General features: G+C 37.7%; 3 protein-coding genes, 1 long non-coding RNA gene and 1 other non-coding gene across 12 annotated transcripts in view; 1 reads left to right on the forward strand and 4 right to left on the reverse strand.

Annotated features, from left to right (window-relative positions):
• The window catches only part of USH2A (usherin), an 809,712-nt gene extending 623,090 nt beyond the window's left edge, over positions 1-186,622 (reverse strand). The window contains exons 1-12 of the mRNA XM_033195653.1: positions 186,141-186,622; positions 182,818-182,983; positions 122,971-123,103; positions 84,658-84,721; positions 82,366-82,660; positions 81,225-81,409; positions 80,531-80,752; positions 78,988-79,081; positions 48,019-48,214; positions 44,826-44,956; positions 5,966-6,161; positions 1,640-2,281 (exon numbers count right to left, since the gene is read on the reverse strand). Coding sequence (XP_033051544.1) covers positions 1,640-2,281; positions 5,966-6,161; positions 44,826-44,956; positions 48,019-48,214; positions 78,988-79,081; positions 80,531-80,752; positions 81,225-81,409; positions 82,366-82,660; positions 84,658-84,721; positions 122,971-123,103; positions 182,818-182,983; positions 186,141-186,622 — 2,806 coding nt within the window. The remainder of the gene's footprint in view (positions 1-1,639; positions 2,282-5,965; positions 6,162-44,825; positions 44,957-48,018; positions 48,215-78,987; positions 79,082-80,530; positions 80,753-81,224; positions 81,410-82,365; positions 82,661-84,657; positions 84,722-122,970; positions 123,104-182,817; positions 182,984-186,140) is intronic.
• A 72,423-nt stretch (positions 186,623-259,045) lies between these two features.
• On the reverse strand, positions 259,046-916,735 carry ESRRG (estrogen related receptor gamma). 8 transcript variants are annotated; one of them, XM_033200764.1, is made up of 8 exons: positions 870,291-870,407; positions 714,788-714,879; positions 439,557-439,972; positions 413,126-413,242; positions 323,722-323,832; positions 319,654-319,815; positions 275,013-275,282; positions 259,046-262,991 (listed from the first exon to the last, which is right to left on the reverse strand). In XM_033200764.1, exons 3-8 carry the CDS (start codon positions 439,957-439,959, stop codon positions 262,747-262,749), a joined length of 1,308 nt encoding a protein of 435 aa, XP_033056655.1. In that variant the 5' UTR covers positions 439,960-439,972; positions 714,788-714,879; positions 870,291-870,407; the 3' UTR covers positions 259,046-262,746. The 8 variants fall into 8 exon arrangements, with proteins under 8 accessions (XP_033056655.1, XP_033056652.1, XP_033056653.1 ...); XM_033200761.1 differs by having other exon boundaries at positions 319,654-319,836; XM_033200762.1 differs by lacking the exon at positions 870,291-870,407 and adding an exon at positions 857,564-857,681 and having other exon boundaries at positions 319,654-319,836.
• On the reverse strand, positions 635,041-636,723 carry LOC117076842 (L-lactate dehydrogenase A chain-like). The gene is given in 2 exon segments (XM_033200766.1): positions 635,041-636,409; positions 636,412-636,723. Coding segments are annotated over 2 exon segments (996 nt in total). The 5' UTR covers positions 636,629-636,723; the 3' UTR covers positions 635,041-635,630.
• LOC117076843 lies at positions 858,855-862,134 on the forward strand. Its single transcript, XR_004434491.1, has 3 exons — positions 858,855-859,277; positions 860,650-860,791; positions 862,086-862,134. It is a non-coding gene; the product is annotated as an uncharacterized LOC117076843 (long non-coding RNA).
• A 174,455-nt stretch (positions 916,736-1,091,190) lies between the features above and the next one.
• LOC117077043 lies at positions 1,091,191-1,091,277 on the reverse strand. Its single transcript, XR_004434633.1, has one exon. It is a non-coding gene; the product is annotated as a small nucleolar RNA SNORD45 (small nucleolar RNA).
• Positions 1,091,278-1,153,433: the final 62,156 nt, after the last annotated feature.

The raw sequence follows: 1,153,433 nt of genomic DNA on the forward strand, positions 1-1,153,433 counted from the left end.
TAGCTTTTTTTGGTTTACGTAGAAAGAAGGATGTATAAATCATGGTTATTTGACTATGCAGGAGACAGAGTACCTACCTTGTTTCCAAAATTAGAGATATTGATAAACAGTGAAAGAGAAAAAAATATCATCTTAGGATACCAAAAAGTTAATTGCAAATTTGGAAGGATTAATTCGAAGGTAAAAAGAGTGAATGTGCTGTATCTGTCATTTAGGCTGTCTGCCCAGGTCTCTATAATCTTCCTGTTTTCTAGGATACTTACCACCTTGCTCCTACCTGATGAAAAGGTCCCTAAAAGCCATGCTCCTTTTATAAGTATGTGACACCCCTGGCCACAGTGAATTGGCTCAGCGGTAACCAACCAAACAAAAGTGAGTCAATTCCAATTTTCCTCTAGAAATTATAACTAAGAAGTAGCTAATAAATCTCTCTGTTGTAGCTGGTGGTAGAATTATAAACAATTTCAGGGGACATAGGGTGGCCATATACCCATATAGACAAGGAGAGAAGTAAAGTCCCCTTCTGCAAAAGGCAGACAGAGAGAGAGAGAGAGAGAGATGAATGAATATGTATCAATGGAACCATTCTAATTCCTGAGTCCTGACTGCAGTGGTCCTTCTTAGGTTTTTACGGAATATCTAGTTATAATATAGTCTCCATTTACGTTTAAACCAGTTCAAATTGTTTTCTAATACTTACATGTCAAAAAGAATGAACACTTCATCAATTCCTTCCTGTCTCTTTGATCTTACTTGTCACACTGACCAATGCCAAAGGAAAAGAAAGCGTGGCCCAGTTATCCTAGGCCGAGTTCTTTGCTATGTAAACAGAATTTTTGTTCTACTCCTTCTCTGACAAGCAAATCACACTTTTAAGTTTGTATCATGCTCATTTTTATAGACCCATATAACTCAGAGCTAATATTGGCTGACAGAACAACAATTAGCACAACTGTTAAACAACTGATAAATACTTATATTTATCATGATATCATGATGAGTTTATTGTAAAGAAGGTATAGTATTTTAGTTAAAATCTTAACTGCAAGGAGAGCCATAGATGGGGTCTATCCCTCTTTCAATTGGGAAAGAGATGGAAAGATAAGTTTGTACACAATAAGATTAAACAGTAGCCTATTTTATTAATTTGATAGCACGTAGAAACAATTCTAAGTATTTCTATACAAAGCTAGAACATATAGCCTCTTCAGTAAAAACATTTAGCCAGCTTTATTTGAGATTTAGTCCATCACTTGAATATTTGGCATTGTATGGATATTCAACTCAAATTTTCCTTTCTCTGGAAAATAAAATGGACTCTTCTTAATCTAATTTTTTTAAAAAAACTGTTTAAAAGGAGATTTACTTCAAGTGAAGAAATTAAGTCTCAATTATGAAATAAATCTGATCGGCTGAGTTTTATCTAAAGTATCCTCCCAAAAGAGTAACATAAATAAGCCTGATAATTTTGAACAAGTTAAATAGTTGTATCTGTGTTGGATAATGACCTAAATACAACAATGATTTTGGAAATAAAATTTGTAGAAGCCACAAACCAGAAACAGGGAGAAGTCACCTGTTATGAGTTAACAAAAGGAATGTCATTGTGCACTGAAAACGTAACACATTTCTTTCTTACCTGGTTGACACTGATTACACCTTCTTCCTTGACGATTAGGCACACATAGGCACTGGCCACTGATTGGGTCACAAATGCTCCCAGGTAATGTCCCCAAGGAGTCACACTCACACATCTGGCAGCCTTGAAAATTGTCAATGGTCAAATTGTACCTGTGAGGCTCACACTGATTACAGCGAAGACCTGTTACCCCTAATTTGCAAGGACATTGTCCTGTTGATTTGTCACACAGCAGAGAGCCATTTATTGTCCCAGCCTTATCACAGTTGCAAGGCAGGCAGAGGAAAGAATTATTTTGCCGTAGGTAGAAATGTCCCTGCAAACATTTATTGCACTGTCTCCCTTCAACATTGGGCTTACAGATGCACTGCCCTGTCTTAGCATTACAGACAGTCCCAGGTAGGGATCCGGCTATGTCACAGTCACAGGCCTTACAATTGGTGACATCTAACCCATAAAAGTTTTCTCTGCAGGTGTCACACTGAAGTCCTTTAGCTTCTTTTTTGCACTCACACTGCCCAGACAGAGGATTGCAGAATTTGTTCACTGAGCCATGGAGGTTACACTGGCAGGGCTCACATCCATCATCATTAAAGCTTCGGAGAAATTTAAATCCAAAATTACAGCGATCACACCTAAGCCCTAAAGATAAAATATATTTAAAAGGTGAGGATGGAAAAATGATTTCATTCAAGATAGATGAGGCACAAACAATGCTACTGCAGACAATACGAACACAAAATATTGAGTGTTTTCTCATAAGTAGTGCCATAGAGGGCTAATCATACCCTCAAAATACAATGGCAATATTTAATTTAGCTTTAATATACAACTGTTTGCAATGAACTTCATAAATGTTTAATTATTACTTAATGCAAAGAAAACGCTTAATGCAAATGTTGTTTCTGTTACATATGCTGGAGCTCTTTTTCTCTTTAACAAATCTTAAAAACTATTTTAACAAATGTGTTCATTTAAAATTATAGTAGAATTACATAGGACAAATTAGTTGTTTTCCTGAAGATAAGAAATCTCTAAAGATGTTTAATAAAATGTTAACCTGAGTACAAAGTTTCAGCTAGACAGAATGAATAAGTTCTGGGCCTCTATTGTACAGCATGGTGACTATACTTAGTAATAATGTATTGTATACTTGAAAATTGCTAAGAGATTAGATCTTAAATGTTCTCACCCCAAAAACATGATGAGTACATGAGGTGATGGATATGTTAATTAGCTGGAATTAATCATTTTATGATGTGTACATATATCAAAACATCATGTTGTCTGCCATAAATATATGCAATTTTTATTTAATTACACCTTAGTGAAGCTGGGAAAAAAGAAAAAAAAAAGTAAGCTGATAACTATTTTTGCGAAAACAGCATATGCACTTATTTCTGAATCCAGACATTTAAGTAATTAATATAAATAAAACTTATCCAGGGCAATTCTTAGTTTAATCCTTTTGTATGCTCCTCTATTTTATCATTTTCAATTAATATAAATTACGCTCTCCTTGGCTCATAAAGCAATCACATTGCTTGTCATCTTGTATGACTCAGAACATACCTCTTTAAACACTAAGTAAATTCTGTTTTTTATATTACTTCTATTTAAAGTAGTACACATATACATTTTACGAATGAAGGAAAATGTTTTATCACCTATACTTAAATCTCTGACAAGTAAGGTTATTCTAAAAAAAGGGTCTTACAAGGCAAAGAAATAAAAAAAATTAGAATAGTAAATGTTTAGATGCAAAATATTTCCTTTAGATAGTCTCCAAATATCTATGAATTTAAATAACTGACTGCATGGGTTGAATCAATTGAAACATTTACTTCAAGCTATAATTGCAATTTAAAAATTAGTCTTAAAATAAGAGTCAAAAACACACTCAGGAACTCATATGTAGAAAAACATTCCCTAAACTGGAAGGAAATGCATAATATATACGAATATATATGGATAAAAATTCAAGAACTCCAATGGAAGGCAAGTTCTTTAACAGTGATGAATGACTCACCTAAGGCATATCATTTAATTTCAATAAGGAAAATAAAAAAGGACCACTATTGCTGCAAATTTTAAAAATAACTGTATTGTTAACAAGAATTATGACTCATTTTGAACTATTAAAATTGGTCTACATGGATTCATATCATATCAGTTTTAAAAATATGCGCAGTGCTTATTTGAATATGCCATACATATTCCTGACAGGTAATCTATTCCTAACGATACTCAGGAAGGCCTACAGGGCATCACATTCGGTGTTAACAAGTACAGGCGAGTTAGCACACTTGGCATTTAATTCACATTCTTCTCCCTTTTTATTCTAGATGAATGACCTACTTTAATAAAATTATTGGTGCTAATGTATTTTACTGGTGATAGAATCATTAGTAAGATTTAACAGTTTTGTTAACTCTAACAGTTTGCTTTCTGAAGCGTATACAACATACACTTGTATTTTCTGGGTTTCTTTTTTTTTCATATTAACAAGGTGAAATTGAATAAAGTTACTTGCTCATCCCATTAGGAAAGTAAATATATATGCATATCAAGTTTTTGTTTTTATAAAAGGTGCCACATTTGCAGAAATAACACTAGAAATAACAATTATTTATAATACTGAAGTAATTTAGAATTTGGTCTTCACAAAATGTATATTTCTGTTTCCTGCAGAAAACCATCTGGATCAATCAACAAAATAGGCACATAGTAGGGATAGCATAACACATTCTAAATTAATTTTGATTTTTGCCTTCCTCAAGCTCTGGAATCTAACCATCACAAGAAAGATTCTGTTGATACAAAGAAGTAATTATTTCACTGTCTTTAAAGGCCTTGCTTTAACTTCTGTTTTCACATCTTGAGTTTAAAATATATCTCACATTAAAGAACAAAGGATGCCATACAAATTGAATTCAAGGTCTTAGAATTCCTTCAGCATCATAGATAACACATACAAATACGTACTTCTCTTTACACATTAGTTATTATTTCTTTCTAAAATATTAGTTTTTGTATGCTTGAGATGCATAAAGGCAAATTATATTATAGATTTTCATGTAATGTTTCTTTAAACCAGAGAAATCTCATGTAATGCCATTGAACACACCTACATTCTCTTTATTAAATTGAAACTCTTGTCTAGCTGAATTGTGTAGCATGATGTATACTTACATAAATAAAAGATAAATAATTAGTTTAGAGGTATATCATAGAAATGAAAATAGTATTCAGAATGATATGTACATATGCATGTGTACATGTAAGCATTTCTGTGTGTATGTGTGTGAAAGAGACAGAGAGAGAGAGTGTGATCACTGCCAGGCATATTTTTATTATTGTAAAGTTCAGGTCAGTGTTAGACAAACCATGGATGACTTGGTGTCTTGAATGACAATAGAAAGGCAAAGGTCTTTTTTAAACTTCCTATATGAACCAAGACATATTCAGTTACAATACAGGGCTCACTTCATCAGGAAACTTTCCTCTCATAATATTCTCATATATCAAAATTTCAAAGTGCATTATGTACATAGTGCATTTTGGGCACATGATAAATTTTGTCCTTATGTGGCAGTGGTTCCCCTCAAAAATGTTGGATGTAATAAATTGCTATAATCAAATCTAATTTCTGAAAAATACCTGTGGGAGTAACAAACAAAAAAAGCACGTCTTGTATAAAAAAATGATAAATAACAGCGAAGGTAGCTGTTTATTATAATCAACTTGGTGCTGAATTACAAAATTAAAATTATGTAGCCCTTTATAAGTAACCCGAGCAATATACATGATCTGTAGAATTATGTTGACTTATTTTGCATTTCATAGGAACAGTTCAAAGAAATATAATAGAAAAAAAAATGGAAAGATTTATCACAAAGGACCCTGTAGCACAGAATATTTTGAAAAAATCCATTTATTTTGATCTATTAAGAAAACTAGCATGAAAATGATTTGCTTAGAACTCATTAAGTGTAAAACATTTTGAAAAAGTGCTAATTTTCTAAAAGAAACATCTATGCAGTAAGCAAATTATATTTTTCTATGACTTATTAGTATGGGATCATGTGAACTAATGCATCTACAGAATAAAGAAACTTCTAAAGGGTTGATTAAACTAAGCTTCAAGCTGCAGTTTGATAGAATTATTAATTTAATCATTTTAAACAGTTAATTTCATCCAAATTTTTTTTTCCAGCCTTCCTTGAGCAAAGAAATTTGCTTTACTCTTCAGTTAAGAAATCAAATAGAGAATTTTATTCCAGATGATAATAGAGATGTGACTGTAAACTTTTGCATTACACGTACCAATAACGTTTGCTTTGCACTTGCACTGGCCTGAATTTTGGTGACAGGTAATATCTCCATCCACTGTCCCAGAGGTATTGCAGTTACAGGGACTGCAGCCATCAGGATCCAACTCTTGTAGATTGTAGAATCCATTCTGGCACTGATTGCACTGTCTGCCAGACACATGTCTCTTACAATTACACTGGCCTCCAATCTAGAGAAGATACAACATTTTGTAGAATGATGAACGTATCTATTTTTAGATAATTTGCTCATTAGGTACAAGACAGGGAGGGAGGGAGAAGAAAACTAAATGTTCAACAGACAAGAAGGTAATAAGATATTTTTCCTCTTGACACACAGCATGGGAGGCTTCAGCAGGGGGAATATATAGAACTGAATGAAAATAAAACCCATAGAAGTTAGTTGCATAAGAATAAAAGGGAAATGGGGAATTAACCATTAAATACTAATATAGAAATCAAAATATAAATATGTAGAGACTGAAAATAGAAAACAGTCAGCACTTAATTTAGTCTTTAGGACACGACTTCTCTGTTTTTTTTTTTTTTTTTTTTTTTTTTGAGATGGAGTCTCGTACTGTCACCAGGCTGGAGTGCAGTGGGGCAATCTTGGCTCACTACATCCTCTGCCTCCTGGGTTCAAGCGATTCTCCTGCCTCAGCCTTCCGAATATCTGGGACTACAGGCGCCTGTCACCACGCTCAGCTAATTTTTGTAATTTTAGTAGAGGCGGGGTTTCGCCATATTGGCCAGGATGGTCTCGATCTCTTGACCTCGTGATCCACCCACCTCAACCTCCCAAAGTGCTGGGATTACAGGCGTGAATCACCACACCCAGCCCACCTCTCTGTTTGATTCCTCTTGTTTACCGTCTCATTGATTTAAACTTGTTTTGTAAATGCTAGGTATTTAAATTAAGGGAGAATCTTTCTATAATGATATCATCCCATAAACAATATAACAATATTTAATGTTATTTGTTAATAGAATTACGTATGCCTATTGATACTGACCCTAATACAGTTTTTCTTACCCAACTCCCCTTTTCGGACTATTTCAGCATATGTATGATTCATTTTACCACATTAAATATATTTAGCTGATTTATATTGAGGTAAGAAATTCCAAAAATGTTTCTTGTTTTAAAGCGTTTTCAAGCAAAATAACAACTAAAACACTGTGCCATTTTACTCTTCAAGCATCTGATTTGAGAAGAATGAAAATACATAAAATATAGTGTTCATCTACTTTATGCATAGATAATACTATGTTGATTAAAGAAAGATAAGAACTAAACTCTTCATAAGCAGACATATGTATATAAAATGTCAAATAAATATGAAAAATTTAATATCTCTTTGAGAGTCCCTGCCATTTTCCCCCCTGACTTTCTTTCACTTGGATTAAATCCAGCTCTTCACATTTGGAGGCAGAGTTACCATAGAAGGAAGTAACCTACTTGTGAAAAGATATTATTTGATTTCTATTTAATTTCAAGGATATTTAAAAATGTCTAGGTTGGGATTCAGTTACAAGATATAGGGAAGGACTTAGAAATTAAATAATTTTTAAAGACCTATCACTGCCTCAATTTTCCTCATCCAAGAAATAGAGACTCACTGGAAGCTTTATTAAGGATAAATTAAGACAATTGATATGAAAATATCTAAGACTAAAAGATAAATGATTATATGCAAACCAAATGTAGTTGTAGATAATAATGAACTTCAATATCAAAGATGCATATAGTTTTAGAAAGATGAGTAAGAACGATGAATTGCCTTCTCGTGCCTGGCTGTTTCTCGGTCTTACTCATATCTAGTCCAAAAGATACAAAATCATTACTCAAGACAGAGATTTGATTCAGCCTACAAAACTAAATGGCATTTATTGGTGGATATGTGTAACATACAGGCACATCATGAAAATCCAATAGGCCTGTCAGTACATACTTGTAACACTTCAAGTACATCAACCCATAACTCAGGCCTGAGTATTTGCTGGTACTTTACAGGTACCAGTCCTGTTCTCCAAACGGATGGTAAACACCTTAAGGCATTGGACATACATTATGTTTCCGTCAAATAATAATCTTAAACATTACCCACATGTAAACAATATGTTTTCAAATAGCAAGGAAGCGTGCAAAAGGTAAAGAGAAATAAAAGTGCAAAAACTTTTTCTTTTATATGTTTTATTATATTATTATTATTATTATTATTATTATTATTGAGACGGCTTAACTCTTGTTGCCCAGGCTGGAGTACAATGGCGCGATCTCGGCTCACTGCAACCTCCGCCTCCCAAGTTCAAGAGATTCTCCTGTTTCAGCCTCCCCAGTAGCTGGGCCACCATGCATGGCTAATTTTTTGTCTTTTTATTAGAGACACGGTTTCACCATGTTGGTCAGGCTGGTCTTGAACTCCTGTCCTCAGATGATCTGCCCGCCTTGGCCTCCCAAATATTTGGGATTACAGGCATGAGCCACGGCCCCTGGTCTTGTTGTATTCTTATTTACATGTAATGCATGTATCAGCTGGAGCGTCCTTACCTTTTGAAATCTAGATAAGGCTGCCTATGACCCTAATTCCATTCCTGAATGACAGAAGTGCTCCTTAAGTTTATAAGAATTCTATGCGTATTGATCATTTCATAGTCGCCCTGACCCTACACTTCTGCTTCTTCCATTTTGAAGTCTTTCTGGCTCCTACCAGCACTGCCCTGTGTCACCCAGAGGTGAAACTCAGCTAATGCCTCAATTTCAAGAACTCTTGTTCAAAACAAACAAAGAAACAAAATGTAGTTGTTAATCTTTATTAAAGATTTGGGGTAAAAGAGGAATTAAATCATTACTTTGCAATTCATAATATCCCTTTAGTTTCCCCTACAGCTAGAAATTTTCATTGGCACTCCAATTATCTACCATCTCTGTGGCTTCTCTGTTCTTCCTCCTTGCTCTGCCATAAAGCATATCCACTTTTTTCTGTACACCTGACTTTGCATGGTCACTTTCTCACATACATCTCAAAAGTGTATATTATCGCCTTGATTCTTGCAAAAACCTAAGTCTTATCCAGATATTTTTGTCAATAAAAACAATTATTTCTATATGAACAATTCTGTCACAAATTAATAAAATGACAAGTTTATTCCCATTTCATTAATCTAAGTTTCTGTAACACATGTAGACTATAATTTCTGTATATTAACTATATCTTAAAATATAGTTTAAAACTAAAGTAAGGCACTATTACTTTTAAAATTGTTAACTTTAGTCAGTTTCCCAAAATTCAACTGAAAATACCAAGTTTACTTCTGTAGATTCTATAGCTGTAGATTCTCCCTTTTTAATGTGAGAAAATAAAAATCTACTCATACTCTAAAACCAATTCCTGTCCACCAAGAAGTAGAAAGAGAGAAAGGCATTCCTCTTTCTTTTAAAAATATACTTCCAAATCATAAGACACTCTTTGGTACGATCCTTCCAGGACAACTGTAGATTGACCTATTGGTTTTCTTTGGTCAAATACTAGCACATATAATGCTTGCATATTTGATTCAAACAGACATTTAAAAATGCCTGCAAAAGCATACCAGCATGGCGCATGTATACATATATAACAAACCTGCACTTTGCGCACATGTACCCTAGAACATAAAGTATAAATAAATAAATAAATAAATAAGTAAATAAGTAAATAAATGCCTGCAAATTTAGAGTTCATTCTCGCTTGCTAGACTTGGAACTCTGAGATCACCTTGTGAACAAGCTTATGCTATCCTGCTAGAATATTAGAGGTTGTATGGCAGAAAACTGAGGTGCCCCAGTGAACAGCCAGCTTGTCAACCACCACATATGTGAGTGAGGTCTTCCTATCTAACTGCTACTTGACCAGCTAGCTAATCACAGACAAATGAGAGAGCCCAGAAGAGGTTGGACAAGTCAGTGCACACCAGCACTGAGCCAAACCATAGAATCCTAAATAAATAAACAATTTTTATTGTTTTTAGCCACTAACTTAAGCAGCAAAAATTAATAGATACAATATCATTGACCAGAACTTAAACCACATTTCTACACCTAGCTGCCAAGGAGGCTGAGAAATGTAGATTATTCTCTATGATCATGTGATCAACTACTATTGAGCTTTCTTTTACTAGCATGGAAGGAAAGACAGATAAAGCAGTACAATTACTATCTCTGGTAACAAACAAATATCTATTCACAGTTCAAGTCATGGAGATTCTCCTACTCTTTACGGCTTAAAATGCAATTTGGTCTTAGAAATTTTGGTCTTGCCTGAATCACAGTTTTGGCCTTAACATGCTTTCAGCCACAAGAGCAGAGGAAAGAAATGATCATCCCCATGAGATGCAGTTAGAAACTCAGAAATAGCTTTCCTTAGTCTGGCTTAGGTCTTCTCTTCTTTTGCTTATTTTGTAAAGTAGAAGATATTTCTTTGCAGTCTTCACCCTTTCCTAACATAGGCATTAGTGCTATTAATATACTACTAAGTCCTGCTGTATTGGGCATCTCACAATTTTCTTATGCTGTGTTTTCATTTTCATTCAGTTCAGAATACTTTTTAATTCCTCTTTGGGTTTCCTCTTTGAATCTTGGGTTATTTGGAATTGTGTGAGTTACTTTCCAAATATTTAGTGCAATTCCAGGTTATTTTGTTATTGATTTCTAATTTAATTTAACTGCAGCCAGATAATGTACTTTATATGACTTGAATTCTTTTAAATCTTTTGAGGTTTGTGTTATGCTTCAGAATTTGATCCATTTTGGTAGATATTTTGTATAGGCCTGAAAAATAGGTGCAGTTTGCTGCTCTGTTGGGTTGAATGTTCCATAACTGGAGATTAGGTCAAGTTGGTTGACAGTGTTGTTCTAATCTATGGATTTACTGATTTCCTGTCAGTTTATTCTACTAATTATTGAGAGAAGGGTATTGAAATTTTTGCCCACAAATGTGGATTTTACTTTCTCCTTCAGTTACATGAGTTTTTGCTCTGTGCATTTTGAAGCTCTGTTGCTGGTACAGAAATATTAAGAATTGTTATGTCCTATTGATAAAACGACTCCTTTCACAAAATGAAATTACCTTCTTCATCCTGGGCAATATTTTATCTTAGACAAAATTTCTAAAAATTCATGCTTTCTCATATTAATAAAGTCACCCTAGATTTCTTATGATTAGTGCTCACAGGATTTATCTTTTCCAACATTTGCTTTTAACCTATTTGTGTCTTGTACTTAAATATGTTTTCTGCAAGCAGCATATAGTTAAGTTGTACTTTTTCCTTTTTTTAACCAATCTTCCAGTCTCTGACTTTTAACTGGATTATTTAGAACATGTAAATTTAGCATTATTATTGATATGATTAGGTTTAAATCTATTATCTTGATATTTTCTTTCTATTTGTCCCATCTGTTTGGGATTTCTTTTTTCTTCTTCTTTTTTTTTTTTTTGCCTGTTTTGTGTTATTTTATATTTCTTTATGATTCAAATTATCTCCATGTTGGTTTATTAGCTATAACTCTTTTTTTTATGATTTTAGTGGTTTTTATTCTACATCTTTATCACAACCTAGCTTTAAGTAACATACTACTTCAAATAGAGTATAAAGATCTTACAATAGTGTACAATTGTCCCTTGAACAACATGAGCTATCATTGCATGAGTATACTTATAAAAGAATTTTCTCGCACCTCTGCCAGCCCTGAGGCAACAAGACCAATCTCTCCTCTTCCTCTTATTCCTCCTCCTCATCTTACTCAAAGTGAAGATGAAGAGGACAAAGATCTTTATGATCCAGTTTCACCTAGCAAATAGTAAATACATTTTCCCTTTCTTATGATTTTCCTAAAGATTCTCTTTTCTCTAGATTACTTTATTATAATAATACAGTAAATAATATACACAAAATAAATGTTAACTGACTGTTCATGTTATCAGTAAGGTTTTTGGTCAACGGTAGGCCATTAGTAGTTAAGGTTTTGGAGAGTCAAAGTTAAACATGAATTTTTGACTGTGTGGGAAATTAGTACCCCTAACTCCCATGTTGTTCAAGGGTCAAGGGTACTTCCTTTTCCCCTCCTAGTTACTGTGTTATTACTGCCAAATGTTTTACTTATACATGTTATAAAACCTTTACTATATTATTATTTTTTTTAAAAACTGTCAACTGTATTTAAAGAAAATTAAATCATTAGAAAAATACCCTCCATATTTGCCAATGCAGTTGCCATTTTGGGTGTTCTTTGTTTCTTTGTGCAGATCCATATTTCCATATGATACCGTTTTATTTCCAATGGAAGGAATTCTTTTTAATGTTCCTTATAGTATAGGTTTGTGTGTGATGAACTCTTTCATTATATGTATTGCAAATACTTTTTATTTGACCTTCATCTATCTTAGATCTCTTTCCTAGATATAGAATCATAAGTGCACTATTTGTTTTCTTTCATGGTTATAAGAATGTTGCCCCACTGTCTTCTTCTTTGCATTATTTTGGATAGGAAATCTGTTGTCATTCTTACTGTTTTGCCTATGTATTTAACATGTCTTTTTCCTCTGGCTGCTTTAGTATTTTATTTTATCATTAAAAATTTATCACTAGCTTTGAGCAATTCAATTATAATATGCCTTTTGTGATTTCCTTCGTGTTACTTATTTTTTAGTTTTCTTGAGATTCATGAGTGTGGCTTTATGGTTTTCAGTCCTTACTGTACTTGGAATTTTTCAGCCATAAATTCTTTGAATATTTTTTATATTCCCAGCTCCACTCCACCATTCCTGTAGGGACTCAAATTACACATACACCAAGCCTCTAAAAGTTGTCCCACAGCTCACAAATGCTGTTTTCATTTTTACAAATGCTCTTTCAACTCTGTTTCATTTTGGATAGGTTATATTACTATGACTTCAAGTTCACTAACTTTTTAAATATAACATAAATGTTTTATGTTTAATGCATAACCAATTATATCCACTGTATTTTTATTCCATACACTGTAGGTTTTTCTCTGGGATTTTGATCTGTAGGGTTATTTAGTACCTTCCCTATTTTTATGTAACTTTTAAACTATGTAAAGTTATAATATCTGTTTCAATATACTGGCCTGATAATTCTAACGTCTCTCACAATTCTGGATCCATTTTGACTGATGTATTTACATCCTCATTATGAGTTGTACTTTCCTGTTTCTTTGCATGCCTGGTAATCTTTGATTTGGTGTCAGAGACTGTGAATTTTTTCTTGTTGGGTGCTACGTATTTAAGTGCTCTTACAAATATATTTGAGTTTTGTTCTTGGATACAGTTAAATAACTTGGAAACAATTCCTTTTGAGTCTTACTCTTAAGATTTATTAGGTGGTATTGAAGTAGTTATCAGCCTAGGGCTATTCTCCACTATTGAATCTAGACCCTTTTGTGTACACTTATCCAATGCCCCATGAATCATACGTTTTCTCTCCAGTTCAGCTAGTGGAAACAGACACATTTCCCAGAATTACATGAGTGTCAACTATTGTTACTTTTAGTAATTGAAAGGTGTGCTTTCTGCAGCCTCATGCATGCAGTGATCAGTACTCAAGTGAATTCTTAAGGAAGATGCTCTGTAGATATGTGAAATTATCTCTGTGTTCCTCTCTCTCCTCTCTGCAAACTAACTACTTTGAATTCCTGAAACACTTGGCTATATCTCTTCAATTTGGAGAACGCTCTGAGCTCCATCTGGGTTTTCGCTCCCTAAGTCATGGACTGGAAATACTCTGAAAGCAGCAATCTGGGTCGATTGTAAGATTCACATAACTTATTTCCTATTTCTCAGCAAATATTGTCCTCATTGCCTGATGTCCAACATCTAGCAAACAATTATTTAATACATTCTGTCCTTATTTTTATCATTTCAAGTAGGAGGATCAATTCTATCACTCTCTTCAGTCAGAAGTAATGTCTCAAAAAGACATTTGGACATGGCAAAACAACTATAAACTCAACTTAAGAGGAAACTAGTTAACACCACTCAGAGAGAATTTTCAGGAGCTGCATCATAGATAGAGTTCCATTGGGAAACATTTATTCAGCTGTTTAACGTAGCTCCAAGCTCTAAACCCAAATAACATAGAGCTCCAAAGAAGTTTGGCAGTGATACCTATGCTTACTATACCAGGAAAATGGAAAACCATGGATCAAAAACCTCATGCCATCTTTCAACTGTTCCTGTTAAGCAGCCAAAATTGGAATCCTGAAACTTCAATCCCCTCATCAGCACTACACTGTCTCACAGACAAACTCCAAAACATAGCAGAATTTGGATGGAGATTAGCAGAGGTGCAATGCACACTGTAATGTTCAGAAGCTTAAGAAATAGCATTATAAACAGGAGTAAAATTTGGAAATATACTGGTTGCTGTGCTTGTGGTTGGGAGCAAAGGAAGGGAAGAAAAAGATGTGTTTTAACATAGTAACTACTCAAATAATTTAAATCTATAGTCTGTTGCTTTATAACTGTCAATTGAAATGGAAGATTTCATCTCAGTCTAGGTTACCACTATAAGATGTTGCTGCCAAATACAGTAAATTAAATTACAATCAAACTGATCTGTAGGTATACATCCTATTGTGATAAGAGAGCCAGTGCCCAGGAAGACGGAACTAAAGGATAAGTATATTATACACATTCTGCTTTCTGATAAAGGATCCAACTTGTTAGAAATGGTGCATTCAAAGATTAATAAAATTAAGACATGATTTGCCCATGAGGAATACTAGGGCAGGATAAGTAAAAGTTATAATAAATTTATTTTCTTGCTTAAGAAAAAGGATATAGGCGTTAACTAAGAATGCCCATTGTTAGAAAAATATGCATCTAAATACATTTACTAAAATATAAAATTTTGAGAAAATTTAGATGAAGCACATGTCTTTTCCTCTTTTTCTCACTACTTCAAAATAACAGCAATTTAAAAAGTAAAACTCATAATTTTGATGAGACCAGCAGAGAAAACAACATGGGAGAAATATATTTTTCAAAAATTTCACAGTCAAAAAAATGAAATGAAGAAATATAAATAAATATTGGCAACGTTCTTGACTAATCAGAGAAACTACAGTATGAGTGCAGGCTGATTTGGATTCCTAAAGCAAGAGGATCGATCTAGAAAACAGTTAATAGTAAGAGATTAAAACAATTACCAATTTTTGATAAAGTTCAGATCAAGCATGTGCCTTTTCCTCTTGATACTTCAATAACAAAATAGGAATCTTTAAAAATATAACCTATAATTTTAATGAGGCCAGCAGAGAAAACAATAGGGAAGAAATACATTTTACAAAAATTTTGAAAACAGAAAATGAAATTAAGAAATAGAAATAAATATTGACAATATTCTTAAATAATCAGAGAAGTTTCAGCTTGAGTGTTGGCTGAATTGGATTCCTAAAATATGAAAACTGATTTTTTACTACAGAATCTTTGAGAGCCTTAAGACTTGAAGATAATGAAACATTGAAAGAAGTAAGAGGATACACACAGGTCTAAAGTTAAAACAATGGTTCTCAACTGAGGACGATTTTGTCCCCAGGGGAACTTTCTAGTAGTCAAGGTTGGGGGGGAGGAGTTCTACTGGCATGTAGTATACTGGCATGTAGCCAGGGATTCTGCTATACATCCTGCAATGCACATATCAATCCCTCACAACAAATTACCCAGCCCAAAATAGCCATAGTGCCAAGGCTGAGAATCATGAATTAGAGTTATTCTACATAGAAAGTATTTAGATTTTCAGGTCCCCTTTCAACCCCACTCAGCCAGCCAAACTAATCCTACTCCATAGTGACATCAGTCTTATTGTCAAGAATAATTGAAATTAACCAACTCCATAATGTTGGAACATCAACAATTTGTTATTGGGAGAGGCACAAGGTAGACATGAAAGGATTAAGTAAAAGTCTGTATAAACCACCTCTTCCTTTTACCACCACAATTCCCCTTCTACAGGGTTTATGGAAATCCAGAAAGCTGGGAGCCAGAGTTATTTTCCATAAAGAGAAAACTGGCAGAAAGAAACTATAAAGATAAGAACTCTAGAACTAATATTTGAGCTTTTAACCAATGCAAAGAAAAACTGTATTGCTGCTCATAAACATGAGTAAAGGCCATTTTGGAAAGATTTTTACCATTTCTCTACAGAATGAAGCAGATTGCAAAATTCATCAAACTTATATGCAAAATATACAACATGAATGACAGAAACAAAAATAAAGGACGAGGACGAAAAACGATAATCCAGATGAGGAAACAAACAATGCAGGGAATAGAGATAGAAGAAATCATCAACTAATAACAATTTAATAAAATACCTCTGTTATCCTCTGAAGATAAAAGTTGCATTCATTAAAAAATATAGAAACAACAAAAAAGCCTAAAGGAATAAACAATCAGTGGAAGAAAGAATTCTTAAATATTAAAAATATAGAGCCAGGCATAGTGGCATGTGCTTATAGTCCCAGCTACTCAGGAGGCTAAGGTAGAAGTATTGTTAGAGCCCAGGAGTTTGAGTCCAGCCTAGACAATATACCAAGATTCTGTATCCAAAAAAAAAGCTGGAAAAAAATCTCAACTAAAAGATTAGAAGAGAAAGTTAAGAATACACTTCAGAAAGTCCAATATTAATAATGAGATGATTATTATTTTATGTCTAGTAGATGCTCAGCAAAAGTTATTTTGAGTAATTGTAACTTTGATGTTTTTCTAGCATTCCTTAGCTTACAACAACAATAATATCAACAACCTTTGGAACACTTACAATATTGCAGGCAGATTGCTATGATATTTTATACATGTTTTCCTATTTGTGAATAAATTACCCTGTGAAGTATTATACTTCCCGTAGACAAACTAACAGACGTCTCTAACATAAAAGGGAAAGTAAGTGACATAACTTGAAGTAAAATTGAGAGTTCTGTGGCTGCAGTCCTGCCTGCTTATGCACCATGCTATTGTGCCTTAGAATTTCAATTACTCCTGTACCCTGAGACAGTAGTTGAGGAGTATCTCAACTAAATGGTATAAATTCCTGAAATATTAGGATTATGTGCCATAATTACTGGCTACAGTATTAACTCTGCTCTGAACAACCTAAATCTACCTAAGTCTTCACTTATTTATCAATAAAATGAGCATAATAATATCTACCTCATAGGTCTGTTGTCAGGATTAACTGAGATTATTAATGTAAAAATATTTAGCATCATCTCTGGAACATAGTAAGTGCTTGGTAAAGATGAAGCAGAAGCATTACTCTGTATATTTCACACTGGTACAGAACAAATAGTGGGCAGGAAAATTCATCAAATGATTGATAGTCAAACTTCTTTCAATCCTTCTAAAGTACTTGATGGATGTGGGGCAGTACTTGCAGAGTGAAAGGGCCAATTATTTGCAGCTTGCACAAAGATCCCATAAGCTTGGGACATTCCTACTCTCTCTTCTGCTCACTTCAGCTATACAGCCCCTCTTCTGAATACATAAGGGGTGCTCCCACCTTATGGTGTTTGCATAGGCTGCTCCCTCTGCCTGGGTCTCTTCCTCCAGATTTCCACATGACTAACTACCTTATCTCCTTCAGGTCTCAAGTGAAATGCCATCTTTTTAATTAAAAGTCCTTTGGCTGCATTTCCAAAATTGCAATTCCCTTCCTTAAAATGGCACTCTCAAAGCCTTTTACTTTGTCTAGTTTTCTCCTATAGCACTTAACTTAGTAAATATGTTTACTTATTTTTATATTTATTGATTGTTCTTTCTCTTCCGACTCCCCAAATCACTTTACAATGTAAGCTCCAAAGTGGCAGGAATTTCATCATTTTATTATTTGTGAAAATACATGAATCTTCATTTTACAGAAGAATTTAAACCTTAGAAAGATCAAACTACTTATTAAAAGTGGTGCAGTTACTGATAAGGTTTGGCTGTGTCCCCACCCAAATCTCATCTTGAATTCCTACGTGTTGTTGCGGGGGGTGGGGGGGGGGCAGTGGGAAATAACTGAATCACGGGGCCAGGTCTTTCCTGTGCTGTTCTCGTGACAGTGAATAAGTCTCACAAGATCTGATGGTTTTAAAAACAAGAGTTTCCCTGCACAAGCTCTCTCTTTGCCTGCTGCTATCCATATAAGATGTGACTTGTTCCTCCTTGCCTTCTGCCATGATTGTGAGGCCTCCCCAGCCATGTGGAACTGTAAGTCTACTAAACCCTTTTTCCTGTATAAATTACCCAGTCTCAGGCATGTCTTTATCAGCAGTGTGAAAATGGACTAATATAGTTACTAAGTGGCCCAACTCTGAAATCCATGTTCATAACCCCTATGTTAAATTAACTCTGCTTATCATAAGCTACAAATATAATAATAGCAACAGGAACAGTGCTAGACTCAATGAAGTTTAAGGCATGGCCTATACCTGTAAAGAGCTGAAAGCACAGTGGAAGAATCAGCCAAGCATTCTAATTGTTATTTTGTGAATTTCTTTGCTAGCACTGATGTTCACTAATGTTTGCTTCATATTGTCTTGTAATCACACCCAGGACATCATCATTTTGGACCGTGAAGCAAAAGTCTGCTGGCCCAGGCTCTGGAGCAATGGTTGATATGGACAGTCAATTGGGTGACAAATGTCACAATGAATTTGGTAGGAAGGTTACTGACAACAGGAAAGAGTACAATCCTGCAATAATTACCCTAGTCAGTTTTCTTTACATTAGGAGATGAAATTCTATGAGGGCGAATTCAAGGCATCAAATATGATTTCTGGCACATGTGTGAAAATAATTATTTTGTGCTTAAAGGAAATATGAAGCATGATTTCAATATTGATAAATTATATAAACACAGTTTTTATTAGTGGTTCTCTATATAATGGTTGCCATATTTTAGGTAATTTGAAGCAACACTTTTAAAACAGTAGCAATATAAATATATGTCTTTATATGCACTCATCTGTCTGTGGGAGAGAAGAACTAATGTTCTAAAGATTACGCATTCTCTCGAAACTCACTAAAACCCAATGAGGCAATGTTGATATTGCTAAACAAAGTAAAAATTGAGAAAGCAAACTGAAGAATGTAGGAAGGAAGTCTGTCCCAGAAATTGAGTGGTAGTTCAAGTGTTTCATTTGAGCAGAAAATAAATATAAATGAGGTCAAAAAGGAATCACTTCATCAATGCATACATTCTTCTGAAAATTCTTTTCTTTCCTAGATAACATCATAGACTTCTCTTTTATAAAAGTCTCTAACTCCTCTTCTTACTTTCTGGAGAATTTATTATTTCACATTGTTTTATACATCCACAAGGTATGCACCCTGTGAGTTTTTTTGTTTGTTTGTTTTTGTTTTTCTTTTGAGACGGAGTCTCGCTCTGTCGCCCAGGCTGGAGTGCAGTGGCCGGATCTCAGCTCACTGCAAGCTCCGCCTCCTGGGTTCACGCCATTCTCCTGCCTCAGCCTCCCACGTAGCTGGGACTACAGGCATCCGCCACCTCGCCTGGCTAGTTTTTTGCATTTTTTAGTAGAGACGGGGTTTCACCGTGTTAGCCAGGATGGACTCGATCTCCTGACCTCGTGATCCGCCCGTCTCGGCCTCCCAAAGTGCTGGGATTACAGGCTTGAGCCACTGCGCCCGGCCCCCTGTGAGTTTTAAAAGGTCATACTACACTAGCAATACCTCCCAGTTTCTACACTTTTTCTTTCAGAATTGCCATCACTAACCAGCTATTGTATACTGAATGGTATCTGCCAGTCTGTTCCTCTCCCCAATCTGTTTAAAAAACTGCTATCAAATTAATTTTCATTCATTCCAATTTTTTTTTTTTTTTTTTTTTTTTTTTTTTTTTAAGAGACGGGGTCTCACTCTGCTGCCTAGGCTGGAGTGCAGTGGCAGAAACATAGCTTACCATAACCTCAAACTCTTGGCCTCAAGCAGTCCTCTTGCCTCAGCCTCCCAAACTGCTAGGATTATAGGCATGAGCCACAGTGACTTGCCTCATCTACTCTAATTCCGATGATAATACTCCTATGGTAAGATGGTGAGAATGAAACACCTGGGTACACAAAAGAGGATGCATTTTCTGTAAGTAAAATTAAAATAACAAAATTCAGTTAAAGTTGCTTTGCTTTTAATTATCACCAAGTACTAGCAATTCTAAACAACGTTTGTGATACAATACTCTTCCCCACTGAGGTAGATTGCTTACACTGCCTCCCACCTACTTGGTACACCTCTGTGTCACTCCTGTGCTCAGAAATATTCAATAGCTTCCTGTTGCCTAACTAGTGAAGCCCAAATACCATGAGGTGGTTTCCACATGTCTCTCCAGTCTCACATACCATTACTAACCCTACCTCAGTGACAGCCCCAGAGTTTCTATAGGAAGGGCAGAGTGGCCAAAAATATTGCTCAGGGATTTATCTTACAGTTGCATTTGCACATCAAACATCCCGTCCTTACTTAGAATATAGAGCAATTTTGCATGACTTTATGAAGGACAGTAGTGTGAGGAGGGGAGTGGATGTGGGGGATTTGATGCTTGCCAAGAAAATTTTATAGTCCTACTGTCTATACAGTGGCATATTTTCTGCAAATAACAATAGTCTTACTTCTTTCTTGATATTCATGGCTTTTTGTTTTTTCACTTTGTCCTACATTAACTTCGGTTACAATTTTGAATAGAAGTTATAAGAGCAAACCTCCTTGCTTTGTTCCTGATGTAGTGGTAAAATATTTAACATTTATTGTTAACATAATATAAGCTGTAGGGTTTTTGCAGATGCCGTTTTCAGTTTGAGGAAGTCTCTTCTATTTCTGGTGGGCAGAGGGTATTTATCAAGAAAGTGTTTCGACTTTTTTTTTTCAAAGTTTTTTTATCTACTGAGATGATTACATGGGAATTGTTTTGTATTCTGTTTATGTGGCGTACTACATTAATTGATTTTCAGATGTTAAACTAACTTTGCATTCCTGGGAGAAATCCAATCAGCCATGATGCATTACCCTATTATATATTGCAGGATTCCATTTGCTAATATGCTGTTAAGGTATTTTATATCTATGTTCATATGGAATATTCTAATGGGCTTTTCTTTTAGTGCTTTGTTATGTTATGGGATTAAAGTTAGGTAGCCCTCAAAAATGAGCTAGAAATATATGCTCCTCCTTGGTTTTCTGAAATAGTTTTTGTAGAACTAATATTATTTATTCCTTTATGTTAGTGGCGAATTCACCAGCGAAGCCATTTGGGACTGAGATTTTCCTTGTTGAAAGGTTTTTAGATATGAATTAAATGTCTTTAATATATGTGGGGACATTTCTATTTTTGTTGTTCGTTTTGTGTTAATTTGTTCATTTCATTCAGGACATCAGATTTATTGGCAGAGTTGTTCATAAAACTATATTTTTTAATGTTTATAAAATGTACAGTGACACTGATGCCTCTTTTTAACATTTCTGATGTTGGTAGTTTGTGTTTTTGATGTTGGTAATTTGTGTTTTCTGCTCAAATTTATTAACCTTTTCAAAGAACAAACTACTGAGTTTCTTCATTTTCACCATTTTTTGTCCAATTTCTATTTGATTAATATCCATTCATGTTTTATTAATTGTTTCTTTTCTTCTACTAATTTTGCATTGTTCTTTTTTTCTTTCCCATCGGCAGTCTTCTGGGTAAGAAAACAGCTTCACTCTAATGTCCTGCCTGCTACTTGTTGACCCGCACATTTTACTATTCATCCCTGCTCATTTTTAGTTCCTTTCTTCCCAGATTCATAAGAGACTTAAACTCCCAGAAAAATGCTGGGGCTAGGGTAGGTAGAGGAAAAGTTATGTTTGTGTAATTGAATATTGTAATGAGTAGGCAAAAAGTGAAGGAAGGATAGACATTGATGGGCAAAATAGGTTGAGAAAGAGGGAGAAATGGAAACCATAACCTACAAAGACAAACAACAAAAGAGCTTGGGCTTTCAGTTTTTTTTCATGTATTTCATATGTTCAGCTTAAATTAGGCAGTAAAAGTCAAAAGAGACTCCAGGGGAATCAAGATCAATGGTTATGTGACCACAGAACTCTTGGATCTCTCTAAATCCCAGGATAAAAGCCGACAGAACTAAATAGCAATATAACAACAGCAAAGCCATTAAAAATGTTTATAACAAAACTAAGTGACCAGCTGTGCCCAGAACCCTCCCAAAGAAAAGAAGGTAGGCACGCACCACCAACAGTCACAAAACCTGCATGGCATTAGCCCCTGTATATGAGAAAGCAGATGACAGTAAAGGGGTGTTGGACTTTTGAAAGACCTGAATACGAGAGAACCCAAAGTTCAGTGAGCCAGTTTGAAAATAGGCACCTGAAAATAGGAGAGGTTCTGCTGATCCAAAAGCCAATGACTGCAAGAGTTCTGCAGTGGGAACTGAAGAGCCGAGGGGGCAATCTAGCTTTCATGGACTCTCAAAACTCACTGACCAGGGCACACTTCCACAGCAAGGACCCACGCTGAGGAGAAATCATTGAGAGTGGATGGGTAAGGGTGGTTAAAATAGGATATACTTAAAGATAAAAATTCTGAAGTTAGGATGGGTTTCTCATTGACAATGAAAAAAAAAAAACCTCACATAGTTCATTTAAACGTAGTAATAATAAATAATACATTTCAAGGTTAAATTCAATTGAACACTTCCTGAGTGTTTCTGTTATTCACTGTAATACACATCTTGATACGCACAGTGCGTGGCATATAGGAACATCCCTATATGTGTTTGGTGACTAGATGAATTATTTACAATTAAATGCTATATCACTGAAATATTTTTAGGAGATATTATCAAATACAGGAGTTATAGAAATTACAATTTCTACTTAGTTTTGGCAGAGAGTTAATTATGACTTCTTAAAAAGAGAATGCTTACCCCAAATTGTCCTCCAATCCAAAAAAAAGAAACAGTACACATTCATAGTTTTTAAAATATTTGACTCAATAAAGCATACATGCTATTGTTAAATACCAAGAAATTTTGAATATACAAATCTATAGTCAACATGTGTTCCATGTATTCCAAAGTTGAGTCTTTTGATTGCCCACAACCAAATACACCAGACCTAAAGAATTAAAAGTCCCTAAAGTTAAAGCCTAAGAATCTTCATTTTAAAAAGTTCTGTTGATGACTTTTATGAACACTAACATTTAAGAACTATTGCTTTAATACTTGCTACCTACTCTGCCACTGCACCAAGTTAATCAGTTCACAGGGATTCAGTCGTACTCTCGTTTTCTTCTTAGTCATGCATCTCATCAAATTGTTGGTAGGTCCATCACTGAGCCTCAGAGAAACATAGCCTTTCTAAACTTAGCCAGTATTGAAGCAGTTATACCTCTAAGCATCTGAATATAAGTTATAGAAATAGACTGATTTCAGCAACACAATTTTAGAAAAAGCATTTATGAAATATCTAATCATTTGCAACACTGCTGGTGCTTACACAAAAAATCTTTATCTATATTTATTTGTCTATATTTATACAGTATATTTTACTTGCTAGGAGACTTCTCAGCCCTAAGATGTGGATTCTGAGACTTACTACCTATTTCTAGTACAGATACGATAACTTTTTTCCTTAAGCTTCTGCCTCTCTAGAGAAGAAAAGTCCACATTAATGTAACAGGCTACCTTTGTAAGGTACTCATTCCACTTCAAAAATAAATAAATGAATCTGCAGTAGGTTCTGCCACATATAAATGTCATGAATTGGAGAATGCCAGGTGAATAATGTACATCATAATCTTGTTTCCATTTAAGTGTTTTGTGATCCTGCTGTTTATCATCTTGTTCAGCTGTCGAAAATATTCATTTGAGAAGAAAAGCTTCTAAACTGGTGTAAAACCAAGATGTCTTTTCTTTTCCATTCTACAATGCCTGTCATTTGTCAGGCTGGTATATTTTTATAGCTCCCTTCCCCCTCCAAAAGGCATTTCCAAGAAACTGCTTTCTAAACTTCCCCACGATAATCTCTAAGGAGTGTACAAAAAGGTAAAATTCTGAAACATGCTCAAATAAAACTATAGTAGGAAAGGAATATATTTTTTCTCAATCTTTTGAGTGTTCAAGACAGAAGGAGTGTAAAGAGGTGCCCCACATACTGCTGTTCCCAGCAATGGTTACATACTTGAGTGGTTTTAAGAGGAAGCAATGTAATTATAGTCCTTCTAGTTCTCAAAGGGGTATAATTTCACATTGCATTATTCTCTCTCTCTCTCTCTCTCTCTCTTTTTTTTTTTTTTTGGCTGGTTTAGGTCTATTTCGCTCAGAGGATATAAGCTCTAACGTGTAAAAGATTCAGGTAATATATGTCACCATGTTAAATTAGAGCATTTCATAAATGTCATCTGAATGGCACAACTATACAGTGTGGTCTTACTGTAATTTGCTGCAAAATTAATATAGTAGTTATTAACAAGATGGTGTTTTGACTTTATCAAAATGAAAGATCTCACAGTAGCATTTATTTCTAACATGAATAAATGTATTTTCCATGTCTATACTTAATGTTGTATAAAGATACATTTTCAGAAACTTAACTCATTTGGCTTAACTATCTTTTTTATTTCAGTACAAGTGGTAAAAGTTGCTAGGAACTTACATAGGATAATGCCTGCTTAATATGTTAGTTAATTGAATACTTGAAAATATAAATTCCAAATATATTTTGAGCAGAAGGTATCCATCTGAGATGGTAAGGAAAACAAATAAATCAGGTTTTCTAAAAAGCAACTTTACAAAATATTCAAATTTCTAGGTTATATATGTAAGATAAGTGGAATCTCTATTATACATTAAGCACTAAGGGAGGTACATTAAATCTCTAATATTAACCAAATCTCTATTTGAGGAATGTGTTGGTTCCAATAAATTAATTTGTTGCTCCTTTATATGAACATTGCTATTTCCTATTTAGGAATTTTGTTTACTATTTAGGATGAAATTAATAGGATTTGATACAATAATTCACAAACAAATGGGTATGTTTCCTTCCTACTTTTGGATAGTGTAAGTAAATACCCAGTTTAGCAATCAGCTGTAGGGTTCCTCTTAAGTGTTAAACACTATGCTGAGTGCTAGGAACACATTTTTAGATAGGAACCCTATGTCTCTAACATCCAGCTGGGCGTGAGCTTTGGAAATACACAAGTTTTCAATTTCTGCACAACCTCCTTATTACTTGTGTGATATTGGAGGAGTTACTTAATTTCCAAAAGGCTAAATGTCCTCAACTTTACAGTGGATAAATTAATAACTGCTTTACCAGCTTTGGTAAGGACTGAATTAATGAACTAGAATGCTTGGCATATTTTTGTACATGATGAGCGCAAGACAAGTGGAACCTATGAGAATCTTACAGACTAGTTTCTGCCCTCACACATTTTTAGCAATATGCTAATCTGTCTTGTATACCCCAAAATGCAGCACTTCATACGTGGCACCAAAACAATATGTGGATAAGTCGAGGTAGAGGCCAGGTTCTTTGGCCCAACAGAAGCTGAGACAGCATCCAGTCCAGGAGAATATTAGGAAGGCTCATCATTGACTCTTTCTTGAGTTTTGGAGTGTCCTTGCCTCTAGAAATGATCAGCACATTGGTTTAGTAGATGAGGAATGAAGGAGGCTGATTATATTCTGTTCCTCAATAAGCCAGTGTACTAATCTGTTTTCACACTGCTGATAAAGACATACCTGAGACTGGGCAATTTACAAAAGAAGAGGGTTTACTGGACTTACAGTTCCATATGGCTGGGGAGGCCTTACAATCATGGCAGAAGGCAAGGAGGAGCCAGTAATGTCTTACATGGATAGCAGCATGCAGAGAGAGCTTGTGCAGTGAAATTCCCATTTTTAAAACCATCAGATCTCATGAGACTCATTCATTATCACAAGAACAGTACAGGAAAGACCTGCCCCCATGGTTCATCCATTTCCCACCAGGACACTCCCACAACATGTGGGAATTATGGGAGCTATAAGATGAGATTTGAGTGGGGACACAGTCAAACCATATCAGCCAGTATCATCAAAAAGCACAAAGAGTCACTATGATGTAATGAATCATTTGTTTAAACAAACTTATTATTCTCATATCTATATCTAGCTACTTATCTACCTACATATCTAAACAAAAGTTGTTTTACCCTTTAATCACAACTCCAGGAAACTATATACAGCCTATGGTGTCTGTTCTTGCTAAAAGTCTTAAAATACCCATATTTTGATATTGCTTTCAAGTCTATGATCCCTCAGCATCTTCTATGCAATTAATGCTCTTTATGCTTAATTTCTCTCCCAGCCCCTCCTCTGGGAACATGTAGGGGGCAGTAACTGTTTTCTCATTTCCTTGTTCCCGGGGCTTCTCTGTCACATGTGTTCATGAGCAAATCTTTTCACCTTGCACACAAGCTGTTTCACCTCCCACATCCAATTCTCTCTTGCTGATACATGCTGCTATATGTGCTTTCACAGGTGCATCTACAGCTGTTACAGGGTCCACCTCCAAGCAGGTACTTCCACCAATATTAATGGCTTGGCACCCCTGAGATTCTGATGAGGTACTCTTTTCTCAGAGGTCCTCATTAAAGAGATGCTATCCCGTTCTGTGTGTAGCAAGGAAGAGAATTCCCTTTCACTCTTGGGCTACCTTCTGTTGCATGTGTATTGAGCAGAGATGGCATACTCCCCACCAACACTCATTCTCCATAGTCTTCCATACACTACTGTAGCTGCAAAGTGGCTACCCAGCTAGAGACTACATGTCTTCAGCCTTTTATGTAACTAGTTAGCAATGTGACTAGCTATTATCAATGGCATGATAGCAGAAGGGATGCACACCTCTTTTGGACAAAAGCTTTTTAAAAGTGGAAGTTGTTTTCCACATTGTCTTTTCCTTCCCTAGTTAAAGGCAGATCCAGACAATGAAAGGAGCATGTGTCTGAGTTGTCATACAGAGAAGATCCAACAAGGACGTAGGAACAGCTGTCTTGGAGAGGTTATATGAGCAACAAATGAGCCTGTATATTGTTTGGGTCACTAGATATGTGGGGGTTTGTTACATCTGTCTAGCCTATTCTAACTACATTGCTATTGGTAGCAATGCAATGGGTCCTGTATCACTTTATCTTGCACTTACTGGTTAAATCAGTTCTTCCAACATCCAGTCACTACCTAATGCTTCTGCTAGTGCTATTATGGCTATTTAAGGCTATTGAATCTAGTCTTAAATGCCTGAGGTATTAGTATTTGACCAATTTTGTATACCCAGGCCCTTGCAATGAGCTTGTTCCCAAGAAAATGTCAGATGTGTCCAAACATGTGGAACTCAACATAAACTGGAGGCTAAGACCTCATCTCAGTTACACCTCCATCTATTTTATTTTCAGGCAGTTTGTCACAACCTTGATTCTTGGATAACTCCCTCAATACTAACCTTTCTATCCAGCTAAGATTAATTTTTCCCTTCTTTTGCCATTTATACCCCAGGACCTTTGTTCCTGTCTTTGTAAGTCTCATCCTCTACAATCTCAGAATAAGCAGATATTAGTCAATTTACCAGCTCTATGAGAAATATTACTACTAAACTTCCCTAATTCTCTGAAAGAGAGATCATGTGGCTTGTGCCAAGACCTTTATGTCTCTATTGAAGCTCTGGGAAAACTCCCCTGTTTTCACATCCTTCACCACCTCAGTGTATACATCCGATCATGGTCAGGTTTCACATAAGCTAAGGAAACTTATGCATTAGTTATTTTTTTCTATTTGTACACTTTAATATTTGAGTCATATAAAATACAAGAATATACTTCAGGAAAGTTCACACAATGACTTTTGGACATGTTATGGTAATTAATGACAAATACCTATTTTTGAACAGAAGAGACACCATTAATGAACTGCAGAAAAATGGTACATTATGCAGAGAAGGTATATTCTGTTCAAACTTTAAATGTATTTTTTTAAATGATCACTTCAGCAGAACAATCAATTTTCATGAGTAGGGTCTCTGTTCCTTATTATTCCATCTTCCATAGGTCAGACCTAGAAACGCTTCCTTCACTGATGCCTTTCCATTTCATCTAATTCATTTCAACCTCAGTCTCCTTTCTTATTAATCTATTTTTAAATATCTCTTCATCATTTCTTTCTGTTCTGGTGCTATTGCAGTAACATATTGATGCTTTGCCGAGCAGTACAATCTGCTATTCTTCTCTGTTTTTATATAATTACAACTATATTTTTGGTTTTCAGACAACTTTTTAATTCCCTTATTTGTTGTTTTTATTTCCTTTTAAAAATGGCTATTAGGCCATATACTCTAATTTTAAAGATAGAGCCTAGGGCACAATTCAAGCTTAACTTAGTTTGGACAACTTGGAAAACCACTTGCTTTTAAAATGAGATTCAGAGGATGGAGCAAAGTAAACCCATAACTGACCAAGTGTATACATGTGCTCGTGAGTACACACTCACACCTCTCCCACCCCCATCTACATTCAGCTTCTTTGGTCTACACGTCTTTGATAGACAGTATTCTGACTCCTTGGTTATCAAAAAGTGGTTCACAGACTGGCAGCAATTGCATCACCTGGGAACTTTCACAAACATAAAATCTGAGCCCCAACCCCAAACTTCCTGAATCAGAATCTGTCTTTTAAGAAGATACCTAGGGGCGGAGCAAGATGGCCGAATAGGAACAGCTCCAGTCTCCAACTCCCGGTGCAAGCGACACAGAAGACCGGTGATTTCTGCATTTTCAACTGAGGTACTGGGGTCATCTCACTGGGCAGTGCCAGACAATCAGTGCTGGTCAGCTGCTGCAGCCTGACCAGCGAGAGCTGAAGCCGGACGAGGCATTGCCTCACCTGGGAAGCACAAGGGGGAAGGGAATCCCGTTTCCTAGCCAGGCGAACTGAGACACACAACACCTGGAAAGTCGGGTAATTCCCACCCCAATACTGCGCTTTAAGCAAACGGGCACACCAGGAGATTATACCCACACCTGGCTGGGAGGGTCCCACGGCCATGGAGCCTCCCTCATTGCTAGCACAGCAGTCTGTGATCTAACCGCAAGGCAGCAGCTAGGCTGGGGGAGGGGCGCCCGCCATTGCTGAGGCTTAAGTAGGTAAACAAAGCCGCTGGGAAGCTCAAACTGGGTGGAGCTCACAGCAGCTCAAGGAAACCTGCCTGTCTCTGTAGACTCCACCTCTGGGGACAGAGCACAGCTAAAAAACAACAGGGGAAGCAGCAGAGGCCTGTGCAGACCCGAACGACTCTGTCTGACAGCTTTGAAGAGAGCAGTGGATCTCCCAACATGGAGGTTGAGATCTGAGAACGGACAGACTGTTCAAGTGGGTCCCTGATCCCTGAGTAGCCTAACTGGGAGACATCCCCCACTAGGGGCAGTCTGACACCCCACACCTCACAGGGTGGAGTACACCCCTGAGAGGAAGCTTCCAAAGTAAGAATCAGACAGGTACACTCGCTGTTCAGCAATATTCTATCTTCTGCAACCTCTGATGCTGATACCCAGGCAAACAGGGTCTGGAGTGGACCTCAAGCAATCTCCAACAGACCTACAGCTGAGGGTCCTGACTCTTAGAAGGAAAACTATCAAACAGGAAGAACACCTATACCAAAACCCCATCAGTATGTCACCATCATCAAAGACCAGAGGCAGATAAAACCACAAAGATGGGGAAGAAGCAGGGCAGAAAAGCTGGAAATTCAAAAAATAAGAGCACATCTCCCCCTGCAAAGGAGCGCAGCTCATCACCAGCAACGGATCAAAGCTGGTCAGAGAATGACTTTGACGAGATGAGAGAAGAAGGCTTCAGTCCATCAAACTTCTCAGAGCTAAAGGAGGAATTACGTACCCAGCGCAAAGAAACTAAAAATCTTGAAAAAAAAGTGGAAGAATTGATAGCTAGAATAATTAATGCAGAGAAGGTCATAAATGAAATGACAGAGATGAAAACCATGACACGAGAAATACGTGACAAATCCTCAAGTTTCAGTAACCGACTTGATCAACTGGAAGAAAGAGTATCAGCGATTGAGGATCAAATGAATGAAATGAAGCGAGAAGAGAAACCAAAAGAAAAAAGAAGAAAAAGAAATGAACAAAGCCTGCAAGAAGTATGGGATTATGTAAAAAGACCAAATCTACGTCTGATTGGGGTGCCTGAAAGTGAGGGGGAAAATGGAAACAAGTTGGAAAACACTTCAGGATATCATCCAGGAGAACTTCCCCAACCTAGTAGGGCAGGCCAACATTCAAATTCAGGAAATACAGAGAACACCCAAAGATACTCCTCCAGAAGAGAGCAACTCCAAGACACATAATTGCCAGATTCACCAAAGTTGAAATGAAGGAAAAAATCTTAAGGGCAGCCAGAGAGAAAGGTTGGGTTACCCACAAAGGGAAGCCCATCAGACTAACAGCAGACTTCTCGGCAGAAACTCTACAAGCCAGAAGAGAGTGAGGGCCAATATTCAACATTCTTAAAGGAAAGAATTTTAAACCCAGAATTTCATATCCAGCCAAACTACGTTTCATAAGTGAAGGAGAAATAAAATCCTTTACAGATAAGCAAATGCTCAGAGATTTTGTCACTACCAGGCCTGCCTTACAAGAGACCCTGAAGGAAGCCCTAAACATGGAAAGGAAAAACCAGTACCAGCCATTGCAAAAACATGCCAAAATGTAAAGACCATCGAGGCTAGGAAGAAACTGCATCAACTAACAAGCAAAAAAACCAGTTAATATCATAATGGCAGAATCAAGTTCACACATAACAATACTAACCTTAAATGTTAATGGACTAAGTGCTCCAATTAAAAGACACAGACTGGCAAACCGGATAAAGAGTCAAGACCCATCAGTCTGCTATATTCAGGAGACCCATCTCACATGCAGAGACATACATAGGCTCAAAATAAAGGGATGGAGGAAGATCTACCAAGCAAATGGAGAACAAAAAAAAGCAGGGGTTGCAATCCTAGTCTCTGATAAAATAGACTTTAACCATCAAAGATCAAAAGAGACAAAGAAGGCCATTACATAATGGTAAAGGGATCAATTCAACAGGAAGACCTAACTATCCTAAATATATATGCACCCAATACAGGAGCACCCAGATTCATAAAGCAAGTCCTTAGAGATTTACAAAGAGACTTAGACTCCCATACAATAATAATGGGAGACTTCAACACCCCACTGTCAACATTAGACAGATCAACGAGACAGAAAGTTAATAAGGATATCCAGGAATTGAACTCATCTCTGCACCAAGCGGACCTAATAGACATCTATAGAACTCTCCACCCCAAATCAACAGAATATACATTCTTCTCAGCACCACATCGCACTTATTCCAAAACTGACCACATCATTGGAAGTAAAGCACTCCTTAGCAAATGTAAAAGAACAGAAATTATAACAAACTGTCTCTCAGACCACAGTGCAATCAAACTAGAATTCAGGACTAAGAAACTCAATCAAAACCGCTCAACTACATGGAAACTGAACAACCTGCTTCTGAATGACTACTGGGTACATAACGAAATGAAGGCAGAAATAAAGATGTTCTTTGAAACCAATGAGAACAAAGATACAACATACCAGAATCTCTGGGACACATTTAAAGCAGTGTGTAGAGGGAAATTTATAGCACTAAATGCCCACAAGAGAAAGCTGGAAAGATCTAAAATTGACACTTTAACATCACAATTAAAAGAACTGGAGAAGCAAGAGCAAACACATTCAAAAGCTAGCAGAAGGCAAGAAATAACTAAGATCAGAGCAGAACTGAAGGAGATAGAGACACAAAAAACCCTCCAAAAAATCAATGAATCCAGGAGTTGGTTTTTTGAAAAAATCAACAAAATTGACAGACCGCTAGCAAGACTAAAAAGAAGAAAAGATAGAAGAATCAAATAGATGCAATAAAAAATGATAAAGGGGATATCACCACCGACCCCACAGAAATACAGACTACCATCAGAGAATACTATAAACGCCTCTACGCAAATCAACTAGAAAATCTAGAAGAAATGGATAATTTCCTGGACACTTACACTCTTCCAAGACTAAACCGGGAAGAAGTTGAATCCCTGAATAGACCAATAGCAGGCTCTGAAATTGAGGCAATAATTAATAGCCTACCAACCAAAAAAAGTCCGGGACCAGATGGATTCACAGCTGAATTCTACCAGAGGTACAAAGAGGAGCTGGTACCATTCCTTCTGAAACTATTCCAATCAATTGAAAAAGAGAAGAATCCTCCCTAACTCATTTTATGAGGCCAACATCATCCTGATACCAAAGCCTGGCAGAGACACAACAAAAAAAGAAAATTTTAGACCAATATCCCTGATGAACATCGATGCAAAATCCTCAATAAAATACTGGCAAACCGGATTCAGAAGCACATCAAAAAGCTTATCCACCATGATCAAGTGGGCTTCATCCCTGGGATGCAAGGCTGGTTCAGCATTTGCAAATCAATAAACGTAATCCAGCATATAAACAGAACCAAAGACAAGAACCACATGATTATCTCAAGAGATGCAGAAAAGGCTTTTGACAAAATTCAACAGCCCTTCATGCTAAAAACGCTCAATAAATTCGGTATTGATGGAACGTACCTCAAAATAATAAGAGCTATTTATGACACACCCACAGCCAATATCATACTGAATGGGCAAAAACTGGAAAAATTCCTTTTGAAAACTGGCACAAGACAGGGATGCCCTCTCTCACCACTCCTATTCAACATAGTGTTGGAAGTTCTGGCTAGGGCAATCAGGCAAGAGAAAGAAATAAAGTGTATCCAGTTAAGAAAAGAAGAAGTCAAATTGTCCCTGTTTGCAGATGACATGATTGTATATTTAGAAAACCCCATTGTCTCAGCCCAAAATCTCCTTAAGCTGATAAGCAACTTCAGCAAAGTCTCAGGATACAAAATCAATGTGCAAAAATCACAAGCATTCTTATACACCAGTAACAGACAAACAGAGAGCCAAATCATGAATGAACTTCCATTCACAATTGCTTCAAAGAGAATAAAATACCTAGGAATCCAACTTACAAGGGATGTAAAGGACCTCTTCAAGGAGAACTACAAACCACTGCTCAGTGAAATGAAAGAGGACACTAACAAATGAAAGAACATACCATGCTCATGGATAGGAAGAATCAATATCGTGAAAATGGCCATACTGCCCAAGGTGATTTATAGATTCAATGCCATCCCCATCAAGCTACCAATGAGTTTCTTCACAGAACTGGAAAAAACGGCTTTAAAGTTCATATGGAACCAAAAACAGCCCGCATTGCCAAGACAATCCTAAGTCAAAAGGACAAAGCTGGAGGCATCACACTACCTGACTTCAAACTATACTACAAGGCTACAGTAACCAAAACAGCATGGTACTGGTACAAAAACAGAGATATAGACCAATGGAACAGAACAGAGTCCTCAGAAATAATATCACACATCTACAGCCATCTGATGTTTGACAAACCTGAGAGAAACAAGAAATGGGGAAAGGACTCCCTATTTAATAAATGGTGCTGGGAAAACTGGCTAGCCATAAGTAGCAAGCTGAAACTGGATCCTTTCCTTACTCCTTATACGAAAATTAATTCAAGATGGATTAGAGACTTAAATGTTAAACCTAATACCATAAAAACCCTAGAAGAAAATCTAGGTAGTACCATTCAGGACATAGGCATGGGCAAGGACTTCATGTCTAAAACACCAAAAGCAACGGCAGCAAAAGCCAAAATTGACAAATGGGATGTGATTAAGCTAAAGAGCTTCTGCACAGCAAAAGAAACTACCATCAGAGTGAACAGGCAACCTACAGAATGGGAGAAAATTTTTGCAATCTACTCATCTGACAAAGGGCTAATATCCAGAATCTACAAAGAACTCAAACAAATTTACAAGAAAAAAACAAACAACCCCATCAAAAAGTGGGCAAAGGATATGAACAGACATTTCTCAAAAGAAGACATTCATACAGCCAATAAACACATGAAAAAATGCTCATCATCACTGGCCATCAGAGAAATGCTAATCAAAACCACAATGAGATACCATCTCACACCAGTTAGAATGGCAATCATTAAAAAGTCAGGAAACAACAGGTGCTGGAGAGGATGTGGAGAAATAGGGACACTTTTACACTGTTGGTGGGATTGTAAACTAGTTCAACCATTATGGAAAACAGTATGGCGATTCCTCAAGGATCTAGAACTAGATGAACCATATGACCCAGCCATCCCACTACTGGGTATATACCCAAAGGATTATAAATTACTCTACTACAAAGACACATGCACACGTATGTTTATTGCAGCACTATTCACAATAGCAAAGACTTGGAATCAACCCAAATGTCCATCTGTGACAGACTGGATTAAGAAAATGTGGCACATATACACCATGGAATATTATGCAGCCATAAAAAAAGGATGAGTTTGTGTCCTTTGTAGGCACATGGATGCAGCTGGAAACCATCATTCTTAGCAAACTATCACAAGAAGAGAAAACCAAACACCGCATGTTCTCACTCATAGGTGGGAACTGAACAATGAGATCACTTGGACTCGGAAGGGGAACATCACACATCGGGGCCTATCATGGGGACGGGGGAGTGGGGAGGGATTGCATTGGGAGTTATACCTGATATAAATGATGAATTGATGGGTGCTGATGAGTTGATGGGTGCAGCACACCAACATGGCACAAGTATACATATGTAACAAACCTGCACATTATTTACATGTACCCTAGAACTTAAATTATAATAAAAAAAATAAAATAAAAGATACCTAGGATACTCACATGTGCATTAAAAGTTTGAGGACTACTCTAGCTGATGGCCACCATCTTGACTATGGTGGCTGAACCCCCATGGCTTCCTCAGCTCAACCCAATAATAAGCAAAGTGAAAGGGAGAGAAGGTAGCAGGGATGAAAAAAGGAAGTCTCAAACAAGAAAGCACTCAGACAATATTTATTGAATGCATTCTATATGAGTCAGGCCATATGCTGGGGACTTTGACTTGTCTCCCTACCTTATCACCATCACCTGTGGAGGTGGCTATAGCAGGAACTCTGGGAATACCAGCAAATATGTGGAGGAGTGGGGTCAGTGAAGGGAAAGGATAGAGACAAACAGCTCACTCCCACCTTGGGTCAGGAGCAGACTGAGATCTCTAGATGTATGCACTTTAGGTGTGGATCCACAGACCCTTCTCCAGACACTTCAAAGTACAGAAGAGGCATCATCTAGGCCTGGGACTCTATTTGATTGATCTGAACTTAAGTCACACTAGATGAGGAAATGAAAAAGGACAGTTAACCTCCAACTCAGGATGCATGTCAAGTAACTCATGCATTAAGTTGAAGCAAACAAGAGGGAAGTGCAGTGGCATCCTGGAAAACTCACATTATATGTACCTGAACTAATAACCAAGCCTATTTATAAGACAGACTTCTTTTCCATGGTGAAGTAATTATCATCTTTTTTGGTTCATGTATCCCTTTTGGATCTGATGAAAATACTGAAAGCTCTCACTCTCCAAAATAGAGACAAAAGAAAAAAATAGAGAAAAATACACAGACTTAACAATTTTATGACACAGACATAAATTGTATCCTACTCAATTTATACAGACATCAACTGTACACTCACATAGTAACCCAAGGGATCCAAGGATTCCATGTTAGTTACTCCTCAATAATCATTATTACTCTTCATTTTCCTCTCTCCTGTTAATAGTAGTACTGTGTCTTAGATGTTCTCTGTGTCTTGACTTTGGCATTAGTATTTTTAGGATTCAGTGATGCAGAGCATTACTTTATGCCCCTCTCAAGATTTTGGCACTCACATAAGGAAGAAATACATTTCTTATGGAAGAATAAGGCAAACATGCCATATCTTATGAGACTGGATAGAGTTTCAAATGACAAGTGCCAGAGGGAAAGTTCCCTTCCAGAACACAGAGCGCATGACACAGTCACTCAGGCCATTTGGGGCTGGCTTCATTCCTGAGTTATTATAACAAAATGAAACTTGAACTACTGCCTAATTTCCTTTTGTGCTCCCTAATATTATTAAGGATTGAAATTGCATGAATTTTTTAAAATGTCCTTGAATTCAATTTTGCAGCTTATAATTTTGACACTGTTGACAATTTCTTTAGTGTGTGTTCTGTTATCCTACTGGCAATGTCTGGAAACATTTTTAGAAATCTTTTATAACATTATTTAGACAAGGTAGACTTGACACAATATCTCCACATGTAATGATAATCCATAAACTTTGTCTCTGTATTTGGAGCATGAGAAAATAATAAAAATTAAGGTAATATATGAATGTGATTTAAAGATAAACAATGTGGGATTTTAAAGTCAGAAAACAGTTCTTTCTTATTTACATTCCTATTCTTATGTGTAATTCTCTCCGGCTATATATCAGGTTGAATGAAAATTCTCCTTTTTTTCTGACTATAAAAGTTATAAATAAAGCAGATTTGGAAAGATAAAAAAAGTTTATATAAAAGAAAAAATGTTTTTAAAACCAAAAAAGTTAACATTTTAAAGCATGTCTTTCCTTCCATATATATTTAAAATAGATTTTTGCACTTGGAAACAAAACAAAACAAGCTTTCTCTCTTCTTCATCCCTCTTCCTTCCCCTACTCTAATTTCTGAGATTTGAGTCAATTTTGTAGGAGGTACCAGTACTTTCTTTCTTTTTAATGTAAAATAATATTCCATTGTGTGATTATACTACATTTTATTTATTCATTCAAAAGTTGATGAACATTCTGACTGTTATAAATAATGTGGCATTAACATTTACCAATAAGATTTTACGAGGATATATGGTATACACAGAGGAGTGAAACTTCTGGGTCATATGGTAATCCATCTTTAATATTTTGAGAAACACCAAGCCATTTTCCAAAGTCGGTGCACATTTTACATTCTCATAAGCAGTCTGTGAGAAGACTCCAATTTCTCCATATCCTCACCAACTTTTGTTTTTGTCTGTTTTTTTTTTTTTTTTTTTTTTTTTTTAAGTTGTAATCATCCCACTGGTTGCGAAGTGGGCATGTACAGTGGTTTTGATGTGCATTTCTCTGATGACTAATAATGTCAAAAATCTTTTTATGTGCTTGCTGGCCATTTTATATCTTCTTTAGAGAAATAACTATTCAGATTATTTGCCCATTTTAAAATTGAGTTATTTGTCTTTTGCTTATTCACTTCATGTTCTTCGTATATACTAGAAAAGCCTCTTATCAGATATGTGTTTTGCAAATATTTTCTTCATTATAACATATTTATTATATGCTTTGCGACTAATTCTTTGAGTTGTTTATTTCACTTTCTTGTGGGTGTCCTCTGAAATATTAATTCTAATGAAGCCCAATTTACACATTTTTTCTTCTGTTTCTTAGGCGTTTGGTGTCACATCTAAAAAGCCACTGGCTAATCCAAGGACATGAAGATTTTCGTCTATATTTTCTTCTCAAGATTTTATAGTTTTAGCTTTTATATTCAATATTTTGTTTAATTTGAATTACTTTGTTTACATGTGAGGTGAGGTAGGAGTCCAATTTCATTCTTCTGCATATAAAAACATAGTTGTCCCAGGACCATTTGTTAAAACGACTCCATTAAACTGTCTTGGCACTGTTGTCAAAAATCAATTGACTATAAACATGAGGGCTTATTTCTAGACTCTCAATTCTATTTCAGTGAATATGTGTATATGTCTATCTTTATCCCAGTACCATACTGTCTTGATTATAGTAAATTTTGAAATTGGGAAGGGTGAGTTTTCCAACTCTTCTTTTACAAGGTTATCTTGGACGTTTTTGAGTCCCATGAATTTCATATAAACTTTAGGATCCTCTGGTCAATGTGTGCAAAGAAGTAAGGTGGGCATTTAACAAAGATTACAATAAATCTATAGATCAAGTGGAGAGTGTTGTTAATTTAATAATACTAAATCTTCTGATACATGAGCATTGAGTGTCATTCTATTTATTTAGTGCTTCTTTAATTTATTTCAGTGATGTTTTATGGTTTTCAGAATATAATTTTGCACTTCTTTTACTAAATGTTTTTCTAAATATTTTAATCTTTTGGTGATATTTTAAAAGAATTTTTCTTAATTTTCTTTTCAGATTGTTCAGTGGAAATATATAGAAATATAATTGATCTTTGTGTATTGATATTGTACTCTGCAACCTTGCTGAATTTATTAGTTTTCTTTCTTTCTTTCTTTCTTTCTTTCTTTTTAATGGAGTCTTGCTCTGTCACCCAGGCTGGAGTGCAGTGATGTGGTCTCGGCTCACTGCAAGCTCCACCTCCCGGGTCCACGCCATTCTCTTGCCTCAGCCTCCCGAGTAACTGGGACTACAGGCACCCAATACCATGCCTGGCTAATTTTTTGTATTTTTAGTAGAGATGGGGTTTTCACCATGTTAGCCAGGATGGTCTTGATCTCCTGACCTCCTGATCCACCTGCCTCGGCCTCCCAAAGTGCTGAGATTACAGGCATGAGCCACTGCGCCCAGCCTGAATTTATTAGTTTTAATACTTTTGAATTAATTCCTTAGGATTTTCTATCTATAAGATAATGCCATATGCAAATCCAAATAACTTCTCTTTTTCCAATCTGAATGTTTTTTATTTCATTTTCTTGGCTAGAACTTTCAGTATATTGTTAGGTGGAAGTGGTAGCAGGTGATATTGTGATCTTGCTTTTGATCCTAGGAAAAAAGCATCTAGTTTCTCACTGAAATATTTGGATACATTAGTATTTTCAGCCCTCTACTTGTTATTTGTATATCTCTAAATAACATACCTAATTAATAGCTAATGATTTTCTACTTGAAAGTTAGAGAAATTAATGCGTCTTTACCGTTTCCTATTTCTCTTTTTTATTCATAATTTCTAAATTTATATCTATCCATCCATCTATAGAGAATCAATTTTATAGCATTTCTCTTTCATTTTACAGCCATTATGTCATATATCCTTTGACTATGGATTGAACCTTATACTTAATATAAACTCACTATATTATGTTCACATGAAAATTATTCAGTACAAAACACAAAATTGTGATTTGATCTTAAATAAAATTGAATTATTAAACACCTATGTAAGGAAACTATCCTTGAAGACCATAAAGACCAATGGATACTTTGAAAATATATTTTGACTTATGTATTTATTTCTTTGGATCATAACTATTTGTCATTTCCTTTGTTTGATGTTGTCCCCAGTCTTACATTCCTTTTTCACTTTGCATACTAAATATTTTAATAGGGAGTTATGAATGGTAATATTTTGACCACCTATCAGTACAAAAAGAAACTTAACCTCATGTTGGTGCCATAGCTTGGACAGAACTGAGTAACTAGTTTTTCTTCAAAATGTCTTCTTTTGGAATTTTAAGGTAATTCTGAACTGCCTTCTAGTAACATTAAATTCCTAACGATGTTAATGTGGCTCTCATTTCCTTGTATCTCTCTCTCTCTTTCTCTCTCTCTCTCTCTCTCTCTCTATATATATATATATACACACACACACATATATATGTACCTATATATGTAGTATTTTATTTTGAATTAATAACATATTATTTCTGTTTCCAAAGAAATCTGAGATAGTTTTACCGGAGCAATATGTGTCCACTGTGTCTCCACCCAAATCTCATATTGAATTGTAGCTCCCATAATCCCCATATGTCGTGGGAGGGACCAGGTGGAGATAATTGAATCATGGGGGCGGTTTCTCCCATCCTGTTCTCCTGATAGTGAATTCTCATATTATCTGATGGTTTTATAAGGAACTTTCCCCCACCCTCACTTGGCACTTCTCCTTGCTGCCACCATGTGAAGAATGATGTGTTTGTTTCCCTTTCTGCCATGATCGTAAGTTTACTGAGGCCTCCCCAGCCCTGAGGAACTATAAGTCAATTAAACCTCCTTTCTTTATAAATTACCCAGTCTCAGATTTGTTCTTATAGCAGGGTGAGAATGGATTAATACAGTAAATCAGTACCAGGTAGTGGGGCACTGCTGTAAAGACACCCAAAAAAGTAGAAGCAACTTTGGGACTGGGTAACAGGCAGAGTCTGGAACAGTTCAGAGGGCTCAGAGGAAGGTAGTGAAATATGGGAAAGTTTGAAAGAGATTGGAGGGCTCAGAAGACAGAAAGATGTGGGAAAGTTTGGAACTTCCTAGAGACTTGTTGAATGGCTTTGACCAAAATGCTGATAGCAATATGGACAATAAAGGCCAGGCTGAGGTGGTCCCAGCTGGAGATAAGGAACTTGTGGGGAACTGGAGTAAAGATCTCTCTTGCTATGCAAAGAGGCTGGCAACATTTTGCCCCTCCCCTAGAGATCTGCAGAGCTTTGAACTTGAAAGAGATGATTTAGGGTATCTAGTGGAAGAAATGTCTAAGTAGTAAGTGTTAAAGAGGAAGTGGAGCAAAAAAGTTTGAAAAATTTGCAGCCTGACAATGCAGTAGAAAAGAAAAACACATTTTCTGGAGATAAATTCAAGTTGGCTGCAGAAATTTGCATAAGTAACAAGAAGTCAAATGTTAATCACCAAGACAATGGAGAAAGTGTCTCCAGGGCATGTCTCATCAGCCCCTCCCATCACAGGCCTGGAGACCTAGGAGGAAAAAATGGTTTCATTGGCCCAGGGGCCCCCCTGCTGTGTGCAGTCTAAGGACTTTGTGCCATGTCCCCACTCCTCCAGCCATGGCTAAAAGGGGTCAACATACAGCTCAGACCATTGCTTCAGAGAATGGCAGCTCCAAGCCTTGGCAGCTTCCACATGATGTTGAGCCTGCAGGTGCGCAGAAGACAAGAATTGAGGTTTGGGAACCTCCACCTAGATTTCAGAGGATGTATGGAAACACTGGATGTCCAGGCAGAGGATGTGCTGCAGGGGCAGAGCCCTTATGAAGTACCTCTGCTAAGGTAATGTGGAAGGGAAATGTGGGGTCAGATACCCCACCCACAGTCCCCACTGGGATACTGCCTAGTGAAGCTGTGAGAAGGGGGCCACCATCCTTCAGATCTCAGAGTGGTAGATTCACTGATCCCTTGCACTGTGTGCCTGGAAAAGCCACAGACACTCAATGCCAGCCTGTGAAAGCAGCCAGGAGGAAGGCTGTACCCAGCAAAGCCACAGAGGCTGAACTGCCCAAGGCCATGGAGCCACCTCTTGCATCAGCATGCCCTGGATGTAAGACATGGAGTCAAAGGAGATCATTTGGTAACTCTGAGGTTTAATGACTGCCCCATTGGGTTTCAGACTTGCATGGGGCCTGTAGGCCCTTCGTTTTGGCCAATTTCTCCCATTTGCAATGTGTGTATTTACCCAATGCCTGTACCCCTATTGTATCTAGGAAATAACCAACTTGCTTTTGATTTTAGAGGCCAGTAGGCAGAAGGGACGTAGCTTGTGTCAAATGAGACTTTGAACTTGAACTTTTGAGTTAATGCCAGAATGAGTTAACACTTTGGGGGACTGTTGGAAGGGCATGATTTTGTTTTGAATGGTGAGGATGTGAGATTTAGGAGGGGCCAAGGTGGGTTTGGCTGTGTCCCAACCCAAATCTCATCTTGAATTGTAGTTCCCATAATCCCCATGTGTTGCGGTAGGGACCAGGTGGAGATAATTGAATCATGGGAGCAGTTTCCCCCATCCTGTTCTCATGCTAGTGAGTTAGTCCTCATGAAATCTGATGGTTTCAAAAGGGGCTTTGCCTGTTCCTTGCTCGGCACTTCTCTCTTGTGTGCTGCCATGTGAGACATACCTTTGCTCTTCCTATGCTTTCTGCCATGATTGTGAGGCCTTCCAAGCCATGTGGAATTGTAAGTCTATTAAACCTATTTTTCTGGCCAGGTGTGGTGGCTCATGCCTGTAATCTTAGCACTTTGGGAAGCCGAGGTGGGTGGGAGTTTGAGACTAGTCTGGCCAACATGGTGAAACTCCATTTCCACTAAAAATACAAAAAAAAAAAAAAAGTTAGCCAGGTGTGGGTGGTGAGCATCTGCAATTACAGCTACTCAGGAGCCTGAGGCAGAAGAATAGCTTGAACCCCAGAGGTGGAGGTTCCAGTGAGCCAAGATCATGACACAGCACTCCAGCCTGGGTGACAGAGCGAGATTCTGTCTCTAAATAAATAAATACATAAAAATTTATTTTTCTTTACCACTTACTCTGTCTCAGGTATTTCTTCACAGCAGTATAAAAATGGACTAATACATGGAGTATTCTAGTAAAACTTTAAAGAGTAATTAACACCAGTTCTGCATTTCTTATAGGAAAACAACAGGAAGGAAGATTTTGTAATTCATTTTATGAGAGTATTATCCTGATAACAAAATGAAACAAACACAATATATAAAAACAAAACCATAGTAGAGCAATATTTCTTGTGAATACAGATGTAAAATCCTTAGCAAAATTTTAGCAAATAGAATTTAACAATGTACGAAAAGAATTACACATAAAGATACACACAAAGGTGGTTAGGTTGCAGGGATGTAATGCTGGTTCAACATTTGAAAATCAAGCAATGTATTCCACTTTATTAACAAACTAAAGAAAAAATGATCACATGATCATAATAATTGATGCAGAAATAGCAGCTGACAAAATTCAACGCCTTTCATAAAAACCACTCTCAGAAAAACTAGGAATAGAGAAAAACTTCTCCAATTTAAAAAATAACACTATCTACAGCTAATATTCTGCTTATAAATGATACAATCTTTCAAAATTCCATCCAATAATTTGATCTACTTTATAAGACGTTAAAGAAAGAAATCTAGAGTCAGTGGTATGCTGAAGTACTGTGCACTGGTTCATTAAGAGCAGATTAAGTACATCTCTTCTGAATTCCATGTTCAGTGACATCTCACTGGTAGATTGAAATTGATTGTGGTGGGCTTTTTTTTCTTAGTCAGTTGTTAATTATTTACAAGCACAGAACTACCCAAAGTTGTCTAGCATCCCTATAAAATGGACTTGAAAGAGAAGTTTGAATTCAGAAAAATCAGGTTTTAATTTCTTGTAGATCTGAATGGTGAAATGGAAAGACAAATCTGATGCACTGTAACTCAAATAGGTTAGACACGTAACTGAGATTCTGGGAGGTAAAACTATAGTTTACAGTCTTCCTATACTATATAACAAAGCTCTTGACCTTAGATTTTCAGGGAGAAAAACTGTTCTGCAAGTGAAAATTTACATAATGCTCAGATTATTGTAATGACCATCTTAAATGGCAATCTAACTATAAGATCAGTGCTTAGATAATCTCTCTTTATTCATTCAACATTTATGTGACAAATACATATTGGGGGCTTTTTATATGACAAAAACTGTTCTGTTTATGTTGGACAGAGAGAAAAAAAGTAAACAAATAAATTAATTTTACAAAGCCTGTAATGAGAATAACATGGGATGATATAAAAGACTTGAGAATGTTTTGTAATTGGGTGGTCAGCAAAGATATCTCAAAATATAATATATCAATATTTGAATGATAAACAAAAGATAGCCATGCTGAAAACTCAGGGTAGATGTGTAAAAATGAGATATGATTTAAAGATATAGTCAGAGTTTACTAATTAATATATGTAAAATTGTAGTATGACTTTCTGAGAAAATAGTCCCTCAATATTATAAAATAAAAATAGTAGAAATTGTCTTTATTAATAATTTTTCTACTCTTCAGCTTTCTAATGAAGCATATAATGCCCCCTTATTAACACATGATGGTTACTCTGAAGGTCTTTGAATCCATATTTTGTCTTGGTTTGTATTTGTCTTTTATTTGCGAAAGCAATTTTTAAGGAATTCTCAAAATTATATGAGAAAGATATTTTGTCTTGTATGTATTTTGTTCACAATATAACCTTTTAACAAATGTTCTACAACTGGATTATGGTTTATGCTCCTAGCCTTATTTATTTATAACAGAATATATAATTGTTAAAAATTAATACAGTCATGGAATTGATTCTTCAAAGTAAATTTCTCCTTTACCAATTTTCACAGTTTTAACTTGCTGGTATTATCAGAACAGGTAAAAATTGCAACTTAAATAAGAAGCTTGTTTTTCTGCTTGAGGTAGGATTCATGAACCGAGGTTAGTTAGAATCTGTGCGCATGTAGGCTAGACATCAATATTTGTGATGTAAGTAATAAAAATGTTTTAAAATTATAAAAAGTCCATTGTACTTTTAAGAGGGAAAGTTAGACTAAGAAATTTAGAAGCGAGGCTATCATAATTTCCATTTGACTCTAAGTGTAAGTGACTTTTGCTATACGATCTTCTATGGAATTTTTGGAGAAACTATTCCTGTTTATTTATATTGTGTATTAATATTAATTCACCAATAATTCTAAGACATATACCCAATTTACTTGGAACCTCTACCCTTCGATGTTTTGACATTTGTAAAATTAAAACTAAAATAAGCCTTTTTATATGCAAAGGACCACCAAAGTAGTGCTATATTTCATGTCCATACTAAAAGTTGCACAGGAACAACCATCTCTTTGAAATGCAAATGCACATAGAGGATTTCCTGGTAAATGCAGTCTTCAATTCTACCAGTGAAATAACACCCAAATAAGTTTCTGGCAGACAGAGTAATCCTTTACCTTAAATACTCAGAAAAACTCACCTGATCGCAAAGAATGCTACCATTTCTAGCACCAACTTTATCACAGTCACAGGGTTTGCAAACATCTATGGCTGAAGGATCTGCACCAACTTGTCGGAAAAAGTAATCCTTGCACAGCTCACAGTTCCTTCCTGCATCAAGGAAAGGTTATGCATTATGACTTCTAATTCATTAAAATCAGCTGCATAATTCAAAATTAAAGACTGTATTCCTTTGAGGGAATTCTATAATTTTTGGGACGTCCATTTTAATGCACCTTTCATCTCTACCTGCCAATTTAGTGATCCAGAGCATATGAAACAATGAACCTGTTACAAACTGTGCTTTACTTCATTAAACTCCCATCTGTTATATAATACCACACTTCTAAAAAGCTGTGCTTTATAGGGGCCCAGACATTTGGAAAGAGTTTGTTCCTAAACTTAAAACTTTATGTCTAGGACCAGGCACTTTATCTAAATTCAATACAGTATGAGAAATTTCTACATATGTGGTAGATGATACTTATATAATAAGAAGCAAGTAGGTATGTAGTATTGGAAATATTTTTCTGGAACTCAATCATGTAAAATGGGAGACTTCTCTTAATATAATTTATTATTCTGTAGTTAACACAGTTAAAAACAAATGATTAAGTTAGTGGCCATTATTTTTCATTTCAAAGATTGAAAAAGAAATTCATTATATTTAGATATACCAAGTACTTTTCATATTAAATACTAGAATAACCTAGCATATTAGATATATCAGTTAATTCCTATAGTTTATAATTTATAAATGCAAATTTCCCTTGCTATATTATGTAATAAAAAAACCTAAACTACCAGGAGTTTCTAAAGTTAACATGAGTAGTATATAAGATAATTGAAATAAGCTGAAATAAAACTTAAGACTATCAATTTCCCCTTTAAACATGATGTAATTTGCTCAAAAAAACGTTGAAATTGGCCCAATATTAGAAGACTACAGAAATAATCAAGTGAAAACTCATATTCTGATAGATATTGACTATTGGGCTAATTAAAAATTAAACTGATTTATAATATTTCTAGACTATTTCCATTTACATATGCTGTTGACTCCCAAATCTATATCTCCAATTTAGAAATTCTCTTTTATTTATCAATTAATGAATATTTATTGTGTGATTACGATGTACCAAATACTGTGCTAAGTGCTGTGCAACATAGTAGTGAACTAAATACACAATACCCATTGCATCTCTTTCACAAAGCTCTCTTACAGTCTAGGAGGTAAGAGGAATGTTAACTAACTAATACCAGGAGTAATACACATTTATAAACCATGATAAGCATAGTTGTTACTAACATGTATAAATGATTCTGATCTTCTCTAAAGCATCATGAGAGGATTTCCTTAAAGAAAAGTGCTTCAGAACTGTGTTTCCAACTGCCCCCAGGAGTTTCTCCCATGTCTCTTGGAAACAGAGTGAACCTATCCACAACAGAACTTGCCATCTTCTCCCTCATCTCAATCCTCCTGTATTTTCTATCTCAATGGCTGGCACCAACGTTGAGCCTACTGCTCAAGCTAGAATGTAATGCTAGGTATCAGTCTTGGCTCTCCTTCCTGCCCTTGCCTACACTCTGCTCACAAAACACTCACTTTTTTATCCTAAATATCTTTTGGATCTATTTCTCTCTATCCACACCATCGAAATGTATTCTGACATTATTCCTCACCCGGACTATTGCAGCACCTCACTAACTGGTTTTCACCAACCACTCTAACCCTCTGCAATCCATTTTTCACTTTATAACTTGGTGTATCTTTTAAAAACAAGTAACTGATTATGCCCCTTTCCTATATACAACCCTTAAGTGTCTTCTTGACCTTAGATAAAAGCCAAATGCTTTATCATGGCTCCAGAGTTCTCTATGATCTTGCCCTGCTTTTCTTCCTAGTATCTCTTCTTACCACCAGCCATTTGCCCATCTTTCAGTTTTTCAAAGGCGTCACATTTCTCTCTCCTCTAGGCCGCTGCACAAAATGTTTCCCTAATTGTAAGCCTTAGTTCACCATCCTAATCCTTCAACTGGTTAACTCCAACTATATTTGCCCTATCTTAGCAATCATCAGATAACTTTGTAATAATTCCTTTCAGTAGTCTGTCTTTCCCACTGTACAATAACCCAAAGACAGACAATTCATTGTCTTATTCATCTTCATGTCCCCAGCACCTACCCAAGATCCTGTAATATTTAAGTTATCAATAATCAGCTAATAAATGGATTCATGCTTAGGAGTACCACTTTGAAACCCATCAGATATATGCTATTATATTTTACGAATTCAGATGTTGGCCATTTCTTGCCTTTCAAAAAAAAGGATGGTATTTTTCAATGACTAGTCAAATGCTTTGTAGTTTTAGAACAGGACTTTGATTATCATGATCTCTATTTAATCAGTGTTTTCAAAAAGAGTATTCTCAGATTACCAGTGTCCATGCCAAATCTGAATGAATGTAATCTCCACATGAGAATCCAGACATAAAGGACAATAAAGGGAACAAAAGAATATTTATTTTAAGGATATGTGTTCAAACTAAGCATTCCTGAGTTATTCTAAATATGGTTGTGGTGTAGTCAAATGGTGTGAACTCTTTAAAAAACAAAACAAAATAACAGCAACAACAAAATACTTTTCCTGAGACGATATAGTTTAAGACTAGAGTGTTGGCCGGGCGCGGTGGCTCAAGCCTGTAATCCCAGCACTTTGGGAGGCCGAGACGGGCGGATCACAAGGTCAGTAGATCGAGACCATCCTGGCTAATACGGTGAAACCCTGTCTCTACTTAAAAATACAAAAAACTAGCCGGGCGACGAGGCGGGCGCCTGTAGTCCCAGCTACTCGGGAGGCTGAGGCAGGAGAATGGCGTGAACCCGGGAGGCGGAGCTTGCAGTGAGCTGAGATCCGGCCACTGCACTCCAGCCTGGGTGGAAGAGCGAGACTCCGTCTCAAAAGAAAAAAAAAAGACTAGAGTGTTATTTCTGAAAACTACCTAGTGATTTGGAAATAGAAAGATTTGGTGAACCAGCTTTGGTTTTCAAACTTAACAGTATGAAAGTACATTCTTAAATAAGATAGCAATAACATAATTTAAAATAATATCCATTGTAGGTAGAAGCACACAGTCCTCCAAGACCAACTCAGGAATTTATTTGCTACTTACCTGTAGTGTTATGCTCACAGTCATTACAAACTCCGCCTCCCCCTCTGAAGTGCTCAAAAGGAAATGGGTCTACAGAGATGTTGTAATAGCAGCTTTTGGAATGGCTGTTGCACTGACAACGTTTACAATTGAAAGCGTGAACTTGATCACCTTGGCGGAAAGGCTTGTCGTTATAAAGAGGCAAGCAGCGATCACACTAGAACAAAAAGTATCAGAATAGTAAAGAAATTTAAAGCTAAGATTTCCTTTCATTTTATTGATAGGCTAGGCCTTTCACCAGATGTAAAGCACATATCAGTGAGTTAAAAGTCAGCAATTATTTTGTTTGAAAAATATTTTGAAAGTCAGAAATAGCATATTTCTGGGCATGGTAGGGTAGAATTGTAAAAGTGATCATGCAAGCTTGAACCATGCAAAATGATCTTTTTTTTCTTAATTTTAAATTTTTGTGGGTACATAGTAGGTGTATGTATTTATGGGCTATATGGGATGTTTTGAAAAAGACATACAATGCGTAATCATCACATCTTGGAAAATGGGGTATCTATCCCCTCAAGTGTTTATCCTTTGTGTTACAAACATGCAACGTAATCTTAACAATCAACAGGAAAGGTTATGATAGTTCTAAGACTTTGTAAAACTTCAACATGTTAAAAACTCCCCACTGTCGGTTATAAATGTAAGTAAATAAACCAGTAAAAAAAAAACATTTATTTAGTACTCTGTAATTTAAAACTTTAAAAACCCAGAGAAGTTGTTTTACTCCTTTGTAAAATACTCACTAAAAGTACTTTGAACAGTGCTTGCCTTCATCTTACCTACAACTTACCACACTGAACACAAGCATCTTTTTTAAAATTTTTTTAAATTTTGATTTATTTATTTATTTATTTATTTATTTATTTATTTATTTATTTTCTGAGACGGAGTCTCACTGCGTCCCCCAGGCTGGAGTGCAGTGGCGCGATCTCGGCTCACCGCAAGCTTCGCCTCCCGGGTTCACGCCATTCTCCTGCCTCATAGTCCCAGCTACAGGTGCCCACCAACCCGCCTGCCTGGCTAATTTTTTGTATTTTTAGTAGAGACGGGGTTTCACCGTGTTAGCCAGGATGGTCTGGATCTCCTGACCTCGTGATCCACCCGCCTCGGCCTCCCAAAGTGTTGGGATTACAGGCGTGAGCCACTGCGCCCGGCCACATCTTTTCTATGCCTTGGTGAATTGCCACGCTCCTTTCTAAGTTTGAATCAGCTTCCAACATTTTAACTTTTATATAAAGTGTTGTGAAGTACCTGTGAGAATTCCTCTAACGTGAAGTGTTTGGGGTGTCACTTCCTCCAGGACATCTTCACCCTATTCGTGGCAAGCACTTTCCTCACTTACGTTAAGTTCACCTTTACTAAGAAGCTCTGGTTACATATTCAGAATCCCTCAAACCTCAGTAGTGAGTATTTCTTCTATGACTCCACTTAGGTCCAATTTGAATTTTACTTCAAGTATTTTCTTTGTTTGCAGTGCTTTCCTCTTTGCTGTCCTATTCCTCTTCTTTTTTGAATATCTGTGTTTGTAAAGTGTCACTCGGGTTTATCACTCACAAGGAGGCAACACGACCACACGCTTCTCTGTCTATGAATAAACTGAATAATAAATGTGTAGTGCGCAATCACCAACAGATTTTGAAAAAAATAAACATGATTGGTCACTGACCACAATGTGCATCTCTTATTTTATGTGGTAATTTGTGGATTGCAGAGCCAGCAGCAATGTTTGTTTATGTAATTACTCACAGTAATATTCAATGTTACCTGACACTTGAGCTACATTGTTGGAGGACTGGTAGCATTTAACTAAACTATGGTAACTGATATTCATGCATATCAGAATTGTGTAAGGAGAGAACTGCCTGTAAAACCGTAAGAAAAAAATTTACTCAAATTACATAATAGATCTGTCACGTACTGAAACAAATAAAAAAATCTGGATATATGTTTTATAATTATTTCAACTTTCTAATATAAATACAATTTATGGACAAAGCACAATTTTTTCCATACATTTAAATAACAGTTCCACTGAACTGAGTTTAGTATAGCTATAGACACGAAAAAAGTATTCTTTATAAAATAAAGGCAGGAAGTAGAAAATTAAAAGCACTGTAATTTAACTAGCAACTGGTAAGTCAAAATGTCAATACGAGTCAATTTCTTTCAAATTTGTGTATGCATATATTTTTTCTTTACAAAATTATGAATATATGTGGGTATTGTGTTATTAAACATCATATATTTTGTATCACTACATACTTTTGTATTATTAAACATCATGTATTTTGCTGCATTATTTCTTATATTTCTAAGGTAACATTCAACCATTCTGCAATCATTACACATTTAGTTTTTTTTCCATTTTCTTTTGGGGATGGGGAGTGGATATATATCTAAGTATTACCTTAAGAAAATTATGAGATGAAATTACATTATCAAAGCATATAGACATTTTAAACATTTTGTTAAATATGGTCAAATTCCTTCTAGAAAACTTAAACTCATACTCACACCAGCAATATCTGAGAATGTCCATTTTCTTGTGTTCTGCCCATAATTATTATATTTTCACTATTTTGATTTTAGATAATATGTCAATTACTGTTTTAGTATGTATGTCTTTGGATGCTAGTAATGCCAAGCAATCTTCACCTAGTTCTTAGTTAGATATAGTCCTTTTTGAGAAAATTGTTCGTTTTTCTTTAGTATACTCTTTTTTAATTAACTTTAAAGATTTTATCAGGTATTAGAATTTTCCTTTGCCTGTAAAATAGTGAAGACTTAGTTCATAATTTTAAATATACATTTATATTTACTTCCTTCCCCTACTTTATTAGCCAGAATTTTCAGCATAATCATTAATTTATATAGTATAGTAGTGTGATAGGCATAATTATCTTTTTACTCATTTTAATGAAAATATCTATAATGTTATAGCTTTTATAGTATTGGCTATTGATTTTGCATAGACAATTTTTATCATTTTAAAGAAGAAATTGCTACTTCAAAACAACCAATATGGATTTTATGTAAAAATATATATATAGTCAGTTTTATTAAATGTTCTGACTTAATTGTTTGACCTATTGAATTGATAAATTATATAATAGGTTAGTAGGTTAATTGGAGTCTGTGCTTGCATTTTTTAATAAACCCAACATCATTAATAGTAAATAATGCCAAGTAAAAAAAAAATTTAGGAGTTTTACATTTATAATCATAAATAAGATCTAACTAGGTTTTTATAAAGACTTGTATTAAAATAAATACATCTTAGAATTTTAATAGGTAATTATATGTATTTGTATTCATAATGCTAATTTTAATATCTGAATGATCAGAAAATTCTCATTTTGCACACACACTAAAACTATTACATTTTGTCAAATTATATTTAATGTAAAGTACAATGAATTCAAGATAAGATTTATAAGAACTAAATAGCAAGATTTCTGAAAATCATTTTTCTCACTCTCCATTTGCTGTGAAATACTTAATGTGACTTCCCTAAGTGCCCAGCGTATGCCAGAGTTACATGTTAAATTATGAATCAGGAGAGTCAAACCATGTAAAGTAATGTCTCTCTGTTTATCCATAATAATGGTCCTTTGTTCTTTGTTTTATATTAACATTGTTAAAAACTATTTTCACATTGGGACAGCAAAGGTTATTCTATTGCTCTATTTTAATATAGAATAAATAGTAATAAATATTTAGTATTTTAGAACAGTTTGACATATTTCATAATTATTATTGGAACATACACTTGTCAAAAGCATTTTTTTTTTTTTTGCCTGTATTTACTTTTCCCTGCTAGTTCAATTTCTTCCTTGAACAATCTTTTTTTTTTTTTTTTTATACTTTAAGTTCTAGGGTACATGTGCATAACGTGCAGGTTTGTTACATATGTATACTTGTGGCATGTTGGTGTGCTGCACCCATCAACTCGTCAGCACCCATCAATTCATCATTTATATCATAGTTTGCGTCCTTTGTAGGGACATGGATGCAGCTGGAAGCCATCATTCTTAGCAAACTATCACAAGAACAGAAAACCAAACACCGCATGCTCTCACTCACAGGTGGGAACTGAACAATGAGATCACTTGGACTCGGAAAGGGGAACATCACACACTGGGGCCTATCATGGGGAGGGGGGAGGGATTGCATTGGGGAGTTATACATGATATAAACCTTGAACAATCTTAAAGGGAGAAGATAAAAAATAAGAATTTAGTTGTCTAGTGTGTTGCTGTTTAATGGCATTCCAAAATTTTAGCATGAAAACAAAATGAGTTTTTTCTACTTAGCTGGGGAGAGAGAAAAGACAAAAAGGAGAAAAATAATACGAATGTAAACATTAGGTCACAATGTTTACATCAGGTAGTGCTACATTTTAATAATTGGCAAAAAATAATTCACCATTTTGGCCATTTTACAATGATCAAGTTAAACTCTGCGGTCAATTAAAATATCACTGTAATATTGTTTTTGGAGTGATAAAGATTCTTCCCACAGCCATTTGCAACACTTTAGGCTAAGGTAGTTGTCCTTCTTCTCATCTCTCCGAGTACTCTTTTTTTTGTTTGTTTTTTTTGAGATGGGTCTCGCTCTGTTGCCCGGGCTGGAGTGCAGTGGCCGGATCTCAGCTCACTGCAAGCTCCGCCTCACCGCTTTACCCCATTCTCCTGCCTCAGCCTCCAGAGTAGCTGGGACTACAGGCGCCCGCCACCTCGCCCGGCTAGTTTTTTGTATTTTTTAGTAGAGACGGGGTTTCACCATGTTAGCCAGGATGGTCTGGATCTCCTGACCTCATGATCCGCCCTTCTCGGCCTCCCAAAGTGAGCCACCGCGCCAGGCCCGAGTACTCTATTAATATCTCAATCTTGTTCCTGTCAGTCTAGTGAAATGATTGTCTTTTGTATATGTGTCTTTCAGGAAACACAAGTTATTGACTTTATATTCTCTGTGTCATCCACGCATTAGGACCATGATAGACAATTGTTAAGCTGTTAACTGACAATTCACAATTAATAATGATATTACTGTCCAAAGAAAGTTGTTCTTGAGGGAATTTAGAGAGGAGACAGAATGGGGACAATTCACAAACAAGGGGACATTTATGTAAAGTCTTCAGAATTGACTGTTATGTGATGATTTGCAATAAAAGCTACTTACAAATATAAAATGAAACTCACTTTATAAAAGAAGAATATGTGGCAACCATTAAAATATTGTCAGCTGGCCGGGCGCGGTGGCTCAAGCCTGTAATCCCAGCACTTTGGGAGGCCGAGACGGGCGGATCACGAGGTCAGGAGATGGAGACCATCCTGGCTAACACGGTGAAACTCCGTCTCTACTAAAAATACAAAAACTAGCCGGGTGAGGTGGCGGGCGCCTGTAGTCCCAGCTACTCGGGAGGCTGAGGCAGGAGAATGGCGTAAACCCGGGAGGCGGAGCTTGCAGTGAGCTGAGATACGGCCACTGCACTCCAGTCCGGGCGACAGAGCGAGACTCCGCCTCAAAAAAATAAAAACAAAACAAAACAAAACAAAAAAAAAATATTGTCAGCTATGGGTCTCTAGCCAATAAAATTTAAAGTGGGGAAATTGACCTCTTGACATTTCCCTCACCAGCAATACCCATATGCAAATCAAATGTATTTCATAAAATCAAAAGTTAGAGATTTAGGTACAGGCTGGGAGTCAGACAGCTTAGTTCTATTATTGGTGCTGCTGTTTACTAACCACAAAAAGGCCACTGTGAAAAGTAACATCAAACGCATACTCTCATATGATGAGTATACTCTCATTTGATGAGTGTATACTCTGGTTATTATATTAAGCATTTAAAATGGGTTGTTTCATTGAATCCTTTAGGCCTAGGTGATACAATATCTCACATCTAATTTCTGTTTCTTGATTTGCTAGCCCTGTGTTCTTGTGTAATTGCCTGTACCTCTTTAAATCTTATTTTTCTCACTCATAACATGACAGTAATAATACTCCTCTCATAAGGTTACTGTAAAGACCAATCAATTATCAAAGTGCTTGTCACACAGTTGGCCCTCAGCAAACTTGCCTACTACTTTGATTGTTATTGGATTCACAACAGAGGATTAAAGAGGTTAAGTAACACGAATAATGACAATGGACAGTTAGTCCTAGAGTCCTCTTTACTTCTATGAATATCAGTTTCATCATCTCCAAAACGAAGATAACTTAATGGAATGTCTTACTTATATCTGACTCAAAATAATCTTTGGATAAGTGGTAATATATAAATAATGCCCAAAACAAAGCCTGGAAGTTATTACACACTCAAACCTGAAAGTCAGAAGATGGAAGAGTAGGAAAAAGAAGGAAGAGAAGGGTAAAAACTCAACAGAATTATTGATCTCAAGTTTGACTAGCACCAGCAGTACGTGACTATCACTATGCTATATATAGTCTATAATCATTAAAAGGTGATTCTGTGATTATAAATGCACTGGTCTATGATCTGCTTTGGAGGAGGTAGCCTACAGAGTGGAACAAGAAGAAATTTATGACCAAAATTTATTTCTGGTTAATTTGATCACCTGTATCTACAACTACAGAAGAGGTCCTATCTATCGACAATACTTCCTAGAAGCCATCAGACATAACTATTACTTCTTCTAGTAGCCCTATGTATGGGGAAGATACGTTCTAATTGGATAAATGAAAGAATAGATGAAAATTTGCCTTCTGACTTCTTGGATTTGAAGGAGAGAAATAAACTCATTAAGCTGTCTTCCCCAGTTCAATTAGCCATACAACTAACCTGATTCCCAATATTTTAAAAACCGTATTCCATTGTAAAACTTTTGCCAAAGGCAAAATTTTGTTGTAACAAAATGCCCTGAGCCTATTTTTCTCTTGACTTCAAAGCATTCTCATTGAATAATTTGTTTACTCTATGGTGGCTTTTAATATTCAAGTTGTGCTTTCTTAAATATAAGGTGGTAGAAGTGATGAGATGGAAACTGTGGTCCTGTCATACTGATTTCAGATGCAGTTTGTCTTTTACACAACAATTGCTGGCTGTTTGAGTTTGGGATATTGCCTACATGAGTTAGTGAAGCAAATTCAGCAAAAGTATTCCTTTGCTATTTCTAGGAGGACATTTTTGCTTTTTGATTATAATCTTTAAGAAATACGACTTCAGATTTTATACTTAACATCAGTCCAAAAGCCATTATCAAAAAGCGTAATTGTAAATAAGACTGGACTAAATGTGTGTCAATGTTCCAAAGACACCATCATGGCTGCCTTAGTGTTTGAAGCCAAAGACAAATTTTACCACTGACCCATTGGAATGGTTCTGGTCCTACCAAGCTACTTGTTATTGAAAATGGCTGGCCTTTCTTTTGTGGAGAATAAAAACCCTGCAGGTATATGGGTAACCTGTTCGGTTTTCCTTGAGAAAACAAGCATAGCTGTTATTTTTTGATTCTCAAATTAATATTTTTTAGATTATGATGATACCAGGATGACAAGAATTTGTAGAAAGGGCCACTTCGGAACACTGCTTATAGAAGAGGAGTTTATCCATTCCTTTTAGGAGGAGCAACATATGTATACATTCCATGGGACCCAGAAATTCCACTGAGAATTTAGGAGAACACGTTTTTAAAGCCGCTTGATAAAGATTTTCTGTTTTAATAATGGGGTGTTGATAATACTGAAGAAAAGGAAAACTTAAATGCCCAAAAGCAAGAGAGTGGTTTAAGATGTCCTAATTCTTAAAAAAAAAATAAGGCTAACATTTATCAACATAAATAGAGAAAGATATTCGTAATACAGTTTGAATTTAAAATCAAGTTAAAAATAATATATGGAGTATAATCCTCTATTCTAGATAAAGGTAGATTTAGCTATAGATATAAATATACAATTTTAAGAAGATAGAGACAGATGAGACAGGTTTACTTATAATAACAATAATATAATGACTGAAAGTATATAAACTAAAAGTATTAGCTGGGGTTATCAATGGGTGGAAGGTTTACAGATAAAGTTTATAACTTTATTTTTTCCACAGTGTACATTTATTACTAATGTATTAAAAAATAAGGGCATATCAAATGTAACTGTATGAATGGTTACAAGATAAGTACACATCATTTGCATATAACATTTCACTAAGGAAAGCTAAGAAAATTAACATGTCTCAGTTTTAAATTACACACAGATGAGCAAAAAACTGCAGACAAAATGATTCTCTTTTCAAGTAGTATGTAGACTAAAAAGTTTTTGAGCCACCAATAAACAGAGTATGATTTGTAAAAGATATACATTTTTTCTAAACAATGGGATTAAATACAGAAGCAAAGATTTTGAGAGATGATGCCTAAATTTGTTTTAAAATTTGACTTAAAACATACACAACTAAATGACACACCAACCCCTATTTGGGTCTTTGATCCTAAAGATGATACTGTTCTATTATCATTTTGTGTGGTTTACAAAGACAGATAGAAGGAATACTTTGTAGTGTACTCTTTGATTATAAAGTTTCATAAAGTGTTAAATTCTTGGTCCCATAATTGTTTCTTAACAACTCCTTTCAGATAATACAAGGATAACCATGACAAAATGGAAGAAATAATAATTGGTAAGTGCATTATAAGTAAATTTTTGAATTCTCATAATTTTCATGTACCTTTTCTACCAGTGATTTTAAAGTTTGATTTAAAATCAAGAACACTGTATCTTATATTTTATGCAGCTCCCGAAGCAAATGGTTTTCTATTTCATGTTTTCCCAATCTCCAGTTGATCATTTGTCACTTTCAATTATGTTTCGGTTTCTTCTGTAACAACTGGATTCCCCCGATATGTCCCTGAATGCTCAAATTATGAGATTAGACAATGGCTATATCAGGGTCAAGGACCTTTATCACTGATTCATTTAACTGCTTTCATTTTGATAGCTTCTTAAAGGCTACTAATCAACTCCGCTAAGTTGCAGCCAAATACTTTGACATGTTCAGGTACAAAAATCATTGAATAATCATTGAATCTAGAAGACACTGATGAAATTTATTTTTTTACATTATCTTCTAATAATACACAATGACAGTTCTTTCTTCTGGATCATTAAACTGAAGTATAGTGTTCCTTTGTTACTATTACAGAGCAGCAGCAAAGACAATCTTTCAAAGATAACCCATAGTCTCCAAAGCATTTTTATCAACTCCACTCCCAACAGACTGAGTTTTCTTTTTGGTTTTTTTTTTGGGGGGGGGACAAAGAACAGAGTCCTGCTCTGTTGCCCAGGCTGGAGTCCAGGCACTATATGGGTTCACTGAAACCTCTGCCACCCGCATACGAGAGATTCTCATGCCTCAGCCTCCTGAGTAGCTGGGACTACAGGTGCACACCACCATATCCAGCTAATTTTTGTATTTTTTAGTAGAGATACCTTGTTGCCCAGGCTTGTCTCAAACTCCTGATCTCAAGCAATCCGCCCACCTCGGCCTACCAAAGTTCTGGGATTGCAGGCATGAGCCACCGTGACAAGCTACACACTCAATTTTATTTATTTCTTAACACCTTCAAATTTACAGAGATAGTAGAAACTTGTGTAAAGTATAAGTTAAAGTAATTTAACTACAAGAGCAATTTATTTATTCAGTAACTTATCCAACAATCTTAAATGCCTACTATGTATCTTTGAAAAAAGAAGGAAGAAAAATGTCCTCTTAGACAAAGATACATAAAGTCCTTGCTAAAGGTTGGGGGCTAGGGAGAAAATTTCCTCTCCAGGTCCTGAGAGTTCCCAGTGTCAATGACCTTTGGAAGCTTAAGTTTATAATGATCACAACGAGTCATCGAAAACAACTTGTGTTCAATGTGTTGAAGAAGTGCCTAGAAGGAGCCCTAGAACATAGTAGGTACTCAATTTATGTATCTGGATGTTCTCCTTCAGAGACCTCACTTCTAATCTGCATGTTTATACTGACTTCAGGGACAGAAAATAGTATTCCAGGGAGAGAGGGGTTGACTGGAGTCACATGGTTCAGTCCATCTTTTCTTTCTGCTGAGTCTAAACTGGATAGCAAAGCCCTAGAAACCAAGAGATGTAGTTATTCTACTCCTGGCTATAAAATTTAGAGATATGGATGCAGCACTGCCTATGTGAGAAGGAGAGAAAGACAATCTGCTTCAAAGTGAGAGATCATAAAATGATCACTTTTTAGTACTGTTACAGTACTGCTCACTGAATAAAAGAAGTAATTTTAAAAACTATTCCCAGAGGGCCTGAATGAATTGGAGACCCTCTAAAACTCTGTACATTTTCCCTTTCTCATCAGTAGAAACCAGCCCCCTATGTTGGAAATGTTAAGAGACTAAATCTCTAATAATAGTAATTGTCCTCCAGCTCTATTCAAGGCTTCCCCTTTCCTTTGGCTGGAGCAATTCAATTGTAATTCAAAGGATCCAGTTTCACTGTGATTTGTCTACTAGGTAGAGAAATCATCTTTATAAACATAAAAACTTTAGTGTGCTCAGGTATCTTTTTGCCAATAGAAGTGTCCCTAGGTAACTCTAATGTTCCCATGGCAAACGTAATGTTAGACATACTTGTTAATTTATTATCAGTGATAGATTTCAGAGGGGGACACAGATAAAGTGCCCAACTACATAGAGAATCTAGACAGAAAATAGCTCAGTGCTTTGCACGTGGGAGGCGATCAATATATATTTGATGAACGTGTGAGTGAATGTCCTAACAGACTCTTTGCATTTATGACACATTATAGGACTGTACTTTAATGTGACTATCATTTAATTGAATAGTAACATTAAAGGCTTAAAGGCAAATGCAATAATACTTTACCTGTGAATTTCTATCTATGGATTATGTAATTTCAATTAGAAAAGCCAAAACAAATACTATCCTTTATCACTGAGAAGACAGAAATACCATGTGTTTATCCTTCAATGACATATTCCTTTCTCAATAATTATCTTTCCCTTGGCTAGAAATTCTTACACAATTGAAGTGTTCACAGATACAATGTACTTACTCTTTAGATACTAAAATTAATAGCATAAAATAAATAACTACTAATACTGTTGGACAATACTGATCAAATATAGGTGACAATACAATGATCACAAACACATCATACATAGTTACTTCAATATTTCAATTATTAACATAACTGGCTATTTTTAGAAACATTCTAATTCAAGTAATGCCTAGTCTAATTCTATGGGCAAAGTGAAATGAAAGATTGGAAAATTATCCAATAAAACAAATGGTAATAATGTGACATAAAACCTGCATTTGGAAAAACAGAAACTGTAGGCAGGATTGTTCGGATAATCCTTCAGTCTACATGTTGTCTATATATAAATATAACTGATAGCCTATTTATTTTTAAGCAGAATTTCCTTACTGTAGGCCTTGTGAATATAGACCTAATTATGTCTAGTGGTTGAATGAGATGGAATCATTTTCATGAGAGGCCTTGCATTCTTATTTGTTAATTTTCAATACTGTATGTTGTTAGGTATGTCATTCCTCCTTTGAAATGCCTGTCCTTCTTCATTCCTTCCTCCTCTTGTTTATGGATTGTTGAGCGCACTAAATAAAAAAGACATGCGGACATACCACATTCCCTTAAGAGAACATAAGGAAGATTATAAAGTTTGTTCAAGATTTTTGATAATGGATGAGATAAAGCAATTCTATTTTATTGCAACCATAATAATTTAACCCTATTGATATTCCAGGAAATATGGCCTTGAATAGAGACCATATTTATTCAGGATAACCTGCATTATTTTACAAAGGAATTCAATGAAGAAAAGCTGGATTCATTATATTAATATATTGTTTACAGGCAACTCTCCAAAATAATATACATCATACAAATATGAATTCACATACTAAGAAGCATAAGGCATTATTGATGTTTTTTAATATTTAAGATTCCTCTAAACTTAGTCAACTGATATAAAAGTATTTGATTATTTAAATATAAAGGATATTTTATACTGGAAATTTTTTCTAGTATTAGACTTGATTACTACATTAGTAAATTAAAAAACCCTTTCTTAAGTATTGCTGCATTTGAATTTTTCTTTAAGATTTAAAATGTCTATACTATTCATATTATTTGTTAATTACTAATTGTTAGCCAGAATCATTTGCTTGCACTGAAATCATCTCTATTTATTATAGTAATTAGTGTCTACCAGGGAATCTTTTTTGAATTTCACAAATGAAGGTCCTTCAATATTTTCAAATACTTGCATCTGTAATCAAGACATAATGACTGTACTCTAGCATAATGCTCTACACATAGAAGAGATTTATAAATATTTGTTGAGTGACTAAAACTAGCAAATGATCAATATTCACAGTAAAACTATAAATGTACACAGTAATCATTAATTTAGTAATGGTTATTCCATTGTGAGTAGAGTCACTTCCACTCTGTCTTTAGTAGTAGCATGAGTATTTACATAGATGATATATTTCTGATAGATTAATCAATCGTATTATTGTATTTGAGGGAAATTATACTGAAATATTAAAAATAAATTTATGAATAATTAAAAAAAAAGAATTGTACTATTTTATGTACCACTCAACTTAGAAACAGGACACTGCCATATATATTCCACGGCACTAATAATATCTGAATTTAGTAATACAGTAAGTAGTCCTGTTTTCCATAAGGAATACATTTTAAGAGCTCCAGTAGATGCCAGATCTCTATGTTCCAAGTGACAGCAACTGGGTTTGGTACTATATGTACTATGTAGTACATATTTTGTTTCTATGTAGTACATATTTTCTGTTCATGTCTTCCAGTCACAAATTTAATGCTTTTTCTTTTTTCTTTTCTTTTTTTAAACTAAACACTTATCTAGCACTGTGGCCATAACTTTTGCAGTTTGTGGTGTGACAGCAAATCTAGCACTAATTTCTTTTTTTTCTTCACTATTTCACAGATAGAAGATTCATTATTATTATAGATCTTAACAATCTCAGCATACATTTTTTTACTTCCTTATTAAGTCAATAACAGTGGGTTTGGTTTGTTTTTGTTTCTCTAGTTCCTTGAGGTGTGACCTTAGATTGTCTATTTGTGCTCTTTCAGACTTTTTGATATCGGCATTTAGTGCTATGAACTTTCCTTTTAGCACTACCTTTGCTGTATCATGGAGGTTTTGACAGGTTATGTCACTATAACAAACAATTCAGTAAAAGGATTTTTTAAATTTCCATCTGGATTTCATTGTTGACCCAATAATCATTGAAAAGCAGGTTATTTAATTTCCATGTATTTGCATGGTTTTGAGGTTTCCTTTTTGAGCTGATTTCCAATTTTATGTCACAATGGCCTGAGAGAGTACTTGATATAATTTCAATTTTCTTAAATGTATTGAGACTTGTTTTGTGGCCTATCACATGGTGTATCTAGGAGGATGTTTCATGTGCTGATGAATAGAATGTATATTCTGCAGTTGTTGGGTAGAATCTTCTGTAAATATCTGTTAAGTCCATTTGTTCTAAGGTATAGTTTAAGTCCACTGTTTCTTTGTTGACCTTCAGTCTTGATAATATGTCTAGTGCTGTCAGTGGAGTACTGAAGTCGCCTACCATTATTGTGTTGCTGTCTATCTCATTTCTTAGATCTATTAGTAATTGTTTTATAAATCTGGGAGCTCTGGAGTTAGGTGCATATATATTTAGAATTGTGATGTTTCCCTGTTGGACTAGTCCTTTTACCATTACATAATGTCCCTCTTTTTCTTTTTTAAGTGCTGTTGCTTTAAAGTTTGTTTTGTCTGATATAAGAATAGCTACTCTTGTTTGCTTTTGGTGTCCATTTTCGTGAAATACCTTTTTCCACCTCTTTACCTTAAGTTTATGTGAGTCCTTATGTGTTAGCTGAGTCTCTTGAGGACAGCAGATACTCGGTTGGGGAGTTCTTGTCCTTTCTGCCATTCTGTATCTTTTAAGCAGCACATTTAGGCCATTTACATTCAATGCTAGTATTAGGATGTGAGATACCATTCTATTCATCACGGTATTTGTTGCCTGAATACTTTTATTTAAATTGTGTTTTTTTTTAATAGGTCCTATGAGATTTATGCTTTAAGGAGGCTGTATTCTGGTGTATTTCAAGGATTTCTTCCAAAATTTAGAGCTGCTTTTAGCAGTTCTTGTAGTGCTAGCTTGGTGGTGATAAGTTCTCTCAGTATTTCTTTGTCTGGGAAAGACTGTATTTTTCCTTCATTTATGAAGCTTAATTTCACTGGATACAAAATTCTTGGCCAATAACTGTTTTGTTTAAGGAGGATAAGGATAGGACACCAATCCCTTCTAGCTTGCAGGGTTTCTGCTGAGAAATCTGCTGTTAATCTGACAGGTTTTCCTTCATAGGTTACCTGATGCTTTTGCTTCACAGCTCTTAAGATTCCTTCCTTCATCTTGACATTAGATAACCTGATGACTATGTGCCTAGGCAATGACCTTTTTGTGATAAATTTCCCAGGTGTTCTTTCAGCTTCTCGTGTTTGGATGTCTAGATCTCTAGCAAGGGTGGGAACGTTTTCCTTGATTATTCCCTCAAATAGATTTCTAAATGTTTAGATTTCTCTTCTTCCTTGGGAACACCAAGTATTCTTAGATTTGGTTGTTTAACATAATACCAAGCTTCTTGGAGGCCTTGTTCATTTTTAAAAAATTTTCTTTGTCTTTGTTTGATTGGATTAATTCAAAAGCCTTGTCTTCAAGCTCTGGTGTTCTTTCTTCTACTGGTTGGATTCTATTGCTGAGACTTTCCAGTGTATTTTGCATTTCTCTAAGTGTGTCCTTAATTTCCAGAAATTATGATTGCTTCTTATTTATGCTATCTATTTCTCTGGAGATTTTTCTGTTCATATCCTGTAACATTTTTGAAATTCCTTTGGTGCCTCCTTGAGTCACTTAATAATCAACCTTCTGAGTTCTTTTTCTGGCAATTCAGAGTTTTCTTCTTGGTTTAGATCCATTGCTGGTAAACTAGTGTGATCTTTTGGGGGTATTAAAGAACTTTGTTTTGTCATATTACTAGAACTGTTTTTCTGGTTCCTTCTCATTTGATTAGACTATGTCAGAGGGAAGATCTGGGGCTCAAGTGCTGTTGTTCAGATTCTCTCTTCCCACAGGGTGTTACTTAGATGTGGGTGCTCAGAGATGTGCCTTCCTGAGAGCTGAACTGCCGTGATTGTTGTTTCTCCTCTGGATCTAGCTGTTCAGTGGAGCTACCAGGCTCCAGACTGGTAGTGGGGAGTGTCTGCAAAGAGCCCTGTGATGTGATCAGGCTTCAGGTCTCTCAGCCCTGGATACCAGCACCTGCTCTGGTGGAGATAGCAGGGGAGTGAAGTAGACTCTGGAGGGTCCTTTGTTATATTTTTGTTTATTGCACTAGTTTTGTGTTGGTTGGCCTCCAGACAGGAGGTGACACTTTCAAGACAGCATCAGTTGCAGTAGTATAGGGAGGATACAAGCTTGCTCTAGAGTCTCCTGCATAAGTTTCTCAGGAAGTGGTCAGGGCCATAGAGCTCTCAAGAGATTATGTCCTTTGTCTTTGGCTACCAGGGCAGGTAAAGAAAGGCCATCAGGTAGGGGCAGAGTTAGGTGTGTCTGAGCCTAGACTCTTCTTGGGCAGGGCTTGCTGAAGCTGCTCTGGTGTTGGGGGTGTGGTTCTCAGTGAGATGGAGTTATGTTTCTAGGGAATTATGACTTCCTTTACTACATCATACAGGTCACAGGGAAAGCTGGCAGTGAAAGGCCTCACCCAGCTCCCATGCAACCCAAAAGGCCAGTCTCACTCCCACAATACCCTCCACAACAGCACCGAGTTTATTTCCAGGCAATGGGTGAATAGGGCTGAAGTCTTGTCCCTGCTCCAGGTCTCCCCACTGGGAAAGCAAGCAGGACTTTCAGGTTTCACACCTCCCTGCCTGCTGCAACTTCTGTGCTGTGTCTGCACTCCTGGTTCACCCTCTCCCCCAGATTCTGCTAAGAAAGTTCGCATTCAGTCGAAATTGTTACAAAGTTCATCTGGAAGTTTCCTTCTCCGTGTGGTCTTTCCCCAATTCCACTGGTAGTCTTCCCCAAGGACCCTACCAGACAAAGTCAGCAATGGCTTTCCTTGGGGCTGAGAGAGTCCACAGGGCTCCTCCCCTTGCTTCCTTTACCCCTATATTTTGCTCAACTCTCTAAGTTTGTCTCAGCTCCAGGTGAGGCCAAATCCATCACCTGTGATCTGGACCTTCAGGTTCCCCAGGAAAGGTGCATGTTCAGGGGTGGACGATCCCCCTTTCACACCTTGGGTACTCACAGTTTTTCAGCTGTCTCCTGGATGCAGCAGCAGCAATCTATTTCCTTCAAAGGATATGTGGATTCTCTCGGCTTTCCTGGTATGTTGCTGCAGTAGTTCTTGGAGCAAAAGTTCATGATGTGTGTCTCCATATGCTGCTCTGTTTGTCTGAGTGGGAGCTGCAAGTTAGACCTGCCTCCTATCCTTTTATCAGTTTCTTCCTCCTATTTGTATGATTTTAAAATTTATATAAATGGCATACGGTGTATGTATTATTCTAAAACAAGCTTTTTGTAGTCATGATTGTTTGAGAAGTCTGGTCATGTTGATGTGATAGCTATATTCCTTCACATCCACTACTGTAAAATGTTCCTTGTAGATATTTGCAAATTGTTTTCCATAGTGCAGCAGCACCTTCCCATAAGTGGTGTATGAGTCCCCACTTGCTAGTTTCTGAAATTTCCAGATTTTGCGATCTTTGCCAACTTGATGGGTATAAAATATTATCACATTCCTTTTTCTTTTTTTAGTTTACTGATAACCAGTAAAGTTACACATGTATTTATATGTATATTGACCATTTCAGTTGCCACTTCTGGCTTCTTCTGTGAATTATTTGTTCATTCACCTCTTTTGTCTGTTTTTCAAATAGTTTGCTTAATTTAAATGTTACCTTTGTCAGTTACATATGTGTTATCTTGCTAATGTCAACTGCTAGTATGTAGCTTTTATTTCTTTTTATAAAAAGACATTTTAAATAAGAGATGTATTAAATTCTTCTATGCTGATGGTAGAACTTGACAATTTCTCTTTCTGTTCTATACATTTTTGCTTTATACTTTTGAAACTAAGATAAGATGCATGTAAGCTTAAAATTTTACATTTTATAATTATATAATAGGCCTCTTTTTTCTTAATGAAACAGTAAAGTCTATTTTGCCTAATATTTTCGTAGCTCATGCCAGCTTTCTTAAATTTTCAAACTTAAAGTGTACTTGTTTTTTAGGTACATCTCTCACAGCCTCAGCACAAGTACCATGCTGTACTGCATTGCGGCATGAGGGCAAAGGAAAAATATGATCCTGTGTATACAACTAGACAATATATACCAACATTTGGAGCCAAATGGAAAAAGTTAATAAACACTCTACAATTTTTTAAAAAATAGTTATGGATAATGTCCCATCATGCCTAGTCTGTTTTTAGGCCATTGTAAAACCTTATATGAGACAGGGACATGCCAACCTTATAAAACTGGTAGGCAGGAATTATGAACTGATTAGAAACAACAGTTCTCATTACAAAATAACGCAGGACCATTAAACAAGCAACACTAATGTGTCTTTACTTAAAATTTTGATTTTTAATTATAGGTTTTAAAATCATTTGACTTTTTGAAATATTACATAAAAGTATTTTAAATCTTGCTTAATAGGGTGTTTTTTTTTTTGGTGCTTTTGTAACGTTTGCAACTAAGACATTCTCTCGCCCTAATTCAGCCTCTGGTCAGACAATAGGTGGATGTTGTTTTCTCTTTCAGCCAGTCTTATAATTCTAATACATTCAGCACATTTAGATTTCTTATGATTGTTTATTTATTTGGAATTTCTATTTTCTATACATCCTTTTTCTTTCCCTCTCCTTTATTGCCTTATTTTGAAATGAGATTATTGTTTTTATTCCTTCCTAATACATTGCCGAAAAGGAGTGGTGAGAGGAAACATTCTTGCCTTGTTCCTGATCTTAGCAGAAAATATTCTGGTTTCATATCATTAAGTATGATGTTCACTGTAGATTTTCATACATATTTTCTCTTAAGTTGAGTACGTTCTCCTCTACTCCTTATTTGCTGAGAGTTTTGATCATGAACGGATGTTTGATTTTGTCAAATACTTTTTCTACATCTATTGATATAATATTGTAATTTTTAACCTTCAGCCTGTTGATAAAAGGAATTACTTTAGCTGATTTTTGAATGTCGAACCAGTCTGGCAAACCTGAGATAAATCCTTCTTGGTTCTGGTATATAATTATTTTTACACATTCCTCAGTACAGTTTTATTTTGAATATTTCGTTGAGAATTTTTGCATTTATTTTTATGAGAGATATTGGTCTGTGGTTTTCTTTTCTTGTAATTTCTTTGTCTAGTGTTGGTATAGGGTAATGTTGGCATTATAAAATGAGTTGGTTTTATTCTTGAATTCATTCTAACAATCTCTCTCTTTTAATTGGTGTATTTAGACCATTGACACTCAGTTACTGGCATAGTTGGATTAATATCTACTACTTTTTATTCATTGTTTTTGTTTTCTATATACTTTTTACCTTTTGTGGTTTTAATTGAACATTTTTACATGGTTCCATTTTCTTTCTTTTCTAAGTATTAAATATAACAACTATACCTTTTTACACTTTTTGGGGGGCTGCCCTATAAAGTTTGTAATATACATTTACAACTAATCCAAGTAGACTTTTAAATTTTGGAATTTTCTGTCATTATTTTGTTGAATAAGATTTCTAATCCTTCCTCTTGTTCAACTCCCTCTTGAATACCACTAATTCTTATATTTGGCCATTTGAGGTATTAATAATTTTCTATATCTTATAGGCTATCTTCATTTCTTTGTGTCCTTTTTTCTCCTCTGACCGTATATTTTCAAATATTCTGTCTTCAAGCTCATTGATTCTTTCCTCTGTGCAATCCATTCTGCTTGTGAGAGCTACTAGTGAATTTTTCAGTTCAGCAAATTTATATCTCAGTTCCAAGGTTTCTGGTTGATTTTTTAAAAATTCAATCTCTTTGTTAAATTTCTCTAATAAATTTCTGAATCATTTTTCTGTGTTGTACTCTGGAGATCACCGAGTTTTCTTTTTTTTTTTTTTCGCTCTGTCGCCCGGACTGGAGTGCAGTGGCCGGATCTCAGCTCACTGCAAGCTCCGCCTCCTGGGTTTACGCCATTCTCCTGCCTCAGCCTCCCGAGTAGCTGGGACTACAGGCGCCCGCCACCTCGCCCGGCTAGTTTTTGTATTTTTAGTAGAGACGGGGTTTCACCGTGTTAGCCAGGATGGTCTCGATCTCCTGACCTCGTGATCCGCCCGTCTCGGCCTCCCAAAGTGCTGGGATTACAGGCTTGAGCCACCGCGCCCGGCCTCACCGAGTTTTCTTAAAACTGCATTTTAAAATTCTTGATCAGAGAGCTCACATATTACTCTCTTTGTAGGGCCAGTCCCTGGTTCCCTGCTTTGTCTGTTTGAAGACATCATAGTTTCCTATTGCTGTTTTTCTTGTGGACATAAATCTACGTCTTTGCTGCTAAATTGCTTCCTCTAGGGAGCTATAGGGGGCGCTTTAAGCCCAGGTTCGCCTTGGCTTCAGTAAACAATCCAGTTGTGCCCTTCTTAATAAGAGAGGTCCCAAAGGGAATATCCTGACAGTATGGGAAGGCTGCCTAAGGGTTTGGGCTGAGGAGAACTGTGAAACAATCCTCCTGCATCGTAGTGCTGCCAAGCAGCCACTCTGACCTTGTGTCTCCATTGGCCAAGATACAAAGCAGACTTTCCAGGGCTGAGGATGATAGACCTACATCCCGCTTTGTCTCTGCCCATCTTCAGCAATATCTCCCTTTAGGCACTCCTGATGCTTCCAGTGGGTTGAGGCATGGATAGGACAGGTCTCTTTCCGGTAACCCAGGATGGTTGGGGAAGCTGGTTGTTTACCTCAATCTCAGTTTTTCCGGTGTAGAAAAAAAGTGAGTTGGAGGAAAATCTTCTGCATACTTGGTGTCAGGGAGAATGGGGTAAGGAGTGCCACAAATGTGAAAGTCAGGTTCTCTTATCATCCACTTGGTGTTTCTCACTTCCTTATGACCCTGGGAACAGTTATATCTTCCTATTTCAGTTCCGGACTATTGTGACAATTTCTGGTGATAATCTCAGCACTGTATATTCATTAATTTCTTTTTTTTTTTTTGCGTAGGTGGGCGCGGTGGGGTTGTGAGGTGGCAGCTTGTTTCTGTGCCGCCATTTTGGAACTGGGAGTCATGGGGCGGAAGAGTTAACATCCAGGGCAGTCTCTGACACCTACCTGGCATGGAGGACGGGAGAACCGCAGACAGAGCTTGAACTATCAAGACAAAATAATGTCATGCGAGAGTTCCAAGTTGACTTTTAAATAACACGATACCACTTAAAGGGTGGCATGAGTACCTAATAATAATAAAGTGTTCCTAGTTGCTCCCTCTGGTGTCTTGTATTGTTGCTATCATTCATTTCACTTACACACATGCTATAATAATCAAATACATTGTTCTTATTATAATTTTGAACAAACTGGTATCTACTAGATCAATTAAAGATAAGAAAAATAGGCCGGGCGCGGTGGCTCAAGCCTGTAATCCCAGCACTTTGGGAGGCCGAGACGGGCAGATCACGAGGTCAGGAGATCGAGACCGTCCTGGCTAACACGGTGAAACCCCGTCTCTACTAAAAAATACAAAAAAATTAGCCGGGCATGGTGGCGGGCGCCTGTAGTCCCAGCTACTGGGGAGGCTGAGGCAGGAGAATGGCGTAAAACCCGGGAGGCGGAGCTTGCAGTGAGCTGAGATCCGGCCACTGCACTCCAGCCCGGGCGAAAGAGCAAGACTCCGTCTCAAAAAAAAAAAAAAAAAAAGAAAAAGAAAAGTTATTTTATTTTTTCTTTCTCTAATATTCTTCCTTTCTTTACATCAATCTGAGTTTTCTGACCTGTATCCTTTTTTCTCTCTCTCTGAAGAACTTCCTTTAACATTCTTGCAAGGCAAGAAAAGTCTACTGGTCTTTTGCTTGTCTGAGAAAGTATTTATCCTTTACTTTTAAAGGATAATTTTGCAAGATACAGAATTCTAGGTGTTTTTTTTTTTTTTTTCCTGTCAACACCTAAGTAACCACTTTTCTTGCTTGCATGCTTTCTGAGGAGAAGTAGAATGTAATTCTTCTCTTTACTTTTTCATAGGCTAGATGTTCCCCTTTCCACCAGGCTCCTTTTAAAATATTTTCCTGTAACTTTGATTTTTCTGCATTTGGAATACGAAAAATTCTTAGTCATTATTCTTTCAAATATTTCTTCTGTTTCTTTCTCTTCCTCTTCTTCTTCTTCCCCATTATATGTATTTACATTTTTGGTAGTTGTCCCACAGTTCTTAGATATTCTGCTGTGTTTGTTCAGTCATTTTTCTTTTTACCTTTCTATTTTGGTGGTCTCTATTGACACATCTTCAAACTCAGATTCTTTCCTCAGCTGTCCCCAACTATTAATGATTCAATTAAAGGCATTCTTTATTTCTATGAAAGTGTTTCTGATCACTAGCTTTCCTTTTTGCTTCTTTGTCAGAATTTTTATCTTTCTGTTTATATTACCATCTATTTTTGCATGTTGTCTACTTTTTCTATTCGAGTCTTTACTGTATTCATCAGAGCTGCTTTAAGATCCTCGTCCGATAATTTCCATATCCCTTCCATATCTGAGTCTCATTCTCATTCTTGCTCTACCTCTTCAAACTGTGAGGTTGTTTGTTTGTTTGTTTTTGGTCTTTTAGTGTGCTTTGTAACTTTTTGTTGAAATCCAGACATGATGAACTGGGTAAAGAGAACTCTAGTGAACAGGCCTTTCATGGTGTGGTGGTAAGATGAGAGGGGAGGGAAAGCTTTCTATGGCAGTTGTCCCCAATATTTTTGGCACCAGGGATAGGTTTTGTGAAGACAATTTTTCCACAAACTAGGTGTGAAAGCAGGACATGGAGAATGGTTTTAGATGGAGTTATTCCACCTGAAAGCATCAGGAATTCTCATAAGGAGTGCACAACCTAAATCCCTCACATGTGCACTTCACAATGGGGTTCATGCTCCTATGAGAATTTCATGTCACTGCCGATCTGACAGGAGGCGGAGCTCAGGCAGTAATGATAGCTCACCAGCTGCTCATGTCCTGCTGTGCACTCCAGTTTCTAATAGCCCACAGACCACTACTGGCCAGTGGTCCAGGGGTTGGGGACCGCTATTCTATGATTCTGGGATTAGTTTTCAGTTTTTAATGATCCTTGTGCTCATTGGCTGTGAATTTTACAAGTATTTCTCAGTAACTGCTGTTCTTACCCCAAGGTACAACAGAATGGCTGGAGGGAGCTGAAGTTGGAGTTTATCCCTTCCTCTTAAATGCTATTTTTAATGACCCCTTAATGGTATCCTGCTACTTTTTATACTTCTTCTTACATACAATATTATTTTTATTTAATGCAGTAAAATTTCCTCTATATTTATCCACATATTTGCTGGTTTACTTACTCACAATTCCTTCCTTCACACCAGGCCTATTTTCTAGAAGCATTGTATCTCCTTATGAAAAGTGTTCTCTAAAAATTCTTTTATTGAGAGTCTACTGGTGATAATATTGATATATATTTGTAAACTAAAAATGTATTCTTTCTTTCTTGATTCTAACTGATAGTACTACTACAAATACAATTCCATATATCTTGTTTGCTTTCTCTTTGCATAGGCACTACTCTGCTGTCTCTGGTTTTCATTGTGGCTGTTGAGAAACATATCAGTAGTGTCTTACAAATTAATTTCTTACACTTTGTATTTTTCTCTCTGGCTGCTTTTAGGATCCTGCTCTGTCTTTGGCTTTCTGGCTGCTTGCTCTTTGGTGATGATTGGATTTATTATATTATATCTATGTATGTATTTACTTTACTTAGCCTACTCAGGATTCAGAAAAATCATGTCATTCCTCAACTTTAGATAATTCTTTACTCTTATCCCTTCAAATATCATCTTTTACTATGTTTATATTTTCATTATCTCTATTTGTTTCTTCTGTAAAGCTGTCTTAATTTATCTCCATGCTCATAACCTCTTCTTCATGCTTTCAACTTATATTTTAAAAGCATTTATGCACATACCTATCTCAGGGAAAGAACTAGTACAAGTGTTTTTCAAAGATTAATAGTATCATCATGTCAGAGAGGAAAGAAAATTCTTTACCTTGACTTACTGAACGTACATCAGATGTTGGTCTTATAATATGAACTGTCTGAATGCTAGTTATATAAAAATGAATTAGTTCACTAGCATTACAAAAATTAAAATATAAATGAAATATATTTAGGGTAAAATCTGTGAACAAACAGAGAAAATATAAGCAGTGGTAAAGCCTGATATATAATATAAATATGACACAAATTAGTCATGATGATTCATACTTTTGGACTTTGGTGCTCTAAAGGAACATACTTTCAAAAATAACAGAAATATTCATTTATATAATAAGCATTCTAGAATGTGATGTTGGCACCATTCAAATTATTGAGTGGTAGGAAGGCTTATTATATAAAATGTTTCAAGCTGGCTGTGCTATTTATAAAGCTAACAAAAATTTATACTGATAGTTTGATTGTAGTTAATTCATAAGGTCTATGATTAATGTTTTAAAAGGGTCACAAGTTAGAGCCAAAGAATAAGAAGTGTTCATGGTTACTAATAAATTGCTCTGTGAAGGCTTGGCTACCCTTGCAGGTAGTGATGTCACAAAATGATGAAAGAATAGCTAAGTAGCCAATGAAGTGCCAGTGCCTGGCTGAGACTCTGACCATTGCGTCACTCTTGGCCAGAGCCCCGAAAGGTAAATGCAGCTATTAAAGGAAAAAGACAACTCATAAGGATTCAAGTTTCCACTGACAACACTTTTCTTAAAACTAGATTCTATTCAACACTTGAACTCTTAGTTCAAGTAAAGAAAGTACTAGATAAGAAAAAGAAGTAATAAATATGTTATAGCTTTGCAAATATGTTAGTTTGCAGATAAACCCAGGCTTCCAATTCCTAGCTTGTATTCTGTACCTATGAGCTTAATATATATGCTTTGATACTTATAATGGATTTCTGATTAAGTGGACCAGAGATACTATGTTGTGGTAAAGCTAACAGCACAGATAATTAGGGAATGATCTAAAAGTGGGAGTGAGGTGGGATTTAAAAATCTATGTACCAAAATATTACACACCAAATAATTCTATGCTATGAAATTTTGGCTAATCTGTATTGATAGAAAGAAGATTGGCAGTTTCCTGGGATTGGGGGTTCAGGAACAGCACTGACTAAAGAAGCATAAGAGAATGTTTGGGAGAGAGAAACATTCCATATCTTGACAGAGATGGTGACTATACAGGGTACACATATGCCAAAACTCACCAAAATATATATTTTTAAGTAGGTATATTTCATTGTACACAAATCACACTTTTGATTTAAAAAGAAATAAACACTAGTTTTGACAGATGTTACCATGGGTCAAATTGGTAGAGTACAAAAAATGTCTTTATATTGTTTCTTACAACTGTATATAAATCTACAATTATCTCAAAATTAAAAGTTGACTTAAAAATGAAGTAACAGTGACTATTTTTTATTCAAATAAAATTAAACATTTATAAATAACATATGTGTTTGTAACTTGTGAGATATATAGTGATTCATGCAAGTTCAATACCATGTATTTCTAAATTCTACTTTGAAATGTTTAACTCTGTATGAAAGTTAATGAATAGCATCTAGACTTTGGATTTATTTCACCCTAAATCAGTTCTAAAGTGGGTCTAGTAAATTAAGCATTTACTGCTTTTTTTCATTCTTGGGAAGAAATGTGACAAATATTCTAAAAGTATTCTCAATGAGTTAAATATGCCATTATTATTTATGGTATGTAAGATACATTAAAGTCAAGCCCTTAAAATTGCCAATACAATACCAAAATGTATCGGCGTTCCTAGTCAAAGAGTATAGAGGAGAATCAGTGACGCTCCCCAAGGTAAATGTTTTTAGACGTCAAAAATGTAATTTAAAAAAAAAGTAAGCATGGCTTTAATTTCATCTCAGAGTCAACAGTGTCTTTGCAAATAGATTTTCTTGAGTTGTGAGTTTTTATTTTTATAAATGGGTAAAAGAAATAGGAGTTAACAATGAATATAGCAATGAACAGCTGGTCGTGCTATACTAAAAATAATTAATGATGTATTCTAGCTTCCAGTGTCTCAATCTATCAATCAGTTTTGCTTTACGAGGTTCAGAAGTTCAAAGTCTTTGAAGGCCAGGTAGTTCACCAAAGTGAGGTCGCCCAGATATAGTAGTGAATGTTGTAGCAAACGGAAGAGTGATATTGTTGTAAGTGGGGTAAATGCCATCCTGAGTCAGCGAGTTGTTGACAGGGGAGGAAATGGATACAGTGTTAGACTATGTTCTGATTAAGAGAAGTGAGGAATTAAAAATTTGTAAGTGTCATTTTTTGACTTTTAATAATCGCCATTCTGATTGACATGAGATGGTATCTCATTGTGGTTTTCATATGCATTTCTCTAATGATCAGTGATGTTAAGCTTTTTTTCATATGTTTGTTGGCCGCACGTAGGTCTTCTTTTGAGAACTGTTCTCAAACAAACAACCCCATTAAAAATTGGGCAAAGAACATGAACAGACAGTTCTCAAAAGAAGACATTCATGTCCTCCCCTGGCAACAACTCGCTGACTCAGGGTTCCTTCCCAATTTTTAATGTTTTTTTTTTTTTTCTTGTAAATTTGTTTAAGTTCCTTCTAGACTCTGGATATTATGCCTTTGTCAGATGGATAGATTGCAAAAATTTTCTCCCCTTCTATAGGTTGTCTGTTCACTCTGACGATAGTTTCTTTTTCTGTGCAGAAGCTCCAAGGTTGCAGAGAAAAAGGAACACCTTTACACTGTTGGTGGGAGTATAAATTAGTTCAACCATTGTGGAAGACAGTGTGGCAATTCCTCAAAGACCTGGAGACAGAAATACCATTTGACCCAGCAATTCCATTACTGTATATTACCAGGAATATAAATCACTTGCAGGGACATGAACAGAGTTGGAAGTCATTATCCTCAGCAAAACAATGCCGGAACAGAAAACCAAACCCTACGTATTCTCACTTATAAGTGGGATCTGAATGATGAGAACACATGGACACATGGTGGGGAACAACACACATAGGGGCCTCTTAGGGATGGTCGGGGGTTGAGGGAAGAGCATCAGCATGGATAGCTAATGGTTGCTGGACTTAATACCTAGGTGAGGGGATGATCTATGCAAGAAGCCACCATGGCACACCTTTACCTAAGTAACAAACCTGCACATCCTACACATGTTCCTCTGAATTTAAAATAAAAGTTGAGGGCCAGGAGTGGTGGCTCATGCCTGTAATCCCAGCACTTTGGGAGGCCAAGGCAGGTGGAGCACTTGAGGTCAGTTCAAGACCTGCCTGACCAACAAGGTGAAAGCCATCTCTACAAAAAAAAAAAAAAAAAAATACAAAAAGTTAGCCAAGTGTGCTGGTGTGCACCTGTAGTCCCAGCTACTTGGGAGGCTGAGACAGGATAATCACTTGAAGCTGAGAGGCCAAGGTTGCAGTGAGCCAGTATTATGCCACTGCACTCCAGCCTCAGTGACAGAGTGAGACTACCTCTCAAAAAAAAAAAAAAAAAAGTTGAAGAATAATATTTTAAAGTGAAAACTCCTGCAGAAAATTAAATTAAAACTGTTTAAACACTGTTTCTACCTGTGAGCCATCAATTTGTGACACTGAAGCCTTATAAACAAATGAAGAATGTTTTGTATGGAAAATTCCTTAGGATGGCTAAGTATGTGAACCTGCCCCTGAATTCACCATTCCACTTTTTCTCAACTTCATTCATTTTCGCTTCTACTAAAAATACTTTCTCATAGGAAAGACAGTTGCCAAGAACTGGCATATTTTCAGTGCTTACATTTTCATCTGTTTGCCAAATGTCTGTAATATAATTCACAAAAGCCCTGTTTATTGAGTAATATTATTAATGGATAGCATAATACTGTGGAATTGAAGACATTCTTTTTGGATTATGTCCAGGTCTTTAAAAAGAACATGGATTCCAATAGGAAATGAATGGCTTATATTAAAACGTATTATTTTTAAAAAGTAGAACAACATGAAAAGCATTAGAATAGGTATATTTTCAAATTACTGTAAGACAACTTTTCTCAGATACGTAAGTCCCTGCATGTATTAAAATACTTTGAATGATAACAGAGGAGAATGTCATGCCTATTAATGCTTCTATAACATCATTTTTCATTTTCAATACATTGTTGAAAATATCACAGGACTGAGAAATCATTCAACTTAACAGTCTATTGACTTTTTCCCTGCAGCTGCATTTGCCAAACTTTGCTAAGTAAATTATATTTGTTGCTTTTTAAAATTTATGGCTAAATTCATAAATTATCAAAATATGTCAAGGAGGAAAATAACAAAAAGTTTACTTTTTCATTTTTGTTTTCAAAAGGTACTTAATGTCTAAATAAGAAGCATTAAAATGTATTCTCAATCCAAATTATAGTTAATTATTTCACTAGTTCATAATCCAACAGTCACCACCTGAGACCAAGTCTGAAAATCCCAACTTGACTTCTGAAACCAATCATGAGCCTTCATTCATTTAATGGCTCTATTTTTAAGGGGAAGCATGAAATCATCCAAGAATCAGAAAATATCAAACACTTAACTGTGAGCAATTAAAGAGAGAGAAAGAAAAAACAAGACAGGACATCAAAAGCAAATGAGAGAGACTAACACCAACTGACCAGTCAACAGAAAGCAAGAGAAGTTCAGAAGAGAACATATCATATGAAGGTATTAGCCAAACTGTAGCTTGCAAATAGTAGATATATTCAGTTCAAGGTGCCCTACTGAATTCATCCCAAAGTGTTTTTTAATTGGGGTATTAGTGGCTTTGTGGAGGAGAGGACAAGGTTAATGAAACAAATCACTGATTATAAGGAAGTAAGTGTCCATCTTAAGGGACCAAAAGGAGACAGTAGAAAAATATAATAAATGTTACTTTAACTTTAAAATAGAACAAATAAAATTCGCAAAAATTTAAACACATAATTATGGCCCAGTAAAGAGTGAATCAATCAAGTTAATCCAATTAATTTCATTTCTGTGACAATATGATAAGCCATACAATGAAGCATATTAAAATCAGTTCTTCTAAAAGATTTTTTCTCATAATATATTAATCAAATCAAATGCAAAGACTCTAGACATTGGAAATCCAAAAGAAAACCATAAAATATTTCTTCTTTTAAAACAAGTATTGACTAATGGTGAGGACTACATGTATATAAAGCAGTGATCTAGAAAATTAATTCAAAAGGATATGTAAATTAGACCATGGAAGTTTTGGTCTGAGCACATAGAAAGAAAGAAAGTAGGCCGTAACTAAATCAAAGACTCTGAGTTGAAACTGAGGAGTGGGACTACATTTTAAATGTGCCAGAGAAAGTCTGCATTATAGATAATATTCTTGCCATTGAACTATTCTCACTAATGTTACAGTCAAAAGTAAATTAGATCAGAGTAAGAATCAGAAGACAGAAATGGAGTTTGCCAAAACCTTTACAGATGGTTTTTTAAAAAGCAAGATGCTCTATAATATCCTAAAATAACTGCACAGAGAAGTGAAGTAACTAACTAAAACACAAGTGTAGGGCAAGGTCCAAGAGGCAGAGATGTTTACAAGTCATACATGAGTGTATGAGACAGTGCTACCATCTGAAAAGCTAAAATGCACTAACATTTAAGCCAATATTTATGTAACAAAAATGACAGAAATATAAGCATTTGATATAGTTTGCATGTTTGTCCCCTCCAAATTTCATGTTGAAATGTGATCCCCAGTGTTGGAGGTGAGCCTGGTGGGAAGTGTTTGCGTCATGCAGGTGAATCCTTCATGAAGTGCCCTCCCTTCAGCAGTGAGATCTCACTCTGTTAGTTCATGACTGTTTAGACATGGCTGTTTAAAAGAGCCTGGCTTCTGGCTTTGCCTTCTGTCATGATTGTAAGCTTTCTGAGGCCTCACCAGAAACCAAGCAGATGCTGGCACCATGCTTGTATAGCCAGGAGTACCATGAGCCAAATTAATATCTTTTCTTTACTATTTACCCAGTCTCAGGTCTTCCTGTATAGAAATGCAAACAGACTAATACACCATTCCATACACTTGTCATTGAAGAACTGCTTTTTAGAATGACAACAATTATATAATGTAGTTCACTATATTTGAAAATTTAATTTTAGCAGAGGTGGACAAATTGTCCCCAAAACTATTGCATCAATTGGCAATCATATCAGTGATGTGTTAAAGGTTATATTCTCACAAGTACTAAGTGTTACCAATATTTATATTTTCTGCTAATTTGAAATATTAAAAACAATTGTTAAATTTTATTAAAACTGAGGTTGGGTAACCTTTTATATGTTTATTAAAAGTATAATTTGTTTATTTGTAAATTGCTTGTTCATCTATTTGCTCATTTTTATCAGACTGTTATAGTATTTTATATACTCATTTTTATCAGACTTCTTAGTATTTTGTAAATGCTTGTGTATTAGGAATCTTAACTCTTTACCTGTTAATATGATATAAATATTTCCTATCAAGCCATCATTTATCATGACATTACATTTATGCTAACCCTTGCACTGTGTAGAATTTTAAATATTTATATAACAGAATGTGTCATTAATTTCCTTCATAGCTCCAGATGTTTGTTTCTGTTTGTATTTCATTTGCTTATCTAATAAAAGCCCTCAACTTAAGATGTGTAAGTATTCTTCTAATTTTTATTTTAATATATTTATAGTTATTTTTCACTAAAAGTTTAAGCCACATATATTTTTGTACATACAATCAGGTAGAACTCTAACTTTATTTTCTTGCAAATTAGCAGCCAGTTGTCTCAAACATATTTACTGAAGAGTCTATATTATCTACTGTCATTATTGGTATAATTGTTACTGCCGCTGAACCCTTTTTCATATCAGCTATATCTGATGTTGTTGCTAGATATTCCTACCAACAAATGTTTCTTGATTTTATTTGCACTTACCTCTTTCCCCTAAAGATGAAGCTAAAATTCCATGTCAACTATGGAATTCCCCTGACCATCACAGAAAACTACAGTAACATAACTCATAAATCATTTTACTACCTATTTTCAATTAATTAAAATGCCTGGTATTAGCAATAAATGAATCTTGATTCACATAAATACATAAAAATTGTTCTGCATCTAAAGATGCTTTTCTTGTTTATTGATACGTTTGTATAAATACCCTTTAGTAAGAATCAAACTATTTTTTTGTTTAGTGCCATGCTATCCAGATACATTAAAAATTGTTTTATAAAATATGATAACGCTGATGAAACAAAGAAAGAAAAACAAAAGATAAAGAAGAAACCTTAGCATTTGGTTTCAGTTGTAATTTCTCTGGTTGAAATTATTTTTAAAAAATACAATTTCAACTTAATTGATGGCTGTTATTTGTCTTTACAAAAACTCTGCAATAATTGACATCTTGAGTTCATATCAGTTTTTAAATTTATTTTCATTTGTTAGGCCAAAATTAACTTCATAGAATTTATAGTCGCCATCTCTACTATTTTTTTTTAAGATTTCCATGCATAAAATAGAACTCACATGAAGTCCTTCAGTGAAGCTCTCCTGGGAGCAGAGACATCTATATGGCTGGCTTGTTGTGTCGCAGTTATCGGCATGACCATGGCACTGACATCTGCAAACATGAGCATCACACACTCCTAAGGAACACCAACTCAACTGTGAATGTATTTAAGATACTAGGCCTATACACATTGTGTGAATTCAATGGGGAAGATTTTTGCATATTTAATTGATACAAAATCAGTTTCTCCTTAATCGTGTGGATATCTATACAGGTTTTTAATTTATCTGGAAATATCAGAAGAACTGTCACCAATATCCAAACCACTGTATTGTAAAGATAACGTTCAAGCCAACCTTTAAAGGGGAATGGAATTTTTTGTATCTATACCAACCATGTACCAAGGGAAGGCATTTACTAAACTATTTAAAATACAGTTAAGAATATAAAGTTCAGGCTGGGCATGGTGGCTCACGCCTGTAGTCTTAGCACGTTGGGAGACTGAGGCGGGTAGATCACTTGAGGTCGGGAGTTTGAGGCCAGCCTGAGCAACATGGCAAAACCACGTCTCTACAAAAAGTGAAAAAAAAAATCAATTGGGCATTGTGGCACATGCCTGTAGTCCCAGTTACTTGGAAGGCTAAGATGAGAGGATCACTTGAGGCCCAGAAGTTGAGGTTGCAGTGAGCCATGAATATGCCATTGCATGCCAGCCTGGGTGACAGAGCAAAACCCTGTCAAAAAAAAAAAAATAAAACAAAGGAATATAAAGTCGACAAACTGCAGAATGCAGTTAACATATTTCAAATTTTTTGTTCTTTTTTTCAGAAGTTAGATGATGAATATTTAATAGTATTGCTTTTTCATTATGCTATATCTTAGCAAACAAACAATGCTTCTATACTGGTATTTTGGTCTGCTTTTAAAGACATATTTTATTCACAAGGCCTATCATTCCTCTAGAACAATCCATTCTAAATATAGTCTATATGTACATTTCTATATTAGACAGTATGCTGCCTAGGTTTAAAGCTATCATTTCTTTTTAAATATCATGAGTCATGTTCTCAATTATGATCAGACATTTATAAACTACTTAGGGCACATCAGCTCTTTCCACTAAAGAAAAACAAGTATTCCCCGTGGAACTGTGCACTATGAATTCAGGTAGACCAAGATCTGTACTTAAAAACTCTCTGGTAATATAGTTAAAACCCCAAATCCAGCTCCATCTCTTTGCTTTCGAGAATATTTGAAAATTATATTCCAGAACAAATCAAGTAAAATATTGGATAAATCATTTCTAAGTCAGATTCGGAGTGTCATAGCTTCTAAAAGCAACAGCTTTTGAAAATCAATTCACACACACACACCACACACACACACAAAACTGTTATATAGAGAAAAAGACTCACATACAGATCTTCTTCTAAAATCGTAGAGTATGAAATCATTTCAAAATGTAAAGCTTGAAATCTGGCTTGCTCTGAAATCTTAATGTGCTGTTAAGACAATAAGTATGACAAAAAACCTTGTTGAAAACAAAATTCATAATAATACCTCCCACTAATGGTGATTTCGTCCACTGCATAATATCTGTGTCTGAAGTTGACAGCAGTCTCAGTTGTATAGTACTGCCCATGAAAATGAAACCTTATTTGCGTGGCTTTTACGAACTCTTGAAGAGATGGGGTATTATAGAAGTCATTGTATCCAGGACGATAATTTGGTCCAGGTGTCAGGATGCTAAATGTGACATTGCCACGGGAATATGGAGTAAAACTGTTAACGAAAGAAATTCGATGTCATGAAAATCTATTCACATTTTTGGCAAAACAGGAATCAAAATGTTGAGAAATTACTACACAGTATCAATAAAAGCTTAAATTCTTCAATCTAGTAAAAGTATATTCCATACATTTCACATGCAAACAATACAGGATTATAATTGAAAGCCACACTAAGACAGTTCCTTGAAAACATAATGAAAATTCCATTAATATAGATAACTTGCTAAACAATCTGAAAATCAGATTGTGAAACACCAGTGAGATTGAAATAAGAGTCACTCTAATGTATTTTACAAGAACTTTAAAGATAGTTTCAAACCCAATTTAGGGATAAGACTTAGGAGAATCTGCCTCAAGGAAGCTGGTGATGAAGGGAAGTCTCTACTAGTCTAGCGAGCTAGCTTACTTGTACATTATGACTAACCAATCAATCTATTAAATTAATTGTTTAAAAATATTCATACTTGGAAAGCTGAAGACAGTTGACAGAATCAGGTTTCTCCAAATCTCCATTGTTTTTCATTCCAAAAACACCACAATTTCTAGCAAAATATTGCCAGTCCTCCCAATCTAAGCTGTTTTCCTTCTTCCTTTGAATCCTTATTTCCGTTGGTTGTGGACTAAAGAACTGAATGATAATATAAAACACCTGAAAATGGCAAGTTAATTAATGTAATTAAAGTTTTAAGTGTAACTCATCAGTATGTATCAAACCATGGAAATGTTAGATTCAAATATATTGGCTCACTTTGTCATTATTATAATTATCAAATATGTATTAGACATTCAGAAACTTCATAGCCCCCTGGTAAAAGCAGCACATTGTATAATTGTATATCTGTTCATTTGCTCAAGGATTTTATAAATCAACATGCAAATAAAGACATAAACAAAGAACATTACATCTATGAAATAAATGTCATATAAAGTCTTCTTAAGTAATTTAGAAAAAACACCTTAGTTTGTATTACTTTTTGCTACTTAATAAAAATAACTTAGTTTCAATATTTCATAAATATCATTTTGATGCAAATCTCAAACATAAGGCCCTATATGTTGTCTTTTAGGTATTTTTATTGTATACATTATAATACACTACTTTATTGAGGTAATGTTCAATTGCCTAGTTCAATTTTCATCTTTTAGTGGGTTGAATTGTGTTCCCAAATAGATATGTTCAAGTACTACTGTCCAAACCAGTAAATGTGACTTTATTTGTAAATAGGGTCTTTGCAGTATAATTAAGGACGTCAATATTAGATCATCCTGGGTTTAATAGGGTGGGCCTTATATAAGATAAAGAAAAGGGATAATTGTTGCTCACAGAGAAACAAGGAAGGACACCATGTGAAAATGGAGGCAGAGATTGAAGTTGTGGTGCCACAAGTCAAGTAACACCAAGGGCCACCGGGAGCTGCAAATGGCAAGGAGAGATCCTTTTCTGGAAGTTTGAAGGGAGTGTAGCCCTGCCAACATGTTGATTTCATATTTCTGATGTCCAGAACTGTTAGGGAATACATTTCTGTTGTTTTAAGACATGAAGTTTGTGGGCATTTGTTGCAACAACCACAGAAAATTAATGTACACCTTATTATTTCTAATTACCTGATACTGTCCATTTTCCAAGTCAACTGAAATAGTCACTCCTTGATTAAGTTGTGTAACGTTTGTAAACACATTTGAAACCCATGAAGTACCAACATCATTATCATTGACAAAAGAGAGAGGATGGGCTTCAGGATTCAACCGTGACACTCTATTATCAGCTGTGTCTCCTGCATCATTAGGAATGCAGTACCGCTGTGCCAAAGGGTGGACCCGCGGGTGGCTGCCAGGACAACGGCAATGTGATTGGGCATGCAATCTGAGAAGATCTCCAGAAAAAACTTCCAGAATCTCTCTGTGGGAGTCAAGAGGGAGACTGTAAGGACAAAGAGCTTAACAGTAATAGAACTTCTAAGAGGTGTTACAAATGAATGTCACTCATTTAGTGCTTTCATGAGTATCCATTTAGCTTTAATAATTCTGTGCATGAAACATAAAATACAGCTTATCTTTGGTCAAATAAACAAATTCATTATCATAAATGTATATCAAAACCAGCACATTTTAATATTAACTTTTTATTTATATCAAGAAGCATGCATATGCCCTTGTCTGATTATTAAGATACTTAAATAAATACCACAATATTTTACTGTGTCTATTTGTGATAAAATAGAAAGGTCATATTTACTTAGGTTGCTAAACTAACTACTGAGAGTGAACAATAATATATGGAAAATAATGAGAGTTATAGATAATGTTTTCAGTTCATCCATGGGAAAGAAGTACGAAAGCAAGTATTATTTTATCTGTTTCTGTTTTAAGTGAAGGACTGAGGCCAAGGCCATTTGTCAGTGGTTTCCTGTGACTCATCAGTACAGATCCTGACATCCTGTAATGCTTCAATGGCTTCAGATCATATGGCGGCTGCCAACAGTCAAAGAAGAATGCCAATTCCAGGTAAATATATTTAATTTTTCCATTAAGGGCAATATACTTGCTCTAGACCAGAATTAGTCATTCTATTTATAGGCATTCTTCCACACAGCACCTTCCCAGACATTTCAGGTAGGCCAAAATTAGTAACCAAGGTCTTACCAGAGAAACCAGGCTCTTCCTCTCAGACCCCAGTGGAGCAATGAAGGAGTCAGGCGGCTTTTCCATTCATTAAATCACATGAAGTCATACCTTCTTTAAATCTCATCAATACTTTTCAACTGATATCAAGTTTTGAGTGGGACCAAAAGCCACCAGTATAGAATCCAGTATAAAATCTTTCACTCCCAAGGAAAAACTTTATTCCCAAAGAATTACGACAACCTTGGCCTTCAGCATTTTAGACAAAGGTGATCTAAAATATAGTAAAGCTGTTGGCAGTAAATACACCTAACACTGTGTTCCAGGGCTATGTCACCCTTTATTGAGGCATACCTTGATTATATAGACTGGTAAGAAAGAATGTTTATATTGTTTATGATCTGCCATGGACTAAGAGCCACAGCAAAAGCAATGCTTCTAAATTTACAAGGGCTAGTCTTCTCATTTGGAAACCCACCACACTAATTTACATCTGCCTTGAAGAAATACGAATGAACATTCTTCTTTTTGATTTTTAATAGAAATAAATAAGGTCAACTCATCCATACAACGATATACTATTATACCATGATATCATAAGCTGAAGAAGAAAGTTCAAAGGCATCCTAAGAAGAATTTCACTTAAATTTTTTAAAATTCTGTGTGTCTTTAAGAGGCCCTAAGAAAGATTTCCCATCTACTCCCTACTCTCAAGATAAGGAAATAACATTAAAGCTAGCCTGAGTCTATATAATTATTTGTTCACTGAAAATAGAAAAATATATCACAATACTTCAAATGCTCATTCTTCTTGTCTCCAAGTCTAATAGACCAGTCTCTTGAGAATTTCCCATATATCAAAATAATTAATCATGTTTACTGTTCTACATTCTCTAGTAGGTATAAAGTCAACAAACCAATTTTAAAAAGGCAGATATAGAAGTTTCTCAATTATTATTAATAGAAACTACTTCATGTAGAAAATTTAAACAATGTATCACAAATTTTATAAAATGTTCAAATATCAAGTTTTCTTACAGAAAATCCTTAGGAAAAAATGTGATCAATTTCATATTACAAGGAGTTCCCCAAGAGTAGCACTAGTGAATAACAACCATAGACTAAGCCAAAGCAAACACTATAAACATTAATTAGGTGAAGTTTGCCAAATGCTATAAAGATAAAAAATAGTGTAATCTACATGGTATTCTTATTTAAGTGAATTCAGCATTTATCCTTACGGTTCTTGAAGTTTACAATGCAACATCTGCTTACCTGTTTGTAAGTGCCACTTGGTACAATCGAAAATCTTGCATTCTTCCGACAAACTGCTCTAAACCTGCAAATACATACATGTAGATAATATGAGAAGTCTCTGTTTACCAAGCAATACCTGACAAGTATTTGAGTGATATTCCTTTGAAGATGTTAAGGTTAGAAAGATATTTATGTCACTGCCCTTAGAAACATTTACAGATCTATCTCTAGTTTGCTAATTCCACATGAATAACAAAAATAATCATAGTTATCTCCATGGACATTGTAGGACTTAAGTCCAAGTGAATACTTTGGTCAACTTATCTATTGATCGAACTCATGGCTTTCACCAGAAGTCCCTTCCCAAGTCAGATTTCTCTCTAGTTTACAAATCCATAAATATATTATCTCATCAGCCCTGAATTTGATTGTCATCTGCTTCTAATTGCGATTTCCAGAGTACTTGCAGTGCCAAAAGGAAGATTTCTAACTCTCACATCCCACCTGTTCTAGGTCCAAGCTCCAGGCTATCTGTTTGGGTCCTCTCTAAAGTTCAATTAATGTCTGTTCTAGAAAATCTCCAAATGAGGACTCATCGAAGACTTCCTACTTGTGGATTCTGTGTCATTCACATATATCAATAGTATCACAGTTCACTCTCAGAATTTTATTGCCTCAGGAAAATTCTTCTAAGAAAACCAAGTTCAAAGACCAATCTACTTAGAATTAGGTGACGTTTCAAGGCAAATGTAGCTATCAACCTTAATCCACATGGTATTATTTTATTTGTTTGGCAAATATTTATTCAGAACTTACTAAGACAAATAAGCCCAAGAGAGTAGGGACAGAATGAAATAGAAAAACTACCAACTCTCAGTTTTTTGTTATATATTTTTTTTTTTTTTTTTTTTTTTTTTTTTTTTGAGGCGGAGTCTCGCTCTGTCGCCCGGACTGGAGTGCAGTGGCCAGATCTCAGCTCACTGCAAGCTCCGCCTCCTGGGTTTCCGCCATTCTCCTGCCTCAGCCTCCCAAGTAGCTGGGACTACAGGCGCCCGCCACTCGCCCGGCTAGTTTTTGTATTTTTAGTAGAGACGGGGTTTCACCGTATTAGCCAGGATGGTCTCGATCTCCTGACCTCGTGATCCGCCCGTCTCGGCCTCCCAAAGTGCTGGGATTACAGGCTTGAGCCACCGCGCCCGGCCGGTTTTTTGTTATATTTTTAATAACAAAATTTATTTCAATAATTGTTTATTTCAATAGTTTTTTTAAAAATTGGAGCAATTTTAATTCATCAAATGACCATTTTCCCAATGTGTTTTTTATTTTAACTATTCAGTTTTTGCTCTGTCTTGATGAAGTTTTAAAGAATGTTTGATTTATGTTTTCTGCTGCTCCTTGGTGGTTGCTTGGAGGAAACTGGGACAGAGTGAGGATATGGCTGATGAATAAAACATGGAGAGGAGAATTAGCACACAAAATAGTCTGAGATAGTGATCTTAGAATCAGAAAGAAACTCACAAGCAAAGTGTGAGACTCAGGAGCCTAAAAAGAGTATGTGTCTGTGTGTGAGTGTGTGTATGCATATATTTGTGTATATTCATATATTTACATGTTATATTTATTTATTTATTTTTATTATACTTCAAGTTCTAGGGTACATGTGCATAATGTGCAGGTTTGTTACATATGTATACTTGTGCCATGTTGGTGTGCTGCACCCATCAACTCGTCAGCACCCATCAATTCATCATTTATATCATGTATAACTCCCCAATTCAATCCCTCCCCCCTCCCCCCTCCCCCGATAGGCCCCAGTGTGTGATGTTCCCCTTCCCAAGTCCAAGTGATCTCATTGTTCAGTTCCCACCTATGAGTGAGAACATGCGGTGTTTGGTTTTCTGTTCTTGTAATAGTTTGCTAAGAATGATGGTTTCCAGCTGCATCCATGTCCCTACAAAGGACGCAAACTCATCCTTTTTGATGGCTGCATAGTATTCCATGGTGTATATGTGCCACATTTTCTTAATCCACTCTGTCACAGATGGACATTTGGGTTGATTCCAAGTCTTTGCTATTGTGAATAGTGCCGCAATAAACATACATGTGCATGTGTCTTTGTAGTAGAATAATTATAATCCTTTGGGTATATACCCAGTAGTGGGATGGCTGGGTCATATGGTACATCTAGTTCTAGATCCTTGAGGAATTGCCATACTGTTTTCCATAATGGTTGAACTAGTTTACAATCCCACCAACAGTGTAAAAGTATTCCTATTTCTCCACATCCTCTCCAACATCTATTGTTTCCTGATTTTTTAATGATTGCCGTTCTAACTGGTGTGAGATGGGCCTCAGCTCATGGGGTGTGTGGAAGACTGAGACTAACGGGTAGAAAGGGAGAGCCTATAAGTGTATTTTTCTTAGAATATATTAATAGAGAATATGCTAATGAAAAAATATTTTTATATATGTAATATTTTGGTTCTCATCTCACACCAGTTAGTACATGTTATATTTATATTAAATAATATATTTGAGAAAATAACCAAAATATTACATATATAAAAATATTTTTTCATTAGCATATTCTCTATTAATATATTCTAAGAAAAATACACTTATAGGCTCTCCCTTTCTACCCGTTAGTCTCAGTCTTCCAGACAGCCCATGAGCTGAGGCCCATAAGAAGATGTGCTCTAGGCAGCTTCCTGCTGTGACTTTCCCATAGGGAGAGTTTCTCTACTTTATCGGTCCTAAAACAGGCAACTGGCACAAGCGCAAAGAATTGTTCTTCCAAGTGGTGTTACAAAGACAAAACAAAATCTACTAAAACTTTGCAGAAATCTTTACAAGATTTCCAAAACAGATTGTTCTAAAAATTATAATTAGTTACAAGAAATAAGAAAACATGGTAAAATATTCTTTCAGTTATTGGCCATTCAGGCAACATGATTTATGATCAATTGACCTAGATCCAGGATCTGAAGTTAAACAAAGTAGGGAATGGTAGAAGAATGGACATGTCATTCTTAGAGGAAAGATGAGAAGAATAAATGCAAATACAGCAAAGCCATTATGTGCCTATGCTTTTGTTTGGGGAGTAGGAAAGACAAATAGGAAAGCCACTCCTTATAGCATAAATTTTCTTTGTGAGGTAAGAGATAGTATTGTCTGCCAAGAATAAAGGAAGCTGGGCCCGTGTTCTGTTTGTTCTTTACCTTCACCTATCCCTAACCATGCTCAGTTCTTCCTCTCCTAGTATCCTTTATACGCCACACTCCTAATCTACAGCATGAATTTTTAATGCCCCACAACCTTCAAGCTCTCTTAGTCCTAAGGTCGCAATTTTACCTCTGCTTCCAATTTTTCTGCCTCATACAGCCCTTAATGTCTCAGCTTTGAAATACTCCCTGTAGGGAACTTTCTGTGTCCCGCTATAGTCCTAGGCATTCTCTTTCTGGGAGAAGTCACCCAGTTGGCGGTACTTTTGCATGGCAGTCCTAGAAAACTGACAGTCTTCATTTCTATTTTTGTCAACATAATGAGCTATCAAGGAGAAAAAAAATTACCTATATTTTCTGTTATCCAATTTGCTTTCTCAGGATAAAATATTGTCTAAAATGTTTTATATAGAACCTTTAGGGAAATGTTTTATCTCGAAGAACCCAGATCATAACAAACAGGAGCTAGCCATTCATAATTTTGAAAGACTTACTATGACTGAAAGAGAGCAAAACTGATGAACACTGTGATATTGCTAAAGCCTGAACCATGGCTTTAAATGCCAGGGTAGCTTCATTCTTTTATGTATTGATTCATTCACAAATATTTATTGGAAGCCTATTATGTGCCAGCACTTTCACGAGTGCCAAAGGTACAATCAGTTAACAACAACAACAAAATACCGTTGCTTTTATGGAACTTGCATTCACGTAGATAAACATAATGAATGAGTAATTCATATAGTATATTGGAATGCTATATATTTTATGAAAAACAGAAGGATTAGAGCAGGTTGGAGTGCATGGCTGGATTTTAGTGGGGATATTATGTTCAAGAGAGGCCTCACTGAGAATGTGGCATTGACAGGGGAATGGGAATGAGTCATACGTATATCTAGGGGTAAAATGTTCCAGGCAGGCATTAATAAGCACATAGACCTCTAAATCAGCATGCTTGGCATGTTAGAGGAGGTGCAAGGAGCTAGCATCCTGGAGCAGAATAAAAGAGGGGAGGTTATTAGAAGGTTAGATCAGACAAGTAGTTGGCTGGGGAAGAGGGAGGATGGAGGTACAAATTGTTATACATACAAAGTCTTATAGCCTATTGTAAGAAATTTGATTTCTAGTCTGAGTAAAATAGGAAGCCATTGGAGGGTTTCAAGAAGAGGAGTGATGTGATCTCAGGATTATTCAAAAGTTCTGAGGCTAGAGTATAGGAAGACAAGAGCAGAAGCCAAGAGGCCAGTTAGGTGGATATTACAGTCATATGTGTGAAAAATGTTGGCAGTCAGACCAGGGTATTAGAAGTGGAGGTGTACCTTTCAATGCTGATAAATCAGAATTCACTCCCTATATTTTAATAATAGCTAAAGGGAAGCTCTGCTGCAGAGGAATAATGAAATCTATTTTATTATCTATAAAATAAAGGGGCTGGGTTTTATAACCTTTAAAAACCATTTTAGTTTTAAATTTTGGAGTTTGCAATCATATCCATTGCTAAAGAATTCATATTTGAAGGAATTCTTCTTAAATAAGAGTTACAGCAAGTTTTCTAAAGACCTGGAGTTAATGTGAATCATCCATCCCAAATAAGAGAATTATGATTTGAAGTGAGAATGTTATCAAATATTTCAAGGACAGTCATAGAAATAAATTTTACTTATTCCTTTGCTACTTGCCAATTTTTTAACAACAGATATTCATTGGAATAAACATTCCATAAAAATTCTTCTTTGAAGAATATTCATATAGCAAAGATATGTCTAAATTATATAAATTGATCAAGGAAATAGACATGACTCATACAAGAAAGACCTCATAGTTGTCTAGTCAGAAAATAGACAGGTGATGACTGGAGAGAAGTTGTTATGCATTACAACTGGGTGGCACAACAAAATTAGTAAAATGGAAAAACTGACTAAGTAATCCAACATTTAATCAGGGTAAAAACAGACAATAAGGCTAAGTAAACAAATGTCACAACAATCAGAAGGAAAGAAATAAATTCTCTATTTGCAGATAGCATAATTGTCTACTCAGAAATTTTCCATGAATGTACATAAAAGCTGTTAGAAATAACAAGTGAATTGGTTAATTTTGTTTGATAGAAGTTAAATACATAATAATTTAATTTCTATATACTAGTGAGTAACCAATGGAAATTAAAACTTTTAAATACTATTTTTATTTGCACTGAAAATGTGAAACATTAGTTATAAATCTAATAAGTTACGGCAATGTATGTAGGTAAAAACTATTTAAAAAACTATTTAAAAAAGACATTGAGGAAGTGAATAAAAGGACATCAGAAATGGCAGAGTGAAAACAGTGGCAGATTCTGTCTGCCATAAAAGCAATGGGAACACTGGCAAAGAATATCATATCAACTTATTGAGAATTCTGGAAATAAACCAAAGACTTGCGACAACGTGGAGAGTTTTTATTTTTTAAATGGCTGAATATTGACAAGAACAACATGTTCTATAGCATCTTAGCTTTTCTATTCCCATACTCCTCTCTGCCACTCACTGGGAGCCTTGAAAATGAACAGTTTGCAATCAGGGTAAAAACCAGCAACCTAGTTACCACTAGAGGATCAGAATGGGAGTAGAGTTGTTTCAAAGCTCTATCCTCAGATGATTGTCATTATTCGATCTGCCTGGAAGTACCATGGAAAGCCCCACTAGTAAGGCTTGAATTGACTCAGAGTTCATCCACTGGAAACAGCATTTACTCTATTTGTTTAAAACAATTATTTGTTAAAAATAATCAGTGGCAACTGCTTAACATTGCAGTTGACCCAGGCAGCATCAACAGTCAGAAGAAACAACAAACAATCCAAAATAATTAAAAGGAGAAGACACAAAACATCATGTCCATAGGGGCTTTGCAAATCCTTAAAAGAGAAAAAAGAAATAGAAAACTTTTAAATGAAAAATTCACTAGAGGAGCTCACTAGCAGATCTAAATGATCAGAAGGAAGAATTAGGAAACTTGAATACAGGTCAATTGAGATTATTCAGTGTGAGCAATAGAAAGAGAAAGAACGTTGAGAAATTAACAGAGCCCCAGAAAGCTGTGGGACACCATCAAGAGTGCCAACATAGGCATAATGGGAGTTTCAGAAAAGAGGTAAAAGGACAGAAAGAATATTTAGAGAAATAATTACTAAAAACTTCCCAAATTTGAAGAAAACTATAATCTACACATCCAAGAAGCTCAATGATCTGCAAGTGGGATAAATTCAAAGAGATCCACACCTTAAGCACATTAAAAATCAAACTGTTGAAAGACAAAGACAAAGAGAAAATCTTGAAAGCAGCAAGTGAGAAAAGACCATCTCCTACATGGGATGTTCAATAATATTAACCACAGATTTCTTGTGAAGAAACCATGGGATCCAGAAGGGAGTGAAATGACATTTAAAGTCCTGAAAAAACCGTGCACCAAAAACTATTTTTTTCCAGCAAAACTCTCCTTCAAAAATGCAGGATAAATTGACATTCCCAGATAAAGAAATAGTGTGAGGTTTTATCACTATCAGACTTGCTCTACAAGAAATACCAAAAGAAGTCCTTCTGGCTGATATGATAGGATATTAGAGAGTAATGGAATCTGAATGAAGAAATAAAGAGTACCTGTAAAGGTAATAAAATAGGTAAATATTTAAAAAGAATATAAATGAATTTTTACTGTAATTCTTTTTCTCTCTCACATTTGTTTTAAAAGATAACTCTAATTTATAAAGCAATAATTATATATCTGTATTGGTGGGCATCCAATATAAAAATCTCCATAGGCAATAACAGCACAAAAGAAAGCAGAGGGAAAAAAAATTATATAGATGTAAAATTGTGTATACTTTTAAAATTATGTTGGTATTAATTTGAATTAGATTTTTATGAATTAAGATGCTAATGATAACATCCTGGGCAACAAACATAGTAGAATAAATGACAAGGGTATTAAATTATACACTAGAAAGTAACTTTTTAACTCAAAGAAGACAGTGATAGAAGAATAGAGAAACTTAGAAGACATAAATCATATTTTAAAAAACCAACACCAAAGTGACATTGTAACTACCTTATCAGTCACTGTGCTAAATGTACATGGCTTAAGCACTTCAATCAAAAAGTAGATATTTACAAAATGGAAAAACAAACAAACATGACCCCCTATAGGAGTTCTGTAAGAGACAAACTCTACATTTGAGGAAACAAATAAATTGAATGTTACAGAATGAAAGGAAAGATACACCACGCAAACAATAACCAAAAAAGAGCTTGAGCTCCTATGCTAACATCAGACAAAATAGACTTTAGACAAAATTGTTAGTAGAAACAAGGATGTTTTAAGATATCAATCTATCAGGAAAGTAGAACAATTATAATCGCGTATGTGTCTAACAACAGTAAAAATGACAAATTTAAAGATTTAAAGAGAAAAATTCACAATTAACAACAATAGTGGAGACTTCAATATCCTACTTTCAGTCATGGAGAGAGCAACTACACAGAATATAAACAGAAATGGAAGAACTGAATGACTTTATAAACCAATTGGATTTAACAGACATCCACAGAACACTCCACCCAACAAAAACAGAATAAAAATTCTTCTCAAGTTCATGCGGTACATTCTCCAGGATAGATTATTTATTAAACCATGAAACAAGTCTCAACAAATTTAAAATAACTGAGATTATGCAAAGCATATTCTTGGATCACAATAGAAAAAATGAGAATCACTAACAGAAGGAAATTTGTAAAATTAAAAAATGTGTGAAAATTAACCCATTCCTAATAATTAATGATAAGAGAAGAAATTACAAAAAGATTTAAAAATCCTTTGAGATTATTGGAAGTGAACATGCAATGTATCACATTTTATGGGATTTAAGTAGTGTTTAAAGCGATATTTAGAGCTGTAAACATTTATATTTAAAGATAAATTTATTAAATCAATAACCTAACCTTCTACCTTAAGAAACTAGAAAAAGAAAAGCAAACTCATCCTAAAGCTAGCAGAAGAAAGGAAATTATAAAATTGGAGGAGGCAAATAAAATAGAGAATAGAAAAACAAGAAGAAAATCAACAAAAGTTGATAGTTAGAAATTATCAACAAATTTGACAAACATTCAACTAAAGTAGCCAAGAAAAGAGAAGACTCAAATGATTAAAATCTTCAATAAAAAAAGGGAAATTAGAACTGACTTTGCAGACACAAAAAAAAGGATCATAAGAGATCCTATGAACAACTGTATGACAAAAATTAGACAGCCTAGATAAAATAGACAAATTCCAAGAAACACATAAACTATATAAACTGTCTTAAGAAGAAATTAGCAACCTGAATAGATCTATACGACGTAAAGAGATCAAATTAGTAATTTTTAAAAATGTTCCACAAAGAAAAGCCTAGGACCAGATGCCTTCATTGGCAAATTCTACCAAACATTTAAAGAAGTAGCACCATTACTTCATAAGCCCTTCCAAAAAATATAAGAGGAAGAAACACTCTCCAAATTATTATATGAAACCAGTATTACCCTAATACCAAAAATATCAAAGACATCAAAAGAAAACTATAGGCCAATATGCCTTATGAATACAGATGTAAAAGTCTTCAACAAAATTCTAGTGAACCAAATACAGTACTAACAAAAAGGATTATACATCATGTGGAAGTGGAATTATCACAAGGATGCAAGGCTGGTTCAATGTACAAAAATTAAGTAATACACAAACTTGGAAAAATAAAGGGCAAAAACCACCTGATCATCTCAATAGATACATTGTCAAACTTCAACACTTCATAATAAAATTTTTAAAAAGCAACCAACTAAAAAAGAAGGCTGCTTCCTTGTCTAATAAAGGGTATCTGTGAAAAACCAACAGCTAACATCATATTTAATGGTGAAAAAATGCTTTTTCCCTCAGATCATGAACAAGATAACAATGTCCACTTTTGCCACTTCTAGTCAACATCTTTCTGTAGTTACCAGACAGGGCAAATAGGCAAGCGAAAGAAATAAATATTTCCATATTGAAAAAGTAGAAGTAAAACTATCTCTTGTACGTAGAAAACTCTAAGAAATCTACTAAAATCTATTCGGAATTATAAATGAGTTCAGCAAAGTTGCAAGGTACAATATCAATATATAAAAATCAATTGCACACCTACTATAGTAGCAATGAAAAAGCTGATAATAAAATCATATATGGTCTGCTGTATTTTAACAAAGTAGCAAAGAAAATTAAATGGAAAAAGAATACTCTTCTTTCCAAGAATGGTCCTGAAATATTAGATACCTTATTTTTTTAAGTACTTCAATCCATATCATATACCTTATGTAAAAGTTTAACCCAATATGGATGATAGAACTAACCTAAAACTATAATACAGCTAGAAAAAATTATGGGAAACTTTATGACCTTGACTTGTGCAAAAATTTCTTTGACAAACAACAAAAACAATATCATACAAGAAGAAATACAATTGTTGTGGCATTGGATTGGATAACCTTGACAAATTTCTTTAGGAAAGACCTTGATGAACTGATTCAGATTTCCTTAGGAACAAGGTAGAAGTTGAAAGAACTGAATAGTCTGTGGGCATCAAATGTCTACAATTCACAGTCACAAGTAAGAGCTACCAGAAATATTAGAACAAAGAAATGCCCAGAAATAGCAGCCAGAGACAGATCTTAGGATATACATCTAAGTACTCTTCACCCTTATGTATTTTAGGGGAAAAGTGTTTTCAAATATCTTGATATTAATGATGACAATGACAGCTCAGAACTATTGCATACTGAGTAGCAGGCCCTGTTTCAAGTTCTTTATGTATATTATTTTATTTAATCCTCATAAAAACACTATGGAAAGATATTCTTTTGACCCTAATTTTAAAGATGAGGCAACTGAAACACATAGATATTAAGAAATTTCCCAAGATAAAGCAGGTCATAAATGGGAGAGTCAAAACATATTCTCAAGGACAGTAAGAGAAAGGAAAACCACAGGACCAATCTCACTTGGTACCATAGGCATGAAAAGTATATCTCAACAAATTAAATCTGCCACGTCTTGAAAAATACAGCATACACAAATAGAAAACCCTAAACAATTAGGAATAGGTGGGAAACGTTTTAACATGATACGGCAAACATCTTATGTAAAGGAAAAAAATGTAAAGCCATTTCCATCAAAGTAATGACAAGTTGAGGATGCTTGCTCTCTCGGCTTTTTTCAACATTGTTAACGGAATGTCTAGACCTCACAATCAGACAAAGAAAAGAAGTAAAATCCATAAGAATTAGAATGACATAAATATATTATTTGCAAATTACATGGTTTTCTACCTCAAAAATTCAAATAAATCTATAGTCAAATATTTGAATTAATGTGTTCCAAAATGGTGTTGGAAATAAGAATGATATATAACAATTTATAATATTTCTTTATATCAGCAATAAATATAAAATGCAATTTGATAAAAGATACTATTTACAATAGCACCAAACCTTGAGATACCTAGAAATAAATTTTATATTTATCCCTTTTATTATAAGTTATGAGTAGTTTGTTTATAGAAATTTATTAAAAGACATAAAAGAATATCTAAATAAATAGAATGATATATTATGATCATGGATGAAAATAAATCAGCATAACAATATAAATTCTCCCTAAGCTGTTGTATAAACTTAATTCAATTCCAATAAAACATCCCAATAAAGATTTTTATATAAACTGATCCTAAAATTCATTTGCAGGAGTAAGACTTGAGAACAGCTGAAGAAGGCTACTAAGAAGCAATCCACCGCAAGATATCAAAAGTTAATCAAATGCTATAGCTTTTGGCAAGAAGTTAATCAAATTGACCTCTGACACAAGATGTTAAACACACTACCATCAAATTGGAGCTTGAGATACAATAGAGGCGGCTTTAAAAATCAGTGAGGAAATAATGTGTGTTCAATAAAAATCAGTGGGACACGAATGTGCCAATAAAGATAAGTTAAAATTAAATCTCTACCTAACACATTATACAAAAATTAATTTCAGGAAAAACAGAAGGCTATATCTATTATTTCAACATAAAAAAGAATTTCTTAAGATATAAAACTATATGAACCATAAAAAGTAACTGATATATTTGCCAATGTTAAAATTTAAAACTCTTGTGTGACAGACCAAAAGTACAAAAAATTTTAAAAGTCAAACCACTGAAGGAAATATTTTCACAATCAATATAATTAAAACATGTAAAATGCAGATTATAAGCATAACTTTTACTGACAAGGAAAAGATAATGCAATAGAAAATTTAACAAAAGATATAGCAGAACAAGCAATTCACAGAGGTGAAAACTCAAATGCCAAATAAGCACGTTTCAATATTTTATTTTATTTATTTTATTTTATTTTTTTATTTATTTTTATTTATTTATTTATTTTTTATTTTTTGAGACGGAGTCTTGCTCTGTCACCCAGGTTGGAGTGCTGTGGCCAGATCTCAGCTCACTGCAAGCTCCGCCTCCCAGGTTCACGCCATTCTCCTGCCTCAGCCTCCCGGGTAGCTGGGACTACAGGCGCCACCACCTCGCCCGGCTAGTTTTTTTTTTTTTTGTAGTTTTTAGTAGAGACGGGCTTTCACGGTGTTAGCCAGGATGGTCTCGATCTCCTGACCTCGTGATCCGCCCGTCTCGGCCTCCCAAAGTGCTGGGATTACAGGCTTGAGCCACCGCGCCCGGCCATGTTTCAATATTTTAACAATTACTAAAGAAATTAAAATTAAAACAAAAATAAGGGAGTATTTTATACTCATAATTTTGGCAAAAGTGTTGGAAAACAAAACATGTTGCTAACACAGGCAAATGGGTCTTTTACCTGTTGCCATGGGAAAGCAAATTGGTTCAACCACTTTAGATAACAGTTTGGCAGTATATCAAAGTGGAAGATAAGAATATGTAAGAAGCCTACAATACCTTTCATTGTGCTTTTTCTATGGAAATTCTCACTAATGCACACAAGGAGACAGATGAAATATTAATTGCAAACTTCTATAAGTTATATAAAGAGAAAAGCTAACTCTCCACTTGGAAACAAATACATAATCCACACTTTTTTTTAATAAAGTGGAATACTAATAGAGAAACTAAAGCGAATGAACAAAATATCAAAATGAGTAATTCTCAAAAGAAATTTTTATGAAAAAGGCAAGTTAAGATATACTATATATTTTTATATACGTGTGTATACATATATGAGCACTTACATAAATACTAACATCATAAAGATAATAGCATATATTATATTATTTTGAGATACTTACATATTGAACTATTTGAAATAGCTAGTTTGATCATTTTTAATCTATAAGAATGGCAACTGTATATTTTTCAATCTAATAATAAAAGTATAAGAATATACATGATAATGATAAATGTATATGCAGAATGTGGGAGGAGACTGTTAATGAATTCTTTAAAATTGTTTAAACATACTTTGAAATTTCAAAGCCATATCACTGATATTTTAAAAAGTTATTAGTAAACACTCCTCAGCAAATGCAAAAGAACTGAAATCATAACAGTTTCTCAGACCACAATGCAATCAAACTAGAATTAAGATTAAAAAACTCACTCAAAACCACACAACTACATGGAAATTGAACAACCTGCTCCTGAACGACTCCTTGGTAAATAATGAAATTAAAGCAGACATTAAGAAATTCTTTGAAACTAATGAGAACAAAGAAACAACATACAAGAATCTCTGGAACACAGCTAAAGCAGTGTTAAGAGGGAAATTTATAGCACTAAATGCCCACATTAGAAAGCTAGAAAGATCTCAAATTGACACTCTAGCATCACAATTAAAAGAACTAGAGAAGCAAGAGCAAACAAATAAAAAAAATCTAGGAAAAGACAGGAAACAACTAAGATCAGAGCAGAACTGAAGGGGAGAGAAACACAAAAAACCCTTCAAATAGTCAATGAATCCAGGAGCTGTTTTTTTTTTTTTTTTTTTTTTTTAATTTGATAGACTGCTAGCTAGACTAATAAAGAAAAAAAGAGAAAGGAATCAAATAGACACAATAAAAAAACGATTAAGTGGATAACACCACCGACCCCACAGAAATACAAACTATCATCAGAGAATAGTATAAATACCTCTACGCAAATAAACTAGAAAATCTAGAAGAAATGGATAAATTCCTGCACACATAAACCCTCCCAAGACTAAACCGGGAAAAAGTCAAATCCCTGAATAGACCAATAACGAGTTCTGAAATTGAGGCAATAGTTAATAGCCTACCAACCAAAAAAGGCACTGGACTAGACAGATTCACAGCTGAATTCTACCAGAGGTACAAAGAAAGAGGAGCTGGTACCATTCCTTTCAAAACTATTCCAAAGAATTGAAAGGAGGAATTCCTCCCTAACTCATTTTATGAGGCCAGCATCCTCCTGATACCAAAAACCTGGCAGAAACATGACAAGAAAAGAAAACTTCAGGCCAATATCCCTGATGAACATCGATGAGAAAATCCTCAATAAAATACTGACAAACCGAATCCAGCAGCCATCAAAAATTTTATCCACCACGACAAAGTTGGCTTCATCCCTGGGATGCAAGGGTGGTTCAACATACACAAATCAATAAACATAATCTATCACATAAACAGAACCAATGACAAAAATTACAAGATTATCTCAATAGATGTAGAAAAGGGCTTCAATGAAATTCAACACCCCCTCTTGTTAAAAACTCTCAATAATCTAGGTATTGATGGAACATATCTCAAAATAATAAGAGCTATTTATGACAAACCCACAGACAGTATCATACTGAATGGGCAAAAGCTGGAAGCATTCCCTTTGAAAACTGGCACAAGACAAGGATCCCCTCTTTCATCATTACTATTCAACATAGTATCGGAAGTTCTGGCCAGGGCAGTCAGGCAAGAGAAAGAAATAAAGGGTATTCAAACAGGAAGAGAGGAAGTCAAACTGCCTCTGTTTGCAGGTGCCATGATTCTATACTTAGAAAATACTATCGTTTCAGCCCCCAAATTCCTTAAGCTGATAAACAACTTCAGCAAAGTCTCAGGATACAAAATCAGTGTGCAAAGATCACAAGCATTTCTATACACCAAAAATAGACAAACAAAGAGCCAAATCATGAATGAACTCCCATTTACAATTGCTACAAAGAGAGTAAAATACCTAGGAATCCAGCTAACAAGGGACTTGAAGGAGCTCTTCAAGGAGAACTACAAACCCTTGCTCAAGGAAATAAGACAGGACATAAACAAATGGAAAAAATTCCATCGTCATGGATAGGAAGAATCAATAACATGAAAATGGCCATACTGCCAAAGTAATTTGTAGATTCAGTGCTATTCCCATCAAACTATCATTGACTTTCTTCACAGAATTAGAAAAAAACTAATTTAAATTTCATATGGAAATAAAAAAGAGTCCATATAGCCAAAACAATCCTAAGCAAAAAGAACATAGCTGGAGGCATCATGCTACCTGTCTTCAAACCATACCACAAGGCTACAGTAACCACAACAGCATGGTACTGTTCCAAAACAGACATATAAAACAATGGAACAGGTTGGAGACCTCAGAAATAATACCACACTCTACAACCATCTGATAGTTGACAAGCCGGACAAAAACAAGCAATGGGGAAAATATTCCCTATTTAATAAGTGATGCTGGGAAAACTGACTAGCCTTATGCAGAAAACTGAAACTGGACCCTTTCCTTACACCTTACACAAGAATTAACTCAAGATGGATTAAAGACTTAATTGTAAAATCTAAAACCATAAAAACCCTAGAAGAAAACCTAGGCGATACCATTCAGGACATAGGCATAGGTAAAGATTTCATGTCAAAAATGCCAAAAGCAATTGCAACAAAAGCAAAAATTGCCAAATGGGATCTAATTAAACTAAAGAGCTTCTGTATAACAGAAGAAACTATCATCAGGGTGAGCAGGCAACGTACAGAATGGGAGAAAATTTTCACAACCTATCCACCTGACAAAGGTCTAATATCCAGAATCTACAAGGAACTTAAACAAATGTGCAAGAAAAAAACAAACCACCCCATCAAAAAGTGGGCCAAGGATGTGAAGAGACTCTTCTCAAAAGAAGACATTAACGCAGCCAACAAACATTTTTTTAAAAAGCTTAACATCACTGATCATTAGGGAAATGCAAATCAAAACCAGGAGATACTATCTCATTTCAGTCAGAGTGGCGATTTTTAAAAAGTCAAGAAACAACAGATGCTAGTGAGGCTGTGGAGAAATAGGAACACTTTTACACTGTTGGTGGGAATGTAAATTAGTTCAACCATTATGGAAGACAGTGTGGTCATTCCTCAAAGACCCAGAACCAGAAATACTATTTGACCTAGCAATTTATATACCCAAAGGAATATAAATTATTCACTAGAAAGATACACACATATGTAGGTTTACTGCAGCACTATTTACAATAGCAAAGACATAGAACCAACCCAAATTCTCATCAATGATAGACTGGATAAAGAGAATATGGTATATATACACCATGGAATACTATGCAGCCATAAAAAGGAGTGAGATCATGTCCTTTGCAGAAACTTTGATGAAGCTGGAAGCCATCATCCTTGGCAAACTTACACAGAAACAGAAAACCAAACACCACTTGTTCTCACTCATAAATGGGAGCTGAACAAAGAGAACACACGGATGAAGGGAGGGGAAAAATACACACCAGGACCTGTCAGGCGTGGGGAGGGGAGGGAGGGCATCAGTATAAATAGTTAATGCATGTGGGGCTTAAAACCTAGAGACAGGTTGATAGGTGCAGCAAACCACCATGGCACACATATACTTATGTAACAAAATTGTAAATTCTGCACAAGTATCCCAGAACTTCAAGTGAAATAATCTTTTTGGAGTTATTATAAATGCTAAACTCAATAAATGGAAATAGAAACAAATCAAGTTATTAAGACTAGCTGTGTCCTTGAAAACTAAAAAAAAAAAATTAAATTACAACTAGAAGTAAAGTAATAATTGGCATAGATGCTTATAAATAGATATAGCCACCCATATATTATAAAGAACTAAAGATAATTTCTTGCTGAATTTTTAGAAAAAATTCTAATATGACATCAAAATGATAATCCTCATTATTTTCAATACAATAAAACTTAAAAGACTAGCTGGGCATGGTGGATCATTCCTGTGCTTTGGCTGGCTGAGATAGGAGGATTGCTTGAAACTGGACAACATAGGAAGAACCCTCTCTACAAAATAAATAATAATATAATAATTGGCCAGGTATGGTGGTATGCACCTGTAGTGCCAGCTACTCAGGAGGCTATGACAGGAGGATTACTGGAGTGGAGTGCTACTGCACTCCAGCCTGGGCAACAGAGCAAGATCATATCTAAAAAAAAAAAAAAAAAAAAGACTGAGTATTTTGACAATGCCATTAATAGATTCATATATATAAAAAAAATTCTCAATGTGGTAGGTACAATAAAAACTATCAAAACTTAGGTAACAGCTTTTCATCATTTCTATTAAGAACTCAAATTGAAATTAAAATTAAAATTATGTATCCTGGGGTCAGGTTAATTATCTGATCTCTATTTACTTTAGTGTGACACAAAGAAGATTTTATTTTGAAACAAAATGAAAATCAAATAATAAAAATCTACGTTTTAAAATATGATGTGTCTAGAATGAAGAGCCAAAGCAGTTTATTTATTTTTTAATGCTCATTACAGTAAGGGTTTTATGCCAAAAAGTTACCGTATGTTTTCTACTTATATTATCTTTGTTGTTAAGATTTTTAGACATTGGGGGTACTGCTCTCCATGGAGTAGCCATTCTTTTTTTTTTTTTTTAATACTTTAAGTTCTAGGGTACATATGCACAACGTGCAGGTTTGTTACATATGTATACATGTGCCATGTTGGTGTGCTGCACCCATTAACTCACCATTTACATTAGGTATATCTCCTAATGCTATCCCTCTCCCCTCCCCCTTCCCCACAATAGGCCCCAGTGTGTGATGTCCCCCTTCCTGTGTCCAAGCGATCTCATTGTTCAATTCCCACCTATGAGTGAGAACATGTGGTGTTTGGTTTTCTGTTCTTGTGATAGTTTGCTAAGAATGATGGTTTCCAGCTGCATCCATGTCCCTACAAAGGACGCAAACTCATCCTTTTTGATGGCTGCATAATATTCCATGGTGTATATGTGCCACATTTTCTTAATCCAGTCTGTCACAGATGGACATTTGGGTTGATTCCAAGTCTTTGCTATTGTGAATAGTGCTGCAATAAACATACGTGTGCATGTGTCTTTATAGCAGCATGATTTATAATCCTTTGGGTATATACCCAGTAATGGGATGGCTGGGTCAAATGGTATTTCTAGTTCTAGATCCTTGAGGAATCGCCACACTGTTTTCCACAATGGTTGAACTAGTTTACAGTCCCAGCAACAGTGTAAAAGTGTTCCTATTTCTCCACATCCTCTCCAGCATCTGTTTTTTCCTGATTTTTTAATGATTGCATTCTAACTGGTGTGAGATGGTATCTCATTGTGGTTTTGATTTGCATTTCTCTGATGACAAGTGATGATGAGCAATTTTTCATGTGTCTGTTGGCTGTATGAATGTCTTTTGGGAAGTGTCTGTTCATATCCTTTGGCCACTTTTTGACGGGGTTGTTTGTTTTTTTCTTGTAAATTTGTTTGAGTTCTTTGTAGGTTCTGGATATTGCCCTTTGTCCCTGAGTAGATTGCAAAATTTTTCTCCCATTCTGTAGGTTGCCTGTTCACTCTGATAGTAGTTTCTTTTGCTATGCAGAAGCTCTTTAGTTTAATTAGATCCCATTTGTCAATTTTGGCTTTTGTTGCCATTGCTTTTGGTGTTTTAGACATTAAGTCCTTGCCCATGCCTATGTCCTGAATGGTATTACCTAGGTTTTCTTCTAGGATTTTTATGGTTTTAGGTCTAACACTTAAGTCTCTAATCCATCTTGAATTAATTTTCATATAAGGAGTAAGGAAAGATCCAGTTTCAGCTTTCTACTTACGGTAGCCATTCTTTATTCCTTTACTTCCTTAATAAATTTGCTTTCACCTTGCTCTGTGGACTCACCTTGAATTTTTTCTTGAGTGAGAAAGAATTTTTTAAAGATGTTCTTAGATACATATTTTAGGATTTTTATTGCTGATTACAGATTTAAAACTATGAAATGTGCATTGCTTGGCAAGTAACACAAGGAATTCTTTAGTTATTCACATTTCCAATAAAAGCTTAAAGAAACAGACAAAAAATATAAAGGGCAAGAGAAATACAAACGGCAATCGCTTCAAAACAAAAGGATTTAGTAACAGAAAGAGTCTCCATAGCCAGTGTCCGTCACAATTTAAGATTATCCAAACTGTGCAAATGCTCGACTCAAATCAACATCACACACCGAACTATTAATACTTGTTCCTTGAAGCTGCAAACTAGAAGCCACAACATAGATGTATGATCACACAAACCACCTAATTTGCTCAAGGTTCAGCTTAAAGCAACATTTAATATCCTTAACAAGATGGAATTTTTGACAAGTTCAAAAGGAAAACTTGCTTTGTTTTAATGTATCTCTTGGGTTCTGGATCTGGACCTCTTTCTGGTAACATCTTTCTGGTGAACCATGGAAGGGACAACACTGAGGAGGCTCCCCTGACCCAAAGGAAATAAACTTCAGCACTGATTGGCTGACTCTGGGTAAGTGGGGTACATTTGCTCAGGTAAAGGATGGGAATGGGTTAGAGACCTAATTTAGGGGTGTTAGAGTCTCTCTTAAGAGAGAGGGGGTTAAAGACCCCTCTTAATAAAAGACAAGGACACTTGACAGAACATGGATTCAAGGCCCAACTTAGGAAGGTTAGAGTTCTTCCTGAGATTTAGGGAGTTTCAGGCCCCTCCCAGTAAAGTCCCTCTCAGCTAATAATGGGTTTGGCACTACGACATATTAACTGCTATTCTCATTGGCTTAATCTACTTTGCCCTCTTTGCTGATGGCTGTGGGTGACGTAATTAGGCATGCATGTGGATTGTGGGACTTGGGGAGCTATTTCCTCCCAAAAGGGGGATGCTTGAGAGCTGATGGGACTACTGGAAAAGATCCCTTCGTGACTGACAAGCGGCAGCCTGAACTTTTGAGCAATGGGAGGGTCTTTCTCTGGCATCCCTGAGTATTTTGCCTTCCCCACCCTGCAGTGTGCAGTCAATGTTTTTCTTCCTTTCTCTCCATTTCGTTTGTTACCATTTCTGTTACTCAGGGTGACCATCTTGCCCAGAGACCACATGTTGAAACTTCTTGTCAGAGGTTGGATTAATGATGACAGGGTCCAATCAGGGGCAAATTTGAGCCCTGCTAGTTTGATATTGGGTGCTAAGCAGAGTGCCTAATGTCTGTGTCACACATATTTTGCTCTGACCAGGACAGAAAAAAAGACAATTTTCCTTTGTGTTGCAGCTTGGCCCCCAGGGCTGTGGTGTGGCAAGCTGGGCCACTAGGGCTGCTCAGGGAAATGGAACCCAGAAGCCTGATGCCAGCAAAGGGGTAAGAATTGCTCACCAGTGAGACTTCTGTCCTCCCTCTCTCTGCAAGCTAGTTGAAAGAGCGGTAAAAATCACTGTTTATCTCCTCTGTAAAATTCTGATTAATGTGAAAAAGGATTTGTGAGGCTAGTCTTAAGCTGTAGTGAATCTGCTGTACTTTGCACTATAAATTTGTCTTTCTGTATCTTTCTTTAGAAAGAGGGATACTTTAGGATAGAACACAAGCTTAGAACCCCATAAGCCTATTGTTCAAGACGGCCCAGCAAATTGGCCAGTTATGTCCTTGGGAGCTTGACCTTGTGACCACACAGCAGTGCTTTCTCTAGGTCTCTACCATCCAGAAAATAGGAATTTGGGGGTTTGTGTCATAGTTTGCTTTACAAAATTATCTTGAGCATTTAAAACCTTTGCAAGCTCAAAATTCGTTGCTCTAGACTCCTGGAAAGAGCAACGGAAACGCCCAGCATGTAGCTCAGTAGCTAAGGCTTTCTTTTCACAATGGTGACCCAGGTTCAGGGTTCAATTCCCAGCTTAGAGAATGAGTCCTTTCTGGTTTGATACCTGCCTGAACATTTGTTGATTCTCTTCCCCTCCATGGTCTGTCTTGAATTTCCCTTTCTCTGAACACCTGGGAGGTTACCTTTGGTAAAGTTCAAAAGCCAGAAATATTGACAGTTTGGCCTGGCTAAAGTCAGGTAGCAAGACATTTAAAAGGACTTTTTAAAAAGAGTAGTACATTAAAAGTCAGCTTAATTAAAAGCAGATATTTAAGTTCTAACAGCCTGGGACTCCTTGGGAAAAACAGGAGTGCCACAGACCCCATTTTGAGAAAAAATATCGGTTTTCCTCATGAAACCCCAGGAACTGGAAATGGATAGATCCCTCTCAAAATCTAAGGCTGTGTTGTGTTTTGCATTGCATTATCTGATGCTTTTCACTTTTTGGGGTATCAGAAATCACTTCACATTATGAAAGAGCTTTGGTGTGCAATAACTCTGTAGGAAATAAACGTTTGACAATGGCTAATGGCAGTTATGGAATAGTTGGCTCTGTGCACATTTGGATAAGAGAAGCATGCTCTTGGTCACTTAGAAGTTATGGAAATGTCCCCACTCCCCACTGAGAGGTATGGCTCCCATGGGAGATGCGCTAATTCCCTCTTTTGGGGATCCAGAATCTAGTATTAAAATGGAACCCTTAATTTCTGAAGATCTAGTGTGTCTTCCAGCTGTGCCTGCTTAATAGGCTGTAGAAACTGCATATATTCCTGGCTCTGTTCCTCTAAGGTCTCCACCCTGAAGCCAGTAATCAGGTTAAGAAACTGGAAAATGAAAAATCTTACTGGATCTTTTTCTGTCTGTGTATTTATATGTGTTTTGTATGTGATATAAAAAAGCTTTGATTAATTGGTTTAAAAATAATAAGTGTCTAAACCAAATATTTTGTCAGAAAAGTAAAAAATGTAATCCTTTTTGGTTCACGTGACTTTAGTAATATTTGGGAAATAAAAACAGCTTTAAAAATTATTGATAAAATAAAGACATTTGGTCTAAATTAAGCAGGTCACATATTAAGTTTACTAAATGCTTTAAGGTCATAAACTGCTTCTTTGACTTTTGAAAATTGTTCAATTTACCTACTTTGGAGACATTAGATTCTAGATAAGGCCTGGAGACGTGGAATTAGCCATACCCCCAACTATGCAAAGATGTTGTTTTTAAAAAAGAAATTTTATATAAGAAAGGAAAGAAAAGAGACAGATGGTTTGGAGAGGTAAGTCTTCCCTCTGTTAATGTGTAAAGGCTTTTCCTTTTAAAAATTTTTTGAGTTATTATTTTAGCTGGATGAATGACTTATGATGCTGTAGAATCATATTTCATGATGTCCAGTGTTTTAAACCTTTAATATTTGACAAGCTTCCCAAAATAAAATTATAAACCATGTCTTCTTCTGACCTAATTAACCTCTTAGACAGTAGGTTGCCTAAAGTCCAAAATGGCATATTCAGGTTATTTGGTATAAATATAATACAGGAAGCATTGTCAAATATGAAATGGTCTTTGCTTTCTTTGGACTGTATTTGTCTAAATATGTTATTGGTTTGTGTTCCAAAGTTATGAGAAAGTCCTATAATTCTGATATGACTTAGTGTACATTATCAGTAATAGCTACAATTGTCAGTAAAATTATTGTATGCCACAGAACTAACCAAAATTTCTTTATCAATTGTGCCTTTAAAAATTGCTGTTCTAAAACTCTTTTTATCCATAGCAAATTGTCCTGTTTTAATCCTCTTTAAAAAATAAGTTTATAGTCAGCTATAGGATTTTGACAGGTGCTCTCGAAGGCAGGTTTCTAATGACTTTGGAGATTGTGACATTAGAAAAAAGAATAAAACTTTCAGTACTGATGGAGAGCTGAAATGTTCATGAATATCAAGCAGAACAAAAGTTAATTGCATGGGTTGAATAATAGATAGCTGAAGTAATCTTTTTTAACTTTTTGCTTAAAATCTTGCTGATCCTTTGTTTTGCTATCAGAGCCAAGGCAATTTTTCTTTTAAGCTATTTACAGCTTTTAACAATTGAGTAAATTATAATCCTGTGAACAAAGTTTGGAGCATATTTGTTTCTCTCTACATAACTTCTTCAGAATTTGGAAACTATTTGTGAGTATTCTTAACTTATGACAATAAATATTTGCATAAGTGCAATACAAATCTGTTTTATTTTGTAAGAGGCCACAATTGGAAAAATTCATTATTTTACCAAGACTTTGACTGGAATGGTGTGCTTTTCTTTAAGGAATCAATCTTGACTTCTAAAGCCAATAAAAACCCCTTGGGAAAACTGGTCCCATTCTTTGTCTACACATTCCCTGCACAGGGTTCCTGAGCTGTGATAAGGAAAGAATGTCACTTTCTGACAGACTCAGGAGCCCCAGGATATCGTGGGACCTCAAGAGTAAAGGAATTTACCCAACTCAATAGGTATTTCATTGTACAAACCCATGGCTGGGCTCAGCTTTAACAAGGTCTTATCTGAGATTCCTTTTTATGGAACAAAGTTCCATCAAAGCCAATTTGAACATCTTATGTGAAAAACAATTATTTTTGTGCATTTTATACAAGTAATCAGGCCAAGTATAAGATTAAAGCTCATTTTTGCACACAAATCTATTCCATTATAATTTGTCTTTAGTAAAAATGGGAGACTGGAAAGAAAAAAGAATTGCTTCAAAAACTATGGTATATCTGTTATTAGATTCTAGTCTCATTAGTTGTGTTTAAGGTTTTTTCTGCAGTTTAGACAGACTCTGCTTATTTCTGTGAACCATCCAGTGATCTCTGACTACTATTCAAAAGAAACAAAATGAATGGGTAATGTAAAAATCTGGATCAATATTCTAATTCTGGGCACATACTGGGATTGTCTAGCAACCCCATATCAGCTTGGTTCCAACAGTTGCCCAGTTCATGGAAAGTCTTCTAATTTAGTTTAGTTGTGATAATTTTATTTATTTTGCTTTACTGTTGTGGAATATATTGCTGTTATACTCTTTGTGTAGGATAAGCTTACTGAATGTTTTCTTAAATTTAATGAATTAATTAAATTAAATTAAGTTAATCTTCCAGATATCATCTTTTGTCAGAAGTCAAGCATTCTGAATGGACTTTGACATACCGATGCCTTCTGATTGAGTTCCTCTCTACCCCAAAGACAAAAGACCCTAATTGTTAGGCAGGAATATCATCACCCCTATTTAGGCTGAAGAAGTTAGCGAAGATGGATCTTCATCCCTCTACAACCCTTAAGGTTAACAGCTTTCTTGTAAAAAGGAGGGGGGAATTGTTGGAGGCTTTTGAAGCAGAGTAACTCCATCTTGAACAGGGGCTCCATAAAATAAAGCTGAGGCCTACTGTGCTGCATTCTCAAGAGGGTAAGGCATCCTAAGTCACAGGATGAGATAGGAGGTTGGCACAAGACACAGGTCATAAATATCTTGCTGATAAAACAGATTGCAGTAAAGAAGTCAGCTAAAACCCATGAAAACCAAGAAGGCAGTATGAGTGACCTCTGGTTATCCTCACTGCTACCCTCCCATCAGTACCATGACAGTTTACAAATGCCATGTCAACATCAGGAAGTTACCCTATATGGTCTAAAACGGGGAGAAAACTCACAAATAATCCACCCCTTGTTCAGCATATAATCAAGAAATAACCATAAAAAAAAAGGGCAACCAGCAGTCCTTGGAGCTGCTCTGCCTGTGGAATAGCCATTCTTTATTCCTTTACTGTCTTAATAAACTTGCTTTTAATTAAAAAAAATTTTTTTTTAGACATCAGTAACAAAACATAATGCATTAGTCTGTTCTTGCATTGCTATAAAGAAATATCTGAGACTGGGTAATTTATAAAGAAAAGAGTTTTAGTTGACTCATGGTTCTGCAGGCTTTACAGGAAGGATGGTGCTAATATCTGCTTGGCTTCTGGAGAGGCCTCAGGAAGCTCACAATCATGGCAGAAGGTGAAGGCGAAGCAGGTACGTCACATGTGGAAAGCAGGAGCAAAGTGGGAGGAGGTGCCACACACCTTTAAATAACGAGATCTTGTGAGAACGCATTCACTATCATGAGGACAGCACCAAGGAGATGGTACTAAATCATTCACGAAAAATCCACCTCCAGAATCCAATCATCTCCCACCAGGCACCACCTCCACCCTGGGGATTACAACTGAACATGCATGGGGACACAGATCCAAACCATGTCATTCTGCCTCTGGCCTCTCCAAAATTTCATGTCCTTTTCATGCTGCAAAATACAATTATCCCTTCCCAACAGTCTCCCAAAGTCTTAACTCATTCCAGCATTAACTTCAATGTCCAAAGTCTCTTCTGATACAAGGCAATTCCCTTCTACCTATGAGTCTATAAAATAAAAACCCAGTTATTTACCTCCAAAGTATAAATCAGGTACAAGCATTGGATAAATATTTCTGTTCCAAATGGGATAAATCAGCCAAGCAAAAGAGGCTACAGCCCCTCTGCAAGTCTGAAGCTCAAAAGGGCAGTCATCAAATTTTAATGACTCCAAAACAATCTCCTTTTACTCCACGTCTCATAGCCAGGGCACATTGGTGGGAGGAGTGGACTCCCAAGGCCTTGGGAAGCTCTACCTTATGGCTTTGCAGGGTTCAGCTCCAGTGGCTGCTCCCATAGGCTGGCACTGAGTGCCTGCAGTTTTTCCTTGCTGAGGGTCAAAGCTGCCAGTGGCTACCATGCTGGGTTCTGGAATATGGTGGCCCTCTTCTCACAGTTCCACAAGGCAATGCCCTAGAGGGGACTCTGTGGGGACTCCAACACCACATTTCCCCTTTTCACTGCCCTAATAGAGGTTCTAGGGCCATGAGGGCTACGCCCCTGCAGCAGGCCACTGCCTGGACACCCAGGCTTTTCTGTACATCCTTTGAAATCTAGGCAGAGGCTCCCAAGCTTCAACTCTTGCATTCTGCACACCCACAGGCTTAATGCTGCATGGAAATTGCCCATCCATTCATTTACTTGGAAAATGTGTATTGAGTAGCTACCATGTGATAGGCAATCTTCTGGCTCCTGGGATATATCAGTGAGTAATGCAAATTTAAAAAATCTTGCTTTCTCTTTTATATTATAGAGGGAAAAATAGATACATTCAACAAAATAAGTCAACCGTATAATACATTAAAGATGCTAAGTGATATGGAAAAGAATAGAGCAACATAATGAGACCCAAAGTGGGTAGTTGGTGTTTGCAGATGTAAAAGGTACCTGGGGTACCTTAAGATGTCAAGCAGATGAAGAGGAACCAGTAAATCATACTGAAACACAGCAACTAGAAACTCAGAGAGATGATGGAGTGTTAGATGCCAAGTGAAGAACGTACACCAAGGAGGAAGGAGTGATCAACTCCGTTAAATGATGTTAATAGGTCAAAAAGATAAAAGTTTGAAATTAACTATTAGATTTATAATGTGAAGGTGAGTAGAGATTTGACAAGTGTAGCTTAAGTGCAGTGGCGAACTAAAGTCTGACTATAGACGTTGGAATTTGAAAATAGGAATTAAAGGCTCCTATGGTTGAATATACTTTGGTGAAGTTTTGCTAAAAGGGGAGCAAATAAATAAAAATGGCTAGTGGAAGAAATGGGGGAGGGTCAATAATAATTTTTAATGGAAAAATAACAATGTGCCTTTATTCCCTTGAAAATGTTCCATTAATACAAGAAAATTTTACAACACAGGAGTAAATTGGAGAAAATGAGGCAAGAATATTCTTGGTCAGATCTATTAATAGATTGCTTGCCAGTGGTGGATAAATATAGAAGTGGAAATCTATAGAAGTTCTTTTATTCTATTTGTTAATTTTTGTAGTGAAGTTGGAGGTCGTATAATCACTGACGATCAGGATAAGGAGAAAGGAAAATGTATAAATAGCTGGCATAAGACAGGAAAGTGAATGAATGAGGGAAATATGGAATGATTACAGGGCAGCCTCAGGAAACATAGGAAGCTCATGGTCATGAGTTTAAGGTGGGAAGAGTCATCCTGTTTGGGTATATTTAACCTGTGCTGTGGTAGTGCCAAGATCATAGGAGAAGTGAAGAAAAAAGGCAGGGAAGTCCAGTTCCATGAAAAGAAGTGGTTATAATAACCGACCATGAAACTTAAGCTAAGTAAGGAGAGAAGAGAACACATCAAAAAGTGAGAGATAGTGCAAAGTTGTTAAATCATTTGAAGATCCCAGGAGGGCTGAGGAATTTCTGGACTCAGGGTATAAGGGGTATACACTGATCAATATGATTATGTATCCGAGAGAAAAAGAAACACAAGAAATGCATGTGCTATACAAACTAAACAAACAGAGCTGCTGGGTGCACTGAGATTCAATGATACCACATGATCATTAGCAAAACAAGATCCAATTGCTAGATTTATTTTTTAAAAGTTTTAGTTTTAAATATTAGCAGTAAACAGATTTCAGGTAAATCAAATAAACAGATATAAAAGTTAAAAGTCAGAGATAAAATTAGGGCCCACAAAAGCTGACAATCCCCATGAAAAATTAGAGGAGGTAATTAAAACGTCAGTGCCTCAATTCTACCAAAATAATCTTTGGGGCCAAGTAATATGCACCTTTTTTGTTCAGTCAGTGACCAGCCATAGCTGAAACAATCTAGAGGGTTGGAGAGTTAAGTACAGACAGAGTTGTGCCAAAGAAAAAAAGGGGTATAAATTCGATGTTGTTATAATAGTTCAACATCTGCTTTAAATGTAAACAGTTGCAAGGGACCATCACTTTGCTGTCAATCTAACAACCAAAACAAGCCAGATAAGCCCTAAAGTCATCATTTGTTAATCCATCAAAATGTAGAGTGCACACAAAAAAATAAATGAATTAAATTCTAGAAAGTAATAAGCCTTTCACAAGGAACACAAGCATTTATCGGATATATAACTCATTGGATAAGACCCAGGATTGCTCCCATACTTAGCTGAGAGGTGAGAAATAGAGGATTCAGGCATAGAAGGAGTAAGAAGGGAGCAGCCATATAGAGGCCAGAATGACAGACTAGAATTCTAAGGAGGCCCCACCACACATGTGTCTAACTATTTTCAATTCTATCCACAGATACCTGAAACCAATATTAAAACTGTAGTAAAGCCCACATACAGATCAACTTCAAATCAGTTTGATATTTTTTTCTTTTCTACTGCCCACCCCATTCAAGAGGTCTCATAGAACCAGCAGTGCTCTTCTTTGTAAAGGGAAAAACACAAAAATATAATTTACTGCAACCTCTTTCATTCTTTTACGCAAAGTGTTTATCATACAATAAAAACATTTAAGACACATCAGAAATCAATATAATGTGGCCCTTTGTAAAGAGAGGAAAGAGTCAATAGAAGGAGATGCAGACATGGCCCAGATTTTGGAATCATCAAATAGGGATTTGAAAATACCCATGATATAAAAGCTAAAAGATCTAGGGGTGATAGCGAATAATATATGTGAATAGATGAGTGAATTTGAGCCAATAGATGAAGTCTACAAAACGTAGTCAAATGAAAATACTTAAAATGAAAAGTATAATTTAGAAATCAACAATTTTCTAGATGGGCTTAGCAGCAGCCTAGACAGAAAACAGAAAATGATCAGTGAAATCAAGACAAGTCAAATAGAAAATATCCAAACTGAAACACAAAAAAGAGTGGGGAAAATGAAAACAAAGGAACAAACACAAGTGTATCCAATACCTATGGGACACTTTCTAGTGCTCTAACATAAATCTAACTAGAGTCTTATTATCGTAGAATGAAGAAAGAAAATGAAGCAAAAAAAGGAAAAAAAGAAAGAAAAGTTTGAAGATACAACTATCAGAACTTCCAAATGTAATGAAAACACCAACTTACAGATCTAAGAATTCAAGCAAACCTCAAGCAGGACAAATATATGAAAACCATGCCTAGGCATGTCATAGTCAAACTGATAACATGAAAGATAAAAAGAAAATCTTAACAGCATGAAGTGGAAAACAATATATAGGCCAGGTGTGGTGGCTCACACTTGTAATCCCAGCACTTTGGGAGGCTGAGGAGGGTGGATCATCTGACGTCAGGAGTTCGAGACCAGTCTGGCCAACATGGTGAAACACGGTCTCTACTAAAAATACAAAAATTATCTGGGCATGGTGGCATACACCTGTAATCTCCACTACTCGGGAGGCTGAGGCATGAGAATCACTTGGACCCAGGAGGCAGAGGTTGCAGTGAACCAAGATCACACCACTCTCATCCAGCCTGGGTTGACAGAGTGAAAGACTGCCTCAAAAACAAACAAGAAAATAAGCAAACAAACAAACAAACAAACATATAGTATACAAGAAAACATTTATATAAATAGTGACTGATATCTCACCAGAAACAATGAAGGCAAGAAGACAATGAAACATTTTTGAAGTTCTAAAAGAAATAAAAGTAATCAATGTAGAATTCTATATTAAATGAAAATATCCTGCAAAAGTAAAGACATTGTTACAAAAACTGAGAGAATTTGCTTCAGCAGCCTGAGCTACAAGCAATGAAAAGGGAGGTTCTTCAGGTTAAGAAGAAATAACATCAGGTGAAAGTGAGGATAAACAGGAAACAATGAAGAACACTAGAAAGGGCAGATCTTTAAAAAGACAGAGAAACTGTTTTGTGGGGTTTACATAGACAAAACACAGAATTTTAAAATATCTGCTATGTAATGAATCTAAACCGGACTTTTTTTCTCCCTGATCCTAAGTGAATTTTGATTTTCAGCCAAAAAAAAAAATAAATAAATATGTTCATGGCCATTATTTTAAAATACTTAAGTATCACAGTCACTAAACTTAAACAATAACTAAATTAACAATAATATTTATGATAGCAAAATTTTATTGAATACCTAACATGAATCAAACATGTATTATTTATAAGCTCTCTGATCACCCTGAAAAGTATGTAATAATAAAACACATTTTATAAATGAGAAAACGTATTAGGAAATTGGATTGAGAAGTTAAATTCTTTGCCAAAGTCACTTGGCTGTTAAGAAGCAGAACTAGAATTCAAACCCAAATCTGTCTGATTCTAAATCTCATGCTTTGCTTATCAGGCACTAATTCTTATAGTAATAATAATTTGTATGTACAATGAGTTAAACGTCCAAGGAATGCTTGTGTTTCCTGAATCCATGTGACAAGTACAGAATTTAAATGACTAACATTTTCAAGAGCGCCCTCTATAGTATACATATTAGGCATCTCTGGTTGTACTTGTTACATTCATAGACTAAATCTATTCTGAAAATGCTTCCATTTATTATTTTGTCCAAAATTGGAAAATATTTTTAATTCTTATTATAAAATTGTAGTCTACTGAAAAAAAATTGCACAAAAAGAAATTTAAAAGGCAATTATTTGCAATCCCACTCATAGAGATTAACATTACTAACATTCTGAACAACATTTTGGCATATTTCCTTCCAGACCTTTAAATAATATATATATATATATATATATATATATATATATATAATAACACATACATTAAATTTATAGAATTTTGTACTATGCAATCTTGTTTGTTTCATGTAATAACACATCATGAACCCATTGCCATGTACATAGAGACATATTTCATTTCTCTTGATGGTGTATACTATTCCATAGTAGGCATAAATTATTATTTATTAAGTCAATTCCTTTTTGAAGTTTTAACTGATTCCAGTTATTTGTTACTTTAAATAATTCTACAATGAACATTTTGAATATGTGTTTAAGACTTCATCTAATAATATTCTTGAGATAATGTCCTGGAAGTAGAAATCTTGGATTAAGTAGCTTTCACATTTTTACTTTTGATAGTTTTCCAGGTTACCCCAAACTCTTTTCAACATGGGCATAATCTCTTTTTTAGTTCTTTCCAAACTATCAAGTACAAAATGATAATCATTGTTTGAATTTTAAATTTCCAGTTTATTAGTCAGATGATTCAATATTTTCCTTTAGCATTTCTGAACATGGTATCATGCTAATAAGGGTCCTTAATATGCTAGAATTATAGAAACATTTGCCTCCATTTTCCTCTACTACCTTATGATTGCATATTTTGCATTCAAATTTTAACTAATCAGCAATTTTTACTTAGTATGGTTGTGAGAGCTACATTAGCCTCTTTTTAAATATACAACATAACTTGTTTGATAATATTGCTAGATATCTTGTCTACAATGTTCTGAAACTAACTTTAAGTAAACTCCTCTCTATCTATATACTGTATTCCTGTACCTTTCTTCCATTCCCTTCTCTTAATCAATTTCAATAATTTTTAAGTTTCTTTTCTTTTTATCTAATTCCCAAAATAATTCTCTCTGAAAAAAATCAGCATGATTTCAGCTGAACTAAAATGGAGTTTGTATATCTAGCAGAGGTTAGAAATGTGAACCCATGGGAAACTGGTAGAAATTAGAAGTAGCATTACAATTTTAGAATCAAGTACAAGCATGGGGCTAAGACACACAACACTGAAAACACGGAAAGGAAGACAAGTAGGAGTTAGCTTTAGACTATGATCCTTTTCTTCCCTGCATATTCACTTTAACAGACACTCAACAAATATTTATTGATTCCTTAATGACCAAAGATCTTTTTAAGAAAGTGCTATGCACATTTGAATGTATAATGTAGTTTCTCACCTTTAATCGACAACTAGAACTCTGTTGATAAATGAGTTCAGAAATAACTCGGAAAAGTTTTGATTCACATAGTTCTGTAATTTGAAATCCAAAATTTGGAGAGCTAGTATGGTTTATTACCACGATGACATTGGTGACCCCTCATAACTACGTATCTGCTAACACAAGTGCTCTAGGTTATATATCCAACTGGAAGCACTAAAATAAATCTACAACTAAAAGAAAATGTTCTAAAAAGGAGTCATCACACTTTGGTTGATAAAGATGGTCTAAGGTATTTCTATTTGTATGTATAAAAATCAACCTGATCAAATCAGATTATACCACTAATAAGGATAGATGAGGGTTCATTAAAAAGCATGCATTTGGTCCATTGATTAATTTTCCAGGGAAAGCAATGACAAGTCCTGCAGTAACAGAAAGTGTCACTGGCAACACATTTTTCTAGGCAGTTATGCTAGAGATAAGACCCAAAGAAAAAGCTCTGTAGTAGCCAACATTCATGTGGAAGGTTGTTACTTTCTGAGTGCAGAAACACAAAACCAAGTCAAACCTAATCAGAGAAAGACAGAAAAGATCCATCTTGTTCTGCTGTAGGCCTTCATTTGATGTGCTTGTGTTTGAGGCAGTGTCTGTTCCAAAGCAGAGACAGCCGGCCTGGCACTGCATGAGCTCCTTTAACTCAGTTCTGTAATCGCTTGCACAATTACCTCTTTTGAATGAAACCATCTTGGATATGGACAAAAGTATGGAGGACAGTGACTTAATTTTTTGATTAAAAAAAGGAGCAAGCAACAGAAAGAAAATGATTTATATTAAGTCCATAGGAACATTCTGTACCTATCTCTTTTCTGATTAGAGAGGTGGCATGGAGCCTGGCTCATTAGGCAGAAGTAATGAGCCAGTCTATATGCCATCTCTAATTAGAGAAAAGATACAGTAGGCACGACTGTACATATAAATTGATAGAATAAAGATAAAAGTTATTTAAAATATCTTTTTCCTTCTGTAGCTCTTAAATGACCAGAACGTAAAGGAGAAAATTGTAATAAAAACTAAATAATATTTGAAATAAACTGGTTTCCTGTTACATGTTTTCTAATCAGAAGTGAAATTTATTTCTACACAGTTTAAAAATAACATCTTCAGTTCACACTGTCATTTTGAAGCATTAATCCAACATTTAGTATACTGAAGTAGAATAGAAGCAAGCCATTTTAACCCTGTAGGGCATAGTGGACTAATTTATGGCACTATCAAATACTTTGAGCAACATTTGGTGCAATAAAACACTTTTAGAAGTACTAATGGGGATTAAATATTGAAATAAGGCTCACAAGATTTAATGTGTTATTTAAAAATTCTGCACACAGAGTATTTCATAAAATTATACAATATACTAATTACTCAAACCAAGTTCCTAAATATATAAGTTCCTTAAAATATTGCTTCTTCACATATGTTTAGCTTGATCTAAGAGCATACACAAACTAAAGTAATAGAGTCTTCATATTTTCTCTTTTGATTGGTAAAACAATCATATGGAAAGATGGTGTTATCCCTATCTTATTGTTTTACAATAAGAAAATAGATGTTCAAAGAGTTTAAAAATAGTTACCACTTAATGCACATTTACTATACAACAAGCAATATGTTCTAAACATACATCATCTCACGTAATTCTTATAAGATTCCTATGAATTACATATTAAAACACCATTTAATAGATTAGAAACCAGACTTAAAAAGAGAAAATATTTTGATCAAAGAAGCACACCTGGGTGATATTTAAACCAGAGCTTGGCAATTTAACCACAGTGTTTTGAATATCAAAAATATATACCTTCTTTTTTAAAACTAGACATTGGTCTAATAACTCAGGCCATAGAGAAAAACAAAACTAACATTTTATATTATTTTGGAATTAATAAGTGCATCAGATACTATCTATAGGAGGTATTTATGGCATGTCCAATACATACATTTATTACAAACATTCAAAAAGAGTTGAGTTCCTGATATGTGCAAATGATAGGACTGTGTACCTATTAGAATTAATAATGAGTTCGACAAGGTCACTGAACATAGGTAAATATAAAAACTGATTATATTTTAATGTAATAGTAACAAAATTAGAAAATGAAGTTCAAAAACAATACTAAGTATAATTGCATGAAAACCAACAGGCCAAAAAGCCAGAACACTGACAATACCAAATGCTGGTGAGGATGTGGGGCAACAGGAACTCTCTTTCACTGCTGATGGGAATGTAAAATGATATAGTCATTTTGGAAGACAATTTTACAGTTTCTTACAAAACTAAACATATCTTACCATACGATCCAGTAATTGCGCTCTTTGGTATTTATAAGCTGAAAACTTATGTTCACACAAAAACCTACACACTGATGTTTATAGCAACTTTACTCATAATTGCCAAAACTTGGAAGCAACCAAGATGTCCTTCAGTAGGTGAATGAATAAATCAACTATGGTATATCTAACCATTGAATATTATTTAATACTAAGAAGAAATGAACCACCAAGCCATGAAAAGACATGGAGAAATCTTACATGTATATTACTCAGTGAAACAAGCCAATCTGAGGCTACATTATTTTTTATTCCAACTATATGATATTCTGGAAAAGGTGAAAATACAGAGACAGTGAAAAAATCAGTGATTTTTAGGGAGTGAAACTACTCTGGAGGATACTGGAGTAGTGAATACTTGTCATTGTACAACACCAAGAGTGAACTCTAATGTAAACTATGGACTGTGGGTGATAATGATGTGTCAATGTAGGTTCATCAATTGTAACAAATATACCCTATATTGCTCTGGTGAGGGATACTGACAATGGGGAACGCTGTGCATGTGTAGGAGCACAGAGAATACTGGAACTCTCTACACTTTCCACTCAATTTTTCTGTGACTCTAAAATTGTTCTAAACAATACAGTCTATTAAAAAGTAAAACCAATGAATATGTTTGAACAAGTTTAACAAATAGGAGTGAGACCTCTATACAGAAAACTTAAAACATTGCTGGGAGAAATAAAGGAATATATTACATTTACGGGCTGGATACTTGATATTGTTTAGATGGCCATTCTCCCAAATGCAACTTACTAATTTAGATCTCAACAGAATTTTTAAATGAAAATTGAAAAACTGTTTCTAAAATTCATATATAATAGCCAAGACAATCTTAAAATAAAAAAAAGTTGGAGAACTACTAGATATGAAGACATGTATGAAGCTACAGTAATTAAAACTAAATATTTTGATCCAAGTATAGTCAGACAGATGATCATTGGGGCAGAAAAGAAAGTTCAGAAACAAATCCATCTTCACATGTACAGATACCTGATTCATGACGTTATCACTGCAGAATGGTAGAAACAATGATTTGTTTCAAGAAGCAAGGTTTTCTAGGTTAATTATGCATTCAGGTGGGAAAAAATTTGACCCCTACTTTATATAATCTCAGAAAATCTATTCCAGATAGAACATAGACTAAAATTTGAAAAGTAAAATAATAAAGCTTCCTGAATAAACTGTAGGAGAATATCTTCATGATATCAGGGTTTGCAAAAATAGTCTAAACAGAACACAAGAAGTATTAAGTATAGAACGATGACTAAATTAGACTCATCAAAATTAAGAAGCTCTGCTTATCAACAAATACCATCAAGAGAATGAGACTATAAGCCTTAGCCCAGAAGACCATATTTGCTATCATGTACTTGTCAAAGAACTCATATTCAAAATATTGAAGACCTCCAATAAATTATTAAGAAAAACACAAACTGTCCAATTAAATATTGGCAAAAGGCTTCACAAAAAAGCACATACACTTGGCAAATAAGCCCATGAAAAGATCTCAGTATCACTAATGATCAGGAAATGCACTACCTGGCTACCAGAATGACAAAGAATGATAACATCTGGCAATACTAAGAGTTGGTAAGGATGTGGAACAACTGAAATCCTCAAATATTGCTTGTTGCGACACCCACTTTGGAAAACTTTTCAGAAGTATTTCCTAAAGCTAACAATATAACTGCATACACTATGGAAAAATCTCATTGGCATAGTGTTATGCAAAAAGAACACAAAAGAGTACCTACTTCATGATTTTATTTGTATGATAGTTCAAGAATAGGTAACATTAATCTCTAGTTATAGAGGGCTACATTGATGCTATTCTGTTTTTACCTTTACAGTGGATGTTCATTAGGGGACTCTGAGATTCTGGTAATGTTCTACAACTTTTTCTAAATGAGAATTACACAGGTGTACATAAATATTAAAAACTCATCAAGTTATACCTTTAATTATTAGCACTATCTTGCATACATGTTTTGTTTTGCTTAAATCTTAAAAGATTACTTTAAAATGTCTAGACCACAAAGTTCATAAGCCATCTAAAAACTGAAGAAAACACATACAGCATAATATTCTTAACATAAATGAGTTTTTATAAATAAATAAGGAATTATAGAGTATAAATATGGGCACATTGTATGAATAACGAATTCACAAATGAAATGCAAATGATCAAGACATATGTGAAAAGCTACTCAAGCTCATTAATGGCCAAATAATTCTAAGTCAATATTCAACAATATTTTTCACTTAGAGGAATGGCATGGGTGAAAAAAAAAGTGGATAATTTGTAAGGTTAGTTAGTGTTTAAGGAAACAAGTACTTGGCTATATATTTTAATGAAGTTATAAATTTTCACAGCCTTTCTGGAGGTAGCCTGTTGTTATGCATTAGAACGATCTCTGTAATATGTATTAAAATATAAAATGACCATGTACTTCAACCCAGCCATTCAATCTCTATGTAATTATTTCTATTTTAGGGAAATACTTATAATAACGTTAATAATAATAATAGTATTATTTACGCCCAGGTGTGGTGGCTTATGCTGTAATCCCAGCACTTTGGGAGGCCAAAGTGGGTGAATCACCTGAGGCCAGGAGTTCGAGACCAGCCTGGCCAACATGGTGAAACCCCATCTCTACTAAAAATACAAAAGTTAGGTGTGGTGGCACACACCTGTAATCCCAGCTACTCAGGATGCTGAGGCAGGCGAATCGCTTGAACCTGGGAGGCAGAGGTTGCAGTGAGCCCACATTGCACCACTGCACTCCAGCCTGGGGGACGAGCGAAACTCCATCTCAAAATAATAATAATAATAATAGAATAATAATAATATTATTATTTACTAATATAGTTTAGTATACATTCTTGTTTTTTTCAATATATAGCATATATGTTATCTTCTTAAATTACATGGCAAAATTTTAGTGTGAGAAAATATAAACTACATAGTCCAGTTAATTATATGTTAATATTATTTCTCAGTTTTCACCTAATACTGTATAGTCCTACTTTAACAATGCTGTACATTAAAATCCAGCCCTATGCCAGAGAGAGAAAATATAGTTTATATACAGGCATTGTGCTTAGCACTTCATTCATTCAATCATTTAACAAATAAATATTGAGTATCTACTACATGGCAGGTGCTTGAAACACAGTAATGTTTTATATGACGTTGCTTCATTTGATCCTTACATTGGCTCTATGGGGTATCAATATTATCATCATCATCATTTTAAAGTCAGGGTGACTACACTTCAGAGACATTAAAATACCTTGCCAGCCTTATAGCTAGTAAGTGAGGAAATGGGATGTGAACTCACGCAGGTTGGCACCAATGTATAGAATATTAAGGTAACTGCTCAAATACATATGTATGTATGTATATGTCTATGTATATGATTGATAGGTTGATAGTTGATATATATAAATAGAAATGTGGATATAGACACAGATATATACATATATGTAGATATATATAATATTTTCTATAAAATAACTGCTAATTATACTGAAACATTAAAAAACCCTAAATGTTCACTATAGGAACTGAAGAAATATGGATAGCAACTATACAATTGCACACAATGCAGCCATCTTAAATGAGAACATATATCTAAATGAGAAGATACATTGACATGGAATGTTGTTTATAACATTTGAAGGAGAAGTATTTATTTTTAGAGGGCTCAGAGAAAGCATATGTATTGTAATTTTATTTTTGGAAAAATATATTTATAACTATATCTCTAGCTAAAAATGTACTAAAAATCTGGAGGAGTATAAAAAAGTTCAACTATATGTATCTCTGAAGATAGAAATATGAAAAATACTTTTAATTTCACAGAGTTCTGTATTGTTTAGATTTTTTTATAATGAGCATATATTATATAATAATTTAAAATAATATTTTTATTTTAATATGTAGGCATTTTAAAGACCATTGTACTAGGTATTTCAAGATAATTTCTTATTTCAACTTCTGGTTTTATTCAATATATAGTATATGATATCTTCTTAAGCTATATGGCTCATTTTTAATGTAATCAATGTAAACATTAGTCCAGTTAATTACATATTAATACTATTTCTCAGGTTTCATCTAATACTTTGTAGTCCTACTTTAACAATGCTGTACATTAAAATGTAAACCCCTCAAAAAAGAGAGACAGAGAGGAAATATAATTTATTACACATTGAAATTACTTAAAAACTAATCAGAATAAAGAAGTTTCTATTTGAAAGTTTCCCAAATGTAGTAAGTTAAATAGTAGACCCCAAAAGATCTATTATCCACCTGGAACCTGGAACTGTGACCTTAATTTGGAAAAAGAATCTTTGCAAGTATAATTAAGGAACTCAGGGTGAGAGCCTCCTGACTGTGAGTGGGCCCTAAATCCAATGACAAGTGTCCTTATAACAGAGGTAAAGGGGAGAAGTTTCAGAGGAGAGGGCCACATGAAGGCTGAGGCAAAGATTGCAGTTGGGAAGCAGCAAGTAAAGCAACACTAAGGATTGCCAGCAGCCACCACGAAGAGGGAGACATGGAGTGAATTTGCCCTCAGAGCCTCCAGAAGGAACCAACACCGCTGAACCCTTAATTTCTGACTTTCAGCTTCCAAAACTGTGAAAAAAAAAGTTTTACTTTTATTAATCTGCCACCCAGTTGGTGGTAATTTGTTCAGTAGCTTTAGAAGATGAATACATGTAAATATTTTAAAATATTATTTGTTTGACACATTTTTAAGAACAATGTAATTGGATGAAATAAAAAACATTCTGAAGTCGGAAACTTACCATTTAAACTCTGTCCTATTTGCACAGTACCAGATGCAAAATCTGTAATTGAACCACTTAGAATTCTTGCATCGAAAGGTGTGTGATCCTTCTCCACGCCATTGATAAAGAAACTGATTTTTGTCTGATGCACCTGTAAGAAATTACTACCATTATTATTTTAAGTGCATAAACTTTTATTTTATAATAAACACATTTCAGCAGTTTTTCTTAATTAACTTTATTTCTTCTTTACTTTGTTCAGTTGGGAAGACTGAAAACAATATTTTAATAGCTCAATGATATCTCCTTGTGTTTATCTAGATATAAACCTATATAGTGTCATTTTGTGCTGTGATGATATCTCCCAGTGTGCTCACAGGTGTACATAATAGTTGGTCCAATACATATAACAGCTCTGATTGCCATGCTTTTACAGAGTTTTTGAGGATATGTTACTTCTTTATACACAAATTAAATTTGTTATGGCTATATTTGGAAATAAAGCAGAATGAGTACAAGGGGGAGAAATAATTAAAACCACATATAACAACAAAGAATTATATGTGGATATAATTCAAGCTACTAGGATCAAATATTTCTTGAATTTATTGTCTTGGGTATTGGTATCCGGTTGGTGATTTTCAGGTCTACTTTCCCAATGTAGGATAACAAAAATGTGCCAATCATATTCTAGACTAATCAATCAAGCAAGTAGCCTAATAACTGCATATATTAGGGATTAGCATTTTTTTTCCTGTAAATAGCTAGAGAATGTTTTTTTCTCTGCAAGTCAAATGATTTGGTTCTGTGGGCCAAATGGTTGCTGTCACAACTGCCCAACTCTAATGCTGTAATGCAAAAGCATCCTCAGACAATATACAAACAGATGAGCATGGCTGTGTCTAAATAAAACTTTATTTATAAAAATAAGTGGCCAGCCAATTTGCCCCACAGGTTGTAGTTTGGTAACTCTTGGATTACATGATGAAAAAGCTATGGGATTTTTGTTATGTGACAGGAGCCCAGAATAGCCAATTCTATCAAACTTTTATGCAAAACACCCATAGATACCTGCACAAAATCTTTAATTGCATACACTTCTAAATAAACTAATCAGCTGTTTGGACATCAACTTTATCTCTGCAAATAGTCTTTTTGTTCAAATGCTTTTAGCTGAAATGTAAAAGGAATAATTGGTACTCTAGTGAAGAAGCTAAAATGGCAAATAAAAGGGTCTGGAAAGGGGAGGGGTTGAGAGGGAGAGGAGAGAGTGAGATTTAAGGTCATGCAATGGAAAGGTTGGATGCTAACATTTTAATTAAAATGATAGCAAACCATTCAACATGCTATTCTGCTATGGACTTTGAGTGATAATGATGTATCAATGTAGGTCCGGCAATTTTAACAAATATATCGCCACTCTGGTGCAGGGCTTTAATAGAGGGGGAGGCTGTGGGTACGTGGGGGTACAGCATGTTTGGGAGATCTCTGTACTTCCCACTCAATGTTTCTGTGAGCCTGAAACTACTTATACTTTTAATGCTTTTATGTTAAAAAGACTTGCAATAATTAATGAAGATAAATATTTATTCTCAAACATCTTAAAATCATTATGTGAACTATTGCCTTAAAAATCTTTTTCAACATCCCCCTCAACAAACAAAACAAAAGAAAATAAAAAACCAGGAAGTTAATACAATAATTACTTGGTAATATTGATTTTTTCAAAAAGTTACCCAAAATGCCTTTTCTCCATTCTAACTACCCTACTTTCATTTAAACCATGTTCTTTCTTAAATCCATTGATCTAGTGTTGCATTTGATTTCATTTTAAAACAAAGCTTTAATATACCTCAAATCATATGCCAAGTCCTCAAGGGCCTGGATATATTCCGCTTTGTTGGGTAGTGGGGCTGCATTTTTTTTTTTTTTTTTTTTTTTTTTGCATCCCATTTTTTACAGCCTGTTACTGTCATTTGGTGTTTGACTGTTATCATTATAAAAGATACAGGCTTTTCTACTTTGTTATTTGTAGCATTATCTCATGTTTTACAACATCTTTGCACAACATGCAGGCACATGAAATATAACTAGTGAAAAGTTCTCGGTGGTATTAATGCATAAAAAAGAATGTGGTTCCATCTCTACTGTCTTTACCCAGCCAAAAGCTGATGAACAGCCAATTTTCCTTTATCACATTAGCACAGCCATGAGGGAAACACATTTGTTCTAGTCAGCTACACTAAAGATACTATTACCAATCTAACATATACATGTTTTATATCAGCAGTATTCTCAGAGCATGAGAGAGCCAACAATATATTAACACTAGCATGACAGTTTATTTAAGAAAAGAAAATTGTCTCTGTAGAGGGACAGAAGTTAGAAATGTATGGCTAAAGCTCAGTGTCACTGGTCTAATAAAGGTAATAATTCTTAGGCTTTCTTTATAGCAAGTAACACTCCTGTGACAGTTCTGTCATATCATTCAAATAAAAATGTTGTCTTTTACAAGTTTAAGTGCACCTTTATTTTGAGTCAGATAGAAAGCATGTTTTTGATTTTCTGTATTCACCGTATTATATTTGTTGTCAAGAGTTCAGGACCTTCTTTTTTATCAACTCATCACATATTTGCTTAGTAGAAGAATTCTGTGTCACTTGCAGTGAATTCCAGGAGGATATTTTCACTTTGTAGGTACTTAAATAATGATTAATGATGATCCCAAACCACTCTCTGCCATCGCCCCCTCCCCTACCAACCACCTTTCCATGCATAAGATTAAATCTTCTTTGGTTTTTCTGCACCGTGTTTTATGTTCCAAGATTCTCTAAACTACTTTACAATTCTGATCTGGGGCCCCATCACCCTGAAGCTGTAAAGACTGAGGTGGATTTTTGCAATAGCTCATTCTGATGGTCCCCTTGCTAGTTATTTAAGGGAATACATACAATGGAATTTCTGATTTGTGAAAAGAAAGCCTTTTGCTACAATAAACTTCACACCTATCTCATTCTCTAGCTCTATGAGGATAAGAGGAGCTCGTACATGTTTATTGGTGTGTCTTGAATGAATGAACTGACAAAACCAGTAGCAGTTGTAGAAAAGTCTTTCAATCCCCTTCATAAGAGATCAAAAAACACTTTGGAAAGATACGGAGAAGGTCATGCTCAAATCTTCATTCTCTTCAGTTTCATATTTGATTTTAACCACCTTTTTGGTCACATTGTGTCCCTGTGATAGATTATACTCATCCCTTTGAGTGTAAGAGCACACTAGATTTTTTAAAGTAGAATTCTTGACACTATCCTCCCACTCTCATGTTTGATTAGTGAGAACTATAATTCAAAAGTCCAGAAAGTTACATAATAACTCAGTAGCTACCAAGGGGAAAATAGAATCAAGTCCACCTAGACTAGAGTAATTTTCCACAATCATCTGTTCCATTGAAATGCCAGATCTTTGGTGCCATTTTACTCCTGCTGGCCATCAAAACTGAAAGAAACTGCTGACTCAGGCTGAGAAATAGAGAGACAGAGTACCAGTGCTGAATATCTTACCGGATAAATGGTATTCCCATTGCCTACATTCTTCTAAATTAAATTGAATTCATAAAGCATCAACTCAGTACCCACAGTGGCCCTATGACCTACACCAACAAAAGTTAAGTTGTCATCCTTTCTCTCAAGGAGCTTGTATGTATGATAACAACAGAATACATTTTAATATACTAGATAGTGTTTGAATCACAAAAAATGATGATGATTGTTTCTAACTTAAATACTGAATCTTAATGCAGTCAAGTAGGATTATCTTTTCCAAGGAGTTGTTTTGAGAAATTATGTCTTAATTTGTTAATATGTGTGGTGTATAACATATTTTTGGACCTTCTCTCTGTAACTTGCTTTCCCGGAACCAACTTAGAAGCTTCCCAGGAAGAGCAGTTTTATTAATTTGGAGGGCCTCATTTAAAGCAAAACCATTTTGTGCATTCAGAATAACACCTTTCTAATAGAATAACATGAAGTGATTTGACAACATATCTTAAATTTAAATTTACCCTCAAAAGATCATGATGGATGATACGAATACAAGGAAAATAATTTTGAATGCTAAGAAATTCAAACAAAAAAGAAAAACCACTGTGATATGAATCAGAAGAGAAAACTTTATGGAGGAGAAAAGTCTTGGACTTTCTGAAATAGAAATTGCCCTGAAATAGAAAGTTCTATTTCTAAGTGAAAGAAAGATTTGCATAAAAAGATTCCACTATTCCATCCATAATTTTTAAGCTAAAGTAAGGCAATGTATCCTGAAAACTCTATAAGTTTATTTTAAAATATCACATGTATGTTGTATTACCCTACCTAGGAACACGTGGAATCCCCACACGTCCCATCCAATTGGTTACCATCCTAAACCTAAGGCCTTCTGAGTTTTTCCTCACTCATCTCACCCAATTTATTTCTAATCTTCGCCAACAGCCAACCTCCAATCTAATTGGTAAAGTTTCCTCACTGTCTGATGATCACACATCATTTAATCTCATGATGTGTCCAGGCTATTTCCATATAGGCACTTAACTAAATTTTTAGTATTTTTCAAAACACACATCTCAAGTCCTCTATTCTCCAATAATTCTTTGCCACTTACTTTGGCATTGCAAAATTAGTTAACATATTAAAAAGCTAGTATGAGCCAGGCATGGTGGCTCACACCTCTAATCTGAGAACTTTGGGAGGCCGAGGCAGGCAGATCATGAGGTCAGGAGTTTGAGATCAGCCTGGTTAACATAGTGAAACACCATCTCTACTAAAAAAAAAACACAAAATGTAGCCAGGTGTGGTGACACATGCCTGTAGTCCCAGGTACTTGGGAGGCTAAGGCAGGAGAATCTCTTGAACTCGGGAGGTGGCGGTTGCAGTAAGCCAAGATGGTGCCATGGCACTCCAGCCTAGGTGACAGAGTGAGACTCCACCAAAAAAAAAAAAAAAAAAGAAAAGAAAAAAAGCTACTATGTCAGCCATTGTTCTAAAATATGTATGCATATTCATTCTTTTTAACTTTATAGCTACCTAAGACAGGTTTATTTTTTTCTCCATTTTAAATATAATTAAAAAGAAGCACAGACGATTGAAAACAAAAATTTGGCCTGGCACAGTGGTACGCGCCTGTAATCTTAGCACTCTGCGAAGCCGAGGTGTGCGGATCACTTGAGGTGAAACGTTCTAGATCAGCCTGGCAAACATGGCGAAATTCCATCTCTACTAAAAATGCAAAAAAATTAGCCAGGTGTGATGACGCATTCCTGTAATTACAGCTACTTGGCAGGCCGAGGCAGGAGAATTGCTTGAACTGGGGAGGTGGAGCTTGCAGTGAGCGGAGATCGTGCCACTGCACTCCAGCCTGGGCCACAGGGTGAGACTGTCAAAAAAAAAAAAAAAAAAAAAAAAAAAGAAAGAAAAGAAAGAAAGAAAAAAGAGAGAGAGAGAAAAAAAAAGCTTAGCACGGTGGTTCACGCCTGTATTCCCAGTAGTTTGGGAGGCCAAGGTGGGTGGATCACGAGGTAGGTAGAGTCCGAAATTAGCCTGGCCGAGATGGTGAAACCCCGTCTCTAATAAAAATACAAAAATTAGCTGGGTGTGGCACCACCAGCTAGCTGGGGTGGCACGAGATTGTAATTACCAGCTACGTGGGAGGCTGCAGCAGAGAATTGGTTAAACCTGGGAGGCTGAGGTTGTAGTGAGCCGAAATCGAGCCACTGAACTCCAGATTGGACGACAGAGCAAGACTGTCTCAAAAATAAAAATAAAAATAAAAATAAAAATAAAAAATCAGAGTGCTATAGAAGGGTGACTAGTGGTTTCAAAGACAGTTTTAAACAGCTAATTTAATTAACAAGTTATAGCCAGTTAGGGTTTTGAAGTAATAGTCATTTAGTTTGTCAAATCCATCCATTTAGCATCTCTTCTATACCTCTACCCAGTGATGATTCAGGATTGATGTCAACACTTCCCACAATAGGAAAGGTGACATCCCCTGTGTGCTATAATCACTTACTACGTGCCCCTCATTGCGCTGAACATTTTCCCTATATCATCGCACTACCTTCCCAGATCGCTGCTTCACAATGGTGGTGTCCCCACATTACAAAGGAGGACACTCAGGCTAAACTGTTCTAGTATTCCACCTCTGCAGGTTTTGGGAATGCCTTTCTCTTTGAACAGCTTTTACTATTATACATAATTATTTATTATAAATGATTGAACCCAAAGGTATCGCCTTATAACTTCATTCATAAGTTCCAGTTCTAGTTATTGAGACTACACCAAACAAATTTAATCACTTTTCCACGTGAGAGCTTACATAAACATAAAGAAGGTTGTCATTCCTATCCTAAGCTTCTTCAAGATAAATGTGTTTAGTTTCTGTGATGTTCTAAATATGACATAGTTTTTAGTGTCTCTCTTCTTAAAACGTGGCTCCAGAAATACTACAATCTCTAGATGTGGTCTGACCTGTCAAAGTGGCACAGGATTGTCAAATTAATACAATTCAAAATTGCAGGTTAGATTTTTGGCAATGACATCATGCAGCTAAAACTGATAAATTAAGTTGAGCTGACTATTAACTAAAACACTGTCCTTCTTTTTCTTACTTACATCAACTGCTAACTCACATCTACCCCATTCTATACATATACAGTTGGCTTTGTGGACCCAAGGGTTGGCATTTATATTTATCTATGTTATATTTCATCTTATTAGATTCAGCCCATTGCTCTGAGCTGTCAAAATCTTTTTGGATGCTATATCTGTCATGCAGTGCATTTACTATCCCTCTAAGATTTATGTCATTTGCAAATTTGATGAGCATGCTTTACATGCTGGACAGAAGCTTAATAAACACTAACTGATTGATTGGCTAATTGATACTCTGAAAACATCATTAACTACGTGATGTTACAACTCTAAGAAATAAAGAAAAGGCACCGTTTTCTAACAAAATGTGTCATACCATGATTCTTCACATACTTTTCAGAGTGGCCTTGTTTACTGACATGAATTTTTATATAATTATAAATGCTCCAGTTTATTAAATATTCTCTATTGAGTGATGTTTATACAAAAGATATGAATAAGTACCTAAGGACATTATTCAGGGATAGTTGCTTTGGCAGAAATTAACCAGGTGGGTGGCCCACAAACATTTGTAGTGTTTGGAATGTGTATGTGTTCCTGCTACTAGTTTGATTGACTGAGTAACTGCTGGTATACTGCTCAAAGATTTTTTCTTGGTTTTGTTTCGGCTTTGTGTTTTCCATGAGCTCCTGGTGTTTTATTTCAACACTTTTTCCTCTGTCCACTTCTCTCCATTCCCACACCTTCACACACCCCAAGCCAACATATACACTCACCGTCCTTTTTCCGTCTCTGAGTAACTCAGACAAGACAAGCCAGGCTCTTGAAGCGATCTACAGGAAAAGCCTAAGTGTATTACATTTGCACCCTGCGTATGATTCTCCAGATTTGCTGTTCTCCCCTGATCTCTATTAAAGCTCTTCATATACTGCAACCTCCACCAAACAAGTCCCCATTTAGTTGATCTCTAAAAATTTAACATAGGAATGCAAGTAGATTTTTTTTTTTTTTTTGTCCTGTCTTGACTGGATGTGAAACTCTCATGGCCTCTTCTTCCTACACATTTAAATTACTCTCTTCTGTCTACTGCCAAAAAAAAAAAAAAAAAGAAAGCTATTAATTTACACACATACATGATAGAAAAGCTGCAAACAGTCTGATTTATTGAATTCCTAAGGAATAGGGAGAGTTCCAGCCGTTTTTTCTAGATACTGCTTAAAGATGTGTCATGCACAATTCTACATTTAAGAAAGCTTTTGGTGCATACTTGATCACAACATTAGATACCCTTAATTATTTCAATATATCATTGTGTGTTTTTCTATTTTACCCCTGGACAACAGATGATTTTCAAAAGATTATCAAGTTAGCTGTAGAATACCTTAGAAAACTTTTTCAGTATGTTACATCCCAATGATCTAGAAGTTACTTGTTATAACTACAATGTCCTCTCCTTAAAAGTGAGTCAACCTCTTTTGTCTCCCATGTTTGTAAAGAAAACTCCTCTTCATACTCTTACTAAAATCCAATCACTTGTTTGCAAATGATCCTGTTGTTTAAATATCAGACAGGCACATTATGATATACTAAGTGTGATGCTACGTACACATAAGGAGTATATAAAACACAGACCTTTTCTTCAAGGAATTTGCAATCTATAATAGAAATGGGCATATAAAATACTTTCAATGAAAGGAGGCAATATAATAAATAAGTATGAATAAAGTGCTTACGAACAAAGATGAGCATATGAAAATATCTTGGAAGTCTCCTCCACCAAATATTTCCCTATTACTCTTCTTCTCTCTATTGAGGTGTTCCTCAAATGAGTTATTTGTACTTCCTCTGTCCATTTTCTCTTTTCCCATTCCATCTGTAATGCAGCTCAATCTGTAGTTTCTGTTTTTTATTACTTTAAAAAATAACTATCTCAAACTTACAGGAAAGTCACAAGAATAGTACAAAGAATTTTTTTCTGACCCATTTGAAACTAAATTTTTGACTTACTGACACATTCCCCCTGAATACTGCAGTGTGTATTTGCTACAAAAAGACATTATTTTACATAAGCATGATGTAAACATCAAAGTTATTGGCACACTGCTACCATTTTATCTTTAAAGCCCATTCAAGTTTTGTCAATGACCCCAAAAATGTCTTTTATAGAAAAAACACCTGCAGCTCCAAATCACATGTTGTGTTTAGTTGTCATGACTCTAAGGTTTCTTTTGATCTGAAAGAGTTCTTCAATCTTTCTTTGGCTTTTCTGATCTTAATACTGTTAAAGAGGACCACCTAGTTATTTTGTAGATTGCCTCTCAATTTGGGTTTGTCTAATTTTTCCTCGTGATTAAATTCAGGTGATACAGTGATCATATTATATTTTATCATGCCTTACATCATTTCTATTTGTTCCATTATCAATGATGTTAACTTCAATCATTTGCATTAATATATCTGCCAAGCTTCCACACTGTAAAAATACAATTTTCCCCTTTGCAATTAGCAAACATTTTGTGAGCAGATACTTTGAGACTGTATAAATATCCTATTGCTTATTAAAAATTCAATGCATGCATATGCTTATTTTTATCTGTATAGACTCATGAGTCTCTATTTTATTCAGTGGGATATAATTCATTACTCTCAATATGTATTTCAATGTTCAAGTTGTTCCAGGTTTGGACAGTATAGACCCCATACAGCTGCATTCTGGGTCATATTGACGTGTTCTAATAGTTATTTGAGTATCTTCTTACTTTATGACACAAGATGTTCTAGGCTCATTTTGTACTTCCCCACCACAGCCCTGGAATCAGCCATTTCTCCAAGGAATCCTGGTTCCCCTAAGAGGTGAATGGTCTTTAGGAACAAAGATTCAGTGCTAAGTAGATTCATGCTATTTCAGTGTTACTGCTCCCAGGCCCACTCTTTCCCCTCAGTGGTTAGCTGTAGGGAATATGAATATATAGAGAATATGAATATAAATAGATACTACTAGATAGATTAGATTCGATGCACACACTTACTTCTATATTATTTCTATAAACCATTGACCCTTGAACAATATGGGGGTTAGGGCATGTACCACCTGTGCAGTAAAGCCACCAACTGCATTAGCTCCTAACAAGAGACTCAGTCTTATTTTTGGAGCTTTGAAACTAGGCATTGATTTCTCTTCTCTAGCTATGAAAGTCCTAGATAGTGTTTTCTTCCAACAGAAGGCTTTTTCATCCACATTGAAATTATGTTGTTTAGTGTAGCCACCTTCATCAGTGATCTTATCTAGATCTTCTGGATAACCTGCAACTTCTACAACAGCACTTGCTGTTTCAACCTTGCACTTTTATGTTATGGAAACTACTTTTTTCCTTAAACCTTGTGAACCAATCTCTGTTAGCTTCCAGTTTTCTTCTGTAGCTTCCTCACTTCCTTCAGCCTTCACAGAATGGAATAGTTAGGGCCTTGTCTGGATTAGACTTTGACTTAAGAGAATATTGTGGCTGGTCTTGTCTTCTATGCAGACCACTCAAATTTTCTCCACATCAGCAATAAAGCTGTTTCCGTTTTTATCATTTTTGTAGTCATTAGAATAGCACTTTAATTTTCCCTCAAGAACTTTTCCTTTGCATTCAACTTGGCTGTTTGGAGCAAGAGGACTAGCTTTCAGCCAGTCAACTTTCTACATGCCTTCTTCACTAAGCTTAATCATTTCTAGCTTTTGATTTCAAGTGAGAGAAATGTTACTCTTCCTTTCACGTGAACACAGAGAGGCCACTGTAGTGGCCTTGGTCTAATTTAATTGCAATATTGTTGGGTCTGAAGGAACAGGGAGGCCCAAGGGGAAGGAGCGAGTCAGAAGAACATTCTGCTGGTGGAGAAATCATAACACACACAACGTTTATTGATTAACTTTGCCATCATATATTAGTGTGGTTCATGGCACCCCCTGAAATTATAATAACATCATGGATCACCATAACAGCTATAATAACTGGAACAAAGTTTAAATTTTTGGGAGAATTGCCAAAATGTGATGCATACACAAAATAAGCACATGCTGTTGGAAAAATAGCACTGATATATGACATGTTTGCCTGAAGCAAGGTTGCCATAAACCTTCAATTTGTAAAAAATAAAATAGAAATAAAAAACACATTGTCTGTGAAGCATAGTAGAACAAGGTAAGCTTGCCACTAGCAACTGCTGGACACTAATTTAATCTTTATCAAATGAATGAAGCTTCATCCAAACCAACTCTTGAAAGATTAATATGATTTATCAAAGTATGAGAATAGTAGAGGACAGTGAATAAGTTGTAGGAAAACAGAAAAAAAAAAGAAGCAATAAAATTTAAAATGATTAGGTTACTCCAAGCCTTCTATTGATCCTGATAAATCCCTATTCTTTCAAATATTCTTTTCATAAAATGAATATTTAAAGGTGTTAAATTTAAAATCACCATTTTCACTTTTCTTCAAGACATTTAGTTTTTAAAAAATCTCTTAAATCACAGTAATACAGTTACATATCATTAGGTCAGATTATGCCTGAAGGAAAATAATGAAAATAGTGAACACAGGATTTCTGTTTATACTTCCAGGGAATAAACCAAAATATTCCAAGAGATGTGAACTCACTGCTGACCCCAAGTCAGAAGGGCATCAGTCAAGCCCTCAATATGTAGACAGATATATAGAAAATCATTTATTTGTACAGTTCAAAAACTAAACTTCATGCAAGCACTCAATAGATATCATGAAGATCCTAAACAGTAATTTCTAAAATTTGTAGAAATGGTCCTGCCACATAAACAAAACAGGCCTGAATGCTCACTTATACAGTGCATGAGTTACATCGGCTAAAATCTTCAACAAGGGTAGAACATCCCATTATATAATAAATAAATTATGTATTAATTTTATATTCTTAAAAGAAAGGCATGCTTTTCTGTAAGTACCTATGCTTCAGCCATTTTGTGTCTTCTTAGATTTTTTCAGCTCCAGTAGACAGTACTGGGCAAAATTTATTAAAAATATGTCTCAAAAACTAAATGAAGAGCCATTTTAAGCAAAAGAAAAAATCTGAATCTCTTTAACCTCCTTCAGAGAACTCTATTATGAAATATGATTTGGATTATTATTTTTTAAAAATTCTAGAATTGAGAATAATACCTTTATTGTGGCCATTGTTTAAAGGTAGTCCTTTCTGATCAAACGCTGGAGAGCCAGTAATTGTCTAAGCAGTTTTTGCACAATCAGTCATGGAGAAGTGCACACACTTAATTTGTTTGCACCAAAAAAGAACGGTAGAAAACAATCATTAATTTAAGGTAAGAATATATCATCCCTAAATACAAAAGTAGGTATTTACGGGTCAAAAGCAGAATATTCAGTGAACAGTTTCCTTGATTCCCTTCAGAATCACAAAAATAAGATTGTGGCATCAATTTAGACATAAGTCAATAGTTTTTGTTATCATCTGAAGAACCTCATACTGGCAATTACTATTGAAAATAATATTCATTTTGTCTTTTTATCATTTATATTTATTCAGTCCAATTCTAACATGTTTCTTCCCAGACCATGTTACCCCAGGTAAGCAGCAGCTGAAAGAAAGGTAAGGGAAGGCAAAGGAAGGGAAGGGGAGAAGGGGAGGGGAGGGGAGGGGAAAAGAGAAGAAAGAGAAAGAAAGAAAAAAGAAAGAAAGAGAGAGAAAGAAAGAAAAAAGAAAGAGAGAAAGAAAGAGAAAAAGAGAAATACAGAAAGAGGAAGGAAGGAAAGAAGGAAAGAAGGAAGAAAGGAAGAGCAAGAAAGAAGAAAGAAAGAAAGAAAGAAAGAAAGAAAGAAAGAAAGAAAGAAAGAAAGAAAGAAAGAAAGGGAGGGAGGAAAGGAGGGAGGAAAGGAGGAAGGAGGGAGAGAAATTTGGTGGGGCTGTGTGCTTCAGATAGTTATCTCTTTGCAAAGCCTGGTTTAGCTTCCCTCAAAAGTGGACATGCCTCAGAAGGTGAAGTCCAGGAAAAAAATTTCTTGGTGGGAGAAACATTTGCCCGCTGATTTTACTCCTTAAGAAGAAAAATAATGAGCCTAAACTATTTTCAGCATTATCTTTAGAAATAAATAAATAACAAAGGTCAATATTAAATGGTGAAATACTTAAAAGGTAAAGGTGAGAATGACTAAAGTTATAACATCTAATATTTTGTTCAAAGCGTAATATTCATTTTCTGTCACGTAATACTGTTTAGGATCTTTCTATGATACTTTATACCTCCTAAGGCTTATAGCAATGGACATTTCTAAATTAGTATCACTTCCGTTCTATGTAAATATGATCAAGGTAGTTTACCTCTACCCTCCGCAAATCCACCTTTGAATGACTATTTACGAGTTTTCATCTTAAGCTGAGATCACAGGACTTCTAATGTTTTCTTAGAACAAAATGTAGGGATGAAGAGATATAAGGTAGCTGAGTCTTTACTGTCAGATCTCAGTTTACATATTGACACCTCAGAGAACCCCCAAATACCCACACAAGCCTTAATAATCACTCAAAAACTTTGTTATATTGTACTATTTTATTTCTCTGGGTATTACTTTTCTCTCAATATATTTCTTATTTATTTGGGTTTTTTTTCTTCCCTCACCCACCCCTCAACATGCACACATGTATGCACACAAACAACTAACATCAGCTGTAATCAATTCACTACATTAGTCTCAACATCTACTAATAAAACAAAGCCCATTTGACTAGAAGATGCATTTCTTTTGGCAACTTTACCAGAATTCTTTATATATTTTTTATAACTTTTTTCTCCATCTCTGTTTTCATCTTCTGAAACTTTTTGTAGGTGGGCATTGGATCTGTCTGCAGATGTGTTTCTGTTCACCCTAGATTGGATTTGATAATTGTGGGGCAAAGGCAGGTACGCAATACAACTTATTTTTTTGCCATGGGGACTCCACTACATCCTAGTGCCATCCACCTGCCTTCTTGTGGCCTGAGAGCCCACACTCTGTGCTCCAAATTAAGGTCAAATCTTTCCACTCGCTGATGCCTGGTGATGGGAAAGAGCATGAGAAGCTGACCCAGACTGTCACTCCAAATGCTGTTTGCAATTCACGTCCCTGGCAGTCACACCCACATGTCCCCTGCCCATGGAGGCTGTCAGCTCTCTGTGTGCAGCACCAACTCAGTACTCTCCTCTACTGCATTTCTCTCCTGTGTGTACTTTGAACCGTGATTTCCTTTGCCAACCTAATTTCATCTGCTTTCTTCTTCTAAGGATTCCTTTAGAAAGTTTTCATCATCATTGTGTTCTTTTCTATACTTCACAGTAATAACATCTTCAGTCAGCTGCTAATGTCTAATCAGATTAGAACTGTAAATCTCCTTCTCCAGCAAAAAAAAAAAAAGAAGCAGAAACCCAGTAAACAAATTGTAAGAAGCACATACAAGTGCTGTTTAAGTGCTTTATTCATGATGCACTTGAGATCTTCTCAAGATTTCACTGTTCCATTAGACTTTTACACTACCAGGAATCAGTGTCTTAGTCATTTATACCATCAGACCAGCTGGATGACAGCGAGTTGTCAACAGATTTCCCAAGGATTTCTCTGAGGAGCTAGAGACTTACAACGGGCAGAAAGTGTCATTCCATCTGAATCGAAACATTACATCAATTGACCTGAAAGCTAGAAAGGTTCTATTTCTCTAAGGAAAAGAAAACAATTGAAAAGCTTGAGTATCCAATCAAACAAATTACATTTGCGACCCTCCCCAGAGGGCTACACCATTTAGGCTCTAGGCAGAGTTTAGTTGGAATATATATTTTAAAGGACAAGCTTATCAAAGAATACTACAAAGGAACAGAAAACAAAACTAAATAAGACAAATATAATTGAACCAAAGAGCCATATATGTACATAAAATTCCAAACTTACTTGAAGTAACATTTTATATGAACTTGAATTCAAGCACCATCATGTAAAACTGGATATTTATTGACTTAAGGAGAGAATTGATAAGGAATTTAGTTTTATTTCACCTTTTCTTTAATGATCAGCAAGTAGCAATCTTAATGAAAACAGTAGATGACAGTAAATTGATAGGTACTGCAAAAGACATTAGAAACAACATAAAAGAAGATACAAGAAGGTAGATATTGGGAAGGTACTAAGAATAAAATTCACTGTAGTTAAATTGAAGGTCATTCAAAACACACCGTCTAAATAATATCTCTTTCCAAGTAGCTTAAAATATTTATGAGTATTATTACTATCAGTATTGCCTATTTATTTGGAAGCAACACTGTTCCAGGCACCAGAATACAGAGCCAGAATCACAAAAAATTAAATACATCAGAAATGCCAGTACAGGAAAAACAAAAAGTTCTAGGGAATGTGAAAGGAGGCCAGTGTTTGTGTGTTTTTCACTTAATATGAAAAGTTAAGAAAATATGTATTATTTTAAAGGAAATTCCAGTTATTTTCCAGGCTGTAATAGAGCTCAGGGAAGGCTAAGGCTGAATATATCTGTGAAGAGAAAAAATATCATTGACTTCAGTGTGAGACAAAATACGGGAGAAAAAAACAGAACCTCAAGTTTAGCCACAGTTTTTCTAAAACTAATTAGAATACTGAGCTTATAACCTGGAAGAGACTGTAAAGTAATTACTAATCATGGAAAAGATAATGTTTTCAGGATAAAGATAAGATTTGTTATATAATTTAGCAAAGTTGTAAATATCCACCCATCATTTAGAAAATACATTTAGCTTTTCATTCTATCACATATCACTTTTTCTCAATATCATCTTTTGCCAAACTCAATATTTGTTTGTTTATATATTTACTTATATTAAACATACACTACATAAGATATATTTTGCTGTTCTGAGCACATATGAATGAATAAAGTATCTGCCTTCAGTAAATTCAAAAATATACCTAACGCAAATCATACTTAATATCTAATAAAATATACCTATGTATTGTATGTCATACAGCCAATAAGAAAAAAAGTGCTATAGGAGCAGAGAAGAGAAAAGGAAAGAGGAAATTACTGTGTTTTATGGAGGAAGTTGTATTTGTGCTGGTCATTGAGATATGTACACAAAGAAATGGAGTCGAAGAGGGAAAGGGAAAAGTGTACAAGGCAGAAGAAACTGAAGAAGGAAAACAGGAAGAGCTTGCATGAAGACCACAAAGTACGTGATTTTGGGAGCCCTTAAAGCTCAAAGTACATACAAGGCCAATGAAGCTATAGAGGCACCATCTAACAGATTTTGAAGGATCTTGAACATCTTGCTAAGGGAAGGAAATTTCATTCTCTGGAGTGTGAGCAATGGTGAGCATAGTGTTTATTTAAGGAGAGGAAGGACGTAATAACATTTACATTTTAGAAAGAAATTTTCACAATGAAGTTTTTTACAAAGACAAAGTAATCAACAATACTAGGGGGAAAAGCGGAAAAGGAACAATCAGAAATGTATTGCATTATACAAAGCAAAGGTAACAAAGCCTCCTCTTTCTAGCTACCACTTGTAAGCCATGTTATAAAGAAGTTTGTTCAAATTTTAAAGTCACCGTTATCGTTCTTCTAATCTCCAAAGTAGTAATGAAAGTCAGTGTTCTCATTAATTTACCTCATACATTTCTTTTCTTTTTTCAGTTTTCTCCTGCTACATATTTGATCAACTAATATCTCTCATCTGTACAGTCTTCAAGGGATTGGTTCCAGGATCCAGGTATAAATAGCCAAAATCTAATCATACTCAAGTCCCACAGTTGGCCTTGTGGAACCAAGTTGGCCCTGTGCATAGTCAGATTTTACGTCCTGCAAGTACTATATTTTCAATCTGTGTTTAGTTTGAAAAAATTCACATAAAAGCAGACCTGAGCAATTCAATTCCTTGTAGTTCATGAGTCAACTGCATTCTTGCAAGAGCTTCTAAACAAACTATCCTATCACCTTTGTTCTAATACTGGATGATGACATCACTCATTCAATCAAACTTTGTTTATTGAAAATGGATCACATTCAAACATGATGCCTATCTCTGAAGGGAACAACACTAAATAAGGTAAAATTCTTGATCTAAAAATTCCGGAGTCTAGTGATAGACACAAGTAAAGCACATTGAGTAAATCGTGATAATTTCATAGAAAGGCTGAGTGCATGTCTACTCAGATTTTGAGATAAGAAAAGCCTTCCTGAAAACGTTGATGCCAAATGAATGAAAGGAAAAAGTAGGATTAAGTGGAATAAATAGTAAGGGAGAGTATTCTTGGTAAAGAACATGTGCAGTTGTAGCAGCATAAGAAAGACAGATACAATTAAAGACTAGACAGCTCAGTGTTTCTAGAATGCAAGATCCTAGAGGAGACCTTACAGAACATGAGGCCAAGCAGTTGTCAGAGTGAAGTCATTAAGAGTCTCCATTCCAACCAAAAAAATCTTAAAACTGAGAAAAGTCATACTTGAATTTGAATTTTGAAAGCTCACTGACAGCACTGTGGCAATATAAATTTAGAAATTAACAGGTTTTATAATTATGCCTATAAAAATAGTACGAGAAGTCATGGTTGTGAGTAAGAATTCCCAGGAAAAGTGTGTGCCGTGAAAAGTGCGTGCCATGAAAAGTGCATAGTGTTAAGCAAGGAACCATGAAAAGACCCAAATAAAGAGTCTGAACAGAAGAAGCAAAGCCCTTGGAAAAAGGGGTTTGGGGTAATTAGAATAAGTTGATGAATGAATGGACATTATAGTATATACAACTTCTTATGTATCTTGGATATAAAAGGAATAAAACTATATTGGTCACTAAATTTCACAGGATGAAAGCCTGAAGAAAACGAATAATTAAAATATAAACTCAAAGACATAATAGAAACCAACATCAAGTGATTAAAAATATGACCTGAATATTCAGCTAAGAAAAGCTTACCATATTCTCAAGAAAACAAAGATTAATTAACACCAAGATATAGGCTGGTAGTCCTGGGATTTTAAGGATAAAGAAAGAAACCTATAAGAATCTCACTCACACACACAAAAACGGGTCACCCACAGTGAAAAATAATCCCCAAGCTTGTCTCAGATTTCTCTTCAGAAACACGATGCAATGTATTAAAAGCTCACAAATGAAAGGGTATAAGAAAAAAATTCCATCATCATGCAAACATTGTTCATGAGTACAGGCATTAGAAAGATAGGCTCAACTATGCAAGGATTCAGAAGGTACATCACTGGCCATGTTCCTTTTCAGAAAATAGAAATAGTCTCACCAAATAGAAAGCTCAATTCAAATTAAGAAATTAGAGATGTATGTTATAAAAGGATACTCATTGAGTATTGAATCCTTTTACACATCATATAAATTTTTAAATAAGTTATAAAGTGCTATTATAATGCTTGAAATAGAAATATCATTTTACTGTAATTATTTTGCCATAAGAAGCTGGGATAAGAAGCCCTGCTTATTTCAACAAAAACTGGAATGTGGGAAGAGAAATAATTGTTAAAAGCAAAGGTGTGATAGCTCCCTTAATTTTCTATGGGAGTTAACATAGGATTTTATGTCTGAAATTTATTATCTCCACATATAATTCTTTTCACATATAATTTGTTTTTTTGTTTGTTTTGTGACAGGATCTGGCTCTGTTGCCTAGGCTGGAGTGCAGTGGCACGATCATGGCTCACAGCCTTGACCTCCCAGGCTCAAGTGATCCTCCCATCTTAGCCTTTTGAATAGCTGGGACTACAGGCATGCACCACCATGCCTGGCCGATTCTTTCTTTCTTTCTTTCTTTCTTTCTTTCTTTCTTTCTTTCTTTCTTTCTTTCTTTCTTTCTTCTTTCTTTCTGTCTGTCTCTCTCTCTCTCTCTCTCTCTCTTTCTTTCTTTTTTTTTTTTTTTTGACATCTTGCTCTGTTGCCCAACCTGACCTTGAAATCTTGGACTCAAACGATCCTCCGGCGTAGGCCTCCCAAAGTGCTGGGACTATCGGCATGAGGCACCACACTCAGCCTACATATAAATTTTTAAATTGTCATTTTAAAATTTATTATTTTTACATACAAATTTTATTCTTCAATATTTTGACAAATTATTGTTTTCTATCCAGAGTGATTTTCCTTCTCTGCCTATGCTTTCTTTCTTTATTATACATATGTAATAAACCTGCATGTTCTACACATGTATCCCATAACTCAAAGTATAATAAAAAAATTAAAATTATTTTTTACATATAATTTCTAAATATATCAAGATTTCTTAGTCATCAATAAAAATGCAGACCCCTGTATTTAAAAAACAAGAGAACAATGCACAGCTATTACCCAGAAGCAAAAAATACATGTGGCAAGCTAATAAGCCTATGTAAGGTAAGATAAGTGTAAGGTAGGGGAAGAAATGCTAAATGAAATAAGAATACACTCATACTATTTTGCCCATCAAATTAGAAAAAATGAAAAAAGATAATTCCTTATATTAACAATAATTTGAGGAATAGGCACTCTGATTCTCTTTTGGTAAGAGTCTGCATTATTCAAACATTTTCTGAATACAGTATGTCAATATATACCCCCGAAATTGTGCATACTCTTTGAATCAGCTGCACCTCTGAAATCTACCCTAAGGCTGCACTACGGGTCCAGTTCTAGTTGGAAATCATTAATTTTTAGTGATCACAATCCACACACCTTTTTTTTGTTTTTTTGTTTTGTTTTGTTTTGTTTTCAGTAATATTCTGCAATCTACACACAGGAATTAAGAAGGCAGTCAGGTGAATGATTTGAGAATACGTGTCTGGTGGCAACAGAATGAAAAAAATGAAATAAAAGAAAATGGTTAAAAGACTACTAAAGCTATTTTCCTTGTGGGCTAGGCTAGAAGTGAAGAAACTGAACCTAGAAGGGACCCAACAGACTCAAAGACCATATAAGCACCTAAGAGCTTCTGTAGTCAAAAGTTATCAACAGGTGAAAAAGTGAAGCTTCCAATTCTGTGAAGAAAGTCATTGGTAGCTTAATGGGGATGGCACTGAATCTATAAAACCATCATTCTCAGCAAACTATCGCAAGAACAGAAAACCAAACACCACATGTTCTCACTCATTCATGGGAACTGAACAATGAGAACACTTGGACACAGGGTGGGGAACATCACACACTGGGGTCTGTCATGGGGTGGGAATCGGGGAGGGAGGTATAGCATTAGGAGATATACCTAATGTAAATGAGGAGTTAATGTACAGCACACCAACATGGCACATGTATACATATGTAACAAACCTGCACATTGTGCATATGTACCCTAGAACACAAAGTATAATAAAAAATTTAAAAAAAGAAAAAGAAAAGGTGAAGCTTCATGGTCATTAACTGAAAGCTGTTAATGATGCAGAGAAACACTATGAGTCAGAGGTGAAAATTTTCATTGCATCTGGCAGGCAGGTGGCTGGGGTACCCAAGGCGTCAGCAATTGCAAAAAATGATGCAGGTGTTGAAGAAAGGTATACAACTACTTAACGTGAGCTTTAAAGGAAACATCTATTTCCAATATGAGGTAAAAGAAAAAGAAGAATACAATCTCTACATCTCTACTTGCTCCTAGCAATGAGGTGCATGAGGAGTGGATGTATGAGCACTCTTCACTTGGAAGGGCCAGGAAAGGGGTCCCTAAAGGGAAAGAATCAGTGTTTATGTAAGCCAAAAACTTCGTAAAACTGTTGACAAAGAGCTTGAAGGTCTAAAGAACGTGACATGTTTACAAACTACTGTAGAATAAAAATAAAAACTGCTTTAAAGTTCATATGGAACCATAAAAGACCCCGCATTGCCAAGACAATCCTAAGCCAAAAGGACGAAGCTGGAGGCATCACACTACCTGACTTTAAACTATGCTACGAGGCTATAGTAACCAAAACAGCATGGTACTGGTACCAAAACAGAGATATAGACGAATGGAACAGAACAGAACCCTCAGAAATAATACCACACATCTACAGTCATCTGATCTTTGACAAACCTGACAGAAACAAGAAATGGGGAAAGGATTCCCTATTTAATAAATGGTGCTGGGAAAATTGGCTAGCCCTAAGTAGAAAGCTGAAACTGGATCCTTTCCTTACTCCTTATACGAAAATTAATTCAAGATGGATTAGAGACTTAAATGTTAGACCTAAAACCATAAAAACCCTAGAAGAAAACCTAGTCAATACCATTAAGGACATAGGCATGGGCAAGGACTTCATGTCTAAAACACCAAAAGCAATGGCAACAAAAAGTCAAAATTGACAAATGGGATCTAATTAAACTAAAGAGCTTTTGCACAGCAAAAGAAACTACCATCAGAGTGAACAGGCAACCTACAGAATGGGAGAAAATTTTTGCAATCTACTCATCTGACAAAGGGCTAATATCCAGAACCTACAAAGAACTCAATCAAATTTACAAGAGAAAAAACAAACAACCCATCAAAAAGTGGGCAAAGGATATGAACAGACACTTCTCAAAAGAAGACATTCATACAGCCAACAGACACATGGAAAAGTGTTCATCACTGGCCATCAGAGAAATGCAAATCAAAACCACAATGAGATACCATCTCACACCAGTTAGAATGGCGATCACTAAAAAATCAGGAAACAACAGGTGCTGGAGAGGATGTGGAGAAATAGGAACACTTTTACACTGTTGGTGGGACTGTAAACTGGTTCAACCATTGTGAAAAACAGTGTGGCAATTCCTCAAGGATCTAGAACTAGAAATACCATTTGACCCAGCCATCCCATTACTGGGTATATACCCAAAGGATTATAAGTCATGCTGTTATAAAGACATACGCACACATATGTTTATTGAAGCACTATTCACAGTAGCAAAGACTTGGAATCAACCCAAATGTCCATCAGTGACAGACTGGATTAAGAAAATGTGGCACATCCCAGCACTTTGGGAGGCCGAGATGGGCGGATCACGAGGTCAGGAGATCGAGACCATCCTGGCTAACACGGTGAAACCCCGTCTCTACTAAAAATACAAAAACTAGCCAGACGAGGTGGCGGGCGCCTGTAGTCCCAGCTACTCGGGAGGCTGAGGCAGGAGAATGGCGTAAACCCGGGAGGCAGAGCTTGCAGTGAGCTGAGATCTGGCCACTGCACTCCAGTCGGGGCGACAGAGCGAGACTCCGCCTCAAAAAAAAAAAAAAAGAAAAGAAAATGTGGCACATATACACCATGGAATACTATGCAGCCATAAAAAAGGATCCATTTGTAGGGACATGGATGCAGCTGGAAACTATCATTCTCAGCAAACTATGGCAAGAACAGAAAACCTAATACTGTATGTTCTCATTTATAGGTGAGAATTGAACAATAAGATCACTTGGACACAGGAAGGGGAATATCACAAACCAGGTCCTATTGTGGGGAGGGGGTAGCGGGGAGGGATAGCATTAGGAGATATACCTAATGTAAATGATGAGTTAATGGGTACAGCACACCAACATGGCACATATATACATATGTAACAAACCTGCACGTTGTGCACATGTACCCTAGAACTTAAAGTATAATAATAATAAAAAAAAGTCCTGATGTGGAAGATGAAAGTAAAGAAATGAAAGACAGAGAAATAATGGTATGAGAATATGGGAGAAGACACATAACCAAAGGGACACAGATATAGGATGACAACAAAGGGTGACAGAATTATTAGAGCCTGCAAGATTAACTGCTTCATAATCCAACTAGAATTCTGGGGAGAAGGTCGCTCCGAGCTGGCACAGATAGAGCCAAACTACCTCCAGTTTAAAATAAATAATAAAAGCCTGTTTTAATAAGATCCCTTCTTTGTTCAAAACTTTCTTTTGGTTCCCTTTGACTATTGAACTGTATTCTCAGCTTTATTCCGGTTTCTATCATCTGACACTAAAATTCCTTCAGGGTTTCATCTTATTATGCTCTTGCATAAAACCTACTCTTGGCAAATTTGACCAGTCACTGTCTGCCAATCATCATAAAAATATTATCATCTTTCTGCCTTTCTACATCCTAGTCCCAAACCTGGAATTCTTCTCTCCCATCTCTGCCTCTTGAAACCTCATGTTCTAGGTTAAATTCCTTATAATCCAAGAAGCACTACCATAATCAGAAGAAATCACAACTTTCATCAGCTATTTATTATTCCATAAATGTTACAGTCATTAGTGTTTATGTCTTACCTCTTCCACTAAATTCCTTTGGACTAAGATTCTAGTTAATGGTTTTGTCACTTCTAAAACCTCTACACAGTACAGTGTCCTGTATATAGTGTTCTACTAGTGAAATAAATTGCACAGCAATTATGAATAACACAAAACAATAAATAGAAGTTATTAAAAAGAATAGTAAATTCTGGCTGGGCACGGTGGCTCATGCCTGTAATCCCAGCACTTTGGGAGGCCAAGGTGGGTGGATCACGAAGTCAGGAGATGGAGACCATCCTGGCTAACACGGTGAAATCCCCTCTCTACTAAAAATAAAAAAAAATTAGCTGGGTGTGGTGGCGGGCACCTGTAGTCCCAGCTACTCTGGAGGCTGAGGCCTGAACCTGGGAGGCAGAGCTTGTGGTGAGCCGAGATCACACCACTGCACTCTAGCCTGGGCAACAGAGCGAAGACTCCATCTCAGAAAAAAAAAAAAAAAAAAAAAAAAAAAAGGCTGTGCACGCTTACTCACGCCTGTAATCCCAGCACTTTGGGAGGCTGAGGAAGGATGATCATGAGGTCAGGAGATCGAGACCATCCTGGCTAACACGGTGAAACCCCATCTCTACTAAAAATACAAAAAATTAGCCGGGCGTGGTGCTGGGCGCCTGTCGTCCCAGCTAGGCGGGAGGCTGAGGCAGGAGAATGGCGTGAACCCGGGAGGCGGAGCTTGCAGTGAGCTGAGATCGCCCCACTGCACTCCAGCCTGGGTGACACAGTGAGACTCCTTCTCAAAAAAAAAAAAAGAATAGTAATTTCTGACGACTTTATTTATACTATTTCAGCTTTCTGTGAAGAGCTTAAACACCAACTCCACCATTTAGCTTCTCAAACCCTAAGAACTTTATCACAGAACAACTTGAAAACTCTGACAGATCATGAAGGTGATTTTAAGTAAGATAGGAGGAATTACTTCAAGAACATGGTTTAATTACTTTGTTTGAAGGAGAAAACAATAAAAGAGATAAAGAATCCAGAATGTGTGAACTTTATACATCTTTGAAGTAACAGGATATAATGGAAAATAGAAAAATGAAGAAATACTCTGAACACTGGGAATACTTCCGAAACTTACCAACTTGAAAAAGAAATTGGTTACAAGGAAAGCAATCAACTACTTCTCACTTGAAATATCTAAATTTGTTTTTTCTAAGCTACAAAGTGATGGACCTCAAGGACAATGACATTTTGGCAATACAAACAAACAATCAGATGCATTTTTAACAATTTAGTTTCCATTTTCTATTTCCACAATTTACTGTGATATAGCTGATCTGATTAAAAAAAAAAAAGAAACAAGTCTTCAATATAGATCAAATTTTTCTGTGTGAAATATTTTATGCAAGTTAAACCACCCAAGACCAATATTTTCACATTCAGATAATTTTCTTCAGATGCTGAACATTTTGTAATTATTAGCCATGAAAATTTGGGATATAGACTTTGCTTTAATATAGCACATTGTCTCCAGTTGGGCCAAAGTGCTTTACAAATTAATGAGGTATATATCAGCGGTGTAGTGATTTCAGTAGGCAAACACAGAATCTATTAAGTACTTAATAATACCCTTTATAGATTCTCAAACGTTAAAATCTATTTTATAGCAACACTTCCAAAATGTGTCACAGGGTTTTTAATACTCTGTGCCACCAGAGACAGAAATGAAGACCCTTATTTTAACATTTAACCTGAAAGGACACCTCCATCTGCCCTCCCTCTCTCTACGCTTCCCCCATTATTACGCTGTCTGAATTAGGTATGAGGCAAAATTCTGGTGTGGGAATTCTACTCAAATATCTCGTTGAACAGCGTCAGGTTCTCCTGAACCTCTAACCCTCTCTTTTGTCCAAACCTCCTGAGAATCAAGCATGTGTCACACAGTAACTAACTTCCCCTTGAATAGCATTATTGGAGAGGAGAAGAAAGTCCTTGCCCAGGACTTGACTATATTCTGCCATGAACAAGTTACCTGGCTATTTAAACTTATAAAGCAACAGACTTCCATACATTTCATTTCACGAGTTTAAGTATAACCATTATTTTCTCAAATGAATTGAATGTTCATGTAAGACAAGAGTGTCTGTCCAAAATGTGTCTTCAGATTGAGAAGGGAATAAAACAAGTAAATGTCAAGGAATAATACCTTTTCTAAAAATTTAGATTGTTTTAACAGCTGTCATTCAGTGCTCACTTTAAAGCAATACTTAAGAATCTTCTCTTTCCAGATTTCCTCTTTTGCTAGAAACCCATTAATTGAAAGTGTTTTGGTGATGCTGCTTTTCAGTTGTTGCTGCTAGTAACCAACTAACTTTACTGTTTTTGTTGTTTGGTAGGTTTTTTTAAAAGGAAATTTTCCACTCTTCATATATGAATATTATGACTTGGAAGGAAAATTATAAATGCACAAGGGAATTCCAAGACTCAGAAGATGAAGTTTTATTGTGAACACAGTGAACAAGAAAACATATCACTTTTAACGTAAAAGCAGCTTTCTACACATGTCATGAGGCATTTGCACAGGTCCTTGTTCTCAGTCAGACCCAAATGCAAATGCAGTGTTAACAGAGAAAAATCAAAGAGTGACATCGGAGGACAAGCTACAGCCACAATTTATCTGCATAACACTCAACAGTCCAATAGCAACTTCTAAGCTGTTGACACTACTTGCTGAAGCTCTTGCCAAGTAAGCTCCTGCTGCTTTTTCTGTGAGGAAGCCTTGCCTTTTGTAACTTGTCCCACAGGTCTTTCCTTGCCTCTCAATAGGTGTTCTTCAAACAGTTAACAGAAAATGGAAACTACTATATTTAAAGGCAAATCAATTTTGAACTTATATGACAAATTTTCACAAAGTTATATATGATGGCAGTGTAAGAATAAGAATATTAAAAATAGTGACAGAAGCAGAATAAAACCATTAAAGGCACTAAAGGGGCCATTTCTGGAAGAGATACCGTAAGGGAAAAGAGGAAAAGTTTATTGGATGAAAGTGACTAGCTTAGTATCATCGCATCCTTCAGTATAAAAATCTATAAATGCTAAGTTTTCCCACTCTACCAGTTCCCATATGTGTAACAATAATGTGGGAACAAAACAAAAAAAAGAGTTTTAAGGATGAAATAAAACACTGTGAACACTGTCTAAGCAGTAAATAAATAAATGCTACCACTTTTTCAAAATCTCCTGGAGTTTTAAAACTCAGCTGTTATTTACAATGTAGATAAATGACAGATCACTTTTTTTTTTTTTTTTAGTTTATAAAGTTTTCTTTTTTTTTTTATTTTTATTTTTATTATACTTTAAGTTCTAGGGTACATGTGCATAACGTTTATATCATGTATAACTCCCCAATGCAATCCTCCCTCCTCCCCTCTCCCCCTGATAGGCCCCAGTGTGTGATGTTCCCCTTCCCGAGTCCAAGTGATCTCATTGTTCAGTTCCCATCTATGAGTGAGAACATGCGGTGTTTGGTTTTCTGTTCTTGTGATAGTTTGCTAAGAATGATGGCTTCCAGCTGCATCCATGTCCCTACAAAGGATGCAAACTCATCCTTTTTGATGGCTGCATAGTATTCCATGGTGTATATGTGCCACATTTTCTTAATCCAGTCTGTCACAGATGGACATTTGGGTTGATTCCAAGTCTTTGCTATTGTGAATAGTGCCGCAATAACATACGTGTGCATGTGTCTTTGTAGTAGAGTAATTTATCCTTTGGGTATATACCCAGTAGTGGGATGGCTGGGTCGTATGGTACATCTAGTTCTAGATCCTTGAGGAATCGCCATACTGTTTTCCATAATGGTTGAACTAGTTTACAATCCCACCAACAGTAAAAGTGTTCCTATTTCTCCACATCCTCTCCAACATCTATTGTTTCCTGACTTCTTAATGATTGCCATTCTAACTGGTGTGAGATGGTATCTCATTGTGGTTTTGATTTGCATTTCTCCAATGGCGAGTGATGACGAGCATTTTTTCATGTGTCTGTTGGCTGTATGGATGTCTTCTTTTGAGAAATGTCTGTTCATATCCTTTGCCCACATTTTGATGGGGTTGTTTGTTTTTTTCTTGTATATTTGTTTGAGTTCTTTGTAGGTTCTGGATATTAGCCCTTTGTCAGATGAGTAGGTTGCAAAAATTTTCTCCCATTCTGTAGGTTGCCTGTTCACTCTGATGGTAGTTTCTTTTGCTGTGCAAAAGCTCTTTAGTTTAATTAGATCCCATTTGTCAATTTTGGCTTTTGCTGCCGTTGCTTTTGGTGTTTTAGACATGAAGTCCTTGCCCATGCCTATGTCCTGAATGGTACTACCTAGATTTACTTCTAGGGTTTTTATGGTATTAGGTCTAACATTTAAGTCTCTACTCCATCTTGAATTAATTTTCGTATAAGGAGTAAGGAAAGGATCCAGTTTCAGCTTTCTACTTATGGCTAGCCAATTTTCCCAGCACCATTTATTAAATAGGGAATCCTTTCCCCATTTCTTGTTTCTGTCAGGTTTGTCAAAGATCAGATGGCTGTAGATGTGTGGTATTATTTCTGAGGACTCTGTTCTGTTCCATTGGTCTATTTCTCTGTTTTGGTACCAGTACCATGCTGTTTTGGTTACTGTAGCCTTGTAGTATAGTTTGAAGTCAGGTAGCGTGACGCCTCCAGCTTTGTCCTTTTGACCTAGGATTGTCTTGGCAATGCGGGCTCTTTTTTGGTTCCATATGAACTTTAAAGCAGTTTTTTCCAATTCTGTGAAGAAGTCATTGGTAGCTTGATGGGGATGGCATTGAATCTATAAATAACCTTGGGCAGTATGGCCATTTTCACGATATTGATTCTTCCTATCCATGAGCTTGGTATGTTCTTCCATTGTTTTGTGTCCTCTTTGATTTCACTGAGCAGTGGTTTGTAGTTCTCCTTGAAGAGGTCCTTTACATCCCTTGTAAGTTGGATTCCTAGGTATTTTATTCTCTTTGAAGCAATTGTGAATGGAAGTTAATTCCTGATCTGGCTCTCCGCTTGTCTGTTACTGGTGTATAAGATGCTTGGGATTTTTGCACATTATTTTGTATCCTGAGACTTTGCTGAAGTTGCTTATCAGCTTAAGGAGATTTTGGGCTGAGACAATGGGGTTTTCTAAATATACAATCATGTCATCTGCAAACAGGGACAATTTGACTTCTTCTTTTCCTAACTGGATACCCTTGATTTCTTTCTCTTGCCTGATTGCCCTAGCCAGAACTTCCAACACTATGTTGAATAGGAGTGGTGAGAGAGGGCATCCCTGTCTTGTGCCAGTTTTCAAAGGGAATTTTTCCAGTTTTTGCCCATTCAGTATGATATTAGCTGTGGGTTTGTCGTAAATAGCTCTTATTATTTTGAGGTACGTTCCATCAATACCGAATTTATTGAGCGTTTTTAGCATGAAGGGCTGTTGAATTTTGTCAAAAGCCTTTTCTGCATCTATTGAGATAATCATGTGGTTCTTGTCTTTGGTTCTGTTTATATGCTGGATTACGTTTATTGATTTGCGAATGTTGAACCAGCCTTGCATCCCAGGGATGAAGCCCACTTGATCATGGTGGATAAGCTTTTTGATGTGCTGCTGAATCCGGTTTGCCAGTATTTTATTGAGATTTTGCATCGATGTTCATCAGGGATATTGGTCTAAAATTCTCTTTTTTGTTGTGTCTCTGCCAGGCTTTGGTATCAGGATGATGTTGGCCTCATAAAATGAGTTAGGGAGGATTCCCTCTTTTTCTATTGATTGGAATAGTTTCAGAAGGAATGGTACCAGCTCCTCCTTGTACCTCTGGTAGAATTCAGCTGTGAATCCATCTGGTCCTGGACTTTTTTTCGGGGTAGGCTATTAATTGTTGCCTCAATTTCAGAGCCTGCTATTGGTCTATTCAGGGATTCAACTTCTTCCTGGTTCAGTCTTGGGAGAGTGCAAGTGTCCAGGAAATTATCCATTTCTTCTAGATTTTCTAGTTGATTTGCGTAGAGGCATTTATAATATTCTCTGATGGTTGTTTGTATTCTGTGGGGTCGGTGGTGATATCCCCTTATCATTTTTATTGCGTCTATTTGATTCCTCTCTCTTTTCTTCTTTATTAGTCTTGCTAGTGGTCTGTCAATTTTGTTGATCTTTACAAAAAACCAACTCCTGGATTCGTTGATTTTTTGGAGGGTTTTTGTGACTCTATCTCCTTCAGTTCTGCTCTGATCTTAGTTATTTCTTGCCTTCTGCTAGCTTTTGAATGTGTTTGCTCTTGCCTCTCTAGTTCTTTTAATTGTGATGTTAGAGTGTCAATTTTAGATCTTTCCTGCTTTCTCTTGTGGGCATTTAGTGCTATAAATTTCCCTCTACACACTGCTTTAAATGTGTCCCAGAGATTCTGGTATGTTGTATCTTTGTTCTCATTGGTTTCAAAGAACATCTTTATTTCTGCTTTCATTTCGTTATGTACCCAGTAGTCATTCAGGAGCAGGTTGTTCAGTTTCCATGTAGTTGAGCGGTTTGGATTGAGTTTCTTAGTCCTGAGTTCTAGTTTGATTGCACTGTGGTCTGAGAGACAGTTTGTTATAATTTCTGTTCTTGTACATTTGCTGAGGAGTGCTTTACTTCCAATTATGTGGTCAATTTTGGAATAAGTGCGATGTGGTGCTGAGAAGAATGTATATTCTGTTGATTTGGGGTGGAGAGTTCTATAGATGTCTATTAGGTCCGCTTGGTGCAGAGATGAGTTCAATTCCTGGATATCCTTGTTAACTTTCTGTCTCGTTGATCTGTCTAATGTTGACAGTGGAGTGTTGAAATCTCCCATTATTATTGTATGGGAGTCTAAGTCTCTTTGTAGGTCTCTAAGGACTTGCTTTATGAATCTGGGTGCTCCTGTATTGGGTGCATAGATATTTAGGAGAGTTAGCTCTTCCTGTTGAATTGATCCCTTTACCATTATGTAATGGCCTTCTTTGTCTCTTTTGATCTTTGATGGTTTAAAGTCTGTTTTATCAGAGACTAGGATTGCAACCCCTGCTTTTTTTTGTTCTCCATTTGCTTGGTAGATCTTCCTCCATCCCTTTATTTTGAGCCTATGTATGTCTCTGCATGTGAGATGGGTCTCCTGAATACAGTAGACTGATGGGTCTTGACTCTTTATCCAGTTTGCCAGTCTGTGTCTTTTAATTGGAGCATTAATCCATTTACATTTAAGGTTAATATTGTTATGTGTGAACTTGATCCTGTCATTATGATATTAACTGGTTATTTTGCTCATTAGTTGATGCAGTTTCTTCCTAGCCTTGATGGTCTTTACATTTTGGCATGTTTTTGCAATGGCTGGTACCAGTTGTTCCTTTCCATGTTTAGGGCTTCCTTCAGGGTCTCTTGTAAGGCAGGCCTGGTGGTGACAAAATCTCTAAGCATTTGCTTATCTGTAAAGGATTTTATTTCTCCTTCACTGATGAAACTTAGTTTGGCTGGATATGAAATTCTGGGTTGAAAATTCTTTTCTTTAAGAACGTTGAATATTGGCCCCCACTCTCTTCTGGCTTGTAGAGTTTCTGTCGAGAGATCTGCTGTTAGTCTGATGGGCTTCCCTTTGTGGGTAACCCGACCTTTCTCTCTGGCTGCCCTTAAGATTTTTTCCTTCATTTCAACTTTGGTGAATCTGGCAATTATGTGTCTTGGAGTTGCTCTTCTGGAGGAGTATCTTTGTGGCGTTCTCTGTATTTCCTGAATTTGAATGTTGGCCTGCCCTACTAGGTTGGGGAAGTTCTCCTGGATGATATCCTGAAGAGTGTTTTCCAACTTGGTTCCATTTTCCCCCTCACTTTCAGGCACCCCAATCAGACATAGATTTGGTCTTTTTACATAATCCCATACTTCTTGCAGGCTTTGTTCATTTCTTTTTTTCTTCTTTTTCTTTTGGTTTCTCTTCTCGCTTCATTTCATTCATTTGATCCTCAATCGCTGATACTCTTTCTTCCAGTTGATCGAGTCGGTTACTGAAGCTTGTGCATTTGTCACGTATTTCTCGTGTCATGGTTTTCATCTCTGTCATTTCGTTTATGATCTTCTCTGCATTAATTAGTCTAGCTGTCAATTCTTCCACTCTTTTTTCAAGATTTTTAGTTTCTTTGCGCTGGGTACGTAATTCCTCCTTTAGCTCTGAGAAGTTTGATGGGCTGAAGCCTTCTCTCATCTCGTCAAAGTCATTCTCTGACCAGCTTTGATCCGTTGCTGGCGATGGGCTGCGCTCCTTTGCAGGGGGAGATGCGCTCTTATTTTTTGAATTTCCAGCTTTTCTGCCCTGCTTCTTCCCCATCTTTGTGGTTTTATCTGTCTCTGGTCTTTGATGACGGTGACGTACTGATGGGGTTTTGGTGTAGGTGTCCTTCCTGTTTGATAGTTTTCCATCTGACAGTCAGGAGGACTGTCTGTTGGTCTGTTGGAGATTGCTTGAGGTCCACTCCAGACCCTGTTTGCCTGGGTATCAGCAGCAGAGGTTGCCGAAGATAGAATATTGCTGAACAGCGAGTGTACCTGTCTGATTCTTCCTTTGGAAGTTTCCTCTCAGGGATGACTCCACCCTGTGAGGTGTGGGGTGTCAGACTGCCCCTAGTGGGGGATGTCTCCCAGCTAGGCTACTCAGGGGTCAGGGACCCACCTGAGCAGGCAGTCTGTCCGTTCTCGGATCTCAACCTCCGAGTTGGGAGATCCACGGCTCTCCCCAAAACTGTCAGACAGAGTCGTTTGCCTCTGCACGCCCCCCCCGCGCTTTCCCTATTGGACCTCAGCTGTGGGCTGTCCCCAGAGGTGGAGTCTACAGAGACAGGCAGGTTTCCTTGAGCTGCTGTGAGCTCCACCCAGTTCGAGCTTCCCAGCAGCTTTGTTTACCTACTTAAGCCTCAGCAATGGCGGGCGCCCCTCCCCCAGCCTGGCTGCTCCCTTGCGGATAGATCACCGCAGACTGCTGTGTTAGCAGTGAGGGAGGCTCCGTGGGCGTGGGACCCTCCCGGCCAGGTGTGGGATATATTCTCCTGGTGTGCCTGTTTCCTTAAAGCGCAGTATTGGGGTGGGAGTTACCCGATTTTCCAGGTGTTATGTGTCTCAGTTCCCCTGGCTAGGAAAACGGATTTCCTTCCCCCTTGCGCTTCCAGGTGAGGCGATGCCTCGCCCTGCTTCAGCTCACGCTGGTCAGGCTGCAGCAGCTGACCAGCACCGATTGTCCGGCACTCCCTAGAGAGATGACCCCAGTACCTCAGTTGAAAATGCAGAAATCACCGGTCTTCTGTGTCACTCGCGCTGGGAGTTGGAGACTGGAGCTGTTCCTATTCGGCCATCTTGCTCCCTCCCCTCGACAGATCACTTTTTAAAGGAAGTAAGGAATTAGTCCTTCCATGATGTTGTTGGTTCAGTCTGGCCCAACATACTTTTATCAATAGAATATAATTCTCCACATTTAATGATTGCTTATATATTTCTTCCAGAAGAAATTAACTAAGCAAGATTTTTCTAATTAAAATAAAACAATTTTTAATTTTTAATCTTGAACTTTATATTTCAGTAGAAACTAATTTTTTAACATGGTATTTATTAACTTCAGAACCTGCTTTCTTTCCCTCACTTATATACTTCCCATTAATTTCTAAAGGAGATTTATATGCTATAAAGATTTACAGCTAATGAAACAGAAAGTAAATATACATCTTAAATAAGTAGCCTATTTTCTTTAGTGCAAATACCAATCACATCCTAATGAGGAAAGTATGCTATTTCTAGATGTAATGCAATCTTACCTCAAACACATTTTTATTTACAGAGAATGGTTTTTCTATACATCTTCCCTTCAGAACCACTGGTAATAATTTAGTTTTTATTTTAAAATATAGCCAAGCATTTCTACTAATGCTCAGGTATCAGGCAGACAAAATAATAGTGACTTACATTTACATCTTGCTTCTGAACTGCCAGTACATTTACTAGCTGTCAGTAAAAGAGAAAAATAAAAAAAATTGACTGTCAGTTTTAAAAGAGAGTAAGAAAGAGAAAGTATGCCAGTAAATGTAGAGAAAATAATTTTGAAAAATATTTTACCTACTTCAGCATGAGTTTTTGTCCTGTGTGAAATGTATAACTACATAATTTGAATTGTTTGATGTCTTAAAATTATAGATTCTAGGAAATATGGTAATGCATGAGTAAAACGTGCTTGCTTTAAAATCACGATTTCCAAGATAGGTTTAGGCTGATGCAAACACAACTGCCATTCACCTAGTGAAATAAAGGGATTCCAAAGCTTTGCAGTGTTATTTGTATAGAGCAGGAGATTTAGGCTCAAATTATTAGATCTATATGTCCCTTAAGTTTCCAACCTAGCATCTTAACAATGGAACATCATTGAAAAGTTGACAGTACAATACCATAATGATGAATGAATCCATACCATAATTGCACCTCTTCTTGAACATAAAAGCACATCTTAATTATTTTCCCAATCTAAATAATCAAAAATGGCCATGATTTTTAAAATTTTGTAATATGTTGGGTTACATGCATTCTACTGTTCAATTAAAACATTTTAGAATATGTTATTTAAGTTATATTCATCTTAAAAGGCTAAATATTCTTGAAATGGATAGTTTTAAACCTAAACTTTGAAGATAACTGATGGACCTAAATAACTTTAAAAAGATAAAGGAACAATAATTTGGTAAATAAATGTGGATGTATTTCCTCAGTGTTCATAATCACACACCAAATTTTGAAGGTTTTAAGTTTACTATAGACGTAAGAATGTTCCCACCACTTGGGCATTTTCCTGCATTATAGTGTTGCAATTGCTCATCAAGAAAACTCCTTAAAATTAATCAGATCTGTTGAAATTAAAACTGGAGGTGTGCAAGTTATTTTTATTAAAATAATGAAATTGAAACATTACAGCATTCTGTCCAGAGATAACAAGTGGACCGACGAGAACATCAACTGTGAATATATTTAAATATAGATTTACACATGCAGTATTAGGGAAGGTAAAAACAGGATATGAAATAAACATTAGACATCAACTCTAAGCTCACTGTCAAGAGTACGCCCAAGCTTCTAACCACAGAGTTCAGCTGAAGGTAACTATCTGTCAAATGTAATCTGTGCAAGTGAATATGCTTAAGCTGGTGCTATGAATCAACCAAAATTGCTTTGGTCTTATTGACATTCAATTGCGAGAAGTTGCAGCTCATCCAGTCCAATAGACAGTCTGACAACACCAAGAGTGCTTCCAGTGACAGAAAGCTTTAAATATAGATGCAACTATCATCAAAATCCACATGGAACTAAACTTTATGATCCTTCATAGCATCTTTTGAAATTGGTCAGTCAGTCATCAACTGGTCATAGACGTCCCAAGATCTCATTGCACTACTCTACCATCTGCAGCTTACTCAGTTAACAAATCATTATTAATTTAAAAAAAAAATGAATATAGATTTGATTGACAGGTAAAGTCCTCCTGGATTAGTATAAGAGTTTTTGTTGCATTGCGCTTAACCTCACTTCTTCACTTAGCAGATGTGCCTTTTATTCTGTCTTCCATTTGAGACTTGCCCCTAGTACATCTTAATAAATGATAACCAGGCATGCATAAAAAAAATCCGGAGGGTCAATTTTAAACAATGCCTTGCAGATATTTCTTGACATGTATTGAGTTTACATAAGTTCTGCATTTTACCAACAAGAGAACTAAGGTGAGTGAGGTTAAGTGACTTGCCTAGGATTGTTTCCCCTTAGGTGCTGTGAGCTCTCAAGTAGATTCTGCAGTGCCCACATGCTTTTTTTCCAGGTCTTAATCCTATATTGAACCAACTTTCTATCCATCCCTCTTTTGTCTGTGCATATTTTCAAACAAGAAAAATGTGTTGTGTTCCAAAGTGCTTGTGATGCTCTGCTTGCCTGTTAAATAGCCTCAATCTCTCTGTGCCTCAGTAGTCTCATCTGTACCTTCTTCATAAGGCCATTCATTCAATGATACATGTAAAACCCTTGACTCAGTAAAGAGCTAATAGACCTAGCTGGGTAGATTGATACTTGAATTTTTAACATGCTATGTAAGTACTGTCCTTTCCCTTGAAGAGCTTGTAGTCCAAAGACAAATTGCACTTTTAAGGACAAATCTTTACAGGATGCAAGGACAAATCCAAAACATTCTACATTATTTTAAAAAACCAATCCAAAGTGTAGCAGTTCCCTGAACTCTCACACTAGGTCTTTCTTAGGAACATCATTGTCTTCTCTCAGGGAATCTCTGTTACTTCCCTTGTACCTTGAACCATGAAGGTACATGAAGATAAACTGTAATACAATGCTGTTTTTAAAAAAGTGAGCAGACAAAATTATATATGTTTTAAAGATGTACTGTGGTTATTAACATATATAATATGCACACAAAAGCTGCAGGGAGTTACATTAATATTAGAGCAAAATTACTGGAAGGAATTGGTTGGATTTGTCTTTTTCTCCTATTCATTTTCTAAATATTTGAAAATGTCGATTCAAAACTTTTTCTGATTTTTAAAGAAAATCTCATTTTATTCAAAAATTACTTTCCAAAAATGTATACTCAATATCATAGTGATATTTATTTCTTTTCTGTTATGTGTAGCTTCTCGAGTATAGACACCATGGCTTTACTATCTTCTGTAACCTCAAGACCTCTTAAAAAGTGTTGTGTACATAGTAGATATCTATTGTCTTTTACATTAATGAAGTTTAAATGCTTTAAGCAAAAGGATTTGACTTGCTTACTGGGAAAATAACCATAAAGGTTTTTTTCACCTTTTCACATGTATTAATAGAAGAAACATTGACTAAGCCTGGCTTTCACACATGATCTTCCATGAAGTGCACTATGCACTTATTCGAGTGTGCTACTATTGTGCCAATAAAGAATCTTGAACAAAAACAATTCTCCTCCATATGGAAAAAAGTTACTTAATAACCTTATTTAGTTTTAAAATTTGTTATTTTTCAGCAAATGTATAAATTGAAATTTAATCAAGGAAGTTCCTAAAGTACCAAAAAGTATGTAAAACAGACATAATTAAATAAGGTACATAACTAATTTGCATACTAGGGGACTGCAGTCAGAGCACACTAACTAGGATATAATACCTTAAGGTTTTAGTTGTTCCAGGTGATTTAGATCACTGGTTATTTCCATGTGGCTTTTTATTATTTATGAACTTAAACTCTTATGACTCTTGATGTCTTTATTTTCTCATATATAAAATGGCAATCAGTAACATTATTAATGGATCAAAAATGTTTGTAAAATATTGAAAATTTAAAAAAAAATTATGCAATTCTTCTGATGCTTTACTCCACTCAGCCAACTTCAGCCTATCTCTCCCTGCCAATCACAAGTAAAATCTCAGACAAAACACAAAAAGCAACTACCTGAGGATGCTGAAAAGTAAACCAAAGCAAATAGATTATGGAGGGGAGCCAGACCTGAAGAATTGGAAATGCACACAGACACACGCATACACAGGCTGGAGGACATGAAGTGGAACAATGCTCCATGCTCAGTCCTGTGACTTTGTGTATTTCTTGGACTTACTTTGAAATTAAACTAAATGATACCCAAGGTAGAGCATGAAAAAAAAAGAAAAAACAGGCTATGGTGTTTGAAATTATGGTGATGATAATTGTAACATGAAAAAACAACAAGTCTTGAGGATCCACAAGCAGCTTTCCAACATCTAAAGTTGTCTCCGAAAGACATATCTGCCAAAATTAATTGAAACTATGTAAAAAAAAGTACAAATTGTATTATTTCCCCAAGCTCCACCCCATGTTTAATATAAAGCATTAGCAATTTCTCTTCCCCCTGAAGTATTTGTGGTTAGGCAAATTAGCTGAAATGTTGACACACTAATGCCAAGTGAAATGCTGCCCTTGTATCAAATCTGTATTCCTGATTGAGAGTTAATCTTCTATTTGTGCATGTGAGAAGAATGGCTCTCCGCCAGCAGTGGTAGTTGCAACAATCACAGGCAATAAAGTACATACCTTGTTAGTCTATCTAGTTGTTTTATTCACGTCCAGTGTGGTATTTAGTAGAGGAACAATTTCAAACTGCCTTTTAATTTCAATTGTAACAAAATATTTGCTGAAAAGTGTTAAGTGAATCTGCAAATGCTCATGTATAGGTTTCTCATAGGCACTTTACAACTAGCCAATACACTTGACCACTGCTGCAATTTATGCCAAATTTTTAAATTGTGAATAGGACCATGTGATTGTTAATATTAACTTGACTGGATTGAAGGATACCTAGATGGCTGGTAAAGCACTGTTTCTGGGTGTATCTGTTGTGGTGTTTCCAGAGGAGATTGACATATAAGCTAGTGGACTGGGAGAAAGACCTGTCCTCAATGTAGGTGGGTACCATCCAATTAGCTGCAGGTGTGGCTACAGCAAAGCAGACAGAAGAAGGGGGACATTCAGCTTGCAGGCTTTACTTGCTTTGCGAGCTGCCTCTCTCTTTCTCTTCCAGTGCAGAATGCCCTTTCTTCCTCCTGCCTTTAGAAATCAGACTCTAGTTTCTTTAGCCTTTGGACTCTAGGACTTGCAGCAGTGGTCTCTGGGGGATCTGGGGTTTCTCAGGCCTTCAGCCTTAGACTATGGGATGCATTGTCAGCTTCTCTGGTTTTGAGGCTTTGGAACTTGGACTGAGACATGGTACCACTTTCCTTGGGAGACATACTAGTGGCTTTTATCATTCTATACCTTGCTGACAGCCTGTCGTGGGACATTGCCTTTATAATGATGTGAGCCCATTCTCCCTAATACACTCCTTTTCACACACACACACACACACACACACACACACACACACAGAGCTCCTATTGGTCCTTTTCTTCTGGAGAACCCTGACTAATACAGACCGTGTCTAGCTTGATCAGAATAGACTTTGCAATATTTGACAAGCATATCTTCTCTCTCTTTTCACCATGTCAGTTCACTTTGCAAAGAGTTTTCCTTACCTCCCACAATTTTAGCCAATATACTTTAAACATAATAAAGAGCTTATAGCCAACAGCTATTTTTTTTTTTTTTTACAGAATCAAGGATTTTATTTTATTTTATTTTATTTTTTTATTATACTTTAAGTTCTAGGGTACATGTGCATGACTTTTATATCATGTATAACTCCCCAATGCAATCCCTCCCTCCTCCCCCCTCCCCATGATAGGCCCCAGTGTGTGATGTTCCCCTTCCCGAGTCCAAGTGATCTCATTGTTCAGTTCCCACCTATGAGTGAGAACATGCGGTGTTTGGTTTTCTCTTCTTGTGATAGTTTGCTAAGAATGATGGTTTCCAGCTGCATCCATGTCCCTACAAAGGATGCAAACTCATCCTTTTTTATGGCTGCATAGTATTCCATGGTGTATATGTGCCACATTTTCTTAATCCAGTCTGTCACAGATGGACATTTGGGTTGATTCCAAGTCTTTGCTATTGTGAATAGTGCCGCAATAAACATACGTGTGCATGTGTCTTTGTAGTAGAGAAAAATGGTAGACAAAGTCCTTTTTAAAACATTACATGACTTCTGATCCTGACAAAGATGAAGCAGCCTTATTCCTCCCAGTTCCTCTTTCTGTAATTAAAAAGCCCTGAACATAACAAAACAAATAAATGTAGGATGACTTTGCAAAGTAGGTAGAAAAAGAAAAAAATTTAGGAATCTGAGGACTTGAGGAACAACATGGGAAATTCCCGAGTTTTTGTTGTTGTTTTAATATCCAGAAGCGTCTAACCTAGAACCACCAACAAACACAGATAAAATAAGCTCCAAGGAAAGGCTTATTTTCCTAGACAGAGGATCAGGAAAATGTTGGCCTAAAAGAGAAAACATTTTTAGCAAAAAGTACCTGTCCTACTTTAGCCAAACTCCAATGGAAAAACCACACACACACACACATACACACACACACTCTCCCCCCCCACACACACATTCATAGTTCCAGCAGCTGAGCTCATCAGAGAGCTAGTCTTTCACCCCACCCTCTCACCCAACAGAAGTAAGCAGTAGTATTTGATTCCCTTTCACAGTGGTGTTGACAGGGCCAAGAGGCAGCTAATCTTCTATTCCCACTGGCAGAAGTAGCCAGTGTTCCAATTCCCCCTGCCTGGTGGTTCCAACAAACCAAACAGAGAGCTGATCTTCCATTCTCCACTTGTTGAAGCAGGCAGCTGTCTAATTTAACTGTAGGTAGGGGTGGTTTTGATGAGACTGAATAAGGAGCTTATTCTCTGTCCTCTGCTCAGTGGAAGTTGTGACACTCTGATTCTCTTTCCTAAGTAGTATTGGCAGAGTGAGCAAGGGGCTGATCCTTCATCCCCTGTCTGAAAGGAGTCAGCTGTGCTCCAACTCTTTACCAAGTTAGTGTCACCTCAGCCCAGCAAGTAGCTGAACCATCTCCACCACCCCTACCTGGTAGCAGCAAGACTTAGTGAAGTGGTGCAAGGCAGGGTTAGTCAGCACTTTACATTCCCCCAGCTCTGGTATGGCCCCAGTCAGGAGATGAAGCTCAACACTCACCCAACATTAACAAGACAAAACAAGGACATGTGAGTCAGGGGTCATCAGCACTTTACTTTACTCCAACCTCTTGTAGCAGTGGGACCAAGGAGGGAACGAACTTCTCCACTCTCTTCACAGAACAAGACCACATGAAGTGGTGTGTATCAGGGTTAGTCTCCATTCTGTTCCCACCCCACCCTCACTAAGTGAGCAGGGCCTAGTGGGGAGCTGAGTCCCCATTCCCAGTGGTATTAGTGAGACTGAGGGTGTGCCAGGTGTTAGGGCCAATCAATACTCCACATCCTTCTTCCCTTCTTTGTGAATTGGACCCAGTGGAAAGCAGTACCTTCTCTCACACCTAGCATCAGTGAGGCAAAATAAAGTGATAGGAGGAGGGTTACTTGACGTTCCACTCCCCTACCTCCCCTGGTATCACAGGGACCAGCAGGAAGCTCAGCTTCCACCCCTTCCCTGCGGCAGCAAAGTACTGTGAACAAGCAATGAGTTTTTCCCTTCCGTGGCTCAGTGGAAAGTCAGGAATATGTCATCTCAAGGGGCAACAAGGCAGCAGCAATAGGCGGCCCACTTTCACTGGGAAGGGGTCAGCAGGGAAGCTGAAGTTCCACCCTGCCCATCTGCTGCAGTGTGAGTCAGTGCTCCACTTCTGCTGGATGATGTTGGCAGGGACAAAGGGGTGATGAATGAACATACACACCCACCTGGCCTCTGTGCACACCTCAATGTAAGGACAGCTTCTGAATAAAACAAGAAGATGAATTTGAATCCAGAGTCTCACACTATGATACAAAAAACATCCAGGATATAATAAAAATCACTTGTCATACCAAGAACCAGTAAAATCACAACTTGAATGAAAAAAGAAAATCAACAGATGCCATCAGTGATATGAATCAGATGTTGGAATTATCAGGCAAGGATTTTAAACTAGATATCATAAAAATGCATTAACACGCAATTGCAAATTATTTTAAGCAAGAAATAAAAAATGAGAGAAATCCCAGCATAGAAATAGAAGTTATTTTAAAAAATCCAAATCGAAACTAAATAACTGAAACATATAACCATTGAAACAAACTCAAACTTGCTCTATGAGTTCAAGGGTAACATGAAGATGACAGGAATAGAATTCCTGAACATGAAGGAAATCGAAACAATTTACCCAATTTGAACAAATAAGAAAAGAGAGATTAAAAGGAAAAAAAAAAAAAAAAACATGAAGAGAGCTTCGAGAACCAGTGAGTTAAAAACAAAAGAGTTAACATTTGTATAACTGAAATCCTAGAATAAGAGAAGAGAATGGCAGTGAAAATGTAGTCAACAAAAAATGTCTGAAAATACTGAAAATATGGCAAAAGATATTAACAGACACTTGCAAGAAGCTGAGCAAATCTTAAACAATAGGATAAAACTGAGGAAATTCATGCTAGGGCATTCACTATTAAAGTGCTAAATACAAAACAAGCAAAGAGAAAATCTTGAAAGCAGCCAGAGGAATGACGTAAAACTTATAAGTAAGTACCAGTTCAAATGACAACAGATTTCTCATCGGAAACAATGGAAGCCAGGAGGAGTGGCACAACATTTATCAAGTAATGAAAGCAATTAACTGTCAATCATACATTTTATATCCAGCAAAAATATCCTTTCAGAATGAAGGAAAAATCAAGACACTCTCAGATATGTGAAAAATGAGAGTATTTGTTTTCATCAAACCCATTCTTAAAGGATGACTAAAGGAAGTTCTTTAAATAGAAACAAAATCATAATAAAAACTTTAGAACTTATAAAGAAAATAAGAATTTCAGAATGAATACAATTAGGGGTAAATAAGTTAGGCTTTCCCTCTTACTAGTTTGTTAAATAATATTTTGTGGTTGAAGCAAAAATTACAACTGTTTAATGTGGTGTGCTCATTGTATGTAGGGGAAACATTTAAGACAATTATATTGAAAAGATAAAATGAGTAAAGGACCTAAGTGGAAATAAAAGTACACTTTAATGGAAGTAATAATACGTCCATGTCAGTAGATAAGTGACTTATATATACTTAATACCTAGAGCCACTAAAAACACTATACAAAAAAGATATACCCAAAATGCTGTTAAAACATCAAGATAAAATCCTAAAATGTGTTCACGTAACCTACAGCAAGATGAGAAAAGAGAAATGCAGAAACCCAAAATAGACAAGAAACAGAAAATAAAATTGCACACATAGGTTAGCATATCAGTAAGAATCTCAGATGTAAATGGTCAAAATACACAAATAAATGAGAGACTAGCAGAGTGTATTAGAATCTAAACTTAATTTTTAAAAAAAGAATCCAAAAAATATGCTATCTCTACAAAATTCACTTCATGGACATCAACACAGGTCAGTTGAAATTAATAATAAGAAAAATATATCTGCAAACATTGATCAAAAGAAAAAAGGAGGCCGGACGCGGTGGCTCAAGCCTGTAATCTCAGCACTTTGGGAGGCCGAGGCAGGCGGATCACGAGGTCAGGAGATCGAGACCATCCTGGCTAACCTGGTGAAACCCCGTCTCTACTAAAAAATACAAAAAAAAAAACTAGCCTGGCGAGGTGGTGGGCACCTGTAGTCCCAGGTGCTTGGGATGCTGAGGCAGGAGAATGGCGTGAACCGGGAGGCGGAGCTTGCAGTGAGCTGAGATCCAGCCACTGCACTCCAGCCTGGGTGACAGAGCGAGACTCTGTCTCAAAAAAAAAAGAAAAAAAGAAAAAAGGAATAACTATAGTAAGGCTTCCATTCAACAGCAGGCTATTAGTAGTTACATTTTGGGGTGGTCAAAAGTTAAATGCAAATAACATAGACTTTAGAACAAACAAAATATCTAGAGGTTAAGAAGGACATTACATAATGATAAAATGATATCTCCACTAGAAAGACCTAATGATCCTAAACATGTATGCACCCAACAACAGAACTTTAACATACACGAAGCGAGACTGACAGAGTTGAAAGGTGAAATAGATAAGTCCATAGTTAAATCAGGGACGTCAACAGCAAACCCTCAACAATTGATAGAACTAGTAAAAAGGATATCATTACAATACAGAATCACTCAAAAAAAGTATACAAAGTAGACGTACTTAGTTATTTATAAGAGAATTGGTTTTCTTCACACCTACTCTTAAATAATGACTAAAAGAAGTTCTTTAAATAGAAATAAAAAGATAACAGAAGATTTACAAGTGTTTGCATGTGTGTTTGTGTGTATGTGTGTACACACAAAACAAACTATACACATTAATTTCAAATACTCATGACACTTTCACCAAGATAGACTACATTCTGGCCCATTAAAAAATCCTGAACAAATGCTAAAGAACTGAACTCACACTGAATGTGTTCTCTGATTGAAATTGACTCAAATTTGAAATCAATAACAGAATTATAATATTTAAAATCTCCAAATTATTTGAAACTAAGCAATACATCTCTACATAATTCATGAGTGAAAAAGAAAGTTGTAAAAGAAAATTTTTAAAACCTCAAAGGAAATTTTAAAAACATAGAAATGAATGCAAATGAAAATATAGTTGACCTTTGAATAACACAAGTTTGAACTACACAGATTCACTTATAGACAAATTTTCTTCTGTCTTTGCCACCTGAGACAGCAAGGCCAACTCTTCTGTCTCCTCCTCCTCAGCCTACTCAATGTGAAGATAATGAGTATGAAGATTTATATAATGATCCACTCCCACTTAATGAATAGTAAATATATATTTATCTTCCTTATAATTATCTTAACAATGTTTTCTTTCTCTATTTAATTATAAGAATACAGCATGTAAAACATATAACATGCAAAATATGTGTTAATGGACCATTTATCTTATTGGTAAGACTTTCAACAGTAAGCTATTAGTAGTTACATTTTGGGGTGGTCAAAAGTTAAATGTAAATTTTCAACTCCATCGGGATTCAACACCCCAAGCCCTCAGGTTGTTCAAGAGTCAACTATATAACATAATAAAATATGTCAGATGCTGCTAAAGCAGCGTGGAAGGAGAAATGTATTGCACTAAACTAAATTAAATACTAAATTAAATTACACATTAAATTACAACACTGAGCTAAATCTAATACTTATATTAGAAAAGAGGAAGGATCTTAAAACATTAAGCTTCTACCTCAAGAAACTAGAGAAAGAAGAGCAAATCAATTCAGCAACATATAAAAGGAATTGTATACTATATATACTATAACTGCATACTATGACCAAGTAGGATTTATTCCAGGTATGTAAAGTTGGTTCAACAATTGAAAATCAATCAGTGTAATGAACCACATTAATAGACTAAAGAAGAAAAATCATGTAATCATATCAATTGAATCAGAAAATGCCTTGTGACAATATTCAACACTCAAAACTCCAAGAAATTAGGAATAGAGAGAAACTTCATTAACTTGATAAAGAACACTTACCCAAACAATCTACAGCTAACATCATACTTAATCGTGAAAGGTTGAACTCTTTTTTCCCCTAAGATTAGGAACAAGAAGAGCAAGAATCTCTGCTCTTACCTTTCTTATTCAACATACTACTAAAAATTCTAGTCACTGCAATAAAAAGAAATTAAAACTACATATTGGGAAGATTAATAAAACTGCTCCAAATTCAGATGTCATGATTGTCTACACAGAAAATTCCAACAAATGAAGAATTTCCAGAACTACTATAAATGTGAGTTCAGCAGTTTTGAAATACAAGATCAACCCAGGAAATCCATAACATTGCTATGTACCAACAATAATCATGCAGAAGCCAAAATTTAAAACACAAAACCAATTACAATCACTAAAAAGAAAACGAAACACTTAATGGGTAAGCTCAACAAAACAGGTACAGGATGTATGATAGTTTGGCTTTGTCCCCACCCAAATATCATCTTGAACTGTATAATTCCCATAATCCCTACCTGTCTAGGGAGAAACCAGCTTGGAGGTAATTAGACCATGGGGGCAGTTTCCCCCATGCTGTTCTCATGATAGTGAGTGAGTTCTCATGAAATCTGATGGCTTAATGGGGGCTCTTTCCCCTTCAGACTTCACTCTTCTCTCTCCTGATGCCACATGAAGAAGGTCCTTGCTTTCCCTTCACCTTCCGCCATGATTGTAAGTTTCCTGAGGCCTTCCAAGCCATGTGGAACTGAGTCAATTAAATCTCTTTTGTTTGTAAATTACCCAGTCTCTGGTAGAATCTTTATAGCAGGGTGAGAACAGACTATAATGTATGTGCTAAAAATTACAAAATGCCAATAAAAGAAGACCTAAATGGTGATACTGACACCATGTTTATATATTAGAGGACTCAACATAGTAAAAGATTTCAAATCACTCTAAATTCTTCTATAGATATAATGCAATTCCTATCAAAATCTAAACAAGATATATTGAAAACATCAACAAGCTTATTGTGAAATTTATATGGAAAATCATAGGCCCTAAAAGGATTTTTATTTTTTGTAATTGAAATAGCAGGATAAGGTAGAAGGAGTCACTCTACTAGGTAATACAGTTCACAGTATTCAAGAACATGTGGTATTGGTGGAAGGATATACACAGAATTCTGAAATAAATCAACATAAATATATTCTATTAAATTTGACAAATGTGCAAACGCAATTCAGTGAAGGAAGGATATAACCTTTTCAACTAAGGGCTATTGGGACATCCACTGGCCAAAACCAAATCTCACATCTTAAAAAAATATTAACTCAAAGTGAAACATAGGCTTTAAAAAAAAAAAAAAAAAAAAGCCAGGGTCTCACTCTGTCGCCCAGGCTGGAGTGCAGTGGCATGATCTCTGCTCCCAGCAACCTCAACTTCCTGGGGTCAGGTGATCTTCCTACCTCAGCCTCCTGAGCAGTTGGGACTACAGGTGCACACCACTATGCCCAGCTAATTGTTTCTGTATTTTTAGTACAGATGAGGTTTCACCAAGTTGCCCAGGCTGGTCTCAAACTCCAGAGCTCAAGTGATTCTCCCACCTTAGCCTCCCCCATAGCTGGGACTACAGGCACACACCACCATGCCCAGCTAATGTTTTGTAAAGACAAGGTAAGCAGGCTGCTCTCGAAGTCTTGGGCTCAGGCAATTCACCCACCTCGGCATACTCAAGTGTGGGGATTACAGGAATGAGCCACCATGCCTGGCCTGAAACACAGGCTTAAATTTAACAATATAAAATAAAATAACTTTTAGAAAAAATATTCAGGATTTGAGATTAGGCAAAACTTCATAGACTTGACAGGGAGAGCACAATACATAAGAGGAAAGATTGATAAACTGGACCTAATCAATCTCAACAAGACCCTGTAAAAAGAATAAAAACAGCAAGCTACAAATAAGCAATCAAATTAGAAAATGAGTAGAAGACATGGGGAAACATCACTGAATAGGACACATGAATGGTAAATAAGCACAGGAAAATATGCTGAACACCATTAGTCATTAAAGAAATGCAAAATAAAACCACAGTGATATATTGTCTATCGGAATGGCTAAAATTTTATTTTAAATAGTAATAACGCCAAATGCTACAAAGGATGTGCACAATCTGGAGCATTCATATGTCACTGGTAGAATTCTAAAATGGCACAGCCACTCTGGAAATGAGTTTCTTAAAACACTACACATGTAACTGCCATACGCTATTGCACTCTTGAGCATTTATTCCAGAGAAACGAATATGCATATTAACAGAAACATCCACACGAATGCTTTAACTTTGTTACAACTCAAAATTAGAAATAACCTAGATGTCCTTCAATGGGTGAAGGATTAAACAAACCATGGTACCCACATACCATGGAATGCTATGCTCCAATCAGGTAGACTATCAATACCCTTAACAACTTGAATGAATCCCTACAGAATTATGTTGAGTAAAAAAGAAAGAAACAATCCCAAAAGAGTACATATTGTGTGATGCCATGTATACAACATTTTGAAAAGATAAAATTTTAGAAATAGAGTACAAGTGAGTGGTTACCAGAAGTTTGGGACACCTGGGGCAGCAGTAGGGGAAGGGAAACAGTGGGCATGGTTATAAAAAGGCAGCTTGAGGTGTCCTTGTAGTGATGGAACTTTTCTGCAACTCAGCTGTGGTGGATAAAGTTTATTGCGGCACTATTCACAATAGCAAAGACTTGGAATCAACCCAAATGTCCATCTGTGACAGACTGGATTAAGAAAATGTGGCACATATACACCATGGAATACTATGCAACCATAAAAAAGGATGAGTTTGCGTCCTTTGTAGGGACATGGATGCAGCTGGAAACCATCATTCTTAGCAAACTATCACAAGAACAGAAAACCAAACACCGCATGTTCTCACTCATAGGTGGGAACTGAACAATGAGATCATTTGGACTCGGGAAGGGGAACATCACACACTGGGGCCTATCATGGGGAGGGGGGAGGGGGGAAGGATTGCATTGGGGAGTTATACATGATATAAATGATGACTTGATGGGCGCTGATGAGTTGATGGGTGCAGCACACCAACATGGCACAAGTATACATATGTAACAAACCTGCACGTTATGCACATGTACCCTAGAACTTAAAGTATAATAATAAAAAAAAAGCTTTTTAAATCGTATGTATCTAAACATATACACATAGGAATATATGAAAAATGGGAAATGTGAATAATATGGGTTATATCAATGTCTATATCCTGGTTGCAATATTGTACCATAATTATAAAGGATGTTACTGATGAGAACAAAAGAGTGAAGTGGACATGGGATTTCTGTATTATTTCTCACAAGTGCCTGTGAACCTATGATTATCTTAAAAAACGTTTAATTAAAAATAAACCAATAGGTGGATATGTTTATGTCACAGATTATGGTGATACTTTCATGGGCATATATTTATCTTTAGACTCATTAAGTTGCATACATGCAACATGTTCAGACTTTTCTATGTCAATCAGATGTCAGTCAAGTGATTTTAAAAATATGCAAACCAACAAGCACTACCTGTACTAGGCCTCTCCAAGTTCAGTACTCTCCAGTTTTCAAAATGTATGGAGTCCTGTGTTTCTCTAATACTTGTAAGTGTGTCTTGCCACCTACCTTGTTCTCAGATTGTTGCAGGTATTTCAGAGGATTAAATCATAATGGTCACCAGTTTTCTAAATATGTGTTCCCATAGATTTCATCTCATTTGCAGCTAATTCCTTTGATTGTCCTTTTCTACCTACCTTGTATTCAACCCAAACATTGAACACAACCACTTATTATAAATTCCCTAAAGTGCCAGCACTCCAAAATGGTTACATGGAACATTTTGGCCAAATAACTGGAATAACACAATGGGTTTATATCCCAGACAACAAACAACCTAAAATTACCTACTATACATCCATAATCTAAACTTTCTTGGTCACTTCTACCACAGTGAAATTGGCGTGGGTTGACTCTCTTCCTCGGGTTCCTTGGCTTTCCATCAAGGAAAACATGGGACTTGAATTTTGCCCCAAATCCCTAGCTATGTCACATGACTTCCATCTTTCCTTCCTCTCCTTCTTCCTTCCTTTCTTGCTTTCTTCTTTCTTTCCTTCTTTCTTTCCCTTGCTCTCTCCCCAGGTTGAAAACAATTGAACACTAAGCATAAGCAAAAATGAACCAATTTTTTTTTTCCTTCTAGAACATACTGTTTGACTTTTTTCAGAATTATGTCATGTGATCATTAGAGGGCAGAATGAAATTGCTGTCTGACATAAGACATTGTATATAATTATATATGCATATTTATAAATACTAATAATTCTTCACAGTTGTTAAATAACTCTAAAATTAGCTAACCTATTAAAGGTTTTCATTCTTGGAAAAGTTGTCTTAATTTTTTAAATGTTGATTACTCTGTCTTTGGCTCATATGGATATTTAAACATGCTTTGAACATATGCCCTTATTATGCATCCCAGGGCACTACAGCTGCATAGAATACTTTTGAATGTTGCACTTTACAGAGAGAAATGCCAAGGGAAACAGTAAGGAAAAATAAAACTATTCAAGTCCATGTTTAAATAAAGTCATATTCTCCATTCCATTACTGAGTGATACATTCCATAGGCCAAATTCTGCCCTAGGTTATATGCACACTGTTCTTTCTGGCATTAGTGGGAATTGTTCATGTATAACCGAAGGCATCAGTTAGCCCTTTGGGCACAAAAATGACTACCCACAAAAAAGCAAAAATAATTTAAGTCTTTTTGTATTTGGCTTTTAGGTGAAAATGATATAATACAAATGACAATTCCATTAGATAATACAGGTTTTCAAAAGCACTACCATCAAATTCCAACCATTACAAATTTGACAGAATTACTATAGTGGCATTTTCAAGACAAGAGGTTGTTAAAAAAGAAATAAGTGGACATTGGAACATACTCTTATATTTATAGCAATTTTCAATTTTAGTAGTATATGTAATATATGTCCAATATGATATTTGTATATATTTCCTTTTATATGTATTATATACTTTGTAACTATTGGCTGAGAAACCACCATTTTCTAGCAGAAATTATTAATTGCTAAATTCTTCTTCAACTATCAGTTTTCAAGTTTAAATGTTAATTTATTCATGGCTTGCTGTAGATCTTGATTGGAATTGTTTTCATAGGGAAGTTTTCACTGAACTTAAATTTTTGCTATAAAATATTAGACTGATAACATTCAGACTAGCAAAAGGCAAACACTATGGTGTGACTTGTGATAATCTTCTTACACACACTAGCTAAACAAAACTTTTTTTGAGTATTTACATCTATTGTGCATACAGTAGTCCCCTCTTATCCATTGAGGATATGTTACAAGACTCCCAATGGATGCCTGAAACCGTGGATAGTACTGAAGCTTATATATGCTATGTTTTTTCCTATACATACATACCCAAGATAAAGTTTAATTTTTATAAATTAGGTCCAGTAAGAGATTAGCAATAACTATCAAAATAGAACAATTATAACAATATATTTTTTCAGAATTTCAAGGACAGAAGATACATTCTTACACTGTAGTTCTTAGTAACTTCAGCATACGATCTTTTTCTTTTGTTTGTTAAGTTGAGAGTGTTTACCTTTTCATTTAAAAGAGGGACTTTATGGCTTCTTGGCATAGCCAAATTGCCAGCATTATTATTATTGCACTTTGGGGCCATTAAGAAGTAAAATACAGTTTCCCTGAACACAACTGACAACTGTGATACAGCAACAGCTGATCTGATTACTAAGAGGGCTACTATGGACTGAAGGGGTAGGAGCATAGACAATAAGGAGAAGCTGCTGGACAAAGGGATGCTTCACCTCCCAGGCAGGAGGTAGCTGTGACCACCTGACATGTCATCACACTACACAGGACAGCACTCAATTTAAAACTTATGAATTGTTTACTTCTGAAATTTTCCATTTGATATTTTCAGACTGTCGTTGACTGTGGGTAACAAACAACAGAAAACAAAACCAAGGATAATGGAGTTCTACTATATACTAATGGCTACACAGTTTAATAACAGCTACTAAATAGATTTGATTAGAAGCAGGTGAAACAATCACCACAAAAAGAATAAAATACCTAGGAATACAGCTAACCAGGGCAGGGAAAGATCTCTACAATGAGAGCTGCAAAGCACTGCTCAAATAAATAAGAGATGACACAAACAAATGCCATCGGTCTGTGTGACATCTCATGCTCATGGATAGGAAGAAACAATATCGTTATAATGGCCATAATGCCCAAAGCAATTTACAGATTCAATGCTATTTCTATCAAACAAGCAATGACATTCTTTGAACAACAACAACAACAACAACAAAACTGTTTTAAAATTCATATAAAACCAAAAATGAGCCCAAATTGACAGACAATCCTACACAAAACGAACAAAGCTGGAGGCATTGCATTACTTGACTGCAAACTATACTACAGGGCTACAGTAACCAAAACAGCATGAATCTGGTACAAAAACAGACACATAGACAATGAAAAAGAATAGAGAGCCCAAAAATAAGGCCACCACACCTACAACCATCTGATCTTTGAGAAAGCTGACAAAAACAAACAATGGATAAAGGACTCCCTATTCAATAAATATTGGGATAGCTGGCTAGCCATACGCAGAAGACTGAAACTGGAACCCTTCCTTATACCATATATAAAAATCAACTCAAGTTGGAATAAACACTTAAATGTAAAACCCAAAACTAAAAGCCTGAAAGACAATCTAGGCAACAGCATTCTGGACATAGGAAATAGGAACAGCAAAGATTTCATGACAAAGATGCCAAAAGCAATTGCAACAAAAACAAAAATTGACAAATGGGCTCAAATTAAACTAAAGAGTCTGCACAGCAAAAAGAACTATCAACAGAGTGAACAGACAGCCTATAGAATGAGAGAAAAGGTTTGCCAACTATGCATCTGACAAAGGTCAGATAGCTGGCCTCTATAACAAACTTCATCAAATCTACAAGAAAAAAACAAACAACCCTATTAAAAAGTGGGCAAAGGACATAAATAGACCCTTTTCAAAAGAAGACACACATGTGGCCAACAAGCATATGAAAAAAGTTCAACATCACTGTCCGTTGGAGAAATGTAAATCAAAACCACAATGAGAGATACCATATCACATCAGTCAGAATGTCTGTTCTTTAAAAAGTCAAGAAACAACAGTGCTAGTGAGGTTGCAGAGAAAAAGGAATGTTTGATATGCTGATTTTGGGAGTATAAATTACTTCAACCATTAGGGAAAACAGTGTGACAATTCCTCAAACACCAAAAAGCAGAACTACCATTATACCCAGCAATCCCATTACTGGATATATACCCAAAGGAATCCGAGTCATTCTATCATAAAGACTCATGCACAGATGTGTTCATTGCAGCACTGTTCACAATAGCAAAGATATGGAGCCACCCTAAATGCTCATCAATGGTAGACTGACATTTTCTTTTGTTACACCCTTTTTAAATCCATCAGGGCAGGAAGAAAGAAAGAAATAATGCCTGCGCCCCACCTAGACCAAAGGGGTATGGGCATCAGAATATTTTTCACAGTTTCCCAATAATGCTAATAATTTCTATAGTTAAGAATTATTACCCTAAACTGGAATCTAACTCATATGTGCTGCCTATTCAAAATCTGATTCTCTTCCAGTATTTCTATTCGGGAACAAGAAATCACTGCACCTACAATTATATAAGCAAGAAAGCTGGGATTCATCAACTCCCTTTCCCTCAAATTACACATTCCTTCATCAACACACCCTTTAGTTTAATTCTTAAACTTCTCTCAAAGCTGACCACTCGTTTACGTATTCACTATTGTCTTCATGATCTAAGTAAGTAACACTTACGTCTGACTTGGGCCATGAAAATACCAAAACAACCCTTCTCACTTGTCTTCAGGCAAACCATTCTCCCTCACTGCAGCCAAGTAGTCTTTAGGAAAAGATAATCTGTGCATGTCATACGTTTTCCTTCATTACCCTCATCCCTCATCTCCTGTCCTTCACATAAAACATTTCAATAGAGTCCCATTTAAAAAATCTTAAGATATCCAATGATTCTCTTTAACACATAGCCTCTTCCTACTGTTCCGTCCTCATTTCACACCATGTCCCACTTTGCCAGCTACACTCTAACCACATTGGTCTTTTAGTCTATGTAACATATTTCTTTTTACAAAAGGGCATTTACACTATTTGCTATGCATTTATGGAATGTTCTTATCAACTCTCTTTGCCCAGTTGGATCCTATGCATTCTTTTGAATAAATCTTACAATCAGTTGAATTGTGTCCCATCAAAAGTCATACTGAAGCCCTAACCCTATGTGTCTGTGACTCTGACCTTATTTGGGTAGTGTCTTTTTGCCTGTCATTGAGTTAAGATGAGTCCTACTGAATTAGGAAGAACCCTAATCCACTACAACTGATGTCCTTGTAAGAAGGGAAGGCACACACGTTCGGAGGAGAGGACCATACGATAATGGAGGCAGAGGCTGCTACAAGCTAAGGAGCGTCAAGGATTGCCGCCAGCTCTGTTCCTCATGCGGTAGGTGGTGGCTACCCTGGGCACTGCTGCTTCCCTTTCTGGGTTCCCAATCTTGCTGTGGGCAGACAAATCCCAGGAGGTATCACAATCACATACTCAGGTGTCTGTGCAAACACCAGATGCTGGAAGAGGCAGGGAAGGATTCTAGAGGTTTCAGAAAGAGCATGGCCCTTCTAACACCTTGATTTCAGCATTCTAGCCTCCATAACTCTTCAACAATGAATTAACTATTGTTTTAAGTCACCAGTTTGTGATAGTTTTTTAGTACAGGCCTAGAAAACTAATATACATATTCAATAACATTTACTCAAGGAAGTCTTTCTTGACTTCAGTGGTTTGACCAAATCATTCTTCATATGATCATGTAGCACTTACCACAATTATAATTTTGCTTTTATTGGTGTAATTATTTGATTGCTTATCCTCTGAATAGACTGTAAGCTCCATCATAGCAGGAAGTTACAGGCTATAAAGTGTTTTAGCAGACATTATTTTCTTTACATATTCAAATTTATGGTGTAAGCTAAATAGGTCAAGTTTGTTTCCAATTTGTAATGGGTATCCTAACATTTTGAGGAGTTACATAGTTTTCCCAGGGTTACACAATCTTTTACTAAAAGATCAAGAATTAAAGCCTTGCCTTCTGCTTAAATATTGCATTTTAAAATCACATGCCAAAAATGCACAGAGAATAATTACTTTTTTACTTGGATGGTTTTACCTCTTCCATAATCAAGTAGCAGTGCTTCCTTCTTTATATTTTATCATAATAAGGGTTGATTCTATATGGCATGGGTCAGGTGATCAGACTGGCTTAAGGGAAATATTCTTTCTTTAAGCCATTGTAGTCTATCCCAACTGCCATAAAACATGGAAATATTGAGCAGAACTTTATACAAAATTACATTCTGTTGTGCAGTTAAACTGCTTGTATCAATGAAGGGCATAGTTACAAAATATATTTAATTATTTGTATAAATCATGTAAATATCTGAAGCATTACAAATGTTTATATTACAAATATGTATAAATATACAAAATTACATTTACATTACAAATATATGTTTTCAGTTCTTTTGGGTTTCTGTGCCATTTTTTTTTCAGTTTGGAGAATTTTAAAAACTATTGTTTAGATCTGCTCAGTGACTCAGGTTCATGGCAAGTTATTATTTTTAGTTTAAGGTCAGAGAAACTTGAGACTATAAATGTAGGCAGGTAAACTACCTAATTTTAAACTAAATTTAAACTACCTAAATTTAAACTAAATTTCCTAAGGCTAATTTTTTTAAATCTCTATAATGGAGATAATATAAGTCAATGGCAAATAACTATTATGAACACTATATTAAACATGTTACAAGTATGTCCCTATTTCATTGTATAACTGCAAGTATGTAACATGTTTAATATAGTGCACATAAATCAGCGATTAATAGCAGCTACGATAATTTGTAACTGATTGTTTTGAAAAACTTCATTATATTCTATAGATCTTAACTTATTTTGAATAACCCAAAACTATTCAGCTAACTTGAGCTGTTAACTCAGCTGGCTAGAAATAAAGAGAAGGCTTTGCACACAGAAACATTTAGCACACACATACATGCATACTTACACATGCATGCACACACACACACACACAGTTAAATGCAGTGATATATTAAAGAAGTAATATGGATTGAGATTCTCTTGGAGTGGGAGTGGGGCTGGGATGTTATTCTTATGAGAATTCTACACCCTAGAGCTTACTGAACTGAATGAGGAGGCTTCCATAAGGTGACATGGTTGTTTTATGTTCCCTCAATCAATAGGAACACGGAAACACCTTTATAAAGTGTGCACATGGGCATACAGTTCAGAGATTAATTGAGAGACTTGGTTTATCTATTCTAACAAATGTTGGTTAAATTGCATTTTCTTTTCCTCCAGAACCATCAATAGATTTTCTTTCTTAGATTGAATACATAAATCAAAAGAGCATACTTCATGAACAAACTATGATTATGAAACTCCTATCCTTCATCTATTGATTCCTAAAACTTTATTTACCCATGCATTTTTTTCTTCATTGTATCATATTAGAACTGCTCTTTTTCACACTATTGTAGCTAGAGTCATCTATGGCTCTTGAATCGTCAATGTATCAATGAGCCCTCAAAATAGCATAGAAAATGTGAACAAACCCAACGCTAAATCATTTCTTGGTTCCACAGCTGTAGTATTTCATCAGCTTCAAATTGTAGTAATTGTCTTACTGCAATTCTGCATAATTACTAGAAGGATGACTATACTGATGATTCTTTGATGCTATTTGTGCTGTAAAATGTGTGGAACTGCTTAAGGCAAAATATATTTTCAAAGAAAACCATAAAGTTTTACTTTTAAACGAAATGCCACTAACACATCTACTTATATCCAAATTGTTTTATTTACCAATCCATAACAAAATGCTAAAGTAAATTTTTTTACATATTTCAAAACTTTTATAAGAGTAATCAAAGGAAATCTTATAACTACACCATGTGCTGATTCAATATGAAAACTAAGCTTTAAAATTTTTGCTAATATTATCAGTGTTCCCTATATGATAATAAAAAGTATGAATTGATTTTTTTCTAGTTTTAGTATAAAAGATGACATAATGAATTTTAGCTTGATATAATTTGAAATAGCCAATATATTAAACCCCACAGTACAATTTCAATTGGCAATCCTGTCAGATTGAAGCCTCTAAATGAATATTAATTTAAACACTAATCATTTTCCAACAAGTTGAGGCTTTAAAATGCTAGTTGTAGAATGAAAGCTGTGAGATTCATTACCATAGCAATATTGAGCATTTTGTTTGTTTGTTTGTTTAGGAAATTCAATTTCCAATTTTGGTATGTCTGGATTTCCTGGCATCATTTCCCCCAGAGATTTAACTATTTAAAACCATTTTTTTCTGATTTTGGTAAATCAGAATTCTGATTTTACTGATGGGAAGCTGGTACCAAGTGAACTGTCTGAGATAAAGCATAAGTTGAGATCTGCTAATTAATTTTATGTCACCAGGTATAAGCAAACCAGTATAAAATCACTATAAGCAGCAAAGTAAAATTCTGGTTTCTGGGCTATTCCACGAATAGAGTTGTATGTTTTAGTTTTACACATGCACAGAAGCATACACACTGTATAAATTCATCAATTTGTGGCCATTTGGAAGATGGCTGAAAATACACATATACATAAAGTGCAGGTTTGTAGTTTGAAACTTGACTAAACAAGATTATTAATCATTTGTTCTATCCTATGCCTAGCATGATAAAAGTCCCTAATCCCCAAATTAAATGGAGTTTAGATGCATTATATGATCATTTAACAGTAAGTTACATTTTGCATTAAATATTTTTTCTGCAAATGTTCTTACAGTTATACAATGGAATAGTAACAAGCTACGTTTCTCCGTATTTTGTCCATAAAAGCTAGCAAAAACAAATGTTTTTATGTAAATACCAGACAGCATGGGAGAAGACAGAAGAAGAATAGACTGATCATTGATTAATGGGGCTGGCTCTGTCACTTACTATCTAAATAACCCTACACAGCTCAATAGCTTGCCATACTTTAATGACTTGTAATACATTCCACACTCCACTTACTTTTTTTTTTTTTTTTTTTTTTTTTTTTTTTGAGACGGAGTCTCGCTCTGTCACCCAGGCTGGAGTGCAGTGGCGCGATCTCGGCTCACTGCAAGCTCCGCCTCCCGGGTTTACGCCATTCTCCTGCCTCAGCCTCCCGAGTAGCTGGGACTACAGGCGCCCGCCATCTCGCCCGGCTAATTTTTTGTATTTTTTTAGTAGAGACGGGGTTTCACCGTGTTAGCCAGGATGGTCTCGATCTCCTGACCTCGTGATCCACCCGTCTCGGCCTCCCAAAGTGCTGGGATTACAGGCTTGAGCCACCGCGCCCGGCCTCCACTTACTTTTTTATGAAGAATTCAAGAGGCCCTCATTTTGTTCATCTAGTTCAATCTTCTTATGTAACTGGGGAAACTGAGTCAAATGACTCAGTTTGAGACGTTGAGAAGGGCAGGGTATAGGTGTGAGCCACTGTGCCCAGCTTCCATTACTTCTTATAACAATATTTAAGCAATTAGTACATTCTTTATTAGACAGCTATCATATGGATTCCTATAAATTTTATTTTTAAGACTACAGAGGAGCATAACCTAAATCAGATTTCCCAACTCCTAATCTCCTGTCCTTCCTATCGCTTTTTTTTTTTTTTTTTTTTTTTTTTGAGACAGGATCTTGCTCTTTCATCGAGGCTGGAATGCAGTGGCATGATCATGGGTCACTGAAGCCTTGACTTCCGGGTTTAGGTGATCTTTCCACTTTAGCCTCAGCCTCCTGAGTAGCTGGGTCTACAGGCATGCACCATCAAACCTGGCTAATTTTTTTAGGGTGTTTTTTTGTAGAGACGAGGTTTTGCCATGTTGCCCAGGTTGGCCTCGAACTCCTGGTTCAAGCTATACATTCACTTCCACCTCCCAAAATGCTGGGATTACAGGCATGAACCACCACACCTGGCCTCCATTACTTCTTTTAACAACTTTTGAGCAATTAGTACATTCCTTATTTAAAATGTAGGTGGGGCACTGTGGCTCACGCCTGTAATCCCAACACTTTGGGAGGCCAAGGCAGGTGGATCACCTGAGGTGAGGAGTTTGAGACCAGCCTGGCCAACATGGTGAAACCCTCTCTCTACTAAAAATACAAAAAATTTGCCAGTGTGGTGGTGGGCACCTGTAATCCCAGCTATTCGGGAGGCTGAGGCAGGAGAATCTCTTGAACTCTGGAGATGGAGGTTGCAATGAGCCAAGATCATGCCATTGCACTCCAGCCTGGGCAACAAGGGAGAAACTCTGTCTCAAAAAAAAAAAAAACAAAAAACTATAATATAGATTTTTATAAATTTCATAATACCTTAAACATATTCAGACTGGTATCCAATATAAAGGAACCTTATATAGATCTCCATTTTAGAGTAAATAATTGCTCTTCAATTTTCATTTGAGTGTATACAGATTCCCATAATGCTGGGTACCCCTCAAATATTTAATAAGTGCTAGATGATTAAATGACAGATCTGAACGGTTCTAACATTTTGTGACTGTCTAGTTCTGTAGTTTTAATATAAAATTCAGAAGAGTTTAAAACTTATGCAAAAAAATAAATAAAAGAGTGTACAAATCGAAAAGGACAAGTTTTCTCTTGATAGTCAAACAGTTATGAAATAAAGCAGTCTCATTAAATCATAAGTACTTTAACCTTTTCTTGAAAGAAGGGAAAGATTTAAAGATTTATGAAGAAATTTTGCCTAAACTAGGAAATGACTCATATTTGACATGTATTGAAATGATAATGCTGATTTCAATAGGCACTCTAAGAGCATTTTATTCCCAAGAGAGTAATTCAGTCATGGTTACCTCTCTGCATTTAGATTTTAAACTTTCTTTGTAAAGCTTTTAATGTACTACTGCCTGCCAAAACATGGCACAGTTTCACAGATAACACAAAATAAAGGCAAGTAAAGAGAACTTTTTTGTCATTGTTGATACAAAAATATGCAACAAGCATATCTATTTGGCATCTTCTACAAAGATGGCATTGTCTTAACAGTTTCTATTTCTACTTTTTTAATATTAAAACCCAATTCCATAGGACTGGTCAGTGGGAAGAATGGAGATCTCAAGACAATGGAAACTTCAAGACTGGGACAAATCGGTCTCCTATCTGTTAACTACTGAACACATGGAGAATAAGCATTGAGAGTCTGAAACCATCGTGTCCTATGGACAAGGCTTGATGTCAGACATGACGTCCCCTTTGTATATCATTTCAACTCTAGTTGTGTATGAAAACACTGATCCCTGCCAATCACATTTGCTAAACTCATACCTTAGTATCTGAAAGCCACATAACAATTATCAAGACCCTCTGAGGACGCACACTCATTATCTGCTTCACAATTTAAAAAAAAGTGAGAAATCAAAGATAATTTTTATAAAATGAATGAGTGTGTAAGTGTCATTTACTTCAAATGAGGTTCACATGAGCCATTGGATGGATGCTTATATGAGAGCTCACACTGGAAACTGTGGTACCCAGCACCCCGAGTGACATGATTTGGCTCTGTGTCCCTGCCCAAATCTCATGTCCAATTGTAATCCCCAACGTTGGTGGTGGGGCTTGATGGGAGGTGATTGGAACATGGAGGCATAAAGCACTCATCAGTGCTTTAACACCATCCACCTAGTGCTAGTCTCCTGATAGAGTTCTCACAAGATCTGGTTGTTTAAGGTGTGTAGTACCTCCCCTACCTTCTCCTGCTCCTATTCTGGCCACATGAAGTGCTTGCTAAGCCTTTGTCTGCTGCCATGATTGTAAGTTTCCTAAGGTCTCTCCAGAAGCTGAGCAGATGCCAGAATCATGCTTCCTGTATAGCCCACAGAATCATGATCCAATTAAACCTCCTTTCTTTATAAAAATATTACCCAGTCTCAGGTATTTTTTATAGCAGTGCAAGAACAGACTAATACACCTGATTTGAAAGGCAAGTGTGGCTTTAACTGTATTGGGTCATTCCAGTGCCCTGAAAAAGCAAAAGGATGAACCGTGTCTCTCTTCTGGAGACTGTAAATACCAGACATGTCACAGCTCTCTCAGCCTTTAGCAGCTTCTAAGGCTCGTACAAACTGTGGTTGACAACTAAAATAGTAATATAACACCTCTTGAGTGCCTCAAGTGTAAAGTTCATTAGTTCTAAGGTCACCGTTTTAATGCAACAGACACATTTTATTCACGTCATCAGTTGCTATCTGAGAAAGACAGCTGTAAAAATCAAGCTGGGGTATTAATATATCCATGACTAGTAAAATTAGTACCAGACATCAAATGAGCTCTTACACATTTTTAAACAAAAGGGAATATACTAACCCAATAAAACAAAAATTTTCTGAGGATATTATAATTACAGACAGCCTTGTCTTTAAGTTTCTGTGAGAGCTTTTACAACAATTTGGGGGGAGAAAATGCTAATATATCAAGAGATACGTCATTAGGTCATTTAAATATTTTTCTTCTTTAGTTATCATTTATACACACCTGAAATCTAAAAGATACTGCTGGAGATTTTGTGAGTAGATGCCATTTAAAGGAGAGAAAGGAAGACAAATCCTTGTGTTTAACCAAATGTTAAGTATTTTTTATTTTACTCACCTGCACACTAAGATGAATCCATTTCTTCACAAGAATTCTCTCCAGTGTCATTACTTTTATTGGAGGTTGCAAACCATTTACTGTGCGATAATAAAACACGGTCTCTTTCTCAGATATTGTAAGTTTGAACACAATCTGCCCATCTACTGTCTTTTCTATAACACACCTTAGGAAGCAACCAGAAAAGAGAGAAAAGGTCAGTATCCAACCAAAAAGACATGCTAAAGTATTGTGCGGTTACAGTGGTGTTAAAATGACCCCAAACTTTGCTCAAAATGGTATACTATGAATAAGTGCCTGAATGTCATTATATTCAATGCAAGCTTTATGCCAATGAAGAAATCCTTTTATTTCAATAAAAATAGAATTCTTATTTACAATATATTCCCCAAAGCCTCAGAACCCTTCATTAAAGATTCATGATGGAAACTAAAGTGGTTGAATCATTCCACAAAACTAACATTTAGGCTATTGACTCATTAGTTCTCCTGCTATTTCTTTTAGAGGAAGTAGTGCAACACACTATAGGTCGCTTGAGTAGTCAGTCATCAGTGCAAATTTTTCTTTTTTTAATATAAACCAAATTTATTGTCTATGGAAGACTCTAAATTGGTAGTCCTGAAGTCAGAATTGCTCTATTTAATTCCCATGGTGAAATAAAGAATGGACAGCTATAGTCTCTACTCACCCCATCAACTGGCCCAAAGCCAAAGCCAGTGTCTGTAAGATGACTGGCTACCTCTCTATGACCATACAGTCCAACTGAGGCACTGAGATCATGTTAAATATCTGAGGTGAAAGGTCATTCAGCCTTCTAGAACACAGTGAAATACGATTTTGAAAAAGTAGACGAGTTTTCAGAAAACTTCTAGGTCTTGTGTCAGGGCAGTTATCAAATTATTTTAAGTTATCTCTATCCTTATTAGAGTGACACACCTTTCAGACCTTGGGTTCCTTTCTTCACCTGGTTACCTCCTACTTAGCACTGGCATCTGAATGATTATCCTTGGTCCTGGCACCCTTCTTCTGGCTCAGGGTTGGTTGAGGTATATCACTTTGTGCTCCCTGAACACACCTCACTGCCTAGGTAATAGCACTCATCCATCTGTACCCTCCATTAGATCATTTAGATCATGAGTATTCTGAGGATACACACAGACACCTAGTGTACAGTAGTCTCTCAGAAAATGATGAGTTTGTGATAAAATTTGGTAGGAAGTATCAGAGAGGCAAAGGTATAAAATTGAGCCAATCAAGAACTACTGTTCAAGACGGTTTAAAGCTTTCCTTAAAGGGTACGTTTTTCACAGATAATTTCTTCTCACTTGCATCTATCAATTTTTCCTGAGTTGGGAGGTAAGAATAAGATTATAGAACACTAATAGTCCCTCTTTTACTGTCACAATTTTACTATATTTTGTATGTATATTTGGAATAAAGTTATAAGTGCAAGTATATTTTTAATTTAGGCAAATAGATTTAGATGAAATAAAGGTTTTATATAAGTAGAAATAAAAATTTTATATAAATTCTGCAAATTGTATATTAAACCCTTCAGTAGTTGAGTATTTCTAATTTACTGAAGTGAGTTTGTTTTTATCCCTACCCATCAGGTCTTAACCTGAAAAGAGTTTCCCCTATTCATTTTTCTTCAGTTTAAATCTACGAGTGAGAATTCGACCATTACTCAAGAATGTATTTACCAAATGCAGACTTATTTCCCCAAGCTTACTGAAAATGCATTTCTTAATATGTTATTGATTATCTTCCTTGCTATTTTGTTTGCTTGTAAACATACCAGCTTTGGTAGATAATAAATGTGAGAGGAAGGCAGGTAGCAAAATATTTAGGAACTGGATTTATTCTGCTCCTGAATAAACAATAATTGGATAATCCATGTTTTGTTTGTTTTACTTATCTAGTGCAAACACCCTGAAATTCCCCCAATTCCCAAAGGTATTTTAATTTTGAAAATGGAAACGACCTTGATACAAGGAACTCTCAAAACCATTAACCATGTTCTTCCAACCCTGTAAATACTTCTCTCTCTTATTTATACAAAATGATGTAAATAGAAGATGAATTTGGTACAGATATGCCCCTACAAGCTCAGAAGGATATTTTATCTTAGCCCTACTTGTCAAAAGACAATGTTTTAAAACTCTTTGGATACTAATTATATAAACTGAGTAGCTTGAATTTACTAGAATTTCAAACAGTAAGAAAACAAGGTTTTCTTTGAGGAGAGATATAGAAATTGGAATGGTTTGTGATTAATTTTCTGATTAATCCAAATTTAAAACAAAATGAAGACATGCCAACTTTCACTTGGCAAATTGAAACTAAACACCAAAGACATTTAAGTCCTATTTGCTTATGAGATTGTAATACTTTTCTGGTTTGTTTCACAAGTTTTTAGATATCCAGTCAACGCTGTCACACAAAGAAAATGTCATAAGAGAAAGGGCCAAAAGCCCTCTAGGAAGACAAAAGATAAGCAAAAATTCCTCAAAACGGTCCTATATATTAAAATCTCCAAGTTGGCAATAAATATTTAGGAGAAATTCATTAGATATCAGCTTGAGAACAGATTACAGAATGAAAACTGGTGATTAAATAACAAAAAATGGCAGTAATAAGACCCAGACTCATTGAAGGCATTTCTCAGGGATGAACAGCATGAAAGCTTTTGAGAATCTCTCACATTGTCTACATATTTCTTAACTAATTGGAAAATGAAAATACCACAAGATAAATAACTAAAAGCTATATCTTTTTAGAGATGGAGGGTTTTTTATACATTCAATTTATATTACTGAACATCTTCCATGAGTCAAACAAAACAGCTCTTCTTGGGGAAACGAGGATGAAGAAAACAGTCCCAAGGCCTGAGAGAACTACATGGCCAACGAAAATGCTATACCCTAGTAAGGAAATGGTATTTATATAAACCCAGATCAAGACTTTGAAAATATTAATTATTTGCATTATGAGTTTCCAGGCCTTAAAACTCACTCTGAGTCTGGTTTAGGCTTTGGAGGCTAAGACCAAAGGTCAAGCTAAGCTATAGAAAATAAACAATTTCCTGCACAAACACATTTGCCTGCAATAAACTATTTTAACACATTTTTTTTTGTCACGGTCTACTTCAACCATAGAAGAGAAAAAAATTTAAATGGGGAAACAACTAGAAGAGTTAGTCTTCAAAAGCATGAATTCTATATTGTTAGCCTTCACTTCTGGTTTGGAATTCAGACTGCAATGATCTTCACTACTACTGGCTTTTGGAACCTACGAAAGCTTATACCCACACTACTACTTACATTACACCTTGTTGCTCAGGTTTCAACCATACAGCTAAAGTAAATGATGCTATCAGCCTTGGAGAAGGAGAAGAAGAAAAGCAGTTCTTGTGATTTCCAAAAACAAAACTTGTAGAATTGCTATGGGAGTTGGGATGCAGATCATTCTTGTCTGGTGTGATGCAGCTGAGGCCTGCTGAGAAAAGGGCAGTGTAGGTAGGGTGTGAAGATCTGTATGGGCAATCCTGAATACAAAACCGCTGGGTACAGAACTGAATACTTTCAGCAGCAGCAGAGCTATGACAAAAAGTGCTTCGGTCTGGGAGTCCACATACTGCTTGGGTTGGCACGATGGAAACATTCTTGAAAGCTCCCACATTCTCCAGCCTTGGGAAAAGACCTCTTGAGTCAGCCAAGGATATCGAAGCAAAATAGGCAAAGATCAACATGTCAATGACCTGAAACAAGAAGCCAGAGCCCAGTGAAAGAACCGAGCAATTCATGTTTACAAAAAAGCATTCTCCTCCTGAAAAAGCATTTCTAAAGAAATAATCAGGCCCACGCCACTTGCCAGCAGTACTTTAAAGCAGGGTACTTTAAGTGATGTTGTGATGCTCCATTTTCTGGAAACTGCAGACACGTTTTCAGAGTAAGGTAATACCAACGATGTTCTTAGCAATGGCGAAGACATGAGTAGCAGCTGGTATCTGGGAATCAAAAACACAGAGCATCAAGGGAAAGCTGCTGCATCTTCAAAACTGAAGCTCATCTCAGGCATGAAGACTCTGAGCTCCTAGAAGCAACACTATTGAACTCAGAAAACATTTTGAAGCACAGTGCTCAGAGTAAAATACTCATTCTTTTGGTAAATCTCTTGATTGTAGTGGGCAAATCAAGCACTTTATAAGTCCACAGGACAACCAGTAATATGTATAACCAGTTATATATATATAATTATAAATAATATATTACACATACAGTAAGTTTATGTTGTTACTTCACCCCAGGGAATTAGCATTAGCATTACCAGCTCTACTTAACAAGGAAAAGAATCTTGTAGATTTTCTTTACAAAATGCACTGTACATTGTAACCCAGAGCTAACTTGCAGATGCCCAAAATAAAGCTGGCAAAGCACTTTGGGCCTTTCCCCTTATCCCAGCATGTGCAGCAACTTTAAGCTCAGAGTAAAGCTGATTAGAAACCCAACACCATCTGTCTGTCCTATTTTAATATTTAGGAAAATGTTTGTGTTTCCTCTTATGACTATGAATTTGTAGGTTACATATGGATCCCTAATATTGTGCAAGTAATTGTATTGATAAATAAGCTGAGTTACCATTTCTTTATTGCATTTCAACCAGTCCCCTCAGTGTGACAAATGGCTCTTCAACAGGACCGCTGTCCCTTGTTGCCTGGCAACACTGCTGTAACCCCTGGTTACTCTTAGCAAATAGGCTGTAGCAGCAGGAATGCCGGAAGGAAGACTTGGGTGCCCAGGTAAAGTATTCTGCACAGCAAACACTTGGTTACCTGAAACTCAGAGCGTAGTCTGCTTGGTAGCCCTCTTGGAACTGAGCTGCCCAAGCTTTCCGCTGGTACCTCAAGCAGTGGGAGGGACATGGATGGGACCATGCATACATAATTTTAAAGTAGCAGTACACCTTATCCTATAATCCCCTCTCTTGCCCCTCCTCTTTCCTGCCGTCATGCACCTGAATCCATTTAATTCCTTAATCAAAATGATCTACCACTATTAAACACCACACAAGGAGTCATTTCCAGTGTTCTTTCTTTTTGGGGGAGAAGAGGATACAAAATGGAATTCTAAACTTTTATGTATTGATGCTCCCAAAGCTTGCCCATCGATAGAAGTTTCTGTTGACAATTCAGTTGTTGCTGTATCTTTCACCCACGATACCCTCTCCATAATACATGTTTCTTTAGATTATGAGTAGCAAATGATGTGATCTCTAAATGTTGGGTTTGGAAAATCAGTGACTTCGATTAAATTAAAAAAGCAATGGAATTGCTGACTTTTTGGCTGCTTAATTGGATAGGAACGTGTGTGTGTGTATGTACACATTTGCCGTCAATTCTATAGAGTTTCAATTACATCCAAAACTCTCTTCTCTGCCATCTGGGACATCTCATCCTAGATGAGAAATATTCTAAACCAGCTAATACTTGTAGCTTTCCCTTAGTATTGTAAAAATGAAAAATTTGTTTGGGAAATAACTGGTCAATTGTGATTTTGTTCTTTATAAGTTATCTTATTTATAGTAATGTTTAGAAATGTTTTATAGTGTTTCTTTTCAGTAAAGCAGCCAGAGACAAACCAACATTGTTCTTTCTCAGATTCCCTTTTATTTCTCTTCCAGAAGAGAGCTGGAAACCACAATCCATTTATATAACAATTTTATCAATTAGCATCAGTTGCTTCCAGAAGAAACCTTTCTCACCTTTTGTCAAAATGCACTATTACATTCTTACCGGAACAATTTTTATTTAAAACCAATTTTAGGGCAGAGCACAATGGCTCACACTTGTGCCTCCTAGGGATTTGGGAGGCCAAGGCGGGAGGGTTGCTTGAAGCCAGGAGTTCAAGACCATGCTGTGCAACATAGTGAAATCCCACGTCTACAAAAAATATATATAAAAAAAATTAAGCCAGGCATGGTGGCACATACTTGTAGTCCCAGCTACTTGGGATGCTGAGGGAGGGTTGTTGAGCCCAGGAGTTCAAGGCTACAGTAAACTATTATCACACCACTGCACTTTAACCTGGATGACAGAGTGAAACCCTGTCTCTAAAAAAAAAGTTTTTTAACCGAAATTTTAGTATAAAGTCAGCTAATACATAAGGACTTCTCAGAACTTGGGAAACTATCTTTGAAAACAGGTATAGAGAGCACAGTGAATTAGACGAATGGATTATTCAGACCTGCTACACAACATGAGGTCAACCTATTTTTCAAACAAAGTATTCAATGGCTGGCTTCTCTTTATATCTTGTGAATCCAAGAACTAATTCTAAATTTGTCTAAACTTTTAGGTTCAGGGGTGCATTTGGAGGTTTGTTACATAGGTAAATTGTGTGTCATGGGGGGGTCAATGTACAGATTATTTCATCATCTAGGTAACAAGCATAGTACCCGATAGCTAGTTTTTCAACCCTCCCCCTCCTCCCACCGTCCAGCCTCAAGTACGCCCTAGAGTCTGTTGTTGCCTTCTATGTGTCCATGTCTAACTCTAATTTTTTACTGTAGTGCTTCCATTTATCTTTGTCATTCCTGGGATACAAATTCTTCTACCCCATAACAACTCCTGCTTTGTATAGTAGGAAATCATGACTCAAATGGATAATCTAAGATTAGCAACTCTACTCCACGTTAAGAAACTCTGCATCCATGTCCCTACAAAGGACGCAAACTCATCCTTTTTTATGGCTGCATAATATTCCATGGTGTATATGTGCCACCTTTTCTTAATCCAGTCTGTCACAGATGGACATTTGGGTTGATTCCAAGTCTTTGCTATTGTGAATAGTGCTGCAATAAACATACGTGTGCATGTGTCTTTATAGCAGCATGATTTATAATCCTTTGGGTATATACCCAGTAGTGGGATGGCTGGGTCATATGGTACATCTAGTTCTAGATCCTTGAGGAATCGCCATACTGTTTTCCACAATGGCTGAACTAGTTTACAATCCCACCAACAGTGTAAAAGTGTTCCTATTTCTCCACATCCTCTCCAGCACCTGTTGTTTCCTGACTTTTTAATGATTGCCATTCTAACTGGTGTGAGATGGTATCTCATTCTTAGCAAACTATCACAAGAACAGAAAACCAAACACCGCATGTTCTCACTCATAGGTGGGAACTGAACAATGAGATCACTTGGACTCGGGAAGGGGAACATCACACATCGGGGCCTATCATGGGGAGGGGGGAGGGGGGAGGGAGGAGGGATTGCATTGGGAGTTATACCCGATATAAATGATGAATTGATGGGTGCTGACGAGTTGATGGGTGCAGCACACCAACATGGCACAAGTATACATATGTAACAAACCTGCACGTTATGCACATGTACCCTAGAACTTAAAGTATAATAATAAAAAAAAAAGAAAGAAACTCTGCCTATTATTTGCAAAGGCAAACAGTGGGTTGACAGATCCCTCAACCTTTGCAATTCAGGACTATCAATCCTGAGGGTGCACTGATAAATGAATTAGACACTAAGAGTTTCATCACCCCTATAAGTGCCGGGAAATAAGTACAGATTTCTTAAAAGGAAAGTAGATGTATATGGGGGGCACGTCTAGTTAAACATATGTAGCCATGGGCTATTTCCTTTCTTGACATTTCTGTGGATTCACCTGGTAGTTCTGGTCTGCATAAGCTTGTCTGAGGCTGGATGATCTGACTCGTCCTCACTCATTTAGCAGTTGGTTTGACCGGCATTGGAGTCTACTCCAGGATCATTCTGGTAGCAGCAGAAAAATTTCCAGCAGCATAAGGTGGGAGGCCCTAATGTGAAAATATTTTCAAGCCTCTGCTTACATCACATTTGCTAATGTTCCATTGGCCGGAGCAAGTCGTGTGACCTAGCATAGATTCAAGGGTTTTGAAATAAACTCCACTTATCAAAGGCTGAATGGTAAAGTCACACTGCAAAGGGGAACATAACTAACAGGAACGGAAAGAATTTGTGAATATTTTGCAAGCTACCACAGAGTAACTAGCAACTTCTTTTTCCAGTTGTAAAAACACCAAGTCACATTGCATCAGGATTTCCTTGTTTTGAAAAAGTCAAGAAAATGATGTGTTAGTTAGATAACTATAAGCAAGTTCTGCTCATTAGTCTGGAAAAACTTACTATAATAAGCTTATAATCAGCTTAGTTTTTCAAGTGCTTGAGGCTTAGCTCTATTAATGGAGAAAAAACAAGGGGTATCCCCTATTCCTGAGTATTTTGGCACCCATGGATTTACTACTAAAATTGACTAACTCTGGCATAACTAACCAATATAAAAAACAGTGGATGTATAAGTAATATTATATATAAAAATAGAGGCATAAACTACAGATACAATGTGATTACAAATATTAGAAAATATTGTAGATAATTTTATGACAATTAACTTGAATTCTTGAACAAATGAGACAAATTCCTAAAACAATTTCCAACCTAAGCTAATTCTAAGAAGAACAAGTTGGAAATAACCCAAACATCAATCAATCAACTATAGAATGCATGAATAAGTTATAGTATATTCATACATTTAAATAACATAACACAATGGAAGAAAAACAAGCTACTGTTTCAAGCAACAACGTGGATAAATCTCAGACACAGTGTGAGTGAAAGAAGCCAGACGCATCAAGAACATGCTGTTTGATTCCATTTATATGAAGTTCAAACACAGACAAAGTTAGTCTTTGGTGGCAGAAGTCAGAATAATATTCTCTTTAGGGCAGAGGATCAAATGGAAATGGGTTGAAGCTTGCAGGAGCACTGGGAATAGTATTCTGTATCTGAATATGGGTTGCATTTACACAGGTGGACACATTTGAAAAGAATTCTTCAAGTTATGCACTTAAGATGTATGCACTTCATGCCAATTATACTTCAAGAAAATAAATTATCATTAAAAATGAAAATATTAAACATAAATTGTTTTAGTCACTAAATAAGCAGTCTGTTGTTAAATTTGTTCCCTGAAAGAAAACAGTGGGTCCAGATAGTGGTGTAATTAGTTATAACAAACATTCTGGGAAAATGTAATTCCAATTTTTACCCTCTTGTTAAAGCAATAGGAGGGATATTGCCCAATTTATATTGTTTTCTCTTTCTCGCAACTTATTTGATGAGGCTAATATAACCTTGATATTTAGGAAAGACGGAAATATATGAGAAAGAAAAATTACTGGCCACTTCCATTTGTACACATAAATACAAAAAAAATTCTAAATGAAACATAGACAAGCTGAATCAATGAATGTATACAAAGATTAAGTCTCCTGACCAAATCTGGTTTGATTTGCAAAACTGATTTGAATTAGAAAATCTATTGCTATAATTGACCATAAAATACCTTAAAGGGAAAAATTCATAGGATTTATTTAGGACCAAAATCCTGACTAAAGGATTTATTTATTTAGGCCCAAAATACAGAACAAACTAAAAACAGAAAGAAGTTTCTGTAACTTAACATAGGTCATTTGCAAGAAAACAACTAACATCATGAAAAATAAAAACCTTCTTTATAATAATTAGCATTTTTGTTAAAATCAGGAGTGGAACAAAGCCACCACTGCCTCTATTTAACATTTTGGTTGCCAGTGAATTAAAATAAGGAAAATAAATACTAAAGGAAAAGTACTGGACATGAGATCATCAAATGTGTATATCACTTTAGATAACATAGTCTAAAGATAAATATTTGACCTAGGTGTCTGGAGGGGAAGATGTACACATGACAAATACTGTCCATGATTTTTTTACTGTGTACACACACACACACGCACATAAATACACACACACACACACACATATATATATATATACTTTTTTTGAAGGCACATACCATTTTACTCATTGTCAAAGTATCTATATGACTTGCTTTATCTAATGAAATGTGAGAAGTGACATTTGCCATTACCAAGGTGAAGCTACAAGTACCAGTGTGCATTTACTATGTTTTCTCTTTCACTAAATAAAATAGGAATAGTGGGAAAGGCAAAGGCATAGTTGGCAATTTTGAAATTAGGAAATTAATATCCCATAAGGAAGGAGAGAGAGGCAATGGGGATAGGGGAGGGGAGAATAGAGGTAAATTACTGAGCTGTTACTGAAAACAATACAGAAAGGAATATGACTGCGAGCATCAGCAGATTGATCCTAAACAGAGAAGGAAGGTGAGGTAACACCTCTCAGAATCTGAGATAGGTAGACTAAGGGGTACCCATTCCGACCGGTGTGCTTTAAATATATGTCAAGGCACATTTAATGAGGTAAGAAAAATCAGTTTATTTCTTCCTTCACCCTATACATTTTCTTTGTCTTTTAAAATTACACAAGTAATATATGACTACTGTAGAAAAAGATTTCTTTCAAGCTACATGGAGAGACAAAATTGAAGGCTTCACCCACTTCCCACTATCATCTATCCATTATGCCTCTTCTGTTAGAATTGTGCCTTTTTCTATACACATGAAATGCATGCATGCAACACAAAACAGATTCAATGTTCTGAAAAATTTAGTCAGTCTATTTTCAGAAATTCCTATTTTCTTCTGTGATTTGTTTGAACCAATACATTTCATTGCAGTGCTTAGATTTCATACAGCAAATTAAATCAGTTTTTTCTTGAGGAGCAGCAATAATGCACACATCATTATACTGTTTCTGAATTCTTGCTAAGGTTGCTAATACCTACAAGGTAAAATTTAAGAAATGGTATGCAAGCAAATGTGATGTGCCATTGGTAGGTAAAAATTGAAGAACCAGTGCTGAAGATGTCCTCTCCCCTGATGTGTCAATATTGAAATGTAGCAGCCATCATCCAGGTCTGTGAATGACTACAATACCCAGAACACCCTGAGGACCTGTGATGAACAGGTAGCATGAAGACCATGCAGAAACAAACCCATGTGGTTTTCAGCCACTGAGATTTTAAGACTGTAATGACAATGCAGACTATCCTTATGTGACGCACAGGGCCTGCTACATTACACCATCTTGCTCTACCTGCACTAGGAAAATCACTGACACTCCTGTCCACTGGACTTGGGAACAAGGTTTGATACACTCAGTGGACACTAAGCATTACCTAATCTGCATCCATAAAATCATACTTCCTTCAGTCAACTGACAGGCCTGACCTTGCAGATTAGAAGCAGCTACTTGTGGTGCCTGAAAGGAAGTGATTGTATCTTTAATTTCTCAGTTATAGCTGAGGAAGCAGTAGTGATTTGGCCCACAAGTGGCTAGAATTTCTTTAGAAATGTTGGACATGGTTGGAGAATAAATATATTTTTAAAACAAAACTAACCACAATCTTCTCAGATGGGTCTTACATACAGAGATAACTCATTTTACCAAGTACTAGCATATCATTCTATCAAGCAAAACTCTCCAAGAGATAGAGGAACCTCCCAAACAAAGGCCTGTGGGAAAAAGATGACAGGTATGGGCATGGCTGGAACTCAAGCAGCAGAGGTTATGCAAAGTCAAGTCAAAGAAAACAATCAGAAACATTGGCAGGGGGATTGTGTGTGAAACTGTCAGTCAAACACCCCATCTAATAGAGAAGTAGGAAGTTCCCCTTTATACCATCCACATTCATTCATATAAGTCTCAGGCAGAAGCTGCATCATGATTCTAGGAAATCGCCGAATATCCCACATAAGGGAAGCCTCCCTCCTTGGAAGTTACAGATTCACCCAGGCGCTCAGTGGAAGTTGATTTCTTGAAATTGGTTGATCCCCAAAGCCAGGTCTAGAATCCAGATAAGAGAGTGTTTGCCTCCTAGAGAACTTTGTAAATTTCAGAACTTGTCACAGACAAAAATAAAACAAGACATAAGGAGATAAGCCACATGGCACAGCACTAACTGATGGGGTAGCCAGAAACTTGCCTTCTGGACCATTGGGGGCTAGGGAGGCCACAGTGAAGGAATGTTGTACAACCTGAAGAGGCAGTCACTGAAAAGACTAGCAAAGTACCATGTCTTGCTGTTGTTGCTCTGCCTTCTATCTCACAAGATCAGAGAAGACAATGAGGGACATAGTATGTTTAAGGGAGATTTCAAAAAAAAAAAAAAAAATTTAATGGGCCATATACCTTCCATCACCAAGAGAATTTTGAGAGGTAAGAACATGTAGTGGCTAAGAATGCAAACCGGCCTGGATATGGTGGCTCACTCTTGTAATCCCAGAACTTTGGGAGGTCAAGACAGGAGGATCACTTGAGGTCAGGAGATTGACACCAGCCTGGCAAAACTCCATCTCTACTAAAAAAAAAAAAAAATACCCAAAAATTAGTCAGGTGTGGTGGTGCATGCCTGTAATCCCAGCTACTCAGGAGGTTGAGGCAGGAGAATCACTTGAGCCCAGGAGGTGGAGGTTGTGGTGAGCCAAGATTGCGCCATTGCACTCCAGCTTGGGAGACGGAGTAAGACTCTGTCTCAAAAAGAAAAAGAAAAAACAATAACAAAAAAAAAGAAAAGAATGCAAACTGCAGCCTGGGTTAGAATCTTAGATCCACCAACTATTAGCTGTGTGTTCTTGGGCAGGTAAGTTAAGCTCTTTTGGCCTTGACTTCTTTATTTGTAAAGTGGGAATAATATTACCCACTTCCTGGGGTGTTGAGGGGTTCAATGTGAAGAATGTTGCTCCTGATCTATATGTGAAAGAAAATATTTAAAAAACACAAAAAAATGTAAAGAATGTAGAACAATGACCAGGTTCTTGCTGTAGCTCTCTTTGGATATTATTTTTTTCCAATTTAGAGTTACCACATTTTCTATAATTGTACATGAAAGATAATAGAGAGAATAAGGACATTTGGAGGAAAGACTACCCTACATTTCTCTATCATCACAGTATACCAAACACTTTTATAGATTACCTTGTTTGATCTTTATAACAACACTACAAATTGGACAGAGCCTATATCACTCCCAGTGTACACAGGAAGAAAATGAGAACTGGGGGTTAAGTGGCCTAGTTAAAGTCACTTCATTGGCAAGTGGAAAAGCCTGGGAAAAAGTCCAGATTATCTAGATTAAGCCTAGTACACATTTAGGCCCCTGCACTAAGGCTGAACTGATCAGAGGTTTTGTGGACGTGATAAGGTGTTGAACTGTGCCTTGACATCTGAGGATTTTTGTAGACAGAAGAGAAAACAATGAGAATTTCATGTGACATGAACTGAGTTTGGAACAAGATTGTACCACATTCGTGGGACTTTTTCTATAGGAATATGAAGAGTAACAGAATTCAGCTCTCAAACTTAGAATTTACCAGATTTCCAGATTTTTCTGAAAATTTCCAGAGCATTAATAAGTGCATTATAAGTAATTTGAAGGAGCTTCAGTTTTTTATTCAATACCTGGGTCCTAGTAATTCATATTCTATTGGCTTGGTCAAAATTTTTCAACACATGTTTTTATACTTCTTAAATTATGCAAACTCTCAGGTACTCCAAGGTTGTATTTGTTTGAGGCATAAAAGCTTTATGTTGATATTTCAGGTTAGCCTGGGACACGGGGAGAACTTGATACCTTTGATAGCATGTGGCAGGCCATCTAATTCCTGTCCATTCATTCTCCTCAGCCTGGGCAAGGACCCAGACTGAGTCTGGCAGGTGAATTCAAGAGTGGCTTTCGAGGTCTGAGCCTGGCAGTGAGATAACAGCTGCTAAGCAGTATGGGACAGGTAGCGGCAGGCAAGTTAATGGCTGGCGAGCAGGACAAAGAGGCGGGTGTGGATCTGAAAATGAAAATGACACAATGTGGAGGGGGACAGCAGGCAAGCAGAGCACAGAACTGAGCTCAAGCCAAACAGGCAATCAGTAGTAATTAAGGGTCAAGTTTCTACAAAGAGCTATGCTCCTAGCAATGACATGGTCCCCCTTTCACGAAGTGTGAAGGCGCTGGATTGCCTGAAGCCCATGAGTGTGTGGTTTTAAAAAAATGTTTTTCAGAAGGTGACAATACATTGAGGGAGGAAATGTGACAAAAACATCAAGATTCAGGGGACAGTAAACTAAGCAGGAAGGGTGGTATGTTGGGTCTTAGAAACTCAATCCATTTGAATAACACTTAACACAGTCCCGTGGAGTGAAAAATATGTGCGACATTTGGAGTGAAATGGAAGACATAAAAGTCATGATGGTGGGAACAAAAATAGTTTTGTTTGGGAGAAAAAGCAACATCGAGTGTTTGAGAGCTTTTTTTGTTTGTTTTAGTTGGAAGGAAATCATAGGGAGTATGGTCTATCAATAAACTCTTTTGAAAATGTTCTGTAACTTCTTTTCTATGTAATTTACTCACGTGGTTTATTAATTTTTTTTTTTTTTTTTTGGTTCAGGAGATGAAGCCTTCAAAGAAGAGAAAAGCAAGAATTAGAAAAGTGATCAGGACAATAAAAGTTGAGCAAAATGCATTGGCAGTACAGTTTCTAAGACATTTGCAAACACCGTCATTATCAGTATAACTACAACAATGTGAGACATAAGATATTTTACTGAAAGAAAATTAAATATGAGAGAAGTGACATGATACTCAACTCTGATGGGGCTAATTACTGTTAGTGCTTGAACAAAAATCCATGTCCCCTGAGGACCAGATCAGCATTTTTACCTCCTTCCATACCCACAAACATATTAAAGTACTACGTAAAACCAAAATATTCATGAAGAAAGGAATCAAAGAACATGACTATGTAAGAACTCCTTTTGAAACAGTAACAATGCTAATAATAATATTAACTGAGTACCTAGAGTATGTGTCAGGTATCATGTTACAAATACTATGTCATTTGACTGGGCATGCTGGCTCACACCTGGAATCCCAGCACTTTGGAAGGCCAAGGCGGGCAGATCACCTGAGGTCAGGAGTTCAAGACCAGCCTGGCCAATGTGGTGAAACCCCATTTCTACTGAAAATACAAAAATTAGCTGGGAGTGGTGGCATGCACCTGTAATCCCAGCTACTAGGGAGGCTGAGACAGAAGAATTGCTTCAACCCGGGAGGCAGAGGTTGCAGTGAGCTGAGATCGTGCCACTGAACTCCAGCCTTGGCAACAGAGCAAGACTCCATCTCAAAAATAAAAACAAAAACAAACAAGCAAAAAACAAACAACAACAAAAAGCCCAGAAATACTATGTAATTTAATCTATACAAAAAAACCTCAACAATAATATTCCCACTATATGAGAATTTTGAGATTTGAATATATATTTACATATGAATGTTGAGACTCATATATATATGAGAATGCTGAGACTTGGACAGTAAATAATTCACTAAAGTCTGACAATTAATGTTTAGCAAGAAAAAAAAAGATTCAAATCAAACTCCATCCGAACCTTTATCACAATACCAGTTGTCCTTGAAAGCAACAATCTCAAAGGACATTCTAAGATCAGACATTTTCTTATATTCTAAATGTATCCTCTAAAGTAATTTAGGTGATAGTGTAACAGAGTGCCTGGAATACTGTGGATGTTTACTGTCTGGTGAATGGATACTAACCCTAAGACAACTCTTGAAATTAAGCAGTGACCTTTTGCTTTAAAAATAAATAAATAATAAAGGACTTTATTTGAGGACAAAAGGGAAAGCCCTTAGCATAACTGAGATCCACATAGGTGGCCCCGATGGACTGTAGTGTGCTCAGATGCCTCCAGTTCTATTGTTCTAGAACAATAATAGTAGATCACTTTTAGAAGGATCATCTGAGAAAAAGCCATGAGGATGGAAAAAATGAGGAGGAAAACACAGTTTTGAATGAGTACTTGATGTGATTGAAGTTATTGGTAATAAGGGAATCACTTTATGTAGGGGCAAATGAATTGACTATAATTTTAACCTAAAGTACCACTATAAGGGCTGTAAAATTCTTTCTACTTGGATAAATATTCTCTATTTGAATTGCAGCTTGCAGTGAGAATGTAATAAAGAGGAGCCGAACTTGACAAGACGCTATGACCACAGAAAAGCTCTTTGTTAGGCAGTTGCAGGGCTGGTCACCAGAACTGAAATAGAACACCAAATGTAGCTGTAGTTAGAAAGACGCCAGTAGTATGGGCAAAGGCCAAGTGGGACAGATAACAGGGAAGGAAATGGGGCACAAGGAAGAATCACGGGAAGAATGATTGAGGGACTCACTATGTCCTCAGCAGCTCAGTCAAAGAAATGGCCACTCTGCGTGTTGGAATGACCCAGATCTATAATGCAGATGATGGCTGGGGTATCAACCCACAAGCTGAGAGCCATGCTCTGGGCTCCAGATTTAGCATCAGAAGAATCTGTAAAACAAAAATCCATGACAAGGCTCAACAACTTTCAGAATTCCTAAAAACACCAACTTAGGGTGAAGAGGGATGTGGAAGTCTGGCAAGAGAGAATAAAAGAGAAGAAAAGAAAAGAGAAGGAAAGAAAAGAAAAGAAAAAAGAAGAAAGAGAAAACAAGAGAGTCAGAGGGAAAATAAAAATAATTTGGCACAAATCTAACAAATGCAAAATTGCCTTTAAAAGTCAGCATTCTATTACATATTACACCATTGTTAACATGTTGGTTCAGCTTATTCTTATGAGGACAAAATATTGAAAAACAGAGTCTACCGATTTTGCCTCTAGGTGTAAAGAGAGAGTGTGCACCAGCAGCAACTGCTCTGCACCCAGTACTTTGTCACTTTAGCGGGCTTGGGACACTCCTGTTTTAGGCCACTTATAGCATTTTGTTTCTTAATGTTTTCCTCTTCAATTACAAACACAGTAGTTCCCCAACATGATTTAACAAGCCAGGAGGAGAGATTAAATAAGATAAAAATACATGAAAAATACATTTTTACTTAATAATCCTCTTATGAATAAATTATGAAACTAATACATGTCAGTATTCATCCTGCAACACAGAAAACTTGCAAGAAAAATCACCCATAAGTCTAGCACCACGAGTACCACAACTAACACGCTGCTACATTTTCTTCTAGTCTTTATGGTCTGTATATTTTTAACAAAATTTGGTTAATTATTTTTAGTATTTTTGTATTTAACACAATTTTTGCCTATTATAACAATGACATCAGGAACACTTTTGCCTCCATTTAAACGAATTGTCCTAAGTGTAATTCCTAAAAGTGACACAACTTGATCAAAGACTACGGATATTGTAAAGATACAAAACATACTGTCCTAATTGCTTTCTAGAAGTTCCATAACCAACTGACATTCTTACGCAATATGTAAAACTGTTCACGTCACCTCACCAAAATCAGCACCGAATATTACCAATTTTTACTCTTCACCAGCTTGATAGGGGTGAATAAAAATCTCATTCTTGTTTTACAATTATTTGCTGGTAAAGTTGAACATTTTATGATTATTTGCCATCTTTTTTCATCAGTTCATATTCTTTGCTTGTGTTTGTTGAGTTAGATTTCCAAAAAAAGGTTTATATTGTATATTAAGAATGTTAATTTGTCATGCTTGCAGAAAATATTTTCTCTAGATTATTGTGTATCTTTTATTTTTTCAAGGAATGTGAACGTGATTTTATGTTATATACATAGCATAACATTTATCATTTTAACCATTTTTATTGCTTTGTTACATTTATTTATTTATTTATTTATTTATTTATTTATTTATTTATTTATTTTTTGAAACATGGTCTTGCTCTGTCACCCAGGCTGGAATGCAGTGGTGTGACCATGGCTCACTGCAGCCTTGAACTCCCAGACTCAAGTGATTCATCTCAGCCTCCTAAGTAGCTAGGACCATAGGCACACACCACCACAGCCAGCTAATTTTTTATTGTTTGTAAAGACAAGGTCTTGCTATGTTGCCCAGGCTGCTCTTGAACTCCAGGGCTCAGTGATCCTCCTGCCTCAGCCTCCTGTAGTGCTGGGATTACAGGCATGAGCCACCACACCCAGACCATTTTAACCATTTTTGGAGGCATAGTTCGTTGGCACTAAGTACATTCGTGAACTACGTTCATGTTTTGTGTAACTGTCACCATCATTCACCTCAGAACTTTTTCATCTTCCCAAACAGAAAATCTGTGCCCATTAAACAATACACAATTCCCTTTTACTCCAGTTCCAGGTAATCACCATTCCACTTCGTATGATTTGACTGCTAATGGGTACCTCGCCTCATATAAGTGAAATCATACCATATTTTTATTTTTGTGGCTAGTGCATTTTACTTAGCAGAGTTCTCAAAGTTCATCCATGTAGTTGGATATGTCAGAATTTTCTTTCCTTTTTATACACAAATACATTACATACACAAATACCACATTCTGTGTACTCATTCATCTATTGTTGGATGCTTGAGTTGCTTGCACCTTTTAGCTGTTGTAATAATGTTGCCATGAGCATAGATGTCCAAATATCAAGTCCCTACTTTCAATTCTTTTGAGTATATACCTGAAAACTGAACTTCTGGATTACATGGCAATTCTGTTTAATATTTTGAGGAACTACCATACTATTTTTCACAGTGGTAGTGCCATTTGACATTCCCAAAAGTGACACACAGGGCTTCAATTTACCCACATCCTTGCCAACAACTATTACGGTTTTGCTTGCTTGTTTCTCTAATAGTTATATTAATGGGTGTGAAGTTGTATCTCATTGTGATTTTGATTTGCATTTCCCTAATAATTAGTGATTTTCAGCATCTCTATGTATTTATTGACTATGTATTTTAATGTAAGTAATTTCTATCTTAATAGACATTAATTTATCCAAATCAACCTTGTTTTGTGATTGCTTTATTATTTAATGCTTAAAATAATAAATTATCCCATGATCTGCAAGACATTCATCTATATATTCCAATCATTTTTATGTTATAATTTTTAACCCACATGTTATTTTTGAATTTAACTGATTAATAGAGTACCATTTATTAAGGATACTTCAATTTCTACCACAAATGTAACAATGGGGTTTTTATCATACACAAAAATCCTTATATATATGATAAGTTTTGTTTCTGAACTCTCTTATTTGTTATTGTGCTCCGTTGAATCTTATCGATTGACTTAATTAAATATTGAAGAGCTATATTATGTTTTTGTAACAAATAACATGGTACTCCTTTATTTCCCTATTCTTTGAAAAATTCATTGGTCTTCTTACACATGCATTCTTTTAGAATTATTATAAATGCTTTAACCGAAGTTGAATAGAGGAATCTCATTAGACATAGTTGAGATGATACTAAACACGTAATTAATTTATAAAGAATTAACACTGTTCAAAACTTTTATCCTTTTCTTCCAGGAACATGATATTTCTTTCTGTTTATTCAAGACTTCTTGAAAATTTCCAGGAAAGAGTTTTATTACAATTATTCATAAAAGTCTCACATATTTATTATTCTCATGTAATTTACATATTAAGCATATTATGTAAGGATCATTTATTTTCATTATATTGTTAAAATCATCATTGCCATATGTGAAAATCTACTGATATTTTTTGTACATTTATGTAACTGGCTACCTGATTGAACAAAATTATCATATATTAAGCTTTCAGTTAATCAATTTAGGTCTTAATTACAGAATATCGTGATATTGATAATATTATCCTCTATATTCTAACAGTAATTGCTCTTATTTTATACAATATCACATTTACTGAAACATCCAGAACAACACTTAATAATGAAGTGACTGAAGGCATTGTTATCTTATTCCTTTATGTAATATAAATGCTTCTCACACCATTGGAAAACTATAAGGCCAAGACACCCAGAGTTTGACTGTAAAAATCAATTATGCTTTTAAAATGTCAACAATGTGTTTTTTGTATTTCTAGGGTGTTATTCATATTGCCTTTAAGATTTTTCTTTTCTTATTATACTTTAAGTTCTGGGATACATGTGCAGAATATGCAGGTTTTTTACATAGTTATACTCGATTCATGGTGGTTTGCTGCACCCCTCAACCTGTCATCTACATTAGGTATTTCTCCTAACGCTATCCCTCCTAGCACCCCATGCCCTGACAGGCCCTAAGTGTGTGATGTTCCCCTCCCTGTGTCCATGTGCTCTCATTTTTCATATTGTGAACAGATTTCTTTTATTTTGGCATAACAATGAAACACTTTATACATTTATGGAAGGGAAAAACCCTGTTTTTTCCTTCCATAAATGGTGGTGGCTGCTTCTTTTGATAGTGAATTAGATGTGGTAGAGTTTTATTTAGGAGTTGTACACTCATATTCATTGCATCAGATGGTATTTTTTGTAAGATAATTATATCAGAGTTTTGTTAATTAATTGAAATAATTTGAAAGATTTTCTTTCCTTCATCAACTTAGTTCTGAAAAAAATCTATGTAACACAGAAATTAAAAGTTCTTGAAAATCTAGAAGGATTCAAAACAAAATCATTTGGCCCTGGTGCTTTTATTTGGTAAGGGAGTGTAATTACTGGATAACCAAAATGTCACAGTATTATTGACATGTTTTCTCTGGCTTGATTTTACATTTGTATTTTTCTAGAAAATTATGTATATTATCAATGTTTTTAAATGTATTACCATAGAAATGGTCTCATAATTATATTAGTTTCTACCTATTATTAGTTGGTTTTCTACTTTTCTCTATTAGATTTGACAGAAATTTATCTATTTTAAGCATTCATTCTTAAATGTATTTATCAATGTATAAACTGTTTCTTTAATATTCTTAGTCAGTTTTTTGTTTTACCCCCCTATTAACTTCTTCCTTATGCTTTTCTTGGATTTATTTGGCATTGCATATTCAATTACTGTTTTTTTCTCATTAAATAATGTTAATATTACTCAGGCAATTACAATCTCAGTGCCTTTTACTGAGTGCTTACACTCTGATAGGTGATCACTGTGACAGTGCTTACACTGTGATACACTTACTATGCTAAGATATTTCAGACCTTCTCATTTTTCAGAATACTTATCACATGAGAAAACTGTTATTTGAGGAATTCAATAATAGATGACCGATAAATGACAGAGGTCATATTTGAAACCCAATCGGCATAACTGAAAAACCAAAGTTAATCATTATGGAACTGTACTGAAACAAAGGTAAAAAAATAATATAAAGCACATAAAAACAGAGATAAGAAAGTGTAAGTCAAGAAAAAAAACTACTTCAAAGGGCAGTTCACAACGAACATGGAGCTAGCATAGGACTTATGAGAAGAGTCCAAAAATTTTTTAAGCAAAAACAATTAGAAATACAAGTAGAAATATTTAGAAAATTATTATAGAGATTTTAACATATTTATTCCCCCAAAGTTGATAAATTGAGATAGAAATTTTAAATATAAAGAAAAAATGTAACATGTTTATTCTAATGTATTTTAAACATAAAATTTGAAATACATTAGAATGGACAAATTTCAAAATAATTAGAATATATTAATATAGACATACTTTAATATTTGTATCTACTGAGACTAAAATTCCTTTTCAGCATGATAAAACATTTACAATTATTGCATATTACATTCCAAGGAACCTTCTGTAAGTTATGAAAAGAAGATGCTTTGGAGATCACGTTCTCCAACCATAATGACTAAAACTACAAGTTAACAACAAGGTTTAAATAACAAAGCTGAGAGTTGATTTCTCAACAGAAGCGATGGAAACCCAAAGATAACTGAACAGCATCTTTAAATTGTTTATGGATTGTAAATGACAGCCTAGAATTCTACAACTATTACAAATCACCTTCAAAATCAAGGATAAAATAAAGATATTCTCCAATAATTAAATTTGGGAAAATGTGTTGCCTGCAGATCTTCATTTAAAGTAGAACTAAAAGAAGTCCTTCAGTCAGAAGAAAAATGAGCTTGGGAGGGAGAGCCAGGCAGAGTGTATAAAAACATAAAAGCAAATACATCTGTAAACATAAGTATTTACTATATGAAATAATAGATATAATGTTTTTTGGCATTTAAATTGACTTTTTTTTTTTTTTTTGAGACAGAGTCTTGCTCTGTCCCCCAGGCTGGAGTGCAATGTCGCAATCTCAGCTCATTGTAACCTCCGCCTTCTGGGTTCAATAGATTCTCCTGTCTCAGCCTCCTGAATAGCTGGGATTACAGGCACGCACCACCACACCTGGCTAATTTTTTTGTTTGCTTTTTTAGTAGAGATGGGGTTTCACCATGTTGGTCATGCTGGTTTTGAACTCCTGACCTCGTGATCCACCCACCTCAGCCTCCCAAAGTGCTGGGATTACAGGTGTGAGCCAACATGCCTGGCCTGAAAAAAATAATTTAACAACAAAGTAAAACAAAAATTTGGAGGTATTAAATGAAATTAAAGAGTTTATAGTTAAATGTTTAAGACATGGTTGTCAGATTACATGCTGCTTACAAAATGCATACCTTAGAAAGGTTGAAAGAGGACATGATATACCAAGCAAACACTAACTAAAAGAATCAGTGGTAATCATGGTAAAATATTCAGAAAAACAGACAAAGAAAAAGTGTTAGAGACAGAAAGGTACATTGTATAATACTGAAAGGGTCAATCCACAAAAACAGCATAAGAAATTATATATGTTTGTAGTTACAACTTCCAAATATATACTGTGAAAATACATAAAACTAAAGAATAGACAAACTCACAACCATGTGCAAAAGATTTTACCTTATCCATCATAGTAATTAATAAACATCAATAATGATTTTTTTTTTTTAATTTAGGAGCGTTAACAAACTTTACCTACTCAACATGCAGAGAGCACAGTTTCGAATCATGATAGAATTGACTGTTTCCAAGCACACATGGCCTGTTTCCTGAAATTTATCTTATGCTTGGCCACGAAGCAATTCCCAAGAACTTTCAAAAGATTTAAGTCAATCAGAGTATATTTTCAGACCACAGTGAAATTAAGCCAGAAATCAATGACAAAGATACTCAGAAAATCTCAAGAGTTTAGAAATGTAGCAACATATTTTAAGGTAATTCATGGATCAAAGACAAATGAGCAAATAAATATTAAGAAATATTTTGAGCTTACCAATAATCAAAATAAGACGTCAAATATTCCTTAAGAGGAAATGAGAAATCTAAATGCATTTATGATAAAAACAAAAGATTAAAAATCAGTGACTCAAGTATTAATCTCAAATATTTGGAAAGAAATAAATTAAAATTTATAAATGTAGAAGAAAGGAAATTAATAAACAGAAATCAATGCAAAGAAAATTGTATAATAGAAAAATAGAGAAAACCAAAATTATTTCTTTGGAAAAATTAATAAAATGAATAACCAATGAATAAAACAATAAAGGAAGGAAAATTTACCAATATCACAGCAATATTCTACAAAATTTACAGATACTAATAAAAGGTGTGACATTATGAACATGTTTAGGTCAATAAAAGTGAAAATTATATGAACTGAGAAAATGCTTAGAAACATTCAAAAAGCTGAATATTTCTGTATCTATTAAATGAAATAGTTCTATAATTAAAAATATTCCCACAAATAACTGCTGACCCAAATGACTTTGCCAATAAATTTTTCCAAACCTTTAAGATATACCATGATTACAGAAATTTTTCTAGAGACTATATAAAGAAGATATTTTTCAAATAGTTTTATAAGTCTAAAACCTGGAAAAGAGATATATAAAAAAAGATATTTTACATGTCAATCTCTCCTCCAATATGAAAAAATCTGGAAAAATATTAGCATCCATAATACAGTAATGTCTATAAAGTACAAAGCATCACAGTCAAGTTGTTTCTTAAAATGCAAGTTTGATTTACCCTTTAGAAAGCCAATGTAATATGCCACTTTACTAGGGAGAAAGTGCATGTGACCATCTCAATGATTACAGAAAAATCATTATATACAATTTAATGTTCATTCTTGATTAAAAAGAAAACAATTTCTAATAAGCTAGGAATCCAAAAAAATTCCTTCATTTAATAACAATACTGGCCGGGCGCGGTGGCTCAAGCCTGTAATCCCAGCACTTTGGGAGGCCGAGACGGGCGGATCACGAGGTCAGGAGATCGAGACCATCCTGGCTAACATGGTGAAACCCCGTCTCTACTAAAAATACAAAAACTAGCCGGGCGAGGTGGCGGGCGCCTGTAGTCCCAGCTACTCGGGAGGCTGAGGCAGGAGAATGGCGTAAACCCGGGAGGCGGAGCTTGCAGTGAGCTGAGATCCGGCCACTGCACTCCAGTCCGGGCGACAGAGTGAGACTCCGCCTCAAAAAAAAAAAAAAAAAAAAACAATACTAACAAAATAAAAGGATTATAGCAGACATTATGCTTATTGGTCAAGTATACAAACATGTGAAAAATAAGATGAAGTGATTGAGAACAAGATATAGATATCCATTGTCACCATTTTCTTTTATCATGAAACTAAAAATCTGGACCAGTGCAATAAGGTAAGTAAAAGAAATAAATTGTAGAAATACAGGGAAGGAATAAATACACCTGTCAATATTTATAGACAACATTAATGAACATGTAGAAAATCCAAAAAAATCTACAATTAAAATGAATAAGTAAATTTACCAAAGTGGCCTGATAAAAGATCAAAACAAAGAAAAATCGGTTACATTTTTATCTACCAATATGCAATTAAAGCAAATTTTAAAATTTTTATTAGCATAGCTTAGGCAAATCAAAAAAATAACTTTAATGAAAGACACAGTAACTGTTAAAATTTTATTTTAATAAATAAAATAAGTCACAAATAAATTGAAAAAGCTACTTTATATTCATGAATTGAAAGACTTAGTGTTATAAAGAGTTAATTCTCCCCTAATTAAGCAACAACATTTAATTTTAGCCCAAACAAAATCCAAGCAAGGTTTGATGGTGAGGATGTATATAAAACTGAAAGGATGAAGAATAGTCAAGACAACTATGAAGAAGAAAAATATAGTTGGACAAGTGGGAGGCTAGGCATGGTGGCTCACGCTTGTAATCCCAGCACTTTGGGAAGCCAAGGCAGGCAGATCACCTGAGGCCAAGAGTTCAACACCAGCCTGACCAACATGGTGAAAACCTGTCTCCACTAAAAATATAAAAATTAGCCGGGAGTGGTGGTGGGTACCTGTAATCCCAGCTACTTGGGAGGCTGAGGCAGCAGAATCACTTGATCCTAGGAGATAGAGGTTGCAGTGAGCTGACATCTGCCATTGCACTCCAGCCTGGGCAACAAGAGCGAAACTCCAACTCAAAAGAAAAAAAAAAAGAAGAAAAGAAAAAAAAAGAAGGAGGAGGAGGAGGAGAAGGAAGAGGAAGAGCAGGAGGAGGAGGAGGAGGAGAAAAGGGAGTAGGCAAAGAACAAAGAACACTACTGGACACCAAGACATAATAGTTGATTAAGAAAGTGTGATGCTGGTGAAAAGAATAGAAAAATGCACCAAAGAAAACAGAATAGACTGCCCAGAAACATATTCAGACATATATAGACACAATGTGAAAGTGATGCACTTCACAGTAGTAGAAACATTTATTATTGTTTTGGTTTTGCTTTAAAAACAATTAAGTGATTCTGTGTTGATTTACTATATTAAGAAAGAAAAAATAATAATTGTATTATACACTAAAATTAATTCTAGATGAATTATACTTATAAATGTGAATAGTAGGATAGCAAAGCATCTAGAAGACAATATAGGATAATATACCCATGACTTCAGGTTAGGGGGAAATATTTAAAGCAGGACACAGAATGATTATCCAAAAGGAAAAGATTAATCCATTTCTGTATATTAAAATTAGAAATGTCTGCTTATCCAAGACATCTCTAAAAGATTAAAAAGGCAAGCCACAGAATGGGATAAAATATCTGCAATACATACATGTGACAATTATTATCAGAGTATATAAAGAACACCTACAAGTCAATGAGAAAATAGAAACAATCTAGAAAAATGGGTAAAATACTTGAAGCTTTTCACAAAAAAAGATCAACAATAATACAAATAGGTACTCAACTTCTCCGGTGATCAGAGAATTTAAAAACAATACACCTCAACCAAAATAAAGTTAAAAAGATAAGAAATACCAAGTACAGCAAAGATGCAGTGCATCTAGAGATCTCATGCACTGTAGTTCCATTCCTAAGTTTAAACTCAACAGAAATTTGTCCCATATGTTTACCACAAGACATGTACATACATGAATTAGAATGTTTATAACAGTGCTATTTATAATACCAGAAGCTATGCAAATGTTCATCGATAATGGAATGAATAATAAAGTGTTGAATATTGTTACAATAAAACTCTTTGCAGCATTGAGATTGAATAGTCTACAACCATATGCAATGACATGTATGAATCTCACAAATACGATGTTGAGTGACAGAAGCTGGACATGAAAGGTTACATAATGTAGATCGTATTTACATAAAATTCAGAAACAGGAAAGACTAATCTATCATAATAGAAGTCAAAATAGTGCTTTCCCTTGGACAAGGTAATGCCTGAATGGAGGTAGGGTTAAAGAGGTAGATACTAGTGGTGAAGTATGAAGTCAAAGGAGGGAGGATGCTTTTGCAGGTCTGTTAATGTTTCTTGATTTTGATTCTGATTCCAAAGTATGTTCAACTTGTCAACACATACATTCAATTTCTATAATATATACTTATGGTTGGTGCATTTTGTATATATGTTATAATTCAGCAGAACATTTAGAAAGAAGCCAATCAGATATTGTCTGAGTTTTAATGGGTGAGTTGAATCCATGAACATTTGTTTTTTTCTGCTTTCTTGGAATTTATTTATTCTACCTATTATTTTTCTCCTTTCTTCCCTTTATATGGTTTGAACAAGTTTTCTGATTCATTTTATTTTCCTCGTTGGTGAAAAGGTACATATTTTATTCACTTTCTTGTAATAATCATTCCATTTTTTTGCCCACATATTATTTTCCAGAAAAATGCATAGGGTTCATAAGAATCTGTGTCTTTTACATAAAGAAATCAAGAATTTTACCATATTTTTGCTTCTACTTCTGTCCTTCTCTCCTCTCACCTATCATGTAAATGGAAAAGATTGACTGGGAGCCCTACCCTTTACAACTCTCAATACTCCTGCCTACAAACATTTTATGACTGTCTAGGGAGCTCTTTATTTTCTGAAGGGCTTTAGGTTTTTTGATTTATTTTTATTTTTTGAGATGAAGTCTTGCTCTGTGCCCCAGGCTTGAGTGCATTGGAGTGATATTGGCTTGCTGCAACCTCCACCTCCTGGGTTCAAGCGTTTCTCCTGCCTCAGCCTCCTAAGTAGCTGGGATTACAGGCATGTGCAACCATGCCTGGATAACTTTTCTGTATTTTTGGTAGAGGGACATAGATGAAGCTGGAAGCCATCATTCTCAGCAAACTAACACAGGAACAGAAAACCAACGCCACATGTTCTCCCTTATAAGTGGGAGTTGAATGATGAGAACACATGGACACAGGAAGGGGAACATCACACACCAGGGCCTGCCTTATTGGTGGGGGGCAAGGGGAGGAAGAGAATTAGGACAAATACCTAATGCATGCAGGGGATAAAATCTAGATGATGGGTTGATACGTGCAGCAAACCACCATGGTACATGTATACCTATGTAACAAACCTAAATGTTCTGCACATCTATCCCAGAACTTAAAGTAAAATAAAATTAAATTAAATAATAATTTTAAAAAACCTTTCACATAGAATAAAATGTAAATAGTGTCCCATGTCTTAGTACAATACTATAGTCCTGGCAGGTTTATTTTGAGAGAAAAACAAAGGAGTAATATTTTCTCTTCTGAGATTTCTTAAGGTAAAAGAGTGGTCTGCAGTTAGATGACATGAGTTAGGCTAACAGAATGTTTTGAACATTTAAAAGAAAATTGTTATCATTTGTCTTTAAGCACTTTAGGTTTGATTTTTAAAGCCATTTCTGTCTATTGTACTCTATCAGGCTTTTAAAAACAAGAAACCTCTACTCTAAGGTAAATAATGATGAATAATTTTTAAAGTGGGAAATAAGCATTCCTCTGAGATGAGTCAACATCATACAGTGCCCCAGCCTTATTATACAATCTCTCTAAAGGTTTATTTACCATTTGATCAAGTGTAAAAGCCCTGTGTTCTATGTAGAAGCTGAGCCAAATAGGTTACTATTTACTCAGTCTCATTCCAGGGTATCTCTCTTATTCCCTCTTTGGAGTCTCAGCTCCTCAATTACTACAAACCTACAAAATGCCCCATCTCTTGTGTCTGGAATTTTCATCACTTTTTTCTGGCCTGGCTTAGATAAGAGATTTGAGAGTGCATTGACTACAGAGGGACAATTTATTAGAGACATAGATAGATATAGATAGTGGAGTGACCCTTCTGAATTATTTTTTCCACGAAATTTATTTTTTCCCTCACATCCTGTTTTTTCCTGGGTAGCTAATCTGTTTGATTATTGCCTCAAAGGTGAGATAAGATAGGGCAGAAAAAGGGTGAGGGGGCAAAAGAGTTCTGGTAATGACTGGTTTAAGGGCTGGGCACAGTGGCTCACAACTGTAATCCCAGCACTTTGGGAGGCCGAGGCAGGTGGATCACCTGAGGTCAGGAGTTCGAGATCAGCCTGGCCATCATGTTGAAATCCTGTCTCTACCAAAAATACAGAAAAGTTATCCAGGCATGGTTGCACATACCTGTAATCCCAGCTACTTAGGAGGCTGAGGCAGGAGAATCGCTTGAACCCAGGAGGTGGAGGTTGCAGCAAGCCAATATCACTCCAATGCACTCAAGCCTGGGGCACAGAGCAAGACTTCATCTCAAAAAATAAAAATAAATCAAAAAACCTAAAGCCCTTCAGAAAATAAAGAGCTCCCTAGACAGTCATAAAATGTTTGTAGGCAGGAGTATTGAGAATTGTAAAGGGTAGGGCTCCCAGTCAATCTTTTCCAAATCTTCTAACTTACGGTATTTTGGATGGAGGCTGTGGTCGTGGTGGGAAGGGATGGAGAAAAACAAAACAAAACAAAACAGAAAACAAGACACTTGGAGATCAGAAGATGAGAGAGGGGAATGGGTCCTGTGTTCTCAGGTCCTAAGATCATTTTATAGAATCCAAGAGTAGAATCCTGTGCCCTGTTCCTTCAGAAGGCACCATGAACAAGTGACAAGCTCCGTAAAAAGAAAGGTTACAGAGTGAGTTTAGGTTGAACAAGATCAAAACCCTTACAGATACTACTCCTGCCCTTCAATGGACCAGAAGCCACAGGTTGATTCACACACCCCAAAGTTTTTCACTGAAACAGAGGCAAACAGGAATCTCTCCATACAGCATACTCGAATCAAGAGCCTAAGAAAAACCTGAAGGCTGACCATCTATTAGACTACAGGATTCCGTAGTCACTGTCTTCTTATGCTAAGTAAGCTCCAAAAAACTTAGTTGCAATTTGGGAAGAAACTTCCAAGAGCCGAAATTAAACTTAGAAAAAAAAAGTGTAGCTTTTGCATACCTTAATTACAGATTTTCATAGTACATAGCACTCCATAAAGTAAGTATCTACTTGATGGCCTCTCAGGCACAAGAATATGGGAAGGTGGGAGGAGATTCGAGAATTAGTATTTCATGTGCATTTGTAAGCACCAGCATCCGTGCTAAGTGTTTTACGTGTGTTAAGTTACTTATCCTAGAAATAAAATAATTAAAATCCACTAGGAGGTAACTACTGTAATATCTGGTTTTATAAACGAAAAAGTTGAGACTCACAGAAATAACATGGCCAACATTCCCCAGGTGGTGATAGGATTCCAACACAGGACCATCTCTCCTTTTGATGTGCTCAAATCTGGACCACTTCCCACACCTTGTCAAATTTTCATCCTTCATATCTAGCACCCACCAGATTACTACCTAAGTTCATGAAGAACCCAGGCATCTGGTCTCAATGTCTCCCTCTCCTATCCCATTTTACCATTATTCTGCTACAATCAGCAATTCACTGTCCTAACTAAACCAAGGCCATCATAGTTACCAATATCTTTACCCCTTCTGAAATAATAAACTGAGGATCCTACTTACTTTTCATAACCTTCACTCTTTCCACCTTTTTCTCACTCTCCTACTTTTATTAAACCTACATCAGGAGCTCTTAATAACTATTAATCTTTGCATCATCCTTCTTTATTATCCCGGGCTAGTCTCTCCTGCCCACACCACAAACTCGTTATATCAATCACTTTAACAGTGCTCTAACAATGCTGTCACTTCTTCTCCTTCTCTTCTTCCGCCCTACCCCTGCCAGCCCTAACCCATGTATGTATGAACTGCTAAGTGTTGCTAGAGAAAATCACCTGGCTCTATGAATTGCTGCCACTGTAAATCTATGACTTCACATCCCAATGGGACTGTCGAACACTGTCCAGCAGTGTTTATGTCGGTCCTTATTCAACTTCCTCTCACATTCTCCTTGCAAACAATCCATTACTTCTTCAAGTCCTCTTATTACCTCCAATCCCTTCTCTCACAGAGGATTGAACCTCATACAGCACTGGAAAAGTGGGGCCACAAATAGCAAATATTGTCCCATTCCAGCAAACTACCTCTTCTTTTATCCTTACCTCCTATTCTCAGGGAGAGAACTGTGTCTTTTTCCTCTGGTCAGCAAATCCTCAAATAATGTCATTTCATTCAACATCATTTCAGTATAACACTGATGAAGGAAAAAAAAAAAAAAAAAAAAAGCAATTCTGGCCAGGGCCACTGCCTGTGTGGAATTTGCACGTTCTCTCAATGTCTGCTTGGGTTTTCCTCCCACAAACCAAAGCTGTGCCTGTTAGGTTCATTGACATGTCTACCTGGTCCCTATCTGAGTGTGTGTGTGAGTGAGGGCTATGATGGAATAGCATCTTGGTCAAGGCTCACTCCCACCTTGCCCCTAAGCTGTTGAGAGGGGCTCTGGGCATCCAGCAGTCACCCATGACCCAGAACTGGAGTAAGCATATCAGAAAATGAAAATAATGAATAGAAATTATTATAAAATAAAAATTTGTAAAGTAAATGATAATCATACAAATGCACAGAAACTAAAACGGTAGGAAAGCACTCAGCGAGTCACCCTACTTGATAATGGTTTTGAACTACATGGTGGGAGAGGGGTTCTTTACCATTCTCTCTTTACAAACATTTATTCCTTGATTGGAATCACCACTATGACTACAATCACTCATTGACTCACCAAAACTTGGGTAAGTAACTATCTTGTTTTTATTAATCTTTTTTAAATGGATGTATAGACCATATTTACGTCAATGTTTAATATTAGAAGTGTGTGGGCCTTCTAGGTTTATGTGAGCAGAAATATGATGTAAGAACTTAACTCTTATATATATCAGTTAACTGGTGGTAAAATTGGTTTTGTTATGCATCATTTTACTTAAATCACAGTTTCCAAGAACCTTTCAACAATGTTGGCTGAAGACTTACTGCACATCTAAAATTGAAAATTTTTTTTTTTCTAGAGTTTGCTCCATGAAATAAACTATTTAAAATTATATCCTCAACATGTTCTCCTCTAGTGCTTTCTTTATTGCCTACAAAAGCTCTACAAATTTTCATTCAAAAAACATATACAATTGACCCCTGAACAAATTAGTGGTTGGGATACCCACCAGTGCAGTTAAAAATCCTCACATAACTTTTACCTCCTCCAAAGTTTAACTACTAGTGGTCTAATGTTGAAAAGAAGGCTTACCAATAAGAGAAGCAGTCATAACCATGAGGAAATATATTTACTCTTCATCATGAAGGTCTTCATCTTTCTTGCCTTCACATTGAGTAGACTGAGGAAGGGGTGAGATTGGTGTTGCTGTCTCAGAGGTGGCAAAAGTGAAAGAAAATCCATGTATAAGAGGGCTTGCTGGTTCATACCCATATTGTTAAAGGGTCAACCATGCATATGTGTGTACACACACAGAGAAAATATTGTCCTTGTTGTGAGCTGTGTTCCATCTCTTTTCAAGCTTTGTGAAAGCATAGTCTGTGTTTGTTTTCTCCATGCTTTCTCTCTCGTTTCTATATCTATTCCTCTCCGTTGAAAATACCCTCCATAAAATTATCATTGAACTCCTGTTAGTCAAATTCACTAACCTATTTTCAGTTCTACGTCTCTTTCAGCTATTAGCACTGTCAAATTTAGGTAATGTTACCTCTTCCTACTTTTAAAACTATTTTCCTCACCTGACAATCGGATCTCTTCTGATCACCAGGTCATTTCTCCCATCTTCTTAAATATTACATTTTTTCCCTTCTAGTTTCTGGCTGCAAATTAGAATTACCTGGGGTACTTTTTAAACAGCCTGAAGCTGTGACCCCCATTTCATAGCAATTAAATCTGATTATCCTGGAGGTGGAGCCCTGGCATCAGTTTTTGTTTGTTTGTTTGTTTGTTTGTTTTTAAGTTCTCAAGGTGATTCTAATGAACAACTAAGGATTGGAGGCCCACAGGTTTTCCAGAAGCCAATGATTCTTATATACACAAGCATGACTTAGAAGAGTCCTTAAATGCGAATTCTTAAGGCCTGTCTGTCATTCAAATTCAGTATGATTTGAATGGTGACATGGTTAATATTGAGTATCAGCTAGATTGGATTGAAGGATGCAAAATATTTTTGCTGGGTGTGTCTCTGAGAGTATTGCCAAAGGATATTAACATTTGAGTCAGTGGACTGAGAGAAGCAGACCCACGTTTAATCTGGAATGGACACCATGTCATCAGCTACCAGCGTGGCTAGGATAAAAGCAGGCAGTAGCACATGGAAGCACTAGGCTGGCTGTGTCTTCTGGCCTCCATCTTTTTCCTGTGCTGGATGCTTTCTGCCCTCAAACATTGGTCTCTCAGTTCTTCAGCTTATGGACTGTTGGACTTACACCAGTGGTTTGCCAGGGGCTCTCGGGCTTTTGGGTACAGACTGAAGACTGCACTGTTGGCTTCCCTACTTTTGAGGTTTTAGGACTTGGACTGGTTTCCCTGCTCCTCAGCTTGCAGACAGCCTATTGTGGGAATTCACCTTGTGATCGTGCAAGTCAGTACTCCTTAATAAACTGCCTTTCACATATATACATCTATCCTATTAGTCCTGTCCCTCTAGAGAACCTGAATAATACAAATAGGGTTGATGAATTTATGTTTTCAACAAGCGCTCCAGATGATGCTCATAAAGTATTCAAGGGGTCCTCCTTGAGAAACATTAGGAATTTACATCTATTCCCTTCCTTTGAAGATGCCTTCTAACTTGCCTTCTAAGCTTCTCTACCTGGATGTCACAGTCACATTAATCTTAACATCTCTGAAATAAAATGTATTCCCCACTCCTCACCATACCTTCCCCAAATGCCATTGTTTATATTACGATTCTGCTCACTGCTAACGACATCAATATCTACTCTGTCTCAAGGCAGAAATCTTTGAGCCAATGTATTTTCTTTTTTCCAATTCTTCACAGCATATTGACCAGTACAACTCAGACTGTACATAAGAAATAGTCCCAAATCTCTCCTTCCTCCCTACATTGTTCACACATTTGCTTAAATAATTGCTACTATCTCATACACATTTTCTCTGCCTCAATTATCTCCATATTCCTGCCAGGATGAATTTTCCATTAATAAAATGCATGCCAGATAATAATGACTAGCATTCAGTTCAGTGTCTCATATACGCTAGACACTGCTAAGAATTATGCCTGTTTAACTCATTTGCTCCTCACATCAGCACTTTGCCATAGGTGCCATTATTATCTCCATTGTACAGATGAAAGACAGATGATAAGAAACCTGCTCAAGTTTCCATAGTTAATAAGCAGCAGAGCCAGGATTCAGGCCCAGGCACAGGTGCTCTTAATCACTCCCCTATACTGATATCTGATTACATTGTTTTCCATCTTTAAGATCTTGGCTTGTTCTACATTGCCTATAGAATAAAACAGACACTTTAGCATGACATACAAAGCCGTTCAGATTATGTCTACCTCTCAAACTCTTCAACCATATCTGCTGCCCTGTCCCCTCTATGCTCTACTCATAGACACACAATTTTCCTCCCCACCAAGCCCTCTCATGGCTTCACTCTTTGCTATGTCTGCTCTGCCCACCTTGCATCTCTGTTCCTTCCTCCCACCCTACATCTGACCAAGCAATGCCTAATCATCCTTTTAAAAATAATTCAAATATTGCTAATTTTGTAAAAATGTTGCAGATGCCTTCTGTAAATGGCTGCCAGTTTACTTCGTATCAGCTCTCTTTGAACTTCTTAACTGCATCTTATTCATTGTAGTAGCCCCATTTTCCTGGAATATTGACTGTAGTCATTTCCTAGGGGTGTTGGGACAAATTATCATTAACTTGGAACAACGGAAGTTTATCTCTCACAGTTCTGGAAGCAAGAAGTCTGCGGTCAAGGTGTCAGTGGGGACACACTTCCTCCAAAGGTTCTGGGGGAAATCCTTCCATGCCTTTTCCAGTGTCCAGTGGTTCCTGGTGCTCTTGTCTTTTGTCCATCTAACTTCAATCTCTGCCTTTGTCTTCACATAGCCACCTTCTGTATGTTTCACTGTGTCCTCTTCTCTTCTAATAAGGACACCAGTCCTTGGATTTAGGACCCATCATCAATCCAGGATGATGTCATCTTGAACTTCCCAAATGAATTACATCTGCAAAGACCCTATTTTCAACGAAGGTCGCATTTTGAGGTTGCAGATGGACATGAATTCTGGGGCACACACTAATCAACCCACTAAAGTATCTAATAAGAAATAGTTGACAAATGATTATTGATTATTTGGTAGGTAGAATGAATGAATAAATAACAGAATGAACAAAAGGATTTATATCCATCATGTATAAAAGTGGTTTCACTCAATAATAAGACAAAGAATCCAAGTTTTTAAATGGACAAAAGAGCTCAACGAACATTTCAACAGGGGAAATATGCAGAAGGCAAATACAAACATGAAAAGACGTTACAACATTAGCCATTAAGAAAATACAGAATAGGGGCTGGGCGTGTGGTGGCTCATGCCTGTAATCTCAGCACTTTGGGAAGCCAAGGGAGGCAGATTACGAGGTCAGGAGATCGAGACCATCCTGGTTAACACGGTGAAACTTCGTCTCTACTAAAAATACAAATAATTAGCCAGGTGTGGTGGTGGGCGCCTGTAGTCCCAGCTGCTCGGGAGGCCGGAGGCTGAGGCAGGAGAATGGTGTGAACCTGGGAGGTGGAGCTTGCAGTGAGCCTAGGAGATTGGGCCACTGCACTCCAGCCTGGGTGACAGAGTGAGACTCCATCTCAAAAAAAAGAATAAAAGGAAAATACAAAATAAAACTACAACAAGATAACGCTATAAACACACAAGAATGGCTAAATGTGAAAAGATAGATAATAGGAAGCGCTGATGATATGGAGTAACTAAAATGCACACAAAATAGTACAGCCATTTTTGAAAAACAATTTGGCAGCTTCTAATAAAGTTAAGCACACACCACACAACTTAATTCCACTACTAGGTATTTACACAAAAAACATAAAGACGTGTCACACAAAGACCTATGCTCAAATGTTAATGGCAGCTTTAGTCATAGTAATCCAGAATTGGAAATGTCCGTCAAATGGTGAATAGATAAATATATTGTGGCACCTCCATAGAATTGAAAATGACTCAGCAACAGAAAGGTGGAAACTACTAATACATGCAACATGGATGAATCCAAAAAACATAGGCTAAGTGAAAAAATCCAGAAACAAAGAACCAAAACTATTATTTTATTATGGAAAAGGCAAAACCATAAACACAGAAATAAATTTGATTACCAGGGGCTGTGTGTGAGAGGAGGGGACTGACTGCACAAAATATTCCTACAATGCAAAGGGGCATGAGGGAATCTTTTGGAGTTGTAGAAAATTTTCATCGACATCCTGATTGAGATATGATTACATGATTGTGTACATTTGTCAAAATTCATTGAACTGTCCAGTAAATTTACTATATGTAAATTATAACTCAGAAACCTGGCTCAAAACAATAAATAACTATAAGTAAGTATATAAATGAAAAGAAAACTTGGTGGCTAAATGTTGGATTCAAATTCTACCTCTTGCAGTTAATAGCTACATAACCTTGAGCAAAGTTGCCAAGCCTTTGTTTCTTTATGTATAAAACTGGAATAATAGTAATAGCAATATGTACTGCACAGAGTTGCTAGGAAAACAAAAGGAGATAATGCACGTGAAAGTGTTTAGTGTAGTAATTGGCACATAGTAGGTGCTTATTAAATTAGCTATTATTACTAAGCATATGCATCATAAATGAACTATAAAATCATAGAGGAGGAATTGGAATAAAAATGATTTGAAAGAAAAATCAGAGTTTTGCCTCTGGACTACACTGATTATCAGGGTTCTAGCAAAGTAGGTGTTACACTTGCCTTCACTCTTTCTCATTCTGCAATAAAGCAAATCTCTTCTCAGCAACTCACTAACTGTCCGAAATTGATCTTCTACCAACTCTGTGACATAAACATTGCTTCCTCTGAGGCTGTTTCTTGACCTTGTAGCCATCTTGACTGGCCATCTCATCTCTTCCAGCTGAAGCCCCTGCTGTTATTCAATTAAGCCTGGATACCAGACCAGAGGCTCCTGGACAGAGAGTCCCCAGCTCAGATCTCCTGTGGGCACAGCACACAGTTCACACAGGCAGAGCAGAGTGACTAACAGTTGGATTAGAGCTTTCTGGTTCACCCTGCACCGCAGGCAAAAAACAATGTTCCTTTGGGTTTGCACTGTGTCTGGATAGAATGAGTCATTTAGTCCCATGAGGTACATAATATCACATTTTAAATGGAACTCATTAAATACATTCATAAATGCAATTAAGATATTTCAGTAACATCACAAAGCATTTATGCAACTCATAAAAAAATACCATTTTCCTCATTACCAGTGTTCCAACACAGCTCTGAAATAACACATTTGTGCTTGGCCTATTGATTAAAGAAATATGAGAGGTCACTACCAAATTTTGGCCTGTGTCTATCTTCTGAAAGTTGTAGATTATGTTTTAATATGAGATTTGTGAACCAATCTCAATAATTAGCATTCTATCTTCTGGAATCATTGACAAATTTAGGGAGGAGAACAGGAGGATATGTATAGTGGTATGCTCACATGTCTAAAATAAAACAACCAGGAAGGAATCTGAGTGATTGTAAAAACTGTTTTCTAAAAACATACAAATTATTTCTTTTATAAGTGGGTACATGTATGCTAATGTTTGTATACATATACAAGCAGGAGGATTTCCTTCTGTATGTTTCCACGGCATTTCCGAAATTCCTTTAGGATATTATCTTACAGTGAGTCCATGCAAGGCTTCTCCCATGCACCTTGTGAGACAATGAACTTTAGAGGAGAGGACTGTATAGGTTAATTAGAAGTCAGGCTTTGAAGTCCAACAGCCCTGAGTTCTGATCTTAGTTCTACCATTTACTGGATGTGGATCCTCGAGCAAATTACTGAACCTTTCTTCTATCAGAGTTATTGGGAGAATCAACAAAAAATTATAAGTGCCCAATGTAAATGGTCACTACAGATGACATCATTGAAATAGTGGGCATTTAATCTTGTAAATGGCTCTGTTTACTCCTCCTCTTTGCCTTGGTCTCTGGGAAGCTTACAGACCAATTTTTCTGACTGTCTTAGTAACTACAACTGCATAGGTCCAAACGATATACATTTCTGAGTGCAACTTTGCCCCTGGTTTTTATTTATTATTTTACTGCCCATATATTCAACTGTCTTGGTTATTTACTTTTACTCTTGTAAAGGGGTGTGTGTGTGTGTGTGTGCGTGTGTTTCAGTTCAAATATTCTATGGAGTGCAAGTATGTAAGTTAATTAATAATTTAAAAATTAGGGTTGGTATAAATCAATAATTATACATATCTAATTATGCCACATGACTCTTCAAGAAACATCTTATTCACTGTTGTATTCATAGTTCCTATCACAGTTTCTAAAACATAGAAGACACTCAGTGGTCGTTCAATGGAAGAATGTATTTTTCACCATATTAAGTACTCTTGCCTTTATCAGTAAGGAACTTCAATGTTTAGAAAAAGAGGAGAAAAATGGGAGGCATTTTATCTAAAACTATGAATATCTGTAGTGTTCACATTAAGGCTAAGTTAGGGTTAAGTAAGCCAAACTTTCTCAGGGTTCTACAATAAAGGAAACCTTTATTACAACACGACACCCTACCACACAAAGCTCTCTCCCCGTGTATTTTGGTATATTAACTCTAAGTTTATAGATAGGATAAAAAACACCTTGCTTTGAAAGATAACAGTAAAATTATCTTTTTATTTAACCTCAGAAAGTAAATAATGAATGAAAATAGATGATAGTTATACCGAAGGAAACTGGACATTTAGTTCTCGTTTCATAAATGAACTCAAAATTCAACTAACACTTTTAGTAGAATCTAAATGGCTGTCACTTGTCTCGGGAAGGGATAATGAATTAATGGTGTAAGCAGCAACCAGATTTATATATACATTAGTGTCCTAATTTATAAAAACCAATTTGTATGGTAAGAGAAATAAAAGTGCAATACATTTCTTAATTTGTTTCCATGATCTCATTTACCTTATGAGTATTTGTTATTATTTGCTAAATTAGCTGATTTCCCTTTTGCCACACTATCCCTGATTTTCTAGAAGGGGCAGCAGTTGCCTTTTAGGACCTGAAAGACATAGTGGGCCGGTGCTGACTGAAACACTGACTAATGACTTAGTGCCAGTAAGTGCTTGAATTTCCCCTCAAAGATCTGTCAAATGAGCTAGAGAACTGGAAAAAAGCAGCCCCTGCTAGTCTCAGCATAGACTGACAATTTGTGCTAAATTGTTTCGAATTTGGGGATCTGGACAAATGCCCACTTGTGCCTGTGTTTGACTCACCTAGTTACTCTGAGTAGCTGTTAAATCCCAAAAGGGAAATAGTTTTCAAAAAAGGAAGGAAACTTGAAATTTTCTAATCTCTAAGGATTTATGTGGTTTGCCCCCCACCCAACCCCTGAATTCTACTCCTCCTTCCCCCTTTTCTTTGGAAAATAATCTGTGTCCTAACTTAAGTATGTTTACTTTTGTTTCCCCAGGTTTGGGCCTGATTTTACAGAATACCTGTGTCATTACTACTGCTCTGAAATGAGGATGTGGGGCAAAGTTTCCACCTGGTATTACAGATAAAGTACAGATAAAGAAAATGAAGCAGCTTTCTGAAAACTATCACAAAGCACCATTGTATCCTAAATATTCATTAAGCCAAGTTGTATGGCACAATCCCATTAAATGAGCAACCAAAGAAAAATGTTAGAGCATTATAATAAATTAAAATTGGGAAGTGACTGAAAAAAGAGTTTACATTCAGTAACTCCAATAGATAACATTTCTCAGAATGTCCTAATGAACAAACAAGAAATAGCCAGTCCTACTTCTTCCTGGTCCTTTTACCTGGTTGTTGTTTCATAATCTCCCTTTCAGTGCATTTTTTAGTTCCCTTTTAGATCCTTCTGTTTGATGATCCTCTAAATTCCACCCTCACATTTTTTTCTCAGATATCATCTACAGTCTAAGGGTGCCTGAGGCTCTATCCTGAATTCTCAGTTTTCCTGTGACTTCTAGACCTGCGAGTCTAACAACCTATAGGACATCTCTACCTAAAACCTGCTCAGGTTCCTCACAAGCTACTTGTCTGAACCAATTGCTCAACCAGTCATTCTCAACCATCCACCCCCTACATCTAATGAGTCAACAGTATTTATTGATTCTGCTTTATATATAGCTCTCTCAGTACTATATTTACCTTAAACAAAATTCTCCTTAGAAATTCATCAGCAGACAATATATAGCTATTTCAGTGACCTCCCTGAACCCAGCCTCTCCATCAACCAGCCCACAAACCCTTCCATAAACGCTATATATCTTATGTCACTATCCTGCTTAAAAGTCTTCACTGACCTCTCCCTGTCTATAACAATAAATTAGTGGCTTCATTGTCATCATTTCATCCATCTATTTATTCATTTGTTTATCCATTCATTTACTTAACATATAGTCAACCCTTCCTAAAAACCAGGTACTCTTTGTCTTGAACATACAATAGGGAGTAAAATACAAGTCCATGCCTTCTCTGAGCCCTGGCCCTTACCACACCTTCTAGCCTCAACTCCATCCTCTCTCCCTACTGCACGTCCACCCTATGCTTCATTCACACCACACTTCTCAGAGTTTCCTAAATATGCTCTGTGTGTTGTGCTTCCGTGTCGTTCACACACGTTAGGCTGTTTTAATATGAACTGCTCTTTTTTCTCTCTCTGAATTGTGAATTTCTAATCATATATAAATAACAAAATCAGATGTCTCCTCTTCTAAGAAAGATTTCTTGGTTCTCAGAGAGGGTAGACCACTCTGTTATAGCTACCCATAGGGTTTTATTTCTACAGTAGACTTCCTTCAATTAATAAACTTTCATTCAACTTCTACAACATAGCCAACAGCCAAGTGCTAGATGATGAATTGTAGTTTTCTACTTATTTATTCTTTTTTAAATAATTCCTGGCACTTTACACAATAACCACCAAGCATTAAATATATGTCAGGTAACATTTTTTTCTAGGTCCACTTTGTAAATATAAAAAAGTAGTGTGGTCAAAGGAATTGCTTTGTTCTGACAGCAGAGGGAAGACAAATCAATCTAAAATAAACCCTACTCTTATCTCTTCTGGATGAGGGAGGAAGAAACTTTGCCTTTTGACCATTTCAACTATTGTTATTATTATTACCCAGTTAGAAGGTGAATAAATGACCTAAGTGCGAAGCCTGATGTAGGTGGACATATTGATTGGTTTCAGAACTAGAAGGCAGGGCATTTTTCTCATATGTGCAGGCTTGATGTGTTCTAGGAAAATAGTGAGCTTTCACGTAATTTACTCCGAGCAGTTAAGAGTTTTGTGAGCACTTCTCTAATTACACTTTAAGATGTAAGTATACAAAATGACCCCTTTTGACCATATCAGCAGTAGCTGTCTTATTCTCAACCTGCCACTTCTTAAAAGAACATCAATTCCTACCAATGGCTACTTTTCGTATAGTTTAGAATAAATGTCTTCGTGGTCTCCTAGTGTAACTCAGGAAACTAACAGGGTATAGCATCTTCTCCTACCCAGTTTCTCCTTTGCTCCCCACCCCCATCCCCCAAATCCCTTCCCAAGACACCAAGGTAAACACTGACTGATAACATTCTGTGTTCTTCACCAGTACCTGGTCTATTATAATCTGAAACTGGGCTTCTCACTGCCTGTAGAAATCCCATGAGCATCTATTGCCGCATCACTCAAATACCAACAGCCAGGGATTCTGAAGCAGAGGACTAGAGGAGCAGGAAGAGGCTCTCAGGGGACATTTGTTTCATGCAGAGCCATGGAGCCAAAGTCTTCCTGGCTGCTTTTCATATACAGTTTCATTCTTTGTTTAAAAGATATGGCATAAGGCTTAGTGTATATACAAGAACTCCAGCTGTTGGATTGTACAGAAAGGGGGAATGTCAGCATTTGAGATTTCCTTTTAAAATGTGACCAGACATTCATATACATGTGCAGACTTTCATTTTAATCAGCAACGTGCAAATTGCATATTCATCTGGATAGACATAGGGCAGGCACTGTTCATAGAGATATGGCTGCACATTATAGGCACAATTCTGGTGAAAGGAAATCTTTTTTTTTTTTTTTTTAAGTCATGGAGGTAAAAAAGAAACAAGTGTTAAAGAAACAAATACAATTTGTGACGAGGACTCCCAAGGAATGGATTTTGTTTCTGGCTGCCTAGTCCAAGGCCAATCAATCAAATTTCTGGTGATTGTTTCAAAAATATTGGCACAAATGCCACCATGAAATACCATAGAGCTATGTGTCCTAAATATTTCTGTTTGCCGCATTGGGACAGGTTTCCTAACAAAAACTTTCAGTTGATTGCAAATGAGTCATATTTCCATGCTGGCTTATTTTTAACATCAAATTCCAATGTAGTCAGGACCTTTTTTGCAGAAGAATATGTTGCATGTCACTCTAGAATAGTTTTGTCAAACTCATCAGTAGCATGCTATATACCTATAATGTTTAATGATGAAATAAAACGTATTTATTTAAATATATTTTGTACCTCCTTATGTAATAAAAGAAATGGTAATTTCATTATAAGTCTCTCCTAGTCAGTGATTATCTCTTTAATACCCTGGGAAGCATCAAATTTAAACTTAGTCAATTGTAATCCTTTTAAGTAATGTTGACATTACTTAACATTCCAACTCCATTCCTACTTCTGAGTCACAAAGAATGGTGATGGAATAATTTAACTTAGTTTGATCTCAAATACACAAGATAACTCTTCTTCTATTTTTACACCACCTCACATGGCATATTTGGAAAATTATGGCTATAACATAGACATCTTCTTTTTTTTGTACCTTTATATAACGTACCACCTTTTATGGTTGATATCTAGTAATCATCTTCGAAGATAGGCTACACACTCCATAAAAGTGAAGACTGTTTTCTACTTTGTTCACTGTCATATCTCAACTACCCGGAATAATGATGGCATAAGGAATTATATGGGCATTTCAACAAATATTTGAAAAATAAATAAGCCAAAAAGAAGCAACGTGTATAATGTTTGGATATTTGAGCCTTAATTTACAAATTCTTATTTATTAAAATGCTAAAAATTCAGTAAATTATAGAATTCAACATTAAGTTGCTAACAAAAATAAATGAACATAATTAAATAAAAATTTAAATGGAAGGAAATCATATAGCCCAAGTAGAGAGATAGAGATTGAATGCACTGCCACAAGCAGCCAAACAAGATAGCTGAAGCAGGACTTTTATCTGACAGAAAAGCAGAACTCCAAACATTTCTTCAAACAACAGAAACTGCACCACATTTCTCCATCATTTGTCTTTAAAAGGAAAGGAAGGGAAAGAAAAGAAATGCAATTAAATAGATGTGGTTAGATGATCCAGACCGTACACCCCCTGCCCAATCCATTTATCTGTTTACTTTCACCCTCTCCCATTTCAGGAGCACACAGAGTTAGGGATCTAGTTACAGTGGGTTCACTGGACAAAACCATCATCACCTTGACTGTCACATCAAAGTGCTTAGTTCACGTGTAAATACTTTTCCTACGAGGAAAGATTTGTAAGCATGTGGAAGCATACAGAACCAATTTTATATTGTACTCTGCCCATCTCCAAACCCCAAACTGGAAAAAATAAGATCCTCTTCCAGGAAGGGGAGAGGAGCAGAGTTGAAAGGGCTGAATGAATCCCCAGTAAGTTTGATTATCTGCGAATAAGAAGGCTTTAAGGTCAATAGGAACCCAGTCAAGTAAATGAGATCCTATGCTGAAAGGTAACAGCAGCAGAAGTCAAAGGGATTAAATAAGGGCAGGTTTGGGTAGAGAACACATGAGACACAGTCCACCCCGAACTCATCCACGTCCACCCCCACAAGTCTCCAAAAGCCTAGAAAGCACAAGATACTATCTCCAACTTTCCTATGCCCCCAAAAGAATTATGTAAATGCTGATGGTTAGCCAAGGTCAAAAGAAAGGGCCTTGAGTTCAAGACAAGGAAGCTAGAAGACCAGAGATGATGCAGAACTGTGGCTGTCAGCAGATAGCGTCATGACTAGGCTTCTCCGTGAAGACATGAGCCCCAGGTGTTAAACATTACTTGTGGGAGTAGAATAAAGAGAGGAAATTTTTTTAATTAACCAAGTTAAAGTCTAAGATGACTGAGAAAACCCAGAACTGACTACAACACTATCTGCCATTGGGAGGAATGGGAACTCAATATGGCATTAAATAACAAGTTTTACAGTATGACCAGATAGCAGTCACATCTTTTGTAACATTTGGCAAACTACATGCTGGGGATGACAAGCGTAAGTTTAACTAAGCAGTCTTTAAAGTGTCATGAATACCTGAGAAGAGATAAATACAAGTTTAATGCATTTTCTCTAAATTGAAGACAGGTAAAATAAAAGAGGTGGCAGAATACATTGTAGACATAGATGTGACCAATAATTTCCTTGAAAATATAGTTTAAAACCATCATTAATATTTTATATCAAATGAAAATATTCTATTACTATTTAAATTTTGCTGTTCCTAATAATACAGTCACCCAGAGGGGAGATGAGATTGTTGACTCACTGTATTAGGACATGTATTTTAAATTTCTACACACTGAGTCATTCCCTTACTTTACCAAAAAATATTTGCTCAGGAGATGGGCCAATTAAAGAGCACTGGATAGTCAGAGAAAATGTCAAACATACTCACTCATCAGAAGATGTATATATATGCTATGAGTGTAATTACTATTATCATGATCATTACTGTTATTTAAGAGGCAGAATAGTATACTGGTTATGAACATGTACCCTGGAGTCAAATTTCAGATCATTCATTTACTAGCTATGTGACTCAGCAGCAAGTTGCTTAACCTCTCAGTTTACCCTCTTATACAATGAGTATATTCACTGCACCAACTACTGAGGAACATAAGGAGGATTAGATGAGGTATAACATAACAAATCACTTGAAACAGAGTCTGGCATGTAATAGATGCTACTAAGGTGTTTACATACACACATGTTACATGAGTAGCAAGTTTGGTAATATCCAAACTTAACATGGTACCTAAAATTTTAAAAACCATACCTATGTATACTTACCTATTTTAATCTTCATAACAGCCCTGGGAAGGAGGTGATATTGATCGATATTGATCACCATTGTTAAGAAAGAATACTAAAGTTTGGAGAGATTAAGTGATCTCTCTCGTAAATTAGAGAATGGGGATTTGAACCCGGGGCTCCTGGATCCAAATCGAGTGCTCTTGCCACAATGTTTGCATTCTCAACTATACTTGACATGGATCATTCTCCTTTTAGGAAGTTATAACTAAACCACTCTATCCAGAGACAGCTAATATATAAAGAGTCTGATTCACTGATGACGTTGGCTGGGTGCACAGGAAGAAGTGGTGGGTGCCCTGGTTCACCGATAAAATAAACTAGCCTGTAGAACTGATACATCCAAGTCAGCAGGGTCACCAAAGGAGACTACACCTTGGGGAGAGTGTACTGTGCACAGAGCAACCCCATTTCTGTGGATTGAAAGGTTGAACAAAGAGATACTTTGGTAGTCTTGGCATGGAAAGATCTCTCCACTCATTGTAAGTGATGTTGGATAAAATTTACGATGACATATGGTTACTGTGATGTGCATAATTTAGGACACTGTATGTCAATTGACATTTTCCCCTGTTTTGAAAAAGTGTAGTTTGAGTAATTATGTATCAAAAGGTTGGCTACTTAAAAGTGCATGCCTTAACTTGTTTGGTTACTCACCTGCACTCTCTTGGTCTTTCTCTCAGCCTGCAGCTTTTTCTCTGTCTTGTTTCAGAAGACTTAATAGGAAGGTTCACTGAACCTTCTATATTATGAATGTTTCAGGTAACAGCTGGACCAAAACAAGAAGCTAAGCATTTAGGTACTTGTTACAGTTGAAAAAACAAAACACCAAACATAATAAACTGGCCAAGTAAGAGTAAATAACAGCATTTCAAACGTTGTCCTAAGAAATGCCCAAGGTTATAAATCTGTCTGCTTCAAAGCAATATGGAGGCCAATATTTGTAGAGATTATGCTGGGAAGTAATGGAAGTAATCCTCACAATTAGATATTAGAGCCTTTTCATATTAACATAAATGATATTTTAAAATTGAAACATTAAGCCATAGTAAGCATAAGCTCTAATATTAATGGGGCACATAAACAGAAAAAATGGTTTTGTGCTATTTAATCTCAAAAATGGTTTAATGACCCTTATCTGATTATAAAAACAGCACAAGCAACTGTATTAGATAAATAGGACATTAAAAATACTGCTAACTGGTAAGCAGCTTGAAAATATCTAAATTAATGTATTTTTAAATCAAATTTAATAGTCACTGAAGGAATATTAAACAGATGTCCTGGATATGACTATGACATTGGTAAACACAAACGTGTATAAAGAAAGTTAAAGAAACACACAGAAAAAGAAAAAAAAAAAAACAGCTAGGAAAATAATTCACAAGGTGAAAGTTAAGAATTTGGTTAATTTAGTTAAGTCTTCGTTTCAGCAACCTCAGCTGCATCAATCCCCAGACCAATAAAAGTGGTGAATAATATAGTAGGCTTTTAACATGTAATTCCACCATTCTCATACTATGAAATATAGCCAAATGGCTTTTCATTGGAATTTGGTTAATTTTACATTAGAAGTCAACTCTTCCACTGGGCCAGAGAGGGCTTATTCAGTCTTCTGTAACACACATACTTGAAGATACCATCCCTCTTTTCCACCATTCACCTTAACAGTAAGAGTCATGATCACTAATCATGATCATCTTCATTCCTTCAGTATTTGAGTGCTGATGGTAGGTATTTGGGGGATGATTCCTTCTACCCCTTCTAAGTGCTCATTCATCTGTCCTTCTCCCTTCTTGAAGTGGTCATATAATGGAGAAGTGTTTCACTCTGTTGTCAGTTAACTAGGTGTGATCTTCCTAGGCATCAGCTCCCAAACTTGTATAATGGACTCCCTTTTCACAGCTGGTTGTATGATAAGAGACATAATCACGTTCCTGGTAGAGCCATCAAGCTCAATAAATACTACCTGCTGTTATACTTCTCACACCACACCTCTAGTTCCTAGGCTTTACCAACTTCCTCCAAACCAGAGGTTCAATCCATCATGGTGGTCATCTGAGAATCCCCTAATCTGGGTCATAGTTTGTCAAATTGCTCTTCTGGTACTATAATATTGAATTTAAAATTGCATGCTAAACCAATTGTGCTTAAAAATGCAAAAGAGAAACAGAAGTAGTCCCAAAGAATCAAGTATTATAAAACATTTATCTCCATCCAAATTGCAAAATTAGAATCACTAGACAGTCTCATTGCCATAACAGTGATACCTTAGAGTAAAAAGAGAGATCTGACTGACCAACCCCATCAGCCATTACGTTGTTAGGTTTTACAATTTTAGTCCAGTTCTGAGGGAGGATATCACTGGGAAAAGCCGGTCTCAGTTGCAAAGGAATCTGGAGTTAAAATGAGTCAATAATCTCTCTTCCCATCATTCAATGACATGATGTTTAGATATATTTTCCCCTGCTGCTTACCTCACAAAAACACACAGTTTTTTCTCTCCCCATTTATCATGGTCTAACCTTTCGAACTGTAATTTGGAGAAACAGACTGCAAATAACCTCTATTAATAAAATCTTGTTGCTTTGTTGTGTTTTCTTTTCTCCAGGGAACTGAATGTTTTCTTATGGGTTCCCAAATAAGATGGTCATCTTTATGAATCCATTTTCCAACTGGGAAATAGAAATGAAGCCTAAAAGAAGGAGCGAGAGAATTAAAATAGTCTAAAAGCTAATTCATTACTAACACCCAGTTTTGCCATCACTTTTCTGAGTGCTGGAAACTTCTCCACTTTTTCCTGAAATAACTCAAATTAAACGTTGTTGGAGTAGCCTGGGGCATTTATGAAAGCTGGAACTGTTGTGTGTGATTACTCTTCCTTTTCGTTAGGAGCTCCTTAGTACCTAATCATCCACAGGAATGTTTAACAGGTACAATGCCATTGAGCATTTACCGTGTTGCTCGTACAATGCCATTGAGCATTTACCATATTGCACAGTCTTGAAACAATTATGTGTGAAGGTATTGAAAGGGTATAGGATGAAACAGAGAATGCTGTGGGAGGCCAGCCAAAAAATTCAATCGTCTAACTATTCCTACAACTACATCATGAAGTTATTTACCATAAATACCACAGCCTATGATTTCCAACTCGGAATTCTGTCGACCCAGTTTTTATGTTTTACTCATTCTCAGGAAACACTCCATAATGTGAATTTAGCTGTTTCTTTTATTGTTGTTCAAATTATTTTTTAAATATAGCAGGTTATAAAGAAATAGCATTATTTTTCAAATCAACACTGTTCCTTGTATTGGTATACATTGTTCCCTATACTGGCAAAAGAGGAGGGCATCAGACTGTTAAGCAAACAATAATTAGTTGCAGCACTCAGAAAAATAGAAATGACTGTTATATTAAACAGAGAGGGTGATTGGAGTCTTTCTTTCTTAACTGACAATTACAGATACAGTGCATCAAGAGGGTTCATAATAAATATCAGTGCTCACTTGACCTACCAAATATATTTGTTTGGAAAAATATAAATGGCAAATTGTCCTTCAGATTAGTAGCTACCGTATTGGTAAAGTACAAATCACTTTTAACAGCCACATTACTTTAGTAAAGAGAAGCTTGCTAACTGCTCTTTAATTAAGTACACTTAATGACCTTAAGGGGATTAGTAGTCTTGTCTGATAATCAGTAAGCATGGCAAGATTGCTGCCTCATAAACTGGGGTGGAAGAACCAAATTAATCTGTAAAGATTAGTCTTCTCTAGTTTTTTTCTTATAGTTAGATTCCATTCAACACTGAGGAAACTCATAGTCTCAGTCAAGAAGAACATACCAGTAATTCATTTGTTCTGAAGGCATGTTATTTATTTTAACAAACATGGTTTTAAAAAGTGTCAAAAAGCCAAATGACAAATAATAGATATTTTCCTGCAAATCATTGAAAAATGCTCAGATACAATTATCTCCTGCCCCATTGATATGTGATTGGTTAATGGAGTATAACTAGCTGTGCCTCTGTGAGGCTCAGTTTCTTCATTTGTAAAATGAAAGAGGAAACTTCTCAGGTCCTTTGCAGCTTCTACATTTTATATTTTAAATAGAAAGTAATTTAGATTTACTTTGAAATTATCATTTTTTAGTAGCAGGTCAGCCTTGTGCAATCAGACACTGATGGACTATCTCTCATCTTCATTTGTCCCCACACATTCAGCAAAAGCAAGTGTTGTGGGCCAATAAAGAATATTTTAAATGCATTATCAAGGGAAAACAAAACAAATACATTCAAAACATGTGAAGCATTTGAGGCAGCATGGTGCAATGGGAATAGAAGGAAAGGGAGGATGAGGTAAAATTTGGGGATAATGGCTTTGAAGTCACAAATACTTTGTTCAATACAAAAGATGTCAACACAACTTCTATTAACCAGCTGCATAACCTTAAATAAATTGCTCTGTTCTTCTCAACTTCAATATCCTTGTAGAATGAGGATTATCATCAGAATTATAGTAAATAAATGTGCTAAGTAATATAACAATACTTCTCAACAGCAGATTTTTGCCTAGCAGATTGGCAATTGCCTTTTCCCTTCCCATTCTCTGACGTTTCTGGGTGATCAACAGATGTAGACATCACATGAAATTTTACATATATAGTCAATTCTTGAACAACAAGGGGTTTAGGGATGCCAACCCCCTACACAATCAAAAATCCATATACAATTTTGATTTGTCCAAAACTTAACTACTAATCAGCTATACTGATTATAGAAACTGTTTATTAACACATGTTTTGTATATTATATGTATTACATGCTGTATGCTTATAATAAAGTAGGCTAGAGAAAAGAAAATGTTATTAAGAAATCATAAGGAAGTGAAAATATATTTACTATTCACTCAGTGGAAGTGGATCATTATAAAGGTCTTCATCTCACATAGACTAGGCTGACAAGGAGAAGGAAGAGGAGAGGTTAGTCTTGTTGTCTCAGGGGTGGCCGAGGAGGAAGAAAATCCACTTATAAGTGGACCTGTAGAGTTCAAACCCATGTTGTTCAAGGGCCAACTGTACATATAAAATTATATACAGTGTATATGCAATATGCAATATAACTAAATGTGAAATGTAAATTCTACACTTGTGTCTAAGTACCCATCAAAACCTTTGGAAATAGGGCTATATTTTTATCTATGATTTTTCCACTGTAAGTGTAATACCTGGCACATATACGTATCAGTTTGGCTAAATAAGCACATATACTTCATATTAGTTTACTGGGTATATTCAGTCTTCAACCTTTAATATCTAGGTCTTCACTGCTGTATCAAAGCTGCCAGAGCAATAGACCTACTTGCTAAAACTACTGTGTAGTATCTGCTTTTTCTTTAAAAAATTCTGTGTTATGATCAATTGTATAAACTTCAGTTTTACATACACAATAATGAAGTCCTACTATGACCCAAAAATTGTGTGCAGTAGTTTTCTTATTGAATGATGTTAATCACAAATGAAATTATATGCCTCTGTAAGATGTACATTCATCCTAGATTGGCTTTTTCTTAAGATATTTTCCAGTCACATTTAACTTATCTATTATTATAAATAGATGCTGATTATTACCCAAGCAATGCTGGTAAGACTTAGTGACTTGGTGGACTTGGTGGTCAAGAGTGTCAGGAAAAGTCATCTAGCCCACATGGGATAACCTTTTACTATTAGGAATATTAAGATTCCTAGAATAAGAGCTATCTTTGCAGGATAATATTAGAAACTTCAAGACTTAAAAAAATAATAACAAAAACCACTGCTTTTCAGGTAACATTGCTGATATTACAAAGACACTTTATTAAGATTTGGCTATTTAACTTCTTAAGGGTTAATGATATGAGCAACCCTTCTATACGGGAAAATGTAAACAGTTATTGGAAACAAAATATCCGAGCAAGGGAGAGAATCCTTTTCAGATAAGTTGTAAAGAATGTTCACATTTTTCATATTCTGAGAGTAAGACATCTATCCCATTCTGAAATTCTTATGTGGGATACCAAGTTCCTAGCTTTGCCACTGAACATCCACTGTCCATATTTTTAGATCTTATTTTTTTTCCATTTGTGCAAAAGTAGATAAAAAAGGTCAGCTTGCCTCCAGCAGGCTGTTACAGCCAATAAATGCTTACATGCTATTGTATTTTTCTCCCAGCAGCTTGTGTCTAGGCAAATGTTTCTGAAGCCTGCCCTGGGCTTGCACACAGGTGCTGGATTCCTGCTCACCACCTGGGAATGGTTTGGGACTTCTGCACACTTTTCCTGTGGGCACTTTCTGCTGCCCTTGTTCTAATCCGTGAAAAGCTACCACAGCACCCATTGCTGATGCTTGTAGACTGATGGCGTTCCAGGGTGTTGCTCTTGGTGGTCTGAACTAGTAATTGATCTTTAAAATGCTGAAATCTGTGTGCTTAGGAGGTCACTTAGGAGGTCCTGTTCTCAAACCAGAAACTATCAACATCCTTTAGTCATCAATTTACCTGAGAACGTCATTAAAAACTGCAAAATACTGTTTGACAGATCCTCATGAACATCTGACCTCAATAGCAATAACTTGTAGGAGGTCATGACATTTTCTTCATCGATTTCTTCCTGAACAGCCACTGCCTTTGAAACAAACAAACATCAACTATTCACACTTGTAAAATGTTTCCTCTAATTCCCTGGCAATGGGATAAAATAATAATAATTAATATAAAATTACCCTAATTTCCACTGTGCCAAGTTCTGTAAATTCAAGGTGTTCTGAATGTGCTGTTGATACTCCAAACTTTCAAAGAGTGACTAAGAGAAACAAACAATACTGGAACCAAAATCACATCTGGAGAGAGCCAAAACAATATAATGAAGTATTATACAATCATAAGAGAGGATGATAGGGTATTATTATTATTATTATGCTAGTTAGTAATTGCAGCCAGTGAAATAAGGAACAAGGAGGACAGAAAATCTCTGAGTTGATTCACTTGAAGAGAGATGGACCTGCTAGGCATCCCTTCTCTTTCTCACTCTTGCACATGGGTCTGCTTGAAGGCTGAGAAGCCTACAGTTTTACCAATATATCCAATAGCCATGATTAAATATCATGAGGAGGAAATGCAGGAGAGTGGGGAAAGTACAGATTTTACTGCCACCATCTCCTGCTTCGTTTCTGAATGAAGGGCCTTGGGAAAATCCCTTCACCTCTGTAGGCCCACATTCCTCTCCCATAAATATCCATCTCAAAGGGCTTTTGGAAGACTCAAGCTCATCCGTATGTACACCTAGAATGATTTTACTATAGAATAGTGATTTTTAAATAGATACTATATTTTTTCCAAAAACTAAAAAGTCATATAATATAGTGGTGCCCATGTCCATTAATCCATGTTAATTTTGTAGCAGCAAGTCAGGCTCAATGAGATCCAAACAGAAAGCAGAAAAGGTTGAGAGTACAAGACTTATCCCCTGAGGACCACTTGGAATAAGATCTTTAAGATATCAAGGGAGCAGGAGCAAACAGTGAGGAGGAGCAAGCCAGGAGGATACCTAAAAACAGACTTTCCAAGGCATCAAATGTAATTGTTGTATAATTCTGCTCCACACTAGCCATGGATGTGGATGAGGATATTTAATTGGAGAGTAATTAAGTCTTATTAACATCAAATTACAAATTTTTACTTTGCAATGGCCAAGTTTTCACTTCTGTTTCTGCCTTGCAAAAAATATTTTCCTTAGCATTTTCTCAAATTGGCATGGTGCTTCTTTTCTCACAAGAGTATCAGAGGCTCCAGTGATGGAAGAGTTGACCTGAGACACATCAGGATAGTGGCTCTGGTACCTATGTGTCTGTTGGAAGTATTGATAAGCCTCCTTGGAATCAGGTTGTAGATGCCTTCTGCCATAGATTACAAACTGGGGGCAAGGCTTGTGAAACTCTCTGCAAAGAGCATTCTTCTTACATTTTTATTGCCTACAAAATGCCAGGAGAGTTTCCAAGTAAGAGCAATCACTGTTAAAGAAAATAGGACATAAAATAAACTGTTATTACCTGCAAAACAGCTGTATTTCCTTTTCTTCCCAGAGAAGCACATAAACCCTCTGTATACTCTGACATGAAGCAATGTAATAGAACTTTTATTTCAGTAAACACCAGATATTTGTTCCATGATAAGTAATATCTGAAAGGATAAAAAGGTTGTGCTCAAAATTTTGTCAGCTGTTCCATGACTGCAAAATCAAAAAAGGGATCTTACAAATTGATCAGGCCTATTCTTGGTCTAAGATAGGAGGTTATAAAGGCTAAGAGCAAGGGCTTTGCAATAGGACAGACAGAGGTCTAATCCCAGCTCTGCCTCTTAAGTTTATATGTAACCCAAGGGAAGCTATTGTATCTTTGCAAGCTTCAGTTTCTGCATTATCAAAGTGGTGACAATAATAGAACCTACTTCATAGATACTGAGTATTAAATAAGATATGTAAAGTGTTAAATATAGCACTTGACCCTTCAGAAGCACACAAATGGTATTAGCTATTAAGCTAAAACTCTCTCTAGCAACTGGTCGTGTCATAATTTTATAGTATCTGAGGAGACCTAATGAAAATCTAAGGAGATGAGAATGTTCTTAATTTTTTAATTATATAATTTATTTTTCTTTTATTTAAACTTATTGCTTTTCCGAATTGACTTCTTTGAATACTTGGAATGGATTCTCATCAACTTTCTTGCATAAACATCCTTTACATATCTAGAATCATATGATTTCACAGCAGGGAGAAACCATGTATGTAGCACATGCAACTTCCTTGTTTTATAGATGATGGAACTAAATATTGAAACAGTGACATAACTTGTACAAAGTCACAGGTATAATTATAAAGAAAAAAAAAAACTCCACATATTCTGGGACCCCACCCAATGCTCATTCCAGATAAAACTCACTGAATTTGAAAGTAAGTCATTCTCTCCAGCCATTGTCCATTGACATGAATTCTTTTAACTGTTTCTTATGTATCATTCTATCCTTTATATAAGACTTGCTTAACACATTCTTTGTTCTCCCATCATTTTTACAGTTTGAAGACTCCAAACTAGATATATTTAGCCTATTTTGTGTCTATTTTGCCGACGAGGTTTATTAAAGGATTCTTCCCTGATCCTGATCCTTGATTTTCTGTACTATGGTGTCAACTCAAAGGATATTCACTGAGACTTTCCTGAACATCCCTGGTAAAGGTTATTCTTCTCTTTTGAACTCTCATAGCTCCAAATATGTGGATGTGTTTGATTCCCTTCCTAGACTCTACATCCATGGAGGGCCAAGCTCATACATCTACTTACTCATCACTCAACAGGTCTCTGTGGAAGAGTCACCAAATATTTTCCTTTATTTTATTTCATTTCATTTTATATCATTTCTTGTCTACAGAAGAGCAACTTCCAGAACTACATCAAGAACACACTGGAGTTTGTCTCTGACTTTTGAGAAGTAAAGTAAAATGGAGGAGAATTTGAGTTATGATTCTTCCTCCCATTTAATCTCTATCTGGCTCTAACTTGACATAGCACACTGTCCTGTTGTTTTTCTTATTTTTCACAATAGGTTTTTTTCAATGTAAGTGTCTTGACATCCCATGGACACAAATATTCAAGGTTGTTATTTGGTGTAAAGAAAATTATATCGATGTTCTAATTTTTAGAAAGTAGGTAAAAAGAATTTCCAGTATCTATCAATATTATACTCAGAAATTAAATACCGGTTTCTGGGCAAGACGTGGTGGCTTACACCTGTAAAAGTACTGTAATCCCAGTACTTTGGGAGGCCAAGACAGTTGTATCAGTTGAGCCTAGGAGTTCGAGACCAGCCTTGCCAATAGGTGAAACCTTGTCTCCATTAAAAGTACAAAAATTAGTCAGGTGTGGTGGTACATGCCTGTAATCCCAGCTACTCGAGAGGCTGAGGGAAAACAGGGAAGGAAGGAAGGAAGGAAGGTAGGAAGGAAGGAAGGAAGGAAGGAAGGAAGGAAGGAAGGAAGGAAAGGGAAGGAAGGGGAGAGAAAATACTGGTTCCCAAAGAAAACTAGCAAAGAGTAACATCATAGCCAGAAATCCACTTCATTACCTGCAGTTGTTGAATGAAAGCTTAATATGAAGGAAACAAATGATTTCTTTCTCACTTTTCTGGTTTCTCTTATCTTCACCTTGCTTCATTCAGACATTCATTTGTTCTCACAGGCAACTTGGGATGATGGATAAATCATAAACTGTGGAGTCATACAGACCCAGATACCAATCTTAGACTCTTATACCTGCTTTCTGAATGATCTCTTTTTCTGTTTTCTAACCCTAAAATGGAGATAACACAGATCCCACAGTAGTCCTGGAAAAATTCACTGAAATTTTATTATTTCCTTTCCCCTTTTTATTAATTCTCTTTTTTATTGGCCCCATGCTTCCTTCCTGTGATTAAACTTTTGCCCTGCATCCTTTTGATGAAGGCCAAAAAAGTATAGATTTGATGTGAAAAGATCTGTATATCAGCTATGACTCTTTGAAATCAAAGATATTAAATTTTGAAAACTGCTTCCTACATAACTTTATTAAAGTTAGTCTGAAATAAGCAATTAAATTCCTCTTCAATTCCACTGGATAAGTTTACAGGATGCATACAGAAGGCTAGATAGTGACAGAACTACTTTCAAGTAAAATACCTCTTCTCTACTTTTTAATCTGAATTCAATTAATATAACCCTTAAACTGAAGCGAGGGTTGTGGGCAAAAGGATGAGAACAAATTCCCCATCCATAAAAAGCATCTGGCACAAGGAAAACAGTAGCAAGTCCAGATGGTACCGAGCTCTGACACAGGCCAGGGAATGCTCTATGGACAGAAGTGCCATATAGATTTTGTATAAGAAAGCACAAAATGCAATCTTGAAAAATTAAAAATAAGAACTTTTGTGGCTGAATAGCTAGAATTTACTCAATATATTCATAATTAGGACTGTTTTATAGGACATTTAATTTATTACTTTATGTTCATGCTTCCCCTTAGAACATATATTATAAGGTATATGACAGTTTTAGCCTGGGCACTTACATTGGCAAAGCATCGTTGTTACTGGGAGTTGAAAGAACCAATCAGAAAGGCAAACACCCATGGCACCCAAGTGGTTTCCATGCTATCAAATATGGTACAGTTGGGAGATCTGCAATTGACCTCTAATTGTTACCATTCACCATGTATTTGGTGGATAGCTTTGCTTAAGATCTTCTGTACCAATTTATTCCTCTTCCCTTCTACTTTCTCTTCAGGGAATCTAACAGCTAGTTATCCTCAGTTCATCTATTTCTTATTCAGGGATACCTTCTTCAATCTACAGAGGCTGAATTAGTGCTCTCATTTCATACTCCTTAGTGGGCAGTACTTCCTCTGTTTAAGGACTTACTGTGACTTTAATCTTTCACTCAAAGCCTGGCCTCCTTCTAACCCAGAACCACATGAATTCAGGGAATATGCCAATTTCTTCCCATTCTTTCCCAGGTACCACAGTGCCCAGTACATGATGAAATTTCCGGCTATGCTTCATTAATCTGTGTCACAGACATTGTTCTAGGCACAAGTCATATACAGGAATGAGAAAAATTGACAAAAACTCTGCTCATGGAGCTTATGTTCTAGGAGAAAAGTGAGAAAGAGCAAAACAATTAAGTAAGGTATGTTATATAGAAATGTCAGTCGTGCTGACTGCACTGGAGAAAAATAAAGTAGGAAAAGGGGATAGGAAGTCCAGGGCCAAAGCTATTATCCAGGAAATTTCATAGTGTGTATTAGACAAGAGGCAAAGATAAAAACTAATGAGGAAGCATCTAATTTAAGGAGTTTTACAAAAGCAAAATAATCAAAGCAAATAGTAAAGGATAGAGGAAGAATAGAAATTAACATATCAGCCATCATATAAAAGAGGAGAAATGAACCCATCCAGGTTTGCTTTTTGAGAAAAATTTTAAAGTGTATAAATCTTGGGGAGACTGATTAATAAATAAAAGGAGGGTACACAAATAACCAACATTAGAAATAAAAATGGGAGCATCACTGTCTAGTTTGAATTATATTGCCAAAGACATGAGGTCCTAGTCCTGGGAATCTGAAAATGTAACTTTAATTGGGAAAAGGATCTTTGCAGATGTGATCAAATTAAAAATTTTGAGTTAGTAGGGCTGTATTAGACTAGCCTGGTGCCTAAGTGCTATCATAAATATCTTTATAAGAAGGAGGCAGAGGGAGATATCACACACACACCAAGGTGAAGCCATGTGAAGATGGAGCAGAGAGAAAGTTGAAGATACTGGCCTTGAAGATTGAATTAATATGGCCACAATGCAAGGAATGCTGGCAGCCACCATAAGTAGGAAAAGACAAGTTATGGATGATTCTCTAGAGCAGTGGCCCTCAACCTTTTTGGCACCAGAGTTTGGTTTTGTGGAAGACAATTTTTCCACTGATGTGTTGGGCAGGTGGGTGGGAGATGGTTTGGGAATGAGTCCACCTCAGATCATTAGGCATAGTTAGATTATCATAAGGAGCATGCAATCTAATCCCTGCATGTGCAATTCACAATAGGGTTCATACTCCTATCATGTGACAGGAGGTGGAGCTCAGGCAGTAACGCTCACTTGTCCGCCGCTCACTTCCTGCTCACTTCTGTGCTGCCATGGCCTAGGGGTTGGGGACCCCTGCTGTAGAGCCTCCGGAAAGAACACAGTATTGCCAACAGTTTGATTTTAAACTGGTGAAGGTTATTTCAGACTTCTGGCTTCCATCACTGTAAAAAAATAAATTCTTGTTGTTTTAAGCTACCAAGTTTATGGTGATTTGTTTTAGCAGTCACAGAAAACTAAAATAATCACTCTACTATAGATCCTGAAGTCACTAAGACATTAACTAGAGAAAACTATGAACAATTTTATACCAATAAATTTGAAAACATAGATAAAACAGACAAATCCCTACAAAAATATCAACTAATGAACACGATATAATAATAGATTTAAAAAACCCTGATACCAAAGCCAGACATGAACCTTACAAGAAAATTACAAGCCAATATCCCTGATAACCATAGGTGTAATAATCCTCAACAAAATACTGAAAAACAGAATTCAACAGCACATTGAAAGGATCATTTACCACCATCAAGTGGGATTTATCCCAGGGATGTGAGGGTAGTTCAATATACACAAATGTGTAAATGTGATAAATTACATTAACAGAATGAAGGACAAAAACATATGATCTTCTCAGTAGATGAACAAATGCATTTGATAAAATTTAGCATCCTTTCATGACTAAAAACTATAAGACAAATTACTTATGGAAGGAACGTACTGCAACACAATAAAGGCCACATATGACAAAACCACAGCTAACATCATATCCCATGGTGAAAAGTGAAGTTTTTTTCTCTGAGATCGGGAACATAACAAGAATGTCCACTCTTGACACTTCTATCCAACATGGTATTAGAAGTTACAATTCGGCAAGCAGAAAAAATAATAGGTATCCAAATTGGAAAGAAGAAATCAAATTGTCCCTATTTGTAGATGGCATGATCTTACATATAGAAAACCCTAAAGACTCCACTAAAAACAATTAGAACTAATACATGAATTAGTAACGTTGCAGGATATAAAATAAACATACAAAACCAGTAGCACTTCTACGTACCAACCACTAACTATCCACAAAAGATATCAAAACAGGCATGGTGACTCATGCCTGTAATCCCAGTTCTTCGGGAGGCTGAGTTGGGCTGATCACTTGAGCTTAGGATTTTGAGACCAACCTGGGCAATATAGCAAGATCTCATCTTTACAAAGAGTACCAAAATTAACGGGGCATGGTGGCACATGCTTGTAGTCTCAGCTACACAGGAGACCGAGGTGGGAGGATCAATTGAGCCTAGGACACCGAGGCTACAGTGAGCTGTGATCATGCCACTGTACTCCAGCTTGGGTAACAGAGTGAAAACCTGTCTCAAAATAAAATAAAATAAAACAAAACAAAATATCAAGAAAACAATTCCATAGAAAAACGTAGTTCACATAAATTTAACCAAGGAGGTAAAAGACCTATACACTGAAAACCGTAACACATTGATGAAATAAACTGAAGAAGACGGAAAGACATCTGTGTTCTTGGACTGAAAGAATTAATAATTTTTCAAATGTCCGTACTACCCAAATAATCTACAGAGTCAATGTAATCCCTATCAAACTTCCAATGATATTTTTCAAAAAAAAAAAAATCCTAAAATTTGTGTGGAACCACAAAAGACCCTGAATTGCCACAGCAATCTTGAGCAAAAATAGCAAAGGCAAAGGCATTGCACTACCTGACTCTAAAATATACTGAATAACTAAGGTAATAAAAAACAGCATGGTGCTGGCATAAAAACAGCATGGTACTGGCACATAGGCCAATGGAAAGGAATAAAGAGCCCAGAAACAAATATATGTAAATAAGGTCAATTCATTTTTGACAAAGACACTGAGAATACACAATTGGGAAAGAGAGTCTCTTCAATAAATTATGTTGTGTCCAGTAGATATCCACATGCAGGGGAATTAATTTAAACTCTTATCTTATACCATATGCAAAGATCAACTCAAAATGCATTAAAGGCTTTAAACTAAGACCTGATGTTGTAAAACTACAAGAAGAAAACCTAGGTGAAAAACTCCTTGAGGTTCATATGGGCAGTGATTTTTTTGGATATCAACCTAAAACAGAGACAACAAAAGCAAAAATAGACTAACGAGATTACATGAAACTAAAAAGCTTCTGTACAGCCAAGGAAACAATCAACAGAGTGAAGAGATCTACAGGAAGAGAGAAAACATTTGCAAACTGTGTGTTTCATAAGCGATTAGTATCTAAAATATATAAGGAACCCAAAAAACTCAACAGGAAGATACAAATAACTCAATTTAAAAATGGGCAAAGGGGTGACTCTTTCTCTTGAGTACACACACACACACACACACACACTCCACTTTCTTGAGCATGTACTTTTCACTTTGTAATAAATCTCTGTACTTTCACTATTTTCTGACTCATTCTTGACTTCTTTCTTCAGAAGCTGCCAAGAGCCTGGATACTGGCTGGGGTCAAGGTCCCACCCACATTTGGGGAACACCCCCCACAAATCCACGAGCATTATCTTCATGGTGAACCAGCCAGGAGCATCATCACTCCCATTTTAGGACCATCAGCATTTGGTAATGCCAAGGTCAAGTCAAGGCTATGGGTAACTGTAATTTAGAAAATAGAGTGCAATGGCCAGATAACAGGACCCTTAATTTTTAATACCATCTTGCAATTAGATCTTTTTAAAAATGTTGGGAGAAATGGACTGAAATATCATATGTACAGACCTTCATGACTCATCATCAGAGCTCTGACCATCATGGAAATTGCCACCTTTGTTATGCTCATATCCCTTTCGGGGAACTAATTGGGGAAGTAGATATCCTAGATGATCCCCTTTTGAAAAATATACCTCCCCAGAGCCTTCTCACACCTCCTAACCTAGAGTCAGTTCCTGCATCCCTAGCTCCTCCCTCTCACCCAACTCCACTTTTGACTCCCCAGTCTTCTGCTAGTTCCAGCTACACTACTGCTAGTCCACCTGCTTACCAACCTATATGGTCTTCCCTACCAAAGGAACAGAGTCCTGCCGGGGTCACTAGCACTGGCATTTTCTACCTCCCTGACAATTCTAAGTTATGCTCACTTAGGGTGGTGGCCAATGAGGATGCAGGCCATGCAAGTATATGTACTTTTTTCAGTGTCTGATCTAGCACAATGCAGATAGAGGCTAGACTGATTTTCAGATAACCCAACTAAAATTCATGGAGGAATTTTGGGCTCTCACTCTCATTTGAGTTAACTTGGGGAGATATTCATACTATCTTGTTCATGTGTTGTACCCATGAGGTAAAGCAGCGTATTTGGGTAGAGGCCAAGGCTTATGCTGGCAGCTTGTCAGCAGGGGATTCTGAACAATACACTGCAGGGGCCACGTCTGTGCCTAACCATGACCCTATCTGGAACTACCAAGAGTGTCAGGCTTCTCTAAGAATAAGGAACTAATGGTGGCTCCTTTAGTGGAGGGAATGGAAAAACGTACCACTAAGCCTGTGACCTGTGATAAAATAAAAGAAATAAGGAAATTATGAAAATCCAGCTTTGTTCCAGGGATGCTTTGTAGTGACCTGAAAAAATATGCTAACATGGACCCCAGTATTGATACTGGCCAAATTTTACTAGGGAAACACTTTAGTAGCCAGTCAGCACCCAAAATCAGGAGAAAATGACAGAAGTTGGCTTTGGGACCCCAAATGCCTATTAATGAAATGTTCGATGTGGCTTTTGGGGTATTCAATGATAAGCACAGGGTTGAAGAGCCCGAAAAGACCCAGTGTCTCAAACAATGGGATAGACAGCCAGCCCAAATGATAACACTTGCTGTAAGTAGTACCCCGCAACCTCAGGGTCACTCAGGGGGATGCTTCCAGCAAACCTATAGTTGCTGCTTCAAGTGCAGGAAACCAGGACACTGGAGCAAGAACTGCCCCAGCCAGGGGAGCCCACCTGGACCCTGTCCTCACTGAAAGCCAGGAAGGCTATTGGAAAAGGGATTGCTCTCAGCTCCAAAGGGAGAGGAAGACACCTGATGCTATCATGGCCAAAACCGAGGACTGAAGAGGCCTGAGGTTCCTGGCAGCACCCACAAAAGGCATGGCCATCACAACTGAGGAGTCTTGGGTCACTCTTGACCTGGGAGGTAAGAATAGTAATTTCTTAATTTACCTGGGGGCTGGTTACTCTGATTTAAACAGTCTCTCTGGACCCTTATCCCTCCAAAAGTTGCACTATCACAGGTGTCAATTGCACCCCTAGGAATGCTTTACTTTACCCTTGAGCTGCAGGTTCACAAGTGTCTAGTTATGCCAGTGTCCTCCTCTTTTATTGGGACGGAACTTCCTAGCCACCCTCTGAGTCATTTTACATTTATCAGGCCCTTGGGAGCCCCCTTTATTAGCAATGCTTTTTTCTATGTCAACCTCAGAAAAACAGGAGATCTCCCTCAAAATAATGCTCAAGTAGGCCCTCAAGTGTGAGACCAAGAAACCTCTGACAAAGCAATACATTCTCAGCCAGTGATTGTCTCTTTAAAAGACAAAAATAATTTCCCACACAAGCATCAATATCCTCTCAAACAAGAAGTCAGGCAAGGTCTACACTCTCTAACTGAGAAGTTTGTAAAACATGGCCTCCTGGTTCCATGTCACTCTCCTTGTAATACTCCTGTCCACCCTATCCAAAATCCAGATGGGGAATACTGTCTAGTTCAAGACTTAAGAGCCATTAATGAGGCCGTAATTCCCTTACATCCTATAATGCCCAATACTTATGCCATACTTACCCAAATACTGGGAGACAACACTTAGTTCATGATACCAGATTTCAAGGATGCTTTCATTTTGTATCCCTTTGCACCCTAACCCTTAATATTTGTTTGCTGTTGATCAGACTAATCCTGGAACTATATTACCCAGCAGTACACCTAGACAGTACTGCGTCTGGGTTTTAGGGATAGCCCTCACTTGTTCAGAAATGCCTTGGCACAAGAATTAAGGTAGATATAGCTAGAAAGGGGAGCCATACTGCAATACGTGAATGGCATCCCTATAATGCAGATCCATTAAGAAGGACTCAGATAAGAATGCCACTCAAGTCCTAAACTTCCCAGGAAAAAGAGTATCAAGTCTGTCCATCCAAGTCCTAGATTTCTAAACTAGAACTGAAATATCTGGGGTACCTTCTAAGTCCAGGAAACCAGACCTTGTCCATTGAACAGCAACAAAAAAAGGTTACCTCCACAAATGAAGAAGAAACCCGAACTTTTCTGGTTAGGGCAGGATTTTGCAGGATTTGGATCCTAGGATTTGGGATCATTGCTAATCCATTGTATGAGATCCTAACACAGCCAGAGCATGAACCACTCAAATGGTCAGGGAAAGAACAAGAGACTTTAACTTTTAGCTGAACAAAGAGAGGTTTGTGCAATAATAAAACACAACCGTTGTTCTTATATTAATAACTCATGATTGGTTAAACTTGAAGTTGAAAAGACTTAATAGCAGGCTATCTGGCTACATAATTTCAATAACCCCACCACTCAAAACATCTGGGACTCCATCAAAGAATATCTACCAACTGTGACATGGTTCTTACCTTTCCTGAGACCTTTAACAGCTATCTTATTTACTACTAACATTTGATCCTTGCTTGTTTAACCTCCTTGTAAAGTTTGTGTCTTCTAGGTTGCAACTGCTTCATGTCAAAATATTGGTCATGCAAGCATGCCAACCAGTCTCTGCCTCCAATTCACTCTCCTAATGACCCACCCATGGGACTTTTACACTAGGCAACCAGAGAATTCCACATCCTCACTAGGCAGGAGCAACACCCCTAATCAACAGGAATAAGATAAAGAAGACTGACTTCTTCCCTCTTCAACCATTAAGAATAAGGGATGGAAATCTCTGAGGGAGGAAAAGAAGATAGGAATAATACAGGGTGGTGGCAGGAGAATAGAAAAATGCCAGGCAACAGTTGCGCATGACTAGCAAAAGGAAACTTAAAGTAGTTGCATAAGCAAGGGGCCGATAAGACCCCAAAAACTGGGGTGTGGACCAAGCTGACTAAGACAGACTGGATCCCACATGGCAATGGATTTGACCTAAGCTTCACCTATAGCCTCATTATATGCTCATTAACATACTAAATTACACACCCACTAGTGCCATGACAGCTCTGGGAGCATCCATATTTGGTGTAAAAATGGGTGACACCACAGTTCTGAGAAATCTCCACTTTCTCCATTAATCTTCATGGATATTCCACCCCTTGGTTAAACAAACCCGTAAAGATAGAAATCTCAAACCCCCTTGCATGTGACTCTTTCTTGAGGACACCAGCAGCACTCCCCTTTCTTCAGTGTGAACTCACTGTATTTTCACTAAAAAAAAGGCAAACGATCTGAATAGACATTTTTCAAAAGAATATATAAAGATATATGGAAAAATGCTCAAAATCACTGATTATCAGAGATGCAAATTGAAACCACAATGACATGTCAATTCACATCAGTTAAAATGACTACTATTTGAAAAGACAAAAGATAACAAATGTTGGAGAGGATGTAGATACAAAGGAACCTTTGCACAATGTTGGTGGGAATATAAATTAGTACAAACATTATGGGAGTTACTAAAAAGATTAAATATAGAACCTCTGTATGATCCAGCAATGCCACTACCAGGTATATATACAAAGGAAGTGGTGTCAGTATGTCAAAGAGGTATCTGCACCTGCATGTTTATTGCATCATTATTCACAATATCCAAGATATAGAATCAACCAAAGTGTTCATCAGTGGATGAATGGATAAAGAAAACGTCGTATATCTACACAGTAGAACATTATTCAGCCTTAAAAAATGAAACAAATCCTGTCTTTTTGGACAACATGCATGAAGCTGAAGGACATAATGTTAAGTAAAATAAGCCAGGCACAAAAAGACAAATAGCACATGATCTCACTTACATGTAGCATCTTCAAAAGTTGATCTTGGAATTAGAGAGTAGAATAGTGGTTACCTGGGCTGGAAGGGAGATGTGGAAGAAGGTTGGTCAAAGGCTACAAAATTTCAGTTAGGCTGAAGAAATAACTTCAAGAGATCTATTGTGCAACTATAGCTAATTACAATGTATTGTATTCTTGAAAACTGCTAAGAGAATAGACTTTAAGGATTCTCACCACTCACACAGTTAAGTATGTGAGGTAATGCATATTTTAATTGGCTTGTTTTGTTAAAAAAATCAAGAGATACACAATTTGAATTGTGTTATAATTGTTTCAAAAATATAATCTTAAATCAGTACTTTTATCTAGAGAAAATGTCAGGCCCACACCACTTCCCTGACAAATTTTACCACACATTTACCAAAGAAAACCATTTCATATGAATTGATTCAAAGAAAAAAGTTAGAGGTACTGTTCTCCCAAATTGTTTTGTGATAACTTTACAAATATCAAAGCCTGAAATCACCTTATAAAGAGAGAAAATTGTAGTATTCTCTTATCTATACACAGAGATAGAAAAAAATCTTTAAAAAAAAATACAAGCAAGCCAAATCTGGCAATATATAAAGAGATTAATACACCACGTCAAAGTTAGATTATTTTTTAGAATGCAAAATTAATTCTACTTTAAAGTAGCAATCAAAGTAAGTTGTCACATTACCAGATTAAAGAAGAAAAATCAGGGAACAGCTCAACAGATGCAAGAAAAACTATTTTTAATAAAATTCAGTGTCAGGTTGGGCACGGTGGCTTATGCCTATAAACCCAGCACATTGGAAGACTGAGGCAGGCGGATCACCTGAGGTCAGGAGTTCAAGACCAGACTGGCCAACGTGGTGAAACCCTGTCTCTACTAAAAATACAAAAATTAGCTGCACGTGGTGGTGGCACCTGTAATTCCTGCTTCTCAGGAGGCTGAGGCAAGAGAATCACTTGAACCTGGGAAGAGGAGGTTGCAATGAGCCGAGATGGCACCACTGCACTCCAGTCTGGGCTACAAGAGTGAAACTCTGTCTCAACAACAACAACAAAAAATTCAAAGTCCATGCCAATATAAAAATTCTTAGAAATCTGTGGAAAAGAAGGGAAAATCCTTAGTCTATTAAATTATGTGTATAAGGAGCTTATACCAAATGTAATGGTAAAAACCGAAAGCATTTCCTTTTAGGTAGAAAGTAAAGCAAAGTTGCCTCTTGTCACCACTTTTTTTTTTTTTTGAGACAGAGTCTCACTCTGTCGTCAGGCTGTAGTGCAGTGGAGCGATCTCGGCTCACTGCAACCTCCGCTTCCTGGGTTCAAACGATTCTCCTGCCTCACCCTCCCAAGTAGCTGGGACTACAGGCACATGCCACCACACTCAGCTATTTTTTGTAGTTTTAGTAGAGATGGAGTTTCACTATGTTGGCCAGGATGGTCTCGATCTCATGACCTCATGATCCACCTTCCTTGGCCTCCCGAAGTGCTGGGATTACAGGCGTGAGCCACCATGCCCAGCCTTGTCATCACTTCTATTCAACATGAGCAAGTGGTCTTTACCAGTGCAGTAATACAAAAATAAGAACCAAAAGTTAAAGAGTTGAGAGGGAAGACATAAAGCAATGATTATGTGTGAATAATATGTAAAAAAATTCAAAAGAACCCACAGATAAATTATTGGAATTAATAGACGAGTTTATTCAAGTTGGTGGATGCAAAATCAATATATAAAATCAATTTTAATTCTATATATTAGCAAAATGAAGAACATGACAAATTTAAAATTAGCTGAAGATAGTTTCCCTTTATAATAGCAGCAAATTATTTATATTTGTGGTATGTTGTAAAAACTCAAGATAATTTTAAGATGCTATTTTATAAAGGCATCAAAAATTTCAAGAAGACCTAAATAAAGTGTGGGAGATAACATGTTCATTAATAGGAACATCTCAATGTAACATGGATGTAAATCTACACATTGATCTATAGAATCAATGCTATCTTAAATAAATTATTAACGTGTGTGTGTGTGTGTGTGTGTGTGTGTGTGATTGACAAGATGATTCTATATTTTACATAGAAATGCTAAAGCCAACATACTTAGGGGAAAGAAAACAGTAAAGTATAACTGCTTTGTCAGATATCAAGCCTTATAAGTATTTTAGGAAGTAGTTAAGAATGTGTAGCATTGGTACAAAGATTGTTGAATGAATAGAACAGAAAAGGAGAACCAGAAAAAGACCCATATATTGCAAAGGCAACACTTTCGAGCTGTAGAGAAAGGTCAGTCTTTTCAACAAAGGGTGTTTAGACAACTGGATGTCAATATAGAAAAACAAAGAGATATAATACTTAATTAACCTCCATTTTATATCATACACGAGTGAATTCCAGCTCACTTGAATTTTTAAAAGAGAAAAGTAAAACAATGAAACCTTTAGAAAATAATTATTTACGATTTTTTGTTTGGTTGGTATTTTTGGGGGTACAGAGTCTCCCTTTGTCGCCAGGTTGGAATGCAGTGCCGCAATCTCAGCTCACGCAATTTCCGTCTCCTGGCTTCAAGTAATTCCCCTGCTTCAGCCTCCCAAATAGCTGGGACTACAAGCATGCACCACCACGTCCGGCAAAATTGTATTTTTAGTGGAGACAGGGTTTCACCATGCTGGCCAGGATGATCTCAATCATCTGACATCATGATCCACCCACCTCGGCCTCCCAAAGTGCTGAGATAACAGGCGTGAGCCACTGCCCGGCCTTGACAGTATTTTTATAACCTCAAAGAAGGAAAGTACTTCTCAAACAGAATTAAAGCACAAACTATAGAGAAAAGGATTGATAACTTGGATCATGTTAAAATTAAGAACTTCATTAAAAGAGACCATTAAGAGAATAAAAATTCAAGACACATAGTTAGAGAAGTTATTTTCTTATAACTGGATCATACCCAGAATAAATTAAAAACATCTACAAATCAATAAGTACAGACCACCAGAAATTTGAAAGGGCAATTTACTTAAACAGAAACTTCATAAAAAGATATCCAAATGGCTAATAAATGTATAAAAAATTGTTCAATATTATTAGTCCTCAGGAAAATGAAAATGAACACTTTTATGAAATACCACTGCACAGTCATTAGAATAATTAAAAATTTAAAATATGCAATAAAATTCAAACTGTTAGAAAACTCTCCCACACTGTTGTTAGAAAAGTATATTGGTACAACCACTTCGGAAAGCAGTTTAGGTTTATCTGTTGAATCTGAAAACTATACTGACCCTACGACACGGCAATGCTACTCTTAGGAATGTATTAACAAATGCATGTACATTTAGGCCATGTGCTATGTGTGAACAAGCAAATTCACAGAAGCATTATTTGTAAGAGCAAAAATTCTATACAACCCAAATTCCATCATTTGGTAAAACAAACAGTAGAATACAGCAATGAAGATAAGCAAATGACTGCAAAGCACAACATGAGTGAATTTCTCAAAAGTAATATTGATTGAAAAAGCTAGTCACAAAATATTATACACTGTATATCTCAAATTATAGAGGTGTCAAAAGCAGACAAGGTTCTACTATGATGCTTTGGATGTGTGTTTAGAAGGAAAAATGGGTCCCAGTTACCTTTGTTTTGGGGAAAGAATAGATATGCTTTTGAAGCTTACAACATTTTGATTATTGACTTGGATGATGCTGTAATGAGTGTTAACTTTATGATAATTCATTAAGAAATATCTATGTTTTATGCACTTTGCTGTTTCAAAATGTTTTAAAGGGGATATTATATATTCTTAAAGACAATGATATATTAAAATGTCACAATGATAATGATCATATATGTCAATGATAACACAGCCCCCGAATATACAAAGTGTCAACTGACAGAAATAAATCAATAGTTGTAATTAGAGACTGAGACATTTCTCTTAGAAACTAATATCAACTGGACAAAAAGTAAGCAGTTAGGAAATATTTAAATAACATTAACAATGTGTTAAAAGTAGGTACTTCACCTTCCACTCTGAATATTCATGTTTTTTTAAGCTCAAGTGGAACTTTCTCAAAAATTGGGTAGACACTCAACCACAAAGGACATTTTTTAAAAATTACATGACTCAACCACATACAGATTACATTCTCTGAAAATAAACAGCATATAATTATAAATCATTAACAACAAATATTTTTAAATACATCTCTGTGAATATACATGTATACACATACATCAAGTTGCTAAAAAGTCCTCAATTAAAGAGAACAACATAAGAAATACTGTGGAATCCTTAGAACTAAATGCCAGCAAAAGCACTGCATGTCAAATTTTGTGGACTACTGCTAAAGCAATATTTAAAGGGAAATGTATAGCTTTGAGCATATTAATTTAAAAAGTGGAAATTGAATAGAAATTTTCAAAGCAATTGTGATATATTGAATTACTGTTTCCATTTACTTACTTTTCTGTATGTCTGCCATGTAAATGTGCAGTTCATCACACAAAACTGCTTTGGACTTGGCTACACAACTGACTTTGGCCAATGGCAGGTGGGTAGACAGGAGACAAGTAATGGGCTTGAAATGTAGAACCACTCAGTCAAGCCCTGTCTAGCCATAACAACCACCTCGAAGAAATAAGTGCTTATTTTATAACTCATTGAGATTTTGTGGTTGTTACACAGCGAAAACTGACTGATAGAAAAATCAGAAGTTGAGTTGCTGCCATAACATAAAATTAAAATATCTGGAAGTAAGTTTGGGACAAAGGCAGTGGAGAACACATCTATGGAGAACTGAAAAAGAATGTTATCAAAGGTAGGGGAGGGGTGGGGAAGGCAATCTATGCTACATTCTAACAACCCATTTGTAACAGTTTTGGATGCAGTAACTTAGAATAAAAAATGAATCTAACACATTTATGGACTTGGGAAAGATGGCTTATAGTCGAAATGATACATGCATGAGTTGATTGCTCTAACTGCCCATATACATGCATGAGTTGATTGCTCTAACTGCCCATAATAAGATAAATGGATTTATAATAAGGAGAAAGAGATATACTCAGAAGTTAACTGGTCAGTTTGCAAGTTGAATTAGACGGAATATAGATTATTTACTTAGAAAATTCAAGACTATAAACAAACGATTTTAAGGAAATTCAACAAAGTTTCTAAGTACAAGATCAATATACAAAATGATACAGCATTTCTCTGTTGGAAAACAAAACAAAACAAAACAATATACTAACATAAAAAATAACTTGTAATTGGCAAAAGCTACAAATCTATGAAGTATCAAGGAATTGGTTAAAGAAAGAGTTTATGGTGACACAATTGAGATATACATTCAATGAATTTGATTCACAAGAATGTGAATTTTCTCCAAATTAATTTCTACATTAAAAATTCTAACAATATTTATAGAAGAATCAGTTTTGGAATTCAAAATAAGATTTTGGATTTCAAGTGGAAAAATAAAATTTCCTAAGTAACTAGGAATTTGAAACATAAGACAAAGAGTGTTGTCTTATGTTTTGTGGGCATGGGTTCAGGATACTCTCTATCAGATATTTATATGAATTATAACACTATGGTACTAAAATAATATGGTATTATGGCAGTAACATATAAATTGTCCAAAGGACAGAATGAAAAAACAACATAAAATAAACTTCTTTACGTAGGGTAGTTTTGTATGATATCAAAGTGACATCATAAATCCGTGTGGAAAAAAGAGATTGAGATATAAATAGAATCTTATATACATTAAAAACATTCAAATTAGATTAAATAAGACCTAATTTAAATTATAAAAATAATTGCAAAAAAAAGAAAGAAAGAATGTATTTTAAACTCTGAAGCCATAGAATGAAATTGATGAATTTGACTTTATCGAAGTTAATAATTTCTAGTCAACAAAGGCAAAGGTCAATGTTATGAGATACATGACAGACTAGGAGAAGACATTTGCAATAACTGAAAGTGACAGAGATTAATATGTAGAATATACAAACAACTCCTGCAAATGAACAAGAAAACGGTAGGAAGCCCAATATAAAAAAAGCAAAGCTTATAAATACAAAATTCACAGAAAGGAGAGACAGAGTAGGTACAAAAAACAAGAAAAGAAGCTCAGAGAAATAGAAATCTAACCAAAAATACACTATTTTAAAAATAATCAGATTAGAAAAAGTTTAATAGCCGGATAAAATGTATATGCTGCTGAGGGGAAATGAAATAAATACACTGCTAGTGGGAGTTCAAACTAATCTAATTCTGTAGGATAATTTCTGTAATGAAAATAAGCATATAAATGGTCAGTGACCTGGTAAACCCATGCCTGGACATATATTTCAGAAAAACAATTACATTGGTCCATAAGGAAAAGCATCCAAAGATGTTCATTGTAACATTGCATCTTGTGTTAAGGCTTTGAAAGCAACCTTATTGTTCATCACAAAAGGAATAGATAAAATATGATATATGCCTTCAATGGCTTACTATGTGGCAGATTTCCTCCTAAAACACAGATAAGTCTTAAAAATCTAGTGTAGAGTAAAACATAAGAAACGGAATAAGATAGTCAACGCAGCATCATTTCTGTATATTAAAAGTCTTACATAAACCAACATTATATATTTTTCAAGGACTCACAAAGAGACATTGCAGGAATGAAAGAGACATGATGGAATGAAATAGTATTTCTTGATCTAAGCAACGGAATTAATTCACTCTGTGTTCCACTTATTCAAACTTTAAAAAAGAAGTACTATCGTTCAGTGTTCAAGAAATTGCTAAATATAGGGTCAGTGTTTTAAGATATTAGGTTCAGGAGCTAGACAAGCTGCGTTCTAATTTAGTTGATTCGTGTACTCATTATTTGGTCCTTGAGCAAGTTATTTAACTTCTCTGAGACTCCTTTTCTTCATCTATAAAATGAAGATATTAATGGCATTTCCCTCATAAAGAAATTTGAACTGTTAAATGGTATAATGTATTTAAAGAACTCAGCATAGTGTCCAGCACACAGGCCCATGATTGGTTTCTGGCTGAAGCTGCGATGTGCATCCCGGCAATCTTGTTTCTATACTATTTTAATACCCACTCAAGAGAAGCTCCCCAAAGCAACCTCCTATGCATCTGCATTCCAAGCACCTGCATTATTCCCCTGCCCTAAAGGCTTTTCTCCCAATTTGAATTAGATTATTCTGGCGTATCATCTAGCCTTTCTTGGAAAAGACATAAAGAGGAAGAAAGAAATTATATTTTCAACATATTGAACTTTTAAAATAGATACAAAGTATTTCTCTAAACTATCTCAATTAATCTTAATAACAACCCCTCAATAGTATATTCATTCCCATTTATCTAAGCAATTGAATATACTTAACTAGGAATAACATCACACAGCTAGTTAGTGGCAGAGTTGGCTTTGAACCCATACATTAAAAACTCAGTTTATGCATGTAACCCAGTATGGCATACTGTTTCTCTTTATCACTTTCCCCAGTATATTTAAGCACCACCAAATCTTATTAAACCCAAACAAGTAAGTCATGTGTCATAGAATTCCTTGTGTGTAAAAACATAATCATATTAAACATCTATTTACTTAATAACCAGCCCAGAAATTACTCTGAGCTACGTACTTATTTCTGTGGAGAAAGTGGCTTTTTTTCTATATGTGCAATTAAAAAATAGGCCACAAATCTTCTTTTGATTTATAAGCATGAACACATTTGGTACATTAGGGATGGTCAATTCATTCTGATTTCAAAAGGAAGACCCAGGCAAAATAAAAGTCCAGCGGAGATAAAGAATCTCAGAGAGATTATTACAAAAATACCTGCAAAATAGTGTTTAGTATTAATTGCTAGTATTCTTCATTTGTAATGATAAAAAAAAAAAGCCAATATTTTAAGAGAAAAAGTTAACACTTGCATGGCTCTAGACTTCACTTTGGAAATTCCTCTTAAGACTTTAGCTTTCTATGCACTTTTTTTTAAATAGCAGACAGTGCTTCACTTCCCAGTAAAACTGTGAAATTCGACTGAGAATGGCAGATTGAATTGGAGTGTGAATAGTGTGATTTGATGCCCCCGCTGGTCTGAAATGTTTCCGTTAGGCCCTTTTAGCGACCCCTCCCAAAAGTTTGTTTGCGTTTCCTAAAATCAGCTCTCCAAAGTTCAGCCCATTGCAAAACACACAGGCCACTATTATTTTCACAACGCCGAGCACTTTTTTTTTTTCTCACAGTAAAGTCCATTTGTCGTTTGATTGCATGTAACAAAATTTGTAGTCTAAAGCTTAACTGATTCAGAATCCTTCATCAAAGTTGTGATATAGGACTTCTGGCAAAATTATCCAAATAATCCCATATACTCCACTACCTTGTTTTCAATTCTTTTTTTTTTTTTTTTTTAACTTTAGTTTTTTATGGGATGGAGTCTCAAGCTGGTCTTGAACTCCTGGGGTCAAGTAATCCTGCGCTTTCAGGCCACAGACTCAGTATGTAAATCTCTTGTGTTGCTGCAATCATAATATTCCTGCAGCTGTGGTGTCACCTATTGTAATTTTTCTGCTAATAAACAAATTTGAAGTAGCCAGGAATCCTAAATTTTGAGACTAGTTGTTTATCTGAAATATACTCCAGAGAAATAGTAATGCAGTTCTGCTTTGAATTTAATTTAAACAGAAACAAGCAAAACAAATCTCTGTGGAGGATATTTGACAACAATAAAATATTTCTCCCAGCGGGTGAGTTGGTAGCAATTGTATTGTGCAATCCAAGCTCACGTTTCAGTAGGTCATTACCATCATAACAAGCCCTTGGACCAACTGGCATGGACATGCAACATTGAGCCCCTGATGGTCACATTATTTCAGACCTTTAACTTCATGAAGAAACAGATAAATACTCCTGGGAAAGCAGGATTATATTTTGAAATTCCTTTCTTTTCTATTTGTTTCACAATAAGATGCAGTACACAATCCATCTACTGCTACTTGTTTCATTGTGTTTTTTCCACACTACCAGGGGGCATGAGAAGCTAGATTTAGAGATTTGAAAGGCCAGATGCACTGACTTACGACACTTTCTTATCTATTGGTCTATGGTCCTCTCCATTCAGGATGTAAACCATTGTAGATGAAACAAAAGCCTTAAGCATAGCTCTCTTTTCTTTCACAAGTTAATCACAAATCAATTTTATAACAAGCAAAGTGCACCTAAAGTTTTTTGCAGAGGTTCAAGGATGAAGTATTCTATCTCACTTCTACCTCTCACCTAAATCAACAATTTGAAAAATATAGGTAAGAGAAGTCCTTCCAAGAAATCAAAATTTTCTAATTGTATTGCTCTTTTGTTTGCCAATAGGGAAAGACAGGTTTTTTGGATCCCACCTAAATTAATTCTAAGGCACCTACCTAAATCGGCCAAATGAGTAGGATTTAAAAAGTGGTGGTGGGGTGAGGGGGTTGTGAGATATTCTGCAAACAAGTTTTTGAGTCGCCATCCATCTCCATCTTTATACGGAGATATAACAGGAAGATGTGACTTGGGAGTTATCAAATAAAATACATTTTTCTTGTGTTTTGTGGAGGTCAAAACAATCAAAGTGCCTTTCATTGGTTTGGTAAGGAAAAAAAGATTAAGTATTTTTGTCTTGTTATTAAAAAGAAACCCTAACAAAAATGTAGAACCAATATTAAAAAGTTCATTATTTTTGGTTTATTTGAGAAAAGTATAAAAATTTAGAGCAAGTGTTTCTCCATCTCGTTTTCATATTGGAATCACCTGGAGATCTTTTGGAAGCATTCCAAAACCTAGGCCACATCTTGGATCAATGAAACCACAATCTCTGCAGGTGAGACATGAGGATCAGGAATTTTGACACTCCGCCAGGTGATTTCAATATGCAGACAAATTTGGGGACCACTGGCTTAAAAATAAATTGCTTATAAACAACTGATGAAAATAAAACTGATCCCTTAAAACAAATATATAATGCATTTGTCAGAGGTACTTGTTGTTTATATATTGAGAAACAATGTGCTGAAATGTCAAAATCCTACTTCATTTCCTTTTACACCTGAGGCATCCATGATAAATATGTCAGTACCAGAAAAGTTGTCCTGTAAGAATTCTAAATTATAATAACAGCAGGACAGTTCTAATAGGAATTCTTAAAAGTGTGTTTGTGTGTGTGTGTGTGTGTTGTGTGTGTGTGTGCGCGCCTAACATATTTTACAATGAGGACCTCGTTGGAAGATTACAGATACCATTTTTCCTTTTAGGTTTGTATCTTGCATTGTTTCAGTCCCATCCAAGCACTTAAAAAATATCAAAAGTAGGCCGGGCGCGGTGGCTCAAGCCTGTAATCCCAGCACTTTGGGAGGCCGAGACGGGCGGATCACGAGGTCAGGAGATTGAGACCATCCTGGCTAACACGGTGAAACCCCATCTCTACTAAAAAATACAAAAAAAAAACTAGCCGGGCGAGGTGGCGGGCGCCTGTAGTCCCAGCTACTCCGGAGGCTGAGGCAGGAGAATAGCGTGAACCCGGGAGGCGGAGCTTGCAGTGAGCTGAGATCCGGCCACTGCACTCCAGCCTGGGCGACAGAGCAAGACTCCGTCTCAAAAAAAAAAAAAAAAAATCAAAAGTCAAACGTCAGATTGTATGTTGAACTGTTGCCACTCAAAGGACATTAAAATATTAAAAAAAGACAATACTGAGCTATCTTGTTTGCTAGTGCATCTTAGTCATTTAGGTAATCCCGTGCCCCTAAAGCAATTCAGTTTAGTGGCCTTTGTGTCATCAGCTTGTTTCTCTAGAGAACCAACCACCTCTGAAAGGTGAGAAATACGGTGGGCAAACACAATGACAAAATACCCTCAAGATAGGCAGAGAAGCCAAGAAAGCACATATTAGCACTTTGGTGATGGCTCCAGGAGGGTCCAGTGGAAGCTACAACTTGACCCTGAGCAGCAAGGCTATAACCTCTCTGAGTGTAAAAGGCAAGAGGAGGCCATTTCCTGTCAGCAGGGCTGTTTAACCCTCTCGAATTCGAAGACAGCTCCCCCTCCTAATTCACACGAATCTCTAAGCTCTGCTTGTTGACTTCCCATTCAGGAAATCTGGTCAGCAACTCCACTGCTGCTCCACACAGCCTGCAGCTTGCCGATGAGCTCAGAGCAAGCGCATGATTTAATTGTTGATAGAGGGAAATAATGGGTATCTCTAGCAGGTTTTAATATGATCTTAAAATAGGGGGAGAGTTTTCTGTTATGACATTGACATAGAGGCGATGATTTTGAGTAATGCAGGATGATGTGGAGATGCTTTAAGATTAAATAAGAGCTATATAAAGGCTTGTCAGAATAAATTCTAATGTGCCATGAGACACTTTGCATACTCTTAAATATGCAAAATGTCTCTTGGCACCCTAGAATTCATTCTGACAAGACTTTATATAGCACTCATTTAAACTCTGACTTTATTTTTAGGGAACAGGTACTCAGAGATACTCGTTGAATGGAAGCAACAAAGGGCAGTGTTTGTCGATTTGGTTCTTTAGTGGGGAAAAAAAAGAAACACAATACAAAAGAGCAGTCAAAAGTGGAAGCTTGTTTAATATTGCTCTACCATCATCCTGAAAGGCATAATAATTTGAGTTACACATCTGAACTGATTGGAGTTACAGAATCATATCTCCTTTTGCATTTAACAATATATACAATATAAAATAAATACATTTACACAAATGGACATTTGCTGGAGCACACAGTATGGTACACATCACAAAAATATACAATTGATTGCTTTACAGATGTGGAGCCCATCTACAGCTATAGACATGGTTTTATTATTATTATTATTATTTTTACTACTGGCTATAATGCAACTCCTGGATTATTAGAAGCAGTTTAAATTTTTTGTCCTTTTACGATCTTTGCACATAAGACTGCCATAAAATGTTTTCCTAGGCAGGTAAACAGAGACGCTTAAATAATTAAAATACAATCACCAACACCCATTTTCTCTTCTATAAGAAAAATAGCAGTTTTAAATTTTTTATATCTTTTATGTTATCATTTAAATGCAAAATAGTGGAATAAATACAACAATCTGATGTGATTGAAAGACAAGTGTAACTACAAGGAGTCACACAATCATATTGCTTTAAATAAGAACAAACCTAAAAGAAGCAAAATTAAAATTAAAATCATATGGCTAAAACATACACCTTTATAACTTTCCAAAACTTCACATTAAGTAAATGGTCTTGCTTGAAACTTGAAAAGACTTCCCTCTAGTGAGGTTTAAGATGAGCAATTACCCTAAAGCCCGTGCAGTTCTTTTTAAATCTACATTTTAGTTCTATTTCCTATTTGTGAGATACTTACTCTTTTGTAATGCTGCGAGTTAAACTGAAAACTAAAAAATCGTATCTCGTTCTTTGAACATATCTCCATCTCAGGTTTTCAGTTGGTTGGCTCTTACTTCTGAAGCCCAAGTACTTCAATGTGATACAGTGAAAACAATGTATATATTGTATATATTTTATTTATATATAGTGTAGTTGAATAGTAGCAACTTAAACCCTGCACAAACTTTCTGGAAAATAATCTTTTTAAACATTTACATATATAAATAATCTTATAGAATCAGCACCTTTTTTCCCAGGAGTTGTATTTTCTGTTGTTATTTTTAAAGGGATGTGCCAATTTCTGAACTCCTATCACAGCTATAAATTTCAAGTTATTGACCATCTGAATGAATTGCTAATGATGATTTATCTAGAATCACACTACAGTCACTTCTCTACTGAGAAACCACAATCTACAATATAGTCCCATATAGCTAATGATAGATACACAGTATTCCTAGCACTGGGTTGATGTTTCATCAACCCAAGGTATTTTGTTTAAAGCACACAAAGTAGCAATAGTTTTGGAAACGAATCTGCACCAAAAAGTTTTGCAACAACACAGAGCGAGTTAATAACAACATCTGAGAGATGATTGAGCAAAAGCCATATATACAGCATTTAAAAATTAGACTTATCTATATTCTTGAAATATTCAAAGTTTTATTTCTAAGCTATACATTGGTATTCTATAATAAACCATTAGAGAAATTATTCCTTGTTTTGAAAATATTATTATGATTTTGATGTGTATCTGTTCATAATGAATACTTGTTTGGAGTTTCAATCTCTTAATTAATTATTAGGAAGAACCTTATTACTGGTAAGGAAAAGAATATACTACTGTAGTCTCCTGAGGAATTGTACATCCAATATTGTCTCTAATTCTACCCTGTGTCTAAAAGCACACACCACAAGAATCCAAACACCACAAGAACAAGACAACAGTCTTTGAATGCAACATAAAATTCAGAAAAGCACAGCAAACATGAAACATTGAAAAGCTGAACTACATTTCTTTTGTTTGTTAGGATTACAATTTTAATTACATCTGTGTACATAGAATAAGACTGTTCACATAGTACAGGGAGCAGCTACTAACACTGGTCCATTGGTATAGCATTTGATGGAGGTTACTATTTATTGGTTATTCAGCGACTGTAGATTTTGGGGCATCTAATTGATTTCTTCATTAGATTACACCTCTTAACAGTCTGGAACCTGACTGACTTTCATGCTGTGACAATACTGGTTGAAAAGCACATATATTGGCTTAGCTCTTGGTAAAAACTGCAGATTAATTTAAACGAACATTTCTAAATGAATAAACTTATATGGATTAGGTTTTAGAATTTGGTCAGGCGTTTTCCGTCTTTGATGATTTTGTTTTTAATTCTGGCATTTGCCTTATTGCCTCTTAAATGAATATTGGCTCACAGCTCCTTCTGAGACAAGGTCTGTAACTTTGCAAACAGGCAGTATCACATTCCTAACCACCGTGGCAGCTAGAAATCATATGGCAACTGTACCTCCCAAGTAGAGAGGTGCACTCCTGATAATTCTACGGATCTATATCTCATGTGCAGTGTTTATATGTGTGACTACTCAGAGTCACTGTAGGTGTAATCTAATCCTTTGTGTCAGTGAACATTTAGGTAAACTGGAGCTCATGTTAAGAAACTGATGTTTGGGACCAGACTGGCACACAACATAAATTGCATCCGTGATAATATGCACCTTCCCTTCAACTATTGCTTGAGTAAGTTAAATTCCCATATTAATAAATGGCTGAAAAGTGGTAAAGCTGGTACAAAAAAATCTCCATTTGTAAGAAGAAACAAAACATTTTTAAAAATCTTCCTTCAGGATTCATTTGTCCTTCATTATTGTTCATAATTGTTCAAAGCCAGCACAAAATTGCAGTATTCTTATTTCTCTTTAGTATTGCATGAATGAATAAAGCTTAAACTATTCCCTGAAAAAGTTACATAGTAGCTAAACTAACAAATACCTGGAAGACTTGAAAAAACAATTAAGGAATCAAATGGCTGTAACTGATCTAGATGGAAAAGCAATGATAAGAAGCAGCCGATGCAACGTTGCTTAAGTTGTCTAATTAGAGGCTGCTCCCATGAAATCTAATACTGCACTCAGTCAATTCGTATATGTTGCACTGTACTTTTAGGTACGTTGGTTCTCTCTCTTTGATTCCTTAGTCACTGGGGACGGTATGGTTCACAATAAGTTCACTGGCATCCATATTATGGATCTCCATCCTTTGGCAGGGCTGGCTTCCATCTCTTTTCAGTTAGAGACCTCTTTTAAAAGTTCAGCAGCAGAAGGAAGAAAAAGAAAGATGGAAAGAAGATCAGAAGGAAAGGAAAGGGGAAAGGGAAAAAGGAAAAAAGGGAAGAAAGAGAAAGGAGAGGCGGAAGGAAGGATTTTTTTTTTTTTTTTTTTTACAACTAAAGCTATTTAAAATTTAGAAAACAGGAGGAAGATGAGTAAAGAGAGGAACAAGAGTAGCAAAGGAAAGAAAGAAGGCAGGCAGGCAGATGGGAAGAAAATAAAGGAGAATGGGAACTAGGAATGAGAGAAGCAAAGAAATAAGGGAGGGGGAAAGAAGGAAGGGAGAAAAAATAAAGAGGAAGAGAAATGTGGGAAGGAAGAGGAAAGAAGATAGTGGAGAAAGTAGAAAGAAACTCATCAGGAAGCTATGGAGGAATCTGAAAGCTGCTTCATAGTCTTGCTGCTAAATTGTCAGTGCAGTCTGTTGATTTTTGATGTTGTTAACTAAACTCTAAGTTTCTTCGATGTCACTCTTGGGTTTATTTTCCCTTTTTCAACATGAAGGATGGGAAGGCCCAGGGAGCTTTTAGTCAGACCTTGGCCTCCAGCATTTCCAAAAAAAGTTTGTGCATGGGGACTTTGCCTTCTAGTTTGATGTTGTAGAAATGCTGCACGGCCTTGGTAGAGGTCTGCCTCAGGAGCGGCAGTGTCATCAGCATCTTGCCAGCTCGACGAGGGTCTTCCATGTGCTGGCCAGCTTCATAATCCTGCAGCGCCTCATGTAAGACATCCTGAAGCTTCTGAACGGCTTCAACATCTTCTATGTGCATGGAGTCTGTGCAATGAAGCAAAAGATATAAGTAATTACATTAATAATAACAAACCTATGTAGACTAGAGTTACAAAATTAGTTATTAAATTAATTATTTTTGAACTTCTCTAAGCTTGCAACTGTGATTTGTTCAGAGTCTCACATTTCTTCAGTCTCTATTTCTTTCTAAATTTCCCTACATAATGTCTAATACTAGCTTAGAAGATGGGAATTATTAGAAAAGATCTACGATTTAAAATGTGTATTTTTCCTCCTCAGGCTGAGCAAGAGAAGGCTTTCTTTTAACAGATTACAGTCTTGACTATTTTATTCATTGTCTCATCCAGGTATATATTCATACACCCAACAACCAACCACGGAAGGCCATCTATTAAAAGTATTATCTTAGTGTTGTGTAGGGGAAGGTTGTTTAAAATTCCGATCTTGCCTGAAAAAGCCAATATTTCCCAAAGAGGGGATAAAAATTGATGACTAAGTTCCTAAGAACTCCATGTGAATACACTGAATCTAGCACTGTACAGAAATCACAATACAGTATTTATCCTTTTAGGATGTTTAATGTTGTAGTATCAGTTCATTAAAACGTCCTTACATAGTCTACTTCCCTGATGAAAAACAAATGGTGTCTTCAGATCACTGAGTTCTGAAATATTTTTCACATTTGTAAAGGTGAACTTTACCCTTAAATGAATAATTTGAACATCTAATTCCATCAAGCAAGGAAAGGGTTAACAAGGTTGCCAAATTATTCTTGTGAGAAATGTGAGATGTGGGGAAAAAATAAAAGTTACAGCTCCAGCTCTAAAGCAGACACTTAATTATATACAAGTTTGAATCATTTAGCACGTTTTATTGATTCTGATGACAGTTTATCTGTTAATTACACATAATGGAGTCTTTGGGGGATTCTTCATGTTTAATAATTCCAGTTCTCTGAGAATACTGAGCTCTAAGATATATGTAGTTAGCCTAATCTTTCATACAATTCAAACATAGATCACATGAACAAAAAGAGAGAGGGAATGCAATTTAAAAGCAAGTGGCTAAACATATAATAAAAAAGAAATATGGCAAAATAATTAAAAGATAGATATAACCAGTAGCATGTTTTGAAATTTATTCGTATTTTGTTTAGCTTTTTTTTTTTTTATTTACATTGTCATTTTCAATCATTCCACCACATCACTGGTGAACTGATCACTATTAACATTAGGTAGTTTAACGACATCTCTTTAAAAAAATTTGAATAATCTGGAATAAAATTGCTTGTAAGTATTTACTGCTCAAGACTCAATTTCTGCCTGGCAGAGCAAAAACAAGGAATTTTTCCAAAGTGGGAAATAGTGTTGACAGTGTGCCCTGGAGCGGGATTCAAGTCACTCCCCAACATACGCCTGGCCTTTCCCTGTGGATTATTTCTACCCAGCTTCTCTCCAGTCTGGTTCCTCTCAGCATGGCAATCTCATCCACCTCCTATGGTGCTGTCTCTTAGAAACAAACACACATAATTTCTAAAGTTATCTAAGGGTTGGTAATGTTAGGGACAGAAAAACATTCATAGAGATGATGGCAACATGCTCTGATACTCTTTCTCTCTCTATTTTTGCACTTAAGTGCTACCCGAAGGAAAAACGGGAGGTATGGGGAAATACCATGGTGAGTCTCTAGGTATACAAAAGACTGTAATAAGGACCTTGTGCATAAGGGAACAGAGACGAATTGGATTTTCTCAACTTATGCTGGGTCTAATAATTAGCTCTCTACATGAAAACAGAGTAAAAGATGGAAGGAGAAAATGGGAATTACACTCTGCAGTGACAAAACAAACTTGAAATAACTATTTTCCAACTAGACCAAAAACACACCAGAATAAAAATAATACATTTACCATTTATTAAGCACCTATTTTAGGTGAATGTGGCCTCATTTTACCTCCCCAAACCCTAGAAGCCAGGTGGCACTGGTAATATGTGTGAGACTCAGGTTTAAATTCAAGATTCTTCAAATTAATAATGCTGCTAGAATATAGAACACTAAATGTGCACTCCCTTAAAAAATGAGATGAATTGTCCTCTAAACACACCCTGTTCAAACTCCCATCTTCATCAGCCATTCTTTACAACATTCCTAATGAAGACATTGCCAGTCATATGAAAAGTATGTAGAGTATTCTCCTTGATAAAAGGCAAAACTAATTATTATTAATTTATTCTTTAAGTTTTCCTAAATCTGTCTCCAAATTCTATCATTTGGTCCTGTTTCTAACTACTAGAACAATACAGGATAAATTTCCTTTTTCGACATGGCATATCTTTAAATTCTTGAAGTCAGCTACACAGTTACCTCAGCCCTACCCAAAGTCTTGCCTTTCCCACTACTCTTGCCCAGCAGGAGATACATTATAGGATGTCATGGGAAATGAGGCAAGAACAAATAGCAGAGAGATATGCTCACAAACAGCAATTAAGACTTCAAACTATTCTTTAAAGGATGTGATTTAGCATGAGAGATTTTAAAATGATTTAATCAAATTACTATGATAATTTAACTTCCCATTTACAGAAAAGATTCTAACTCATTTTAGCTTTACCCGTTCTGGATCTGCTAACACTTAAAATGCAAACTCACTAAATCTGAACTATTTAATTAGACAATGATTCAGCTGGCAGACTGCTGAAGAAAATATTAATCTCCATTAGGGATCCTAGTTCAAGTTCTGGATCTGTGGTTTTAATCTCTGTTTTGTTCTTTTGGTTAAATTTACACGTTGACGCCAGGCTCAATAGAACTGGCATTAATGTATATAATTATTTCATTTTCATTGTTCGTGCTGGTTTCTTTTTAACTGTGCTTTAAAGGAAATAGTTCCAGTATTTGTGCTAATGGGAACCAGCTAAACTTAATGGATATCATAAGTTTATAAACTAATTAGACAGGACAAGGCTACATATTAAAAACAATGGGTGAGTTCTTAAAAATCTTGGATACTGGGCCCAAGTCTAGATCTATTAAGTCAGTTAACAGAACTAGGATATCAGTGTTGCTAAAAGTCTAGGTAGTTCTATGGCCAAGCCAAGATTGAGAACTACTGAATTAGGCAATAAGACAAACAAATACTATTCCAAAATAATCAATATTTCAAAAGATAATCAGAATGTATATAACACACATACTATTACCTATATATTAAGTCTAACACCTAATAATAAAACAGAACTTTATCATAACTTCCAATATTTTACTCTGTGAAAGAGATCCTAACAAAATGTGTCTAGTTCAGATCATTTACTTTGGGAAGATAGCTAAATATCATCATCCTTACAGCTGCAAATTTAATAAGACTTAGAGCCATTGAAAAAGAAGATTTTATTTTTATATCTTCTCTAGAATAAAATATTTCCCTTCTCTATGACAGAAAATATTAATCATTGTGTGCACAGACATAGTTAATCCAAAATACCTAAGTCCCACTTGGGAACTCTCTTCAGGACTTTTAGACCATTCTTGGCAATACTTTCTCAAGGGTGCCAAATCTCATTTTGAATATGGAATTGAATATTAGATACAGGCACAGTATATTCAGATTTGAGCCTAATATATAACATAAACCAACAGTCAGTGTAAAACTTTTCTGTGAAATGCAGGACTTGATTTTCTTTGATGTTTGTAAACTGCCTACATAAAGATGAGTAGTAAGGGAAGGGTGAATGGGACTCTCTCCAATCATTGAATGAATGAAACAGAATGTGATGGACAGAATAGAGAAGTGGGAAAAGGTCTATTTTCTAAAACAGAATTTGTATCCTTAAATTTCCATATGCAATATATATGGCACCTAACAGTGGTTCTTTGGGTAGCAATTGACTAGGGTACTGAGGAACACTGGTTGATTACCATTTGAAATTGACTCTAAATTAACAGAGATAGTAGAATTTTTTTAGCCTCTCCAAATGTTCACATAAAAACAACAACAACAACAACAACAACAACAACAACAAAAACCAGAGCAACTGCATGGCAAAACTAAAAACTCAGGGACATTTACAGAAAAACTGGGTGACAGGGTATTCCCAAAATATACATAAATTCACACACACACATATACACACACACAATGAGGTCTATGTGTCTCTGCATCCCCAGATCTGTACTTATGTAGACAGATGATGTTGGCCTAGGAAGAACGGCCAACCCTGGAAGGCATCTCAAGTGCCCAGGTTGTAATCTGATTCTAGGCTTCAACCAGAAAATATTTAAAATTAACATAGAATATTTTGTCACACCAAATAGAAAGGATATCATCTAGAACTACTAGGTATTCAAAAAGATTTCAGAAGCCAACCCAAAGAGGTTCCCACTGACAAAAATGGGACAATTTTAACTTCAAAAAGGATTATAATTGAGACTGATTGAAATCCATTAAATATGTCTGAATACTTGTGTTTATAATATTTTTTCAATAGGACACCAATTATTTACTCTGAAAGCTGGTAAAGAAAGAGAAATAAGAAAGCACTTACACTACTTTTCCTAAACAAATTGTATCGCTGGTAACCAAATAAGAGATAAGAGAAAGCATTGCTTTATACATATCCCACCTACTGAATGAAAAAAGAAAATAAAAATGACAAAATTACAAATCACTATTTTTCAACCCCCAGTGATTAATACATTTAGGTAATGAATGTCAACAGTTGCTAACATCACAAAAAGAGAAACAAACATTATGTATCTTGCAATGAACACTACATAACTTGTAGGTGCCACAGGGATATAACCTGAGTCTGATTAAGTCTCCAGATCCAGTTGCCAATTTGCACAAAATGCAACGGGCAGAAAAAACATGATGAACTTCTCCAAGACTATGCAATCTTCAAAATCCAGACAGTGGAAAACCCTGTAGGTCAAATGCCCTGGCATCTTTAACTAATAAATTGTAGGAAAAATAAAATGAAGGAGGAACTTTGGAGTACTGACTTAAAAATTCATCCTTTTTTTTATGGGTAAATGAGCAAGACTAAATTGTAGTAGCTAAGTATACACATTTATTTTTAAAAAGCTATAATAAAAGGAAGTGATGACTATAAAACTTAGGATAGGATAGTGATTACTTTTGTGGGAAGGGAAGGGACTGAGATAGAAACGAGACACTTGAAGGGCTTTCAGGGGTTACATCACAAGTTTTATTTTTGATCTTGCTCATGTACTCATTGTGGTAGTCTGAAAAATGGCCCTGAAGATATTCAGGTCCTAATCTCTAGTACCTGTGAATGTACCTCCTATGGCAAAATGAACTTTGTAGATGTGATTAAGTTAAGGATCTTGATACGGGAGATTATCCTAGATTATTCAGGTGGGCACTCAATGAAAACAGTGTCCTTGGAAGCAAAGGAAGAAGAAGGCAATGTTACCACTGAAGCAAAATGCTACTCCTGGCTTTAAAGACTGAGGAGGGTGCCCTGAGCCAAGGAATTCAGCCCTAGGAGCTGGGAAAGGCCATGGAAACGGATTCTTCCCTAGCGTCTCCAGAGGGAGTGAAACCCTGTCCACACATTGTCTTACACCTAGTGAAACTGATCGACATTTGACATCCAGAACTGTAAGAGAATAAATATGTGTCATTTAAAGCCATCAAGTTATGGTCATTTGTCAATGCAGCCTAAGAAACTCATACACTCATTAAGGTCTATATTTTTGTGTGTTTTCTTTTGCATTAAAATGATATAGATAACAAGAAAGAGAGAGAAATTTCTGATGGAATGGTCTCTTCTAGAAAGTAACGAATCAAGCAGATTTCTATGGCGGCTATAGAAACAGATGGCAGAAATATCAAGGAAGCCTTTCACATATTAAGTAGGGAGCTGAATCAAAAAAAAAAAAAATGTTTAGGTTTCTTCCAACCCAGAAACCTTATGATTTTAATATTGAAAATAGTAATAATAATTCTGATTTTTCTGCTTAACCATGGTGACAATAAATAGAACTTTCCATTTCAGAGCTCTCCATTAAGATACTTTTAGTTTTTTTAGAAGGCCTGTTTTCCTCATTTCTTGCTGTGGCTAAAAAGCTAACTTTCTTTGACATTTACACCAGCCACACAAATCACTCTGACTCTATTTATATAAAATGTTGAACCACAGAAAACCTCCGTGGTCGTGATTGTAGTTTCTTTTCTTCAGGCTCCTTACAAGTCCCAAATTAATGTTTAAATTGTTATGTTTACCTTGCATAATGGGATTTACCTGCTAGATCTTTTCTATTTTTCTGTAATTACTTAAGGCCTTCTGTCTCTCTCTCCATATCTTATACTTTTCCAGGGGGGTTCTAACTCATTTTGCCAAAAGTCATAAGGACAATTTCAGTATACTAGGTAAGTGAATGTTGATATCAATTTGGTTGGTGAAGAGTTCAACATTTCACAACATCATAGATGATCTGCACCATGCTAATGACTTTTTGTAACGGAGCTCATTATCTTAAAATATACAGATGAAAACAATGTTATGTTATAATCATTTCCTGGAAATAAGCAACTGCAGAGTATTTTATGTGCTTATTGCCCAGATAATAAGCACATATTACCCAGGTATTTACTCAGGTAAATATCTTTGGAAGGCCAAAGCTATTTGCAGCAAATATTTCTGATACCATGCCAAGACGCAGTGATCACTGAACATGAAAAGAAACATTTAAGAGTCAGCTTTTATGTTTTTACCTAAAAGTTACAATACTGTAATATGTTTAAAATTTAAGGGTTGTATTAAATTTAAAAAGCCCACTTCCAAAATATATTATTCTAAATAGAATTAAAATAATTCAGTGAAGGCAGACTTGAGTAAAAACCAATGAAAAGTAAACTAGGAGATGGAAGGTTATAATTTTGATTTCTTATTTACCTGATAGTATTACTTATGGTTTGTTCTGGGTAAAAATCAGGAACAAAGTTCTACCTGCCACACAAAGCTTACACATATTCATTTCTCATAAAACGTTCCAATTTCTTAGTAAGCATTTCATGTCCAATTTTGTTTGTCACTTTCTTGGGTAGTTTTATAGTCTTCTAACTCCTAGAAGATGGCAAGATAAAGGAAGTGGGCATGACATTCTCAAATTAAAACTACTAACTTGGGCTCCCAGATGTGAAATTATAATGGGTAAAGTCTTCTGCATTAATCCTTTTAAAAATATGTATATAATTATTTGTGGAATAGAAATAGCTTGTTGATAGCAAAGGACGGAAGGTCCCACCTTCTGCCTCATAATAGCCATGCATGATTTTCAGCTTTCTTCACATACCTGTAAAATGATATTGGACATGCCTACTGCACAGGTATGTTGTGGAAATCAAATAAGATTTCCTAGAAGAAGCTTAAAAAATGAAATGTCTACAGAAAGATTCTGAAAAAGGATAATCTCTTGACCAGCAGCTAAAACTATCTCCAGAATATCAAATCAACTAATTTAGCCACAATTTTGTAAAATTGACTAAGGCCTAATTTTACTTTACACACATACGCCCCCCCCACACACACAACATTCACACACATATGCACCTATATATATATACATGTATGAAACCAAACTGGCCACCTTTACTTAAAAGTAATAAATCTAAAATTTTTAGGCCATTTAAGGTATATTAGACATTATTTAATTCACCTGCCTTCTTTTACAGATGAGAAAACAGTTATGTATTTAAGCAACATATTTTCAAAGGAGGTGAAATTTGTAATTTGAGAGTAGAAAACATTCCTCTTTTTAGGTAAAATGTGTATATATAATATAATATGATATATATATATATATGCATGGATGTGTGTATACATATGTATATATATGTGTGTGTGTATATATATCCTAAACAGAAGGTATTACTATTTAATCGGGGGGCTACTAGGAAAACCATATCTAAAAAGGCTCCCCTAATGGAGTGGTAATGAAAACACACTAAGCCAAACCTATATGAGGGTCCAGATACCCTAATTAAATATAGTGCCCATTCCAGTATCCTACAGCAATCATAAACTTTCTATACCTTGAAATTATACAACACTGCATACATAACCAATTGTCCTTAAGAACAACAGAATGCTGTCATGAGGTCATTCTAGCTATTTATGATTTTAAATTGATAACCAAATCATTACTTGTAGGTTGATATCAATAGGTGCTATTATTCTGGAAATAACATGTAGAAGTTAAAAAGAAAACTCGACTTGAAATATGTTTATTCTTGAATGGATTAGGCTCACCTGGCTTCAGACCGGGGCGGGGCAGGGGTGACCAAAGACTGGGATGTGAGTGGCAGATTTAGGGACTGAAGGGCTTATGACTTGAGCAACAGAGAACGGTCAGACTAAAGTGATTCATTAGCTTAAACTGCTTTTCATCTTACAGTATATAATTTCAAACAAATTCTTAACATAAGAATCAAAAGTGGCCGGGCGCGGTGGCTCAAGCCTGTAATCCCAGCACTTTGGGAGGCAGAGACGGGCGGATCACGAGGTCAGGAGATCGAGACCATCCTGGCTAACACAGTGAAACCCCGTCTCTACTAAAAATACAAAAACTAGCCGGGCGAGGTGGCGGGCGCCTGTAGTCCCAGCTACTCGGGAGGCTGAGGCAGGAGAATGGCGTAAACCCGGGAGGCGGAGCTTGCAGTGAGCTGAGATCCGGCCACTGCACTCCAGTCCGGGCGACAGAGCGAGACTCCGCTTCAAAAAAAAAAGAATCAAAAGATCCAACGAAGACAAATAAATCCCATCATATAATCTTACTGAGGTGCTTACAGAAATATTTTACTATATTTTCTAACACAGAGATGAAATTAATTACAGAATCATAGAATTCCAGAGTTGGAAAGAATTTGATATTAGTCAAACCTCTTGTTACATACATGAAAAAACTGGGGCCTAAGAATTACAATATTAAAATTGTGACCTAGAGTTTTCTTTTAAAATTCAATTGCACATAGATATATCAGGGATGCAATAATTACTCAAGAGATTGTTAATACTCAAAAATAAGATAATGTATAGCTTAAACGAGACTGTAAGTTTCTTATCTTCAAAAGTAATTGAAACTATTATTTAGGGTTTTCAAAGATTTGAATGTGAAAACTGTAGAATTATAACAGTTGATAACATATTGTTGTTTTGGCCATACAGATGAAGATAGAGTTTCCAGTGATGTTCTGGTGTTATAAGTATTCCTGAATTCACTTATGACAGAAACAAAGCTACAAAAAATATGGTAGACATCATCAGGAAGCCTGTTTTCCAAGCACAAGCACAACATTTATAGTTATTGAATAAAGACCGATGTTTAAAATAAGCTAAAATTTAAATAAACAAGACAATGGTTGCTAACACCTACATCCATGCAGGAAAAGCTAAGATATCTACTTAAATTACACTGAAATAGATTTTCATTTTTGCACAAAAAGTTACTTATGTTAATCTGGAATTCCTAAACACACATGCACGTGTGCGCGCACATGCACCCACACACACACACACACACACACACAGAAACAACAACAACAACAACAACAACAACAACAACAAAAATAGAAGCCCTTTAAGGTGTCTAAAGTATTAAAATATTTTTATACTGATATGTGCATGGGCAGTTTAAGAAACCTACGTTGGATTGAAGCAAGTTTGAGTCTACACTCCATCCTGGATCTACAACTTCATTGCTGTGCTCCAAATAACAGTCAAAAATGGAATAAAACAACATCATATTAACAGTATCAAAGAAACCGACTTTCTGAGTTGTTTACCACAAACTAAAATGATGGGGCTTGCAGGTTAGGTGGGTGAAGAAAAGGCCATAGTTACACAACACAGCAGAGGTGGCACAATTTAGAGAGTAAAATAGTCCTTAGAGTACTTAATCAGTTATTCTTTAATACGGACTCTGATTCAATTGATCTTTCTTGGTATTGAGTGACTAAATGAAAGATGGAATCCCCTGCAAGAATATTTTGGGACAGAGACTTTTTTTTAGAAGAAGCAATGGTACTCAACTACCATGATAAGAGAAGAAAGGGGAGCTTATTGACCATTTCTGACTTTAGACGTGAAAAATAAATTAACTAATTCTTTAAATACTTTCTAATCATCAGTCACTGCTATGAGGTAGTCACTTCCTCTCCCAGAAGTAGAATATGTGGATTAGGACATTTATTTATCAGAAATATTAATGTTTATACTTCTAAGCAACAGAGACAGAAAGACTGCTACTAATTCAGGTACTCTAAATTATAATACTTAGTTATAAAGTATACATCCAATATCTAAAATTATATAATTTTAGCAATTTTGTTGATAAAATTTTAGCATTGCTCAGCATTTATGGTTAGTTAATAATTTTAAAAAGCAATTTGAAACATAAAAGATATAGCACAGGCTTAGTATATTTTAAAAACAATTAACCAAGTAAATGTTTTAAATTAGAATTGTTTCATGATTGCCAAATAAAATTTTTTCCCAAAACCACTGTTGTAAAATATTTCATCTAATTATGAGAGATGGTATAATGTGAAGTCCATACAAACCAATAAATCCTCAGAAAATTTCTACCCCATCTCTCACTTTGATCTTCTGGAGAGGAAGGGCAGGGGATTCTTCAGGGTTCATAATCACAACGTCGTTTGTCATAAGAAATCATATTTTATAATTTCACAGGAGAGTAGAAGAAGAGAGGCACACGGTGTCGTGAGGAAGAGGGTTATATTCACAATTAAAACTGTGAAATGCTACACTCCATTATGAAGACAAATAGGAAAGTACAACTTCATTGTTGAAAACAATTTCCCTCCTATCAGTCCAAGGATTCATGCATCAATATTGTAGATGAACTGTTAATTACAAAATCAATTAAAAATTATTTCTAAAAACAGTCACGCGTCCCTGGCTCTCATGGGGGCAATTTGGGCAGAAGGTCTCATCTCACTAGGACCGCGCCAAATCACAAAGTCGTCATCCACAAGTAAGCAAAAGCAATCTGGTTTTTCATTTTTCAGCGCGGCTGAGCCCAGCCTGAGATTGATCGTCACATATGGCCCCAGAAAACAAACTGTCAATACCTTGAATGCTGCAGAATTTGAACAAATAGCCGTCCGCCCATTCAAGCCACTCATTGCATCCCATTTAACAGATTTTATTGACAGTTTCCTTCTTGTAATTAAAGGGAAAACTACTGGCCGGCAACCAAGATAAAGTTCAAAGATAGGGTCAAAACAAAAGCAGATGGAGGGGCACGGTGTGACTGTCAATGGTACATAGCATCAGAGCATGTTATTGACACACAGGTATCTAATGATCGGCACGTCATTAACGAGGGATCTATCCTGAACTTTATGCAAATGCTAAAAGAGACTTAAGACCATAATAAAGCATTAAGAGAGGCACAAAGGGAAAAACAACAAAGCACCAACGATTTTTACTCATTAGAAGTTGCTCTCTGGTTTAGCACGTTTCGGTTCAAATGTAAAGAACAGTTATTCCCATAATTCTTAACCCTTACTGCATAGACAGAATTTGACTTCTAAAGAACTCCAGAATGTAAGAAAACAGTGTTGTTTGATAACCAAAACTCAAAGCAACACTAAATATATTTTCCCAATTGCACAATTTGCATTTTTGAGGGAAAAATGGTTTGTGTGTTTCAACAATTCCCTTGTTTTAACTTATGCATAAAAGACAACGGAACTAATTTTGTCCCAGGAGTGTCCATTTATGCTATTCCCAAGAGCTTTTGCTTTGCTGCAATCCAAATTAGTAAATGTATTAGTTGATAAAAGTTTCAAAGCATTCAATAAGCAAGTCAAATGAAATTAATTCCCTTTAAGTAAATGTTTCTTATTTCTAACTTTTCACTAGAAAGCTATACTGATTACAATTGTGCTGACTCATACAAAACTTACAAACTAGATCTTGCAAATCCCTAAAGAAGTTTAGGAGAGTGGTAAAACTGACATATTAAAAAATGTAACAATGACTATGTCAGTATGCCAACCTGAATTAGCAAGAGCTATAGCTTTGAGGGTGACAAATTCTTCTTTCTCCAGCTTCATGCTCTTGTATTTCTTTACCAGCTGCAGGATAGCATTATTTAGATCAAGAAGGCCTGCTAATTTGGACTGGTCTTCGTCCATTATATAATCGTCTGCATAGACAAGTTCATCCTCAAACGAAAGAGATCGGTATACGACACCAAGGATCAAAATTTCCATCCAAGCACTCTGCAGAAGGCTCATCTGGTCCGCCAGGGACAGCGTGGAGAAGCCTGCATGGAAAGATGGGCAGATCAAGTTACTTTAAAGCCATCATTTCATAATGCAACATTAGTTTCATATGGTAGCTGGCTTCTGCATCAGTGCTCAAAATTATGCTGAGCTTTGATTAGAAGCTCTTAAAATTTCCCCTGGATCACTTTGAGAACAGCAAAGTGAAAGTTACAAACCACTTTCTTCAATTTGTGGGTATTTTCTATAAGTTTTATAGACACAGCTTAGGGGAATATTATAGAGATGTTGTTTGCTTTCATTCAAGAAGAAAATACCATGTAATCTTTAAATATACTTGATTTCTGGTTGAAGTCTTTAGGAACCTCTTATAAGAAGTCAGATTTTCAACTATCTCATCTCTAAAAACTACTATTGGAAAACAACATAAAAGTAAAAAAAAAAAAAAAAAAGAAGAAGAAGAAGGAGAAGCAGCAGCTAAAAATAAAAGGTAAACAAACAATTTAGGCCATAGAGCTCAGCACAACTTGGAAACATTTCTGTATAATATTAATAGTTACAAGCACAATGGATGATGAGTTACAACTAGGTGAGCCTTCTTAATTGGCTATTTCCCCTCACTGATATTTAACATGAATTTCTTTTAAAATTAGTGATAATTGGTATAAAAGAAAGTGGAATACTTAGCAGCCTGGCCTCCTCACCAAATAGAAAAGCCCCATTCACGATTGTTATTAAGATCCAGTTATTTAAAAAGTTAAATATAAATAAAGGTAACAGGGTTTGGTGCAAAGGAGTCAGATTCTGAATGTAAATACTGGCTCCACTCAGCTACTGGCTCTTTCACCTTGAGCAAGAGAAATTAACTTGTATCTTAAATTTTGTATTTGGGAAATATAAAATATCACCTACCTAAACATTAGGTTATAATCTGTAATTCAGTAAGTGTTGCTGTATGATTAATATATATTATTTTTATCTGAATTACCTATGTGATCAATTCTTTTCTGCAAATCTGGGATGCATTCATACATGCATATTTAAAGTTCCTCTGAGCTTGAGAAAACATACGCAAAAAAATTAAAAAGAAAATGCTGTTCAATAGCGAAAGAGGAAGCAGTACAATTAAGCCTACTTAGGAGTGAAGACATATATTTATATATCAGAGGAACTAGATCTGTATTCTAACGTGGGTATCTGATGATCAGAAGCTTTTCCCAAGTCCTAAAAAAGAAATGTTTCTTAAAACTTCACTTTTATTTCCAAGTGTCTGCCTAAGACTTCTAAGGGTAACTACCCACCTCATGGCTTCTGAGGACAGTGGTACCATCATTTAAGCTCCTGCCACCAGTAATTCTACAGAAAGGAAGGGCCGCTTTTAATAATGCAATTTAAGAAATCTATTTTTTGTAATCCCAGCACTTTGGGAGGCCGAGACGGGCGGATCACGAGGTCAGGAGATAGAGACCATCCTGGCTAACACGGTGAAACCCCGTCTCTACTAAAAATACAAAAACTAGCCGGGCGAGGTGGCGGGCGCCTGTAGTCCCAGCTACTCGGGAGGCTGAGGCAGGAGAATGGCGTAAACCCGGGAGGCGGAGCTTGCAGTGAGCTGAGATCCGGCCACTGCACTCCAGCCTGGATGACAGAGCGAGACTCCGTCTCAACAAAAAAAAAAAAAAAAAAAAAGAAATCTATTTTTACTCCCTTTCTAGACATTATTACCCAAATCATAAATAGCCACTGGTGAACAACCTTTTTAGGCTACTGCTTATGGTCACTGTTGCTGTCCTTTTCATTCATATCAAATTGTGCATATCCCATATGATATTAGAAACTACAGCACAGTAAAGAAAAGGAAACGATTTCCTGACCTATTGGTGAAAAATAGTGGTTTGCCATTTGGTACCACTAATTATAAGTGCTTAATAAAATCATCGAAAGGGATGAGTCAAGCTTTTCTTAAGGGAGTCTTTAAGGTATATATAAAAATGCATTTCTTTTTGTTTATCATGGTGCTTACATGTTATTTGACAGGATTTATTTTGGACTGGCTGTGTAAGTCTTTTTCTTACTCTGTTTTTCTCATTGCGTTTGGGGTTAAATTAATAAATATCCTCTTAGAGATATAAAAGCTGATAACATTTTAAACAGCGATTCAACAGAGAAAACTAATTATTTAACCTAAATAGGTTAGGCTCCAGATGCTTTTAATTTCAGCAACGTTATATTCACAACAAACAAACAGAAAACCACATTGCTCTTTTTTCTATCCCCCTCCAAGGAAAAAAGGTGCAATGCAAATCCAAATATCGACCTCAAGAAAACATACTAAGTAAAAATTTCTTGTGTAAATTAAAAGAAAAAATCATCTGGAAAGTTATGAGCAAAAATGAATGGGTCTTTTCAATTTGCCTTAGTTTTCTTGTTCCTTTTCACACTCCCAAGCCGCAGTTTTTCTGCAGCAGCAGATGGACAGAGTGTGTAGCCCGCAGCACCTTCCTGTGACAGCCCTATTCTCCCTCCCAGACACTGCTGTTAGTAAATAGATTTACACATTCTCCAATCTCCACACATCTTTCTGCCGAATAATTAAAAGCAGGATGATTAGTTTATTGAGTGGAAGGAGGAACTTTTTTATTGAGGTCCATCCACGATTTTATCAGGGCCAGCACTTTTACGGTTGTCAGGGGGGTGCAGGCATCCAATTTTTCTTATCTGCCTGATTAATACAAACGCTGTTTCAGGACGCATTAATTAACAGATACAAATCTACGTTCTCATGGAAGGATCAATACGGAGAAGAAAAGAGGCATCAATGTGAATTTAGTGCTGATGATGGAGAAGGCACGCTATCGACATTTACGTGCACGGAAACTTTAAAGTTGTACCGGGCCCCCTTTGTCCCTGTGATTTACAATTAACAATGTTCCAGCCATAACAACATTTCACACATTTCTTTAGGGTTTAATTAAGCAAAAAAAATAAAATTTCATTTTTAAAGCTGATCCTGCAATTTATTTCTTCTATATTGATAGTTGTGTGTGCGTATGTGTGTGCGTGTGTGTGTGTGTGTTTATCCTTCCTGCAACCCTAACTTTTTCCTTTTGCTTCTCTGTGAAATAAAGAGAAGGAAAAAAGGGGAAGGAAAAACTCTCCTTTTTTGGTCAGGGAGCATGGGGAGACGGATATGGCACAAAAGGTTTGACACGTTTGCTTGATTGATATCCTTAAGTATATTTCAGCTGATTAAAGGAAGTATAATTTTTGCAAATCCAAAGGAAAAAGGACAATCTATGCTTACAAAATAAAATAAAAGTCTGAACGTCTATCTTTTCTTGGTCTAGAAATTGCTGGCTCTCATTTTAACCCTTTCCTACCACACCACTGCAATCTGGAAGTTAGTACAAAGAGCTCTCCTGCTCAAATGCCTGAGCAGCAGTTAGACAGCCTTGTTACAAGATAGTCACGTTCATCTGGTCACTAAGGAGGAGGCCAAATACATAATAGAAATTTTATCTTAATTACATAAAATTATTTTACCTTTTCTTCAGGAGTATTAGCTATGTTGCACATACATAAAAACACATGGATAAAATAACATTTTTATCAATAGACCTGAGCAATGTCTAAAATTCTAAATAACCAGGGCCTAAATGAAAATGCACGTTTTAATAAGCTGAGTTGAAGGAATTTTCTTAAAACATAATTGCTCTATTGGCTTACACATGCTTGTATCCAAATGATAATTACTTGTTTGTGTTTTTACCAGGCATTGAACAGTATTTTATAGCTCTTGGGCTATGATTTAGAGGTCTTCATCATCTGTAATATTTAGCTATCTTTGGAGAGAAACCTCTTTCCCAAGTGAAATAAAATATGCTTCGTAGTTGTGTCATTTGAACTTCATGTTTTGTACATCCTGGGACCTTAATCTTTGGTGTGTGACAGGTTATAGTTTTAAATGTTCAGCCGTATTACAGCTTTTTAAAATACACTGATACCATGGCACATTTTTTCTTCCCCAGCTACAGCCCATTCCATGCATATCACTGACAACTCGGATCTCTCTTCATCTCTGTCCTAGAGTCAGTGCCATTTAATATATCTCAGGCATTTTGCTTGCAGAATGACTCTCTACCTTGACCCGCAGTTAAATGGCATGTTTATCTGCAATACAGTGTGCTCCAAATAAACCAGATGACAGTTGGGAATAACATCATTTGGAAGGATTGAAAAGCTTCTCAAGAGGCAGGTACCCCTGAGGTAATAGGCCTGAAGAAAGCATGTTTTGTGCCAACCGTCTTGCCTTCTTCTACTGGAAACTTCGGAGGTTGACAGTGGTGCCATGGGCACTCGTCAAGCACTTTTTTTTTTTTTTTTTTAGCCTGGCAAACTGATGCACTTTGCAGTCAACTTACAAAAAAGGCTAAGCGTTTGAAAGTGTGAAGGGCAAAAAATATCTGACGGCTAGTCTTCAAAAATACACTTTCATTTCAGAAAGCATAAATGTTTATTTCCCGAACAGAGTGTTGACAGAAATAGGCTGCAGTGCAGGCATTTGGGTTTAACCCCTGCTAGGCATTTTCTTCTCGGCTGCTTTCTTGAAATAGAGAGCAAGCATTTTAAATCTTCAGGGCATCCGTTAATATCAGTTAATCATGGCATTGATTTGACTGATCACAGTTTTTGAATTGTAGTTTTCCTGTTCCACAAAAAAAATCAACATTTTTCAACAAATAGCATATCATACTAGAACTATAATTATGCCATAATGACTCACTGAGATCACAAATGAAGTTCATTTTGAGAAGCTGATTGAGCAATGCAATGTAAGCTAGATTCTTTTCTTTCCTGTACAAATAAACCTGATGTTTACAAGACCCAGAGAATAAAAGAACAACAGTGGCACTAACATTTAGTTTTTGCTACCAGTAGACACACAGATGCATAACCCTTGTTAGAGATAAACTTATTTTGTATTTTTAAGCCAGATGTTCTTTTCACATATGGGGCAGACATATCACTTTGTCTTATGATTCACAAAACACACAGCTCAGGGACTTGTAGGAAACTTTATACATATATATACATATATATACATATCTAAGTAGTTGTGAGGAACTTAAGGAGAGGAGAACAGAAACGCGAAGGTAATATCTACCAGTCCAAAACAGAATTATCATTGTTAACTGAATTTACAGGTCCAATTGACCACTGACCACTCATGCCGATTATATAAACAACCAAATGAGTTTACAATTAGCCCAATCATACAAACAGAAATTGAAAACATGCTCCCATAGAAGTGGTGAACTGCTTTCTTTAGCAATTATTCCTGGTTTTCCAGTCAGCTTGCTAGAAAAATTTAAAATATAATAGCAGCTAAGAAAAAATATTTCAAGTGACAATACAGGAAAGACTCAATATGATGACAAGAGGTTTTGTTTTGTTTCATTTTGTTTCTTGTAAGTGGGTGATTTTTTAACAACTGCCAACCTACTTTGAAAAGTACTAGAGACAGGGCCGATGAATGCCTAATAAGAATGTAAAGACCATCTATACAGAGTGTGCAGTTCCTCTTTGGAAGTCCTTACTTACTCCTACTTACCTACTACTTCTGAATGACTGGAGAGGATCTGAAATAATTCCCTTAGCTTTTCCCAAGCTCCCTCTTACCTGACCTCAACTTTACTTCTCTTGTCCTTTCATCTAAGCCAAGAAGAAAGAAAAATTGTTGGAGGGCATGGAGTCAAGTATAGGTTGAGCTGCCTTAAAGAGGGAAATCTAATGGCTTTCTTTTCCTACAACCTTTATTTTTTACTAGTTGAAAATAAGTTCTGCCTGGAAAGCTCTCTTTTTTGATGTGACTGAAATTTGTTTGACCATCAAGAAAAAAAGAAAGCAATGCCATATAATGTAGGACTCTAAAAAATATCTTTAAAAAGGGCATTTTTCAGTTTCACTTTGGAATTAGATGGATACTGAATAGGGAATAATACCATTTGGAAGCCGCACTTCTGATTGGAAAGAAAAAGGATCCATGCTTGAATCTGACTTGCTTTACCAATGCACTGGTAGAACCAGGTCAAGAAATATCATAGAGTGCTTCAGGGAACCGACCAGTGGCCCATAGAAAACCAGTCCCACTTTGGAGTCAGATGTCTAAACACTATCCTCTTCAGGACATTTTCAAGGGGTCCACATCAAATTTGGTCTAATAATTTAAAATTCAAGCCTCCAAAATAAACACATACAGACTCTATGTTGACTCTGGAGAAGGCTGACAGACATTTCAATAAGCCTTTAAAGAGTCTGTGGAAAACATTTAGCAACAAATACCCATAAGATAAAGGTTTATAGTCATGAAGTGATGTCTGAGGGGAGAAGATAGTGAGGGGAACTATAACTTTGAGGTCTAGAGATCTGACTACAACCAATGGTATTAACTTTGCCCCTGTGATGAGCTGACTTGTGTCATCCCGCCCAAAAGATGTTAGAGTCCTAACCTCCAGGACCTGGGAACATGACCTTATTTGGAAATAGGGTCTTTGTAGATGATCACATTAAGATGAGGTCATTAATGTAGGCCCTAATGTAATATGACTATCTTCACAAAAAGGGGATATTTGGACACAGAGATGGACATGTGCAGAGGGATGACGATGTCAGGACTCTACCTGACATCGAGTCCTACAGGGAGAATACTACCTACAGGCCAAGGGATGCTTGAGGCCACCAGAAGCCAGGAGAGACAGGAGAGAAGCATGGACCAGATTCTCCTGAAGAGCCTGCAAAAGGAACCCAAACCTCCTGCCACCTGCTCTTGGGCATCCAACCTCCAGAGCTGTGAGCCAATATATTTCTGTGGTTTAAGCCACCCAGTCTTTGGTACTTTGTTTCAGCAGCCTTAGCAAACTAATACAGACCCACAGGTGACCTTCTTATCTGTCAATTGCAAACTACAGACTACACACTTCTGAGGAATCTTCCAGTTCCAACAGTTTCTAATTCAGAATAACAAACAGAGCTAATTCCATGAAGCACAAGGCTGTCTAGGTAATGGTGAGTACCTCAGACAAAAGTCATGGCCTGGGAGTAAATAGACCTAGAATTGGGTGCCACCTCTGCCACAAGGAACTGTAAAACTCTGAGGAATGACTCTACTTTGCTGGTTCCTGCTTTCTCATCTCTAAAACTAGAAGGTAGAAAAATTATTCTTGAAGGTTTATTTCAGCCCTAAATTATTAGGCTTCCAATGGTTCTACTGTGACAAAATTCAAATCAACTAATATTTACAGCATCTATTATAACTGAAACTCAATGCTCAGTACCATTGGAATATGCATGATGAATATGACATAATCCTTGTCATCTAAGATTGTATAGCACAGTAAAAGTGGATAAGACCATAACAACCAAAAAAGAAAAGTATTGCAAGGATGGATACAAGTACATGTCTATGCAGAAAAGGAGAGTTCGGTGCTTGGTTGTACACATTCTCCTAAATGTATCCATATCCATCACTTTCTCTCCTCCTCTTCCTACCCCAGTTTTGTCTAGGCCTTCATCATCTTTTTGGGGTAAATTTCAACAGCCTCCTTACCAAAATCCTTTTATATCTGATATTGCTTTCTTCCATCCTACCCATGGCTACTCAAGCAATCTTTAAAATATAAAACCTATGCCATCCACTCATCAAAATGCTTTCTTGGTTTCCATATCTCCTACAAGATAAAACTGAAACTCTCTGGTAGAAAATAGAATTTCTTTGACTGTTTGTTACTTTTCCCTTTTCCTGCATATTTCCTAAAAAAATCTTCCCCTAGTAACTCTTCCATGGACATCCTAACATGTTAAGTGAGCTCATTGTCCTAATCCTAATGTCAAAACCCACAGCTCCACTCCTTCCCTAAGCACTGTTATCCACCTGCCACCTCACTCTTGGCCACCTCACTCTTGGCCCTTCATTAATCTATCAACAAGTTTTCTCTTTTATACTTGTGAAATCATTCTCAAATACACACACTTCTTTCCTTTCTCATTGCCACTGGGTAGCATCTAAGAGCACTTGTAAGATATAAAAGTGAAGATGAAGACATAAGCAGGAGACACAGAGTTGGGTGTAAGTGACCCCTGAAGTAAGGGAGTGGATGTGAAGATGTGCTGCTTGATAGATATATCTGTATCCTATGAACAGTGGTTTGCCATGTTCTAGATGAGCTCTTCAGGGTAGAGATCTCTGATTTGTTTCCTGCTATATCTCCAGCTCCTCAAACAGTGCCTGTCACACAGCTGGTGCTCAGTAAATATGTGCTAAATGAATGAACAGATAATTCCTCAGCAGCTCATTGACTGACTTTCAAAAAGATGGGAGGTTAGGGAATGAAAAGACCATTCCAGAAACCAGATCCCTCCCTCACAGAAACCAAATAAACATATAACAAAAAGGGGTGCCTAATGCTTTTTCATTAATACAATGAATGTTTATTAAGGCACTGATTTTGTATAAAACTCTTTGCTTATAAGTGCCTATACAGTATATAGGATTTTTATTTGGAGCCACTTAGACTCTGATAAAGTTCTGCCTAAATTTATTAACCTCAGTCAGTTCTCTTCAATTTATAAGTAAAGTTGATGTTTCAGTCATATGGACTAGCTGCTTCTGCTATATTTATAAGTAACCATACACAACAGACTTCATGATAATGTCACAATTGCTTTTTTGTTATTTATAAGTACTGTCATTAATTTATCTACCTATCCTGGTTGTATAATTATTTTGACTATATACACACACACACACACACACACACACACACACACATATTTATATTCTGTAGCTCAGATTTTAAACCTCTGAAATACTAATCTAGTGAATTCAATGCTCATTGCTTCTTTCTACTTGCAGGAATAAAACATCGTGTGTCTACATTTATTAACGTAAATTTTTTGGCGATCCCAACCTAATTTTTGTTAAGTCTAAGAAGGAGCTTCTCATAAGAACATTTTCCACACTAAAAATTTTGCAAGAAGATTGAGAAATCCTGGGATTTTATCATTATGTGCTGCTTCTCTCTGAATCAAAAACAGCAGAGGAGACAAGGCAACAGAAAAGCATACATAAGGCGTCTCCTTCTCAGTCCAGTTTAGAACAATGAGTCCTCACTAGGTAAACGTTCACTTGTCAGAAGTACTTGCCACACTACAGTCATTGCAGCACTGAGGGAGTAAGGGCCCTTCCTGTTATAAAGCAGCAGATGAGACAGTTACAAACAGCAAAGAGGGTTCTTGTCTGTTATGTCCTTTCACTGTGTCTGTACACATAGGTGTTAATGTAATTTAAATGCCACTTAGACACGTTTCAGGTTTATCAAACCAGTTTGTATATCCATTCTTACATAACAATTTTGAAGAGGAACCATTTCTACCTGCTGCTGGAACCAGCCTAACTATAGATAGCTCTATGCAAATAATCTGGGCAAGTCAAGCAGAATCTATTTAAATCTAAAAGAAATCAGGTAAGACCTTGAGGAAATGAAGCAGGAACCAAAAATATTTTTTAATAGGTCAGAACCAGTATCACATTGTTTTGGTATGAGCTTTGTTTTTACATTTACGGCTAGCTGAGAGTTTGGATTCATGAGAAAATTATTCTGTTAAAGATTATAATTTTTCATTGAAAATAGAGATATGAGGAGAAACACAAGCAGATGAATTTTGTGAATATAAATTTTAGGATCAAAAAGATGCTTTTTAAGTCATGCAAAGTTTTAATAAACTAACCAATAAGTTATTAGTAGAGAATGTCATTTGTCAGGCTTCAAAAAGAGATAGGCGTGCCTCTAAAACTCTTTAAAACTGTCGAAGAGGCAATCCCAGCTGTAATTTTTGGTTAACTTTTTTCAAACAATAACAAATTATTGGAACTTCTGCCTTCCTTTCTATTTTTTAAGATTTGATTTTCACTATTTCTAACTCCAAAATATATTTAAAATATAAAATAAATTTTTATGAATTTTATTTTTCCCACACATGAAGTTTAATAATAATATTTTTAAAGGTGAACTGAACTGCTTTTCTTGGGAATGTGCCACAATTAAAGGAAATTTATAATTAGTGACTTAGCTGGCCAGGTGTGGTGGCTCATGTCTGTAATCCCAGTACTTTGGGAGGCTGAGGAGGGTGGATTACTTGAGGTCAGGAGCTCGAGACCAGCCTGGCCAACATGCGGAAACCCCGTCTCTACTAATTACATAAATATTAGCTGGGCATGGTGGCATGGGTCTGTATTCCCAGCTACTCAGGAGGCTGAGGCAGGAGAATCGCTTGAACACAGGAGGCGGAGGTTGCAGTGAGCTGAGATTGCACCGCTGCACTCCAGCCTGGGTGACAGAGCGAGACTCCATCTAAAAAAAAAAGAAAAAGAAAAAGAAAAAAGGAAAAAAGGATAGTAACTGCTATGGTTGCTTCATTTCTGTTATTTGTAATCCAACATTAGAGTCTAATATAGTAAGAATCTTTTAAAAAGCACATTCCACATACTGAATAAATTAGAAATAAGCTGTAGCAAATCAGATTAAAATATAGATAGATATATTAAGGTCTATCTATCTAGCTATCTTTACTGATGTAGTACAAAAGACAAAACTAGAAGGAAAACAGAAGTGCTCAATGGACCCCAGTCTGATTTTGGATTAAACACTGCCTATTCAAGTAAGGTGAAAGTTCAAAATTTCTCCTAATACTGCTTGCATTAATGAAGGTAGAGTTGCTGGCTTTAAGGCTCAGGTTATCTTGTCAAAAAGATCTTTGTGTAACAGTTTTCCCATTTGTGAAGGCCACACCTGCACACACATTAAGCACAGAATGGCAGGCATTGTGAGAACCTGGGTCATTTCATATGAGTTAATCTAAAAATTTGAAAATTGTATTTAAGCTGCCACGTACAAAAGGGAGTTGTGATTATCTTGTGTACTTTCACTGAAATGACCAAGAATCAATTCTATCTTGGATCTCTAAAAGAAAAATCACTTATAATTTCTGTACTGCCTTTAAAAACATAACTTTAAATACTTTCAGAGTTATCTAATTGGTCCCTTGATATAGAAATACAAATTCCAATAAAAGCACTAATTATTATAGACTCAGTGTTTGTGGAGTTAACACTGTTATCTCTCCTTGTCTTACTATTACTAGTTACAAGTAAAGCAGAAAAAAATGAAAATCCTTCAGGTGTGCTTTTCTCTATTTTCCTAAAATAGAAACTATAACTCAGTGTCTCTAACATATGCCCTAGGAGGAGGAGAGGCAGAAAAAAAAAAAAAAAAAAAATCAGGAGGTCTTCTGCATAAATGGAAGTTAAAGGATTTACAGCATAGGCCATTAAAAACAAAGTGCCATATGTATTCATGAAAGAACATAGAAGAAATATGTTATCCATGAGATGCATGTCACAGATATGAAATTATAGCATGCTGACCCTGAAACTCCACACTCAAATAATATTAGAAATCCTTACTACTGATGCTTAAAGACCTAGGCATAATTTGTGTTCTGGACAGCATGGAAAAACAGCTTCTCTGAATTTCTAGCTCTGAGAGTTCGGTTGAAAGTCAGGCTCCCACACTATTTTTCTCTGTGGTTAATGAAGATCTGTTTGCGAATATTTACTCCCAAGTTCACGGCTGGTGTTTGCTGGCTCAAGCAGAGCTAAGTCATTATGGCTTGGCATACGTTCCACTGGGGAGGCGACCAGTTATCTTCTCATTGACAATAGCGGCAACCCCTTCGATTCCTCTCAGCCCTCCCTTCTTCCTCTCTACACTATCCCCAGCTTGGATGACTAGCCAAGTTAAAATGAAACCAAAACAAAAACATCAAACAACACAGCTCTCAGAATTCCTCAACCACATGAATGCAGAATCGTTATCAGTGGTAAAAGGCTGCCGGTGGTATATCTTTACTACGGATATGTGATATTCAAACCAAACCTGTGCCTCTTATAATAATTCTTTCTGTGAAGATCCTCCATTCAAAAGTAGAACGGAGGAGGCAAATGCAGCTGCAGTTAAAAGCTCTCATGCCATAATTCTTCTCCTCCCCAAATGAACAAGAGCACCCACAGCAGTGCCTCTCAGCTTTCCCACTTTGATCTGTTGGAGAGTGCATTTACCTTTGTATCCACCTCTCTCCTAGGCTGCGGCCATTTCCTTTCATGTCACTGAAACCCTGCAAAAAACCCCGGAAATCCTAGAAGTTTTTATATCAAGTTGATTCAAGGAAACACGTGCAGGAAAATACAAAGGTTACCATATTCAGAAGTTGCCCGTTTCCTAACTAGATTTGAGTAGCATGAACACTACCTCTGGAGGCAGAGACTCTTCTGTCTACAACAGTCCAAAATGAAAGGGGAAAAAAATGGAAGAAAAAAAAAAAAGCTGTCTGATTCTAATACACCTAATTAGCCATCGGCAGACTCTTAATTGCATACATTAGGATGATTCCATAGTGGAGATTAATTCTAAATATACCCAAGCAGCTGGTTAAGATGCCATGGATTACAGTGTGGACTGTACTTTTCCACTTAATTAGATATCAAAATTAAGCAGCAACAAGCATTTTGACATAACGGGGATCAAGTCGCTGCTTGGTATCCCAGAGCTGCACTAAAGTGACCGCTAAACAGAGCCGCACAGATGGAGAGATATTAAATGCCGCACTGGAAAGTAATTTCAAATAATAAAATATCAATATTTACATTTTAATTACCCCTACTGAGAGCTGCTCTGTCATTTTCACTATTGCCGACGCAGCAAGGGGTAGTGGAATGACATTGCGGCTCTGGCTGCAATGACTATTTTGTTTCCATTAAAGAATGACAAGTGTTTTAGAGGCAGTGACACTCGGTGTGTGAACAAGAATGACAGCAGATCAGAAAATTCCTATTAAGGGACTAAATGCCTCAACAAGAGAATTTACTCTGAGCACCAGCTCCTCCTTGAAGCACATAATCCTTTCTAAATTTTCTGTTGAGAGTTTATTATGGGGGAGGCCCAAGGGAAGTTTTAGTCTCCCATGAAATATTTAGATCCATAAAACATTATAAGATGATTGTCAATTTAAAAACAATAATACTTGATGGGAACAAATATCCAGGAGTTATGTGTAAATCACAACAAGTTTGGGGGTTTTCTTTTTTCATATTCTCTCATTTAAATTGACAATACCATTGATTGTTTCCTGGAAGCATATCTATTTCTTACTGAGTACATGGAATAAAGCTTGGGATACAGCTTAGAGTAATTATAACAAAAATATTGGACTTGTTTTCACTATCTTTTCTTTAGCATTTTATTGTATCTGACTAGCTCAATTATAATTTCCTTGACATAGAAAATAAAGTCGAGGGTGGGTTACAATTTGTATGTGTAAATGCACATCCATGTGTATAAATACTAAATACTCTAGTTTCTATTATTATTTAAATGTAGCAAATTCCTAGTGGTTCTTACAGGCCCTCACCAAATTTAATTACTCTTTATGGGGTGTGAAGATGAGATTATGAAAAATAAAATAAAAGGTATATATTAGATGTGACATGCTGCATTCGCAGGATAATAAATGAAAACAGTAAAGTCTTCCTTTGGGGATGCCTGTCAAAACTGTAGAGATCTTGAAAGAATTTTAATGCCTCAAGATATGAGAGAGTGTATACGAAAAAATCCTTGGTCAGTATACTATAGTAGGCAGTTAACTGACCCCCTATCTCAGAGCCTGCATTTATTTAATGTGTAGAGATGAACAACCATAAATGTGATAAATGGCTACAGCAGGAGGCTGAATAGAATTTTTCAAAGTAAAGAATAGGGAAGTTGGGGAGTTCTAGAGATCCTTAGCAGTCTCTTTTACTCCCATTCTTTTAAAAGTATCAGTTTTGAAGTTGAAATAAAAACTTGATAATAGGCATGGTATACTAACGCATGTTCCCTAAATAGGGGATGTTCCTCTTAACGAAAAATAAAAGTGAAATTGGAAAGTATTTCCTAAGCATCCCTAATGCTTTTAGGACAAGACAGATCCCCATTTCTCAGCTACTAGCACCTTTTAATTTCTGAAAGAGCCACGGTTGAAAATCTTAATTAATTGTTCCATACTGCTTCAGGATCATTATGCAATGTAATAAAGGCCGTGTAATTATGAAATTTTACAGCCATTATCAAGGCTGATGGCTCGTATTTCATCCTCAGCTGGACCCAATGGCTTTTAGGCACTCGGCTCCTCTTTGATGAACTACAGACAGATCTATCAGGCCCAAACAATATCCAGGCGAGGCAGCTATAATAGCTACCTACAGATGAAGCCATAGATAAAGATAAACTATAAATCTACACACACAAATGCAGGCACATCGCCTGGGGATGACAGAGGAGAGAGGATGAGACACTTGGGAAAGGCAGTTGCTCCCACGAAGGCCGCCTCCTGCACTTCTCGCTCATTCACTCCAGAATGGGGTGGATTTTATAAAAGACAGCGAAACCCAAGTGAACGTCTCATTTATTCTCCGTATCTCGAAATCAAATGAGAGAAGGAAAGGGTGTCCATGAGCACTATGTTTAGTGCATTATTTAAAGGGTAGAGACTACTCAGATATCCTAACATCTATTTCAGTAGTGAAAGCAAAAGCTAGATTTATGGGATTTTATTCCCAGCACATAGCACTAACACAGCAATCCAAAATAAGTTCTCTGAGACAAATTTGATTATAGCTCATGAGTACCTCTTTCATGGATATTAACATCCTTAAAACAATAATTCAAGAACAACAAAATTCCATGCTGAAATGTAGGCAGGGAAAATAGCATTGTATTTATACATAACTAAAACGTGTGTAGTTCACACGTATTGACTCATTTTGGAATGTAGAACTTCATGTAGCCGAAGAACTGATGCAACTATTCTGCTTAACATATATCTGACATATCTCTTTTGGTGAATTAAGCATTTTCATAAGTTGTTTTACACATAAATGTAAAAAGGTCATCTAGGAGGTTCATTTGACAACCGTTAGGCGTACACTCCAGGGAACACCTAGTTCAACTCTGCCTTTGGGTTGTGGCAACATCATAGAGCTGATGCCCTCGGTCCTTATGATGGCATCAGTCTCATATTGGCTTGTTTCATGAATGCGACCAGATAGCTTGTCTGCAATGTGGCTTATCCCAAAGAAAACGTCCATCAGTGGGTCAATCCAATTCAGCCTGCAAGCTGAAATGATGGACCATGCAGAGAAGGCAAGAAAAGTCCAGGATGCATGGAGGCTGAGTGTGGGGTTGATGACTGACAGAGAGTTAGGGTGTATGTGTGTATGTAAGAGGCAATGGTGTTCATAGACAAAAGGATGTAAGATTGCTTTAAGTGATGTCAAGTCTCCAGAAAGCACAGCTTGAGACTGTTCACTGTAAGTATGGATTAACAGTGAGAGAAACTGACTGCAGTGCAATCTCAGCTACTAACTAGCTGTGTAACCTTCAGCCAGTCACTGAATTGCTCTATTTCCTCATCTGCCAAATAAGGTTGGTAGACTGGATGATGCTCTCTGTGGTCTGTGGTATGCAGACTTAACCTTCCATGGAACATCTTCGATGTTCTTCAATATGGGCAGGGAAAACATGGATCCAAAACAAGTCTTTCCTGCGTGAATGGACAGTTTTTCTGCCCGAACCAAGACTGACTGTATTTTATCCTGCAAATGTGATCTCACCTCCCATATTTTAGATAAATGAAGGATATCAGATATAAATACCCTTGACCTATTTCCCTTCTCATCTGTACCAGGTCTAATTCTTGACACCTTCCCACTTGTCTCTAAGTTAAAGAGATTGCTCCTTCTTCCCAAAGAAGGCATTTCCTATGTTCTCAGTCCTTCTGCTCTGGCCACCTTGAAGATTTTGCTCCACCAATTTTCTGCTCGGCCCCTCTCCATTTCTTATACTTATTAATCTCTCCGTCTTCTCAAGTTCCATTCCTTCATCCCTGTATTCTGATAAAATCTTACTTCCATACTGACTCCTCCTCAATAGCTAGCTCTGTCTGTCTGCCCATCTGTCTATCTGTCCTTTTCCCTCTCTATTCACTGCATCCCTTCACCACTAAAATTCCTGACAAAATGGTGTACATGCACTTTTCCACTAAATTCATCTTCATTCCACTAAAGTCTGGATTGCATCTCAGCTCTACCATACAGTAATCACCAATGACCTAATTGCCCAATCCCATGGCCTGTTCAGATACGATTTGATCTCTCTGGATTATTTTGTCCAGACTGACCCCTCTCTTACTTCCTGAAGCTCTTTCCTCTTTTTACACTGACAAGACATCTTTCTCCTGGTCTTTCTTCTTTTATGCCAATCCTTTTAATGTAATACTTTAAATAATTCTGTGTTCACTTCTTCTCTTCTTCCTTTACCTGCCCATCCATACATTTCTATGGATGTAACAAAAATATATTACCAGTACCCCCTTCTCCCCAAAGAGCTACACTTTATATTTCTGGTTCTCTACAGGTCGTTCCCATCAAAATGTCTCATTGGCAACTCATATCAAAATGTCTAAAATTGAACTCATTTTCCTCCCAGACTTGGAGCATTGTTAAATACTGAACAACACCGAGTTGAAATTTGGGAGTTAGTTATGTTTTGACTTCTATGTCCAATTTTTCCTATGAAATATCTCGTTTCCAAAACTAATTTCTAGTCCCACTGTCTAGTTCAGTTCCTCATTGTCCTCCACCTGAACTAAGTCAATAGTCTCCCAACGTATGATTTCCCTGACTCAAGTCTCTTTCCTTCTAGATCTGTATTAATCAGGGGTCACCTCTTCCCTGTTGTGATGGTTTCTCTCTGTGAAGTCCACAGAATCCTCCATTGTCAGGGACCAATTTACTTTTCTTTCTTCATTTTTTTGGTAAGAGTAATGATGATGATGATGACAATGATTATTGTTACTATAAAAATTTGTAAAATTCACTGAGTGTTTACTAAATTCCAGTCACTATGCTAGCACCTCCATTTATCATGGCCTAGGCATTATGAATGCAACAAAAGAAAAATATGGATGCTTTGGGGCCTTATATTCAAGGGATGGGGTGGAATAAATAAAACTACAGCAGGCAGTGATAAAATACTGCAGTAGAGAAACATGTATGCAAAACTATGAGGGAAAATGGGCCCTGGGATGGGGCATGGGGAAGGAGGAGCTGCTGTTGCAAGCAGTGGGAGAGGGAGTCAAGGGAAGCCTCACTGGTACCTGAGCTTTGAGCAGAGATCTGAAGGAGGTGAGAGAGCAAGTCCTTTGTCTATCAGGGTGCTATAGATAATTTTAGTCAGGTGACTTGGAGTGGGTTTGTACCTCCATTTCCTCAAATGTAAAGTGGCAAAGAGAATAATGTGTTCTCCATAAGGTTTTAGTGAGAATGCTTTTGACTGCCTTATTCCTACCCCATACCCAGTTAGCTTTCAAAATACAAATCAGGTCCTGTCTCCTTTTTGTTCAAAGCCCCCAGTGACTTCCTATCTCACTTAAAGACTGCAAAAGTTTGCACAAAGTAGCAAAGCCTTTGTGACATGCCTGCCCCATTGTCCAGTCAACACCATCTCCTGCTACTCCTCTCCAGTTGCACTGGCCTCTGTAAAATTCAGTAGTGTCAACACAATGCAGTAATAGAAATAGGGCAAATCATTCATACCGATGCCATTTGAGAACTTAGAATTTAACCATCATGCAACACTGTTTATCTTCCTGTGTTCCAACTTTCATTTCTCCTTTCCCAAACAAACGATGCTGTTTTGTGTTTCTGTGCATTGGATATTTCTTTACCTTTGTGTGAGATGCCTTTTCCCTTCCTTTCTGCAGGCAAATACCTCTTAAACGATCCAAACATACCTGAAATATTTTCCTGTAAGTATTTGTTTAATAACCTCAAACAGAGAGGCGCTTCCTTCTCTCCTGCTTTCTCCTCTACTACTTTGCCCTATTTCTATTACTGCATTGTGTTGACACTACTGAAGTCATTATCTCTTCTATGATATCAAAATGTATTCCTCTTTGTAATTCTACTGCTTGGCAAATAGTTGGATTTTTAAAAATTAAATATTTTGTGTCTATGTGTATGCCAAGAACTTGCAAGATCTCAAGGATGTAAATTGTCTTAATCCATGTTTGCAGAATTGAAAAATCAGCAACTGGTGGGAATGGTCACATCTTAATGAGGACAAAAGCATGAGTCTGTAAGAAGCACTTAAGAGCATGGCAGCTAGAGCTCTTTCTGGCACCTATCTCCCCACCCCACTACTGTCTGTCTTTCCGCTCTAAAGGAAATGGAAATCAGAACATGGTGAAGCCTTTCCACTGCTACTGCACAGCTAGAGGTGACTCGGGCAGCTGAGTAATTCCTCCAGGGAAACGCAGGATAAGCCCGAGAAGCTTGAGGAGTTTGAGAGAGAAAATGCAGCAAATGCATCCCCTAATATAAAAAGAACAAGTGAAAACATCTTAAATGAACTCTACTCATCTTCCTATCCCTCAGCTTAACACCAAGTTACTGCTACACATTCTTAGGTTTACCTCCAGAGCGAGCATGCACCCAGTTAATACAAACTGTTTCAAGGTAGCTCTGAAAAGTTAAATGCACCAGTATGATGAAGTTGCAAGATGTTTATTAAATAAAGTCCATAAGATCATAGAAAATACGCTCAGGAAATAATTTTAGAAGTTATCATATGCAAAATATTCATCGAACAGGCTAGGGAGATGATGCCACTTACATAAACAAATTCCACCATTATATTAGGCATGACATGTCAATTAACAACTACTCTAGCAATCATAGGACTTAAATGTTTGTTGTCATGATATATATTTAAAACAGATTTTGAGATACATGATCGTTTCTCAAATCATAATCCTAATATTTCAAACACAATCTAGAAGATGAGGAAGAACATTCTAGTTGCACAAACAAAGTCTAACTTCAAATCTTTTGAGGGATTGCTCCTCAGTTATAAGGAAGGAAAAAGTCAACCTGGATATATATATATATATATATATATATATAAACACGCACACCAATCCACATCTTAGCTAATGGTTAAATATATTTGCTGCCAATTTCTTTATTTAGTGAATTTGAATAATTTTCATATATATACAAGCCCTTAGTGAGAATGGCATGCCCCTGACATCACTTAAAAATAAACAATTTTAGTTTGTTTGTTTAATATGGCTATTAACACATAAGTTATTATGTGAGATAATATACTTGAAATACCAGGACAGTCAGTTCCCCTTCCCCCCTACCTTGTTTTCTGCCAGCCTCCCTGACCTTCAGTTCATTCTACTCCAACCACTTGGGCCTCCTTCCTATTCCCGGAATATCCAAGCACACTCTTGCCTCAGGACCTTTGCATATGCAGTCCTTCCTGTCCATTTTCTGTCTCCTTCACTAGAGTTTACATTCCACAAGAGTGGGGACTTTTTGTTCACATTTGCTCACTGCTGGATCGCTAATGTTTAGCAGAGACTCACACATAGTAGGTGCTCTATAAAATATTTGAAAAAATGAAGAAATGAATGACAATAGGCACAGCATTAGCAGTGTATTGTGAATTTACTAGTTTTATAATGGAATGTGCTCAAAATATATTAGTTTGTTGTCTCACCTTTGATGCAAAAAAACCCAATTAAGTTATTTTAAAAGTAAAAATACACACAAAAATCATTGCTACCAAAATATTTATTAATTCGACCCTCTAAAGAACAGTCAACAAGTTACTTTAAATTTTAATTTTATTAAAAGAATCTTGAAATGAAGTGAAAAATTTTTTAAATCATAATTGAACAAAGACATTTAAAATAGGCCCTATTTCTGCTATCCTAATCATTCTTGGAGATGCTGTCTGGCCACATTGTATGTAGAATTTATGTACTTTAATATTTCCACCTTATTACATACCTACTATAGAGGTAACCTTGTGAACCTTCTCCCTTATTAATATTTCCCATAGAATTCATATATTATTATTCTATTTTCATATTTGGAAGAATCTCAGAAAAGCCAAAAGACTCAGAAATTCATATATGATAAAACAGGTATAAACTTCCATATTCTATGCAGAAAAAGATTCTATAGATCATGTACACAAATTTTTCATTTATTACACATTTTAAATTAGAACTAAAATGTATATCAGACTTATAAATAAAGCCTCTAACTGAGGACAAGACGTGGCCATACACAGGCGACCTTATTTAATTTGTTGAGTATTCTGTCTTTCAAACCATAAAATACATGCTAATATATTCAATAAATGTAGCAACTCACAAGAGCAACTTCTCTGTATCAGTCAGTATTATGTTTAAAGTAATACGTTTTCAAACTTTTCATTTCTAAATTCAATTTTAATATAAATAAAAGTATTTGCAAGTCACATGGCATTTAATAACAGTAAGGATGTAGATGTAATAGTGCTACATGCTAATTTATGTTTTAGTTTCTCTAGGATCAAGGCCTAGAAAGCATCTGAGTAATTGAAATATAGGAGAAACAATGGCTAGAAATAAAGGCTAATTCAAAGTCAATTATATCCCAATGTGAACCTTTCTTTACTGTGGTGCTTTTACCAAGGTACACTCTTTAGATAGAATCATTTCTGTTGCACTTGATTAGGATTTTTCACTGCTTAAAATTTAACAGTAGAATTATTTCTTTAAAAAAAACAAAGAATTTGCTTTTTTACTCCTACTAAAAACAGGCAGTTTTTCAAAATGTTTCTTTATAACTTGGGAAGATGACATTTACTAATGTGTTGAAGAGACAGGGATTCTCTTTTGAGGCAGGCAACATTAATAAGAAAGATATGGTTCAATGTCCTAGGTATTCTTCCAAGTTGTATTAATTAGGTGGAAAGCTTTTCCCACTGGAATAGTACAAGGTATTTATTAACACTTCAACCCACAAATAGAATAAATGTACTGCAAAGGAGGTAATTATTAAATACACCAACCCCTTTATCTACTTGGCAGGAACAACCCAAAAGACAGTTTCTGATTATGATCTTTTTCATGATATTTTAATTGTGCTTCTTAACCTGCTAAATTAAAAACTACAGGGCAATCTCACTTAGATCACAGACAAAAGAGATCATATCAATTTGCAACAAAATGTATGAATGCTTCTATCTGCTTTAATTACACCAAGAACTTAACAGGCAAATTCAATAGGATCACAGAAGGATTGAGAGCTAAATGTTATCTCTTAGTCAATGGCATTATCATTTCCTGTATGTTGTTACACATTATGGAGTGTGAACCTCAATTTAATAACAAGTTTGGGAAATAATGATATTGAAGTAAGGGAGGCTTGCTCAGCTATTTGAGTCTTTTGGTTCTTTTTTTTTTTTTTTTTTTTTTTTGAGACGGAGTCTCGCTCTGTCACCCAAGCTGGAGTGCACTGGCCAGATCTCAGCTCACTGCAAGCTCCGCCTCCCGGGTTCACACCATTCTCCTGCCTCAGCCTCCCGAGTAGCTGGGACTACAGGCACCCGCCACCTCGCCCGGCTAGTTTTTTGTATTTTTTAGTAGAGACGGGGTTTCACCGTGTTAGCCAGGATGGTCTCGATCTCCTGACCTTGTGATCCTCCCGCCTCAGCCTCCCAAAGTGCTGGGATTACAGGCTTGAACCACCGCGCCCGGCCGAGTCTTTTGGTTCTTTTGTGTGTGTGTGTGTGTACGCACGTGTGTGTGTGTGTGTGTGTGTGAGATCAGCTATTTATACCCTGGTCAAGAGCTTAAGATGAGGGACTAAATAAAGAGAATCTATGACGACCAAAGTCTTTGCTTGTTAAACAAAGTCAGGATATAGGGTATGGTTTACAATTTTTTTTTAACTTATATTTTTGTTCTATGTCTGTAATCATTTTTAGCCCAATACTCTGACTGAATTCCTTTCACCTAAACCTTTAGTTTTTCTCAAATAGTCTATTTACCTTTATCCTGAAAATCCTCACATCAAACCTTCTTGTGCATCTCTGAGAGTGATCACACAGAAGATTCCCGGGAGCTTTGACTACTGAGGGTTTGGGATTTTCACTCTGGCCATACTTTGGGAGCCGAACCCAAGCCATTCCCTGGTAATGAACTGATCTAAGATGTATTCTTTGGTAATTCTTCATGAACTGGATATACTACATTCTGTAGGTATAAGGTGTGTATCTGTGACACACAGAGAGAGAGAGAGAGAGAGAATGTTTTCTGATTCTAGTACTAATCCTGGTTGATCAATTCCTACCCTTTTCATCTGGTTTACAAAGGACATCTCTTCTAATGCTCACAGCCTGTTGAATTCCATTTTTTCCCTCTTTCCTGAACTATTTTCTATGTTCCTCCCAGATGTGGGACTTCTTACTTAACCACTTCAGTAGGATTTGGGATTTTTTTCTCTCTTGGAAGAATAAAAAGATGCAATTCTTTTTGATTCCTTATAAAGCAACTCTTTAAAAGTAGCTATAACTGTTTAATACAAACACAAATGAAACATCAACATGTAGTTATGAAACAGAGAGCCACATCTCAGCAATGGCAGATGATGCATCACACATATCCCTAGAATTTCCTATTAGGTCTCAAGGTAACAGGGAGAATTAAAAGATAGACAGCTGCCATATGAAGGCGTAGACTTCAATAATATTCAGAAAATACTAGGTTTTCCACTCTGGGTTAGGATGCCTTGTAGCATTTGTCACACATATATCTCTAATTGTCCTTTAAAACTTTGTTTTTTAAACTTTCACATTTTTATACTCATTTACCTCACAGACTTAAACTTCTTAATGACCCCAACTGCATTTGAAAACATTGAATGCCACACAAAAAATACATCAATAATGTTGTAGGATTGAATTTTTCTTCTATCTACCTATTTATTCATTTATCAATGTAGCTCTTGGTCCACATTTTGTATGGACAATAGAGTCTTGCATGTGTCATGTATGAATAATCCCATTTTGATGGGGACTGGTTTTAATTTAGTGTTTATTTGCCCTCAAATTGTCCTCAATTAAGTCTACTACTTTCTATCTCCCCCTTCCCCTCAAGCAGATGGCATTTAAAAATGTATAGCAGTGTTTTTGAACTGGGGAATTCAGTGGAAGAACCAAAGAATGCTAAAAGTTCCACAAAACACATACATTTCCACTCAAAATAGCCATAGCACTCTATTGACAAACACTGTGAATTAAGGGCTCTGTAGAAATAAAACTGGAAATTGACTACCTAGTTGCCACATGCAACAATGTACATGAGACAATCTTCAAATCACTGACAAGAAATTGTGTGTTCTGATACTGCCAGCAGCACTATGCTATCCATCCATTAAATCCATGGAATGACATTATTTTTTTGGATTGTAGTATTGTTTCCAAACCTGCCTTCAAGACTATCATTTTGTATTCATCTGGAATTTTTTGAAGTTTTCCATCATCATTTAAAAAGTTTAGGGATAAAAATCTGTTTTATTCTTTTGCACAAGCATCCAAGCAATTTCTTCGATGCCTCTCCTAATCCCTGACAGCTCTTGATGAGTAAAGAAATAGCTGCCTTGGGCCGGGCGCGGTGGCTCAAGCCTGTAATCCCAGCACTTTGGGAGGCCGAGACGGGTGGATCACGAGGTCAGGAGATCGAGACCATCCTGGCTAACACGGTGAAACCCCGTCTCTACTAAAAATACAAAAAACTAGCCGGGCGACCTGGCGGGCGCCTGTAGTCCCAGCTACTCGGGAGGCTGAGGCAGGAGAATGGTGTGAACCCGGGAGGCGGAGCTTGCAGTGAGCTGAGATCTGGCCAGTGCACTCCAGCTTGGGTGGCAGAGCGAGACTCCGTCTCAAAAAAAAAAAAAAAAAAAAAAAAAAAAAAAAAATTGCTGCCTTGAACCACAAGGTTTAAAGTTCATCTTGGCAACACGGGTTTACATTACCCCAGGATTCCAGCAAGCTTCTAATTTTGTTTTATTATCTTAATATTCGCGTTTAATTGTTGCCTCTTAGGGGCTTACCACTAAATTTTGGATTACAAATACATGGAATTTCAACATGTATTATCACATTTTTTATGTGTTTCTGGTGCTTCACTATGAAAACTATGATTACATTTGCAGTGTAGTCTCTCAGTCTGTTCATTGGAAAAATAGTATCCACCATCAGATGAACAGGGTCGAAACAGTATTCTACAGTTTGCAGGATTTTATTCATATTTAACATGATAATGACAAGTAGAAGTTACTAACATATCTTTTTAAGAGATACGTCAGTTAAAAAATGAAGAGATTATAAAATATTACTTTTTGCATTTACGTTCAATAATGCTGAAAATGCAAAAAACTTAGAGATTTGTTTCAAATATTGAATAGAAACTTTTGATAACTTGAATTCACATGTGTTGTGACACGTGAATAGCAATTACTTTCGTGATACTGTTCAGGACACAAATGTTCATACAGAGTTAACTATGCGCACTTGGAAATAAACTTTGGGTCTTGGTTCCCTCATCCAGACAAAATAGGAGGATGACTACAACAACTTCACAGGGATGTTGTAGGTATCAAATGCAAGTGAATATTAAATTTATTTGGGGCCAGGCACGGTGGCTCAAGCCTGTAATCCCAGCACTTTGGGAGGCCGAGCCGGGTGGATCACGAGGTCAGGAGATCGAGACCATCCTGGCTAACACGGTGAAACCCCGTCTCTACTAAAAAATACAAAAAACTAGCCGGGCGAGGTGGCGGGTGCCTGTAGTCCCAGCTACTCAGGAGGCTGAGGCAGGAGAATGGCGTGAACCCGGAAGGTGGAGCTTGCAGTGAGCTGAGATCCGGCCACTGCACTCCAGCCTGGGTGACAGCGAGACTCTGTCTCAAAAAAAATAAAATAAAAATAAAGAAAGACAGTGACATGAAACTGACTTTAGTAAAAATTTCTGCATCAAAATATGGTTTTATGGGTGTTTTTCTCTTAAATGATTAGGAAGACAATTTAAGAATTAAAAAATGACAGTAAGAATTGAATTATATAGCCTCATATATATTTTCAAGTAATTGGTATTTATGCAATATAACAATATATTACATATAATGATTTTTCAAAATGTATCCATTAATTTTATTCATTTGGAGGCAGGGGCTCGTTCTGTCACCCAGTCTGGAGTACAGTGGCACAATCATAGCTTACTGTAGACTCATCTTCCAGGGTTCAAGAAATCCTCCTGCTTCACTTTCCCCAATAGGCAGGACTACAAGCATACACCACCACGCCTACCTAATTTTTAAATTTGTATGTTTGTTTTAAAGACAGGGTCTCACTATGTTGTCCAGGCTGGTCTTAAACTCCTGGCTTTACGCGATCCTTCTTCCTCTGCCTCCCAAACTGCTAGAATTACAGGCATGAGCCACTGCACCTGGCCTGTATTAATGATTTCATATAAACTTTAAACAATTCATTGTCAAGCTTGTAACATACCGACATCAATGCATAAGTTCTAAAAATGTCCAGACTAATATTAACATTCAGAATTATTCTGATGTTATTTGTATAAATTCATATAAAAGTTTTATCTATTAAAAATTCAAATGTTTTCAAATATACATAGCTTTGATCTGAGTATCTAGAACATTTATCACTTATTGTTTATAAATTTTTCGAAATTTTATGTATATTCAAATAATAAGACAATGTTTGATGAATACGTACATATTTATATGTTTGTTAAAATGCATACAGTTTACTCAATGCACTACAATGGCCTCTTTCTCCTTTTTATGTGTGAATATGTAATTAACAACGTAATAAATATCTCCCATGAAATTTCCAAGAAAACTCTTAATTCAAATGTTCCCTGGCCACTTTTTATAGTTCACCATTTTTTTCTGTTTTATTTTTAAATGCCAAAGATAAAATGTACTGCTTGGCTACAGAGTGCTCATGCAAATATACCCTGTCCGCCCAAACAATATTTATTGATTTTATTGGAGAAGATGACTTCTTATCAAGTGAGAGACTAGAAATGATAATAAAACCATCCTACTTATGTATTAATTTATAAGATTTGCAAAATTAAATAAGAAACTAAAAAACTCACTTGTAGGATGGTTTAAGATAGATTTCTCAACCTCAGCATTATTGACATAATTCTTTAATGAGGGCAGGAGGTGGGGGGATTGTCCTCTGCAAGGTAGGCTATTTAGCAGCAGCTCTGGCCTCTATCCACTGGATCTCCCTCCCCTGACTCTACTGTAACAATCAAAATATTGTCAGACATTACCAAATGTTCCCTGTGAGGCAAAATTGGCCCATGTGTCAACTACTGACTAGTGATGATGTAAAACATCTTTCCTTCCTAAATGAATTATTCATTGTTGAGAATAATGATATCAAAAAAGCTTGCCTGGGTCTATGTAGCATTTTTGCAAACCTAATCTACAAAAACTTGAACAAGAGGCCCTCCTCTATTTCCTAAACTTGTTCCCAAGCAAGATCTCCATCTCCCATAGCAATACTAGGCTGGCTTCACAGGCGTGCAAACTGTGCAGGAAGCCATGCTTGGTTTAATGCTTTGTTGTAACCACCTTGAAATTAGTAATAAATTTTAACAAGGGGATTGACATTTTCATTTTGCACTGGACTTTGCCAATTATGTAGCCAGTCCTGCAACAATGATCAAATCAACATTATCAGATGTATCAATGAAATCTATATTTTATCAGTCTAAGTTTTGGAGATCCTGTGTGCTTAAAAAAAATCAGGTTGAAAGTTAAAAAGGACTAGTCTATATTAGTAATTTTGTTTAGCATAATGGATAATGATCAGGGTTTGGAATCATAGATTTAAATTTCACCTCTGCTACCTATGTATCTATCTATCTATCTATCTATCTATCTATCTATCTATACACTTTAAGTTCTGGGATACATGTGCAGAATGCGCAGGTTTGTTACCTACGTATACATGTGCCATGGTGTCTTGCTGCACCCACCATCTACATTAGGTATTTCTCCTAATGCCATCCCTCCTCTAGCCCCCCACCCACCGACAGGCCCTGGTGTGTGACGTTCTCCTCCCTATGTCCATGTGTTCTCATTATTCAACTACCACTTGAGTGAGTGAGAACATGCTCACCTCTGCTATCTTACTAGCTCTGGTATCTCAGGCAAGTTGTTTGACTTTGTTAAACTTCAATTTTCACAATTATAAAATGGTAGGAGAGGTCATCTTTAGGTTTAAGATTAATTGAGATAATATATGCAAAATAATCAGTATCAGGCCTGGCACCTAGCAAGAGCTCAATGAATGTAGCTGGATGATGTTGATGTTGATGATGGTGATGATGATGATGATACCAAAATCCATTCTGGATTGGGATGAGAAAGAGTAAAATTCAACCTCAAAACCTTCACACAGTGTTTGAAGGCAGATTTCCAGAGTTCAATGTTAGTCTCTTTGTTTGAATTACTGCCAAATTTTTTCCATCACTGCTAACAAAAAAGTCTCAATTCTAAATTTTACAAACACTATCAAGTGTTTAAAGCTTAGCCCTACATTTACACGCCCAGGTACAATTGTCCAGAGGCACACATTTAATGGGGCTGCACATACACATCTGCTGACATCACCCTGTCGATGGTGCAAGCGTGTGTGTTAATACATTTCATACATTAAAGATGTAAATTTTATTCTTCAAGCTGAAAGCCAGGTGATTAATTCTCATAGCATAGTGATCAATTGGTGCAGATGCTCCACCTGTATTAATGTTTGTTTTTGTACACATTAGTAGCGGGAGTACACCAATAACGCAGGTGTCTGACACAGAGCTATGCAGCATTCCCTTTAGCCGGCAAACATTGAGATCAGTAGTTAGGTTGCACGTAGCACTGCCAATTTTTTCAATTAGACCCATTATTGATTTGATGAAAAAGCAAATTAAACATACCATGGTGGTATGTAAATTGGTTAGAGAGAGCATAAGGTTCTGGTACAAAGCTTCAAAGGCATGAGCTATATGGCTTTCATCGGCAGTAACTCATAGGGGTTCCTGGCAATTGCTGCTATATATGGGGTTCTTGAGCTATGTGGCCTGGCTAGCAAAACAATCACCTGGAAAGACTAGGACTATATTTTTAGAAATTCACAGTGGTTTTGCAGAAAGAAAAAGAATGCTGGAAATTAAACCTTGAGTGGCTATGGAGAAAAGAAAAAGTATGGAAGCAGCATAAAATTGCTTTTGTAAAGTATAGCTCATTTTTATAAGGTTTGGCTCATTTTGCCTGCCCACCTGTATGGCATGCAAGGTGAATCAAACAGGGGTACCTATGTGACATTTTACAAGTTGATTATGTTGATTCAAAAATTTGTGTTGACCTCTCTCTCAAGTGATTGCATGTTCTCATTGTCTAAATTTAAAGCCTCCTGGCTTGGTCTATAACCAGAGTCTAACCCAACTTTTATACTATAATTCCTTAAAATGTAAACGAATGTTCTTTCTTCGATGAATGATGTTCTTCAGTTCTGCTAACAAATGAGGCAGAGGTTTTGAAAATGGATTTGTTTAACCTATACTATAGGTTTAACCAAAAGAAAGAAGCTAATAATTAAACCTTCTCATATATTTATCTTTACTGGATTACTCTATATCATGCAAATCCAGCTGAGATGTCATTTTCTTCAAGAAGTCTAATCTGATTCCAAATGTTAGAATTTCCACCATGGTACACCCATAGTACGCTGTGCTACTCCATCAGTGCACATAGAACACTGCTAAGAATGACTCTTTGCTTGCCTGTCTTCCCCAATAGACTCTAAGCTTTAGGAAAGTGTGCCCCCATTTACCCTACTTACTTTTGTATATTGCCTTGCAGAGTAATTACCATAAAGGTACCAAACACGTTTAAAATAATTAAGGAAATCATGCAGTAAAAATTTTGTCAATTTTAAGTGAAAGTGTTTATTAAGTAAGATTCCAAAGAATTTGCTTTTCTCACTGCAAATAAGGGACCTAGCCGGCCAAAGGATTGGTACTGCCAAATGTTAAGCTCTAAAGTTTAACTATATAGAATATGACAAATCTGTCAAGACAAACTGGAATCTCTCAATGACTATTTCAAGTGCCACCAAAATAAGTAGCAGGTGCACCAAGGTCATATAAATATGTTCTTCACATGTTATTTAGCAACTTACATAGGAGAAGGCAAATAACTTTTACAGAGAAGAAAGAAAAAGAACAAAAGCGATGTCCATAACTAGGTAAGGCTAAGACCAAAAAGAAAAATCAGAGAGTTGCAAATTTTAAATATCATCAGATCAATGATGGAAAAGAACTTTTTATATGAGAGCTCAAAAGAAAGAGAAATAGATAAGAGAAAAATATTGGAAAGGAGGGAAAAGTATGAATACTGATTGCATTGAGATAATCAAATAGAACCAAGAGAGATTGGGGAGGGTCCTCCATTTGTGATAGGACAATTTCTGCAAATAAATAAAGAAATAAAGGGACAAGTGTTACAGGTCATCAGCAAATATTGAGTTGCCAGGCGAGCATAATTAGAAAAAAGACATTCAGATCAGATAGTCCATCCAAACAATTACATTCCTTATCCTTTGAATTATAACATCTTATATTTACCAAGATTTCAGTATGTGCCCCAAATTAACACATTCTTTCTCTTTCCTGGCCATATTGGGGCACTGCATACATGCACATCTTCACAGAGAATGGCTTAGATCAAAAGAATACATTGCCCACACAGAGAAGCTCTAAAATGTGAAACTCAGAAAAATAAAGTTTTTGTTCACTTTTCCTCCTGAAGGAAAAGCATTCCATCCAAACACATGAGGATGGCATAAATCACCTGAAGAGTTCTCGATTGTTTTTGTTTTTCTTTATTTTTACACTTGTAAGTTCATTTTTTTTAAAAAAAGAGAGGAAATATAGAAGATTGGAGCTGGCACTGCCAGCAGTTTCTGATGGGAGACAGCATATGTTTTCTGTCATGTTGGCATCTGACTGCAACAGCCGTGCGGAAGTCAGTTCAAGTCCTTACATCAAAGTTTGCTTGCCATTGTAGGGACGTTGTTAGAAGTTGAAAAAAAGCAATGTCCATTTGAAGCTTGTCTGTGAACTTTGCATGAACCGCTAGGAATAATGTAGTGTGATGACAAGCCAGTTATACCTTCCACTAAATTTGCTGTCTGGAATGAACTGAAATAGTGTTTGGTTTGTGTAATTACGTCCATCTATCTTTATATTCCAGCGGCATATCGCAAATTGAAAATACTAAAAATTGACTGTTGGTTCTGATATTTAATGATTGCCAAAGACAAGACGATGATTTATTGGTTACTTACCGATGTGACACATTTGCATCTTATTAGACGGAGATTACTATTCCTTAAAATGCGGACGAGGCCTGATCATGTCTGATGGATTGATTTGATTTGCAAATGTAATCAAACTAATAAGAGGGAAAAAATGAGCAATAATGCCTTGTTTTTCAACTGGCAATCACTCCGCTGCCAACAAGGCTGATATCCCTGACTAAGCAGCCTTTACACAGTCTTCCTGTCGCCTCAAATAAACAAAGGGATGCTAAGAGCTTGATAAGAGGATAACAAGCCAAGTATGGACGCAACATGGAGCCCACACCTCTGAACTGTGCTGTTGCCGGAGGGAACAAAAGTCAACGGCAGGAGATATAACACAACCTTAACAATCTTGAGAAAAACAATGGCTATAATCAGTTCTATATTCCCATATGAAGTCATGGTCAATGAAGAACCTTTTCTTAAAGTAAAGATACTGCCATCCTCCTTAATGCAGAAAATAGGTCTCTGTTCATAAAGGGACCCCATTTCTGGATTAGTTTAACTATTTAAAATCCAAATGGTTTCAGAACAACCATGTATATAGAGTTTGAGAACAGCATAAAAGCCCTTTCAGGCAGATTCTGGCTTTCAGTTTAGTCCACAGACTATGGCTGATAATCAGAACATGGGAATAGAGAGCCGCAGAACAGTCAATGCTGAAATACTAGGCCAGGAGGCATGGCTGACAGTTGACTTATATCACCCTCAAAACACTTCTTCAAGACTCTTGACTATGTGAGACAGAAGAATTAAAATTATGATCATGAATAGGCTACAGAACAATAGTCTCGAAATAAAATTTCAAAAAATATTTTGATAATGCATAAACCATATATCATAGTCATAAAATACTCACAGAGACTGTCTCCCAAGAATAGCAGTGTTAGTAAAGCTTATCATACAGTAGGCTCTTAATATACACTTTGTTTAGTGCATAAATGAATAGGCATGAGCTTGCTACAAAAATATATTGCACATGGTATTTTTGTTGAGGAACTGAATATTACAAAGTGTTTAGGAAAATGTCAAACTGAATTTATAAAGCTTATTTCCATATTCAGATGTCTCAAAAAATATCCTAGTTGACATTTTGTGATAACCTGGCTACCCATTCTCAGGCCATATAAAATGTACTCAACCATACAATATAGTACAGTTAGATTCAAATTAAATAATAAGTAATTCTATTCTAACTATAAAAAATTGCCTGGGCAATTTGAGTTAAAGTTTCACGGCAAATACACAGATACGTTAAAACTCTCAGAGTGTAAAGGGTCAGACAACCGATTGGGTTAATTAAAACCTGTGGATTATTCGCAAGCTAATTTTAACCAAATGTTATGTACTGATCTGCCAGAAACAGTGTTTGTTCACAGATAGCATCAGTGCTTACATGGTATATTCAAAGATGCTTCTATTTTGTGCAGAGAGATATAGTAGAGAGGCTGACTGAGATTTATTATTGGGGTGTGCCTTTAAAGCATCTTTAAATTCATGTTATTTTATCCTTCTGCTGTCTTTACTATTTAGCTCTGCATCAAGATCCTTGGCAGTTGTTCCAGCAACCAAATTCTCGACCACTTGGGCTGTTGGCCATGTTCCCCAATCACAAATCTCAGTCAGTCTCTCTACTACATCTCTCTGCACAAAATAGAAAGATTCTGAACCATATCTATAAAGTAATAATCCTTCAGAAACGGGTTTGATCTGATATATTCACAGAGTATACCCAGGCTATATCAAATAACATAGGCCTATTGTTTATACTTTGTGATATATAATGTTTCAAATATACCAAAATAACTTTCCCAAAACATACTCATTGCTATTAATCTATCTTCAATATAACATATTGTCCATATAAATACGTGTGTGTGTGTGTGTGTGTATATATATATATATATATATATAAATAATGTGATATAGGAAAAAAGGATAATTTTTAAATATCTAATACTATGCATAAGCAGGTATAGTATACTCTTCTGAAAAACTGTTAGTGATAATGATAAGTATCAATAGTGCACAACTGAGCATTAATAGATCTGAGTTTTAGTCTCAACTCTGTCTCTGACTAGCTTGTGACCTCATGCAGATCATTCAACTTTCTTGATCTTAAGTGTGTTTATCCATAAGCGAATGTGCAAGTAAAGTCATTTAACATTTGTTGAACATTTGAAATTATATGTCAAAGATTGGACTGGGCACTTTGCCTATGTTAGCTCATTGGATTATCTCAGATATCCATACAGTAGGTATTGCTAACCCCAACTTATATATGGGCAAACTGAGTTCATGGGATGTGGCAATACTAAGATTTGAACGAGGGTCTCTAACTACAAAGACAGTACATTGCTGACTTCAATATGGTGCCCCCCCTTAAAATACAAAGGTCTAGCAAATTATCTCTAAAGGCCATTCCAGCTCTATCATTCCAGAACTGACTTTTTGGGGAAAAGGATCTAGCTTTGATATTATTCCATATATTAGAAAAGGGTATTAGAAAGCTTCCTCTAGACATGTTTTTAAATAAACAATCATATTTTGAAAGTTTGGGAACATTTATTATAAAGCTCTCACTTTTAGAATAACAGCAATTCACAGAAACAAAGCTGAGAAATCTGAAGTAATTCTTCTATGTTTTTCCCCAAAAGATGAATCTAGAAAACATTGCACTTGAAGCTCTGAGACTGCATTCCTCTTTTAGGTATACAAATCTGTGCTGAGGACATCCTGCCACTGACTGGGCTTTGCCATGACACAGACAAATCACAAGAGTAAGAGCAGCTTGACTTTTTTTTTTTTTTTTTCCTAAAATGCTGACCATGTCAGGAAGAGTTAGTTTCTCCAGGAACTCACAGCTGCTCCTTCCCCCTCTCTCCCTCTGCAGCCCAGGCCACCATGTGCCCTGGCACAAACGTGCTGACTGGTGAAGGAGGCCCAGCACTTCAGGTAATTAATCCTTTCCTAATGTAGGTTAAGCAGGTGTGAAGCCTCCCTCATATGGAGAGGAGGTGGCTGCTCTTTGGAGACACCCCTAGTGTTACGGTATTTAATTGGGCTCAGATGGTTCTCAGAAACTGGGTAGGTGTGTTGCTGACCTGGACATTCAGTTTTCAACTTGTTTAAGCTAAATCCAGTTGACGAAATTGGTCCTTTCCCCTTCTGGGCTTTCTAATATTAACGATTTGTGGTTGTCAGAATAATGCCCATTCTGGCAATGAAAATATAAGTTCCTCATTGAAGCAAAGTTATGTCATTAATGGAGACTAGCAGAGTTTAAGATTAAGTTGAATTGACTATTGCTCTCTGAATTATCATGGATTGGGTTTATTCATTATATTTCTCTCCTTTCCCAAATACAATGTACTAGTAGTTTTAAATTCATATGAAAATAATATTTTACTGCATCATAAGAGATCCAAGTGTACATAAAAAGCTAAAACAAAACCCCTACTTCGAGTTTATATACTTTGTATATCATTCCTGACACTTGTTATAGGAAAACAAAAAACAAAAAAACCTGGCAAAAATTAACATAAAAGTTGTGGACTACTCCAGAAACCAAAAATTTTAAAAGTGTGTTTTTTTACTGGGGGAATAAAAGTTTTCTTCTTAAGAGTCATAGCAAAGTAGGTATAAACAAATGGAAGTGTTATGACCATTCAGCATACAACATAGGACTGCTTAGACAGTTGCCAATGAGTGATTTTGGCAGGTTAAATTGGTTCTTCTAATTGAATTCTTCTAATTAAGGTTATTTATGATGACTGAATTGGGGTGGAAGCAGCATGATTTTAGTGAAATAATATTTCTATAAGAGTCTAGTGCTGTGGACACACTTGGTATGGTGTTAAGATATTTCATTTGAGGCCAAGTGCAGCGCCTCAGCCTGTAATCCCAGCACTTCGGGAGGCCGAGGTGGGTGGATTGTCTGAAGTCAGGAGTTTGAGACCAGCCTGGCCAACATGGTGAAACCCCTCCTCTACTAAAAATACAAAAATTAGCCAGACTTGGTGATGGGTGCCTGTAATCCCACAGGCTGAGGCAGGAGAATCCTTTGAACCCAGGAGGCAGAGGTTGCAGTGAGCCAAGATTGTGCCACTGCACTCCAGCCTGGGCAACAAGAGTGACTGTCTCACAAAAAAAAAAAAAAAAAAAAAAGAAAAAAAATCTCATTTGAGCTGAGTGCAGTGGCTTATGCCTGTAATCTCAGCTACTTAGGAGGCTGAGGATGGAGGATTCTTAGAGCCCAGTAATTCCAGGTTGCACTGAGCTATGATCACGCCACTGCATTCCAGCCTGGGTGACAGAACAAAACTCCATCTTAAAAAAAAAATAAAAATAAAAATAAAAATAAATAAATAAATAAAATAAACTAATTTGTAAAATGCCATTAATATCAATAGTTTGGGTCACTTTTGATGTCAGTTAGTACAGCTTTCCTGTTAGATTTGTTGAAAATTAAAGAAAAGAGAATAATAAAAATGTATACTTAAAAGGAGAATAGTGCTTCGACTACATCTATGTGGACCCTTACTGGGATTAATAAGGAAAATTCATCGTTCACAAGAAAATGGGAAATGAACAGCAAAGGAATTTGCTGTAGCTTTCGCCTTGCTCTCCTTTCACTGCCCTGATAATCCCTCAACAGAGGTGATGCAACAGTCTATTAGATCTCAATATCAAAAATATTCCCTGATATTCCTCATACCTTTAATTCCTCCCCAAGCGTCCATATTGAGTTCAGTTCAACTCCGTTTCTCTTTTCTTCATCCACACCGGCACCATTGCCTTTTACACATCAAAACCACACTTTGTTTCTTGAACCTGGTGGTTACTTATTCACTGAACCTTGGTCTAACAAGGAGGTAGGCTGACTCAGTCACATAAAAGAACACAGCCAAGGCTGATATTCTTGGGGGAAAAAAAGCAGACAGATGAGCAAAGGTACATGGCTTTTCTCTACTGAGGTTTCTGATCCAAAATTATTTCAAATTCTCCTTCTAGTGGAAAAAGCTCTATCCTTTAAAACACATACTCGCTTCACTATAAATCACTAGCACTTTCAAGATGACAATTCTATTTTGTGTTTAAAGTGACTTGAATAGTTCCCTTCCAAAGTAATTAGGTTACTTTCCAGTTTTCATGAACTAATTTTTATAGGTACAAAGCTGGATTACCCAGCTATTATATGCACAAAATACAGTGTTATCATATCAGAAATTCTAAGTTCAGCTGAGTAATACAGGTGCCCTCTTAAAAAAAAAAAAAGGAAAAAACCTGAATAGTTAAAACAATTTTAAGAAATCACTTCTCTGCCTGTTTAAAAAGTGCTTTAAATGACTATATTCTATAGAAAACTGTTTCTCAGATGCCTGATGTCTCCAGCTGCCACACAATTTATATCTCTTTCTTCTGCTCTTTGTTTTTCAGCCATTTTCCCTGAATGTCAAAGTCAATTTAGTGCATTTCACTTTGCTGAATAAATCAGAGGCGAAATCCTTGCTAAAAGTGAAAATTTGATTTGCTAAAAGGAGCTTAGGGCAACTATTAATCAATATATCCAGAGTGTCAAAGCCAAGGCCAGGATAGACATGCATTCATTTGGAGATTGGCTGAGGCAGATAAAGGGGGACGCAGGGGAAAAAGTGCAACCAGCCCACTGAAGGAAAGTGGGATTAGGGTTGGAGAGAGGGTCAAAAAGGAGCAAAGGGGAAACCAAAACATTCTATGCATCGTATTCTGCATTCCTCCCTCAACTTTTCTCTTAGAGGTGGAAAAAGCTTTTTTAATCAAGCATTTAAGCATATATGAATTACACTAATTATGCCAGCTTTTATATGACAATTTTCTCACAAGACCCACAAGGTTTTCTCCCTTTAACTTATCAAGTAGCTTAAGAATAACTAAAAAGTCAGAGGTAACAGCTCTATTAACAAAAAAGAAGAATGCCAGAAAACAAAATATGCCAGGTCTATAGGATATTGATATTTTGATACTCCTCAGGTAAGTTTCAGGAAATTTCAGGCTTCTAAAAGATTGCAATACATAGTGAACTGAATGACTGAGCTCATCCTGTCACTTTATCGTTCGAAAGAGCTTAGCAATTACCATGAACTTGCCTTAAAATGATAACATATTTTAGGACATAGTACATATAGAAATCCTCAGTACTCAGGAATTGCTTTCAAAAGTATTGGGAAATCTTTCTCTATGTAAAATAATTCAAAAGTTCCAATTTTAATCTTTTCAAAATGCAGTTCAACTCAGGTCATCTTCAGTTAAAACTTTCAATAGCACTTCACTGCCTTCAGAATAAAATTTGTTTTCCTTAGCATGATATTGAAAGTTTTTCACGATGGGATCCTTGCAGATCTCCCCAGCCTCAAGTCACATCTTCTTCCCATGCTCCTCCTTCTAAGTCTCCATGTGACTCTGTAGGAGAGGACTATCATAGCCCTCGCCATTCAGTTACAGTTGTCAAATCATCTCTCACACCACACTGTGAAGAACTTAAAAGCAGAACTTGTGCTGTATTCATGTGTGCATCCTTAGTGCACAGGGTCTGACATAGAGCTCATTAAATGCTTATGCATGGAAGGAAGGAAGGAAAGGGAGGCAAGAAGGAGGGAGGAAGAAACTAAGAAGAGACTGTTAAAGTGGTAGAGCTAACATTTTGCATATGGTTGAAAGTCTTGCACAACTACTCACTTCTGCTCCAATTTACCTATAACTTTCAATCAGATTAATTGCCCGGTGATCTGAAGAGAGTCAGAGAGGGGGAGCATCCAATCTTAGCAACCAATCATTTAAGAACTTTGCCAGCTCTTCATATGAGTGGCTAGTGATTGACTTGTTTTAGTAAAATTTGTAATCAGGAATCTTTAGAATACACTCTAGGACAAACATATTGATTTTTATTGATTTAAAGATGGGTTACACATTTCCTTTTAAATTCATTCTCCTTCTCTTTAATCTTTCATTTTTTAATGTATAGATAAGATTTAATGATAGGGCAAATATGTTACATTTGCCTTAATTTGTTATAAAACGGAGGTAGGTAATCTGGAACAAATGACAATGAACAAGAGAAAAGCAGATAAGGAATGAAAGAAAGATATAAGGAAGCCACTGTTTAAAAACCAAAGCAAACAAAACCAAAACAAAACAAAACAAAAAAACACATTAAGTATACTATGTGTCTAAGTATCATTATCAACCGTTCCTGACTCTCAGGTTTACTCATCTATAAAGTGGGACTAATAAGATTAAAACTTACTTACAGAATTGTTGTGGACATCACATAAAAGTTTATAAGGGTCTTTTGTAAACAATAAATAACTATGGAGATGTTAGTTATTTTTATATTTAAAGTTTAATCCCATGAAAAAAATACAGCTGAATAAATTCTGGAACTAATAAAGTTGTAAACCAAGTAGATGATCACAAATATATGCACACACATGCGTATGTATTTATGCAGACATAGATCCATCATCCAGGGTAGATGTCATGTCATGCACATCTTTTAAATTTCCCATGGTATGAAGTATAGTGTTAGATATACAGCAGACACTCAAATACTTAAATTGCATTCAGTGATTACTATGAAATAATTATTTCACTTTGATCACAGGTATACAAGAGCATGGTTAAGTATGGATGACAAATATGTTCTGGGGAGTCCTGGGAACAAGCAAAAGCAATGCTGGAATGGAGATCACATGAGCACAGCATATTTAGTATGATGACAGAATTGTATATTAGGTCAAAAACAATGGCGTGAGTGGTGACGACAGGCCTCTCTGAGCATTTTTCACAACTTTAGCTTGTCTCTTGAACTAGATCTCTGTCTAGGAAACCTAGCTACTCCTCTGTTGGTCCACATTTTTGTTTCCAGCAAGGGTAGCTGCAGAAATTACAGTCCCTGAGTAATACTTCAGATTATTTTTTTCAAAACTTATTTCTCAACTTACTGGTTCCTGTTTCTATGCCATAGTTGTGACTTCAGAAACTACTAAATTGGTAAACTTTCAGTTGTTTTAGGCTTGACCAAAGAGGCTGGACTAAATCGTTTAGACACTAATGGTCCTGCCCATGAAGAATAAAATTATGACAATATCTACACAATGATTATCTTGGTTAAATAAGCTTTTCTCCTCTCTCTAATAAAATTGATGTTTGTTCTGAATTTTTATAAATTGCTTTTATGAATATGAACTTTTTAGGTCACTTGGTTTTAATTGCAACGACAATCTATGGCAGTACCTTGAAAATAAAAATGAACAGTGAATTCTGTACATTTAGTTCATGCTTTATAATTTAAAAATTATTTATACATATAAATAATTTGCATATGCATTTTTTCCTCATTTGATTTCTATTTTAACTGATAGTGAGAGCAATTAAGTAACTTACAAAAAATTACTCAACTACAGCTCAAGTTTTCTGATTTTACTTTCAGAATTATTTGACCTTTATCAATCACAACTACAGGTATACAGGTATATAACTATCAGGTACATTAAAAATAACCTTTAAATATTTCATAATCGAATACTCTTTCTTTTCTTTTCTTTTCTTTTCTTTTCTTTTTTTTTTTTTTTTTTTGAGGTGGAGGCTTGCTCTTGTTACCCAGGCTGAAGTGCAGCAGCATGATCTTGGCTCACTGCGACCTCTGCCTCCTGGGTTCAAGTGATTCTCCTGCCTCAGCCTCCTGAGTAGCTGGGATTACAGGCACCCACCACCAAATCCGGCTAATTTTTATACTTTTAGTAAAGATGGGGTTTAGCCATGTTGGGCAGGCTGGTCTCAAACTCCTGACCTCAGGTGATCCACCTGCCTCAGTCTCCCAAAGTGCTGGGATTACAGGCGTGAGCCACAGCACCCGGCCCATAATTGAATATTCTCATAATTTAAACAGTTTTATTAAGTGCCAAGGTTTTGGTTTTTATATTTAACTTTCTTCCACTTAACTAAAAGACTTAACTACTTCACAGTTCTAAAATCATTAGGTTACATATACAAAAGAAAAGCTAATCCTAAAAAAGGAGGCTGCAAGTGTTTTAATTCATTCATAGCAAAGTAGAAATATTTTAAGTCCATGTAAATTGAGTTACGGGATGGAGTAGAGGGTGGAAACTTAGAGCCAATTAAGAGTTTCATGCTATGCATATTTTTAGTCAACGAATCAATAAATATTTATCAAGTGCCAATGATACAGATCCAAAACAGAATATAAGGTGTGACTAACATATGGTATAACTAACCTTTAGTCAACCATGTCCTGTGTCCTGCACATCAAACCTTAATCACACACATATACACATGGAAACATAGTTTACATTATAAATGGAAACATAACATTAAATTCTTTCTGCCACATTTTATTGTGCTTTTGCATGTATCCTAATCACTTAATGGTGCTACCATTTTAAGATAGGTATTTTACCCATCAATACCCAGTAATGAGTATTTTAAAAATGAAACCTCCATAATTTTGGTTGGTGGATGATATAATCTTAAAAATTGGACTCTCTAAAATTTATTAGAACAATAAATACATCTTCAAGCAGTATCTTTAGCAATAAATATTTACACATGCTTGGCTATTTTTTTCCAAAGCTTATACCCTAAACATAGAAACAGTTTATCCATGTTCTTTATAGATTCCTTTCATTGCTAGAAAAGTCTAAATGCTTCTGAGAAAACTATAAAAAGCTAAGTCAATGAGCAATTTTTGATATGTTCTCCTAACTGAATGTTTTTATTTAAAAAAATGTTTCAGGGCAAATAGTAAATACTGGTTACTATGGTTTAGATTTCTGTTTCTTATGTGAATACATAAACTTAAAGACTCTTTTATTACATCATCTTCTTTATGTAGTTTTATTTTTTAGAGTTTAATATCTCTTGCCTCCAGTTGATAGGAAGAAAAATTATAGGTATTTTTTCTATTTGATATCATTACAATAGAGATCATTTGAAAAACATAACTGAGGCCCCCAAACTTGAGCAAAGTCCTCCTTCTTCAATGGGTAATTATTTAATTTGTCATGCCAAAAATAAACAAGCAGACCTGAAGATTTGCTATATTAAACAAAGACAATTTTTTCTAAAATACATTCATTCATTTAATTGTTAAAATACCATTTTGTTCTTTTAAACTAAGTTGTCTGGCAAGATCCATAAATATATTTAAGCCACTTATATAGGTCAGCTAATATGGGTTATGCTTTTTAAAGCACCATCTGACTAAGCACATTCTGCATTTTGCTAACAAAGTTACAGTACATAATAATATTTTAATCAACCAAAAAGAACAATAATAGATCTGACTGTTGGGCTGATAATCGTCTTATCACACCCTGTGAAACCTAGCTCTAATATTTGACAGAGCCTCCATTACTTGGCAACCCATTCTAAAAAAGGCCAACAATGGAGAGGGAATGAAGTGGAGTGTGCAGTACCTCCGTATCTACATAAAAGAGATTAGAGGCGACAGCATTCCATTTTACAGCTCAATCATATTGTGTTAGCATGCGCTTATCCGAGCGCGGACGAAATTGAAAGAGAAATAAAAAAGAGTCAGGCAGATAGGAACCAGAAAAGCGAGGCATGAGCAATTTCCAAGGATATAAAAGGATGCTAATGGCTGGGCCCTGTCATTCTTAAAAAGGGCTATTAGGGCACCATCATCTGTTCTTGTGCCCTTATGCTCCTCCAACTAAAGTCAAGCATTTTCTAAAGCCCTTGTGATCTTTTTTCTTCTAGAGATAAAGTATGGTCATGTTTCATAACAACACACTTTCCCATTTATATGATTTATTAATGTAAGTCAACTAATTCTATTTACTGACAAAAAAAAAACATTCCATATGTATTTCCTTCAATATATTCTTTTGTGGTATTCTTCACTTTCTTAAAAAGAAAGTGTGCAAAAGTACATTCGAAGCAGCACAGAAAAACTACTCATTTTAGATGCTAAACTTCATTTTTAAAATATATATGTATGTGTATGGGTGTAATTACACAAACTGAGAACAGCATAAAGATAACAGGGGCTTGAATTTTAGTATATTAAAAAAATGACTTCACTTTAACATAAGCTTTAGAAAAACAAAGAGTTTTAAAGTTAAGACCAAGACAGATGAAATTTCAGCTCTGATTTGGCTTTAATTCCAGCTATGACTCCAGTTATCAGGATTGGTTCATGTTATTAAGAACATGATTTTACTTTTATCGAGGCAGAAATGTGACTTTAATCTTTACTTTCTCCAGCCTTTATACTTCCCTGTCTCTCAGGCCATATAGCTGTAGTGTGGTCCTCTACTGACCAACCTCCTGAAATCGGTAAGGCAGCACACTTTGATATCAGAACACCCTCTCCTTCTACCTCAAGCACTGTATGGCCATAGGTATTGTTAAAAAAAATAATAATAAATTTCTGCTAACTCTTGTTTTGCTAATCCCTTTCTGAAAAGCCAAGATATTCCTTGCAATCATTTAAAACACCCTCAGGGTATCACGAAAATCAGAGCTGTGAATCACCACTCCACAGTGAACTCTTCTGACATTTGCTATAGAGAGAGAATAACGTCAGTCCCCACCAATTCTAAGCCTCAGCTTAAGACTGAATCCATAATCATATAGTACTTGTTTCCACCACTGGAAATGGTGTTACTCCTAGTTATTCAAAGTTGCTATCTTTACAAAAGTCACTAGAGCCCCTTTACTGTGACAAGTCCCTTTGTAAGTTGCCATTTCTACTTGGATGCACAGTCGGACCTGCATATTTATCACTGACTTTCCTTACTAGAAAATTCAAAAGAAATTGTTGACTTTTATTGGTCTTCATTATGTTTTATCTGTATGATATCAAAATATTGGCTTTACAAATCTTTTATTTCAGGTGGAACTCGAGCAGAACTCTCTGAAATAATGGGTGGTATGGAACCATAGCGACACAGTTTTCCACACTGTTATTAATAACAATATTATCATCATTATCATTTTGAAATAGGTTTTTTAAATGCAATCAACTGGAGACTGAAATATCTTGATTCTACTCCAGGAAGCCACTCTGAAGGTACGGGATACGGCTGTGAATTTGCGCTAGTGTTTTTTACCTCTCTCTGCCTCAGATCTCCCTGTCTTTGAATTGAGATACTTGATTCGTGGGTTAGAACAGCGGTTTTCAATTTTGGGGAGAAGCGTCAGGCTGGTGCGATTTTACCTCCTGGAGGACATTTGGCAGTATATGAAGACAGTTTTGTTTCTCACAATTCAGGGGTGCTACTGGCATCTAGTGGGTACAGGCCATGGGTGCTGCTAAACCTCCTTCAACGAACAGGGCAGCTCCTCATGACAAAGAATTATCTAGTCCCAAATATCAATAGTGCCAAGGCTGAGAAATCCTGGGTGAAAATAATGATATTTAAAATGTGTGTATACATATATCATAATGATATATTAATATAAATAATATATTCAATCATCTAAAAAAGTGTCTATGGACAGACACTTCAACGAATGTTAGTCTTGTTTCTTTTGTCTTTAAACCCTTCAAAAATGCTTTCCTTACAAATAAGCTTTCATACACTGTTGAAGTAAATTCTGGCTGTTCCCACTGCCATAGTCGACAATTGTCTTACACCTTGCAGTAAATCCTTTCTTTTGATTTTTCTAACAGTCATACAGATGTGATTACAATCCAACTGCAATATCAAATATCCACACGATCAAATTCTTATTCTTCTTTTAGATGTAGTAATCCTTGTGTAGGTGTCTTCTAAAGAATACACAAGTTCATCTATTTAACTAGTTTTGACTTAATTCGGGGGGCTTTATTAGCAAACAGTGTAAGACAAAGTAGCTGGTATAATACAGAGTGATGTTTAAATTAGTTTACAATTTGCTTGGCCTCATCTAGAACTGCAACGAACAAAGCCATTCAGAAATGTCAGCTGTGTTCCTAACCACTGTAACAAATTGTCGCCTGAACGCTGCACACCTAATGACTTCAAATTAGCTTCACTGCGATATCGCCTGACAGTTCGTTACGACTGTTAGCAACATAGCTGGCGTATCATGACCAATAAATTGGTTTCAGTGTGGGCTGCGAAAGGGACTTCCATCAATTTGATTAAAGAAATTACTGTAGCATTCAAAGCATAAAGACAAACTAGTTTAAGGAGACAGAAATAAGTTAACTGTACCAGAAAAACATTGCTCATCATTTGAAAACTTGTTTACAAACTATTTGAAAATTAAACTCCAAACAAAAAATAATTCAAGTAGAATACTAAAATTTTCAAAACTTACAAGCATGTATACATTTGTTCAAATTACAGGATGGGTCAAGAAAAAAGAAGAGAAATATTTTTAAATGCTAACTTTAAATTACCATATAGGAAAAGTTACCATGTCCAATTAATATTTATTTTCACAATTTGTCTGTAAAGTTAAGATAAATATCTGATTGTAAACCAAAGCAAAGCTTGTGAATATGACTAGCAATAGAATATAACTTGCCACTATGAACAAAACTAGTGATTCTTAGTTGGGAAAATAGTACATTAGGCTAACGCTGACAAAAACATTTTTTAAAGTGAAAAAAAAAAAGTAGTATTTGCTAGGAAAAAGGTAGGAATTTTGACCAAGGATAAAGAAATGTTTTAAATTTATATTCTCATTAGCTTACACTGGCAGTAGTACCTGTACATATGAAAAACTAACAAGAACTCAAGGTGGTACCAATATAAAAAATATAAAGTCTAAGGATTCTATTAGGATATGCAAAGCTCTAAATTATGATTAAAAATAAACGTAAAGATGTTTTTAAGTCCAAATGAGAAAACTCTGAATTTGCCCAAATATGTACACATAACCTAGGGAATTAATTGCAACCTTTTCTTTTCTTTTTTTTTTTTTTTTTTTTCAGAAAATGTACCTGGAATATGCTTCGCCCATCCAATGATAACCACCAACTCTCGGTCAGCCAAGTCACACAGTGTAGTGAGGGCTTTGATGTCACTGTCGGGGACAGTAGGGTCAGGCATGGCATAGATCTTCTCCGGTTCAGCCACCAACAAATGTGAGACAATCTTGTTATCTGCAGGATCAGACCAGAGCACTACAAGATCACTAGTAGTATCATCCCTCTTTTATAAACCCTAGAGCATTTTGTGTTTTGAAAAACAACCCAAATACCCTACAATAAACTCTAAATACTCCAATTATGGCTAAATAGGTATATATTAAACAGTGTTCAGGAAAACTCATAGCAAGACATATGCCACCGCAGTCATGATAGAATGTAGTCTTTCTTTTTTTTTTTTCTTCTTTGCTCTACCTGCTTTTGCTGGAATGAAACGTCTGTCCTGTAGTGAAAATTTTTATAGCAAACAGATAAGACAAGTTAGATGCTTTCTGGGTTTGTGCTTTGATTCTTAAGTGGGATTTGGTGAAATAGATTAAATGGTATACAACAGCTTAAAATAAAACCCCTAGTAAACCATTGAAATATAGATCATAACACAGGAGGTAAAGAACTACTAATGCCCACAGTCATAATGGGCATGAAAGTCATTAATTGTCTTAATTCCTTTAAAGAAGAGCAAAGGTCAGAGCCCTTCTGCCTTGGTGAATTACTGACTCTATAACTCTATCTCCGTGGGATGCATTAAATAGGAATTTCTTTTTTTCTCCCCCTCTCCACACACAGAGCCAATCTTCCAAATACAGCTAATATGTTTCCATAAAAATACTCCTCCTTAAATGTTACAGTCATTTTCTCTTCTGTATTGCAAATTCTTTAATCCTCTATTTTCATCTGTTGTCCTTAGTTCATTCTCTGGTTCAGATTTATCTGTCTGAAATTTGTGACATATGTTTTAAAAATCCTTCAAAAAATAAACACTAGAGACAAATGGAAAGCATCACATCAAATGTGTTTTATTGCTCAGGGGCATGTGAGAGTTTATGGAAGGGGCTGTAAAGTCTTGGTAACAGAATGATTTTTCTTGTTGGCCCTGTTTTCATTTTCTATATGTAGCTAAAGATTTTATACTTTCTCCTAAGTGAGGAGAAACAAATGGGTAAGAACAAACCCACATATTTAAATCTTCTATGTACTATTCTATAGAAATCCAGGACTTTAAATGAGGTTCTTGTGAACACAGCCAAAGTTCCCAATGTGTTTACCAGACTATTTGCCTCTAAGTTTTTAACTTTTTTAACCCAATATAAAAATACTTCACGTAACTTAGAATTAAATATAGCATTCTTAGGCCGGGCGCGGTGGCTCAAGCCTGTAATCCCAGCACTTTGAGAGGCCGAGACGGGTGGATCACGAGGTCAGGAGATCGAGACCATCCTGGCTAACACGGTGAAACCCCGTCTCTACTAAAAAATACAAAAAACTAGCCGGGCGAGGTGGCGGGCGCCTGTAGTCCCAGCTACTCGGGAGGCTGAGGCAGGAGAATGGCGGGAACCTGGGAAGCGGAGCTTGCAGTGAGCCGAGATCCGGCCACTGCACTTCAGCCCGGGCGACAGAGCGAGACTCCGTCTCAAAAAAATAAAAAAATAAAAATAAATATAGCATTCTTTTTATCTCCTTTCATGAAAGATTGAGGTTTGTCCAAGCTATAATTAGCACTTTTTCTAAGAAAATATTTAAACATTTATGAATATGGCTCACATATTAATTAAGCTTATTTCAAATAGACAACAGATAATATTCAATCATCATCAAATTGAGTAGGCAGATTTGGGAGGAAATATTCCCAAATACTATGTAGACTAGAAAAGAATTAAAAATTAAATAGAGATTAATTTTTTTAATTTTTAATTTGGATTTTTGTTTGTATATGCTACAGAAACAACACCCTGTATTTTTAGTTATGCTTGGAAAAGTTTCAACTTTCATTGCTCTGACAATGCAACAAAACCTGTCAGCAACCACTAGATTCTCAGGATTAGAAGAAAACACAATAGTAAAGAGCATAAAAATATATCCAAAGGTAATCATGACTCTAGTTTTTCTCACTCACTTTATCCAAGTCAATGGATACTTGACATGAGAGGTCAGAGATATTTGGTTGAAGCTTAGAAATTCCCATCATTAGAAAATGGAATAGCCGGCAGCACTGTTTCTAGGTAAATCTTATTTAATGTTTCCCTAATTAGAATCAATAGAACCCAATTTTCATTCTCGGGCCTTTGTAGTACACAATCAGTCAGGGTCCAGAAATCTCCCCAGCCACTTTCTCAGCAAAGCTCAGGCACAGTCTCTTGACACTTATCTGACAGGATCTGAAAATTAAGTTTTATAAATGTTTGTTACAAAAACACACTAATTGGATGGACTAAGGAAAATTAACACAGAGGCCTTTAGATAATGAGTAATGATTTATTAGGAGTCCTCTTTATCTCAGACAAATGGAGCTCACTGAAATTGCTGTAATCTTCTTAAAGGTACTTGACAAGCCACTTCCCAATTTCTCAGGTTTACGAAGAAAACCATAGATGTTTCTCTATCACTTCAACTTACACATGGGCTGGTGCTCATTTTTCTTTCAGTAGAGGCAATTATCAATGGTTTCAGTCAATGTTTGTATAAAATAAATGAGAAGCGGGCAGTCTGTATATTAGTGAATTCAGGAAAACTAAACCTCTAATGAAATTAAGCATTAGTGTTTATTGCATTTTATTGTATTATCAGAGAGTTTTTTATTATAATGTGCAAAATCTGCTTAATGCAGTCCTCGATTGTATTTGCAGAATGCCAAACAGCTTATGCAGGCTGAGGAGAAGATGCCAGATTGGACAATTGAAGGTATAATCAACATAATGTTTTTTGGAAAGGCAAAAGGAAACTATGCCATATGTTCACTTAAGCTTTAATTTTATGTAAAACTGGTTGTTTTTCCTTTGACATAGCTAAAATGTCCTTTCATTTACAGTTCAGGGTCTGTTTTATTTATTTAACATATTCCCATATGCTCACGCATGTATGATGCACAGCAGTGACCCCTCCTGGAGAATCTGAATTCGAAGTGGACACCTTCTCTTCCCTTGAAGGCAGATCAGAAATTACCCATGTCTTTCCTAGAACTGCTACAGATGCATTTTCCTCTGGTGAGTACTGGTTGTGTCTTCTTAGACAATGACAGCTAAATTTGAAAACTGTTTCCACCAAAGCACTCCTCCATGCCCAGTAGGATCCCTATTCATAAACATCTGAAAACATTAGTTCTGTTGCACTACAACTACTAACTGATTTTCAGAAAATGGGATACAGTGATTGCCTCAATCTATATTCCAACTCTTTTTAGTTAATGGCAAAAAGAAGGGGGCTTGCATTTCAGCAATGTACTAGTCATCCTTTCAAATTGCAGTTTGGCTCCATAAAACCATGAGCTCTTTAAAAACAATGCATACCGTACATAAGGGCATCTCAGATGGAACCAGCAACCTATGCTTGTTATTAGCAGTGCCCATTCTTGTTTTAATCTATTGCTAGATAGTGTGTTAACCTTCTATAGCTCCAAATTAATGAGGCCCCTAATGTATTTTCATTGGGAGGTTGAGCAGTCAAACTCATTTAGTTAGTGAAAACTACAAAAATCACTTTCTTGTGAAATCTGAATCTAACAGCTCCAATGAACTAATGATCACAGTATGATCCATTTTATGTACCTCTGCAAACAAAGATAACCAGTAAATGTAAAATTCACACTATATAAGCTATGCATTAATATGCTTATGCTTCCACAAAATGACTAGGTAAAAAAAAGGCTGGAGAGAGAAAACCACAGATATCTCTAAAAGAAAAAACAAGATAATAAGTGAGTCCCTGTTGCTCCTCACAGACAATCCTTGGGGATAGAGCCACCGTTCTCCAACAAAGAGAAGTCTCCTTGGAGTCAGTAGGGATGGGCATGCCAAAGCTGATGTATATAGAGCCAACTGGGAGGATTTCATGTTCTGGGAAGCCAGACACATCTACTGTACTTACATGGCTTTTTGGCTGGCTGAACCAGCTGAGGGTTCAGGTATGGGCTGTTCTCCGCATCTATTCTGCGCTTGTACTTCTGCCGACCTCCACGTACTCTGTCAAGACGCACCCCTGCGAGCAAAGACAGGCAGCGGCTTACTATTAAGGTAGCTATGTTTGAGACCAATCAAATACATAGACAGTATCCCCCAAGGGCACATAGGTGACAAACAGTAGAATGCTGAATGAACCAGGAGTACTCAAATAATGTAAATAAGTGGTGGCTAAATCAAAATTGCCAGAGGTGGAAAACCAAATCTACCAGCAGATGACAGATCCAAAAGACATTTATGCAAAGCCATCAAGGTCACTATCTGTACATCAAAGAAAAGACAGATTTCCATGTAGATTAATACAAAGAAGCCATTATTTGGTGCTAGTATAGTTTCTTATATTAAAGACACTGGAATTTAGTATCCTCTTCATCAGTCAGCCCTGAAAGCTTAATGTGTAGGACTGAGTAGACCAAGAGCTATCTAACTTTCCTCCAGTCTGCCAGAGGCCTCAGTGTGGACCTGTGGAATTGAGATGAATAAAGAGCACCTATGTGCTGGGGAGGAGGGAGGCTGGAATTACACTACACAAGATTCAGTCCTGAGAGACACAAGAATTGTTCCATATCAAAATGTCAGTATGTCTCTGAAGGGGAATGTTATTTACAATTTTGGCATAAATTTGTATTTCTTCTCATATGTGAGAAACCTGAGAGCAGGTTTGGGCTGAACATAGGATAGAAAGAGGAGCTTCCCGGCCAGGTGCAGTGGCTCATGCCTGTAATACCAGCACTTTGGGAGGCTGAGGCGGGTGGATTACCTGAGGTCGGGAGTTCAAGACCAGCCTGACCAACATGGAGAAACCCCGTCTGAACTAAAAATACAAAATTAGCCGGGTGTGGTGGCGCATGCCTGTAATCTCAGCTACTCGGGAGTCAGGCAGGAGAGTCGCTTGAATCTGGGAGGCGGAGGTTGCAGTGAGCTGAGATTGTGCCACTGCACTCCAGCCTGGGTGACAGAGTGAAACTCTGTGAAAGGAAGAAAGGAAGAAAGGAAGAAAGGGAAGGGAAGGGAAGGGAAGGGAAGGGAAGGGAAGGGAAGGGAACGGAAGGGAAGAGAAGAGAAGGAAAGGGAAGGGAAGGAGAGGAGAGGAAGAGGGAGGGAGGGAGAAAGGGAGGGAGGAAGGGAGGGAAGGAGGAAGGAAGGAAGGAAGGAAGGAAGGAGGAAGGAAGGAAGGAAGGGAGGAAGGAAGGAAGGAAAAGAAGAGCTTCCCAAAGAATTTGGAATGCTTGGATGTCAAAGGAAGGGTATGTTAATAGGAGAGAGCTAAAGGGTGAAGCTGGAAAGTGGGCAAAAGTAAACTGGGAGGAACAGAACTTTTTCCCAAGAAGTGATGGGTTGGGTCAAGATTCAAAGGGGATTTTCTGGCAGTGGATTTAAAAGATTAAGGAAAAAGCCAAGGGAATGAATGGGATTGCAAATATAGGAAAATTTCAATAATATCAGGAAGTGATAGGGAAGAGCTTGTTAATCTAGGTTCCAGCCTGTAATTATAAAGTTTAGCACAGGACCATATAAATCCCTACCAAATATAGGGATGATTACTTGGGAGCAGAAGTGAGGAGACACTCTTTTGCAGTATTAAGTTATAACTTAATTGATGTAACAATGTAAAATTATCTATTAAGAAATTCAACCATGTAATTAATCGTACATATTTTGACATTTCTCAAACTGTTTAGGAAATAGATCTGTTTTAACAGCATCATCAGTATTACTATTTTATTTAAGCCCTCTCAGAGCCATTAGTAGGTGATGGGCTCTGTAAAACTCTAAGAGGAAGCTACATAGCACATGCAATGTTTTGCAAACCAATTGAATCAGAGCTCCCGTTTTTTTGGAATACTGATTAATGTCATGCAGAATACGTGAGCTGTGGGTTATCTGAGTTACATGAAACAGTTTGGGAAAAGGAGATCTATTTCTACGTGAATATTTAGAGTGAATATATTACTCAAATATTAAAGATTATTAGGAAAACAATTTTTCATATTATCTTAATACTGCTACTTTAAGAGTTGATTATCTTTTAGCAGAACACACAAATAGTTGGTTATAGATAAAGCCTGAACTGTCATATTGAAACCTCAGAATATAGTATAAATAAAATCAGGAGACAACTTTGAGAAAAGTTAAATAGGTTAAACAAACAAATATCAAAAACCAAAGAAGTTAGGTAAGGTTATTAAGCATTCACTGAAAATTGCCATGCATGTTGGTCACAAAGAAGTTATATTTCTTTATTGCTGCTTTTAAAGCACTTCATGCCTATAGCAGATGTATTCCTTTGTTTATCTAATTCCTAATGTTCTATTTTTATTTCATCTATATTTAATAAAGTTTAATGCCTTCTACTTCTCTCCACTTTCATCATGATTTATTTTTTTTTTCATCTCTTTCTCTTCCAACTTTTCTTCAGAATATTTTCCCAGTTGAAGGTGACCATATTTTATCTGGTCATCTAAGATACATTCAAACTTGTTTCATTACAAGAATTTTGAAAATTCAAAATCTTACTAAGAAATCAAAAGCATATGACATGAATTATATCCTCACATGTTTGTCATCCAGTTCCAACCCAATGAGAACATTTAATCTGATATTATTAGAAGTATGAAGAGAAGGCAGGGAGAGAGAGAGAAAAAGAATGACAGGCAAAAGCTAAAGAGAGAGGGAACATTTTGTGGACATCTCTAAAATTGTTAGAGCCAAGAAAGCTGACAGAATAAACCTTGATTGGGTTTGTAGATTCCCTAAATTTGCTTTTCATGCTTGTCAAGGAATGTATTCACCGTTAGCAATATGTCCTCATCTATTGAACAAATCACTACATATTCTCCAACCCAGAAGCCAGAGCTAGTGAGTTTGTGACAATGGAGTTTTGTCCATCATGAAGATCTGTGAGAAAAGACCATGGCTGAGTGACTTGAGTCAAGATCCTGGTGGAAAACAATTCAGACATACAGTTATATCACTTTAAAACTATCAAGTAGTTCAGCCAACGGGGCTAAGACTACAGAGGAATTGCAACAGTGAAAACTAGTTATTACACATTATGAACAAAAAAATACACATCATGGATTGACAGGGTTTTTATTATGTATTATGGATTATTAGGCTGAGGCGGGTGGATCGCCTGAGGTCAGGAGTTTGAGACCAGCCTGGCCAACATGGCGAGACCTCATCTCTACTAAAAATACAAAATTTAGCTGGGTGTGGTGGCGAGCGCCTGCAATCTCAAGTACCCAGGAGACTGAGGTAGGAGAATTGCTTAAACCTGAGAGACAGAGGTTACAGTGAACCAAGATCACACCATTGCACTCCAGCCTGGGCAACAAGAGTGAAATTCCATCTCAAAAAACGAACAAACAAACAAACAAGCAAACATAAAACAAACAAAAAGTATTATCAAATACATTCCATTACTATGCATTTCTCCTTCAACTTCAAAAGGTGACTATAGAAAAATTCATATTACCTATTCCATGCCTCACAAATCTAAGGGAGTGCTCTCTTATGTCCCCCACATCCCTTCCGGTGTGTGTGTAGATCAGTAACTATCCATTCACTCACACATTTGCCTCATCCTTCCCATCTATCCATTCATTCATCCTAGCTATACACCTATCCAGTGAAAAATCTTTCACATAAGTCCTGATTTTACACTTTATTTCCTAAAATAAAGACTAATTAGATAATGCATTCTTTTATGATTTGTAATTTTATTTATATGATACTAGAAACAAGATTAGTTATTGATACTCATAAAAACACATTACATAATTATATAGTAAAAATTGAGAGGGACTCCACATGCAGTATTATTCTCATCAAGTTTAGATAGCGATTAATGGTAAAAATTTCTAGAGTCAATATATTTCAAAGGATCGTAATAACTGATACTTGTGATTTTTCATTCCCTGTCAAAATCAGGCAAATATTTCCAACTTCAATTTTTTCAATTCAAGTAGAAAATATTTATGCTGCTTTTAACTCATTTTCAAAATCTGGAAAAATCTGTCTTTTATGCACTGTCTAGTGGGATGATGATCTTATTATTGGTATCATTTGGTTTACCTGACTTCATGCTTGGTAAATGTTTGAACCAAATCCTAGTAACAGACAGATGCAACTACTTCCACATTATACTGAAAGTAATCATCAATTTATTTAGTTACATTGGAGGGAAAACACTACCCAGTAAAACCAGTTTTTCCCCCCAGGACAATCATATAAAAACCTACACACAAGGGACATAGCTCTAAAAGTTAAAACCGTCCAAAATACGTATTCAAACATGTGGACAAAGCCTCTTTATTTGTGCAACTTTGAAAAAAGGTTTATTCATATAAATCATAATAATACATGCACTGAAACTCAATAATGTTATTTTGAATGGTCAGATAAAACAATACTGTATAGACGTCATGAAGATATCTATATATTTTCAACATAATTTTATCTTTAATGATTTTTCCAGAAAAATGAATTTTTAAAAATTAAAGACACGAATGCAATTAAAGCGCTATGTCATAAATGAGGCAGGATCTTAGAAAATCAAACATTATGGGATCTAATTAGACTAAAGAGCTTCTGCACAGCAAAAGAAACTACCATCAGAGTGAACAGGTAACCTACAGAATGGGAAAAATTTTTGTAATCTACTTATCTGACAAAGGGCTAATATCCAGATCCTACAAAGAGCTCAAACAAATTTACAAGAAAAAGACAAATAACCCCATCAAAAAGTGGGCAAAGGATATGAAGAGACATTTCTCAACAGAAGACATTCATACAGCCAACAGACACATGAAAAAATGCTCAGCATCACTGGCCATCAGAGAAATGCAAATCAAAACCACAATGAGACACCATCTCACACCAGTTAGAATGGCAATCATTAAAAAGTCAGGAAACAACAGGTGCTGGAGAGGATGTGGAGAAATAGGAACACTTTTACACTGTTGGTGGGATTGTAAACTAGTTCAACCATTATGGAAAACAGTATGGCGATTCCTTAAGGATCTAGAACTAGAAGTACCATACGACCCAGCCATCCTATTACTGGGTATATACCCAAAGGATTACAAATCATGCTGCTATAAAGACACATGCACACGTATGTTTATTGCGGCACTATTCACAATAACAAAGACTTGGAATCAACCCAAATGTCCATCTGTGACAGACTGGATTAAGAAAATGTGGCACATATACACCATGGAATACTATGCAGCCATAAAAAAGGATGAGTTTGAGTCGTTTGTAGGGACATGGATGCAGCTGGAAACCATCATTCTCAGGAAACTATCACAAGAACAGAAAACCAAACACCGCATGTTCTCACTCATAGGTGGGAACTGAACAATGAGATCACCTGGACTCGGAAAGGGGAACATCACACACCGGGACCTATCACGGGGAGGGGGGAGGGGAGAGGGATTGCACTGGGAGTTATACCTGATGTAAATGATGAGTTGATGGGTGCTGACGAGTTGATGGGTGTAGCACACCAACATGGCACAAGTATACATATGTAACAAACCTGCACGTTATGCACATGTACCCTAGAACTTAAAGTATAATAAAAAATATATATATCAAAATTAAAAAAAAAGAAAGAAAATCAAACATTAAATTATAAAAAGCACCTCTCATAATTTTTAGAAAAGTCAATGGAAAACAAACTCTGGATAATTAGGATACTGCATTTTTTATTAAAAAGCGAATTTTATAGTGATAAAAGGTACATTGCAAAGGACAGAAATATTTAACCGAAAAGTAATGTTATGAAGTTTAAAATATTCTAAGTCAAAAACATTGAATGACAATTCTATCTCTATCACCATTCCCTGGACATAGACTTAAGCCATGATTTCTCATTAGTAGGAATAAATGCAAATAATACGTTGAGTTAAAAATAAATACAAATTGAATAAAAAATGAGGAGAGGCCAGAGAAAGAGAAATATAATACAAATTACCAAATAAGATTATTTCTATGTAATTGTTTGTAACTATCATTAATTTATAGTAACTTTGTTATATGTTCTGGCCTAAAATGTTTAGCCTGGCATACATCACAATGAAGGATAACTAATAATTAATCGTTAAATCCCTATGAGCTTGGTCCATTGTCTGCAATCATGATTTTGTGAAGATTAAACTTTCCCTTATTAATATTTTCAACTGCAATAACATAATACTTTATCTTAAGTCCTTTATCTTAAATATTATGCAAAGAATATGTCAAAGCAAATAAAGCATAGTTTGCAAGTCAGAATGGTTCAGTTCTTTGTCTGGCTCTTTCCATAACTATTTCTGCAGACTTTGATGAGTCTCTTAACTTATTTGCTTTGCCAAATATAAGACGGATATAAACAGCATATCCTCCATGATGTTTTCCTCTAATAATCCAATAATATTATATTATGGTTATTATACGAATGCACTTAAAAATATTTTATAAATCTTAAAATGCCAAGATCATTTATTGAACATCTATCTGCATAGAGTGTTACAATCTATCTCATCTCAGTTCTGTAGGTAAACAGATTTGAGATATGATGGAATGATAAAATAACTTTAAGGATAACAGCCAAATAATAATACTATTTGATGTCTAAGTGATTCACAGAGATATCTAGTATCACATTTTATTTCCTGCCCACTCCTGTCACTAATAATATCATTTAGATTGTGATTATTTTAGAAGTGACACAGAAACAAATCAAAATTCTATTTTTTAAAAAAGATGCTTTTCCTGAGTTTAGCTGTAAGTACACAATACAAAATTAAACAGAGAACTTATAATTATCTAATTAAATTAATACATTTAAAATACTCAAACTAACCATTTTAGCAGAAACAAACAATAATAATATTTATGATCAGAACCTGGGAAATCCAGATTTGTCAGAAACAAACAACAATGTAATCCAAATATTTCCACTAAAGGTGGCAAAGTCTGTCTCTGTATATCTTTTCAATCTTAAACACAAACAATTTCTGTTTAGACTCCACTTGAAAACCACTTTTGAAGAAGTTTAAAAATAAGATTTCTCCCAAGAAATAAAATACCCACAATATTCGATGTTTGACAGGATTGGAAGTTAATTAAGGCAATTAGATTTTCTATTCATGTGTAGACTGCCATTATCTATTTTTTAAATAAAAGATTTTATTAGTTGGCATTACCTACCTAACGGAATGTTTCACATTGCTGCTTCTTTCAAATACTGCATTTGCCTACATTGCCATAAGGGAATTACAAATCTTATGCATTGTCAGAATTTACAAAATTGAGAAAGCAAGAGTAGGGCAAGGAGGAAAAAAAAAATGCTGTGAGGCAAATAAACACCAATAGAAGTACAACAGTTCAGCCCGAGGTCTTCTTAGGTCAGCTAATTTTGAGACTACATGCTATGGCCAAATGCAAATTTTTATAGTATTCTGTAATCTAAAGTCAAAAGTATTTTTCACATCTTTAATAGCACAAAGTCAGAGGCATTTCACAGGATAATAAAAAATCTTCCCTTCAGAGAATTACACAAGGATACTCTAGCCTACCGGCCCAATTTAACGATAACACATTTATTATGTTGTTCCCAAATAAAAGTTTGCTGAAAAGCATTAATTATATAGACCCCTGGAATACTTAAGAAAGATGCAAATATTCATATGAAAGTAATAATAATTTTGAAAAGATAGCTAATGAATACTACAATAAGTGAACTGTTGTATTAAATAAATGTTATCAAACATAGATTGCAATTGAGTATTGGGAGCAGACTGGAAAGGCAGGACTTCTGAAACAATAAGGTAAAGAGGACAGGGACTTTTTCCTGCACTGTATGTCTTCCTGATACAGTGGTTCACTTTGCTGCCCAAAGCCACCTCCCTCCTTCCCTTGGGAAAGAGAAATATCCAACAGCGCCCTTGAATTCTCCTGAGATTTCTATGAGAGAACCATCATAAACAGAGAAAACACCCCTAGAGGAGTGACAGGAAAAGCAGCAAAGGCAGATTAGCAGTATCAGACACAGCAGTGGCAATTTTAGTGCCAGCCTCTGAGGGGGTTCTCCTTTGGGACAATATCCTGAGAGAGTGTACCAGTTTAACCTAGAGTAGCTGTGCATACTCACAGGCTTCTCAGTCAGAGGAGTAGTGAAAAGTATTTGTATATTCACACGTATACTCCAAGGAGGATCCAAGCATATCAGATTCTTGAGGATCATATAACATAATTAAAGAAATCAACCAGTATATTGCCTCTTCTCAAAACAGGTTATGATTTTGTTAAATATAGTTCATTATTTAGCCTCTTTCTTCCTATTTCAACAGTCTTTAACTCATCATACTTACACCTCCCTATCAAGCAACGCCTTCGTTGTTAAATGAATTAATCAATTTGTGCATGAAGTATCTTGAGATAAACCAAAATAGTGGCCAGTGACTAGCAATCATTGGTTATTGAGAACTTATCATGTGCTAGGTAATGGCTTAATGACCTAATGCATATTAACACATTTAATCCTTATAGCAATCCTATGAGGGAGGTGCTATTATCGTCCCATTTTACAGATGAGGAAATCGGAACTCATAAGAGGCAGAAATAGGAATGGAAGGGGGAGAATGGCTGCAGAACTCACGTTCTTAAGCACTATATTTAAACTGCTTCTCTGCCATCAAAGTCTGCTTTTGGAAAAGAGCATTTGGTATATATTCCAAAAGTAGAAACACAGGCAGATGAAAACCAGTTATGGAGGTAAACAATACCTGCATCATGATATGGGGCACATATAAAAGGTAAGCAGAATGATGAACTAGCAGGAGGAAAAAATAATGAACACTCTTACTCAAAAGGCCTAGTTGATTTTGCATCTATCACTTTATAAGGAAATTTCACCTTTAAAAGTTTACAGCTATGAGACTGTGAACAAACCAAAAGTGGTAAAAAGATTCCATTCCTCTTTTTTTCCACTGAGGCAGGGACTGAGGGATATTAATTTCCCTGCTCCTGGTCTTCACTGCAAATTAGACAAGGTGTGTTTTTCAAGGGCCAGGGAGGCAGAGCCACCTTCCAGTTGAATTTTACAGTTCAGGAGGGAGGCCCACAGAGTCAGTTTTCTACTAAACTACCCCAGCCAATGATTACATTTACTTTTGCTGGAATATCATGACAACAATTCAGAAACTTTGGAAACTGCTTGGCTGCATGTGGAAACATTATAATGTCTGATGATACAAGAGAAAAATCACACAGGGAGAGAAAATGCATATCCATTAGGCGGACCTTTTTTTTTTTTTTTTTTTTAAACAGAGTCCTCAGTCACTAAAAGAGATAAAAGCCATGACTCACATTAAAGCTTCCTTGCTCTACAGATGAATTAACAATTAGCAAGGGGAAGTCTTTCCTTTTGGTCTCCTGATAGCTATCTGGACTATTAAACATGTGAGGCTTGCATAGGAAATTACAAAGGCTTCCCTCCATTTCAGATTCAAGTTGCATCCAAAATACAGTTGTGGATTCCTGTGCATAGGACATAACCCCAAATAAGTCTCTTCTTCTATTTTTTCCCCTCCACAATGTGATTGACTGCTCTTGGCTGGTTCTGGGGATCATGTGCTAAATTTATAATCTGCATTGGAGCTGAGATTGCAGTGACAGAAATCGGAAATAATCATAAACAAAATATTTAACAGAAGAAATGTTGTTCTGCCAGGGGTAAAGTTGCTTCATCTGAAGCATGGAGCCCTAATCTATGACACATACAAGTACAAATTATGTCATCTGCAACAGGTGACAAGTTTTAATTGAATGTCTTCTGTCTGCAATTCTGACAAAAGGTGAATGGAAATAAATGAGTCTGGCAAGACAGCCCTGAGCCTTACAATACCCAATATCTCATTATTTTTAAACAGCTATCTATAAACTGATGCTGACAAGCCTTGAACCTTTTATTTCTGCTCAAGAGGACGTGGCTGTGAAGGGGGAAAAAAGGAAAGAAAGAAATGGGGCATCCAGAACATTACATTAAACATGCAATACCTACCATTATCACTTCCCCAATGTAATTAAATGAAATCTCCTATTCAAAAGGCACTATTTCTTACTTCGCTTGATGTCAGAGGGAGAGAGAGAGAGAACGAGAATGAGAGGATGCTTGGTGTGCATTTGCTAGACATAGGGATTTTCTTTAAAGAAAAAAGGAAAATCTTCCCTTTCCTTCTTTTTGCCTGTTAAAAATTTCAAAATCTATTGAAAAAAGATACTACTATGGATCATGCCTATCTAAACCATATTTTACCTTGTTATTATTTAAGATGGGTAAATCTTCTCTTTATTCTTTTCAATATTGCTTTCTCATATGAATAAAGTTATGAAATCATGGGTAAAGACATGAAATGGGGTTGTATATCAACATCAGGAAAAGTGATTCTACTAATTCACAATTAAATGTGACACTGGCAGCAATAAGTTTAACCCAATAATAATAGTAATAACAGTGCACAGCACCCCATGGGGATGCTCTGTATAAACAGAAGCACAAATATTATTTATGCAAAATTCAATGCCCTGTAAAATGAATTAAATATGAAATCAACCAAGCAGGTTTACAAGTTGCTGGGTTGAGAGCCCACAGTCACTTTGGTTCATTTGATGGAAATGAATATAGTGGAATGTAGTAGAGTCTAACGATCAAAAAAGCAGACATGGATTTAAAATAAAGATTTTTTTTAGAAAAGGAAATAGATGACAGAGAAAGGTGCCATATGAGCCTGGAGGGCATTTGGTTTCAGCATATGTGAATCTAGATCATATGGGCAACCTAGGAAGAGCCTATGAAGCTCAGAGAGGAGCTTATGGAAATTCTAATAGGGGAAAACTTTATCTCCCGGCCAATGTGCTAGTAATTCACTAAAGACAATAAAATGTATTACCAGACTCGAGCAGAAATCCTGAGTGTCAATTATAAGATACCAAAGAGAGGCATGATGTTTGCTAATATTTCTCTGGTGATCATTATAATTTGACAAAGTTGAAATTCAAAATAAAGTAAATCTAGTAAAAAGAATATGCTATATGTTTTCAGATCATGTGTAAAGAGAATTATACCTCTTTAGGAAAAAAATGTTTCCTCTTGGGAAAAGATTAGTTCAATAGAGATTAAATGTAAATACAATACAAGCGAGAGATTTCTTGTTACACTGTGACACTTCTTATTTCTTGTGCATTGGTAGCAGTAAGTTTAACACAGTCATAGAGGTAATAACAGTACATAGCACCCCCATGGGAATGTTCTGTGTAAAAGAAGTCCCAAATATTATTTATTCAAAATGCAATACCCTGTAAAAAATAACTAAATATAAAATTAAACAAGTCACAGTCACTCTGTTTATTCAATAGAGAGAAATAAAGTGGAGTCTAATGACTCCATTGTAAGTCTGAGTAGAATAAACAAGAAGTAATGAAGGAACATGAAAAAGGAGCTAGAAGGGTGCTCTAAAATGGGTTGATTCAGAGTCTGATATGAAATAAAGAGAATAGCGTGGTTTCTATCCCCTTCTCAACCAACTCTGTATACCATTATTGAACCCCATTCATCTACCAACTGTGTTCTTAAATATTCATGAGGAAAGTTAGTAAAGAAAAAGAAAAAACAGCAGAGATTATGAGAGACAAATATAAGCTCTGTAGAAACTCAGAAATTGAGAAGAAAAACACAAAAGATTCAGAGTACATTCTCAGCTGCCTTGAGCCCTGAGTTACCCACAGTTGCACGTAGCCCCCTGAGGGAACATTTTTAAGTCAATTAATGTACAGTTTTTCTCTCCTAGAGTTGACAATTCAACTCTTGAGGAATGTAAGATCTTATGGGAAAAACTGAGGTAACAGAATTATGAATAGTGGTGAAAATAAGAAATCTATGTACATATAAGTGATATATATTCATTAAAATGAAGACAAATATGAAAATACTATAGATGACAGACACACTAAATAAGTAATGTTTCCTGTTCATTTCCATTTAGCATCTTTTGATTTCTTGTATGTTTTCAGAATCTCAATTCTATCTGATTTCAGTAAGATGACTATAAATCCTGTTTGCTTTGATGCACACAATATGCATATAAAAGGCATTATATTTGGACATCTGGATTACAAGCTAAATATTCAATGCTATTTTTATTTTGCTACTCTGAGTAACTAGATCTTAATATGGAGCCACTCCAGATTCATGTTAAATTGCTATATCATGTTAAAGGTTTGGAGGAGTATTACACATATGTATACACATAGTTACATGTCCATCTAAACATACCAAAATTTTTTGTCAAAGAAATTAACAATTGGGAAAGTATATACACTGAGAGCCAATGAGGAAATAGTACAGGTGAAGTATTGTGGTAGGATGAAGTCCATAGCCTGTATTTTTGTTCTTAAATTAGACTGAGTGAAACATGTGTGAAAATATAGAAAACACCAATGATACATCCAGACACCAAACATACAGAGTCTTGGCTGAAAACCGTTTGTATTTGTATCAAGTCATGAATTTCCTAACAGACTTCCCTGTGTATTGTTATTATATGAGGGGTTGTAGGAAGGGCAATTGCCAGTCTAGTCAACATGATCCTCAATACAAGGATGCATCTTTAGGTTTCAGTGGGTGCCAAGAAAAAAAACAAACACACTTTTCCATTCACAAGGCAGCTCAAGGCTAGATGTCGAGAGTGGAGACTCTAAATGTCACTGCCTCATATAGAAGGAGGCACAATTCCCCATGAAAATTTCCTTGTATTTTCCAAACCTAAATTTCTTAGTCTTTTCTGTCAACTGTCTCCCTTTATGTTTTTGGAATATAGACAGGCCTAACTGCAAACATCAAGGTATTTCATTTGTTACATATATTCAGCTTAATTCCATAAAAATTTGAGAGCAGAGTGCAGAGTGAAAATGACATACTAATTGAAAAAGCTTCAAAGGATCAAAACATAATCAAATGATTTTGGTGTATGTTGTCAGCGTCTATACACCACCATTAGCCATGCAGTATGCATCACACACCTGCTACACAGTAGGCACTCAAAAATACTGAGTAAGTGAATAAATAAATGTACAACATGCTTTATAGTCATGTACTAATCAGATTTTTGTTTTTCTTTTGGTAATTCTAAAACTAGAATGTACACACACAAATATGAATCTCTTGACAATTTTTTTCAGTAATTCTTGATTGGCATGTTTTTCTTAAAGAATTAGTGTACAGTAACTTAAGAAAGCAATAGAAAACTTGAAGATAACAACATATCGTGAAGCATTGAAGGAAAAAAAGGAGTTGGCTGAAAGGTAGACTCTCAGAGTTTTATTTTTTAACTATTCATCATGGACAACATAAAACAGCATTTGATTTACTGGGAAAACCTCAGTTAGATATTAAGAAGAACAGACTATGAAAGAATTATATTTAGATACTGAATATTGAACAAGAAAGATCATAGGTTACTATACTTGGGAAATTTGACAAATGAAGAAAACCATTCCCTGCCTGAGACATTTTTATTGCTCTCCTGCCTGGAAGCAGATGAATGAGTTTGATCACATGTTCAGCTCTCTTCCAGTTCTAAAAGTCTATGAATGAAATGGAGTACTTAAAAAAAATGGAATTGACCCACAGATTCAGAGTCCAACAACTGCCTTGGCAGTTGGAAACATCAACATACTTCATATCTTAAATCAGGGAAGACTGGAGCCAAATGGATAGCATTAATGAACCAGAAGAGCAGAAGGCTTTCTGGCACAGGTTTTAGCGTTCCCCTCACACTGACCTTGGCCAAATGCATTTCCTTTTGTTCTTGATGATAATAAAGCAAATAAAGTGCCCATGTTTGAAAAATGCTTCTAGCTTATTATTGCATTAGGAAAAGATCAATGTCTGTTGCACATCACTGTGGAAACTGAAGTATGGGAAATCATATACAGCTTCAGATTTGCAGACATTTACAACAAATAGACTAAAGTAAGCTGAAGAGGATATGACTAAATAACATATTTTGAAAGCAACCAATGAATAGATGACTATACTGTTATTTAGCTGAATTCCATCTAACACCTTAAAAACCAAAAGGCATTTGGCTAAAGATGACCAGATTTAATTAAGTATGCCACAATGGCAAAACCTAATGTTTCATCTCAACATCTACAGTCACCCTTTGGGCAGAAATCACATTATGTATAGATATATATCTCTCTGTATATGTATATATATGCATACATGTACATATATCCATACACATATGGATACATACATAGAGATAAACATAAAAACACAAACACAATCCTAAACCAGTAAAACATTATCAAATTTCTTTATTTTTCTGATAATGATTTGGCCCAACAACATGATTCTGTGAGAATTATTTGTTTTCACAAGTTTCCCTCCCAAAAGAACCCATGTTCTACTAGTTTATGTTAGCATTTACATCAAGTCACAAATTCAGACAACTACAGGGACTACCTACAAAAAGTGAGTGAATGAAATGGACTGTGTTTAAAAATAAAAAAGAGAGAGAGATTGGAAAAAAAAAAAAAAAAAAAACAATGGGCATGAACTATGGTGAACCCAAGAGCATTTACCCCCAAAGGCCACAGCCACTGCTCAATGCCAATCAGATATTTATTGCCTTATGGGAGTGGGGTGGGCAATCTTGAATGTGAGTCCAGTGTTATCAGAGTTTCCACTCTGAAAAGAATCTGGATTTTTCTATAAAATCGTCCGATGCTTAAGTGTTTCCCAAAAATGTTTGCTAATTGTGTGACCCTCAGGCCACCCGTTTCTCATCTTTGGTGTCTATATCAAAGTTACACAGCGGCTAAATGTTAGACGTTTCCTGATAGAAGTCAAGTTTGACAATTGGCTGGTTAAATTAGTCACATTATAAGTTGGTCACTATGTAGAACTTACTCTTCTATTAATTTAGGCCCTCCATTATATTTGCATAGATTAAATTACCTAACTACTTACGTTGTTCTATAGGCTACATCTTGAAATCCTGATTTTAAAATGTCATCTTGTAGGGCTTTAGGTGTAATAATAACATATAAAATACATGTGTTTTCATTAAAAATAATTTCAAACAAGAGTAAAAGTTTAATCATCCACATCCAGACCTAACGCGTGTTACTTAAGAATGCTGACCTGTTTTGGTTCAAAAACCCCTCCTAAAGATTTCTTGCTAAGCTCTGGTCTCCACTGGTAGTTATAGCAAATGGCAGCAAAAGATCTCTTTAAATTAATCCATTTTGTTTACTAAATGTTTTCATGCTCTGAAGGAATGCCTTTTTGTCGAGTGAAATCTGTTGGAAACTGCAAGTCAATTCTTTTTTTTTATTTATTTTTTCTTTTTTTGAGATGGAGTCTCGTTCTGTCACCCAGGCTGGAGTGCAGTGGCATGATTTCAGCTCACTGCAGCCTCTGCTCCCAGGTTCCAGCAATTCTCTTGCCTCAGCTTCCCAGGTAGCTGGGGTTACAGGAATCGTGCCACTATGCCCGGCTAATTTTTGTATTTTTAGTAGAGATGGGGTTTCGCCATGTTGGCCAGGCTGGTCTCGAACTCCTGACCTCAGGTGATCTGCTCGCCTTGACCTCCCAAAGTGGTCAGTTCTTAAAGTACAACTGGTAATCTCCATTTTCACTCAGATTACACCAAGTTCATCATCATTGATAACTAGCTGACAAAAAATTTTTATTCTGTTGGCCTGGACCCTTCTTCTCTAATTTCTTGATTGTATGAAAGAGAAGGTCTTTGAAGTGGCAAAAGATGAAAAGGATCCTAAATGCTTTTCGGAACAATCCTAGGAGGAATTGGTTTTAACAGTGCTTTCTTAGGGTTTGTCAATCCTAGAGTACAAAGGAGTGGAAGAAACTGCTAGAATAAAAAACCTAAAGAGGTGGGAGAATGGAAGAATGGCCAGGAAAAACTTCATGAGAAAGGGGGAAGGGAAGGGAATTAGAAAGACTCTTGAGTGTTTGAAGAAAAAAAAAACTGTAAATGTGAAAGAAGGCAGTAAAAACCATTTTTCTATCAACTTTCAAGAGTATGCAGGCATATTATGAGGAACTGTCCATATGCCAAATAGCATATTACACAGAGTGAAAAAATGAATCTTTAAACAGGACATGACACATACTGGATGGCCAGCAATACAACCTAGACCACCAGAATTAGTATCATTGCAGCTAGAGACAGTAAAAATATGAACTTATTAGCAACAGATGAAAGTCAAATGTGTACACCTACTGAAATTAATGGTTATTCCATAATTCCTGTCAATGCCAAATCACTTCAGCAAGGCCTTTGACAGAGATACCGGCTTCTCCCAATGTATGTATTTCAAAAACTCACTCTACAAAGCCTCTTATCTCTGCTGCCACTGAGAGAACTAGATTCAAATCCCCATGGAAGTTGTCATCGCAGTGTTCTCATCAGTCAAGAAGGTTGCTGTTGGGCAGCATGAGGCATCCCCTCCCTCTACAGGGGCTTCATGGCTGGCCTCTTAGCACTCAGAGTTCCTGCTGGCTGAGGAAATGAAAGACCATGAAACTGAGCTCAAGTTACCATATAGTAGGTAAAGAAAGCACAGAAGCTGAGCCACCAAAGCAGCCCAGGAACATGCTTTAATGTCATAATAAAGACATACCTGAGACTGGGCAATTTACAAAGGAATGAGGTTTAATTGGACTTACAGTTCCATGTGGCTGGAAAAGCCTGACAATCATGGTGGAAGGCAAGGAGGAACAAGTCACATCTTACATGGATGGCAGCAGGCCAAGAGAGAGAGCTTGTGCAGGGGAACTCCTCTTTTTAAAACCATTGGATCTCATGAAATGTATTCACTATCATGAGAACAGCATGGGAAAGACTTGACCCCATGATTAATTACCTCCCACTAGTTGCCTCCACAACACATGGTAATTCAAGATCAGATTTGGATGGGGACACAGCAAAACCATATCACCATATCATCCACATATCATAAAGGAGAGAGCATAGCCAAGAGTTAATATATGCTTTGCCATGAGAGTACATAGAAAAGCTATTCTTCCTCTCATTCTCCTTTCCTTCCCTACTTTGGTCAAACACATTAATTATGTATACACATATAGGGCCTATAAGATCTTTCTAAAATAAATTATCTTTTTTCTAAATCAAGGTACTCTCTGTTTTTTTAACTCTATTTTTTTAAAAAATTACAAGTTATAAATGAGAAAAAAACATGATACATCAGTAAACTCTTCTGAGCATTCCTTGCATAGCCACTACTCAAATTATTTCAGAATTTAAAAAATTTCCCAGCAATAAGAAATTTAAGATCCTTCATAACTTTCCATATTACTTCTACATGTACTTTACTTGATACTTATAAAATCAAGGAGAATAAGAAAGGTACTAGTACCCTGGTGTTACAGATGGAGAAAATAGAGCTCAGCTCTACAATTCCCTATATTTTCCTCCCTAATTTGATTTACCTTTTTATTGTTGAGGATATGACTGGAGAATATCAATGTGTAACAGAGTAGTTTTAAGACCAGCTGTATGCTAAATGCTGGTGAGTATTAAACGTTTCAGATGCCATAGGGCCAAAGTTATTCAATAAAAATTCATTGTTAATAAGAATAAAACAAAAACAGCTGGAATAATTTTAATTATTGGATTTAATAAAGTGCAAGTTCATTCATCTATCAACATGTGTTCAGCCTCAAATTGATAAAAGTTTTAAAAGCTAATTAAGATATAGGGGCCTGGTAGAAAAGTAAAAAATTTTAAAAATCACCTACAGAAAATATTGCTTGACATTTTTCATGTTTCCTTGATGAGTATTATGGATTTTGTTTCTCAAGGACAGGATACACTTAAGAGAAATATGGAAAAATAAAGAATATGGCAGAGCTCTATAGACTTATATTAAGTCACATTTAGTAAACTGCCAACATACTCTTAATTATCATGTAAAATCGTTCATGTGGAATTGCACCAATGTGCTCTCTAAATTTAAGCTGCAGTCTCTAAATTTGAGTCATATCTTGCCTATTTAGAAGAGAACAAGGAGAACAGATTTGAATTTAGAATACATAATTGTAAAATTTCTCTTAAAATCAAAAAGTTAAGTAAAGACTAAAAGAGTAAATAAATCCTAACATATTCACTGAAAAAAATAAATGAGGGAAGAAATCTGATCTAACATCTATGAGGAAAAAAAGACTCTTCAAAAGAAGTCTACTTATTTTTAAAAATGTCAAAATAGATGTTTGTGGACAGTTGTGTATAAGTTTTAAAAATCATTATAACATATTCTATTCAATAAGGCAACACAAACAGAAAAATAGACCCAATCAAATCATATAAATTGTATTGATCCTAATAACTGATTCCAATAAAAAGTACAGAAAAATATATCTACATTTTATATTTAAAAAGTTATTTTTTTCCCAGCACTTTGAGAGGCCGAGGCGGGCAGATCACGAGGTCAGGAGATCGAGACCATCCTGGCTAACATGGTGAAACCCCATCTCTACTAAAAATACAAAAAAATTAGCCAGACATGGTGGTGGGTGCCTGTAGTCCCAGCTACTCAGGAGGCTGAGGCAGGAGAAAGGCGTGAACCTGGGAGGCAGAGCTTGCAGTAAGCTGAGACTGTGCCACTGCACTCCAGCCTGGGCTACAGAGGGAGACTCCATTTCTAAATAAATAAATAAATAAATAAATAAATAAATAAATAAGTAAATAATTTTTTAAAAGTCTTTGTAAAAACAATATATCACTTTTCACATAATAAAATGGAAATTTAAACAAATAATTCACAACCAGAGTAATGATTCTGTAAATTAAACATTCAAATCTTCATAATCTTTTCCACTCTCCTGTTTTGTATAAGCCCAATTTCTGAAGCTACCTGGGTTTCAGCTTCTTTACCAAAACAAATTTTAGCATAACTTTTTTAGGACTCTGGAATACAAGTTACTTTTACAATATTTCAAAATAAAGCCTTCTAAAGAAATTGTTGCCATAGATGAAAGAAGTGCATTTTGTAAAAATAGTAGTTAATGTTTTCTGTTAAATCAGGCTTAAGTTAAATTAAAAGCAAAGTTAAAAGGCTCATTAACTTTGGCCATTAGAAGAATGGGCTAATTATTTCAGGAATATAATATATAGTAATTAAACAACTACTAAGTGAAATCATAGAGCACTCTATGTCAGCTACTTCTCATACAAAGAAAATAGTAACCTAAGTAACTTTCGGGTTTTTTTTTTTTTTTTTTTTTGAGATGGTGTCTCACTCTGTCACCCAGACTGGAGTGCAGTGACACCATCTCGGCTCACTGCAACCTCTGCTTCCCAGGTTCAAGCAATTCTTCTGCCTTAGTCTCCAGAGTAGCTGGGACTACAGGCGCCCACCACCACTCCTGGCTAATTTTTTTGTATTTTTGGTAGAGACAAGGTTTCACCACGTTGGTCAGGCTGGTCTCAAACTCGTGACCTCAAATGATCTGCCCACCTTGTCCTCCCAAAGTGCTGGGATTACAGGCGTGAGCCACCACACCTGGCCAACTTTTAAGCTTTCAACACTTTCTTTTATCAGCACCAACATAATACTTAAGGTGACATTTTATCCTCCTTGCAACTTCAACATATGCCGTTCAACAAATACCTGTATGATGAGTAAGTGTTTAATAAATAATATCATAGGCCGGGCGCGGTGGCTCAAGCCTGTAATCCTCGCACTTTGGGAGGCCGAGACGGGCGGATCACGAGGTCAGGAGATCGAGACCATCCTGGCTAATATGGTGAAACCCCATCTCTACTAAAAAATACAAAAAAACTAGCCGGGCGAGGTGGCGGGCGCCTGTAGTCCCAGCTACTTGGGAGGCTGAGGCAGGAGAATGGTGTAAACCCGGGGGGCGGAGCTTGCAGTGAGCTGAGATCCGGCCATTGCACTCCAGCCTGGGCGACAGAGCGAGACTCCGTCTCAAAAATAAATAAATAAAATAAATAAATAAATAAATAATATCACATTACTGATATTCAATACAAATTAGACATTATAAATCACATATATATATCTGTGATAAAATGACAGTGGAAGTAAAATAGCTGTATATTTCATGTAAAAATGTAGACATACATTCCTTAGCATTCTGAGCAGGAAAATCATTTTTGCACAATTATAACTTGTTTCACAATCCATAATGTTGCTTCAAACTAATGCTTTGGACCAAAATGGAATTACGTCTTAAAAAAACTCTAGTGCATTTAGTAATAGTTGGACAATCTATAGCTTGATTACAATATGTGCCCACTCTGAACTTTAAAAAGAAGGAATAGCAATTTTATAGTACTCTGATAAAGAAGCATTTGGACCTTTGGGGAAAGAGTTAATGAATTATAGATCTGAAACAGGGTTTCATGGATTCACTGTGAACTTTCATTCTAATAGTTAAAGTAGATGTCTATCAAATTGCTTATGAGGACAAATTTATGGAAAATAACCAAGAGTAAAGCTTTGTTCTTATTAAGAAACATGAATATGTATGTAATTTTAGCCAGACTAAATTAACCCAAAAATGAATAAATAAAAAAATAAGGACAATAATTCTTGTCACAAGAGAAGACTTGTCTCCCTTCCCCCTCTTAGAAAAGCATTTATGTTCAGAATTTTTAAAAATTCACATTTTAAAACAAAACCATTTGGAAAGAAACAAAAGGAGAAGAATCTGCAAGGAAAGCATTAAGGAGTATGAAGTATGCATAGTTCACCTCCTTAGTAATAAACCTTCTTAAAACAGGGTGAGCCTGCAGTCTAAATACAGTGCTTGATACAAACATAAGACATGCAACTTAGCATTCATGCAAGCAGTGTGTTATTGCTGAAGTGTATCCATTTCCTAAGCATGACTATTTAGAAAGGTTACATTGAGCCATTAATCCTGATTTTACATTAAACATCTTGTGAAACTGCATATGCTCTGAACAGAGTAAGATCCTATTTTAGCAGCAACAGTATAAATAGGAAACAAATACAAAATGTATCATAGATAGTCCTGTGAATTATTCTATATCTTTGTGGGTATGGTACATTAACATGTATTCCCCCTGGTGGATGGCCAACCAATTATATGAACCAATATCAATAAATAAGTGAAGTATACCTGTGACTTCACCTTTATTTTCAATCTAACGATTTAACTTGATGGATGTCCATTGATCATTAGGGATTTCCCATATGAAATTGGTACTATTTGAGTTTAGCAAACTTACAAATTATATTGCTATTATGTCTCTTGTCCCCTTGGGCTACTGATTCTTCGGCAACCTTTTGATTTGCAAAGATCTGAGGGTTAGGAGTTACTACAACAAGCAGCAACAAAGCCAAGGCAATCTGGACCGTTTTTAGTAATAAATTTAACTCAGGCATTATCAAACACAAAATAGAAATAAATAACTACAATTTTACGGCCTTTATGTTGTAGATATTTCAAATATACTAGTCATCACCATTTCAAAGACTTTGGAATAAAATCAGTTATTACACCCAAGAGATTCGTTAATATTTACAAAGCACTTTCATAGATCATCTTATTTAATTCTTAAAATTCTGTGCTGTAAGTATAGGATTACTATCTCTGCTTTGCAGGCTCAGAAAAGTTAAGCAATTCACGATTAATACTGTGCACCTGTTTTTCTAATTCCAAGTCCTCTTTAAAGAGCATCTATACTATCATATTGATATCTCCATTTTCCAAAACTCTAAACAAATGTTTTAATAAGAAGAAATAGAAAAAGAAGGGAAAAAAGGAAAGTAAATAATTGATTCATTGATTCTCCCCACTCCCAAAACAAGCGCTTTGGGAATTTATTGGGTCCTTCTCTGAGGACTTTCAGTCAATACGAACAAAGTGAAAGGCAAGAAAGTACAAGTCACCAAGTGTGTATCATTAATATTCATGACTGAAGGTACAAGGAAAAAGAAAATGAAGTCAAAGCAAATGCCAAAACTCAGATTTTAAGCGAAAGAAAAACAGTGCACCTGACCAAAATGGAAAAACTGGAAGACGGAACCAGTTTCTAAAGAAAGATAAGAAGTATGGTTTTATACTTGAGATGACTTTGGGAAATCCAAGATATGCCACACAGAACTCAAAACTAAAATTCAGGTAAGAATGCAGGACTAGTCTTGTAAATTTGAGCCACCAACATAGACATATGAAAATATAAGTGCAAATTTGCTTTGCAGGATGTAGAATAAGATCATCCGACCCACATGTGAGCCGCATGTGGGCTACATGTGGCCAAGGATGGCTTTGAATGTGGCCCAATGCAAATTCACAAACTTTCTTAAAAGATTATGAGATTATTTTTGTGATTATTACTTTTTTAGCTTATTAGCTATCATTAGTGTTAGTGTATTTTATATGTGGTCCAAGACAATTCTTCTTCTGATGTGATCCAGGAAAGCCAAAAGATTGGATACCCTTGATGTAGAATGAAAAGACTAGGATTAATCTTGGAAACCAGTCATAAATACGGAGGAGAGGCAATAAGTGTAACCAGAGAAGGAAACTAAGAAAGGGTAAATTTTTAAAGTAGGATGGAGAAAATTGGTGACTACTGTATCATCCAAACTAAGGGAAGATAAAACATTAAGAAGCAAGATTCAAATCCCAGCACTTTGGGAGGCCAAGGCAGTTGGATCACTTGAGGTCAGGAGTTCAAGACCAGCCTGGCCAACATGGTGAAACCCCATCTCCACTAATAGCACAAAAATTAGTTGGGAATGGGTGGTGTGCACCTGTACTCCCAGCCACTTGGGAGGCTGAGGCAGGAGAATTGCTTGAACCTGGGAGGCGGAGGTTGCAGTGAGACGAGATCGTGCCACTGCACTCCACCCTGGGCAACAGGGTGAAACTCTGTCTCAAAAAAAAAAAAAAAAAAAAAAAAAGTGAAGTTCATAGAAATTTAGCCCCAAAAATAGAGAGAATAAAATTGAAAAAATATATATATATAACAGCAATTTAATGAAAATATGATGATATTACTGCAAGGTAATAAAACTTAAAAGTGAGTATCTTAAAAATAGTATAAATGCATATTCTCCAAGATGATCCTTTTTCAAGCAATCCTGATGAAAATACATTCAATATCACAAATACTTATCTATGCCAAAACCCTCTAGCAGTAATGATTGTTGATTACTAATAATATGACTAATATATAATAATTCATCATATCCTAATTAAACTAGAAAATGTTAGTAGTCTAGTATCTTCTAGAAAAACCACAAAGCTACATACTTCCAACAGTTCTAAGATTCATGGTATGGAACTGGATTAGTTTTGGTATTTTGTTGTTAAATTCCAGAAAAAAAAAAATCTCATATGAGATACCACTCTACAGTGCTTTACACTGAACGTTATGAACTTAAACTGTACAATCAATACTGACGTATGTAATAATGTCACATACATTAAGAATAGACAAAATAATGTGGATGAATACATTTTTTAAAAAGTCCAAACTGGGCCGGGCGCGGTGGCTCAAGCTTGTAATCCCAGCACTTTGGGAGGCCGAGACGGGCGGATCACGAGGTCAGGAGATCGAGACCATCCTGGCTAACACAGTGAAACCCCGTCTCTACTAAAAAATACAAAAAAACTATCTGGACGAGGTGGCGGGCGCCTTTAGTCCCAGCTACTCAGGAGGCTGAGGCAGGAGAATGGCGTGAACACGGGAGGCAGAGTTTGCGGTGAGCTGAGATCCGGCCACTGCACTCCAGCCTGGGCGACAGAGCGCGACTCCGTCTCAAAAAAAAAAAAAAAAAAAAAGTCCAAACTGGCTTCTTCCCTCTCTGTCTGGAATTTAAGAAATAAGAAGTCTACTGAAATCTTACACCTTGAAAAATTGTTTCACTTACAAAGGACATTAATATGCTTTCTGTGCTAAAGATTTAGTTACAGAATTTTGGAGAAAATGAAGGCAGAAGGCAATAGAATTGGTTCTATGGGTGAAAACCAAAAAGACTGAGTATTATACAGTAATTTCAAGTCTTTAGACAGTATTGTCTGATACATCATTAGAGAGTATGAAAGAAATGTCATCAACTACAAACTCATTTTTTTTATACAAGAGAGTATAAGCCACAAGACAGTATCATAATTAGACTCCAATTTAATAACTAAAGAAGGGGATGATAACATAAGTTCCTTTTTCTGTTTCCTAAAGCTTACACTTTGTTGGCACACGACTTTCTAAGCTTAAGCTTTACTGACACATGACGACAACCCTGTAAAAAGGTGATGTTCCATTTATACAAACAAACAACAACTGCGGTATCATAGGAAGATGCTTGGTCTCTGTCCCTCGTTTCTGGTACAGTGCTCCTAATGCCCTTGACATTTCCTGAGTGAAAAGGGTGAGAAGAACCTCTTTTTTTCCAATGAATTGACTCCTGGCAGGCCCCCAGCTAGCTTCAGAATTGGGGCTGGTCACCAAAAATATCAAGTCTTGATTAAAAACTTAGAACTTTTAGCCACATTCCCATCAGTCTCCAAAGAGAAGAGGGGGACTGAAGATTGAGTTCTGTCACTGATGACCATGATTTAATCATTTATGCCTACATAATGGAAACTTTGTTACACCACCTAACAGATGGAGCTCGAAGAACTTCTAGGGTGGTGAACACATCAACGTGCTGGGAAGGTCGTGTCCCAGAAAGAGCATGGAAGCTCTGTGCCCCTCCCAGTCAGGCTTATGGGACTGAGCTCTTTACATGTGTGATCTGTTGCTAATAGCATTGTAGATAGCATCTGAATTTAATTGAAGTACTGGATACCCAGTCAGTGTCTAGTGAATCAGAGAACTGTTTGTTGGTGTTGGAAAACATTCAAAAACAGTAACAACAGTATCTAGATCTTGGTTTCTTAATATCATTTTATACCACAAATAAATAAGGCTCCTGGGAGACATGGCTGACACTGGGTTGTGGCATGGAACATACGAAACCAACCTGGAGCATCTTTTTGTGCCAGAAAAGTAAGAAGATGAACCAAGAGTTATGGGGATGTGTCAATAAGTCACAAGAAGGCAGCCTGAAGGGGCTCTCTCTGGAAAAATCTGGGACAATTTGAGGATCAAAATAAATAATGATAGCAATGGATTATAACTCACTAAATAAAATGGGAATCCACGGGTCTACGTTGACATAAATAAATAAATGAAAAAGCTGATGGGGAATGGAATAATTACATAGTCTCAATGTATCACACCACAAAATTCTTATTACTTTCCAAGGGGGAAAGAGCAACTTTATAGTGGAAAAGCCGGGTAGATACCCCCAATGAAGTGACCAAGATAATGTCATCAGTAATGAGACAAAGGGCAATTTGTGCCATCTGATATAACGTGATGAGATCACTGCATCACTTCTGTGATATTCCTGCCAAAGATGCATAACCTGAATCTAATCATGAAGAAACACCATAATAGCCCAAATTGAGGAACACTCTACAAAATAACTGGCCTGCAGTCTTCAAAATTGCTAGTTATGAAAGTCAGGGAAAGAATGTCAATTTAATTAGAAACTCATATTTTGTTTCAAAGAAATTAAATTGGTCTTAGAGTTTCCAGTAATCCTTTGAGTATCTTTATTTTTACTTCCTTCCATGTGGCTCACACTCTCTTTTCCTTTATTTTCTCCTTTTTCCATATTTTTTCCTTTTCTGCAGGCTCCAAAATGTTACTGTTGCCTGGAAGTAATATTACCAAAATGCTCATTTTACCTCCAGTGGATCTTGATTTTCTTTTTCCACAACCTTATATTTTCCATTCATTTTAATGGCACTGGCATTGCTACAATTTCAGGATGGTGCTATAATCTATCATCTTTTTTTTTTTTTTTTGAGACAGAGTCTCGCTGTCACCCAGGCTGGTGTGCAGTGGCACGATCTTGGTTCACTGCAACCTCCACTTCCCAGGTTCAAGAGATTCTCCTGCCTCAGCCTCCCAAGTAGCCGGGATTACAGGCATGCGCCACCACGGCCAGCTAATTTTGTATTTTTAGTAGAGATAGTGCTTCTCCATGTTGGCCTGGCTGCAAACTCCTGACCTCAGGTGATCCACCCACCTCTGCCTCCCAAAGTGCTGGTATTACAGGCGTGAGTCACCGTGCCTGGCCTGGTGCTACCGTCTTGGTATAATCTGGCAGAGGTAAAAATTTGAAGCAAATTTGTGTACTGTTTTTCAGGTTATGAAGCACTTCACCTAGCTTACCTCATCTAATTCGTGTATTTGTTGTATGAGATAGGTATTACTAGGCTTCTCATTTCAAAAATGAGGAGGGTGAGGCAGATTCAATCCATCATAAGGTTTGTGAATTACAGTGAGTACTTCTAACATAAATACCACACAGCTGTCTTCCCTACATACAAGGGACTGTCTGCATTTCAGCATTATCAAAAGGAAGAAGAAATCTACCAGAGAAAGAACAGTCACGGAAATAAGTTGGTATTGTTCAGGTTGCTCAATGTGAATGAATAAGAGTCACTATGCCATCTCAATTAACGAACGGATGACTGTAGTAATCTATCTTCTTTTCCATTGTTGCTTAGCTTTTTAACTAAAATGGACAGTCTTCTATTGTCAATTGTTTTCTTTTTAAAGAAGAGGGGAAAAAAAGAAAATGAATAAAATCAATTATAGTTGTTGGTGAATTCCATATATCTGAGGCTCAACTTTACTGTTTTAATTAACTGGAAGTATAGGCTCATTGTTTTAAAGACAATAAAAAGACAATTCAAACCCTGACATTGGGCCTTCCCCATATCCCGACACCATCTTTTTTAAGTGGAACATCTAGGACAACTAGGCTAACCATGGCTTAGAAGATTAGATTCTGATAACAGCCAATTAGAAATAACTACCTGCATTTTGATTATTCTTCTAAAAATCCAACTAATTACAAGTCCACTGCTTTGTACACTTCTGTAAAGTTTGGATCATTGTCTAGTTTGAAGCAATCTGATAGAGCTGGCAAACGTGAAGTCAAAAGGAACTGCATATAAGTTAGAATGGATTCCCAGTTAACAATTCTAGGATTTATTCCATTCATACTTACTTTCTTTTTTTTTTTTTTTTTTGAGACAGTATCTCCTTCTGTAACTCAGGAGGATGGAGTGCAGTGATACGATCATGGCTCATTGCAGCCTCTGCCTCCAGGGCTCACCCTCCTCAGCCTCTCAAAAAACTGGGACCATGAGCACACAGCATCATGCCTAGCTAATTTTTGTTGTTGTTGTTGTTGTTGTTGTTGTTGAGACAGGAGTCTTGTTGTGCTGCCCAGGCTGGTGTCAAACTTCTGGGCTCAGGTAATCCTCTTGCCTCAGCCTCTCAAAGTGCTGCGATTATAGGCATGAGTGAATTTTAATGGTATGAATTCTGAAACTCAAGAGAAATCTATTATAAGGTATCTTATTGGCATAAGGAAGCAATTGTGACTTCATATTTATGAGAGTTGAGGTCGCTGAGGCGGGAGAATGTCGGGAACCCGGGAGGCGGAGCTTGCAGTGAGCCGAGATCCGCCACTGCACTCCAGCCTGGGCGACACAGCGAGACTCCGCTCTCAAAAAAAAAAAAAAGAGAGAGTTGAGGTCAAATTACTGGTTTGTCTCTTCTCAGATGTGTGCCCTTTACCTCTTTGGGCCTTAGCTTGCTCATCTGTAAAACAGGGGTAAAAACACTATGAATCTATGAGACCCATGATGTCTAAATGAGATGAGGTGTCACTGGTACAAAACATGTTTGTTATTAACATTTACATTTGTATTACAAATAAAAATACTCTCACCTCTGGAAATGAATATAATCTAGGGATAATAATATTATTTAAATTTCTTTGAATACTATTCCAAATTGGAATATTTCAAGGATAGCAAAATGCCTGACAATATCTATTTGCTCAATATTGCTATCAGCCCTATTGCATGGCCAGGGATCTACTCTAGAGGGAAGACCTTAGGCAGACTGTCTTCTATCAATCCTACCTTTTAAAGTGGTCCTCTACCTCCACCTCATCAACTAACCAGAGCACTCAGCATCTAGAACCAGCTAGTGAAATCTGAGCACTCAATTAAAAATAAAGTGAAGTGAAAAAAAATGGTTTGAGTTTGAATCACAGCTCTATCGCTTTCTTGCTATGGGACCTTTGCATACATGGTTCATTGACACCACTATCACCTTCCTCCTCTCCTAAAGACTTAGGATTTAGAAAGACAGCATCACTAAATGGCACATTATGTGGCACACAGCAGACACTCAGTAAATATTAATTATCTATGGTCTTCATTTCACTCCCTTCCAGGAGGATGCAAGTAAGAAGAAAACAATTGCAATGCAAAGAAATTCATCTTTAGTGGTAGAACTTTGGGACTTAGTAGTACCTTGGTAGGGAAGATATTTTGAGGCCTGGAGTATTTCTAGCATCTGTCATATCACAAGAGGCAACCACTTCAACCAACCTGCAGAAAGTAGACTATGGCTAGAGGTGATGTTTCTATAAACTCCCCAAGGAAAAATTCTGCAAGTACTTGTGTGAGAGCAGGAAATCTATCTCTTCTTCTTCTATGAAAGAGGACAGGGACTTTTTTTTTCTAGACAAATGTTTGAAAATTTAAAAACCAGTATGATTAAAACTAAAGATTATATAGCACATTTTAAAAACATTTAATGATAGAAAACATAGTTCATTTTTTCAAAGTTGATATTATTACCTGGGAAGGCTTACTTATGTTTAAAATCATCTAGTGCTCATGGCACTCGGTGCTCATCATGTTAAGAACTCAGGTTAGCTCCAAAATGACAGGGCATGATACATATAGAAGTAGGAAACTCCAACGTGGCACAGCTGCTATATTCTCACAGAATCAATTATGATTGCATTTATTTATTTTTCCACTTGATAAAATATATTCTGGAAATGCATTTGAGAAACATGCACAAAAAGAACCTGTTTAAATTATTTTAAACAATTTAATATCAAATAATTCAAAAAATAAACTGCTGGTATCAAATGTCAAATGCATAAAATGTCAATTTCTCGGAAAGGGTGCAGCACATTTCATTTCTATTATGCTTTTAGCACCTTTTCTCTATTTCTGGAGACAAATAAATTTTGAGGAAGCCTAATTAGCTGTCTATTCAAGTACAACTCAGTGAAAAAGCTAAGGGTATTCTTGGCTGTTTCCTCTCAACTTCTGATTCCTTAGAACGCTGAATTTATGCTTAAACTCCCTCAAAGACCCTGGGATCCACTGCCAATTTTATTTTCTACAATGCTGGATTATGAAAACAATTAAAGCATCAATAGCATTTTTTTTTCACATAATTTTGGCAGAAAAACGATAGGACTTTAAGAATAAAACTCAGTAACAAGTTGGGTGTTTTTAGCAGTGTAGAAGAAAAGACAAGGGTTTATTGCCATGCTTCATATGCATGATTTTGATGCATGCTGCCCCAAAGCCAATTCAAACAGCAGTCAGGGACTGTGGCAACTTCATTTACTCTGGAGAAGAACATACGTTTCTTACATTGCTTCCAACTTGAACAAGTCCCATCCCTGGGGTCAACCGGCTCACTGAGAAAGTCGAATGAGGAACAACATAAAACACGATCACTGCTCTAGTTTTCCCTAAATGCTCTAGGTAGCTGTCACTTTACCCTGTGTACACTGCATTCCATTACTGCCCAAAGTAATAAAGACTTCTGTCACCGTGAGAGCTTTTCATCTTCAGGGCTTCTTTCTCCTCTCCTGATAAGACTGCCAACTCCACTCTCTGTAAATGAGCTCATGTGAACACTTCATTTTCAGTGCGTGAAAACAAAAAGGGCCACTGCCCAGCTTCAGAGATGGAGGGGGTAGTGCTCTCTCTTCAAAGTCAGAGGAGGATGTTTGAAAGGGATTGAGACTGACCTAGGGAGCCTCCCTTGGAATAAGGAAGTTAAAGCCGAGCCATTATACTCCTCCACTGGCTTCACTTTTATTTTACAATGTCTGAAGACCTGGGAGTGCAGGGAGGGAGAGTGGGAGGAGTACAGACCAGCTATCTCTAAACCAATTTCTGTTTGTGAACATTAAACATTTGCATTCTCTTTGGCCAACACCACTAGACAATATCAATGCTCCAAGTATATGTGAGATGAACATTTCACATGTGGGACAGATGGCTAAACCATTACAATGCAGTCAATTTCGAAATAAGTGAATCCCAGCTTAGGCTTCCTCGTCCAAACAGTAACTAAATTTAATTTTTTTGCAATCAGTGGCATATGTTTGCATCTGTCTACAATATGACTTGGGCCAAATCTGATCTGGCCATGGCATCCTGAGTACTAAGGCTATAAAATTCCTAGTGTTAAATGTATTGCAAATACCAGAGGGGGACAGGTTAATTAATTAAAGATATATATTGGGGTTTTTTTTGGCCCTTTGGAGATCTACCATGTTTGTGATAAAGGTAAGAACTGCTGACCAACTACAGAATTTTCTGTTATCTTTTTTAAGTGTTTAAAATTTCCCCATCCAATAATAATAATAACAATAATAGTAATAAATGGAACCCATCTTTACCCACATTTAATTGCCTATTACAGCTAAGAGAAATTGGTTTTACCTGTTGGCCTCATTATAGTCACCCAACTCAATTTATTCAAATGTGTACAAATGTGTTTATTATGCACCAGGCACCGTGCTAGGCATGGGACAATACCAGAGCATTCTTTCCAGGGCTCACGGTCACAGTCAGGCCGGTACGCAGGAAAATAATTACAGCTATATAATGCTTGCATTTTAATAAAAGCATGGGCTAGATCCTAGAAGGAGCATAAGAAAGAAAATTGAACTCTTTCTGGAGAGGTCGAAGAAGGAACTCAGGCATCACTGTGTTGAGCTGCGAAGGTGTCTATGTGCATGAAGAAGATGGCAGGATATTTTAGTCACAGAGAACAGCTGTGGCAGAAAAGCAGGTAAAAACAGGATTTGGAACTGTGTTTTCCAACATGTGTTATATAATTTAATTAAAATAAAATAAAATTTCAAATGCTGCTACTCAGGTACCCTGGCTGTATTTCAAACGCTTCCCAGTCACATGTTGTCAGTGGCTATCATATTGGACAGTGGAGTCATAGAACATTCCCATCACTGCAGAAAGTTCTATTGGACAGTGCTGATTTGGAAATGTAGATTATTGATAACTGAGATGCTACAAAATGTGAAATGTATGAAGGGACTTGGTTCTGTAGATCTTGAGAAATCACTCAATGAAATGGAGATTTCAGCTTACAATGCTTCTAGAGTTACTGATGAATTTAAGCAGTGACATGGTGTGGATAAAAGACGACGATGGAAAATGAGTGACTTGATCATACTCGTATTTTAGAAAGAACCTCATTCAACCTACAGTGTGAAGGGTGACATACACATGTACATCCACATTCACACACAATATTCCACAATATACCTATCAACCCACATAGGCTTTTCCCTTCTTTATTGCTTCAGTGAGTAATAATAATAATTAACATTTATTAAATGTTTATTGTGGAATATATATCGCCTTGAATACTTCATACATATTAACTTATCAAGATCAAGGAATGGAAGGGCATCTTCGAGATACATGTTGACTTCTAAAGACCAATATTTCAATTTAATCCTCCATTTATATTGTTTTATAGGACTAGAAATATAGAACTGTGAATAGAAAAACTATAGAAAAACATATAGACAGGTTGAATCGATGGTGTAATTCATCCTGCCAGCCAAATTTAAGCTCTAAGCAGGTTAGCTTGGAACCTGGTGGCTGAGTGGACTGTGGCTGCTACATGCATCTGCAAATGGATATGGCATTTGTGGGAGTGCCAATAAAAATCTCTTGAACTGCATTAATGGGAACTTCTCTATATAGAATAGTCAACAAAAATCCCTGAAAGAAATTGTTCATATGGAACAACCCACCTTGTGAAACTGCAGGAAATGAAGAAATGGAGGCAACAATTAGAAGCAACAATGAGCAGGGAATTCTCCAGTGACCTGCATCTTACTTAAATGGTAAATTGAGGTGGCTGAATGTCTGGCCAAATCTCAGCTTTCTTTGTTTTCTTGGGAAGGGTATTTTGCTCACCATCCTAATCACTTAAAGTCATGCTGTGCTCCCACAGCAAGTCAGTGAAATATGTTCTCTTCTTTAATGGCTAAAACTTGATCCAGGTTTGGCTGAAGAAAAAAAAGAGGCTTGATATGGCCTGGGGTCTGGGTTTGCTTCTAAGCTACTTGTATACCTCATCAGTTTCCCATAATTCACTGAGTCAATCAGTCAAAAAGAATTCATTGAATGACTACTGTATGCAGAGAACAGCATATGGTATACAATGACACAATTCTGACACTCAAAGCTTTTGAAATCTAGTTAAGCAAGAAAACATATCTATAGAAAGAAATATTAAATAATCAACATTTAAAATAATATGTTATAAATTGAATGCTTGAGTACACGAGGGATCTGGGAATTTAGGTGAAGTCATGTGTATTGTACATGAAGTTAAAAAAGAAGATTATCTGAAGGAGATTGGTTGTAAATCAGATTGCAAAGTGTCAGAAAACAAAAAATATTATAGGTTTACATATTCATAAGGGGTTCCAATAAATTTTTTCTGATTTATTTTATAATCAGCCCACAATTAAAGATCTTGAAAATCTAAACAGAGACACAAAAGATAAACTATACCAAAGCCAGGTTCACAAGTCATTTCAAAAGAAAGGGTAAAACCACATCAGAAACTATATGTCTTAACATCTCACAACAAGAACTTTACACAGTGTACTTTCCTTACAATTTCTTGAAACTTTACTATTTACAATTTCTAATATAATTGATAGGGTGTTTATAATGCTTAATGCTAAAAATCCTCTGATCTAATTTTGAAAATGAATTATTCCACTTAACAAGGAAAAAAAATCTTTTCGATTTTTACCCAAGTGCTACAGTTCTCCAAGTATTCCATATTTTCAGCTATTATCCCTTTCTTACAAAGAGCCCACTTAATAATGTTCACTCTAACAACCTCATTTATTTTCCAGAAAATTAACTCAGTTTCAACCCTGATTAATGATTTCATCTAAATGAATCAAATTAAAAATTGAAAATTATATTTCAAAAGCCAAAGAAAAAAAAATTGACCATTTCCAGTTAACAAATGATCCTTTCAAATATTAAAAGATGACCATGAAGAGTGCGTGATAGTAATGAAATCTGGCTCAGGCCTGCTGCTTATCTGGAGTTCATGGAGGAGGAGAATTAACAGGAAAAAAAAAAGAAAGAAAGAGAAGAAAAAGGTACCCTACGCATTTTTAACACTGAAATCCCTTGGGACACCAAAGTGACTTCCACTTAGGCTTCGCCTATAATCATTGTACCAAAATAATATGAGCATTTCCCTGTTAATTAAAACTGGTTGGGCTGGAGATGCCCCTCAGCAGAAGGGGGATTAAGAAGTCACACACACTAATAGCCCCTGTTAACAAAACCTAAACCATGGAAGAATGCTTCATGCTATGATGTCTTCTCTATGAGCCGGAAGCCGTCCATGAGGAAAACAAGCAACTAATTAGGGAGAAACTTCTGGTCTGATACGATATATATATATATATTTTTTAAATCCATTTTGGCCAGGGGTTGGGGAAGAGAGGGGTGAATAGGCAGAGCAGAGAGGATTTTTAGGGCATTGAAATCATTCTGTGTAATACTATAATGGTAGATACATGTCATTATACATTTGTCAAAACCCACAGAATGTATAACACCAAGAGTGAACTTCAACATAAACTATGGACTTTGGGTATAATGACGTATCCATGTGGATTCATCGATTGTGTTAACAAATGTACCAGTCTACTGGGAAATGTTGATAATGAGGGAGGGTATGGACGAAGGTGGGGGGGTGGTCAGGGGATATCTGGGAACTCTGTACTTTTTGCTCAATTTAGGTGAACGTAAAAGTGCTGGGTTTTTGTTTTGTTTTGTTTTGTTTTTTAAGTTCAGGGGTACATGTGCAGGTTTCTTACATGGGTAAAATTGTGTCATGTGGGTTTGTTGTGCAGATTATTTCATCACCCAGGTATTAAGCCTAGTACCCAGTAGTTATTTTAAAATTAAAGTCTTCAAAAAAATTCCAAATAAATAAATCCACTCGAGGTATATAGATGACTGCACTTATCTGAAGTCCTATGAAAGAACTTTACAATTAGGGACCATGCCGTTTTCATTCCGATTTCCGGATGTAATTCCGTGTTTTGGAATGTACTCACATCAAGATTAAACAATGCAGAATGACCGGCCTCACAGCGGGTCACAGAACACAACTGCGGTGCTCTGGTTGGACGTAGGCTTCATCCTGTTTCCCGGACACATTTATTCAGCCCAATCTTTCCCGTCTGAAGATAGACTGTTAAAGATAAAATAGTATCTCAAATTACGAGGGAGAAAGAGCTGCTTCGGCGTTCCTCCCCGGTTCTCTGCCTGGATTGGGCTCCGGTGGGTTGCTGGTTGCTGGTTGCTGCGGCCCTGGCGGAGGCCTCGGAAGCCCGGCAGCGCGGGAGGCAGCAGCGGGTGGGGGAGCAAGGCCGGCTCGGAGCGCGGGCTCCTGCCCACTGCCACCCGTAGGCTGCCCCGGGCTCCTGAGTGGGCGCCAGGCCAGGGGCTCTGCTCGCTCCATGGACAGCTGGGTGGGAAGGACGCCCCGTGAAGGACACCCGGCCGGCGGCCCGCGCGCACCGCTGGGCCTCCCGGGAGCTCCCTCCGCAGACTCGCAGGGACTTCCTCGGAGCCACTGGGGAGGGCGCTGCGCGCGTCCGTAGCCGACGCCGGGCTTCAAACAGAAACCAAAGTCCGCTCCACCGCCGCGAAGGAGCGGGGTTTCCCAGCATACTAGACAGGAAAGCTGGAGGGAGCGCATCAGAGACACAAGTGCGGATAAGACTTAACACATTTCCTGAAGAGGATGCCTTGTCGAGAGTTGTCTTGGTTATGACCGAGGAAGAAGACTTCAAAGTGAATAAGCAAGGGGGTGCCCTTATTCAGGGCAGAAATGGCGGCCTTGGGATTTACCTATTTGGTGCAAGTTGCGTTCTTTTCAGTGGCGTATTTCCCAGGTCCCTTGTAAGAGCTGTTGGACCCATTCCCCTCTTGCCCACAAGTTAGAAGATTATTTCATTAATCACCACAACAGGAGGCATATGTTACTTAAGATTTATAAGGGGAAATAAAGGCATAGATGAAGGGGCTTGCATCAAGTTCAAAAAAGAGTATTATGTTTATAGCTCCTTAATTATAATTAGTTATCTGCCAGGCTTTCTATAATATACTTTGTAACATTCTGGAAGTTTTAAAAAGTACCCTACTTATCTTTAAAAACTCTACAATTGATAAGGCCTTTGGGAGCATTATGAAAATCCTCTCAATTAACAACAAAATGAAGACTTGAAATGGTTGAATGACTTGCCCAAGATCACACAGCTAGTAAATAAGCATTGGATAAAAATGTATGGAATGTCTGAGTAAATCCTATCCTTTCTATGTTCTGCTTAAATTCTTCAATTTTAAATATAGTTGTTATTTCATACACAGTTAAGGGTATTATCCCCATTAGCAAAGAAAGTGCCGTACTGAAGGCGGCTTTCAACATTTTCAGGGATTTTGTAGAAACACTAGGAGTAACTATGTTGTACATGGTTACTTTTCCATTACATTTACTAGAGGAGGCTAAATGGTCACACACCCTCACTTGTCATGAGCCTGAAAGACTTTGTGACTGTGCTAGGTACATACATGTAATAAGCTTTTGATACAAAACATAATGAAAAACTAAAATTTTGTTTGCGAAGGCAAAGATTCATCAATACCAAGTGTAATCTGTTTCTTTACATTTTTCAAACAATAAGAATGGGATAAGAAAATCAGAACTAGGGCCAACTGTAACAGGTGCTAATAGAATTTTTCCATGAACTACTGTGTCAGTTTAATCCCCAGCCTGACCTGGAACGCTTTGGCCATTTTAACACCAAGCTCCCTGGATTATCTATTCTGGGTTAAATGTTCCCAAGTGGATTGGTGATTTGTGCAGTGGAGAGAAGATCTGCAAGGATTATTCTAAAATTTCACAAGAATTTCCCTGACATACACTATATATTACTATGAACTATGTTTTCAAAAGAATGATTCAATGAATTGCGTAGTCAAGCAATATCTGCACAGTTTAACTGAACACTGAAATGATTTTTCCACAAGCTCAAGGTTCAGAAAATAAATGCAAATTGACTAAATTAATTTAGTCTTTAATACTTGATCAATAATCTGACATTGTTTTCATTGTCTACATGAAGAAACTAAGACAAATAGTTTTTCAGCTGTATTATAACTTAGTGTTAAGCTACATCTGTACAACCCCATCTATATAGATGGAGAGACTCTTTTAATTCAATTGCTATAGATAGCAAAATCTGATAATAGCGATCTTAAAGCGTTATCTTTTTACTTGAATTACTGAATTTAGTTGCTATCTACATTGATCATAATAACACATTCATTTTCTTGATTTTATATTTGATATTACAACAAATCCCAATTTAATAATTAAAGGTGCTGAAATGACATTTTTGAAGGAAATTAATCTATGTAGTTTAAAAATATTTCATTTTCATTAGCATTCTCTCTCATTTTTTAACAGTAAACTCCTTTGCTTATTTTAAAGTATAACTCAAAGTCCGCGTTCTACACAAAAGTTTTCAAAATTATCTTATGCATCCATTCTCCAAAAGACTGACACAATCTGTGAACTGACCCTAACTTTCATTGAAGTAGCATGCAAATATTTGTTATAACTTTACCTATCTGCCTTATCTGGTTTGACTTAGCTAGAGGTAGAGAGATCTGTACTGAATCCTCACCAGAACAAAAGACACCATTGAATGCTAAAGACCCTGTGAATATTCTACAAAAGATCTTTCTTTGCAGATCAGTTTAAGTTGGAGACATAAACAAAAAATAAAAAGCCAAAGACAGTTGTTCACTGACCTCAGTAATTTTCAAGACACTATATAAAACTTGGAGATTCCCAGTAGAGAAGACAGAAAAATCGCTGGGTGTGGTGGCTCACGCCTGTAATCCCAGGACTTTGGGAGGCTGAGGCGGGTGGATCACTTGAGGCCGGGAGTTCAAGATCAGCTTGGCCAACGTGGTAAAACCCCATCTCTACTAAAAATACAAAATTAGCTAGGCATGTTGGTGCATGCTTGTAATCCCAGCTACTCGGCGGGATGAGATGAGACATGAGAATCACTTGAACCCTGGGAGGCGGAGGTTGCAGAGAACCTAGATGGTGCCATTGCACTCCAGCCTGGGTAACAGAGTGAGACTCTGAATCAAAAAAAGAAAAGAAAAGAAAAATTGTTTAACTTAGGCCATCACACCCTAGTCACACATTCTAGCATCCTGTGAGGAAATGAAGATGCGACATTAAAAGAAAGAGTGTAAAATAAAATTAGGAAACTGCAGTTCCACCTTTGTTAGAGTCCAGACAGTGAATCAGAAACCACAATAGGCATTTCAACAGGGAGAATTCAATATGAAAACTTGGTTCAAAGGGTGTTGGAGAATTACAGGAGCGAAAACTGAACAGGGATTGGAACTACAGGAAGCAACTACTGCCTCTGGAAATTGTGGGAATAAAAGGAAGTGTTCGGCACATCAGAATCCAGAAGCTCAGTGAAGAGGCCCTGTTAGACTGAGACAGGTATCAGAGGAGTAAAAGCAGTGGCCAGTGCTTGGCTTTCCCAAGTGCACAATGGGACTTGATCTGAGAGTGCCACAGAAAGCTAGAAACTGTGCCAACTGTCAATGTCAGGGCAATGGGTCTTTGATAGAGTGGCACTGTCAGGAACAAGTTAATGGGAAACAGACACAAGGATAAAATCCTTTCTGTCTCCTAGTGTCCTGAATCCCAGCCCCCATATCACGAAGAAGAGTGGGTTTAGAGCAGAGAGACAATAGCTTAATACGGGGCATATAGGCTTACGAGGGCTTTCATAACTGGATCATCAACCTCATCTCTAAAAAACAGTGACCTTTCCATGAAAGTGCATCCTATGACATTAGAATGGGATTGGGTCACTTTCTTGATCCAATAATCTGTTGCTAATACCTAGCATCCACGCCCTAACCACGCTGCATACATTCCTTTCCTTGGCCTGTATCATCTAAAATATTTACCTGTTGTTCCTTGATCTAAACATGCATTCTTGACCTTTTTGACTTAAAAGCACAAAGTATATCATCATTTTTCAGCCAATACACTGTAACATTTTTGTGTAGGATGAATTATCTTTGGAATATATTGAAACCCTAGTCCTCTGCCTGGCTGTAGGGCTTCTTTGGCTCATTACCAGGTGGACAGGTGGATGGAAGGAGGAGGGGGAGATGCTTATATGAGTGGGAGGTATGAATATATGTGTACAATGAGGTTGTGACTGTAAAGAAATACACAGCGCAGAACTAGGCCAGTAAATGTAACCAAGAAACAGAGCTTAAGTTAGAACTTACTAAAGGAGTCTTCTATTTTCTTCTTTTTTTTCGCATTAATATTGTTGGTCAGATTTGCAATGTTATATGAAAACAGTACTATGGCATGTGAACCAATTTACTAAACAAATAGCAGCTGTAGTAAAACATCTGTTTGGGAAAGAGGAAATATAAACTCATAAAATCAAATGAAGGCAATGTGATCTGTACTTTCACAATATGCTAATACTAGACATATGGAGCAGTTTGCAAAAGATTATCAATCATTCTATTAAAAAAAAAACAAAGTGTGAAACAGGTAACATTATGATCTTCACACAACACGTTAGCCAGTATCTGAGTAAGATTTTAGAAAACGGTATGAGAATGTCTCTCAGGAATGAGAATAGCTATCAACATCTCCCTTGCAAAAGGAAATTTTTAAGGTGTAAAAGAAGATTAAATCGAAAAATAACCATATGTGTCTATGTATACTGTCACCAATAGTAAGATGATTGTTGTACTAGAATTATACAAGATTAAAGTAATAATAACAAAAGGAAAGAAAAGTTTTGTGTGGAACTCGGGAAATATATTTGTTATATTATGCATAGACCTGCCCTCTAGTTCATTAGAGCCAAAATAATTTGCTTTCTGAGGATCAATCATTAGAGGAACTCTAATAAAAATTTCAATGAAACTATGAAAGAGAAAAGTAAACAAAAGACTGGGTTTCATCCTTATGCACCCAGTCTGCAAGAAAAGCAAAAATCAATAGAGAGAGCTTAAATTAAAAAAAAAAAAAAAAAAAAAAAAAGACCCTTCTGAAGAAGATGTTGGCTATCTTCTTAATAACAAGAAAGCTGATTTTGTTTGCAATACTTTGCTGCCCCTGCTCGCCTTCTCTTCGCTTCACAGAGTTTAAGCTAAAACTGAAGAAAGATGTAATACATTCAAAAACAAAATCACATCACTGGTATAAAGCAAATCAGAGAGCAATAATAAATGTCAGAGCTGTAACAGCAAAGGCAGCAGCTAGGTTCCTTCACTCCCCCTACCCAACCCCAACCACCACCCACTTAAAAGTGAAATACCTAGCTGTTATCTTGGTGCCTGCAGAGCCTCCCCATTGTAGATTCAATAATACAAGAGGCTTCTTATCAGCAGCTGGGGTGACTGATTGGAGCTGTGATATGTTTAGACAATGCACTGTATTTAACTGAATTTACAGATGCCCCAACTCAGACGTGGTAGTAAACGCCAGAGACTAATAGGAAATTAAACATGTACAATGGACTAACTCCATTTGCTCTCACACAGTGTAATGTGTTTAGTTAACTTACTCATAGTCACACTTTATCTTTTTCTCTATGGATTCTCTAGGATATGTTTCAAATTGGCCAGAGATTAAATCTTCTTTTCAATTTTTTGTTACCATTTTATTGCCGCTTTCCCTTATTATTGGCCACTCTTTCTCTTGCAGAGATAAGCTAAACAAGATGACCCTCAGCACTCCCCCCACAACCCAATTATCAGATAGTCAGCAAGGAACGCAAGGGTACAGAAGATTCCATAATATTAATATTAATATAACATGAGAGGAACAAAAATCAGTCACTTATTTGAAAGCAATGGTGTATTTAACTCATTTGAAATTTAAATGTGAATTTTAATGTACCTGGTATGTAACACATACATACAGAAAGAGACAGTGTGGGAGCAGCATGCATAGGTCAGGTTGAGAATTATGTTAACTCTTCGTTGTTCATATATTTGCTAGCAAAAATGGCTTCAAGTAGACATGTGTCTACATAACCGCACAGCACCACTGTTGAGGGGTGGAAAGGAGAATATTTTCATCTGGTTAACAGAGAAAGGTAATTTATCATTAGATAAACCCACAGATTGATCTGTAGATATTCTAGGGAATCCTTGAAAGAGGCTGTTCACAGGGAACCCTCTTGTTATATAATAGCAATTGAACCCATAATGGTTTTGTTGTCCTTAGGAACCTGTAAAGAATTTCAACATTCATAAAAGCATGTTACCTAGAAAGTATAAAAGAAACCTTGTCCATTCCAATCACATTCAGACTCCTGAGAGGGTTAAAGACAGTTCCAGCTGAATGCTGACCACAGTCCCTACACCCCCATGACCCTGGCCCGGAGAAAAGTGGATGGAGTTAGATGGGGAAAAATCTGGCCACTAAAACTGACAATAGTATAGGTTTGACCATCATGACCTCTCTGTCACTTATTTACATGTATTATGTAGACAAGCAAGAACACTTTGGCATCAGCCTAACTTACAAAGTAAATGTAAATGAGATCCAGGGTGAGCACAATGGTCAGGAAGACTGGACAGAGTGGGTGTTTGTATGGCAATTTACATGCTTTATATTTGAAAGAAAGAAACTGAATGAAGAGGTGTTCTGGCATCAACTCTGTGTGTGCATATTCATGCCTGTTTCTGAAACACCACTCCCTAGACCTTACTATAGAACAACTCTAATATGATAGACCAGAGCACCCACACCAGTAACCACAATCTTAATATTACATTTCCTTCTTCTATATTCCCTATTTTCCCAGTGGCTATTTTTTACTGAGAACACAACTATTTTATTATGAGAATTTTGCATCTAATGAGAGGTATAAACAAAATAGAAAGGAAGCATATGACTATGATGATCAAATGGTAAGTGTCTGAATATCACAATCCTTGCAATTAATTCTTTGCATGGCTTTTTTAAAAAGCAAGGATGATAACAAATGAAAACACTGAAAGCACATGTAATCACATAAAACCACTAATAAGTTTATATAATTAAACATCCCAAAGCATTATTTCTCCAAGATCACAATTTTACTCTGTTGAAAGAAGAGGGTGGCATGATATCAAGGAGTACTGATGTCATTTGAAAATCAAGTTATAATCAAATAACCATTATTCAGTAAAATGGACTTCATAGTAATCATTTCTTTCTATAACTGAGCAGTCCAATAAATGTTACTTCTCTTAATCAGTTCTGATTGGTATTTGCTATATGAGACACAGACAAATCTTTGACCAATCTTTAATTAGTATCACTGATGAAATATTTATTCTTTTAATTTGAATTTAGAAACCCAATAAAACCATGTTTGCATCTTTTATCAACTTAAATATTATCCTCCTTTATTGCTTTTGTCATGACTGTAGATTCTGAAGATGTGCGCCTGAAACAATGCATATTTCATGTATGCATAGTTGCCCTGGTCTCATTGCTTTTGGGGCAAATATTTAATATAGGCCTTCAGGTCATAAATTCATTTCAGTCTTCTTTCTTAGGGGATCGTGAAGTAAATTTCCTCTAAGTGATGAAAGAAAAAGAGGAAAGCATTCTTAGACATCCTAAGACCTTCTTAGGGAATCACTGATTCACCAAATCCTAACCTAATCCTTCCTGGAGCTCCTGGATTCCAATTCACAGAAATGATAGGACTGGACAACATTACTGGGCCCTTGTGCATGGAATGTGTGGATATTCTAGCACCCAGACCCTAAACTTGAAGCCAGTGTTTCATTTTTGGCTCTGCTACTGGTGAGTGGCCACCTTTAGCTTAATCTGCCTTTTCAACCAGAGGCACTGTTAAACAGTTCCTTAGGTCTGATGGTTCTTGGGGATCTAAGCTCATTTAAAATAGGCAGAAATCACTAACCATATTATTAAAATCTAATGAAGCAATCAGATTGCATCTTGTTATAAAAACCACTTTACCAATTTCCTCTAGTTCACAAAACACCTCCAAAATTAATATATCCAGAGCAATATAGCAAAAAAAAGAGGAGGAATTGTATCTTCTGAAAGATGTACAAATAAATGACATACATGTCTTCTGTGTAGCACAGTGGTCTCCAATACATATGAACATCTTTCTTGGTTACAGGCATTGAATTTTCTTTCACCTTCTCTTTTGTACTCTATAATTTCCAATGAAAGCTAACACTTTGTAACAAATCCATCAAAAATTAGTAGGTTGTAATGTGTAGAACCTTAGATGTTCATACCAGCTGTGCTTGTTAATCTATTACACACACTTATGACATCATATACCTCTGTTACATAGGATTTCCCAGTTACATTTATTCTACATTCACTCATGAGATTATTTGATTCATGTCAGACTTACACATTAGATTATAAGCTTTTCTAGAACATGGATCACACTGGCTTTTGTTTATGATTAAAACTTAAAGCCTAGCACAATATCTGGCATATTAACATTCGTCAAATGAAAAGAACACAGACCATCCCTCAAAGAAGCCAACACTTATTCTGTACTTGTCTCAGGAGAGCCTTTGAGTGGGCCACACCTTTATCCACCCTGGAGAATACATTTCATTGTTGCCACGACTTCTGCAGCAGAGCCCTGAACCCCAGATGAGTATAGTCCCTGGTACTCCTATATTTCCACTTCTTTCTAGAAATAACAAAAGTAATAACTGAAGTTTCATAATTCAGTAATATCCATTTTATGAAAAAATGAAAAGTAGGATCCCTAACTACTTAAGTCAGATTCAATAAAATGGAATACTCTGTGATTCACTAAATAATCTTAGCTAAAAACAACTTTAGAAATAACTAGTCTATTTTTTTCTTAAAATAATCTACCATGAAAAAGACAGGAGACATGAGTATAAAAATAGCAAAATTACTGACACATTAGTTAACATAGATGTTGTATATTCTGGCATTTCCTGTCAAAATCTTCATTAGGGGTTAATTCTGTCAAACAAAATCTTGGCCTACATTTCTATTTGGTGGTAGCTGTCAGCTTGTATTTTGCGTGTTTCAATATTATTTAAAAGTACTTTTCCATATTTAATATATGATGGCTTACTGTACCTTTCCACTGGCATTTATCACCTCTCAAGAGTGATCAGTCTCCACAAAAGTGAAGTTCACTGTCACAGAAGGGCCTAGGCCTCATTTATTTCCCTATATGGTATTTGGTACAGGGGCAGAGTGTACAATAGCAGGTGTGCCTTCAATTTAGTGGGTCGTACATTTAGCAATAGAAATATAAGTTATTAAAATAGACTTGTCATCTTTAAAAAACATAAGTTGCCCTTAAAGTGTAGATAATTACACAAAATTCAGTGCTTTTTTTTTTTTTTTTTTTTTTTTTGCTCCAGTTCCAAAGTGATTCTAAAGATGCTGCCATTGCCCAAACCAGAATTCCCATTGTTGGCAGGATAACACTGAGTTGAGAAAAATATAGGCCTACAATATGCCCATCAACCAACTTAATCCCTGTCTAATTTCCCCATCTCCATAATAGGCTAAGTCAATGCAGCTTGCAGGGCTTGAAGGCATTGGAAGAATATTTAAAGGAACATTTTTTTTTTTTCCATTTGACTTAGCTTTAGCGTGATAAGACCATCTTAAACAGTCTCTGATCGTTAGTGTTTGAGGGGAAGGTGCACTGCAGTATAGGAGAAACAAGCTGTCTAAAATACTTAATCTGATATTCCTCTCCCCCAGTTCTGCCACCTACTAGCTATGTGACTTAGAGAAGGGTACCCAAATACTTCCTCATCTGTAAGGATATGAGGATAGCTAAGTGCTGCCGAGAAAAAAATGTGTGTGTGTGTATAAATAATATATATGTATATATACGTGTGTGTATTTTATTTATTGATAAGGTTGAGCACTAATCATGTGAAAAACATTGTCTTAAGTGCTTTACATGTATTAACTCATTTATTCCTTAGAACAAACCTGTGAGGAAAAAGAAAAGGAAACAGTGGTTAAGTAAGTGCCCAGGTGTACTTACCTTAAAATGGTAGAGGCAGAACTGGGATTTAGCTATTGTACTGCCTCTGAGAGAAATAACTAACATTGCAAGAAGCATCTAAGTTAGGAGGCCAAGGTGGGAGGATCACTTGAGGTCAGGAGTTCGAGACCAGCCTGACCAATATGATGAAACGCAGTCTCTACTAAAAATACAAAAATTAGGTGGGCATGGTGGCAGGCGCCTGTAATCCCAACTACTCGGGAGGCTCAGACAGGAGAATCACTTGAACCCGGGAGGCGGAGGTTGCAGTGAGCCGAGATCATGCCATTGCACTCCAGCCTGGGCAATGAGAGCCAAAAGCAAAACTCCATCTCAAAAAAAAAAAAAAAAAAAAAGGTAATCTCAGACACAGTTTGGTGCACGGCAGGTATTTGATATAAGTGGCAAGTTCTCCCCATTTGTCTGTCTGTTTCTTGTGTTTTCTTTTCATAGAAATCAATAATCAGATTCTCCTAGAGTAGCCTGAAGACGTAATTCAACTGGTATACCAGATCTTAGCAGGGTGTCATTAGATGCAAAATCTCATAAAAGTGTGTGTAAATGTAAAGTCTACTTAATGTAACACACATTTAAAACACACTCATGGACTCATGTGTGCACTCAAACACACATAGGAAATTCAAATAAGCCTTCAAAGAAAGTCCTCTGGAATATCTGCTGCCAATGAGTTTATCATCAGTATTGATGGCACATGGACTCAGGTCACAAAACTATGCTGGGTTTAGGGGCAGTGAGAGGAGGAGGTGAGACAAGAATAAAACTTATTGCCTGCCCTCAAGGGCCCAGAATCCACTGGGGGACCTCTAATAACTCACTGTCATGTGTTTTGTACTGTGCTAGAGGTATGTAAAAAAAAAAAAAATCCTATGGATATATAGAGCAAGAAACAATTAATTCTTCCTGAGGACTGACAAAATAGAAGTGCTTTCTTTTGGATATGTTGAACCCCTCCAGGCAAAGATGAGGGTAAGAAAGGCATCCCAGGTTGAGAGAAAGAACAAGCAGAAATATGGAGGCATGAAAAGCATCCTATGAGCAGGCAAGTGGCTAAAACATCTGGTGCCTAAAGAAGGCTAGCGAGAGAAATTTTTAAGTTTCAATTGTGAATGGCTGCTTATATAACTCCCAGGGATTTTGGACCTTTTCCTCTGCAGTAAAAAAGACAGGTCAGGCACAAGCCACCAAAGATATATAGACTAGTGGAGATTATTTCAGTAACCCAGGTGTAAAAGGGAAATTATCTATACTAAAGTAGTGGGAAACGGGATGAATAGAAAGAGATGGGTTCAAAAGATACTGTGTAGGTAGAATCCACTAGACTTAGTAACTGATGAGATGTAGGGAGTAGGAAAAGGATGAATTCCAGGCTGTGTCTAATGGTAATCTATATATTTAATGATCCTAACACTTACTCTGGCTCAACCAGGAGGGAAGACAAGGGAAGAAGGAGGGAAGAAAAGAAGGGGTGGAAATAGAACTGTTTCAATCCTCAGGTGTCATGAAATTTAAGTAGATTAGCTGATACCTTGGGTTACAGAGAAGTCATCCAAAGAAACTTGTTGGCACTCTTTATCACTTCCCCAAATGTATACATAACACTTTTTATAGTTCCTTCCTTTCCATCCTGCTCCCTTCTTGTTTCCTTCCCCACTTCTCTGGTCTGTGTTAGCCCAAACACATCAGCAGAGCTTAGCCCCACAAGGTGGGAAGAATCCATATAATCTGCTCTACCATTTCACTCATAGTGATGTTAGTACCACAACCACAGTTTATTTTACACTCCTCAAAATCCCACAATAAAAATTCAGGTTCTTCCAAAACTGCTTTGTGGGACTTATTTAACCTAAAAGCTCAGTGATGTTTACCTCTGAGCCTGCAGCAGCGCAGTGGAATAACTTAATAAATGGAACTGGCAGAGACACCTTTATGTTTCCTATGCAAATACTGCTTAGAAGAGCCATTAATGGGAATTATGGAAAGGGAAAACCAAGTAAATACATGGGCCAGAATAAGCAGGATGACTCAACTGGTCTTCCGGGACCTTCCCCTCTGCTGGTAATTTTATTAGAACCATTACCAGTGAAGAAATTTTCAGCTTTTTGAATTGAACTGTAAATTGTTTCTGCTTTCCATAGTATCTTAAAGGGATTTCAGGGGGAATTTTTATTTGGTTTGCGGAGTGATTCCCTGAAGACTACGGGAAGTCTTTTGGAAATTTCTGGGTTACTGTTGGGAATTTTTCCTGAAATGGATTCTTCTTTAGTTGAAATAATATATTGGAAAATTTCTGCATAAAGATTTGTCATGTGCCCCCAATTTTCTGTTTATGGGATTCATAAGAATATTATTGCAATGGTAACATCTGGTAATGGCGACAATGTTTCTATTAATTATATGAAACCCCATACCACTGCTTTAATCTCTGCAGTAAGAAATCATTATTTTTTAAAGTGCCAAATTGTTACAATTCTTTATGACCCGAATTATTTTTGGCAGAGGTGCTATGAAGTTTTCCCTCTTTATTTATAAAAATATATTATTTTTAATTCTGGGAAACTGACTACACAATGACATGGAAATCACCTTAAAATGTTTACATATGAGACCACGTAAAGCCTCATAATAACTACTGTGATAAAACATTGTTGTGTTCCATCATTGTATCATTTGTTTCACTCAAAGTGTATGCCTCTGTACATATACCAATTTTAACAAAATTGTATTTTACTGTTCACATCCTGCTTAGAAAACTTCAGGTTACATTAATAATGCTGACCATTCAGAGTGGCAACATACAAATTCCTTGATCATTCTTCTTTTTCTTCTCTTGCAGCCAGCGTTCGAAAACTAACAACGGAAAATGTATTTGAAAGATGATGGATATGAATGGGAGAACTGGTTTTAGTTTTCTGAGAACAATATCTTATGCACAAAGCTTTTATCTTATTGTTAACCTTTTAGCACAGATAGATTTCCTTCCGCCATTTTCCCCGCTTTGTCCTAAGTTTCATGGGAGAGTCTTTGCTTGGTTTGCAACTTTGGTGTCTTCGGAGGGCCACATTGTCCAAGCTGCACTAAACTGTAAGTCCCTTCTCCCTGACTTCCACACCCCGCTTTACAAAAACACACCATTTTGCAGATCAAAGAGAGACGATTTATGCTTTCATCCAGCTGACGGACGATTAAATTAAAACAGATCAGCAGTGCAGTGCATGGGCAGGTGGCTCCCACCACCACTCTCGGCCTCAGAGCGATTAAATTGTGGCGGAGATGGAGGGCCTTCCGCTCCCATTCCCGCACTTACAGATCAAACGGTGACAAATGAGATGTTACTGCTCTTGTAAAGCAAGGCTACAATCTGTCAAAATCCAACATAATTTGTGACCCTCTGTGACATCCTCTTTCTCTTTTTTTTTGACATTTGAATACAGTGATTGTACTAGAGTCAAGTCCATTTAAGTGAATATAGTCAATTCTATCTAAAGGAATACAGCCTGTTAGCTCCAACGTGGTAGCTGAATATATATCTGGTGAGTACTCCAGCGACCCTTTGTGTTAAGTGCATACCATTAACAATGAATTCTGATTTTTTCCAAGTTATATAATTTGATATCTTGACAGCCCAGACACTTAAAGCACTACTATTTGTTTTAAATGGCTTTATTTTATTGTTTAAATGTCAGTATCAAAATAAAGTAATGCATACAGTCTTGTCAGTTCTAGTGCAAGGGGAAGTGTTCCTGTTGAGAAGAGTCTTGAAAGAGTTGGTTCTAAAAATGGACTCAAAAGTCAATTGCAATGTCTCTTGGCTGAATCCTTAAATGACTCATGAAACATATTTATACCGCATTTTCTGTTTAGCTGGTGCATTTAATAAGGAACTGAAGCACAAATAGTGAAGGGAGCACAGCATCTTAACTTACTGAAGTTGACATTGTTGCCAGGTTTTAAAAAATACTGACTATGGGAAATAATGGAGAAATGCATAACAGAACTCAAGGCCCAGATAAATGAACAGACCTCTCGGTGTCTTGTAATTATATAATCTGCTAGATTATTATAGGCAGCTTGGTCATAAGGAGTAAAATGAAAAATTCAAGAGACTGATTGAAGATAGTTTCTATTATTTTTAACTACTAGAATGGCAGGGAGAGTTGATTCTCTCATGCCTCCACTCTATTCAGACCTGTTTGGGGGTGAAGAGCCTGTCACATTTCAGAACAGGCATTGACTTTCTACTTCAAAGTGACTGAGGAGATTTTTCAAAATAGTTTTGTTGACCACAAACCTTTAGGCAGGTTAACACCAACCTTCAGGGAAATCACTCTGAAATAACTTTGCTTACAAAGAACAAAAGTATATCTAGACTCTTTGAGCACTTCCTTCCTAAAGAAATCGGGTTATACTTTCAAGTTTTTTGGCATATTTTTCTACTGCGGAGCTCGTTCTGTGATCTACATTAAATGGGCATGCTCAGGTTAGTCTACTCACCCTGGCCTATTTCCTTAACTTAGGGCTTGTTTACACATGTTTTAAGGTAACTTTCCCACTTGATGTACAATCTCTGTTAATAACTTGGCATCAGAAGCCCAGCTAGCTACAGGGAAGACTCCAGTTCACGGCATTACAGAGTAGTCAGATGGGACTGAAAAGTTAACTCTATGTTTGGCACATGGCATTGTGATAGATACAGACACTAATCTCCCCCTACCATCATAGACCTTGTTATCCTCTACAGGCTTTAATGCTGCCCTCACCCTAGTGCTACCCATATGTGGAAAGAAGGAATACCGTCCATAAGACCGGCGGGCCTTGCTTATTTCTCTCTCTCTCTTTTTTTTTTTTTGAGACAGAGCCTCACTCTGTTGCCCAGGCTGAAGTGCATTGGCGCGATCTTGGCTCATTGCAACCTCCGCCTCCTGGGTTCAAGAGATTCCCCTGCCTCAGCCTCCTGAGCAGATGGGATTACAGGCCCCCACCACCACGCCCAGCTAATTTTGCATCTTTAGTAGAGATAGGGTTTCTCCATGTTGGTCAGGCTGGTCTCAGACTCCTGACATCAGGAGATCTGCCCGCCTCGGCCTCCCAAAGTGCTGGAATTACAGGCGTGAGCACCACACCCGGCCAACCTTGCCTATTTTTAGGCAGGGTCTTCACCTCAGCCTGATCACATTGTGGGTGTCAGGCATTTGCTTTCCATAGCCAGGATAAAGCATCTCACCCCATATAAGAAGGCTCCAGGGCCTAAGCCCAATGTGTCAGAATTATACTAGGGTCGCTGTGGTGGATGATCATGGAAGAGGGTCCACTGGATCCTGGCTGTCACTAGTGTGTGCCCACAGAGACTTGGAAAGTACCCCTAAGCTCCCCAAACCTGCCGGTGCAGGTGGCTTTTGTTAACAGTGAAAGCCTACCAAGAGGTTGGTAGTAAATTCAAGATACATGTTCTACTCTGAACCATTTGGGGGAATGGGCACAGTGACACAGAAAAATGCAGCTTTAGCTAATGTCCTCTTCACAATCATCTTTCTCAGATCAAAAAGTGCCAGAATAAAAAAAAAAGTGTCTGATAAAAAAATTTTAGAAAGGTTGATTTGTTTCCCTCTTTCTTTCATCAATTTCTCTACGTTTTGTTTACAAATGCAAATGTGTTAGGATTGTGTGTTGATCTGTACCTACTGTGATGACAGAGGGCAGTCATTCAGGCTTGCCAACTGGCTGCATTTGTGAACAGATTACGTCCTTTACTTTTTGTGAGTTCTGTCTAGCTCCTGTTTCTGTAAAGGCCTCTGCTGATTTTATAGAGGCCGCCACAAACCACTGAGCTGATCTCACTTTCCTCCCTCTTCTCTCTATTACCTCTAAAAGCACTTCCTGCTTTTGATGTGGATTCTCCATTAGACACAGGAGATACAGGGCAGGTTTTCACCTTTGCCTGTAAGCACAAGGGGAGGAAAGAGTAAGGTGGCAGAAATATTATTAACTTTAAAATCTTCCTTCTACCACCAAGATGAGAATAAATGTCCCCCAAAGATTCCCTGAGATATGCACAGACAGCTAATCCCCCATAGGAATCTCCTGTCACCTCAGATTTTTTTCTTCTTTTAATTGGAATAGAAGACTCTTAGTGTATGTAGAGATCTTTTCAAATGGAACTACTGTACTGCATCTGTCAGATGACATTTTCATAATACAAAACTCATCCAATCTGTTTCTTTTCAACATTTTCAGTGTTTGTTATATGATGTCAATTATAGCTTAACTTCTTTTACCCTAACAACTTCCCAGAGTTTTAATAGATTGGCCAGCTAAAACTCCCATAGTCCCATTTAACTTCTCAAGCAACAGAACAGAAGGCATGAGTGGCTGATGTTAACCAAACCAAAGGCCACTTGAGAATGCCATTAAAAGAATAGTGACTGAAGGTTATAAATAGGCGACACTATTTATAAAGCATAAACAAAATGTTTCATGATGTGTAACATAAAGCCCAAGCAGTCCTATTGTTAAAAACCTGCTCCTGTGCCTAATGTCTACATAAATAGCAGCAGTAATGCAGTATCATGAGCTGCTTTGTTTGGCCTCAAGCAAATCATAGGCATATTAGATGTAACATTTCCTGCTAATTGCTGCTCCGCCTTTAGAAAAAAAAAAAAAAGTTGGGGATGGGGGCTTACAATGTGAGGAAATGTAGTATCATACAGCAGAGTTCAAAAGAATCTAAATTATTTTAACATTCTGCAGTGATCATATATTGTGGTACTTAAGTCCAACAATAGCATGTTGATAACAGAAATGCTAATCTCTTGGCCTTAACCCCACCCAGCACTTGTTGCTCCTGAAAGATTAATGTTATCTCTCTATTTAAGTAACCCACATATATGTCCAAAATTAGACTGTAAAGCAAGAGCCTGCTTGGCTAGAATAAAATGTTTTTTAACATCAATTTATAAATACTCTGAAAATGCAAGTCACTTTCCCTCAGCTGAATAGCTAATGCTTTACAAGATTTTGTGATACCCAAACCATTGGATGTCAGAAAGATTTAAGTTCAAATCAACATGCATTTATTCTATGGTACAGCAATATGGAAGGCTGATGGCATGAATATTTTACGGTAATGCCTCAATATTAAAATGCCCATATTGAGATTCTAGAGTAACATACAAATTATATTTAACCATCAAAAAATTCATTGAAGTACTTATTAGAGTATCAGTAATAATAGTCATTAAAATTTTATGATCACTTAAAAGAACACTAAATAAAGACAGTTTAGCAAATGCCCTATTTACATATTTTAACAAGACTCACATAGTAATATCAAAATCACACATTGAATTTGAGAGTAAAATTACACTTGCCCTCAAAAGAACAGATACATATGGATGTACCCTGATAGGTTTGCGTGTTTTCCCAATAGTGGGGCGAATTGCACTGATTCATTCATATTGCCTTTTTGGACCAGCTGCAACATTATAAACATTATACAAGATCTGACTAAGAATCAGGGGTTCAATCTATGAATAAAGAACAGAATTACTGAGCAGGCTATACAGGAACTGAATCTGCCACCTTAGCCTCATTTGGTACCATGTCCTATTTTGCTCAGCTAAAAACTTACATATTTATCTACCTAATTTACATATATATAAATAAGTAATACGTATATAATGATTCAGACATCCGTAAGTATAAATTATGTGGCTTACTTTCATTTTCAATATTTGACAGTATTTATGCAAGTTGTAGCCCTTAACAATTTTTATATTTAGCATCTTAGTTGATTTTCACAGCATCTTAGAATGCTAAAGAAAATAATTTTTGAAATTTTCCTAAATCCAGGGGAGACCATAATCCTCAAAACAATGGTGTGATTTGTTTTCTTTGCCTTCTATGTTTAAGGTTAGGAGTGATCACTGTAAATTCAATGAACTTGAGTGAACAGTAGGTCACTGAAATTCTCAAAGAGAGATATATGTAGGCACTCAGGGAAGATGGGTGGCCTGGGGTCAACGACCAAGCCTACTGAGAACAGCCCATGCCATTGACACAGGTCACTGTGGTTTCTTTGGCATGTGTGATTTACTGGCAAACACATCCACTAGAACCCTGTAGGCTTTGTCAGAATTTGAGGCTTATGAGTGGCAAATTAATTTGGCGAGGCATTTGGCTCCACCAGATCCCATGATCTATCCCATGAGGAATACAAAAGTCACACCAATACATGCATTCTTAGCTCTTTTCCTTGTTTAATGCATTTAAAACAATATATAATATTACAAAATCAGAGAAAGGAAAGACTTCCTAATATCATACAGTTCTGGTGGTTGGAATGTGTATGTGAGTTCATGCTTAAGCACATGTGTGCATGCTCACATGTGTGGAAGAGGGAACATTAGTGAAATTATAGAAATTCCTATAATCAGAAATTTATTAAAAAATAGTAAATACGAAACAAAATGTGAAATGATGTTTCCAGAAGTCTATCTAAATAGGCAAAGAAAACACATCATTGGAAATATTGGGGGCCACCTTCATTCTATTGTGGATGACCAATCCATCAAACAGCCCATTACCTTCATTGTTTCTGCTTCCTCTCTTCAAAGAAATGGGAAGTAAGATCTCTTACCTTCATTGGTTTTCAAATAAGTAGGCTTGAGCAACAATTCATATGGCAGCCGTAGGTACTTTCCAGTAAGGGCATTAATTTTTTCTCCGCAAAACTGTATCTAACACTAAGCTAGAAATATTGTTATGTTCTGAAATTTATGCAATAGTGACAGATGACAAAAGACCACAAGTAATATATGAGTCCTTTTCCTGAAGCCTGCTTACCTTCCCAATCATATTTTTTGAGGTTAATATTAAAATCCAATTGTATTTTTCACAACATAGAATGGCTTGTTTAGTTGAAGAGTTAACAGATGCTTAAGGAATTGACTTGATAACTGAATAATCCACGAAGTACACCCAATGCATGTGACCAGGAGAGTCAAATTGAACTAGAAATATCTAGGCAGTAAAATGCCTTAAAATGTTTTCAAACTGAAATGCCTCTTCAATGTGAATTAGAAAAGCTCTAAGTAGACAACACCGAGTCAAGAAGATTGAAAGCACACACTTTCTCTGTCTATGATCTTTCTCAACATTTCAACAAGTCAAACATAATCTTGTTATTAGGTACTAAAAATCTACATAAACATACATAGAGAAAAATTTTTCCTGTAACTTAGGAGCCCTCCACTTTCTAATAGCAAGTAGTGTAGTTTTTTAAAGCCCAGCCTCAGAAGCCAATTTCTGGGTTTCAATCCCAACTGTGTAATTTACCAGCTATGTGATTCCTATCAAATTATCTAATATCTCAGTTCCCCAATTTTCTCATCCACAAAATGGGTTAAAAATAGTACCTAATTCATAGCATTGTTTTGAGGATGAAATTATTTAGTTACATGTAAAGCATTTAGAACATGTGGTCAGCCCTAATTGTAAACCATCAGTATTATCTAATACATTTTAGACCTGTCCACCATTGCAGGATCAACTTGCCAGTGTAAATGTTACACTGCCCTCAGAGAATCCTATTTATCTACCTAATTTTTCTTCCACTCATTTATTCCATTGTTCATTTTCTGAAAAAGAGTTTGGAGAAGGATATACCACTTAAGGACTGGCAAACCTATAAAAAGAATTAATGAGGCCTACTTGTGACAATAAGCATGCATTTTGGTGAGCTGGAGTCATTGACTAGTATAAGCCAATCCTCCCTTCACCTCTAATTCATTCACACTACATTGTGGGAACAAAATGAATAAGGGGTTTAGTCATTTGTATGTGACACAGGAAGATGCTTAAGACATATTTTATTTGACCTAGAGAAAAAATATGTAAGTATTTAGAAGAATGTGCATTGCTGATAGGTGGCAATCTACCCTTATCCACTGTCCTTTGAACTGTGTCTATAGTTACTATTTGGAACATCTCTTCTACTTAAATATTCTCTGTTTTAAGAAAATAGTTGAAGGCACAGCAGTATTTTGAAGGATATAGAAAAAGGAACTAATCTCTAGATATGTTTGGCTTACCAATCTGAAATCTGCTATCCCTTGAGATAATATCAATATTGACATCATGTTTGGACACGAGATGTCAAGATGCAGGGTGTTTTCCAATGAAGATTCCCATCCCATGTTGCTTTTACAACATCCAATGAGTATGGATAAGATCCTAGAAGCAGCCCTGGCTGAATATGTATCCACAGTATAAACTTAATGGAAGTGGCAAATAAGTGATATTTATGTATAAAATTGTGCTTACTTATTCTAGGCTAACACACACGAAGTACTAACCTTGACCTACTCTACCTAAATGGGCAAAAATCCAGTTTATTATCCAATTTAAACAATTTTTTTCTTCATGTTTTATTGGAAAATTATTCCTGTCTAGCTCATGGCATTACTAAAAGAAACATCCCAGTGATCTGTGCTTAAAATAATTTTGACAAAGATGTGCAACATCAAGAGTCACACAGAGTAATTATTTTTGTCAGTTCCACACATTGAATCAAAACATGACTGTTGGTTGCAGCCCATTTGTTGCTAGGTAAGGAAAAAGGAGCTCGAGAAAGATCTTAGCCCACATGTGTTGGGTATGTGATGGTAAAGCCATGCCCCTGAGAAGAAAGGATTTCTTCTGATACTCCCCATCTCTAGCCAACATCTCAAGTTGTCCACAGTCCCATTTCTACATTGTCATCTTGAGGAAACTGAATGCCCCATGATTGATCAGGCCATTTGGGGTAGGCCATCAACCATTGACAACAAAATTTTACTCTCCAAAGTCATCTTGGCTTTGCTGTTCAGAACTGCAGACTGATGGCATATGGGGATTAGTCTATTGCAACAGATGGCTCCACTGATTTTCCTCATGAAGTGATTATTGCTCCTTCCAACAATATTCCCAAATCCAGTCAGGCACTGGGTCAGGTTAATTCTGCCTTAGGAATGTTTCTCAAGTCCATCTTTTCCTTTCTCGTCCCATTGCCGCCAATCTGATGAGGGCCCTCATTGTTTGACACTTTGTGTATCTGCGGTGATGTGCTCACTAGACTGTACCTATCTTCTCCATTCTGCCATCACAGACACATGCACACCTGTGACCTCCCTGCACAAAGACCTCAGCTGGATGACTACTGTCTACAAACTACAGGGCAAATATTTGGTCTGGAATTCAAGCAACACCTTCCATGAACTGGATCTTATCTATTTCTCTATCCTTAGCTCCAAATTCTGCCTTTTACAAAAACTTGACTCTAGCCAAAATGATACTTACTATATCAGGAAAACACCATGAAAGTTGTCCCTGTGAGGCTTCATATGACCACAGGGACTTCAATGGAGAAAGTCCTTTCTCTTGACCTCTGCAGTTCTAAGAACTAACATTTCTTTTTTTTTTTTTTTTTTTTTTTTTTTTTGAGATGGAGTCTCGCTCTGTCACCAGGCTGGAGTGCAGTGGCGCGATCTCGGCTCACTGCAAGCTCCGCCTCCCGGGTTTACGCCATTCTCCTGCCTCAGCCTCCGAGTAGCTGGGACTACAGGCGCCCGCTACCTCGCCCGGCTAATTTTTTTGTATTTTTTTAGTAGAGACGGGGTTTCACCATGTTAGCCAGGATGGTCTCGATCTCCTGACCTCGTGATCCGCCCATCTCGGCCTCCCAAAGTGCTGGGATTACAGGCTTGAGCCACCGCGCCCGGCCCAAGAACTAACATTTCTTTAAGAACAGTAGAAATTTCACTTCTAAAGGACTGCTTAAAACACTCTGGTCATCTTAAATCAGTTCAGGAACCGAACCCTAATAACTGGTGCCTGCCATGTTTATATGGAAACTCATATCTGCTTTCTTGAATTATTTGTTTTCTTTTAGGCATTCTCTGATCCTTCTCAAATGAATCTTCAGCCCTTTAGGAATACAGGTTCCATACTTGAAATTCCCTCACATGTTAGAATGGCCTAAACATTGTTAAAATTTTGTTTACTATGATATTAAGAGAAAGGCATGTTTCTTCTTTTTATTAAATAGCTCCAATGGAAAACAAATAAAAAATACACATATATATTATATGTATATATGTGTGTGTGTATGTATATATTTCCCATAAGAAAATAGTACATCTAATTATTTCATTAGTAGAGCATGCCTTTTATTGGTGTTCTGCTTCTTGTAAACTCAGTTTATAAGCTCAGAATTTTCCTGAGGAAGAAATTTAGATGTGTATCAACCGCTCTGGTTACACATTTCTTTATCAAAATACTCTGCATTAATTTGAGCATATGAAGCCTGAAAATAAATTACTAGTATATTTTGAAAGGAATCTCTCTATTTTTAGATGAGATTAGCATTTATTAGAGATATGGAAATAAAGGAAAAAGGGAGATATAGTCATGTGAAGTAATCTAAACACTTCTTATAGAAGATATTATGTTGAAAATATTCATCCATTTTTTCCTCTGGAAGTACAAATATTTACTTCTATAGTCTCAGTTCAATGCAACTTATGACTAAAATTGGCATCAGTTGAAATCATTAAACTCTTAACTTTTAAGAACAAATATGACATGCAGAACAGGGAGGATACTGCTTGCAGCATTATATAGATTAGCATCACCCATATAGGTGATACCATTTTTATCTAACTAAATTCCTGCATCCTGTAAACAACACACCCACATGTGGAGACCAGTATATACCAACATAAACTATTCCCTGTCCCTGTTCTTCTGGCAAAGAGAAAAGATACCAGTGACAAAACTACACTAAAGAGGGACCAAGGAAATTGAAGAGTTACTTTATCAACTTATGAGGGTGTAAGGAAACATCAAACAAAGCTAGCCAGATGCTTACAAACACTGATAAGAATAACTAGACCATATAGCACTGAAAACTTACCCAATGTCACGTTAAATACTGACCTTTCTAGGAGACATAACCTTCTAAATGGTGTTAAGGTTAATAATAACTAAATATGAGAAATATACTGAGGATTTGCTAGAGTTGTATACAGGCTGGAATGGGCACGAAAGGAAAATGCCCATGTGTGTGACTACATAGTAAAATGCCTAGAAACACAAACAAATATAGAACAAAGGCAGGTCTACACCGAGAGCAGATATTGATTGTGCTCAAGAGCATATATTCAGGTGGTCCAAATATACTATGCCAGTGAGATCATTATTTATGACTCAAACTCTACTAGCCAAGTCCATACCTAAGACCAATAATGTTTGCAAAAGATCTGGAACACTCTCTTTTCCTCTAAATATGCTAAGCCAATATAGTTCCCACTAACACCTAGAAAAAAACCCAGGGAGGCACAAAAGACCCATGAGCAATCACCAAAGGCTGGCCTTGGTCTCTTTCTCCCTAAGCCACAGGCAGGAGAGTGTTAGAGCTCTAAAAGGCTAAAGAGGAATAAATTTCTAGAACGTGAATAGAAACATGGCTTTGCTCATTTCCAGCAATACTGTGAGTTTCTGTTACTGCATTCAATTATCAGTGCAAAGATGAAAAAGCATTCAGATACTTAACGGTGTCTAATAATAGTAGACAGTTTAGGACAGAAATAATTCCAGTCCTCTAAGAAGCCTGTCAAAATTTCCCAGAGGTAAGAAACAATGACCCTACAGTAGACTGTGGCCATGACCCTCAGGTCCAAGTGCTAACTCTAAAAAAGTGCCATGAGATATTTGATGACAGCCGATCAAGACATCATTTTTACGCCCTATCTGGAACAGATAATATCCTTTGAAATGAATATTCAGCATACCTGTCTTCAATACCACATGGAAAGTCACACAGAGACAAAGGGGAAAAAATGACATTCTTTCTCAGTTTAGGCTATTCGTGAGTTAATACATAACCAAACCTTCATCTTTATGCCTCTGTTCTCAAGTTAATATCTCCATCCCCGAAAGTCTCATCCAGATTCAAGCTTCAAATGTTTAATTGTTTCTAAGTCATTTTGATTTGGACACCTCATTATTACCTAAAATCCAGCATACCTTAACTAAACTCATGATGAATTTAAGTTCAGTACTTATCAGAGGGCTTATAAGAAGCAGAGAAAGCACTCTAAATATTCATTAAGTAAATTACTATTTCTTCTAATCTGAGTTTCTACTCTAAATTTCCTCAATTCTGTTACTTGGCTTTTGGTACCCTACTTTGTTTCTCTGAAATAATTGAGTTGTCTTACATTGTTCCCTTCCTTGAACCCTCATTCAAAATACTCACCAAATATCTCAATTCTTTCATAACAGACTGTCAGATTTAACTCTGAATGCTACCACCCTCAGACAGTGGTAGCATCTTATATGTGAGTCAATGAAACTGTCTCCTCTTTTAGCCCAATTATGAACTGTCTCTTTCCCCTTTCATTTAATTCTACTATTTCTACACGATTAGGATTCATGAAATAATAGTAATAACAGCTTTGTTCCTTTCTCAGGAACACATACTGGTTCAAAAGTGTTGTTATATCAACTCTTAACTACCACATCTATTCTAATGCTTCTCTAAACTGGAACCGCCCTGCTTGTCAATCCTTATCACCTACCAAATGTTCCAATAGTACCATTTGATCATTTTTGTCCTCATTATACTTATGAAAACTCTTCACTGATGCTCATTCGGAAAAAAAAAAAAAAATCTATATTAACACTTGTTCTCCATATGAAGTTGATCCTTACAATACTGTCTTGCTTTCCCTATTTTCACCTAGAAACATCAGGCTTCACTACGCAAACACTAAATTCCAGGTGTCTAGAGATGATAATATAGGAAGCAATATACTGTAGTAATTAAGATTCAAACTCTGGAGTAGACTGCCGGCTCCAAATTCCAGCTCAAGCACTTAAAAGTTACAGGACCTCAGGCAAGCCTTTTAACTTCTGTGTCTTCATGCCCATCATTATCTGTAAGATGGGGATAATATCTATTTCTTACAGTTGTCGTAAGAATCAAATGAGCTTCTACATACATATAGAGTGCTTAGAAGTAGGCATGGCATTGTTACTCACTCAATTATTTTCAGTTATTATGTACTTCTTTTAGCCACTATTCACTGTTTCTTTCTGCATCTTTCTGTGTCCCTATATCTCTCCCTGTCTTACTGTCTCTATCTTCGTCTCTGTATGCCTGTCTCTCTCTGACTCCTCCCTCACTCCCTCTGTCTCTGTTTTTCTTCCCCTTCACAGTCCAGATGGAGGAAAGAGTTGTTCATTCTCATTACTTCTACTTCATGACATCCCATGCAATCCTCAAAGCACCTGATTTCTGCCCACACCATTCTAATGAAACTATTCTTGCCAAAATCAGCTTTGACCTCTTTGTTGCCAAATCCAGTGATATTTTCAGTTTTCCTTATTTTCCATTCTGTAGTGTGTCACATTTCTTTTTACCACTTCTTCCTTAAATCTCCATTCTTGAGTTTCTGCAATACCACGTTCTCTTAGGTTTTCCTCCTCCAACTCCAATCTTAATCTCCTTTAAATTCCTCTTCTCCTACCCTCGGCTTATTATCAGCAAACCCAGGATTCTGTACTGAACTCACTTCCCATCTTGTGTTTTAAAGCAATTTCCCTGTGACTTCTATCTTTCATTCCCATCCAAACATTGACAGCTTCCACAGTTTCATCTGCAGTCCAGATCTCTTCTAGCACTCCATCCTGCCTCTGGATACTGTGGCTCCACTATCGCACTTCAAACACAGTGCTTCAAAAGCTACATGCACACCTTCTCCCCTTTCACTCCCCAAATCCTGTTCATCTTGGGTGCCCTGGGGCAGTGAAATGCAGCACCGTTGACAGTCAGACATGCCTGTGCCTGTCCTAGTCCGGCAACCCATCCGCCACATTCGGTGCATTCTGCTGTCTTACTACCTCCCCACTCTGTTCACTTCTTTTTTTTTTTTTTTTTTGAGACGGAGTCTCGCTCTGCCACCCAGGCTGGAGTGCAGTGGCCGGATCTCAGCTCACTGCAAGCTCCGCCTCCCGGGTTTACGCCATTCTCCTGCCTCAGCCTCCCGAGTAGCTGGGACTACAGGCGCCCGCCTCGCCCGGCTAGTTTTTTGTATTTTTAAGTAGAGATGGGGTTTCACCGTGTTAGCCAGGATGGTCTCGATCTCCTGACCTCGTGATCCGCCCGTCTCGGCCTCCCAAAGTGCTGGGATTACAGGCTTGAGCCACCGCGCCCGGCCTCTGTTCACTTCTTTCAAGGCAGGACTAATATTTTATTTCAGTCTGTCATTGTTTCTACCCTAGATTACTGCAGGAGGTTCCTTGCTGGTATCTTTGTAACTGGCCTTGCCAGCTGCCTTATCCCTTGGCCACACTGCGGTCTGACTCACTATTCTAAAAATGAGAATCTAATCACATCAGCCCCCAGGTTAAACCCTTCATTGGCTCTCCCACGACTGTCTGTATGAAATACAAACTCTTTAGGGATGCTCTTCTTCAAGATCTCACTTACCTTGCCAGCCTCATCCCTCGTTCACCTCCTTAGACACTAAACTGCACCAGAATGAACTACCTGTCATTCCCAAAGGTGCCATTCACTCTAGTAGATTCTACTCCCCCTATATGGAATTCTCTTGTGCTCCCCTTCTCTGATTCCCTACTTAACTCCTACTTGCCTTTTAAGGTGAGTTTGGCTGTCACTTTGCAGTAAGCCTTCTCTGATTTCCCAAATTTGAATCAGGTAATCCTTCTTTGTGATTCATTTGCATCTCCTGCATACCCATAATATTGCAATTATTGCTATCTTACAATCACCTTCTGTTCCTCTTAAGGGACAGGATCCATGCCTTATTCATATATATATTCACATATATATTATATTATATTATTCATATAAATTATATATATATATATTTTATGGATATATAAAATATAGTTCTTTAAAAATCCAGAGTGATATGTATGTCATATCGAGAACTATAAAACTGCCCACACAACTTGACTCAGTTTTTCCTTTTACAAATCTACCCTAAAGAAATTATTCAAAAGAAGAAAAATACTATAGAGATATGTAGGGTGGTCTTATTTATAAAAAAGAAAAAAGAGAAACCACAAGTTATCCTGTGAAGCAAATCGTTAGGTTAACTACAACATTAGTTTTTAGTGACATACCATTTTAAAAATACAAAAATATATGTAAAAAATAATTTATACACTAGGATTACAACTACAAAATATATGCGTGAATAAAGAAATCATAAGAAATAAAAATTGTATTTGCTGTAAATTTGCTTTCAATATAGAAAAGTTAAAAATTAAAACACAATGTGTTCAATAGGGAAGTCAGTTTTTAGATATCTAATTATGTTTTTGTAGATCTCTAAAATGAAAACCATTATGTTGTTAACAAAATCTAATGTTTTTAAAACATTAAATTTTATATTTAAAAACATTAGATTTGTTATGTGTTAAATTGCTAAAAATTTCAAAGGGAAGAATATAATCCAGTATCTTCAAAATTCAGTGTGGCTAATGGTAATGTAAAGTGATCATTTACTGAACATCTATTATAGACTAGGTTCTTTAAAATATTTTATCTTTAACCTGCACCCTAGTGTTCATTGCAGCAGTATTCACAATAGCCACGATATGAAGTCAACCTAAATGTTCATCAGTGGATGCATGGATAAAGAAAATGTGGTGTATATATACACAATGGAATACTATTCAGTCACATAAAAAGAATAAAATCCTGTCATTTATTGCAACATAGATGGAACCAGAGGTCATTAAGTAAAATAATTCAAGCACAGAAAGACAAATATTGCTTGTTCTCACTCATATGTGGAGCTAAAAAAGTTGGTCTCATGGTTGTAGTGAGCAAAATGATAGTTATCAGAGGCTGGGAAAGCAGGGGGGACAATGAGAGGTTGGCTAATGGATACAAACATACAGTTAGAAAGAATAAGTTCTAGTGTTTGACAGCACAGTAGGGTGACTATAGTTAACATTAATATATTCTATACTTCAAAATAGCTAGAAAAGAAGATTTGAAATGTTGCCAACACAAATAAATAATCAATATTTGAGGTGATGAATAGGCTAAATACCCTTCTTTGATCATTATACCGTGTATGTATTTATTAAAATATCACACATATCCCATAAATATGTGCAGTTATTACACATCAATAAAAACTTTTTAAGATTAAAAAATATTATGTTTAGCCCTTATAATTACTTTACAATGTAGGTACTGTTCATTCCATTCCATATAGGTGATGACTTTGAGTCTCGACGAGGCTATACGGCTTATCCAAGGCTCAGAGCTACTAAGTGGTACAGTCAAAAGTCAAACTCAACTATGCCTTTGTTCTGGCCTAGAACCTTTCTATGCATCAGCCTATGGCAGGATACTTTTTCACAAATTTAAATTTTAAAAAAACAAACAAAAAGTTTGGAAGTAAAGGGAGGGAACAATGAAAACATTCAAAAGGAAGAAAGGAAATTAAAAACAAGAAATGTATTTTCCCAAATTAGCCAAGGTTTATAAAAGACACCAAAACAACAAATATTTTTTAGTCTGTTTTAATTGTCTTGCTTTTCATTTGCTTAGGAAGGAAGGTTATAGCATGTACTTATGTATCTGTTGATGAGAGTCCCACTTCCCACCACAAGACAACTAAAGCTCAAAACACGTGCTAGCCTCAAACACAGCAGTGAAGGGATAAGTGCTCGCTCAGTCAATCAGAAAACCCTGCCTGATGTCTGAATATGAATCAAAGAGGAGGGGAATGTTGAGAATCCACTCCAGGGCCCACTGCAGCAGCAACAAGCGCCCAGTGAGAGTGTCTCCTGTGGTGGCCACAGCAGTGTCCTTAGGGGGATATTCCTGGGCACTAACTTAACTGTGGTTCAGCCACTCAGCTTCCTGCAGTCCCTGCCTGTTCCTGAGGCAGTTTCTTTAGTATTCCCACCTATTGTTAAGCCTCTGATCCTCCTGTCCATATCTATTCCTTTTCTGTTTAACTAACATCAATTTATATTGATTGCAAGAACCTTGACTGGTAAAACAGTGTAACAGAACATATGGCCAAGTGATAATATACTCTTTTGTCAGAGATTTTTTCCCCCATTTTCTCCATCAAAGAGAACAATCCTCTGACTAGATTACAAATGAATAAGCCACAAAATAAAAAAATAAGTGAGCATCTACACACTTTAATAAGTGTCAAATTTCTTTTATTAAAAAGAATTAAATCACAGAGAAATCACATCCAGACTGCTAGAATGATATGCTCATGAAACTAAAGAAACACTTTTCTTAATCTCAAAGAAAACGTAGGAATAAAAGAATCCCATCTGCAGATGTGATCAAGTCTAGATTCTCTAGAAAAGAGGAAACAGAAAATTTGATAAACTATAGATCCTGATGTGTATCCCTTACCAAATTTTAGAGTGAATTAAGTTCAAAGCCCCATGAGCAAGCATGTGTTCACTCAAGCACACAATAGTTGTCTTTTGGTGGTGAATTTTTCTTCCTCCTTCTACTCTGCATTTTCGACACTCATTTTCTATAACCAATAGTAGTTAATCCTTTAAAACAGAAGAAAAAACTTAAAGGTCAAATCATATCATACCATAAAAAACCTCATCCTTTTTTGATGGAGTTATTGTCCTAGCAGATGAATGGAATACCACAGATATCTTGACAGTGCTTTCTACCAAGAACTTAGCGAAATCCACATGAAAATCCTATAGACAAGACAGAAACATGCGGAGTGGATGATAGTAAATTTAGAAGAATTTAAGGCTAAATGATATTCCAGTTAGGCACTCTCACAGCTGGATGTGCTATGTTACTCAAATGTTGTGTATTAATGAATTGATGTCAATTTGCAAAGGAGGAGAACTCCAGAGGGGGATTAGAAACTTTTATAAAATGAAAATGTCAACATTACTTATAAGTACTTGAAGATAAAGAATGCAAACTGATTATATTTGCAGGTGACTCAAAGAAGAAAATGCTTAGCTTATATAGGATAGCAAAGCTATTCTAAAGGGTATCATTCAAGGAGATTTCTTTAAATGTAATAATGCTACATTTAAAGTTCAAGGTTGGGATGATAAATCAATTAGGGAAATAAAGAATAAGAGAGCGAAAATTAGAAAACAATTCAACAAAAAACACCTAAGGATTGAAGCCAATGAGAAGGTTAATAGCATGAATAATATGGAGAGAGCTGTTGCAGCCGAGGGATCTGGGTAAGCAATATTGAGCATTAAAACACCACCATTTTGTGCAGGTCTGAGAACCATGCTTTAAAGAAGAACACTTACGTAAAAAATAATGAAAGAAAGCAACCAGAATAAGGGTAGTCTGCAATTAGTTTTTGGAAGGAGCCGAAGACAAAAGATAGCTTAACTTGGAAAAGCATGAAGTGGTGGGAAAATGAACAATTTGTGATTTTTAAAGTACTAACATATGCACAGAAGTATAGACACCTGTGTGACCACGAGGCAAAAGTAGGGATGATCAGCTGATGTTCAAAATAGGCAGTAGAGTTATTTATATTTAGAGGCATAGCTAGCCAAATAGATTAGAATCAAAAGTAACAGCACTGTTAAGTTATTCCATGGAGCTAAGGTTTTATTTTTCTCTATCTTTGTGTCCAGGGGCTCTATCAGAACCTAAAAGACTTAAAGTAAAAGGAAAGTAATATTTCTGGAATTTGTGACCTCTAAAGTCTATTAAAAGGCAAGGAAATCCTTCTAAGCAGATTTTCTAACCCATTTTCAAGGAACTTGTTTCCAGAAGGGAAAGAAATGTTACATATGATGTAACATACGATGTAACAAAGAAATGTTACATATGATGTCATGATTTGATATGGAAAGCCTTGTTCTTTGTGGATGTCAATAATAAACATCTGGAATCCATATAGGAACAACTAGTTTGTAGCTACAAATTTTAAGATTGTATCTGCAAACTTGGAAACCTCTTAATTCATGGGTGCCATTTCTTAAAACGTATAAATTTCCTGGTCACTCAATCCTTTCTCTTTCACCAGGTCCCTCTGCCTCTACCTCCCATGCACCCCACCCCTGAATTTCCTTCCCTTTCTTTTTGGACAGATTGTATCTGGTTCTTACTCTCTCAGTTGCCAACTCAGCTTCCTCAACACATCTCAGCCCTGCTTACTTCTACTTCCACTCTGCTCCATCTAGTGGAATGCTGATTTTTACAGTGTGGTGCCAGCTTTTTTTTTTTTTTTTTTTTTAAGTAATACTCTACTTTGCTGGACAGGGTCAAAAAATAAACATTGAAACAAAACCAAACTTTTACTTTTGATAGATAAATTAAGTATCGTTTCCAAATACCCGGATAGAAACCAGAATTCCACAAACACGCTTATGTGAAGAAAGTGGAAAGGTGTTCAGTCCAATAGCAGCATTAGTCTTAACAAGGGCTACTCCATCAAGAAATAAAAGGCAAATGGTTATTTTCTCTGTTATTGCAGCTTTGTTAGCATAGTCTTCTTAATGTAAATTATTTGATAATTGTGAAATATGCTCCAGGGATCATTAAGAAGTTTTTTTGTTTGTTTGTTTTTCTTGTACTGAATGATAAAAGTTAAACTATTAGGAAAATGAAAGTATTCCTATGCTTGTATTTGCATTTACAGTAGGCAAGGTATACTTGGAACCATGGGAAAATTAATTTCATCACAAAGGCATGGGTATGATTCTCTGGAAGACATATATTCCTCTATCTAGATAGTGATTTTTACAATATTCATAGGGTATGAACTACACAATCAACTTAGAGCTTGATGGTGTACTTTCTTCAGATGTATCCTGACGAATCTGAGTATGATATCTTCACGATTGGAATAATGGATTTTTAGAGCTAGAAATTATCTTAGAGTCTAGAACCACAAATGTTAATTCATGTCCTTGCTATACTTCCAGTGTACACTCTGAATACAAATAAGTTGGTTGAACCTGATAGGATCCAATCTTTATTTGTTTATTTATTTATTTGTTCATCCATTCATTCACTTTAGAGACAGGGTCCCATTCTGTTACCCAGGCTGGAGTACAGTGGCACAATTATAGCTCACTGCAGCCTTGCACTCCTGGGCCCAAACCTCCTTTCTCAGTCTCCTGACTAGCTGAGATTAGAGGTGAGATCCACTGTGCTTGGCCAAGGATCAAATCCTAAAGACTCAAGCTAAAACCAATTTGGAATAGATTCCCTTATGATTTTATTTCTGGAGTTGAGAAACATGTGAATAAACATGGGGCCAATTATTATTATCAAATGAATAAAAAGTCTTATTTTTAAATTCGATTGGGGACAGAAAGATCATAGAAATCAACAAGGAAGGAAAGAAATAAAATTCATTCCGAAAATGATAGCAGGCCTAGGCATACCCTACCCTCATGCCAACACCATTGGTTCAGTCATTCATTCCCCCAAGTTGTAGCCATAGTATTCCTCCTAAAACATAAATCTAATCTGATCCCAAACAGAAAAAAGCAAAACCTTCAAAACTTCTCGTTAACCTCAGGCAAAGTCCAAAACCCTTAAATGGATTTCAAGATCCTTCATTATCAAGTCCCTGACTCCATCTTCATCGCTAGTAACCTGCCTCTTCACATCATCCATGACCCTTCAGCCATTTGTAACAACTCTCATTTCCTCAAAAGAGCAAAACTCTCTCTCAGCCTCTGAACTTGTGCAACGACTGACCTCTCCACTTGGAATACCTGCTCTCTTTCCCTACACCCTTCATGAGTTCATGTCTGCTCACTCTTCAGGTCTCACTTTGCACATCACGAGACTAGGACAGATGCCCTTCCTTTGTGCTCCCATGCCACCTTGTCCTGTTCCCCACAGCCAGTTATATGGCAAACTCTTCAAACTCCTGTTCACCTAGAACTCTCTACCACCGAAATTACCACTTGGAAAAAGAGATGGTCAATATGCCTTTGCTGAATAAGTCAACGTTTAAAGGAATGAATGAAACCAAGACATCAGAGAAACATCAGCACACAAACCAATGAGCTGACAGTGGACAACTTCAGGGTTGTTTTATTAAACACAAAAGTGGGAAGGAAACATTTTTTTTCTTAAACATAAATTATAAAAGCCACATAATTTTGCCCATTGGGTGTATATAGATATAAGATACCACTGTGAGAAGCAAATTTAAGACATAGTTAGCAAGTCAAGTCAGAATGGAATAACTACGAAAAATAAGTAAAATTTCCCTACTGGACTTATTATCTCCAATGTCTAAGTCACTCTCTGGGGAGAACTTGGCTCTTATATAGGAATGCTAACTTTTTTTCACCAGAGCAGACTCTAATCAAGTGTGTAAATGCTGCAATACACCAAATGGCAGAGGAGAATTAATGTTCTCTTGTGGGTTCCTGTAGTGTCTTACCACCGGGAAGTAACTTGCACACTGAACATAACAGGGATCATTAGAAACAGTTATGCAAAACTTATGAACAGAAATACCCTTGCTTTATGTGAAGGTTAGAATTTGATGATCTTCTTTTGGTGCCCTTGGCGTGGAGACTTAGGCAAAATACCAAGTCATGCCCACAGTCACAGAGCTCAAAGGAAGCGGGGGAAAAAGCCAGTTTACAATTCCTCTGGTTGTCTATTATTGGCTTCAAACACTGTTTGAATAATGTCCCCAAGTTAATTCTTCACATGTAAAAATTTTAAAAGAAAAAGGACCACACATACACGGTAATTTTTGAGGCCAACTGCTTCCCCACAAATTACCCACAAAAGTGAAAACTTTTGTCACCACCATTTTAAGTAGAACGCTGGTGAAGTCACTGAAAACACTGGGGAAATAACTTGACTTTTAGGCACACAATTGCTTTCCTTATCATGACGTCAGGATTAGATGACAAACAAATACTAGGAGAAGTGCTGTGAAAAACTATTTGCTTCATGACAGCAACATTTATGAATTTACGTTTGTAACTTTCATTCTCTGTGATCAGAGAGACTTCAGTGCTCTAAATCACAATCATAGACTATCTGCCTGAATTATTTTTCCCTTCAACATAGAATGATCACTGAATTACAGTTATACTTTGGAAGTCGTGTCTACCTGCTCATCAAACTCCATTTTGACAATTTTTAAAATTGTTAGTAAGACTAACACATGTGCATGCACATGTGTGTGCGCACACACACACACATACACACGTACACACACAATTATATCTTATAGGAAAAGGCGTCTACCTCTGCCAAATTTCAGCTGGGAACAAATTTTTATGGTTAGCTAATAAACCTGCTGAAAACAGGGGTTGATAATGGAAACCCTCCCGAGCCCTTAACTACAGTGTGCACGGCTATAATAAAAAGAATTAATGCAGTCAATTTGTACTACTGTTCTTGGAACAAAAAACCCTATTTCAACCACAGTCTTTTCAACAGCTGATTGGCAGCCCTGTCCATTTCCCCTCTGCAGTGTTGTCAGGAGTCTTCAACATGATAATGAGCCTGTCACCATATTCAAATAGCCCTGTGACAGCATGTTTTGTGAGTGTGACGTCCACTGCAAAGGGTCTGTCAAAAAGCACCTTTCAGAAAATGAAAAGAGAATGCTGTCCTGATGATAAACCTAATTTCTCCATAGATAAAAGAGTGAGATTTTTCATCAGATTTTGTCAGTGCTGTGTTGCATTTATCTCTTCAAATGTTCCTGTTTTCTTTTTTTAAATATACATAAATTTAGATTTGTCAGTGACGGGGAAAAATGATGATGAAACACATTTTCTGTTCTAGGAAGCTGAGTCCACCAGGTTACAACAGAGGGAAAAGAAAAAAAAAATCCTGATACTTTTCTATCACATTAAAAACGGGCAGAAAAGTAGGAGGCTAACTTGTTAACTTCTCACCTAATAAACTTCCAAGCATGGAACTCGGATTCTGTATGCGTCACTCATAAGGCCAATTGCGTCCCCAAAAATACTCACAGGAAGTTGCTATGTTCAAACTGTGTATCTATACAGTCACTTTTCTCAGTGCAGATGAAAATCTGTAACCATGTTAGTAGCAAGGAGAAAGCTCTTACTTCAAGATTCGCGGGCTACTTATTATCTTGGTAAATAGTGTTTGTTTTATGAATACTTGGAAAATGCATTTACATCATATTTCAACACATTAAAGATTTCCGTGTGTGACTAAGATGTTTAGAAGTACTATTGTCGAGGGAAAAATAATTATTCTTGTGTTATGAGGATTTATAAATAGCCCGGGTTCTCTAGAACATCATTTAATTTTCTTCCTTTGTTCCCTCTCCAATGTAGACCAAATCCACACTGAGTGTTCAGTATTAACGCAAAAATCTAATTTAGATGTTTCCTCAAAAGGGATATATGTACTTGTATAAGTATATACACTATATATAAAATACATACCACACATATGTTTGTTTATTATATATATATAATATACATTCATACATAAGTACACATACATGTACACACACATAGTAGAAAGAATATGGAAGTGTTTATTCTTTGTGAATATTAGTGTCTCAGAATTTAATAAAATTCACACACATGTGCCCAAGGAAAACTGAGAAGCTCTCTGGCTTTGACAGTGGAAGAGGTGGGACAAGGATTGGGATGAGGAAGCAGGGGGGACAGGAAGCCAGCAAGAACTGTCACTCTCTCCCACCTGAGGTGCCCTCCGTATCCCCTTAAGCAAATAAACACATGCAGGAGGTCCTAAAGTCTTCTAAGAAAGAAAACATAGGTAGGAATGTAAATCTAATGCCTACTTTATTTAAAACTCTGTGACAATAAAAGAATCTTATATTTTAGAAAACACATACTCTGCCCAGTGTAGTACTATGTCATTTAATTCACTAATATGCCTATATTAAACTATATCAGAACACATTTTTAAAAAATATTACCAAATATACATAACCTTGTGTCTCCCTACCCTGACTTTAGCTAATGGCTCACTGACTTAAGTCTCATTTTCAAAGTAATATTTTCTTTCACTCATCTGTTCTATGCAATTATGTATCTATAGGTGATGATAGCATTTGTGAAACAATGATAGCATTTTTGCTATTCATAAGCAAGAAAACTGGAATTTTCATTCTTCCAATTTCAAATAAAATAAACACAGTCCTAGTTATATCTCCTTTGAGTTGAAGTCTGACGATGCCAAAAGGACCTATTAATTAAAGAAAATGAAAATCTCATGTTTTTGTATGTATCACAGATATAAAGCTGACATGACTAGAATGTTTTCTTAACGAAAAATGAATATATTTTGGTGGTTGAGGAGGGGGATCTCAATTTTTGCAACAGAGGTTATCCTGGGTATACCAGGAAGAATTAAAATTTAAAACACAAAATAGAGATTTTTGTAAAGGTATGATTTACCTGTACTAGTCAACAGTTAGTGAAGCTAAAATTATTTAAGACATTTTAGGTTTTTTATTTTTTTTTAATTCCAGAGTAAGAAAAGGCAGCAAAGAAAAAAAGGGGGAAGGTTCCCCAATATGTGTAAAGTCAATGCCCGAAAGAAAGTAACTCATTGAGAATCAGCAATAAATTTGACTGATTTTCAGTTTGTCAGCTGGAGGGAACTGTTATAAAGCCAATAAATAGAGCTATAGACAGCCGGCTTTGTATAATATCCTTTTCCTTTGCCTAAATGTTTAAACTACTGGTTCATTTGGGAATTTTTTTTTTTTTTTAAGAGGAAGAGAGAGAGAGGGAGAGAAATCTCAAATTGAGCTATCCTCAACATACAAAGCAAATTTCAGAATCTTGAAGACTTTCATTGTCTCTGAAAGTCATTGTCACCACCCTAATCCCCTCATTAAAGCTAAAGAAATGCTGGGATGGCATTAAAATGAATGCAAACCATTTGCAGCAATCTCCTGCTCACACCACCTCCAAATGAAGGCAGGCACATTGCATAATCCAGGCAGCAAGAGCTCCTGACAGGTGGATGATTTATGCTCATAGTCAGAAGAATTGGAGGGCCTGCGGAGGAGACAGCATGAGCAAGGTGGTGGCGAGACAGATGCTCTCAGTGGGCTTGCAGGGGCTGGCAGGCTCCAACTAGTTCAGGTGCAACCTGGACACTTTAAGTGCTGAACTCCTATTGCCTAGATTCCAATACTCAGATGTGTCATTTGCAATATTATATGCAATGTACATAATGAATAAACTGTCAAATCCAAGCAAGCATTGTACACATGCTGCATATACCTCTTACATACATAGATGTTATGTACACAATGCCCCAGCACATAAGTGAAAGGAAACCTCTTTTTGTCAAATGATGATTATGATACAGATGTAAATATTCTATACCTTCAGAATCCTCAGTTCTGAAAAATATTTAGCCCAGGTATGGTGAGTGGAGAGTGACAAGATTTCCTAATAATTGGATCAATATTAAAGATTGCACAGTGGGATTAGGAGAAACACACCTCAGCAGAAAACCGACATTCCTGTCAATTATATTAATTATTTTCCAGATACATGACATGCTTTCATGACATTTTATTCTGAGAAAGCATTTGAATATTTCAGAAGAAATTTAGTAAGAGATGGATAAAAGGAAGAATCCCTATAGAGTTGAACTGCTTTGAGATCAATCTTTAAAACAGTTTTCCAGAATTTCTCTCAATAGCTCCAAACAATAACAATTTGGTAAAGATTATGGTATTGGTTAAAAGGGTAGATAAACCTAATTACAGTTATTGATGACAAATTACTGTGACTCCAATCTCTAACAGAAGGTATTAGCCAGCATTTTACTGGTCAGCAGTAAACCACCAATGGACAAAGAAATTCACCTCATAGATCTACATAGAACTATACAGATCATTCCTTTTCCACGCTCAGCCCAGTATCTCTGAAGCATAAAGCTCCAGGCATTAGTGAAAGGGATAAGCTTCCAAATGTACAAGCTTTGGGTTATCTTGGATGAATGTGATTTTACTTTCAACTCCTAGATACTGTAGGGTCAAAGGTAGAATTGCCAATGAGAATTAAAGATCCCTTTAATTAGATAACAGTATTCAAAGACTTGTAAATTCCCAAGAAGCCACTTTGCAGAGCAAGAGTTACAGTGTTCTCCTGGGGGAAAAGATGGGCAGTGGGCTTTTTTTTTTTTTTTCTCAGCTATTCACCACTATGAGAGAATTTTTGAAAAGAACAAAATGGAATACATTGTAAGTAATTCAGAATGCCTCTAGACATTACAATTCTCCCTAGAGAAAAAACTCAAACAATTTGAAGTCTTCACAAACTGCATCCAAATCCTTTTTCTAACTTCATTAAGCTCCAGTACTTAAAAATCGTTCATAGCAAGTACTTTAATTAGAGACGAGCCAGTGCAGAATAGCTGGACAGGCAGTGCGTCCACCCAGTGAGCAGACTGCCCAGGGGGGACAGTCTCCACCTCACTGATGCAACTTGTGAAGGGACAGACTGGAGTGCAGATACATTTCTTCCTTCCCCAAAAGAAAACAGGAGGATGCGTGTGGGTTGGTGGGTTACAGAGAAAGATTCAAACATCATTCTGGCCTCATCAGTATTCTGGCAGTTTACCATTACATATACAGAAAAAGAACAGAAAGTGTGTTAAAGAATGCAAGTTTTAAGGGGAACAGAGAACAAAGTCATCTGCACTATGGAAGCCTATTTTTTTCTTTCTTTGTTTCCCCTCCTTTTTCTCTCTCCTCCCTCCTTTTTTCTTTGCTCTCTCTCTGCTCTCTCTCTCCACCAATCCTCCTTCCAAACCCCATACTTTGAGACTGAAACCATGAAACCATTGCCGTGAGAACTGTAGTGCAGGCATAAAATCAGCATCAAAGGATATAAGTGCCACACAGAATCCTGATATGCTGCCATTAATTTGATATTCAGGGGTCAATACAAGGGTGGAAAGTTAGCAGGGGAAGGAGAAAGAGCAGAGAAGAGAAGAGAGGGAAACAATCGCTATGCATGAACAATTTGTACTTGCTGCTTCTCTGGCTAGAATAATGTCTTTCAGGCAGAACTTGAGCAGGCAAGTAAAGAGCTCACAGGTTCTAAGCTACCTGCAGCTTTGAACCCAAGTTGTTTAGAGACTTAAAAACAACAACAATAGCAAATGGTTTTCAAGGGACAATATGGTTGTTAAATATTCTAGGTGGTGGTAGAAGAACTTTCTTCACCTATAATATGTCTTTTTTATCCTGAAATGCTAGAACTGAATGAACAGATTAGCATGTGCAAAAGTAACTGTAGATGCCTTCATAAATTACACCTGAGAAAAAGTTAGCAATGTCCGGATGAGAAGTGATTCCACGGATTCAAGGTCATTTGTTTCTAGTCCATGACAGACTTTCTTGCTGTCGCCCCACAATCCACTGAGGGGTCTCTGTAATTCTGGCAGGTTTTGCTGACCCTGCCTGTCACCTTCAGCTCTCCTGCACACAGGAAAGGGTCTTGGGCCAGAGTCACACAGAGCATTATCGGGGACCTCTGATCCCAGCGAGTCACGGACAGCGAGCAATGTGAAGACAACCTAAGCCTGCTGTGAACATAGCACTTGGTCATTTTGGAGGGAAAAAAATTCCAGCAAGATGACATTTGAGACCAAGCAGAACTGATTCATCTTTGGTGTAGTTATGCAAGGTCCTAAACATTTGAGCAACAAAATAATAGTGATGTTAATAACAATGAATATTTACAGAGGACTTAATTTGTCAGGCACTGTGCTAAGTATTTTGGATACATTATCTTATTTAATCCTCAGAGCAAACTCTGTAGGATAGGCCATTATTATTATCACTATTTTACAGACTAAGAAACTGAGGCTAGAGACATTAAGAATCTTGCCAGGAATTGGTGACTTAATAGCAACCCTGGGCTGTCTATTAGCAAATTCTATGATGTTATTAGTATGCTATGTGGAATAATGTGTTTACAATACAATTCCAAATGTATTCTCTTCATTTTTCAACTATGTTTAACCTGTAACTTTGTAAGATATTATACTACTTACTGAAATTTTGCAATGGGAGAAGAAATTAATGACCATAATTTTTTTCTCCATTTTTCTCAGCCTTGAGTTTCTTTAAAATACACAGCCCTGAAGAAAAATATAAAAACCAAAATAAAGAAAAAGAATAAGGTATGCCTTAGCACTTCATGTTAGAGACTTTTTATCAGTGATCTCTCCCATTGTGATCGAAAAGAGACAGTAGCAAAGGCCCTGCAACTAACCTCTGCTTCTCTGGTCCATTAGCTATTTTCCGATGTGCAAATCACTCCGGTCTCCCAGGACTGTTTAAGAGTTCAGCTGACTACAGCACTGTCTCCTTTTGGGTTTCCAGTTAAAATCAATGCATTAACTGAGGCTGCAAGTTAGATTCTGGAACTGCAAGTTAAGTAAGACAGGTGAGGAAGGGAAGAATTCCTAGCTTTACAAGCTTGGGAACTTTCAAAGAGGCCAGTTCCTGAGTGGCATTAAAATAGAAATAGCATTACTTGTAAAAGCTGGGGGATTTTGTTCTTTCCTATCTTAACAAAACTTTTGATAGATTTTCTCTGCTGGAGCACATAACCAAATAGTTAAAGATTTGTGAGATAACCGGGAGATTCTCTAACATTTCTTAGGCACCCACGGTTTGAATTGAATTTCTGTTCCTTTTACTTTGTCACCATTAGTGAAGCTTTATTTTTCTACACTATCCCCTCAAGATCCTAATTAATGACTACCGGGGAGACCTGCAGATATATACAGAATCGTTGAGAAGTACATTTGTTCACGGACCACAAATTTGGGCCAGTTGTCTACAGAGCATGAAAGTGATGCTACAAATGGAAAATGAAATAATCAGACAACAACCTGGACAGCCTCTCGGGGACAGACGCTGGGCAATGGCAAAACCTCTTCCGCTAAACAATAGGCTATGATAGTCTACACGGAAGGGGTGCCGTTCAGAAATATACATAGCTGAAACATTATTCAAACCACCTCTAAGATAAAGCAGAAATACTCTATACAGACAATTCAGCAATCACATTCTAGTCCTGCAAAGAGCAATATTTACAGAAATCAGATGTTCTTGTTATTGCACAGCCCTCCTGTTTTAGAATGCCTACATTCTAAATGATTCTGGAATTTGTAACAGCTCCAGAACCAAGACTATTCCCTAAAATAAAGGTCTCCTTGCTCACAAAAGGAAGTAATAGCAGCTTCCACGTGACTTAAAGGATATTTCACCTTTTGACACTCTGGTAAGATTAATTAAGAGAAGAACCAAAAGACTTCATTATAAATATCAGTACAGCATATAAGCTTCAGAGTCAGAGAATTTCAGATTGAATCCTGGCTTTACCATTTAATAGATGTCTGATCTTGGGCAAGTTATTTATACAAGTTATTTAGAATAAGTCTTAGTTGTTATCTCATTTATATTCACTAATTTATCACATGTCTATGGAGAAGACAGACTAAAACCAACATTATTCCTCATGTTTTTTTTTCTTTCTCCTTTTTTTGGATACCAATTGCTATATTATCAGTGTAGTCAATATACTTTTGATAAAACAGGACTTCTAAAATATAATTCTGTCATGGTCATATGAATATAAAAGAAAATTTATTCATAATGCATTTATGAAAATTTTCTAAAAATCATTATTTATGAAAAATTATTCCTGCACCCAAATTGTAAAAATGCAATTGAAAAGTATGCTGAAGTATGCTTTAAAAAGAAAAAAAAAGTCATATTTTATTGAGCACCTACTATGTGATCATTATTGTACTAGGTGCCATGAAAGACTAAAATACAAACAGTTCCTGTTCTCAAGTTGTTTATGCTTTGCTCCATGAGACATCCAAAGTGAAGAATGGAATACTAAAAATTAATAATGTCTATTATTTTCCTAATGGTGTTGTTTACCAGATGCTGTACCAAGAATATAACATATATTATCTCATTTAACCCTGAAAGCTATCCTCTGATGTTTGTATAATTACAATCTCCATTACATAGGGAAGGCTTAAAAAGGTAAAGTAACTTGTCTGAGATGGCACAGCTAGTAAGTGGTAAATTTTACAGTGAACCCTGAGTCTATCTCTGTGCTATCCAATACGGTAGCCATCAGTCATGTGGGGGCTATTTAATTTAATTTAATATAAATTAAATAAAATTAAAGCCTGACTTCTTCAGTTGCATTAGACACATTTCAAGGGCTCAATCAATAGTCACAGACTCCATTTGACCCACAGTCCATGCTCTTTATCTTTATGTTCTATTTCCCTCTGTGGAAAACATGAAATTAAATGCTAAACAGTATGAAACTGAATATAAATGCTGGTGAAATTCTGAAAAGGGTAATATCTCTGTTATTTTAAGTCTTTAGGCTTATGAAGGATCATAACCTCCATAAGGATAGAAACTCTTTTTGTCCATGTTCACACATTGAATGATATGCAGCCAGCTCTCAAAATACACTTGTTGAATGGATGAGTCAAGGATGGATGAATAAAAGTTTGGAGATAGACTTATAATGCGTATTATTTGGACTGATAGATAGAAAACAACTCCTGGGCAAAATAACCTCATCCCAACTCTAGATGTTGTAAAGAACAGGATGTACTTCTGCCGTAACAGATAGAAATATTTACACAGTTCAAACCACAAGGCATGAATCCACATTCCTTCCAAATACTTCCAAATTATGTATGAATTGATGATAACTTAAGACTGGCTAAGTTCAGAGTAATTGCCATTCAATTGGCTTCAAATATACTAATGATCATGATAATGTTGATACTGAAGAACCAAATAGGCTGGGAGACAAATGTCTAAGAGAGCAGAGAGGTGAATTAATGGGAGGCAGGAGTAGGGAGGGGACCATTATAGAAGTCACAAGTTTGGAAATCACCAAATGGTAATTCAGTAGAGTTGTGAAGAAATTTGGCTTTTAGAGGAAACTATTAGAACAACAACAACAACAACCCTCCCACCCCCACAAAAAGAACAAACTTAATGGAGTGGAGAGGGTGAAGGGAGAGAAAGTTGCATTTGTTCCAAAACTTCTGTGTGAAGAAACGTGGTTGGGGGATATTAATTGGACAATCCAGGGAGAAGCCACTAAATAAGGGCTCAGGTGGCCCCAAGGAAAACACTTATTATACTTGAGAACTGAGAGGGAGGCCAGGCAAAATGGACGTGACCTCCTATGGGGGCAACATGCTGGCTTGAACTGAGACACAAAACCGGAAATTGGCACAGAAACAAGATCTAAGTAGAAATACATATTAAGTTAAACCAAGTAATGTAAATTACCTCATTTTTACACACTCTATTCCTTAAACTTCCCACATCCCCAAGATAAGTACAAATGCTAGTAAAATAGTACAGACATAATAAAATTATGATTATACAGCCTATGTAGAAAAGATTTAATAGATGAAAATGTAATTCTTGAGAAAAATAGGAAAGGAATTTGGATTCTATATACACACAATCTTTAGAGAAATAGGTTAACCAAAGGGCAATTGCTCAGATACCCTCCCTTTGGGTTTTGCCATAGGTACCATTTCATCTCAGACAGTCATCTATAAAAGAAGAGTATCTTACAATTGGGGCTTTTAAAATAGTAGAAATCCTGACATTCCTGTCAAAGGGCTCTGTAATGCTTCCTGCTCCCACAACCATTTCCATATCACTCTAATGGAATGATTCATATTCATGTCAACTTGAAAAAGCATTGAAGGCAAAGTAAGGTAAAAACAAATTTACGTTGTGGATAATCAGCTGAAATCCATCACACCTGAGGGTCAGTTACGATTGTGCTTGGGCTGTGCAATCTACTTGGGTAAGACTGAGTGGAGTGGCAGGTCCTGATATTTGTTCTGGTAGCCACAAAGCCACACTGGCTCTCAAAAACACAATCTGCCATTCACTTAAGTCTGGTTTGCCAGCAAGCCCAAGGATGGACTCCCCACTAGTACCATCAGGCTCAGGGAATTTGGCTAGCACTAGGCACCTCAGACTTCTGCCAGCTAATTGGCTTTGGGGAAGCCGCTGACCTACTCTCCACTGAGTGGCTTTTGTGGACCTGGAACCTAGCCTGCTTCCCATCATTGATCAACCTTGGCCAAGCCAGCTGGCTTGTTCCTTTGCAGACAGCTTGCCTTAGGGAAGCTGGTTGGTGGCTCCTCAACCTACTAAGTGAGAGAGAGAGAGAGAGAGAGAGAAGGCGAGAAAGGATGAACTACAGAACAATCTCTCAAAAAATGACCAGCGCTCAGTGTCAGATGAGGGGGACTTAGAGATGAACAAAATCATGCCTAATAATTGATATGTTAATAGGTGGAGTAGAACTCTGCGTAGCCTTCACCAGAAAGGTCACTAAGAATTTAGGAATGGGGCCCAAATGAAATAAAACCATGAAATACTTCATTAAATGAGTCTTATTCAAATGTATACCTGAATTCCTTTAGTTACATTCAAGCACAATGTCATCATCATCGATGTCACGTTGATATATGTATGCATTGGTAACAAGGAACAAAAATCTGTTGTTTGGAGGCTGGTGGGAAAAAAAATCCACATTAAACAGAGTCCTATGTGGTTCTGGCCACCCCTCACCACTTACCAGGCTGGCCTTCCAGTGCCTCAGCAAATGTTCAAGCAGGTTTCCCCTGCTTGGGGCTAAATCCATTGGGGATTTTTTTTATAATCCAAAAAGAATAAAAATATGTAACATATTAGATAAATGCTGGCTTCTTATTTCAAGTTCACAAATGGAAATGACAAATGGGGACAATCAAATAAATGATTAACTTTTAACAGTATCGAAGAAAGCTAAAGGAACTGTTTCTTAGGATTTCAGTCTTTCTCTCTGCCCTCTCTAAAACAAATGCAGGGAGAACAGATTTATTCAGCTGAAATAATTTGTAGTGCTGCAACTGGTTAGTTCACATCAAAGATTCTATCTACTTCACTTCTAATGTAATTGTGATTTTAAAATATATACATAAATATAAAAGTTTTGGAGAAGCAGGTATGCAGGGAGTATGTGATAGTTTTCTAAGAGCCCCACGGATTACATGCAGAATCATGGACAAATCGTGAAAACATTAGAACTTCAATCTTCCCCTTTTATATAATAGATGAGATGATAATACTCCAGTGGTATACTATGGCCTTATCCTCAAAACAACTGAGGCAGATGGTGCACAAAGTCAGTGGATCAGATTCATTCCTTTCTACAAAAGCATGACTTATAAGAAATGTGGTTCTGGAGTTCATTTTCTAAAAACTCAGCCAAGGACTAAAGCTATGCCACAAGGCAAAATTTTTCTCTATGTTCCAATTTGGATTCAAATAAGATGTCATGCACTGACAAAAACACACACCAGTAAATAGAGTTCCCAGGAAATGAACAGCTTCAGTATTACTGATGTTTATTTACGTAGTTTGTAACTGTTAAGTTATTCCAAAGTTTATGTTGGGATGTCAGGACTCCCCGAGTGGGAAATCACTGTAAAAGATAGTCTGGTCTAATCCTCACATGATACTTGAACTTGTTCCCTAACAACATCTCTCATAGTGCTGGGAAACTTATTGCCCTCCAACACAGTTCATTCTATTTCTGGACATTAAGTGAAGAACTCAAAGCACTGAAGTGAACCCTAGTTCCAAAAATGAGGGATGGGTTACTTAAGTCATCTTTTAAGAGTTCAGTACCTCATAATACCCATAGCCTCTGAAGAATCCCAAGCCAAATACATACATGAGTATTCCTGAAGTTCCAAAAGAATAACTACATTAAATAAATGTACAGCAGAGGCAGTAGAATCAAAATACCTGCTACAGAACCTAGACTCCTTCATACCCTATGAGAACATTGGAAGGTAACACAATCTCTCAAAGCTTCCCTTTCCTCTGTGAAATGGGGAAATAGCTACCACTGAGGTCATTGTAAAGATTAACAAACCCCAACAAAAGCACATAGCACACAGCCTAATGTAAATTGAACTCTCAAAAATCTGTGCTAGTAGTCTTACCTTCAAAATCTTTAGTATTCATTTTGAGACTGACTAAGTTTCATACCAACAAAACATGAAAAAAATCACCATCTAGTAATACAGTATCCGTACATAAAATAACTTGTTGTGGTACCTTAAGTACATTCCCAAATGGCTTAATGTCAAGATGAAACTCACAAAGAAGGTGCTCTTCGCTATTGCTTATATTATAACTTGGGAGTTTTGTTTAATACTCTGCATTAATGAGGGAGCTTCTTAGGATAATATTACAATAGAGAGTGCAAGAAATACCTGTGAGGTCAATGCAGTTCTATTAACTGTCATCTAACACAGAAATATTTTCCTTGAATACCATTAAAGCTTTCTCCTTTTCTTTGTTCTGCTTTTTGAAGGTAGTAGGAGCCCAAATTTCCCTACCAATAATTTCTGTTTTCGATTTGGCAGTATAATGATACTAGACTTGAGGAAAAAAAAAATCACCTTGGCAATGTCTTCTTCAGAGGTTTTCACAAAAGATGTTTTGTTAGGATAAATTATACTAAGTAGGCTCTTTAACTAAGCAAAAACAAATCCACTTGTAACTAAATGACCTGAGTAGCTTTATGTTTTTTAAAGAGAACCTACCTGGAAAACACTACGCTCTTTAAACGTACATTTTATTAAAATGGAAAATATGAAACAGAAGGGTAATTAGACAAGTAAGTTGCTCTTTGCTACTCCTGCTGATAGGGTAAACTCAGAAGACTCTCAGAGTTCCCACCGCCATATATAAATCAAGGCTCAAGCTGTGGTTGCAACAAAACAGCTCTGGGATAATTTTTCTTTATATCCTGGGGGCTCAGGCCAACTGATTAGAGAGATGTAATGGCAGTTAAATGAATAAATGTATAATTTGTGCTCTCTCATATATGTGTGTATGCGTGGACATGCACAAATTGACTTCTCTAAAAAGGTGGAAACAGAAAATATACCACACGGACTGTGTTGGGATCACTCAGAATAAATAGAGCATCTGGACAACGAATTCCCTAATGTAAAAGAAGATCTCCATACTCCTACCATTTCTTCCACCCAAGGATTTCCTAAACATTAGGTCAGCGCTATTAATCTATGAGTCAGAGCAAAAGATGAAGATCGTTTATTTCATAGAGACTGGCAATTCTTGATGGATTTAAAATAATTCGTCAAGAAGCTGGGCAAAAATGACATGACCCTTTTGACATACAGTGTCCTCAACCTTACTATTTGATCTTCACCACTCCTGATGTACATTGCCTTCTCTAACTCACGATCAGTCCAATACTCTAGCCTGCTCAGTTATTTCATAAAGACATTTTCCCAGACCAATCCCCATCATTATCTCTGACTTCAGCAGTCCCATCAAACTTTAGGTGAGAAGCCTGGTTTCCTCAGAACAGAATCCTAAGGAAAAGTCACCTCCTAAAGGATGTCACTTATTTATATACCTTAAGCTCAAAACCCCTCGTTAGACTAATAAACTCTGTTTGTTATTGGGATCTCCAGGACGTTTTCCCATTTCCTCCAACTGCCAAATAAGTATTCAGGTCACTCTTGGTCTAACAACAGATGCAGAAAATCAACCCAAGTAAGGAGCAGAAAAGACCCCTTACTGGGCCAAGGCTGCAACACAGCTTGGCAGAGATACAGGATGGTTCTGGGCATATGACACACATGGCTTTTAATCCCATTCCCACTTTATCTGCAGTGGGACTGTGGGCAAGTCACTAAAACTCTTTGACCTTAGATTCCTTATCTGACTAATGAGAATCTGATACCCAGGGTCCCACTTTCCTATACTGGGTAGGGTCATAACATGATAATTAAATCTTAATGCCATATATTGTCTCACCACAAATGATGACTTATTCCAAATGCCAATTCTCAACCTCTGCTTTTACTTCATCTGAAACATTGACACTCACAACTCTACTATATTGTTTACACTGCCTGTCTGGAATCTTCATACTGTGTGTATTTTCTAGACTTTCACAAAGTGGGGAAAATATGCATACATAACACTGAGCACCTCTGTAATTAAAAGATACTTTATGTTTTGTCTTTCTTTCTTTCTCTCTCTCTCTCTCTCTCTCTTTCTTTCTTTCTTTATTTTTTTCTTTTTTGAGACAGAATCTCAGTCTTTCTCCCAGGCTGGAGTGCAGTGGCGCGATCTTCACTCATTGCAACTTCTTCTTCCCAGGTTCAAGCCATCCTCCCACCTCAGCCTCTGGAGGAGCTGAGACTACAGGTGTGCACCACGACACCTTGCTAACTTTCTGCTTTTTATTTTATTTTTATTTTTATTTTTTGTAGAAACAAGGGTTTCATCACGTGGCCCAGGCTGGTCTCAAACTCCTGTGCTCAAGTAACTGTCCCACCTCAGCCTCCCAAAGTGCTGGGATTACTGGCATGAGCCACTGTGCCTGGCTGAAAGATACTTTAAAGAGATCAAATCAAGTATGAAAATCAAAAATGGGTATCAATAAAACACATAACTATCCGGTTTGTTTTGCTTGTTTTAATAACTTACCATTTCCTCCACGGGAAATATTTAGAAGCCATTTATAATTATATAAGCCTGATCTTCTCCTTTCCTACTGCTGTCAATATTTTTATTTAAAAAGTAACAATAAAACTTCAAATAAAATCTGACTGGTAGCAATCACAGCAATCTGTGTTGAGATTTCAGATGCCCACAGAAATAAAACCATACTGACTGCACTTCAATATATTGACAAGAGCTGGGAGGAAATGTGAGGAAATAAAGAGCGAAAGTTTTTCAAACACAGGCAAAAATACACTATCAGTACTTCAGTTCCTACTTATTTAAATACCTATTAATTGCTCTACTGTGCCTTCAACTCTCATGTCTGTTAACTTTGAAAAAAATAACATATTTCTTGCTCCTCTAGGAAGATGAAAAGCATCAGAAGAATTTTCAGTTAAGACAAAATTCACAAATAGCACATCTCATTATCCATATCTATCAAATCAGAGCTCCTATGGTAGTTCCAACTTCATTGATATAGTCATCATCATCATCATCATTGTAATTATAAGTCTCTTGGTGTCATGTATTGGAATAATGTTTTTATAGGCATTATATCATTTTTAATACTATATATATATTTTCAGATTAGAAGGGGTAAGAAAGAATATAGTCTAACTGCTGCCCTGAAGATACAGGAATGGAGACTCTTAGAAATGAATGGACTTGCTCCAAATTACATCACAGTATTAGGTAGTTGAGAAATCAGAATTAAAAGCTAAAAGATAGGCCCAGGCGCAGTGGCTTATGCCTGTAATCCTAGTCCTTCGGGAGGCCAAAACTGGAGGATCACTTGAGGCCAGGTGTTTGAGAACAGCCTGAGCAACCTAGTGAGATGCCATTTCTACAGAAAAAATTAAAATAAAAGTAGCATGGTGTTGGCATGCGCCTGTAGTCCCAGCTACTCAGGAAGCTGAGACAAGAGGATCACTTAAGTCCAGGAGGTCAAGGCTACAGTGAGCCAAGATCATGCCACTGCACTCCAGCCTAGGGGACAGAGCCAGACCCCTTCTCAAAAAAAAAAAAAAAAAAAAAAAAAAAAAAAATGCCCACAAAAATTTACTTATGAAGTTAACAGGATTCTTACAATTCTCCTTGTTCATTTTAAAATGTGTGCCACTTGTCCATTTTCTTTGGTGGAACATTAGCTTTCTCCTCCTCCTCTGCTTTCTCTTCTTCCTCCTCTTCTTTTTCCTTTCAAGACAAAGGAGTAAGTTCTCCTTTCTGAAGCTAAACCAGTAATTTTAAAGCTTTCTTCACCTCAAACGTTGTTAGTGAAAACCTCTGCTTGGGTTAAAGCCCCTTTTTTTCCTTTTTACACTGTTGTCTCTCTTCATTTGACCTAAGGTCAGATATTAAAGACTAAATTTCCTCATGAAATTTCTGAGCAAATTTTCATTTATTGATGTGCTTCTATAAAAAGTTTGGAAAGCACCCCCAAGGCCATTGACATTGCCAACGGATAACAAATTACATGACCTTGGGTTGGTCTAGCAAGTCAGGCTCATAGCGTCACCTGCTAAGCATGTACTAGACCCTGTATCTACCTTAAATCTCTTGGTCTTCACAAAAACCTCACAAAGTAAGTTCCACTTTCAGTCTCATAGCTATAAATAAATAGGCTAAAGTGAGTGAGTCTTAGAGAAGTTCTTTAACTTGCTCCAAGTCTCAGAGGTGGTAGAACCAGGACTTGAATCTACGAGCCACCTGGCCCTGAATCTTGACCCTTACTCTCTCTGGCCACAGTAGCTAATGTTGACCCGGTCCTTACACTAGGCCACATGGTATGCTAAGCTCTCAACCTGCAATATCTCATTGGATATTTACAACACTTTGTTTGCAAATACTATTAGTGGTGCCATCATTTTACAGATGACAAAATAGGAGATTAGAAAAGTTAAGTAATATTTTTTTAAGGCAAAAGAAAAAGCACACTTTTCTGGCACAAAATAACAAAACTGGTCCTCTAAGTTGCCTCATTTCATCTACACTTTGGCATGCAGGCTGGCCTGGCTAAAGAATATAATGTGAGTGAATGTGAGATTTTTGCTCACCTGCAAGAGTAAAAGAAAAATATTTGAGCTGCCAGGGTGAAAGCCATCATGCCAATAAACATCAAAACAGCCTTTAATCCTTTGATCAGTGAATTCCATACCTAAATAAAATGATTATTGCTTTCATAAAATGTCTCTGTTTGCTACTGACAGAAAGCAAACTGAGCTAGTATGTCCTGCAATAGCCTTTAAATAACCAAGGAGAGAGATCAAAATAAAAATAAATCTTGACCAGATTTATAGGTGCACCTTGATTAGTTCTTGCTATTTTCCTTCAAATAAGCAATACCTGAAAAAAATGAAAAGGGAATGTTGAGACCAGATATCATGTAATAGATGGGCTTTCTCTGACATACAGTATGGTATAATGATAGAAAAAAATAATGCTGGCCCATCATTTGTGACACTTACCAGCTAAGTAGAGGGGAGAGAAAGACAAACAGGATTTTTCAGGATGCTGAATGGTGCCACCACTTGGATTTCAATAAATTATCATTTGTTTTACTGTACTTCTCAAAGTTTTGTTGTATTGCAGCATTTTGTTGCTTTCTCTAAGACAACACGTTTTCCTTTTCTTCAACTGGTACAATTTTTTTGAAAAATTCTAACATTAAAATCAAATGTAGTGTATTCAAGTATAATTCCATTGCTTGCTAATGAGAAAGCATATCTTATAAGAATTTTAATTATGTAAAATGTGATGAAACTGGAGTTGTTTACCTACTAAGCTATCACTTTCTCCTTCACACTCCCACCAACGCTCAGATATCTTCTCAAAGTGAGATGCCATAATTAATAGAAATGCCAGTCAGTAGACCTAAGGATTATTATTTTAAAAACAGTATAATTCTCATTTTTCTATAAACTATCCTTTTAATGAAAACCTCATTTCCTTCAGGCCACACTTTATCTACAATGGATTTGGCTAGTTGAATAAAAATACCTGTTAAAGGAGAGAAAGTTCCCATCAAAGCTGTTGAAATCTGATTTCATTTCAGATTCTAGAACTAATGTTGTTTTTTGTTTAAATAGATTTTGTCTGTCAATTTCCAGACCTGCTGTGCCATCAGCCTGTATGGACTGCTGTGGTCAACACGGGGGTTGTAGCAGCAAATTTTATTATGGACTGGTAATTGAATTGAACAGGTTTACATTTGAATAGATTTACTACATCATGATCTCTGACATACTGCATGGGACTGAAATCCCTCTCCATCCATAAAGATACATTTAAGACAGTATCATTCTCTCCAGGCTTAGAAAGCAAGTCTTGAACCAAGGAGATGGCCAAACATAATTGTGCATTTATATGCAGGGTACCATGCAATATTTCACTGCATTTTTTAAGTACAGAAGAAAAACAATATTCCATATTTACTCATAACCATCCCATCCTTTTGATTTGGTGGTTGTGGGAGGTGAGGGGAGGTGGTTAAAGAACTGATATTTTGCCATCAAAGTGGGCATTAAGAAGTAAAGGAAAATAAATTATTATTTGAGCATATCAGCAACAGCAGCAATTCCCTAGAAAACAGATACTTGCTTGATAACAGCAATTGAAGAGGTGTGAATTATAGATAAGCACTGTCCCATTCACTTTCATCAACAATGTTTAATTAAACACAGTTCACACCTCTTCATTCACTCTTACCATCCTTCAGGATTGTTCCTGCTAGAAATCACAATGGAAAAAATATTTAAGGAAAAATATCTTCTTTAAACCTGGAAAAGCAAATGGTGTGTAAATTATAGCAGTAAATCAAGCTAATAAAAAATTACATATTCCTAGAATTTGAGAAGTGTCTCCATGTAATTCAGTATTTCAAAATAAAACCTAAATCTAGATCAATACCACATCAATACAAAGCATTCATTCTTGTATTAATTTTAGAACTTCTTAAAAATGGATTTGCTTTTGAAAAATAATCATTCCTCAACTTTCAAGGATTTGAAATCACTCTTAATTAAGTCTTTTTGATTGAGCATAAGTTTAGTTTGAGTCTCTACAATAAAACTAAGTGGCAACATAAATATAATTAAGGCCAGAAATTGACTGTCAATCACTGATCACTAACTCAGAAATATGTTTTGTTTGTTACTCTGCTATAGGGGTTAAAGCAATGGCTAAGATAAAGGACTCCACTTCACAAACGTAAGCTACCACCATCATCCTAACTAAAAGAAAAACTCTGTCATGTGGGTTGGGTGGTGGTTGTTTTAATTATATGTTTTCCTTTATCAAAATAGTCCTTCTGGCAATTTCACGTAAGTTTTCTCTAGCAAGAACCACCTAATCTGTCTTTTTCACTGTCATATCACTGGAGCCTGGAATAGTGCCTGGAATATGGGAAGACCTTAGTACATATTCAGCAAATGGATTACAAATGTAAAACATGTTAACTCTGAAAAATCCTAAAAGGATCAAAGGCTATACTGTAAAAAGTACCCCCATCCTCATTTTCATTCACCAATGTGACACTGTTCGCAATCTTTAGATATCCTTCCTTCCTTCTACTTCTCCATGTATGCACATGTGGATATCCATCACAGTGTGTACAATGTCTGCCAGCCATTCTTCTTTCTATCTCTCTCTACATACATATATATATGTATACACACACACATTCCCATACATATACATACACACACACATATATAATGAATCATACTATTAAAAAACTTGTTCTTATATATTATTTACTTAGTAATGTATCTTGGTCATCTTTTTGTAAAACTTTATCATAACATTATACACTTCTTTGTTTATAGCTCTTTCTCAAGGGAAGAGCAAAGTGGAAGACTAGAAGAATTTAAGAGGGTCTTCTTTGTTCCTATTTGATAAGTAAAAGTCAGAGAAATACTATGTGAATTCCATATATCCAAACATTATCTGATCCACTCATCTTCCTGTAATATTGTTCACAGTAAAAATCTTGAAAGAAGAACAAATCAGGAAAAATTATGACACCACGTGATGGCACTCACTCATTTACACTCTGATTCACTGTTGGTGAATTAATACGTGAGCCTATTTGGATTTAAAAGTTAAAAAATAGGGGATCTCCAGTAAGAACAAAATATAATAATAGGACAAGCCCCAGAAACAAAGCATAGTTCTATGATGCAACAGAAGTTATACATTTAAATATTGAATGAATCTAATTTTCTGTCAAACATTAATTACCAACATTTCATTGTGTTACTTTATAAAACTGTGCTCATTTCAAACCTGGTGAATTTTCTGAAGAAAAGGAAACAAAATTCTAAATGCAGCATGTAAAAATGCACATTTACAAACACACACACAAGTACAGCAATGCATAAAAGAACAAAAACTGAATCACAGGCCTCACAAAGTAAAGAGGACATTTTATCCATCTCCAAGCTAACATGTCAGTTTCACTAGAAATGCTGAAATATACAAATATTTCAGGACCTTTGACATGTGTGGAATAGTTGAGTGGCATCTAGAATCAATGGGCTCAGTTCCTGGCTCCACCAATTATAAACTGTGTGAGCTTAAGCAATTTGTTTAGCACAGAATACATGTCACTGTTACCATTTTATGTTTGTTGTTGTTATCCCCAACTGAAAGCAAATAGAAAGCAATTTTAATATCATATTTCAAGCCATTTGTAATAGAAAATAAACTCTAAAAGATAAGGTTGGGAAAGAATAAAGAGTGCTTTAAACCCAAGATTAATTAAAAAACAAAAACAAAAACAAAAAACAAAAAAAAAAAAAACCCACTCTGCAAACCCAGTAATGAGAAGAAAACCAAACATTCAATGGCAGTAGCCTCTTGGTTTGTCTTCATCTTTTGCTTTCTGCAAACTGTAAAGAAGAAAAAAGCACTACAGTCAAGCATACCTGGTGTGTTTGGCTGTACATCAGCTTCTCCTACCTTGTCCCTTCCTGTCAATGTCAAGTGGTTAGCCATAAGTTATCAGAAAGTCCAGGTATAAAGGAGTATTCTGCCATCAGAGTCAGGGTACTTACTGTTACCTCATCCTTTTCTGGTTTCTCTAAAATTGGTGGAATTTTTTGCCTTCCATCCCCACACCAAAATCGAAAGCTCAGGGGCACTAGCAAAGAGCCTTACCTTCTTTCAGCATGCCCACTTTTAAACACTTCATGAAGCGGCAAGCTTGGCAGGATTTACGTCTGCGCTTTGTGATTTCACATTCATTCGTGGCAGGGCAGCTGTATTCTATGTTGCCTATAACACAAGTTTGAAGAAAAGTTGTCAGATTTGCAAGATCCAGAAAACATTAGCATCCCAAAGGCAATGTCAACTCTATTATTCTTACTCCCCCACTCCAAAAAATGTCACATGAGACTCAACAGAAAAGTTACAAATACCAAGCTAGATGCTCTGCTATAATCACAAAAGATACATGGGGCAAGAAGAACACACATGGCGAAATGCGGGGCTTCAAAAGATGAACTTTAAAATTAGCCTTCAAAATATTATGCTGAGTCCACCCATGCAAAGGAAGAGTCTTCCAGAATCTTGTGATCCAAAAGAAATTTCAAAATAGATTATGTTCATGAAAACACAAATATCAAAACCAGATTCTTGGATTGCCAATCCTGGATTTATTCTGTTTCCTAATACTTTGGTGCATCAGTCTTCTTGTCTTTCGGACATTGAACAATATAAACTTCACTGTGGAAAATGGTATGTAAACAAATCTGGGATGTTATAGTAAGCTCCTAGAGGATAGGGACAGAAATTATATAGTTGTTGCTTTAGCACTTACCAGAGCCTTACAACACAATTCTGTGCTTGGTAAATGCTTACTGATGATGGTGATGATAATGAAGATGATGGTCATCATGATTATCATCATCATCATCATCATCATCATCATGATGTGTGTTACATAATTTGCATAATTAATTCCAAACACTGAAGTTCCCTGATGTTAGACCAAAGAATAAACTGCTATGAAATTATTTATTTTTAATATTAGACTTTGTATCACTTATGGTAGTACCTACGTATTTAAAATGGTAACTAAGAAATCAGAAGAAGATCCAAACTAAATTTTTTTTTTCAATTAGTACAATGGCAGTGTGTGGGATGTGCTCTGGGGCTGCCTACAGCTTTGTAAAGAAGCTGCCTTTAAAGTAAAGCTTTTCTCCCCCATCAGCTCTGTCACATAGTGCTTGAAGGTCTTTCGTTACTTCCTAACCCTTTCCCCTTGTGATTAAGTGCATTAGTATCTTAATGAAAATGCATTCTATATATTGCCCTCTTGGGAAGGGGGAGGTCATCACACCAAATGCATAAATTGTCATCAGAGACGGTCCGAGCATAATTGCAATTTTGCTGCTCCATGTTTGCAATACTCAGGGTCCATCCAAGTCCCCTGAAACATGCGCAGATTCTAGTAATTAGCATAGAGTCTGCCTGGGACCACAGCATTGATGAAATATTTCAGAGTTAATCACACTTTGTAAACACTGATTTATATTGACTACCTTTCTTCAGACTGATGTCTCCTCATTAAATATCACATTAGTGGATTGCAGGGTAGTACAGAGACTCAACTACTCAGCAACTGCTAATTCAACAGGAAGTAATACCTAACCACTTATAACTACTGAAAACTGGTTAAGTATGCATGACTTGAAAGAAACACATTATAATTTGAGATAGCCTATCAAAATTGCCTAAATTAGCAGTCTAATTCAGGGCATTTATAATAATAAAAGCAACTACTTTTTAACAGGAGGTTAAATAATAAGAGTAATATTAATTGCATCAATAGAAAAGTATATACCATCACCTTCCTTGGAGATATTACTGATGCTATACTCTTAGAAAACAAAGGATAAGTCAAAGAAACCAGAGTGGCTGGGTCACAGTTAAGAATAAAAGGATTTATAATCTGAACTTTAGATGAAACATTCTTCACTGCAGAGTTTCTTTAACCATTTCTGAATATTTATTTTGCATCAAAAGAGTTTTGCTAGTACTTTTCTAAGGGTTAATTAGTATTCGACTACTAGATCCTTCCAATCTGTACGGCTCCCCCTATACTTACTTAAAAAGAAACAGGTCTTCGCTGTCTTAGGAAGGACTGAACAGTGACTGGTTAAAAGGATCAGAAAGAAAGAAGAAAACAAAAAGTTTGCCAAACAGCATTCTTTCCCTTTTTTCTGCCTGAAAAGTCAGTATGAAGTAACCCTTTCATCACTTCCCTGATCAAGGCATGAGTGCTAGTCCTACCCACCTTTAACCCAGTGCTAAAAACTTCTACCAGGATGATCCACTGCCACAAGCATAATCATCATTCTTTTCAAACCTGTTCCACTTCCTCTTTGAAAACTGTATCCCCATCCTTCCTATCAACAAACTTCTGACAAGAATGCACATCAGGCATGTGTGAGCTCACACCTGGACTATGGCAGTTATCCTCTCCCTGGGCTTTTTGCCTCCGTCCTGACCCACTCTAATCCACGCAGCATACCGCTGTCATCTTCCTCTCCCCAGGACTGCTTTGATCACGTCATTACGCTGATTTTAAAAAATCAGTAGAACTATTTGCCTTTCTGGATGAAATATAAACTGTAAGGCTTACAAACAGGGTCTTCTCCCAGGCTTTCATTTACTTTTCCAGCAATATTGCTATTGTTACCTGACATGAACTTTTTGAGGCAGCCAATTTGATTTATTCATTTTTTGCTAAGTGTCCTTCAAACTTTCCTCTGAGAATTATCTATCTTTGCCACTTTTTCTAGTTAAAATATTTCCAAGGCTCCTTGTTCAAGTCCAGCTCCATTCCAATCTTTCATGAAAACTTCTCTGACTATCCCAGAATATGATTTCTTGATTTTCATATCTTTTCAGGTACTCTCATCATATCCAGACAGACCATATTTTATTATACCTTTCACACACACATTACCCATTGGATGGTAAGACACTAGAGGACAATGGACATTTTTTATGCAGTATAAAAACCATCCAAGCTGGGCGCAGTGGCTCACGCCTGTAATTCCAACACTTTGGGAGAACAGGTGTGGTGGTGCATGCCTATAATCCCAGCTACGTGGGAGGCTGAGGCAGGTGAATCGCTTGAACCCAGGAGAGAGAGGTTGCAGTAAGCCATTGCACTCCAGCCTGGGCAACAAGAGCGAAACTCTGTCTCAAAAAAAAAAAAAAAAAAAAAGTCTAGTTAATTTTTCAAAATTGTGAAGAGTAGCTTTGACAAAAAATGGAAAAAAGTATAGCAAAAGGGGAAAAATTATGCCAAAAAAATTACAAAAGCTTCTGAGGAGTGAAGTGAGAATAAAAGAGGGAATCATAAAGGAAATTATATTATATGGGAAATAAAAGTCCATACTGATATGAATAGGATAAAAATAAAAGAAAAATAAAATAATACACATAGATGGTGCTAAATGAGTTATATAATTTTTATCTTACTATATAATTCTTACTGGTATTGACAAAATGAGTGCTCTCAGAATTGGAGCTACATTGGAGAACATATTTAGGATTGATTCAATAGTAGTAGCTAAATCTATGAATGACTCATCTAGGAATAATTATGTAAAGATTTTAAATCTCTTCAAAAGGCAGAAGGGAATCTGTCAAATAACGATATGAGAGTTTTAGATCACATTTAAAGGACTCTGTTCTCCTTTTTATCCATTACATTCTATAATTCTTCAATGATAAGGAGAAATGTAAAAGCAGGGGAGGTTTTCCTAGTGTGTTAGAATGAAGTCTTGAAGTAGGACCTCTGCGTTATTCCTTGTTGAATCCTCAGTGATGATCGATGAGCCAGGAGTTTTGTATTACGGCTGGTTTGGGATAGAGAGAGGTGGTTCCTGATATTAAGGAGTCTACCAAGAGGAGACAAGACGTATAAACAAACAATGCAGTTTAGTGGGTGATGTCATGGTTTAGGACGCAGTACTGGCATACTGGTAAGTATATACATTCCCACAAACACAGGGATTATGCTTGGGAAGATCAGCAAATTCTTCACTAGGAGCAAATGCTTGAACTACACCGTGAAAAGTAAAGAAATGACTACGTTGGGGTGAAGGAGGTAAAGGACTCTTCCCAGAGCGACAGCAAATACAACATATGTGTAAAAATTTCACCATGAATGGATGGAAAACATAGCGGTCCTAGTGTCTTCACAAACGATATATTTTCAGCCGAAGTGTATAGAAAGTGTTTCTGATTAACTGGGTATTTTTCACAAATATTTTTTTCAATAAAGTTGCCTTGACACATATGGATAACCTTGATTTCACTAAGTGACTCTGGTTTATATCTTGAAAAACAAGTCAACATCATTGTAAATAACTTATTTGCTGGAGGAAAACCTCTCTAATTTCCAAGCCCTCCCATTGAGTTACTCAGTTCATTGTTGTTGGCTATGATCACCCACCCAACAAAGTCTTTGATCCATGTTAGAGTCCACAGAAATTGTGCCCTTGAAAAACCTTCCCTGGTGCTTTTTCTATTCAATAAAGAAAGGATTTTATCCTAAAAATGTGCTGCCCCAAGCACCTGGGTAACGATGTTACATCTATTTTGGTAATGGTTTAAAGACATTACTCCCAGTAGACCATATGATCTCTACGGGGCACTTGTTTTCCTTCCATTTTCTAAAAGTGGAAACTAGACAAAAATATTTCCAGTAGCAACTATGGGCACCTGGAATATGAACACTGGATATTCACTCAGGAGGATGCAGAAGTTATTGTTCACAGCATAGGATTTTCATTTCAGACACGGGTTTCTTGGATTATAGCTTGCTATTTTCTGGGACACATTTGTTAGATGGCACCAGGGACTGAATTGGGCAGCTACTGATGACACGACTGGAATTTTCCCAGTTTTGTCAATAGCTAAGGAAGTGTGCTCTGCTGCAGAGGGAACCAAATCAACATGGAAGCTCTGGATTTTTAAACCAGGCTGACAAGAATGATAGAGCAATTTATAATATCTCCTGGCGGCTTTTCAGAAAGTCCCGGGCTCTGATTACTTATTTCAGAGTCTTTTGTACAATTAGTTTGCAGGCAATATAATTTTCTCACTTACTGCTTAATAGAATCTTGCAGCTAGCTGGTGGAGAGAATAACAGGGTGTATGTAAAACTCCAGCCTGGAGTGCCAGTGGATAATTTGTATATTCCTTTCAGTCACTTAATGGACTTTTACAGTTTGGCAGTGAAAGGGCTGAATGATGTAAATTAGCATGGCATCTCAAAATAAAAATATATGTCAAATCTTTATTCCTGAATCACATCACTCCCACATGGTAATGATACATTTGGATTTATGTAGTTCCTAAGACATGTCCTCTTTTTCATACATAGACATCACAATTGTAAAGCCGATTGGAAAGCATCTGTATATTTCTCGCAATTGTTTTAATTTTATTAACAGAACCAAATAGCTTGCAATGACCCACAGGGCACTCCAAGTGGGATTTATTCAATTGTTTTTCAACATTAAGTGATTTAAAAATAATGGAATTTGCCTCAGTACACAATTACAGAGCACTGAAATCTTGCAGGCAATAATCTGTAGTATTTTTGTTTTAAATGCCCTAAAACATAAACAAGAAAGAAAGAAAGAAAACTCTGTCTTTATTATATAGTAGCAAAGGTTTTTCCATTTTTACAGTGATCCAACTTTCCTCTTTTTCTTTGTTTTTCTTTCTTGTTTTCAATGCTTTGTTTCTAGCTATTCTGTGCTCATTTCCACCTGAAAAAGAAAATACTATCTATAGCTGAGTTTCATAATATGGAATAGTAATTTATTCTTATATATACATAACTTTTTAAAAGCCATAATTACATCAATGAACACGTAAGTTAAGGGAGTTATATGTTTTTCAAAGAACGCATCAACAGTTCGACTTCAAATAAGTTATGTAGGAATACTACATCTGTTCTCAAGGGATTCCATCAAATGCTTTTTGGTGCTTCCTTTAGAACTGCCACCAGAGCCACTTTACAAGGTATAAACAGGGATTGGGAGGCACTATATTATATCTCATTTTCACCCAAACGTATTGCCCTTTGCATTTTGACATGAAGCCAGATGATTTTTGTTCATTACTAAATTTTAAGTCTACCCTTAAAGGTCAATGATTTGCCATCACTGAAGCTATTGTGAGACTCTGTTTCAGGCTCTAAAAGAGAATTTCCAAAAATACTACAAGAAATGGGTAGTAAGCTACTCGGGAGGCTGAGGCAGGAGAATGGCGTAAACCCGGGAGGCGGAGCTTGCAGTGAGCTGAGATCCGGCCACTGCACTCCAGCCTGGGCGACAGAGCGAGACTCCGTCTCAAAAAAAAAAAAAAAAAAAAAAAAAAAAAAAAGAAATGGGTAGTATCACCCTACTAATGGGACCCCAGACCACCTGCCAGGTGAGGTTGTGGCATACTGAAGCGGGAGGAGAGGAGCATCACAGCAGGTTAATAGTTAGAGCTGACTCTTATCAAAGCAATTTCATACAGAGGAGTGTGCCCAAGTCTCATGCTCTTTGCCTCTGAACTGTCTCTCTACCCCATAAAAAATGAGGTGGGGGACAGGAGGGTATAGACAAGATCTTTTGCTAGTTGATTCTTTAGCATTCTATAGCATTCAATTCTGACAATCATAAATGTAGTATATAAGAGGCATACAGCATAGCGGCACAAATTGCTGCATTTTCAAGGTGAAACTCAAGCCTCACTCCCAAATAGGAATGGACGATGCTTTGCCCTTAAGGGAAAAAGACTGGAAGAAGATTCACAAGCAGGCAATGTCTAGTGACTAGAGATCACACACTCTGGTTTCATCCTACAGTGTCCTGTGTTTGGGAGAGTCACCAAGGCTACAGTCTGTGCCAGTTCTGGCCACTCCCTGTGCAAAATTTCTAACGATAAGATTCTATTCCTCCACTGTATTGAATGAAAAATGCTTAGCATTTAAAAATGCTAAAAAATGAGGACAAATTACTTAGCCTTGATTTTTTTCCAGTTTAAAAAAAAACTACATCTTCCCTCAGGTTCCCCTAAATTTGTAAATATGGGCATTCTTTTATCACTTTAATTCTACAACTATCAACTAAACAGTAGACATTGTGCATGTTCATTTTAGGACAATTTTATTATTATTATACTTTAAGTCATAGGGTACATGTGCACAATGTGCAGGTTTGTTACATATGTAGACATGTGCCATGTTGGTGTGCTGCACCCATTAACTCGTCATTTACATTAGGTATATCTTCTAATGCTATCCCTCCCCCTTCCCCCTACCCCATGACAGGCCCTGGTGTGTGATGTTCTCCTTCCTGTGTCCAAGTGTTCTCATCATTCAATTCCCACCTATGAGTGAGGACACGTGGTGTTTGGTTTGTAGGACAAAATTTTTGTATGTCCATTCTATGTCCATCTTTAGTATGTTACTTTGCGTATAGTTAAGAAAAATGTCTGAGGAGGAATGTGTGACAGGAGGGGAGGAGAAAAGAAAGAAAGATCAGAAGCTGTGGCTCACTCCTGTAATCCCAGCACTTTGGAAGGCCAAGGCAGGTGGATCACCTGAGATCAGGAGTTCAAAACCAGCCTGGCCAACATGGCGAAACTCCATCTCTACTAAAAATACAGAAAAAGAAAAAAAAAAAAAAGCCAAGTATGGTGGTGCATGCCTGTAATTCCAGCTACTCAGGAGGCTAGGGCAGGATAATCACTTGAACTCAGAAGGCAGAGATTGGAGTGAGCTGAAATCATGCCAGTGCACTCCAGCATGGGTGACAGAGCAAGACTCCATCTCAAGAAGAGAAAAGAAAAGAAAAAAAGAAAAGAGAAGAAGGGAAGGGAAAAGAAAAGAGAAGAGAAGAGAAGAGAAGAGAGAGAGAAGAGAAGAGAAGAGGGGGAGGGGAGGGGGAGGGGAGGGGATGGGGAGGGGAGGGAGGGAAGAGAGCAGGGGGAAGGGCGGGGAGGAGAGGAGAGGAGAGACGAGACGAGACGAGACGAGACGAGAAGAGAAGAGAAGAGAAGAGAAGAGAAGAGAAGAGAAGGGAAGATGCAAACCTAGGTTCAAATTCCAGCTCTACCATTTTATTGGCTGTGTGAACTTGAACCAGTTGCCTTTGTTACCCACAGTTTGCTAAAGTACAAAAAGAGGAATAATCATATCTGCTTTATAACTTTGTAAGAATTACATGAAATGAAGGTATTAAGATCATATACATACAGTTTTGATCCCTTTTCTGAGGAAAAAGGAGAGAATTGTCTTAAGATCCCATTTATTGTTATTTATCTTGAATCCTAAGGCTTTAATCTCCAGTTTGCAAATATTATAAAATAAAATAACCTTCCTCAGATTTATGCAAGGGTGTGAAAATGAATATGCCACTCACTCAGAGACACTGAAAGAAGATTTTGTCCTTTCAACACTTCTAGGGAGAGCATTTAGCTATGTTTTACAGGTATTGAGAAGGAAAGGAAGACAGTTGTTCTTGAAAGTACCAAAATGTCTGAGAAGTGAGTTTCTGAGGCATCAACTACATCTCCTCATGAACACTTCCTGTCTCTACCTTGGAGCACACACAGTGCCTATCGCTGGGTATGATCTGATTAGAACAGAGGGCAAAGCAATGGCAAAGCTCTTCAAAAATCTTATTCCTGCCTTATCTCTTGCCACAGTTCCAGGTTGCCTTCTACCCCATCTCAAGCCCACCCGCTTGTCTGAAACCCACATGGCATTACTGGAAGTTCCTAGAAAGCAGCATCCTTTCCTGCTGCTCCTCTCTATGTGCTGCTTCTATCATTTCTTCAGGGAGATGATTCCAGGGCTCCCAAGACTGAGTTAGGGGTCCTTGTGGGTGTAACTAGTTCATCCCACACTTACCTTTCAGATGAGTCCCTCTCTTAGCACTTAACACACTTTATTATATGTGTCTGTGGAATCGCCCCTGTTCTGTCTCAACTGTATATTCTTTGAGGGCAGCATCTTATTCCCTTCACAATCCTCTGTGTACAAGAGAGTGTCAGATCAAGTCAATGACCCATTGGAAACACTCATTTGTCAACTTAATTTTTAGTGAGTCCGTTATTCATTCCCCCATTTTAGTGTTTAGCCCCAAATTATTCATTAAAAATTTAGAATAAAAGTCTTAGCAATCCACCAAGAGTATATTATTTGGCATAAAACAACACAGACTTATAGGATATTTGGTTCAAAGAGATTCTAAATTCCAGTTGCTTCAGCCCCCTTGTTTTATGTAGAAGACCATAAAAGCGGTAATATGTAATGACATATCTATTATCTATGATCTATGATAATATGATCTATTATCATAGATCATAGATAATAGATAAGTGATCTATGATCGCTCCACACTCTTTATAAGAATATGGGTTAGTTAACTGCAGAAATGAGAATAAAACTGAGATATCCCAGCATCTAGTTCAATGGCCTTTAAATGCATCCACAAAAGCTAAGATATCAATACCTAAGAACAGGATAATAACAAACACTAAGACTCTCAGGTACTCTTTGATGTGCTTTACATTGTGAACTCCCATTTTGTGATTAGAGATTTAAGGCAGAGAGAGAATAAGGTAACATACCCAGAATCATATAGCTAACAAGCGCTAGAGCCAGGATTTGAACCCAGGCAACCTGGATCCAAAGTTTGTGCTCTTAAATACGAGGCAATCCTGCCTAACTCTAATCTTTTAAAAGTAATTAATTAAATGTTGTTAAGAATAGAAATAAAAATGAAAATTCCATCTTCTGAAAGAGCCCTCTGTGTAGCTGTTGCTGTTGCTATTGTTACTAGTCAGAAAGGAAATGTTGATGCCCTGACATAGGAGCCTGAGAGTGATAGGTTCAGGGTGTATCTTGGCATTGTCTTTTGCTGTTGTCAGACTTATGGTGTAAGTGCAGCTGTGGGATAGGATAGGGTTGCTTTCAGAGAACAGAATCTCTCAACACCTCAAAAAGAAATCCCTCAACTTGTCTCTGTACCAGTATGGTTGGTGGCCGGTTTAATTCCACAGAAACCAAACAGAGCATATCACCAAAGCAACAGGTGTCAGGGTGTACACAATGCATTTTAACAATCCCAAAATAATGTTCTTGTTCATGATGGAAAAAAAAAGTAATCCATAATCATGAGGGTGTATTCTGAAATACATTTAAAAAGGACTGGTAAGTGTATAATAAAAATACACTAGTGAAAATGATGGAGAATATAAATGTCTCTCGTTCAAGGACTAAAGAAATTCAATGTTTTTAGTTCTGATATAATGATGTCTCCTTGTAAAAGGCAACTGTTTTTTACAGTGTAAAATGTGTATCCTACATGATGTATACAGTCTCTTCTTCTTAGTTTTTACGCTCTTACAGTACACAGATCATGTCACAGAAGTCCTTATAAAAGAGCTCAAAGGTGACCACTGCCACAAGAAATATATAATATCTGAGCTGACCACAACCTCCAAATTTGCTGTGCACTATATCCAACATCAATTTTTACATGTTCTTCTTCTACCTGTGAATTTTAAACAACCTTGATGCAAGTCTGCCTATCTGTCTTTCAGAACATGCAACAACAATAAAAGGCTTGTTAATAAAAGATTCTTGGAAAATAAAGCAATACTAATTACATTTAATGCATTCACTATCTTTGGATAGAAACGGTTTCAATGTGTACATTTTACGGTGACTTTTGCAGACTGGTACAAGCTCATATGACCAGTTAGAGACATTTGGATGATACCCTATATGACAAAAGCAGATTCTTAAATAGAAATTTTACTTCTTGCGATTTTCCTTCTACCTTAAACAAGTATAACCTTTTCTAATACCATCCCGAAGTGCTTCTGTTCTTGGATGCTATCAACGTGCCCAAAGTTTGTCAGAAAAGAAAAAATGGAATTAGAGTTTGCTTTTAAGATCAAGTTCATATATTCAACAAATATCTGCATCCTCTAAAATTAATACTGATTTGGGGAACTCCTTCTTGACATAAGTAATGGTAATTGATCTGTGTGTAAGCTGTAGGAGGCAGTATAACATATGGATTACGAGCTAACATACTGGAGTCAAATTGTGCTGCCTCATTCTACCATTTTCCATTTGACTTTGGAACAGCTCTTAAATTTGGAGTTACCTTCTTTATGAATGACATGTGGATGGGCAATAATAATTGATACATTATGGGATTGCTATTAATATTAAGTAAGATCATGTATTTAAGATGCTTAGCAGAGTTCCTGACAGGGAGTGAGTATTAATATTAGCAATAATTACAGCATCATTACTGTATTCAGGGAAGGAATGCAGGAGAAAGAGCTAAGAGAGACTCAAGAAGTGCCCCAATGCTGGTTCTCAGCACAGAAGTAAGGAAGTGCCAGTCAGAGAATTTCTTCTGGCCTTGTGCTTGTTGCCAAAAAACAAAGAACTGATATCTGAGTCAAAAGGCACTTTGTGAGAAGCAAAAGCGAACCAACCAACCAAAGAGTATGCCATGGACTCAGTCATAAAAGAAGGTAAAACATTCAAAAAACAGTAATTACCCCAAGGGTCAGGAACTCAGACAGGGCTGCTGGCTGGATTAAGAGAAAGATGAGGAAAGCCCAGAAAACAATGGAAGCTCCTGGCATGTAGTCTGTATCTGAAGTTTAAAATAAAATCTGTATACCTGAACTGTCTGCTGTGTTAGAGATTTCAGATAAGTGCCTTGCATCTCCGTACGAAGAGTAGGAAAGAGAAGTATAGAAGATAGCTTAGCAGGGAGAGTGGGGGGGTTCCTGTTTGATGATTGTCAAGGGACATAGGGTAAAAATGCCTCCTTCACTGTGGGATATTTGTTTAACTCTAACTCTTCCACAGAAGAGCAGGGGTTTGGTTGGCAAGCTTTTCTGAAAGGCCCAGATTGTACATATTTTTGTCTTTGCAGGACATTCAATCTCTGCTGTGACTCCTTAACTCAGCTGCTGTAGCACAAAAGCAGTCACAGGCTATACTAGAATAGGTGTGGCTATGTTCCAATAAAACTTTCTTTAGCAAAATGGATTTGGCCCGCAGGCCTTGGTTTAGCCATCTCTTGTCTAAACCATATGGACAAAAGGCTGCAATGACAAAAATACTTTATAGTCTATCATCCATTATTTCCTTTCTTGCTCACGACTCTGTAAGGTAGTTTCCCCCAAGTTAGGCACAGAAACTTTTTAAAGAAATCTTTGTAAATTGATAATAACTGAGAAGAACAAATGGAAGAATCAGTTGGAAAACTTTTGCTTTAAGTATCACAAAATGTGAAATTGTTCTCCATATAAAACATAGGCGAAGCTCTGGGGCACAGTTGAGGTTTTTCCAAAAGCAGGAGGCACTTTGGGAGTAGTGAAGATGTTCTGGAGGCCAAAGCAGGGAGAAAAGGCACACTCGAGGACAACACACAGGGCTACATTCCTTCCTTTGAAGATTTTTGTGCTTATCTCTGATCGTCCTCAAATGGAAACTGTAAATAGTACGCACTGAAAGGAAAATGGATATCAGAATGTAGATTTGGGATATGTATTCAGATTCACGCTAAAGGTACATTCAGATTTTCAGCTCTACATTCTAAATTAACAAAGATGTTCTTGAACTAAATAATCTCTCAGGAATATTCTTTCTAGTATCATTCAGAGATGCCCTTTCTTTAAGTCTGCTCAAATTGAGATAAAATGAGATTTAATTCCAAGTAATATAGCAACTTTTTTTAAAAATAAAGATTAAAAAATTTTTTTCTCCTTCTAACTAGCATTCATCATCATAAGAAGAAAAAAAGACCAAGACCAACAACAACAACAGCAAAAAGGGATTGCTTCTGAGCTGCCTTCTGGAGTGGTCACAAAGTTTATGCAAATGGACAATTATTCTCACATCAAAACAGGAGAGAAATAAGCCTCTTTCTTTCTAAAATAATTAATTAAAGAATACAGAAGTGTCATCAGTGGAGACAGATTTTTGAGATCAGTCTAAGACTAACAAACGAAAATTGGGTGGAGAAATGAATGTCAGATGACAAAAATCCAGAGAACTGACACAGGAAACGGAAATGGTGGTGGCACTCAAGCATTGTGCTCTCAAGTTTCACATTTAAGGGATTTCTAAAAATGAATTACCAAACGTTTAGGTATTTTTAAGACTTAGTTCTGACTGTCTCCTTTCTAAAAACCTTGACTATTATCTAATCATAACATTAAGCATATTCTTAATTCCTCATTTTTATTTTAATAACTTAAACAATTTTGCCCATGGATTCAAATTCTCTCAAGAAAAATACAATCTAAGATCATTCAATCTTTTAAAAGCTTTTAAAATATACAAGGCAGTGTAATGAAAGGGTTAAGAGGACAGGCTATGGGTTTAAGATTTTGGGGACCCAGTTGTTCTTTGGGCAAATACTTCCCTGTGCCTCACGTTCCACATCTATAAAATAAGACAATATAATAATGATAGGACTGCCTACTTCATTGGGATGATTAAAGAAATAAGATAATTAATGTAAAGCACATAGAACAATGTGTGACACTTTGCAAAATCAAATGTATTCATTATTATTATAAATTAAACTAATATATTATTATTACTATTAATATTATTATAAGTCAACAAATTCTTCATCTAAAGGCATTGCATTAAGCTCAGGAATCTTAAAACAACTATGTACTTTATCCATATATATAAGCCTAAGGTGATAAAATATTAGAACTTTGGTATATTTATAAATTTGGTTTATATATAAAATCTCCCAAAAATATTTAAACATTCACCTCTGATCCATTAGGATGGTTGCTACTGAAGGGGAAAAAAAAACAGAAAATAACAAGCACTGAAAAGAATATGAAGAAATTGGAACCCTTGTGCTCTGTTGGTGGTAATATAAAATGATACTGCTGCTCTAGAAAGCAGTATGGGAGTTCCTCTAAGAATTATAAATAGAATTACCACGTGATCCAGTAATTTCACTTCTTGGTGTATGTATGTATCCAAAGGAATTAAAAATAGAATCTCAAACAAGTATTTGTACACCCATGTTCACTGCAGTAGCATTTATAATAGCCAAGAGATGGAAGCAACCTAAATGCCAGCCAAGAGATGAATGCACAAAGTAAACGTGGTCTATCCGTACAGTGGAACATAGCAGTCCTCTGGTATTTGTGATTTCACTTTCAGCAGTTTCAATTACCCAAAGTACAGTAGTACAGTAAAATATTTTGAGAGAGACACTACATTCACATAACTTTTAGTACTGTATATTGTTATAATTGTCCTATTTTAGTATTAGTTATTTTTGTTAATCTCTTACGGGGCCTAATCTATAAATTACACTTTATCATAGATATGTATGTAGAGAAAAAAAAAAAAAAAACCCTCTGTAGGGTTCAGTCCTATCCATAGTTTCAGGTATCCACTGGCAGTCTTGGTACACATCCCTTGCAGATAATGGAGGACTCTTGTATTATTCTGTTTTTAAAAAGAAATCCTGTCATGTACAATGACATGAATGAACTTTGATGATATTATGCTAAGTGAAATAAGCCAGTGACAAAAAGACAAAGACGACATGATTCCACTTACACGAGATATCTAGAGCAGCCAAACTCATAGAAACAGAAAGAAGAATGGTGGCTGGCAGGGACTGGGGGTAGGCAGAAATGAGAAGTTGTTTCATGAGTGCAGAGTTTACATCTAGCATGATGAAATACTAAAGATTCATAAGCTATTGCACAATCATGCACATAGAGTTAACACTAATGTACTATACATTAAAAAATGGTTAAGATGGTAAATTTTATGTTTTTTACCACAATCATTTTTTAAGTTTAAATGTCATTTATTTTAAATATCAGCAGATTAGCTTTTAAGTATGAAAGCTAAAATACTACACCAGCACCCTGTACCTAATTTTGAGCTTATGTGAAACCTTTTAAATTGTATAAATGAGCTCCAATGACTAGACTGTTACATCACTGAAGTCTCATTATCAGCAACTTTAAAAGAAAGTGAATTCATGTGTTTTATAACTTGAGTGAGTTAACGTGTTTTATAACTTCTAAGAAATTGTCTAAGTTTATCCAGTAATATATCAGGAAAACACATCACTGCCCTGGGCTTTACCAAAAAAAGAAAATAAAGTCCTGACCCATGACTTTACTCATGTCAAAATTCTGAACCCCACCCAGTCATACCTCACCAGTTGCCTAACAGCTTCCATAGTTTGACTTTCAACAAGAACTGATGTTCCCTTTCTTATGGATTTAGCAAATCATATTGAGTCATATTCCCCCACAACGAGTTACCAAGCAAAAGTGACCCATATCAGTAGGAACCTCTGACAACACAAGTCTCATCATTCATTTCTGTTTTCTTTCCTACATTTAGAGTGAACATTCTGATATACCCTACCTGGCTTTATCCATAACCAATTCTGAGTTTACTGGAGGAATGGCTTTTATTGTATAATTATTTGAACATATGTACAAAGACATGCATTGTGAAAGCTATAAAGCACAAAGTATCATTCCTATTGTTTTGCTCTCAAGCATTTAACATGGTGTTCGGTAGACTGGGGCTGTTCTAACAGGGTCTGAAGCAACCTTATTTGTCATGACTTGGTTCTGGGTTAAGGGAGCACAAGGAGGAATGAAGGAAAGCTATCAGAGTACTAAGAAAGGCACTGATGTCTTTGTTTGGGAGTTTATCTTGTAATCAAAGAACTGCCTCCAGTACCTTCATCAAAACAAATAGTCATCAGATAATAGAGATTATGGATGGCATGTCCTCTGGGGAGAGTCCAGTGATCTGTAGGCAAAGAGTCAGCCACACCCGCTTCCTGAAAGTTCACTCACAAATGTAAAATTCTACCTTGCAAAAGGTAGAAAAGTCAATGGCGTTTTTATAAGAATTAATTGGAAGTGATCTGTGAGGTCTCTTAGACTGGAACATAAAAACAACACAAACTTCCTTCTCAACAGTTACTTGCTAGGAGAGCTCATAGACTTCACAGGTTGTAGTTTGGGGCAGGTTAAGAGAACTCCCCTCCCCCCCCAAAAAAAAAAATCACTGGAATAAATGGCAATGCAAGGGCTTCTTTTCCATAAGAGAATGATTGAATAGGGAACAGGTACATTTGAGTGGCCCAGACGGGTCTGGATAGGGGATGCTCCCACACTGGAACCAGAGAGGCACTGGGTCTTATGCCAGCTGCACCCATAGTCAGCACCTGGAGGGCAGCTTTGCATCCATGCTGCTTCTTCTGAGGACACTAACTCAGGAGAGCCATGGGGAGTGGATTTTATTTTCTGAGTGCAGAAGGTTTTATTAAAGGAAAAATAAATAAGAGTATAGGCTCTGATTAAGTATGCATGTGTAAAGAGAATTTATTCCAGAATTACATCCATATTTTTTTGGATTCTAATATAGGCCATATCACACAGCAGAATCCATGAAATATGGGTTTATGTAACAGATACATTATACGTTCGATTAAAGTATAAAGATAGAACTAACTTTAGGACAGGTGCAGTGGCTTACCCCTGTAATCCCAGCACGCTGGGAGGCTGAGGCGGGTGTATCATCAGAGGTCAGGAGTGAGAGACCATCCTGGTCAACATGGTGAAACCCTGTCTCTACTAAAAGTACAAAATTAGCCAGGCATGGTGGCATGTGCCTATAATCCCAGCTACTCAGGAGGCTGAGGCAGGAGATTCACTTGAACCCGGGAGGCAGAGGTTGCAGCGAGCCAAGATCACGCCATTGCACTCCAGCCCAGGCGACAGAGTGAGACTCCACCTCAAAAAAAAAAAAAGATAGTACTAAGTTGAAAAACTATGAAAAAGCTTGTCCTTTTATTAAATGTAACTATCATGAATTAGTGATATTGCTACTACAAAATGTATTATTTTAAATAAATAAGACGAGGCGTAGTGGCTTACACCTGTAATCCCAGCACTTTGGGAGGCCAAGGTGGGCGGATCAACTGCGGTCAGGAGTTCGAGACCAGTGTGACTAACATGGTGAAACTCCATCTCGATTAAAAAATACAAAAATTAGCTGGGCATAGTGGCCAGCCCCTGTAATCCCAGCTACTCAGGAGGCTGAGGCAGGAGAATCATTTGAACTCGGGAGGTGGAGTTTACAGTGAGCCAAGATCACACCATTGCACTCCAGCCCAGGCGACAGAGTGAGACTCCGTCTCAAAAAATAAATAAATAAATAAATATTTAATTTCACCACAGGAATATGAAACACTTACTATCACTTCCTCCAAATCATTGTGAAGTAACAGAGACAGTAGGAAAGAAGGTTACCCTTTTGCAAATACATTGCTAGGAAAGTTAATTTTGTTAGCCTAATTTGACATGAGCTATAGTTCGGCATTAAAAGTTTTACTGCAAATTTGTGTCCATCCTGAATGCCACTGGCATATACCTCTTACATGGGATAGGCTCTTATGTAGTGTCACCCAACAGGAAAATACACCCTACAAGTCAAAGCTAAAATGATGTGCCTATTTTAAATGACTTTCGAAATATAGTAGCATAATGCTATGTGTTTAGTAAACATGTAAATGACAGCAGAGATTCTGTTTCCTGCAAACTGGAGTTTCTAATATTTGAAGGACAAAAATCTAGTGAGAATCATTACATTTTATTATGTTTTTCTTTCCTTGATCAAAGTTCAACCATGAAATAAAATCTCTGAAAATAATCACTCTGATTTTACACAACCCAAAGATCTTTTTTCATCAGCCACTCTGTTACTTTGTCTTAATTTACACCGATTCTGTTTTCTAATTAGCTAGCCAACACACACACACACACACACTCACACACACACATATATTCACACATATATATAATAGTGCTCACAGATGTGTAGTTCAAACAGGCTTGAAATATCCAAACAGAGAAAAGAGACTAGAAAATTCTGAAGAAGTAAAAATATTCTGAAAAGGGAAATAATAGACTAAAAAAAAATCATCATGATAGAGACTGGGTTTCAATTTAATAAATGATATGTACACAAAACTGCCTAGGAAATCCTTTGGCGTAGAAATCTTGTTCATCAATGTTGCCTACAAGGAAGATAAATAGGGTGTTTTGGTTTAAAAGTTACCCAAACTATGACCAGCAGGTCAAATCCAGGTCTGGGCTTGTTTTTGAATGCCCTCAAGCTCAGAGTGTTTTTTTATATTTTTAAACAGTTTTAATAAACAAAACAAAGAGTATGGAACAGAGAAGGCATGTGGCCCACAGATCCTAAGATACGTGATAACCTAAGATATTTAAACTATCTAATTTATTATCTGTCTCTGCTGACCAGTAGCTCTTTTTTTTTTGTTTTGTTTTGTTTTTGAGACGGAGTCTCGCTGTGTCGCCCAGGCTGGAGTGCAGTGGCGCGATCTGGGCTCACTGCAAGCTCCGCCTCCCGGGTTCCCGCCATTCTCCCGCCTCAGCCTCCGAGTAGCTGGGACTACAGGCGCCCGCCACTGCGCCCGGCTAGTTTTTTGTATTTTTTAGTAGAGACGGGGTTTCACCGTGTTAGCCAGGAGGGTCTCGATCTCCTGACCTCGTGATCCGCCCGCCTCGGCCTCCCAAAGTGCTGGGATTACAGGCTTGAGCCACCGCGCCCGGCCGACCAGTAGCTCTTTGACAACCTCAGAAGTATAACAATTTAGGTGACTTCCCAAGTCAGAACAAATCATGGAAAAGGAATCTCTACTCATTTGTCCCAATAAGTGGTTCCAGTAAGTCAAAATCAGAAAAAGAAAAACTAAATTATGCTGTTTTAGGACACAAATTCATACAGTACATCTTCACCAAAAAAGAAAGTCTGTAATACTAACTTTTACTATTAAAATAAACACTGAACCTAACAATTAAAATAGCAAGAGTAGAATGATACTTGTAATTTATAATTTGGCAATATTAATGCATTTCAAAAGCTCAGACATAATTGGCATCAAATGCAAGAAGAAGTGGAAAAGTCAAGCTTATAACAAAAGCAAGTTAAGAGTTAAAGCAGGCTGGGCGTGGTGGTTCATGCCTGCAATCCCAGCACTCTGAGAGGCAAAGGAGGGCGGATCACTTGAGGTCAGAAGTTTGAGATAAACCTAGCCAACATAGTGAAACTCTGTCTCTATTAAAAATACAAAAATTAGCCAGGCTTGCTGGTGTGTGCCTGTAATCCCAGCTACTTAGGAAGCTGAGGCAGGAGAATCACTTGAACCCAGGAGGCGGACATTGCATTAAGCCAAGATGGCACCACTGCACTTCATTCAACCTGAGTAACAGAGAGAGACTCTGTCTCAAAAAAGAAAGTTAAAGCAATGAATTATAGACAACATTTCTTTGGAAAATATTACTTCTATATTTAATTTAACACTGCATTCAAACTGATAATTACTGCGCTCCATCAAGTCAATTTAGACATTTCCACATTATTTTGGATTTCAATTTTAGAACATATTAGATTTTTAAAGCTACCATTTACTATAAACTCAGGTAGTTATTTTCTCTAGACACTGTTTGGGTTAAATATATTTTATTAGTTTCCTTTGGAAGGTTCATATCATGTACACTCAATTTGTAAGTTCTTATTTTCTCTATGACTGAAAACATTCTAAGACTGAAATAGCACATGATGGCAAAATAAATGCAACACCAGGAAAGATCCTCTAGGACTACACTGCCTGCTTCAGGAAGGAGTCATACAATTCACAGCGTAGGAAAGCAGTTGGTCGCATCAGATCCAAGGGCTATGTCCGCATGCCTTTAGCATATGGCTTGCAGGAAAATGACTAATCTTAATGCCCCATGTTTAAGGTGAGATTTAGGCTCACATTAATGCCACCTTAGCCTCAGACAAGAAAAGCCCTTGCCTGAAGGCTGTGGGCTTTAGAAGGTACACATAGCACAAGGATCCCATTCAAAGTGCGAAGGGAACGAAGTCCAGCTGGAGCCGTCCCCTAAGTACCCCATGATCCTGAGTACCTGGGACCCTCAAACTCCCTGGCTAGATCACCACAAGCCCATGGAAGTGCCAGGGTCTGAGCGGGACTCTCTCCTGGGTGTGTCCTCTGGAAGCTAGACTGGAACAAACTGCCTTTCTGGTGTGCACATTAGACCTGTGTGTGGTTAAGAAACAGCTGCTGGGAAGGGGTCACTGGGCTTTAGATATGTGGGCAAGGGTGTCCACCCTATGTACAAGATTGGGAGACAGAGGAGTGGGAAAGAAAGGGGATGGGCTGCAGGCTATGAACCAGCTCTCCTTGCACTGCCTCTCACTGACACAAAACTGCTCCTTGGAGTCAAAGTCTGACTAATAAAAAGTCAGTCTCCCAGGTCATTATGAAGGTATAGTTGGTCAAATAAGAGACTAGAACAAATTTCACTTAGGGATTTGATATCTTGATTTATAACTTTAACATATTTACATATACTACGCAGTATTTAGGTGTGTGCTGTACTCTTGTCCTAGGTCCCACAGTGTTCAGAGTGGACTTAGTTCCATCATGGTCACTCCCACACCTCACGCAGGGAAGAAATACTACCTCAGCGCCTAAATTTCACATGTGAAGCTTAACTGAGAATGTAATGTTTTATGCAAGTTCCAAATTCAGGCTTGCTTTTTGATGTATGCAGTTTCCCATCCATATTCACAGGGAAATAAAGTTAATTGAGCACCATAAGCTAAATATAACTAAACAAATTCCCAGACAGTTCACCTAAATGCCTCCAATCATATAAAGGCACCGTCAGTGAGAAATGGCTACAGGGAGAGAGGGTTTGTGATCATAGCTAAGGGCGGAGATAGCTGTGAGCTCAGGAAGGTGACATACCTGTCCTTCTAGTTTAGCATCAAGGATAACTCTGTACTATATGACACGAACCATCCAGTGTCTGCGTATCCCAGTCACATTCCCAATATCAGCCAAAGTTAATAATTTATTGTACATTTACTATGGGTCAAGTACTTTGATACTCATTCTCTCATGTAACCCTCACCACTTGGGAAACAGAGGAACGGAGGGGTTAAGGTCTCACAGCTGGTAAGTGACTGAGACTTTGGCCTGGCTTTTATAAATCCAAAACCCATGCTATAATGAACATCTTTTTAAAATATCATATTTTTAAATATACAATTTCCCACTTTTTAAATGTGGGGGAAAGAAGAATACTCTATAGCACTATAAGGAGCAGTTAGAATGGCTATATTATCTACACAAAGAAAACTATTTATAAAATCATTTTCCTTATGATATGGACAGAAAAACTTCAGGAGGCCAGTGTTTTTTGTCTATTAAAAAATGAAATATGTATTGACCTACTTGGGTATAAGGATGTTTTCCTTCTTTTGCCTCCTTAACAAGAGTCTAGGGGAAACTCTTAATGAGAAGTTCGAAAAGAAAAAAAAGAAAAGAAAAGAAAAGAAAGAAATAGAAGGAAGGAAGGAAGGAAGGGAGGGAGGGACGGAGGGAGGGAGGGAAGGAAAGAAGGCAGCCTCCACTGATTTATGAATTAAGGCCAAAATTGGAATTGGAGAATAAATCAGAATAACAATATCACATCCCCAAAATTACTATGCCTAAAAAATGACATGAAATCACTGCTGCCATTGTAACCCTATTGGATGACAGGGTAGAGCTGTCAAAGTTTTGTAAAAAGAATTTTGGTCAGCTGAAAACAAAAACAAAAAAGCAAAACTTTGGTTTCTACCCAACTAAATGCTGACCTAATTCAATAGTTTTTCAATGATAACTTGAAAATAGTCAATAAGTAAAATATTCCTTTCTATTTACCTTTCATTGAAATCCATGATTAATTGTCTTTCACAACAGAAATAGCACATTCAGCTCTGAAAAGAACAATTTGTATTACTTTTCTCAAGATGTGTTCTGGATAGATGTTCTTTTGGTTTCAAGTTTAAGAAGTATTTTTCCCAACTTTTTAAACTTACATATTTATTACACACTCAATAACCAATCCTAAAAATAAATTGTTAAAATAAGAAATAAGATGGCTCATGCCTGTAATCCCAGCACTTTGGGAGGCTGAAACAGGAGGATCATTTGAGGCCAGGAGTTTGAGACCAACCTGGGCAGCAAAGGGAGATCCCATCTCTACAGAAGAGTGCAGAATTAGGGAGGCCTGGTGGTGCATGCCTGTTATCCAACTACTTGGGAGGCTGAGGGGGAGGGATCACTTGAGCCCAGCAGGTTGAGGCTGCAGTGAGCCAAGATCACATCACTGTACAACCGCCTGGGCAACACAGTGAGACCCTGTCTCAAAAATAAGAAGAAGAAGATATATAAAAAAGGAAAGATCTTAACAGATGATGGCATACATGAAAATGCCTATGGATGCACATGTCCCTTAAGTCAATGAGAGTAGAATCAGGCCCTGGTAAGGCAGGAGTCACATTTATGTAACGGCCTGGCCATTGGGGCTCTAGTCTAGAAAGACTTGTTGTCAAGGGAGTTACATAATCTCTTCTTTTTCCTTCGAGAGCTTTAATGGAGGGGAGGGAGAGACTATGATCTGTGAAGGGTGGTTTGGCTGCAATGCTGTCTGAAGGCAGGAGAATGAAGTCTAAGGCAGCTTCAGCATTGGAATAAGAGTCTGGGCCACACTCAACATCTTTGGAGTTCAACCGCTATCACTACTGTATTTGGCCACAGAAAGGAGGGGCCGTTCCAATCTTCCTTACAATTACTGCTCTAATTATTACATTATACTTTCACAATTTAATCCCTTTATTTGCCTCACTGCCTTTTTGGGGCTAAGTGAGCACCACAGTGTGATGCCTGATGATGTAGCTAGCAGGGTAGCCTCACCAAGTGCTGCGCAGCTGCCAGCTACAAGCACAGCCAGGTGGGCAAGTCCAGAGTGCTAATCTGGACAGTGACATCTCTGTCTTCTGCTCAAAATCCTTGAAACTTGCTCTCTCCAATATGGAGTAAAACTGAGCACATACATCAATGCCAAGAATCACCCTGTGCTTTGCTCTGTTAAGCTTTTGGTAGCATTTCAGCATCATAAAGAATAATCATGCATAGAATTCCAATTGCTCTATTCTAATTATTGCTCAGTAAATAATTATTGCAGAGCTATTAATGTCTAACCTATAAAATGTTTTGAGACATGTATCAGGAAATTTTTTCACATTGTTATTCTATCTTTACAAAACATACCAAAGACTCTAGGGTTTAATCCTCTAAACCCTAAACATTGGTATTTCCTCAAGGCAGGAGACATTTGTTAGAGGAATTCATCTCAATCCACAGCCTTTGGCAACAAAGCTTTAATAAAATGTGCATAAGAGGACACTCCAACCAGCCTGCTGTCTGAATCACAGTAGGTTCTCAGTAAATATTTGTTGAATAAATGGGAGTGGTTTTCACATCGAGAACCTCTTGCTTATATCAGTGCACTCAGTGCTCCTGAATTTATCCCAAAATATTTGCTTATCTTTGTGTAGTTACATGCAGAGCTGTGTAAACTGAGTTAACAAAATCAAATTAATAACAGTTTAAATTTTGTATACTTTGTAACCATAAGGATTACAACACTGTTGAACAATGGCTGGTAAACACCCAAAGATTTGAGGCGTGCTTTCATTCTCAAGTTTTGCAGTGGTACCAAATAGACTGAAGAGATTTCTCAAATGCCCAGAGGTGATAAAAAGCCTTGTGCACAGACCACCATTGTTTTTAGCTTACTTGCTTTCCATGTGATTTTCTATTTCATTTTAAACTTAAGTATTCTGAGGTTAACGCCTTCAACTTATAGATGAGGATAAAGAAAATAAAGATCCAGTAAATGAAAGATTTTTGTAAGAAAATATCAGTAAATATAGCAACGTTGAGCCAGAAATTATAAAGATACAGCTATGAAGATATTTAGGACATTCATATATACTGCATACAACTTGGCTTTGTGCTCTTCATTTACAACTGTGAAAGGCTATGAAAAGATTAGGATTGAGTATCTCATCTAGTATGTAAGAGTATGATGTCTTGAGAAATTGTGCTGTGGGTAAACTTTTTTTTTTTTTTTTTTTGAGACTGTGTCTAGCTCTGTCACCCCAGGCTGAAGTGCAATCATGGCTCACTGTAACTTTCAATTCCTGGGCTCAAGCAATCCTTCTGCCTCAACCTTTCCAGTAACCAGGACTACAGGCACATGCCACCATGCTCAACTAATTTGTAAATTTTTTTATGGAGATAGGATTCTCACTTTGTTGCCCAGATTAATCTTTTAAACTTTTGGCCTTAGGGATCCTCCAGCCTCAGCCTCCCAAAGTGGTGAGATTATAGGCATGAGCCACTGTACCTGACTAAGTAAACATTTTGATTGTGTTCTCATCAGCCACAGATCAAGGAAGTTATGTAACAGACAACAAAAAAGCAAGGGAGAGACAGTATAACCAATTCCACTAGGGATTGTCACTAAAATGCTCAGTGCAACTGATGGAGAAGAGTTGGATTTCCAGATGCTCTTAAAAGGGAAGGTGGGCCGGGCGCGGTGGCTCATGCCTGTAATCCCAGCACTTTGGGAGGCTGAGGCGGGTGGATCACGTGAGGTCAGGAGTTCGAGACCAGTCTGACCAATGTGGTGAAACCTTGTCTCGACTAAAAATATAAAATTAGTGGGGCGTGTTGGTGCATGCCTGTAATCCTAGCTACTTGGGAAGCTGAGGCAAGAGAATCACTTGAACCCAGGAGATGGAGGTTGCAGTGAGTCAAGATCATGCCATTGCACTCTAGCCTGGGCCACAAGAGTAAAAATCTGCCTCAAAAACAAAAAAGAAGAAAAGGGGGAAGGTGGGAGACTGCTCTATGTACACATAAGTGTTTTCAGAATCATGTTTTGTGGAAATATTTAAAAGGATTAGCACTTAACAAATATTACTTCTTTTGTGCTTTGAAAACTAGTACATCACAAAATTAAGAAGGCTCCAAATAAATTGGTTTCAGTTCTGCCCAACAAGGGGCCATTAGATGATGATGGTCTATGGTCAGTGGCAAATCAGCAGTAGCATGGTCTAGAGCAGTGGTTCTAAATTTGAATTAGCATCAGGATTACCCAGAGGGTTGGTAAAATGCAGATGGCTAGGCCCACCCCCAGAGATTCTGTTTGAGTTAATACAGGATGGGGCCTGGGAACTTGCATTTATTACATTTTCTCAGATGATGCTGGTACTGCTGGTATAGCCACTGCACTTTGAGAACTGTTGTCAAATAATACAACACAGTACAGTGCAGTGGTTCTTAACTTTGCCTTTACATTAACCATCACCTAGGAAGCTTTCAAAAATCCTCCCTTTCCCTGGCTGTACCCAAGACCAATTAATTCAGAATTTGGGGACATGAGCCCTGGCATCAGCATGTTTTTTTAAGTCTTCCACTGATTCCAATGAGCTGGCAAGTTTGAGAACCACTGATATGTGGGAAGATAGACTTTGTGTCCATAACTGGTTGTTAGGAAGACACATTTCGTAAACCACTGAACAGAACCATTGGTGTGCTGTGGATCCTCAAAATATATGTTTTTCCTTCCCCTATTTTCTTCAAAAGTGAATCACAAGAGACCTAAAAACGTGAAATTTTTTGCCAGAATACATATATCTATAGCTTTTTAATGAACTGAATTCTAGATCTGTAGATCACCAGTTTAAAAGAGCATAAACAAATTTCAGTCCTATTTTTCTACACTATATGGGAGAAATAATGTCATTTATAAATCTGAAATCTATGAAGTTTGGGGTATATATCATTTATATATGTTGGAGGTACATTCTATCATTCAATGACATTTTATTGGCATAATTTGGAAATTTTTTATATAAATTCATTTAAAAGTTAGAAAAAGTACAGCCAACCACAAGGAAAAAAGAAAGATGGGTAGGTAATTAAATTGGTCTAGAGCAGTGATTCTTAAAATTGGTCCCTGGACTGGCAGCATCATCAGCATTACCTGAAAATTTATTTAAAACATACAATCTCAGGCAGGTCCCCACTCCAGATCTAATGAATCAGAAACTCCAGAGGTAGGACCCAGGAATCTACATTTTAACAAGATTTTCAGATGACCTTAATGCACACTCAAGTTTGAAAATCACTGGTCTAAAGTATTTATTTTCATGCATCTGTAAGAAGATCCAAAGGGGTCAAAAACAGTGTTAGTCCAATGTGCATTTGTACAGTTGCTCTATAGACCCACATGCTCTAACAATAACTATGCACTTATAAACTCTACCCAAAGTTTATTATCCTTGCGCCATTAAAACTTAACAGTAAGAGGAAAATTAATAGATACGGAGTATATCTGGGGGGATTTTAGTCTATAAATCTTCCACTCTCAATTGTAATCTATTTCTATTTTCTACTCGAGAGAGAATTAAAACTATGGTACTTGACTTATGAGAATAAGAATAAGGAAAAACAAAAACCCATCATGTGAGGTTGGAAGTGGGGAGAGTATTCCCAGGTCCGACACTAACCTTGAATTGTCCTCTTGAAGAACGCCTTGCAGGCTTCACATGATGCTACCCCATAGTGGTACCCAGAAGCGATGTCACCACACACTAAACACAGTCTCTTGGGCATCGAGTTGAGCATGTATTCACACTTGGTCTGGGGATCTTCAACGATGGTGCTGGAGCAGTCATCATACAGTTTCCTGACAGGACCACTACCTCCCAGGATAGGAGCAGAAGGATAGAGAGGTGGTGAGTCAAGTCCGTTCTGATGGCCATTCATGGTTGAACTGTAGCTCCCACTGGCGTCTGATGAACCACCAGGGCTGTGGTGGTTGACGCTGTCCGTCAGGGAGGCCGGGCTGGAAGGTTCCGTCTTGATGAAGGACGAACAGCTGGAATCAATGTGTCGATCTTTGTTTGACATTCTGCAGAGAAGCCTGAGATTGAGGGAGATACAAACAGAGAGAGAAAGAGGAGAGAGTGTCAAACACAGACACCAAAAGAGGTAGAAACAAAACAGATGGTGAAAAAATAGAGAAAGGGAAAGGGAAAGGTAAAAGGAGGAAAAAAACCTTCAGATGTTAAAAAAATTCATATGTTAAAGACATTGCTCTTTGAGAGTGTTTCCTAAGGGCTAGGGACTATACATCATTCATTCTCTAGTCAATACTTCTTGTTCTACAAGAAGGTAATCAGCATAAGGGCATGATAGGGTTACAACAAAGGGCCCAGACAGGCCATAAACAAAAGCTCTAAAGGGTCCAATTGCTTTTATTTTACCTTTCTCTTGGAGAACCAGTGTCAATATCTAAATCAACTCTAGATTCTAAATTTATCAATGGAAGAGGTGGTGATTTGCAAAGTCTATACCATTTCTAAAATTGTATTTATCCTCACTCTACCTTTCCTTCCTCATTCTGATGCTGCAATCATTTTATTATGAGTGGAATAAAACTTTTATTTTCCAGACTGAACAGATGATTCTCAGCTCTGTAATTACTGTTTGTCAGCACGCTTCCATAAGCATAACTGTGTCTTTTATTGATCTGACTAAAACACATAGGGAATATATCCTCAATCACTTTGTTTCTTTATTTAAATTGCTCTATTTCATAGCCATTTGGCAATATAGAAAGACATAAAGTATAAAATTAAAGCCAATATTTAAAGATTATTTCCTAGAGCCTGCAAAACTTAGTGACTGATCACTAGCATTGATTAATAAATGTGTGCACGTGTTCTTATGTGTGATATGCCATTATTTAAGAGATGAATCAGTAAAAGCCATTTGAGCCTTCAGTATACCTGTGAGTCCACAAATCTGATATTATATTATCTGATGTTACAAAATCTGATGTTATATTTATATTCAGTAAAGTAGAGATGTATCAAATTTTGTCCTAAAAAAGATATTTGTGATGGTCCTTCCCCCACTTCTTTTTGTCATTTAACATTATACCTCCTAAAAGGAAAAATGATGAAGCATGTAATCTGGCACACTGTTTCTCTTATCTAGAAGAAACACTTCATCCCTCTTTCTTTGTTGGTCTCACAAGCGACCGAATTTCTGGAAAGGTAATTAGACAAAAAGATATAATTGGTCCTATTTTCTTTTTATTTAGCCATTGTGCACAACCTTGTTTAGCAAAATCTCTAAGAAGCTTCCGAGAGCCCACTATAGAAAGAAGAGGTGACAGTCAAGAAAGGGACTTAGATAATTGCTTCCCAGTGGAAAGTTGATTTATGGGAATCCCTCTGGGTAATGGTCATTCACTAGAATTTGGGGGACACGTCACAGGATAACCAAAGGGATGCAGTTATCTCTTTTACTATAAATCTAACGATTTTTGATCATTGCACAAATTTCATGCTCTCCTCCAGGTACTCCATTGTTCGGTTACTTTAAAGTGAAGAAAAATATGGAACTTTTCTGGCAGGAAGTTTCACTTAACTGTTCCAAGAAGGCGGTCTCAGGAGCAAAGCATTGAGGCAAGATTTGCCTCTTACCAAAGATATTTCACTTTGAGAAAATCTTGCACAGCTTTCTAAAGTCAAGCAGTATCAGGATGTGAAGAAAGCAAATAGGAAGGAAAAAGCCACCAAAATATCTTCGTGCTTTCGTCCACCCACTTGTGTTGTCCTTTCCTAAAGAACTAGCAAAAGAAAAAAATATCCCCCTCGCCAGCCTGAACTACGGCGTCCTCTCTCTTCTGCATCTGCTGCCTTGTACCCGTCACTGTTAATGAACGTTGTAATTAATAGATCGCTCTCCTTGTCTCCTTAGCACTCTGGGCTAAGCACTTTCCTCAAGTCAACGTTTGAAAGAAAGCGGGTCGGCACTGACTTACAGCAGCCCTGTGAATTCCTTTTAATTTAGAGCACTTACACCACCACTTCACTTATTACCTTATAATTACTGGACTGCGCGCACATACATTATGATCTTAGACTAGAGTTAGAAGTTATTAGGGTACTAAACCATGCTTGCTCCCCTTTCCTCTCTCCAGCACTGAATTTCTCACAGCTATGACAATTAACTCTTTCACCATCTGCCTACAAGGCACCATTTCTTTCTTTAATTTTTTTTTTTTTCATCCAGAGGAGAGTTGCTTGGGGCTGCTTGATCTTCAGGCCCTCTTTTTAAAAATTCTTTTTCCCTCTCTCTCTTTTCCTGTATCTTCCATGGTCACTTTCACCCCAGTTTTCTTTTATTCAGGCTCTTCCTCATGGACTTGTAAAATTTGCAGAACTCTTGATTTAAAGAACAAGGCCAGAAATTGCCCTCCTATTTACCGATCAGTTATTTGCTAAACCATCAAATATTTATGTGTCAAATGCATGTTGTTAAAGTCCCTGAAAAATAGGGACTCTCCACCAAGTTGTCTCATCCAAAATCTCACACCATAACTTGGCAATAGGCTGGAAAAAAACAAGGAAATTCAGGAGGCACGAGCTGCCAGAGAGGTCCTTGAAACAGAAGAAATACCTTCTCCTAAACAAGGTCTGGCCACTGGAGCCATAAATGAAAGTGAACCAACTGGGTTTGTGCTGCAGGTTGTGCATGTTTTTGCCCTGCCACGAAGTGTTTCCTTAATTAATATCTTTTGCCCCGTGGAAATAATAAAAGTCAGAATTGTCATTTATCCAGTGCTTATTATGTGCCAGGCACTGAGCTGAGCACTTTACAAATATTACCCCTCATTGAATCCCCAAGATAACTTTGTAAGGGAGGCATTTCTCTTTAGGAAACCGAGCCTCAGACCTTTCAAACTTTGCTGAGGGTCATACAGCTAGGAAGCAGTGCAGCCTGAATCCGAACTCAGGCCTGACTCCAAGGTCCAGAGCAGAGATGTCTCGAGGACAACAGAGTTTTTAATGGTGTTTATTTACTCAATTTTAATAAATAAGAAAGCAAGCAAGGTAGAGGTGGCATGCAGAGATCTACTGCTTTTATTTCTCAGCAATTACATCCACAGCCCATGTATAAGTGGAAAAGGGCTGAAGGAGCCACTGCGCTGGCTGCAGGTCTGCCCTATTGCATCACCCACCCAGGGTTTGCAGTGATGCCTAAACAGAATCCCTGAAAGAACACAGTTGTCTCCTAATTACTACTTAGCTCATTACACTGAACACTTCCTAGACACTATTATATTATAACCTAAAACTACAGCGAGTCTTAATTCTCTGCCTCTCTGTCTCTGAAATTCTACAGCTCTATTATTCAAGCCTGAAATATTCACAACTATCTATAAATTCAATTGTCAGCTGGTGGGTTTTATTCTAGACTTCACTTCAATCTAAAATTAGAGGCACTAAAATTCACATTAACTCTAAGAGGAATGTAGTGAATAGGACTTTATTTCAAAAGAACACCTTTTTGTCAGAAAGAGCCATTTTCAAAATGATGGCTTTATCTGTAGCCAAAGAGAATAAGCCCAATTCCACATTGTGCTGTTAATGCAGAAATTTTAAGTCACATTGGATTAATAAAAATCTAAATTTAGTTAAGAATTATGAATAGAAATAACATGTGTCGAAATATGTGGGAAATATTTATTTTAAAGCCTTAGTATGGTTACTATCATTATTTTAAGAGAAATGGTGAGATGAACAGGGAGTAAGACCAGGTAGCTCCCTTCCCAAAACCTCGGAATGAACCCCCTGAGAATAAACTGGAGGGGAAAATAACAATGTCAAGAATAAACTTTAGTTTCTATACGAGACACTAGGTGTGAGGAATTTAACAGCTACCTGAAATTTCAGGGCTTTAAAAAGCATTTCAACACAGTTTGAGATCCAGCATCAAGTAATTCTGATGATCATGCTTCAGCCTAGGAAGTCTTTTCCTAGCCCTGCTTAGGGTCAGCAAGGGTAAAAATTATCTTTGGTGTTAGATACAAATGATCAGCCAAACAAAATGTCTTAGTTGTTTGACTATTTAAAGATGTAATTTTTGAAAGTTCATTAATGGTGTGTATATGTGTGCACTTAGAGTGAGAGAAAGAAAGAATAAGAATCAATTAAAGTTGCTGCTGTAGGGGAAAAAAGGATAATCTGTAAGTTAATGTTCAATTTACATTGTAATTATTTTTGGATTAATAATTGTTTTCGGAGAGTCTACCTACATCCAGGTAAATGTGTGATCGTGAATGAACTGTCAGGAGTTTGAATCTCCACATGCACGTGCTGATGTTCAAAGTGCTCTACATTTCAATGGAAGGTCTGAAGTGCAGCCAGTACTTTCATTTGTTAAACACTGGTATAACAATAATGTTCCATAGGGTTATGCATTATTAACCCTTTCACCAAAATACAAGTTCTTAACAAGCTGCTGTATTTCATCATGTGAATTTTACACAGATCTTGAATTCATTTGCTACTGTATTTCCCCCCTAAAACAAATGGAGAAATAAATGGGAAAATGGGTGCATAAAATTCTCCTAAGGAATGTGTGTACAGATCATCTTAGATCTTCTCGTTTGTTATACTAAGGCAAGATCTTCTGACACTTTTACTATATCTATACCAATAATAAACCCTTTGGTAGGCTAAAGAAATGGCAACTGAAGAACTTAACATATTTTCTTTTCTTCTTTGTCATCCTTAAGGGCCTGGAAAGGTAATCATCATCTTTATAAATTTCAAATGCTTTAAAAATTTATTTCCAATATTTTTGTATAAGGACACAATGCAGCAAACCTCCAAGTTTACATACAAATACAGAGATAAGAAGAGTCCCCAGCTCCTCTGTGTGATTCACTGGAATCACAGAATTTCAGGGACGGAAAAGAAGGTTATCTAAATCACTACTGATTCAAAACAAAAATGAATCTATGGTGATTGGTTGATTTTCTATGTTCTGAAATTACCAGATTAAATATTTACGTATTTGTGTTTAAAAAAATAAAAAGCTCTTAATAGCCTATTGTGTGTGTGTGTGTGTGTGTGTGTGTGTGTGTGTGTGTGTTATGCTTTTCGAAGAAAACCTCTAGACTAATGCTGCAGCTCCCGGAGGTACAGGCTTCAGAGCCCATGACCCCAGCAGCTCCCATGGCAGACTGAGTTACAACTTCAAGCACGCTACTTTACAATGAGCTTTTTTTCCCCCTGCTTCAACTAATTGCACTCTCGTAAAGTGGCAAAATGTGAATCACTTAGTAACAAAATGGGCACCAGCTGCTATTGTCAGAGAATGGTGATGCTGAAGAAAGGGAAAGCAACCGAATGAAGTGTCATGTCAGAAATCAACGGTGCAACGTGTGATTTGAGAAAACATGACTACTTTACAGAGACAGGGTGTCATTATGGCATCACAGTAATACGATGCTTTGACAACTGCTGGGTCTAACATATCATCATTGCATTAAGGTACACTGGCTTAGTTGGAAAAAGAAGAGAAAGGATTTTTTCTTTTAATAGGAAATATCTTAAGGTCTGCCTGGTTAACCTAATGGAAGGAGATCATTAATTGTAAAGGAAGAATTGTGAATCCTGGTCCACACGCTCAGAAAGATAAAAACGCATGGGCAACTTATGCACATATGCTTCTGTACAATTTTAAGGCCTGCTTTAACAAACATTGAGCCCTATCTAATAGAATGGATTTCTGTATATCAGGACCACAATGAGTTAGATTTAGTAATGCTACTTCTTGATTCTTTGAACAAATAACTTGTGCATTTAGTCCAAAAGACTCTCTCTAGCTTACTCCATGAAGAACAAGAATAATAAAACAGCTGCCCTCAAAGCTGGTGCCTGAGTTGCTGACAAGAGATAGAGCTATGTAATGTGGAGATATGGAGCCAGCCCCCTGAAAAGAAAAATCAGAGATGAAAGCTCTCCCAACTCTGTAAAAGGCTCTCTGCTGCAAGCAAAAAGGAAATTCAGTACAAGTAATCAAGACCTTCAACTCATTTCTGGCTGATCATTGAAATAAAAGTGTCCCATGCATTATAATTTCATACCTACTGACCAAACACTTAACAGCAGGACCTCACTGAAACCATATCTGCTTTTAGGGTTGTAGAGTTCAATGGTCCTTTCTTATTTAATTTTTTTCTAATATTAGGTTGGTCAACTATCCTGGTTTTAGCAGTAAAATCCCATGTCCTGGATACCCCTAAATCCCAAGTAAACCAGGATGGTTTGTCACTCAATCTGACATATAAAGATACCGATAGAATCCTATGTCTTCACTCCTGCGAAATCTAAGGGATTTGGAAATGGAGACAATTCATTCCTTGCAATGGAAGTCCAGAAAAATGGCAAGAGAAATGCACTAATAAAATCGACTAAACTAATGGGGACTAGGGGCGTTGTAAGTATGTATGTGGTGTAAGTGTCTGTGGACACAGCAACATCCCATTTTACTATGCTGTGCAAGCTGGAAGTGACTGCTGATTTCCTTAAGTCATCCAGACTATTTTAGATGTAGGAAATTGCAGTTGCTTCAATTTGTATTGCCAGGTGATTTCTTATGCTTCCTGGTTGATAAACTTTATTAATGGGAAAAGAAATGGTCCTGTGATATCACAATGTGTTGCACATTATGATTGTTGACAGTTTCTGCATTTAAGGATTCGATCTGATGCAGAGGCGCTTAGTAGTGCAATTTATCCTTAGCTTGTTTTCTTGGACCTATTTCAATCTGGGGGTGAGCATCTCTTGTTTATGGCTCTAAATACAGTAAGTGAGCCACTGACAAATCAATAAAACTGTTAAATGCATAATAATGCCGAGTAATTGCATACATGATGTTTTGCATAATTAACTGTCTGAGCTTTTCTTTAATATAATGGGCACTCATGTAATATAGAGCAGTTATAAGTCTATAAAATATACACAGTTTATATGAACCATGATTCTGCTTAAAACTCTGGCTAATCATCTACATCGGCTTTGAAGGGAGAGCTCTCCTCCACTGCCAAGTCCAAATCAATTCTTATGACATTACTTTATAACTAACATGATATTTAACTGATGATGGCTATTAGCTATTATACAGATTGCATTCAAAAACTATAACAGTAGGGGGGAAATACCATTTAGTTTAAACAAACTTCTGCCATGTAATCAATATTATTGAGGCAAATTAAGTGTTTTAACAAGTGTGTATATTTGCCCTAATGCAGCTTAATTAACTATATCTTCACAACTGCTCAACTACATAACGCCAATGGATCCGAAGAGAGAATCTCGAAAACCTCCTAGACAGAAACAAAGATGCACAGCAGATGGAAAAACAAGCATTTTGTCTCCGATCTCTGAAAATATTTCTTATTTACACAATTTACTCTTCTGTGAACCAAAAGCCTAAAGACAGCAGGGCTTTTGAACAGTGTGCTACACTGAGCCATTTGCGCAGTAGATGTCCCAATATTGACCAGGTCACTATGCCCAGGGTAGAGTCTAACGGCCCTAGGCAATGGGTGGGGACCACTACTAAAACGAAAGGTTTCTATGAGATTAAAAAAAAAAAAAAGTACCCAAGATAAATCATTAAAATGAAGCTTACAATATATGCTGAATGTAACATTTATTCGGTATTAGAGATTTACTATGCCATGAGCAGACCTCCTCTGCAGTAAGCTTTCTAGGGGAAAGCAATAGTCTCCTACTTCTACAAATCTCTGGTCTTTCAAACAGAAATATGGATCAATAAAGTTTGCTTGTGTTCAGACAATTCTGTTTTCAAGCAGTCAAGGAGCTCACTGAAGAGAACTCAACACAACAGAAGGGGACTGACAGCTAAATGAAGACCTTCCTACAGCACCGCGCTAGAGAAGAAATAAACAGACATTCAACTCATAGAAAGTCTATGCACTGATCTTTACAAATTACAATTGAATATAGATGCTTTACTCACAGACACTCCAGTGATGGAGTTCACAAATCAAATCGAGGTCAATGAAAGCTCAGGCTTCCTGAATGTCCCTTTCCTATTCTCTGCTATACTGAAACAGGAAATGCAAATGCTATCAGAAGTTGATATAAGGATATGGAGATCATAGTATTGATGTCATTCTTTACTCATTAAGAAAATGTTTTGCAAAAGCAATTACAATGACCAATAAACCAGCTGCCTCCACAGACATAGGTCAGTTCACCAAGAGTGGAACTCTAAAAGGTACTCTGCAACTGAGTGAATCACAGTGTTGAGCAAATCTAAATGCTAGGAAATCATTGTTGAAATAAAGGTTGCTTCAAGCACATATGAAAATTTCTGTGTTAGATGGAGATTTGCAGTACAATCAGAGATAATAAACTCCATCTGTTGGGTAGCAGTTAAACTATATTTATATTTTTACCTTAATAGCTTAGTCTGCAGTAGTTAACATCTGGATGTAAATGCAGCTGGTCTTGGGTGATCTATAGCAGAGGTGACATTATATTGTTGGTATCAGGTGTTGTCCAGCTGAAGCAGAAGAGCAGTGGGGAGGCAGGGAGGAGGGGAACTCAGCTAATTATTAAACCTAAAAATTCCTCCTCTATCCTCTTTTTAAATCAACATTTCATTTAGCTAGTTACTTGAAGAGAAAGTAAAGCTAAAACACAAAAGCCACTATTTGCAGGCAAGGGAAAATAACATATATCTATACATATATTTAATTCAAGCCATGGAAATGACTAAGGATTTATTTTGTAGTATGACAGGTTTTTTGTTGTTGTTGTTGTTGTTGCTGTTTTAAAAAAAGGATTATTCAGCAGCAAGATAGCATTCAGTGAAGCCACTGAAAAGCCAAGAGTTCAAATCAGGATCTGCTTGTCATTTGTCACATTCAAAAGTCCAACTACAAACATGCAGAGAAAAATTTCTAAATATAATTTGCCATTCTAAAAAGTCAGCTGAAAAAAAAGAACTATACCAGAGTCTCTGCTGCCTGCTTTTCTTCTCCTCTCCTTTCCTAGGGAGCCCTGACTTCTTGCAGTATTTGACAGAGTACTAGACATGGGTTCTAGCTCTGGATCCAGGCACTGTGTAACTGGAGCCAAGTCATTGTACCACACTGACTCTCAGTTTTCTCATTTATAAAATGAGAGTATTTGCCTACATGCTTCTTAAAGAACTCCGGCCATTTTTAAAAACCATATATTCTACTCAAATAAAAAACACACTGGCTTGTGAGTCTGATTAGACCTTGAGAGCAAGGACTATTGCACCAAGGAGTACTCTTCAAACTCCCAAATTTTCATTTCCTTTGCTGCCACTGCACTGAGTCACCATTCAGGGGCATGCCAGGGCCGGTGTGTGTGTGTGTGTGTGTGTGTGTGTGTGTGTATGTGTGTGTGTGTTGTGTATATGTCTGTGTGTGTGTTGCAAGAGAATAAGTAATGAAACAACTTGCTACATAACAATGAAACTGCAGCAACCACATTCAACTGAACACTCACTCCCAGTGGGCTACAAAAAGACAAACAGAAACGTTATCATTTTAGGAGAGCTGGGGAATGGGACTCTGAGTTTTTTCCTAGAAATGGTTCTCTTTTTGCTCATTACGTTTTTGGTGGGAGGTGTTGGCGGAAGGGCACTTCCCTGCAATCAGTGTCTAAGTGAATGTTTGTCCCAGTGTGTGACACCACGCTGTCAGCAAGCAGCGGGGAGCTGTTGAGTTGTTACTACATTTGATTTGACTGCCAGTAGGAAGCTTCATTTCTACCAACTGTTAGTTGCTCGCTCAAAGAATCTTCTCTTCATTTTTGGAGTGATTTTTTCCCTCTCTTCTATTTCCCATTCCTTGATATGTTGGAAGCCCAAATGTCATGTGGATTTGTAAGAGGCAACCTTAGTACTTGGCCCCTAAGCTTGTCAGATCTGAGAATCTGGATGCAAAGGATCCATGCAGTTTGTTCAGTGTTCCTGGTCTCTCATTTAGCGTCTCCCACATCTGAAGATTGTATTTTAATTCGGAATCCCTAGACCACCCCACGGTCAACACAGGCATGAAGTGGTTCTGCCACATTGTGGCCATGTCCTTTTACGTGATGGGATTTATTTTAGCCAACAGAACAGATATTTCTGCAGCCCTTACTAGGTGAAAACAAGTGTTGTCATTCACCTTTTTGTGAAATTTCGTTGAAATCAGTGCTAGTTTCGGTGATTGCTTCTGGCACTTTAAAAAATGTTTCTGATTTGGTAACTTTACTACATTATCTGAAAGTTTTCTCCCTAAAAAATAATAATTTTGGTAATTAGGAGTCTCAAATAGTGCCTCTGACAACAACTTCTGATAATGAAAAGGATCTTTGGGAAAAAAACGAAAGAATATACATGAGTGAAAAGGGTGAAAAAAAAAGAAAAAATAATCCCTGAGAGATATAATGAAAATTCAGGCTGAATGAAAAAGTAATTAACACTAAAGAGCTAAAACTGTAATTAAGAAAAAATTTCATTAAGAGGAAGCAGGCAAGCCTGCTTTTCTAAATATGACAAGGTGCCGTGTAAAAATAAAATAGAAGCAGGTTTCGGTGAGTGGAGCAGGAAAGCCATGTCTTTAACCAGATCAAATTCTCGAAATTGGCTGTCAAGACAGGATTGTTGTGATTTATACCCGTCTATCAAGTGCACGAACGAGAGACAGAGAGAACAGAGGCAAGCTGCTGTCGCTTCCATTCGCAAAGAACCTTTAATTTCCACAGCACCATCTGTTACCAAATCTAATTCACATTCCCCCTTAATCTGGTTTAGTTCCATAATACTAATTCTTCCCCAACCTTTATGAACACAAACCACACAAAAACAAAACAAAAATAAAACTACAAAAAACAAGGCTTTGGTTCTCAGTGAGTGAGAAATCGAATATTACAGAGTTAAGATGTTAAGGCTCTGGTGACGTATGTGAAGCAGGCTCTCTTCCATTAAAATGTATTCCTGGTAAGGGGATTTGTTTTCAGCCAATGAAGAGATATGAAATTGTTCATATTTGAGGTAAAAAAAAAAAAAAGATGATATAAAAGTAGGCCGGGGACATGAAAGCAGAGGTTGTCATAAAATACAATTGTTGTCAAGTTTAGTCACTTTCAGAACTGGCTGTAAAATCACTTTGTCATCGCTTTCATATAGAGAAAAACTGAAATTGTATTTTAGGTAAGGAAACTCAAGAGAGTGGTGTATATATTCAGAAAGAGTGGAGAAGGGTTGGGGAAAAAACCTAGGAGGAATAGAAATGGAAAACAATTACATATATCTTAAAATACAGAGATGCATATGGGTAAACACACATTAACTTCCCTCAATCTAAGATTCTATTAGCACATCCTTTTGATTCACCATTGCTTCTACTCTTAGTCAATATAATAACTGGCATTTGCAATAATGAGTCTGCAGAGCTATAAAATTAGAAAGTGCTTTCTGTATCAGAGAAAGATTAAACTATGCTCAGTAAAGATTTAGTGTTAAATGTATTTTATTGCTCTCCAAGTCTGTGGAAATTTGTTATCTCTAAAGGCAATAGTACATAAAGATCCACAGGCATCCATTACAAAATCCAAAAAAGGTACCATGTGAATACTGGGGTGAGTTTTGATTACACATTTAGTCAACTGGCTCACCACCTAAGTTTTCTATGACCATTACAGTAATTATCATTTTGTTCTCTAACCCAGTATTATAGAACACTAGCTAGGTTACATAATATCATTCCCTCACTTTCAGAAATAATTGGAGAGACTGTGATGTAAAATTTATATTTATCACAGGTCTGATTATCACCCATAAATATATTTTTATAGAGAAGATTTTAACATGTAAAGTCCATGGCTGGACTTTGAAGTATCTTAACACATTTTTTAAAAATCCAAAATGTTGGGATTTTTTGGATTTTTAAAAATGTGGATTTCAACTATTAGATGTAATAAAAGCCTGATTTTTAAGAGATATGGGAGATTATGAAAGAAGATAAACTGTTTTATAACACTGAAACAAACAAAAAACTTGAGACCTGAATAAATATGCCTACACACACAAACATATTATCTATACAGTCCCTATGAAAACATCAATGGATGTCATAAACAAATGTAACTGATTAAAGATTATACAGATGAAAAAATATAAGGCAACACTCTTAAGATTTTCATTATTCAATAAGGAATATGCTAATTCTTATATCCCTAAATTATAACATGTATTCCATAATTTTTAGAATTTCTATTTCAGTTCCAAATTAAAGAAAATTTTCGGTTCTTCACACACAGAAGAGAGGCTAAAATTCATAAGACTGACAGCAATAAATGCTGAGGAAGATATGCAGCAACTGAAAATCACATATGTTGCTGGGAGGGTATAAAATGACGCAACCTCATCAGAAAAAAAATGTTTGGAAGTTTCTAATAAAGTTAAAAGGACACCATATCACAGCATTTCCACTCCTAGATATTTACTACAAGTGAAAACATATCTCCACAAAAAGAACTGCTTAGGAATGTGTATCACAGCTTTATTTATAATATTAGCCCTAAGCTGAAAACAAATCAAATGTCCATCACTGATGAACAAATAAACAAATTATGAAATATTTACCTGTGTGTGTGTATGTGTGTGTGTGTTTTCATGTGTGTGTGCGCTCAAAGGAATCCCAGTCAAAGACAAAAAGAAATGAACTGTGATAAATGCAATCACATCGTTAGATCTTAAAAACATCCTGGCCAAGTAAAACAAGCTAGATGCAAAAGCATACATACTCTAAAATTCTGTGATGTTCCAGAACAAGGAAAACTAATCATCATAAGAGAAATCACAGTGGTTTTTCTGGAGCAAGGAGTGGGGATTGCCTAGAGAGGAACATAGGGAAGCTGATGGTTTTATGAATTATATGGGTCGTATTTGTCAAACCTCATCACAGAAAATATGTCTGGTTGTAAATTGTATCTAAAAGGTAATCTAAACAAAATTCTAAACCATGGGTTAAACATAATAGCTATGCATTACCAGAAGTTTTCCTTGATTCCTATGCTCTGTACCAGATCATAAATAACCGGATATTCTTTTATCAGTGCCTACTTCCACCTCTCACTTACATGCAATGGACTAGGGAAGTGAGAGGACTTATTGAAGGACTCCCAGAATTATAGGCAAAACCCAATTCAAACTCCAGATTTCCATCTCTTAGGCCAGCTCTTTTCTTAACTAAGGCCTGTGGTGAAAAATATTTCACTGACTTGAATGATAAAATGTTTTTCATATTCTGTTTTTAAAAACTTATAAAATCCTTGCAACTGTAAACATAACATAAATGCATTCATGTGTATATGTTGGAAGAAAAGAAAGCTAACCTGCCTTCATTCGCCATTTTCTTCCCTCAAAATATGTCCAATAATAAAATGGCTTTAGGAAATCTGCAATGTGTGAGTAGTCATAATGTGTCAGTGTAAGTCAGTCAAGGTAGGCTTAAACATTTTCTTTCTTTGGTTTGGTTTGGCTTTTGTAATAAGGAAGTAGATGCTATAGAGTATAGAATAAAGAAAAATGTAGAATTTAGGAAGAAGAAATAAGAAAAAGAGGATAGTCATTTGATTTTTTAAAATACGGTTAAGCTAAAAGTATATACACACAAAGTAGAACGTATTAGGGAGAAAAATACCACATATAAAACTTGAGTAGGTAAAATGACACATTTCAAAAGAAATACATAATTTCTAAGAGGCTACCAGGTAAGAAAACTTGCATAGCAACTGGAATAAATTGAAAAATTATTTCATCACCAATTTGCCAAATGTTTCTGATGTAGTAACACCTAGATGACTTTCCTTAGCAGGAAAGGAAATAAATCATAGGGCTCATTTTTTGCCTTTAACTTTCACACACACAAAGTTTATAGCATTTAGTATTAAGGAGAAACAACATAAGTATACAGCTAATTCATGTTTTCCTGAAAAGGGGTTTCTGTAGAATAATAAAACTGTGTGTATCCCTGAAGACAAATCTGGCCAAGTTCACCATCCGTCCCTTTCAATGGCTCCACACATGCTACAGGATACCAAGTCTCTTAATCTGAGCGTCCAGACCTGGGCCTTCCCTGAGCTGACCCGGCCTTTCCCTTCAACCTCAGCCTTGTATCTTAAACCATCATGCATCGTGTAACAACATGTCAGTCAACAACAGGTCACAAATACGACACTGGTCTTGTAAAATTATAATGGAGCTGAAAAATTCCTATCACCTAGTGACGTCATAGTGCAATGTATTACTCACATGTTATTAGTGATGCTGGTGTAAACAAACACATTGCACTGCCAGTCATATAAAAGTATAGCACATACAGTTATGTACAACATGTTGTACTGATAATGATAATAGATGACTACATTACTGGTTTATGTATTTAGTATACTTTTGAATCATTATTTTAGAGTGTACTCCTTCTACTTACAAAAAAAAAAAAAAACAAAGTTACTTGTAAAACAGCCTCAGGCAGGTCCTTCAGGAGGTATTTCAGGAGAACGCACTGTTGTCATAGGAGATGACAGCTTCATGCATGCCACTGCCCTGAAGACCTTCCAGTGGGACTCGATGTGGAGGTGGGAAACAGTGATATGGATACTCCTGACCCTGTGTAGGCCTAGGCAAGTGAATGTGTGTGTCTATATTTTAACAAAAGAGTTTAACAAGTAAAAAAAAATCTAAAAAATAGAAAAAACCTTACAGAGTAAGAATATAAAGAAAAAAAGGTACAGCTGTACAGCATGTTTGTGTTCAAAGCTAAGTATTATGATGAAAAGAGTCAAAAAGTTGTTTAACATTTGAGCAGTTTATATAAAGTTAAAAAGTTACAGTAAGCTATGGCTAATTTATTATTGAACAAAGAAAATTTTTAAATAAATGTACTGTCACCTAAGTGTAGAGTGTTTATAAAGTCTACAGTAGGATACAGTAATGTCCCAGGCCTTCACATTCACTCACCATTTACTCACTGACTCACCCAGGGCAATTTCCAGCCCTGTAAGTTCCAGTCATGCTCAGTGTCTTCTACAAGTATACCATTTTTTATCCTTTATACTATATTTTTACTGTACCTTATGTTTAGATACACAAATACTTACTATTATGTAACAATTGCCTACATTATTCAGCACAGAAACATGCTGTACACATTTGTAGCCTCTAGGTTATATGACATAGCCCAGGTGTGTAGTGGGCTATACGATCTCGGTTGGCGTAAATACACTCTAGGATGTTCACGTAAGGAAATTGTCTAACAAAAAATTTCCCAGAACATATCCTCGTTGATAAGTAACACATGGTTGTATACATGCAATGCTTAACACTTTGTAAGTCCCCATGCTAATCAGCTTTTCACACTGCTTTTCCTTCTCTCTGGAATTCAACTTTCTTACCCTTGGTTCCACTTTCTGCACAATTTCCATTCATCAGTAAAAGTACAATTGGGTTATTATTTCCTCAGCAAGTCTTTCCTGACACTCCTTCCTTTAGGCTCATAATACTATGAGCCTATTTCTATAATTACAGTTAACATCTTTTTGTGTGTGTGTAATTAAAAAAAACTAGAGATGGCATCTTGTGACGTTGACCAGGTTGGTCTTGAACTCTTGGCCTCAAGCAATCCTCTTGCTTTGGCCTCCCAAAGTGCTAGGATTAGAGGCATGAGTCACCACACCCAACTTTAACATCCTTTTTAATGTGCAGTTATCCCTCAGTATCCATGGGGGATTCATTCCAGGACTTCCCCTCAGATACCAAAGTCTACAGTTGCTCAAGTCCCACATACAAATTGATGTAATATTTGCATATAACCTGTGGACATCGTCCCATATACTTTAAATCATCTGGATTATTTGTAATAGCATATATAATGTAAATGCCATGTAAATAGTCTTTATATTGTATTGTTTAGGGAATAATGACAATAAAAAAAGTCCGTACATGTTCAGTACAGATAAAACCATCCTTTTTTTCTGAAATTTTGTATCTGCAGATGGTCAAATCCACAGATGCAGAACCCACAGACATGGAGAAATGATTGTACATACTTACATTTCCATCCTTCCACTATGAGTTAACTGTTTCACATTTCTATTTAACCCTGTTCCTGGGTTGTTGAGTAAATGAACAAACCATGAATTCACACACACAAAAAGTTGTGGACTTTAAATGTTGGATCATACATTTCCTAAATAAAAGTGTTGTTTATACAATCTCAAGAATCTGTGAAATAAAACATTAAGCATAGAAAAACTATTTTATGAAAGACAAAACAAAACAAAACCCAAAAACCTACTGGGTGAAATAGTATAATGATTATAAGATTTTTAAGTGGAAGGCCTGGTTTTGAGTTCACCAGCATTGTCATTTGCTAAAGGTAAACTCTAACATGGTATCTGCAAGCCTTGGTTGCTAAAGCTGTTAAATGGAAGGTATATCTCATTGTGAATTTTAACAAGAGTAAATAAAAATTATTTGCATTGAATCAGAAGGATATCAGTGAGGAAGGATATCAGTGAGGATATCAATCAGGAAGAAAAATGCCATTTTAGGGTGAAGGAGGATGACCCCAAAAGTGAGAAAGTAGGGAATAGTCTCAGAGAATGTAGGAGGGGGTGGTTCTGAAGTATACTATAGGGGATATGGAATCAGAACTGGGTTCAGAAGCCCATTGGGGCCAGATTGCAGAAGGTTTGAAATATCACACTACCTAGATTAGATGTCACTTTGTAGGTAATGGGAAGCTACTGAAGGTAACTAAGGAGAAAAGAGAAATCAGTCAATTTGTGTTTCTTTTTTTTCTTTTCTTTTCTTTTTTTTTTCTTTGTTTTGTCTTTTATTTCTTTTGACATATAGTCTCACTCTGTCACCCAGGCTGGAGTGCAGTGGCATGATCAGACCTTACAGAAGCCTCTTGACCTTCTGGGCTCAAGTGATTCTCCTGCCTCAGCCCCGAGTAGCAGGGATTACAGGTGCGTACCACCACACTTGGCTAATTTTTTTTGTTGTTAATACAGACAGAATTTCGCCATATTGCTCAGGCTGGTCTTGAACTCCTGGACTCAAGCAACCCACCCGCTCGGTCTCCCAAAGTGTTGGGATTACAGGCGTGAGCCGCTGCACCTGGCCCAATTTTTGTTTCTGTTAAACACTGTTTTGGCTCCAGCATTGTCCATATATTCACTCATTCATTCCTATCATGTTTTAGGCCTATAACTTGGTAAACAAAACAGACCACATCTTTGAACTCAGTGTTTACAGCCCAACTATGAAGCTATTATTATATTATCTTCATTTATCACGAAGATACATCATGAGGAAAAGTCCTGAACTAAGATGGTGGGAAATAGAATGAAAAGAAAGGAGATGAATATTGTGGGAATCATCAGAGGAGGTTTTTGCACTCCTAGTGTTCTACAAATAATATATAATAATTAGTCAAGCTACAATTTCTTTGACAAAGTGCAATTTTTAATATATAATATAAAAACAATGCTTTGTCATGGAACTGATCATTTTCTTGAACTGTGGTAGTGATTACAAAAATCTCTTATGTGATAAAATTATATAGAACTAAACACACACACACACAAATGAATATGAGTAAAACTGGTGCTATCTGAAAAGTCCACAAACTAAACACACATACACACACACACACAAATGAATATGAGCAAAATTGGTGCGATCTGAAAAGTCCACAAACTGCAATTACCTGATTGTAATATTATGCTATAGTGATGCAAATAGTTACAACTGAAGGAAACTGGGTAAACAGGATTCTCCGTATGATTTCATACAACTTCATGTGAGTCCATAATTGTCTCAAAACAAAAAGTTTTTTAAATTAACATTTTCCTTGAGGGCTAGACTATACAACATATTTGACTTTGTATCCCCAGTACTTCATGTTATGCTGAGTTCATGTCAGCTACTTAATAAATGTGTCACTTAAGAGATGTTTGTTGAATAAGTAAATGAATAAATTACAAAGCATCACATCAAGTAAACACATCATTTCTGTTTACTAATGCTATGAATCTGATCTCTTGAGTTTCTATGTCTGAAATATATGTTTATGACATTAATTTAAATAATAGTCATGAGTATCTGATTCTAGATACCATGAAGTCAAGATCATGAAGATTTCACCAGTGTGAAAAGGTGGTTAGCATGGGACTTACACAGCGTTAAACATTGCATGTACACAGCCATGTGTTATTTATCAATGAGGATATGTTCTGGGAAATTTATTGCTAGGCAATTTCCTTATGAGAACATCCTTGAGTGTATTTACACCAACCTAGATCATTGAAGATGCTGGCATAGATGCTTGGATGGTTCTCTCTTCCGCCACCACATCTCACAGTGTATGGTGAATTCTCAAAATAATGTTCTTAAGAAATACTGATATAATTTTATATGTCCCAAAAAGGTATACAGAAAGTTTGTTCGCAGGGGAAAATATTACAACCCTACTGGTTCTCAAGACAACATTGTAAGATGAGTGTTATCTCCATTTTACAGATGAGGAAAGAAGGCTGTGGTAGAACCAGAACCAAACTTGAATTTCTGTTAAAATCCTTCACTCTGCACTACAAAATGCTGTACCACAGCGATTTAATATCAATATTTTATAACAGTCAACTTAATATGTCAACTGTAGACAGACCTATATTTAACACTTTAATCTTCTAAAGACTTTTTTATTCTTTAATTTTCTTAAACAACTGTATACTCAGTAAGTGCCATGATGTATCTGTCTTGACTATTTGACCCCAAAATAACAAAACTGTGACCAAATTAAAATAAAAACAAAAAAGGTAACTTAGTCCTTCTTAAATGCCCAGTAACAAAGAATAATAGTGTTGAAAAGTCAAAATTACAGAGCAACTTAAAAAATACTAAGATTATTTATATCATAGTTACTCCTTAATTGGTACAGAAATAGAGTCTTCTAATAAGGAGAAGCTGACTTATTTCACACCATGGAAAACTGGAGCTAGATATTAGGTAGAACTTCCTGGCCATATATTTGCTGTCATTAACTGTATCAAAATGTATAATTAATATAAATTAATTAACTCACTGTGCCTCAGTCATCTTTTAAATAAAATGGGATACTAACACCTATCTTATCTAATGTACAGGAATGTTGAGACTCACAAGATAAAACAGGTATCAAATCTTTTGAAAAGCTTAAAGCATTATGCAAAAATAAAGTACTACTACAAATTTGTAGAACAAATTATCTCTTTTTTTTTTTTTTTTTTTAAGACAGAGTCTCGCTCTGTTGCCCAGGCCAGAGTGCAGTGGTATGATCCCAGCTCACTGCAACATACACCTCCCGGGTTCAAGCGATTCTCGTGCCTCAGCCTCCCGAGCAGCTGGGACTACAGGCAAGTACCACCACATCTGGCTAATTTTTGTATTTTTAGTAGAGATAGGGTTTCTCCATGTTGGCCAGGCTGATCTCTAACTCCTGATCTCAGGTGATCCACCCGCCTTGGCCTCTCAAAGTGCTGGGATTACAGGTGTGAGCCACTGCACCCAGCCCAACATATCATTTTTAATTTTTGGAATAATCAAGTATTAAAATCTGCATCTGATTTTGTAATATAAATCCAAACTTACCTTGAATACTCACAAAAAGTTATTCAATTTTTGAGATTTGTTGTGATTTGTGTTTGTTTAAGCACTTTTAGTAATGCAATCTAAGTTTTACCAATCTTTCATCAATTTACACAATATTATACCAAATGATTTCCTTAATTCTCAGTACCTGAGATTAAGAGGTTATGCTAGGTGTTTATAGCACAGCTTTAATCTAGTGAATTCACAGATCTTTTGTGAGTATCTTCGAAGCGCAAGGCATGGTGCTAGCTGTGATAATGAGGTCTTTTTCCAAAGGAAAATGTGGTGAATTTCAGGGAAGGTCAAAATAGCCATGCTAAGAATTAAGGTTGTGTGGAAGTTATGCAAGAAACTAATGAGGTTAGAGCCCTCCATCAGATTCCACGTGGATAACAATTTAACACAGGTTGGGGGAAAATGTGGAGGCAACTTCTAAAACTGCTTAGCTACATTCAACCATCTTAGCCGCTAACCACAAGGAAAATAAGACAAGATAGTGTGAAACCTATCTGTCACTACTTCCGGAAATAAAAATGACTCCTGTGAATAAAGGCATAGTCTTAACCAAGAGCCATGGAAACTTCTCTGTGGAGTCACTTTAACAACCCACAGTATTAAGAGTTCTCAGTCTCAGTAGCTGCTGGCCACACCCTAGAGGTTTAAGCCCCTGTCCCCTCCGTTTGCCCCTAAGATGTGGACAGTTCATCTATCAAGTTTCCAGAAGGGAACTAGATATGGCGGGGATATTTATTGTTCTTATCCAAAGCTCAGGAGGAATTATTGAGGGAAAACAGGGAAAGGAAAAACTAGTGCAATCCATCTTATGAAACACTTGGTCAATGTTACATATTAGCTAACTAGTTAGATATATAAGATTGCAAGTTTCGGCCAGGCGCGGTGGCTCAGGCCTGTAATCCCGGCGCTTTGGGAGGCCGAGGCGGGTGGATCACGAGGTCAGGAGATCGAGACCATCCTGGCTAACACGGTGAAACTCCGTCTCTACTAAAAATACAAAAAAAAAAGAAAAAAAAAAATTAGGCAGGCGTGGTGGGGGAACCTGTAGTCCCAGCTACTCGGGAGGCTAAGACAGGAGAATGGCGTGAACCCGGGAGGCGGAGCTTGCAGTGAGCCGAGATCTCACAATTGCACTCCAGCCTGGGCGACTGAGCAAGACTCAGTCTCAAAAAAAAAAAAAAAAAAAATTGCAAGTTTCCTCGTGGAGTACATATGTCCCTGTGCAAACTCTACTCATAACTAAGCCTCTTTTTTAAATGGGAAAAAATCACAAAATAAACAGTAAGTGATGGTCAGTATAGAGGCATTAACCTTACAGATTTAAAAAAATATATGATGGTGGATAGTAAGAAATAAACTTAGGGGGTGTCAGAGAAATAAATGGAAATGAAGTAAGGAGTTTGGTTTCATCACTTCAGAAGCCTCTATTGAAGAGATGCCTCTCTCCAATATCTAAGGAACCAAAGCATCTGTGACTCAGGGAACTGAGTTCAGGAAAAACAATCTCTTGAAAAACGGCAACTTCTATCCTAGCCTAGACCCACATGTACATATTTCTCCTCACTCTCCAAATTTTGGCTGATGGATTAGCCAGTTCAGGTAATAATGCTGACTGATGTTGTGAACTTTATTCATTCATCTATCTTTCTATCCCTGGAATCTCACGAGGCTGAGGGCTGCGTGCCAAGGCCATCGCCAGCACATACATAAGGTCATCTGCTTATTTACTTGCATTGCTGTATCAAATATGCTGTCACATTTAAACTACAGAACTACTAAAATATCTGCCACAAGAAAACAAATAATGATAGCCAAATGATGGTGTGTGATTGGTTGACTGTACTGAATACAGGGGGTTTTTACCTAGTAGTTTTATTAAATATGAAAGCAAAAGATTTATATTATGGGTGATAAGGGAAAGAATGTTGTAAAAGTGAGAAAATATGGCAACAGTGTGCTGTATATCACCAATGGGATAATTATTTATCTAAAAAGTTGGCATTCTTAGACTTCCAACATGCAGTGCATGAAATTCATATATTCAAAGGAGACATCATAATAACCTGCTGGCTGGTGGTGATGGATATGTTTTTAATCCAAATGACCACAATCTTCAGTCTACCTGTCATGGAGGGCCAGAAAAAAATGGAATTTTCCTTTCATAACTCTTGATGTTGAAAGAGGAAAAACCTGGAAGAATGATAAGTGGCTCATTCCAATGGACAAATGGACAAGGAACTGAGAGAATGGGTGTGAATAAAAGTCATTGTTCCTTAACTAATGCCATTTTCACTTGTTACACTGAAAAAAAAAAAAAAAAGTGGAGCGAGGGATGATTTCTGCCCCCTTCATGTCTAAAATGCAGTTCAAACTGCAACAAAAGCTGGAAAACCTTCAACACCATGTGAGTTAATTTACAAATTACCTCTTGCTGAAAAATTCAGGAAGAAGCTGGCATAATATTTGTCTATTAACTAAAACTTACTGTACAAACACAGCAAGAAGAGTGACGCTGTAGAGCTTTATTGACTAGAAAGCCTTGCCTATGGATTTCCTCCTTTGAGGTTTAAAGGAATTCCTATTTCTCATTTACAGTCTATCAGAAAAGGTATATGACCTGCATTTTTAAATTTATATAAATCCACTCAGTCAATCAGTCTGGGCTGAAATTTAATGGATGTATCAGTCATCGTTGGTCTGGGGAGAGAGAACGAAGCACCAACATCTACTACCTCATCTCTGCTGCCTCTATTATACTCCCCGCCCCCGTACCTTTTCTTTAACCTCACTAGCTTAGGTACCTCGTTTAACTATTAAGTGGGGAGTCTTGCAAAGTTGTTGTTTTTAAAGAGAGAAGTCTGAGTAAAAATGAGCTGATGGAAATATAGGAAGACTCTAGCTATTTTCGCTTTTTAAAAACTTCCTTTTTCCACCTGTGTCATGGCAATATTATCACACATTCAGCAAATATACAGTAGCAAGATGTTTCTGTGACAAATTAATTACTTTCTAAGCATTTTATCAGATAAATAAAAAATCACCACAGGATGATAAAATCAGCTCATTCAGTTGATTTAACCTGTCCTTCAAGAAACTCACCTGAAATAGATTAAGGACCACCTCTCAGGCACACACATACACAAACACTCACACTTACACATTCATTTGCTGATTCTTAAACATATAAGCTGGACTCTCATACTACTGGTAACAAGGCTCGTAAAGGCCTCCTAACATCAGAGCCAGATAGTACTGTTTACTGGATTAGTATGAAAGATGGTATTCCCATGCATCTCAAAAGACAGGAGAAACTGAAGATGAGAACCTCTTCAAATATCTTTAATCTCAGTGTAATCTGCTAGAGTCTATACTTTCTCCCTTAGCACCTTAGTAGGTGACTTTTAGTTTTATTTTGACATTTCCTTTAATATCAGAAAATGCTACATTTTTATAGTCCTATTCTTACCCTAACACTCCAGGCAGAGAAGAAACCAGTGAGTGGCTAGGTTTCTGTCTTTACTTTGCTTTCCCCTTTGCTAATTTCAGAAAGTGAATCCAGCAATTATAAGTAGTGCGAGGCTGATAAGGAGTCACACATGCAAGAGAAATAGGTTCAATTCAAGCTTCCCTGACTAATCCTTATTATGACTCATTTCGACTTCAGAATTTGTCGGTTGAGGTAAGAAGCTAATTTGGCTTTGAGAAGTAAAATCTCAGTTTTTTACTTTCCTTCTAGTGCTATTAACAACCCCATTATTAAGAGCAAGTTTGTGGAGTTTGGGGGGGCATGAAATATTTATTGAGTGCCTGCTCTTGCCAAGCATTTTTTGCATACTATTTTATGAGATCGCCAGACTTAACATCCTATAAGCAGTAGCATAAATTTCTCTGGCTTTCCAACTCATAGTCTGCACCATACTATCTTGCTTCCCAAAATAAAGTGCATTATTTTTAAAACCTGCACCCAATATCATCCTTACTCTATGACCCTGAGATTAACAGTCTGACATTCTGTGAGATCCTGTCAGGAAATGGTAGCAGAAAGGACCTGATAGATTTCTCTTAACTGCTTCATTCCTTTATGCACAGATGCTGCTCCTTCTGTTTGCACTCATCAGCAGACCTGTATCCTCTCTTGCCATGGGTTCTCTCCTGCAAATACAACTAGGTTTTAATCTACATGTTTTAAGAAAACAAAGGAATCTGGCATTATGCCTGGACCAGCTGTGACATCCCAAAACAAAAGATCACCAGGCCATGCTGACTGTCTTCAGTGCTTAAGTAAATACCACCCTATTTATTAGCCTTGCTTTTGGGAAACCCCAAATGGTCACCTTACCTCCTGACTTATGAATCCATAAAAATGCCCATGATTTATTATTGCATCCCCCTTCTTCCCTATGAATGGGATAATGAAGTTCTTTATGAGAGGCTATTAAGAAGCAGCATGGATGCTACTATTTGCTACTTATCCCATATAATTAATAACACCATAACTGCTATTAGAGAGCAGTATTTAAAGTAGCCAGACTACCATAAATATGGCTGATTTGACTAAACTGTCAATGGCAAATTTCAGGAAGAACCACTAAAAGGAGATTTACTTTTGAAATAAATATTACAAAAAGGCTTTTATTCACATTTATTTTATTTATGTTTTGGTTCTAATGAAATCACTAGACTCACCAATTTACTAGATAATTATAAAGTCTGAATTCTTAAAAGCAAGTAGTTATCGCTAATTAATTTTCTTCTGGGTGTCTCCTTGACAAATTATAGTATCTCCCTTTTAAAATTTCTTACATATAGGTAGGCCATAGCTTTCTTTAAAAGGTGACATTCGTGCCTTTAAAAACACCTTGGATGAAAATGCTGATCAAATAAAAATAAAACTAACACCCAGATTATAGATTCTCCAGTCTTATAAGAGAGGGTTAAGAAAGAAATCTGTAAAAGGCTAAAAAGAGATGTTCGAAGCCAGTAGGCTGTGCTGATTCATGTTCATTTACTAAGTTTCAGTTCCCATTTCATGAAAATAAACACACTCTAGACTTCCCCTGATGAAACAAATATATTTTCATGTGATCTTAGGATAAAGTAAGTTATTAGATATTATAGGCAAGCTGGATGTGGTGGCTCATGCTTGTAATCCCAGCACTTTGGGAGGCCTAGATGGGTGGATCACTTGAGGTCAGGAGCTCGAGACCAGCCTGGCCAAGATGGCAAAACCCTGTCTTTACTAAAAATACACACACACACAAAAACTAGCCATGCATGGTGGCGCATGCCTGTACAATCCCCACTACTCAGGAGACTGAAGAAGCAGAATTGCTTGAACCCAGGAAGTGGAGGTTGCAGTGAGCTGAGATCATGCCACTGCATTCCAGCCTGGGAAACAGAGCAAGACTCTGCCTCAAAAAAAAAAAAAAAAAAAAAGATATTCCAGGCAAAGTTGACCCAAGCACAGGAGGTGGTGAAATCATGTACATGTGAATTATTCTAGTCCTATCCATATTAGATCAGAGAAGTTCTAATACCCTAACATCAGAATAAAAAAGGAGAGAAAAGAGTGCTCAGGAGGATTCTTGCCGGTATGCCTTAAATTTAAAAAAATAATAATAACTGAGCACCATGAGTTGTGGTGAATACAAACCAATCAAAGCAATAAGAAAACAGCTTACCTATTCTTGTACAGATGCAGTTAAAAGATTTTTTAAACATTTAATTACTTTGTTTATCTAAGGAGCCTCAAGATATCTATAGATGTTCCCTGAAGTTGTCAAATAAATACTGAGCCAACTGCTGTTCTTGCAGTTAACCAACCCACTAACGTGCAGGGGTGTTCAAGCTTTTGGCTTCCCTGGGTCACATAGGAAGAAGAATTGTCTTGGGCCACATATGAAATACACGAATACTATGATAACTGATGAGCTTTAAAAAAAATCACAAGAAAAAACTCATGTCTTAAGAAAGTTTACGCGTTTGTGTTGGGTCGCACTCAAAGTCATCCCGGGCCATATGTTGGAAAAGCTTGATAAAGGTTACCTTTAATTAAGTTTTGTCTCTGTCAACTTTGTCCTTCTTTGCCTGTCTAGAGTAGCAAACAGTGTTCCAGTGACTCTGTGAGAAATAGCCTGCTTTTCAGGAAAAGATAATTTAAGAATAAGTGAAGGTCTTTGTTACTAATTCTGTATAAATGTAATTTATTTTATTTTGTTTATTTATTTATTTTTGCTTTTTGTTTTAACTGCAAAGAAAAAATAGACAATGGCTTTTTTTAATGGTATGTTTTCAAAGCTAGATAGATGTGTGTGTGTGTGTGTGTGTGTGTGTGTGTGTGTGTGCAGGAGCGGGATTGTTGTTGAATGTGGGGGTGGGAAGAGAGAGAGCTGGGATGTCAAAGGAGGAAGTATAGGGCCAAAAAAGAATGGGTGAGTGGGAGATAAACTTCAATCTTGCCTAACTCACCTGAATTTTATTGACGGACCTTAAATTTTACAGAGTTGCTTGATGTATGGAAAATATTTCATTTTATTTGGTGCTGGAAAATGGTTTTAAATGCAGACAAAAAGGAATCAATCACCTCAAAGACTTTTTGGGAAAAAACTGGGTATAAATAAATGTTCTTAAAGTAAAAAGTATTAAAAAAATATAAAAAGGATTACTGGTTACCTTTTGAGTTAGCAGTGTGATTCATTTTGATGTATGTTCTGTTCCCCATATAGACACTGTTTATTTAAATGAAGGCTAGCACTTCACTGACTCAAAAAAAGCAGATCTTTTAAATTTACTTTGGAACTGAATTGAGTCAAGTGGGATGCTGTTAACTAACCCTAAACATCTAGTAAATTTGGCCGGGTGCGGTGGCTCACGCTTGTAATCCCAACACTTTGGAAGGCCGAGGCGGGTGGATCACCTGAGGTCGGGAGTTCAAGACCAACCTGGCCAACATGATGAAACCCTATCTCTACTAAAAATACAAAAAAATTAGCTGGGCATGGTGGTGGGCACCCATAATCCCAGTTAGCTGGGAGACTGAGGCAGGAGAATCGTTTGAACCCAGGAGGCAGAGATTGCAGTGAGCGGAGATTGTGCCATTGCACTCCAGCCTGGGCAACAAGAGCAAACCTCTGTCTCTCTCCAAAATAAACGAAGAAGAAAAAAAGATCTAGTAAATTCTAAAGTGCAAAACATCACATGCCTTTCCGTACATATGGAGCCAGAGGAAATATTAAAAAACAAATTCTCTTTTCATGACTTTATCATAGGTACTCGGTTAACAAATAAGATAAAATAAGATATAATCACAAGATATGATATATAATATTATCCATATGTATATGTCTGTGTTAATCTATAATGTAAAAATGGGAGGAGTAGGTTTTTTTTAAATCGTAATTTAAATAAAACCCCCTACCTACAGCCCCAAATGATACTATGTTCTGAATGATTTTGAGGAAGAAAAATAGGAAAATTTGTTTCAAGTCTGGAAGCTACCAATTCCATTCACAGTTCTAAACTTTGATTTACAATTTATAATCATGTTCATAAAAATTAGCTCGTAATAGACCACAATGACACTACAGCTTTGTAAACTTATCTTGTTAGATACAAAATGATACCAGTAAGTATTTAAAAAACAGTGTGTTTAAACTTTCCTAATTGCAACAGTGTCTATTTCCGTATAAATGACTTGTTTGACTGTAGTTTACAATTGCTTTAAGTATTTCTTTTTTGGGCTAATCAAGTAGGTACCTGTCCATGTGGTTTATTGAGGCACAAAACATACAGTTATATAGAGATTTACATGTTTGAAGACTTTCATTTAATAGTTAATATATATTAATGTTTATGCAAAATTCAAAACAATGCTTTGTACATGGTAGCTAACTAAAATATTCTGAATGGCCACATAAATGAGCATAATTGACATATAAATTATTTTATAATTTTCTGTATCTAGGAAGGAATAAAAGGACACAATCTGCGTAAATTATTCACTAAAAAGTCAAATGTGTTATCCCCATTTTAAAACATCCGTTTCCAAAAGGGCACACTGTTGTTTTATTTCGCTAAATCAATACCCAAAAATACTACTTTTCATCAGTTACACTTACGTTGAAAATCCCAAAGATTCCCTACCTAGAATTGCCCATATTTGAAGTGCAAAACAGGCTGAGCACTATCTAAATCTAGATAAAACTCATTGGTTTGTAATCTGCACAATGATCTATACATCTAAATCTATATGCAAATTGAATGCTTTCATGCATTAAAGCATTCCAAAGCACCCAGGACCAAGGGAGCAGCAGGTTCTTTCAGATCCTTCCCCTGTTACTCTTCTTCTTTCCTTCTATTTATTTATACTAGCTACCTAAATAATTCACACTGCCTGCTTTTCAGCCCGAATGTTCCTCAGAAGAGGCCTACAATGAGCTATTGCAGTCACCAGATGGACTCATGAATGCAGCAGGTGGGGCAGATGGCAAGGCGCCCTGTCTGATGCTGCCTGCCTGGGCATGGACTGCCTTTTCCTTCCAGGTACATTATCATCATCCTAACACTGAGCGGTGTGTAGTTTGGGGTGGGGTGGAAGTGGGACACTGGCAAATCCTTTACATGCAATACTAGAGAAATCATAAATTACCAGCTGCCCTCTTCCTCCTCGTCCCCCACCCCCAGCAACCCCTGATGTTTCATGTTGTTGCTTTGTTAGTGAGTTTGTCTTTTTTAAGACTATGGTGAAGGTTTCTGAAGCATTCTGGCACTATACATGAAGAATGCATCCATTTTAAACATTCCACCTCAGGTTTAAAAAGTGAAGAGAATTCAAAGGGAGTGATATGGGAAAACTCAGAAACATTACGGTGGGTGAGGGGTGGATAAAGCATGTTCACAAATATTTTGCAAAAATTAACCCACAAACAAAGCAAAAACATAGGTGAGGTAACTCAGCTCATGTCTGCAGTGCTTACATAAAGGTCCTTTGCATATATGGAGTGGAAAAGATAAAAACCATATGTTTACAGCCTTTTGATGTTGCAGAAAATGCTGGCTGTGCCCATGTTGCAATAGTTCTTTGTCTCATATTTCTGGTGTCATTTCTAAAACTGTGGCATTTCCCTTCCAAAGTTTGTAATCCTATAATACTACAACACACATACACAAAATGCATTGCATATCACTTGCAATTGGAAACTTACAACAACATGATGCCAAGCTATCCTGAGACAAGCGCTCAGTAACATGTAGTATAAATTTTAATTGAGCATAAACGCTTGACAAAAACTCTCTCGAGATATTTCTGGCATATTCCGATTGGCAATGGTGCCATGATACCATGATTTTAATCCTTCTATAAACTTAACTGATGCCAATATAAATCTTATTACCTAACTTCCCTAATCATCTAATTATAAACATCTAAAAATGTGAAACACAATAATAATTTTAATGACCTGAGGCAAACCAATCTGTATCTTCAAAAATAAATAAATAAATAAAACTCCTAAATAAAATGCATCCACTGAAGAGATGCTGCAAACAGAGAACTGCTTTGAGTTCAATCTTTGAGTCCTCAGGTAAATTGAAATCCCAGGCTTTTGGGAACTACCAGGCAGTGTTGTAGGAATGCTGGACAAAGACAATAGCTGTGAGATTATCTCAAGATTAAGGGCAAGGTTTTCTTATAAAAACTGCTTTTCAATAGTCATTTACTTTGATTGGAATGATTTTACTAATTCAAACCTTTCCCTCAAAGTCAAACAACATACACATTCTAGAGTTCAAACAAATCTTCTTACCTTCTCTGCTACCTGGGAAATATATTGTCTTACATGATCTTTTAAAGCATTTTTTTTTTCCTTTTCTTTAATCAGTCTAAAAAATCATATACAAGTAATGTTCAGCATTTTAAGACTTAATGGCAACTTTGGTGATCAAGTCTTCACAAAGTAAAATAATCAGGCCCACCTTTTAGCTGAAGGAGCACAGGCCAGATCAGACTTGACTGCTCCAAGACCCCAATCACATTCTCGCCACATTCAGGATCTAAATGCACAATTCCTAATTACATTCATGACGTGAATTTCACATCAGTTCTAAAAAGCCAAAATCAGAAAGTCGGGGTGAAAGTTTCAGTTTGCTGAAGTTTTATGTAAAATTACTGCTACTTAAGGTCCTGATTTTATTTTATGAAGACTGACCCCTGTTTACACTGGAGACTTAGGTATGAAAAATCCCATTTTTAAACATTCACATGTTTTTATAACTTATTTCAGGATCTTAGTGCTTAAGTCAGTGTCTCCACACAGCCAAATACTTTTGAATGATCAAGAAAAATGCAGTTTAATGCACTAAATTGATAACTTCAATGATTTTAAAAACTGCAAAAGAACACATGTAATCTTTTTGGATGTACTGTGAGACTATAAACAATTAATTTGACACCAGAGTGTTGGTTATATGAAATACACTTTAAAATTCATTTTAAACTGATATTTTCTGATTTTATTAACTATCATTAAGCTATGTACCCACAACGTAATTACTGTACATAATGGAGGATACTTAAAAATACTAAACAGAAGAGAATAAACATTTCTTAAGAAAAAAATACACTGGAAGGCAAGTGGTGTTAAATTAATTTTTTAAGATAGTGACTGTGGAATGGAAACATAATTTTTAGAATTTATGTAGTTCATAATGATTTGAATATTCTTGGTATATTCAATGTGTGTTAAAGACAGTCATAATTAAATTGGTAGGCAATATTACTTCTAAAATAAAATTAGTAGCAAAGTCTCAGGGGAAAAAAGCCATTTTAAAAATAAGAATAAGTGTAAATAAAGAATGAAGAAATGAGTATATAATTACAATTTAAGCCTGGAATATAAAAGACATTGAAAGTAATATATATTACCGAGATGCTACTGAAAGAGAATTATAAACAAAATTTTAATTTTTTACTTTTCAATAGTATTCTTTTAGTAAAGTTTACATTATATTCTCAAATAGATCCACCTTATATAAATGTCTATATTTGAACACATTTTTGGAGTGTTAGAAATCAGTGTAATTACACTGGTCATTGGAGAAATGAAAATCAAAACCAAAATGAGACCACCCCACACCAGTTAGAATGGCAAACATTAAAAAGTCAGGAAACAACAGATGCTGGAGAGGATGTGGAGAAATAGGAACACTTTTACACTGTTGATGGGAGTGTAAATTAGTTCAATCATTGTGGAAGACAGTGTGGTGATTCCTCAAGGATCTAGAACCAGAAATAGCATTTGACCTAGCAATCCCATTACTGGTATATACTCAAAGGATTATAAATCATTCTGCCATAAAGACACATGCACACATATGTTTATTGCAGCCCTGTTCACAATAGCAAAGACTTGGAAGCAACCCAAATGCCCATCAATGATAGACTGGATAAAGCAAATGTGTCACATATACACCACAGAATGCTATGCAGCCATAAAAAAAAGGATGAGTTCACGTCCTTTGCAGGGACATGGATGAAGCTGGAAACCATCATTCTCATCAGACTAACACAGGAACAGGAAACCAAACACCACATGCTCTCAACTCACAAGTGGGAGTTGAACAATGAGAACACATGGACACAGGGAGGGGAACATCACACACTGGGGCCTGTAGGGGAGTTGGGGGCTAAGGGAGGGACAGCATTAGGAGAAATACCTAATGTAGATGATATGTTGATGGGTGCAGCAAACCACCATGGCTCCTATATACCTATGTAACAAACCTGCATGTTCTGTACATGTATCCCAGAACTTAAGGTATAATAAAAAAGAAAAAAGAAATCAGTGTAATGACAATACATATATATGCAAAAAGCTTACATTTGCATGTGTTCAAAGAAGAGTTATGTGTGTGTGCATGTGTGTACAGATATATATGTATGTGTGTGTGTGTATATATATATACATCTCTCTCTCTATATATACTTTCTCTAATTAATTAAATTATTATTTTCTTATTTCAGACCTCTTCCTGGATATGGCCAAGCCTGGAAGTTTCAAAATACATGTTATTCTGAACCTAATAAACAAAACATATGTCCAACCTTTAACCTAATATATACTAGAATTCGTTTAATTTAAAAAGAGAAACATACTTTTAAATGTCCCTTTCTCTTTGCCAAACAAAATATTCACAAACTGACTCAAATGCCAAGATTCAACACAATGATCCATTTTCTGAATTCATGCAACCCCCTTTATTAACTATGATTTTTTTGCCAGCTTTTTTTCCTATGTAAGTAGTGCTGATTTAAAAAAAAAAAAAAAAATGGAGGTAGTATATATACTCTCTAATGAAATTACTGATTGTACTTATTTGTGGTTTGCCGACCTGGATGAAAACACAAATTAAGTCACATAACTAAACACACAAAAAAAACTTAGAATAAACCAAACAATAAATTTTTTTTTAGAGCTGGAAAATATAACACACCAAACGACAATCAACTTTTAATTTGTCAATAAGGACAGTATCTTTGCAATATTAATCTGAAATCCTGGTTCAGGATTTACCTAATTTTGTTTTATTTTGCTTTTCTCTTCTGAGAGTCTTAGAAGAATTTTCTGCATGTGTTTTGAGTTTATAGTTTTAAAAAAAGAGAAAATGAGTGTATGCTCCCTCGCATGCCTTCTCTACACCTAAACAGAGCCATTTACATAGCCCATTGAACACTGTTTAGTAAACAAGGCGGGTACAAGTCCAGAGTGGCTTCTATCTTCCAGTCCTGCCGTCTTTTTTAAAAACAAGGCAGGGGTTCTGTTTTTAGTACACACTTCGGTTCAGTGTTAATCCTGTTTTATGTTGTTCACACCTGCTGCTGACTAGCAGCCTGCTGATGGGCTGGGGCTCATGCTGCTTGGAGAAATCCCACTAAAACTAACGAAGAAGCTGGACAAAAGCTACTGTACAGAGCTGGAAACAAAGCCTGCCCAGGGTCCAGAAGACAAGAGAAGCAAACCCCACAAAATCTTTCCTGTCATTTGCAAATAAGGCTCCAATGTCCCAAGTTTGCCATTAAACAAAAAAAGGCAACCAATTGCTTTTTTTGAAAAGTCTGACTGCCATTGGGTTATTTATATTCCTGAGCTTTTTATGTCTTTCGGTAAAACTGATGCAAATACAGTTTTAAAAAATGCTGTTGTAATCAGGTGTACATGTGAGTCACTACTTTGAGTCCTTAACAAAAGAATCTGTACTTAATCATTCATTTAAAATACTCTATGGTTAACCTTTCTACTCATAGAATTTTGCATCCAAAGTGAACAGAGAATAAATATATTCTGCCATCAGTGTCCATGGTGTGACCAGGACAGTGACTCGTGTACTAAGACTGCTCTCCTCCCACCGCCCCCACCCCACTGCACTGCATGAGCCTAATAGCAAACATCAAAAGGAATGATTTCTTTTTTGATCTTAGTACCAGTGATAAATCAAATTCAGTGCCACAGACAGGGGGGAAATGCACTACTAAGGGAAAACTCCAAGGCTGACAGTGGGACCAGGCAGAAGCATTCGCTCAATCAAGTTTCAGTAAACGATGCCCACCCTTCTTGTTGAAACAAGATGTAAGCTGTCGTGCATTTACCCAGAGTGAGAAAAACGTACTGAGTCCTGATGTGACCCTAAGTTAAGAAGCACTTTGTACTGACATTTCCAGCAGTGGCATCAGAGCCCCTCCCTCCTACCTATCGACCGACTGAGCCAATTTCCTTCCTATCTGGGAGCCAGGTTCTGCCCTCAGGTGGGCCAAGAAAGCTCCTATTGGCCAGTGCAGGGCAGTTCCAATAGGAGCTGCACATCTGGGGGATCAAATGGTGGCTCTGGGGTCATTTTATTACATCTCCTGAAGCACCTTTCCTGACTGCAATAGCCAATAAAGCATCCTGGGCTCCACTGCCAACTCGAAGTTCTGTAGCTGCCCGCTCTACAGTGGTGCACAGATTTCATGGAGCACAGTTTTAATGCTTCTCTGGGGGAAGCACAAAAAGCACTAACTAGCATATTAAGGTTCTCTTAACGAATGAATGTGAGAATGAAATATTTGAGGTGTTGGTATCTTTTTCCCAACTTGTTTTGAAACTATTTACCCTTAGCAATGTGCTCTTTCTAGGGGGTTACTACTTTTTCTCATAGGCGGTTTCTCTGGCGTTTGTGACATGGTCTTCCTCAGCAGATGCAAATTTTACATGGATTCTCAAAAGCAGCAAAGCAACCACAGAAGACATAGCAGATAAATGCATACTTTTTCAGTGTGTACAATACTTCATACTTGGCAGCTATTTAATGATGCTAGAAAAAAAAAGTTGCTAAAAATGATATTATAAGATACTTGGTATAATTGTATATAGAATTCATCTGTCTCCCATCATCTGTGACAGCCCATCAGAAAAATAATAAAAAAAGTTGTTGCTTTCAATTTGATTATGGAATATGAACAGTAGAGAAATAAATTTAATTATTGTGTTGAATCATATGAAATTACTGATACTTGACCACTGTTTGACCTACAAAAATGGCAACTTCACATGCCTCTGCCTAATATAATTAGAATCCCATTACCTTACTTTCATTCAAAAAAGTCTTGATGTTTCATCAAGGAATTTTATGATTTCAAACTTGACCTTCCTATTGCTTTTTCCCTCAGAAAGCCACATCAATTTTTTTTTTTTAAATTAATATGAAAATGAGAGAACTTATCCAAGTCTATTTTAAGACTGGAACCTATTAAGGGCTTGGGTACACAGGCCCTAGTGGTAAACATTTCATGTGAAATGAAGTTTTTTGCATGTAAGAACATTTACATATTCAATGGAATGTTTACTATATCCTCCCCTTTTGGTGAAGCCACTTAGCAATGCTATGTAACAGAACAGCAAATGCTTCATTCCAAGTGCCAAGACTGCACGATAATGGAATATGATAGAAAAATCTTATCCTTGAGGTCCTTGACTAAAGGATTTGAGACATGAATTTTTTTTTTTTCCAGCGCCTTTGTAAGTTTAGTCAGGACAAAAAGATTTCAGTGTATCAGCAGTAGTGACGGTTTTCAGATCAAATGATATTTAGTGTTTTGCATGTAGTATTGACGACATGATGAATACCCTCGGATAAGAAGGAAAAAAATATAAGCAGCTGTGCGCTTGATCAAGGTGCGCTACCTGCTGCTGCCTCCCAGCACTGCTGCTAAGCTTGCCCACTTCTGAAGAAAGTGAAGACCATCTTATTTTGATTATAGTGCTTTCCTCGGGCAGGAATTTTTATTTCCATTTGAATCTTAAACCATTACATTTCCAGTGATGCATTTTTATGTTTACAATTGACATCTTCATAAAAGAATGAAACCTTTGAGCAACAGCTCAAAAGCATGAAGGTTGCCTGCAGTAAGTACTTAAATTACTTTACACCTAAATGGAGCCCAGTTGTTTTTAGTTAAAATTTAATAAACCTTAAACTGATGACCTTTCTTCCACAGAAAGGTCCCGAGTTGCAAAAACGAACTTTCCAATGAAATATATTTTAAGGAACTAGTGCTGAACAAAGGGCTATTTAAAGCTGAACGCTTTGTCAATTTATCAGCTTGCGAACATTCTGTTCCTGAATTCCCCACTGCTGCTGAATGTATAGAACGGTGGTGCCTTGCTTAATCGAATACTATTGATTCGAGTGTGTCACAGTGATCTCATTGAGAGTAATCAATAGTAATCCAAAATCAATCAATCTGCTCTTGCACTATCATTTATCAAATCTGAATACACCAAATTATTTGTAGGCGTCAAATTACAAAGAAGAGAAAATGGCAGAACTGAGAGAGTTAATGGTTTATATTGAAGAAAAAAACCAATATCTCTTTTTTCAAGGGGAGGTGCTTTAAGATGGACTATTTCTTGGACAAACACATTTATCTTCTCATTAAAGAATCCTAACTTTATAATTAATCTCATTCCTTTCTTGAAAAGAAAAAAAAAAGATTTCTCCTGTAGGAGTTTGCTCATTCAGCACAACTCACAGATGCCCTAACTTATTTAACCAGAGCAGACTAGCATTTTACAAGTCTGATCAGCTAAGTTGCAAATACCTGTAACCCATCTGCTGAAAAAAACAGAGGAGACTGGATTGACATAGGGCATAACTACATCTTCTAACATCAGAAATGATGTTTAATAGAATTGGAGTGGAGAAAGGAGTACTTAATTTCTCCAGAGAACGTACAGCAGAGATGCACCTGCTTATCAAAGAAGCTGCTGTTGATGCTGAAGTTTCTTTTATCAACATATTCACCTGTAATTTCGTCAAGGTAATAAATCCCTCTATTCATTACAGCACACTCAAAAGCACCCCTCCTATTTAACTTGAATGAAAAAAGGCACAGAGTGTCTAAAACATTTACTTTTGCTAATGTAAAAGTGTTGGCATTTTACTTCATTCCCGATAAGCTGGTGCCAGTAGAAGTGATTATTCTTTTCTTATTCAAAGCCTATCAGCATTTCGAAAAGCTTTCTCAATCTTATCAGGTGTATGAACAGCACAGTTAACTGAAAACAGTTTGTACTGCTCCTCTCTCTTTCTGCCAAGCTATCTGATAAACCCCCAACTAACTAACTGTATTTACACACAATCAAACATAAGTTGTATCTTCTATGCACTCTAGCCAGATTCGAGTTTACCATAGGTTTTTCTGCTGTGACATTAACTTAACAAAAATGTCAGCCTCCAGTATCCCAAACTGACAACAATCATGAAAACACTATAAAAGCACTCAACTAGAATGCACAACAAACAGAAACAAAAAGAAAAACAAATATAAAAAGTTGAAGGCAATCTCTTCGGAATTCAGAGGGAAAATGAAGTGTACACTGTATGCAAAATGGGTGAATATCATGCACTTACCTTTTACCAAAGTAAATGACCCTTTAATAAAACAGATGAATAGAAACAGAAATTGTGAAGGAAAATACTGCTGGGATAGAGGAAGGGAAGGTGTTTAGGAAAGTGTTTTAGAACCGAGCAGGCATTCCCCCCACACTTCAGGTTATCTCAATGTGGCAGCAGAGAAGTTCTATAATGTAAGCAAAGGAAGACAATAGACAATATCACCGAACTTACCCCAGAAACTGAAGACAAGATAGAAAGCAAGGCTGTCACATATGGTGACCGCATTCTCAGGATAGATTTTCCAATCATTAAAACCCTCATAAATGCTCTAGACATTAAAGTTTTGTTCACTATAAGAAAATAAAGAAATAAAAAAATACAATTTGAGTTTTTAACCTCATTATTTGTCTTATTCTTCAGACTTAACCAACTGAATAGTTCAATATAAAGGCATGAAAAAAGAATCATCATTCACACTAAAGTAAATAGATGATCTGTTCTCCATTTCTATCTATTAATAAATGCTTAAACTAGTTCATGGCTCATATGAATCGAAAGACACACCTAATCATTTATGGATAGTACTTTGGAGCATGAAAGATAACAATGACATTTCTAGAACATAAGAGAAATCAGAAATCTACTTGAATGACTGAGTAACAACAAATTCCTGACCCTAGGAAAGAATCTCTGCCTGAGCTTCTGTGCATAAATTGTCCATTTGTTCCTCACCTCCCTTTGCTGAATGACTAAGAGAGAACAGAAAAAGGCGGCCACATGCTCCCACCTGAGCCCAACTCCTGATGCTGTCTAGACTCCAAGAACAGAATGAGCCTTCCTTTAGATGTGTAGACCAATAAGATGAATTAGCCAAGTGTGTAGTTCAGTACAATTCAGCTGATGGTTGCTTTTCCATCTGTGACACTATGATCCCATGACTGATGAGGCAGGTCTCATTCAAGTCTATGGATAAAAGGGATGCTTCCGTCATTTCATAGGACCCAGCACCAACTGTATACAGTCACTTTGTCATAGGAAAAAGACATGGTTCTCAGCAACCATATCCATCTTTCCCTTTCTTTGGTCATGAACGGTTGGTTATGGGTATGATATTCCTCCTCAAAATATCTGATCTGTTTTAATGAATTAATGGCTGAAAAGAAATTTAAAATTGTCAGAATATTCTTTTATTTATTGAAAAATGAGTACAATTTAACATGCCCATCTTACATTTTTGGAGAAGTTGATGTACTAGGATACTTTGGAATTATGGAGGGCAAAGGGCAATCAATTGAACAACCTCACAGTTTATTATTTTTTTCTCTTTAATGAATACCTCAGTCTATAATTTTTTATATGACCTGCTATTTTGGTTAATTTTGGATGCAGTTCTGGATATATGATTAATATGCAGTTACTATTATTTTCAAAGCAACGTAAGTTCTTATAAATATTGTTACATAATAACTGCCTTGAAAAGTATCATTTTAAGATATTTTCACTCACATTGTGAGTATGAAAAAAATATATAGTTCTTTAACGAGTCCTTTGTTCAAAATCTCAAAGGCTATGAAGAATGAGTAACATCTTTCTAGAATAGATGAAAAAGGAATTATCATTTACAAAGATACTGTTCTGATCATGGGAAAAAAAGAATTTACTGTGCTTCTGCCTATTTTCTGTGCATAAGTTCTTAATTTACGTTTTAATTTTCTCTTTTTTCCTTTTGCATATTGAATATGTCATACAAAATGAAAGCGTAAGATTTTTTTTCTTTTCCAGAAAATGTATGCAAAGTGCAACAAAAAGAGGTGTTCCCTGATAAAGGTGGATTGTGCATGTTCCTTTGGATTCTCCCCTTCTTTAAGTTTTTATTTACTTCACAAATAAGAGCAACTGAGGTTCACCACTTCAGAGACTTTTGTCTTTCTAATCCTATTTTGCTTTCAGGGTAGTAGAAAAATTTCAACAAGCCTAAGTTATTCTTTTTTTTTTTCTTGGAAACTTATTGTTATCTATGCTATCTGTATTCCTACAGTTCATTTTTAAAGATAAGTAAGCAAGCAAGCTGTTTTTTCATTACATTTATACTAGCCATCAATCTGATATGAGAATTTACTGGTAGGTTCCCTTTTATTTAGTACCATCTTAGCCAACTGTTTGCAGAGAAGGTGTATAATGAAACAAAGTTAAATTGACACGTCTGTGATATACCTGATAGCCCTCAGTATGCCCAATATTAATTTGTTTTCTTTGGCTAGGTAAGTCCCGCCAAAGCATATTACACATAATGTGTACTTCCAACCAAAATGAGGAAAAGTATATATGAAATTTTGTTTCACTCAAAGAAAAATGAGAAGTCACAGACGAATATATATGACAAAGATTATTTTTTATAATTAAAATATAAATGTACTTTTCAGTTCTTTTAGAATTTAATCTAATCTGAAATAGGTTCCCTGTAAGTTTTGGCAATTTAATAAGTATTTAAAAATTTTTAAATGCCAAAACCAAGTGTTTTCCTTTTCTATATTGTTTGAAAGAACTGCATATAGCCATAGGTTGTATTTCTAATTGTTAGTGTTGTGTGTTTTATAGCTACATTGAAATGCACATATAGATCTATGCCAGTATACTGAAATGGACTTTAATTGACCAGAAATAAGCCACTTTCTTTAAAACTGTGCTTTTTCTTTCATTGTTTTGCCTTAGTAAGTTACCTTCCAAGTATACGTGCATTGTCATAAATTAAAATGACACATCATTTGAAGAAATCAAAACATCAAAAACAAGTTTCCCTCAAACATTTAAAAATATTTTTAAACATTATAAGGGGAAATGTGTGTATATACACACATATATACAACACTAACTAAATCTAAACTCTCTCAATTCAATAGTTTTGGATAATTGGTTAGAAGATACATTTGGAAAACCCTGAATAATTGATTAGAAAACACATTCGGAAAATACTGAGAAATATTGTCCAAATCATAGAACAAGAAACATGTTTCACTTCTGGGAAGAAAAAGTAGAGTGGAGAGATGTGTGTGCTAAAACTCTGAATGGGAATTATTTTATTAGCTAAGATTTCCTAGACCTTACAAAGTACAAGTCTAAAAATGAACTTCAAACAAAAATAAAAGGCCAGGTAAATCATTCAAAAGTCTGTCATTCCCTACCCTCAGGTAATAAAGGAGTTAACTTTGATCTGCTAGACTGGCATAAAGAAGCGGTTAGCAGAATTTTTTAAAAAACACAATAGCAGTAAATTTGTTAAAATGTTACGCAAATAAATAAAAGTAGGCAATGAATCTAGGAATTTTAAACAGAATATGAATTAGAACAAGAATTAGAATAGAAAGAGCAATTGCATAAGTGGTTTCTCTCAACACTCATTTACTAAGTAAATTCACAGACTTCTAAACTTACCTCTTAGAATAAAATTAAATAATTCTGAAATCTATAATGTACTTTATAGAAATATAATACTTATTAATTTTATATATTTGCTTTTAGAAAAAGAGCAAATGACATGTTTATGTAGTGCAGATAAATGAAATTCATATTTTGCATTTGTTTGAAAGCTATCATGCTTTATATTAAGATGTATTTGTCAGGTCCAATTGTGTAAGAAAAGAATGTAGCCAAGAGCTAATTCAAATTTGTTTCTTGGATATGGGCCCAAACCATTAAATTATACATTTAATATCAGCAATTTCTTTCCTATTTTACAAATTATTTATGATTTCTAGATACTGAATACATGAATAACAATAATGTGAAAATTCTAAAATCAGAAACAAACTGACTTACTAGGTTACCTGTTAACTGTCTAATACACACTAGTTAAATAAACTCAGTTTAAAATCAGATCTGTAAATAACTGAAATACCAATTCCAGGTTAAAATCACGCCTGGCAAATTTAACTGGCAACTAACTGATTAGAATAATGCTTGAGATCTACTTTATTATATAAATGTACATGAATACTTTTAGCAGCATATCTATAATCTACATAGATTACCTCTTCCCATATACATGCATATTTCACATGCATACTATACATGCACACAAATATACTCCTGTGTATCCTATTGACTGCTTTGAGTTTAAAGTACCATGTGTGTACTTATTTATTAATAATATTATAGATCATGTATACCCACATATACATGGCTATCAAAAAAAATCAATGACAAAACATACAAAATGCAATGGAAAGACTGTCAAGCGGCAGAGATGCTTGGTGTCATCCTTGCACTATCAAATATACACATAAGTATGATTGGAGAAAGAGAGGCTAAATATTTCACTGTCAGAGAATGTAGAGAACTGCAATTCATTTCTATCCCTTGTGCTTTAGGACAATGACAATTTAATACAATGCCAGTGGATGTAAAAGAGATAAAAACTGAACAAACTGGGCCAGTATAATCAAAGATTTTTCTCCAGAGAGCTGGCTAGGGCCGGAGCTCATATGCACTTACAACAGATCAACATTGTATTGTTTCTCTCTTCCATGAATTTGCTGTGAAGCAAAATTCAGAGCAAAGCTTAAGTGCTGCAATGATTCTAAAGTTCTATTGAGATCCCTCAGACCCTCTCCTCTTATTTCTAAAAGCTGGATAGGTGATGCTAAAAAGTTTATTTTATATTAATTGGTTTAATATAAATCATTGCTATTAATTGTCATTTGTATGAAAAAGTATATCTCATCAGCTTATAATTTATTTTATAAAATAATATCAAGCAAAACCTTCAGTGCTTAACATCACTTTACAAGTAAGACAAATAAACATTTTGTTTAGTCATTGGGCTAAAACAAATGTTGAGGAATTTTTCGTAAGTGATACGGACTTGAGATTGGGCATTATGCCTACCTTCCAAAAGAACGGTTTCTTCTTTGTCTGTAATTCTTGCAGGAGTGAGGTATTGTGAAAGTATTATTAAACAGAATCATAGAGAAGTTAGCTGCCCTCTTTGATGAATAGCACCAGGTATCTAAAATTAATTGCAAAAGTATGGCCCGGCTAATGAGATGGTCCTTATCTTTTCTCAGCACAGGAAGCACAAGTATTTTTCTGCTGGCTCAATATTTTAGGAAAATGCCTAGAGTGTTATTAACTAAGTAAGAAAAAAAACTGATTAAAATACCCCAAAGAAATAAATTATTATAAATTGTAAAATCTGAAAAATTTAGAGTTAAAACTCTAATTTTCCTGCATTATTTTTAAACCTTCTTTTCTTTTCTTTTTTCACTTTAAAAAGAACAACAACAAAAAAATCTTTCCTCCTGCTTCTATTAGCATTTTTAAAAGCTGAATTAATTACTATTCTTTATAAAATGGCCAATATATATTATAGGTCAGATTAAATCAAAGAAATATATCAAAGGCCGTCAATTTAGAAAAAAAAAAAAAAAGAACAATGATACCTTGTTTGGGGAAAACACTAGAAAAATGATCATCTATGCAAGAGAATTAATGGATATCCACAAGGGCTTTGCTAATAACATGGGTTAATTACCGCTGCAACACACTAGGCTCAGTAAATAAAGCAGCAGTGCCATAAACACATTAACATGAGAAACCATCACTGTAAGAAGAAATAGCTAACACCATCACCCTTAGCTCTGTCCAGGAAATGGAAAGCTGTTTTTTAGTCCTTTCTATAAAAAAGGGATTTTTAAACTTACCACCAAATGTGTATAGGGTAATACATAAATACCCTGACACAAAGGGCTAGTGGAACATGGGGTACTCATCATTTATCCACCACTCCTATTCAACATATATTTCATTAACTCAGGAACACTTGTTTTTTTGTTGTTTACTTCAAGAAGAAAAAATCATATGTTATATAATACTCGTCCTCTGGCCACTTCAACTATATGTAGTTTGGAACATGTACAACGATTATTTAATTTTCAGGAAAATAGAATTAATCTGCTCACTTTAGTAATGTAATGGGCAAGGTTACAAGACTACAGCTCAAGAATGCTCACAACTAATTGCAGCTGGTTGTCACTTCAAGCAATTTACAGAGAAATCATCTGAAAACCCCACCAACACCACATACCTTTAAGGCTGCAGGTGTTTTCAAGATTTGCAGGGAAAAAATAAAAAACGAAACATGAAGAAAAGTCATGTGGGCTCCAAGTCTAGAGTTTAAGTATTCTTACTCGAAAAAATAAAGTGTCTGTTCAGAGTTCTCAAATAACATCACATCTAAAGTGACTTGGCCAAACTCTTATCATTCCCTATTAAAAAAAAAAAAAAAGGCATCCCCCTCTGATTTTGGCTTTTTTTGTTGTTGTTACTGTTACTGCATAAATTTTTCCTTTCTGCCTATTTTATCACTTATAATTTGACATTATGGAATTACTTTGGGATTGTTGTATTTTTTTTTTAATTAGTATAGATTTAAAAAAGGAGAGATGAGAAAAAGAAAAAACATGAAAACCCTGAAACAGAAAGAGTGAAACATGCAAAATAAAACTTGTGTAGCTCCAAACACGAATCTTAAAACACAAAACTTAAATTTTCAATGTCTGGACTTCAGCGATCAGGCAGGCTGAAATTTACTAAACTGTTCTCTCCTCGCCTTGTCTGTTTTGGAGTGTTTCAGTTGCCTTTCCTTCTTCCAACAGCTGTGACAACTGTTAAAACAGTCAGTAAAATTAAGTCCGCTCTATAATCCTGTAGTCAATGTTACATTTTAATCAGAGGTTGAAAGGGATTCATGTGATGAGCACACTCATTTAGAATGATTAGACTGACACATATGTCAAAATGAGCAGATATATTATTTTCATCTATTTATGCTATCAGCTATTACTGCTATTAAATGTGAAACAAGCTTTCAAGTATTATGTTTTTTAATGTGCTGGCACATTTCCTAAAATAAAAAAATACATAGTTAGAGGTTAACATTTTAAGCTCTCTTAATGGTGGTCAATAAATTGTATGAATCTTTTTAACAACCTCCAAAGCAGAAACTGTCCAATATTTTCCTCTAAAACTGTGTAACTCTGGTTTCATTTCTGTGTATACATACACGTGATGGGGTTTAACCCAGTACAATTACTATGAATATTAATAGCATGTATAAATTCTGTGGTTTATTAATTGAGACAGAGAGGCAGATGCGTTGCTTAGCATTAGATCTTTCTGTCTGTCCAGTGAACCACGTAACCATCAGAACTGCAGGCAGACAATAAATCTGTATTTTTTAAAGATGACTTTTAATTGAGCCCAAAAGAAAGCTAGTTTGAATCTTGCGCCAAAGCCAAAAGGACATGTGCCTTGATTTCATTTAAATGCATCTGCTTTAAGAGGCTTATCTGAACGAATTCTTCAAATTAGCTATAAGAAGTTAAATTCAAGGAAACTACTTCAAAAAGAAGGCTCTGGGGATTTTAAAAGTTTGTTTTCTTTATTTATTTACAAGACAAAGTTCAGAATCTGGGCGTGCTTGGATAAGACATTCTTCCTGACACGAAGACATCTTAAACTCTCCAATTCTACAGCCCGAAGTACACTAACCTTCAAACTACACTTGAGTGGGCAGTCCTACCTTTGTTTATTTTTCATTTTTATTTTTTACACATCTTAAGGTTGTTTCTTCCCTTGAGTGTTTCAAACTGATGCAAGCACAGCCTTATAATCTTTCAGTTCCTCCTAAATCCATCTCTTGGCTAATATTCCCTGTGTGAGCGTGGACGTGGGCGGATGTGCATGTGTGAGCGTGCATATACACACACACTCACACTCACGCTCAAACATACAGGAGCAGCCACTGAGACTGCAAGTCACTTTTCATCTCTTACTTAATTACAAAGCAATGCAATATGCAGTCACTAAGGACAGCTAGTGGACATCTACCTATAATGCACTACCTCATCTTCTAGAGTTTGATATTTTCTTCACAATCTGTAGAGAAAAATGTTTGCCAAGGGCACTCTTTTCAGAATTATAACAGTTGGTATTACTGTAATGTGAAAGTAAAGCAATATAACTGACTCAACAGAAAGGGAGATAAACCAGTGACAGCTCTGGTGATATACTAATATTTTATCTTAACAGTAGGTTGAAATTAAGTTTATGACCTACTCATTTACACAAAAATGCCTAATTTACTTCTCGTACCCCCTATGAACTCCTCCCCTTTAGTAATCTAAATATATTTTTCCATGTGCATAAAGATATTCATAAATACTAATTAAACTGCATGTAAGAACGAAAGTACTTTTCTATATTTTCTGGACACAATAAATGAGACAAATCCACACTCTGAACAGTGTTTATTTAAGGGGAAAAATTTTAAGTCACTATTGTTTCTTCTTTAGTTCCCCCCCCTTAAATATTTATAATGTGTGAAAATCTCATGTTACCTAATGGACTGATCTGTCAGTTAAGTGCTGACTTAACGCTAACCATGCAAATAACATTATTCTAGCTCAGAATTGCATAGGGCTAGTTTTTAAATTGTTCTCTGAAGGAAAATTAGTAAATGTGCAATTTTGCCTCTAACTCTGCGCGGTAAGAAATGACAAGGAGCTGAAAATATCTGTCAAACTGCAAATACATAAGAGGCACTCAATAGTATAAATCATTTTGAATACTGTATTTTAAAACATCTGTCCTTGGGAAAATGGGTCCTAGTAAAAGATGCATTTTAACAGTTCACTAAGCATTTGTGCCAAGTGCCTATTCTTAGCACCTGAATAAGAAGTGACTGTCACACAGCTGTTTTACTGACAGTCACTGAGCTTTGCCTCAAAGGTAACATTGTAGTCAGAGAACAATTCTCGACTTACTGAATTAGGAGATCACCCTCAACACAAAAGACACAGACAGACACAAACAAGCACTCGTGCACACAAAACACCCAGGGCATTACCTGAATCAGTGTGTAAAGATACAGTCTGTCCGCCCCCACCCCCGCACCCCCACGACGAGTTTAAAAAGGAAAGAAAAAAGGTACCTACTCTTCCTCGTAGTGCAGGGAAAAAGATTCAGGAAGGCAAAGTTCTACCGAATCCATGTGCGACCGGCAACCATTATTTGTGCACCCCAGCTATAAATCAAAGTTTCCTTGACAGAGCACAGTGCAATTAACACAAATGTTCTCCTAGTGACAAGCCTATAGGCACAGCCAGTTGGGACCAAAGCTCTCACACTCTCCTAATCAAGGACTTAAAGCCCCGATTGGAGCTTATTAATATGAAGTAGGGCTTTACATATGCAGTCCCACCGGCCCAGCCGCGCAGCCGATTGGGGGGCCTCTGCCCAATCAGGAGGGAGGCGACGGGAGGCTGCACGGAGCGAGAGGAGCCAGGCAGGTAGGCAGGGTGCAGAGAGCCGAAGGGGGCTGGAAACTGAGAGTGGGCAGAGAAAAAGGGAGCGGAGAAGGGAGCGGTTGAAACGCTCCCAATACACACTCTCGGGTTTGATTTTTTTTTTTTTTTCTCCCTTTTCTCTCTCTCTCTCTCTCTCTCTCTCTCTCTCTCTCTCTCTTTTTCTTCTGGGAAGCTACAAAAGAAGCATAACTAACTTAACTCTCTAAGCACTGGAGGGATTTGCCTTTGATTTCTAACCTAAGATCTCTTTTGCCTTGAAAAGGAGAACACACGCAGACTCTCACTTAATTTGGGAAAGGATTCTGCGGAAGGTAGAGAATTAAGTTTGTCCTGCCGTTGTCTGTGTTTTGATTACACCGGGGGCTGCTGTTTATTTGGTGCTGTACTTTCTCATGTATTCCTAATCATGTCTTTTCCTGTTTTCCTGATGTATGCTGGGCATTAAAAATAATAATAATAATAAAGACATTCTTCTAAATTGTTTGAGCATGTGAACTGGGATCGTCATCTCTGAGGTGGAATGCAGGTTTACACAACTACAGAAGAGGAAACAGTGGCAATACAATTTGAGAGAATGCCTAAGTAAATTGTATGTGTAAACCTTTCTATACCTGCGACTGTCTCTTTACATGTAGATACAACGCATAGGTTTTCAAAACAAAGGTAAACAACCGCAGGACAATTTGGCTTCTTCAGTTTTAGGGGTGGGGAGACTGAGGGTTGTGGGGGTAAATAGCGAATTAAATCTCTCTCAATGCATTTTGACAAAATAAAGACAGCATTTTTTTTTTTTTTTTTTTGTAGGGAGCGCATTACTAAACAGTGCACTAAAAGTATTCTTAATTATTTGTATATATTTCAGTACAAGCTTCCAAACTAGGAGGCATATAATTATATATATATGATTTTACCCAAAACATCCTGCTTTCAAATTAAACACAGTGTACATATTTGTTTCTATACATAAGGCACCCTATATGCTTTAAAAAAATAAACCCAGAAACATTTTATAAACCATCACACAGTCTGGTCACTATAAGAACTAGTTTCAAACAGATAATAATTTACAAAACTAAGAATTCTCAATCAAAAGTGTTCAAAAAATAAATAAATAAAAGGAGGATATAAGAGGACAAGTGTGTTTTTTCATCCTTCAATTGTGTATACCATGTCTTTAATTTCCATATAACAAAGAGTTTGCTTAGGTCCTATTTTAATCTACAGGATTTTTTTATACTAGCAAATGTACATTGGAATAGATACCAGCTATTTATGGCGAAGAGATAACTGCTACCTTATGGAGAGTGAAAAACCCACAATTTTGATATAATTCAGCTCTACTGCTTATCAACCTTTTACGTCTTAAGTCCTACATGATAGAAATAGGATAATCTTTGAGATCAAAATAAATTAGTTCAGATATTCATCGTGTGTTAAATTCACTAAATTAGGACTCAACTCCCTCAACCCTCTCAAATTTTCTAGGTCTTAAAAAAACAAAACACTAAAATAGAGCAGCCACATTAAAATTCAGAATATAAAAATGACAGACATGATTTGGTCCCCCCACAGAAGAAAGCAATTTCACTGCCTTGTATTTAGCTATATCTAAGATATAGGCCTGATTCCTTTTATTTGTGTTCTAAATGCATACAAAGTTTCTAGATCAGAACTCACATAGCAAAAACGGTGCCTCAGAATACTGTATAAAAGCAGGTAGTAAAAGCTTAATTACCAGTAGCATTATGCTGTCTATATTGTTAAATGTGAACTCTGCAATTAAGATGTAAATTTGGTTGTGAGCAGTGAATTAAAAGAGCTTTGAGATGTAGAAGAAAATCCAAGCATTCTGCAGACACTGAGAGAGAAAAAAATTGTCTATTCAATCTCAAATAAGACATGTAATCATTTTACAATTAAAATAATAAATAAAACAGGCATTTTGCAAAAGAAACAAGATTTTTCTAAAATACACTCAAAGAAATATGGAAGCTAATACTGCATTACAAAGACAGAAAAACATCCTTTGATTCATATGGTTACTATCATGATTTCTGAATAAACTAAAATTCTCAGGGTAATTAATAGATTCAATTGTACATACTTTAAAAAAGATATGCCAAAAAAAAAAAAGCCAGAAACTTTCCTTCTTGGTTTGACTATGGATATTTCTTTAAAAAATATAAATTATTTAATGTACTCAATGCATCTTAATATACTCAAAGAATGCATTCCGATTTTGCACCTGTGCAGAATCCTGTACTGTGTTCAGTTTCTTTGCATTATCATGCTGTGACAGAACCTGTTTATTACTCCTTTGAAATGCCTTTTTAAAGACAAGATTTGTAGTGTATTTACCAGTGGACCTCAAGTCACCAAATTTCATACAAGTGATCTTTGATTTCCCATAATTTTCTTATTTCCCTTTGGGTACTTATTTGCCCTCATTATGATCCATTTGACTTCACTGGTGTATATTTTTAAAGATATTTAGACTCATACTTATGTGTAAGTCTTTTTGCTGTGCTCACAGAGATACATGTACAAACATACACAGTGTCATCCCCACTGATTTTTCACTAACCATATTTCATCTACGCAAGGTGCAGTGTTCACTGAGCTCACTGCTTTCTGAGTGACCAGACATGTACCAGGTTTGTAGAGTTGGATGTTTTCCCCTTGGGATCAAAGTATCACCTGTACAATTCAAGAACCTAAAGACTATACTTACTGTCTTGAATCCAATTTAACCAATTTAAATTTTTTTAAAAAAATCCTCTTCACTAAACTTGTGAGACAGCTTCGAGAATGTTTTACAAATACACAGCTCAGTCATCTCAAGAAACTTCCCTGGTCCCAGATTTTTCTCACCTTGAAGGAGAAAACAATGGATAATCATGGGAAATAAATGCACCATGAGTAATACCGAACTTAAACCTTCAAGAATCTCAATTACAAAAAATCTGGAAAAAAAAACAAACAAACAGATAAACAGCCTAGGATACACACATATTCCCAGTCTATACACTTCACAATCTTACCACAAGGAGTCTACCCAAATCAAGAAAAACTGAACCAAACAAAAGGATCTCTCATGATTGTTCCACAAAGAATATTAATAAATTAGTTAATATCAGTCTATTATGCATCAGACTCTTAGTGTATGCATAGTTTCAATCTCTTCTTCCTGAAACAATGCAGTCATAAATATCCAAATAAATTCATTTTCAGTCCCAACTAATGCAATCACCAAGCAGAGAATATACTTCATTCCTATTTCAAAGAACAGAATGAAAACAAGCAAAACTCAAGTGGAAACAACAGGAAGATTCCTATAGTCGTATGCACCAGACATTTTACTACATTTAAGTCAGTATCATTTCCTGCAACATTCTAACTAGGAATTCTTATGTTGCTAGAAGGTGATGAGAAATGCTTAGTTTTGCTGTTATTGCATATTCACAGCTATATTTAGCTCCTACCTTTCTTATCTGAAAATTAACAGGACTAACCTGCTTTAAAATGTTCATCACTGTCATTTTTGAAGCAGGTTTTTCTTTTATATTATGCATTCATCATTTGTTAAATATGTAAAACTAAACATGGCATAACAAATTTAGATTTTCAAATTGCATTGTAATCTTTCCTCAGGAGTATAAAATCTTTGAAAAGCTGTTTAACTTTTTGAACTATTTTCCCTGCTGTTTTAAATGTATCATATATAGTATAATATACCATCCTACAAAAAACAAACCAAGACAATTACTAACTACTATCTTTAACTCCAAAAGAAAACCTTGGGAAAAGAATCTGAAATGACAAGCAAGGCACCAGGCTCCCTTCCACTCCTCATGAACTGTGTGGCCATGGGCAGGTCACCTCACTTATCTGTCCCTCATTTCCTCATCTGAGAATTGGGATTTCCTTTGTGCTATAAACCTGCTTAAGAACACACCTTTCCCACTGAGAACACGCAGACTTCTTTCGAAGTCAGGATGACTACTTTACACTATATTACCACCAGCCCTCTATCAATTCATCATTCCTCATTTTCTGTTGCCTTTCATTTCTAGGGCACAGGCTTTGATATTTAAATTATTGTCTCGATTGGCAAGAAGCAATCATTTCTACTGAAAGTGATCGCTTCCACAGAAGCACTAATAAAAACCTTTCCTTTTGACAAACGTCTTGTCCTATAAATCCATCCCATTCCCAAATTATGGAGTCTATATATAAAAAAAGCCCATTCTCTGGGGAGCAACTGTCTCACCTCCATAACACACTAAACTCTTTCCCACTGTGTTTGTGAAAGTTGAAGGGGGGGTGGGGGGGAGAATCAGAGAAAGACAGAGAAACTAATAGAGACAATTCAGTTTCTGTTTAATTAATTCAGGATTATTTCATTTTCATTTTGTCAAACTAATAATACACATGGCGAAATGTCAGTAAAAATTAAATTATAAACTACAGTAGCTCCAATGGGAAAACTGACTTTAGTTAGGTTGTATTTCCATCATACTTGCCCTGGTAAGATACCAAATGCATTTTATAGTATCCTACAAGCTTTCTATAATCTGCATAGCATGTATTTACAGAGCAATAGTTAACGTTTTGAGATTATACATTAATAAATGAGTTGCAGTTATATTCTTTCCTGAATGTTAAGCACCATGAGCTAAATGCAGAAAACATTCAAGGTCAATGTCCCGTTTTAGACCTTTTCAGGCAGCTGTAATATTATGATAATCAAGCTTAAAATATTCCTATAGAAAGAGTAAATTAGCCTTTTCACTTGAAAGATGATTATGATAAACAATAGACCTAAGAGAGGACAAAATCCCTATTTTTAAAAGCCATAAATTGTTGACTCAATCATGTGTGTGATAGTGTTGTCCAAAATAAAGGGTAGCTTAACTCTGAGAGAAGGTGGAGGGAGTACTGGAGACAGAGAAGGAGGGGGAAGTGGAACAAAATGACAGATTCCAGAATAAGCAATCCATGCTTTGATACCAGTAAAATGATCAAATTACCCATCCTAACCACCTCATTCAACATATAATATATTTGAGTCTAAAAATATATGTATCATAAAACATCAAAAAAAGTACAATGTATTTTTTTCCTGACGTATATGGATGTTCAATACAAATTTAAAAACTCGCTTTTCCTGTGGCTTGTGTTAATCCTTTTGTCTGAATTTTCAAAGGACTAGTGGAAAAAAAAATAAGATATTAACATCTGGTATCCATATAAACAGGTTTAAAGAGTTATACTTTTTTTTGATGTTTGAACTCTCTGACACACTTCTAAGATTACTTTTTTTTTTTTTTTTTTTTTGAGACGGAGTCTCGCTCTGTCACCCAGGCTGGAGTGCTGTGGCCGGATCTCAGCTCACTGCAAGCTCCGCCTCCCGGGTTTACGCCATTCTCCTGACTCAGCCTCCCCAGTAGCTGGGACTACAGGCGCCGCCACCTCGCCCGGCTAGTTTTTTGTAGTTTTTAGTAGAGACGGAGTTTCACCGTGTTAGCCAGGATGGTCTCGATCTCCTGACCTCGTGATCCGCCCGTCTCGGCCTCCCAAAGTGCTGGGATTACAGGCTTGAGCCACCGTGCCCGGCCAAGATTACTTTTTATAAATGACTATGTTTGATAAGAGTCTCCTTCCCCCAACCAAGGCAAATTAATCAGAGGTGTGTGTTTGTCATACCTGGAAGAAGGTTTTAGAGCAAGGAATTACAGGTCCTTCTGGAACATGCCTTGGGTTCAGATTCCCATTATGAGGGGTGAGGCTTTGGACTGGAGTCAGCTTCACCCATCTTAATCTCAGTTTCCTCAGCTACTAAATGGGAATAACAATAACAATCTTGTAGAATTCTTATGCGGATTAAGCAGGTTAAACCAATTTAGCACAATATCTGGCCCCAGTTTGGAGACCATATGATCCAGTGGGCTGAGGAAGTTTTGGCTTGTACCAGTTGTCTTAGCATAACAATTTGCAGTAGCACCTTCTTACACCCTCAATAGTGTCCCTGTTTGGAGAATACATTTTATTGTCATCCTACAATTAGTGAGCCTTCCATAAATGTTAGTTATATTATTTTTAAATCTTTAAAAATTATTTTACAAACTTTTAAAACTGAACAGAGAGATGTAAGAGAAAGGCATTGTAATTCATTTGGCCTCCATCTCTGACCAGGAGTGGAAGATACTGAATACAGAAAAGAAAGTGAAGTGCAAGTTCGTTACATTATGAATTGCTTGCCGTACTGCCACATATACATTGGCTGCGTGTAACAAAAGGGAAAACTAAAAGATGTCCCCTTAAAGTTACCATGATGTTTTCTGCATGGGGATGAGGAAGACAGACTTGGGAAAGTTAACTGATTCTGCTGACTCTCCAGAGAATTCAATTGTACATTGTTTACCAGAAAGAAGGGGAGAAATTGCTCATACTCCATTTCTCTTCCTTTAAGACACTTCTTACACATCCCTCTACTCTAGCAGTTCAGTCAATAATGCTGTTGATTTTATTACTATCCCAAGCACAAACTCATTCATCTAGGAGCTCTTTTGATCAGATATCCCAAGAACTCAATTTCTTCACAAGGCTTTGCTCTTGTTACATTGAATGGCCACTAATCTATGGCAGCACATAAAGTTTGGGCAACGGGGAATTACAGGCTGGGAAAGACCATAGGGATTATGAGTCCAGCTTGGTTACTTTACAAGTAAAGAAAACGAGGCTCAGGATGGTTAAGAGCCTTAACCCAGGTTACATACCTAGGTCGTAGGAAAGCTCCTATTAGAAAAGATTACATTTCTCCCCTTTCCAGTGCTTCGTTGGCAACAAGCTACCAATGTTAATGTCACAATTATTGACAGTATACTAGCGCATAGAACTCCGACAGAGATCTGACCCCTCTGAGACAAAGGTCCAGTAAAAACCAAGGGACATCTGAACCCAAGAGATAAATATCCAAGTGTAAACCAAATGGTCCTCCACTTTCTCCAAAAGTTTAGAAAGGTTAAAAAAAAAAAAAGTGACATATTTAAAAAGAAGTGGGAATGTATTGGTAGAAATAAATTCTGTCTTCTCCCCAGCTATTATTGTCCTTTTAGAAGCATATTTTAGCTATCGTTTCTTTCAAGGATTCAGTTTTGTCAAACAGCCACACCTTTCCCTACTCTGAACTCTATCTGACTGTAATCTGTGAGCTGGGCTGGGTCTGACAGTGTCCCCAGGGCCAGTAATGGAACTCAAGAAATATTTTTGTCAATGTTATAGGAACGCAATGAATACATCTTGGATGAGTGAATGAATGAATGAACTAATGACCAAGGCTAATACTCAGCTAATTATTAAATTTAAGAGAGGCTGCCAAATTTAATGACATAATTCAAGCCGGGTAACTAGAGTAATATAAGAAAAATTTAAGAGATAACATGATTGAAAAAAATAGGTAAATGGTGAAGCAGAAAGTTGATAGAAAAACATAAAAAGAGGAAAAAAAGGTTGAGGGCAAGGCTTGCTCCATGCTATACTAAGGCACACCAGCACTTCATCATCATTTATTCTTCTGATAGCTAAGAAGGAGCAATGTAGAATGATTTCTGTCTTCCTCTACTTTCTAATTTTCCATGTTTTGTAAATATTCATATTGACTATTGGATAATGAAAACAATTATTATTAAAACAAAAGCAAACAAACAAAGCTGCCATATCAGTACCTAAAACTGTGATCCTTCCCAGGGTAACATGGACACATTTTCTCATTTAATCTGACAGCAAATGCTTTTAAAAATCATGATCCCAGATATGTCCTGAAACCAAAATTTTTTAAGTGTTCAAAAATGATTCTTGTATGTAACATAAAAATTTCTATGTTAAGGATTCTAAGTACTTTTCATTATCTAAAGATTTCTTTGGTTAAATGTTGACAAGGATCCCATGAAGAATGGTCACAGAGTTCCTATTTCTATGAGATGTTTGACTGGAGTAGAGTGAACACTGAATACTTTCAGTGGGAAGGTGGATTTTTCCTCTTATGGGGGGAGGAAGAAGGGAATTAATCAGCAGAATAAAGCAAAGGTCTTACCTTTAGGCTGCTCTTTACCTCTCTTTACTCCCTGCAGTTTTTAAACAAGACCTGTACATTTTGCTTGATGATTTCATTGAAACAGCAAGACCCTGATGAGAACATATCACATTCTAGAGAGCCAACCATTATTTCTAGAAAACCACATTTTGGATGCAAAAAAGAGTGAGATTCCCTGGTTCAATTATTACACATACATATGCATGTATCTAAATGCAATATGTACCCCCAAAATATGTACAACTCTTACGTATCAATTTTAAAAAGAGTGAGACAAAGAATTCCTTTCCCATTTCTGTTGTAGATTAAATTACAGGAATGGTGGTGGGGGAGGGGCATGAGGACTGTACTCAGGACATTGAAATCCTGGGGTTCTTATCTCACCTACAGTTTGTAACTAAGTGCACAGATATTTGGATCACGAAGGTTTATCCAATCAAACTGTCATCGAAAAGCAAGAGTTCAGTTACCAGTTGAATTAGGAAACTAAATAAATCAAAGACCATTTTCGTTAGTGAGAACAGACATGGATTAATTCATCCTTCGATAAATTAGAACATTAAACAAAGAAGTGAAATTTAACAAAGAAAGATTTTTTAAATTTTTTTATTTTTAAAATATAGACAGAAAAGTTAGCTATTTAGAACATTTAAAAATTCTAATTAAGAAGTGGAATATCCAATATTTTTGCTATAATTTAACATTAACAAAGAAATTTCACACGTGCTCCTTTTGTTCCTCATGACAACTTGCTGTAGCAGGTAGAAACTTCATTATTATTATATTATAATCCCATTTTACAGATGACACTGAGATTCAAAGGGTTTGTTGATTGCCCAATAGCACTCAGTTTTCATGCCGCAAAGTTAACATCTGGATTTATTGATTTTTTTTTTTTTTGAAACGGAGACTTACTCTGTCGCCCAGGCTGGAGTGCAGTGGTGTGATCTCAGCTCCCTGCAAACTCCACCTCCCAGGTTCATGCGATTCTCCTGCCTCAGCCTCCCGAGTAGCTGGGACTACAGGTGCCCACCACCACACCCAGCTAACTTTTGTATTTATAGTAGAAATGGGATTTCACCATGTTGGCCAGGCTGGTCTCGAATACCTGACTTCAGGTGATCTGCCCTACTAGTGAAAATGTACAATACAAAAAGAAAACCACTGGGCTTGGTGGTGTGCACATGTAGTCCTAGCTACTCCAGAGGCTGAGGGAGGAGGATTGCTGGAGTCCAACAGTTCAAGGCATCAGTGACCAATGATCAATGGTCACACCTGTCTATGAATAGCCACTGAACTCCAGCCTGCAAACATAGTGAAACCCCATCTCTAAAATTAAAAAAAGGGTGGAGGAGGGGAGAATCCTGTGGTCTCAAAAATTTCCCTTCTCTATCAAGAATTTTACTCTGGTTGGGTACAGCTCCAAATTGACTGCTTTCCCTTTCCCAAGTTTCCCAGCCATACAACCACAGTAAAATTCGAGGATATCTGAGCTAAGGAACCAAAAGACTTAAAGAGGAGCAAAATCATTCCTCATTAAGACAGAAGCAACAACAATCCAAAAAATATAACTCAACTTTAAAACTACCATATTTGCTTAGAGTTTTTCAAAGATCCCCTTGTTAATAAAATAGAACTATGATCAACCCATACAACATAACAGCTTTCAAACATTCGTGTTTTCTTCAGAATTATTCTGTTTCGTCTGTATAATCTTTCTAGTCTGCAGTATAAGGGCATTTTTTTTTTTTTTTTTTTTTTTTTTTGTCATACTACCAGGTGCTTTGGGGCCTGGGCATGTTACTGCTGAGAAGATCTTGGGAGATCCTAAGTTTTTTAAACTTCATGTTTCAACACGTTGAGTCTTAAAAATCAAATCCTGAAACAAGAAATATCAAATAAATCAATGAATAAAGTGATGCTGGCTGCTATGGCTCAGTCTGCAGACAGCAATATGGTCCTTGAACTTTTAAACACTTTAAATTCAGTTCTTTCTCTGGTTAGTATATGTCTCATGGTTCACTCAGCTGCATCTGCTTCAGAGTTTGAAGCAAAAGCCTTAAAATCAGTGGAGACAGATATGGTGACCAGAAGAGCTGCAGACAGTGGTTCACCCTTGTTTTGAGCCTGGCTTCTGCTATTCTTTAGCTGGTAGACAGGTGGGCTGATGGATTAAAGTCTTGTATGTCTCAGTTTCCTCATTTTAAACATGGTGATGACTCCAATCTCATATTATTGCTAAAGGGGACTAAATGAAATGGTCTACGTATCATTGGTTTAAACCTTTGAAATATTCCAATCCTCAGGCCTCATCCCAGCCAATTAATTTAAAATCTTTGGCATTAGGAGTTTTGAAACATCCCAGGTGACTTCAATACGCTGCCAAAGTAGAGACAGAGACCCACTGGTAAATTACTTAGCCCAGGTTCTGGAATCATTATTTCACCATTATTGAACCGTATAAAGGTAGTGTACATAAAAGCATAAACTTTGATGTCAGATGGCCTCGTTTTAATCCTGGCTGTACAGACTGTTGGCTGTGTGACCTTGGACCTTACTTACCTGAATTACTGGTTTTATCATCTGTTAAGAAAAACAATTAGCAAGAAGGGATTAAAAAAAAAAAACTTATTTGCTTACTCCATAAGATTGTTGTGAAAACAAATAAGATAACATAAATCCAACCTCACTGTGATTGATGCAAGTATAAGAAAATATTCGTCCTTACATACAGCCCACAAAAACTATCAGTGGCTTGTGTTAGATGCCAAGTCACTAAATACAAGTGACTTCCAGAACTTCACCACTTTTGCAGATGAGACATCGTTTGTTTTTTTTTCTTTGAGGCCATGCTAATATCCCAAAGCCCAACTGTCATCATAGGATGAAATAATCTGGCTCCACATTGGAATCACCTGAAGACCTTTTACAACTACAACTGCCTGGGTCTCACCCAAACTCACCCAGTGAAAATCTCTGAGGGTGGGGTCCATACAGTGGTATTTTTGGGATAAGATCTACTGGGGATTCAAACTGCAGCCAACATTAAAAAGAAGGAAAAAGGTGACGTTAACTGCTGAGAAGGGGCTTAGGGTAAAGTGAAAACCATCTGTGGACTTCAGCTTTTGTAGTGACACAATGCTGAGAAACCAAATTTCCAGGGATCTGTCAGTTTATGAAACTTTACTAAAATAAGTCCTGTACTGCCAAGCATCTAAGGAGAAAAAAGTGAACCATAAAATGCTTATCAATGAAGAGCGAGTATAATGTAAAAATCTATTCTAAATACTATGCTTTAGAGTAAAAACAGATGTAAAATGGTTAAACAGAATCTGTGGTATCATAAGGCAATAAAATCTAGTTGCTTTTCATTTTCTTCCTTATATTCTTATGTATTGTTTGGATAATTTTACAATGAATGTAGATTATTAACAGAAAATAATAGTCAAACAGAATGTAGTAAGGGGCAAAAGTAGATTAAGTAGGGGAAAAGTATGAAATGGAGAGACAGTAAAATAAATGCCAGAGCTGAGAAAGATGAAACAGCGTGCACTTATAAGTAAAAAAAAAATTATAGGACTCTCAAAGTGCTAGAAGATTCCTGAGTACACACCCATGTTATTTGTTATTTATTTACTTTTGAGACAGGGTCTCACTCTGTCACGCAGGCCTGTCACCCAAACTGGAGTGCAGTGGTGCAATCATAGCTTTCTGTAGCTTCAAACTTCTGGCTTGAAGTGATCTACCACTTCAGCCTCTCAAAGCACTGGGATTACAGATATGTCCCACTGCAACCAGCCCCTACTTATCCTTAATACTTAGTTTACCTTGGAGTGGAGGTCAGGGGAGGTTCCCAGTAGGATAGAGACCTCAGCATCCCTCTATCATCTCAACTGACCAAATGCTATTAATGTTTTCTTCACATTTTATCTGATTCTCCCGTGACTGTAAGCCTTTTGAGAGTAAAACTGCATCCTGTTCATCTTTATAAATAATCCTGACACGGAGAGGCAAGTGCATAAATGGGATCTCCAAAGATTCACATTAAAGTGAAAAAAAAAAAAAAAAAAAGTTCCCCGTCTGTGGGAAGCAGGCAGAATAAGATGTGATATAAACATAGCTCTACATAAGCTATTTTTAAAAATAAAAACAAAACAAAGACAAGTCCTACACATAAATTATCTTCTGTGATCTTTTGGACTTTCTATTTGAGGTTAACAGTGAAGAGCTGCCAATGCTCATTGCTCAGTGGGTTTGCTCTAAAAATGCAAATCATTTGATCCACTGATGACTGGTATGTGGAGTTTATACCAATAGTTCTAAGAGGAAAATATCAGTATCACCCAGGAACTGTTAATGTAAATTCTTGCCCCTGCCACCTCAGAGAAACCCTGGGGATGGGATTCAGCAATCTGTGCTTTATCAAGTCCTCCAAGTGATTCTTTCTTTCTTTTTTTTTTTTTGAGACGGAGTCTTGCTCTGCCGCCCAGGCTGGAGTGCAGTGGCGCGATCTAGGCTCACTACAAGCTCCGCCTCCCGGGTTCACGCCATTCTCCTGCCTCAGCCTCCCAAGTAGCTGGGACTACAGGCGCCCGCCACTACGCCCGGCTAATTTTTTTGTATTTTTAGTAGAGACGGGGTTTCACTGTGTTAGCCAGCATGGTCTCGATCTCCTGACCTCGTGATCCGCCCGCCTTGACCTCCCAAAGTGCTGGGATTACAGGCGTGAGCCACCGCGCCCGGCCCCTCCAGGTGATTCTGATGCATGTTCAAGTCTGAGACCCACTGGTCTAAATTAAAAGATTTAGAAGAAATGAAAAGCCAGCTCACTGCTAACTCCTTCTCAAAGTCTATTTCGCTAATATGGCTCTCCTATATGTGCCATGGAACCCCAAACTCTGATGAGCAAATGTTTCAAAACAGACCAAGACACATCTTGACTGTTAAAATTCCCACGTCTGACCCCTCAAGAGTATGAGGTTTGAGATGCAAAGGACAAGCCTGTCTCTTTCCTGTGGTTTATCCTGCCAGACTCCTTCATTCCTCATTCTGTTCCCTGCAGATTGTCTTGTAAATGTGGCCACAGACACATCTTCAGCCCTGAGTCTGACTCCTGACCTCGGCTATGTTAGCCCCTTTGCTGCTGAAGAACAGCCCCTTGGATCACTGACTTGCTATTATTCTGTGCTTAATAGCTCCGACCTGTGCAATATTTTTTTATCTGGCTACAGTCCTATCTCTAAATTCTCTGTTTTGAATGAATACCGATTTTGTGACATGAAGTCTGCTATATAATGAAATGCAAACAATGAAAAGGCTAAATCAGTTTACAAAAAATCTATTTGTCAAACAGTGTGGAGATGTTCCCAATTTAGTCTGGGCAGTTCATGCAGCTCTTGATAAGGGAGTTAAAAACCTAGCTGTTCACAGAATGAAAATAAAGGCATCTGCACCACAGATATATTTTCCTTTCAAAAGTCTTTGTTGTAACTTGTAGCTAATTAAATGCCCTTACACAAGAGGTGCACACACACAGCAAAATCAGAGAATAATTTTACAAGGGAGCCCCAGAGAAGAGAAGAGCACAACACAAGCTTCCCACTACCATCTCTTATATTGCATTTACATTTCTATACAGCTTCATCAGCCTGACAAAAAAAGCACAAGGGGAGGCCTTTTTTGTTCAATTTTGGACGAGAGAGATTTCTAAGCCCTGCAAAGGAACGTGCTTAACATTAAAAAAAAAAAGAAGAAAGAAAGAAAAAAAGAAAGAAATTGTAACCCTGCCTTAGATGCTTGTGGAGAAATAATGCTTTCTACACACCTTTCTATATCACCGACAGAGGAACTAAAATTTATCAAGAACTTAAAGTGTTCCATTTTTTAATTTGTAGTGTTTTCCTCACTCCTAGAGATTATTTGCAGGCAGAGGTGCCCCTGTATTAAGCTTGACATTTATTTGAGTGGCTTTGAATTTACCATGTCACATTTATCAAAATGGGATTATATATATATATTGACATTCTTTCAATTTTCCACCCTCTGAATTTAACTATTTCATTGGGCAGATTTTAAAGTGTTAATTCTCAGATGAATTTTTTTAAGTCATATATGAAATTGGTTCTCAAATATAACTGGCATTGAGTTATCACAGTCCCCCTTCTCTCTTCTTTCACGCCCCCGTCCCCATATGGGAAGACTGTCCAACATAATGGGATAGCATTGGATATAAAAACAGAACATTGTCTAAACAGAGGAACCATTACTAGAGAATTGAAAGCTCTTTGGGGTCAGGGTAATTTATATTATAATTATTTCTTTATACCTGTTCACAATCCTGTGTCACTATACGTGTGGACCCCTCAGGCTAAAACACCAACCCCATAACTCCTTTCTAACACTCCACCCCACCCCTACACATACCCCAAAATACCCCCCTACACATACACACACACACATACCTCTTTTCCAGATGGAAACTCAGAAAGATCACCTCCTTTCTGGAGGCATCTCTTATCCTGCCATCCTTTAGCATTTTCATATCTGTATGTGATTTTACTTCTCTTATTAAACTGTAAGCTCCTTGAAGGCAGTAACCCTGTCTCATCTCAGAATGCTTGGAACACAGCTTAGGGCCTGACAGACTGGATGTTATTGAACAGGCTGTTTAATGAATAAGTGAATGAATGCAAACCTACCTGGGCAATTGCTTTCTGAGCTTTGAACTCTTACTATTATGAAACAGATGAATTCATGCAACCTTCTTGATGTCAAAAAATACCACACTTTTGTACATGGGTGCTTGGAATACACTTGTCAGCTTTTAAGTCCTATTGGTTCTGACTCTAAATCATCTCTACATTCTCAAAGTTAAATTCCAACTGCCTGAATTTCCTCACCGGTGGGTTCATTGATCTCCCTGCTTCTGTTTTTCAGCTTCTTTCTAATTCATTCTATGTGCCATTCTCAAGTACTTTTATCCCACATTTTCCACTGTTACAGAACAAAATCAAGATTCTTGTAACCTGAAATTCAAGTCTGTTCAGAACCTGACCCAAACTCTCTCTCCTGGCAAGTTTCCCACAATTCTGCTTCAAAGAGCCTGGGTATCACAGTCTTCACTTAACGTGAACATACCAAATGCACTCCTATTTCCAGGATTTTTGCCTCAGCTATTCCCAACATCTTATATTTAAAGGACACCCATTTGTAATGCTCTGTATACATGTGATATGTCTTTATAAAGTAGGTTAGAGCCTTAAAAAAGGGCATGGCCAATTCGACTTGAAAGAGGAACCAAAGAGGCAGATTTTCTGAACTATGTCTCTAAAGACTGTTGGGGGAAGAAAAATTTGTGGTAAGTGAACAAACTTTAAGATAAAAGAGAATAATTGAATCATATTTATCCAATAGAATGTAAGTTCCTTGAAGACAAGAACTACCTGGTTCATCTTTATATTCCCAGTAATACCTAGTGGAGTGCTTTGTATGCAACAGTTGACTAGTAAACATTTCTTTAATGAGTGTTTATCCATTTCTGTCCTAACTCCATCCAACCCTTTCGTACAGTACCTTGCATATACTAGATACTCAATAAATGACAGCTAAATGAATGAATGATTTCTTAATCTTCCCATTCTTTGTTAAAATGCAAAAGTGGGGAGAGGAACAGAGTAAGTAAAATTGAAGTTACTGAAAAAAAAAAAACTTAAGAAAATGAATCGATATGAACACAAAATATGCTTATTTTGTTTACACAGCAAAAGTAAAGTGTACAAGAAAACAAGTAAAAATGTTGAATTCATATCGCCCTCTTGTGTCGAACTCTCCCAGACAATTAAAAAAACTCTCAAACTTAACAGTTTTAGGGAGATTTTACATCAAAATAGGAGCACTCAACCTTCCCTGATCAAGGCAAAATGAGTATAGCATTGAATGAGAAGGGCAACATCTTTCAAATTTGCTTCAGTTGTTAAAGATGAAATTATTAACTCCAACAAAGTACGGAGCCACCAGTATATTTGCTTAATGGAGTGAATTCCTCCTTCTGTCAAAGTCACTGTGTCTCACCATGATAGTCATTAGAGACCAATGGAAGGAGGCTGCTAGCTGTACTACAGGTTCTCTGCATGAAAGGTGTGCTTTAAAATCTAAGACAATATGACTTTTCAACAATAGCATATAATGGAAATTTATTTATTTACAAAGCATGAGAAAAGCCATTGAGTAGAGAATGAAAGTTACAAAATAGACACAGTCTATTCATTTGCTATTAATGGTGGGGCACTGTGCTGATGCAGCTGAAATAAAACAATACACCCTCCTTAAAGTGAGTCTTAGGATCATGGAGAGAACCCTGGAATAAATATCTCAGTGTGAAATCACTGTTCTGGCTATAGCATAGAATTCAGAAAGTCCCTTACATTAAAAAATATAAAAGCATTCCTCTTCAGGGTAATTTAATTTAGAGAGCTGGTTTAAATTTTCCAAAAACTAAGAGCATGTTTTGAAGGCAGTCTTAGACCCAGAAACATAAATTAGAAAACAGATTGCACCACGATTCGTTTTGAGAGTTTTTCTAGCAAGCTGTTAGCCACTAAGTGCTCTCACCCTTGCCATCATCTTCACTGTTGCCATCATCATCATCATCATCATCACCATTCATGGGTAACACTCATCATCATCACTGTCACTGTCGTTGTGATCACAGTCATTGACGTGATGGTCAGTGTTACTAAGTATCACAGGTTTATGATGTGCTAGGTCTGTGCTCAAAATTTTACATCATTTAGTTCATCTGAACTTCACAATAATCTCAGTAACATTCTAATTTTACTGATTAGGAAGCTGAGACTTAGTAACTTACTATAACCTCCACAGCAGGTAACTTGCAGAAACAATTCCAATCCTGCTTATGGAAACTTTTGCTCTTAATCATTATATTGACTGCCATTAGGTACCAGATTTGACTTGTGATTCCTCTGGACGTGGTGCCACATGGAGTGTGATTCTGTTCATTTGTCTGCTGTATTCCTCTTTTTATCTAAGTGATGAGCAGAAGGGTTTGGTAGGATTTCAAAGGGTTAAGTGCTTTAAGAGAACAAAGCCATCGAGATCCATCTTGGGTGGATAAGGAAACATAAGGGAGTAAGAAATACATTGTCTGTTAGAGTCTCTTCCTCTATGCCTCTGAACAAATGGCAATAAAATAAAGAACATGAAACTTCTGGGTGCTAAATCAATTTATTTATTTATACTATATTTGGCAAGCATTTATTACATTGTTGTTAGCACTGCGCTAGGCGCTAAACAAAATATTTACACACAGGAGAAATGCAAGCCCATATTCTTGCCTTGGGAAGTAAGCATCGACTGTACAACATTCATAGGGTAACTCATTTGATGTTTTAATCAACTCCATCTCATCTGAGTCTAGTACCACACACTTGAATATGTGCACACAGATATGCACACACACACACCTCTGTACACACTTTTAAAAGCAAAAGTCCAACAACACCAAAAACACACAGATTTCAGACAAAAACTTTCAAAATTTGTCCAACAATTAAAAATAAACTGATTTTAAGAAATGCACACACATAGGACTTATAGAGGTTATTTCTACATCTCACCATCTTTATTCCTGGCAATACATGCTGTGTTACCTATGAGTAGTCTCTTTTTGGCTACAAATGTGTCCCATCTTCCATCTGTTCTTCTAGCAATATTGCTGGCCTACTGCCACTGAAGCTACACCAGCCTTCATGATGTCGTTTGACTAGGTTTTCTCAAGTACCTGTTCATTTAGCTCTCCAGGTGAGGGTAGGCATATATATTTCTCTGTAGTTCTCTGAGCAGGGTTTAACTTTGGTTCCATATTAGCAAATGTGTATGTTTCTGCTCTATTTATCAAAGTTTGCAACCTATTTTGCTAGAGTAGAAAACAGAATCTAAAGCTCCTCAAGAAATTGCTGGCTGAGCCATGAGAGAACTCAGCCCAAGGTCTCAATTTTTTTTTGTTATAATGGGATGTCAGTTACCCCCTGGATTTTGCTATATTCTTTCACATTTAGCTTTTCTTTCCTTCTCTTTCTTCCTTCCTTCCTTCCTTCCTTCCTTCCTTCCTTCCTTCCTTCCTTCCTTCCTCTCTCTCTCTCTCTCTTTCTCTCTCTCTTGCTTTCTTTCTTTTTAGTCAAGTCTCACTCTGTCACCCAGGCTGGAGTGGAGTGGCACACCCATGACTCACTGCAGCCTCAAACTCCTGGGCTCCAGCGATCCTCTCACCTCCAGCCTCCTAAGTAGTTGGGACAATAGGCACACACCATCATGCCCAACTATGTTTTTTCTTTTTTTTTTTTTTCATCATTTTTTCCCAAAGACAGGGTCTCGCTATGTTGCCCAAGCTCATCTCCAACTCCTGACCTCAAGCAATCTTCCTGCCTTAGCCACCCAAGTTGCTGGGATTGCAGGCATGAGCCACCATGCCCAACATGTTTTTGCTTCTTTCATTCACTTAAGTAATATTTTTATCTATTCCAGACACTGTGCTATGCATAGGAGTTTTTACCCTCTTGAGTTGAAGGCTGAGGTTCCCCCTGCCCCCTCCTTTCCCTCTGTGCAGTCTCTCACTGCATGTATTCAAGGCAGGGTGGTTAGCCAATTGGTTAGGAGGTTGGGTAAGTTTCCATGTCAGCTCTGTGTATTACTAGGAGTTCGTCCTTGAGAAAGTTACTTAACCTCTCTGTATTTAGTTTACTCATCTGTAAAAGACACACTCAATAAAGAATGGCTATTATCTTTAAATTGTATTATGGTGATGTATATTTATGTTTCAGTCGTGATGTAGAAGGCAATTATCTATGTATCAAACTCATCCTGTAAATTGTAAAAAAGTATACAAATGTAATGTGGTGTCATTATTTAATATAGGGTTTAATGTAGGCTTTAATGTAGAGTTTGTGTCAAAGAGAAGTGAAAAATATTTGTTGAACACCTACTATGCCTTAAGCATTGTTCTGAGAGCTTTACTTATAGTACTTTACTCAACCTCAAAAAAGGTCAATGATGTAAAAATAATAACAGCCTTCTTTTATTGTGCAATTATCTAACCATCTTAATAATGTAAAAAGTAGATATTATGGTGATAATGATTCTGATTTGATGAAGAAATAAAAAGAAGGAAATGAAGCTCAAACATTAACTTATCCAAGGAAACCTGGCCAGTAAGTGAGAGGACCAGGATATGACCCCAGCAATACCTGCTGCCAGGGTCTGAGCTCTTTCTGCTACAAAACATGCTTTTCCTAGATGGAAGCAATGTATAATAGAGAAGGCTCAAGCTAGGCTGATGAAAAGAAAAATGATACCAAACTAATAAAATATTCATACTTACAGGCAAAATGCCCTCATTGGCAAAATATTAATTTAATATGTACAGTGTTTTATATCCCAAATAGTATGGCATCCACATAACTGTAAATAACAGAAGTTACCAAAGCTAACTTTTAAAAGAATTCTTTGCTTAAAGTTCTTAATTTTCACAGTATTTTTGCTTGCCTAATAATAGAATGATGGTGTCTAATTTGAAAATGTAGGCAGATGTATTCATTTTTAAAGGTATCACTTGGGACATTATACCATTTATTTAGATCCTATAGCTGATTAGTGACCTGTTTAAATAGATATAATTGGTAAATGTTTGATGAAATAATAAACATACGCACTGAATCTTCATCTCCTAAATTAAAGATCTTACAGAGTTGTCAAATGCTAAACAAAGAAAGACTGGTCCCTTTTTCCAAAAACTGTCTGCTCATCAAATAAATGAAGCACATAAACCCATGTGCACACACTATTTTGCTTTGTTTTATGCTATACCTGTTTGCAAGGAATTGTGACCATTTTCTTTAAAACGGCTTAATTTAACTTAATTTTTTTCCTTCAACATATTCAAAAGACCTTAGATTATTAACAGTAATTACCAGTATGACTTAGCAAAGGAAACCTCATCAAAGAACTCATAAAACAGGCTTAATAGAATTTGTATTTTGTAGACTCACTTGTTTTATGTTATTAATTTCTAGCACAAACATCTCACTTTAAAGCTTCCAAAAATGCTTACACACCCTTAATCTCACTTTACCTATTTGTGAGAAAAATGATGTTAGTTTTCCAGTTTTTTTGATTATGAAACAAGGATTCTGAGATGCCATTTAAATTGCCTGGGATTATATCAATCCATAAGTGTCAGAGACAAACTGGAGAGTAATTACCCCCCTTCCACCAGGCTTCTTTCTGTCTTAGCCCTATCTTTATTCTTCTGCCTCACTCTGTGGCAACACCATATGATGGGAATAATGTCAGTGTTCATATACCTCTTGGTCTCACGTGCTGGGTCCTCGCAATATCATTCATACAGCTCTATTCCTCTGCACAGGTCCTTTAGAGCATCACAAGGATATAATGATAGATAGGGTGGAATCCCTCTCCCCTACCCCTGCGTCCAGCAACACAGCTTCTCTCTGATTTCTCTGGATATCCCAGACACAGGAAGGTAGGGCAACTGGGTATATGGCCCACAATGATTGCATTTCCTTCCAAAATAGTTATGATAATTTTTGTCAAATAATCCATAAACACTTAATACCAAAATACTTACTGGTATAATTCTGGTTCTGCTGTGAGCAATCTGTGGGCTTTGAGCGAATCGTTCAATCATTTTAGGCCTCAGCCTACCGCCTTTACTGTGAGATAAAAGGACTAATTTATACAAAATCTATTCAAACCTTAAAATATTATTAATGTATGAAAACAGTATGTGGCATAATTCAAAAAACAACAGTGCTCAGGAGGCTAAAGTATCATTAATAAAATCCAGTAGGTTTTCTCCTTCATTTTGCATATAATGTTGCTTATTCTATCAACTTCATTTTGCTTTAGTTTCTTGCAAATGAACTAGAAAGGTGATTGTATAAAGATTGATTCTATGATGTTGGTAACATGAACTTGAATAAAAAATACTATTGAAAGAGAGTTATTACTCTTAAAATGTAGGGGGTTCAGATAGGACTATATTGGGATGTAATTATTGATTTACAAATAAAGTTTAGAAAATAAGAGGCTTTGGAAGCAGAGGGTAAAGCTGGAATCCCTCATAAGCAATGGACTCTCAATTCACTTGTCAATGTACACCCTAGGTCAATGCTTTCTCAGATGCTCAGAACAGGTTACAAGTATCACACTAATGCATGCTACCCAGACAGGACAGAAATGGACACTTTGTGGCACCAGAATACCTAGCTACTCTAATCTGTCTGGGACCCCATTTTTTTTAATGCAGTAGCAGCAGAATAAGAAAAACATACAAGAGAGTCAAATGTTTTCCTAACTGCAGAAGCAAACATTTTGCCAGTAATTCCAAATAATTTAAAATGTGGCCTTTCTCTCTCTCTCTTTCTTTCTCTCTCCACATCTCCCTCTCCCTCTTTTACTATCAGTTCCAAGCCATTAGTCTAAATATTAACAGAACTATGTATACAGGCTGTTGTCCACCATAATGCAGATTTTTCAAATTTCTTCTGCAACTTACTGTATCTGAACACACAGGAACCTCTTTTTTCTCTCGTGTTTGCTCAAGTTACACAAGTAAGTTCATGAACATTTTGCCAATACACAAATTCTGATTTTTTGTGGGGAATATAAGTCGTCCTTGTGTTTATAAAGTGACAGGATCTGGAAGGATGTTGTCAGGCCAGCCAACTTTTTCAAACTCACTTAAATCAAGTGCTATTATTGAGGCAGATGACCCAGAACATGGCACAGAAAGCAAGTCTGCAACTGAGTGCAGTGGCCCTCTCCAACTAGAAATAATCTCAAAACATGGTATGTAAGTGTGGTCTCCTGGGGGGCACCACATACCCTTGTAGACAGGGACAGAGCCGGGGAGTGGCCCATCCATGTGTGTCTATGCCTATGGGGTGGCAATCTTCAGTTGCCTACGGTCGACGTAGAAAGACAACACCTGCTTAAATCAAGTCTCTCATCCATCCCTTTTAATTTGTCATGGCTACATGCTCTTTATTCCAGTCCATTCTCTTTCTAGCACTATAAGGAGCAGGGGGAGCAGGCAAGAGACCCAGCAGCAGCCTGTTTGCCAGGAACTTGTACAGCTAAGGTGTCTATATATATATATATAGGTTTTTTTTGCACTGTTATGTCATCACTTAAGGATCAATTAACTAGCCTCTGTGGCAAACTGCTGTTCAGTGACTGGTGCCATCCTGTGAGCTGGGCAAACCGACACTGATGACCAACGCTCCCCATGGTTTGTCGTGTCTCTCAGGTTCCCTAAGACCATACCGACGGCACCTGTTAAAGCTGCTTCTGCTAAGCTGTTCTGCATTTGTCTGGCTGGATTTGGACTTCCTGGATCTCTGACTGAATACAAAGTGATTAGAGAGCCCAGTGTTTGGCAACAAGCGCGATGGGGAGTACGCTGTGTGTGGGTCCACAGGAGCACAATGTTCTTCATAACCCCATGCAGGGAGCGCCCTGCTAGATTCCCTGTGCTGTGGAGATCAAAATGGTCTCCTTTGTCGTCAGCTGTTTAACAGCAGCTGTTTAATGTAATTCCAAATGATTTGCTTGAATGAAGTTGTCATTCTTGCAGTAATCTTTAATTTGGTAAAACACATAGCTGAGCAATGCTATTTTTAATGTTATTTTAGCTTTAGAAAAGTTTCCAGTCCCTGTATTTTCCATGACGATGACAGATCGAAATCATTACTGGGAAGTATAATTATGCAAAGGAGAAAACTAGATATTAATATCAGCATTTTTCTACCTAAGTTAGTTAAATGCTAATTGGCAAATAAATGTTTATCAAAACAAACAAAAAAGAAGTATAATGAAATTAATAGAAGACATTTTACATCATAAACTTTGTTCTCACCTATCACTAAATGTAAATTGCACCTTTTTTCTGAGGAATGTGTCTTATGTTAATAAACTCAAATAGCTAGTCTAGGAAAAACGTTTTAAAGATATCATGTTTTAAACAGTTGGACAATAGTGCTCAAACAACACAAAGAGGACCGACCACAAATGAATCAACATTCCTTCCTTCCTTCCTTCCTTCCTTCCTTCCTTCCTTCCTTCCTTCCTTCCTTCTTTCCTTCCTCCCTTCCTTCAACTTTATTGATTATCATCCACTGCAGTTTGTAAAGAAGTCTGTTTACAAGGCAAAAAATGCCTAGCCTGTGTTCTCAGGCAATTCTGCAGTTCTCTTGTGAACAATAGAGGGCAGTGATGCTTCTAATCTGGCAGACATCGCCTCGGAGAGAACAAAATTGCTCTTCTACTTGTGACCTGCCTTCCAGCTAACCAACTTCTCTCTCGGCACCACATTCCATTTGTGTAGACTTTCTCTCTCCTAAGAAAGCTACCTCTATTCTTTCTTTATTAGCTGATATTCAATGTCCAGTTTTCAAAGCACTGCCTTGAAAAGCTGTTCTTCAGTAATAGTTTGTGATCTCTTAAAAAAAATCTCCTGGCTTTTCTGATATGAATGGCTGTTCTTAAAGCATTTCTTCTTACCTTACTACTCTTCTTCCTAACCCTATTTAAATACAGTTAATTCAGAGATGATGCTACTTGCCAGCATCTTGGCTTAAAAATGAAAACTCCAGAGGCTAGGACCCTTTATAAATATATGTCCTGACAACCTACTGTCCAGTGGCATGTATTTATCAAATGTCACAAATTAATACATTGATAGGCACAAGGCCACCACCTGAAGAAGAACACATTGTGATACAGTTCTTTACTACAGAGAGCTATTTACCTTTTTTTAAAACTCAAAGTCATAACAATTTAAACTGTTTCACTTGAATCAAATGAGATGCATCATCCATTTCCCTGATGTGCTTTCAGTAAAGAAGAAAAGCCTTCATACGAAATACCTTAGGAGAGTGCTCTATGTTTAACCATTTTCTCACCATAAAAGCTAAAATCACCTAATCAGAAAACACTCTATCATTTTACACTGAATGGTTCATAAGAACATAAAATTCCATTTAGCACTGCTATCCACTCTCATCATCTACCCTTTTAAAATGCTTACCCATCTTTCTCATTGCTATTCAAAGAAACAGATTTATTTCTCACCCTGGAGTTGGGAATTTTGGCATGCCAGATTGAAAATGTACCCAACACCAAGTAGTGGATGGGTTATTCTTAGTCTCCTTACACGCTTAAGAGAAAATGGGGCAGTGTATGTCTCTAAATCAAGTGAAGTTCTTTGGAAACTATGACTTCAGCTATAGCTAGATTAGTGAGGCTGTTGTCATATTAGAAAAAGAACTGGGATCATGAACAATAGAAATGCTAGTCACAGCAAAAGAGATGAAGGGGCAAAATCTTAGGGACTGTGAGAAGAGGTTGCAGAATTATTACCATATTCATCATACTTCTGATTTATTTTAACTTTGGTTATGGAAATTAGAGAAATTCCTCCAATGCCTTTTTGATGTCTCTGAGCAACCACTGACATTTGGTGGGGGGTATTTTGCCTCAGCCCAGCTGTGCAAACCCCTTTCATCATTTCTCTCCTGTCTCTTTCATCTGCCCTTTCACTGTCTGCCCCTCCACTGCCTTTATTCTTTTCCCTTTTTTTCCTCCCCGCTTAGGCATCAGGGCCTGGGAGCCACAAGTAGGTCCAAAGACACAAGGGTGGCTAGAATAGTTCCTGTTTCTTCCCTGATAAAGTCAAGGGAAAAGGCCTCCCTAGACAACCTGTCCTTTTGCTTGTTTCCTTAAGGTTTACAAAATAAAAATCAGAATCGTTGGTGTTAACCTTTCTTGTGTTTTAGACTGTTTATCATATTAGATGGAAGAATATTCAGCTGATATATATTTCTTTTCTTTTTGGAAGAAGCTATCCCCATGCTGTGGCTGAGCTCTCTGGCAGCCAACAGCGCCTTTGATTAGAAGGCTACTTCATAAATTACAAACCACCAGAGTGAGAGTCATTATGTAGAATGGGCTCTGCCATCTGGTCGTCCACTCTCTACATGATAAAGGCCATCATCTTTGCTCTGTGGCTTGGTTACTTCAAGGCATCCTTAGCCACAGAACTGAAAGAAAATTGATGTTTTCATTCTAAGCTCACTTGGCCTTTTAAACCTGGAATATTCAGGCACTTGGAAGGGTTATTATTCCCATTTAACAGATGGGGAAACTGAGATGTAAAAGAGTTAAGTATTTTTGTAAAAAATCCTGTAAAAAAATGTATAATTTGCCCTTTGCTTCAATAGCAAGAGAGCAGAGTCCTCTTTTCTCTGCTTTCTCGCTGTATAAGAAATTTCAGATACATTTCATTTCCATTTTCTGAAAGGTTCTATCAATGGAAATTACGAGTGCATGTGACAGGAAAGAATGAATTTCTTATTGAATAGGTAGGCACTCTGCAACAATTCATCTCAGTTGCCTCTAAAGAAAACAAAAGTTTTTTAGTGAAGTTGATAAAATGCCAGACAGGAACTAATTCTTTACTTTTATGTATGTTTCTTTCCTGAAGCAAACAGGAGAAACATACCTCTCTTTACCTCTGGAAAGCAGTTCAGAACACACTGCTAGAGGTCCTATTCTCTTCAGAAAGAACTTCTGGGCATTTGAACTAAAACTGGCCAAATCAAAGAACTGTTTAGTCAGCATGGATTCAGTATAATGGGAATTACTAATTAGTTGAGTCTGAGACATTTCTTTCTTCCTCTATTAAGGTATTTTACAACAGTAGAGTACAGTGGACATGTATTCTGAAACATTGGCTAGGTCCTATCCATGCCTCTTATTAGCTGTCTGGTCTTGAGCCAGTTAGTTAACTTTACTGTGCTTCAGTTTCTTCCTCTATAAAATGGGCTTAGAATAGTAACTGCTTCATTGGACTGTTGGGAGAATTAAAATAGTAAAATTATTACAGTGATTAGAACAGAATTGTTTCAAGGAGAATCTTTTGCTGCCTTCTCACTAATTTTTTTTCTCTCTCTCAAGATTAAAAGTTATGAAAATTAAAGAAAGTCAGATGCAGAACCACCAGTAAGTTTATATCAGGATGATGAGGATGATGTCTCACCTCTATTAATGGAAATAATATCTTTGGCTTTGCTGTCTTTATAACCTATAAGCATTACCAATTAACATGGGCAAATGATAACTGAAGGCAAAGGACCATACATCTATATATTGATACACACACACACACACACACACACAGTAGTACCTATCATTAGAAGTTCCTGTGCATACATAAACATGTTTCTTGTATTCCTGTATCAAAACTTTCAAACTACACACTAGTGCCTCTGCTTACTTCTTTGCAAAGATATGATAATTCAATTGGATGCTTTCAATTAATGTTCAGAGAGCTTTGCCTGTTCTGTAATATCAGACTTTTCTTATCAAAGAAGGTTGGAATTTATGAGACATGGCAAGATAAAACCATTAAAGGGCATTTTTTAAGTCCATATTAACGATTACTGCCACCCTCCTTTTAAAAAACAGTAAAAGAAAATGTCAGGAAAGGAGTTCAACAAACTAATACTACTACTGCTTACAGTTTCCTTTTAATCTTAAGTCTATGTTCTGATTTAAACAAGTTAATCTCAGAGGTGCATTTGGGCTTTCTGCATATTTTATAATAGCTGTGCAAATACGTAACAGTGTATATATTCTTACAATCCTGTGATATCATCCTTTAACAAAGTGTATAGGTATAGTCCAAATAAACTTAAAGCATACATAATGTCTTAGCTGAAAAGCCAAGACTCTTTGGAAGTATTAAGGATTATGTATTATGATAATATCATCTATCAGAGTGTCAGAAACCCTGGCTTCAGATATAACAGGAGGGAGGAGGTGGGGAGTGGTAAGAAGGACCAGGTGTGCAAGCATTGTCTACATTTTCTTCAGAGCAGGAATAAAATCAGTCACCAGTGATCTTGCACGCAACATAAAGTCGGGCTTCCTGGGCTTGTGCTGCTCAGCTGTGACTCCACTAGTGTTATCAACTCCGTGTGGCATTTGGTTATCCTACCATTGTTGCTTGCAGGCCTTTTGTCAGAAACCATGCTGATTTTACTGCCGTTTTTTTCCTCCCAAGCTATAAGAGCTTTCAAAAGTAACTTAATGGGAAGCAGCTAGACATTTTAAAAGAGATGGAGGAAAAAAAAAAAAACCCAAAACCTTCTTCCTTCCAAATATTCTGAAATATAAGACCAAAAATGAATGTGACCTTGACCCAGCCAATACATTTCACCAAGGGGTCTAAGCCCTGGGGAATCCCAGGCCTTCCCTCCAGAACACTTCCGCACATACTCACATGATGTAGTGTTGTCTTAGGATTAACTTTTACAAAAGAACAGATGTATCTCAAACTTTCACTCTAGAGTCCCGTATCTTTTCAGTATTTCCTAAAATATTTAAATTGTGTTTTCCCCTCTCTATCGCACTGCAAAGGTGACAGTCACTTTTATCATTCAACATCCTTTTGAGAGCATCTTTCCTTTTGCACCCTTAGTTCAGATTTACCAGCAACTGTTAAAAAATACCTGCCTAGGAACTCTATATAAGAACAATGAGTTTGGCCTAAGCCACTGCTGTGATGATTCAGAGATAATCATTCAGCCTCCGGGCTCTAGTTATATATTTATTTCAGTCACTAATTTCAAATTTTATTCCTTAGTATCTAAGTCAGTACAACCAGGCAAAAGAGAAAGAACTTAATTTTTTCTTTTTTTTGGCCACATTTTAATCTAGTTGTGTAAAAGACTTGTTGGGAAACTTTGAAAGTAATGAATCACATGAACTTTCTCAATGATTTGTGGATTTCACTCTCAAACGTTCCTTTTCTATTTCAACTCCATTATAATGGATAATTGAGAACTGACTACACAGATGGGGAATGCATCCATCCATTCATTCAACAAATATTTCAAGATGATGACAGGGACATCAAATTTGCTACATGTAACTAGGCCTTCTTAAAGAGGCAGATTATGATCAACTATGGAAGAAGGGGAGTATAGCTTTCAAGTTTATACATTTTGGGTATTCCATGAACACATTTACAAAGAACAATAAAGAGAAAGGGGCTGCATAGAGGGTATTTTATGGGTTCCAAAACAATTCATGATTTTATCACATCTACTGTTTTCTTTGAATAAGATATTTTAAATAAAAACTGACCTTACTTTTTTCAAAGCAGCAAACTGGTGAATTTTTGATGTTCTGTAATTTCCCGAATTATGGTTTTATATTAAATGCTATTCCTCCCAGAGTGGTAGCAAATTACATGATTTGCCTTTAAAGCAAATATGAATTTGTGAATTTCAAGTCATGATTTGCCCTCATTCCACCTAGACCAGGACTCTAGATCTTAGAGCCCCCCAAACTCAGCTACTATATATTGTAAAAAGGATCATTTGGTTAAATAAATGGCTAAATTGTCAAAGTGACTGTGTCATGCACCTTTTACATAGAATTTCTTATCCCTAATTATCAATTATATACAAACTACATACTATATAGAAAATAGCTTTGTTATATTCAATAGCATATTATACTGTTGTTGGTGAAATAAAATTCCTTTTTACTCCTATTTTCTTATATTTACCTCACATGGTGCCCACATATAAGGAAAGAATGACCTTCTTAACTCCATCCTTGCTGTCAGTCCCCAACACCCAATCTCCAAATTCTGTGGCGTCTCAAGCAGCTGGATCAGAGCAATCAGTAGATGTTTATAGAACTGAATCTTCTTTCTTTAGTGTAGACCAGCAATGGCAGAAACAACAAGAAACAGTATGCACTTTTATGCTATGGATTTACTTTGCAATATATACTGTTTAAAAGCTTTTCAGCTTCTTCTATTGCAGGGGCTATTTGTATTTGTTAATGATTCTAGTCAAATAGTGAATACTTTCCTCCTGGATGAGGGGTCCCTATTAGTAGCAATCCAGACATGTTGCCTGACCCTTGGTCCTCCTGTACATCACAGGGAATCTAAAAAAATTAACTTGCCCCCAGAAACCTGAAATAGTTTGGACCCAAGTAGTGTGCATTCCCAAAATGCTGTTGTACCCCAGATAAATCTAACTTCTTGCTGCCAGATCTTAAGGAAAACTGTGTACTTTAATTTTCTTATGTGAAAAATGTAGATAGCATCTGCTCTATCTAACTTACAGGCATGTGTGGAAATAGATGCAATAAAATGGAAAGCCCTGGCATTCAATAAAATCCATTCTCTTCCCAACCTCATCAAAACCAAACTACTGAAAAAAAGCAATATCTAAATATTACGGTTTTTTCTCTTCTTTCTGTAGTCTAGGATATCAGAATGATATGTTATGGTGGACAAATTCAAAGAGTTTGGGAAATGTGCCATTTCTTGGTCCTGGAATGAGAGAATGATTTGGGGTGGGGGATTGAGAAGATTATTTTAACCAGCCAGGCATTCCTACTCATTTTTCTCTGCATATCGCCACAGCTTGGACAGAACAGGAACTTCAACGAGAGAAATTTGAACCTAAAAGAAACAAGAAAATCAGGGTTTTTTCTCTCTTTGACAGATGTAGTTCTCACAGTGGGTCTCGATAAAGCCTTTTCCCCACTAGGAATTGAGAGATAGCTCATTATAGCTACTTTCAAAGAGAACAAGGGAGAGAAGGGGAGATATGGATAAGATTTCCAAAGCTAGAGAACTTGCAAATATCTAAAGAGGCCAGCATTTACTTCAAGAAATCAAAGAGTGAAATGTTGACAACTGAAATAACAGGAAGCAGAAAATACTCTTAGTACTCTCATTATATTCTATCATGTAATGGAAAAGTTGTACACTTTAAATGTGCACAATTCTCTTTGCAAAGAATGGTCCTCACTGGGTTTGAGAATATCTTTGGGATCCAACAGGAACAGTATGTACTAGAGCAGAGACTGAAAAATATTGTCACAAATAAGCCCATATCTCATAACTGGTAGATGTCTAGGGTATGCATACCCATCTCCCCAAGACCAAGGTGGGAGATGCCAATATACAAGAGCCCTTCTAAACTCATTCCCTCTCCTTATAAAGGCATTTCCACAGCTCCTAGAACTCCTATCTAAGGTTGTCATTGCAACTTTATGCAATGGTTTGCTCTAAACAATTCACTAATTCAGACTGTAAATCTTTATTATAAAGATTTCCTTCTCCTAAGCAGTAATTCTCTCTGCTCTGGTGGGGAGAGGAATGATTTGTTTTTTCGTTACTGGTTATTTATAAGATATCTACTCTAGATTAGTCCTGCTTGAGTGACATCCTAAATGGCTCCATTCCCCAGCAGTACTCTACTTCTGATGGGAGACTGACAACCTCTACTTAAGAGTGTCTTTCATGGTACACAATGAAGTGTAAAACTGCTGTGGAAAAGCCCATGTTTCAAAACAAACCATCTCTATAATAAGCACTTAAAACACTTTTCATTAATATATTTCTTTGTGTATAAAACAAAAGCTTAATGCTGCAACATGGCCTTTGACAATTTTTTTTTTTTTTTTTTTTTTTGCAAAAATAAACACTATTTCAACTTTTAGCTAGACCAAAATAATGAAAATGTAAGTGAGGCTTGTTTGAGATTTTACCCCCATCCACACTCTTCACGCTGATACAAATTGTGTTGTTTTCAACCAAAATATTAAAATTCAACAAAAATCCAAAGGCAAAAAGCTTGAAATAGTAAATTTAGGATCTAACAACCTTTCTATCTCAGGTATTAGCAAATACCTTTGGTCTAGAGAGATATAGCCCTGTCTCATCCTTATCTGAATTTGCAATTAAGACTTCAGAGCCACAGATATCTGTACACAGTTCTGCTCTCTTAATTTTAAATGACTGAACCCAAATCAAATCAGGCTTCAAATACATTGAAAAGTAAATGTCTAATGTCTAATTGAACTAATAGATGGTACTATTTAATACAGTTAATGCTTAGTGCCAGCTTTAGGGGCCCAGGAGATGCAGAAATAAGAGAAATGACCAACTAAACAGCATTTAAAAAGAAGAGGAAGAAAGAAAGAAAATCCTCCTTGGAAAACTTGTCATGAAATTATGATGACTTGATTCCTTAATATAAATATGAAAGCAAGCAAATTCATATTGATTCTTTCCTGCCACACCTCCTCCTCCCGTGATCTAAATGTGCTTTGAATTAGATTCCCATTCACTTCCATTAATTGTCACCTCCAATAGAATATTGTAAGAGCCTCAAAATGAAGCACTTATGAGTTTTCTTTTTCAATCTCTTGTGGGCTTCTCTCAGTTTATCGCAAATGAACAATCATGTTGGAAGGGGCTCCGTCTGTTTAATGTCATTAGCGATTGTTTCATAAAACAAACAGCCGCTCCACCATTCGGCTGCAGTTAATCTTAAATCTAAATGTGGCGGCACTCAGGGAGAGCCTCAGACGTGGTTTGTTCTCACCAATGCAAGTCTCTTAATCTATTGCAAGTCGAGGCGCTTATCTCTCTGCTCAGTTCAGAGCAGGGATTTCTTTGTCCAAATACTAAACCAAGCCCAGTTAACATTTTGAGTCCAGAATTTTTTTTTAACCTCCTGGGCAATTTTTTTTTAAAGCGACTCAAAGTCTACAGTATATTTATTTATTGACTGTAGTATTTTACAAATATTTTCCCAATACTAACAAAGTCAAATTCTTTTTCAGGTTGGCGCCTACAAGCCAGCCTAATCAGTGAGTTTGGGAATCCTGATAAAAGGCTAAACTGAGAACAAAAACACATTTACAGACCTGGGAATGATGGGTACTTGGAAAGTCAAGGAATTCAGAGGGTTATGTACTCCCAAAAGAGTCTGATTACCCCCATAAATTAGGCTCAATCACTATTATCTTAACAATAATATTATTATTTAGCATAGGCATGGTCTTGAGTACTTACTGTATATTTATTTTTTCATGGAAACAGTCAAATCACCCCTAAGAAGGTATTATTATCCCCATTTTCAGATAAAGTAGCTAAGGCAGAGAGAAGTCAAGAAACTTGCAGGAGGTCACACTGCTGGTATCATCATTTCAAACAAGGTCTAACTGGCTTTGAAGCATATGTCCCTAGCCATAAGGCCCTATTAAAACTGGCCATCACACCAATTTGAAAATCCATGTCTATAACAATCATATATTCTGCACTCCCAGGGAGAGTTCTAATTTGCAAGTTTTTGTACCTCTGCCAGATAATGTGCCCCAGATTTTTAGTGGAAAATATTATGGTTCCATGCTATAGTTTCTAGCAGCAGAAACCTGCCTGTGGCTGCTCAGGCTCAGATTGCAAAGGCCGCTTCAACACTACCCAGTTTTGCCACCACAGCTTAATGGAGGGGCTCCGTCCAAGTTCTCTGACTTCGTCTCCCCAGGTGGAAACTTTCAGGTTCCAGCTACAGCCCTGCGTACCCCGGCAAACCTCCTAGGGGTCTCCTCCACCCACCACGTGGTTTTCCCCCATTCACTCAAGGCCTTTAAACCTTTGCCTGCTCTTCTGTTGAGTTCTTTCTTTTTTAATTTTTAAAACCCCTTTGTTGTTTTTAAATTTCCACCTGCTACCAAATAACACCAAAAGACATTGGAAGCCAGAAATCAAAGCTTGAAACTCCTTACAAAGTATTGAATAGCCAGTCAATCAGCCGATAAGCTGGAAAACATTTATTCACTGAGTGCCTGTTAGTCCCAAGCACTCGGTAGGCATCAGGTATACTAATATTTGCTTCTTAATATACCTACTATGCTAATAGAGCATTTTTTCCTTGTTCTAGTAATTTGTTGAAGAGAATCTGAAGGTCACACCTCATTCATATCTCTCCGCTCTGGCCTTTTGGAATTATTTTCAGCTCTTTAGAGGGGATGAGAGGGATAAGCAGTTTTGCCTCCAAGCACTTGCACATATGGTTCCCTTAGCCTAGTACATTATCATCCCTCTCCTTACTTGCCTAGCTGCTGTTCAATCTTCAGCTCTTAGATCACATGTCACTTCCTCAGGGATATGCCCCCATTCACTGCATCCCTAAATGGGTAAGTGTCCCTCTGATTGGTTTCCAAGGCATCTAGGATTTTCCCACATCCTGTGCATGTCTCCCACATGTCAGTAAGCACCATGAGGGATAGGGACTGGTCCATCTTGTTCAACATTGTCTCCCCAGCACAAGGGACCATGCCTGGTACAGAGGTAGTGCCCAATCAATACTGCCTGCATGGATGCATAGACAAAAAGGGTGTGTATCTTAAAATAATTTTTTTCTCATAACCAATCAAAAGCATCTCAAATTCTTTTAAAATGGAGACAGAATATTTATATTCTGAAGAATATATATGAAAAGATATAGAGAAGAATATAAGAATATAAATAAGAATATATATATGTGTGTGTGTATGTGTGTGTGTGTGTGTGCGTGACAGTTAAGTGATGTCCATGGCCTGGAATTTAGCTCTTTTAAAATTCAAATTGAAAGCCCAGTGTGGTGGCATGCATCTGTAGTCCCAGCTACTCAGGAGGCTGAGCTGGGAGGATCACTTGAGCTCAGGAGTTTGAGGCTACAGTGAGCTATGATTACTCTACTGTACTCCAGGCTGGGTGACACAGGTAGGCTTTTCTCTAAAAATAACATAAATTAATTAATTTAAATTGATAGAGAATAAAGGACATTTTGGATGGAGTTAAAAAACATCCCAGAAAGGATAAGGGGAGGCTTCAGCAGAGGAATCAGAAGAAGGAGGACATGTACATTTTTCATGTTTTGCAGTTTTAACCAGGAAAATGTTATTAATATGCACCTAGAATTCAATTCAGTTTAACCAATAGTCATTGATTGTTAGCTGATAGGCTAGACACTCTACTAGACATTATGAGGTGGTGAGAGGTAATAAAACATCCCAGTTGTAAGAAAGTGGAAGCAGAGGAATAGAAAGGCGGACCAAGACAGCAAAGACAGGTGGACATGCCTTTCAAGGCCTACAAGTCTCTTGTTTGCTCAGTCTCCTTTGTTCACATTGACTCCATCTTGCAGTCTCAACCCACTGTTGCCCCTTCCAATGTCCACCTCAACCTCCCCCTGGGGAGAGATATTAATGTTTAGGAGATAAAAAAAAAAGGAGATATAGAAACTGAGATCTAAATTGAGATTTGTTTCCTGATGTTCCTACTACACAAATAAAACACTTTTTTCTTGATCTAGAAAGAAGGTGTGTTTTACTACCTTGTACATACTTCCTTTTTTATCAATACCTGGCATTTCCCTTTTGTAAACTCTGGATCTTCTAGAGTCAGCTCTGAGTAAAACGATTATTTCCTAATTCATACAATTAATACAATAAGTGTACTCGTCTTCAGAATCAAACAAGGTTTTGAAAAGTGGCAAATTTCAGTAATGGAAACCAGAAAACCAAGTAAAACAATCTTACAAGTAATCTTATATCTTGACTCAGAGTAAATATTTGGTGAGTGCATAAATGATCCATAATTTCATTGTCAGCAGAAGCATCTATCTCAACAAATCTCAAATCAGAGTGGTTACAAATAATCAAATAGGCTGACTTGGGTTCATTGTATTCTTCCTGTCCCTGCCAGTGCCTACTATCTAAAGAATGCAACAATTAAAAATGGTAATAATAGCAACAAGGCAATACTTTAAAAGAAGCAAAATTAATATTTTATCTGTATTACCAAGCATTAAAAGGTTGTGCTTTCCGTATTGGGCTTAAACATGACCACAATTTGAAATACTTTAATACTTGTCAAGTAACGGGAAAAGTGATATGGCTCATTTAAAAGTCCTTTCTTCCTTTCCACTAGTTTGTGACTTAAAGTATACAACTTGGAGCTGTCCAGCTCTTCAATCCATTCCCCAGTTTTCAGGCAATCAGTTTCATGCTTTACACCCTGAGGCTGTATATATAGTTCTCCAGTTGTCTGACTCTCAAGTAGTGTGATAATGGTACCTTGTAGTGGCTATTAACAATAACAATAGTCATACCAACACTCTGCCAAGTGCTTTAGACCCACTGCTTTATTAATTCTCACAATAACACTCTAGGATGGTTGTTATATCATTAAATGCCTTTTTTTCCTTCAGTTGGGGAAAATGAAGCTTGGAGGGCTATGTAAATTGCCCAAGGCCGTGGAGCTATTAAGAATGAGCACCCTGGATCGAGGCAAGATGGCCGAATAGGAACAGCTCCAGTCTCCAACTCCCAGCGCGAGCGACACAGAAGACCGGTGATTTCTGCATTTTCAACTGAGGTACTGGGGTCATCTCTCTAGGGAGTGCCGGACAATCGGTGCGGGTCAGCTGCTGCAGCCTGACCAGCGTGAGCTGAAGCAGGGCGAGGCATCGCCTCACCTGGAAGCGCAAGGGGGAAGGAAATCCCTTTTCCTAGCCAGGGGAACTGAGACACACACCACCTGGAAAATCGGGTAACTCCCACCCCAATACTGCGCTTTAAGGAAACAGGCACACCAGGAGAATATATCCCACACCTGCCGGGAGGGTCCCACGCCCACGGAGCCTCCCTCACTGCTAACACAGCCGTCTGCGGCGATCTATCCGCAAGGCAGCAGCGAGGCTGGGGGAGGGGCGCCCGCCATTGCTGAGGCTTAAGTAGGTAAACAAAGGCTGGGAAGCTCGAACTGGGTGGAGCTCACAGCAGCTCAAGGAAGCCTGCCTGTCTCTGTAGACTCTACCGCTGCGGACAGCGCACAGCTGCAGTCCATTAGGGGAAAGAGCGGGCCGCTGCAGACCCGAACGACTCTGTCTGACAGCTTTGGGGAGAGCCGTGGATCTCCTAACGCGGAGGTTGAGATCTGAGAACGGACAGACTGCCTGCTCAGGTGGGTCCCTGACCCCTGAGTAGCCTAGCTGGGAGACATCCCCCACTAGGGGCAGTCTGATACCCCACACCTCACAGGGTGGCGTCACCCCTGAGAGGAAACTTCCAAAGAAAGAATCAGACAGGTACACTCGCTGTTCAGCAATATTCTATCTTCAGCAACCTCTGCTGCTGATACCCAGGCAAACAGGGTCTGGAGTGGACCTCAAGCAATCTCTAACAGACCAACAGACAGTCCTTCTGACTGTCAGACGGAAAACTATCAAACAGGAAGGACACCTATACCAAAACCCCATCAGTACGTCACCATCATCAAAGTCCAGAGACAGATAAAACCACAAAGATGGGGAAGAAGCAGGGCAGAAAAGCTGGAAATTCAAAAAATAAGAGCGCATCTCCCCCTGCAAAGGAGCGCAGCCCATCGCCAGCAACGGATCAAAGCTGGTCAGAGAATGACTTTGACGAGATGAGAGAAGAAGGCTTCAGTCCATCAAACCTCTCAGAGCTAAAGGAGGAATTACGTACCCAGCGCAAAGAAACTAAAAATCTTGAAAAAAAAGTGGAAGAATTGACAGCTAGACTAATTAATGCAGAGAAGATCATAAACGAAATGACAGAGATGAAAACCATGACACGAAAATACGTGACAAATGCACAAGCTTCGGTAACCGACTCGATCAACTGGAGGAAAGAGTATCAGCGATTGAGGATCAAATGAATGAAAAAGCGAGAAGAGAAACCAAAAAAAAAAGAAGAAAAAGAAATGAACAAAGCCTGCAAGAAGTATGGGATTATGTAAAAAGACCAAATCTACGTCTGATTGGGGTGCCTGAAAGTGAGGGGGAAAATGGAACCAAGTTGGAAAACACTCTTCAGGATATCATCCAGGAGAACTTCCCCAACCTAGTAGGGCAGGCCAACATTCAAATTCAGGAAATACAGAGAACGCCACAAAGATACTCCTCCAGAAGAGCAACTCCAAGACACATAATTGCCAGATTCACCAAAGTTGAAATGAAGGAAAAATCTTAAGGGCAGCCAGAGAGAAAGGTCGGGTTACCCACAAAGGGAAGCCCATCAGAATAACAGCAGACCTCTCGGCAGAAACTCTACAAGCCAGAAGAGAGTGGGGGCCAATATTCAACGTTCTTAAAGAAAAGAATTTTCAACCGAGAATTTCATATCCAGCCAAACTAAGCTTCATCAGTGAAGGAGAAATAAAATCCTTTACAGATAAGCAAATGCTTAGAGATTTTGTCACCACCAGGCCTGCCTTACAAGAGACCCTGAAGGAAGCCCTAAACATGGAAAGGAACAACCGGTACCAGCCATTGCAAAAACATGCCAAAATGTAAAGACCATCGAGGCTAGGAAGAAACTGCATCAACTAACGAGCAAAATAACCAGTTAATATCATAACAGGATCAAGTTCACACATAACAATATTAACCTTAATGTCAATGGACTAAATGCTCCAATTAAAAGACACAGACTGGCAAACTGGATCAAGAGTCAAGACCCATCAGTCTGCTGTATTCAGGAGACCCATCTCACATGCAGAGACATACATAGGCTCAAAATAAAGGGATGGAGGAAGATCTACCAAGCAAATGGAGAACAAAAAAAAGCAGGGGTTGCAATCCTAGTCTCTGATAAAACAGACTTTAAACCATCAAAGATCAAAAGAGACAAAGAAGGCCATTACATAATGGTAAAGGATCAATTCAACAGGAAGAGCTAACTCTCCTAAATATATATGCACCCAATACAGGAGCACCCAGATTCATAAAGCAAGTCCTTAGAGACCTACAAGAGAGACTTAGACTCCCATACAATAATAATGGGAGACTTCAACACTCCACTGTCAACATTAGACAGATCAACGAGACAGAAAGTTAACAAGGATATCCAGGAATTGAACTCATCTCTGCACCAAGTGGACCTAATAGACATCTATAGAACTCTCCACCCCAAATCAACAGAATATACATTCTTCTCAGCACCACATCGCACTTATTCCAAAATTGACCACATAATTGGAAGTAAAGCACTCCTCAGCAAATGTACAAGAACTGAATTATAACAAACTGTCTCTCAGACCACAGTGCAATCAAACTAGAACTCAGGACTAAGAAACTCAATCAAACCGCTCAACTCCATGGAAACTGAACAACCTGCTCCTGAATGACTACTGGGTACATAACGAAATGAAAGCAGAAATAAAGATGTTCTTTGAAACCAATGAGAACAAAGATACAACATACCAGAATCTCTGGGACACATTTAAAGCAGTGTGTAGAGGGAAATTATAGCACTAAATGCCCACAAGAGAAAGCAGGAGAGATCTAAAATTGACACTCTAACATCACAATTAAAAGAACTAGAGAGGCAAGAGCAAACACATTCAAAAGCTAGCAGAAGGCAAGAAATAACTAAGATCAGAGCAGAACTGAAGGAGATAGAGACACAAAAACCCTCCAAAAAATCAATGAATCCAGGAGTTGGTTTTTTGAAAAAATCAACAAAATTGACAGACCGCTAGCTAGACTAATAAAGAAGAAAAGAGAGAAGAATCAAATAGACGCAATAAAAAATGATAAAGGGATATCACCACCGACCCCACAGAAATACAAACAACCATCAGAGAATACTATAAATGCCTCTACGCAAATCAACTAGAAAATCTAGAAGAAATGGATAATTTCCTGGACACTTACACTCTCCCAAGACTAAACCAGGAAGAAGTTGAATCCCTGAATAGACCAATAGCAGGCTCTGAAATTGAGGCAACAATTAATAGCCTACCCACCAAAAAAAGTCCAGGACCAGATGGATTCACAGCTGAATTCTACCAGAGGTACAAGGAGGAGCTGGTACCATTCCTTCTGAAACTATTTCAATCAATAGAAAAAGAGGGAATCCTCCCTAACTCTTTTTATGAGGCCAACATCATCCTGATACCAAAGCCTGGCAGAGACACAACAAAAAAAGAGAATTTTAGACCAATATCCCTGATGAACATCGATGCAAAAATCCTCAATAAAATACTGGCAAACCGGATTCAGCAGCACATCAAAAAGCTTATCCACCATGATCAAGTGGGCTTCATCCCTGGGATGCAAGGCTGGTTCAACATTCGCAAATCAATAAACGTAATCCAGCATATAAACAGAACCAAAGACAAGAACCACATAATTATCTCAATAGATGCAGAAAAGGCTTTTGACAAAATTCAACAGCCCTTTATGCTAAAAACGCTCAATAAATTTGGTATTGATGGAACGTACCTCAAAATAATAAGAGCTATTTATGACAAACCCACAGCTAATATCATACTGAATGGGCAAAAACTGGAAAAATTCCCATTGAAAACTGGCACAAGACAGGGATGCCCTCTCTCACCACTCCTATTCAACATAGTGTTGGAAGTTCTGGCTAGGGCAATCAGGCAAGAGAAAGAAATCAAGGGTATCCAGTTAGGAAAAGAAGAAGTCAAATTGTCCCTGTTTGCAGATGACATGATTGTATATTAGAAAACTCCATTGTCTCAGCCCAAAATCTCCTTAAGCTGATAAGCAACTTCAGCAAAGTCTCAGGATACAAAATTAATGTGCAAAAATCACAAGCATTCTTATACACCAGTAACAGACAAGCAGAGAGCCAAATCAGGAATGAACTTCCATTCACAATTGCTTCAAAGAGAATCAAATACCTAGGAATCCAGCTTACAAGGGATGTAAAGGACCTCTTCAATGAGAACTACAAACCACTGCTCAGTGAAATCAAAGAGGACACAAACAAATGGAAGAACATACCATGCTCATGGATAGGAAGAATCAATATCGTGAAAATGGACATACTGCCCAAGGTGATTTATAGATTCAACGCCATCCCCATCAAGCTACCAATGACTTTCTTCACAGAATTGGAAAAAACTGCTTTAAAGTTCATATGGAACCAAAAAAGAGCCCGCATTGCCAAGACAATCCTAAGTCAAAAGGACAAAGCTGGAGGCGTCACGCTACCTGACTTCAAACTATACTACAAGGCTACAGTAACCAAACAGCATGGTACTGGTACCACAACAGAGATATAGACCAATGGAACAGAACAGAGTCCTCAGAAATAATACCACACATCTACAGCCATCTGATCTTTGACAAACCTGAGAGAAACAAGAAATGGGGAAAGGATTCCCTATTTAATAAATGGTGCTGGGAAAATTGGCTAGCCATAAGTAGAAAGCTGAAACTGGATCCTTTCCTTACCCCTTATACGAAAATTAATTCAAGATGGATTAGAGACTTAAATGTTAGACCTAATACCATAAAAACCCTAGAAGAAAATCTAGGTAGTACCATTCAGGACATAGGCATGGGCAAGGACTTCATGTCTAAAACACCAAAAGCAACGGCAGCAAAAGCAAAAATTGACACATGGGATCTAATTAAACTAAAGAGCTTTTGCACAGCTAAAGAAACTACCATCAGAGTGAACAGGCAACCTACAGAATGGAAAAAATTTTGCAACCTACTCATCTGACAAAGGGCTAATATCCAGAATCTACAAAGAACTCAAACAATATACAAGAAAAAAACAAACAACCCCATCAAAAAGTGGGGAAAGGATATGAACAGACATTTCTCAAAAGAAGACATCCATACAGCCAACAGACACATGAAAAAATGCTCATCATCACTCGCCATCAGAGAAATGCAAATCAAAACTACAATGAGATACCATCTCACACCAGTTAGAATGGCAATCATTAAGAAGTCAGGAAACAACAGGTGTTGGAGAGGATGGGAGAAATAGGAACACTTTTACACTGTTGGTGGGATTGTAAACTAGTTCAACCATTATGGAAAACAGTATGGCGATTCCTCAAGGATCTAGAACTAGATGTACCATATGACCCAGCCATCCCACTACTGGGTATATACCCAAAGGATTATAAATTACTCTACTACAAAGACACATGCACACGTATGTTTATTGCGGCACTATTCACAATAGCAAGACTTGGAATCAACCCAAATGTCCATCTGTGACAGACTGGATTAAGAAAATGTGGCACATATACACCATGGAATACTATGCAGCCATAAAAAAGGATGAGTTTGCATCCTTTGTAGGGACATGGATGCAGCTGGAAACCATCATTCTTAGCAAACTATCACAAGAAGAGAAACCAAACACCGCATGTTCTCACTCATAGGTGGGAACTGAACAATGAGATCACTTGGACTCGGGAAGGGGAACATCACACACTGGGGCCTATCATGGCCCCAGGGGAGGGGGGGAGGGATTGCATTGGGGAGTTATACATGATATAAAGTCATGCACATGTACCCTAGAACTTAAAGTATAATAATAAAAAAAAAAAAAAAAAAAAAAAAAAAAAAAAAAAGAATGAGCACCCTGTAGTAATAGATCAGGCTAGGGAGCATTTTTTTTTTTCTGCAACAGTTCTTAGGTCTAAAAACTTGACTTAATTTGTGAGCTCAAAACACTTACCCAAAGGAAAGGGAATGCCAATATAAATGTAGAAGCACCTTAAACAAACAATCCCTGGATTGTTATTCATATGAAATTCTCAAGATTGTAAATTTTTGATAGTCTATGAAACAAGCATTTAACGAATGACTTTTGAAATAAACTCATAAGTTACCTAAGAGTGCTAACTCCTATAGAAATTTTCTTTTGATCAGTTCTTACCATTTATAGGCTAAAAATCAACTTAAAAAATGGGTTAGTACAGGCGAGAAGGGGAGACAATTATATTGGGAAGCTATTTACATTGGGAAATGGCATTGATGTGAGAAAATCAGTTGAGCTCATTTCCTCAATCCTTCATTTTGGGTTTTCCTTCTTAAATGTATTAGATATATTTTCATATAATATTTAATAAAAGTGTCTGGAGTGTGAGTATTTTCAGGCCATAACATGTTGTTGTTGGCTATGAAGGTTCTTTAGGAAGCACCATAATTTTCAATAAATCACTAAGAAAAACAGAACCTTTATATTTAGGGAAAAAAACCACAAAATTCCTTTGCTCTCAACTGCAGTAGTTATACTGATTATGAATTCTTTCGTTTTACAAATCCCATTTGAGTTCACACTACCTAACCAGTAAGGTGTAGCAGAGGATAAGTGGGAGAAGGAGTGTGAGGGACCAAAATGAGAGGAAGGAGAATGAGAGAGAAACCTGAAAATAAATTATCAAAGAGAAAACTGGTCACAATATTAATATATGCTTAACATTTTGAGCTAAAGTCGATTATTACCTCCCTTGATATTGTAAGGTTAAGTCCAGTTCCATTTTTTGATTTTCAGTTGTTCTTCCCAGTTAAATTTACTCCAACATTAAGTTGTTAAAGTTTTCACTGTGCATGGGCAGTCACACACAATGAAGAGAGCAAAGGTTTTGGATTCCAACAGATGTAGAGGTGGATGGATCTCAGATAATTACCAGCTCTGGGTAAACTGCTCAAGGTTTATGATCCTTGATTTTGTCGTCTATCAAATGGAATAATAATGGCCTATGTAGGTTTGTGATTATTATCTATAATAAATATAAAAACTTAAGAGACTATTTAGCACAGAGTAGGTATTCAATGTGTTATAGTCTTGAAGACAAGATTAATCTGGGGAAAAAAGTAAATAAAATTCAGGACAGATTGAAATAAATGCTGAGATAATTCAAAGCAATGTTCTACAAGGCGTGATACTTCTGTGGCTATCAGAATCTCCAGGGGCTCTTGTTAATCACACAAATTTCTGGGTCTCATCTCAGATCTATAGGACAGAGTCTCCAGGGGTTGGATTAAGAAATATGCAAATCTACATTTTCAACAAACTACCTAATTGATTTTTTTTTCTTTCTCTCCCCTACTGCCCCCCTTTCTTTAAATTAGAGATTGGGTCTTGCTAGTCTTGCTAGGTTGCCCAGGCTGGACTCTTTTACTCTTTCCCTTTCTCCTTTCTTTTCTTTCTTTCTTTCTTTCTTTCTTTTTCTTTCTTTCTTTCTTTCTTCTTTCTTCTTCTTCTTTCTTCTTCTTTCTTTCTTTCTTTCTTTCTTTCTTTCTTTCTTTCTTTCTTTCTTTTTTTTTTGGAGACAGTGTCTTGTTTTGTCACCCAGGGTGGAGTGCAGTGGCGCAATCTCGGCTCACTGCAACCTCCACCTCCCAGGTTCGAGCAATTCTCCTGCCTCACCTCCTGAGTAGCTGGGATTATAGGTGTGCACCACCATGCCTGGCTAATTTTTGTATTTTTAGTAGAGATGGGGTTTCACCATGTTGACTAGGCTGGTCTCAAACTCCTGACCTCAAGTGATCCTCCTGCCTAGGCCTCCCAAAGTGCTGGGATTACAGGCATGAGACACCATGCCTTGCCCAGGCTGGACTCTTAACCCCTGGTCTCAAGCGACCCTCCCTCCTCAGCCTGCCAAGTAGCTGGGACTATAGGTGTGCACTGCCTCACTGGGACCTAGTTGATTGTTATGTTCACTAAAATTTGATATTTTCTACTAGAAAGAAAAAAAATTGTATCCCTAAGAGATCCAACAGCAAACAGATGGCTCATTTAACCTCTGATCATTCTAGGAGGGTTGACTTACAAAGGGTCTAATTTAAAAAGGACTAACTACAGTGGTAGGGGAACAACAGATGCTGCAGGAACCAGGGTGAAGAGCAGTGGAACTAGTTCACAAGGCCCAAAGTGAGAGGCCTGGTGGATTTCAGAACTTGGGAGGGGGAGAGTTGTGTGGAGCGGCCTCCCTTTAGGGAAGCGGTGACACTTGACTGAGTGATACATCCAGAACAAGGCTTGGTGGGGGCAAGGAGGCAGTAAGCTGGAGTATAAATATCTAGCTCTTACTTTTCTTCTTCTCTCCAATCTCCTACTGAGTTTCCCCAATGGCCAGAGCCAAGTGGAAGTGAGAAAACCCAGGAACCCCATTACCAATATTTGTCTTATTCATTGATAAGACTCTCTGTTCCACCTGGACCAGAGAGCCAGTGGGAAAGGCTGGAGATTGTCCTGGAGGGGCAGGTGGAAGTTATCTGGCCTGGAAGAGTAGGGAAGGGGTGGAGGCAGGAAGGGGGAAAACATCACAAATAAAACAACTTTTGAGGTTTTGAATGACTAAAACACTATTAACAATAATAATGATGATAATGGCTCTATTTACTGAATTTTTATTGTGTTCGACTGCTATAAGGACTTTCTATGTATTAAGTTGTTTGATGCTCACCACAGACTGATGAGGCGGGTCCTATGATCACCCCTAGTCTTATGGATGATAAACCTGAGGCAGGGAAAGGTTAACTTAGCTGTGCAAGTTTACAGCTAGTTAGCAGGAAGCCAAATGTATCTGGACACGTTTACCTAGTTTATCAAGTTTATCTAGTCCCCTGGGACTGTACTGACAGCTTTCCTGCTCTACTCTCTCCAAAGGCGTTCTCTGAGGGAAAGTGGGTTCCATGCTGAGGGAAGAAGGTGAGCAAACAGAGGACATAAAGGTGCCTGGGGTGTGAGAAAAACATGAAACATGATGGTGCAGTCAGACACTAAGGGATCTAGAGAGAGACAAGAAAGCCTTGAACAGCCTTGGAGTTGCTTTTTTTTCCTACTGGCAGTGGAGCGCTCCACTGCCTGACAAAGCTTTTGAACATGCTGTTCCTATAACGTGGGTACTGAGCTAATCCTCGGACTTTAGCTGAACCCGACATGCTGAGGTTGAAGACAGCTTTATTGTTACTCACAAATGGAGTATTACGGATCCCTGGTTCTTTTTCACCTTTCATTTCTTGCGACTGATATAACTTTTTATATCAGTAGCAATAGAAACAGAAACTCAAAATATCTCAAGGCAGTGGAGGTAAAAATAGAATATAATAGTAAAGCAAAGCAATCTTCGTCACAAATCTTGTAAAGCGAACCTGTCGGGTTTTGATCTCTTCATTCAGCATATTTGTCCTCACGGAGGTGCACTCACATGGAAAAACTGGGACAAAGGAACCCAGTCCTTATTATGTCAGTATTACATCTCTCTCTTTTTCTCTACTTTCTTATGCTTAATCAATTCTCAGCCCACCACAAGGATGAAGATAACTCCCTGCATCGGATATTTGAATTTATAGCTGCTGGGGCACTCTGGAGGGAGGTACAATTATGAGAAGACGTATGTGTGGAGGAGGAGTGAGGAAAATCTAAGGAGAGAGTGGGTGAAAATCAACCCTGACTTTTCCTTGATTCTTACTGATGCCACCACTCCTTCCATCTTTCCCTCTCATTCTCACAGCCCCAGTCCAAATTTGGGGATTACTAAGATAAAAAAGAAATAAGAAAACTGTTCATTCATTTACTGGAACTTTTCCAATACCATATGAACTGCTTTGGGACCGCAGCATACTCGATAGGTTTTAGTGCTAAAAAAAAAAAAAAATCTCAACACTTTGGAATTCTGTACCTGATTTAGTGGGAAACCCAGTGTGATATTTGATGTGATGGCAACAAATGCTTCATTATCTATCAAGCAGATGTCCTTAATTTTTATCAGAAGTTACACTGGAAACACAGAACTATTGCCAGCATTTATATAAAAAGAAACTCAGAGTCTCTTTAGAAGGCTCTGCCTTATCCATCACTGATCTCAATAATTCTGCTCTCTGGGGTCAGACATGACTCAGACCAAATGCCTCTGGCTGTAGATCCAGTGTTCTCTATCCATTATTCAGTTAGCATAGATGTTATATATTTGATTGTGGTTATTACATAATCTTTTTCTGATCTAAAGCATTTTTTTCTTCCCCTACAAATAAAACCTGATGAAGCTCGAGTCATTTATAACCACTGAACTTAAGAACTAGAAGTGATCTTACAATCATATAATCCAACTCCCTGTTTTAATAGGCAAGAAAACTGAGGTACAATAAAGGGAAAGGCACTTGTCCAAGGTCATAATAGGTAGTGAACCTGACTCAAAGTATTCTTTTTGATTTGTCTCATCATGCTGACTCAGCAAACTATCCATAGTTAACAAGGTTTTCCTTTCTTTCCTAGTTCCTCATATTTTTGAAGTTACCTTGGCTTCCAGAAAAAGAAAATAAAGGAAAACACACACACACAGACACACACACACACACACACACACACACACAAAGGGGTGGGTATTGGCCAAAATTTCAAAGACACTATTTCTGAAAAATAAGGGCATACAGAAAGAAAGAGAGGGGGATTTTTGAGCCTACGGTCCCAAATGCCATCTAGATATGTTAACTGCAATCTAATCACCTGTAATGTTTATCACAGGTTATGGTAACAATGAGTTTAAAGTTATTTGGATAACAAGATACTGAGTTTTTGTCAGCTATAGCTCCATGATGTCTGTAATTTTCAATATATCTCATGTTGGAAACATATAAGCAATCTTTAAGCCTTTGATTGCTACTAGTACAGTTTACTTAAACAGATACATAACTTATACAGTGCAAAGCAGATAACTGAGTAACTAGAGAGCAGTCACATGCCTGTGGCTATGCGAATGTAAAATGGCACAAGAGAATCCTTTACATAATTTTCTTCTTCAAATGAATTTTCTCATTACAATAGCTTATATTTCATTTGGGCTTCAAAACTTAAGTATGCATTTGCTCCCAGGACAAGATGTGGGGACAAAATGGGTAGAAAAAGTGTGGCCTATTAAGAAAAGAAGATGATTTAAAAATGTCAGTTGACTTTGTTGTCAACACAACTCTTCTGTAAGAAGACAGTAACCCATTAGGAAGCTATAGCTCAGATTATTAACTAAAATAAAAATTTTGAAGTCAAGGTGAAAAGTCAACAAATTCTTTGCACCTACCCCCATTGTTGGTATGTTTTATTATTGAAAGTGGCTGGCCCATTATATGCTAGGCATTGAACATACATTGTCTCTAACCCCACCAAAATCCTGAAAGGAAGGGGTTATAATTGCATTTTCAGTTGAGGAAATCCAGGTACTGTTCTCTGCGACCAGACTAAGGCCATAGCTAACAAGTACAAATTCTATTCTCAAACTGAGGAATGTGTCTCTCCAAATTCCAAGATATATCCTTGAACTATGCTGCCCTGTTATAGCATGTAAAACACTCATAACCATTGAGAAAGGGTTGGTGTGAAATTTCAGGAGAACAGATGATGCTGTAATATCCTAATATCTATAGTTTCCTCACAGAATCCCTCTTTAAAAACATTTCCTGGAGAAAGAATAAATCATCTGTATTCACTGACTACATATAATTATCCTGTGAGGTAAATAGATTTAGATCGATCAATCAATCTATCTATTTATCTATCTATCTATCTCTATCTATCTATCTATCTATCTATCTATCTATCTATCTATATTTTAGAGGCAGGATCTTACTTTGTCACCCAGGCTAGAATGCAGTAGCACAATCATAGCTCAATGAAGCCTTGAACTCCTGGGCTTAAGTGATCTTCTTGCCTCGGCCTCCTCAGTAGCTAGGACTACTGACATGCGTTACCACACCTGGCTAATTTTTTAAATTTTTTGTACAGATGGGATCTAGCTATGTTGCTCAAGCTGGTCTCAAACTGCTGGCCTCAAGCAATCCTCCCTTCTTGGCATCCCAAAGTGCTGGGATTACAGGTGTAAGCCACTGTGCCCAGCCTCTGTGAGGTAAATATTGTATACATAAATTCAATATACAAGGAAGCTCAACCTCAGAAAAGTTAATATCTTGTCTAGGATTATGCTCTACTAAGAACAAGAGTCAGGAATTAAATTCCCCCCATATAGATGGTTTAGAGTCTATGCTGCACCACTGTATTTTAAGCCTTAAAATGGAACTGACATTAAGTTGCATTTTTATCATGATATACTTCAACAAATGTCTAATGTATGTTATTGACATGAGAAGCATGGAATAGATGCTTTAGTAAAAGGGGGCCAAAAAAATACAATGATTAAAAGATTGCTTCCTGACCTCAGAAGCCAGCTTAAGATTACTTCAGGAAGCAAGCAATTGATTAGAATTTAGCAGGAGAATTGAGGAGAGTGAAGACCATTATGGCAGGGAATGTTTTATTAATGTCCCAAAATAAGAATGAACAGTGCAATTGCATTTCAGACGAAAGAAAGATCAACTACTAACAGAGTGATCAGGGATTGCTTCCCAGGGGTGTCCTATGAAGTAGTCATTGAATAATGGGTTTTCATAAGGTATTCCAGGTAGATGGAATGACATAAGCAACCATGAAGAGAAGGGAAAGAGTAAACGAACCAAATTAGTTTAAGTATGTTAGCAAATAGTTTGAGGTAACATTGGGAAAGATCATTTAAAATCATCAAAGGCCTCAACTTCTAAGCTAAAACTATGGGCATAGGTACAGGTCTTGGTGAGCCATGGAAGATATACTATGTGAGAAGAACAATCTAGTGCATACACGAAGCAGTCACATGTAAGTTGATCAGGAGTGTTTACATAATCAAGAAACAGTTATAAGGTTACCTCAAAAGAGTGAGAAAAAATGTGAATTATCTTCTATTATAGGTAGGCACACTAGCCATAGAGATATGGCGAGAAATGATAAAATCAGGAAGCAAGTTAAGGACAAATTGTCAGGAATTTTCAAGTGACTGATAATGGAAATAGAGGTTTATAAATGTTGAATTTGAAATGTTAAATGGACATCTGAATTGAGTTTGTACTTAGAAATATGGAAATCACACAAAGATATGAGGTGGTATGGAAACTATGATATTAGATTACTCTTGCGTAGAGATGGGTAGATAATATTGTTAAGGAAGAGAATAGAGAAATTATAAAGAGGAATATTAGCTAAGGATAAGTCCACTTTTCAGGAATAGAAACAAAGAGACAGAGCTACCAAACAAGGAAAACTGAGAAGTGAATTAGTGTAGGGCAAAAAGAGCAAGGGAAGTTAGGCAAGTGGGTGAAAGATAGATAGAAAATACCACAGACATTGAGAGAAGGAAGGAGAAGAAATGGGAAACAAAGGTCATCCAATTTGGTAATAGGAAAATCCTGGTGAGTCTTTTGGTGGGTTAATACCTGGAGTTTAAGGGTGCACATCACTTAAGAGATCTGGTGGTCTACAGAAGGAAAAAATAAATAGAACTGATTCAAAAGTACCCTGTGATATAGATGAGTTTCACTTTTTATAAACACATAGGAGACTTAAACATGTAAGAAAAGGAAGAGAACAGAGAGCTAGTTCCGTAGTCCTGGATTCTTCTGCATTAATTAGCATTTATTAATAGTTTACTCTATAAACGTTTGCATCTTTTCACCAGTACATATTTTCAGCATGAGCCAAGGCCTTTTAGCATTGGGAGATAGATCAGATAATTCTTTTTGCTGTCCACCTAACGTCAAATCAGAGTAGAAGATCAATATTTTTCTTTCATTGAACAATATTTCTGCATATATATATTTCTCAGACATTCAATTTTGAATTGAAAGAAAAAAGGAGTAAATAATAATGATTATAACAATAAATAACAGCTTAAAATATTAAGCATAATACACATGACACTTTACATGAATTATCTCATCTCTTTAAAAAACCACATCTTTCATCTCTTTAAAAAACCACATCTTAAGCCACAACAAAAAATACTTGATTCATCTTTGGATTATATTTTGTACGTAACTATTCAACAATTCCTGCCCTTTTTTTAAAAGCTGATAGTAGATTCACTGTGAAGTCCCTACCACAATGACCTGTCCATTTATCTTTCCATCTATCCAACCATGCATCCACTCGCCCACCCGTTCACCCATCCTTCCCTTCATTCATTTATTCATTCATTCACTCACTCACTAATTCATCAAATATTCATACTTTATGTTAGGTATTGGGTGAGAAAAAGCATCAGCCTTGATTTACCAATTCCATTTTTTGTCTTATTTTTAATGACATTTTTGTCTTTATTTTAATTTGCTATGTTGCCCAGGCTGTTCTCAAACTCCTGGGCTCAAAGGATCCTCCTGCTCCAGCATCCCAAGTAGCTAGGAGGCCACCATGCACTTCAATTCCACTTTTTAACAAATAATCTCAAAGGTACATTTCTTTGCCAAATGAACAAAAGTATCATATTTCAATTAACGGAAATTTTTTAAATAAATAACAGAAGAAAATGATATTTGCTTTTTATATTAATTTTACTCATCTACTAAAGATGCTCAATAATGCTTTAGCACAAATACACATATGCTTAAAACAGTATGTAAAAAATTCAATTGGAAAATTAAAATTAGGCACATGTCTAATTTAATGTCTTATAATCTTTGCCATAGCATGTGCATACAGTTATCTAATAAGTAAAATATGTAGAACAAGGAAGACGAATCCTGCCCTAAGGGAATTTATAATATATTCTAATGTATTCTAATGGTGTGTGAAGTATACATCTAAACTCAGAATTTGTCAAAATTTTGTAACTGGAGATGCTAACAACTATGTCCAAGTATGCATCTAAAAGATTCCTGCCATAGGAAAAAACTCTTTATTTGATGATGCTCATATATTGTATTTAAAAGCTTCCTTATTGGCCGGCGCGGTGGCTCAAGCCTGTAATCCCAGCACTTTGGGAGGCCGAGACGGGCGGATCACGAGGTCAGGAGATCGAGACCATCCTGGCTAACACGGTGAAACCCCGTCTCTACTAAAAAATCAAAAAAAAAAAATCTAGCCAGGCGAGGTGGCGGGCGCCTGTAGTCCCAGCTACTCGGGAGGCTGAGGCAGGAGAATGGCATAAAAACCCGGGAGGCAGAGCTTGCAGTGAGCTGAGATCCAGTCACTGCACTCCAGCCTGGGCGACAGAGCGAAACTCCGTCTCAAAAAAAATAAAAATAAAAAGATAAAATAAATAAAAAAAAAATAAAAGCTTCCTTATCTACTGCAAGAACAATTAATAGGCCTCCACTTAGAAATATTTTGAGGAAGTAATGTGGAACAGCACTGCTATGTTTATTTACTGTACTGTGATATTATTTTTCCTGTAATATCATTAGATATACAGGTGGTAAATTTATTTATAGTATTTTTATTTTTAAGTTTGTGGTGTTTCTTTTTTTCTTTTTGAAAGACATAGCTAATAAGGTAAACATTTAAATATCAAACCCCAAATTGTGTGGTGAAAATGACACTGCTGTAGTATTATTCAGGGGCCTGAGTTCTGGTCCTAGCTATCTGTGACCTGAGGTGAACATTTAACTTCTCATAGCCTCTGAGACAATCTCTTTATGAAGAGGAGATGACATCAGCATAAACTGATGGGAGTTCTATAAAGGGGGCAGCTTCACACACTCAAATACCTACAGGGTCCAGAGAGGTACCAGGCAGATTTAAGCAATAAGGAGTAGTGGGATTCATGGTGAGGTGAAGAATGGAGGCCCCATCTAAATGCATTCACATTCAGATCTAATAAAACCACAGCCATACATTGTTCAGAGCAACAGTCAAAGAAACAAGCAAAGCATACCTGCAGTCCTCATATAGCCAGCTGCAAAATCTGCATGGACTGTAAATTTCCAGTCCTAAAACGGTGGGTCCATGACGTTCAGCTCCCAAAAGAACTCTGCTCTCTCTTTCTCTACTCTAACATCCCAGAATTCAGCAGCTCAAGTAGGAGCTGCCCACGACTAGTTTGGGAAGATTCCTCAATTCCACAGCCTTTTACAAACCTCTAGATGTACTCTACCTTTATCCGATAGCTAGAGCACAATGTGAGAAAAACAATTGTGACACTAACATATGAACCCTGAAGTACCTAAGCTTCTTCTCTCTAACCTAAGTTTTCAAGCTGTCAAAATGTCCTTTTTGTCATTCCCCAATACATAAGAACAGCATCATTAGCTCGAAAGGTATTTGTTATTTACCAGTGACCTACCTCACCGAGAGAGTTAGTGTTAGAAAACAATGGCATATTCAGTTTTTGTTTTGTTTTATTTTGTTTTTTGATTGTTTGTTTGTTTTTTCACTTATCAACCTCTCTGGCTTTGGAACTAGATTCCCAAATAGCTTAGTGGATCTGACCTACTGTCAGATTACCCAAAGAGAGGCTAAGAAATGTACTTGGGCAGCTGCAAGTCAGGGGCACTAACACATTTTTTTAAATAAGCTCACATTTGGTGTTTCCAAAAGGAGAAAAAAAAATATTTGGGGGAAAATCAGGACTTTATTGATTTCTTCAACTACCATTTAGTTTGTTATTGGTTTTATTTGTAATTACCTCTAGATAGGAGATTAGGAGATGGGCATCCCTTTTAACGCTCAACATGGCTTCTAAAGATCTTAGTCTGCCCTTGATCTGACCATTCAGGCAGGCAGAGAAGTCAAACAAACAAATCAGGGCATGAAAAAAATCTTAACCAAGGAATCTCAATCAAGTAAAGGAAAAAACTGAACTTAAAATATGTATGCCTTTCTGTAATATTCATAGTGAAAGATAGTGTAAACTGTTTTTGTTTTCAAGATATTGGAATTAGAAAATTGGATAGCTTACCAAGCAGATAAGGGATTCACCATGGAATTCATGCATTTTGCACACAGATATAGCTTGTTTTTGACTTAAAACTTCCACCAGAAAAGCAACAATCCAATATAAGCAACATATAGTTTTATTTACTCCATGGACTGCCTTGATATAGATATGGTATCTTACTTAGGGAACTTATTTCTGCACCACTGATCCCACTAAAGATTACCGAACACCTTTGGGATCTTCCCACTTTTGAAAAAATTGTCAATTGTAGTCAATTTTGAAAATGCTTTTGTATAAATGGTATTACACAGACTTAATAAGAGGGACAAAAAGGAAAATAAGAAGGTCTCAGGGCTTCAATAAATATCCAAAAGATAGAAAAACATTTACAAATCCCCTACACGTGGTCTCTAAGGTCTTTCATGAAGAAAAAGGATACAGCTATCTTTTATATAAGGGAAAATAGTCAGACTTGAATCTTTTGAGAAAGCAGCTGCAGATCAGCTTGTTTTGAGGCTACAACAGATAAGATGAACAGTGGGGAGTAAAAGGTATTAACAGGATCATGCACTTTTAGAAACGAGAAGGCCTTTATAAATCAAGCAGTACAGCCCCGATAGGCTCCTTGTCATAGATAACATTCTAGTCACAATATGCCAAGGACTGAATGGATTTTATACATAAGTACTAGATGATTATACTTTTATTATTAAAAATAGTAAAGTGGTTACTAACATCTTAGAGTATGATCTTTTGTTTATATACCACTGCATTTAGTCTTCATAACAGTTCTATAAAAAGAGCGTTAACCACCATTGAAAGATGAATGCATTCACAGCCATAAAGGCCACATAGCTCAGGAGTGGAAGAGCCAAGATTTGAACCCAAACACAGACTTCTTGATATCAAGACCACTGCACCTAGCCTCAGTGCTTGCTTAGAGAGCTTGGTTGGAACTTGTTGTCAGTGGCAAAAGAACCAGTATTTTGGTAGGTCTCCCTGCCTCCTTACCTTCTGTGTAGGGAAGCCTGAGAAATCATTTAGGCTCTTTTCAAGGTGATGATCTAGCCCATGTCACAAGTCTGCAGCAGGGGCCACAGGTTAGCCTGTATTAGAGTGCTACTCATGTCACGGATGTGAAAGCACATGATGTTCTATTATGCAGTGTGGTGGGAGGTTATGAATTGCAAAAGCAACATGAAATTCTAAACTTCAGTCTCTTCTGTACATCAGTCATGCTGTGCTATCATCATGTTACTCTCTCACTTTATCAATGAAAATCTTTCTTGCTAGACCCTCCAAAACTGTCTCTTCTTCTCCCCCTTCAAATATACTACTGCGTACTTTCCTAAAGGCACTGTCATGTTTCAAAGCCATTGTTCATAAAAAGAAAGACTTTGAAGTAAACAAAAAATCCTTATGACATATTAACGAAAAGGCTCAAATGCAGCACTAAATCCACACTCTGATTAAAAGCGTGTGAAAACTGTGACTGTGCAAACAGAATCTGAAAAGGAATATAGAAACAGTTATTTAAGGTAATAAGACAGTAAAACAGTGGATAATTTCTTCTCTTCGTTTTTTTTTTTTTTTTTTAAGACAGAATCTTGTTCTGTCACCCAGGCTGGAGTGCTGGAGTGCAGTGGTGTGAGCACAGCTCACTGAAGCTTTGGATTCCAGGGCTTAAGCAATCCTCCCACCTCAGCCTCTTGATAAGCTGGGACTACAGGCACACAACAACATGCTCGGCTATTTTTTTTTTTTTTTTTAATTTTTAGTAGAAACAAGGTCTCACTATGTTGCCCAAGCTGATCTAAAACTCCTGCACTCAAGCGATCCTCCCATCTCAGCCTCCCCAAGTGCTGGGATTATAGGCGTGAGCCACCCAGCCTCTTTTCTTAGTTTTAAATTGTTGAATATGATATGTGTATTGTAGTAAAAATGTGAACATAGCGATATCACCCTATTTCCAGTTTGCCATTTGCCTCTGTCATCTGTTGTTCTTCTATTTATTGTATAACAAGAGGGTTTCCTGGGTTCTAAGATCAGCTTCTCCTTGGTTTTCCCATGCTTCTTATGGGAATTCATTCATTTCTTCACTTTAATTTTCTCCATAACCTTTATCTCTAGCTCTTGAGCTCTTCCAACATATAACCAGTGGCCTAATGTATGACATGACTTGACTGTTCAATAAGCACCTCAAAAGTCATCACTCCCTCCCCACAACCATTCCTCTTGCTGTGTTTCTCATGTTGATGAACCACACCACTCTCTTCCCAGTTGCTCAACCCTGACAGCATGGAGTCTTTCCTACCTAAATAAAATGTCGTATCTTTTACTTTTTGGACAGGGTCTCACTCTGTCATACAGGCTACTCATTGCAGCCTTGACTTTCCAGACTCAAGTAATTCTCCCACTTCAGCCTCCCAAGTAGCTGGGACTATAGGTATGCACCATCATGCCCAGCTTTTTTTTTTTTTTTTTTTTTTTTTTTGTAGAGACAATGTTTCGCTATGTTGCCCAGACTAGTCTCGCACTCCTGGGCTCAAGCAATCCGCCTTCCTTGGCCTCCCAAAGTGCTGGGGTTACAGATGTGAGCTACCATGCCAAACTATTTTTTTATACAATGTCACCCCCAATTTATCACTCTTTTTTCTTTACCCATTGCCATTGTCTTAATTGAAGCTACTCTTGCCTCTCACCAATACCATTGCAAAAGGCTCCTATAAGTGATTTCCAGTTTGTAATCTCACCTTGATTCTCTCCAACAAAACCAGAGTGATCACTTTAAAATGGAGAGCTCTTCTTATCACTCCTTTATGTAAATCCCTATAATAGCTCCCTGTTACTTTTAGATTAAGGGCACAGTGCTTAACATGTTATACAAGGTACTTTTTGGCCTGGCCTGAGCCTACATTTAGAATCCTTTCTAACTATCACCACTGCCTTCCCTACCAAGCATATTAATAACAAACCATAATAACCATAATCTGTGGCCTGCAGTTCTCCCATAATACCCGGTCCTTTGCACAATATGGCAACCACTCCCCACTCTACTCCTAACACAAATTTCTCTGACTTAACTTAGTGTCCTTCAGGACTTTTCCTTGCCTCAAAGGCTGACTTAGAGGCACCTGAGTTGCATCCCAAGGTGATCCCAAGGATCCCGACCCTAGCCCTGTTCTAACACTTACCACACTCTATTATAATCGCCTGTTCGTGGGTCTGTATTCCTTCACTGGACTTCATACTCTCAGAGAATTGGAACTATGTCTTATTCACCATTGTGTCCCTGGAATAGTCCCTAGTGCAGTTAATTATGGAATAAATAAATGCTAAATGGCTACATCTAAAGGTCAAGATCTATTCAAATATTCTAATATGATGGCATGGACACCACTCCATAGAACCACTTTCAGATACACTGGTAGTAAAGGATTTTATGGAGTTCAGGAGGTAAAAGAATATTCCATGGCTTCCAGGACAATATCACAAGAGACAAGGACTAATCTCAAGACTCCCCAGTCTTGATCACATTAAAGAAGAAAGTAGTGATGGCATGGAAGCCAGTGAAGGGCAGCACTGAGGCAACACTAGAAGTGTGGCCAGATGGGGACAGGGACAGAAAGGAGCCACACACCTTCACAACCATTGGGTATAGCATGTGCTAAGGAGAGGACCCAAAAGTTTGGAAGACAAACAAGGGCATCTTTAGGCATTTTTAAGTGTACGTTGGCCTCCACACCTAGTCTTAAGCTTTTGAAGTGTATCCATCAGTGTTTCGGATTTATCCTTCTCTCTTCCTAGCGAGATACTACTGGCATGATCCATAGGAAAGGGTGTAATTCACAGGTGTGGCTTGCCTACCCAGGCTGTAGTCAGCACGACGTATTTTGTGACAGTTCTGTATAAAAGATGACTAACAGGCCAGACGTGGTGGCTCACACTGTAATCCCAGCACTTTGGAAGGCTGAGGTGGGCAGATCACGAGGTCAGGAGATCGAGACACGGTCAAACCCCGCCTCTATTAAAAAAGACAGACTGGATTAAGAAAATGTGGCACATATACACCATGGAATATTATGCAGCCATAAAAAAGAATGGGTTTGTGTCCTTTGTAGGGACATGGATGCAGCTGGAAACCATCATTCTTAGCAAACTATCACAAGAATAGAAAACCAAACACTGCATGTTCTCACTCATAGGTTGGAACTGAACAATGAGATCACTTGGACTCGGGAAGGGGAACATCACACACCAGGGCCTATCATGGGGAGGAGGGAGGGGGGAGGGATTGCATTGGGAGTTATACCTGATATAAATGACGAGTTGATGGGTGCTGACGAGTTGATGGGTGCAACACACCAACATGGCACAAGTATACATATGTAACAAACCTGCACATTATGCACATGTACCCTAGAACTTAAAGTATAATAATAATAATTTTAAAAAAAGGAAGAAAAAAAAATTAGCTGGGCGTGGTGGCAGGTGCCTGTAGTCCCAGCTACTTGGAGAGGCTGAGGCAGTAGAATGGCGTGAACTCGGGAGACGGAGCTTGCAGTGAGCCAAGATCGCACCAATGCACTCCAGCCTGGGTGACAGAGAGAGACTCCATCTCAAAAAACAAACAAACAAACAAACAAAACAAAGATGACTAACACAAATAAAATGCACTGTATATTATGGAGTAACAAAATTTAAAAGCACTGCAGATCTACTCCTCCAGCAACAAGAAGTCAAGATTTCAGTCTATGAGAGATGGTGTTCCGAGGCAATGCTAAGAGTCTGCCTAGCAGCTCCTCCCATCCCCAACAGTGTCCCCACAGTTGAGCTGTCAGCCAGTGCAACACGAAAACCCTCTCAACAAGAGCTAATGAAGAACTGCCACAGACATTTATGATTTCATATCACACATCCAGACTGCTGTTTCACTTTTTATTCCACTCATTTTGTTGAAGAGATTTTCCTTTGTAATCTGTTACAAATCACTGAAAATGATGGATAAGAATCAGCAAGGGGTTGTGTAAAGAACCACAGTGCTAGACTTAAATCTAAGTCTGAATTTTGACCCAATCACTGAATAATTATATTCCTATCGAATACTCAGGGGGACTCAGTTTCCTAATCTTTAAAATGGGCATCTTGTCTTTTTCATCTCTATGGTCCTAACATCTAAGACAATGTAATAGTCCTATTGTGACTCACATTCTCTCTCTCTCTTTCTTATACACATACACATACACACACACACACACACACACACACACAACCCACACATATAAATTTGGCATTTACTTTTCTGAATGCAGGAGTGTTTTCTTAAAAAGCTGATAAATTGCTTAACTTACATGTCTTATTGTGGAATGATACAAGTACTCTCTATTCCATTATCTCTTCCATGTTGACTTATCAAGACAACCAGGCCTGCTATCAACAGTCAAGCCTAACATTGCCACCTGCCTTCACCTACCTGGTACCTATCATTGCAAACTAATTATCAGAAAAGCAACATGCTCAGATTAATTAAAGAGTAAGAATCTAGGAGTCATTTGGGGCACCTGGTCTCAGATCGATAGAAATTATAAAACGGACCAAACAGAGAACTCGTTGAAGCGTGTATAGGTGAGCTTTCTTGAGAAGCAAATTCTGAGATTTGTGTGCTGGGGGTGGGATGTTATTAGAGAGTGCTCCTGAGAACTGAGTGGGGAGGGAAGTAGAAAAGGGCAGAGGGAGGAGTTTAGGTGCAATGCTGTGGGTCCCACCAAGAGCTCCAAAGTTCAAATGCCTCTTCAGAGTTGCCCTTACTTGATAAAAGAGAGCTGGTCCTTTGTACCTCTACTTAGATCAGTCATTAGAGCCTTGGGAGAGGCATGAATAATTCTTGGGGAAGGATTCAACTGTGAACCATCACTTTTGGTAGTAGAGGGAATGAATTTCTTGGTACTGGAAGAAGGTTTGAGCAGCGCATCATAGTGTCCACCACAAAAGTGTTGTGTCGGGCCCTGACAGTCAGGGTATATAGATTCCTGGGTCACTTGGCATTCAAGCAGCAGTCTCTAATTCCTTTCTTAGCCCATCCCTGAGGTCAGAAGTGGGCTCCCTGTGACCCTGAAATACTTCCTGACCCAGGGAGCGGTCAACAGGCCCCAACAGACTATAGACACACAGGAGGAGCCATACCTTTGCCTGAAATGTATAGTACACCCATTGCAAAGTTGTCCTACTTGATTAGAAATAATAAGCCTTCCTCTACTTTAGAGAGTCATCCAGTTGGGATTAAACCTATGTGGAAGAAGTATCTAACTTCATTGTTCTGAAAGGAGGAAATACTAAGAAATGAGGCTCATTACTAACACCCGAGTTGAGAGACAAAGTAAGTTTTTGAAAAGAAACCTATCTATGCAATGGGTTCTCAGGGAAACACAGCGAATCAGCAACGTTACCCTGAATCCATGCACCTCTTCCTCCATATATATATATATATATAATTTGTAAACAGCTAGGGCAATATCCTAATACAGTCTGCCTTAGAAAAACTTGCACTGTTTTTAAAAAGTACTGGTTATAGTCTTACTTTTTGAGTTGTAATGGATTTAAAAGTATTTTAGCACTTCTTGCTAACAATTTAGTCATAAATATTGAGGTAATGAGAAGTATCCTGGAGATCACAAAAGGGAAGATGTGAGTCATGTAGGCAGATGTTAGAAGAATATAATAAAAGATTAGGATTTGGTATTTGGGGAATGACCTTGGAAAACTGGCTTATCTCTCTGAGACTTAGGACTTTCATCTGTACAAAGGGCATCATAATGCACCATTAAATTCACATTAAAAATCAAACAAGATGCTACGTGTAAAGTGACTAGCAGCCAGCATGTTCTATACACCTAAGATAGAAGGATGTTTTTTAGTTTCTTCTGCCTTGTCTTCTTCTATATAAACTCACTCAGGAAATTTTTGTAAAAGACTATGTGCACATTTCTATGGCTGAGATCTAAAAAAATAAATAAATGAAAAGTATGTCAAGAGGGCTCATGCAAAGAAATTGTGGCTCATGTGCCACAGTCAATGATTAAACCTTAATACAACTTGACAGTTTTAATTTTTATATAAATACCGCGAGGGCCTATCATTCACATTATGGATTCCAAGCTTAACAAATGTAATTTAAAAACAACAAAGCTGCTTTTAAAGGAGTACTGTCAAAGAGCTGACATTTTCAAAATTGAAAATGCTCCGTGTATAAGATTTGAAATGGAAAACCCAGCAATTCTTCTCTTTCCTTGACAGAAGTTATCAGGATGGACCCTGGGAATGCCTGGATATTTTTTAAGTTGAGTTATTGATAGATTGGAACAATTTCTCATGGAATCATACATATTTAGATATAGAATAGGAGCTGGAAATTGCTGAAATGTACTGAACTCTTACTAAATCAGATAATGTGTGTACATTATCTCTTTAATTGTCACAGAAATTCTGTGGCTCTGTTACTATCACTATCTTCATGTTATCAAACAGAAAACAAGAGTGGAGGGAGATCTGAGGCTCTGTGCCTTTGGTTCCAGATGATTCTCCTTTAATCTATATTATCTCTATAACAAATCACATAGAGGGAGTGGGTTCCTACAGATGAGAAAACAGATTCCAGGGAGGAGAAGAGATTTTCGAGGACCTACAGCAAGTTAGTGCCAAGGCAATGAACAGAACCAAGTTCCCAGACCCGTGTGCATTTTCACGTGCTTTATGTCCTCTCTGATTGTAGCCCTAGCATGAGAGGTTAGAATGTGAAACAAAGCTTCATATGTTCATGACACAGAACTAAGTATTGTGACTCTATTTAAAGATCATTTGTTTATCAATATGGATCCTGTACCTTTCTACTTCAGCACTAAATTCAACCAGTATAATTTCAAAATAAATAATTTTGTGATATCATTTAATATAGTTAACTAAGCACTTATTTTTAACCCAAGTTAAAATTAATAAGCAATGTCAATCTCTTATCCAAAACAAATAAGAAATACACCTGGTTTGTGAGTAATAAGTATATAGAAGATGATAGCGTATATTACTATTTTAACATCTTCACTATTGGCACAACATATTCATGCTTTCACTCAACAAACATTTATTGAGTACTTACTATGTGACAGGCACTGTGTGCAGTGCTAGAATGCATCCCTGAACAACCCAAAAAAAATCGCTTGCCTCAATCTTTGCTAGAAAATAAGGCCACAGAGAAATCAGGTAAATGTATTTAGTTTTTTTTTTTTTTCTTCTTTTTAAGAGCAGTGTTAAAAGTAGCAGACAATAAATAACCACATTTGCAAGTATCTCTAAATGGCCTTCAAATTCTTCCCATTTCTCAACATCCAACAGTTGATTTACCTGTGTGAGCATATGCAGAACGGGTCCATCAACAAGCCAGTCAACATTTACGTAATGTCTTCTGCACTCCAATCACAACACCAAGCATACCGTCACAGTTCAAGAGAGCTTATATCTTAGTAGACTAATTAGAGCAAGTCAGAAGAAGTCAGCCAGCACACACACCACCCCTGGTACCTAATGCAGAAGAGAACGCCTTTACACATGCAAATAGTCCTCTCTCACTTCTGTCTCCTTTTGTGGTTACCTCAGAAAGTCAAGCATCAGGTAAGACAAAAATCACAGGGGAGTGGCAAACCTAACTCTTTAACTCATTTCCAGACAATTCCTAAGAATTATTAATGTGCAAAGTAGGAGGCAGATTGGCCAATTTCATATTTATGTCCTGCACAGTGGTAGAGAGACATGGCGTGTGCAAATGCTGGCGATTTCAAGGTGACAAGCCTCTGATTGAAAAATCTGAAGGTTGATAAGTCTCATTTGGGGTTACCTGGCCTTACAGTCACCTCAGCTGAAAAAGAGGAGATTTTCAGAGAATAAACCCTAATAAGCTTTTTAAAAGCTAGAACTCCCTTTCCAAAATAATTATGATACACCATTTCTTCTAGCTTCAAAAAAGAAACTGATTTCACATTTCTTTCTGTTATTTGTAAGTCTTATGTGAGTAACTAGTTAGAAACCAATTACAAAGGCCTTGGCTTTCAAGCAAAACACAAGAGCTCTTACATACGATAGGGCTGGCATACCTGCCCTTTAAATCCTTTTTCTTTTTGGTCCAGGGACAGATTTGCACTTGTTACAGGATGACTGAGTAAGTCTCTCATGGCATTGCCACCTGTGAGTAATGGCATGATTCCTTCCTTCTTAGGGTGATAAGTATTTTCTCTCTGTCTCTGTCTTTCCTTGTATATATTAATATCTAATTTCCATATTGGTTATCAAAATGCAGGCAAACATTTTCTGGTGTTACACAGAGAAGATAGAGGACATTTTAGAAACTCTAAAGAAATTCAAGCCTCAATCATCTTCTAACTTACTGATTTTTGTGAAACAATATGCATTTTTGTAAACTATCTTTTAGCTTTCTTTTCTTTTTTAAGGTTAGCACTTAACAGCAGAATTGAGTCATTTTCATTAGAAAGAACCTTTAATGAACTAGTTCTTTATTTAAAAGAATACAAGTTCTGCTCTCAAGAATGCTATAACATTTTGTCAATAGTTCAGAACAGGACTAATGATCGTCATTAATGAAAGCCCACTGTGAATTTGAAACCTCCATTTGATTTCTTTTACCAAACTGTGGGATCTAGACAAAAATAGCTTTACAGTAAACATTTTCCACCTTACAAATAAATAAAACAAGCATGCCAGAGAAGGTGACAGGAAATGTGTGGCTGAAAATAAAAAATATCCCTTGTCAGTTTTAGCAGGTATTCAATCTTTTGAATCAATGAGAAATTTGGGGAGATACTGTTCTCCTTCTCTTAAAAGAAAATCCTACTTGGATGCCATCTGTTCATTATAAATTCCCTCATGTGTAAGTACCCAGAAGATGAAATAGAGAATAAATGAAATAACTACAACATTATATTCCCACTCAGAAGAGTTAGGGGGTATATCGGAATCTCCCGGTGGCTAGGATTCCATGGGGCAGGGGGATGAGCCATATAATTTGAAAATGCTTTTCAGATGAATATGTCCTGGTTGAGAACTTAGAAATTATTTCCTTGGTTTACCTGATCATAGGTCTCAATTACATTATAAATGGTTCCAATATCTATTCCCTTAGAACAACACATTTACCAGGAGGGACCCTCTGCAGAGTGACCATGTCTGAGAAATAGGACTAATTACAACTACCACACATATGAGATGTTTGTGAGAGCTATGCTACTTTATTAGCTGCACAATTACTAGTATTAATGTACATAGCAACAGTGCAATCTGCCTTATAACACTGTTCTTTCAGAAATTGTCTTTTATAGCTTCAATTTTTTTATCTTTATTCTTTAATTAAAATAAAAATAGCTTAAATTACTTTACCTTATAGGAAATCACATTTTCTGATTCCACCTTTAGTTTCTGTTTTGTGTCTATAAATATATCTTCTCATGCTAAAAGACTAGTTGCTTATGTATTCAGTTTCCCAACCTCACTTGGGAATTGAGGTTCCCAGTTAAGGTTAAACTACTCCCTCCTCAATTGGTCACAAATTCCTAATGGAACTCAAGTCCTCCTAAGACCCTTGGACCTTGACAGTACTGCCATAATATCTAGAATGACAAAACTACATTTGAAGGTACCTCCCAAAGTTCTTCCCATAGGACGCATACTTAAGCTTTGTCCTGACTCTTCTGACATTTCCAAGGCTGGATTCAGTCTGAAATATTTCCCATTATTGGTTTACAAAATGTCTTGCACCCTCTCCCAAAGAATTAGAATAAAAAGAATACTGTTGGGGTTTCAAAATCATATTAGCTTGCACTTTTCTGCAATATCAGATGGTTTCCCCATCATTTTGGGTACCATGTACTTGCTTTGCACCATGCCTCTTGCTTTTCTTTCTTGATCTCCTAGCTAAGGCAGTTCCTCCTAAGCAAATTACATTTCATTCAATTAAACAAGGTCATTAAAAACAGTGTTTGGTCATTCACTATACCAGCTAAAATTTCCTACTACCCCATAATATTCTTCTGAGAGTTTCTTTTTTTAATATGTCTTATTTTTTCCTATATCCAATGTTTAGTGTTTTCTCAATATTTTAACATCTTTTTCTCATTTTCCACTTCTCTCCTAACGTGTTTAAAATATCCACGATGTTATAGTTAATTGTAGTCAAGATTTTTCTCTTTTTAGATAAGAATACTTTTGCTTGGATTAAAATAAGTTATATGCAGAGGCCTTCATTCTACTCCATATACTTCTCATGAGTCATAGTAAAAGAATGAAATCCTATATGCCTTATTTCTATCAATACAACAACATACACAACCTAGAATATATGGGTAAAAAATACATATGAAGCACTAGATCAAGATTCTGAGTTTCAATAGAGAAGGGAATTCATAAAACATGACAATTTACTCCAGATTATCTATAAACAAATATGTACTATCGAGTTTCTCTGTGGTTTCATTTACTTATCTTCAATAGAGTTAAGGAATTAAAAAAACAGATGATCGTATCAGTGTTTTACTGAGCACACTTCATTTTTCAAAAATGACTACTTGGCCCTAGTTTCCTTTTTTCCTTCCTCCTCCCTTTTGCCCCATATCCCCAACAAAAAGCTTACCAGTTGGTTAGTCTCTGTGTTATTAGTTCATGGAAATGCTAGTATTATTTAACAATAAAAATAAAAATCACACTCAAGCGAGCACTGAATTATTCATGCACTCCGATTTTACATAATTTGGCCATCCCTCTTTATATTGCTATTTCAGTTTCTATCACTAAACAATTCTCCACTAGGTCTACCTTGGATTCCTGTGAACAAGGAGATAACACTTGCAAAATGTTCCCTCCGAGACGATGGTCTGAGCTGATGTCCAAACATTTGCAGCCAAAGCCTAAACTATGAAAACAGCAAGGAATACCCTCAGTGCCCAGAATAAAAAGTAGAGTATTAACAAGACTGTTTTCAAAAAGAAAAAATCAAATTTCTTTAAAATTTAAAAATCTTTAGTGACACAAAAGCTAGCAATATTGAACCATCACGGGAACAGACTTTGAACTTTCATTGTCACCCTGTATTTTCATTACAAGTGTACACAGACCCAAGACATCATTTAAAACACAATTAAGGCACTTAATGTGGTTTTGGCATTAAAAGTTACTATTGGGCAATGTCAATCTCTCTCTTTAGGAGGAGAGGAGGGAAAGCAGCTGAGCAGGGTATAGGAATAGAAATGCAACTTGCACGATCAGCAAAATGTCAAGCACTGCGAGGTGAGCCCTTATGGTGGTCAATATTCTAGACACCACAGTGTTAGCGCACAATCTACACTGGCCTGTACCTCATACAGCAAGCCCCTAACTCTGAGCAGTAGCAATTTTGCTCAGAATCAGAGCGAAAAGCTATTTTCAGTGGCAACATCAAGACAGAAACTGAAGAAAGCAAAAAGAGAAAGAAGACTGTTATGCAATAAAAACCAAACAACCAAAAATGGTTGTGAGAACTGCATTCTCCTCAAGAGAAGGGTCTCCTTAAAAAAAAAAAAAATCACTGTTTGTTTTTTTGCTCATTTCCAAAATATAATTTTTAGCAAGTCATTAACCTAAGTGACGGAAGTGTAAACTAAACCTTTATAGCAACATTCTTCAAATGTTCAGTGTTAAGTGTGGGAAAGGAAAAAAAAACACAGATGGAAAATACTATAATGAACTGACATGTTCTATTTAAAAACTGTTTGTCAGCCGTAGTTAAGTTGACACTGTCAGCATGGCAACAAATCATAACATTTTGCATGTTTTGCTGCATGCTTGAAGTAAGGATAGCACATCGCACGCCTAGATCATAGTGGTGGGAGTTTAGGAACAGTACAATCAATGGAATGGAACAGAACATGTCTGATCCGCTGCTCCCTAAAGGTCAGCCACCAGGGAAGTGCAGAATGTCTGGTGTGCTATTTCTTTGTGTCTATCAAAGAAAACTGCTGTTCACAGTTTTTAAAATGGGATATGAGAGGCCCAGGAGTACTAAGGGATTCTCTCCTCTATATTGTTTAATTGTTGCAATTCACTTAGAGATTCACGTGCTGCAAGGATGAAGATGTGCAATAGACTTCCTTCCCTTCAGGCTTTATCACAAGAGGAAAACAAAAGCCAATGATATTTAACAGAAATTGGGAACAAACTAAATATAATGGAATATGATCTCAAAAGTTGAATTCATATAGAAATAAAGTAAGTACATGCAATGGCAAATAATTTGATTTTTAAAATGTGTATTGAGTGACCTACGATGTGTTAAGCTCTGGACTAGTAAATGTGGGGTTGACACCAAATAAATAATTTTAAAATGTTTGCTGCCCTCATGGAACAAACAAATATACTGAGAAAGTAAGAATAACAGAAACACACACACAAACTCCTACATAAGATAATATAGGAAATAAGCATCAATAAAGCCACATATAGTCCAAAAACATAATTTTAGCTAATACTAAAGGAAGCTCTGGATAATCCGTAAAGCAAATAACAGAAAGCTGACTACATGACAATGAGTACATATGTGCTTTGCACCAATATCATCAAATTCAAGTCTGATTTCTTTACAGAGGCATTGGAGTTAGCTAGGTAATATTTATTGACACACACTATCTACGCAAAAATACAATTATACAATAGAGGAAATACACACTAAGTGTCTAAGACTCCACTTTGTACATTTAGGACACCTAAAAACCATCTGTGAATGAACTTATTATAAGTAACAAGCATAACATTTTAGTACAGGCATATCTTGTTTTATTGCACTTCACTTTATAGTGCTTTGCAAATATTGCACTGTTTACAAATGGAAGGTTGTGGCAACCTTTCATCAGCAAGTCCACCAGTGCCATTTCTCCAACGGTGTGTGTTCACTTTCTGTCTCTGCGTCATATTTTTGTAATTCTCATAACATTTCAAACTTTAAGGTTATCTATGATTGGTGATCATTAATGTTACTGTTGTAATTGTTTTGGGGCACTACGAACTGTGCCCAGGAACTCAATTGATAAGTATTGTGTGTGTTCGAACTGCTGCACCAACTGGCCATTCCCCATTCTCTCTCTCTGTCCTTGGCCATCCCTATTCTCTGAGACACAACAATATTGAAATAAAGCCATTAAAAAACCCCCAAAAAGGCTGGATACAGTGGCTCCCGCCTGAAATCCCAGCAGTTTGGGAGACTGAGGTGGGAGGATCACGAGGTCAGGAGTTTGAGACCAGCCTGACCAACATGGTGAAACCTTGTCTCTACTAAAAATACAAAACTTAGCCGGGCATGGTGGCACACACCTGTAGTCCCAGTTACTTGGGAGGCGGAGGCAGGAGAATCACTTGAACCTGGAAGGCAGAGGTTGCAGTGAGCAAGATTGTGCCACTGCACTCCAGCCTGGGCAACAGAGCAAGACTCCATCAAAAAAAAAAAAAATCCCAAAATGGCCTCCAAGTGTTCAAGTGAAAGGAAGAATTGCATGTCTTTCACTTGAAATCAAAAGCTAGAAATGCTTAAGCTTAGTGAGAAAGGCATGTTGAAAGCCAAGATAGGCCATAAGCTAGGCTTCTTGCACCAAATGGTTAGCCAAGTTGTGAATGTAAAGCAAAAGTTCTTGAAGAAAATTAAAAGTGCTATTCCAGTGAACATATGAATAATAAGAATGTGAAGCAGCCTTACTGCTCATATGGAGAAAGCTTGAGTGTCTAGATAGAAGATCAAATCAGCCACAACATTCCTATAAGCCAAATTCTAATCCATAGCAAGGTCTTAACTCTCTTCAATTTCCAGAAGGCTGAGAGAATTGAGGAAGCTGCCAAAGAAAAATTGGAGCTATCATGCATTGGTTCATGAGGTTTAAAAAGAAAGAAGTCATCACCATAATATAAAAGTGCAAGGTGAAGCATCAAGTGCTGATGTAGGAGTTGCAGTGAGTTATCCAGAAGATCTAGCTAAGATCATTGATGAAAGTGGCTTTAAACAACAGAGTTTCAATGTAAATGAAGCAGCCTTCTATTGGAAGAACATGTTATCTAGGACTTTCATAGCCAGAAAGGAGAAGTCAATTCCTGGCTTCAAAGCTCCAAAGAACAGGCCTACTCTCTTGTTAGGGGTTAATGCAGTTGGTGGTTTTAAGTTGAAGCCAGTGCTCATGTACCACTCTGAAAATCTTAGGACCCTTAAGAATGATCCTAAATCTACTCTGCCAATATTCTGTCAGTGGAACAACAAAGCCTGGATGATAGCACATCTGCCTACAGCATGATTTACTGAGTACTTTAAGCCCACTGTTGAGACCTTCTTAGAAAAAAGCAGAAGCAAAATATTACTGCTAATTGACTATATACTGGTCACCCAGGAGGTCTGATGGAGATGGACAAGGAGATGAATGTTGTCTTCACGCCTGCCAACACAACATCTATTCTGTAGCCTATGGATCACGGATTAATTTCACCTTTCAGGTCATTATTTAAGAAATACATTTTGTAGGGCTATAGCTGCCATAGACAGTGGTTCCTCTCATGAATATGACCAAAGTCCATAAAATAACCTTTCTGTAGAGGATTCACCATTCTAGATGCCATTAAGAACATTTGCAATTTATAGGAAGAGGTCAAAATGTCAACATTAACAGGAATTTGGAAGAACTTGATTCCAATTCTCATGAATGACTTTGAGGAAGTCAAGACTTCAGTGGAGGGAGGAGCTGTAGTTGTGGTAGAAATAGCAAGAGAATTAGAAGTAGAGCCTGAAAGTGGGACTGAATTGCTGGAATCTCAGGATAAAACTTGAATGGAGGAGGAGTTGCTTCATATGGATGAGTGGTTTCTTGAGATGGAATCTACTTCTTGTGAAAAGGCTGTGAACATTGTTGACATGACAATAAAGGATTTAGAATATTCCTTAGATGATAAAACAGCAGCAGGGTTGGAGAGGATTGACTCTCATTTTGGCAGAAGTTCTGTGGGTAAAATGCTATCAAGAAGCATTGCATGCAACAGAGAACTTATTCATGAAAGTAAGAGTCAATCAATGTGGCAAACTTCATTGTTGTCTTATTTTAAGAAATTGTCATAGCCATCCCAACCTTCAGCAACTGCCATGCTGATCAATCAGTGGCCATCAACATCAGGGCAAGACCCTCTACCAGCAAAACGTTTATGACTTGGTGAAGGCTCAGATGATCATTAGCATTTTTAGCAATAAAATATTTAAAAATTAAGGCATGGATGTTATTTTTGGTATTAATGCTATTGCACATTTAATAGACCACAGCATAGTATAAACATAACATTTTTGACCAGTTTATGCATAAACATAACTGGTAAATGAAAAAATTGACGTGACTTGCTTTACTTTGGTAACTGCTTGACTGACGTGGTCTGGAACAGAACTGGCACTATCTCTGAGGTCTGGCTGTATCTGATTAGATTTTGGAATCTAATATTTTCATTTCACAAAGGAGAAAGCTAAGGTCTGGAGATTAAGTGCCTTTTCTGGATCTGTAGCAAGGCTGAACTAGATAAACTTTTAAATGCAGTATTCTTCACAATCCCACATTTTCTTTCACTGGTAGAAATATACAAGATAAAGTCTTACACAGGAGAAAGGCCACCAGACTTGGAAGTGTAAGAATCATATTCCAGGTCTTTGGCAGACACTGCTACTTGTCCATCCAAATCTGTTCCACTTTGTTTCCTGGACCTGAGGCGAGGATGCATTTCCCACTGTACCAGCCAGGTGGGCAACGTGGCTAAGCTCCTACCAATGAATCATGAGCAAAAGTGCAATTTCCACTTCACTTACTCAGGAGAAAATATCCTGACCCGGACTTTGCTCTCTGCCCCTTTCCTTGGCTAGGATGACCAAGGTCAATGAGACCTTCAAAGTCATGGGCTGAAGATGACAAAACTACCATGAGGCTGGATCTCCTAAATAACTAAGAGCTGCCTGACAACCTGCTGTGGTCACTTTGGTCTGTAACATGACAGAGAAATAGGCATTTATATTATTTACTCCACGCTATTTTAGAGACTGTCACAGAAACATCTTACCCCCAGCTTGTTCAAGTCCTGAATCTAACATTTGGTAATATGATGCTGTGGGAAACTCATTCACTTCTTTTGAGCCCATTCCCCATCTGTAAAATGGACACAATTATATTTGCTTTTTTAACATAATGGAATAAGGACATAAGTCACTCTATAAAATGCTTTCATACAAACATAAAATATAAACTAATATAGTTCAAAGGAAAGAATAATTCCTTCTAGATGGAGTGACCAGAGAAGACCAAAGGGAAGAAGTTGAGATGAATCTTAGTAAGGTTTGGATAGGATTTTTTTTTTTTTTTTTTTTTTTTTTTTTGAGACAGAATCTCGCTCTGTCACCCAGGCTGGAGTGCGGTGGTGCGATCTCGGCTCACTGCAAGCTCCACCTCCCGGGTTCACACCATTCTCCTGCCTCAGCCTCCCGAGTAGCTGGGACTACAGGTGCCCACCACCACGTCTGGCTAATTTTTTTGTGTGTATTTTTAATAGAGATGGGGTTTCACCATGTTAGCCAGGATGGTCTCGATCTCCTGACCTCGTGATTTGCCCGTCTCAGCCTCCCAAAGTGCTGGGATTACAGGCATGAGCCACCATGCCCAGCCAGGATTTTCAACTTGGAAAGAGGATATGCAAAGATGGAAAAAATCTTGGTGCAAGATTAAAAATATACAGTACATATTTTAGAGAATAGCAGAAGAGAATTTGGCTATAGTAGTGGAATCTGGCAGAAGGGTAATAGGAAATAAGGCTGGCAAAATAAATTTCAGGGCCAGATTGTAGGGAGTAAAAAAGACTTGAAAACAAGAATAATGAATCATGATCAGTTGTGGTAATTTCATCCTCTTTATCCATGTTTGGTAGAGGATAGACATTTGCCTGAGACATTGTTGTATAGAGGTACATTGCCTGGATCTGGGACAGCCGTCTTGTGTTCTTAATGCAAAGGCCAAGAGCATCAGAGAGATGCCAGAACTTCAACATTGTGAAACAGCTGAACAAAAATGGAAATATTTATCTCAAAGATTTTTGTGATGGGGAAAATGAAATGCTTATTTCAACATTAATTGGTATTTCTGTTACTTGTAGTCGAAAGCATTCTTCACTTAGAGTAAGAAGTGTAAGCAGTGAACTCTGTATCACAGAGAACAACATAGTAGGGTGATAGAATCTGGATATTTTCCCCACCTAAATCTCATGTTGAATTGTAATCCCCAGTGCTGGAAGGGGAGCCTGGTGGGAGGTGTTTGTATCATGGGGGAAGATACCTCATGGCTTGGTACTGTCTTCAAGACAGTCACTGAGTTCTTGCAAGATATGGTCATTTAAAAGTGTGTGGCACCTCCTTCCCCCACTCTCTCTCCCTCTTGCTCCTGCTTGCCCCACCTGATAGGCCTGCTTCCCCTTTGCCTTCTGCCATGATTGGAAACATCCTGAGGACTCCCCAGAAGCAGATGCCACTATGCTTCCTGGACAGCCTACAGAAACACGAGCCATTAAACCTCTCTTCTTATAAATTACCCAGTCTCAGGTATTTCTTTATAGCAGTGTAAGAATGTCTAATACACAGAGGAAAGATGTGATCTCTGAAAAGATTCCTTGGAAACCATCACTTTAATTTCTCAGACACATGCCCTTCATCATCAATACATTGGAGCCATAGACCCGCCCATACTTACAATCACATTCTAAGATATATTCCAAGTAATCTTGGAATTCACTTTACAAGCAAGAACATTTTTTCATTATTCATAATTGGTACTTACTTTATAAGCACTATCATTTTTATCATACCGCTTGGTGAATAAAATTTACATATTCACACGAAAGTCGACCAGTGCAAATTTTTGGATAAAACTTTAGAGTTAGGAAAAAACAGAAAAATCACATAGATCTTCTGCATAGTTTTGCAGATAAGGAAATTCAGACCTAGATGCTGTACTAAATGCCTTGCTAAAATCCTAGAACCAACCCTTCCTTTTTATTTTTCTTTTCCACAAAAGTTATAATCAGTCCCATTGCCATCAAGTTGATTTTCTCTTTGTTCTCAGAACAAGAAATATGAAAAAAAATTATTTTAAATCTCTAAGAGGAAGGGTTAAGTTTTCCTGACATTCCCTACAATTAGTATATCTTATCAATAACATATGCATCTAAAATATCAAATTTAAAGTGGAATGTTTTAATAAAACATAACCAAAAGGACCTACCTAAGTGTATACACAATGACAAGAAGCAAGAAGCACTTGGTCAGCCTCATTCATTGTCTCTTTGACATTCATGCATATTTGCTAAATATCTCATTTTATATCATGTCCTCTATCAGGCCTTTTTCTCCAGACCTAGTCCTGTATTACACAAGAACTAGAAGAAGTCAGTCTGAGCATAAGTACAGTACTAGAAAATAATACTAATATAATTTATTCTTCCTGTCCCTGTAGCTATTACTCTCTATGTATTTCCAGGTTTTTTTGTTTGTTTGTTTGTTTTTTTGCCAGGTTAAAGCAGGGGAAGGCCAGGGGAGACAAGATGCTTAGATACATACAGCCATCAACAATTGCTTCAAAAACAACTATTCAGGGAAAAAGGGGAGGTAAAAGTCAAATCTGCCTAGGCATTGTTTACATATTGAAAGTAAAAATGAGGCAGTGGCATTAGGAAGAATACATAGAGGCTCTGGCATATTTCCTCAAATTGAATAAATGCTTTTTATAGACTCCTTTACATGAAATAATTTAGTCATTAAAAAGAGAACTATGCAGTAGAATATGCCACTTCAGCCCAGATTAGCAATAATTTTGCAAATGCACTCACAAAAATTTTTCTTAGATTATTTTACAACAAACTCTGCATGAAATGTAGTGGCACATGAAGAAAAATTGCTTAGCTACAGTTGGTTTTGATGCCATACCATAGGAGCCATGGAGGGGACTCATTCAATATAGCTTTTCATGCTGTTCCCATTTCCATTTTCATAAGGCACCATGATCCCTTAGTGAAAAGAATTGCTCCTAGTCTGCTGCAGATAGGAATATGATCAGTAACCTTAAATCCCTTTCTTTGTAAAATCAGAAACATGCAATGCAGTTAGAATTCAGAATTTCTATAAAACAAATTTCCCAGACAAGTATCTGAGGTTCCTGCTCCTTTTAGAAAATCCATATTTATCCTCTATGTCCACCACTCAGTCTCTAAATTTTACTGCCCTTCTGGTCCCACAGTGTTGGCTAAAATCTGGATATTTCTGATCATGCTTCTTTGGTGCTAATCGTGGACACTGAGCACGCCAGTATTTTAATGGATGACTGGGGTAGGAAGCCTCCACGATTGCCCCCAATGATTCCCCCATCCTGTATTTATATATTTGCATAGGCCCCTCCAATGTTGTACCAGGGTTGGTCTGAGTGACCAACAGAATACAGCAGAGGCGAAGGTATGTCACTTCTGAGATTAGGTCATAAAAGACATTGCAGCTTCTGTTTTGGCCTCTCTTTCTCTCTCTCTCTGTCAGATAATTTGCTTTGGGGGAAGCCAGCTGCCATGTTGTAAGCAGCCATATGGAGAGATCCATATGGTGAGAACTGAGACCTCCAGCCTACAGTCACGTGAGGGATCCTGGAAGCGGATTCCCCTGCCCTGTCATATCTTCAGATGACTGCAGCCCTGTCCAACACCTTGAGTGCAACCTCATGAGAGACCTTGAGACAGAACCACCCAAATAAGTTACTCCCAGGTTCCTGACTCTCAAATCTGTGTAAGATTATAGATATTTGTTGTTTTAAGTGGTTAAAGTTTTCAAGTAATTTGTTATGTGGCCTAATACAAAGCAAAAGGTATATAGGTTTTTGTTTTGTTTTGCTTTTCTTCTAATTTTTAAGTGGCTTGAGGATAAGGGCCACATCTTATTCATCTACAGGTTTAGCAGAGTGCTTAAGGACATAGCAGATCCAATAACCATTTTCTGAATGAATGATCCTCTCCTTCCTGTTTTTATCATGAAAGTAAATTCAATGACAATTACACTTCCAGACTTCTGGCTTAACTAAGGAATTTTTTTTTTTTTTTTTTAATACTGTGGTTTAGTCCAGAGAATACAGAAGAGAAAAAAATTCTGAAATGAGATCACTTTTTAGAAGGTCCAAGTTTTTAAATGCTCCTACCATTAAGAGTTCAATATAAATTTACAATGAGGCTCACTGAGCAATTTAGGAAGCCTTGGCCTTCTGCCTTACAAGCATTCATGATTACAAACTAAAACTTGGCCTCACCAGCTAAGACATGACAGCATGATGGGAAAGACTAAAGGCTGACGTAAGTGTAAAAGAAATAAACTCCTGTAGGTCTTGGGTTTAGGGAGCAGTATTTATACTCAATATGACTTGGGGAAAAAAATTCCTAAAGGTAAGTCTCTCTTGGTAACTTAGATCACTCGGGGGGAATCCGGGAGTAAATACTTTCTCTGTTTCCGTAAGTAGGAACTATATTCTGCAGTAGCAGGAGTTAGTTCTGATAGATACTTCATAGTATATCCATCGCTCCAGATCCACCATCCCCCATAGTCTGATAAGTTCCTACTGGGAAAACATAGGTTACATAAAGGGGTAAAATAATCCCATTACCATGTAGAGCAATAAAGATGCATCCATTTGGAAACCTCTTAGGAGATGTGCTTGTTTGAGCTGACATTTACTAACAGAGCAACATTTCTCTTTTTTCCCACTGACTAAGCCCCTTTCCTAGACAATGATCTCCTCTGGGAGAGAGTTATTAGAATTGTTACTCCAGAGTGTTAGTGAAAAGGGTTCACTGAGTAGAAAGAAGAAAAGCAAAGGTTTTGCTCAGCACAGTTAAAGTTTTACCAAAGGGGAGTTCAAGTTGCATGAATGAAAAGGACAGCCTTTCACTGGGAAATAATTTCCCTGGATTGCACAGGCTATACCTTCAGGGTACATGAACCAGGATAATCTCTAACCTTCTTCTCTTCAGGGAAAGAAACGACTCAGGAAATGTTATCTTTCTTGTCTCCACCCTAAACTAGGTGACAACTAAATACAGCTCAGGAAGCCAACAGTCAGAATCATTATTTATTTTTGTTGTCTAAGAAATTCACTAAAATATTAAAAGAGAAAATAACTGAATGGAGTGGTACAAAAAAGGGCCTCGGGTTCAGTTAATTTCCATTCCAGAAAACAAGCTTTGATTCTTGCATCACTTGACAAGGACTGCTTACTTCTCAAAAATGTGAGTACTGACCCAAAGACATGAAATAACATGTTCTAAAGACTAAACCTTAAACTAACCAGACTCACTGGAAAAATAAATGAACAGCTATGTTCTTTAATGTACATCTATTTTGAATAAATGAACAACTATGTTCTTTAATGTACATCTATTTTTGCATTAAAATAAACAAATAGATTAAAAATACATTAAATTTTATTTTATTGTATTTATTTTATTTTATGTATTTTTTTTTTTTTTGAGCCAGAGTCTCACTTTGTTGCCCCGACTGGAGTGCAGTGGTGAGATCTTGGCTCACTGTAACAGCTCCCTGGATTCAAGCGATTCTCCTGCCTCAGCCTCCCGAGTAACCGGGATTACAGGCGCGTGCCACCGCACCTGTTCTCTAAATTGTAATATATATGTTTAAAACATGAATACAATTCTAGGAAAACAAAGGCAATTTATATTTTGAATCTTGGAATTTTGATGTTAAGAAGTTAAAGATTGTGATGTCTCCTTCCTCTCAGGAATCATCTGTAAAACAAGGAGACAAAACCAGAAATACATTCTCCATCTTTGATGGAAATAGGAGTTACAGGTGAACCTGAACCATGGTATATGAAGTTACAAAGCAGAGTGCAGAGTAGTAACTGATCAAGAGGTATACAGGAAGTGAACCATAAACACAGGCCGAAAGGGATATCAACAAGAAGCAGGACTCTTCTCCCCAAAATCTCAGGCAACATGGGGCATTGTATACCAGATATTGGTGTAGGTCATGGGTCAGGCCTGTGAGGCCTGGGGCTGAAAACAAGTGGGGCTGGCTGAAGTCGGCCTCAACATCCTCCACCTACTTCCTAAAAGTCAGAGCAACCATTCTTCCTCCCTACTCTTTGTAAAAAATTAGCTAGAGAAGTTCTGATAACAGAAATAGAAGGAGCAGTGGGGTGAGGAAGAAGCAGAGGGGTGTTGTGGGACACTCTGCTGAAAATGAGAGCATTACAGGAAAGCATGCATACCCTTACCCCACTTCCCCACTGGGCTCCCAGATGCCCTCGGGCAATTGTATATCTCCAAGGCAGAACACTGCAGGACCCTGCTCTGGAGAAAATGAATGTTCTAGCGAAAAGGCCCAGAGACACCAATATTTTGGGATGCCCTCAATAGCAACAACAACAATAGCAAAACTGGCTCCCTAGAAGATCACCCTAAAGTAGAAAGAACCCATTCACAGTTCCTATCATTGCATCTAAGGATCACTATTGTAGTGCCTCACTCTTAAATATGAAAGAAACTAGCATTTGAGTGGTTTCTTCTCCTGTGTTATTAATAAATACACAGTCTTCCAAATCTTAAAAAAAAAAAAAAAATCATTCACTGGCCTCTACTGTCTCTTCTAGCTTTAATCTAATTTCCTTCCTTCTTCTCCCTGTCTCACTTCCTGAGGAACCTCATCTTCTACCTTCCCGAGCTCCTGGCATCTCTTTAACCCTGAGGTCTGATTTTAGCACCAGCCCTCTCCACACTTTTTAATGCTCAAAGCCAGAAATTTCTTGGTGGATTTTCCTGCTTCTATGACACTCATTCCCAGACACCCAAGCTCAAAATGTCAGCATCACCTTTTTAAAAATTAAACTTCCTTAATTTTATTTATTTATTTTTGTTTTTTTTTTTAGACGTAGTCTCGCCCTGTCACCCAGGCTGGAGTGCAGTGGCATGATCTCGGCTCACTATAAATTCTGCCTCCCAGGTTCAAGCGATTCTCCTCCCTCAGCCTCCCGAGTAGCTGGGATTATAGGCGCATGCCACCACTCATGGCTAATTTTTGTATTTTTAGTAGAGACAGGGTTTCACCATGTTGGTCAGCCTGGTCTCGAACTCCTGACCTCATGATCCTCCTGCCTCAGCCTTTCAAAGTTCTGGGATTATAGGCGTGAGCCACCACGTGTGGCCTCCTATTGTTCACATCTCGCATTAGGATATTACATTTGTCACAAATAACAAAACAATATTGATACATTATTGTTAACAAAACTCCATACTGTATTCAGATTTTCTTAATGTTTACCTATTCTTCTTCTGTTTCAGGATCCCACCGAGGATGAGGATGTCATATTACACTGAGCTGCCATAACTCCTTAGGCTTCTCCTGAATGTCACCAAATACCTTCTCAGTTTCCATAAGTGGGAACTATGTTATGTTAACATAGTTAACTAAGCAGGAGTTAGTTCTGATAGATACTTCACAGTATACCCATCCCTCCAGATCCACCAACTCACGTAGTCTGATAAATCCCTATTGGGAAAACAAAGGTTCCATAAAGAGGAAAAAAAGTAAATCCCATTACCTTAGGATTTTCCTTGTTTTTGATGACCTTGATAGTTCTGATCAGGTCTTTTGTAGAATTCCTCAACTGAGATTTGTCTGAGGTTTTTGGGGGGATCAGACAGGGGTTGTGGGTTTAGGGGAGGGAGACCACAGACATAGAGTGTTGTTTTCATCACATCGTATCAAGGGTGTGTACTACCAACATGACTTAATACTGTTGATGCTGACCTTGATTACCTGCTTAAGGTAGTGTTTGTCTAGCTTCTCCACTGTAAATTATTCTCTTCTACCCCTTATTTTGTACTGTACTTTTAGAAGGAAGTGCAGCTCACACTTAGGGACTGGGGAGTCATGTTCTACTTCCTATAGGGCAGAGTATCTATAGTGATTATTTGGAATTTTTCTCAGCATCACTTTTGACCCCTCTTTTGTCCTTCCTCCACAATTTGTGCATTTTCCCAAAAATAAGCAGTATGGTTTTGCCTGGAATCAGATCCTGTAATGCAAAACCCTGATTCTTTTCATTGAACCAAGAGAGAAAATTAATTATTCCTGGGACCTTAGAGCTTCCATCTTTCCTTCTTCTTTCTCTTTTCTTTTCTTTCTCTTCCTCAACACATACTTCTTGTCTGCAACCTCCCAGGCATTGTATTAACTTTGGAAACATAGCAGTAAGCCAGAAAGACATAGTCCCCGAGGGTCCAAAGGCTCGTAATAGTGCCATCCAATTTAGCTAGGGAGTCACAGAAGACTTCCCTGAGGAGGTGACCTTTAAGATATGAATGGTAAGTCTATGAACAAATTCCTCCATAAGTAAGAGAGCACTCACGATAGAGGTCCTGCATGTGCAAAGTTCTGGCATGTGAGGGAGTTTGGAGGAAGCATTGTAGTACAGTTAACAAGGGAAAGAGGATGAAAAAGGCCTCCAGAAAGCCAGGAAGGGCTGTCTCCTGAAAATCCTGCAAGCTACTTGTGGTCATCAACAGCAGGGCAGTGTCATGACCAGATTGGAATTTTAAATAGATTGTTACAAGGGAAGAATCCTTTTAAGTAGTAAGAGTGGATGTAGGATGACTGGTTAGGAGACCTTTGCAGAAGTCCAGATTGAAGTAATGGTAGCTTGGCTTAGAGTAGGAATTGTGGTGATAGAGAAAATTGAACAGATTTGACAAATAGACTGAAATATGGGATGTTAGCTGAGTGAACTACACTCTCTTACCTTAGTTTCTTCATCTTTACAAGCGGGATAATAATATACCTATCTATGGAGCTGTTGTGGAATAATGGGTTAATATATGCAAAGCATTTAAAGAAGTGCTTGACTCATATTAATTGCCATTAATAATACCAGTTAAATTATCATGAAAAGGTGTCTAAATCATCACAGTTTTAGACCTAAATCAGCTGGAGAATCAATCCCCTCACTGACAAAATGAAGAGACTTGGCTATATAATTTCCAAGACCTTCTCTAGTCCTAAACGGTTAATTTTCATAACCATTATTCTTTGCTAGTCCAAGAAGACTATATACTCTGATGTATGCTGTCCCCAAAGAGCCCACTCAGTAAATGTAATCTTATCTTACTTAAGCTATACCTTTGCAATTTCTATCAGACCCTTTCAAAAACACCAACAAAGGGGGAAAAATATTCTCTTGACTAAAGAATTCCGATGAACATGAAATTGATTTTTCATTCCTAAGCATTTCACATTCAGGACCAGCAGAATTTGGTCTACCATTTCTGTTGCTTTCAGAATGGTCCTGTCTTGCTTTTTCTTCCATATTCTCAAAGTATTTCCCCAGCAATACACCACCCACACAACCACAATTTAAACGATGATTTTGATTCCTCAGGATAGGAGGTGACGATTATAATCACTCAAGCAGGGAGGCACAATGAAGAGGGGCCCTTGACCTCCAGGGGCTCACAATTTACCTACCAAGGTAAGGTTAATCCATACAAAAGAAGACTGAATATAAGAACGTAGAAGTTATGAATGGTTTCTCAATTCAGACTCTAGATGGACTGGAAAGAATGCACAGGAAAGAAAATGAGGAATATGCAATGACAGAAAGAGCCAAGAACACTGGCATATATGATCACAACTACGTTTTCATATCAGTAAAAGGTTTGCAAAATCTTACAAACCAAGGGGACAAAATTTTGTTTCTACCAATCCCAGGCACATCATACATTCATAAACACAAACTAGAAAAAGCAAAACAGAAACATTCCGGGCACTTCCACGGGACTGGGTGAATTTATCTGGAATGATAGCTGCACATGTTTCATTAGTCAGTAATTTGGGATTATCACTTATGTAGCCCTAGAACTGTGTAATGTTCTTGAGGAAGGGGAGTCTCCCCCACCCCCCCAAAAAACCCCACATTTATTTGCAAATAAAAATATCCTTACTTATTGCCATGAGGGGGAGAGGAATCTCAGCTCTCAAATGAAATTATGCTAAAACAAAGAAAAGAAACAGAAGGTGCTAAATTAAGAAATGTAGATTAAAAATTCAGTTGTAAATAAGCTAACATTGCAGGTAAATTTGAACTGATAAAACAGATGATTTTACTGAAAACTTAACACCTCTCAACACAGCTGTCTGCCCAGTCAGGAAACCATTAGCATACTGTCACCAGTACCCCCAGCACATTGATGATATGAATTCTAAAAACAATCCAGAACAACAAAAGGAATGAACCACCAAGGAACCAATGACACACGAGCTTTCTCAATTGCCTTTTCATGGTGCACCACCGTACACTGAAAAATTTGCAAAAGCAGCAAGAACACAGGCTGGACAGAAAAGGGAGGGAAGTGGTAGACAACTTTGAAAAGCAAGTACAAATATTTCAACCAACACATAAGACTGCTTAAGCAACATCTATCCAAAATACACAGTTAATAAACAGGGATATACATAGGGGGTTGTTAAAAGCCATGAAAGCACCCCTTTAATAATGATAAGTCATTATATACAGTACTGTAGTTTAATAAGAAAGAAACATCATTTTCTCAAATTGAAATACCAAGGCAGGGGTCCTTAATTACTTTTGTGCCAGAAGCTCCTTTGAGGATCTGATGAAAGCTGGGGACTATCTCTGCAGAAAACTGCATATGCTCATAAAGTTTAGTATTCCATTTGACAGAGTTTACTAACTCCCACCTCTGCCCATTGTCAAACTGATTCCCACATGAGTCCTCTGTTATCTTGTGGGTTCATACGTTAAAGGCTTATAAACCCATGAGTTTATAAAGCCCTGTGCTAAAGAAACATGCTTCAGACCTTAGGACAAGAGTTTGAAGGCGTTAATGTATTAACAAACTGAATAGGAATTATAAGAAACATTTCATTTAATTGATTGTGTGATATACAATGATATCCATTTAATTTCACACCAATTCTTTTTAAAAAATGTTATTGTATATTTTTAAAGCATGCAATATATTTTGATATACACATAGTGTAATGGTTACTATAATCGAGCAAATTAACATATCCATCATCTCACAGTTGCCCATTTTTTATTTATTGCAAGAGCACCTAAAATCTACATTTTTAGCAAAAATTCCAAATACAATATTATTAACTGTAGTCCTCATGTTGTACATTAGATCTCTAGACTTGTTCATTCAACATATTTGCTATTTCAGAAGAAAATTAATTGAATTTTTTTGAGATGGGATCTTGCTATGTTGTCTAGGCTGGACTTAAACTCTTGTCTTCAAGTAATCCTCCTGCCTTGGCCTCCAGAGTAGCTATGGCTACAGGCATGCCAGCACTCCTAGTTCTATATCAGCTATTTTGTATCCTGTGACCTACCACTACCTACCCCATTTCTGACAACTCCCTGCCCCTTGCCCTTGTTAACCACTGTATTTTTCTTTATCACTCTGTATTCAACTTTTCTTTTTCGAAGATTCCACATATAAGTGAGATCATCCAGTATTTATTCTTCTGTGTCTGACTTATTTCACTTAATGTACTGTCTTTCAGGTTCATTCATGTTGCGGCAAATGAAAAGATAACCTTTTCATTTAAAAATGAAAGGCTGAATAATATTACATTGTAAAAATATACCACAGTTTCTTTATCCACTCATCCACTGATGGACACTTAGGTTGTTTTCATATCTTGGATGTTGGGAATAATGCTGCAATGAACATGGGTGTGCAGATAGTAGATATCTTTACAAGGTAGTGATTTCATTTCCTTCGGTTATAAACTCAGAAGAGAGATTGTGGGGTCACATTGTAGTTCTATTTTTTAATTTCTTTAGGAATGTCCATACTGTTTTTTACAATGGGGGCACTGATCTACATGTTCACCAAGAGTGTACAGCGTTTCCTTTTCTGCAAACCTTTGCCAACATTTCTTATCTCTTGTCTTTAAGAATAGCCATCCTAACAGGTGTAAGATGATATGTCATTGTGGTTTTGATTTGCATTTCCCTAATGATTAATGATGTTGAGCACCTTTTCATAGACCTGTGGGTCATTTTTCTGTCTTCTTTGGGAAAATGTATATTCAGGCCCTTTACCCATTCTTTTAAAAATTGGATGGTTTTCCTGCTATTAAGTTGTGTGAGTTACCGATTCTTGATAATGAGGAGTTGATTTCTACTTCAGAGTGAATCCTGCTTATCTGTTTTTCCGTCTGGTCCCTATTGCATACATTTGAGGCAACCCATTACTCAAAAATATGCTGCAAGTGGAAAGCAGAAAACATTTTTTTATAAAAAGGAGAGACAAAAATGAGCTAGTTGTACACTTGTTAGATCTGGTAATCAGTTTGTTTGCTTACTTATTCAATCAACAAACCCTGAATACTGACTATGTGTCAGAATAAAGGTTAAAAAGGCCGGGCGCGGTGGCTCAAGCCTGTAATCCCAGCACTTTGGGAGGCCGAGACGGGCGGATCACGAGGTCAGGAGATCGAGACCATCCTGGCTAACATGGTGAAACCCCGTCTCTACTAAAAAATACAAAAAACTAGCCGGGCGACATGGCGGGCGCCTGTAGTCCCAGCTGCTTGGGAGGCTGAGGCAGGAGAATGGCGTAAACCCAGGAGGCGGAGCTTGCAGTGAGCTGAGACCCGGCCACTGCACTCCAGCCTGGGCGGCAGAGCGAGACTCCGTCTCAAAAAAAAAAAAAAAAAAAAAAAAAAAAATGATTAAAAAAAGACAATGTCCCTTCCCTCAAAGAGCAAACCATGCAGTGCAGTGACTGGAGAAGCATCAAACTAGGCTGTGATGCCGTGTCAGCAGCCTGAGGTGTGCTTTTTTCTGCTTGGGGAAGTGTGGAAATTGAGCCTTATGGAGGCCAAGCAAGTTTTACCCAGGGAAGAAGGAATAGCAATGCACGTCTTCCCAAGAAAATGGAGCACTGGGACAAAGGAAGTGGGAGGATTGCAGTTTGGTTGGGTCAAACTGGGCATTTTTAGAAGAAGCATGGCAGTAAGAAAAGTCAAAAAAGAGAAAACTCACTGAGCAGTGTCTGATGTTGCCAAAAGCTGGCTGAAAATATCCAATAAAAGTTGTAGTTGGAAAAGAAATAGAAATGCATGAACAAAATCAAATAACTATATTCAGGACCAGCTGCATAATTTGTGGGGCCCAGTGCAAAGTGAAAATATCAGGCACCTCGTTGAAATATTAGTAAGAATTTCAAGATGGCAACAGCAGAGTAGTAAACCAAGCACAGGGCACTTCTGAGCATGGGGCCCTGTGTGACTGCACAGGTGACACATCTATGAATTCTGATTGTATTAGACAGAAAATATCAGATGTTTATGCCCATCCTTTACTACCCCAGTTAAATATCCCCCATTTCTCAAAATGATGACCGAGAAGCACTTAATATGTGCTAAGCACCAGGCTGGGAATGTTATTCACTTAATTTTCTCAGCAAACCTATGAGATAGATATTACTATCCCCACTTATAGATTATAAAATCAAAGTTAAGAGAGGAAAAGCAATACTAAAAGGAAAAGTGAATTTACATATCTTGAAGACATTCCCTCAATTTCTCATGCCATGCCATTTTAGTGAGTGCTCTATCGTCTTTCGTGTGTGCGTATTTTCATTTCTTTCTGTGGGTTCGTGTTTGCCTGGGCCATGAAAGTCCAGATTCTGTGACATCAGCCAGGGAGTTTGTGTTCATATGAGTAAAAACTGGAGTGAGAAGGGCCACAGTTCACCACTCCAATGACATTACCCCACAGTGTCCCCCAACAGCTTTCTCTGGTAAGAATGTTGGGTGGATGCGGAGGGAACGGAATGCTGGCACACTCAGAAACGTCCCTTTTCAATACAGGCACAGTTCTAAGGATAAGTTATACATTGAAATAGCACATCCACACTACACGAGTACAAAATCTATTTTAAAAGAAGTTATCAAATCTTCAGAACCTACAGTAATTTCTGATTTCTTCCTGCAAACCTCCAATTAATAGTTTCTTGAAACAAAGGCCCAGTAGAGTGTTCAGATTCTTGAGTGTCCCCCGCCCCATCACCAAACGCTGCTGAATAACCAACCTATGACAATCCATAAAATCCACTTTTTCCACTTACAGATGAGAATAAGAACTGCCACAATCACAACAGAATATTAATTCAACAGTAAGCACCAAAGAATCTAAATATTTACTAAAATCCCTTAGATTTCTGTCTAGACTTTTTTTTTTTAGCTTATTTGAACAGGACATTCCTATTACATTTTGAGGGGGGGGATTGGTGGTGTATTCAGGGCTCTCTGTCAAGCCTCTGCCTTTGGTCTTAGCTGTACTCACACAATCCCTGCAGCTCTGAGCCCTTAGTGTGATTGATAGCTCTGCCAGCCATTCCTATTTAAAAACTATTCCTACTTTATGTCTTTTTTTCTACCCGTCCCTCATTTTCTCTGATCCCTATTTTGCCCCCAAGTAAAAATTACCCACTGTTAAGAGTTTTATTCCCACTCCAAAGCCTTGTAACTTTATTCCACATCTTTTTGTTTTGGGGAGCTTTTGTTGAATAGATAATAGAGCAAAGCCTACTCACATTAAACAAGTAACTGACCAAAAGGTTCTAACACAGGTTAATAATCTGCCAGTACCTCTCTCCCTCCATCTGCCCTCCCTTTCCAAATCCACAGTTTTAAGGCAGGAGAAAAAAAAAATATTCATACCACCAAATGGTATATACCCTCTCACACCAAGCAAGCAGCACTTCCCTTGTTCTGCTTCTGCACTGGAAGTGTAAGTTGCATTTTCAAAACTATTCTGTCAGCCCTGTGACAATTTAATTTATTTATTTATTTATCCAGCTTCTCAACTCTGTTTGGGTAGCAATGTCTCGTCAATATCTCATTCAGGTGTAGCATGGAAAAGCCTAACAACCCCAGGCCGGCAGCCAAGCTTACCAGTGACTGACGCTCGCTTAACTGAGCAAAGATTTGCTCTGCACAGAGTGGGGCTTGACTATACAAGAACCAGTAGTGACAGCAAGGATGCCGGCTAGAATCCTAACAAAGCTACTTCCAACTTGTGCTCAGGCAAGTGGAACCAACACTTAAACTGAATGTTAAGGGGCTTCCATCTTGGTACTTTTTTTTTTTTCCATCATTTACCTTCTGAATAAACCCTGGGATTTTAGAGGGAAAACAGCACATTAGCACACTTAAATCACAAATCCTTGTACCTTTTTAAAAGGCTGTTGAAGATTTATTAACTTGTAGGAGCAATCATTTAATTGCTTGCTTCTGCTACACCACACAGTTTTTTTTTTTTTTTTTAAATGACCAAATTAAAACTGCTGCACAAATTTGTGCTTTGAAGTTCATGCAAAAGGATCATTCCTTTGAGGGAGTGATAAAAAGAAGAATTAAAATGCTCTCCTTTGGTACAAATGTCCACACATACCCCCCTTCCCCACCCAAGATACCTTCATATTACAGAAGCAAATCTTTCTCATTTAAATGTTTCTAATTCATTTTCTAAGCCAGGTCAGAATTTCATTGTCACATTTCCCTCTGCAATTTCAATGAAAGCCCACAGCATTTACAAATGGAGGAACATTGTACTTACAATTTTGGGATGTGTAATGCAGCTGTGTATCTTATGAAAAAACTGTTATGTTTATTTTTGCTGTCCTTTCTGTTCAAAGACAACACCACGCTTGGTATAGCTGAAGAAACTAGTAAGAAACAGAAAGTCCTTTCCACACCACGAACATGTGAAAACTACTCTTTGAATCAAGATGCGGTGGCAGTAAGCAGTCTGTTGTTTGAGACTTTTGTCTCTTAGATCAAATTCAGCCCAAAGCCAACAAGATGATTTAACATCTAACCTCACTGAATTTGGTGACATGCAACTGCAGAATCAAATATTTAGACTAATTTCCCACTTCACCAATAAAAACTGTATAGACATGAATCGGTACACACACAACAGTCCCCTGATTTGCACATCTGTTGTTAGCTAGCAGTATTCCAATGCTGTGTGCGGATAACTAGACAGTGTCAGAGTGACAGAGGCAGTGCATCTCGGTTTTAAAGTGCTGGGTGCCTCTTACTTGGAAAAGAGCTCTGTTCCATTGCATCAGACACCCAGTAACACGATACCATGAACCTATGTGAGCATCACAAGTCCAGGCGGGTCACAAGTGAAATTCCCTTCGTTGCCAATTGAGATTGACATGTGCTGTTGTCATAAATATCACACTGTCCAATTTGGTCAAATTGGTGGTCCTGAGAATAAACAAAGGTACAGTCTGTCAAACTGAAAGGCATTTGCCGTGCTCAAGCATTAGACTTCCGCAATGCCAATTTGCTGAATCTCTGTTAAAATACTGTTTTGTAATTGAAAAAAAAATAAAAAAGAATATTTTTTTTAACTTTTGTGTATTTGATTTTGTTTTGGCTTTGTTTATTTGTTTTTGTTTCAGTCTGCTTGTCAAGGCATTTAAGCCCAGAATACTACAAAGGGAAATAAATACAGCCTCCCTGCCAGGGACATAAGAGTGTATGGATTTTGAAGGAGAGAGGATGACTGGAAGGCTGTTATAACTCCCTCAGAACCCAAACCTGGTTAGCTGGGAAACAGCATTTCTTCAGAGCCATCCTTTCTTTTCTCTATGGGACTTGGAACCTGGATGCTATAATTGAAAGCCAGTGTATTAAGCATAACACATCAAACTACTGTTAACACTCAGCCTCCTGCAAGGCTGCCTCCTAACAGCTCTGTTTTCTGCCTACTGTATGTGCAAGCAAGTGGAACCATCACATGCCCTGCATGCTAAAGGCCGCAGCCTTTGTCTTCTCCAAGTTCTGTCTATTTCAGAGGCTAACACGCAGCAATTAGTCTAATTAATGTGAAACAATGAGCTGTGTTACCACTTATCAAATTGATTGTTCCCCTATCAAAACAAAACAGGCTGGCTTTTTGATGTAATTTCAAGAGATGATTTGAAATGTCATGTTGCTGCAAGCCAATTACCTTATGACTAGAGTCACGGTCAACAGAATACATAATTAGCATGAGTTTGGGAAGGCTGCTTACTGCTAGTATGTTAATTAACTGTCTTTTGTCATAAAACAAAAAGGTTGTACGAAAGGTTTTGAAATAGGTCTTTTTTATTTACATTTCTTTGTGCTTATCAATGTGAGGCATGACAATGCAAAAGAATAGAAAATTTTAATTCCACTACTTCAAATTAATACCCAGCTGCAAGGTCAGGCATAATGTGCAGGCTGCAATACCATTCACCTCACTCTAGTCCTGCCCCAGTGTATTATATTACTCGTGGAGTTAAATTAAGTATCGGGTAAAACTCGAATGTAAGAAATACTGAGCTTGGGAAACAAATCCCCTAATAGACTTCTTTGGGGTCTCACATGTTTTTGTGCATCTTGCCAGGGCTGGACAGTGCTCGGTTGCCCTGGGGATTACATTCAGGTGTCAGCTTTCTACTTCAATCTTGAAATTTGGAGAGAATAAACCCATCATCAAATGATGTTATTGCCTTTACCTCACTGCGGTAGAGATAGAACGCATAATGGGCACCTGTGGGCTTGTAAAGGAATCCTATCTGTGAGGCCAGGGCTCCGTAACTCATCTGTAGCTTCCTCTCGTATGTGATAGCTTGGCAATTCCACATTCTTGATTAAGGAACCAATTCTGAATTTCTTGAGCTTTAATGCATTCAGGGAGTAGCTATCATCAGTAACTGACAATTAACAATCAAGTTCATGGCAGACTTATGCCATGGTTTGACATGAATACTAGCAAACTAGCTTCTGGTTTGGAGAACAAGTTGGAAGTCCCTCGAATTCTAATATAATTGTTCCACCGTCTAATGGCATTGTTTCACCTGCAAAGACAGTTGGGAGAGGTTCTCTTGGGGACCTCATAATTTTCTATGAGAAATGTGTTACCATTTTGTGGGTGCTTAAAAACCCTTCAATTTTTCTCTGGATGTGGTTCAGGTCTGATAGTCATATTAGAAAGCTGCTCAGGGGTCTGAGAAAAATGTATTACATTGCTATTTTCAGATCAGTTTAATTTACAAAGTAGACTTTCTGTTCTAACTTGTTTCTATCTTTCTACATAGTTTCTTTTATTTCTGATATCATTAAAATCCTTAAAATATGATATGGAAAATATTAAATAAAGGGGGCAATGCTTTTTCTTTTGGAGTATGGGTTTCTCATTTTGGTGATGCAGGGCAAAGAACCTTGGGGTACAGATATTTGACAGAAAGGAGGCAGATCTCAGCTGTGTTAGACGAGAGAGGAGAGTAAGTTTCTGGTATTCTCTTAATCTCTTTGTAGCAGATTCTCTTCCCTTCGCCCATAAAAAAATTCATCATGAATTGTAATTATGGTCTTTACAGGGAGTAGATGGATGAAAGAGAACCAAGATGAGCATGGCTACCTGAGAAGCCTGGCTCATTAAATAGTATTAATAGCTAACAATTGCTGAGTGCTTTCTCAGTGCCAAGTATAGTACTAGTCCCTTGCTACATTTCAGACAAACCACAAAGCCCAACAGAGGCATGGGCTTAGTACGTGAGGTAGCTAACAACAACAAAATATGTGCTATTTTCACAGCTCGGCATGGAGACTCTAGAGTGTCTGACACACTCCTGTTTTGGAATCAAAAGGTCTGAGAACCCTATAGTTGAGTGAAATCTTAGAAACATACTTAACCTCCCTTCCGGTGTGGAATTCTTTCTATACTGGCCCTGACAGATTGAAATGAGACTCCTTGCAGGGAGGAGTTTCTTTGATGGAATTTGGAGAAACATACAAATATGTTCCAAAAGTTTTTGGATTGGTGCTGATAAGAAAATTGAGAATTCTGGATGCTTGGTTGCTACTATATTACTCTAAAGCTAAGGCAGAGCTCATACATAATGTGAGGTGCTATACTTCCGAACCTGGGTCACTTAGAAGGACAAGCAAAATCCATGTAAAAAGGCTTGGCTGAATAAAACTCCTGTCTGAACGAGTCTTGGGTGAGTTTCAATGAGAGAGCATCAATGAATCTAAAATTTATTTATTTATGTATTTCTTTATTGAGACAAGCTCTGTTGTCCAGGCTGCAGTACAGTGGCATGCTCATGTCTCACTGCAGCCTCGACCTCCCAGGCTCAAGCAGTCCTCTCACTTCAGCCTCCTAAGCAGCTGAGACTACAGGCAGGTGCCACTCCACTGGCTAATTTTTGTATTTTTTGTAGATGGGGTTTTACCATGTTGCCCAGGCTACTCTTGAACTCCTGGGCTCGAGCTATCTGCCTGCCTCAGCCTCCTAACGTGCTGAGATTACAGATGTGAACCATGGTGCCAGGCCTGAATATACAATTTTAAATGTGGAGACTATAACATCAGGTTTGATCATAAACAAGTGCAAAGGTTTACTTGTAATATTATTTGCTCCCAGCTCAGGTCCTAATTTGACCATTCCTCAGTTGATAAAAATCATTAAGCAGAACATCAGGTTTCATATGATATAATTCTGTCAAAGAATTTACCTCCTTTTTTTTTTTTTTCTCAAATGGGAAAGAAAGAAGAAAAGAGTTAAAAGGGAAGGAAATAAAAGAGGGAGAGAAGAAACTGTTAAGTCACTATTAGTTGCCAGGCACAGTGCTAGCTTACATGTTTACATACTTTCGTACAGGGCACTATGCTAAATTTTTGTACTACCTCATCAAGTTCTCACAGCAACCCTGCAAGGTGTGTACTACTTTTCCAACTATATATTTTTGCCAATGTTAGTGATAAGTCAAGAAGCCTTAGAAAGGATGATTAAGCCAAGGCTCTGAAACTGATTTTGACTCTAAAATTCTAGTCCTTCCAACTACACAAGGCTGTTTGGTATTTTTATTGTTGTTTTTAAATTTTATTGTAAAAGCTGAACTGAACAAGGGTCTGACTGTTTTTTACAGTAAAAAAATAAAAAAAGAACATGAGAACACCTCCAATTGTCATCATTAAAAATGGAATAAAATGAATTGGGGACAGTAACTAGCTCCATCCTATTAAGCAGTATGATGAGTTACATTTCCATCATTTGGCGTCCTGAGGATGAGGGATTTAAGGAATGCTGAGTGATAGCAACATTTTTATTCTGAATTCCAAATGTTTTCCTGAAATTGAAGAACATTTTAAGACAAATCAGTGTATTTAAAAAACAAGGTATTTTGGTATGTTGTTCTCCTTAAACCCTAAAATTCCTCAGAAATGTTTTCTTCAGTTTTAAGTAAACCTTGAACGTGTGCAGAAAACAAGTACTCAACGGAAAGCAATGTCTTCACCAGCCCATCTAACAGGTGGGCCCTCAAGCCAACAGGACTGTTGCTCTTACCACAGAGGTAAGGGTAGAGGAGGGCTCTCTGGAAGGACCAGGGTGTGGCACAGCAAAGGGGCATGAAATGAGCTGTCCTCACAGACACATTCTTGAAATGGCAGTCAGGCACTTGGCTTGCCTCCAGCACCTTGCACAGAGCCAAACATCTCTTTACGTCAGAACAAATTGGGCAAGCCTCAAATCTTTCTTCTTTTCTCTGACTTCAATGAGATGAGTGTATAAGCTCAGGGGATGAATGAGGAAGAGAGAGACAGAAAGGGGGAGGAAAAGAGAAGGACAGTTCACTTCACATGAAAGCACTATGACACAGCTACACACCTGCAAATTGTTCCTGGGAGCTCTTAGAATCCTTTACGAGTGGTGGTGGTGGTGAAAACAGAGAAGCAGCAGGGCCAAGTCACCACTTTCCTGCACTCAGATCACCAGGACTCAAGTTTCTTCCCCATAACTGCAACAGACACTTCAAGACATGCCTCCGTGCCTTTGTGCAAATGGCAGGAACACTTGGCCCTTTTTTCTATGCTATCTATTCCTTTTGCTCTTGCTTACAACCTGCTTATCTACGTTCAGAGCATGCACCATTACAAATTAATCCTTACATGATTTCACAGTGGCATATATGCCAGTGTTTCTGTATGTTAAGTCTCAAAGAAAATGTAAAAGTCCAGAAAGTATCCAGCTGGGAAGCTGGCAAGACAGTACACAAGGGGAGGAGACACAATGTGAGAGAACAGTTGGAAAGCCTCAAAATATATTTGATAAAAAGACAGTGGTATACAGAATGTGGTGGTCAGCAGTAGAGGGCAGAATATATATATAAATATATAAAATATATCATGGATACATATACATATTCATTCCCTGGGCTTATACATATATGAATACATATATATGTATCCATGATATACTATATGGTATATAGTTTATATATAAAATCTGCCTTCCAAGTGTTGCTTTTTGGAAAGTAGAGCTAATTCTTAAAGAAAAATGGATGTGTGAGTGTGTGTGTGAGTGTGTGTGTGTGTGTGTGTGTGTGATATATACATATATAATATAACTCTATGATATATATAACTATGATATATATACATGTATATATAACTTATATATAACTATGATATATATACACATATATAACTCTATGATATGTATGTGTGTGTATATATACATATACATAACGTTATGATATATATACACATATCCATTTTTAAGTAGCCTCACTTTCCAAAAAGTAATATATTTAGGAACAGACCAATAGAAGAGGCATAGAGAAACTAAAATGTAACCTGGCTTTATGCACAGCCCTGATCATACCAGATCACTGGGCCCTGTTTTGAGAGGCAAAAATAAATTTCAGAAACTAAAGAGAATAACAATGAGTAAAATACTGGATTACTGGATTTAGCACAAATATGAAGAACGTGAATTTGACAAAGATTATTTTTTAAATATGAGATGATGGTTGCTCTTGAGGAAATGTTTGGTATGGGAGAAGATGGGACCTATCAAATAAGATGAGATAATATAAATATTTCATTTAGTCGTTATCATCTCTTTATGATGATGAGAAGACATTATTATCATATTTTTTATTCTAACTCATACAAAATGGTCAATCTTCCACATTTGTAATGGGCTACAGCACACTAATCTTAGTTTGGCATAAAGCTCATACAAACCACTCAATATTTTCAATATAAATGTAATGACTTCTGATTTTAGGGAAACATAACAATGCTCAAAAAAAAAATCACGAGTTAACTCTAACCTCTCCTATTGGTCATTTATGTAAGTATGTGCACTTGCAAAAAATAAAATAAACTTTCTGCATATTCATTATGAAGAAGACAGATGACAATCAGTAGGAGAGAGAGCAAATTTCTTCTTGAGGATTAGGCTCCAATTGGTTGAATTTCAACATCAACCTGGCAATTTTACTACTAAGTCAGCAGAAGTGAATTCTTATACACTATGCCACTTACTACCGGAGAACATCAGGCAAGGGGAAAAGAACACGCTAGAATAAATCGTGCATTATTTCTGGCATTAGTTAAAGGAACAGAGCATTATAAGAAAAAAAATACAGTACCATTGATTTTTACAGGTGTTTAATACAGATAAGCTGAAAAAAGGGTTTCCATTTTAAGCCTAGTGATGGCTAAAGATGCATTCAAATATGTTCAAAAGCAATCTAAAGTCTTCTAAAATGGTGTTTAAGCTATTCAGGCAAAACGTAAATAGTTTTTGTCATAGTACTGAGGAATGTAGAACAAAAACAGTGTCCAAGGAGCTGACTCTGGCACACTGCTGGCCACTGTCTAATCAGGGGGGTCATTAAAACAGAGGTAATACTGTTTATCCATTACATGATCACAGGTTATTTAGGGAAAACAGTAACAGACTGTCCTTAGAAAGGTAGGAGGCATAATTACCCTGGAAATCTCCAAGTCCCACTCTCCAGAGAAGATACCAAAAGAAACAATTATGTTAAAGAGTCAAACGTATGCTTAAAGAGTTACTATATAAAATAACTAAATCCTTGATTTTTTTAACTTTGTCTGTTTTTAACATATTTCTTTAAAATTCAATTTGAAAGAATAGGGAAATTTTTGCTTTTATTGAACAACCGTAAGTAGATATACATTGAACTGCTTTGCAAGAACCAAATTTAAAAATAAGGTTACATGTACACAACCATTCAATGGGTAATTTTTCTATTTACTTATTTTGGGGAGTCCCTTGGTCTCCAATTTCTGCAGAGCTGTGTGTTCATATAGTAGGTTGCATAATGAATAAAGCAAAAAAAAAAAAAAAAAAAAAGAACAACTATTTTTGACCACAAAGACATAGCATTCATAGATGCTGTAAGAACATAGGTTTGTTTTTGGCATTCTTCACTATGTACTAGGTTTTGTCTTCCTCTCTTTAGCAACCAGTCTTTCTTTCTTAGAAATAAATTTGGTAACTCTGGCTCAAATATAAATTCAATTTCTATGATGTCCAGCTCTTGTATGTCTTTTTAATTCACCCTCTTTTCTCCATGACCTTGGCCAGATACTCACTTCTCTTTCCTATTACTACTGTGATCATATCCTTACTGATGGTATAGTACATGCTCTTGCATAAGCATCTAAGAAGAATTCATTGTTGACCAAAGTCCCTCAGGTCAGTTGACCAACAAACATGAATTTAGGGTCTATTTTCTATGCCATATAGCAGTGAGGACAGGGCTGATATAAATGAGGACGGAAGGGGTTCCATATACAAAAATATCAGCCTCCATAACAAGTATTGGAATCATTGCAAAACATGATGTTAACTGAGACAAAAGAATGCTGCGCAGCTGAACAGCTGAATGTTGTGGAGTACAAGCTAGAGGAGTAACTAGAGTTAAGCTGGATGGGGTTGTTACACAGATGCCCAGTCACTAACAGATCTCGTGAGCTGTGATGGCTGATTCATGTTCTGGAAATGCTAGAGTAGAAAACCCACGACTCAGATACTTTTGTCTGTTAAACACGTGATAGGATCAGCTACAAGCCAGAGCACCTCAAGTAGTAACCTTGCCAAGCCTGGTTAGTGATAATTCTGGACACTAAGTGGCTCAGCTGTGACCCTCTGTGTGTCTCAGAGTTTCCGTACGGGAAATGTCATGGGACTCTTTTGAGTTATAAAGGACATGTTAAGGAAGACTTTGTGGTATCAGTAACTTAATCATATTCTGGAATCCTGTTATACTTGTAATATTATGGAACTTAGTTATAATGGGTCATGGAGTATGTCCCAACTCAGAGGATATCAGAATCTGTATAATACAGAGCTATAACTAGTATCTATTTCAATTCTACATAGGTTGGATGATAGGGTGGCAAGAACATACATTTTTTTGAAGCCAGAAAATTAAGGTTCAAATCTTTGCTTGAACAATGGTGAGCAATGTTTGGTAAGTCATTTAAGTCCATTGGTGACTTGTCTGTAAAATGGTGAAATAGTAAAACCTACCTTTTTCTGGGATGTCATAGTGAAGCTCAGGCAGGTGGATATGCATGAAAGTGATCATAAGTGTTTACACACTATACATGCATAATTGTTATTCTTCTTTCCCTAGATTTGTACTACAAAGCCCTGCTTATGTGGGGGAAAATCATTCAGAAAACACACTCATTCCCCTAGGAAAGAATTCTTACCACTCTTGTGAATTTGAGGAATAGTATCTCAGTTGCATTAACTGGTGTTTATTAATGTATTATGAACCTCTGCTGTGGCATCTGATTCACAATAAAGAGATTAAGCATACTAATTTGTCATTTATTTTCCAATGCCTGCTTTCCTGCCTGCAGCACCACTAATATCCCAGGAGCTCCTCAACCCAATTATTTCCCATTTTGCATTACTGCTGAAAGTAGTGCTAATGTGCCCAAAAGGCTTTAGTCCTTGGTCATGAAAAGAAAAAAAAAAAAAAGAGCTGTTTCTCTCCCAACCACAATGCTATTATTGTCATTTGCTGAGAAGAAACACCCCTGGACCACGGGGCCATATCTAGTAATCAAACCAAATTAGCAGCCTGACTGCACTGTGGACATGAGCAGCAGACCTGTGCTTATTTAGTATTTATTTTGGGGGTGGAAGAGAATTCCATCTGTAGAATGAAATTCACAACCTAGAGGGAGTTGAATTATATGATGGCTATATACACAAACTGTTTTGTTTGCTTGTTTGGGGAACTGCTGGTCAAAATCACTCAAATAACTAGTGAACTCAACTTTTTCACCTCAAAAAATTAATAAGCAGGTGTTTAGCCAAATCCAAATATTAACTTGCAAACTAATTTGTGAATATAGACACAACTCATTATTAATAGAAGCAGCATAAAGATTTCTCATTTTCTATGCTTTTAAATCCAACCTTATAAATGGTTTTTAACCTAACCATGTAACATTTCTACCACCTTCCTCAGTCTTTCACTTTGAAATGTGCTTTTTGCTCATCCCAGGAGTTTCTGTATTGCTTAAGGCAAAATACTCCAGCATACCTTCACAACTATAAACTGTAAACATTTCTCTGCCTTTTTCTGTCCAAGGCTCAGAGCCCGTTTAAATGTCAGTGGATAGTTTCAGAGACATACAAGACTCCACAGTCACCAAAAATAATTATTGTCAAAACTTGCCAATTGCCCCAAGAACGTAAAACTTATATTTTTAAAATTTGATAAATTTAGCTATGAGGAGAAACTAACTGAAAACAGATTGTTATTTATTTCAAAGATGTTCAGCACCAAAGATGAGATGCAGCAGATTAAGTTAATCTCTATAAGGTTATTTCTTACCATTATTTTCTTAAATCCTCCCCTCGCTTTAATCAAGAATAGGAATGTTAAGGGCTTGACGCAGGGAAGAAGCATAGATTAGTGGTTAGCATAATATTGTGAAAGCCAGGAAACGTGAAATCCATTCTGGTCCAAGTGGTCTTAGGTGAGCACATTATTTACAGCCTCAGTTTCTCCATCTATAAAACCAAAAGCATTGCACACACGGAAAATGAGAGCTTCACTGTGCTGACATTGTTCAGTGCTGACTATGTGCCCAGCACAATGCTCAGGGCTTTAAAAGGATTACCTTGTACAATATTATTATCTACTGCTTAGTAGATAATATTATCATCCAAAGTTTACAAATAAGGTAACTGAGGTACAGAGATGTTAAGTGAATGGCCACACAGCTGGGAACCAACTGCGGAGGCTGAGTGCTAACCCACAGACAACACTGCTCTCTACATTGTTGGTTTAGCATTATCTGGAAGGGCTTTGAGGAGTGGGATATGCTACACACCTAATCCAGAAAATTTCCAGAATAGTGGCCCAGATTTTTCCCTCTCCTTTTGGGGCTCTGTGCCACCTGCCCTGGGAAAAAGACCACCCGGGCTCAGGCCTCCCTGGCTTGGCTGCACCTGGTAGCCCCCACATACTGCAGTTGCAACACAGCAGTGTTTTATCTGCCAACTGAACCCGAGACATTTGTGCTCGGTTCAGCGCAGCTGGTGGAGGGAGGCTCAGATTTCCGCCGCACTGAACACAATGAAGCAGCCCTGTCACAGGACCATTACGAAAGCACATGCTCCCTAGCTAATTTTTGTAGCATAAGAGTGTAGACTATTTAAAACTATTCCCCGCCCCCAGCTCTCAAATGCCTGCCTAGGAGTCAAGTTCATCCAGGGGTCTATTGGCCATATGTTATTTGGTGTCACTCTTTTTCTGCATATTGGGGAACACACACACACACACACACACACACACAGAGAAACTGGCTTCCAGAGGAAAATGTTTATGATTGCTGGCAGCCTGGATACCAAATGGCTCACATGCAAAGTGTAAAGGAGCAATGCTGCAGCTCCTCTGCTCAAACCTGGTGTCTGCAGGAAAAGCCAACTTGAACTTGACTTGCACAGATGCTAAAGAAATGCCTCTTTCACTACCAGCATTCATCGTGGATCATCAGAGTTAACTCGCCAAAATGGGAGCAAAGGTTTAAAGGTCTTACCACATCACATCCTGGGGTACTGTATGGAACACGGTTTCAAAATATATCACATTCATGGGTGTTCATTAGAAACCGTGGTCATTTAGTGATAACACATCACATAATTGTGGACTTAATAGGAGCTATTAAAAATGATAAGTATGTGAGGTAATGCACATGTTAATTAGCTCAATTTAACCATCCTACAATGTACACATATTTCAAAACATGTTGTGCCTAATAAATATACACAACTTTTATTTGTCAATTTCAAAAAAAAAAGAGCTACTGATCTTCACATTCCATGATGCTGGTTAAACAGTGAATAGTAACATAATGCCTTTTGTGGCTAGGCCAAAAGCGAATAAGCATTAAGCTATGTTAAAGAATCATACTCTAAGAAACACACCTGAGTACCTTAACTTATCTGGAATAGGGTTGCAAATGGTGCATGCCTAAGTTTCCTGAAATTCAACAGTTTTGACATGCAGTTACTAGATCAGTATTTGCACCTTTAAAAGATCTAAACTGAGTTAAGAGCTGCTTGGTATCCACTAAAATCTCACTGAAGAGAAGAGAAAAAAACAAATCATACATACGACTTTTAAGATGTTTTGAAACAAGTTCCCCTAAAAAGAAGGCTTTTAAAGAAGGCAAACACTGAAGATTTACTAATAAAGAAAAATATCTTCCCAAATAAGTGACTCAAACAATGTGGGGCATCTTTCACGGCTTCAGTATCCTACTCAAGGTTTAGAGAAAACATTCCTTAAACTTTCAGTAATCAGATATTCTCATTAGAAAACACCGACTGCCTTCTTTCAAACATCACAACCAAATTTAAACAATTTTGTAAGAAAGCATCGAAGAGTGCAAACCATTGTTATTAAAGAAAGAGAACAATAAAAAAAAAACACACACACACACACAGGTTTTGTGGGTCAATATGGAGCAAACTTCCTTAAAAGGGGAAATATTTTGGCAAAACTTACCCTAAACACACATTCAAATAATGTCTGGAAGTTGTGAAAAGACCCTAGGAAATGAACTCTTCTCGTTTCTACAAATATTGAGAAAACAGCTACCAGATGCAAATGAACTGCTGAACTCAATCCTTGGTCTTAAAAATGTATTTCAATAGAATAGCCAATGTATCATCTAAGTATGAAAAAGATGTAACATAATAGCATTCTGAAAAATGAATTAGGAACACATTGTCATCAACTCCAGGAAAAATAATAAAGGTAGAAAAGATTAAGAGGCAAGCATATCTTTCGGAATTGTAAAACGGGTTTATAGGTCTTCTAATAACAACTTTTACTCAAACCTTACATAAATAGGCTTAGATGATACAAATATTATGTGGGCTGTGTGGACACTCCCAGGTTCCTAATCATGTTTAGGGATTACTCGACAGAACAGAGACATTTCATTCCTATTGGGCCAAGGGATTACAGCAAAGAAACATCTAATATTCCATTTTTTAATTTCATGCATTTTTTATTTACCTTTAATGATGCTGTATATATTCATCATCCTGAAATATTAAAACAGTATGAAAAAAGTAATAAATTGGTGGAAAATTTAGGGAATAGGAATGCAACAGCACGCAAATCATACACTATCAAGTGCTTGATACACATTTAAAATTACTGCCTACTACGGCAAAGCCAAATTCCTAGCAGATTTCTGAAGCACAAAGTCACAATAAGAAGATCAGCAGAACAGACTGAAATAATAGAATATTCATCCCTCTAATCCATATGCAATTCTTTAGGGCTTTTTTTTTTTTAACAATGCATATGAGGTCTGACTGTATTCGGGATTTAAATAAGTTGTCTCCTTCTTGCTCTTCTCAATTTTTGTAAAAAAAAAAAAAAAAGCATATACAGTTATCATTTCTGCACTGCTGCACCAACAATGACAGGGTTAGCACATTTCCTCACGCCTCAAATGAAACAATAGCATTTTTAAACAACAAAAGTGTTAAAAAGAAATACATTTATTCATCCCGCTAAAACCTCCTGAAACAGCTTTTTGGGAAAAAGAAAAGTTGTCATTATTCATGGGGGGAAATGAAGCGATGTTTTGTCATTTAATTACCAATTAATGGATTGATATTGTAATATAATATTGCATTCGAATACTGAGAAGAGCTATGGTTAGCATTTTATTTTTGCTTCACTCACCTTCCCTTGCAGGGAGATGAGAGTGCCTATCAGACGTTATTCAATATTGTAACAAGGACTAGAGAATTGTAGAGGAATAAGGAACCATCATCTGGTTTGGCACGGGCACTTCTGGAGAGCACCTGAAACTCTAGGAAAAAGAAAGGGCACACTGGTCATCAGATGCCCTGTTCAACAAGGTGCCTGCCATGGTCCTCATCCTCTTCGCCCATGTCCTCATTGCCAAGAATTAGCAGCTATCTTCCAGTGGCTGCTGTGGGTTTCTTTTTTTTCCCTTCAACTTTTATTTTAAGTTCCAGGGTACATGTGCAGGACATGCAGGTTTGTTACATAGGTAAACATGTGCCATGGTGGTTTGCTGCACAGATCACCCCATCACCTAGGTATTAAGCCCAGCAACTATTAGCTATTCTTCCAGATGCTCTCCCTTCCTCCCTTCCACCCATCACAGGCCCCAGTGTGTGTTGCTCCCCCAACGTGTCCATGTGTTCTCATCACTCGGCTCCCACTTATAAGTGATATCATGTGGTGTATGGTTTTCTGTTCCTGTGTTAGTTTCCTGAGGATAACAGCTTCCATTTCTACCCATGTCCCTGCAAAGGACATGATCTCATTCCTTTTTAAGGCTGCATAGTATTCCATGGTGTATATATACCACATTTTCATTATCCAGTTTATCATTGATAGGCATTTGGGTTGATTCCATGTCTTTGCTATTGTCAATAGTGCTGCAGTGGACGTGTGTGTGCATGTATCTTTATAATAGAATGATTCATAATCCTTTAGGTCATATGGTATTTCTACCTCTAGATCTTTAAGGAATTGTCACACTGTCTTCCACAATGGTTAAACTGGTTTACACTCCCACCAACAGTGTAAAAGTGTTTCTTTTTCTCCATAACCACAACCTTGCCAGCATCTGTTATTCTTTCGGTTTGTTTGCATATGCTTATTTCTTTCATTAATGATCCTTTATTGTCTCACAACAAGGAGGAAAACCAACAAAACAAAAAATACTTCAAATCCTTCCTATTCTTTGAAGTTTTCTGTATATCTTCTTCCTTTTTTAAATGACTTTCTTTTCCATTCACCCAAAAGCATCGGTCCCTACTTTGTGCTAACGTTAATAGCAAATTTCTTATGGCCCAAACCACATTCCACTACATGGAATGGTCCTTTGTCATATAAGCATGTCTTTTATGGGATTAAGTACCTTCAGGGCAAAGGCTGAGTCTTTTTTTTCCATTATTTTCTCTCTTGCAATACTGATCACAGCTCTTTGTACCTTGTGGGTATTTAGTAATTTTCTTTTTTTTTTTTTTCACTGTCATTGAATTGATGGAAGCTAGTTAAATGTTTTATTTTGGGTATGTTCAGTGTTTTTCAGTTCACTATTCAAATTAGACAATTCTACCAGTTGTGGACATGGTTTGTTACTATTAATAATCCTAAGCAGAGAGATATAACACCATTTTAGAAAATAAAGTGGAGACAACCAACCTGTTTTCCCACCTCAAACACTGACCCTAACAGAAAAGAGAGTACACAACTTTGTAGAACAATGGAAATGTTTACAGGGTTTGGAGCAGACAAAAACAATACAACTGTAGAAATAAAAATTCCCATTATTGCCAAGTAATAGAGAGACATGTAACACGTCAAAGGGGCATATGGCAGAGGAGAGAAGAAGCGTTCATCATTCCACTTAGGGGAGAAAAGAAGGGTTTCTTTATGGAGAGAGATCTCACTACACCCAAATTTAATAAGTATAAAAACACAGCCTGGTAGTATTTTAAATAAGAAGGAAAAATTTAAGGAAGTTCTTGTATTCCAGACTTTTGTCATATGTGTAGCAGTAACGTGCACCATTTTCATCCAACACTCACAATACATAATACATTTCAGAGATGAGATAAACTGATAATTCAATTTTCTTCCTTCTACTCTTTCTTGAATGTTTTAAGTTTATTCTTTCCTTCCCCTTTAAAGACATTAAATAGCTTGAGAAAAAAATATTGAAAATATGAAGTGATGAATGGCAAGAAGAAAAGAGAAACAAACAACTCATAAAAGATGATGTAAATTGTAGGAAAAAGCAAACCTAACGTCTTTGACAATCCCTCTGCCTTCTGTCAGAGCAAACTGCCCTCAATTCTGATCATGACACAGTGGTCCTATCTACGATATGATATCATCTTTTTTTTCAGCCCAAATTCCCATGCCAGTAAGCCTTTCGACTCTAGGCACTCATTCAAAAATTCAGGAGTGTTCTCAAGTTCTTGTGTGAACCAAGATGTGTCAACCCACAGCAGGTGGTTCAGCTGCTCTGAGATTCTTTGCTGAGTATATCCAGCCTTTGGCTAAAGCCTCCAACAAACAATGCATTGCTTTGCAATCAGCCACCCGTTCCTGCTAGGGTTAATAAATCACCTGCTATTTATAACTGTTGACAACAGGTCAAGGGTGTCACATATGATGGGGCAGAGAAAGTAGCAAAAGTTTGCTAACCTTTAAATTCTATACCAAACATCAACTCCGTGAAGGTTTGTCTTCCCTTTCCTATGAAAGCATTCCTTCTCTTGTCTACTTATCCTCTTTATGGTTGCATGAACTTTGCTTTCCCTGCCTTTGTGGACTGATCGTATTTTATCGGACTTCTTGAAAATGTTTCTAAAACAGGAATAAACTACATTATAAAGTTTCCAGAGCCTGACTTGGTTTTATAGATTCAGCTGCATGTGTGTTAATTCATTAAAAAAAAAAAAATCTGAGCTAATAAGAATACACTAGGGTTAGGCCAAGTGACATAAACAGTTGGAAAGAGAAGCCATTGGTAACTATGGCTGTCACCCCTCTTACCTTATTTGCTCCCTCCTTCCAGGACTAATGTGTCCATTTACCCTCACTAGGATGTACAGTTTCCCACCTCCCAGACCATACGTTCCCTGTTTTGAAGTTTCTATTTAGTAGGATTTTCTATTCTCTGGGAAATATTCTAAATATTTTACCCACTCCACTGAAACATTTGAAGTTGTGGGGGTTTTTCCTGTGGGGCTCTTAATGGTTAAATATTAAAAATTTCTAGGCCAAGAACAGTGGCTCCTGTCTGTAACCCCAGATCTTTGTGGGGCCAAGGCAGGAGGATCACTTTAGCCCAGGAGTTTGAGAGCAGCCTTGGCAACATAGTGAGACCCTGTCTCTACAAAAAAAATTATAAATTAGCTGAGTATAGTGGCATATTCCTGTAGTCCCAGCTACTCAGGAGGCTGAGGTGAGAGGAGGGCTTGTGCCCAGGAGTTTGAGGTTGGAACGAGCCATGATAACAGCACTGCACTCCAGCCTGGGTGACAGAACAAGAACCTGCCTCAGGAAAAAATAAAAATAAAAATAAAATTAATTTAATCTAAAAAACAGTAAGAACATTTAAAAAATGTTTTTAAATGAAATTTCCTTATGATTCAACCTAATGCCTTATCTCACTTGTGTCTTAGAATGCTATTTTCTGGTGGTTAGTATATAGTACGGTGTCACACAACTACTCATATGCAAAAGCTGGGCTTTAAAATTGGGTCTATGTGGGTTCAAAGCTTGTGATGCTGACCTCCATATTCTGATGTCCTTGGGTAACTCGCCATTGCTTGGTCAACAGAAGGGGAGTTAGATCTTCATCACAGACATATTCGTCTTTTAAGTATTTAGTAACTCTGACATGATATATCACAGTATCACAGATTGGGACCTTCTACGTTTCTCTATAAAGATAGAGACTTTTTTTTTTTTTAGAGTTATATGAAATGAAATCATTTGATGGTGAATTTTGGCCTCTGCCTAGAAAGGTACTATGCCCAGTCTACATGTAAATATGCAACTCTGCCCAAGTAGCTTTAAAAAGTCACTGTTCTAAAATGAGATTTCATTAAGAAATAAATACCAATACTCTCTAATTAAAGTCTGAATAGATAATAATCTATACAAAATAGCTAACACTTGGAGGAAATCAATTACCAAATCCAGCTAAAAAATTATAACTGTCTCAATTGTAAAAGAGACGACCAACAACCAGAGAAAATTTATCTCTTGAAAACAAATAATGGTATCAAGGTTGTCATTGCGCTTCTTAAGAAAAATGCTCACAAATCAATAAATTTAAAGAAGGAACCACGGCTTACAGTGGTAAATATTTTACCCAGTCCTCCTCTCCAAGGCAAATCTATTGGCACACACCTGTTGTTATTTAACAAAGTGAATACGGCAGGTGTGTGGAAGGCTTATCTTTAAGTCATCAAGGATTTCTGCTACTCCTGAGTCTCAGGCAGCTTCCGGGTATCATGGATTATCAGTATGTTCCTTCATTTGTTTATATAAATGGGCCAATGGCTGTTGAAACACTTCAGAGCACTTAACTAAAGCAAACAAAGCTCTTGAACTTTAAATATCCAACAAGAGAAGCTATTGACAAGTAGGACTTTACTTAGCAAATCTCAGTATTATTTGTAACCTTAATACAATCTTACAGATTAATAAGGAAGCCATACAACCCAGATACTTATCTTCATTTAGATTCCACATAGAAGACACTGTACTAATTTTAGACAAGTTTCCAAAGACAATGCTACCACTTAATAGTTTTGCTTTGTTTTCTTTTTTAATTTTTATTGTTGAGATTAAAGAGGAGTTTACCCAATTAGAGAAAATTAGAGAAGGAAAAGAATGTGTTTGACTTGTAGCTTAGCTTTCCAGCTTTCTGCTTTCCTATTTCCTCCCAAACTGAAAGGTATTTCAGGAAGCTATCCTGTGATGAGAACCTTTGATTAACATCTCGGTGCCAGATTTCATCTCAGTATTCCCATTAACTGAAAGAATTTGCGTGAGTCACAAACCCTTCCTGAGCTCCAAAGTCTTGAATCTGTAAAAGAAGAGAATAGACTGGATGCAAAGACCTCTTTCAACTCTAATAGATAATTATTTTACCATTTAATGTATTTACAATGACGAAATCAATTGATTGTTTTATACCAATAGCTAGAGAAGGATGTCACAGTACTGTTGTATGTAAGGTTGCATAAAATATTCTTAAGTGAAACAAATGGATTCTTTGTTTTGTTTTCTTTGTATTTAGTAAGAAAATATCCGTGTTTCTTTGGAGATGGTATTGCAATTGTGTGGAGATGCTGGGTTTCATTCTTCCTTGGGAATTTCATAATCTTACTTTAGTTACTGCTTGGATATGGCTTTCCTTTTGGCACTAAAAGGAAAAACACACGAGAAAACTCATTCTTTTTAAAAAATTTAAATTACTTAACTTTATTTCCATTTTCCTTTCTAGGTTGACAAATAAGTTGAATTCTAGCTTGTCTCAACTTTTAGGTTTTCTAATTCGACAGACCTGTTTATCTTCTTACATCAGACTTCATAGAGTCACCCATTTCCGGTAGGAATGTAAGCTTTCTTTACAAGATGCAAAGCATTAGACTAAAATAGTTTCTCAGGAAAATCCCAAAACTTCTACTGTCTCCTGGCCTATGATTTTATAACTTATAGCGCAGAAAACATTAAAGCCATATTCACATCTTTAGCTGCTGACTGACTGCCTTTCATTGCAATGAAAGAGAAGTCTGTTTTGTATATACCCTTCACAAAATGGACATGGCTGAGCTCTACAGGACTTGAGGGCAGGTTCCAACTGCAATGCATTCTTCTTATTTATCTTTTTTCCCAATATAATCACCAGTAATGATGAAGCAAAGTACAGAAAAGCTGTAAAACGACTTTCTTTCCCCCACATTCCCCAGGGCTGCATTAGGGAGCAATGCCCAACATCTTTTTAAGTGCCTTGCTGTGTTTTAAGTTGTTTTGTTAGGCTGGGCATGGTGGCTCGTACCTGTAATCCCAGCACTTTGAGAGGCCGAGGCAGGCAGATCATTTGAGGTCAGGAGTTTGAGACCAGCCTGACTAATATGGTGAAACTCCATCTCTACTAAAATACAAAACTTAGCCGAGCATGGTGGTGGGTGCCTGTAATCTCAGTTACTCAGAAGGCTAAGGCAGGAGAATTACCTGAACAGAGGAGGCGGAGGTTGCAGTGAGCGGAGATCATGCCACTGTACTCCAGCCTGGGCTTCAGAGTGAGACTTCCTCTCCAAAAATAGTAATAATAATAATAATGAATAATTATTTTATTTTATTATGTTTTTCCCTGTATTAGACAGAGTATGAACTACGGAATGATAAAATGTAATCTTAGGCACAGATCCTGCAGGCAATAGCTTTTGAAATTCTCTGACGTACTAAGTTATAATTGGGTTTTAATGCATAAAATGGCTGAGCAATTTAAATGTTTAGAAAAGAAAAGCCTTTCCTAGAGTTTATGAAGTGGTAAGCCTGTTTCTTATAATGATTAACTGTGAGTCATCCTTTCAAATACAAGCATCCATTAGCATATGCTCCTCACAAGAAATGCTGAAGGCACTTGCCAATTTACCAAACTAGTGTTTTCTTATGGCAAATTTGTCACAGATTTTTATCTGAGAAATGAAGATGGGAAGTAACGAACCATGAACCATATTGAGTTTGCTGTCTACCTGCCTTGCCTTACTAGGTGAAGAACAATGTTTTAAAAACATATAATCACTATCTGTCTGCATGTGGTCTTGCTTGGAAACAGAGAAAGCACTACATCAGGAGGTCTATAGTCTACAGAATGTGTCACAGTGACAGAGGCCTGTCCTTGAAGACTTGATCCATCTGTTTGCTTCTTACCAGAACTTCCCTTTGCCATCAGTTTCCAGTCCCACACCATAAACATCATTTCAGTAATGGTGAGCTTTCTTCCCCACTTCATGTCAAAGTATGCAGGAAATGCAGGCATCATTACCTCTACATGTCAGTTGTGAAAGCTTCTGGGCCCAGAGACAAGTCCTTCTTCCACAACCTTCCTGCCCCTTAAGGAAAGGTTTGAATAGATAAATCATTGGCCTAAGCCTCAGAAGAACAGTGGTTGGAACTGAGCTCCATCACACATTGGTTATATAGCTGAATACTGCTTAAATGTTCTAATGGAAACAATACAATGTGGATACAGTAATAGGCAAATTGGGTTGTTGTAAGTGTCCACTGGGATAAAGTAGGCAAAGATAAGGAGGTTTGCAAATACAATCTATCATCATAAAAGAAATCAGGCCTTTTAATTTAATTTAATTTAATTTTTTTTTAGCTACAATTCAGAGGCTGAGAGAAGGAAGGGACAGGCAGAAAATCTGAGATAGTGAGTTCTAAGTTATATTTAAATTAATATAACTTAAATGGAATGGGAAAGAGAAAAAAGGTTAATAAATGCACAAGACAAATAAGTTTGATTCCTATTGATGCTGGAAGTGTATGTAGTGGTAAGTTGGGCGGCCTTGCGCTGTGAACCAGTTGAGATTGCTTACGCTCTACAAAGCATTTTAGTCTGAGAAGAACTAGAGGTCACATGATTCCTTAGCATCACCATCCTAACAAGGTCCTTCTGGAAATGTAATGATAAGGAATCTTCAGCCCAGCACCACAGAAAGATACATAGTTGCAGGCAGATGGGCTTCCCGTCACGATTTATCCAGATTTAAACTAAATCTATTAGCTCTTCAGTGGCAAAAACTTCCCAACTAATGAAGTCCACCTACTGTCTGACTTGACGGGTCAATCAATGGTGACTTTGTAGCATCAAGTTAGGAGTACAAACTCCCACTCAAGTTGCTTATATTTTCTTTGCTAACAAAACTAGAGGAGTAGCAAAGTTTATCTCAAATTCTCATCTTCCAAGACGTAAAGCACAGGCAGGTACACTCACTTCGAATTTAAACTAAGTTCTAATGATAAAGTGCTCAAGTCACTATCATCCAAGCAAATTGTTTAAAGAAAATACACACACACACACCCCCATAGAGACATACAGACGGCATGCAATCAGTATGTCAATGCACATTGGATAAAGGTACAATCTAATGTAATATATTTATCTGAACCAGTAAATAAATGGTATGATGAAATATAGTCTCAGGATCAAATATACAGTGTGGAATAATGAGAGCTGTTACAACTACTGACCTTGAGCTTTGAGCACTAGCTGTGTGATCTGGGCTTGCCAGCCATATCAGCACAGTTTACAACCCAACTCAGAAGTCAAGATAGGTGATAAGCAGAGGTTAGTGACAATAATGCTATTGTTAGAATGCCATTATTAGATTATTACAATATTATTGAATATCATGAGAAATTGCTCTTATAAATATTTCTCAATTTATAAAACATTTCCTGGTTTAATTTCATCCCTATACTAATAAGCCTTGGAGGTGAATATCATTGATTCTATTTTTCAGATAAGGAAACTGAGGGGTAATGAATTGAATCTTTCTGAGTCCAAAAGTCCTTCTCTTAATTTTAGCCATACCACACAAATTCCAATTTCAGATTTGATCCCAGAGTCTTTAGCTAGAATGATGTTATTATTGCTCCGGCCTTTGGTTCAGAAAGGATTCTAAAATTGCTCCTTCATATTTCTACACACTTTGGTTATAGAACAGCTTGTTAAGCTCTGCAATAATCAGTTGACCACATGAGTGACCTTCAGTATCTACAATTTTCATGAGGGTCCTTTAAGCTCATCTCTCTTTCCCAACTATATGAGCAGCAGCGTGATTGATCCCTGCTGTCCATCACAGACATTGACATGGAAGCACTAATTGCTTCAAAACCAAAAGAAAAATACAGTTCAGATCTACAGGTTATGATCATGGAAAAAGTCTGAAAAAATTATTTATACTTAATGTTAACAGTGGCTTTCTGTATGTAATGGAATAATGAGTGATTTTCATTTTCTCATTCAGGTTTGTCTTTATTCTTAAAATATTTTACAATAGATATGCATTATTTTGTTACTAAAATAATTAATTTAAACATAACAGTGATATACTGATCTGATTTTAGTGAAAAAGAAGTCTGTAAACTGTTCTCCCTTATTGTACTAAGACACTCACCTTATTTTGTTCTGGTTTTTAAAATGTACTCAAAATGTGATCCATAGTTACACTGTGTTTATTCATTGCTCTGGTTTGTCTTCCGATTTCTAGCATCTGACAATAACTGCAGGGAATACTGAAATAAATCCTAGCTGTATCCCGCACTAACTACATGACCTGGAGTAATTCAGCCTCTCCGTTTCATCATCTATAAAACAGGAATAATTATGACCTATATCTTCATATGCAGGCGAAGTTCCTTAAAATTCTCTAGTTATCCATAATGTTTTCCTCTTCAGAACTTATAGAACTTATTTCATGTAATTCACTTGACACCTTAAATTGACAGTTTCTGTACGTATTCTATCTCACGAATTGGTCAAATGCATAAATGAATGAAAGGGTATGCAAGGGTGCATACAATATCAAGTAGGATGTATGGATAAAATGAAAGGTAAATAAAAGCTAGTCACTCACAAACAAGTAGGACCTAATAGATCCATGTAAATAACCACAACAGAAGTTAAATGGTAAGGGAAGCTGGGGAAGAGTAAGCCTAATTCCAAATAGAATCGGAATCCAGAAAGACTTAATGTATAAGGTAGCATTTGAATTAGGGTTTTGAAAGAGGAGCAGAATTTCATAGGCTGGAAACCGAGACCCGCATGCAAGAAAAACTGTGAACTTTTGAATTTTCTTTTCATCTCTACTTCTTAGTATTGTGCCTACACAAATCATTTCCTACCATTCCATTGTTCATTATTCTCTGCTTAAAACTAACTCTTTCCTGGTTGAAACTATCAGGGATTGAACATTTCTCTCAAGCTCAAGAAAGAACCATAGCTTGCACCTGGGAGCAATGTACCAGAGGGAGGAGAGCCTGGGATCTTCATAGTCCTCCTAGCTATTATGGAAATGGATTCCTGTGACACTTAACAGTAATCCTGCTATTGAGCCAAATTTGTATATAGATTCTGCAAATTTAAGGATTGAAAACAAGCTGTGTTTTTGTTTGGTTGGTTTGGGTTTAAAACACTGAAAGTACCTTAATGTATAGATTTATTTACCTGTTCGTTTGGTTGGTTGGTTGGGATTTTGCAAAGCAATTCCTTCACAGAGATGGAGGGAGACCAGGTTTCGTACGTTACCACATTTGCCTGGTGGAGATGCTAACAGCTCCTGTATCAGAAGGCTCTTATTAAAATCATATAACAATAGTAAGAGTTTTATAAATATTTAAAACAAGGAAGATCAAAATCATGTGACCAGAATACACACACCTTTGCCATGATTTTTTCCTTAATATTTTAGAGACTATTTGTTGTCTCTACAAGTACTGGCGTTTGTATTTTCTACAAGTAGAAAACCCAGGCACAGGGAACAAACCCCCAGAGAACAACTTATCATAAAATGTTAGGTTTTTAATGTTTCATGCCTAGTTAACAGATGAAACCAAAGGCTATATTTCAGTGACCAATAACTTTGTTGCTGTGTTCTCATTGATGCTGGAACCCATATGTAAAGAAAGATGTCCTCTTGCTAGTGGTTCATCTTTTACCTGTTCTCTTTTATTAACTTATCATCCTAGTTTGCATGGTATTTATAATAGTTGATCATGGTGCACATTTCAGTGAACGTTTGTCAACCCGCTCGTGTCTCAATGCCCCATGGTTAGGGATATATTGCTATATGCAGTATTACACAGAGAAGGGTCTCAAGTCCTTATTAAAGATATGAAAAACACTAGGATATAAGTACATATGTATGTCTTTAAGTGACATTTCTTTTATTCTTTTATTTTAGAAGATTAAGCTATCTCAATAAATATGAATCGTATTGATAGAATGACTGAAAATCAATTTACAACCAACAGCCCCTTTGTTTTGTTAACCTGTGAAGTTTATTCTTTCTCCAGTACTATAACTGTCACCTGAAGAGCACCAGAGCTCCTGACATACCTGGAGTGTGTGTGTGTTAACATACACACATGTACAACAAGAAATCTTTGAGGACAAGAGGGGTGAGGCAATTGTTAATCACCATCACCATCAACATGACAGGGCCATTCACTGGTTACTAACCAGATACTGTGCAAGATTCTTCCAGATGTGTCTCCATTTAGTTCCTTACAACTACCCTATAAGGTAGATACTATTACTCCCATGTTACTGATGGATAAAACGAGGCATAACAAAGTTAGCATGTTTAAGAAAATAATAAGGGCAGAAGCTAGGACTTCAACCCAGACCTGCCTCACTCCAAATGCCATGGTTTTTTTTCCTTCTTTTTTCTTTTTTGAGATGGAGTCTCACTCTTTCACCCAGGCTCGAGTGCAATGGCACCATCTCGGCTCACTCCAACCTCCGCCTCCCGGGTTCGAGCGATTTTCCTGCCTCAGTCTCCCAAGTAACTGGGATTATGGGTGCCCGCCACCATGTCCAGCTTTTTGTATTTTTAGTAGAGATGGCGTTTCACCATGTTGACCAGCTGGTCTTAAACTCCTGACCTCGAATGATCCACTCTCTTCGGTCTCCCAAAGTGCTGGGATTACAGGCGTGAGCCACCACACCCGGCCTGAAATGTCATGTTCTTAACCACTCACTGCCTTCTCACCTCAGGAGGGGGATTCATGGAACAAAGCAGTGGCTAAAATAGCAGCCAGCTTGATAATGCACAAACTCTGGTATCAGCAAAGGCCTAAGCAAAGTCATGTTTCTAAATGGAAGCATCAAGGCGTTGACAGCACACACACACACACACACACACACATGCACACACACACACACATGCACACACACACATGCACACACACACGCACACACACACACACATGCACACACACACGCACACACACATGCGCACACACACACACATACACACACACATATGCACACACACACATGCACACACGCGCACACACACATGCACACACACACATGCACACACACACACACATGCACACACACACAGGAATTTTATTAACATCCTCTCCCTGCTGAAACTTTTAATGCAGCCCTACAATGTATTCATTGCAAGGTGCCATTAGGGCCAGGCTCACTTCAAGTGTTACCAATTCATGGGCAGATTAGAGGGCACATTAATAACGTAGTTAATATGAAGTGTTTAGAGCCTCCACATCGGTGACAAATACGACTCAGCCAAATTTCCTGACCACTGAGGCCACGGAGGAACAATTTGGTAGATTTCATCAACAGTTCTAATTATGTTCCTGTCAAGTCGAGAACAAAGTAATCCATAACTGGGGGGTGCTCGGAGACAGTGGCACAGAAGAATAATTTATGCCCAAGGCACAGGGTCCTTTCTGTAGTTAGTGTGCACAACGCTTGACTAACAAGTGGGTTCAAAAAGGAATTTATTAGGGAAAACACAGCCCTCTCGCTTTGAGAGGCTTGTCAGGTGTAAGCTTATGAGGAGTTATGAGGTAATGACTTCTAGGAAGTCTTGTTTATACAAGCATCTGGAGTTCAGGGCTCTCGGCAGCCTCAGAAACTGCACGTTGTAAGATGCAGGATCTTGGCTCCAAGCCTCACTCAGACTTTTTTCAACCGCTAGATTTGAACCACGTCTCTTGAGAGGATTTGTGGGCAGACTTTTAAGTGTGACAGGAGGGGAGGCTGGATAGCGGGAGCCAATGAGGAGTCAACTTAGGGAATAGATTTTTTAAAAATAACAGTTCAATCCTCAGATAGCATTATCATCGGAGATACAGGGATAATGTTAGAAGAAAAAAGAAGGGATGCTTTTATGAAGCTATAAATAATGTGCTAATGGAATGTGCAAAGGAATTGTTAAGAACAGTAAACTGAAATGTCATAATACCCCAACCCCGGGTGTGCTCTCACCTCCTACAACTGAACTATGAGACAGACAATTGGAAAAGAGCGGGGGGAGGAGAGGAAGGAAAGGGGCAAGGTGGGGAGGTTGGGGGAGGAAACGCATCATGCAATGTTTGAGTGATTTTCCACTGTGATCTATATTGGGATGCAGCTCCTGTTCTCTCCAACAGGGTAATTTTATACACGGCATTCTTATTAAATATTTCAAAGGGGGAAAGGGAAGGAGGAGGAGGAGTTATGTGTCTGGTGCATATTTTTTAAGAGTTAAAGCTGGTGGTGTTAGCAGAGGCTGGGTTATTAGTACTGATCAACTGTTAATTAAAATAAAATGACGCTTCTTAAACTTCATCACCTTATTGCAAATTATGCAAAAACCACAACTAATTGCATTATTAGCAAAAATTACATTTAAAAATAGCTTCACACAAAGAACTAAAATTATCTCATCTAAACTCGCTTTTACCAAATGAAGCCTGAGGAGACAGAGCTCTGAGGAAAACAAGGGAAAACAAAGGTTTTTCAGCCTCTCATTGAACAGAGGGAGGAAAGACGAGTAGAAAAAGAGAGAGAGAGAAAGAGGCAGGGGGAGAGGGAGAGAAAGAGGGAGAGGAAGGGAGGAAGGAAAGAAGAGAGAGATTACTAAATACTAATAGAAATCGTGAATAATGTGACATTACTTAAGGTAAACTATTAATATTAGATAACAAATTTAGATAATTCCTACTAAGTACAACATGACATGCATTTGGATATAGCCAATTTCTGATCCTCTACAAAAAATTTTCCAGGCCATGAAGTGAGAAAAACCAGGATTCATTATTACTAGACCTTCTTTGGTTTTGAAATGTAGGGCCTGGTCTGAAATGGGGTGAAAATAAAGCCCAAGAATGAGGAGAAAGATGTTTGCAAGTCACTGGGCACTTACATGTGAATATATATACATTTTTTAAAAATAGAAGACGATTATTTATTGTTCTTTTTTCCCCAAAGATGCTTCTACACTTCTCCTGGGTAGACAGCCAAGAGCTGCCTGTCTGCAAATGACTTTTCATGCTTTATTTTGCTACACAGAGACTTCAGGGTGCCCACAGGTCCCTTTGGGCTCTCTCATGTTGTACAATTGGCAATATGCTAACACCAAACAAGGCAGTGCATTTGCTCTTATGAGCAAGCTACACAATAGCTCATTTACATGAATCATTGGACATTTAATACCATTTTGATTCATTTTTTCTCTCACTGCACCCCCTTATTTTTAAGGCTACCATCATCTTTACTCAGGAACAGCAGGTATTTTAGCAAAAAGTAAAACATTAGATGAACAAAAGGACAATTATAATATACATTTCCAGGAATTCCTTGCTCAACATTGACTGACGCTGCTAAGCTGAATGGGAAGTTCCTTTTGACTGTTAGTCTTGGCCTGGTTTCTCCAGTAGGTGGAGAACACTAGCATTATTCTTCTAATCCGGGAGAGCTAAAGACAAGTCACCTGCTGAAATGTCATCCTGCTTCAGGGTCATGTTGTATAATCCTTTACATAAACAGCAACTGCCTAAGGAGCATCGTACAATCAACAACACTGAAGGAAAGCCTGCAAGCTCATTCAGCAAAATGGCCACATTTGCTAGCAGAGTAAACTGGCCCATCTGGTGGTGCATGCAACACACCAAAGTCTGGGAGGAGACAAGCCTACCTGATTTCCCTATACTCTTTTTAAAATTCCTCTACTGGCCAGGTGCGGTGGCTCATGCCTGTAATCCCAACACTTTGAGAGGCCAAGGCAGGTGGATCACCTGGGGTCAAGAGTTTGAGACCAGCCTGGCCAACATGATGAAACCCTGTCTCTACTAAAAATACAAAAATAAATACAAAAATTAGCCGGACGTAGTGATGTGTGCCTGTAATCCCAGCTACTCGGGAGGCTGAGGCAGGAGACTCCCTGGATCCTGGAGGCAGAGGTTACAGTGAGCCGAGATTGTGCCACCACACTCCAGCCTCGGTGACAGAGTGAGACTCAGTCATAAAAAAAGAAAAAAAAAATTCTTCTACTGCTATCATACTTTTTAAATTAATTACTTTTATTTATTTTTTTCCCTGTAGGACACCCTAAATTCTCCAAGATCTAGGAGAATTACAGCACTGAACAATTCCAAGGCATTGACTACACTAACACTTGCAGTTCCAGCAGGGTCAGCATGTCAGGATCCTTCACATTGGAAGGGCTCAAGAAATTACCTGTGGATTGACCGTTCTGCAAGGAAAATTGCATATTGGGTGAAGTATAACACCCAATGTTATACTTCAAATGTTATAAAAGAATTATTAAACCACATAGTAGTTCGAAAATGTGTAATTTAGAAATAACATACAAAGTGAGGAAATCAATTTAGTCATAAGAATTCAATCAGACTCATAGCATTTGATATCCAGTTCCAAGGTTGTATGTATTGTTACTAGCATTAGCTATAATTTCCTGGGCTATCTGTTCTAATAATTACACGATATCTGCTTGTAGATTTGTAGGCTTTATGGTATGTTGATACTTTACTGCTTCTAGGTAGTTTGGTCCTTCCTCAAGATCTGGACTCGTCATTTCTGTGACAAATTTGACACACAAAATTAGCCAATTAGTACCACCATTTGTTGTTCTTTTCCTACTCCTCTTTAAAAAGAGCAGCCAATAGATACCGCTTAAGGCTAAATTTAGGGGACAGAAAGATCATCTGTCTAAATCAAGGTGGTTAATCCAATTACCAAATTTCTCTCAGAATAGCTGCCCTCAGGCTACTGTATATCACTGTTCATCTGGAAAGTGTTCTTCAGAGATTTTCCTGGGGAAAATCTGCCAGCATTGTGCTACCCATTTATAGCTCTATAGAACAAGCAAGTGGCAATAAAATAATAGGGACAGCACATATGTTGAGGCTGGCTCGAAGAGCGCCCCAACTGTCATGTAATGGAGTTATTCCCTATGCAATGGCATTTAGAGTGCATTGACCATCAAAGCTGAGGTGAGACCATGAGTCTCTAGCTCTTTATCTGTACAATTATCATGGGGACAGCATGGTCCAAATAACAGCGCTGTGGTGAGGGTGAAATAAAATATTGTACAATTCACACATTTTGCAAGCTATAAAGTTGGAAGAGAAAGAGGTAGAATCAAAGGTGACTTAGGGATGGATGCTGTGGTTCACTCCTGTAATCCCAGCACTCTGCAAGGCTGAGGCAGGAGGATTCCTTGAGCCTAGGAGTTGAGACCAGCCTAGACAACATGGTGAAACTCTATCTCTACAAAAAAATAAAAACATTAGCCAGATATAGTGTCTTGCACCTGTAGTCCCAGCTACTTGGGAGGCTGAGGCGGGAAGATCCCTTGAGCCCAGGAGTTTGAGGCTGCAGTGAGCTGTGATCGCATCACTGCACTCCAGCCTGGGCAGCAGAATGAGACCCTGTCTCTAATAAAATAAAATAAATACAATGAAATAAAAAATCAGTATAACCCTACCTTTAATGTAAAGGACAAATAAAGAAAACTTATTTATTTTTTATTTTTTAAAAAGATGACTTAGGTATTTTTCAGTGGAGATGGATATTGGAGTAAAACAGCGAGTCATTAACAAAATCATATTCAGGAGGTGATAACCTGGAAAAGAAGATAAAAAATATTTGAAAAATGATTGTCTTTGGCCAGCATCTTGAAGTGTTGTTGAAAATGAGAGGAGAGGTCAAGACTGGAATGTACAATTGGGTATTACATGTATAGATATGAGCTTTGAGGCCCTACTCATGGAAGAATGACAACAACAGATGCTAGCAATTAGAAAACAAAATGTTGTCTAAGAAACAGGGAGAAAGTCAGGCATAGATAGGCTTGTGAGAGCTAAAGAAGAAGAAAGCGTCAGTAAGGAAAAGGCCATTAAATACAGCAGAAAGCACCGAGACAGTCAGTGGTTTTGGTGATTGGAAGTTCACTGGAGCCTTAGAGGCAGCAACTGAAGTATAGTAGGGAGACAGGTTCCAGATTACAAGGGGTTAAAAAATGTTCTGTGATAATCAGGGAGAGATCAGGTAGGTGAAACATTTTCATGATAAAATTGATAATGAAGGAATGAGAGTAGCAAGGCAGGCAGCTGTGGGGTTTTTTTGTTGTTGTTGTTTGCTTTGTTTTTGGAATAAGAGAACTTCGGCATGTAAATGGAGGAACAAACTGATAGAGTTGAATCTTCGGTAACACCGTGTTAAAAAAAAAAAAAAAAAAAAACTTCAGCTGCTTAAATTTAAAGGAGTTTAACTGAACAATGAATGATTCACAAATCAAGCAGCCCCCGGAATCACAGCAGATTCAGAGACACTCCAGCGCAGTCACTTGGTGGAAGGACACTTATATACACAAAAAGGGGAGTGACGTCCAGAAATCAGAAGTGAGGTACAGAAACAACTGGATGGGTTACGCTCAGCATTTGTCTTAATTTGAACACAGTTTGAACACTCTACAGTGTATGAGTGGTTGACACGGCTGCTGGGCTTGGCCAAGATGTAACCACTGTCACAGGCGCACACTCCCAACGTAGGTTCTCAATCTCATCTACCTATTAAGTTAGGTTGCAGTTCGTCCCCAAAGACGCAAATATGGAAGTACGGAGTCCTTCTCAGGCCATATTTAGTTCACTTTAACAACCGGAAAGGTTGGCATCAGTTTTGGAAGGGAGGTACATTCCACCGGAGGTGAGCGAGGAGAGAAGATGCCTAAACCTCCATTTAACTTGACAATGGAAAAGAACTGCAAATAAAGTGGGTGACGATTTCCAGTCTCTTAAAAGAATTACAAGCTACCAGGAACGGAAGTCAGGTCAAACAGCAAAACAAGGCTCAACAAATACACAGCCGTAATATTTACATTACAACATTTAATGAGGGAACTTAGCTAAAGCGATTTTTTAATGTCTTGCAAACAAAACCGCTTGATTTATTGAAGCTTCTACTTTTTATTCCATTGTTCTGAAATCGTGTGGCCCTAATTCAATAGAGTCCCATTGTATCAAAAAACACAGTTTAAGAAAAAGAACCTGCTGAATTATGTGTTTACCTCTCAACCAAGTGGTTCTGCTTGTGCAGGATGAGGGACACAGCCAATGCTGCGATTTCAAAAGCAAACTCCAGAATGATACATTAGAAACCTATATTTTTATGATTAGATCAATTTTCAAACCTAACAAAAATAATTAAGGTAGGTTTTGGATAATGTGAAGACTCAATTCAGACATATTCGCAGCACAATTTTAGAAACAAAACAAACAAAAACTTCCTTGTCCTCTAGTTTCCTTTCTGTTATTATAGCCACAAGTTTCAAGAATCAGTCTGTTCATCTCCAAAATGAAAACTTCAGGACAGGAAGAATTAGAGAAAACAAAAAAATTAGGTTACCGTCTCACCAGTGAGTTAAAACCCATCAGCCGTAAGCCATTGAATTTAACTGCACATCTTTTGTTATTTTATTTTACTTTTTACTATTTTTCTTTCTACAATAACGGGCCTAGCAACACTGTAATCTCCCAGTGGGAGCCAGGCACAGCACAATAGGATGACTGGGGAGGCGCCAGGAAAACAGGTGATCTCTCTCTTCTTCCCTCTCTGTGTGTACAAGGAGCTTGGCATAAATGAGTTTTACAACAGCCACCGGCCATTGCTTATTTTTTTCTGAGCAATCATCAATATCAGCATCAAGTGGTGCAGTGGCTCCACAATGAGTCGTGGCGGCAGAGTGAGCCCAGCATGCAAACATTTTGGCTAATTTAAAATCCTTGTGCAGCTGAATCCAACATGACAAGACGATGGCAAAAAGAGAGGCTATTATCCCAAATGAGAGTTGGTAGATGGCTGAAATTGGTTTGAGTGGCAGAGACAAAACAGGGGCAAAGAAGAGAAATAACTGAGAATAATCCCAAGTAAAACAGGCTGCTATACATACATATGTACAAACAAAAAGACATACACAGACACACACACTCAGAGCAGAAACACAATTGCTTCTAGGTTTTAGTACTGGATAGATCAAACATGCAACCAGCTTATAATAAAAATAAATACTAAATATAATTACATATATAAGCATTTGTCCAGTCACAAGATACATATTTTTTTAAATACAACTTTTTCCATAGAAATCTCCAATTTTTAGAATACTAAAACTGCCATTTCATATTTAAATAAATGTGCTGATGTCTAACAGCCATGACTATGGGGAAGACGGGAGTCACTGATTTAGGACTGGCAAATTTTGGCTTAAAGATAGCCCAGTGGGTTGGTGCGGGGAGCGTCCAAAGATCCCCTGGTCATCAAGAGAATCTGAGAGAGTGGGCTGGAGGTGAGGAATTCCTTATGAAAGGCAACAGAGAGCTGAAAAGCAGGTTGATGGGGTCCTGAGCCACGAAACTTGACCACAGCTTACAGTGCCATGGCTTCCAGCCTGAGGAAAGACGGCTTGTGGGGAGCTGTCTTTTGTAAGATTAACAATTTAAAAGGGCTGAAGTGAATTTTGTCTAATAGTTATATCTGCAGACTTATTACAAAGTAGGTTACAAGGTCAGCCAGCTTTCAGAAGCTTTACATTGTGAGGTGTTTTTGCCATTGTTGTTCCAATAGAGAGAGTAGACTTAGGATGGCATGCAGCTACAAGCCCAAAATACAGATATAAATGAAAGTCTCTCTACCACAGCCTAGGTTTGGGAGATGAGCTTTTCTTTAGTCTGTTTCCCAGAATTATGCCTTTTATATAACTGCACATGAGAAGGCATGAAATGGAGACTAAAGCCACCATGACAGCTGACTCTTGTATTCTATCTGCACTCAGCTGGTGAAACACCTTTCTCTTGTCTTAGATCTCCTCCTAGCCAAGCACCTGAAGCCAGGAATTGTGAGGGAAGAGTGAGATCATTATGTGTTTACTCCTATCATACATTCTCAATATCAAGTAAAAATTGGTTCTCATGTTGATAATGATGAAACAAGCTCTAGTGTCGCAACATAAATTGGGTTTAGTTGGTTTTTCCATCTATAAAAGTGCTGTCTTTAGTACACGAAGATCACACCACTGACAATTGGCATTTACACACTTTGTCATTTTTCCCTAGTTTTGATAATGCCTTCGAAACACTGACACTCCCTTTTCTGATACTGTAGTGACTAGGGGGACACATGGGTAAGACACTCAATGAATTTTAGAGGAATATGGTGATTTTTTTGGAAGAGGAAAAACAACTGGCCTAGCCAGGGATCAAATTCCTGACTCTAGCCTCAACTTATCAGGTTCTAACCAAGTAAATTTACCTTAAATAACAATTGTTTAAGGTGAAAATAATTGTCAAGTAGTTATACAGGCATACCTCGGAGAAAATGTGGGTTTGCCTCCTGATCACTGCAATAAAGTGAATATCGCAGTCAAACGAGTTACAGGAAATTTTTAGTTTTCCAGTGTGTTTAAAAGTTACATTTATACCATAATATAGAGTGCAATAGCATTATGTCTAAAAAACAGTTTTAAAATACTTTATTGCTAAGGAATGCTAATGGTCATCTGAGCCTTCAGTGAGTCGTAATCTTTTTACTGGTGAAGGCGCTTGCCTCAATGTTGATGGTTGCTGATTGATTAGAGTGGTGGTTGCTGAAGGCTGGAGTAGCTGTAGCAGTTTTTTAAAAAAGGACAACAATGAAGTTTACCACATTGATGGAGACTTCCTTTCATAAAAGATTATCCTGCACACAGGGTAAAACTTTGAAAGAAGTTGTATTACCCACCATAAAACTTCTTTCAAAATTGTAGTCAGTCCTCTCAAATCCTGACACTACTTTATCAACTAAATTTATGTAATATTGTAAATCCTTTGTTGTCATTTCAACAGTCTTCACAGCACCTTCGCTAGGAGTAGATGTCACCTTAAGAAACTACTCATCTCTTAAGTAGTGAGAATGGAAGGTGAGTAGAATGGAAAAGGCATTTCCTCTTCCATTCAAATTTTATCATGAGATTTCACCAATTAAGTTGCATCTTCAGGCTCCACTTCTAATTCTAGTTCTCTTGCTGTTTCCACCACAACTGCACTTCCATTCTCTACTGAAGTCTTGAATCCCTCAAAGTCATCCATGAGGGTTGGAATCAAGTTCTTCCAAACTCCTGTTAATGTGGCTATTTTGACCGCCTCTTATGAATCACAAATGTTCTTAATTGCATCTAGAATGGTGAATCCTTACAGAAGATTTCCATGTACTTTACCCAGAACCTTCAGAAGAATCACTGTTTATGATAGCTATAGCATTGTAAAAGGCATTTCTTAAAAAGACTTGAAAGTCAAAATTATTTCTTGATCTGTAAGTTGCAGAATGGATGTTGTGTATATGAATCAAACCAACATTCATCTACATGTCCATCTCCATCAGGGCTCTTGGGTAACCACAGCTTCATGTATTTTTCATTCATCTATTGCGCAGATGAATTAAACCAACATTCATCTCCTTGTCCATCTCTCTATCAGAGCTCCTGGGTAACCAGGTGCATTGTCAATAAGCAGTAATATTTTAAAAGGAATCTTTATTTCTGAGCAGGAGGTCTCAACAGTGGGCTTAAAATATTTAGTAAACCATTCTATAAACAGTCATCCAGGCTTTGTTGTTCCATTGATAGATCTCAGGCAGAGAGGATTTAGCATCATTCTTAGGAGCCCTAGGATTTTCAAAATGGTAAATGAGCAATGACTTCAACTTAAAGTCAACAGCTGCAGTAGACTCTTAACAAGAGAGTCAGCTTGTTCTTTGCAGCTTTGATGCCAGGCATTGATTTCTCCTTTCTATTAATAGCTAGGAAAATCCTAGATGGCATCTTCTTCCAATAGAAGGCTCTTTCATCTACACTGAAATGCTCTTGTTTGCTGTAGCCACCTTCATCAACGATCCTAGCTAGATCTTCTGAATAACTTGCTGCAGCTTTGAAATGAGCACCTGCTGCTTCACCTTCCACTTTTATGTCACGGTGATGGCTTCTTTCCTTAAACCTCATGAACCAACCTGTGCTAGCTTCCATCTTTTCTTCTGCAGCTTCCTCCCCTCTCTCAGCCTTCATAGAATTGAAGAGAGATAAGACCTTGCTCTTGATTAGGCTTTGGCTTCAGGGAATATTGTGGCTGGTTTGATCTTCTACCACTAAATCTTTCTCCATATCACTAATGAGGCTGTTTTATTTCCTTATAATTGGTGTCTTCACTGGAGTAGCACTTTTAATTTTCTTCAAGAACTTTTCCTTTACACTCACAACTTGGCTAACTGGTGCAGGAGACCTAGCTTTTGGCCCGTCTCAACTTTCGACATGCATTCCTCCGTAAGCTAAATCATTTCCAGCTTTTGATTTCAAGTGAGAAGTGTGTAACTCTTTCCTTCATTCGAACACTTAGAGGTCATTGTAAGGCTACTAATTGGTCTGATTTTGATATGGCTGTGCCTGAGGGAATAAAGAGGCCCAAGGAGAGGAAGAGAGACGTGGAAACAGTGTGTTGGTGGAGCTATCAGAATACATATAACATTTCCTGAATAATTCTTGGTCTTATACGGGTATGGTTTGTGGTCCCCAAAACAAGCACAATAATAACATCAAAGATCACTGATCATAGATCACCATGCAAGATATAATAATAATGGGAAAGTTTGAAATACAGCGGAATACTGCAAAAATAACTACAATGTGACACAAAGACCTGAAGCGAACACAGGCTGTTGGAAAAATGGCAATAGGTTTGCTGGACACAGGGCTGCCACAAACCTTCAATATGTAGAAACATGCAAGATCTATGAAGCTCAGTAAATCAAAATGCAATGAACAAGGTATACCTGTTCACCAACTCACCCCAAATTGGTGGCCTCCTTGTTAAAGGTTATTGTGGATCTTTAAATTAAAATAGAATTTGTTTTTCTAATTTCTGGGGAGGGAGGGAGAGAGATGCAGCAGCACAGAGGAGAGAAAGACAGACATGTGTACTCAGGGTAGACTCCCAGCACTGGCCTCTCCACCCCGCAGCCCTTTTCCCTTTTGAGAAGCTCTTAGAGCACAGAGAGCAGACCTGTTCTCAGGGCAAACATCTTACTTTTAATACCGGGGGCTGGCAATTTGGTCAGCATCAGTTTGTACACTATCCTTGTCCTGAGGGATTTTACAGGAATTCAATCAGGAAGGAAACTGTGGAAGTACATGAACACTGGGCAAAAACAGCTGCCAACTTCATTTAGGATGGAACTTTAACATGAAGGAACAAGGTCTAGGAGCATTTTGCAGCCCACTTTGGAGAGCAGTTAAGAAAAATGCCTCCGCAGGACAGTGGCAGGCCAGGTGAAAACCTGAAAGAATAAGACAGGTAGCTTATGGCAGGTTTACTTTATCACACCAGCACCTCTTAACCTCCCCTTCAGCCTGCAGGGCCAGATGTAGCTTGTAGTTTGGAATAAAAGACAAAAAGGCAAGTGTCTGGTTCTAACATAAAACCTTTGGGAAATGCACATGTTAGTTCATCTGAGTTCAGCAAATAGAGCAATCTTTACTTCTTCATTAATTTTTACATTAAAAGAAAGAAAAAAGCAAGAAGAAAATATCTGGGTTTAGAATGGCACAGATGATTTACCAAAAAAAAAAAAAAAAAAAAGAGGGACATTATTTTCCATAATCAGGTCCAGTTTTCATATCTAGTTTTCATTTTTCAAAGCTAAATTAAGTAACCCTCTAATGTAAAATAAGCGTTGGCCATTGAATAGAATAAAATTAATTGATCTAGAAGCTTGTTGTCAGATTGGAAAAAGTAAGGCCAGAAGATAAGCCTCTCCATTATTCACAGTAGCAAGAAAGACCAAAACAAAACACCCAACAACCAAAGATCATTTTTTATGCAGGACCATCTTACTCTTAGGAAATCTTTGCTATTAAACCTATTCACTGTGCCTAGTTCTAAGTGAGGTTCTTAACTTCCTTTTCCTTTTTTGTCTCAGAGTTGAATTTATATTCTCACACTGAGGCTTAAGAGAACCCTGGTTCATAGTTCAGAAAGACATTGCTTTCTAGGGAGGTCCAACACAGGTCCTCAGGGCATCTCATCTATCCTCTGCTTGCATGGCACTCACTACCAAGGGAGACCATTAGGAAAGAAGGGCACACTGAAGTCTGAACTGAAAGCTGTTGGAAAGGGAACACCCAGATGCTGGTTGCAGCAGCTATAGCTGAGATTCCATTTGTCTTCAGAGCATCAGCAGACAACATACATATTCTGTCACAAACTCCACTTCTCTCTCCAACCCATAGTGTCCTTAATGCAAGAGGCAGATGTGCTTTCTGCCTGGAGATGTGGCAGCAACCAGACTGTCACCCAAGACTCTAATTAAGTGGTATGTGTCATGCTTCTAAGGCAATCCAGCCAGAAATCAACCTTCTCATTTTACTGAGTAAAGACAAGTATCTTTATCTACCCATTGGCAGGAAAGCAATATTACTAATCCAAGAAGCAAAGGTGCTATGACTTAGATAGTGCATTTACACCACAAATCTTTGAAGAAGTAAAAGATTGTTGAAAACTGCTTTATTGCCTCATGTGCCAGCTGTAATCTGACATACACAAATGTTGGAATATTATTCTTTTCTGAGCTGGTAGAATTTCATAAAAACCAGTAAACTGGAATCCACACTCAGACCTATGAAATATATACTATCCAAATATTAGTGAATGTGAATAAATGCTGGTCTGGATTAAATCTTTCTTTTTGCCTTAAAGAGACTAAAACTACCTTTCTACCTTGTCCAAATTCATGATGATCAGGGAATTAGACAGAAAACCTAGTTCCTCCACAGCCCAAACACTCATGAATGGGAAATAAATGAGAGATATTCTTTTTTTTCCTTAAATTTTTATCTTTACAACACTTAGCCCCCAAGAAAGGGGGCTAAGAATCAAATTTTGTGTTTTTTAAAAATATTTTTATGAGATTTGTGAGACTACTTTTGCTACTACAACATGGCAAGCAGGGAGTTTCAAGATTGTGATTTTATTAAGGAATAGAAGACAACCTTTTTTCGACAGGGCTCTACAAAATATTCCATCAGCAGAAGTGTTAGGCAGGTCGGAAAGACTAAGTTTTTCAAGGTATTAAATTAAAAGATGTTGAATTACGTTAAATGCCCCACATTGAATTGACATTTCCCCTTTTTTAATGCAAGCTAAGATTGATGAAAAATACCACTTATCTACATTAAGGGTCAAAATCTCTCACAAAAAGAGCTTCTGGTTCAACACGTCAGAGCAGAGTCAGTCTTCCATAATCCAGGGACCAAGACGCGGATCACATTCTGATGATCCAATTAATGGTGGGATACTTTGCAATCATCCGGCAAGCAAGGCCCCTAACAGATTGTGGGGCTGTAACATCAATTTCTTAAGTGCATTTAAAGGATTACAAATGTTAGTCCTGGCTTGAGATTGAAACACCTATTGAGGTGCTCTGAACCACATTACTGTAATTGGGTACCTGAATTAATGCCATTTATTCTGATGGGTGAGTTGAATACATTGGAATTAAGAGTTCTTTTTGCTGTATTTCACTTTCTTATTTTTTCTTCCTTTTTTTTTTTTTTTTTTTGTTTCCTTGGAACATAAATCTGAATTGAAATAACTTTGTTAATCCAGATAGCTTTAATTACAGCCCTCAGGAATCCAAGTATTGTCCTCATTTTACCTCATGCACTGTTTGGGTGCACTCTTCTTTGAGCTTGTTATCTTAATATGCAGCACTTAGACAATGAAAATACAATTCTTTTCTTTAAAAAGCTAAGGGAATAAGGGGAGGGGGAAAGGGAGGGGAAGAAGGCCCTGCTTCTCTTTCCTTCCAGCCACATGAACCTCGCTATGAACACAGAGGATAGCACTTGAAATTCATTACAGGCCTGGAGAATTAAGATCCAAAGCCTCCCTAAATCTTTCACTCTTTCTGAGGTTGGTTATAGTAAAAGTTCTGATTGAGGAAGAACTAAATAGGTGGGTATTGTCTGGATATTTTAAACTTCAAAATAAGGATTTTTACCTTCTTTCCCACCTTAATCTCCATTAAGTCCTTCAACTAAGGGGAAATCACATAGTGTGACTGCGTCAAACCTCCCCGAAGCTTGCTATGGTAAATTGAATGAAATCTACACTCCCCACTTGAGTCTAAAAGGTCCTATGTGCTCTTCCTGCTCAGCTCTGATGTCATATTTGATTGCTCTCCAACCTATGCACCAGGCTGCGTCCTCATGCAGCTTCCTCCTGCCATCCAAGTCCATCACGCTTCTCCGTCATTAAGGCCCTCTGCCTTAGGCATTCTAGTCTGAGACTTCACCCTCACTCCTTTCAGATTTCCACTCAAATATGAATTTATAGAGTTCCCTGACTCCTCTATAAAATAATACTGATGTGCCCCCATAGTTCTCAAGTCGTACACTCTTTCTTCCCCTACCTCATGTTTCTTCATAGCATCTGTGCACGTGTGTGGTGTGTGGTGTGCGCACATGCATGCAAATTAGTAATATATGCACCACACACACTCAGAAACAATGACTGTACAAGTAGGAACTTTGTTTCATTCACTACTAGAACACAGGTAACCAGAATAGTACCTGGCACAATTCAAATATTTGTTTAGTTGGATTGAACTGAGTTTTTGCATGGCTAATTCTCCCTCATTATTCTGGTCTCAGATCCAATATTTTCTCACAAAGGACCCCAGATGACCCTTATCTAAAGTAGCACTTTCCCTATCCTCCCTTATTACCTTGTTTTATTGCCTTACTGTCCTTTACCAACATCTGAAATATCAATGTAGGTACGTATGTTTGTATGTTTGCATACGTTTAATGTCTATTTCTTTATCCTATTACTTAAAGTTCATGAGGGTGGGAAAATGTTTTTCTGTCTTGTTCAATTTGGTGTCTTTAGTGTTAAGAACAGCACTTGGCATGTAGAAGGAGTACCATAAATATTTGTTAAATGTGTATGCAATTAATTCAACCAGAGGGAGTCAAATGTACAAGAGCTTTTTATCAAAGTAGGGTTGTAGATGACACAAATTTTCTTCACCTGGTATGCTGATAACATTGATAGGGTACAATTTATTCCACCTACTATAGAAAAACAAAGCTGGTCACGGTAGTTATCATCGGCTTTGGTAAAGAGGCACAGAAGAGCTGTGAAGAAAAGTCTGACTTAGAGAAAAGCTGCCTCTGGACAAAATTGGAAAATAGGTGTTGCCTGTCAATCTGTGCCCCCATCTCTCCTGTTCTGTGCCCTTTCCTGGCTTGTAAGCTATACTGTTTTATCCCCTCTACTCTGAAGCATCCAGTGGTCTTCATGACAGTACCTGACTGCGTTTTCCCCTCCCCTGAAAACACTCCTACTCTGGAACTTTCTGACTCATCCTATCCTTGTCTTTCTTCCAAAACATCCAGATTCAGGCATCATATTCTCCCAAGTCACTACTCTTAGGCTTAAGCTAAACTGGCAAACCTCTGGACTTAAAAAACATCAGCTGGCACTAATAATGAACAGGACCCCACTTTCCTGGAAGAGTGATACACCCTCCACTCAGGATGTCTCCACTCCTCTCCTCTCTGAGAGGAAGGGAAAGAAAGCTGTGTTTCTATTGCGCCAAGAAGGAAACCACCTACAGAAGGTTCCCAGTGCCTCTTGTCTTTCTTTCCTTTGTCACAATAACCACTTAACTATTTTCATTCCTGATACTAAAAGTAATTTTCCAAAAACACTGTAGCAAATTTAGATCATGTAAAAAGAACAAAATTTAAATAACCTATAATCCTAAAATCCCTAAATAACAACTTTGTAGTTTGTTTCTTTTTGGTCTCTTCTCTTTGGACATCTTTACATGGTCAATATCGTACTCTATATTTAGTTTTCCCCCAGTTAATATATTGTGAAAATATATCTATGATTTTATGTATTCTTGATCACAATTTTAGACAGGAGAGCATATTTCACTCTAGGGATTCATTGCCATTTAGTTAACAATGCCCTCTAAGAAATTACTAGGTTATTTTAAAATTTTTACTTATAAACAAGGAAACGATAAACATATGTCTTTGTCTAGAGGAGTTGGCAAACTTTTCTGTAGGGGTCCATATAGTCAATATTTTAGGCTTTATGAGCCATATGGTCTCTGTTTCAACTGCACATTTCTGCTGTAGCCAGAGACAATGAGTAGATAAATGGCTGTGACTATGTTCCAATAAAATTTTATTCACAAAAACAGACAACGGACAGAATTTGGACTGAGGGCAGCAGTTTGCCAACCCAACCCCTGGTCTAGATCTCTGATTGCTTTCTCAAAATGCATAAAAGTGGAATCACTGAGCCAAAGGGGTGAACATTTGTAACAGATATTGAAATACCTATTATTCATCTTAAATATGGTTGCACGCTTGAGTTTTCACAATAACTAAGTCACTAATTTAGTTAACTTAGAGGAATCCTGACCCAATTAACATTCCTCAAAAGAGAGGACAACTGAGGCCCAGATAAAGTTGACACTCTGTTTTATTAGACACTCCCCTTATGTAGTTCTCCTTAAAGATAGTTATATGTGTATAACTATCTGGGAGTACTGCAACAGTGCAGTCACTAAACTAAGAAAAGACAATTTCTTGAATTCTCAGGGCTTTGATAACTCAACATTCCTTCAGGTAAATAATTCAATAGCAGTCACTAGCAGGGTGACTACTCCTCTTTTAGTTTAAAATGAGTAAGATAAGAGGCTTGTTAATCATGTATTATGATTACTGCTTAGGCCACAAAGGAGAGTTGACAGTACCAGTTACAGTACATCAAGGTCTGCCATGCACAATTTCTGCTACTAGGGCTCTATATTATTAAAGTTTGAAGATGTGTGAGGGTATAAATGACCCCTAGCTAAAATTTTCAAGTAATGTTTAGTATTTATACTATAAATCTGCTCTAACATGGCATTATGTTGCAATTTTAGTTTTACTTAATAAACTGTATGGGGCAGAGAGCCTATCTGCTATCTTTATTCTCAACAGACAAAGAATTTAAATACATTCTCAAGAGAGTTCAAAAGGTACCATGATTTAACTGGAGTAGAAAGGAAAGGGATAAATTTTAATTCCCAAAATGATTTTCTTCAGGGGAGTATGAACATTTTTTTTTTTTTTTTGGTATTCTGTCATGTTTTCTTTTTAACTACACAAACACATCCTTTCCTGGCAACCAACCAGAGATGATGGGAGCTGGGATGAATCCCATGAGTCATTTTAGTCCAGGCTCCTGTGTCGGCAGAGCAATTTTCATGATTCTTAATCATCTCGTCTCTCTCTAAATTGGGCGTGTCCAGATCTGTGATTCTACTATGATATGAATGGATATTAAACCCTGGGTGAACCTGCTCTTCATTCATGGCCTATTATCAAAGCATCATGACTGCTGAGCTGAGGGGTCCTTGCCCGATACAGACATCGGGCATCTGGGTGGCAAGAAACACAGTGGTGGTGGCCATGCCCTGTAACTCTCTAATGTACAATAATATGTTCAGGGAGCAGAAGAGGGACACTCCATTCTTGTCTCCTGTGGCTAATGTTTTTTAATCATAAACAAATGCTGTTCCAAGATGTTGGTATAGGACAGCATTTCTTGACCTCAGGATTATAAACATTTAGAGGCAGATAATTCTTTGTTGTGGGAGGCTGTCCTGTGCATTGTAGGATGTATAGCAGCATCCATGGTTTTTGCTACCCACTTAGTGACAACCAAAAATGACTCCAGACATTAGCAAATGTCTATTTGCTATAACTATATTAGCTATACTGTTTTATCCCCTCTACTCTGAAGCATCCAGTGGTCTTCATGACAGTACCTGACTGCGTTTTCCCCTCCCCTGAAAACACTCCTACTCTGGAACTTTCTGACTCATCCTATCCTTGTCTTTCTTCCAAAACATCCAGATTCAGGCATCATATTCTCCCAAGTCACTACTCTTAGGCTTAAGCTAAACTGGCAAACCTCTGGACTTAAAAAACATCAGCTGGCACTAATAATGAACAGGACCCCACTTTCCTGGAAGAGTGATACACCCTCCACTCAGGATGTCTCCACTCCTCTCCTGGGGTAATGGTGGGGGGTGAAATCATCCTGGTTGAGAAGGACCTAGAGTGGCAACCCAAAGGCAGAAAGACATGTAAAAGTACACACTGCACTTGGCCATCTCCTCTGTCAAGTATGCTTCTGGAATGAAGAAAGCAACGCAGCCCTGAGAAGAGACACCAGAAAGACTGAGCCCTACATGGACATGTAAATTTTTCTCTATCTGAAGTTTAGAATGTCTGACTTGTTGTGTTCAGCAGTCATCACAAAGCTAGATATGAATTTCTTGGCTTTTTTTTTTTTTTTGACTCATTAGGTCGCCCTGCTCAAAATGATTTACACAGAGATAATTAAACTTAAGCCCTAAGGACTAGTTAACTGTTTAGCAGTGTATACATTTCATACAGCCATTTCCATATATCTAGTTTTAAATTCATTAACAAAAATTAATAGCTACCCAGCGCTCTACATTGCGCAGCATGTTGCTATGGTATGCTTGCTAAATTACCCCTTTCTATCACTCCTCCAGCGATCTCATAGACAGTTAAACTTTGCTGTGCTGGAAATGTTGCCTACCAATTTGCAGCAAAGCTCATATTTACTATATTTAGTGTGAATAATTGACTGCACTTCAGAAAATATTTGTCTCCATTTGGTGTGCCTCTGGAACATTCTATCAGCTTTAAAGAAGAGTACCTGCACTTTTTTCACTCTTTGAAGAATCACCGAGAAACATTTAATAGGTAATACTAGCTATTTGAATAATATTTGAATATGCATTAGAAATATATGTTTTACTAATATTGTCCTTCCTCTGAAAGTCCCTTAACTACACTTAAATATCTTGTATTTTTTCCTCCTGGCATATTTTATGAGGACAAAATGCCTCTCTGATATGAACTACCTATGACCCATTAAATAATTATCTTCTTATTTCTGAATACCAATATAAAAAGGAAAATGAGACGATAAATCTCTTTTCTATAAACTTATTGACACAATTTTACATATTTTAGAATTTTTGGTAATTAAAATATATTTCCATTAAAAATAATCTCTAATCATTCTTCACCAATATTTACATTGTTCACTTCAGGTTTGAAAAGGAGTCAGGGTGAACTAATTCATTGTTTACACTCAGAATCCTAGGTGGCCCAAACCCATAAAGGTAGTACAATGCACTGTATCTTTCGTTCTTAGTACTTATCTTAATCTTAATAACTAGCCAGACAACTGACTCCAGAGTCTGGGGCTTATCAACTGGAATTCGTCACATGAACCCAACAGAAGACAAGAAATACATTATATAACAATGCTACACAAGTCATTATCTCTTGACATTTAAAGGTATGCATTCAAAAAGCTATGTAAGGCTTTTATTTATTTATTTATTTATCTTTTGCTGAACTCAAATTCCACTTGTTTCTATTAAATTTGATAGCAAACGAACAGAAATGCCCTTGTTAGGTATTATCTGCAAAGAGTTTACTACCAAGAGATCAAAAGGATTTGTCCTACTTCATTTCAGCATTGGCTATTTGGAACAATCTGCTTGAAAAACTTTCTTTGATACAGATTATTTAGGAAACAGATTAATAAGAAAATAAAAAGGCCCATGCTCCTCAAATATTGAGAAATGTCAACTACTTCAGTAGAAATTTCAGTATCTTCCCAACAGCAGTTTTTCTGGATTCCTTTGAATCCAGCTTCCTTTGAAGTGGCTTATACAAACAAGAGTAATATTGAGCCATCTATACTATACTTTTCCCAGACCATGTCTTGGGTTAAAAACAGGACATGACTCTTTCAGCTATTCACATGGAAGGTATCTTCTTCAGCAGAAAGAAGTTTATGAACTCTCTTGTTTTGGTGAATGATTTATTGCAAATATTTCTAATTGCACTTTAAAATTTTCATTCTAAATAAATGGAGACTCTGAAAGGTGTAATGCACTTTATATCCTTCTGCAAGATAAGATTTACTTCTCTTACCAGTTTTATAGAACATTTATTATGTCTATAGTTAGCTAAATATTTTTACTGAGACTTCAAATAGAAATATATACACAATTTAAAATGCAGATGTCCAACCCATCGGCATCATCCAAATAAATATTTTCTTTAAAATCACTCCTTTTTAATTTTATTTCTTCAAAAGATGTGAATGGTGAAAGTATTTGTTAAATGACAGCTGGATTTTTGCTTTTAACCACTGTTGTCAATATTAATATACTTTCTAATAAATGCTACCTATTACCTTTCCTCTTCTCCAGAAGAAAACATCAATCCATTAGTTAGTTTAAGAACTCTTAGTACAAACATATTATTTTTGGTGTGAGTGACATTAAGTTTATTAACACTTGAATTGTTGAAAAGATGTGGTCACTACCCAACTCTTCATAGGTAGTTTTAAACCAAAACCTTATATAGAAATTGCACCATGTCTGGAAACAGGCTAAAAATAAGATACAGTGAAATATATAATGTATATGTTTAGCCTAGTAATTGCATAATACACTGTACTCCTATCTCCTTTATTCCAATAATAAAAGGTGCATTTCTTGATGACATTTCAATATATGCAAAATTAAAGGTAGCAGAGTTTAATATGTAGCAGAGTTTAATATGAAAAGATATATATCATCTCCCCTAGGAATTAAACTCTTCCTGTGATCTGTAATAAATACCGTGCTGTTTTACAAAATGGGAATAAGATTGACGATATTGATCATAAGTTTCATATTTTTCAATGAATCTATTGATGAATCATTTACCAAGAATGAATGGGACAAAAGATCTATGGAAATATTGCTTAGTTAAGAAAGAGATGTGCTTAGATAATATCACGATATTTTATCAAAGTTCTCATGTAAAGTGCTGATAAATGTTTTATCTTTCTGGAAGATACGGCCCTCTAGAAATGTGTGTCTAAGCACTAAAACAGGTATGGTTTACATGCATGCGTTTAGATGTGTAGTCTCCTTATCTAGTATGTATAACACTTACTCCACCAACATGATATTTTGTTTTTATTGAATACATTCTGTACGATCTATCAGATATCATGATGTAAGTATGTTTTTCTGAACCCTTAGAATCCTGGCAGGACTGAAAGAAAGGTTAAAGATCTATGACTAATTAGAAATATAATTTTTTGTAAAGAAAGAATAATTACACTTCTCAGAGTGCCCACTCATTACTAAAAGCTGTGTGCTTTGAGTCAGTCAACCTGAAACCAACAAGATGCATTTGCTGCTTTTCTTGTTTTGGCATCAAAGTTAGTTTTGAAAACATTAGTTTAGGAGAGAACTACTTGTTATGGACTAAATGTGTGCATTCCTCCAAAATTCACGAGTTGAAATCCTCTCCACTTCCCACCATGTAATGGTATTAGCAGGTGAGGCCTTTGGGTGGTAATTAGGTCATGAGAGTGGAGCCCTCATGGATGAGATTAGTGCCTTTATAAAGAGGCCAGAGAGTGCTCTTGCCCTCTTTCCATTGTATGAGGATACAGGGAGAAGTTGACAGTCTACAAATTGGATGAAGGCCCTTACCAGAACCTGAGCATGCTGACAGCTTGATCTGAGACTTTCAGTCCCAGAACTGTGAGAAATTAAATTTCTGTTGTTTATAAGCCACACAGTCTATGGTGCTTTGTTACAGCAGGCCGAACTAAGACACTACTGTTGGCTGCTAATTTGCAGAAATGTACATCTCTCATTGACTCTGCTGAAGATACTTTTATTTTTGTGAACATTATACAAATAAACAAGACCCATCAAACAAATATTAGGAAACTGGTATTTAGGAAGAGTAGAAAAATCACTCAAGTAGGGCCACATTGATATCAACTTTACAAAATAATAAAATACAAAAAAATCACCAAATGGATTGGTCCAAAGAAGAGAATTCAAAACTTTGACAGAGAGCCCTTAGAAGGGACAGTAAGAAAGAAAAGCACTCTGAGAAAGAATGACATGCAACCTATTGTTGTTGAGAAGTTTGTCAGATAGATGAATAAAGATTTAAAGCAAAGAAAAAAGAGTTTCCCAAAAGGGTTGTTTATGCTTGGTTTATTTGAGACTTAAGAAATACCCCTTTAAAAGTATTATTTTGTCCAAGTCCTTCACTCTTGAAATTTATCGTCATCACCTTTAAAGAGATTAGTGGTAAAGGCTGGCTTCTTCATAGGCAGTACTGATATACTCTGGGTTCTTGGCACTCTCTTACAATAATATTAGTGAAAAACCACTATTAGTTCATCAAGACGGTGAACACAACCAAGGTAGGCAGGACATTGTATAAGAAATTCTTTGGAGTAGAAACCGTGGTACACAAATTAGCAACTGAAGACATAAACAAGATCAAAGAGTTGTGATATAATTGCAAAAAATAGCTCACTTATCTGTTAAGCATTTTACTATTCAGTACACATTTTGGCAATTTAGAATATCTTGTGTTTTATTTCTACAATGAAATTGTAAACTCCTGAAAGGCGAGAAAAAAAATTTGTTCATACCATCTTCTTTAATATAAGACAAAATTGATCAGAGGTAAGCAACACTTATATGTTAAGTTTCACTGAATTTTGAATAAAATTCTATTTATAGGATGCTCAAAAAGCATAGAAGTTCTGAGCAAAAAAAAGTTGAATAATCTGATTTTTCAGATTAAGGTATTGAAGTCCTAAATGTCAGAGAATCTAATCCAAAGTCCAGGCATTTAGGTCTGGAGATGGGACTACCTTGTCTTCTTACTTCCCACTAGGGCTCTTTCCACATTAAGATTTAATTGTTTGACTCTCTTGAAACACATTTGAGTCACTCTGATCATGGCCTCACTGACTTTTCTAGGTCCCAGGAAACCTAATATGCACCAGGTACTACCCACTTATTGTGAGATTTTATAAAAGTGCTTCTAGCCTGCATCTCAGCCTATTAGAACCCCTGTCCTTTGCAAAGAGTTCCCAAACTTTGTAGTAGTGTACATCTTAGTCAAGGACATAAACATATCAAAAATGTTTACACTCTGACAGGTATGCATTATGCTAAAGGACTGAATCAAGTTAATGGTAGAAATAACCAAACCTCTTGTACACACTGTAGAGCAGTGTATATAGGCCAACTGGCTGACTGGTAGCAAAGAAAAATGACAAGTCCTTCTGATTGAGGCTTCACTTTCAGAGTAGATCTTATGCCTTTATCAACCTACCTTTCACGTGCTGCCAGTTCGCTCCGAAATATCCAGCGTGGATCATGCCATGTCCGACTTCAAAAAAGTTCAATGGCACACATTCTAACATGAGAAATCATAAAGTCCAAACTCCCTTATGTGACATTTGAGATCTTTCCTATTTTGTCTTCAATTCAGTCTTGTATTTAGCAATTACACTCAGATTCTACACACACCTTCACTCTAGTTCCTCCATTTTTCTGTTCTTTCACACGCTTTCTTATCTTTATGCATGCAGCCCAAGAACCCTCAATGCTCCCGCAACATACAGACTCACTAAGACCCCTTTCTCCCACACTCAGTGTATCCACCCATCACATGTTACCTCTCTTCCAAAGACCAAGTAAACTCACTGGTCCTCCAAGATGCCATTCCTTATCCCCCAGGCACCAATAAAGCATTCATTTCTGCAAACTTCCACAGCGAGTTGCTTTGAGTGCTGTTTCTAGCTTTCATCTGTTTTATTTCATCTTTCCTGCATTTCAAGCACTTGATGATAATTTCTTGGTGAAATGATTCAACTGATTCAATTGCTTTTCTATCTTTTCATTGGATATACACTTATCATCATTTATAGGTTTTTAAAAGTCTGTTTATACCTTTCAGAACACGTGTGCCTTCCTTTGAAACTGAAACACTGTGCTAATCCTGACATAGAGCATGAGCCCAGACACAATGCCATCAATTACCTTGTGAATCAGCTGGGAGTTAGGCTCAGCTGGCTGCTTCTGCAGCTGCCACAAAAGCTCCCTAGATGTGGCTGGGCGCGGTGGCTCGTGCCTGTAATCTCAGCACTTTGGGAGGCCGAGGCAGGTGGATCATGAGGTCAAGAGATGGAGACCATCCTGTCCAACATGATAAAACCCTGTCTCTACTAAAAATACAAAAATTATCCGGGTGTGGTGGCGTGTGCCTGTAATCCCAGCTACTTGAGAGGCTGAGGCAGGAGAATCCCTTGAACCCCAGAGGCGGAAGTTGCAGTGAGTCGAGATTGCTCTATTGCACTCCAGCCTGGGGACGGAGTGGGAGTCCATCAAAAAAAAAAAAAAAGGAAAAAAACCTCCCTAGATGTAATTCTAACTAGACAGTAATACTCTTGAAGATCAGGGAGTTGTCTTATCCATTTTTACACGCCTTGAAGCATCTAACGAATACCAGATAGGTAGACAAATGTGTACACAAGCCTGAGGACCAACAGGAACTGATAAATTTTGTGGAAATGCAAGTTAAGTAACTGCCCAGACTAAGAGCACTCACCCTTTCCACTTTCACTTCTCAGGGCAGGAGAAATGATCATGTCTATGTGGAGCCTGAGGTAACTACTTACTGCTGTACAGTAGTCTTAGCTGATGGATACCAGAGCTCTGATATAATTGCAAAAAGTAGCTCACTTTCCCTGTTAAGCATTTCATTGTTCAGTACACATTTTGACAATTTAACGTATCTTTTGTGTTTTATTTCTACAGTGAAATTATAAACTCCTGGAAGGCAAGCAAAAAAAATTTTTGACAAAAATTGAGCTGAGGTAAGCAAACACTTTACATATTAACTTTCACTGAATTTTGAATAAAATATTGGTTGATAAGATGCTCATAAAGCATAGAGTTTTTGCTCATGTTTGGCTGCTCAACTTTTGGTCACACTGAACAATCCTCTAGAAGTGCTGGGTCCTCTGAAAATGCCCGTGGACCAACAGAAAGCTCATCGCTGGAGAGTCTGTCCGGTTAGGCTTTAAGCTCTATGGGTCAATGTCAGGCTCCATTTTGGAAGAATTTGTCCCATATATATTCTCACCCTGAAGAGGAAAGGGTAATGCTTTTTTTTTTCAAAATCATTTAGGACCTATGGGCCACTGATATGACACTTGGATTCAATACTCTGAAACAAAAACATGTAAAAGTTGGCTTGAACAATAACAGGGCTTAGGTACAAAGCCATGTTCCTGGCAACCGCATCTAAGAAACAATAAACAGTAGCTCTCTCTTCAAAGTTGTTGCTGCTGTTACTGTAGCTGACTTGAATGCTTCTTTGGTGCCAATCACTGGGAAAAGAGCTTTCTGTGAATTATCTCACTTAATTGTTAGAAAAAAAATCTCTGTGGGTATATTATTTCTCCATTTTACAGATAATAAAAGTCCAACTCTGGCAGATTAAAAAACCTGTACAAATTCAAAAGGTAAGGTAGAACCTGAGGCCAGCTAAAATGCAAAACAAAATGCTTTTTGAATTTAATGTAAGGATGATACTGCCAAGGCCGCAATGAGTCTGCCAAGGTCCAATAAGTCTGAGTCTGTGGCACGTGGAAGGAAGAGTCCTCTCTGTGACACATCTGCACTTAATCCACCCAATTAGGTGTCTCTGCCTGCCCCCTCCCCTGCTCCCAGCAAGGCAAAACACCTGTGAACCAACCAGATCAATGCAGCTGCAAAGATCCTGCAGCTGCTGCATCTGCACAACACGCCTAGTGACAGTTCCCCACTTGAAAATGCAGTTGTGCAAAGGACTATGCAGAGTGTGTTTTCCCTCCCACTCTTTCCATTCTCATTTCTTTCTCTCATGTTTATGGACTTTATCTCAATTCGAGTGAAGGCAGTTGTGCTGAATAACGATGAGGTGCTTCCTCCAGTGCTGCACAGTGATAGTCTGATAGTTTCAGCCAGCTTGGAATTCTTCAAATGTCTTCTTTTTGTTATCATCAAAAGAGGTGACCTACTACCTGGGGCATTGTGTTGACACCTATGGATACCAAAGAGGCAAAGGATTCGATTTTCTCCTTTTTTTCCCGTTCTTCCCTGGAATTGTGACTCACTTGCTTTGTTTCTTATGGAAAAAAAAAAAAAAAACTTTCTATAAAAAGAAAATATAGAATAGAGTCGATACACAGTGTGTTCAATATAAAGAAAAACAGATGAATGGATCTCAAACTGATGTAAAGGAAAATTTCCTGGAAAGCATGCTCTTTACATTTCCATATAGATATTACCAGTTGCTTAATCAATATGTCTGTCTCTGCTTCTCTCTTCAACACACACACACACACACACACACACACACACACACCCCTTGGAAGGAACAGAAGCGATTTGAGAGTGAAGAAATTCATCTTGACCTGAAATTGCTTTTGGAACAAGTCCATCTCTGACATCAAAACAATTTCTGTCAAAGTGTCTGGGTTCAAGCAACCCACAAAATAGCAGCTTATTTAAAAACCAAATCCACTCCTTATTGAAAGTGGTGATATTTGAAGCACACACAAGTAAAACTAATTTAACCTTTGGAAAGTTATCTCTGGAGAGAAGAGTCAAAATCCCTTTATAAGATTTTTAAGCACTGCAATTATTGACGAAGAGTATATTACTTCAGTTTTCTCTGATCAGGAAGAGGAAAAAAGAGAAAACCCCACAAGAGACATCAGCAGCTGTCAGGCTATTTTCCAACTGCAAAGAGGTAGTTTACAGTGGGCTTGTGCCAGTCTCTTAAGACCCAGTTAAGAAGCCTTTTTAAAATGCCTTAAAAAGCCAACTCATACATTAATCAAGTTGAGCCCGCATCCATACTTACTGCAATACATCAATTACTATGTCTTTTTTTAAAAAATAAATTCCAGTTGACAGCAGACACCTTATTAAGGCCCACTAAAATGATACAATAAGTAGAAGGCTATTAATATTGCTCTTTTTTTTCTCCTTGCTATTGTCTTGCTGCACTGGTCTGCAAACAAATTCAGGCTGCATTACAATTAATGCCAGTGGAACTCCTTCTAACGACTTCCAGCTTGCTAATTTTTTACGCTAATAATAAAAAAAGGCATTGCTATGCAAGAACGACCCCCTTTTATCATGCTAGCATAGAACACCAGAGAGCGTCTGCTATTGTTCACATGAAAGACAATTAAACCCTGGAACATCAAACCTAAAAATGACAATCTGCTAACCAGCACTGGGCATTGCTCAATGCTTTTCTCTATTTTCTGAACTGATAGGAAACAATTCTCTGAAGACATTTCTTTCCTATTCTCCCTTAACCACCCTTTGGGGAAAAAAAAGAAAAAAAAAAAAACTTTAAAAAATACCCTTTGCTGATTTATGCATCTCTGCTTAGAATGTATTAACTGTCTAGGGCCAATTTCACTTCAACACTCCTATTGCCTGCAGGTTGAAATTCTGGACACATAAAACGAAATGCACCAATATCATCCACATAGTATCATATTTAAAAATAAACATTAAAAGTATTCTTTAAAAATGTACACAATATAAAAGTCTAGAAAGAGAAAGAAAAATCAAATTCTGCAACTCTGTGTATCTCATCTTCTCTGGGGACCATGCCAGAGAGTCACAGGGCATTCTGAAAACTAAGTCTAGTCCAGATGCTAATTTTCCACAAAGCCAGAGTAAGAAAAAAAAAAGTCCCTTCATTCTTAGCAATATAAGAATTCATTCACCAAATACAACATGCCCATTTACTGGAAAAATACCCTTTATTTGAGCTTTAATTATAACATACAGAATATAAATATACCCACATAAAAGTTCACTAACTTTCTTAAAAAAATTTTCAAATTTTGACTGACGTTTCCCCCATGGTATAAGGAGAACTAAAATAAGTCAGAAAGTCTGAGTTGCAACCTTGGCCCTGAAACCTGTGAATCTTGGGTCTTAACCAAATCTTGTAAACTCTCTGAGTGTCAGTTTCTTCATTTATATGGAGAAAAATAGTTCCTTTTTCAAGCACAATTGTAAAGATGAAATGAGAAGATGGATATGAAAACTCTCTGAAAATTAAATCATAACACATTGTAATTAAAATAAATAATTAAGGCTGGGCATGGTGGCTCACGCCTGTAATCCCAGCACTTTGGGAGGCCGAGGCAGGTGAATTGCCTGAGGTTAGGAGTTCGAGACTATCCTGGCCAACAAGGTGAAATCGCATCTCTACTAAAAGAATACACAAAATTAGCCAGGTGTGGTGGCAGGTGCCGGTAATCCCAGCTACTTGGGAGGCTGAGGCAGAAGAATCACTTGAACCGAGGAAGCCGAGGTTGCAGTGAGCCGAGATCGTGTCATTGCACTCCAGCCTGGGTAGCAAGAGTGAAACTCCATCTCAAAAATAAAATAAAATAATTAATTAAATGAAGTTGTTGTGTGACCTCATTAGAGTTTCACTGAAAGCTTTATTTTCTGATTAGTAGTGAGTGACTCTCAAATGCTGGGCATGGCCAGACCTAACATATTTACTCACCAAGTTTTTGGTAAAGGGGCCAGACACTATCCTAGCTTCTTCACATTTGCCTTTTTATTGCATTCTCACAAGAACTCTCTTGGCAGGGATGATCATTATTTGATTACAAATGAGGAAACTGAGGCCCAGGAAGATTTGGTGATTGGCCTAAGTGGCAGAGTTGAGATTTGAATCACAGTACTGATCACATGGAAGACACTCAATAAATGGCTCCAGCTGTGACCCATTCTTAAGGTGACTTTCCATGGTGAGCATCTTGTAAAAGAGAGCAGTTCTGTCAAGCAAGGTTAAGAGATGGCTCAGGCAACCTATACTGATACATTGGCTCTGACCCTAGTTGGCATGGACCTTTGGACCAGCCATTAATTCCTCAGTTTTGCATCTGTAAAATACAGAGGTTGTTGTGAGAATCAAGTAAGTCCATGTATAATGTTTAGAAAAATACTCAATAAATGTGAATGTGCACTATTACTTTACCCTCCAGTGCTGTGTGAGAAACTCTACTATGTAAAATAAGCATCAAATAGGATCAGTAGCTTCCACATTTAACCAAGATAAAGCAACAAGGACCAGACTTACCCTCCCATTTAAAATAATAAAAACACAAACAAAATACCCAGTACAATGTGTAAGATCCTAGAATGAGGTAAAGAGATATAGTGATCTTTAAGAGATTAGAAACAAATAAGGTAAGATTTCTGATCATCTCACCTCACTCCCTTGAGAGAGGCTCCAGGCCAAATGCAAAAAGGTGAAGTCAGGCAGAGTCCAACAGACTCCTTCCATTCAGGAGACACATCTAAGAGGCTCAGAAAATCAAGGCAAGAGTAGAATAGAGTACTAGAGAAGATGTTGCTGCAAACATAGAGAACTCTGGAGATTTGCAGATAGTCCTTTTCAAGTGTTCAACTGAATATTAAACAGCACATGCATGCAAGGAAATTACTGAAGTCTGGAAAAGGAATTATTTAAAAGTTTAGAGGTACTAGTGCCCAGTGCTTACATAAGACTAGAAAAAATGTTTGCTCTCATCACCCAGATTGGAAAAACTTCATGACTCATGGTGCATTAGGTGGGGTACACAGACAGGTGTTTACTCAAAAATGGTAAATAATTAGCTGTAGACTGAGCCCTGTTCCCATCTACCTAACAAATCTTAAAAGTAAGAATCTAAAGGATGAAACTACTTCCAAATAACTGCATTCCAGAAAAAGCTAAGGATATTAACAGAAATACAAAATATCCAACATATGAGAAGATAGAATTCTCAACGTCTGGCATCCAATCAAAAGTTACCAGTCACTTAAAAGAAGCAGGCACATATAATCCAAAAGTGAGAAGGAAAAAACCAATCAATTGAAACAGACCCCAAAGCGACCTACATGTTAGATATAGCAGACAAAGGCCAGGTGCAGTGACTCATGCCTATAATCCCAACATTTTAGCAGGCCAAGGTGGACAGATCACTTGAGGACAGGAGTTCGAGACCAGCCTGGTCAACAGGGTGAAACCCCGTCTCCACTAAAAATACAAAAACTTAGCTGGGTGTGGTGGCACATGCCTGTAATCCTGGCTATTCATGAGGCTGAGACAGAAGAATTGCTTAAATCTGGGAAGCAGAGTTGCAGTGAGGCAAGATCTCGCCACTGTTCTCCAGCCTGAGTGACAGAGCAAGACTCTGTCAAAAGCAAGCAAGCAAGCAAGCAAGAGAGAAAGAAAGAGAGAGAGAAAGAAAGAAGGAAAGAAGGAAGGAAGGAAAGAAAGAAAAAGAAAGAAAGAAAGGAAAACAAAAAAATAGCAGACCAAGACATTAAAACAATTATTATAACTATATTTTATATGTCCCCAAATTGGAGGCAAGGGAGATTTATAAGCCTACAGATTAGTGAAGCTCTGCAAATCCCCAAATAAGAAACATAAAGAAAATGACACCAGGGCATATCATAACCTAGTTGTTCAGAATGACTGGCAAATTATAAAATCTCAAAAGTAGCCAGAGACAGAAGACACTACGTGGAGACCTGAAGGTAAATAAAATAGATATTTCTCATTGGAAAGAGTGAAAGCAAGAAGACAATATACTGGAACAATATACTCAAAGAAAGAAAAAACTGTCAACTGAGAATTTGAAATATAGCTTTTGAAAACAAAAACAACAAAATATATGTTTACATATATACAAAGGCTGAAAATAATTCATCACAAGCACAACTGCACTACAAAAATGTTCAAGGAAGTCCTTGTGACAGACAGAAAATGATACCAGATGGATATATGAATTTACACAAAAGAATGAAGAACACCAAAAATGGTAACTACGTGGGTTAATTTATTTGTTATTATTAGTAGTACATCTCTTTAACAATGTACTATTTAAACAAAAATCACAATAACAATGTAGTGTGGGGTTTATAATAAATGTAAGAGCAAAACATGTGAAAAGAATAGCACAGAGGTCAAAGGAAGAAACATGGAAATATATTATTGTAAATCTCAAATGATAAATGAAGAGGTAGAGTTGAATGTAGTCTGTGATAAATAAAATATAAAAAAGCAAAGAGTTATAGCTAATAAGCCAACTGAAGTCATAAAATGGAATCATACAATTTATTCAATTAGTCCAAAAGAAGGTAAAAACATGAAGAGAAATAAAACAAAAAAGATGAAATAAATAAAAAATAAATAGAAAAATGCTAGATTTAAACCTAACTATATCAATAAACACATTAAATATAAGTGGTCTAAATATTCTAATTAAAAAGTAATAGTCTATAGAATTACAGGGTATAATTCACAATAATTTATTGTATATTTTTAAATAGCTAAAAGAGATGATTTTGAATGTTTCCAATACAAATAAATGCTAAATGTTTGAAGTGGTGAATATGCTAATTATCCTAACATTGATCATTACACATTGTATATATGTATCAAAATATCACACTGCATCTCATATGTATAATTATTATGTGTCAATTAAAAGTACTAAAAGCAAAACAAAAAATTAAAAAGTAGAGATTGTTAGATTGGACAAAAAAGCAAAACTCAACTACATGTTCCCCACAAAAATAAAAATACATGAGAAAAACCCTTGTAACCTGGGTTAGTCAAAATTTTTTTCTTTTAGGTACAATATGAAAAGCATAACCCATAAAATATCAAATTAATAGACTTCATAAAAATTAAAAATGTATACTTTTTAAAAGACACTGTTGTGAGAATGAAAAGACAAGCCAACAGTAGCAGAATATATTGCAAATCATAAAATCATATAAAGGGTTTATATCTAGAACATAGAAGGAATTATCAAAACTCAAAAAGAAGAAAACAAAAAACCTAATACAAAAGTAGGCAGAAGATTAGAACAGAAACTTCAACAAGGAAGATATACGAATGAGAAATGAGCACATGAAAAGATGCTCAACATCATTAGTCATTAGCGGAATGCAAATTAAAACTACAACATACTACTACGCATCTATTAGAATGAATACAATTGAAAAGTCTGATCAAACTAAGGATTTGGAGCAAGTGTAATTCTCATACACTGTTACTGAGAGTGTAAAGTGATCCTACTTTGGAATACAAACAGCTTGACAGTTTTCTGAAAAGTTAAACATACGCTTAATATGTGATCTGCTCTGAGGTTTTTACCAAAGAGCAATGAAAGTCTATGTCCATGCAAAGACTTGTGACAGCTTCATTTTTTTTTTTTTTTTTAGATGAAGTCTTGCTCTGTTGCCCCGGCTGGAGTGCAGTGGCATGATCTTGGCTCACTGCAACCTCCATCTCCTGGGTTCAAGTGATTCTCCTGCCTCAGCCTCCTGAGTAGCTGGGATTACAAGTGCATGCCACTACACCCGGCTAATTTTTGTATTTTTAGTAGAGATGGGGTTTCACTATGTTGGCCAGGCCAGGTCTCAAACTTCTGACCTCGTGATCCCCACCAAAGCCCAGGTTAAAATAACACAAAAATCCACTGACAGTAACTGAATAAACACATTGTAGCTTATACAATTTGATGGTACTTCAGTAATAAAAAGGAACTAACTACTGATTCAATAACATGGATATATGTTAACATAATTATGCTGATTGAGACAAACCAGATAAAAAAGAATATATATGGTAGGATTTCACTTACATGAAACTCCACAAAATGCAGACTTATCCATACCAAAAAGCGGATAAGTGATTACCCTTGAGATGGGGGAAGTAGGTCAGTAAAGGGGTCAGAGAAAAGGATTATAAAAGAAAACTTTTGGGGTGAGATCCCTGTTTATGATGTTGATTTAAGGTATGGGTTTCATGGATGTATATGTATGTCAAGATGGATCCAACTGTATACTGTAATGTGTAGATTATGGTATTTCAGTTATATCTCATAGAGCTGGTACAAAAAAGATAGGATTACTGTCCCTAAGGACAGGAATTTAAAAGTTAATTATTGAGAGAAAACATGCCTACAAAATTAATGTAATGAATAAGAAGATAATATAAAGTGTTTTGTACAAAATACATGAAAAGTAGAGATCAATGATTCTCAAACTTTGAAACCCATGAGAATCACCTGGAGGGAGTGGAAAAACATAGATTGGTGTGCCCAATGCCCAGAGTTTCTGATTCAGTGGGCCTGGGATGGGGCTTAAGGATTTGCATTTCTAACAGGCTCTCTGTGAAAGGTGATGGTGCTGGTCCCAGGACCACACTTTCAGAATCATTGATATATATGAGAATTGGACAATATAGAATAAAGGGCCAATTTAGAAAAGAGAAATTATAGCATTTTTTGAAAAGCTTTCTCTTTTCCTTAAGCTCACCATGAAATAGAATTCAAGTGAATAAAATCTTATTTTATTCTCAGAATTTCTTTCCTTCAAAATTGTACTATGTTCCTACTGAAAATTCCACGTTTTTCAAGTAGATCTCATACTACCTAGTTGCAGAATTCACTGGTTTAGAGTCAGTCAATATCCTCTTAGAGAGCAATTAAATATCAAACCAGTGAATAAGTTAAGAATAGGGGGAGGGTATAGTCCAATTAGTCAAACCTTTTATTCCCACTTTCTGCCATATTTCAATTATTCTTCTCCTATACCCTTTTGAGAAACAGTTATTATTGTAGGTTTAAAATAAATAAAAGTAGTTTTTCTTTCTCGGGAGTCATGGGCTTTGTTCTTTGCTAGTCCCTCTGCGACACTTTTTGTCCTACCTGCTCACTTTCATCTGGCTAATTCTAATTTGCCTTTTAAGCCTGGGCTAGACAGTACTTATTTGCAGAACTTTTCTGGGCACACTTCACGCTCACCCTGCTGCACAGGAAGCTCGTCCTCTGTGCTCCTTGTCTCTACTGCATCCGCCATCCTGCACTAAACCATTTTATCACACTCATCCCATTTTTTCTACTTCTTAAATAATGTATTTCTCTTTAATGTAATGAAACTGCATTTGGGACATCCTGGCTTCCCTGATCCTCTCTGAGTTACACAGTGTTAGGAATAGAGAAGAAGGAGTCAGAGGTCACCAAATCTAGAATCATAAAACTGGAGAGACAGAACATGGGATGAAATTGTAAATATATAACATACACTTGCATACAGGCACATACAAACATTTGGGGGGTTGTTAATGACTTCCCTAAGGATAGTAATTTCAAGTGGCACCAATCTTTAACCCAGATTGAATCACAGGACAAATCAAGTTTCCCAATTCCTACTCATGCATTTGACATATTTATGGTCTGCTTTTATAGCTTTTGATCACAATTTCCTATGAGGCAGCTGGTCTCTAAATCAACAAGTCAGAAAAAAAAAAAAAAAAAAAAACAGCCAAAGCCCAGTCCTTTAACAAAATTATCTATTGAGGAGGTCAGCGCTGTTTGGAACACATTTAAAACATTTATGAGAGTGATTTTTTAAATGTCTGCTATTGGATGAGAGTTACATTCAAAGCTTCCAGTTGTACTTTAGAATGACACTAGACTTCTGTGGTAATGCTTCACCCAAAACAGAGATTTAAGGAAATAAGAAAACGAAAACGATACAGAAAACAAACAAACAAACAAACAAACAAAAAAAAACAACTTTACTGAAAATGTTCATTTCAACCAGAAGCAAACGTGTTCTAAGAAGTCAAAGTAGAGTTAGGAACAACTCAGTGTTTCTCTCAGGAGTAACTGTGACCTTTCACACTTGGGGGTTGATTGTCAGGGTGGAGTCACTTAGATCAACTTAAGAAGGAGGCATCTGGGGCTGCCCACCTAAGGAGATGCTTCCCAGAGGCCCAGCACGTTGGGAGAACACCCCAAGTTCTCTGGGGACGTCAGGACTTTGGGATGCAGGATCACACTGAGGAAAGTCAGCCCAGCAAAGCAGCTGATCTAGGACGTGGGCTTCTGACTTCCAGATTGTACCACCATCACAGAGGCCCATAGCTGCGGCCCACACCCAAAGGGCATAATGATTCGAGCCTTCAGCACAGCAGGAATTGACCTGGAAAGAAAGGCCTTTATTCCTCTGACAGAAAAACCTGATTCCCAAAGGAAAATGATACTTTTACCTTATTCCCTTTCTCAGTGGATCTGCATTTTCATGAATGAAGAAAAGAAAAAAGTTGAACTCTCTGACTAGGAAGGTTTCTTATTAGAAGGTTTCCAATAGGCTTCAATTTTTTAAAGCTATGCAGAAAAAAAAATTATCACAAAGGAATAAAGAGCACTAACCAAAGAAATTTCACTCTCATAGATTTCGTAGCACCTCAGAACTTCCTTTGGAAGGGAAGGACAAAGCGGCCGTTTGTTCAGCTTAGATCATTTGGATTGAGACTCATATGTTATTTTAAATGAACATTGCTCAGGTAGTTAAGCCTTAAAATCAACCATCCTTGACAACTGTCCATTTTTTTTTTTTTTTAAGTCTTACCTTAAGGGTTTAAGGAACACATTTACAAAGTATGCTGTAGTGGAAACTAGCCAAGCTTCCTACCTGGCTTCATAGCACAATTGGGACTGCTGGTCTTTGTTCATTTTTGTCTTTGAAAACTTTGTTACAATTAAAAGAGGGAAAAGTAGTAAACTTAAAAAGCAAACATGGTACACTTGTTTAGCACTTGGAACAATACAAAATTCCAATGCACATTAAAAATATAATCCAATGAATCATTTAATTTTCAAGATTTTACTTGCACCCCTTGACTAATAATGTTAAGAAGGAAAGTACTGAATTTCTCTCGTGATACTAGAACCATCTCTTACAATGGTATTCCTTTTGAGAAATCAGAACTAAAGTTTTCTTTGCATTCTCTATGTGCTGAGTCCCTATATTGGATAATATTAGCATCTTTTATAACCATACCTAATATAACGTTCTTTTTTCCTATATTGTACAAGTTCCAGAGTCTTAACGCTTTATAGTAGTGCCAACAAAAATGTTTAAGGAAAGGCCATCCAAAAGCAGACATGACATTTTGCAGAGTCTTCAGTTTATCTTTAGAATGTATAATTATAAACTGTGCTTGAAATAAGCTGCCCAGATATTTGTGTTAACACAGAAATTCTGTTACCATTAGCTCTTGCTCAGTAAATGCAAATATTGTGAACATGCTGTTTAACAGCAGCAAATATCATGTCTCTCATTTTTATGAAAAGTAATATTGTAAAACATGCTATCAAGTAATCAACATATTTATTAAACAGTTCTCCATACAAGCCATGTACGTACATACATACATTTTATTGGACAGTGTAGTAAGTGACCACAGTTGAGGTGTTCACATCCAATGTAATACATATGTACATCCCCTTTATATGGTGCAACTATAGCAATACAATGACATTTTAAAGATTGCTCTTAATGTTATTTAACTATATATGTTCTTATCAATATTGAAATATGTATTTTTAGGGGAAAGCAACAAGCATGCACATTCATTTCTACTGAAGATCTACTTTCTTAAAACAACCATATTAAAATCATATATACTAGCTCTCCCAATGTGGTAGAAATATCTATATCTCATGACATCTTTATCTTTCTTTCTTTTTTTTTCTTTGAGGCGTGCAATGGTGCAGCCTCAGCTCATTGCAGTCTTGACCTCCTAGGCTTAGGTGATCCTCCCACCTTAGCCTCCTGGGTAGCTGGGACTACAGGTACTCATCACCACACCTGGCTAATCTCTATATCTTTTAAAAGAGCTTAAAGTATGTCCATATTTCTTCCTCCACGTGGCTTTTCTTACAGTCTTCAAACTCTGGCATCTGTGATTAGATTTTCTTTCATTTTTTGATGTGGGTTTTCAAACTTAAAAAGAGAGCATAAACTAATCTCTCTTCTTTATTTTCCGCTACATAGACAGTTTTTAACTTTAAATATTTTAATTTCCATAATTATAAGTTTCTGACATTTTCTTCACCAGTCTTCAAACTGTGAAATGATGAAAAGATATATTCGGTTTTAAAAAATAAAACGATGAAACTTTGTGATCCTGGTGCTCTTCTTCAAAGACCTTTGAGTCTTCTGTTTCAGTATGTATGCAACATGCATGCTGACATGGTCTCAGGAAGTATATTAGCTGCAAGAATAACTATCATTGCATTATGCATACTGGAAAACTGAGGCATAGAACAAAATCACTTGTCCAACATCTTGTGAAAACTGTAAGTGTGCACAGAAAATAACTGAGAGGGAGACATAATTTAATTCAAATCATTTATCCAAAGAATTCTCCTTTTGCTTTGATAATATTTTTCTAACCTTTCATTTTTACACAGCCAAATTCTCAGTGATAACCAGAAAGTCAATCCAAATGTCATTATCTTAAGTTTATAATAATTTTGACGTTTGGGCAGATATTTCTCTTCATATATTTATGAAGAAAGGTTTCTCTAAGTAAATGAATATTGAAACAAATTTGCATAGGGGATATTTAACTACTTAAGATAAAATATCTTTGTGAATTCCTGTTAATTTGAAAGCAACTATTTCACTGCAGAAAAATTGATAAGCTATCATTCTTAAATTTGTAAGAAAAAAAGACTCTAAACACACTTATTAGCATGCTTTGTAAGTCCAAGTCCAATTCTGTTTATTTGAGACATTTATTTTATCTACTGTCATCTGTCCCCGACCTCTTCTCCACTAGACTGTAATTCCATGGTACTAAGGTTATTTTTTCTTGTCGGTGTAAAAATTTTATTTTCTAAATTATAATACAGCATAATGTTTTGGTGTACAGTCCTATGAATCTTGACACATGAATAGGTTAATGTAAATATCACAAGAATTGGGGTACAAAACAATTCCCTGCCCTACAAAACTCTTACTAGCAATCCTTTATAGGCAAATTGCCTGTCACCCCAACTCCTGGCAACCACTGATCTGTCTCCAGCAGTACAATTTTATCTTTTTGTGAATGTCACAAAATGGGATACCACAGTATGTCACCTTTTGAGACTGGCCTCTCACTCAGCATGAAGATTTGTCCAAATTGTTGTGTGTATTGATACTTTGTTCTTTTTCTTTTTCTTTCTTTCTTTTTTTTTTTTTTTTTTTTTTGAGACGGAGTTTCGCTCCTGTCGCCCAGGCTGGAGTGCAATGGAACGATCTGGGCTCACTGCAACCTCCGCCTCCCGAGTTCAAGTGATTCTCCTGTCTCAGCCTCCCAAGTAGCTCGGATTACAGGCATGTGCCACCATGCTCCGCTAATTTATTTGTATTTAGTAGAGATGGGGTTTCACCATGTTAGTCAAGCTGGTCACAATCTACTGATCTCAGTTGAGACACCCGCCTTGGCCTCCCAAAGTGCTGGGATTATGGGCGTGTGTCACCGCGCCAGGCAGATAGTTTGTTCTTTTTTTTTTTTTTTTTTTTTTTTCACTGTTCAAGGTTTATTGGGGTAAAGTTTTAGTTGGTATAACACTTGGATAGTTGGTTGTATTGTTTATATGTAGATCTTTTTATGTTATATGGTAATGTACACTACTGATATATATAGTTCACAAAATAAGCTCCTTTGGAACAATTACGCACAAGACATACGATACTGGATTTATACACTGGATCCCAGGATGTGACTGACTGAGAAAAAATGTTGGACTAGGCATGTTCAGTGAAGGAGCCAGGAAATTATATAACACACAGTAAACATCCACCTGGCTCAAGGAGCAAATGCAGCATGTACAGAATTGGCAGTGGTGCATCAGAACTATTTCACACTAACCAGTTTAGGACTACACAAGATTAATACCATCTAGCATCAGGATATAGCTGTGGATTTCACAAACCATTCCTATTTCTAACTTCAGGAGTTAATGCTTTTCCCAGTCCATCTTAAAATATTACTGCTTTAATTACAGATCAGATAAAAAGGACAACATGCACAACCTCCAACTAGAATCCTGTTGTAGCCTAGACAGTGAAATGCTATGACATCAGAAGACTTTAAAATTGCAGCTCTTTTTGGATTCCCCAAAGTGTATCTGCACTCTTCTTCAAACGGGCCTCCTCCTCAGGAGTCAGAGTCACCTTCACAAGGTCTGAGATTCCATTCTGTCCCAAAATGCAAGGAACACTAAGGAAGACATCATCCTTTATTCCATAGAGACCCTTAATCATGGTGGAAACTGGGTGCACTCGCCTAAGATTCTTCATTATACTCTCTGCCAAATCTGCTACAGAGAGTCCAATGGCCCACGATGTGTAGCCTTTGAGTTTGATCACCTCATAAGCACTCTCAACCACCTGCTTGTGAACCTCTTTCCACTGTTCCTTATCTTTATCAGTCCCTAAATCTGGGTGCAGAGTCTTCAGGGAGACACCAGCAACATTCATTCCACTCCATACAGGCACACTGGAATCTCCATGTTCCCCAAGGACCCACCCATGACAGCTTAATGGGTGAACTCCCAGCCTTTCCCCCATCAGGTAATGGAATCTAGCTGAATCCAGATTGCAACCACTTCCAATAACACGGTTTTTGGGAAAACCACTTATCTTCCAAGCCACGTAGGTCAAGATATCCACTGGATTTGAAACAATAAGCAACTTGCAGTTCGGGCTATATTTTACAACATTAGGAACGATGAATTTAAAGATGTTCACGTTACGCTGGACCAAATTAAGACGGCTTTCTCCCTCTTGTTGACGTGCCCCAGCCGTGATAATGACCAGCTTGGAGTTTGCAGTTACACTATAGTCTTTCCCAGAGACAATCTTGGTGTTCTAAGGAAAAGGCTGCCATGTTGGAGATCCATCATCTCTCCCTTCAATTTGTCTTCGATGACATCAACAAGAGCAAGTTCATCTGCCAAGTCCTTCATTAAGACACTGATGGCACAGGCCATGCCAACAGCACCAACCCCGACAACTGTAATCTTATTCTGGGGAGTCTGTTCTTCCTTTAGAAGATTATGAATCAGCTGATCCTTGAGAGTTGCCATATTGGACTTGGAACCAAAAGGAATCGGGAATGCAAGTCAGGCGGTCGTCCGGGACACGCGGCAATGAGATCCGGAATCGGAGGCAGTGGCTGCAGCACCTAGTTTGTTCTTTACTATTGCTGAGTAGTGTTTCATTGTATGGATGCACCACAGTTTATCTATCCATTCACCCTTGAAGGACATTCACATTATTTACAGTTTTGGACAATTACAAATAGCGCTGCTATAAACAATTACATACAGATTTTTATGTGATCATACATTTTCTATTTCTCAAACGTAGATATCCAGGAGTGGGATTTCTGCATCCTACAGTACATCATGTTTAACTTTGTTTAAAAAGGGCTGAATTCTTTTCCAGAGTGGCTGTTTCATTTTGCATTTCTATCAGCAATGTGTGCAAGTTTCAGTTGCTCTACAGTCTCTTCAGCACTTGGTATTGTCACACTTTAAAAAATTAGCCATTCTAGTGATATGCAAAAAATTTCATCAATATTTTAATATGCATTTTCCACATAACTAATGATGTTGAATGTTTTTTCATGTGTTTATATGCATTTCATATATTTCCTTTCTTAAAACGTCTGTTCAAGTCTTTTGCACATTTTAAAATTAGGTTGTTAGTTTTCTTACTACCCAGTCTTGCAAATTCCTTATTTACTTTTGTTACAAGAGCTTTGTCTGCTATGTGCTTTGCAAATATTTCCTCTCAGCAAGAGAATTGTCCTTTCATTTACTTAATAGTGAGAGTGCAAACATTTTAAATGTTGTTGGAGACCAATTTACCACTTTTTTGTTTTATGGATTATATTTTTAGTGTCATATTCAAGAACTTTTTGCCTAACCCTAGATAATGATAATTTTCTCTTACATTGTCTTCTAAACGTTTTATAGTTTTATGTTTTACTTCTAGATTTTGGTTCACTTTTAAGTTTTGAGTTAATTTTTGTATAAGATGTGAGGTTTAGGTGAAGGTTTAACTATTTCCCCCCATTGATGTTCAGTTGTTCCAATATCATTTGCTGAAAGGACAAAATTGCTTTTGTACCATTATAAAAACATTAATTGGTCATATTTGTGTGAGTTTATTTCTGGATTCTCATTGAGATTCATTGGTAATTGTCTATTTCAGTACCACATAGTCTTGATTAGTGTAGCTATATAGTAAGTCTTAAAATCAGAAAGTATGATTCCTCTAAGTTTATTCCTCTTCAAAATCAGTTCAGTTATGCTAGTTCCTTTGCCTTTCCATAAAAACTTTAGAATCAGTTTGTCGGATTCTCATTGAGATTCATTGGTAATTGTCTATTTCAGTACCACATAGTCTTGATTAGTGTAGCTATATAGTAAGTCTTAAAATCAGAAAGTATGATTCCTCTAAGTTTATTCCTCTTCAAAATCAGTTCAGTTATGCTAGTTCCTTTGCCTTTCCATAAAAACTTTAGAATCAGTTTGTCTATGTCCACAAGAACATCTTCCCTGGAATTTTATAGAAATTTCATTAAATCGGCCGGGCGCGGTGGCTCAAGCCTGTAATCCCAGCACTTTGGGAGGCCGAGACGGGCGGATCACGAGGTCAGGAGATCGAGACCATCCTGGCTAATATGGTGAAACCCCGTCTCTACTAAAAATACAAAAACTAGCCGGGCGAGGTGGCGGGCGCCTGTAGTCCCAGCTACTTGGGAGGCTGAGGCAGGAGAATGGCGGAAACCCAGGAGGCGGAGCTTGCAGTGAGCTGAGATCTGGCCACTGCACTCCAGTCCGGGCGACAGAGCGAGACTCCGCCTCAAAAAAAAAAAAAAAAAAAAAAAAAAAAAAAAAAAAAAAAAGAAATTTCATTAAATCTATTGATCAAATTGGGGAGAATTGACATCTTTATCTTGTTGAATCTTCTGATTCATGAACATAGTGTATATCTCAATTTATTTAGGTTAGATCTTCTGTGATTTATTGCATCCATATTTGTAGTTTTCAGCAATAGCTCCTGGAAATATTTTATTAAATTTATATCTATATATTTCATTTCGGGAGCTATTATAACCTTTTTAATTTTCAAAGTGCACTTTCCAATTGTACATTGCTAGTATATAGAAATGCAATGATTTTTGTATGTTAATGTAACCTGAAAAGTTGCTAAATTCACTTATTATGTCTAACAGTTTTTTGTAATTTTCTTGGGATTTTCTACGTAGAAAATCAAGTCGTCTATGTTTTATTTATTTCCAATAATCTTCTAGTACAATTTTGAATAGAAGTTTTGTAGGTAGACCTTCCTTGCTTTGTTCCTGATCACAGGGAGAAAGCATTTAGTGTTTCACCATTAACTCTAGTAGCTGTAGATATTTTGTAAATGGACTTTATCAAAATGAAGAAGTTTCATGCTATGACTACTTTGAAGATAATTTTATCATGAATAGATGTTAAAATTTGGCAAACATTTTTTTCTGCATCAATTGACACAAACCTGTCATCTGTCAATGTGTGTGTGTGTGTGTGTGTGTGTGTGTGTTTTTCTGGAGGATTACATTGATTGATATCTAATATTGAGCCACCTTTGCAATCCTAGTTTACAAAATAAACCACACTTTGTTATTACATGCTATTCATTTTACAACTTCATTTGATTTGCTAGTATTTTATTGAGAATGCTTGCATCTATGGTCATGAGACATATTGCTTTGTATTTCTCTCTCTCTTCGGTTTTGTTGTCTGGTTTTGGTATAAGGGTTACTCTTTGGAGGCCAGGGTTACTTTTCTGGCCTCATAAAATGAGCTGGGAAGTGTTCATTCTTCACCTGTTTTCTGAAGGAAATTTTTTAGGGTTGGCATTGTTTCTTCTATAATTGTTTGGTAAAATACACCAATGAAACTACCTGGGTCTGGAGATTTCTTTGGCAAAAGGATTTTTAACAATAATTCAATTTCTTTAACAGGTATTGGTTAGCCTATGTTATCTTGGTAGTACTTCATGATTTTCAAAAAATATGTTCATTCCATCTACATTGCCAAATTCCTTTACATCAAATTTTTCATAGTATTATCTTATCCTTTTTTTTTTTTTTTAATTATACTTTAAGTTCTAGGGTACATGTGCATGACTTTTATATCATGTATAACTCCCCAATGCAATCCCTCCTTCCTCCCCCCTCCCCATGATAGGCCCCAGTGTGTGATGTTCCCCTTCCCGAGTCCAAGTGATCTCATTGTTCAGTTCCCACCTATGAGTGAGAACATACGGTGTTTGGTTTTCTCTTCTTGTGATAGTTTGCTAAGAATGATGGTTTCCAGCTGCATCCATGTCCCTACAAAGGATGCAAACTCATCCTTTTTTATGGCTGCATAGTATTCCATGGTGTATATGTGCCACATTTTCTTAATCCAGTCTGTCACAGATGGACATTTGGGTTGATTCCAAGTCTTTGCTATTGTGAATAGTGCCGCAATAAACATACGTGTGCATGTGTCTTTGTAGTAGAGTAATTTATAATCCTTTGGGTATATACCCAGTAGTGGGATGGCAGGGTCATATGGTACATCTAGTTCTAGATCCTTGAGGAATCGCCATACTGTTTTCCATAACGGTTGAACTAGTTTACAATCCCACCAACAGTGTAAAAGTGTTCCTATTTCTCCACATCCTCTCCAACACCTGTTGTTTCCTGACTTCTTAATGATTGCCATTCTAACTGGTGTGAGATGGTATCTCATTGTAGTTTTGATTTGCATTTCTCTGATGGCGAGTGATGATGAGCATTTTTTCATGTGTCTGTTGGCTGTATGGATGTCTTCTTTTGAGAAATGTCTGTTCATATCCTTTCCCCACTTTTTGATGGGGTTGTTTGTTTTTTTCTTGTATATTTGTTTGAGTTCTTTGTAGATTCTGGATATTAGCTCTTTGTCAGATGAGTAGGTTGCAAAAATTTTCTCCCATTCTGTAGGTTGCCTGTTCACTCTGATGGTAGTTTCTTTAGCTGTGCAAAAGCTCTTTAGTTTAATTAGATCCCATGTGTCAATTTTTGCTTTTGCTGCCGTTGCTTTTGGTGTTTTAGACATGAAGTCCTTGCCCATGCCTATGTCCTGAATGGTACTACCTAGATTTTCTTCTAGGGTTTTTATGGTATTAGGTCTAACATTTAAGTCTCTAATCCATCTTGAATAATTTTCGTATAAGGGTAAGAAAGGATCCAGTTTCAGCTTTCTACTTATGGCTAGCCAATTTTCCCAGCACCATTTATTAAATAGGGAATCCTTTCCCCATTTCTTGTTTCTCTCAGGTTTGTCAAAGATCAGATGGCTGTAGATGTGTGGTATTATTTCTGAGGACTCTGTTCTGTTCCATTGGTCTATATCTCTGTTGTGGTACCAGTACCATGCTGTTTTGGTTACTGTAGCCTTGTAGTATAGTTTGAAGTCAGGTAGCGTGACGCCTCCAGCTTTGTCCTTTTGACTTAGGATTGTCTTGGCAATGCGGGCTCTTTTTTGGTTCCATATGAACTTCAAAGCAGTTTTTTCCAATTCTGTGAAGAAACTCATTGGTAGCTTGATGGGGATGGCATTGAATCTATAAATCACCTTGGGCAGTATGGCCATTTTCACGATATTGATTCTTCCTATCCATGAGCATGGTATGTTCTTCCATTTGTTTGTGTCCTCTTTGATTTCACTGAGCAATGGTTTGTAGTTCTCCTTGAAGAGGTCCTTTACATCCCTTGTAAGCTGGATTCCTAGGTATTTTATTCTCTTTGAAGCAATTGTGAATGGAAGTTCATTCCTGATTTGGCTCTCTGCTTGTCTGTTACTGGTGTATAAGAATGCTTGTGATTTTTGCACATTAATTTTGTATCCTGAGACTTTGCTGAAGTTGCTTATCAGCTTAAGGAGATTTTGGGCTGAGACGATGGGGTTTTCTAAATATACAATCATGTCATCTGCAAACAGGGACAATTTGACTTCTTCTTTTCCTAACTGGATACCCTTGATTTCTTTCTCTTGCCTGATTGCCCTAGCCAGAACTTCCAACACTATGTTGAATAGGAGTGTGAGAGAGGGCATCCCTGTCTTGTGCCAGTTTTCAAAGGGAATTTTTCCAGTTTTTGCCCATTCACTATGATATTAGCTGTGGGTTTGTCATAAATAGCTCTTATTATTTTGAGGTACGTTCCATTAATACCAATTTATTGAGCGTTTTTAGCATAAAGGGCTGTTGAATTTTGTCAAAAGCCTTTTCTGCATCTATTGAGATAATTATGTGGTTCTTGTCTTTGGTTCTGTTTATATGCTGGATTACGTTTATTGATTTGCAAATGTTGAACCAGCCTTGCATCCCAGGGATGAAGCCCACTTGATCATGGTGGATAAGCTTTTTGATGTGCTGCTGAATCCGGTTTGCCAGTATTTTATTGAGGATTTTTGCATCGATGTTCATCAGGGATATTGGTCTAAAATTCTCTTTTTTGTTGTGTCTCTGCCAGGCTTTGGTATCAGGATGATGTTGGCCTCATAAAATGAGTTAGGGAGGATTCCCTCTTTTTCTATTGATTGAAATAGTTTCAGAAGGAATGGTACCAGCTCCTCCTTGTACCTCTGGTAGAATTCAGCTGTGAATCCATCTGGTCCTGGACTTTTTTTGGTGGGTAGGCTATTAATTGTTGCCTCAATTTCAGAGCCTGCTATTGGTCTATTCAGGGATTCAACTTCTTCCTGGTTTAGTCTTGGGAGAGTGTAAGTGTCCAGGAAATTATCCATTTCTTCTAGATTTTCTAGTTGATTTGCGTAGAGGCATTATAGTATTCTCTGATGGTTGTTTGTATTTCTGTGGGGTCGGTGGTGATATCCCTTTATCATTTTTTATTGCGTCTATTTGATTCTTCTCTCTTTTCTTCTTTATTAGTCTAGATAGCGGTCTGTCAATTTTGTTGATCTTTTCAAAAAACCAACTCCTGGATTCATTGATTTTTTGGAGGGTTTTTTGTGTCTCTATCTCCTTCAGTTCTGCTCTGATCTTAGTTATTTCTTGCCTTCTGCTAGCTTTTGAATGTGTTTGCTCTTGCCTCTCTAGTTCTTTTAATTGTGATGTTAGAGTGTCAATTTTAGATCTCTCCTGCTTTCTCTTGTGGGCATTTAGTGCTATAAATTTCCCTCTACACACTGCTTTAAATGTGTCCCAGAGATTCTGGTATGTTGTATCTTTGTTCTCATTGGTTTCAAAGAACATCTTTATTTCTGCTTTCATTTCGTTATGTACCCAGTAGTCATTCAGGAGCAGGTTGTTCAGTTTCCATGTAGTTGAGCGGTTTTGATTGAGTTTCTTAGTCCTGAGTTCTAGTTTGATTGCACTGTGGTCTGAGAGACAGTTTGTTATAATTTCAGTTCTTGTACATTTGCTGAGGAGTGCTTTACTTCCAATTATGTGGTCAATTTTGGAATAAGTGCGATGTGGTGCTGAGAAGAATGTATATTCTGTTGATTTGGGGTGGAGAGTTCTATAGATGTCTATTAGGTCCGCTTGGTGCAGAGATGAGTTCAATTCCTGGATATCCTTGTTAACTTTCTGTCTCGTTGATCTGTCTAATGTTGACAGTGGAGTGTTGAAGTCTCCCATTATTATTGTATGGGAGTCTAAGTCTCTTTGTAGGTCTCTAAGGACTTGCTTTATGAATCTGGGTGCTCCTGTATTGGGTGCATATATATTTAGGAGAGTTAGCTCTTCCTGTTGAATTGATCCCTTTACCATTATGTAATGGCCTTCTTTGTCTCTTTTGATCTTTGATGGTTAAAGTCTGTTTTATCAGAGACTAGGATTGCAACCCCTGCTTTTTTTTGTTCTCCATTTGCTTGGTAGATCTTCCTCCATCCCTTTATTTTGAGCCTATGTATGTCTCTGCATGTGAGATGGGTCTCCTGAATACAGCAGACTGATGGGTCGTGACTCTTGATCCAGTTTGCCAGTCTGTGTCTTTTAATTGGAGCATTTAGTCCATTGACATTTAAGGTTAATATTGTTATGTGTGAACTTGATTCTGCCATTATGATATTAACTGGTTTTTTTGCTTGTTAGTTGATGCAGTTTCTTCCTAGCCTCGATGGTCTTTACATTTTGGCATGTTTTTGCAATGGCTGGTACCGGTTGTTCCTTTCCATGTTTAGGGCTTCCTTCAGGGTCTCTTGTAAGGCAGGCCTGGTGGTGACAAAATCTCTAAGCATTTGCTTATCTGTAAAGGATTTTATTTCTCCTTCACTGATGAAGCTTAGTTTGGCTGGATATGAAATTCTCGGTTGAAAATTCTTTTCTTTAAGAACGTTGAATATTGGCCCCCACTCTCTTCTGGCTTGTAGAGTTTCTGCCGAGAGGTCTGCTGTTATTCTGATGGGCTTCCCTTTGTGGGTAACCCGACCTTTCTCTCTGGCTGCCCTTAAGATTTTTTCCTTCATTTCAACTTTGGTGAATCTGGCAATTATGTGTCTTGGAGTTGCTCTTCTGGAGGAGTATCTTTGTGGCGTTCTCTGTATTTCCTGAATTTGAATGTTGGCCTGCCCTACTAGGTTGGGGAAGTTCTCCTGGATGATATCCTGAAGTGTTTTCCAACTTGGTTCCATTTTCCCCCTCACTTTCAGGCCCCCAATCAGACGTAGATTTGGTCTTTTTACATAATCCCATACTTCTTGCAGGCTTTGTTCATTTCTTTTTCTTCTTTTTTCTTTTGGTTTTCTCTTCTCGCTTCATTTCATTCATTTGATCCTCAATCGCTGATACTCTTTCCTCCAGTTGATCGAGTCGGTCACCGAAGCTTGTGCATTTGTCACGTATTTCTCGTGTCATGGTTTTCATCTCTGTCATTTCGTTTATGATCTTCTCTGCATTAATTAGTCTAGCTGTCAATTCTTCCACTTTTTTTTCAAGATTTTTAGTTTCTTTGCGCTGGGTACGTAATTCCTCCTTTAGCTCTGAGAGGTTTGATGGACTGAAGCCATCTCATCTCGTCAAAGTCATTCTCTGACCAGCTTTGATCCGTTGCTGGCGATGGGCTGCGCTCCTTTGCAGGGGGAGATGCGCTCTTATTTTTTGAATTTCCAGCTTTTCTGCCCTGCTTCTTCCCCATCTTTGTGGTTTTATCTGTCTCTGGACTTTGATGATGGTGACGTACTGATGGGGTTTTGGTATAGGTGTCCTTCCTGTTTGATAGTTTTCCGTCTGACAGTCAGAAGGACTGTCTGTTGGTCTGTTAGAGATTGCTTGATGTCCACTCCAGACCCTGTTTGCCTGGGTATCAGCAGAAGAGGTTGCTGAAGATAGAATATTGCTGAACAGCGAGTGTACCTGTCTGATTCTTTCTTTGGAAGTTTCCTCTCAGGGGTGACGCCACCCTGTGAGGTGTGGGGTGTCAGACTGCCCCTAGTGGGGGATGTCTCCCAGCTAGGCTACTCAGGGGTCAGGGACCCACCTGAGCAGGCAGTCTGTCTGTTCTCAGATCTCAACCTCCGCGTTAGGAGATCCACGGCTCTCCCCAAAGCTGTCAGACAGAGTCGTTCGGGTCTGCAGCGGCCCCGCTCTTTCCCCTAATGGACTGCAGCTGTGCGCTGTCCGCAGCGGTAGAGTCTACAGAGACAGGCAGGCTTCCTTGAGCTGCTGTGAGCTCCACCCAGTTCGAGCTTCCCAGCGGCTTTGTTTACCTACTTAAGCCTCAGCAATGGCGGGCGCCCCTCCCCCAGCCTCGCTGCTGCCTTGCGGATGGATAGATCCCCGCAGACGGCTGTGTTAGCAGTGAGGGAGGCTCCGTGGGCGTGGGACCCTCCCGGCCAGGTGTGGGATATATTCTCCTGGTGTGCCTGTTTCCTTAAAGCGCAGTATTGGGGTGGGAGTTACCCGATTTTCCAGGTGGTGTGTGTCTCAGTTCCCCTGGCTAGGAAAAGGGATTTCCTTCCCCCTTGCGCTTCCAGGTGAGGCGATGCCTCGCCCTGCTTCAGCTCACGCTGGTCAGGCTGCAGCAGCTGACCCGCACCGATTGTCCGGCACTCCCTAGAGAGATGACCCCAGTACCTCAGTTGAAAATGCAGAAATCACCGGTCTTCTGTGTCGCTCGCGCTGGGAGTTGGAGACTGGAGCTGTTCCTATTCGGCCATCTTGCTCCGCCCCCATCTTATCCTTTTAATGGTTGTAGGATCTGTAGTGATATCCCCTATTTATTCCTGATATTGACAATTTGTATATTTCAATTTTTCTTCTTGCTAGAAGTTTATCAATTGTATTGATTTCTAAAACCATGCTCATTGTTTTTACTGATTTTATCTATTGTCTTTCTGATTTAAACTATTAATTTATGCTTATATATTTATGATTATACTCTTCATTCTACTTACTTTCAGTTTATTTTGCTCTTCTTTTTCTATTTTATTAAGGTAGAAACTTAACTGAAGATCTTTCTTATTTTCTAAGAGTATATAATGCTATAAGCTTTCCCTGTAAGCACTGCTTTAGCTGTATCACGGACATTTTAATATGCATATTTTCATTTTCATTCAGTTAAAAATACTTTCTAATTTCCCCTGAGACTTCATCATTGACCATGGATTATTTAGGAATGCATTGTCAAATATTTGTTCAGACATTTTCCAATCTTTCTTTTATTCTCTTATACATTAATTTTGTGAGGTCAGAGAACATATTTTATATTATTTCATTTCTTTGCATTTTAAACATTGGTTTTATGATCTAGGATATAGTCCATCTTAATGAATGTTCCATGCTCCCTTGAAAAGCATGTGTATTTTCCTGTTACTGGGTGGAGTGCTCTACAAATATCAATTAAATTCAATTGGTTGATGGTGTTGTTCAGTTCTTCTACAGTCTTGATTATTTTTTCTCTCTTAGTTTTAACTATTATAAAAAGAGGAGTTTTGAAGTCTCTACTATAATTGTCAACGTGCCTATTTCTACTCTCAGTTCTGTTAGTTTTTGCTTTCTGTATTTTCAGTGCGCATTTAGAATTGTCACATATGTTTGGTGAATTGATTCCTTTATCAATATGTAGAAAACTTATCATCCTATAGTCCCCCTTCATCCTTTCCTCTTTATGTTATAGTTGCCATATATATTATATCTATATACATTGAAAACTCCATCATTCAATGTTAAATGTTTTGCTTTAAATTATCAAATGAATTTTACAGAACTCAAGAGGAAAAGAATAGTCTATTATATGTACTCCAGTACTTACTATTTCTTTTGCTGTTCTTTCATCCTTGTTCCAAATTTCCTTCTGGTATTATTTTTCTATCTATCTATTTTATTCTTCTATCTGAAAAATTTCCTTTAGAAATTATCTTAGAGCTGACTTGCTGGCAACAAATTCTCTTAATTCTCCTTCATCTGAGGATGTCTTTAGTTCACCTTCATTTCTCAGCAGTATTTTTGCTGAATATAGAATTCTGGTTTGGCAGTTCTTTTCAGCACCTTAAAATATGTGTCACTTCCTTCTACCCTCTATTGTTTCTGATGAGAAATCCACAGTCATTTAAATTGTTCCTATATAGGAAATGCATAATTTATCTCTGTCCTTGTTCAATATTTTTTGTCTTTATTTTTGTAGCATTTTGATTATGATGTGTCTGAACATGTATTTATTTGGACTCATACTGTTTGATTTTCACTGATCCTGAATCTATGGGTTTTCTTTCTCCTACTGTTGGAAGTTTTTGGCCATTATTTCTTCAAGTGTGTTTTAGCACCACACTATTTGTCATCCCATTCTAGAACTCCTATGATGCAAAAGTTAACGCTTTTTTTAAAAATTGTACCACACATCTTTGAGACTGTTTATGTTTTCTCCCAGTCTGTTTTTTCTCTATCAGAGAAATCTTTATCAGATTGGATAATTTCTATTAATTTATTTTCATGTTTACTGATTCTTTCCTCTTCCATTGCCATTTTGCTATTGAGCAGATCCAATAAGATTTTTATTGTGAGTTATCATATCCTTCAATTCTAAAATTTCCATTTGATTTTTCTTCCTATTTCTTATTTCCTATTGCTGAGGTTTTCTATTTTAACTTTGTTTCAGGAGTGTTTGTGATGCTTGTTGGAACATTTTTTTATAATGGTTTCTCTAAAAGACTGTTAGAAAAATCCAACATTTGTATCTTCTAAACATCAGTATCTGTTCATTGTCTTCTTGATGTAGGTTGAAATTTTTCTGGTTTTTCTTACGCCATATAACTTTGGATAGTATCTGGGACAATTTTAATGTGTTTCGAGACTATGTGTCTTGCTTAACTCTCATGGAACATGTGATACTTTTGTTTTACCAACCAATCAAATTGATGAGTTTCAGTCCACAAGTTCCAACTGATCTCAGGGTTGTGGTTTCAAAATTAGGTCAGTTTTCAAAGTTTTTGCTGTTATTCAGATTTTTCCTGTGTGTGTGCCATCCAGTGTCTAGTATGGTGATAGGTACAGGTGGATCTGTTGGTTTAATTCTGGAAGTTTTTGATATGCTTAAATTAGGATTGGATTCTCACTCCACTGGTGAGTCCAAGACTTCATAAACATCTTTTTTCTTTTTTGATTCTTGTCACTCAGGCTGGAATGCAATGGCGTGATCTTGGCTTACTGCAACCTCTGCCTCCCGGGTTCAAGCAATTCTCCTGCCTCAGCCTCCTGAGTAGCTGGGATTACAGGTGCCAGCCAGCACGCCTGGCTAATTTTTGTATTTTTAGTAGAGATGGGGTTTTGCCACATTGGCTAGGCTGGTCTCGAACTTCTGACCTCAGGTGATCCATCTGCCTCAGTCCCCATCAAAGTGCTGGGATTACAGGCATGAGCCACCAGGCCTGGCCAGGAGTTCATAAAAATCTTTATGAGGTCCCTTTGCCAAGCTGTTAACCAACTGGATTCTCCTATTTTCTACTTTCTTGAGCTCCTCTTTTCAGTCCTCCAATTAGAAATCTGGGGCTTTAGTTACCCTACTCAGCCACATATGCCCACATTCTTCCCACACAGTGCAAGGAGAGACAGAGACAGAGAGGGAAAGTAACATGGATGTGCTCCACCCTCTTGGGACCACTGAAATGAGAAGAAGTCTCCTCTTCCTCAGACATCTGGCCCCTGTAGGCACCTGTTGCCATCATTGTTAGCACCTGGGGCCAGGGTGCAAGGAACAGAGAAAAAAGAAGAGAGTGACAGGAGAGAAGGAAAGGAAGGGAGGGAAGGGGAGAGGAGGAGAGGGGAGGGGAGAGGAGGAGAAGGGAGGGGAGGGGAGGGAAGGAGAGAGGGGGAGGGAGGGAGGGAAGAAAGAAAGGAAGGAAGGAGGAAGGGCCACTCTCTGCCTCTACCACTCCTCAAGCCAAACCAGAGGTCTTCTCCTGAAGCTCTCTCTGTCCACTTCTGGGTTTCAACTATGAGATCAGGCTACAAGCTACCAGAATCGGAACAATGATAAACTCACCACAAGCTTAGGGGTATTTCCAGCTCTGATCTCCTACTCTTTACCTTTCAAAATTCTCACATAGTGACTCTGAATTCTGTCCAGCTCTTGTAGCTGAAATTCAGTGAGAGACATCGGGTGAATTGTGCTTATTCCATTATATCCAAAACCAAAACTCAGGTAAAAAAATATCAAATTCCAAACTGAATTTATTATGCAGACAAAATATAAGAAATAAAACTACTATAAAGTTTGAAGAATAATATAATAAATACCAGTGTACTCTCATCTAAGTTAAAAACAACACACAAACTCTTCCCGGAGAAGCTCTTGTGTCTTCCATGACTAGACTTCTTCCTTCTACACAGAGGTAATCAGTAACTTGAAATTAAAGGCAACCATTCTCTTGTATCCCTTTATAGTTTTACCATTTTAGTATATAACTCTGTGATGATTAATATTGAATGCCAACTTAATTTGATTGAAGGATGCAAAGTATTGTTCCTGGGTGTGTCTGTGAGGTTGTTGTCAATGGAGACTAACATTTGAGTCAGTGGAAAGGGAGAGGCAGACCCACCCTCAAACTGGGTGGGCACATCTAATCAGCTGCCAGCACACCTAGAATAAAGCAGGCAGGAGAAGATGGAAGAGTAGACTTGTTGAGTCTTCTGGCCTTCATCTTTCTCCCATGCTGGATACTTCCTGCCCTTGAATATCAGACTGCAAGTTCTTCAGCTTTTGGACTCTTGGACTTATTCCAGTGGTTTGCCAAGGGCTCTTGAGCCTTTGATCACAGACTGAAGGCTGCACAGTCGGCCTCCCTACTTTTAAGGTTTGGGGATTCGAACTGATCCACCACTGGTTTCCTTAAACTTTAACTTGCAGACTGCCAATGGTGTGACTTCACTTTGTGATCATATGAGTCAATTCTCCTTAATAAGCTCCCTTTCTTATATACATGTATCCTATTAATTCTCCTCCTCTAGAGAACCCTACTACAAGCCCTGAAAAAGACACTGTTTGGCCTTTACTTTTTACATTTTAGCTTTTTAAAATTAAATATTATACAGAAAAGTGCACAGATCGTACTTTCAGAAGTTGAATAATTATCCCAAAGTGAACGCATTTTTTATCCATTACCTGATCCACATATAAAGTATCACCAGCACTCCAGCGTCCCCTCAGACCCTCTACATCACTATTTCTACCTTCTTCCACAAAGGTAACCATGATGCTAACTTCTAATATCTCAGATTATTTAATCTGTGTCTGAACTTCACATGAATAGAAACCTACAGAATTCATGTTATATGTTTAGCTTCTCCCTGAGGTTACATTTATGAGATCCAACCTTACTGCATATAGCACAGTGGTTTATTTTCATTGCCATATAGTATTCCTATATATGAATTCTATATTATATTTATTTATACTCATTTATTACTTCATTCTCATGTTGATGAAAATTTGGGTTTATTCCAGTTTTTTGTTGTTATAAATAATATTATGAAGATATTTTGTACGTATCTTTTGGTGCATATTCTGTTGGGTGTATACCTGCAAGTGGAACTGCTGGGTCACAGGCTATGCATATGTTCAGCATTAGTACATATTACCAGTTTTCCAGAGTGGTTTTCCCAGTCTACACTCCCACCAGCAGATATGAGCTTTCTAGTTCCAGAAGGAAGGTATTTTTTAAGACGGAAACAGCCTTATTTAGAGGGAAATGTCATCATCTAGAATGGATATCAGGCAAAAAATGAAAAACTATAATAACAATGCTCCCTAGACTTTTCTTAAACTTGGCCCTTCAGGCTTATGACCAATGTAATCGTTGGAAGATGCCCTTCTAAACTGATAACGCTGAAGGCATAGAAGAAATAAGAAAAGCCTTAAAATATGAAATAAAATAAAGGTACATGTTTCCTGGAACAGTACAATCTTGGATTATCCCACACAGAGATTAAATATTATTTTCTGATGAGATTTTTTTTTTAACTGCAAGGGCTGCAACCTTTAATTAAATGGTTCAAAGAGACCCACTAGCTCTTAAAATATATGCACTACAAACATTTTTGAAAAGTTTTAAATAACAAATAGTCACATATATAAAGTTATGAGCTACCTTTCATTATTGACATTCTGAAGGAAATCTATGGGTCTGGCTGGGGAATGTTTTTGAAAGTCTCAAAATGCCCTACCTGCCACACAAGAATCCCCATAAGCCTGTTATAATGTCAGAAATTTCTACTATAATTCCCATTTGTATTAAAGACCAATCGATCATTATATCTAGAAATATATATTTCCAGGGCGGTGGAAAAAACAGAAAGCAAATCTATTTTTATTTTTTTTCTAAAACGATAATATCATTTTTGTCATAACTTAGTTGTTTCAGGAGTGATCAATCAATGCTGAGGCATTTGTACACTTGCATCTTATGGTTTTGGAAATTATGAGATGATTGATTACGGGCAGTATTATTCATAGAACCCATAGAACCTATTGTTCAGTCATGAGATAACTGACCTGAAGCAGATTTAACCAGCACTGTGTCATAAGGCTGCAGTCCACTGACCTACCCACAGTCATGTTAAATGCTCAACCTGAAACAATATGTAGCTTGGTTAAATACTTTACACCTTTAAATAGAATCATTTTGAACAAAAACAAATGCATAGTGTCAAAGATGAAGGAAAGCACTTTTCAAACTTTCCCAAGTAATGTTAATGTGTTGTCCGATTCGAGAAACTCTTCACTAATGTGTGTGTGTGTGTGTGTGTGTGTGTGTGTGTGTGATCTATGAAGCATGGAAGGATAAAAATGTAAACAACACTACCATAAAACAATATTTGCCCTAATGAAAACCTTACTCTAGTAGAAAAGCAATACATGTTAATACTCTGCTCAGATCCCCCAATTGTACCTACCATGTTTCACTATAATTATTTATGCATTTGTCTCATTCACTATACTATGAACTCCTTATGGATAGTAATCATTCTTAACCCACGACCTGTACCATCCTCATTGTTGGTCTGTGCAAGACTCATCTCATGTTATATATTTGTTCTCATTCCCCTCCCACAAAACTGCAAGTATTCTCATTCATATGTGTTAGGTATTCTTGCAAAGTATGCAATGCTATTTTATATGTATATTGTTTTGTTTGTTTGTTCATTTATTTGTTTGTTTTGAGACAGAGTCTCATTCTGTCACCCAGGCTGGAGTGCAATGGTGCAATCTCAGCTCACTGCAACCTCTGCCTCCCGGATTCAAGCAATTCTTCTGCCTCCATCTCCTGAGTAGCTGGGACTACAGGCACGCGCCACCAAGCCCGGCTAATTTTTTTGTATTTTTCAGTAGAGACAGGGTTTCACCATATTGCCCAGGCTGTCTCGAACTCCAGATCTTGTGATCCACCTGCCTCGGCCTCCCAAAGTGCTGGGATTACAGGCGCCAACATATACATACAGGTGGATCACTGTGCCCGGCCTATATGTGTTTTTAATATATGTAAATGGTATTGTGTTATGTAATCCATTATGTTTCCTTATTTTTTTCATTCAGCACTATGCTTTACAGATCCATCCACATTTGCTATGTACACACATTGACCACTACTTCTAATCTCTGAGCAGTACTCCACATGTACACCTACCAAGTTCTATGTATCCATTCGTCCAGTGATGGACACACCTGCTCCTTAATACTACAATAAACACCATTGCATGAATGTCATGGACAGTGTGAGAAGTTCATTGGGAGGCATATCAGGAATAAAACTGCTGGGTCATGCAGAATGCATATACTGGCTACAGCAGTCTACACTTCCACAACCTATGTGAGGAGTCTCAAAGTTCCACATTTTTGCCAACATGGTGTTATATAATACATATTTCTAATTTTTACTTAATTCATGTTGTTGGAATTTGGATTTCACTTATTGAGTTTAAGCACTAACTATGCCAGCTATTTCTTTAGGATTCTTCTGTAAATTGCCGGATCATATACTTTGCCTACCTTTTAAGTTGAGACTGCTATCTTTTTCTTCTTAATTTATAGGGCTTCTTTTTATACACTAAATATTAATCCCTCATCAGTATTAGGCACTGTAAGTAATTTGTTTTGTTCTCTTGAGTATTATCTTTAATATATTCATCATTAAATATAAATACTTAAATTTTATATAAATAATTTAATCAATGTCTGCCTTAATTTATGCCTTTGAGATTTAAAAAAACTCCTTTTCCATTTGTAGATCATGAAGATATTCTCCTGCATTTTCTTCTATTACTTTTATATTACGTTTATCTGTATAATACATCTGGAGGTTGTCTTTGTAAGAGGCATTAGGAAGAAACCCGGTTTTGTTTTCCTCCATGTAGTAACATTTTCAAAAAGCAATAATACACAGTCTGTCTTTTCTCCATTAATTTTTCGGTACCACTTTTAGTAAATACTAGGTTTTCACAATTTATGTTACTCTGTGCTTTTATTCAGTACTATTGGTTGCATGTCTTTTCAAAATGTTCAAAATAGGCTGTTGAAGACTACTGTTCAAAATACTAAAAAATACTGCAAAAGTATTAAATTATAACTTGATAAAAGTATGGATAAATGGCTAGGACATCTTTATTCTTCCACATAAATGTCAGATTTACACATAGTATTTATCCTTATATTTCCTCATACATGGCATAGTGCCTGAGACAAAATAGGCCAAAGAATATATTTTTGAATAAAAAAGATTAAATTACAACTATATAGATGGACAAAAAAGCACTAGGTGAGCATAGCGGCCAAAGACTACATGTGAGATGAGAGAAACTGGTTTTTAACTAACAATTTGGCTTTAGCACAGATAGTTTAGTTCTAGAGGTAAATAGGTGAACATGTAGCTACTGAAATATAGTCCATTTATGTAATTCTTCAGCAAATCTGCTTTGCCATCTGTCTTTGTCTCTAAATAACTTGGAGTTCAAGAGTTTACAGGGGGTTGCACTGAAGCTCAACTTTTTGGTAAATGGTTATGGAGCACTGAACTCGCTCTCAAAAGAACAAACAAACAAAACAGGGCTGACTTCCTGTCCACTGCAATTCATCTCTCTCTGCAATTGCCATGACAGTCTCTGATTACTGATATTATTATCCCCAGAAGATGGTTCATGGAAATTCTCATCCCCTGCTAGGCTGTCCTAGTTTCATAAAGTGAAAATCTGGTCGGCTTACTCTTGAGGGGAAAAAAAGGCCACCAAACAAAAAAAAGAAGAAGAAAAAGGCTGTTTAAAAAAGATACCAGCTGCTACGATGCTGCATTAATGCAAACACAGCAGAGTGAAGAGAGGATCTCTATTTTGCTGTTTCATTTCTCTTCTTCTTTTCTACTCCTTTAGTGACAATATCACCAGAGAGTTAATGAAAGCACTGTTGTAGAATTTTCTGAACAATAAAATAGCTACCCTCCATAATTACCTCAATTCCAATATCATCCTCCCTCTAAAGTAGGATAATTTAGCAGCAGTCTTCCCTCTTTTAATCTGTCTCCATCTCCCACCGCCCTTTTCCAAATATGGTATACATATGTGTAGCTACACCACATTTAAACTTGCAAAATATCTTGGTGGCACCAATGAAATCAATAAAACATCACTAACTAGGATGTCCTGAACTTTCTATTTGTGAACTATATAGATAGTTGTTAATATTAAATGTCTTTGTATCAACAAGGTATGCATTTATTTAAAAAGATTGTAATTAAAAGTAAACTACTTCAAAAAAAGATAAACTAGGCTGGGCATGGTGGCTCACGTCTGTAATCCCAGCACTTTGGGAGGCCCAGGCGGTCAGATCACAAGGTCAGGAGATCGAGACCATCCTGGCTAACATGGTGAAACCCCATCTCTACTAAAAATGCAAAAAAATTAGCCGGGCATGGTGGCGGATGCCTGTAGTCCCAGCTACTCAGGAGGCTGAGGCAGGAGAATGGCGTGAACCTGGGAGGCGGAGCTTGCAGTGAGCAGAGATTGTGCCACTGCACTCCAGCCTGGGCGACAGAGCGAGACTCTGTCTCTACAAAAACAAATAAACAAACAAAAACATTTAGAGGATTGATAACATTAATGCTAAAAACAAAACCATGCAGATAATTTTGTCTAGCATTTATCTTACAGATGAAGAATATAATCCTTTGATAAGCAGAAGGACTTGATACCATCATTAGGGCAGCCACCTAAAGATTTCTACGAAGCCAGTTTATATCCAAATGTAACTTCAGCACTGCATTTATAATTTTCTAACACACTTATTAATGTTTCATTTGACTTTAATCAGGTAAATGTTCCTAACATATTAGTATTTACATTTATAACACCAACATCAGTTATTCTCTCTTTTGTATTTAATTTAGAAGCTATTGGATATATTGATTTATAATCCCATAACAGTAAAACACTAAATGTGGCAGGGAAGTATATGAGTAAGGAATATGAGATATGAATCCACAAACGAGAACAATTGGAATTCTCAAAATATATTCTTATTTATATTAAAAGTATTCAATGAAAGACAAATCATAACTATTTTACAAAGATAAAAAGCATTGCTGATCCACTATTACTGAACACACACTAGAATAATTATTGCCTTTTAATATGCTCTCTTCCTACCTTAAAACAATTGAACCTAAAGATAAAATAAAAATATTAATTGAAAATGAGTTGTTCTGCAGTCAGTCATGGGGAAAATCCCTAAAATACAAATAAAAGAAAAAACGCATAAATTAAACTAGCAAAGTTCAAATGGTTCTATTTTTATGTACATTACATGCTTTTTATACTGAGTATGAATAAATGATACCAAAGAAAATCTTGGTAAAAATTGGAGTGAACCAGTTCCTAAATCAACTCTCAATTTTTTTTCAACATATTCCATAATTTCCTCACTAAGACAGGATATTCTCCAGATGTATAAAGACTACAGAAAGCAGATGCAGATTATCCTCAAAATAATTGCAAAGCTTGGTAGCTCGTCAAATATAGCTTGCTCATCTGAAGAAATTAACTATAGTTAGCAAGCATCAATAACAATGGAAAATCATTTTTCAGAGATATTAACAGATGTAAGCTACATTTCCTGTGCCCAGGAATTGCCACACCAACTTCCTCTGGTCCTCTTCTAATATTGCACAGAAATTAAGGGGGAGTGGGGATGGAGTTAGGGGTTGGGGGGGAGAGAGGGCTGGTAGCTATATGAAAAGAGGAGTAAAAAAATCAAAAACAAAAATGTTTTTTTCTATGTATCTAGGGTTCCCATGACCACCCTTGCCTACCCTTCTGTTGCTACCTCCCAGCTCCCCCAACAACAACAACAACAAAAAATGGGATTCATTTTACCATATTGGTCAAGGAAAAGAATACCTGACCCTAATGATAATCTGACGTTAAGGAAGCCAGATGTGTACTACACAAACATATGAAAGGAGGATAAAAAGTTATGGACACATTCAAGCAAATGTTTCAAGGGGAATGAAGATTTATGGCATAAATCTAATAGGAAAGATGTGTTGTGAACCATCTGGTAACTGACTTATATAGCCCCATACATTAGCATCTGTTGTCATGTTTTCAAAGTACAGAATTCCAAAACTGTGCTGATGAGTCTTCTGAAGGCAATGAGTTTGCTATGCACTGGATTTTTTTTTTTTTTAATCCTTAAGAAAATAGGCTTGGACTTGACCTCTGAATAATATTTTGTATGGTGTTTTGTTGATTCACATAAGCACTCTCCCTATGATACCTTCATTCAGCCCTCACAACCACGTTATGGGCAGGTGGGCATTATAATTATAACCACCATTTTACAGATGAAGTAATTGAGTTCAGAGAGTGTCAGTGATTTTCTCAAGGTTATGCAGATGATGGGTGCATAGCCAGGACCTTGAGCTATACATTCCTTGATTTCTTCACTTCCTTAGATGGTCCATTCGCTTTGAAACAAAATACGAGTTTTGTCAGTTACCGGAGTCTCCATCCTGCTGTGGTTCACCAGACTGCTCCGAACAAGGTGTAAATTCCTTGACTGGAGGGACTAAGGATTCTGAGTGCCTTGGAAATTCACTTTCTCAGGAGAACAGCAAAGGGTTGTTGAATGAATTAATGAAAAAGGAAAGCCAAGCAATTCCTAGAACCTAGAATATACTCAACAACGTGATAGATGCTGAAATAAACAAACAAAATACAGATTGTGTCCCAGTAAGATTATCAAAATGAAAAGAGCAAAGTCTGAGTTGGTATAAGAACTAAATTCTTCAGTATAAACATATGTATTAGAGTAGTTAAGAGTATCTCACAGAGAAGTTAGGATGTCAGGTGTATTTGGAAATAATAAACTTATTAATAATACAGAAAATGAGTGGGAATGGGATGGAAACTGGCTTTTAAACACACTAAAATAAAGCAGAAGAAAAATAATAGAGTATGTAAAAGTAGCATTAAAATGACCTCAGTAAAATGGAAAATGTATTTATTTTATTTTTAATTTCTGAGTGTATAGAATAAGAAACTTAATCATTTCATACTTTGTCAGCTGTCCAAGAGGGAAAGCATGCTTTGATATTTTCACTCTTTTTTTCAAGAGAGTCACAATTTGGAAGTCATTGTCTAAAAAAAAAAAAATGCTATCTAAAAGCATAAGCCTATATTGACTGAAAACTACCTCTTTCCTTATTTAAACTACATGGAGTACCAACAACGTGCTAAGACAATGGCAGACCCAGAGGTATGTTAAATCCTAAGCAGGGTTTGCTCTTAAGATACATTGCTCAGGCCAGGCCCAGTGGCTCACGCCTGTAATCCCAGCACTTTGGGAGGCCAAGGCGGGCGGATCACCTGAGGTCAGGAGCTCGAGACCAGCCTGGCCAACTTGGTGAAACCCCGTCTCTACTAAAAAAATATTAGCCAGGCATGGTGGCAGGCGCCTTAATCCCAGTTACTTGCAAGGCAGAGGCAGGAGATCATTTGAACCCGGGAGGCGGAGGTTGCAGTGAGCCGAGATCTAGCCATTGCACTCCAGCCTGGCAGACAAGAGCGAGGCTTCTCTGAAAAAAAAAAAAAAAAGAAAGAAAGAAAAGAAAAAAAAAGAAAAGAAAAGGAAAGAAAAGATACATTGCTCAATGTGATGGCCATAAACACTTGCTTAAAATAAAGGGTTTGAATATACAGGTTACAGAAGGGAGACAGTAGCAAAGGGAATCCAAGAGATTCTATTGCTTCGATGGGGCCATAAAGCTTAAGCTTAATCCAGCGGAGTAGACCAAAAGGTAAAGCTCTGTCTCATCAGAGTCCTTTTCCGTTAGGTATGTCTTCCTGCCTCAACATGAGGTCCCTGCAGTATAAGATTTCATCAAAGGCAGGTAGAACAATTAATTTGCTGCTGCTCTCCAACTAATACACCCCCTAATGGTAGCACCACAAAGATTCAGGGGCATGCCTGCAAGAGCAGTCAGTTCCAGGTAGTTACCGTGAAGAATATCACTGCAAATGAGGATCAATGTCCAACACCACTTTGGAATAGTAATTTCTTAATTCTTATTCAAATCTGGCAGACAAGATAATATAACTTGATCTGAATTGGCCATGTGATCCTGATGGCGTCCTGCTAATGGGCTGTTCACTTAATTTATGTAATTTTAAAAAATTAAATAGTCGTATTTTAAATCCCCACTGCAGTCCTTCAGAATGAAAGTATGCATTTAAAAGTTCCAGTGTCTTTATAAATCAGCATTACCAAACTTCTTACCTTGTTGACTATGTTCTCCTAAAGTTTTACCTTTGTTCGGCTCCCCTTTTGGCTTAGGAGGGAACATTCCAGAATCCCATCAGCAAGTCACTTAAGGCTTTGCTGCAGGAAACTAGGTTTGTCAATTTGGTTTTACACTGAAACATAAATCTCTTGCTTTATGAATATATAGTAAGAACACAGCATGCTGCGTGACAGATATATTTGCAAAAAAGACTTAGATAGCAGGGCAAATGCCATGTTCAAAAGCCAACGAAATCAAATTCATTCTTTGTTACACACACGATTCCAGAGAAAACACATTTCAATTCATGAAACATTTACTGAGAGCCTACTACGTTCAAGGCATTGTGCCAGCTACTGATAACATTATCTTTGTTTTTAAATCCATTTATTTGCCCTGGTGTATGTGTGCGGTGGCTGCCTGAAACTTCCTTAGGCCTCTCGTGGGTTCAAGGTTTAGAATAATCATACCAGCAGAGGGAAGGCTTGTCAGAGGCACTCATAACTTCTCATTAGCTGCTAAAGTCTTTGCTTTGGGCATTCTTCAGTACCTGGAGCAGTCTTCTCAGTTTCCTCTAGTCTAGGACAAGACACCCTTCTCTGGCACCTTTTGTCAAAGATCCAAAGAGAGAAATGGCCATTATGTCTCCCTTAGAACATGCCTGAACACACACTGGCTGCTTTCTATGTTGGGCTCTGCTCTAATTGCAGTGAGGTTTACAGCTGCTTTGTTTTGGTTTATAAATAATTTCTTAATAAATTAATGAAACCATTGGTGATAGCCACACAATACAGCAGTATGTAAAGAGGCCGGCCACATTCCACACAAATTTTCTGCCTTGTTCTTTTGTTTTTCTGTTTGTGTGTGTGTGTGTTGTGTTTTGTTTTGTTTTTGTGGAGCAGGAAATAGGATGAAGTGAAATGACTTTGTATTCTGCTAATCCCCTCCTCTCAGCTTGTACTGGGTCCCTGAAAGGAAGGATAAATCAATCACTACATCACATACTCCAACTATTCCAAGTAGGAGGAGAAAAGTGGCTAGATGACTTATGGTTCAGAGCAGATTTAAGGAAGGCAGCAAGATACATGACAGAAAGACAGAGAAGTTTGATTCATTTAAATAAAATAGAATTATATTAAAATCTGTGTTCATTTAACATATTCATTTAATCATATATAAAATATATATGAACACATAAGGTATACACTATATGAGAGTATATAGTACATAGTAGAATACACAAATAGAATATATGTTCACTGTACAGACATATGGATATGCCTGTGTACAGAACAATGAGACAGAATTTCACAGATTGACTTCTAAAGATGTCTGGGGAGAGGAGGCATGAGATGAGGGGTGCTGCGGAGCAGGCAGAGTATGAGGAACCACTAATCTGAGCAGTTCCATTTTATCCATCTATAAATTAAGGCTCCCAGTTTCCAAGTTAGATTTTGCTTGGGAAAAATCACCCATTCTCTCACTACTTTGTTTTTTAATAGTCATTTTTCTTTTTATTGACTGTTGATGAAATCTTAAAGTTTTTTTCTTTTTTTATGATTTCCATCTATTTCCTTATTCATCCATTTTAGTTTTATCTTGCCAGGGTTTTTTTTCCTTAAAAAATATTTTGAGATCATTTTAGATTCATAGGAAAGTTTTAAATATATTAGTGTTTCCTTTAGTGTCTTCTGACGCTGCACTGTTTTTCATTTTTGCTGCTCCCCAAATATACAGGCTATCTTTTCCTCATATAGGTTGATCTCCATATGGACCTCCTCCCTCCCTCGGATAAAACAAACTACGCTTACTCCCAGTTCCATTTCCTTCCACATGTTCAATCATTATTCATTCGTTAAGGCCAGACTCATGCCTCATTCCTACATAAATCCCTTCTTAGAAACTCTAGCCTGTAACCATCTTTGTCCTTTTATTTATTTTATTTTATTTTTATTTATTTATTTGAGACGGAGTCTCGCTCTGTCACCCAGGCTGGAGTACAGTGGCCGGATCTCAGCTCACTGCAAGCTCCGCCTCCCGGGTTTACGCCATTCTCCTGCCTCAGCCTCCAAGTAGCTGGGACTACAGGTGCCCACCACCACGCCCAGCTAATTTTTTTTTTTTTTTTTGTATTGTATTTTTTGGTAGAGACAGAGTTTCACCGTATTAGCCAGGATGGTCTCGATCTCCTGACCTTGTGATCCGCCTGCCTTGGCCTCCTAAAGTGCTGGGATTACAGGCGTGAGCCACTGCGCCCGGCCTCGTCCCTTTTTTAAAAAAAACTCCTTTTCCTCTATTTGACCTTTCAATTAATGTCATGAGTTTCTGAAGATACTTTCCATATTGTGTAATTCATTTTTGTTTTTGAATTGCTAGAGTAAGACTAGTATGAATAATCTCTGAGTATCCGTGTCCCTTAGGTAGGAACAACCAACTGAACACAACTGGAATCTTCCCTACCCTGCTCCAGCCAACCTGAACTGTATGTATCCACCTCATTTTACATTTCACTTGAGACAATGCACTGTCCTGTAGGGTCACCTGAAGCTGGAACAGGGAATTTTCTCTCCGTATACCTAACTGACCAGAGCTTAAAACAATTCCAGATCTCCTGATTTATTTGGCTGGATAACATAAGAAGGCTCTTTTGGGCAAGGTGGGGCGATGCTCATTTAACTCATAGCTCCAATCTATTATTTTAAATGCAGTAGAAGATGTAGTCATAGAGGAAATGTATCTAATGGCAAACAAAACATATAAGAAATAGAAGGTATGTTTGGGTATGAAAAAAGCATAGTAAAGAATTGGTAATACCAACATCATAATCCATGCATGTGCTGTAAACATGCCTTGAAAAGCTTCCTCATCCTCCCATATGCCTGTATTCCTTCAAGAATTCATTTAACAGCTATTTTTATTCCACTTAAAAATTGCATTTTGTTTTTCTATTATCTTAATTACTAAATTGCCAGGATCCACAAATATTTTATAACAACTTATTTCTTTCTATTGATTGATTTATTTATTGATTGAGACAGGTTCTTACTCTATCACTGGGGCTTGAGTGGAGTGGCGTGATCACTTCTCACTGCAGCCTTGGCCTCCTGGGCTCAGGTGATCCTCCCATCTTAGCCTTCCAAGTAGCCGGGACTATGGGTGTGTATCACCATACCTGGCTATTTGTGTGTGTGTATGTGTACTTTTTGTAGAGACAGGGTTTTGCTATGTTGCCCAGGCCTGTCTCAAACTCCTGGGCTCAAGCAATCCACCCGCCTCGGTCTCCCAGAGTGCTGGATTTACTGGTGTGAGCCACGGCACCTGGCCCCTTATAACAACTGATTTCATTCTTTGGGCAGTTACCTACAACCTTTTAAGAAAGTATGATATTCCTCACTTTGCAAACTTAAAACCAATGGTCCAAGTGGCAATATAATTTGTCCATAGTCATTAAGTATACAGAGTAAAGACTCCAACTCTGTTCCGGCCAATTCAAAAGCCCAGATCCTCCCACAGAACCACGCTGACTCAGAGTTTAATGTATACAGTATTTCAGCTACATATCAGTTAAGTAAACTTTCCTGGAATAGCCAAATTGTATATATTACATTCGTACTGAAGGAAAATAGCTTTTTAATTTCATGGAACTGATTTCAAACTTGAACGGTCAGAACTATTAGAACACAAGCACTTTAAATTCTGAGACTCTCTATGCTAGTACATGTCTGAATTAGGTCAAGAAAAATAGGAAAATTTACTCTTGGTTGTTAAACATGCTGTCACTTTTACACAAAGATGATATTGCATGTACATCCTGGCATGTACTTGGAATTGTTCCCTAAAGTGATGATGATTGTTTAATTTTTTAAAGAGTATGTATACTATGGTTCTGTTTATAGAACCCCATTTTTTTCTGTTTATTAACGTAACCGATTTATTCATAAATGCTTTAGAATTTTCTGCCACATGCAGAAACTCCTACCCACTTCCTCTGAATGGCTTGTTTTTCCTCTCTGAAAAGCTACCAGGTACTCATCACTATTGAACTGTATTAAAAAATATACATAAATGCATTCATATCTCTCCATAGACCTTTCATATAAAAAGGATAGAAAACATTTCTTTAAAGCCATAAGAAGAAACATTCTCCCCATTTAAAAATGTTACTTTTCAGTCTCCTGGTGACAAAAAGGAGCTAAATCTTAGATGCAGTGAAGTTCTATTCACGTTGAGTATTCATTATTATGGCGGTTTCTCTGCCTGATTGGTTAAAGAAGACAACACAATTTGTAATTGATTTTCTTTTTTTTTTTTAACCACCAAACAACTAATTTTGTCTTCCAAAAAAAGCTCTAGGGTTTATTAACTGTGCAATCACAATTTACTGAGGTCCTCTCATCAAATTAGCCCTCCAACAATGCAATTTTTCCTTTATTTTACTTCTTTTTCAAGAAGTGCTTTCCACTATGCCTCTTATTAAGACCGACAGTCACTCTCCTCTAATTTAGGTGTTTTTCTCATGGCAACAATTCATTATTACAGCTGCAGAATTTTTAAAATCCAATTCTGGGTTTCCTTTTCCTTATTTCCTATGGCATCATAAAATGTGTCGCCTTCAAATTATAGTAACTTCTGGGTCTTCAAAGGAATATGCTCTGTTGTTCTTTAGAAAAAGGAATTTCAATCTAGGAATAATTTGCTAAATTTCTGAGACTATTTGCTTGTTTGTTTTATTTATTCATGCATTTTACACTTAGGCTTTATAATAACAAGCTTCAACAAACTATAGTGTTAAAATATTTTTTTAAGTGTTCTTTTCTTTCAGCGTGTACAGCAAGATACATTTACTGTAGTCTACTTTTCTGCATTTTACCTGTAGGGGTATGGAATTCATACAGACTCTCGCCAATACCTATATCAAAAGTTGCTTCTAGAAAATCACAGAACTATTCTTTATCTAGTTCCTAGCACCCACCTTAACATTTGCCCCTCAAAGGAACAGCCAATATCCCAAACGTCAAATGAGTGCGTGAATGGAAACCCAAAAATAGAGCCCCGAAGATCAATAGATGTGACTGAGAAAGCGTTTACATTCTCAGGGGTAGAGTTCACTGTGTTTCTAAGTGGATCAGAGATATGATCCCCGGCCACTGTGAATGGAAAGGAAACTAGATGCCATCAGAGGGAGATACAAGTACTAATGCAGTGAGGTAATGCGGCAAAGAATAGAAGAGTCAAGGAATGAAATGCTGCCCTGAGGAATCTTAAAATAAACTCATCTTTGCATCCCAATCCTCAGAAGAATGAGAAAAGACAAAGGACAGAATTTCAGAGTTTAAAACCTTTGGAACTGAGAAGTGTGAACTTTTACTTCCTGTGCCTATCAACTGAAGTTACACCCTGAGCCGTTGTAGCGTTATCTCAGCATGTTTTCCTAGGAATGTAATAAGCGAAAGATTGCTGACATCCTTCCAGTTTGTTGGGAGGGAGTCAAAATGCTGACTCTCCACATTGAGAGATCCAGCAGGGGTGGCCCTGACACATGCTCTGACTGGACATTTCTAAGAAGGTTGCTGAAGCACAAATTTCAAGCCAAAATGCCTGGTAAATGGTCAACGCAGAGGGTTTTTGCACATGCTAGGCACACTGCAGCAGCCTTTTTTGTAGAAAGCAATTCAGCAGGCTGTCAATCAAAGGTCCTGAGACTGACAGACCATGGACACCCACTTCTCACCTTGCTGGGCCATCAGGACAAGGAGGATAGAAAGTGGCTGACAGCCGAAATCCCCTCAATGAAGGAAAATAAAATAAATCTATTTATAAAAGGAGTTTCTCCACTCTAGTCTTCTTTGCAAACCCATCGTGAACCGTACTCTAATTTCACCTAAATCTCTGGAAGCCAAATGAGGTGCTGTCAGAAAAGTAAAAGGGTACCACTTTTAGCAATTTTCATAAAAGCAGGTATTTATAGTTTTAACATTTTTGTTTTGTTTTGTTTGCCAACAGTATTTCTCAGTGGGTGGGACGTCTCACGTATCCACTGATTTCGCTTTCCTGATAAATCAATTCTCAATAAATCAAGTGGCTTCTAGGTAAATGTATGTGAAGACATTTAAGTATAATAATTATTTTACTGTGTATAGAAAGTGGAGGAAAAAGATGAAAAGGTCTCTTTTTATTTACTTGAGACCAGGGTTAAAAATACTGAAATCTTATATGGAGATAGCCCAGCATGCAGATTGAATAAAATCAATCTTATCTCCACATTAAATGATTTTAATAGGCTGGGTGTGGTGGCTCACATATTAATTTCAGCACTTTGTGAGGTTGAAGTAGGAGGATCACTTGAGGCCAGGCGTTCAAGACCAGCCTGGGAGACATAGGAAGATCCTGTCTCTACAAAAAATACAAAAATTACCCGCATGTGCTGGCACATGACTGTATTCCCAGTGACTTGAAGGCTGAAGTGGGAGGGTCACTTGTGCCCGGAAGGTTGAGGTTACAATGAGCCATGATAGTGACAATGCACTCCAGCTGGGGTGACAGAGCGAGACCTTGTCTCAAAAAAGTAAAAATAAAAATAAATAAATGCTTGCAATAAACTGAATGTGCTTGCTTGAAAACTTGTTGAGTTGGGGTGTTTTATAAAGCCTATATCATTTTGTCCTTATGAATGAACTTTAATAGATTAATGAGCCGAAAGTCACTTATTGGAATCCAGCCATAAGCTATGAGTTGCGGATGCAAAAGTAAATACAATACAATTCCAACTTTATTGTTCAGGAGCTTGTGGTCTAGAGGCAAAATCTTAAATATAACTGACCACTATGATATAATAAATTCTGTGACCCTATCACTGCTCCTGTTGGGCTGGAAATAACAAAATTAGAGTTTTACAGTGAACATTTACTGAGCAATTCCAATGTATAGAAGAATAAACTCAGCCAAATACTTCCCCTTATTGCCCCCACCCGGAAAGTGTTCTCCATTGCCTAGTTGGACACATGGATGCATCAACCTGGGACACATGACCTGTGATATAAAAATCCAAACTATGGGAGTCTCACCTAGACTGAATAAACACACACGTAGTTTCAAAATAAATACAAATTCAGACACATACACAAAAACACATAAAACTGTGTGCATGTCTCTCCTTTCTCACTGTTTCTTTTACATGTTTGTGTCCCTACTATGCAAAATTGTCCATTTAATTTCCCCACCCAATTCCCAAACCTTAGAGTAATCACTTCTAGGAAAGAAGAAATAATAAAGAATGATTACACAATCTTATTTGGGCAAAAAGCTAACATATGGGTATCAAGGCCAAAAATATGGATTTCAAGAAAAAACATATGGATGCCCATATGGAAAAAAAGGTTTCCTGGCCGGAAACTCTGTTGTTGCATTTTTTATGCCTATATGTATGGTACAGTTTTTCTCTTTTCTTGAACAACGCTGTCTGCCGACAGATTATAACGTTATAAATTCACATGCAAATTTTATGAAATGCTCCACTGTTATCATCTTTATTAGATTTCTTTATATTCTCTTAATCCTTTTCATCACTTAATAGCTCAACAAGTAATGGAGTTTTAGTAAAACGGTGCAGCTTATTACAATCAATCCTGTGGCTGAATCTCTCCTTGATGCTCAACTAATGAAACTTATTTTTCTCCAGAACCTCAAATAGAAAATCCTTTCCTTTGCACACATACGCATGCATGGGGAAGTGCATATGCACACACACATGCACACTAATACACACATGCACACACACACATGTATGAGCAGACATATACACACATACATTTTAGGTGGTTCACTTATGATCTGGAAGAACAAGCCTGCTTTTGTCTTAAGAAGCCACATAAGCTCGGCAACAGCCACTTGCTCGTGCTCATCAGTTTAGATCCCAGGCAGGACCCATACCACAGAGATAGCAAAACATGGGTCAACTAGCAGGTGTATTCTCAATAAAGTTTCCATCTTAGTCTCTTAGTGTTTATTTATGGAGACCTTTTTTTTAGGAGGCAGAGGAAATAAAGTTATCAAGAAAGAAGAGGAGGTTTTTAAGAAAAACAAATATACTTAGTGTGGTGCCCACTTTTTTTTTTTTTTAGATGGAGTCTTGCTCTCTTGCCCAGGCTGGAGTACAGTGGCACCATCTCAGCTCCCCACAACCTCCACCTCCTGGGTTCAAGCGATTCTCCTGCCTCAGCCACCCAAGTAGCTGGGAGCTGGGACTACAGGCATGTGCCACCAGGCCCGACTAATTTTTGTATTTTTAGTAGAGACGGGGTTTCACTATGTTGGCCAGTCTGGTCTCGAACTCCTGACCTCATGATCTACCTGCCTCGGCCTCCCAAAGTGATGGGATTACAGGCGTGAGCCACCATACCTGGCTGGTGCTCACTTTTAAGCAAGTAGATTCTTTGTGAGCAGATATTTAAATCTGAAGTTATATAAGGAATAAAAGAAAACATTATTTAATTGAAAACTTAGTTTTCCCCTTATGGCATTCAGATAACTAGAACATAGTGTTAAACTCTGATCTTAGAATATGATACTTTAGGGGCAAATATATCAGGCATGTCCACCAAGAAGGAGACCCTCTCCTTAGAGAGCTGTTTATTTTGCAGTTTTAAGGGGAAAGGGCATACTTTCTGATTTTTGGTCCCTGGAGCCCTAGATTTCTAGTAAAAGCATTGACTTCTGAAGGTTCCCTATAACGTTTATATATTACCTCTCCCGGGGGAAAGAAAACTAGCCTCTATGTAACAAAAAATCATATTATGGGGAGTTTAGCTGTGGTATTTCAAGCTATGAGGAAATATTTCAGTTCCTTCTATCCTCTTTATGGAAGCTAAAGTGGATGTTGGAGTTTGGAGGACCTCAGTTCATGCAGGCTGAGTCTGTAGGATTTGTTTTGAACCGATTTATACCAACAGTCTAGAAAGCAAAGAAAGTAAGGAGAAATTAAATTCAGCGAAAGGACGAAGCAGTGGCAAGCTGATCTATGGCAATGAACACAGCACTGTCCTCACATACTTTAACAGCACTCAGCTATTACAGCAATTACAGCCAGCACATCTGAATTATTTAATCGTCCTCTCCACCACCTGCCCTGCTTGGCACCTATAGAACCAGAATAAAAGCCCAACTCCTCCCCCTACTCTTTGCGTTCTTAATATATGATGGCCAACCCTGCCTTGTTTTAAGGTGATTTTCTTCAAATAAAGGTTACTGTGATCAGTCATTAACCATATCCAGTTTCTGCCCACAAGAATAAAGTCCAAATTCCTTAGCTGCACATTTAAGACTGCTCACAATCTGGTCCTAAGCTACCCTTCCAAACTTATGTTCAGTGATTCCTTTTGATATGTACCATACTCAACAAACTATTTGCTATTTGTTGAAACAAAACAAATATGGGACCAGCTTCCAAGCTTTTGTTCATGGAGTCCTTGATGCCTAGAATGCTCCTCCATCCATTCTGTTTCCTTTAACAGCATGTATTGAGCAAACATTCTGCCAGGCAATATCACAGATAATGGAAATCTATTGGTGACCAAATAGACACAGTTCCTGAATGGAGGGAGCTTACAATTTACTCAACATCTACACCATCTTTTGAGGCTCAGCAAGAATTACTCCATTCTATTTCAGATAAGACTGAAATTCCAGTATCTAATGTAGTACCAGGGTCCCAGGAGGCACACAGGAATAAATAGGAGCTTTAAGGATATAAATAAAATGAACTTTAAAGATAAATCATGAAAGAATTATGTTGCTATTAAAGAAATATCCAGCCCTCCATTCGTCCAGTTGACTGTGTCATTTGTCCTAGACAAAGTGTGTGGCAAGCAGTAAGCCATCAATACATCTTCTTTTAATTGTAAACAGGAAAGGACATATTTCCTTCCTTCAAGGAGCTTAAAATCTTACAGAAATGTATAAGACGTAAACACACAGGCAAGAAATACATACTGAAGTATGTATTTCTACATACATATTTCTAAGTATTTAGAAACACATACTAAAAAGCTTATTGGAAAAACAATGTTGGCAAGGAAAATGACAGGCTGCAAAGTAAAAGAAATGTAAACTTTATTTAGTGACTGCTCCTAAAAGATGTGTGTGAAGGAAGGCTGCTTCACCATTACTAAGGGAATCGAATGCATCAAACTACAGGAATCAAAACTAATTTGAAATTGTTTTCTAAATGCAATGTAATGTTTTATTCAATTAAAAGAGATGCTACGATTTGGAATTGAGTCAAAACAACACATTATTCAATGGTTCTGGAAAGGCTTTTTCCAAAACGCATGTTGGCTTCAGTGTATGGAAATGCTGACCTCCTGACCTGGAACAGAGGCAAGTGATTTTCATTATGTTTATACTGTGGATTTTTCTCATCGCTAATCCTGGTTTGCCAAATTGAGTATTCTGCTCCGATTATAACCTATGTTCTGCTTGACTGTGGATCATCCTGCAAAAGCTATAACTATGGGTCAGATCAGGAAACTATGACCTGGTAGTGAATTTCATTTCACAGACTCGGGAGCCAAAATATACATAGTCTTAAAAAAATAGATGCCTTAAAGTCAATGCTCAATTTCTCTTTTAAAGGTCTTTGGTCATAACTCCCTGAGTCAGGTAATTTGTCCTGTAAATATTCTGAAAGAGCCAGAATGAACGAGACAAACGCAAAATGAACCACGCCAGTCAGGTCCTATGGTAGCTGGAGTGAATCATCTTACATTTACACAGCCCCTCAATCAAATGCTTGGGTAGAGTAGCTGTGTTTATTTCTCCTGGGCATCTAATCTCTTTATTAAGTTTGTTGTCTTTACAGAGGAACGAGCAGGCTATAACTTAAAGGCTCTCCTCTTTCTCTCCTAGCTGAAAATCTTATTTTTAGAAAGAAGAAAAGATGAGGGAGCTGGGGACTTGCGAAAGAGGCAGTGTGGGGAGGGAGGAGGAAGAGAGCGATTACTTGCCAAACCAGCACATGTTCACCAGAGAACACGGTCAAGTGGTCAGGAGCAGCACTGATGTTAATTAGCAATGAAATGAGGAATGAACCAGCATTAGCCCCTAGACTAATCAATGGGAAAATCACTCCAAGCAGCAGCTTAATGAAGTAGTATGCAGCTGTTTATTTTTAGTCTGTTTCATCCTGATTCCTCCCCCATCCCCATTAATTTTTTTAAAGAAGATTCAAATTTGCTAAAATATATTTCTTTTCAAGTCTACTATAGCTCTGATTTATGTATTTCTATTATAATTCCCTATACTTACTTTTTTTCAGTTTGTATGGACAAACCATGCAAATTGGGCTGGGGGGAATAAACCCTTGCACCATGCCAGAAATATGCTTTTTTCTTTTTCCCATCTTTAGATAAACATCCATATTAGTTGTATTTTCTAAAACACCACTGCATTTCCTTCAAGTGTAAAATAGAGCTAATTTTTTAATAAGTGCACTGTGAATGAAATACTGTTGACAGCAAATAAGATCCTGTCACAACTCCTTTCATGTGTGAGGAAAATTACTTAGAAAATTTTTGCTTGTTTCTTACTTTTAAAAATATGACTGTCATCCATCTAAGAGCAAACTCATAAAACCTATTAATTAAGACCTATTGATCTCTGGGATTTATTGATAGAAAGCACATCATGACATATATGGGGATCCAAAACTAAAGGGCCAATTAGGGTGAAAAAATCTTTGTCATTTTATCAGGATGGTGGAAAAACAGGGTCGTCAGTTTAAACAGAGTCTCTCTTTGAGAATTTTTTCTTCAGCTCTAATTGGAAGATAAAATTTTCCTCTGAAAGATACAAATGTTCTTCTACCTTAGCAAGTTCCAATAAACTAAAGAGACTTCTCAAATGAGCAAATATTATTCACAACTCTGGAAACAGGCTTACAGTCAACTTTTCCTTCTAATGATGGAGATGTTAGTGAAAGCACATTCACTAACTATAGTCAGACTGACCTGAATGAAAATGTGAGTTATAGGGCAAGGGAGGGCAAGGAAAAGAGAAAAAAAGGGAACCAAAAAGAGCTCTTATATCATGCCTCTTTTTATTTTCTCCTTCCCTTTTTCTATTTAATAATTTGACAAGTGGCAGCATTCCCCCATCATACAGAAAAATTAGTGTTTGCAGTGAGTTCAAATGGAAATCAGAACTTAACCATAAAAGACATGAAAATAGGTTTCCTTGCTTTCTTTTTAACTAGAGATTCAAAATCCAAAGTAAAATATGAGGCTTCTCCTTGTACTCATTCGTCTACTAAGTCCAAGTGTGAACACTGACTTTAGTTATCCCAAGGGTAAGAGTATATGAATGATTGGTTTTTCACATCACATCGAGACCAATGACATATACACAAATTCTCTTCCAAATAAAGTTTATGCAAACCTTTACTCATATCCGAAAAAAAGAGGCTAAAATTTTAACAGATCAATGCTGAGGGTCATTGCTATTAATTGGGAGGAAAGAAGAACTACTCATGTTACTGGAAACATCTTCTGATTACTTGGCCTGAGCATTGCAACTCAGGGCCATTGCAATTTTTCAAGCATATTTTCCATAGAATTAAGTATCTTGAGAAAACAAAAACACAAACACAAAAACAGACCCACTGATAAATGCAAACCTGGGAAACAACAGCACTCAGGTAATCCCCTTTATAGGTTGATTTGATAGCTCACGGAAATCGAAACAAAGCACCCAGTACTAGAACACCAACAGCTGGTTGGGAAATTGCCACAGATTGTTAGGGGGAGCTGCAAACTAGAGATAGGCAATGAAAAGGTTAGAAATGATAGTTAAAAAAAGACAAATTACTCCAAAGACCGTATTCTTTAAATCGCTGAAGCAAAACATGTTTATTCGATTTGTTTGTATGCTTATTACAAAAATGCTACTTTGGGATTCTAGGAACCCAGTCTGTCAATTTTTCAGTTTCTGCACTTTCATGGTTGCTTAGAGCTGTTTAATGCAAATACACTTCCAATAAGAGATTTCATGCCCCTAAATTACACCCAGTTAAAAGCGAATGAAAATGTAAGGTAAATAACTATAATCAGCCATATTATCTTTCTCTTGGCACCTCTCACTTTACAGGCATATTTAAAGACATCTCTTGGGTCCTATCCTTTTTAACAAGCAGCAGCGTATTTCCTGGAATATTACTTAAGATGCTGTGCAGTGAACATTACACAGGTTAAAATGTTACCTAGAGACCTAGAAAGAATTGCATCTGTTGCAGAGCCATCTTTTTTTGCCACATTTTGGAATGTCTGAGAAGATGAAAGGGCATTTGCTGTGGAGGGGATGAAAAGAGATGAGAAGAGTTTAAGTTTGTCTTTTATGTTTAAGTTCATTGATCAGCCGTTGTGAAGAGCATGGAAGTTTGAAAAGTAACCCTGGGAAGAAATGAATGAGGAGGAAAGAAAATGTACAAATGAGAAGGACCCAATGGATTTGCCATACAAAGTACCTCTGAGTAAAATCACTAAATTACTCTTGGGGTTGTGGGGAATTGAGATGCCACTGGCCATTTTTGCCTTAGTTAACCTTTTTTGGGGTCAGTAGTTTCTCAAACATCAAATGTGCCTAAGGATCACCTTGTGAAGTCTTTAACATTCAGAGTCCTGAGCCACCCTGAGAGATCTGGATTAAACAGATCAAGGAATCTGCATTTTTAACTAGCACTGCCAGTGGGTTTGTGGACTACACTGAGAAAATGGCTCTACAATGTTAAAAGCACACACATTTTTTAAAAATGACAAATGCCATTTCAAACAGACTTACAACCCATTCATATAGGCTTTCCCTGCAAAGTACACAGTTTTGCCTTACAATCAAGCCTACAGGAATATAATTAGCAAGGGAGCAAAGGAGAGCAGGAGATTAGAAGAAGAATCAATAAATGGCTCAAATATGTGAAATAATCTTGTTCATCCAAAATACAGGATGGTGTTGTTCTAACTGTCATCGTAGGGTTCAATTGCCTCAGTTCAATTTCAGGAAAACTGGCAATCATTTATTTTGCAAGGGGCACAATTTCTGAAGAACCCAATCCTTTAAAAAAAGTGAGCTGTCACCCCACTATTGAGAGAGCAGCTACTAGCTCAGTATTGGTGTACCCAGATGGGCAGCCTGGCAGCCAGGAAAAGGAAGGTGGGTCTATGTACTGTCCCATCCTGTCACCCTTTATCAGTGAGACCTTGGGCAGGGCCTGGCTCATTTCCTGGCACACAATAGGCTTTCCTCATCTGCACAATGAGTATGCACCCACATGTTAAACCACCACTTCGCAAATTATGAGGTTGAAATGAGATAATAAAGCTGTGTCCTTAGCATAGAGACTGGAACATGAGAAGTGCAGGGGGAAAAAAATCAGAAAGATCTGATTTTAGTTTTTTAGTCAAACTAAGCAAGAGGACTTACATTTCAGCAACTCAGTTTGCACCATGAATTTCTCCACTTAATTTATGAGAATTACTATTCCCTTGAAGTGACTTAAGGAATCATTAGGATTTGGCAGTGGAAGGTGGGACTCATTTCATATACCATTACCCTTAAGCCAAGACTACTATAAGAAGTTGGTACGTGGCCAGGCACAGTGGCTCATGCCGTGTAATCCCAGCACATGGGAGGCCAAGGTGGGCAGATCACTTGAGGTCAGGAGCTCGAGAGCAGCCTGGCCAACATGGTAAAACTCTGTCTCTACTAAAAATACAAAAGTTAGCTGGGTGTGGTGGCAGGTGCCTGTAATCCCAGGTACTTGGGAGGCTGAGGCAGGAGAATCGCTTGAACCCAGGAGGCAGAGGCTGCAGTGAGCTGAGATCATGCCATTGCACTGCAGCCTGGGCAACAGAGCGAGACTCCATCTCAAAAATAAATAAATTAATTAATTAAAGAAGTTGATACGTTATGTTACACCATTGCCCAAGAGGTAGTCACAGCTTTTATACCCTGAAAGTGCATTTGGATTTAATGATCATTTAGTATTTAGAATTTTTCCATAGAAACCAAGTCATCAATGGAGCTTAGGTTTCTAGGTCACTACACCACAGCTATAGAACACGAAAGTAAATGAACTATTGTTTTTATGGGAAAATATGTCTATGGAACACTAAGATACATTTTCTTCTACTGTTGTCCCAGGTGGAAAGAAAATCTTAACCAGGCAGTAGGGAAAGCCACCCAGCCCTAGCCTCTTCTGCTCAATACACTCCCATTAGCTCAAGTGCCTCAGGAGTAGAACAGCACATTCTCTCCTCTGGCAGGATCCTGGGTCACAGGCAGGACTAGAAACATCTCCTAAGGGTCTCAGGAGAAGTAGTAACCGGGCGTGACTGAGTGATCATCTGTACATATATTCTTTAAAAAGAAGACATTTGGGCTGTTTTCAGGAAATGAATGGCTAAGAAACTTTATAGATAATGAAAAGAAAGTTTCAGGGCTAAGTACTACAGACACCTGGACTTTGTTTCTCTATTACTACTTGACCACTGTCATTAATGGTATAATCTGGGACACTTGGAATTTAGTCTTTGAATAAATATTGGTATTAGTGTTAAACTTTATAGACAATGTTGACAGTGTTTATATTCTTCCATATCATTGAGAAGTGATTTAAAAGAAATGTATTTATGTCATATTTCTACTCTTCATCCACTAATTTTAGCCTTGAAAATAAAGACTTTGAAACAATCTCAAAGGCATTGGGTCGTCTACTTAGGGCCACTGAAGATGAGGAAGAGAAATGCTTCATTTATGTTTTGCAATCCTAGGACGCTTAGGAGATCATTTTGGAATTTCCCCTGGAACAGAACGTCTGCTAACATTCCTCTCTGACTTCAACATGTGAACACTGAAAGGTAATCACCAGCCATGGTGGAAGTTATAAGGGCTCTGCATAAGCCCTCTTGCAGCCTTGTTCCCCATCTGCATACAATGCAGTTACAGATCTCACATGGCACGATACAGAAGCTGTCAGAGATACTTGGATGATGCTAACATTGATGTGCTTATGAGGGAAGACAGGGAATGTTTGGCTAAAATCCAAACAAAAGATGGGTGACAGAAACAGCAGAAGCCAATCAGCCCACCAAGAAGGTGAGTCTGGCAGATGCTAGCAGCTACAGAGGCCCGAAAGGTAGCTGGATTACCTGCCAAGTCTCTGGGTGTGGAGCCATAACACACCGTTTCATCTGAGTTATGTCTTATGCCTAAGGCTTGTACATCAGAATCACTCACTGTATATCACAATGCACTAGACAGGTGTTTTCCTTCATCCCTTGCTTTTGTAAATTCAACAATTTTGTCATCCCTATATGCTATCACGAAGCTGCTTTTAAAAATCCAAATTAGAGTTTTTATCCTACAGAATCAGAAGCTTTTATAACCTCATTATAAAATATTTAAATAATAAGGCATGGAAGTGTTTGTTGCACTTGCTACAGACTTCCATGGTCCAGAGCTACAGAGAAGAGTCAAAGAAGATGAGTTATCTCAAATAACATGCCAGTGCTCCTGGGCTGACAACTCACAAATCGAGAATTTTAGAGCTTTGCCAAAGACAAATAAAAAACCCCAAATATTCAGGTTTGATTCGGGATGCTTACTGCTTCCCCAGAAGCATGGGGGAAGATATCACCCACTCATGTTGGTGTTCAGACTGCTGACATTGGAAAGCTCCCAGAATAAAGCAGTAATGGGAACACTCCCTGAAGCAGATAGAGAATTGAGCAAAATTATATCTGGTGTGTGGATGCAAGAGTGTGTGTATATTGTTTGGTCTGTTAAGGGGGGCAAGAATTTTCAACTAGTGTATAAATTTAATCCTTAGCTATGCACCATATTACCTCAAACTTTTATATGAAGAGTCAGTCTCATGATTTCTCTCTTGGTCCCAAATCATAAGGACCTTGACACTTTAAGGAGTGGACCAAGGGTAGATTATATAATAACATTTTAAACCACGGCAGCTTGATCCCCTTTAGTTACACTAAGGGCTCACAGGTAATCATAATACATTTACTATATCTGTATCTTTAAATTGCAAAGTGTACACTGGAGAGAACTCCAGGACATGTAACCATATCCAGTTCTTGTGAATCTCAGATAATGACTATGAAGAGAAATAGCAGAAGTTAGAAGTGCACTAAGGGTGTCACATTGCCAAGTGAAATAAGCTTCTAGAATATTCATGCAGGGAGCCCAAATTTCTCACTTGCTAGCTCCCAGCTGTCAAACCAGAGGAAACTAAAGCTAGACTATGAGAAACAATCCCAGATTCACTGCTGCTGGGGGTTGCTTCTTAACCCTGTGATGATGTATCTATGTTAACAAAACATGATTGGAATTGAAAAACTACATGGAGATGGGCTGGGAGAGTCAAAAACTGCATCTACCTTGTTGTGTGCATGGTGGGCAGGGGTTACAGAATGGGTACAGAGTCAGAGTCAGAAGCTGCAAAAGTCCTTGGGAAGGTATGTGGTCCCCCAAGTAAAGAATTACAGAGAATTAATCCCCCCTTCTCAACTTCCTGACATATAGGATACTACATCTGATTTTAAGAGATTCTTCTCAGTGTGTAACTCAAGTCACACCCTGTCTTTCGCTTTTACTTTTTCCTTTTTTGAGACAGAGTCTTTCTCTGTATCTCAGGCTGGAGTGCAGTGGCATGATCACAGCTCACTGCAGCCTCAACCTCCCAGACTCAAGCAATCCTCCCGCCTCAGCCTCCCAAGTAGCTAGGACTACCAGTGTGTACCACCACATCTGGCTAACTTTTCAAAGTATATTTTGTAGGAACAGGGTCTCCCTATATTGCTCAGGCTGGTCTCACACTCCTGGGCTCAAGTGATGTTCCCACCTTGGCCTCCCAAAGTATTGGGGCTACAGATGTAAGCCACCACACCAGTCTTCTACCATCTTTCTAATGTTTACCTGCATTCTCTTTAGCAGTATAACTGTATTCTTAAAACATAATCAGTGGCAAAGTGCCTACCAATACCTCTTTTATTTTTTTCAGGGACAGGGTCTCACTCTGCTGCCCAGGCTAGAGTGCAGTGGCATGACCATAGGTCATTATAGTCTCCTGGCTCAAGTGATTCTCCTGCCTCAGTCTCCGAAGTATCCAGGACTACAGGTATGCACCACCATGCCCAGTTAATTTATTTTTTATTTTCACTTTTTTTGTAGAGACGGAGTCTCACTATGTTGCCCAACCTGATCTTAAGCTCCTGGCCTCAGGTGATCTTCCTGCCACCGCCTCCCAAGTTGCAGGAATTACAGGAAGGTCAATACTTCCTTTTTACATCTGAAGTTCATCTACATGATCTTCTCAAGCCATCTCTCCCAACTGCTATTTCCTAAGCTTCTAATTTCTGAATCATCTCTTCATTCTCTATAACAATTCTGAATGGCGGTGCAGGTGGTTCTGACATTGAAAATGATGAGAATCTGCTGGGTGCGGTGGCTCATGCCTGTAATCCCAGCACTGTGGGAGGCTGAGGCGGGCAGATCACCTGAGGTCAGGAGTTTGAGGCCAGCCTTGCCAATATGGCTAAACCCCGTCTCTACTAAAAATACAAAAATTAGCCGGGTATGGTATTGGGTGCCTGTAATCGTAGCTACTCGGGAGGTTGAGGCAGGAGAATCCCTTGAACCTGGGAGGCAGAGGTTGCAGTGATCCAGATCGTGCCACTGCACTCAAGCCTAGGCAACAGAGTCTCGAAAGAAAAAGAAAAAGAAAAAAAGGAAAAGGAAAACACTGAGAATTATTTCTGCCTCCATGACAAAAGAGAGGAGAGAAACCACTAAGTCTTTTCTGTTCATGCTCCCACATGTTGCCCACATACTCCTCGATGCTGGACCCATTCCTAACATCTTTGAGAGTTCTGCAGTGAGCTGGTAAATAGTCCCATCTCTTCTGAGACTTCCACCAGCTTAGGAAGCATAAGAGCTTCTGAAATGGCTATGCAGATCCACACTGAATACAACACTAATGGCTGAAACGACACTCAATTTCTAGGCTGCACTACCTCATGGAACATGCTGATCTATTACATGACCACACGTAAAGCATTGGATCTGCTAGCCTTTTTAGTGGCAGCTCTTTACTGTTGACACATTTGGTCTGTGGTTCACAGTGACTGCTGGCCAACTGAACTCCATCCTGTTTGCACGTTCCCGCTTGTTGAAATAGTACAAGGCTGTCATTGTTTCATCAAGCATTTATGAATGGCCTTTGTGTGAAAAGCATAGTGCTGGGGTTACTTTCATAGCCCAGTTTTAAGGGAACACCTGTGCATAATTGTATACATGTGTTTGTTTGCACGTTTGTGTGTGTATGTATACATGTTTCTCTGAGCTTTGTAAAACATACCTGGAATCATGTACACTGTTATTCTCTTAGTCATTTGTGTGTCCCAGGCCCATATCATCTAGCATAGACTGCCAGTGCTACATAATGCTGCACTGCAGGGAATCCCTGTCGTGGGAAATGACTACAGGAGACATTACCCAGCATGTTATTCTTCATGGAGTGCTTTTTGAAAGACCGTGATTCTTGTAGCACCGGGCCAAGCTCTTTTTCAAGCTAAAAGGCACCTAGGTAAAGACAGCCATGTGTGTTTGTGTGTCCATGGCTGTATGTGCATATATATGTGTGATTGTGAGTGTTCAAGTGTGTGTGTGTGTCAGGGGACTATGGAGGAAAGAATGGAAAGAACGAGATTATAGGTCTGTAGCGATATGGTTAGAATCTGATTGCTCAGGTGTAAGGAATGGAGGGTGTGAACATGATTCACAGAGGAAACAGCAGGCAGTGGAACCCTGTACAGCTGGTCCCTGCTGGCCTATATACTCAGGGGATAGACTGAATCTCATTTGAAGAAATACCCAGAGATGCAGAAGAGAAAAAAAAAAACACTCTGAAGAGTAAGAAGTGCCTTGGGGAATTGAGGATGAGGACAGTGGATGTCCTGGTTAAACTAAATGCCCCTGACATGCCATCTACACCAACCACCCTCTGCAGCTCTGGCAGCATGCTACCAGGTATGGATCATTATTTGGTTAAAAAGACGAGGTAACTCTCTGCAGGATCCAATTTTGTTCTTGCTTGGACACTTGAGCATTTGTTTTAAGGAGGACACACAAAGCCCGGGGCACAAGAGGGAGGAGGCAGTGGGCTTGATTCAAAGAGCCTGGGTTCACATCTCTACTTCGGAGAAATCCCTGAACCTCTTGATAATTCAGTTTCCTTACCTGCAAAACAAGCATAGTGACCGTACCTACCTTGCAGGGTTGCTGTGAGTATTAAAGATTATTTCAAAAATGCCCCTAGCACAAAGGGACCCAGTAAGCAGTAACCTCTGAAAATTCATCAGAGGGCTACACATTTTAGTATGGTATTTACTGCGGCTGCAATCATCACCCCCCAACTGATAATTAGTGAGATAATAATTTCTTAATTCTCTAAACAAGATAAACAACAACAGACCCTCACAGATGACATAGTGAAACTGACATTCCTCAAATAACTCAGAGGGTTCTACCTGCAGATGTGATAATTCTGCAAGAGACAAGTAGCTTAATCAAACCCTCTGGTAAACTTCAAAGTTTAGGGGATATTCTGGATATTCTGGTAAATGTAGTGTGAGATTGCTAAAATTAAACAAAGTCATTAAAAAGCGCACTTAGCGTCTGTTACAAACAGAAACAGCTTCTTTTCTCCCAAAGATACTTATATTTTTCCCCCTTCTTATCTCTTTACTGCTGGGAACTGCTGAGCTTAACAAAGTAAACTTCGCTTTACTTATCAGAGTGAGCTCAGGAAGCCCTAAGAGGAGGGGCAACACAAACACCCGAGAATGAGATGTTCAACGAGAAGCCCGGAAGACAGCTTTCCGCCAACAACTCTCTGGCTGTGGCGTGATCATTAGGCGGGTTCGGAGTTTAGAAACACAAATGGGTCATCTGAATTGTATGTGACTGCAAACCCCAGTCATTGCCTGGAAGCCTACAACAAGGCAGGTATTCTGAGGTTCGAAGCAGTTGCTGGGATCTTTGCATTGAACAGTGATATGAAGAATGCACGAAACAGAAAGTTACCCTCTTCTGAACTGCCCAAGAAAAATTACACACCCAAAATAAGATTAAGGGCCCAGTGCAGATAGGGCAGCCTTTCAATACCATCCAACACAAAATAGCATTTTATTTCATTCAAACTAGAATGGTTTCAGAATTCTTGTGAAAATCCAACACAGGCTGAATTCTCCTTCATACTATATGTAATGAAAGATTAACCAAGCAAATTAAAGATGCAAGGAATACTACAGGGACGGAACTTCAATAAACCTTAAGACTTTCAACACACTGTCTGCAAGCAGATACTCTGGCTGCCCATCACACACAGAATATATTGTGCACGCCTTACTGGGGGCGACAAGGCTGAATGCAATCGAGTCTGAGCTTACCTGCCAGCCTCAAGTCTAGACACTCCTTCATTCACTAGGCTCCAGTCGCGTTGCTTTTGTTTTCCTGTTCTTTGAACCACCCCAGCGCATTCCCACCTCCAGGCCTTTGCACTTGCTCTCCCGTCTGCCAAGAACATTCCACCCTGAAATCTTCACAGGATCAGCTCCTCCTCCTTGTTCAGCTCTCAGCTCAAAGGTTACCCCTTAAAGTTCAACCCTCCTCTGACTGTTCAGTTGTTCTCTATCATATCCTCAGTTTATTTTCTTCCTACCCCTACCCTCTAGAATTCTGGACAGTCCTCTTTATATATTTACATAATAACGGAACACCTCCACCAGACATTAAGGTCTGTAAGTGCTGGGGCTCTGTCTCCTTGTCACCATTGTAGCTTCAGGGTCAGGAGCAGAGTTCGGAAATTAGTAGACTCCCAAAAATATTTATTAAAGGAAAATGAATTACAAAATATCTAATATACCTGTTAAAGAAATTTCTTCCTTCTTTTTTTTTTTTTTTTTTTTTTGAAACAGGGTCCCACTTTGTCACCCAGGCTAGAGTGCAGTGGAGCAACCTCAGCTCACTGCAACCTCCAACCTCCGCCTCCCAGGTTCAAGTGATTCTCTTGCCTCAGCTCCCAAGTACCCGGCACTACAGGCACGTGCCACTATGCCCTGCTGATTTTTGTATTTTTTAGTAAATACAGAATGTCACCATGTTGTCCAGACTGGTCTCAAACTTCTGATCTCAGGATATCCACCCACCTTGGCCTCACAAAGTGCTGGGGTTATAGGCGTGAGCCATTGCGCCCAGCCCTGTTAAAGAAATTTCTGAAAGATCTCTACCTAGAAACAATTTGAGGATAGGCACAGTATGTACTGGTGATTAACAAAACATACTTTCTTAAAGTTGACCTTTCAGACATTTCAGACTTTTTCCTAGTTTGAACTAGTGAGCTCTCGGCCTTTCCGTTATATATCCCCTCCATTCAATTTCATTGCTCTAAACTGAAAGAGAAAAACTATCAAAATCTATATAAATGTAATAAACTAAAATCAATGTGCTGGTGATAGTTTTATCTCCTTAGCATCATTGTGAAGCAGCAGAATATGCTCCTGAAAAAAACTCAGTACCCAGACTAAGGTGGAGGGAGAGGCTAGATGGTGACTCGGACTCTCCCAACCCACATAATCCTCTAGCATCTACAGGCTATTTGAGCCTTTGTTCATCACACACATAGCCAGGAAAGCACAGCCTCAATTGAACAGCAAAGCCCTCCCGTGCCTCACCCTGGGGATGCCCTGTCCCTCCTACTTCCCTCCCTACCAGCCAACTTGCCTCATAGACTCCAAGACACATTAACATCCTGGAAACAAAAGATGGGCATTGTGAAAATACATTTATCATAATAAAGAGATTAATGTCACTTAGTAGTGATTGACCTGAATGAAGATTACTTCCTAGGACATGGGACCGAACACCTAGAAGAAAGCAAAGAAAGAATCCAGGTAATTTTTGCAATATTACCTACATCCAAATGACTAGTATAGAACTTCTCTTTCCCTTTCTTAAAGAAGTAGTTCAATACATTGGTTCCCTTTTAAGTTTTGTACATTTAGAGGTAAAGATCATGTTTCTAAAACAAGAAATGAGACAAAGTCCTAAGCATGAATTCATGCATAGCATCCAGAGGTGCTGCTCATGTTTTTTTGTGTATATTGATAACTGTCTGCATGTGTGTATATATTTGTGTATGTGGGTGTATATGGTGGGGATGTGTGTATACATGTGCATTAATTTGGAACATTGAAAAAGTTGGGGTAGGACCTGTCACACTGGGAGAAACTCCGAAAGCTGGAATATTCTGAGTAGGTAATACTCTATGTTGTAAACTGCTCATGCAGCAGGACTGAGGAAAAGGTATCGCCTGGCCACCGGCTGTTACTGACTCTGGGAAAATGAAAATACAGCATCTCTGCACCTGTTCACCTGATGGTGAAGGAAGGAAAAGCCATTACCGAGTGACAGGAGACAAAAAACCAAAATCCACTTCAGCAACTCATCCCACTGCTGGTGATTAATCTCACACTCCCACAGCCTGATGCACATTAACCAGATAATTAATAATTTCTTTAGGGATTCCAGCTCGGCAACTGTTTTATCAACCTGCACAGCATTAGGAGGGAGATGCTACATTTGTGATCACACGTCTGGAACTGGGAAAAGGACTGTAGATGAACAGTGAGGGCTTTGCAGCAATTTTGTGAGCCTACTTCAAAATGAACAAGTATGGTATAAGTAATCCTGTGTTATTTTTTATCACTACTATTGGCCACACTGAAGAGCCAAAGAATAGTGCCTTCCCTTGTACCTCCATAACCACCACCACCAGTAGATAGCTCACAGACTTGAAATCACATGTGGTTTACTACTATGCATGCAAAATAGAATATACTAGGCATATCTAACTTCTAGAAATGCATCTTTTTAAAAAGTGCATAATCTAAGACACCTCCCCCATCAAACCAAAAGTTTCAAAGAGTGTTTAATCAGAACAATGCCGGTTGACATATTTCTTGTTCTTGCTGGGTCTAATTCACATCTGTCTAAAGGAAGGCAGGCACAAAGAATAGAGATCACCCTTCCTGAGTGCCCTGTGCAAATGTACCCTTCTTCTCTCATGTTAAAACATATTCCACAGGGAGAAGCCAAAACCTCTTTTTTATATATATTTTTATTAAGAATGTAAGACTATGAATAAAATCCTAAGGAGAAAAATAAATTATAAGCCCTGCTTATTAAAACGCTCACCATTAAAATTCCAACGTATTCATGTTCTCTCTCAATGAGAAAAATAGCACATTGAAAATATTATTACAAATTTCTCTCAACTCTATCCAGGACGCTATTTGGATGGGAAAGAAACAAGAGTATAATCCATCCTTGTCGGAAATCACAGTGGACTTGCTGGCAAAAACCCTGGGTTGAGGCCTGCCCACTGTGTCTTGGTATTATATCCTCCAGCTTTCCTGAGGGAAGCTATCATAGGCAGGCAAACAGCACTCTGCATGGGCTTTGCCATGGGAGTGTTAATCAGGATGGTTGGCAACTACAGAACGTGTCCACCTTATATGTACCCAAAGGAGAAATTGCCCTCAGATGTCAGGGCTAGGAGAGCCTGGGATTCTCCTAAGAGTGGATCACGCAGACAAGGCAAAAATTTAGGGCTGAGAATTTTGGGGCTGGGAAACAGTTTAGAGCCAAATCAACTGTCTATTTCCAGCAAATTTGCAGGACCATAATAGAGATATCTTCACACACACACACACACCAATTTCAGCTTGCTAGGACAGCCTAAGTTTTTTCACCCTGGTTTTCAGAGATTTTTAGATTATACAGATGTCTTTATGACAGTCCCCTCAAATCATCTTGGAGTAAAGTAAGATAATGAATTGGACAAAAAGAGAGAGAACAAAGAAAGACAAACTGTAAAATATTGGGCAAAACACAAGATCACACAACAGAATAGTGAGACCTGGAAGGACTTGGGATTTACCTAATGTTGTTGGGCACTCCCTAGGTACAAGGCAATGTGCCATATGGTAACACTCCTAGAAAAAAAAAAAAAAAACATAGGGCTTCCTCCATAGCATAGGTTTCACTCTTTGATTTGGATTTAGGGAACAATTTTTTTCAATATTAAAACATATATTATGAATTAGAACGCAAATTTCACATGCACACAACAGATAAAGCAGAGATTAAAAAAATTTTTGTGTTTGCTACTGGCCATTTCAGGCCAGATCCTCACAAAGCACACATACATATTCCTTGACCTCTACTTTTCGAGTACATGGGTAGAAATTCTGAGAAATATTTGACTAGATCACATGTATAGAAAAGGAAAATGAGACCCAATGGTATGACCTTGTTGAGCCTTGGACTAAACTGAGGGTAATAATATTTCACTGGGTGCCCTCAAATGTATATGTGAAGAATATCATCATCTATGAAGCAGTGATAACTATAAAATCTCAATCAAAAGCACCTGCAATTTAGATTCACAAAATTTTAGTTTTCACTAAGAACTCTACAGCCCTCCCCTATCTAAGAAAGTAAGAGCAGGAGTGGCCTGGTGGTTATGAGTTACCAAATCACAATACCATGGATAGTAACCAGTTCCCACCAGGTAAAACTAGACTGGAAAGAACTGACATCATAAGGTATATTAAACACTCCTTGAGGATAAAAAGCCTTATGTAATTTATTTATTTGTTTGTTTATTTATTTATTTTTTAGATAGAGTGTCACTCTCACCCAGGTTGGAGTGCAGTTGTATTTTTAGTTGGGACTGGGTTTTTCCATGTTGGCTAGGCTGGTCTCGAACTCCTGGCCTCAAGTGATCTACCCACCTCAGCCTCCAAAGTGCTGGGATTACAGGTGTGAGCCACCATGCCCGGCCTCCTCACCTAATTTATTTGTGACTTTCTAGACCAAGCACAAAGCTTATAGTGGGCACCCAACATATTAGGCACATAGTAAATGTTATTAGAACCACTATTCATTGAATAGAGAGCTGAGGGACAGACTCAATTAAACCTAAAAGCACTAAAATTTTATGTGCTTTTTTCAAAAATGACATCATTAATAACATCATTAATAACAACAAACAAAACACACAAATGAACAAAAACAAAAGAATCCAGAAACATGAATGTGATTCAGAACAAAAAACATTGGATGTAGAGTCATAAAACCTGGCTTAACTCTCTGATTTTAAAAACATTTTAGCTATATAAACTTAAAGGGGGTGATTTCAATCAGATACAGCCTATTTACTCATTAAGATACATAGAATAATAATACTAACCTTACAGTGTTGTAAGGAATGAGTTTCTACGAATATAAGAAAAAATTGTCAAATAATAAAGTACTAAAAACCATTAGTTACTATCCATTATATGATTGCATGAAGATGAAAAAACTCTGCTGAAACATACACACACAAACACACACACATATATATACACACACATACACACTGTGGGTTTTTCTCTCTCTCACATGGCTTGATTCCAAAGCAAACTAAACCAAGATCCTTACAAACTAGAAACTGTTTTTAGATAACTACACACCATCTCAGCCACTAATTATTTTTAGGATTTTACTATACGCCGCTAATTGAAAGTGTTCAGTCCTTTCCATTCATTAGTTTTATTACAAGCACTCCAATGAATTAAAGAAAAATCTGCCATCACCACCTTCCTTGAAACTTTCACTATATTGTCACAAAGGCCTTGACCTTACAAAAGCAATTCACATTAATTCAGCACAAGTCACAGGACTGGACAGAGGATAAAAATTTGGCATTTCTAATAAATAGGACACTATTGAATAAGTTTGACAGAAGGCTATTATACTCTTGATGTCAGGAAATGGGGCCGACAATGCTTTCTTTGTTACGGTGAGGGGCATTATGCATCACCAACTATAGGCAGACTCTATTGGTGGGGCCAACCAAATGTGTGAAGTGAAGCACTCCTTAACAGGATTGTTACTTTATTAAAAACTTGCCTATGTACACTGAGAAGAACTGGACTCTGAAAAGATGAATTGCAAAGATCACTACTAAGAAAGCTTTGAGACTGTAGTCATGTCTACATTAAAAAGCATATACTCAAGCACAGGTAGCTCTGTACTTCAACATAAACATTAGGTCCACACATCTGTTACTTTTGTTTATTAGCAGTGATCATTTATTGAATAATTTTTCAGTACAGTGCACTTTACATGCATTTATTCTGCATTTGTTTATTCAATATACATCATCTTTTCTCGTAGGTCTTTTAATTGTCTTTTAACAGTTGCAAAGAAAAGGAAAAGAGCTTGGAAAAAGTACATTACAGTTAAAAAGTTATTTTTATACAAAAACTTGCTCACAGATGTTTATAGCGGTTTTATTTTTAATTGCCCAAACTTGAAAGCAACCAAGATGTCCTTCAGTAAGTGAAAGGATAAATAAACTATGGTACATCCAGACACCGGACTGTTACTCAGTGCTAAAAAGACATGAGCTATCAAGCCATGAAAAGACATGGAGGAACCTTAAATGCATATTCTTACATGAAATAACTCAGTGTGAAATGGCACACATCATATAGTTCCGATAATATGAAAAGACAGAACTGTGGGGACAATTAAAAGATCATTGGTTGCCAGGGGTTGGGCAAAGAGGAGGGATGAATAGGTGGAACACAAAGGATTTTTAGGGCAGTGAAACTACTGTATAATATTATAATGGTAGGTACATGTCATTGTACATTTTTCCATACCCCCAGAATGCATGACACCCAGAGAGAATGCTATTGTAAACTTTGGATTTGGGTAATAATGACGTGTCAGTGCAGGTTCATCAACTGTAACAAATGTACCTCTCTGGTAGGGGTTGCTGATAATGGAGCAGGCTGTGCCAGGGTCAGGGAGGGATATATGGAAACTCTCTGTACTTTCCTCTCAATTTTGCTGTGAACCTAAAACTGCTCTAAACCTAAAGTCTATTTAAAGAAGAAAAAACAGGCCAGGTGTGGCGGCTTATGTCTGTAATCCTAGCACTTTGGGAGGCCGAGGCAGGTGGATCACATGCGCTCAGGAATTTGAGACCAGCCTGGGCAACATGGCGAAACCCTAACTCTACTAAAAACACACACACAAAAATTAGCTGGGTGTGGTGATGTGCACCTGTAGTCCCAGCTCCTCAGGAGGCTGAGGTGGGAGGATTGCTGGAGCCCAGCAGGTCAAGGCTGCAGTGAGCCAAGATTGTCCCATGGCACTCAAGCCTGGGAGACAGAGCAAGACCCTGTGAAAAAAGAAAGAAGAGAAGAGAAGAGAAGGGAAGGAAAGAGGAGAGGAGAGGAGAGGAGAGGAGAGGAGAGGAAGAAAGGAGAGAAGGAAGGAAGGAAGGAAGGAAGGAAGGAAGGAAGGAAGGAAGGAAGGAAGGAAGGAAAGGTAAAGAAAAAAGGACATTAATTTCTCTAAAATCTTACAGTCATTCAAGATGGCAATAGTGGATTCAAATGTAGGCCTATGTAATGTCAAAGTCTATTTTCCTTGTGCTTATGTGTATTTTAAAATATTTGGGGGATACACATATCTTCACTCAAGTCAGTCTCTTTTACATTTGTCCCTCCCCAAACACATTTATGATTTTATCCATAGTAGTAAATAATATGTAATTACATCCTATTAAATAAGCACCTACTACATGTTCAATTAGATACTAATGATACAATAATTCTTTACAAATCATGAGGTATGTCCATCTGACACTGTGTGTGTGCGTGTGTATATATATATATATATACACACATATATATATGCACACACACAATATTGAATATATTATACACACAATTACATATATATAGAGAGAGAGAGAGAGAGAGAGAGTCAGCCTTCTGTATCCTTGGGTTCCACATCCCTGAATTCAACCAACCATTAATTGAAAATATTTGAGGCTGGGCATGGTGGTTCACACCTGTAATCCCAGCACTTTGGGAGGCTGAGGTGGGTGGATCACTTGAGGCCAGTAGTTCAAAAACAGCGTGGCCAACATGATGAAATCTCATCTCTACTAAAAATATCAAAAATTAGCTGGGCGTAGTGACACATGCCTGTAATCCCACCTACTCATGAGGCTAAGACAGGAAAATCACTTGAACCCAGGTTGTGGACGTTGCAGTGAGCTGAGATCACACCACTGCACTCCAGAGCAAGACTCTGTCTCAAAAAAAGAAAGAAAGAAAAAAAAAGAAGAAAAGAAAATATTTGAAAAAAAATTGGATGGTTGCATCTCTACTGAAAATGTGCAGACTTTTTTTCCTTGTCATTACTCCATAACAAATACATTATAGCAACTACTTACATAGCTTTTACATTGTATTGAGAAATCTAGAGATGATTTAAATTATATGGGAGGATGTGCATAGGTTACATGCAAATATTACACTATTTTATATCAGGGACTTGAGTATTCATGGATTTTCGTGGGGGGTGGATGGCTACTGGAAACAATCCTTCATGCATACTGAGGGGTGAATGAATATGCATCCTTTATACTTATATTTTTCCAATGATATCAAAGGAAAGTGTAGAAAATATTACGTTTAATATTTAGGGTTTAAAAAATGTGTCATTATTGCTTCACGCAATCAGTGGATTGTGGCTTCGAAAATAGGAGACCTGGGTCCAAGCGTGATTGCTGCACTTTTTCCAAACTTGCTCATTCCGCAGCCCTTGTCGATCCCTCAAGCATGCTGAGTCTGTTTCCTGTTTCTAAGATGGGAATAAAAATAGCTTCCCTGTCTACCTCAAAGGGTGGTTATGAATATCAAATAATGTGCATGTGATAAGCACTTTACATTGTATAAAACTCTATATGCTGTAAGTCATTGTTATTAATGATAATTATAAACCTTGAGGAAGCCTGAGAAATTAGCTATCGTTATAATTATAGCAGTGGTTGCAAGGTTTTTACCCTTTTCTGACTTCGAGAGGTCCACAGTTATGTCTAGGGGAATTAGCATGAGGAGAAAAATTTTAAAAATCAATGCATTTTATTTCTATACTAATAAACAGCAAACTACAATGCTATTTTTGCAAACAGAAATGACAACATGGAAAGCACCAGAAAAGTTCATTCCAGTATGCACTGGTCAAGAAAAATCTATTTCAAGTTCTTAAAAATCATATTAGCTCCCGGTCCCCCACCCTGTTTTTTTAACTTAACACTGTGTTCCTGTACTGCTATTTCCATGAGCTCTGCTATCAGCTGAAGATAAAGCGAATCCGTTGGCAGGAAAAGCTTGAGTTCTAATCTCAGCTCTGACACGGGGGATTAATAAACAAATATTTGTAATGTTTCCTGAAGAGGAAAATTCTGGGTTTTTATTAGTATTAGCAGCATATTCATGTGTGTACTTGACTCTAGTGTAGTATCGCATATTAACACTGATTGTTATATGAACCTCATCACATAAATGAAATAAAATGTTACTTATAAAAATGCTCACTCTTTTCCCATTGTAAGTTAAATACATTGCTAAGAGGCCATTCAAACCATCGGTGGCCCTGTAACTCTAAAAACTTTCAGCTTTTTTCAGAAGGAAAGCTCATATAAAACATCTCGGTATGAAAACAAGACTTTGACCACGTAAACACATCTAATTGTCTGCTGACATTACCAAAAGAAACTGAATTGTACAGTTTTCAAAAGTGCTCACTTAACTAATAGTGCCAGTGGTTTGATCTTGCACATGTTACCCTTTGATACCTCCTCTGCCAAACCAGTAGGGCACCTGATACCAGCATTCCTGATGCTCAACATAATAATCTGGCAGTGGTGACCTTTTGCAGGAGGTCACCATCTCTCCCACCCTAATGCAGTCTATGCAGCATTGGCCACCATAATCACTGTCTGGCCAGAGGACAGAGGGATTCAGAAGGCAGACCAGGCAACAGGAAACATACCCTTTACCTCTTTTCTTACTCCATCCAGAAGCCTCAGGCTCTGAAAAAATGTTCACAGCACAGGAGGGATTTGTTTTTAAGTACTAATTTCCTAGACCTTTATTCAAAGATCTAAATGTAAGTTGAAGAACCTGGAGGGAGAATAGTACTGCTAGTCACCAATGTGTGTCAAAGTATGTACACGATTTCCAAATTTCTCCCTCAACTCTCCATCAGTAAACATGGAGGGTCCCCAGAATCTCTTCCATCTTCTGGATTTGCCTTGGTGTGACTGCCAGAGACTGCCATACCTCCTCATGAGTTGCAGCACACATCCTGTGGTTGCTAGTTACTCAGGAAGCTTCTGGTTCACTACTGTGTGGGACAACTTGAAGAAGACAAAGAAGCTACATAAAGCAGCAAGGTCACCACTGCTCTGCATCTGAAAGGATGCCCAAGAGCCAGGTGGTCCCTCACCCTCACATCTGTTGATTGGCATGAATAGGCCAAATATGTCGCTACAACTTAGAGAAAAACAACCACGCATTCCTCTCTCCTTAAGGAGGCTGCAGATGGGGTGGAGAAGAAGAAGAGAGAGTGCTCTTTCAACACTTTGAACATTTAAAGTTCAACACTTTGAACGCAACATTTTGCATTCATACAAACTCAAATCAACCTACCATCCAACCCAAAACAGCCAAGATAGCTAAAAAAAAAAAAAAAAAAAAAAAAAACCTGGAAATGAGTACTTGATTACAAAGAGAAATCTGAACTGCTGTTACAGTAGCAGAGGCACAGGATGCAAGGCTGCATCTACTGAAAAGAGTCTCCTGAGGAAGACTGGAAAAAGAGCTGTGTTAACCGACATCCAGGGAATGCTGAGGAAAGAACTCAGGAATGTCTATTTCGGCAAATCAGGAGCTTGCTGTGTGCACCGGAAGTGCTGATGGTATCACAGCGGCCCTCTTCACACACTGTACTACCTCGGGCTTCCAAAGGAAACAGCCAGTGACAGTATGCAGCATGACAGTTCACATCCAAACTCTAGGAGATCTTGTGAACTATTCGCCAGGAGAGGAAGATGGCTATTTTCCTTTATTTCATACTTTTAAGAACTTTTAGTCATTTGTGATTCTCTTTCCCTACCACTGTGTGTGTGTGTGTGTACATGTGCCCACCCACTCTCCTCTCCCTTTCAGCCCCAATTCAAGCATTAACCTTTGATGTAACATTTTTGCTCCTCATCAGAATGGAAAGAATGAGCTTCAGAGAAGCAATTGAGTTGAGAGAATAAAAAAGATGACATCACTTCAAACGTGGACTTGCCAGAAAATTATCCTTTCAAGTGCTCCCCTGTGTTATCAGCCAGGGACCCTCAGCTCTCCCTGACCGCTGCATGCTGCCCCTGTTTCATATCTTTTGATCACCATTTGTTTCATGTCACCGTTCATCATGCCCCCCATGTGTGTATGTGTGTGTTGAACTTGTGTACTTTTCAAAGTTCCTGTCAGTGCTCACTTTATAAACTCCCAAGTGAAAGATGGGAATTCATTAGCATCCGTTATTAGTTTGATAATTCTAAATAAAGTCAATACAAACATTTACATGGCATTTGCCCAGGAAGAGGATCAGGAATGAGAATTTGGGGAACATGCTCATGTTCTTTCTGATACACGCACCGCCAGGCACGCACAGCAAGAAGGCCCTGGGGATGGGTCCTGTACCACTGCTGTGTTCCTCTTTTCCTCTAAAGTACAAAGTAAAGAGTCTTCTAACATTTTCTTTTTCAGAATTCATTCATGTCAGAGGTAGACCATTTTGAGAAGTGCTCAAATACCACCGGATCCTGTTCCTCCATTCCTCACCCTCATCTCATGAGCAAACACAGTGAAAAATATATATATACATTACAGCCAGAGTGATCTGGGTTCCAGTTTCACTCAGCTTTGGTCTTTTTTTTTTTTTTTTTTTTGCTATGTAAATGGCCACCCAAAACTCAGCGGTTATAAACAACCACCATTGTATTTGCTCACGAGTCCATAATCTGGGCGGGGCTCAGCGGCGCCCTTCTGTTCATCTTACTGGTGGTTGCTCATGTGACTGCATTCAGCTTGCTAGTTGGCTGGGATCTGGGTTCAACTGAACCTCTCTTTCTCGTCCCCTAGAATCTCAGGGTCTCTCCGTTTTCCTGTGTCTCTCTACATGGTCTCAGCATGTAGTCTCTCCAGCAGAGTAAATAGACTTTTTTTTTTTTTTTTTTTTTTTTTTAACCAGGTGACAGGGCTTTCAAGACTACAGAAATGAAAGCTGCCAGGTCTACTAAATGCTTAGGTCTGGAACTGGAACAAGATCATTTCTGCTACAGTCTAGTGGTTAAGTGAATCCCAGGGCCAGCCTTGATTCAAGGAGTGGTGACTACACGAGTGTGAGTATAAAAGACACAGTTCACTGTGAGCAACCAATGTAGCCAATTACCACTGACACGCAACAAGTCATCTGATCTGTACACTTTGATGTTATGTTTCTCATCCATTAAAAGGGAAAATAATAATTCCTATTTTATAGAGATCTCACAGTCAAACATGATAATGAATGTGATGTGGCTAGCACAGTGACTGACACCCAGTAAATACTCTGTAAGTGGTCTCTTTCATATGTCCCAAAGTACTTGGAATTTGTAATACCCAGAAATTTGTGAGTACCGTCCTACAACCGTCTACCCTTCCCAGAAGAGCAGAGTCCACAGTTCATGTTAGCCATCATAGAAGTCACCCCAGTGCCTAGTACAGAACCTGGCATTGTGTGTTTGTTGAATGATTATGTGATCAAATGAATTGGTACTCACTGTCTCCAACCACTCACTTCTACAACACATAGACAGATTGAGCTATTTCACAAGAATTTCTTATCTGCAAATTAAAAGTTATCAAATTCAATGTCATGAGCAATCATAGCAGTCTGGAGTTCATCTTCCCCTCTTTTTAAATATAGTATATGTAGCAAATTCCCCAAAAATATTTTGCCAGATTTCCACTGCCTCAATTTTAAAACTCAGGCGCACTATAAGAAATATGTAATCCATATGTCTCTGATTCATTTTTACCCAGTTCATCAAAATGCTGTTTTTGTATTAAATGTCAAAACGCCTTTTATGTCTTTATTTATGAGCCCTTTAAAGTTGTTATTTTTAAGTGATGCTAGAACATGTTTTGTGAAATTTAAAATCTACAAAGGCATTTGTAATTCAATTCCAAACATCAGCTTCTGGGACAGTTAATTTTGTTTAGTCCTGAGAAAATTCCTCTTTTCAAATATGGACTTTTAAGATTATTTTAAGTATCCCACATTCTCACATTCTTCATTTTAAATGTACTAATGAATGGAATCAGCTATATGTACACAGAGAGTTTGGAAAAGCAATATGTGCCCTGCTGTCTCTTTCAAAGGAACACCTTGCTGTCTCGGTCATCTGATTCTGCCTCAACTCTACAAACTGGCATGGGGAAAAAAAGCCTGCTATGTGTTACCTATTTTTAAGGCTAAAACAAATTGCAAATTTTTCTTCTCTATAGTTCTAGATAGTGCAAGCTTCTCTACGTACATACACTATATGCTCAGCTTACTCCTCACATGCAAACTTCATCAAATCCTCTTCCTGTCTCTAGAGACTCCTTCCTGGTCTCTACTATTATTTAACTTTTCACTATGAGATTTAAAAATAAAGATGATAGCCGGGCGCGGTGGCTCAAGCCTGTAATCCCAGCACTTTGGGAGGCCGAGACGGGCGGATCACGAGGTCAGGAGATCGAGACCATCCTGGCTAACACGGTGAAACCCCATCTCTACTAAAAATACAAAAACTAGCTGGGCGAAGTGGCGGGCGCCTGTAGTCCCAGCTACTCCGGAGGCTGAGGCAGGAGAATGGTGTAAACCCGGGAGGCGGAGCTTGCAGTGAGCTGAGATCCGGCCACTGCACTCCAGTCCGGGCGACAGAGCAAGACTCCGCCTCAAAAAAAAAATAAAATAAATAAATAAAAATAAAAAAATAAAAATAAAAATAAAGATGATAATGACCTGATGGAACCTTTCCACAACTCAAATTTCTGTGATAAACTGATTGTGCTTTGAGTTAAAATTTAAAAATATTTATAATAAAGCAGAATGTTAGCTAAAAATAAAAATAATCTATAAAAGTCAAGGTTATATTGTTTAAAAGGCCCTACATTTGAAATCAGAGAACATGAAAACCAAAGTAAGATTCCTGATGGTAAATATATATATATATATATATATTAATTATATATATATATAATTATAGGTATGTATATATATATAATCAAATAAACTCTGAAGTCATTTATTAATCTGGAAAATGAGGATAATGATGCCTATACTACCTTCATCACACACTTATGAATATCAAATGAATAATACAACATTTGTAAACTACAAAAAATATTAATAATACTTAATATCTGGTATTAGCTGTTACATATTTTTATGTCAGTTTCAAATATAAACCTGTATAAATTCACTTCCTTATCTAATGTTTCTATTTCAGAGTAAAATTACTTATATCCAGCCACTAAGGAAACTATGGGAAATTAGCTTGGCATAACTTTGAAACTCACAAACGGGAGGCCTCACGTGCTTATTGGCTCTGGTTTCATGCTCCTTCTCCTAGAGCCAAGAGTTTGCTAATTCCAAGTCACCTGTTGAGCAAGGGATACTAGTGCTTCCCTTTGTAGGGAAAATGCCATCCACGTGGCATGGATAATTTTATTTTCAATTTGTCAAAAAATTAATCATTTTAGTAACAGCACTTTGGGGGTTGAACTGAGAAATATCGTATTTCAAAGGCTTTGTTGAGGAGACCAATCATACAGCTAGAACACTCAGGCTTGGGCTGAAAAGCAGCTCTGAAATTTGAACACCAACCAGTATAAATCTGTTGCTAGGTTAACAATGTTTTCTAATAAACAAAGTTGCTTCTTCAATAACACATTAAAACAGAATATATTCTTTTATTCTTCTCTTACAGAATTCAAGGAAAAAACAAACAGCCTATCACCATAGCTAGGCCACTTCTCTAGAAATCAGACAAGAAAAACTCACATTGCACATCCGAATTAGTCTTGCATGGAGGAGAAATATCATGTTTCTATACCACCACAGACCTGACCCTGGTGTTAATTTGAATTTTAAGCAGAACCATGCTTTTGCTTGGGTCCGTCCCACCTGTCAGTGTATGGTAGGAGAACAAGATAATTACTTCCTCTTATTTCAAAATGCCAGACACCCAAGTAAGATTTCCATGGAAAATGAACAGAGCACCTGCATTAAATTTTATTCTAATAAGTGTGAGACTGAGTATCACTGGCATCTTGTTAGGTTATTCAGGGAAATGGTGGCAGATGCCAAACGAAGCCTACAAAAGGGTAGCACTACGATACAAGAGAACATCAGAAATGCACTGGGGAAGAATTTGCCAGCAGCAAGATGAAGTTGTATAATATATCATTCATTCACATGGCAGTGCTTCCTTCGTAGAAAATATGAGGTTGAAATGCAAAGTTATTTAGTGAAGGAAAAGAGCAATGCTGTGCTTGCACTACAAAACGAGTTTTTATTTAGTCCATCAAAATTCTAAAGATTGCAGACATAAAGTCGTCTTTAAAAAGTCATATCCAGAAGTTGGTATGGACTCCAGTCACGGAAAATAATGATTTAAATCATTCAAATAGAGTTGATCAAGATAATCAACATGAGTCAAAATTACAAACAAGACATAGAAAACAGAGAACTCTAGTTGTGTGTGAATGTATGGGAGAGTGTGTGTGTGTGTGCATATTTTTCTGTATGTACAATTGCGTGCCTGCATTTGCCGGCCATGGCATAGCCTTTCACAGTCATTAAAGAATTAGATGAGAATATTTAATGATGCCTTTTTATCTTTCAAGTTCACCATAAAAGAAACAAGCCAGAATAGATTGTTACTGATGTACAAAGAAAAAGACTTATATCACCTTGTGGTGGTTCATAGAATTTGAAAAAGAAATTCTTGAGATAAACGAAATCTAAGGATAGTCCCCAAACTCTTCCTTCAACACAATGTTTTCAATTATTACACTGCAGCCTTTTCTAGCTACAGGATTTCAATATGATCCAGCAGATAACGGGACATCTGCCCCAGGATCTGTCCTGGAATATGAAGGAAGAAGTTGAGGGAAGGAGCCACATGAAAAGGTCACTATTACAGACATCTCATTCCCTACATATGTTTAATGCATCTTAGTGTCTAAAATTATTAGTGTTGTAGAGGCAGCATTATGCTGTGAGCAAGGCACATGACTCAGAGTTGGGCAGCAGAACTAGGTTTAAATCTCAGACCCAACACTACCTGCTTATGTGACCTCGAGCTGTTGTCCTCGACTTAAAGATTTCCCTAAGCTCTGCTGTCTCATTTGGAAACTAAACTTAACAATGCAAATGGTATCCTGAATGGTCCAATTACTACATGACTTTGAATACAGATATTCAAAGGATGTATCATTTAAAAAATAAAGTTGGCAAGATTTTTTTCCCATTTGATGGTAAGAAAGACATCACGTAGATACCAGACACATCTTTCATCAGGAGGCGGAGAGTAGTAGCAGCGTGGAGGAGTAAGACAGTGTGTTCTCTGCCTCTTAGTCACATGGAGACTTTTGCAAGTACTTAACTGAACTTACTCTGCGCTCCCTCTGTGTTCCATCGGTTAGTCGAGGATAACATTACCTACTTCTCAGGGTGTGAAATGTAAGAGACATAATGTCAAGCCTCTGTCTAAAACTTCCCAAAGCCTTCCTATTTCCCAAAGAGTAAAGGGCATGTTCCTGACAATGGACTGCAAACTCCTACGAACCTGACCTCTTATTACCTCTGACCTCCCCTAATCCTCCTACAGCACTCTGGTGACAGCCTCTGCACTTCTTCACTTTGCACACTTCCCCAGACACCTAGGTGGCCGCTCACTCACTTCCTTCAAGTCTCTGCTCCAGTATCACCTGCTCAGTGGGGCTTTTCCACTCATCTTATTTCGAATTGCAACTCTACTCTCCTGCTATCTCTCCATAGCACTTACCACCTTCTAATATAATGACTTTTTAAAAATTTATTGCATTTATTGTCCTAACTCCTTTCACTGGAATAAAAACTTCAGGAGGGCAGCAATTTGTATTAATTTTATTCCCCACTGTATCTCTAAAGCAGAACTGGTACTTGGGATCACTCAAGAAATATTTATGAGATGAACACATTTATTGTGCATTATCAAATGGCATGCTATCTAAAAAGGACAGTGCCTGGCACATGGTAAAACCTTAATAATGACAGCTACTAGTTCTGGAGGGTGACGTTTATAATCTTTGAAACTGTGAGTGGGTGTGCACTGCTTTGGGCCAGTCAGCAGTGGGATAACACCCCGGTTACCACCAGGAACTAACTGGAAGGTGATGATCTATTGCTGGTTCTCTCTATGACTCACCATGGACCTTGGGCACACCAGTCTCTGCATCTGTAAACAAATACAATAATATCTACTCTCCAGGGCAAAGAGAAGCTAAGGAAGGCTCTTACTGTCACTTGGTTTGCCATCACAGATGAAGCGTACACAGCATTTTTTAAAACATTGGATAAAATTAAAAATAATAGGAAAAACTGTAGCTTCTCTCACCTGATAATTTTTCTGGCTACTAAAGGCATCTTTCAGCCAGCACTCCCAGGCCCTGCCTGAGAGGGTTTCAGACACAACCTTTTTAGTTCAAGTTGTAGTTAAGCAGTAATGAGGGAAAACCCAGTGACTTTCCTGGGGAAATCTAAGGATCAGATTTGTCAGTCGGGGCAAGTCATTCTTTTCATCAGGTAGAAAAATACAAAGAAGGATATAGGACTGGTCGCCTGTTCATTAACTGGGTAGAATTACTGCAGCAAGAAGGTTAATAATTACACAAGTAATTAACACTTCCTTCATTTTCATACTCTAATCCTATAGTTGCAGGATTTCAACTTTGGTCCCCGAGTCCGAAGGCAGATGAGAGCAGAATGGTAATGAATTGGATTGGCTTTGGAAAAGGAGCTGGGAAACAAGAAGATAGCCTGGGTTTCTAACCACTTTCTAATGAACCACAATGATAACACATGAACAATACCAGCAAGCACTTTAGTGTTTCCCGTGGGTTTTCTGTTGTTGTAACAATTGCAAGTCTTTGTGGCAGCAAGAGCCATACTGTCATGTGCCATACAGGTATTTGACACCCCAATCTTCCCTAAGCCTCCACTCCTACCCTTTCATGCCTGCACACTGTATATTTGGTGTCACTGTTTATTAAAGATAACTAATGCCCTAAGTCTTTATTTACTTCTGTTTATTGCTATTTTAGCAAGAGTCACCAGAGAACAGCTATGCTTCTGGTCCACTCAGGTTCTTTAATCACTGTTAGTAGGTAAAATCATCTGTGACAACTAATCCAAAAAGCAGATTATATTTATTTTGGCTACAGTGGCTTGCAATTCGTTAAAATCAACAAAGCCTTTTCATTAGCCCCCTGCTGATGTCCTAAAAACAGACATTTCAAGGGTCTCAAAGCACTGAGCTACACATATGCAGCCAAGCTAATTCTGACAGATTCTCAGTGCCATTCTTAACACTAAATCTTATTAAACTAACAAACAAGAAACAGAACCCCTCTGCTTTCATACAAAGGCTTAATTAACATGCCTAAACTCCAAAATCAAAATCATAGCTGCAAACCTCCCTGAATGTGGAAACAAAACAAACACAGAGACTGTGTCATTTGTTGAGCAAGATTTACCAAAAATCGGGACTTTTCTGCATTTTTTTTTTTTCAAAAAATAATGTGGGAAAGGATTAGAAATGAGAACCATAGTGCCTGTTACTCAACAGTTCTGCATGGGCGTTCTGGCCTTCAAAAGCTGGGATTGTGATTAACCGGACCGTTGGTGGAGTCGGCAGATCCGAGCAGAGGATCAAGATCTTATTCCAGGGGTTGCCAGAGATTAGAAACAGTGGCAGCAGGTTTTAAGGACAGCATCATTCCATCAACATTCCACGCACCCACTTCCTCCAACCCTCACTCCTACAACCACACTGCTGCATTTTTCGGGCATATTTCTTTTACTTGCCTGACCACCTGGCTGTCCAGTGTCACAATGAAGGGCTTCTTTAACAATGAATTGGATTTTCGGATTCAGTGTCAGAAATGTAGTTCCAGGGAAGATGCTCACGGCAGTGACTCAGCCATCACTGCACCACCAGGCAGTGGCCATAATTAATGAAGGTATCAAAAGGTCTACTCAAGGAGCAAAGAAGGTAGACAATGATTTATGTTTACCTAAGAGGAAGATTATTTAGCTTTGCAAGAGCTTTCAAAATGAGGGAGCCCAGAATTATTTAGAGATGGTGTGATACCTCTCCAAACCTGAAGAGAAATTTGAGGAGCGAGCAAGTGGATCCAAAAATGAAGGGCAGGGGGAGCAGACAGAGGAAGAGGTTTTCTTTCCCACATTTCCCCCTCCATAGCTCTAACTGGAAAGCTGCTATGATTTGTGTATTTCCATGACTGCTACTGCAATGGAATTACTTGTTTGTCCCTCCAGCATAATCCTGAACATTGTCAAGGATGATTACCAGATGATACTTCACGCGAGTCTCTATCCTAACACGCAGATTTCCTCTGGTTGAAAGGGGAAGCCAAAAGCAGCCCTCGAGAGCAATGGCTCACTTGGTTCTTAAAAGCACACGTGACAAGCACATCAGGCTGCCTCCGAGACCAAAAGGTCCAATTCGCCTCCACAAGGACCAATGTCCAGCAGCCCCTTCAGCCAGGACTTCGGCTTCTTCTGGTTCATTCCATAAGCAAAAGAACTGTCTGTTAGAGCAGATAATAAAATCCAGCCTAGAAGGAAAATCCACATGCAAAGCCTCTCTCAAATCAGTTTTGTCCACAGGGAAAAGTGAGCCACATCTGATATACAAGTTATCATTTTGCCTCTCCATAATTAAAACTATTGTTGCCATGGCAATCCAAAGAGTGTTGCAAATACAGGAAAGTCTCATGTCATGGCTTTTTGTTGTTATTGATAGAGTTTGCAGCTCCAGCCAGGGTATATTTATGACAGGGTAGAAATGTGACTTGGGCAAACAGGAAGCCGTAGCAAGTGAGGTGAGAAGCTCTAAAACTTCATTATGTACCTCAGATACTGTTTTCAACTGTTCCGCAGCCCCCACCTGCCATATTCCAAAGATAATAAAAGTATATGGTCTTTCTTATGCATATTTACATCTAGTAGCTCTCCCCAGCATACCCCAAAGCTTCCTGGTTTTCTTCTGTATCATCTGCTACTATCTACCCAAGAAGATTTTCAGGTCGTTGAAACAGGTCCCTTTTCTGAACCACAGGCAGTTCTCCCATAGGGAGACAAAGGTTTGGGGATTTAAATAGGATGGCTCAACAGGCTGAACGACTGTTGTTATATAAAACATGTTGGCCAGGTGCGGTGGCTCACGCCTGTAATCTCAGCACTTTGGGAGCCCAAGGAGGGCAGATCATGAGGCCAGGAGTTCGAGACCAGCCTGGCCAACATGGTGAAACCCCGTCTCTACTGAAAATACAACATTTAGCTGGGCATGGTGGCGCGCACCTGTAGTCCCAGCTACTCGGGAGGCTGAGGCAGGAGAATTGCTTGAACCCGGGAGGCGGAGGTTGCAGTGAGCTGCGATCGCGCCACTACACTCCAGCCTGGGTGACACAGCGAGGGTCTGTCTCAAAACAAACAAACAAACAAACAAAAAAACCTGTTAAGACAAGCAAGACTGCAGCGGTTCACCTGAGGAGTATTTCAATTTTATACCTGTAAGGTTATTCTCAAATATAAGAGAAGAACATGCCCCTGAGGTTTTTCTGTTTTTTGGGGGACAGGAGGTTGGGTTTTTATTTTTATTTTTGGAGGCGGAGAACATGCTCCCTCTTTTCCTGGTTTATTCAAAGTAGGTCTGATTGGCTGGGCGTGGTGGCTCATTCCTGTAATTCCAGTACTTTGGAAGACCAAGGCGGGAGGATCGCCTGAGGTCAGGAGTTTGAGACCAGCCTGGCTAACATGGTGAAATCTCGTCTCTACTAAAAATACAAAATTAGCAGGCATGGTGCTGTACTCCTGTAATCCCAGCTACTTGGGAGACTGAGGCAAGAGAATCACTTGTAACCCGGGAGGTGGAGGTTGCAGTGAGCCAACATCGCACCACTGCACTCCAGCCTGGGAACAGAGCTAGACTCTGTCTCCAGAAAAAACCAAAGTGGGTCTGCTGTTCACAGTTCATGATCACGTCAGGAGAAAACAATCTGAGCGAGCAGGAGAAAAAGGCCACACAAACAACTCCACAGCCCTCAGACAACCCTGAAATCTGGCACACGTCTGCAAGCAAAAATCCAGGATGGATGGACCGGTGTTTTCCAGACTTGCCAGACCCAAAGGAGCACTTTGGGCACTTGTTAGAACACAGATACCAGGTCCCTGCTCTGGAGCCGCTGCTTCTGCAGATTTGTACACACCTGGGAAACACCAGATCACATGAATTTGGCCAGGTGCTCTAAGGGACACACCACACTCTCATAACTGAGTAAAAAATTAAATCCAGAGCCAAAGACACTGAGGAGACAGAGGACTTGTTCCCTGGCCTGTTCTGTGGGATCAGGTACTTCAGCTCAACCACTTTCCTTCCCAGGAAAACCGAGAACACCTGTGGGAAAAAAAAATCACCCCTGTTATGTTCCTGTGGCTCTTACACATGAAATGTGAATCCATGAAGTCCAAAGACCAAATGGTTTGGCAATATTTATTTGGCAGAGGAGCGAAGGGAGAAAAGTTACGTTTATTTTTAAAATTTTATTTTTCAATGAAAAATAATAGGAGAGAAACTAGCCATTTAAAACTCAGGAAAATGAACTAGTTACTTGTTTTGTAGCCTGAGAGGGAAATTGCACTTGTAGCAATAGAGATACAAAAAAAAAAAATTGTATAATGTTTCACTTAATACTGGGGACAGTAGCTCAAGATGTTGAAAGAAGCATATAATATGTCCCCTGGGGGATCTGAAGGTAGCAGTGTAGGTGACAAAAAAGCCTAGAGGATTGAGGTAGAGAAGGAAGCTTTCATCTGGTCAAATGAGTAGCCAGAGTGCAGGGTGGAATGCTGAATGCTGGATGCAGCACGCTGTCACTAAGCGAGCTCTCCCTGCACAAAGAATAGCCCAACAGAGCCCCAATTACTATATTTCATGGACACTCTGTGTCACTGGAATACAACTTGTTGGGGGATTAGTGTCTAGAGAGAAAGTCTCAAATAAACTTTTATTAAAAGACAGGATGCTTAGAAATGGCAACTGCTTCTTTTTAATTCCAAAAGCAATCCGAACCGTTAACTCAAGAGTTCTGCCGTCTGATAACTGAGTAAAATCCAATGCCGTTCTTGAAATTTTATAGACACTCCTCTCTTTCTAAGTACATGAATAGTGTATATACACTCTTCAAAGACTCGATTTTTCTCTTTTGTAGCAAAATGGCAAGAGCCTATGGGAATGCGGTGCCTGGGGCAATGTTCCTTTTTGCTTAGAAGCGACCTGCTAATCACCTGCAAGTAATAATAGACTACAAGGGAGGCAGCCTAAAGACGGCCCCTCACCACCCCGAAGGGCAAGGGTTAAGCAGAAACAAAGTGAGGGAGTCTTTCCTGGCCTGAGGGGGCTCTGCAAAGTGACCAGTGAGAATCTCCCTAAGGATGGATCCAAGGGACTGAGGGGCAGCAGTTAAAGATCAGAGACAACTTGAAATGGGCCAACGCGCTGAGCTTCTGAAGTAGAAAGAAAAAGGATAACACTTCCAAAAAAGCTAACACAATCTTAGGGCCAGCCATATCTTGGCAAGTGACTTGCTTTGCCTTTAGGCTGAGAGGTTGAGCTTGATGGGTAAGGCACGCCACTGGCCCCTCTCTGCAGGATGGGAAATTTCCTTTAGGAATATGGCATTCTTTCACTCCAAGGCAGGACTGGTGCCATACTTGATGCTGGCACTGCGGGACGGGGCTCCCAGATCATGAAGGAGAGCACTAGCTTTGCAAGGGGTATGACGAAATCTGGCTATTCTTACTGGTGTACTTTAACCCAAGAGAACTTAGAGCAGACAATTCAAAGGGCATTAAAGGCTTAGAAAACTGTAGCTAAGAAGTTGTTAAGGGAAAAGAGTTTAATCTAGTTCCAATCTTTAACTTCGAAACAATTCAGACACATGAGGGATTTTCATGGGGTGAGTTTTAGTAATTCTTTTCCAGTTACTGAAAAGACAAGAAGAAGAAAAGGGCCCAAAATAGTCTAGTTAAAAAGAAGAAAGTCTTGACCATGAGGGATTGGAACCTAATGGTGATTGTGGAATCTCTTTCTTCATATTATGGTTAATTATAGAATAGATGTACATCAATCTTGTGCTGAGGGCTCTCCCTGTGTGAAATTTGTAGAATGGCTTTGAATTGATTGATTCTTCCTTTTTTTCCCCTGTAAAATATCTGCGGCCAAATTCCCTTTTAGCCTCCACTTTTTCTCACCTCTTTTCCCCAGTGTCTCCTCTCAGAGGATGTCTCACTTTTTTTCTGCCCCTTCTAGCCATCCCGCTCCTCCATTTCAATAACAAGGGAAGGTTAAAAAAAGGAGCATCTCTCAACCCCACTTCTCAATATTTACTATCATTAGAAATTCACAGCATCCATCTTCATTGCCTTCTTCACAATAAGACTGCCATGACGCAGTGGGAACATCTCATCTTCCTCCTGTCACAGCCTGTGTTCATGGACATTTTTGATGACTTTTCTAAGCACATTGATGATTCTTCCATCTATCCTTTCCTTCCCTGATTAAATCCTCCAGCTGCATGCTACTGACCATCTCCCAGGTTACTAGATTACATGGAGAATTATGTATTTTAGGATTTAAAACAATGGTATCCTATGGAAACAATCCAAATGTTCATCAACGAATGAATGGAAAAACAAAATGTGGTAGCTACATACAGTGGAATATTATTCAGCCTTGGAAAAGAGTAGGATTCTGATACAAGCTACAACCAGGATGAACCTTAAAGACACTAGGCTGAGAGAAATAAGGCAGACACAAAAGGACAAATGCTGTATGATTTTACTTATTTGAGGCACCCAGAGTAGTCAAATGCATAGAGACAGAAAGAATGCGGGATGCTAGGGACAGGTGGGGAGCGAAAATAGGAATTATTGTTGAATAAGTACAGAGTTTCAATTTGAGATGATGAAAAATGTCTAGAGATGGGTGATGAACAACAATGGAAATGCACTTAATGCCACTGAACTGTATGTACACTTAGAAATGGCTAAAGTAGTTAATTTTCCTACCACAATAAAAAAAAAAAACTGGAAAAAAAAAAAAAAAAACATCCTGGTCTCCCAAATTTGAATGTGAATATTCAAGCCATACCTGATTGTTTCACAAAACACTTGTCAGGCTTAGTTAAGAATTGGTGGTGAAAGTTTGTCACTCAAATTCCTTCCTTCCTCCCTCCCTCCCTCTCTCCCTCCCCGCTTTCTTTTCCTTCCTTCCTTCCTTCTTTCCTTCCTTTCTTCCTTCCTTTTTTCCCTTAAGAAATATGTATTATGCAACTACTCGGTGACAAGTACAATACTAAAAGATGAGACTCAATAGAATTCACGACCCAGAAGAGAAAAGGGACTATCAAAAAGGAAATACATCTCCCATCAAATTTTAAACATAGGAAATCAATGCTTGGGAACATATAACGAAGACTTGACCCAGTGCGTGTGTGGAGGGGAGTTGGGAGAGGGAGTGCTTGGAAGAAATATTTTTAATCTGAGACCTGGAATTTGAACAAGAGTTGGGCAGAAAAACAAGGAGTATGTAGAAGAATATTCCAGACAGAGAAATGGTATTTGAAATGAGAAAGAATGCAAGGTTTAGTGCATCACAGGTGGTTTGGCTTTGCAGGAGTTTAGGAAAGCAGAGAAGCACGTGATCAGGCCTGAAAGGTGGGCAGAGTGCAGACCACAGAGGACCTAGGAGATGGTATTAAGTCTTTCAGACTTTTTGTCCTAAACACCAAATGAGAACATTGGATCAGACCCCCTAGGTCTCTTCCTGCTTTGTGATGCTATTCAACTATAAAATGCTACATCTGTGATCTCTTTCTGAGCACAACTGCCATGCCAGTCCTGCCGTCATCCTCCCCATGTTTTCATAGAAACCATACCTGATTTCCAGCTCTCAGGAAAACATCCGTACTTCATCACTCTTACTTCACCTAAATTATTAGTCACCACCTGATTTCATTCGACATCCTTCCTCTCTGAGTCCAGGAGAGACCCCTCACCACTGTCCTCACCTCATGGACATTCTGCCAAGTTTATTAAGTAATCTTCCTTTCTGACTCACATCCCCTTCGAAGAACCTTTCTCTGACTCACTTCTCCCTTTTCTCACACATCCTCCTTTTTCTCCTGCATCTTTAATCTCCCTTCTAACCTCTTTCCTTCTGCTTCAGATACTCTCAGTCTCTTCTATATCCATATTGCTTTTTGGTTCTCAAGTGCAAAGGAAGATGTGAACATGGCTCATTACCAATTCATTCATTTAACTTCAACTTTGACCTCCACCATGAATACCAGGTGATCCATTTATTCATCCCCTGAGCATTCCCCGGCTCACTTCCTTCTGAGGTTTATTTAGAATCACTCTCTCCTCAAGCTTCAACCCCCCATTTTCAGAGTGACTTTACATTCTACTTATTCTGTGAGTGTCCTCTCTGCCCTTGCCTCTGCTGTCCATGGGTCTGTTTCTAGAGATGAGTTTAGTCTTCTAGTCTTTGTCAGGGTGAATGAGACTTCACTATGTTAAAGACCTGGGAGCTGCAAAGACATATAAGACACAGTTCTTGTCCTTTCAGAAATTTCAATCTAGTTAAGAATCTGTAGAAATATAGCACTATAATACATTGTTGTTTCAGCATGAGTCTTAAATAGTACTGACGGACACTTCAACATCTAGATTTCTTCTAGCTCAAGGTGTCAGGAAAGGCTGCAGGAAGGAGGTGACATTTAAGCTGAGCCTTGAAAGATAAATCAGATTCCAGTTAGCTTGTCAAAGGGTAATGGAGAAGGTCCCAAAAAGAAGGAACTGCAAATGGGAGGCATTGTCTGTAGAACACACAAGTTTCCACGATGATTACACTTTTTAAAGTGAAGAAGAGCTACTTGAGGTGGGTGATGGGATAATGCTGTGGAGAGCTTAACTGCCCAACGAGGACAGATCTCACCAGAGATCATGGGAACTCATGTGATTTTTGTAAGGAAAGCTGGCATGTTAAGGGATATTATTCTGGTGTGGCTGATGTGGGGCTTGGAAGTTGAGAGACTAATGGCTAAGTTCAGTGAGGGGCCACCTGTCACTGTCTGGTCCCAAAGCAACTAGGAGAAGGTACATGGATATTAAAGATGACATGCACGTTTCTCCTCATTCTCATATGAGGACCCTTGTCCCTTGTCTATACCTAATCATTTTAGGGGAAGGTATTCCTTACCCTTATTGACTTATTATTTCATTTTTTTCTAATCTCACCTTCAGAGCTTTCTTTGTCTTCAGCTTAAAATACCTTTCTCTGGCCTACCCTTTGTGTAAAATAAGAGAAATTCAGGAAAATAATTCTCCCTTTGCTATGAAAAACGTTTTCCCTTGATCCACTGTGAGAAACTACTCCTTCCTTATTCTGGAAAATAGACCTGTCTTTTCAAAGTTTTCCAGCTCCCTGGCTTGCTCCTTCCCTCCCCTGGGAATCTTCCCACCCCTGCTGCCTCAGCCCTAGAGGTTCAGCTGGGATGTTGCCCTCAGGAGGACCAGCCGCACCCCACCCTCCAGCTGTCCTAGGTGCCCTCTTCAGGGTTCTCCTGGCACTCGGAGCACCCTTGGTTACAGCACTGATCACACAAAGCAGAAATCCCTGCGCTCTGCAGTCATCTCCCCACTCATCTATGAGCTGTGGGAAGCAGGGATCATGTTGAAAAGACATACAAAATATTTAGAATTTAAAAAAGTTTTTCTTTCTTTCAGAGGAGAAGCCAATCTAATCAAGACAGAAAAATGAGAAATCACACACACACACACACACAAAACCCACTATATAAATATATTTGACTTCTTCTCTATCATGAAAGATAATCCAAACCAAAATTAAAAGGTGAAAATAAGGTCAGACCCGGTGTGGCTCACGCCTGTAATCCCAGCACTTTGGGAGACCGAGGCAGGTGGATCATGAGGTCAGGAGTTCAAAACCAGCCTGGCCAACATGGTGAAAATACAAAACTCAGTCGGGCGTGATGGCATGCGCCTGTAATCTGAGCTACTCGGGAGGCTGAGGCAGCAGAATTGCTTGAACCCAGGAGACAGAGGTTGCAGTGAGCTGAGATTGCACTCTAGCTTGGTAGACAGAGTGAAACTCCATCTTTGGTGGGGGTGGGGGAAAGTGAAAATAAAATAAGGAAACATTTCTGTAACACATTTAAGAAAAATAGGTCAATATTGTTAGTACACAAGAAGTTTCAACAAAGAAGGAAAATGACGAGATTTCAATAGAAAAAAAATTGGCAGGGCAGTAAATCCACATGAAGAAGATACAAATGACCACTAAAGTCATAAAAGATCTTCAGCCTCATTAATAATTTTAAAATTGCAAATTGAAATAAGATACTACTTCCCAATAATAAATTGACAAAAAGTAAAGTCTATTAGAACCATAGCTAGGAATTCGATCCTCGCACAATTTTGGTAGGGGTGTGTGTGTGTGTGTGTGTGTGTGTGTGTGTGTGTTTAGAGACAGGGTCTCTCTTGCTCTGTCCCTGAGACTAAGGTGCAGTGATGTGATCATGGCTCACTGCAGCCTCAAATTCCTGAATTCCTGAGCTCAGGTGATCCTTCCCCTTCAGTCTCCTGAGTAGCTAGGAATAGAGGTACATGCCACCAAACCTGGCTATTTATTTTATTTTACTTTATTTTTTGGTAGAGAAAAAGGTCTTGCTACATTGTGCAGCCTGGTATCAAACTCCTGGCCTCAAGCAATCCTCCCATTTTGGCCTCCCAAAGTGCTAGGATTACAGGCATGAGCCACCATGTCCAGCCAATTTATATAATTTTTTTAGATCCACAGACAATTTCTTATAAAATTGAAACACTTTGGCTTAGCAATCTTACTCTAGATAACTATCCTACAGGAGTAAGACCACGAGAATTAAAACATTTCCTGCTTTCAAATCACAGCTCTTCTACTTGGCTGAAGCTTTTATCTTCTCTGTAACTCAATTTCTCTATCTTTGAAATAGGATAACAGCAACTACCTTATAGGGCTGTTTCCAGAATTAAATGATTTATTATATTTAAAGCACTTAAAAAGTGTGGAACATATAGAAAATATTATAGTCGTTATTCTCATTTTCCAAATTTTCTGTATTGACAATATATGCTAATTATAATTTTAAAAAGTATTTAAAGAAAGACAACGGTTCCCAATTATTTCTAAATGGACTATAAACCATTGGCTTAACTTAATGATATGGAGCCACTTTTCTAACGTAGCCCTGCCTTCTCATAGTTTTTCACTTAGGCTTTCCAATTTTCTAGTCCCATCTCTACTCCCACCCCATGCTTGTCTGGTAAATCTTAAGAACTGGCTCTCAAATGAAAAAAAAATCTTCATTTGAAAATTTGGGGCACTGTCAATTTCTGTGGTGTAAACACTCCCTCCATGGCTGATTTGAGCTACCAACGTGACATGGTGATAATGGAGCTGATGAGGAGATGCAGAGCAGTGCAGTATTCTAGACTTTCCATACCTCAAGATAAGACCAAAATGTGGTGAAGAAGAATAATTGGAAAGTGATTAATTTGGAGTATTTATTACTTTTGGTTTTAATATATTAACTTATTATATGTTCATATCATTCAATTTTTAAGAAAATTAAATTATAACTGGATCTACAAAATTCCTAGAAATTTAACAAGTGACTCTCTTAGTAAGAACAGGCTCTGGTGCATCACTGACCTCTCCGCTTCAAGAGCTCTGCACTCATATTCCTCATTTGCATTCTCCCTTGGACTCCAGCTTTGCCTCCCTCCCGGTCTGCTCCCCCACCTTCCCTCCACTAACCCCTGGCCTACCAACCCTGCAATGCCTTCTTGCAGGATATCAGCACCCCACTGGCCCTTCTCTTGCCCAATTCTGTTAGCAATTTTGAAGAATACTATATATTTAGCAGCTCAGTATGTGTATTTTATTATCCTTATTACCGATTATTTTGTGTATCATCCTTTCTCCCAACTCTAAGTTAGATTATATTGGTGTGTTAGTCTGTTCTCACGCTGCTGATAAAGACATACCAGAGGCCAGGTGCAGTGGCTCACGCTTGTAATTCCAGCACTTTGGGAGGTTGAGGCAGGTGGATCACCTGAGGTCAGGAGTTCGAGACCAGGCTGGTCAACATGGCGAAACCCCACCTCTACTAAATATACAAAAATTAGCCAGATGTGTTGGTGGGGACCTATAATTCCAGCTACTTGGGAGGCTGAAGCAGGAGAATTGCTTGAACTCAGGAGGCAGAAGTTTCAGTAAGCCAAGATCACTCCACTCCACTCCAGCCTACGAGATAGAATGAGACACCATCTCATCAAAAAAAAGAAAGAAAGAAAGAAAGAAATACCCGAGACTGGGTCATTTATGAAGAAAAAGGTTTAATGGACTCACAGTTCCATATGGCTGAGGTGACCTCACAATCATGGCAGAAGGCGAAAGGCACGTCTTACATGGTGGCAGAAAAGTGAGACTGAGAGCCGAGAGAAAGGCCATCAGATCTTGTGAGACTTATAAAGCCACCGGATCTCATGAGACATATTCACCACCATGAGAACAGTATGGGGGAAACCGCCTCCATGATTCAGTTATCTCCCACACAGTCCCTCCCACAACACATGGGAATTATGGGAGCTACAATTCAAGATGAGATTTGGGTGGATCACAGCCAAACCATAGCAACTGCTTTTAAAATAGTGGTTATCCACTGAGAGAAAGGGTTGGGAGAGTGCATATTGGTGACTCTTTTGATATGTCACCTCCAATGTCCACTTCACTTAGGTTAGAGAACCACTACTTTAAAGGTTTTAATCTTAGCACAGTGAGTGGCTGGTATGTAGTAAGCACTCAGTAACTACATGTAAACTGAAAATTTAAGATATTTTAGTAGAAAAACTAAAACCCTATTAACTAGTAATTAGCTGAAAATGTAGATTCCTGGTCAATGTAGGTATAATAACACAGGAAAAATTAAACTGTTTTTCCTACTTTCACACTCCACACAGACTCTTCTGTGCTCAGAAGTATGGGCTTGCTTTTGCTTTCCCACACATCAGTTCTCCAGTGGTCACCAACTGGGTATCCTATGATTTAACTAAATTCTGACACTCCCTACCTGGAAACAGCATCAGATCTCACAGGTTAAGGGCTCAGTCCCACAAGACTTCCCTTCACTTCAGACATCAACTGAAAGTTGTAGGCTACCTACAACTGCTGTTTGATTTAGCTATAAATTGGAGGTTTCTATAACCCCCTTCTCTGGTTTCACTGATTTGCTAGAGCAGCTCACAAAACTCAGAGAAACACTTGCTTTTACTGGTTTATTATATTTATAAAGGACATTATAAAGAATACAGACAAACAGCCAGCCAGATAAAGAGGTGCATAGGGCAAGGTAGATGGGAAGGGACAGAGGGTTTCCAAGCCCTTTTCAGGCATGCCACTTTCCCAGAACCTCCCCACGTTCAGCAATCCAGAAGATCTCTGAAATTGCAAATTGAAATCCCACAGTTTAGGAATCTTTTTTGGGGGGGCGGGGGGAATGGAGTCTTGCTCTGTTGTCCAGGCTGGAGTGCAGTGGAGTGATCTTGGGTCACTGCAACCTCCGCCTCCCAGATTCAAGCAATTCTCCTGCCTCAGCCTCCTGAGTAGCTGGGATTACAGGCACATGCCACCACGCCTGGCTAATTTTTGTATTTTTAGTAGAGATGGGGTTTCATCATGTTGGCCAGGCTGGTCTTGAACTCCTGACCTCGTGATCTGTCTGCCTCAGCCTCCCAAAGTGCTGGGATTACAGGTGTGAGCCACCGCATCTGACCCAGATTAGGGAGTTTTACAGTGGCTTCATCCTGTAAGCATGGTCAATTATTAACTCAATCTTCAGCTTCTCTCCCCTTCCTGGAGGATGAGGGGTGTGGTTGAAAGTTCCAAGCTTGTAATCATGGCTTGATTTTTCTGGTGACCAGAACCCATTTGGGAGACCTCCAAAAGTCACCTCAATAGAACGAAAGACACTCCTGTCAAACAGGAAATTCCAAGGGATAAAGAGCTCTGTAGTCAGGAATGTGAAGGTCGGGGGTGTTGTGGGGGCAACAGAGAACAAATACATATTTCTTTTTATAAATCACAACCTCCTAGTAGATGTTTGGCTTCTTGTACCATGCGTCCAAGAAACAACAATATGGTTGTGGTATTTGTACTGAGGTATAATCATGAGAAAACAAGTTAGCATGTCAGTATCGTTCTTATAAAAGAAATGAAATAAATGTCTTTTACGAAGGATCTAATTCACAGGCACATTGCCATTAAGAGAATACAGTGGTTGATGACTATTAATGTGAAAATGACCACCATTTGGATGTTCCTGCTGTCACCTTCTTAGAGACTTTGGGGATAGGTAAACTCACACACACACAAACACACACACACGAGTATAAATATAAATATATATGGCCAGACCATATGCTTACTTTATGCAAAACAATTTTAAACTCCAAGTTTGATAGCTATGAACAAACTTCATTAAAAATATTATTTAGAGATCAAATTGTTTTACTCCTGCTTACTTTGAAATAACATCATAATTAATTTTTCTCTCATGGATCTTGAGGAAAAAAAAAAAGAAGAAGAAGACAAACAGCAAGAGACAGCTAATGGCCTTCATATCCCCATGTAAATTTTGGCTTATATTAAAACACTCAAGGACAAGTATCAGCAGTAAATCATATAACCTACATTTCAGAATCAAAATTGCCACATTGCACTCTTTCTGAAATCAAAGGAGAAATTTCAGATTGTTATTTGCTCAAATCTATTTGCATTCCCTGGGCACATACCCAGTGGCAGCACCTCACCCAGAGGCATTCTCAAGCCATCCTGAAACATCCACCCTGCAGATCAGCCACACTTGCAAACTCAAGAACTGTATGAGCGGGTTTTTCCCTTTTAATTGGTACTTATCTTTGCCCCCAGGAAAGAAAGATATTTTTCAAGTACTCTATATAGTAACAAAAAAGAAAAAAAAACCTCAAATTTTTTGTACTGCTTAGCCACCCATAAGCTTTCTGCTAATTCTGTCTTAAATAAATAGAATTGACAAAGACATTCAAGAGGGAAACAATAAAAATAGTCAGGAAGAGCAGAAAAAAAGATTGCCACGGTATTCTGTCTCGTTTCACCAAAAAGGTATTAAAGTGCCAATGATATAAAAATAGACTTGAACAATTTTTTCTAAAGGAAGGGGGTAGCTACTCCCAGACTACATAAGATGGGTGTCATAAAGGTTTCATTGATTAGTTGATAAGTTTGCCTGTGAGTGATTAGTCAATTAGTCAGAAAGGTTTGAATTAGTTACTAGAGCTCTGCCTCCCGTGAATAAATGTGGGGAGTCTTCTCCCCCACCCTCTGTGACAGATGATATCTGTTTTCTCCTGTGAGTTTGAATTTAAGAGCCACTGAAGCTCAGCAACAGTATATTCTGGCTCAAATGAGCTGAAAATTGCATTCAATTTGAATTTCAAAAATGGAGGGGAGGAAGGGGGGAAAAACCTCAGCACCCATCAAGTCTCTACACTCTTCAACTACTTCCTGCTGCTTAGCTGCATTCCGCCAGGCTGGGGACCTGAAACCCAGGATGTGTTGCAGGGGAAAGAGCATCGCTGGATTCCTGCCCAGTCTGAGTTTAAAAATAAACTTTTTATAGTCAGGATCAAAGCAAACCTCACTTTTATGCACATGCATAATGCACAATGTGACCCACCAAAGAAATAGATTTACCTTTTCCAAACTGAAATTGACCTGCTTTATTATTATTTTTTCTTTACGTACTCTGGAGGTGATAAAGGTGAAGGTGTTTTTCTTGGGAAACTCTGGAAAAGCAAATTCTTTTCTAAATTAAAATTAATTCCTCTTCAGCTCACTTAAGACCCTCATTCTTTGTGGCTCGGTGCCCCCAGCTCACCCACCTCACATTACAAAGCAGACGTGTTCTTGAAAAGTTGAGCAAGTAGCTATGATTTTTCAAATCAAGTCATATTTTAAATGCTCTAAGAGAGTTGGTTATTTAAAGGAATCTTGTGATAAATTATTTTTTAAAGCCAATCTATTTTTAGTGTACAAATCATTGCCCCTTCCTGCAATGGCATCTTAAGTGTGAATTTGAAGCATATCCAAGTTTTCTGAAAGCAGGGCACACCTGTAGTCGACAAGAAGTAGATGTAAGTATTACCAATATTTAAAACTAAACTGATGCTCTGCAAAACAACAGATGATATCCCAGAATCATGTAACTGAACGGTTTGGGGCCAGAACTCCATTTTATGAGAGTTGGAGCTGAAGGAGGAAAGAGAACGCCAAATTCATTCCAATGGACTTCAAACATGAAAACATATTCTCCCGCTGACTAAATTACTCTCAATTTGCAAATTAAGCAACCTGGATGCCATGAAAAAGGTAATTCAACTTCTAAAGTGCCATTTTCCACACTGAAGCAGGAGTCTGCTGAATGCCGTTCAGAAATATGCCTTATTCCAAAGGGTTCAGTAGCAAGCACCATTGAAAGGCATCATTGGCAGTGAGCACACACGGATTCCTGTTCACTGACTCTGCACTGGCCTCTGCAGCAAGAACCCAGAGTAACTAACACATCAGAGATCCTGCATTAGAGGAGGCAGTGGCTCTTCATCCTTCCTGAGTTACAAACCAGTGTGAGAGTATGATGAATGCACAGACACTCTGCAACAAAAGAATCCTTCCACTCTATGATCCTCATATGACAGTCATTACAACTACAACAGAGTTCATGGATCCAAGTGAAGGACCTGGGTCTAGGATATTAACTGACTAACTAATGGTAACCTGGGAAAGTTAGTATTACATAATTTCCCTTCAAAAATGGAGTGACGTAGACAGATATCCCTGGAAAGAAATGGGTATTCGACTGAAATCTAATGGATACCAAGAACTTTTAGTAAGCTCACAGAAGGTAGAATTAGAAAGAGAAGGATCTCTATCTTAAACATAGGACAAGATGTAAAGAAGAGCAATATTTTACTTCTTAGGCATCACCGAAAGACAAAAATTAAGAAATAGTATGACTTTCACAACCTCAGCTTAGTGGTCGATACAGTGAATCAATAGAAACTCGGGCAAAACCTTTCCAAAGCAACTACATGATCACAACAACACACACTCAGTAAAGTCCAATCTGCCAGAATATCCTACACACAGACAAAAAACAACAACAACAAAACACTTTAAAAGCATTTAAAATGATGTTTTTACATTTTAAAAGGCAGAATGAGGAAAACATTGTACCTTACTATGAAATACTTGCCAGCAGCACAATAGTAGTCAAGGGGCCACTTAACCTTCTAATGTGTATCACATGGCATTATGTTATGTGGATTTTAAAAGAACATTAATATCTCCTAATCTTGTAGGGAGCAGCTTACCTTTCAAACTGCGACAGTGTTAGCGTAGGATTTTTTCCTTACATCTTCATAATTTAATATTGTTTCATTGATGAACCAGTAAATTGTCAGCTCTATTCATTTATGTGACGTGAGCAAGGATCCAACCCAAAAAAGGAAAAAAAAAAAAAAAAGTAAGGTCAATTTTCTTGGCCGCTGCATTTAATAAAATCTCCCAGGCAATAGAGTTAAGCACACATTAATAGCTATGACTTAGTATGCTCTGCCTTTAGCAAGTCTTTGATTTTCCTATATATACACTCAGGGCTGTATTAACACTCCAACGAAGGTACAGTCCTCATTTCTTATTTTAAGATTTCTTCCTTCTCAGCTTTATCAGATTTATTAATCTTCCGCTCCTCTCTTATTTATAGCAAATGCTCTGGTTAGGGTTTCAAAACGTTTTCCATTATAATACCCATATATAACTTTCAGAAAAAAAAAAATTCTTCTAAGACCAAGGGACTTTTTACTTACTTCATATTAGTCTCAAAATATATGCATTTCTCCAAATGTGAAGGCTTTGTATCCTATTTCTCTGATCTTCAGAAAAAAACACAAGAGAGCGGGTAGAGGCCCCAGCTTTCTAAGTGGGAAAACTTGAAGCTTCTGTTTTAAGTAAACTCCAAATGGGTTTTCACTAAACATACACTAATGATGTTCTAGGGAGATGTCTATCAAAGGAAGCTACTGGGTTGAACCTCATGAAGTTGCTGTTATTCTATCAATTTCGACCTACAAAAACGGCAATTCCACATGATTTAACTTAATGCTTCTCATATCTTTACCAAAATATAAAAAGACTGTTCAGAGCAACAAAGCAATCCCTTGTATGTCCAGGGAAATTCTGTGCTGAACTTGCAGCTCAGGAGGTGAGAAGGAAGAAGAGAAGATTGTGACTAACAGGAGGCCGGAATGCTCTTGACAATTTGTTTGGTGCACGCTCTGGTGCAATTTATTAAGTAAAAGATGTGGAGAAAATAATTACTCATGTGGCACCAGGCCACTTTGCATCACATCCCTTGAGGCATGAATGTGGTAACTGTAGACTTTGGGGAGTGAACACTTCAAAGAGATGCCTGCATTGCATCAGAAGACCCTCAGACGAACCTCTAAATCGTTTCACTAAAGACACCCTTCAGACTCATTGCTTTCCTGCTTTCTTTCAGGAATGAGGTTAAAAGTAAAATGCTTGGCAAATAAACTAGATTGAGGTTTCAATCCCAACTTCCCCCTACACCCAGCAGTTGGAATCATACCTTGGTAATTTACTGTAATGCTAAAGAGAAACTATTTGAATACTAGAAAACAAAGGGATCATTTTTAAATAATTTATTGCATAAAGTGAGCTGAAGATCAACTAAGACAAGAGACTGAGGAGGTTTCTAGTGTAGGTTGGAATTTGACAGGGTCTAGAATCAAGAAAGGAGGGTGCTTTACATATAAAACTAGGATGGTGTTTCAAACATATCCATGAGAGAGACAGGTGGTAAGATGACTCGAATGTCAGAATCCAACCCTATTTATTTTTTAGGAGTGTGAACATAAGAACCTGTTAAAAAACTGTAATTTATGTGAGTATAAAGAAACACTAGGAGAGGACCCACCCAACTGACACTAGAGGGTCAGAAGCCCAAGAAGACCTAATTTAGGTTGTTGCTTTTTTAAAAAGAAAGCACAGGACTCAGGAAGTACAAAAACAGTATTTGAATCAAGAAAAATCCTTCAGGTGCTGATTTCAACAGTTAGGTGGCTGCTTTCTGTGTAATATTGCTAATGCTCATAGCCAATGTGGCCATAGATTTCAAGTTAACATTTAAACTCTACAACTTGTCATACTCTTATCTCTGAAATGGCTGAAAATTTGAAATAATGTTAATGTTAAAACAATGGTTTTGGGAACCAGTTCCCCTTTTGATCCCCCACCAACAACTATCTCTAAGCAGAGGCGTTCAACTCAGGAGATTCAGTTTGTGAGTAAGGGGAGATGGTGGGGCATTGGAAGGGTGTATGGAATCAATTCCTGTTACCCTTATGATTTCCTCTTATTACAAAATGCAGTATATATTTCCCCAGAAAAATCTTGATTTAAATGGTGACAACCAATCCAGGTGAAAGATTTCTTATTCAATACTATAGGTAATATACTAAGAATGGGGGGATAAAGATTGTAAACGGCCTTTAGAAGTCCAGTAACAATATGATTGAGAAGAATTTTGTGGGTAACCCAGGAAATGCACTACTATTTATCTCACTTTTTCCCTTGTCTGCAAATATTCTAAATTCCAAACAACCAGTTTTATTTTGTTTTATTTTACTTTCAGTTTTAGATTCAGGGGGTGCATGTGTAGGTTTGCTACAAGAGTATACTGCATGATGCTGAGATTTGGGCTTCTACTGATCCCGTCACCCAAACAGTGAACATAGCACCAGACAGAAAGTTTTTCAACCCTTGATCCCCTCCCTCCCTCCCCTCTTTTGGAGTCGCCAGTGTCTATTGTTCTCATCTTTGTCTCTTTCTATCCAATGTTTAGCTCTCACTTATAAGTAAGAACATGCAATATTTGGTTTTCTGTTTCTGTGTTAATTCACTTAGAATAACGGCCTCCAGTTGCATCCATGTTGCTGCAAAGGACATGATTTCATTCTTTTTTATGGCTGTATGGTATTCCATACTCTATATGTACCATATTTCTTTATCCAATCCTCAACTGATGGGCACTTGGGTTGATTCCATGTCTGTGCTTTTGTGAATAGTGCTGTGTTATACATATGAGGGCAGGTGTCTTTTTGGTAGAATAATTTCTTTTCCTCTGGGTATATATCCAGTAATGGGATTGCTAGGTTGAATGGTAGTTCTGTTTTTAGTTATTTGAGAAACCTCCAAACCGGTTTCCACAGAGGCTGAACTAATTTACATTCCCACAAATAGTTATAATTGTTTCCTTTTCTCCACAACCTCGCAAACATCTGTTATTTTTTCACTTTTAATAATAGCCACTCCTACTAGTGTAAGATGGTATCTCACTGGGGTTTTCACTTGCATTTCTCTGATGATTACTGATGTTGAGCATTTTTTCATATGTTTGTTGGTCACTCGTATGTCTTCTTTTGAGATATGTCTGTTTATGTTCTTAGCCCACTTTTTAATGGGGTTATTTGTTTCTTGTTCAGTCATTCAAGTTCCTTGTAGTTTCTGAACATTAGTCCTTTGTAGTATGCATAGTTTACAAATATTTTCTCCCACTCTGTAGCTTGTCTCTCTTTTGATAGTTCTTTTGCTGTGGAAAAGCTCTATAGTTTAATTAGGTCCCAGTTACCAATTATTGTTTCTGAATAACCAGTTTTGAAATGTAGACTGAAACACAACTCACAACTGTTTTGTAAGCTAATGATTGCCTATTACAAAGAAAAAATTCCAGGATTAAGAACTATCAGGTGCATTTGCCTGGATTTTGCATTGCACGATTCCCAGGGTGCACCTTTCACATGTATTACAACGTGAATGATCTGCCCCACCGTGGTTGTGTAGTATGAGATAGGAAGAGGAAGCCTCTGGATTCTCTTCGCTGTCCCAGAGAATATTTTTAAAACAAACATAGATAACTACATTACCAGTATCCCTTCACCCACAAAGTCTGTGACCCCAAGGCAATAGGACTTACACCATCCCTACCATCACCCTCTACCATCACCAGTAGCTGCCTCTGCATTATTGCAGGAACCTTCTTAGAAGGGGAATTACCTCTCTAAATACAGAGGAAGAAAGATCTGTTCTTCGGGTCTCAAACTGGTTCTAAGAATAGATATTCCAATGAAAGGATAAGCCACTTAGCACATGATATTCCTCAAACATGGTAGCATGACACTGGAACCCAACCATTCACCCAGCTGTCCTTGGGGAAAAACACATTTTGAATTCCAGAACCTTAGGAGTATATCCTATTGTGAGGGATCTACTTACTACACACAGATACAAAACCCTGAACAGCATATACTCTCAAAAAGTGAATGCATAGCAGAAGTAAAGATTTTTAAAAGGGGAAACACACATATTTCCTTTAATGATTCTGAAGATAACTTTAGTGTACAGCCAGGAAAAGATAAACAGAAGAATTTCCTCAGTTTTCCAGATCCCCTACCATATGTTATTTATGTGGGTTTGATTATTTGAAGGTTTTTTTTTTTTTTTTTTTTTTTCAGGATTTCAGTAAAGGCAATCAGGCAGGATATCTTGGGTAGGCACAGGATATACAAGCAAGGTACTGGATGATGGGGAGATATAGGGCAAAGACAACTTCAGCTCCCCACCGCCAGGAAACTTGATCTATTAAGAGATAAAATGTCATGATATAATCTATGTGATGCATCTTTTGAAAAGAAAAGTGCCTTAAAGATTATGAAATAGTTTCGAGAGTAGAAAATAATCCATCAATTTAGATACAGCTTTTTCAGTGACGGGTACAATGTAAGACTCCCTCCAGTTAAACTGAGGTCAAACATAGAATTCCAGATTTAGATCTCCCGATATTTGCCACTCTATATTTAGTCTTCATAAATTCAATAATATTGGCTACTTTCTGATGCAAACTCTGACGGAGGAAGCTTTTCTGTGAGGACAAAATATTTTTAAAATAAGAGATTTCTTCATTAAGTTGGCCAAGATCCTTGAGTCTAGCACTTTGCCAATCATTTTCCTTCCACTTTAACCCTGGAAACATGAAAAGTTAGAAAGGAAAGGGAAGGGAAATAAATAAGAGAAGAAGACATAAATGAAAGACTAAGAGAAAAGAAAAATCATGGAAAGAAACAGGAAGGTTAATAAAGAAGGAGCACATGATCTTCATTCACTCAAAGTCAGAATACCATTAATGCACCCAAAATCAAACGCAGTGCAAGTTCTTCTTGGTTTATCATCCCTTTCCCTGGAGCATGCAAGAAGGCTATGTTGATGACGATCTTGGTGATAATGCACTCCAAAGCCCTCATTTTGCCAGTAAGGAAAGGGAAGTCCTGTAAGGCAAAGTGACTTACAAAGTCATGACTAGAAGCTAGAATCACTATAGACCAGTCTAATGTTCTACCAGCCATATCTGCCTGAAAGTGGTAATGGCTTTTCCAAGTCTTAGACAACTGCTAATCACACCAAGAGTGAGGTAAAATGGAGATGCTCTTCTCTCTCTGGGGGAATAACAGAGATCAGCTCACAGTATTAGGACCTACAGGAACAGCTGGGCAAGGCTGCAGCTGACCCAGCTTCCAGGGTAATTTGACGGTTGGAGAATAACACACTGCAAATTTAGAGGGACAAGCTATAAGCCCAGTTTTCTCATAATTCCAACAAACCGTTTCCAGTGGTTATTATGACATAACATTTCTGTTGATTAATTAAAAGCTCTTCAAGATTAGATCAGTCAGCTTATAATTAATAGCTCCCCCATCTTTAATAAAGTAAATAGAATGATGTGAAATAAATGAGAGATACCAAGAATTAGCTAAAGCCTAAACCCAAATGAAAGCACCCTCTGCTCTCAACCAAGGAGGCAAAGAAACAAAAGGGGAGGGAAAAGTGGGTTTTTTTAAACAAAGATGAGAAGAGAGAGTGTTGAGGAGGGGAATGTGCGGAGGAAGGAGACACTTGCTCAATCAGTACCTATTTTCAGAATTTCCTTCAAGCTGGCTTGAACTGAGAGCCATCAATTATTTAAAAGATGTAACATGATGCTTCCTTTGTTGAGGCAAATCTGCAAGCAAACCCCGAGAGAAAATAAAAAATGAATTAGGCAGAATTTATTAGTGTGCTTGAAGAAAACAAAGATTTCGCTATTGGAACTGACTCTTTTAGAAATGGTTCGATTTTGTCTCCTAAAATCCACAAGCCTTTCTTCCCCTCTCTATACCTATTTATTTATTATTTTCTACAGTAGATCACACAAAAAGGGGAATGAATCATTTCCCAAACTTCTCCTTTCTTTTCAGATTCAGCTTGATGTACTGTCTTCATTTAAATTACAAATACGCTAATCTGAAACACTGTTTACCAAGTAGCGTTTTAAATGAAAGATACAAGAAATTGCATCACTCACATTTAAAAAATGACTTTAGACTCTGCACCTAATAAAAAACAGCCGACAGTGTTCTCTGCCTTGGCTGCTGTATTTGAGTCCGTGAATGAAATTCAATTAGTGGGCTTTGTACTTAGGACATTATGATTCTGATGGTTGGTCTGATCAAAACTGGTGTGCCAAGTCTCACTGTTTTTTTTGGCAGACCACAGTTAAGGAAAAATTCAATAGAGATGGTTGGCAGGAGAAAAGTTAGTTTCAGAGGAGCTTACTTTTCACCATCATAAGGAAATATGTGCGGAGGAGAGCTGCTCCCTGAACAGCTCATTATTTACTAAGTGAATGAATTAACTTTTTGAGAAATCTCAGTACCTGAGTCTGTCATTACCAGTTTTAGTACTTTCCAAAAACAGCAATTGATGTAAAATAAGCCAGTACTAACTAGAACCAAGAAATCACAGATCTAATTCATCTTTAGGTTTTGATCAGCCTCAGCTTGTGTTCCAAATGAATCCTAGAGAGACCACAGTCTTCATGATGCTATCAGAACCCTCCCAAGTCAAACAAAGCAACAGCCACCTTATAGGAATCTCCAAGCCTTTACAGTGAAGACTCAGAGTAATCATTGATTTGGGAGGTGCTGTATCTTTAACACTTCTGAAAACAAACCCACACACAACAAAAGCAACTGGGCTGCAGCATAGGCCCTTGCATGTCTTGACCAGCTATCTGGACCACTACATCATGATTCAGGAACACCACACCCACATCTGTCTGCATGGATCAAACGGAATGGTAAGAGCAAATCAAACTGATCATTACATGGCCTGATTCTTTGGCCAGCAAAAGCTGAGAAGTAATAGTGAAAATGTCCAAAGGATATACAGCCATTGGTCTACTAACAATGTCGATTAATTAGCCGATTAAGATCTGAGCATCCATTTAAATTTTAACAGTGTTTTCTTAAAACACAGACCACCGCCCCCATATCCCTCCCTCCCTCCCTCCCTTCCTTCCTTCCTTCCTTCCTTCCCCCTTTCCTTCCTTCCTTCTTTTCTTTCTTTTTCTTTCTTTCTTTCTGTCTTTCTTTCTTTTTTTTTTTTAGAGGGAGTCTCCCTCTGTCACCATGGCTGGAGTGCAATGGTATGATCTCAGATCACTGGGATCAAGTGATTCTCCTGCCTCAGCCTCCCGAGTAACTGAGATTATAGGTACCCACCGCCACAGCCAGCTAATTTTTGTATTTTTAGTAGAGACAGGGTTTCACCATGTTGGCCATGCTGATCTCAAAGTCCTGACCTCAAGTGACCTGCCCGCCTCAGCTTCCCTAAGTGGCATTACAGGTGTGAGCCACCGCACCTGGCCTGATTTCTTTGCTTCTCTCACAGGGAATGACACTAACATCCAACTTCTTTTATAATCAGAAACAGAGAAATTATCCTTAGCATCTATGTTTTTAATTGCCGTCATCCATTTCATCTCCAAGTCTTTCCCTCTTCTTGGAAAATGATGACAGGAACAATCACATGAAATTCCAAGAAAAAAATGTAAATATACCTATCCCAGAAGTGGCATCTGTATTCTCGGCACACTCATTGGAAAGTGGTTCTAGGTGCTTTACATTTTGCCTGAGCGTGACCCAGGATTCAGGCCAGATGGGTAGCCTTGACTCACTGTGCCCTTGGCGCTATTTTTCCCTGACTCAAAATTGTATGCCCACATCTGTTGTTGATACGAATATATCATATTGATGGTTTTTCAGATGATAAAGAGATTCATTCTAAAGTGAATCTTGGCCGGGCGCGGTGGCTCAAGCCTGTAATCCCAGCACTTTGGGAGGCCAAGACGGGCGGATCACGAGGTCAGGAGATCGAGACCATCCTGGCTAACATGGTGAAACCCCGTCTCTACTAAAAAATACAAAAAACTAGCCGGGCGACATGGCGGGCGCCTGTAGTCCCAGCTGCTTGGGAGGCTGAGGCAGGAGAATGGCGTAAACCCAGGAGGCGGAGCTTGCAGTGAGCTGAGACCCGGCCACTGCACTCCAGCCTGGGCGGCAGAGCGAGACTCCGTCTCAAAAAATAAAAAAAAAAAAAAAATAAAGTGAATCTTTCCTTGTGTCAAATACCAAAGGCAAAATGCATGCTCACTTCCTTCCCATAAATGGACTTCCTCAGATGTATTTTTTTCAGAGTTAGTTAGTAAAATGACAAGCTAGAATGGCTTATTCCTAGCTTTCTAGAGCTGGGGCTGTGCATATTTACACCAAGGAAATTGGCAAACAATACAAATCAGGTGAAGTGGTTTTATTCCCCCTGAAAGAGCCAGTTTACCAGCACATCACTGAAAAGGGTTTTACTTTCATTATTTCCTCCTTAGCAAATAAAAAGATCCATAGTGTCCTGTGTCAACACCCATCTTTTTCTCCTCTTTCCCTTTTGCCATGGAAACTAACCAACAGTTCCTCTTGCTCCTTGACACACAGCTAACCATATTCCAGCCACTCTTATGCTTATATAAGGTCATGAGATGAGTTTTCCTCCACGGAAAGAGAGTAGCCTCCCCATACTTGGCCCATAAACCACCTCCCCATCACCCCCACACACATAATATCCCATATGGTCTCCTTTTATGCAGATGATAGATACAGGAAACTGTGGATGCTGTGTATTGAAGTCAGAGAGCCACAAGATAGAAGGAGCTCGGCCTTGAAATCATCATTTGAAAGAGACTCATCCCAATCAAGAACACCCATTAGAAACGTTATGTGAAGGAAAAATTAGCTGTTATTATGTTTGAACCATCAAATATTTGGGAGTGAGTTTGATACTCCAACCACCACTACTGAAACTAAACACTCTCTTTCCCCTCTTCTTTCAACAATTCCTCCCACCAGTTACTATGATAAATCTGGAGATGAGGAATGGTCAAGATTAGGAAGAAAGAAATAGGGGACCTGGCCAGGCATAGCAGCTCACGCCTGGAATCTCAGCACCCTACAAGGCAGAGGTGGGCGGATCACTGGTAGTGCGCGCCTGTAATCCCAGCCACTCAGGAGGCTTAGGCAGGAGAATCTCTTGTACCTGGGAGGCAGAGATTGCAGTGAGCCAAGATGGCGCCACTGCACTCTGCCTGAGCAAAATTAAAAAAAAAAAAGAAAAAAAAAAAAAAAAGAAAGAAATAGGGGACCTAATATTGTTTTCTCACCAAGAGTTTTTATTTCATTTTAGAGTTTTTGGTTCTGTGTACTAGGGCAATTCATTTTGAAAGTCATCAGCTAGAACTGTGTTATTTCCACATACTTGCAGTACAGGGTGCAACTTATTCTTTTTCCCTACGGTGATGTCACCTAAATGAAATGTTCCAATTTAGAATCATTTCCACGTTAGAAATATGTGAAGAATCCAATCCATATGCCCTACGACTTGTCAAGGAAATTAACTATAAAGACTGTATCGATATTATACAATTAAAATGAGAGCTCTTAACATATTTAATTTCCCCCTGACCTGACTTTCTTTAGTCATTACGAACAAAAAGTATGAATTCATTATTTGCAAATAGACCAGATTGTTTAATGTATTCTAAAAGGAGCTAAGACACCCCCTTGTGTGTGTGCGCACACACACGCACACACAACACACACATTCAAGACACATGTTTCTCATTCTATCAAGGGCAAAAATAATAACGAAGGTAAAGATAAGGAACATTCTAAGTTGTTAACAATGTAGACTTAGTATAGTGGAACTACAAACATGTTTTTAGTCCATATGTTGTATCTTTCTATAACACTCATAGTGAAAAAAGGAAGGAAAAGGAGGAGGAAGGGTGGCAGGGTGGGAGGGAGGAAAGTAAGGAAACAAAAAAACTGTCTTAACCTTTCCAGATTATCTACTATACATAGCATCATGTACCCCTTCTCCCCCATAAACTGGTATAAGGAATCTATTTGGAGGTATTTGGGATTGTTGTGTTCTCAAAAATTTAACAATCATAGCTCTGAGGCTTAATCACTTGTATGTGTTACAAAACCAGATGGTTCAAGTGGGTGTTTGTTTACAAGCTCTTTGCATAAGGTTTTTAGCTGTTTTTTAGACCAAAGCTGAATATTTCCACTAAGAAATAAGGCACTGAGGAATTAATGAAAAACCACTGGATTTCATAAGTCCCTGGGTTTCCTGCCTTCACTCTGACACCATTTGGTGCACTTTTTCAAGGATCTATTTAGGGCCCCCAAAACAAGAACATAAGCTTAGAGAACTCTGAGTTCTAGTTTATGGTACTCCAGCATACTTTGGGAGAAGGAGGCCTCTCCCCTGGGCTCAGCATTGTTCTGGATGCTGTCAGTGAAACAACTAGGAAAGAAGAGAGCACTCTGCCTTTCCAACACCTTCACCATGCTGAAGCTCTAGAATTTATTATGTTTCCTGTTTTAACTGGCTTCTCCCACTGAGGTTTTTTGACCAGCCACATCCGTCTCCAGCAACCTCCTTCTGGATTTAGACGAAAGGAGAGAGAAACCTTTCCTGGTGATTCCCTCATTCTTTGTTTCCTGTACATTAACCACATGGCCACTATCTGCAAACATGCAAAGGCACAGGTTTATTTACCGCAAAATAAGTGAAATAACGTTGAAGGTTTCTTGAGGGAGAATAAAAGGTTTCATCAAGGCACAAACTTTTATAGCTTTGAAAAGATGAGCATGTGTTTCTGATTTTCTGGATGAGAACATTACCCCTCTCCTGGCACACTGTCTACTTTGTACTTCACCTTTCAACAGAAAGAAAGGCAGTTAAGGCTTGCTTCTCTTCATTTTTAACAAGATTAATAATGTCCATCACAGTTAGCACCCATGATATTAATATCTGAGATCATAAGTGTTACCTAAACCGGTCTCTTTCCTGTCACCACCTAATCAGTTCCAAAAAATTACAATGTTTGAGGTGAAAAAGTCAAGGAAAGTACATGAATATATTGACATTTCTGTGAGCTTGTCTCTGTCATCTTCTACAACAAATGAGCAAGAAATTATAAACGAACCAAAAATGTCTTTCATTATCATTTGATTCTTCTCTTTTACTAGTTTAGGGAGGAGGAAAGAACTGAGTTTTTCCAAACTTCTTTTTTTTTTTTTTCTGAGACAGTCTTGATCTGTCGCCCAGGCTGGAGTGCGGTGGTGCCGTATCAGCTCACTGCAACCTCCACATCCCGAGTTCAGGCCATTCTCCAGACTCAGCCTCCCAAGTAGCTGGGATTATAGGCACATGCCACCACATGCCCCTAATTTGTATATTTTTAATAGAGAAGGGGTTTCGCCACGTTGGCCAGGCTGGTCTCGAACTCCTGACCTCATGTGATCAAACTGCCTAGGACTCCCAAAGGGCTGGGATTACAGGCATGAGCCACCACACCCAGCCCTCACTTCTTTTGAGTTACTTCAGCAAAAGGAGGTATTATTTGACTATGTCTTCAGATAAGGAATGTGCTTCATTTACTATTAATTGTCTAGAGAGCAACGTGGTTTCTGGTCCATAATTGGTGTTCCATAATCATATGTTGAATGAACTACTAGATATGACTATCTTCCAATTCTAATGAACTCAAAACTTAATTTAATATATGTCATTAGACTTTACAATGTAAAGTAGGAACACCTAGGTAAATTAGCAAATTCACGATTTACGTGACTGTTTTGCTCCCTATTCTGAAGGTAACTTTTAAGAAAGAGCTTTTTCATTGTTTATAGCTTTTAATAAAGGAGAGTGTATCTGGTGAAATTCAAAAGACTTGAAATACTGCCTTGATTTTCAACAAAAGAAATCAAGCTTAGAAAATACTTGTCTATGGAAACAGCATCCACCATGTAACAGTCAACTCTCCATTAAAACTTGTTAAATGAATTAATAACAATCAGCTTCATATCAAAGTAAAGACCTAGGTTGAGTGCAAAAGGTTAAACAGAAACTCAATTCCTGATTTGCTGACTATCCTACATTTTATTTATTTGTCTATTATTATAAGCAATGATTATCTATTTGTGACATAGACCATTTTATACAATTATTGAAGATGTTCAAAAACTCTTCCAGAAATTCATATTCTTGGTTGTATCCCTGTTCTGAAAGCATATTTATCTTATTTTTAAAAAGTATATGGAGTATCCACCTATTGAGAGGTGTCTTATAATTAAGGACTTTCATGAGAGATCAACCATGAAATTTAGTTTACAATTAATTAGTGGTCACATGAAATAAGCATGTTTAAAACCGAGATGTGGTATCTTCTAATCACAATCCTCTAACAAACACTGGGAAATCTATGATGGTCTCAGCACACAGAGAACTCCTTCTCTGCAGATCAAAAGAGAGTGGAAAATACCAGCAGTAGCCATGAAATATCACTTGTATTCACTATTTATGTTTTATATCCTGTCAACAGCAACATGTTCATTTAGCATCAGACACAAGTTATTCAGGGACTTAGATGATGCAGCAAGTGTCAATACTGATGTTACTATTTATAGCCCAATAAACTATACTTTGGACAATATTAGTAGTGTTAAGCTTAGGTAGCACTCCTCGTATTAATGCCTTAATACAGATATATTGCTGTAAGCATAGTTTACAGCATGGAACATAAACACAAATCCAGTGATACTAATAAATCACTTTCTTGACTGCTTAAAAACGTACTGCCAAAATGGGCTTTATGCATTACACAATGGAGCAGAAGGCAGTGATATATATTTAAATTTTCCATTTTTAAGCTGTCACTCAAAAACTTTCATACTTTTTTTAGCTTATTGATCTTACGGGCTTGTGATAAGACTTCAACTGCTTGGTTGGGCTGTTTTTAGCTTCTGCTTCTTATTAAAAGAGCTAAATCAGGAATCACAAAATGCTACTAATTTAGCACTTTCCAATAGAAATGAAAACTAAAAACAGCACCAAAATAGTGTAACCCTCATGTTTTATTGCCCTAGAATCCCAGATTTAACTACTATATAGCATAATAATGGGTATAATGGAACTATCACTATATATGTGTGTGTGATATATACAGCAAAAATAAAAGCTTGCATTAAATACACTAAAATAATTGTTACAGAATTCTGACTCTTGTTATGTGTTTTGCACAAGAAAACACACACACACAGACATATACACATACTATATATACATATGTTTGCATATATATATATAAAATATATATACATAAAGGTTCTGCATTTATATTTCCTACTCTTTCTTTAATTGACAAACACACATCCTTAATTCCTTAATGTTTTGGCCACTTCTTACCTTAAATATACACCCTGCATCCAAACAATCTAAATATCGTCAGTAGAACACCTAGAGTGATTGGCTACACCTGATCAACCAACTTGTGTAAACGCTCTCCGCCCCACACCTTGCCAACACCCCCACTGGTATTTGAGTGGCAAATTATATACCACAACCAGAAAATTGTCAAATGCTGATTTGGGGTTCAGAACACTGTCCTCTCAAACCTGAGACTGCTCTCACATTAGACTTTCTACAAGCTTTTCAGGAAAGATTGATTTGTTTTCTCCCCTCGGTGCTAGCCCCAAAGTTCAAGGCTTTGAGTAGAAGAGATAGTGGCCCTCACACCTAATTGCCCATAGTTTGCAAAGGGCAGCGTGGAAACGGGAAGCCACAGCCTCACAAGGACAGGATCCCTGATAAATATGCCCGTGATGAATGAGTTGTGTGGTCATGGTCAGGGATCTTATTGCATTCCTGAATCTTTCCCACTGAGATATGACAGAGTACTAGGTTAGTTCTTATTCCCCCATGGCATCCTCCTGTGGCATCCTCACCAGCAAAGATGGTAGTAGCAACTATGAAACAGACACAAAATTTATTCTCAGCAAAAATAGCTGCTGGAATTTTTGTCACTATCATTACATCCACCTTCTGAGAGGATCCTGAGAGGCATGCAAGATAGCAAAATTGGTTGGAAATACATGCATAACAAAGAAAAGGGTTTTTTTTCTCAGTGTGTCTAAAATCATCAGTCTTCCAGAAACAGCTCCTATTGTCAATACAATTTTAAACTTCCTGCAACATTTCCAACTGAGCCCCCAGATCTTTCCTGGCACTGCTTTGCTGCCAGCTACTAGCACATGGACACCACCAAGAGTCATCAATTTTCTACAGAGCTCGCTGTTTCATTTTTGAACCCCCTACTTCCACTAATTCAACTGCTTCTTTGAACATTGCCTCACAATCACTTACACTGGGCCACTTCAGCATGTCCACAATCTGCATATGTATATGTATGTGGGAGTGTGCACACCCAACCCAGAGGCACATTGCCATTTCTCCTCCACATAAATATGGTGATGAATTGGCTGCTTCGAGCTTTTCTGACAGCCAGTCGAAATGGTGGCTACAATGACCAGAGGATGTCCTAGTTCCTCCATGCAGAAAGGTATTCAGCACACGTAATAATTATCCATCCATCTCGTTCACACCAAAGGCATGGCAATGCAATTTTAGCCTTATAATCAAGACCATATGACAAAAACCAAGGCCATTAGGGACCAATTTCGAGTATTCTCTGCAAGAAAATGATTTTCCAACTGCACTTACATATGCTGAATAGTTACCTCTGCACGATCGCACCTGCTCTCATTTATGTAACCCCTCTGTTATCCAAAGCCTTTCTTAGTAATGCAATAGAGCAAAGTTTTAAAGGCTCGCAGGCTTTTTTTCTCATCATTATTTCTTTTCACTTTCCAAAGCATACTATGAAAATGCTGAGGGTAAAATCTCTGCTCATGCCATTGACCATATTTCAGAGATTTGTTGTCTTCTTTTCTGTTCACTATCCCCTGATACCTTCATCCTCACTCTTGGCCCTGCTCGCTTTCCTTTGAACTGAAGCACGGTCTTCAGTTCAGGCCCATAATTACTTCACATGTACTTTTGACCTCACCACTTCAGGTTCAGTGACATAACAGTGTTATCTCTGAAAGGACGTGATGTCATCATAAATCACAGAGCTGCACAGGCAAAGGTTCTACTTGCAAAGTGGGAAGAACGCTAAAATTATTTTGAAATTATATAAAATATAGCTCAAGTATTCATTTGTGTCATATTTTAAAGTGCTTAAAGAAATAATATAACAGACAATTATAAATATTAAAACAATCACATGGTTTATCATTAATGATATATCAATTTGAGGGGCAATGGAAAAAAATCGTAAGACTAGTAAGAAGGAAAACATTAAAAAGTCTATGCAAAATGGAAAATGGCCGAGACAGTTTATATTACCATCATTACTTTAGATTTTCTATAGATTCCATGCTCCTTCCTACTTTTCAATTGTTAAAGAGAAGATAAATATCCCTAAAACATCAATTAATTGTCATCTTGGTTCTTTAGCTTATAAGCCAAGTTATATCATATCTCATCTCTGAACATATTTTTTAGATTATGAGGTAATGGACTTGTTAATATGTGTGCAATCAGTGTCTTTTTTAATTGTACTACTCCATGGATAAAAAAAGTGCTATAAGTAATAACTCAATGTATTAAAAAAAATAAAAATTTCAATACAGACCCTCTCCACTGAAGAAGTCTTCACACCTCTTGGATGACCATTTTCAGGAAAGCTCTGTAAAGTTACTCAAGAATTTCCCATCCCTGCATTGGGGCCATCAAAACCAAGTTCAGTTTGCTTCATTCTATACCCTGGAAATTCCATCATTATTCCTACTTCTTGCTGCTTAATTTAACATGATGAATCTTGGCCTCTTCTAGGGATACAAGAGCACAGTGCCTTATGCAGTTTTCAATATAATGCACTAAACGCCCCTAATTACTTGATTTAGGCATATGTAAATAAGAAGACCTTATATAAAATGAGTCAAAGATCATGCCTTGAGCATTTCACCAGTTGAACAATATTCTGATTACCTAATCAGGTTCTAAATGTATGTATAATGTATGCCTCAGAATATCAAGGCTATCACATATAATGCAGTATGGTTCACGTTAATATATATGCCATGTTTCTTCAATTAAGACAGTTGCCAGCTGACAGGCAGAGGAGTAAGTTGTGACATCTCAGTAGTGATCCTGCCTGAGCATGTGTGAACTTAGCTGTTCATCTGATTGTCACTTCATTGGTACTATTTGCATTGGCAACAGCACATGGAGTTGAGTTTCTGTTCCCTTTATTTTTAGTTGACATGTAATAATTATACATATTTATACATTATAGAGTGATATTTCGATACATGTATACAATGTGTAATGATAAAATCATGGTAATTAGAATATCCATCATCATAACCATTTATCAATTCTTTGCATTGGGAACATCCAAAATTTCTCTTCTAGATTTTTTGAACATATACATTAAATTATTGTTAATATTTAACCTACAGTGCTATAGAACACTAGAACTTATTCTGTCTATCTAGCTGTAACTTTGTATCTGTTAACCAATCTCTCCCATCCTTCCCTCACACCTACCCCTCCCAGTCTCTAATAACCATAATTATACTTTCTTTTTCCATGAACTCAATACTTTTAATCTCCCACATGTAAGAACATTCAGGGTATTTCTTTTCTTTGTCTGACTTATTTCACTTGATGTAATGTCCTTCAGGCTGATCCACATTGCTGTGAATGACAAAAATCTCATTCTTTTTTATGGCTGCATGGTATTCCATTGTGTCGATATACTACACTTTCTTTATTCATTAATTCATTGATGGTCATTTAGGATGATTTCATATCTTGGTAATTGTGAATAGTGTTGCAATAAACATAAGAGTTTGATATGCTGATTTCCTTTCTATTGGATAAATACACAGTAGTGGGACTGCTGGATCACACAGTAGTTCTATTTTTAGGTTTTTTAAAAGAACCCTCCATGCTGTTCACAATAGTGGCCATGGTAATTTATATTCCCACCAACAGTAAATAAGTCTTCCCTTTTCTCTGCATCCTAACTAGCATTTGTTCTTTTTTGTCTTTTTGATAACAGCCATTCTAAATGAAGGAAAATAATATCTCGTTATGGTTTTGATTTTTGCAATTCCCTGACGACTGGTGATGTTCAACATTTTTTCAAATACTTATTGGCTATTTGTACCTCTTCTTTTAAGAAATCTCTATTGAGATCCTTTGCCCATTTCTAACTGAATTATTTGTTTGTTTGTTTTGTTTGTTTTTGCTGTTGTTTGTGTTTCTTGTGTATTCCGGATACTAGTTTTTTCTCACAGCTAATCTGTGTCAGTTTGCAAATATTTTCTCCCATTTACAGATTGTCTTTTGACTTTGTAAATTGTTTCCTTTGCTGTGAGGAAGTTTTTTTCAGTTTAATACAGTTCCATTTATCTACTTTTTAGTTGCTCTGTGCTTTTACAGTCTTACATACAAAATCTTTTCCTAGACCAATGTCCAGAAGAGTTTCCCATATGTTTTTTTCTAGTAGTTTTATAGTTTCAAGTCTTCCAGTTAAATCTTTAATCCATTTTGAGTTTATTATTGTATGTGGTGAGGAATAGGGATGTAGTTTCAATCTTCTGTGTGTAGATATTCACTTTCCCCAAAACCATTTATTTTAGAAGGTGTTCTTTCCTCAGTGAATGTTCTTGGCACCTTTATGGGAAATCAATTGCCTATAAATATGTGAATTTATTTCTGGGTTATCTATTCTGTTCCATTGGTCTATGTGTCAGTTTGTATACCAGCACCATGCTGTTTTGATCACTATTGCTTTGTAGTATATTTTGAAGTCAGGTAGTGTGATGCCTCCAGCTTTGTTCCTTTTAGTATTGCTCTGGTTATTTGAAGTATTTTATGGTTCCATATTATGAAATTTGTTTTAACTAAAATTTGAAACTCTTAGAATGCCTTCAAAAAAGATTGACCTGTGGTGATGCACTAGGAATAATGTCATTGTGTATGAAGGAGCTATCCTGTCACACGCCTGGCAGTGCAGTTAGAGAGAATACAAATAGCCAAGTCTTTCAAAAAATAAAATAAAATTTTGAAAGTTAACAGAGGTTGGCGTGAACAATTCCTATGTCACTTGTGTGCCAATATTTATCTATCAAAAGCTTTCAATCAAGGAATAAACAAAACCAAAACGTTAACCAAATAGGAAAAACCACAAAATAAAACAGAAATGAGATGAAATCTTAGTATTCCGCAAGTCTTGAAATTATACTTTCAATCTTAAAGGTATTAAAGGCAGGTTATGAAAAGCATCATATCACTGGGATATAAAAAATATTGACTGGTGGATAAAAGTGATTCCAAATAATTTAAATGTGAAAAGGACTTGGTTAGATTCTTATACTTCTTTGCCGAACATTAGGAATATCACTTTCTTTTTGCTTTCCTCCTCACTGGTTGCTTCTTTTGTCTATACTCTGTTGATTGTTGCTCATCTCCCAGTCCTCTAAATGTTAAAGAAGCCAAGTCCTTGGATCTCTTCTTTTATCTTCCTACACTCTCCCTAGGTGGTCACAGTTAGTCTCCATAGTTTTGAATACCATATACATACTTACAAATCCAAAATTTATAACTTTAGCCAAGATGTGCCCTGTGAACTCCAGACTCCTTTATCTATCTTCCTACTCAGCACATTTATTTGAATGTAATATGCATATTTGTCTAACATGCTTCTCAAAATTAACATTTCCAAATATGAATCCACATTACTCTCTTTAAGCAAATCTATCCTTCCCCAATATTTTACATCTTGTGGTTGCACAGCCCCAAAACTTCAGAAACATCCTCAACTCTTTCTTTCTCTAACACCACCCATGCAATCCATTTGACTTTTCCTTCAAAATGCATCCAGAGCTGACCTGTTCTCCCCTCTTCATCCTTACCACCTCAATCCACAGCACCAGCATCTCCCTGGTTCCCTGGCATCTCGACTGGTTCTCCTGTCTCCACCCCCGGCCTCTTCAGTCTATTCTCTACAGGCAAGCCACAGTGACACCTTTTCCTTTTTTAAAAGTCTAGGCATTAAGTTATTCATTAAATAACTAATTATTGCCTACAATAAGACATACAGATTTTAAGAGTAAAGTTTGATGAGTTTTGACTACTGTAAAACCGTCTCCACCAAGTTACAGGACATTCCTATCATCCCAAAAAGTTTCCGTTATGATCCTGTCCACTCAATCGCCTCCCAGAGGAAGCCAGTGTTCTGATTCCTATTATGAAAGCTTAGCTTTGCTTGTTTCAGAAGGTCACATGAATGGAAACATATAGTATGCACCACCATGTGTCCCTGGTTTCCTTTACCATAGCATAAGATTTATGAGATTCAGCTGTTATTGAGAGTATTCATAGTTATATCATATTATTGATGAGTAATATTCCATTGTATAAATATCCCCTAATTTGTTCATTATTTGTTGATGGACATTTGAGTTTGTTTCACACGTTTTAGCTATTATGAATAAAGATGCCATAAACACTGCACAAAGCTTTTTTGTAGACCTATGCTTTTGTTGTTCTTGAGTAAAGACCTCAGAGTGGAATGCTGGATCATAGGTAAGAATCTTTAGTTTCATATAAAACTGCTTGTTTTTCAAAGTGTTATGTTATTTTACACACTCACTAGCAATGGATGAAAGTTCAGATTACACTACATATTTGTAAGCATTCATCAATGGGCTCTTGCTGATATTGTTTGTTTTAATTTGGGCCATTCCAATGGGTATACAATGGCATCTCACTGTGGTTTTAATCCATCTTTCCCTGATGATGAATGGTTGTGAACATATTTCCATATGCTTATTGACCAATTGTATATCTTCTTTTGTGAGGTGTTTGTTCAAGTCTTTTGCCCATTTTTAAAAAATGATCTTTTAAAAATATGTTAGATCTTATCACTTCTCTGCTGAGAGCAATCCAATACCATTTCAGATCACTCACTAAAAGCCAAAAATATTTACAACATTCACTAAAGCACAACACGATCTGCCGCTCTGGTAACATTATGATCTCATCGCCTAGTACTGCTCCATCTGCTTAGACTCTTCATTCTCCTGGTGTCCTTGAGCAACCAATCACCAGATCTCTCAGAGCTCCTGTTCCCTCTGTGGGGACTTTCTTGTTCCAGAGATCCACCTGCCTGTTTTCTCACTTCCTTTAGTACCTTCTGGAATATTCTGCACAAAATAGCAAGCAGATCTCCAGCATTCCCTATTCCCTTTATCCAGTTTTATTTTTCCCGTAACACCCATGAAGACGTGATTTTTACACTAATTTTTTAGTTCTTTTGTCCCTCTCTCCTTCCCTCCTTTTTGCACTTTTATCTTCCTTCCGTCCTCCTTTCCTTTCCTTCCGTCCTTCCGTCCTTCCTTCCCTCCTTACTATTTTTTGTTTTGTTTTGTTTTGTTTTGAGACGGAGTCTCGCTCTGTCGCCCAGGCTGGAGTGCAGTGGCCAGTTCTCAGCTCACTGTAAGCTCCACCTCCTGGGTTTACACCATTCTCCTGCCTCAGCCTCCCGAGTAGCTGGGACTACAGGGGCCCACCACCTCGCCCGGCTAGTTTTTTGTATTTTTTAGTAGAGACGGGGTTTCACCATGTTAGCCAGGATGGTCTCGATCTCCTGACCTCGTGATCCGCCGTCTCGGCCTCCCAAAGTGCTGGGATTACAGGCTTGAGCCACCGCGCCCGGCCCCCTCCTTACTATTATGTATGGTTTATCTCATTCTACCAGAATATAAGCTCTATGAGGACAAGGAATTTTGCCCATTCATTCAACTTTTGCTCACTACTGATTCTCAGATCCTAGAATAAGTTTTTAACCCTCCAGAAGCGTTGAGAGGACTATAGTTTGAACTATTTACCAACTTAAACTCATAACATTTTAGTCTTTAACTATATTTTAAAAGCTGCAGATATATCAATTTAAAAGAAAAAAAAAAACACCTAAAACTGTGCTCCCAAACCCTGGACTAAATCAATTTGATTTTTAAGAAATTAGGCCAGGAATTTTCACTTATGCCTGAAATTCCAGCACTTTGGGAAGCCAAGTCACAAGGATCACTTGAGCCCAGGAATTTGAGACCATCCTGGGTAACATGGCAAGAGCCTATCTTAAAAAAAAAAAAAAAAAAAAATTAGCTGAATGCAGTGGCACACACCTGTAGTCTCAGCTGCCTGGAGGGACGAGGCAGCGGGATCCCTAAAGCCCAGGAGTTCAAGGCAGGACACACTCCAGCCTGGGTGACAAACCAAGACCCTGTCTTTAAAATAAATAAATAAATAAATAAATAAATATTTTTAAAAGAGTTTTTAAAAATTGAGATGAAGTGAGCACATGGGTCAAATAGACTTCATAGAACAAAGTGAAAAATTATGTATTTTATATATTTATATACGTATCCACAAGTATACATACATCTGTACATATACGTGTATAGACAATTTGTTAATAATAAGATAGACAAATTAACCTATATTGAGTGCTTACTGAGAACCTGTTAATCTTCACAAGAATCTCAGGAGGAACTACTCCCACTTTACAGATAAGAACATACATAAGGGTGTTTAAGTAACTTGTTAAATTCATACAGCTGGTCAGTTCCACAGTCAGGATTTAAACTGTATTACATTGTAGCAGTTTGATTAGATATTATATGTGTATGTACATTTAATTTGAATTACAAATAGAACATTGAAGAATAAGTTCTGTAATGTAAAGAAAAAATCTAGTCCCTTGCAATGCTTTTATAAGATTATCATTATATACATGAACATATTTTATGGTGTTTGAATTTTCCTTTTGTAATCGTTAGAGACTATATATATCTCATATATGTAGGTATGAAACATACTAACAGAATAAACTCTCATGGATCTACCAACCAGCTTAAATAATGAGCATTGCCAAACTATTAAAGCTACCTGTGGACCCTTCCTCAATTCCATTCAGCTACATTCCTCACCAGAAGTAAACACCACCTTGAATTGTGTGCACATCATTCCTTTGTTTTAATTAGAAATTTGATTACATGAATGTGTCTCTAAATGTATTGTTTAGGTTATTTCTATGGGACTTTTCAAGATTGTATCATACTATATATAGTCCTCTCTGGTTGTTTTTTGTTTTCTCATTCAATACTGTGCTTTTATGACTCCTCCATGTGTGTGTTTGTTTGAGGAGACAGAGTCTCACTCTGTTGTCCAGGCTGGAGTGCAGTGGTGTAATCATGGCTAGCTGCAGCCTTGAACTCTTGAGCTCAAGTGATCCTCCTGCCTCAACCTCCTGAGTATCCGGGACTATAGATGCATGCCACCATGCCTGGGTAATTTAAGAAAATATATTTTTTGTAGAGACAGAGTCTCGCTGTGTTACCCAGGTAGGTCTTGAACTCCTGGCTTCAAGGAGTCCTCCTGTGTCCCGAATTTGTGGGTTCTTGGTCTCACTGACTTCAAGAATGAGGCCACGGACCCTTGAGATGAGTGGTACAGTTCTTAAAGATGGTGTGTCCAAAGTTTGTTCCTTCAGATGTTCAGATGTGTCTGGAGCTTCTTCCTTCTGGTGGGTTCGTGGTCTCTCTGTCAGGAGTGAAGCTGCAGACCCTCGTGGTGAGTGTTACAGCTCTTAAAGGCAGCACGTCTGGAGTTGTTCGTTTTTCCCCATAGGTTCGTGGTCTCACTGGCTTCAGGAGTGAAGCTGCAGACTTTCGCGGTGAGTGTTACAGCTCATAAAGGCAGCATGGACCCAAAAAGTGAGCAGCAGCAAGAGTTATTGCAAATAGCAAAAGCACAAACCTTCCACAGAGTGGAAGGGGACCCCCTGGGGTTGTCACTGGTTGGCTTGGGCAGCCTGCTTTTACTCCCTTATCTGGCCCCACCCACATCTTGCTGATTGGTCCATTTTACAGAGAGTTGATTGGTCCGTTTTGACAGAGTGCTGATTGGTGCTCTTACAATCCTTGAGCTGGAAACAGAGTCACAGAGTGCTAGTCCTCCAAGTTCCCACTAGGTTAGCTAGATACATGTTCACAAACCTTGAGCTAGATACAGAGTACTGATTGGTGTATTTACAAACCCTGAGGTAGACACACAGTGCTGATTGGTGTATTTACAAACCCTGAGTTAGACACAGAGTGCTGATTGGTGCGTTTACAATCCTTGAGCTAGACACAGAGTCACAGAGTGCTAGCCCTCCAAGTCCCCACTAGGTTAGCTAGATACAGAGTGCTGATTGGTGCACATAGGATCCTCGGGCTAGATATAAAAGTTCTCCAAGTCCCCATCCAGTTCAGGAGCCCAGCTGGCTTCACCCAGTGGATCCTGCACTAGGGCTGCAGGTGGAGCTGCCCACCACTCCCGAGCAGCGCGTGCACCCCTCAGCCCTTGGTCTGTGGATGGGACCAGGTGCCAGGGAGCAGAGGGCCGCGCCCATCAGGGAGGCTCAGGCCGCAGGGGAGCCCACCGCAGGGTAAGGAGCTCAGACATGGCGGGCTGCAGGTCCCGAGCCCTGCCCCGCGGGGAGGCAGCTAAGGCCCGGAGAGAATTTGAGTGCAGCGCTGGTGAGCCAGCACTGCTGGGGGACCCGGCACAACCTCTGCAGCTGCTGGCCCGGGCCTGCTGCGCTGGCTGGCTGTTCCGTGTGCAGGCCCGCAGAGCCCACGCCAGCGCCCAGTGGAACTCACACTGGCCAGGGAGCGCAGCCCCGGTTCCTGCCCGGGCCTCTCCCTCCAGATCTCGCCACAAGCAGAGGGAGGCGGCTCCGGCCTCAGCCAGCCCAGAGAGGGGCTCCCACGGTGCTGTGGTGGGCTGAAGGGCTCCTCAAGCGCAGCCAGAGTGGAGGCTGAGGCTGAGGAGGCGCTGAAAGTGAAGGCTGATAGCACATTGTCACCTCTCACTCCCACTTAGTCCTCCCAACGTGCTGGAATCACAGGCATGAATCACCAGGCCTGGCCCAATTCCTTTATGTTAATGCGCATAGCTGTGGAGGTTCATTGATTTTAATGCTCTACTGTATTCCTTGTAGGAACATACCAAATTTATTTGTTCATCCTTTTGCAAGCTTCTTTCATCAGACATCAAAACATATTACAAAGCTACTGTAAGACAATATGATATTTATACAAGGAGGGAGAGACAAATTGATCAATGGGACCAAATAGAGAGCTTACGAAAAAGACCTCGCCAGATGGTAACTTGGAATCTAACAAAGTAAATTGCAGATCTGTGGGAACAAGATGAACTATTCCGTAAATTGTGCTGAGATAACTGATTACACTTTAAAGAAACCCTACCTTATACCACACAAAACAAATTCCAGCTGGACTAAAGGTTGTGAAAAGCAAACCTCTACAACTTTAAGACAATAAAACAGAATATCTTTATGACCTCTCGGTCAGCAAAAAGAAAATTTGCCAACACAAAAAATACCAACCATGAAAAAGTGATAAAGTCTATCTGGGTATGAAATTATTTTTATCAAAGGATACCATGAAGAAAATAAAAGAAACCACAAACTATTAGAAGATATTTAGAATATAAACTATCTATCTCTTATTAAGGATTTCTTTTTTAAGTAAATTCCTACCTTCCCTGAAAGAGTCACAACTTGAGAAATTTACCCTTATTGTTTCTTTGTCTATTTCTTCCTAGAGCTTGGAAGGGTAGGTGGTACTTGATACGTTGTTGATTAACAGACTTTTATTTTAGGCTGTTTTCTACCGCAGCATATGTATAATTTTACCTTGCTTTAAACAAAGGCTACTAACTATAGGTGGCATTGTTGTAACATACATCACGTTCTCAATTACCTGTATGACAGCAAAGGCTGATACTAGTAAAACTTCATTTAAGTTTTTTAATTCAATTGAAGGAGAAGGTCATTGACACTTCAGTAATTGCTATTGAAAACCATTTGGCTAAAAGAGAAAAACACACACATATACACACACAAAATAAAGTGTGACATAATCTTTACTACAGATTATTCATTTTAAAGGAATTATCCACTATAATTCTTATAACAGGATCATTATTGAAATTATTTTACCTAAGAAATTATTTGATACTTCTAACCCTATAGTCAAACATGACATAATTGTTACAACCATAAAGAAAGAAAAATTGCCAGTGCTTTCTGCTATTTGTTTAACTGCAAATAGAAAGTCCAGTTTATACGCTTTGTTCTTATTTGAAACTATGGAATAAACACAAAGGAATCAAAAGAACTAGCAAGAGAAAGAAAGTGGTTTGGGAGAATCTGAGAGTAGCCGCCTTACTACAGATGGCTGGCAAGCTGGTAACCTCAGTGTGAGGCCCTGGCATTGCCTAAGTACTACTGAATGTTGGTGACCTGGTTATTTCCTCTCAACTAGGGATCTCTGGTCAAGTCTTTGAGTTTTTCTGCTTTCTACTGTCTTCATTCCAAGAAGACAAGGCTTAGTGTAGCTAAGTGCCTAAAATTCCCTTGTCTGTGAATGTTTAAAAACGTGTTCCCACTTGAAAGCATGGCAGAGACAGAGGTGTAAATGAACATTTCAGGCTACAAATTTAATCTGTAAAGTCCTGCATCTGTTGTCTCATCCATTAGATGGTGTGTTTCCACAAGTAAGAACCTTTTTTTCTTTTTTCTTTTCTTTTCTCTTCTTTTCTTTTCTTTTCTTTCTTATTGTTAAATTATAAAAGTCACTGCTAGGCTAATAAATCTTGCTGCTAAAAAACAAAGCCAGCACACTACCAGAATGTATGAATAGAAGTGCACTGTGTAGGGATCATTGAAATCTAATCACTTTAAAGCTTTCTAAAAAGACACTATTTCAGGACTATATAACCAATATATTACACATAGGAAACTTAGAGCTCAGAAAGGAACAGTGAACATGAACATAGGTGTAGAAAATAGCAACTGAGAACATATATACAATTACTATGACAAGACAGGAAGTCTTAAAAAGAACCAGGTAGAATATCAGTTCCTGGGTACAGAGAATGGCTCCTGATAGTGTGAAAATGTGGAAATCCACACACCTGGGTTAGAGACCCATATGTGTCACTTACAAACCATATGATCCTGAATAAGTTCTATAGTTTCTCTTGGTTGTTTCGTGAAAGGACAGGAAAATAATATTCAACTCACTGAGTTGTTTGGAGATTTAATGAGATGATGTACTTAAAGCACTTTGTACACTATAAGGTGCTATATAAATGTGATTCATCTACCTAAAGAATAATTATTAAAACAGATTATCCCTGAAGAAAGAACAACAGGAAATGAGTCTCTGAAATTATAGTGAAAGGAATGTATATCACGCAGTGGGACAAGCATCCTGGCTGTGACACTGATTACTAGGGAAGCGACAGTTGGTTTCTGAGGTTATAAACCACCATTGCTTGATAGAATGAAAACAATCTTGCTTAGAGGTAAAGTCACAGAGTATGTGACACTTTTTGGTGCCACCCAGGATAAAAATAATTGGCTCAAAGTTAATACAATTCATTAGATAGTTCTGTCTCCTAAAGACAGGCTTAACCATGTTTCCTGAGGTTCTGAGGAATCTAACAGCATCAAGCCATGTAATTCTAGAGCATTTGCTGGCTTCCTCTTATACAGGTTGAATGAAGACTTGTCTGTCCTCCTCTATTATCCCAAAATGAAGCTTTTAAAAATGTATCACTAACCTATACCAATAATTCGATGACATTTTGCCAAATATTAAACCATGCAGTGGTGTCCTTAGGGAAACCCGAGAAGAGGAAAATCACATTGTGCTCTCTGATCCCTTCCATAAGGGACACCAGGGGCCTACTTTGTGCAGGGCTCTATGGAAAGTACAAGGCAGGCAGAGGAGAAGCTAAAGCAGACACAGTCTCTGCCTCAAAGTGTCTCAGTCTTGTGGGAGAGTCAGCCATTACTCAAATTCACATTAGGAAAAGAAGTGATGTGAAAGTATATAAAAAAGAGATTTGACCGACAGAGAGAAGCCAACTAAGGATTCCCTAAAGATGAGGAGACAAAGCAGATATCTGAGAAAACAGTAGGAATTAACCGGGCAAAGATACTGCCTGGAGATTTCTAAGCAGAAGGAGCAGCAGGTGCAAAGGTCCTGTGGCAAAAAAGAGCATGGTGATTCCAAGGATCTAAAAGAAGGCAGTAAGACAGGTGCACAGGGTGGAGGATATGGGGTGAGATTAGGTGCAAGAGGTGGGTAGGGCCAGATTAACTAGGACTTTGAGGGCATGCTTAGGATTTTGATCTTTATCCTCAGAGCAAAGCAAAGTCACTGGCACAATGTAAATGTAAGTGAAGAGAAAGTAAATCACAGAACAGATGTAAAAATTGCACATGGAAGGGATCAAGGATGGCCTTAGCTGCTTTGCAATGAAATGGATAAAAGATCACTGGCTGCCTCCTTAAGTCACAGGTCTGCTGACAGCAACATCATCCACTCCACGCCCCCATCCCCAAAGGATACTGCATAGCCTGATCATCTGCATTTCTCTACCCCATGGGCAACTCTGCTGAGCAAGTCATTTGCCTCAGAGAAGCTGATGATGGCCCTGGGGAGTTTAGATAATGGCAGTATATGATGGAATATGCGTTTCCTAAATGAGTGTATGGAGGGGTGAGGGTGGCAGCTGACACTGAGTGTGAATCTGTATGTGTCTACCTAACCCTAAAGCTACACCTGGAAGGAAAAATCATTATCCAAACTCACTTCTTCTTTCTGGTCTAGATAATGGCTCTCTATATAAAAAATGTTCCTACTATTAGTAGTTCTTTATAAAAGGAGAAAAGAAGGAGAAAAAATCCTCTGGCAGAGAAATAACAAAATGTATGATCCACAGAGGTAGTGGGAAGATATAATGTTATTTTACATATTTGATATAGAGCCTAAATTAAGCCATAGAAAAGAGGCCATGAATCTTCACAGCCTCATTATCAAGCTTCCCTAAACCTCAAATACAGAAAAATACATTTCATAAACAAAGACCCAATAGGATTTTAATAGTTTAATAAATTTCACAGACATTTTCACTAATCACATTTCATTACATATTTTTAAAAGAAATTCCATTTGATGGAGTGTCAGATTTTGAAAGAGGGCACAAAATATCTTTTGGAAAGCTAGTTTTGGCTAACCATGAAAATGCAAGTCAAATGTATTATGGACAAGTCAAATGTTACGCAACTGAAAAGTTACACATATGCCTATTTTTTTCCTACTTCTTGACTTCATTGTGTCAAGAGTCAATCTCTTAAATCCCTCGGGACACATCTTGCCTCCAAACCATCCCAACCTCAATGGCAAGAAATTCAGACTTCAGTGTAAGCTGTCAGTCCCTAAGATGTTCTACCATCCTAGATACCTATCAGCAGCTCCATTTTTTCAAGATGTAGATGAATGTTCTAATGCAAGATTTCATCTGTTAATTACCAACTTATTGAAGACATTCTAGTTTGAGTGTTATCACCACAATAATCTCATCCCCAGTGGAAGAAATACATTCTCCCAGTACTACTCAAACCAGGGCACGAGAGGCCCTGACGTCCTGTGGCTGTACCCTTCTCCATGGTGTGGCTGAGGGGACATGCCCATCTAGAGCCTATGCCCCTCTTCTAGGAATTCTCTACTCAAGGGGTTCTAGGCCTACTTCAGGCCTGACTCCATCCTCCCAGTGGCTGACTAGTCTATTAGATACATTCCTAGGACTGCAGGGAGGCCAAAGGGCAGCCATATTAAAGGGATATGAACGTGTAGACTAGGGTATCCATACAGGTATGCACAAGGCACTCAGATGTTGGAAGGAGCTGGGAGTAGGAAGGGGGTCAGACTAGAGGCTGAGGGCTGAGAAATAGTTCTTGTAATGTTGTCGTGGTCTGGTGCACTACTCTAAGAAGTCTGTGGATTCTAAATTAGAGCTTGGCCTTCCAGGTCATTCTGAACAGTGCCTTTCAAAGCTTAATGTACTAACAAAATACCTAGGGGTCTTGTTCCAATGCAGATCTGATTCAGTAAATCTGGGGTAGGGCCTGAAAGTCTGCATTTCTAATGCGCTCCAAAATGATACTAACACTGCTGGTATGTGGGCCACATTTTAAGTAAAAAGGATCATGAAGGTACATTTGTCAAGGTAGAACCATAGGACATGTTTTATTTAACAATTTATAAGCCTGATTTATAGCTTTTAAACATTCGTGGTACCTAGGTCTCCATTTGGACACTTGTCCTAGCCCAGCAAATGTTAGGGACAATCTTGCATTTATCTTTCATCAGAATGATCAGCCCACTTCCACAGAAGTCTCATCTTAAGGGAAGAATCATGTTGGAGTATAACGTGTCGACAAAAGATTATTTGTATCCATTCATTCTGCTTCAAATGATGCACCAGATGGTTGCTCAGGCTGTCTATACACATGAATTCTGATACTAGGAGCAAAGTAAGGATTCATTGTCCATTGGCAGCAAGTCCACTTACTTATCTTTACTATTCCCAAGCCCTTGGGCTCCACCTCTAGGAGTAGTCATCTCATAAACAGAAATCAGAAGAGCAAGACCAGAAGGTAGAAACTAGCCACACTACTAGGAAAACACATGCCTTCAGTGGGTACAGGCTCACCTGTAAGGGATTTAGATATACAGGCATCTCCCAGGATGGCCTTCCTTCCATGCCTGTTCTTCCATGCCCTTCCCCCACCATGGTGCTCAACTTCTGGCTCTTTTTATCTTATCCCAGCATCGTCCTGAGGTCCCAGGGAATCTCAGTCTACTTCAGTCTATTCCTGCTGAACAAAACCAGCCCAAACTTTTCCCTGTGCCTCTAAAATTCCATATTGCAAATTCCACTGTATTATAAGCCGCTGTAAACCAAGGGCCTTCCAGCTGTCAAAATCCATGCATCCTACAGAGGGTGGTTGCTTTTATAAGAAACAAAAACCTATACATACGAAAGTGAAAAGAATGGAATCCCACTCTTAGTCACCTTATTTGTTTCTGGCTGGCCCTACTTGTATCTCATGCCACATCTCTCAGCACTCCAGCCTTGTGTACACATCCATTTGAACTGGACTACCTGAGTTTCCTAAACAAGACCTTACATTTGGCCTTGTCTTCTACTCTTTTTAAGAAAATAAACTTTACTGTTTAGAGTAGTTTTGGTGTCAAAGCAAAATTGAGAGGAAGGTACAGTATCTTAAGTATCACCTACTTACCCTCCACATACACAGCACAGCCCCTCCAATCCCCCACCCATTGATATTCCCCACCAGAGGGGTACATTTGCTCCAACTGATGAACTTACATTGACACAGTGTTTCCACCAAAGCTCAGACTTTGCATTAGGGTTACTTCTTGGGGTTATATAAGGATTTGGATAAATGTAATGACATGTATCTATTATTATAATATCATACAAAATAGTTTCACTGCCCTAAAAATCCTCTGTGACTCACCTATTCACCCTGCAGTCCCCAACCTCTGGCAACCACTAATCTTTTTTTACTGTCTCCACAGGACTCTGTCTTTTCTAGAAAGACATATAGTTTAACATACTATATAGCCTTTTCAAATTTGCTTCTTTCATTTAGTAACATGCATTTAAGTTTCCTTTAAGTATTTTCATCACTTGATAGTTCATTTCTTTTCAGCAGTGAATAATACTCCGTTGTCTGACTGTATCATGGTTTATTTAACTATTCACTATTGAAAGACAATTTGGTTGCTTCCAAGTTTTGGCAGTTATGAATACAGCTGCTATAAGCATAGGCGTGCATATTTTTGTGTGGCACAAGTTTTCAGCTTATTTAGGTAAAAACCAAGGAATATGATTGCTGAATCATATAGTAAGAGTGTGTTTAGTTTTGTAAGAAACTGCCCAAACTGTCTTCTAAATCAAAGTGACTATACCATTTTGCATTCCTATCAGTAATGAATGAAAGTTCCTGTAGTTTCACATCCTCATCAGCATTTGGTATTGTCAGTGTCTTGGATTTTGGCCATTCAAATAAGTGTACAGTGGCATGTCATTGTTGTTTTAATTTGAAATTCCCTAATCACATCAGATTATGTTGATTGTCTTTTCTTATGCTTATTTGCTATTTGTATTTTTTCTTTTGTAAGGTTTCTGTTCTGGTCTTTTGCTTATTTTTTAATTGGGTTATTTGATTTCTGATTGTTGAGTTTTAAGAGTTCTTTGTATATTTTGGATAACAATCCTTTATGAGATGTATTTTGGAAATGTTTTCTCCCAGTCTTTGGCTTGTCTTCTCATTCCCTTGACAGTGTCTTTCACAGGGAAGAAATTTTTAAGTTAAATGAAATCAATTATTTATTTCATGAACTGTACCTTTGGTGCTGTATCTAAAGAGTCATTGGCATACCCAGAGTCATTTACATTTTCTCCTATGTTCTCTTCTAAAAGTTTTATGGTTTTACATTTTACATTTAGGTATATGACACATTTTGAGTTAATTTTTGTGAAGAGTTTAAGATCTATGTCTAGATTCATTCTTTTATTTTTGCATGTGGATATACAGTTGTTCAAGCACCATTTGTTGAAAAGGCTATCTTTTCTCCATTGTATTTCCCCAGCTCCATTGTCAAAGATTAATTGACTGTGTTTACGTGGTCTAGTTTTGAGCTCTTTATTCTGTTCCATTAATCTGCTTGCCTATTCTTTTGCCAATACCACACTGTCTTGATTACTGTAGCTTTAGAGTAAAGTAGTTTCAGTTCTCTCATATTGTTCTCTTTCATTCTTGTGTTGACTAGTATGGGTCTTTTCTTTTTTTTCTCTATAAATGTAAGAATCCATGGGTTGATATCCACAGAGTAACTTGCTGAAATTTTGATTGGAATTGCATTGAATCTATAGGTCAAGTAGGCAAGAGCTGACATTTGGCAATATTGAGTCTTCCTATCCATGAACGTGTAATATCTCCATTTATTTAGTTATTCTTTAATTGGAGTTTTGTAGTTTCCTTGTATAACTCTTGTGCATATTTTCTTAGATTTATACTTAAGTGTTCTACTTTTTTGTATGCTATGTAAATGGTCTACTACTCTTCTGCAAGAAATTTTCTTCCTCTGCTTCCACTCTTCCTAGACTCCTTTAGAAACTTTAGTTCTGAGTACTCATTACTTTGGGAAATCTTTCTTAAGCACATAGTTAATCATTCATTCATTCACTCATGCATTTACTTAACAAATATATATGGTGTGTTTACTATGTGTTAGTTGTTATTCTAATCTCTGAGGATATGGCAGTGGCCTAACATTTTCTACTATCATAAAACTCACACTCCAGTGAGGAGAATAAATGTAAACATAGAAAATCTGATATTAGTGACCCACTTGAAGAGAGCTATTCTTTAGGTATTCAATGAATGAATGACTAAATGAATGAATGAATGTTGAAATGTTCTAACCCTTATGGTGTTTAAGGAACTTATTTTTGGTTAAGCTTTTTCCTCATCCAAATTGAAAAAAAACATAGGTAGAGGACCTATTTTATGTTTCCACTGACCACAACCCATGATCTAACTTAATTATAAGTTTACCTTCAGTACTTAGTAAATACTTAAGCGATTGACTGACTGATGTTTTAGGAACCACTTTTTGGACTACTGGACTATTGTACCTTCTATAGAAATTTTCTTTTCTTTTCTTTTTTTGAGACAGAGTTTCGCTCTTGTTGCCCAGGCTGGAGTGCAATGGCGCTATCTTGGCTTACCACAGCTTCCGCCTCCATGGCTCAAGTGACTCTCCGGCCACAGCCTCCTGAGTAGCTGGGATTACAGGCATGCACCACCATGCCCAGCTAATTTTGTATTTTTAGTAGAGACGGGGTTTCTCCATGTTGGTCAGGCTGGTCTCTAACTCCTGACCTCAGGTGATCCACCCACCTCAGCACTCCCAAAGTGCTGGGATTACAGGCATGAGCCACTGTGCCCAGCAGAAACTTTCAAGCAAGAACGTTAAATTTGTGATGGAAGATGCCTTTCATAACTAAGGTGTGAATTCTCTTGAATCTGAGGGGAACAGACGACGGCACATGAAAGAATCATCACCTTCTTTTTTTCAAACTCAAATTTCTCCCTTCCTCCCATCCCAGATTCTAATTCAAACAGCTACAACCCCATAGCTTTTCATCAGAGTCAAGTTCAAATGGGCCACTATATTAGGCAGAAAAATGCGGAGGATCACCCATGGAAACATTGAAGCCACCAAAGTTTTACTATCAACTGGAAAATCCACAAATAAAATGAGAAAATGCATCACTAAAAATCTAGTGTGCAGTTGGGTAAATGATAAACCAATTTGAATTAGTGAATACTAATTGAAAAACTGCATGACAAAGTATTTTCCCATTAAAGCAGGAATTTGCTAAAGGCATTTTCAATTATGTATCATGCTTCAGTAAAAAGCTTCACACATTCTAACAACATAGTGTCTTCTTCAACTTTGCTTCCTGATGGAATTTTTAGCACAACGGCTACCTAGCTCAAATAACTTTAAAAATTATATGCCAATGACCTTGACAAGGTTCTTCAATTTTTATGTGGTTCTTTTTTTTCTCTCTCGTCCTCACACCTAACAGAACAGATGTTTTTAACTTGAGAACCTAATTATTATCTATGAGTGTTAATATTTTTAACCTAATCATGGCTTATCTGCATCCCAGAAACTCACAGTTCACTGTGCTTTGCTAGACAAGTAGAATATTTAGAAGTTTTGACCACCTAAAAGGACATTTTAGATGAAGGACTGTCTCCCTTTGAAGTTCACAAATATTTGAATGTCCTTTCAATTGCTTAGATAACTTACTCTTCTCAAAATCAGGGCAGAGGTGACTGCTGGGAGCCAAAATTGTGGATTCCAAGCCTACAGGGAAGGGAATATATCTGGAACATAATACCCTGCTGGTGCTCAATAAATGTTTATTAATGAGCCCCTTTTTTGACCCAGGTACAGAGAATAAATCCAAGGAAGGAAGATTATGCAAATAGACAGAAAGGTCACCCAGCCCTACATGGGGGTGTGGCCCAGGGTGGGGGCAGGACCAAGTCATTCAGGTGACAGGACATTCTCCTGGGTGTATAGCAGTGACCCTGGCAACCCCCATTCCAATAGTTATCTGCTCCATTATAAAATAATGTAGAAGAACATTTCAGCCACTGACTGCAGAAAATACTGTTTGAGAAAAAAAATAAAGGTTCTCTCCTCACAACAGTTTAAAGAGATTCTTAGGCCAGAGGACTCTTGATGAAGAATAGACAATGAAGAGAATCAAAGTGAGACCTATAAGAACCATTAGTAATGGGAATGTCCACATTGCCTAACTGCAGAATAGAGGGAGAGCTTTCATGAAGCCAGGCTTAGCAATATCTTTACAGTGAACAGATTTATTATGAAAGTGAAGTGTTAGAAAGAAGTACAAGTACTGGAAATGCATGTCATCCAAACTGATAACTTCGCACAAGGGCCACTCCAAAGGCAAAATTCGTAAAACAATATTCCCCTCTCTGGTATAAAACAGAAAAGCCATGAAACAGTTACCAAAATGCCTCAAAAGATTCATCTGTCATTGCTCCTCAACACTGCAGAGAAAAATGTCTGTGTGATTTGGCACCAGTCATTAGCTATTTAAAATTATTGGTTTTAATCTAGTAAGTAAAACCGAAATTTGCAATGGTTTATTTTAATAAAATATTTATGATGCTTCAGGAAAATAGCTAAATAGCTCTGATCTGAAAATGAACAATGAGACTGAACTAAATTGATTTCTTCCCAGTAGGACACACAGCTCAAAACACACACACATAAAAGACTGACACGTCAAACTTTAAACTACATTTCGTAGACATTGTCTTCTTTTAATTGAAATCTTATCTGAGGTGAAGATTATCTCTTTTCCTTCAGCTACGCTAATCTTTTCTAGCCTGAAGGCCCATAACTTGTGAATTATTAAACAATCATATTTGTAGCAGCAAATTGATTTCTGAGAGATTCCATATTGATTGAGATATTCAGGATTAATGATTTTGAGGTTAGGGTGTTTAGACATTATTACCTCTGATGAACTAAATCGGTAGGGGTTTTTTTTTTCTATTTATATTATTTTCCATTAATAGATAGTTCAACTTGCACTTTAGCCTTGAATCCACCTATCAGACCAATAGGAGTGCCAGCTGGCTTTCTCAACTACCAACCTGATACACTAAAATTATGCTGGTTTTTGTCCACATTCATAACAAGATGGTGACTGTGATAGGTGAGTCAGGTTGTCAGCAACCTGTTAGGAGTTGCAGTCAGAGTTATAGTTGTTGGCTTAACTAATTAGTCTTGCTCCTATCTTAGTAACTCAGGAAATATCCCTGAACCACAAATAACTGCCAATGGGCCACATAAGAATCACTGGATGAGAGTGAAGTGGCCAAAACTGAGTAAGTTAATTACTAGTTACCAGAAAAAAATAACACCAACTACAGAGTCAAATGTACTTCACTGTAGGCCAGAACTTCCATCTTCATACACAAAATATAATCCATGCTCACATACAGCAGTAGCATCTAACAGTATTAGGAATGTGTCACATTGACTCTGCTCGTCCACAGACTGTCTGGGTCACTGACATGCTGGAACCTCAGAAGGTATGGTCCCAGTACTTAATAAGGAGGATTATCTTTATGACATCAATTCTGTAGAAACACAAGTTTAAGTGTCTGCTCTGCCACCGACTGGCTGCATACACTTAGTCAGAGTCTTTAATGTCACCGGGCCACTGTTATTTCATCTGAAAGATGAACTAGTATGTACTACATAAGTGCAACAAGAAAAAAGTAAATAAAAGCTTTTTAATTTTTAAAGTACAGTGCAAGTGCATGTAAAAGTTTGTATTGTTCTGATTGGTATTAAAATGAGAGATTAAGATATTTAAGGTAGTGGAATGGGAGCCTGTGATTTGAAGATTTTCCTTCTCTTTTACCCTTCATCTAAACCATCGCCAAATCCTGTTGGCACTACCTTTGAAGCATTCCCAGGAAATCTAACCACTTCTCCCCACCTCCATGTCTATTGCTGGAGTCCAAACCACTGTGCGCTCTCCCTGGAGAATTGCAGCAGCCTTTCAATGAGGTTCCCTGCTTCTGTCCTAGCCCCTCGTCAGTCTATTTTCTAAACAGCTGCTGGGATGATCCTTCAAAAAGGTAAGTAAGATCGTGTCACTCTTCACCTCAAAATCCTATAAATGGTTTTATCTCATTCAGAGTAAAAGCCACAGCCATGATACCGGCCTAATGAGCCAACATACACTGTAGTACTCCTGTTTCTTCTCTGACATCACCTCTCATTGTCCTCTCCATGAGGAACTTCAGCCCAGTCCTTCTGCTGTCCTCACTTTACTTGAACATACCACTCAGTCCCCTTCCACAGAATGTTTGCACCTGCTGTTTCCATTACCTGGAATACGCCCCTCCCAGACATCTACACAACCACTCCCTCAGTGTCTTCAGGTCGCTGCTGTAGCCCCAGGGCCCAGAAGCAGTGCTGGACCCATATGCAGATGTTAAAGGATGGGCCGGGAGTGATGGTTAATGCCTGTAATCCCAGCACTTTTGGAGGCCGAGGTGGGCGGATCACCTAAGGTTGGGAATTCGAGACCAGTCTGACTAACATGGAGAAACTCCATCTCTACTAAAAATACAAAATTAACTGGACATGGTCGTGCATGGTTTTAATTCCAGCTACTTGGGAGGCTGAGGCGGGAGAATTGCTTGAACCTGGGAGGCAGAGGTTGCGGTGAGCCGAGATAGTGCCATTACACTCCAGCCTGGGCAACAAGAATGAAACTCTGTCTCAAAAAAAAAAAAAAAAAAAGAATAAAAGGATAAATGAACGAATAAATGAATCCCAAATCTTGCTACTAGAACACCATTTTTGACTCTTAAAAACCCATAAGGTTATCCCTGATTTTTAACATATTATATGTTAGGGCCACTTTCAAAAACTGTGTTATCCTAATTGTCCCTATTCCACTAGTTATAACACAGTAACTCAGTCACAAACCCTGGTGTAACTTTTGAGCTTCAAATTATCATAGTGGAATCATTATTGTTAATATTTCTGTTTAAAGAACATAAGTAGGTAACTTTCAACTATATTCATCTTTCCAAAAGTCTTGCTAATTGGAAAGAATATAGTTAAAAATACTTTATTGTATATTTCAAAATAGCTAGAAGAGAAGAATTGGAATGTTCCCAAAACAAAGAAAAGACAAATAATTGAGGTGGTAGACATCCCAATTACCCTGATTTGATCATTAGAGATTGTAGCATGCATCCAAATATCACATATACCTCAAAATACATGCAACTATTATACATCTTTTTTTAATCTTTCCAATTGACTTATGTCTCTGAAACTCCTGATCTGACAATAACCTAGACCTGACTCCTGCAGGTATTCATTTTCCAAAGGGGAAAAATACAGCAACAAAAAGATCTCAACATTTCTTAAACTGAGATTCATAATATTTTTATTCCTAAACCACATATACATTAGCCTCCAAAGTTCTCAGGGTAAAAAGTAAAAAGGTTTATAATTTTTTAAACAGAAAAAAATAGGCAGCAGCACTTTAAAACTTCTCAGTTTGAAAGAGATATGTTTGGTCAATGATCTATTTTTATTTCTGCTCTGCTGTTTCTCAAGGAGTCCAATGACAAGGACCTGTCCTTCGAAGTTTTAGTCTGTGGGCAGAGAATTAGCATTTTCAATCACTTTCCCTGGATGAAGTATACAGGTCTCTTTCCCTCCCCACCCCCAGCCTTTTCTCTCATTCTCTCTCTCCCCTGGTAGGACAGGGAGGGCAGTTTCTGGGTTACCCTTCCTTTTGTGTTTTTTTTGTTTTTTTAATTTTCTTTCAGAATTTTCTCAGCAGACTACAATCATGCTTTAAAAAGTAATTTGTAAATATTTTTCCCAGAAAAAAAGAACTGCAAATATAGGATTTAAGCATCATATGATATCTGCTTAAACTGTTGACACTATCTGTTTTAGTTAACAAATTTGTTTTATGTCATTCTTAATCAACAGACATATATTTTTGTTACTCCTATTGATTCTGCAGCAAAGCCAGTTAATGTTGTTATTATCTTGGATATATACTCAGAACAGTTACCCTTACAGACATTTTTAATAAAAACAAACAACAACTGGGTGGACTCAGAAATGAGATCAGATTGCTTTATCAACCACGGAACAATCATTGTTCTATTTCACATAGTTCATATTCTTCTTTCAGTGTCCTCTCTCCTACCAACCATTTTAAATACAATAATCTGGTCAGATCAAGGACAGACATGGAAAAGGGAAGACAAAAAGAAGCAACCTCTGTTTAACTTTTGGTAAAGCCAGCATCCAAAGAAGGAAAACCAGAAAGTACAGAAAGTTAGGTGCAAGGGTTGAGCCCAGGTAACAGGAGTCATAAATTCTTCTATCGTAATGCAGTTGCCCTGCCAATTTGGCGGAAAATCTTGGAGGGCCCTTCCTTTATTCTGGCTCTAGTCTCTATTAAATCACAGAAATAAATGATCTCAAGCACTTTGGAAATACACAGTGCTCACTAACAGACACTCAGAATTCTGAAAGTATTCAATTCTCAAACTTTATATAGTCTGTATCTCTACTTTTAAGTCTTGAGGGGAGGTACTAGAGAAAAATAAGTAGTCTGGGATCTAATCCCTTTGATTGCAGAGTGCCCTTTAATCAAAGAGGTTAAGAAATAGGCAACTGGTTGAATAACCAGGACTTCTCTTATGTCAGTGGGAAAGAACTACATTTGTTGAGCACATGCATGTGCTGGTTCCCTGTGGGATTCTTTACGTGTATCATTTGAAGGAAAAGATTCCCAGGACAAATCACTTTACCTTCTTATCCCAAAAAGCTTGGCATGAAATGGTCTTGACCCATGACAAAGATTTCAAAAAGGGCTGCTTTCCATGACAGATCCAACCACCTTCTAAAGGTCCATGAGCTTCGCAATTCTCCCAGGGCTGGTTTTCTTCAGAGCAGGTTAAGCAATTTATCTAACACCTAATAGAAACTTCCAATCCAAGTTTCTTGGAAAGGTATATCTAACAAAATTCTTAGTAAAGTCCTTGGTTAATCCAAAAAGTTGGAAAAAAAACTGGTAGAAATTAAAGGTGAATAAATATAAAAAATACAAATCACTCTGATAACTCTAAATGAGTAACCCATTTAAAGCTATATTAGCATAACCCAGCATGTCAAAGTAGAAAATACTCCTAAATGATTACTCCCCTTCCCTCATCAACTCCAACCTCCATAGCTTAAAATAAAAATAAGTTGGAGAGAATTAAACTAGGATACTACTCCATGAGGTTGCAAATGTTTAAGCTATTAGGTGAATCTCTAAACCATGTCTGTGCCGTTGGCTGTTTTATTAAGTTTACCTTCAGCAGATGTAACCTTCATAACCCAGTGTCTCCATAGGTCTGACATTTACCTGGCAATATCTTTTTAAAGCAATATCCTTCAATGCTAAATACATCTTAATCGGAGGTTTATTGAACAAAGGTAGCATTCATCTCTTCATTTACAAAGAGAGGCAACAGCAGCAATGGTAGCAATTTTTATTTGTAGGAACCTAACTGCCAGTTAGACTCATTTTTATTACCCTTCAGTAATGTGGTTTGTGTTTTGTTTTGTGCTTAAATGATGGATTGCAGTCAAACGAGTCTGTCTTTCCTCCTTATGACTCTTACGGTTTTCATAAAGAAGGAAAAAGCAAGAGAGAGTTTAGGTAATCGTATTCCATATCCAGCCTAAGTCAAGTTCACTAGAGGGAAAAGAAGTGAATCTGGAGCTTCCTCTACTCTTTTTATTGTTTAATTATAGTGGACACCACAGTATGGAGCATCTAGAATGGAGATGGAGTCATTTCCTTTCTTAAGTAGTGCTCACTGGGTACAAGTCACACATATAGTCATAAAAGAGTGAAAGCCAATGGAATCTTGCTCTCTCTCTCCTATTTTCAAGGTGTTTCTTTCATTGTTTGGAGAAATCCTGGGAGTCTTATCGGAGCAAGTAATTACATATGTCCTCTATTATTGGCTTAAACATTTTTTTTAGCAGAAACTTCCTTTACTGTCCTCTAGACTTGCACATTTACTGTAGGATATTGGACCTATCTGTCAAGCTCTTCAGAGTCAAGTTTTAATGCAACCTAACAATATTAGAAGGAAAAATCATTACAAATGAGAGACTACACAAACAAATTATCCAAGGAGGATATATATATACACACATATATACATGCAGGTATATACACATATATATGTACATATACAAAATTTGTGTAGTCTCTCATTTGTAAGGATTTTTTCTTCTAATATCATTAGGTTGCATTAAAACTTGACTCTGAAGAGCTTGACAGATAGGTATAATACCCTAGAGTAAACGTGAGAGTGTGTATATATATGTGTGTGTGTATATATATATACACACACACACACATATAGAGATGCCTAAGATATAATGTGAACTAAATTTTAAAAGTAGACTTATAGCTATACATATCATCTTTATTTTACTTAATATTTGTAGAGGACTTTCTCAAACCCTTCTACATAGAATGCGAGGACTGGGAAGCTACTTAAAGGTAACCCCTTACTGACTGGAAGAAATAGAAGCACAGAAAATAAGTACAGGGCCAAGTTTCCTCAGTTGGCAGGTGCCAGGGCCTCCAAGAATCCAAGTGTCCTGACTCCCTACTCAGCATTCTTTCTTCTAGGCACCATTTATCATGCCAGGTATCTGCAACATCTTGCATTGGTGGGTAAGAATTATTAACCAGCTGGGTTGCTGTGATTTCAATGTCCCCACCAAAACTCATGTTGACATTACACTGCCATTGTAATAGCATTAAGAGGTGGGGTCTTTAAGAGGTGATCAGGCCATGAGGGTGATCTGTCCTCATGAATGGATTCATTAAGCAGGAGTGGGTTCATAATCTCAAGAGTAGGTTCCTGATAAAAAGGATGAGTTTGGTCCAATTTCCTCTTGCTTGCACGTGCCCTTCTACCTTCTACAATAGAATGATGCAGTAAGAAGTCCCTTGTCAGATACTGGAGCCATGCTCTTGGATTTCCCAGCCACCAGAACTGTGAGAAATGAATTTACTTTCTTTATAGATTATCTAGTCTGCTGTATTGTGTTAAAGCAGAAGGAAACAAACTAAGACATGGAAGAATGGGGAAACTCAGACAAAGAGAACTTATTTGCTTAAAACGAGAGCTGGCAAATGACTTCTGGTGGGCCAAATTCACCACCCCCAACTCCACCCTCCACCCCCCACCTTTTTAAAATAAAGTTTTATTGGGACACAGCCATACTCATTCATTTCCATATTGCCTAAAGCAACTTTTGCACCACAATGGCAGAGTTGAGTAGCTGTGGCACAGAGACTATATAGCTGGCAAGGCAGAAAACATTTATTCTCTGGTCTTTACAGAACAAGTTTGCCAGTTCCTGGCCGGAGGTATATAAACAGTGCCAAAATTGGTACTAAAACCCATGTCTTGTAACTTGTTTCACACAGAGAATAAAATTTAAGCAAGTCAAACATGCTAATACTCACCCTACCAGAATCAACAAGGATCTCCCGGACACTGTGTCCTCAATTCTGCAAAAGGACCTCCAATACCTGTCTTTCGACCCCTATCCACATCTCTAGTCTCATGGCCAACCCAGTGTCTCAGTACTCCAGTGCTGCCTGCAGTGCTTCTGAACGTCAATCTCTTCCATGACAGTCAGAGTAGAAAGACCCATCTCTATGCAAGTGCCCTATTCTCTTTCCGTAAGGTACAGTAATTTTTGTTGAAAAGGAAGTTTTTTCCACATGTCCACTAATGAAATGAGAACTGCGAGCCACTGTGGCGTCTTGAAGAAGGAGGCCAAGGTCTCTTTCCTTTATTGTCCTCTTGAGCTTTTTTTCCCCAGAGAGCTCAAATTCCTGGAGCTGATCAGGCTACATGCTTAACAAAGTGAAAGATTCTCAGGTCCAAAAGCCAGTGACCATATGCACATGGACTGGGACCTCTTCTCTTTCACTCACTTAATCTAAATACTTATCCAGCTTTAGAGAGGAGAAGTTTGCTCCATGCTCTCTCTCCCTCCCCTCCTCCCATTTTCCCCTTTTTACTTGGAAGTTAGCCTGGTATACTCACAGATATAGCTTGACTGGCTTGATTTTGCAAACTACAAAGTCTCTCTAAACCCCTACCCTTCCCACCCCATATTACTGGCCCTATCTCCTTCTGCCCTAGTTCCTCAGACTATGGTATGGACATGCTGAACAAGCCTTCCTTACAGGGAGTCAATGTGTGATTCAGGATTGGCTTTAAGGGATAGAATGCCTCTCCTCTCAACTCTCAACTAACTTTAGAGTTCTGCTTTGAGATTTGACATGAAACAGCCAGCCACAATACCGTATGCATTTATCTCTCTTCCACCCCCCATTCTACACCCGAATCTGCCATTTACCAGTCACTGTCTTCTTCATAAATATCCCTTGGGGATTCTAAGAGGTGGGAAGCTTGACTATGGCCAAGATTCTTAGATTCTTGGGTCTTCTGGCCATGACATCAGAGAGACAATATAATGCAGGATAGTGGAACCACAACACCTTAATTCAAAATCCAGGATCACCTACTTACTAGCTGCTTGACAAGTCACTCAAACTATGCCTCTGTTTCCTTGTCTATAAAATGGTACCTATTTTATATGGTATCATATATGAGGTAGATGATAAACCCTACCACATAGGAGTGTGGTGAAAATTAAATGAATTAATAGATGTAAAGTACTTAGAATGCTGGCTACCTAAGTAAAGACTATAATAAGTGTTTAATAATTAGAATGAAAATTTAAAGTAGATTTTAGAGGAAAACTGGCACCAACACATCACGCTATTATATAGTCAGCTTGCCCATTTCAAAAGAGAGTTTAATAGTGATTTAATAAAAATGCACATATTTCATTAAGGCACTCACTCTTAGTAAAGTATTTCCTAAAGCTCCAAAGCCTCCAGAATCAAATGATGCAATATTTAAAATGGACACCTCCCATGGAAGTGTCTAAAGCATCACACTGCTAAACCTAAGGACTCTTCCATACAAAATGCTATTTTTCCCCTTTCTTTTCTTCTACCCAAGTAAAACCCTCACTTTCCAATCCCAATTATTTTATTTCATGATGTTCATTTAACAACTTCCTCTATAGTTACTCAATCCTACTTTTTCTTGTTTTATTATGAATTTGTGTAGCACTAATGCTTGTGTTCCATGTTACACCACTGTGCACAGAATGGTAACTTTGGTTAGTAAAATTCACTGGCTGTTACCTCCATGTCTGCTGCTTATACTTGCTCAAACACATTCCTATTGTCTAAGTTTGAGTCATGTGTGTTCAACTGACTTTTAGACAACTCCAGCTACATGTCCCAGAAAAACCTCAAACCTGACAACATTGAGACAAGGCACAATGTTTTACTCCAAGTCTGTTTTATTATTTTTATTCCCCATCCCGGTTAATGGCAGCATATCTTACTAATATTTTCCAGAAATCTATCTAATGAGTGGCCAGTCATATCTATCCCCGTCTACTGAATATTTAGTAAGTCCGTGGGACCTCTCCAGCTCCACAGGAACTGTACTGTTTACCCACATCATCTCATCCAGGATCACTGCAATAGCCTCTAATCTGGACTACTCCCCCACCCACTTCAATTCAACTTCCAAGGGGCTGTTTCTGTAACCTCAAGCTGAACCACCCCTCCACAATACTCACGTTACTTAAATGGCATCCCCGCTTCTCCAGATAAATGCATATCCCACTGCATGGCATACAATGTCCATTACAACTCTGCTCAATAATTGAACAATCCTGGCTCCCTCTCTTGTCTCTACTCAGTCATCTTCCATTTTATGCTTCAGCAATATAGAACCAATGTAGTTGCCTGAACAGGCCAGGCGGTCTCCTGCCTTTCATATGCTCCTCTCTCATCCTGGAATACCATTTCCCACATTATCCATAGGGAAACTACTATTTATCCATAAAGTCTTAGCTCAAATGTTACCCATTTGCATCTTTTCCTGACTGCACTATTTATGGAATACCTACTAAGTCCAGATACCACGCTAGTCACTGATTTCGTAGCAGAGTACATGAAGTAGTACCCAAAGGTACAATTATCCCTTCCTCCATGCTACCTCTGCCCCTAATGCATCTTGCTATTATAGCAAGAATGTTATTGAGTGGGAGTTATGTATATATTTGTCTTTCCACTCTATCATAAGCACAATACTCAATAAAATATATGTTGAAAGAGTGAAAAACCATAATTTGTCTCTTCAACTAATTTGTCCTCTGGTTTCATGGGAGGTCTCCAAGAACGTAATCTAATACAATTTACAGTGGTTAAGAGTACCAGCTTTGGGGTGAGACAATCTCAGTCCCAAACTTAACTTCGCTATTCATTAGCTCTATGGACTTGGACAGGCTACTTACAGCCTATAAAATGGAGACAATAATGGTACCCTATTTCATAGTTCTGTCATGAGGAGCTGATGAAGCAATTCATGTAAATAACTCAAAACTGCATCTCGCACAAAACAACTCTTCAATAAATGTTAACTTTTATTATTTTATATTTAATATTGTTTATACATATAAGAGACAACAAATTATAGAAAGAAATAAAATTAATTTATTGGTTCCAATAGTTACTTATGTTATAATTTTTACTACTCATATAATCTCCATTTGTGTTGAACCTAAAGAGTTAAACGCACACACACATGCACACATACGCGTGCACACACAGACACACACATACATATGCATTTTCCAAACCAAGACTTGTCACCTGAGGATGAGGGTCGGAGAAAGGAGTGCTACTGGTTTTGGATGTTAAATAAACAATTTTTTCTTACAACAAACCCCTGGCACCCTGTTCTTACCATGTCATGGCCTGTGATGACTTAGTGTCTCCCAAGCATGACCAAGCGATTAGCGGGGCTGTGTCTGTGCATCTCGACAGTAATGGGAGCTCTCTTTCCATTTGCCATGTATTGAAGCCTGAGCGCTTCGCTGCTTCGTGCATTTTCAGCTTGATGAATTCATTATTCTCCATATTTTTTTCCTCCCTCCTTCAGAGGAAACTCTTTCCCCAAAATGCCAGGACTATTTTTCCCTTTTTAAAGATGGGTGATTTTTAAATGCAAAAATTTTACATCAAATGTGTAACAGCTTAACTGCACTCAGTACCACTTTGAGAAAAAGAAGAAAATCATGCAATGTAAGTTCTCTGATTCAAATACCATAGTACAGCCTTTCACTGGATAGAAACATGCAGGTATATGTTGGATATTTTCTAAGAAAAATAGTATTTTCTTTTTGGATCTGAAAAGAAATGAGCCAAAAGTTTTATGTTCTAGATGGGCAGTGATAGGCTGTCTAAGCAAGAGATTTGAGGATTTAACTCCCACTCTTTGATTTTCTTTCTCCCCATAAACAAAGCACTGCCATACCTGGAGTATATCCCTCACCATTCCTACCATACAACAAGCATCTGCCCATTCGACAACGTACTCATGGATAGAAATACAATTGGAGGGTGACTGGGGCAATTTCTGTGGAGCTTATGGTTTTATAAAACACCTTCAGGAGAAAAGAGAAAGAAAAGTATTCAAAAAGAATGGAATAGTAGAGAGTAGAAGAGCACCTTACTTAAAACCAATCTTTGGCTTCCAAACTTAAGTGTTTTTAGCCATATAACTGCTGGGTTTCAGTAGCAAGAAAACTATAAAGGAGAACTTCACTTTATGATAAGCAATAGACAAAGAAGTTCTTTCTGTGATTTCTAAATCAAGATCCAGAGTTTAATGAGCAATAAGAACCCAGCACATATAAAAGGTGACATCACAGCCAACTGCTGATGCCTAGGTCACAATCGTCAATAATTTTATCTTCACACACAAGATGACATAAGTCATCAGAGAATTGTACCTATGAGCATTAGGATAATGGTTTAAAGCTCTGGCCTGGGAGTCAGACCATCTGAATTTGAAACCTGACTAGTTATATGACTTTGAATTTTTTTTTTTTTAAACTGTCTAAGCCTACACTTTCTTATCTGTAAAGTGGGAATGCTACTACATACCTGATGTGTAACATGCAGATTAAATGAAAGAATTCATTAAATGTGCTTAGCACTTTTATAGCTATTATTAGAATTAGTATCAAAGACAGTGGTCACCTAGGTGGGAGTGTGGTGGTGTGATCTAGGCTTTCTGCAGCCTCGATCTCCCAGGCTCAAGTGACCCTCCAACCTCAGCCTCCCTAATAGCTGAGATTATAGGCATGCACCACCACATCTGGCTGATTTTTGTATTTTTTATACAGACAGGGTTTGCCATGTTGCCCAGACTGGTCTCAAACTCCTGGGCTCAAGTGATCCTCCCATCTTGGCCTCCCAAAGTGCTGGGATTACAAGCATGCTGTACTGATTTTCTTTGGTGAGGGAATTCCATGATATATCTTCAAAGACTTACTTCCCTTCTCAAAAGCAGGTATCAAAGATCTTCCTGGGTTAAAAGTTTTGTTGATACTGTTGTTGTTAAACTAGAATTTTAAATTTTACCCAGTCAAATAATCCCTTTCACATGCATGTACTTGTGTGTGTGTGTGTGTGTGTGTGTGTGTAAACAATAAGGATCTGCTCCAAAAAGTCAGTAATACGTAATGACAGCAGTGTTTTTTGCAACGCACACCAGGTTATTATAAAAAATGCATTCTTCTATAAAATGATATAAAAGAGAACCTGCCTACTAATTGGGTTTCTTACATAGAGGTCTTATCTCCCAGAAGGTGAAAATGTCCTAAATGGGTATCTTCTCCATTTGGTGATTTATCCTTGTAACTTGCAATCCTTCTCAGTGGCATAACCTTGCTGTGGTCACAGAAGATGACGCTTCAGTTCTAAATATAGGGTCATGGTGCTGGGAGAGGGGGCGGAGAGATAATAAGAAGGGAGAGTATGTGGAGGCTCATGCGCTATAAATAACCAGAGAACACGACTACATTTAGAACTTCCCATGTGTAGAATTCAAGCAAATCTTGTGCTTTGTTTCTTGAAACAAAAGAAACAAGAACTACGTTCAGGTTTCTGGGAGCCCCTGGCAGGAATATACTCTTACGTATATTTTTTCTTTTGAAGAACTGAGAACTCAAAATAAATCCTCATGATCATTTTAAGATCTTCTAATCCCCAAACTGCATCCATACTACACTTAGAGAATGACCTGCCCACACAAGCTGACAATAGCTTCATGCAAAATAGCTCTCTAAACATAAAAGGGTATTTTGGCAAAGGCTTCACAAGCAGAGTACGTATTTCAGTTGCAAGTATTTCTCTAACATCTCCAATATGGAAGCTTCTTATAATAATTTGGCAGAAACAAACATCTGTTTTAGGGATGACACCTGATAATTTTAACCATTCCTATAATGGGAAAGCGCTGACTAGAGAAAATGTTTACAAAGATTCTTTGTGCAGTGAGGATGGCCCAGGTGTCCATAAAAACGTCTGCTCAGCAAAAGCACAACCAACATTGCTGAAATCTCTGGGCTGTCTCCACTCAAAATGTTTCTAGGCTACATGCTGGAGAAGAGAATCCCTTAGTGATCCCACAGGATAATTATTTGCATAATCCTTGGCTAGTCACAGATATTTCGTGACTAATCTGCATTCCTATCAAACTGAAAAGGGTCTACATACCCGTAGATTTGTGGCGTCCCAGGAGAAGTCTGGGTCCATAAACCAGTGAATGAATTCCGTTAACACATATACGTAGCTTCTTCATCTGTGACATCAATGACATGTTTTACTTGCCTATTTCTGAATATTGTTTATTAAATAATAAACTCAAGAATAATTTCATACAAATCACCAGTGTATGTATTATTTCTTGTTATTTCAATGGTTTCCTCACAGGCAAAAGTATGGCTCCAGTTTCAGAATCGTGGCTGGGTTTACCAGTACGGAACCCCTGTATGGCACATCCAGCTTCCAAGGCTACTTTTACAAAACCTAACCTGTAAAAGATCTTCTGGAAAGAATCTGTAAATAACTACGAACTTCAGAACATATTTGTAAGTATCAGAGGCAGCTGTGGTAGGGCAGGAGGTTCTTTTGAACAGCCTAATAAATCACCTTTCAGTTTTTCTCAACAGGAAAGAACCTCTGGTAAAGGAAGTCTTTAGCTCGAAGATGTGCCTTTCCCAGCCCACCTCCACACACTGGAAGAGGTGAGCCAATATAACACAGAGTAGCATGCTGGAAGCTTTACCCTCAGATCCAAGTTGGAGAAGGAAGAGGTAGTACAAGGTTTCTCTAAATATTTCAAAGGCAAAGTTGCTCCCTTCATAACTAATTCCAGTAAATGGCTGTATATCTCTCTGTGCTGGGCTAATCCTCGCCATCTCTATATCTTTGATATTAATGGTATGATTTCATGTTCAGTTAGGAAGTTGCTTTTCCGTTGGGTTAAATGGAATAACCTCTTCTATATTATGTAAGTCAATGTTGGTCAAGTCTTGCTTGAAGGCCATTTGTCTGACATCATCATCAACTACCATAATCTTATCATTTATGGTGGGGGGCAGTCAGGACTGCTGGTAGCAAAACTCTTAGAGGGTAAATGTATTCAAACTTTTACCTTAGATTTGATCCAGAAGAATGAGGTTGGATATGGGTTGGCTGCCAAGGTAGATGGCATCTGCTGCAGGCAAGGAATTGGAAAGCAAAAAGCTAAGCAAGATTCATACAAATGTATACCAGTCCTTGGGTACTAAAATATAGGTCTCTTAGACAGGACATGAAATAGGTAAAGACCATGACAACTTCTAAAACCATGCTATGGGCAAAGAAAGGTTGACCATGAAGCTAAAGGAGTCTAATCTTTAGGTCCGTTCACTATGGAAGCTCCTCTCAAGGCCCTCTGTACACATAGTTGTATATTTTGATGACATTTTCTATAGCAAGATATTTTAACCACAATTGATCTCTGGCTTTCCCTCCACACGTCTCTTGGGTTGGGTGACCCAGGAATGATCCCAGACATTCCTGGAATTTGGCAAAGGAAAGTTGAGTTGTCGATATATTTATTCTGGATTTCATAGTTTATATTTAGGTGGCTCACAATCACATATAGTTAAATTATTGTTAGTTATCCCCATGTAGGAATAACTTACAGGAATACTTCTACCACTCTATCCACCCTGTACAGGTACCATGTTTGAGAATGCAGTTTCAGAAATTGTACAAAAATTTAAACATGTGGCCTGGCTTCGAACCAATGGAAGAGAAAGAAGGTTTGAGGCCAGCGTGGTGGCTCATGCCTCTAATCCCAGCACTTTGGGAGGCCACGGTGGGCAGATCACCTGAGGCCAGGAGTCAACCAGCCTGAGAAACATAGAGAAACCTTGTCTCTGTAAAATTAATAATAATAATAATACAAAAATCAGCCTGGGGTGGTGGGGCATGCCTGTGGTCCCAGCTACTCGGGAGGCTGAGGCTGGAGGATCACTTGAGCCCAAGAGGCAGGGGTTGCAGTGAGCCGATATCACACAACTGCACTCCAGCCTGGGCAATAGAGAGAGACTCTGTCTCAAAATAAATAAGTAAAATGAAATAAAACAAGAAAAAGGGCTTGAAATGCATAGACCCAGTCTGGAAAATGTTTCTAAATCTCCCAGCTCATATATGAAAGAAGCTTGATAGAGTTTTTCCAAAAATTCGACAACACTATTAAAAATTTACATAATGTTGCCAATTATGAGTAGTGTAACTGAAGAAGACTTTTTAAACCATCAATAATAAAAAAACTAATTTCAATTTGTTTTTCTTTCTATCCTCTCTATAGAAAATGACATTATATAACCTTTGTTGTCAAAGAAGAGGCAATCGAAGTGCATGTAGCCAAAAAATACAGAAAAAAATATTTTACACAGTAGTGCCAGACAGCTAATTAGAATTTTGTAATTTTTCTGACTTTTTTAAATGGTGTGATATTTGTAAGCTTTGTTACATTTAAAATTTGTCGTGATTTTCTTTCTCATTCTGAATAAATATTCACTTTTGCACCTAATTTTGCATTTTTAGTTTGATATCCTTTCTCTAACATAGCTGTGCTTAAGGAAAAAAAGCATGCTTCCATGCATGGCCCAATTTAAAGAAAAGCCATCAACCCATGAAGGAGCAGAATGCTAGTGGCACCAGGGATTCCAAGGGGAGAACAGTCATTGCTGCTGCTTGGTCCAGCTTCCCTCTCCTGCTTACAAATGTCTTTCTCATACTGAAGGTTTGGGATGTCTGAATGTGTGTGTACTTTAATGAGGGATGTGACAATACCATTACAATCCTACTTCTTCTTTGAGGGGAAATCAAATTTCAGGGGAAGAAGACAAGTGAAGGGATACTGAGGGCTTTGTCTCTATTCTGTAGAAGAGTTTGGTCAAGAGTTTGATGAAGTACTCATTTCCTTTCTACCACTTTTTACCCTGTGAGCTTAAGTCCAGGACAGGCACTCCCTGGGAACAGCAGGAGTTGCCAGTGCTCCACTCCCATCCCTTCTTCCTTACCAAGTTAGTGAAGGCTGTTTTAGCTGCCATCACCTAAAACTTTTTTGCTCAGAGGCATTCTCTGGCCACCGTGATGCTTTGCCTATCTGCTTGCATGGCAGTGGAGCTGTACCAGGGAATCGATCCCTCACCCAAGCTCTAACCAGTGATCTACAGAAGAGTTAGTATACAAATATTCCATCCTCTTCACCCTTTGGTGGCATCACTCTGAAGCTCCCCAGAGTTTCCCAGCAAGATTGAACTCCAGTTATCCATAGGGGTAACTTAATAAAAAAGCCTTTTATTGGCTGCCTTTCCTTCTCTGTCTTATTTCCTTATTTTTCTACTCTGATCACTTCCCAGATGATCTATGTGCCCTTGAATCTTTGTTTTGGAGTCTGTTCCTGTGGAAACTCAAACTAAGGTGTTGCATTATTGAAGCCTCATCAGAGAAAACACAATTGGAAGAAAGTAAAGGTACATCTAGAGTTGCATAATTCCTATCACTTTACTTATTATCATCAAGTCCAGAAGCCATGTATGGCCAACAGCATCATTGCTTTCTAGTTACCCTGAATGTGACATTTGATGGGGAGAAATTACTTACCATCAGGATTTAGGTATTCCATTATCACTGTGGAAACCTTTTGGACTACCTGTAAAAGACTATTTTTGATCTCCCATACTTATCAGTCGTTTTCCTTATTGTAACTCTCAACACTCAGTGTATGCTGCTTGTGAACATAGGAACTCAGCAGCAAAACTCACTGCCTCCCTCTTCCTACCTACTACATGTGGCTCCTTCAGGTTCCCTGTCCATCTAGCTCTTGGCTGTGGACTCATTCTTAATTTCTGTCTTTCTGTTTGAGAACCCCATCCCTCAGATCCACTGAGTTCTGATATGGTGGCTTGAATATTCAATCCACACTTAGTTCCTCTTTAAGGGTAGCTATTTGAGTTTGGTAATACCGTATTTGTCTATTTCCCTGGCTTAGATTCTGATACCTTCAAGTATTACTCTAGGTATCTTCCTAGATGATTCATGCCTTTCAGACAGCAGCAATGGACACTTCTGGGCTTTCTTCCCCTTTAACCTGAGTCATTTACCACAGCCCCAAGGAGAATGTCTATCATGAATTCAGACAAAACTGAATGAGAAAATAAACGTGCCTAAAGAAAATGAAAGTGCCTCATGCTTTGAAGTACCTCAAGTTTTCTAGTCCACTAAAATGGATGACAGTTAACTACAGCCATAGCCCTTTAATTGAGATTGCAACAATCACACTTCCACCATGAGACCTGAAAGGCAGATGTTGGAGATAGAGCCTTTCTTACCCACACAAGTACAAGTGCCTATTGTTTGTATTTAATGACCTGTCTGAAAATTCTGGAGTGGGTAATTTTTCATACAACAAAACTCAACACCAGATATCAGTGTCTTTTTATTCAAAAAGGGAGATTTAGGTGGCTCACATATGGAAACCCAGCACTTTGGGAGGCTGAGGCGAATGGATTGTTTGAGCCCCAGAGATTTAAGACTAGGCTGGGCAACATGATAAAACCCCATCTCTATCTCTAAGAAAAACACAAAAATTAGCTGGGCATGGTGGTATTTACCTGTAGTCCCAGCTACTCAGGAGACTGAGGTGGGAGGATCAATTGAGCTACAGTGAGCCATGATGTTGCCACTGCACTCAGTCTGGATGATAAAGAGAGACTCTGTCTCAAAAAAAAAAAAAAAAAAAAAAAAGTGGGGGTGATTTATAAATTTATCTAATGAATCATGTTTTCTCCAGTTGAAATCATCAACCAATAGTGAAAATAGGCTTTCAAGGATTCCATCAATCAAAAAACTCAACCCCAGATTTTTGATAACATGTATATACATGTGTGTATTTAAATACAGCCCCAAACTTCCTTCACGCAATTTCCTATTCTGATATGTACTTATTATTCACCTATGTCAAACAGCTCAGTGATGGCTTACATTTTCCTTCGTATTCAGAGAAAAAGTGTGTCCCTGCAGCTTCCTGTTTCCAAGTAATATGACTTGGTTTCCACTGACTTCTACCTATAGCTCAGCAATAGGTATTTACAAGGTGCTTTCCACTGGAAACTCCTGGTGAGAAGAAAGTTCTTTGGTATCACTAGTTGCTGGCATGTTTCAATGGGCTCCTAACTTTACTTTCTAAAATGAGTGGTTTGGCTTTAGTTTACATGAATAGTGTGCATGGGGGAGGAGACAGAGAAAGATATCCCCAGCTTTATGTGTCTTAGTTGAGATGTGGATGGTTAAGAAGCTACATAATGATCTACAGGAACACCGAAACACCGAGAAATTCTCTGTTATACCCAATAATTCTTTTTTTTTTTTTTTTTTTTTTTTTTTGAGATGGAGTCTCGCTCTGTTGCCCAGGCTGGAGTGCAGTGGCGCGATCTGGGCTCACTGCAAGCTCCGCCTCCCGGGTTTACGCCATTCTCCTGCCTCAGCCTCCCGAGTAGCTGGGACTACAGGCGCCCGCCATCTTGCCCGGCTAGTTTTTTGTATTTTTTTTAGTAGAGACGGGGTTTCACCATGTAGACCAGGATGGTCTCGATCTCCTGACCTCGTGATCCACCCGTCTCGGCCTCCCAAAGTGCTGGGATTACAGGCTTGAGCCACCGCGCCCGGCCCCCAATAATTCTTTAGAGTCAAAAAATTGTCTGAACTCATAAAGGAATGCCACCAGAAATTTGTCCAACATGGTTCTACTCTTGGGTCAAACTATTCAGATTTTCACAGTGGGGACAGTGAGGGATGGCATGACAGGCAAATATAACGTTTCTAGAACAATGGATGCTGATCAGTGTGTTCCCCAGCCCTAAAAAATGGATGTTTTGCTAACTGAACCAATGAGTCCTATTGTTAAAGTTGAATAATAGCACCACTTATCCAAATTTCAAAAATATTTTTTAAAGTAAAAAGCATATAACTTTAAAAATAATCAATGCAAACAACATTTTAGCCCCATTTATATATATACATTAAACATTTGGTGCATAGTACTCTTTTGTATTATAAAGTTTAGCAAAAAGAGTCAAAGAGTTAATTTCATTTAGTGTTGACCCTTGAACAACATGGGCTTAAACTATGTGGGTCCACTTATATGCAGATTTTCTCCCATCTCAGCCACCCCTGAGACAGCAAAACCAATTCCTCCTCTTCCTCCTCCTCAGTCTACTCAATGTGAAGATGACAAGAGTCACGACCTTTATGATAATCTCCTTCCACCTAACAAATAGTAAATATATTTTCTCTTCCTTATGATTTTCTTAATAATATTTTCTTTTCTCTAGCTGACTTTATTGTAAGGATACAGTATATAACACATACAAACTACAAAATATGTGTTGAATCACTGTTTATTTTATTTTAAAGTTTCCATTCAACAGTAGGCTGTTAGTAGTGAAGTTTTAGAGGAGTAAAAAAGTTATAGGTGGATTTTCAACTCTGCATTGTTCTAGGGTCAACTGTACTGTATTGCTATTTCATGTGGTCCCATAAAGCAGGGGTCCCCAACTGCCCCCCAACCCCACCCCATATACACTCCACCCCATATACAACCTGTGGCCTGTTAGGAAACTGGTCGCACAGCAGGAGGTGAGTGACAGGGAGGTGAGCATTACCACCTGAGCTCTGCCTCCTGTCAGATCAGCAGTGGCATTAGATTCTCATAGAAGCATAAACCCTATTATGAATTGTTCATGCGAGAGATCTAGTTGGCATGCTCCTTATGAGAATCTAAGTAATGCCTGATGATCTGAGGTAAAATGGTTTCATCCCAAAACCATCCCCCACCCATCCGTGGTAAAACTGTCTTCCACAAAACCAGTTTCTGGTGCCAAAAATGTTGGGGACTGTTGCTATAGAGAGCGCTAATACTGTGCCATTGAAACCAACATAGAATCTTTGCTCTGATGTCACAGGAATTTTCCTGTCCTCAGCCAACCTCTAGGGAATACCAAGGGTTTTGTTGTTGTTGCTGCTGCTGCTGTTATCATCCATCATTGCTAAAACTTATTAACTCAGCATATATTCATTGGGAGCCTACTCTGGGCCAAGCACTGGATGAACAGATGAACAAGACAAAGTGTCCGCCTCATGAGGTTTACACATCTAATGGGGGAAATAGCTAATTTCCCATTAGAGAACTACAGAATAGGATAGGCTGGGATGGGACAGGATGGGACGGGATGGGATGGGATGGGATGGGATGGGATGGGATGGAATGGGATGGGATAGAATATTCCTTGAAGAACAAGAAACAGGAAAGGGAGGTAGAGGGTGATAAGCCATGGTTATCTTAGAGAAGGTTAGAATAGGCCTCTGAATCCATGCCATGTCTGGTCCCAAAGTAAACTACAGATTCTGAAAACAAACATGAATTCTCCCTAGAAAGCAATTTGCAGGCATGTTTTACCTGTGCCACTAAATGTGCAACATATGTATGTGTGTCTCTGTTGTAAATCACTTTGCCCAAGTTCCGCTTCATTCCATCTTGGGATACACCTGGGCTGTGATTTTTCATCCCTAACCTTTACCAGACAATGTGTGAAATGCTGCTTTCAGAGGCCAAAAAATAATAAGGGGTTGCCAAGTTGATTTTGGATTCCCGTGTAGTCTGGATTTTTCAGACCAAACGAATTGGTTGGACCTACATAATCTCAATTAAGATGGGAATAGGGGTTTCACCTTGGTCACACATCCTAAACCACATACAGTGCTTAAGCTTCCAAGCTGTCAGTCTTTGTGACTCCTCTTCAGTGATATTTAACTACTTATGACATGTGATTTTGAAAGCTTTTTGAAAGTCTTATTCGCTAATGGAAAAGCCTCTTACATATTTTATAAAACTATACAGACTTCAAAGTTAACACTCAAATGCAACTTGTTTTTCCTAAACTCTCAGAGCCTTGTCAGCATCTGAATCCCTCCTGCAAGTTCTATTAAAACAAATAGTGCAAGGGTCTTGAATTACTAGAGATAAAATCAGATTATAAGCTTCCTGAGGGCAAAGATTTTATTTTACATTGTTTTGTTCCCCAGTACCCAGCATAGTGCCTGACACAAAGTAAATTATCAAAAAAATGTTTGTTTAATTGTATCAATGGGGGAGAAAGTTGTAAGATATTTAACCACACAAAACACTCAGCTTTTGTTGATTTTCCCTTAACATTATTAGATATCTCCAAAGTTAAACTGTGACTGAAAAATAAAAATTGTTTATAAACATAGATATCAAATTCCAACATAAGTGTGCTTCAAACCAAACTCCCTATAATACTTTACAGATTCTCAAAATTTACAAAGCACATGCAGGCTTAATGTATACCATTATTATCAAAGATTATGATGACAGTGATTATAACAATAGTTACCATTAATTAAGTGCTAACCATGGTGCCAGATGCCTCATTATGTCCTTCCCTCTTTGTTCAGCAAGTCACCACACAACGTCACCTCCCACATCAAAGAGACTTCCTATAATCACCATCTGAAACATCACCACGATTTGATCCCTCTCACTCCTCACCTTGTTTTATCATCCACCCACTGATATATTTGTTTCAATTGTTTACTAGGTTTAGCTCTACCAACCTGAATGTAAGTTTCACAAAAGTAGGAGTTTTAACTTCATTGTTTACTCTTAGATATTTAGCAATTAGTAGATATTCAGTAAGTAGTTGATGAATGAATGAATGAATGAATGAACGAATGAATGAGTTACTTGATTCACACTTTAAAACAACTCTGCAAAGTGGTACATTTAGCCACAAGAAATTGAACCTACGTTTCTCTAAGTCTCATACTCTTCCTGGTACCTCACGCAAACACATGTTGAATAAACAAAAAGGTGAGAGAAAGCCCTCCTCCCTCACCTTCTCCCTCCTTCTCATACCTTTCTATGGTACAACTGAAATCTCCACTTCTCTCTTCACTTGCCCATTTTCAGGGAAACACAATGAGCAAAATCCACACTTATTAATCATTTCCCATGCTACTTTTATATAACTTATATGCAACCCAAGAAGAAAAGGTTATATCATTTGGAGTTTGGGAGCGGAGATAGTTGGATTTAAGAACCATCTCTGAGTCACCTGAAGCATCCCTGCAATGTGGACGTGGCCTAAGGCAGAGACTGGAATCAGATACGTTGATTACTTTGAACTCACCCGGAGATGATGAGGGCAGATCCAAGGTTAAGGTGACAGATCTTCCCGTACCGCAGTCTTGCCCATTTATATCCAAGACCCTCCACCTCTGAGGTACCTTGTTGAATGACTCACTCCTGGCTACGTTTGTGGCTCAAAAAATATTGGGTAGAGATTGCGCTCACTCTGGCTCCTGTTCCACAATGATCTCACTCCACCTCCTGGTCCATAATGATGAGGTTCTGCTTGAATTATAACCTATAGCAGATTTTTCAGTTACTTCTTTCAGAAAAATGGACTTTTATCTTCCTTATACTTCAAATTTTATCTCCAGGTAAATATCACTTTTTCTCTAATATATTTTTATTTCATGAATATGATGGATGAAAACAGGAGCCAATGTTTTAATTGCTCTAATAAAATGAATCATCCCTTTCATTCTCATTTTACTCCTTGCAAAGACTTTTAAAAAAATCTGTAAGTGCATATCTGAGAGTTCTTAAATGTAAGCATATCTCTGAGCTTACTAACTACATTTTCCATAGTAGGTTATTTAAAATGTATCTTTAAAGTAGATTACATGTCTCAGGGGACTGATAATGGGCTATAGAGTCACTCACTTTGAAGTCACCAGTTCGAATTTTGTCTAGACATTAAGCAGTGAAAAAAAAAATGATTTCAACTGACAATTGTTTGGCTTACTTTTGTGGAAGATGAGTTAGTAGCTCCTCTCTAGTAACGAGGACGCATTTTAAAAATACCAACTATCATCTTGGAGGCATTAAAGGAGACCCTCCCAGTGATGGGGGACCCGGAAGGGATGTTATCTGCACAAAAACACACACACACGGATACATGTGACTGCACACACATGTAAACCCACGTGTGTAAACACACACACACACATCCTGGTACAACTACTTTGATTGTGCTCATCCGTAAGAGACAGTAAAAAAGTGTATTTTAGCCTTATATTTGACAACACTCAATTCAGTCCTAACCGTTCGACAACTTCTTCTTCTTTTTTGTTTTTTGAGAGGAGTCTCGCTCTGTCGCCCACGTTGGAGTGCAGTGGCACGATCTCGGCTCACTGCAAGCTCCACCTCCCGGGTTCATGCCATTCTCCTGCCTCAGTCTCCTGAGTAGCTGGGACTACAGGTGCCCACCACCACGCCTGGCTAATTTTTTGTATTTTTTTTAGTAGAGACGGGGTTTCACCGTGTTAGCCAGGATGGTCTCAATCTCCTGACCTTGTGATACGCCTGCCTCAGCCTCCCAAAGTGCTGGGAATACAGGTGTGAGCCACCACGCCCGGTCCCGTTCAACAACTTCTAAATATGCTTAAAACCCTCAGTGATCCTGCTCTTGCTGTGCAGATTTCTGCACACAGAAGAGAGCACCATCACGAGCCAGCTTTGCTCTTCACTGTGATGTAACAGAAGATGGCATTCGTCTTCAGGGATGTCAATCTGGAAGCTTTTAGGAACACTAGCCTGCACTTAAAGATCAAAGACAACTGAGATGACTCTTCTGAAATAGAACCTTTTCTCAGGACTCAGGAGACCAAATGCCATTCTTGACCCCTGCCCCTCCTTCATCTCTTGCATCCAGTATATAAGCATGGCCTGTCCTTCTATTCTCTTTGCATACCCTGAATTCATTGCTTATTTGCATCATCACTACCTTAGGGAAGGCCACCGTCATCTCCCACCTTGATGACTGCAACATCTTCCTCACTGTCTGTCACCTGTCTGTGGTTTTCCTCCATTCATTCTCCATGATCCTATCAGAGTGTCTCTCCAAAATGTCACTCCTCTGTTTCAAACCCTTCAGTGGCTCTCCATTGACTTCAGGATGAGTTCCCTTAGCTTAGCCAATAAAATTTTTAGGATTTCACCCCTGTGAGCTCCTTCACTGTTATTCCTGTAAGGAGCATGCTTCCAATGGCTAGGCATGAATGGCCGCTTTCCTCCACTTCCCTAGTTACTGTTAAATTATCCTTCTTGACTCAACCTAGCTGTCATTTCTGCCCGAGGATATCCTGGTCCTTCCAAGTTCTAGGTTGGGTGTTATTCTTATAGCCCTATCTTTTCACCTATACTAGTATCTCCTTCAGGCAGAATCTGAATCTTATTCACTGTCAAGTCCCTGGTTACTAATATCTAGATTCCAATAATATGAATAAATCAATGAGGTCAGAATTTTAAGAATTGCTTACACAATTTCCTCTATCTCCTGTCTACATTTTGTACTATTCTTTTTGTTCTATCATAAGCCAGCTTATGTCCTGATCCCATTCTAGTGTTTTCTTTCTTGCCATTCACTCCTATGCATATAAAGTACAGGACAGCAGAAATGGAGATTCTCCATTTCTCCAGGATTCAAAATGTGGGTTACTAAGGAAAATCAAGTAATAACCTTTCTAGAAGGGCTTTTATTTAAAAAAAAAATAAAGTAGGGCAGTTTATCCCCTTACTCAAAGAGTTTTAGGCATGATCCTACCTGAAGATAATGAAATAGATTTGATCAGTGATTGCTATAAACAAATCTGAGTGCAGATTTAAAATGAGGGGGAAGAGTCTGGGATAATTTCTTCCATGACTATGTCTCTGCTTCTTTGGACTTTACAGAGAAGGAAAAGAAGGAAAAGAGAAGGAAGAGTTAGATAAGATGATATGCTATATTTTAAAAGGATAGTATTAAAAGTGTATATGCAGAGGACTGGAAGTAGAAATGGTAAGTATTAAAGGAAAACAAGGAATGGAAATGGGAAGAATGGACAGGGTAAGGGGATGAGAGGAGGAAAAACAGAGAAGATACGTAACAGTATAGATAAACCAGAGGAGAAAAAAAGTGAAAAACAACAGACAAAAAGAAGGAAAGGGGGAAATGGAATATAGTAATTTATGCACACTGGGGGCCTTATTTTGAAAGCTGAATAAATAAATGAATAAATGAAGGTGAGAAATAAAGGTGAGAAAGAGTCAGGGAGTAGCCAAAAAAGGTGAAAATATTTACAATCTGATTCTAGTCTACCACACTATATATTCATAATACTGTATTCATTATACTCCAAAAGTGCTGAGTCCCCCCCAATCCTGTAAATTGAGAGCAAAACATTATTATAGCAATATTAAGAATAATCTGAATGCTAATATCATTTATTCATTCATTCATTCAGCCAATATTCAATAAACACTCTCAGTGGGCCAGCAGACACTATATTAGGTGTTAAGAATTTGACTGTAAGACCCACAACCTATGGTCCCAAGGAGACTGCAAAAGAAAGCATTAAATATCTTTTGCAAGTTGGAAAGAATATTTTACTTTATATTGCACAGGCTACATCATTTTTGTAAAAAAAAAAAAAAAAAATCAAAATCAAAAGTAATAGTATGTCTTGGCCAAAAGCCACAGGAAACAGGGGCATTTTTCTCAATAGAATTAGATGACATTATGACATGTGCCCATTTAGAATGGAACTGCAAATCATAAAAATGCCAAAAACGTGGAGAAGAAAAACATTAAAGGAGCTAACAGTAGAATATTAAAGACAGACATAATTAAAGAGAGAAAGGCATAATAAATACAGGGTACTTTAAATTCTCTTTGTCATAGGGCTGTACTGCAGTTTGACTCCCAATCCCATTAAAGTCATTCTAAATTGATTCCATCGGTATAATGAGCCCCTCTTGATAACACCAAAACACTTGGCCTCTCAAGAGCTCCTTAAAGGCAACCCTGCAGAACATGCCACTAGCAGGATACTCCTGCAAGGAACTAGCAGCCACTTCACTTAGCACCCTGGCATGCAGTGAAACAGACCAATGTCTGGCTTTTCCTCCCCAGCTCTACAGAAAAAGCATGAACAGCTTCCCTTTGCCCGTGAGGGAGGCCTTTAAGGTACATATCGCAGCAGCATGGTTCTACTGAGTCCCCAACCTTTGATGTTTCCTGGTTATGAATGTCTTAGACTTTGAGTTGTTACATTATAGGTTTTCTGTAATAAAGTCTCTTTACTATTTTACATTTTTGCTACAAATTTTAGCTTCCTACTTAATTCGAATAAAGAGAGAATTTACAAAATTTCCCACTGAGGTCATCTTTCCTAAATACTTTCGCTATTCTATATGGAAAAGGGTTTAAAATAGGGACAGAGGATTCCAAATACATTTTATAATGAACACTATTCTCCTCCACTATACAATACTAGCAAATATAAGGAACAGCCAAGTCACTGGGACATCCAAGGAACCCAAATTATTACATTACCATTTTCCTGGACCCCATTAACCTTGAGAGAACTGTAAAGGTCATTAGTTTGCATGGCTAAATCGCTTTCAGCAATTTCTCTAAAAATGTAGAACCAATAACTCTTTCACCCATGCTCAGGGATTTTTTTCTTCCCTTTTTTAATCACGAAAGATATTTGCATGAAAACAGGATCTTTGTTTCCTAAGGATTGATCCACTTGCTACTTACTACTGCTTCTTCTGCACCTTGGTGACATCATAGCTCTGGCTAAAGAGCTAATTTTAAAATCACAAAGGATTGTGATTTCAAGTAGAAGCAGCTAACCTCTCGTGAAACAAAGACGCTGTTTTCAAGCCATTGTTTCTGATAATAAAATGCAAGAAGCACTAAACACCTAAAATGTAAAATAGATGTTTTATTTGAAAATAGATATTAACATTATCTATGATTCTCTACTTCTTAAAGCTGCAGGAAAAAGTTAGACAAATAAAAAGACAAAAGAAACTAAAAATGAAATTTTGAATGTTAACAACATGCTTTCTCTACACTTTTGCCAGTGTCGTTTGCCTACAAACATTGGACAATCATATTATCATGGTGTTATACCATCCTCATTTCATGGAGTGATAGCAGTCTAAAAATAGGCTTTGAAGATGGCATGATGGCATATTTGATCTAGACATTACTTCTTTTTTGCAAATATAAATCCACTTATAATGTTGTTATCATTTAATTATCCCTACATAATTTAGCATTTTGCTTACATTTTATTATTTCTGTTATCACAATTAAGAATCAGTTTTCAGTGATTTTAATCTCAGCAATGTGCATATATGAGGATAACCCTAATCGTTATTTATAAGAGATAATTAGAAATATTCCTTCACACCGCATGAGATAAAATTCTATATCTCATAAATTCCAAGGTATTGGACAAGTAAGAAGCATATAAATGGATTTATAACACATTTCAACAAATTTATACAATTTATAAAATCTTATAACAAAATTATAAATGACCATTGAGAGCAGCTGGGTGATGTCCACTCTTTGAATGAGATTTCAGAAAATATAACAAAACGTGGACATTCACATTTCCATGGTTCATGTAACCCATGAACCATAGGCTGGAGTTAGTGTGCCACTTCTGTATACTACTGAGGTAATCACACACAGCATGGTCCTGTTTCTTGTGATTATTTGTGACTCTCCTGGGCTTGAATACAACAATGTATCAGAAAAGAGAAGGCTGTGGATCAGTGGCTTGGGTGAACTATTTAGTTTTACCCTCTCTGGACCACAGACTGCATGCCCAGCCCCAGTTACCTGAATCTGTATGCCCAGTTCGTGTGTTAAAGGAGGACTGGGAGAAGACAAGAGCTGAAACTGGGTTCACATCTTATCATTATGTTTACAAAGCCAACTCACATGCACCTGCCACAGTGGCAGCATAGTCTAGGTGTATGTAAAGATATTGTTGTTATGGGTACTATCCATAAGGATACTTAAATCAAAAGAGCACTCTTCATCAAGCACATATATGCTAGGAACTGTGCTCAGTACATTACATACATTATCTCATATTTACAATACATTTTCAAGGTATTTTTTTCTCTGTTATGGAGAGGATGTGATTGAGACTTGGAGGAGTTAATTAAACCAACTTTACATAGCTGGTGTGGATACACTGGGGTTCAAGCCCATCCCAGGTCTGTCTGACTCCAAATTTCTCATTTTTCTTCCTAGTTCAAGAGGTATTTGACATGTATTTAAAAACTAAAATAGATCCAGTATTTTACCAACACCCTGGCTGAAAAATTTGTAGATTTGCTTTTTCGTTCAGCAAACATTGGTTGATTAGTTACTCTGTGATGATTCATCGTTTGTGAGAAGAAATGTAGTTTTTTTGTTTGTTTGTTTTGTTTTTCAGAAAGGGTGGTTTAGAATCTCAGATTGATTCAGAGATAAACTGATAAGCCTCCTTCCTAGCTTCTGTGTTCTGACCATGGCAAACTACTCAACCCTTGCATCTTCAATGTGAAAAGATTAGATGTGACTATTCCCATGTTTGCTTCTAAAAGGGGAAACTCTTAATGGTTCTGTTCCAATTCTCAAACAGTATCTACTGTTATTCTGTATCAGATATACCAGTATCAAGCTATTGTTAATTAATAAGCATTCCATGGAAATGTGGGCTAAACAATGACTTCATTACATGAGCATAATCTATTTCATACATCTTTGCTTATCCCCAAGATTTTTTACATGTAAAATGTACTAAGTAGAGTGCTCTGTTGTCATCTGAATGCTGCTTAATGCTTGCCTTATTACACATGAGCGAACAGTTATTGTATTAGTTTGCTAGGGCTGCTGTAATAAAGTACCACAAGCCAGTGGCTTAACAAACAGAAATTTGTCTCACAGTCCTGGAGGCTAGAAGTCTGAAATCAAGATGTCAGCAGAGTTGATTCCTTTGGTAGTCTATGAGGGAGACTCTGTTCCATGAATCTCTCCTAGCTTTTAGTGGCTTGCCAGGAATCTTTGGAGTTCCTTGGCATATGGCAGCATAACTCCAATCTTTATGTGGCATTCTCCCCTTGTCCCTGTGTCCAAATTGTCCCCTTTTATAAGGACACAAGATATATCGAACTAAGGCCCAATTAAATGATTCCATCTTAACTTGATCTTCTGCAAAGACCCTACTTCCAATAAAGACCATATTGTAAGGTATAGGGAGGTGGTTAGGACTTCAATATCTTTTGGGGAGACACAATTCAAGCCACAATGGTGATCCTATATAAAGCTTGATTTCTTTAGATGTTTCATAAATTTTAAGCTCAGATGTATCCTTGTTGCACTAACTCCAAGTGAAGGACCATGTAGCAACATTGTCACTGGAAACACACAGAAAAAAAGGCAAGACATGGCTTCATGTTTAGAAAGGGCAGGTGTTCAGCAAAGCATTGGTCTCATGGAGCAAGGGCCTATGCACTCTGTTTCTGTTGTATAGACCTCCATGCCAACTGAAACTCCAGCTATCCACACTATGCACATGTTAAAGACAGATACACTTTTCCATTCAATCAGGGACAATTCCGTTCACCAGTACCAAAATAAACCATGCTGTGTCATGTAGGATGGTGGTTTCAATGAGATACATCTTGATTTAATGGAGAAATAAAAGTGATATAAGATAATAAGCTAAGACCATCATAAAGTGCATACAAGCACCCTATACTTTAATACTCCCAAGCTGCTTTTTAACTCTGAGTGAAACAATTTGTCTAATGTCTACAGAAATGGTTCAACTAATTTCTTCCTTTAAGTAATATCAGCCTGTCTACTATCATACACCTTAGTGGAAGCTGCCTTCTTTTCTTCGGTTCTTTTTTTCTATGTTGGAACTCTGTAAAAATATAGGAATGGATGTAGTGCTGATTTCTGAATGGCAGGAACTCTCCCACAGAAATAAAACAAATCCACACTTGATTACTGTCTTTAGAGACCCTTTGCAAGCACCAGAGTCTGAAAATGAGTCAAGTGGATGATACCAACCTGCCTCGGGCAGTAAAAAGCAGCCACAGCTTTTCCCTGTTCCTCCATGAATAATTCCTTCATTCAATGACACACAATTTTTGAACACATATTTGGTCTCATGTTCACTGTTTTAGGTTTAAATAGGGTAGTGGGTATAGACCTCATGGAAAATGTAACACTTGAGAAAAGACTTAAATTACAAAAGGCGTTGATCATAAAATATATATAAAGAATATTTCAAGTGAGGAAACAGCCAATGAAAAGATCCTAAGACAGGGGCAAGTCTGGTAAGTCCAAGGAATAGCAAGGAGGCCAGGGTGGTTGGGGCAGGGACAACGAGAGGAGAGGAGTCAGAGTGGAGGTCAGGGAGGAGATAGGGGCCAGTTCACAAAAGGCTTTCTTGGATACTACAAGGACTTTGACTTTTACTGAAGGAAATGGAGAACCATACCAGCATTTTGAACAGAGAGAATGACCAGACTTTTGTTTTAAAATCTCTTTACCTTAAAAGTCATTTGTACATCAATAGTGAATGGCCAAGAATTGATAGCTTAAGCCAGTTCAGCACGTGGAAATGGCCCTTCACAATCCCAGCTCAAATCTCCAACTGCTAATAAGTTTGGCACCATTATAACTTTTTTTAAAGAAAGGAACACCTGGGCATGATGGCTCACACCTGTAATCCCAGCACTTTGGGAAGCCGAGGCTGGTGGATCATTTGAGGCCAGGAGTTTGAGACCAGCCTGGCCAACACGGTGAAATCCCGTCTCTACTAAAAATACAAAAATTAGCCAGGCATGGCAGTTCACATCTGTAATTCCAGCTACTGTGGTGGCTGAGCCACGAGAATCACTTGAACCCAGGAGGCAGAGCTGGCAGTGAGCCAAGATGTTGCCACTGCACTCCAGCCTGGGCATCAGAGCGAGATTCTCTCAAGAAAGGGGGAGAGAGAGAGAGAGAGAGAGAGAGAAAAGAAGAAGAAGAAGAAGAAGAAGAAGAAGAAAGAAGAAGAAGAAGAAGAAGAAGGAGGAGGAGGAGGAGGAGGAGGGGAGGAGGAGGAGGAGGAGGAGGAGGAGGAGGAGGAAGGAAGGAAGGAAGGAAGGAAGGAAGGAAGGAAGGAAGGAAGGAAGGAAGGAAGGAAGGAAGGAAAAAAGAAAGAAAAGAAACAGAAACAGAGATTATGCACATTGTATAATATTTATTTTAGAGCAGATCCTTCCCTAAAGTTATATGAGCTTAGATTTCATTTCCTACTCATTAAAATTAAGGAGTTGATTCTGACAGTTATCTAAAAAAATTATATATATGCAGTATTAATATCTGTAGGAGTCAGCCTCTATGGTGATGTAGGATGACCTTTGCCCCTGATATTCACATCTTTACAGTGAAAAAACAGTGAATCATGACTGGCCAGTATGAGCAATATAATATGGCAGAAGTGATGGTGTGTGACTTTCAAGGCTAGGTCATAAAAGGCATTGTAGCTTTTACCTTGTTCTCTCGAATCACTTGCTTTAGGAAAAACAGCCATTGTGCCATAAGGAGAGGGCCACATGGAGAGGAACCAACTTGTCAGCCACATGAGCAAGTCACGTTGGAAGTGGATCCTCCAGCCCCACGCAGGCTTTCATTTGACTGCAGCTCCAGCCAACAACTGGTGACTGCAACTCCCTGGTGACATGCAGCCCCATGGGTGACCATGAGCCAGAATTGCCCAACCAAGCTCCTTCTAAATTTCCAATCAACAGAAATCATAAGAAATAAAATCCTCACTATTATTTTAAGCCATGAAAACTTTTGTTACTCAATCACAGATAACTGTTATATTCCAAATAATCTGTACAGTGATCATCAGTTAGCTACTGCTCAAAACATTTACTTTTGTAAGATATGCTTTTGAATTTCTGAACTCAACTAAAAATTCAGTAATAAGATCACAGCCGGATAAAACTACATCAGGAAGTTGCAAAAAAAAAAATCTTTCATTTGACCAATATCACATTGAAAAAGTACTGATTTGAAGTGATATAATGTTGGAGAAAGCATGGACTTTGAAGTCAGAAAAAAATGGGTGTGAATAATGGCCATGTCTAATAATCTGAACAAATTACTTAAACTAATCAAGCCTCAGTTTCTCAATCTGTAAAACAGGGAAAATAATACTTAGCTTACGTAGCTGAGAAAATTAAGTGAGATAATGTGTAAAAATAATTTTATTCAATAAACATTAGTTTCCCTTTTATTAAAATGAATCTGGGTCATGTTTGTTTTGTAAAGATAAATACTCTAAAAATAATAATTTAATGTATTATGTAAGCTTTATTTGCTTGTCTCATGGCTACTATTAATACTAATATTAGGCTTGAAATATTAGTATTAATACTAACAGTATTAATATTAATTAATATTAGTATTAATGCTAATATTAGGCCTAATATTGAGCTAACCAAACTCAAGAGTATTTATAATCAGTAATTCATTTGTCATTGGCCAATGAAATGGCATTTACATTTTGGAAAGAGGAAATAACTAAATAAACACATTGCCCAATCAGATTTCCCATAATATTTGTGTGACTTCTAAGGCAAGGTCAGATATGAGACTTATTTTTAGTCTGTTGTTTTTCATCATAAATGTAATTTCAATGTCCAGATGATATATGGGTACTTACATGGATGGACCAAAAAAATCTAAAAAACAAAAGTCATCATTAATTCAATAGCACAATTAACTGAGTTTGTGACCACGAATTTGGAAATATGGTTTGATTCACAATTAATATTCATAATTATCTTATTAATAATAATCTCATAAATAAATAACATATTGTCTTATAGGGCTAAAAGGGAGCAAGGAGTTAATACCAGAATCTTGATCCCAATATCTACAATATTCACCAATGCATAGATTGTGTTATTAAACACAATCTATATGCCAGGTGCTGGCATAAGCACTGAAGGTATAAAAACCCAAAATGAACCTGCCGCTGCTGCCAAATAACTTAATATCTAGTATTCTCTCTTTGGTTATTTCTACAATGTAAAATTGACAGATGATGAAGTATATTTTCCCAGTTCTTTTATTTATCCTGCCTGTTTTCACAAGTTTTAGAGAGGACTTTAAAAGAAAGAAGAATGGATTATTGACTGATATGATTTGGCTGTGTCCCCATCCAGATCTCACCTCGAATTGTAATAATCCCCACGTGTCAAGGGCAGGGCCAGGTGGAGATAACTGAATCATGGGGACAGTTTCCTAAGAACTGTTCTGGTGGTAGTGAGTAAGTCTCAGGAGAGCTGATGGTTTTATAAATGAGAGTTACCCTGCATAAGCTCTTGTGCCTACCACCATGTAAGACATGTCTTTGCTTCTCCTTTGCCTTCCACCATGATTGTGAGGCCTCCCCAGCCATGTAGTACTGTCAGTCCATTAAACCTCTTTCCCTTATAAATTACCCAATCTCCAGTATGCCTTTATTAGCAGCGTGAAAACTAACTAATACACTGACCAAATGTACAATGAAGTAAACAGTACCCAACCCAAGGTTCTCCCCAAATATGGTAAGCCATGGCCATATAATTTAATTATTTGAAAGAAAACAGATTGTGCTAGTTAAGAAATTAATCTGTATAACTATATCAACCAATTAATTTATTCTGAAAACATGTATTCTCATGAATGATGCTGCCTGACACATTATATATATAGTGCTTGTGAAATGAGAATGATATTATTTTGGTATCTAGTTGCCATGATAAATGGTACATCACTTTGAAATCACTGAACTAAAAATAGTAAAAGGGACTTTGGACTTTTTACTACCAAGGACACTTGATACCTTTTAACGGTTTCCCCCATGAGTTCTATTATTTTGTTTTTGACAATCAAACTGCAATTAGTTAGTCATAATGGTTCTACTCTTATTAATAAAAAGCTATTTATTGCCAATCAGAATGTGTGATTTACACAAGATAACTCAGTGTTGTCAAAAAGGGAGAGGTGAGTTTATATCACCCTAACCAAGACCAAAACCAGAGATGTCTTAGTTAGCTTGTGTATATTGTGATTTTATGTCTTATTTTCATTAGACTTCTTTAAATACTGAAAATGAGTCATTCTCCTATTAATTCCTCCAAGGATTCCAAATGAGAAGAACTATTCAGATCCAATCACCTCCTTTGAAAGACGATCATGATGAGAAGGGTTAGATGATTAGTCCAAGGACACAGCTAAATAGTGGCATAAGCTGGACAGGAAATTAAGTATTAAAACAAAGACCAGTGCCTTTTCTCCACTGTGCTAAAATGATTGGAGGTTTGCTCATGACAACTACCAGCTCAATCAGCCAAATCAATAAAAATTTCAATCACAACTGTTGCTTGGTATACACAGATAAGCCCTCTAAAAGAACAGGAAACTCTTAGACACTTAGGAAAATGCTAAACAGATAGGACAACTAATAGAAGGACTTGTTACGCAATGTTCTCCCTCTCAAAGTGTCAGTGTCAACCAAAGAGGTGGTTCTGCTGTTTATTGTATTTTAACTCCGAAGATAACCTCATATTTACCATACCATAAATTCTCCCTAACAATGTTGTATAGTAACATTAGAGTTGTATAAGAACATTAGGTTCTTAAATGGTTCTTACGACCATTAGGAAAAAAAAAAAATTAATAGTGGGTTTAAAACCATAGCTTTCTATGTCAAAATTCTCTGTTCTTTTTTTCTATGCATTTTAAAGTCAAATAGCCTATACAAATTTGTAGGAAAAGTACTTTTGCTTACTTTTAATGTGTCAGCTTTGGAGCCAGTCTTCATTACTATGTTAATCACTGTGGTCTTTATTAATGGATAAATTACCTCAACTATGTAACAACTTACTTACAGTACAACAATAACTAACAATTAGGGACAGAATTGGTTCACTCTTAAAACTCAGAGACTAATGATTAACTAACACAGCTGAGTCCAGTTTGAATTGGAATGGCTTTGAACTCATAGAATTGAGTCCTTTTGGCTTATGATCAGACTTCTTGTGTATTCTACAATAGAGTGTAGAAAAATAAACATACACTCAATGTTCGACATAAGTTATCATGCTAAGAATCAATTTATAAATCACTTAAAATGTTAAAAAGTAAAATGTAACTGAATAATATGATGATTAGGTAATATAAAGACCCATAGTCTTTATTTAATATTATTGGTGTTAGGCTTATCTGAGTAATCGACATATACAACTTTTATTCTACAAATAACACCATTGATAATTTGGCTTAGTAATCTTAAGTTATGTTTATATGGTAGTATACAACATACTACAATATACATATAACTTCAATAAGCCCCACAGGCTATGTGGAGCCAACATTGCACTACAGTTACAATGGAACTGGCTTAATAACAATGATTAATTTTAACTATAGGTTGAGTATCCCTTATCCAAAATGCCTGAGATCAGAAGTGTTTTCAGTTTTGGATGTTTTTGAATTTGGAAATATTTGCATATACATAGTGAGAGATCTTGAGAATGGGACTCAAGTCTAAAAGCAAAATTCATTTATGTTTCTAATATAACTTGTATGCATGGCCTAAAGATAATTTTATACAATACTTTAAATTATTTTGTGCAATAAACAAAGTTTTAACTGTGCTTTGACCAAAACCCATTACACGAGGTCAGGTGTAAATTTTCCACTTGTGGTGCCATGTTGACCCTCAAAATGTTTCGGATTTTGGAGCATTTTGGATTTGGGATTTTCAGATTAGGCATGCTCCACCTGTATTTAGTAAACTGAACTGTGGTCAAAGTAATTTTTTAACTGCTGTGCTATTTTATTTATTGTCATCAGTGATAAAGACTAGCTTCCCCAGAAGTACTTTATAAATCATATCACCAGTTTAAGGCTTATAAAAACTATTTTAATTCTATGTGATTTAATGCTTTCAGTAATCCAGGATTTTTCTTTAGATCTTTAAGAGGACTGTAATGAGTTCAGAGACGATAGAGATTAAATTTACAGGATACTCAAAATGAGAGCAAAAGGAATATTTCATCACCCCATATACATGTACATACAGCATTCTAATGTAGTAGATTGTTTTACTATCCCAAAACATTAAGATATGAATGTGACTCCTCCATTTCCCTGAAAATTATGTGGGTCAAGGGGGTGAGGGCCAGTGCCAGCACCATCACCATATGGTTTCAGGCTAAAATTGTAAAAATATTTTCCCATACTTCTATATCATTGCTAACTCAACAATTTTAGTCTCTTCTTCCAAAGTGGGTAGAAGGGGAAGGAAAGAAACACTAAGTCAATGACATTTTCATAGCAAACTTTGGAACACTGTTATGGTGCTGTTGGATAGCTCGAGGACATTTTCCTCACCCTCAGCTCAATGTCTAAAAATACTTGTAAGGATTATTGTCAAAAACCATTTATGACTTCCTTTTGGAGGATAAGAGAATAATAAACTTCAGTCTTGTAAATATCATTATCAGAACAGCCTCCATAAAATTTTTCTCCTTCCTTTCTTATTCTTAGGCTATTTATTTTGATGAAACTGACCTTTCTAAACCTATCAAAGAAGATTTTACTTGGATCGACTGACTTCCTTCCTCCTTCCATCTTTTCTTCCTTCCTTCCCTCTTTTCTTCTGATGCTTATTCACTATATATGGGCTAAGCATTTACTATATGCCAAACACTGTTCTAGGTGCTAGACAGTCAGAGGCAAATAAGGGGGGAAAATCTCAAGCCAATTATGGAATTGAAGTGGAAGCAGGTGCATGGGGAGGAAAGGGCATTAAGAGATGAGCCCAAGAGAAGAGCCATAATACAAACAAGAAGAATGATCTACCAAAGGGATCCAAAGACCTCAGATCTTCCGCACGGTGTGTCTAGTCTCACATTATAGTCTTACCTTTCACCTGCTATGCTCAAATGTATCCTAAAGTAGAACTAGGCACTTAGACAAACCAACAGCTACAACAACAGAAACTTTAAACCCAGTGCGGCAGACATTACAATCTTCACCACTACAAACCATTTGTACCTTTTAATTCCTTTCAGCCTGTCTGCCACTGTGTGATATGGGCAAAGTAACTATTATTCTCTCCATTTTACAGATGAGTAACTTGAATCTTAGCAAAAGACTTGTTCAAGGTTACAAAGCTCAACAGCAGAACTAAGATCTGGAACATAGACCTCTGATTCCAAATGCAGAGCTTTTTCCATGCATTATTTCTCCACAGTCAGATTATATGCTCAACGAAAGTATAATCTAGCAACTGAATTCAAACCCTGGACTCCAGTGACTACTCTAGAATATCTACATAATGGAATATTAGAAGACAACCAGTAGGGAAAGACTTCCTTGAAGTTGCATAGGAAACATACTATATTTACTTAGATTGTTTGCACTCTCTAGGCTGGTGTTGCTAGTGATTGTGAGAACTCTTGGAGTAGACAGAAGAGTAGAGAAGACACATATTGATAATGAATTAAACCCAAAGGTAACACAGATGTCTGTGACAAGTTGCCATGTGAAACAGCATCCCAACTTCTACTTCCAGAAATCTTAAAGGTCTTATTTTATTAATCGGGGACAATGGCTCTTGATATACCACTTAAGTCCACACCTCCAGGGTTTTCCGCTGTGATTGAGTTGAAACAAATTGCACTTGCTTCTGTAGTAAAGAGACCTGGTTAAATAGATTAGCATTCCCCAACTAACTGCTAGCTAAATGAACGCCTTCCCACCAAAAACCAGGTATATTCTGCAGGACTTAGAAACTGAAGTGACACCATCTTGAGACTTTAATCACAGATTTTAGAGGTCAAATTTCATTGTCACCTGATGTGATCATATTTGAGGGGATTATTTTTGTATATGTCCAGAAATTTATTTGGAAGCAGTGAAAATATTCTCATTCTTCATGGTAAAAAAATATTTTACAGCTCAATATGTCACATTCACTTCCATCTCCATAATTTCACCTTGCTTCCTTGTTACTGAAATGCTTCCTGCTCAAACCAATCTGATCCATCTAAATGCTACATGCTTAAAACCAGGTATTACGCCCTTACCTCTCTCACAGCACCCAGCACAATGCAGGGCCCACAGGGGGATCTATATATTGGTCGACTTATTTTTTTAATGTATGATATTGAAGATTGCTCTTTAAAATTCATTCCACAGGATAGTAGATAATGTACATTTTTGCTGAGACTTTCTGCAGGGGATGCCACACCTTTAAGGGATCAGGTCACTGGCTTTGAGGCTTAAAGCTCTCAATTCCAAAAGACACAGAGGGACAGCCCAAGTCATTCAAATAAGCTCATGATTTTATTTCATTTGAAAAGTAAACAATAATAAACAATTAAAATGGCAAGCTATAAAACAAGCATAAAACTTCCCATTGTTCCATGATGTGCTGCTACTACATTAGCTTCATTGTCTATTGTTCATGGTGTTTGGCAAGAATACTTTAGGTCTGAAGGTTGCTTAAGGAACACTGGGAGTGCCAGACCTCTAGATCCATGTCTCCTATGAGCATATCCCATTGAGTACAGTTTTCTTTTTGAGATGGAGTCTCGCTTTGTTGTCCAGGATGGAGTACAGTGGCGCGACCTTGGCTCACTGCAACCTCTGCCTCCTGGGTTCAAGTGATTCTCCTGCCTCAGCCTCCTGAGTAGCTGAGATTACAGGCACCTGGCACTGCATCCGGCTAATTTTTGTATTTTTAGTAGAGATGGGGTTTCACCATCTTGGCCAGGCTGGTCTCAAACTCCTGACCTCATGATCCACCCGCCTCAGCCTCCCAAAGTGCTGGGATTACAGGCGTGAGCCACTGCACCCAGCCTGAGTATAGTTTTCAAATTTTAAATTGCTCTAACTTATACTCTGAGCATAAACGTTAGACCAGCCATGGGCACTATTTTATTGATGGGGTACAATATGAAGAGATTTCACTGTAGGGGGAAACATCAACAAATCAGAAGTACAGAGATGATCCCAGCAAGCCCAAAATGAGAGGGGCAGATGTAGTCATTAACACGATTTCTGATGAATAAACATACCCTCTTGTATTATTTTGCTGTTTGCCTGTTCTTCATGCTGTGTCTTTTTGGCAAAAGAGAGCCAATATCTGGGTCGGAAAATGACTGTTAATCACAATTTTAAAAGCATATTTTAGCAAAGGATGAAAACACTCACAAATGCAGCTGAAATTTTTAGGGAGAGAGTGAAAAGCAACCCCCACCCCCGCAGCCAAAACAACTCAGTGTGGGCACAGTGTCATGTTGACTCATCTCTGAAGACCAACTGATTTGTAAAATCATCAGAAATGAGGTGGCTGGCTCTGATTACCATTGTGATTTGGGGGTGTATTTATCCTTCGATAGAAAATCTGTTCAAATGAATTCTCCCACATATATGCCACCCGTCAAGCAATGTGCTTGACAGTGATCTTCATAAAGAACTGAGCCTTGTCAGAGGGTATCTTTTCATTCAAAGGTACCAAATGAAAGATGGAGATGTAATTCCACACCAAATTTGGCCCCGTGAAAAGAAGATATAGAATGACTGTCTGAAAAGGCCAAGAGACATTGAATAAAATAGGCAAAGACCAGGAAAACAATGACCTTGAATGGAAAATTATGAGAAATATGATTAAGCTAGGTGTGTGAAGGTCAGGAAGCTAAGGTAGGAAATTAAGAGGATAGGGAAATTTAATTCTCTTCTGTAGAATATCAGCCCCTTACCTCCTTACCCATCCCTTGAGACAGATTAGAACTTAAAATGCCTTTAATCTCTGGTAGACAGGTTGCAGCACCAATAGGCTAAAATATTCATAGGCAACAGCCTGCAAATTCCAACGAGCCACATTAACTGCTCAGATGTACTGAGGATACCAAGGTTAGCACCAAATGCCATTAACTCAGTACCATATGATGTACTTACTATGCAAATATGTACATACGTGTGAAGTCTGATTATTATAAATAACTCATTTCCCAGCTGCATACACACTCTACAGAGAAAATGACACATTGCCTATCACTAAAAGAAGCCAAGTGAATGTGATTTATAAAATCAGTCTTCCAAACCTGTTTCTCCTGATTTTAGGTTTTGCGGGGAACATAAAAGGAAGTCCCAACTGAAATGGGAGTTGTCTGGCATTCAATAAACAGGTTTATTCATGGACACTACAATGTCAGAAACCAACGCTGGACTTCCTTGGAGCTAGTCTGAGTGTTGACTTGGTAAACTATGAATTAAGCTGAATCATTTCACTGGCTCAGGAGGGAACAGAGGCTGTGAGGGGCTAAATGGTTGCATACTATCCGGCTTTCTCTACACATTAGCTAATTAGTTGGCTGTCTATATGCAAAGCATTTGCTAGATACTCTCCCAAGGAAATAAAAAAATCTTCACTCCTCATTTCAGTAGGTCCAGTCGAGAATCTAGCCTCTTCTCTCCTTGCTTTGGGATTGGTTTTGTCTTGGAGAAGACATCATTTCCACATATCCACAAACACACACCTCACTGTGGGTACCTCATATCTAGTTCCTAATCTAAATTCTCCAGGGATTCCTCTGTGATCCTGACTTCCCAGCTTCAGGCTGCATTGCCTTCCTTCTCTTGTGGCTACTCTGTCCCCAGGCTCACCCTCTGGCCCACCTCAGCCTGGATGTCTAGTTTCTTAGCACTTACCTAATTTGAACTACTTATCTCTTTAGCCCCGAGTTTTGTATACAGTCTTGTTTTCACTTCTCTTTGCACTAGCTTGTGCTCCCTCTGCAGGATTACAGATTCCTAGAAGCCCTACTACCATCATTGGACTGAGGGAAGCATTCAGGTTTTGAGGTATCTGAAATGTATGCAGTTGAAAAGGGACCCTTTTTAAGAAGATGAGTACACAAATATAAATGTAAAGTTATAAGCAAAACTTTGGAGGGGAACCATGAAAGTGAGGTGACCTAGAGCTTAAGTTTCATCCATCTCTTAACAAATCTGCCTCTGATATGGATGCCATCATTCTAGTGGATTGCCATCAAAGGCTTTTGGCCCATCTTCTGAGAAACCCATCTATTTCTACAGCACTTAAGACTTTTTCCTTGAGAATTTGAGATTTTAATAAAACTTGAAAGTGTTTATGCCCATAAGAGATATGCAATCAATATCTGCAAATGTAAATAATAAAAACGATAAGACGTGATCACAGGGGCCCCAAACTCTCAACGCATAAAATGTAGAAAAAGAAGCTCATGAACCCCACTCATTATCTTGCAAACTGCTACTGCTGCACAGGTAGCTTGACAGCATTTGAAATAGCTCCTAACTAGATAGTATTAGAAAACCCTTGTTTTGAGTTACTGATAGCAAGAAAATGACACTGACACTGGCAATTTAGAAAAGGCAAACTCAGAGGCTAAGTTTAGGCTAAGGAAATTACAGAGTACAAGAACACTTCTGTCCTTTCCTTCCACAAGTTCCTCAAGCTGCCTCTCCCCACTGGCCTCCCACTTTGCCCTCAGTAGCTACACTTTGGCCAGGGAGTTCTCAAGCTAATTTCATACACAGACAAGTGAGCAAGAATCTTTGCTCCTTTTGTTTCTGAGTTCTTTGAATGTTGCTGTATTATATCCTCAGGATTTCTATCATTAGTTTGCCCTAGGGCTATTATAACAACGTACCACAAACTGAGTGACTTAAACCACAGAAATATATTATCTCAGCTCTACGACTTAGAAGTTCAAAATCAAGGTGTTGATAGGGCTGGCTCCTTCTGAGGGTTGTGAGAAAAGGTTCCAGTCTCCTGTTCTTGGCTTACGGATGGTTGTCTTCTCCCTGAGTTTCTTCCTATCATGTCTTCCTTCTATGCATGTCTGCTTCTGTCTCTGTATCCAAATTTCTCCTTTTTTATAGGAGGATCATCCTGGATTGGAGCTTACCCTAATTGCATCATTTGAACTTGATTACCTCTGAAAAGACCCTGTCTCCAAACAGGGTCACATTCTTCTGTACTGGAGGTTAGGACTCCAAAATATCTTTCTTGGAGTATACAATTCAACCCATAACAAAACTATAAGCAGCTCTCTTTATTAGATGCCAAGAAAAAGTATGTGCAGCTAAGGTGACCATTAGTTCACTGAGCAAAGCAGATATAACCTCAGGATGCCAAAGGGGTGTCTGAAGACTGCATTACACTAATGCAACAAACAGACTGAGAACTAACATGATGTTGAGTAACAAGTATAAATTTGGCAACAAATAAAGTAAAATTGCATAACTTTTGTTGTTTTGCTTCCATGTTCATGGACATTTGAACAAGTAAACTCAATACATTATAGCTTTTTGAAGGACAGACAGTCCATAATCTCTGACAAACTGCAGTTCCTTTAAATGCCCCTCTGCCAGATAATTTAGGGCTCACAGAAAAGAGAAGTTAAGACCTATCACTTACCCCTGAAGCATGACATTAGGCTTTAAATGTATTTCATTTCTGGATAAAAGATTATTTAGTGCTTACTCTTTGGAGCATACATTAGCAACACAGGACCTAAGGATGGCATGTGAGATTGTTTTAATTGCTAGGAGAGCCAGTCACTATTAACTAAATATCATTCCCCTGAAAGAGTGGCCAAGCACAGTGGTCCACCTGATTGGCAATTAGAATCTTGTCTCACCTCTTACCATTAAAATGAGGGGCTGAAACATTAGCACACCAGAGTGAATGAAGAGGGTAAATATGATTTGATAATCATGAAAATGAAAGCCAACTATCAAAGCAAGAAGAACAAGATACGAACCCATTGCATTTAGTGCCCACCTAGGTGAATAATGCTTGATCAGAGTGATGCTTCGAAAGGAGTGAAAGATGTCTATCCACCCTTCTTTGACTTCTTGCATCTGCTTGGAGGATTCCTTTGACCTTTGTTTTTTACCCCCTTTCCCTCCTTCCAAAATTTACTTTTGTGACTGCTGTGGGTGTTTGGGTTCTTATTTTAATTTATTTTAAAGTTTGATTTAAATTTGGAACCTGCATAAGACTTTTGACATTTATTTCTGGGGGTGTTTTCTGAAGCTGGATGAAGTGGGTGTTGACTGACAGACAGGTTGCTATGGGAACAGCTGTCATTGCAGAGACTAAGGCTTTATTTCGTACTCTTCTTTTGTCAGGCAAAGGTTTGTGGGATATTTTAAAAATAGTATAAGTGCCCCAGAATTAATAGGAAATTGTTCAGTGACTCTTTTCTAACATACCTATCAAAACCTGCAATAGTTTTCATTCTGTACTGCTCTGTTCTGCATATGGATTCATCACTTTTTTCTTTAAAACAAGTGCTTTCCCATATGGTTTTCTCTCATTGGTTGTTTGTCCTTCACATTTCCCCTATGATACTGGCCCTTGTAAAATCATACAGGAAAGGATATCAAAGTAATAAAAGGCATTCAACAGTCGTCCCAAAGAAATTTTCAACTACTGTAACCATGGACTTGGGCCACCTATCCGCTCCATCCTGGGGCTGTATTTACTGGGCAACTTCTTCATCTTAGGATGTTAAAGAGCAAATTCAGGTGATGAGAAAATATATGCAAGTTAAAAGAGGAGCATATAAGTTATCTTAGACTTAAGTTGGTTCAATTATTTTTATCTCTATTCATTTATTTATTCTCTACCTTTAGTAGCCTCTTGGAGATTTGAGTAGATGATTAAATAAGATGCAGGAGTTCTACATCAAATCCTAATCAGCCCCAAATCTTCTATTTCTCAGGTTACTCATTCCAGAGATTCATTACAGCTCCCAAACCAATTGAATTCTGAATACATTCCAAGCATCACTTAGAAAAATGACAAAAAAAAAAAAAAAAGGCAGAAACCCCATTGAACAATCTGCTCTGTAAATAAAGAAGATCGACCCTTCTCTAAACTCAGCTTTCTATGAATCCGAGTCCAATCATCTCTTTTCTTTACAACAGGTACCTCCCTATACTACTCCACATATCCACACAGTGCAGAACCCTGTGTAGGTTAGCTTCTGGATTTCTGAAAATAGTGCAGGGGCTAATTGTTTGTATTATTTTGTGTTTTTCTGGCTGCATTCAATTTCTACCATCTCTTTACTGGTCCTTCTTCACTCCCTTTTACATAAATGTCAAATTTTGCATTTGTTAAGGGCCATCATCCAGACACTGCTGGAAAAGCAAAATTTCACCTTAATAATGTTTCAGATGTACACTATGTAAATAAGAATTAAATTCACAGTTTAGACAAAGTAAAATATATAAAACATAAATTTATTTCCTTGAAACTTTGCTCAAACTAGTATCTTTTCTTTCATCATTCCATTGGAGGAGGTTTATAGGGTTGTTTTTCTCTATACAGGAGCGCTAAGTGTTTATGTCATCTTGATACATGGAGATTTCCTTAATTAATTAAAATTGTGTATTCCATCATATTTTCTCACCTCCTGAAAATACCTATATAAGATGCAAGAGATTTGTGAGGATGTTAATTATGTATGGCAAGCATGGTTTGATATTTCAGGAACCTCAGATTTTGTTTGTGTGGGGGTGAGGGGGAACAGCTAGGTTTTGTTTTGTTTGTGTTTGTGTTTTTGTTTTTGTTTTTGTTTGAGACGGAGTTTCAGTCTTATTACCAGGCTGAGTGCAATGGCATGATCTCGGCTCACTGCAACCTCCACCTCCCGGGTTCAAATGATTCTCCTGCCTCAGCCTCCTGAGTATCTGGGATTACAGGTGCATGCCACCACACCCCGCTAATTTTTGTATTTTTAGTAGAGATGGGATTTTGCCATGTTGACCAGGCTGGTCTCGAACTGCTGACCTCAGGTGAATGGGGGCGACTAGATTTAAAGTGAGAAAGAAATATGCCTGGAAATTTTGTGTTGATCTTACCTTCCCCTTCTTATGGCTGATTGGTGGAGGAGAATGGAAGGGAGATCTTAGAACAGAGGAAAATGAACAAAATAAAAGAGGTTAGGAAAAGAAGCGAGTGATAGTGTGAGAATAAAATTCAATTGAAGAAAATGTTTAAAAGTGCTGAGAATATGTTATCATAATGTAGACTGAGATGCTGTGCAGCTTACTCATCACAAATATAACATTATTCATATATTTTTAATGAAGACAAGTGTCATTTCCTTTTTTTAAAGATTGTATAATGGGGCCGGGCGCGGTGGCTCAAGCCTGTAATCCCAGCACTTTGGGAGGCCGAGACGGGCGGATCGCGAGGTCAGGAGATCGAGACCATCCTGGCTAACACGGTGAAACCCCGTCTCTACTAAAAATACAAAAACTAGCCGGGCGAGATGGCGGGCGCCTGTAGTCCCAGCTACTCGGGAGGCTGAGGCAGGAGAATGGCGTAAACCGGGAGGCGGAGCTTGCAGTGAGCTGAGATCCGGCCACTGCACTCCAGTCCGGGCAACAGAGCGAGACTCCGCCTCAAAAAAAAAAAAAAAAAAAAAAAAAAAAGATTGTATAATGGGACAATTACTAAATTTGGAGTCAGATGAGCTGGAATTTGGCTTCTCATGTGATCTCATATGTGATCTTGGGCAAGTAACAATTTAGTTGAGACCATCTCATCTTTAAACCAACACCCTGCCTCCCTTACAACCCAGAAAGCATTTAGAAAAACTATAAACTACTCTCCAAATCTAAGTTATTATTATTGTTTTCATCTTTCTTCTCCTTCCTTCCTTCATTCTCCAACTTCTACTACCAATTATCATCATCATCCTCATCATCATTGTCATTATCATCACTGGGGGCAAGTCTCTGGGCTGGAAATCCTGTTTTAGCATTTGTTCCCTGTAGCCATACACTTATAAATGAGTACATTTATAAGTAATAAATTTATAACTGAATTTGTAGGTGTAACCATACACCTACAAATTCAGGAAAAGAACCCTCAAAAGAGTTTTCCTTATATCTCCTCTATTTGGCTTTGCTGATCACATCTCTAAAGCTAGGTGTTCTGCTATATTTTGCTATAAATGGATCCAATTTGGCCAATGGCATTAAATTATTAATCTGGGGTAAGCAATGAGTATTTATGTAATTCACTTGCAAACTGTAATTGTCAATTAGAATATCTGATGCCTATATATCTAGGCATACGTCCATACAGTTTATCCTCATGCAATACAGGACAATTGAAAATCCAATAGGTAAACTCTTTTACTAAGAGACATAACCGAAAAGCCTGTTGTCACTTTTTAACAGACTGCAAATCAATAAGTGACGTAGGGCTTTATTTTTTGGTAGCATTAGGATGTTGACTTCAGCAATAAGCATGCTATAGATCAGAAGTTGGGACAGAATGCTCTGCTATGATATACAAGAAAAAGCTTCTTATTTTAGAACTGTAGACAGTTAGCTTATCCAATGACCAGCTCTACAGCTGTACTATCTTGTGGAGTAGAGTGTAATCTATGGCCATCACACTAGTCTTTTCACTACAGCTTCTACCCAGGGAGGGGGAAAATGCAATACATTACAGTGAAAGTTACCAATACACAAATGCAGAAAACCTAATATAATAAAAATAATCCCTCTCAGCCTCATTCACACTGAGAATAAATGAAAATGTTATTATTCATGCTGCTGTCAGACAGGATCATATCTGAGTCACATCAGACACAACTGAATCTAGCTTGATTTTTTATTTACAAGATACCTGGAGAAAAGAGAATCTACACAACTCAAAAAAAAAAAAAAAAAAAAAAAGGAGAAAACCACTCCACTGTTCGCAGTGTTCACTCTCAGGACATTTTTGATTATCCTGTTTAAAGTCATAGAAAGAGGGAAAATTAGAGTTTAATTTCCAGGTTGACTCCTTCTCAAATTTGTTATTTTAGGCAAGTCACCTAACTTTTTTATGCCTCAGTTTTCTTCATGTGTTTGTAATGAGGTAACAATAGTATCTACCCCATAAGATTTCTGGAAAAAAAATCAATTAAAATAAAAAATTCTTAAATATCCTGAAAACTCTATTATGCTATATAAATGTTAGTTGACAGTAATAGTTCATAGTGGTAGCAGTAGCAGAAACAGCAATAACAAAAGGCACACACCATCGATTGCATAACCCCTCAGCAGGGCCATAATCAAACACGTTAATATTCCTGCAGCAAAAGATATGAATATTGACACTTAGTGGAATAAACAAAAGAATATAAATTGCCTGCTGTCAGTCAAGGTCAGATTTTGCTGCCAAATAAGTTTTGTGGCCAAATGTATAAAATGAATTTAAAAATAAAAACCAACAACAATTCAGAATTATGGATAAATAGATATTGCATTTGAACTAATAGACCAACATACGAACCACACTTTACTATGGAAATAATGGTGATTAAATGTCTTCCTAGCCATTCTGCATCTCAACTAAATTATTCTCATTTCACTTTCCTTCCTAATCTAATACCTCAACATTTTTTTTTTAAACTTATCATTCCATTGCCCTTCTTTTAATACTCTCCAGTCTCCACATTGCTAGGACAAGTTTTCAAGCATAATAGGAAGACAAACACTCCCAAATATGATGACAGTGTCCTAGACTGGTCCCATTTCCCTCCAACCCATCCTCCACCCAGCAGCGAGAGATCTTCTTAAAATGAAAATTGAGATGTGACACCTTTCTGCTAAAATCTTTCAATGCCCTGCCATAATTCTACTCAACAAAGATCTAACTTTTTTAATATCGTGCACAAAGCCTTTTCTGAGCTGGTTCCTGCCTCTCTTTCCAGCCTCATTTTGCTGCTCAGCTCCTTCCTTCCCCATCCACAAAGCCCATATTCCAGGCGAGCCAAATGACTTGCATTTGTGAATATACAATTTCACAGTGAATATACAAGTGAATATACAATTCCTTACCTCTGCACTTTGCTCACACCATCCCTTCTGCTATGACTGTCCTTCCCCAGTTAGGTCTGCCAGGTAACTATTACTCATTCTTTGTCCATCCTCTCAAAAAAAAAATGTCATCTCTGAAGTCCACCCCGTCCTTTCCACATTTCTTCTAACACTCATGCTGTCTTAAGCCGGTGGCCATCATGCCCTTATCACATTGCCACGTGGACTGCCTTATGGCACAATTACTTGCTATAATTATACATGTACTCCTCTTCTCAGACTCTTAAATAGGCATCCTTGGTACAGCAAACTGGCACAGGCACTTTACAAAGCAAGTGCTTAGTGAGCATCTGCTTCATGAATAAAAGTGCTTCCTATAACTTTTCATCAAAACTACAGATGTTCAAGGTATATGAAAAGCCACCACTCACTAACTTTAAAGTTGGAGAAAAGTTCAGATGTCTTTTATTTCTCAGATAAAATTTAGGTTTGTTCTCTAACTGTAGTTCTCATGGAAGAACTATTAAACTGTCTGGTGTTCAAGTTGAACAAAATTCTCTGCTTTTTACCTTAGTCTAGTCCTAAAACTAGAAATACAAAGCATTTAAGCAGGTATCACTAGCACTAGACGAAGATTAGAATTTAGCCAACACGAGTTTGATTTCAAGTTGGAAAGCTTTCAGAGAGAGAAAAATGCAGAGAGAGGACTCAGGTCCATAGAATTTTTCATAAAGGCATGACTTTCCCACCACTTCCAGGGGAGTTACTTTATATGTTGACATTTGCTCTACATGACAATGTCTGAAAATCCCTGGTGTCTACCACACTAGCATATCCATGGTAAGGAGAAAAATGTTCCAAGAAGAAAAATGCTTAGAGTGTGCAAGGATAGTCTTGATAGGAAAACTTGCAAGGACCGAAACACGTCTGAAGGACTCAGATACTATTCAGTGACACTACTAACTAGTACATTCCAAGGGTATTTGGGATGAATAATTAAAGATATTTTATGTATTAGGAAACACTGAGCCTGTCATATTGGTTCTTTTCTTCCACTTATCATTTTTGTCTTTATAGAAACCAGGTTTCTTTTTACATTAGGAAGAGCAGAGTCATCTCCAGGTGAGAACGGCTCTGTCTTATCTTATTCATGCTCTATGACTAGTATAGTGTCTGTCTCATAGAAAGCTCTTGTTTATTGAACAAAACTAAAAATTTTCACTTAGAGGACATATTTCAAAAATCTCTTTCTACATCTTAGCTCTAATTAGAAAGTATTTCTCATGTACTGATTTGGGTGACCGCTTAGAGTTAGGGCATGGTAGTTTTTTACCCAAGGATCAGGTACCCAGATAAAATGACCTGAACTCTGGTATCCCTAATACTACTTGCCATGGACCTTCAGCCACACGCTCAGTCAAAGTCACAGAATAAGTAACAGAACACTCTCCCTTTCTTCCTCTTCCCTGAATCACAGAGGTCCTGGTATGGCCTCACATGGTTTTGCTCAAATGAATAAGGAGGCATGAAATAATCCTGGGGAAAAATAGCACTTCAGTGACAATGAATTAACCACTAAGGAGAGCTGATATCACAGTACCATATTTTAAAAATAAAAATGTAGGAAAACTCCCGTAAAATATGACCAATTTGCAGAACTTCTGGGTGGAGTTTGTAAAATACTTATCCATCAGACACAGCCTATCTTCTGCCTTGGCCTAGAGTGCTATTGCTTAACTGTAGGGATTATCTACCACGACATTTTACAATGAAGAAACTGAATCTTGAAAGGTAACTTATGTGAATTCACACATTCTAATATTCACAGAGAAATACTGCCTTCCTCTCCTTCATATCAGAGCTTTGTCTTGATAATAGCCCTACCTGAAATGGAGAAATGACCGGTATCTTCTACCCTCCACACAAAATCCTCCAAAGATGAAAGCACAGTTACAGATTTTAGTGGGCCCAGGACACTTGTTCAAGGGGAGCAAAGACAAGGAGAACAAGAAGTGAAATGGGACAGAGGAGGTCTTTCTCTTGTTTAAGACTTATAAGGTGCTGTTGAAAAATCTACAGATAAGCATCTTAAATCATGGTAAATTACACACTGCATGCTGGTGACTCGGTCATGGAAAATTATGAAGCTACGTGATGTCTCATTTGTTGTGCTGAAAACAAATGTAAATAAATTACTGAGAGAATCTCATTTACATTTAGAAATTCATCCTGACGCATGACATGACTACCAATTTTTTTAAAGATACTTTGAGAAGAAATGCCACTCATTAAACCCAGATCATGAGGATCATAGTATGAGCTTGATTTGGTACGGGGTTTTCAAAGCAAGGAAAGGCTACCCTTTCATATTAGGAGAACCCCCCAACCCTGCCACACATACATATACACACACACACACACACACAGAGGGAGAGAGAGAGAGATACATTCACTCACACAAAAGGGAGAGGAAGTAGCATTAGGCTCATGGTTGTTTCTCTGTTTCTAATGACCCATCTGCTGTTCCTCACATTCACAGACAACACTCTGGACCCACTGTTAGTGGGACTAGCTGGTTGTCCCGTAGAGGGGATGGTTTGTGGTGAGCCATTCACACTCTCTCACCCCATTCCACCCATGACCTAAGGCAGCTGGCAGGGGTTAATGGGACAGAATGGAGTTAACTGGCTCCTGCAGGGATCAAACCCATGACCGATCTCATTAACACTCTGCTTTGACCAACTGAGCTGCAAAGCCATGGACTCTCATTGAATAGGAATTGGTCATCAAGTGGCACAGATGCCCTGCACTAAGATGCAGCTGACCTGAAAAGGCAGATATAAAATACAGGAGATTGATGGGATTTGAGCAAAAACCTTGAAGGGCTTCAGGTCTAGGGTAGCTGTTAGGCTTGTTGCCATGCTTAATTTATCCCATCCACCTCTCCATGACTCCATTCAAATCACCCAGGGCAAAAGCAAGGACTTATGAAACAGGGACAGAGAGTTACAGCACATTGAATGTAATGAGAGCAAATCAGGCAAGCACTTAATAAAAAGTTTTGAGAACTGTTTTATACAGTCTAAAAGGCTACGGCTACAAAGGATTGAACCATTGTCTCTTGCTGACATTACACTACACTTATGCACAATATTGTTCCTTCCACATCGGTTAAAATAACCCATCCTAATGCCCTGTGTTCTAAGTGAGGGCCTGGGACTTAAACTTTTTCCCTCTGCAGCTGTGACTGTGGGCTCGCTTTCCAGCTCTTAAATGTCCTCCCATCTTTTTTCTTTTCCCCATACTAAATAGATATTGCAAAAAGTTGTTAAGTTTTGCTTTCCACCCCACAAGGGTAAAATACAACCATTTCCTAAATAGGGATATTATGGTGCGCTCGGCCTCATCCACAGCAGAATATTTACATAAGCCTGAAGAGGTCTGAGAGTTTATTGGTTAAGGGAAAAATAAGCAGGCCATGAAATAATTATTTTTCATTGTGCCCTGCCAAAGCCATTCAGCCAAAGGCTAAATTGAGCTGCTATTGTGATTATTTGAACTGTGGAGCCAAAAGTCTTTGCTGCAAAGCATCCCAGCTGTCCTAAATTTTGTTCTGATGGTTAGTTTTCATTCTGGCTCAGACCCTGCCAAAAAAAATGGTCCCCAAAATAGGCGGGTGGAAGGGTTGCTTTATCCAGACCCACATCAATTACCGATTTAGGGCCATTCAGAGAACTTGATTATTAACAAATCACTTCCTGAAACTGTTAGGACAGGATTCCCATATGCAAACGGCAAGTTGCTCATTTGCACACAGTGAGGTGAGGAAATTAAAACTAAGACTTCCCAAATTTACTGATGGTCGCTTTTTTTAATGCTGATTGTACTTTACAGCAAATGAGTTTTTCCCCATGGTCCTCATGGCTGGAAGGCTGCAGCAACAGCAGTTGCCCAGGCTGGATTAATGGTGGCATCGACCCTGTGCTTGCCTGGCACCTCAACAGGTATGTCTGGTGACTGTAGCATTTCATGACTGAGTAAAACGGCCCTTCTAGGGCTTTAGGAAGCAATGTGTGCTTTGTTTTGTTCAGTGTGGCATCCCCCACATCTGGAGCAATACCTGTCCATTGTAGGCACTCAAGCTGTATCTACTGGAAAGAAGGAAGGAGGAAAGGAGGAAAGAAAGTAAGGAAGGGATGGAGGAAAGTAGGAAGGCAGGGAGGATGGATAGAAGGAAGGCAGGAAAGGAGGCAGACTAACAATCCAGTGGAATCTAGAGTTTAAGTTAGTGTTGTCTTCTAAATAAATATTCCTTTTGTGTGCTGGGATGAACACATTTCTGAAAACTAATCTAGTGTGGAGGCACAGAAAATAGACAAATCCGTTACCTTTTACCAAACCATTACTTTTTTTCTACTCTGGCCAAGATCCATTCACAATGGAGAAAAGAAGCTAATGCAATATATTAATTTAATGTACGTACTATCAAAATGTACACAAACTTGAACAAAAACCAATGTGTCTCTAAAAGATTGCCGAAGATTTGCCTGCAATTTACCTCTCCATTAATATATTTCAGAAATGGAATCAGCTACAATCATACATCAATACCATGTAAACCAATAAGGTCCATCTGGAGGGTACAGGAAGGAAAGCAGAATACCAGATACCAGGAGGAGGGTTCCCAGAGACTCTCAGGGAAACTATTCCTGTTATCTGCACCTACATGGCATCCAGAGGGAATTTCCTGGAGCTTCAAGTTACTCCCACTTCTGGTGGGAGAAGTTTGATGTGCCATGAAGCCAGTTCTTCAATGCAGGGGTAGAGCCTGGAGACACTGAAATCACCCTTTGGAGTGAGGGTGGGTTTTTGTCATTTCTGGAATTACTTGGAATGAGGGCAAAATCTTCAAAAGCGAAATTTATATAACATCAGTTGCAATTTAAAAAGTCATTTCCACCCATATGCAAACAACTCTGGAAATCTCCTTCCTTGGGGTGCTTTCCTGGAACAATCACAAGGGCGTGGACATCCTTGGTGTGTCTCTGTCATGAAATGATTTGCTCCCTGCCTACTCACTTCCCCACCCCGACCCTTGCCCCAAAAACTAGAGGTTAGGGATGGGAAAGGAGAATATTTATCCATCTAACAATTAGAACCTCTGTCAAACATCAGCCATCCCTAACTGTTCATCAGAGCTAACTAGTTCCAGATCAGCCTGTGAAGTCACCATGCGTGCCAATGCATGAGCAGATGAGCCATCTTTTAATCAGAGATGGTAGCTAGAAGATACAGTCGTGACATACAAGGAAATTCAAGATATCATAAACCTAAAAGATACATTTGAAACACAAAATGGTTTTGTGATTAACAGCAGGGACATAACTGTGGGGGGTTTTCAAATAAATTTAGAGCTGTATAGCAGGGCACTGTGACTCACACCTGTAATCCCAGCACTTTGGGAGGCCGAGGCAGGTGGATCACGAGTTCGGGAGATCGAGACCATCCTGGCTAACACGGTGAAACCCCGTCTCTACTAAAAATACAAAAAATTAGCTGGGCGTGGTGGCAGGCGCCTGTAGTCTCAGTTACTCGGGAGGCTGAGGCAGGAGAATGGCATGAACCCGGGAGGTGGGGCTTTCAGTGAGCCGAGATTGTGCCACTGCACTCCAACCTGGGCGACAGAGTGAGACTCTGTCTCAAAAAAAAAAAAAAAAAAAAAATTACCTGAGCATGGTGGCAGGCTCCTGTAATCCCAGCTACTCAGAAGGCTGAGGCAGGGGAATCGCTTGAACCCGGGAGGCAAAAGTTGCAGTGAGCCCATATTACACCACTGCACTCCAGCCTGGGCGACAGAACGAGACTCCATTTAAACAACAACAAAAAAAAAATAGAGCACTGCATAACTTCAGGCTAGGACAGGTAGGTAGTTTGTCATGGCTGCTTCAGAGGACACCACCAGAGAGATTAGTGCCAAGAAGGATCTTCCCAATCACCCCCTCCACAACCACCCACCCACACCCACTCCAATTACAATGTAAGAGACGAACACACCAAAACCTGGAGACATGAGCATCATTCAAAATCATTCAAATTCACCATCAAATGCATTTATTCTTTTCTTAATTCTTAATCTTTATTTTTTTCTCTCCACCTCATCTTTCCTTGATTGTCCCCATTTCTTTTCAGCCACTTTATCATCTTTTACTTCTCCATGACTATGTCTCAGGGCTTCCTTCCTAGCAGTTGTAGGAATAATAAGCACTTGTTATATCACGAACTATTCTGAGTGCTTTAATATTCACCACCTCATTTGATATTCACAACAGCTCTATGAGGGAGCCACTATTATTGTCTGCATTTTATTATAGATGAGCAAATTGAGGTATAGAGAGGTTAGGTGACTTGCTCCAGATTACTCAGCCAATTAGCAGCAGAGATATATTTTAAAACATCCTTCCCGCTTACATAGGAGGAAACTGAGGCATGAAGAGTTTTAGTAACATGCCCAAGGCCACCCAGCTTGGAAGAAGCAGCACCAGGACTGTGGAGCCCTTGCGTACGCTCACCACCTTCCTAGTTATCCTGCTTAGGACCCCAAAGCTAGAAGGCTTAAGGGACCAGGAGCAATGCTAAAAGCCAAACAGCTGTGCTCGATAAGTCCCGGAGTCTACAGCATCATCAGGTCAAAAATGTATTTAGAAATCTAGGGAATCAGGAAAAGGCATCCACAGAGTGCTTTTGTTTTGTGAAAACAAGGAAAGAATTATTTAGCATATTTTTCTACAGAATGATTTTGCCAGTTTCAGTCATTAAAAATAAATGCTTAGTAGGGTGACATTTATTTCAAATAGTTGCAGCCAAAAATAAATCTCTGCTTAAAAAAAAAAAAAAAAAATCCTAAATAAAATCTGTCCAGAGCTTTTGGTTCTAACTTCTAGCATAAATCAATTGGGAAAAAAGTATATGCACAAGAAATTTAACTGTTTTTTGTCAAAGACAAAGGGGAAATCAAAGGACGTCCACAGATCATTGAAAACTCTATTTTAGTCATTTTCACATGCGAATGTTCTTCCTCCCATCTGCCAAAGCTGTTCACCAGAAAAAAAGAGTAATCTCTACAAGCCTGGCCCCTTATCTTTGGCCATACGCTTGTGGGTCCAAACACAGCCCCTATCTACTTTATAGAAACCCAGGACCAGGACATAACCAAAGTCAAATGTCCTGAAAATCATCGGGTGAATATTCATTATATTAATAAATTGTTTTCAAGAGGAAGGGCCACGCCAATGTCCTAGGAAGATCCTGGAAAATATCTAATATATGGTTAGATAGCTACACTACCATTTAATTTCCATAGTCCTGGTAAGTCATTTTCATTTTGTTTTTCTATTCTCTCTTTTATACATTATTCCTATCTGGAATAATACATGGCCTGAGATGAGAGAAGAAATAGCTGAAAAAGAAAAATTCTTGTAAAATGATAAGAACTAAGGCCATGACCCCCAGCAGAGGACCACCTTTGCCCCACTATTCTCCACTGAGGTCAGCCATGCATGGTGACTTCACACCTTGCCTTTAGTTGCCCGACCTCTCATCTGGCCTGCTGAGCCCCATACAGCTTTCTGCAACTCGTGATTTAATTTCTATCTGAGTTGGAGGCATAAAGAGCTTGACCTGTCACCTGTCACAGCCACAGCTCTACCTGCTGACTAGATACTCTTCTGGATCCATCCCATTGGCCAAACGGAGGGACAGAACATCTTCCTCCCCTTTAAGGAAAAGGAAGAGATGCCAAGAAATGCTTCATTTCAATTAAACTTAGCAGAGAATCAGAACCAAATCAGTCACATTTATTAGAAGACCTTGCAAATGGCAAGAGTTTTGAAAAAACCACTCACAGTTAACTAAAGAATAGGTAAAATGTACGTGCACTCAAGGTGATTCACTTCTTCCCAAGAGTTATGGGTTCAGGGCAGGTGAGGGTTCCAGCTTACAGATTATTAAATAGCACCTAGGTCCTGAGTTTGAGTGAAATGGTGGAATGCTTTACATTTGATAACACATGTGGCTATCCACTTGTGGGTATCTAATTTGGAGTACTATTAATGTGTAGCCTTTCCTGGCAAATCTGCCTAAGGGATTAGTCACCCCCCAAAAGTTCAGTTGAATATTAACCACATTAACTTTGCAGCCTGCAACATACTGTTACACGCAAATGGCCTACAGTGCCGTGTGGATGACTTGCTTAGCAATAAATATTCCATGCAGAGTCCCCACTGCTGGAAAAATTGTGTTCCATCAAAAAGGATGACCACCCTGCCAATCCTGGCTGAGAATCCTGCCCCCAACCACACACACACACACACACACACACCACACACACACACACACACACAAGCCCAGTCTAGGGTATCATGGTTTTATTCAATTGCCAGATTGTCTCTGACTATGTAAGACACCTTTTCCTTCAAGGTTTTACTGCAGGTCCAGTCCCCCAAGATTGGCTGAAATGATGTATCTTTAAAGGTAAGAATTTTAAATGTTCTGTGTAGACATTTTTAAAAATCTCTCACCACAAAGGCCACATGTTCCTTCTGTTCCCCAAACATACTGTCCCCAAGAACAACTTCCTAATGTCTATAGTAATTCCAAAAAAGTCACAGAGAATTACTGTCTCTAGTAACCAGAAAATAATAAATACATCCTGAACCCACATTATAAATAGAAATAATCACTAATCTTCTGCTCAATGACAAGCACCCGCTTAGAGAAGACCAGCTCACCAAAACCCCACTGAATTGTTGTCCTCTTTCCTTACACCCTAGTTCTTTGGTACATGCATTCTTCAGCCCTTACAAACCACCCTTGCAGAGTTGATTCAGTGTAATTAGAAATCGAGTTACATCTTAGGGCCTGGAACCTTTATTTCTTCATAATGTTGTACACTTAATTGCTCCTGCCAGTTAGCAACGCAATTATGTTGTCTAGAAATGGAGACAAACAATAGATTTTAGTATTTAAACAGGAACTGAAACTGCAAGCAGAGAGCCACAAACCACACCATTAAACTGGAATTAAAGCTATATGTGAAAAGAAAAAGTTTCACTCCCAGCAATCATCAGCCTACCATGCAAAAAGAAACTACCCACAGATCAGAAGGAAGGTGGAACACAGCAGGTGAAGCTTGGGTTCCTAGTGTAGGATGGGATTTTATGAAAACTCCAGGCATAAAAATATGACAGGATAAAGTAGACACATAACAATACAGGACAACACTTGCCCTTTAGTGGCTAAATGAACAAAAGAATCTCTGTATTAAGAGTGTCCCTTGTGCATAATCATTGCCTCATTGCAGCCTGTCCCCAATCTCTATGCCTACCAAGATTTTCTAAACTAATGCCTTACTAACAGGGTTAGAAAAGAGAACGAACAACAATCAACTGAAATTCATTCCATTTTCTAGAAACTGTCACGAGAATCACAAAAACTCAAGTGGTGCACAGATTTGGCCTTGCATTTCCCTCTGGATCCCATGGCTAGAATTTCTATACAAGCCCCCACCTCATCACCTCCACAGTGCATGTACATTCTCATTATAATCTACAAAGGGATATCAGTCTTACAGAATAGCACCTTACTTCAGCTTTAAGGAAGAAATTAATTCAGCCTCTATCTCCATTACCTCTCCATGTAGAGACCTAGAAAGACTTAAAACACGCAAGAATCAATGAGAGTAGGTGTTGCCAGAAGATGCTCCTGTTGGAAAGGCTCTACAGAAAATGGAAAGACTGAGAGAATCGACTTTGGAGACAGCACTCTCCTCATACCTGCAAAGAATTGTGGCTGGTAAACACACAAGTCCAGTAGTGCTTTGGAGGACAGACATGTCAAGATATTTGATGCCAAGTTCAGAGGGGCCTGCGCTTTGCCTGTTAGGTGAATTTGCAAAATTGCAGAACCCGTAGTGAAAATAATTTCTCCTAGGAGAGGGGTGAGAGAAATTTCTGGGTTCAATTTTATGTCTTTGGGGATAGCGTATTTTAGGAGTCCACCATCACTATTTCCTTCCAACTACAGAAGTAGTTTTTCTGACAAAATAAAATCGGCAAAGAATATTTTCAAATTCCAGGAAGTTTTCACAAGATAGCAAAAAATACATAAGTAGTTCATAGGTTTGTGCATGGGCTATATACCACTAGAGCAGAATTCATTGATGGCTCTGTCTAGCCTCTATCCTGCCTTGTGCTTGCATTCAAAAAGCCTCTTCCCAATTGTTTTCTAGGCCCTACCTTGAAAAAATACTAAGTATTGCACCTTATGCCCCTGCTTTCTGAAATGCATTTTGCACTAAAAATTATGTTAGCCATCTCTATACTACAGCATCGGACCCTCCAAAAACTATCTCCCCTCTTTATCTTTAATTTATCTTTAATTCAAAAGTAATTGTGTACCATTACAGCTCAGAGCTTAAAACGAGCTCTCTCAAAATCTTAAAAAAAAAAAAGAAGAAGAAATTCTATCTAACCCTTACCTTTGGCATCTTATAAGACTTTTGGCCATGACTTACCTGTATAAATAGAAAGAACTAATTTACTACAGAAATGCCCATGGGCGAACATGTACTAGCTAATGAAGTGTTCAGCTTTTGCATGATTAACCAGCTGGTGGGGGTAGTGTAAAAGCAGAGGGCATAAAATAATAAGAAAAATTGATTAGCAGTCGTTTTTTAAAGTAGTCCATGAAAAATTCCTTTTTTATACTCACTAGCTCAGAAACTGACTGTAAGGGAAGATAAACTTGAATGACTCACCAGGAAACTGAGCAGGCCCACGGCTGCTGTCTGTGTCTTCAAAATTCACTAAGTAGGGAGGCTCAGGTGAAGCAAGAAAAGACACCGAACTGCTTCCAAACGGACTGACTTACACAACAGGTCCTGCCAGTTGTCATAAAGTTAATTTTCTAATATGTTGCGAAACGCATTATATAAAGTTGAAAACTGTGACTGGGCTCTGTGTCCGTTCAATTTTTTCTCTGGAGCACTCTGCTAGACCACACTTGGCTTTAACTACCGCCAGACCAATTCATTAAGAAAAAGGGTATAGTCTTGAGCCAGAATATTTATACACTTGACTCAGAAACAATCTATTCTAGGGGACATTTTCCCAAGCTAAATGCACTACAGGCCTTTCCTATTCATAACATTCTTTAGCTGGTCTGCAACTCCCTTAAGTGAAAAGAAAAAGAGTCAGGTCCAAAAAATAAAAACGCAGCTGACCAAAAACAAAGGAATGGCTAAGGAAAGGCGCAGGTTTGAGGTTACTTACAAAGCAATGAAACTGCTCTTTCTTCCATTTGCTTTGATGACACAACTAATATTTACTCAGCTTAGCCCTCCCTTTAGCACAGGGACAGGCATTTCCCAGGAAGGGAAAAGAGGAAAACTGACACTGGATATCCTCACTAGCACACTGTGCTACAGCCCTAGATTCCACCGTTTATTGGGATGCTGCCCATGGTCAAAGAAAGAACAAGATGGTGCAGAGGCAATGCCTACACAGGGATTCTTTCTCTCCCTTTCCCTTTCTCTTTCTTTTTCCTTTTCTTTCTCTCTGTCTCTCTCTCAGGGAGAAACCAAGTGATCAAAGTACAAGCCTTCCTGTCCCTTCATTCTTCTCTGTGGTGATAGATAACAGCCCTCTTCCCAATCAGACCTTTCACAGATTTGCAGCAGACCATAAGTAGAACCAGACACTGAGCTATGCAAGGGATAAACACACCACCATTACCGGAAAATCAACCATTTTCCTATGACTCCCAGGTAGAGAATCATTAATACCACTTTACCTTTTAGGTTTAACTGTGAAAAACTTCACAGTGTGGTGGGAAGGCCACTGGCAGACCCAGAAATCTGAGTTATAGTATGAGGTCTGCTGCTAGCCTAGCTGTGTGACCTTGAGCATACTGCTTAGCCTCTCTGATCCCCAGCTTCCTCATTTACAAAATGAAGGGTTAGACAAGATCTCTAAGCCTTCTCCCAGTTCTAAGGTCCTCATTGTTCTTTTTTTTTTCTCTGCTCATTGATATGTCAATAAACTAAAGGAGAAGGGCTGAGCATTTGTCAAAGTTTATTTACATCATAAACATGTTCCAGGGTTGTGCCGTCCAATGCGGTGGCCACTGGCCACACGCAGTGACTATTGAGCACTTGAAGTGTGGCCAGTCTGGATTTCAGAGAGTACCCCCAAAATGCAAAATATCTTCTTCATTATTTTTGTATTAGTTACATTGAAATGCTAATATTTAGGATAAATAGAATGCATTTTTTAAATCACCAGTGCCCAGCTGGCTCAGTCAGTAGAGCATGAGACTTAAAATTAAAGTTACCTGTTTATTTTTACTTTTTTAAATGAAGCTGCTGGAAAATTTAAAATTAAAAATGTGGCTCACCTTGTATTTCTGTTGCACAGCCATGCTCTACAGGATAGTTTGGCAAACGATGGCTTGCAGGCCAAAGCTAGTCAATGGCCTCTTTTGATACATCCTGAAAGCTAAAAATAGTTTTTACATTTTCTAAGAGTTGTTTTAAAATAATCAATGTTGTAGAAACCATGTGTGACCAGCAAAGTCTGAAATATTTACTCTGTTGCCCTTTACAAAAGCAGCTTGCCAACCACTGCTCGCACCTCTCCTTCCAGAGTTCGGTTACTATATAATACCCAGGTCTTCAACACAGCACCAGAAAACATGTGCTGAGAGAGAATTCCCCTACCAATCTTCATATTCCCACCATTGTCTCAAAGGTTTTGGGAGAGAGTAAGAGGAGAATCGCAGAAAGAGAAGGAAAGGAGAGTCCACACTCAATGCTTACTTTTTCCTTGTCTAACCAGAGTAGCAGCATTGCTTACACATATTTCAACCTTACAGCTTTCAGTTTTTTTTTCAGAGAAAATGGCTGAGCATGAAGAAATGCAGCCAAGGGGGAAGCATACGACAACTTTAATCTAATTTTGTAGCATATTTTGGGGGGAACACATTTACAGTGACTAACTGATATGGTTTGGCTGTGTCCCCACCCAAATCTCATCTTGAATTGTAGTTCTTATAATCCCCACAAGTGATGGGAGAGAGCCAGTGAGAGGTAATCGAATCACAGTCTCCCCCATGCCGTTCTCATGATAATAAGTTTTCAGGAGATCTGATGGTTTCATTAGGGGCTTCCTTCTTTGCTCAGCTATCACTCTTCTCCTTCCTGACGCCATGTGAAGAAGGATGTGTTTGTTTCCCCTTCCACTATGATTGGAAGTTTCCTGAAGCCCCCCAAGCCCTGTGGAAATGTGAGTCAATTAAAACTCTTTTCTTTATAAATTACCCAGTCTTCAGCAGCTCTTTGTAGCAATATGACAACAGACTAATCCACCAACTGCCCCAGTTTGCCAGGATCAAGAGCTTTCTGTGAATGTGGGCCTTTCACCTTGCTGAAGTGCTAAATTCAGGATGGTCCTGGGCAAACCAGAATGAGTTGGTCACTTCAAATTTGACCAATAAAAAAATGATACTATGTTATATAAAGAATGCAATACTAACCACATTTTTTAAAGTTGAAATACCTTCTTTAACAAGTTACCTGTTGAATTTTTGCCTTTTCTACTTTCATTGCCCTTTAATTACTGAAAATTATATTTTTAGTAAGTTCTCCACTGACCATTCAGTTCTTTCATTTTATGATTTTGGATCAGATCCCTTACCATTTCTGGACCTCACCTTTTCTTCTGTAAAAATAGACTGAGTAGATAGTGCATTCTTCCCAGTTACTTCTAGTGGAGGATAAAACAGTAGACTCAGTTGAGGATTCACAATTCAAGACTGATGGTCAATACAGGATGACTAGACAACAATTGTCCATAAGATGCATTTTTAAAAGTGTTTTAAATTTTTCAGCATCGTAATTGCTTGAACTGGAGATAACATAGAACTCAACATGATCCAGCTTCTAAAGAAAAAATTATATAAATGGCACTTCAAACCTAAAAAAGTTATATGTTCTGTACATATAAATTTAATGGAGATATTTTATTATTTGTTTTATTATTTGGGGATGATTGTTTTGAACACTGTGGATGAAATGATAGTACACATCAGTTTCACAAACAATTGAAACTTCAAGAATGGAATTCCCCATCTCCCAAATGCCATGAAAATATTCTCATTGTTTAGGAAAAGATGGTGCCATTCATTGCATATTAAACACACACTCTCTATGTTTCATCGGGGATGCTCTGTTGTGCAATAATTGGTCCCCATTGTTACATGCACAATTTGGCTGCTCACATGTAAAAGTAAAACCTCTTAAATAGCTATCTCCACTGATAGCCTTAGGCATAGGCAGTCCCCTGTGGCCACGTGCCTGCAGCAACCCATGACTAAGGCTTATGGAAGGGGAGGGGGAGATTAAAAGGGGGTGCACCTATAATCCTTTATTTATATTAGAAAGGCACCCCTGAAACCTCATTAGCAATGGCTGAGTGCTGTGTCAAGTCCTCAGCAAGGGCTTTGCCCAGAGTAGAGCTTGTTAAGGGAAATGAAGTGGCCCATGCCCGGGACAGAGGGAAGACACTGAAAGATAAACAGTTCTGCTATGCCCTAGCCCTTCTCCTCTTTGCAGAAGCATCTGTCCCCTTTTTGTGCAGTACCCAGTTCCACCCATGCTTAACCCACAAATCTCAGAGGCCATTTCCTACCTTAACTAACTACCTCCCTGCACTCTTGTGCACCCCTCTGCACCCCTGTGAGTTCTCCTCTGCACCCCTGTGAGTTCATACCTCTGCACCCCTGTGAGTTCTCCTCTGCACCCCTGTGAGTTCTCCTCTGCACCCCTGTGAGTTCATACCTCTGCACCCCTGTGAGTTCTCCTCTGCACCCCTGTGAGTTCTCCTCTGCACCCCTGTGAGTTCTCCTCTGCACCCCTGTGAGTTCTCCTCTGCACCCCTGTGAGTTCACAGAGTAGAGATGGCCTCTGAATATTGAAGACATTTTGGTTTCCTCCACATTATTGAAATTCTCCCTCCTAAATTCTGAACTCTTTTTATGTCAAAGTCACGTTTTGGAGATTTTGTAAATGTCTTTATTTGGAGATTTGTAATGTTTTTAAAACAAAGACATTAATTTATTAAGCCCAAAAAAGATGCAGAATATTCTAAAATTAGATTGTGGTGATGGTTATACAACTCTGAATATACTAGAAGCCATGAAATTGTGTATTTTAAAAGGGAGAGATATATGCCATGTACATTATATCTCAATAAAGCTGTTTTCTAAAAGCCATAGAAATTCAAATACCTTAGTTTCAAGTTAACTAAGAGACATAGTTACCAGTTAGCTTAATTTGACCCAGTAACACTCTGCTGTGAATAATAATAGCTAAAGCAGCTTGAGTGGGTTCTTTGGAGTGGCAGTTCATATAGGGTCTTATTTAATGTTCATAGTAAGCTTATGAGGAAGGAAACACTGTTATTTCACAGATGTGAACTCGATACTTAAAGAGTTTAAATACGGCTATGCAGTTACTAGGGAATGGTACTGAGATTGGAACCGAGGCTTCCATCTCCAGAGCTCAGTTTCTGAAACACTGCACTTATCTGAATATCCAGAAGTGGCTTGATTTTTGACTGCCCTTCACTATAAACAACAATCATCCTGAATGTTCGTATCATTCTGAAGACCCAGACAAGTTCTTTCATTGAGCTATGGCTTGACTTTATACAATAGGATCTACAAAACAGTTATTTTCATATAATAGATCCTCAATAATCTATAATTTAATAGGCATTTGCTGAATGTCTATGAGATTTTGCAACTTGAATTACATTTTAAAGCATCCAGGGATAAAACAGCTTGCTATACAAAGGGATCTCTATGGCTCCTACATAAATAAAAATGGTAAATATTTTTCATACCCATATAGCCACATTTTTAGGCTCCACTTATTTCAAGCAAAGTATTCTGACAACTGTTAGAGTTTGACAGTTTGAGACATGTTCTTTTGAAAATTCTTTGTCCCTGATGGTCTGTCTGAAATGCTGCCACACCTGGGTCTAGCTCAGATAGGCCCGGAGGATTTTCTTCTCAATTCAACATAGTCCTGTGAACCACTGGGGAACCTGGCCTTCTAAAGCAAGCTTCACTCTGGCCACAAAACAATTAAGCACATTGTTCTGTCATCCAGGGTACTGACATCTAAACCACTAGGGCAATCACTGCTTCCCATGAGACAAAAGCAAACTTTGTCTCACAAAATCTTTTTAATACAGGTAAGTAAAGATAGGAGCAAACCCAAAGCATGGGGGCAGGTAGGGCAGAGTTGGTCCACACTCCTGCTCCTCTTGCATCCTGTCAGAGGTCCAGGAGGACAGGAACCAGCCTGCAGTGCATGATACGTAACACCAGGTACATTCTTTGCCTAATGATAATTTTAATAACACAGAGGAATGGTGGGCAAGCAATCCATAATGAAATATTACACCATAAATTAGAGGGTCAAAACCCAGAATTTCTTGCATTGCATGGAAAAACATGGAAAATAACACCTTCTAGGTATCTGTATGTTACTTTATTTTTAACAAATCTTTAAAAAAGACCTCTAATTAAATGTCAAACTCCCCTTGCTGATGGAGAACAAGATAGAGCAGGCTAGTCCATAGTTCAGATCTTAGTGGATTACTGGCCAGATTTCTTCACAGGACTTGGCCTGAGTTTCGTCATTGTTGAAGTGGGAGTAATAGTATCTACCTCATTAGGATTACTGTGAGAATTAAACAGATGATGTATAAAAAGTGCTGAGAGGCCTGGTGCAGTGGCTCCCGCCTGAAATCCCAGTGCTTTGGGAAGTAGAGGTGGGAAGCTCACCTGAGGCCAGGAGTTCGAGACCAGCCTGGGCAGCCTCATGAGACTCTGTCTCAAAAAAAAAAAAAGAAAAGAAAAGAAAAAAAAAAGTGCTGAGCAAAGTACCAAGGCGGTGTCTTTGTAAAGAATAGCTGTTGTTGTTACTGCTGGTCCTAGTGGGTATATAAGATCTCAGAAATTGAGGAATGAGACCAAGGTTACTCAATACTGCCAATGTTAAAGCAGACCTGTTTTTTTTACTAAATTTCAGACAGTTTTCTCCCCAAGACAATCTTCTCCACAAATCCAGCCCCTTCCAAATGTGTCTGGCCACAGAAGTGAGCTATAAACAGAAAAAACATTTACTAGGTCCTGCGATATTTAATATGATGTTTAGGTTTAATACAAAAGTCAAAAACTTTAATAAAGTAAAAACTCTAGGGATTCTGTGAAAAAAAAAAAAAGAATTAGGAGCTAGAGGCAAAACCATTCCAAAGGAAGCCTAAACAACTTGTCAGAGACTTTTTTTTTTTTTTTTTTTTGAGGCGGAGTCTTGCTCTGTCGCCCGGACTGGAGTGCAGTGGCCAGATCTCAGCTCACTGCAAGCTCCGCCTCCTGGGTTTACGCCATTCTCCTACCTCAGCCTCCCGAGTAGCTGGGACTACAGGTGCCCGCCACCTCGCCCGGCTAGTTTTTTTTTTTTTTGTATTTTTAGTAGAGACGGGGTTTCACCATGTTAGTCAGGATGGTCTCGATCTCCTGACCTCGTGATCCGCCCGTCTCGGCCTCCCAAAGTGCTGGGATTACAGGCTTGAGCCACCGCGCCCGGCTTGTCAGAGTCTTAAGGAGACCTAGGATTCCAATATTAGCCCAAGTCATACCTGTGCCTTTTCCCAGTGACCTTCCCCATTAATAAGAGTATGGGTGATATGGCAATAGAAACTATCAACAGAGTAAACATACAACTTAGAGAATGGGAGAAAATGTTTGCAAATTATGCACTCAACAAAGGTCTAATATCCAGCATATGTAAAAAACTTAAACAAATTTATAAGAAGAAAAAAACAACCTCATTAAAAAAATGGACAAAGGACATGAACAGACATTTCTCAGAAAAAGACATACATGGCAGCCAACAATCATAGGAAGAAAAGCTCAACTTCACTGATTAGAAAAATGCAAATCAGAACCACAATGGGATACTACTATCTCAAGCCAGTCAGAATGGGTATTATTAAAAAAATAAAAAAATAACAGATGCTGGTGAGGCTGTGGAGAAAAGGGAATGCTTATAAACTGTTGGTAGGAGTATAAATTAGTTCAGCCATGCCATTGTGGAAGACAGTGTGGTGATTCCTCAAAGTCCTGAAGACAAAAATACCATTTGATCCAGCAATCCCATTACTTGGTATATACCCAGAGGAATATATATTGTTCTGTTATAAAGACACATTCATGTGTATGTTCATTGCAGCACCATTCACCGTAGCAAAGACATGGAATCAACCTAAATGCCCATCAGTGGTAGACTGCATAAAGAAAAATGTGGTACATATCCATCATAGAACACTATACAGCCATAAAAAGGTCCAAGATCATGTCCTTTACAGAAACATGAATGGAGCTGGAAGCCATCCTCCCTAGCAAACTAATGCAGGAACAGAAAACCAAATACTGCACGTTCTCACTTGTAACTGGGAGCTAAATGATTAGAACACATGGACACTTAGAGGAGAACAACACACCCTTAGGCCTGTTGGAGGGTGGAGGGTGGGAGGAGGAAAAGGACCAGGAAAAATAACTAGTAAGTACTAGACTTAATACCTGGATGATGAAACAATTTGTACAACAAACCTCCAGGACACAATTTTACCTATGTAACAAACGTGTACTCGTACCCCTGAACTTAAAAGTAAAAAAAAAAAAGAAAGAAAAAAAAAAAGAAAAAAGAAAAAAAAAAGAGTATAGGCAATGGAAACCAGTCAATCAGTCAGCAGCATGACACTTCCGTCAAGCTGGTACTGACCTCATACCTTTTTAGCTCTCCTCAGTCATGCCAGAGTTGGGAGCTGACCACCAGAGAAGAATCTCTCCTCCCAGACCAGAGGAATCACTTCCAAGCTGCAGCCTGTGGACCACAGGCTAAGTTTGTTCTGAACAAATGCTAAGGGACTCACAAATGTCTCAGGGAGCCTGATCCTGCTCCCTGATAACAAATATTCAGTTTTCCTTTTTACCTCTGATCTGAGATTCTTCTCTAATACTCAGATATGGTAGATATTTATCCCTTCCCTCCTTTGTTTAAGAGAAGACTATTTGCACTACTCCAAATGTTTTATATTTTTTCTTATTTCACTATATTAGTCTGTTTTCAAGCCGCTGACAAAAGACAACCTGAAACTGGGTAATTTACAAAACCAAGAGGTTTATCGGACCTGCAGTTCCACATGGCTGGGAGGCTTCACAATTACGGTGGAAGGCAAGAAGAAGCAAGTCACATCTTACGTGGAAGGCAGCAAAGAAAGAGCTTGTGCAGAGAAACTCTCATTTTCAAAACCATCAGATCACATGAGACCCACTCACCATCACAAGAACAGCACGGGAAAGACCCACCCCCATGATTCAATCATCTCCTACTGAGTCCCTCTCATATGGGAACCATGGGAGCCACAAGATGAGATTTCGGTGGGGACACAGCCAAGCCACATCAATCCACCCTGGCCCCTCCCAAATCTCATATCTTTACATTTCAAAACCAATCATGCCTTCCCAACAGTCCCCCAAAGTCTTAACTCATTTTGGCATTAACTCAAAAGTCCATGGTCCAAAGTATCATTTGAGACAAGGAAAGTCCCTTCCACCATGAGCCTGTAAAATCAAAAGCAAGTTAGTTACTTCCTAGATATAATAGGGGTGTAGGCATTGGGTAAATACAGCCATTCCAAATGGGAGAAATTGGCCAAAACGAAGGAGCAACATGCCCCCATGCAAGTCCAAAATCCAGCGGGGCAGTCAAATCTTAAAGCTCCAAAATGATCTCCTTTGACTCCACGTCTCACATCCAGGTCATGCTGATGCAAAAGGTGGGTTCTCATAGTCTTGGGCAGCTCTGCCCCTATGGCTTTGCAGGGTACAGCCTCCCTCCAGGCTGCTTTCACAGGCTGGCATTGATTGTTTCTGGCTTTTCCAGGTGCATGGTACAAGCTGTTGGTGGATCTACCATTCTGAGGCCTGGAGGATGGTGGCCCTCTTTTCACCACTCCACTAGGCAGTGCCCCAGGAGGGACCCTGTGTGGGGCCTCCAACCCCACATTTCCCTTCATCATTGCCTTAGCAGAGGTTCTTCATGAGGGCCCTGCCCCTGCAGCAAACTTCTGCCTGGGCATCCAGGTATTTCCATACATCCTATGAAATCTAGGCGGAGGTTCTCAAATCTCATTTCTTGACTTTTGTGCTCAACACCACATGGAAGCTGCCAAGGTTTGGGGCTTCCACACTCTGAAGCAACAGCCCGAGCTGTACCTTGGTCCCTTTTAGCTAGGGCTGGAGCAGCTGGAACACAGGATACCAAGTCTCTAGACTGCATAGAACAGGGGGTTCCCTAGGCGCAGCCCAGGAAACTATCTTTTCTTTCCAGGACTCTGGACCTGCGATGGGAGGGTCTGCCATGAAGACCTCTGACCTGCACTGGAGACATTTTCCCCATTGTCTTAGGGATTATCATTCAGTTCCTTGTTACTTATGCATATTTCTGTAGCTGGCTTAAATTTCTCCCCAGAAAATGGAATTTTCTTTTCTATCACATTGTCAGGCTGCAAATTTTCTGAACTTTCATCCTCTCTTTCCCTTTTAAAACTGAGTGCCTTTAACAGCAAGTAAGTCACCTCTTGAATGCATTGCTGCTTAGAAGTTTCTTCTGCCAGATACCCTAAATCATTTCTCTTAAGTTCAAAGTTCCACAAATCTTTAGGGCAGGGGCAAAATGTTGCCGTCTCTTTGCTAAAACAGAAAAAGAGTCACGTTTGCTCCAGTTCCCATCAAGCTCTGCATCTCCATCTGAGACCACCTCAGCCTGGACCTTATTGTTCATATCACCATCAGCATTTTTGTCAAAACCATTCAACAAGTCTACAGGAAGTCCCAAACTTTCCCACATTTTCCTGTCTTCCTCTGAGCCCTCCAAACTGTTCCAACCTCTGCGTGTTACACAGTTCCAAAGTCTCTTCCACATTTTCAGGTATATTTTCAGCAACACCCCACTCCTGGTACTAATTTACTGTATTAGTCCATTTTCATGCTGCTGATAAATATGTACCCAAGACAGGGCAATTTACAAAACAAAGAGGTTTATTGGACTTACAGTAGTTCTACATGGCTTGGGAGGCCTCACAATCATGGCAGAAGGCAAGGAGGAGCAAGTCACGTCTTGTATGGATGGCAGCAGGCAAAGAAAGAGCTTGTGCAAAGAAACTCCCATTTTCAAAACCACCAGATCTCGTGAGACCCACTCACTATCACAAGAACAGCACGGGAAAGACCTGCCCCCATGATTCAGTAATCTCCCACTAGCTCCCTCCCATAACATGTGGGATCCATGGGAGCCACAAGATGAAATTTGGTTGAAGACACAGGGCCAAACCACGTCATTCACTAAATCCATTATAAGTTCCCTTTAAAGCACTCAAATAAAGGCTTTACCCTACCAATTATTTGTATTTCTTTTTACAAATTTTTGATATGTTTTCAAATTGTTTGTGTCTCATTATGTTCAGTTCATCCTCCTACAATTTGAAGACTGGGTTTTGTTTTTTCCACCCCACCCCAATGCCTCCCAAACTGTAGTATTCTATACACAGTCACAAAGTAGTCAACATAACTGCATCCACTCTTTCTTAAGCTTTGGAGGTTAGGCTCCATGGAAACATATGGAAATAAAGATAAACACCCCTCCCCTACACACACAAGAACACACACCACACACAAGAGCAGGGTGAGAATGAGAGAGAGAGTGTGTGTAAGGTGAGGAATGGCAACAATGGCTAAATTATTTTAATGTAGTGATATCTTGCACAACATCCCTAATTGCCCTCATGTTCTTAAATCTTCTGGTTCATAAGAACTGTGTTGCTATATATTTTTTAAATTTTCAGGCTGGTGGTTGCAAAATAGGTTATTTAGATGATAAGAATATAGGTATTTGGACTGGTCGTGGGAGAAAAGAGTCCTTAGGCTGGTGAGGTCAAATTCCGTCTCTTCTGTGGCTTTGCTGAGAAAGTTAGGAAGTCATTGCCTGTCTCCCTGTCTACAGTCCAATGAAGAAGGCAATTAAGAGGATGCCTTGACCCCAGCCTCCACAGAGAGGAAAAAATATCCCCCTTTATTTTCTATATTACCTGTGCTTGGACTAGAATTTCTTAATTCTCTTCAAACTATTCATTCTGTTACTTCAGGATATAGTAAGTAAAGCTGTTGCTTTAGCTAAACTTTTACAGCGCTAAGTTAGTAATCAAAAACTTTTTTTACACTAATGACTGTTTTAGTTTTGAAATATTTCAGGATTTTTCTATTAAAAATTTTTTTCCTATCCTGTGAAATATCTTCACATTGCTAGTACACCTTTACACTTCCAAAAATTCTGTGAGCTTATTTGTTTTGATTATAAGAAAACTGAATTAGGGAGGTTCAGTAATTTGCCCAATAACATACTATTAGCAAAAATTTGGGTTGAGACTCAAACCAAACCAATTTGTCTCCAAATCCTACTCTTTGCATTTATGCTAGCTACACAGTGGACCTCAGTAGATACTATTTGGCCTACTACTCCACTCAACACAGTTGGAGAGCCAGAAATTTCCTGGACCTAAAGGAAATACATACCAGATCAATTACATTAACACAGGGAATTCTGAGTTTGATTTGCAGTTTCTTGCAATAGATCCCATTGGCCTATAGTATATTCAGTTACTCCTTTTTACATTGGGAACCCGCCACAGCTCAGATAATTTCTTATATTTAGTTCAGTTCCTTTCCTGCTCCCCAATCTTAGTTTAAAATTCTCCACAGAGTGGGTGTAGAGAATTTTAAACTAAGCATGAAAAAAATTCTCATCTTTTTCATAAAAAAATGAAATCACAGAGACCTAGGGATCTCTAGCTAAGAGGCCCCATAGTCAGAGACACTGTAAAAAGATCATAGCTGACACCACAGTTGGTGAAAATAACAGCCTGCAAGCTGTGCCAAAAGCCCTTTTTCCTCATCTAATCCCCCATCATTCTTCTGATACAAGACAGCAAATGCATTAAATCCTTTAAACATTCATAGCAAGTTGGTATAAAGGTAGTACATTTTAAGAGTTGAAAGGATGTCTATAAACACACTCACACCCATATGTATACATCCATCCACAAATAATACTACAGTTTTTTTAAAAAATAGGTTCAGTAGAGACTGAAAATAGTCATTTAATCTAATTGATGCCATGTATGACAGTATGACAGTAAAGAAGCTAGCTATGTCCAAGTTAGATTTGAGGAGTACATTTTCCATCTTTTGCTTCTCCAGAAAAATCAGTCACCACAACAAGCCCAGTATATATAGTTTTTGTTTATTGTTTCCTCCCTGGAACATTAAAGTGGTCTTGGATATCAGAGAGTAAACAGGCATCTGACTGTCACCCTACCAGCTGGCAGATTCAAGTGTCACAGCTAAAGCCCACACCTGCTTAGTTTCCTACAGAATCCTCACTTTAATTAGAATTAGATATTGGTCTGTGAGTATGTGTTCTAATTTTATTTTTTATTTTAAATCTTGCTTTGGCATGCAATATCTTTTTAGATTCTTTGAAGGGAATAAGTATGCTTATCCCAAGAAACGATTAGGGTTATATTCAAAGCAATGCACCCAGTAGGTTCACATCATTCTGGCATGTATCATCTGAAACCCATGAGTATCATGTGAGGGCTCTGTCATTTGGCTGTGCTGCTGTCATCTTCTGATGGTCCCTGATAGCATTCCATTTCAGTTTGAAAGAACCCATCACTCTAATAGGTGGGCTTGCTCTAACCATAGATACGTATTTCTGCTTTGATAAAATGTAGAATTATTTATATTATGGATAGCTCTATTTGTTTTTCTTGAATCACTCAGCTATACAGTATGCTGAATGACATATAAATATAGAAATTATGGAAATAGAGAAAGCATTTTATCCAAGGCAGATCCTGAGTTGCTAAAATGAGTCACTAAAATTTCTCACTAGGGTGGCATTTCAAATCTAACCTCGTCCCAAATAACAACTGACCACCAATTTATTTGATTCCCAAGAACGGCGAGCTCTGCAGTGTGACTCAGGCAGAGAGCATTGGCTGTTTCGGCTTGAAGCACTCACCTAGGAGGAAAGTAAGGGGAAAAATGCACACGCACACACACATACACACACACACACACTGCATGTGCTCTGACATCCTGCCCCAGTAAGAGAATACACAGAGGAATTCCACTACCCATCACTAGCCCCCTACACTCCCCACTGCCCTTGCCCCACAGGCCCATTCTAAAAATGCAAACAGTATTGGCACAAGTTTTTGTAAACAAGGAAGTTTGAAGATGTTTCTAATTCTAATTATAAACAGTCAGAGCTAAAATTAGAAACTGGATCTGTTCACTTTTTAAAAAAAAAATTTAAAAAGCTCTCCAAAAGGGTCTATTTAAATAAAGCAGCCAGTAAGCTCTGATTTGGCAAGGAGTGGTGAACTCTGGTGACACAGCTGTACCATGAGGTATGCTTCCTAGTTCCTAGTGAAGAAAGCCATGATTCTCATCCGTTGTCATAGTATGATACTGTCTTCTCTGGGACAGGACATTAATGACACCTCTGTTACTCAGTGGCCTGATATCTCCCTTTGTAATCTCAAAAACATGTTAAAATGCATTCTCATAAATTCCTATTTTTCCTTTTGCTTCCAGCTCCAGTGCAAATTTAATGCCAAACACTAAGCATTACTTGGCATTCACAAACACACACACAAACACTCAATAATAACCTCTGTATAGATGCTCAAGTCTTGACATCCATCAGGAAACTCAGCAAAGAAGACAAACTTTATACATGTGCAGCGCTATCACACCACATTTCAATCCTAGACCCAGCAAAGTAAGCTGCCCTCACCCACTGCAGCTAAATTGGGCCTCAAAGATGCTTTCCATAAATGGCAAGAAGGAAGCTGGGTTCAGTTACAAAGAGGAAGCTTTTCTCTCCCATTTACACAAACAATATAAAATTGCCAGGCTCAACCTGAAAAGTTGTGTCATTTTCAAAGCCTATCAATAATAAATGAATAGTGCACAATTTATCTCTAATTAACAAAAATTCTCAGTCATATTTCCTGAAATGAAACACATAATTTTTGACCCATTTTGGTCTTACAATACCATTCCTTAGTACTTTTATTAAAGAGCCATCATCTTAACCAGAATTTTAAATTTGGCTACTTTTGTACTTATTTTCATTACTCTTACATTGAGCCAACTTCTCAGGATAAGAGACAAAAGAATAATGGGGATTTTTTGCATCCACATCCTGGCTCTTAAAAACATATACAAACAACAATTTAAGTCATATTTCTAAAGAAAAAGTGTTAATGTTCTTTATATAGATTGTGCCCATACAGGAACAAGCCAAAAACTAAGAACTCAAAATAGAGAGCTAAATGTCAGTCATCTGGGATTACAGAAAATACAGATAATGGTCCCTCCTGAATGCTAACTCACTACATATTAGCAACAGCTTCAATCTCATCCCTTCCCTAATACCGCTACTCAGAGTTCTGAACAAAAGAAAAAAAAATGCCAGATTTTAACTTTACCTTTCTCAAATTTTTAGAAAAGATACTGATAGGAATAACACAGCCAAAGGCAAATAAAAATAGAAAAAAAAAAACTGTGGATCATTTGACTATTGTACCCTCAATCTCAAGGCCCAGCCAATTATTGAATAAGGCAATAATCAGCTCTCAACTTTACTGAAGTAGGTAGCAGACTTTGAAATGCAGAAGTCCAAGGCATGTCTTCTTCCTCCATAGGATGTATACCAGATCCTTCTGACATGCTGTCCACTGACCACTCTCCCTTTTGGCTACATGGAAGTCCTTGCCCAGATTGGCCTCTGAGACTAGCCACTGCACATTAGCCTCCCTAACACGTTGGGCTCTCCTGTCTCCCTAAGTTGCTCAACCATGGGTACCCTCTCGCCATCTGTACATACTCACTGTGTTCATTAACTACAGGGCTGCACTAAAAAGATTCATGTAATGACGATTGTATCCCATTGCAAGTTTCTTCTATATTAAATTAAATGAATGTGACCCATTCCTGGACATTTATTTATTTATTTATTCATCGAGATCCTGGACATCTTTAATTCATCTCTTGTTGGTTCCTAACGTAATTCACATATTAACTATTCCAAACCTAACCCGTACACCTCCACGCCCTATACTGACCTCCAACTCAGGCTACCAGTGAGACAAAAGGGCAACTGAAGCTCCAGATAACTTAGAAGGAGGCACACAATCATTGACTATAAATGACACATAAAGTCCCCATCCATTTTCATATTTTCTGACTGGCACTTTTTAAGAAAAAAACCAGCTCTGCAGGAAAATGGACTTCCTGCCGAAAGCCTCAGCAAAAACAGCCACCAGAATAATTCACTGGCACTGGGTTATTAAAAACCCTGACAGGTATTACTTAAGATGTTAGAAAAGTATTCAGGCACATGTGTACACATATATCTGCCTGCTGTGCTTGTGCACTCACACACAGACACACACACACACACTCACATTTTTAGTAAGTACTCATTAAGCTATCTGAGATATTAAAACTAATCACGGCAGTTTTCCTTTTAATGTTATCCTCAGCATAAAGAGAAATGAGCCCATTGTCATTTATTTTAAAATCATTCTTTATAAAAAATAGCTAATCTCCAGAAGCACACCTGGTTTATTGAAGTGAATACAAAGATGTAGCATATAGCCTTAATGTGCTCAGCTGGGGAAATATATTTTTTTAAATGAGCATTTGTTAGGGCTTTATTTGCAAATGCAAAACTATCCAAGGCACTCTTTGTGCATGTAGAGATTTTTCATTTCAAAAACCACATTAATATAGGAGGATTCCCATCAACTCCTAAAAGCAGCAAAGAAAATTAACCCTTGCAGGACCGTAAATGACAAAATCCCCATAAGACCAGGTCAGAGGAAGTTCAGAAACCAGGAAACCATTGACACAACCCCGAAGTGAATCCAAGAGAAACTTCTAACATAACAGTGTTCCCACAAAATCTCCAGACTCAATAATTTAAAGTGAAAGGATCTGCAGAGTTGACTTAGGTATTAAAAGTGGGAGAAAAGGGGGGAACTACTAGAGTAAACCCATTAACTACCCTTAGGACCTCCCAAAGGAAAATAATGAGAAGTCTCGAGCTTTCCCTGATCTCCTGAGATGGCTGGTCTTTGTGAAGAGGCACGAGGTTGCCCCAGTTGCCAAGGATGGGATATGGGAAGGTTTGCACAGCAAGGCCATGTGGGATAGTATGTGTGGCTCTTGGCCATGTTAATCGGGCGTTTCCTAGATACGAGGGCAGTTGTCGTTTTTTTCCATTTGATCAGGGAATGTAATACGTCTTCAAAACAATTTTCACCTAACTGGTCAGAGATGTTAAAATCCAACCTGAAAGCCTCCCTTGGGCGCTTTCCCTCAGAGACACACTGTCCTTTGCTGCTGTGTTTCTTTTGAAATATGTACTTTTCACAAAAAAAAAAAAAAAAAAAATCTTTGGAGTGTTTGCTTCTTTAGGATTTTTTATATATTTAAAAATAAAATCAAAGTTTATAGTTAGTATATATTGAGACACCTTTCCATTTGGGAGCAGAAGAAAATAATAATTCTGCTAAATGACAAGAGAAACACAACAAGAGCAAGTAGGTTGGCATTTCCAGTGCTAAATACATAAAGTCCATGGAGCTCGCTGTGACCCAAAAGAGTTAAGGCATGTCTCCAATAAAAGGAATTATGTCAGGAACCACTGAGAGTCTATGCCGCACATTCCTTTCCAAAAGAAAACCTACAATTAGTGCTAACTTTTCCTACTTATACCCCTGATGGATACTAGCATAGTACCAGGAGATATTTTCTAACTTTTAATTTTATATCGCTACAGCACCCAGCACAGTATCTTATACAAAAGAGATGATCAAGAAATAGGTGTTGGATTGACCAAAATAATGCACCTGCTAGCACTAGATCAAAAGACATGTTAGCCAAGTACACCTAAATTAGGTTACTCACTCCTTAGCTTAAAACCCTTTGATGGCTTTCCATTACCCACCTTCAGATAACATCCAAGCATCTTCTAATTATTTAGCTCCTACCTACATTCCTAGCTTCATCTCTCATCAAGAATTTTGCGGCCGGGCGCGGTGGCTCAAGCCTGTAATCCCAGCACTTTGGGAGGCCGAGGCGGGTGGATCACAAGGTCAGGAGATCGAGACCATCCTGGCTAACACGGTGAAACCCCGTCTCTACTAAAAAATACAAAAAACTAGCCGGGCGAGGTGGCAGGCGCCTGTAGTCCCAGCTACTCGGGAGGCTGAGGCAGGAGAATGGTGTGAACCCAGGAGGCGGAGCTTGCAGTGAGCTGAGATCTGGCCAGTGCACTCCAGCTTGGGTGACAGAGCCAGACTCCGTCTCAAAAAAAAAAAAAAAAAAAAAAAAGAATTTTGCAAGCATTTGGGAGCACAAAGTAATAACAAAGTTGATTTTTGAGAGGAAAATCTTAAGAATCACATGGAATGGGATAAGAATCGAGATATGGTGGCTCACGTCTGTAATCCCAACACTTCAGGAGGCTGGTGTAGGAGGATCACTTGAGTTCAGGAGTTTGAGACCAGCCTGGGCAACATAGCGAGACCCCATCTCTACAAATGATCAAAAATTTGCCAGGTGTGGTGGTATGCACCTGTAGTCTCAGCTACTCAGGAGGCTGAGGCAGGAAAATTGCTTGTGCCCAGGAATTTTAGACTGCAGTGAGCCATAATTATGCCACAGACACTCAGCTTGAGCAACAGTGATGAGATTCTGTCTCATAAAAAAGGGGGAAATGGAAGATATGCAACATCATTGGAGAGAGACAAAATTTTTCCTTAGTTGGGAAGATTTGTTACAAGCTGATTGAATATACCCACATATGTAAGTGAAGGATATGTTACTCAAAAAGGGAGGCAGCGTGATCAGCCATGGGATACACCATGGGAGAGGGAGTACTAATCAATAGACTTACATAACATCTGGTGTCAATGGTAAGCCTGTGCCTACCATGAAGTGGTTGTATTAAACTACTTATCATTTGAATAATCTAGTTACCATCTTTGAATTTAATATCCTTCCACCACTCTTATGATTATGATGTGATTTCCTAAAGAAGTATCCATTTTTGAGCCATAACTCTGTATATCCTACTAATTACTAAATATCTCCACTCGGATGCCTCATAGAAACCTCAAATTTGGCATGTCCAAAAATGGGCTAATCCTCCCAACCAATTCTTTTTCCAGTGTTTTGCATCTTGTTAAATGGTACTGTCATCCATACATGAAAACCAGAAACCTAGGACTCTCACATTCAATCAATTCACCTCATCTAATTAAGCACCAAATACTGTCAATTCCACCTTCCAGATATTTTTCTAATTCATTAATTTCCCTCCATCCCCATTGTCATCACTCAAGTCCAAGCTACGAATATCTTTCTCAGGAGACCTTGTTTCTATTTTTAGTAGGGGGAATATTTTGGAAATAATAAATAGATGCATTAAATCATATTCTGTTGCACCTATCCATTTTCACAGCTGGGCCATGATGATCATTGTTCCGATGGGGGAAGCAGATGGGAATGACCAAGAAGAAAGAGGACACTGTTCAGCTTTGAGTCTCAAAGCTGACTTGCTTGATCTCTGTAGCTAGACAGAAGCCTCAAAAGCCAGGCTTTGTACAAAGAGAGAAAAGGAATTCTAAATCCCATAGTTAAGTGCTTTGGCTTTTATACTAGATTGTAGTGTTTGACTATAGGCCAAGGGAGAGAGAATACGCAATGGAACTAGAGAAAAGAAGTAGCCCACATTTCCAGACCAGGGTATCGGGGAGGAAGAAGAAGATGGACAGAGGTAGCTGTAGCAGACCAAGAAATATGTGTCGTAACTCACTTCTCTAAAGTGCTGGATCAGGTGGGCATCTAAAGAGTCTTTCTCTCCTTCCTATTTGAGTCTGTCTTTCAGTGTCCTCCGTAACTGGAGCAGCCCAGAATAAAGGTGAAGGGAATCACGAGTTAGCAGAGAGTAAGTGTAAGGGTAGCTTCCCAGTTGTTCTTTTGGCTTCAAGGTAGTACAATAGTATCTAGGAGGTCTTGTGTGCTCAGTGGAGGGACAAGGGCAGTCGCTGATGGTACTGGCTAGAGAGGCCACAAAGGGCTTGGGCTGGGAGGCGAAGAGTAGAGGGTATTCTATTGGATTCCAGATGGAACACAGAGTCAGACTTCAGTCAGCCATGATGCAATAGTGTCAGAGAGAGTTCAGGTGCAGTGAGGCAGCAGAGAGGACTACCAGGCCCCAATCTAGCAGAAATAGAACAGATATTGAGTTCAGCAGCTACAGAGTTCAACTGCAAATGGAGGCAGGGCTGCATGACCAGGCCAACAATGAGACAGTGCTGCACGACCAGGCCAACAATGAGAGTGCTATTCCTGCAGAGGGCAGCAGTGAGGACCCAGAAGTCACCCAAACACTCCTTTTCACACACTAGGCCTCACCTCGTTCCACCAATGCCACAGGCACAAGAAGCTCTTGCATTCCAACTAGGTAGATAACTGTTGACTTAGAAGTTCCCTAAAATGAGCCATTTTAAAGGAAAGGAGACTAAATGTGTCTAGAGAGACTAGGATATAATGTATTTCCCTGCTACCCACTGGAGTCAGAACTTACGAGGAAAATCAGAGTAGCCATAGAAAATGAAGACGCCAACATTTTCTTTACATGTCTGAGCACAGTGTGAGTCAATTTTCAACTCTGCAACATATCCTGGCCCCACTCTATCCGCTCTCAACTTGTAGCCACAGTGGGTTTTGACAATGCACATTGAAGTATACAGTACTGCTTCTGAAAACGCTTCCCGTGTCTTCCTTTGCCCATTGCATAGTGATCAAAATCCTTAATGTGGCCAACAAGCCCTTCATAATCAGGCCCTCCTTTCCTCTCCATGACCACCTCCTGCCTTGTCTAGCTCCTCTGTTACTCCAGTGCCCTGGTCATCATGGTCTCCTCAGTTTCTTGAGCTAACATTCTCTCAACACAAAATGCTATCTCCAAAGCTCCTCCCTCACTCCAAATTCTATTCATCAATCAGGTTGGAACTCAGCTATTTCTTCCTTAGACAAGCCTTTCTGACTAGGATTTTCATCTCTGAAAGATTCTTGGTTACACAAACTAATTTTCTGAGCATAGGAATTCTCAGAGTCTCTACTATGCTACTGTGAATCTCCAAGAAGTGGAATGAAGCCGGCACAGTCTCCTAAACCTATTTGCCTGGAGTGCACTTTTCTCTGTCTCACCGAATTGGTATCTGCAGGAAATCATTTGGTAATTGCTGACTTATGAGATTCACAGAACCAAGAATCATGTGTCTTTGAAGACCAAAGCATAACTAAAGGTAGTAAGGCTTCTTGGAAAAGAGAAGAAATACTATTCCTATCAAGGGGAGAAACTGTTTAATTTGTTTTGAGAACGTGCTAAGGCAGTCATATAGCAGAGAAGAGAAGAAGAAAGAATAACTTGTGTGTTCATTAATACTGTCAAGAAGATCTAGCAATGAGTGTAGGAACTTGTGTAGGGCACTCATGATCTCCCCACTGAGCAAAGTCCTCCACCCAATTCCTTGGCCCATGGTTGCGACTGGAGCTCCAAGCACCACAGGCTGCATTAGAATTGGTTCCAATCCAGGGAGACTAGCCAGTGCCACTCATAAGAAGTCAACAGCAGTTTTTCTGGCAGCCAGAAGAAAGAGGCCACAAGAAAAGAAAGTGAGCCAGAATGGGGCAGAAAGTGAAGTGAAAGCAGCTGGTCTTCTCTGCTCCCATTTGGGAAGACTGGATGGAAAGGGCTTAGCTCTGAGATACAGATGGCATCATTCTGCATATGTAAAATAAGTACATCTATGAACAAGAGCAGAAATATGAGAATACTTCACAACAGAAGATTTATGGCATTATCCACATGGGGCAAACATCACTGTAAGTCAGATGTGTTTGAATCCCATTTGAGGGAATTTAATAACTGAGATGTCAAAGAACCTTATTAGAAGGCAATCTTACCTATGTGATCCTCTAACCTGGACCTCAAGGGTCATCTACAGTGATGTGCCAAGATATTTGAGCCAGGGGGGTGAAAAAGAACTTCTGGCAACATAGCTTAATAAATGGATTCTTTGGCCCAGAGAAGTTGCTGAAGTAGTAAAACGAGATGTAGTCCAACAAAAATTAGGTTACACATGAGAAAGATCTTGATAAAATACAGCCCTTCTCCAGAAAAACTACATTATTTTCTATCAGACAGGATAGACCACATAACCTGTGCAGCTTTATCATCGGAGGTCTTAGGTCATTTGGGGACAACTCAAGTTTGAACAAGAGGAGCCAGACATTCTGTACGTGAGTGAAGCCTTACCTGGAGGCTGCTGGCGGAGAAGCCAAGCCTCTCCTCCTGTTCATAAGAAACTACACAGGGAGGCAGGCGACTGGGGATCAACTGACAAAATGGCAATCTCCAATAGCCAATACTCTCAGAATGATGTTATGATTGACAGAGCAAAATTTCCAGGGTAGAAGGAGAAAGCTCAGACCATCCACTACCCAAACCGAGATGTGTACCACATCTCTGTCCTCTTAGCCACTGCCTTTCCCTCAATGTTTTTGTTTACAAATGGTCACAGCAGATAGACTCTCACCAAAATAAATGAATCACAAAACTAATACTCAGTAAGTCTGGGGACAGTTATAACCCAGCTCACTGTGTTACTTGGGCTTGAATGTCAATACAGGCTATTAGAAGACCCTTCTAGGGCTCCAAACGATAAAAGTAGTGCTGTTTTAGATGACTGCTCTGGTCAAGGAACATTGCTTTGGTCATTCAGGTTAGAAATAGCCAGGTGTGGGAAGGACTCTGAACAGAACAGACTCCAAGGTGGAAAGAGGAATCTTTCTTAAGGCATGCATATAGGTTGAAAAAGGGAAAAATGAAATCAGGAAGAAAGATTTTGTGAAAGACTTTTTTCTTCCTTATTTCACATCCAGGATCTAAGGCCTAGTATTGGCCAGAAAGCTGAAGTCAGCAGTTATATGTCCTCAGGTGGTTCTGAGACAAGAGCAGAAAGAGTGGATAATGGGGGCGGGGGTGGGGCCAGGGGGATTGTAAGACTGGGTCATTTGATAATTCTTGGCTTGAATCTAAGAGGGTTTCCCTTTAGGTATTATCCTGAAGAAAGCTCCAGGCAACCTTAGGCTGATTCTTCACTTGTCACTTCTAAAAGGTGAATCAGTTAACGCTTACAATGGCTGACTCTGTCCTACTGTTCAGGTTCACACGCACCTTCTAATTATAAGAAACAGGCTTCTTTGGCTTCTCCAGGCAAAAGCTGAGAGTAAGCCAACATTATTTTTGCTGTTACTGCAACATCCAAATAACTTTACATCTGCTGTAGCCTCCAATTAAAAGGGCAATGATGATGAGTCAATGCACCCCACTGGCATGGGCCATCCTTTACTTACGTTTCAGAAACAATCACTGTTCCACTTTCTGTATTAAGAGGTGAGAAAGAAATGAGCCATATGGAATAGGAGTTGGCCCTAGAAACAAGATACCTGGGTTATGGCCTCACCATGCTTTTAAACAGATGAATGGCCATATGCAAAACAACTTATCCCTTCTGGAGTCCTATTCTGCCCTCCCAATCCCCTACTCCTTTTTTTAGAGACAGGGTCTCACTCTGTTGGCCTGGCTGGAGTGCAGTATGTACCTGACTGCAACCTTTAACTCCTAGGCTCAAGTAATCCTCCCGCCTCAGCCTCCTGAGTAGCTGGAAACCACAGGTTCACACCACCACACTCATATAATTATTTATTTATTTATTTATTTATTTATTTATTTATTTATTTTAGAGACAGGGTCTTACCATGTTCCCCAGGCTGACCTCAAAATCCTGGGCTCAAGCAATCCTCCCACCTCAGCCTGCTAAGTTGCCCAGATTACAGGCATGAGCCACTACACTCAGCCTATTTCCCATTTATAAAATACACAAAGGTTCTGTGAAAATAAGAATGTCAAGAGCATAGAAATCTCTTTGGATTAAGTACTCGATCAGAATGATTTAAAGGTGTAGAGGAAGACATACTAAGAACGCAAAATGGAATTACATCTTGGATTTTTAGATTGAATTTTAAAACTATGAAGAAAGTGTCACTGCAACTTCAGTAGAAGTGCCACAGAATGAATTGAGATGATTCAAAACAGATCAACTTTAAGATTTGGTGCAGAAAATGATCCCCACATATCCAAAGGCACTTTGGGCAAGCCTGAAGCAGATGCTGGGGCAGGTTTCATAGTGACTAAACGCATCAACATCAAAAGAATCTCCATCTGTAAATCATTCCACGTGAATTATTTGTTACAGCTTGAGTAGTAACCACATATTACATTCATGTTAGAATATTACTCTGTCTAACTCCCCATCTTTCTAAAAGGATCTAAAATAGACCTAGGTGTTCAGAACCACGAATTTAGTAACATCTTTGACAAAATATCCAAGAGTTGTTCAAAAGAACCAAAAGTTTCCCTTGACTTGACTGAACATTTCTAGACTTCCAAAGGGACAACTGCTAGTCAATAACCAAATGAGCACTTTTAGAAGAGGATGGTTTCTACCTTCCTATTGGGGTGAGGGATAATGAGGACTGCAATCTGGCTAATGTTAATCATTAACAACAGCAGGGCATTCCTTAAGTGGTTTCTCAGAGGCAGTCTATAGCAGCTGGTTAAGAAATCTTGCTTCTTCCAACCAGAGTCCATAGACTAGTCACCTTTGATCACTAAGAGGGCTTTACATATCACAGGAGCTTTGATGAAAATAAATAGACCACCTAAAGATGGACATGGAGATCCAGAGGTACCTTGCTTTCAACTTCCTTCATTCATTCTTCCTTGGTCATATCAAAATTTCATATCCTTTGCCAGACACAATGACATATGCCTGTAATCCCAGATACTTGGGAGGTTGAGGTGGAAGGATTGCTTGAGCCTAGAAGTTTGATACCAGCTGAGGCAACATAGCAAAATCTCGTAAAAAAAAAAAAAAAAGAAAAGGCTGGATGGCACATGTATACATATGTAACAAACCTGCACGTTGTACACATGTGCTCTAGAACTTAAAGGATAATAACAAAGAAAAGAAAAGACTGGGCAGGGTGGCTCATGCCTGTAATCCCAGAATTTTGTGAGGCTGAGGCAGACAGATCACTTGAGGTCAGGAGTTCGAGACCAGCCTGGCCAAGATGGTGAAACCCTGTCTTTATAGAAATACAAAAATTAGCCAGGCATAGTAGTAGGTATCTGTAATCCCAGCTACTCAGGGAGCTGAGGCAGGAGAATCGCCTGAACCTGGGAGATAGAGGTTGCAGTGAGCCAAGATTGCACCAATGCACTCCAGCCTGGACAACAGAGTGAGACTCTATCCCAAAGCCAAAAAAAAGAAAGAAAGAAAGAAAAGAAATGCATGCTGTAATGGAGTTGCAAAAACAAATTCTCAAAATGCTGTAGAAAAATTATGTCATTGTGTTTTAGTCATTAGATGTCCATAGATTATTCAAGAATAAATATTAATAAAAAAAATTGTATGTTACCAAAATGAGCTCTTGTGTTCCAAATAATTTGCGTGGCATGACAAATAAATCATTGGCCTTGTTCCTAAAATGTGGTAGTTGTTTTGTTTTTTACCCTGAGAGTGCAGAAGAAGAGTCCCTTTGTGTTCTTTTGCCAGCCACAAAAGGACTGGCTATCGTCATGGTTATTATCACCAGACATGGGGGCAACATGGGAAGAAGAGGTTGGTACATTTTTCCAGGAGTAAGGGCATTTGGAAACTCCATGGTGGGTCCCAATGGCACAAAGGCTCTTGTGTATGGTACTACTTTACAAGAAAGGTTCAGCCAATTCCTCAGCAGCTGTGAAGTTGTCAGCCGTGGCGTTCTTTACAAAGCTGGGTGGCTGCTTATTGCTGACATGTTTGGTTTTGAGCTCTGAAAAAAAAAAAAAACCTCACTGGAATGTTGAGCTAGGCAAAGACAGCAGATGCCCACAATGAAAAAGCCCATTGTACATCAGGTGCTTAGGAAGTTTCTGGAAACTACTGACAAAACATGAGTATTTTTCTACTAAGTTTGCACTTAGCCATTTCAGTTGTTTTTCATCAAAATATCTCAACTTCCCCCTCTTGTACTTGACAGCCAGACTACAGACGATCCAATAGGCTATTGATCATACTCTTTTCTAAAGGTCATACTGGGGGGAGCATAAATACTCAAGAAACCACACGTTTCTCTAAGGAAGAGGCACATTTCATTTGCCTTCCCATTTAACCTCATATGGGCTTTTATGAATACCAAGACGCAGAAACGTCTTGGAAATGTCCACGAGAGGTTTGGTGTAGTACTTGTGATCATTTTCTGAGATTTTCTCAATTTGAGGGCCGACTCAAAAGAAAGGACAAAATATGTGTGACAATCTTCCTAGATGCTAGTCTAAGCAAAGACTACTTAACAGCATATTTCAGTATCTTCTAATAGAAAAAAACAGTCTCCCTCCGAGAAGGTTGCCACACCAGTTCCTGGGACTAGATCTTGCCACAACTGTGTCTATTTAGGTTGTAATGACCTGAACAAAGCTAAATGTATGGCTACTGTGGTTATTATACAGGTGCCTGGCAATAAAATACTATTCCTTAGCAAATAAAGAGACATAGGAGGTGAAGAAAGGTCAAGGAAAAAAACAGATGAGAAATCAATGTCAAAAGAGGTCACTTTATGAGCTTCAAAGGGAGCTACAGTCATTGATTATAATATCACTGAAACAACACAGGCCCTGTGAGATCTGAAATTACATTTCCAGTCTAAATTTATAGAACTCACTGCAGACTCTGGTTGTGATTGTAGCACATTAACGGGAGCCTACCAAGTAAGCATGATTTAGATGGCCACAGGCAGAGGTGAATTCAGTTTTTCCTGGGTTTAGATGACTAGGTGTGCGATCAAGAAAGGTTCAGAATAAGTTTCTTCTGCAATTTCAGGGACATTGCTGGTAATAGTTAGGGGCTGGAACAAACTTTCAAAAACACAAATCTAATTATGTCAGTGTCTTGCTTACAAACCACCAATGGCCCTCTTTTTCATACACGATAAGGTTTAGAATCCTTAGATGAAAGGCAAGGCCTTTCTTATGAGTTGTGGTGCTGAACCCCTATTAATCTCAATAAGGAAAACATGAGGTTCAAGGGGTAGAAGAAGAGACTCAGAGCCAATAAACAAGATGTGGGGTTTCATTAGGGAATTCTAGAGGGAAAAGAGTCCAGTGGTGGCAGGCTGTACAGGAGAAACATCTTATATGCAGAAGCAGTCCGGTGGCAGTGAGCTGGACAAGATATCCACTTTCTTACAATCCAGTGGCAGGTTGTGCAGGAAAAAAACTGCAAACACTTGCAAATAGCACGCACTTTATATAACATTTCCTCTTAACACTTTCCCCTTAACCACCTCCACCTGGCAACCTTCATGTACTCCAAAACCAGGGCTTCAATCCCCTGAACAGCCACGGAATATAGGCTGGGGCTCAGATGTTCCTCACAGACAAAGAACGAATCTCCAGGTTGGCCACTTCTGGATTCCCTCTTCAGATGCGTCTGCCACACAGGGTCATTCTAAGGGTATGCCTAAGTTATTGCTCTCAGGTACATTTACACTACATGAGGCCACTGGAGTCTCCTTTTGAGATCATCTGAGGCTCCAACTATCCTAAAATTCTTTCAGTTTTCCAAATCTAGTGTCCTTTTCCCCACATCCAGATGTCTATACAATTATTTTCTGGCTGCAATACCCTCTCTATTCTCGTAAAATATTCCTTTATTCTCTCCTTGTCCCATTTCCTTGCCATAACAGATCCTAGGCTCACCAAACCCTATCTCCTTTTCTCCTTAGGTACATAGCTACACTGCCCTTCCCAGCTTCCCTTGCTGTCAGGTAGATCTACATGATGGAACTCTGGCCAATGGAACATGGGTGAAAATTATATTTAACATCTGTGGTCCCTAAAATCTGTTCTTGAGATCCTCCATGTTCTCTTTCTCCCAGTGATTCCAACTCTGAGGCCCTTGGGAGTGGCCTTGGGTCCCTGAATAACTACGTGGAGAGGAACAGCCTACTCACCAAACCCTGCAATCCATGTTAGACTGTGGCGTAAGTGAGAAATACTTTAAGACACCAAAAGGATTAGGGTGTTTGTTTCAGCAGCTAGTCTACTTTGACCAATGCACTCAACCAGATATTATTAATTACATTTTATTTATTGTCATTGTGGTTATTTTTATAGGTCACCATATATTTATTTCTGGAAGAAGTCTGGGTATAAATAGAAACTCATGTTTATTAAAGGAAAGAATTCATACTAAAACAAAAGCAAAACTATACAAGACTTTTTCCACTTCTGGGCTGACTGGCTGAGTTGTCTAGAACATGGTGCCATTGAGATTGGTTGAGGGGTCCAGAAGAAAGCCTTTCTGTGGGCCCAGGATACATTCCTTTCTCCTGAGCTGCTGTTTCTCAGATGTACGCCACTAAACATAAAGGACGCAATTTACAATACTATGAGAGTAGGGGGATTCTGGAAAGATGCTGGCCATGATGACAGCATAGTTTTTCAATCCTTTGACTACTACACAAATAGAGCAACTAGATAACAAAACCCCAAATTCCTGTCAACATTTAAAACAAAACTAAGAGACAAAGTTTCCTCTTGAACCCCAAAATACCAGTTAATGGGGCAAACCACAAACAGTCAGAAATTCTGCATGGAATCATCATCTGGGTGGGAAGAAGAAGGAAACAATGGGTATCTATGGACCCGAGAACAAGAGAACCCAGAATCGCTAATTGTACTCACTGGAAAGTTCAGTGGGCCACTGTGAAACAACAGCTCTCACTGGGAGGGGTTTTATCCTCTTTACCATCCGAGTACAACAGGCACATGGGAAAGAGGACTGAGGGAGATGGAACAATTTACTCCTCATGAACTGTGCAGCCACCTGGCCCCCTTCCAGTATAAGCCCCCACTAATGAGAAACTACTGAGAGTGGCTTCACATTTGAGCCATATGGAACAAGAGTCTAAAGAAAGAGAAGGTCTTGACCAAAGTGGTTGAGGAGAAAACAGAAAGGGAATCTCAGGAAGCATCTACCATATCTACTATATTTTTAAAATGCTACATACACATGAAAAGGCAGTTCTGTCAAGTTAGTGAGATTTCCTGAATCGTACCTCATTCTAAACTGTCAGAAAAGTTAAATTCACATAAAAATGAACAATGAAATAGTATCAAGGTCAAGGTCATAGACAGTTATTATAATTACAAAATAGAATAAGGAGCAGAATCACATCTTATAAAAGCATGCTGAAAGCTGTTACCTGTAATTTCAAAAGAAACTTAAAGACATTAAGAAATGATACAAAGTACAAAAGAACACTACCATCTGATTAGAAAAGCTCATAAATAGGGAGACAGGACTGAAAAAAAATTATAAATAAAAGAAAAAGTCACTTCAGAAATGTCAAGTAAACCAGAAAAAAATAAACACAACAGATAATCTATTAATAAATTTAAAAGGTGAAAAGGAGGAAAACTAAAAACTCAAAAAGCAATATAAAGATAAAAATAATTTAAGACAAGCTTGTCCAACCCGTGGCCTGCGGGTTGCATGCAGCCCAGGGTGACTTTGAGTGCAACCCAACACAAATTCGTAAACTTTCTTAAAACATTATGAGGTTTTTGTTTTTTGCCAAGTTCTTTTTTTTTTAGCTCGTCAACTATCATTAATGTTAGTGTATTTTATGTGTGGCCCAAGACAATTCTTCTTCCAATGTGACTCAGGGAAGAAAAAAATTGGACACCCCTGAATTAAGAGAAAAAGGAAATTGTGAACATAGGCAAAGAAAATTGAACATACGGATAAGCAGAGACTGTGAACAAGAAAAGCAAGGGAAGAGAACAAATGCTAGAGACTGTAATTCAATAAAATGTCCTGAAGTAAAAAAAAAAATTGAAATGATATTGAAAAGCTGTGCCATGTATCTGAAAATATTGATCCAAAACAGACCAATAGTAGCAAACTCTCTGAGTTTCTGAGCAAAAAGAACACATGGCTTATAGTATAAAGAAAATTAAACTATTGTCAGACTTTCTAAAGCAAATGCTTTAGGCTAGAAGAAAATAGAGTAGCCTGCTTAATATACTAGAAAAAAGAAAGGGGTTTTATATCCAGCAAAACTGACTTGTAAATATGAAGGACTCAAACAAGTTATTATGAATACAGTTAAGAACTTAGGCAATATTGTTTCCATAAGTCCTTTCTAAGTAGCATATTAGAGAATGAGCTTCTGATGATCAAAATAATTAGAGAGAACATAAGCATAAGGACTGGTGGTGAATATTAAGTATATGGTTTCCTGTGGATTTATGTTTAAAGGAGACTAACAGAGAGCAGAGTGTCTGATGTCTCTGTGCTCTGACAATGTAAATAGAGCACACCTATTTAAAAATGAAGGAAGGTGGGACAACCACATGCAAAAAATGTTGTAATGTTTACAATAACCACATTAGTACTGGTATTAGTATCATCCTCCCGAGATTACTGCGCATATAATATGTGATAAAATAATGATTACTATTGGGATATTATTATTCTATTATTCCCTGTGTCCTTGAGGGTCCAGATATTTTGGGAAGGAAGGAGATCTAACTGTAATGTAGAAGAGGCTAAATAAAACTCTGTCAAAGTAAATTTGAATTGGAGTACTAATAAGAACTCATAAGTTCATAAAACATAATACAATAAACTATAGATATTATAATGTAAATATAGAATAAACTATATAAAATATAAGATAATATAAACTAATAAAAACTATAAGTATAAAACTATAAAATAATAAAAATTATAAGCTATAAAATAATAAAAACTACATAAATAAACAAAATAAATTGCAGCATATTATAGAATAACTATAGTATACTATATAATAATATAATATATATCCACAAGGATCAAACCTGACTATGATCCAGTCCCAGGTGCCAATTTACAAGAAATGCAGGGGGCAGAGGAACATATTGAACTGCACTGTGAGCCTGAACTCAGGCTCAGGTTAACTATACTAGTTATTACATTACTACTATATAATAACGATAGTATATTATATAATAACTATCCTCTATAAATGTTAAGAAACAATGACCAATCCAGTACCAGCGAGCATCCCTAGCACCTAGACTGTAGTCTTCAAATAACATTTCTTACCTAAAGAAAGCAGAGCTTCTTGGAGAAATGGTTGATTTCAGGTCTAGGAGAGGAAATGTATAGATATGCCTGAAGAGTCTTATTTGCCCCACAGCGGGGGAGCTATCAGAAGTTTGTAAGGCTATGACAAAAGGACTCAAGAACCAACTTGCTGTTGCCCCCGCTGGCTAACGTGGAACTGTTTGAGCTTCACTAATGATTGCCGTCTTTTCAAGCACCACCTATAGTCTTGCCAAAGGGATCAAACCTGAGTGTGATCCAGTCCCAGGTACCAATTTGCAGGAAATGTAGGGGGCAGAGGGACATATTAAACTGCACTGTGAGTACATAATATACACAACTCAGGTTCAGAAGAACTATACAGGTCAAATGGCTCTGGTCCCTCAATAGATAAACTGCAAGGAAATAAAATGAATTAAGGAGAAACTTAATGTTTAAAAGAGAGTTAAAGGGCTTGTCATTTTTTAAATGGGCAAGACTAGACTAGAGTGTTTGAGGATGCACACTGGATGACATATGTATTTTTTAAAAATACAAAGAAAATATTATTACAATAGTATCATGATTACTTATGAAGAATACAAAGGACTATAATTGGGTAAAGCACATGAAGGGGCTTTGGGGGTGGCAAAATTCTGTCTCTTGTCCTGGCTGGCATATGCATATATATGTATATACTTATTCAACATCAATACAATATATAAACATATAGTATGCTAGGCCATACACTGTATTCATGTGGATTTCTCTATTTGTGTTTTAATTACAAATTAAATTGGGGTAGAGGCATAAAATCTGCATTTTAATGAATACAATGGTGATTCCAAATTGGTGGTTCTCAGACTACACTTCTCAGAAAGGTAAGGACTGAAGCAAGTTTCTCAGCACTCCAGTAGTGTGCACCTATCATCCAGAAACTACTCAACCCTGTGGTGCTTTGTGTATTTTATGCCATTTAATCTTCACCATGTAAACACACACAATAATTTTTAAAAGACTGTGAGTTTCTCACTACCATCCAATATCCTACTGAGAAGATAGTGTAAAGCACATGGTTGAAGCGGAAAATAATGTTAGCAAATCATGATTAAAGTCACATTGTAAAGGTTCACAAATATCTTTGCAAAGTTATATTTAATCTGGAAGATGATGTAGATCCTCTTAAAAGATTTCTTGAGTCCAGCAATTCCCCCTTTCCTCTGAACTTCTTTTTTTTTTTTTTTTTTTTTTTTTTTTGAGACGGAGTCTTGCTCTGTCACCCGGGCTGGAGTGCAGTGGCCGGATCTCAGCTCACTGCAAGCTCCGCCTCCCGGGTTCCCGCCATTCTCCTGCCTCAGCCTCCCGAGTAGCTGGGACTACAGGCGCCCGCCACCTCGCCCGGCTAGTTTTTTGTATTTTTAGTAGAGACGGGGTTTCACCGTGTTAGCCAGGATGGTCTCGATCTCCTGACCTTGTGATCCGCCCGTCTCGGCCTCCCAAAGTGCTGGGATTACAGGCTTGAGCCACCGCGCCCGGCCTCCTCTGAACTTCTTAATGTCACCACCATTTACTTGATTCTCTTATTTGGATAATTAAGATAAGAGAGCTAAAGAAATATGCTGCAAAATAAACCCTGGCTATAAAAGTAGTGCCAGGCAGGTGAAGAGTGATGGGTTGGTGCCACGTTCGTGGATTCAGCCACCTTAACCCTGTTTATAGCGATTTAATAGAAATCCACTCGCTCTGCCATGCATATAAAATTAAGTTTATCCTAAGATTTTTTTACTTTTCAAGCATCTAAATTCCTCAATTTCTCTGAGAATAGGCTAGGACCCAGAAGAAAAAAGTCAACTTTGAGTAATCGAATCAAAATGATATTGAACACTAGAGAGAGAGAGAGAGAGAGAGAGAGAGAGAGAGAGAGAGAAGGGAATAAATGCCTCTGAGAATTTCTGGTGCCCAAACACTCAAAGCAAATGTACAGGAACCCTCTTGAGACTGTGGAGAAGACATTCCTTAGAAATAACTACCTTATATCCATTATTCTATTTTGAAATATATCAAACTTTCGTGGGTCGTCTTTTTTATTTAGTATGTTAAATATTTTTAGTGACCACAAAGAATAATCATAAGGGATCCTGTGGATTTCTTCTTTTTTGCCCCCAAAAAAGGTCTTAAGTTCTTCCATTCCAAATTATCTATCCAGGGGGATTTTCAGGAGTTAACAATGTGTAAAATGTTCCTTGTTCAAGACGAAGACAAAAATGAAGCTTTTGAAATTGCCCGTGTCACAGTTAGGATAAAACAACCTGCCTATCAGCAGAGCATAATGCTACCCCCTATTACAAAAGCATTGCCTTCCCGGTTCCTTTAGGAAGAGGTGGAGTATGAAATCGCAAATAGATAACAAAATGTAAGCCCCCAAAGAGAGAGCGAATATATATCAAAATAGCTAAATGCATGTAAATAAGTACTAAATTTAACAGGCATGAGTAATGCAGACCTCACAGGAGCCATCTTGCCTAGGACTGCTTTCACGCTTCCAATTCAAAGGATATAAATGGGTTCTCCCCACACTTAAATATGGAATAAAAAGACAGTGGCACCGGACTATAGAAGAGGTAAGCCCAAATTCGCAGAGGTTTTATTAAAAACAGGAAAAGGTCAGTCCTCTTCCCCCAAAGGAATGTCCAGGGCTTGTAGGAATTATTACTCCAAGATAGTTTCTTTATTAAATTCACTGTGCAGAAATAGAAAGACAAGGCCAGGGGAGAACTAGAAAGACACAGAATGTCTTACTTTTGTCCAGCCTAAGCGTTGCCACAATCTAAATTTAATGTCAAGATACCTCCTCTTCACTGTATCTACAAATCAGATATATGTAGAAACCCAGAGTAAATCCTTAATGAATTAAGAAATTATGCAATTATACAATCCACTAATGATAAATTTATCATCTATGTGCTTTCCTCAAAATAAAACAAATAAGATAAATTCAGAGTATTGTGCCAGTTATAACATCTGCAAAAACCTCACTGCTCACCAATGACATGAAACAGCCATGTACATTTTAACCTATGTTTGCTTCTAGTTAAAATCAAGTGTTCGTTAATGAATGAGTTTGAGTAAATTTATAGATCGAGGGCAGTCCAGCACTGCCTTGTTTAGCAAACATTTTTCAACATGGGCAGTCACAGGGAAATCTCAAGCCCAAGTTAAGCGCCAACTTAAAATGGATTCCCGAGACACCCCTGGTGTGTGAATTAATTCTATTTGTATTAATATTTGGAATGTCACGCAGGATGCCGCAGCTGGCTTTGTGTGACACTCTGGCACTCTCTCCACAGCATTTTTATCATTAAAATGACCATGTTTTAAAAGCAATGACATACTGTGTGAGAGACTTTATAAGAGTGAGAAGGATGAAAAGCTGGAAATTTCTCTACTGGCCTCTGCCTATTAAAAACCCTACCTTTACAAGAGCAGGGCACATTTTGCTGTCAAAGAACAGGGCACTGTATTCAATTTCAGTGCAGTGAGGGGTTTGGGTAACCCTGTTTCTTTACATTTGAGATCACAGCACTTCTAGAAAAGTCAACAGAATCAGCTGCTCCAAAATAATGTCCACAACTCAGGTACACGCACATAAAAATACTCCTTGTGAGGAGGTAAGAAATTAAAGTAACATCTGGCAGAGAAAAATTTGTTCTCAAGAGCTAAAACCAAAGAGGATTGTCAGAGCTTGAGGTCTTCTCTTTGGAAAGCCTCGGTAACCAGCGCTACTGGTTTTGTGGTAACAAGACAGGGCCGGTTTAGATCAGTGAACACCAGGTACAGACGAACACCTCTCTTCAGTCTACGGTTTCAAATGTTTCTTAACATCAAACACTTTTATGGCTTGGAAATGAAAACATCACCTGGTTTGGGTTGTATTTCTTTCCCTTCCAGAATTCCAGTGAAGATGACAATAAAACTAATAGAGCTACAGAGAGCAGGAAGAATCATTGAAAACAAGGATAAGGTGCCTGCTACTTCATCAGCTCTTAAATAATCAAGAAGGAACTCTAGTGTGTACCTATGTGACCAACTGTTTTCTACCTCTGTTGAGATCTAACAGCAGAATCCATTCTAGGAGAATATCTGATCTGGGACTTTGGGGTTTTATATATTGTTACCCTTCCCCTCCTCCTCCTCCCTATTTAATGGGTTCTAGAAAAAGCATAGGAGATTGCAGTTTCAGCAGACAGGGAAAAGAGGGCTGATATGCTTTACATAGTTATTTTTATATTTAATCCAAGAGCAAGAGAGGACTAAGCAACCCAGCTGACTCTAAAAAGCATTTTAGGAAGTTGGCAACTGAACAAGCCACCTCCTGCTATCTCCTACTGTGAAGTAACTGTATCCAGCGTATAGATATGTTCCTCAAAGATATCAATAGCATAGATAATTAAGTTAGTGCAGCAAACTAGCTACATTCTTTGAAGTGTGGAGACAGTTGGTACGCTAACCTTTCCCTCACCTGATAGGCTAAGCTTACAATCTCCTCACACATGTTAACAATCTCATGACCTTTAGTCCGTCCTCATTATCACATCAGTTTGGTTACCCAGCCACGTGGGGCCTACCATAAAAAGGGCTGCTTATAAACTGGGATAGTGAGTTAACAGGCTCAAAGACAGACTCCACTTGGTAGGAAGAACCTCCAACTAGAGAAGCTAAAACTCTCTAGATTAAGCTATCCTGATGCAGAAAAGAAAGAGCATCACAGGGTGGGAAGAGGGACCAGCTGACCCAGACATCATCAAACTCTGGAGTGCATCAGAATCTTAAGAGGTGTTTCTAAGTATACCAGATACTGGATCCCGCCCTCTAGAGAGTCTTACTGAAAGCACTGGGGTAGAGACATAAAATCTGCATTTTAATGAGTACAATGGTGATTCAAAATCTGTGGTTCTCAGACTACACTTCTTAGAAAGGTAAGGACTGAAGCAAGTTTCTCAGCACTCCAGTAGTGTGCACCTATCATCCAGAAACTACTCAACCCTGTGGTGCTTTGTGTATTTTACGTCATTTAATCTTCACCATGTAAACACACACAATAAATATGTGTGTGTATACACAATAAATACATACACACCATATATATATACACATATATATATTTGTAAAATACACAAAGCACAAGGGTTTAGTATATGTGTGCATTTTTCATTATTTAATCTTCATGACATACATATATTGTATGTATATATACACATTGTATAGATGTTGTATGTATATGTATATATATTGTGTGTATATATGTTGCATGTACATTACATACAGATGTGTGTTGTGTATATATACACATATGTATGTATATACGTATGTTGTAAAGATTAAATGATATGTGTATGGGTGTATATATAAGTATATATATATATGTTGTGAAGAGTAAATGATGAAAAATACACACACATATATACAATTTGATTCATTTTATAACCACAGAAACTGAGGCTGAGCGATGTAAAGTAACTTGATCCAAGGTCACATGCTAGTAAGTGGCAAAGCCACGTGCAGAACCCAGATGTGCCCCTACCAAATGGACCCACAGAGCACCATGGAGAGAAGTCTCAAAGAAGCTGCAGTCCTTCCCAATGTATGTTTAATTCACCTGCTTTTCAGGCCTTCTTCCCTCCACAGAAGACAAGAGTGAATGAGGCCAGGAGATTGAGAAAAGGCTGCAGCTAACAGGTACAAAATATCAGAAGTTGTCCAAAATACAGGCATTCCTTACCAATTGTATTACCACTTGCACTAATAAATTTCATGTAGAGATCAGCCGTTAGGCACAGAGAAGCCTGCTATGAGTAAATGAAATATGGCTGTCCTTTGAATCAGAAGGGGATAAAGAACATGTAAAATGGGTCTCTTTTTATTCCACTCTCTACCCTACCCTGGTTATGCTAGACCCTGCATAAACTCCCTAAACCTGAATATATCCTGACTGTGTTTTACTCTGGGGTTTTAATGAGGAAGAAATAGGAACAAAAAGAAGAAGAAAAAGAAATTACAGTCCCTCCTCTAATGCCCCAAAACAAATGTGAGAATGCCACATTTTCCTGACTCAAGTACCAGGCTTGGGGACTGTATCGCTCCTTGACGGGAAGCCCTGTTATATTAAGAAAAAGGCAGAGGTCTTTCAACTGCTACTAGAAAGATAAATAGCCTAGGATATCCATTAATGCCCCATAAATTCTGCTGCTCAGAATGCTGATATATTTCTAGTGATTTGTGATGTTTTCCTTTCTGGTTTTTGATGGCAACTTAGGTTTAATACAATAGACTGGTTTGGCAAAGGTAAAACGCCTAGCTATGACAAACTTAATTCCCTAGACTCAAAACCCTCAGCAGGTGTGAAAACAGCAAATCTAGTTAACTTCCCAATTCCCATAGGAATCTCCACTGGGAATATGACTTTCGATGTGGCATTTCTAGGGGAAATTGTTGTTAAAGGCATTCTTGGAGAATCTCCCGAGGCTTGCTTAGAGAAATTTTACCTATTTCTCTTTCAAACCTGAGGTTTCAGTGGATCTGACCCACCCTGATGATGAAATCTTAAAGGACAGCCTCATCTCCCTTCTGAAAATGTTGGGAAGGAGGCTTAGAGAACAGTCAACTAAAAGGTGACAGCCACAGGTGGGAGTGACCACTTCATATTTACAGGACTGAGCCACACTGGATACTGTCATTTACACAGAACCTGAAGACCAGTTCAGTCACATACGGCTTTGGGGAGGAAAAGACAGGCATGCATGGGATCAGCTGCAGAACTGGCAAAGAGAGAGTTACACAATCATTTTCTTTTCTCCCTCTAGAAGCAAATATAAACCTACTTTATGATGGCAGTCCTCATTTCCCAGAGAAGCACTTTTGCAATAATAACACCATAGAATAAAAGCTTGAGTGACCAGGGGCATTTGGAAAAATAAAGCCTTCCCACTTCCAAGTATTGTGCTGTCATTGTCCTGTTCCTTACATTTTCTATCAGGAGCTCACCATATTCCTACATACTCCAAGATTGAAGGGCACAGTTATTGTCCCTCCCCAGTGGCGTGGCTTTGAGGAATAGCTGAATTATCATGTGGACAGTCACTCTGAACAGTCTCTGGAACATTTAGTAAGCTCTCTATAAGTTGTAGCTATTGATATTGTTGTGCTGGTGTTGTTAAATGTGGCTCAATTAGCCACAACACACGTATTACATGCCAAATATTTTTAAAGCAAATATGTGGCTTGTTTATAGTTTTCATCTGTATTCTATACCCATGGGGAGTATTTTTTTTTTTTTTTTTGAGACGGAGTCTTGCTCTGTCACCCAGGCTGGAGTATGTGGTGCAATTTCAGCTCACTGCAAGCTCCACCTCCCGGATTCACGCCATTCTCCTGCCTCAGCCTCCCGAGTAGCTGGGACTACAGGCACCCACTAATTTTTTGTATCTTTAGTAGAGATGGGATTTCACCGTGTTAGCCAGGATGGTCTTGATCTCCTGACCTCATGATCCACCCACCTCGGCCCCCCAGAGTGCTGGGATTACTGGTGTGAGCCACTGAGTCTGGTCTCCCATGGGGAGAATTCTAATCATGAAAGCAGCCATTTAAAAAAGATGAAAATATTTAAGCTACCTACTTTCTGTTTTACCTTTTACATTTTTAAGTGTCTAGAGCAGGGCTTCTCAGCCTAGGCACTGTTGACATTTGGGGCTGGATAATTCCTTGTTGTGTGGGGGGATGCGTGATGTTTAGCAGCATCCCTGGGCTCTATTCACTAGATGCCAGTGGCATCCTCTTCCAGTCTTAACAATCCCAAATCTCTCCAGACATTGCCAAATGTCCTTTAGGGGACAAAACTGCCCCTGAGAACCACTAGTCTGAGCCATTTTGAAATAGATGAATGAACTACAGATATAAGTTCTCTAAAATGTGCCTCAAATGTGAGATGGTATGCTCTCACCAAGGATTTCACTTACACCACAAATAGCATTTTATAAGAAGTAATCTGAAACCCATATCCTAACAAGAACAGTGAGATGCTTGGCACTAACAAGTTATGGTGAGCAAAATAGTCCAAACTTGTTCACATATGCAAACTCAACATTTAATTTTCTGCAAGATTACCCACAATAATTACAAAGTTTCTATAATACAGCCTTAAAAGCTTGGAACTATGAGATCCATAAGAATTGATTCTTTATCTTTTACCTTTACTGTGTATGGTGTCTGTGCAACATAGCAAATGAATGTAGGCAATATTTTCCTCTAATTTCTAGGAGTACTAAAGTGAAACTTTCCTAAAATTAAATTGATTATTAAATAATCCAATGGAGGGAAATACAGAGTGAACTCGAATGTACAAACAACACTAAGGTAAACCAAAGACCATTTTGCTTATAAGCATGTATCCTTCAACTGAACATAGCTGTTGCACATATGATAACTAATAGCTTGACACTCTAAAAGTAATGTTGAAATATGAGTTGCTACCAGTTAATGATGGTTTGAGGACAAAGAGTTGACATCTATATGATACCAATTTCTTTAGTCTGCCAGTAACATACAGTATTTTTGGGGCATTAGTAATAGGTTGAATAAACTGTCTGTGTAGATTCTATGGTCAAATGCTGGCTAATGCCATATCAACTTGAAGATTTCAGAGCCATTATCATAAGACATAATTTCTTTATCATAGTCTTAGAATGAACCCAGGCCAAGAAATAATACACAGAGCTGTATTAGGATCTTACTTAACTGATATTAATAGAGTTCATGTGAGAGAAGACATACATTCATTTTTTCACCTTCTGATATCCACATGACTAATAAAGTCTCATTTCAAAGGAAAAAAAACAACCCACAACACTGACACCCACATTTTGGCAAAGTATCAAGCCAATTCCACTAAGGGTATTAGTCGCTTTGATGAAAGAATGTTGCACCATCTCCACACACACTAGCTCTCATTTGGTTGTTCCTTCTCTTTCTAAGATGATGTTACTGACAGGGATTACTCTCTTATTACATGGTAAAGTGGGTAGGACTGCAGACAAACATGGGACCTAAGTTCGCAAGTACAAGGTCATTTCTCTTTGCATAGAGCTACCTCAATCCCATCTTCTGAGAAGCAGAGATTACGATTTCCACACTACCACGTGATCTCACAATGACAGGAAAGCCTGAGGACCCTGGAGGGAAAATAAGTGATCTGCATCCTATGTGAGCCTTCAGGAGCCACTGCACCCTTCCCTGTCTCCTTTCTTTAATTCTTCAATTGAGGACGAAGTCCTTGCACCATCTGGTAGCCATGGCTACCACACTCAATACACAATATGACCTTATGAGTCTTTTTTTTTTTTTTTTTTTTTTTTTTTTTTTTTTTATTATACTTAAGTTCTAGGTACATGTGCATAACGTTTATATCATGTATAACTCCCAAAGCATCCCTCCCTCCTCCCCCCTCCCCATGATAGGCCCCAGTGTGTGATGTTCCCCTTCCCGAGTCCAAGTGATCTCATTGTTCAGTTCCCACCTATGAGTGAGAACATGCGGTGTTTGGTTTTCTCTTCTTGTGATAGTTTCTAAGAATGATGGTTTCCAGCTGCATCCATGTCCTACAAAGGACGCAAACTCACCTTTTTGATGGCTGCATAGTATTCATGGTGTATATGTGCCACATTTCTTAATCCAGTCTGTCACAGATGGACATTTGGGTTGATTCCAAGTCTTTGCTATTGTGAATAGTGCCGCAATAAACATACGTGTGCATGTGTCTTTGTAGTAGAGTAATTTATAATCCTTTGGGTATATACCCAGTAGTGGGATGGCTGGGTCATATGGTACATCTAGTTCTAGATCCTTGAGGAATCGCCATACTGTTTTCCATAATGGTTGAACTAGTTTACAATCCCACCAACAGTGTAAAAGTGTTCCTATTTCTCCACATCCTCTCCAACATCTATTGTTTCCTGACTTCTTAATGATTGCCATTCTAACTGGTGTGAGATGGTATCTCATTGTGGTTTTTTTTTTATATATCTCCAGTGGTGTTTAATCCCCTTCCTAAAGTTTTTCCACACTTAATCTCCAGTCTTCTCCTGCACCAACCCTCTTCTAAGACTGGAATCTCTAAGAGGTAAAATCAACCTGGATCCAGATGTCAGAAAACCCAACTTCTAGTCTTCTGCTATTTTTTTTAACAAGCTGTGTCACTGTGAACAAGCCACATACTCTTGCTAAATTAACTCAGCTGTAAAAGACAGATAAGTTGTGACTTCATAAACTTTCACTACAAAAAAATCATGTATTATTGGAAGAAATACATTGAGAAAAACAGTAGAAGGGAGTCTTTTTGCATGTTATTTCAGTGGAAACAATAAGAAAACAATCATCTAATCAACAAACACAGTTATTCTCAAGCAGTTTTACTCAGAGCTGGTCATATGACCTTCTAAAGAAAAAGGTAAAAAGCGATCACCTTTTCCTCTTTCCAATCATTTTTCTCCCTTTTAGCATTAAAATACTTCAATCCCTAACTTTAATCCTTCCCCCCAACTTCCAGCATTTAAAAAGAATAATTGGGCGGTTCCCAGTATTTTCCCAAGAAGTACCTTAGGGCCTTTGACTAATGGTCTAACTTCAGGGATTATACCTGTGATGGTTAATACTGAGTGTCAACTTGATTGGATCGAAGGATACACAGTATTGATCCTGGGTGTGTCTATGAGGTTGTCGCCAAAGGAGATTAACATTTGAGTCAGTGGACTGGGAAAGGCAGAGCCACCCTTAATTTGTGTGGGCACCATCTAATCAGCTGTCAGCATAGCTAGAATATAAAGCAGGCAGAAAAACATGAAAAGATTAGACTGGCCTAGCCTCCCAGTCTGCAGCTTTCTCCCATGGTGGATGCTTCCTGCCCTCGAACATCAGATTCCAAGTTCTTCAATTTTGGGACTCAAACTGGCTCTCCTTGCTCCTCAGCTTACAGATAGCCTATTGAGGGACCTCGTGATCACGTGAGTTAATACTTAATAAACTCCCCTTTATATATATATATAGTATGTATATATAGATAGGTTGATATAGATATATATATAATATAGATAGATAGCTCCTATTAATTCTGTCCCTCTAGAGAACTCTGACTAATACAATAATTAAACTGACTTAAGAAGGTTGCCTAACCTTGACTTTAACCTTGGAAATACAAGGATTTTTCATCCTCCTCTTTCCACTCTGATTTACATTACATTTCATTTCTCATACAAACATCTAGGGCCTCTCCTCTTTTTCTGGTCCCCTATGCTGACCAAAACCCACATTTTCAAAACAAACATGCAGAGCAGGAAGTACCTCTCAGAAGGGAATTCCATCTGCTCTACAGACAGAGTGCCAGTCGGCCACATCACAGAAGCAGCAGGCAACTCTCCAGGGAAGACATCATAGTGTCTGGTGGACTCCAGGAAGCTAAGCACGAGAAGGCACAGGATTCCCTCCAGGCTCAAGCCTGGATTCTAAGAAAAAAATAATGTTGTAAATCCCAACCCTCACATCATTCTTTAAAGACCAGATGATGGTGTCCCAGACTCAAAGGCAATGGCAAAACCTGCAAAAACAAAAATGGTCCCCTATTTGAATTTCCCAGGAAGACCCTCATTATACACAAAGATATGACTCTCCTCCATCCACATGTCCCTAAGTTGCTCTAAGTTGATTCTAATTAGAAGAGATCACCAAAGTAGAGAGAAAAATCTTTCTGGGGTAAGGGTCCAGGGAATGGGGGTAAAATGCAGAGAATGACTTTCATTTTCGCTATAAGTTGCTGTGATCTTAGGGAAACTACATAACTCAGTTTCATCATCTATAAAATTGGGAAGAATGTGACTTATTTAGCTCACAATATTTTAAAAAATCAATTAAGAGAAGTAAAAGTTATTTTAAAATAAAAATCATCAAATAGTATTAAACACCTAGTATTCTAATACAGATTACTCTAATTTATGTCTATATTTGCAAAAGTACAAAAGGACTTTAGAAAATCTCCAAAGTTAATTATTATTATTATTATTGTTTATTTGAGACAAATCTCACTCTATCGCCCAGGCTGGAGTGCAGTGGCATGATCTTGGATCACTGCAACCTACGCTTCCCAGGTTCAAGCGATTCTCCTGCCTCAGCCTCCTGAGTAGCTGGGATTACAGGCATGTGCCACCAGGTCTGGCTAATTTTTGTATTTTCAGTAGAGACAAGGTTTCACCACATTGGCCAGGCTGGTCTTGAACCCCTGACTTCAGGTGATCCACCCCACTTTGGCCTCCCAAAGTGCTGGGATGACAGGCGTAAGCCACCGCTCCTGACCAATGTTAAAATCTGAAAAAGCAAAATAATGCTTTTCACATTGTCTGTCCTCACATAAATGTACCTATACTTCTTTCTCTCCATACCCCTCTCTGTGTCTATATTTTTACATGAATCTCTGTCTCAAAAGGTAGCAAAGTAGAGTAGAAGAGTTCACTTGATTCGAAGGTAAAATACCATAATGTAATTCTCAATTCCACTATTTCTAATTGTGTTACCTTGGACAAAATAATGTCTGAAATGGAGATGATGATACCAGACAGTCTACTTCCAGAACTGGTGAGCTGTTAAATGAGAGACACCTACTTATGCCTTTCTCTTTCTTTCCTTCTCTCCACTTTCTCTTCTTCCTCCTCCTCCTTCTTCTCCTCATTTTCCCATTTTTCTTGTCCATCACTGTCATTTCTTCTTTTCCATAAACAGAATTAAAGTTGAGTTCTGTGATATTTCTGTGATTATTCAATAGCAAAATTAAATTGCTTTTTATTGCGATTGCCGTCCATGTTTCTGCTATAACACTTTTGAATACCCTAGAATAAATGCAGTTATGTATTCGGTCTCTCTTTCATTGCAAAAAAACAAAAAACAAATAAACAAAAACACCTTTCCCACAAGCCCTGCACATTTTCTCTAACTTAATGAAGCAATATGTATATAGGTAGGAAGTTGATGAATTTGAGACTTGGCTCTCTCACTTATTAGTCTGTGTGAACTTGGGCAAGTTTCATCACTTTTTGGGGGCTCAGTTTTCTCATGTATAACATGGGGTAACAATATCTATCTGATGAGAGTGATGAGAGAATTATATCAATTAAGATACCGGTAAAACAGATCGCCTAAGGCCTGATTAAATGGTAAGTGAACAATAAGGAGCAGATATTATTATGTTAAAGCTAAAAATCAGTTTTATGTATTAATGGCACCATGACTAACTTCGATATTGGCAATTTGTAGGGAGAAGTTCAAAATAGGATGCTGTCCCATCAAATAGCTTGGAGACAGAAACCTCCACTAATGACTAATACTCACTGAATGCTTACTGTATGCCAGACATCTTCTTGGTAATCTACATGAGTTCACTCATTTCATCCTCACAACAATCTGATGAAGTGGATACCACTATTATTTCAATTCAAGATGAGGAAAGAGAGATGAAGAGTAGTTCAGTTGCTTCCCTAGGTCATCGCAGATAGATGAGCCAGAATTCAAACCTCTGGGGTCTAGTTCTAGAGCTACGATGTAAAGCATGTTTCAAAATCATCTTCCTCCAGGAAAGATGGTATCTTCTAAATCAACTGGTATGTTACCAGTAATTTGTGACCAGTAATAAAGTACTGGAGTCTGCTGATTGTTTTCTTTTTAATTTAAATGGGTGCAGTTGTACTTATAATGTCATTATTCATGCTCAGTAGCATTCTGATTTCCTCTCTAGTGTAGAAAAGAAAGCAGTGTCATCCAGGCTAAAGCTCTGGAATGACTGAGTCCAGCGCTCATCTGTGGTATGTGCCTGTGACCCATCAGCATCAGCATCTCTGTCATCACCACCACAGTTATCATCACCACCATCGTATTACTATGTATTGATCACTCTGTGCCAGGGATGTGGTGATCCTTCACATATGTTTTCTGTATGTGTGAATAAAATGTTGAAAACCACTGAGCTCCACCATTCCAGAGGCATACTTATAAGACTTTTCTCATAATTCTACCATATACCACTGACCTGAAGAGGGAAAGAAGAGTACGATAATATTACTGGTATTTATTTTGTGTTAATCACTGGAATAGGCATTTTAAATATATAATCTTATTTAATCCTCAAAATAGGCCTAAAATATAGACATTATAGTTATTTTAACCCCAGCTTTACAACAAAGGAAACCACGGCTCAGAAGGGCTAAGCATCTTTCCCAAGGATTGCAGAATTTTGAAATTATAGCTTCAGGATTTGAACCAGACCCATAATGACTCTTTTGAGCAGTCCCCTTAAGATAGTTTTACTATTTTCTAAACTGGGTGTGTGTGTGGGTTTTTTTTCCTCCTATGACACAGGCTGTCTCTTTTGATATCTATTTATTAGAAAGCAGAAGCTCTCAATAAAGTACTAGATTGAGAATCTGAAATCGCAAGTCATAGCCCTGGTTTTGCAGCTCACGTGTTGTGTGGGCAACTTATTTATCTATTAAAAAAAGGAGTTTCAGCTCTAACCTGCTACATGCTATGATTTCTCTTGAAAAACATAACAAATACCCATTGTAATTCATATGATATCCAGTCATATGATATCTCCCAAGGGCATGTTCTCCGCCCTTGGGAAAGAAGATTTTAGAGAGAAGCCCACTGCACTGATATGCTTATTGACTAGAGCATCAGACAAGGGTGGTTAAAGAGAAGGTTGGCTGGGAAGTGTGAGAAAGTCATCCATCTTGCAGCTGTCCCTGCCTGAATAGTACCATGGCTAAATAAGAGTCTCTCTCTAGAGATCTCTGCTGGCACCTTGTCTTCATTCCTTTCTGGACCAAAAAAAAAAAAAAAAATCCTCATGAAGAATGTATTGCCTTCTACATGCAACTGCCAAAAACCCAACTGTAGGCAAAATCCATCTGACAGAATCTCTTAACTGCTTTGATTCAGTTCTTAAAGGAGATTAGTTGTTGGAAGGTCACAGAGAAGCCATCCTACTGCACATTGCAGCTTGGGGTTTCAAAGCTTTCACTACTAAGGGGATCTCCGTGCTTGATGCCCCTTCTCTCCATGCCATTTAATCAATGAATCAACAAATGGTTACTGAGCAAGGCTTCCCTGGGGTCTGCAGGTCACTTCAGATGTGGCTCTCCTGTTCAATAGCAGGAGAAAGAAAAACGGAATTTTCTTACTCCTCTTAAAGTTTCCATTTATAAAACTAGGGATGGCATCAAAAGACTGTGGGTCTCCCTCATTTTTCGTTCCCTGAACCCTCCGATTCACAAATAAAAATGAAATGTTATGTAGCTGGGACATTATATAAGAGCTGGAAGGGAGGAAGGAAAGAAGGAAGAAAGAAAAGGAGGAAGAAAACAAGGAAGGAAGGAGGAAGAGAAAGAGAGAAGTAAAGAAAAGAGGGAGGGAACAAAAGGGGAGGGAAGAAAACAAGGGAGGGACAACAGGCGAGAAGAATGAAAGAATGAGATCCTTACATTTCAAGGTCAAAAGACACAGTTAACATGTAGACAATGCTCCCAAGATATATACCTTTGGTAGCATAGACACTCCATACTTACTAGTCTGATCATTATTACTGCTCTTTAGTATATGTGATTACCTTTGTGAACCTCTACTTTTAAGCTTTTAGGATTAGAGTAATTATGAATGCCTTTTTTTTTTTTTAGACAGTGTCTCACACTGTCACCCGGGCTGGAGTGCAATGGTGCAATCTTGGCTCACTGCAACCTCCGCCTCCCAAGTTCAAGCAATTCTCCTGCCTCAGCCTCCCGAATAGCTGAGATTACAGGTGCCCACCACCATGCCTGGCTAATTTTTTATATTTTTAGTAGAGACAGGGTTTCACCATATTGGCCGGGTTAGTCTCGAACTCCTGGCCTCAGGTGATCCACCCACTTCAGCCTCCCAGAGTGCTGGGATTACAGGAGTGAGCCACCGCGCCCGGCCATGAATGTCTTTAAGTGTACCTCTGCCTTAACCCTACCAATAGAATCATACATAAAATCTGCATTTAACCTCAATACACATAGTATCAGAAATTCCACATATGAAAAAAAAAAAAACCTCAACTAGCTTTTCTAAGTAATTTGCATGAAAATTTAAAAAATAATGAATATAAATATGACTTTTAGTTTTTAATAACAATGTTATATAGGGTAAGTGCAGTGGCTCATGCCTGTAATCCTAGCACTTTGGGAGGCCAAGGTGGGAGGATAGCTTGAGCCTAGGAACTCGAGAATAGCCTAGGCAACAAAGCAAGATGCCATCTCTACAAAACATTTAAAAAATTGAGTCCAGGAGTTCAAGGTTGCAATAAGCTATGATTGTGCCACTGCACTCCAGCCTGAGCAACAGAGAAAGACCCTATCTCAAAAAAAAAAAAAAAAAAAAATACTTTTTAAAAGCAAAACACTATACTAGGATACAAAATGCATCACCATCTCCCAAGTGATGAAAGTTACTATGGTGTACAGCTGTCACTATGACAGGACCAAACAATGATGTGAACAGCGTCCTTCTCTGTAAAGCACACAGAGCAGGATTCTACTTGACGATATTTTTCCTCAATCAAAAATACAGTCATCGCTCAGTATCCTTCGGGATTGGTTCCAGGATCCCTGCATATACCAGAGCCTAAACATACTCAAGTCCTGCAATCAGCCCTGCTGAACCCACGTATATGAAAAGTCAGCCCTCTGTACATGGGTTTCACATCCCACAAACACGGTAGTTTTGATCGGTGTTGAGCTGTAAAAAAATCTACCCACAAGTGGACTTGCACAGTTCAAACCCATGTTGTTGGAGGGTCAAGATAATAATGAAACCAGCAACAGTTTACTGGACACTTACTCTGCAAAACAGGCTGCTTAATACTTTCCATATGTTATCTCATGTAACTCTTTCAACCAACATTGGGATACATTATTACCCTCAATCTACAGATGAGAATGTGGAAGGTCAGGTAGAGGAAGTCTTTTGCCTAAAAATCTTAAACATAGTTAGGTCCAGAGCAAAACACCAACCCATGTCTGACTCTGAATATTTTGCTTCATAATCACCCTGTACCTAACACTTCTATTCCTATCTTTCAGCTTGGAGAATCAAGGTAAGGAAAAGTAAAAAAGCATATGTTTATTATATTTTACCCCAAACTCCACTTATACTTGGTGTTCCCACACTTGCTTCAAATTTCTCCTTTTCCCCTGCCAACATTAATTACTAGATTTATTCTTTTATATCTTTTTGATAAACATAGCTGGTATTAGAATAGACAACACATCATGAGATCATAGTATTAACCATGATATTTTGAAACATTCTTCAGTCTAAGTATGCAATAAGGCTCTCCAACATCTTAAAAAGATTGATTTTAAAAAAGCTTAAATATAAGCACTATGTTAACACTTAGCACTTACAGTTCTAAACAAAGAGTTTGCCAGATAAAATCTGGAGAGTATGTAGAGGGGGCTGATGCTTTTACATTTTATTGAGTTTCTAAATTATAACCCTCATGCTTTTTCATGTGCTGATTGGTTCTATTACAGTAGAGGTATTAATAGAAAAATACACACCTGAAATTCTATCGTTCAGTATGACACCTGTGTATGTACAATGATGCATCTATTCAGAAGAATCTATATGTTAAAAGGAGTTAAAATAGACATTCTCTTTTGTTCCAGGATGATGCAATTATTTATCCCATCTGTATGTGGAAGGAGGTATGGCTCAAGAAACCAGTTCAGGTCTGTTTCACCTTGAAGCTCAGCACACCTAGACAGAGTCTTTTGCTTAAAGTATCTGTGGTTGCTTGAGACTGTGACTCTGAGCACCTTCATTCCTGCATGCTGTGTACTGACTAGATCCACCCTCCAAATCTGGATAAAGACACAGCTATGCTTCTAAGTGTCCCCTTTCCCCCCAACTTTGGCTACTAGACCTTCTTCACTTATTTTTTTAAAATAAGCGTAGCAGATAACAGCACACCAAACAAACCATGAGGTTAGCACTTAACACAGATACAATTTGCTCCTTATTCTTGGTTGAAGGCAAATTTATGAATACAATCATTTTCACATACTGAAAGCACCTTTACCAGAGAAATGCAAATATTATTGTAATATCTGGTCCTTGTAGAACTCAGAAAATATCTGGGTGGATGAAAACCCTGAGATTAGGACACAGCACTTCTCACAGTATCTGCACGTGCTTATTACCATATTGTAGAAGTTGTTTCTAAAGCAAATAACAGTTTTCAGAAAGACCGAGTTTACGAATTAATCTAGAGACTTAGGGAGAGACAGAAAAGACAGTTGTACCATTTAAAGCTAAGGAACGAAATGACCTATTCCTCTTATGTCAAGACTTGAGAACTTCTAGTACACAATTAGCTTGACCTTCCATAAAGGAAGCCCTGAAATACAGACTTCCTTTTTGTTTCTAAAATAAACGTACTTACCAGTGAAAATCCACAAGTCACCACACTTTGCCCAGAATCACATTGGCCGCCCTTCTCCATGGAAGCACAGAGTGGGACCTGCCAAGTTTGTGGAGATACCTACTTGGGTTGGTTGGAAATAGGTAAGGGGGGAAGAAGGGGCAGAAAAGAAAGACTTTCCCTTTAAAACTGAACAGAAGCTGATACCAAATCACATGACCTTTTACCGTAATTTCTATTAAAATCATTTCATGTCTGGTTGCCTCTGCTCTCCTGGCTCATTTGTATTGTTTACAACAAGTCATTGCACTGGCAGTTAGTGGTGGCTGAATCCATGGTTACCCGTTTTTACATTCACTAGTTAAATGGAATGCAGCTCTGCTGTGGGTTTCTGGGAGCAAGCTCTTAAGAAACCACAATCCAGCTATCAATCAGACTAATCTGAGAGAAATTAATCTTATAAACATAAGTATTGTTGCATATTAAAAATTGATAGAAAGGGGGCATGGGCTTCTATTGGTTGGAGTTAATTGGAGTTACAAAAGTGGACAAGCCGAGATTTGACTTAGAGCCTCAGAGTGTTCTGTCTGTGGTCTCCATCTGACAGCCATTCACGTTGTGCATCTAAAAAGCTTTCAAGGGTAATACGACCACCCTTGAAAACAAATCCACCACTTTCCAAAATTCTGTGAGCATTTATCTGACCTGAATGTTCTTAGAATCTAAGTAGTGGCTAAATACAGGTTTAACCAGACTGCAATCCTAGCAAAGTAACTTAAACAGTTATATACAAGACAGTAAAACACCAAACAGACAGCACTGGGTAGGATTCAATTAAGACAAAACCTCAGTGGAATGCTCTTTACGAGTAAATTAAAACTGCAAACTAATATGTTTTGAGAGCAAGAACAGTACAAATTCATTCTATTGTCCATGAATTTATGTGGTTAATTCTTTAAAAACATTCCCCAAAGCTAACTTGTTTCTCAAGATGGACATGACCAACCATTACAAATTCTAATAAAAATGTAGAAGTTTTATAGTTTAATGCCCACAGTAATTGTCCCACAAGTCACATCTAAATGCTAAATGAGAACAGCAAATAGTTAAAGCTAACATATTACAACCCCATCTACTGCAAAGTCACTGTATCAGAAGCTAGAATTGATTTGTTTCCTCAGAACGAATTGAAAATGAATGTAACATAACGTCGGAAAAATCCCTCCTGCACTGCTAATCGGATATTGTATAATGGTTGATTGCAGCTTTGCCCTGTACTATTGCTGCCTAAATCATACATACTTACATGTTCTGGGTTCTTCCAAGAGTTTGGTGCAGTTTCAAGGACAAATGTCTTAAGGAAGCCTCTCTACTGTGCAGCAGGGAGCCTAGCTCGGATCTGATGACAAGAGCACAGTGCTAAATCTGACAACAGAGAAGGAAACTTCCTGTGTGAAGAGGAGATCTTGGAAAGTCTCAGGGTTAAAAAGGCTGCTCTAAATGTGCTGGTTGATTTGCTCCCCGGTTGTGTATACACAGTAGCAGCTGATCTGTGTTTGCAGCCCTGCAGAAAGGAACCTTTACTGAAAACCAATGGCATCACATTTCAGCGGAGCTGGTGCCAAGTGCTGGAGAGCAGAGCAACCTTTGACAACTTCACACGATTCACCCCAGCAGACTCACCACAGGTCAGAAAGGAACGTGGAAAGTATCTCCCCACCAGGTTTCATCTCAGGTATGTTAGCGCAGTCCCTGGAAAACCACACACTGTTACTGGTTGGATTCTGACAACAGTGTAAGGTATTCTCGGGACTTCTACGTAGTTCCTGTCTCTTCTGTCCTGACCTACAGTGTACTATATTTTAACAGAAGCTTTAAAATGAATCAGGATTTTTAAAAATGTATTTTCCTCTGCTTCTTATAGAAACCTTTGTATGTAAGGTTCTTCTGTTGTTCCTCAGAAATAAACTGAGGACAAAATAATGTAAGATCGGGTAGTCTGGTATCAACTTCTGCATTCCGTCTCCCAATGCAGAGGCTGGAGTTTTACCATTACCATGTTGTCAGGGGCCATTTTAGTATTGTTCACTAGAAACTGGGGATGGCTGCAAAACTTCACTCCAACAGAACCAACTATTGTAATGAGCTATAGGGATGTTAGGAACAGACAAGCAATGAAGAACATGAAATATTCCACTGTTCAGCAGTGGAATCACCTTCTTTATTATCATCCTTAACATGGAAGATAGTGAAAATTCTAGACCTTACCAACTCTAGTAGTGAAAGTTAAGACAGAATAAGAGACACAAAGAGAGAGACAGAGACAGAAGGTAGGGGCGGCTGCTGGTGGCAGTAACAAACTTAATCCAAGTCATTGGTTAACCACTTCATTAACTGTGAGCTCCTCACTGCCCTTCCTTTCTCTTCTGTCTCTATGACAAGTCTAGGTTATGGTATATTATATGGTATTTTTCACTACTGTGCTTTTTACTTCAAAGGGCAGAAATCAGAACTGACAGTTTAACAAAAGGCCACGTTAAATGTGTCAGGCAGCTCAGGAGAATGTTCCCCTACTTATCTGAAAGCCAGCCCAGGAGCTGCCTGGGCAACTGGTGAATTATCCAAGGTCTTTGTTTTTCATTCTGGCCACACTATTGTTCAGGAATAATGATAATTCTCTTACATCTGAGAGTCCACATAATGTAATGAATACACTCTGGGCTCTGGTGCCAAGTAGATCTAACTTCCTATCTCTACCACTTTCTACCTACATGAGGTTGGAGGTTGCTTAAAAATCTCTGAACTTCTGTTATCTCATCTGTGAAATGGAGACACTACATCTACCATACACAATTTTTTTGTGAAGTTTTAAACAATAACACACGTCAAGGGCTTACCACAGCGCCTGGCATGCATGCATTTACAAACATTTACTGAGCCTCCGCTCAGAGCCAGTCACGGTGCCAGACACTGACGGCACAAAGTCAGTTAAGACATGGTCTCTACCCTCAAGTGCAGTTCCACAAGTGTTACGTATTTCCTCCTTCCCTCCTATAATTTGTGCAGTCTCTGTTTAAATGCTCTGTTTCATTTGATCCTTCCAATAGTTCTGTGAAATAGATGAAGCTACACCCAGCTTACAAATGGGAAAACTTTGGCTTGAAGAGATGAGGGTCACAGTTGGTAAATTGCAGCCTAAACATCAATCCAATTTCTCTGATTCTGTCAATCTGTCAAGTACTCTTTAAGGTATGTGTGTGTGTGTGTGTATATATATATACACATATATATATATGTGTATATACATATGTATATGTGTATGTGTGTATATATATAAGGTATATATATATGAAGTGACCACATAGCATTCATATTTTGCCTTATTTGATATTATACTTATTATCTTCACGGTGTCACGTACACATATAATGCACTTCCCTGCAGGTAGCATAAGTCCCTTAAAGAGAGGCACTATATCTTAAAATTACTTTATATTCTCAAACAGACCTAGCATGATGTTAAAGACATTACCTGTTTAATAAATTTTCCTAAATTGAAAAAAAAAAAAAAAAACCCTCAAGGTGAGTCAATTTTACTATCCAAAATCACCCTCACAGAAAGCTAGAACCCTTCAATAAATGATGGTTTGGAGGTTATATGTGGCCTTCCCGTGCTCTTGCTGTCTGTGTCATTACTTCCAAATAATTATATACATGTCAAAGTTCTTAACACGGACTCATCATCAATCTCCCCTGAAGATCATTTTCTTCCTTTGTTTAGCACATATCCTGTACATTGAAGCCCTGATGAATTTTGGTAAGAGTGATTAAATATTTACTTTCTAATTCAAGCCTGACCTGAAGACATCTCTTGATTTCTGGGTCCACTCCAGTTTCTAGTTTTTGGTTGGTTAGTTGGTTGGTTGGTTAGTTGGTTGGTTGGTTGGTTGGTCGGTTTTTGTTTTTTGTTTTTTTTGTTTGTTTGTTTTTTTTTTTTTGAGAGGGAGTCTCACGCTGTTGCCTAGGCTGGAGTGCAGTGGCGCTATCTCCGCTCAACGCAAGCTCCGCCTCCCGGGTTCACGCCATTCTCCTGCCTCAGCCTCCCGAGTAGCTGGGACTACAGGCACCTGCCACCACGCCCGGCTGATTTTTGTATTTTTATAGAGAAGGGGTTTCACCGTGTTAGCCAGGATGGTCTCGATCTCCTGACCTCGTGATGCGCCCGCCTCGGCCTCCCAAAGTGCTGGGATTCCAGGCGTTAGCCGCCGCGCCCGGCCCCAGTTTCTAGGTTTAACAGTTCACAAAGTGTAGAATTCTGTTGATCATTATCTTGTAAATCAAAGTACAGCATCCAGCAATCTTGAGTAGAGTTTGCTTTTTATACATATATAATCTATACAAATAGCTCGAATTTCTTAAATAATTATTGATCTACTGCTTCATTGTATGCATTAAAATGTAGTCCATTTCTGATGAAAGAATTGATTAGACATTTATCAGTGAATTACAGATAAAAATATTCTTTTTTTTTTTTTTTTTTTCAGACAGAGTTTCGCTCTTGTTGCCCAGGCTGAAGTGCAATGGCACAATCTCAGCTCACCACAACCTCTGCCTCCCGGGTTCAAGCGATTCTCCTGCCTCAGCCTCCCGAGTAGCTGGGATTACAGGCATGTGCCACCACGCCCGGCTAATTTTGTATTTTTTTGTAGAGATAGGGTTTCTCCATGTTGGTCAAGCTGATCTCCAACTCCCAACCTCAGGTGATTCGCCCACCTCGGCCTCCCAAAGTGCTGGGATTACAGGTGTGAGCCACCGTGCCTGGCCAAAAGTATTCTTAAAAGACATGTGTATAGTGTCTAGAACTTGGATTTCAACTAATGTATTACATTCATTAGTTCTTTTTGTTTGGTTGGTCGGCATTTTTTAGAGATGGGGCCTTGTTATGTCACCCAGGCAGATCCCAACTCCAGGCCTCAAACAATCATCAAGCCTCACCCTCCCAAGTAGCTGGGATTACAGGCATAAGCCACTGGACCCAGCACTTACTGTGTGCATTAGTTCTAATCTTATACTGTGGGCATCTTTTAAAATAGAATTTATAATACTCTTTCTAAGTATTTACTACCAAACAATGATTCCTTCAGCCTTAACAAAAATCCAAGAAATTTAGATTAATAGCAACGTCATGGCAAAAGTGCAGATGACAGGCAATATTTGAGATAAAGAACACAATTACTGAATACATTGTTTTTGTTTCCAAAGTCAGTCACTTGTTTGTTTAGACAAGCTGTGGCCATCTGTAAGGGAAAGTAAATATGTTCAAGCACTGGCTGCATACGTTAGAATTATCAGGCTTGCTACCATCTTCGATGTCCAGCTGCCCAGCTGCCCTGCAACTACTTCAGGGAGAAACTAGCAGTTGCCCAGCAACTACTTCCTGCTTGCTCTCTGAAGTACCTCTCTGAAGTACCAACCACAATGCTTGTTCTACAGTGGACAAGAAATGTACCAACCAAAGACCACTCTGGAGCTGAGCAAATTCACCTCAGAATGGTCAGATCTTTTCAGCACAGAGAAATGGTGCACCCAATGACTTGTCTTCACCACCTGAAACCAAGGAACTTTACCGTTTATAAGCACTTTTATACCCAAGAGTCTGATTCAACTCTCATATCCATCTTGAGAAGCAGATGCTTTTATTATTCATATTTTTATAATTATAAAGGTTCAAAGAATTAAATAATTTCTCAAAATCATACAGGCAATAAGTGATCCAGTGGAGATTTTGAAATGAGAGTTCTAATTCCAAAGCCTTTTCTCATAACACACTGTCCTTTCCCTTCAGGGGATATGTGCACACACTAGTTTGCCTCTTTTTCCTTTTGGCTTCACATCCCACAGCTCAGTTAAATACAGACAAAGCTATTCCCCACCCTTATCCCCACCCCTCACCCCTACCCCCCGCTATACACAGCTCACCCTCTTCTACATCCAACTGCTTCCATTTTTTCTTCTCTCACAACTTGGCCAACTATTTCAGAGAATAGCTTTTTTCTATCTCCATTTTTCCTCACTCCGCCTGTTCAATGAATTTAGGTGCCAAAAGCCACATCTTATCACAAGTGATAAACTTAGAAGTATTGCTAATATTTCAGTATATCAGGGAAAGAAAAGTCATATACTTTGCAACCAGCCTCAAAAAGTCCTGAAAGTTTCTAAGAATCTCTTTCAGATACTCTGCAATCATTTCTGTCTCTTTTAAACTTCCTGTTATATGTGAGTTCTTTTAAACATCAACCATTGCAAATCTAGATAAATAATAAACTATCATTCTGTTTTACTGCCTTTGTATTCTGTTTACTACTTGTATCATAATAGAACTGTTCTTTACATTTTGTTCATCACTGATAATATACTATTTCACTCCAATAAGTAAAAATGGGCTTTTATGGTCTAGCCTAGGAAGTAATCAGCATTTAAGATTGTTTTCTGCAGGACCCAAAAAAAGTTGTTTTAAATATCTAATAATTGATTTACAATGAAAAAATTGTAATGCAAACCAGACTCTAAATTTCATGAGGCTTTCATTCCAAAACACAGATACTGAGCTCATTTACTACTCTGCATACTAACATTTCTAGTCAGGGCATAAGGCCATATTTAAGTAAATAGTTAGTTTATAGAATGGAAATAAATAGGCATATGATGAATTGATTGATTCATTATCAATCATTCACTAAACTCAGAATCTCAGGGGTGGAGTAAGTTGGAGACCATCGAGTCAAACCCCTTCATTTTAGAAATGAAGAAACAAAGGTTCACTACTGCCCTCTGATGAAGTGGGTAACTAGCTCATACTACAAACCCAGCTTAGCACCATTTTGAGTGACCTTTAGCTGAGGACTGACATCCGCTAGTATGCACATTAGCTACAAGGAGCACAGTTGTAACTTTGAAGGTGATTGGGCCAAACCATCATCAGGTATTATATCCCAATTCTGCAACCTTAGGAAAATAAATGTTCATACTAAATAGAAAATGAATTTCTAATAACTGAATTAAACTGTTCATCTAAATAGCCAACTTCAGATTTCTCTCCACACATAATAACTTGGAAAAATATATAGCCCATGTTTACTATAGTACTATAGCTACAGTCTCTAAGAAAAGCTATAACTCGCTAACAATTTTCCTGATTTATGTTTGAAAACATACAGGGCATGAAATGATTTCTGCAACCTTACATTTTCCTCAAGAACACTGGTTAGCAGAAGATATATTCCAAAAATCATGTGGGATTGCTTGCTACCTCTACTTCTTTCATAGAAATGTATAATAAGCAATTATACATGCTCCACCAAAAAAAAGTCATTAGGTTTTTTCCCCATTAAGGGAGGAAAGAAAAATGGAAGAATGGATTAAAAAAAACAAAACAAAACAAAACAAGAAACAGGAAAGAAAGAGGAAGGAAGGGAGGGAACGCTGACAAAAGGACCTATTTTCAAATGATGTTTACAATGTAAAAACTGATTGCCTTCTTAAGGAAGAAAGTGCAATAAATATTCTTCTAAAGAACAGCTTGTAGATAATGTATCGTTATAAACTGTAACTCACTACAGAAATGTTAGTTATTCTTGTTGTTAGTACTTAACATATATGGAAATTTGCTTACAACCTGTAACTGTGCTAATAAAAATAGGTATTTGTGAATATAAATTACACTGGTCATAAAATCAGACTTATTAATCTAATATATCTTAGGATGAGATCAAATTTAAACGAACCACTCTGTAACATAGATATCTGGAAACATTGTTTATATTCTATTCCATTAGTATCTATCAGAATAGGAATGCAAAAGTTTTGCTATACATCACATAATGTTGGCAACCTGAATTTAAATCTTCAAACCAGTAAACAATCGCTGTCAGGTATGCATATTTTCCAAGTTAAAAAAAATTTTGTTTGTATCGGAAAAGTAAAATGAGCAAATTCATTCATTAACATCCTTTTAAGTGTCCAGGTTGTTTATTTTAGCAGATGCACCATCAGAAACAGCCATATAAGTAAATAAAATATCTTTGACTCCCCAGTATCTTGCATTTTACCACAGGTGTTCCAAACACATTCAACCTTTTTTGTGTGTGTGATAACTATGATCATTATCTTGTTTAAATGAACAAAGTATCCTTCATAATAGAAATATAAATAAAGGCCTGATTTAAAACTATAAATGATTATTCTTCACAACTATAGGTATCATCAAGCATAATATTATAAATACACCAGTAAACATCTGTATATGGTATACATGTCAAAGAGGAATGGGAGATGAGATTTATCCTCAGTACAGTGCAGGGGGCAAGGTAAGGAGAGACTGGCCTTTCACAATGGGTTGTGAATCAAGGATGAGTAAATGAATGGTATCTAATCTCCAAGAAAAAGAAAATTTCATTCTCTGTGTGATAGACATAAAGAGTGGCAATAATTTCACAGAAATTTTTATCAGGAACATACTACCAAGAATTTTTGCTTCAAGGTTTGCAAGAATTTTTCTGGTTCTCTGAACCATAAGACTGTGTGTATTGACCTCTATTTCAAAAGGCTATATTACTTTCTGCAATCATCTCTTAAAAGAAGGCCCACTGGGCTCTGGCTCTCCCTTTTGGCACCACCACTTATTCCAATACAAAAATCGTATTATAAACTAGGTTCAAAATTATCTAAAGATTGTTCTGGAGAAAGATTTTTTTCTTTCTTTTTCTTCTTTTTTTTCTTCAGACAAAGCCTCGCTCTGTCCTCAGGCTGTAGTGCAGTGGCGCAATCTCGACTGACTGCTATCTCTGCCTCCCGTGTTCAAGCCATTCTCCTGCCTCAGCTTCCTGAGTAGCTGGGATTACAGGTGTGCACCACCACACCCAGCTAATATTTTATTTTTAGTAGAGACAGGGTTTCACCATGTTGGACAGGGTGGTCTCAATCTCCTGACCCCATGATCCGCCTGCATCAGCCTCCCAAAGTGCTGGAATTACAGCCATGAGCCACCATGCCCAGCCGAGAAAGATCTTTAAACTCTCCTACAGCACCACACTCTCATCCACTAGCATGAGAGGGTAAGAACACGTAGAACTTACTTATAATTATTTGCTCTGATTCCTAAAGCCCACTTACTCTACTGGGATGGCAGTGCCAACCTAAAAACTGAATTGCAAAGCCAGATGATTTCCCAGCTTTAACAAACTGACAACAAAGTGACAAGAGAAAACCTCTTCCTTTGCACAAGAAGCCCCGGTACATTATTTTGACTTTATAAAGATATTTTAAATGAATTTTAAAAAATCACAATATTATGAAACTTGATAATCATTACTTAAAAACGACAGACTCTATTGTTCATGGAAAATTTTTCAGTTGATTTTGTCATACTCATGGTTCAATTGAAAGATTCGCCAACCGCTCCCTGGAGAAAAGTGAAGATCTGCATTTAAATGGATATGTAGTATTTCCAAAAGCACAGTACCTAGAAGGCTGATACTGTCAAGGTTTCTCAGTAAGAATAACTCAAATTGCATCAGGTCCATTTCAATGCTGTAGCTATCCCCATTTCATAGGGCTCAAATTATATCCATAACGTTCTTTTCCTCTGTGCATTCTTCATAATATTGTCTCGAAAAGTTTAAATTAAAGCTTGTTCCATCACAAAGTCCTCGCGCTAACAACAAACAACTACTATTGTATGCATCATTTCTGATGTGTACAGAAAAAGACCACAGAAGATAGCTTGGCCAGAAATGTTAAATAATTGAAAAGTATAATGACTTAATAGAGTAGTAAGCTTAGTTTACAATGCAGCCAATTTAAAGCCATAAAAATACTGTGTAAAAATTTTATCTTGTGGTTGACCATTACATATCCTGTCTATTATTCAAAAGTATCTCAATAGCGTTTTTCTTCATTAATGTGGCTTTTGGCATTTCCCTCAAAATCTTCCTATTCCCAGATTTTTCCAACAATTTTGAAACAAATACAGAATTTCTATATTATATCATAAATCCCCTTTACTAGGATAATGACACCTTCAATGTCTAATTGAAACCAATTTCATAGGTCAATCTATAAAGCATACTTTAACCTCCTTGGATGATTTGTTTTGCATCTAACAGAGTCAAGCACACAAGACATTAAAAAAAAAAAAAAAGACTAAAGCTACTTGTATTGACACATCTGTAAACAAAAGAAGAACTTCATAATAACCCCTTTCCTATGACACACTCATCCAAGGATTTGTCTGCATTGGAAAATGGCATAGAGCATCAGAAAAGTTTTGTCTTGAGTGTTCAGCTAAGGTGCATAGCATGTCTGTGCAGAAGAAAAAAGAGACACTTAGGATCCATTTCAAACATAAGCCCATTACCTCTGGCAGGCTCTTGCTAAAATTCTAGCTGCAACTGAAATGTCCCTGTAAACAAGGTTACTGAGAACAGCCCTAGATATTCCTCTCCACAACACTTTCCTAGGAGCCCTTCAGCTGTCTGCCGGGTTAGTTATACCTTATCTTGCTGCACTGCCATTCTCATGCTGATTCACATTCAGAACTCAAAATGAAAGATGAAATATCTTGAAGATCACTTAATATTGAAATACTGTTGCGGTAATAAGTGGTGCTCAGTCAGAGACGGGGACATGACACTCTCTTGGTAACCTTTTAATTTCTGGAAAAATTGTACAGAATAAATTGAGCAGCACACACGGAAACCTAATCGATTGATCTGCTCTATTTTGTTAAAGCAACACCCATCAGAAACTCCCCTGGCTCCCCAGGCAATTCCCGGTAAAGAAGACCAGCAGGTTTCAGTATATACCATGCACGAGGACTTCGATGCTGTTTTGATTTATTAAAGAAAAGGAACGATCTTCTATCTACATTCATCACCCCAGTCAATGGACAGTTTTATGTGCTGTATGATACCATTCTCGATATACACACGTTTAATTCTACTTAATGCAAGTTTGAAGAGTTATGAGAGTTGCTTTAGTAAGAATAACAAGGCCATGCGTAACAGACAAATGTACGCTTAAAAGATCATCCAGGCCTGCTTCTTTATATACTTGATTCTTTTTCTATTTGAAGGAGATGAAACCCCATCAATGTCACTTCATCTCCATCAGTGTTTTCATGTCTCTTCTTCCTGTCAGGCATTCCTCAGCTCAGATTTGAGAATTGTTCAAATTTCCCTCCCTTTCCCACAATGACAGAACTGTTTCTCAGGTTGGTTAACTCATTTTGATAACATCAAATCTGCCGGACAGGAAAAAAAAAAAAAAGAGAGAGAACCCTGAAATCACTCCTCAATCCCATTTTTCTGTCGTTTTCTCTAAGACATTTCCGACTCTTTTTCTCTCTCCTGCTGCTTCTGAATTTGGGCATTTTCCAAACACACTCCCCTATTTGGTCTTTGGGCAGCGTGAGAAACAAACGAGAGTTTTTCTTCAAAACTAGACCAAGTCATTCAGCTGCTCTGAAACATACTTCACAACATCCGCAGGTCTCTTGATCCTGACTTAAAGTATTAAGCAGGAGTGTTTTGAAAGTAGTAGGAGGTCATATGGACCTAACACCTTCTCTTAACCCACATGCTGAGAATTTCTTTTTTTCCTGTCTTTTTTTTTTTTTGAGAGAGAGAGAGGGTGCTATTTTCAACATTGCCCTCTGGTTTATGTTAGTGAAATCATTTGATTTCTGTGTGTGTCTGTGTCTTATTTCACAGCCACTGGTTCTGGTACTACAACACAAACATAGCAAACGTGCTTCCCTAACATAAGCAGACCCATGTGGCAATTCACAACATAACCGAGGCAAGCACAATAAATAAACACATACATAATCATTCCACAGCACTGAGGCATGCGGGGCTTTCTCCAGGCCCTTCCGGACTCTTCCAGAATTGCTCATTAAGATTCTGAAAGGGGGAGGGGGTGCAGCTTGGAAAAGATTGCCGGAAGGGAAGAGAAAGGGAGGAGGGGAGCTTTGCCCTCTGTGTCTTTCTGTCTCTGAGACTCTCCCATCACCAAACAAGGGGTGCAGGGGTCTATCCTGCAGAGGCTCTAACAGACTTGAGGGGTAGAAAGAGGTAGATAGTTTAAAATAGTTAAATGATGATCGGGTGACCTCCGTGCAACTTCAGCGACTCCCTCGGGAAGGTGAAAGGGTTGGGGAGAGAGAAGGGAGGGAAAGAAGCGTAGAGGACAGGAGGGAGACACCTAGGACTACAGCAGCAGCAATCACCAGAAGGATTTTCCAGCCCATGACAGCAGTCCTCAACTCCTGGCACCACCCTCTCCCCAACGACCCCTGCTCCGTATCCCCTCACCCTAACCCCTCCCGTCCCAGCGCCCTAACTCTGCCCTCACTCTTTGCCACTTTACCAAGCACTGAAGTCTATCCAGGAAGGGGGATGGGAGGGGTGTTTAAAGAACAAATCTAATTGCAATTAGAATTTATCTGTGTCTCCAGCACACACGCTGACAGTTTTGCAGTCATGGTAAGGCAAGTCTACAAGAGGTGGGCAGTACTTATGGTTGTGTTATTGAGGGAGGGGTTGCTTTTTTTTTTTTTTTCCAAGAGACTCTAAGCAAGTGAAGGGGGAAGGGGGTAGCAATCTAGATTTCAACCAGGACTGCAAATAAAGAATGCCCCAGATGCAAATGTCTGTCTCCAGATGTTGATGATAAGGATTTGGACCAGTTACCTTGGCAGGGTCAGAACTGCAGCAGGTTAATCAGGTGAGTCGTCGGGGATTTTAAAGAAGCCGAAGCCGGTTTCTTTGGCTATGAAAGTCTACAAAACCCCCATGCAGGAACATTGCACATCTTACACACGCCTCCTTTAACTGGGCTCCCGCGACCTCGGCAGGCGAGGGGGTGCTGGCCGGCCCGCTGCTGGCAAGGGCACGGCCCCCCGCTCTGCCCCCGCGGGCGCGGGGCCGGCCTGGCACCCGGGGTCCGCGTCCCGAGCGGCTGTGCACTCACCGAGCCAGGCTGCGAGGGGCAGAGGGGCGCCCGCGGCTAGTCGGAGCGCCAAGGCGCCTCCCTTTTCTCTTGGTAGCGTCGGTCCGCACTCCCTGTGACCCAGGACGTCATGATGCCTGTCTGTTTTCTCAATGATAACTTGGCAGAAGAAGAGAGAGGCTGCCAGGTTCTCCTCGGGTGGTTACGTGGTATGTGCACGATTCTGTATGCATGCGTTTCTCTCTCTTTTTAAAAATAAATATCTGTATTTTTCTAAAAAAAAATTCCCGGCACTGTCATGATTTGATTGCATTATTGCGTTTGCATAATTGACGCCTCTGGGTGTGTATATATGTGTGCATATGCGTGTGATTTTTTTCCCCTTTAAATCCTGCTGCTCCTGCCGCCGCCGCAGCCGCTGCAAACGGAAAGCAAGCATGCGTTCATCTTTTGTCTTTCATTTTACCTTCAGGGTGACATTCAGTGCCAACTGCTCCCTTTTGACCGTCGCCAATCCCCGCCTGGGCAAAATAAATTTGAAAAACGTGGGGGGAGGGGAAGGAAGAGCCCCCTCAGCCCGAATGCTGGGGTTTCCGTTCCTTCCGCTAGGAATCCCAAACCTACCCAACCCACCTCCCAACCCTGAAAAACCATTTTCCCTTCTACCCACCAGGCCCAGACAGAGAATCGGCACCAAGACAGCGAGGAGCATCCACCCAGGGCCAGACACTCATGTTCGCGGCTCGCACTTGCTGACTTGCATCTCTCAGTTGCATTCCCGGTGTGTAGGCCTCTCACAACTGGAGCTATTTTTGTTTCCCAGAGATGTTCTTTAACGCCTTTTAAAAATGGGGAGGGGGCAGGGAAGAAAGAGCGAGAGACAAATAGAGAGAAAGAGACCCAGAGAGAAGCCCAAACCCCTAGTTGAGAAACTCAGCTGACACATCATAAAATCTGGGGGGCTCCGGGCATCTGGCCCACCAGGTGAGTCTGGAAGGGCAGGAAGGATAACTAGGTTTTGTTTAACTCATTCTACAACAGCGGGAAAACTTTTTTTTTTCAATACAAAGATGTTATTGCTAATTATTCACTATATTTGTCATTTATATAATTATGCTCAGAATAAGCAGGAGTGGTCTCAAGAATAATCCTTAACGTTTATTTCTGAAAATATGAGAATGCATTTTTAGATGGTGTGGCCACATGACAGGTAAAGCACAGATTACTTCTTTTTCTAATGTTTACTTTGTGCTATTTGTACATTGTCTGGGATGTTTTACGTAGCTTCTCTTAATCATAATGTGTATATTACCCAACATGTGGCATCTTCCTGATAAATAAATATCTAGCACCAGGTTTGGCAAATGCTTTGCTCTGCTTTATCAATAATTATCCATTTGGAGTAACAGAATGTTTAGGAATTTTTATTTTCCCCGAACCTGTAGTTGACCTTTGTCACCATCATGTATTGGTGGAGTCACCGTTCCTACTAATTCCAAATGCCTAAAAGATGACAGCAGAGGCCAAGGATGCAAAAAAATTAAGCACGAGGAAAGTTTTGAATCTGAAAAGCACAGCCGATTGAGATAAAAACTTTTGAATTCATCCATAATAATCTGCAGCTGCTTGAAGGTTTAAAAATAGTTTACCTATTTGAGAGGCTGGCTAAGTTTAATGAAAACAGCAAGTAACTTGCTAGATCTTTTCCCTTTAGAGTCACAGTCCAAGAATCATTAGCAAATTCCACAGGGAAGTTATTGTAATTATGCAAAGACCAGATGATCTGAATTGGAGAAACTAGACTAAGAGGGTCTGAGGACTATTGACTGATGTCCAGATCCCAAAACTTGACCTGTGTCTCTCCACCTTGACAATTGGATGTAGCTTCTCTGGCTCGCTTTGCTTATTTGTCCCCTTGGTATGTCAGAAGGATGAATTGGTGCAGTCTTGTCGGGTGCTTAGATGTTACCGGAGTCAAAGATGTTTCTAAAGAGGGCAAAGGCCTATTGAGAACCCAAGGAGAGATTACTATAGATGTTATTGGTAACTTTCCAGTAACTATCCAAGAGGTACTCGTTAATATTCAATCTACCAACCTAGTTCTCCAGCTTTTTTACTTATTAACCTTGGAATTGGACCCTTAAAGACTCACCACAAAGCGAAAGAACCATAACAATTTGACAAACTTTAATCCTCTGAAATGCAATTTTGTTTTGTTCTTTTCAGACAAATATCTTCCAGGCTGTTTGTCACCACTCCACATGCCAGTTCAGGCAGCCAAGTGGTTTCCTTCCCCAGGGGTGAGATGTTTGAGCAACTAACAAAGAGTTGAGGCAGCATACCCAAGAACTCTGGGGTTTGAATAGATCCTTTCTAAGCCCAGATTTTCTAAATCCAGCTCTGCCTAGGAACCGCTCTCTGTTGCTTATTCAAGTTCAAACTCTGCAGACTACTTTCCAGTCTTTATTTTCTGGCTTCACCCAAAATATAATAGTTAATATTGTTGGAGCATGTTCAATTTCACTTCCCAACCAAACCAAAGGGCATAAAAATGCTTACTAAGGTAGATGGAAGACATAGAAGGCAATGCCCTAAACTTTACTCGTGCTTAGACCTTGTAAATCTAATTAAACCTCCTCAACAATATGGGAAGGGAAATATTATTATCCCCATTTCTGTGCCAAGAAAACTGAGGCACCGAGAAGTTGAATAATTTGCTCAAAATTACACAGCTGGGGTTCAAATTCAAGTGCCCTGAGCTCTCACTATCAAGCTGTCTGCTTATCTACCTACCTACCTATTCAACCTTATTTTCAACTACTGTCGTCACTGAGCCATGGTTCAGTCAGGCTGGTCACCCACTGTTCATCTCATACACTCTGTTGACTCATACTGCAATCCCAGTGTCCAAGCATTCGACTCCCTCTTCACTTCCCAATTCCTTTCTGAACAAATACGCATTTTTCCACTTTCTCTTCGGGTTTACCTTAGTGCTAAGTACAACACTGGCTCTCATTAAATACCTTCTGATGCATTAATTGACATAAAATTGCCTTATGGAGATCTAGAATGCCACTTTTCAATTTGACAGAAATTAAAAGTTTTATGTAGCAAAAGTGTTATCCTTTCAGCTGAAGAAATGACAAGCTTATTTCTCCATATTTTAGACAGTCCCTAGAAAACAATTTAGGGAAGCGTTCTACGGGGAGTGGGTTGGGTAAGCAGGTATATAATTGTAGTACTTGAAAAGCTACTGTAAACTTACTTATTATGACTTTATAGCTCTTATGAGTCTTTCTCTGCTATATTTTGAATTTTTGACTGTCAAGGTATTACAATTTCCATTTTGAAAGATAGGAAAACAAATAAGGACTCATAGGCAGGAGATATGTGATCTCATCTTGGAGCTGCTGCTACTGCTCGCTGTGTGACCTCTGGCAAATTATTTAACCATTCTGAGTCTCAGTTCCCTAATTGCACACGGAAGGGTTGAACCAATCTCCGAGGTCCCTCCAGTTCCAAGCTTACAAGTATGACACAGGATGTGAGAGAGAAGGAGAGAGAGACAGAATACTCAGCCTGGAGTGAGACTGGTTTTTTTGAAGGATGTGAAAAAAAATGCTGGAGAGCTCAGGTAAAATTAGCCAAGTTTATGTTTCTAATTCCTGTGTATAGTTAAAGGTAGCTCAGGAGAAAAAAAAAAAAAGAAGTCCATGTAAAAATATCTTCAACCCTACATTTTCCAGTGGGTCATACCTGTAATCCCAGCACTTTGGGAGGCCAAGGCAGGAGGGCCGAATCAACCCAGGATTTTGAGACCAGCCTAGGCGACGTAATGAGACCCCTGTCTCTACAAGAAATAGAAAAAATTAGCAGGGTATGGTGGTGTGTGCCTGTTGTCCCAGCTACTCAGAAGGCTGAGGCAAGAGGATTGCTTGAGCCCAGAACTCAAGGCTGCAGTAAGTGGTGATTGTGCCACTGCACTCCAGCTGAGGTGACAGAGTAAGACCCCGTCTCAAAAAAAAAACAAACAAACAAACAAACATAAAAACCCTACACTTTACAAAACTGTCCTTTTTTATATGAGATAAATTATTATTATTGTATTTCTTATTAATAATACAAATATTATTATTTGAGACAGGGCCTGGCTCTGTATTCCAGGCTGGAGTGCAGTGGCCTGACCATAGCTCACTGTAACCTCAAACTCCTGGGCTCAAGCAATCCTCCTGCCTCAGACTCTGAGGTAGCTAGGACTACAGGTATGTGCCACCACGCCCAGCTATTTTTTTACACTTTTTTGTAAAGATGAGGTCTTGCTATGTTGTCCAGGCTGGTCTCAAACTCCTGGCCTCAGGCGATTCTCCTGCCTTCACCTCCAGAGTTGCTGGAATTACAGGCATAAGCCACTGCACCCAGACCCCAAGATGAAATTATCAATAACCATGTTTACCAGTATCCTACCATATCATTCAAAATGTTATTAGTCATTATTCATGTGTGTCCAAAACTTTCTTTCTAACACTATCAAATTGTTGTGTAGACCTAATTTGATATGAATGGATCCAACCTATTTTGCCTGGATGTCTTCAACTCATGTGTAGCTTGAATTAAATCATGAAGAACAGAGGTCTACAGAGACCTGGGAGCTAGAATCAGAATGAGACTGTATGCATATTTCCTGTTTGTAACTGAGTAAGCCTGTGTTCTTTTCCTTATTTGTCCTCATGTGTTGAACAATTACAACTCATTGACTTTCTCATCAGGTTTTTATTGGGATAAAATGAAGTAGTGGAAATGAGGCAGACTCTACCAAACAACAAAATATTATTATGTCAAGTGTGCCTAATCTTACATCTGAGTTGTGTTTCTGGAAAGTTTACCAAGTTGGCAGAGCATGTAGAGACAAGATTTCAGGTCCCTTGGCTGAGAATCTAAGCTGATTTCCACACATCTTGCTAGTTATAGGATTTCACAAAGTCCTGTAGCTAGTGAAGGGCAGAGTTGAGATGGCTATACAAATAAACTGCCCTCTCCACAGACCATTCTCAAAAGACATGGTACAAACTCTGGGAAAGTAGGCAGCCAATCACACCTCACCCAGGACCAAATTCATTCAAACATCTGTTTAAAATAGAAATGTATATCAAGCCTTTGACAAGAAAACAGTTTCACATGAGGCAAATTCCTTAACCAGGTTCATTATAGCTCTAGGGATCCATGGATGAATTAAGAAACTCTTGAAGTTGTAGGCAAAGTGTGTGTGTGTGTGTGTGTGTGTGTGTGTGTATTGTTCTCAAGAAAAGATCCATAACTTTTGTCGCATTCTCAGAAGGGTGCATGACCCCAGAAAGGTTAAGAACCACTGATGTAAGAATCATTTATTTAAAAATTGAACTTAAAAAAAATAACACATTCATTTAAGCCAAATGTCATCATGGCCACAACATAGATAGTGTATAATAATCACCAGTATTCAGAATGATGGCCTTGAGACACAATAAAAGCCTCAGTCATCAAAGACATTTATTTTCAAGGTATTTTACTTAACTGACATGGGAAAACAAACGAGTCTTTTAGAAAGATTTGCATATTGATTTAAAATGAGGTTTCTGCTTTTGCTTAAGCCAGTTAGGCAAGTATGTGTGTGCTAAGCAAGGTGGATTAGTGTAGAAAACTATGCATTGTTTCAGAAAGCACAGTTAGGAGTACACTGCAGTTGCTGAGGTGGCAAAGAATGGGGTACTGATGCCGGACCACGGCAATGGGGAGGGAGGAGGAACTGGAGGGATATTTGGCAGGAAACTGAAATCAACAGACTTAAATGTCTGGCTTGGGCAACTGAATTAAAGTGGTAGGATATTAAAGAGATACAAATAAAGGTTTTGGTAAGAAAATAATGAATTTGGTTTAAAATGTTAGATTTAAAGGCCTTTGGAACCACCAGATTCCACTGGTCTTGGGAAAGATTTAGAAGAGATTTATGAAGCATGGTGGCACATGCCTGTAGTCCCAGCTACTTGGGAGGATGACTGTGGCCCAGGAGTTTGAGGCTACAATGCACCCTGATCACACCTGTGAATAGCCAGTGCACATCAGCCTGGGCAACACTGCAAGACTCTGTGTCCACATTTAAAACATATATATATATTTTTTTTTTTTTTGTGAGACGGAGTCTCGCTCTGACGCCCGGGCTGGAGTGCAGTGGCCGGATCTCAGCTCACTGAAAGCTCCGCTTCCCGTGTTCTCGCCATTCTCCTACCTCAGCCTCCCGAGTATCTGGGACTACAGGCGCCCGCCACCTCGCCCGGCTAGTTTTTTGTATTTTTTAGTAGAGACGGGGTTTCACCATGTTTGCCAGGATGGTCTCGATCTCCTGACCTCATGATCCACCCGTCTCAGCCTCCCAAAGTGCTGGGATTACAGGCTTGAGCCACCGCGCCCGGCCTAAAACGTATTTTTTTAAAGAAGACATTTGTGACTGAAGACATTTATTTGGGAATCATTAGTAAATAAGTGATGGCTTAAGCTGGTAATAAAAGTGGGAAAAAATTGTAACTGCAGATGACTTAGGAGAGTCTGAAATAAAGCTCCATGTATTTGAATAAGTTCTTATTTTTAAAATATGAAATTATATAACACCCAAGGAAAAATAGTGTTGTGACTTTAAATATTTATAGACAACTGTATTTCTACCATACATTTCTGAAAAAAAACTATCTACCTCAGAATTTTATTTTATATTGTGAGTTTTCTGGAGTTCTTGCATTTCAAGACTCAATTTTCTATTTGAGATAGTGCATTCACTGTCTGGTTTTACAAGGGAGAAAGAGTTTTCCTTGGCAACCAGGTTCAACTGGAAGAAATAATCAAGATGTCACCTGATGCCACAAGCTACCAACTACGTTCTCAGCTATGTGGACCTGCCAGTTGCTGAACCAGCAGAGGAAAGTCAGCATCATGGAAAGAACACTAAACTTAGAACAGTTGAGTGTGAGTATCATTTCTGCCTCTTACTGTGTTTGCGACCCTGGGCAAGTCATTCATCTTCCCAGAACCTGGATTTCCTCCTTAATAACTGCCCTAGCATCCTCCAACAATCCTCAGGTAACAATCCTTAGAGCACTGGTGTTTAGGAGATTGCCCAAGAGGTGGATCGACTGAACACAATCTTATGTTTCAAAAGCCACTTCCTCCAGGATGACGCCTCCCACTGCCCTCCCCATGACAGCCCACTGTGGTTGATCTCTCCTTCCTCTCAACTTCCATCCACACACTGGTATCATGGTATTTACGCTTTAATTATTATTAATATGTCTATCTTTGCTGCCTTTTGTGTAAAAGATGTTTTAGTTATTTTTTTATTCCTAGTGCCTAACACACAGTAGGTGCTCCATAAATGCTAAATGAATAAACAATGATCAAGGAGAACATTTGCCTGCATCTGTTTCAAATCTCTGAAAATGCTTAAGATGAACTGGAAAATGGAAAAAACCTGGGCTAGCCTTACTGCTAGGCCATAGGCTACATACAGATGTTTTGCTTAGAAGGCACCTTTCCAGCCTGGGCAACATGGCAAAACCCCATCTCTACAAACATTTTAAAAATGAACTGGGTGTCGTGTTGTGAACCTGTAGTCCCAGCTACTCAAGAGGCTGAGGTGGGAGGATCAGGATTGTGAATAGGGCTGAAGTTTTGGATTCCTGTCCAGAACATGACAGTTCTTTACACTTTCACAGACTCATAAACTTATCCCTTTTCCTTCAACGAGGATGAGACTACAGTGAGCCATGATCTCACCACTGCACTCCACCCTGTCTAAAAGTCTTAAAAAAGGCACCTCTCTATTATAAAACTCCTACATTTACTGTTTACTCTGCTACCTTATGTGTACAGTTCTTGTAGGGAATAAAGACTGTCATTTCCCAATCAGATTTAAAACTCAGAGGCTGACTTTACGGGCAAGAAAAGAACACTGACTTCATTTGACACTGATATGTAAATGCTCAATACCAGGTTTTGCCAGAAAGCTAAGAAAAAGAAAATGACGGTAGGAGAAGCCACTGTAAACCTAAAGGAGGGCTGCACAACCAAATGTCCTGTTTTCAAATTCCTGAGGAATTTTCCTAAGCGCTCAATGATCGTGTATTTCACTTTCAAAATGGAAATTTTATAATATTTAAGTATCAGGGTTCTTGGGAAAGTTAAATGAGGTAATGCATGTGATCGCATAATCCCTTGTCAAAGTAGGCAGCTGATAAAAGCAATTCTCCTCCCTCTCTTCCTTTCTTTCTTCCTAACTGCTTACCTTCCCATAAGAAAAGAATCAAGTTCATGGATTCATAACCATGATCAACTTGTAAGTATTTCTTTTGGCCAGGCTGCTTAAAAAAAAAAAAAAAAAAAAAATGATCACAGGGATTAATTTATGACTGTGGTTCCTAAACTTTGCCACACATTGGAATCACTTGGAAAGCTTTTTAAAATCCTAATGCCCCAGTCACACCCCATAGCAATTAGTCAAACAACTGAGGGTGGGAACCAGGCAACAGTATTGCTTTACAATCCCCAAGTGATTCTAGTGTGCTCCAAAGTTTGAGAATCACTGGCCAATGTAGGAAAATGGGCCTGTGGCCAGTTAATTTTGTGGACTGGAGCCTGTTGTAAATAGGGCTGAAGTTTTGGATTCTTTTTGAGAACATGACAGTTCGTTACACTTTCACAGACTCATAAAGCTTATCCCTTCTCCTTCAACCCTCCATTGGCAAGCTCTTTATAAATGAACCCTAGACAGAGTCATAACAGTGGATTGACTCTCTGAGTACCGAAAAGCAAATGAAAAAGTACATCATGAAACACTTATATTTGTAGTATTTTACTATTTAGAACGTACTTTAACACCTGATTTTATTTGCTCTTTACAACAAGCCTGCATAGCTGGCTTTATTATTATGCCCAATTTATAGATGATAAAGCCAAAAAGAAAGCTAAGCTTGCTCGGGGACAAAGTGGCACATGCCAGTCTCATAGTGAGGTCGCGGATTCCAGAATCGATGCTCTTCCTGGAGCATTCTGCCTCAGAAGCCCCACTGATGATGGGCAAGTAGGAGTGTATCCACATTTGAAGGTTGCTACAGAGTTACAGTCTAGCTGCTCTACCAGATTAGGAAGGAAAACAGGAAGAAAGGGAGGGTAGTAGGGAGGGAGGGAAATACTGTTCACTACATTTGGAGTTAAATAGGTTCCTTTCCACCAGGCTTTTTCGAATTATTTAATGTGCCTACAATCATTTCCAAAACTTATTATTTCCAACGAGATTGAATGGTGAAACCATTTTTAGCTCAGCATTTCTCAGGACTAACGTCCCATGGAATGTGATTTGATATATGTTGCCATGGTTTTCCTCCGCTCCTTCAAGACTTTGTTAAAGTAGTACCCTCTTAGGGAGGACCACCTATGTCACCTGATTTAAAACAGAAACATCACCTTGCCCCCAGCTCAGTCCTCACCTACTTTCCTGTTTTATTCTTTTTCCTCATAGCCCTTAACACCTTCTAATACACTTCATAGTTTACTTATTTATTTTGTTTACTGTCTCATCTTCTATGTCTGTAAGCTCTATGAGGGCATTCTTCAGGTATTTGTTTTTACATGGTGATATCTCCAGAACCAAGAAAAGTGCCTGGCACAGAGTAGGTGTTCAATAAACATGGGGTCTTAATGAATGACTGGCTAACAAGAAATGTGCCAAGAAAGAAATGCAAATGAAGGTATCTTCTCCACAGTGGCCCTTTGAGAGTATATTTGCTAATCCTACTTATCCCTCATGATGAGCTAATGAAGTGGATATTATTCCTACCTTATAGAAAACTAAAGTGAGAATAACAGCAATTAGATCTGTGAGCAGAGCAAAAAAAATGTTAAGTAAAAACATTGTTAAATTAGAATTAATTCTTTTTAACTTTCTGGGTAATTATTGTGGGATAAAGCATATGTGGTAGATATTTCCAACAGTATCTGTGAAATCAAATATAATATGGACAGCCATGAATTTTACCAAGGACTGGTACATCAGCCCAGGAAGCTATTTTCTAGCCACCAACACCAGACCAGGCTGAGATATAAAATTTCAGATCTCTGGTGCAAAAATGTTCGCCATTGCCTGGATTCAGACTCTCCATCAGTGGAATCAAGATCCTGAGAAACATTCTCTAGAGTTCTAACGGCAGCCAGCCTGTAACACAGGTGTTGGTTGGATCCTCCCCACAATTGTACAAGGACTCCACTATACAGTAACAATGGTTTGCATCCAGGTAGAGCTTTTCTCTGTAAAGGTCAAAGTGCTGTGAACAATTCAAACTTAAGCAGGGATGACGATGGCCCATCAAGCTCAGAAAATGACCCAGTTGACCAATTCCTCTCCAAACACAGAGAATAACAATGAAGTGGAGAATCTATAGTAATAATGTGGGACGAATGCTCTGTTCCTGTACATTTTCTTTTTATCCAGAAAAAAAAAATGCATTTGTGAAATGAGTTATTTAGTAATGAAGGTGGTATTTATTAAACACACCAGAAACTGCAACTCCAAATAAGTATTTCCCTTCAAAATAGTCACTTGGGGAAGCTATGTAATTACTTTAGTGATCCTGAGATTGCTCTAGACATTCTGGGAATTTCTCTTTTAAAATCACCTTCATAGATGGTTTAGGACTCATACAGAAAACCAGTATCATTTCTTTAAGGCTATACTTTATATGACAAAAATACATTTCATTCCCAAGTGAATTTGAGTGGTCAATATAGTCAAGATATCTGGCTAAAAGCACAGCATGCCAGGCTGACCCTAATACTTTATAATAGGTCAGGGCTGGAAATGGGAGTTTGTCTTTGAATAATGGATCACCCCAGGTGATTCCGGTGCATCCAGTTTTCTTCATGAACTGTGGGTTACAGTGCCTTGCTGGAGGACAGTGTTGGAGTCTAAACCTTATCCTGAGCCAGTTAGTTGTATTAGCCAATTCCCGCATTGCTGTAAATACCTGACACTGGGTAATTTATAAAGAAAAGAGGTTTAATTTTGGCTCGCAGTTCTGCAGACTGTACATGAAGCATAGCGCTGGCACCTGCTTCTGGTGAGGACGCAGGAAACTTACAGTCATGGCAGAAGGTGAAGCGTGAGCCAGCACATCACATGGCGAGAGTGGGAGCAAGAGAGAGAGGTGGGAGGTGCCACTCTCTTTTAAACAACCAGATCTTGGGTGAACTCAGAGTGAGAACTTACTCATTACCCCAAGGATGGCACAAAGCCACTCATAAAGAGTCTGCCCCCATGATCCAAACACCTCCAGCCTTAGGGGTTACATTTCAACAGGAGATTTGGAGGGGACAGACATCCAAACCATATCATTAGTCTTCCTCTACTTTATGGCCACAAAGCCTGAACCTCTAACATCTAATCATTCATTCACTGGCATACCATCTTTGGAATGCTTACCATTTGTTTTACAAAGAGGAACCTATTGGTAACGAGAAAGTCAAGCAAAAAGTGTTGATGGTTAGCCTAAAATATGCCTCTACGAGACACACCCTCTTTCTTGCCGGGTTCTTTTGGCCAACTTCATGACTTGAATCTTTTCCTTGGAGACAGTCCAAAAGAGAATAAGGAGCACACACTCTGGAATAAAACTGCCTGCCATCAAACCCTTCCTGACCACCTAATCAGGTAACCTAAGGCGAGTTACTTAATCTGTCTGTGCCTCAGTTTTCCCCATCTGTGAAATGTAGCTAATACCTTTAGGGATGCTGACAGGATTCAGTGAAATAATGTATATGCAATGTTTAGCACAGTGATCATAGCTTTCAACTAATATTAGTCATTATTTTTGAAACGTGTTAATGATTCTTAAATCATTAATTCTAGATCTGAAATCTCAGCCTCTTTCCTTACCATTAGTACATAGATGCCCATGAGCATTTCAAACTGACAAGATAGAAAATTGAATGAATTATTGGCCCAACTTTCTAAATGGTTCTAGCTCCTTGGCTCCAAGTCTTGGCTGAAGGTATCATTATCTGTAGGATAATGTTTCCAAACCAAATCTATCTCAGATTTTTTCTCCTACCTCACTCCACCTCCCACATCAGCAAACACACACACCCACATGCACATTCATTTAGTTATAAAGTCATGTAGATTCTACCTTGACAAGTTTTCTTTCCATTCTTGTGTGTGTATGTGTTTGTGTTTTAAAATAACATTTTATTTTATTTATTTATTTATGTTATTTTATTTTATTTTTATTACTTTTTTTTTTTGAGACGGAGTTTCACTCTTGTTGCCCAGGCTGAAGTGCAATGGCATGGTCTTGGCTCACCGCAACCTCTGCCTCCCAGGTTCAAGCGATTCTCCTGCCTCACCTCCTGAGTAGCTGGGAGTACAGGCATGCACCACCATGCCTGGCTAATTTTGTATTTTTAGTAGAGATGGGGTTTCTCCATGTTAGTTAGACTGGTCTCAAACTCCCAACCTCAGGTGATCCCCCTCGCCTCAGCCTCCCAAAGTGCTGGGATTACAGTCTTGAGCCACCGCGCCTGGCCTAAACCAACATTTTAAAAGAAATTACTACATTCCAGATTTAAACCCTGCATTTGCATCAATTCATAGAAATCTTTTAACAACCTTTTGCAATAGGTGTTGTTACATCCATTTTTAAATCTGTAAAAACAGAAGCACAAAGTGGTTAGGAAACTTGCCGGGCAATCAGCAAGTAAGTATGGGAACTGGGAGTCAATCCCAGCAGCATGGCCCAGAGCTATGCTGCTCACCACCATACATCTTTGCTGCTATTATTTTTAAAATAATAATAATTAATATGTGTTATCAATACAACATACTCTCATGATAATCTTATGATGTACATGCTGTTAAAACTCCTCTTTTACAGATGAGGGAGTTGAAACCCTTAGTGTATGAATTGCCACTTCTCTAGTTTGGGTCTCCATTGTGTACTGCCTAGGCTAATGAAATTACCCTCCCAAGTCTTATCTAAATCTCACTGTGCACACTTTTAAAAAGTTAAAATTTTTCCAATTACTTTACACTCAGACTTCTGAATAACCTTCCCCAAAGCCTGGTTTTTGTCCTTCATTTATTCTTTAACATATATTTGTTAAAAAGTATATTCCAAGCAATGTTTTTCTAATCCATCATTCACAGGTAAATCTGAAATGGCCCTAGCCTACAACAAGCTCTTACTCTTTGGGACAGACTGGCACATAAACATAATTTCTATACATTGTAAAATGTGTCCTGTAGAGGTACACAGAAAAAGGCCTCTAAGGTGGCATGTGGGGGTAGGTGGGAAGAATGGGTCAAAGAAGGCTAAGCACAAGCTGAGAGGTTTATACAGTCAGCCAGGCAGCTGATGGGGGAGAGAGAAGGAGAATAAAGAAGAGAGGGCCTGCTTGGCAGAGGGGAAATATGAACAAATGCACAGAGACCTCTGTGAGCAGGAGACTGCAAATCATACTGTCAAATCATTCTGTCATTCTGTGTCAAAGGGAAGGGACTTAGTGACCCAGTCTGGAAGGCTTGGATTGGAGATTTGTCTTGAAGCTTGGTTTATAGAAAGCACACAGTTTTTACATGTTTATTCTGTTCATTTGAGCTTGCTTGCAGGGAGTGGAAGTTGATTGAGAGTAGAGAACGGAAGCCTCCTCCCTCAGTCAACCTTGGCACTACCACTAGTATAGCTGGAAGATGAAGTGTGAGGCAGACAGTGAGGAGAAAGAGGGTTTCCCAGACAGCTCAGGGAGTCTAGACTTCCTGCTCAATGAGCAACAGTTAAAAGATTTTAGGCCAGGCACCATTGCTCACACCTGTAATCCCAGCACTTTGGGAGGCCAAGGTAGGAGGATCACTTGAGGTCAGGGGTTTGAGACCAGCCTGAGCAGCACAGCAATACCTCATCTCTACAAAAAAAAAAAAAAAAAACCAAAAAAAGGTCAGCCAAGCATGGTGGCATGTGCTTGTGGTCCCAGCTACATGGGAGGCTGAGGAAGGAGGATCACTTCAGCCCAGGCATTTGAGGCTGCAGTGAGCTATGACTGTGCCACTGTATTCCAGCCTTGGTGACAGAGCAAGACTCTGCCTCCAAAAAATAAATAAATAATTAATTAATTAAAAGAATTTTTTAAAGGGAATGATATGATTGTATTTATGTCAATTAATAGAATATTCAGATGACAATGCCCCTCCAAGCCTCACAATTCTAAATGCCCAAAGAAGGAATCAAGCATTAAGGCCCTGAGGTGCCAGCATATTTTCTCTGTTTGAGAAACAGCAAGCAGACTCAAGTGGCTGAAGTGGAATCCAAGGTGGGACAGGGTGGGGTGCTGGAAATAGTAGGAGAAAATATCAGAGAGATGGGAGCCATGGGAAGGTCCTGATGGCAGGATCAACCTCACTTGGCTTATTATGAAAAGAAGCACTGTTTGCTCTGACCCTTGATAGCACATAAAGATACATAACTGTTCCTAGAACAAGGCTTGGCACCCAAAACATCCTCTAATGCTGCTCTTCCCTCAGCACCTATTCCTTGTTAAGCTTCACAAATTCATACTTCTGTTCTTCCACCTTTGACTCAAGAAGAAAATGACCTAAGTCAAAGATGGGACTGTCTTTGTGTCTCTTGTAGCCCCTGTGAACAGTGTGGGTGTGGACAGCACCTTGTTGAGCTACTCAAGGACAGCGCTGGTACCTCTTGAGTTCTTAATTGTGGAAGATGCTGGAAGCTATTGTTTAAAACATAAATGAAATGGAAAAGGAGCAAATAGTAAACCAACATCAACTTGCAGCCAGCATGGTAAAGTGGAAAAACTCATGAAGACTGGATTCAGAAAGCCTGGCTTACAGACATGACTCTGTTATTCACCAACTGAGTGGCCTTGGGTAATTAATTCAACTATCTGAGCTTCATTCCCTCAACTATGCAGTGAAGATCATTCCTGCCTCAGTATTGAGGTGGGATATACAAATGAAATCAAATGAGTGAAAGCACTTTTTAAATGATGATGGGGTAAATGAGAGTGAGATATCCTCATCTTATCAGTTGACTGGTGCCCAAGCGACGTCTTGAAGTCACAGAACTGGAATGTAGGCAGGAAAGGGTCTAGAGATTCAAGCACTGGGTGGCACAGGGCATTGGGCTTTAAGTAAAAAGAGGTGGAAACAAACAGTGACTTTACTCTGTGAGGAACAGCCACAGTTTTTCCATTCATTAATAGATTTTATATCCAATAGTTTTTAGTTGACAAAAAAAATGTGATAAACTCTATGGTTTCAGATGTATCATAACACTCTCCCTTAGGGAGGCAGCTTCCATAGTGAGTAACAAATCCTGGGGAAAGTTCACACGACAGTTCATCTCTAGGAAAGAGCGTTTGAATGATCATGGCTAATCATGTTCTGTGTGAATTCAGTTGGACAGTTAAGTTCAAGATTCCAACTACTTCCTATACACTGTGACCCTCTTTTTCCCAAAGAGGACTCCACCAAAACCACATGCAAATTTAGCTCAATTTGAGGCATGATATCTATCCAGACTCCTAGTCAGGGATAATCCAAGAAGGCTAACATTATGTCGTGATCACCCTTCCTTTGGTCTTGTGGTGACTTATACCCCAACTTCAATAACTAAACTCCTTACTTCTGTATCAAATCCCCATTTAGCTCTAGGCATAATCCTAATAATCAATTTTGAAAAACAGTTATATGTTACACTCTTAGTGTGATTCAGGCATGTGCTAAGTCTTTTATTATTTTTAACATCACAATAATCCTACAAGGTAGGCACTGTCTTCTAATAGACTTTGCAGAGGTTGGAGTTCAAAGAAATGAAACACTTGCTCAGGCGCCTGTGTTAGTAATTGGGCAAATCAGGATTTGGATTGAGCTGTTCATCTCCCCAGCCTTAGTCAGAACAGTCCGAGTGCTCAAACCCGGCTCCTGAACACTGACCCTGTGTCTGGGTCCTCTCTAAAGTCTTCCTGTCTTTGTGGCTTCCCCTGGACTCCCTGGCTGGCTGGAATTGCCACCACTTACCACTTGCTGGATTTCCCCGATGCCGACTCCTGCAGGAGCACCTGCCTGTCTCCTGCATACTATTCTCCTACTTAGATTTTCCTCCACCATTCTCCACCTGGACAATCAGCCTAGCACCTGCCCTGTTCTAGTAGCCATCTCTAAGTCTCAAGTCTCAGGTTTTTCCAGCCCGTGATTTCCAAGCATGTGAAGTTGGCTGTGTGACCTTGGAGTCTGCTAGGCATAAATGTTAGAGGCCATGACATAGATGCCAACAAAAATGCTCACCTTCACCCTACTTCACTTTCTAGGTAAACAGCATAAACCTTGAAACTGTGTAATTATCACTTTAAAAACTAAATTAGAGTGACCAAATTCAGACTGTGATGAATTCAGTTGTTTGTATAGAAGTTAAATATTAATGCAACATCCCAAAATTGACAGCCACAATGATACATTTAATTGCCATAAATAAAAAAAGTTCTTTCTTCCAAAAATGAAAAAGAATAAAATGCTGAGATAAGGTTGATGTCTTTAAATGCAGTAGTCTCTAAGTGATAGATTTCAAGCAGTGTTTAAGGAAGGGAATTATTGTTTTTGTAAGTAATGGTACTTAAAGTCTCAATACATAATCCAGAGAAAAAAGCAGCATCTCTGACTAAATGGCAATATGAATGAAGGTCAGACCTTTTCTAGGTTGTCCCTCTCTGTCTCTCTCTCTCTCACACACACACACACACACACACACACACACACAGACACACACACAGACAACCTGGTCTCAGCCATTTTATTTTTTAAGCGATTCTATGACTAATTCCTGAAAGTATTTAGTTCAGTGTGAATTGAGATGACAGGGTTGTAAAAGACACGGATGGTTTTACTTTAGGTACTGGATATGAAGGAAGAAGGAAAGCTCTGAGTTGTTTTGCATAAAGAACCTCATGGATCACGAGGGATTTTTTGAAACGGAAATTCCCTTAGCAGTCTTCTTCCCTATCCTGTTACAAACAAGCTGTTTGACCAACCTGAAGTTCTGCTGACGTGGGGATCCTTAGCTTTGAATTTTGCCTCCTTCCCGCTGTGACCAACCCTCAACCCTATCTCCAGCCTCTCTGCCTGTAACCTTGACAACCTCCTTTGGGTGACTTTGAATTGTGACAAACTCACTTCTGTCACTCTAAAGTGGGCATCGCCGTAAAAATTCTTCAAGGCAAACGATAGATTCTGCCTCATTTTGTACTTTCACCAAGCTCTGCGTGTCCATGATGATTTAAAAGTCGGTCTCCTGCCTCTCCCTTTCAGTTCATCACCTACCTGAACAAAAAATCCTTTAAACCAGAACGACTAAGACAGTTTTAATAGATCTGGATGTATGGATTAGATTGATCATTGTTCATATATTCATCTGTTTTGCAAGCTGAGCAGAGATATTACAGCAGAACTCAAAGTGATTAATCTGAATATCCTCTGGCTGATATTAATAGCCTGGCTTAATCTTAAAATTTGAAAGAAAAACAGTGAAATTTGCCAATCTGTTATGTTACATCCTTTGGACACTTGGATAAGATTCCCTTTCTAACGTTCACTAGATTCTGCATGATTCCAACTTTTCTGTTTTGGATTAACTGTGTAGCGCACATTAATTTTTATTACTGATGACTTTACCCAGCATTCAGGTGACAACAATAATTTATTCATGGGTGAATCAAATGTCAGTGCTTCCCTAATAGAGTCCTGTGTGATTTTTAGTTATGTCTTTTTACTTGGAAGCTAAAACTTACTGCACTTTTTTCCCCTTGGGGTTAGTTTGCAAAGTTTGTTTTATTAGGCAACAGACATAGGAAAAGGTATAAGTTCTTCTTAATAGTTGCATTTAAATGCATATATGAACATTTCATTGTGGGTAGCTGGGACTGAAAGTTCACAAGGAAGTTACCTATTAGATATATGGTCTGTTTCAGTGCCCAAACTTAATGCTGAAATGTATGAAAAACTCTTCTAAAATTCAGCCTGAGCTACTTATGCACAAGGGCCATAGGATTGGCCTCCATACAATTATTTAAGATGTTATAAAGAGAGTATTTTCCATCTTTCTTATGCTTGGAAATGGTTAGGTTTTATGACTGCTGAGTCAGAGCCAAAAATTATAATTTTATGCCATAAAATACAACCTTTTCCTTTGGCTGTGGAAATTTATATGTACATATTTATGTGCATATATAGATAAAAATCTTCATAAACAGAGTAGCCCATTTGAGATGAACTCTATTTAAAGCATGTCATTCCTGACTCTGATGATATTACTGCTATGTTTAAAAAAAAAAAAAAAAAAAAACAGTGCCTCCCCATAACCTACCAAATTAAAAACAAATACTCTAAACTGGTATTCAAGTCTCTACCCAGTTTTCCAAACATTTTTCCTGCTTTTTCTCCTAATTCTTGACGACACAAACTCTTAGCTTGCCAAAAGAGACCAGATACAGTTGCCACTTGCTGAAACATTTGATTCTGTCTCAAACTCCATCACTATTTCCACTTGTCAAAATGTTAATCATCCTTCAAATCTCTTCCTAAATGCTACCTCCTTTAGTCATTCCCCATCTCCTCCTATAAATTTTTCTCTACAACTTGGGCTCCCATCCTTATTTGCAGCTCTCTGATGGTATTTGCCGCAACTCTGCTTGCTGTATCCTTGTGGGTATCATTTTCTTGTTATTCTTCCCTTGCCCCCATTAGTCCATACAATCTTCAAGGATAGGAATGTGATATAGTTTGGATGCTTGTCCCCACCCAAATATCATGTTGAAATGTAATCTCCAGTGTCGGAGGTGAAGCTTGGTGTGAGGTGATTGGATCATGGGGGCAGAATTCTCATGAATGGTTTAGCACTATCCTCTTGGTGCTGTCTTTGTGATAGTTCTCACAAGACCTGGTCATTTAAAAGTGTGTGGCGCCTTCCTTTCCTTCCTCTTTCTCTCTCTCTTGCTTCTGCTTTCACCATGCGATGTGCCTATTCCCTCTTCTCCTTCTGCCATGATTGTAAGTTTCCTGAGACCTCCCCAGAAGCCAAGCAGATAGCCAGCACCAGGCTTCCTGCAAAGTCTGCAGAACCATGAGCCAAGTAAACCACCTTTCTTTATAAATTACCCAGTATTGGGTATTTCTTTACAGCAATGCAGGAACGGCCTAACACAGGATATGTCCTGCTCATCTTTGCAGAGTTCAGCATCTAACCCAACCTCACATAAAATAGCTGCACCAGAGAGAAATAAAACAAAACGATTACATTAAATGGATCTTTAAAAAATCATTACAATAACATCTTTACAACAGATTGCATGGGCACATGTGTTGAAACTATGGTATTTGATAGCCCATGCACAAAAATGTAATGGGACGGCCTAAAAGCTAAGGGCTTTACCCATCTAAGGGATTTTGCACAACACCAAATGTATGAGGGCAAAGTATCAGCTGGTTTTCCCACCAAGGTGCTCAGGCATAAATCTGTATAAGCCAGTGAAGAAAATATTCTAAGAGAACTTCATGGAATGGAATGGGAATAGAAGCTTCCTTCTGTTTAAACACTGTGCAAGCCCACTTTACATGGAAATTGAGCAAAAACACAAAAGAGATGGACTACTACAAACTCTTTTCCATATACTTTTTCACATCACCCACAGACCCAGATCCAGAAACCATCTTAAGCCCGAGCAAGCAGTAAAAGGCAAAGTCCCTTTTCTAAGGACCAAATGCATTCCCATGTGTTTGCCTGCTTATGTTCTGGGCTGAGCTAAATGAATCACCCAGTAGCTGTGCAGATATCATTAAAGGAGCCCAGGAGATAGCAAACATTCTCCACTTTCAAAGGTAGTGGAGGGGACTATTCTCACCTACGTACTTTCCTAAACCATACATTTCCCCCTACCATAAAATGCACTCCTGCCCCGGGGATTAGTGGGAGGTGAAGGGGTAGCCTTCACCTACCACACCTGCTCTCATCACTAAGGGAGCCAAGTACTCCAGATGGAAGGAAATCTCAAGGCATCCAATAGTCAAGAACAAAATCTGGGGAATGAAATAGGCGAATGTGGCAAAGTTACAAAACATGAATGGAAAAGAAAGCAAAAACCCTAACAGGCTAGGGGCAAAATGGCCACAGTTCATGATTAGCTCTGGTGTTAGTGAATTCTAAGAGGTTTTAATTTCTGGCTTCCAGAATACGCCATATCTTTAAAGGATCTTTAGGTTGGAATAGGTGAGCTCTAGCCTCCTTAAGGGGTAAATCATCCCTGTTTATTCAGCTTCTAATTCTAAGCCCGTCTGGCCTGCTTTGTTACTAAGGAGAATGCTTTCCTGAAGTCCATGTGTCAGCCTTCTTTTCATCATCTGGAATACAGTCACCAAACACACAGCGCCCAGGCTGCCAGCCCCACCCAGCCTTGGCACCTGTGGAAAACATTACCGATCAATCACAACATCCTTTCATGCACACGCCAAACATGGCCTCAGAATTGTTCTCAGTACAGCACTCTGAAAAGCAACGACCAGTTAACCATAGTGAGATGAAACCACTATACCATTCCCGTGCTATAGCAATTCCTTTAAATCACCTAAAATTGCCTTTGGGGCTTCCAAAATTGGGCTACTTCTCATCACTTTATCCTCCTGAAACACAGATCTTCAGCTTGCTCACAATCGTAGCAAACCTTTGCCTGTTTGCCTCTTTCTTGATGTGTAAGGCCATTCTTGCATTCCTATAAAGAAACACCTGAGACTGGATAATTTACAAAGAAAAGATGTTTACTTGGCTCACAGTTCTGAAGGCTTTACAGGAAGCATGTTGGCAACTGCTTGGCTTCTAGGGAAGCCTTAAGAAGCTTACAATCATGACGAAAGGCAAAGGAGGAGCAGGCACATCACATGATGAAAACAGGAGCAGGAAAGAGAGAATACTTTGAAACAACCAGATCTCACAAGAACTCACTCACTATCATAGGATAGCACCAAGGCATGAGGGATCTGCCCCGATGATCCAAACACCTCCCACCTCCAGCATTGGGGATTACATTTCAACATAGATTTGGGCAGGGACAAATATCGAAACTATACTGCTTGATATCATCCTCCCAACCTGGTTTATTATATTGTTACCATAGGGAATCACCGACTCTAATTTTTGCTGTGTCTTTTCAGTTTCCAAGCCATTGCAAGTATCTGACCTTGAATTTTACCCAATTGACTCTTGGCTTTAATTTCCTACCGGTCAGCCCTGCTTCTACCAAAGTTTTATCATGAATGCAACTCAGTGTCAGTGAGTGTTCCAGAAGAGGTTTCATGTTTTTAATTGTTTGCTCCAAGGGTGCACCCTTACAAGAAAATGTCCTAAGGCAAGGTCCTCAGTCAAGAAATAGAATAGGGGTCAGTCACTGGGGACCAGGAGCCCAAGATGCCATCAGAGGTTCACTGAAATTGCCCCAGGGCCCCCCTTACTACCTCTTCCAACACATATCTTGAGAGCTATTAAGTCCCCAGGGCAGGTGTAAGCTTAGGAGCTCACCATACCTCTCTCACACATGGGATGTGACTGCACTATTTCATCACCTAAATCATTTCAGCACCCAGCTCACCCAAACAAAAGGTCAGCATTTTGACGCACCACTGTTAAAAGGTCACTGAGTCCTGCAGGAGACTATAAAATAGGGTGGACTATCCAGCTGAAGTTAACAAATGGACCATTCTGACAGGGATTCACACGATTTCAAAATGTATGTACAGATTAGTCCATAGCATTCAAAACTATGGGAGCAATATGAGTGAGCCAAAGAAGAAAGTCATCTTCACAAAGTTCAAAAGACTTCATAAACTTCAGAAAGTTCTCAAGGAAAAAGTTTTTTTGCAAGATTTCTCTGGATTAAAATTTCTTATGTCTCCCCCACCCCACTGTGAAACCACAGAGGTTCCTGAACCGTCTCCCACATTTTCAGCTGCTGGCTGTCAGTAGGCATTCATGCCACCAATATCTCCCTGGGAGAGTGGTATTTGGAAGGGTTCTGATAGTCACTGTGAAAAATTAAAGATGGTCACAAACTGTGTGCTCTTCCTCTCATTGAGAAGACTACAGACTCACCCATTGAATATGAGCTATGAGAATTCAGCAGAGTGACATCTGGGACTTCCAAGGCTCACTCTTAAGAAACTTTGCCACTTGCATCCAGATCTCTTGAAATATTCTTTCTCAGGACATTCCCTCTTGAAATTTGGCCAGTGCCACAGGGAGAAGTCATATGGAAGTACTCAGGTTGACAGCCCCACCTGAGCTCCAAGATAATGGCCAGCCCTGTGAGTGATCCATTTGAACATACAACCCATTCAAGTCTTCAGATAAGCATAGTCCTGCACCTGCCTGGAAGTACAGAAGAGAACCCAGGCAAGAACTATCCAGCCAAACACTTCCCAAATTTGTGATCCACAAAACCATTAGCAAAATAAAATGTTTAAGCCACAAAATTTTGGGGTGACTTTTTGTATAGCCGTGTATAACTACAGCAGAATTTGCTATCAGAAAGGGATTTTGTCATAAAAATCTACAACAATGGCTTTGGGACCAAGTGGCAAGCACTTGAGGAGACAGATATGAAAGCTGTAAGGCTTTCAAGGAGATAAGAACTTGAAAGAGAGAGAAACCTATAAGTGGGTGCTGGACAAAGGGCACCTGAATTAAATACTGGCCAACAGTTAGCAAAACTGTTGCCTACAGTAATGAAGAAAATAGAAGAGACAGTGTACCTAACGATCTTCAGGATCTGACTAAGATTTCCAGGCAGAATGTTGAAAGTGCTTTTTGTAGTTGCCTATAATAAATTCAGGAAGAGAGGGATGGATTAAAGAAAAGACTTCAAAAAATTTAACAGAATTTAAAGGAATTACAAAGGATCTAGGATTTGCTGGGTTTCAAAATAAATTGCTTCTCATCTCCAGTCTCTCTCTAAAAGGGTTTTCACTGTAAGAAATGGTTAATTACTTCAGGATAAAGATCAAATCCAGAGTCTTTCTTAAGACCTCAAGAAAGTTTAAAGGGATGCCCTACAGAAACTTTCAGTCACATGAAGGGCTTTCTAAGGATCTAAGAGCAAGCTTTGTGGACCCTCTCTGTGAATCAAGAGAATGTGTAAGCATCTGAACTGTGTTAATCTATGGGAACCTCATATAGGACTCAAGACAGATGAGGATGTATCTTAAAGATATGTAGGTGAGTCTTTTTATTAATAGAGTAAGTGCCAATAAGTCATGGGAAACCCATAGATTTTTTTAAGAGAATCGTATTGATAGAAGAGCTGTCCACTTAGACTAAAAGAGACAGAGAAAATACAAAATGAAAAGAGGCCAGACTGTTTCCTCGTCTTTCTTCCAGCAGGAAACAGTCTGAAAAAGCAACTCAGTTGCAGACATGGGCTTTTTTCTTTTTCATAAGTAAGGCTGATTTAAAGGTGGAACCAATATATGAGACAGTAGAGACAACAGCCTCAGAGAGTAGTTCCAAGGCAGTTAAGACTGGACCCTAATCAAGGAACTGGCAACATGTGACTGGCTTGATTTCAGAATTGCTATGGATCAGTAACTGCTGTGTGTCTCCCATCCCACCTCCCCCATTTCTGAATGGGAGTGTTCATAGGAGTTATCTTATCTCTGTACCACCAACATATATTAAGTAGGAGTGGGGCAGGTAACTTATCTTCAGATTAAGAGAAATCATTTTCCAGGAACTGCTTCTCTCCCCGGGAGCCCATCCATGTGGACATGATTTAGATGAGAAAATCCTGAACTTTAAACCAATGCTACAATAGGAAGAGACTCTTGTGGGCTTGGGAGGGAGTATTTTTCATTTGGGAAGGATTGAAATAGTTTGTTATCAGAAGGAAAACCTTACTTGATTAAAAGCCTATCCAAACACTTTGTTACTTCTCCCTTTAAGAATCTGGGCCAGGCACAGTGGCTTACACCTGTAATCCCAGCACTTTGGGAGGCTGGGGCAGGAGGATCACTAGAGGCCAGGAGTTCAACACCAGTTTGGTCAACATAGTGAGACTTCATCTCTACAAAAAATTTAAAAATAATTATCTGGGTGTAGTGCTGCATGCCTGTAGTCCCAGCTACTCCAGAGGCTGAGGCAGGAGGATTGCTTAAGCTCAGGAGTTAGTGGCTTTAGTGAGCTATGAACACACACCACTGCAAACACTGTAGCCTGGGTAACAGAGTTAGACCATGTTTCTAAAAGAAAAAAAAAAAAAGAATTTGGACTGGGAGAAAGTAGGATCCCTAAAACTGTTTATAGATAAGACTCATCAAAGAGATTTGGGATCTTTCCTTATACTGTATCACAAAAAGTAAAACTATTAAGATTTAAAGATTACTGTTAGTTTGATATGTGAAACTTTAAATAAGTATTAGGTGGAAGAAAATAACCAACACACAAACAAATTCCGGTGAGTGATGAATAAACCTTGTTGTGGGCCTTAGAGGTGTCAGGAAGCCCCATGGACTTTCTGAGTTATGTTATCCCCTCACACCTGTGGTCTCCATACAGAGGGCAGTACCAGCAACACCTTACATTCCTTACAGTACCTCTCAGCTAGCAAGATCTTGCATTCTTGCTGCACAGCAATTTGGACAAGGCTGAAAAAAAGTAGTTTTCCCAGATTAAGGTGTCTAATTGCAGCTGTGGTCTAACTTCAGGATGAAACAGAATGGGAACATTTAGGCTTACCGAATCAATAGGAGGTGCTTCTTCATTCCAGTCGTAGATTTATTGGTGTTACTAATGTCTCAGAGTTGATTCTGAAAATAATTAACTGAACCTAAATTCAGTTTATCTGATGAACATTTTTACTGTCCTGAATGGGGTACACCTGTCATTTGTGCATGGAGGTCCAAAGGTTTCTTTTTTTTCTTTTTTTTTTTTTTTGAGACGGAGCCTTGCTCTGTCATCAGGCTGGAGTGCTGGCTCACTGAAATCTCAGCCCCCTCAGTTCAAGCGATTCTCCTGCCTCAGCCTCCTGAGTAGCTGGGACTACAGGCACCCGCCACCACACCTAGCTAATTTTTGTATTTTTAGTAGAGATGGGGTTTCACTGTGTTAGCCAGGATGTTCTCGATCTCCTGACCTCGTGATCCACCCGCCTCGGCCTCCCAAAGTGCTAGGATTACAGGTGTGAGCCATCGCGCCTGGGCAAGGTTTGTATAGTTAATGGTGTCTTCTCTCTGGAGGGATCTGCTTTGTGTAGGGAAGAGGGCGGCACTCTGTGCTGCTGAGGGAAGGAGGTTTCCATGTGTCACGCTGTGCCTTCACAATGCTACTCCTCCCTTTAAAAATTCCTTCTCTCAGCTTTTAGGGAAAATATGACTAGGCATTTATTCATACCTGTATTAAAATTCTCCACCTGGGGAAAAGTAAGTTTAGAATGCAGCATTTTAAGTCTCCTCTCCCAGACTGACTAACGTGGGGAAAATATATTTATCTTTCTTCTTTGGATCTTCAGAGCACAACAGAGTACATGCCATGTGGCGCCTATGCAATAAATGTCAGCTGACATGAAAAGAGTCTTATCCATGCATGATCCAGAACAGCCCCTTCCTGTCTGCCCCAATCAGCCTGGTTTTAGTTTGATAGGAGGTCAAATTTTGCATGCTGCACCCTACAGGGCCCTAAACGATCTGTAAACATTTCCCCCACCCACCCAACAACCTCTCTACTGCATATCCTATGCTCATCCCCTTATTCACACTTCTCCAGCTTCACTCTCCTGCTTGCTCGAAGGTATCAGGCATGCTCCTCCATTAGTAACCCTGTACTTGCTGTCCCCTCTGTCTGAAATGCTCCTCCCTGAAACTTCTGTAAGGTTGGCTTCCTCATTTCCTTCGGGTCTACATTCAGAAGTCACTGTCTCGTGCATTCTTTCTTTGTCTGCCTGATCCAGATTTCGCCCTCCCATGTTCTCTTCCCTTCCTTTTTCTTTTCTTCATAGCAGGTTTCATTATCTGAGGATATATGAAACAGTTTCTTCTTGTCGATCTACTTACTCATATTGCTCACTAAGTATCTCTTCACTAGAACCTAAGCCACAAGAGCCCAGGGGCTTTTGTCTGTTTCATGACTATTCAGCCCCCAGAACAGTGCCTGATACTTAATAGCTGCTCAATATACAGTTGATAAGTAAAGGAATAAATTCATGAATGAGTTTACAGCAGGCTAACTTCCAATCCATAGACTAGTAGTTTCGAGGATATTTCACAAGGGTAATTTTTATCATAAGAGGATGAAGAAAAGAGAGAAAACAATAAAAGATTTATTAGTGTGTGTTTTTTCCCAAGATCCTGATCTCATACTCAGCCTGTTAAAATGTCTGGATTCTATGGAGGCATTATAGATAAAAGAGATTAAGATAGCACTTTTCCATTTTATGGATATAAATATCTTAATTATCTTAAGAGGAATGTATAAAGCCATCACCAGGAATAACAGTGATTGCTGGCAGGTCCTAACTCTGGTTGTCATCTCACTGGCAAGTTCCCAAATAGAGTAAAATGGTTTGCTACTAATTCAAACCAAACTATTAACAATCCCTGAGTTTCCAAATGTGTTTTAAGAAGAGAGCTCCTGTAGCATCTGTTAGACTTACGGGCAGCGTTTGATCAAAAAGCTGAATGTTTTGACTGTAAGGATGCCTACTTGAAATATAACATGGTAATAGAACAAATATTGTGTCTTACAATCTTATAGGGAAAGCAGTTTCCCATAATGCCTCAGTATTTCAAAACCCATACTGTCAGAATATTCTTACTGAAGTCTAACTTTGATATTTCCTGTTATAATTTTGACGTCACTGATGGACAGAAAATGAAAACAGTCAGTCATCCTGTTACTGAGACTGCAGCAACCAAGACGCTTCCTACTTGCAAAGACAATATGGGCAAAGTTAGGGCTCTGCTTTTCTCCCACATTTGGCTGCTTTCCCTCCTCTTTGAACACACTCCCCATTGATGAGTCTGCTCCCTCTCTCTCTCTCCCCCTCTCCCCTACGTCAGCCCATTGGGCTGGTGGTAGGCATGGAGGTGGCAAGAATCTCTACTATTAGAGGATTGAGGATAAATTTAAACATTTAGAACCTTAAGAATGGGCATGCAGTAACTAAAGACTCCTGGACAAATCAGTCAGCCTCATTAAACCTCAATTTGCTTATCTGTAAAACTGGGATGTAAAAAATGCTTACCTTATAGGGCTTTTAAAAGTGTTTCATAAACTCCAAAATGCCACATTGATGATAGTTATTAATATAAATAATAACAGCATATATAGAGAAATATAGCATAGAGGTTAAAAAGACTAACTTTGCAGTTTTTCATAATTGGGTTCAAATCCTTAATTGCATACTAAACAACTATGGAACCTTGAAAAGCCACATCTCTTCCCTAAGCCCCAGCTTAGTTACATGTAAGATGAAGATAACAATACTTTATGGAGTTTTGTATGGATTAAGTAAAATGATTAAATAATTAAATGAAATTTTAAAATGAAGTAAAATTGGCCAGCCTTGGTGGTTCATGCCTCTAATCCCAGTGATTTGGGAGGCTGAGGCAGGAGGATCACTTGAGTCTAGGAATTTGTGACCAGCCTGGCCAACACAGTAAGACCCCATCTCTACATAAAACAAAAAAAAGTCTAGCTAAGGGTAGTGGTGCAGGCCTGTAGTCCCAGGTACTCTAGAGGCTGAGATGGATTGATTACTTGAGCCTAGGAGTTCCAAGCTATAGTGAGCCGTGATCACACCACTGCACTCCAGCCTGGATGACAGAGTGAAACCTTGTCTCTAAAAATAAATAAATAAATAAAAATTAATTTAAAAATTAAATGAAATCAAATAAAGTTATTACGGAATAAAAAGCACTCAACAAATACTTGACATTATTATATATGTTATTAAACCCATTTCCGAGTTCAACCTGGTAATTTTCTCTAGCTTTCTCTTTGCCAAACTGAGGTCCTTAATCTTCACTAAATGACATCATATCTTCCGCTGCTCTGGAATATTTTTTGATACTGTCATTACTTTTAGAGCATATTTATAGAGAGCAGTCTCTAAAATAATTCAGTTTAAAGAGGTCAAGCAGATGATGTGTATTTAATGCTTCACCAGAAAGTTCAAAATTCTTTACATTTCACCAAAAGTTGTACTGACCTTGCTTTTACAAATTCATCTTTGTCACCATAAAGTCCATATCTGAAGCATCTTCCTAATCTAATAATAATAGCTAGAAATTATTTAGTACTTACTATGAGCCAGACCCTGTTCTAAGCATTTGACTGATAATAACACTTAAAATTCTCTCAACAACCCTATGCAATAAGTATACTACTCACCCTGTCGTCCATGTGGGGAAACTCAGAAACCACGAGTAACATAATTTGCCCGGGGCTATACCACTAGTAAATAGCTAAGGAAAGAAATTAACCCAAACAGTCTGATTCTGAATTCTGGACTCCTAACCACTCTACTAAATGTCTTAATGCAAACACTAGCAGATCCAAGAACTACATTCAGCCTGGCTGTCTTTGTGGCCTGCAGTTACTGAATAACTGTCACATCTATACTTTGCACTGTGCAGGTCTGGTCTCAGAGTCTATAGCTCTATCTAGTCCTGCTTGCCACAGCCAGTCATTAAAATAAATATGATTGGGCCATCAGTCACATGATGCTCAATTCTGATTCTCAACAAGATCGACAAGAAGAAACTGTGGGTTCATTCAAGTAAACCATTGTTCCCTCTGCTCACATTAGAAAGGGATTATACAATCTTATAAATGAAGAGAATGAATCACACATGCAAAAAAGAATGCATACAAAGGGGAAAAATACATTTTTTGGCCTCAGTTATCTGCATAGTTAATGTGGGGTTAAGATAGGTATGGAGCCTTTAAAATGTAGATTTCAGACTGGATGTGGTAGCACACACCTGTAATCTCAGCACTGTGGGAGGCCAAGGCTGGAGGATCACTTGAGGCCAGGAGTTTAAGACCAGCCTGGACAACATAATGAGACCCCATCTCTAGAAAAAACTAAAAGATTAGCCAAGCATGGTGGCTTATTCCTGTAGCCCCAGCTACTCCAGAGGCTGAGGCTAGAGGATCACTTGAGCCCAGCAATGGAGACTCAAGTGAGCCATGATCATGCCTCACTTCAGTCTGTGTGACAGAGTGAGACCCTATCTCTAGAAATTAGATAGATAGATGGATAGATAGATAGATAGATAGATAGATAGATAGATAGACAGACAGACAGAGACACAGACCCAAAGACAGATACAGATAGACAGATTTCAAGAAAACAGTAAAGAATGATGTATCCATTTTCAGGAGTAGAATAAAAAGAATTCTCATGCCAGTTTGGGTTAATGCAATTAAAATAGCACCATTCAGTACTGTGCACAAATAAGGTCTTGCACAAGTCAATTTTAAGGGGTCCACATCCCTAACACTTCACAGAGCATTTATTGAATTAGCTTTGTTTCACCTCAGATAGAGACTGTTTGTGTCGTTATGACTAAATCCAATAGATTCAAAATATTGTCTGTCACTCTGACTCCAAGAAACAGTGGTAGCTCTTCAACATTAATCCCTTCAGATACATGCTGTGAAAATAATCCAACAATGGGCCATGTAAATCTGAATCCCCCTCTACATCTGCCCTAAAGACTGAATCCTAACCTCTCATACAAATGAAAAGAAAAAGAGCTAACAAATAAATAGTCCTGGTTACATTTCTTTTGTATCCACAAACCCTTTTCCTGTGAATTCATTCTAATTTCATTTTGACCTGCAGCATAAGGGCATAGTTTGTTTTTATAGCATGAGCTCTGTGTTTTTCTTGTAGCTCGGTTGGCTTTGATTTACTTAGGAGAGAATATCCCTTGAGTAAACATTATATGATTTTAAAAATAACAGAGGCATTATTTGAAACAAAGGTTGGATTGGAAACTAAATGTAAACTTAAGGTTTAATTACATTTTGTGTCATAATGTAACTTCTTAGCCAGGGATTTAAAACACTCTACAATTGAGCCCAAACTTGCCTTTCCAGTTTGTTTTCTTTCCTATTACTGCTGTGTCAGAAATTGGGTGGGCCTTGGGGCCAGTTAGATCATTTATTCACAAACATTTGGTGGACATATATTGTGTACAAGTTAGTGTAATAAGTACTTGGGGTACAAAAATGGAAAAGTAATAATATGTAGATGTTGCTCCATTCCTTTGAGGAGCTCACAAAATACTTGGATGTTGCTCCATTCCTTTGAGGAGCTCACAGTCTAATAAAGAGAAACATACACAAAAGTGATCACAAAGTATCTGAAGTAATAGAAATATGATTAATGTACAGTGAGATGCCTCCTCTTAGATTTCTCCAAAGCACCACACATTTAAACTCTCTCCAAACCAATTTTCTTCCAGGTTCCATGCCTTCATGACCACCTTTGCCATACATCCAGGAACACAGGGACCATTCTTGACACCTCCCTCTCCCTCATCCTAGAAATATTTTATTTCATACCACATCCTAGAAGTGCTTTATTTCATCTCCACTATCACAACATTATTTCAATATATCAGAATCTCTTCCCTGAACTAACAAGTCTAAGCATCATCTAATCACCTAACACTCAAATTCATTCTTCACAAAGTAGTCAAAATGAATTCTTAAAAAAAAAAAAATACTGATCATGTCTTCTCTATCTCATTTAAAATGGCATCTCATTCCTCTTAGAATAAAGAGAAACTGCCTTAACATCACGTATGACGTTCTTCAGAGTCTAGCTCCTACCTCTCCTGCTTCATCCTGTACCTCACTCTGCCATCCACACCCCCACTGAACTCAGTTTTTATTCAACCCTTTCATACATCCCAAATTCCCTCTTAACATATGATTTTTGAACCACTGTCCTCTCTGCCTACAATTCATTTTTCTCATGTGATTAATTCATCTTTCACACTTTAGTTCAAACATACCAACTTGGTGAAGTCTCCCTTACTAGGCCTCCTGTAATGAACTCATAATTGTACCATTTTTTTCAATTCATAGAATTAATCACAGTTGCAATTTCATATTTGTCTGTGGGAATGTTTGATTGATGTCTGCCTCTGCCATTAGACTATAAGCTCCATATGTCTGTTCATTGTGTCCAGTGTATAGCACAGTGCCTAGAGACACTCATCCAATCCGTTATATTTGTGGAGTAAATGAAACATAACAAGGTAAGAGTGATGGACTTTGCCTGGGGGAGAGTAGGGATAATGTTACAGCAGAGGTGTCAGCTGTGTTGGGTCTTCAAGAATATATATATATATATATATATATATATTCTTGTATGTATATAAATGTATGTAAGTGTATATAAATGATACACTCATTTATCAGGCAGAAGGAACACATGAGCAGAGACAAAAAGAAATGCAACATTCTGACATCGCTCAGTATAACTGAAGCTGTAGGTGTGATCCATTTTGGGGAGGGGAATAGTAAAGTGTCAGAAATGAGGCTGGAGAGATTCTGGGACTAAACCACAGAGGAACTTTTATGCTCTGCAAAGCAATTTGGACTTTTGCCATGGGAAATCACTGAAGGGTTGTAAAAAGGGAGTAAAATGATGACCAGATTTGCATTTTAGAAAAATCACCCTCCTGGTAGTGTGAAGGATGTCCTTGATAGGTTGATACTGGAGACAGTGTGACCAGTTAGGAGGCCATCCTACAAGACTACGTGAGAGATGATGAGGCACAAACTGAGATAAAAACAGAGGATTAAGTGAAGCAGGCAGTTTCAACAGACACTTAGGAGATGAAAATGACTGGCAATAGAAAGGAAGGAAAAAGAAAAAGTCAAAGCATACCACCCTGTTCTCTGGACATCTGGGAGGGTGGTGTGGCCATTAACCAAGTCAGGGAATACAAGCTGAGAAGTTAATTTGGGAAGATGGCTGAGTATAGTTTTAAATCCATTGAGATTTAATATCAGAGAGCCAAATTCTTGTGCCAGAAAGAAAACTAACTTCCAAAATGGTTTTTCCTCCTGTTTCATCTAATAATGTTTCAGCCAAGAACATAACCACCTACTAGTGACCATATTATAAAGCCTCCCTTGCAGCTAGATGTGGTCATATGACTAAGTTCTTGATGATGTAATAGGAGCAGAAGAAGGCAACCTCTGTGCCATTTGCTTAAAAGGAAATTGCTTGTCCTGAATTTCTGCTCAGATAACCATGAGTTAGGTTAACTATGCAAATGACACAACACCTTAGAGGAAGGCAGGGAAGCAATATGGATATAAAGCAGACAGGCCGGATCAATCATTCCTCTTGTTGGACCACTTATTCTGTGAGAAAGAAACTTTGCTTATTTAATCCATTATATATTGGAGTTCCATTTTTATGTGATCTTCTTTTATATGCTAAATAACACAGACTTTCAAGTAGAGATATCCAAGAGACAACTGCCAACACTGGTCTGGTTCTCCAGAGGCCTAGACTGACAAGGGAGCACTAATATGAATTAGCATGTAGACAGTAGTAGTTTAAACCATGGGAATAGACCAGAAAAAGAAAAGCAATCTGAAGACATACCTGGATTTGCATCCTGGCCCCACCTCTTGTTAGTTATGTGATTTTGACTAAGTTATTGCTAAGAACCTATATTCTATAGGCCTGTAATGATACCTGTATTAAGGTAACTCTAACTACTACAAAATATCAGTCATCTCATCTCAGTAGCGTAATACATTGAAGATTTCTTATTCAGATGAAGCCCAGGGATATATACAGCAGTACCTAGGCTTCTTCATCCAGTGGTTCTTCCTCCCCTAGGATATTAAATTCTTTCATTTACAGCCACTTTCCTTCCATAGTCCATGTTGGGAAAGGCACACACTTCTTTTTTTCATTTATTTATTTATTTATTTATTTATTTTTAGACAGAATTTCGCTTTTGTTGCCCAGGCTGGAGTGCAATGATCTCGGCTCATTGCAACTCCACCTCCTGGGTTCAAGTGATTCTCCTGCCTCAGCCTCCTGAGTAGCTGGGATTACAAGCATGGACCACCATGTCTGGCTTTTTTTTTTTTTTTTTTTTTCTTTGTACTTTTAGTAGAGACAGGGTTTCTCCATGTTGGTCAGGCTAGTCTCCAACTCCCGACCTCAGGTGATTTGCCCGCCTCGGCCTCCCAAAGTGCTGGGATTATAGGCGTGAACCACCGTGCCCTGCTGGCACACACACTTCTTAACCACTTTAGCCCAGAAGTGACATATATTTATTTCGTTGTTGAGAGCAATTATTTCATCCCAACTTGATGCAAAACAGCCTAGGAAATGTTATCCCTCTAGCAGTCACTTCCCAGCAGAAAAGCTGTCCAATGGAAATGGTGCATGAATCTTTAGTGAAGCAGCCCTTCAATAATATTCTGCTTTGTTTCTTATGGAAATGAAAAGGAATAGATAATATACCTAACAGTATATCATGCCTAAGGGGCCCTAAATAATGTTAGCACTCACCTTCTTCCTTGTCATTCTCTTTCTTCCTCCATCCTTTATACACTTCCATTATGTCCCAAATAGGCCTTCAATTTTCCCATTTCAGTGTATTAATTACATTCTTGCCTTTGTATACAAAATGTTAAGCACAATTCTCCTTTTTCTGCTCCACCAATTCCACCTCTTTACATGCACGTATATGTTCACTGCAGCACTATTCACAATAGCAAAGACATGGAACCAACCCAAATGCCTATCAATGGTAGACTGGATAAAGAAAATGTGGTACATATACACCATAGAATGCTATGAAACCATAAAAAGGAATGAGATCATGTCCTTTGCAGGGACATGGATGAAGTTGGAAGCCATTATCCTCAGCAAACTAATGCAGGAACAGAAAAACAAACACCGCATGTTCTCACTTACAAGTGGGAGCTGAACAATGATAACACATGGACACAGGGAGGTGAACATCACACACTGGGGCCTGTCAGAGGAGGGTAGGGGGGCAGCAAGAGCCTTAGGGAAAAGAGCTAATACCTGCATGATGGGTTGATAGGTGCAATAAACCACTATGGCACATGCTTACCTGTGTAACCTGCACATCCCATACATGTAACTCAGAGCTTAAAAAAATGAAGTAATAATTTTAAAAACATGCCCATTTTAAAACACCAGTCTCAAAGCAATCTCCTGGAATAAGCTTTCTCTAATTCTTCATGGGCAGATGAAACACCTTGGAGCCACTATCACACCACATATAACCTCTGCATTTAGCACTTTCCAGATGTTGGTTTGATATTATAACAATTGGTGCACTCACCTTCCCTGACTACTTCTGAGCCTGAGATGCAAGCTCCCTGAAGGCAACAACAATTGCATTTAACTCCTCTTTGTTCAAAGTGATTAACAGAGTAAACTGAATTTAGGCTTTGAATGGAAGACACCAACACTTAGAGATTTGAGGTCTCCTAGCAATGAATGAAGAAGTAAACATTTATTCCACAACTCTGGAAAGGAGGAAAAAAGCAGTTTATCCCAAGTATTTACTCAGGTGATGACGACCTAAATTACTGGGATAGTACTATATTTCTTGATTTCACTTTGTAAATCCATGAGGAAGCATGTGTGGCAAGACCTGCTCGTGAATGAAGTATGTACTTAACGAACAATAAAGCAACATATCTTTAAATATTATGATCCCTAAGAGAAGCAAACAATTCTGAAGAGGCTTCCTTAAGAACTCTCCATGTGCATGAATCAAGGTGGTGATGTGGCGGTTTTCTGGGTAATTTGATAAATGTCAACAACTAAACTATTTAAATCCATCCATCAGATGAATACGCCACTCTTGAGTTATCTGAGCACTTGCCAGGTCACTTTGTTCTACTTAGATATAGCCACTGCCTGAGGAAAAGAAAAAGAAAGAAAAAAAAAAAGGTAATCGAGCTTAGGTAGCTCACTGAAAATGCCTGCATTTTCCTTTATCCAACAACAGTCCTCATAAAAGTAGGCAATACATAGAAAGGAGGTATGTTTCAGCAAATAAACTCATTCTATGACCCTAGCCAAAGGTTGAGTATCCCTCAAATAATACACAGTCTTCTGCATATAAGAGATGGTATATGATCCCCTCTCATGCTGCCCTTCTCACACCAAATGGTCTAAGACAGCCTCAGAATTCCTGAAGGATGCTAAAACAACCCTTCTGTCTTAACCATCACCCAGCTGAAGAGACCAGAGACACATCCAGGGACCCACTCCATTTCTAAATTCTCACTCCAGGGCCTCTGAAGACAGCTCAGGGCTGATCTGTATCAAGTCTGCCCATTCCCTATTCTAGATCCCCGTGCTCACTATGTTATCAGAACAATACTACCCTGGGGAGGGAGGGCAGTGGGATTCCATTTTTATGATATACTCTATACCCATACCAGTACCACAAGGGTACTAGGCCTTCCAGGGGTCACAGGATTTCACTGGAGTACCCTGTAGAGCACTAGACCTAGCAGTTGTTGTCTGTACAAAGGATGCTGTGATAAATCTGGAAAACATCACAAACCACAGTCCTCTCTCAGATAATCACAGTACATAATAGTACATACTAGACTCTGAAACATCCTACAGTGAAGAAATCTGTTGAATCCATTGTTTCACAAATATATTTGTCTACAAGAAAAATCTTCAGACAAAACACTTGTTGACATCTTCCCTCCGTAGATCGTGGGTTGGATCCATGAGGTCAGGAACCATGCCATTTTGTTCATGTCTTTTCCTCAAGTGCTTAACATAGTATTTGATATGTTAGTAAATATTTGATGAATCAATGAATATTGTGTGGAAGTAGGGTCCCAAAGAACCAGCTGTATAAGACTATGTGATAAAAACATCACATATCTATGGAACACCTCAAGTAAAAACAACCTCCCTGAACTGGAAGATCACTTTGAATCTGTTTAAATCCCAATGTGTAAGGTAACATTAAAAATACATTGGTATTTATTAACATCATATATGGTCAGACAACTTCTTTCCTCTCAAACTATCTTTGCTTAGTATCCAGTTAACCTAACCAAATATGTCAAGATGTTTGGTATCTAGATCCCTGATGCTTGAATTTGCTGTATATGAGAACCTCTTGAGGGTACTACGGAAATTTCTGAGGCCCAGGGATTCGGTATTTCTAGAGCAGGGCCCAGGACTCTACATTTTACACAAATGACCCAGGTCACTCTGTCATAGGTTTTTGGATGGAATGCACTCTCAGAAAATCTCATCAAGAGATTATTGTGATAGAGGAGGCCTGTGATTATCAGAGACCTAGGTTTGAGTCTCAGCTCTGCATCCAGACTAGTTGTGGGGTCATGGGCAGTAATCTCTAAGCCTCACTTTCCTCTCTGTGGGATTCAAAATGTTTCTTTACCTAGCTACCTTCCCACCCACCCTATAGTACCATGTAGGAAGAAAGTATCTATAAAACCCTGCCTTGAAGCCTAATAGATACTTAACACATATTGTTCAATAAATCAATAAATTTACAGTTATTAACATTCTATAATATTAAACAAATTATATCACACCAAGTGGTACAGCACTGAAAGGTTTTCTGCTGGTTATTTAGACACAGATAAAATGCCTGCGCCAACTGTGCTATATACACCCATGCCATCAACCTGGCAAATTCCATAGTACACTTGGCTCATGTTTACGGAAATAATGTTGGCCAAATCATGGCGAGGCTCAAGCTCTATGCCACTGGCCACAACATAGAGAATATTAAAATATTTCTTCTGCTTGGTACCAGATCTTCAAAAAGCAGACTCTTTGATCTTAAGTAGGCAAATAGCAGGAGTAAGCTTGGCTTGGTATAGACACATATACAAAGGGAAGATTCCTGCTAATCAAGTATCCTCATCAATAATAATTAACCATTGTGAAAAAAATAGAGTGCATTGGAATACGTGTAATGATAATACGGTACTCTGCATATTCAATTATCTCTCTATTCAAGAGACCTTTCTGTAGCCCACAGTACTCAGGCTAATTGCTATGAGCACTGCCCAGTTGCACTGCATGAATACTTTGAAAGCATTAGACATTGGGTTGTTTCCCAACTTTGTGGCATATTCTGAAGCCTGCTTTTTGAAATAGATGTGATATTCCTCATTATTTACCTTTTGTGCATAAAATAAGGAAATAAATTCTATAACTGAAAAATCTCTGCATAAAAGATTAATTATTAGAGATTTCCAGTTAGGGAAGTGTCAAATACATTCCCGGTATATTGATTGATATTAATTTGCTTTTTGTGTTGGTGTTTCTTACTCTTCTGATCTTAAACACTTAAATTGCAAATGCTTGTTCAAAGTTTCATTGCTCTGGGGTTAATACTAACAGCAAGAGAACTTTGCAAAGCTAAACTCATGCCACAATGTTCATTTTCTATGTTTATTATTGCCTTTTGCTTATATGTTTTGGTTATAAGCTATTTTTCGTGCCCGTGTCTTATGTTAGCAGTAACAAATGTGATTAATGACAGGGCTTATGCAGGTAAACAGGTGAATAAATCATGCCAAGTTTGGTGACCCCATCAAAAGATGGCCTTGAAAACTCACCTCCAGCTGATGGTTGCCATAAGAGAATTCAGGAGAGCAGCCCGAGCATTGCTAGACCTTCCAATGTTTCAAGAGAAATCTAATGCCTAATAGGTACTCAATAAGTATTTGTTGCTTCAATACAAATATTCAGATTTTCATCTGAAATCTCTGAATTATTTTATTCTAAGCAGCATAATGTGGTAGGTAACTGAGAACATGGACTCTTGAATCAGACTGCCTGACTTAAAAACCTAGCTCTGTCATTCATCAGCTATATGACCTCTGGCAAGTTATAGAAAAACTCCCTGCCTCAGTTTTCTAACCTGTAAAATGGGGGAAAATAATAGTACCTACTTTGTAAAATTGTTTCAGTTAATTTTAAAATATTTTTTAAATCTTGGGACAATATCTGGTAGACTTTAAGAGCTACATTAGAAAGGAAACACACTAAAGCTTCCACTTTTTAAAATAAATATGTCTCATATGTAAAAAACATTTTCACATATGTTATTACTTTTTGTCTGCACAATAATTATCAGATAAAGGTGTTATTTTGCAGATAAGGAAACAGAATTTCCCTGGGATCCCTCAGAATGTGTTCAGGTGACAGACACATGTACTCATTGGCCACACAAGAGCACTCTGCACAGGTACTTAGGAAGTATCCAGGGGTTTTCCCATTAGCACACTCCATAAAATGACAAATGCAGAAATTTGATCCAAGACCTCTAGTGGACAAAATCAGAGGTCTCCAAACCAGTGTCCACCATAAGTCTTCTTACTCAATAGCTAAATAATTAAAATAAAATGAAGATCTCATCTAAACCACTGCATTCGTTGTTTTTAATCAATAAATTAATTGTCTAAAAGCAACTAATTTAAAATAATAGGCAAAGCCTTTACATTTAATAATGTCCATAGACATCCTTACTCTTTTATTAAGTTTTGTCTTATAAATGTTTTACAATGATTTAATTTCTCTTCTCTCTGACTCCAATAACTTTCTCTCTGTAACTGTACAAGCATGTCATCTGACTACTGTGGCCTGTGTGTTAGAAACTGCTAAACTGGAAACACCCTGTCAACCTTTTGATTTTCCTGGTTGTTGTTGGTTTAAGGCAGCTCCTTAATGTTATTTAAACAGAGGAGACTATTTGAAATCTCTTGGTAGATGGATTTGATAATGATAATTTAAAAAAAAATAACTACTGTCATCCTGAGATAAAAGATCTCATTCATAGGCTCGACACCTTATCTGAATAACTCAGGGCTTCTTCGAAGAAAAAGGTCAGTGTTGCCCTACCTGTTTCCTTTTCTTGAACAGCACTAACTTTACATACTGCCTGATAGTCTGCATTTGCTAACATTGGTTGGGCATTAAAGAAGTGTCTTCTCTTTACCTGGGTTTTAAATTTTTGTTTTGTGTTGTGTTTAATCTGAGTCTTTTCATGGATGTGTAATGTCTTTATTGTTAAAAAATAACTACTGCTATATCCTCAGGCTGAGGTAGGAGGATTGCTTAAGCCCAGAAGTTGGAGACCAGCCTGGGCAACACAGTGAGACCCCAGTCTCAAAAAAATACTGCTGGGAACTCATCAAAATGAAAAACCTCTATGAATAACAGAGCACTATCAACAAAGTATAAAAACAACCCACAGAATAAAAGAAAATACAAATATTTGCAAATCCTATATCTTAGGGTTTAATATTCAGAATGTATAAAGAACTCTTACAACTCAACAACAACAGAGACAAAAGCCCTAATTTAAAAATCCTCAAGACCCTGAATAGACATTTCTCCAAAGAGAATATCCAAATGGCCAATAAGCACATGAAAATATACTTGGCATCATTAGTTACTAGTAAAATACAAACTGAAACAACAGTGAATTACCACTTATACCCACTAGTATGGCTATCAGAAATAAAAGAAAAATAAATGTTGATGAGGAATGGAGAAATTAAATCCCACATACACATTTCGTGGGAATGTAAAATTATGCAGCTGCTGTGGAAAGCAGTATGGTTGGTTCCTAAACAAAGTTGGACCCAAGACAGCAGAAAACATATGTTTAAACAAAACTTTGTACACACGTGTTCACAGCAGCATTATTCATAATGGCCAAAAAGTGGAAACAACCCAAATGTCTATCAATGGATGAATGTGTAAACAAAAGGTGATATATCCATAACATTGAATATTATTCAGTCATAAACAGGGATGAAGAACTGACTCATGTTACAATATGGATGAAACTTTATAACAAATGAAGTTATATGAAGATAATAAGTGAAAGAAGCCAGATATAAAAGGCCAAATGTTAAATGATTAGTTATAAAATGTCGAGAATAGGCAAATCCATGGAGACAGAAAGCAGTTTAAGGCATGACAGTGGCTGAAGGGGAGGGAAGAATGAGGATTGACTGCTTATGGGATGAGGCTTCCTTTTGGAGTGATAAAAATGTTCTGGATTTAGACAGTGATTATGGTTGCACATCATTGTGAGTGTTGTAAAAAAAAAAAAAAAAAGCCACCAAATTATATTCCTTAAAATGGTTAAAATGATAAATGTGATGTTATGTGAAGTTTACCTCATTAAAAAGTAAATATTAACTTGGACACCCAGTAGAAGAAGGAAGAAGCTTCTTCTTCCCATACAAAATAATTTCACACAATATATCACCCAAACGATTTTAAGGAGTGGAATACCACATCTAGAAGGTAGCAGCTGACAAGTTGTCCTTACTCCTTTTATTTCATTGTGCCACTTTTCATTTGCCCTTTGATCTCGAATATCATTCTTGGATTGTCACATTGATAGCAGAAACTGCAACTTTACTTATTTACCTATTTATATAGAGAGAGGGTCTCACTATGTCCTGCAGCTGGAGTGGAGCAGTGGGATCTTAGCTCAGTGCAACCTCAAACTCCTGGGCTCAAGCTCTCTTCCTGCCTCAGCCTCCTGAGTAGCTAGGACTATATGCATGTATTACCATGCCTGGCTAATTTTTCTTTTTCTTTTTTTAGACAAGGGATCTTGTTGTGTTGCTCAGGCTGGTGTTGAACTCCTAGCCTCAAGCAATTCTCTCTCCTGGGCCTCCCAAAGAGCAGGAATTGCAGGTGTGAGCCACTGCATTGGACCTGAAATATCACCTTTCCTGATGTTACATCTTCACTTCCAAATGTTCACTAATAGTTGTGAACCAAATGTTGTCAACAGTTTAGCTAATTTGGTAATCATCAATTAATGAATATGTGTAGGAGTTTTCTCTCTTCTAAATTACATTAAAATGTTTAAAATAATTGAATATTAATTATTCTGGCTAAGAGGGGGATATAATTTTTCAGAAATCAGTAACTTGAATCTTCTTTTAATTTATGTGAGATCAATTAATCAGAAGCAATGATGCATCTGATAGAAAAAATAAAGAACATGGGAGACAAACTAAGTATTCATCAAGCCTTCCTGAAAAAGAATACATACATTTTCTTCCACGAAGAAATGTCTTTTTTTTTTTTTTTTACTATTAAGATGTTGGCAGTACAATATAGCTTAAATAAATTGGATCAATGGAATATACTATATTGCCCCAAATTTAATTTTTGTGAATTGTAAACTCCTGTCAAATAGGTTGTACAGGTGGATATGTTGCAAACAATCTCATTTAAACACATACTTGTTAAAGCAATTAATGGCAGATTCAGTTGAATTAGAGAATGTAATTCTGAAGAAGTATGCTAACGTTAAATGAAAAGTTCTGAAAATAAGTTCAGTTGTCCATTAATTGCAAAGTTCCAATTTCCTGAAGCTATGCTAAGTACCCAAGCTGTGATTTTTAAATACCTCAAAGAAAATTTCTCCATAAAACATGTGTTTATCTTTTATGACATGTCTATTTAAATGTTAATACAACCATAAGTATTAATGACCAGGTTTATTCCAAATAGTCAGAAAAGAAAAAAAAAAAAAGTGAACAAGTATTTCAATAATTCAGGTTAAAAAAAAAATCTTCACTTTCACCTCAAGCAGGTGTGTAACTCAGGTGAAAGTAAAGGCAGTTTTAGCTAGAACTACCTGGAGAACTGAAGAGGGAGTAATCCTGTCCCATGGAATGCAAACATATCTGGTTCATGTGCTGTTATTGTAAGGAAATTTGAGAAATATAGCAACTGAAACCAACCTGTTGAAGGTGACCAAGAACCGGATGAAAGTAAATGCTTTTATTTTATGTCAAAATGAAGTAAGATATTGGAGGGCGCAGAAGACTTTGGAGGTTGCATACGTACGTATTCAGTGGTCAATTTCTAAAAATGCTCTGCCAGAATACAGCCCTGAATTTATGGCTAATACAGTCACATAATTGGAGAATTGTATTTCTTCACTTAAGGGGAAAAGTTTGAGTTCAAACTGGTGAGACATAATAGAAGAGTATCAAGTTAATTGAAATTATTTGTCAAATACTCACTTAGTTCTTTGGGTTCTCCCTAATTCCTTCCCTCCTGCCATCTGGATTTCAGGCCTCAGCTCTTGGCCTTGAAATGTGTAAATTTAATGATCAAATAAAATCCTGGAAGGAGATTGTGCTCAGTTCTTCTACACACTCATCTCTTAGAAAAAGAAATCCCAATAAGGGAGAGCACAAGATTAGGAAGACCCCATTGCTGGAGTTCTGGAGTTGCTGACCTAAGAAAGATGGCATTGGGGTCAGCCATCTGGGAGGGAGGAAAGGAATTCTTCCAACTTTTAGGAAAAGTTTAGCCATTGCCTTCATCCGTCCACACTCAGGAATTTTTATTTTTTACATTTTGTAGAGAGGGAGGTCTCACTGTGTTGCTCAGGCTGGTCTCAAAATTCCAGAGTCCAGTGATCCTCCTGCCTTGGCCTCCCAAAGTGCTGGGATTACAGGTGTGTGACACCTTGAGCTAGGCCGAGTAATTCTTTATTCAAGTCAAAGGTCTAGCTGGGGAAAGGGAAATGAACAACTGGGATTGGTTCTCAGGCCATTTTAGTACCCAGATGACATAGCCATGCTGGTAGAGAAGGCAGGATGGTGGCTGAGGAATTACAAGTGGGATTGAGAAAGGTGGGGGAATTTTAAGGCTCATAAAGTTATCTTGGTCTGGGATGGTTCAAGCTGATTATCGCATCCCTGGCAACTTAGCAGCCAGTGGCACCATGAAAAGCACAATTTAGGAACTGTCAAGAGATTATGCTTTGATTATTGGTAAAATAGTGGCTGCCACTTATAACCTTGATCTAAGGCCATCTAAGAAAAGCAGGGCCCGTATGCAGATGGACACAGGTACCCAAATGTGTCCAATTCCACGTGCATGGACGTTCTCTTGTTGCCTCTTTTTGGGGGTTACAGGTGTATGGTTACCCTTTCCTTGCCTCGTTTTGGGGGTTACAGGTCACAGACCTGAAGTATTTGTAAGAGGACAATTCCTGTTCCTGCCATTTTCCAGAGTTGCTTGAAAATGAGCTAATTTGGAGGAAGTGAAATCTCTTCTTTTTTCACTACCTGATTTGGAAACAAATGGGCCTCTCCGTTCTCTGTCACCACCTCCCTTCCATACCCCAAAAGTTTGTTGTCTAGTTTTGTCTACATGATAGAAATGCCATCTTTACTCACAACGAGAAGGAGAACTTGGCGTCCTTCCTATCTAGAGCCCCAGACTATGAGTAAAGACCCACGGCTCTAGAGGCCACGCCACAGAGGCCTAGTGTGGAGAAGCACAGGCCAGAAAGGAGCCTGCTGTTGGGAGCGCGAACTAGAAAGATATTGCCAGCATTGCCGCACAGAGAGCTGAGCGAGTGAGTCTCACAGCCAGAGCAAGTCACTTTCCTAAGCGACGGAAGCTCCGGAGTTTTAAGATCCCGTCAAAGGCGGGAAAAGCCCTAATGCTTCACAAAATTCTTGAAAGCGAAATGAATGATTTAGACTCCAAACACTCTGCTCCCCCGCTACCCAGGAGCCTGGCGCCTAGCGCCCCATCTTCAGGACCCAGAGTTTACGCTAAAGCAAAACTGCCGGAGATACTAGGAGCCCGCGCTCGGGCCTTCTCCAACTTTGGCCAACACTTGAGCGACGCCTGTCATAGAAACATTTTGGGGATGGGGTATTTAAATGTGTCTGAGGGTCCTTGGCTAACCAACTCCTTCGCTCTCGAAAGTCGTGGGCTTTTCAAACTAAACAAGGTGGAAAGAAAGACAGCTGGCAATGGGGTTTTTCTCTCTCTCTCTTTCTCTCTCTCTCTCTCTCTCTCTCTCTCTCTTTCTTTCTTTCTTTCTTTCTTTCTTTCTTTCTTTCTTTCAACTGTGCTTTACCTTTGAGTCTTTCCCTTGTCTCTTTTCCTCAGAAAGTAAGCGTTTCTTACTTTGACCTGTTCTCTCCTTTCCTTCCCTTCTCACTAGGGCTTAGGGCAAAGATCAACAGCTAAGATAAACCCTCAACCAAAGAGCGGAGCGCATTTACTGTTGGGGAACAGGGCTGAGAGCTACTGAGACATCGCACCTCCAGCACCTGAATTCCTACTTTATAGGTCAGTGCCACCGGTTTCTGCCTATGAAGATATACTAAGTTTCGCATCTACCCATATTTCCGAATGAGGCCCAGAGTTAGTGGCAGAAACTTGCTTCTGCTTTTAACTGGGCAGTTGAGTTTTGGAAAGTGGTTTTGGGAGGGCCACGTTGAGAATCTGGGCAGCTCAGGGCCAGATGTGGGCGCCCCGGGTCCTGTATGAACCAGACTGCTGCTGCAATGTGAGCTTGGGAGGGACTGGGGATGCGGGCTGGGAACAGACCACGCCCCAGACCCCACAGTTTGTGACGAGGAACTTCGGGCGCACACACCCTGAGGAGTAGGTCTCCTCCAAATGGCACCGACACAGACTGGCTCTGGATCTTCTCTCCTTGCCAATCTATCCGCAAAGGCCGCCTGGGCACTTTCGGGGGAATGTGGCCAAAAGGGGACTCTAACTGCGACTTTTACAGAGGAAGGAAAAATTGGTGGTGCCTAAGAAGTTGATCCCGATGCGCGCACTGAGGGCACAGGGCCCTGCGCGCCAGAGAAGCGAAGCCAGCGGTCTCCCCTTACTTGTTCTTAATTCCTCTCTACCCCCGCTCTGGTCTCATTTTCGGCCTCACGGATCCAAGCCCCGGGTTTATTTTCATTCACAACCTTCTCCACATCCCGTACCCCGAAAAGTGTGCCTCAACTCAGGCGGGAAAGGGCACTTTGACCCACTGTGCACGAGTTTCCTGCCAGTCGCCGCGCGCCTGCGAGACAGAGCGCCTGGCCGCGGCTCCGAGCGCACCGCTCTTCCCCGTGCGTTTGGCGCGGCTAAGCTTCTCTCGCTCCGGGCTGAGGCTCGAGGAACCTCGCCAGCCTGCTGTGGCCCCGTCCCCTTGACGTTTGATTTCTAACACCGCATAGTCTGCGGCTCCGGCATTTAGAAAAAGAGGACAAGGTCAAGGCCTATGGACGGACCGCCGCGATCCGCTTGCACCTTTGCTCTCACAGCAAGCGAGTCCTGGCGGCGCCGCTGGAAAAAGGTGTCGCAGTTCCCAGTGTACCTGGAATTCAGAGACCTGACCGTGACTCTATTTCCGGCTAGCCACAGCATGAGACCACGTCCTTCCTCTCCTTTCCCTGCTTTCCGCCCAGGGCGGTTCTGAGATTTTGATTAAGAGAGATCTGTCCCCGCTCCGCGTAGGGATGGTCCCAAATGGCCAGGCTTCCTGGGCACCGCGTCCTCATCCCGAGGTCGGAGCCACTACGAAAGGAAAAGTCTCCATCTGGACGCACTTCGTCCCCTCCCCCAGCGCGCCGGGCCGCGCTCTACGGCCAGCTCGGGCACGCGCTTTTCCCCCTCATCACCCCCGACCCGCCCAGCCCCGCAGTTTTATTCTTTATAAAACACACACACCCACCCCGCCTCCCACGTAAAGGCCAGTCTTGACTCCTTTTGCGCCCAGATGCAAACTCAGCTGGAAGTTGAGAGTAGTGCCAAAGAGGTGAGGGGGAGGGTAAGAGATGCAGCGAAATAGAGAATGAGAAGGGAGAAATCAAAGGGGGAGGAGGGACAAGAGAAAGACAGTGCGTGGAGCTGGAGGTTGAAGGGGCAGAGGCGGAAGCCAAGGACTGAGCAAGGGGCGCGCGCAGCAGCGGCGGCGGCGGTGGCTGTGGCGGGGCGGCTGCGTCTCCTCCCAGCCTTATCGCTCGCGCGCGCGGAGCGGGGTCAAGCGCCGACTCACATTCACCGACTGCAGAACTGTTTTCCTTGCTACTACCAGAGGATGTTTCGGGGTTCCCCACTGTCTTCTCCCTGGCTGCTTGCCGCGTGAGAGAACTAAAACAAAACAAATCAAGGGACACGACGGAGTCGGGCCGCTTGGCGTCTCCGGGATCGCTCTCACTTTGCACTCGGAAGCGGGCGCGGAGATTCGGGCTGCCGCGTGTAGCCTATAAATAGCAAACTTTTTGACCCAAGCAACTAACAAATGAGAGGAGCAGGCGTGCATTTTACCCCCTCTTTCCGGGGACGACCTTACTCCCACCCCCGCCTCCCTTGCAGTAGTTGTGAGGGGACAGATTGGCAGAGAGAGATGAAATTCAATAGAATTTACAATAGTATTGTTACTTTTGCGGAAGGGGGAAGAATCGCGCCATTTACCTGACCCTCCCTACCCACCTACCTTTGCTACCCTTCTCCCCCACCCAGCAACTGGCACTGGCTGGGAAGGGCAAAGAGCGGAACTCCCAGAGTGGCTGGCTGTTGAAGCCAGGGGGCGGAGGGAAACCCGGCTCCCTCTGGGAGTACCGGAGTGACTGGGAGGGAAAGCGGGAAGCAATGCCAGGAGTTGGCGTTTTCCTGAGGTACTGGGACAGGAATTTAGGTAACCCAGAATTTTGGATGGAAGTGCGAAAGGTGAGTGCAGAAGGCACAAAGGAGTTCCTGCAGTGCAGATTTCCTTCCCCAGAAGCGACAATAACCCACTCAGCAACTTTACTTCAACCCTAGGCTCTGGCCTACCGGGAGGGCAAACGCGGGCACCCGGGTCACGTCATCGTTTGCTTGGGGTCGCCAGCTCCAGGGTAAGCGCGAGCTGCGAGCTAGAGCCGTGGGGTTTTGCCATGGGGTCTTCCTTACTAATCACCCCGCACGCCCTCACCCCTGTCCCTGGACGCCCTTTTGCTGTACCCGCTCACACCTGCAGACCCAACGGATGGGATCTACTTGACTGAGATTCCTGAACACAACTTACTGCCCGCCCTTCCGCTTTCCTTTTGGCCAGGCCAGATTGTGGATGGTGAGCGGCTCAGTAAGATTTTCATTTTCATTCTAGGTGCTTCCTTAAAAATAAAGCCCCCTGAAGATAAGAGACACTCGCTCCATACACCAGACTCCCCCAGTTCATGAGGTTGCCGCGCTAAGTCTATCCTGAATGGCGCACAGAAACCAGGGTCAATAGGACGATCAACACGGCTGGGTGTGGGGATTGCGGAAATTGAAGATTTTGCAGCTGACACCAGGTACCGGGAGAGGCGAGTCCGCAGGTGTGGGGAGGTTGCTCTGCTCCTCTTTGGACGCTCTATGCCTCAGCGTCAGGCCTGCGAAGTGGGGGCCAAGCGCGTCCCGTGGGCCTAAAAGCGGCCAGTAGCAGTAGCTGGGGGGAGAGGGGAGGGAGCCGGGGGACGGTGGTGCTTTTTCTTTCCAGTGCCCCAACCTCTGTCCAATGCCAGCAGCGCTTACCCTACACAAGAGGTGAAACACCCAACCTCTACTTGTACCCCAAAGGGCGAAAACCAAAGAGGGTCCCCCATGCAGTTTATGTGGTGGTGCTGCTGACCCAATCGCGCCTTTCCTTACACTGCTGCCCACCAGTTACCTCCTCCTAAGACCGCTTCCCACTAGTTACCTCCTCTTAAACGCAAAGGTTACTCTGTTTCCCCAGAATCCAGTTTGGAAAGAGTGGAAAAATGCAGAAATGCTAAGGGGGCTACAGCAGTAGCTCCCCCTGCGGGGTGTGCCCACCGCTCACGGCTCCACGCAGGCGTTTGCGTGCGTCTCCCTTTCCAGACTCCGCGAAGACCGCGCCCGGGTCGCGAGAGCTGATGGACCGCCCTTCCCAGGCTGCCCCAAGGGCCTGGGGGGCTGCGGTGCCACCCTTGGGTCCCGGTCCCAAGCGCGCTTACGGGTTCTTAAAGACCGGGTTGGAAGGAGTACAGGCGTCCCGGGTTACCGCTGCCGGGCTTGTGCGCCCCACGCCACCTACCTGTCCCGCCTTCCCGCTCCAATTGCTGACCCGATTAGGGAGCCCGGCCTGGAGCCCGCTGCCTCCAGAGGAGCCCGCCCTCGCCCTCCCCCGCGCGCCTCCGCTCTCTTCTGGGACTCCCGGCCAAATGCGGGGCGGTCTCTCGCGGGCCATTGGCTTGGGCCACCGTTGCGAGTCAGCTCCTAGGATTTCCCCAGGCTTCACGGCCCCTTTGTGGGTCTAGGCCATCGCCTCACCTTCCACCCTATTCCACCTCCAATCCCCTTAGGTGCCCCTGCATCCCTCCTCCAGAGTCCAGGCTTTGAAACTGCAGCAACTCTGCAAAGAAAGCCGTTGGGCAAACCTCCTAGTGGGCCGAATGTGGAGGTCGGGTGGGTGGGTGGGTGGGTGCTCGCGGCATTTCTCAAGCTCTGAGTGTTCGTAACTAGGGGAACAGGTCCTATGGGGACAGAAATGACAGACGCACGGACAGCGTCCCTGTGGCTGTCTGCAGCATGAAGTTCACGTCTATTGTTTCAAGCCTCCGGGAGAGCTACCCTGCGTGATAGATCTTTTCAGATCCTTCACTGGAAGAAAAACCCTGGTGATAACGATTATCTCCCGCTCGCGCTATCTCTCCATCGCCCCAATTCATCTCCCTCTCGCTCCAGCCCCTTGGGAAACGAGGAGGGCTAGGCGCTGGCAGGAGGACCGGCCAAGCCGCTGTCCTCGGGTGGAGCGGAGAGGGAAAGGCAAGAGGCCACCTCATTCCTCCCTTTCCGCTTCGGGCTGGGAAAACAGGACACGGAGGGTTTCTTTCTTTCTCTGCCAAGCCTCACGCTTCTTTCAAATGATTTTAGTCTGGTGCTCCGGTCTATCCATATACATTTCCAATCTCATGGCTCATAAACTATTAGCAAAATGGTTTCATTATTCACCTTCTGTATCCTACAAAAGGGAGAAAAGAAAGGAGCGGGAGGAAGGCACAGTGGAGGCGGGGGACAGTCGTCGGACACTAGTTAACAATGATGCCTCCGGTGTTTAAATCATCGCTCAGACTACCTTCTTAAAGCCGACACTCAACAAATCTGGTCTGTTTCCAAGGATCTGTAGCCGACCCCTTCTCCCCCTCCCCCTCTCCTCTCTGTCTCTCTCTCCATCCATCACTATCCATCTCTCCTTAATACTTGGTATTCTGGAAGGACCAGATGAATAGCCGAGATACTGCAAATCCATTATTTGCTTCATTAGGTGTCATCAATAAGGCACGCCCTTTAGATACGACACACATAATTAATTGGTTAGATTTGCTATCCCCGGCCCCCTTTTGGGTGGTCGGATCATGTGGCATCCCTGAAACCAAAACATGTTAAGACAAAAGTCTAGGATGATAACCAATAAGTTGACTTAGAGGTCGGTGTGGCCTTAAGGTGCCCAACTGAGCACCAAGTCCTCCTATGGCTTCTGCAAGTACGGAAGTTGCAATGAATGCTGTGTGGGAGTATGGGTGAATGTGGGCGTGCATAGGAGCGCCTGCCCCTGCGAATGTGCATGGGCAGGAGAATGAGGAGGGATGTGGACGGGGGGGAGGGGTGCTAACAGATTTCAGAGAGAGGGAAGATGCAGCCAACAGCTCTTACTCAAGGTCTTTGGTGGATTCTGAGAAGTGTCACACACACACACACACACACACACACACACACACACAAAGTCAACCCAAATGAAAACACAAATAGAAGCAAAGTGACACGTGGAGGCCTGAGAACCGAGGGCAAAGGGCTAAATAAGGTAGAAAACTGCGGGCAGACGGGAGCTGTCAGATGCAGCCTTGGGCCAGTGGAACCCGGACCTGCTCCTAGGATGAGGTCGATGATGATATTAGGTGTCTCCGTTGAATACTGTTACTTTTCATATAAATATTTTTTAAATCTAGAATGACTATCACTCCCCCTCCAATACATACGTACTCTTCCCCTGCAGTTTTTGAAAATATAAAGGACGCTAGGCAAGTGAGCTTGCGGTAATTATCCCTGGATAGAGAAACCAATCTGGCTGGGAGAGGCCCCTCTGCAATCGCCGGCGGCGGCGGCGGCGCGCGGGCCCGCGCAGAGGCCGGGGACTCCCGGCGCTTGCTAGGTCACCCGCGCCGCGCGGCCGCCGCTCGCCGGCTATTTAATATACATGGGGTGGGAACGGAGCGAAGCGGATCTCCGAGCCTGCCTGTCCTGCAGAAAAAAAAAAAAAATCAATTTGCGATTTATTTTTGAAATATATAGATTTAGGGAAATTTTTTTTCCAGCTCGACCCCCTTCAAGAATGGCGGCTCACATTTAATTACGTCTTTTAATGACTTTTCCCTTATTTGCCATCGCTATTTCACTTTAAGGGCGGGGGCGGGGTGGAGTTTCTTTGGGGGGTTTTCAATTCTGGTATCTTCAAAAAGATTTGCCTTATGTGTTAATTGCATGCTGTTAAGCACATCTGGGACTGCGTGCTGACCAACTCAGACCAACTTTTAATTAACACATTGACCCGGAGAAGAAGCAGCCGCCCAACCTCCCCCTCTAAATATGTATATTAGTCGCGCGGAGGCGGCTCGGCCCGCGCCGCCAGATGCAAGCGAGGAATTGCCTGCGTCGAGGGGCGGGAGGGGGTGCAAATTGCAACCGTTCTCTCTCTTTCTGTGAGCGTTTTTTCTCGCCTCACCTCTAGGAAAACAACAAAGAAAAAGAGTAAATGACCGGCTCCTGGAGCAGGCTTCTTACATCCTTTATGCGTGACTTGACCCCGGGCAGGGGGCTTGGAGGAATGGGAGGGAAGGCCTGCCAGAGCTGTTTTCTAACCAGCCTGCCTTGGGCCTGAGTGAAGACTTCAGCCTGGGCTCTTAGAGTGGACCGAGTTCTGCTAATGAATATGAGAATGTCCTAGGATCCTGGTGGAAGGAGAGAACGAGCCACTGATTGCCTTTTGAGGTTCGGCTGTTCCTCCTTCCAACCTCCTCGCCTTTGCCCGAGGCTCTCCGAGGCTAAGCCACAAACTCTTGGCTCCGGGTCCCAGAAAAAGGAATACGGGTGTTCCCCCCTCCCCCACCCCTTCGCCCGATTCCTGCTTGGAGCACGCTGTGGTCAACATAGGGTAAAGGAAATGAATGGCTATTTTTAGGACACCAGGCCCTTTCCCAGAGGTCTAGGCTACTCAGGGGTGATCTTTAGCAAAGGCCAGTCAAACCCAGGTTGGAAGGAGAAATAAACCTGGAGCACAGCAAAGATGATGCCACCTGCAGATATGCAATTTCACCCTAAGTAATTTCATTCAGAATTGATGGCGTTTCACTGGAGTGGTGCCTTCAAAGTGAGTGCCTAGCTTGCTTCCCTGTAGAGCACAAATGTGGGTTAATCCCCAAATACGTACTCATTTTCTCTTTTCGCATCTAATCTCAACTGCCTCGTGCTTCTAAGTACTTAGCTTCTGCATACAAGCCTATAAAAAAATGTCAGAGTGGTATTCCTTCTCCCAGCCATAAAGAAGTTGGAGCGAATCACTCCCAAGTCACCATTTAACGTCCCCTCCAGGTAACAGTTGAAGTTTCCTGTTTGACATTTTTCATTCCCCAATACAGAACTTTTCAATAAATACGCAGTACTAGCGTGAGGAGAAGCCTATGACACAATAAATTCACAGCTATATGCTCTAACTATGTCGATGCTTTGGAAAATTTAATGTGACAAGATTGCTCCCCAAATTCCTTCCACCTCTTTTTTTTTTCTTATTCTTAGTCTCCTTTTTTTGTCCTTCTCTTTAGTCTACTTTTCCTATCCACTTATCAGAGAATCTGCAAAATTTGAGACTAAAAGAATAGAAAAGATAAAGACAAGAAAACAAAGTTCTGTTACTCAGTATTCCTCTCAGCTCCTCCACATCTTTTTATATTCAGATAAAGGTGTAATCAACATACATCTTTAGACAGGGAAAAAACAATCAGCTGGTAAATTACAAAGTCCCTTTGCAAAGATAAGGCCTTTGCAAAGTTAGCACAAGTATCACCCAAACCCAGCTTTATTTCGAGTTTTAGTGGGCCACAGCTACTTATTTCAGCTCACAAATTGATCTGCAAAATTGCAGCCCACACCTGATATCCAGGGGAAAACAAGCGTTGGTAACTCCAGCTGATTCTTCTTTTGATTGACTCTGCCTGGTAAGATGTATGCTGCAGTGTTCTGATAAGAAAAAAGAAAAAAAAAAAAAAGGAGTCAGCAGTTTGATTCGTAAACTCTTTTATTGCTGAATATGGTTGCAGGTTTAAACTAAAGAATGTGTTTCTGCTAGGGACATTTGCATGACACATCCATATGCATTAGCAGCTGCACGGTGTTATATCATCAGTTCCTGTGAGCATTTATCTTTTTTTTCTCCCTTCTGTCTTTCTCAAAGGAAGTAGGTAAGTGGCTTATAGGAAAACCATATAGACTTTAAAGATATATAAATCTTCCTGTTTCCTTCAGGCCCTCAGCACCTAAGTGGCCTGTAACAACCTATTTCTTTGGAAGATTTTGGAATATTTGAAGTAACTAGCCTCTTAAAATTAAAATAATAAATTAACAGTATATAAAATATAATAAAATAATTATCTAGAGAAAGGGATCTTGATGATTCAACTCTGTAGTCAAAAAAAGGCGCTGTCATCAGTGTCCTTCTGATTTGCTTAGAGACATTCCAAAGGAACTTTTCATTAGATAATTCTTTATGTCATCAGTCTTCACTTTTTGATACTTGATGGAGGTAATACCTTTGAGGGAAGATAGCTAAGACCTTGGCATTTTGGCATGTAGTGATGATGTCAGAGAGCAAAACAGCAGTTCTGGAAGATGTTTGCTTTTCCAGACATTGTGTGATGGTACAGGGGCCATTGTCTAACATCCACAGCAATTGTCTGCATCGATTCCTACCAATCCTGTATTTCCTAGGTCTGATTATCTGAGAATTCCGGTGGTCTGTAAGCCACAGAAACTATAATGTCAAATTGGAATCAGAAAACAAATTGAGTTCTTATTTTGTCTGACTCAGTTCAGTCACTCGGGGCATTAAAAAAAAAAAAAACTGTACATTTTAACATTGGGGTAACTAGAAAGTATTTGGACTCAAAACCAAGAGATATGAAATAAGTACATTTTTTTTTAAATCACTTCTCGTTTGTGGTCAAAGTCAATGTTTCATGGAATTATTTGCAAATAATCTGAATCATTTTCAGATGCTTCTATCAAGTCAAATTCAAAGTGTGGGTATATTGCAAAGTGAGACAAAAGCCTTATACACACACAGACACACAAGCAAACAAAAAGATAACCCATACCAGAATTATGATGACTAACAAGATATACTAGTAAAGATATTGTTTTTCATCCATTTTATAGTGTTTTGGGCACAAGAAAAGGTATTTAGAAAAAAATGAAATGACAATAATTAGTAAAATAGTGCCATCTATTTTTTTTTAACATACTTGGAACTAATAGGCACTATTGTACAAATGTGCATGTGCAATGACACATAAATATGCATGAGTCTAAATAATAATCTATTTTAATGTCTTGTTTCCAGATGTTTGCAAATACTACCAGTACATTGATTTGACCTAACCAAAAAGTAGCTAAGATCTCTGCCATTCAATTAAATCCTAGATGTTTTATGTATCACATGGAACAACTTTCTCTTGTCCTCCATTACACAAAAGGTTTTTGGCAAAAAACAAACAAACAAAAAAATCTCTTTAACTTTAAAACAGTAATTCAGTATAATACGGGTGAAAGTAAAAACTGTTATTTGATATTATATAATGGAAAATATTACCAACTTCAGTATTTTACTCAACTATTTCACTGATAATTAGAACATCCAATTGTTGGGGCTAGCTAGCTTAGCTGTTCAGATTAGAACAGGGTCCAGAATTGATTCTGTGGTTAATTGTGTCTGTACTTGAGAGTCACATACTGCATCCCTTAATCCAATCAACCCTGGACAATTGTGTGCCAGAGGTGATTGTAGGGCCAACCAAGAATGTAGATGAATCTGCACATGTCAAAGAAAAACCTTATTTTAAAAAGAACATATGTTACTTGCAGCATTAAATACAGAAGAGTGGGAGTATATGTTTGCAATTCAGATGAAATCTTTTGGGCAAAATTTATCAGAAAGCAAGAAAAGGGAGCAAAGAATACCTAATTGAGGCTACAAGGAGAGCTTAGGCATGATGAAGAAAACTACTATAACTATTTTGATATTGGTATATAATTTAAAACTTTTATAGATAGGATGCTACTACTTCAAAGTATATCCATTTTATCTTTTTATGGTAAAGAGAAGATTTGTTTGTTTGCATGCTTTGAGCTTGGATACTGATATTAAACATTTCTGGAAGTACTAATGCTATCAGTAAACTTAGGATATGGGAGATCTGAAGGAGTTACATATTTGCTTATTCATTCATCTCTTGGTTATGCTTGCAGAATAATTCTATTTCTCCCTCAAAGACTTTCTTTGTTATGGGTCATAATATCATAGCCTCTTTCAAATATGATGGCTAACAAAGATAAAACATAGACCATTACAACTGATCATCCTTGGTTCAGCAGATACAAATCAAAAAGCAGACAGAAGCTTTGTTAAGTCGGTACTTAATTCTATGGCCATTTATTCATATTCATTTCCAAGAACTATGAGCTAGGTAATGTCTGTGCAAATGCCAATGATTGCAGTCTGGAATGTAAGTAGCTTAGAAGTCACCACTCTATCCTAACAAGTTAAAAAACAAAAAAACAAAAAAAAACTGATCGGCTAAAAAATCTACAGTTCTTCTTAGATCTGCCAGAGTAATGAAGTCATAGGGCAAACCACTCTCCCCAAAATTGGAGAGACATACAGGCAGTTAAGAGAATCATAACTTACAGGAGCAGGTACTTAGGAGTAGAAACCTCTGTAGGAACCAGTATCAGGGTAGAAAAACCTAAACTGTAATTGGTGAATTGCAGGAGGCTCAATGTGGACAAATCTGAGAGTTAAAGACTCCAAAAACCTCAGTCATAGATTGGCCCCTAGACTTTTGTCTGTTCCTCCTCCTGGAACTCTACCAGGTTCTCACAGTGAATATCTGAGAAAAATCCCCTTGTATGTTCAGCAGGGAGAAAGGAAAAAGAACCGTTTTGAAATACTTCAGAGTATTCTGTTTTTCCAAACAAGGCCTAACCTCAGGAGAAACTATTTTTCCAGAGCCTTATTAGAGTTTTATCAGAGCCTAGTCTACTTGGAGGAAGGGCAACACCCAACTCAGTGATCTCTAACCATTGCGTCCAACATAGGGAGGGGTGACTGAGAAGCACTGGTGAATCTTATAGCCCAGAGACACAGGTTCACCAAAAGACTGGGGCCTAATCATAGGACTACAGAACACTTCCTTTCCCCTACACCTTGTCACCACGTTACTAAAGCCCTATTTATTTTAGTTGCTTTTACCCAGTACATCATGTTCACCTTTTAACAAAAAAATTACAAGGCATACTAAGAGGAAAAAATTTGAAGAGACAGAACAGGCATGAGAAGGAGTCAGACATGGCAGGAATGTTGGGATTTTCAGAATAGGATTTTTTTTTTTTTTTTATAAGATGAATACGCTAAAGGCTTTAATGGAAAAAGTAGAAAATTGCAAGAACAGATGGACAAGCAAGCAGAAGTATGGAAATTTTAAGAAAGAAAAAAAATGCTAGAGATCAAAAACACTGTAAAAGAAATGAAGACTACCTTTGATGGGCTCATTAGTAAACTGGACACAGCTGAGAAAAAAATCTGTGCGCCTGAGGCTATGTCAGTAGAAACTTCCAAAACTGAAAAGCAAAGAGTAAAAGTCTGAAATAAAAAACAGCATTTCTAAGAAATGTGGGAAAACTACAGAAGGTGTAACATACACACAGTGGGAATACCTGAAGGACAAGAAAGGACCAGAAGCAACATTTGAAGCAATAATGACAGAATTTTTACTAATTAATATGAGACACCAAATCACAGATACAGGAAGCTTGGAGAACTCCAAACTTATAAATGCCAAAAATCCCCCAAACTATGTGTAGGCATATCATATTAAACTTCAGAAAATCAAAGATAAAGAACAAATCTTTAAAGATGACAGAGAAGAAAAAGATGTTACCTATAGAGGAGTAAAGATCTGAATTGCATCCAATTTCTCCTCAGAAATCATGCAATCAGGAAAAGAATGGAGTAAAAATTTTAAAGTATTGAGAGAAAAAACTCTAAGACAAGTAATTCTATACCCTGTGAAATTATTCTTCAAAAGTGAAGGATAAATAGATACTTTCTCAAAGAAAAAAAAAGTTGAGGGACTTTGTTACCAGTAGATGGGCCTTGCAAAAAATCTTTTTAAAAGTTTATCAGAAAAAAATATAAGTAAAAATTTTGGATCTACATAAAGAAAGGCAGACCATCAGAGAAAAAATAAAGTAAAACAAAAGCTTTTATTTTCTTACTTTTTAATTGATTAAAGAAATAACAGTTTGTGCAAAATAATAATAACAACAATGTATTTTATCATTTTTGCATATATATAGGCTTATGTATGTGTATGTATTTGGGAAATAAATGACAGCGGTAATACTAGAGATGAGAAGGAGGAATTCGAAATATTTTGTTATAAAGTACTGATATTATCTGTGAAGTAGTAAAATATTATTTAGAAGTGGGCTTGGATTACTTAAAAATGTGTATTGTAAATTCTAGGTCAACCACTAAAAAAAGGGTTAAAAAAGAAGCAATTTAGCTGATATGCTAAGAGAGGAGAGAAATTATAATAATATAAAATGCTCATTTAAAAATCTGAAAAGGCGAAATAGAGTGGAAGGCAAAATTGGATCAGAGAACAAGTGTAGCAAATAGAGAACAGTAACAAATATAGTACACATTTTAGTCCAAGTATATCAATAATCACTCTGAACATCGAGTCTAAATGCACCAATTTAATGACAGACATTGTCGGAATTAATCAAAACAGAAGACCTGACAATATGTTGTATATAAGAAACTTACTTTAAATATAAAGACACATATAGATCAAAAGTAAAGATATCAAGAAAGATATACCCTGTTAACACTAATCAAAAGAAGTTGAAAGTAGCTATATTAATTTCAGACAGTAGCTATATTAATTTTCTGACAGAGTAAGAACATTTATCAGAGATAGAGGGACATTACATAATGATGTAATACTCCAAGAAGACATAGCAATATTTAATGTGCATGCACCTAGCAACAGACCATCAAATGTGTAAAGCACAAACTGATAGAACTCCAAGGATAAATATATCAGTCTATTATTAGATTGAGTTGGAGACTTAAAACCTCCCTAGCAGAAATGGACAGATACAGCAGGCATAAAATCAGTTAAGGACATAGTTGAACTCAACAGCATCACCAATCAACTGAACATAATTGACATCTATACATGACATTGTCCAAGAACAGCAGTTTACACATTCTTCTCAAGCTCACATGGAACATTCACCAAGATAGAACACATTCTAAGCAATAAAACACACCATAATAAATCTAAAAGAATAGAAATCATGCAATGTCTACTCTCAGATCACAGTGGAATTAAACTACCAATCAATAACAGCTGGAAAGTCCCAAAATGCTCAGAGATTAAAAGCACACTTGAAAAAAAGAGAAGTCTCAAAAGAACTTAAAAAGTATTCTGAATTAAATGAAAATGAAAATACAAAATATTAAAATGAAAACATTGAAATATTAATGTTTGTGAGATGCAGGGAAAATAGTGCTTAAAGGGAAATTTATAGCATGCTTAGAGAAAAATTTATAGCATTGAATGCATATACTAGAAAAAAAGAAAGCTCTAAACAAACAATCTAAGCTTCTAACTTTGGAAAGTAAATTAAATTTTCTTCAGAAACAAGAGTAAATTAAATCCAGTATAAAGAGAAAAAAAGAAATAATTGAAATTAGAGCATAAACCAATAAAATTAAAAACAGGAAATCATAGAGAAAATCAGCAAAACCATTAGCTGTTTTTTAAAAGATCAATACAATTGATAAGACTTTAGTCAAGCTATCTATGAAAAAATATAGAAGACACAAGTTACTAATATCAATAATGAAAGAGGGAACATCACTATGTATCTTATGAACATTAAAAGGATAATAGTGAAATATTATGAACAATTATATCTCTGTAAATTTGATAACTTGGGTGAAATGGACCAATTCCTTGAAGGACACAAGCTGCCAAAACTCACTTGAGAAGAAATAGACAACTTGAATAGGTCTATATCTATTAAAGAAATTTAAGAAATTTAATCAACAATTACTCTTCTCAACAGAATGAAATGTATTTGGTGGATTCTACCAAACATTTAAGAAAGAAATTATACCAATTTTCTACAATTTCTTCCAAAAAATAGTAAGAATTAGATTATTTTCTAATTCATTTTATTAGGCCAGCATTACTCTAATATCAAAAGTGGATAAAGACATAACAAGAAATGACAACTACAGACCACATATCTCTCATGAACATATATGCAGAAGTCCTGAACAAAATATTAGCAAATATGATTCAAAAATATATAAAAATAATTATACACCACAACCGAGGGGGATTTATCCCAGGTATACAAGGCTGGTTCAATATTCAAGAAAGAAAAGCAATTAATGTAACTTATTATATCAACAGACTAAAAAAGAAAAATCACATCATCATATAAATAGATGCATTTGACAAATCCAACATTCATGTATGCTAAAATTGTCAGCAAACTGGGACTAGAGGGGACATTTCTTCACTTGATAAAGAACATTTACAAAAAACCTACAGGCTAAAATTATAATTAATGATGAAAAACTTGAAGTTTTCCCATTAAGTTTAAGAAAAAGGGGAGGATGTCCCCTCTCACCACTGCCTTTCAGCATTATCCGAGAAGTCCTAGCTAATACAATAAGACAAGAAAAGGAAATAAGAGATAAACTGATTGGGGAGAAAAAGGTAAAACTGTCTTTGTTCTCAGAAAGCCTGTGTAGAAAATCTGAAAGAGTCAACAACAACAACTAAAACCTCCTGGATCTAATAAGCAATTATAAAAAGGTTGCTAGATCCAAGGTTAATATACAAAAGCCAAGCACATTCCTATATAGTAGCAATGAGCAAATGGAATTTGAAATTAAAAACATATTACCATTTATATAAGATAGAAAAACTGAAATGTTTACATATAAATCTAACAAAACATACACAAGATCCAAATAAGGAAAACTACAAGACTAAAGAAAGATATCAAATAACTATATAAATGAAGAGACATGGATACAAAGACACAATATTGTCAGTATGCAAGTTTTTCCCAACTTGATCTATAGATTTAATGCAATCCCAGTAAGTGTTCTCAATAAAATCCCAGTAAGTTATTCTGTGGATATTGACAAACTGATTCTGAAGTTTATATGGAAAGGCAAAAGACCCAGAATAGCCAATTCAATATTGAAGAAGAAGAACGAAGTCAGAGGGCTGACATTACTCAAATTCAAGACTTACTATAAAGCTATAGTAAACAAGACAATGTGGCATTAGTGAAAGAACAGACAAATAAATCAATGGAACAGAATGGAGAGCCCAGAAATAGGCTTACACAAATGGAGTCAAGTGATCTTTGACAAAGGAGCAAGGCAGTAGAATGAAGTAAAGATAGTCTTTTCAACAAATAATGCTAGAACAACTAGATATTCACATGCAAAAAAAAAAAAAAAAAAAAGAAGAAGAATCCAGACACAGATTTCACACCCTTCACAAAAATTAGCGCAAAATAGAGTATAGACCTAAATGAAAATCACAAAACTGTGAAACTCCTAAAAGATAACACAGAAGAAAACCTAGATGATATTTCATATAGTGATGACTTTTCAGATACAGCCCCAAAGGCAGAATCCATGAAAGAAACAATTAATAAGCTGGACCTCATTGAAATTAAAAACTTCTGCTCTGTAAAAGCAATATACAGTGAAGGAGGAAGAGCCACAGAATGGGAGAAAATATTTTCGAAAGACACATATGGTGAAAGACTGTTATCCAAAATATACAAAGAATTCTTAAAACTCAAGAGTAAGAAAATGAGCAACCCAATTCAAAAATGAGCAAAAGGCCAGAAGAGACACCTCATCAAAGAAGATGTAAGGGTGATATGTAAGCATATGAAAAAATGGTCCACATCGTATGTCATTAGGGGACTGAACATTAAAACAAATTGAGATACCACTGCATCCTTATTAGAATGGACAAAATCCAAAACACTGATGACACCGAATGCTGTCAAGGATGTAGAGCAACAAGCACTAACATTCATTGCTCATGGGAATGTGAAGTGGTACAACCACTTTTGAAAACAATCTACAACCACTTTTGAAAACAATCTAGCAGTTTCTTACAAAAGTAAACATGCTCTCTCTTACCATATGATCCAGCTGTCACACTCCTTGTTATTACCCAAATGAATTGAAAATTTATGTCCACATGAAAACTTACACATAGATGTTTATAGGAGCTTTATTAATAATTGTCAAAAATTGAAAAAAAACCCAAAATATCTTTCAATAGGTGAATGGATAAATTGTAATACATCCCTATTATTCAGTGTTAAAAGAAATGAGTTATTAAATTATAAAAATACGTAGAGAGGAAACTTAAATACTTATTATAAGTAAAAGAAGCCAATTTGAAAGGCTCCATTCTCTGATTCTAAGCACATGACGTTCTTAAAAAGGCAAAACTATGGAAACATTGAAAAGATAAATGGTTGCCAAGGGTTAAGGGAGAGGGAGGAATGAATAGGCAAAGCATGGAGGATTTTCAGGGAAGTGAAATTTTTCTGTGTGATGCTCCAGTGGTGGATATATGTCATTATAAATTTGTAATAATGCTTAGAATGTACAACACAAGTTTACCCTAATGTAAACTATGGACATTGGTAATGATGTGTCAATTTGGGTTCATCAATTATAACAAACATACCACTGTTGACAGTGGGAAGGATTATGGGTGTGTGGGAACAGGCAACATATGAAAACTTTCTGCTCATCTTTCGCTGGGAACCTAAAACTACTGTATAAAATAAAATGTATTAATTAGTTATTTTTAAAAGCCAGTGATTTGTCATGATATTAATAAATCATTATTAGCATATTTCAGCTCCTAGGTACTAGGTCTTGCTGCTTTGTAAAATCTTTCCATAAGTATTTTTATTTCTATTCATTAACAATGAGGGAGTATGAATGCAATACTGAATGTGAAAATATCCTTGTAAATAGCATGAATTAGTGCAACAAAATCAATTCCACGAAATATTTCCAAGACAGAAAAGTAGGTTTTGGAGGATTTTTAGTATTATATTAAGTGGAACAACAATACAATACAATACAATACAACTGGGAAGCATAATTTACATTATATAACATTACATTTTCCAAATAATTCTTTTAAAAAACTCTTTAAAACAAGTTTTAATACCCATTTTTCAGATGAGGAGGAAAAATAACTTGGGTAGGTAATAGAACCAAGTATATGGCAGAGCCGGGATTTAAACACTAATTTGTTTTATCCTCACCCACACTGTGAAGCACTCTCCTAGTTTCATACATCAGTCCTTCATGAGCTGTGGTAACGTGAGTCTAGTCCTTGGAAGTGGACAGTCTTGACGTAGTGTCAAAATCAAATTTCTGAAGGACCATGTTCTGGACCTAGTGAATTCTCCAGGACTGTGAAACACTACCATGGAAAGTCTTGTGGCAGGCAGCAAACTGATCTTTTTCCTGTTGCCTCTATCTTTCTGTGTGCTTTTATTGAAAGTGAAGCAGCCACTTCATAATGGCTACAAAAGAATTATTTGAGAATGTCTGAATCTGTACCACGGATGACGATGATATCATATTAGCAAAAAGATAATAAAAGCAATTACAAATGGCATACAGGAGGGATATTAACTTCTATAGTTTTTGTTTACAAATGTATTAAAGAAATTTGAAACTCTCATGCATGGATGGCTTTAGTAAATGCCTTTATATTTCTTTTATCATCCTTCATCTTTGTTTTCCTTGTGCATCCTTGTCAGGATGGATTGAAATCATTTCCTTGTCTAACAGCTTTCAAAAATAATTGCAAAGAATACCTAGGCTCTCAAATCTTAGTGTTAGTTCTCCAAAGTTTGCACTCCACCTCTGGTCTTTTTCATATTGCTAACCATGTTGCCAAGCTGTAGCTATTCTCCAGATCTGTTCAAAGCTAGCATTTAAGAGGATTGCTTTCCTTCAATGGGCTCTGGGAAATGACTGCTACAGCTATTTATTACTCGGAAATGGTTTTGGTGTGTGTAGTATAGCATTTCTGTTTCTCCGTCTCTCTCTCTCCTACCTGTGTTCTATGTTTTGTGGGGGCAGAGATTGGGCATTGGGAAGGCACAGTTTATAATCTGCTGGAAAGAATGCTTACCATATTGAGACTGAAACAAACAAAACAAAACAAAACAAAACAAAAAAAATTTCCCCTCCCTCCTTCTGTCCTGTGGAAACACAGATTCCTCCTTATATTGAACATAAACAGCAACCATCCCCTTTGCCTATAGCCACCTGGAAGCTCTCTGGTTAGCCATTTCCAACTCACTGGAATGTAAATCACACATGCATGCATATAGCTATCTATATTTGAAAAGAATAACCATATTTCCTAAAAAAATGTAATTGTCTGGGCAACTCAGTTGGTTGATGGGGCCAAAGGTGAAGTTGCAGCTCTTGTACAGTCAGTCCTTCTCACTGGGTTCCCTGGTCACAGAGTGAACCCCCAGTCTCCACAGTCTCTTAAAAATGTGTTTACTGGGGAAAAAGGCAGGCAGTTCACAAGTTATCGCCACTCTTACTAAAACAACTCAGAGCTCATGCTTACTGGTGATGCATCTTCAAATGAGGAGAGTAAAACATTGATACCCCTGGTCTCAAACACTTGTTTTCATTTGCAGATTCAGGTAGCATTCAGTCAGCATGGCCCCTTGGTGGGCACGATTTTTTTCTGTATCACCAGAGCCTGGTGTGGAACCAGAGTCAGGCTGTTTGCCCAGTAAATGTTTCTTCAGTGAGTTAAAGTTACAAAAGTAAATCCAGCTATAAAATAAAAGCTAACAAGTCCCATTGCTGGACTTTAAATTAAAAAAAAAGAAGATGAAAAGAAAAGGATGCATCGTGACTTTTAAACAGACTATTGACTTTCACTGGAGTGTGCAGCTCACATAGTGATTAGGAATCTGCACCATAATTGTTCTTGTCATCCGCACACTTGGCTACAGTCGATATCTTTTTATCATATACATTTTTTAATCATGTATTAATAAACAAGAAGTTTGTATTTTATTGATGATTGGATTATAATATTGACTAACTCCACAATCCCACACATGGCTTCTGAAAATATAAACAAGGTCAAAATGTAAAGACCACAGAGAGTGCATCAAAGACATAAATTAGCCTCTTTTCCAACTCTCTCTGTATGACTTGTAGGAGAGCAGGAGAATTTTGAAATTATTTGTTAATTAAATAAATGATTTGGTCTAGACTAAAGAGAATAACATAAATAAAGATTAAATTCAAATTATTTTATCCTACTGGAATACTGAGTGGTTTACCTTTAATAAATTTTGGTTGTGACTAATTTGCTGAATAGAATTTGATTTAGGCTGCTTTTAGAATCTTCATTGAGGTTATAAAAAAATAAGTCCTCTGGTGGTTGGCAAACAGAAAATGTTCTGTTTGGGAAAGTGGATTTTACTTCACCACCTGCCAAAAAAGTTAGGGTTTTCTCCTTCAAAGGCTGGGCTCTTGGAAGAATTAGAATTTTTCCCTTCCCCTTCCTGATATACCTTCTTTCTCTGCAATGCCACCCTCCCCACGCATGGTGTCTACTCCTGGTGCAAGTTGCTCAGCATTCCAGAGATATTTCAGCTAGCTGGCTGACAGGGTGAAAGTACAAACTGTATGAAAGTAAGACAAATTACGGGTAGAAAAATCTCAGTATGATTCATTTCCAGTAGACAAACTCCCAAATACTGCAAACATTTTGACCATTCTTCTTCCCTCTTTCCTCATCATTAAAACTTCTAGTGTAAACCTAAGGATGTTCCTCTTATCATCCTTAGTCACTGCAAAACTGATGGAAACACTTCTCCGGACCCCATCTTGGCCACCTTCTTTACATATGTGGCCTGTGAACTCTGTCTTCTCTCTTATAATAAGCCATATTCCCATGCCTTCAACTTAATCAGGGCACTCTGGAAACCACCTCCCTGGGTTTTATATCTTTCTTTTTCTAAAGGTTTCCTTTGATTCCCTGTTACTCTTCAAACTGATGTCTTCAGCTTTCCTTCTGTAGTATGATTAATTGCGCCAATGTCAGTTTCTTGGTTTTGATAAGCTACCATAGTTGTGTAAGATGTTACCATTGAGGGGAAGCTGGGTGATGGATACATGGGCTCTCTCTGCATTGTTTTGCAATTTCTTTTGTCTGCAATTATTTCTAAATAAAAAAATTAAAAATCAGACCTATTCATACTAAAAGCTAATTTCACCTACAGCTCATAATTACATATGAGTAAAAATGTTGCTGCACTCTCAAAATAATCATGTAACTCAGAATTACTGTTGGGGTGAAGTATTGGGGAGGGGATATCGTTTTCTTTATTACAGGAGTTATCTTCTATTTTGAAGTTTTAACTGCTTTTGGAGAGGGGCTTTTGGGAGCTGGATGGTAGAGCATGAGGGGACAGGAGGAGAAACAGATTTAAGCACAAGCATAAGAAACAGATTGCTTTTTGATGTCTAAGAAGGAGGTAATCAAAAGCACAAATATTTTGCATGTTCACATAAAGTTGTCTTTCTCACGATGAAATGTATTCAAATAGAATTAATACTTCTTTGGAGCTCTTCATTTGCATCTGTTAAATATGATAATAATATCTTATGTATATAGTAATTTACAATTTTCAAAATTCACATGTATTATCTCTTTGATCTTCATAAAAATTCTGTAACACAAGCAAAGCAGCGATTATTATTCCCATTTAAATATGAGAAAATTGTGGATCAGAGAAGATGAGTGTACTTTCTCAGGAGAAGCTAAGACTTGAACCTGTATTTTCTAATTCCTAGTCAGATGTTCTTCTTAATGTACCACATATTATTAAAATATCCAAGTTTGGAATTTATTTTTATCTGACTTAAGGATCAAAAACCACAAAAATTGTTTACTTTGCTTTATCTTTGCTGGTGGGAGATAGGGGAGAGAATTACTTTAAATAGTAGCAATATCCTAAGAAATCACAGGCTATGAAATAATGAACTTTTTTCCTCCGTATATCACTCGGTGACTGTGTTTCCTATGAGAAACTCTCTGGGGCTTTCCCCCCATGTCTCTCAGCTCTCTGTTTTTCTGGTAATGCTTTGACTCTCTTCTCTTCCACCTTGGATATTCTTTTACCTTGCTTTAATTTAGAAACCAAGATTGTTTTTATATTTTATCTTACTTATGTAATAGAATTTTGTAGTCAAGCTTCTTAATTTAAAGAGAGAATCTAAAGAATATTTTTCAGTTTCTAATTTTTAAAACTAGATTATTGATTTTTCCTAAGTGGCCCCTTTTAGTCTTATATGTGTATTTGCTTTTGGGCCTAGATTCTACTGCCATTGACCTTCCCTAATCAATCAAGCCTATTTTTCACCAGAAAGTTCATTTTGAGCATTAAAAGTGACATTCAATATATTAAAATTACAAATACAAAATGTCAGGGTTTTTTTGTTTTTTTGTTTTGTTTTGTTTTGAGATGTCACCTAGGCTGGAGTGCAGTGGTATGATCTCGGTTCACTGCAACCTCCGTCTCCGGGGTTCAAGCAATTCTCCTGCCTCAGCCTCCCGAGTAGCTGAGATTACAAGCGTTCATCACTATGCCTGGCTAATTTTTGTATTTTTAGTAGAGTTGGAGTTTCACAACGTCGGCCAGGCTGCTCTCAAACTCCTGGCCTCAAGGGATCCGCCGGCCTCAACATCCCAAAGTGAGGGATTACAGACGTGAGTCACCACACTTGGCCAGATGTCAGTTTTTTCGTGGCCTTTTAAGGTCAGCTATACATATTATGTTATTTTTAAATCTGCAGATTTGATCAATAACTTCAAAGGAGCATTTCAAAAATGTTTATTTCCTTTTACAGACTTATTGAATAGCTTTAAGCATTTGAACAGATTTATAACTTTATATATTCTAAATTTATTTTTAAATAATTCACTTATTTTTATCTGAATTAACAAACAAAACATTCCCAAGGAATAAATAACTTCTGTACATCTAAGAGATTAAACATATGCATGTATGTATGGTCAACACAAAATTTTCTTAGATGTTCCAAAAAAAGACATACATGTAGTAAGCAATCACCTTATATTCACATGTCTAAAGCAATTGCTCAATTTCACATCTTCAATAGGAGTTAGAAGGCTATCCCTCTATTAAAAGAGATTTTCTCATAAAAATACATTAAATATCAAATATGCACATATCCCTTTTAGCATGAAATTTCTGTGCTATGGTTATTTTACTTTTTATTTTTAAATGTATTAACATACAGTAAAAATGACCCTTTTTTGGTACAATTCCATGCTATGGTTTTTTTACTTTTTATTTTTTAATGTATTAACATACAGTAAAAATGACCCTTTTTTGGTACAATTCCATGCTATGGTTTTTTTACTTTTTATTTTTTAACGTATTAACATACAGTAAAAATGACCCCTTTTTGGTACAGTTCCATACATGGATTTGTGTAATCACCAGTAAAATCAGGATACAAGACACCAAAGTTCCCCTTTAATTCCTTAAAAGTTTCCTTTAATTCTTTGTATGACTCCAGTCCACCAATCTTCAAGTGTGTGTCTTTTGCTTTCTTTCTATAGGCTAACCTGCTGTGCCAATGTCAATTTCCTGGTTTTAATAATCTACTGTAGTTATGTCAGCTGTTACCAGGGGAAAACTGAATGATGGACACATGGGACTAGTCTGTACTATTTTTGCAACTAATTTTGGGTCTATAATTATTTTAACATAAAAAGTAAATGTTTCTGTACTTTCTGTCTGGATGCATTCCTGTACTCACAATTCATTTTCAGGAGAGAGGTTTATCTTTTTTAGTACAGAACAGTTCCATTACTCCCCAAAGCCCCCATATGTAATCATTTTGTAACCACACCCTCTCTCTACCTACCTGAATTGCCAAAGAGTCACTGATCTGATCCTTGTCATTATAACTTCATTTTTTCAAGAATGTCATAAAAATGAAATTATACAGTATATATGATTTTGTGAGACGGGCTTCTTTCACTCAGCATAATGCTTCTGAGATTCATCCAAGTTTTTGCATTATTGATATAGTTGGTTCCTTCTTCTTGCTGAGTGGTATTGCATTGTATGGATGTACTACCATTTTTTAATCCATTCACTTGTAGAAGGACATTTAGGTTGTTTCCTGGCTTTTGCAGTTATAACTAAAGTTGCTATAAACTTTCATGTACAGGTCTTTGGGTGCACATGGTTTCACTTCTCTAGGGTCAGTATGTAGGAGTGGGATTGCTGGAATGAATAACATATGCCTAACTTTATAAGAAACTACCAAGCTTTTTTCCAGAGTGGCTATACCTTTTCAATATCATTGTATAAGAATTCTAGTTACTCCACATCCTCACTAGCACAGTGTATTAATAATTTTTATTTTAGCAATTTTATAGCTATGTAAGGGTATCTCATGGTGGTTTCTGCATTCCCCTAATGGCTAATGATGTTAACCAGGCTTTCATATCTTTATTCACCTTCTATATATTCTTTTTGGTGCAGTATCCAAGTCTTTGCCTCCACACACCTCCTTTTTGTTTTTGAGACAGGATCTCACTCCCATTGCCCAGATGAAGGTTCACTGTGGCTTCAACTTCCCAGGCTCAGGTGATCCTCCCACCTTAGCTGGGCCTGCAGTTACATGCCACCACACCTGGCTATTTTTTTTTTTTTTTTTTGTATTTTTAGTTGAGACATGTTTTTGCCATGTCGCTGAAACTGGTCTCAAACCCCTGGGTTCAAACCATCCTTCTACCTCCAACTCCCAAAGTGCTGGGATTACAGGCATGAGCCACCACATCTGGCCAATTTTTAATGGGGAGTTTGTGTGTATGTGTGTGTGTGTATGTATTATTCAGTTTTGACTGTTCTTTATATATTCTAGAAGCAAGTCTTTTGTTAGATATGTGTCTCACAGATATTTTCTCCCAGTCTAGCTTGTCTTTTAATTTTCTTAATATTGTTTTTTTGCAAGGCAAAAGTTTTAAAGTTTGCTTAAGTTCAATTTATCTTTCTTCTATTTTTTGACTTGTGTTTTTGATACCATCAATAAAAACTCTTTGCTGAATCCGAAGTTACCAAGACTTTTTCATATGTTTTCTTTTGGAAGTTTTCTTAGTTTTACATCTTACATTTAGATCTATGGCCCATTTTGCGTTAATTTCTGTATAAAGTATGAGATTTAGGTTTAAGCTTATTTTTTGCCCATAAATGTTCACTTGTTCTAATGTCATTTGTTGAAAATATTCTTTCTCTCTAAAATTGGCCTAGCATCTTTGTCAATTGGCCCTATTTGTGTGGGTCTATTTCTGGATTTTTAAATTATCTTATATTGATCAACCTATCTACCCTTTGTTAATACTCCACTGTCTTGATCACTGTAGCTACATAGTAAGTCTAAAAATGAGAGGTGCAGTTCTTTCAACTTTATTTTTTTTTGAAATTCTTTTGGTTACTCTGTTTCCTTTCCTTTACACATAATTTAAAACCATATTGTCTATATCTGCAAATAATTCTCCTTGTATTTTTGACAGGAATTATGTTAAACTTATAGATCATTAGGGGGAATTAACATCTTTACTATATTGACTTTTCCAATCCATGAATGTAGTATATATCTCCATTTATTTATTTAGGTTTTCTTTTATTTGTTTTATCAAGTTTTTATAGTTTTCAGCTTATTGATCTTATTGATCTTTTATATGTTTCCTTAGGTTTATATCTGAATATTTCATTTTTCAGTAGTATTGTAAATGTTATTATTTTCAATTTCAGTTTCCAGTTGTTCATTGCTAGTAATAAGATTAATTTTTCGTGTTAATTTTGTATGCTGCAACTTTGCTGGGCTCACTTATAAGTTCTAGATTTTTAAAATAGATTTCCTGGTATTTTCAACATAGACAGTCATGCTGTCTGCAAGTAGTTTTATGTCTTCTTTTCCAATCTGCATGTCTTTTATTTCATTTTCTTACTTCATTGCACAGGTAAGAACTTTTGGTAGCCCCAGTCAAGTTTCAATGTTCGTATTTTTGGACTAATATAGTGTATACTTTCTTTTTTTTTTTTTTTTTTTTTTTTGAGACGGAGTCTTGCTCTGCCACCCAGGCTGGAGTGCAGTGGCCGGATCTCAGCTCACTGCAAGCTCCGCCTCCCGGGTTCCCGCCATTCTCCTGCCTCAGCCTCCGGAGTAGCTGGGACCACAGGCGCCCGCCACCTCGCCCGGCTAGTTTTTTTTTGCATTTTTAAGTAGAGACAGGGTTTCACCGTATTAGCCAGGATGGTCTCGATCTCCTGACCTCGTGATCCGCCCGTCTCGGCCTCCCAAAGTGCTGGGATTACAGGCTTGAGCCACCGCGCCCGGCTATAGTGTATACTTTCTAATCTCATAAGTTTTAGAGCTGTTCCTTTTTTTTTTTTTTTTTTTTTTTCAAGGCTGAGTTTCACTCTTGTTGCCCAGGCTGGAGTGCAATGGCACAATATTGGCTCACTGCAACCTCTACCTCCTGGGTTCAAGCGATTCTCCTGCCTCAGCCTCCTAAGTAGCTGGAATTACAGGCATGTGCTACCACGCCGGCTAATTTTATACTTTTAGTAGAGATGGGGTTTCTCCCTGTTGGTCAAGCTGGTCTTGAGCTCCAGACCTCAGGTGATCCGCCCACCTCAGCCTCCCAAGGTGCTGAGATTACAGACATGAGCCACCAAGCCCAGCCTAAAGCTATTTCTTAGAAGTATCATCATATGAGGTTTTATCTTTGCTCCTTACATAGTAGTGTTCTTTTTTTGTTGTTTCTTTTCCATCAAAGGAGTCACCAAGGGAGACCAGATACAACTGTGTTCATTTTTATTGACTTTAAGCACTTTAAATGCCTCTACTTCCCATAAATACTGAAGCATACTAAAAATCTTTCTTTTCTTTTTTTTTTTTTTTTTTGAGACGGAGTCTCGCTCTGCCGCCCAGGCTGGAGTGCAGTGGCCGGATCTCAGCTCACTGCAAGCTCCGCCTCCTGGGTTTACGCCATTCTCCTGCCTCAGCCTCCCGAGTAGTTGGGACTACAGGCGCCCGCCACCTCGCCCGGCTAGTTTTTTTTTTTTTTTTTTTTTTTGTATTTCTTCGTAGAGACGGGGTTTCATCATGTTAGCTAGGATGGTCTCGATCTCCTGACCTCGTGATCCGCCCGTCTCGGCCTCCTAAAGTGCTGGGATTACAGGCTTGAGCCACCGCGCCCGGCCAAAATCTTTCAATAAAGATAAGTGATCCTAATAAATCAGCAAAGATTGTCAAATTCCCATGAATTTGGCAAGTTTCTAATGAAGAGTTTACTTTATCTTTTAAGAACACTAGGATATTATAGCTTTTCAAAAAATTATGAATAGATACCTGTTATGTCACAGAATACAACTGGACATGGTTAAATTAATTGAATCACCTTTCAAGTAAAAATATGAGGGAAGCCACATTCAGGGGATGACTGGAGCCCCAAGTATGCAGATGTCAGGAGCCTAGTTCAAATTAAGTCAACTAGAGGGAACTTCAGATATCAGATTTTAGCCTCTAATTTGCTAAAAAGCCAAAAGCAGCCAGTCCTTGTGACTGAAATAAAGGTGGGTTCCTGAGACAGAGAATCAAGTACAGTGGCATAGTTAGAAGGTCAGTCTTGAGGAGTGCCAGCAATAAGAATGCCTCTAGTGGTAATACTGGACTCCAAGGTGTGGGGTTGAAATTGTTACTTAAGCTCAACACTGATATTCAAACAGTAAATAGGAATTCAAACAGTAAATAGGGTTAGGGAGTAACCTCCATATGGGGAGAGAAGAGATGAATAGGCAATAAACCACACAGATTTTGATAGTATGAAACATACGTGGCAGGTTTTATTCATTTTTACCTTCCCCCATTCACCCACCTCTGACAATGGAAAGGGATCTTTATTCTTATTTCCAGAATCAATCTTTAAATTGAGATGTTTATATTTGAAATATTTAATTAGTTTCAAATATGTAGATTTACAGAATTCATTCTATTGATCAAATTGAGTAAATATTTAAAAGTTCTGAAACTTCTACTTTGCTTCTAAATAAAAAATCCCTTTCATTTTAGCATTTCCACAAATACCCTTTTATTTTCCTTTTTGAGACAGAGTCTCACTCTGTTGCCCAGGCTGGAGCACAGTGACACAATCATAGCTGACTGTAACCTCCAACTCCTGGGCTTAAGCAATCCTCTTGCCTCAGCCTCCTCAGTAGTGGGACCACAGGTGAGAGCCACCACACTTCGCTAATATTTGTTTTCTTTTTTTTTATTTTTTGTACAGGCAGAGTCTCACCATGTTACCCAAGCTGGCTTCAAACTCCTGGGCTCAAGCAATCATTCTGCCTCAGTCTGCCAAAGTGCTGGGGTTACAGGTATGAACCACTGTGCCCAGCTCCACCTTTTCTTGAAGAAGAAAATCATTTGATCACCTAGTAGGTATCTTAGAAACTTATAGGTGGTAAAGTTCAGGTATTTCATTTACCTAATTTCATTATTAGCAGCAGCCAAAGTATCATTTTGGACAGATTCTTGGATAGAATCTTGAAAAAGAGCTCTCAGATCATGAAAAAGCAGTTTATTTCTGTCATATATCACCTCATATTAGGTCATGATTCACCCTCAATTATGTTCTCACTTGAGGTGTAGGTCTAGACTTGCCAGGATCGAAAGCAGTATGATAAAATGGGTTGAACAGATAATCCTCACAAAGTCTGGTCCATTCTAGCGGTTCTATAATTCTGCTCAGGTTTCCTTTTACCTTATCACTCATCTAGTGTTATAGTATTGGAATATCTGATTATTCACCTCAGATTAGCTCTCTGTATGCTTCCAAAATGCCTACTGCATAATTAAATACTTTTTTTCCTCAAGAAAAAGGTATTTGTAGAAATGCTAAAAATAGATCAAAATCTCTTTCTGAATTCAAGTCACTCATGTAACTGCTTTGGCTCTCACAGCCTCCTAAAGGTCACCTGCATGGTTATTTGCATTCCTTGTGCCATCAACAAATATAAATTAAGCCACCTGCAAGAAAAGGAACTTTAAATTTAGGCAATGGGCATAGGCTGGGCCCAAAGGATCCATTTCCACTAAATGAGGCTATAAAATCTAAACATGACCTAAGCATTCTTCTGCCCTCCAAAACAAGGCTCAAGATGACAGTAAAGCCAAGAAAACATACTACCTAGAGGAAAGCAAAGGATCAGACAAACACTCATCCCACCCTTTCCTGATACAACAAAACACAGATAAATACAGGATTGGAAGAACCAATGGTCTGATGCAGTAGCTTTTCTTCTATTTCTCAGATAGTATTACTATCAGAGATTTACACACGCACAAACACACATCATTCTCGCAGTAAAACATCTCTAAAATGTATCAGCAGGAGGCGTGACCTCAAAAGACACAAAATAAGAGCTCTCAAAGGGTCATTACTCAAAATATAGAACAGCCTGTATTTCTCATCAGTGCATAATCTTTGTGTGTAAATGTATACAGTGGAGCCTTTCCAGTACCTTACCCCAGTAAATTCATATGAAATATTTTGCAGCAATCCTACTAGGTAAGTCTGTATAGCACAGGGCTGGAATCAGCTGGAAGGCAGCTTAATAACAGTGAGGAAAAAGTAAGGCAGTACTAGACATTTGGCATTGTGCTATGTATTTTCTTTCTTCTTTTGGAGTATAGTGTGGGCTCTTTGTCATAATTGCTTTCCTTAGGAATTCTTGAAGAGCTTTGAGGTTTCTTTTATATTAATTAACCATGAAAAGGAAAGTGCCTTCTGTATCTCCCTGTCATTGAAAAGTTGCATCAGTTTGCTTATTCTAAGATCAAACTAAAATGTTCTACACCAACACTTCCCAAAGGAATGATATAAGAAAACAATTTTAATGTCTACCTATATTTAGAAATATTGCTTTAAACAAAGTTAAGAAGATTGCTTTTCTCTGGGGTTTTGCAGTGCCTGTAATAGGTTAAGGTATATTAGGAATCTCCTAAAGTAAGACACAGTAGTCAGGGTTTCCAAACTTGCTTGCCCACAGAATCCTTTCTTGTGGAGCATCTGTTTGAAACATGTACATGTTTTGCAGAAGACACTCGAATTAAACATTGCTTCAAACAGGTTTCAACAGAAACATCCTTAAAGCCAGAAGATCTTGTTCCTCCTTCTTGCTAGCTGGTCCTAGGCGATTGGTGGCAGGGGCCAATCCGAATGTAATTTTGCCCTATTGTTTCCTTTACATTGAAAGGATCTGCTTGGTTTGGTTTTACAGAAGGTGATAGATACGTCCTCAACAAAACTACACACTCAGCAGGGGAACACAGTTTAGGAGATGCAAAATAAGCAGCCAGCCTTTCCTTGGTTGATTATATATATTAAAAAGAAATAACGGTGACAATTGATTGTAATGTAAAATTTGAGTTTGGGAAAGTCCTGCAAATTTGAACTATATTCTTCCTTATCTTTTCTGATTTGTGGGCTATCAGTACATTCATATACAAAGTTTTACTCTGAGTGTGCACATTTATGTGAATAAGTCCTCTGTAGTAATACCACTTGAGATATACTGATGATAAAACATATTCTGTACAGAAGAAATTTGAGTTCATTATACTAGACCAATATAAAATCTCATTATATACATATTTCTTCATACGTAAAGAGAACATACATATACCTATAAATACATGTGTATATGTGCATATATAAACACACATATGTATATATATAATATATAAGTACAACATATAAATATATATTCAATACATAAAATATATAGGATATATATACACACACACAAACACACATAGAATGCAAGTATTGTGACATAAAAACAATTCTTTGTGTGTTCCCCTCCACCCAAATAATTAGATGGTCATTCTTTATAGTAATTCAATAAGGTCACAAATTCAGATCATTCTGTAGATAATTTTGTTAACCTAAAATTTTGCTTTAAGCCAGTTAGTTTTCCATGGAATAGATGTAACCTGTGTCAACATTCTTGCAGAGAGCCTAATGAATATAGGTTGTCATGACGTGCTGTATTATAGGCAAATCCAAACAAGGTGGAAGAAGCAGAAGTCATTCTGTCTTGTAGACAGGGGATTCAGCCAAGAGTCTGACTGATTTTTTCCAACTCGATTGATGAATTTTTTGGTATCTTCTATCTTCAGTCTTAATCCCTGTGTTTTGTGGAAGTACAAATAAGTATTTAAGAACACACAAAATGTACAAATCTAAGAAATGCCAATTAGTGGTGCCCACAAAATCCTGAATTGAAGGGAGACATTTCTAGGGGAAGGAGGCATAGTAGAAAAACTGACCCTGCCGTCCTTGGTCCTTCCTTCTATCCTTTCCTTACACAAAGTACCTTTTAACTAGACTTTAGGAGAAAAGTGAGGACGAAGATTTGTGGAAAGTTGGATGGAGGGCATGTTTAGTCTGCCGAGTGGAAAACAAATGAATGCAAATGACAAGAAAATAAGTTTGGCTAGAGCAGAGGGTAAGTCCCAGAAAACAACTATACTTTGGTAACTTGGGGATGGGATATTTTTATCTTTCATTTGATGGATAATAGAAGCAACTTGAAGTTTCAATATATAAGCACATACTATATAGTTATCTATATTAGCTATCAATCCATATATATACATTGTATATACATATAAAGATATATTATATACATATAAATATAGATGTGTTATAGATACATAGATAAGTTTATATGGATACATTATATATGTGCATTGCTCTATATATCTATATATCATATATAGATGTATTCTATGTAGGTATAAACAGACAGCTATAGATAGATGTACACAGTGCACATCTATGTCTATATATAAAATTAACTAACAAAAGGATTGTAGGAAATTGGCTAAATTACCATATAAGGGAGAAATAGGAACAAATTATGTGTATAGAAATGAATCTTGTTACAGGAATTATTTTCCTATTTATATAAAATGGTTTTGATTGAAATTTATACATTAAAATTCTAATAATTCCGCTTATGGGCTGAATTGTGCTTCCACAAAATTCATATGTTGAAGCCCTAGCCCCAAGTGTGACTGTATTTGGAAATAGACCTTTAGTGGGGTAGTTAATATTGGTGCTCAATAAAAGCTTTTTGAATTGAATTGATGACCTCTCAGGGTCCCTTTGTATCTTTCTATGAGATTGATCATCTTTGTGAAGTAAGTCAACTTTTCCCTACTCTGCAAATTATCAGTCCCACACCAGAGCATGACTTTAAGCTCCTCCCAGCCCATGACTGGACAACATAAAAGTTTTTGGCTCATTCACAAATTTAGAAATTGCTTGTCTTAAACGAGTAAAGAAAAATGCTGCTTCATCAGCACTTTCTTGTTCTGCCTCCTCCTTTTAAGTTCTAATCTACATCAGAACATCCATATCATCTCCCTTCTATCTTCTAGCTAGAGCCACTTGCAGGAAAGAAACAGTCCTAATAGTAGTATACAGAGTCTCTACTTTCTCTCCACCCGGATCATTTACACTTCAAGTCTGCCACCAAATCTCATGCAACAGCAAATAAGGAGCGGAATCTGCTTATCAAAGTGGGGGGAGGGCATAAACTGGGTACTTATAGGATATTTGCTTTACATGATGTTTTTAACAACATTTAGCAATTTTGTAAATCATCTTCCCCCAGAAATCTACATTTCTGGTTCTTCGAAAATGTTGGAGCTAGGCACAGTGGCTCATGCCTATAGTCCCAGCTACTCAAGATGCTATGGTAAGAGGATCACTTAGAAGCCAGGAGTTTGAGTCCAGCCTGGACAACATAATGAGATGTCATCTCTAAAAAAACTGAAAAACATTGACCTATATCCTTCCCCTGTCCCACATCCCCCCCAACAGCAGCCCACAGGTGTTGAGGGGGGACTGCTCTCCTTAGACTGGTCCTGCACTCTACAGCTAAGCCCAGGCCTGACTCATTTTAGGAATGCAAATACAGATACCACCTGCTTCCCTTTCTCATGGACACAATCCATCAGGTTCCTGGAGGCACTGAGTCAATAATGGGCATTGAATTTAGGTGTTTTGTCACTGATAAATATGGGGGAGTAAATGCACAGAGGCAGGTTGGGAGTCATTCCTCCTGTGGTGTTGATTATGATGGACAGCTGTCCCATTCTCAGCCCAGACATTAAAAAAAAGGCTCAGAAACTTCCTTCCTACTTCATCCCTGGAGCCGACAATCTAGGACCAGAAGGAAACCTCACTTTCTGAGGATAGCTGGAAAGGAGAACACTAAAGCACAGACCTGCAGGAACTACACTGGCCTGACACCAGGCCCACACAACTGACCAGTCCCACCTCTGACCATGCCCAGGCCAGGGATGTGTTGGGTCATTTCCTGAGCGTGAGGAAGAGGTAGACATCCTCCAGACTGAGAAACACTAACTCTAGATCCCCCTGGCCTAGGATTTCTTCTGTTTTTTTCTTTGCTAGAGAAAGCATCTAGAGGGGCCTAAGAAGCTATGAAAATCAGGCTGAATCTTAGAATGAGTTCCATTTACAAGCTTCAACAATAACTTCATGTGTAGGGAATAGGGAATTTAGTTAACCTCTCTGTTCCTAGGTATTTTAATTTGTCTGAAAGTGATAATCATCATATTTAGTGACCTCCCGGGTGCCCTGAGCATTAATGAGACAATGTGAGAAAATTATTAAGTTCTATGGTAATGTTAGTCCTAATTCTACTTTTTTTAAGCTTCTCATTTCTCTTTTAGGAAAAATTTGTTAAATAAAGATGCCTAGTACTACAAAGAGTGTAGGAAAAACTAAAATAGTTATTGAAACAAATTTAGCAAAGAAAATAGCAAATTGACTCAGCCACAGAGGGGGACCTTTTTATACCCAAATCTATAGTACCATCTCCTCTTTATCATTCATTTCACCCGGCCTTTTTGGGGAGCGTAATTGTACTTAATTTTGGAACTCTATGTCTACTACAAATCCTTCTCTTCCAAATGATTGAAGTTAACAAAATATCTGAAATGTCTATGGATTTTTATATAGTGAATACTAAAAGATATGCTTGAATGAATGAATGTACAAAGGAAGGAATGAAAGAGTTTTCATTTGTTTTGGTTTTAGAATAATAATAGAATAGAGGTAGAGGTAGAGAGGTCAGAAACAATGGAAGAGGATTAAGAATGTTGCCCTTAAACGCTATGACACTCAAAATCTTTCCTCGCCTTTTGTCAACCAACAAGTCCAAATAAGTCCCCACCATGTCCAGCAATGGAAGAGTAAAAGACCTGTGAGACATTGCCTCTTATTTGAAACAGTTTAAAACCTAGTTGAAGAAACACAGCAAACAAATATGCATATACACAGATGAAACAATGAGAAATTATGGAATATAAAACTCTGGATTATGACTGTATGCTCAACAGACATTCAGAGAAGGGAGAGGTCACTAGAGATTGATACAGTCAGATAAGTCTCATGAAGGAGGTGGTACTGAAATTGATCTTTAAAATACTGTCTGGATATAGTTATAAAAGGAGATGAACTTGCTATATCCCCATCTATTTCTCACATTAACCCTGTGAGGTTAATCTCTTTCCATAAATGAGGAAACAGCTCAGGCAGATTAAGTCACTTACCAAGGTCACACAGTTGAGGTCTGTCTAACACAGGAGAGAGCTGTGTAGGTCTCTCCTCTAAACAGCACATCTGTTCTGTAATGTCTGGATTGCTGCATATCAGAATAAAAACCAAAGCTGGTCTTTTCTGGTCTGGTCCCTGCACCATGTAAGCCTCATCTCCCACCATCTCTCCATATGGCCTCAGCTTCAGCCATACATTGTGTTTTAGGAAGGTTCCTGGACATGGTACACTTAAACGGGTTTAACTGAAAATAATGAGGAATTATTCTTAGAAAAGTGGATAGCTAGGGAAACCAACAAAGGCTGTCAAGGCACTTAGGGACTAGCAAGAACAGGAAGCCATTACTACCCCAGGACTGAAGAGGCAAGAGGAATAAATAGTGATAACGAAGTCTGGAGTGCACAGACACAGTGGAGTGGGGCCAGGCAACAGGAGCAATAGCTTTACATAGGTACTGTAAAAATCAGTGAGAATAAGTACCCCAGCCTCTCCCCTGCCTGCCCTTGCATCTCCTACTGGTGTCTTCCATTGATCAAGTCTTTGGAAGACAGAGGTCAAGGGGATCTGAGAGATGCAGGCCAAAGAGATTGGGTTCCTGGACACAGAGAAAGAAGGGCAGAGAATTGATCTTAGGGGCAAAAAGAGATACAAGTTCTCCTTGCCTTTGCTAACATAGCTGTCACCCAGAAGGCCCTCCCTTGCCTGGGTACCTCTTCTTCCTCCTTTTAACTTAGCTTAAGGATCACCAACCCTGGGAAATCATTTATTACCCACAGCTTAAGTTGGGAGCTGTCCTCTATGCTTTTACAGCATCTCTGCAGAGCTTGATTATTGTGGTTATCATGCTGTTGGAATAGACCCCACGTGAGTCAGATGCATCAGGGACTGAGGAAAATTGCTACCCTACTTCAACTTGATGCCCACAAGGAAGGTGATCACATTGAGCACTCAATGCCAAACCCATATTTTCTAAATTTTAGATTCTGATTTAAATTTAAATTTAGAGAAAAATTTTCCTTTTTCCTCAGATTCACCAATTAACATTTTGCCCCATTTGTATTATAATTCTCTATCTACATATACATTTGTACCCCCACATACATGTATGTAAATTTTTCTTTTTATTATTTGAAAGTTGGAACCATTGTATAGTTCTTTGCCTGTAAATAACATTTCAGTGTGTATTTCCTAAAAACAATGACATTCGCTTATATGCTTAGTGTACGATACTCGAAATTAGGAAAGCTAACAATGATGCAATAGTATTATCTAATCCGTAGTCCATTTTTCAAATTTTGTTATCTGTGCCAATAATGTCCTTAATAGCTATTCCTTCTCCCCTCTCTGGGTCCAAAATCCAATACAGGATCATGCATTGCAATTAGTTGTCACGTATCTTTAGTATCCTTTCATCTGGAACACTTCCTCTGCCTTTCTGCATCTTGACCTTGACATTTTTGAAGAGGACGGGACGCTCCTTTTGTAGGCTGTCCTGCAATATAGTTTTGTCTGATGTTTCCATATGATTAGATTTAGCTTCTTCATTTTTGGCAGGAATACTAGAAATGATATTCTGTCCTTCTCAGTGTCTTACATCAGCAGTCACATGATGCTGTGTGTCCAGATACTCATGATGTTAACTGATGATTGGGTGTGTCTGCCAGCTTTCTCTATTATAAAGTTACTATTTTAAATTTCTAAATAATTTGTGGAAGATATCTTGAGCCGATGTAAGTATGCTGTTCCTCATCAAACTCCAACCACTTTTTTAAAAGGAAAAGAGGACAATTCACTGGGCACAGTGAGCAACAAAAGGAAATGACATGACCGTCCAGTCACTCCTAATTCCCTGTCCTTGGTACCAAGGCAGGTCACTATGGTTCTCCAGGGTTGTCTCTTTAAATCAGAACTTGTCTCTGCTGGGTCCATGTAAAGCTTCTTTTAGGAGAAAACTGAAGGAGCTAATTTGAGTCTCAGTAAAAACAACAAACCAACCCCAACAGCACTTTCTTGGGATCAGGACTCAGTCTACTTGTAATTCTCCTCTCTCCTCCTATGTCAGAAGCAGGGATCCCTTCCTGCCTATTCCAACTTCACTAAATGTACGTCAAAACCAGGCAGACTTTCTACTGGTTTATTTACTTCTGAGGTCTGAGTGGTAGAAGGATAGCCTAATTACTATTGACCCAAGTCATTTTTCTTGCTTAGGAAACAATTTAATATTATTAGGAGCCATGGTCTGGTAAAATTGGAAGCCAAAATAATCTTGTCCTCAGGCCTTGAAGAGTAATACAAGGTTAATATCTCTGCCTTTTTAAAAAATGTAAGTATTTATAGGATTTTAAGCCAGTACTTGTTTCTTATTCCATATCTCCCATAATAAGAGCATCAGATGAGAAATTAAAATCACCTGTAAAAGACTGAATTGTAAGTATGAGTTTTGTGGTATGTCCCACATTAGACTGGGATCTCCCTGAGACCAGGAGTGTGCACCATTTATTTACTTGTGCATCCCCCTTCTTCTGGCATATTGCACACCACATAATGGGTGATCAGCTTTAGTTTAATAAATTAAATGGCCTCCAGCAGTTCAAGCTATTCTTCCCTGCACTCTATTTCTTTCATTGAAATATTTCAATCTAGAAGCAAAACTAATTTAGTTATTTTTTAATTCTTTTGGCCATAGAGAATTATAAAGTTTCTTAAAAATATAAAAAGATATCTAAATAAATGTACAGATACCACTTTTGCAGAAAAACTGTCTTTATGTTTTTAAGTAGTTTTTATTTTGAAACAGTTTAAGATTCACAAAATGTTGCCAGCATGGTACAGGGAGTTCCGGGACACCCAACACTTATATATGGAATACATTGTCCAAACCCAGAAATTGACTTTGCTGCAGTACAAACAATTATAAGAATATGGGCCATACTTAAGTTTTTTGGGATACTAGTTTTTACAAACACTCTTTTTGTTTAGAGTCCTAAAAACTTTTATCCCATCTATAGTTTTGTGCCACCATCAGAATACAGAACTGCGTTCATCTCCTTCACGTTATCACTTTATAGTTACACTCCTCCCCACAAGACAAATTTCTGGCAACTTTTTTTTTTTTTTTTTTTTTTTAAGATGGTGTCTTGCTCTGTTGCCCAGACTAGAGTGCAGTGGGGCTATCTCTGCTCACTGCAAGCTCCGCCTCACAGATTCAAGCAATTCTCCCATCTCAGCTACCTGAGTAGCTGGGACTATAGGCACACGCCACCACGCCTGACTAATTTTTGTATTTTTAGTAGCGATGGGGTTTCACCATATTGGTCAGCCTGGTCCTGAACTCCTGACCTCAGGTGATCCGCCCGCCTTGGCCTCCCAAACTGCTGGGATTGCAGGAGTGAACACCACCGCGCCCAGCCAATCTCTGGCAACTTTCTTTCTCTACAATTTTGTCATTTTGACAACGCTACATAAATGGTATTATACAGCACGTACGTTTCGTGATCGACTTTTTCTCACTCAGCTCAGTGCTCTTGAGGTTCTTCCAGGCTTTACCCTGAGCCTCCATCTCTTCTTCTCCTTCTCTTTTTTCTTCTTCTTTAAGTATTCTAAGAAAGTTTTATTTTATTTTTGTATATATTTCAGATGTACAGCATGTTTTGACATACATATACACATGAAATGATTACTACAGTCAAGCAAATTAACATATCTATCATCTTACATAGTTACTGATTTAGCATGTGTGGTGAAGATACCTAAAATCTACTCTCTTAGCAAATTTCCAGTATCCTATACAATATTATTAATTATAGTCTTTATGTTGTACATTAGACCGCTAGAATTTATTCATCCTACATAACTGTAACTACGTACCCTTTGACCCATCTTCTACTTCCTGTTTCTATGTATTCCGATTTTGTTTTTTTAGATTCTATGACAAAAAAAAAGATCATGCAATGTTTTTCTTTCTGGGTCTGGTTTATTCCCTTTAACATAATGTCCTCTAAGTTCAGCAATGTTTTTAGACTGGATATTATTCCGTTGTGTGTTCATATCACATTGTCTTTATCTAGTCATCTGTCAATGGACAGACACTAAGGTTTTTTCCATATTTTGGCTACTGTGAATAATGCTGCAATGAACATGGGGCACAGATATCTTTTTTTTTTTTTTTTTTTTTGAGTCTCACTCTGTCTCCCAGGCTGGTGTGAAATGGATCAATCTCGGCTCACTGCAACCTCCCGGGTTCAAGCAATTCTCCAGCCTCAGCCTCCTAAGTAGCTGGGATTACACACTCTTGCCACCGTGCCCAGCTAATTTTTGTATTTTTTAGTAGAGATGGGGTTTCGCCATGTTGGCCAGGCTGTTCTCGAACTCCTGACTTCAGGTGATCCACCCTCCTCGGCCTCCCAAAGTGCTGGGATTACAGGCGTAAGCCACCACGCCTGGCCGGGCACAGATATCTTCAGAAGGTGGTGATTTCATTTCTTTTGGGTATATACCCAGAAGAGGAATTGCTGTGTCATATGGGAGTTCTATTTTTCATTTCTTTAGGAGACACCATATTGTTTTCCACAATAGCTGCACTACTTCACTTCTTTATCTCTATAATTCCTCTATTATAATTTCTTCTGGTCTTGTAATTTTAAATATAAACTCTATGATGACGACTTCTAAATCTTTATTTCCAGGTTCCTAGAAATTCAGTCTTGGATATTCGGATGTCTACTTTATGACTTTGTGAATGCTTAATACATTTCCCAAAATTAACCTGGCCAAAACAATTTCTTCTTAAAACTGAAAAGAATTGGAGAAAGTTCCAATCTTTTTTATTTCAACACCCACTATTTGCCAAGATGGCTATTGAGGCACTCTCCTTGATTTTTCTGTTTCTTTTACTTTTCTCATTAAATCCTTTAATAATTCTGTTGATTACACCTACAACCATATCCTGAGTTTGAATGTAGCTATTCTCTCTAGAAGAGCAGAGCGTGCGGAGCAGAGGTTAAACACCTGGGATCTGGGTTCTTCTTTAAGTATTCTAAGGAACTTTTATTTTATTTTTGTATATATTTAAGATGTACAACATGATGTTTTGATATACATATACATAGTACAATGATAACTATAGCCAAGCAAATTAATATGTCTATCATCTTGCTTCTTGCTGGATGTGAAATCTTGGTTCAATTGCTTACATTTTCTATACTCCCACTTCTAAATGAGGACAAAATAACACCTACCTCATGGAGTTTTTGTGATAATTAGTCCAGTAAAAATGTGCATACTTTTGACAATCCCTAGTGCACCGTAAACACTCAAAAAGTATTAGATATTATTAGTCATTGTTCATAAATGCTATAGAATGGCAGTGATCATATGAAAGGCACTGTTGTTGGCACTGGGGATATGCAGTGATATAAAGGAATAATGTACATTGGGTGATGATAATGTTTGTGGTTACTATGGAAGTTGAGCTATGAGGAGCGAAATTGGCTGATGGCCTCTACCTAACACATCCTTGGACCTCCTACTGTGTTCACACAGGTCTGGATTGTCCCAGGTTAATCCTAGACAGTACTGACCAGAAGGTGCTACAGCCAGGTCATTTCGCTCAACATGAGACTCTTCTAACCGACCATCTTTGCTCCAGGGCTTCCCACCAGCCTGCCCAAGGCTTTCTCAGAGCTGCATTGTAATCTGAGATCCTCCCTACCCATTCTTCCCTTCTGATCCTCCTCTTCCCTGTCTTTTATGGATATCAGACCTGTATTGCTGTCTGAAGGCTCTACCCACCCACTTCTCCTCCCTCTCCCCTTTATCTTTCTACAGCATTTTCCCTCGTAAATCTTTTGCACATCTAAATCCATCTTGGCATCTGCTTTTTGGGAGACCCAAACTGACCCAGTGCTAAAAAGAAAAATAAAACAGGGTCAGGGAGCTAGTAAGTGACTCAGAGATATGCAGGGCATTTACTGAATGCTTATTTAATAAGATGAGCAGAATTTGTTAATCTGTGGGTGGGTGAGGTAGGCCAGTCTCCTGAAGGAGTGTATTTCAGACAAAAGCATTAGCAAGTGCAGAAACCCTGAGATGGGAACATTCTGGGTGTGTTTAAAGACCAAGAAGAAGCCAAGATATCTGGCATGACATGAACAAGGGGGTGAATGAACTGTAGGGGATAAGGGCAGATGAGCAGCGGAGAGCCAGCTCTCTTAAGGCCTTGCAGACCCAGATAAAGACTGCATTTTTTCCTATCACAGAGATGAAACACCATTGGAATGTTCTGAGCTGAAGACTGACATGATCTCACTTTTTAAAACATAAAAGCAGGATTGTTCTACCTGCTCTTTGGAGAACCCGGCTAAAGTTGGTGCGTTCACAATGGGAAAACAATGGGTATGGTAGACAAGATTCTAGGTGGTCCTCAAGAACCGTGCCCCCTGGTGTACATATCCTGTATAATTCCCTCGCTTTGAGGATGAGTAGAACCTGTGATCCAGTTATTAATTAGTTAACCTTGGCCTAATCAGATAGGCCCTTTAAAAGAAAAGCAGCTGCAGCAGGTGTACCCCTGCTGGCCTGGAAGAAAGCACAGAGCCATGTTGTGACATGTCTATGGGGCCCACATGGGAAAGAGTTGCAGGCAGCCTCTAGGAGCTGAGAGTAGGCCCTGGCCACTGACAGCTACTACAAAACAAGGACCTTAGTCCCACAGCTGTAACGAACTGAAAGCTGCCAACAATCTTTGTGCTTGGAAGAGTACTATGAGCCTCAGATGAGATTGCAGCTATACTGACACCTTGATTTCAGCCTGACAAAATACTGAGAAGACCAGCTAAGCTGTACTCAGACTCCTGACCCATAGAAACTGTAAGATAATAATTTGTGGTTTTAATAATAAATGATAAACAAATAAATATAATAAAAAATAGATTTATGTTCTTTTAAGCCACTGTGTATGTTAACACTTCTTTACAGAGCAATAGAAAACAAATCCAGTTGGCAATGGTGGAAAACAAGCAGAGAGGCTATGTAGTTAAGATTCTATACAGTCCTCCAGATGGGAGATGATGGTGGCTTGGGTCAGGTTAGTAATGCCTTATCTTTTGATGGTCAAGCCAATGGAATTTGTTGATGGATTGAATGTAGAGTGTGAGAGAAAGACATCAAGAATGACTGCAAGATGTTTGGCTTGAGTAACTGAATGTTTGGAATGTTCAGTGACTGAGAATGGAAAGACTATGGGAAGAACAGACTTGATATCTTTTTGACAGACTGAATCCATAAGAATCACAAATTCTGTTAAATTGGGAATTCCAAGTATACATCAAAGCGAAGATGTCCAGAAGGAACACTTGAGTGTATGAATTAGGAATAATGGGTGAGGTCCAGGTTGGACATACGTTAATATATTTTGGAGTCATTGGCAAATGAATGATATTTAAAACCTTAAAACTGGATGAGATCATAGCAATTATTGCTAATATTTCCAGACCTGTCCAAGCCTCCTCCATCTCCCACGTGGACTTCTTCATTAACTTTCCAGTGGTCTCCCTGATTCCACTGCCCTTTCACTACTATCCATTCTCCATGCTGCTGCTGGAGGGATTTTATTTTTTAGATCTACATGTAAATCAGATAAGGTCCCCACTCTGTTTAATATCTTCCAGAGGATTTCCATCATGCCAAATTAGTTAGCTTTTTGTTGTATTACAAGCCACCTCAAAATTTAGTAGCTTGAAGTAACATTCATTCATTTTCATTTCTGATTCTGTGGGTCTATAGAATAGTTATTCTGCTCTCCAGTACTCAACTGGGGCTGCTGGATGGTCCAGGATGGCCTCATTCCTGTGTGTTGTGATTGCTTAGTTGGCCAAGTCATAGAGGGTTTAGCTGAGATGTCTCTTCTCTTCTCCATGTGACCTCTCATTCTCCAGCAAGCTATACCAGATTTCTTCCAACGGTGGACTTAGAGTTCCAAAGAGCAGTCAGAGAGCAAACCCCAATGCACAAGAACCTTCCTAGGCCTTTGTTTATGTCATATTTGCTAATGTCCCACTGGCCAAAGTAAGTCATTGCGCCTGCCCAGACGCTAGGAGGTGGAGAAACAGGCTCTAACTCTCCATGAGAGCCACTGCACTGCAAAGGCGCATTGCAAAGAGGAATATGCAAAGAGCCAGGAAGAATTAAAATTGCACCTAGAAGACAATTCTGAATCCTTACTCTGGCTTTCAAAGTTTGGCATGATTTGACCCCTGCTCCCTCTTTAATATGATCTCATTCTACTCTCTGTCTTTCTTTTTAAGTAGGCTTATTTTTTCTGCAGCAGTTTGAAGTTCACCTCAAAACTGAGCAGAAAGTACAGATATTTCCCATATACCCCTGCTCATATTCATGCATAGCCTTCCCCATTATCAACATCCCCCACCATCTGCTCTCTTTTGTACCTTAGGTCTTGAGCCAAAATGCTCATCTTTCTACCAGTTAACAAACTTTTTCTTGGTTCAAAGAACCTGATGCTCCTTCTGTCTGCAATGTTTGTTTCCCCAGCTTTATTGAGGTATAACTGATAAATAAAATTGTATACCTTTTAGATATATAATGTAATGATTTGGTGTATACATATATTGTGGAATGGTTACCACAGTTAAGTTATCCATCACCTTACCTAGTTATCTTTTTGTGTGTGTAGGGTGAGAACATTTGAGATCTACTCTCAGGAAATTTTGAATATCCAATACAGTATTGTTAACTATAGTCATCGTGCTATACTTGAGCTCCCAAGAACTTATTCTGGAACGCACTTCCCCCAAATCTTGGTATGACAGGCTCCTCTTTTGCATTGAGGCCTCAGATTAAATGTATTTTTCTGAGATCAGGCCTTCTCCTATATCCTGATTACTCTCTATCTTATCCTCTGGGTAAATTCTGTTTATAGTATTTATAATCATTTGATTTCTTCTAGTTTGTTTATTGCTTCACACCAACCCCTTGCAAAAAAGAAAAAAAAGTAAGCTCTGTGAGAGTAGGGATTTCATTTTGTTTATTTCAAGAATGGACCTTGCATATAGTAGATATTTAAGCAACTGTTAAATAGCATTCTCAAATGCCAAATGAAGAGTCTTTTTTCTATTATGGGAAACCAAGAGTTGAGTATAATTGAACAACCCCAGTTCAGCTGAAATTTATATGAAATCTGTATAACTAAAATGATAAAATAATAGAAAACTATTTTAAAGTAGGAAACAATTATGTCTTTTAGACACTCAGGTAACATTTACTGTCTTTTAAAGGAATTTACAATGTTAAATTTCTTTTTAAAGGAGTTCCCTTTCGGTGATGTGACTCAGATGTAACAGTGCCCAGGTCCCTGGATTAGTGTCTTGCCAGCCACTCATTTTCAACTGTTCTCTTCTGATTCATAACAACTCATCAAATATCCTTTAATGAATAGGAAAGTCCTTGATACTTACTTCCTGTCCTTTCTGATATGTTTGCCAAAAAGCCACTCATTAACAAATTTTATTTCTCAACTGACCAACTGTTACGGATTGAATATTTGTGTCCTTCCAAAACGTGTGTGTTGAAGCCCTACCCTCCAATATGATGGTATTAGGAGGTGGGATATTTGGGAGGCAATTACGTTTAGATGAGGTCATGAAGGTGGAGCCCTTGGGATGGGATTAATGTCCTTACAAGAAGAAGAAACGCCGGAGCTTCCTCTCCCCTCCCCTCCATGTGGGGACACAGCAAGGAGGTAGTCATCTGAAAGCCAGGAAGAGGGCCCTCACCAGGACAGGACCATGCTGATGTCCTGGTCTCAGACTTCTGGAACTGTGAGGTATAAATTTTGTTGCTTAAGTCACCCAGTGTATGGTATTTTGTTATGGCAACCTGAGCTAAGATACCTCCTTACCTTCCTTTCCCCCGTTTTCTTTCTCTTTCTCATTGAGCCCATTTTTTTCTGGTTCAACCAGTTTTAGTGATTCTGTTTTCCAGGGGATAGCTTGTTTCATTTGTGTTTTCTGATTAGTCCTTGCATTCGATTCATTTGTCTGCTCCAGCACCATTCACTTTTCTCAAATGAAACAATTCTTGTCTCTTCTAGTCTACTCCAGCATTCATCAACTTCTTCTCATATACCCCAGGAAAATTTCCATTCTCCTAGCAATAGGCAGAGAACTTCCCAGGCACTGCACTGGATATCTTAAGTCTGGTTCCTAAAAGTCAACGTGCAAATAGAGATGAGTGCAAATTGAATGTGGCTGGAGTGAGGTGGAAGAAGAGTAATATTCCTGAGATTCTAGAATACTGAAAGTGGCCATTGACCAAAGTCACTGTGAAGAGAATACACTACGTTTTTACTTGCTGTTTTGTTTTGCTTCTGGGCATAAGAAGCCCTCATTTCCCAGCCTCTTTTGCATCTAAGTGGGGCTATATGACTAGCTCTGTTCAATGATATGTTTGTGGAAGTAATCCACCCCACCTTCAGGTTTGGCACCAAGGTTGGTACAGCAAAGTGGGGAGGAGTTGGACACAATTAAAGAATGGAATTCTCTGAGAATTATCCATCAAGATGAAGGCAATGGGAAAAGGTGACTGTCTACAAGGCAACTAAGCAGGCTTTTCTTCCCATGGGGTGAGATTATGAGAGCAGAACTTGGAAAACCTTCATATGATGCTCAGTAACTCCTGGTGACATCCACACAGAAGTTCATTTGAGATTCACAAAGCGCAGAGGAAGTTTCTTATTAAAAACTAACAGAACCACATAAAATGAGAAAAAGAAAATGCATAGAGAAAAAGTCTAGCTACTCAGAGACCTGCACAAGAAAAGAGAAAATGGGTAGCCAGGGAGCAGGAGCAATTACTATCACTAATGGTTACTTTCAGCTGTAGTCTACATTGGGCTCCCTAGAAAAGAAAGCCTCCATTCTTCTGGCATGGGAAGGAGAAACTGCCTGATTGCTGGAGCTGGCACAGGCGTGGTGGGATTAATGAATGCTCGTTGTACAGGTTTCCAAGCCATTCTTCTGTAAGCAACTCCACATCACACTCCTGCCTTCAAAGGTAGTGGGGCTTGTGACAGGAGCTATCTTGGTTCTTATTGGCATTCTCCTCTGCAGACAGTTGGAATCCTGGTTTCTCTATTCCCTGCCTGTAGCAACCACTTGTAAGGCACTGTGTGCCACAAACTGTCTGCCCAGCTGATTTCAGTGCAGCAGTAGACAGTTCCACATGCACGATCTGTTTCCCACATCAAGCGTGGACTTCAATCTCTTTCTGCTTTGCCACCCCAAAGTTTTGTCTGAAGTCATTGCCTGGAAGCAACCCAGAGGTATAAAGATTTTAACTCTCCTGAAGGCAGCACTTCAAAGGTAGGGGAGGGAGACATGAACACATGCTCTAGCCTGCTCCAAGTTACCCAGCTCCTCTGAAAGCTCCCAAGGGATCTGAGACACAGCTGTGCAACACAGGAGCCAGCTCATGAGCCCCCTTCCAGTCTCACATTCCCCACCTTCTCACTTCTGCTGTCCTGGTTCATTTTCCATATAAGGCTTTGTTTCATTTTCTGCTTTAAGGGAAACCCAAGATTCCAACTAGACTTTCCAACTGCCAGTGTCTTGTCAATACATATGCTGCAGTTTCTTCTCTAACTCTTTTTTTGTCTTTATGGATTTATAGTTGTACATTTCTATTGTCATGTCTGAGGGATTAGGAAAGAAGTGGAGATAGCATATATCTTCAGGCTGCTCTTCTCCCCCTGCTGAGTCCTACCCAATCCTGAGCTTGAATGAAACTTCCTGGATCTTCCCATCAAAAGGTCTCCTCTTTTGCTTTCTCATAACATCCTACATTAGTCTTTATAACCTGAACAAAATTTGTAATTTTATCTTTATTTGTTGTTTTACCACTCAACCACTAGAATCTCTGCTCTATGAATCAGAGTCTACATCTTTTTTTTTTTTTTTTTTTTTTTGTAGATCTCTATATGTTTTTGTTCAACAAGCAAAGGACTTTCCACTGTCTGATATGTTCCAAACAGTTCCAATCCCTCCAGCCCTCCCCATGGTAGTTGGGTGCTCAGGTTACCCACACAGAGGCTCTTCTCTACATCTCTCCTTGAAAAGGCTCAGCTTTGAGCCGATTCACAAATATGTCATCAAGAACTAGATGTCAGCTAGAGGAGGACAAGGTTCTGCAAGCATGGACATGAATGGGCAGCTGATTTGGGAGATGGAGGCGGAAAAAGAAAAAGCAGAAGGGCACAGAGCTTGACTTGGTTTACTTTACCCCCTGCTCTGGCTAATTCACTGCCTGACTCCCAGGATCTTATAAATTGTATTTAGTTTCTGGTTCCTGCAGAATTGCCCATAGTTCCTGGTTCCTGGGGTCCTGATACTCCCTTGCTTATGAACAGGGATTCCCCCACCTGTTCTGCCTGAAGCAGCCTATCAATACCATCGCCAGAGATAATAAGCAGATACTCTGAAGACCACCTTCACAAGACCTTCAGCCACATGGCAAAATAGAGTAGGAAGATAGTGCCTGTAAAGTAACTTAATTGAAGATTCTTGTTTGAGAGACAAAAATAAATGATGTTTCAAATAATAGTATCTGAGATATTTTACAGATAAACCAAAGATTGTTTGATTTAAAGAACTATTAAAACACCACAAAGGGATTGAGAAGGTTCACCCTTCCCCTTTGTAGAAAGTCCTTCATGTGACATCCATCTTCACAGTGCCCCTGATTTTAAAACTAGCACATGTATGACATATAATACAACATTTATAAATTAAGGAAGCCCACCTCTTTTAAGTAATATTCTTTAAATCTCTATTTCTGACAGTCCTACTATTTGCACAGTAACTGTAATAGGCGTATTTTTTGGAAAATAGTGAATAAAAACTGACAAGCTATCTGGGGAATCTGAATGTATAATTGATAGGGGCATAAATTAATATGATTAGGCCTTTATTGGGTGCAGTGGCTGCCAAACCTACAAAAGGGGCCTGGAATGAATCACGGCTGTGGTCTCGAAGCTGATAGACATCAATATGTAATGTGGATTATCTCAAGCTTTCTCATGTGGTCTGCTTATGACAGCACTGAGCCTAATTGAAATTTTTATCTTTTTGTTGCATACAGACAGTTTTGGCTGGTCACTTCCTTTGGAAAGAGGAATGAACCAGGTGATAAAAAAAAATCAAGGTTTTCAGTGAAGGTCTTAATAAAATTGTTTTATAAAGGTTTTAGAAATCAGTGCTTTGTAAAGCCACTTTGGAGAACCTGACTTCTGGAAATTCCTTCGCACTATGATTTTCTGAATATAAAACAGGCATGTCCAAACCAAAATAACAAAGATGCAGAAGATTCTGTCACTTCTGTGGAAATTGACAGGCTCTTCATAAAATTGTGGTTAGTAGTTTAGACTTTTTTTGATGCTGTGTAAAACCATTTCTTAATTACAATCATAAAATATATCTTTGTAGAATAACATCTGTATTTCCATAAGTAACAAAATTAAAATAATTTTTCCTTTGATTTTAAACAACAAACATGTACTTCAGTTAAATAATCATCCCTGCTTATCTGTATTCTTGCTGATACATGGCTTGCCACTTATGTTTTAGGTTATAATTCTATAATCAAAAACAGGAGGTCAAAGTTATTATATTTACAGAAGGACATGTTAAGTTTTAGAGACCAAAGCACTTACATCTGTAATTTGCCAGAACTTCATCCTTTTATAGCATGTAAAATATTAGCCACATTTTACATCTGCCCTTGGCAGTAATAAGTTTCAGATGTGAAACAAGTTCAATATGATTTTGGGGAACATTTGTGTATGGCAACCAGAAAGGTCAGTATGTTTTATGTACTTTGTGATAAAAGTAAGTGTTGATATCTAGGGACTGAACAATGAAAACTAATGGGGCATTGGAACTTCCTTGGTGACCTCATGAAGCAATTTATGATCCTTTTATCACCCCTAATATGATGTTGTCATAAAAATGATCTTTTAATTAAATGTAACAGGAAAACTCTGCACCCTTGTCGGGGTGTTTCTGGTCCTGGTGAGTTAACATTTTTAATAGCACACCTTCAGCAGTCAGCAATGTTGGATTTATAAAATATGGTTCCTCTCAAACACTTTGAAAGCCATAATCTCCATAGCTATATCAACCTGAGAGACTGAAGAGCAAAAAGAAAGCATCTGGAAGAGTTACTCTTGCAGAAAGACAGGGGAATATCATGGAAAGACAATTGGCTTAGAACAGAAATGGCCTATCACATACTAAACTCCTACAACATGCCAGGCATTCTGCCAAAAACTTTACCATAACTTTTATTTCATGTAGTTTAACCCTTGTTCCCTGGAGAACTGGGTTCTGCATCTGACTCTGCTACTATTTGCTTGTATGATTTAGGGAACAAAATCCTACTTTCAGTTTTCTCTTCTGTAAATGGAGTGATAGAGAAAAGAATTGGAGCAGATGGTCTCTAATTCCAGCATTAAACTTCTATAGAAGCAAAAGAATAAGGATAGAAAAGTGAGGAAGAATCAGAGCAAGGGACATTATTGAAGGTTACCATGAACCATCCATAGTCCTGGGTTTTAGAGACACAGGTGATCAAGATATGGTTCCTGACACTGAAGAACTTGTAGTCTTGTGGGGGAAATACCATGTTAATATAAAAGGCAAGTGTACTAGAAAAAGCAGGCCTGGGAGGCTAAGAAAACAGAGGAGAAAGTGTGGGTCAAATGAAATGTTTAGGGATGGGCTCTGGAGGAGATGATGACTAGCTAAGCCTTAAGTAATAAAAAATGTAAGTTGGGTGAAGAAAGGTAGGATTGATGTCCCAGGCAGAGGGACATAGAGGAGGAATGAATTGCCCCGGTATAAGCAAGGAACTGCAGTGGTTTGCTATTACTAGGGCATACCATACAAAGTAGATAGTTGGGGAAGCAAAAATGGAAGACAGAAGGGGGAGACAGTCTAAGAACATTCTTGCAAGCTGGGCTAAGGAGCATGGACTTTGCCCACAGGAAATGGGAAGCCACAGATGGTCAGGCTGAGTTTTAGAAAAATGACTTTGCCTACAAGAGAGAGAAATTTTAAAATAGAACAAAAATGGAGACAGGGAGATTAAAAAGCTACTGTAGCATTTGTTGAAAAGATAATGAGCCCTGAACTAGAGAAATGGAATGGGTGTTGAGAGGAATAGACAGATATGAGAAACATTTAGAAAGTAAAATCAGCAGGGCTTGGGCTTAATTGGATATAGGATTAGTCTAGGAAGAAGGGACAGTTCAAGTCAAAATGCTTGGCCAACTCCTTCAATTTAAAAAAAACAGAAAGTCATTTAATCTAGTGGAAAAAGTCAATTGACTCTTTGTTATGGCGATCAAAAAAAAAAAAGGTTAATTAACTAGAATTTTCATATTTTACCGAGTAGTTGGCATGAGTCTGACTATCATTTATCTACCCCAGAAGCCAGTGGTAAAGAAAGCCGTTTTTACCACCACTTTGTAGTTGATAAACGGAAGTCCTTGATATCAAGTGACACACCCCAATGATCGCTGGTGAAAGGAACAAAGCCAGCTCTCCCAGCTTCCAGTTCACATCGTTACTCTTTGCATAATACGCTTCTTCTGTGACAGAAGGACTTAAAGCAAGTTTTTTCAATTCATATTATTATTAGCATTCATAATTCTAAAAATATTTTTTCTCTGCTAAATTAAAGATTTTCCTTAGTAAAATTCCTTAGTAAAACAGTTTTCCTTAGTAAAAATTGTCCTTAGTATTTAAAATTCATGTGTCCAAATACTTACCTGAAGAGTGCCATGTTGTAGCTATAATACTACAGAAAAGTGGACACATTTAACATATCAGCACCCTTCAATTTGAAAAGGTAGCTCTAAATAATTCATTATTATAAAATGCTCTTTTATATGAGATGTGTGCCATTCACAAGAGGATCTTTTTTTTTTTTGAGACGGAGTCTCGCTCTGTCGCCCAGGCTGGAGTGCAGTGGCCAGATCTCAGCTCACTGAAAGCTCCGCCTCCCGGGTTTACGCCATTCTCCTGCCTCAGCCTCCCGAGTAGCTGGGACTACAGGCGCCCACCACCTCGCCCGGCTAGTTTTTTTGTATTTTTTAGTAGAGACGGGGTTTCACCATGTTAGCCAGGATGGTCTCGATCTCCTGACCTCGTGATCCGCCCGTCTCGCAAGAGGATCTTTGACAATGTGACTGAGTCTTGATTTTCCATGGCCATTGGGGAAAGTGTAAGCATGGATAATTGGAAAAAAAAAAAAAAAAACAATAATCCTGAGGCCTACTCTAACTAATCTTTTCAATCTCCTCATGACCAACTCTTTTACCAGAGCTTCCATCATGCAATAAAATTGACCTACTTGAATTTTGTCTTTTTCTCCCTTCAAGACCTGTGGATGATTTCATCCTGGGACACTAGGGAAATATGAAACACAAAGACCTCACACATTAACTGCAGTAGTTAATTCTGTGTGTTAGCTTGACTGGGTAAAAGGATGTCTAGATAGCTGGTAAAGCATTATTTTGGGATATGTCTGTGAGATTGTTTCTGGAAGAGATTAGCATTTGAATCAGTAGGCTGAATGCAACAGATGACCCTCTCTAATTTAGGTGGACTTCATTTAATTCAATGAGGTCCAGAATAGAACAGAAAGACAGAGAGGGTGAATTTTTCTCTCTCTCTCCTGTCCTTGAATCAGCACTTCTGGCACTCAGGACTTGGAACTCAGACCAAGACTTACACAATTGGCTCCCTTGGTTCTCAAGCCTTTGAGCTTGGGCTGAAACTGTATCACTCACTTTCCTGAACCTCCAGGTTGCTGACAGCAGATTGTGGGACTTCTTAACCTTCATAATTGTTCAAGTCAATTCCTATTTTATATATCCCATTGATTCTCTTTCTCTGGAGAACCTTGGCTAACACATTAGCAAACAAGGTGATATTTAGCAAAGACCATACATTTTATTTAGAAAGTTGCTGAAAAATCCATTAACTCTGCACTATATCTTTCAATCTTCTTCTGAGCTATGAAATCCTAACAACTCAAATCAACATTCTCTCAGCCCTGTGTTAACACAGGAATTTCTCAGGGACTGAGGTCAATGGTCCAGGAATTAAAATCGAGTAGGAAATAGCAACATATGGCTGTGACCACTGGGTTGGAATGTGAATGTTAATAACACAGTACATTTGGTGCCTTGATAGGTAAGTTTTGTTCAGCACGATTCTGTTACTTTTCTCTTAGAAGGATGGCAACAAATGGATTCAAGAGAACAGTTTTCATGCTATCTCTCTCTCCTCTTACTGGTTCAAGCTCATTTTATGTATTGATTAGACTCTTTGAAGCATCTTCCTAAATGATCTCCTTGCTTTCTCAGTACCTTTAGAATAATTTGCACTCTATGCTACAAGAATTATGATATCTGACTTGACTTGTTTCCAGAGACATTTCAGTATCTTTCTATAGTTTATATAATAAAACCTAAATTCTTTTACTGGCTTATGACCCATTTATGGCTCAGCCAATGCCTCCATGTTCAGCCTCATGTCCTGCCACTTTTCATTCCTGAGTTTCAGCCAAGTTAAATCACCAGTAGGTCTTTAAAGATACTACCTTCTTTTATGCCTCCCCGCAACTAGCATAGTGCCAGCTTACCAATTCATCAAGAGCCAGCTGGCCAGCAATATTGTACAAACCTTGGAAAAATCAGGGCATGAAGGCCAGACAGTCACGAGCTAGAATCCAGGCTCCACTACTGACTGGTTGCATGACCTGGAAGGAATTACTTAAGTCACTAACCAGCAGAATCCTCACCAGAAAAAATAACAATGGTATCTACATTGTAAGAATTATGGAAGAATCAAAGCGTGAATGTATGTAAAACTCACAGTACAGTGCCTGGCACTTATTAAGGACTCAAAGTGTTAGATATGACCATATTATTAGCAATTTTTAATCATTCTTTTATGCCTCTCCTAGGTCCAGATAAGTGGTCTATCAGCCATATTCCCAGACACTTGCTGTAATTGTTTGAAAGTCTGTCTCCTCTTACAGGCTCTGCAGGATGTGTGCGTCTCACATGGAAGGCTCAGGACCCATCTTTGAATTAATTAATGAGGAAATGGAAAACTTCACTCTATTGCTCCTGTAAATGTAGAATAAGGTACATTTTTTCATACCCATTACAACTCAGTGAGAATTCCTTATGACAGTTTATAGTGCATTATCAATCTCCCCTTTATTGGAAAATGGGCTTTAAATTTTTTTCAAGAATATGTGAAGGACAGCTAATGAGCCCATGTTTCACTGATTTGAATCACATACACTGCTTTCTATAAACTAATTATTTTTTACAGCGCATTTTAGCAAACTACATGGTATCTTGGTAGTGGAAGTGATGGTATTATTTTGTTTTTATTTAGTCATTTTCTCTAATCTTCCTTCCTGTTACTTATTACTACATTCTATTTAACTCTACTGTTTGCTTTAGCTGTTCTTATATCTTTCTATCATGTGTTTCAGTCAAGCAGGGTGAGGGTTGTAGAAAAATAAGGTGAAAGTGAGCCTTAGAAGACAAACACAGTAGCCATGGTTTGAGAATGGCTAATCCACTATCTTGAGACAAAAGTTGACTTTCTTTTTAATGTAATTCCATTAATATATAATAATACATGTAATAAAAATGTAATTTTTATTGTAAAAAGGAAACCATAGAGGCACTGAAGTTCCCTAGAACTGTCAGATCCTTTTCTGTGCTATGTTTGTACATGCATGTATGTATGTATATGCATATTTATTTTTAACCATTTTTGACACTGAATTCATAATATGTTTTCTGAGTTTTTAATATGCAACACTATCATTTGGAAATCTTTCCATGTTAGTAAGTATATAACTCTTAGTTTCTTAAGTTTTGTGTAGTATTCCATAATATGGCTACACTGTGATTTATTGGTCATCTATTCTTGGTAGATAGACATTTATGTTAGTTCCATTTTTTACACTGTTGCAAACAGGGTTACAATAATAACATTTCTAATTTTGTCTCCTTTTATAAGGGATCTACATTTCTCTGGGAATTCACGCTCAGAAGTGAAATTTCTATGTCTCATTGTTTGGATTTAAGAAAATGTAAATGTATTCAATTATTTTTTAAATAAGAATACAATCATATAGTACAAAATTCAGAAGTTATAAAAGGGTATTAAGAAATCTACATTTTCTGTTTTCTCGAGCTTAGAACATTTACCCCTGTGGAGTTGAGACAACAAGGAGTCCAGCCCATATGGAGAAGACATATGGAGAATCAAGGTGCTCTAGTCAACAGCCCCAGATGAACTGCCACATGACAGTCAGAACCAGCCACCTATCATATGAGTGGGCCATCATGAGTGCTCCAGCCTACTCAAATCCCCAGATGACTGTAGCCCAGCCCCCACCTCCAGATGAACCATCCTGCTGATCCCTGTCAACTCTCAGAATCATGAGAAATAACAAACCATTGTTATTTCAAGCTGCTAGGTTCTAGAGTGATTTTTTTTCATTGCAACCTAAGAGTATAGAGACTCAAGATGCCCAAAATATATGCTGCAAGAGTGATTTTTAATTGAATAATAAAAATGTTTAAAATATTATCTCAGCATAATTTTAATTCCCATTTTTATTATGAACAGAGTTGAGCGTATTTTCATATTTCAGTTTTTTTAATGAAGTTGTATTAAAGTTAAGCCACCACCAGCCTAATTGTGACAAATATCTCTCCTCCTCACTGTCCGTGAAATATACATCAGTTTTTTTTTTTTTTTTTTTTGAGTCCCCAAAAGAGTACCTCCCATAAAAGCATTCACCCTACAGTCATCAAACAGTATCTTCCCCAGGCTGGTGTGCAGTGGCATGATCTTGGCTCACTGCAATCTCTACCTCCCAGCTTCAAGCAATTCTCCAGCCTCAGCCTCCTGAGTAGCTGGGACCACAGGCATGTACCATCACACTCGGCTGCTCTTTTCTGTTTTATGCCTTCCCTCTAACATGGCTTGTGAAATCCCAGGAAGAAGTCTAAGTGTTGCTACTGCCATGCACTTTTTTATCCTACCCAGACCAAAAACTTTTCTACTGCTTATAAAATAAAATCTATGCTTATCAATAGTTGATAACATTACTGGGAAGGCTTGCAGGAGAGTTATCAGCACTAACAACTTTAGGGCTCTGTCTCTGCCAGTCATGGAGTCCCTGTGAATTCAGACAGCTCAAAGTGGATTAATTCAATACTCTCATTTTAGATATAAGACAACTGCTCCTAGAGAGATTGAGATATTGATTCAGTGTTACAAAATAAGTCAGTGGTAATTTTAGGATTAGGGTGAGGCTATTGACTTCAATTCAATATTCTATACATCAGCTACCTATAATTTTGAGTAAACTAGGCCATGCACGGTGGCTCATGCCTGTAATCCCAGCACTTTGGGAGGCCAAGGTGGGTGGATTGGTTTGAGCTTCAGAGTTCAAGACCAGCCTGGCCAACATGGCAAAACTCCATCTCTACAAAAAAATACAAAAATTAGCCAGATGTGGTAGCGCACATCTGTGGTCCCAGCTACTCGGGAGGCTGAGGCTGGAGAATCACTTGAGCCTAGGTGGTGGAGGTTGCAGTGAGCCAAGATAACACCACTGTACTCAAGCCTGGGTGACAGAATGAGACACTGTCAGAAAAAAAAAAAAAAAGAAAAGAAAGAAAGAAAGAAAGAAAGAAAGAAAGAAAGAAAGAAAGAAAGAAGAAAGAAAGAAAGAAAGAGAAAGAAAATCTAAAAACAAATTGACTATAAAAAAAATTTTGAGTAAACTTTTTTATATTTTACTTTTTGTTCTGTCATAGAAAGTCTCCAATAGCCTTTGTTGAGTACTAGTTGGCGCTCTTGGTTATATGTGACAGAAACTTAATTCAGACTAGCTTAAACATAAGAGAAATATATTGGCTCCAGTAACTGAAAAGTCCCTGCATGGTGGGATTCCAATGCCCAAAATGTATTGTCAGAGCTCTGTTTGTTTTCATCTCTCAGTATTGCTTTTAGTTATTGGCTACATTCCCAGGCAGGCTCTTTCTATGAGGCATAAAGAAAGCTACCAAGAGCTTCAGTTTTATACAGTCTTTTTACCTCACAATCTCCTGATGGCCTTCTTGGGGCACATGACCTTCCATGAATCAAATATCATAGTTGGAGATGAAATACTCTGCCTGGACCTGGGTTATAAGCCCACCCTTGGGACCTGGGGCAAGGGCAGAGCAATATCACACCTAATTTATGCTGAGTGAACTGGGTAATTGCAACATAGGGGAGACATGGTATCCAAGTAAAAGGGTATGAAGCAGATAAACAAGGAGTTGTCTGCTACCTCTATTAATATTTATCCAGTCCCCTTTCTAGTAGATATGACATTAATAAAACCTGGTACTTCACTGAAGTTTCTAAACTTTTGTGGATAAGATTTCTTAACTAAAACCTTAGAAGGCAATTTAATTACCAATTCAGGTTTTGGATGGTCTCTACCCCTTGTTCTGGGTGAGGCAAGAGTAGGAAAATGATGCATGCTGGTGGACAGCTGGTGCTACTCAAATTCTTGAGTGAGTTCTGCATTTAACTGGACAGTTACATAAACACACGACTTACATAACCATATGCAGAAGCCCTGATGATCACTCTCCAGTATCTTGAGGGTTAAATAATCTTAAAACCAAAATTGTCATCTTTACAGCATTTTTTAAAAATTACCTTTATTGAAATATAATTTTGTAAAATACAATTTACTCACTTTAGATGGTATCAGTCTCATGAGATTTAACATGTAGCAACCCCCATTATCAAGATATAGAACATTTCCATCATCCCAAAAATTTCCCTCACGCTCAGTCAACCCTTTTTCCCTATGTCTAGCTTTTAGCTATCTCTCACTTGTTTTCAGTCACTATAGTTTTTACCTATTAGAGAATTTTATATACAAGAACACATATGATCTTTCATAAAGGATTTCATTCACTTAGTATGATACTTTTAAAATCCAAATATATTGTTGTGTGTATTTGTAGTCTGCATAGTTTTATATAGATATACCACAATTTGTGTATTCACCAGTTGATAGTCATTTGAATTCCTTCCAGCTTTTGGCTATTATGAGTAAAGCTGCTACGAACATTCATGTACAACTTTTTATGTGGGAAATATGTTTTTATTCCTCTCAGGTAAGTATCTAGCAGAGGAATTGTTGAATTGTAAGGTAAATATATACTTAACTTTATAAGAAACTGCCAAACTCTTTTCCAAAATGTCTGTACCATTTTGCATCCAACCAGTAGCATATGAGATTTCCACATGCTGCACATGTTTGTTAAGACTGGGTGTTATCAGATTTTTAATCACAGCTGTTCTAGGGAATGTATTGATATTTCACGGTGGTTTTAGTTTTCATTTCCCTAGTTAGACTAAGGACATTATTCCTCATAACCATTGATGTGAGCATATTTCAATGGCTTATTGGCCACTTACATATTTTCTTTGGTGAAATGTCTTCAAATCTTTTGCCCTTTTTAAAATTAGGTTGTTTGCTTTATTATTGAGTTGAAAATTTGCTTTGTTAAATAGTTCTCTTTTAGCCTCACATATGTCTTCACTTGATGGGAGACGTATTTAAGCCAGCTAGACCTGATATAAAGAAACAGAACAATGACTATTTGTCCCCAGTTCTCTGTTGGAGGAGAAACATATTTTCCCTTGCCTGCATAGTGCCCTATATAGAGGCAGCTCACCTAGAGTTGTCTTTCTGCCTCTTTGCCTGTCCCCTCACCAAGAGGGTGAGTTTAAAGAGCTAGCTGATTGGTGAATTTGGGAAAGTTTGTGAGTGAGTTCAGTGAAGCTCTTGCCTCTCTGGGATTTGTTGTGTTCAGGGACTGTGTCATTTCTGCTCCTTTCTACTTTAATCATGTCTTAGCCTGTGGTTTTGCAGCCACTGCATGTGCCTGGGAGGTTTCATTCAATTTAGAAGATCCTAACAAGCCCATTTGGTCTTTACACTAAGCTTTATCAAAAATCAGCTTTTCCAGCAAATTCATCATGGGAGTGACTATTCCATTATCTTCGTCAAATAATGTTACCCAATCAAGGGAATGATTATTGTATCGTATTCATACATCTCAACCATGCTGGTGGGAAGGGGATCACACAGGGCAGGTAGACCAGGAAATGGGGATATTGGAGGCCTACCCAGTACCTTATACCACAAGAATAAGAAACTATCTGTACTTAGGACGGAAAGATGCATGTAAGAATCTGCTTTTTGATGGGTTTTAGATACATACAAGCAAATTACAGGTGGTGCATATCTTTAAGAACTCAAAGTGTGTTAGGCTGTTCTCGAATTGCTATCAAGAAATACCCGAGGCTGGGTAATTTATAAAGAAAAGAGGTTAAATTGACTCACAGTTCTGCAGGCTGTACAGGAAGTATGAAACTGACATCTGCTCAGCTTCTGGGGAGGCCTCAGGAAACTTACAATCATGGTGAAAGGTGAAGGGGGAGCAGGCACGTCACATGGTGAAAGAATGAGCAACAAAGTGCAAGGAGGGAGGTGTCACACGCTTTAAAATGACCAGATCTCACAAGAACTCACTCACGATTGCAGGGACAGTGCCAAGGGAGATGGTACTAAACCATTCATGAGAAATTCACCCCCATCATCCAGTCACCTCCCATCAGGCCCTACCTCCAACATTGGGAATTACTTTTCAACATAAGATTTGGGCGGGGACACACATTCAAACTATATTACCAAGGTAACATAGATCCCACTTGAACTCCTGGTTTTGGAAATGACCAAAAACCTAGATATTAAAACAGTGACAGAAGACTTCTTTTAGGGCCTAATTTTCCTATTTAATAAATATTCCATATTTATATTCATGTAATCATTAGCTAACTGCACATTTTTGCCCTCTTTGCCAGTATTTCTAACATCCATTATCCTCCTTGCTTTGCCATTCCTGTAGGTTTATACTTCTATTCTTTATTTCTTTTTCATATAAATCTAGTAATATCTGCCCTGGGACTTCTGAAATCTATTTTTATACCAAACAATTCATGATGGATAATTTCTAAGAATCCATGTGTCCAACCTAGAGTTTGGCAGATCTCTAGGAAACAGATTACAAAACACCGCTAAAGTCCAAACTGAAAACTCAATTTCTCCCAGACTGATGACGCACGGTCTGGCTACATGTGGGGCACCTGCTGACCAGTTTCTCTGGTGCAGGTTCCCAGGCAGGTTACCTCTGGGTGTCTGTCAGTTCTGTTAAAATGAGCCCCAGTCACTTCTTTGAGGGTGACCATGTATCCTGGTTTTCTCAGAACCATCTCAATTTATGCCTATTGTTCTGGTATAAGTATTCCCTATGCACTTTTCACTCTCAAAAGTGTCACACAGTTTGGACAATAAATTACATGGTCACTCTATGATGCATTGCACTATACATTCCAAATTAGGACAGTACTTCACGCACGCACACACACACACACACAAGAAAATAGCAAATGTAAGTACTTATTAAATTCAAACTCAGCTTATATGCAAAATTCAAATTGCTTGACAAATTTGACTCTATGCTTTCTGAATTCCACTATGCATTTTGTGGGCTTATTTCCATAGTTAATAATAACATTTTTAATTAAAAATGTACAAGCCTACCAGTATGTATTTCTATCTACCCAAACTAACATAATCAAGTAATGTATTCTGAAACTATGAATATATCAATAATATATATTAATAGAGCCCAACTTTTCAATTCTATTATGTTGTACAAGACCAGAAATGCTCTACCATGCTTTGTGATTCTAAAGACAATTATAGATCATAATAAGGTTGAGAAGGGAAAAGAGAGTGAGAGGAGACACTGAAGAGGTACGTTAAAATGGAGGACATAGGCATATCTAGGTCAAAGAAAACTGTGGTTGCAAATCCTGGCAGCAGATAATTAAGAGGTAATACCCTTCAAGTACCTACATGGATAAGTTCACCCAAGCAGCTGAGGTCAAACATCAGGTAAAGAATCCAGGACGAAGAACATAGAAATACCATGGAAATCAAATAAAATCTAATGATGATTCATTCATCTTCCCAAACTTAACTGATTATTTTCCTTCCCATGCTGGTAGAATAAAATTCCTGATTGTTATAGGATGAAATACTTGCTAAGGAAGGTAACTGAAGGCAGATGATCTGGTTTGAAGTGTAGATCAGGGATCAGGCACCATTTTTACCGGAGACAGTGTCTGGAGTGACTTTATTTACAGAATACACTTTTAACAAATACTTGAGTAATGTTATGCTTCAGGTTTTGTGCTATGTGGTGGATGCAAAATTGAGAGGAAAAGAGGTAAACTACAATAATGATAACAAACAATAAGATCACTTCTCTCAAGAAGCTTATTGTCTAGTCCTTTAACCTTTGATTTCATTCTGTTGTTAAATATACATTTCAGATTTTATTATATTGATTGAATAAGCATGATATTTTTATTACTTATATGTCTAGTTAATTATTTAGAAAATCTTTAGAATTTTTTGGTTGCAACAGATCTGTTTTGGTCATTGTCTTTGGTGTTAGGACTAATGCCTGATAATCTTTCATTGTGAGCTAAAGCTCTAAAATGATATTTAAGCACATTCTAAATATAAGCACAATGCTGTATTATTGGGGGAAAATGTTCATTTTCAAGAGACTTTTTTTTTCCCAGAAAGCTCCAGACAATTACACATTCATTGCTTTCCTTAAGTGCTATCAGTTACATAGCCGCCACATAGTATTTCAACATGAGGTTAATTGCAGCTAAAGAAAAGTTTATGATTAGTCCAGACAGGTATTTTTCTTCATTGTCTAATACCATAAATCCATTAAATTCCTATCCATCTTGTCATCCTCTCCTTGAAGACTTGGTTATATGACCTGCAATACTAGTTCAGTTTCGTGATTATAATTGTGATTGGCAGAGAGCTTTCAGAGTTGCAATAAATTTTGCTACAGGCAGAGAGGGATTTGGTACCACCCCAATTCCATTGTGAAATCTGAATTTTTAACTATCTTATTACTGGTGAACAGTCTCATTTGGAGGAAAGAAACAAAGCAGTGAATGTGTAATTGTTTGGAACTCTTTGGGGAAAAAAAAAGAGCTCATAAAAATAAACATTTTCACCAAATAATACAACACTGTGCTTATCTTTATAATGTGCTTAAAACACTATTTTAGAGCTTTAACTTACAGTGTCAGATTTTCAAGCATTAGTCCCAGCACCAAGGACAGTGACCAAAATATATTCATTACTCCCCAAATTTTTGCTAAATAATTAACTGGGTGTATAAATCATAAGAAAGTTGTCATGCTTATCCAATTCTTCTGGCTTATTCTTCTGGCTTTAATACCTCCAGAAATTCACCTTGGAGGACAAGGTTTGAAGTAGCTTATGGATATGTGGCTTGTATTCTTATTTGTCACTGAAGCATACCACTGTCTTTAACCCTATATTCTGGAATTATCCTGTGTCCTTGGATTGTTTTTCAGATTATTTTCACAGCCCACAGATAATCCTGGGATACAGGGGAGGCAGTAGGACGCTTGTCAGTAGAAGTGGTCAGCACAGTTTCCTCCGCTCTACTTTTTTCTTTCATAAAGCATATTTCAGGGACTTTCTGGGGTATGTGCATTTGTGTGTGTGCATGTGTGTGTTTATAAACAAGTAGCCCATATGGCCATGATACATGTATTCAAAAAGCCTATTTCAAAAAGCATATTTCAGGGACTTTCTGGTGTATGTGCATCCATGTGTGCGTGTGTGTGTTTATAAACAAGTATGCCCATGATACATGTATTCCTCCTTGAAATTTCAGTTGTTGACATGCTGGAAAAATTGGACATGTAAATTATTTCTGCCCCTAGGCACTTTAACTTGAACGGCCAGCACTTACTCCACTGGTCACCATAGGTCTCCTTGTCCTTGGCAGCATTACAGGGGTAATATTTTTTAACATGGATGAACAACTCTTGAAAATTTCTCCAATGTATTAAGCATGAACAAGCCTTTCTTCAACATCAGGCTTACATGTCTTCCCTTTGCATTTATTTCTCTACAACAAACATATTTATTGGGGCCATTATGACAAAAATCTCCCTCTCCATAAATGTTTGTCTTCCCCTTTGTCCCTTTTATAGGATCGTGAAGAAATGATGGAGGGTCTTGTTGGGTGGTTGTGTGTGTGCCTGTATGCTTCCCCACCCCCCCCACCCCGGGGAACTCCCTTTTATTGCATGATTAGCATAAAGTCTTTTTTTTAAAGCCAGATACTAGGTTTTGGTCGTTTGCTTTGGAGTGAGAAATGGGCTAAGTGACAAAATAGGAGATAAGCAGGACTTAAGAGGTAAATGAAAAATAGAGTATTCTCTGCAACAGCATTTGCCAAGCATTTCTCCATTTACTGCACCCGTAAGTGTCACTAAAGTTTACCTAGTTTCCACTGATCACGCTCTAGCCAAGGAGGTGCCTAGGAGCAGTTTCAGTTGTGGAAGTGAGATAAATGAATGCTGAGATATTAATTAATTTTTCAAAATTTTTATGATTCTACATAAAGCCAATAGAAAAGTAACCACATTTTCTGACAATCACCAAGAGCAGTTATCTCTGTGGTACAAGACAATATTTCTCAGATGACCTGATGTGCGTTTCACAGCATCTGGGTTCATAATTAAAATAAAATTGAGGGTACATTTGAATCTTGCTTGTGTGAATAACGATCATTTAAGATTCTGTGGAATCTAGGATGCAGCTGGACAATGTAAGGATGAATTTTACACTGTGGTCTTAGGGAATAAAGAAAGCTATTACTATAATTATAGTCATACTTTGGAGATATTGTGGGTTTGGTTCTAGACCACCACTAATATGGTTTGACTGTGTCACCACCCAAATCTCATCTTGAATATTAACTCCCATAATCCTCATGTGTCATGGGAGGGACCTGGTGGGAGGTAACTGAATTATGGGAGTGAGTTTTTCTCATGCTGTTCTCATGATAATGAATAAGTCTCAGGAGATCTGATGGTTTTATATAGACCAGTTCCCAGCCGGGTGCCGTGGCTCATGCCTGTAATCCCAGCATTTTGGGAGGCTGAGCTGGGCAGGTCTCCTGAGGTCAGGAGTTCGAGACCAGACTGACCACATTGAGAAACCTCGTCTGTACTAAAAATACAAAAATTAGCTGGACATGGTGGCAGATGCCCGTAATCCCAGCTACTCGGGAGACTGAGGCAGGAGAACCCCAGAGGTGGAGGTTGCAGTAAGCCAAGATCACACCACTGCACTCCAGCCTGGGTGACAAGAGCCAAACTCCGTCTGAGAAAAAAAAAAAAAATCAGTTCCCCTGCACACACATCCTTGCCTGCTGCCATGTAAGACATGCTTTTGCTTGTCCTTCACCTTCCACCATGATTGAGCGGCCTCCCCAACCATGTGGAACTGTGAATCTGTTAAACCTCTTTTTCATTATAAATTACCCATGCTCAGGTAGTTCTTCATAGCAGTATAAGAACAGATTAATACAACCACAATGAAGCAAATATCACAATAATCACAATAAAGCAAGTCATGTAAATTTATTTGTTTCCCACTGCATATAAAGTTGTATTTACACTATACTGTGGTCTACTAAATATGCAATATCATCAGGTCCAAAAAACGATGTACATACCTTAATTAAAAATACTTTATTGTAAGAAAGGCAGACAGTCAACTGTTTCTTCAGCAAATTGTGATCTTTCAGCTGATGGAAAGTCTTGCCTTGATGCTGATGACTGCTAACTAATCAGGGTGGTGGTTGTGGAAAGTTGGTGTGCCTGTGGCAATTTCTTAAAATAAGGCAAGAGTGAAGTTTACCTCATTGATTGACTCTTCCTTTAATGAAAGATTTCTCTGCTGTATGCAATGCTCTTTGATAGCATTTTACCAACAGCAGAACTTTTTTCAAAATTAGAGTCAATTATCTCAAGCTCTGCTGCTACATTATCAACTAAGTTTATGTAATGTTCCAAATTCTTTCTTGTCATTTAAACAATGTTCACAGCATCTTCACCAGGAATACATTTCCATCTCAAGAAACCATTATCTTTGCTCATAAGTAAGAAGCAACACCTCATCTATTCAAGTTTCGTCATGAGATTGCAGCAATTCAGTCACATCTTCAGGCTCTATTTTGTTCTTCTTCTCTTGCTAGTTCCACTGCATCTGCATTTATTTTCTCTACTGAACTCTTGAGCCTTTCAAAATCATCCATGAGGGTTGGAATCAGCTTCTTCCAAACTCTTGTTAATGTTGATATTTTGACAAGCTCCCATGAATCACAAATCTTCTTAATGACATCTAAAATGGTTAATCCTTTCCAGATGTTTTTCCATTTACTTTGACCACATCCATCAGAAGAATCACTACCTATGGCAGTTAAAGCCTTATGAAATGTATTTCTTAAGTAATAGGACTTGAAAGTTAAAATTACTCTTTGATCCATGAGCTGCAGAATGGATATTGTGTTAATGGGCATAAAAACAACATTAACCTCCTTGTACATGTCCATTAGACCTGTTGTGTGACTAGGTGCATTGTCAATAACCAGTAATATTTAGAACAAAAGCTTTTTCTCTAAGCAAGAGTTCTCAACTATAGGCTTAAAAAATTCAGTAAACAATGTTGTAAGAAGATGTACTGTCATCCAGGCTTTCTTGTTCCATTAATAAAGCACGCAGAGTAGATTTAGCATCACTCTTAAGGGCCTAGGATTTTCAGAATGGTAAACGAACACTGATTTCACCTTAAAGTCACCAGCTGCATTCGCCCCTGACAAGAGAGCCAGCCTGTCCTTTGAAGCCAGGCATCCACTTCTCCTCTCTAGCTATGAAAGTCCTAGATGGCATCTTCTTTCAATAGAAGGCTCTTCCATTTATATTGAAAATCTGTTGTTTCATGTAGCCACCTTCATTAATGACCTTAGCTAGATCTTCTGGATAACTTGGATAACTTGGTGCAGCCTCTATATCAGCACTTGCTGCCTCATTTTGCACTTTTACATTATGGTGACGGCTTCTTTCCTTAAACCTCATGAACCAACCAGTGCTAGCTTCCAACTTTTCTTCTGCAGCCTTCCAATCTCTCTTAGGCTTCATGGAATTGAAGAGAGTTAGGGCCTTGGTCTGGATTAGGCTATAGCTTAAGGGAATGTTGGAGCTGGTTTGATGTTCTCTCTAGGCTATTCAAACTTTCTCCACATCACCAATAAAGCTGTTTTACTTTCTTGTCATTTGTGTGTTCACTGGAGTAGAACTTACAATGTCTTCAAGAACTTTTCGTTTACATTCACTATTTGGTTGTTTGGTGCAAGAGTCTAACTTTTGGTTTATCTCAGCTTTCAACATGCCTTCCTCACTAAGCTTAATCTTTTCCAGCTTTTGATTTAAATTGACATGCAACTCTTTCTTTCACTTGAACATTTAGAGACAATTGTAGGATTGTTAGTTGGCCTAATTTTATTATTTTTTGTATCTCAGAGAGTGAGAAAAGTCCAAGGAGAGAAAGAGAGACGGGGGAGTAGCCTGTCAGTGCAGCAGTCAGAACACACACAACATTATTAAATTATGTTTGCTGCTTTATATGAGCACAGCTAGTGGCACCCCAAAACAACTACAATAGCGACACCAAAAATCACTGATCACAGATCATCATAACAGATATAATAATAACAAACAAGCTTTAAATATTGTGAGAATTACCAACATGTGACACAGAAACATGAAGTGAGTGCATGCTGTTGGAAACAATAGCACCTATATATTTGTTCAATGCAGAGTTGCCACAAACCTTCAATTTGTGGAAAAAATGCAGTATTGCAATATCTCTGAGGTATGCCTATAATTATAACAATAGCTTTCTTTATTCCCTAAGGCCGCAGTATAAAACTCACGCTTACATTATTCAGCTGTCATCCTAGATTCTACAGAATCTTAAATGATCATCATTCACACAAACAAGATTCAAATGTACCCTGAATTTTGTTTTAATTATGAACCAAGACACTGTGAAAGAAGCATATCAGGCCATCTCACTAGTATTGTCCTGTCCCACAGAGAAATAACTGCTCTTGGTGATTGAGAAGCACAATAAAGCGTAGTGCAATTAAACGAGGTGTGCTTGTATAAGAACCAGTCCATGCTCCCGTCTGTCCGTCTTCTAGAGTGCTCATTTACTACTTAATGGTAGCCAGAGAACTAAGGCAGAGAATAGGCTTCCCTGTACCAAGTTCTGTATCAAAACTTCACACAATTCCCTTTGAGTCTGTTGGAGAGCTGGGCAATTGGGCTCAGAGCAGGAAAATACATCTTTATGGTAATTATTAACTAGGTGAATTTGGAGCACACATACACTCCAATATTTATGTTTGCAACTGCATTCCATCAGATTCATCTAGAAAACAGGCAATCCGAGTGTGCTTCTTGGAAGATGTTTCTCAGAAAGCCAATGACCTGACTAACCCTCTTATTAGAAGCCTCTGTGAAAACCACAGAGACCAAATGACCCATTTATGTCTGCAAAGCAAAGCTGAGCAAAGACAGCAACAGAGAGATTAACCTTGGACTCTAGTTACTGTTGTCATTGCTGCTGCTTCTGCTGCTCTTCCTTCATCAGCCAACCTGTTTCTGGGGAAATTTAGAAAGTTCTGTTTTTAGTCTTCTCACTTTTAACGTATAACTATACTGTTGTACTTTTAGACATAAAATCAAATTCTGAGCCCTAAAGATAATTTTTTATGTTATATCTTAAAACATCTTGAACCTGGGCACTTTATCCTAAAGTATTCTCTATTTTTTAGGACTACCAGCTACCACAAGTTATTTGTCTGGAAGATTTGTCTATGAATGATTTTCATTTATCTTTTGACAAATTTAATTTTTTTGTAATGGAGGTAAAAATTTGATGTGTGAAATGCATCAATCTTAAGTGTATAATTCGATGACTTATAACAAATATATGTACTTGTATAACCAACTGCTTAATCAAGACATAGAGCATTTCCATCAACCCAGAAAGTCTCCATTTGCCCCCGTTCCAATCTCTTCCCCACTATCAACTGGCAATTTTATTTTTTTGGAGATAGAATCTTGCTATGTTGTTCAGTCTGACTTCAAACTCCTGGGATCAGGCAGTCTTCCCACTTCAGCCTCCGGAGAGTACAGGCATGAGCCACTGCACGCAAAAGAATCACTATTTTAATTTCTATCATCATAGATTACTTTTGCCTGTTTGTGAACTTCATGTAAATGTAATCAGACAATATATATTTTTGTGTCTGGCTTTTTTTAACTCAACACAATGTTTTGGAGATTCCATTATGCAACTATAATACAATTTACTTATTAGTTCTCCTATTGAAGTATATTCAGATTCTTTACTGTGTTTTCCTGTTATAAGGAAAGTGACTAAGTATGTTCCTCTAGAAGCCTGTTTGTGAATACGTATTTTGATTTATGCTTGGCATATAATCAGGAGCAGAAATTCTGGGGTCAGCAAACCTTTAAATTTATAAGAAAATATCAAACAGTTTTCTGAAGTAGTTGTACCATTGGTTCTCATTTTCCACATCTTTGCCAACATTAGTTGTTTTCAATCTTTAATTCAAGCTGTTCTTGTGGGTCTGAACCGCTAGGCCATTGTGATTTTTATTTTGGATTTCCCCAATAACTTATGACTTTGATCAACTTTTTATGTCTTTTTTGACCCTTCATATAACTTTTTTGTAAAGTGTCTGTTTCAGATTCTGGCATATATTTTTATTGGATACTTGTCTTTTGTCTTCTAGCTTTAAATCTTTTGTCACATGCGTGTAATGCAAGTATTCTTCCAATCTAAGGCTTGCTTTTTCTTTTACCTAGTATGTCTGCTGATTAGCAGACCTTTTAATTTTGATGAAGAACACTATGACTTTTGAAATAATTAGTAAATTTTTTGTTCTCATTGAGAAATATTTGTCTATTCCAAGGTCACAACTTTATTCTATTTTCCTCTAAAAGCTTTAAAATTATGGATTTTAATTTTAGGTATACAGTCCTTCTCAAAGTAATGTCTGTGCATATTTTAAGGGTTGATGTTGGGGTTCATTTATTTTTCTCACGTTTTTCCAGTTGCTTTAGCACAATTATCCTGTCCATATTGAATAGCCTTAACACATTTGTTGAAAATCAGTTGATAAGATATGTCTTGGTATATTTTTGAGCTCTATTATGTTCCAATTACCTATTTGTCTTTAGTTACATTAATACCACACTATCCTGATTACTGTTGCATTGTAGTAAGTTTTCAAATCAGGTAGAGTGAACTCCAAATCTGTTCTTTCTCATGACTTTTTTGGCCATTCCAAGTCGTTTGAATTTTTACATAACTTTTAGAATCAACTTGTCAATTTCTACCAAAAAAAGTCCATGAGATTTTGATTGGTATTGTGTTTAGTCAATAGATCAATTTGGAATGAAATGATAATGATATTGATTCTTCCAAATGATAGATGTTTTATGTCTCTTTGTTTATTAAGGCCTTTTAAAATTTATCTCAGTTATGTTTTGAAGATTCAAGTGGAGAGGTACTATATATATTTTACAAATGTTTATTTCTAAATACTGTATATAGTTTTAAAGTTTCTTAATTTTATGGGTACATAGTAGTGTATATATTTACAGGGCACATGAGATATTTTGATACAGGTATACAATGTGTAATAATCATATCAGGGTAAAACAAGTATCCATCCCCTCAAGTATTTTTCCTTTCTTTATGTTTACAAACATACTAATTGTACTTAGTTATTTATAAATGTATCATAAATTATTGTTAAATGTAGTCATCCTATTGTGCTATCAAATACTAGAATTTATTCATTCTATCTAATTATATTTTTGTGCCCATTTATCATAACCACTTTACCCCCTCTGCTACTCTTTCCAGTTTCTGGAAACTGTCATTCTACTCTCCATATCCCTGTGGATTCAATTGTTTTTGTTTTTAGCTCCCACAAATAAGTGAGTGTCTTTCTGTGCCTAGCTTATTTCACTTAACATAATATTCTCCAGTTGCATCAATGTTGTTGCAACTGACAGGATCTCCTTCTATTTTATGGCTGAATAGTTCTCCATTGTGTTTATGTACACGTTTTCTTTATCCATTCATCTGTTGATGGACACTTAGGCTGATTCCAAAATTGGCTAATGTCAATAATGCTGCAATAAACATGAGAGTGCTGAGATTTCTTCAATATACTGATTTGCTTTCTTTTGGGTATATTACTAGCAGTGATGTTGCTGTATCATATGGTAGTTTTATTTTTAGTTTTTTGAGAATCGGCCATACCATCCTCCATAGTGTTTATACTAATGTACATTCCCACCCACAGTGTATGAGAGGTTCCCCTTTCACTACATCCGCACCAGCATTCATTATTGCCTATCTTTTGGATAAAAGCCATTTGAACTCTGGTGAGATATCTCATTGTAGTTTTGATTTGCAGCTCCCTGATGATTGATAACGTTGAGCACATTTTGACATATCCGATTGTCATTTGTATTTGAGAAATAGCTATTCAGATATTTTCACTATTTTTAATGGGATTATTAGATTGTTTTCCTATTGAGTTGTTAGAGCACCTTATATATTCTGGCTATCAATTCTTTCTCAGACAGAGAGCTTGAAAATATTTTCTCCTATTATGTGGATTGTCTTATATTTTTTATACTGTTATGAAAATCTTTAATTTTATTATCCAATTGTATAGAAATATAGATTTTTGTAGATTGACCTTATATACTAATACTTTGCTAAATTATTCGTTTAATAAAATGTTTTTAAAAATTTTTGCAGATTCTTAGTACTTTCTACATCTATGATCATATTTTCTGTAAATAAAGACTATTTTATTTCTTCCTCTATCTGTCCTTTTTCCCTTGCTTTATTGCATGGACTAGAATCTTCAATGTAATGGTGAAAAGTAGTGGTGATATGCTTTCCTCATTTTTGTTTTTAAGGGGACAGTGTTTAATGTTTCACCATTGCAGGTTGCTGGCCAAAGGTTTTTCGTAGATGCCTTTTATCATACTGATAAAATTTGCTTTTATCCTTAGATTTCTCAGGATTTTGTTTTTTAAAAAATTATGAATATGTGCTTAATTTTGTCAAATGCTTTTTCTGCACCTATTGAGGTGATCATATATATCATATATTATCCTCCCTTTTTCTGTTAATTAGTTAGATTACATTGGTTGATTTATAAATGTTAAACCATCTTTGCATTCCTGGAATAAACCCTAGTTGCTTATGATGCATAAACTTTTAATGTAATTCTAGATTTAATTGACTAACAACCTGCTAAAGATTTTTATGTCTATGTTCATGAGGAATAGAGGCCTAGAATTCTGTTTTTTTGTAATGCCTTTGCCAAATTTGGTTATGGTTATGCTTACCTATAAAGTGTACTGTTTCAGATTTTCCCCCAAACATTTATGCATGAATACATTACTTCTTTCGTAAATGTTTCATAGAATTCACAAGTGAAACAACTTGGGTTTGGAGTTTTCTTAGTGTAAGGATCCCTATCATTTATTTAATTTCTTCAATAGTGCTGGTCTGTTCAGAATTTGGTAAGTTGTATTTTTCCAAGGAATATGTCTATTTCATCTAGTTGTTGAATTTATTGACATTATTTATAATATTCCATCATTATAATATCTGTAGGGCCTATAGTTGTATTATTAATTTTGTTTCTGATACTGGAATTAGTGTTTTTTCCATGATCAGTCTTGCTAGGGGTTATTATTTTTCTAATGAACCAGTTTTTCATTTTCCATTTTTTTTAGTATTTCATCTCTTTCCACTTTTATGGTTGTTATTTACTTCATTCTACTAACTTTGACTTTAATTTGCTCTTCTTTTCCTGTTTTTGTAATGTGAAAACTTAGGTCATTAATTATAAACTTTTCTTCTTGTGTATTAATAGCATTTAAAGTTGTACATTTTCTTCTAACCACCTTTTTAGCTGCATGCTATTTCAATTTTTAAAAATTATGGTAAAATACACATAAGAAAAACTGACCATCTTAATTATTTTATAATGTACAGTTTCATAATGCTGACTACATTCACATTGTTGTAAAACCAATCTCCAGAACTCTTCATCTCACAAACCTGAAACTCTATACTCATTAAATAACAACTGTCCATCACCCCTAACCTCAGTTCCTGGAAAGCATCATTCTGCTTTCTTTCTCTGATTTTGACTACTCTAGCTATCTCATATAAGTAGAATCATATAATATTTGTCTTTTTGTGACTGGCTTATTTCAGTTAGCATAATGTCCTCAATGTTAATTCATGTTGTAGCATATATCAGAATTTCCTGCCTTTTTAAGACTGCATAATATTCCATTATAGGTGTATACCCCATTTTGTTTATCTATTCATTTGTTGATGAGCAGATATTAGGGTGTTTTCACTTATTGCAAATAATGTTAATATTAACGTGAGTATATAACTATTTCTTTGAGACTCTGCTCTCAATTCTTTTGAGTGTATACCCAGAAGTGGAATAGCCGGATTATATAGTAATTGCATTTTTAGTTTTTTGAGGAACCACTATACTATTTTCCACAGCTGCTCTACTATTTTCCATTCCTATCAACAGTATACAAGGTTTCCAATTTCTCCATATCCTGGTCAACTTTTTTTTTTTTTTTTTTTGACAGAAGCCATAATAATAGATGTGAGGTGATATATCATTGTGCATTTAGTTTGTATTTACCATATGATTGGTAATGCTGAGCACCTTTTTATGTCTTTATTGGCCATTGATCTATCTTGTTAGAGAAATATCTATTCTTTTGTCCATTTTTTTATTTTGACTGTTCATTTTTTGTTGTTGAATTACAGTTCCTTTATATATTCTGTACATTAACCCCTTATCAGATATGACTTGCAAATGTTTTTTCACATTCCTTGAGTTGCCCTTTACACTGTTAATTGTGTCTTCTGATGCACAGACATTTTAAATTTTGACGTAGTCAAATTTATCTATGCTACTGTTACTGCTTGTGTTTTTAGTGTCATATCCAAAAAAATCACTGCTGAATCTAATAAAATGAAGCTTTTTCCTTATGCTTTCTTAGAGGAATTTTATAGTTTTAGCTCATATGTTAAGATCGTTGATCCATTTTGAGTTAATTTTTGTATATGATGTAAAGCATAAGTCCAGCTTCATTCTTTTGTATGTGGATATCCAGTTTTCCCAGTACTATTAAAAAGACTCTCCTTTCCCCGTTGAAAGATACATTTTATATGTTTTAATGTGTCATATTTTTATTATTACTTTCTTCTGGATATTTTCTAATTTCTTTTATTTTTTTTAGACAAAAGATACATTAATATATCACTATATAGTAAAGATATAATAAAAGTTAACAAAGATATAGTGAAATCACATTTTTTATACTTATTGTTTGTGTGGTATAACTTTTCTCATTCTTATATTCTTAATATATTTGTGTCTTTATATGAAAAGTGAGCTTCTTGTGCATAACCTGTAGCTGACTCTTATTGTTTTATCCAGTCTCACAACCTCTGCCTTTTAACTGGAGTGCATAGTCTATTTATATTTAATATGATAATTGATATGATTGTGTTTAAGTTTATCATCTTGCTATTTGTTTTTAAGTTATCTCAGCTGATTTTTCATCCTCTGTTTAGCTTTTCCTATCTTCTTTTGTGTTAGTTGAATCATTCTTCATTTTCCATTTTAATTTCTTAACTGATTCTTTTTCTACATGCCATTGATATGGTTTGGCTATGTCCCCACCCAAATCTCATCTTGAATTGTAACTCCCACAGTTCCCACATGTCATGGAGGAACCCATTGGGAGGTGATTCAATTATGGGGAGGCGGAGAGTCTTTCCTGTGCTGTTTTCATAATAGTGAATCAGTCTCATGAGATCTGATGGTTTTAAAAAAGAGAAGTTCCCTGCACAATCTCTCTCTGTTTGCCTGCTGCCATACACATAAGACGTGACTTGCTCCTCCTTGCCTTTTACCATGACTGTGATGCTTCTCCAGCCACATGGAACTGTAAGTGCAATTAAACCTCTTTCTTTGGTAAGTTTCCAAGTCTTGGGTATTTCTTTATCAGCAGCACGAAAATGGACTAATACAGTAAATTGGTACCAGGAGTAGGGTGCTGCTGAAAAGACACTCGAAAATGTGGAAGCAGCTTTGGAGCTGGGTAACAGACAGAGGATGGAACAGTTTAGAGGGCTCAGAAGAAGTCAGAAAAATGTGGGAAAGTTTGGAACTTCCTGGAGACTTGCTGAATGGCTTTGACCAAAAGCCTTATAGTGATGTGGACGATAAGGTCTAGGCTGAGGTGGTCTCAGATGGAGATGAGGAACTTGTTGGGAACTGAAGCAAAGGTGACTCTTATTATGTTTTATCAAAGAGACTGGTGGCATTTTGCCCCCACCCTAGAGATTTGTGGAACTTTGAACTTGAGAGTGATGATTTGTGGTTTCTGGTAGAAGAAATTTCTAAGCAGCAAAGCAGTCAAGAAGTGACTTGGGTACTGTTAAAGGCATTCAGTTTTATAAGGGAAGCAGAGCGTGAAAGTTTGGAAAATTTGCAGCCTGACAATGTGATAGAAAAGGACATCCCATTTCTCTGAGGAGAAATTCAAGCTGACTGGAGAAATTTGCATAAGTAACAAGGAGCTAAATGTTAATCCCCAAGACAATGTCTCCAGGCCATGCCAGAGACATTCACAGCAACCCCTCTCATCACAGGTCCAGAGGTTTAGGAGAAAAGATTATTTCATGGGCTAGGTCCAGGGTCCCTCTGCCGTATGCAGTCTAGGGATTTTGTGCACTACATCCCAGCCACTCCTGCCATGGCCAAAAGGGGCCAACACAGAACTCGAGCTGTGGCTTCAGAGGGTGCAAGCCCCAAGCCTTGGCAGCTTCCACGTGTTATTGAGCCTGCAAGTGCACAGAAGTCAAGAATTGGGCTTTGGGAACTTCTGTCCACATTTCATAGGATGTATGGAAATGCCTGGATGCCCAGGCAGAAGTTTTCTGCAGCGGTGGGGCTCTTATAGAGAACCTCTGCTAGGGAAGTGCAGAAGGAAGATGTGGGTTTGGAGCCCCTACACAGAGTCCCTACTGGGGCACCACTTAGTGGAGCTGTGAGAATAGGGCCATCGTCCTCCAGACCCCAGAATGGTAGATCCACCAACAGTTTGCACCATGTGTCTGGAAAAGCCTCAGACACTGATACCAGCCTGTGAAAGCAGCAGGGAGGAAGCCTGTACTCCACAAAACAATAGGGGTGGGAGTTTCCCAAGACAATGGAAACCCACCTCTTGCATCACCATAACCTGGATGTGAGACATGGAGTCAAAGGAGATCATTCTGGAGCTTTAGTATTTGACTGCCTCACTGAATTTCGAACTTGCATGGGGTCCCTAGCCCCTTAGTTTTAGCCAATTTCTCCCATTTGAGATGGGCGCATTTACCCAATGCCTGTATCTAGGAAGTAATTAAGTTGCTGTTTGATTTTACAGGCTCATAGGTGGAAGGGACTTGTCTTGTCTCGAATGAGACTTTAGACTATGGACTTTTGAGTTAATGATGAAATGAGTTAAGACTTTGGGGGACTGTTGAGAAGACATGATTGGTTTTGAAATTGAGGACATGAGATTTGGGAGGGGCCAAGAGTGGCGTGATACAGTTTGGCTGAGTCCCCACCCAAACCTCATCTTGAATTGTAACTCCCACAATTCCCACGTGTTGTGGGAGGAATCTGGTGGGAGGTGATTGAATTATGGGGGTGGGTCTTTCCTGCACTGTTCTCATGATAGTGAATTAGTCTCATGAGATCTGATGGTTTTAAAAAAGAGGAGTTCTTGCCCAGGCGTGGTGGCTCATACCTGTAATCCCAGGGCTCTGGGAGGCTGAGGCAGGTGGATCACGAGGTCAGGAGATTGAGACCATCCTGGCTAACATGGTGAAACCCCGTCTGTACTAAAAATACAAAAAATTAGCCAGACATGGTGGTGGGTGCCTGTAGTCTCAGCTACTCGGGAGGCTGAGGCAGAAGAATGGCGTGAAACCAGGAGACAGAGCTTGCAGTGAGCAGAGATCGCACCACTGCACTCCAGCCTTGGCAACAGAGCAAGACTCCATCTCAAAAAAAAAAAAAAAAAAAAAAAAAAAGAGGCATTCCCCTGCACAATCTCTCTCTCTTTGCCTGCCATTATCCACATAAGATGTGACTTGCTCCTGCTTGCCTTCCACAGCCACATGGAACTGTAAGTCCAATTAAACCTCTTTCTTTTATAAATTTCCCAGTCTCAGGTATGTCTCTATCAGCAGCCTGAAAATGGTCTAATACAGCCATTATATTTGCTTTTTAGTGGTTACTCTAGGGATTATAATATGCATTCTTAATAAAAGAATAATATATTATCTCATGTAAAATGTAAAAAGCTAACAACAGTAAAATTGCATTTCCTCTTATCCTTTCCAATACTGTTTTAATATATTTAACTCTATAATACAATGCTATTAACTTTGCTTTAAACCATCAAATGCCTTTCAAAGACATTAAGAGAAGAAAAGGCCAGGCGTGATGAGTAACACCTGTAATCCCAGCACTTTGGTAGGCTGAGGAGCGTGAATCATCTGAGGTCAGGAGTTCAAGACCAGCCTGGCCAACATGGCAAAACCCTGTCTCTAGTAAGTAATAGAAAAATTAGCCAGGCATGGTGGTGGGCGCCTGTAATCCCAGGTACTCAGGAGTCTGAGGCAGGGAGAATTGCTTGAACCCAGGAGGCAGACGTTGCAGTGAGCCAAGATTACACCACTGCACTCCAGCTTGGGCAACAGAATGAAACTCCATCTAAAAAAAAAAAAAAAAAAGAGAGAGAGAAAAGAAAACAAAACAAAACAATAGTCTTTTATATTACCCACGTACTTATCATTTCTAGTGCCCTTCATTTCTTCTGGTATATGGAAGTTCTCATCTAGTGTTTCTCCATTCCTCTAAACAATGTTACCTGTACATTTCTGTTAATGTACATCTGCTGGGGCTGAAGGTCCTCAACTTTTATTTATTGGAAATGTCTTTAGTTGACCTTTCCTTTTTTTTTTTTTTTTTTTTAAGACAGAGTCTTGCTTGCTTTGTCCCCCAGGCTGGAGTGCAGTGCCACAATCTTGGCTCACTGCAACCTCTGCTTCCCCGGTTCATGTGATTCTCATGCCTCAGCCTCCCAAGAAACCGGGTTAGAGGTGCACGCACACCTCCACACCAAGCTAATCTTTGTATTTTTAGTAGAGACAGGGTTTCACCGTGTTGGCCAAGCTGATCTCGAACTCTTGGCCTCAAGTGATCCACCTGCCTCAGCTTCCCAAAGTGCTGGGATTACAGGCATAAGCCAATGTGCCCAGCCAGCTCTTACTTTTAATGTATAGTTTTTCACTGGATATAAAATTTTGTGTTGACAACTTTTTTTTTCAAGCATTTTAAAGGTGTCATTCAATTGTTTCTGATAAATAGCAGCCCTCAGTAATATTATTGCCTATTCTATGTGAAATGTCTTTGTCTGGCTTCTTTTAAGATTTTATCTTTTTGTTTGACTATCAGCATTCTTACTATGATGTACAAGTCAAGTGTGGTTCTCACTGTATTTACCCTGATTAAGGTTTGCTGAGCAATGGGGTATGTGATTTAAAAAAAAAAATGTTATTGTATATTTTTAAGGTATACAACATAAGGTTGTGAGATACATACGTACAGTACAAAATGGTTACTATAGTGAGGCAAATTGACATATCTATCATCTTACATAGTCACCTTTTATTTTTGTGTTAAGAGCAGCTAAAATCTATTCATTTAGTAAGAATCATGAATACAATATAATATCAGTAACTATATTCCTCATGTTGAACATTAAATCTCTGGGCTTGCCTATCCTACCTATCTACTACTTTGTATCCTTTGACCTACATCTCCCCATTCGCTCTCTCCTCCCATCTCTGCCCTTGGTGACCACTCTTTTTCCTTTTTTTTCTTTTGAGACCGAGTCTCACTCTGTCACCCAGGTTGGAGCACAGTGGCGCAATCTTGGCTCACTGCAAGCTCCACCTCCCGGGTTCACTCCATTCTCCTGCCTCAACCTCCAGAGTAGCTGGGACCACAGGCACCCACTACCACGCCCACCTAATTTTTAAAATTTTTTAGTAGAGACGGGATTTCACCGTGTTAGCCAGGATGGTCTCAATCTCCTGACCTCATGATCTGCCCGCCTCGGCCTCCCAAAGTGCTGGGATTACAGGAGGGAGCCACCGTGCCTGGCCGGTGATTACTCTTTTATTCTCTATCTCTATGTATTTAACTTTTAAAAGAGATTCCACATATAAATGAGATCATGGAGTATTTTGCTTTCTGTGTCTGGCTTATTCCTCTTAGATAATATCCTCCAGGCTAATCTATGTTGTGGCAAATGGCAGGAATATCTTTTTTTTTAAGGCTGAATCATATTTTATTTTGAGCATATGTGTATGTATTCCAGTTTCTTTATCCACCTGTCCATTGATAGACACTTTGGTTTTTCCATATCTTGGCTATTGTGATTATTCAGAATAATCACAGTAATTGCAGTATTATTACTGCAGTGAACATTGTGATGCAGATATCTTTTTTTTTTTGAGACAAAATCTCACTCTGTTGCCCAGACTGGAGGGTAGTGGTGCAATCTCGTCTCACTGCAACTTCCGTCTCCTGGGTTCAAGCAACTCTCCTGCCTCAGCCTTCCAAGTAGGTGAGATTATAGCCCCCCCCCACAAGTCTGGTTAATTTTTGTGTTTTTAGTAGAGACAGGGTGTCACTATGTTGGCCAGGCTGTTCTTGAACTCCTGACCTCAGGTGATCCACCCGCCTCAACTTCCCAAAGTGTTAGGATTACAGACGTTAGCCACCATGCCCAGCCTGACATAGATATCTTTATGAAGTGGTAATTTCACTCTCTTTGGGTATATACCCAGAAGAGGCATTGTTGGTCATCTGGCAACCCTATTTTAAGTTTCTTTAGCAACCTCCACACTGTTTTATGTAGCAACTGCACCAATCTACACAATCTACATTCCTACCAACAATGTACAAGAATTCCTTTTTAAAAAATAAAAATAAAATAAATAAAATTGAGTCTGGCTCTGTCACCCAGGCTAGAGTGCAGAAGTATGATCTCTGCTCAGTGCAACCTCCGCCTCCCTGGCTCAAGCCATCCTCCCACTTCAACCTCCCAAGTAGCTTGTACTACAGGCACCCACCACCAAACCAGGCTAATTCTTGTATTTTTTGTAGAGACAGGTTTTGCCATGTTGCTCAGGCTGGTCTTGAACTCCTGAACTCAAGTGATCCTCCCACCTTGGCCTCTCACAGTGCTAGGATTACAGGCATGGGCTGCTGTGCCTGGCCAAGAATTCTCTTTTCTCTATACCTTTGTCAACACTTGTTATCTCTTATCTTTTTGATAATAGCTGTCCTAACAGTTGTGAAGTGGTATCTCATATTGGCTTTTTGTTGTTGTTTTCTTGAGACAGAGTCTTGCCCTGTCGCCTAGGCTGGAGTGCAGTGGCACTATCTCGGCTCACTGTAGCCTCTGCCTCCCGGGTTCCAGAGATTCTCCTGCCTCAGCCTCCTGGGTAGCTGGGATTACAGGCACACGCCACCATGCCCGGCTAATTTTTGTACTTTTCGTAGCGGCAGGATTTCACCATGTTGGCCAGGCTAGTCTTGGTCTCCAGACCTCAGGTGATCTGCCTGCCTCAGCCTCCCAAAGTGCTAGTATTACAGATGTGAGCCACAACACCTGGCTTCATACTGGCTTTTATTTGCATTTCTCTGATGATTAGTGCTGTTGAGCACTTTTTCATATAACTGTTGGCCATTTTTATGTCTTTTTTTGGAGAAATATCTATTCAGGTCCTTTGCAGTTTTTTTTTTTTTTTTAATTGAATTATTTGTTTTTCTGCTATTGAGTTGTTTTTTAAATATAATTTTTGGAGATTAACCCCTCATCAGACATGTAGTTTGCGAATATATTCTTACAATCTGTAGGTTGCCTTTTCATTTTAGTTGTTTCCTTTTCTGTGCAGAAGCCTTTTAGTTTAATGTAGTCCCATTTATTTATTTTTGCTTTTGTAGCCTGAGTTTGGGTGTGATGGCAAAAAATTGTTGTCAAGGCCTATCTCAAGGAAATTTTATTGATGCATATAATTTAATATTTTTATTGAATTGGGAAGATTTCAGCCATTATTTCTTCAAATTTCTTTTCCTATCCCATTTACTCTGTTCTTCCACTGAGACTCCAAGTACTCAAAATGCCGGCCTGACTGATACAACCTCATGGGTACTGGGGGATTGTTCATTTATTTTTAGTAGATTTTTCTTGTTTTCTTTAGGTTACATCATTTTGTTGTTTTATCTTCAAGCTTATTGCCCATTCATTTTATAATTTTCTATTTGTTCTTCAGACCACACAGAAAATTTTTCTTTTAAATTATTGTTTCTTTCAATTCTAGAATTTCCATTTGGTTCTTCAAGGATTCCATTTCTTCTGGATTGCTCATCTGTTATTCATTACGACTACCTTTTCTTTTATGCCTTTGGTCATATTCTAACATTTTTTGTATATATCTTGTCTGTTAATTATAACATCTGGTTCATCTCAATATTAGAGGGTTTTTAATTCCCCCCAACATGGCTTCATGTTTTCCTGCTTCTTTCCATATCTAGTAATTTTTATGGTATGCTGGACAGTGTAAATGATATGATTTATAGTCTAGATTATTCATTTTTCTTAAAGGGATTGTATACTGTTCTGTGAGATCCTTTGTTCCTGTCAGGCTGTGTTACTTTTTGTGTGGGCAGGCCTCAGTCTGATGTGAACAAGTGCTATTCATGAGGCTCTCATTTCAGGCATGATCTTTACTACTAAACTATGGTTTTTCGGGGTTTCAATGGAAAGCCCAATGTGCTCAATGAGGTCTTTTTACTTAGACTTGATGAGATGACTAATGTTTTTCACACAGCATGATCTCTGGTATTACTCTTCAGCTCTCAGACCCATAGGGAAAAGTCCCTATTAGGTTTCACAAAGCCTTTCTCTGGATGTACGTTTCTCAAAACTCACTCAGGAAGCTGCAGAGAATCCCTACCTAGACTTCTGGGATTCTCTCTGGGTGTAACTCTATTCTTTCTGGTACTCTGTCCTGAAAAATTCCAGCTTTTTTAAAAGCTTGGAATTCTAATGTCTGCCTCTTCTGCTCAGCTAGACCTCTGCTACCCTTGGGCTCTAACTCTCTTCACCATGACAGGTAAATGGTGCAGGCAGGAAGCAAAGAAAGTCATGGGACTCATCTGGTGTGTTTTCATTCTCTTAAGGATTACAGTCCTGTTCTGCTTGTTGCTTAATGCCTGAAAATACTTGTTTCATACATTTTCTCTGGTATATACCCAGAAGAGGCATTGTTGGTCATCTGGCAATCCTATTTTAAGTTTCTTTAGCAACCTCCACACTGTTTTATGTAGCAACTGCACCAATCTACACAATCTACATTCCTACCAACAATGTACAAGAATTCCCTTTTTAAAAAAAAATAATAAAATAAATAAAATTGAGTCTGGCTCTGTCACCCAGGCTAGAGTGCAGAAGTATGACCTCTGCTCAGTGCAATCTCCATATATAGTTGTTTTTCAGTGAGAGGACAAATCTAGTGTGGGTTATCATCTCATGGTGAAAAACAGAAGCCTGATTCTATTTTTCAAATAGATATCATGCCATGATCTGGTTTTTATAGGTATTATGTAAGACCAATATGTATATTTGTAGGGAAAAACATCTTTATTAATCATCAATATTAATAAATATAAAACATCATATTAATAAATATTTTTATATTAATAAATATAAAACATTTTTATATTAATAAATATAAAATAAATATAAAATAAATATTAATAAATATAAAACATCAATATTAATCAATCTTCCCCAGACTCTGAAAAGTTTAGTCTGTTTGTGAGAGAACAGTGACCAAAGAGTACAGGATTAGATTCTACAACTTCACCCAAACGAAAAAGTACTTATTTAATTAGACATAAACATAAGGTCTTATGTGGTAGGATGATACCACAATATAAATTGTTAATACATTTCCTTGGATAAGGAGTTAGACAGAAAACAATGAATTGTGGGCAGAGGAGGCAGGAAAAATGTCATATTATGTTTTTTATAGCTGTAATAAATGTGTCCTTTTATTCTCCTCATATAAGGACAAAGCCTCAAATAAGTGAAGCTCTAAATAAAATGACAGCTTTTCAGATGTCTTTACATTCCACTAGTGAAGAGAGGAAATCCAGAAGTGCATCCTGTTGTTTTCCAAAGTGTAGCTGACATTCCTTTAACGTTAAAAAGTAAAACAAAAACAAAAACAAAAACCCATTGTCAGGTACGCCATCCAGGATGAACCGGTGACTTATTTGGAATGCTAGTTGAATTATTCAAAATGCCACAATTTCTATGGTTTTCTTTTAGGTTTATATTCTTTATAGTACATTTTCATGGCTCAATTACCAGACCAATTATAGTTTTCTCTTTTTATTTGTTCTTTTTTATTGTCACTCAGGACAGGAAAAAAGAATATTGGTGACAGTCATCTTATTTATGGAAAGCTTTCAACATTACTAATTAGAATGCTCTTCAGTAAGTTGACTTGCCAATGACATACTATAAAAAGTTTTCAGATTAGAATCTTCATAACAATGGAAATATTTCCTACAAATGGAAATATACAAATGTGAGCTGACTTGCTGACAAGAAGTCGCCTTTAGGAATACGTCTTAGATCCATTGTTTCTTCTTTAAGATTTTCATCATTTACATGGAGAATGGAACATGATCCTGGGTGCTGTGAAAAAAGCAATTTAGGCTGGGCACGGTGGCTCACGCTTGTAATCCTAGCACTTTGGGAGGCCGAGATGGGCAGATCACAAGATCAGGAGATCAAGACCTGATGTATTAGCTATTTATCTTGATGCTCTCTCTCCCCCTGACCCCCCAACAGGCCCTAGTGTGTGTTGTTCCCCTCCCTGTGTCCATGTGTCCTCATTGTTCAGCTCCCACTTATGAGTGAGAATATGTGGTGTTTGGTTTTCTGTTCCTGTGTTCATTTCCTAAGGATAATGGCTTCCAGCTTCATCCATGTCCCTGTAAAGGAAATAATCTAATTCCTTTCCATGGCTGCATAGTATTCCATGGTGTATATGTACCACATTTTCTTTATCCAGTCTATCATTGATGGGCATTTGGATTGATTCCACATCTTTGCTATTGTGAATAGTGCTGCAATAAACATACAAGTGCATGTATATTTATAATAGAATGATTTATCTTCCTTTGGATATATATTCAGTAATGGGATTGCTGGATCAAATGGTATTTCTGGTTCTAGATCCTTGAGAAAAGGTCACACTGTCTTCCACAATGGCTGAACTAATTTACATTTCCACCAACAGTGTAAAAGTGTTCCTATTTCTCCACAGTCTCATCAGCATCAGTTGTTTCTAGATTTTTCAATAATTGCCATTCTGACTAGTATGAAATGGTATCTCATTGTAGTTTTGATTTGCATTTCTCTAATAATCAGTGATGTTGAGCTTATTTTCACACATTTGTTGGCCATATAAATGTCTTCTTTTGAGAAGTGTCTGTTCATGTCCTTTGCCCAGTTTGGGGGGTTTTTCGTTTTTTTCTTGTATATTTGTTTAAGTACTTTGTAGATTCTGGATATTAGACCTTTGTCAGATGGATAGATTGCAAAAATTTTCTGCCATTCTGTAGGTTGTCTGTTCACTCTGATGATAGTTTCTTTTGCTGTGCAGAAGCTCTTTAGTTTATTCAGGCCCCATTTGTTGATTTTTGCTTTTGTTGTAATTGCTTTTGATGTTTGGGTCACAAAATCTTTTCTCATGCCTATATCCTGAATGGTGTTGCCTAGATTTTCTTGTAGGGTTTTTATAGTTTTGGGGTTTACATTTATGTCTTTAAGTCATCTCAAGTTAACTTTTGTATAAGGTGTAAGGAAGGGGTCTGGTTTCAATTTTCTGCATGTTGCTAGCCAGTTTTAGCAGCGCCGTTTATTAAACAGGGAATCCTTTCCCCATTGCTTGTCTTTGTCAGGTTTGTCAAACATCAGATAGTCTTAGATGTGTGGTCTTTTTTTCTTTCTTTCTTTTTTATTATACTTTAAGTTCTAGGGTACATGTGCACAACGTGCAGGTTTGTTACATAGGTATGCATGTGCCATGTTAGTGTGCTGCACCCATTAACTCATCATTTACATTAGGTATATCTCCTAATGCTATCCCTCCCTGCTCCCCATACCCCCCGAAAGGCCCCAGTGTGTGATGTTCCCCTTCCTGTGTCCAAGTGTTCTCATTGTTCAATTCCCACTTATGAGTGAGAACATGCAGTGTTTGGTTTTCTGTTCTTGTGATAGTTTGCTGAGAATTATGGTTTCAGCTGCATCCATGTCCCTACAAAGGACATGAACTCATCCTTCTTTGTGGCTGCATAGTATTCCATGGTGTATATGTACCACATTTTCTTAATCCAGTCTGTCATTGATGGACATTTGGGTTGGTTCCAAGTCTTTGCTATTGTGAATAGTGCCACAATAAACATACGTGTGCATGTGTCTTTATAGCAGCATGATTTATAATCCTTTGGGTATATACCCAGTGATGGGATGGCTGGGTCGGATGTGTGGTCTTATTTCTGAGATCTCTATTCTGTTCCATTGGTCTATGTGTCTGTTTTGTTACAAGTACCAGGCTGTTTTGCTTACTGTAGCCTTGTAGTAGAGTTTGAAGTCAGGTAGCATGATGCCTCCAGCTTTATTCTTTTTGCTTAGGATTTTCTTGGCTATATGGGCTCTTGTTTTGATTCCATAAGAATTTTAAAGTAGTTTTTTTTGTAATTCTGTGAAGAATGTCAATGGTACTTTAATGGGAATACCATTGAATCTATAAATTACTTTGGTAGTATGGCTATTTTCACGGTTCTTCCCATCTGTGAGCATGGAATGTTTATCCATTTGTTTGTATCCTTTCTTATTCCTTGAACAGTGGTTTGTAGTTCTCCTTGAAGAGGTCCTTCACATCCCTTGTTAGCTCTATTCCTAGGTATCTTATTCTCTCTGTAGCAATTGTGAGTGGGAGTTCATTCGTGATTTGGCTCTCCATCTATTGTTGGTGTATAGGAATGCTTGTGATTTTCACACATTCATTTTGTATTCTGAGACTTTGCTGAAGTTGCTTATCAGCTTAAGGAGCTTTTGGGCTGAGATGATGGGGTTTTCTAAATATAGGATCATGTCATCTACAAACAGAGACAATTTCACTTCCTTTCTTCTTATTTGAATGCCCTTTACTCCTTTCTCTTGCCTGATTGCCCTGGCCAGAACTTCCAATACTAGGTTGAATAGGAGTGGTGAGAGAGGACTTCCTTGTCTTGTGGTGGTTTTCAAAGGGCATGCTTCCAGCTTTTGCCCATTCAGTATGATATTGGCTATAGGTTTCTCACAAATGGTTATTATTATTTTGAAGTCTATTCCATCAATACCTAGTTTACTGAGTTTACATGTTAAAATACCTATTTTCTTTTTTAACATGAAAGGATGTTGAATTTTATTTAAGGCCGTTTTTTGCATCTGTTGAGATAATCACGTGGTTTTGTGTATTTTTTTCTGCTCTCTTTAGTCCTGCCTAGTCTTCCCATTGCTATCTTTTATCTGTCTGACCTTCCTAGGTTAGATAGTTTCCTGAGCCTGGGTTTGTCATCCGCATTCACACCCTTCAGACACAGTAGCCTTCCTGCCTAAAACGGGCACTTTTAGATGGTTTCTCTGAAGAATACAAATTAGAGCAGAGTAGGTGCCCACCCACTGATGTGGATTCTGAGTAGCAGGAAGGTGCTATTGCCTTCCTGAAATCTTTTTTACATAATCAGTAATTGAATGCCTAGAAACTCAGGAGTCAGGTGCTTATCCATTAAATTATGAATTTCTGTGAGAACATTAATTATTATAAGGCTTTTGTTCCTTTGGTTGGAATGAAGGACCCGAGAAAGAAGTTTTCATAGAGGAGAGGAGGAAAGGAAATAACTACACTGGTTACCTAATGTCAATATTCTGAAGGAAGTTATGAAAACCCAGAAGACAATTTTATCATTTTGCCTATGCCTGAATTTGAGTGTTCTAGTTGATTTGTCTAAAGCAATTGACTATAGGCAATCAAGCAACAGACAAAAAAACTGAGCCCTATATTCTATAGGCACAATCTCATACAATGCTCTGAATAATAGCATAAATCCCTTATTCTCCATTAGTTGATTGTTCTGAAATCATTACTGAAGATCTTTCCTGGCTCACCACCCTCCACCGTCTTTACACTACTCCACCCCACCTCTGTGTTCATTTATTACACACCTATTAGGACTGTTGGCTGCTGTTGCAGTGCAGCCATGCAAGCTGTACTTCAGTGTTTAATTTTGATTTCCACTTTTGCTTTCGTCATAGCCCTTGAAGACCAGAAGGCAAAGAGACTAAGGAAGAATGAGTTTTAAGATAATAGACTGAAAAATCAAAACAAATGATCGTAGTGGAAGTCAGAGACTTTTAGTCCATTTGCCAGATAAATATTTTGGGAAGCCTTTCATGGAAAAAATTGGAGGTAAATTTTGTGGATGGTGAGTATTTTAAATCGATAGGACAGCCTACTTCTGGGTTTTACATAACTATCTACGTCTAGCCATTACAATCCCGTGAGAATGAAATAATTCTGGTACTTTGAAAGCATCATATACTCTCTCATCACTGTTCTTTTGCATGCTTTATTTTCTGTAGTTCCCCTGCTTCTAACAATTTAACCTCTTTCTACTTCTTCCCATCTTTCCCATCAATCATCTTGATACATAATATCAAATCATAGTTGTCACTGTCAATAAAGAGTTTTCCTTGTACTCTTAAGGCTAAATTAGGTTTCCTTCATGTGTCCCCATAGCACCCTATTTTTGCACCTAAGATAGCATGTGCACAGTGAAATGTTGCCACCTTTTCATTTGCTCAATTCTCCAGGGGGATTATGAACATTTTTTATGGCTGTTTCTGTGTCTGGTTTACCATAAGAGTCCTTCTGCCAAACATCACGCTTGCAACATAGTAGGGGTCCAAAAATATTTGAACCACCTCTTCCATGTTGGATGTCTATAACTAAATCTCTTTTCTAGCCTTTGTGCCAATCTTAGAAATGAAAAAACAGCATTTACAAAATTTTGCTGCAATTTCCAAATAAATGCGTGTTGTAACTTTCATTTTTTCCCCCAGGATATTAAGAAACTGAAGCAAGTCAACAGAAAGAGAATATTATTATGGGAATAGTGGACTTGTTGTTTTCACCTCCAAAGGAGTGTAGCAAATTCCGTTCTTTCAGAGGGTCATCATCCAAAGGATCCAATCTGGTGCAAGGGTTGGCATAAGGAGTCTCTAACAAGTATGGTTCCATAATCATTGTTGTAGGGAACTTTATTAGATTCTTAGAAAGTAGCGAGGTCTACTTTCCGAGAGAATAATAAAGCAGAAACTAGTTAGAGGACCAGGTCTTTAGGCAAGTGTGCTGAGGTTCAGGGCAAGAATATTAAGCAACTGGAACACAACCCCAAAACTGATATAACTGATGTTAATAAAAGTGGCATACGTCCACGCAGTGAGTATTAGGGGTGGAAGCTGCAGCTTTGTCAACATGTGGGCACTCAGCGTCTCACCTGGGCACACTGGACACCATCCAAAAGGCAGTGGCTAAATGTGAGTCTCCATAGGCACACTAAGGAAAGAATGAACAGAACCTTATTTTGCAAGAACTACTATAGCAAGGGCTTTGGCAAAAATAATTTTCTCATAAGTTCTAAGATTTCACCCAATTTGAATTATAATTTTAATTACTTTGCAACAAGTAAGCTTTTACCAGTGTGTACACCAAGGGAAGTTTGGGACAGTTTCTGAACAGCACAGGGTATTAAATTGGAATGAATAATTTTCTTAACCATCTAAAAATCAGGCCAGTTTTAAACCCTCAATTCTTGGGTTGTTCATCATCCAATATGCTCCATAGATATAAAATGACACACTAAAATTGACATAAAACCCTTGGCCAAGATGATTGGGCCAAGTTCATAAAATTGTTGAGCCTGTTTACTTTACAGAGTTCTTTTTAAAATCACAATTGAACAACTAAATGCTTTCTATACTATCAACTGCAATAGAAGGCCTAGAGTGAGAGGGTTATAAACGCACATCTCTACCACTGGATCTTTATATTGTTTTATAACTATCTATTTCTGTGTCTGACTTCCTAGTGGATTGTGAGTTCCTTGAGAATCCAACTTTGCATTTTCAGATCACACATGGTGGCCCACATTCGGTGTGGTATAGACTAATAGCTGTCCTCCAAAATCTGTCTTTCTTTGATCACACAGCTAGATTTTGGCTATCTGTGAGTAATTTGGTAGCACTCTTAGTCATGAGTGGATATGCCCTAACTTTGTGCTGTAGTCTCAAGACAGAAAGTCCAAATTATGTCCATTATATTATAAGCAAATGACAGCAACAAAATCTGACAAGTTCTCATTGACTTGGATCAATATGGTGTCACTATAAACTCAGTTGCACTACAATCATGTACAAATGTATTTAAAGATGTTTCTCTCCAGTAGCTGACAATAATAAATTTTGAAATACAGATTTTTAACATCTATTTTTCTGGGTTTATTTTCCCAATAGGAAACAATATCTCCAGAAGGGTTATGATGTAAAAAATACGGTCTTTAACAACAGACTTCTATGTGTAAAAAGTCTGCCTTTCTCATATGAAAGACTATAGTAGAATGTGTTATCTCCAGGTAAACATGTTTTCTAGTCCCTTTCCCCATCTTGCTCTGCCCCTTTTCCTTATGTACAGTATTTCTCCTTCCAGAAATATATTGCTAGTTCAGATTCTTTCTCTTAAAAATTCTACTCAATATTCATTTCTGGTAGTAAGGATAGTCTGGTCTAGGAAGAGCATATTCATCAGTATAAATCACGTTTGAACTTTCCAATCTTTCCATTTATTTTGAGAGTCTACTAGACCTTGAGTGAATATAGTGGTCCTTGTGACAAAATCAGTTTGTTTGAAAAGTGGACAAATATTGTGCAAACCAGCAGGAAGCATTCCCTGTGTGAAAAATATCTGATTCAAGGATTGAAATAAATGATGACATTAATGTAAAAGTCTATTTTTCTTCAGTCAAAACAATTAACTTCAGTAACAAACATGTATTGAGTTGACATGGGTTCAAAAATAATGGCAATAATAAAAAAGCTTTTATTTAGTTTCAAATCAATGATATGAATTTAATTGTTTCTAAACCCATTATTGCTGAATTCAATACTTTTTAAAAATTAACATCACCATTTTAAAGTCATAAATAAATTTTCTGTGTTGTTAAGTAATAAATAAAGCTTCTGTACTTTGGTGGGTCATGCCTCTTAATTTGCAAATGATCCATTTTCTGCTTTTTGATTATAGCTTATATCCAGGGTTAAATTACATTGCAACAAATTACATTGCAATGAAAGCTTTCTTTAGAGCCAGAGACTTTTAACTCTCACTGACCCTACTTCAGATAATATTTGATGTAACAAAACCCTAATATAAAGAAAGTTCGATCCTTTGAGAGTTTTGTAAAAGTGGTTTACCTAAAGTTATTTATGGTTTTTCCTGAAAGCTATGATAAGAACAGTTTTTGAGCTAAAACATGGTGCATATATGCAAAGGAATAAATTAAAGCCAAATGTCTGAAAATTATGAAACAGTTGGACTTGTGATTTACATAGATTAAATATAGGTAAAAGATCAAACATCTTTAATCTCTTTATTTTCATCTGGATTTTTGTTTTGTGAATAAATAGGCATAAAGGGAATGTCTAGATATGTTACTGTTTGTGAGATCTACAATTATCTTCAACTACCATCCAATGTTTCTAGTGCCCAAGTCCTGATGAAAATTGCTTCTTATATTTAGTAATAAGAGAACTGAATGATTAAAAATCTCCATGCCTCTTCTCTTATAGTTTTCCATAGTGGGTTATGTGATCAGACATCCATGTGAGCAGACTATATGAATAATTTGTTGGTAACAATAGTGAAAGATAACTTTTTGTTGTTACAAGATGATTTAATAAAACAAAGAGTTATTAGCAGTAATGTAAAATAATTTTTTCAATAGACCTATTTATATTACTTGAGCTTGTTAGAAAGCACAAAATTATAATCCTGCTATTAATCAGTAGTCAAGTTGATGAAAATGCTGGTATTTAGCATGTCATACTTATAAAAACATTTACAATTTCCTTTATATTTATTTATTTATTTATTTATTTATTTGAGACGTAGTTTTGCTCTTGTTGCCTGGCTGGAGTGCAATGGCGCAATCTCAGCTCACTCCAACCTCCATCTCCCGGGTTCAAACGATTCTCCTGTCTCAGTCTCCCAGGTATCTGGGATTACAGGGGCCTACGACCACGCCCAGCTATTTTTTTTTTTTTTCAATAGAGACGGGGTTTCACCACGTTGGTCAGGATGACCTCAAGCTCCTGACCTCGGATGGTCTACCCTCCTTGGCCTCCCAAAGTGCTGGGATTACAGGTGTGAGCCAACATGTGTGGCCAAAATTCACCATTTCTAATGTAGATATACAGCCACTAGCAAATCTTGGTGAGGGAAGTTGACAAAGTACACACTTGATAGTCCATTTTTTCCAAAGAAATGGGAAGCAGAGGCATTAGTTGGAGATGTGTTATAAGGCTTGAGGAGACTGAGAGCATTGTGGAGTAATCTCTGAAGAAAATAGGAGAAAAGCCTGGTCAAGGGCAAGAAAAAAATTCAATTATGTTTTGAGCCCACCTAATGTTGGAAGAGCATATATTTAAATGGAATCTTGAAATGCCGTAAATATTTAAATACCTAATATGTGCTTCATTGTTCTAGGCATGAGGGATACAGCCAAAATTTTATGTAGTTCATCTTCTGCAGGGATAAGAATCATGGCATTTTCTCTGGTGTGAGAATAAAGAAGGCCAGTTGTTAACTGCGTCACCTTGAAAAAAAAAAATTGAAGAGCAAATGTGGAAGAAAGGCAAAAGTTTCATTCATTTCATGTCAAGAAATATTTACTGAGCGCTACAGTATCCCAACTATTTTGACAGGAGTCAAGAATTGAACAAATAAAGTCTCTCTTCTAGGAGAGCTTGTAGTTTACTGGGGAAGACAGAAATGACAGCAGATCTTGTCACAAGCATGTGGTCAGTACCGTGATGGTTGTAACAACAGAGTGTGAGTGGTAGAGGCCCCTATCTCAGAATGGGAAAGTGCCAGGGGATGATGCCTAAGTATGGGGATGTCCATGCCAAATCTTCAGACAGTATGACAACCTTCTGTAAGTTCCCAGGACATAAAACAGCCAAGTGGAATGCTTGCAGAAAACTCTACAAGAGTTGATCCTCTTTCTGCACAGAGGGTGAGGCAGGCTGGGCCCGGCGATGAGTCTGGCGGGGTACCGAGGAGATCATATAAGGCCTTGGAGGTGAGCACAGGTAAAAAGATAGACTAGGTGCTCGATTGTAGGGTCCAAGCTGGGAAGCAAAGGCCTTGAAGCTGGAAGAGCTCTGATCGGCTGGAAAACATTTAGAGAATCAAAGACCTGGTCTCTCCATGGGGTAGAGAGAAAGAGCAGTGAGAGCTTCCCGGAGAGTATGGGATAGCCTGAGAGCAGAATGCCTGAGTTTAAAGAGCCTGACAAGGACTTACACTATGGGAGGAGAAGGTCCAGAATGTATCCAGGTTCAAGGGGCTTCACAGGGCTGAAAGTGAGTATCATTGAAGCCAAGGAATTCTAAGATCTTATGTATTGCCTGGATCATTAACATGCATTTTGTAATTTCTTGGAGTGTATCAGGAAGTGGACTCAAGAGGAAAATTGTAAGTTGGAGACTGGACTAGCCAATGACTATGAGGCAATAACCTGAAGTCAGTTGATTATAGTTATATGAGGGAAGGAGAGTTGGCTTAGCTAGATGCCATGGACTTTAAAAGCAAAGGATTTTTCTGTGAAAGTTTCTGTGTAGTGCACAGGACCCCAAAGCACCTCCAGGCCCTTGGGATTCTGCTGGGTATCTCCTGGTCCCCAGAGAAAGGTACACACCTGAAGCCCTAACAGATAACTCAGTTATGGCCTTCATCCTCTTCAGTCTTATCTGGGTGTTTGGTGTGTCTTCATAAACATGAGAAGGAAGAGTCAATGACTTAAGTGTGCACAGTAAACTAGTGCTTGATCTAGGACCAGAATGAAAAGATTTTTGCCTGAACTTTTTTACACTAGACTTCACTGTTTTTTGTTTTTTTGTTTTTTTGTTTTTTAATAGATGTCTTGTTCAGACACTGTTTTTCAAAACCAAATTTATTTCAATACAAAAGTACCGGTGAAAATTACATTCTTAGAAATGTAGTTACGCATCTTAATGAAGCCTTGCTGATAAGTGAAAGCATTCTCTTAGTCCTGTGATTTTTTCTAGGCTTCTCACACTAATGTCATGATGCTGAGATAGTTTATAGCACTGAACATTACTACAGATTCCTAAATTTGATAAAGTTTATTTCAATACATGGAGATGGAATTTTGCTCACCGAAGAGTTGAGCCACATGTCCAGGACAAATTCTTCAGGGCCAAACATGTGGATAAAACCCAATCAAAATATTCAACCTGGTGCAGGTTTCTAGATATTGACTGCTTGTCTTTGTATAGATAAAGCATCTGGTTGATTGTTCATTTTAATTTGAAGATTTTGATATCCTATAATTACAGGTTCTCTTTTCTCAACCTCCCCAAATTGAATCTAGTCCTACAATGTTGAGTTTCTGAGAACCATCTTGACTTACATCTTTCAGATAGCTTTCCCAGAACTCCTTATGCTTGCTGGTGTAAATGGAAGGGACGCAATCATTTACTTAGAAGTTTTCTCTGTTACAATGTTGTTTTCATGGAAAGCATCGATTGGCTTTAATATTAGCTCTGAACAGTTGCTCTTCTAGCAATGTGATTTTTGCCTGACATGCATCATGTAACATCACTCATGCTATTACACTTTATAGTTTTACATGTTTTTATTCTTGAAAAAACATTACTGCCAACATTACCATATTTTATCCTCAATACACCCTTTTGAGGCAGAAGAAATGCTTTTATTCTCAGTTTACTGATGAGGAAGCTGTCACACATAGAGATGAAGTAATTTTCTTCAGGTCTACAGAAGACATTGGCAGAACAGAGGCTAAAACCTGAGTCTTCAAGGAATAGAATAGGCAAGGAAATTGCTCTCCTATTTTGTACAACAAAGGTAAAGATTTAGTTTACCTAGTCTTCTAATTCAAAAATTGGTTTGTTTATTTATTTATTTATTTTATTTTTTGAGACAGGGTCTTGCTGTCACCCAGGCTGGAGTGCAGTGGCAGAATGTGCTCACTGCAGCCTGGACCTCCGACGCTCAAGTAATCCTCCCACCTCAGCGTCTCAAGCAGCTGGAACTATAGGCATGTGCCATCACACATGGATAATATACATATATATTTTATATATTAACTAATATATAATATATTAATTATTAAGTATAAATAATAATTTAGTATTTAATATTAGTATATCATTATATTAACATATTATCAATGTTGCTATATTAATAATAATAAATATATAGCATATTAATTATTAAATAAATTGGCAATTATATTATAGATTACATGTTAATATATAATATAAAATATGATATTATGCTTTATAACATAATTATAAATATTTTATATATAAATATATATTTATAATATGATGACAAATATATATTTATAATATAATATATTTTATTTTATATTATCATATATTTATCACATATTTATTACAAATATTATATTTTATATCATAAATCTTGAATTCAAGAGAGAAGATACATCTTCCTAAGCTATCTTTGTACTTAGAAGAGTAAAATTCTGTCAAAATGTGTTTCTAAAATGAAGACAATAAAAGAAGACCTTACAACCTGATGCAGACTGAGACTGCCTCCGGTTCCCCTGGTGACTGTGCTGAGACACATGTATCATTGTGTGGTGAGGATGTTTTAGTAGCAGACATCTAGCAAAGTACCAGAAAAAGTCAGCAACCTCCGTATTCATTTTTAAAAGCCAATTTTTAGATTTTGCTTCAAGAAACATAAAATATTCACATTTATACTCATTTTCCAGAAACTGGTATCTCCCTCTTTCAGTGATGCCTGAGAAGGTATTCACGTAGATAACTGTGATCACTGACAAATGGAACATTCATATTTTTTCTTCATGACCTATTTAATACACTCTCTCAGTGATTATGCAGTGGTTACCACATATGTAGTTAGGTCATCAAAGGTAAGGAAGAAGTAGTTTTTCGTTTGTTTTGTTGTTGTTATTTTTTGAGACGGTGTTTCATTCTGTCCCCCAGGCTGGAGTGTGTGGTGCGATCTTGGTTCACTGTAACCTCTGCCTCCAGGGTTCAAGCAATTATCCTGCCTCAGCCTCCCAAGTAGCTGGGATTACAGGCACGCACTACCACGCTGGCTAATTTTTGCATTTTTATTAGAGACGGGGTTTCACTATGTTGGCCAGGATGGTCTCGAACTGCTGACCTCAGGTAATCCACCTGCCTCGGCCTCCCAAAGTGCTGGGATTACAGGCGTGAGCCACCATGCCTGGCTAGGAAGAAGTAGTTTTTTTGATAGCACCCTCTCTTAATCCCTAGCCATGGGCAAAAGGAGACCATCCAAATGCAACAAGATTCCATTATTTTATTTTCATTTTTTCCCCAAGTTTTCCCCTAAATTGCCATTCCTTGCCAGCTGTGGCACATTTGATATTCCTCATTAAGAATCAACTTTATTGAACTGGAAATATCATCCTTTTACTATTTATTAATACAGTTTTAGAAGAATCCTCCCGTTTTGGTTGGTAGCTGTTCAGTTGGGTTTAAATGTGATGAACTTGTTGGCTGTTGAGCCCCGTGGGGACTGTGCTGAGACAGACTTACTCAGGCTTCCTTTGAACACAGAAATGAAAATCAATAAACAATTTGAACTTCTTTGAGGAGAATTTTTCTCCTCTAATGAATATACAAGCTTGGTTACAGCTTAATTCAAAGATTGAATTTAGCGAGTGTTTTTGCCTGCACCATAAGCATGACAAACAGAAGTCTCAAGTGACATGCCCCACAGGGAGACTTACATTTAAAAAAAAAAAAAAATCATCATACTCTCCCACCTTAAGCCCATATAAAAACAAGACAAGTCAACTGTAATAATATTTACTCAAATCAGAGACTTGAAAAATGGCCCAGCAAGTGTCCAGTGATAAAATGTGTGCTGTCTATACACAAAAAATTTTGAAAGCAAGACATATACAGACAAACAAAAAGAGCTCAGCAAGCTCAAACAAGTACACATTTTATCAGTTATGATTTTTTTGTTTTCAAGTAGCAGAAAACTCAGATCTAGCTTTGGTTGAGTCTCCATCCAGAGGCTCGTGTGATGTTACAAAGGCCCCCTCCTTTTCTTCCTTCTGTTTATTCCTTGTTGGTGTCAACTTCATCCTTATTCTCCATGTGAAAGCAAGGCATTTCATGTGACAGTGAAATGGCTTCCAAGGAACAGAGTTGAGATTTTTTTCCCCCATAATAGCTGAAAAAAAAAAAAAAAAAAAGCCCAGGTCCTGCTTCTTGAATAGGGTCCTGAATAGAGTCACATGCTCATCCTTATCTCTGTGGCAGGAGGAATAGGATGTACTGATTCACTGAAGGCCATACATCCTGACATCACATCCTGACATTAAGAGTGAGATTCATAACCAGGTAAGATGGCTCATGCCTGGAATTCCAGCACTTTGGGAGGCTGAGGTAGGGGTGGATCACAGGGTCAGGAGTTCGAGACCAGCCTGGCCAATATGGGAAAACCCCATCTATACTAAATATACAAAATTAGCGGGATGTGGTGGTGGCCACCTGTAGTCACAGCTACTCATGAGGCTGAGGCAGGAGAAAAGCTTGAATCCAGGAGGCAGAAGTTGCAGTGAGCCAAGATTGCACCACTGCACTCCAGCTTGGGTGACAGAACAAGACTCATAAAAAAAAAAAAAAAAAAGGAATGGGATTATGGGATTCATACCCTCTCAAGGCAAGTAATGAGGTGTCCATCAGAAGTGATTTTCAGAAGAAATTCAAGGTACTATTTTACTTCTCACCAGTGAGAAGATACTGCATGACCAAAACCACTGGTAGAGACAGGTGAAACAGGTTTGAGGAATGTTTACTGAATTAGTTCATGCTACTGCTAGAATCATCTTTTAAAAGTGTGGTGGTAAGCTGACCTTACCCATAACTGATCACCAGAAACGTATAATGTTAAGTACGCAGATTAATGAATGATGACATTTTTAAAAGCATAAGAATAAAAATGCAACTGTATAAACACCAAGTCAATACTACAAATGAAATTAAATTAACGACTCTACTTACAAATAAGATCTATTACTAAATACCTATGAAAAACAAGATTTCACATGTCTTCTTATAAATGATTCCAGATCCATAGTTTCCTTTTTGTTTATAGTACCTTAATATGAAGTTTCTGATTTTTCTTCATAGTTTAGCAGTATACTCACTGGAGCCACGAAAGGGATAAGATGTTATATTTGGTACTCCACCTCCTTCCCCATATTTTCCCCTGGTAAAAGAGAAGGGGTATGTAGAGAGAGGAGCCTGTTGAACTGACCTCTCTTTGTCCTGTGTAAATCAAGATAAAGCATCCTTCTGCTGGTTTATAGCAAGGCCAGTTGAAAAAACCCACAAACAAGATAATTCAGTTGATTAGTGATGGATGATGGTTTTGGGGTTTTACAGGTGGACACAAACCACATGTCTTCTTGACACCGGAGAAAATAGCAGTTCTTTATTCTTGTCCCAGATTCTTGCTTTGACTCTCATCTACTATTAGTATTTGTAGCAATTTTAAAATATATCCACAAATTCTTCAACACTCCTCCCTCTAAATGTTGGGACCTAATTCCCATCTCCTTGCATATGCACTGGCCTTATTGACTTATCTTTAATAAGTAGACTATGACAAAAGTGATGGTCTGTCTGTCTTAGGTCATACAAAGGATTGCAGCTTCCTTCTTGCTCTCCATCCTTTGGGTCCTTTACTCAGAAGGAAGCCACCCGCGGTATCACGAGGAGACTTAAGCAGCTACAAGAGGAGGTTCTTTCATTAAAGAACAAAGCCCTTCTGTCTACAACCAGCGAAAGACGGTGGCTTCCATCCTCCAACCATGTCAGTGTGCCATTTTGGAAGTGGATATTCAGACCCAGGCAATCTTTCATTTGACTACAATCTCAGCCTGTATCTGACTTCAACATTGTAAGAAACTCTTAACCAGAACCACTCAGCTAAGTTGTTGCCAGATTCATGGCTTTCAGAAAATGTGTGAGAAAATCAATGTTGTTTTAAGCCACTAAGTTTGGCGGTAATTTGTTATGTAGCAACAGACAACTAATTTAGTGTTCAACCTCATTTCCCATTGCTCTTCAAGATGCAAACTCTCCTGACGTGTATCAACCAATACATTAGTCAATCAGCCAACTGAGTATGTGTTTACTACTCTCTTGCTATGCCCAGCATAGTTTCACATTTTAACTTCAGACCCTTCCCTATCTTATCTTCCCAGACTAATCCTATCTGAACTCATGTCTTCCTTCTTAAAATTTCTGATTTTCTAGTCAGCAACATACAGGTTAGCCCAAAATGTTGCTTTAATTGGCTTATATATGTTATATTTGGCCATCTTCTCAAAGGACGGGGGTATTCAGATTTTAAAATATTCCTAAATGCATTTTTGGAATCCATAAGTCTTGATTAACTGAAGGAGAATATTGGATCCTTGAAATTTCTAAGTGTCTCTGTTTGTTTTGGATCAAGTGCTGTGTTGCAGTTCCAGGCAGGGAACAGTCTGTTTTGCCCACATTTACCTTCCTACTTTATCCTAGCCTAGAGCAGGGGTCAACAAACTTTTTCTGTAAAGAGCCAGAGAGTAAATATTTCAGCTTTGCTGATCATAGGCAACTACTCGACTTTGCTATCATGGCACAAAAGAGGTGACAGACAATAAGTAAACGAATGGATGTGGCTGCGTTCCAATAAAACTTTATGTACAAATACAAGTTTTGGCCCACCTTCTAGGATGGCATCAAAAGAAGTCATCTGCAGAGCTTTTAAAATAAACACACTCACTAGCAAATGTGTTTTAAAAAACACCTCTGAAAATCCTTATAATCTGACAAACTTGGAAAACCTGGTGAAAACAATCAACCTCAATGTCTTTTGCACTAGGGGTACTTCACAGAGATGTGAGGCAGGAATCAAAAATCACATTTCTTGATGGCTAGGATTTCTGTAATTTCATAGGGCCACATGCCTCATCTAAGGACTGCCTGTTAGGTTTCTCAAAATACACAGCTGTGTTTTTCTTATGTCAGGAAAGACCAACAATGGATAAAGTCATCACTTTCCCATTTCAATAAGGAAAAATTAATGAAGAGCCAAGAAAAGCCCAAGGAAAGTTTTGGATTTTCCACTTGAATCTGCTACTTTAAAGAACGCAGTCACACTAATTACTGTTCTTCATGATGTGTAATTTTCTGAAAAAGATAATTTCTTTGAAAGATTAAGATTTCAAAGATTTAGAATTCAGCTACATGACATGAAACCATGTGTAGAGCAGAAACACTGAAATCTGACCAAAGAGGTGGCTGTTATCTGCAGTGCTAGGCTAGGATTTCAAATGTGAGGTTTATCTTTTAAAAACAACATTAGAACTGTAAGTGTTGAAGGGGTTTTCTGTATGCATTCTAGGTCTGTCCTAGTCCAATTTAGCTAGTTATATAGTATTTTAGGTAAGACTGCCTCTCCTTTTCTTTTTGCATGAGTGATTTTGTTTAATAATTTCAATAAACACAATCAAAGAAGAAAACATATCCTATTAATTGGCCATAATTCTCCGACACAAATCTTTGGGTGTAACTATCATAGATGTAGATGTGTATAGAGCCTGGTTTAATTTCTTAACCTCAATGATATTAACATTTTCGACCAGGAACTTTTTTGTTGCAGAGGGGGCTGTCCTGTGCATGGGAGGGTGCTTGGCAGCATCCCCTAGCCTCCACCTGCTAGATTCCTGTAGCACCCTCAGGTTGTGACAATCAAAAACACCTCCAGATACTGCCAGATGTCTCTGGGATCAAGAATGGGTGGGGGAGGCATAATCACCCCAGTTAAAAAATCACTGATGTAGAGAGTGTGTGTGTGTGTATATATATATATATACACCCTAAGCAAAGCGGAGAAAAGAGACCATTTTTCAGTCATCTTATATTAAGCTCCTGCCCCCAAATATTTTCCTGAAATAGACAAGCAAAAGAAGAGCTCATTCGAGCTATAATTATTCAGGCAATTGACTCAATTTTCCTCTTTACTTTACATGTGAGAGCACCAACAGTGATATTTAGATCTCCTGGGCAAACTGTGCAGGGTGTCAATGCTTCAGGAACACCTGAGGACCATTATTTGTGGGATCCCTCAGTCATGATTTTATAACACCCAGATGCTAGAAGAAACATTTGCACACACTGACCCAGGCTCACTGCATTTTAACAAGTCTGCACCCAGAGAATTCAAGAGAGTATGAACAAGAACTAGGCAGCATGCACCATCTGGTGTTTCAAAAAATGTATACCATAAGCCCAATTAAGAACTTATATTTAGACTATTTTTGAATTGGCTTATTTTGAATGAAATAGGAGAAGCCAAACCTAAAAATAAATGAGCTGGCTCAGAATTTTCTCTTAAATTGAATTCCCTAATATATTATTTCATGATAATGGGATTTTATAGAATTCAACCTAAGACATTTTCTGGGCTGAAATGCATTTTCCCCAAATTTGTATGTTGAAGTCCTAAAGCTCAGTACCTCAGAATGTAATCATATTTGAAGATGATGTCTATTTATTTTTCTTTTCTTTTCTTTTTTATTTTATTTTTTTTGAGACAGAGTCTCACTCTATTGCCCAGGCTAGAGTGCTATGGTGTGATCTCAGCTCACTGCAACCTCTACCTCCTGGAGTCAAGCGATTCTCCTGCCCCAACCTCCCAAATAGCTGGGATAATGGGAGCCCACCACCACTAATTCCAATTTTTGTGTTATTAGTAGAGACAGGGTTTCACCATGTTGGCCAGGCTGGTCTTGAACTCTTGACCTCAGGTGATCCACCCACCTTGGCCTCCCAAAGTGCTGGGATTATAGGCGTGAGCCACCATATGTGGCCTGAAAATGACGTCTTGTTTTGTTTGTTTGTTTTGTTGTTGTTGTTGTTTTAAAGACAGTCTTGCTCTATCACTCAGGCTGGAGTGCAGTGTGCATTCTCGGCTCACTGCAACCTCCGTCTCCCAGGTTCAAGCAATTCTTCTGGATCAGCCTACTGAGTAGCTGGGATTATAGGTGCCCATCACCATGCCTGGCTAAAGTTTTTGTGTTATCAGTAGAGACAGGGTTTTGCCGTGTTGGCCAGGCTGGTCTCAAACTTCTGACCTCAGGTGATCTGCCCACCTCAGCCTCACAAAGTGTTGGGATTACAGGCATGAGCCACCATGCCAGGCTGAAGATGATGTCTTTAAAGTCATAATTAACTTAAATGAAGTCTTTAGGATGGACCTTAATCCAATGTTACTGGTATCCTTATAAGAAGAAGAGGTTTGGACACAGACGTACACAAACCAGAGAAGAGACCATGTGAGAACACAATGAGAAGAGGCAACTAAAGAGAGAGGCCTCAGAAGAAACCAAACCCGCTGACATCTTGATCTTAGACTTCTAGCGTCCAGAAGTGTGAGAAACAAATTTTTGTTGTTTAAACCCCCAAGTCTGTGGGATTTTGTTATGGCAGCCCTAGAAGACTAATACAGACACCATGCATAGCATTTATCATGTAATAGGATCACAATAAATGATCATAGTTATTGATTTTTTAATTATTTCATCAATATTATTTTCAATTAATTTCTAAAATCATTTACTGAGTGTCTACTCCCAGATTCTTTGCTATATGCTTGGGGATACCAATGTATGTAAGACAATGTCTACACTGCAATAGGAGAGAAAGGCACGCCAGTTTAGAATACAAGAAGTAAATTAGCTTATTAAAAGACAAAATGAGGTATGTGCCGTTAGAGAAATCTATCTTTACAAGCTTTTAGTTGCAGTGTCAATGTCTAAAAAGGGAAGGGTTTTTTTTTCATAATTTCTTTGATAGCAAAACCTGACCTAAACTGAACTCATTCAATGGCAAGACTTTGCCTTAAATGTCTTACTTGATCCCATTTAGTGTGAATATTTTTGTTTCTGTTTGATTGGCAGTTTCTTTGCCGCCCCCATGAAGTGGTGGCTCTGTAGTAATCCATCACTCTGTCTGGCTTCCCCCACTTCCCTGTCTCACTTCCTTCACTCTCAATGCTCTGAAATTTCACCTCAACAGTAAAGCATCAAAGGTTAATTCCTGTCCCAGTCTCTGTATTCTAAAGGACCAGGTCAAAGATAATTGCTATAATGTTTTAAAAAAACACACCTACAGGATGTGATTTTGAAGTGGAGCTCCCAGTGTATGTGAAAGCAACAGGGAGGCCAGTGTAGTACGATGGAGTAATTCATGGCAAGCAACAGCATCACAATGAATACAATCATGGTTAATTGAGATGAGGTGGAAGCAAAGGAGAGGACTTTGGGAAATCAATTAGCTGAGGCACTTAATGTAATGGGAGCAATTATAATTATGAGATTGGCAAGTGCAACATTTTGATGGAATTGGAAACTTGCAAAAAAATGAAATAACAGGCTGAAGGTAGTTAGCTGTTAACATAAGGCACACTCTAAAAGCCACAGAGTCTCTGTAGAAAATTTGAAAGAGACTCTTATCTCATTCAGTTATGTGACAGATGATCTGAAAATCAGATCCATGGTTTGAGTTGTAAAGTGGTAGAATGCAGAAGACTAAATGCAAAGAGCCTGGAGGTGTCCTGTGACAGAGCATTGCCTCTGACAAGGGAAAAGTGGGACTCAGAAACCTGATATGAAAACATTAAGGACAAGCCTAAGACTCTTGAACCTGCAGATTCCCCTAACTGTCCTGACCAGCAGAAGCAGACTCTGTTTCATTGCTAAATAGTCTCCCCTTTCCTAAAGATCATGCAGTGACCACATGGGAAGTAGTTCCCTCGCAAGATGATGCCCGTTATCCTCAAGTTCCATCTGCCACACCCAATATTGCCTTTAGGTTGATTAATAGAGTCACCCCTCAGAATCCCAAGCAAGAAAGTACAAGTCTTTCTCTTAGAAAAAAACACTACGTGCCGAAGGAATTAGGGTAACACTTGTGAGAAGTGGAGAAATATATCTTGAAGGTGTTAGATAAGAGAGGGGATGGAAGAATGTAGGCTGGAGAGGAAATAATTCATTGACATGGGAGCCTTCAGTGATGGTTCAGTTCAATGTCTTGACAGGGACAACTGGCACTGGACCTAATAGTTTATCAAGATACTTCTTTGAAGACTTAAGTCAAAGATGGCTTTCAGTAAATGAAATGGAGATGTCAAAACTTTCTTTGTTAACATGGAAGTAAGACTAGCATATCAGGGAAGTGAGAATGCTGGATAATTAGATATGGTCTGAGAGTTTACCATCTCTGTTCTCTGAGAGGTTATACAGAATGCACCAGTTGTAGGGGGTGGAGAGCACCAGCATTTTGGAAAAGCTCAGTGGTCTCTCACCAGTTTTCAAATCTAAGTCAGCTTCCTGATGGGGCTCATTGACTGAAGAGGAAGTCAAGTCTTTCAGATGAAGGACTTTTTGGAGGCCAGCACAAGTAAATCCAGTAAATATTCTGTCAATCCTTTTCCCCAGTGGGATCTGCAGCCTCCTACTGTATACTCTGGATAAAGGTGAATGTCAGTATTTTTGAGGACTATTAAAAAGGGTACTGAGCTGTCCTTAACCCCAGAGTAACTTCAGTGCCATTGTAGTTCTTTGGTTAGAGACTCGATGGAAGCCAAATGGTAAATACAGATGTGGTCTGAGTTCATTTCACAGTTGGCACTTATAATCTCCCATTTTCATTTTCTGCTTTCCAAATGTTGAGTTGGGTTAATTATACTTAATAGGTATCAGAATTTTCATATTTATTCCCTGACATGGGAATAAGGGATATTATTAAAGGAAATGACCAAGTGGAAGACCCTAAAAATGTCCTTCCCAACTCCCCACCCAAGTTAAGAGTAAATCAGAAGCAAAATCACATTCCTAAAGCAATGAAAAACATTAGCAACGTCATTAGGAATAGAAAGCATGGTGGTTTCTCATCTATCCATTTAATTCATCTGTTTAGTCTTTGCAAAAGCTAGTGGATCTTAACATATGATGGTGAACTTTTTTTTTTCTAAGACAGGATCTCACTTTGCTGCCCATGCTGGAGTGCAGTGATACTATCAACACTTACTGCAGCCTTGAACTCCTCGGCCTAAGTGATCCTCTTGCCTCAGCCTCCCAATGTGCTGGGATTACAGGCATGAGCTACTATGCCCAGCTGATAGTGAACTTTTACAAATGTAGCTAGTTGGCTGGTAGACTCAGTTGCAACTGTTGCAGTGGATATAGTATTGTCTCTTACGAAGAGGAATACAACCACTCTTGGTATGTAGGTATTGATTGGGCAAATTCTGTGTTCTCAAAACTCAGTAATACAGAGATTAAAAGCAGTTTTCATTTATGTGGCAAAGACAAGAATATACCTACATTATCTTATTCATGAGTCATGTTAGTTCTCCTGCCTTTTGATGTAATATAATCTACTGGGACCTCAATCATCTTGATTGATCTGATATTGCATAAAATGTCACACCAGTCTGCTCTAATAATGATATCACACTAACTGGCCTTGAGAAGCAGGAAATGGTAAGTATGCTATAGCCCCAGTAAAATAAATAGCTGCATGCCAGACTATGGGAGAAAATCATCAAGATTCATGGACCTTCATTTGTGAAGAATTTAAGAGTTTAGTTGGACATGCTGGGATATCTCCTCTGGGATAAAGAACAATTTGTTGTACCTTGTTTCTTAAGAAAGACATTCAATATTTGTTAGACCCCTTTGAGTTTTGGAAGCAATATTATATTGCATTTGGGAACACTAATGACCCATTTGTGAAGTAACCCAGAAATTTTTCAGTTTTCAGTGAGCTTCAGAACAAGAGGGATCTCTGCAGTGGGCCCCCTGCTGTGGTGCAAGCTTTTCTGATACTTGGGCCGTATCAGCAAATCCTATGATGCTAGAACTTTCTATGACAGATAAGATTGCAGTATGTCATCTCTAGCAAGCCCCTATAAAGCTCAGAACCTTAGGGTGCTGGGATAAGACTATGCTGTTATTGGCAAAGGATCACTCTACATTTGTAAAATAGCTTCTGCTTTACTATTTGGCCATAGTAGACACTGAACATCTCACTACAGAGCCCAAATGACTCTACAACTTGAGTTAGCCATCATGAACTCAGTATTACTAGATTCACCTAGTTATAAATTTGGGCAGAAAGAGACGTTATTGATTATAGAATGGGAGTGATGTATTCAGGACAAAGCTCAAACAGATCCAGAAAACCACAAGTACATTTTAAGAGGAGCCCATACTACCTCATCACCTTCCTGGGCTGTTCCCCAATGGCACTTCCCCCAATTCGCATCATGACCTCAATGCAGGTAAGTGTGTGTATATGTGAGGTGGGAGGTGGTGATATTCCTAAACTAACCAAGAGAAAAGAATGGGCATAGGCCTCATTTATAGATGGGTAGGCACTATGTTGGCTCTCACTAGAAATGGACCATTGCTGAATTACAAGATAGAAGTGAAAGGAGATCCTTCCCATAGGCAGAGCTTTGAGAAATACATTAGGTCCTATACTTTGTATGGAGGGAAATGACATGAAGTTTGAAATATAGATATGCATTTATTCCTAGGCAGAAGCAAACAGTTTGCCCAATTGATCAGGGTCTTGGAAAGCATAATATTGTAAGATTAGGGGATAAGGAGTATGGGGAAGAAGTATATAATTGAACATATGAAAGTGGGCCCCAAACATGAACATCCTTGTGTCTCAGGTGCATGGCCACCAAAGAACATTCACTGCAGTAGAGATTCTCATTATCCTGCCAGAAGGACAAAATAGCATTCCCTAGGAATGTCAGATAGCCTTTCTCCACACTCACCTTAGTGCAAGGGGCCTATGATAGGAATGGCTTGGTGGCAAGGATAGAGACTATTCTGGGCTCAGCATAGTCTTTCTTTCGCCAAGACTGTTCTAGCTGCTGACACTGCTGAGTGCTGCTAGTGGCATACAGCACTGTCGAGCCACTTTTATGGTACCATTGGCTAACCAGCTACCATAGTAGGCCAATCAAGTAGATCTCTCTACCTTGAAAAGGCAGAGATTCATTGTTACTCAAATTGATACATAATATCATTGTTGATTTTCCTTTCCCACTCTTAGTTTTCTGCTAGCAAAACACTTGCAGAATCTGAAGGCTTACAGAATGCCTTAGCCATTAATATGATAACCCATATATGATAACTTCAGACTAGAGGGCTGCTTTTATAACAAAGATATGACAGTGGGCTTATAACCATGAGAGTCACTGGTTTTACCATGTACCCTTTGTCTAAAAGCAGTCAGCTGCTGACAGCTTAGCTAAGATGCAAGATGGGGGACATTGTGCAGGGTTGGGCTCTGCTTTCCAGCATGCAGAATATTCATTAAGCCAAAGGATGATATATGGAATTATTTCTCTCATATTAGAATACATGGATTTGGGAAACAATGAAAGCTGGAATAGCCCCTCTCACACCTTATGACTCACTTTTGGAATTTCTATTTCATGCATCTGCAGCCTCAGGCTCTACCAGGATAAAGCCCTGGTTGTCAGAAATGGAACACTTCCTCCAGAGGAAACAGCAAGAATTCATTTGAACTGGAAGCTTTGACTAACACTTGGCCACTTTGGGCTTCTCATGCCAACACATCAGCAGGAGTTGCTGGAATAATTGTAGCTGATTATCATGAAGAGCAATTGACCCTGATTACCATAAGAAGTTGGGCCTGCTACTACACAATGCAATTAGACAGGGAGAAGTATGTCTGGATCCCAGGGGAATCTTTTTTTTTTTTTAATTTCCAGGCCTAGTAATACTGTTAATGGACAATTACAGCAATTGCAACCCAATAAAGAAGGGCAACCAATGTCTCAGACTCCTTGGGGAAAAAGGTCCAGGTTATCCCATCAGGCCTTAGGTTTTTCAGGAGTTTGAGAAGGATTATTGCCATAAGAAGACTAAGAAATATTCTGGGTTTATGATTGTCCTCTTAGGAAGAAATAAGAACGTCTTATTCACACACACGCACACACAGACACACACATGCACACACAGACACACACACACATGCGCGCATGCACACAAAGGAGACCTTAGATTGAAGTATGCAAACTGGACATAAATTGGGAGGATGCGTGGTTCACAACATAACTGTATTAAGCATTTCTTATTTACTCAGATTTTCTCAGCCTCATCTGCCTTCTAGAACCTCTGCTACTCATTCTGCCAAAACCAACACTTTGACCTAAATCTGTGGTTCTGTAGCCTGAGCCCTACCAACCTCACATCCAAGTTTCTGACTTCTCCCTCTCCTTACAGATCTGATGAAGTACCACACCACAAAATGAGGAATCTAGCTTCTCAAGTAGTTGTCAAAGGGGCCCAATTATAAGCCCAGAACCGCAAAGTACTTATCTCCTCATGTGGTGAAATTTGACCAACAAGGAAAGGAGATGAAAAAGAGTCAAGTAGATAAATCTCTTCTGTCTCCAATGAACTTATTATATGCACGTTTTTTTCAATAGCCTGTGGGAATATACCCTGTGCAGTCTATTTGGTGGTATAATGGAACTGACTTTTGTAGGTTTTTAAGAGCCAATTGTATATATCCCTTTCCAATCCTGCATTCAGTGATGTCACATTGGTAGCTTAAAATCAGTCATGGTTGGACTATTTACACCATGGAAATTGGCAAACACTCCACTCCACGGAGGGATGGTTGTTCAATATTTACTGTACACACCAATGAGCTTAAATGACACACTTGCTGACTAACTGGCTATGTCTCTTCAAGGCCTGCCATGAAGCAGTGGCTCTAGCTATAACACATCACCTTGCATTGCTACTCAGCCTTTCCTGCCTCATTTCCCTTTTATTTTACTCTCACTGCCACTGTGTATCACTTCCCAAACAAACGATCGGCATTTAATCTATGCTCAGCCTCTGTTTACTAGGAACCTCAGACTAAGACAAGAGTTAAATGGAGTTGAGTAAAAGGATTTCAGATCTTTATTGAGACTAGGGAACTCAGGGTACCGTGGAACCCATTATATACTATGGAAATGCCTTCTGGCAACCACATGCGAACTTGGTGGCAAGAGAAAAGAAGATGATCTCTGGGACATATTGATGCTTGAATAAGTGAGAGAGGTCCAGTATGAAACAGATTCCAGGATTCTGGGACTTCTCCAGTTGAGATGGTTGGTCTTGACTCAAGGGTGCCTAACAGAGGTAAATACAGAAGACAAAAGACTGGGAGATCAGAACCATAACACATTGGAGGTATCAATGAGAGCAAAAGGCACATATAATAAATACAAAAGGGTGAGCAACTTCTTGGAAAATAATGTTTTCTGGAGTTTTCTCTAAAATATGTAAAAACAAATATTTTATTCCATATATATTAATCTACCATTTGCCTTCGTGTGTATTTTCCTCTAGTCATTGGGGTCTTCTTGCTGTTCCTTAAATAAACCAACCTCAAGTGCCTAGAAGATTCAATGCCCAGATAGTCATATGGCTTTTTCCCTCAATTATATTAGGCTGCAACTCAAATATTACCTCCTCAGGTAAGTTGTTTGGGAGTGCCCTATCTAGAATAGCCCAATTCTCTCTATTCTCTCACTCAGCTTTATTTTTCTTCATAATCCTTATCACAATCTGGCATTATTTTGTTATTTTATTATGTGTTTATTGCCTGTCTTCCTGAGTAGAATACAAACTCAATGAGGGCAGAGATATTATCCGTTTGAAATCCCTAGCACTTATAATAGTGCTGAGCACATAGTAGATCCTGTATAAATGTTTGTAGAGTAAATTAACAATTGTTAACTGTTAATTAATCCAATTGTTTATAATAAAGTACATATTTTAAATGATGAATAATAATGAATAAAGACCCCGTGTGTGCTTAGCTCTCTCCTAGGTGGGCAGACCATGAAGTTTAAGGCTTAATTCCAATCTTTGAACAATTTGTAGCTTCACTACAAATTGTATGCCATACAAATTGCATACACACCCAAGCAACACATAAACAAACACACTGCAGATTAGTGTGTGATATAGATCAAGTCTATTACAAGATTTACATTTGACAATGTTATAAGATTTCAGAAGAGAGAATGCTGTACATTAGAGCAACCAGAGAGACTTTTGGAAGAGGTAGGGTTTAATCACAACCATTAGAATTGCCTTGATATAGTGGGTAAAGGATAGAAAGGAATATAGTTTTGGTACCCCTCTCAAGCTTTACCAGTACTGAATATGTTCAGTACAAGCAACCTTTTAAGACCCCAAACAAGCAACCTATTAAGACGCCAAAATGGTTACTTGGCTATTTGTCCACTTACTTTCTTACATCACACACACAAACACACACACACGTCATCAAGGAGATTAGATGTGAGTTTAAGTTAATGTTCAAGCAGCTGTGTGTTGTATTTTGAGCTCTGTTGTAAATGAGATGAGTAAATATTGATTGGTTTAATTGAAATAAGGAACGCTAGTTCAAGTGCTGAACTATGTCTACCACTTTGGGAAGGGGAAAATAAGATAGATTCTGTTTGCCAGGGACTGACTGATGTCAAGCCCAATGTCCTCATTTGGTGTCAGCCTCGATAAAAATGAAGCCAGTTGATTTATTTGAGTTTTGTTTTTTTTTTTTCACTCTATTTGACAAAAACCCATTTAAATTGCCCTCATCAATTCCACTCTTTCATCCTGGTTCCAGCTCTTATTTGTGATGTCTTATCCTCTCCACACTGGTTTAAATTTTCCATTTTTTTTTTTTTTTTTTTTTGTTTTGAGACGGAGTCTTGCTCCGTCGCCCAGGCTGGAGTGCAGTGGCCGGATCTCAGCTCACTGCAAGCTCCGCCTCCCGGGTTCACGCTATTCTCCTGCCTCAGCCTCCAGAGTAGCTGGGACTACAGGCGCCCGCCACCTCGCCCGGCTAGTTTTTTTGTATTTTTCAGTAGAGACGGGATTTCACCGTGTTAGCCAGGATGGTCTCGATCTCCTGACCTCGTGATCCGCCTGTTTCGGCCTCCCAAAGTGCTGGGATTACAGGATTGAGCCACCGCGCCCGGCCAAATTTTCCATGTTTTAACTTTAATTTTTTTGAGTCCAAGAAATTCATATGCTCTAAGATTATTTATCTATCTTGGTTTTTAAAACTAATAACTTAAAAAATCAAAACTTTTGTTACCAGCTCCTGAGGGTTTAAGAGTCAGTTCATCGATGAGATCTCTCATAAAATACATTTTTCTTCTTGAGCTGATTTACAGATTTGTGTAAGGCCAGGAGCCTTTCTCCTTTCAGTTTCAGTGGTGGGATTTCATCTTTATCAGAAGTTCCTGAAGAAATGTTGCTTTTCTTAGAAATGTGGGAACAGAAAAAGCTAGAAAGGTCTTTTATTTCTAAAGCTATTTGTCTAGCCCATGAATATCTGACAGATTAGCAACACTACATTGGATATTAGAACAGTATCAACTGATTAAGGGGTTTGTGCTAGTTTTCTTCTCTTATAGAAAAGGAAGATGAATTCAATTCTTACTAATATTTACAAAAGCCACCCTGGAAATTATTCAAAGATAAGATATTCTGAGAGGAAAATGCAAATTTCTCTTTTCAGTTTAGGAAAATGTTAAAATATATTCAATAAGCAGTTTCCAGAAGTTTGATGGTGAGAAGAGTAGTTCCAAGAGAAACAAAGAACCAAGTAAGACCAAACAGGTAAATCACGGTAAACTTAAATACTCATGGAAGACAAGCCAATTAGGTTATTACTATTAAAGATTTTAAGAAACTTGCAGTCAGCAATAAAGGAAGAAGAGTAAGTACTTGGAAGAATAGACATGCATTGAGTGTTGAATGAAAAAATATCTGAATGAATGAATGAATGAATGAATCAGCAAATCTTACAGAGTTTTGTTACTTATTGGTTAAAATACAAGCATCTGTAAAAACCTAGATTTATAGCAGCAACATCTGTAGATTTATATTCCTGAGTGATGTAATCCCGTTGCTACATTTGCTGAAAAATATTCCTACTTGAGGCCAGAAGGATTAATATTGCTTTTCTGGTAATATACCAAGAAACAGTCTGATGTCTTTTAAAACATCACTCTAAGCAATACAACACTCTAAATGTACAAGCAGCATTGCTCCAGGAAACACATTTGCCTGTCAAAGCCAAATAGTAATCCTAATTTAATGAACATCGTCAGTTTGCTGAGCCCATCGGGGAATGAAAGAGTCTTTAGGGAAAGCCTGAAAATGAACCATACCATTTTATTACACGGCTTTTTATTTAGGGTGAAATTGAAGTGCCTGAAATACTTGACCAAAAGATTCAAGAGTTCCCTCAAAAGTGATTTTGTTATCCAAGATTATGCCTTAGATGTTGAAGGAAGAGGAAATAGTTATCTATATATTAAAGATACTTGTCCTGCTCCCAGATAAGTTACTTATATCTTTGTATCGTAAGGTCTCTGCAAGATTTACTTGTTTTAAGGAACAAAAACTCTTGTGCACAGTCATAAAAGAAACAATATTGGATTCATTCATTTATTCATCATCCATCATTATTATCTACTTTGCCATCTGGATCCTCCAGAGACAGGTGTGTGTGCAATTTGCACAGGGAAATGAGGGCTATATTAGTGCTACGAAAAAAGGACTATGGTAGCATAATTGAAAAAAGTGCTTAAACCTGCCTGAGATGTTGGCCCTTTTATAGAGAATTGCACTCCACAAGGCAAAATCCAGAACATTTAAAACAAGTATTTTCTGGAATATCTTGTTTTTCATGGTAATGGCAGCTGTGAGGTTCACTGAGCAAGCCTTAGTCAGGAGCCTGCGTCAAGCTGTGTGTGGGTCTTCAGACAGCCCTCCTGACCTCTCACATGTCAGCGGCCATGTGTTCTCCTCCTGACATCCTTTCCCTGGCAGTCATCGTTGGTCTCAGGAAAGCAGGAGAGCACACTCTTTCAAAACTGTGTTAAGCTGTACCAGCCCAGCTTAGGCAGACAGGTTTTGCAGTCAGCCTGCTTTGACTATTTCCAACTCCTGCTCTCCCTGGACAATACCTTTACTGTTCTCTACAATTTGACATCTCGTTTTCTGTAGCGCTATCTGGTGGTACCTGGCATCCCCTTTTGTCTTAGAACTTTCAGAGTAGAAGTTTCCTTTCTTTTCCCCTTAGCCATCATATGTGATTTCTATATTTGCATATTTGTCTTCTCTATGAATGAGACTGGGCACTGCGGAGGACACATATGCACCTCTGTGTCAAGATGTTGAAAGTGTCCAGGTCTACCCAGGGAATTCTCCAGTGTCTGCAAGCTGGTACATTTTTCACACGATGCCAGGAGCTCATAAGTGGCAGCTGAGGCTACTGGGTGGGATCTCAAGTCATAATCTTCTCCGAATCGGAAGCTAGGATCACACCTGTGGGTTTATTTCTTCCAGATCGCCTGATAAATCATCTGTAACCTATTGTGGGATGTGGATGGTTATGGTAATTACAGTGTGGGGTGAATTAAGAAAAATTATATAACATGAACAAGGACAGAAGTCATATAAATCTTCATGAAAATTTCTTCCTGGAAACTAGACGTAATATTTTATTGCCTTCTCCCAAGATGCCAGTAGCATCCTGAGATCGATAAAATTTCCTAAAATTCAATGAGCCACACTGGTCTCTCTCTTTACTACATTACCCTGGATCCCAGGGAGGCTACAGTGCTGAGCGGAGGTCCTGGTGGCTCTAACTGCCACTTACTTAAAATAACAAGTGATCTGTGAACATCCTTATGCAGGGGCAAGAAGTGAGAAGCAGAATTAAGGAATAGGATTTACTTCTTTAATACCTTCTGCATTAGGTTTCTGAGGCTGCTGTAACATATCAGTATAAACGTCATGGCTAAAAGCAACAGAAATGTATTCTCTTTCGGGTTTGGAGTCCAGAAGCATGAAGAAAGCTCTAGAGGAGAGTTTGTTCTTCGGCTCTTCCAGCTTCTGGTGTTTGTTGGTACTAAATGTGCTGCATCACTCTGATTTCTGCCTCTGTGTTCATGTTGCCTCCTCCTCTTCTTTCCATGTCTTCTCTTTTTCTGTCTCTTAAAAGGACGCTTGTCATTGGGCTTAGGGCCTGCCTGGATAGCCCAAGAGAATCTCATCTCTAGATCCTTCACTTAATTATATCTGCAAAGACACTTTTTCCAAATAAGGTAACATTCACAAGTTCCAGGGATGTGGACATGGACCTGTCTTTGGGGTACAGGAATTACTAAATGTATGTGTCAAGTTCTCTTCTAGACACTCTCTCTATATTATGTTAACTTTGAATTTCAGAAATCCGTATTCTAGGCATAGCTCTGTCACCAGCTAACTGTGTTACCTCAGAATTATTTTCACCTGTCTGGTTTGTAGTTTCCTCAATTGTAAAATGAAGGAGTCAGATTAGATGACATCTATAATTTCTTCCAGGCCTTAAGTTTTAGTAATTCTAGACAAAAGGTAGGCCCTGTCTAGAAGGGGGCTCAGGTAAGACTCTATTCAATAATACACCATGTTAGTGGTGCCTCCTGGAGGTGTGCAATGTACTTCCCCTCTCTGTGATCTCTGTTGACAAGAAACTCTCATCCTCTCTCTGAGTCCAACATTGGTATATGTAAGATCTGAGTCCCCACTTCAAACATTCCCTCCACCTCCTAAGTACAATCTAAGATCTACACATTGATTCAAAGCATTTATTCTCTTGTCTCTTGTTATTCTTGTTTCTGTAACATAGACCCAGGGCAATGTTACCAATCCTGAGATTTAGTCCTACAGGAGCAAAACTACATTTGTAAAATGCTCTTTCTATGATGACTAACACAACATCCAAGAAAATGGTATCATCATAATGGTAATCCTTGGTGTACAATTATTTATTAAAGGAATGGAAATAATACAGTAGGAAATACAGAGCCTTAATTTTAGAAGACTTGGAAGAATTTGGTTCAATTCTATGTATGCACTTATCACCCACAATTTTCCAGATGCTGTATTAGATGTTAGGAATACAGATGAAGATAAGACCCAGTCCTTTCTTTTATGCAATCACCTTCTAAAAGAAGCAAAAACATTATTTTCGTACCCAAGCACTGGCATTCATATAGGTGAAGCCAAAGAAAGTTCTCATGAAAAAAAAAAAAATTAACAAATTGAATCAGGGCTAAAATTGTGGAAAGAGACCAAGATGCAGAGCCAAAAACTGTTGGCTTCATTGGGAAATCACGAGAAAGCAGATGCCGGTTGCCCTGCCACTGAAACCCCAGAGGGTACAACTACTCGTGACCATCAAGGGATTAATGATGCATTTAAATTGTTCCCACCAGAGATTATATATGCACTGAGCCACAGTGGAGGCCAGAGCTGCATGAGACCTAATGGCAAACTCCCAAATCCCCCTGCATTTTTCTGAAGGGAGGATTGATAACATCCAAAGATATCATGGCAAATAGTTTGGGCACTTGAACTCCAAGAAGGCCTCAGGTCCCATAAGACCAACTGCCTGGGTTCTATAAATGTTTGCACGGGGAAGTCTGTCCTCTGGCCAGATGTAGGCTTTGAGCATGCACTTTGGTTCAGTGAACTCCACCCTGCAAGGAAGGAATTAATCATCATACTAACTAAGGCAAGGGGTGCTGGGATACTGTGTTAAGTGCACCAAATGTCTCCACTAAATGTCAGGGTGAGCCGTGAATTTGGCAAGCTCATACTCAGCTCCAGTTAGCATTTTCCTCAAATTCCCCAGCAGACAGTTTGGCCTGGTTGGCAGCTTGCTCGTAAGAGACCCAGAAATATATAATCAGTTCAGCTAAGCAAACCCCAGAGAAGAGATTCACAGTGGAAATAATGTCCAGGTTCAGTCTCAAGTAGATTGACAGCAACTTCTCATCTGGAAATGGAAAAAGTATTGTTACCCAGCAGCAGCTTGCATGGAAGAAAGCCAGTAAGGTTCAAGTCCATTTGTGTTGGCCACGGTTTATCTGGCCATCATAACAAACAGGCTAAGGAAAAGCTCAGCATGGAGACACATGCTCATGGCAGCTCAGGTACATGGAAAATTAAAGAGCTATAGCATACAATAAGAGAAAACTACAGTCACGCTGGGTGCCAACCTCAAAAAGTGCCAGAGAATGCAAGGAGTCCTAATTATTTGGAATAAAAGCTTTCATGTGACACACAGGAGTTGTTCAGGGGCTGGAGCCATCTCATATTTTCATAATTCTTTGCCCCTAATGCCAATTTTTTTTTCATTAAGTGCTAAGATCTGGGAAATAGAAATTTGAAATAGAAAGAATAATAACAATCAATAATATGATTCTTACCCCAATTAAACTTACAGTCTAGTGGAGTTACAGATATTAAATTGTCATACACAAACTTGTGAAATTGTAGTTGTGCTCATTTTTAAATGGAAGAAATGTATGAGGCTCTAAGAGCACATACTAACCAGTGTAAAGCCAAAGATTCCCTGTAGGAAGCTGAGAACTAAGCTGAAATTGGAGAACAAGTAGGTGCCAACTTGTGGTATCAGACAGAGAGGACAAGTAACTGCCAAGGGAAGGAGAGAGGTAAGTAGCTAGAGGGACCTCTGGGCTCCAGGAAGTGTGTGTGTGTGTGTGTGTGTGTGTGTGTGTGTATGTAGTGTATGTATGTGTTGCATTTTAAAGAAGAGACTGAAATCCAACAGAATGATAAAGTTGGAGTTCATATGATCATATGATGAGTGTATCTTTCATGAGCTCTCTAATTCTTCACATATGAAGTTGGAAAGTTTTTTTCCTCATTTATAAGGAAATTATGAAAATATTCTTTCTCTATTTTTGTGAGGCCAGTCTTGTCACTGTCTTCATGTGTTGTACACCCAGGCCCATTCCTACCTGTGTGGCCTTTTCCAACATTTTTCTTTCCCACACCTTTTTACATTCCCCCTTTCCATATTGCTTGGCCCACACAGCTGACAACGGACTTCTCATTCATGTGGTAGAGCCCATGGTTGGGTCTCTCCTTCTGAGTCCATCTGAATTACAGGTAGTTCAGGGCTTTTCTATTAAAAATGGTGTAGTGTTCACAGACAAATTACTAAACATTGAACAAATATTCCATTAGAAGATAAATTATCTCTTGGAAAAGGAACTTCTTGCAAACAACATCAGTAAGTTGGTTATATATTTTTTGTATTTTGCTTTTTGAGAAACAGCCCAGAAGTAGTCATTGCTTAATATTTTTATGGCCAAAATATACAATATATTCTTTAAGATATACAGATTTTTAATAAAAGCCTCCTTAAGTTGAAGGGAGTCTTACCAACTGATCTTTTAAAAATATTTCCATTTGATATTTTTCATAGATAGTTAGTCTTATAAAGTGTTTTCTGAATGGATACCAACATGTTAGATACTGAATGAGATAAATAAAATCAGTTGAAAAATCATAAGGTGGAACCTGATTTATCTAAACCTTATAGTCTAAGCAAAGAAAAAAAAAAAGACTCATTTATTCATAAATATTATTGAACACCTATTATGTACCAGTGATGCAGCAGAAAAATATCATTCCTGCATTTGCAGATTTTCATCTCCAGGCAAAGCTACACACTCAGAAAAAGAAAAAAAATGTCAGCCATAATTTTCAGCCAACTTAAATACTTTTTATTAACATAAAAATAAGAAAGTAGTATTCTAACTTTGCCCCTGTGAAGACCAATTACAAATTTAATCGATTTAAAATCCAATTCCCCACAATGTACTGACACCAAGCATTTAGATTAGTTTTATAACAAGAATATGATTTTCAGAATATCCAATACAAATGACTCAACAAGTGCATACCAATGTTTAGGAAACTCAGGTGCTCTACGACCAGGAATCTTGCTATTTACTATGTCCCTTCTTTACAGCAACTGTATATGAGGGACATGGACTGACAGGTGAACAAGATTTTTGTGAATTAAATTGTTCCCCCCCCCACACACACACACCAAATTAATGTGTTGAAGCCTTAACTCTTAAATGCTCCTGTATTTGGAGACAGGGCCTTTAAGGTTATATGAAGTCATCAGGTTGGGGTCCTTACTTAATAGGAGTGATATCCTTATAAAAAGAGGAGAAGATACTAGGGCTCACTGTCTGTCTGCATTTATACAGAGAAAAGTCTTTGTCATGACACAGCCAGAAGGTGGCTGTTCACAAACCACGAAGAGAGCCCTCACCAGGAACTGAATTTGCCAGCACCTTGATCTTAGACTTCCATCCTTCAGAATTGTGAAAAAACAAATTTCTGTTGTTTAATCCACTCAATCTGTGGCATTTTGCTATGGCATCCTGAAAATCTAATAGAAAAATAAACGAATATTTATTATCTGCTATGTGCCAGTATCTGTGCATCATAAAAACAGCCAATATTTATTGGACACTTACAAAGGAAAATATTCCTAGTGTGTTATCTTCTTTTGTATAGTCCAAGATGATTTACCGCTATGTCTACCTTCCAACTACAGGAACATGAAAGAAGGATAGGAACATCCCTTCCCTTGGAGTCACTACCTAGAAATTGCAAATTATATTTGATTACATCCTATTGGGCAGAACTTAATCACATGGAGGCTCTTAACTGCAAGGGAAGCTAAGAAAATTGTTCAAATCAGAAATTCTATCACTATCAAAGAAGGAAATAATTCATATTGAGGGATAATCTTTTCTACACCCACATCCTCAAATGGACTTAGATATTCCTGAATCAAATATTTAATGTTTATAACCCTGCTGCTATGCTGCACCCTGGCTTCTCTGACTAAGCCATTGGATAATGTTGCCAGCTTTTTTGGGACTCCTTCTGCAATGAAGCTAGTCTGTCCAATTGGGGATTAACCCCAGTTGTTTCTTGTCCTCATAATAGAAAGAGCACAAATTTTTCTCATAGCCAGGAAGGTAAAATGATTTGTTTAAAGCTTCAAAGATAGTAAATAGAATAACTGGGATGTGAACTTAAGTTTTGGCCTTTCAGGTATAATTTTGTTCCCACTTGACTACAAGATGACTTAAAAGTACCCTATAGGCCGGGCGCGGTGGCTCAAGCCTGTAATCCCAGCACTTTGGGAGGCCGAGATGGGCGGATCACGAGGTCAGGAGATCGAGACCATCCTGGCTAACACTGTGAAACCCCGTCTCTACTAAAAATACAAAAACTAGCCAGGCGAGGTGGCGGGCTCCTGTAGTCCCAGCTACTCGGGAGGCTGAGGCAGGAGAATGGCATAAACCCGGGAGGCTGAGCTTGCAGTGAGCTGAGATCCGGCCACTGCACTCTAGTCCGGGCGACAGAGCGAGACTCCACCTCAAAAAAAAAAAAGTACCCTATAAATCACTCTGTGATTCATGAATGAACTTATTTCCCCATATTAGAAGACATATGTGAGGCAGATTGGAAGGTGAAGACCAGTTGGAGAAAATGGGAATAATTTTTGTATTTGGTCTATTTCTTGCTTCTTAACTGAATTTCAGTCTCTATGAATGTATCATAGCTTACAAAATCTCCTATCACTGTGTATTTAGACTGTTTTCATTCTATTTCAGTGCTATTATAAACCACACTGCATTAAACCTAATTGTGCATAAATATGTATATGGGATGGATAGTGCAACTGTTATACACCTTTTAAAGTCTGTTGATTGTCTTTGGCAATATTGTTAAACTGCTGTCCAAAAAGACTTACTAACATTTACTTCCATCAGAAATATATGAGACTAAAAGTTGAGGTCTTAGATTGAGTTTCTAGAAGCAAATCCTGTAATAAAGATCTTGATGCAAGTGATATATTCAGGAAATATTTCCTAGAAGATGAGTAAGGAAGTAACAAACATAGCAGGGAAAGGAAGGAAGTCATGCAAAAGTGTACTGTCAGGCAAGATGCTCCACAGAGGCAAGGGAGCTGACCTCCATATTCTGATAGTCATTTGTCAGTTGCACCCTGGAGAAGAGATAAACCCCAAGCAAGCATGTGTAGCTCTCCAGTAAAGCAGTTCCAGTAACCTGAAGGCAGTTCTCCAAAGAAAATCTTCAAGTTCCAGTCATTACAAACACAGGGGGCCAGGCACAGTGGCTCACACCTATAATCCCAGCACTTTGAGAGGCCGAGGTGGGTGAATCACCTGAGATCAGGAGTTCGAGACCAGCCTGGCCAACATGGAGAAACTCCATCTCTGCTAAAAAATACAAACTTAGCCGGGCATGGTGGCACATGCCTTTAATCCCAGCTACCCAGGAGGCTGAGGCAGGAGAATCATTTGAACCTGGGAGGTGGAGGTTGTGGTGAGCTGAGATCGTGCCATTGCATTCCAGCCTGGGCAACAAGAGTAAAACTCTGTCTCAAAATAAACAAACAAACAAACAAAACCCAGAAAATTAGTAGTAGGGGCAATGGAGGTTGTGTACAGAAGATATCATGAGAAACCTCAAAAGATCAGGGCAAAGCACAAACATTTTCTGCTACAGTCCACCCCTTACCTGCTCAAATTCTATTACATTTCAATTCTTCAAAGCAGTGGTAGCTCAAAATTACAGGGTAAAAATTGTAAGTGGAAGGTGAGTGGAACAAGCTACATTCTCTACTGCTACAAACTGGTCCTGAAGTAAGAACGTTTCATCATCCCGTCTTTTACCATCCATTCTAGATTCTTCTCAACTCCTATTGAATTTAACAATAATGCTGTGCACTACTCACCAGCACATTCTTCATTGCTACAGTGAAGGAAGTTCCCTCTGTGCTTTCATGAGGAACAAAGTCATGCATACGCCTCTAAATCCTTTTATCCTTTTCTCAATTGTCTGCCAGGTCATTCTTTGTTTCAAGCCTCAATGAGCTATTCTGGTGGCATATAAGGAACAGTTCCAGCTGCTATTGTGTTAAATACTGAGTCACAGGAGAGGGCCCTATATCAGTCAACTCTCCTTTATTCACCATCTTGAACTGGCATCCTCAAAATCTGCTTCTAGTCATACTCTCCTAGTATCTAAGAGTACATGTTGCTCAAGTCCTACAGATTTTTTTTTAGCAAATAATTCATTCCCTGCTTAATAGGGCCCAAATCTCCCCAGTTCAGTCATACTGAAGCCTCACCGTAGGTGTCTGTCTGGTGAGGAGGGAAGGTGGGGGTAGATCAAGAGGAGGGCAAGTATTGCATTTCAATGCGTCTGCCTTAGTTGAGGCTTCTGAGTAATCCCCAAGCATCAAGGAGACTGCCATACTCTAGAAAAGGAGAGAGAGCATGGCAATTTTGCAGGCTCAGAGGGTCCAATAGAACCTAGGGATCCAATGTTCTACAGCACATCTACTCTCATACACCTGTCTTGAGTCTCAGGGTCCTCCTTCTGTCTTGTTAGGGCCACAGTTTTGGTGTAGGGCATTTGGCTTGGTTGTTAAGTTCAGTCATCTCTGAAGTTTGGTTACACTCACAATTGAGTCCTATGCCTGGTCTTAAGTATGTCATCCCTCTGGCTGAAGGATGTGTTTAAAGTCTTGCTGGCTTTCATTTTATGCCTTAAGCTGACAACTGACTGACCTAAACCTGTATTTTTTCTCTTTGATGCACCAGTGACACTCAGTAACACCCAACCAATTTCACTGTTCTTATAATTATGAATTTTCCATTTCTCTCAAATGCAAGCAATGTTGTATGAGTCAAAGAATCCTTCCCATCTTTACTCCAGCCCAACCTAACAGAGATGGAAGTCTTACTAACTATGCTACTGCCAGGGATATTTACTTCCCAACTTAGTAGTAATAAAGGGGCCCTGTGTTTTCAGGTGGCCATCAAATATCCATTTCCAGAATCTGGTCTGCATTTTGTGCTTTCTAGGACCACTTCTGGTATCAACTACCTCAGGGCCATTCCGCAGAAACACTCTCTGAAGTGGGAATTCATAAGCAAACAATTTCAGAAAATTCTTGGGAGAAGACTAGTAAAAGAATGGGAAATGCAGGATAGGCACAGAGAGGAAGTCCAGCATAGGTTTAATCTCAGGCAGAGGTCACTCTAAAGGTGGACTTCAGCCTGATCTCAGAGGGGAAATCTGGAGTATACGTGACATCTCAGAGCTGTCCTAGCCTGAAGCAAAGGAGCTGGACTTTCCTACCTTTATATCTGTCTGTCTTTGGGCAACAGTCACCCAGTTGGATCTTAAATACCTAGGTATTTCCAAACTTCGGTGTAGTGTGGGCACAATGGCTTCAATGGCCCAAGGGGCACCCTACGAAGAAAAGCTGCAGGTGCTAGTCCACAGAAGGGCAGGCATGGAGAAGTGGTCATGGTGGGGTCAGAGTGTATGCATGGAGAACTGGGCATGGTGGGGTCAGAGTGCACAGAGTGGGAAAGAAGGGATCCTAGGCATCTGGGCAGATCACAAATATTGTCTGCTACAGTTCTATTTCTGTCTTTGTTCATGTGCTTCCTTTTTTTTTTGGTTTTATTTATAGGAATTCTACTTTTATCTTTTTTCTTTTTAAGATTCAAGTTTAATTTACCTTTGGAATGGGTATAGTTTGCATGCAGAATAAAATCAAAAATGTCAAAAATCGTGTAGTGTAAAAAATCTCCCTCCTATACATCCTTTCAGAAATATCCCGTGAGACAGATTTTGCATGGTGCAAAAATCACCATGTCTCTTGCTTCATGTACATGTAATCCCTTTTTACAATTCTGTCTTCTAATTTAAATGAATCCATTCTTTTCTTCATGGGAACCCAGAACAAAGATGACATCCAATAAGCAAAAGTGAAACAAACTAAAAATTGTTAAGTTATTGAGCACTACATGACATGCAGAAGAAAAGACTAACAATGAGGTCGAATTCCTCATATATTAATTAGCAAATCACCATTGTAATAGGAAGCAATAGTGACAAAAATGTTTCTCTCAAAATAAACCATCTACTGTGAATAAAGAAAAATCATGACAGTGGGCTGGTAAAACACTGGCTTATAATGAAAGACAATGGATGGGTTTTAGGGCCATTCATCTGACTAGACCTTTAATGGACAATGAGGATTTACTTATTTGGAACAAAAATCAAAGTGTCAAAGTAAAGAGAACAACAAGTAGAAATAAAAAGACAGATAGACAAGAATAGCAGTAGGAATAAAAACTAAGACCTTTATACCAGCCTTAGTTTGGCCAGGAACTTACTGTGTTATCTTGATCAGTTCACTTAACTTTGTGCTTCCTTGGTCATCTGTAATCTACAGATATAATGATGAAATGAAATAAGTATCCCTAAATAAAAGCATTTAGATAATGGATATAACTAATAATAATAATACTAAAGTGAGGGATAGGGCTAGGAGGCAAGTATTTTAAAAATTTGATTTACTTTTAGATTGTTGCTATTGTTTAGCTATCTGATTGAACAAGATACCTACTGGTTTAGTTTGTTCTCTGAGGCCAAACTTACTCATCTTCGAGATAGAAATGTGAGTTTCACTATTAAGAGTGCTGTTGCAGAAATCCAGGATATCAAGTGAAGACAGAAGACACAGTCAGCTCCTAGTTCTTACATTTTTTTGCCTAACAGAGCTTATCTTCATGACCCAATTGCTATGATTGTAAGTAGGTAAGGAGGGAGTATTGAAAGTCATATTCTGAATTTAAAATGTGCACAAACTAGAAAAACCAAGCCTACAACTGATTTGGATATTTCAATTATCAAATGAATAGATAAAATTACCAATTTGTGTTCATTTATTTGGTTTCCTAATTGCGCAGAAATATTAATAACTGAAAGTAGTAGATCTTCCAGTCTATTCATACTAACCTGGTGATTGCTGCAGGTACCTATTATATGTCTGCATATCACAGACTGGGCTACACAGATCTTGAGGATAGCCACTGTCGCCTACCAAGTTCCAAACTGGGTTGTGCTGTTGCCTGAATTAGCCCTGTATTTATTTTTTTATTGCTGCTGTAAGAAATTACCGTAAACTTAAGTGGCTTCATATAGCACAAATTTATTATCTCAAAATGAATAAGTCAGAAGTCCAGGTACAGTGAGCTTATATTCTGCTTAGAATATCACAAGGTGGAAATGAAGGTGTTGGCAGGGCTGCATTCCTTTCTGAAGTCTCTAAGCACCTACTTCCAGCCTCCTTCTGATTGTTGGCAGAATTTGGTTCATGTGGCTATAGGACTGAGGTCCTGTTTTCTTGCTGGCTGTTTGGTGAGGACTGCCATTAGTTCCAGAGGCCTCTCTCCCATCCTTGCATGTTAGTTCCCTGCATCCAGAGCCAGCAACAGTGCATTGAATCCTTCTCACATGGAGAAGAATTCAATCTCTTCTCCTTCCTCCCGTTGTGCTGCATCTCTGCGACTGGCTTTCTGCCTTCCTCTTTCAAAAGCTTGAATGATTAGATTGGGTCCACCAGATAATCCAGGATAATCTCCCTATTTAAAGCTCTGTTACTTATATCTGCAAAGATCCTTTTGTCATGTAGCATAACATATTCACAGTTCTGGAGATTAAGGTATTATCCTGCCTACCACAATCCCAAATGCCAAAAGATAGGTAATTATGGAGTAATGTGTCCTCATGTCATTACATTCCTTCTAGAATTATTTCTTGTGACTTATCAGGTCCTGTCTTGTTTAACTGGGAAGTATTACAGAATTATCTGAAGCAGGTGAGATATTGGGATGGAGACTGTGGGGGGGGGTGCAGATGTTTCCTTTTCCTGCTGTTTCTTTCGATATGGAGAAAGATTCTCTAGTAAAACACTCCTGGCCTCTCTTATACTCTCCCTTCATTCTTCCCCACCACTCTGTGACTTTGGGAGGAGGAACAAGGAGTACGTGGTTCAGCTCTTGTTGAGGGTCACATTTGGGATCTGTCTGCCAACAGGAAACATGAGCACTGGTTGGCTCTTGACCACGGCCTAAGTTCAGGGGGTAAATGCCCTGACTCTATAGAGGAAGGCCTGTAATTTTTGTTTAGCACTGTATATAACTGAACGGATATATTCAAATGGATGAGTTCACTCTTCCAGGCCAGCTTAACCATGAGCAGGTCAAGCTTAGTATTTTAGATTGTTGTGTAATTACTACATGCAGAGTAATGTTCTTGGTACTGGGGAGTAGACAAAGATGAATTAGAACTTCTGAGACAGCAGAGTAAAGATGCCTTTTCTCTTTTCTTCTCTCTAATACCACTTCAGTAGAAATAACATAATACAATAAATAATAGTGAAGTAGAAGAGGGATGAAAAAGAGGAAAGCCATATATGTAGGCTGATTTCCTCAACCTTTATGGTGGAGGAGAAAAGCTGAGTGTCAAAAGATATCAATCTAACAAATTAAGTGGTATATGTTTAAACATATTTAAAGAAACATAGGAAAGCTCTATGAAACAATAATATAACAATAATATAATTAGTTAAAATCAAGTGAGGAATAACAGGAGTTAGGAAGAAATAAAAATATAGGAATTTTGCCTATATTTTTTGCCTATATATAATTGTGCCTATATATTTTGCCTAATTTTGCCTATGTTTGATGTAGGGAGATACTAGATGTTGCCTAAAGAAACAATGTTTATCATATTTTTAAAAATGTGTTCTAAATTTATAATTTCTAAGATTATATCACTGGACAGAATGCAAACTTTCAGAAGGAACCTTTATTTAAAAAGCACAAAGAAAATCTAAATCATAGAATAAAAGATTGAATAAAAACACAAAAATAAGCATAACATTAAAAGGTAACAGTTCCATAACTGAGTTATATTTTATATCAGTAAAGATAAATGGGATATACTTTTCTATTAAAACATAAAGCCTCTCAGATTGGATCAAAACGTAAAATCCAACAATGTGATATATACAGTAAACCCACACTTAAAACACATTGATAAGGCCAGGCACAGTGGCTCATGCCTGTAACCCTAGCACTTCGAGAGGCCAATGTGGGCGGATCACTTGAGCTCAGGAGTTCAAAACTAGCCTGGGAAACATGGCAAAACCCCATCTCTATTAAAAATACAAAAATGTGCCAGGTGTGGTGGCGCATGCCTGTAGTCCCAGCTACTCGATGAGGCTGAGGTGGGAGGATTGCTGGAGCCCAGGAGGTCGAGGAGGTCGAGGCCTCAGTGAGCTGAGATCACACCATTGCACTCCAGCCTGGGCGACAAAGTGAGACTCTGTCTCAAAAAAAAAAAAAAAAAAAAAAATCAAAATACATTGACAAAGAAAGGTTGAAAATGAAAAGATGTACAAAAGTTTATTATACAAATAAAAAGACAGTTAACTACAAAGGACATAAACTGCTTTTTAAATATATGAAAAAGAACTTTTCTTCATAAAGTAGTTAAAAGTAAATTTACCGTAGAAGGGGCTTTTCACTTATCAAATTACTAAAGACCAAAAAGTTTGATAACACATTGATTGTCTGGAGGGGTGAGTAAACAGGCACTCTCATATATTGCTTGTGGGGCTGTAAATTAACCCATTTATGGAATGCAACTTGATAATGCCTATAGAAATTACAAATACATCTGCCCTTTGATGCAACAATCCCAGTTTAAGAAATTTGTTCTACAGTAATATTCATATATACGTACAAAGATATTCAATGGAGTATTGTCTATAAGGGCAGATGTTTGAAAGTAACTCAATATGTCCATCAGTCAAACTTTTGAAACTATTAAAAATAAAACTATGTGTTAGTATGAAATGACCTCCAAGACTAAGAGGAGAAAAAAGGTCACTCTCAGGGACCATTGCTGCCCCACATGGCGTTTTTGTAAAAATTAGAAAAAGATTCCCTATTCTTTTGCATAGACAGTTATTGTCTGGACCCATTGTTTGTGAATGAGGCAGGAAAAGATTTTAGCCTCACTCACCTCCTCAACCTCACACCCTTATGGAAGGCAGAGCCATATGTGATCACCTTGGCTCCAGATCAAACACTTACATTACTTTTAAAGATGGCATTTAAGAAACAAAAACATCTGTTCTTTTGGCACATAAGTATACTATCAAACAATTATCTCTCTTCTCTGAGCAGAAATAATGGATTGATGATATCTTAATATAACCCACAAGGAAAATAATAGTTGGTGGAACTTTAAGCTTTAATTATCTAGTGGAAAGAGTTGTATTTTATTTACCAGACCATCTCAATTTACTTTCTGAATGGAATTAATTGATTAGTTAATTTAGTGCTTAATACCACTTGTTACCTTTGAATAGCATCACCAAACTTTAAATTAGTAAAGTTTGTAAACAATGAATTGGGCCACAGACCACATTATCTCAAATTTGCATCAAATAAATGTTATCACCTACAATTATATGATACCAACACATCCTTATATTGAATACATTTAAACTGTAAGTCAGTTATCTAAAATTTTGGTCCATATCATGCTTAGATATGTTTTGCATTAAAGCTGATAAAAGAAATAAGTACTAACATTTTGGTAACATAACACAAATGTTCTTAGCTGGCTGGTGGCTTTCCTCATGAACCATCAGGATTCACAGACTCCTTCCACCCTGTGCTTTGCTATGACCTTGAGTCTTGAACTTGGTTGCATATAACTGATAGAAAAGGAAAGAGTGAGAGCTAAGCACAGTGGCATGTACCTATAATCTCAGGAACTCAAGAAGCTAAGGCAGAAGAATCTCTTGAGGACAGAAGTTTGAGACCCACCTGGGCAATATAGCAAGACTCTGTTTCCAAAAAATAAAAATTAAAAATTAAAAAGTAGTCAGGTGTGGTGGTGCACACCTATGGTCCTAGCTACTCGGGAGGCTAAGGCAGGAAGATCACTGGAGCCCAGGAGTTTGAAGCTGCAGTGAGCTATGATCACTCCACTGCACTCCAGCCTAGACAACAGAGCAAAACCCCAACTCTAAAAAGAAAAGAAAAGGAAAGAGTGGAGAATCCTGCCTCTTAAAACCTCAGACAGGAAGTACTAACTAGTGCTTCTATTCTATTCCATTGAGAACTAGTCACATAGCCACACTTAAATACAAAGGCTTCTGAAAATATGTATGGCTGCACAGTTATCAATCAGAAACAACTCTACACCATTGAAAGAGGGAGTGTGAATTTTTGGTTACCAGCTCTACCTTTGAGTTGAATACAACATGGTAGTATCACATTGCATAGTTATCCTGAATTCAGATGCTTGAACTTTTGTGAACCGAGAATTGGCCTATACATGGTATAGAAGATCTGAAATGTATAAAAATCTGATGATTCTTAAAAGAATTGCCTACATGTATAGTTACATTGATTCCTTAACCCATTTCTACCCAAAGTCTGCTCTCAGAATTTCACCTGAAAATCTTAGTAAAAAATATATCAAGTTCTTCTACAAACTCAACCTGCACTTTTAAGTCTTTATACTCATGAACCTTCACTGTATCTGAAAACGGGACTGCTTCCTATTTCATAGTGTTCTCTTCTCCTTTGTCCGTACTCACCTCTTCCTCCCAGGTTCCTTTCCTAATGCTCTTTAAATGCTAATAATCCTGATTCCGACTCAGCATGCTTCCCTTCTCACACCTTCCTTGAATGATCTTATCCTTCGTATGATTAGGACTACCACCTGTGTGCAGTTAGTACTCAAATTATATCTTTAGACATTATCTTTAACCTGATCTTTGGACCTTACATTCATGGTGAACATTTTTCCTGGTTATCACACAAAAACTTTTACCTCATTAAATTCAAACACATCTCTTTTTAAATCTTTCTCCCTTATTTGCTGCCTTAGCAATGGAACCACCATTTACCCAACTGAACAATCTAAAAACCTAGAGTTGAAGATTGGCCACATTTATTTCAACTCCACTAAATTAATCATAAGCATGACTGGCTTATATTACCTCCTAAATAAATTTCAAATCCATTCTATCCTATTCATTTCCTATTATTAGTGCTTGAATTTGTAACTTCAAATTTTCTCCTTTGAATCATTGAAATCACCTTGTTTTTGGTCCTCTACTACAGTCTTCCTCTCTTTAGAGTGCAGGCGTTTGCTAATATTGATCCCACCCTAGATCTAGTTACTCAGAACATCCTAGATGGGGCCAGCATATACAATTTGCATTTGAACAGAAGATTTTAAGTAATTTTTATTATGAGTCAAATTAGGAAATCACTATATATGAAAGGCCCAGATAATATATTATATAGCAACCAATGCCTTTATATTTTGTCTGTGTTTTTATGGATCCCCTCTTGGTTTCCTAAGCCCTGAAAACAACAAATGAGTGACACTGAGGCTCTGACAGGATATGTCTAATTACTTAAGTAGCTTCAAGTTCAATTCAGTTACCATCATTACAGAGTGACTGTGAACTGGAGAAAACCCGGGATCACACAGTTAATTTTATATGCTTTTATATTTAGTACATTAGTCAGGTCACAGAAATCTTTCGTGAGACCATATCAGGCAAATTTTAGGGGACAATTCAATGTATTGGCAATCTGAGATCTAACTAACTATTGTATAACCTCAGTGACTGAGCTATGAATGTATCACTTAAAAGAAAGAGAACAGAATAGGGAATAGATGAGTTTGTGTTAGCATTTCTTAGATTTTGGCTACTTTATGCTGCGAGGAATTTGTTGGAAGGATATTAGGGATTCACTAAATTGGCTGAAGGTAGGAAAAAAGGGTATGTCGATGGGCAGAAATTAAGGAAGTTTGGTAGTCTAGGAAGCAGGAACAGGCTGGTCAAGATGCTGCCACCATAGCTCTTGGATAGAAGACCTGCAAGAGCTCATTCTGGCCATGCCTACCTTGTTTATCATCCGAAGTTCTCAGGAAGAATATCTAATTGATCAAAGTTAGGTCATTGCCAGCTCCCTTGATTATGCCAGTAGCAGGGAGACAGTAGATACAACAGCCCAGATTTCCCAGTAGGAGGCAGGACTGATCACAGTAAGGAAGAGCTCATTGTTCCAAAGCAAGTCAGGTCCTATTAAGAAGAGAGAGTAAATGCTAAGCAGCCAATAAAAAATAAATACCAGATTGGTCCGGTGGCTTACACCTGTAATCCCAACACTTTGAGAGGCCAGGAGTTTGAGACCAGCCTGGCTAACATGGTGAAACCCCGTCTCTACTAAAAATATAAAAATTGACCCCTTGTGATGGTGCACACCTGTAATCCTAGCCACTTAGGAGGCCAGGGTACAAGAATCACTTCAACCCAGGAGGCAGAGGTTGCAGTGAGCCAAGATGGCACCACTGCATTCCAGCCTGGGTGACAGAGCCAGATCCTGTCTCAAAAAACAAATGAACAAACAAACAAACAAAAACCAAATATCCATTGCAGTGCACATAAGGAATAATGAAGAGGAGAAAAAGAAGGAAGAAAAACACAGTGAGGGAATGAATATAATGGATTCAAACTTCACACAAACCACCACAGAGGAATTTTATTTTGCTTTGCTTTGTTGCTTTGCTTTTATTACTTTTTAAATTAATTGAAAGAAAATCTCTTATGAGCTTGATAACAATACATCTGGTTCTAATAATCCTAGAAATCTCTATTTATAGACATTAAATGTGTTGTTGAAATTAAGTAAAATGCATGAACAAAATTTCAAGATACATTGAAGATTTGCTTTCTCAATAAAGTATACTACAAAGGGAATAAAGAACTTCTTTCCTCAAATTAATGGTGAATTTTTTTGTCATGAGAATAGGAGTTTATATTCATTTCAGTGAAAGCACATAAATTGTTCTAGGCAAGAAAAACAAAACTAGCCCAAGGCAGTATTTTCATTATAGAAAAAGGCACACGTCCATGAACATCTAGTTTAATATTAACAAAAGTCACTCAATTAGCTATGCATGTGCCATTGTTATAAATATTTATTCACATCTCAGCTAAGTAACACTTACATCTTATAGTCACTGGTTCAGAGATTCAGATGTTATAAACATTACCCTTCTTGCCCTGGTGTGACATAGCGGATTTGAGCCCAAAAAAGGCCTGACACTTCTCAACATTGGAAATGCAAATTTCTTTAAAACTTTCATCTTTATGTTAAGGAAATTGCCTTTGTTGTTTGCTGATTTTATTTCCTCTCTAAAAGCATAAAAGAAGAAAAAAAAACCAGACGAAGCTAATATTGCTTGTGTAATAATGACAGTTATTAAAGATGTTAAAAATGGTTTCTTGGAATAGCTGTAGGTGGCCAAAAAAAAAAAAAAGGTGAAACGTGTAAAATTCAGGTGAATGAGACTATTCAGAGCATGGATGACAAAAATTCTGATAGACAAGCAATTCCCTTGTCTATGATCGGCTTTACTAATCAGGGTGCTGTTTCCTGCTAAGCCCAGTCGTGGTTTCCATAGCTTGTATTCAGTGCTCTTAGGTATTGGTCTTCCATCTGTGGGACTTGGCATGTAAGACAAGACATTGTTGCTATACATAATTTAAACCAATTCAATGCATTTATGAAAAAAGGTCTTTGCATGCGTCCCTTTTCAAAAGATGTATGGCAGCACCAATGACTCAATAGTCTCAATTTCTACTATTTGAACAGTGTCAATCTGTCCAACCATTAGTTGTTAGAATGTCATATTTTTCCTTTACCCCAGAAACTTGACTTCTCCTGCCACCATGGAGAATAAATTCTCTAAACCTTTACATCCCTTCTTTCCTAGCCTTTTGTCTTCTCTTTTATCCTGCCCCCTGATAACCAGTTGCTTCTTATTTTAGCAGCCTCTGTGCTAGAAATTGAACACACAAACACACACACACATTTGCCACACACATGCACACATGCACTTATTGTTTTTAGATACTCCAGAAAAATTCTGGTTCAGAGAAGAAAGCAGTGTTTTCTAAAATAAACATACATATTACCTATAGATTTTAATTGTCTGAGCTTTATCTACTCTCTGCCCCCTTAAATACATTCTACTTACTACTTACAGTTAAATTAATGTTTTATAAATATGTAAAATTTTATTTTACAAATACTTCAGAAATAATCTATCAAAGATAGTTTTCATGTTTCAACAGATTTACCATTCTCCTTATTTGTTAATAGTAAAAGCTATTAAAATCTGCCTTTTAGAGGGCTGAAATTTATCCCAGTTAGGCTCAAGCACTGCCCTCCTTCTTTGTCTAGTCATTTATCTAGTCAATTTCTACTTATCTTTATGCTTATTTCAGAAATATTTCTTTTTTTTTTTTTTTCCCACACAGAGTCTCGCTCTGTCACCCAGGCTGGAGTGCAGTGGCGCAATCTCAGCCACTGCAACCTTGGCCTCCTGGGTTCAAGCGATTCTCCTGCCTCAGCCTCCTGACTAGCTAGAACTACAGATGCACGCCACCATGCTGGGTTAATTTTTGCATTTTTAGTAGAGACAGGGCTTCACCATGTTGGCCGGGCTGGTCTTGAACTCCTTAACTCAAGTGATCTACCCACGTCAGTCTCTGAAAATGTTGGCATTACAGGCATGAGCTGCCCTGCCCAGCCATCAGATATATTTCAATGGTCACTTCCTGAAAGAAGCTTTCCTTCCCTTTTTCTTGGTTTAGTTTTAAGTTCACTTGTCACCGGTTATTAGTGACTAACACATGTGCTGATGCTCTTTTATTTACCTCAGTTTATGATCAGCCATTTATTGCTGCGGTTTTTTCTATCAATACCTGTTTCTACTACTAGACTGTAACCTCATGGGATCAGAAGCTATATCTACTTTTCCTTCACATTATATTCCCCGTACCTCACACATTATGTGACCTATCGTGTGGCTCAATAAATAATTGTTTAGTGAATTAGTAAGTATTTAACTTCAAGGTATGGATAACTAATGATAGTTTAATATGTCCTACATACTAAGTGCATTTTCAGGCAAGGGGAGAAAATATCTTAAAGGAATCTCCAATAGAAAATTTCAAGCATCTTCAACAGGACAAAGATAAAACTCTCCCTGGGAAGGGGTAGTGCTCCTTCATAACATCTTCAACGGATGCCACAAAAGTGGTCTTCTAGTCCCTGCAATAAGATATTGAGGATAATTGCATGCATTCTCAGAGTGCATCACATTCCAGCTCCATTTCTGTGACTGTGAACTCTCATCTTCCTCGAAACGGCCCTGCGGGGTTGATGGCTCTACATCAAGCAGCTAGGTTAGAGTTAGGAGATAACTTAAGCAATGGGATAGTAATGTTCTCCTTGCCCTGGGCTTAAAGTGACCTGCATAACACAGGATCCTTTGTACTGTCAGGCTTTTTCCTCTTTCTTGTACCTTTGGGTCAACATTATAAAAGTGACTGAAATTGCTGTCCTCGGTTGGTGTGGAATTAAGGAGAGACTTTGGTCCTTATAACTATTAAAGTCTTAATTAAGTCAAAAATGGGAACTCATTAACTCCTGTGCTGCTCGTGTGATCTAGCTTTCAGATTACATCACTGCCATAGGTGTGGGCCTGCAGTCTCTGCTTCTAACCAAAGGGCACCTTTCGCTCCAGAGTGGTCATCATAAAATCTTGTCTCTTCACGAAGGTAGAAGTCAACTTCTCATTGAACAATGCTTCTTTTCTGATTGTCTAGAATGGCAGAAGGGATACAACATTTGAGCTTCAGGACAGTGTTGGAACTTAAAAAATTCCAAGGCAATGTGAAAGGCAAATTATAAATTTCTTGAGAAAAAAAAGACTATCTTTCTCATTTTTAATGGCTTTCTCAGTGACTAACAATTGCTGGTACTAGGTAGAAACTGTTCATTGGTTAACTGATTGTTTTATAGATGGACTGAACTGACACCATTGGTCAGGGTACCCACACTGTGTTAAACAAGAATTGAGATCAGTGGTTCTGGAGATGCTGGTCCTAAGGCTATAGCAGGATCACTTTGACAGTGCTTAACAAGAGCAAACTACCATGCTGCACCATCCAAATATTATGGTTCCTTGTGCATGGGATGACACCCTGAAAGCTGTATTTTATAAAGGCTCTCTACATGATTTACCAGATTTTAACAAATCTAAAATGCAGTCAACTATAAATGGGAGCATTATTTTAGCTAGTTCTAAGAAAGAAAAAATGTTTTCAATTACAGTGCTCATGATGTCATTGATTATAAGTTGCATCCCAATGTTAGAGTTGTTAAAATGTGGAGGATGGAGCAAGATGACCGAATAGGAACAGCTCCAGTCTCCAGCTCCCAGCGTGAGCAACACAGAAGACAGGTGATTTCTGCATTTTAAACTGAGGTACTGGGTACATCTCACTAGGGAGTGCCGGACAATCGGTGCTGGTCAGCTGCTGTAGCCAGACCAGCGAGAGCTGAAGCAGGGCGAGGCATCGCCTCACCTGGGAAGCGCAAGGGGGAAGGGAATCCCTTTTCCTAGCCAGGGGAACTGAGACACACAACACCTGGAAAATTGGGTAACTCCGACCCCAATACTGCGCTTTACCAAGGGTCTTAGCAAACGGGCACACCAGGTGATTATATCCCACACCTGGCCGGGAGAGTCCCACGCCCACTGAGCCTCCGTCATTGCTAGCACAGCAGTCTGTGATCTAACGGCAAGACAGCAGCCAGGTTGGGGGAGGGGCGCCCGCCATTGCTGAGGCTTAAGTAGGTAAACAAAGCCGCTGGGAAGCTAGAACTGGGTGGAGCTCATAGCAGCTCAAAGAGGCCTGTCTGTCTCTGTAGACTCCACCTTTGGGGACAGGGCACAGCTAAACAACAACAACAACAACAACAACAACAACAAGCAGCAGAAACCTCTGCAGACGCAAATGACTCTGTCTGACAGCTTTGAAGAGAGCAGTGGATCTCCCAACACAGAGGTTGAGATCTGAAAACGGACAGACTGCCTGCTCAAGTGGGTCCCTGATCCCTGAGTAGCCTAACTGGGAGACATCCCCCACTAGGGGCAGACTGACACCCCACACCTCACACGGTGGAGTACACCCCTGGGAGGAAGCTTCCAAAGCAAGAATCAGACAGGTACACTCGCTGTTCAGCAATATTCTATCTTCTGCAGCCTCTGCTGCTGACACAGGCAAACAGGGTCTGCAGTGGACCTCAAGCAATCTCCAACAGACCAACAGACAGTCCTTCTGACTGTCAGACGGAAAACTATCAAACAGGAAGGACACCTATACCAAAACCCCATCAGTACGTCACCATCATCAAAGACCAGAGACAGATAAAACCACAAAGATGGGGAAGAGGCAGGGCAGAAAAGCTGGAAATTCAAAAAATAAGAGTGCATCTCCCCCTGCAAAGGAGCGCAGCCCATCGCCAGCAACGGATCAAAGCTGGTCAGAGAATGACTTTGACAAGATGAGAGAAGAAGGCTTCAGTCCATCAAACTTCTCAGAGCTAAAGGAGGAATTACGTACCCAGCGCAAAGAAACTAAAAATCTTGAAAAAAGAGTGGAAGAATTGACAGCTAGACTAATTAATGCAGAGAAGATCATAAACGAAATGACAGAGATGAAAACCATGACACGAGAAATACGTGACAAATGCACAAGCTTCAGTAACCGACTCGATCAACTGAAAGAAAGAGTATCAGCGATTGAGGATCAAATGAATGAAATGAAGCAAGAAGAGAAACCAAAAGAAAAAAGAAGAAAAAGAAATGAAGAAAGCCTGCAAGAAGTATGGGATTATGTAAAAAGACCAAATCTATGTCTGATTGGGGTGCCTGAAAGTGAGGGGGAAAATGGAACCAAGTTGGAAAACACTCTTCAGGATATCATCCAGGAGAACTTCCCCAACCTAGTAGGGCAGGCCAACATTCAAATTCAGGAAATACAGAGAACGCCACAAAGATACTCCTCCAGAAGAGCAACTCCAAGACACATAATTGCCAGATTCACCAAAGTGGAAATGAAGGAAAAAATCTTAAGGGCAGCCAGAGAGAAAGGTTGGGTTACCCACAAAGGGAAGCCCATCAGACTAACAGCAGATCTTTCGGCAGAAACTCTCCAAGCCAGAAGAGAGTGGGGGCCAAAATTCAACATTCTTAAAGAAAAGAATTTTCAACCCAGAATTTCATATCCAGCCAAACTAAGTTTCATAAGTGAAGGAGAAATAAAATCCTTTACAGATAAGCAAATGCTTAGAGATTTTGTCACCACCAGGCCTGCCTTACAAGAGACCCTGAAGGAAGCCATAAACATGGAAAGGAACAACCGGTACCAGCCATTGCAAAAACATACCAGAATCTCTGGGACACATTTAAAGCAGTGTGTAGAGGGAAATTTATAGCACTAAATGCCCACAAGAGAAAGCTGGAAAGGTCTAAAATTGACATTCTAACATCACAATTAAAAGAACTAGAGAAGCAAGAGCAAACACATTCAAAAGCTAGCAGAAGGCAAGAAATAACTACGATCAGAGCAGAACTGAAGGAGATAGAGATACAAAAAACCCTCCAAAAAATCAATGAATCCAGGAGTTGGTTTTTTGAAAAGATCAACAAGATTGATAGACCGCTAGCAAGACTAATAAAGAAGAAAAGAGAGAAGAATCAAGTAGATGCAATAAAAAATGATAAAGGGGATATCACCACTGACCCCACAGAAATACAACCTACCATCAGAGAATACTATAAGCTCCTCTATGCAAATCAACTAGAAAATCTAGAAGAAATGGATAATTTCCTGGACACTTACACTCTCCCAAGACTAAACCAGGAAGAAGCTGAATCCCTGAAGAGACCAATAACGGGCTCTGAAATTGAGGCAATAATTAATAGCCTACCAACCAAAAAAAGTCCAGGATCAGATGGATTCACAGCTGAATTCTACCAGAGGTATAAGGAGGAGCTGGTACCATTCCTTCTGAAACTATTCCAATCAATAGAAAAAGAGGGAATCCTCCCTAACTCATTTTAGAGGCCAACATCATCCTGATACCAAAGCGTGGCAGAGACACAACGAAAAAAGAGAATTTTAGACCAATATCCCTGATGAACATCGATGCAAAAATCCTCAATAAAATACTGGCAAACTGAATCCAGCAGCACATCAAAAAGCTTATCCACCATGATCAAGTGGGCTTCATCCCTGGGATGCAAGGCTGGTTCAACATATGCAAATCAATAAATGTAATCCAGCATATAAACAGAACCAAAGACAAAAACCACATGATTATCTCAATAGATGCAGAAAAGGCCTTTGACAAAATTCAACAGCCCTTCATGCAAAAAACTCTCAATAAATTCGGTATTGATGGAACGTATCTCAAAATAATAAGAGCTACTTATGACAAACCCACAGCCAATATCATACTGAATGGGCAAAAACTGGAAAAATTCCCTTTGAAAACTGGCACAAGACAGGGATGCCCTCTCTCACCACTCCTATTCAACATAGTGTTGGAAGTTCTGGCTAGGGCAATCAGGCAAGAGAAAGAAATCAAGGGTATTCATTTAGGAAAAGAAGAAGTCAAAGTGTCCCTGTTTGCAGATGACATGATTGTATATTTAGAAAACCCCATTGTCTCAGCCCAAAATCTCCTTAAGCTGATAAGAAACTTCAGTACAGTCTCAGGATACAAAATTAATGTGCAAAAATCAGAAGCATTCTTATACACCAGTAACAGTCAAACAGAGAGTCAAATCAGGAATGAACTTCCATTCACAATTGCTTCAAAGAGAATAAAATACCTAGGAATCCAACTTACAAGCGATGTAAAGGACCTCTTCAAGGAGAACTACAAACCACTGCTCAGTGAAATAAAAGAGGACACAAACAAATGGAAGAACATACCATGCTCATGGATAGGAAGAATCAATATCATGAAAATGGCCATACTGCCCAAGGTCATTTATAGATTCAATGCCATCCCCATCAAGCTACCAATGAGTTTCTTCACAGAATTGGAAAAACTGCTTTAAAGTTCATATGGAACCAAAAAAGAGCCTGCATTGCCAAGACAATCCTAAGTCAAAAGAACAAAGCTGGAGGCATCATGCTACCTGACTTCAAACTACACTACAAGGCTACAGTAACCAAAACAGCATGGTACTGGTACCAAAACAGACATATAGACCAATGGAACAGAACAGAGGCATCAGAAATATACTACACATCTACAGCCATCTGATCTTTGATAAACCTGAGAAAAACAAGAAATGGGGAAAGGATTCCCTATTTAATAAATGGTGCTGGGAAAATTGGCTAGCCGTAAGTAGAAAGCTGAAACTGGATCCTTTCTTTACTCCTTATATGAAAATTAATTCAAGATGGATTAGAGACTTAAATGTTAGACCTAATGCCATAAAAACCCTAGAAGAAAACCTAGGTAATACCATTCAAGACATACGCATGGGCAAGGACTTCATGTCTAAAACACCAAAAGCAACAGAAACAAAAGCCAAAATTGACAAATGGGATCTAATTAAATTAAAGAGCTTCTGCACAGCAAAAGAAACTACCATCAGAGTGAACAGGCAACCCACAGAATGCGAGAAAATTTTTGCAATCTACTCATCTGACAAAGGGCTAATATCCAAAATCTACAAAGAACTCAAACAAATTTACAAGAAAAAAACAAACAACCCATCAAAAAGTGGGCAAAGGATATGAACAGACATTTCTCAAAAGAAGACATTCATACAGGCAACAGACACGTGAAAAAATGCTCATCATCACTGGTCATCAGAGAAATGCAAATCAAAACCACAATGAGACACCATCTCACACCAGTTAGAATGGCAATCATTAAAAAGTCAGGAAACAACAGGTGCTGGAGAGGATGTGGAGAAATAGGAACACTTTTACACTGTTGGTGGGATTGTCAATTAGTTCAACCATTATGGAAAACAGTATGGCGATTCCTCAAGGATCTAGAACTAGAAGTACCATATGACCCAGCCATCCCACTACTGGGTATATACCTAAAGGATTATAAATCATGCTGCTATAAAGACACATGCACATGTATGTTTATTGTGGCACTAGTCACAATAGCAAAGACTTGGAATCAACCCAAATGTCCATCAGTGACAGACTGGATTAAGAAAATGTGGCACATATACACCATGGAATACTATGCAGCCATAAAAAAGGATGAGTTTGTGTCCTTGGTAGGGACATGGATGCAGCTGGAAACCATCATTATCAGCAAACTATTGCCAAGAACAGAAAACCAAACACTGAATGTTCTCACTCATAGGTGGAAACTGAACAATGAGATCACCTGGACTCGGGAAGGGGAACATCACACACCGGGGCCTATCATGGGGAGGGGGGAGTGGGGAGGGATTGCACTGGGAGTTATACCTGATGTAAATGATGAGTTGATGGGTGCTGACGAGTTGATGGGTGCTGACGAGTTGATGGGTGCAGCACACCAACATGGCACAAATATACATATGTAACAAACCTGCACGTTATGCACATGTACCCTAGAACTTAAAGCATAATAATAACAAAATAAAATTTAAAAAAAATGTGAAAACCCTGATTTAGATCATTTGGAGTGAAACAGGATGTAATGATGTTGAGGATAATCATGAAGAAACAATATTGGGTCACAGGAGGAGGAGGAGGAGGAGGAAGATGACAGCAAATAGGTAAGTAAATACTATTAACTGAGAAAAACCTACAGCTGCTTTCTATTTATCAACGAATAAGGTTGCAAATTGCTTCATGTGAATCTACTTCTTTATGTCCCAAAACTCAGAACACTAGGTCAAACAAAGCTTTTGCTTCAGTTTATAAATTCATTTTTTAAGAAGCATAAAGAAAATGAAATATTTAACCACATGAGCTGTTTATTTAGATGCCTTTTTTGAAGGAAAAAATGCACAACATATGATCTTATAATTACAGTAAAGAGAAACAGGAAATAATATTTATGTCAATGGTGAAGTAAATCTGATGTGGCAATTTGGATCTGTTAACCTGTGTTAACCTGGATAAGTCACACTTTATCAACTCTGCCCAATAGACATATAATAAGAGCCACTAATGAAACTTTAAATTTTCTAGTAGCCGTATTTCAAAATGTTAAAAGAAACACGTGAAATTAATTTTATTAATCTATTTTATTAAATACAATGTAAGTAAGTATTAACACTTCAATGTCTTATCAATAAAATAATGATGAATGAGATATTTAACATTTTTCACTTTGAGTTTTCAACTCTGGTGTGTATTTTACACTTATATCACATATCAGTTTTGACTAGCTACATTTCAAGTGCTCAATTGCCAAGTGAATACTGGAGAGTGAAGTTTTATATTCTCTCTAGCAATTTATATATCTAAAAATTATAAGAATATTTGTCTCTCTACAATTACTTCATGTTGATGTAGCAGGGAAACTTACTGGAATTGGTGTTAAACTCCCTTAGAGAAGACTTTCCATTTTTTTATTACTGTAGTTATTTAAGAACATAAATATAAAATGAATATGGTAATGTGTTCTTGAAAATGAAACTTGTATATATAGCTTTATCTAATTCAAAAACAAATTATGTTGCTTTGACAGGCATAGCCTTATGTAACTCATATACATATTTTACATATACACATAGTAGATAAATTTGTATATATGTCAGCCTCAAAATCAGATTCGGATTTTGCTCTTAAAAGACTCTGAATTGGTAGCTGAAATATGTGGAATATAAAAAATGTAAGACAGTCCCTGATCTCGAGGAATTTACACTCCAGTTAAGGAAAAATGTCTATACTCTCTCTAAATGCAGGAACTCCAATGTACTCTAAGATACTGCTCAAATTACCTTCACACACTGGAATTCTGTAATGTTAAATATAACATGAAATACACAAGCTATTAGATAGGTGTTACATATCCTTCTGGCAGGCAGAAATTTTCATTGCAATGAATTCATGTAATAGATGACCAGTAATCTTCCTGAGCATCAATTCTGATGCCATAGAAATTTGAATTCTCAAAGGATTTCAAATAAACCCATAGTTCTCTTAAAACAGCTCTTGCTGGGCATGGTGGCTTATACCTGCAATCCCTTTGGGATTACAGAACTTTGGGATGCCAAAGTGGTAGGATCACTTAAGCCCAGCCATTCAAGAGCAGTCTGAGCAACACAGAGAGACCTTGTCTGTACAAAGAATTAAAAAATTAGCCAGTTGTGCTGGCCAATGCCTGTAGTCCTAGCTACTTGGAGGCTGAGGCAAGAGTATCCCTTGAGCCTAAGAGGTCAATGCTGCAGTAAGCCATGATAGCACCACTGCACTCCAGCCTGGGTGACAGTGACAAGGTGAGACCTTATCTCAAAAGCATACATACATACATACATACATACATAAAAGCAGCTCTTGTGGTATCATCTTAGTTTTTGTAATGGTTCTTAATAAACCATGTATGTTTGCCCTTGGAATGACATGACTGCAAAAATAAATACTAATTATGATTGTAAAATATAAGCAAAATCAAATTTACCACTAAGAACCACAGAAACCATTGAAGTCAAGTTGTATTCTACATAAACATGTCCTAAATTTAATTTTTCCTTGAGAAGAATTTCCAAGTCAAAGTAGGAGACCCCCATGCCCCATGAAACCACGTGCTCAGACACTGCCAATGGGCAGCCACATGGCTGTTACTCAGCTCTTTCTTCCTTTGACACCCCTGCCTGATAACTGCTAAATATGTCAATTCATGGTCTTTCGCAAATGCCTTCAAATCCCCTGAACAAGAAATGGGAAAGAAAATCCCCTGTTCATTTATTGTTTCAATTTAATACCAAGTTAAGAAATCCTGCTTGTGACTGAAATCCTGTTTTCTGAATTGAACATTCAAACAAATTGCAGTACAAGAAGCCAAAGAGAGAAGTGCAGTGATAAAATATCAAAGATTAAAAGCCCATTTTATTTTAGTTCTTTTGAATCTTTCTCTCATTAGCCTTTTATTTTATATCCTTCTCCAAAATTGCCTGATGTCTGATGGTTCTGAAGAGAAAATGGAAAAGGATCTTGGCATCTCATCAGAAGCCAAATTATTGAGTAGATTTACATCCCTCCATAAGGTTGGCTTAGAGATATGTATGTCTCCCATCAAGCTCATATAACCTTCCCTCTGACTTAAACTACAGGTAATCAATTCCATGGCAATAGAAAGAGACTTACCTATTTCTTGGAAAAAAATAGAACAAACAAATGTTTGGACAACCGCAGCTGTATTAATATACATGAGAAAGCAACAGCTAGTGTTATTCTACAAAAATGAATGAATGAATAAATAAATACACTCTAAGCACTTTATTCTTCTCGCATAATTTCTTCCCAGTGACATTATTGAACAGACTGTTGAAAACAAACATCGTTAAATGAGAAAAGAAGAACAGCAGCCTTTCTTATTCCCCGCTGCAACATTTTCCAATGACGAATACTCTCTAAATGGATTTAGCTTTTTGAAAAGAAGTCAGAGAGAAATCTGATGTGGCCCCCTGACCCCTGGTAAGCACATGTATCTTCACCTGTCACATAACACACTGGCACTTGCTTACTTTTCAGCAAAGACTATTGATTTTGCTTACTGGCTGCAGGTGAGTCCATAAAGAACAAATTACAAAGTCAGAGGTCCACAGTTAGCAATTGCTTGCATGATAACAGGGACTTCACTTCACCCACACCGTTCACCATTAACAGTCTCACAACCCCAGCCAAAGGAGAAACCCAGGTAAGAAAACTAGGATGTGTTTCCAACTGTTGTAAAGTCAGTGTTGTATACAAAGGTTTCTGTAAAAGATAAAACCACTGGAAATGGGCTACAACTGTAGGGGATAGTACACGGGAGGGGGTGTGTGTGTACATTCTTCAGTAATGAAGGGAAAGCAGATCCCTTAGAGAAGAGAAGACATATCGTTCTAGTTATAGAAAAGGGAACATGCAATGGGCATCAGATGTAGCTGTGAAATTATTTTTTGAGGCTTAAAATATAATCACGTAGACTGATTTAGGTATATTTTTGCCTGAAGACAATTTATGGACTGGGTGATTTCTCAAAATAGCTTCTCGGCTGAAGAATGTATGATTTTCTTCTAAGAGATTTAAGGATGGCAGAACATATTTGCTCTATAATTAAACAAAACCTATAGGTCAAACTTCAATAAATAAACCAAAATAAGATGGAAAGCAATGCAACTCAATTCAACTTGATGACACGAAGTTGACCACTATTTCATTAATTCATTACTATCAGCGCCTTAAATAGTTTAATCAACTAGATCAAGCATAAGGTGAGCTGAATCTATTGTATAAACTCCTGAAAACCATTTTTCCATGTGACAATTTTCAATAGGGCTGCAGTCCAAAATATGCTGATCATTATAGCCAATAGCCTGAAAATCTGGGGGAAATTAGTGGATGTATTTACAATAATTATTACAGATTATCTGACATTTTTTGGATCTAAGATTAGAGTCTAAAACTAAACTCCACAACACTCAAATTAAAGTGAAGAGACATAGGATTTAAAAAAAAAACAGGTCATAAAATTCCTATATCATTCACATGAATGAATTTCCTAGCATTTCTAATTCATCAGAGGGCAGATATTAGAGTCATGTATTGGAGGTATGAAATTATTGATGGACGTGGAGATGGAGAGTGACTCCACCCTAAGGTTTCATGGAGCTTGATCAAGAAAATAAATATTTGAGAAATATATGCAAAAATTATCATCAGACCATGTTGACCACATAGATACCCAATAATCAAGATTATCACAGAGCCCTGAGGTTCAGACATGTTCTTTAACCCTAGCATTTAAAAAAAGTGAAGATTTAGTCTGACTTTTGCGCTTACTTGCTGAAAGTCATTTACTATATTTGAGGGAATGCCATGCTAAAGAGACTGATCCACAGGCCCTAAATAGCTGCATGGAAAGAAAAACTTCTAAATATCCCTTCCCACAAGGCATGGACCCTTATGAATATTAGTATGCATTAACATCACTTTGATGGAACTGCTGAGCCAGATTGCAGTTTTAAGTGAAAACTAAAATCCTGGTCACTTTATTTCAGATGACACCACAGAGACTCCCAGGTAAACTCACCCCAGAGAGAATTTTCAAGAAATGTTTGGCTATGCAAATTACCTGCTAAAATGGATTTGGATGCAATGGCTTGCAGGAGGATTATGTGAGCTTGGAATGAAAATGACAAGTCCAGCTTGGGGCTCGGGGTATGAAACACAGTTGAGAGTTATTGGCTGCCCCCTTAGGCCTTATAAAATACACAGAATGTCGAGCAAGGAAAAGTCTCAGACTAAAGCCAAACTTTTTGCATTCCCATGATGCTCCCCCTAACCTCCCTCCTATCTCCCTTGGAATCCCACAGCCCTCAAGCACATGGACTTTTTGCATTGTCAGGTGGATGGAATAAGTTTGTCATCATCTTCGGCTAGTAGTAGCTCTGAACTGGTTTGGGGATTGAGAGAGGAGTTGGGACATTTATGATCTTCCACGATGATTGCTATTGCTAATTCTGCTGTGAAATATGTAGAGCATCTGGAGAGGGAATTCAATAAAGTGTGGCCAAAATAGCACTCACTTTATGCCCTAGCTTCTGGCAACCGTTTAAGACAGCACTGAGACAGATCATATGACTTCAGCCCTTGCAAGACCTCATCACTTTTCATGGGAGAACTGAAAAGTGCTGATCCTGGAGCGTTTATGCTGATGGAACACAGATAAAAATCTGCAGGTGTAACTTTTTTAAAATTTAGTACATGAAGCATAAAAAATATATCAGTCCCACTATACATCATCGAGACCCAACTGTAACACCACCTTGTAGACAGAAAAATACCATCATGCTCTTTCGACGTATAAGAAAGCATATATAGACCTCTGCCATAACAAATAAAAAGTTTACAAATGTCCCCTCTGTAATGTGTAAAAGATATCAAGTAGGGTATTCACTTATTATAACCCTAAGGGTACCTGTCTTTTCAATGTAAAGATATCAAATATTACTGACACATATTTTCATCACCTAATTTTTCATAGAATGAAAGCTTGTTCTGTGGAATGCTTGAAGAAATATTGAGAGGAAAAAAGAAAAAGAAGTTGGGTAGTTCTGTAAGAACCAGAGGTGGAAATAGCTAGACTGCAGTTAAAGGGAGTAAAGAGGAAAATAATGGAGCCCTAGTAGAAGGATGACCTTCTGAAGGTGCACTGAAGTTAGGTCCTAATTTCCTCACCAAAAGATGAATTAAAGTAGATTTGGAATCTAATTCGAAACTCAGTCCTAAGAATCCAATCAAGAAAATGAGCGTTAGGCATGCAAAGACAGTTTGTATGCTTCAGAGATACACAAATCCACTTTTTCCTAACTTAGGGCAGCTTATAGTAAATCACAGAATGTAATGAAATTGTTTTGGAAAATGGTTTTAATCACCTGGTTCCTGTGACCTGAAGAAATTAAGTGCCTTACCAAATTTATGCCATTCTACTTTGGATGAAAGCATTATGGTCATTCCTTATATAATAAAAGAGATAGAAACAGTATCGACTCAGAATGAGAGAGGGTATATAGGCAAAAAACTCACCCAGGTGTCTGGGATCTACTGCCACCAAATTTAGATTCTCAAATTTAAATCCTTACCTCCTTCCAAATGCTGCCTCAAACATAAGATGTCTGAAATTCACACTATTTTCAACCCCACTTCACCCTGCCAACTTCTTTTTCTGACCTCAGTTTCACAGCTCCATGAATGATGCAACCAGCACTTGAAATGGAAACGTTAATGTCTTTTTTTAAAAAATAGAGACAGGGTCTTTCTCTGCTACCTAGGCTGGAGTGCAGTGTCACGATCACAGCTCACTGTAACCTCAAACTCCTGGGCTCAAGCGATCCTCCTGCCTCCCCCTCCTGAGTAGCTAGGACTGCAGGCATGCTCCACCATGTCCAGGTAATTAAAAAAATTTTTTTTTGTAGAGACAGGGGTCTCATGATGTTGCCAGGTTGGTTTTGAACTCCTGGCCTCAAGTGATTCTCCTGTCTCAGCCTCCCAAAGCACTGGGATTACTTACAGGCATGAGCCACCATGCCTGGCCCTGAAGCCTTTCTATGAACCTCCTTTTCCTTTTTTCCCCTACATCCTCAGTCACCAGTTTTCACAAATTTTATGCCTAATCTGACCTATAAACTTCTCCCTCCAGTTCTTAATTGAGACCCTTTTAATGCTTTCTCTCAATTATTCTACTTCCTAACTTTGTAATGATGTAACTTAGCTATCACTCACCTACCTTAATAAGCTCTCCTCACTGCTACCACAGAAGCCCTGCTAAAGGAAAACCTGCTTATGTTACTCTCCAGTACTAAACATTTCAATGGCTCCCACTTGTCCTCTAGAATCAAATCTGAATACCTCAGGGTGGCATGAAGGACACTTCCTCATCTGACCTCTGGCTTTCTATTCAGCCTCATCTTCCAAAACCCTGCATTCACCCATATTCACAGTCCACTTCTAGCTAAAAGAAGCCATTCCTCTGCAGGCGGGCACCTGCTTCCCTCGGCCCATTCACTGAACTAGACTTCAACAATGAATAAAGAAAAAAAACTTAGAGCCCACAGACCAAAGATTTCTAGACTATGTTTTAAGATATATCCAAGCAAACCATATTTTCACATTTCCTCAAAATGTGTCTCTCTCATAAGCTTGATTCCTACACACTAAAAAGAGCCGTTTGAGGTTTCAGACCATTATCTTTGTTATGAGCTCTGAAAAACTCACTTGGAAACTCAGAGCTGAATAAAAACCTGGATCTGCCTTCTCTTCAAAAATATGAACGCTCTCATATGAGTGGAAAGTTATGTGTATTTAGGCAACTAGGAAACTCTAGGAGCGACTGGAAATTTTAAAAAGGCACCAGGTGGTATTTTAAGAATATTTTTTCTACTATAAGACCTTATCAGCAAAATAGCAGGCTCTAGTCTAGGACATCTGATCCCCTAGGAAACCACTGAATCATTTCAAAACAATGAAAAACAGTCACCAAAAGTCCCAGTAACTGAGTGTCTATGAAGAAACTTCTCTAGTAAGCACCAACTTGTACTCCACATAGATATGATGTTTATGAGGATTTTGAATTTATAAAAGATAAAGTTCTAGCCTAACATGGAATTTAATAGCACACATCCATTTGTATATTGACACTTAAAGAATTAAGAGTGGATCTATCCCCATGGCCCTTGGTAGAGACTGGTGTATGGAGGTCCCTGAAGGGCAACACTGCCAAGTGTACAGAGGAGAGAATCTTGCTTTTCTTTACAAAAGCAGTGGTGAGAATACCTTTGCGTCTCTGGCCCCGGAAGAAGAGTTATTATTCTTGCAGGAGCCAGAAGGGAGAATCAGGCTGATGGTCTTGAAACAGTCAAAGCTAAACATGACCAAGCAATGAAATTTTGTGGACGCCTTTAAACGGAGGCTTCTTTCAGATGCCTAGTTCAATACTGAAAGAAAAGTCAGAAAAATATTTTTACAAGTAACACAATTAGCACCTAAGGGAACCATGTAGTTTGAGTTTTAAAGAAGTCACTTCAAGAAACAACTCTCTCATCTTCAAATTCAGTTTGAGCTGATTCAAATTCAGTTATTTCTTCAATCATTACTATATATGTATACTCAATTGAGATTTTACTAATGCTTTTCTGTTGTTTGGTCCTGCACGCAGACTGTGAATGACGGTTTTATCTCTGTTATTACCAAATAGACATGAAATTTTTGAAGTACGTAGTTGTCTGAGAAGCAAACATCCTACAAACATACTTTTCCAGCTTTCAGAGAGACGAAAATCAAATTTTTATCATGACGCTTGAAATTTTTCTAAGAGATTGTTAGTTTTACCTGCATTCCCAGAAGCAAATCCTGAGAGATGAATTAACAGTCCAGAAATCTTATGCAAGAAGAAAATATATACTTCCATTACATCAATCTCTGCTGTAACTGGTGATATTCCTTTAACATGAAAAGATATCTACTTCTTTGTTAGATTTGGTTTCTTGGTAGCATCACAGAAGCAGGCAAAGAATCTCTCCCCTCCCCCCCCCCTTTTTTTTTTGAGACGGAGTCTCACTCTGTCACACAGGTTGGAGTGCAGTGGGGCAGGCGACACTGCAAGCTCCACCTCCCGGGTTCACGCCATTCTCCTGCCTCAGCCTCCCGAGTAGCTGGAACTATAGGCTCCCGCCACCACGCCAGGCTAAATTTTTTGTATTTTTAGTAGAGACGGCGTTTCACTGTGTTAGCCAGGATGGTCTCCATCTCCTGACCTCGTAATCCACCCGCCTCGGCCTCCCAAAGTGCTGGGATTACAGGTATGAGCCACCGCGCCCCGCCTCTCTCCCCTTCTTTAGATAATTCTCTCATGGTTTGGCTTGGCTCTGTGTCCTAGACTCAAGAAGGCCAATCGGGAGCCATTACTCCTCTTACCTGCATTACAATTCACGCAGTGGATCCTAAGAGATTTGTGCACGTTACTCATTTCTCTAGTAGTTCCACGTACCACAATCTGCCCTTATTCTAGCCCTTTCCAATCTATGAGTTCTCAAGAATGGAAATGCCAGAGCTTACATTCCATTGAGAATGCTCTTAATTCTAATTACACACAGAATGTTCTCATGGGACAGATTGCTTTATCGCTCTAGTTTAGTATCTACAAAAAAACAAACAAAAACAAAAAAAACAAAAAAAAACACTAATATGGTTGAAGATATCTTATTTAAACTGGATGTGAGATCTTCTGGCAACTTTGATTTCTAGGACATTTCCAAGTACTCCTTGGTAGTATATGATAATTACTACTAATAATAACTTACATTTATTGAGTACTTACTATATGCAAAACTATATCTTATTTGATCCTCATAACAGTCCTATAAAATAGATACTCTTACTGCCTCTTATTTCACAGATAAAAGTAGGCTTCCCATGTGCTGCTACACATATTATTACCAAGTCTGTAAGTACCCATTAGCAAGTCATCACCTCCTCAGGATGCTGAAACTGAAATAGGTCCTCCAATTTCTCACGAAGCTGAAGTCTACCACCCACACAGCTTTTAAATAGTGCAGCATTTTCCCTCATGGTTCTTAACATTGTGTAATCTAATGTTTCAGAAAATGTGATCCCTCTTAAAGGCAAAGTCTTCACTCGGTGGAAATCAATGTTCACTTCCTGTGTGAAATGCTTTACCTTACAGAATAAACACTGTGTTTTGTGTATATGTCAGTCATAGAATATACCCAATATTGAATGCTGTTGATGTTATCAGATATATATAATTTATCTATTTATTATATCGATTTATTATGACCTATTATAATAATATGATAGCACCCTACTGTTAGCATTAATTTTTAGCATTTCATATTAATATCATCAAACTTTTGTCACAAAGATCAATTAGCCATCAATATAGATAATTTCAATTTCAATTTGTCTACAAAAGAACTTGTTTTCCTTTTCAACATATCTAGGAGATTTTCTATACTGATAGGAAGTCACAATTAAATCTGACATAATTTTCTCTTTGACCACTCACTTATACCCTTCTTGTGGGCCTGGCCTACATGTCACTGGATAAGTTTCTTTCTGACTATGAGATTCTTTCTTCAAATAAGCCTGGCTCATAAACTAGAAAATAACCAGCTTTTATTATTATTTAAAGGAATAATCAGGGACCCAAAGTATCTTTGATCTGGTTTAGTCTGTCTTGAAAGTTCAAATCATAAAATTATAGCAAGTCAGAGCTGGGAGGAACCTTAAGAATGATTTCAATTCCCACATACTGTAGAGAAAATGGGATTCCAGAGAGATCAAATGACTTATTTCTGAACATACAGGATTAGTAGTTTCTGACTCATAGTTTATGGCCTGTGCCACTTTTTCATACAATTTCATGATGGATATTCTAAGAAAGGAAACAGATTGTTGATTGAATTGAGTAATCACAACACATGAAGAGAGGCATCCTGCTCATATATCTATAAAAGATAGAGTAGCAAGAAACCAGTACCAGAGTAGCCCCCACTAATTCATTGACTCCACAGACATTATGCTAGGCAATTTGTTTCTGTTATAGCTTTCAGAACACACCGTAATGCCATAAAGTTTTCCATATCAGATAGAGAAGCCAGGGGAATTCAAGTAACTTGGCTGAAGTTACGGATTTAGTAAATGGCTCATCTAGATTTTGAAACTTAAGTTTTCTGACTCTTAGCCAGGTTCTCGTCAGTATGATATGCTGTTTAGCATTTGAGCAAAGGGAGGTGATTTATTGTTTTAAAATAGAGTGATATGTTGGAAGAGAGTGTTAGGAATTGAAAACTTGGCTTTCTTTTTCAGCTCATTGGAGAGACTGCAGAGTGAAAAGTATACAGGATGAGAATTGTTTGCTGGCTTACAGTGTGAACATTCCATACTTTTCGTCATAGCTGTTTGATATTTTAGGGCTATTGATTAGGTGATTTTTCTGATGAGGTATTTTATTTTATGGGTTGTTTCAATGTCCGGCTGCAACTCATTTTAGCAAAATGACATGCCTCTTCCCTGCCAAAGAGTATGTAATGTAACATGACTCATCAGAAAAGTAACATGATACATCAAAAATAAATGCTCATGACTACTGATTTAGGTAGCTAATAAAGGCAAGAACATTGTATTATTTATGTCTAGATAATATTCATGGATAATTCATTTTGCTCAAACCCCTAGAGATGAAACTGCTAAGGCAAATGCACTGTTTCTATGGACTTTGCTAACTCAGACCAGATGTTCTGCAAGATACATTTTTATCAAAAGCTTTACTTTATCAATAGGCCCACCAGCCAGACTCATTTTCAGGTACCTTGTCTGGGGTATTATGAGAAGCAATCTGTTTTGGAGAACTAAAGTTTCCTATCAGGTTTCTCACTGTGAGCTAATATTTGTTTTAATCCTTTACCCTCATTGTAACTCCTCAAACCAGGGTGGGAAGATCTTGCTAAAAAGTAGAAAGGAACCACTGGTCCAACTCCTACTTTACTGGGCTAGAGATTAAGGTGTATTTCAATAAAACAACAATCAGTAACACAGAGATACATATTAATGAAGACTCCCTTATTTGTATATTTTTTATAGTTCCCTATAATTTAAATAGCTTCTAACTTTCCAAATTATCAATATAACCTATGTACTTCATTCCTTTTATTTGGATTATTGCCATCATTCCTTGGAAATGTAGGAGAGCACATGGAAGATTCTATACAAAATGTTAGGCAACTGAGCTGGTGGGAAAGAGCAGAGACTGGAGACTAAGATAGACCTTAGTTCAAATACTTATGTCACCGTTTACTTGTTGTGCAGTCCTGGAAAAGTTAATCTCTTCATGCCTCAGACATCTCATCTATAATATCCTACTTTTTAGGGTGGCTATGAGGCTTATTTAAATAAGATTATGTGTGCATATGCATGTTTATAACAGCACAATTTGTAATTGCAAATATATGGAACCAGCCCAAATACCTATGAATCAATGAGTGGATAAAGAAAATGTCATACACACACACACACACACACACACACACACGCATACACACACATACACACACACCATGGAACACTACTCAGCCATAGAATAGAATGAAATAATGGCATTCACAGCAACTTAGATAGAATTGGAAACCATTATTCTAAGTTAAGTAACTCAGGAATGGAAAACCAAATATCGTATGTCCTCACTCTTAAGTGGGAACTAAGCTAAGAGGATAAGAGATGATACATAAGAATGATACAATGGACTTTGGGGTCTTGGAGGAAAGGGTGGGGGGCTGAGGGATAAAAGATTACACATTGGGTAGAGTGTACACTGACTGCTTGGGGAATGGGTGCACCAAAATCTCAGAAATCATCACTAAAGAACTTACGTGTGTAACCAAATCACCTGTTCCTCAAAAACCTATTGAAATAAAAAAAATTTTTTAAGATAATGTGTGTATAGAGCCTTGCATATAGTAGTGCTTGATATGGTTAGGCTTTGTGTCCCCAGCCAAATCTCATCTTGAATTGTAATCCCCATAATCCCTGTGTGTCAACAGACAGACAAGGTGGAGGTAATTGAATAATGGGGACAGTTTCCCTTATGCTATTCTTGTGATGATAACTTCTCATGAGATCTGATGGTTTTGTAAAGGGCTCTTCCCCCTTTACAAAGCACTTCTCCTTCCTGCTGCCTTGTGAAGAAGGTGCCTTGCTTCCCCTTTGCTGTCTGTCATGATCGTAAGTTTCCTGAGGCCTTCCCAGGCATGCTGAACTGTGAGTCAATTAAACCTCTTTCCTGTATAAATTACCTAGTCTCAGGCAGTTCTTTATAGCAGTAGGAAAAGGGATTAATACATTGCTCAATAAATGGAAACTATTTTTAGCAGTAAAAGTAATAGTGTAAAATAAACTTGGAATTTTCTACAAAGCCACAACTCCTCACAAATCTCATATACAGGAGTGCAAATAAAATATTTATATATTTTCAACCATTTTAGGGAAACTTGAGAGACACCAAACTAAAGAGAAACAATTGCCCCATGGAGAAGATGCTACTAGAATTAAGAAAATTCCTAATGATCACTTTCTCCTGACTGATATTTGATTCATCATTTTTTATTATTTTAGGGCAAAATATACAATGTATTGAATTTAAACTGCCATTAGCAACAATATGTAGCACAAATTATATAAAACACTTTTGTGAGTTTATATGTAAGTCTTTCCAAACAGGCTGTTATCCCCCAAGGCTAGAAACCTGATTTTACTTTGTATTTGCAGCACATTTCATGGAATCTGACAAATAGTAGATGTTAAATAAATGTTGAGAAACTCATGGATAAATTATTTCTCCTATTTCTAGAAAAGAATGAAAAAGTGACAGTGCTTGTTAGATAATAAGTAATACGCTTTACATTTCTTGTCAGATAATTATATTGTGTTTGAATACAGACATTTGAAAAGTTTATGGTAGTTAGAGAGATAGAGTATTTTAAAAGCTATATTTATTGGCCTTTCTCCTAGTATTCCTTTTTTACCTTTGTTATAATTATTTTCTTCATACTTATATTGTAGTGTGTGTGTGCATGTGTGTGTGTGTGAGACACAAAGGTGGAAGGGTTTGAATTTGCCTCCTTCCTGTTTTTTTTTAATGTCAGTATCCAGCTGCGTTAGACAATTTAGCCCAGACTGAATATGTGTACACACTTCTTGCTATATTTACATGTAGTTCAGCTTCACAGACTGGAAACCCAATTGGAAATAAAACACAATCAAAGAAATCTATATCTTATGTCAGTAGTTCCTGTTTGAAATAAATAAAATGTGAATTTAAAACGATTTTATCATTTACCAAAACTTTTAATCCCCAAATTGCCCATTTATGAATATTCCTTGTCATCAACCCTCTTGGCAGCCATAGAAACTACTCAGTGAATGTAAGAAATTCTTCAAATATTTAACAAGGAGCATGACAATTGGTTGTAGTTTGCATAGAGTAGAAAACAAAACCCTAAAAAAGATGAAAATCTTTTTAGAATGTCAACAAATCAAGTTGATTTAAAAGTAACCATTTACTTGATTGGCAAAAAGGCAAATGTGCATTTGTTCCTGGCCTAGCACTGTGTACGGCACATGGTAATCACTCGGTGAATATTTGTTGAACTGAACTGTTGAGCTGAATAGACACAGCCCAAGAGTCAGTTTCATCACTGGCAATATGATGGATAATCAGTCATCCCCATGAACAAATAGGATCAACTGTACAGTAATCCCCATCAGAAATTGATATTTAAAAAGCAGCTAGTTGAATCAGTATCTTGAATAAAACATTCATTGGAACCCACTTATGATCATTAGCAAGCCAAAGGAAGTTTTTCTGCCATAGTCGACAGAAATACTGTATTGTGTTAGAACAACCCAAGGAAGGAAGTAGAGGACAAAACAGAGCTGAAGGTGATATCAACCTCAATGCATGGAAATAGATTCACAGTACTGGATTAAGTAACACCAGCATTGGCATTCAGAATAAATTAAAAAGTTTTTACCAAGGGAAAAAGTATTTTTGTCACTGCAAATAGTTCTTTGCTGAGATGAAATGGGACAAAATACACTGAGCAGTGAACTAAATGTTCTCATGGTCTGATTATCTATAGATCTTTTCCTACATTCATTTCATTGTTTTAAAAATTATGATTTTGCTCTGTTCTTCTCTCAGTCCTGCCTTAGCAGGTAAATAAATTCATGAAACTATCTCAAATTACTGATAATACAAATGATAAATGCAGCCCCATCTCTGCACATTCTTTCTGGCAATCACTGCTGCTAGAGATGAAACAAGAAGAGCTCTTGCTGCAAAGTGAATTTGAAAGACAAACTTAAAATCTGTCCTACAGGAATGTAATGCATCAAATGTGACATACCGAAGCAACACTATGGATAACGTTGAGGAAATGCATGAAAGATGAGCTGAATTAAGAAGTATGTGTTTAAAATTTACAAGAAAAAAAACATTGATAAGTGGGCAAAGGACATGAACAGACGCTTCTCAAAAGAAGACATTTATGCAGCCAACAAACATGAAAAAGAGCTCAACATCACTAATCATTAGAGAAATGTAAATCAAAACTACAATAAGCGGTGAAACCCGGTCTCTACTAAACATCCAAAAAAAAAAAGAAAAAGAAAAAGAAAAAACATTAGCCAGGCATGGTGGCAGGTACCTGCAGTCCCAGCTACTCAGGAGGCTGAGGCAGGAGAATGGCGTGAACCCGGGAGCAGAGCTTCCAGTGAGCCGAGATCGCGCCACTGCCCTGCAGCCTGGGCGACAGAATGAAAGTCTGTCAAAAGAAAGAAAGAGAGAGATAAAGAGAGAAAGAGAAAGAGAGAGAGGGAAGGAAGAAAGGAAGGCAGGCAGGGAGAGAGGGAGGGAGGGAGGGAGGGAGGAAGGAAGGAAGGAAGGAAGGAAGGAAGGAAGGAAGGAAGGAAGGAGAAAGAAAACAAAAAACCACAATGAGGTACAGTCAGAAGGGCGATTATTAAAAAATCAAGTAACAACAAATGCTGGCAAAGTTGTGGAGAAATGGGAATGCTTTTACACTATTGGTGGAAATGTAAATTAGTTCAACCATTGTGGAAGATGGTGTGACAATTCCTCAAAGATCTAGAACCAGAAATACCATTTGACCCAGCAATCCTACTACTGGGTATATACCCAAAGGAATATAAATATTTCTATTAAAAAGATACATGCATGCTTATGTTCATTGCAGCACTATTCAAAATAGCAAAGACATAGAATCAACCCAAATGCCCATCAATGATAGACTGGATATACACCATGGAATACTATGCAGCCATTAAAAGGAATGGGGTCATGTCCTTTGCAAGGACATAGATGGAGCTGGAAGCCATTATCCTCAGCAAACTAATGCAGGAAAAGAAAACCAAACACCGCATGTTCTCATTTATAACTATTGTTAACAAATAATTTGAACAATACAGCATACAATGTATTTTGAAACAAACCAACCTGCTAACTGAACAAGAGGATCTGGCAGACTTACCTGCCCAATCTCAGGTAGGGCTGGCAGATGACAGCCCCATCCTTTTGCCACTACCCATCACATGACAAGAAAAGAACCTGTCCTGGTGGAGGCAGGTGGAAGAATGCCTGTTTGCTGCAAGCAACTTGGCTTCAGTAAGGAAAGTAGCACTAGATTAAGCATTCCCAGTTCATTCCTTCCTATTTTACCAGTAATATTTTCTATGTCAATGACAATGAATGCAACATTAGGAGTGGAAAGCAGTGTTCTCTTCTTCACAGAATAAACTGGCACAAAATTATTGATATTTTCTTGTCAACCTAGCTCAACTTAGATTTCCAATGATTATAATTTGATTTTATTCCCAAAATGAGTATTCTCTTCTATTTACTTCCAAAATGCATACATTGTTAATCGTAGATACCATAAACACCTTACTCTGGATTGAATTTATATTTTTACTCTGCCCTCAGTAGTTCTTTCACACACAGTCATACCTTGCTTAATGATGGAGATACGTCATTAGGTGATTTCATCATTGTGTGAACATCATGGAGCATACTTACACAAACCTAAATGCTATAACCTACTACACACCTAGGCTATATGGCGTAGCCTATTGCTCCTAGGCTACAGACCTATACAGCATGGTACTGTACTGAATACTACAGGCAATTGTAACACAATGATAAGCATTGGTGTATCAAAACAGAAAAAGTACAGTAAAAACCAGGTATTATAACCTTATGGGACCATCGCCATATGCATGATTCGTCATTAGCCAGAACGCTGTTATATGGCACCTGATTGTACTTTATAAATCCTGATTTATACCACATACTTCTAGTTTCCAGAAGCATGTCTGTATAGTTATGTAATATAGTACTTCGCAGAGTACTACATGCAATTAGATGTTAAACGTAACATCTGACAAAAACTTAAGTTGAAGAATCTAGCATATTTCCTGTACTTATCTTTTTCCCCCAGTAGCTGTAATTTCTTCATCTATTTGTATACTAACAATGAAAAGATTTAGTTTTGTGGCTAAGTGAATTAAAGAGATTTGTAGCTAGAACAAAGCTATGGCCAGAGCAAGAGAACATTACCTTTACTGTCAGCACAGTGTTAGCAAACATAGACCATTGTTTTAGTTTCAGTCTACAGTATATCACTGTCTTTCTACTTATTTGAGGTTATTCACTGTAATACAAGTGTAAAAAATGTGACAATGTTGAGAAGGTTGGAAGAGGTAAATGATCATGATAGATCTAGAAGTGAAACTCAAATTTACCAAGATATCATGCTCTCATCAATTGAAATAAGTCACAGTGGATTTGCTAACAAATGGAACTGAGAAAAGCCTTTCAAAATCTAAACTATTTGTAAGTAGAGGTACTTCTTTATCACAGGGAGTAAGTTTTATGTTTTCATTCAGACAGAGTTAAATGATTTGTTACTGTGTTTCAACATATGTTGCATCAGGCAGAACTGGGTCTTATTTGCATTACACACAATAACAACTAGAATTTTATTCTTATTTTTATGTTCAATGAGTATAATTTTCCTGCTGAGATTTAAACAGAGGTCTTCCCTTTTCAGAAGTTTGGTATACCAGATAAACTGAGGGAACTTCCTGCTGCAAAACATACTTCCGAATGTACTCCTCTACTAGAGGAAGAAAGGAAACCTCCAAGTATCTCTTCCCTACCCCACTTCAAAAAGGGGAGAACCAACCATAGAGATGAATGACTGCTAGGAGCAGTGAGTCATGAACAGGCCAGAGGACCCATACTATCCTGACAGCAATGCCAATGGCAGCCCTCCATCCTACAAGTAATACGCAAGGCTTTGGCCAGTGGTAATGTGTGGGAGCTGGATTAGACAACTCCTCATTAAGACATAACCCTGGAAGGGAGCAAAACCCCCTTCCAGGGGAGTGTAGATTGGTGGCACCATCTGCTCCTGGCCGAGGCAAACATAAATTGTATCTGGAGGAAAGCACCTCCAATTTAATCCTACAGAATCTCCACAGATAAAGATGGTGCAATTTGGAGTTCACAAAGATCATCAAGCTCAAAAGTGAGCAAGTTTCCATTGGGGAGCATTTTTTAAAAAGAAAAATTAAAAATCAACAGATATAGCCTCCCATGGACTTCATATATTTGATTCATGACAAACAGAATTGAATAGTCATATATGAAATATATGAAGAACCGAAGGGTGGAATCACATGAAAGTAAGCAGCTATGGGAGATTATCAGGAATGATTACATAGATCTGAGTGAGACAAAATGGGGTTCCAGAAGTGGGAATATAATTGTTGAGCAAAACCCTCAGTGAATGGATTAAATGGCAGATTGAATACAGAGATAATTTCCTGAAAGATATAACTGAAAAATTAGTATGCAGCACAAATTAACTAGAAGATATAAAACATGAAATTAAAATTAAGAGAGGTAAAGGATAACATAAGGCTTAATATACAAGTAATCAGAGTCCCAAAAAAAGATCATAAGGTAATTTGAAGTCATAATTGCTGAGAATTTTCCGTAAGTGATGAAAAATATAAACTCACCTTCAGGAAGTTCAACATTTCTCAAGCAGAATGAATAAAAACAAATCCATGTCCAGATCCAGCATAGTGACACTGCAGAAAACCAAAGTCTGTGTTTTTAAAAATTTAGATTTAATTGACATATAATAGTTGTACATATTTATCGGGCACATAGTGGTATTTCAATATATGTATACAATGTATAACGATCAATTCAGAGTAAGTAGCCTATCCATCACCTCAAACATTTCCTTTGCATTGCGAAGATTCAAAATGCTGTAATCTAGCTGTTTGAAAATATACAATAAATTCTTCTTTTTTTTTTTTTTTTTGAGATGGAGTCTCGCTGTGTCGCCAGGCTGGAGTGCAGTGGCTCAATCTCGGCTCACTGCAAACCCCGCTTCCCGGGTTCGAGTGATTCCTCTGCCTCAGCCTCCCAAGTAGCTGGGACTGCAATAAATTATTCTTAATCATAGTCTTCTTTAAGTGCTATAGAACGCTAGGTCTTATTACTCCTATCTAGCAGTAATTTTGCATCAGTTAACCATCCTCTCCCTATTCCCCTCTCCTTTGCAACTTCTAGTAGCTGGTACTCTACTTTCTACTTTGGTGAGTACAACTTTTTTAGTTCCCACATATGAGTGAGAATATGCAGTATTTGTCTTTCTATGCCTAACCTGTTTCACTTAACATCCTTTGGGCTTATCCATGTTGCCAGGAATGACAAGATTTCAATCTTTTTTATGGATGAATTGTATTCCATTGTGTGTATTGTGTACATATACCAACTTTTATTTATCCATTCATCTGTTGATGAACAGTTAGATTGATTCCATATCTCAACTATATTGAACAGTGCTGCAATAAAAATGGGGGTGCAGATAACTCTTCAATACATTCCTTTCTTTTGTATAAATACCCAGTAGTAGTGGAATTGCTGTATCATATGGCTGCTCTGTTTTTATTTTTATTTTTCAGGAAGCTTCATACTGTTTTTCATGGTGGCTGTACTAATTTACATTCCCACCAAGAGTATATAAGTTAGCTTTTCTCTGCATCCTCACCAGCATTTGTTATTTTTGGTTTATTTATTTATTTATTTATTTATTTATGTTGAGACAGAGTTTCACTCTTGTCGCTTAGGCTGGAGCGCAGTGGCGAGATCTCAGCTCACTACAACCTCCGCCTCCTGGGTTCAAGCGATTCTCCCGCCTCAGCCTTCCAAATAGCTGGGATTACAGGCACGTGCCACCACACCTAGCTAATTTTTGTATTTTTGGTAGAGACGGGATTTCGCCATATAAGCCAAGCTGGTCTCGAACTCTTGACCTCAAGTGATTCACCTCCGCCTTGGCCTCCCAAAGCTCATTACAGGCATGAGCCACCACACCTGGCCTATTTTTGGTCTTTTTGATAATAACCGTTCTAACTGGGGTGAGATGATATCTCATGGTTTTGATTTGCAATTCCCTGATCCTTAATGATATTGAGCATTTTTAAACATACCTGTTGGTCATGTGTATGTCTTCTTTTGAAAAATGTCTATTCAGACACTTTGTCCATTTTTCATCAACTTTTTTGTTTTGTTTTGTTTTGTCTTTTGCTGTTGAGTTGTTTGAGTTTCTTGTATATCCCTTGTATTAATTCCTTTTTGGATAAATAGCTTGAAAATATTTTATCCTATTCTGCAGGTTTTCTCTTCACTCTGAAGATTATTCCTTTGCTGTACAGAGGCTTTTTAGTTTGGTATGATCCCATTTATCTATTTTTGCTTTTGGTGCCTATGCTTTTAAAGTTTTACTCATAAACTCTTTGCCCAGACTAATGTCCTGAAGCATTTCCCTTCCTTCTAGTAATCTTATTGTTTTGAATCTTACATTTAAGGCTTTAATTCATTTTGAGTTGATTTTTGTCTATGGTAAGAGATGGGGGGCTAGTTTCACTCTTCTGCTTATGTATATTTAGCTTTTTTAGCACCATTTATTAAAGAGGGTGCCCTTGCCTCAATATATGTTCTTGGCGCCTTTGTAAAAAAACAGTTGACTGTAAATATGTGGATTTATTTATGAGTCCTCTATTCTGTTCTTTCTGTCTATGTATCTATTTTTATACAAGTACCACATTGTTTTCGATTTTATAGCTTCGTAATATATTTTGAAGTCAGAAAATGTGATACCTCTAGCTTTTTGCTTTTTGCTCAATAATGCTTTGGCTATTTGGGGTCCTTTGTGATTCCACAGGAAGTTTAGGATTTTTTTTTCTATTTTTGTGAAGAATGTCATTGGTATTTTGATAGGAATTGCATTGAACCTGTAGATTGCTTTGTGCAGTATGGTCATTTTGACAATGTTAAATCTTCCAACCCATGAGCAACAGATAGCGTTCTCTCTCTTTCTCTCTCTCTTTTTTTTGGTTTCCTCTTCAACTTCTTTCATCTTATCCAGAGTAATTGGGCAAGAGAAAGAAATTAAAGGCATCCAAATTGGAAAACAGAACATCATATTGTCCCTATTTGCAGATGACATGATTTTATATATATATATATGTGGGGGGGGGTATATATACAAAAACCTGAAACTCCATTAAAAAAAACTCTAAGAACTGTTAAAAATAGTAAAGTTGCATAATATAAAATCAACATACAAAAATTAGTAATGCTTCTATACACAAAACTAGCTGAAAAGAAATCAAAAAAGTAATCCCATTTCCAATAGCTATTTTAAAAGTCTGCTTTTTAAAAGTAGCTATAAAGGAAAGGAAGATTACCTACAAAGGAATAACAATTTGGCTATAGCAGACACCTCAACAACAGCAAAAGAAGTCAAAATATAGAGGAATGATGATTTCAGAGCACTAATAGAAAATGACTATCAACCAAAAATTCAATATCCAGAAAAACTGTCAGTCAAGAATGAGGGTAAAATAATGGACATTTGATTTTATAATAAAGTATCTTATTTTTAATTTTATAATGAAAACATTTCCTATCAATAGGCCTGTGCTAATGGAATTTTTAAGGAATGCATTTTGGGAAGAACAAAAATGATTTATAAAAGGATTATCTGATGTTCAAAAAGAAATATCAAGAATATAAAATAACCAACAAATGTAAATTTAAACTTTGCTTTCATAAAATAATAATAATGCTTAATTTGTGCAAATGTATTAAGAGCAGAACTAAAATGTTGTTAGCAATAGTCTTAATTCAAAAGGGAAATGTTGGACCAAGTGTCCTGAGGTTCTTGTAAACTGCAAGATATATATGGTAGCAAAATTCCAACTATATCCAACTATATAATACATTTTAATAAATTTAAAGAGATTAAACTCTTTAAGATATATTATCAGAGTAGACAAAAATATCCTGTTATATGCTGTTTACAAAGGATACACTAAAAATAATATAATACAAAGAAGAATAAAAGTAAAAAGAAGGAAAATTATATAATTCAAAACCAAAAATAAGATAGTTTTCTTGGCATATGATTTATTGCTATGTGATTGTCAGAGAAAGTAGGCTTTGAGATAAAAAAGCAATATTAAGACTCAACTACTTAATTATAATAGGTTAGGTAACCAGAGAGACATAACAGTTTTAAACTTGTATATTTCTATTAAAATAGGCTAAAGACAAAAAAGTAAAAATTTATAAAACCTGAAGGAGAATTTTTTTTTTTTATTATACCTTAAGTTCTGGGATACAAGTGCAGAACTTAAACTTATTACTTAGGAATACACATATCATGGTGGTTGGCTACACCCATCAACCTGTCATCTACATTAGATACTCCTCCCAGTGCTATCCCTCCTCTAGTCTCCCATCCCCTGACAGGCCCCAGTGTGTGATGTTCCCCTCCCTGTGTCCATGTGTTCTCATTCTTCAACTCCCACTTGTGAGTGAGAATATGCGGTGTTTGATTTCTGTTCCTGTGTTAGTTTGCTGAGAATGATGGTTTCCAGCTTCATCCATATCCCTGCAAAGGACATGAACTTATTCTTTTTTATGGCTGTATGGTATTCCATGGTGTATATGTTCCACATTTTCTTTATCCAGTCTATCACTGATGAGCATTTGGGTTGCTTCCAAGTCTTTGCTATTGTGAACAGTTCTGCAATAAGCATATGTGTGCGTGTGTCTATAGTAGAACGATTTATAATCCTTTGGGTATATACCCGGTAATGGGATCACTGGGTCAAATGGTATTTCTGGTTCTAGATCCTTGAGTAATTGCTATATTATCTTCCACTATGGTTGAACTAATTTACACTCCCACCAATAGTATAAAAGCATTCCTATTTGAAGGAGAAAAAAATTAAATCTCCAATACATTGAAAAATTTCACTATCTCTTTCTTAATTGGACAAGCAGAAAAAAAAAATAGTAGAGATATAGATAATTTATAAAATAACTTAGGCAAATCATAACATCTACATATTAAAAGAATAATATGTTATGGTCAAATCATTTTATTCTACAAATGCAAGGATGGCTCAATGGGTAAAAAAAGGATAGCTCAATAAATGAAAAAGGAATATACAATTCACTATGAATTTAAATTAAAAAAACATTTGAGGAATATTAATACGAAGATATTTCATTAAATGGGAATAACTATTTCAAACTATCAGTCAAAATAATATTTCATGATGAGACACTGAAGTGGTTAAACAACTGTACTCAATATTTAGTCTCCCTTGGATTCAACAGTAGCTTTGTGGCTTACTATTTGATCTTGTGCAAATTAACTTATAAAACTCAGTTTGTTCACCTATAAAATGGGAACAATAATTGAACCTACCTAAAAGACGTGTCTATGATTACATTAAGTAATCTATGCCAGCCAAAAAGTAAGAGCTCAACGAATGGTAGCTTATTATTCCTGGAGGCACTCCTAGGAGAGTTAGAATAAAGGCATGAACACAAACTGATTACTATTATTTGACCTTGTTCAAGGAGTTCTAGTTAATAGATGATAAGGCAGAAATAAGAAAAAACTAATTTAAAAGATGTAAAAACCACAGTAATCTACTAGAAAATTCAGAAAACCCAATCACAGACAATTAGAACTAGCAAGATTTGGTAAATTTATTCAGATGACAACTAGTAAAATAAGTACCATATACATATAATTAGAAAAAAAGTCATTTGAAATATTAATTAAAAATACACACATTAGAATAAACTTTATAAGAAATGTGTAGGACCTATATGCTCTGTCCTGCATATACAACATACAAGACTATAATGAAGGACATGAAGGACATGAAGAAATATTTTTATAGAGAGACTTCATTCCTGGGAGACTGAATAGCATAAAAACAATAGTTGTGCTGCCTTTTATATAATGAAGAAAGGGGGAAATAATGTATTTGTACAATGTAAATGTATAATCTTATAATGATTTCACAGTTCTTCTAGAATAATTTATTTTTCAAATGATAACAGAGAAAAATGTTAAAGAGAGTTAAAATGCAATGCAGTGCTAATTAATTAACAGAGATACAACTGGCATAAAGATTAACGAAATGACACAGAAATGAAAGACCAGAAATATACTTAAGTATTGGTGGTTTTAAATCAAAGGGTAAAAATCTGGATTATTTTTAAATGATTGTGGGACAATTGGTTAATTATTGGGCAAAAAAGAGTGTATATTTACCTCATACTATATAACAAAATTAAAATAAAATAGATTAAATAATTAAACATAAAAATAAAACCATCTGCATTGCAGACATTTCTAACATTAAATAAGAGAAAGATGCCAGCTGGGCATCATGGCTCGTACCTGTAATCCTAGCACTTTGGGAGGCCAAAGTAGTAAGATTTGGTAAATTTATTCAGATGACTATTAGTAAAATAAGTACCATACACAGAGAGTTAGAAAAAAACAGTCATTTGAAATAACAAGACCCTATCTCGACAAAAAATAACAAAATCAGTGTATGGTGGCACGTGTCTATAGTACTAGCTACTTTTGGGAGGCTGAGATGGGAGGATGGTTTGAGCTCAGGAGTTCTAGTTTACAGTGAGCTAGGATCACACCACTGTACTCCAGTCTGAACAACAAAGCAAACCCTGTCTCTATAGAAATTTAAAATATAAAAGGGAAGATGTCATGAGGCAAAGATTGATACATTATGTTACATAACCTTGAAACTTTATATTAAAGAACCTATGAAAATTAGGAAAAGCATTCACAACATATATGACAAAATTTATGTTATTGATGCAAAGAGAGAATCTTATAAATCATTGAAAAAATAGCAATATTTTTAAAGTAAGTGACAAAAGAAATATAAATGATCAATTAAGCATAAAATGTCAATCTGATTACAATGAAATTAATGTCATTTTTCACATAACAAAATAACAAGTGTATATGCACAGTTTAATGATATAGTAACCACAGTTGTGAGGAACGGGTCTGGGAGTTGACATGTAGAAGCTGCACTCTCAAAAACTGTTGGCTGGAGTTTAAACTAATATAAGCTATCTAATATAATTTTGAAGTATGAATGGAGAGCCTTAAAAATAATACATTCCCTTTAGCCCAGCAATTACACATCAGAAATTTTTCCTAAAGAAACAATTTCTTTCCTCCAGAAGAAACATTACCTTTGTCATCAAACAGACATGGATTTGAAATCTGACAGTACTAGACAACTTGTGTGACCTTGGGCATGTCCATTAACATGTATGAGGTCTGATTTCCTCATATGCAAACTGAGTACTACTTCTTAAAATGATCACTATGGTGTTTAAATAAGATAATATATGACACTTGTATGTGAATTGCCTATAATGTGTTTAGCATATAAGAAGGACACAGTAAATGATGGATACTGGATAAAATTGATTTATTTCACTTTCCAAATCTTGTCCATTCTGCAATGTCCAGCTCAAATCCCAATTTCTCTGTGACTTACTCTCCTCACAAATTTAGCCCACATTAATCTCACTTTTCCCTTAATTTGTATGTTTATTTTCTGCTCATTAACTATAGCACTTAATTGTATAAGATTGGGTTTGTTACAAAATTTGCTTTGCCTGTCCTCAAATAATGCCATTTGGTTGAAGGTTATTTTGTTATAATATGGATGACAAAAAAAATTGCTTACTGTGTGGAGTTGCACATTTTCCCCATGTCTGTGTGGGTTTTCTCGAGGTACTCTGGTTTCCTCCCATTAGGTGAATAGGAGTGTCCTCACTGTCTCAGTGTAAGTGAGTGTGGGTGTTTGTGAGGGCGCCCTGTGATGGGATGGTGGCCTGTTCTTGGTGGATTCCCACCTGGTGCCCCAAGTTGCCCAGATGGGCCCTGACTACCCTCACCATGAACTGGAATAAGCAGGTTGGAAAATGAATGGATACAAATGATTGTCAAATAAATATTCTTCAGCTCTACAAGAATCACACAAATGCATGCCAATAAATGATGCAGTATGAAATTGCTCAGCGAGTCTGTCCTATTTCTGATTGTTTGTTTTTGAACTGCTTGGTGACAGGAAGTGCTCCTTACAATTTTTGCTCTGCAAACATTTATTGCTTGATTTAACGCACAACCATGGCGATGGTGGCCATTCCCTGATTCACCAAAAATTGGGTAAATAATTATCTTACTTGTTGTTATTCATCTTTCTTAAATGTATATACAGCTCACATTTATTTCAAAGTTTAATATTATTAGAAGTGTTTTGGTCTTTATTTAGAAGTTTGGTTGTGTTTTGTGACCACGGATATGCCGTGGAAACTTAACTCTTGTTTATGTCAGTTCACCTGTGGTAAAGTTGGTTTTGTTATACAATGCTTCACTTAAAGTCACAGCTTCTAAGAACTTAATGACGACATTGGATGACATTGAGGACTTGCTATATTTACATGTATTATCTTCCCTAGTGTTTAGTACATCTCTCTTTTTTAATTTTTAGTTTTTGTGGGTACATAGTACGTGTAAACATTTATGGGATATATGAGATATTTTGACACAGGTGTACAATGCATATTAATCACATCAGGGTAAATGGCGTATCCATCACCTCAGGTATGCATCCTTTCCTTGTGTTGCAGACAATCCAATTATATATACTATCTTAGTTATTTTAAAATGTACAATTAAATTATTATTGACTATAGTCACCCAGTTGTGTGATCAAATAATACATCTTAGTTATTCTTTCTATCTTACATCTCTTTTAATTCCCTCCCAGCTCTAAACACAGTGCTGGGCACTGGTAGGCAGCCAATAATTTACATATATTGTAAGCTCCTGGAGGGCAAAGACATCTCTTACGTCTTTTTTGCTTTCCACTGTTTAGTTTATTTGGGTACCCACAAAAAGACGAACTGGTTTAAAGAGAATTATTAACATAAAGCTTTTAGACTGAAAAAATAGCCAAAAATAGAGAACCATTTAATAATTTAAAATACAGACATTACATGATAAGGCAACATGGACTAGCCACCAATGAATAATTACAGTTTGGTAAAAGTGACTCTATTCCATCCTGCCCTGTCCTTTTATAATTCCCTCTGCAGCAGTTGGATTAATTGATTCATCTCTTTCCCTTCCTCTGCCCTTCCCTTCCCTCTTTTCCTCATCCTTATTCTTTAACAGCTTTATTGAGGTATAATTTACATGTCGTGCAACTTACTCACTGTTAGTATACATTCAGTAATTTTATAGAGTTTCAGAATTTTATAGAGATAAATTTATAGAGTTTCTTACATCTCTTTTGGTTTCCCTCAGCATTAAACACACTGCTAGATATTAATAGGCAGCCAATAAGCCCTTACTGGAAGAATTTAGTTATAGATCTTTAAGTATTGAACCAGACTTCTTATTGTAGTTGGTTCACGTGAATTACTATTTAAAACCCAAATCCATTATGACATGACGCTTTTCCTGGTGGTCTGAGCATTAGTATCTTCTCTTAGCCATACAAAAGGGTAGAATACGGAGTTGTTCTTACAAGGAGAACTCAGATACTCTATACATGTTCTGAGAAGAGTTATACTGTCAGCAGTTTCAGCACTTGACTCTGCTTCGAAGATTGAACCCAGACAAACTAAATTCTGTTCCTGAATAACCAAATACTCTGAACTTCCAGGCAAGAACTAAACTCTTGTAACAAACAGTTCACTCAAAGGTTTATACATGGGTGTCAAACACATGCTTTAATAATGTATGTTAAAGGTCTTTACAAATTCCAAAGCAGAATATAAATGAAAGGAATTGAACTTTGTGATTTATACTCACTTATTTTTCCTGGGCTGATAGGTTCAGTCACTCAGAGGACAATGAGCATTCTTTGATACCAACAAGATTAAAAGTTTGAATATATTTTGCTGGATGAGAATGTGATAACAATTAAGAATTTTCTTTAAAAAGGTGAATTTCATATTTTCTTTTTTTAAAAAAAAGCTAGTAACAAGTGCAATCCATAAATATTAGATATTTTAATTTTTTTAAACATTTCATGTTCACTATGACATTTATTTATAGGCCATCAGAAATTCAATAGAAAATCAAAGAATTAAATAAAAGAATAACTTCACAGTTTATAACTGCATCTCATTTTACTTACACTAAGGCATGCTTAACATATATCATTTTTGTCATATGGTTACAAAATCCTTTATTATGCTTTAAACGTGACATAATATTTTTCTAATTTGATGTGCAAAATATAATAAACTATTTTTGTGTCTGGAAGAAAAATGTATTTTATTTTATTATCAGGAATAAATATGTATTGAAATAGTACAGGCATGAGATTAACGAGTATATATGAAGACATGATCAGATCTCCCCCACCCTACCACTGGCACCACACGCTGCTTAAATCTCTTCAACAATTCTTCATTGGTCTAAGACCATGGTCCTTAGCATGGTGCATATGACCTTCCCATCTAGCCTTCTAGGTCTAGGGTCAATTCTCTGGTAACCGAACTTACTTTATGTCCCGACATTACCAAATAATTTATAGTTCCCAGAACAATCCACATTATTCCTATTTCCTACACATCTAATTCCCTTTTTCAACATTGCTGCTCCTTCCCTCCCTCTACCTGGTTCTCCCAACCACACCCCAAGTCTGAGTGTCTGGAAAAATCCCCATTCGCCCTTTAAAACTGTTCAGATACCTATTCTAGGAAACTTCCTGCTTTTGTACACAAATAGATTAAACACATTGCTTTTTTTGTTATTGTTTTTGGGTTTAGGGGGTACTATTTCTGAACCAAGAGCAGAGTTCTATTATTTAACCTTTTCCTCTGTTTCATAATTATTTATTTACACATCTGCCTCCCATCTGAAACTTGAGCCCCTCAATGGCAGGGACCATTCTTTATTGACCTCTGTCTGCTCACTGTCGGACACTAGGCCTGGCCATGCTCAATAAATGTAAATCTTTTACTTATTCTAGGCCTAAACAATTAATTTTATATTTTTAAAAATACATCCTGAAATAACTTTACAAATGGTTTGTACTCATTTATATTGTCACCAGAACACAAAAGTGGAAGAGGTTTAATGCAAGTTTCATCCTCTGCTCACCTGCACTGGGTGTTACCTTTTTCTTTAAGTTACACGTGACTAGCAATGGTGGAAGGGTGTCAGGGCAAGGGCTGGGGGCATGCAGAGCATGAAATATGCTAGAAAATATAACCAAATAGTAGAAACATGAAAATCATTACCTTATATTTCTCAGGTAGTCGGTTGAACACAGAGATTTGGGGTTACCTAAAGAGTGTGGTGCCCTGAGTGCTTCTGACTGGGTCTTTTTATGAATGAGAAGATCCATGTCATAGTGTCCTTTCCAAGCACATTTGAAAAATGAGCATTTGGCAGTGCTCATGCTTGTTTTGGGCCAAGTAAGAGTTTTTATAACCTTCACTATTCACAGTTGATTACATGATTGTAGATTTCAAAAACTGTACACTTCCTCTTTTTCCACATTTATACCTCAGTCAATATTACGTTTAAGTTCACTTCTTGTTTGGAAACAAGGCACATATAATAAGAGTAATGTGTGTCATTTTTTCAGTCTCTTGGAAGCTAAATAATTTTTTCCCTCCTCTGGACTATGTTTTCTAAAGATATTTCTTGTTTCACCGATAAGAATAATCACAGAGGACTTTTGCCCCCTAAGGTGTTATTTTGATCTTGGGAATTAAGCTCTAATTGAGCAGCTGAGAAAGATCCTGCTATAAATGTTAATGATGAAGCCAGCTTTACTAATGAACTCCAGCTGATGAGGGGGAAGGAGGAAGGAAAACGGAAACAGCAAGAGGTATTGGGAGATGAGCTGCATAGACAGATAAATAGTATCCCCAATATTCATGTCCACCTGGAACCTTAGAATGTGCCTTCTTTGGAAGTAAGGTCTTAGGAGATATAATTAATTAGCGATCTCAAAATGAAATCATGCTGAACATAGTGTGGGCCCTAAATCCAATGACAGGGCCTTATGAAAAGAGAGGACACAGAGAGACCCAAGAAGGAAACAGCCATATGAAGATGAAGACAGAGATAGGAGTTATGCCACCACAAGCCAAGAAATGCACAGGGTCACCACAAGCTGGGGAGGCAAGGAAAGTGTCTTCCCTGGAGCCTTCAGTGGGAGCATGATCCTGCTGAGACCTTGACATCGAACTTCTAGACCCCAGAACTGCGAGAGAATAAATTTCTATTGTTTTAAGCCACCAAGTTTGTGATGGCGGCTGTAAGAAACTAATACAGGCTGTATTTTTTAAATTTAGTAATTGCTTATCAAATATCGACTGTTTGCCAAGCACTGTGCTAGGGGCTGAGTATACAGTAATGAATAAGATAGACATTAAACCAATGGGCTACTTATGCTACTGTGAGAATATGCAATAAGGGTATAGTTTGAGGATCTGAGGAAGATTTTGTCCTATATAAGGCAAAGTATGGGTAGGAGTGTCCAGATGCATAGGATTATCCAGGTGAACAGGAGGCTGCAGAACACTACAGTAGAGGAAAGCTGTACATCCTAAGGAAAGTACCAAAAATCTCAACTGGCTGGACCAATTGAGAAAATGTATCTTGCCCATGATGTTTGGGAGAGCAGTGATGCAGGATGATGATGCAGGAGAGGCAATTGGGAAGGACCTCATGTAAGTCCTTGTAGGGTACCTTCAATATTAGAGACTTTATTATACAGGGAATCACAAGCCTTCTGAAGCATTTTTGGAAGGGTGTAATGGGATTTGAGTCATTTTTAAGAGGTCACTCTGGTTACTCTGTAGAGAAGGAATTGGAGGAAGGCAAGAGTGGGTGCAATGCAAGGTAACCACATAAGAAGTCAGTGCAGGGGTCCACGTCATTAGTGGAGATTGTAAGATGTAGATGGATTTAAGATACATTTGGAGGGTAGGTGTTACAGGACTTGATGTATAGGGGAAGAAGTGAAACAGAGAGATGGCATACTAGAAACATGAAAATCATTACCTTATCTTTCTCAGGTAGTCGGTTGAAAACAGAGATTTGGGGTTACCTAAAGAGTTTTCTGCTGAGCAGAAACACTCGAGGAGAAACATGTTTTGTGGAGACAATGACCCTGAATTTACTTTTGGGTTTGTTCTTAGAAGTGTCTGAGACATCTAAGTAGATATGTGATGTTTGTCATCAAATATACAGTTATAAATTGAGACACTCTCACTGGCCTGAAGATATAAATGCTAAGACATCTGAATTGGGTTGTATTTGAAACAATGGAAATGAAAGACATCACCTAGGAAGAAAATAGAGAGAGAGGAGAGAACCTGAGAAACAGAAGTGCCCCTAAAAGATATAGAGATGGACTTTTAAAAAGAAAAAAAAATGGCAGGAAATAGCAGAGGAAAACTATCTGAGGAAGCCAAGGAAAAGAAGTGCCTTAAGGAGAAAATAAGTCAAACGTCAATGTGTATCTTAGTAAGGTGACAATGTAAAATGCCTCTTGTATTTAGCAATGGAGAACATTAGTGATCTTACCAAAAACTATTGAAGTGGACTACGGTGGGCAGAGGTGGAGGACGGGGTGCCCATAGATCACAGGAATGAGGAATGCTGAGGGAGTAGAGGATGCCCAGTCAGAATCTAATGCTCATCTCCACCGCGGTGTCTTGGTTTTACAAACTGCCTCTAAACCACTTCTCTGTGGCCTGACATTGGGTTTCCATGCTCTGGTAGAATGAAAGCTTGAAATAAAGATTATGTTCAGTTGTGTAAAAAGGAAGTCACCTCTCTTCATACACCTTCATACACTAAGATTCATCTTGTTGCAATGAAGTGAGTTGATGAAGCATTGCAGTAGAAGAGGAGGAGATGAGCTATCATGGAAAGAGAAGAAATAAGCAATACATTCAACCCTGGTGAAAAAATTCATTCAGGTTCTCCAGCAGAGGTAGACAGGCTAAAAGTCTTTTTGCAGGATTTGTATTTTATGCAGCATGCTTGGTGACCTGCCCTCTTCCAGACCTTACGGTCTAGAAATTAGTGTCTGCTTCTCCCACCCATTCATCTAAGCTAAGTCCAAGTAATGTGTTTACTATTATTATTAAACTTTAAGTTCTAGGGTACATGTGCACAGCGTGCAGGCTTGTTACATAGGTATACACGTGCCATGGTGGTTTGCTGCACCCATCAACCCATCATCTACATTAGTTATTTCTCCTAATGCTATATCTCCCCAACCCCCACCCCCCAGCAGGCTCTGGTGTGTGATGTTCCCCTCCCTGTGTCCATATGTTCTCATTGTTCGACTCCCTTATGAATGAGAACATGCAGTGTTTGGTTTTCTGTTCTTATATTTGCTGAGAATGATGGTTTCCAGCTTCATCCATTTCCCTGCAAAGAACATGAACTTTTCCTTGTTGTGGCTTCATAGTATTCCATGGTGTATATGTGCCACATTTTGTTTATCCAGTCTATCATTGATGGATATTTGGGTTGGTTCCAAGTCTTTGCTATTGTGAATAGTGCCGCAATAAACATCGTGTGCATATGTCTAAAGACATATAAATAGCAGGTCCTCTGATATTCAAATGATGGAGGGGAATCTCTGAGCCACCTAATCTCTAATGTTCCTTCAACCCAAGCATTTTATGTTTCAAAGAGGATAGACACAATGGCTACACCTGTTTCACTGTCTTGATAAAAGTTGATTCCAGGTCATCTGATCTTTCAGATGGCAGTCTCCAATTATTAGTGTGGGTTTCTGATTCCATTTCCAAATAAAATTCAGTGACTACCTAAATGGACTGGAACTGAATCCAAGAAAGCTTGATGAAAGCCATGTCTTAGGAAGACATTTTCACAACAAAATGCAAAATCTTGGATCTTTAAGGATTTGAATGTCCTGAGCTTTATTTAATATATGCATTTTAGTTAAAAAAAAATATGTATTTCTAATGCAAATCACCTCATTTTGGTAACACATGTCCTTTCCAAGTCCTTTGACTTTTGCAAGAAAAAATGGTTTTGTCCTAAGCTTGGCCTCACAATTGAATATTTTCCCTCGTTTTTGTTTGCGTATATATTTGCTATATCAAAAGTAAGTATTTTGGTCAATGCAGACAGCAAGCCATGGGAGACATGATGTGACCACAGAGATAGAGGAAATGGCATCTGAAGCAGATGTTACTATCATCAGCAGGTAAAGATTAAGCCCAGTACCCTTACCAAGAAGGAAGCCAGTTTTGGGAAGGAATGTGCCAAAGAGCACAAAAGGATTAGCTGGAGAAAGAAGTGGCAGCCCAGCAACATACAGGGGAGGAAAAGCTTGTGTCTACATAGGCAATTTGCTTTAGGCTGCTTTAAAGTCTTATTTGATTCTCACAACACCTTGTGAGGCAGTACTATTTATTATTTCCATTTTTGAGATGATTAGACCAAATCTTCAAGGAATTAAGGTACACAGCTAGAAAAGAGGACTGTTGAGACTTGAATCCAGGTCATTCTGATTATTTTTTTACTGATAATTCCTAAAGGTACATGTAGCTTCTCTAAACTAGTTATTTATGTTCTTCAACGCCTGCATCTCTGTGGGCATATGATAGCTTTCCTATCCCTGACTGGAACAATTGTAAGAGTTAACCTATGGAAAACTGATATTGGTTTTATTTAATAGCATAAAGGACAGGGCTTATATTTGTCTCTCTTTTTATTGAAAGGGAAAAACAGCACAAATAGAGTCTCATTCACATACTTCATATGGAATTTTCAAGCCAAGTAGACATTTCTCAAATGCAAATAGTAATAGTACTTACCTCACAAGGCAGTTGTGCTTTAACGAGATCATGCATTTACCTAATATAATTCTTGTAATATAATATGCACTCAATCAGTATTGGTCATACTATTTTGACCATTACTATTTTTATCTGCCATATAACATATATTTAAAGGTTATAATTTTTAAATTAAAAATGTATTGGTGGTATTATAGATTTCAGCTCTATTATGAATATTTGAATACACGTTTTCAAACTATTTTAAATCTTTCTTGACTTGAAATAATTTATAATGCAAGAAATAATCAGGGAGGTGTTTCTCTTAGATCTGGGTTTCAAAAAGGATAAATCCTTACACCGAATCTCATTTTGTACAGTTATGCTCAATTAAATACTTTACAAGTATTGGCCAAATTCCCTCTAAAAATTATTTTTGAAGACAAGTCTCATAATGCAACATTAGATATTAAAGAAATATTATAATTATGCATTATTTTCTGTTATTTTTTGACAGTAGTTATCCCCATATTCTGAGTTTCTAAGTAAAGGGACTTTAACATGATGGGACATCTATTTCAGTCCCCCTGGACTCTGTTACCTCACTCACTCCTCCAAGATCAGATTGTTGAGTTTTAGAGGAGAAAGAGGACTTGATAGCCTATCTCTTTTCATTCCCTATTCTTTCTCATCTCTGCTTATCTGTGCCATTGTGTTTACTGCCACAGATTCTGGTCCTGAAGACCATCGGTTACCCAGGGGCTAAGTGAGGGTATTTGGGATTCCATTGTTGCTACACAACCAAGCCACATTCTCCCAAAGCTCCTGGGCCTCACTCTTTTGTTTCTCTTTCAGTTAGCTCTGAATCCAAGTGGGGATCAAGGGAAACCATTTGGAGCCCCTTACGGGTCCAACAAGTATGTCTTTATCATTTGATGCCTTTAGGGGAAACAACACACAAAATAGTTGCTAATGATATCATTTTAATATCTAGACTTCTACAGAAAAAAATCAACAATGAAAAGAAGTTTGTATATTTTGAGATATTTGTATATTTTGCTACTTTTTATACTTTTATGGTTTATGTATTTTGGCAGTTTTGTGGACATCTAATCAGATGTTAGCACTTAATGAAATAAAACAGATATAGTTACATTATGTGTTTTGATCAAATCCAGCAAACCCTAAGATGTATTTTATAATTTAATTTGCAATTTGAAAGCAGTCTTTCCTTTTAGCCATTCAAGTGCCAGATTACTAAAATTCATGTATTAGTAATTAGATTATGTCATATATGTAAAAGTGTTTTATATGTTGCAAAAAACATTATGCATATAAAATTATGAAACATTTTGGTTATAATTATTCCATATGTAACATCCTTTCTCCATTTCAACCCGAGCATTTAACACTCAGGCCTAAGCTGGTTATAGAGGATATGAGACTAGCTGCCTTCTTCTCTGACTCTAGAATAATTCTTACCAAGAAAATTTTTCCAAGTTAAATATTATTCTTGTTTTCTAACTAGCAGTCTTTAACAGACAGAAAAATCAATGCCATTTCCTCAACAGCAAATTATATTCCACTTCTGTACATTATAGCACTTTTCTTGGAGTTGATAAATAAGAAAAAAATACTGATGGTCATTTAACTTAGTAGGATTTACTTAAATGAACTGACAGAAAGAACTTAACTCTTAAAATAATTGATTTTTCTCTCCATCAGATGAAAAATGTACAATAGAGTAAATGAAAGTCTTTTAAATAAAAGTAATTTTCTATTCATTAAAGGAAACATAAAATACACTTATCCAAGTCTTTGAAAAAATTACTTGCAGGTTATTAACCTATTTTTAAAGAAAGAATTTTTAAACAGTGTTCAGAGCATTTCTCAACCTGGTATACATTAAAATGAAAAGTCTTTCAAGCTAAGTAAATATTCCTACCCCAATGTTTTTGCTATATACCGATGCAGTAAAATAGCTGAATATATGTAAGTGATTTGAAGATGACAGCTCTCATGACAGGAAATGGCAGCAGGGAGACCTAGAAAAAAATCTATACTGACCTCACCACCATTCAACTCCTGTTGGCAGTTGTCACTCCAAAGGCAATATCACATAAAAGCTTTGCAATCTTTAGCTTAAGTTTCCATAGTAGGGCAAAATCCTGTTACCTCTAACCCACCCTCTCAGACATCTATTCTCTTCTCTTCAGTTTTGCAAACCACTGACAGTTTCACCTAGGCAAAATGTTTTTCACTCAGATTGGTTCTTGTTATCATCCTACCCCAAATCTTTTTTTTTTTTTTTTTTTTTTGAGACGGTGTATCGTTCTGTTGCCCAGGCTGGAGTGTAGTGGCATAGTCTCATCTCACTGCAACCTCCGCCTCTCGGGTTCAAGCGATTCTCCTGCCTCAGCCTCCCAAGTAGCTGAGATTACTGGCACCTGCCACTACACCCGGCTAATTTTTGTATTTTTCGTAGAGACGGGGTTTCACCATGTTGGCCAGGCTGGTCTCAAACTCCTGACCTCAGGTGATCCACCCACCTCAGCCTCCCAAAGTGCTGGGATTACAGACATGAGACACCATGCCTGGCCTTTATCCCACATCTTCTCATTACAAATGATCAACTGTATAAAATGACATGCTGGTTAATTATGTTTCTCTTAAAGTTAAATTATGTAGCACTCAACTCCATTTATTTGCTATCTCCTACCTTCACTGGTTTAACTAAATTTTTCCACAGCCGAAACCCTATTGGGATTCAAACTGTGCTTTTTGAATTTAATTTTAACATATTTTGAACACTTAGCTTGTTTAAATGTTCTTGAAATCTAGGGATAGAAAAAGATTAGTTGTGAATTCTATAAACATCATCCATAATTTAGAAAATGTATAGAATTTATAGACGTGAGTCCGTAGTCCTCTATTCCAAAAAAGTTGGTTGAAAAGTTTAAAAAGGAAAAATTCAACTTAATCTTGCCTATTTATATGATGTGAGATGATTTGCATTTGCTTGATATTTTACCATGCTCTATGCATGTGTCTTGAAGACATATTCTAGGATAAAAGAAATAGCAGAAATAGCAAAGATTTCTTCTAAGATTTCATCAGAGATCAATCCAGAAATTGCTAGATGTTTTATATCAGAGGAAACTGATAAGATCATAACTTTGTTATTGTGCAATCTGCCAACAAACAGTGGTTCCCATCCCAGTTTCATCATAGTTTTGGGACAGGTCCCTAATTTTCTTGGCCCTTGGAAAGGGAGTTCTCATGACTGTCAAGTCAAATAATTTTCTAAAATCATTACTTTATTTAAAAATACTTATTCAATATCTACAAAGTGCTAGTGTCATTCCCTTTACCTGGAGGTTCTTTCCTGCTCCTTGCATGAACTTTATTCCTACTCATCCTTAACTATTTAAGGCAGATGTTAGTGCCTTCATGAAGCCCCTCCCCACCCTTTCTTAAAGGATGGCATTGTAGGATTTCCAGGATAACGTGACTCATTCTACTCAACCAGAATGAGTAGAGTAAGTTGCATTATCCTGGGAATTTCTTCTTTTTGAATAACACATTTATTGAGATATAATTCACATATCACAAATTTCATTCATTTAAAGAGTGCAATTCAATAGGTTTTCTATATTCATAACATTGTGTGTCAATCACTATAATTTAATTCTGGACCATTTTCATCACCCCAAAAAGAAATCTCATACCATTATCATGTACTCCCCGCTTCCTCCTCCCCCCACTTCCTAGTAACCACTAATTTACTTTCTGTCTTTATAGATTTGCGTCTTTTGACCATTTTCTAGAAAGAAATAAAAATATGTGGACTTTTGTGTCTGCCTTCTTTTACTTCGTTTACGAATGTTTTTAAGAGTCATCCATGCTGTAGCATGTGATTTCTTTTTATGAACAAATAATATTTTGTTGTATAGATAGACCACATCTTGTTTAGTCATTCGTCAGTTGATGGTCATTTACGTAGTTTCCACTTGTTTTTGGTTACTGTGAATAATGCTGCCATGTACATTCACAATGTCAAATCAAATAATTCTCTAAAATCATTAATTCATTAAAAATATGTGCATGTTTTATGCGGGCATACATTTTCAATTCTTTTGTATATATACCTAGAAGTGAAATTGCTGGGTCATATGGCAACTTCACGTTTAACATTTTAGGAACTGCCAAATTGCTGTACTAAGTGGCTGTACCATTTTACAATGCCACCAGCAATGGATGAAGGTTCTAATTTATCCACATCCTTGGCAACACTTGCTATTCTCTATCTTTGTAATTTTAGTCAACCCAGTGAGCATGAAGTGGTATTTCATTGACATAGTTTGAACGCTGTCCCCTCTAAATCTCATGTTGAATTGTAATCCCCAATGTTGGACGTGGTGTCTGGTGAGAGGTAACTGGATCATGAGGGAGGCTCCCTCATGGCTTTGTGCCATCCTCACCATAGTGAGTGAATTCTTACAACATCTGGTTATTTAAAAGCGTGTGGCACCTCCCCCTAACTCTTGCCCCCACAGTCTCCATGTGAGATGCCTGCTTCCCTTTCACCATCAGCTGTGATTGTAAGCTTCCTGAGGCCTTCCCAGAAGCCAAGGAAATGCTGGCGCCATGCTTGTACAGCATACAGAGCCATGAGACAATTAAACTTTTCATTACAAATTACCCAGTCTCAGGTATTGCTTTATAGCAATGCAAAGAATAGCCTAACACACTCAGTGTGGTTTTGATTCGATTTCCCTGATTAATAATGAGTCCCTCTAAATAATTAATGATGCCGAGCATTTTTTAATATACACTGGAAGATTCTTAAGCAAGAGTCCCAAATATTATTTATTTTACTATCTCAAGAACCAAATACAAACTGGCATGTAGTAGGGATACATTTATAGTAATATTTATAAAAAGAAAGAATACATATTTAATTTTTATCAGTATGTGATGATGAATTTTATGTGTCAACTAAACTGGTTTAAGAAATACCTAGAGAACCAGTAAAGCAATACTTCTGGGTGTGCCTGTGAATGTGTTTCCAGAGGAGATTGGAGTGTGAATCAACAGACTGAGTGAGGCAAGTCTGCCCTCAGTGGGGCACCATCCAAATGGCTGATGGCCTGGATAGAATAGCAAGGGCAATTTCTTCTCTCTTTCCTGGAGCTGGAATCCTCCTTTTCTCCTGCCCTTAGATTGCAGAACACCAGGCTCTATACCACAGCCTCCTGGATTCTCAGTCTTCCAGCCTCAGACTGAAAATTATACCATTGGCATCTGTGGTTCTGGGGCTTCTGGACTAGGACTGTGTCACACTATCAGCATCCCAGGGTTGCCAGCTTGCAGACAGCCTGTCATGGGACCTTTCATCCTCCACAATTATGTGAGCCAATTCTCCTAATAAATCTTCTACCTCTCTGTCTATCTATGTACCTATCCATCTCTCCATCTGTCTATCTTTCCTTCCTACTGGTTCTTGCTCTCTGAAGAACCCTCACTAATACAGAATTTGGAACCAAGAACTGGGGCTGCTGCTATAACAAACACCTGAAAATGTGAAAGTGGCTTTGGAACTGGGTAATGGGTAGAAACTGGAAGAATGTGGAGGAGCAGGCTCAAAAAAGTCCATATTACCGTGAATGAAGGGTTAAGGACAATTGCATGAGGGCCGAGAAGATGAGCTGTAAGAAGTACCTAAATCTTAGAGATTACTTAAGTGGTTGTGATTAGAATGTTGGCAGAAATATAAACAGTAAAGGCCATTCTGATGAGGTCTTAGACAGAAATTAGGAATATCTGTGTGTGTGTGTGTGTGTGTGTGTGTGTGTTACTAAGTGTATGCCCCTTTAAGGTTTTTAATTGTGATTCTCTTTACATTTTATCCTTTCCTTATTGTAATAGTTCCTGCATTTCTACAAAGTCACAATAACACCATAAAAGTAATTTCTTAAAAAAATAAAAAAGGAAACAAGATAATCAAGTACTCTGAGCACTTTCTTTTATTCTCTTAACTAGAATTTCAAGACCTCTGAAAAATTATATGAATGAAAATAGTGGCTTTGGGATCCAAGTTTGACATAATTTAGGGGAAGTTTTGGTTTTCTCAGTCAAAAGCTATATTATTCTAGAGTTAAAGTGTTATTATACATCAGCAATAAATTCAAGTAATACATGTCAACACACCTTGACCAGAAATTAGAAATATCTTATTGGAAACCAGAGTAATGGCCATCTGTGTTATAAATTTGCAAAGAACTTGGCTGAATTGTATCTATGTCTTAGGGCATTATGAAAGGTGGAATTGAGCAGTTATCTAGGATATTTAGTGGAATAAATGTCTATGAAAAATATTGAAGGAGCTGCCTGGCTACTTTTAACTGCATACAGTAAGATGTAAGAGGAGAGAAACTATTTAAAGATGTTCTCACTCATAGGTGGGAACTGAGCAATGAGATCACTTGGACTCGGGAAGGGGAACATCACACACCGGGGCCTATCATGGGCGGGGGAGGGATTGTATTGGGAGTTATACCTGATGTAAATGACGAGTTGATGGGTGCTGACGAGTTGATGGGTGCAGCACACCAACATGGCACAAGTATACATATGCAACAAACCTGCACGTTATGCGCATGTACCCTAGAACTTAACGTATAATAATAATAAAAAAGAAATTTATAATTAAAAGACAAGCAGAGCAGAGTTCTCAGACCGGACATGTAAAGAGTGAAGGCATCTTTAGGAGAACAAGGGCCAAACAACCGTTGGACAAAGGGATTAACATGGATACAAGTAAGTCAGGTGCTATTCATCAAGACAGTAAGAGAAAGACCCCAGATTCATTTCAGAGATCTTCAAGTCTTCCCCTCTCATTACTGGCCCAGAACAGGATCTTGAGGGCAATGTTTCCAGAGAGGTGCCAGTGGGATATCAGTATTTGCTGCCCTGAAATGCTTCAAGTCTCTGCTTCTCTCATCCTAGCACAGAATTTCTTGGCAATCCCAGCTGTACCTTAAGTGGGCCCAGCTGCAACTTGTGCTCCCACTCCAGAAGATATAAACAGTAGCCTTGGTGGTGTCCATGTGGTGCTAATTCTATAGGTGTGGTAAACGCAAGAGCTGCGAGGCCATTGTAGCCTCCACTTAGATTTCAAAGGATGTCATCGACAGCTTGGAAATGCAGTGTAAAAATGTGGGGTTGGAGCCTCGACAGAGAGTCCCCACTAGGGTAATGCCTAGTGGAGCCATAGGGGTAAGGCCACCTCAGAAGCCTTGAACTATAGAGTCACCAGCATGCAACTTCAGCCTGGGAAACCTGCAGGTATGAGATTCCAACCCAGCAGAGTCACTGAGTGGACTGAGCCCATGAAAGCCATAGGGGCAGGGCTTCGTGATGCTTTGGGAGCCCAACTCTGCCCTAGTATGCCCAGGATGAGGGACATGGAGTCAAAGGAAAATATTTTCTAACTTTGAGACTTAATGTTCTTTTTTGGGTTTTGGACTTACTTGGGGGAAGTTATTCCTTCGTTTTTTGGTCTATTTCTCCCTTTTGAAATGGGAATGTCTGTCTGTCCACCTGTTGTCTTTTAGAAGCACACAATTTGTTAATTTCACAGGTTCACAACTGAAGAGCTATTTGATTTGAGTGAATCATGCCTTATGTCTCACCCATGTCTGATTCAGATGAGACTTGGACTTTGCCCTTCTGAGTTGGTGATGAAAACAAGTTAAGAAACCCCTACAGCAATTAAGGAAACTCATCCTAAAAATTCTGTTCTTCTAGAACCTTCCTGGTACCAATTCCCTGTCTTAGTCTGTTTGTGCTGTTATAACAAAATATCTGAGACTGGGTAACTTATAAAGAATAGAGATTCATTTCTTACAATTCTAGAGGGTGGAAAGTCCAAGATCAAGTGCCCCACAACTGGGGCTTTAATGCTGCATGATCACAAGGAAGAAAGTGAGAAGGCAAGAGAGTGTGAGAGCAAGAGGAGGTAAGGGAGCTATTGGGATGAAATGAACATGGGACTATTTGGATGGAATGAATGTATTTTTCATGTGAGAAGAATATGAATTTTAAGGGCCGGGGCATGGTTTGCGTGTGTGTGTGTGTGTGTGTGTTTGTATGGCTTGAATGTGTTTCTCTAACTTCATGTGTTGGAAACTTAAACCCCAAGAAAACAGTGTTGAGAGGCGGGACCTTTAAGTTGGTCTGCCTTCCTGAGTGAATTCATGTTGTTATCTTGACAGTGGGTTAGTTAACATGGGAGCGGGTTCCTGAAAAAAAGATGAGTTCATCCCTCTTATCTCCTAGAACTCAAGGAGATAGAACTGTAAGAAGTAAATATCTGTTCTTTATATATTACTCAGTCTCAGATATTCTGTTATAACAGCACAAAACAGACTAACACAGAGACTTGGTTCCAGGAATGGTTCTGGAAGAACAGAATTTTTAGGATAAGTTTTCTTAATTGGTTTGGGTGTTTCTAGAATTGGCTGCCTAATCTGATTAGACCTAAAAGTGCTGAGAACTCTACTTCTAATAGTACAGACAGCACTGATAGTTCATGGTATAAACTGTTTATAGGGGTACAAAAAACAACTGTATTTGATACTCCTAATTAACCACTTATAAAAGGCAAGGAACTTGGTAACTGTGTATGTGATACCTTCGAACATCTGTGGAAAACCATAAATAGCCTAAGAGCTTCTTAAGTGTGCCCTGAGGGAGAATATTTTCTCCTGTAGACACAGGGCTGAAATAGCTGAAGATCAAACACAAGTCCTCATCATGCAATTGGCTGAATTACAACAAAAGTTGAATGCTCAGTCTCGAAGGTTGTCCACAGTTAAAGTGAGGGCATTGGTTGTAAAGAATGAGGTTGCGGCCGGGCGCAGTGGCTCAAGCCTGTAATCCCAGCACTTTGGGAGGCCGAGACGGGCGGATCACGAAGTCAGGAGATCGAGACCACCCTGGCTAACACAGTGAAACCCCGTCTCTACTAAAAAATGCAAAAAACTAGCCGGGCGTGGTGGCGGGCGCCTGTAGTCCCAGCTACTCGGGAGGCTGAGGCAGGAGAATGGCGTAAACCCGGGAGGCGGAGCTTGCAGTGAGCTGAGATCCGGCCACTGCATTCCAGTCTGGGCGACAGAGCAAGACTCTGTCTCAAAAAAAAAAAAAAAAAAGAATGAGGTTGCATAAGTCAGAGTGTAATGGTGTGGGAAAATCCAGGTGAGGCTGGGACATCAAGCTCCTAAATTCTGATAAACATTGTTTGCCAACAGAAGCGGCCTCTCCATTCCTAGCAGCAGCACATTCCCACCCACAGTGAGATCAGCCTTTCCACCTCTGACAGAGGGGATTAACTCTGTATTTGCCTGAGGAAATGGCAATGTCCTCCTCTGAGTCAGTTGTCAAGCAAGGCAATGCTGATGCTCCTCAGGACTCAACTCTATCACCCCTCTTTGCCTCTAGATCTATAAAGAGATTCAAGTCCCAGTAGGCCCCTAAGAGTGAGGTACAAAGTGTGGCCCACCAGCAGGTGCATTACACTACAAAAGAACTACTTCAGTTTTCTAATTTATACAAGCAGAAATCTGGGGAACATGTATGGGAATAGATATTAAGGGTGTGGGATAATGGTGGAAGGAACATAAAGTTGGATCAGACCAAATTTATTAATACGGGCCTACTAAGCTGAGATTATGCACTTAATGTTGCAGTTCAGGGAGTTAGGAAAGGTGCTAACACTTTGGTTGGTTGGCTAAAACATGGATCAAAAGATAGCCCACAGTGAGTGAGTAGGAGATGACCTAAACATCCCATCTCCCTGTTTACAATAGAGGAAGGGATGCAAGCGCTTAGGGAGACTAGAATGCTAGAATGGATTTGTCACTTAAAACCTACTCACCCACACATACCTTTCACCAATATTTTGATAAATAGATTTGTAAGGGGAGCCCCAACATCCCTGAAGAGTTCTGTGATTTGCAGTCATTCAATTGAAAAAAGAAAAATGCAATGGTAATGATTGGATCCCAGGGTGGCAGGGGACAAGTGGCAGCATTCAATCATCCATAACAAGGCAGGTGTAGGTACCATAATGGACATCAGAAGCAAAGCAACATTTAGAATAGTCTGACTCATGTACATTCATATGCTGAATGAAGGTGGTGCTGGCTAGTTAATCATGATGTTCCTAGAAGTGAAATAAAGAATAAACCTACCAAGTTCTTACTTGATCTGTATTGGCAGAAAACTTTCAGGTCAAGTGGACAAGAGTTGAATTCAAATCATAAAAAGAGGGAATCACAGCCCCTCAATCAGTTCCCAGACCTGAGCCAGTTTACAGATCCAGAACCTCTTGAATGAAGAGGAGGCTGGGTCCCCTCTAGGAAGAACCCTGGTACATTAGTGAGAATTTACCGTTAATCTATCTTCCATTCTTCCCCAAAGGGACTTACTGCCTTTTACCAGGGTAACTGCATTGTAGGAAAGAAAATAATCAAACCTTTCAGGGTTACTAGATCCTGACTCTCAACTAACAAGAGTCTTGAAACATCATTGCAGCCACCCAGTCAGAGTAGGGGCTTCTGGAGGTCCCATCATCAATGCAGTTTTAGCTCAAGTCTGCCTTCCAGTGGGTACCCAAAACCCATCCAGTGGTCATCACCCCAGTTCCAAATGTATAATTACAATAGACATACTCAGCAGCTTTTGTTCTTTAACTTGTGTACTGAGGGCTGTTGTAATGGTAAAGACCAAATACAAGCCTTTAGAGCAATCTCTGCTTAAGAAAATGGTAAACTAAAACCAATACCATATCCCTGGAGACAAATGCAGAGATTAGGGCTAACATCAAGGACCTGAAAGATACAGGGGTGATGATTCCCTCCACATCGTCATTTAACTCTCCTATTTGGCCTGTGCAGAAGATATGGATTCTGGAGAATAACAGTGAATTATTAGCTTAACCAAGTGGTGACTCCAATCACAGCTGCTATACAAGATGTGGTTTCATTGCTTGAGCAATAACACATCTCTTGGTACTTGGTATGCAGTTATAGATTTGGCAAATGCCTTTTTCTCCTTTTCTGTCTATAAGGCTGTTTGCTTTCAGTTGGCAAGGCCAGCAATACACCTTCACTGTCCTACATCAGGGATACATCAACTCCCCAGGCCTATGTCATAGTTTAGTTTGCAGGGATCTTGATCATTTTCCCTTCCACAAGATATCACACTGGTCCATTACATTGATTACACTCTGCTCATTGGACCTAGTAAGTAGTGAAGTAGTGACAACTGTGGACTTATTAGTAAGACATTTGCATGTCAGAGAATGGAAAATAAATACAACTAAAGTTTGGGGTTCTTCTGCCTCAGTGAAATTTCTAGGGGTCCAGTGGTGTAGGGCACATTAAGATATCCCTTCTAAGTGAAGAATAAGTTGTTGCATCTGGCCTTTCCTGCAACCAAGAAAGAGGTACAACGCCTAGTAGGCTTATTTGAATTTTTGGAAGCAGCACACTTCTCCTTTGGGTGTGTTATTCCAGTGCATCTACTGAGTGACTGAAAAATCTGCTAGTTTTGAGTGGGGCCCAGAACAAGAGGAGGCTCTGCAACAGCTCCAAGCTGTTGTGCAAGCTGCTCTGCCATTTGAGTCATATAATCCAGCAGATCCAATGGTACTTTAGACGTCAATGGCAGATAAGGAAGCTGTTTGGCTGCTTTGGCAGGCCCCTATAGATGAATCACAGCAGAGGTCCTTAGGATTTTGGAGTAAAGTCCTACCATCATCTGCAGATAATTGCTCTCCTTTTGACAGACAGCTCTTGGCCTGCCACTGGGCCTTAGTAGAAACTGAACATTTGACCATCATTCACCAAGTTACCATGCCATCTGAGCTGCCTGTCATGAATTGCATGCTATCTGACTCATCAAGCCATAAGGTTGGGTGTGCACAGCAGCACTCTGTCATCAAATGGAAGTAGTATATACATGGTCAGGCCTGAACAAGTCCTAAAGGTACAAGAAAGTTACGTGAAGAAGTGGCCCAAATGTCCATGGTTCCTACTCCTTCTACACTGCCTTCTCTCTCCCAGCCTGCACTTACGACTTCATAAGGAGTACTCTATGATAAGATTACAGAGGCAAAGAAGACTAGGGCCTGGTTTACAGATTGTTCTGCACAATATGCAGGCAACACCCGAAAGTGGACAGTTGTAGCCCTACAACCCATTTGGGGAACATCTCTGAAGGACAGTGGTAAAGGGAAATCTCAAAGAGCAGAACTTCAGGCAGTGCATTGGGTTGCACCCTTTGCTTGGAAAGAGAAATGACCATATGTGTAATTTTATACCAACTTATGGGCTGTAGCCAAAGGTTTGGCTGGATGGTCAGGGACTTCATTGGAAAATTAATGACAAAGACATCTGGGAAAGAAGTATGGATAGGCTTCCCTGAGTGAGTGAAAGATGTGAAGGTATTTGTGTTACATATGAATGCTCACCAAAGGATGATCTCAGCAGAGGAGGATTCTAATAATCAAGTAAATAGGATGACCCATTTTATGGATATTAGTCACTCTTTTCCCAGCCACCCAATAGGCTCATAAAAAAAGCGACCATAGAGGCAAGAATGGAAATTATATATGGGCTCAGCAAAATGGACTTCTACTCACCAAGATCAATCTGGCTAGGGCCACCACTGAGTGCTCAATCTGCCAGCAGCAAAGACCAGCATTGAGCCACTAATATGATCCCTGGGGTGACCAACCAGCTACCTGGCAGCAGATTGATTACACGGTACTGCTTACATCATGGAAGGAACAGCACCTTACTAGGATAGAAACTTACTCTGAATGTGGATTTGCCTTTCCTGCATTCAATGCTTCTGTCAAAGCTAGCACCCACAGACTAACAGAATGCCTTATCTAACATCGTGGTGTCCCACACAGCATTGCTTCTGACCAAGCAACTCACTTCACAGCCAAAGAAGTACAGTAATGGCTTTATGCGCATGGCATTTACTGGTTTTACCATGTTCCCCGTCATACTGAAGCAGCTGACTTGATAGAACAGGGTGACAGTCTTTTGAAGTTGCAGTTACAATGCCAGCTAGATTGTCACCTACTGCCATATTTTGTAGGGTTGGGCAAAGTTCTCTGGAAAGTTGTATATGTTCTGAATCAGCATTCAATATGTGGACTGTTTCACAGTGAGGATTCATAGGTTCAGAAATCAAGGGATAGAAATGGAAGTGGCACCACTCACCATCTCCCCTAGTGACCGACTAGCCAAATTTTTGTTTCCTGTTCCCACAACTTTATGCTCTGCTAGTCAGAGGGAGGAAAACGTCCATCAGGGACAATAATGTTTCCACTGAACTGGAAGTTAAGACTGCCACCTAGCCTCTTTGGGCACTTTATGCCTCTGAGTCAACAGACTAATAAAGAAGTTGTAGTGTTAGCTGGGATGACTGAGCCAGGCTTCCCAGAGGAAATTGGAGCTACTACTCCATAATGGATGTAAGGAATACAGGAGATCCCTTAGAAAGTGTCCTAGTATTACCGTGCCCTGTGATTAAGGTCAATGGGAAATTGCAACAACCCAATCCCGGGAGGACTACAAATGGTCCAGACCCTTCAGAAATGAAAGTTTCAGTTACCACGCCAAATAAAGAACAATGACCAGCTGGGGTGCTTGCTAAAGGCATAGGGAATATTGAATGGTTTACAGAAAGTAGTTATAAATATCAACTATCACGGCATGACCAGTTACAGAAAGGAGAACTATTTTGTGACTATTTCTTCCCTACTTGGTTAAGAATGTGTTTGTGTGTATGTATATACATATATTAGGCAAATATCTTTGTTTTCATTCTTCTCTTATTCCTTTATCATGTAACATAAGACATATTGACTTTATAACAATATTTAAGTACTGTTCATTTTACATCAAAGTATTTAAGTTATGGACTATCAAGAGAATAGCAAACATCACCCAAGGACTTCACTTGAGGGAGGGATTAGCGCATTTTCAGTAGGAACTATCACCTTGCTATTATCTTTGTTTGGAGATCAAGTATGGTTTAAGGAAATGCATATGGGTGCCAAGTTGACATGAGGTGGACTTCTGATGGTTAATTTTAGTTGTCAACTTAACAATATTTGGAAATATCCAGAGAGTTTGTAAAGAATTGCTTCTGGCTCTGTCTGCAAGGGTGTTTCCAGAGGAGAGTGACATGTGAGTCAGTGAACTGAGTGAGGCAGATCTGCCCTCAATGTGGATGGGCACCATCCATTTGGATGAAGGTCCAGATAGAACAGATAAGGAAGAGGAAAAGAGATTTCCTTTCTCTTCCACCCTCCTGGAGCTGGGATGTTCTTCTCCTGCTTTTGGACATCAGAACTCCAGGCTCTCTGGCCTTTGGATTCCAGGACTATGCCAGTGCCCACCCCTCCCCATGTCTCACTCAGGCCTTTGCCATTGAACTAAGAATTACATCATCTGTGTCCCCCCTTCTGAGGCTTTTGAGCTAGGACTGAGTCACACTGTCACCATCACAGTGTCACCAGCTTGCAGCAGGCCTGTCATGGGACTTCTCAGCCTCCATAATCATGTGAGCCAAATTCCCTAATAAATCCCCTCATCTATCTACCTATCTCTCCTACTTGTTCTGTCTCTCTGGAGAACCCTGGCTAATCCACAGTACTGTGCTTTGAACTCCTCACAAGAAAGGTCCTAAATAGTTAATGTCTATTATAAATATTCTCCTGAAATAGCTCAAATCCATTGATAGATATTATATATAAATGCAAAAATATGAATTCTTTAAGCACTCTTCTTAAAACTAGGAAAATACATTTTCTTTGATTGATAGCTTACTTACCTATATTTTTCTCCTTAGAAATCACTTTCAGACAAGCAGCATGTCAGAGTTCTTTGTGGGAACAAAATTTAACTCAAATCGTGTTGTGGCTGTGTTTCAGTCAAGTTGATTATAGAGCCAGAAGACTAAGACTTGGTGTTTGTGGAAGGCACAGGCAGATACAGATCTTGCACGAAAGCCCGTCCCTTGAAATTAGAGATGGATGAGAGATATGGACTTATTTTTTAGGATATGTTCCTTCCTGGATGTCAGATGCCATTTGTCATACCACAGATTTTGCTGTCTATCAGGATCTAGGTAAAAAAGGTATTTCAGAGCTTAAGGAGTTTCTCTCCATATGAGCATTTTATCCAAAGAAGCAGTCTCAATTTCTCTGAGAAGTTTAGAAACTTGGAGAACAGTACAACAGTGTGTGCACCACGATATTTGGTACGTTAGTTTTGTAGCTCAGCTACTTTCTAATTTTAGAATCTACATTAATTCATTTATTCTTCCAGGGTGATTTCAACAAATCCATGTGTTCATGGTCTAAACATGAACCACATGACTGTAAACAGTTTTCACAGATGACCAACTTAATACCAGTGAGTAGCTGAGAAACTGGAAGAATCAATTTATTGAAAGTTGCAGATAAGAGCATAGTTTGACAATATGCTTCAAAACACTTAAAAAAAAGTGCATACCTAGTCACATAGGAAGTTTAGTCACAGGACTATAACTTGAGGACATAATTAGACAATTGTGCAAAGATTTGTGAACACAAATGTTCATTATAGAATCATTTATGTTAGAGAAAATCTTATAAATAATCTAAGAGGTCAGCAATAACGGGTTGATTTGATAAATTATGATACATACAAATCTACATATGATGTAATACTACTCATACCTTAAAAGTAATCTTGTAGAAGACTATTTAATGGGTAGAAAATTTTCAAGATATATTAATTAAAAATCAGATAATAAAAATATATGTAGACTGCAATCCTTTTAAATGTATATATGTACACGTGTGTGTATATATGTATGTGTGTGTATATATGTGTGTCTATATACATATACATATATACATACACATAGAGGAAAATACTGAACTCTGATGACATAATGTGTGGCTGTTTTGTGCTTCTTTTCTATTTTCCTCATTTTAGATTAATAATTTATTATAAATGGTATATTATTTTAAAAACAAAACAAAAAACAGAATTCCTGGTGACATACCATGTATGTAGGAAGCCCAGGCCTTAGGTGACAATATTTTAATAGGACTGCTTTTACAGAAGCTTGATGAACGTGATGGAAGGGATATGCACGCATATACATACACATAAGCACATGCACGCAGTAAAGTACATTTTTGACACCACCTTTAACTTTCACTGTCTATCTTAATGTTTTAAGTATTTTCAAGTTGGAATGACTAGTGGAGAATGTTTGAGAGAATTCCCTTTCATCAGCCTCAGATCTCCCTGATGGGCAGCTCTGCTTGAGTAGAATTTCCTAGACTCTCTCAGCCGCTGACGTTGCCCCTGCCCAAGAGAGAAGGAGTGATTTGTTTGCTGGTAACACAGAGTCTGCCTCTCCTGGGCTTTTCTCTCTCCTTGTGGAGGTGCCTGTTCTCAGGGCACATTCTCAGTTTCTCTCTGCGGTGATCTTCCTTCAGTAGTCTGGGAGAAACCTGTGGCTGTTCAGCTGTGTTGAAAGTGGATAGGGAAAAATGTCAAATGCATTATATGGTGTTAAAAAGCCACAATTCTGTTAATATCCTGAAATCCAGCTGTAATCAGTAATATATTTGGTTTTTAAAATCTTCTAAGAGATACAGAAGTCAATTGTTTCCCTATATGCCACCAGTGAACAATTGACATTTGAAATAAAAAACACAATGGCATTTATATTAACACCAAAAATCCCCAAACAAACATAACTTAGGGATAAGTCTAACAAAATGTGTACAAGATCTATAAGAGGAAAACGAAAACCTTCTCATCAAAAGAAATCAAAGAAGATCTAAATAAATGGAGAGATATTCCATATATGTGGATAAGAAGACTCAATATTGTCAAAATGTCAGTTCTTTTCAACTTGATCTAGAGATTCAGTGTAATCCCAATCAAAATCCTAGCAAGTTATTTTGTGGATATTGACAAACTGGTGGTTTTAAAGTTTATATGGAAAGACAAAAAACCTCAGAATAACCAATGCAATATTGAAGGAGAAGAACAAAGTCAGAGAACTGACACTACCTGACTTCAAGACTTACTATAAAGCTACAGTAATCAAGACAGTGTGGTATTGGTGAAAGAATGGACAAATAGATCAATGGAACAAAAGAGAGTCCTGAAATAGATACACACAAATATAGTCACCTTATCTTTGATAAAGGAACAAAGGCAATACAGTGGAGAGAAGTTAATCTTTTCAACAAATGGTGCTGGAGCAACTGGACATCTACATACAAAAAATTAATCTAGACACAAAACTTATGCCTTTCATAAAAATTAACTCATACATAGATCATAGACCTAAATATGCAACACAAACCTATAAAACTAGAAGATAATGTAAGAGAAAATCTAGGTGATCCCGGGTATGACAATGACTAAAACCATAACACTGAAAGCAGAATCCATGAAAGAAAAACCTAGTAAGTTGGACTCCATTAAAATGAAAATTTTCTGCTCTGTGAAAGACACTGTTAAGAATATTAGAAGACAAGCCACAGACTGGGAGAGATAAAATAACTGCAAAATACATAATTAGATAAAGAATTGGCATCCAAAATATTCAAATAACTCTTAAAACTCAGTGATTGACAAACAACCCAATTAAAATCTACACCTACCTGTCTCTTATGTCCATATGACAATTGGTTATTAACTTGGAAGAGTAAGAAATATGTATTGTTTATGCAACCTTCTCTCTGACAACAAAGAAAGATCCTTGATGGAATAACTTTATGAAGGAAATGTATAAAGAAGATAAAGTTCTCAGGCAATTCATGGGTAACTTATAGGGAGTTGAAGCTGAATGAGATGTTTATTGGAGAGTGGTGGGACACATTAGCAGGAATGTACTCATTTGTTCCTATGGGGTACATTGAAGAAGTAGAGGCAGAAAGAGGCTAGAGGAGGTTTGTTTGATTATAGAAGGAGGCAAGACAGGGAAAAGTTTACAAACTCAAGCTTAAAAGGCAAGTTACCCTGTGTGAACCTTGGCTCTGTCCCTTATAAGCTGTGGGAGCTTGGACAAGTCATTCAACCTCTTGGGGGCTTCAGTTTCTTCATCTATAAAGTAGGAAAAATAATGTAAGTAAGCACTTAATAAGCATTAGTTATTAAAACAAACAGAATATTCAGGAAGGTAGGCTGTTCTCTCATGCTTCCTACCTTGTTGTTCACACTGCAGACTAGATCTTTCTGGCTAATTCTTGGTGTTAGAAGCATTTACCTTAAATGTCTTTAAAGGGAGGAGCGAACGCAACAACCAGTTCAACTACATTGAAGCAGTGCATTAAGTAAATAAAAAGAAATACATTATAGACATACTTGAATCGTAGGTTGAATATTTGGAGGTGACATATGCTCCCTGCTTAGAATCATCTGCAGAAAGATATAATGTTTCTTGAAAAGTGGTAATTATTGTATCCCTGTATGAAGCAATAAAACACTTACCTTGGATCACCAGGGATGCACTAATCTTTTACTAAAGTCACCAAGCTTTGCCTCTGGTCTCAATGAGATGGGGGAAACTGTAGCCAACATTTTGCTGTGACTTAATGTGGCTTTGTATAGAGCTAAGATACATGGCCAGGGATACCTGATTCAAGTTATGCATGGACCCTCCTGTACATCAGAAATGACCAGCAAGGAAAGTTACTAAAACATAGTTATACCTCAATAAGTGCATTTTTCATTCTTGGTATTCTGCTAATTATTATTATTATTATTATTATTTTAGGGACAGTGTCTGGCTCTGTCACTAGGCTGGAGTGCAGTGGCATGATCATAGTTCACTACAGCCTCAAACTCCTAGGCTCAAGCAGTCCTCCTGCCTCGGTCTCCCAAGTAGGTGGGACTTCAAGCATAGACTGGGTCTTGCTGTGTTGCCCAGGCTGGTCTCAAACTCCCGGCCTCAAGTGATCCTTCTGCCTCATACTCCCAAAGCATTGGGATTACAGGCATGAGCCACCATACCCAACAAATTAATATTTTTAAGAGGTTAAATGTTTGTTCTATATGCCACATAGGAAGGAAATGAGGAGCCAATATTAAAATGAGGCCTGTCTGCCATCCAAACCTAGATGTTTTGAGTTGCATATGCTAGAGGGTAAATTCGAATTCTGATTGTAAGGTTGAAGCCGAAAGTGCTAGTCAGTTCAATGACTAATTTGAAAAACTATACAGTCAGCACTGGAGAATATTTCTTTTAAATACATGGGGCATCTGTCAGTTGAAATCAGGAGTTCCAAATGGTCAAAGTAAGCCAACAAAGTATTTCTAAATGAGTTCTGCCAATCATATTTTTTAATATATAAGAATAATTTTCAATTAGTACACTAATTATTAGTATGTGGAAGGACACTGCTAAAAGATTCAAAAACAACTTCTTCCCATTGATGAGTAAATCAGTCTCATGATATTAAGTTTATAATATTTTCTGGCAGGGTAAACTTTGCTTTCAAGACTGTGCAAAGTTAAACGTCTGACTTTACCATGTATTTAATTCAATTAAAGTCTATATTTGAAGGCATTTCATATAAATATAAATATAAACACAGGACATGAGCTAAATAATTCCAAGAGTTTTTGTGAAAAACTTGTGATCCCTGGTTGACAAAGTATATAATAGACAAAGTATCCCTCATTGTCTATTACTCACTCCTCTGCCCAAGTGCTAGAACTTCAGCTGAGCACAGAATGCTTTAATTTGGAGATGAAGAAGGTTTTTTTTTTCTAAGTAGAAAGCATACCATTGAGAATATGAATCACTAAGGGTGACATTAAATCTTGCAAAGAGATAATATATGTTCCTGTGGTGGCTCAAGAGACTAACAATAAATGTTAAATATTAATAAGATTGTAGAAATCCTCATGGATACGGTCATAAAGTAGCACTAGAAAAGGGAAAAAGACAGAGAAAATAAAAAGCATGGATCTACGTAGTGGTCTTTAGCATCGTGCAGTGTATGTTTTACATTTGGGGAAAAGGTAAATAAAGAGAAGCGATCATGGAACCCACAGGGAAAACCCAGATTTGGGGGCATATACAATTTAAAAATAGATCATATTCTTCAGAGACAGGGAGGCAGTAGACTCTCCTCTTGTGCTATGAGATGCAAAGGAATTAGTCCCCACTTTGAAGAAGAATTCCCTTATGAAGCTTGAGAGTGAATCCATTTGCTCTCGAGTTCATGGTTTTCTTAGCTTTTGCGCTTGCTTTGGTCTCGAGGGATAACAGAAACAATAGTGCTGACAAAGGACAGTAGTGTCAAGCCATCATTCAGAGAGCAATGGCTGGTTGGGCTAGGCCAGGACTCAGCCCTACCTAGTGGCCCCTCTTCAAAGCCTGAAGCCTTCCAAGTCTCTGAGTATATCAGCAGACCAATTATGAGAAAGAGAGTTTCTGTCGATAACACTGGCTCACCCTGCACTTAATTCTGAAATGAGCCCTACTTTTAGACTCCCTTCCTTCCACCCTGACTGTACCAAGCCTGAGGGATAGGGGCACGTGGGCTGGGCTGCAGTGGTCTCTGACTGAAGAGAAAATGCATTTTCTCCCATATAAAATAAAAACAGAAAAAAGGCAAGAAAGTACTATGTTTACATCCCCTTGAGGGTTCAGACCCATGTCTAGTTTGGATTGCTACATTTAAAAAAAAAAAAAAAAAAAAAAATCTGGATCTACTGGAGGTAGTTAGCAGAATAGCAAAGAGAACTAGTTGAAGGCTAAGTAAAGTGTGTATGGCCCACGGGGAGTATGTGGAGCCTCTCAGTGAAGCATATACCATCTCCATCAGATGCAGTGGGGGCTGGATGCCAAAAACCAAAGAAGACATGAGCCTAATCCCAGCACTTTGGGAGGCTGAGGCGGGTGGATCACTTGAGGTCAGGAATTCAAGACCAGCCTGGCCAACATAGTGAAAACCCATCTCTACTAAAAATACAAAAATTAGCCGTGCATGGTGGTACGAATCTGAAATCCCAGCTACTTGAGAGGCTGAGCAAGAAAATTGCTTGAACCCAGGAGGCGGAGGTTGCAGTGAGCCAAGACTGTGCCACTATACTCCAGCCTGGGGAACGAGAGCCCGTCTCAAAAAAAAAAAAAAAAGTCAAAACCCCAAAAGTCAATCAGACTAATTTCTAAAACCAATAATCATAAAAACACCATAAAGTCAGTGCATTCACTCCCCACATACACAGCAGGCATGGTAAAAATGCATTGCAAGGAACAACTCTCATCAGTTTATCCAACTTTGCAAGTTAGTCCAGCCACCCTCACTTCTAGCCAGTCAGCCTTAGCGCAGGAGGCACTGAAATCAGAAAACCCTGAGGAAGTGAGCACAGAAGTGTGAGAAGAGAGCTTCGTAAAGACTCTCTTCCCAGCTAAGATGAGAGGCTGACATTTTTCAAAGACAGGGGGGAAAGGTGGGAAGTCAGCCTACCAAGAAGATATCAGCAGAGTTGAACCTATGATTTCAACTTAGATATGCAACTTAGTTGCCAGGAGAGCTGTGTCTGAGATATCTTGGGAAGAAATAACATCCTGGATTGATGGGCTAGACATGGGGGAGTTTGTGGATTTAAAAGCAGTCCATTCAGCCTGTCTGCCCCAGACTTAAGTAAAAGTCTGACTTTATGCCACTCAGACAGGAGTTAAAAGAGGCCCACGCTAGAAAAACAGTTTCAATTTGGAAGATGAAAGTTGCCTGAATTCTTACTCAGCACTTCAGCCCCTTGTCTGATCCTAACTTTGTACCCAGATTTGATCCTTTTTATACCTTGAGTTATTTGTAAATTGCTTTGAAGACAAAATCAAGACTTGCTCATTTATTGAATTCCCCACTGTGGCTAATGCAGAACTTTGAACACAGTGCCATTCCCATTAAATGTTTCTTAAGTCGATCTGTAAAATAAACCATGCTTAGGGATTTAAGAAACTAGGGGTCATGATTTTATTAGGTGTGATGGGATTGTTCCAATTACATACATGGGAAGCCATCTAGGGTTGTGGGGCAAGGCATGACATTTTGAGTCAGGCTGGCCTGGGTTTAAGTTCCTGCGCAGCCATTCTTTGCCATGTGACCTTGGCAAGTTGCTTTTTCCATGTGTGTTCATCTCTGGGCTCATCCCTGAGCTGCCCTTTTCCAAGTCTCAGTTTCCTCATCTGCAAAATAGTGATTCTCATAGTACCTGCTGCATAGAACAATAACAGCATCTACTTCAAAGAATCTACTTCTTCATGAGGGTAATCCCTCATAATCCTTGCAGGGATTAAGTGGGAATCATGGTTGTACAGCTCTTAGCACAGTTGCTAGCATATATCTGTGCCTCATTAAAGAGGAGTTATTAATAATAGTAACAATAACATTACCATTTTCAGTTACTACTTCAGCTTTGGATTTATTTTGAATGACAATTTTCACTCCCATATTGACAAATTAATAACCAATTCCAAATAAATGTGCCCAAGCTTTCCTCGAACACTGGTATCATTGGTACTATCATGTTAAGGTGGAATTGTGTGTTGACCGTTTGATCAAGGTCCTTCTGATTTTTTAATTAAAAATATTAAGATAATCCATTGAACACATGAATTATATGCAGTGTTATGGAATTGCTTGTGTGATAATAATAGCTAATGTTTATTGATCATCTACCATATGCTTTGCCTTGTGCTGAGGACTTGATATCCAATACTCAGATCAGCCAGGATTTTAGCTCTGATTTACAGATGAAGGAAAGAAAACTCAAACAGATTAAGTATTTTGCTCTGGTCAGAAAGTAGCAGAGGCCTGATTTTCGCTGGGCTCCAAACTCAAAGTGTGTGCCCTTGCCAGGACTCCTGACATCTAGAGTATTCGCCTTCGGGATCTGTACCTGGTGCCTTGCCCAGAAGTTTCACAGTGGTGATGCACTCCCCAACCCCATTTCAGCAGCTGGGGTTACACTCTACGGCCTGTCTTCCAGGATTCCAGGATTCCACTGTTGCATTTTAACCCTGTGCAGTTACACCAATGTACATTATTCATTTAGAAAGCTGGAAACCACATCTGGTGTTTCCAACATTCACAATAAACAGCAAGAACATTTGAGAGTAGATTTTCCTTGCCAGCAAACATGCACATTTATCATATTTTCACCACTTCTCTGTACACACACCTCCTTATTCCTCCAGCACTTTCTTGCACTGTTCCTTCTGTCATTGAACACACATGTTATGTTGTGTGCTTACAGTGCAATAGAACAAGTCCTCTTGCAAACATTCCCTATGATTCTAATTGTCCTTAACACTTCTCTTGCTGAGTTTGGAAGACCAAAATGTGAGAAAGCAATACCTTTGGTATATGGGTTTGAGAGAATATGTACAGTGAAATGTTCACAATTGCCTTCAGTTCTCCCACAGATAAGCATTCAAGGGGCTCCTGTTATGTGCCAAGTGCTGTGCTAGGCTAAGAGTGCTATTAGCAAGAATGGAACGCCTTCTCTTAAGGAGCTTTCAGTCATATGTGGGAGACTAGGATGCAGAACAAGTTTCATTCTAATATGGTATGTGCTGGGTAGAAGTATATGCTGTGTTTGCCATTGAGAAAAGGCCATGTGAAAGGCATCCCTGGGTGCATGGAGGCAAAGCAAGTCATAAATGATTGGGGTAAGTAGATGATGTGTCAGCTAAGTACAAGAAGCTTGGTGTTACAGGACCAGTGGATCTCAAACTGTGGTCCCTGGAGCTATAGCTCAACATCTACTATGTTCCAGGAAGTATCCGAGCCCTGGAGACACAGAAGGGAACAAAATAGAACTGATAGAAATGGACTGCCTGAAGCTTACTCTCTGCTGCTGATATGTTATGTTATCTTAGGTAAGTTACTTCACTCTTTGGACTGAATTTCTTGCTCTTCAAGAGAGAGAGATTGAAGACAATCACTAATATCCTTTTGTTGACTTTAACGCCTTAAGATTCTATATAATAAAGATTTCCGAAAAGGTTAATATTTTTTTCATGGAATGTTACTGAGTACGCTGTGAGTCACACACCATCCTGGGCTCTGGAGTTCACTGAGGACGAAAGTGCACAGTCACTGCTCCTGTGGAATTCACCAGCTGCACAGAAAACAATTTTAAATAAAATGTATAGATATGTATTACTAATTGTATTAGTCTATTTTCATATTGCTATAAAGAACTACCTGAGATGGGGTAATTTATTAAGAAAAAGGGGTTTGATTGACTCACAGTTCTGCAGGCTGTACAGGAAGCATGGCTGGGCAGGCCTCAGGAAATGTACGATCATGGTGGAAGGTGAAGGGGAAACAGGCACGTCTTATGTGGCCAGAGAAGGAGGAAGAGAGAGAGAAGGGAGGTGTCACACACTTTTGAACAACCAGATCTTGTGAGAACTCATTCACTAGCACTAAAAAAGCCCCCATGATCCAATCACCTTCCACCAGGCCCTTCCTCCAACATTGTGGAATACAGTTAGACATGAGATCTGGGCGAGGACACAAATCCAAACCATATCATTCTGCCCCTGGCCTCTCCCAAATCTCAAGTCCTTCTCACATTCTCACATTGCAAAGTACAATCATCCCTTCTCAACAGTCTGCTAGTCTTAACTCATTTCAGCATTAACTCTTAAGTCTACAGTCCAAAGTCTTATCAGAGACAAGGCAAGTCCCTTCTGCCTATGAGGCTGTAAAGTAAAAAATAAGGCAAAGGCCGGGCGCAGTGGCTCACACCTGTAATCTCAAGACTTTGAGAGGCTGAGGCAGGTGAATCACAAGGTCAGGAGTTCAAGATCAGCCTGGCCAAGATGATGAAACTTCTCTCTACTAAAAATACAAAAAATTGACCAGTGGTGGTAGTGGGCACCTGTAATCCCAGCTACTCAGGAGGCTTAGGCAGAGAATTGCTTGAACCTGGGAGGCAGAAGTTGCAGTGAACTGAGATCACACCACTGCACTCCAGCCTGGGCAACAGAGTGAAGCTCCATCTCAAAAAAAAAAAAAAAAACCCACAAGTTAGTTATTTCCAAAATACAATGGGAGTGCAGGCATTAGGTAAATACACCCATTCCAAAAGGGAGAAATCAGTCAAAACAAAGGGGCCATAGGTCCCAAGCAAGTTCAAAAATCAGCAGGGCAGCCATTAAATCTTAAAGCTCCAAAATAATCTCTCTTAACTCCATGTCTCTCATCTAGGATACACTGAGGCAGAGGGTAAGCTCTTAAGGCCTTGGGCATCTCCATCTCTGTGGCTCTGCAGGGTATAACCCACTCAGCTGCTTTCATGGGCTGGTACTGAGTGCCTGCGGCTTTTCCAGGTGTGTGGTGCAAGCTGTCAGTGGATCTACCATTCCAGGGTCTGGAGGACAGTAGCCCTCTTCTCTCAGATCTAGTAATCAGTGACCCAGTGGAAATTCTATGTGGGGGCTCCAACCTCACATTTCCCCTCCACACTGCCCTAGTAGAGGTTCTTAATGAGGGCTCTTCCCCTGCAGCAGACTTCTTCCTGGACATCCAGACATTTCCATACATCCTCTGAAATCTAGGCAGAAGCTACCAAACTTCACCTCTTGTCCTCTGCACACCCACAGGCTTAACACCACGTGGAAGCCACCAAAGCTTACGGCTTACACCCTTTGAAGCAATGGCCTGAGACATATCAGGGGCTCATTAGCCACATCTGGAGCTGGAGCAACTGGAACACAGGGAGCAGTGTTCTGAGGTTGTGCAGGGCAGCAGGGCCCTGGGCCTGGCCCACAGAAACCATTCTTCCCTCCTAGGCCTCCAGGCTTGTGATGGGAGGTGCTGCCGCAAAAGTCTCTGCAACACCTTTGAGGCCTTTTCCCCATTGTCTTGGCTGTTAGCACATAACTCCTGCTCGAATTCTGCAGCCAGCTCGAATTCCCCCTGCTGGAAACTCTACTCCTGATACCAATTTTCTGTATTAGTCCATTGTCGCATTGCTATAAAGCACTACCTGAGATAACTTATTAAGAAAAGAGCTTTAATTGACTCACAGTTCTGCAGGTTGTACAGGGAACATGGCTGAGGGCAGTGGGCTCAGGAAACTTATAATCATGGTGGAAATTGAAGGAGAAGCAGGCATGTCTTACATGGCCGGAGAAGGAGGAAGAGAGAGAGGAGGGAGGTGACACACACTTTTAAACAACCAGATCTTGTGAGAACTCACTCACTGCATGAGAACAGCAAGGGGTAAGTCTACCCCCATGATTCAACCATGCCCCCCAGGCCCCTCCTCTAACATTGGAGATGACAACTTGACATGAGATTTGGAGGGGGACACAAATCCAAACCATATCACTAATGGTAATTGATTTGAAGTAAAAACTTCTGAAAGTCACTTAGTTTTCTTAGGTAGTTTGAACTTGTCGGTGGTTTTATGTATTTGGGTAACAAAACTGTGCTCTTTCAATCAATTAATCACATTCTGAATGACATTTGTCTGAGTACCAGCAAGGGCCACACACAGGCACAGGCACCTGGGAGAATGGAAGAATGGGGGGTGTTGCTGAGTCAATGAACACTGTTAAACAGCTCCTTGGACTCTCTGACACTGTCTGAGAGCTAAAGACAACTGGCTGATTATGAAGAAGCAACAAAGAAAAAGAGAGAACTCATGGCCAGGCTGGTGAGGAAAAAGAAGCACAATTCTGCAGCAGCATCAGATCTGATCTGGACCGGGGGACCAAGAGATGTCTGTGAACTGACACAAAGTGTTTGCTACTCAGGCTGCAAGCAGACAGCAGTGAGAGGATCAGGGCTCCACAGAACAGCAGATGACCGTCCTCAAAGTATTTCATCCTGGCCAATGGACTTTGGCAATGAAGAGCTCACAGGGAGAGCTGGGTTTCACTGTGAACAATTGCTTAAATCCAGACTTAAAGAAGCAAAATATTTTGTCCTCTGTCTTGTGGCATTTTGATGAGACTACTACTGGGTGAAAGAGGGAAGAGAGGAAAGTGCATTTGAGAGTTCAGCTCCTGTATATTTATGGCTGAGAATTCCCAAAGTTATGTCACTGATTGGGTTTGGAAAAGAGAATCATGCCAGCCAGGCTTTATGCTGTGCATTTTCCTTAAAAGTTCTCTAGAAAGCTTGTCAAATTCTTTTCATCATGACCCTAAAACTATCCACATATGTGCTCCGTTTAAAAATTCACATTTAAAAGACACAGCCTGTTTATACGATCCATTTAGGGTCACCTAGCAAGTGAGTACCAGAGCCAGGAATAGAACCCAGATATTCCTTTTTTTTTTTTTTATTTTTTTATTTTTTATTTATTTATTTATTTTTTATTATACTTTAAGTTCTAGGGTACATGTGCATAACGTTTATATCATGTATAACTCCCCAATGCAATCCCTCCCTCCTCCCCCCTCCCCATGATAGGCCCCAGTGTGTGATGTTCCTCTTCCCGAGTCCAAGTGATCTCATTGTTCAGTTCCCACCTATGAGTGAGAACATGCGGTGTTTGGTTTTCTCTTCTTGTGATAGTTTGCTAAGAATGATGGTTTCCAGCTGCATCCATGTCCCTACAAAGGACGCAAACTCATCCTTTTTGATGGCTGCATAGTATTCCATGGTGTATATGTGCCACATTTTCTTAATCCAGTCTGTCACAGATGGACATTTGGGTTGATTCCAAGTCTTTGCTATTGTGAATAGTGCCGCAATAAACATACGTGTGCATGTGTCTTTGTAGTAGAGTAATTTATAATCCTTTGGGTATATACCCAGTAGTGGGATGGCTGGGTCATATGGTACATCTAGTTCTAGATCCTTGAGGAATCGCCATACTGTTTTCCATAATGGTTGAACTAGTTTACAATCCCACCAACAGTGTAAAAGTGTTCCTATTTCTCCACATCCTCTCCAACATCTATTGTTTCCTGACTTCTTAATGATTGCCATTCTAACTGGTGTGAGATGGTATCTCATTGTGGTTTTGATTTGCATTTCTCTGATGGCGAGTGATGACGAGCATTTTTTCATGTGTCTGTTGGCTGTATGGATGTCTTCTTTTGAGAAATGTCTGTTCATATCCTTTCCCCACTTTTTGATGGGGTTGTTTGTTTTTTTCTTGTATATTTGTTTGAGTTCTTTGTAGATTTGGATATTAGCCCTTTGTCAGATGAGTAGGTTGCAAAAATTTTCTCCCATTCTGTAGGTTGCCTGTTCACTCTGATGGTAGTTTCTTTTGCTGTGCAAAAGCTCTTTAGTTTAATGAGATCCCATTTGTCAATTTTGGCTTTTGCTGCCGTTGCTTTTGGTGTTTTAGACATGAAGTCCTTGCCCATGCCTATGTCCTGAATGGTACTACCTAGATTTTCTTCTAGGGTTTTTATGGTATTAGGTCTAACATTTAAGTCTCTAATCCATCTTGAATTAATTTTCGTATAAGGGGTAAGGAAAGGGTCCAGTTTCAGCTTTCTACTTGTGGCTAGCCAATTTTCCCAGCACCATTTATTAAATAGGGAATCCTTTCCCCATTTCTTGTTTTTGTCAGGTTTGTCAAAGATCAGATGGCTGTAGATGTGTGGTATTATTTCTGAGGACTCTGTTCTGTTCCACTGGTCTATTTCTCTGTTGTGGTACCAGTACCATGCTGTTTTGGTTACTGTAGCCTTGTAGTATAGTTTGAAGTCAGGTAGCGTGACGCCTCCAGCTTTGTCCTTTTGACCTAGGATTGTCTTGGCAATGCGGGCTCTTTTTTGGTTCCATATGAACTTTAAAGCAGTTTTTTCCAATTCTGTGAAGAAACTCATTGGTAGCTTGATGGGGATGGCATTGAATCTATAAATAACCTTGGGCAGTATGGCCATTTTCACGATATTGATTCTTCCTATCCATGAGCATGGTATGTTCTTCCATTTGTTTGTGTCCTCTTTGATTTCACTGAGCAGTGGTTTGTAGTTCTCCTTGAAGAGGTCCTTTACATCCCTTGTAAGCTGGATTCCTAGGTATTTTATTCTCTTTGAAGCAATTGTGAATGGAAGTTCATTCCTGACTTGGCTCTCTGCTTGTCTGTTACTGGTGTATAAGAATGCTTGTATTTTTGCACATTAATTTTGTATCCTGAGACTTTGCTGAAGTTGCTTATCAGCTTAAGGAGATTTTGGGCTGAGACGATGGGTTTTTCTAAATATACAATCATGTCATCTGCAAACAGGGACAATTTGACTTCTTCTTTTCCTAACTGGATACCCTTGATTTCTTTCTCTTGCCTGATTGCCCTAGCCAGAACTTCCAACACTATGTTGAATAGGAGTGGTGAGAGAGGGCATCCCTGTCTTGTGCCAGTTTTCAAAGGGAATTTTTCCAGTTTTTGCCCATTCAGTATGATATTAGCTGTGGGTTTGTCGTAAATAGCTCTTATTATTTTGAGGTACGTTCCATCAATACCGAATTTATTGAGCGTTTTTAGCATAAAGGGCTGTTGAATTTTGTCAAAAGCCTTTTCTGCATCTATTGAGATAATCATGTGAGAACCCAGATATTCCAATCCTTAACTGTTATAATGGGCAAGACTTCATTTCTTGCTTTATTTTTGCATTTTCAGGACCTACAAATTAGCATATAGCAAAATTCTATCTTGGGGGAAAATGTAATTGGTCAATTCATAAAATGGAGAATTCACAGCAGAAAAACAAGAAGTTTCTTTGGAAGGAGAACAAGAAGGAAAGCTCCTGAATTTAATCTTAAGTCCATATTCCCAGACAGACAGTAGCAATCACTCTGCCTGGCTCAGTACCCAGCACCACAAGTACAAGATTTCTCTCTGAGTGTTTTCAGGACAAAGAACTTGGAAATGAAACAGGGTGAGGGTATCTTGTTCTTAGAGTAAGGAAGAGAGAACCCAAGAAGGATGATGCATCCTAGATTGTTCTTTGCCTTCAGGGAAGCTTCAACTCCTCCTAAGCCAGGTATAGCTATGCTTTTCCAAATGCTCTTAATGGAGGAGCTCTGTAGCCTTTGACACATTGTTCTACTGGGCAGTGAGAGTGACATCAGGTGGATGTAAGAGTGAATGAAACAGCCAAGTTAATTTGGTGCTGTGGGGGAAGATTATCATTCTGTGAAACTGTCTTTGGGTTTAAAGAGTTGTATTTAGGGTTTGGCTGTTTGGTTCTGTTTCTGGCCCCTGTTCTCTCATCTACATACTTTGTGATCTCTCTGCACAGGGATTTTAGTTATCTTTGCATAGGGCAGGTCATATTCTAAACTTGGATATTCTGGTGTCTTTGTGGAAACTGGGGAAGGAGATATGTTTAAGGGATTCATAGCATGTAAAGTTGAGTTTGACGAATATTTCAGGACCAACTACTGTGTGCCGGGTTATGTACTGAGGATTTAAATATAGTTCTTACACTCTAGCAGTTCACTGTCTAATTTAGTGAGAAAGAGAACAAGTGCAGCTGGGCACAGAGAAGAGGGATCTGAACTTATCCCACACCTGAGTTGAGTCTTGCTGGAATAACAGCATAACAAAAGCATGGAAACGAATAGCAGCATCAAAGGTGCAGATAAAGACTCCAGGATCATGGGAACAGCAGACTGAGATTTAGTTGGGTTGCTGCATTGGTCTAAGTTTTCTCTTTTGCAAGATAACAGGGTAGATTCCAATCTTCGCTTTCTCTGAGCACATTTCCTGTGGAGAGAGTAAATTTGGAGGGAAATTTACCTGAGAGGATTACTCAGGTCTAAATGCCTCCAATGACGTTTGATTGTTTTGTTTTTTAAGAGCAATGTCACAGCTTCATTTGAAGATCCCACTATTACAATATACCAAAGAATGTAGACCTTTGAATCTATTCAAACTCATAATAAAAGACTTTTTTAAATGGTGGTAAAATATACACTTTAGCATTTTTTAAAATTGTGGTAAAATATGCTTTTTAGCCATTTTTAATTGTACAGTTAGTGGCATTAAGTACATTTACATCGTGCAATCATCACCACCATTCATCCCCAGAACCTCTTCATCATCTCCAATTGAAACTCTGGCCCCAGTAAACAGTAACTCCCCAACTCCCCCAAGCCCCTGGTAACCTGCCCTTGCTTTTCATCATTAAACTGTTTTGCTTTTCTGTAAGAAGTCCCAGCTGCTTTGCCACAGCATAACATAGATAGAAGTCTACAAGAGATTAGAGCAATCAAAAGGAGGCGCTCCTGACAGAGGACAGCGTTCAGCTTTTTGGTTCTAGCCACTCTGCTCATCAACTGTGCATTTGGAGGCCTCATCTAGAGTTTCTGCTCCCAACCTAGGGCATAGAACCCACCTGGGAGGCTGGAGCTCCCCCTAGAGTTTCGTGTCTCCATTGCAACAATTTGGGTACAAAATACCAAATACCAAGCAAAAAGCTTGAAGGGTGATGGAGACGGAGGGGTAAAGGAGGGACACAATTTGAGGGCCACTAGGGAGCTGCTAAGTACAAGCTGTCCATGTCTCTGAAATAGCACTTCCTGCCTTCCTCTCCCCTCACACAGTGGATTGCCTTTCATAATCCTGCCAACACTTAAATCCCTTTTGCTTCCTAGACTGTCCAGAGTAATTGATAATGCTGATGCTTTAGGTAAGCAAGGCTGTTCTTCAAGTCAGTTTGGAACTAATGTTTCAGCAAGGGGCCACTGTGTTCCCAGGGATGGCAGAAATCAAATGAAATGTAACACTCAGGGCCTGACCACCTCCGGTCCCAAAGGCTTGCTTGGAACTTCTCACAGGATAGAAGCCTTCCTGTTTCTGCATTAATCTTTGTTTGCTGGCCAAGTTCCAATTCAGGTAATTACATTCTCCCTTACCCAAATCCTCCCTTGGCAGATTTAGTCCTTTGGTATGTCTTCTTGCGGTCTTTAGTTTTTGTGGCATATTGCTCTTGACAAAGCAGTTTTCTGAAGAGATTCTACCTTTCAGTGAAAGAGCAGAGATGGGCGGGCCCACTGGCATTATATTTTATCTGCAAAAGAATTATACAGCGAAGTGAAGATGGGAAAGCAGCAATGACCAGAGAGCCCTAAGGAATGAAAGAGCACATGAGATCCCCTGATCCCTTCTCCTCCCTTAGGTAGGTGCATCATTAAACCACTGATGTTATTTATTTACTTCTTGTTATAAAGGCTCCATAACCCTCTAGAGTTAGATTGCAGTCTTTATCACTCTTCTGGCAGGTGATTCTACCTGTTTTCAAATGAAACTCCTACTGCTTGGGTGTTGCTAAACTATCCTATGTTTCTTGTGTTGGTTTGGCAAATGGTTTGTTGTTCAGTTCCATGGGGTTAATATCTAGGTTTAGTTTGGGGATGAAGTGATTATGCAGATTTTTTAAGTTTTTATTTGGACTCAAAAATGACTAAAAAATGCCAGAAATTTCTTAGTAATTATATTGTAAGTACTACCTGCCCCTCAAGATGTGATTAAGTATGTGAAGTACTTCAATTCATGAGGAATTTATCGAATACCTGGGCCACCTTCCACCTAGATGGCCTTGGAGAAGTCAGCTAACAATTTTGTGCTTCAGTTTTCTCGGTTTGCATATTGATTAAGTATAACTACTTCATAAGATTATTGTGATGATTAAATGAGAGTGGACAGAAATCCACTATTAATATTATATTAAGCGAATATTTTGGAATTGATCTAGAAGATAATGAAATAATCAAGAAATATTTTCAAGAAGATAAGGATACCAAGATGACTAAGCAATGGTCCCTGCCCTCAATATGCTTATGGTATAATGAATGCATCATAAATTCTTCATTGTTGTAATCCCAAAACCTAAATTTATGTCTAGCATTTCCAGTGAGTGGCCAATAAATATGTATTGATAGAATAAATATATGAAAGATGTAAACATAAACATACAGAAGGGAAATTTCCAATAAGAGACATTGAGGACAGCTTCATAGAGAAGTCTGCATTTGATCTGAATCTTAAAAGGTGGATATGATTTTGATAGACAGTGAAGGAAGTTAAAGGTATTCAAGTAACTTGCTGGAACTGTGTTTCCTAATCTTTTCTAGGTCATAGCACATAAAGAAAATGATAATATTTATATAGGACACTGACCAAAGGCAGTTGGTCACAGATTCCCACCAAAGCTGAACAAACTTGGCTGCTCTGAAGGCTGAAGGAATAAGTATTTTGGGCATATACATAATTAATTTGCATCTTACCATTTGGGAACCTCTATATTGGAAGATAATTCCCAAGAAAACAAGTACCTTGCATATCTTGGTCAACTTTACATCCCCTATGCTTAAAATAGTCCCTGGTATGTGTTAGTTGAATGACAGCAGAGAGGAAAGCATGCGCAAACACTTAGAGTTGGTCTGTAAAAGGCATGGGTGGGGCCATGGAAGTAAAGGATGCACAAGAAAATGTAGAATCTGGAAAGACAGGCTGGAGGCAGATCTAGAAAGCTTTTGAATGCTGTGCCTGATTGATCTTGATTCAGTAAGGCATGGGATCTATCAAAGACTTTGTAAAGGGTGCTTTTAATGGGGAAGATTATATTGGGGGATGGTACGATGGAGAGAAAAAGCACTGGAAGAAGAAAAGTCAAGAAGGTAGATATTTCATTGTCTGGATGGCAGACAATGAGGGCCTAATGTAGAGCAGAGAGAATGTGAAGAGAGATGAATGTAGAGCAGAGAGAATGTGAAGAGAGATGAATTTGACACCTGAGCTCAGGAATATCTATTAGAACATCACTGGATTGAATGGGAAAAGGCAAGGCAAGAGTCATATTGCCACTAATTGACTATTTCATCTTAGGAAATAGACTCAACCTCTCTCTGCCTGTCTTCTCATCTACGGAAAGAGAGACATGAACTATCCCTTCAGTCCCACTAATTTCTAATATTTTAGAATTCTGTAAAACTTATCAAACTCCTAATAAACTAACAGGACCTCCCTTCCTCTCCTCTGTTTTTCCTCCACCTCAGCTTGTGGTAACATTTCATCTTCTTCCTTTGGACTCTCTTCGTTCTTTAAAATAATTCAGGTTAACACATCATTCAGAATAGCATGGAAACCTTTAGGGTACAAGGTGAAGTAGTCTTGTCCTACTGCATCTGAAGACTATTCAACTGGGAACTACCTCACTCTATGTTCTCTTAATCATTTGGTATGCTAGGGAAAAGCTGACATAGGCCCTTTTCTTATGAGTAAGAAGAATATCTTATTCCATTGTCAGTCCAAGGCTGGTATATGATAATGGCTGAAAAATATGAGGGATGAATGAATGAGTCAATGAGGTGGTGAGGGGGAGACATCCCATGGCTTACATCTTACTGGCCCCTGGGAAGTTAGAGTCAGATGCATTCCAGACTGGAGACTGGTAATGTCATCTTTTGCTTTTGTCTTTCTTCAAGAGCTTTCAAGAACCTAAATGATTTCTTTAACCTCTGTTCTTCTATATCTGTTGCTGTCATTTGCCACTCAGCCCTTCCCACTCACAAGTGGTTACCTCCCTGTGCTCACTTGAAGTCCAGAGAATGGATTGCACCATCCTTTTCTCTTAGGACTAGAGTACCTACAGTTATGTCCACAGAAATTCCATCAGCAAGACCAACTCAAATTATCTAGGCCCTAGAACGAGTTAACAAGCACCAACACATTTGCTAAGCTTAAAAGAATACTCTATTATTGTGTAGCAATTGGTAAAGAACTTATTAATTAAGGATATAAAATAGAGAGAAATCTCCCAGGAGGCAAAAAGCCATTACAAAGACATGGTGGAACCAATCTAGCAGTTAATGGAATACTCAGAAGCCCTTAAAAAAATAAAAAATAAAAAAAAAAGAAGGGGTCACTTTTAAAAAGAATAGGTATCACCAAATTAGTGATGTTAAAGATTGAAAGAAAACTTGCCAAAGGACAGGTAAATCCTAAAGATAAAACAAAAAACTTCATAATCATTTATTTTAATAAATCCAACCTTTCTATTGCCACATCTCTAGATCCTAAACACATACTCACACCACCACAAAACATCAAAGGAAATTGAGATGGAAATCAAAATCAAACTAGTGTTGCAAATGAGAATTAAGAGTACATTTGCTTTTGCTCTGAGACAGGGGCATCAGAAGCAAAATAAATAACTCATTTCAAATGCCTATGAGTTGTTTAAGAAATAGCTATCAAATTAACAAGAAATGCCAGACACTCTATCCACTTCCCTCCTTAAAGTGTAAGTTTTCCCCCCTACAGATTAGCTCACCATATTAGAACAGCATTGTGTTTTTGAGAGGGATTTGGTGAGGTAAGCCAGTGTGAAGATTATCCATGAACTGGTTCCTCTGGGGTAGCAATGGAGATCTTACATACCTGTTCTATTAAAATGTTTATCTGCAGAATGATTTGACAGCTCCAGCCCTACGATCAGACACTGATAGGGTCCCCCTGAAGCAATCTGCTTAACCATACAATATCACAGAGAACGTGATCACAGGACCCTAATAACTCCGTGTGTTGGACCCCACTGAGCCTTTCATTGGTAACACCAGGCAAAACCAGACCGGAGAAATATCTCCACAGGAGAAGCAGCACATACGTTAAGAGCATGGGAATGAGAGAAATGAACGACACTAGCTTCTTTAGCTCTTTGGAATTCAAATCTAACCTAGTCCCGTCCTCTATATGGAAATGGTACATTCATAAGTCAAACTTGAGAATTGTTTATTCCACATTTTGGGGAAAGAGGGAGATGCACTTAATCAACATAAGATGGTTAAGTATAAAGAGCATTGGACGTGGAATTCAAAGATCTGGTTCTGAGTAATATCAGCCACTCCATATCTCTATTATCATCAAATATTACACTTTCTGAGCCTCCTCTTTTTTCATCTGTAAAAGGGATTAAATTTATATTTGTTCTGCCTGCCTCACAGAGTAAATATACAGATCTAAAAGATCCGTAAGATAAAGAATGCCAAAACACTATACATTCTGTAAAGGTGTTGAAGATGATGACGACGATGATGATAAGAATTATTAGCTCAAGGCAGTTAGTTACCTTAGTATGTCTTCAAGAAAACTCACTAAGCTTTGTGATAAAACGTGGTCGAAATGGAAAAATAGCTCTTTCAGAAAGAAGTTTCATGAGAATGTAAACATTTATCATTATAGAAATGATTCAATAGTGCTATTCAAAACTCATAAACAGAATATATTTATTTGCCTTTGATTTTCAGATCAAATCCAAACCACAATAATACAGGCTTATAATGCAATTAGGGATGTATTACCAACAAACAGCTGTTCACCGCAATGTCAGAGTTTCACAGGCACACCCCAGCACTTCAGCTTATTGTTTTTCTATACCTGCTTCATCCGCACAGGGGTCTCTGTCACTATTGCCTAGCCTGGAGTTCAGTGTCTTTTTCAACATTTTTGTTTAATATGCCTAATTTTCAAGTATCATTCTTCTTGATAAGAAAGACGGAAATCAAACGGGAGTTGAATAACTTGGCTTTCTTGCTATAACCTGTGTGCTAAATATTACCCCAAACCCCCAAATATGTATATACCTCTTTCATCTTTGGCCTCTGTATCCAAATGCAGTTAGATTTTTCTTTTATGTTTTTTTCCCAGTTTCACAACTTCACCCATCGTTGGCCTCTCTAGGCCTAACTTTTTGGAGTTGCAGTTTTATATATTAGTTCTTATGTAGTCAGTTGCAATGGTGTCTGTAGATTAACCTACCTACACTTTTTTTCTGGTCATTGAGTGCTTGTTATTATTAAGCTAGAATGTTATTCCTTAGTGTTTTTCAACTGTCTTAAACATCTTTTAGGATTTCTTTTAAAGACTTTGTTTATAGGATTATTTAGCACTTAAGAACTTGGCTTACGGAGAATCCCTGTCTACACTAGATGTTCTCTTCTTTGATATTGCAAAATTTTATGGTAGCACCTTAAATTTTCTCTACCATGATACTCCATTTTCAGTACTTTTAGGTTTTCTCTTCCCTCTGCCTGGAACATTATTTTATGTCTGTTCTTTACATGACAAGCTCCTTCTCATTTTTAGGTTTCAGTTTAATTTTCATCTCCTCAAAGAGGCCCTCCATGAATATAATAAAGAAGCCCTTGGCACACACGCACACACACACACACACATGCACGCGTGCACATGCACACAAAATCTCTTCACTCTATTCATTGCTTTCATGATGTTTGATGTGACTGGTGACTGTCATGCTGACTGATTTGCTACCCTTGAGTTATCACTCCTCCACCCCCATCCCACTCACCAGCTATGACTTGGACCTTGTCCACCTTGGTCACTGATGTTTCCTAGTCCCTGGCACAGGGTCTGTTACACTATATGTATATGTTGGAGGAATGAATAGTCTATTTCTACATTATTATGTACGTAGGTAGGTTCTAAATGCTCTGAGTAAAAACGTATTTAAGGTAAAACCAATTTTTGAGCTCAGATGGAATTAAGAGAGTATTCTGGAATTTTCATTTTACAGGTTCAAGGAAGTGCAATAATTTGTACAAGATTTTATTTTTTAGAGACAAAGTCTTGCTCTGTCACCTAGGCTGGAATGCAGTGGCACAGACATAGCATACTCTAACTTCAACCTCCCGGGCTCAAGCAATCCTCCAGCCTCAGCCTCCTGAGGAGGTGGGACCACAGGTGTGTGCTACCATGCCCAGCTCATTTTTGAATTTTTATTTTTATAGAGATGAGGGTCTTGCTGTGTTGCCCAAGCTGGTCTTGAACTCCTGGCCTCAAGTGATCCTCCCACCTCAGCCTCCCAAGAGCCTTGGATTACAGGTGTGAGCCACTCTTCCTGACTGGTTTTATTTTTCAGTGAGTTATAGAGCCTGGAGTAAAATTTATGTATTTTGACTTCCAGAAAAATAAATATTAATTAAAGGGCCTTTCCCCACTGGCACCAGTCAACTTGACTGTTCAACTTCACCCTAACTGCCCAACTTAAACTCTTTACTCCAGCCAACCAAACCAACAACACATAGCTTGTTTCTTAACAGCAGCAATTCTCTACTGCACTAAGCAGAAACTCTCCCTATCCATCCCCACTCACAGAAGTCCTGCTCAGATCTTTTCTTTTCGAAGTTTTTCTTGAGTAATCTCAATCAACTCTAGTCTTATCAGATGCTCCGTAAATTGTTTAGTTCTTTTTATTCCCGCCTTTCTGCCTAAATGACAGATCTGGGGTTATGCTGTCATTCATATTGCCTCACCTTGGTTATTCAAAAAAATGGGTACAATCTTTTGCAGCCCTTTCCATAAAAAGATGAAGTCTCTTTTTTCACCCTTTGAATTTGGGCTTAGCCATGTGACTTGCTTTGACCAATGTAATATTAACAAATATGATTTGAACGAGGCTTTTGTTTATTGTATTGGGGTTTGCCCTCTCTTGCTGCAGTTGGAATCTTGCAGCCACCATAGAAAAAAATACAAGCTAGCCTTCTGGAGAAGTCATATAAAGGAACACTTGCAAAGGTAATCATGATCCTAGGGAGACCTTAGAAGCAAAAGAAGAATGATCATTTCCTTCCTCTATTTTCATTTATCTTTACAGAGATAGGGTTTCTTTCCTTCATCAATTCTTTTCTCCCAAACCCCAAACTAAGTATCTAACCCTATTAGGATGAGCCAGTTTCTTTTCCTTGCAAAAGAAAAGATGCTTTCACTGGTTGCCAGCCAACTGCTAGCAACTGTGTGAGTGGGTCCATTCTAGACCACCCAGCCTCAAACCTATCTGCCTTTTGCACTATATGCAGACATATGAGTGGACCTGAGAAAAAAAAACATCAAAAGAATTTCCTTAATGATCCCAGTCTGAAATTGACAACAGTGTGACCTAACAATGATTGTTGTTTTAAATCACTAAGCTTTGGGATAGTTTGTTACTCAGGAAAGGCTACTGGTACACTCACTATACATCCTACATTGCTTTCCAGTCACCTTTATTTGCTGCAACTCAGGTGCACTTCCCTAGGAAATGGTCCACTTATCCCCATTTCACAGAGAGGAAAACTCAATGTCAAGAGGCTTTTCCAGTATTGATGCTCTGACATGTTTAATTCTTCAGATCCCATGCATTAGAGATAATTCCTCCTTCGACACTTTTTAAGGGAGCAGCTACTAAAAAATGTTTAGAAAGGCATTAGGAAGTTAAGGACGTGCAGACAGTTTCCAAAAGCTGGACTCAAAAACAATAAGCATGAGCTTAAGTAGGGTTTATACAATTAATAAAGCCAGAATATGATGGTGTCCATTTACTTCTTGTTTTCCAACCAGCAATGATCAATTGTGCACAAAATACCTAGGCTGTTCCAACACTGCAGTCACTACAACCCATGTAAAAAATAATGACAATAATTATTGATAATATATTAATCATCTTCTAAGTGTTAGGTACTTTTCACATGCATTATCTCTAATGCCACAATAACCACATTAGGAAGTATAATTTCCCTTTTACAGAAGTGGAAACTAAGACCTGTAAAAATTAAGAAAGTAGCCCCAAAACACCCAGCTAGTAAGGACAAGAGCCAAAATTCAAACCAAGGTTAGCCTATGTAGTTTCTCCTGTACCACCTGCCTCCTTTGCATTGACTTCACTATGATTGCTGTTTCCTTTCATATATTAAGGATGCAGGTCATGAGCTCCACATTCAAGGATATCTGCAGGGACTGCTCCTCAACAAGAAAGCAAAATCTCTCTCATGTATCAAAATGTAAGTGATTTCACTTTCAAATACCTTAAGATTGTTATCCTTGGTATACCCCTAGAAAAGCCTCCTATTTGTCCACAGCATTTACTTTTCAATCCAAGTTTTAAGGTGGCAAAGGGGACTACACTATCTTATTAACTAGATGCATTTTTTTCCTAACTCCAAGCCAAATATGCTACAATAGTACCTATCTTTCCAAACTTCTGAATTGAATTTCTAAAAATCCCACAGAGGAGACCTCAGGATTTAAAAACTTAACAGAGGTCAGCCTTGAACAGCCTTTATAACTGTTTTTATGTTCCCAATAATAAAACAATGCATAGCACACCCATCTCCATGAATGGTATTATGTACATCTTAAAGTCTAAAAATGGACACTGCTTTTCATTTAAGTGATCAACTCTTAGCTGCTGGATACATGTTAGCATTTTCCTACCCCTCAGTTACAGGCTTATAAAATCTTTTCATTTTGCTGCATTTAATTTATAGGTATTTGTCTTCTGTCTGCTCCAGCACCAGATGCCCTTATAATTTTGTGACTTCAGAGTCTCACTTCCTATACCTTGCCTCTCAGACCCGCAGTCGCACTGTATTTAGATGGGCTTGTGTTCCTTCCTTGACACCTGGCACCTGATCTTAGTCTTCATTGTATCTCAATGTCTAAGACACTTCATTGGGACTTAATAAGTGTTTGTCCATTGAATTATACCTTTCTGTATCCTCAGTCTACCCATTGCCCTACTCTGCACACAAAAGGAATGCTCTAAATATTTGTGAACCATTAATTAATGGAAGAACAATTGGAATGACCAGATTATAGGGAGGTAATCATGATCGTAGGTAGATCTTAGAAGCAGAGAACAATGGTCGTTTATTTCCTCTATTTGCATGTATCTTTAGAGAGACAGGGTTTCTTTGCTTCATCAATTCCTTTTCTCCCAGACCCCAAACTAAGTATCTAATCCTGTTAAAGTGATCCAGTTCCTTTTCCCCGTGAGGCCCATTTCATAAGTCTAGTTCTACCAACTTTCATACTAGCCATTTTAAAAATCACAGCAACTTAAACTATCTCAAACTTTGTGAGAATTAAGTGACCAAAGACACTCAGAAAGCACAGCTTAGCATTCTTTCAGTTTTCTTGAAAACAGTGGAGTTCTAAAGAACCAAATTGCAGAATCCAATTCAGGATGTAAATTGCCACAAAGAAAAGGAAATAGCGGCAGGAATCCTCCCTTGGCTAAAGCTAAAATTCATGCATCTGGGGAAAAAAACGCATCTAAAAAAAACTAATTTTCCCTGAATTAAGACCACTTTTGATTTTGTTCCTCTTGCATCTGCTTCAACCGAACTCTCGTCGAAATAAAGTCGTCTAAATGTCTTTGCTGGGTGATCAGGCAGCACCAGGACAGCACAAAGGAGATGAGAAAAGAGCAAGGGAAAGGGAATATGTCACATCCTGACTACAGGGAAACAGTACAAAACATCTAATCACAGCAGTGCCAGGGAACTTGAACCTGTCCAAAAAGATCCCAAGCTCTCCATGTTTAATTGCCGTTGATGGCTGCGGTTCAGTCATGCATGACAATGCCCGCGTGTCTCGCTGCTCCCTGCCTGTGCTCATTCCTGTCAGCTTTCACTCCAGGTGATGAACACAGGCCTCAGGACCATGCGAAGGGGTCTGGGCCAGAGATGGGGGTGGGGTGGGCTGGAGAAACCCCTCATGGATGCAAAGGAGCTTGCACTCAAATAACCTGTGGTGTAAAGAGAAAGAGGTCTTATGACAGAAATGTTATAACCCCCTCCAATCCTTTACGCCCTTTCCCCACGTCTGCTGCATATTTATTTTTCTTGAGAGGAAAACAAAACTAGGCCACACCATGCAAATGGGTAGGACATCTGTGACCTGAGGTATGTCAATGGGCAGCATGCAAGCCTCCTGTATAGTCAATTACATTTGAGCACATGCTTGAGGCTGAATAGGGAAATGTAAATTACACTTGAATATCAAAGAACATTATCTTTTTTGGTGATTCCAGTGCTTTTAAACCTCTTCTGCAGGAGAGGGAAAATCTTGTTTCTGTTGGTTCCCATGGAAAGAAAAACTCCAAGCCTTGCGGGAAAGATGGCTTATTAAGTCTAGTGTGGCACTGATAACTTGAAAGGGACTCGTCAATCCTCTCACAGCCTTAATTATTCAGTTTTAGTGTGAGATGAGTCTACAGTTTCTCTGGAATTGCAGACCTCCACATAGGCTGCTTCAAGGCAGGAGTCAGGGAGAAATCTTAAAGCACAAAAGTTCCAGACAGAATAAAATGATGCACTTGAGGTGAGTTTAGGAACTACTCTCTGCAGAAGATCTGGCCCTTGTTTATACCCTGTGAAGTGCTGGGAAGAACTTAACTTCTCTCTAGGCTTTAATTGCCTCATCTCTAAAAACAGATATTTCTACCTCATGGAGATGCTGTGAGAATTAAATGAGCTGATGTCTTCTTATGAGCTTCCTTTGAGATAAATAGACAAACTTAAGGCACATAATATGAAGATATATGACATACTTATTTTTACAAACTTAGATAGAGCATAATGGTAAATTGTACAACCTCTAAAATTAGTCCTGGATTTGAATACTGACTCTTTCACCCTGTTTAGTCTTGTGTTAATTTTCTTATCTTTAAAGTGAAGATAATTATTTTGACCTGATAGTGTTATCTGAGAAAAAAAATGAGATAATGGTAAATTATACAAGCTCTAAAACTAGTCCTGGATTTGAATACTGACTGTTTTGCTAATTAGCTGTTTAGTGTTTTGTTAATTTTCTCATCATAAAAATGAAAATAATTATTTTTGCCTGAAAGCATTATTTGAGAAAAAAATTGAGATACATACATAAGAGATCTGATGTATATTAAATGTTCAATAAATGATAGGTACTTCCTACCTCCCAGCTCCTAGAATATATGCAGAACAAAAATTTAGAAATAAGATTATGATATTGAAAATTAAATCATCCATGATGAGAATGTAGTGGTTGTTAATTGGCAATTCGACATGAACTGTGTAGTCAGTATCTTACATTTTTCTTAGCAAGAACCAAAAACCAAAGATAGGAGCAAGTAAATTTCATTTCATTATCATAAAGACTCTTTTCACCCACAATAAAATTAGTTTCATTTTTTCTGGTTATATAAACAACACCTGCTCATTGTAAAAAAAAAAAAAAATTAAGTCAACCACTGGAGTCATTATGTTAAGTTAAGGAAGACATTATGTTAACGAAGACAAATACTGCATGTTCTCAGTCATGTGTGGGAGCTAAAAAAGAAAAGTTGACTCATGGAGATAGAGAGTACAAGGATAGATTCTAGAGGACAGGAAGGGTGTGTGGGTGGGATGGAGAGAGTTTGGTCAATGGATACAAACAGACAGTTAGATAGAAGAAATAAATTACAATGTTCCATAGCACAGTAAGGTTAGCAACAATGTATTGCATTATTGCAAAGAATCTAGAAGAAAGGACTGGAAATGTTCCCAACACATAGAACTGACAAATATTCAAGATGACGGATACCTCAAGTGCCCCTACTTGCTCATTACACAGTCTATGCCTGTAACAAATACTCACATGTGCCCCCATAAATATGTAAAAAATTATGCATCAATTTTTTAAAAGTCAACCAATCAATAAAGGTTAAGAGAAGAGAGTAGAAATCATCTGAAATTGCACCATCTGATGATAACCATTATTAATATTAGTAATCACCCTTTCATGCATATGATTTTGCATATACAGGTATATATATAAATCACAAATAATATTATATTGTCATTTTAAGTGGTATGTTATCTGGGAAATTTAAAATTCTATCTTTCTCTCTCTCTCTCTTTTGATTTGAATTTCCTAAAACTCAAAACTAGTAATGTAGAAGTGGCAAAAATTCACTTGCTACTCATCCAATCCTTTTTCTTTTCTTCGTGGGCACCCAGCTAGACTGTATTGGCCAGAGGCTCATGCACGTGAGGTCATGTGACAGCTTTAAGCCAATGAAATGTGAGAAGTGGCATGCACTTTTTTTGTGTCTAGCCTGCAAAAGCTTCCTGTGTTTGATCTCCTTGCTCTTTCTTTCCCCTTTGGGTTTTATGCAGACAGTGCAGTAGTTTAGAAGTCTTGTGCTGAAGATAATAGAATAAAATGGTGAAAGGAAAAGAATTTCCTGAATCACTACCTAAAAGAGATCCACGAAGAATCCCTCGTTTTGGACTTTACTTGAGTGACGATTCAATCTATATCGTACTAAGCCCCTGAAATCTCAGGGTTTATCACTACAGCAGCTGTGTTGCCTTAACTAATATTCATATCACTTCTGCTTTCCTCTTCTTCCACTCCTCCTCCCCCTCCTTTTCCCTCCTCCTATTTTTCTTCTCCCTTTCTTCCTCCTCCACCTCTTTTTCCACCCTCTTTTGCTTGTACCAGGCATTTAATTGACTGTCCCATTATTTTCAATATTTTAAAATTACTTTTTACAAATGTGTTCCTTGTAAATAGCATAACTGAGTTCGACTTTTTAACTCAACATGATATTGTCTTTCATTAGAAGAATTCAACCGATTCGTCTTTCACATAACAACTTATTTTTATTTTTTATAATTCCACTAGTGCTTACTTTTCTCTAACAGCCATAATTAATCACATATTTATATACTATTTTATGAAAACTACATACCTATTGTTGTTCCCCCTATTTTCTTTCTTCCACTGCTCCTGCCCATCTCAGTGAGACTTTCAGAACATTTTTGCTAACCCTGTCCACAGCACCCACACCGTCTCCCGTGAATACAATGTTTGAGATGTTTTTATTCCCCACTCCTCCTGCCCCACAAACTCCTATTTTGCTTAGATCGTTTAGTTATTTTTCTTTTAGATCATCATTGGGCTTTTCCTTATAGAATGCCATTTCTATATTAAGGATCTTTATGTAGCATTTATATCACACATTGCTAGTTACTCTATCGTTACTTAAACGTCGGTCACGTTGTGTATATTCATTCCTTGCTTCCTCTTTTCTTCCTCTCCTACCCTCAAATCTCTGCCCTGATTCGTTTGCTGTTTGACTAAAGTCTGTTCGTGAGGGCTCTCCTCTAATAAAGTACCTGGAGAAAAATTATCTGAGCTCTTGCCCATCTAGCAATTTCTCTCTCTTTTTAAAAATTATTCTACGTAATTATTATCTCAGCTGGGAATAACTTCCTTGGGTCATAGTCTTTACACCCAGTCATCCTCAGCTGCTGTTTCAAACTCTTCTTGCTTTCAGGGCCGCACCTGAGAAGTCTGATGCTCATTTGGTTCTTCTTCGTTATCCTTTTTTAGTAACTTGTTTGATTTAGAGTATTTAAATTTTTCTCTTGGAGTCCAGGAATTTTACCACACATTACACTTGTGCTTTATTATAGGTCTGCATAGAACTTCATGAAAACTTTTAATATGCTGACCGAAGTCTTTAATTCTTCTATTACATGCTTACATTTTTGCTCGTTTTCATTTATTTGCTTTTCCCTGTTCTGGAACTCTTCGTATTTGTGCATTAGGGATCCTGGAACTACTAGATGTTAAACATTTAATTAGTATTTTTTTGAGGAAGCATTTTAATACTGTGACTAAGTCTTTTTTATATGTTTTTGTTTGGTTGGTTTTTGGTGTTTGGGGTTTCTTTGGTAGCCATTCAAGATTCTACCTGTCTCCTCTAAAGGCTTCAGTTTATTTTCTGGGTGTTCGGCTTCTTTTCCCTTTTTCTTGCTACTGATCCTCTTAAATGAATTATATTTCCTTTTTCTTTTTCATGGTTCAATTAATCCTTGAGGGTCAGCTCTTGCTACTGAGGTAGCTTAAGCATTTGCAATTCCACATAGTTTGGAGAAGCAGCAACCACTGCCCTGTGAGTTGGTGATATAACAGCCAGCAAGTAGCCAATTCCTTGTTGATAATTGTTCCCCATTTCACCAACTGTAGAATTTTATGCTCTCCTAAGCTTTGGGGGTTGGTAGCACTAGCTAAATCTTTTAGCAGTCCCTCAGCGTCTCTTATAGGAACACTCACGCAGCTCAGCACCACCTCCCTTATCTGGTCCATGGATTTCTACAGGCCAAGTATTCCCCAGGGGTAAAGAAATCTTTCCCCAGCTTTCACTACTCTCCAGGCCCTGCCTGTCTGTGAACACCATGGGCTATTGATGATGTCTAGATTGGCACTGACCAGGGAGGATAGCCATATTGAGGATACTCTCTTCCCAGAATCACTCACATAAAATCTTTCTTAAATCAAGTGAGGTTTTGCTACTATTGTTTAGCCTGTAGCTATTAGTCATAAAAATCATTACAAGTGATGTTTTAGATGGCATTTGAAATGTCTGAAGCCCAGATCTGGGCCTGTATGTGCTAGGAATCCATTTCTCTATCTCTTTACCACTTAACTTTGTGTATGTTTGACTACCTATCATTTTCAACTCATATTGTTTCATTTAAAGTAGATATTACCTTTATAAATTATTAACTACTGCTAATATTTTCTTATCTGTTTTTTCACTAGGTTGGTCTCTCTGAGGACAACTCTTCAGAATATTTACTAATCTAGCTTCTTCGTTCATTGTGAAAATCCAGACTTGGTGATTGCATACCATTTACGAAGGCATTAGGCATTCGCATGGTCTGACCCCTAGCCTCCCTTTACTGCCTTCCATTGCCCACCACCCAGGGAAGGACGGGTAATTTTTTTTTAATGTGAAATCACCTTTCTTAGGAGCCTCATGAACTGTGGATGAAGAGCTACTCTCCCTTGACTTTTTGCTGGTATAGAGATACGGACTTGAACTATTTCTGAGAGTTGATTTAAAGCATTGCCCTCCAGTCTAGTGGGAGGAAAATTCAGTTTGTGTGCTCATTTGGTTTGGGGACAAAAATCTGACAGCTCTGTCAAAGGTGTGAATATTTTGCTAGCACGTAACCAACACTGACAAGTTGGACCTCATCATCCTCTGCAGCCTTGAGTGAGAGTGAGGCCTGTGGTGAGAATGGAGATGAGGCAGAATTGGAGATGGAGCTTTCTGGCAGGCAGGGATTTCGGGCATAGCCACAGCACATATGTAAGTACACACACAAAGAGCTTCTGAGGCTGTGTATCATTCAGAAATTTGGATTTGGAATCTTTTCATGTCGATTTATCAAAGAAATTCCAGTGTCAGATGCTTTTTCAACATAACCAGATTGACGCACTTAATTTTACATGAAATCAATAGGCATACATTTTCCAAGGAAATACACTGTGCACAGTCCAGATCAAAACACTGGAAAAATACCAAGAAGTGTGTTGTAGCCTCTTCACTGACAGGATCACACCACCGAGCAGCATTTCAAGACAGGAGTTGGTCAAGGCACAAACGGTGAGAGGCGAATATGAATATTTTAGGAATTCAGAGACAGGAGAGATTAGCCAATTCTGGAGTAATCGAGAAAAAATCTATGAGGAAAATGTAGCTTGAGTTGAATCTTAAAGTATGGACACATTTGGGTTCATGGAAAGGAAAAATAATATTTATATAATAAAATCACAGAAGTGAAAATAAACACAGTGTGTATCATGCACAGCAAGGACATCCTTCTAATGCTGAGCTGATGGAAAAATACACTAAAGAGTATTGTAATTTCCTCCTGTTACAGTTACAGAATCTGGAGGTTAAAAAATTCCGAAGTCCTACAGATATTTTGAAGAGCACAGATCCTGGGTATTCTGGTGACTCAAAAGAGTAGGCAAATGGGGAAACTCAAGCTGGGGTTTGGCTTGGTTGAGATGCTCGGGAGGTGAATGGTGAGGATGGTATGAGGTCTGGAGTCCAGGGATGTGGCAGTCATTGGCATGGCTACAAAATTGCACCAATTGTCTATGTTTATTTGTGCTTTATTTCCTCTCTTGGAAAGACACTTTCGTGTGTTACCCTTTATATTATGTTTTAGCTGAATTTGACATTCTGTGACATTGGCTCTGTACATTGGAACTTTCCATGGCACCAGCGTGAAGGGTAAGGCAGAAATATACTACAGAAAGGGAGCGAAGTTTGAGTGTTAGACAGTATAGGTTTAGAAATGAGTCCCAGAAATCAGATTCCAGCCTCTGTGTCCCTATTACCTGCTGGATAAAAGGACCTTGGCATTCATTCATTCAAAAGCAGATATTTTAGCACCTGCAATATCCTGGGCCCAGGGAGAAAGGCAACCAAATCTCATTTCTGCCCTCAGAGAGCTTATAGGTCCTTGAAGTACCTACTAGTCTCTGGAGTCACCAAATATAATTTGCCTTACAAAGATAAATCCTCCCTTCAGTATGTAGTCACTGTGTGGATATTTCCAGCTCTAAAGGTCTTATTTCCCCCACAGAACAGGCTAATTTTAATCTCAGTTTTGTAATAGTTGTAATTGTTAGAAAATTAGTTATTATATTAAAGTGAAATTGACCGCCTTAGAGTTGTTCTCAAACCAAACTGAGCACCATTCTCCATAAAACATTTTAAAAACTGCAGATTACCAAGTTCCACCTAAGGCCCACTGAATCAGAATTGACAGGGAAGGAGCCCGTAAATCTTAATCTTTAAGATTAAGATGATTCTGAGGTACAGCCAGGGTTAAGAACAGATAATTCTGATGTGCAGCCAGGGTTAAGAACCTCTGTCATATGTCTTCTTCTCATTCATTGTTTCTAGTTCTGTTCTCTGCAGCTAACATTCAAACAAGGGGAATCCCTGTTTTACACAATAGTCCGTCAAAGATTTGAAGACAACTCTCATGCTCTAACCTCCTCCTCTCCTGTTGTTATCTTTCCACAAACTGAAGCTCTCCACTTGCTTCATTGGTTCCTTATAAGATGTGAATTTCTGCGCTCTCCGCTATCATCATCATCTTTCATTAAATGGCTTCCATCTTGTCAATGTCCTGTGGTGCCAATATGCGTATAAAATCTAGACGTGGTTTGATCAAAGGAACCCTTGCTTCCGTTGATCTGATTGCCATGCCTCCATTAATGAGGCTTGTTTCTTGCAGCTATCTAGGGGCTTTCTGAGGCTATTAGCTCATTTATAGTTTGGGTCAGTTAAGCTCTTCCACCCATTTGTTGCACTCATGTCATTGCTCTTTTAATCTCAGTGTAAGACTTTACCTTTATACCTATATATTTTAATTTCAGTTAGGTTTATTTTGACTCTTATATCTATCATCAATATGTTTGCTTCCCATCAATGCTTGGGGCAAATATGAAAACAAATATTCTAGGAATTAATTTGAATTGTGGATAGTTGTCAGTTTCTTTTTCTTGAGCTCTCTTTTTAGCAATAAAATCACTTAATATACCTAATGCAAGAAAAAGAGAAGGAGGAGAAGAATAAGAGGAAGAGGAGGAGTAGGAAGAAAAAGAAGCCGAAGAAAAAAGAAAAGGAGGAGGAAGTAATGAGGCAGAAATGGACCCTGAACATTTTGGAAACCCGAATCTTTTGCAGGTAAATTTCCACCTGCAAGCCTTATGTTTTAAAAAAAAGTGATTTCCAGACCTTTGTTTCTCATCAGGCCATCCACACATATGCACTCAAATGTAGAAGATGTAAGAGAGCAAATCTAATGAGAGTTTCATGGGCAGGCAGTTACATGAATGATAGAAAACTTCTTAAACTGTCTCGACACAAATTAGAGTGGTGCACACTTTATAATAAGGGCAATGATAATCAGGATGATTTAGAGGCACTTTAATCAAAGGCTATATTGGAACATGAATCCCAGAGGTGAGAAGGCAGTTATTAATTCACTGAACCACCCTGATCCCTAGGCATTCATAGCTCAACTCACACTGAAGGATTTTAGTGTCTTTGTAAAAGAAAATCCCCTTTTGAAATTATTTGGCCTGTAAGGAGTGGAAAGGGTCTAGTAAATATAAGAAGAGATAAGAAAAAGAATTGCCAGTTGAAATGGAAAAAATGAGTTGGAAGTTAAATGGGAAAGAACTGTATTTATTTTCAATCTGGGAAGGGAGAAGGAGAATCTGGGTGCCTGCATGTGATTCATAAATGTTTTCTGTCATATTTAAGTTTGATTAAAGCATCTAGAAATATACATTAGTGAAATAGTTAAGCAGTGAACATATTTTTAAAAGTATAATTTAAGAGGTCTATAAAGCATTCAGAAATCACCTATTTGTATACTGATGAATTCCAGGTTTATATCTCCATGCTTGACTTCTTTAATGAGCTCCAGACTTGATTATTAAACTTTTCACTTGACAGTCCCACTTGGAGATCTAAAAGGCAAATCAAATTTACTGTCTTAAACAGAACTCTTGATCCTTATTCCCACTCCGTAATCCTACTCTCCATTTTTTTCTTTATAACCTCTATAAATAGCATTATCCAGTTTTTTGGAAGTAAAATCTAAAAATTATCTTTGGTTCATTTTCCCTCTTGGCTTATATTCAATCAACAGGGCTTATCTCCCTTCTCCTTCCTCCACTGCTCACCCCTCAGCTAAAGTCAACAGTCTCCTTCTCATGAACAACTACATACACATCCTAACTAGTTCCCCATCTTCTATAGTCACTCCTTCTGGTTCATTTTCCACACATGCCCAGAGTGATCCTTTTAAAATACGTGAGATCATGCCACTCTCCTGCTTGTTAGCTCCAAGAGCTTTTCTGTACACTCACAATAGAATCCAGGCTCCTCACCATGAGTTGCAAGGCCTCACAACGTCTGTGCCTGGCCACCTCTTCAACCTCTTCCCCTGCCAGCAGTATCCACCTCACTTGCCTGCTAGCCAACTTTCCTGAGCTCCTTGCTGTTCTTCAAACTAAGTTAGAATGATCCCATCTCAGGGCCTTTGTACTTGCTGATGCACTTTTCCAGATATCGATGAGGTCTGCTCCCCCACTTCAATGAAGTTTCAATTCAAATGTCACCTTCTCAAATGTGACATCCTCTTTACAAAAAAAAAAAAACCCTCTCTCCAACAACCCCATTCTCATTTCTGTCTTTAGTTTTCCTCATAGCATTATCATTATCTGACATTATGTTATGACAGATGATAGACAGACAGAAGTAATAGAGATAGATTGATATATATAACAGAGATGATAGATGATAGATAGTAGATAGATGATAGATAGATAGATTAGATAGATAGATAGATAGATAGATAGATAGATAGATAGATAAGATAGATAGTGATATGGTTTGGCTTTGTGCTCCCACATAAATCTCATCTCAAATTGTAATCCCCACATATTAAGGAAGGGACCTGGTGGGAGCTGATTTGCTCATAGGGATGGTTTCCCCCATGCTGTTCTCGTGACAGTGAGTGAGTTCTCATGAGACCTAATGGCTCAAAAGTGTGCCACTTACCCCATTGCTCGCTCTCTCTCTCCCTCTTTCTCTCTCTCTCTCCTGCAGCCTTGAAAGACTGCCTTGCTTCCCCTTGGCCTTCCAATATGATTGTAAGTGTCCTGAGGCCTCCCCAGCCATGTGGAACTGTGAGTCAATTAAACCTCTTGTCTTTATAAATTACCCATTCTCAGGTAGTTCTTTATAGCAGTGTGAAAATGGACTAATACAGATGGATGAATGGATAGGTAGGTAGGTGTGTAGGTAGGTAGTTAATAGATAGATGAGAGAGAAAGGATGTAGGAGAGAGTGAAGCACATTTGCAAGCAAGTGAATGGGCATCAGGATTCTTTCAAGGTTTCCAGGTGATTCCAGGACTGAGATTCACAGGACTTGAGGGCAGCAGCTAAACACATGAAGCAGACTTTAAACTGCTAGAGTGGAATTGGAATCTCTACTCCATTGCTGATCATTTTAGTTTTGTGATTTCGAAAGGATATCTCAGAACGCCCTTTATCTCCACTATAATTTTGAGAAGTTATCACAACAAAGGAGGCCAAGTTCAAAAGTTGTTCCTCTCTTTCCTGAAGTCTCCTTTCTAGAAGAAGAAGATGTCTGTAAGAGGAAGAGCTCAGTAGTGAGATAACTAGGTTTTGAATCCTGTTTCTACTACCTGGGTAAGTGACACTTCTCTGTGCCTCAGTGTCCTCATCTGTAAAATGAGATAACTATTGTAACTTCCCTTGTGGGGTTGCTGGGGGACCAAATGAATTCTATGTAAAGGGTTTAGAGCAGTACCTGACACAAAGCAAGTGCTTTGAAAGTATTTGCTCTTATCTTTGAGGGAATGGCTCTCAAGCAGAAAGTACATGTGGAAAATTCCTTTGGCCGATGATTTTGAAAGTAACTAGGGGGATTGAGACGGACCATTTTCTCTGAGACTCTAAACTCCACTCAAGAACAGAGTTGGTTAATGATTACATCCTATAAAATTTTCCATGTCATGTGCCTTTTCCCCACTAGGCAATAGAAAGTAATTAAGAATTATGGGAAGCGGATTCAGTGAGAGGGAAGGCATGCCTTTCTAGGGACAAGCTCCAAACCCTAACGAGGTTATTGGCACAGGTGTCTCCTGCAAATAAATTAATGGGAAGGCAGATCCAATCATTAATCTGTCATCCAAAGTTGGTGTTTAGAGTCATTTGGGGAGATGGAGATTCCTTTGCCCAACCTTGGTGGTGTCTGGAGCAAAGATTAGGAAGCAGAGTGATTTCATTAGGATAACAAGGCTGTTAAAGAACAATCTGGCTCTTTAGATGGTATTTATAAAGCATTTCAAAGAAACTGTGTTCTGACAGCTGCTGTCAGTCTCTCGCATAGGAACTGTGGTGATTTATTGATACAGCAGGGAGCTGTTATTATCCTTATTTGTAAAAGTTTTATGCATACTAAGAGTCTATCTTGACTAGTTGCAAACTTCCCAAAGACAAATTCACCTAATTGAATGTTTCAGTTGCCCCAACATGAGGTTTCGATTTAACAGAATATGATAAATTCTCAATTACATGGTGTCATATGTAGTTTTGTAAACTGCTTCAAGTTCTTTTTAATGAAAGATGGTAGATAAAATCACATTTTCAATTATCTGTTTGTGGATTACCCACCACTCTTTTTGGCTGGTTTCCTCTAGCTTGAACTATGGAGCAATGTAATGCAATGTGAATCATCAGAAAATACAGAAGAGTAATTTTTTAGACAAAGGAATATATAATTATTCAGAAATCAGTGTTCCACAGAAAATGTAGCAGTGCCAAAACCAAATATGAGTGATTTTTAATTAATTGTAATCTCTGTCCGTGCCATTATACCTTCATGGTTTAGCTAATTGAGAATTGACTATATGTTAAGTCAAGTCATGGAGTAATTTCTTTTCACTCTTGAGTAGTGTAGAGAATGTAGACTAGACAATCGGGTTGCCATTAGCATTTAGCAGAGGGCAGGTGGAGCCTTTGTGTCATTTTTAGAAGTAAGCATATCTCTCACTGCTATGTGTTTAAAAGAATGTGACTTTCTGAAACATTTTTGTGAGCTCATACACCAGTAGGGTCACAAGGTCATTGACCTTTCCTGGGCTGGAAGGGATCTCAGAAACCATCTAGCCCAATTTCATTCATTTCACCGTTAGGTTAACCAAAGCCCAGGGAGATAAAATGACACATAGTTACTGCTGAGGCCACACAAGAAAAATTAGTAAGTGCTAAGTCTTCAATGACTATGTACAACTAGTTATGCTATTACCACTAGTTTCTAGGATAGTCAAGGCATTGTCAGTGAGAAAAAAAAAAAGTGTTGTCAGGAGCAGGAAAGAAACATTGCGAATGAAACAAAGAATACTGGCATGGGTGATATGAGGGCATTTAAAAAAAATAATAGAAGGATATTTCTTTTAGAAAGGGAATTCTAGGATCAACTAGTAATTGGTGGAATATCAGGGTGGGGCCCTACGTGACTTTTTCTTCATGAACTAAGTAAAATGGGCCAAATATTGTTCACATCCTAGAACACTAGGTGAGACACCTGAAGCTTGACAGAGATAAATTTTGGACAAATGAAGCCAATATTAATTTATATTGTGGGTAATACATTTTTCATTACATCAAGAAATAGACGGAAGATTGAATAATTTCTGTCAAAAATACAATCAAATCAAGTTAGAAAAAAAATTGAAAGCTTATTGTCACACAATAAGAGAAAGTACAGACTGTGGCCTGGGAGAGTTCAAACCAAGTGGGAAGAGGCTGGCCTTACAGCAGTGACAGCAGTTTCTGTTGTTGTTATTGTTTTGAGACGGAGTCTCGCACTGTCATCCAGGCTGGAGTGTAGTGGTGCAATCTCTGTTCACTGCAACCTCTGTCTCCCAGGTTCAAGTGATTCTCCTGACTCAGCCTCCTGAGTAGCTGGGATTACAGGTGCCCACTACCTCGCCCGGCTAATTTTTTGTATTTTTAGTAGAGATGGGGTTTCACTATGTTGACCAGGCTGATCTTGAGCTCCTGATCTCAGGATCTGCCTGCCTCGGCCTCCCAAAGTGCTGGGATTAGAGGCATGAGCCACCAGTTTTTAAAGCACAAAGGAGGAAGTATTCTGACCTTTGTGATTGATTGGCTGTTATACATTATCGTTCTTTTTAAGACAAACAGAGCTGTTTAAGCTGATTTGTCCATAGCTGATTGGTTTAATTTCACTGAATCATGGTGACAAGGACCTAAAGCTCATATTCATGTCCATGATTAGGGATGGCATTTCAGGGAAATCAAGATGACTTCAGTTTTGGCTATGTGGTTGTCAGTGGTTGGTCTTAAGCTGTATCTAACTGATGGCCTCCATATTTATTTTTAACAGTTGAAACCTAGCTTCAATAAACTCATGTGTGCTCAGGCCATGTAGGCCAGTACTCAAAACTAAAATGTTTGGGGAAACAGACTTTTCAGCTTTTTATCAGGGAGATGATTCCCCTCTCTTATAAATATCCCTTATTGCCACAGTCAAAGTCAGTTGGATCATCGGTTGGGCCATACACTGCTGTTCCTATTTTTTTTTAATTGAACTTCACACTTCCCAATAGTGACCATTATTAAATGTGTACAGTGGAAATTCTACTTTTATTCATTCATGAATTGATACATACATCACCTTTCAAACCTCTTCTGATCACCAACTTTTTGACCACTTCACCAGACATTATGATTTTTGTATACCTTTAAAAATTAAAAGTAGCTGCATAACTGAGGTCGATTTTCCTTATTGCCACCAATGATATATCCTCAACTTCTCCCTCAAATTAACAAAACATTTATTTTCAGTCAAATACATTGACATATTCACTTAAAACTGTTTTTCAGCTTCCCAAGAAAAGAATTCTGCTCACCATGATGTAAGTGACAGTATTACGTGAGACTTCCAGGAATTCTCTTTAGAAGGAGGATAAAATCCTGTTCCCTCCTTCTGCCATTCTGCAGTTTGAAATGTGTCTGTGATGGCTGTTGGTCACAGCCATCTTGGACAGCACGAAGACGAGGGCCTGGAAATGCTGCAATGCAGTATCTAAAAGAAGGCTGGTGGCCAACATGGTGAAATCTCATCTCTACTAAAAATACAAAAATTAGCCAGGTGTGGTGGTGTGCACCTGTAATCCCAGCTACTCGGGAAGCTGAGGCAAGAGAATCGCTTGAACCTGGGAGGCAGAGATTGCAATGAGCTGAGATCACGTCACTGCACTCCAGCCTGGGCACAGAGTGAGACCTTATCTAAAAAATAAAAATAAAAACTAAAAATATGAAAGCTTAAAAAAAATAAAAGAAGGCTGGGTCCTGATGACTTTAAGCTGCCATCTCACTCTGGAGCCAACTATCTCCAGTTTGTTTTCATATGACAAAGAAATTAGCTGTTTTATTCACCACTTGAGGAGTATTGCTTACCATAGCTGAACCTAATTCTAACATAACAATATTTAATTTTGCTTCTTCTTAGTGAAATTTAGAAACAGAATGATTTGAGAAAAAGCCTAACATTAATGGCTAAAATACAATATCAAAGTTTAGTACAGATCCAATTATGCACACAATTCCTGTCCCCTAGTATCTTAGTGGAGAGCTGGCTATGTTTTCTTTTTTCAACCATGACTTCTTTCAGTCCTAGAGAACACCTCATCCTTGAATGCTAATCTTGTGATTCTAATGGCAAGCAATTTGGGCGAGGAAATTGGCAGAGAATTTGAAATTTAAAGTAGAAGTTCCTGTTGCTCCTCCGCAAAACAGCAAGACCCTCAAAAGTGCTTTTTTGAAATATGAAGAATCGATGCCATCAGAAATATATTTATCCTATGCAATTCATGGCAAACTTATTTAAAAATGTGGCCACACATTCCTATCAATGTTTGATGTGCAACAGAAGGAGCTTTTTATGTAGAATCAGAAAAATAAGTTCCAGTCTTAGCTCTGCAAAGTACTATCTGTATAACCTCGGGCAAATCATTTAATCTCCTTAAGCTTATCCCCTGAATCTAAAAAACGGCAGTGATAGTAATAATGTATAGGGTTGATATAAGTATTAAATAATAGAGATGAAAATATTTAGCCCAATGCTTTTCACATATATTGCCTGCTTTATAAATACTAGTTAATATAAGTTAATTAACGTTGCATTTATGACAGTTTGAAGAAAACATGATTTAGAACTCAAGTCCAATTTTTAAATGCACATGGTGTCTTTGTCCATAAGTCTGTAGGGGCAATGGGGCCGACCACCATTCTTCTTGAAAAATCAGCTTAAGAAAAAATCAATGATCGTAAGCTGCCCAAGGATACATTGCAGCTTAATATCTTAACACTTCAGTGTGTGAAACCATCCAACACCAACAACATTCTCATTTTTAGATAAGCTGCAGAACGAAATACATTTTATCAAAAGTTTGCTTGAGATTTTTCTGTAACAAAATATCTCCAAGAAAAGTCTGTGTTTACAAAAGAAATACAGAGGGGAAACAGAAAATGCCCTCTACATCCACTTACTTCCTCCCCTTTTGGTGTTTTGCGGGTCTGGTCTTTGGAATGATTTACAACATTGGGAAGAACAACATTACACAATGGAGAACTGGATATTATGGGTTCAGTAAGGATCAGAAGAATGCGATTCAGAATAACTGTAGTCTAGGGTAGACAGGGGGCAGAGTACGGGGTGGATAGAACATGTGTTTCTGTCTCAGCTGCAATAGTATACAATTCATGGTGTTCAACTCAGAGATATACACCAGGGAGGGAGAGGTGAATACAAAAGTGAAATTAAGGTTAATGTCCCAGCCAAAGCACCTTTGTCATCCACAGGCACCAACCCCTTATACATAATCCAGCTGATCTTGCCAGTCTTCCACTGTCCCGGCCTGGTGCCATAGCGCATGTCCCTGACTGTGAGTGAAGGATTTAGGTAAAGAAATTTAAAATTCCCCCAATGAGGAGTGAAATATCTTTACAGGTTTGACCCTTAAGCGTAGGCAATAATAACTACCATACTGATTTTTGTAACTCAAGAAAAGTTCCTTTGCTTAAAGAAAATGCTAACATTTCTGTCTGCTAAATTTCCACAGTTGGATGGGGTCAGAAAAGAAAGGAAACCAGTTAAATATCAATTATACATTATACTGCATTACACACACACACACACACACTTATATATATAAAAATATATATCATGTATCACACATAAGAGATGAATTGACATTTTATTTATTAATTAATATATGGATATTAGGTATCTTTACACAAATTATCTATTTTGATCTTAATCAGAGACATTAAGAAGCATCACTAAAATCACAGAGCTGCTTAGTGTTAAAGCCAGTAGTTGAACAAAGCCAGCTATCTCAGACCCTGAAGGTTTAATTTAAAAACTAGTGCATTGGTCCTGGGAGTAAGGCTCAGCGGCTGGAATGTGTTTACTTCAGCCTTTCCTGAGACAACAGAATTCGTTTTCTGGCACACGTGAGGGTCAGTCATGTGTCCTGACCTGGAGTGGCAGTTCTATGCAGTGATTACAAGCATCAGAGTGACCTGATCTGATTCAAATCCTTGTTCTAGAAGATTAGCTGTATGTTCTCACACAAGTAACTCCATAAACGTTAGTTACCTTATCTCTAAAGCACATAAAGAATGTGAAACACACCTCCTGCATTTGTGCTAGTCTAGTCGGAAGTTCTCAGATGGCCTCAAATTGAGTCCTGCCTCCTGGTATTCAACGTTGGGGTAACTCCACCCCCTTGAGTGTGCGCTGGACCTAGTGATTCACTTCTTGCCAAAGCCATATGGGATGCCACTTCTGAGATAAATTTCCAAAAGCTGTGGCTTCCATCTCAGGTTCTCACTCTCTTGCATTCTCTCTGGAATAAGTTCACGCATTCTAAGGGAAGCTAGCTGCCACATTGTGAGCTGCCCTGTGGAGAGGTCCGTGTGGTAAGGAGTTGATGTATCCAGCGAACAGTCAGTAAGGATCTGAGGCCTGCCAACATCCATGTGAGTGAGCTTGGGAGCAGATCCTTTCCCAGCTGAGCCTTGAGAAGACTGCAGCCCAGCTGTTACCTTCAGTATAGCCTTGTGAAAGACCTGAGCTGGTATCTTGATTGCAGCTTTCTGGAAAATCCTGGGCCAGAGGTATCTAGTAAGCAGTGCCTTGATTCCTGACCACAGAATCTCATTGCTAAGAAAAGTTTGTTGTTTAAAGCTGCTACCTTTGGAAGTAATTAGTTACACAGCAAAAAATAATGAACACACCTGGGAATAAAAACAATATGACATATAAAACATCTAGGACAGTGTAGACCCACATGCACACCAGAATAATCTGATAGTTTTCATTATTTTAAAACTGATTTTACAGAGGAAATAATGGAGGAGGAAGGCATGGATGCTGAAAGACAACTTTTGTCTACATCAAAATATTTCCTATAGCTTGCTGTGACATTAGGTAGCCATATCTTTTCTTTTGACAGCTCACTACCCTATGGCCCCATAATTGGGGGAAGGAAAATTGACTCAACAATAATTATAATAATAAATGGCAAAATTCACTTGAGCTTTTGCCTATCAGTCAGATGTCACATTTGTCACTGGGCTTCCAGACATTGATGTGACCAGTGTCTTAGATCAATGGACAGATGACAAGAATATGAATGATCATAACAACAAATGTCAACTTTATTCCTTTAAATGCACTCAGTGTTCTGTAGATAACCCGAAAGGTCACATCGATAGTTGCCACCTGCTATGTCTCTCGTTCCAAACACTATCAGACAACATGGTGTTTCTGGAGCAGGGAAAGAAGTCAAATGCAACAGCAGCCTGACATTTGATAATAGATCAGGGCACATCATTGTCCTGTTAAGTAAAGGCAATTCTTCTCCGCCTTTGAAAGATGAACCTGTGCAGTTTCCTGGCTTCCCTCAGTCAGAGGGGCAGCCATGTGTCTCCAGACAGGTGAGTTGCTTTTCTCTTTCAATTACAGGTATGAGTTTAGTAGATACATTTTTCCTGAACTCAAACCACCTATGATATTTTATTGTAGTAGTTTCTCAGCAATGCAACTTCCCTGTAACTACTACCAAAGGCAAGCATCTAAGCTCGTAATTTCCATACCACGTAATGGAGAAAAGTCTGAATTTGTGAAGTCTAAATGTATTGTGCACTTTAAAAGAAATGCAGTTTAGTGCTTTTTAATACATATAGTAACTTCAACTAATTGACAAAATAAGGTTTGCTTCCTCTGGCTTTAATGAACAGATTAGCAGCACTAGCATTAGAAACACCATTTGCATAAAATTAATTTGCTAAAGCCCTTAAAAATAGTGTTCATAATGGCTTAAACATGCTCACTGCCTATTTATACTATTAATTTGCTAAGTAAACCTTTCTTTTTAAGTAGGACAAAAGTGAATCATCAGTCCAGCTAAAGTTGAAGTACCACAAAAACCTAAAATAAGTGAAGTCTAAGTTGTTATGTTTTTCCCATACAAAGGTGGTAAAAATATACGTATAAAGTTAACTCCAAGAAAAGTGGTAGTGCAGATATTTTGTTAATCATTGAGGTAACAAGGAAAAGTAAATCCTTTTCAACCTGATTTGGCTCTCCTTTAGTTGAAAATGCCTTTTGTTTCTAGAACCATTTCTAATTAAAAATAAAATTCCATTTAAACTGATTCATTCTTAGTGGATAGTATAGGCAAAACGCCTATAGAACTGTGTTGCAAATTTTATTGAATGATGAAGTTCAAAGTAGAGGATTCCAAATATAAACTCGATCACATATTTTCTTCAATTAGCATGGAAATTCTTTGCCTATCCTCTTAAAAACTATGACTATATGGAGTAATTCGGCATTTAAATGCTGACAGTACTCTCAAAATTATTCACTGAATTCCGGGCAACCACAATTAATATCTCAATATGATTTGTGGAATGATATTTGATAGATTAATTATAAAATTAACCTGAAAGAAAGAAAATACCAAAAAATACAAAACAAAAATACCAAAAATAAAAGCCATGAATATTTTTTAAAGAGTAGAATTATTTGGGGTAAGGACAGTAGCTTCTCCTACCAAATTTCAGAATATTTTTAAAGGGCTTAATAGTTAAATCGCCGTGGTGTTGGTTCAGGAAAAAAATAGATCAGTGAAACAGTAGAAAGAATTCAGAAACAAATCTATTTCAAAACACATTTATTTCAAAAATAAAATATACGAAAATTCCTTTTGTAATAATGGTAGACTCTCAGGCCAATGGAGAAAAGTGCAGCAACAAATTGTGTTGGAAGATTACCCATTTTAAAAATAAAAGGTTAGATTGCTACCTCACACAATTCACAAAAATATATTACAGATTGATTAGAGAGCCAAAGATTAAAAATAAAAGTGTTACAAATAAAGAGAAAACAAATATGTGGGAGACATTCTTAAATAAGACATAAAAAAGGAAAAGGTAACTGTGAAGGAAAAAAAATGGATAAATTTGACAGAATCAAAAATTTAAAACTATGTTAAAATAAATTATAGCAAATCCAAAAGCTGAAACAACATTTGCAATCATGCAGAATAAAGAGTAATAATATTTGAAATATGTAAAGAACACCGATGAATAAATAAAGACAAACTAAATTGAAAAGGAAAGGAAGAGACAACTTCCAGAAAAGAAAACTGCAAAGAACTTAGTCAATGAAAGTCACATGAAAATATCCTCAACTTCACCAGGAGTCAGGAAAATAATTAAAAATAAAACAATCATCAAATACCATTTCTTCCACTCATTAAATTGTCAAAAATCAATATGTGATGGCAAATGTATGGACAAAGTTTATTTATTACCAGTTAGTGGAAGCAATGTCGGGTTTTTTTTTTTTTGGAGGGCAAATTGACAGCATGTATTCAAATTACATTTTAATGAATCTTTAAGAATTCCAACTCTAGTAATTCAAGAAAATTCACTGGAATGTTACTTATTGAAAAAGACTGGAAACACTATATATGCCCATTAATTGGGAGGTAGTAGAATCCATACTGGAATATCTATATGAAAAGATTATACATTTGTATGAAAGAATGAGATGTATCCATGTATGCCAAAATGAAAAAGTTACAAGATTTTTTTTTTTTTTTTGAGAGGGAGACTCATTCTGTTGCCAAGGCTGGAGTGCAGTGGCATGATCTCGGCTCACTGCAATGTCCGCCTCATGGATTCAAGCAATTCTCCTGCCTCAGCCTTCTGAGTAGCTGGGATTACAGGCACCCACCACCAAGCCCGGCTAATTTTATTTTTAATTTTAGTAGAGACGGGGGTTTCACCATCTTGGCCAGGCTGATCTCAAACTCCTGACCTCGTGATCCACACGCCTCGGCCTCCCTAAGTGCTGGGATTACAGGGGTAGGCCACCATGCCTGGCCACAAGATACAATGTTAATGAAAGAATGACATTTCAGAAGGGTGTGGTTTATACTTCCAATTTTCAAAAGGATTATATATATTTTGTGCACATATGATATACCTACATACGCATATACACACAGAAATACTTTTAACACAAAAGGAAGTATACCATAGATGCATTATATATAAAACATATCATATGTATTATATATGTATGTATGTTTATATATTTCTGGATTATATATTCATAGAATGCCTTTGAAATATAGGGCACTAATAATGGAAGTGTATAAGGCAATTTAGAGTCTGGAGTAAGAAGAAGACTAGACTTAACTTCCATATATATTTTTTGTAGTTTGAATTTTTCTTATATTTGTATATTAGTTTTCAAATAAAATTCATCACAAAAACTATAATACCATAAGTATCATAAATAAAACTTACGTAGTTAAAAAGAATAGGAGAAATATGTATGTAGTGACAGAAATATATTCATGTTGAGTATGTTGAGTAACAATGCATCCAGTTCAATAACATTGACGCTAAAAGAAAGAAACAAAACAGACAGGTACGTGTGTATGTTTGTATAAATGTATATATTTATGTAAAAATAAGTTAAAAGGTGCATTTATATTAAATATGCAAAACACTTACATGCATACAAACATGTTTGAAAATGCACAGGGCTAATCTAGGATTATACACAGTAACCTGTTAACAGTGGTAGCCTCTGCAAACAGGATTGAATTAGTGTGGTGAAATAAGGAAAGCAGATTCCTGTATAACTGAGTTTTTGTAACAATGAGAAAATATTCAGAATTACTTTGATAATTTCATATTTTAATTTTGAAAAATTAAAATTCTAGTATTAGTTATGTGTCTGCAATAACAATGTATGTCTAAAATTCACCTGGCAAAATTAAATTTCTTTAGTTAGTAACTATGGAGTTTTCAACCAGCCTGGTAGTAACTCTAACTTTTTGCCCTTCCAAAGTCAACATTTAACTGACCAGATGCAGGTCTCCAAAGAGCCCCACAACTGAAAACCTTCTTAGTTATTCACTATCTAATATCTAGGTCTGTCTATTTCTTCTTTAAGGAAGAGATTAATACTATATCATACTGGCTTTAACTTCCTGACTGAAAGGTACCTCAGCCTCCCCTGTTATAAAGCTAGTGTGCTTCCCATGCTGCTTTGAGACTCATTTAGAACTCTTCTCAAGAAAGAGAGTTTGGTGTTAAGTACCACTTTATTTATAGATGAAGCTGAGGCAGAAAAATTGCTGTGATTAATGAGATAGCAATTCAGATAGCAATTCTCTCTCTCTCTCTCTCTCTCTCTCTCTCTCTCTCTCTCTCTCTCTCTCTCTCTCTCTCCCCCTCTCTCTCTCTCCCCGACCCCCCACCTCTCTCCTTCTTTCCTCCCTTTCTCTCTCATCAGTCTCGATCAGTCCCAGGTAACCAGTGATCTGAGTTCTGTTCTTATAGTTTTTCCTTTTCCAGATGTCATAGAAGTCAACTCCTACTATTTGAGCCTCACTTTCTTCATTTAGCAAAACTTATTTGAGATTTGTGTATTAGTGTTTTTTAATATATACATAGTATTGTATGAGTATATTACAATTTGTTTATCCATTCACCAGTTGATGAACAATTGTGTTGATTTTTGGCTGCTATGAATAAAGTCACTACAAATATTCAAAGACAGGTTTTTATGTTGACTTAATGTTTTTATTTCTCTTGGTAATATACCTAGGAGTGGAATTGCTGAAACACATAGTAAGTATATATTTCATTTTATATAAAATTGCCAAACCATTTTCCACAACAGCAGTACCATTGTGCATTCCTACCAGTAATGCATGAGGATCCTAGTAGTTACATATCCTCACCAGAGCTTGATATTGTCAGGGACTTTTTTTTTTTTTTCTGTAACTATCTTAAGATCTTAATATCTCATTGGGTTTTAATTAAGGTTACAACATCTTAATATCTCATTGGATTTTAATTTGCATTTTCCTAATGTCAAATGAGGTTGAGCATCTCTTCATGTGTTCTCAATTTCATTCTTATTAAAAGTCAGAGGGGGCCGGGTGTCGTGGCTCACACCTGTAATCCCAGCACTTTGGGAGCCTGAGGCAGGTGGATCACCTGAGGTCAGGATTTCGAGACCAGCCTGGCCAACATGGTGAAACCTCATCTCTACTAAAAATAAAAAAAAATTAGCCGGGCGTGGTGGCACACACCTGTAGTCCCAGCTACTTGGGAGGCTGAGGAAGGAGAATCACTTGAACCTGTGAGATGGAGGTTACAGTGAGCAGAAATCGTGCCACTGAACTCCAGCCTGGGCAACATAACGAGACTCCATCTCAATAAATAAATAAATAAAATAAAAAATAAAAGTCTCAGAGGAGGCTAAGTATATATTGCTCAGTCATTGGAGTAAGTGAACTAAGGAGCTTCAGCTTGGCCAAAATTGTCCACTGCAAATCCTAACTAAACAATGTATGAACCTTTACATCCGTGGGATCTAGCGCGAGGGCTAAACATTCAATGAACACTCCATTGTAGTAGCCAAATTAATTAGCGCTTCCTCACTTGCCTATAAACATGTTATTGTTGTCCCCTGCATGATCACTGTAAGTAAGCGGGCTACTCTCTAATGTGCCTGAGCATTTCTGATCCTCCCAGCCACAATGTGTGCTTTCAAGGGTCAGTTGTGGCTATTCCCAAAGATAAATTATACAAATTATACTTGCTATTGGAAGTATAAATCAACTAAGTATTATAAAATGGATTAAATATGAGTGAGAAAAAAAATGTTTTCTAAGAAAACTAAAAAGGCAATTCACTAAAAAGTATTGTAGCATGAAAAGGAGGAAAAACATCAAAAGCCTGGGTAACATTACAAAATCTAGAAGCACAGACTGCATACACTCAGATTGCATTACAAGTATCCTTAAGTTCTTGTAACATTTTAATAAAAAATAAATCTTAGAGAGAATGTTATGAATGTGATTTTTGTAAGAAAGACAATGGCCGGGCGCGGTGGCTCAAGCCTGTAATCCCAGCACTTTGGGAGGCCGAGACGGGCGGATTACGAGGTCAGGAGATCGAGACCCTCCTGGCTAACACAGTGAAACCCCGTCTCTACTAAAAAAAATGCAAAAAAACTAGCCGGGCGCGGTGGCGGGCGCCTGCAGTCCCAGCTACTTCGGAGGCTGAGGCAGGAGAATGGCGTGAACCCGGGAGGCGGAGCTTGCGGTGAGCTGAGATCCGGCCACTGCACTCCAGCCTGGGCGACAGAGCAAGACTCCGTCTCAACAAAAAAAAAAAAAGAAAGACAATATACAGCAGTGGGACAATACCCCCACAAAACGTTTTTTAAATGACAAAATAAAGTTTACTTACCAGGATCCAATTATAAATGTTAAATATGTTTGCAATAGAATATTTGAAAAATAAGATAATAACAAAAAGTAATGTACATTTGATAGTCTTATTCAAAGATTAAACCACAATTAGCATTTTGGAGCATTTGGCATTATTGTTTTGGATATTTATACCACGTATACAATATTATACTGTAATTTTTTACTTAACATTAATATATATTTTCATATGTCAAAAGTTCACAGAATTATAATTTTAATGATTTCCTAATATGTTGTTATGTACCTACATTATAATTTTCTGAATCAACCTAGTTTCTTAGTCTACCTAATTCTAAACATTTAGGAAGTTTCCATTTTTTCACATTTATAAATAACGTGTTGTGAATACTTTTTAAAAAATATTTTGGAGTGTATCTTTAAGATAGATTCTCTGAAGTAGAACTAAGATCAACAAAAAAGAATAGTTCCTAAATAAGGATCTTTTCTGATTAAAAATTAATTCCTATCTCTATAGAAAACTCAGAAAAATATGAAGACAACGCAAAAACCATATTTTAATGAGTATATTCTCTTGCAATTTTTATCATTTGAAAACATAATTACAATTACATTGTGGATATGAATACAGTCTTGCAGCCCATTTTTAAATCTAAGTTTAAATCATGAGCATTTTCTTGTACCATTAAATTCGCTTGATAATATCTGTTTACTATTTTCCTATTAATATCTTTTTGTGAACATATTATTGTGATTTTACACACACTCCTAATATTGGACATTTAGGAGGCTAGTTCTGTTTTTTTTTTAAATAAAGTTATAAATAACACTGAAATGAACATCTTTATCAACATCACATGACCTTTTTAGGTTGGCCTCCTAGAAGTCAAATAGCCAGTGAATGGCAATTAGTGTTTTTACATATGTCACATTCTGCTCCAGAAGGAAGGCATTAATACACACTTTCATTAACAGCCACTGCATGATTGCACATCTGTAAAATGCAAATGGTAACCAACTTAATGATGTAGACTAGTCACACCTGAAACTATTTATGCAAATGCCCTAATTCCTTGGAGATCTTCCCCAGGTGTACGGATTTACAACTGGAACCTCTTATGAAACTGTTCCTTAGTTTAAAGAAGTCAGTTTATATCGCCATGGTATGAAGGGTGTTTTAGAAAAAGTACAAACAATACAAGCTTCCTCCACAGAGATATTTATCATTATAGACTATCTTGGCTAAACCTCCTGGCTAAGGTTTAAAGGCCCCAGTTGGTCATTTTCATATACCTGTAGGATTCTCCGACTGCTTGAGTATTGATTTATCCATTTTGGAATTCCTTCTCATTGATTTATTGGGCCTATATATCTTCTGATGGCCAGCTTCTGTCTATAAAAGGTGACTGAGAGAACTGTTTCACTATCCTGTATTTTACAGCTCACTGACATTCATTTACTGACTCTCTTATTTGATCAATGTTAGTATTAGGGCTAATGGGTGTTACAAGTCTGGCCTTGGTCATTGTGCATTTTTGGCCCTGCCAAGTACAACATATAAATGGTAAATCTGCATAAATTATCAAACTTATACATCAGAAGTCAGAACATTTTGAGCAATACAGGTTTCATGTCATTTGAAATGAAGAACAGAAATAGAAACAAGTTTGTATAAGGAGAGGGGAAATGCATTCCTCAGAAACACCATAAAAAAAAAAAAAAACACTTCAGGTTGTTTTGCTAAGAGCATGGGAAATTTGGGGAAGGGGAAAGGAGGAGAGGAAGAGATTAAGAGAGAGATCACATTTATAGGTGTGTCAGAGATTTGCCAGTAGATCTAATCAGTCACAGGACTCTAATCCTGCTCAGCTCAGGTACAGAAACCAGAGAAGTTGTTTGAAAAACCCAACAGGAAGCTTAAAGGGTCTTTATTTACATATACTACTGTTCTGTGTATGCAGCCAGTGCCTTCACTGCTGTTAGGGACTCTCTCTGAGTTGCTTACCAGCATGAAGCAGTGCAGTCCAAGGGGTCTGAATTTAAATTCAGCATTTAGAAATTCTGTGTGACCTTTGGCAACTAATTTATCCTCCGTGTTCCTCAATTTCCAAAGTTCTTAAATGAGAAAAAGAATGACCATCCTGAGACACTGGGTAAAGCCCCAGTTATGGGCCAAGTTGTGCTTCCGCAAAATTTGTATGAGGAAGTTCTAACCCCCGGTTCCTCAGAAGGTGCCTGAATTTAGAGAAAGTCTATAAAGAGGTAAATAGGGTTAAACGAGGTCATTAGGGTAGCCTCTAATCCTATATCACTAATGTTCCTATGAAATGAGGAGATTATGACACAGACAAGTACAGAGGGAAAGCAGTGTGAGGGCTCAGGGAGGAGATGACCTCCTGTTAGGCTGATGCAAAAGTAATTGCCGGTTTTGCCATTAAAAGTAATGGCACAACCGCAATTACTTTTGCACCAACCTAATACAAGCCGAGAAGAGAAGCCTCAGAAGAAACCAGTGCTGCCAATACCTTGATCTCAGACATCTAGCCTCTAAAATTCTCAACAAAAATATTTGTGTTTGCTGGGCAAGGTGGCTCATGCCTGTAATCCCAGCACTTTGGGAGGCCAAGGTGGGCATATCACCTGAGGTCGGGAGTTCGAGACTAGCCTGACCAATATGGAGAAACCCCGTCTCTACTAAAAATACCAAAAATTAGCCAGGCATGGTGGCGCATGCCTGTAATGCCAGATACTCGAGAGGCTTAGGCAGGAGAATCGCTTGAACCCAGGAGATGGATGTTGCAGTGAGCCGAGATCACGCCATTACACTCCAGCCTGGGCAACAAGAGTGAAATTCTGTCTCAAAAAAATTTTTTTAAAAAAATTGTTGATTAAGACGTCCAGTCTGTGAGACTGGTTTAGGATAGCCCTAGCAATCTAATACAGTACCTGACACCAGTAGGTGCTAAATAAACATTAAGCCTTATAGTGACAACATTGAGAGTTACAGTGGAGAGAAAGCCAGGCAGATGTGCGGAGGGGATGGAGCGAGGCCACCTGCACAGGAACTGAATGCCACCATGGAGTCCCAGCCCTCCATGCACAGAAAAGTCTATCCTGTATTTACGGTTGTATCAGTAGCTTTTCACTGGTAATTTGCTTTCTTGCCTCTGGTCCACGTCAAATCTTGCCTCTCTTTTTGACAACTGCCCGAATGGTCTGTTCACCAAAGTCACTTCTCA

Source organism: Trachypithecus francoisi, unplaced genomic scaffold, assembly GCF_009764315.1.
Source record: "Trachypithecus francoisi isolate TF-2019V2 unplaced genomic scaffold, Tfra_2.0 Lachesis_group5, whole genome shotgun sequence".
Lineage (NCBI taxonomy): Eukaryota > Metazoa > Chordata > Mammalia > Primates > Cercopithecidae > Trachypithecus > Trachypithecus francoisi.

Coding starts and splice junctions, on each gene's coding strand:
- ESRRG (XM_033200758.1), bottom strand. CDS start 485,599: ATGGATTCGGTAGAACTTTGCCTTCCTGAATCTTTTTCCCTGCACTAC. Junction 439,973..485,543: donor TCCCTGCACTACGAGGAAGA/GTAGGTACCTTT, acceptor CCTCAATCTCAG/GCTTCTCTGCAGAATGTCAA. Junction 413,243..439,556: donor CTTCAAGAGGACAATTCAAG/GTTAGTGTCGGA, acceptor CTTGTGTTATAG/GCAACATAGAATACAGCTGC.